General features: G+C 43.8%; 1 protein-coding gene across 1 annotated transcript; it reads left to right on the forward strand.

Annotated features, from left to right (window-relative positions):
* The first annotated feature begins 73,043 nt into the window (after window positions 1-73,043).
* On the forward strand, window positions 73,044-962,992 carry PRMT8 (protein arginine methyltransferase 8). Its single transcript, XM_069628294.1, has 10 exons — window positions 73,044-73,700; window positions 553,650-553,835; window positions 620,745-620,900; window positions 709,664-709,727; window positions 749,220-749,362; window positions 749,825-749,912; window positions 757,306-757,421; window positions 769,797-769,947; window positions 899,307-899,428; window positions 962,690-962,992. The coding sequence occupies exons 1-10, from the start codon at window positions 73,632-73,634 to the stop codon at window positions 962,771-962,773; spliced, it is 1,179 nt and encodes a 392-aa protein (XP_069484395.1). The 5' UTR covers window positions 73,044-73,631; the 3' UTR covers window positions 962,774-962,992.
* The last annotated feature ends 190,441 nt before the right edge of the window (window positions 962,993-1,153,433 follow it).

Below are 1,153,433 nucleotides of genomic sequence, written 5' to 3' on the forward strand. Positions count from 1 at the left end.
ACGGAATTATTGCCACTTCCATATTTGTAACAAGACTGACAGTTTGTTACATTACAGACTATTACATTAATCACAAAGTAGTTTTTGCACGTAATAAATTAAATTTTGCAATTTTTACTTGCCTTCCGTAATCATCCCTGATTTCTGTTACACCTTATTTATTTCATAAGTGGATGTATTACATCGAACACATGTGTAAAAAAAAAAAAAACATTGAAGGATCTCCTACCCAACTCTTAGTAATGTTTGTTTTGTTAGATGGCTCTGGGACAGAGTACATTATGTAATATTGTGCCTTTTTCATATGCAATTTTTTGCCTTTCCCTGAATATTATGTCATTCTTTTTTTAGAACGGGCAAATGCTTTTTATAAAAATGGTCTAAATCCTCTTTGCTTCCATCTCATATTATTAAAACGTAATCTAGGAATCTATACCACAGTTCATTCTCCTTGTTTTCAGTTGGTAAACTATATACATCCAATGAAAAGATTTGCCTTTGATATGGCACATGTAAAGCCCTTACCAACACATTATTCAGGTTTGTATCGTGTACCACTGAATAAGATGCTGTTATCGGGTATAAGCCCAACAAAGACTTTGATCATTGTCAATTCTTGAAAGTGACTTGCTGATATTTTAAGATAACAATGTTCTATTGCTTTAATTGTTTAGGTATGACGTGGTGATGTGCATAATGATAACACTTCTAAGGTAACTAATATTTGACTTGGTTTACAATGTATGTCCTTCAAAACATTGATAATATGAATACTGCTTCGGACATAGAAAGATCATTTTTGTACCTGAGAGTATAAGAGTCCATCTATGAATTCCATTGGCCAATAATAAGGAATCAACGACTGTTAATCTTTTTTACTTTTCTAGAAACTAAAATAATATAAATCAGTAAATAATTTTTTAAGAAAGAAAGTGAAATAAGTATCTCAAGATATTGTGGAACTATCACAATAAAGAAAAGACAGGGTCTCATCAAGGCCTTGGCGGTATACCGGATGTAATTGTGCTGGGATACCGTGAAAGCAAATAACGTTACCGCACCTTGGTACAGAACTATTAGCGCCAGATCCTGAGTTCTGGTAAGTCTGTTACTCCCCATTTCTATAGAACCCATAGGACTCTATGCTGCAGTAACAGAGCTATCAGCGCTGGCGCAATTAGCACTGCGCAAACAACTCTGAAAAAGGGCAGAAGGGGGAGATTTTTACCTCCAACAAAAAGTTGGAAGAAAACCTCCCACTTTCCGCCCAAACTCAGGATTGGGCAGAGCGGTAATGCAGTGGTAATAGCATTACTGCCACATTTGTACTGCTCCACCCAACCCCTGATGAGGCCCAGAATCAAGATATACTTACCAAAAATACATTGGATACGACCACATCCCGTTAATATCACATTTTTTAATTTTATTTTCAAAAACCATGGGCTATCACCTGTAACTATCCCTACTCTTAGCGAACAGGAAGGCTGTATGCAAGGCCACTGTACACAGATAACAAAATAAATTTAGATACCTTGACTCGGTAGAAGTAAATCCTGTACCTATCCTCATTAATGCTAATGACAATATGGCTCCTCTCGGGCACACACCAGATTATGCAGCCTGTTGGATATATTTTCTGGAGGAGTTACACCTATTCTTAGGGTGTTTTATTTTCGAGGTAAATTGTGGTATATTTTATTGTGGTATTTTATTATAGTTGTGATGAATTGGTGGCTTTCCTATTTATAGTGGTAATGCTCCCCTCAGAACATGTTCTAACACCTGTCCTTTTTCCCAGGGTCCCCCCAAAGAATATCCAGCAGACTTATTACACTTGTAAATATATATGACAGTATCCTTTTTTTCTCAGCAACTTATCTATGAGGTTGAGCTATGCTCTACTACCAAATCACAAAACATCTTGCTCTATGAACAAGTCATTAGATACACATACATCACACACTTCTAAACTCACTTACTATGAAAACCAAAAGTTCACTTTAGATTTTACCACCTGTTGTAAAATGGGGCTAGTCCCTGTGAATTCTCAACCTCTGTGCCAGTGAACACAATGAAAATCGAACTCAATATGTTTTAGATTTATTATTGTTTTATATGCAATCATATTTAGAGTTATTCAGATAAAACCTTTTCACGCTGTATAAATCTTGTGTACAAAAGAAAACAGAAAATTATGTTTTACACTGAAAAGTTACACCCACCAACAAATCTATGCATGTTATTTTACCAATGTCCTTGCATATGGAGAAATTGGCAGGAGCACAGTTTGAGAGATAAAGGAAAAAATAATTTCTATTTCATGAACAATTCAAGAGAGCTTGTTTTTAACATGAACCATTACATGCGAAGTTCGTTAAATCTGGCTGGCTATCTGCCATTTATTCATTCAGAACTTCTCACTTAAAAACCTATATTGACCTAGAAATTGGCGAGATTCCTGTGCTGCTCGTTGTAGAAAACCCCTTTCTCTCTTGGCTCGTCACTGATAAAGAAGGTCACAATCTCCCAGCACAAGCTCAGCCCAGCTCAGCCCAGCACAGGATCCCTGCACGTCTCCCTGCATGTCAGCTTGCCCGGCTTGCAGGAAGTTTCTGAACATCTGACCCACACCCTCTCTCTCAGCTACTTTTAAAAGCTACTGCTGTCACTCAATAAGAATCCTTCCCCTTTGACTACATCATGTGACCCCATCCATTCAGCCCACTATTTTTCCCTTTGAAACGACAGCTCTGCTAAACCAATTGTAACATTACTCAAACACAATAGCTTTTTTAAAAGTGCATATTTCCGCCTCTGCTATGCTGAATAAAACTGCATAGACAATAACTGTTTGCACGTTTAACCCCACTGCAGAAAAGCATTTCAAAATAATTTCTATTTTATTCCATCTGAACCAATTTTGCACTTCATGTTAAGGATAGGGAATTCAGTTTGTTAAATAGGAGGTTAAATTAGAAGGTTAATGTACATTAGTTATTAAATTTGGTGCAAACTCAGTAAAATTGTATATTTCTCTGAAATGAACTAACTTTAACATGTGCTCACTGCAATGGTGTGTGCATTTCCATCTGCTGCACGCGCTGTCCATTTTTGATGTTTTTGTTGCCTTGTAGCTACATAAACCCCCTAACCCTACATATGCATGAACACCTTTACCCCACAGCCCCAAGATATTCCAACATACTCCCTCCTTTTTTGTACTGCTGGGATCCACTGGTCATCACTGCAGGAGAAAACAACAACAAACGCTTTAAAATGTATGTGTTGCTCCCAATCGAAATTTCCAGATTTGAAAATAAATACTATATACATTGAAATCCAGGGATCAGACATTATATACATTCCCCTCTTTATACAAAAAAATCAACATTCCCAAAATTCAATAAATACAATAGCAACATTGTAACGTAAAGAAATAATGTATATTTTTTGAATTCTTTGAATTTTTTTTTATCAGATCTCATCATTTTTATCAGTGGTCTGATCTCCAATATTTGTTTTAATGATATATATTCATCTTTTTTGTATTTAAGATGACTCTTTTCTTTTATATATATACATATATTTTAATGAGATTTTTATCCTTTTTTATCTGATCACCGTCTTTAAATATATATATATTTTTTTTAGATTTACTGGTGATTCAATTATATGTTAGAATCTCTTTTTTTTGAAAGAACACAATCAAATCATTAACATTTCCAGAGAATATTTACACATCGGTGACATTTAATTAAATGTAAAATCAAAAAAAAGAAAAAGATGAAAATAAAGAAAAATAAAAACCGTATGTGTTCTGTAACAAGATAGTTCCTGGTAACAAGAGTAGAATGGACCACGCCTCATGTATGTGCTGTCAATCAACCTCTGCACTACCAATGCACATAACTCTGTCGTTGGCAGGACTCCTCCAATCTGGGACTCATGGGACCTTCTCCAAAGGCATAATTTCCATGTTGTTTTGGGCTCCTTATCTTCACCCCTTTTCTTCTGTCCTGGGGGATTTCCATGGGCCTACGATCCAGTGGCATCCTCCAGGGGTCCAGCGCTCCATCGATCTGGCACTGTTGAGGAAATTAATTAACCATCTAGAGTAAAAATAAAAAACACAATACATTTTTCATTCCCTCTTCTGCTGGAACATCTGAAAATAAATTAAAATAAATTGGTATTATCTAGCGCAGCACAGCCATAGGTACTCGTCTGCCATGCTGGAACACCTGAAAATAAAAGTATCATTATACAAATCAGAAACACGCTTATCATATCATGCAATCTAAACAATATCAAACATACACATCTCCCCACATTATCATACCAGAACCCCTTAGTACTTTCCATGCATAATGTTTACATTGACTCCCTGGCTAGGACAACTTTCCATACTGCACTTATTATTTTTTTTAACTAACCTCAACCTGTTCAAGCCTCTTCACCTCATGTTTTCAGGTGGAAAGGTTTGATTTGGTTTACATGAACAAACTGTTCCACTGTCAACTCACCCTCCTTTAAAGCAATTTTATACACCACTTGTGATATCTTGTCTATTATTTTATATGGTCCTTGCCACCCTCCAAGAAAGTGTTTCTGTCTACCCTTTCCAAAATTAAATTTATAAACCTGATCTCCTACCTCATATTCTTTTGTAGATGTTGTAGTGATGTGCCCTTCTCCTGCATCCTTGTAGAATCCAGAGAAGGTGGGTTTGACTGACATGGAATGCTACCTGATGGAATGTATTGATATGAATACGGTTCTAGGAGTCAGTTGAGATGTAGCCTGCAGATTCAGAGGATGCCGGTGTTTGCCACTGTGACCTGGAAGTTACTATCGTGTATATATGACTCTAAGAACTGGATGTAATTTGCTGGGACTTCATAAAAGAGTCATTTGTAACTACAATGGAATCAGAGTCAAATGACCTGAACCCAGATTTCCACAGATATCTTCCTATTATAATACTTTTTTGCACTGTCAGCTGCCTTTTCCAAGTTATGCTATGCAAATGCATGCTGTAAGTGGATCCTCAACTCTTCCACATATTCGTGAATTATGGAGGCATTTACAAGTGTCTGCTCATGGGTCTTGCAAAGTAAAGGTTTTGGCAACACCACTGTTCTTCCTGTCAGTATTTCATGAGGGCAGAGATTTGTTGATTTAGCAGGAGTCGACCTGATGGCCATTAACAGCAATGGGAGCCGAAGGTCCCAGCTTCAGCCACAAATGTCTTTATTACATCCACAATTGACCTGTTACTCCGTACCACCCCACCTGAAGAGGAAGGTCAGTATGAGATGTGTGGTTTCCTTTTCACACCCAATATCTGCCATACTGTCTTCATTAATGCACTAGTAAAATAACTCCCCCTGTCGGACTCTATCCTTTGAGGTAAACCAAATCTTGAAAAAATATGATTCACACGCAATGTTGCTGCCGTTTGTGTGCTGCATTCCGGTGCTGGAATGCATTGCACCCATTTGTACAAACCACTGTTAACATATATCTATTTCCCCTTGCTGATCTCTTTACAGGGCCGACATAGTAGATTTGCAAATCAGATCATGGGAGGGTCAAAACTCTTTTCATTAATGGTGCTCTATGCGTAGGTGAGACAGGCTGGAATCGTGCACATACTAGACACCCTCTCGTGTATAGTTCAACATCTTGGGACATGTCTGGCCAATAAGCATAGTCTTTTAAAATGTCCAATGTTTTCTGCGAACCCCTGTGTCCTGCAGTTATCGCAACATGGGCATGATGTAACATCAGTCCCAGAAATTATAAGGGCACTACCCATTGTATTGGACCTGTCACAAATCTCTAATCATCAGTCCATCTTGTAATCTAATTCTCTTTTTGTTTTTTAGTAACACTCTCAACTCCTCTTTCGCTTTACAATCTTCTTCGGTCAGATGATTTTTTTCTGCATCTAACAGGTGATTATAGAATATGCCTAAAATCGGATGTTTCTCTTGCGCTTTGACCAGGTCCTTATCTGGGTTATCCATTGCACCACAGGCTGTTCAACTACTTTTGTAGTTTTGTAGTGGGTTATCGCATCAACCTGTATTTCACTTAGTAGGTGTTCAATAGGAAACAACTCTCCCACTACAGCTCCAATTTTGGCTAACTGCTCTGCCTTGTCATTACCCTCTTTGTCCTCACCTCTCGTCTTTAAATTGCCTCAGATTTTTCTCCAATTACTATCAAATCATTTTCTGACACCAGTTTGTCTATGGCTTGAATCATCTTGCCATGTTTAAGTGTTTTTTTGTTATATGTGAGCAAACCTTTTACCTGCCAGCAGGTAAATATTCTACAAAACTATTTTGTGCATAGTAAGAATCAGTTACTAGAACTATCTCTTTAAGATATTTTGTACCGTGGTAGTGACTGCTTTGAAAATAGAGGCCAATTCTGCCACCTGACTACTTCTAGGCCCAATCCTCATGCTTACTCTTGGAATATTGTCACATTTAAACCATATATTTCCTATTCTTGCCACAAGCTCATTTTCTGTGTTGTTTTCCACATGGTATGCACAACCATCTACATACACAGTTGGTAAATTCCTACCATCTGCATGATTACAAACAGATTTAATTCGCTATTTAAAGGTTGAAATTGTAGGACCTATGGCCTATGCAATAAATTATGATTTTTTTAATCTAACAAAAACACTATTCTCTGTGTGCACTGTTCTTTGAGGTAAATTAGCAACCCATGGAATAGGGCCAAGCTGATGTAAAAACTTGATCTTCGAACCAGTTGGTTAATGGTTCATTTGAGGGATTCCCCTTTGTGTGTTAGTTCTATTATTCATTTGTCCCCTGGATGCCTTATGAGTATTTATCCCTTATGTGCAATATCTCTTTTTCACTCCACATTTCACCCTGACACATGAGAATGACAGTGACACTAGGCACACAGCCATTCTGAAGATACACTTCCACTGCACTATCTGACCTAGCTACGGAATGCCACCCTTTTATACCATTGTTTTGTGCCATGATTTTCTTAGGCCTCAATGGTTTTTGGCTAGGGACCACAGTACTCCATTGATGACCATCAATGAGGGGTAATAACCTCTTCAGGCAATTTGTCCCTAAGAGGAAAGGTATTTCACTGATGGATGTAATCAATACTTCCTGTCTCATCCTATGCTTCCCTATCTTTATGTCAACCTCAGGAATTGATAAGTATTTCCTCACCATTGAATTTGTGCACAGGGCCTTCATTTTGTCTCACCTTTATATCATTTTCAGGGGAGCTCCCTTCATTGATACATTTTACCAATTCCTTGAACATTATCGTGGCTCCTGCACCCAATCATTGCAAATGCATTGCCTTTTTCTTCCACAGTGTTAGAAGCATAGTACCTGTCTTCACATTCCTCTAGCACACATGAAAAGTGTGAGTTCTTGCTGATTTCATGACTCACCTTTCTTAGCCCCTTTTCACTCCTTGATAAACACATTGGCCTGTGAAATGAGATGCTTTCCTCCATTTTGGCCATTAAATTTTGGATTTCTGTATCTATTTTTCTGTGCTCATAACCCATTTGGAGTGTGGCCACTGACTGCCCCTCTAACCTGGGATTATCATCGTTCACACTGCAGCTTTTTGACTGAACTGTAATTTTCTGGTTCAGGACAGCTACTTGTATTTTGCATGGTGCCTGTCCTTTCTGTCTCTTGGAATATGTGTGGTTCAAAATACTACTTGGGTGACTGAACTGCACCCTCCTTTTGAGCTACCTTTTCCTTTGTTTGTAGCTCCACAGTATTCTGACTATCAAGGGAGGATATTCTAACAACCAATCCTACCTCTTCATCTGGTGTCTTATTTCCACATTGGATGCTCTTTTTGAATCTGTCGCTCTGTTCTTTAGGTTATTCTTGTTCATTTTCCCCTTTTTGTTCTTCATCTGCACACCCTTCAATAGTCTTATTCAACTCTAAATTGAACCACACTCCCTTTTTGTGTGTGTGGGCAATCATTGTCTCTCTTTCATTCGTTTGTATTCTTATTTTTGGATCAGCAAGCAATTCAGAACCGATATACAAAGGAGATTCATGGGCTTCTGTATTGTTATCGGTGCAGGGGCTATTAAATAGCCACTTGTCGTCAGAACGCACACCTGGACAGAGTTTTCCTATTTGCTCAGACAACATTTTAAATTGGGGTTCTAGGCATTGACATCTGTCCATGTTCCTGGATTCCTCTGTTTGTGGCCTGGGTTGATATTGGTTAAATTCACCCTGATTGGAGATTGACTTCTATTTGTGTTACTTCTGAACTAATGGGAACGTGGCGTGACCATTCTTTGACCATGGATGACTGGAGGTGGTGATTGGTTATAATGGCACAGAACATAGTTCATATTTTGTCTTTCATTTGGTGGGAATTGTCCTCTATGTTGATTCCCATTTTCAATGAAGTTATCAAGATAATGTGGTCTCTCTTGGTGGCCATATATCATTGTATTAGGATCAAATCTACTCTGCACCCCCAGTATCTGGTACGGGCCATTGTACTTTTGATTTTTATTGTTATTCATGCCTAACATATCAGGGCGAAATCTTACCCTAAGGGTATCAGCCATGCATCTAGGACTAATCTAAGTCTCCCTGGTGCTCGGATCAATTGATGGGAACATAGGAGTTTGGGGTGGCATCCTCTGTGGTGGCGTGCCCCTCTGATTAGGTGTCATGTTGTTCCTTGCCTGAGTTTGGGCTGATTCAAGTGGCATTTTTGCAGATTTTATCTCCATTATTGCTGGTGCGGATTCTTTAGATTTTGATTTTGTCTCTCTATTCCTAGACCCTTCCTCTCTCTGACAATAGATTACCTCATACAGTTTGGTTTGCTGCTCTATTATCCATTTTAATGATTTTTCCCCTGTCAAATTTGCGAATTAACTGTGATATAATATCTTTTCAGAGACCATAAAAGTATGCAGTCCTAACTTCTACAGAATTAGGACTAAAAAACACATCAAATTGGGAAAACACTTTAATTCTTGGAGGAATTGGCGAGGGGACATATCTGGCATTGCAGTCATTGTATACTCTGCCTTGTTTGCCTCCTGTATCATCTGGTAAGGTGAGAGTTGATGTCTAACCTCTTTCTTAAAGTCCACCCATGGCAGGATTTCCTGTTCATTATGACCCCAAATGACACTAGCAGCTGAAGAGTCAAGTGTTAGGTGAAAGTACTGTCTATACTGTTCCCTAGGTATCTTGTGGACTTTAAATATATCATGGACTGTCTCTGTTGGGCAGGACTGATTGTATCCACTGGCAGGTGAATCAAACCCTCCCAGTGGGCTACAATCAGGCCTGGTCCCGGGGATAGCTATTGGTACACTGTTCCCTCGGGCAGAGCGCAAGGTAATCTCAACTCCATTTAATGTAGTCCTTTGTCGCTTTTCTTGAGATTTAAAACTAAATATTTGTTGTTCCAGATCCTTGCATTGTCTCTGAAGTCGTTCTGCCTCCTGACAAATGTTAGAATTCTCATACTGAAATTTTATTGATCACAGCTTGCAGTTCACTTATCTGCATTTGGCACTGGTCAAAATCCCTTTCTTTCTTGTCATTCTCTTCCAACAGTTTAATCATTTTCCCAAAATTCCTTATCTTTCTCCATGTTATTCATTCTAAGTGTTTGTAATTCTGAAATGGCATCATTTGTGTCTTGTCTTATTGCGTCTACAATCCCCTTTAATTGCCTCAATTCTTGTTCCCTCTCCTCAAATTGCTGTTCCTTCTGAGCCAACTGAGTATCCATATCCTTACATTTACACTGCTATTCTGTATTAGACTGCTCTAGCTTCGTTTTTAGGCACTGTATTTGATCACATGCATCATCCAAAATGCCCTGTAACTTATTAATTACTTCTCCTGCATTTTCAAAGACCAGTTTAGAATAAACCATAATTTAGCGCACAACCGTATTATACACTCCTTTACCCCCTTCCGGTATGGAGCTTTAAAAAGTCTCATAAGGCATACCTCTATGATGCTCTCTTCCTCAAAAATATCCTGCAATGGCTCATTTTCCACTTCCCACATATTCGGTCTTTACATATAATTGCATTTTCTGAAGACCAAACCCCATGGGCAAATAGTTTTGCCTCAAGGTAGTTCGCCAGATCAGAAAAATCAGCTTCAATTTGGGACATGCAGACACTGCGCACAGCGCTACACTATCACTTCACAGCACTAATTCCTTTTTTTTAAGTGCACAGAATGGCTAGGCCTAACGCAATGTCACACCCAGTAACTGCTTTCAAGTTCCCAAAGGCTAACATACCAAATATTTTGGATATATTTTCTGGAGGAGTTAAATCTAATCTTAGCGTGTTTTATTTGCTAAACTACAAATGTAACACTTTCCTTCCTGCTCAAACACAATGGCCATTTTAACAGTGCATTTTTCAGCCTCTGCTATGCTAAATGCAACTACACAGCCAATAACTATTTGCACGTTTAACCACATTGCAGAAAAGCATTTCAAAATGATGTATATTTTATTCCATCTGAACCAATTTTGCACTTAATGTAAATGATAGGGAATTCAGTTTGTTAAATAGGAGGTTAAGTTAGTAGGTTAATGTACATTACTGATTACATTTGGTGCAAACCCAGTCAAATGGAAAAATCTCTGATAGGAACTAACTTTAACATGGGCCCACTGCAATGATGTGTGCATTTCCATATGCTGCACGCACTGGCCATCTGTGATGTTTTTGTTGCCCTATCTCTACATAAACCCACTACCCCTGCATATGCATGAACCCCTTTACTTCACAGCCCTTTAATATTCCAACATATCCCCTTATCCATAGCTAATACACTGGGAGAAAGTACTATGTTCACCATTCCCAGTTCAGCCAGAGAACAGGCTAATTCCATATCCGTCACTCTTGCTATACCTGATAATAGTTCTGTTGCTAAAATAGCCACCTCCCCAGATTTTGAATCTGATATGGGGAACCCGCAAATAAAAATTGCTGAGCACTTACAAGTACGAAAAAAGTCCTGCTCACTGACGAAGGAGCATGGCAGTCAAGCTATCCGTGCCCCCCTTTTAAATACGAGATTGCTGAACTCTCACGCCATTGATGTCCGAAATTACATCCTCTAACATAATATTGACCTATTATGTCTTTCTGAGACATGCCTCCAAGACTCTGGTGGCCCAATCATTGATCTGGCAGTTCCAGAAAAGCACAGGCTCTTTATTCAAAAATGAACAACTGGTAAAGGAGGGGGTTTGGCGATTATTGCCAAGGAGCAACTACAACTTTTTGAAATGTCTGTAACCTGCTCAGGCTGTGAAATTATCCACCTCAAGTGCAAACCCAAATACTTTGGCTTTAAAAATATTCCCCTTATTTGTCGCCCTCCTGAAACCATGCCTAACTTTAATGAAGAGCTTATCCAGCTATTAGAACCACTAACTAAGCCAGACAGCACTACCCTAGTTCTTGGAGACTTTAACCGCTTCCGCAGACATATGTCAGACTGTGAAGCAATCCACCTTGAGCGAAGCTTAAATAACACTGAAATCACAGTACTAAGTAATGATCCCACGCATATTAAGGGCAAAATACTTAACTGTGTGATCAGTTGGAACCTGGATGTCAGGATTTCCCAAACCAAGCTGTGTATCTGGTCTGATCACTTCTTTATTGAATTCCAAATTCATCTTCTGCAACAGTTGAAAAAAAAAACAGATACATCCACCCAAGAAAGTCCTTACTAGAAACTTTTAAAAGATTACAACCACCAACTCTGTCAAGTGGACTAACTCACGGCTTGAGGACACAACGGATGAGGACTGTCCTGACTCCCTAGCAACATCGTACAAATTGCATATGACCAAAATTCTTGACAAATTGGCACTTTTAAAAGAAATTACTGTAAGAGGTAAAGTTGATTCACACCGTGTTGGAAGACCTAAAAAGGAGGAAAAGACAAGGTGAATGCAAATGGCTAAAAACAAACTCTGATTTTCACAAATATTCCAGCTGGGCCCATGCAAAGTCGCGTAGAATAGCTATTTATGATTCAAAGAAGAACTTTTTCAATGAACAAATAACTAACGCCAATAATAGCTCTAAACAGCTTGTTAAGATCCTAAGAATGATAAAGAAACCCTCAAGTGTCTCCCCATTTCTTCCAGCTTTGAGCCCCTCTGGGTCAGAGGGACAGGAGCTGGTGAAGGAACACCAATACATTTGTTTTAGGGCCATAACGATTCCCAAGTTGGTCGGTGCATCCTACCTCCTGTCCTGGGGATACCCTACCATCTTAGCTTAGCTTGAATAACAAAGCACTTTTTGCACCATTCCTTACCCATTTGGTTAACGTCTTCTTTCAGTATAATACTATCCTCAACACTATTAAAGAAGTTATTGTCACACCACCAATTAAAAAACCTGGTCGCAGTCTGGAAGATTGTGCTATCCTCAGATCAATTACCAACTAATTCTGCCTCTTGAAGATAGTAGATAAAATAGCCTCAAGACAGTTCCAGAGTTTCCTGGATCAAAATTCTATTTTGCACCACATGCAGTCAGGCTTCAGGGCTCACCACAGCACCAAGAGTATGCTACTTTTTACTTACAGGCCGATATGCTTGATTTGGTTAACAAAAGCAGGTGCGGGTGCTGCTAGATTCATCAGCAGATTTTGATTTACTAGATATGATATCCTCCTACTTACTCTGGATAGGGTTGGTGGATGTTCCTGCAGCGCTATTACCTGGATTCACTATTCTCTATCTCGTAGGGTTTCCGCAGTGCATTGGGGTGACTGCTGCTCCGATCCTGCCACTATCTGCTGTGGAGTCCCCCAGGGGGCCTGTCTATCTCGGATCCTGTTTAACCTGTATGTTAAACCTCTTTGTGATCTGCTATCTGAAATGGGAGTCCAATGTTCAAACTATTCAGATGACACACAGCTACTGCTTAACCTAGATACCGACTATGACTCAGACTCAACAAAACTGAATTCCATCTTTTAAAACAATGGATGAATATACAGCAGATGTTCCTTAATAACTCAAAAACCGAACTGTTACTCTTTGTCCATCTCACACTAGAGCTAAGCTGGATCACGGCTATGCAAGCTTTTGCATGGATAATTGCAAAATCCTGACACATAGCAAGGTCAAAACATTAGTACCCACTTGGACTCCTGTCTGAGCTCTGATACACAGGTCAGTAATTTGGTTAACACTAGACAATGTTATTTGAAACAACTCAGGCAAATTAAACCATGTATTTAGGCAAGAAACTGTGGAACTATAGCCAGTGCAACGATTCTATCCATAATCGACTATTGCAACGTTCTCCTAGGGGGCACCCCTAAGGGACTCCTCTTTAAACTTCAAAAAGCTCAGAATGATGCCATCCACACAATGAAAAATGTTACCCCAAGAGAGCACATTTCAGATCACAGAAAAAGCATTCACTGGCTTTTAGTGAATTCTGGAGTGCAATTCAAAATTCTTACTCTGGCACACAAGTGCATCCACGGTAGAGCTCCAGCATATCTGAAAGATAAGCTAACAAGTACCAACCACAAAGAGCACTGCGATCAAGCAACAGTCAACTGCTTGTTTGCCCTAAGCCAAATCTAGTCAAGGGTAATGGCAGATCCTTCCCCTTCCTAGCAGCTTCTGCTTGGAATCTGCTTCCTTTAGCTCTACAACCGGTAAAGAACCTACTGCCCTTTCGCAAACAACTAAAAACTATACTGTTTGAGTAGACTTCCCAGCCTATTCTTAGGTTGTCCTGTGCTTTATGTTCTCTCTGGTGTGTTTTTGTCACGCCCTGATGTCTATCAGGCTTTTGGCGTTTAACAAATACATAAATAAAAAGTCAAAATCACAAATGTTTATTTTATTTTCTCTCTCTGTTTCCCGTGTTTATCTGTTGCTCTCTTTCTTGGGACTTTATATTTTACATGTGAAAGAAAGGCTTATCATAGCACAGCAATTAAATGTAAGCTGGAAAGACCTAGCACGAGGGCCGTACAGAGTGTTATGGGTAAGAATGCCAAGTTAAATGCCTGAACACAGCATGCGTGTTTAATAAGGTTTATGGGCCCATAACTCCTGGTACGGCCTGAAGGCGGTGTCTATAAAGCTATTATGTCCTGCATGGAGACAAAAAAAGGCAATCTGCCAACAGTAGGTGTTTGGAGCTGGTTGGTACAAAGCAAGCATGTACCACCGTTCTAAGGGAAGGCCAAGGCTTAGAATCTGCTGGGCCATGTCTGCCAGATTTGGCCCAGCAGAATAATGCAGGTGGTTCGGGGACGATGTGGATGCGTGGTAAGCTCCTGCCAGGTGTTTACCATGAAGATGTTGGCAGCAAGGGTGGTGCCATCCACCCCCGACTACACTAAGGTAAGGAGTGTGGGGGCTGCTGGGGGCGAAGATAAGGTTGGAAACCTAGGACGTGCCTGTCAGGTATGGCCTGGGTGATGCTCAATGGTACAGGCGAGTGATAGGGCTCTCATCATGGAGCTTCCGTGATGGTAGGGAGCACTGTGCTTGGAGACCAGCCAGTGGCTTTGACTGAAGGAGTCATAAGGCTCCTTGTCAAGGGCGACGTCCCACCAGAGTTGCGTACCTGATCTAGCGTGTTGATCCGTTGCGACGAGGCTCCTCAGGACGCTGTTGCACTAATAAGGCATGAAATTGGTTCAGAAAATGCCAGGGATATGGAACCTGGTGTTGTCAGTCCAACTCTCCACACCACGTAGATGCTTCCCCTGTATTTTCGTGATATAGGGACAGTGACAGTGGAGGCACAGCATTGGTGACAGAGACAGGTAACTGGCACTCTTGAAGAGGACAAACAGAAGCAGGTGAAATTAGTCCAGGCAAAAAAGATATGGTGGGCAGGAAAACAAAGGAAGGAAAAAAGGAGCAGGTTGGTCCCAGGACACGAAGGGGAAAAGAGGGCAAAGTGAAAGGCTAGCAGCTAAAGAAAAGGCACGTAGCGGGCAAAGAGTGACTGGCGCAAAGAGGGAAGGGCTAGCGCAGGGCAGGCCAGAGTGGGATTAGGATCAGAGAGCAAGAAGCAGCAGCAACCTAGTTGACTGCTGCAGCACAACAAGACGTGCTTGACTGCAGTGACTATGGGTTTAAATATACGTGTGGCGTGAGAGCGAGGTGCTTGTGTGCGTGCTTGTTTGCCATCTTTTGCCAACCAGTGCCATTTTTGCCATACCGCACACAATCAAAACCCAGCAGCCGGGCCATAGTGCATGCGCGGTGACAAAACATGGTGGTGCCCACCGGGTGGCGCCCCCTGAGGCCGGGATACATCATGTTTCTGCGCCCGTTGGACAGACACCAGCAGGGATACAGGGACCAAGAAGAAAGACGCTGCTAGGTAAATGGGAGCAGCATGCGTGGGCTGACATGGGGACTGTGAGGAGCAGCAGTGTGAGGCTGGCATAAGCGCATGACTCTCCCCGCTCATTGGTCAATTTCTGGGGCGTACGAAATTTACGAGACATACTGGCTGATATGGCCCGAAATTGGCTAATGGGACATACTTTGATTTAGGGCCCTAAAGAAGAATGTTTCTCGTTAGAGTATACCAAACAAAGGAAATGTGAAACACATGTAGGCCATGAGCATTTGACAGAAATGTATTGTTCATTAGTGTTGCAACCAGAGGATATTTCATATCCGAATGGAAGAAAAACTAATTTAGGCATAAAATAGTCAGTTGAAACGAATACAATTTTCAAACCTGATTTATTGATGAAAACATTCAAGTAATTAAATAATATACTTGTAAAGCATGGCCATCACCAACAAGGGCATCCTGACGATAATCTAAGAAGCAGATGCCCTTGGGCCAGGTGCGCAATACAAATAAAATAAATACAAAATACAAATAAATACAAATATAGAAAAAAAACAGAACCAAAAAAGCAGCGAAAAACCACCGGAGTGAGAGAAACACTTTGAATAGAAGAGTTTTCACGGCACGTGAGAAAGACATGTGATGTTCCGTGGACCGGGTAGATAATGGTAAAGTGTTCCAAAGACGTGCCCCACTCACCAAAAGAGAACAACCACCAAGTCTAGTCCGTTCAAAACTAGGAACCACAATCAATCGAGCATCAGAGGAGCGTAATGGCCATGCAATGACGTAGTGGGCAAACTTATCCTGTAAGTATTCAGGACCCGTCAAATAAAAGACTCAATGAACCAAGAACAGAATTTTGAGCTCAATTCGCTTGGCAATAGGGAGCCAATGAAGTTTGTGTAGAACAGGTGAAATGTGTGCCGACGTGTGGTTGCTGTTGTAACTAGAGCAGCAGAGTTCTGCAAACCTGGAGACGCTGCAGCAGATAAGCCGGTTGGGAAGAGTAGAGAGAGTTACAGTAATATAGAGTTCCAGATATAAAGAGGGAAACCACCCGAGGGTGCAGATAAACTGGGAGACTATTTAGCAACTTAAGTTTAAAATAGCCTCTATGGCACATAGAACTAATTTGTACCTCAGCCGATAAAGAAGCAGTAAACCAGAAACCAAGGTTTTCCACAATATCAACAGTTGTAGGAAGAGGACCCAGTGAAAGAGGGCAAAAAGCTGATGCCCAGAGTGCAGCAGAAGCAGGAGGTCCAACCAATAGAACCTCTGTCTTTTCCCCATTCAATGCAGCCAATTATCACTCATCCAGACATTGACTGCAGTTAGACAGGATCGACAGCGCTCCGCTGTGTCCTCCTGAGCAATTTCGAGAAGCATTAGAATGTGCATATCGTCCGTATAACTAAAACATTGAAAACTGTATGAATGAATAAGAACAATCAACAGCTGAATATATACATTAAATATTGAGGGGGAAGGTGCTGAACCCTGAGACACCCCACAACCAATAGAAGAATCAGCAGACTGGTAAGGGCGCAAGGAAAGAGTTTGCCAATGCTCAGAAAGAAATTAGGAAAACCCACTGAGAACAGTCCTTGAAATCCCAGTAGAGGCCAACCAGGAAAGGAGTATGGACTGATCCACTGTATCAAAAGTGGCCGTGAGATCTAAAAGAATCAGTCCACTCACGCCACTCTGATCTGCAACTAAGGTTAGATCATCGAGAACTGCGGCTAAAACAGACTCAGTTCCTCTGCCTGTACAAAAACCAGATTGAAAGGAATTAAAGAAAAGAGATTTCGGAAGAAAAAAAGAAGAAAGAGGAGAAGCCAAAGATTCCATAAGTTTCGAAAAGGAATGGTAGAACTGACATATGATGAAAAGTTGCAGGAACGGCAGAATCTTGTCAAGGTTTTTTTCAGGAGATGGATCACCAAAGCGTGCTTAAGATTAGGAGGAATCTAACCCAATAGGCAGGAGTGGTTCACTGCCTTAGTAACTACAGGGGCAATATCAGGCATTATAGTCTTTAAAACCGACAGAGGCATGGCATCCACTGGAAATGCTGACTTCAATCCATTGGTGGCATTTAAAATATCAACCGGGGTAAATAACGGAAAAGTTTACCACAGATTGGTTGGCAAAGCCATACTCTGAAAGTAAAAGTAGTAGATGGCTGTAGACCAGACAAAGTAATGTGTGCGAATATTTTCAATTTTCTCCACAAAAAACAGGGCGAGAGAATTGCACATTACATGAGGGGGCACGGTAGATCTTGCCGAGTGTAGGTCTGCTAACAGAGTTTTTACATTCTTAAATAGCTCCTTAGGTTGGCTTCTAGCTGACTCAATCTGATTGGCATAGAAGAGGCGCTTTGCCTCTATGATGGCTTACTGGTAGGTAGAGGTGGCCCTTTGCAGGGAAAGTTTAGTGGCAGGACAATAGGTCAAACGCCAGTTACATTCAGCCTGTTTTTGAGCCTGACAAAGAATGATCAGCTGCAGAGTGAACCAAGACTCTAATGAACCTCTCCGAGACCTTGAGACTTTAAATGGAGGCAGAGTATCGGTTGTAGTCAAAAAGGCATCGGCAAGCCGCAAGAGGTTCACGGGCAAAGAAGTAGTACAAGTCCTGTTTATAAGTGCAGAGATGTCAGACAGCGAGGCTGAACGCCATCTTCGATGCTGAGGGCGAAGGCCAGAAATGGGGGCTGATGGTTAAGTCCAACTTAAGCAAAAACAGAATAATAGAAAGGTCTGTCCATAACATAGGAAAAGGACGAAGGGACACTGCTAAATCTATTGGTGTTAAAAGCCAATCAAACGTGTTTCCAGATACATGAGTGGGATCAGTATTTAACTGACAAATTAAAATCCTGCAAAGCAGAAAGAAGGCGACCCGCTTGTAGATCTGCAAAAGCATCTGCGTGAAAATTAAAATCCCCTAGGACAATTAGATCCGGGAACCGAAGTCTGAGATCTGTAGCAAAATCCATAAATGTTGGGATAAAAGAAGGAGGGCGATATATACGTACAAAATGTAAGGATCTAGATGCTGAAACAGAAAAACGGATCAGTAAGGCCTCTCCTTTTAAATTATGTTCTAATGCTGGGTTGTGCACTATAAAGCGGATCGATAAATCAAAGCAACAACTGCGCCTAGTCTATCCAAGGGTCTATCTAGCCTAAGTATAGAGTAATTGGCAGGTAGAGCCTAAAGTAGATGGGGCCCTGAGCTATCTTTTAGCCAAGTTTCTGTGATAAACACCAAGGATGGGCTGTGGTCAGATAGTAAGTCACGGCTCGACAAGGCATGTGCTGGCAGAGAACGAGCATTCAGTAGCAAACACTTTACCTGAGAGTCATTATTAAGAAGTATGCAATCAGCAGAATGTTGGAACCAATTAGGGGGAAAAAAGTATCAGCTGGAGCTAAACTGAGCATGAAGTCACGAGAAAGTGAGCCGGGGCCCGTAGATGGAACCGCCCATATAACGTCTCAGGTCCGGATGGGTCCAGATGGGCTCAACTATGGCGTGACTTCAGCACGGGAGGCTCCTGCCTGATGCGCCCATTCGCTGTGCTGCTAGTCAAAGTAGTTCCTTATGAATGCACATACTTAAGCAATATGACCCGAGCGGCGGGGGCATTACTGACTCAGGAAAAAAGGAACAGATGGTAAGTGGGGTTGGGAGGGCGGGAGGGGAGTGCACATTTGAGTGTGGGTTTGTGGGTTTGTGGATTCATGTATGTTCCCTATACAATTCCACACTGTTTCAATAATATGCACCAAATACTGCACAGTGGGGTTGTGAAGGAAAAAAAGTTACAAAATAAAAAAACGACCTGCGTCCCCGGAGAGGGACGATGGAAGCCTCCAGCCATGTGGAAGCGCGGAGTGGGGATGGCCCTGCTCCGAGTCGCCACACGGCTGGAGGCTGCCATCGTCCCCCGCCGGGGACGAAGGAGCAAGAATTAAAATAAAGCCTTACCCGAGTTCCCGGCGGGGGGGCAAAGGCAGCCTCTCAGCTGTGGGGAGGCTCAGAGCGGGGATGGCCCCGCTTCCAGCCTCCTCATTGGCAGAGGGGCTACCACGGCCCCCACCAGGGACAAGGTGGCTGGAATCCCGGCTGAGAATCGAACGATTCTCGGCTGGGTAACGACCCGGCGAGAGCCAATCAGAATGCGTGTTGCATTCTGCTTGACTCTCGCCAGGTACTAAAATTGCATAAACCAAACCCCTCCCACTCCAAAAAAAAAATACATTAAATTGTCCTGTTACCCGCCTCGCTCATACGAGCTAAAAGGAAATGAATATAATTTGAAAGAAAAAGAATCAAAAAGCAGCCGACATGGCCGAACCTGTGTAGGTTCCCTAGGGAGGCCATCAATCGGTTTAAGAGCAGAAGATGCCGAACCCTTCCCAATCCCATGAAGGAGAGCAATGAAAGACCTCACAGCGTGTCTTAGAGGGGGAAGCCAGGCACCTTGCAGCTGTGGACACAGCAATACAAGGAAACTAAAATAGGAAGTAAATTCAAATAATTTAAAAACAACACAATGAAAATCGAACCAGTAAATAACACATGCAAATATCTTTAAACTTATTTATTATTGTGTGTTTAGGACATATATATGTTCTGTTGACATGTACCGTATGTCAAATTGTATTTGGCTTTTGTGTAAGATCTCATTGTATCGGACATACTTTTGTATTCTCTTGCTTAGTATGGAGTGAACTCGTTTTCCTATGCCACTGCTCTTGCAGACATCCCCATGGGTTGTTTGATCTAGTTGGTCATTGTTTTCTACACAGGGTTGCTCGGTCTGGCCAATATTGGGTAAATACCCTAAGGTGAGTGACAAATTAAACAGCTTCAGTTATTATTTATTTGCTTGTACCGCACCGTAGCCCGCAGGCATCAGGGCGCAAGACATGAACCCACAAAAACTCAGAACATACAGGCCACGAGACAACGAGTAACATATATGTTTCAAAATGATGGTAGGACCGGGTTTAACTCATATGTCATTTATCGAAACAAATGTGTTTTGACTTTCTTTTGGAAGGTGCTGTAGGAGGTTTCAAGCCTGATTTGTAATGGAAGGTTATTCCATAAGGTGGCAACTATGGTGTGAAAGGCTTTGCCTAGACCATGTGTTTTCCTATACTTGGTGGCTTCTAACGAGCCATGGGCTTGGGATCCGAGGGCGCGACCTGGTAAGGGCTTTCATGTGCCCTTTTCTCTCAGACTTGTAAATGAACATGGAATGATGCTCTAAGTATGGAATGATGCCCTAAGTAGGTAAATATTCTGGGCTACATGTGTGCTACTTATCTTTATATTATTTTTATATTCTGGACTCATTTAACAAAATTCAACATGTCTCCTTAGAGTTTTGATAATGCTAACAAATGACAATCATGAAACCTTTGAAAATGATTTCTTTTGTGTTGCTAAATAGTTGTAAGGGTGAAGAAGAAGGCAACTCACCACCTTGGGTCATTGTGTTTGGTATAGACTGTTATAGTATTCAAATCCTGGTTATCTCTACTCTACGAGGGGTTGCACAGCCTCAAACTAAAGTCTAACGGATCAGTCAGAATAACTGTCAACTGAATATCACCATCCTAAGTCCAAAAAACCTACTCCTGTCCTTTACACTACAACTCAAAGTCTTAAACAAAAGTGAAGCTCTGCCACCAGGAGAATGACACCGTTCTCCTTGTGTCTTAAAATGAAAGTCTCATCTGATACCAGGGGGAATGACTTCCTTCCCCTAGTCTTGGTTATTACATGATTTCACAACCAGGCCAGTAGGAATGGCTCCCTACCTCTGACTTTTCTTACAGTGTCCAATCTGGTTCCAGGGGGAATGACTCCCTTCTCCTGGATACTGCTTTCACCAAACTTCAATTTCCCAGTTACTGCCTGGGAGAATCACTACCTTCCTGTGATGTTTCATTATGTCCAGCCTGTCTCTTCCTTATCAAGGGAATGCCTCCCTTGTCCTGGTATCTGTGATACTCTCACAATGTCCACAAGATTTGCACCAGGTGGAATGACTTAATTCTGCTAGTTCCCTGTATGGTGAATATCCGTCTCGTCTTGACAATGCAGTATTCTATCTGGCTCCTCTTCCTAGACTTTTACAGTGTCCCATATACTTCTCATGGGTTCAGTGATCCTCCTCTGGTCATTGAAATTAGGAGCTTATCCCAACGGTTTGTTTCACTTTGCTTAGGGTCCCAGACCTCTCTTGGTTCTCGTCATTAACTTTGACAACTTGGTTTACTCTCCTGCCAAGTGACGTTGTGGGGGTGATTACCCCAGACACACATCAGTTCTTTTTCAGCTCTTTCCTTATCAGGGAGATGACGACCGACACAACTCTTGACTTCTTTACCGCCAATGACTTTTGACTTGACACTGGTACGAGGTAAATCACTCCTGATGCAACTCTGCATTTCAAACCTCCTATCAGGTCTACCGTAGACCCCTCATCATCACCAGGGAGGTCCTACATCACTGGTTCTTCCTGGGGTGTCAGATGCAGTCGGTTCCTCCAGGCACTGTGCCTTTTGGCTTCCTATCCGAGCTAACCCTGCGGGACTTGTGGTTTTACACGTTCAGTGTCTTTCCAGGTTTGCTGTGCTTGGCTCTCAGAGCTCCCTTTGCCTGTAACCTCCTTCTGAACCCTTCTCGCATCTGCACCTTCACCAATGAAGACCTTGCATGGAGAGAACTCTGCTTGTTCCCTTTTCCGGTAAACCTGCTACAGCAGCTCCATCTCACTCTCCCAGGTTTGCATTTCCCAGGTTCGCCCATGTTCACGTTGGCTTCTCCTTCCATCTAAGGTTAGACGGTCTCTCCTTTTCATTGTACCCAAATTGAACAATCCCCCATGGAAGGCTAGAAGCCTGCTGTTGGTTCCATTGAGCCTTCTTCACGCCTTTACATATCCTCCTCATGTCAGTACTTGATACAAGTGCCCTCTCTCTTTAGCATCTTTTTGGTCTCAGTATAGGCAATAAGTAAAGATTGACAATAGCATAAGTAGCACTAGGCAGGGCGGTTGTGGGGAGGTGGTAGAGGTATTGTGGGGGTTATGTTAGGGGTGTTGATATTTACAAGCCTGCACCCTAGGTGGTCATCCTTTTCCCCAAGGAGTTCCTCTCCATGAGGTTCTCCCACATTAAACCACCCCTAGGGGACTATCGGATAGCGACCAAACCTCCCTAGCTTCATGGGAAAGGTATCCACCATGGGGAGCAATGATGACGCCCAGTGACCCATCACACGGTCTACTTGTGTTTCCTGCAAAATTAGCTTTTTGAAGGCTGGGAATTAACAAAGAACCCATGAAAAGGAGTTTAAAGAAGTTCTCTTGTGGATGAAATCAAACAAGTAAAACAATTGTTTAAAACATGATGTATAAGATTGAAAATGGAAATAAAAGTTCCACAATAACCTGTTTTTGACAGTATTGTTTGTATACATAAAGACGTGTGTAAGAAAAGGAAAAATCTGATTTTTTAAAAATGGCTGTGCAGGGTGATGCATGCAGTGGATGCTGTGTTATGTGTGTGGGGCACATTCACCAGCCCAACAGAATTCCTTGAATCACAAAACAGCATGTTAGCAGTTAAAAAAATAATGGCTGCGCTGTGTCTGCTGAGCACATATGAGGCGAGATGAAACATTGACACCCCGAGAATGGCTGCATTTTGTGTTCTTATGTGTACCCAAAGCGAAGGATTCCAAGGCAGAATGGCTCAGCGCTGCTATGCTAACAGCTCAAAACTTCAAACTGAAAAAGAAAATGTTCTGTGTTTAAAATGACCTTGCACTGGTGCCATTTCCATCTTTAAACATCACACAGTTTAGTTCCAGTAAAACACAGCCATGCCCATCTATATTCAGGATGCACACCATCAAATGAGGGCCATTCCTCCCTGAACGGCATTGTTGTGTTAAGTAAAATCTGAGAAGAGCAGAGAAATTTATTTCCGTCCGCACAGCCAGCGTTCACTTTTGCAACAAATTAACATGCACACAAAGCTCTTCAAAAGAAGCTCTCTCTCTCTCTTTGCTTTGTGTCAGTTTCAAAGAACACAATTTTTGAACATATCCCCGTGTGTAGAAATTGACTAAAGCTATGAAAGCTTTCAGACAGTAAAATGTGAGGAAAACCTCATTTTGTTAAATGAACATAAAATAAAATGAACCCGTGCTACTTTACTTTGCAGAGAAATGAAATGAGATTATTGAAGCTAAATGGGAAAGAATACTTTCAAATACCCAGAAACACAACTGTTCATTTGGCTAAGAAAAGCTGCAAAAATATAGGTATATTTAACTCTGTGTATTTCATTTTTCTTCACAAAAAGAACTTCAACAGCCTAACTGAGGCAGGCATTCCTGTTAGACCTGTTTGGCTTAAAGGCCAAATGTTGCACCTCCTTGTGATTTTATGCTGCCAGGGCAGGGACCCTGTTCCTTGGGCTGACAGGTGTGATCATTACAGGGTGTCTCAGACTGCATGGTAGAGATGCTCCCAAGAACAAAGGGGGATTCCAACCCCAGCATTCAAACTGAAGGACTTCAAAGGAGAAGCCATGGCAACCTTTGACATTTGGCTTGGGGTTGGAAAGACTGGCCACTTTTGGGAACAAAGCCAGCCCATTTAATTTATAAGACTTTTTATGTTAAGACATTTATTTCAGTAATCTAAATAAGCAGTAATGTGAAATTATGATGGATTTTAATGTCATTTTTGTATCAGCAAGATAAGACTATTTGGGTCTTCCTAGCATGTGGGGGGCATGAACGGCATTAAAGAGGAATTTCTGAGGAAAGCATACATGACACAGATGTAAAATGTAATGGAAATATGCCCGACATTGATAGGCTTATTTATGAATAGCCATTTGTAGAATTTTAGAGGACATGTTTTCCATAGAAATGGCAAAAGATTGCCAGAAGGACAAAACAGCCTCGCGCAAACTTGGGGTTTGGAATGGGATATTCCTTGTAAAATATGGGGTCTGCCTATCTGATTTTCAAGAGGATAACAATTGTAAATTTAAGGGTTTTATTTCTTAACTGATTTTGGCAAAGGTAACTGTGGTGTAACAAAGCACATCATAAAACACACACCCTAAAACTGATGTCAATTCCCTGGATCCAATCTGCTTGCAGGAAGGCAGCGACATCCACAGCTTGACCTATCCTATCTTAGAGGTATGTCTAGGTTATTTCCACCCACATAGTAACAATCCTATGATGTCATCCTGCTTATGAAAGGAAGAGGCATAGAGAGAGTCATGACATTCAAAAATAAGAAATTCAAAATTCAGCGCATTCAACATCCAGAGATCCAGACCAGGGACGTCATTTAGGGGTCGCCATGTGGCTCTTTACTTCTGGAGAAGAAAAATAAGAACAGGACAAGTCTAACACTTTCAGCACTGACCCTAAAGAAGAAAGAATAGGAATACCAAATAATGTGTCTTTCTGGAATTCTATGCAATAATTGCTAGACTCATTAAAGGTTTATTTCAGGCACACTTCAGGGGGTGAGTCACTGATTTAGTCTTTTCTTAAATGCCTCAACTCAGCCTTTCATCCTTATGAGGTTGATAAATGAGTACGAACACAGGTTTGGTGATATTGTATGTATATTTGTTCTATATAAAGCACTTAAGCCGCAATATCACTTTGGGGTGGTTTCAAATTACATCACTTCCTGTGATGTCATCAGGGGGCAAGGGTCATGTGATGTCACTTCCGCTACCCCTGGCATTTTGGTAAAATGATGTCTCTGATCCAGACATTCCACATTTACTCTGAAAGATTCCAGACTCCAGAGCCAGGCCAGAGGTAGCTGATCCAGATCCAAGCAGAACCTCCTATCCAGGCAGAACTATGAGGCAGAACCACTATCCAGAAGTAAACCCTACACAAATCCCAATAATTCAGGGGGAAAGGCTGATGACCCTTTTGGGAGAATCCAGTGACCAGACCTGTCCTTGCCCAGCTGATGCAACCTGCTGTCCACTGTGACCAGACCCCGGTTGCCCCGCTGTTCCCCTTAAAGGAGAGTCCAGCTGCTGTGTAGTGACCAGATCCTTGTACTGCTGTCCAGTGACCCGGTTAGCTGTCCAAACTACCCAATTCAAGTGCGTTTTTAAGTATTACCCTCCCCAGTAACCAAAAAGCTGCATATATCACTGTTACCTTGCATTCTGTCTAACCCTATAACAATCCTATAAATACCCTAGTAACTTCTTAAATTGTCAGAATCCTCTGTGTATCCTGTCCTTAAAAGAATCTTTGCTAGCCTCCATGTGTAAGCACAATTCTTTCCAAATTATTTCAGTCCGTTGTGTAAGTCCTTAGTACTATTTTGAGTAAATGAATTAATTTCCCATAGAGATTAACATGGCGTGAATAGGTTAACCTTGCAAATTAACCTCCTTGCGTGCCGTGTCTTTCTTTAAATATCTAACCACTAAAATATAGTTGCAGTGGAACAAATCATTTTTCTAACAAAACCGAGTTTGCCCGTGAATGTGTTTCCCCTTTAAAATCCGATTTTCCTTTCCTATAAAGAATCCCATACTGTCAGTCACCCTTTCACTTTAGTATCATACCTGTTATGTGCCTTTGTACCTCTTCAGCAAAACCGGTTTTCGATTTTGACTGTTTAGCTCAGTTTCTAAGTTATTTTCTTGTTTTAAACCTGTGAAAACTAAGAAATTGCAACGTTGCACACGTATGATTTTTGCTGCAATGTTTTTCCTTCCTAAAATCGATTTTCTCACCTGTATGCATGTTGTTTAGACCCTTGCCTTGTAGTTTGTATGTTTTCTTGCCTTGTTAGTACAGCCACACAAATTCCTGCCTCGTCCATTCAACCGCACATGTAAAATAACTATTCAGTGAATTCCGAGTGCTATTTTGCTCATTTTCCAGGATTTACAACCTGATTATGGCCTCCCATTCAGGGTTGATAGGTCGGATTTCCAATCTTATGTTTGCCTGTTATACTTGACTCCTTGCTACTCCTCTCCACCCACACACAACTTGGTTAACAGGAGGTTTGGGGAGTGTTGCAGGGGGAATGCATAACAATTGTGCCATTTAAAAGTATTACCAAAAAGTAGTCTTGCTTTCATTCATTTTTGCATTGATGTATCTCATGTTAGAAAGTTAAATTAAGTGTCTTCTATCATTTTGCTGTCTAATTATCACCACACTATATTTAATCTGTTTGATTTTCATTTGAATTTAATAAATATTTCATTATTATACACCGTCCTGGTTCATGGTCCATTGTGACACAGAGTTTATGTCAAGGGGTGTGTGAGATGAGTTGGCTGCCTTCTCAAAGCAGAATCTGAGATTAATAAACTTGAAAGCCTTTTTATTGTGCGCCACATCCCTGGGCAGTGGAAAGAGTCCTGGTCTGGAGTGTGCCTTGTCTTTAAATCCATTACACAGTATGGGCTCGTTGCCGGGATTGAGATACGTGTTTCCACCTGTGACAGCTTAACAAAGCAGGCTAAGCCAGAAAAGGTAGTGATACTTTTTGGGGTTAGAAAGCTGTGTTACACTGTAAAAGTGCCATCACAAAACATAGACCCTAAGTATCAGGCCTGTGTGTAAAAATAAAGTCAAATTAACCCTGAACTAGATAAAAAGCAACAGGGTACAGATTTGTCATTATATAAATAATGTAATAAAGGAAGAACACTCTTCATAATGACCACAGTGGTCAACATGGGTAGGCAGCACCTTCTGCACAAATTATTTGTCAGAGGGGAATGGGCAGAGCAAGATCAGGAGGCCTGGCTATTAGATATGATGAAACAGGTCACTACCATGAACATGGATGTGTGGCAGGACGGTGCCCTGTTATATCAAGCCTTGAGCGAGTTGTATATGACTCCGAGGATTAAAGAGGAGCAGATTAAAATGGTATGACTCACAGCCTACATATATCTCCACATGGAGGTTATGGAGGAAAAATATCAAGTAAATAGAACCCTTGTGCAAAGCCAGTCTGAGCACTTAAATCAAATCCAGACTTAATTAAAACTGGTAGAAGAGAAATTGCAAAAGAGCCAAGATTCTGAGGTCAAAAATTGAAAACTACATCAAACAGTTAAAAGAGGACTTGGCTATACAACAACATAATTCAGAACAAGAGGCCCAATTAGATGCATTAAAAGTGGAGTGTCAGGAAAAGCTTGACTCTCTGGAAGAGGGTCAACGGAAATTGAATCAACAAATAAAATATAACAATCTGCAAAGAGCAGATAGTTACTTTGCAAAATCAGATCAAAAAGTTGGAAGAGTAGAATAATAAATTAATCATTAAAGAACTCCACTGATTTGACCAAGAACGTCAGGCATTAAGTGCTATCAAACAACAGCGGGATGGCCTGGCTGAACAGAGGGGCTCCCTGTATCAAGAAAAAGATGCCCTACGTCAGGAAGTGTACAACTTAAAAACAGACCCTTAGAAAAGAGAGTTAGACTTCCAGAAACTGGACAAACTAAAAGTAGAATATGAAATATTATTGGGGCACACAAGATGAGTGGAAGATGCTCTAGAAGAGAACACCAAAGCTAAAAATGTGCAAAATCAGGAGATGAATCTCCTGCAACAAAAATGGTCTCATTGTTCCCAGGCCATACAGGCAGCACAAAAAGACGATGAGGCCCTCTGTGATGAGAACAGTGCACTCCACAAGCAGGTGGCAGCTCAAGAGCAGGTAATAGAGGTAAGTCAAGCCCTGATAGCAGAGCAAAAGCCTCAGGCCTTAGCCTACCGCCAGGAAATAGGGGCTGAGAGGGACAAAACTGGGGCTGTTAGAAAAAGAGTATGCTCGGCTGAATCCAAACATGAGGGACCTGGAACAAGTAGACAGGGACAGGGCCATACCTGATCTCAGTGTGATGCCTCTTGCACCAAGGGCCTCAAAACCATTTACCACCTTGTATGTACCAGGTACAGCTAACTTCATGCCCACCGGTTCACAAGAACCGGGAATCATGAGGCAGCTAGACTCTATTAGGCCCAGCATGATTGAACAGGCAGGCCACTGACCATCAGAAATTGATGGACGGGTGTCCCTGTACAAATAGAAAAATATTATGGCCAATAAATCTGATCAGGAAGACTCCTATGAGGAGAAACTCGGGGAGCTAGACCTACAGAAGCATCATCTACAAAGGGACCAGATGGTTCGCTTTGCAGAACAAAAAGAGCACAAATTGAGGCCTCAAAAGTGCCTTCTGAAGACTTCCACCCAATCAGGGTAGTGGGGGGTATCCTCCACCAATCCTGGAAGGAGGGAGTAGTCAGAAGACCACTCTCCTGTATGAAGGAGGGAGTCCAAGGGGAGTGACCCAGAGAGACCAAGGCACAACAGGTGAGAAGAAACTAGGACCCACCATTCTGAGAGCTACTTACAAGCTCAAAGAATCAGGGAGCAACTAGAAGATTAAGAGGGGACCTCAATTAGTAGCAGCTCTGAGTCTGAGGGAGAATGGACTCAGGTGAAGCAGCAAAAGAAGGGAAATAAACAAAAGAGAGCTCTGGTGAAAGACCCCATTAAGGAGATTAAGGCTATTAGAAATGTATGACCTTATATCACAAAAATGCCACATATTCTGTCTGGGAGCATGTGAAGCTATATGAACAGATGATGAACTCTTTTAACATCAAAAAATAGCTAGAATTGCATAGATTATGCCAAATGGACATTCTCTCCACAGTACTGCAGCTTCTTTGCTGGGCTGGAGACCAGAACCATTCAAGGTGATCCACCTTTAAGGCGGCCATCTTGAAGCACTTTTCCACACACAGAAACCCCAGAAGGCCTGCAAGGCGGACTACAATCTGCAATGTGGAGAGGATCAGGCTCCAAGAAAATGTGTGCAGGAGCTAAAATGCGCCTTTGCGTAAAATACCAGGTGGGTACGCACAAATAGTAGCAAATTCATGACCACCTATTTTCATGCGCTCCCAAAATATATAATGACACAGCTGGTAAGAGATTTTCACGACAATAGGACCCTGAATTGGGTAATAGAGCAGGCTACCAAGATCTATGAGGTCCTAAAACCTGCATAAAGCAAAAACCAACCAACACCCCACTGCTGCTGAGGAGGCAGAGGTGAAGGTTGACACCATTTTAGATCTAGAAATGGGGGGGCCTAAAAACACACCTTCCCAACACCACGCAAATCAGAGGCAAAGAAGGTCTTCTGATCAATCAGCAGCAGGTGGTAGTCAGGTAGGAAACCCCACTAATGTGACCTCTAACACTGCTAATTATATTTGTCCCAAGTACAAGGGCAACAGACCTATCTTGGGGTATGCATGGACTCTCCCAGCCCAAGGGAGGGAATACAATCAGGTGAGTACTGTCCCAGGAAACTTCCCTCCTAACTTCCTTCAAGAAGGTGGTAATCCTTCAAATCCTGGGTCAAGTTACTACCCCCGGTACCTTTCAAACCCAACCTGCAGGACAACCTTCCTTTCTCTCACCGCTTTCAGGAGTCCAGACCACCCAATCCGGGAGAGGGGAGGCCAAGGGTGGAGGGTTACCAAGGGAATCCCCAGTGCCCGGGTACTATGTAAGAAGGGATAGTTACCCTTCCTGAGAACAACCTAGGTTTGATCAAATACCCCCGTACCAGCCAGAGAGGGTGTCCCAACTGGAGTGCCAGGTCCAGAACCTCACTTAGAATCTGAGTCGCATGTTGAGGGCTCAGCAGAACCCTCAGATGAACATGGCAGCTCAGAACCCCGCAAACCAAGGGTGAGGCACCCCAGAAGAATGACGGGGAGAGAACCCCTGACAACCCAACGGTTCCAGAAAAGGAGGCACAGGAGGAAGGAGACTACAAAGCCCTAGAGGAAGCTTCCTTCCTCACCTGTGAAAAGCCCCAGACACCCCAGAACTAAAATCTCTTGTCCCTGAACCTCTGCAACCCAGGGAACAGAGGGTGGGTAGGAGAAACAAAGAAATCAAAAAGACCCATTTTGTGGAGGAAGTCTATTTCCTTCAGTTTGAAGGGGAAGAATCCTTGGAGGATTCTGTGAAAAGAATCTTCTCCTTCAAGGATGGTGGACATCCTCCCAAAGAAAAATGGGTCCCAAGAAACCAGAACTTAGACTGGGTAGGTGTGGGGACTGATTGAGAATCACCCATCCCTGAACGCCAGAATTGTCATCCGGAGAACAAAACAATGATTGAGGGATTCTCCCCACAAACTGTTTCTAGTGACTTCCACCAGGTAAAAGGGGGCAGCACAGAGCTAAGGGAAAAAGGGAATTCCAAAAACCCACATATTTCAGGATGCCAAATTATTGTTACAGATTCCCAGACTCCGGCACAGAAAACTGTCCAAAACCCCACTGTGTCGGAGTCCAAAATAAAGAAATTGAACACCCAGCTTGCCCAAAATGCCCATTACCTTTGCCCATTTGGAGAAGAAAGAAGGTAGATTGTACGCCCCCATCGGAGTGCAAGGGCAATGTGCATTTTTAGCACTAGTGGTCACTGGATCCCATTGCTATTCTTTTATCAGCAGCTAAATTCAGGAAGGGGGGAGAGATGCCAGATCCCTCTCAACCCTCTTCATGAACAACTCCAGAACTTTGAGGGGAATGAAATTCCTGTCGAGGGGACTGCGGATCTGGAAATTAAAATTGGGTGACATAAGGTGAAGCACCGGGTCATAGTCGTGACTCCAGAGGGGACCCCGTGTCTATTAGGGAATGACATCCTGCGCAGGTTGTCTCCCCTGATAGACTGTGTAAATAAGGTCCTCTGGACTCAGACTAACTGGCCAATACAATTAAAATAAAGTGTCAACCATGTTAGTTTAAATGGCACATGCCACATGGTTGAACAGAAATCGGATCAAATTGAGTTTCATGTCCAAAATAATCATATACCTGACATTACAGAAATTGCTGTAGGACAACAAACTGGTGATGGGAACTCCTCTCCATTCTTGAAAATCAACCATCCTTCCAGTTTCAAGTGGCATTCCACACTGGAAGGAAATACCTTGACATTTTATACCAATTCCCAATCTGAAAATCCAAATCCTGTAGTCAAAAATGAAGAAAAAGCAGCTCAGCGCTCAGCTGACATTCAGAAAATCAGAGAACATCTGTTCCTCCCTATTCAGTTAAATTGGGGGAGGGAGCCTGTTCTCGCCAGAGTGTGCCTGAATAATTGAAAGAGCTTCATCAGCGAAACTGTGTTCAGGAAACTCCCAGAAGATCCAACCATTTCCACATTTAAATTGATTGATACGTGGGAAGTGGGCATGGAAACTCCCAATTCCAAACATCTCCTGCCTAGCAGGTGTATGCTCAAAAATTCCATAGGTGACAAAAGCATAGAGCATAATTGTTGGGTCGTGCGAGATGTCCCTTCTGTATTCTATTTAGGCAGAGACATTCTTTTTTATTTTTTTATTTATTTGTTTTAATCAAATAAATGATTTTTACAAAACGTTATCTGCAGTAATAGGTTGCCTTTCAAGTTTGTTTAATTTTCACGGATTTAGCTGTCGTTTTTAGCTGACCTGCAGCCCTTTGATTTTTTGTTGGTCAGGTAGATTGTTTTGAGGTGGTTTCAAGTTGACTCAACACATATTGGAGAATTTTTGTTGTTGCCATTAGCCACGTCGGCCTATCACCGCTGATCATCCTTGACTACCAGCAGAGTTCCGGCTCCAGCGATGGATCACATGCAAAGTATTGCATATAGTGGGTCCTTAATTTATCTGTTCCCCTGCAGCTGAGGAGAAGATGCCGTATTGTTTCCTTTTCATTTGGGTTATGACAAAGTCGACAATTGCTAGTATCTGAAAGTCCTCTAATAGCTTTAATTTCATTTGTTGGGAACAGGTTGAGCCTTGCTCTTAGGAGGCAATTTCTAGCTTGTCTGCTCGGGAATTGTTTTATGTAGCCCTGAAGTTCGTTCAGTTTTTTTGTATTAGGCAGTAGGTGATGAGTTAGTTTGTTTTCTGAAGCTTTGTCCAGGGTCTGTATCCAGTCTAGCTCTTTAAGTTTCCTCTGGATCTTTGACTGATTTAAGAGCAGCTCCTCTTCGTCACTCTCAATTGATTTGAGTAGTACGAGCATATCATTCCTCCAAGTTTGTAGCGTCCTATTTGTGCCCGTTTCCAGCTCGGATTTTATTAGTTTTTACAGAATAGGGCTCGTGGGTAGTAGACATTTTCTGTAGAGTCTTAAGGAGTTGCATTTCATTGTCCCTTGTAAGGACAGTAAGCTCAGTTCTCTACGGATTGAGGCAACAGGCATGGAAGAGGGTAGCCCAAGCACGGTTCTCCAGTAGTAACCTTCCAACTTTGGCCAGATGACAGACGGTAGCTGCAACATGGCTTCTGCTTCATAGGTTATAGAGGGTACTGCTTTTGATTTATAGAAGTTTAAGGCTGGGATCGTTGAGAACCGTCTGAACTTTTTGTCAATAGCTTTGACTTTGATGTCTAGCGTCCTGATTTTTGTATAGAGTGCTTCCTGCATGGCTAGGTCTTTTTTGGAACTGTCCAGTGTTATGCCCAGATATTTGAAGCTCTGGACCTTTTCAATCGGCGACGATCGATAGTACCATTTGGTTCTGTCTGGTTTCTTTGCTGATCTTTCAAAAATTACAATTTTTCCCTTGTTTACTTCTAGGTTGTTTGCTGTAGCGTAAGAGAGAAGGTTATCTAGCTGACGTTGTAAACAAACTGGCGTCTGATCGATTAAAATTAGATCGTCAGCATAGAGGAATCTACTTATTCTTTGAGCCCCAAACTTTGGAGGGAACGATCTAACTGAGGCTTCTGAAAGCTGATAGTCTCCAATGTATGCCAGAAAGATTGAAGGGGCCAATGGGCACCCTTGCTTGACTCCTCTATTTGTCGCAATGGATGACAAAGGAGTGCCTTTACAGTTTAGTCGGACTCTAACAATAGTGTTCGTGTGAAGGGCTTTGATGGGTTCCAAGATTTCTTTTGGGCAGGACCAAGCTTCGAGTTTGTTTCATAGGAGTGACCTGTCAACTCTGTCGAAAGCTTGGGTGAAGTCTATGAACGCCAAGTATAGCCCAGGACCCCCTTCCATCGTTCTACTTTTGAGCACACTTAGCGTCAAGATGTTGGCAGTGGTTCCCATACCTTTCTTGAACCCTGATTGAAAGTGGTCGTTGCATGGGGTCTCACTAGCCCAAGATTGAAATCTTCTCAGTAGTAATGAGCCATAGACCTTTTCAATTGGATCAAGCAAGGCAATTGGTCGATAATTTAGAGGGTTGTTGGGATCTGCTTTTTTGTAAATGGGGATAATGGTGGCAGACGTCCACGAAGTTGGTATCGATTTAGACTCTGCGCATCTTGCGAAGACTTTACTGATGAATGTTGTCCACTCGGCAGGGAAGGCTTTCAAATCGATGTTGGTAATGCCCTCCGGGCCAGGAGCTCTAGAACTTTTCAGGGTGGTTATTAGCTCATAGATTTCTTCTTTGTCGTCTAGTTTATCCCAAGTGCTGGTGCTTTCCAAGGGATTAGATGTTTGGCTGACAGATGGAAGTTTGAAAGTTTCTTCAATGTATTTTCTCCAAGAACTTTCACCGATTGTATTTTGGATGCTGCTAGTCTTCTTCGTTGATGTAGAGTTTAATGGCAGCCAAAATTCTCTCGGGTTTTTTTGTGCAGATGGATTTGAGAATTGCTTCTGAGTGCTGTTGGTATAAGTTCAATCGATGGGTTTGTAGCCATGCACGGTATGTAGTTTTAGTGTCACGCCTGGCCTTTTCCACTTTATCACTGTTTAACTTTAGTGCGTTTCTCAAAGCTTTCCGGTAGGTCCGTCGTTTTTCAACTACCATCGTGTCATAAGTGTGGCTTTTGGACTCAGGCTGTGAGTGCATCTTTAAGCAAGGCTTTTTGTACGCTGTTAACAGTGGACCATAGTCGGTCTTGTTGGGCTGGTTCTCGGATTTAAGATTTTTGTAGTTAATCGTCAAATCGTTGATATCGAAGTCTATTTCCTTGCATGTTCAGTTCTAACTGAAAATCCAGTTTCTCCACGGAGTCGGTCAAGCTCTTCTAAGTAATGGCTAAGAGATTGTGGTCACTAGTCTTAGTTTGGATTACCTCGAAAGATGTAATCAGGTCCAAGAAAGTTCTCGAGGTGAATATATGGTCGATTGTAGATTCAGTTGTACCATATGACCATGTCGGAGGAAGTTCCGTATTGGGAAAAACCGTGTCAAGATTTTGTAGCTTTCTGGAGTTCATTAGTTTGTGCCACAGTAACCCTCTGTGGTCAGCTGGCGTAAGGCTTCTTTTGGGTTTTTGCAGGGGAGCTGTTGAGTTTAGATCTCTGCATGTGTCATGATCTCTGCTTCCAAAAGGTCAGGGTTTTCCCAACTCCCTTGGAAGCAGATCCATAACCCAGGTTCCGAGTGCCAACCAGTCCCAATTGGGACCTTTTGGACCCAGTCCTGGCGCCAGTGGCACCAGGCTCATAAATATGCCCAGTCCCAGCGCTGGAAGCGCCGGGCTCATAATGCTTGGGTGGACTTACCTTCAGCAGACCATGCTGCTTACTTGCCTGCCAGTTGAGCCTCTGATCCTCTTCTGTTTGGAACTACTTTTCCTGTTGGGTGGGGCTGGAGCCACTCCCTAGATTCAGAACACTGGAACTCTTCTGGAAGGCAGGAACTCTTTTCTTACCAGGAACTCTTTTCTTACTTAGGCGTGGCTGTGGAAGGAGACACCTAAGCACTACAGGAGGCTATTTAAACCACACCCGGTGGATGAATCTTGCTTTGCGTTATTCTGCAACCTCTGCAGCAGAACGCTCATCGTGTCTTCTGCATCCGGTCCTGGGCCTAAGGAAAAAGGCTTACCATCCTGAATCCAGTCTTCAGCAATACCTATAAAGACAAGAAAGAACAGGTTAGCATTCCGGCATCTGAAAGGCAAAGGCTTACCATCCTGAATCCAGTCTTCAGCAACACCTATAAAGACAAGAAAGAACAGGTTAGCATTCCGGCATCTGAAAGGCAAAGGCTTACCTACTCTTCGTGCGCTCCGGAGATCTTCACACTGCATTCCGGCATCTGAAAGACAAAGGTTTACCAACTCTTCGCACGCTCCGGAGGCCTTCGGCGCTGCATCCCGCATCTGAAAGACAAAACAAGGTGCGTTTAAAGACATTGGGGAACTTTAATACTCACGTGCCATTACTCCTTTCCACATCTAATCCAGTGGGTATTCCGGCACCCTGCAGCCGCTCCGAACTCGTACCTGCAAAATAAAAAGACAGTTAGAGCGCATAGTGAAGCAGGCAACAAGCGCTTACTTACGTGCTTCCAGGCGCTTCTATTCATCAAACGGGCTCCATCTTCAACTCACTTCAGCCCGTCATCCGCCATCGCCGGAACCCTGCAAAACAAGAGACATCATTACTAAAGACTTTAAAGACATTTGAATGACTCGAAACTTACCGTTCGTGCAGTAAACGACAGACAGCAGTCCTCTGAAGTCAAGAGGCCTGCGCTACCTATCCAGTGAAGAAACTGGTTACAGCACCCTGCCCCGAGGCAGATGGAGAGCTCGGCATTCACTTACCTAAGGTGAGAGCGTTAACCTTTGGGGGTCTACAGGAGAGGAGAAGAGGAAAGAGATAGGGACACCCCAATAACCCCAGTTCATTAACCCCATATTTTCTATCTGCAGACATCTTACTCTACACGTCAGGCATACAGTGCACAGAGGTCCAGCCCAAAGAGCCAACCGGGTGCTACACATCACCTTTGAAGATACGGTAGTCGCCCAGTCAAGACCGGCGCCTCTGCGAGAATCAGGTGAGCGTTACAGAACACAAAGCCTACCGCAAAACTCTCGCGCAGGCGCTATGGAAACCTCGGATACTGACCCCCTAGCCCGGTTACTTGGGGAACTAAGGGCAGAAGTACATGCAGCTCATCAGGAAACGAATGCTCTAAGAAGGGAACTAATTATTTCCAAGGAGAGAACAGACAATTTTGCTAGACAAGTGCTACAGTCACAAGCCGGACAGACCCCGTTACCCGCATCAGGGGGAAATCTTCCTTCAACATCCTCTATGAATCCAGTGCAGATCAACCTACCTGGGAATGTACCTCTGGCTCCGCCCGAACGATTTTCTGGTGACCCAAAGAGGTTTGCAGTATTTATCAATCAGTGCCGGTTGCACTTCTTATGCCGGCCAGCAGCCTTTCCAACTGATCAAGCAAAAGTAGCTTTTGTACTTTCGTACCTTAGTGGCAATGCGGCAGACTGGTCGATCCCTCTAGTTAATCAAGATGATCCGGTTCTCCATGATTTTCAAGCCTTTCAGCTTAGTATGGAAAAACTGTTCGCAAGACATTCACAGGGGCAGGCCTTGGACAATGAGCTTCTTTCGTTGCGACAGGGTAATCAAGACCTTTTGGCTTATATTGAATCTTTCAATAGACTAATAGTGGAAACTCAATGGCCTGAGGACAAAAGGATTACGCTGTTTTATAGAGGTCTACGTGGAGAGCTCAAAGACGTTTTAGCCCAAGTAGTGAATCCCCCACAAGACTGTTCAGATTATATAGACTTGGTCGTTCAAATAGATCACAGGCTGCAGAACAGGAAGGCCGATCGTTCCAAGTTTGATGCTCGAGTATTTTCCAAACCGCCAACTCCTTCCAAAGGAGTAGACTCCGGGCAACCCATGCAAATAGGGGGTCTGAAAGGTCCTCTAACACAAAGGGAGCGGGAAAGGAGGAAACAGTTGCAATTATGCCTATATTGCGGAAACTCAGGGCACTTTCTTCGAGACTGTCCGGTGAAACCTGCCAAGAAGGCAGTAGGAGCTGCAGTTACCAAAGTTACAAACTCTGAGCAGGGAAACGACCTCGCCCGACAAGAATAGAGGTCCTCTTGCCGAGCGTGAAAACCAGTTCCGTGACCTCGCATTTCGTGATACCTATGGTCCTCATTAGCCCTGATAATCCGGATCGATTACATGCAATTGAAGCTTACGTCGACAGCGGTGCCATCGGCAATTATGTGGATCATGAAATGGTTTTGAGGATGAATCTAACTCTTTGTCCCAAGGCTGTAAACGACGTCATTACTACGGTGGATGGTACGGAGATAGCCTCCGGGCCAGTAACGCATACCACTCAAGAGGTGACGCTAGTAAGTCAAGATGGACACCATGAGAAGATCGTGTTCGATGTGATCAAGGCCCCTCAGTTTCAGATTATTCTAGGAATACCTTGGTTAGAGAAACACAATCCTCTGATCGATTGGCGAGCAAGAACGGTCCAGTTTCCAGAATGTGTCTCTACTTGTCACCCTCCACCTGGTGTTGCACTGGCCGCAATTTCTTCAGAGACTCCCCAGTTACCTCCCGAATACCTAGAATACCAAGATGTTTTCCGGAAGGATCAGGCTAACTCTCTACCTCCTCATAGGTCTTATGACTGCCAGATAGACCTGATACCTGGATCTACTCCTCCTTGTAGTAGAATTTATGCCCTCACCGAGCCTGAGAACCTTCACCTTCGACAATACCTGGATCAATACCTGGCAAATGGGTTTATTCGTCCTTCCAAGTCCCCTGCTTCTTCAGCTTTGTTCTTCGTTCCAAAAAAGGAAGGAGACCTTAGAACTTGTATCGATTATCGCTCCCTGAACCAGATCACCGTTAAGAATAGATATCCGTTACCTTTGATCCCTGAACTCCTGGACCAAGTCAGAAAAGCATGCATATATACAAAGCTGGATCTTAGAGGAGCTTACCACTTGGTACGAGTAAAAGAGGGCGATGAATGGAAGACGGCCTTCCGCACCAAGTATGGGCTATTTGAATATCAGGTCATGCCCTTCGGACTTTGCAATGCCCCGGCCGCCTTTCAATATTTTATGAACGATGTCCTCAGAGAGCTCATAGATGTATGTGTTGTTGTTTACATTGACAACATCCTCGTTTATTCTTCATCGGAATCTGAACATCGGAAACACGTGAAAATGGTCCTCGAAAGATTGCGTCAACACAAACTTTTCGCTAAGTTGGAAAAATGTGTTTTCAACGTGACTGAAGTTGAATTCTTGGGATTCATATTATCACCTGGCGGAGTGCGTATGGATTCAAAGAAGGTCGATGCAGTTCTCAAATGGCCATCACCATCCTCCGTAAAAGGTGTGCAAAGCATGTTAGGCTTCGCTAACTTTTACCGCAGGTTTATCCCCGAATTCTCTCGAATAGTCCAGCCCATCACTGCCTTGTTAAAGAAAAACAAACGTTTTGAATGGTCTACCGAGGCGGAACAAGCTTTCCAGGATTTGAAGACTAAATTTATCTCTGTACCAATCTTAAAACACCCTCGCCCCGAACTCCCCTACATCGTGGAAACTGATGCTTCAAGCCTTGCCATGGGGGCAGTTCTATCACAAAAGGACCCGGTAACCAATCAGTTGCATCCCGTGGCATTTTGGTCCCGCAAATTCTCGCCTCCTGAAATCAATTACACGATTACTGACAAGGAACTTCTGGCTATCAAGTCTGCCTTTAAGGCATGGCGGCATTATCTGCTGGGGGCCCGACACACCGTTACTGTGATTACGGATCACCGAAACCTGCAATATTTGAAGACCGCAAAAGCCCAATCCTCTAGACAACTCCGTTGGGCAATATTCTTTGCCGAGTTTGACTTCATAATTACCTATCGACCTGGTACAAAGAACGGTAAAGCCGATGCCCTTTCTCGGATGGGAGTGGAAGAACACTTGGTCAACCCTAAACCTGTACCAATCATTCCCGAACAAAGAATTCTGGGTGTAATCGCCACAGAATCCATAGAGGAAGTTAAGGATAAAGCCAGGCAACTTGTAACTCCAGCAGACATACAGAATTGGCATCTGCAGGGAAAGGACTTTGCAGTAAAGGACAACTTATTGTATTTCCAAGAACGATTATACCTACCCAGCACAGATTTACAGAAAAAAGTAATCTCTTGTTATCACGACTCTTTAATGGAAGGTCATCCCGGTATAGCCAAGACCTCAGAAAAGATCAAGCGCTACTTGTGGTGGCCGTCTTGGAAAAAAGATATCAGAGACTTTATAATGTCCTGTGGAGTATGCGCCCAAAACAAGAGTCAAAAGGAAAGACCAGCAGGCCTCTTACGCCCTATTGACATCCCACCTGGCCCTTGGCATACGCTTTCTTTGGACTTCATCACCGATCTACCTCCATGCTCCGGATACAATACGATTCTAGTAATCGTGGACTTATTCTCCAAGATGGCGCATTTCATTCCGCTCAAAGGCTTGCCAACAGCAGCAACTCTGGCCCGAGAATTTCTCGAAAACATCGTCCGACTGCACGGTTTTCCTTCGGTTCTAATTTCGGATCGAGGTAGTCAATTTATTTCTCATTTTTGGCGAAGTTGCTGTCGGTCGGCTCAAATTGATGTGAGACTATCGACCAGTCACCACCCTCAGACCGACGGACAAACCGAGAGGACCAATCAAACTCTGGAACAGTATTTACGCTGCATGCTGCAACAAACTGAAAAAACTTGGAAAGATATCCTTTGGATAGCCGAGTATGCCTACAATAACTCTGTCCATTTGAGAACTGGGAAAACCCCGTTTTTTCTTTTGTACGGCAGTCACCCTCGAACCTCGGAGTTGGATCCCCTCCAAGATCTTGAAACACCAGCAGTAGACTACCTGCATTCTACAATCACCCAAGCCTTTAAGGAAGCTGTTTCTCACCTTCAAAGGGCTAAAGAACAATACAAGAAAGGAGCAGATCAACATCGGAAGGAAGCCCCTCACTATCAAGTAGGGGATCAAGTCTGGTTATCCACCAAATATCTATCTCTAAAAGGGCCACGCACATTCAACCCAAGATACCTTGGTCCCTATTCCATCACTACCATAGTAAACCCAGTAGCGGTCAAGTTGGACTTGGCCCCGCACATGAAGATACATCCGGTCTTCCACGTCTCTCTATTAAAACCCGTGCAACCTCAAACCCGACTAACCAAATCTCCAAAACCTATCCTAGTGGATGGAGAACTCGAGTTTGAAGTCAAAAGCATTCTGGACTCCAAGATCTCCAAATCTAAACTATTCTACCTAATTGACTGGAAAGGCTACGGCCCCCAAGAGACATCCTGGGAACCTGCTGAATATGTCCACGCTCCTCGCCTAATCAAAAGATTTCACCGAACATTTCCTGACAAGCCAAAACCCCCGGAGAAGCCCGGTTTGGGAGGGGCCTTGAGGGGGGGTACTGTCATGATCTCTGCTTCCAAAAGGTCAGGGTTTTCCCAACTCCCTTGGAAGCAGATCCATAACCCAGGTTCCGAGTGCCAACCAGTCCCAATTGGGACCTTTTGGACCCAGTCCTGGCGCCAGTGGCACCAGGCTCATAAATATGCCCAGTCCCAGCGCTGGAAGCGCCGGGCTCATAATGCTTGGGTGGACTTACCTTCAGCAGACCATGCTGCTTACTTGCCTGCCAGTTGAGCCTCTGATCCTCTTCTGTTTGGAACTACTTTTCCTGTTGGGTGGGGCTGGAGCCACTCCCTAGATTCAGAACACTGGAACTCTTCTGGAAGGCAGGAACTCTTTTCTTACCAGGAACTCTTTTCTTACTTAGGCGTGGCTGTGGAAGGAGACACCTAAGCACTACAGGAGGCTATTTAAACCACACCCGGTGGATGAATCTTGCTTTGCGTTATTCTGCAACCTCTGCAGCAGAACGCTCATCGTGTCTTCTGCATCCGGTCCTGGGCCTAAGGAAAAAGGCTTACCATCCTGAATCCAGTCTTCAGCAACACCTATAAAGACAAGAAAGAACAGGTTAGCATTCCGGCATCTGAAAGGCAAAGGCTTACCATCCTGAATCCAGTCTTCAGCAACACCTATAAAGACAAGAAAGAACAGGTTAGCATTCCGGCATCTGAAAGGCAAAGGCTTACCTACTCTTCGTGCGCTCCGGAGGTCTTCACACTGCATTCCGGCATCTGAAAGACAAAGGTTTACCAACTCTTCGCACGCTCCGGAGGCCTTCGGCGCTGCATCCCGCATCTGAAAGACAAAACAAGGTGCGTTTAAAGACATTGGGGAACTTTAATACTCACGTGCCATTACTCCTTTCCACATCTAATCCAGTGGGTATTCCGGCACCCTGCAGCCGCTCCGAACTCGTACCTGCAAAATAAAAAGACAGTTAGAGCGCATAGTGAAGCAGGCAACAAGCGCTTACTTACGTGCTTCCAGGCGCTTCTATTCATCACACGGGCTCCATCTTCAACTCACTTCAGCCCGTCATCCGCCATCGCCGGAACCCTGCAAAACAAGAGACATCATTACTAAAGACTTTAAAGACATTTGAATGACTCGAAACTTACCGTTCGTGCAGTAAACGACGGACAGCAGTCCTCTGAAGTCAAGAGGCCTGCGCTACCTATCCAGTGAAGAAACTGGTTACAGCACCCTGCCCCGAGGCAGATGGAGAGCTCGGCATTCACTTACCTAAGGTGAGAGCGTTAACCTTTGGGGGTCTACAGGAGAGGAGAAGAGGAAAGAGATAGGGACACCCCAATAACCCCAGTTCATTAACCCCATATTTTCTATCTGCAGACATCTTACTCTACACGTCAGGCATACAGTGCACAGAGGTCCAGCCCAAAGAGCCAACCGGGTGCTACACATCACCTTTGAAGATACGGTAGTCGCCCAGTCAAGACCGGCGCCTCTGCGAGAATCAGGTGAGCGTTACAGCATGTTAATAGATTTGATACTTGATGGACCGCCAGAATTTCATCAATGGCTGCTTCAAGTTCCTTCAAAAAGGTACCGGGTTCGATTTTTGCCGGATTCCAATAAGTATTTAAAATGGCCATAGGCGTAAATTGAGTTTCCAAATCACTATCCTGTTTATGCGTCCATGTTAGGAGAACTGTTAGCAAAGACTGATTGGCCGTCATTACTTCATCAGCTTTAATCCATGGCCTATGCGGATTGCCGTTAGTAGTCCCGAAGATGGGCGCCCCCTTATGCTCTTTTTCGCCGGAGCCAGGATTATTTCATAGCCGTCTAGTGAAGGTTGTTTCACAAGCCATGTTTCTTGTAGACATAAGTTGTCAAAGTCACCCAGGTTGACATCTCCTCTAACAGTTAAATGCTGGAAGCCCCTGGTGTTCCAGGAACCAAGTCTTATGTTATGCAATGTAGGTGTTCGAAGATCCCTGTTGCCGTGGAGTCGGGGCTTGAATTGCTATTTGTTTTTTTGTTGCTGTAAGGGCTTTAGGCAGCCAGGCCCAGAGACCCGAGACAGACAGAGGTTTTGTTCTGGACTTTTCGTCAGAAGGAGCAAGTTGAACTTCTTGTCTGATGGTTTTTTCTAGGACAAGAGGGGTTGTGGGTATTTCCTTCGCCCGTTGTGTAGTGGCCTTGTTTGCTCTTACATCTGGCTTTTCTAATTCTCTCGTGTGGCTCTTTTGGGTCTTTCTCGTTTCCCTGTTTACTTGATGAGACCGTGAGGGCTCTGAGGGTGATACGACTCATGTTTCAGATTGGGAATTTTGTCTATTTTCTTTCTGTTCCGTGAGATCATATCCCAATCTAAGCAATTCGTCTGCCTCTTTGCTTAGTAACTCTTTGGCCGTTTTAGATGAAATATACAGATAGGTTATTGCTCTGCCATTTTTATGGCTTGGGTCCACAATCTTCAGGTCTTCAGTTGTTATTGCCCTCAGATTGGGAACATAGTGGAGCAGGGTTAGCACAGATCTTCTATTTAGAATCACATCATCATGATTTCCTTTAATTTGTTCTAATTTTAGGCGCCACCTCCATTCCGGCATTGATTTTATTACTCTGTGATATTTTTCTGTTTGCGATCAATATCGATGCTCTGGGGCAGGCCTCTTGTGAGAACGTAAATTGGTTGATGAACGCCTTGTCTCCTTCTCGTGGTTAGGGGTTTCTCTGAGCGTTTTTGAGCTGTGTCTAGCTGATAAAGCTCTCTCCACTGAATATATCCGAGAAGGAGATTGTGAAGGCCTTTTCGTGGGCGGTTGTTGCGGTTTGCCAAAAGCTTTTTCCGTTTTCACTCCTTCTTTGTCGGCCATATCTCTTCTTATTATGCTTCTGCAACGCTCTTCTAACGTCAGAAATGGGGAGGTTTGGGCCAAGGTGTCTTCAGGTGTACTCTGTGATGGACTATCTGGAAAGGCACCAAATGTCACTTTGCGTTCCGGTGAAGGTCGCGTCCTTCTTGAGGGAGCTAGGATGACTATATCCTCTAGGTGCTGACTGATGTTCATAAGGCTTTCGTTTTCCATAAAATCGTCTAACGATTTGGATGATTGTGAGACTTTGTTTTGCTCTCAACGTGTTGTTAAATGTTTAGCTGGGTTACTAATAGGTAAACATATGGTTGACAATTGGACTTCTGTTGTTTTCTTTTTAAGACTGGTTGACACAGTTTGAGGTTCCTTGGTTACGGAAGGTTTCTTTCCTATTGTTGATGGTCTTTCTGGTTGGAGGGCCTTTTTTGTCAAAATCTGAAAGGGGTGATCCGAGTTCTCAGGGTGTAAGTCCGCGGTCTCGTCGATAATTAGAAGCACTTCCGTACTTCTGCAGTTTTCTGCCCCAGTTATGGTCTTTTTAGTTGGTGGTAGGAACGTTGACTTTAAATGGATTTTCTGCACGCTTGGAGTAGTTAGGTCGATATGTGATGTTATATTCTTGGCCTTATCGTTCATGGGTTTGGCCACAGGTCGCCCGTCGTCCAGGGGGCCTGGTGTACCATCTAGGGTCTGTGTTGGCAACTTGTGATGGGATTCGTCATTGGACTGTTTTTAATGGTCCGCCTGTGCCATTACGTAGCTTTCAAGATAAATCAGTTTTGTATGTATCATTGCCTGGAGTGTCGTGTGGTCCTTTAAAGTATCGTTCATAGATTCATAAAGTTTTGTGAAGGGAGCTAATGCTATTGTCATAGCTGACATAATGGCGAAGATATCTGTTTTTTTTTAAGGAGTCTCGTTTACCGGTGGTAAACCTTGAGTAGTTGACTTCCTGGGTGTAAGAAAAAGTGGCTGGGCAACACTTGATAGTTTTTGCTGATGAGTGTTTGCAGAGTTGTCCAAAGAGAGTCCTCTGTGCGGTGGACGCTGGCAGGAGAAGGACAGACCCTCTTCCATTCTGTCCCGTCTGATGTTACCAGAACCACTGGAGATTGGGTCCGATATAAGCGTGAAATCCAATGTAGGAGAACGCACATAGATCTCCTCGAGGAGGCATTTAAGGTGGATTAAATGTCGCTTGTCGGTCCAGCCTTCTGTGTTTGGACAGCGGGGGATAGTCCTTGATAGCTTCCAGGATTTCCATATCTGTTATTTCAGCACTGTGGGCAAAGCGACCAACATTGATGCCCTTAAAGAAGCTCATTAGCGAAGGATGAGAAGATATTTGTTTGTTCTCTTTTCCCTTCTTCGTAGGCAGGGGCACGTCCCCTCTGCCGGTAGTATCACTTGGAGTCTGGTTAGCAGATGGACGGCCCCTCTTTAACAGTTCTTTTTTTCCACGACGGATGTTTGTCCTGTTCTGTGGGGCAGAAAGGATGGGTCTATGTCTTTTCCTTGGATTTATGTTATGCGGCAGAGCCGTTGCAACTGCCTCTAGTTCTGCCGAACTTGACAGTATTGCATCCGCGTCCGCTCCTTGGTTCTCTTCTCTTAGCTGGTTCACCGTAGCCGTGCTCTCGGAAGGTAATTGGAGTTCCTCGGGGGCGGCTTCGTCTGGCTATCACCAGCGCCGCAGTGAACTAGGGCCTGGACTGCGATGAGAGAGCCGGGGACGGCCTCCCCCAGCCATTCCCCCGTTTCCTCGTCTCCAATCACCTGTCTCTGCCGAACACCGCCCTCGCCGACATCGCCGGGCATGCTGCCTACGGTGTTCTCAGGGCCCGTGAGCAAACCGGAATCTCCGAAAGGCGAACCCGGAGCCCCACCACTAGGAAGCACCGACCCGATCCCCCTTCCGGGAGTACCAGGTAAGCGGTCTGTAAAGGGAGACTTCTCGGGGTTCGCCAAGATTGTTGGCGGAGTTCCAGTGCCGTCAGTGCTCTCGAGGCCCTTCATAGGATCTTTCTGAGCTTGGGCAGTCTGTTGAGGAATTATAGGTTGAGTGTGTTGATCTTCTGTTAACACATCCTTCGGCGACTTGCATAAGTCGAGCTTTGTGGGACTTCCTTTTTTCCCTCTCGGGCTTTTCGCTATTGGGCGCCTTTGATTACTTGGGGGGTCTGAAGGCGTCTCGCCATCAGATTCCAAGTGGGGGCCCGTACTGCGCAACCTGCGCCTTTCCTCATTCGGGGGGAGTTAACGGTGAAGGCAGCCCTCGCAGCCTCGACTGCCATGACTGCAGGAGTGCCACTCGCCGCCATTCCGCGTCCGCTCCGCGTAGAACAGAGGGTCTTGTAGGTAGATTGTACACGCTCCTCCTCCAACAGTAAATGGCAGTGAGGACAGACTCTGCAACTGGAGTAACTTGCAGGACTGCCCCTCGCCGCCAGACATTCTCAATCGGTTTGCAATTAATTTGGACCTTATAAATGACAAGGCCTTGTCCCAACTGGGGGAAATCCCATGGGCTTTGATGATTCTGAAAAGACATTTTGGTCAGCTCAATTGCTGCCGAATGCGGATGAAGTTCAAATTGGAGAGGAGGTCACCATCCCAGGATATGACCCGACAATTCCTACTTGACTTAAAAATTAAAAGATGTCAGAAACTACAAAATCCAGAAGCATATGTTCACCTCAATGCCCATCTCCAACAGCAGGGAGTAAACCCAACACCATTAGACAATGTAGAACACAACACCATTCCAATAGTGGTGGATAACAGTGACCGTATCACTCTGGGCCCATGCACTATTTTTGGAATGGCGGTTGATGACCAGTATTTTTCCATGGACTTAGGAAATGAACTGATAGGACCAATCCCCAATGACTGCTATGACAATGACAAAGAGGATGACATACCACCAGAAAGCGTCTTCACCTGGCAAGGGAAGAATTTCCTAGTGTATTTGTCCTGCCCTTACGGGGGGAAGAGGTGACCTGTGACATCAGAAAGGATGAGGTGATCTTCCAGGTCCACAATGACTGCCTCTCCTATCTGAAACCCTCTATCCAGGTCAAACCTTAACCAGACCTCTCCACACAGCTGGAAGGGGCCGCTGAGATTGCGAAACCCGAAGTCTTTCAAGGCTTCAGGCAGATGGTTGAAGAGTGGGTCAACCTCGCTGATGCCTGTGAGACTGAGGAACAAAAGCAAAAGTTGAAACAGGTGTTCTTAGATTTTCAAGATATCTTTGCTGTGGACTTGTACGACTGTGGTCACACCGGGATACATACTGTTAAGGATTCTAATCGGGCATCACACACCAGACTAGGACTCTCTCCACTAGCCTAGGATGCAGCGCACAATTAAAACACTTTTACTTAATTTCCTAGAATTCGGATTGAGCTGGCACCTAACCCGTCTCACACCCCCTTTTACAAATACCCATGGTCACAATGGACCATGAACCAGGCCAGTGGGAGGTAATTCAATATGTATTTAATTTAAATTCAAAGAAAATCACAAACATTTAATATTGGGCAGCTATCACCAATGGGGTGATAATTACAAGGTACAATAAATTTAACCTTCTACTATAACATATCCAAAGCACAAATGAATGGGATCAATTTTACTGTTCGGTAGATTTCCCTGTGCAATGCTCCCTCAAACCCCTATTAATCGAATTATGAGTGGATAGAAAGGAGCAGCAAGGAGTGAAGTATATTAGACAGCAAACGGAATTAAAATCTGACCTTCCCCCACGAAACCTTTACAATTGCATAAAATATCACTCGGAATTATTAAATATTTACTTAAATGTGCAGTTAAATAATGAGTAAGGTAAATATGAGTTATAACAGTATCAGGGATATAAGAACACTAGCAACTACAAGGCATGGTACCAACAATGGGCATACAGTTCAAAATTCAACTTTAAAGTGACAAACAAGTGCAGCCAAATCACACGCATATACATTGCATTTGCTAATTTACACAGGTCTAAATGTCAAAACGGTTTGAAAAACCGGGTGAAATAGACAGAATCGGAATGCAGTTTTTATGCTGAATGACAGATGCACATCACAGAGATAATATGCAAGTGAAAGAGTGTTTCTAAATTAATGGCAGGATGAGATTTTCAATGGGAAAGGAAATTCAGTTTAAACATAAAAGCAGTTGACAGAATGATCGGTTTGGAATGGAGAAGGGCAAGTCTTACAGAAACTATATTTTAGTAGCTAGAAATCAGAGATGCATCCCGTGACACGGGTTACTTTATTAATTTATTTGAATTCATTTATTTGTTAAGCACAGCCAAGCCTTGGGGCATCTGGGTGCTGAACTTACATGTTACAGAGACATGAATATACAAGGAAATCTTACAGGTTACACAGGCATTGATATACAAGCAATAAAAACTATTGAGATATATGATAAAAAAATACAGGTTACACAGGCATTGATATACAAGCAATAAAAACTATTGAGGTATATGGTACAAAAAAACAGGCAGATATTATACAATTTGAAGCATATATACAACAGGTGATAACACTAAAGTAGCAGGGTGTTAGTTGTGCAAATTGTCTTATGAAACGGATGGGATATGGTCCTGCTCAAAGAACCAAGCTTTAACCCAGCTATTGAATAGCGAAAAGGACGGTTCCTCTCTTATGGAGATGGGAAGAGCATTCCATTTCTTTGCGGCAAGGACTGGGAAGCTGACTCCGCCAGCACGTTGTTGGTTAAATCGTGGGATGTCAACGCAGTGCGATTGCGCTATTATAGTAGGTCACGTCGAAGTATGACGTGATAAGGTGTCACAAAGGTATCTGGGTGTCTGGTTGTGGAGGCACTTGTGGGTAAGTGAGAGTGACATAAGGTCTATTCTTTGCTTGATGTTAAGCCAATTTATGCTCTTTCTGGTTGCAGTAATGTGCTGTTTCCCAGGAGTGTTATTTTGCATAACTTGCCATTTATTAATATTTTGTTGGGATGTACCCAAGTAGAGTGCATTGCAGTAGTCAAGCTTAGATAAGACTATGGCTCTTGCTACTGAGATGCAGTTAGTTGTAGTCAGATAATGACGGCATGCTGTAATAAGCTTGAATGTATGGGCTGTGGACGATGCTAGGGCATTAGTTTGTCTCGTAAGCGAGAGTGCTGAGTCAAAGTAAATTACTAAGGTTTTCACATCATTGGGTAATTTAATAATGTTGCCGTCGATGTTAAAGAATTTGAAATGGGTCCCTAGTTTATTCAGTTTATTTGGAGAGCCAAGGAGGAAAGTTCGGTTTTGTCGTCATTTAGACATAAACCATGCTTTGCCATCCAGATTTGTATGGTGCTGTAGATATCATTAAGGGTTTTACTGTCTGCAACGTAGTCACCAGTGATAAGGATGAGTATCTGGGTGTCATCCACATAGTGTATGTGACACTCAGATAATCAAGTATATCAAATAGAGGTTTGGTGAATAGAGAGTTGGGGATGCACAGGATCCTTGTGGAACTCCGCAAGTAACTGTCGATGGTGAGGCCGATGCAGAGGGTGCAAAGATCCTCATAGATCTGTTGCTAAGGAAGGATTTAATCCAGTTGTTGGCTTGGTGCGGCAGATGACATGTGTCTGCATAGAATTTCATGGTTCACTAAATCAAATGCTGCTGATAAGTCAAGTAGTAAAAGTAAGGAAGTTTTACCCTTATCTTTTAGGATCTGAATTTGTGTCTTTAAGTCGATGAGTGCTGTTTCAGTCCCATGTCTAGGTCTAAATCCTGACTGTCTTACTCCTAGCAGATTGTTTGTCCTAGGATAATAACTTGGGAGTTACTTTTGGCGGACAATAGGTGTGATACATTGTTTTCAAAGGTAGAGGTTGTGCCAGGGGGTAGGTAAATCAAGTGCATAGTGATGGTGGATGTAGCAGAGGTGGATTGTTTGATGGATAGTAGTTCAGAGGTTTGGGATGTTTTGCTTATTGACCATTCTTAGCTGTAGCACTGTTTTGTGGATGTTTTGTGGATGAACGCAATCCCTCCTCCCTTGGAGGTGTTAGCATCTCTATCTGAGCTTAAGATAGTGTAATTGTCAGGTATAGCCAATGCTAACGATGGGCCTGATGTTGGATTAAGACAAGTTTCCGTAATGGCAATAAAGTCAAAGTCGTGGAGAGTTAAGATGTCATCTATGTCCCAAGCAAGGACAGGATGCACAGAGGATTCTGACAGTTGTAAGGATTTCTGCTAAGGCAGTTATGGGATTTCTGTGGGGTGGAACCTAATACAAGCTACAGAGCAAAGCATGCAGTTTGTGGAGGTTGGGGAAGGGAAATACTCACAACTATCACTTGAATGGGGTATTTGGACAGCGCACAACGTTTCTGGACAGCAAGGCAATATCTGGTCACTGGTCACAGCGGCAAGCTCTCCCAGAAGAAAACAGCTGGGCAATGGTCTGGTCACTGCATAGCGGCACCTCAGCTGGATAGAGCGGATTGCAGGGCAAGCAGGCAGGACCGGGTAATTCCACTGAGGATTAAGTCACCTTTCCCCTTTCTCCCTGAATCTCTTGGGATATTTTTGTGGGGTTTTTATGGATCAATGATCCTGCCTGGATAGGGTCAGCGATGCTCTGGCCTGGCAGTGGAATCTGGAATCTTGCAGAACCAATATGGAATGTCTGGATATGTAGAAGCTGTAAAATTCAGAAGAGAGAGTGTCCTTTGTCTCTCTGAGTCTCCCCCTTTTATAAGGCAGGTGACATCATAGGATTTACCTTGGGGGCAGGCCTTTGGCTTGGCATGTCTCTAACAACTGGGTTGGTCAGGGTTTACTGTTACCTGCTTCCTGTCAACTGGTTGGGCTTCAAGGATATCACATCAGTTTTATGGTGTGAACTTAAATTGCCCATGCCTTCCCACAGTCATTTTTGCCAAAATTCAGTTATGACATAAATTGCACATTTTTACAGTTGTGGCATTTTTGAAAATCACATAGGCAAATGACACATTTCATACAGAGCATGGCATTCCGACTCCCAAGTATGTACTTTGTCATTTCGCCCTCCTAATAATCTTTCGCACTTTGCAGTGGGAAATATTTCACCTAAAATTCTACAATTTTATATATGTGTACCTATTATCACATAGCATGCTTGCATTACAATACATTTTAAAGTGGCACCATGATTTACATTTTTCTGCCGTCTGCGTCTCCTACATGCTAGGGAAATCCACAATATCTTGTTTTAATGCCACAAAAATTATATTTAAACTGTTAAACTTTTGCATTCCTGCATTTCCCGGTTGCAGAAATAAAAGTCTTAAAGTTCATTAATTCAGAACAGTCTTTTGCCCCAAATGGGCAGCATTGTCTTGTCCAAATAAGGGAATTTTTTCCACCCACACCCAACTGTCAGGCACTAGCCCTGTGTGCCATGGATTTGTCTTTGAAGCTCCCCAGTTTAAGTTGAGGGGAGGTGCTGCTTAAAACGTCACACCTATGTGTCCCAGAAATCCATTGTACCCATCTAGAGCACTGCCACAGAGTCTGATGAGGGTGTGAAATGCTTCACCCCTGCCTATTCATAGGTCCCAGATGCTGGTACACTTGAGGGAAGGTAGATCCTGTAGTCAGCCCTAAAAACCTGTCCTGCTGGTTTCACAGCAACATTATTTATTTTCAAATGTTTTTCTTTCCTGAACCAGAATGAAAGACTGTTGGCATTAAACATCGTATATATGTTTTAACACAAACCCCCATCACATTTCTATGCAAGGACAGGTCCTTCATTCAACATTTCACTTTTAAACAGATCTTTTCTAGTTTGTAAAAAGCATCAATTTACATGTGGTTCATTTTTCCTTTGCTGTCCCTTTCAAATGTGTTTCTTTTTTCCTGGTATCTTTATTCTGAGCATTTCCATGGCCATAGTCAATTTCAACTACACAGGAATCTGTTCAAAGCAAGGGTCAAATGAAACTGATATAGGCAAAGAGAGAGAATGCTGCTTATGAAGGGTTTATCTGTGTCATTTTGTTGCAAAAAGGAAAGCGTTTTGCATACGGCTTGAAGTGAAGTTTCTTTGTTATTTCACAGATCTTGTCTGACACAGCCTGTCTTTCAATAAGACATGGCAGTTTTTGCTGGAGCACAGCCTGAATATGGAGGGACCTAGCTGGGTCTAACTGGGCCAGAACTGTGTACTGTTGAATAGATGAAAAAGAGCATCAGGGCACAGTAATTTTAAAAGGCAGAATATTTTCTTTCTCAGTACAAATGTTTTGAGCTGGCAGCATAGCATTGCTGCCTTTTAATTCTTTTCTTTGGTGCAATTGAAGAAAATACTGGCAACACTTCACAGGGTGTTCTGTGTTTCATCTTGCCCCATGTATGGCTGGTAAGATGGCGCAGCCATCATTTTGGAGACTGCAAAGTGCAGTTTTAATGCAAGGCAATAGTGCTCAACCGAGCCAGCACAGCCATTCTGCTGGTGACTGCTGAGATGTAGTTTGGTGAGGTAGGGGAGTTCTGCTGGGCTGGTCAATGTACCCCACATATCACCCCCTTCTTCACTGAGACTGCTTGTTGAGGGAAAGTAGGGCAAAGTGGGGTTAATCAGGCAGAGTTATTTTTTTCCATCAGGGAGCGGTACGTCACGATCCTCCCTTGGTCTTTCGTTGGAGTGTGGAGAGACACCCCCTTTTCAGGTCCCTTTGTCTTTCATTGGAATGTGGAGCGACACCCCCTTTCTGAGTCCCTGTGGAAGTCCTCCTTTGTCTACGAAGGACGGAATAGGTACTAACTAGTGGACAGATAATGCCAGATTACAACACTTTCCCACTGACTGTCTTCCCGGAAGGTTGACATCAGTGGGACAAACATACATTACATTAATTAAAGTACTTAAACACATCAATAAATAATTCCATAACAAGGCAAAGATAACTATACACAATTACGCCATATTTTGTGATCCCTTATTGCAATGGTAGTGAAGAAAATTACTCTCTATTAGATAGATATAACTATGTACCTACCTATTCCCTTCTGCTTTGTCTTTCTCCGGCTTCTTATTCTCCAGTTCTCTCCTCTGTTTGACTTTCCTTTGGCTCCTCAATCAGCTGCAAAGTATGCCTGGGATGACAACTCTTTAACTGATTAATGTGGTACTATTTCTCTTCTATCAGCTCTCTTGTGGGGATGCAGAATCTGTAGGCGACAGGTGAAATTGTATGTACAATTTCAAAATGGCCATGCCAGGAGGGGAGAATTTTCCACCCCTTGGTCTGGTTCCTTTGGAAATTGTACAAGTAGTCCCTGTCTCCTACTTGGCATTCCTTTCTGGTTGTTATTAAGTCATATTGAGTCTTCATCCCCTCTTCTGATTTTTTCAGATTCTGCTAAGCATACGCAAAAGCATGCTGAAGATGTTTTCTTAGATTTTCAACATATTAATGAGTTGTGGGGGCGTTTATCAGTGTCTGCTCTTGTGTTCTCTAGAGCAGATGCTGATGTAGCACCATCCTTCGCCCAGTCATTAGCTCAAATGGAGACATCTTGGTCACAGAAGATGGTATAGATCTGATGGTCATCATACAAGCAGTAATCGGCTGTCCCAACTTGGCCCGGGATCTGCCACAATTCTTTTTAGGATGTTCACAATTGTTTTATTGTACCTCTTAACTCCCCCACTAGAGTATAGTTAGTAGGCAATATGAAGATTCCTTTTTACCCCAAGTATCACCCACATCTTTGTCATCACTTTGCTGGTGAAGTGACTTCCTCGGTCTGACTCAATCCTTTGGGGTAGGCCAAAATGTGAGAAGATGTGGTTGATCATCAGGATAGCTGCTGTTTCTGTCTTGCAATTTGGGGCCGGGAGACATTCCACCCATTTGGTAAACATGCATGTTACTGTTAACGTGTACTTGTTCCCCCCAGTGGGGCGAATCACCAGCACGATGAAATCTACTTCTAAATCTGACCAAGGCAGTGTCATCCCCCTCTTCTGGAGGGGAGCTCAGTGTGTGAGTGAACTTGGCTGAAATTGTGCACACACGTGCACCCCTTCAAATATTGATTTAGGTCCTGCCCCATGTGTGGCAGGTATGCAACCTCTCGCAAGATTTCTAGAGTAGTCTGAAACCCCCAATGACCGGCTGTGGCCATGTCATGGGCAAGACTTAGCATCAGGCTCCGGAATGAGGTAGTTACCACGCACTGGTCGAATCCAGAGCTGGATCTCCTTACCAACAAACTGTCTTGGATTCAGAACATTTTGGGACACTTCATCAACACCCTGAGGTCCTCTTTCCCAATGTAATCAATATCCGTCAGTGGAAAGTTCTCAGGGTCCTCAATGTGTTGATAAAATGTCCCAATAATAGGATTCCCTTTTTGTGCCATGATTAAATCAGCATCTGGGCAGTTGAGATTTCATTGCGAGAATTTGTCTGGGACCTAGTGACAGCAGTGACCTGGATTTCACCAAACAGGTTGTTTCCAGTTTTGTCTGGCACCTCTATCCTGGAATGACCCGTAATCTTTTTCCAATAGATGGTCAACCCATTAGAGGTGACCGGTTCATCAATATTTTGTTTTAGCTTGCCATGTTTAAGTCATTTGTTATTGGCACACAGCATGTCTCTGGTTTTCCAATTAACCAGGTGCTCCACGAACATGTTCCGGACATAATCTGAATCAGTGATTATGACGAGTTGGTGGAGTCATGTTGGACGGTAGTGAGGATAGCCTGATGAACTGCAATCAACTCTGCCACCTGAATACTGCAGGGATCGATTTTGTGCCCAGAGCAGAGCTCCGGGCATCATTCACCCAGGAATACCCAACGCCGGCACATGTTCCTTTTTCCCGTTGTTATCAACATGGTAGGAGCACCCATCCTCATAAACTTGGCCATTCCCTCATACTTGTCTTCTTCATAGACTTTGTGTGGGGAATTCAGGTACGCCTCCCTGTTGTCCTGGGTTTTGAGACTTTCGCCCTCAAGACAGATTTCTCTGGCACAATCATGCAAGCCAGCCAGGCCTTGCGCGAGGGGACTCTTCTTGTTTTGGCCATATCTGACCTCCACAGGAAAGCCTTGCATTGACAGAATCCAGGAAGTAATTCTGGAATTACTCACATTTCCGGCCCAGATCCTGTTGCTTTGGAGGTATTGCAAAGGCTGGAGGGAGTCTCCACTATGATGTGTTCCCCCTAGATGAACGGGCGGTCATTTTTCAATGCCTACACCGTCGCCAGGAGTGCCTTCTCACAATCGTTGAATTTTTCCTCCACAGAGGATAAAGTCTTGCTGGGATAGGAGATGACTTTATTGACCTTGTCATGCTTTTGATATAATACTGCTGTCAAGCATGTATTTGAGAACCCTGTCTCCAAGAAGAACTCTGAAGATGTTGAATTTGTTTCCGGAGTTTATGTATCCGAAGGGAGCCCAGTTCTATCTGTATTGCTGCCCCCCGAAGGTAAAGGCCAGCTTGTATTGGTCCTCCCTACTGACGGGCATGGTCCAGTATCCATTTGTCAGGTCAATAGCGGTGTATACCTTTGACCCCTGGATCTGGGCCAGCCCTTGGTCAATCTAGGGGAGAGGCCATCAGGACATCTGGACCCATTTGTTCAACTCCATAAGGTCTGCACAAAGTCTCCATTGGCCATTTGGTTTTAAAATCCCCAGTACCGGATTATTAAAGATACTTTGGACTGGACGAATTATCCCACGAGACTCCAGATCTCTGATTATTTCCGTCATGAACTCCATAGATGCGAAAGGCAAGCGATATTGCTTCACAAACACAGGAGTCATTCCAGGGTCCGTGGGAATTGAGGTAGTATGTATCTCGGTGCTACCATAGTTGTACGAGTCCACAGCAAAGATATCTTGGAAATCTAAGAACACCTGTTTCAACTTTTGCTTTTGCTCCTCAGTCTCACTGGCATTAGCAAGCTTGACCAGCTCTTCAACCATTTGCCTGAAGCCTGGAAAGACTTTGGGTTTTGCTATCTCAGCGGCCTCCTCCAGCTGGGTGGAGAGGTCTCTGGTTAAAGTGTTGACCTGGACAGAGGGTTTCAGGTAGGAGAGGCAGTCATTGTGGACATGTAATGTCACCTCATCCTGCCTGATGTCACAGGTACACCAGGAAATTCCCCCCTTGCCGGTCGAAGATCCTGTGTGGTGGTATGTAATTTTCACTGCACTGGCCTTGGTGGCCTCGGTGTTCTGGGGTTAGTGTGGCGCTGTTCACCCATGCTTGTGAATTTCCAACTTGGCCGAGAGCGGTGAGTGCAGTGCAAACAAATTTGGAATCCTTGTTGCCCTTCTGGGCTTTGTATACAGTAGTGTTATTGGGATACTGTTATTTGTTTTTCTGCCCATCCGTGTCTCCTGTTCTTTCCCGGCCTCCCTCCTCCTGCTTCTGTCCCTACTTCCTGCCCGCCTCCCAACCCGCCCACTCTCCTGTTTGGCTTTGTACCCCTTCCCGGAAGTTCTTCAAGGATGGCAACCTTCTCCACACACCCTTAACCCTCGCTCAGCTGTCAAACACTCCTCCGACATCTGCCACCTTCTGGAAGAACTTGACCTTGATGTCCTCAGCCTCACAGAAACATGGCTCACGGCCAGCTCTGTCACAAGCTTTTACTCACTCCAGCCCAATGGCTACAAGATCCTCTCTGCACCCAGGTCCAACTGCTCCAGAGGGGGTGTAGCCCTGATCTTCCCCGAGTGGATTCCTGCCTCTGTCATTCCTACGCAGGCCTACTCTTCTTTTGAATGCCTCATCTGCAGACTGTCTCTCTCCCCTAGCCATTCCCTTACTGTGGCTACTATCTATCAGCCACCTGGTCAGATTTCCCCCTTCCTCTCTGAGTGGGCGGACCTCTACTCCTCGACCACTCAACTCCTCCTTTTGGGAAAATTCAACAACCACCTGGATGCCTCCTGTCCTCCCTCTTTACTCTTTTGTACCCTCTGCGACTCCTTCTCACTCACTATTCTCCCCTCTGGCCCGACTCACTCTGCAGGGCACACTCTGGATGTTTTGATCTCCTCAGACCTTCCCCTTGCTGTCCCTCTCACCACTCCTCTCTCCTGGAGTGATCACTTTCTTCTTTGCTCCCAGCTCACCCTCTCTACCCCTCAGGCCAAGTCACTTCCATCACTGCCATCCGACCCATGAAGCGTGCATCAGTTGAGGCTTTTCTCGCCACTTTCAAAACCCCCCCTTCCCCTTTGGCTGACTCTCACCCTGACACAGCCCTCTCCACGCTCCACTCTGTTATATCTGATACTCTTGATATCCTTGCCCCTGTCATGAGGATCTGCCTTAAGCCCAAAGCCAAGTGCAACTCCTGGTATGACTCAGACCTCGTCACCCTAAAAGGCAAGTGCAGGGTGGCCGAGAGGAAATGGCGTGCTTCTTGTACATCCTCATATCCAAACCCGTGTACTGGCAGCATCTAACAACTCGCCTGAACTCTTTATAATCTGCAAGGGACTGGCCAATCCTGCCGCAGTCTCTACCTCTCCTGTCCCTTCCCAGGCCATCTGCATGGCACTGGCCTCTCACTTCATCTCTAAAACTCAGGAAATCCTGTCCTCAATCTCCTCCTCTCCCACCCCTCCCTATACTTCCTGCTCTTCCTCTGGCCCTTCTGCAGCCACCTCTCATCCATCCTTCTCTGCCTTTCCCCTGTTCTCCAAAGACACGATTTCTAGACAAGTCCGATCTATGAAAGTCTTGTCAAAACAGGTTCACCCCTGTTCCTCCAAAACCATCAAGGACCATACTGACACCCTGGCTCCTGCCCTGGCTGACTTCTGAAACTACTCCTTTACCACGGGAGTCTTCCCATTCCCCCTGAAGCACTCCCTTTTGCACCCTCTTATTAAGAAACCCTCTGCCGATCCCTCCTACACGGCTAACTATCGCCAAATCTCCATCACTCCCTTCCTTGGCAAGCTCCTGGAGAAACTGGCCATCTTCCAGCTTAGTCTCCACACTGAATCTGTTGGTTGTCTTCACGACCATCAGTCTAGCTTCAGAGCTGCTAGAAGCATGGAAACTGCTCTTCTGAACATCCATGGAGACCTGCTCTCCAACCTCGACGCTAACATCCCCTGTGTCCTCATCTTGCTTGATCTCTCTTCTGGCTTTGACACTGTCAACCATGCCATCCTGCTTAATTGTCTCCGTGATAACCTAGGTATCACCAGTCAGGCCCTGGCGTGGCTAACTTCCTTCTTCTCTGACAAACCCTCCCAGGTCCAACTTGGGTCCTTCCTCTCTGCCATATTTTTCTCTACCTGTGGTATACCCCATGGGTCTAACCTCTCTCCCTGGCTGTTCAACCAATACCTGGCACTCCTTGCCCACTGCATTGCCGCTCTCTGCCCCAACTTTCAGAACTATGAGGATGACACTCAGCTCATCTTCAGGCTACCTTCAGCCACCTCTTCTCCATCCCTCATCTCTGACTGTCTGTCTGCTATCCAGGAGTGGTGTGCCACCAATGACCTCTGCCTTAATGCCAGTAAGACTGAGATTCTCCTCATCGGCACACCCACTCCCTCCTTTTCTGTAGCTCTCTAGCCGGACTCTCTTTGCCATCTTCCTGCTCCCACCTGCAAGGCTAAAAACCTCGGGGTCATCTTTGACTCCACACTCTCTTTCTCTCCTCACATCTCTGACGTCTCTAAGAAGTCACACTACCAGCTGCACCTCCTCAGAGGTATTCTTCCCTCCCTCTCCTTCCCCCAGAAGCTCACTGTCTCCAGAGCTCTGGCTCTCTCTAGGCTGGACTATTGCAACAGCCTCTTTCTAAATCTTCCTTCTTCTACTCTACGCCCTCTGCAACTCATCCAGAACAGGACTGCAAGACGTGTCCTTGGCCTCAAGCCCAGGGATTGTATCTCTCCAGGACTGAAATCTTTTTACTGGTTCCTGGTGGCTGCAAGGATTAAGTTCAAAACCCTCTGCATCGTCCACAAGGACTTCTGGGGCCTGGGGCCTCAATACCTTCAACTCTCTCTTCCTAAATATTTTCCCACTCGAGCTCTCCGCTCATCTACCTCTAACTCCCTCAGGGTCAGTAGCTTCTCCAAGCAACGAGTTGGTGGTAGATCTCTCTCTTCGGCTGGGGCCTCCCTCTGGAACAGCCTCCCTGCCTCCCTGAAACTTGAGGAGATTTAGCTTTGCTTCCAGAAGCACCTTAAAACCCTCCTCTTTGCTTCTGCTTTCTCTTCCCCTCTGCCCTGATAAAGTCCTGCTAATACTGATGCTGCAGCCATCTGATCTCGGGCCCAAGCCCTGCCAGTTGCACGCCTGAACTGTCTCCCTGGCAACCCCTGCACCTGGGAACTTTTTTTTTGTATCCCTACATCCCCCCACCAGCACTTATGTTTGCACTCACCCTGCACTTACCACAAGCTGCCCGTTCCTTTATGTATGTTGTTATTTATTATCCCATGTACTGCACTTTCCCCTCCCCCCGCACTTTCCTTTTCCCCCCTTCCCTTGCACTTGCGCGATCTGAATGACACCTGGCCTAGTAAGATCGCTGTCTGTCTTCCCTCTAACTACACTTGTGTATAGGCGCGTTATAAATGCCATATCATATCATACCATATCATATCACTGTCATTGTCAATGCAGTCATTGGGGATTGGTCCTATCAGTTAATTTCCTAGATCCATGGAAAAATGTTGTTCATCAACCGCCATTTCAATAATGGTGCCTGTACCCAGAGTGATACTCCTAGGGTCGCTGTTATCCATCAATATTTGAATGGTGTTGTGTTCTACATTGACTAATGGTGTTGGGTTTAACCCCAACCCCAGCTGTTGGAGATGGGCATTGAGCTGTAAATAGGTGTCAGGATTTTGCAGTTTCAGTCCTCTTTTAATTTTTAGGTCAAGTGGGAATTGTCGGGTCCATCCTGGGATGGTGATCTCCTCTCCAATTTGAACTTTAACCGCATACAGCAGCAATTGGGTTGACAGAAATGCTTTTTCAGAATCATCAAAGACCATGGGATTGCCCCCTAGATGGGACCAGGCCTTGTGATTTATAAGGTCCAAATTAATTGCAAACCGATTGAGAATGTCACTTCCTAAATAGAATGCAGCAGGGACATCTCGCACGACCCAACAATTATGCTCTATGCTTTTGCCACCTATAGAAATTTTGAGCATACACCTACTAGGCAGGAGATGTTTGGAATTGGGAGTTTCCAGTCCCATTTCCCACTTATCAATCAATTTAAATGTGGGAATGGTTGGATCTTTTGGGAGCTTTATAAACATGGATTCGCTGATGAAGCTCTTTACGTTGTTCAGGCACACTCTGGCGAGAACAGACTCCTTCCCCTCATTTAACTGAATAGGGACGAAAAGCTGTTTGCCTAATTTTCTGAATTTTAGCTAAACTTTGAGCTGGTTTTTCATCGTTTTTGACTATGGAATTGGGATTTTCAGATTGTGAATTGGTATAACATTTCAAAGTATTACCTTCCAGTGTAGAATGCCTCTTAAAACTGGATGGAAGGTTGATTTTCAGGAATGGAGAGGAGTTCCCCTCACCAGTTTGTTGTCCTACAGCAATTACTGTAACGTCAGGTATTTGATTATTTTGGAAATGAAACTTAATATGATCAGGTTTTTGTTCAACCACGTGGCATGTGCCATTTAAACTAACAAGGTTGACACTCTGTTTTAATTTTATTGGCTGGTTAGTATGAGTCTAGAGGACCATGTTCACACAGTATATTAAGGGAGACAACATGTAAAGGATGTAATTCCCTAATAGACAGTGGGCTCCCTCTGGAGTCACGACTATGACCGGGTTTTTCACCTTATGTCACCCAATTTTTATTTCCAGATCCGCAGTCCTCTTGACAGGAATTTCATTCCAGTCGAAGTTCTGGTGTTGTCCAGGAAGAGGGGTGAGAGGAATCTGGTGTCTCTCCCCACTTCCTGAATTTAGCGGCTCAAAGGCCCTTTTTGACAGAAGAGTGGCTTGGGATTCAGTGTCCACCAGTGCTGAAAATGTGCACTGCCCTTGCACTCGGACGAGTTTTGGACAATTTTCTGTGCCTGAGTCTGGGAATCTGTAATCAAAATTTGGCATCCTGAAATAGATTGGATTTTGGAATTCCCTTTTTCCCTTAGCTCTGTGCTACCCCCTCTTACCGGGTGGAAGTCATTAGAACCAATTTGTGGGGAGGAATCCTTCTTTACTATTTTTTTCTCAGGATGACCATTCTGGGGTTCAGGGATAGGCAACTCGGAATCAGTCCCCTCACCCACCCAGTCTTCATTCAGATCTCTTGGAGCCCATTTTTCTTTGGGAAGAATTCCCCCTGTCCCTGAAGGAGATTTTCTTCCAAGAATCCTCTAAGGATTCTTCCCCTTCAAACTGGAGGACAGTAACTTCCTACACAAAATGGGCCTTTTTAATTTCTTTATTTCTCCTACTCACCCTCTGTTCCCTGGGTTGCAGATTTTCAGTGGCAGGAGATTTTAGTTCCGGTTCTGGGGTGTCCCGGGGCTTTTCATGGGTGAGGAAGGAAGTTTCCTTTACGGCTTTACACCCCCTTCCTCCTGTGCCTCCTCCTCCGGAACCGCTGAGTTGTCTGGGTTCTCTCCCCATCATTGTTCTGGGGTGCCAGACCCTTGGTTTGAGGGGTTCTGAGCTGCCATGTTCATCTGAGGGTTCTGCTGAGCCCTCTACATGTGGCTTAGATCCTTTGTGAGGTTCTGGACCTGGCCCTCAAGTTGTGGACACCCATTCCCAGTGGTACGGGGGTCTCTGTTCATACCTAGGTGATTCACAAGAAGGGTAACTATCCCTTCTCCCGGAATACCCTGGGTATTGGGGATTTTGGTAACCCTCCACCCTTGGCCTCCCCTCTCTCAGATTGGGTGGTCTGGACTCCTGAAGTGGGCAAAGAAAGGAGAGTTGTCCTGCAGGTTGGGGTTTGGTAGATACCGGGGAAAGAAACAGTTCCATGTCATTTAATCACGGGATGAAACAACGATGGGTTTTTCTCCATTGATACTCATTGTTTTTTTAATTATTATTTTAGGGGGATGCCCCCAACCCCCATCCCCTTTAATTATTTAACTATCCCCGAACACCCACACCCCATCTATATATTTTTTTTAACCCCCTACAAAATTCGATGAGTTTTCACGTTGAAATGACACCGGTGGAAATCCCAGTGTCCTTTTATCCCACAATGAAAGGACGGTGTACCAAAGGAATGTAACCCAAGATTTGGGGCATTTCTGCCCTCCTGATGAAAGTTAGGAGGGAAGTTTGCTGGAGCCATACTTACCTGTTTGGACCCCCCCTTGGGGTGGGAGAGTCCATACATACCCCAAGATAGGTTGGTTGCCCTTATATCTGAGGCTTAAGTAATCAGGAGAGTTAGGGGCTCCATTGGTTGGATTTCCTCCCTGACTGCCACCTGTTGCGGATTGATCATATGGCCTTCTTTGCATCTGATTTGGCTGATTTTGGGACGGTTGGTTTTTAGGCCCCAAATTTCTAGGTCTAAAATGGGGGCAACCTTCACCTCTGCCACCTTAGCAGCAGCGGGGGTGTTGGCTGTTTTTTTTTTTTAGTCTGATTTGTATTCTCTGCAGGTTTGTGGACCTCATAGATCCAGGTAGCCTGCTCTATTACCCAGTACAGGGTGCTTTTATCATGAAAATCCCTCACCAACTTGGTCATTATGTATTTTGGGAGCCCATAAAAATAGGTAGTTATAAACTCTCTACTATCCGTGTGCACACTCCTGGTAGTTTGTGCAAAGGCGTGTTTTAGCTCCTGCACAAATTCCCTTGAGGCCTGATCTTCTCTGCATTGCAAATTGCAGGCCGCTTTTCCAGCCTCGTGGGGTTTTCTGTGGGCAGAAAATTGGTTCAAGATGGCCGCCTTCTAGGTGGACCATCTTGAATGGTTTTGGTCTTCTAGTGCAGCAAAGAAACTATGCAGTTCTGGCTATCTTTAATGTGAAAGTGTCCATCAGTTGTTCATAGGGTTCCAGATGCTCCCAGACAGAATATATTGCATTTTTGTGGTACAGTGTTATGAAATTCCTAAGGGCCTTGATCTGCCTAATGGGGTCTTTCACCAGAACTCTACTCTCTTCATTTGCCATTCTTTGCCGCATCACCTGAGTCCACCCACCCTCAGACTCAGACCCGCTACTGTTTGAGGTCCCCTCATGATCTTCTAGGCGCCCCCTGATTCTGTGAGCTTGTGAGTGGCTCGCAGAATGGTGGAGCCTAGTTTCTTCTCCCCTGTGGTGTACAGGAGAGTAGTCTTCTGACTCCTACCTGCTTCCAGGGTTGGTGGAGGATTCCTCCCCCCCACTGCCCTGATTGGGTGGAAGTGTTCAGAATGCTCTTTTGGGGCCTCATCTCATGCTGATTTTTCTGCAAATTAAACCAAATAGTCCCTTTGGAGATAGTGCTTCTGCAGAACTAATTCCACGACTTTCTCCTCATAGGAGGCTTCCTGGCACCAACAGTATTTTTCAGCCACTAGCTGTATATTTAGATACAGCATTACAACCTCTGGTACAGAAGATACCTACTTATCTAAAAGACACAACACACTTTCTACAAACTATCAGAGCACTGTTGATCGATTCATCATATCTACTGCTATTCACTATGGAAGTCAGCAGTTTGTATACATCCATACCCCATGATGAAGACACAAAACCTTTACAATGGAACTAATAAACATCATTCTTTACAATAACTATTTCCAGTTCAACGGTAAATTTTACTTACAAACATCAGGGACCTCGATGGGTTCAGCAGCAGCTCCCTCGTATGCTAACATTTTTATGTACTATTTTGAGAATACCTTTGTCCAGCAGCATCAACACTGCAAGAACAAGATCAAAAGTTGGCTAAGGTACATAGATGATATTTTTGGTATTTGGAAAGGAACTGAAGAAGAACTACTACAATTTTGGGAATACATCAACCTATGCAATGAAAGAATTAAATTTACCATCGAGATTGGGAAACCGAAAATCAATTTCCTGGATATGACAATTGAACTGACAGAAACTGGGTTTAACAAAATCATCTTCAGAAAACCTACTGATGTAAATAGTTATCTTCACTACAACAGCTTTCACCCAAGGCACCTTAAAGAAAATTTACCGTACAGTCAACTACTGAGACTGAAAAGAATTACATCTGACGCTAGGAAATTACAAGATAAATATGAAAATATATAAAAACAAGATTTCTGAACAGAGGTTTTCCCGAAGCAATTCTTGATAAAGCTATACTCAGAACTGAAGCACAGAGTCGAGATCTTCTAGGAGCTAAAGTCAAGAAGGACAAATCAAACCTAGTGCACGCACTCAAATATTCCAGCCAAAGTTTCCAAATTAAACAGAACATAAATAAAAATTGGGACTTAATCAAATCTGACCGGAACCTGAATCGTCTTTTTCCTCAGCCACCGATGCTGGCATACAAAGAGGAAACAACTTACGTGACAAACTCATAAAAACTGAAAACCGAAAAAAAGCCACAAAGACGTTTCAGTAGACAACAATTTGGCACATTCCCATGCTTAAATTGCCAACATTGTTCAAACGTAATCAAAGGGGAACATATTCGGCATCCAAATAATGTTAAAGAAATAGCCTTGAAAAACTATGCAACTTGTGACACCAGAAATGTGATATACACAATTCACTGCCCATGTGGAAAATATTATGTGGGAAAAACCACAAGAAGAGCTAAAGATAGGTGGACTGAACACAAATCTCAAATCAGGACTTGTAACATAAAATCACCAGTGTTCCGACATTTTAGGGATAATCATCAAAATATCTCACAAATGAGGGTAGCCATTTTAGAGGTGGTACACCCACTTTCAAGGGGAGGCAACCTACCTAAAATATTGTCCCAGGGGGAATTGTTTTGGATTCATAGGCTGTATGCCATGACACTGTTGGGTCTCAATGAAGACTACTATCTAGGCTCATTCCTTTAAAAATTTCAAGGGCACATTTTCTAAAAAAACACTTATAAAAATATTGTGGGAATTGGTTAGACCTTGTTGCTTCTGGAGCAGTATATCCTTAGACAGTTTGGTGAAAATGCTTTGTTTTAAATCTGTACTGGTGCTTTTTAAAAAAAAAAAACCTTTTGCACTATTCTGTATTAGATTGTGATCCCAATAGGGGACAGGAGTAATGACGTTTTTACATTTGTGTTTAGTCTTATTACTTATTTTGTTTAAATATCAAGAGATGGTCAACATGAGCCCATTAGGTTCAAACTGAATTTCAACCAACCATCTGTACCAGGAAAAGCCAACATGTTAACAATACATTCACCATTGGATAGGTGGTTAATACACACAGATGAAATGCGTTAGATCTGATTTTTTGTTTTAGAATTTTTTTTAGTTTCCTTTGATCAGTTTTCATAACTTTAAATACTTGCCTGACAACATATATATATATATATATATATATATATGCTTACTCATTTATGAACATCTTCTCCATCGCTGTTTGACTGCTTTTAAATCGTGGCTCACCTGTAAGCATTAACAGGAGACACTAATATACCCTTCAATGTTCTTACTTGGTAAATATGGAACTCACCTCGTCCCAAAGAGATTTTTTTTCTCATTACTTTATAGTATATGAGAATGTCCAACTTTAATATTGCAGTATAAAAGATTGACACTATCTACCCATGTGCAATAGGACATCAAATATTTACATCTCATACCTTTTTATTATCTACGTTCTGCAGTGTTATGGAGCACAAATCCAGGTATTCTGGAATTCCCTCCAAAAATAGGTTCATTTATTGATCAGGAAATTCAGATAAGGCTTGATATTCCAGACATTTTCGTGATGTAACGGATGACTCAATCCGCGCATGCGCAGAATGACGTCATTTGTTTACATCTCATAGGCTTAAGACCAATAATTATCACACCCCCTAATAAAAGGTATATTTCTAAAGCTATTCACATTTGGTTTACACTAAAGATCAGGACAAGAAAGATTGTGACTTCTTTTATTGCTAGACTACCTCCGTAGGGGTATATTTATGACGTCACTCGTGGCATATATAAACAGGTTTCACTACCTATGATGGAGTCAGATGCTCCAGATAGTTCTCCACTCTGCCGGACCCTGTATTCCTACTTATGGACAGCTAGAACACACAGCAGTAAGTAGCTAAGCATGGATCTTTTTCCTCCAAGGCCTTAGAATTTGTGTATATCAGCCATAAAGTATGTTACTTTTCTTCATTAGATTTCAACCCGCCAATGTTGGGCTTAATTCTAACCTCACTTTCAGCCCACTGATCTTCCTGCATGCAACCTTAAGACCGTTCCTGGGTGAACCGCACCAGGCACCATTTTGCAAAGCCAATTCAAGTAAGTTGTTGCGGATTTTTGTATAACAAGTAATTTTGAGCATTACAATTAGATAGTGACTACACATTAGTCCCGTTCTTCTTGCATCTTTATCTTTTTAAATGTTCCCTTTCTACATAGATCAAGTAGGGATCCCTTATGGAAGACACAGTCTCTATCATACAGGAGAGAGATGTGGACATAGAATCCATTTAGATTCCAATCTGCCAATTCATGTACTTATGAATTGATTACTGAATAGTCGGTAAGACCATTCACAATCACCTTTTTTACACTGAATGGCCATGAACTAGCAAATACGCTGTAATAACCAGAATTCATTCACTTGACATTTGCAGCACAATTTTTTTTAAGACAACCTAAATTTTGAACGACAAGAAGTCCATCGGATGTAGTTACCCGCTGATTTGTAAGAGGCGTTTTACTGATCACAAGATTAGAATTTCTACGACCACTTAGTTGAATCCCACAAGTTGCATTCTTCACAGTCGTAAATTCTCAAACCAGCAACAGATTTATGAACTAAATATAGGTAGTCTCTAGCTGAAAGATTATTATTTTATATATTTTTTAAAAATTTGAATCATAGTATGACTTTGGATCATTTAGACAAATTATGTTTTGTCATTTTCAGGTTGAAAGATTTGAACCGGTGTTTAAGATTAGATGCTTATATTCTTACATTGGCTTCTTTGTAAAGAACTTTACTTAATGAATAGGAGATTAAGAGAATCATGATGAATTGCAAATATAGATACCAATGCAATTATATATTTACTTATTTTGTTTTATGTGTATCTCCTTTATAGAATTTCTTTTGCCCCTGATGAAGAGTACTAACTCTAAACGTGTTGGACTTTTTCCAACACCATTAATAAACGAAGGACTTGTGATAATAAGCTAATTGTCATTTTTTAAAATTGTTTTCCATAAATACAAATTACACATTTTATTGTTATTGAAAATATGTCTACCAACTACTGAAACTATGAAAAGGTTATCAGTCTGTCTTTACAGACCTTAAATATTGTGCAGGGGATGCAAGTTCTTCTCACTTCCTGGTCCGAGACACCAGCCATAATATTTTTGTATTTATACAGGGATGCCCAACCAATCAATGTCTGAGGAGCACTGACTTGTCTGTTGAAACATGTTAGGCCTACTTAAGTCTGGCTGCCCCATAACACCCAGTTCTTGTGAACCCGCGGACATGAAGTCAGCAGTGCCTTGGGCATACAAATTGGTAAGTGGGTAGAGGTCCTTAGTACAGAGGGCATCACACTGATCAGGGATAACCCTGTTCCTCTCTACTTGTTTGGGGTCCCTCAAATGTGGATTTAGCCTGCCATACTCTTTCTCCCAACACCCTAGTTTCTCCTTCTCAGAACCAACCCTTTTGATAGTAGGCAACAGTCTGAGCTTTTTGGTCCACTATCAGGGCTTGACTGGCCTCTATGATCCACTCTTAAGCTGCCACCTGCTTGTGGAGTCCATTGTTCTCCTCACAGAGGGCCTCATAATCTCTTTGCGCTACCTGTATGGTCTGGGAACACTGAGACAATTTCTGTTGCAGGAGGTGAACCTTCCTTTTCTGCACATTTAGAGTCTCTATGACATGCTCCAACTCGAGTTCCATTTGTCTCCTATGTCCCATTCATTTTTCACATTCTTCTTTTATGCCAGTCAGTCCCTGAAGGTCTGACTCCCTTCGCACTAGATTGGTTTTTAAATTGCAAATTTCCTGATATAGGGCCTCTTTCTCCTGATACAGAGTGCCCCTTTGTTCAGCCAAGTCATCCCTTTGTTGTGTTATGGCACCTAATTTCTGGCACTCTTCAACACATTCTGATTGAAAGTGTAGTTCTTTCATAATTACTGTATTACTTTGCTCTTCCAATTTTTTTATCTGGGTATGTAAAGTGACCATTTGCTCTGCGCTGGCGTTATTGTATTTCACTTGTTTTAATTTCAGTTGAGTCTCTTCAAAAGAATCAACCTTTTCTTGACACTCCACTCTTAATGCATTTAATTGGCCTCTTGGCCTGAATTATTTTGCTGTTGTAGAGCCAAGTCCTCTTTTAGCTGTTTAATATAATTTTCCAATCCTACCTCAGAATCTTGGCTCTTTTGCAATTTTTCTTCCACTAATTTTAATTCAGTCTGGATTTGGTTTAAGAGCCCGGATTGGTTTTGCGCAAGGGTTCTGTTTCACTGATGCATTTCTCTGGATCCAATCCGCTTGCAGGAAGGGGGCGACATCCACAGCCTAACCTATCCTATCTTAGAAGGATGTCCAGGTAATTTCCGCCCACATAAGGAAAATCCTCTGATGTCATTCTGCTTATAAAAGGAGGAGGCATAGAGAGAGTCAGGACATTCACAAATCCAAAATTCCAAAATCAGGGCATTCAACATCCAGAGATCCAGCATTCCACATTCACCCTGCAAGATTCCAGACTCCAGAGCCAGGCCAGAGGTAGCTGATCCAGATCCAGACAGAACCTCCTATCCAGGCCTAACTACCAGGCAAATCCACTATCCAGAACTAAACCCTACAAAAATACCAATAATTCAGGGAGTAAGGGGGAAAGGCTGCTGACCCGTTTGTGAGAATCCAGTGACCAGACCTGTCCTTTCCCAGCTGATGCACCCTACTGTCCACTGTGACAAGACCCTGGTTGCCCCGCTGTTCCCTTAAAGGAGAGCCCAGCCGCTGCACAGTGACCAGATCCTTGTCCCGCTGTCCAGAGACCCAGTTAGCTGTCCAAACAACCCAATTCAAGTGCATTTGTAAGTATTACCCTCCCCAGCAACCAAAAAGCTGTATATATTTCTCTGTTACATTGCATTCTGTCCAACCCTATAACAGTCATATAAATACCCTAGTAACTTCTTAAATTGTCAGAATCCTCTGTGTATCCTGTTCTTAGAAGAATCTGTGTTAGTCTCCATGTGTAAGCGCAATTCTTTCCAAATTATTTCAGTCCCTTATGTAAGTCTTTAGTACTATTTTGAATAAATTAATTAATATCCCATAGAGATGGACACAGCGTGAATAGGTTAACCTTGCAAATTAACCTCCTTGCGCAGCATGTCTTTCTATAAATATCTAGCCACTAAAATATAGTTGCAGTAGACCAAATCATTTTGCCCGTTAAAGTGTTTCCTTTCCTATAAAGTATCCTATACTGTCACTTATCAAGAGTCACCCTTTCACTTTAGTATCATACATATTATGTGCCTTTGTACCTCTCCAGCAACATCGATTTTCGATATTGACTGTTTAGCTCAGTTTCTAAGTTATTTGCTTGTTTTAAACCCGTGAATACTAAGAAATTGCAACTTTGCCATGTGTTATTTTTGCTGCATTGTTTTTCCTTCCTAAAGTCGATTTTCTCACCTGTATGCATGCTGTTTAGTACCTTGCCTTGTAGCTTGTAGGTTTTGTTGCCTCTTTAGTACAGCCACACAAATTCCTGTCTTATTCGTTACACCGCACATGTAAAATAACTATTCAGTGAATTCTGAGTGTTATTTTGCTCATTTTCAAGGGTTTTCAATCCGATTTTGGCCTCCCATTCAGAGATTTTTGCCTATTATACCTGACTTCTTGCTACTCCTCTCCACCCACACAAAACTTAGTTAACAGGGGTTTTGTGGGAGTGTTGCGGTGGGAATGCATAACAAGTGTGCCATTTAAAAGTATTACCAAAAAGTAATCTTGCTTTCATTCATATTTACATTGATGTGTCTGATTTCAGAAAATTAAATTAAATGTATCCTATCATTTTGATGCGTAATTACCACCACACTGGTGATTGCTGCCCTATATTGAGTCTGTTTGATTTTGATTTGAATTTAAAAAATAAAAAAATATTTCATTGTTACACCGGCCTGATTCATGGTCCATTGCGACACGGGGTGTACGTCAAGGTGGGTTGTGAGACGGGTTGGCTGTCTTCTCAAAGCAGAATCTGAAACTAATAAACTTGAAAGTGTTTTTATTGTGAGCCACATCCTTGGCCAGTGGAAAGAGTACTGGTCTGGAGTGTGCCGTGTCTTTAAATCCGTGACATGTGAGAAGAATTGCCCACAGGTAGTTATGGCTGTGAACCTTTAAAGTGGGGTCACTGGATCAAATGCAAGGATATTTATCTTGCTGAGTCTAGTCATTTTGAATGTTACTTCTGCAATTCCCGATATTCGAATGGATTAATTCATAAGGTCCTATGTCAAGAGTGCATGTTCCAGTAAACGTTTTGAATTCAGTACTTAAGTCACATGCTGTGGCAAGCAGGAGTGACTTGAGATAACAGGTAAGCACAGTTCCTGGATAAAACATTACAAAAGTTGTTTCTAATGAAAGAATCATGCCAAACAGTTGGATGTATAAACATCATTCCAAAAACAATCAATTGGTGGCCTCATGATTGGAAATTTGTGAATATACCTCAATCATTAAGCGACTTGGCAGACATCAGATTTTCAGCCATCCAACCTGTACCAGCCACATTGAGAAAAAGAGATAGAACTTGCATACTGAGAGAGTGTGATGCGTGTTGGATCTACCTCTTTGCTGCCACTATGGAGGGTTTCAACCTCGATCATGAACAACTGATCTTTTGAGTAATAATATGGCACTTTCCCTACCACCCAGGCCTCTGGTGCCTATTCCATGTCAGGAAGGGTGGCACTAGAAGCGGGTTGGCTAACGTGACAGGACCCCAAGAAAATGTGTTGACCCAAGTTGTCCATGTATGATTCTTGCCTTGTGTATCCACCCCTTTATCGCTAGGCCATGAGACTGTGAAGGGAGCAAAAAAGGAATGCTGAGGGGCTTGTACGCAACATAACATTGTAAATAATCAATTATCAATAAAAAGTTGCATTGCACCTCTGGGTCCTGAGTGATTTTCTAGACAACTCCATCTTTGCTCCCATTGTTTAGCAGATGTCACTCACAATCCCTCTCTGGATTACAATCCCATCGTTGATAGTTATCAATCTACAATGCAACGTATAGTTTGGAACACTTTTGGTGTTACATTTCATGTCGTGTGTGACCTGTAACCTGTCTGACAGCTACGCCAAACATGTCTCCTTGTATGAGGCGCATGTGTTGTTAAACATGTTTGGTAATTCATTTTATTTCTAAGAGGCACTGAGAACATGTGTCGCTTTTGTATCTGTGTATCTTGGAGAGTGCAAGAGAATTGTTGGCCTCGCCTCCCTCAGCTTCCATTTCTGTTTGTGTCAACCTCTCTGATGTGTGGCCATGAGCCTGCACTGTACATGGTTAGCGCTTGCCTGAGGTGTTCGTTTACCACATAGACGAAGTTGTAGCTGGTCTTTAGGTCATGCAGGCTCATGTTTGACAGTCTGCATAACTGTTGAACCCATATGCAGCAGTCATACATATGTTGTTTTGTGGGATGGCGTCATGCCTCACGGCCCTTGCCCCCTCCCCCTTAAAAGGTTTACCACAACAATTTGGTCAAGTGTTGGCAATAAAAGGCTGTAGGATTTTATTGATACAAATATGGTTATAGGTACATAAACAATACACGTAATCATAATAAATCATCCTTTTGGGCACTGGGTCCAGAGATGACCCCTTCTGGCCCATGCCACCTTTTTTGTCCCACGACTTGTTGGGGCCACCGTACGGTGTCCTCAGTTTCTTTCCGATGTTCTTCTCCCCTTTGTCTGTGGTGGGAGGGTTTTTGAGGCAAAGAAAAAGAATGGGAAGACACTGAGTTAACAGTGAACTTCCCAGGTACTGTTTGGGTCCCTGTGCAGGGTCGACAAAACAGTTTGTGTTTTAGGAGCTTCTCCTGCTCATTATATAGGCCCCAAGAGGGCCTTATTCTTTGTACTGTGTTGGGGGCTGTGCGCCAACCCCCCAAGGCCAGCCTGCAGCTGACTAACCTGCCTAGGCATCCAGGGTCTCCCGGGTGCACTGCCCCCTTATATCCTCCTCGAAGGGTGAGGTATTTATTACCTCACCCTTCCTGCCTTTCATGTGCCAGACCCTGCTGACTGACTCCCCTATCTGAGAGACAGAGAGGGGCACTGACCTTGGAGGAAGGCTGTGCCCCTCTCTCGCGCCTGCTGCCATGTAACAACAGTTACTGTGGCATTACCCATTACTTTTCGTCTCCAGTTGCCCTTTGTCCTGGGTGTTGTATTCTCGTTTGTTTAGTCTGGCGGCCAGCTCGTCTTGGTTGGTGATGAGATGCACGTGCGATCAGAAAACCAGCAGTCGGGTCTGTGATGCTATATGCAGCTATATGTTGCTGGAGATAGTGTTTTGCACGGGCTATTCTTGTTCCCAGTGCTACATTGATTTTGCGACTCTTTCTCTCAGTTCCTCTTTCTTTTCTCTCCTTCTATCTCTTACACAATCACGCATTCACCCACTCCTCCCTATCGATGCCTCTTCGCCTTGATGTCTTTTTCTCATCCTTCATTCTGTCCCTTTAACCCTCATTCACTCCATCCTTCCATCCATATGTGCTCTTTATGAGCCTTTCTCTCGTTCTCTATGTCTTTCTCTTCCTTTCGTTCTTTCTTACACAGTCTACCCCTCTGTCAATCTTCCTTTCTGCCTGTCGCTATCCATCCCCCCCTCTGTTTTCCTTTATCTCGCTCTCTTACACACACCTAGGTATGTCTCTTGCTCTCCTCTCGCTCAGTGTCTCTAATTCTCCCTCACTCTCTATGTAACTCCTCATTCTCACTGCATGGCTCAATCTCTATCTCTCTTCATCTCCCCCCCTGCTCTCTTTTCTCTGCCCCCCATATCCCCCTCTCCATGCACGATTGCCTACCCGCCCCCTTCCCCCCCCCCCCCCCACCCCTTGAAGCCGCTGATCACATTAAAGGCAGCCTGGAAGAGTGAACGCGTTGACACAGAGAATCAATCTCGCCCTGTCACAGAGGAGCGAGGAACCGGCATTTCAGAAAGTAGAAAAGTTGCCTGCCTCCCTTCCTAGAGCAAAGGGAGAAGAAGTCTGGCAGTGTTGGGGAAACTGCACGCGCGGAGCCGGGAACCTGCTCGCCTTCCAGGACTCGGCGGCAAGAAGGATGGGGCGGGGGGTCTGCAATAAGCGCACTCTATTCTTAGAAGCCAAGTTTCCCCGGGAGAAATAAGACGGGAGAAGCGGGTAGTGCTTTTATTGCGGAGCTCTCTGCTCTTAGTGTCCAGGGATCAGTGTCTACCCCCCCAACTGGCAAAGCACGAAGCCGCGAGTGCATACACCAGCCCGATGTTAACGTCTTTCTCGTTTACTTCCTTGAACGGTACATTCTTCTGGGAGAGCTGCAGTTGGCCTACTTAGTTGGGACATCTTTGCTACCCGACCCCCAGAGCAGTGCATAGTGTCCTTCAAGAGGGGAAGGGACGCCGGCATCGCTGGCTAAGAAGAGCTAGCACTGCGAGGCGAACGCTCTGGGTTTTGTTTTCTGAATTTTGAAGCGATCCCCGTCTGGCTCTTATGGGAATGAAGCACTCCTCCCGCTGCCTGCTCCTGAGGAGGAAAATGGCGGAGTCCGAGAGCACCGAGGTAGGACCGGGATATATCTTACACGTTCAGGGGGGGGGGGGAGGGTCGTAGAGGGTTTACACGAAAAAACCGCTCAGGCTCTGTGCCCAAGGGTGAACCTGTCGCCCCGTCCGTCTAACTATACGTGTGGCAGTCTCCCTGCCTGCCTACCCGTCTATCTATGAAATCCATCTGTTTGTTTGTTCACTCTCCCTGCCTGCCCTGCACCCGCCCGTGCACCCGCCCGTCCATCTATCTTATCGAATGTCTGTTTATGGACTTGCCACCGTGGCTAACAGTTCTCTAGGTTTACAGCGAGCTCGTCCGCCGGGTTATTCGAGGTGCTCCTTACAAGGTGGTTTAGTCGGTGTATGGCCAGTGAGTGGTGCGTAGATCAAACCCTTCCGTATGTTGTCGACCTTCGTCCCAAAGGCATTTAACTCGCATTCCACAGGTGACAATCACGCGGCTCATACCCCCATGCGCCATATTGTCCTAAAGAATTCCAAACTGTTGAGGGGTGTCCCCTCCCCCCGCGGGGCTGACATAGGCGCTCCGAGGCATTGCAGCTCTTGGCTGGATGCAGCGGTCCCTCTGAAAGCACTGCAGCCTCTGTCCACGCGCCGGGCTGCAGTGCAACCGCACATGTTTTCCCGAGCAGTGACTGTGCGGCGCGTGAGCCGCCGGGGGGAGCTGTCCAGGGTCCTGAACTCAAATCTCAGTTTATAAATACATCTCCACTGTTCCGGAGGGGTTCACTCAGGATCAGAACACAGCCCAAGCGTTGAAGTGTGTCACAGTGAACTGCTCCCCCCCCTACAACAAACGCTGTAGTGTGTCACAGTGAACTGCTCCCCCCTACAACAAACACGAGCACATTTTCCCGTCACCGACAGTGTGCGATACTTCACCTAATAAACACCAGATCATATTAATATTTACAGCACTATCACAGCGCTGCATGGGTCTACAGAGGGGCACGCACCTCTTCGAAAAGCAGTGTACCCTTTGTTCTCAGAATTCATGTCATGTTCTAGTTTAGATTTTTTTATAAAGGCCGCCGCACCAGTTCCTCGTTTCAGTCTCTTTAATGTACTATACTGCTACCCAACTCATCACGCCCCCACCCCCTCCGGCCACAGTAGCGCACACTCTACCCAGCATGCGGCTGTGAAGTGGGCTGACACCAGCGTTCATTCACTCTTCCCGTAGTTCACGCCAACATGCCATGCGGGAAATAGCCCAACTGCACTCTGGCTGAAACGCAGCTTGGTGACTTTCCAATCCGTAACGTTGTTTCGGGAATATTCTGGCAATTCACATTTTGCAACAGGCATTTCTGAATGAAAATACTAAGCAGCGGCCGTTTCTTGAATACCGCGCGCCCTTTGCAAAGATGTGTCTTCCCACCGCAGCACTGCACGGTGGCTGTTGTCGGCGAGTGTAACAAATAACGCAGTTCTGTCAGAAAACGCTCCGCGTGTTCGGTGAGGGGCACACATCACGCAGTTCTGTCAGAAAACGCTCCGCGTGTTCGGTGAGGGGCACACATCACGCAGTTCACTCAGGGGCACACATCACGCAGTTCTGTCAGAAAACGCTCCGCGTGTTCGGTGAGGGGCACACATCACGCAGTTCTCTCAGGGGCACACATCACGCAGTTCTGTCAGAAAACGCTCCGCGTGTTCGGTGAGGGGCACACATCACGCAGTTCTGTCAGAAAACGCTCCGCGTGTTCTGTGAGTGCACAAATCACCAGTTCTGTCAGAAACCGCCACGCGTGTTCGGTGAGGGGCGCACATCACGCACTTCTGTCAGAAAACGCTGTTCTGTCTCCTCAGGACGCATGAAGGACCAGCTGGTTTCATGCGTGGATAAGCGATAACAAGCACTGCGCGCACTCCTCCCCGCACCCCCCCCCACCCCCACCCCCACTCCCACTCCGCGCCCCACACACTCCCACAACCGCATTTCCTTTCATAGGACGTATTCCGCTAGAGAGCATGTTTCTATAAATAGCAGCCGCGGCGCAGCTGCACCAGTGAAGCGCAGGCGTGTGGTGCGCGCGCTCCCGCTGCTCCATTAACCCGCCGTGGCGGCGCGTTAGCAGAGCCGGGGGATGGCGGGCTATGTAATGCTTGCACGTGTGCCAGAGCTGTCCGCAGAGCGCCGTGTGTCCGGCGGATCAGATTTTACTTAACTGATGGTTCCTTTTAAACCGCTAGTCTCTCTCTGTATTTGACCCTGGGGCAGCCGTCAACGCCACATTTCACCACCAGGACCAGATTACAGACATTTTGTACTAGTGCAAGTGCAATTTTGCAGGGAATAAACACTTGCCCTTCTACAAAAAACATATTTGTTAAATTCAGTGTTTACTACAGCAAAGTTTGTCTTCAAGGTATTATTTTACTGTATTAAGTTGGCCCTGGGGCAAAAATACTTTGAACGCTTACATTTTTCACACCATATCAATGTTTGTCTTACTCCTAATGCAGTGAAAAACTACACTTGCACATGTGCAACGTTTCTCTAATATGGCCCTAGATGGTGATGTCTTCCCGACCTACAGGTGCCCTGCTGAGGACCGTTCAGATACTAGTGCTTAATTTGTGGGCGGGTTTGACAGGGCTCTGCTATTTCTGAGCCCAGGCACTTATTTCTGATCCCAGCTTGATAATGTTGTGGTGTTTTGGCATCTTGATTATTTCAACTGTCAATCGGTTATAGTAATGTAACAATCAACAACAGCGTGCACTGGCCAGAGTCTCTGCATCCTGGGCTGGCTCAGTGCTACTCACGGCATTGATGGCCTAGGTTGGCGCTCTGTACTATTTATCCATTTTCATGTATACCAATGAGTTGGAACGTGACAATACTGGGCACCAATGCTGGCCAAGTCCGCGCCCTGCACTCTGAGCCTGCATGATGTTGCTGCACATTCTCTACTGTAATAACCACCAGCAGGATGGGTAAAAAACAACAGGATAGTCACCAGCCAGCAGCCCAAATACATGGGAAGGTCGTTGAAAAGGCCACTATAGAAGAGCAGTGCCTGTCATGAGTGCCAACCTAGGCAAGAAGTTCTTGTTTCACTGTTTGGCAGGGAAGTTCATCAGATAATTAATGGTTTTGCCTGCCTTCATCCATCAAGCAGGTGACTGTTTTCTTTTTATTTATCTTTTATTTATTTTCTTTTATTTATTTTTTGTATTTGTAGAGCGCACTACAGCCCAAAGGCATCGAGGCGCTATGTCAAGCGAATTTAAGTAGGCTTTGTTCAGGGTTACATTGAAGGCAGCCCAGCAGTAGGATGTCTTGGTTCATTGCAGATACATACTTCAGTGGTTACATCTTTGACATATGGAACATAACATGAGTGATGACGTCATCATGTGTGCAAACATTGCTGGATGCGGGCATATTTTGTAGGCGCCCCCCCCCCGAAGATCCGCGTGGAATAGATCTGTATATGCTTGAAACAAGCCCGTGAGAAGAAAGCTGCTTATAAAAATATGTTTGTTTTGTTGCACCTTTCTATCTGTATCTTGCAAGCTTACATGCATTGCACGCTAAGTCTGTATTTGACATCATCATTGCATTAGTTGTGTATTTGGATGAAAACCTTGTAACTCCCAAAAGACCCCTCCCCTAAAATCCGCATAGGCTGCCTCTATGTTATGTGTGAGATGTGTTTCATGTAAAAGGCGGAGTGCTCTCCATAATGAAATAATTAACTGTTTCCTTCCATACAGTTCCCTGCTATACTGAAATATTTTTGCTAATGTCACGGGTGGCACGCTGTTAAATCACTTTAAGGCAGAGCGGGGAAAAATAGACAGTGATGGAAGTACCACCAATATTCCAGCTCCGCAATACTACATGTATTACCCCGGAGTGGAGGTAATTCCTCCAACACTCAGCCGAAAAATCAACACAATTGCTGCAGTAATTCTGCTAAAAAAGCCCCATAGAGTCCTATGGACTCATAAAAAAATGGCGACTGCCGCTGCCACTTGTAATCTGGCGGTAATTCCACCAGACCAAGAAGTGGTAATGGTAATTCAGTTCTGCGGTATTCCGACGTATTTATTGCCAGAATACCGCCTAACTCGTAATGAGGCCCCTTGTATGTTTGGGTAGTTTCTAGGCAATATGGTGCCCAGGGCACAAAGCAACAATGCGTCCCCTAATGTTAATGCCTTTCTCCTATGCTGCATACTTGTCTCAACGTGCAACCATTCCCAAGACCGATGACCCCTCTTGCCTCATACACACACATTGCAACATGTGCATCTTCTTCCACAGTCATAGGCCCAAAGAACTGGGTGCGACAAAAGCAACTGAGCAGCCGGACTCCAACCTGGTTAAAAGCCTTGCCCCAGCCATATCCACCTCTATACACAGCAGCTTATTTTCAACAGCACCCATACAACTCAGCCTTCTGAATTCCCCAGGTGGGTGAAATCTGACTTAGTGGTGGAGAGGCAACTGAAATCTATGTACGGGTATGAGACTACCCGTGCTTATGAATTCACTCCTTGGCCGGTGACGCCAGCCAAAGGTGTGAGTTGAGAGGAATTCCTCATCCTTCTGACAGGAAAGGAAAATAGCCTACAAGTGAGGATGCCATGAGTGAGTCAAGGGACAATACTGGGAACACCACACAAATTAACAACATGTACAAAAAACAGTGCAGACCATAAAACGGTGTATGAGCAAGTTGTTTTGTGTTGTGCAGAATGATATATTGTAGCAGAAAATGTCCTGACATTTTTCAGATGTTAGCCGGTCAGTGTGGGATATGTTTTCAGGAATTATTGAGAACCAACCTGAATACCAATACCAATAATTGTCAGGTAGGACAGAGTTCTGACACTTACCTGTGACAAAACGACCAAGTAGGAGGCATACATCTTGTTCAGACAGGGAAATAACCTAGTGTGGAGTAGGAGGCACCCAAGATCCAGAGGGAGGTGAAACCATTCCCAGACTTCAATGGGAGTTACACTATAGTTCTGAAACCAAAATAGCTCCATTAAAAAGGGTAACCTTCAAAAAAGAGGCACTTGGCTTACTTAATAAATTTGTTGTCCAAACCAATGTCCCAAGCCTTCTTTTGTCAGTTCATCCAGTTTGGTATTTCCTTCCCATCCCCTCCCTACTCGCCCTTCACTCACCTGGGGTCCTCTCTATTTCACACCATCTGTCTTCCTAGCCTCAACTTTCTTTCCTGTTCTCACTCTTCTTTCTTGTTCTCTGTTCTCAGTCTTGGCTTTGGCACATACCCTTCTCCCTTATTAACCCCTTTTCTATTTACCTATCTCTCTTGGAGAAGAAGGGGAGAACAGAAGGGGTGAGGCAGTGAAGGATGAGTAGAGAGTCTCTCCTCATCCGCCACTGCCTATTCTCATTCGCTCTGGCGCTCCCAATCCTTGCATCCACCTTGTCTATTTCAAACACTGCTCTCTAACCCTCCTGTTGCTTATTTTTGTAGTTGTACTGTTTAAAGCGCAGACCTAGTTTGAGAGCAGCGGAGCACTGTACAGGGCGCCGGAAGCCAGTGTTTGGGCTGGCATTTTAAAAGTAGAACAGTGTTGTGAGTCACCGTCTGTGCATCAGTCTGTGTGTTCATTGGCATTAGTCCTTGGTCTGGTGTTGTTGAAGAGGCCACGTTTTGAGATATTTGTAAAATCAAAGGATTATGGGGGAATTCTGAGCTGCTAGCAGGTTCAGGTTCCAGAGGGTGGTTGCGTGACAAGAGAAGGATTGATTGCGGGCCCTATCTTTTCAGGCTCGTTGTGATTCAGACCAGTTGGCTGATTTGCTGCGTCAGGAGCATGTGCCACCAGATATGTGGAGCTTAGCCGCCAGGTGCGCTGGTGTGCTACTTGTGCTTGCATAGCCATTTACACCACCAAGCTCTCTCTTACACCCACCAGTTTCACACAACCTGTGACCAAATCTCTCAAGTATCTCTACCAGTTCTCTTCTTATTTTCTTTCATTTTCTCACCATGACCAAGGACTTTCTCATCTTTTTCATTATACCTCAGGCACCTCTGGTCTTGCCTCACCGCTAGCCTGCCCATTATGCCCTGCTCCATTCTATCCATCTTTCTCTTTGATCTATACAATATGTTCTGACCATCACTACTGTCCTCCTCTCATTTTTATCCCTCTCGCTAGGTTTCCACACCCCTTATTTCTCCCGGTCCGTCTCTCACCACGACTTCAATCAGTGCTATGATCTTCATCTCTCCCATCTCCCTCTGACTCCATTGTCAGATTCTCACCTACATTCCCCCATTTCTGTATCACACCTCCAAGTCTCTCGGTTTCTCATTCCCCTTCACCTTCTCTTCTCCTCTCAATCTACTGAAATAGTGTCTTAGTTTCCCTCCTCTAGCTGTAGGCATTCCTCTCAGCTACAATTCCTGATTCTTCCCCCACCTCCCACCCTCGTCATTGTATGCATGTCATCACTTTTCCCATCTCCCTCCCTTTATTTTGTTTCCTGTTTTATCTTCTACTATTCCCGTTTCATCCATCAACCAAGCAACCACTCCAGACCAATTTGTGTTGTCTTTTAGATCACCCCTGTGCTGTCCTTGCTACACAGGCCCTTCTCTTCATCTCTCCCTCCTGTTCTGTGTCTATTGCCACTTTTTGCATTCCTGTGTTCATCTTCTTGGCCCTTTTCTATGCGCTAACCTCATCCTTTATCTTTCTTCCCCTCTGTTAACACTAACCTCCACCAACACCTCAGCTTCCGCCTTAGTGCCTCATTCCCACCCTGCATTTCTCTTCAGTTTTATTTGGCTTTGGCTTTCATTGTCTGTCAGGTCCGGCTTTTTAAAACCTGCTTAGCCCTGGCCAGCCCACCCCTGTGGCGAGATAATGGCCCTCATTACGAGTCCGGAGGTAGCCGTGACGGTAAAACCAGCAGGCTGCCACCAGACCTGTAGGGATTTACCGGCTCGGACTTGCAGGAATTACCGGGGCATTATAGCCATGGAGATCTGGTAATTCCGGAGCCGGCATTCTGTAAATCCCCATTCTCGTGGAATCCCATAGGCCTCTATGGGAATGGGGAAGTGGAAACACCGGCACCATGTGGTAATGGTGCTAGTGTTCCCACGTCCGTCTGTGGCCGGTGGAGTTATGCCCGCCAGGTCAGACATGGCGGGTGTAACATCACACGGCCACAGAACTCGTAGTTAGCCGGTCCGGAATACGGTGCCAATACGATTGAACCGGCACTGTTAAATCCGGACTGGCTAACTCGTAATAAGGGCCAGCACTAACCTCATTTTTTATCTTTCTTCCCCTCTGTTAACACTAACCTCCACCAACACCTCAGCTTCCGCCTTAGTGCCTCACTCCCACCCTGCCTTTCTCTTCAGTTTTATTTGGCTTCGGTTTTCATTGTCTGTCAGTTCTGGCTTTTTAAAACCTGCTAAGCCCTGGCCAGTCCCCCCCCCCCCCCCGTGGAGAGATAATGGCTACATCTTGCCCAAAGGCACACAGTGAAAGTTAGGGCCTTTACGATGCCAGCAAGGTGCTAATTGCAGGAGGGAAGGGGAGGTAGGTATACACTGCAGGCCAGAGCTGGCTTCTGTCTTCCATATGCTCTCAGTGTGCTTCTGACGCAGTGTTAATCAGATGAAACATCAGTTCTTGTCTGTCGGCCCCTGATGTGTGGGATTCATTCACACCGGCCCTGCAGGGGCCTCTGCACTCTACAAGTACTGGACCATTTCCCACGCCCCGATTAATGGCTCTGGCATGGGTTACAGTAGTCCGGTCAAAAACAGCAGGATTTACTAGTTACACAGAGTCATGTAAACATTCAGCATATGTTTTTTTTAATGTGGTGAAATCAGGGCTATACCCCGATTAGACAGTTACATACAGCTGTCCCAGGTGCACAGCAGAGGGGCACTAGATATCACCCTTTTATGCCCCAAAAGCATCACATTTACCTAATTGAAAGGTGTGGGAGGCACTAAAATGCCACATTACTTGGGGTAGCATATAGACATGTACAGGTCCTGAGTGCAGTTCACATGGAGTTAATGTGTCTTGCTCAGTTTCCCACTTCCCAGTCTCGGGAGGATAGCTCAGGGGCAACGTGCTGGCCTTGGAAGCAAGACAACGCTGAGTAACACAGGGTCGATCCCCGGGTCCGAGCTTAGAAAACTCTGGATATTAAGTGCGTTAGAAATAACCAATCATATCATTCCCTATCAGTCTTTCACTCTCATGTAGTTTCTCTCTGCGTCTCTCTCCCCCAACTCTCTTCTTCCCCAGCCTCTCCCCCTCTAAGTCGCTCAGAAACATTTTTAGTCTCTCTCTCTCCCCACACTTGCACCCCCTCCTACAACCTCCTCTACCCTCACCCCTTGATAAGTAGTCAAAAACACTCCTACTCAGCCCTACACTACTACTAAGCCATCAATGATCCTAATTATAAAGGTGAAATAGGCACAGTCCAACAGATACATCTCTGTTGCCTCTTTAAAGAAGTAAGGGGCGAGGGCAGGCATTATTCCTCATGAGGTATGTGAGCTCGCACAAAAGCAGACCAAACAACAGTAGAACTGTGGTATCAAAATGAAAGGAATGTCCAGCTACACTAGCTACATTTATTTAAAAATATAAATATTTAATGAATCCAGAAAGACACACAATTGAAAAAAAACATTAATTAACCACCCATGTAAGGAAAAACATGGAGAATGTATGCTTTGGAAAACAGGGACATTCCAATTTTTTAGACAGGCAATAATTTCAGCAGCACTGTCAAAACCACTGAGCATATCTTTAGAAAGGTAAAGGGTGGGGCCTTACTAGTCACTAGTGCCCTATAAGGCCGGCTGGGGGACAGAACAACTTCAAATACCTTTAATACATATTCTTGGGGCTCAGCTGCGTCAGGCCAGGCTTGTGCTTGTACTTTTCTTGTCGATTAAAAAATCTATTGTTTCTTGCAAGATTCCATTCACTTAAGGAAATAGTTGCATTGTTTATTGTCGTACAACGAGTCCTTACAATTATCATGACAAGTGACTCAATAACTACTGTTTTCTTTTTAATCACTCTTGGCTGCATTCCTTTGTATCAAAAATGCGACCAAGAATTGGTAAATTACAACAGATCCTAACCTCTTTGCATCAAGTAGCGAAGATCACAGAAGAAAACACTAGGATCGTAGTGTATGCCATTGTAAGGCACTCTGTTAACAGTAATGATTTAACAGTGATTCAGATATTGGCTGCATTAGTTCTCCTTTTATGTTACATCTCCTCTGAACATGATTTTAGAATTGTAGAAACAACATTCTATTTTGCAGTGACATCTGCAGACGTTCACTTGCACTTCTAAATGCAGCTCTATATATTATTGGACTACAAAATCCAACAATAATTCTACTGGTCAAAATTATGTGGAGTAAATGCAACTATAGAAGCCTGTATTCTTTCAACCAAAAACAATGCACTCACATTCCATTGTATTCTTGCAATTTACATGCATTATAGTATATTTTTCAATTAATTTTCAATCGTTAAAGTTTCACAGGAATGGGAAACCAGAACTATGACGGTTGTATTATTGTGAAGTCCAACATAATTTGCCTGATAGATGTGGTGTGGTCTGACCTGACATTTTAAGAACAACTATTTTGTCAACAGCATTTTTTAGTCCTGCAAGGTTTTCTGGCAAATCATCAAACCTGTTCAAAATAGGGTGTGTATTATCAGTAACTACAGCAGCTGTGGCACCAGTTTAAACTTAAATAATATGTCTTCAATATCTGAATAATTCTGGTCATGTGTATGATAATTCAAGGTCTACATGCCAAGCTCTACAACATCACATGCCTTTACAATCATGCTCACTGCTGAGATCCATGGGAACTGCATGCCAATTTCCCACTGGGCTGACTCGCTCCTTCATCTTCCAGAGAACAAAAACCTGATTCATGTTATTTGCAGTACTGTGAAATGACTACGTTCTGCAGGAACACATGCTCTAATGGAAGAGGTTATCACAATAACTGTGTCAGGAAAATATTAATTGTATAGAGGTCATGGGAAAATATGTAAGTTGTTTGATATGGTTTTTATGTGGAATTTAGTTACTTCATCACTCTTGACCAGACGTGATTATCATTGGATGAATCTAATGATGGACCAATCCAGATAATCTTTAAAGCCTGGACTCAGTTGTATAACTTTTACATTCATGCTGATAACCATTGTATCCAAGGGGATCACATATTGTACCGTTATAAGTTCCAAAGAATATTAAGATACCTTAAATTAAAGCTGAGTTGTACTAATTGTATTAATATTCTCCTCGTGTATGCCAACAGGAGACATGCCCCAGTTTAATGAGGAACTTATTCAGCTTTTACAACCCTTAAATAATCAGGTAGTGTAACCCTACTCCTCTGTGATTTTAACAGTTGGTTTAGTGTTTCCGTGGACTTGAGGCAATTTATTTGGAGCTCAATCTGACTAGTACTGAATACACAGTTTGTAATACCAATACTACGTATGTCAAAGGCAAAATACTAGATTGGATATCCTCCTGAAATTTAGATGTTAAGATCTTGCATTTGGTCTGATCACTTTTTTTTAATAATATTTCAAATATTTTTGACACAGCAATATGAACATCTGGCTAATTCACTTAAGAAAATTCCAATTAAGAATTCAAAAATCAGCTATCTGACTTTACTAAGTGGATACGTCTAGTGATGGCGCATATGGCAGATGAGGACAGCTCTGAGTCTTCAGCAACAGCATTTCAACTATCCATTACTCAAATGTTGGGTCTGGTTGCACCGCTAGGAACTATCACAGTGAGAGAGAAGCACTCTCATAATGAATGGTTTTTTTGGAATTGAAAGATCAAAAAGAAAAAAAGACAAGCAGAGCCTGTTTGGTTGACAACCAATTCTGACTTTCATAAATCTGCTTAGAAGGATCTTGAGAGATCCTATAACTTGCCATTTCCGAGGCAAAGATTCTTTCTTCAAAGATCAAATAGTTAAAGCAGATAATAGTTCCAAACAGCTCTTTATGATCTTGAAGAAGCTGGAGAAACCTAGAGTTCAACCTTCAACCTTTGTGCCGATTAGAGATGATTGCCTTAGAGTGCAACACGTCTTTGCAGACAAGGTTCTGGCTGTAAGAGACAAGATTAGTACTTATAACTTAAGTGACACTGGCACCACCCTTGCATACATAGCTCCACCTACCCCTGTGTCTGATCAGCTCAGAGAGAAGGAGGAAGATCCAAAATGTTCTTTTCGGGCCATAATTGTGCCAGATCTGATGGAAGTTTTAAGTGTAATTCATCCCAGCACTTGCCCTGGAGTTACCCTGCCACCCAAAGTGATATTGGAAAATAGAGACCACTCTGGGCCATTTCTTACTCATTTTGTAAATGCTTTCTGTCAACACAATGTCATCCCGGATAGTATCAAGGAAGTCACTGCCACACCCCTCATTAAAAAAGCTGGCCTGAGCCGAAGCGACACTGCAAGCCTCAGATCAATTAACAACTCATCTTTCCTTTTGAAGATAGTTGATAAAATAGCCACCAGACAATTGCAGAGCTTCTTATAGAATTCTGCATTCAAGGCAATCCGACTTGAGAGCACTTCATAGCACAGAGAATCTTTACTTGATCTACAAACAGATATGCTGGATAAAGGTGGCTGTGACCTGTTGGAGCTGCTTTATTTATCAGCAGCTTTTGATTTGTTGGACCGTGAAATCCATTTAGCCTCTCTGGAAAGAGTTGTTAAATGTTTGCACAGAACCAATTTGTGAATCTGGTCTTTTCTAATGTGTAGGGTCTCTGCAGTGCACTGGGGGGATGCCTGTTCTGTCCATGCATCCATTATTAATGGAGTACCGCAGGTAGCATGTCTATCCCCGGCCCTGTTTATTCTTTATACAAACCCCTTTGTGATCTGTTTGCAGCAATGGGTATTCTTTTTACAAACTATTCTGGTGATACTCAGCTCCTGCTGAAACCTGAAGGGGATTATGACTTGAACTAAATGAAACTTAATTCCAGCTTCAAAATTGTAAAACAGTGGATGACCGAGCATTGGATGTGTCTCAATAACACTAAAACCGAGTTGCTGCTTTTTGATTCTGCCTACGTGAGGTCCAAGTTAGATTATCGATATGAAAACCTTGTTCTGGCTGGTTGTAACAATGCGACTCAAAAAAGGTTAAAACCTTTGGTACATTGCTGGACCTCTCTGTGAGCTCTGAAGTTTAGGTCAGTGGTGTAGAACATAACACGCATTAGTACCCATCGAGAGTCAAGCAGAATGCAACACGCATTCTGATTGGTTCTCGCCGGGTCGTTACCCGGCCAAGAATCCCTCGATTCTCAGCCGGGATTCCAGCCTCCTTGTCCATGGCGGGGGGGTTGTGGCAGCCTCTCAGACAATGAGAAAGCTCAAAGCGGGGCCATCCCCGCTCCGAGCCACCTCACGCCTGAGAGGCTGTCTTCACCCCCGGCCGGGGACTCAGATAAGGTTTTTTTTTGTTTTCCCTCCCCTTTCCTCCCTCCTCCCTGCCCTCCCCACCCCACTTACCTTCTGGCTCCTTTGTCCCCGGTGGGGGATGATGGCAGCCTCCAACCGTGTAGAGACTCGGAGCGGGGCTATACTCGCTCCGCGCCTCCACATGGCTGGAGGCTTCCATCGTCCCACGCCGGGAACGCAGGTATGTATTTTTTTCTTTTTTTTTTCGCTCCCTCCATTCCGCCCTCCCAAGCCCACTTACCATCTTCTCATTTTTTATGGGAGCGGATGCGCTGGAAACACTTCTGTCCCCAGCGCGTCCTCTCCCGTTGGCTGCCATGGAAAGGGAAAACGAACTCCGTTTTCCCTTTCCTGGCAGCCATTTTCTCGGTCGTTTCTTTTGGGTCTTTTTCTGTCCCAAAATGTTTTGGGGCAGAAAAAAATGCGTTTAGTGCCACAGTCACTCAAATCTTGCGGGTTGGGGTACTAATAGCAATATGACCCTCGCGGCGGGGGCATTACCGACTCAGGTAATGCTCTGGGGCCTTCGTTAAGGCCATCATTCTGCTCGGACCTATAACTATGGGCCCCAGGGCATTACCTGAGTCGGTAATGCCCCCGCCGATCGGGTCATATTGCTTAATTATTATTTGAAGTTACTCAGACAAATTAGACCTCTGATTTCTGACAAGAGTGGCAAAACACTGGCTAGAGCAACACTTCTATATAGAATCGATTATTGTAATGCCTTTCTTGGGGGGTTCATCTAAGTGTTGCATATATGAACTCCAAGTAGTCCAGAATGATGTTATTCCTATCATAAAAAACTTTCCCCGGGCCAAGCACATATCAGAGCTCCAAAATAATTATCCACTGGCTTCCTGTTAAAGCCAGAGTTCAATTCAAGACTCTTATCCTGGTACACACGTCTGTTTATAGCTCAGCACCCAAGTACTTGAAAGTAGATTCATCATTTATCAGCCTAAAAAAAGCACTTTGATCAAGCAATAGTCAACTGCTGGTTTGCCCAAGACCTAATCGAGTCAGGGTAATGGTAGGTCTTTTCCATTTCTGGCAGTTGCTGGTACCTTCTCCCTCTGACCCTACGCTTGGAGAGGAACATGCTCCCCTTCCGGAAAAATTAAAAACACTTCTGTTAGAATAGATAAGTTAGTGCTGGTCAATTATCTTTATAGGCTGTCTTGTGGTTTAAGGGCAGCCTTCTGTGTTTTTGCAGTGCATTGATGCCTGTCGGGCTTTCGGCGTGTAACAAATAAATAAATAAAGCATCCCAATAGGCAAATTAAAAACAATAATTTTTTCTATTTATTATGCAATTTATTCAGCACATTACTTGAAATATTGACCGTGCAAACATTGTGTTCAAGTTAATTGTGTCTGGATCTTGACATACGCTGGAAAGAACAGTTACTTAGTGGACTAACAGACATGCTCCCTAGCATTCATGAGCCGAAGTAAACACAGCTCATTTTAGGTTAAAAGTAGTGCATTCCAGTTTGGTGGTTTCAGCACAAAATATGGTAGTGGCACATTCCCAGGTTGTCTAAGAGTTGAATATGGCTCTTTACCTTTGTATTGAATCATGCACAGACATGTGAACAAACAGAGCAATACGGTTATGAGTGACTTCCAAATATATGGGAGTGAGATGTCCTAGCTCTACCTGAGTCTCTTGATGAATTTCCTGCATTGCCGCTGAGGAAAGAAACATGTTTGACAGATTCACCCTCATGCATAGCACAGATATGTTTTAATTCATGGAAGTAGCTGAACCGTGTTTTTAGATTGGTCTCTATTATGTTTAGCATTTTTCGCTTCTATTGGGAAAAAATAGATTTATTGTACGCTTTTAGGGTTCACACAGGTATCGTGGCAATAACCGCCAAGCCGGCAGGCCATTACCGCCTATTATAATGCCCTTGTGGCCTGAAGTTACAGGCCCGAGCATAGCGAGGGCCTTGACAGTGGCCCCGGGGGCATTACCATAAGGCGGTAATGGCCTGCTGGCGAGGCGGTTATTGCCATTCGTATTCCGGTGTCTGCAGGCTCGGGAGACTAGTTTTCCTGAGTCTGCAGCCCCGGAACACTAATGGCTGACAAAACTTTTGCAGGCAGCATTTCTTTTGCCGTTTGAAAAGGTTTAGTCGCAGTACGCATTGGTTCTAGGAAAACTAGAAAGCGCGTACTGCTTCATTAGTACGGAGCAACAAGGCACCATTTTGGGGCAAGTTGCTCCGAATGGGAGGAAACTGGCCACCTTGGAAAAGGGAGAAGGGACTATGTGTGGTCCCTTCTCCCTTTCCATGGTCGCCAGAAAAAAGAAGAAAAAAGAGTGTACCCGGCTCACAATGCACATTAGTGTGTCCATAGGATTACACTGTCATATGGTTCGGAAACAAGCCAATCCACGTTAAGTGTATCCCGTGGAACGTCGCCTCCGGGTACTAATTTTAATTAAAATGTTTATCGGGTAAACGATATATGCAAAAATGTTGAGGGTTAATAGAATATTAAGTAGTAGCATGAAGTAGGATAGAGATAGGTATTTGAGTTATTTGTACCCGGCAGTCTCTCCTTTAGAGTGTCCAGAAGAGTGTTACTCTGGGTCTCAGCATCACTTCATTTTTTTTTGGTTCAACCTTCTAAATGGCATTAATTCTGTATTGCTATAAACACAGTTGGGAGGGGGGATTCACCACTGGATGTTGAGACATCTAAATGGAATCAACCATCAGAAGGATAGCAGATCGATACATTTGTACGTGATATCCATGCTGATGTATCTTTGCTTGATATCCTCTTTTCCATGCTGATGAATCTTTAATTGATATCCTCTATTTATGCATCAATGCAATGTGCTGATGAGATAATGGCTAAGGCCAATCATCCAAAATGTTCCATTGCTATTATCCTGGATTTACATAAATACATTTTTTTCTGCTGGTTGTATGAAATATTTGCTCCCGTTATTAGGATATGGGAAGAAAGGACATCCACTGACACTAAACTCTTTCGTAGTATAGCACTAGAGAGAAACATCCACCAAGAAGTAACCATTTATCGTATAAAACATTTTATAGGATAAATGGATGAGAACAAAATACAAGGAAGGTCATCCATTCTAAACATAGCGCTGGCATGTCCTCCATCCACTACTAATCAAGAATGAAAGAAAACTTCCTTCTGGAAACTGTGAATTAATGCCAGTGGGTATTGATGTAAATTAATTTTTAATGTGTGTGAAATAAAAAAAAACCTTTCATGGAAGAGTTGCTGTATTAACTAGCTATACTTTTTTCTTTGGCTTCTGTTCCTAAAATCATGATTTGCATGGTACTATACATTGACATATGATATAATGTTTGCATTCAGTTTTTATTGATTCAGCCAAATGCAAACTTGCATTATGATGATGTTGTAATGTAGTTGAAAAGAACATACAAGTTAAAATAGCACCATTTGCTGAGGCTTGATGTCAAACAATGCTATGGTATCCAGATGCAGGGTTTAACTTTCATGTAGTAAGCACACAAAGCCACATATTTTATAGTATGCATTTACATAACATAACCAGTACTTAATAATTTATTTTCAGAGGTATTCACAGATGGTGCTTCACTTATAATTAAACAACAGCCAAAAACAACAGAAACTCTATTAAAGAGTTATTTGGGAATTAGTTATTAGTGTACAGCATCCCCAGATAACAAGATGTTCAGATTAAATCAACATTGTATATTCCAATGCAAAATTAAGTTCTCATGGCAACAGCTTTCCAAAAAACGCTGATATGCTCTTGATGCTAAACATGATGTGGATGCATATCCCATCCTGCTGTGGGGACGGACCGTACCACGGGGTCATACATTCCAATGGATAAAGAGCCAAAAAAAAAAGAACTCTGGTTCCAAAATGTAGTTTATTTCTTCTGATTCAAATGTTCAATTGCACTGTCCTGTGCTTGGGAACCTTTACCTCAATATCCAGAATGCACAGAGCTCCCTCTCGTCTGATCGCAATGGTCAACGGCACTGAAAATGCTTCCAGACCTTTCTACAGTTCCAGAGTGCAATACCCATTTGCTTTCCTTGTCCTAATCCTCAATGGCTACTACTACACATTTTCTGGAAACCTTACTGCAAGTTGAAGAGTGTGTGGCAGCTTCCAACTGCTCTCTGCAGTCACTTCCATACTTCTCTGGTCTGTGTTTTGACTGGCTTTCCAAGATCACACTTGGGATTCGGGTTTTGATTGGCAGGCTGTACTCTCCAATGTTCCCTTGCGTCCCATCTCTTATCTATTGAAGTCTCATTTTAGCTTCCTCATGGTAGTTGCTTCCCCTCATTGCCGTTGCTTACAGTGTCAGTAATCGGCATCCATCTTTGGTTCATTCAGAAGGTACCAGTGATATTGTCAGTTTGCACCCAAAATCACTTGTGCAAACCTCCACGTGACCCTGCAGAAGGGGCTCTTGCTGAGCATCTCTCTGACTTCCCAGAAATCTCTTCACATCTGCCTGATTTCACTTGTAAACATCTCTCTATTTCGGCAGGAATTGTTCTGTGCATGATTGATACCACTTCTCCGCATTTCTCCACTCACAGAGATGGTATGTATAATTTAAAAAGTTGATGAAAATAAAGCTATACAGTGTCAGTTGAGTCTTTTACAGATTCAGTGATTGAAAACATCTGTGTGCCTTTTGAACATTATTCAATCTCTCCGAAGACCACTGTGCTGGATGATAGAGGAGGTGTTGGTATGGCGCTTCTAGTGCAATTTAGCATTGAGTCTCACCCCCTGGACAATCGACTGACAACCATGACAATGATGGGGACACGCCGCAGGTTTCTGCATTAGGCTCTCCCCTGTTTAGGCCTCCTCTCTGAGAGTTTCTTGTAGTGTCGGAGCTGGGATGAGTTTCGCCCGGCGAATGCCGAGAAAATGCTAAAGACCCTTTGCCCGACTCCTTGTCCGCTAATCCCACCTTCTTTGAATCACCAATGATGGATGATCAAAACGAGACAGCAGACTCATCTTCACTTTCAAGTTCAATTGAATATTCTCATCACCCTGTGAAAGAGCCAATGCCCTCCTCCATAGCCGCACTAAACATTGTGCTAAATTCATTAGTACAAGTCTTGTAACTTATGTGAGGTGATCACATTTCCCAACTTGCAGATTTAAAAATCCACATGGATCTTGTGGATTCTCAAGCTTGAGGAGTTGATACAAACATTCTTCCTCCTCAATTTGTAGACAACAAAAACATTGCAGACCTTGTAATTTCACAAATTCAGTCTGGCGTGATGACTCTTTCTTCAGGGAAGACTCTGCCAGTTATTATTAATTCCAAGTTCCCCACCTTGACCTCCAACCTTGTTTAACAGATTGGCCTCACAACTAACTATTATAGCACCTCAAAACCTCCCTAAATTGAATATAGAACCTGCAGAAGACTCATTATATTTCTACTCTCACCCCTCTCAAGAGTTCCTCGATGAATTTGTAAGACTGGGTGCCATTACTTGTATTGACGAAGCGACTGGAACATCAAATAAGCTCTATTAAATCAGACTCTATCATATGTAGAGAAGAAGAGGGCCAGCCACCTGATAAAAGCCCTTCTGCATGTCCATGTAAAATTGAGGAAATAGGAAATGGCGCTCAAAAGGAACAGCCTTGCAGAAAAAAAGGAAGAACAAAAAAAGAAATCCTATCAGGGCTCTTCATTGAAATGTATTCGATCTATAAATTCAAAGGAAGAAGGACAGATGGATGCGCAAGCTCAGAGCAAGGCAAAAGTGTGGAAAGCAAAATGGTATTGCTATCATTTGAAAATGACAACACAGGCAACAACAAAGAACCAGGATAATTCTGACCTTGCAGTAGACCCAGAGGAGCAACCACTGCATGCTAATGAGCAGATTATGTCCCTGCAAATGCTGCCGGAGCAGCATTCTAATCTCACAAGTCTTCCAGATGGATTCAAGTAGAGAGCCAGTTTTTGGTACACCGAATTGAACTGCTAACAAACTGCTGGTGGATAGTTCCAAAGGTCCTCATTTTCTTAACCAGGTTCTGCAGTGAATAGAATTTAAGAGGGTTACTAGACCTGCAGGCTGATCTTTAGAGTCAGAATGGAATTGTAAGCATGATTGAAGTCCAGCCAGAAGTGATGATGACAGCTAAAACAATAGCTCGGAGGCAGACAAGAAATATTTTATTCTGGAAGCAATGTTTCCTGTAGAAGACCAGATCTGTTGGAACAGAAGAACTATTATGACAATTTTTCACGCCATTCCTAGGTTACGCTCAATTAATTCTAGTAATATTGTGTTGGTTAGAAGGGTTGATATGGTAGATATTACTGTTGCCTCTAGAATAGTCAGAGAAGTGATTTTATCTTCACTTGATGAATTAAGATTATGTGGATTTGATTTATATGCAATAAACGATAGAGCATAGCTACATTACGCAGTCCCCAAGAATTATCAGTGTCCGCTGATTATATCATGTGCAGTGGGATAAAACACAGCCAGAATGGACTCCTTTCCATCGTAGGTCCAATTGAACTTCCCCAAATGGAAGATTTGTCCTGGTTAACAGAGGCTCTTATAAAGACTGGGGAAAAAGAAGGGACAAAGAAACTGGGGTTTTAGCATTTGCAGATGTAAGACCAGAGGTTTTAAACACTTAATAGGGGTCCCCAGGATTTCTGCCAATTTAAGCATGAATGAATTAGTTTTTCTCCAAGAAACCTTCCTTTTAGAGGCAGTTGTATGAGATGGTTACCATATGTCATCCCAAAACACCATCAGCGGCGAAGTGGGTAGGCCCATAGGTGGATTGATAGTAGTAGTAAAGACTTCCTGTGCTCAGGCAGTCCGTATTTGTGATAAAGAGTCACAGGGAATTAATGGTGGTACAAATTACCATAAAAAATAGTAAGGCAAAAATATTAGTGATCAACATTTATTGGAATTATCTGGAAAAGTTCTGTGACACCTTGCTGGAAAGATTGGCAAAAATCCTCTTATACTGGTTTGAAAGGGGGAATTTTCGGGAAGTAATCTTAGCATTTGATTTTAATGTTGATTGTGTGGAGAATCTAGGGAAACTTAACTCGGCAGCACAAAGGGAAATGTTGGCACAAGGGACTTGCTCCCTAATAAAAACTGCACTGTTACACTGATGGGCATAGTTTTTCAAAGGGTGGACTTTGTTTGTAGCACACGGTTTTGATGATTTTCCATAAAATAAATGCACTACTTGGCACCATAATAATTTGACATTTAGGATTTAATTCCTTTGGCATAACCTAACCTATTTAAATATTGTTAATAGTGTCACGAGTGACCACCATCAAGTGATTTCAGGATTTAGTTATTTTTACCGAATTGGTTCTCCTTGTGGACCCCTGAAACCTCTCGGTTACTCAGGGAAAAAATAGAGTAACATGGTCTCCCAATATGATAAGTAAATTCAATCCATGTATTTGCAATGCTACCTGATCGCTGAACAATAGTTCAATTTTAAATATTTGTACACCGCAGGCCTGTCCGTATTTTATAAGAAACAATTTAATATATAATAAACCTATGATGAATACTGGGAATACAAGGTATTGGCACTTAAATAAGGAGATTCAGGTCTCTTAGCAATTATTAAGACATTCTAAGAGATTAGTAAAGAAGTGCTACTTCGACAAACAAAAGCAAATATGAAGCTGTAAGGAAAGCAACACTAAAAAAAAACAAAGTGAAGTCTATGCGCAGTCATTTGCATCAGATTGAGGGGGATATCATGTTGACCAGTATTTCCACAAAATCTGATGTTAAATACTGGGAGGTAGTGAAAAGTGCAGACAATTTCCAATCATTTTCTCAGACAAACCAAATTATAGAAGCTACCTATCTATATCATTTAAAAAAAGATATCCAGACCCTAATGATAACGTCTTGAGACTAACTGATTTTGACAGGCAGGTTGGTCCTTCGATTTTATTTTGGAAGATGTCAAATTATTGATACAAAAATGCAGTAAATCAAGAGCCCCTGGCCGATTGAGTCTGAAACTTGGATTTTAATGGTTGCCCAAAACTGTGGGCAAAGTTACTGTACAATTATTTAAAGTTATTAAGGCCCCTGAGACTTGGAGACTTTCACAGGTAATACTGATATTCCAAAAAACGAAATTGGACTGATTCAATGAATTACAGTCCTATTAACCTTTATGATGCATATTCAAAGATTTTCGCTTATCTAGTTTTGAATGAGCTTAAGAGTTGGGCAGTGAGGAACGATGTTTTGCATTATAATCAACTGGATTTTAGAGCACAAATTGGTACTACTCTAGCAGGAGTCGTGATGGACTCAATACAAAAACAGATTTGGGAAAAGCGCTGCAAATCAATTTTTGTTTTAATAATTCATCTGTCTCTGTCATTCGACAGAGTCAATCAAGGATTTTTGAGGGCTAATTTATAGTTTTTGGGTATTCCAGACAATTTATTAAACATTTTAATACACCTCCACTTTGAACCAGCCTTGATAGTTGATTTAAAATTAGACAGCAATTTTACCTGTGAAATTCCAACTGCCCGTGTTTTGCATCAGGGGGATATATTGGCCCCGTTCCTATTCAAAATATACAGGGCAGATTTGCGGACTGCTTTGGAAGAAGCGTCATTTATCACCCCTAAAATCTTCAGGCATAGGACATTGTGGGTGTCCTATGTTGATGCCATTATTATGATGGACTGTTTATTTATTGGGCTACAAAGAATGCTGCAGGCCTTTCAGGATTATTCTATTAAGAATGAGCTGACAACAAACACTGCCGAGACTAAAGGCTTGACTTTCTCTGCAGGCCATAAAAAGAAAATCCAGTCCTGGTGGATAAATAGCTGCAAAACTGAAGTCATGGCTGAGTTCAAATATTTTGGTTTCCGTATTTATGCTCATCATAGTAAAATGTCCCTCATTAATCATTTGAAAGGGAAGGCTAAATCATTAGCTTTGCATTGAGACACTTTTAATAACAGATGTGGGAGTTATTTGTTGTTGCCTGGACTTAAATTGTACGAGGTTGGAGTCGGTCCAGCATTTATATATGGCCTAGAGATCCATCACAGCCTTTTTTCTTAAGATTTTATGGTAGTGGAAGGCATCTTTTGGAAGGTGGTATTATCACTGCCTACTTCAACACCAATGGCAGCGATTTTCCCAGAATTAGAACTGGCTTCCTTAAACATGTGTATTCTCTGGAAACATATTTTATTTTGTAAGAAATTTGTAGACCCCCCTAGTAGCTCTTTATTTGAGAAATTTAAGGTAAAAGAACAGGAGGCTACACAATCCCATATTGGAAAGTGTAGGATGCAGCTTGAATCCAGCTGCATACAAAACCAAATTGTGGCAGTACGATTGGTGCGGGTTTGAAAAGTATAAAAGAATGGCAGACCTATTTAGTGTCCATAAAAGATGTTTGTGCCCCATATTTGAAAGACTTTCATCAAGAAAATGTGGCATTGCAATACTAAGGTTCAGACTAAACCTGTTACCCACAAAAGGAAACTGTGTTTTATGGAAAAGGGAGAATTGTGTAGAAGGGATGTGTCGGTTTTGTCAAGAGAAAGAGGAAGCATTAAAATGCATTACTCTTGTCCACTTTACACAAAAAATAGTGTGTTGAAAGCTATATTACAGAGTTAAGTATTTCCTCATGCAACAGTTTATGCTTCTTGGAGAATACATAAAGCATATCGTTTTTAATTAGGTTGAATTTTATCATAATATAATTCATTATATAAACTGTGAAATTGAAATACAGCACATTTTAACGACAATTTGACAAGGAGAATATTAACTTGATTGAGGGCCTTCTATTATTCATGACTTTTTGAATTATGGATTGTATTTACTTATATGATTGTTTTTTCATATTTTGTGTGAATTGAATTTCTCTTAGTGTTTGTGCAAGGTTTATCTTTGTACACTAAATGATAATAAAAAAGTGTATGTGAACTTTAATTAGAGCAACATTGACTTGGGAGGGGTTATCACGTCAAGGTAAGGTACCACCCCTAGTGTAGATTTATGAATGAGATATCTTGAAAGTTTAATTACATGCTGGCCCTTTTCAAATTGCTTTTTTAAGCAAAGTATTTTTAGTCTGTCCTTGATAGTGTTGGTATCAAAATTAGTCAACATCTCTGCACCCTAGGGAGAAACACTCTCTCTAAAGATTTCTAAATCCAATGCTGCCTCCTTATGTAAGGGTAACTGATTTATCGAATAAATGCAGAGCCAATAAAGTACCACTTTCAAGGCAATTATGTAGCTGATAGTCGTATTCCGGACTCCAGCAACAACATATTAGAGGGTGTACTCAGTGGCAAACAAAATGTTTGTTTCATAAATCTGTTTTTGATCCTTGGGAGGCTATCCATCCATTGCCAACCCCATGTTTTGCTTCTGTATGAGGCAGACGCAACTACCTGCACTTTAAAGACTTTTGGTGTGGTCATTGGGAGATTATTCCCTAATTCACAGCTCAATGTCCTTAGGGTTCCTGTCTGTCTTTTCACTAAACATTCACTTTTATTGCTCTATTTTAGAGACATTTCTTTAGAGGTGAACCCTCAAATACTAATAACAGTCGATCTGTCTCAGCAAATACCATTTGAAGTGTATGTTAAGCATCTTCTATGAGTGGTAATGGTGACATGCCATGACGACTGTCTTACTTTAGTTCATTTTAAGTTTCCTTTCCTCACAGAAGATAGAGTCTACATCTCGTTGATTCTCTAACCCAGCTGGGATTTTGGATGTAATTACTCAATTGTTGGTATAAAAAAGGATGCTTAATTTCCTTCCACCAATTTTTGGGGCACACTCTTTCAGATTTACCATTCTGACTGCAAAATCATTTAGCTAAATGATGAAACAGGGGTGCTAGAATGCACTCCTGACGGACCCCTATGGAAATAGCAAATTAATTGGTGGTCTTGCCACCCAGGCCATAACATCAACCACAGTATTTTCCTCAAATAGTCTCATGATAGGATTTAAAATGTTGCTTGGCACATTCAGATTTCTTAAAACTTCCCAAGCAGAATTACAGTCCACTCTGTCAATGGCTATTTTAATATCTCTGACGGGTGCTTTTCCCATAATTCAATATTTGGTCATTTAAATGGAAGAGCATGCCGTAACAAGTGTAGGGAGTAAAACATTGAGTGTACCATAGCTCCTACTTGCTGGTCGCATCCTAACTTCGACTGCCAATGGCAGCATAGATTCTTAACCTTTGTAGAGAAAATCATAGGTATGCAAAACAGGCAAGGAGGAGCAGCATATGAGTAGGAGCCCCCAAAGATGTTTCTCCCCAAACAATAAAGCTTGGTTTTAATTGGGTTCAATTGAAGATTATCAGTTTTCATCGATCAGCCAACTTCATCAGTGCATTGTACTTTGTTATGCTTTGTTCTACATAATTGATCAACATTAGTTATATCTGAATTTCAACCGCATACAAGTGACAGCAAACATTATATTTGCTAAAGATGGCCATAAGTGGTTGAATATATGGTTCAGTATGTCAAGCAGGCGTTGGTCTCTTTGAATCTCGAAAACCCTGTCAGAAATACCAACTGACATTAGTAGGGATTTCAAAGGATGAATGGAAAATGCTGCCTTTGTTCTAACTAGGGAAAACATTGAGAGTGCCTGCTGTTGTTGGAGGACGGGGATACCTTACCTTTATAGTAAACAGGAATTTGGATTTGAGGTATATCTCCTTAGAATCACCACAGTGTTTGCAAGAGCATTTTATATAGACTTTAGGCTGAGTACGTGAGAGCTGGCCAAATTTACCACGAGCTGGTGAGCTCTAATACAGCAATTTGCCAGTTATGTCGCAAGGGAGATGAATCTATTGTACACTTCTTGCTGCTCTCTGGAGGGTATGGAAAGGTGAGGGGCACATATTTGCTACCATTACCTAGAGCATCAGGCATTAGTTGCCTGGAAGAAGCTACAGCTTATTTTAAATATACTAATGATCCAAACATTGTTTATTTTGTAGAAAAATACATCTGCAAGGCATGGATGAGGACAGTCCCATCTTAGTGAGAGCTTTGGTTCAAATTTGACAGTTTTTCACACTTTTGGTTGGGTACCCAGTGTCAGACCTGTCCAAATTTTTCTTCATATATGCGCGTGACATCTGGGCATACTCCTGTGAAGTTTCATATTTCTAGCATCAATTGCTACAATATCACATTACACATTTTTCACAGTTCTCTATGAATGTTTTTCATGAAGATATTTTCTTGCGTTTAAGATACACAAATATGTCTGGTCCTGCCTCCATTGTTTTGCTGGGCTCAGAGCAGTCCAGGGCTCTCTTCCCGCTGGCAGTTGTCTCTGTTGACACCTGAATTTGCATTCCCTTTCAGTCCAGGAAGCCTATTTTCTCTCCCAGAGAAGCAGAGCAAAATCCCCTCCTCCTTTCATTAGCATCTAACTGAGAGTTCCTGGGCAGAGAGCAAAAGGGAAGGCACCTTTGTTTGGGGCAAACTGTGGAATGTGCTTTTGAATTCCAGTGACCGACATCAGTTCACTTTAAAACACTTTGTTTAAAATTGTCTTTTCTAAATAAACTTTACATTTTCAACAAATATACACACAGATCTCTTAATTCCAGTCTTTTTAAAACATAGAAAATGAATAGTAGCAACCTATATTGCTTTTGATGGCAAGTCTCTTCTTTTCAACAATTTGATCTTAATATACAAGTTTAAACTAACATTATAAGTAAATGACAGCTTTGATACAGGCAGGCGGCGGTACTGCGCCCATATCTGACAGGTTTTTCCAGGCAAGCACCTTTTTGAATGTGGATATTTTTGTGATGAAATCTGCTTCTCCTGACATTGTGCTTATGGGGATTCCTTAGATAAGGTGATGGTGAACCCCCAGCAAGGATGTTGGATCTTTTCTGATGTTTGGGGAACCATTATTTTGCAATTTCAACAGCCAAGGAAAAAACGGATTTTAGAGCACTTCAGGGTTTTCCTGGCAATGAAACCCTGCCTTTTCAGGTAGTTCCATTTCACTCTGTGGGCAGCCCAATGACAGGTTTTGGCAGTGTGGTCTCCTGTTTTACCATTGACATAGGCAAAATAGATTTGGCAGCCTATTTTTCGGGTTTCCCTGCGCACTTCTCAAAGATTTTTAGCATGCATAGGGCTTTTGGCGGCCATTCTATTGTTTCTGATGAAAGCAGCACACAGTGAGGTTGCAGGGCAGAGCCTAGTGGGTCAGAACATCCCACAGTGGCAATGGATGCTATATATATATTTTTATTTTTTTTATTTTTTATTGGTATTCTGGTTTATTACAAACCTCAAACACAAACTGAATACATACAAAATGCAACACAAAATACATACAACCGAACATACATTTGGCAATTATAATACTAGGCATTAAAATTCCATTATCAAAAAGATGGTCTATAACCTCTTTAAAAACTCTGCTTTGGTAATGGCCAATGACTCCCCAGAAAATACAGTGCTCCAAAGTTGATCTCCTCTAATATTCTACACTTTACTCATAAATGCACTATAACCCAGTTCATATTTTAATCTTAACTCAGGGCAGTTCATTAAAACGTGTTGTATTGTCTCAATGCTAACTTCACGCAATCTACATAATCTTGCATCATATGGAGTGCCCTGCCAGCAACTAGTTACTTCATGCATTTCTAGTTGATTGAGTCGCATCCGTATGATGACATTTCTAATCACCACAATTTAAAATTTAGTAAGATAGAAAAACGGAGATGGAAAATTTAAACTTTGCCTCACGTAGTCTTTAAACTATGGTTTGTTAGTCAACTTATCTATTCGCTGTCCTCTATCCCACAGACTGGCTTTTAATTTCAATTCTTTGATAGCCAGAGCCAAATTAAAATCATCTTCTATTTTCAAATCTATACTTTTAAAAAAGCCGCCTATTTCCTCCTCTATATGCCTAAACACTATTGTCTTATTTGTTAAATTCCTCGCCATACTAACAGAATGCTTTAACAAGTACTCTCTATTTAGGTCCATATTCAATATTTTGAAAGCAAAGATCCTCTTCCAATTCTCCAAGTCGTTGTTTGTGATGTCAGACTGAGTTCACAGGAGATAGCTTCTATAGGAACACATTTATTTTATTTATTTATTTCATTTTTTGCATTTATAGAGCGCACCAAACCGTGAGACATCAGGGAGCTAGTTACATAGGTGTCAAGTTACATGTACAGCACAGAGCTGGTAGGTCAGATCAGGTCTGTTACAAGTAAAAAAAAACATACACAGTGAGGCTGGGAGGTCAATCAATGAGTTACAGGCAAGAACATACACAGCACGATGCTGGAGGCAAAAGTCAGGTGTTACAGGTCAAAGTCATATGCAGTGCAAGTCTGGGAGGTCAATCAATGAGTTACAGGCAAGAACATACAGAGAACGACGCTGGAGGAAATAATCAGGTGTTACAGGTCAAAATCATGCACAGCGCAAGGTGACATGTAATTATAACGAATTCGAACTAATACCACAATAACCAATACCATAATAACCAATTACCAAATAACAAATTCATTTTTTGTTGTTTTTGGAGAGGTTGCCCCCTAAGCCCTCCTTTTGTTGTTCTTAGTAATTTTGCCCCACTCCCAAAACCACTATACCCTCCCAATCCCCCTTTTTTTTCCAAATGCATTTTTTTGGGAATTCGTTATTTTAGGTTTGTTATAATAGAATTTGTTTTTTGGGTATTTGTGATAATCACTGCATATCACAGCGTGAGGCTGGGAGGTTAACCAAAGAGTTTACAGGCAAGTACATACACACGCACAGTTTAACATAAAGGAAGATTAAAAAACAAATCTCAAAATCTAACCTTCAATACTATGAATCCACCTCACTTCCTTTTCCAGGCACACTTTCAGCCCGGGAACTATACTTGGTACAATGCACGTTTTATAAAGGTTGATTAGCCCTTTCATTGAGTAACCTCCTTTATAACAGATAAACACCTTTATCAGTCTAACTTTTTACATTATCATAAGTTATTTAAAATTACCAACAGCCTCCCTCTTCAACCTATGGCTAATAGGTAGTCCAAGGTAACTATAGTGCTGTACCACCTCTATCGGGGCTCCATTGCATTTCCAGACACATTTTTTTTCCGCCCTCCTGTCTTTCCATTTACCATCAATTTTCATTTCCCCCGTTAATAGTTAGACCATTAGCTTTTGAATATTTTTCCAGAGCATTGATACTTCTCTGTAAGCCTATGGCCATTCTATCTATCATCTGCATAGGTGATCCATGACACAGGATCCCCATTCAGTTTTGGGGAGAAGTTGTTGCATTTTTTCAGACTTTATTACATATCAGAAACCAATACGTTGCATAATGGGGGGCCACATCCAATATCTGCCAAGATCTTACCCCTCCTCATCCAACCAGATACCAACCGTAGTTTCTTGATGAAGCTGCTTAATCAATATCCTATTTGTTTAATTTGATGATGACATGCATTGTGTGGTGCATATATGGTCTATACAGAAATAACTCTATGATGTGATGATGATGATGATAGATATTGAATAAAAAAGGAGACAACAAAAGGCCCTAGTGCACTGCACAATCAACTTGTTTAGCATCTGAGATGTAAATTAATATATTAACACATTAGTTGCAGTTAGAGAGACACGGCCAACACCATTTCAGAGCATGTTTCAAAACACCAGCAACCTTGACAATCCCGACAGCAGAATGTCTGGGACCACTCTATCAAATGTAGCTGGCAAATCCATTATGATCAGCAGTGTTAGAATCCCATCATCAGCATTTTTTTAAACGTCATCTCACTCCACCAGAGGGCAGTCTCTGTACCTAGATGAGGAGGAAACCCTGACTGAAAATTGTTGAGTACTGATAGTTATTCCACATGTGCCTGAAGTTGCAAAGTAACTACCATTTCTAAATGTTTGGCACGCCGAGGAAGTCTGTAGATCCTTCAAATCTAAGGATTATTTTTTTTAACAATTTTCAAGGATGAAGGTACAGATCCTGGTCCAAAGGAAGTATTTAATAAAATGGTAAACAAAACTGCACCAGGGAAGTTGCTTGTGTTTGGGCAACACAGGCAGGCAATATAGCAAATGTATAATGCATAGCTTTCAAGTTCTAAATAAGTGTGATTCTAAGGTCTTAAGCAACCAGACGGAAGTCAAGTGATACCTCAAATGGTACCTTTACAATAAAACCAACTAGTTTATTCTGAGTTTAAAAGCAATATGTAATATTAAATCATAGTTAAAAGGCAATCCTTCACGAGAAAAAAAACACTGCATGAAGCATAGATGTATACGGTAAGCCTGAGCTACACAGCATCACCATTTTCATTCTGCGGTCCATGCCATTCCAAAGTATTTGTAGACATATGTGTCCAAAACAGCAACATTCATCATTTCAACTTACTTTAAATATAAATGGAGAGGTAGAGTTATACAACCTCATTGTGTTGATATGAGTCCCAATACCTGGAGGTAAATTGGAAAATTGATAGATGTGGAAACAAGCTCACATTCGTCATGCACACCGTGTCAAGTCCTGGTAGCAGGGATGAACCTTTAAACATCCTTGTGGTGCTTGTAGACCATCACCAGTATTGGTGAGGTTCCTGTGACAGGGGCCAAAGGTAAAAGGACACATTCACAAGAATACTAGACTTGTAAAAGGAAAATGGGCCTGATGTCAAGGTAGTTGCTTTGCAGAACATTATATTGGCACGGTGTGACTTTGGATACAATTTGCTTTCCTGGAATTGAATGCATGTAAAAATGTACCAAAGAAGGAAACACTACAAAAGGGCTGCGATAAAACAGTTTGGAATATTAGGAGGCACAGCAGGAGCAACTGGAGCTCAAGTAAATGCAACATGGCAGGTATAAAATAAAATATGTTTTTTCTGTGGTGATTCTTAACTAAGCCCACCAATTTCTAAGTGCTATAATGATAGCTGTTTCTTTTAAACACTGTAATCATACTTTATAGATCAACTTTTGAACGATGAAGGACTGAGTTTGCCCTGCCACAATTCAAATGTACAAAGTACAGGCTTATCAAACGTCAGAGTAAACTGCTTAACCTGTGAGCTATCACCCACCCAGCCAACAAAAAGGCTGCATTATGGAACCAAATGCAAGAGGGGGGCCACCCATGTATTTGTAACTGGCATCTTAAGGTTCATGGTAGGATACACTACTGTAATAGCCAAGGACAATGTAAAAATGTCTTGATTAACTTAATGCGTGCTTTGAAGCAGAAGTGTAAAAGAATATGATTATGAAGTTAATTTTGTCAGACCGTTGACTACAGGAATCCAATAGCCGGTCATAGAGGCTGTTCATTTATACAGTATTCTGTCAGAATTTACAGAAGCAGGTATAGACTAAAGTATATCTGTTTGTGGAGGATAACCTGAGGTCACCGGAAGCTTTAATTCAGTCCACAATTGTCAGCACCATGTAGTGCCGGTTGGAAACATCCTTGCTAAATTGAGCAAAAAATGTCTACTTTCGTCAATTGCTAGTGGTAATTTGTTTGGCCTTGCAATGCATTATTTGTTTGAATGTGATGCTTTTAATGTAATGATACAAGGTCAGATTGATACTTTACAGTGAAGAAATAGCAAGTAATGAATGTTAAACAGACAACAGAAAGTAGAACATAATTAACCAATCACTCTTCCCCAATAGAAATATGCTATATTTGTATGATGAAACATAAGCTAACTCCAGTACATGTGTAATCATATATATATATAGCCAAATCAAATGTGTATTTTGGGAAAACTGGTCTTCTATAGGAAAAGGAAAATGATAGACTGTAAAGTTATTTACAAATTTACAAAATGTATTATAAATCACAGCATACTTCTATCTATGGAGAAAGCAAAACATTGGGTGATTGTTGAGAAACCAAAATATTGGGTGATTGTTTTGTTATGTACACATGACTTAAATAGACATTTTCATTTTACATGTGACAGAATCTACCTATCATGACAACTTAAAATGAACCAAAATCTACCAACAACCATTAGTGTAGATCTTTGTAAACAAGAATCTCCAGATCCCATTGAGTTACCATTTAAATCAATGCATCAAAGATAATCAGAGAAGCTGTGTATACTTAAGGCAATGAGTTCTGGTACAAACTTTTAAACAAACATCAAATGCAAGCATTATGTAGAAAATTCATGCCAGAACATTGTGTTGTTTTGTTAGCTAATTTGAAAGACAACTATTGAATAGATAAATGGATATTCGGTTGAACAGTCAAGTGCAAAGAAGCAGATGTGTAGGTATAGCCATCGACCTTAACCTCATAGAATATTATGTTTCCCAAAAATAGAGTGTCTGTTTCATTACGCTGCTCATTAAAATATCCTTTGTTAAACAGAATGTCTTTCTCAGAACATATGGTTTCTGTTGATAAAGGGTTAAGCCACACACAAATGCAACAACGTTGAAATGTCCAGCACAGGATTTATGTTAAATTGTGCACTCAAAGTAACAGCTTGAAAAGCATTATTAGGTATGCTCTCTGAACCATTTGTCCAATTGGAAACATGAATACAGATCTGCATACCATAGAAAATCATGCATCACATGCATATACAAATGATAGATGAAAATAATTATGTATGCATAGTTTATATATTTTAATAAATCAATGTTCTCTGAAGTGGCAGAGACATACATGATATTCCTGGATACAGAATATTCCTACAAATCGGCATGTTGTGTTTTTTTTTACCAGTATCACATATCCATGTAGAGAATTATTTGAAAAATTAATATTCCAGTTTAATATTGGTTTTAAATAAAGGAGGATAGCTAGGTCATAGCTGACAATCCTCTTAAATTAAATGACCCAGTAGAATCAAGGTAGAGGTTCCTGGTGAGTGTGAGAAAGTGAAAGGACCCTATCACAGGATTTGTCCAATCCCCATTCTTGTAAAATGACAGTGCATGGATGTAGTTTGCTGAGCATTTAAGCTAAAAAAAAAACACAGGAAATAGAGAGGACTTTCGGGGGAAAAGGGAGCAGCAAGAGTGCTTCTCCAGCAAGAGAGAAGCATATTAGATTCCAAGTAGATGTAGCTGATAATGAGGTATCCTAAAGCGCCCTTACCACGACTGGACTAAATTTGGAAGCCTTTTATAAAGATTACCTGAAAGGGAATTTGGAGCAGGTGTATGGATTTAAGACACAACCCACTGCACGGAGCCTCCTGAGGCAGGCCAGTCAGTGTTCCCACTTATCATGGGCCTTTAAAAGACAACACAGATTGAGTACTATTTGGACATTTGTCCCAAGAACTAATTAAATCCAAGAGAGCATTTAAAAGTATTTTGGGAGCCTTGTTTACAACTTATATCACGGAATGAGGGGAAATAGTACAAGGTGTACGTCTTTTGTGATTTATAATTAATAATTGAAACCCTAGGTGGCATAATTGCAATCAGACTTGTTCCTGTAATTTGGGATCCCTGGAAGCTTTAGACATTTCACATTGAAATGTAGAGTAACATGCCCTTTAATTGGTGTCTGCTAGAGTAAAACATTTAATTGAAATATCCCTTAAAGAACATACTGAAGTGGGGTCTTGTGAGGGAGAACATGATTACATTGAAATAGTCGGTGAGTTAGGCCCCAATGCCCCAGCATTCCAAAAGCAACATAATTAATGCGAATCCAAAACCTTCACAATTATTTGGAATCAATCCAACATCAAACAAGATGAAATCAAATAGTGGGCAAGCCAAATCAAGAACCCATTGTTTGCCAAAAACAGTGTCCAACATTCTAGATTTAGATTAGTCCAAGAATTGGTTAACTATATTTTAAAGTACCCATATTTATCTGATAACAATAGTTGTTAATAGTTTCAGGGCAAACTAAGTAAATTGTTTTGTTTGAAACATAATTCTGAGAACTGCTGCACCTTTTGATGTGAATGTGGAGGAGGGTTTAAGGCAGCCAGACATGTATAGTATATCATATTTGATTTAACGTAGTGTATCATATTTGATTTAACGTTTGTGAAACCATCAATGTGAATGTGTATGTCTGAATAGTAAAATATATGAGCCCATTGCCACAGAGGGTCATTCATATTTGATTTTCTATGTATGGATGGGAAGATGCAAAGTAGACTGATGCTTAATATTAAACTAAAATGCTAGTGACACTAAAAGCAGGCAGGCTTAAGTGTACGAATTTTCATTGTAATCTAAAGTTATGTTCTGTGTATTAAAGACGATGTCCCCAATATTTGAAGTAAGGGGGCTAACTGCATTTCCTTGATTTATTATTTTATCTAAAATAAAATATTACAATTGAAGGAGCCTGTTCCTTGTTCGGGATTGATCGGCAGGATTGTTGCAGTAGGGTTATTAGGTCATGGATGTTTCTATGTAATGAAACACCAATTGAAACAGTAAAAATATGTACCCTAGATATGTCTCATTACAGGCACATGGAGATGGAAGATGGCATGAACATTTTAACATGAAGTTTTAGAGAATCAGCTGCTTTTCAAACTAAAACGCCTGATTAGATTGTGATTATGTTGGTTGGGTAATGTTTGCTATTTGCTAAAATCTATAATATTCATGATTCTCTTCCTTGTTTCCCATGACCGATCTACAATATGGATAAATGATTTATGTTAACCTGATTTTAATTCATGCTTGTATTATTTCCTATTTTTGTATTTACAGTTCCTCACAATACAATAGTGTTTGTTACAGCATGTTCCTTTCAAGGATCAGTATATGAATGTTATATACTAAACAGGAAAAAGTACCTTTCCATCACACTACAACTATGTCTGCACTTTTAAAAAAACTATCTAATTTCTATCGCTAAAGTCACACAATCCACAAAGATGTAATTTAGACCTGTACATCCATAATTAGCAATAACAGACTTTCCGCATTCATTAATTGTCATGGGCCCATTTTGATTGTGATGGAATAGTGCACACATCAGAAAAACACATGTAGGCAAGATCTCTGACTATTTCTTTTCAATCTGTGCCATATTACTAAGGATTTTTCTAACTGAGCGAGCTTCTCCTACTTCCCCACTGTGTGAAGGGAAACAGACAGTCTCTCCTACCAACTCTACTTTTGATGCAGGTGAAATCCATAAGCATTCATAGGAGCTGCAGCCGCCATACAAATATCTGGGCATTTCCATTACCACTCATTTGCTGTTCAGAGCATTAAAATGCACAGGGACCACCTGGATTCCAGTGCCTTTTTAACACTATCGTAAGAAAATAATCAAAGTCCTCCCAAAGCGGATAGTCGGTGCAGTCGCTTGATTCACTTTCACTCCTGGGGATTATACGGCTACCATAACATTATGTCTGACAATTGTAAGGGTGTGGAAGGAGGATATTGACACACATACCTTTATTAAACACATGAAGCTTGGAGAAATACCTTCATGAGCCTAAAAAAACTAAGAGGGGGTTCCCTGCCTCGAAATAATATTCTACAGAGTTTGTCAAGATAGTCAAAAATAAACAAGTCTGCCATTGTATCCAAAGTCCTATTTCCAGCCCTCACACTTAGAATGTAAACTAATGTGAAAAGGGGTGTTTCTTTTAGTCTCAAAGTTCTGTTCTGCTTGCAAAAACAAAGTTCCAAAATGGTGCAATGAAATAAACTCTAAAAAGGAAGGACAACCTTACTCCCAGGTTGTTGTGCCCTCCAAAATTTCAATGAGGGTCGTTTTCTCACCTCGTAGACTGACACACATACCTTTATTAAACACATGAAGCTTGGAGAAATACCTTCATGAGCCTAAAAAAACTAAGAGGGGGTTCCCTGCCTCGAAATAATATTCTACAGAGTTTGTCAAGATAGTCAAAAATAAACAAGTCTGCCATTGTATCCAAAGTCCTATTTCCAGCCCTCACACTTAGAATGTAAACTAATGTGAAAAGGGGTGTTTCTTTTAGTCTCAAAGTTCTGTTCTGCTTGCAAAAACAAAGTTCCAAAATGGTGCAATGAAATAAACTCTAAAAAGGAAGGACAACCTTACTCCCAGGTTGTTGTGCCCTCCAAAATTTCAATGAGGGTCGTTTTCTCACCTCGTGTCCCAAGACAACCTTACCCCCAGAATGTTTCGCCCTGAGAATGTTCAATGAGGGTCTTTCCTCTTTCAGTGTTCCAAGGCAACTTGCCCCCAGATTGTCGTGCCCTCTGAATGTTCAATGAGGGTCTTTAATGTTCAAGGACAACCTTACTCCCAGATTGTTGTGCCCTCTGACTATTCAATGAGGATCTTTTGTATTCAATGACAATCTTTTCTGTATTTTCCACTTGTGTGTTTTCCTTGTTAAACTGATACTGCTTTGCTGGTCACAGCCAAACTGGTATACTCTCCTGCCAGGTATGGTGCATATGAAGATTGCTTTTGCTCTTTCGTCATGTGAGTGCAAATCCCAGACCCGTCTTTTAGTGGTGATCTTCTTGTTTTGTTTCTACTATGACTACTACTCCTTTGTTTGTCACAGCCAGCCTGGAGTACTCTCCTGCCTGCTACTGTATACATGAAGATTGCTTTGGCTCTCTCTTCATATGGTATGGTCTTTTTGTTCAAGTACTACTACTTCTCCATTGGTCACAGCCAGCCTGGTGTGTTCTCCTGCCTGGTACTGTGCAATGAAGATTGCTTTGGCTCTCTCTTCATGTGGTATGGTCTTTTTGTTCAAGTACTACTGCTACTCCTTGAGTTGCAGCCAACCCTGTGTACTCTCCTGCCAGGTACTGTGGCTATAAGGCTTGGTGTGGAGGCCAGAATTTGGTAAATGGCTGCTGGTTCCAGGCCAACATTTGTGTTTCTGCCTTCTTCTAGCCTTCCCACCAACTGTCCTGGTCTCCCTGACTTCGCTGGAGAGCTTACGGTTATTCTCTTTTGCTTGCTGATGCTTCAGGCTTCTATGGTTTCTCTTCTCTGCTTTCATGGCTGGCATTGGCTCTGTGCTGACTCCCAGACTGTGAGTTGTGCATCTCAGCTTCTTCGCATGCTCCAGGCTTCCGGGCTGGATGTGGGCTTGGCCTTCTGCTGCTTGCTGTTGTTTGTCTATGACAGAGTCTCTAGGGATGCCTTCACCAGCGGTAAGAATCCCGTTCTTGGTGCCACCAGCGTTCCATCTCCTGCACAGTTATCAGCATTCAAATTTCCTGCTTCTTCCTTGGGGGGCCTCTCCCCCTTTGCAGTGCTTCTCTTTTTATTAGAAGAATGGCATTAGCCATTCTATGGCATCTAGTCCACCCATCATGGTTCTGCAGAACCCGCCATGCAGAGCCATGCCTCTTCCTCGTCCCAGTAGTGAGGTCTTCTCTCCTCACTAGGTTGCTGTTGCTCTTCCCTGTCCCAGTATTTCTTGGGGAAGTGTCCTTGTCTACTCTGCAGACATACATGAAAGTGTATGGGGTTATATCTTGTGAAGCGTAACAGGGTGAGGGAGTTTGGGGTGTAGGGAAGAAATACCACGCATCTCCCAAGGTGTCATCCTTCATCGCATAGGTGGTTTCCCTCACCATGAGATCCACCCATTGAGTACCACCCCAAAGGGACTATAGGGTAGCGTCCTCACCTACCTGGCCTCATGAGAAGGTGTTCCCCTTAGATGAGAAGGGAAGACATCCAAGTATTCATCACATGATGCTGCCTTATACATAAACATTCCCGAAGAACATATGTTAGTGACCAGTTTCAATTAATCCTCAAACTCATTAGAAATACATACTCCCCACCTTAAGTTAAAGCTTTTTTGTTGCCCCGTTTGTGTGTTTCCAATTTTCGTCATTTGATTTTAGATATGTGGGTATCTTTTGTGATTATGTGTATGTCTGAATAACTTTCTGATGCCATTCAGGGATTCCGAGTTTGCATCCCAGAGACCTGTGTTTTGTCACTTTGCTGCCAAATGTGCTACAGCAGGGGTCTGCAACCTTTTCCTCTCCAGATGTTTTGGACTACAAATCCCACCATTCCTGGCCAGCTTAGTCAATGGTTAGGGATCATGAGCATCGAAGTCCAAAACATCTGGAGAGCCACAGGTTGCAGACCCCTGTGCTACAGCATCCATGGTTACCATTATTTACAGATGAACTGTGTTCAACTCGCTTTCACTTCAAAGATTTCTACCCAATTAGGATTGCTTCTGAATGTTTAATTGTGTGAAAGGTCTCACGGATTGCTTCTGAATGTTTAATTGTGTGAAAGGTCTCACGGCTCATGCTCACAGGAAGCGCCCAACAAAGTAACACTCTCCTTTAGCCTTTTGAGGAGATGGATAACAGGGATGTTGGTGGTGTGAAATGTTAAATGTTCTGTCTGTACTACTTCCAGAAATCATCAATTATGTGCCTACCGAAAACCAATGAAAATAGGATATTTCATGAAACAGCATGTCAGAAATGTTTGAAGCATGTTTGTCTCTCCAGCAGACACCAGCATATACAGTATTGCAAGATTTAAATAGCACTAGGGCAAAACACATGCATTCAGTATTTTCTCTAGCGCAAAAATGCTTTGAAAGGGTTATTTTGCACTCTGGCAATGTTTGCCCTGGTGCTAATTGCACTTGCACGCAGGTAGGGTTTCTATAATATGGCCCTATATTTGGAATGCTATGACTGCTGGAGCAATCTAAACAATGCGCATATGATCATTTCTTGGTTTCCTCTTGCCAGATTTGTTAGAAACAAATAAATGCACCATGTCTAGCCCATAGGAGGGTGCTTGCATTTCCATGGATTAATGCAGTATCCTTGATTAACAATACTAAACATTAAAGAAAGGTGGCATAATTAAGACATATATTTCATATTTCCCTAATCATAAATGCTCAAAGAACAAGGCAAGTTTAAAAATTACACAATGGCTGATATCAAACTATAGACACATGATCATAAAAAAAAGTTTTATTTTACAGGTTTGAATATACACAAGTCATCAACTTGTTATCTTAGCATTTAAAAATGACTTAAATTGGATTCATTTCTGAATCTTATCTTTGAACCGTTAACTTAAATGCGGGAGTGGGTACAGCCTGGATTGATTCTTAGGGGAATTCAGGACGCATATACTCGCCCTTAGTATTTAAGTGGTTAAGTACACAATATGTAAAAATACTATTATTGAGTAGGTGCTCAGTAAATAACGGTAGTAAATTTACCTTGGTCTTTGCTTTAAGCGCTCGCTTTGCTGGGAACCAAAATCTTTGAAATGGTCAGCTATCAACTGCAAATGCTAACATTAATTCAAAAGCAAGAAACTAGGTTGCATTTGGCTCTATCTAAATTTGATTTGGATGGACAAATAAATGCATAATTGTCCTTTAGATAGCGAAAGTCAATCAAGAGCAAATGATTACTGAGTTGAACTATATTATAATGCGGCGATCGCCATACTATAGTTATATTGAGTATTGAGATAAATAGGAAATTGAAAAAAATGAATTACTAATAACGTTTGACTCCATGACGGATTTAGATGAAATTTTACAGACAAAATTGTACTGATGCCCCCTACCCCCCAGACAGGACATTTTGGGAAACATCCATTAAAAAATAAAGTTAAGAAAAGAAAAAAACACGGTTTTGGCCTATTCACCATTCATTTTACCAAAGACAAACAAAGGCCAATGGACCAGGTACAAAACAACTTGGGCATGAAGCGTTGACTCGATTTCCGGGGGGCCTGGGGTTATTGCGCCCAGTTGTTTTAAAAATATTTGATAGAGAAGATCTATCTCCCATGGTGCATTGCAGCAGAAAGGCTTTTCAGAAATGAACACGCCACCATTTGTTCTATCTGACACAAGAGATATTCGGGAATATTTGGGGTAATATTCGAGCAATATCTGAAAATGTTAAGTTGGAAATATGTCATTTGAAGGAGGAAAAAGGAGGACATTGCATCAGGCTAGAGGTGGGGAAGGGAAAGAGGACACCAAGTGCAATTGGGGAGTTGGAGGGTTGCGGGGGGCTAAGTTCAGAGCACGAGAACCTTCGAATATTCAACGTTATATTTTGATATTCAAGGCTATTTTCAATATTTTAGGTAATTGTTTCATTTTGCAGTTACTTCTGAAAGTATGCCTCATGTCGAATAACTGCTAATATTTTCTAAGTATTCTGGGTTATCTGTGGTTCATTGCTGATATGACCACAGTAATGGGAAAAAAGCTTTTAGAAAAAAGATAGTTAAAAAAATGTGATTAATACAAGAAAAGTGGAATTTTACAGTGTGGTGTTGGGAAACCTACTGGGTAACATGTCAAGGAGTGCAATACAACCCTGGCTAGTTGGCCGAAAGACATGTACAGTGGGTCCAAACTAAACACATTGGGGGAACATGTACAGTGCACACGGCCAAAGCTAGTGGCTTGCGAGTTTTTTAAAATATACAATGGACACGGCCAAAGGTTGTGCTTACTGGCCTTTGGCCGAAAGTCCTGGCTAGTGGGTCTGAAAGAAATATATTGGGGGAAAATTTAAAGTGGCCATGGCCGAAGGCCAAGTCAAGTGACCCAAGTGATTTAAAACTGCCAGGGCGGAAAGTTCTGGCTAGTGGGCCCAATAAATATGTATAGTGGCCATGGGCAAAGGCAGTTAATTTACAGAGATTTAATGCAACAAAGCACTTGTAATTAAGCATATGTGGAAAGTCATGACCAGCTTAACTCAGCGCGTTCCCATTGCAAAGCCCATGAGCACAGATATATTATATGGGAAGGGATTCAAAATGATATACAAAATGGCATTATGGGGGACATGGCAAAAAACAATAAAGATGTCTGACCATGAAAGTCCAAAGTGTGCTCCCAGAACCCCAATACAATTTACCTTTGCGACCTGCAGAGTGGGGCTGTGGGACAGTGACCAGAGCAGACCAGATCAGAGTGATGCAGGTAAGGTGGTGGTTTCAGCAGGATGCAGAGAGTGCCAATGGGGGTAATCAGGGCTTCTGAGGGTGAGACGTTGCAGTCAGAAATGAGCATCGAGCAGGCGGGCAGAACGTGGTGGGCCCCATGAGGAGGTTCTGACAACCAGAATAACATGTGGACTTGTCCTGGTGAATAAAGCCTGCATTCCTGGCACCCTGAATGACTGGTGGGCCTTCAGTGGGTGCTAATGATAAGAATGACTTATTATATTCAGTCCTTATACAACTGCCTTAACTTAAGATGACATCTATGTATTGATTTGTATATTATGTTAGTCTGATGGAGGAGCACAAGTGACCCTGCTTTGGAACGCCTTGGAGCCACATCTCTGACCCATGATCTTCTGTCTTTCAAAACATCCAGGAAAAGCGTATCTGCTCCAGGTGACCTTTGCTGCTGCAAGCACAACACCCATTGTAGCACTCTCTCAAATAGGAGACAAATCCTGCAATCTACTTACAGACCCTCCCGGGACCAATAGTGTTGAAAACTATTGCGCGAGACAAAGGACTTAGACTTGGTTTATGATAACACCCAGGCTGTGGGCCAGCCCATATCAATGGGCTTGCCGAAATGTATAAATAAATAAATAAATACAAATGAAGGGGAAGTAGAGATATAGTGAACTGTGATGCAATACACAATAATTAAATACATTTTAAAGCAAATATTCAATTAGCACCCTCAGCGGGAGCAGCAGCCTCTCGGGTTGCTTCAAGCCTGGGCTCAATCTACTGATGCAAGTCCGAGTTCAGCGCAACCGAGTGATCGCCACATTCGGTGGAGATGTTTTCCATCCTCCTCTTCCTCCCAACTCCAGCCCCTCAACACCCGCCCCCACCATCTCCTTACCCTAAATGGGCTCTTCTGCCCGGGTCTGCACCGTCCGTCATCCAAACTTCCTGGTTATTGCCATGGAAATTGAAGAGGGGCTCTGATGGTGGCCCCCATTCCAATTCAAAAGCCACCCTTGCTCTCCCCGTCCGCTGCTGGAGCCGAAGCACCGGAGGCATGTTTTAAAACATAATTGCTAATATCACCTCAAGGGTGTGCCTCGTAATGCTAAGAGCAATAATCCCGCATTCTGTGGGCTTCACCGGCAGGGTAACGACACAGGAGCCTGTCGTTAATTACCTTGCTTCGCTCAGGCCTCTAACTTCGGCCCTGGGTTGTTACCGGCTAGTGAAGCCTGCAGAACGTGGGATTATTGCTTAAATATTTCATTTATTTCCATTTTCGACATTGCGGTCACAGGGCCTGGTGATCACTTTCAGTGAAGGCCAAGCCTCAAGGCGCTTTAATATTTATGTTGCCTTTTATCCATGTTCAGAGATAGGATAAAGTAACAGGAATCACATGGTTTTTATGAATGCATTAACAACGCTACACCGGCCGTTAACAGCCTGAGGCCCAAGGTACAGCCCGGGTAAAGCGAGGGCTTTAACGCTGAGTGCCGGTGCCATTACTGACCGGTGAAGCCCTTGGAACGCGTTGTTAATGCTTTTAGCACCCTCAGGGATACCCTAAAGGTGCTAATAGCAATTTGTAAAAAACATTTTAAAAAACCAGCTGTGCTGTATCGGTAGCAGCAGCGGCCGTGGTGAGTCAGGGTTACTATGGAAATGGAAGAGGGGCTCTGAGCAGTGCCCCTCTTCCATTTCCAATACATCTAACGAAGCAGAGCTAGCCAAGGGTGTCCAGGGCAAAAGAGCCAGTTGGAGGTAAGGAGAGTGGAGAGTGGGGAGTGATAAGGGGCCAGAATTTGATGGTGGGAGGCAGGGGAGGTGAAACCAGAGCAGCACCGGAACGGAGGATGGGTGCGCGGAACCCTCAGGTTGCTCCGAACCGGGCTCATACCCGCAGATTCAGACTGGGTTTGGAGCGACCTATTTAGCTCTCGCCCCGGGTGCTAATTGCTAAAAACCCTTTCTTTCAGAAGTAACAAAGCACGGTTCCCTTAAGTCCACCATATGCCTTAACTCTGCTAACTCCCCATTATGCGATAAAGGTACATAATAACAACAATTGGAACTAATGCTTTTTACATGGTTTAATCACCTGTTTAGCTGGATTTGTAGACAAAAAATAAAGCGTATTGAGCAATTAATACTTGATTCCTTTTTATGGTGTCATACACGTTTAATTTATCCCCAGTTAAGCTAGGTTCTCCCTTTGCTTTTAATCATTTAAAAGTAATAGGCCACCGCCCAATCATCTCCCAGTGTTATTGTCTTTCCTTTTTGAATCTCTGTTGTGCATTGCACGGGCAGGCCACTCTGAGAGAACGTTTATTATGAATTCAGTCACGCTGTCCCATTTAAATGACGCTCTCATGCTGTCGCATTTAAATGATTCTCAATTAGTTGAGCCATGGGAAACGTGAGCAGAATATACAGCATGAACCTTTTTAGGACTTTGCGCAACAGAGCACAAATCTATTCCTCTCACACCAAATTAGTTACAGATAAACACATTACATGGCATGTCTTGGCATATTTGTTGGAAAAATGAAAGTGCATTTAAACGTTATGGAGGTGAGGGGATACAGACGGCTTTTGAACGAGCGCCTGATTAATCTGACTGTTTACAGGACTGACAAATGCATTTTTAATATTCCGGAGGGAAAATTCTCTTTGGCAAAAGATATGGCTGCCCAACAGCCTCTGTGACTGTTTAACCAAGGTCCTTACCAGCCAGTTAAAGTAGTGGATGCCTTTATCATATATTGCTGTAGTTGATGGACAGATATATCACCCTTGGAAGTGGGTTTCCCTTCCTGCCTAACATGCCCCTCATTTCGTGTTTGGCAGAAGTTCGGCGGTATTTCTGCCGAACTACCTCCAAAATCAATTACTGTTACCGCCACTGGGTCCCATGGGTTTACTACAGGATTACAAGTGGTGGCATAGGGATTTGGGCAGAACTACTGCCTGCAGTAGTTCCACTGCAGTAATTCCACTGAAAATTGGCAGTCGGGGTAAATCTTGCAGTTCGGCGCAGCGGGAATGCAGTGGCAACGGAATTACAACTGCATTCCTGCCGATTATTCCCTCAATGCCAACCTCTTAAAGAGGTGCCCGTGGTGACTCTAGGAGGAAGATTAGACTGCTGCAAGCACATTGGAAAATTATTTTGCGGACTTAGATGCCATCATGGGCAAATGTGCTTCTTCAGGGCAAAGGAATGCACATACTTCGGCCATTAAGCAGAGAAAATAAATAAATCAAGCACTTGATAATAGCATCAGAATCCCAAATTTCAATCTGAAAAGAACAGGAGGCTCAAGCTTCCCAGTATTGGCTGCCAATCTATGGAACTCTATTCCTGATCGACTTAGAGCCATTCCCTCCTTTCACATGTTCAAAACCAATGTTAAACTCTGGCTACAAACCAAGAACTGCTGACTCCCCTCCTCTGAACGACCAGTCTGCTAGACACCTCCCCCTTTCCTATGACATCCTCTTTTCCCCTTGGTGCTACCAATAATTGCAAATGTATCCTCATATCCTGTATCGATCCTGTAAGATATGCCTGTAACTGTAACATAATAAATGTAAGAGAAGAAATGTAACGTATCCATGCAACATTATCTTGTAACTGTAGCATTAGAAATGTAAGATATTTATGTAACTGTAACTTAAGATTCTCGCAAGCGCCCATTTGCCTAATGGCCCGGCGCACTCTATAAATAAATAAACAAAACAAACAAACAAACTTCATGATTCAACCACTTCAGGCCAAGCTATGTGTACAATTAAACTCGAAGGCACCAAAGAATCAGGCATGGCAAGGATCTTATTAATATTTCATTTGTACCTTCTTGGGTATCACAAGGCAGTCACTATCTGCTGACACAATACATTGTTTTTCAAGGCCTAGCTTACTTTCCCAGTTCATTTAGAGCAGGGTTGTCAAACTCCAGGTCTCGAGGGCCGGATCCATGTCAGATTTTCAGAATACCCTGCATTAATATTCATGAGATAAATTTGCATACAATGGGCCTCATTACGACCCAGGCGGTAAGTTACCGCCTGGGTCGTACCTTTACCACCATGGCGTAAACTACGTTTACGCCATGGTGGTTGGCGGACTTACCGCCCCATTCCGAGGTGAGTGGGGCGGTAAGTCCCCATTAACCCATTTACCCTTCCCCATTCCCATTTTTGCCCCATAGGGCATAATGGGAGTGGGGAAGGCGTTAATTACGCCACCGTAAATTACGGTGGCGTAATTCACAACAAGGTCCCTTAGCGCCATGGATTTTAACACCTGCTAAAAGCAGGTGTTAAAACCTCCATGGCGCTAAGGGACCTCGGAATCAGGCGGTAAGGGTCGGCGCTGTTTACGCCGCCGTAAACCCCTTACCGCCTGGGTCCTAATGAGGCCCAATGATTCTAAATGTATGCACATTTCTTCTCATGAATATTAATGAGCGATATCCTGAAAGTCCATAGGGATTCTGGCCCACGATGCCTGTTGCTGGACAACCCTGATTTAGAGGTTTGGGAGGAATTTTAAGAGATATACTTGTGAGTGTGCTGCAGCTCTGGACCAGACAGTAAGTGAAGGCTATCATTGACTTTCTAGTTTACTGTGTCTGTATCCAGGTGAGGAGTTTGATTTAGGACAGCCTGTGTGTGTTGCCAATGAAGTACTTTAGAATGATTTCATTTTTCCTTGACCAGTCACCTAATGCACAATAAGATACATAATTCTTTGGTGCATTAAGAAGTTCAAGAAATGGGTAACACCAAAGATCCATTTCCTTGGATGAATCTCACTGTCAGAAGGCTACCACACTCTGCTTGGAAGTTTACGTCTTGCTACAGGACACACAATGGGCCTCATTACAACTCAGGCGTTAAGGGTTAACGCCGTCGTTAACCCTTAACGCCTGATTCCGATTTTAACGGCTGCTTTTAGCAGCCGTTAAAATCCATGGTGCTAAACCGCCTTGGTGCTAATTACGCCACCGTAATTTACGGTGGCGTAATTAGCGCCTTCCCCACTCCCATTATGCCCTATGGGGCAAAAATGGGAATGGGGAAGGGTAAAATGGGAAATGGGGATTTACCGCCGCACTCACCTTGGAATGGGGCGGTAAATCCGCCATCCACCATGGTGTAAACGTAGTTTACACCATGGTGGTAAAGTTGGCGTACTTACCGCCTGGGTCGTAATGACCCCCAATGTATGTCTCAGAGCTTGGTCATATTTCAAGCAGTTCTGACAGTGCAGTCTTCTGAACGGATGCTGGCTTTTCATGGACTAGATCTGAGCTGTCAACGAGAGTCACACTAAAGTGACTCTATTCCTCAGCTGTTTTCCCTTTGTTTTAGTCTGCCACACATAGAAAAGAGGAGTGTGCATCCCCTGGAAGCAAATGCCTTGGTTGTGGTATGGACAAACCAACAAAGAGGGGTAAAAGCATGCTTGTCTTGTGTGACAAAGCCCTCTCCCATTGGACGGTGGACATTCACAACGCAGGCCAAAAGGGCGCCCCTCAAGGGCCCACAGGACACCCACACCTAGAAGGAGGAAGGACCAGACACCCTAATAATCGGGCTGGAACTTGAACCTCTCTCTAGGCAGACCCAAACCGCAAACAGGAAAACAATTCATCTCCCTTTAAGGGATCAGCTTTATTCATAATTATAATTGGTTATTTATAACACGCTTAATACCCAGAGGTTTCTAAGCGCGGATGCAGAGATTGGACCTATGTTGCTCCCCATCATCTTTCTTCCAAGGAGAGCATGTTGCCCCTGAGCTATCCTCCCGAGACTTTTGGATTCACCATAAACGGCCCAGACACATTTTCTGCCTCTGCGCCGTTTATGAAGACAACAGAGGGAATAATCCCCAAACGCACAGGGTTTTTAAGACTCATGTCATTGCAAAGAAAGAGATCCTGGGAAAGAGCATTCAATACAAAAAAAACTATGCACGCTCAGAGTGGGAGTAAAAACAGGCACCATTCTTTTGCTCCGGGAAATTTGCCTGGAGATACAAGATTATAATGCTCTCCAACCCACAACTGTATCAGACAGCTTCTCAACCATACTGTTCTGATTTCAAATGCAGCCACTGGGAGGACAAAGGGATCCAACTCAAGCAGGCAGTGGCATCAAGCTTGATAGGGAGAGAGAAGCAGACCAAATGCATGGTTAAAGCAAACGGGGGGGCTTTTTTCTTTGAACTGGTCTGATCAGGGACTCCTCAATGATAATTACTTCGTTTTGTTCTAGTTTTCTTCTTGTCATGCCTCAAAAGAGTATGACGGAGAAAAAGCCAAATACTGCTTCTTATAATAAGTCTAATATACTCAATGAGAACAAGTGCCAAGATTAATCACCATCACCACTATTTATTTATCTGATATTGTGTGCCCTCTTACATGTCCAGTGCAACTCTGGAAACCAAACTGCCATATGCCTTATTGTAAGATCGGGCCAACTCCCCTGCAGTTCATCTGTCCCTGGCCCCATTTCCCAATCACTGAGAAGCCTAACCTACACAGCACAGGTGCAACAAATGACCCTCACCACCATTCAAGACAAGTAGAGATCCAGCCAGCTGAGTCAGACAGGGTCATTCTTTAGGACAGCTGGCAGCAGAGCAACAGCAGACCATGGAATATCCTGGCACTGGAGACCCCGAGTGAGAGAATGGTATCTAGGGATTTTAACGAAAACAGTTCAGATAATGATTTTTTAACTAAACAAAAAAAAGAATAAAAAAAATATTTATTAAAATTTTCAATATTGGGGGTGGGGTTAAAACGGGTGGGGAGGGAGTTTGAGTGGGGTTATAAACACAGGGAAATGGGAGGGTTGGGGGGACAAATTAAAAGACATGAAACATTCAGTGATTTTCCAATTTGTTTCTGCAATTCATCAGCATAGACTTGGACACAGGAGGTAATGGTGATGAGTAAGGCCAGAGGAGCATGGAGAAGCCAATAGTGCAGCTTTACTTTAGAGAAAAATCCTGTGTTGATAGTGGATTGGAGTAATGGGAACGGTCGGGACCGGAGTTCCACTACTTTTATTTTTTTCTGTTCACCATCTACTTTTTACAACCATTTTCATCATTCTATATAGAAGATCCGACCATTCATGTCCCTGTGCAAGTGTAAAGTTGTAAAAGGAGCCTTAGTTACTAGTCACTTAGACTATTGGAATACCCCGGCCGCAACACTTGTCACATGTTGCACTATGCTTGCACCTACCCTCTCCCCTGCCGAGACCACAGTTTCACTACTTTTTTCTACCACTGGCCAGTTTCTAGCTGGAGGTAATTCCGGCCACCCCACTGGCAAACTTCCACTTTTTCAGTGCAGAAACATGCTAGTATACAGAAATGCCGGCATGTTATTTCTGCACCGGAAAGGTTGTAATGATGCCCAATGTGTAGGAGCTGAGACAGAGGTTTTATCACCATGGAGCGGACAGAGTGTAGCACCTTCTGTGGAGAAGCGGAAAGGAATACTGCTCAAGAGAGAGAGATTATATTGAACGAGAGAACAGGATTGTGCAGGAGAGAGATTATTTCAGTGCATATGTGAAACGATATGGTGTTGAGGGAGTGTGAACATGGCAGTACAGAGAGGAAGTAGAGGCGATGGTAAGCAAGAGGATGGAGTGAAATGACATCTGGCCAAAAGAGTTGTTTTGAAAATAAAGGAGAGAAGTGGATATTTGAAGTAGAGAGAGGAATTGAAGAAGGAGGAGGAGCAGTCTCAGCTCTGGGAATACGATGACAGTCCACCTATTAAAATGGTGATTAAACTCTTTAAATCTGTTTCCATAGCTCATCAATTTATGTATTGTTCACAATTAGTTTAAGCTTCCCTTAGCCTCGTTTTGTTAGCTAGCAGGATCATATATTTGTACTTTTACTAGTCCTTTAATACACTTTTATATGCCAATATAATGTTACTGTTTGTTCTCCTTTAATCTGTTCTGCGCAAATGGAATTTTCACCTGTCTTGTTCATAGAAAACCCTTTTACTCTATCAGTTACAAACGGTGTCTAGTCAAATGGTCGACAGACAAATGGTCGACAGTCAAAAGGTCGACACAATTTGGTCGACAGGTCAAATGATCACATTTTATTTTAGTTATATATATTTTTTTAGGTTTTCGTTTAGGGAAAAAAAGTGGTTTTAAGCAAAAAAAAGGGGTTGGGAGGGAACCCCCCAAAAAAAAAAATGTGAAAAAAAAACATTCAATCATTTGACCTGTCGGCCTTTTTGTGTCCCCCATTTGTCCTGTCGACCATTTAGATTCGATCATTTGTCCTACAACCGTTACAAACAACATGAGCAGCTTGCTAGCAAGAGCTCTCTAAATTATCACTTTCCCACATCCAAGAAAAAATGTTGCATTTACCCTGAGACAATAAATTCGTAACATTTAAATTCCACTATTCATTTATTTTATTGATTTATTTTATAACGCGCTTAATACCCGAGGTCGGTTTCTAAGCGCAGATCCGGGATTCAAATCTCTTTTGCTCTGCATGGTCTTGCTTCCAAGACCAGCATGTTGCCCCTGTGCTAGCCTCCTTTACACATTTGTGGTAATATCTGCTCACTCAGTTTCAGAAAAATTGCCAGCACAGATTAGGCTCTGATGCAGGTTGGAAGTTAACATATACCCCTCAAAAATCATGTGCCTTAATAAGACCCACATATCTGGGCCTACAAAGTCGGAAGACCTAGAATGGTAAGTCCATTCTGAAGAGTCTTATGACAATCCTTCATCAGTGTCGCCTCTTCCGCTCATATTATGTATACATATGAAAAGTGGGATGAATTAATTGGGCTCTAGCTCAATTCCACAGTCATTCCCTCAGTGCAGACTGAACAATCTTTGTAATGATAATGAAGAGAAGGCATATTTGTTACCAATTTCCTGTGATCATTCTCTAGCCTCCATTCCTCCTTCAATTCTGCCTTCAAATATGTGTCCAAATGCCTCCGTTGGAAGCCTGAGTTAATTTTTTCTGAACAAGTCCAACCCCTGAGGTGGATGGTAGCAATGGAGAGGGCCACATATCCCTGCCCCCTTTTGCATAAATGCTTACATGCAGACCCTGATCTTCTACCATGCTTCTTGACAAAGATACTTGCCAGTGTTTCTCACATTCTTGCAGATCTAAAGCAATGCCAAATTGTCAGCCTTCCCAGCACAAAAGAACTGAAAAAATACCAAGACAGCCATCACCCACATCAGAAATTGACCAGCACTACACAGCAACCTCCATGCCATGATATGCTAGTGCAGAGCCACCCAGAGAATGGGAAGGAGAGAAAGAACCAGAGGAGCATATGCAGCAGTCTCAGAGGTGGTGCGGTCCCACAAGTTCAAACTAGCGGGAGTCTGCACTTTCAACCCCATTTTCCAAACCACCAGGGACATTAAAAAAGAAATGACCAACACTGTCAGGGAGGTGGGTTTGTGTGAGGAATTGCCATCCACCAAGGGTGCAAATCCCTGCCTATTTGAATGTTGTGTTAACAAATAGAATGATGAGGCGAACTCTGTCAATAAAATGGGTTACCTACGAAACAGATTGACTTTTACGTCAACTCCATGCCAAAAGCATAGTACACTTGTGCCCTGCCACATCAATAGCCTGATCCATAGCGCCTGCTCTACTTGCGGTAAAGAGCAGTATTGAGGTCCCAGGATTGCCACTTGTCAGTTGCACAGACAGCCAAGGTCCTCTGTCACAGGAGCAGCATTTAAAATATGCCCCCCACACCCAAATCTATGATGATCAAAAGTAACACATGCTGGTGGAAGGCTCAACTCTAAATAAAAGCTACACCCGAGTATATCATGGCTGCCACTTTCCAATTAATATCACACATGTTTCAGCTTCTGTGAGTCAGCTCTTCTGTGTATTCTGGTTAGTAGGGTGTAGCCTGCCAAATGGCAGGACAGGAACCTGGAGGGTCAGGCCTCCTCTTTGATCACTTTGTGAGGGCAGGTAACACCTTCCACTCAAGATAGCTGCACAGCAGGCAGCTGTCTAGGGCCAGGACACCAAGGGAGTAGCCTCACACCATGGTGCTGCATTTCTAAAGGCCTTTGTTCTCAGTGAGAAGTGAAGAGGGTGGTATTATGATAGGCATGAGGGCTCTGGTCAAAGGAAGGAGTCATCCACCATCTTGGTTCTCATTGTCCCTGTCTCTTTCCTGCCCCCTCTACTTCCTCTGAAGAAAAACACTTTGGGGGGATATCAGAAGGGGAAAGTTCACTCCATTCAAGAGCAGGGATTGGATCACTAAGGCAGGCTAAATTTAGCCCAAACACCCGAGGACGTTTGCCTTTAAAATGCCACCCCTTAAGCAGATCCGATCAACACACTGATGATTTGCTTTGACGTAACCAAGAAGAGCTCACTGGATCGCCTTTGGGAAAGTTGTACTTTCCAAAGCCCTCCCTCTGAGGTTAAGAAGGAACCACCCAAGGCAGAAGCAAGGTCTGCTCCATATCCACTGCCAGGGCACATTGGGGGTGATCCTTTGCTGTTGACCAGGACCTACCACTCTGCACCACAATCTCCGGAGCTGGGAGGGCTGACTCTGAATGGATCCATCCTGTCCTGGAGTCCCCCTGAGTGGGCCTCACAGCAACCGAAGGGCTAGACCAGCCAAAGATACCTGTTCTATTGCACCAAACGGGTCACTCTGAGTTCACTGCAACTGGAAAAAGAGGGGAGTCGCCAGCGCTGGTAGCTGCACTCCTCCACTACTTGCTTGCACTTTCAACCAGCTCAACACTGCATCCTGTTCTATCTAAAGCTCCTTACCTGCTATGCCCGAAGCGATTGCTCTATGCCGGGACCCAACCTGAATCAGTGGAGAGTCACATGCTGACTCTAACTGGGGCTAACAATAATGGCTAGACCCAGCTATCTCTCAAACTGCTGACTCATCAATCACAAATCGACACACCCACGATCACCACTTCAACGACAGTCATCACAGATTCGAACCACTGGAGTGCAGTCATTGACCACTCCCGGTGGCTAAAGCCCTACTTGGCCTTGCTAACTGTGAAGCATTCCTCAGACCGCCCCATCCTGCATCCTCGAAGAGCCGCTTTTCGGCAGCACTGAGCTTCTGCCTTCGCCCATACCCAACACCTGCTTGCTGCTTGGGTCCAAACGAACCAATGTGCCCATACTGAGCTTGATCTGCTTACATCTACATTTGACAACGGGTCTGAAATTGTCAGCCCACCAAGAACTGAACCCAGTACTGTTGACTCTGAACTTCCCCCTTGGTGCACTGGGACCCTGGAGACTGGTTAGTTCATGATAGTTGCTGTTTTCACCGAGATATCCTTTTTGTAGTTAGAAGTTTGTCTACCACCCCTGGAACAATGCTCTTGCCTTGAAACACTTGTGTATAGGCGCGTTACAAATGCCATATCATATCACAGTGCTAATATCTCCAGTCTGTCACATAGTCGGTCCAATAGCACAGCGAGTAGAGTGCTCGCTTTGACATCTGTGCAGAGCCTGCTGACGCAGGTTTGAATCCCGGCAGGGCCAAACTCAGCCTTTTATCCTTCTGAGGTTGATACATGGGCACAACACACCGTGGGTAATAATAAACAGTGCTCATCTGATAAGGATTAAATAATAATTTAGCGCTACGAACCCTCAGGTATCTCCCTGAGGGTCCGTAGTGCTAAATTATTATTATTATCTTCTGTGTCCTTCCTGCAGGGTGGGTTTTTGTACAGTGTTTCTATTCATTTTACGTGCAGATGCTGTGCTTGATTGAAGTGTTATTTTTTTTATAGAACTGTGATTGGACATTTCCTTTATTTTAAACTGTGATACTGTGTTGTTTGGGTCACTACTGGTTCACCTACGCCCCTCCTAAGAGAATGGGCCCATGTTACCACAAAAGCTGAATGAGGTATATCTCTTAACTGTCTCTGTTTTACGTGTATGATTGCGTTGAGTTTTGGTTTGTAGAAGTGTGACGTCTGAGTGGGCCATTTTACCCCTAATCATCCTTGTACAGAATCTAATTAGTCACAGTTGCCAAAGCACAAATTTGAATTGAGCTCTGTATGCCGCCATTACGCATTGAACTCATTGGAACATTTGTGCTATACATTATTTCTATTAACGATATCTTTCAGGGGTGAAGTAAAAGGGGAATAATTGGGGTCAGACCGAAACACAATTTTAATTTGTGAAGGTTGGGGTTTTTGGTGTTGGGTTTGGCATTGTTGAAAATAGTCATTCTCATTTTATTAAGAAAAATGCAAATGTTCTTCTCAAACATTAACACCACTTCCCTTAATAATTATCCACAATAAAAAAGATGAACAAAACCAAAAGAGCCATTCCCATGACTCTTGGACAAACCATGGTGAGATGATCAAGGCTGGACATGTACTATGAACAGCTGCGATTGTCTGTCCGTGCATGTCCCTGGTACATGGATAGAGATCATGGGTGCGATGGCCATCACTCATGGGCAGACCATGGAGAAAAATACCTTGGACAAAGTTCAGGGATGAAATGGGGTGGACCATGTTTATGTTTATCAATAGGCACACGAAGAGCAGAGCAGTTATATAACTAAAGAACAAAGCAGCATGGAAGACAGAAGACATCTTAGAATGGTAAATCCACCTATAGCATTAGACACTTGATCCCAGCTGCCATTGATCCCACCAGTCAGCGAAGAACCAGCACTGCGCAATGCATATCTGACAAGCAGAGACACCACTAAAACTTTCGCAACAGTGCCTGTTAATGCCCTAATCATTTAAAACATGTTTATTTATTTATTTATTTATTTATTTATTTATTGTGTACCTTTAGTTGACATTTCGACTTTTTACACACCTCAGTCATGTTTACACATTTATGCAGAAAATCTCTGCACACGTTTCATGTGACCTTACATTCATATCCTTATAATACAGCTCTGGTAGAAAGAAATATAAATAAATGAACAGAGATCTTTACTGCCATTGATCATTGATTAACGTACACAGAGGCCTGACTCTTGTATTATGCTAGACATTAGACAGTGCCTGAGTATACTATTTCAATCTTTCTCAATCAAGTCTAGCTCTATTAAAATGTTTACTACATTCAGTTGTTAATAATGTCTGATGCCCAGCTATTAGCCGTTCCCAGAATGATTCTGTAAATAGCCCTTCCATGTGATCAACGAAGTGTGTTAAAACTCTACGCGTATTTCTCTTATTCCTAAACATATCATAATATGATTCAGCGATTGAACAATATTACCACCACATAGATTACATTCTGGGGTGTACTGAGCTTGTTCTCGAACAGCAAGCACTTCGTTAGACTGCACCAAATTTAATCAAACTCTTAAGAAGGCCGTCCTCAGTCAGAGGATCTCAAAACCATGTAAGGTAGGTGGGCAGAAAATGTTTTGGCTTATCAAATTGCAACAGCGATTTTGTAGGATCTCATCATCGGTATTGTCATGTTCCAATCTGTGCGTGCGAGTGCTCGTTTGAAGCCAATTGGGTTGTCAGCTAGATCCTGTAGGTCTCGATAACGTGCCTCAAGAAGAGACATCACATACTTTTTCAGTTGTTTCAAATAGACATTTCCATTTTTATTTTGTTCGATCTGGATGCTTGTGTATAGAGAATCTTCTGGTGGCATGATAATGTTCCTGTAGAGACAAAACATTTTCCAGTCGAGCACCATTTGCAGAGATGGGAAGCCTAGCTCATACCTTAGGCTACTCATTGGATAGCTGGTTGGCAGATGGAGGACATTTTTCCATAACTTCCCTTCTAATCATTCACAGTTAATTGACTGTGATGCAGGAATGGTTTAATATCCATAAATGAGTGCTGGCACTGCATTCGGTCTATAGTAGTTGAGCAGGGGAAATATTGAGAATTTACAGTAAGACAAGGTTTTTTTCATTGGTGCGCCAAATAAATAACGTTTAGATCTAAGTCTTACTGTCGTACAGATATTGATTTGCGTGGCCTGCACTTTAATACCCAAATAGATGAGTTCTTTCTTCATCAGAATTGGTTGATATTGTAGAAACGAAGTATAATCAACTTTTTGACCCGAGATTCTTGAAGGATAGTATTTGGGACTTTTCTGGGTTTACTATTAGGTTATCGCACCTTGAAACACTTGTGTATAGGCGCGTTTCTGAATGCCATACTATATCATATCATATCAGTGCGCTCCAAAGCACATAATAGGCATTGCAAGCCTCATGGAGTGAAGTCTAGAATGAGGGCATCATCTGCATATGCTATCCACTGTATTGATTGATTTCCAATTTTAGGACTTGCTAATGCATGTGGAGTGAAGACAGAAGATAGGTCGGCTAAATAAAGATTGAAAACATCCCTGCCGCACTCCAATCCTGGTTGGTATCTTGTCAGTTAGATGACCCTCAACATTTGGGCGTATTCGCACAGATGTGCCCTTGTAGAGAGTGCTTATAATTCCCAAGAGGGCTTTTGGAATACCCTATGCAACCAGTTTTTTTCCCACAATCCATCTCTATTGACTGTGTCAAAGGTGCAGGATAAGTCTAGCCATGCTCCATCAGTGGGCAAACTTTCTTTCTATAAGATTGTTGTGAAATTACTGACAGAACCAGACTGAATAGAGAAGTGGATTGCCCTTTGCAAAACCCTGTTTGAAATGTGCTCAGGATCTTATTCTTTCTGATCCACTCCTCAAGATTCCGAAGCACCACAGAGGCAAATGTCTTCCCATCTACATCTAGTAGTGCAATCGGCCAATAGTTAGATTTTATCTCTCGATCGCCCTTTTTTGTGTATGGGTATGACAATTGCACTCTTCTCGGATGCTGGGAGGGATTCTTTACGTATCGCTTCTCCGAATACTGACATCAGAATGTTGGTCCAAAGATTGATGTCAGACTTTAGGATTGCATTTGTCAGCCCGATACGGCCTGCACCTCTAGATGCTCTAGAGTCTGAAGAGTTCTAATGAAATCTTTAATAAGATCTGCATTGAAATTTAGATGCCAAACTGCTGAAGGTTGAACGTCTGGAGCTGTGCCGATCTCACTGTGGTATATCTCCTTAATGTAGGCTATCCACTGTGCTTCTGAAAAGCACATTACCTTGGATTTCATGTTGCTGAGCGTTCATTCCATTCACTATTTGCCAGAAATTACCTGTATTTTTGGAGTGCAGAGTATTTAGCATTGTTTTGCCATCTTTGTTTGTTCCTAGATGAGTATGGCCTCTTGACCAATTCCTATATGTGGTCATGAGAGATTTCTTAGCTTGCAATCTTTCTGCTGTTGAAAGCCTCAAAGTCTTAAGTGCTGTGATATCCTTCCTTAGAGCTTTCTTTTTGCTCCAAGTCTCTTCATCGAACTCATGCAAATGAATTCTTGCTTTAATCGAGTTTAGAGCTCTCGGACACTCGAATTCCCAAAGAGAGCTCAAAAACTCCTTAGGAGGGCATATTCTCTGTACTGTCTCTTCTGTCGCCTCTGACATGATTTTGTGCAACTTAGCGTTTAAGGATTTTCCGCTTTGTTTTCTATTTTATGACTTGGTTTCTACTGGAGTTCACCACCACACTCTCTGTATGTTTCATCAGTGTGCAGTTTTGGTCATGTTTTAACACTGGTGAAAGTCTTTTATGGTCTCATGCCTTCGCTGTGAATATTAAATTAAACAAAACGTTCAAAGAGATTTTCTGATAAAATGAGATAATCTATAATTGATTAACTATTTCCTCTCGCCAAGGTTACCTGTGGTGGAATGTCTCATTTTATATTTCCATTTACAATTCTGAGATTCCAGTCCTTTAGGAATTATACCCACATATCGCCATTGTCTTTTAGTTTCTTTCCTGTTGATTTGTCTTGCAAAGGGATGCATTGCGAGTTTGAGGCACTGAGTATCAAGATGTCATTCTTTCCATATTTGACATTGATCCTGTTCAAAAGGTCAGAGAGTGATTGAAATACATTTTTCAAACTCATAATACCAGCATTCCACTAGACATTCATAACTAACATGCGTTTTATATGCATGGTTGTTCTGAATAATATTTTGGCTGCTAGTAAGTAATGCTGTGCATTGAGTCAAAATCATTTCTAGCAACACACATACAAAGATCCTGACGGATATCATTAAGATACCTACTGGACGTCCTTTAGCTTTTGCTGTGGCTAGTTGTTCAATGGTCATGAATCCATCCAGTTTCATTTTCCCAAGTAACCGTGTTTCTTGAAAGATGATAATATTGTTTGTGAAAACTTTGTCTTTCCTGGATTTGCACAAGAAGGATGTCGATCCTCTTGTATTCCACCCTAATATGCGGAGGTCTGGAACTACTAGAGAGAATCCGGGTTTTCGATTAGCTTTTCATATACGAGACATATTCCTTGTACTAGAGACCACACCACTGTTTTTGGATTCATCAGATGATCTTCTTTAATCTGCAATTCCCTAATTTGTGTTAGGCACCTCCATGACACTTCTTTCTACCATGTTGACCCTGGTACACACATCAATGAATATCAAATTTGATGGCAGATGTCAATTCAATAGCCCCGTGAAAACAAAGCAAAATCCTATAGCTTCGCAATGTTTTATAATGTGAAGAAAACAATTGATGATAGGCAGACATTTTACTTTCTGATTGGTTGGTTAGGATACCTACCCGAAAAATGCCTTTCCCAAGAATTTTCATAAAACATTCCAAAAGGTGAGAGTTGTAGCCGTCCAATGTCTGTCAGTGGAAAATGAAGGGGAATATTAACAAGGGTCCTATGGATTTCCTGATTGTAATAATGTTAATAGTGTGTAGGTTTTCAGTAGGTATGGCGTCTATACAGGCACACAAAAAGTAAGGTTTGGTGGACTCTTCAGTTGATGCCTAGTGAAAGCAGTATTGTAAACAGAAATAGCAAGATACTATGTCATTAACATACTGGTGGGTAAAAAATATCTCTGCATCTGATTGGCTTTTTAGGAGCGGTCTCCAATACAGACACATGTAAACCTCTATACCGCTACATGGAACAGGATGCAACAAAAACTTTACCTAGCCAAGTCTCAAATGGATAGAGTGCAAATCATTTAAAAAACATTTAACATGACTGTCTTTGATCCTTAATATATATATCTGTGACCAGATTATTTTACTATAATTAATATATTGAGGTAGGATTTAATTATTTAAAAAGAAGATAACAATGGTGTGACTTGTGTAACTCTAGTGCATGCACTTAACATCCTGTTTCCTTTGTGTGCTATCGATCACATAACATATATGCCTAATGATGATGTGTAATTTTGTAAAGGTTTTTATATATATATGTTCATAACTAGTGCAGCGATAGCCTCCCTATTGTTAAGGTGAGTTGGACTACCACAGGAACCTATTGTTAATAATTTTTGATTCGAGTAACGGATATGATCAAAATTGTGAAAGTGATTACAGACCCCCTGGGATCCCCCAGTCTGCAAAGTTTCATGAAGACTTGTTCAGAAATAAGAAAGTTGTCCAGCGTCAAAAAAGTGTGGCCTACGTCCCATTCATTTTACTATAGACAAACAAGATACATTTTTGCCAAAGCGCAAAGCCCAAACCGCTGGACATATTTGTAGCAGGTCCAAAACAACTTGGGCCGAACGCATTGACTCACGATCCATGCCTGGTTTGGGGTTATTCCATCCAGTAGTTATTTAAATATTTGATTGAGAAGGGTGCTATTCTCAAAAATAGATGGCTATATCTTGGGCATTTACCAGAAACGGGGTGTTTTTTTAAATGAAACGAGAGATATCCGAACTATAACCAAGGATATAGGAAAAGGAAATGCAGGATAAGCTATTTGCAGGTAAAAAAACATGCAAATGCCATCAGGCTAGAGGAAGGGGGGTGGGTAGAGCCACCAAGTGAAATATGGCTGTTGGAGGGGGTCTAGGCACTGAGTTTCCAACACAAAGTTTTCTGTAGCCTTGGCTATAGCCTCAAATAGCTGACACTTAAAAGCAAACTGTGTTAGTGGAACAGTGTGTGCTGTGGGGAAGAGAGAGGGCAGGGGAGGTGAGGAGGACATCTGGGGGGTTTGGGGAGCGGCATAAATGAGGGAGGCATTTCTGACAGTTGGCAATATTTCCGATTAAAGGACCAACACAGCAAAAAGGAGATCTAGGAGGTCTTGTGTAATTTCTACGGTAAGGTTTTGTGTAGGGGACTTTCACAGAAGCCATCGCAAAGCTTGGGGACATCGATGTTAAACCAACATCTTGTTCATGTTCATTGGGATGAAGTGGATGAATCCTATGGGAAGGCTCATGTAAAACATAAGGTAAAATCACATAGAGCAAGATCAGCAAAGCAGTATTTGTCATCTGTGCCAGAGACTTTGAACATGATTACTAACTAACCTCAGTCCAACCTGCCTGCACCTGATCTTTCAAATTTTATTGTGATGTGAGAAATCTGTTACAGCTTGATCAAGGTGGGAGGTGGCACGCTAGACATTTTGAGCAAGGCTCTTTCGGAACAAATTGCCAATTGTCAATCCTAGGTATATTTTTAAGTGTCAATCATTGTAACCCTATTCTTTGTTATATGTATGAATCCTAGAGTTTTTCCCTTCCCAGGTCCTACCTCTGTTTTCCTTATTCCCCAAAACGGTCCTTTTCAGGGCCAACTTTTCAGTTAATAAACTAGACAATAAAAACACATACTGGCTATATGGATCAAAGACCTTTAATTGATCCGTTCAATCCAGTGTGTGTAAAAAAGTGGATACCCTTATGTATTTTGTTAATATAGTAAATATGTAAACAAAGTTTTTTAAGTACAGGTTTATTTGGGGGAATGCGGTTGAACAACTTCTTTTTATTTTATGTTCTACACATGTGTCATACTTAGATTTCATTCATGTAGTTTTATTGTCAATTATTTATGGAATAACAAAATCCTTGAAATTCAAGGAAAAAATGTAGGTGTGCGGACGTTAAGGTGAGCAATAGGTTATATCAAAACCTTTAAAATCCAAGGAAAAAACTTTTGTTGCAGGGACGTAATGGTGACAATTGAATGCAACAAAATCCCAGAAATTCAGCTAAAGCCATCTTAACTGTGCGCCCCCTGTTGCGCAGCCTATGACCACAATGATGGCATCACAGATCACATCACTGATGACATCACTAATTACATGTTGTATGAAAACACTGATGACATTATTCAATAATTCATAAACCAAAGATCATGTATTGGTCATTGGGCTCTGAGAGAATTGACCGGGTATCATCATTAAGATACTTGGGTTATAATTTGACAAATACCACTTCAATACAATTGTGGAAGGATACGTCCGCTCAGTTCTCAAATGAAATGTTTTTTTTTCCAAAGTGTGTAAATTCTCAATTTTACCAATTTTATGATTTTATCTTATGAAGATTGAGCAAATTTTGCTGTATGGCCTCGGTATATGTTTTTAATCAACTTGGGGAATGTTCTGAATGTAATTCAGGCAAAAATGTGGAAGTTTTGGGTCTATCACTTTCCATTTGAAATGAATTATTTAGTTTGCTTTTAAATTTCTTATTGTCTTGAGTAATAATTGTTCTTCTATTATCTGTATTTTGTGTAAGGTTTGTGATAAACCATTTCACAATAAAAACATATTTTTAAAAACGGACAAATCACAACAACAACGCCATCACTGGTGACACCACTAATTACATTGCATATCACATTAGATATAACATCATTTATAAGTTAGCTCATGAAAACTTTGATTACCTTAATAACAATTTAGGCTGTGGACTTGGCCATGACAAAGTCTGGGGTCACTGGTCAGCACAAAAGGACATAGCTAGTGGTTGGTTAGAGTGCTCAAATACCAATGTGCATGTTTAAAAGCCATGCCTAGTAGCCCATCAATGTTTTAAAATATACAGTGGGCAACATTGAAAGCTGTAATTAGTGGCCATGGCTAAAGGCCATAGTGAGTGGCCATTGATATGTAAGAATATACAATTGGCGCAGCCAAAGGCCGTGGCCACTGGCTAGTATTGCGTTGAAGACCATTGCTAGTGGATGGTTAGTGTTATATAATACAAAGGCCATCGCTTTTTGCATTTTATTATTTTAAAATATACAGTGGACATGACCAAAAGATGTATAAACTTTGCTATGCCATGGCTGGTGGCCCATTTATATTTTAGAATACCTAATGGGCACAACCAAAGATTGTGGCCACTGGCAAGTATTTTGCTAATGTCCATGGCTAGTACCTGATCATTGCACATAATATACAGTGGACCCGGTTGTAAGCTGTATCCACTGGCAAAGGCCAAAATCAATCGTTGGTAGCCTGTTAGTGTTTTAAAATATGCAGTGCACATGGGTAAAGGTTGTGATCCCTGTCCATAACTGAAGGCCATTACTAGTACCCATGCAGGTGTTAAAATATATTTGGCCATGCACACTGACCATGCTAAAGACCATGCTTAATGCCTGTCACTGCTGTAATGTAATTAATGATGCAATCAGTGGTGTGATCTGTGATGTCATCAGTGATGTGATCTGTGATGTCATCGTTGTGGTCAGAGTCTGCGCAAGAGAGGGAGCAACTATAAGTTTGCTTTAGCTGAAATTAAGGGGTTTTGTTGCATTAAGTTCTCATCTTAATGTCCCTGCAACTAAAGTTTGTTTTTACTGAATATATATATATATATATATATATATATATATATATATATATATATATATATATATATATATATATATATATATATATATATATATATATATACATGTATAAAGAAATATAAACAATTTACAAGAAAATAAGACCTACAAAGATATAAACAGATGTGCAATTTCTGGTTTGTTGCTTGTAGTTCTGTTCTATCCAGGAATGTCCAGTTCCCAACCTAAATGCACGCAACATAGTGACAGCATAAGGCAGTCACACATTGATCCAAATCTTTCCATTTTTTGTGCATGGGACGTTCCAAGTCTCCAGTTGGAAGCACTCATAGTCAGGATAAGCTGAAAGGGAATAGCCTGCTAGTCTACCTGTGTTGTTCATACTGTGGATCAAAGAACACTGGCTTGATTCAACTGCATTAGATGGCATCAGGATCTGACCTGCCCATTATAACTAGGTGTCATGATGACAACAGGTTGATGAGAGAGCAGCACCTTATGGGCTTCAGAGAAGTTGAAACACTATGCCAGCAACACATGCTGCAACTTCAAGCAGTGCCAAGTTCTTGGGCCACAAAACAAGACTTGGCACCCGTAAACCGCAACCATGGACCGAAACACTGATGAACCAGACCACCAGGGGACAGCCTTGCTAAGCGTGAGTTGTAACACTCCAGCATTCAGATCTGTGTTTGTCAGGGCTTTGTCTGAGGTCTGTTTTTCTCTGAGGCCCCTTTCTTCTCCTCTGTCTCGCTGGCAGGTTGTCCTTCTCTTTCATTTACAATTTGAATGTTCTGCTGTCTCACATGCTATTATATGTGTCTCTGGGAGCTTACCCATGTTTAACAACTGTGTCATCAAGATCTTGGATCGCTGTGTTTGAAGTATTTATTTTCCCTAGCACTACATCTCTAGGTTTTCTCTTTTTTACCTATGTATCTGTGGCAAATGTGATAGGATGCTGTGCCTAGCTCTCCCTTCCTTCCTTTTGAATTTGTGTCTCTGAGGTAATCCTCTCTCATCTCGTTGTCACTGCAATTTCATTTTAATTTGTCTAAATGCAGTGTGACTACCTCTCAGGGTGTTTCTTCTCTTTCTCCCTCTCTCCCACACATTGTCTTCCTCATGCAGCTAGTTTCTTCGAGGTCACTTTCTCTCTTTTATTAACACCTCAGTTTTCAGAGACCTGTGTAGGGTATTTAGGGCTAAACTCACTTTGGGATCACTTGCTGGGGCAACAACAGGATTTAGGATTACACCAGGGACACCGTTTCTTTACCTTATTCGTATTCCTTTGAATGATCAGTATGATTACACAGAATAAAAAAATGTGATTATAAAAAGGGGTTTACCAAACACAGCTCTTTACACCTTACAATAATAATGAGTCACACAGAGAATAGCCATGCCCAGCCTTCATTATTCATAAGATGCTTTATAGATTTACTGCATGAACAGAACAAAACACACACAGAGAAACACGACATGCCATCTTTGTACATTGAGCAATGTAGGCGAGCTAAAACCAAAGAAATGAACACTCATTAACCGACACATGCCAGTTTCATAAACTGTTAAAAATTATGCAATTTAGAACACTTTCTGCTTCTCACACACCAGGTGAAAATGTCCCTCCATCTGCCCAGTGACAATACTGCTGCTCACCCCCTGTTCTAAACTTGGCAGAACACACACATTTTATATCTGAACCTTGAGATAGACACTGCTCTTGGCAGCTTATTTCCTTTTGCAGACAGCTAATTTAGCACAGGAAAATGCAGAACATGAAATAGCTTCCCTGACGTATGTTTTACCCTTTTTGAATGATCAGTATAGTTTTGTTGGGCAGTCACACACACACGCCCCTCACTTACTACTGGATGCTCACCTAAACTGTCTGAATAGTTTTCAAAACCATTGAAGGACAGGCTCTGGGTGCCCTAGGCTGCTAGACTCATATTCCCCCTCCTTCTCAACTTCTGTGGGAAAGGCCTCTTTCAGCTCTGGTCTGCGCACGCACACGGAAAACCCCTTCTCCTCTGCGATCTTACTTCTCTCCCTTTTGGCAGGAAAAAACAGCAAACAGCCAACCAGCACCCCTTCTTCCTCTCTGTGTCTTGTTTTTAAAGCCTCTCTCCTACCTGCCCAATTGAAGTATATTCTTCTACATTTTTTGTAAAATCTGCCTTACCGTGATGTCATCCCATCCAACAGCCACACCCTCTGGTCAGTCAAACCTCCTGGAAGCTTCCAGAGTTAACACGTGTCTCTTTTCTTTCACCTTTTACACAGAATTCAACTCAGCGAGTGGGAGGTCTAATTAAAACAGTTTCCTTTTTGCACTAGAAGCTGAAAGCTTAAAGCAATGAACTATTTCAAACAGCACATTTCACACTCACATGCCCATTGCAAAAGCAGCTTTTATACTTTAATTTTGCAAGCAACATCGCACAGCCTGTGCTTGCAGCCTCATGTAGAAGCCAAGTTTGCAACAATGATTTGTACCAATGAGCTATGGACTGAGCTGTCTACATTGGTAGATTAGGGTGTTAGTGGTTAGTTATTGTTATTCCAACATTTCATTTCAACTTAATCCATGCCATGTCAGGGTATGGTGCACTGAGCTATGGTATCTCTTACTATGCAATGCTGAATCCAAACCCCTTTCTGTTTTGTTTGAATTAATCCACAGCAACGACTCACCACAGACTCACACCAGAGTCTCACGCACAATCATACCACTTTTGCAAGAGTCTGAGTTTTTAATACAAATCTGACCTAGTTGAAATATTGAGTCTATAACCCTTACATAACTCCTACATAACTCCCCCCCTTTTGTTTCTGTTGTGACCTGACCTAAGAGTGTATGCAGAAACAAGTGAAAATTAAACAAAAATCCTGGCTACCTCATTTTATCGTTTTGTGTGATTTTTTGCGTATTTGTGAAAAAGTAAGGATTTTCATTTGTTTAACTCAAAATCACCAGTTATTGTTCACAAAATGTATCCTTAACACGAATTTATGTGGTGTGCAATTACATATTTATCATTTTATTAGTGGTTTTCACTTTTTGAGGAATTTTTGGGAGATTGTTTTGTATATCTTTTGATAATCTCTTCGATATTTTTTTCTTTTCTTTTATTAAACCACAATTTTTTCTTTTTTAAGTTTTACAAAATCGATTATTAAAACACTGATCTGTCAAGTCCTTTCGATGAAAAGAAAAATCAAAACAATATTAAAAACATCTGATATTTCCATGTCATTTGCAACTGCTCCCTATTCAGCAGCTGGATGGCTGTAGTAGTTCAAATCTAGAAATTAATACATTGAAGTCAATGTATTTTGTTATAAATGACTTACTACCAAAACCAATGTCCAATATCTTGAAGAGTCACAATGCAACAAAGAGGGAAAACAGCCCTGGAGAAAGCTGTCAACCGGGATATATAAAGAAAAGTAGTTTGTCTGAAAAAGTCAACTGTGTTAGATTGGTGGTGGCACGTCAATCACGAGGCCTAAAGAGTGCTGTGTACCTGCCTTAGATTTCGTTGAAGCAGAACCAAGTCCACTACATGTGGGGTTTCCTTCAGGCTCGCCATTCGCTTATCATTTCCCCCCTTCTTTGGTACAGGGGGTTTTCGTTCTGGGGTCTCCGATGGGCTCCGGTTCATCCAGTGGCCAGCTCCAGATATCTAGATCAAAAGAGAAATAGACAGATTATGAATAAAGCACACCAAATGCATTCATTCTATTTCTTTTGGAATTTTACCTGAAACAAAAATGGATTAAGCAACATAGAATTACATAACAGTAACATATTCTTTCATAGCTAGCTGGGAATAAACACACGGATTTAGTATGGAAATCATACCATTATGACATTTTCTTGGATAATTGGCTGGAAATAAAAAAGGTTTAAGCATTTAAGCAATGTTATATGCAACCTATATCTTTTTAACTGGAATGAGCACATGTATAGCACTTATCATCCTGGAAGTCTGATCCTTCTTTTACCCTTTGTTTTTCTACACCTTGCATCTGCGTGTGTTTTTTTTACATGTGCATGTTGTCATGCACATACCCACCTGTTTTCTTCCCCCTATTTCCCGCTTGAGTCTTAATAGTTATATTAACACCTGTATAACTGTTACGGCAAATCCCCCCAGAGCAGATGCCATTTCACTTTGACCTCAGAATAACAATTACACTTTTCACTCCCTACTAGTTTCTTCCGTTTGTTCCAGCCTTTTCACCTCATGTTTTGTGTGAAATGGCTTGATTTGGTTAACATGAAGAAATTGATCCACAGCCAAATCTCCCTCTTTTATTACAATTAGGTATACCACTGGGGAGCCTTTTTCCACAATTTTGTATGTGCCCACCGGGATGCTAGAAATGTTGCATTTTTATGTTTACCTTTCACAAAATTGAATTCATACACCTGGTCATGTACCTCACAGATGTCTTCTTGTCATAATATGATTTTGCACTGTCAGGGGCTCTTTCCAGATTCCGCTGTGCAAACGCAAATGCATGTTGCAAGTGCTTTCTCAGCAATTCGATAGACCAGAGGTGAAACCTTATCCACAATTTTAATAGGCCTGTGCCAGAATGCGAGGAATTTGGCATTTTCATGCTTAACTTTCCCAAAGTCAAATTTATAGACTTGGTCGCTTACTTCATATTCTCTCACATATGTCTTCCTGTCATAGTATGACTTTGCACTATTAGCAGCCTTTTTCCAAATTCCGCTAAGCAAATGCAAATGCATGTTGCAAGTGCTCTCTCAGCTCCTCCACATATTCGTGATTTGTGGCTGCATTTACCAGCACCTGCTCATTGGTCCGGTAGAGCAAATGTTATGGCAAACCCATCTTCCTGCCTGTTAGAATCTCATGTGGACTTAGGTTTGTGGATCTGGACGGGATTGACCTAATAGCCATTAGCACCAGAGGGAATTGTAAATCCCAACTGGACCCTGCCTCAGCTCAAACCTCTTCAAAATATCAATGATTGATCTATTGCAACGCTCCGTACTTCCAGTAGAAGAAGGCACTGGTGACATGACTCCCACGGTCTGATTCTATCCTTTGGAGTAAACCAAACCTAGAGAAATTATGATTGACTAACAAAGTGGCTGCCGATTGCGCACTGGTATCAGGTGCTCGAATGCATTCCAGCTACTTGGACATTAAACAAGTGACTGTCAACAAATACCTGTTTCCCCGTGCTGACCTTTGCATGAGACCTAAAAAATTGATTTGCAAATCAGACCAAGCAAGTGTCAGACACCTTTTCATTAATGGCACCCTATTTGTGGGAAAAGTAGGTTGAAACTGTGCACATAACAAGCATACTCTTGTATATATCGCTCTACATCTAGGGACATATGTGGTCAATAGACATATTCTTTTAGTGTTTCCAATGTTCTGGGAACCTATTTGACCTAAAGTCATGGCATGATGGGCATTATGTAGCATCAGACCCGAAAATGACAATGGTACCACCCATTGAATTTGGCCTGACACAGATTCCACAATCATCAGTCCATTCTGCAACCAAATTCTCTTTTTGTTCTTTAGCAACACCCTCAGTTCTTCTTTCTTTTTACAGTCATCCTCAGTCAAAGGATTTTGCTCTGCATCAGGCAAATGATTATATAACAGGCCTAAAGTAGCGTCTTCTTTTTGTGCCTTGACCAAGTCCTGATCAGGGGTATCGAAACTCTACTGTGCAACCGGCTGATCAACTGTTCTCTGGGTTTTGTAGCATGTTATTGCTTCCACCTGAATTTAACCAAGTAGGTGCTCAATAGAAAACAACTCCTCCATCACAGCCCCAATCTTGGCAAACTGATCTGCCTTGTCATTCCCTTCCTTGCCTTCCCTTGTTGCTTTCAGATGGTCTTGTATCTTCCTCCAGTGAATGATCATGTCATTTGTTAAAACAAGTGTGTCTATGGCTTGTATAGTTTTGCCATGTTTGAGAGGTTTCTTGTTATAGCAGATCATTCCTCTCAATTTCCACTTGGGTAAATATTCCCAAAAACATTTTTGGAATAATCAGAATCAGTGACCAACATTATTTCTCTGAATTTATTTTTTACAGCTGTGGATATTGCTTTAAACATGGCAGCCAGTTCTGCAAATTGACTGCTTTTGGGGCCCAATCTCATGCTTATCCTTGGAATGCCATTACACCTGACCCACACATTTCCTATTCCTGCCACTAATTTCTTTTCAGAATCATCTCCCAGGTGGTATGCACATCTATCTATATACACAGCTGGAAGACCCCTACACATGTCCTCATTGAATGCCTTGTGTGGGGATTGTTCAAATTCAGTTCAATTTGTTTTTATCTATGTATTTTCAGCTGCACAGACAGTTGCACTATCATGTAAGTCTGCCAGTCCCTGGGCAACTGGGCTCATTTTATTCTGTCCATATCTCACTTCCACTGGGAATCCCTGCAACGCCAATGTTCATGATGTGATCCGATCATTTTACTTTCTAAACATTGTAAAGGCTAATGACTTGTTTCAACAAACACAAGTGAACAGGGTCACTCCTACCCCATATACAGTCAAGCACGCAACTGTATAATGTAAAGGGCACACCTTTGTAATGGTTTAAAGTATTTATAATCAAAGGGCAAGACCATGTGGTCTAATTGTGCACATACCATAGAACATATTCAATTGACAACAGATAAGCGACAAATGTATGACAATAAAGAACATCAAAGGAAGAGACAAATTGGTCTCAAGTTATAGTACAAACAGTTAAGTGAATACATTGCCTACTGTTATGTTACAACATGACAGTGGTACAGAAAGTCAGGTGAATGTATACAACACAAGGTTGAAGGGTGGAGGAAGTGCCAAGGGTAATCTATATTGTTGCACAAATAATGTCTCCATACCATACCCTTCTGGTAGTGTGGCAATATGCAAATCGGTAAACCCACAATCATAGGCATCTTGTCATGATGCCTACCCCAGGGCATCAGGACCAAGGCCCTCAACTCCGGAAGCAGGCATCCAGACATTTGTTTAAACTCAGCAGCCCCGGCTAGGGGCTGTCTGGGTTCAGTCCTGGTGCCTTAGATGCCAGGCTCATCATAGAAAACAGTCCTGGCGCCATAGGCGCCAGGCTCATAGACTTTACTTACCTGATGCAGACCATGCTGCAAAAGAGTCCAAGCCTACATGAGGCCTGGATGGGACTATTTTGTTACAGGGACTATTTTTTACTCGGGCGTGGCTCTAGGGAACCTCTTACCTGGAACTACTTTGGAGGCTATTTAAACTACACCCGAACAGCAGCAAATGCTTTGCGTTATTCTGCATCCAGCAGCGTGACGCTCACCGTGCCTGCAGCCAGCATCCAGTCTTCTGCCACGCCCGCGTGCCTGCAGCCAGCATCCAGTCTTCTGCCACGCCCGCCTCGAATCCGGAGCTCCTAGAATAAAGAAGAAGAAAAGGACAAGGTTAGAAAGCAAACTTATTTCAAATTCCTCACCTAATTCCGGAACCATTTTATCTCCGGACCTGGAAAGTACATCAGTCCTGCACACGTCGCTTCGCCAGCTCCAGCACGGCGCCATACTCACCAGTTCTCACAGCATCTTTCGATCCGGCACTGTCTCCATCATTTCTTCGCCGTAATCCGGTACCTAGGGGACACAAGAAAAAACAAGGTGAGCCAAGGGAATCAACAAATACAACCTCTTACCACCATAGACTTACCTGATTTACCATCGGTGGTATTATTACATAACTCTCCACATTTTCATATGCCGCATCTGTAAAGAGGGAGAAAAACAACACGTTAACGCATGCAATAGTTACCGGACAGCGTTGGGTAACACAGACTCTTACCTGAACACCAGCAGCAGCTACGAGACCTTCTTCTCACGAACTCAGTTGCAACTTAAGGAAGGAAGGGGACAAGAGTGAACATCGGGCACATTGAACTCTTTGAACTTGATACTTACCAATCCCGCCAGGGACTTCAGAGTCAATACTTACCGGAACTCTCCCAACGCCTTCAAACCAGTGAAGTAACTGGTATCTACGCGCCCCTGCAAGACACGCAGGATGGAGAGCTCATCTTTTACGAACATAAGGTGAGGTTACTAAGGGGATATCGGAGGAGATTAGTGGGGAAGAGCGAGAACAGTTGAGAGGCCATCACTAAAACCCACAGGTGGTTAATCCTTGTCTCCACTTGCAGGAAATACTTCTTCGGGTCCAGCAGACAAGACTAGGCGGGCCAGTCCAGACAGGCATCTCTGCACTACGCATCACAGCTGTCTGGGTCCGATCGACACCCCTGTGGGGTCCAAGTGAGCGTAACAGAACACGAAGCCTCTCTACAAATACCAACCCGGGTGTTATGGAAACCTCGGAAACCGACCAACTGGCCCAATTATTGGGGGAACTTAGGGCGGAAGTACATGCCGCTCGCCAAGAGACTAATGCCCTCAGGAGAGAACTGATTGTCTCAAAGGAGCGCACAGATGATCTGGATAGGCAACTACTGCAAAACCAAGCTGGGCAAACGCCCCTACCTGTATATGGGGGAAACCCAACCCCCGTTTCATCAAGCAATCCTGTGCAAGTGGTTTTACCAGGAAATATTCCGTTAGCTCCACCCGAACGCTTTGCTGGGGACCCCAAAAGGTTCGCCGTGTTTATGAACCAATGCCGCTTGCACTTTTTATGCAGACCGGCAGCCTTTCCAAATGACCAAGCCAAAGTAGCCTTTGTATTGTCATATCTTAGTGGCAGTGCAGCGGATTGGTCCATTCCATTAGTCAACCAGGATGATCCTCTTCTCTGGGATTTTCAGAATTTTCAAAGGAGCATGGAAAAACTATTCGCCAGACACTCACAGGGTCAAACCCTGGACAACAAACTTTTATCCTTATGACAAGGTAACCAGGATCTGCTAACCTATATTGCAACCTTCAATAGCTTGGTGGTGGAAACCGGGTGGCCGGAGGAAAAACGAATTACATTGTTTCATCGTGGACTTCGGGGAGAACTCAAAGATGTCTTGGCTCAAGTTGTGAACCCACCTCAGGATTGCACAGAATTTATAGACTTAGTGGTCCAGCTAGACCACTGACTTCAGAACCGAAAGACTGATCGAGCTAAGTTCGAGAACCAGGTATTGGTTAAACCCAACGTTGCCCCCAAAGGAACAGATGCATCTGAACCTATGCAGATCGGGGGAGTTAAAGGACCCTTAACTCAAAAGCAAACAGAAAGAAGACGACAGATGCAGTTGTGTCTGTACTGTGGAACCTCAGTACATTTTCTACAGTATTGCCCTACAAAACCACCCAAGAAGGTGGTAGGAGTTGCTGATAAAAGCCACATAGAGCCTGATTCGTGAAACGACCACGCCCCACAAGCGTAGAGGTCTGCTTGCCAAGCTTAAAGAAGGACACTCAGACCTCGCATCTGATCATCCCAATGGCCCTACTTGATCCCAGGCAGCCATCACGTATGCACGCAGTAAGGGCATACATAGATAGCGGGGCCGTAGGAAACTATATGGACCACGAATTGGTGTCAAGGATGAATCTACCTCTTTGCAAAAAGACCACTTCGGATGTCATCACCACAGTTGATGGGACTGAGATTGCCTCAGGGCCTGTAACTCATTCCACTACAGAGATGACACTGTTGAGTCAAGATGAGCATCGAGAGACTATTGTGTTTGATCTAATCAAAGCCCCACAGTTCCAGATAATACTGGGGATGCCATGGTTGGAAACACATAATCCTTGTATAGATTGGCGAAAGAAGAGAATAACCTTCCCGGATTGTGCACACACCTGTTACCCGGAGAAAACTTTGAACAAAGGCCTGGCTACAGTCGTTAACCCAATCGTGCAGTTACCTCAGGAATACCAAGAATTTCAGGATGTTTTTCAAAAAGAACAGGCCAATACATTACCTCCTCACAGATCATACGATTGTCAAATCAACCTCCTACCCGGTGCACAACCCCCATGCAGTAGAATCTACGCCCTCACGGAACCTGAAAATCGTCACCTACGGCAATCCTTGGACCAATACCTTGCTAATGGCTTTATTCATCCTTCCAAGTCTCCTGCATCCTCAGCTTTATTCTTCGTGCCAAAAGAGGAAGGTGACCTTAGAACGTGCATAGATTACCGCGCATTAAATCAGCTTACGGTAAAAAAACGATACCCATTGGCTCTGATCCCCGAATTACTAGACCAAGTAAAGGATGCTTGTATCTACACTAAATTAGATTTCCGAGGGGCATATCATCTGGTACGTGTCAAGAAAGGCAACGAATGGAAGACTGCCTTTCGCACCAAGTACGGATTATTGGAATATCAGGTGATGCCCTTTGGGTTGTGCAATGCACCAGCAGCCTTCCAGTATTTTATGAACGATGTCCTTCGTGAACTCATTGACGTCTGTGTCATCGTATACATAGATGATATTCTAGTGTACTCCTCCTCAGAATCAGACCATGTTAAGCATGTGCGTGCAGTCCTTGAGAAACTAAGCCAGCACAAGTTATATGCAAAATTGGAAAAATGTGTTTTTCATGCTACAGAAGTTGAATTTCTTGGATTTAATTTGACTCCAAAAGGAGTCCGAATGGACTCTCGAAAGGTGGACGCAATTCTCAAGTGGCCATCACCCAGTTCAGTCAAAGGGGTACAAAGCATGCTCGGATTTGCTAATTTCTACCGCAGATTCATTCCGGACCTCTCCCATGTTGTACCCCCCATCACAGCACTTTTGCGAAAAAACAAACGCTTCTTGTGGACCGAGGAGGCTGAAAAGGCCTTCGAAGAGCTGAAAGCGAAATTCACATCAGCACCTGTCTTAAAGCATCCACGCCCTGAGCTTCCATACATAGTAGAAACTGATGCATCCAGTTTAGCCATGGGAGCTGTTGTCACACCGCTCCCCGCACAGGCTACTACTCTTCCTATGAAGACACGCCCCTCCACGTCCACAGCCTCTTCCCAACCAGCACCCAAACACACACGTCCCGACAGGGGTACCTTATTGCCTCATCATGTTTCACGCTATAGGGCACGGCATGGCATGCTTGGCAAGGCTGGAGTGTATCGCCCTTCACGTTTGTGGCAAGCGAACTGGAGGCTCCTTCATCACAGGAACACACACCATTCACGGAGAACTGCGCGACACAGCGCAGCGCGGAGCACGTGACTCGTTGCCTAGCAATACTGCAACGCTTTGGTTACATGCGTCACGTGACAGTTGTCACGTGTTTCCTTTAGATGGATAAAAGGAGTCCGGTTACGGAAAGCGTTGCTTCACAGCTGTTCTCTTCCGGATCACGTGTCGCTCACGCTTCGTTTCAGGACTCTTTCCTTTGTCGGACCACGGCTTTGTTCTACGGACCGCTCAGTGCCTAACCCTTGCCTGCTTTGGAACCTTGGATATTTTGCTGCCGAACTACTTTGCCCAACGGATTGCTTCGTGTCTTGGCCCTTTACTTGCCTTGGAACTTGGATCCACTGTTGCCGACCTACGCTCTGCCCTACGGACTGCCTTGTGTTTAGCCCTTCTTCTACCTTGGATCTCCTGTTTTTGACCTCGGACTGCTCTGGTATACTCTACGGATCACGTGTTACATCGGGACTTCGGTCCTGCCTTAGGTGGTCACCTGCCCGGACCTGCTGCCACATCTGCCCGGACCTGCTGCCACTTTCAAACCACTGTCTGACGCCTACGTCAGTCTCCCGGGGACAACGCTCCAGCACTCACAGGTATTTCAGTGCTTTGGATGTTTACACTTAGATTACTGCACTCTGTACTATTACATAACCATACACCTTACCTTGCAGCGCTCCAGGGGTTCTTCCGGTTGTTCCCGCGTCCTGACTCTACGGACTACCACCTTTGGCCCTAAACATCACTCTGGCGGTATTACCGTGGTTGTCAGTCTGATACTTGGGGACAGAGGGATAGCCCATACTCTGCACGACCAACAACTGCGTAACAGCTGTCCTGTCCCAGAAGGATCCTGAAACCGGTCAACTTCACCCAGTATCGTTTTGGTCCAGAAAGTTCTCAGCACCTGAGTTAAACTATGCGGTTACCGATAAAGAGCTATTAGCCATCAAATCCGCCTTTAAGGCTTGGCGGCACTATCTTCTTGGTGCCAGGCATACTATTACCGTAATCATCGATCACCGGAACCTGCAGTATTTAAAAACAGCCAAAGCCCAATCATCATGACAACTTCGATGGGCATTGTTCTTTTCCGACTTCGATTTTGTGATCACTTATCGACCAGGCTGCAAAAATGGAAAAGCAGATGCCTTATCCCGAATAGGGATGGGAGAAGCATATGCAAACCCGGAACCGGTGCCAATAATTCCTGAGCAAAGAATTCTTGCCATAACTACTCTACAGACACTAGAAGATATTCATTAAAAAATCCAACAACTCTTTGATCCAGCAACCCTGCAGGACTGGGTAAAGAAAGGCCCGGACTACTCAGTCGTCAATGACCTACCTTACTATCAAGGACGACCATTTCTACCACACAAGGAAATACAAGAACTAGTCATCTCCAATTACCATGACACCCTGATGGAAGGGCACCCAGGTATCGCAAAAACTGAAGCGAAAATTAAGAGACAGTTCTGGTGGCCCACTTGAGATGTAAAGTCATTTGTGATGTCTTGTGGCATTTGCGCCCAAAACAAAAGCCAGAAGAAAAAACCTGCTGGCCTTTTACAACCTTTGGATATTCCACCTACACCATGGCACACCTTGTCTTTAGACTTTATTACAGATCTACCTCCATGTAATGGATTTAACACCATCCTAGTTATTGTGGATCTTTTTTCCAAGATGGCCCACTTTATTCCTTTAAACGGGTTACCTTCTGCTTTGATTCTGGCCAAGGAGTTCCTCGAAAAAATTGTTCGATTACACGGATTCCCTTCCGTATTGGTTTCTGACCGAGGTAGTCAATTTATCTCGCATTTTTGGAAGAAATGTTGTCAACTAGCACAAATTGACGTGAGGCTATCAACATTTCACCATCCCCAGACCGATGGTCAGACGGAAAGGACCAACCAGACCCTTGAACAGTACCTACGCTGCATGCTACACCAGACCGAAAGCAATTGGAAAGATATTTTATGGATTTCCGAGTACGCATACAAGAACTCAGTACATTCAGGAACTGGACAAAGCCCTTTTTTATACCATATATGCACATCACCCTCTAACCTCAGAGCTCGATTCGCCTCAGCACTTAGAAATGCCAGCAGTTAGTCATTTGCGCTCTACTATTACACTAGCCTTTAAGGAAGCCACAGAACATTTGAAACAAGCAAAAGAGAAATACAAGAAAAATGCTGATCAACATAGAAGTGAAACTCCACAATACCAGATTGGGGATCAAGTTTGGCTGGCTACAAAACATATACCTCTGAAAGGAACTCGGACTTTTAATCCTAGATATTTGGGACCTTACACCATTAAAGCCATTATCAACCCGGTGGCCGTCAAATTGGAATTACCCTCTAATATGCAAATTCATCCTGTCTTTCATGTTTCACTTCTAAAACCAGTTCAACCAGGGACAAGATTAACCAAACCACCTGACCCCATCTTGATAGATGGAGAACCTGAATTCGAGGTAAAAAATATCCTGGACTCCAAGATGATTAAATCAAAACTTTTTTATTTGATCGATTGGAAGGACCACGGACCACAAGAAAGATCATGGGAGCCTAGCGACCACGTTCATGCACCTCGGTTGGTGAAAAGATTCCATCAGAACTTCCCAGACAAACCGGCACCAGGGGGAAGAACAACTTTAGGAGGGGCCTTGGGGGGGAGTGCTGTCATGATGCCTACCCCCGGGCATCAGGACCAAGGCCCTCTGCTCCGGGAGCAGGCATCCAGACATTTGTTTAAACCTCAGCAGCCCCGGCTAGGGGCTGTCTGGGTTCATACAAGGTACCTTAGGCGCCAGGCTCATCATAGAAATCAGTCCTGGCGCCATAGGCGCCAGGCTCATAGACTTTACTTACCTGATGCAGACCATGCTGCAAAAGATTCCAAGCATACATGAGGCCTGGATGGGACTATTTTGTTACAGGGACTATTTTTTACTCGGGCGTGGCTCTAGGGAACTTCTTACCTGGAACTACTTTGGAGGCTATTAAAACCACACCCGAACAGCAGCACATGCTTCGCATTATTCTGCATCCAGCAGTGTGACGCTCACCGTGCCTACAGCCAGCATCCAGTCTTCTGCCACGCCCGCGTGCTTGCAGCCAGCATCCAGTCTTCTGCCACGCCCGCCTCGAGTCCGGAGCTCCTAGAATAAAGAAGAAGAAAAGGACAAGGTTAGAAAGCAAACTTATTTCAAATTCCTCACCTAATTCCGGAACCATTTTATCTCCGGACCTGGAAAGTACATCAGTCCTGCACGCGTCGCTTCGCCAGCTCCAGCACGGCGCCATACTCACCAGTTCTCACAGCATCTTTCAATCCGGCACTGTCTCCATCATTTCTTTGCCGTAATCCGGCACCTAGGGGACACAAGAAAAAACAAGGTGAGCCAAGGGAATCAACAAATACAACCTCTTACCACCATAGACTTACCTGATTTACCACCGGCGGTATTATTCCATAACTCTCCACATTTTCATATGCCGCATCTGTAAAGAGGGAGAAAAACAACACGTTAATGCATGCAATAGTGCAGAGAAGAGAATAACCTTCCCGGATTGTGCACACACCTGTTACCCGGAGAAAACTTTGAACAAAGGCCTGGCTACAGTCGTTAACCCAATCGTGCAGTTACCTCAGGAATACCAAGAATTTCAGGATGTTTTTCAAAAAGAACAGGCCAATACATTACCTCCTCACAGATCATACGATTGTCAAATCAACCTCCTACCCGGTGCACAACCCCCATGCAGTAGAATCTACGCCCTCACGGAACCTGAAAATCGTCACCTACGGCAATCCTTGGACCAATACCTTGCTAATGGCTTTATTCATCCTTCCAAGTCTCCTGCATCCTCAGCTTTATTCTTCGTGCCAAAAGAGGAAGGTGACCTTAGAACGTGCATAGATTACCGCGCATTAAATCAGCTTACGGTAAAAAAACGATACCCATTGGCTCTGATCCCCGAATTACTAGACCAAGTAAAGGATGCTTGTATCTACACTAAATTAGATCTCCGAGGGGCATATCATCTGGTACGTGTCAAGAAAGGCAACGAATGGAAGACTGCCTTTCGCACCAAGTACGGATTATTGGAATATCAGGTGATGCCCTTTGGGTTGTGCAATGCACCAGCAGCCTTCCAGTATTTTATGAACGATGTCCTTCGTGAACTCATTGACGTCTGTGTCATCGTATACATAGATGATATTCTAGTGTACTCCTCCTCAGAATCAGACCATGTTAAGCATGTGCGTGCAGTCCTTGAGAAACTAAGCCAGCACAAGTTATATGCAAAATTGGAAAAATGTGTTTTTCATGCTACGGAAGTTGAATTTCTTGGATTTAATTTGACTCCAAAAGGAGTCCGAATGGACTCTCGAAAGGTGGATGCAATTCTCAAGTGGCCATCACCCAGTTCAGTCAAAGGGGTACAAAGCATGCTCGGATTTGCTAATTTCTACCGCAGATTCATTCCGGACCTCTCCCATGTTGTACCCCCCATCACAGCACTTTTGCGAAAAAACAAACGCTTCTTGTGGACCGAGGAGGCTGAAAAGGCCTTCGAAGAGCTGAAAGCGAAATTCACATCAGCACCTGTCTTAAAGCATCCACGCCCTGAGCTTCCATACATGGTAGAAACTGATGCATCCAGTTTAGCCATGGGAGCTGTTGTCACACCGCTCCCCGCACAGGCTACTACTCTTCCTATGAAGACACGCCCCTCCACGTCCACAGCCTCTTCCCAACCAGCACCCAAACACACACGTCCCGACAGGGCTACCTTATTGCCTCATCATGTTTCACGCTATAGGGCACGGCATGGCATGCTTGGCAAGGCTGGTGTGTATCGCCCTTCACGTTTGTGGCAAGCGAACTGGAGGCTCCTTCATCACAGGAACACACACCATTCACGGAGAACTGCGCGACACAGCGCAGCGCGGAGCACGTGACTCGTTGCCTAGCAATACTGCAACGCTTTGGTTACATGCGTCACGTGACAGTTGTCACGTGTTTCCTTTCGATGGATAAAAGGAGTCCGGTTACGGAAAGCGTTGCTTCACAGCTGTTCTCTTCCGGATCACGTGTCGCTCACGCTTCGTTTCAGGACTCTTTCCTTTGTCGGACCACGGCTTTGTTCTACGGACCGCTCAGTGCCTAACCCTTGCCTGCTTTGGAACCTTGGATATTTTGCTGCCGAACTACTTTGCCCAACGGATTGCTTCGTGTCTTGGCCCTTTACTTGCCTTGGAACTTGGATCCACTGTTGCCGACCTACGCTCTGCCCTACGGACTGCCTTGTGTTTAGCCCTTCTTCTACCTTGGATCTCCTGTTTTTGACCTCAGACTGCTCTGGTATACTCTACGGATCACGTGTTACATCGGGACTTCGGTCCTGCCTTAGGTGGTCACCTGCCCGGACCTGCTGCCACATCTGCCCGGACCTGCTGCCACTTTCAAACCACTGTCTGACGCCTACGTCAGTCTCCCTGGGACAACGCTCCAGCACTCACAGGTATTTCAGTGCTTTGGATGTTTACACTTAGATTACTGCACTCTGTACTATTACATAACCATACACCTTACCTTGCAGCGCTCCAGGGGTTCTTCCGGTTGTTCCCGCGTCCTGACTCTACGGACTACCACCTTTGGCCCTAAACATCACTCTGGCGGTATTACCGTGGTTGTCAGTCTGATACTTGGGGACAGAGGGATAGCCCATACTCTGCACGACCAACAACTGCGTAACAGCTGTCCTGTCCCAGAAGGATCCTGAAACCGGTCAACTTCACCCAGTATCGTTTTGGTCCAGAAAGTTCTCAGCACCTGAGTTAAACTATGCGGTTACCGATAAAGAGCTATTAGCCATCAAATCCGCCTTTAAGGCTTGGCGGCACTATCTTCTTGGTGCCAGGCATACTATTACCGTAATCATCGATCACCGGAACCTGCAGTATTTAAAAACAGCCAAAGCCCAATCATCATGACAACTTCGATGGGCATTGTTCTTTTCCGACTTCGATTTTGTGATCACTTATCGACCAGGCTGCAAAAATGGAAAAGTTGATGCCTTATCCCGAATAGGGATGGGAGAAGCATATGCAAACCCGGAACCGGTGCCAATAATTCCTGAGCAAAGAATTCTTGGCATAACTACTCTACAGACACTAGAAGATATTCATTAAAAAATCCAACAACTCTTTGATCCAGCAACCCTGCAGGACTGGGTAAAGAAAGGCCCGGACTACTCAGTCGTCAATGACCTACCTTACTATCAAGGACGACCATTTCTACCACACAAGGAAATACAAGAACTAGTCATCTCCAATTACCATGACACCCTGATGGAAGGGCACCCAGGTATCGCAAAAACTGAAGCGAAAATTAAGAGACAGTTCTGGTGGCCCACTTGAGATGTAAAGTCATTTGTGATGTCTTGTGGCATTTGCGCCCAAAACAAAAGCCAGAAGAAAAAACCTGCTGGCCTTTTACAACCTTTGGTTATTCCACCTACACCATGGCACACCTTGTCTTTAGACTTTATTACAGATCTACCTCCATGTAATGGATTTAACACCATCCTAGTTATTGTGGATCTTTTTTCCAAGATGGCCCACTTTATTCCTTTAAACGGGTTACCTTCTGCTTTGATTCTGGCCAAGGAGTTCCTCGAAAAAATTGTTCGATTACACGGATTCCCTTCCGTATTGGTTTCTGACCGAGGTAGTCAATTTATCTCGCATTTTTGGAAGAAATGTTGTCAACTAGCACAAATTGACGTGAGGCTATCAACATTTCACCATCCCCAGACCGATGGTCAGACGGAAAGGACCAACCAGACCCTTGAACAGTACCTACGCTGCATGCTACACCAGACCGAAAGCAATTGGAAAGATATTTTATGGATTTCCGAGTACGCATACAAGAACTCAGTACATTCAGGAACTGGACAAAGCCCTTTTTTATACCATATATGGACATCACCCTCTAACCTCAGAGCTCGATTCGCCTCAGCACTTAGAAATGCCAGCAGTTAGTCATTTGCGCTCTACTATTACACTAGCCTTTAAGGAAGCCACAGAACATTTGAAACAAGCAAAAGAGAAATACAAGAAAAATGCTGATCAACATAGAAGTGAAACTCCACAATACCAGATTGGGGATCAAGTTTGGCTGGCTACAAAACATATACCTCTGAAAGGAACTCGGACTTTTAATCCTAGATATTTGGGACCTTACACCATTAAAGCCATTATCAACCCGGTGGCCGTCAAATTGGAATTACCCTCTAATATGCAAATTCATCCTGTCTTTCATGTTTCACTTCTAAAACCAGTTCAACCAGGGACAAGATTAACCAAACCACCTGACCCCATCTTGATAGATGGAGAACCTGAATTCGAGGTAAAAAATATCCTGGACTCCAAGATGATTAAATCAAAACTTTTTTATTTGATCGATTGGAAGGACCACGGACCACAAGAAAGATCATGGGAGCCTAGCGACCACGTTCATGCACCTCGGTTGGTGAAAAGATTCCATCAGAACTTCCCAGACAAACCGGCACCAGGGGGAAGAACAACTTTAGGAGGGGCCTTGGGGGGGAGTGCTGTCATGATGCCTACCCCCGGGCATCAGGACCAAGGCCCTCAGCTCCGGGAGCAGGCATCCAGACATTTGTTTAAACCTCAGCAGCCCCGGCTAGGGGCTGTCTGGGTTCATACATGGTACCTTAGGCGCCAGGCTCATCATAGAAATCAGTCCTGGCGCCATAGGCGCCAGGCTCATAGACTTTACTTACCTGATGCAGACCATGCTGCAAAAGATTCCAAGCATACATGAGGCCTGGATGGGACTATTTTGTTACAGGGACTATTTTTTACTCGGGCGTGGCTCTAGGGAACTTCTTACCTGGAACTACTTTGGAGGCTATTAAAACCACACCCGAACAGCAGCACATGCTTCGCATTATTCTGCATCCAGCAGTGTGACGCTCACCGTGCCTACAGCCAGCATCCAGTCTTCTGCCACGCCCGCGTGCTTGCAGCCAGCATCCAGTCTTCTGCCACGCCCGCCTCGAGTCCGGAGCTCCTAGAATAAAGAAGAAGAAAAGGACAAGGTTAGAAAGCAAACTTATTTCAAATTCCTCACCTAATTCCGGAACCATTTTATCTCCGGACCTGGAAAGTACATCAGTCCTGCACGCGTCGCTTCGCCAGCTCCAGCACGGCGCCATACTCACCAGTTCTCACAGCATCTTTCAATCCGGCACTGTCTCCATCATTTCTTTGCCGTAATCCGGCACCTAGGGGACACAAGAAAAAACAAGGTGAGCCAAGGGAATCAACAAATACAACCTCTTACCACCATAGACTTACCTGATTTACCACCGGCGGTATTATTCCATAACTCTCCACATTTTCATATGCCGCATCTGTAAAGAGGGAGAAAAATAACACGTTAATGCATGCAATAGTTACCAGACAGCGTTGGGTAACACAGACTCTTACCTGAACGCCAGCAGCAGCTACGAGACCTTCTTCTCACAAACTCAGTTGCAACTTAAGGAAGGAAGGGGACAAGAGTGAACATCGGGCACTTTGACTCTTTGAACTTGATACTTACCAATCCCGCCAGGGACTTCAGAGTCAATACTTACCGGAACTCTCCCAACACCTTCAAACCAGTGAAGTAACTGGTATCTACGTGCCCCTGCAAGACACGCAGGATGGAGAGCTCATCTTTTACGAACATAAGGTGAGGTTACTAAGGGGTTATCGGAGGAGATTAGTGGGGAAGAGCGAGAACAGTTGGGAGGCCATCACTAAAACCCACAGGTGGTTAATCCCTGTATCCACTTGCAGGAAAATACTTCTTCGGGTCCAGCAGACAAGACTAGGCGGGCCAGTCCAGACAGTCATCTCTGCACTACGCATCACAGCTGTCTGGGTCCGATCGACACCCCTGTGGGGTCCAGGTGAGCGTAACACATCTTTAGCAAATACCTCTTTGAACTCCATAGAAAATGTCCTTAATTGTTAGATTTCTTCTTCATTTCTGCAGGAATCTGAAGCTTGAATTTGCTCCTCAACCATTTTAGAGAATTCTGGGAAGTCCACCAAAGGATGTACCTCTGTACTTTCCTCTAGTTGTGTGGTGGAGTCTCTTTGGAGAGCCACCACCAATGTTCCCTCTAAGCTGTGTGCATGTGCGCTTGCCCAGCTTCCTTCTGGGTGCCACTCAGAAGACTTTTAGCAGTGCACACAGACAATTCTCACCTATTCAAAAAGATTTACTAAGGCACAAGCCACAGCAATTAACTGAAATGTTCTTTCTCTTAAAATAAGCAACTAGTCTTGATGCTTTGCTAATTTGCATTACACTACTATGCACCTAGAATCCCTAACAGCAAAATACAACACAAGAGGTTAAAAACTAATATGAAAAACTGGCTTTATGAACAGTGGAATCTAACCAAGAAATGCCTGCACACATTAACCAAAAATGTTCCCTCCCACCCATGACTCCTAAACCTGACTCTACCACAATTATACCTCATGACTTTAACTTCTGCCCCAGAGTACATAAGTTACTATCAGACAACTTTGACTCTTCCTCTCTTACTCTACGAAAGTTTAGCAGACGTGTACCTACATCCACTTGTTTTATGTTTGTTGTGACATGAATAACCTTCACGTGCCAACATTTCTGTTACTCATTGTGCCTTACCAAAAGCATCACCCAGACTATATAATTGAACTACCAGCTCAAATATCGGATATTGACTGTAAGTAAGCAGGCTACTTGGATGTGTAACCAAATCCCATACTTCCATTTCTTTGTACATATGTCATGCAAGTACTTCGAAGTTGTCCCCTTGTAAATGAATGCATTATAAAACTCAAATATTTAGGTTCCGGGGGGGCGCTGTTGCGCTCAGAGAAGATGGCCGCCTGATTCTCTGCTCCGTTCCGTGAGGCACCGTTTTCATTGAAATCCTCCTGTTTGCCCCTGCGACACGAACACCCGACCCATCAGTGGGACTGCTGGTGGGACCGGGCGCCTGCTGCCCGAGCGCCGCCCACGGAGCCGCTCCTGCTGCGGAGCTACAACCCATGGTGGGCTGGACGGGAGCGAGTGCTTCCCCGGCCCCGCGCTTGGCTCCTGGTGATCGCGCCTGTGTCCCACGGCTCGCGGCCTACTGTGGGGGAGGGGCGCTCTACTCGCTCTGTGCGACCGCCCTCCCCCGCCTGTTAGGAGAGCGGCTGGCCTACACTACGGCCTCTTCCTTCGCCTTCCAGACGGGACCTTCGCTGGACTCCAGAGTGCTCCGCTGCCCCATCCTGGGCGGCGTGCTGTTCATTATTGAGCCTCCACTGATCCGGCTCCGGGCGGTGAGTTATCCCGGGCCCCGGTCTCCACAGTATTCGCCCCACTGGCAGCTGACCCGGACCTACGCTTCCTCTATCCCTGAGGCCTTGGGCGTCGCTCGAGCCCCCTGATACGCGGTGAGTGCTGGAGTAGCCCACCGCCTGTGCTGGACCTCTGCCCTCGTGGCTGGTTGTGGAGGCTACTCGCGGTGTGCCAGCCCGGGGTCTACCCCCTCCGGGTCCTCCTCATGCCACGGTACCCACCAACTTTACTGTACCACTAACGTTTCCCCCGGACCTTTGGCCTGCGGTTGGGGGTCTCACTGGCCCTGTAAATTGACTCTGGGATAACCTGGGGAGTCTACCCTTGCCAAGCCACCCATCGGTTGGACCTCCTTCTGTGCCTGGGTGCGCTGTGGCTACCGACTTCCAGCGCTCCACATGCCATTGCTCCTGGGCTCCGGCCCCCCCCCATCTGCCCTTGACGTCCTCCTCCTCCCAGGCTGGGAGCCGACCGCCTTACTGCCTCATACAGGGATATACCCCTCCACTGGTCTCTCCCCCAGCCACCAGCTCCCCCTTAAGCCTTCTGGATGTGGTAGTCGGTTCATCTACCTCCTATACTGTCACGGAGACAGCCACAACTGTCTCCCACCGAACCTCCCGACTGGTGGGCCTATTGCCATGGTTGCTCCAGGGTCCCGGGTCCCTCCACTTGCCCTCAACGACCTGCACCGCGTGCCACCCGTCTTACTGCCTCATATAGTGGTGTTCTCCTGCACTACATCAACACCCAAGACCCCCGGCTACTTCTGCCTCTATCGCTGGTCATTGCTTCTTGGGCCCGGACCCCCTACAGAATTTCTTGTGAATTTTTTGGGACCGCTTGCTGTTCACTGGCTCCTACATAGACTGGCTGGGCCGGGGGGCCCCCCAGCGGAGACGCCATACTCCTTCCTTCCTGGTGCTCGGCTCGAGCCCCGCTCATACGCCTCCTGCTCGATCCTGGTGCCTCCCCTCGTGGCCCTACCCACTATCCTGTTTGGGCTTCTGGACTTAAGTTTATCCCCCCACCGGCAACATGTCGACACGAACCGGCAAGAAACAATCCTCTATCAATATTTTCACAAAACCCTCGGGAGGCCCCGGGACGGAGGCATCTTCACAGGAACCTTCCCCCTCACTGGCGCTGGAGCCATCCGACTCCCAGAAAATGATGGAGTTTATCCGGGAGGGGTCCACCACAATTCATAGTAAACTGGATGACATGAACGGCACGATATCCTATATTAAAGCACATATGGAGAGAACTGATGGTCGTGTTGCCGAGATTGAGACACGGGTGAGCACCGCCGAGGACGGCCTGGGTTCCCTCCGTGCGGAGATCTCCACGCTATCCGCCTGCGTTACTGAGGTGGAGAAGAAGAACGAGGACCTTGAATATCGCTCGAGGCGCAACAACCTCCGCATTGTCGGGGTGCCAGAGGATGGTATACATGAACCCATGGAGGATTACGTAGAGGGCATGCTACTCCAACTCCTTGACTCCCCAAAACTCTCCCCACAGTTTGCGATCGAGGGGGCCCACCGTTCACTCACGGCGAAACCCAAACCTGGAGCACCTCCACGCCCGATCATAGCCAGGGTCTTAATTTTTCGCGGCCGCGATGCCCTCCTCAGGGCGGCGAGGGCCAAGGGGGACCTTCTCTTAGGCGCAGCCAGGATCCACCTATATCCGGATTTCTCGGTGGCGGTTCAGCGTGAGCGCAAGACCTTCCTGGCGGTGAAGAGGAGACTACGCGACCTCCAGGTTAAATATGCCATGTTATATCCCGCTAAACTGCGTATCGAGCATGCAAACCGTGTTTACTTCTTCATGCTGCCTGAGGAGGCCTCCAGGTTCATAGATGAACACTTTCCCGGCTGAAATGTACTCGTAACAGTCACTGACATTGGCTCGCCACAGCTTAGACTAATTGTTGAATGGATGCCGCCTTATCCTGCCTTAGAACTTATCTGGACTTCCGTCACTCCGACACTACCTGATGTGGTTCCCATGTGGTGACTTGGTCGCACCTGTAACAAATAATGTTATTGTCTTTGCTGTTTCTCACTGTTGTTATTGCTCCCTGACTCACTGACCTATCACAATGTGGTCGGGCTGCTGGGCAATCGCTTGTGCGGCCCCATCCCCCCTTTGATGTGCTCCAGGTACCCGCTACATGCAATTTTTTTGCTCTCTTGATCCCCCAGGAGGTCCGTTGTAGCCCCCGGGTCCCAGTGTTCACTGTCTTTCCGGAATACACTACGTTCAATGCTATCTATTCACTACCATTGTATTGCTTGAGATAATGACGTTCCAGGCGATCACCTTTCACTGTGAGACCCTACTGGACGCCCATAGCCCACTAGCCAATTGGGCACCCATGTGACCCTCCCGGGCAGCTGTGGCTCACACTCATCAGTCTCCTGTTAGACTGTCTGATCTCGCTCTGGGCTCCCCCACTCGCTTCTGGGCTCTCCTTGGCTCACTCTCCCCCTCCCGGTGCTCATATGTCTTTAGGGCTCTCTCTCAGTTCCTGTAGCTGAGCCCATACGCTATCTCGGTCCAGTAGATCGGGTATATACTTTTTACAATCCTGTTATATTGGTTCATTACCTGTTGACCATGCCCGCCCCTTCCCCCATGGGTCCTCCCCTGGGTGGGAATAGGTATTATTGTTGGGCATTATGTTTATCCTAAAATTGCCTCATGGTTCAGAGCATCGCCGCCAGGCCGGTAGACAGGCCCCCCAGGCGTCGATGCCATTGTGTTGGTTTTGGTTGTTTGGCTGTGGGATGATCATCCCTCCGTTTGGGGGAGGGATGTGGGAGGGGGAAGGGGGAATGGGGTTATATGTTAAAAACAGCTTGGTATTCGCAGAAAGGGTAGAGTCCGAAGCATCATGGTCCCGTCGGCGATACAGATCTGACCGCACTGGGCACCGTCCATGGGGGGCACATTTCCATCCACCCGTATTCCTCTATGGCTATCCCTGGAGGGTTGAGTGAGGAAACCCTGACATTTATGAGCTGGAATGTACGGGGACTGGGTAATTACAAGAAAATGAGGCTACTACAACTTCAGGCCGAGCGACACGGGCCTAAAATCCTGTTCCTTCAGGAGACGCATGCATGCACAGAGTACTGTGAAAAATTTGCTAAAACATAGGGTCCCCAACGGTACTTTACCACCTACTCCACCCAGAGCCACGGGGTTATGACCCTTATTCACAGAAGCCTTAGATTCACCCCCATTGCTCTGATTATTGATCCCTTGGGCAGATACGTGCTACTCCATGGTACCCTACAGAATAGGGAAATTATCCTGCTAAATATATATGGTCCCAACATTGACAATCCCGAATTTTACTCTCACCTTATAACTCTCTTAGATGGCTTCCCTCTGATACCGATTCTCTGGGGAGGCGATTTCAACACGATATTCGACGTGGATCTTGACAGATCTGGCTCCAGACCCGGTCAACTCTCCAGAGCTGCATACACTACACTCTCCTCCCTTCCCTGCTTGGCCCTGTTTGACGCATGGAGGCTTCTCTACCCTGACTCCCGCTCTTATTCCCTATGCTGGGGCCCGAATCGGGATCGAACCAGACACTGGAAAATGAAGCCACATTCTCTCCTCGATCCGGTCTTTAGCTCGGAGATGGAGTCGGCGATCGAAGAGTTCTTCGAGATCAACACCAATTCCGTGTCTTCACAGGCCACTCTCTGGGAGTCCTTTAAGGTCTACATCAGAGGCATTGCCCTCTCCAAGGAAAATGGTATCCTCAAAACTATTCGTAGGGAAATCGCCGAGAGCGAGGCCACATTATCTTCGCTGGAGGCCCAGTATACTCTAGACCCAACCCCTGAAACCCTTACGTTAATTGGCACGGAATTGGACACCTTTCGTGTGCTCGCGAACCGCGAGCTGAGGTTTCTTGATAATCCCAGGTGGGCGAGGAGGTATGGTGAGGGTGAATGCCCTAGCCCTCTCCTAGCTAGACTTCTCCGCCGTGAGTTTGGTTCCCCACCCATTCCCGGAATTCAGAGACCTGATGGATCCCTGGCCACCTCCCCTGGAGATGTCAATGCGGAATTCCTTTCCTTCTATCAATCCCTATATGCACACTCAGACAACGCCACTGCTGCAGAAATCGATGCTTATCTTGATAAACTCCCCCTCTCGGTCCTTTCTCCCGATACCATCGGATCCCTCGAGAATCCATTCACCCCTGAGGAGTTCTCGGATGCTATAGACTCTCTATCTTCAGGCAAATCCCCAGGATCGGATGGTATACCTGTCGAGTTTTATAAACATTTCAAATCACTCCTACTCCCTCGTCTGGCTGCTCTCTGGGAGGAGTCGGTGGAGGTGGGCCAGTTCCCCCCTCCCTCCGCGAAGCCACCATAACAGTCCTACTAAAACCTAATAAACCCCCCACTCAATGCGGCTCTTACTGCCCGCTCTCATTGATCAATTGCGACGTCAAGATTTACGCAAAATTACTCGCTCTACGACTGGTCCCCTACATGCCACATATCATCCACCCTGACCAGGCGGGGTTCATCCCGGGCCGCTCCACCTCCTTGAATTTGAGACGCCTTTTCAATATTATAAGTAGAGTGAGCCCGGGTGTACACGCGGTGGCCGCGACACTAGACATGCAAAAAGCTTTTGATTCGGTCTCGTGGAGCTACCTTTGGCGGGTACTCGACAAATGCAAATTTGGCCCCACCTTTGTATCCTGGGTCAGGCTACTTTACTCCAACCCCGTTGCCAGAGTTCGTACTGAGGACTGTTGCTCCCCCCTCTTCCATATAGCTAGGGGCACTAGACAGGGCTGCCCCTTCTCGCCCTTAATCTTCGCTGTGGCAATGGAGCCGTTTGCGGACATGCTTCGCCAAAACCATGCACATAGGGGTCTACGCACTGCCGGTTCCTCAGATATAGTCTCTCTATATGCTGATGATGCTCTTCTCTATATTCGCTCCCCCGAAATTAATCTGGCCCCAATACTGGAAGATATTGCTCTCTTTGGACGTATCTCTGGTCTCACGGTGAACTGCTCTAAATCAACCCTCTTTCCGCTCACTCCCAGCACACTCCCCCCTCCCGATACCATGGGATTTGCATGGGCCCAATCTAGATTTACTTATCTGGGCGTAGTGGTGTCACGTCACACTGAACGGGTCTTGGAAGATAATTATCAGACATACCTCACAAACCTTATGATTAAAATACAGGGCTGGAACAAACTTCCGATTTCACTGGCGGGTAGGATAGGGGTACTGAAGATGGTGGTACTTCCCCAACTCCTGTACAGATTTGCTAATATTCCGCTGTGGCCAGGAGCTGACTTCTTTCAGGCATTGACACGCACCCTTAACTCCTTCCTCTGGCACTCTGGTGTGGTCCGCCTTAAGCTCAAGACCCTCTCCGCCCCAATGGAAGCTGGTGGCTTTGGGGCACCAGACTTCCTCAAGTACTGGCTGGCGGCACAACTCCAACAAACTGCGCACTGGTTCAATATATCGGACCCCCCTCCCCATGTCAGACTAGAAAGGCTATCAGTCAGTGATCGCGACATCCGATCTCTGGTGATCTCACCAATGCCATTGGTATCGGACTCACTGGATCCAGCGACATGCACATCCTTGGCCTTATCCAAATCTTGGCAAATATTGGGCACCGCCCATCCCTTTCACGGTAACTTCCCAATTTGGAATTTCCTTCCTGAGGTCCCACGAGTCCCTCCCTCTGTGGTTCGCACATGGGCCGAAGCGGGTTATGAATTGCTGCGTGACATATTCGAACAGGGTAATTTTATAGAATGGCCTGACCTCCTGGCGCCCCTTAGACGGAGACCCTCCGTTTGGCTTCAATATTCATCCCTCCGTAGAGTACTCAAGCACAAGTACACATGCTTCCCAGCACTGCCACCTGATGAACCTGCAATCACCGAACTGTCCTCACCTGTCCCTATGAGGGGCAAAATTTCCAGACTATACACTTTGCTTCAAACCAGATCACCCCCCACATTCTCCAAACTACGGCGCTCCTGGGAGACAGATCTCGGCCTCGAGATGTCCGATGAGCGTTGGACCCATATGTGTGCACGGATCCAGGGGGTTTCCTTCAACTCCCGGTTCAAATTAATTCATTTCAAGGTGCTCCACAGGTACCACTACACCCCGACCAGACTACATCGCATCTCGAGCGACTCCCCCCCTAGGTGCCCTAGATGCGGCTATGAGGATGCCGATTACATCCACATGATCTGGTCATGTCCCCGACTCACTCAATTCTGGACCTCAGTGTGTTGCACTACATCGTCCATCCTCGAATCCCCCATCCCCCCATCCCCAATGAAATGCCTATTTCACGATTTCCCCGAGCTCCACCGTGACTCCAGAAAACTGGCTGGCATCTGTATGCTACTAGCTGTGCGTACAATTCTACTTTGCTGGCTGCGGCCTATCACCCCTACTCACGCACAGTGGCTCAAGGCAGTTACGTGGGCCTCTGACACCGAAGAGTCCTGGGCGATACAACAACCCGCCTGTTCCAGACCTAGAGATATCTGGCTGAAGTTCCGCTCATTTATGTCCTCCACTGACACCGACTCAGATCCTGCATCCCCAGCTCCCTCTCCTAGCTCATCCTTAGTTGGTCCCTGAGTTGTCTTCCATCTGCCTTCGCTCCGACCTTCTATGGGTCCCCCGTGTGCATATGTCGATTCCCTTTCCTTTATGTACCCCGTTTATATGTACTGTATGAATTTGTGCCGATTGCACTGTTTTGATTCCATATGCTTTATTGTTACTCACCTGTATCTGTGTTGCCAAGCTGAATGAATAAATAAAAAATTTTTAAAAAAAATATTTAGGTTCCATGGTGTTAATATCACCGCAAAAATATTGCAATACAAACATTTCACCATATTTTTGCAGTGATAATGAGCCATATACCCTGTGGGGGACACCCCCGCAACCCTGCATTATTTTTAAATGTGCGGGGGACACCCCAGCAACCCCCACTCCCACAAATTATCCCCCCCAAAAATATCGCCTATGACGAGACAGATGACCATATGTATGGCAATATTTTTGGTAGGGATACCAATATTTATTTGCACTCTAAAGATTATGAAAAGACAAATGTGATGCTCAGCATCTCCTACTTTAGCATTACTAACACTACCCTATAAGTAGAGAGAACCATTGCAATATCATTTACTTAGTCTGCAGGGAATAATGGGTATGGACTATGCCTGAGATTATTTGTCCGTAGTATCAGGGCACCGGATATCCAGATAGCAGAATACTTTCACACAATCTGCTTCTTTTCCAAGTGTTCAGAGTTCCTTTGGGAATAGACATTCACACGTTATATGGTAACTCGCTTCTATACAAAAACAGTTTCACTGAGCACGTGTGCAATCCTACACAATGATATAAGGGTGGGATATATTGCAAACAAACTTATATGCACTGCAAAAGAATTGTGTACATGCAGAGTCATGACATTCTTAAAATGCACATCATATGCTGAGGCATTTAAATATGCCTTGCTTGCAAAGAATTGTGGGTCTGCAAATACCCGAGTGAGTGTTTACTGCTACAATCCCTCACTTTTTACAGTGCTCTATCAACTAATATTGGATGCAAGCACAGTGGCCGGGGATGGGTATGGGTGGAAGCATCACTCTTTGGGGGTGATGAACAAAGCAGCACATTTAAAAAACCAAGGCAGTCATTTCAGCAGTACACTGAAGGAAGTGTGTGTGTATGTTTGCGAAAGGATAGGAAATTCTAGTACCCATCTAGACAACAGCACCTTCTTGTTCTTTCTATGCTCAGCTGCTCAGGGCTTTTCAATATAACCATCTGTTCTGTGTGTATCATCTCTAACATACCTCTGCATCTTATTTAACTCATAACAAAGAATTACAGAATAGGGATCCATAGTTACAGAAGAAGGCACTCAATCAGTTGTATCTCTGATGAATTGATGCTGTTAACTTAAAAGGCATATCTGTGTGATTTTCTTCAATAGGGCTCCATAATAAACCTCAGTAAGGCTCTTGTTTAGTTTTATCTAGCCTCTGGTGTGGCAGGGTGGGCAAAACTATACACTTTATTATGTGCCCTGTCATTTCACTCCCTATGTGAGTGATACAAGCAGGGCTCTAATCAGATTTTGCTTCCTACTTGGAGTCAGGATTTGTTAGGGAGTAAAAAGTGATTTGCTTTGCCAATAGGGATACTTTCTGCTTATTAAAAGATGTTCTTTCCCCATAAAAATCCTTTTAAGATTGGGAATTATTATTAGAGTTCCTTCCTTCCTATCTATGCCACTGCTCTACTTGTCACTAATTCAAAAATATATCAGTGGAGCTTTGTGGGTTGAAGCAATAATAGGTTCATTGTTTCTCGTTTTTGTTAGGCACATTTTCCTTTTTTTAGGAAGTAAACATGCATGGTGAATATGTCTCTTAGCTCTAAGGCTGCTGTTATCACTACCCAAAGGAGAACATAATGTGGATAGTAAGCAGAGGCACAGGAATTTTGGAACATTGCATGTGCAGTTATTATGATGCAATTATCATCCTTACACAAATTATTAAAAGCATGTTCTCCTGCACTTGAATTTCTTCATTAAAGTGGCACTTGAACTCCTTTCGGCATGTTTTTGACACATTGCTTTTAATTGCCATTAATCTATCGGCAAATGTATTCTGTCTGAGTTTCTTGACACTCACAACAGTTATGTCAAGAGATATTTGAGGTCCATAAATGCCAGCAATGTCGTTTGCAGCAGTAACAGGCTGACAAGCCAGCCTATTCAAGAAGTGGAACCCACCTACTCCAACCCACCACCAAGAGCCAACCTACCTAACGGTCAATGATAAATAACACAACAGCCTTGATAAAGACACCTTGGGTCGAAGCACGTGTTGGCTGACCACGAGATTATCGCATCAAGAATACACTTCCCTTTTTTTTGGGGGGGGAAAAATCAGAATACAAAGAAAAATATCTTTAAGAATACATTTTGTTTGTGCGAGGTATCTGGGAACCCAACTAAGAGATATTTGTGTTTTGTGATCAAATGTAGTGATTTTTCAGTGACATAAAACATACAGGGCCTCATTACGACTTGGGGTGGCATCCCGGCGTAAATCCATCAAAATACTGCCCAAATAAATTGACGTTACCGTCGGATGGTTCGGAGGAATTTCCGCCGGATTGCAACTGGTGGTGTCCGTGTAATTTCCCATTTATATTGAGTCCATAATGAGTCCAATGGACTCAATGTGGCTTTTTTGGTGGAATTACTGCAGTGTAAATTGGCATAGTGGTAAAGTTGGCAGTAACTCCTTTGCAACTTTACCACTTACTGGAAAACTCGTAATGAGGCCGGCATTTTCTCTGTGCAGAAGTACGTTTGCAAGGTGCTGTGGCAGATACTGTAGTCTTGGACTAGTTGATGAGTTTTCTATATAATTACATATGACATATTTTATTTTCGACTATGTGTTTGGATAAAGTGTATGATTTTTAAAGAATTGCAGTGGCTGGGAAGAGGAAATTCCTTTGCAAACTTTCTTCTGCGACGGTGGCTCACAAAGTGGCTTATCTCATTACTCATTAGCACGTTGCGCACATAGGAAATAATGTGCGCACAACAGTCAACCGGTTCCACACATAGAGAAAAATAATTAGAGGGAACATTGGCTGCCACCCATAAGTATCTTGGCATATTGGCCTCCATTTCAACTTGCTGCATTTCACCTTGCTGATCTTCTCTTTCAGATTCACCCACTTGAAATAGGATGCAATTATCCTGGTGAAAGCATACCACATATGTCGGTTCGTAGAAGTGAACAGATTGTATCCTAAAAACCTTTGGTTTAGAATCCAATCAGTCAGGCAATTCACGTTGTGAAGTTACATAGCTTTCAGGGATGTTCCCAATCACTGTGTTATTTAAATCAGCAGTGTAGTGGGATTCCTGTATTGCCATCCCTAATGCTATATTTATTCCAAATGAATATTCTGGCATCCCTCGTTATTCACCAGTATTCAAATGGTGCCATACCAATTTCTAATAATGGTGTATATTCATATTTTAGCCCTTGCTGTCTCATGGATTCATTGAGGCACATACATGCATCAGGCCCTTCCATCTGTTGACCCTTTCTGTACTTTAATGCTATTGCAAATTGTCTGGTGAAAGCAGGAACAGTGACATCCTTCTTTACCTGAAGCTCAAAGGGATATGGCATCCTTTGGTCACAATGGTAAGCTTGTCTTTTGTTTTCAAATTCAGGTGCCTCTCCACCAAACCAAGACCAAACCTTACACATTCTGTGCATGAATACATTTTGCAAATATAATTTATTTTTGGTTCCACTTACAATCCAAACATTGTGATGAATGCTTTTGGAACCATTTGTGATTTTCAACATGTACCTTCCCACAATTCTTTGCCCCAATGCAGGGTAGTCCAGCCCAAAGATTTTTTTGATTTTTTATTTGAACACCTGGCATTTGCTCTCTCTGTCAAGTATTTGTTTAAACACAATTTCATTAATGAAACTCTTGTCTTGCTCTAGGGCCAGCCCTGCCTCAATCATTTCTGGACGCCCATTCACATGCACCGGGATCCAGGCCTGCCCTTCTTCCAAGTGTATCTCTGCAATTGTTGAAATATATTTTTCCTGATCTGACTCTGCAGCAACGTTTGGTTTGCAATGTTCCTCATTTAGATAAAAACATGAGGTGCTTTTATCAATCTGTGTCTGACAATTTTTCTTGGGGTCCAGAAAAATCTTTACCGATTGCTTTTCCTTTTGTCCTTGCATTACACTCTGGCACATGAGAATGACAGTGACACTAGGCACACAACCATTTTGAAGACACAATTGCACCACACTTTCTGATCTAGCAATGGTGTGATATTCTACACTGTTGCTCTGGCTCATTACCTTTTTAGGATTCAGTTTTTATTTGGGTGAAAGTTCACAATATTCCTCATTTATCCCATCAAAATAAGAGGTGGCAGTCTCCTAAGGTCATTTGTTCCTATGGGTGTAGCCACCACTTCCTGTCTCTTTCTTGGTCTCCCTATCTTGATAGCAACTTCAGTGACACCCACCACTGGTATTTCTTCCCTCTTTGAAATTATGCATGGGGACTTCACTGTGCCTCAATATCAGCATGTCCTGTGGTGTTTTTCCCTAATTTATGCTTTGCAATAATTTCAGGTACATCATGGTTGGCTGGGCACCTGGGTCAACCATTGCCAATGCATTGCACCTCTCTTTAATAGTAATAGGGGCATAATATCTGTCCTTGCATTCTTCTAGTACTGATTTCAGGTCTTACTGCCTCACTTGTCGCTAGGCAAAGGGGCATATGCAATGACACTTTCCCCCTCCCCCTTTTGCCCATCTCTCTTCTTTGTATTTGTATTTGTATTTTGTATTTGTAATGCGGCGACAGCTAACGGGCATCAGGGCACAGAGAGACAAAGCCAAAAATCGGGTAGACATTCAGATGTAGGTAAGAATACGATTACATCGCGGGATTACTTAAAAAAGTGCATCTTCAGGTATTTCCTGAAGATTTTCTGATTTCGTTCTGCTCGCATTGTCACTGGGAGGTTATTCCATTGCCGGGCTGCCTGGACTGGAAAGGATTTCCCGGCACGCTGGGCTCGGTTTGCCAATGGTACCAGTAACTTGCCTAGTGTTTGTGATCTCAGGACCCTGTTGGGGATATAGCGGGTGAACTTGGATCTGAGGTACGACGGTGCTGCTCCATAAAGGCATCTATGCACCAGTGTCATGGATTTAAAGACGATTCTCTCCTTGACCCTGAGCCAATGAGGAGCTCTTCTGCTCTTTGTCACATGGTCTCTTCTGTTAATCCCTTTTACGACCCGGACCGCGCTATTTTCCAATATCTGGCATTTCTTGATGCATTTTTTTGATGCTCCCAGTAATAATGAGTTACCATATTCAAGAAGCGCCAGTATAATGGCACTGGCTATCATAGCCGCGTTATTCTCGTTGAGGAGCGGGCGGATGGCTCTCAGAAGCCTTATATAGTAGGCATTATTTTTGTAAAGGTAGTTTGTCTGAGCCTCCGTCCCCAGGGTGGATTCCTTCACCATCCCAAGCATTTTTACATGGGAGACTACCTTAATGCCTGAGTCTTTAACCACAAACTCCTCATATTCTGTTCCAAGCTTGACCCTCGCTTGGCTGGAGCCGAAAATCATTAGCTCAGTTTTTTGGGTATTTAAGCACATCCAATTTTCTTCCATCCATTTGTCTTTGCTTATCATGTTGGACTCAGAACCCATTTGCAGTATGGCTACTGACTGCCCCGCTGTCTCAGGACCACCAGTGTTCACCCCCTTTCCTCTACTGCTTTTTCCTTATTGCCTAGGTTCTTTCCACTTACCTCCATTCTGGAACCTACTGAATCTATATTTTCACAAGTGGCATGTGGCAGTATGTCAGTTTCTGGTGTGTGACACTTACATTTTTGTACGATACTTGTCATTTCTGCCTCCTGAAAAATCTTCAAGGGACTGACCTGCACCTTTCTCTTGGGGCATTCTAATTTCTGTGGAAGTATGCACAGTATTTTGATTATCAGATAAGGATAAGTCACTTGCTTCTTTATTTTCATTTCCCATTGCTGAGAAATTCAGTGTACCATTAACCCTGCAATGATCCACTTTGTCACAAACCATCATTTGTTTGACGGTGTGTGTTTCGTCATTTTCATACTGCAAATTCTTTTTAAATTGCCTTCTAACTCGCTGGTCTTTTGGTTGTTAATGTTCATTTCATTTTTTCCTGTTCCTGATTTTCACACACCTGAATGGTCTGGTTCAAATTTGAGTTCAAATCTACACCCTTTTTGGGAGTGTTACTGTTACCTACTTCATTTTAACTTGTTTGTTTTCTTGGTTTTAAATAGCTAAGCAACTCTGTTTTCATTCAAAGGTAATTCATAGTCATTTGTGTTCTCATCATGGCAAGAATTACTAACTGGTCACTTGTTGTTACCCTGTGTAAGATCACTCGTGTGACATTCTGCACTTTTATATGGCTGTTGTTTTTGTACTGCACATAATTTCCCTATTTGCTCAGACAACATTTTAACCTGGGCCTCTAAGCATTGCAACCAGCCCATTTCCCTAAACTCATCCCTCTGTGGTCTAGGCTGGCAGTGATTGACTTCACCCTGATCAGGCCTGTTCTGGTACCTTTTAGGAGATTGATTTCTGTTTGTGTTTCCGCTGAATTCCTGTGACACAGCATGTGGGGAGTGTGGGTTGACCCTCCTTTGAGCATGGTCAACATGTGTTGGGGACTGACTATATTGATATGATATGATATGATATGGTATTTGTAACGCGCCTATACACAGGTGTTTCAATATAGTACACATTGGGCCTCATTACGAGGTTGGAGGTAGTCATAGCGCTATTAGCGGCATGACTACCTCCAATACCGCTACCGAGTCTGCCCTTGTTCAATGGGGATTTACCGGTCTATTCTGACCTTTGCGGGACTGGTAAGTCCCCACTGAAAAAGCCATTCCCTATTCCCATTTGAGCCCCCATAAGGCTCAATGGAAAGGGGGAAGGAGCTAATTAAGGTACCGCAAATTGCGGTACCGTTATTAGCTCTGAAGTCCCTTAACGGGACTAGTAAAACCAGGCGTTAAGGAAGGGACTCGTTAAGGGACCTCGGAATAGGGCACAAAGGGATTACCGGCACCGATGTCCTTAACAGTGCCCGGTATCCCTTTGTGCCTATCTCGTAATGAGGCCCATTCTCTCTTTCATGTGGTGGGAATTGTTCTCTCGGTTGATTTCCATTCTCATTGAACCTATCTTCATATCTTGGTCTCGCTTGATTTTAATATACCATGGCACCAGGGTCAAATCTACTATGGGCCCCTAATGCCTGAAATGGCCCATTATACATCTGATTCCGGGTGTTGTTTAGCCCTGGCATATCATAGAAAAATGCTGCCTTGGTAGACTTACCAAGATACAGAGGACTAATGTATGTATTTTTATCACTGGTATCTATGGATTGGAACACAGGGTTTTGGGGTGGTGTCCTTTGGGAGGTCCTGCCTCACTGATTATGTGGCGTGTCATTTTTATTTGAGTCTGAGCTGTATCTAATGGCATCTTTCCAGATTTCACCTCTACAATCACGGCTTTAGATTCTTTGGTCTTTTGCCTAAATTGCTTACCCTTAGTCTCTTCCTTCTCATGGGACATTATTTCATAGATCTTGGAGGTTTGTTGAATGATCTATTCTAAAGGTTTCTCTGTCAAATTTGCACACCAGCTGAGATACGATATCTCGCTGGAGCCCACAGAAGTAAGCAGTCTCAAATTCCATTGAGTGGGGGTCATAGGACACATCAAAACATGAGAATGCCCGTTGTAGGTTTTGTAGGAATTGGGGAGGAGATTCATTTTGCTGGTCTGACAAACTGTAAGCAGCATTTTGGCTTGTTGAATGGAATGATATGGTGAGAATTAACCATCTAATCTTGTTCTCAAAATGGCACCAAAATCAAGTATAAGATGGAAATAGCTGCCATATTGTGCCCTAAAATTACCAAGCATTTGAAACATTTCAGCTACAACCTAGAGGTGATCCTCAATACAACTATCCGAGCCTTTTTTTTTAACTTTTTAATTAAAGCCTTATAGGATTTCATTACCTTCAGTGTACTTTGTGGTGTACAGTTTAGTGCTTTGTGTAGTGCCTTGTCTAGTGCTTTCTTTAGGGATGGCAGGGATGGCAGACTCAGCCTCCAGCATTGGAGAACTGCCTGTTCGTGATGGCTGAATAACCGCTAGCCCATCACCCAAATTGTGACTGCATCCAGTCTCAGTGAAAGTACTTCCCTTTTGACTTAATTCCCTTCTTACCGGCGTGGAGGGCCTGGGTTTGACTGTAAAGGTCAGAATTCTTTCTTCTCAAACGCACAACTTCTCCCTGCATTTCCATCACCTGTGTTTTGTAATGAACATTTGTTTGAACCCTCTCATCATTTTCATCCATAAGTCTAAAAATGTCATCTTCTGCGCTTGCAATTCCTTGGAATGTTCACTGCCAGCCTTCCTGAGCATCTGAATTTCTGCAATTGCTATGTCTCTATCATCCTGAACAACATCTAAAATGGTTTGTAAGTGCATTCATTCCTCTTCACTCTCTGAAAACTGTCTCACTCTCTGACTGAACTGTGCACTGACATCATCAAATTGCCAAGTAGTTGTATATCGACCGCTCTATGTTTCAACTCAGCTTCTGCTTGTAACAATTTTACGCACTCTACGGCCATGGCAGACTGTAACCCTGCAATCACATCAGAATAATTTCCCCACAATTTAATGAATTTAGTGTAAAGTGAACCACAGTTTGGCACATAAAGGGATAAGACAATCAACCTCTTGTTTCCGGTCTTCAGCCTGGAAGAAAAGAAGGAGACATGTTTGCAAAATGCTCCTTTTCACAAAAACCTTGCTAAAAGCTTCCTTTTCAACTTCAGTATTAATTCTTTCCCTCCAATTTCATATTTTATATGATGACCACGTTGCTAAGGAGAATAATTTCGTTTCCAGATAACTGGACAGATTGGTAAATTCAACATCTATTTCTGTCATGTTTGATCCCAGTGCCAACAAAACAATATAGAGAAACTCAGTGTGCAGTCACAGGACAATCACCACCACGTCCCACACAATGCACTTCAAGCAGGAGAGGAACTAAGTAAGCAAAGTTGGAAGTTCAGCTAGTGCAATGCAATATGGCTCTGCTACACAAAAGCCACGCCCAGCAATTGCATTACAGCCTTCCCGGCATCTCCACCATAAACTTGAAGGGTATTTTGGGTTTCTAGCTTGCCACTAACACAGGGCTAAACTCACTTTGGAATAACTTGCCGGGACAAAAACAGGATTTAGGATTGCACCAGGGACACAGTTTCTCTACCTTATTCGTATTGGATTGGTGGTTCAGTAGGATTACACAGAATGAAAAATGATGTGATTATAACATGGAGTTTTACCAAACACAGCTCTTTACACATTAGTAATAATGAGGTCACACAACGAATAGCCATGCACAGCCTTCGTTATTCATAAGATGATTTATAGATTGCATGGCCAGAACAAAACACACACAGGGAAACACAACATGCCATCATCGTACATTGAGCATTGTAGGCGAGCTAAAAGAAAAGAAATGTACACTCATTTACCGAAACATGCCGGTTTAATAAACTGTCAAAAATGATGCAATTAGAACACTTCCTGCTTCTCACACACGAGGCAAAAATGACTCTGTCTACCCAGTGACAATACTGCTGTTCAACCACTGTTCTAAACTTGGTAGAACGCACATATTTTGTATCTGAACCCAGAGAGAGCCACTGCTCTTGGCAACTTATTTCCTTTTGCAGACAGCTACCTTAGCACAGGAAAGTGCAAAACATGAAATAGCTTCCCTGACGTCTGTTTTACCCTTTTTGGATGATTATTATACGTTTTTTTGGGCAGTTGCACACACACGCCCCTTACTTAGTATTGGATGCTCACCTACAAATGTCTGAATGGTTTGCAAAACCATTGAAGGACAGGCTGTGGGTGCCCTAGGCTGCTGGCTCAGATTCCCCCTCCTTCTCAACTTCTGTGGGAAAGGCCTCTTTCAGCTCTGGTCTGCGCATGCACACGGAAAGTGCCTTCTTCTCTGCGATCTTACTTCTCTCCCTTTTGGCAGGAAAAAACACCAAACAGCCAACCAGCACCCCTTCTTCCTCTCTGTGTCTTCTTTATAAAGCCTCGCACCTACCTGCCCAATCATGTATATTCTCCTACATTTTGTGCAAAATCTGCCTGCCCTTTACCGTGATGTCATCCCATCCAACAGCACCCATCCATCTGGTCAGTCAAACCTCCGAGAATCTTCCAGAGTTAACACGTGTCTCTTTCCTTTCACTTTTCCACAGAATTCAGCTCAGCGAGCAGATGGTCTAATTGACACATTTTCCTTCCTGCGATAGAAGCTGGAAGCCTAAAACAATAATCTATTTCAAACAGCAAATTCCACACTCGCATCTCCATTGCAAAAGCAGCTTTTGTATGTTTATTTTCCAAGTAATATCACACAGCCTCTGCTTGGACCCTCATGAAGACGCCCAGTTTGCATCAATGATTCAATGATTTGCACCAATAAGCTATAGACTGAGCTGGCTTTAATATCAGTAATGTTAGTGGTTAGTAATAGTTATTCCTACATTTCATCACAACACAGTCCATGCCATGCCATTGTATGGTGCATTGAGCTTTGGTATCTGCTACTATGAAATGCTGAATCCAAACCCCTTTCTGTTTTGCTTTGTATGAATTCACAGCACTCACTCACACCAGACTCACACACTATCATGCCTCTTTTGTAAGAGTCTGGGTTTTTAATACAATTCTGCCCTAGTTCTGAGTCTGTAGTCCATTCCATAACTTAAGTCCTACACCTCTCTACCTCTACCCCCCTCTTAATGCTAATTGAATGGTGAGCAATGCAAGGGGATGGCTGAGATGGGTGTGTGGGGTGGGGTGAGGGAGGTTATTTCCTGGGATGTGCTTTGCCAAATAAAACAAATTCAACACCAAAACTGCAGAGCTATACGGTGCAACAGCCCTAATATGGGCTAACAGTGAGATGTACATTTTCTACAAAAATGTAATACACTAACAAACATAATGAAACCTGAATAAATAGATGCTATTGGTGATGGGTCAGTTGTACTTAAAATTCACAGAGAAATTCACTTCTCCAAACCCGAATTGGTGAATGTGCACCATATTTCCAGCACGGGCAAGCATGTTTACGAAGAGTGTGTGACTCTTAAATATATGCATTGTTTTGGCAATGTGAAAAGGCCTGAAAGTAACAGTCTATGGCATATTTTTAGAGAAAATCTATGCGTGCCCTAAATGGTGATAAAAGAATATGTGATCTCAATGTTTGAGTACTGATCCAATTTTACGCCTAGTTTTGTCAAGTTACGGGGCAGATTCTCCATCCAATTTATTGAGATCTCTCAATGTAGTAATGAATGAGGGCTGTGTAAATGAATGTCCATTTCTGCCAAGAAGTCGGATAGATCAGCAGGCCGAACCGAGCCTTGAGGTGCACTCATCTTTCCACTGCTCCCAGTGCTGTGGGACATCGTCACATATTGCAGGTCTTGGTGGTTGCTAAAGGGCCCCTCAGAATAACAGCTCAAAATGTGACTTGCAAAATGCTGGTTTTAATTTGAACATTTTATCTCCTATGGACCCCCATTTGACCAGAGCTCACTTCCTCCAAATTAGGCTACATCCTCCTGTAATTCACCATGAGTGAAGGATATTTATTTATTCCTTTTTTTTTTTGTAAAGTGCCACACGCCCATGGGCCTCGGAGCGCACATAAAAGACAGGCAGGGACAGCGGATAAACACTTATGCTGTCTGGGAAGTCTCAATATCAGACTTCTCTGCCAGTCAAGCCAAGGACTGACTGAAGGGAAGCATTTACGTAGCACCAGTAGTAGCCATGCAGACTGCCATGTGGCATATATCACCCAGTTTATATAATAAAGAGCTCTCAATTATACCATTTTTCATGCATGAGAATGTCATCCAGTCATGATTTTCTTTCCATTCTGGGACTTGTAGTCTAGCAGTCCCATTATAAATTAATGACTACAGGTCCCAAAATTCAAAGAAAATATGGGTGTGGATAAGCTACTCATGCATGGAATGAGGAAACATTAGAGCGCTGCGTAGTATGCTGTATCAGATTGGGTTTCAGCAGAATACTGCCTGTCTAATGGGTTAGAGTAGACAATTAAGCTGTCCTAACTAACAATGATGACTTTTTCTGTTAAGAATTAAACTCTGCTAATTGTATAGTTGTTAGAATGGTTGAACGGCACTGAAGTCTCCACTTTCCTAGTGAAGGCAGTGATTGGCAAAATGTAATTGCACTGAAGTTTAACCTGACATAGCCTATGCATGTGCTGGATTGACTATACATGACCCCGGATGAGATACCATGGTCAGCAAATATCCCATTTGTCTGATCTGTTGAGATTCTAAAGTGGGTCAACCATTTTTAACAACTAGACTATTCATATGTTCTATATCGACAGTCTAATCCCAACAGACAATACAACGGAGCACTGACAATAGTTATCGCTTTATTTCACTAAACACACAATGTGCAGGCTTTAATATACCAAGGTTGTCAGATATGGAGAAAATCACCTGGGGAAAAGGCTGTGTTCTTTTATCGTTCACCTGGAACATTTCACACATCGGAAGCTGAAAACACAGCAAGGGGGATTCTTTCGCTGATTTAAAGCAGGACATCGTGGGTTGTCATTGTGAACATTAAACACTTATGATTCAGTGCCTGGCATTTCCAAGAGGGTCTCAGAAAGCATTGCAAACAGATCTAATGGACGTTTTCAGATAAATGTTATATTCATCCTTTGAAAGAACCAAATGATGAAAAGAATGTGTGATGTTGGAAAAGGTAGCCTGTTTCTTGATAATTGTGGTTTCTCCACATTGTTTGATATCAATCGAAAGTCTGTATCAGGTTATCCTTAATCTCTTCCCCAAAACAAATGATTAACTTTTAATGGTAAGAAAGTTATACAGTGAAAGTCACTTTCATGAAGTCAGCTGTGACCCTTGTGGAATATCTCACTTTTCTTGAGTGCTAATTAATTCCGCGTTACATCCCTGTCGTCAATTTGTAGGAGCTGTAATTATAGCATTGAATTTAAAATTTAAAATATATATTTGAGTTGGAAATACACAAGCCTATTTTAGCTGAGCCGCCTCTTATTGTCCTTGTGATTTATGTTATTTTTTCTTTCCATTTCTTTAATTGTCTTCCAAAAAAAACTCTTGCTCTCGATCAGTCAATAATTTATTTAATATGTTTAGTTATAGGCTCTGGCAGGGCTTGGTGCCCCATACAGATAGTGGTTGGCCTTTTCTTGCTTCAATTTCAACTGATGGCAAAGAATGCAGTAATCGCAGAACCAATCTCTTTTGCACAAATGTGAATGTATCCATGAATTGGAAACTGTCCGGACCCTGAGGAAGAGGTGAAGTTAAGAATGCCCTCCATGTGTACACCAGCGAGGATCTGTGCCGCCGACAGCAGTGTCGGGGCTGCTGGGAGGAAGATGGTTCTGAGCCACACAAGGTGCAAAGTGAGGAGTACAGGCTTCAAATTTGGTACTGAGACGGAATAATCCCAGCAGGAAAAACACTACATACGACTTGTGTGATTTCCAGGGTCTAGAGGAGCTGTTAACATTTTATAACAATGAATTTCAATGGTGTTTAGGCAAAATAAAATATTTGGGAATTTGGTTGACTCCAGTTGTGAGTGATATGGTGGAGGTGAACTTAGGGGAGGCCTGTCGGGAGTTGAAGTCATCTACGCAGAGGTGGTTGGCTTTGCGTTGATCGTTGTGGGGCAAAGTGAACGCCTTGAAGATGGTCGCGCCCCCGAAAATCAATTATGTTTTGAGTATGCTCCCTTTGAAGGTTAGTGCATGTTACTGGAGATTAATTGATGCAATTCTACAAACCTTCCTTTGGGACGGGAAACCTCCTATACTAAAATTGTGGAAGCTGCAGTTGCTTGTTGAGAGGGGGGGGCTCGGGGTCCCCAATTTTAGGGCGTGTCATCTAGCCTTCTCTTGCCAGTTTTTGCTTCCTTTTTTGAGTGATTCTCTGAGTGCTTGGGCAGTGGCAGAGGTGAGCTCATTGGGCCCTCTTGCCCCGCGAGCGGTGCTTACGACAGTTAACAAACGTGGTAGGAGATTTCCTTTGACTGAATTTCTGAGGGATGTGTGGAAAGGCTTTCATGATATGTGTGGTTCAATTGCTTTGAAATCACCTTCGGCCTCAATTTGGCTTAATAAAGCAATCACAGAGGCTGGAAAACCTATATTTTGTCCGGAATGGTTTGTTGGTGGAGTTCATTGGATTAGTGATGTCTACAGGGGTGGGAAGTGGGTTGATTTTGATGTGCTATGCGCAAATTTCACTATAGACAATCTTTCAATTGCAGACTACAGGAAATTGAAGCGATGCATTGGTGAGATTAATGGGAATGAGTTTGTGAGTTTGGAATTTTTTGCGGTGGGTTGTCAGTCTGTTGCGAAAAAAGTGTATCGCCGTATTGTTGCTAACTACAAAGGGAATATTGGTCTGCTGGATGAGTGGAGTAGACGACTGGGTTGTGAGATCACTGCTGATATGTGGCTTAAGTTGTGTGCAAATGTGAGGCTCTGCTCGATTAATTAGTGTGAGCGCTCTAGGCAAATTAAAATTCTCAACAGCGTTTATTGGTGCCCGTAGAGACTCAAGAGCAGGGGCATGTCAGATTCTGATGTGTGTTGGTGTTGTGATGTGGAACTGGGCACTCTCGAACATTTACTTTGGGATTGTGTCAGGGTCAGGGGTTTTTGGCAGGAGGTTTGTACTATGTGTCTGTGGGTCCTGAATTGCAGTATCGATTTGGATTTTAAGATGATGATTTTGGGCTTTGGTGGCTTGCTTGAGGATTTATCTATGTCTGAGAACACATTTTTGTTCAGGGGAGTGTCAATATCCAAGAAAATGATCTTGAGGGGGTGGAAATCCCAGATCCCGCCTAACTCAGATGATTGGGTTGATGAGATGGTTTCTTTGGCGGCTATTGAAAAATTGATTTACAGAAGGATGGGAAAAATGCAGTTACATGCTAAGGTCTGGGATGTATTTTTAAATATGTACTAGTTCTTTTTTTTTTCTTCTTCTTCTTTTCTCATGCCGTTAATATTGGTAAACTTTATACGCAATGTTGTATAATTGTTCTATTTTAAATGATTTATGTATTCTTGTTTGGTAAAATGTAAATAAAGAATTAATTTATTTTTAAATTTTATTTTAATTTTATTACTTGTATGTAATCAACTTGTGATTTTTTACAAGGACGAGTTAAACTAAGAGTTCCTTTGTAAAAAGTCAAAGTTTCTGTGTTCTACAACCTGTCCTCCTCTGTGTTCCCTATGCTTTCATTTTATCAAAGGCGATATTCAAAAGTTTTGCTGTTGTGATGGTCCATTTGGAGTTTTCCCCCGATAGCAATCTGTTACACCACACGTCTTCTTCTAGAACTGAAGAAAGCATCCCAAGAGGCGAAAGATAGGCCCTTCTTTCTTGGTCTAACATTTTGCAGTGCAGTAGTAGATGTTTCAGGTTTTCCGGTTCCTCAGGTGACCTACATAGTCTGCATTCTTTGGACACCTATTGGAGCCTGATAAAAAGGATTTCACATGTGGGCATTAAGTTCAAACATGCTCTCAGGAAAGTCTTGATTAGGTTTTTATCAGGAAATTTGGAACAGTATAGCAGAGGGACTTTTAGTTTGTTTACAGTTGGTGGCAGGTGTGCGGTCAGTTTGTTGTCAAGGGCTTTGTCGATCGTATTGATCCAGTCCATGAGCTCCATTTTACGCTTTATTCTCTCAGGGGTCCCGACCAGCTCTTCTTCGGTGTAGGCTATTTCTTCAAGTTTTGTTTTTTGCTTTACAGCCCTTTTTTTCTAAATGTTGATTTGGCCAGTTGAAAGTTCTGCAGCAATCGAGTTGTATATCAGAAGAGTGTCTGGAAGAAGGGTTTTTCTGTAGATTTGCATGGAATTCTGTTCGACAGATAAAAGTAGGGAGGGTAGTCTTAGGTCACGCCTGATGTTTGCGATTGCGGCTGAATTGGTTAGGCCTAGGACAGAATACCATAGTAGACTTTCTAGTTTAGCCCAGATTGAAGTCGGCATGGGCAGGGTCTCGCCCATTCCATAAGTTAAGGCCGGGATAACTTTGCCTCTGTAGAACTCAATAGCGGGAACCAGAGAGAATTTTCCATATTGCTTATCGATGGTTCTCATCTGGGCAACTAGGTTCCTGGCCTTGCCCCATAAAATAGTTTGCATTGTTGTTTCATGTGCTGAGTTGTCTATCGTTATGCCCAGGTATTTGTAATGCTCAACTACTTCAATCCTGGTATTTTCCAGAAACCAACCTCTGTTGCGTCTATTGTAGGAGTGGTTTTTTGATAGAATCATAACTTTCGTTTTGGATTTGTTGATTTCCAAATTGTTCAAACTTGTGTATTGTGCCAAATTAGATAGTTGACGCTGTAATCCAATTTCCATCTGATCTAGTAATATTAGGTCATCTGCGTACAATAGGCGAGACATGTTTGAGTTTCCTATTTTAGGTGGGAATGCTCGGACTGAAGCTTCTGTGTCCTTGAAATCACAGAGAAAGCTGAAAAAGAGGGCCGGGGCTAACGGACAGCCCCGTTTCACCCCACGCTCTGCTGGAATCTCCTCAGACAATGCTCCTTGGTTATTAAGTCGAACTCGCAATTTGGTAGCTGTGTGGAGTGCTATGATTGGATTCAGTATTTCATTTGGGCACTTCCATTTGTGTAGTTTGGACCAGAGCAGGCCCCTGTCCACTCTATCAAAGGCCTGTGAAAGATCTATGAAGGCCAAGAACACTGGTGGTGATCCTTGCTTGACTTTTGCCTTGATTAAGTTTAGCAACAAGATGTTTACCGATGTACTGCCATTTTTTAGAAAACCCATCTGAAATGGGTCGTTTGCCGGTGAAACCTTTGCCCAGGCTTGAAAATGTTTGAGCAATAGCGTTGCAAATATTTTTCCAATAATGTCTAACAGGGCTATTGGCCTGTAATTCTGCGGTTCTTCCCTGTTGCCGCATTTGAACAGCGGGACAATTATTGAATGAGTCCATGAGGTTGGTAAAGCTCTAAGTGATTCACAATGTTGGAATAAGGTGCTTATAAATCTGGCCCAGGCTTCCGGTGGTTGCTTGAGGTCGATGTTACTAAAACCATCTGGGCCGGGAGCTCTCGAAGATTTTAGGTGTTTGATGACGTTGATGATGTCTTCTTCGTCTGATAGATTAACCCATGGGCCACAAATCTCTTGTAGTGGCATTTCGGGTTGGCCAGGAATTGGAGCAAACATGGCTTTAAAATAGTTGGACCAATTTTCTTCCATGACAGAATTTGCAAATTCTATTTCCTATCTGTTAGTTACAAGTCTTGATGAGTGCCCAGAAGTCACTGGATTTCTTGGTGCTTAATGTCTTTAGCATCTTCTATGCATCATTTTGGTACAGTGCCCTCCTGCGGCTGTGTAGCCAGGATTTGTAGCTGGTCACTTCTACTATACAATCTGCCTTGGCCAAATCAGATTGTTCGGTTATTACTCTTCTTTTAGCTTTCCTTAGGATTTTTCTTATTTCCACTAATGCTCGGTCAAACTCATGTATATGCTTTCTGCTTGGGCCCTTGTTGTTCTTAGGGTCCATCCTGAACTGAAGTAAGAAAGGAAGGTAATCTGGTCGTTCGTGATCCTTTGGGTTGCTTGCTATAGGTTTTCCGTATTTGTCGGTGATTGTCTTGATGTTCATGGCAGTTAAGTGAAGTCTAGTTCGTTGGGTGTTGGCTTCCAACGATGGAAGAAAGAGCTTGCTTTCATGGTTTATTGATGACCAAGTTATTGCAAGTAGATTATGGTCACTTTCTTTGTCCGCTTGATTTTGAATGATTTGATCAGAGGTAGTAGGTTTTTGGAGGCAAAGATGTAGTCAAGTGTTGCCCGGGAATTTTCGCGTTCCCACGTTGGTATAATGTTTTCCCAAGGATTTAACCATGCCAAATTATGAAGGTTTCTTGAGTTCATGGCGGTCATCCAAGCTATACCTCTATCTTCTGCGGACGGGTTGGTTCTGTTTTTGGACTGGCTGACATTTTCCTGTTCACATTTGGCATTTAAGTCCCCACAAATGATTATGTGGTTTGTGTTTGAGTCAATTCTAATATTGTCAATTGCATCAGTGAGTTGATTACAAAAGGTTGTAATTGATGTTTGTTGAGGATTCGAATACAGATTTACTATCGCCAGTTGAACTGTGTTGTTTTTTTTATCTCGGTTCCTTAAATGACCATGATGTAAGAGCTGCCAGCATTCCGTAAGTCTCTATCAGCTTTTTCAAGATCTTGATGCCTGACCTGATTCTTACTGTGAGCAGGAGGCCCGATGACGGACGCCCAAATAAGAATCTTTTTTCCGCTGAGAGTTCAATCTCATACCCATCTAGTGAAGGCTTCTCGGTCAACCAGGTTTCCTGGAGGCATATGATGTAAAAACCCACTAGGATCTGGTTGTTTCTGTTTGTTAGATGTGAATGACCCCGGGTATTCCATGAGGCCATTGATAATGTAAGGGTCTCCGATGGATCAAGGGCTAGTGTGGTGTTAGCCCAATCTGGTTGCTATCCGCTGGACTTCCCTTTGACTGCAGTTTTTAGCCATTGCCATGGACCCATTGGGTATCTGTTTTCGTCACGTTCGTACGGTAGGTGTTTTCGTCATCCGTCTTTCTTGGCGGTATAATGTCAAATTGCTTGCGTTGATTATATTCAGTGTTGCCTGATCTGTGTAGAGTAGACCCTGTAGTAAAGAATTAAAAAAACAAACATTTTATAACAATAACTTACTGCTAGGCCTTCTAGCCTCGAACTGGTCCTACATGGGTGTGATCTACTGGTTCCAAGTTAATAATGTATCCCTGAGGCAAAGTACACCAACATTATAGCCATATCCTGGCTACACATCCACTCTATTAATGACTGCCTCTACAGTTGTAGTGGTTGGCCGCAAGGAGCCTGGTCCCTCCTAAGGTGTGATGAGGCACAGAGCAGCCAAAATCAGCTCAGATGATCCAAGGTATGGTTGCAGAGGTGAGCAGTGGTTAACAGTAGTGCCTGGGTCTGGAACCCCAGAGGAAGGATACATTATTGGGGTGTGAATCCTAATGAGCAACTGAAGAGTGTGTTTGGAGGAGTGCTGTGAAAATGCCTCCACACATCAGAGAAGCACTACAGCTAAACACTTCAAGAGCACTGCCAGGTCTATACTGACCCAGCACCTGTGACTCACATCTGGTTTCATAAGACAAGATAGACAGAAAAGTCCCTTTCATTGAGTAAATGTGGCCCAATGGTGACCACCAAGTCTACATGGCTGTAGCTCATTGCTTATCTGTCTAGCTGTGTGGTAAGGCGGAAGCCGATAAACTACCTTCTCCGATATTCTTTAGCACTAGAACCCTACGTTCTTTACAATAATCCACACAGCTGACACACTATGCCCTCCATTTTACATCTAGAGCGATCCTGGTATACAAAAATGACATCATGGCTGCACCTACGGCCACTCTGAAAATTGCTAAAAGTGACTGCTCCTCTCTCCTAAAGACCCCACCTACACCTATCATGGAAACAACATTGGCAGAGGTCAGAGCCTTGAAACCCATCTTGGAGGTGACCAATTCTAACCTCTTGGTGACTGATACAATCTAAGAAGCTGTGAGAAAAGATTTGGAAAACTTACACAAAGAGTGAGAATTGTAGAGGGCACTTCTTTGAAATTAACTTGAATGAAAAAGGAAGATGAGGCACGTAAGTCTAACTGTGAAGATCTAGAGCACAGGGAATAACAGAACAACATTGTGATCCAACGTTACCCGCAGAGAGAGTAGATTTAAAGGACCCATCACGTTTTTAGTTTCCTGTCTTCATCAACATCTGATGCTCCCACTAGGATTCCACCTAAACATTTGAACAACTCATCAAAGAGGCCAAGGGAGCACACAGACCTTGATCAACGCAAACCCCAGAGGCCCCATAATGCTTTTTCTAATGCATACATTTGTCATCATGGTCTGGTACTATGACTAGCAACAGGGTTAGGTATGATGGTTGGGAAACATAACCTTAATATAACAGGACATTAGAAGGCTACTCCAGGAAGGAGAACATTATTTCTGGTGGCCAGACGCGAGCTCAAGCAAAGTACTTTCAAGAAGATAACTAAAGCTGAGATTGCTTTTTTGATCTAAGTGAATTTATCAAATTGCAGAAACGTCAGTACATGTAGGAGGAATCCGACAGGTCAGGCAGAGAGGCACAGGTTGCAATATGGTCACTGGAATGTTGTGTTATGATATGTTATGTTATGATAGCATGGTTTTATAGAGCACTCAGAGACCACCAGAAGTAGCTTCTCAGCACTTGCAAACCCCAGGAACCATACCAATATATCTGTGTAATAAATAAAACATTATGAGAACAGGAATTTCTTGAGTGTCTCCTTAAAAATATTGTGATCATCTGTTTTAGGGCAAGCGGCAGAGAATTTCACAACATAAGATCTTTCACAAAGAAACTCTGACTGCTCATACTTTTCTATCTTTTTGCAAGAATGTCCAGGAAGGAGGAAGAATTTGACAATGACCTCAGATGGAGCTTAAGCGCATATTTCAGAAAATTCTCCTTGAAAATCTGTGGGCCTTTGCAACACTAGGTCCTGCATACCATGCACAGTGCCATGGACTGAATCCAATAGACTATGGAGAGCCAGCGGAAAGAGAAAATACAGGTACACACCGTCTCCTAGTCAGCAAACGGTCTGCTGCATTCTGAAGTGTTTTCAGCCTGTTCCCCAGGAACTTCAGTAAACCTAGGGAAATGCTATTGGTCTAATTACCACCACACAAAAGCATGAGGGTGGTGTAGGCAGCATTACCCACTTGGTAAATGCAACAATACTTCCAAATGGAATTGTATGGCACTCCAAAACGTAGAACAATTGAGGGTTCTTCATGACTCTGAAACATGTGGAGTTTTCCATGATGGCATGTTTGCAGCATGCAGTAACGGTATTTAAGGTTGGCAGTATTACTGGATGCAGCACGATGAGATCCATAATGAGGTCTGCAGCCGCTTTGTGGTGTGATCAGAAAGACATCTCCTTTAAATCAGCTTGTTTGGAAACAGAGCGGATACAATTAGTCGACATGGCAATTAATATGCATGCAATAGACAACTTTGCTCTATCCTACCATGTAACAATCATCTTGAACATTGCTAGGTCTTCATTCACAAACTATTTTTCCAGCCTCAAATACATTTGTGCTGCAAAATAACTGTGGCTGCTGCAAATTGTGCTAGATTAGCAAAATTGTGACAAAAGCCACTTATGAGCAGGTGCAATGGTCACATGTCTCTATGTTGTTTCATCGCCAGTTATTTTTCAATTCGTTTTTTGCTATCTTTTTTCTAAAAAAAGAATTGCCATTTTTTTATATTTAGGGGTCTCCCTCAAGCCCCTTCTCTCTCCAATCATTTACTGCCTATTCCCCAAACCCCATCCCTAATATCCCCATACTCACCCCCCAACATTCTTCTATGAGTTTTTTTCCATTGAAAAATGTTCAACAAAAAAATCATTGAAAAATATATTGACGGTGTATCATCGTCGTACCAGTAACATAATATAGACTGGGCATGCAGTGGGTTTGCCTCCAGACATACCCACTTTGCACATGCAAAATGGGTATATCTAGAGTGGTGTCAAGGGATGGTTATTGCAAATGAGGGTCACATAATTATACAGCCAGAGTAAAGGGGAACAAATATCTTCTTCTTCTGTCATTTTGTTGCTGTTTCAAATGGCCTCCACACTGAAAAATCTACAGTTTTGCCTGAAAATGTTGCATTTTCCCCAAGGTTTGACATATTTTTAACCAATGTTTTTTGTAACTTTTCACCGGTTTGCCATCCTGGGATTTACAACCGTTTTTTGTGAAACAGGTCAATTTGCCGGGTTGTAGTAGATGCAAAATGAGTGTGCCATACATGTGGTTCTTTGGGAATCATCATTTTTACAAAACATGCGGGTATATGCAAGCATAATTTGTGCCTACTGCTAATTTCACCTGCACATAGCATGCTTGATAAATCAGGCCCATATAGTGGCCTCTGAGAATACAAAACACATGTCCTACTTGTCACATAATCATTAGGTTCATGACACACTATTTACACTTGTGCTTTACTTTTATGAAGCACCATCAGTTTATTCAGTTATTTGCAGTTTAACAATCATGCAATAAAATGAGGTTATACTGCTGATTTTAGCTAATATTTTTACAGGAACGCATTCAATTTTTATTCTGTGCAGTGTGAGATGGAGATACACGCATGCATCGAAAAGGAACAGTTGTAATGGTTGGTGTAAACTGTGAGGCAGGTTCACAGACTTCACACTGTCTCTAGCGAACAGGATCCCTCCCGACATGGGGTAGGTGGCTTAGAAGGGTGAATTCCAGAACTGATCCTTGGCTAGCTTAGAGGTGGAGCGAGGGAGTTGGGAGGTCCCTTTCCGCTGAACCCCTCAATGTGCCTTGAAGGATAACATTGATACCACTATCCATCACCGAATACCATGCAAGCCCATTTCTGGTAAGAGGTATCTCTTATTTATTGTCAGACCACAAGTTCCACAATGCCAGGAAACTGTCACCGACAGTGCAATACGAAAGCCCATGCAACTCTACTAACAACCAGTTTCCGGTTTAGGGGAAAAGAATATCACTTACCATGACAAAGACTGAAGGATATGCTGAACAAACACCAAGCGGAAAGAACTGCAGGAGCTACTTGATGACCCGTGCATGAAGAAGGGTCGCAACTAAGAGGGCTTTATGAAATGTTATCCTGTGTTGAGCCAACCCCGGGGAGAAGTGCAGAATCAGATTGGCCCTAGTAGTCAGGCGAGGTTGGAAGGAAGGAAGAACGAAGGAATCAGGCAGTCATAGATGTAAAGGACCCGCAGATGCAACACAGAGTCAAAGGTGTTTGCTGAGGTCAGGGGGCGTGGAGGTGACGTAGAGACCAGAGGAAGACAGAAGGTGGAGCAGAGTGCTGAGGAGTCTGTGACAGTGTTGAATGCAAGTGCAGGTAAGGTAAGGTATTGAGTATGACAGAGAGTAGTCCCAAACTGAAAGAGTGAGGCTGTTAAAGTGAGAGTGCGTGTGGGAGTATGTTTTGCAGTATAATGTATGTGTTGTTAAGGTTTAGGGAGGATGGAGGTGGGACATAGGAGAGTGTGTGAGAGGGAGAAGGCAAAGAAGAGGAGGCGACAGTAGTTGGAGTAGAGGGAAGTGGAGGTAAGAGGGAGCAGTTCTAGGAGGAGGGTGGGGACATTTTGAAAGAGAGCGAGTAGCAAGAATAGGGGAGGCTGGAGACACAGGGGTATGTTTGGTGGAAGAAGGGAGAGAGACGCAGATATAGAAAGAGAGAGGGAGAAGGAGAGAGAGAAAAAGAGTGTGGGATGATTGGAGGGACGGAAGAAGAGAGAGCGGAATGTAGAGGAGGACAGAGCAGAGTACAAGGCAGAACAGGGAGCTGTGAAATTAGGCAGAGGAGTAAGAGACAAAGAGAAAATGAGAGAATATCTTATACAGGCAACATCTTGAATCATACTGATACAATCCTGGGAGAACTATGAATCGGGGAATCCTTAGGAAGTCCCAAAGGGAGTCAGATAGAGAAGGACAAGGCATTTACACCCTCACCCGAAGCTTAGGCTAGACTAGATAGTAGGGGCTGCCGATCTCTAGGCTTGATATCATATTGGGTGTTAATTAAGCCATGGTTAGGGTGTAGGAAGCTCATGGGAGGTTGAGGGTCCAGACAGAGAAATCCAACTGGTAGCCTGACAAGATCATAATGAAATGTTCACTGTCTGTCACTGTCTGTTGATAAAATACCTCAAGCTACCCTTTGGATTCTAATCTGTTTTGGAGCCATCTGTGACTAGTGGCTGGTTGATTGCAGGTGCGATTGCGGGAGGCCGTGCAGAGTGTTTAAATGAGAGCAATGTTTTGGACTTATGTAACACAAAGAACATATGTGTGTCCTTGACCATTTGCATGTACACCAACAATTCTTTCTTCAGGTTTGTTATATCCTTTAAGCATGAAACATTTTTATCAACACAACTACAAGTTATCAGTTAGTCATTTTTAATGGTATAGGAGGAGAAGCTGTGCGGACTGCCGAAGGTCGAGCCACTGGGCTGCTTGGAGAATGACCGCTCCCAAGAATTAGTATTGGGGAGCACTTTTAGAATCATGAGCACACATATGCATGAAAATCAGAAGGGAGATGCATAGTTGGCTGGAGCTAGTAAGGGTGTTTGAAAAAATCACATAGACGGTGAATACGGTTAGGAGCAAGAAATGCCCTGTGGAAGACCTCATGGGAAGGTCGAAAAATGTGTTGGCATACTACCATTAAAAATGACTAACTGATAACTTTTAGTTGTGTTGATAAAATGATTAACGCTTCAAGGACATAACAAACTTGAAGAAAGAATTGTCGGTGTACTCACACATGGTGAAGGACATACATATGTTCTTTGTATCTCTGTTCAGTGGCTGGGGGCTCTAGTCACATGCCAGTGACCAATGTGGCTATACCCCACCCAAGTTAAAAACCTTAACTTTAAATAGGTACCAGCTGGGTGGGGTAGAGGCTAAAACCTTATGTAACACAACACTGCAATGAGAATTACATTTAGGCCCTCTTTAGTGTGATGAATTCTATAGACTCCTCACTAAACCCCTGCCTAAAGTCTCCTCTCGGTAGCCAGGGAGGGGCAGATTATTTCCTATCCTGACCATGGGGGTGGTCTTCTTCAGAGAGATCATCTCGGAGGAGAAATGCCCAGGGCGATGAGAGGACTCCTTGGGGTGAGACAAAATATTTATCTTCATTTAAGGAAGACATCTGCTCCATACCAAAATCTGTAATGTCTTACAGTTGTAACAATCTTTTTTTCCCACAGACTAAACATATAAAAATGTGGGTAAAAACAATCATTAATCCCTAGGCATTGGATGAAATAAAACCCATTACAAAACCCTGAAGACTTATAGAGCCAAAAACTCCCCTAATTTCCAAAGTTACAGTGAAAGGAAATTTGCAAAAAATAATGAGGTAAGCTCAAAAGATAAGTTATTCCTCTTTACAATCAAATCCGGTGACTGATCCTTATGATATTTCTTTAAAGAATAGTATAGGGAACAGAAAAGGGGTTACAAATTAAAAACAAGCCAGAAAAACAAACTTTGCCATTAGGGACTTCAAGTCCCATAATTCTCTAAGTACTGGGACGAAGAAGAGGGATAAAGAGCAACAATGATGTAGGAGTGGTCAGAATGTTAATTCAAATGACCCACACTTGAGTGAGAATATAAAAGGCCCTCTCAGGTACAGGCCATTGATGAGCAGAACAAGCAGTGTGAGTCTTGGATGCAGCCAAAGCAAAATATGGAGGAGGGAGAAGACGAAGGGACCACTGAAAACAGTAGCTGGCCGTGGAAGGGTTTGTGACTTCAAAAGCCTGAAGCACACAGGTTGCACAGCGAGAAGCATGCAGGAAGGAAGTTTGTTTTTTGGGGACCTGTTTTGCAGAGGCTGCATGGCGGGAAGCGAAAGCGAGGGAACCTTTCCTTCAGAAGAGGCTGTCTATGGTGGCTGGCGTGCTCCAGAGAGTCTCTGGAGCAAGAGAAGCTCCTTATCTAAATGGCACGGGTGGTGGCAGAGTACAGGGTCAGACTGGGCCATAAAATTTTCTCGGGCACCAATGAAAAAGTTTCCTACAGTTGTAATTGGCAATTCATTCCTTTTGTGACTCTGTTTGAATAGTACCCAAGGTGGAGTTTTTTGATAAAATGTGATGCAAATTGTGCATTTGAAAGAATATTTATTCAGCAACACTGGTCAAGACCATTAGCTGCATAGTGAAGTAACTCATCAAACTGACCCAAAAAGTGTCCCACTTTGCCCCAAAAAACAGTTTGACACCAGCATTTTGCGTTTTTGGTTCGGCCATGAGCCTATTGCCCTATAGGACAGTCTGAGCCTGACGGAGCAGGATAAGCAGTTTGCTGTGTCGTGAGGTGACACAGAAGCAGAACACCTGCGAGCAGCAAGGGGATCAGACGCACGTCTTGCCCAGTGAGTTAACAAGCTTGTAGTGACTCTGGAGTGCTCCGAACCCCCTTGTGTTCTCAAGGCAGGCATTTGTCTAGTGACAAGGAGTGGAAGTGATTTCGCAAGTGACTTTGAATACTGAACTATCAAAAAACAACAAAAGCAATATTTGTTAAGTGTGTGAATTTGTTGAAAGCCCAGCAACCCGATGGGGCAAGATTATTAAATGCTACTATGTGGAACCATTGCCCGAGACAAGAGAAACCAAAACCCAGGGAATTCAAATCCAACAGGTTTTGCCAAAGGCAGAAGGGGACTAATGAAAGGTCCAATGGCTGTGAAGCTTGTTTCCCATATCGTGAGAAGTGAATAACAAAAGCTGGCACTGGGAAAACCGAAACAAAATATCGAGGCTGAGTATCCCAAAAGGAAATACACCGAACACGGGTTACAAAGGAACATACAAAGTACTTTATTCTCTACTGAATTCAATTACAAAAACAGTGCAAAGTCAGATAGCTATCGGCCCTCAGTACAACACAACGAACTCCAGCGTGGTTCAGTGTGTTCAGTGAGAGAAGCTGTACATTAGAATGCATTCGCTTTTCATACATTTTGTGGTCACCATGTCCAGCCCTACTTCGGGTTAATGTTCCACTTTATACATCACTATTTCTAGGGTTCGTTGCCGAATCCCAAATAACTGCATTTAACTGGTTTGTTTTTATTACATGTAACAATAAGCGTATGCATTAACTGTGTATTCCAAAGTTTCGCATTGCAGGTCTTCTTAAACATAAATACAATGTAGTAAAACAGATGTTCTTTGTTCAATATGTAAATACATTATCATAATATATACTCGTGGATTGGTTTCATTGCGCGAGTAATCCTTTTACATATAGGTCAAAGTAGGACGAGGTCTCAGTTCATGACCCCAACAAGTAGCCTGCAAGCAGATTACGCATTAGCGATGTACAGAGGTCAAGACGGCCATGTTGTATTTTGCAATGACATCGTCCACCATTTTATCTCACAGGGTGACTTTTCCACACAAATCCTAAAATGGCGTTTTGACCTACAAATGGCGACCTACATGGATTAAAGGTCAGGACCTTGCAACGCAGATTTTCTCACAAGCGACTTTCAAGCAGCGTGGCATAGGCCAATATTAAATATATTTTCCACAATAGGAGGCACGATATATTTTCTATTCCGAAAAACCCTCCTTTTGGCCTATGCCAAGTGCTAAAAACTCCTTTGGGTCTCCTTGCGAATAATTCCATGCATCAGTATCCATGTACCCTAAATCACTATCTGAAATATCTATTGCCATTAGGTCTTTTACTAATATATCTTTTAACGCATATTCTTTGGAAGTCTTATCTGAGGCATACACCTTATTTCCTATCGAATCTATTGCTTGTGCGCAACATCCCCCTAGCATCGAACACATACCAGGCAGACACTGAATACAGCAACAAAGAAACAACAGAATTCCTAAAATAGTTAATAAGACCGAAAGTACCTTCCAACCCCAAGATCGCAAGAAGTCCCAGAACCAAGCGCTGAGATCCCAATTTCCCTCGGGAACGTGCACTTCGGAACTAAGAACGTGCAGATTCTGTATTGCCTTGAAGATAGTTGGGGAGGAATCCGGAACGAAAACACAGCAAGCGGACCCCACTAATTTGCATACTCCACCATGCTCAGCTAAAATGACATCTAATGCCATGCGATTTTGGAGTGCTACTAATCTTATTGCTTTCTCTCTAATGTCATATTATAGAGTATATCCGTGTTCCGGTTGATGGTTCTCTCCAGTACTCTCGCTAGTCTCCTGATATCCTCTGAATTTGCTATCTGCCCCCAAAATGGCACAATTGATTTCGCTATATCTCCCAAAACCTGTGCTGGGGTGTCACCATTCTCGTCCCGTCGTGGACGAGCTTTTGAAATTTCTATAGTACTTGCTATGAACACTCCAGGTAACAGGATCCCTAAATAACAGGTTCCCTGCCAATGCCTGGGCAACCATGGAAACGCTACATTACCGAAAACAAAATAGACAGGTTCGCCTACATACAAAGGTCTGTCTTCCCCAGTCAAATTTGCAACGTTGGCAGAACCTTTAGAAACTCCCATTGACCGAGTGCCATTCCTCTGTATGCAGAAAGAAGCTGAATCGGGGCTATGGTTAACAGTGTAAGAAGGACGCATGGCATCCTTATTGCCTATCGGAGCCATTTTAAAGGAAATCAAAGATTGAAAGGGACGGGACAGTCTATCAGAAGGCCTAATAGAAGCAACATTCGGTTTACTCCTATTTGCAAAAAGAGAGCATCCCAGGGGAGTCAAAACACGTTTCTCAAAACTATTCAAATTGGTGCCATCAAAGTTCCCTGAGACGCTATCATTCCATTGGCCAAAGAACAGTGCTCTAAGAGAAGCATAGCAAGCAGTTATCAACGGTAAAGGATGAATATACCAACCTAGCCCCTTATCCCCGTGTTGCGGTAAATGTGAACAAACCCAGCAATTGGACCTATTAAAAATGGCATGTGTAGCGTTCATGATAAGTAACAGTGTATTATTGTGATACCTTTGTCTGTGCTGGGAATCTCTAGGGGATAAAGTATGCAAATGCACAAAAGGTGTGGAAACAGTGGGTACATTTTTAGTCAGTAGCAAAAACTCTAAAGGATGAGCTTCTTCTAAATACCAGAGGCCTACAACAGTGCCTATTATAAAACCAAATATTATTACAAAAATACAGCAATACATTTTTGGGGCCCAGGCAGTTTGTCCATCGTACCAGTGGGTCACCCCCTTATTTACAAGTCCAATATGAGCGGCGGCGGTATCAGGCATTGCAATCTTCAAACGGAAACCCCAATGTTCGTTGCTGGCGACCCCCCCGGTCGCGCGATTTCTGTGTCCTTCCAAAACCCTAGCCAACGGAATCCCATTTTCTCAAATATGGGCAAAAGCAAGCCGTCGATGACTCTTTTCCTTCCTTGAATGCACAGCCGAACCGTGCCGTATGTCTATCAGGTGCACAGCAGAACCGTGCCGTATGTCTATTTTCTCGGACGCAAGTGATATCTGGCTATTCCTGGTACTGATTGATCTGGAAACAATGTGTCGTCACTTCCCGTTGGAAGCAACGTATCAGGGACAGATGAAGAGGCTGAATTTGAAACAGCCGTTTCCGGGTGCAAAATTTGTGGAGAGTGTGGAAACAAAATGGCAGCTTCCCCAAGCCTCTCGGGCTTAGTGATATTCTCCGACACACTCTCAGTGCTGATTACTGCTTTGGGATCATCAGTTGCAGTATCAGCGAGGGGTTCTGCTTCTTCTGTAACGTGTGGCAGAGGGTGAGGAAGTTTCTTGATGTGTGACGCGTGGATCCAATTCTTTCGGCCAGCTACTCGCATCGCTGTTTGGGTGACCAACAGGACCTGGAATGGCCCATGCCCGCGAGGCAGGAGGTGCGCTCAAATGATTTAATGAGCACCCAGCTCCCCGGTCGTATGCCGTGGCCTGGGCCTTTGTACCGCACAGATAAGGCCTCTCGTATCTGGTGGTAAATCAAATACAGGTTTTTAGTCAATTGTCTACAATAATCTGAAAGTAGTACATTTTCAATATTTCTCAAATTTTGACATTTTGGCAAATTCCAGATATTGGCAGGTCTCCCCATTACCACCTCAAATGGAGAGAGCCCAGTCTTAGTTTGAGGGGTTGTACGCATAGCTAGTAACACGATCTGTAAGGCGTCTGGCCATTTTAGTTTGGTGCCGGCACACGTCTTAGCGAGCTTGTTCTTGATGAGGCTGTTGTGTCTTTCTACTAGTCCGGCGCTCTGAGGATGTCTGGCCGAATGGAACCGTTTGTCAATTTGTAACGCTGTACATATCTGTAGGATTACAGCGGCGACAAAGTTCCATTGTCCGACCAGATAACTCTTGGCAAACCGAACCGGGGAAAGTACTCCTTTAACATAGTTCTTGCAGTGGTCATAGCTGTAGTATCTTTAACAGGGAAAGCCTCAACCCACTTACTAAAGGCACAAATGACTACCAATACATATTTTAAATTGTTACATCGCTCCATTTCAATGAAATCAAAGTGAATTACTTCAAATGGGACAGAGGGTGGCACAAATGTCCCCTCGGGGTTGCTGTCCCCTTTCCCACATTACATTGCAAGCAAATCATACAATTCTGGACGTAGTGCTGAGCAATTTTTGAAATTTTGTTGTTTACCCAAACCTTTTCTAACACTTTCGTCATCTGTTGGGCACAAACATGCGTAGGACCGTGTGCCATTACAACCATCCTCATCACGTAAGCATCGGGAAGTAACCATTTTTCATCCACCGTGTCCACCCAACACCCATCATCATCAAGTTTTCCCAAGCCCTCAGCCCACCTCTTAGCTTCCTCTACTGTGGCCTCGGCTTGGATATCCCATACAGACCCCACGCCCTCATCCATCACATTAGCATTTTCAGTCTCCCTGGAAACATATATCTCCGTAAAGAGATCAGTGGCATTTTGTCTAGCTATTTGATCAGCGAAAGCATTCCCTTTTCCAATGTTATCTACAATCTTGCGATGTGCTGCACATTTTACAACTGCTAACTGAGTAGGGAGTGTAAGTGATGAGAGTAGTAGAACTATTAATATGCCATGTTGCATCTTGGTGCCATGGGAGGTTAGGAATCCTCTTTCCGACCACAGTCTCCCAAAGTTGTGAACCACCCAGAAGGCATACTGACTATCAGTATATATATTTACTACAAGCCCTTCGGAAAGTTCACAAGCTCGGGTTAATGCTATAATTTCTGCGGCCTGCGCAGAATTATGCGTAATTCTCTTAGTTTCCACAACCGTGCTCAAGGTAGTGATTGCATAAGCGGCTGTGGATGTACCATCCGGAAGTTTAAAGCAGGAGCCGTCACAAAACAGCTCTCCTTGCGGCTCATCCAAAGGGGTATCTTTCAAATCAATCCTGCCCTTTGTTTCTTGATTGGTCGTATACAAACAATCATGTGAGTCTTCATCGCCGCAAGTAATATCTTGCGGGAAAGGTAGGAGTTCAGCCGGATTAAGGACACAACACCTCTTAATTTGAATGTGAGGGGCAAACAAGATCAATTAATATCTCGTCAACCGTGCGGCAGTGAGGTGTTGCGCTTGAGTTCGGTTCAATAAAACATCTACAGAGTGAGGCACCATCAGGGTCAAATCATGGCCTAGGACCATTCCCTCACTCTGCTTTACAGACGCAGCAGCAGCAGCGACAGCGCGCAAACATCTTGTCAAAGAGCATGCTACAGGATCAAGGCCGGAGGAATAGTAACTGCATGGCCTGTTCTTCCCTCCATGCTCCTGCGTTAATACAGCCAAAGCATATCCATCACATTCATGCACAAACAATACGAAGGCCTTTTCATAGTTTGGTGTTAAGCAAGTCAAACGATTGCTGGTGTTCCGAGGTCCATGGCAACGGTGAAGAAATGCCCTTCTTCGTCAAGGCCAACATCGGTTTTATCACTAGTGAAAAATGTGGGATCCACAACCTACAGTAAGAAGCCATACCTATCAAGGCCCTAACTTCCTTCTGCGTATTTGGGACAGACATGCCAGAAATGTGTTTTATTCTTTCAGGTGTCAATCTTCTTCCCTCCTTTGACAGGAGATAGCCTAAAAAGGCGACCTCCTGACAACAATATTGAAATGTCTTAAGCGAAGCTTTGTGACCATGCTTAGCTAGATGAATAAGTAGTAACACAGTGCCCTCCTTACAGGCACTCTCAGAGTCAGCAGCCAGAAGCAAATCGTCAATGTACTGAAGCAAAGTACAGGTAGAGGGCAATTCAAGGGTATCAAGTTGTTCTTTCAAAGCCCTACTATAAATACTAGGACTCTCTGTGTACCCTTGAGGTGCACGAGTAAATGTAAACGAGCGTCCCCCTAAGGTGAACGCAAACAAATATCTACTATCCTTGTGTATATGAATACTAAAGAACGCATTCTTTAGGTCCACAACAGTAAAGTAAGTAGCTGTAGCTGGAATCATGGTTAGGATTGTCATCACATCAGGCACAATTGGAAATTGCAGTGCCACAACTTTATTAATGGCACGTAAATCAATTATAAAACGGAATGAAATTACATTATTGCCTTTCTTGTACACAGGTAAAATTGGACTATTACACAAACTTCCTGAAATTTCTTCAATCACACTGCGGTGCACAAAATCGGAAACAATACATTTCAAAGCTTGCTCGCCCTCAGCCAAAATCTTATACTGCGGAATGCGTGGCAGCTCAATTCCATGTTTCAAAACTATCTTAACAGGCTCAATCTGCAAAACACTGACATCATTGTCGTCAACAGCCCACAAGTTCTCCGGTACATCAATGAATTCTGGAGGCAAAGGTCTAGTCAGAAATTGCGAGGCAGAAGATTGCTGTGGTGAAATCGTCAAGCACACTCGAAAGAACAATAAATCACTGCATTCAATTCTTTTAACAAATTCAACCACAGCAAGTTTTCCCCGCAATCCGAGGTCAATAGAAAAGAACACTGGTCCGTAAAAGGGACCTAAAGAAATAGGTACCGGCATAGAGACCGGACAAACCACCGGTGTACCGGAAAACCCTACAGAGAAATTGGTTTGCCCTGACAGTGGAATGTTTGGAACCCACGAACGATCAATGGAGCACTTCTGTGCTCCACTATCTCTCAAAAACTGATGTGTCCTATTTCCCACCATCATTTCAATGTAGGGACCTTTCTGATTTGACGGGAATAGGTGTAGGTTCCAAACCCTGCTTCGGGCAATCCTAACGAAACAGAATATTATCAACGGGAAGCTCTTCAGATAAATATGCAGCGGAAGGATGATCAAATATGTTCCTAGTGTCCGCACTCGGAGTCTGATTGTCCTGTGAAAAAGGCTGTTGAGGGTCCTGTGTAAACTGACCTCTACCAGGGCCCCCTACGCCCGGGTGACCTCTGGATCGCCTACCCATATTACCAAATGTATTATTCGACCTCTGTTGAAGGACGGGGCATTGTGCTCGCCAATGACCCTCTCGACGACAATAAGCACATTGATTAATACTCACAGGACCCAAGGGCACATTCCCCTGTGGGACATACTGACCTCTACCCTGAGAGTTACCCCTCTGGGGCCTCTAACAATTTTCTGCAATAGCACCTTAGTTTTTAAATCACCTTTCCGTTTCTCAATCCTATCTTTTTCATTATTGACACGATTCTCATAATACTGAGCCATATGCAGTACTTCTGATTGTGATTTTGCCTGCCAAGCGCTCTTAGAGGACATAATCTGTGACTGGATGTCAGGCAGCAATCCACGTACAAATTTGTCCACAAATAATCTTTTCCCAGACTCTGTGCCTAAGTCTTGTCCACTGAAATCTGAAAATACCTGTTCGAACCGATTAAAGAACTCGGTAGCACCCTTAGACTTTCCTTGGACACAGGCCGTACGCTTGTCGAAAATAATTCTTTTTTTGGGAATTATGTTTTTTAATTTACCAATAATTCTATCAGGCAGAGTCAATATCACCTGTTGTGGTCTTTCGCGAGCTGGCCTTTCCCCATCGAGTCTAGTTAAATTCGCCCATGTATCTCCCAACCTGGGTACATTGTCAATGGTTGTAACTTGTTTACATAAATCTATGGGCAGGAGTACTGGAAACAATAAATCAATGTCACCTAAGGTGAACACTGAGGATTGCAAAACAGATTCCATCTCTTTATAGAACCCTGTTGGATTTTTCCTAATATCAGGAATAGACTGTCTAATGGTGTTCACTTCCTGTCGTGAAAACGGGACGTGAACAAACTGTGATACATAATGTGCGGGAATGTCCATAGCGGCTATACCTTGAGAAGCATTGGCCGCAACCTCAACCTTCGGGACAAATGTCAGAGGAACCTCTCTCATAGGCAACTGAGATGTAGGCAACTCCGAACGCTTACTAAGCAACAGAGCCAACTAGAGCGATGAAGCAGTTGAAGAAGTGTAGGGCGAAAAAGCTCTCTTATAAATATTCAATAACTCTGTGGGACAACTAATCTACCTCTTTACACATTCATCCTGCAGGTATTCTACCATTACCTGTATCACTTTCCTCTGCATTTCCAACGTATATTGACTATATGTGTCATATACCTCAACTGGAGTTATCGATATGTCTGAAATCCATCTAATCGCATCTTTCTTACAAATTTGCATTTCCTCCAATATCGGTTTACGACACGGAAGGTACCATTTCTGTACATACATACTTTCCTCTTCATCATCCTCATTCCGTATCCTTTCTAACTCCTTTCTATACTCAAATAATCTCTCAACATGTTCATTTACCTTCTCGACAGTGTCTCTGGAAAGTGCTAAAGTATTTAGATCCCTTAACTCTTGCGGAACATCCACATTATTTAATCTTCCCCTACATTATACATAACTGAATCCCCAAACCTTCAATAAAAACATTTTTCTCAGGAAAATTATCCGTAATAAAAAGTGTGTAAAAAACACTAGCTTGATCATCCTTCTCCATACAATGCTTAGCCCATGCAATTAACTCACGCTTCTTCTCCGGTGGTACAGTACTGCGAGTGACAACCTTCGAACCTGCACCATGATCGATTACAAGCTGCCCAAGACCACTTGGAAGAGGGGGAGCAGGCAAATTCGATGGAGGAGCTATAACTGGTGCGATAAAAAGAGGCGGAGGAGCAGGTGGAGGGACAAAAGCCAGAGGGGTAGGAACAACAGGTTGAGCAGGAAGAGCAGGAATAACAACAGGAAAAGGTACAGCAGCGGGAAGAGGAACATACAGAGGTGGTGCAGAGGCACCAGGCCTGCGTTCATTTAATATTTTCTCAAAAAACTCATCAGAATCATGAAGATCTTTGGAAGGATAGATTTTCTGAATAAGTGAGAAAGCCCATTCCATATTTTTAGCCGATTCAGATTGTTTATCCTGGTCATATAATAACGCTTTTTTGGCAATCGTTTTATGACGGCGCGCATGTTTTTCTCTACTCTTAAGCTGTTGTAACGCTTCTTTTTTCCAATTCTGCAAAACATCAAATGCTGCAGGTCTAGCCTTTTTCTTTAACAATACTGACTCCAAATATTCAATGCGAGGGATCTCAAAACTACCATTGATTGGCCACTGATATTCGGAGGCATGTCTGGTTTGTCTGTGCCAAATATCATTAAATACTATACTTCCAATGACATGCTTACAGTACATAGTACATGCCGGCGACCCCTCCTGTGGTGCGGGACGACTAAATTCCAAAGATTGTCTATCAGTGCGGAATAATGCCCTAAAGCAGGTAGACAATTTCCCAGGCATATCTCAAATTCTTGGTGTTACCTGGTCAATAATTGTGTCTGCAGATACAATGCGCCAAAATTCAAATTGCCAGGGTTAAATTAAGAGTCGGGTTGAGACTCACCTGGCCAAACCTAAGGAGGACCGATCGGTACTTCTAAGAATCTTACCTAACTAATCTTACCTCGTGTATGGTGATTTCGGCAAATCTGCCCGCCTCGATAAGTGGACCCTCGTCAAGATGCCGTCTCAGACCACAGGCTAGTCGTCCAGGGATCGGATCGGGCAGACTGTTGAGGTGTGGCGTCTCATCCAGGGGTCCCTTACTTTTTGTCACACCGTCCTATCCCGGTCCGATAGCGTGTGTCAACCTTCAACAATCCGGCATCAATCTTGAGGGTCCCTATTCAGGCGCCAACTGTGAAAACAGAAACAAAATATCGAGGCTGAGTACCCCAAAAGGAAATACACCAAACACGGGTTACAAAAGGAACATACAAAGTACTTTATTCTCTACTGAATTCAATTACAAAAACAGTGCAAAGTCAGATAGCTATCGGCCCTCAGTACAACACAACGAACTCCAGCGTGTTTGAGTGTGATCAGTGAGAGACGCTGTACATTAGAATGCATTCGCTTTTTATACATTTTGTGGGCACTATGTCCAGCCCTACTTTGGGTTAATGTTCCACTTTATACATCACCAATTCTAGGGTTTGTTGCCGAATCCCAAATAACCGCATCTAACTGGTTAGTTTTTATTACATGTAAAAATAAGCGTATGCATTAACTGTGTATTCTAAAGTTTCGCATTGCAGGTCTTCTTAAACATAAATACAATGTAGTAAAACAGATGTTCTTTGTTCAAAATGTAAATACATTATCATAATATATACTCGTGGATTGGTTTCATTGCGTCAGTAATCCTTTTACACATAGGTCAGCGTAGGACGAGGTCTCAGTTCATGACCTCAACAAGTAGCCTGCAGGCCGATTACACATTAGCGATGTACAGAGGTCAAGACGGCCATGTTGTATTTTGCAATGACATCGTCCACCATTTTAGCTCACAGGATGACTTTTCCACACAAATCGTAAAATGGCGGTTTGACCTAAAAATGGCGACCTACATTGATTAAAGGTCAGGACCTTGCAACGCAGATTTTCTCGCAAGCGACTTTCAAGCAGCTTGGCATAGGCCAATATTAAATATATTTTCCACAATAGGAGGCACGATATATTTTCTATTCCGACAGTACAAACCCACATTACCAAAGCCAAGGAGAAAGTAGAATAAAATCCTACCCTTGTCAGTATTGGGTCACTTGTGCAGTAGGGAAACAAGGATGAAAAGAAGGCTGCCCTTCTGGAAAGGGTTATTCAGAAGGAGAGGAGCCCGGGAGGATAGTTCGCAGCAACGTGCATGCCTTGGAAGCAAGACAACAAGAAGCAACACAGGTTCGACCCTCAGGTCCGCGCTTAGAAACCTCTGGGTGTTAAAGTGCGTTATAAATACGCAACTTAGACAAAAAAAAACGATTACACAACTAAAAAACAAACAACTCCTGTAACAGCGCCTAGATGCCTGCGGGCTGTGTGAGCACTTTAAAAATGTAAATTAAATAAATAAATAATTTACAGAGGAGTATTAAAGAGCACCAATGTGTATCTTGCTTTCCACGAAGGGTTGCTAAAAGTTTGATGTTGCAAAATAATGAAGATTGTGAAGATGGTGTCAACCCGTTGTAAGTTTATTCTCACTAGAGAAGCACTTGGTGATTGTGAATGACTATTTGGACAAGGAAGCATTCCTGAGTTGCAAACCTTTGAAGTAATAGGTATGGCATGGGATTAAACCAGGTAGAAGTTGATGAAGTGCTATGAAGTGGTACTGACAAAGACAATTTGTGTTGCTTATGTTGCTGAAGAATGAATTACAAAAAAATGCTGTTGTGGAATTATATTTCTTCAGAAATATTCAGTTGTAGCCAAACATCTTGACAAACAAAATTGTTGTTGTTTTATGAACTGAGAAAATATTCTTCATGTAAAGAAGATAATTCAAAATTTGACTCTTGATCAAGGAAGAGAAAGAACGTTCTATTGTCTTTATGAAATCACTGGAGTGTTGGAACTTTCTGTTGAAAGGTTGGAATTACAAAGAACTGTGTTGAACCTTTGATACAAGCCAGGATTTCCTTGTCTCTTTTGGAACTGTGGAACAGACTCCTGCTTGAATCTGGGGAAGGGGAATTCACCCATAGTATAAGGAGAGACTGTGTTCATGTTTGACATTCAATTATTATATATATTTTTGGTTGCCATTGAACTGCCATGCATTGCCTATTTTAATTACTGTATGTACAAGTGTGATAGACAGATGTCCTTTGTTAGAGTGTTTTCTTTAGTTTATTTCAGCTAGGTAAATCCTCGTTAGGGTAGGGATAGTGAGGCATTCATCCATCCTTTTCATTTAATAAAATGTCTTCTTTTAAAAAACCTTCACAAAGTTGTCCACCTCACATTTCTGACCCCTCACCTTAGACTGAGTGGGAGCCTGGATTGAATTCACATGTTAGTGTGTTTTGTGTTTTTGTGAGAGTCAGGGGGTGGTGTTCTCAGGGTAAGTTGATGGTGGGCATATTCCATAATTGTGGGGACTGTAGAGCATTGACCCCCTTTGCTGGTGTGCCTCATTTTTGTGATTGTAGCCAGATGTGGTTGGGTAAAAGTTTGGAGGGCAGGAAAGGGTCACTGGTTGCACTGGTCTGTGAGTGGGAGAGTTTTAAATATTGGATGGTCATTCACAAAGAGCCAGTGCAGGCTTGCAAATCTCTCAAGATTACAGATGTTGTATTTCATCCAAATTAGAGGGCATTTGCATAGTAAAAGCGTCAACTGGTAGCCTCGCTGGAGGAACATTGCACAGTGCATGCAACTTACACAAAGACAACCGTTATTCCAGTTTGGATGCATGTTTTAGGATTGAGCAAGATTGGAATGCATTATTTATCAAATGTGTGCCACACTCTTTACTTGAGATCTGAAAAGAAAAGGTTCAGTTTATTAATGTAAGCGTTGTACTAAGTCATCATTGAGTTGCATACTGGCTATAACTATATGTACTATATGTTCGCATAAAGGTTTTCGTTATTTAGGTCAATTACATATTTTTGGATCGTTGACTTAAATACATAATGGAAATTCTGGGGTGAGGAGATCATTGGAAGGGTTAATAGTGTCAAGTGGCTTAAAGCTCCTTATCTGAGCTCCCACAGCCCCCTCATCTATTGGTTCACAGAGCAAGAGTGTTTAGATGGATTTCTAGAAGCTGGCCTGATGGACATATTTTAGGAGGCCACCCTAGCTATAGTGAACAGGGGAACTCTGAGAGGTTAGCCAAACCCAATGAAGGTACACATGGAGAGTGGTCAAGGCTTAGTCTCAGGAGAAAGTGAGTGGGGTCAAGGGTCCACAATGAGCCCACAGAGTGAAGCACACAATAATATAATTTAGACAGGTAAGTACAAAAAGACTATATTTATTAATTGCGCAAAAACACACACTAAGAAATGAAATAAGCAAGCACTGATATCACACAATGCTAAATTATTCAACATCTAGAGTCAACTTTCGGTTTGTAGAAATGCATACAATAACTTAGACAACTAATAGAAGGTAATAAGTGATGCTGTAGAATGAAACCAGTTCACAAGAAGGATGCCTTAACTTTATAAATCCAATTCCTATGATGTATGCAGTCTTGTGCCCAAAAGTCACAAGTCTCTTCTTATGATATGGGACAGATGTAGGAAGAGTTCTTGTAGTGATGAAATGTTCCAGAAGATATTCAACAATGTTACAGTTCAATACATTATATTCCTATCTTTTAGATACAAGTATTTAAATCAGACGATCAAAAAGCAATGGAATGAAATAACCAACGTTTATTCTAAAGTTTATTCGAAGAAGAACAGGGGAGGTGAATGCGTTACAATTACTCACCCCTCTGATTCTGATTTTATCAGGTCACTAGGTGGGTGAACTAGGGGTCACTTGAGGTAGGATTTCCCACCGTTCGTTCCGGTGCAGGATGTCTATAGGGTGCCGGTCTGAGGATTTCTCTGGTTGACTGCTGGTGCAGGATGCAATCCCTGGCGAAGAAGGCAATCAGGATTCACTGATGCAGGACTCTTCTGGACACCTCACAGGATATAGGGCAGTGGCTTCCACTGACGGTCACCGCAAAGCGAAAATGGCAGGCATTTCTTCATTCACGGTTGAAGAAGACCTTCCAGAGCAGGATCCCTTGAAGATGGGAACTTGAAACCTGGCAGGAAGGTGAGTTTTAGCACAAGCTGATGAATACCAAAGTTCTGGTGACAAACGCAAAACTGCAACAATTTTACTGGGGTAGCCCACTGGAGAGCTGGCCACCTGGTGGTCCAGGGACACTTCCAAAGACTCAAGACAGCTAGATCATCAAGAATGCATCGATAATGGTTGGTCCCATAGATCCAAAGCGTGAAGCACCACTCAGGACCTTCCCATATCAGGTAGTCCAGGGGGGCTTTACTGGGCAAAATGCAGGAAAGGGATGCTGGGCCTCTTCTGGAGTTATCGTCGCCAGATCTTCAGTTGGCTGCTCTTCTATACAGGATACTTGGCTACAACGTTGATCTGCATAAATGGCTGGCTGCAGGAGTCCTCCTCTTACCCTAAATCCTGGCTGGAATCAAGTCCAAGCCCACCAATGGTAAGGATATGCACCATTAAAACAGCCAGCAGTGGTCAAATAAGGGTCCACTGTGGGTTTCATTCATGCCCCGCACCTATATTTTCAAGTGTTCCACACACACCAGGCCAGCAGTAGCCCATGAACTCAGCAGCTTTCCAGGGAGAATTTATTGTATTTTAATGTTATTTATTTAATAGTTTTTTATAAAATGCTTAATACCCGAGTTGGGTTTCTAAGCACTGATCCAGGATTGAAACCTATGTTGCTCTGCGCGTCTTGCTTCCAAGACCAGCACATAGCCCCTGTGCTATATAAAGGATTTCCTGACCTAAGAAGGCCAAACAACAATATGGCCAAAGAACAAGTAAAACATATTGTGGCACAGCTATTTTAGGGCACTAGCCATATTAAGTAGCCATACGTGGTAAACGCGAATGTGCACACTAAAAATAATGCAAACATGGTAAAAAGATATCTGCTGCCAGCAGCTTCTCTTAAGGCATATATAAAAGTACCCATAAACCTCCAGTGTAAAAGACTAGGGTGATACAAAGGTGTCCGTCCACCTGCCCTGCATTGTGAGATGCTGTGTGCACTGCAAAACGTTACCCAAAAGGTAAAAAGACATGGTTTCAAACTACTCATAGTCTGAAGGACTGATCAGTTTCCCCATAAAAATCTTAGAGAAAGACCACTCGACTTAAACTGCAGGCTCCAGTACTCTGTAAAAAGTCAGGTCAGGTTCAACAACAACAGAAAAAGTTTTGGGGGTCCTTAGAATACAGAGGGAAAGTTACCTAAAGATAAATATTTCCTAACAAAGGGTAAAAGCCTTAAGGGATTCTTGACTCAGAAGATCAGGTCAAAATGGAATGCCAATGCAGGTGCTAGAAAATGAACAAAGACAAATCACATTTGTTAACAGATTATAAAATGAAGATAGTAAGGTCCAACAAGAGCATTTATGAAAGTAGTATTAACCAGGAACCACAAATAGAGTTATTGTGAAAACTGAAGTATACCATTTAAAATAGTCCTACCTGTTTTCTAACGAAACACTAGAGGGTAATTCTATAATGGATTTCAATGGAAGTCCATCTATTTCAGTGGGAGGATAGAAAAAGACAACATTTCTAGAACCGTCCTTCTAGATCTTTTAAATGGGACTGTGGGGCCAGGCCGGTGCACAACTGTACTGACCTGGCCTGGCTTGAAGGTTACCATTGGCCATGTTGAAAAAATTGTCTTGGGATTTAGAAGAAATGATGGAGCAAAAATCACCTCAATGACAACTGGTCAGGTGCATTTGGTGAAGCAATGTTGATAACCGAGGATACGCTCACAGGGACAACCTTGTGATACCACTGTGTACAGTGCAGAGACCACTGTCGGTTAAGTAAAACATCCAAACCAGAAAATGTGTCCGGATAGGCTCAAGAATATGCACCTTCTAAGATGTTTATTTTTACAAATGTATAAAGCGCTAATGATCTGGAGGTATAAAACTACTATCGCAGGGGGAATTTGCAAAATAGAGTGAGAGCAAATCAGCTTTTTATCTGATTTTTAAATAGATTTTCCCCGGCAGAGGCGATTCGAGATTAGGATTAAAAAGGCGCCAAGTATTTGAGCATCTGAGTGTTGACAGTGTCATTTGCACTTAGATATAGTCAAAAGCTTTATGTGCAAGGCATTTTTGAACTAAGATCGCAACCATAAATGGAACTGGGGCCAGTACTGAAAGCCAAAGGAGCATGCAAAGCCTAGGAGTTATATGTGAAAAGGGTTGAGTATTAATCTGCTATATCTGATGCTCTTGATATCCTTGCCACTGTCATGAGAATCTGCCTGAAGCCCAAAGCCAAGTGCAACTCCTGGTACGACTCAGACCTTGTCACCCTAAAAAGCAAGTGCAGGGTGGCTAGGAGAAAATGGCGTCCTTCATGTACATCCTCTGACAAACTGGCCTGTTGCCTGCTCCAAAGGCAATACCGGCTCTCAGTCCTAACCAAGAGAGCTCATATCCAAGCCCGCATCTCTGTGGCATCTAACAACTTGGCTGTACTCTTTCAAATCTGAAAGGAACTGAACAATCCTTCCACAGTCTCTACCTCTCCTGTCCCTTCCCAGGCCCTCTGCACAGCACTGACTTCTCACTTCATCTCTAAAACCGAGGACATCCTGTCCTCACTCTCCTCCTATCCCCTCCTTCCCCCTACTCCCTGCTCTTCCTCTGGCCCTTCTGCAGCCACCTCTCCTACCTCCTTCTCTGTCTTTCCCCTGTTCTCTGCTGACGACGTTTCTAGACAAGTCCAATCTATGAAAGTCTCATCGAAACAGGTTCCTCCCTGTTCCTCCAAAACTATCAAGGACCACATCGACTCCCTGGCTCCTGCCCTGGCTGACTTCTGCAATCACTCCTTCACCACTGGAGTCTTCCCAGCCCCCTGAAGCACTCCCTTGTGCACCCTCTTCTTAAGAAACCCTCTGCCGACCCTCCTGCCCTGCTAACTGTCGCCCAATCTCCATCACTCCCTTCCTGGACAAGCTCCTGGAGAAAAAGGCCCTCTCACAGCTTAATCTCCACAATAAATCTGTTGGTTGTCTTCATGACCACCAGTCTGGCTTCAGAGCTGCCAGAAGCACAGAAACTGCTCTCCTGAACATCCGTGAAGACCTGCTCTCCAACCTTGACTCTAACACCCCTTGCGTCCTCATCTTGCTTGATCTCTCTTCTGCCTTTGACACTGTCAACCATGCCATCCTGCTCAACCGTCTCCGTGATAACTTGGGTATCACTGGTCAGGATCTGGCATGGCTGACTTCTTTCCTGTCCGTCCGACCGACCCTCCCAGGTCCAACTTGGGTCCTTCCTCTCCACTGTCTTTTTCTCTACCTGTGGTGTCCCCCAGGGGTCTAATCTCTCTCCCTGGCTGTTCAACCAATACCTGGCACTCCCTGCCCACCGCATCGCCGCTCTCTGACACAACTTTCAGTGCTATGGGGATGACAGCCAGCTCATCTTTAGGCTACCCTCGGCCTCCTCCTCTCCATCCCTCATCTCTGACTGTCGGTCTGCTATCCAGGAGGTGGTGCCGCCAATGACCTCTGCCTTAATGCCAGTAAGGCTGAGATTCTCCTTATTGGCTCACCTGCTCCCTCCTTGCCTGTAGCTCTCTGGTCGGCCTCTCTTGGCCCTCCCCCTGCTCCCACCTGCAAGGCGAATAACCTCAGGGTCATCTTCGACTCCACACTCTCCTTCTCTCCAACCATCTCTGACGTCTCTAAGAAGTCACACTACCAGCTGCACCTCCTCAGAGGTATTCTTCCTTTCCTCTCCTTCCCCTAGAGGCTCACTGTCTCCAGAGCTCTGGTTCTCCCTAGACTGGTCTATTGTAACAGCCTCTTTCTAAATCTGCCTGCTTCTACTCTCCGCCCTCTGCAACAGAACATGACTGCGAGACTTGTCCTTGGCCTCAAGCCCAGGGATCGTATCTCCCCAGGACTGAAATCTCTGCACTGGCTCCCAGTGGCAGCGAGGATTAAGTTCAAAACCCTCTGCATCATTCACAAGGCCTTCAGGGGCCTGGGTCTCAATATCTTCAACTCTCTCTTCCTAAATATCTTCCTTCTCAAGCTCTTTGCTCATCTGCCTCCAACTCCCTCAGGGTCAGTCGCTTCTCAAGCAATGAGTTGGTGTTAGATCTCTTTCTTCGCCTGGTGCCTCCCCCTGGAACAGCCTCCCTGCCTCCCTTAAACTTGGAGAGAACCATCTCCAGTTCCGGAAGAACCTCAAAACCTTTCTCTTTGCTTCAGCTTTTTATCCTCCTCTCCTCTGCTGACCTCCAGGCAGTAACCGGAACTGCACTGGCGTGATCTGAATGACACCTGGCCTAGCAGGATCGTTGTACGTCCTCCCTTTATTCCCCTCCCTTGACTCATCGCGCCTAAAAACACTTGTGTATAGGCACATTATAAATGCCACATCATATCATAGCCATAAATCTAGAATGTTCATGTTGAACTACCTTAAAAAGGAAGATACATTTCCGATTACAACTTATGAGCAAGGTGTTACAGCAATCCATTTCATATAGTGGGTTGCACAGCTAAAAATAACATTAACTTGCAATGCTTCCTTAACTGAGAATCTATGACATCGCCAAGGGTTTTTACCTATATCAGAATTGTTAATGAATAGTATTTGGCAAGAAGAAGACTGTCTGGGTGCCTCTCTTTTTAGCATTAAAAGCAAACGAGATGATGGAGAATTCAGTGTTAATGCTATATAAGCTCAGCAAATTGTGATCCATGCAAGTTTGAATAGTTTTTAAAATTGTCATAAGTCATACGTTTTCTGTAAGATGATTATTGGTTAGTGTGGAATTGAATTGGGTGTTATAGGTACAGCAATGACAACGTATTGCTTAAGTTGAAAGAAAGCAATGTAGTGGCTTTAAATATGTATGGACAAGTAAAGGGGACAATGAGGAACACTATGGGGTGCCACCTGACATGCTTCTACTGGTTACCAGATTGTGGGAGGCGAGGTGTGTGCTGTGATTTGTGATCCTAGGACTTTATCTGACCGTCGGGCCACTGAAGTCTCTCTCAAGGATACTCTTGTGGTTCTGGGTGTCAAAAGACACAGATAAATCAAGTATTACCAACAGTGTGCCCTAATGAGCAACAGTGCACCACAGAATAGTGTCCCAAACATCAATGAATGCTCACTAAGTCCCTAGACAAGGCCAGTAACATCACTGCTTCAAGCCATACATTAGCTTTAACAAAGACATGTGGTCGCTACTCGCTTAGCAACGGAACGAGAGTTTGCCTCAACATCTTGATGCACAATATGTTTTTCAATGAAGGTCTGAGCTAGGCTTTCTTTAATGAGCCTGAAAAGCTGCACTGAAAAAGGGAATTGTTGCAAAAAGATAAACGATTCCTTAATAATATGCGTGCGGCAAGGATATCCTGAATAAGGGATACATTTTTTCAATGATTAACTTCACGTCATCGGCTGAAATCCGAGTAAAGCAGAAAGAGGGATGGCGAAAATGATCCGTCCTGGTATTGCATGTTAGTAATTTTGGCAATATTATCCGTGATCTTAACAATTACCAATTCTCTAATAAAAAAAACGGCCTGGAATGACTGAAGCCAATCTACAGTGACAGGTTTAGAGGGGAGAAGACAAGATTTATTTTCAAATTGTCTAAGAAAGGAAAATATTTATTAGGTAAGCTTGTTCAACTGAGAGAGTATTCATTCGTTTTGCATAATTATGTTCTTTCCATAAAAGTTAGTGGAATTTTATGTTCAATTTTTTAGTCTTGAACCATCATTTTTTAATAAAATAACAAGTTGTAGGTGTAACGCTCACCTGACTCCCACGGAGGCGCTGGTCTAGTCTGGGTTGCTGTGACCTCTTTGAGCGTGATGCGCAGAACTCGGAACACCGACTGAACAGGACCCTCAAATCTTGCTTGTCTGGCCCGTAGGAATATCCTTCTGCAGATGAGAAAGGGGATTAACAGTCTGCAGAATAGTGTGCTTGCTCCCCCCTCCCCCCCTTCGTTCTTCTCTGACTTCCTCCGAAATCCCCGGTTGAAGCTCACCTTATGGTTTGAAAGGGTGAACTCTCCATCCTGCTTCTGGCGCAGGGGCGCGTGTTTGTCCAGTTACTTCACTGGTTTTCAGAATGGCACTGGCAAAATCCACTTGACTTTTCCGAGCGGAACGCCGTAAGTATGAAGATTACAAAAGTTCAAGTGTTGAGCCTCCTTTTCTGTTGCCTTCCTAACCTGTGATCTGTCCTTTATTTCAGGTGCAGAATGAAGGCGATGCGTTGAGGGATTGAATTGCCGATGGTAAACTCAGGTGAGTTAGCGATGGGGGCGATCCCTCTTAATGTCTTTATATTCCTCCAGTAATATCTTTTGTCCTTTCCCCATAGGGGCCGGGGTGCGGTACCTGCCAACGAAGCGGCGCCGATCCGAAATGAGGAATGGTCCACCAACAGAAGACCGGTAAGTGTTATGCCAGAAAATTAGGCTTTCCTCATTTGTTCCTTCTGCTCACCTTTTGTCTCTTCTTCTCTACCCTAGGCGCAGAGATGTGGCGACCGGTGCAGACAGTCGCGGTGGAGCCAGAAGAACTCCCGAGGACAGGTGAGTGAAGCACGGCGCTGCAGCGAGCAACGCAGTGCTTTTAAATGAAAGTCTTTTCTCAGGAACGCTGGCGTGAAGGTTCCGGATGCAGGTAAGAAGTTTTATAAAATTCTTGGTTTTCACCTTTCTCTTCTCTTCCTTCCTTACAGGTGTTCCAGGATCGAGGTGGGCGTGGCTGGAGACCAGATGCAGGAGCAGACACAGTGAGCGTTCAGCTGCTTGGATGCAGAACAACGCGAAGCGTGAGCTACTGTCTGGGCGTGGCTTAAATAGCCCCCAAAGTAGTTCCAGGTAAGTATCCTTCCCTGGCCGCGCCCGAGTGGCAAAATAGTCCCAATGAAAAAATAGTCCCTTTCAGATCTCAGGGAGGCCTGAATCTTGCAGCATGGTCTGCATCAGGTAAGTGCACCAAACACCTTCCTTTATGAGCCTGGCGCCTATGGCGCCAGGACTGATGTCCAACATGAGCCTGGCGCCAACGGCGCCAGGACAGAGACCAAAGAGCCCCTATAAGGGGCCTCTGGGCTTTTACCCGGGGGCATGATGCCTGCTCCCGGGGGTGCTGGGCCTGGCCTGGTGCTCCGGGGGTAGGCATCATGACAGTAGGAGCGGCCAAGATGGTGGGCTTGCTGTTCACACTCCCATGAGGCTCCTGACAGCGTGGCCCTTGGTGTCCGGTCAAATGGTCGAAAATAAAAGATCGAATGCCCATTTGATCGAAAGTCAAATGGTCGAGAAAAAAATGGTCGAATTTTTTTATTTAATTATTTATATATTTTTTTAGTTTTGTTTGGTAAAAAAAATAATAGAGAAAAAGGGGGGTTGTGGGGGGAAACCCCACTATAAAAAAATAAAATTAAAAAATAAAAATAAAATAATCGACCATTTTTTCGATCATTTGACTCTCGATCAAATGGCATTCGATCATTTGGTTTTCGACCAAATGACCTACAACCGTGGCCCTTCATAGCAGTGTGCCGCTAATCCATGCAGGCAGACTATTTTGAAAGAGGTCAGCGATGCATCACACTTCTAGCCATGAACATTGATCGGCTGCAATACATCATGAATGGTGACCAGGCGAGATGAGTCGCTGTCATCTTGCCACACAACTTGAAAGCAATACAGGGGTCTGGGGGCGGGATCAGAGCAAGGTGAGGTGAGTGATCGAATCTCTCTTTCCCATGCACGGATGAGAGCCTGAGGAGAACGTTAAATAACTGAAATCAGGATTTTGCGAATGGTCCCGGGTTGTGATATGAGAGCGGGTGCATCCTGGGCCAGCGGAAGCACAGTGGTGCATAGCTCCCTACTGGGAATGGAGCGTGAGGTAAGCCGCAATAAAACGAAGTGCCGATGCTCTTGGAAACTGTCCTCTGCAGCATAATGGGTGAGTTACAAGAGACAAGGCAATAAGTTAGTGCCTCCACCGAAGGACTAGGTGACATCACTCTTGCCTGGTGTTTTCAGAGTTCGGTATCTGTTGAGTTACTCTCTCTCCATGTTCGGCCTGCTAAAGGTGCTGCACATCATCACGGCAATCGGCTGACTGGTGGGTCTGGAAGGTATGGATTCGCAAAGCAAAAGTCAGAGGTCAGTGAGGTTTGTCCAGTGGGGGAGCCCCTTGATAACATAGAGGCAGCCATGCTGTGGAGGAAGTGCACAGTAGGGGGGGATAAGTGCCACAATTGGATTGTAGGTCTGAAGAGAGATGGGGACATATGAGTGTAAGGCAAAAGAGGCACATGCTACTACCAATAAAATAGTCCACCAAAACTCGAAGTAGTCAGCAAAAGGGCAGTATTGATCATTTTGTGCACGGAACAACCAGCCGGGACTCAGTGAAAATGGTGTTGACGCCTGAAACATGAGAGAAGCCCAAGTGAAAGGCACATCGGTATGCTTCACCAAACAAGGCTTAACAGCATGCATGCAAATGTCGCAAGATAATCTAACAAGGGAGATGGAGGAGCTGAAGGAAGATGTCGCTAAGAGTCTGAAGGGACTTTGGAAGGAATAGACACTCTGGCAGACAGAGTTGATGAAACGGAGCAGTCCTTATCCGAAGTGAAAACGCAGGTCTCCAAGACCTCCAAGGTGGTAGATGGGCTCTGAAAAAAAATAGTGCCGCTGGGGGCCAAATTTGAAGATCTTGAAAATAGGTCACAGAGAGATAACATCAGACTGAAATTCCTGTGAGAGGAGGCAAAACGAGAGGGGATAGAGGAAATGATTCAAGAACTGTTTGCCCTTTTATGCCCGGAGTAATCACCTGATGCATTTAAGTTTGAGAGAGCACACAGAGTGGGGCCCCCAACTCCTCTCCCCTTCTGATCTCCTGGCTGAAGCTGAAACTCCACTGGTTAACTGGCTACCCTCTGATCTCGGGCCCGGGTCCCCTCCACACAAGTTACACACCTGCACTAGCCCCCTCGGAACCCTTCAACTCGGGGACTGTTTCTGTATCCCTACAGCCCCCTACCAGCATGTGACAACTAATGTCTGCACTTACCCATGCACTTGCCACCAGCTGGCCACACTTTTATCTATTGTCTTTATTTTACTGTTTTCCTATGCATTGCACTGCCCTTCCCCCTTTCCCTATGCACTTTTTCCCTTCCCCCTCCCCTCCCCTGCACTTGCACAATCTCAATGTCACCTGGCCTAGTAAGATCGTTGTCTCTGTCTTCACTCTGTTCCCCCTCCCTTTCCTCGTCGTGCCTTGAAACACTTGTGTATAGGCGCGTTATTAATCCCATATCATATCATATCATAACACCAACCAGAGTCAAGCCAAGACAAGAGACATTCTTTTCAAGGCACATTCCTAACTTCTAAAGGAAACGTTTTTGCATGCCGCACAGGTAAAGGGGCAGATTTATTTCAGAGGCTTGAGAATCCAGCTCTTCTGAGATTTACCAAAAGTCACTCTGCAGAAAAGAAGGCTATTTCACCCACTAACGGAAAAGTTACTGAAAAACAAGGTGAAGTATAGGTGGATGTTCTCAAGCGCCTGCAGTTTAAGTGGACTAACCAGCACCACATAGTTAGAGCTCTAGAAGACGGATGGATCTACACTCCTTGGGATGGACATACCAGCGCAGCCACAAAATGCCAGACCCGACCCCAGCGCAGAAATGGGAGGTCTAACATGGAAAAAGAAATCCCCTAGATCCAGGAGAAATAAATAACCAACCTGACTGAAAGTAACACTGGTTGTGGGGTACCAGAGTGATCAGCGGCATACACTTTGGTGGGCCTTAATTGGTGTCAAAGAGTGAAGATAATTGAAGTTGAACATGAACACACTGTGATCCGATGCAGGGGTCTTTTGGAGCCGGCAGGGATACTACTTTCCCATTGGTAAGGGTTGATGAAAGGGGACCCACAAACCTGTTAATATGGTTATGAGTTATCGTTGGGGAAGTTGGGGTAGGTGAGGAGTGGGGAGTGGAGCAAGAGAAAAATCAGTAGGGGCAATGTCACCAAGCAAGTACGCCAGATCAGGTACTATACTTAGCTTATTGCAGGGTTGGGTTGCTGCAGGTTCTATCTTTGAACATTAGTGGATTTAATTCCCCAGTTAAGATGGTGCACTTCTTCCACCTTCTAACAGATCTTGGGGTACACATAGCCCTTGTACAGGAAACGCATTTGCTGCATGGAGACTGGAGACATATGTGAAGCAGAGGTTATGGTATTCAGTGCTTCTGCTCATCTCTGGCAAAAAAAGGAGGAGTGGCAGTCATATGTAAGTATGGACTGGGGCTGGAGATAGTAGCATCCATTTTGAACCCAGACGGTAGATACGTCTTTGTCAACAGTAAATTAGGGCAATGACCTTTGACCTTAGTTTCGATATATGCCCCTAATACAGACCAAGTTGAATTCATTGTATGCCTCACCCAAGAAATCGCCTGCTTTGCGACAGGGGACCTTGTTATAGGGGGAGATCTGAATATGCTGATGGATAAGCACCTAGATCACTCTGAGGATCTGAAGGTTCAGGCTTTGGCAAATCTGAAACAAAAACTTGATCCGTCATGGATGTGTGGTAAGATTGTCACGGGGAGGAGAGGGATTGCTCTTACTTTTTCCATGTACATAGGATCTATACAAAGATATAATATATCTTGGTGGCTAAGGTGCTACGAGGAAAGGGTATCAGGTAATAATATCGCCATATATATGGTCGCCGTAAATAATATCGCCGGGAAAATGTCGTGGCAATATTATTTAGGTGACCATATATATGGGGACAGGGGCAAAAAAATAAAATAAAAAAAAATAAAATAAAAAAAAATTGGGGTTGCGGGGGTGTCCATGCAATAATGTCGCCACAAAAAACGGCCATTTTTCGGCGATATTTTTGCATGGCGAGATTTTTGTGGCGTCATTATTACATGGAACCGAGGAAAGGTGGTAGAGACTGATATTGGGCACTTATCACAATATCTGACCATGCTCTGGTGTCACTGAAATTAGGTCTTAAACAATTAAGAACACCTGAACGATTACAATCAGAACCAAAATAGCTGTTGAGAGATCCTACTATCCGGCAGGAAATAGAGAGACAAATCACAGAATATTTTGAATATACTAAGCTGGAAGATACATCATATAACACCAATTGGGACACACTCAAGGTGGTGATAAGGGGCCCATTTGTGTCCATGGGCACACATTTAACTAAGATGAGGGAAGATGTAAAAGACTCAATGTTTGAGAAGATTTCAGAGGTAGAACAAAAGCAAAGGAAAGTGGGTCAATGCATATCCTGAGGAAATTAATAATTCTTCCGGGTCAACTAAATATGATAGATGCTAACAGGGCAGAGAATACATTTTATGAGCAGTCTAATAAGCCCAATAAATTGCTAGCTAGAGTGTTGAAAGCGAAAAGGTCTAAGAGATAGTTTAAAGTGCTAAAAAGGCCAGTGGAAGAATATACATATGAGGATGGCGCTGTAGACACTTTCTACAAGGAGCTGTACAATGCAGAGAATGTGGGGGAGCAAACCTCTCAAAAATATATAGGAAGATAATTACTGAGGTGAATTACAGAACATCAAAGGCAGGTGCTGTGGAGCATTAGCACAGTGAAGGAAGTTATCAGTGCAAAGCTTTGAAGCCCAATAAGGCCCCAGGACCTGACGGTCTGATGAATCACGTTTATAAAACATACTCGGGATCATTGCTTAAGCCACTGACTATCCTATAGAATTCAATTCTTTCATGACATCTGGGACAGTCTCAGAAACCTCAGAAACAACGAACCAAGCCATGATTAGCCTAATCCATAAACAAGGTAAAGACCTGGAGAGCGGTGGGTCCTACCGCCCCATTGCGCTCTTGGACACAGATGGAAAAATATTTTCTAAAATCCTCTCAATGGGTCTAGAGGGAGGGCTTCCAAACTTGATTCATTCAGATCAAACTGTTTTTATGGCAGGGTGTCAGACGTTTGATAATTTCAGAATGCTTGTTCACCTCATTGATAAAACCACCAGAAAGGATCATGCATTACTTCTCTCTTAAACCACCAAAAAAGCCTTTGATAGGGTCCATTTGGCTTTTCTTAAGAAGGTAATGGCGGGGATGGAGATGAGCCCCAACTGGATCAAGTGGATAGGGGCCTTATATGATAAACCCACTGCAAGAATTAGAGTAAACAGTGTCTTCTCTGCCCCGTTTGTACTAGATAGGGGAACTAGACAGGGGTGGCCTCGCAACCCCTCCTCTTTGAATTGGTAATGGAGCCATTTGCACAGAGGGTGAGGACACAGACAGATATGCAAGGAATACACTTTGGGGGGACGGAGTATAAAATTGCTCTATTTGCAAACAATGTCATTCTTTCACTGCTTGATCCCCTTAAGTCTCTACCGGCAGTACAAGATGGACTTGCAAGTTATGGGCGGGCATCAGGGTTCAAAGCGAACCTGTACCAGTCTGAAATTTTGAATTTAACTACGCTTTCCCTAGTGTGTAATCGGCTTAAGACATACCCTCCATTATGATGGGCAGAAGAGAGTATTACGTACTTGGGAGTGTGTCTAACTGCCATCCTAGACAAGCTGTATGATATCAACTACCCCAAATTACTAAAACAAATAAAAGCTGACCTGCACAGATGGAGTAAAAGTCAATTTCAGGGTTTGGGCTTACTAATGTTTTAAAGATGAATGTGATTCCTTGTCTATTATACTTTTTCCAGGTCCTCCCGGTAAGAATACTTAGGAAAACACTATTAGCACTACAGAGTGAAGCCACATGGTTTATTTGGAAGGGGGAGGAGAGGCAGATTAGCCAAAGCATTACTGAAAGCTGGAACAGGACGTGGGGGATTGCAAGCGTATTATGTTTCAGCACAGTTAGGGATAGTAAAGAAGTGGTGTGAATTAGAATCCACTAAGCAGTGGTGGGCCTTGGATACTGCAGTCGGAGGAATTCCATTGTGAAAAGTTATCTAGCAATCTTTTTTATTTAATACCCTAGATTTGTGATCTGGCCCATTTGCCAGAACCTTTGTGTTAAGAATTATCGTGACATTAATTTGTATTCTGGAGAGCAGGCATTGGAGGAGGGGGGGGAGTTGAGGGTAAAATGTATGTTTTGTTATGGACTAGAATGGAACTGCTGAAATCATACATAGTGTTGTTTCTTTCATGTTAGTATTGTTTTGTCAATCTCAAAATCAATACATTGCTTTGGGAAAAAAAATAAAATAAAAGAAGTTGCAATTCTAGGATATACCCAGCTTGATGAGGAGATATACACCTTTGTATCTAGTGCTGTCAAATAAGACTAGATCATCTGCATAGATATCTTACTTCATACGGGTTTGGCTCAATTTAAGAGGGGAAGTTTTAGACGACACCATGGCCCAATCAAGATCTGCCATCTATAAATTCAACAAAAACAGTGCTAACGCACACCCCTGCTGCAATCAATGTCTTATGTTTTGACAGCTCCATCTCCCTTGTTAGCCGTAAACATTTTTTTTTAAAGATGTCTTTCTTTATTTTTATTTTTTTAAAGGAAGCTCCTGAACCGTAGTCAGCACCATGTGGTTCTTTATTTCTGGAGTATCTGGCTTTCTTGCTCAGGCCTCTTTAAATAACAAACAGGGGGTTCCACAAACGTAACACTTTAAGCAGTGACCCCAAATAAGAAAGAATAGGAATAACCAACAGTCTTTCTGGGATTCTATACAATAATTGCTAGTCTCATTAAAGGTTTATTTCAGGCACACTTCAGGGGTGATAAACACCTCAAACTCACAATGCAGACAAAAACGATATGTATTTTGCTTTTTGCAAGTTTCAGTTATAGCATGTTTTTTTCTGCCGTTGTCTCTGTTACTATCATCACAAGACATTCCATCTCGGCGTCCTGGATCACTTGACAAAATCCTTGTGCCTAAAAGCTTGTGTACAGGGTAGAAATGTTTGACTATAGCACACAAAGTGACCCTTGATTTCATTGTGACACCATTAATGATTTGTTGTAATGTGTATATGCTGTGCAGGATGTTTGTTCGCATGTGTGATGTAACAAGTGCCCAGAGTACGGGATGGCATGTGAGTGCGCTGCTTTCCCTGCACTACTCTAAATTCTTAAATACACAGATATGAATCCTCCCAATGGTATGTTTTTTGCCAACTTCTGAAGCCTGAAAGGTAGATCCATGCAGGCTTAACATGTTGCAACTTTGCACCAGACCTGCAGATGAACTGGCCTGCAGTTAAATCTCAGTTACCAGTTTAATGGTACCACTACAGAGTGTAATTTGCTTCTGACTTTGAGAACATTCAGACATGTAATTGCTCATTTTACTATAGCTGGTAAAATAGCAATAGCTGGTAAGAAAGCTCAGTGGATTGAGTGCTTACAAGTGCAATGTGTGTGTGATCTGCAGGTTGCAGGTTTGAATCCTGGCAAGGCCACCTCAGCCTTTCATCCTTCTGAAGTCTATAAATGAGTACCAACACAGGTTGGGTGATATTGTATGTATATTTGATTTATTTAAAGCGCTTAAGCGTAAGTGCTATATAATAACACATATTTATCATTTGGCTTTGGACGTCTGCTTGCATTCAGAGTAATTTGGTAATATGAGCCTATGCACACTGATATTAATGATACATATAGTGATTCATTCTTGTATGAAATGTATATCAGATTACAGTGATACTGTAACCATATTTATCGTAGTGTACTGAGGAACAATGCTATGTGATGCCGCATCTAGTTTTGTCAAGGGTTGAAAGGTTATGTTCCATCGCTTCCTGTGATGTCACTTTGGGGTGGGGTCAAATGACCCCACTTCCTGTGATGTCATCAAAGGCCAAGGGTTGTGTGATGTCACTTCCGCTACCCCTGGCATTTTGGAATAATGACGTACCTGCAGGGATCAACCCCCAACTTTCTCAATGCTGCCCACAACCGGCCACGATCAACAACGTCGAAAAACATCAGAGTAAATCAAATGACCATTGCGTAGTTGTTTGTGTATTGTAGACATTACAGCCCTAAAGCCAGTTTGATAGCTAGATTTTATTTTATTATCATTAACTCAGAAAAGAGCACTTTTAAAAAGACCTTACTAGCTGTATCAAGCAGAGCAATTTGTCTGTAATTTTACTGGTCTTCTATAGGCTCCTTTCTATGATTGGGAACAAGTTTACTACACCAACAGGAGGGAGGAATGTAATCTATTTTTGCAATGAAATTAAAGAAATCATGCAGTAGCTGTGCCCAAAATTCTTTCAAAATGTTGCAGGGTCACAGTGCAACAATTGCCTAACAGCAACATAGTTGGTGGTAACGTCCATCAGCTATTGTCTTCTGCACAAAAAGCCCCAAGAGCAAGTCCCTCAGCTTCCGGGTTCTGTTCTAAAGGCAGCCTCATTTAACCAGAAGATCCAGATTGATTGGTCTGATCTGTGCCACCTTTCCTTGAGCACTGGCTATCAAAGCATTCCACCCGTTTCCTGCAGGGCTTGCATGCAGTTTGCCAAACCCCCAGGATAGGCCAATGCAGATCTTCCAACTGCAAGGCAGTAGCCATTGTTCCTCAGAACTTTCAAGTCTGTCACCAACTCCTTGGATATCACTATCTTTGAACACCCACTCCTCCTCACCTGCTTCTTCAGACGAGCTGTCTTGTAGGTGTCCCTTTTTTCTCCGGTCTCTCCGTTTTTTTCTGAAGAGGTATGGTCTTCCACGGAACAAAGCCACTCTCATGCCTTACTAAAGAAGGTAGCAAAGGACCTCGTCCCAAGAGAGCCATAGAGAGGAAAAAGCCAGATCGGCAGAAAAAACCTCTTGTGGAGTGTGGAATGCGGTCTCTTGTAGCTGGATAGATCTCAGGATGAAGCAGAGCTACGACTTCGATAGTTATCAGGGAAGTGAATTGTTCCGATATCCTGATAGGATCAGTAGAATCTTTCACAGGTTGGGAGCACTGAAGGGTAACTGGATATGGCTCATGGAACTCCAAGGCGGAAGAAAAACAGGAAGCCGTGGACGTCCGGAAGCCACAGATAAGCCCAAGAAACAAAAAAGAAGGAAAGTATGAAAAAAGAAAGTTGGAGCCGCCGAACTGGATGCTACAGGATGGAAAAAACAGAAGGAAAAGGCTGACCGAGGAAAGAACAGATCAGCAGCGCAAGGACCGCCAGAGAAAGCAGCAGCGAAAGAGTACATAAGAAACTTCGTACGAAAACAAGGCAGAAAAAAAAAGAATCGGAACGAGACCCGGGGAAGCAAGGGGAACCAGGAAGGAAGGCAGAAAGGGAGAGGGAAACAATCAGAGGCAAGAAAGGAAAGCAATAGCACTAGCACGTAAACCCGGAAGTGAAAGCAGTAGGGTTGCAACGTGCAGTGCCATCGAAGGGGCGTGGTTAAAAAGGAAAGAAAACAAACCCAGACAGAAAGACTAGAGCACAGAACCAGGAAACGAAAGAAAGTAATGGCATAATTCAATGGCAGTGAAGCCACCAAGTACTCCATAGTCTCCAGGATGGCAGGCGCCTGAAGCGCGTGACAAGAACAGCACCACAAGACAATGCTTCCGAAACCACGGAAACATACTCTCAACCCACTAAAAACACAGACCGCAAGAGAAACCCAAAGCTTGCCCGGGAGCATCAAAGTTGTCATTAGAGCCATTTCAAATTTTCAGCACCCATGACGGCATATTTCAGTGGCATTTAGTCCTCTGTTTGGTCTAATTTCACACTGTGTTTACTCATCAGCGGTGAATTCCCCGAACTCTAAAGAAAAAGTATGTTTTACTGCAGAGTAGCCATAATGAATTTGAAAAGGAATCGCTTGGTGTCACTGATACCTCATATAAGAGTTTCTAATAAACCAAAATGACAATGCTGTCTTTGTTACAGGCGTGTCTGCTCTGCTGCATGGGCTTCCTGGCACAGTTAGCCACTCCCAACAGTGTGCTGGCACCTGCATCTTCTACACATTGTACAGTGAGTAGCCACAATACCTCATTGCTGAAAGACAAAGGAGGCGTGCACGCTGAGTGAACACCGAGAAATTAGCAGCCCTGGCCTGGAGTTTTCCAGCCGACTGAAAAACATACAGCAGAGTAGTGGCTTTTTTGCATTTGCTCTAAAGTTTATCCTGCAATTAGAAAATTTGTAATCAAATATTGTAGTATAGGTTCTTCTGGTGCTTTGGTTTTGACCCATAGTCCACACGGATCTATTTTAGAACACCACACTTCTTTGATAGAAAGTGAAAGGTTGGCATTTCTTTTACCACATTTTCTACAGCAAAATGCAGTCACCTCGTACATACCCTCATCTATCCCTTACCCACTCCTTCTCTATAATTGGCCCCTACACACCATCTACCTTTTTTCAGTAAAACAAATGGTAAAAAGGGACGCAACCCATTTACTTTTGCCCAAAGTGGTTATGTTATCAAAGGTTATGATCAGCAAATTAAATAAAGAATACTGTGGGGACTGTGAACCTCTTGACTTTCCAACCAGCCATGTGCTGTTGTCAAAAGCACCAGCCACATTGTCAGGGTAAAATGTCTTTGTAGCTTCCGTATTATACACTGAGTAAAGGATTACAACAAAACACAACGCTGGTAGTCACCTGAATCACTGGATTCAAAAGGGGTTTAAAATCTACATAATATTATTTAGACCTCAGATTCTTTTCCCTGAGATATGTCGCACCACCCAACGCATAATTTACTTTTTATGCACATTGCTTAGTATATGTGTGATGCCTTTAGTACCAAATTGTGTGATGCCTTTAGTAACAAAATGGGTTTGTGATGTGGCCTTCCTTCACAACGAATGTTGCAATTTTCACAAGATGATCTTGCCAACATTTGTCATTAAGCTAAAATAAAAAAAAGGACTTAAATTATTTTTCACAAACATTGTTTTCTTTGATCATTGTTATGGTTCTGATTTTCAGTGCTTATGTGTTATAGTCAATTTCAGTGTGTTTTTCCAGTGTTTTCACAAAATGTAATCTGTGTCCATACATTTTTTTGCGGTAAATATTGCAGTGCAACAGTGTTTTCCTGTACTTTTTTGAAAAGCACATATTTTTTGGAGTAGAAATATCATGGGTTCTGCAATGTTCTCAATGGACAGGCTATTGCCTCAAGATTTCTTCATTGATATGATAGGTTATTTATAACACACTTAATACCCAGAGGTTTCTAAGCATGGACCCGGGGATCGAACCTGTGGTGCTCTGTGCTGTCTTGCTTCCAAGGCGAGCATGTTGCCCCTGAGCTATCCTCTCGAGGGAGAATTTATCAATTTTGTTGGACATTTTACTGCATTTGTATGCATTGGGGGACCCCCCCCACCCCCTGCAGTCCCCCAAACTCCCCTCTACCGGTTTTATTATCCTAAACCACCCCCACATACATTTGCAGTAAACTTTATTAAGAACAATTTGATGATTTCTCAATGGAAGGCAAATCCTGTATTGGAATCTACCTATCCCATTAACTGAACATTCTCTCAAAAGAGGCGGCCAACAGGCTTCTGCTGAGGAAGCTGGCAATAGATGTCAGTGAGAGGAATATATTATTCTTATGTATGTGTATCCGAACAATTGATCAATATCATCACCGGAAAGTACTCACTAAAGAGAAAGTTGGAGGGTGAAGGCCATATAAAAGGAATGTTGAATAGCTGCGAGAGATAGTAAGGTTAGTACATACAGTAGTGACAGTAAGGGCAGAAGGATTAGGAGAAATAGCATGGGTGGTGATGTCACTAGTGGTTATATGGATCATATAGACTGTACTGTAGGAATCGTAGTTAATGACAAAATCTTTGGCGAAAGTCTTCTCCAAAATGTTTTCTAAGATATAATGGCCTTTTCAGTGATTTTCAGTGATTTTTGGTAATACTTACCTTAACTTAACAGAAAATGTGTATGTACCGTAATATTATTATGTTCACAAATCATGTATTGTCCATACATTCATTGGACTTTTCCTGGACCGAGGACATTGTGGGCTGCTGAATGCTTTGTGTGAAATAGGTTTGTGTAGCAGTGCTTTGTTGTGCTTAACACAATAGTAACACAATAAGGCTTATATTCTAAGCTGATTATTTTACAGGTTTTGCATATGAAGTAAGTTCTGTGTTTCTCATATCTTTTGATTGCAGTTATAATTTCTATACTTATATATGCTATGCTCTTTTGCTCTCAGGGTGTCATTTAATTTCCATTGCCTGCAATTGTTTATGCAATTTGTTCTATTAACATATTTCTTTTATACTTTATACAACGAATATTGTTGCACTATAGCTATAAAATGTATGTAATTCTTCTAAGTGAATTAATGAAAACAATGTTTTGAATGTTTGTGACTTTTTCCTTAAAAAGAATTTTCAATAGACACATTTCTTGCTCCCCAACTTAATTTCCCTTGTGATTGTTGAAAGAAAATGTAGAAATAAGTTTGTCTACTGAATAAATACATACATACATGTTTGGGGGAAATGATAAAGGTGGTTTAATTGGAGGGGGATCAGGGCTTACTCCATACAAACTCTGGCAATAACCAACCACCCCAACAATATTGTGCCCCCGCCTCCTTAGTTTTCCTTTCTATATCGGATTTTATTTAGGTTACCTGTCCTATAATTTGCCAAAGGCTATGCTTGTTCTCCCAAATATGAAAGTATGCATGCACAGAGAATATGAACTGTGGGCTCCATCCCCTGCAGGGTTACTGGTGCAGGCCACAGGCCTGAGCCCACTTAAATAATAAGTCATGGATTGGATTAAACTATGGACTCTTGTAAGAGAGCAGATGTCATCATGGGGGTTGGGGACCTACTCCCCTTAGCGAATCAGGCAAGACCAGAAGCATTCCTCTGGAAGGGGTCCCCACCATCCGTCAGATTATCCTTAACCAGAAGGATGTCAGTATGTGTCGCTTCCACTGATGAGCATTGCAGATGGATTCATGTTCTGAATGAATGGGTTTATTTTTTGGTGAGAGGTGGGATGAACGCCTGGTCAGAGGTTTCATCAAACCTTCCTCGTTAAGGTGAATTGATATCTGTAAAGGTAACAGGTCTGGAGAGCAGGCCAGTTCGTTAGGTGGGTTTGGGTTATAGACCGGATGCTGTGCTACTTGACTTGCAAGCAAATTAATAAATCAACTCTGATTAATATCAACCTAAATTAATTGTGAGTCTGGTTTCTCTTACACCCAAATTTTTACATTGTCTGCTTTGTGAACATGCATTCAGATAGAACCTCCAATAACATGGTTACGCGGCATACTACTAAATATCACTGCTGTAAGTGATTTCAATCCGACACACACCCAAGTCATGCCCAGCATGTAGTGCACAATTGAAACCCTTATTTATTTGTATCTATAAGTTCAATATTCTGAATGATATACCACTCGTATCCTTCTCCTGGAACCCCCCCCACACTGAACTAGGAATAAGGCTAAGGATGTGGAGGGAGTTATAGAGATTTTAGTAAAGGTAGTTTTTGTAAAATTGGCACGAGAATGGAAAACAGAAATTTGGGTTTAGAAATGTCAGATAGGTTTTCTTATGCTATATTAAAGACTACAAAAAGGAGAATGCCACACAGGAAGGATATTCACGGTCGTCAATAACAATTCATGTGTGATACTCTAGTTTCCGTTTGGTTTGGGAATTACTTTTCTTAAACAATCAATAAGAAGTTAGGGTTTAGGTACACAGATGAGAAAAGAGTCAGCACAAGGATAGTTCTAGCAATACTATGGTTCTGAATTAAAAATGGGATGGGTTTGAGATACGGATCAGACAATGCAGATATATTCGGGTCACTTTTCTTCCTATTAATACTCACAGAATAAGTTATTAAATTGGACCGTCAGTTCTGGTCATGGATTGGGTCTGTCAAAGAAGAACAGCACATCAGGCCCGGTACTGGATCAGCTATGCCGTCACCGGATTAGCACAGGATCTGCCCTCCTTGTCTGTGGGTATTTCAATCAGCTGGATAGCGAGCTCCTCAGGCAAGCCTTGTGGTAGCAAGCCAGAGAATTTCAGGATACTAGTTCAAAGGCCTTCTCACACCACAGCGCTTCACTGGGTTGCAAGAATGAGTTTGAGGATTTCGTCCTTGCAGAAATCAATAGTTCTCTACTGCTTTGCAAGAGTCTTGGCATCTGGATCTGGAAGGATGTTAAAGCTGGATGTAGAATACTGGATCAGAGTGCTTTGCCGGAATCAGGAAAGGGAGTGGATCAGTGAGTTCCTTTGTATTGTCAGCTGTCTCTATTTATCCTTTCAAATGACATCACAAAACGGGTGTATGGGCCGGCTTAACTAAGCTTTCCCCTGTGAGCTGGGATTGGATCAAAACCTCATCTCTGCCTTGCAACTGAGTGATTGGATCAAGGCCGGATGATGTCACATGTTATGGTTTGCTTTACAGTTCTTAGAAACCTCCCTTTAGCTGCTGGTCTCAAAATCGGATTTCATCCTAAATACATATTTCTACATTGGTCACCTTTATACAAATCACACACAAAGATGCCATATTTTATGTAGTAGCTGTTCATCAAAATCCTGCAGCTTTCGGATCTTGTTTCACCTTTCTCCAGAATTTTTTCCTTTTCGCCATGAACACATTTTCCAGATTTTGTGCAAATTACCATAAATTTGCGTGTTCAGCATGGGGATGTGTGTGTACATTTTCACAATTCTAATATTAATACATTTCACATAAAACCACATATATTGCCATTCCTGTCCAGAACATGTTACACAGTTCTATCCCCTCTTGAAACGTGCAGCCAAATATTAGACTAACAGATATGTCCTTGGTATATTTTTCACCACTTTGAATCACAATTTATGAGTCTTTAAAAATTGTTCTTTGTTCATGCTCAACAGCAAATGGTCCTGCCCCTTTGTCTCTCCCTGCAGTCCAAGAACAGCCCCTCCTTTGCGAGTCCCTTCCAGGAGCAGTTTATGATCCCTTTCACACCTCCGTTTCCTGGGCTGAAGCTCTGCCATTGTTCCTTTTCTTTCTGTAGACAAAAGTCTGGGCTAACCCGCACTTAGGATTTCCCAGTAAATTTCTGCTGAGAGGATTTTCAGCTTCCCCTGGGAGAAACCTGCTTTTCCAGTTCTTGCAGCTCAGCCAGGCTAATTTATTTTCAATTAAAATCCAGCAAAACCAAACTTATTGCATCAAATCACATAAATATATTACGTTCTTAGCTTTCAATCTGTGGGATCAAAAACACAACTAAGATCTGTATTCCTTTTAGCAATCATCCTTTTTATGTTTGCTAAACTGGCAGACTTTTAGTTTACTACTTTGAAGTTTCATCAGGGGGTCCTCCGACAGCTGTCATCCACAGGTAGCCCAAGGTACTGCACACAGATTTTGACAGGGGCTTTCAGTTTACAGACAATCCAGTTTTTCTGAGGAAATGTTTTGCTCTTCAAATTTAGGACGTTGTATGTTTGCAATGCTTCATAAGATTACATGAATTTTAGCGCTGAGCAAGATTTTGGATGTTGAGAAGTGTTGTGTTATAGGCATTTTGGAGTTTTTAGCACCGAAGCAAATGTCATTTGTAGGCACATTTTTGAGTTTCAATTGCAAAGTGCTGCTTCTCCCTCTGCACTCTGTTTGCTGGTCACGGAGCCCACTAGCACATTTTTCTGCAGTGTGTGCTCTATTCCACCATGGGTGGCAGGTTGTACATCCATTCTTTTGTGTGTTACAGGACACGGTTTTTGTAGGTTTTTGGCGCACACAAGAGTTTTGCCGCCATTGTTGCTGCTTCTTTGTCAATAATAACAATCCTGTCTGTAATATCGATATCACTTTCCAATTCAGTCTCCTCCCCCTCTTCCTCACCTGAAAATGGAGCCTTAGTCAACAACTACTTTCTATTCTTGATGGAGGATTTCTTTTTTAGAAGGTATGGTCTGTCGCGGAACGATGCCACAATGGTTGTCGGATAGTTCCGAAAACCAGTGGCCCCGGATCTGCAGCAGCCAACGATGGAAAAAAACAGCTAGGCAAAAAAAAAACGATAGTGCCTTTGACGGGCATAGCGTAGTAATACTGATGGGAGATGATGAAGTACTCCAGAGTATCCAGGCAGATAAGTGATGGTGCTGGCAGGAAGCTAGTTAAGGAGTTCCAGAGTATCCAGGCAGGGCAAATGTATGGGAGGCAGTTAATGCTCCGTGATGAGGCCAGGGATGAAGGAGAGAGGAAGTAGAGAGCCAAGAGAGCACCCAAAAAGGATGCCTTGTGTCAAAAGAGGGAAAAGGAGGAAAAGTACGGAGCAGAGCAGCTCGATAAGCAAGGGAGAACCGGCAGGAGGAAATAGAAAAGTAATAACCTGAAGGGAAGGACAGGGGGCCAAGGCAGAATAGCGGGGCTCATCTGAGCCAAGAGAAATCTCCGGGAGCGCCACAACACAGCAGAAGCATGAGCGCAGTTGCAACACGCCCGCTGTCAGGGAGGAAACGCTGATATTCCGGTGGCGGCCATGATGGAAAAAGACTAGACCGCAGCCTAGCGTTGCGCTAACAGCGTGACGGGACAATCCTATGGCGACCATGTTTCCATCGGTCCCAATGCCGTAAATAGAAGGGACGCATGACAGTATGCCCCCCACCAGTGTGGGAGAAACCTGGCTTGCCAGGGTGAGCCCGGTAAAACTTTCTCACCAACCGCAGAGCCTGGACATTGGAACTGGGTTCCCAAGAATCTTCTGAAGATGGGTATCCCTTCCAGTATCTCAGAAATTCCAACCTCCCCTTAAGATAACGGGAGTCCTTAATCCCCGCCACCTCATACTCATCATCTTCCGGCTCCCATTTCCCCCTTAGGTCGATCTAGAGGTGTAGTGGGGACGTTTCCTAGGGCTGGACGCAACAGGGATGAATGGAATAGAGGATGGACCTTGCTCATGCTCTTGGGCAATCCGAGACAAAACGCTACTGGATTAATCTGGGAAACCACGTTGTAGGGTCCCACAAAACTAGGAGACAGTTTAGAAGCATGGATCCATCTAGGTAGATATTTAGTAGACAGCCAGACACGAGATCCTACTCCAATAGAAGATACATTCGTGCGCTTTAAGTCAGATAGACTTTTGTAACGAAGACGAGCCTCAGTCAGGGCCTTTTTGGCAGTTCTGTGTGCTTCCATAATTTGCTGCAGTCAGTCATCAATGGTAGAACATAGGGTGGTGGATGTTGTAATAGGTAAGATGCCTCTCAGGTGTTTACCAAAGGACTGAAGCCAGTAGCCGTTTGCTTAGAGTTATTATAAGAAAACTCAGCAGTGGACAATAGATTGTACCAGTTATCCTGAGTGCAGATGATATAGCACCGAAGGTATTGTTCCAAGGTACCATTGAGTCTCTCAATTTGTCCGTTGGTTTCAGGGTGAAAACCAAATGACAGTGCCCTTTCAATATCCAGTTTCTGGCATAGAGCGGTCCACAATTTCGAGGTGAATTGACTTCCACGGTCGTAAATTATCTTGGTAGGTAAACCGTGTAAGCAAAATATGTCTCGGACGAACACATCTGCCATCTGTGAGGCAGAAGGTAATCCCGGTAATGGAGAGAAATGTGCTAATTTGGCAAGCAAATCCACGGTAACCATGATGCACGTGTGGCCGCGGGAAACCAGCAGGTCTACAATAAAGTTGGTGGAAATTTGTTCCCACAGGCTTTCTGGTAAGGGGATCTGTTCTAGAAGACCGATAGGCTTTTGGAAGCGATGTTTGCTTCTGGAACATTGAGCACAGGTTTAGACATACTTCTTTGTGTCAGAAGACATTTCTGGCCAAAAAAAAAGACCTCCTGACAAGTTCTTCTGTGTTTTTACTGCCCCGATGTCCTGCGGTACAGTGATCGTGACACCAAGACATAACCTTGCGCTGTAAATCTGGTTGAGGCACATACAGTCTTTTGTTCACAAAGCACAATCCTTCCTTCATTTCCACCCGGATATTTGGTGAAGAGAAGACGGGGAGCGGAACAAGGGTGGTGGCAGTCTTGACTTGGGAGAGGAAGGAAGCAGTGGAGGCGATAAACACTCTGTCGGGAAAGAGTCTTTCCTTGTGATTTGACGGATGGCCTTCGGAAGCATATCGGCGAGAGAGTGCATCCGCTACCACATTTTGGCTGTCCGGAAAGTAGGTAATCTCAAAATCACACTTAGTGAAGAAGTGAGCCAACCTAGCCTGACGAGAATTGGCACATTCCATATTTTGTAATGCTTTGAGGTTTTTGTGATCTGTCCTGATAGTATAGGGACTTATTCCCCCCTGCAAGAGATGCCTCTATTCCTCACAAGCAAGTTTGATGGCCAGAAGCTCTTGCTCAATCACCGAATAGTTCTTCTGGCTGACTGTAACGGTTTTAGAGAGATAAGCAATGGGATGTTCCATGCCTTTGTTTTCTTGAAGAAGAACCGCTCCCACTGCATTAGCGGATGCGTCTGCTTCCAAGATAAATTTCTTGGATTGATCCGGCTGGACGAGAATAGGGGCTGAGCTGAATCTCTTCTTCAAGTCCTGAAAGGCAGCCTCCGCTTCGGGTAACCACGAAAATGGTTGGTTTTCCCTTTTTAGTAGAGTCGTTATGGGAACTCCCGTAGACGAAAAGTTCTTGATGAACTTACAGTAGAAATTAGTGAATCCTAAAAACCTCTGGACCTCCTTTACTGACAAAGGGGACGGCCATTCCAGGATAGCCGAGATCTTCCTCGGATCCATTCTTATCCTCTCTTGGAAGAGGATGAATCCCAGATAGTGGACTGAGGATGCTTGAAACTCACACTTACTGGATTTGACTTATAGATGATTGTCTTGAAGACGGTGAAGGACTTCATGGAGGAGAGTGGAGTGTTCTTGCAGGGTTTTTGAAAAAAACAGAATGTCGTCTAGGTAAATGATCACGGACCGAAACAGCAAATCGGAAAAAGTTTGGTCCATTTATCTCTGAAACACCGTGGGGCATTAACCAGTCCAAAGGGCATGACTCTATATTCATACAGGCCATAGGGAGTCCTAAAGGCAGTTTTCCATTCGTCTCCACCTCTGATGCGTAAGAGATGGTAAGCATTCCGGAGGTCCAACTTGGTGCGCACTGCTGCTCCTTTTATGGCCTGAAGGAGTGAGTGGAGACCTCATGGATCCAATCTGCATGGGCTCTTCCTTATTAATGGCTCCAGAAGAAGGTGAGGGAGTCGGCGAAGGGGCAGGAAATCGAAAGCTTCCTCTTCCCTTCTTCTTCTCTTGTCTCCGTTCATTGACCCGATGCTAAATCTGCAGCGTAACTGATAATAGTTCTGAGAATGAGGATGGTCGAGGAACTCTTGCCAGTTCGTCTTTTAGTTCCTCCTTGAGTCCTCGATGAAAAATTGGTGAATTGGGCTTGTTCGGGCCAACTCGATTCTGTTGCTAATCATTTGAATTTTGTAATTTATTTATTTATTTTATTTTATTTATTTGTATTGCGCCGGTAGCTCGCAAGCTTCGGGGCGCAGAGACAGGAACACGAGAGACAATAATAGAGTAATATAGGACAAGAGGTCCATCTGACCTTGGTGAATGTCCAGTAACTCCTCACAGCCATGTATTTGATTTCTGGCCTTTCAAAGGTCTGTTTGAGTTTTGTAAGGAAGGCCTCCCCAATCCTGAAAGACTGGATCATCCGTGGTTACTAAGGGATTGGCCCAGGCCAGAGCATTCCCAGTCATATTGGATATCACAAAGCCAACTTTACTAAGATTAGTCGAGAAAGCAGTGGGACGGAAGGCAAAGTGCACATTACAAGCCTCAATGAATTCTTTGAGTAGTTTGGGCGTACCGTCAAATTTCCCAGAATTTCCCAGAAGACAGGGGCATAAAAGGGAGGTCAGGACTATTTGGTTCCCTGTTGGCAACCAATTGACGAAGTACATTATTCTCCACTTTGAGATTCTGCACTTCTTGGTTTAGGTTCCTTACTTCAAGATTGAGCGACTGAACTGCCGCAACAAGTTCTTGGACCTGTTCGGCAGTAGCCATTTCCTGAAGAGTTGCGCGTTGCAAACTGTCAATAATATCAATCCTGTCTGTAATATCAGTATCACTTTCCAATTCAGTCTCCTCCCCCTCTTCCTCACTGGAAGATGGAGCCTTAGTCAACTTCTTCTTTCTATCCTTGATGGAGGATTTCTTTTTTAGAAGTTATGGTCTGCCGCGGAACGATCCACAATGGTTGACGGATAGTTCCGGAAACCAGTGGCCCCGGATCCGCAGCAGCCAACGGGGGAAAAAACCAGGTAGGCAAAAAAAAAAACGATAGTGCCTTTGACGGGCGTAGTGTAGTAATACTGATGCCAGCAGGGAGATGATGAAGTACCCCAGAGTATCCAGGTAGGACAAAGATAAGTGATGGTGCCGGCAGGAAGTTGGTTAAGGAGTATCCAGAGGTCCCAATGCCGTAAATAGAAGGGACGCATGACATTCTTGCACCATAACTAGCAGGGTGATGTCGCATAGCACACCGGAGTGGGTCAATACATCCCACAGAGCCCCACGTCCTGACTTGGTTTTGACCTCCCATCAAGGGGAAGTCAGGAGTTTGGGATGTTCTTTTCTGTCTATGTGGAGAAATTCAGTCGCTTCTCCCGTCAGTGCTTGAGGCGACCAGCTCTCCTTGCTGGTTCTGGTTGGGAGTATGGAACAGCACTCTGGGCACCTTGGGTCTTTCCTCCCGGTCCCGAGTGGTCCTCCTTGGTGATTCTTGGGGTGATTCTTAGTTCAAATGCTAGAAAATAGAACATAGCATGGTTATGGAAATGTTCCCACTACTGTATCCACGCATCTTTGGCGGATGTCAGCAGTGGGAAAGACACTTGCATTGATTACAATTGTCAATATTCCCCATCTATGTTCACTAATGGTCTTAACACTCTTCTCGCACATACACAGTGAACCTTTATTAATTATTTTATATCTCCAGATTTTTCCCCTCTGTGTTTCCGGTCGGCTCCTCTATTTGCCGCAAAGAATGGCTGGGATGGCAACTCTTCAGCTGGTTTATGTGGACCCACTTGTCTTCCCCTTCTGTCAAACTGCCCTTGGGGATGCGGATTCTGTAGGCGACTGGTGAGATTCTGTCCACAATTTCAAAAGGACCCAGCCAAGTTGGGAGGAATTTGTGCTCTTTGGCTTGGTTCCTTTGGAAATTGTACAAGTAGACCTGGTCCCTACTTGATATTCCTTTTAGTTGTTTTAAGATCATAGTGGGTCTTCATACAGTCTGCAGATCTTTCTAGATTCCGCTGAGCATAGGCAAATGCATTTTGAAGGTGTTTTCTCAGATTCTCCACATACTCATGAGTTGTGGCGGCATTTATCAAGGTCTGGCTGGGGTAGTATTATCCTTCATCCAGTCATCAGCTGAAATGGAGACATTTTAATTGCAGAAGAAGGGGTAGATCTGATGACCATCAGGACAAGGGGTAATCGAATGTCCCAACTTGGCCCAGAATCTGCCATAAACTTTTTTAATAGGCTCACAATAGTTTTATTGTAGCTCTCAACTCCACCAGTAGAGGACTGCCGGTAGGCAATGTGTAGTTTCCTTTTGACCCCAAGTATCTCCCACATCTTTGTCATCACTTCACTAGTGAAGTGACTACCTCGGTCTGACTCAATCTTTTGGGGTAGTCCAAAATGTGAGAAGATGTGATTGATCATCAGGGAAGCTGCTGTTTCTGCCTTGCAATTTGGGGCCAGGAGACATTCCACCCATTTTAGTGAACAAGCATGTTACGGTCCACATGTACTTGTTCCCCATAGAGGAGCGAATCACGGGCCCGAAAAAATCGACTTGCAAATCTGACCAAGGCAGTGTCATCTCCCTCTTTTGGAGGGGAGCACGGTGTGTGAGTGATGTTGGCTGTAATTGTGCACACACAAGACACCCCTTCAAGTATTGGTCGAAGTCCTGCCCATGTGTGGCCAGTATACAACCTCTTGCAAGATTTCTAATGTCGTATGAAACCCCCGATGACCAACTGTGGCCGCATTATGGGTGTGATTTAGCATCAGGCTTCGGAATGAGGTAGGGATCACCCACTGGTCATGGCCAGATATGGATCTCCTCACCAGAAAACCGTCTTGGATTCGGAACATTTTTGGACATTTCATCAACACTCTGAGGTCCTCTTTCCCAATGTAATCGGTATCTGTCAAGGGGAAGTTCTCAGGGTCCTCGATGTGTTGATAAAACCGTACCAATTATTGGATCCCCTTTTTGAGCCGTAATCAAATCAGCATCCGGGGTCTTCTTACTCCATTGTGCAGTTGAGAGTTAATTGTGAGCATTTTTCTGGGACCTAGTGATAGCAGTGACCTGGATTTCCCCCAACAGGGACTCGATCTCATGTAGATCCCCTTGGATGGCTTCAGTTTTGGCCAGCTGATCAGCTAGGTCATTTCCAGTTTTGTCTGTTCCCTCTACTTTAGAATGACCCTTAATCTTTTTCCAGTAGATGGTCATCCCATTTGAGGTGACCAGATCATCAATATTTTGTATTAATTTTCCATGTTTTATTGGTTTATTATTAGCACATAGAATGCCTCTGGTTTTCCAGGTAACCAGGTGCTCCACGAACCCGTTCCGTACATAATCTGAATCAGTGATTATGACCAGTTCATGGAGTTGGTGTTGGACAGCAGTGAGGATGGCTTGATGCACAGCCATCAGCTCTGCCACTTGACTACTTCGGGGACCGATTTTGTACCCAGCTGGGGGTTCTGGGGCATCATTCACCCATGCATTCCCTACGCCGGCCACAAGTTTCATTTCCCCATTGTTGTCAACATGGTAGGAGCACCCATCCACATAGACAGTGGGCATTCCCTCACACTCGTCTTCTTCATAGACTTTGTATGGGGAATTAAGGTATGCCTCCATGTTGTCCTTGATTTTAAGAATTTCGTCCTCTAGACAGTTTTCTCTGGCACAATCATGCAAGTCAGCCAGACCTTGCGCGAGGGGACTCTTCTTGTTTTGGCCATATCTGACCTCCACAGGAAAGCCTTGCATTGACAGAATCCAGGAAGTAATTCGGGAATTACTCACACAGCCGGCCCAGATTCTGTCACTCTGAAGATATTGCAGAGGCTGGTGTAGAGTCTCCACTATGATGTGTTCCCCCTGGATAAACGGGCGGTAATTCTTCAATGCCCACACCGTTCCCAGGAGTGCCTTCTCGCAATCGTTGAATTTTTCCTCCATGGAGGATAAAGTCTCACTCACATAGGAGATTACTTTATTGACCTTGTCATGCTTTTGATATAATACTGCAGTCAAGCATGTATTTGAGAACCGTGTCTCCAAGAAGAACTCCTTGTTTTTGACAGGGTAAGCTAGGCAAAGCGCTTGTGAGAGGCTTCTTTCGAGTTGTCTTACTGCCTCGGCTTGTTCTGGACTCCACTCTCAAATGACCCCTGCTTCAACAGATGGATCAGGGGTCTCGTGATCTCTGCGTAATCCTCAATGAACTTTCTGCTGTAATTAGTCAGTCCAAGGAGGCTCCTTAGTTCCTGCAGAGTTGTGGAGTCTTTTATTTTCTGGAGTGCTTCTACTTTCTTTTCCTGGGGAGAGAGACCGTCAGGAGTTATCTCATGCCCCAAGAAATTGACACGGGTCCAGCACCACTGTGCCTTTTGGAAAGAGAGTTTTGATCCGGCAGCCCTCAACTGTGTCAGAACATAAAAGATCTCCGCTATGTGTTCCGCCACAGTTGAGCTTTTGATTAGAACATCATCTGCATAGGCCAGGTTACCCCTTTCACCCAAGTCGGGCATGGCCTTATGCAGAAAGATGATAAATTCATTGCCGGAGTTGATGAATCCAAAGGGAGTCCAGGTCCAAGTATACTGCTGCCCCCCGAAGGTAAAGGCCAGCTTGTATTGGTCCTCCCTACTGACAGGTACAGTCCAGTACCCATTGGTCAGGTCAATGGCAGTGTATACCTTTGACCCCTGTATCTGGGCCAGCCTTTGGTCAATGTAGGGAAAAGGCCATCAAAAAGTATGGACCCGTTTGTTGAGCTCCCTTAGGTCAGCACAGAGTCTCCACTGGCCGTTTGGTTTCAAAATCCCCAGCACCGGATTATAGAAGGTGCTGTGGACTGGACTAATTATCCCACGGGACTCAAGGTTCTTAATTATTTCAGTAAGGGATTCCATTGGTACGAGAGGCAAGCAATATTGCTTCACAAACACTGGAATCATGCCAGGGTCTGTGGGAATTGTTGTGTGGATGTTGGTGCGACCACAGTCATATGAGTCCACTGCAAAGAGATCTTGAAAATCTAAGAAAACTTGTTTACATTTTTGATTTTGCTCCAGAGTCTCACAGGCATCAGCTAGGTTGACTCTCTCTTCAACCACCCGGAAAGACTTCTGGGTTGGCTATCTCAGCGGCCTCCTCCAGCTGGGTGGAGAAGTCCCTGGTCACAGTTCTGACTTGGACTGATGGCTTAAGATCAGGAAGGCAGTCCTGTTGACTTGAAAGATCATCTCATCCCTCCTGAAGTCACACGTCATGAGTTGGATGTATCTGAGCACACAATTTCATACTCAGTGATTTGAGGGGTCTCGGGCTCCCCCCTTTCTGATTTGGGGCTGCCCCCCCCTTTTTGGAGACAGTCCCCAGAATAGGTTTGGGCATGATCCTAGGTGTAAGGTTGGGGATCTGCAAAGAAAACAGGATAGCTGGATATGGGGGGAGTTTTGGGCTCCCCTGGTTCTGATTCTGGGCTGCCCCCTCTTTTTGGAGGCAGTCACCAGAATTGGTTTGAACAAGGTGACTTTCTTGCTGGTAATTCTGGGTTTCAATGTTGGACGGTTTTAACTTGGTCCCCACATCTACCCAGTCTTGATCAGGATTTCTTGGGACCCATTTTTCTTTGGGACGAGTTCCCCCATCCCTGAAGGAGAAGATCCTTTTCCCAGAATCTTCTGAGGACCCCTCTCCTTCAAATTGGAAGATTCGAACCTCCTCCACAAAATGGGTCTTTTTAGGTTCTTTATTCCTCCTACACGCCCTCTGTTCCTTAGTTTGCAGATTTTCAGGGGCAGGAGATTCTGGTTCCGGTTCCTGGGTTTTCAGGGGATTTTCACAAGTGGGGAAGGAAGCTTCCTCTAAGGCTTTACACCCCCCTTGCCCCTGTGCCTTCTCTCTGGGAACCGGTGGGTTGTCGGGGTTCTCTCCCCGTCATTGCTCTGGAGCACCACACCCTTGATTTGAGGCATTCTGAGTCGCCATGCTCATCTGAGGGTTTTGTTCAGCCCTCAGCATGCTACCCAGATCCTGTGTCAAGTTCTGGACCTGGCACTCCAGTTGGGACACCCGCTCTGGCTGGTACGGGGTCCTCCGGTCTACCCTTGGTTGATCACGGGAAGGGTAACTGTCCCTTCTCCCATAATACCCTTGGTTGGTATAGTTTTGGTACCCCTCCACCCTTGGCCTCCCCTTTCCCGGATTGGTCTGTCTGGGCTCAGGAAAGTGGGGAAAGAAAGAAGGGTTGTTTTGGGGGTTGGTGTTTGGCGGGTACCGGGGACTGAAACTCAACTCGGCATTTGGGGGATTCCTGCCCTCCTGGGGAAAGTGAGGAGGGAAGTTTCCTGGGTTGGCGGCTGCCTGGTTCGATCCCCCCCCTGGGCTGGGGGAGTCCACGCATAGCCCAGGATGGGTATGTTGCCCTTGTAACAGGGGCTGATGTAGACAGGGGAGTTAGAGGTCCCAATTTTGGGGTTGCCTCCCTGAATCCCTGTTTGGGATTGGCCTGACTGTCTTCTGGGTCTTTGATTGGTAGGATTTTGCACAGGAATGTTTTTAGGCTCTCCCATCTCCAGATCTAACATGGGGGCAACCTTCACCACTGCCACTTTAGCAGCAACAGGGGTGTTGGTTGGTTTTGGGCTTTGATTAGTACTTTTATTTTCTACTGGCTTTTGCACTTCGTAGATGTGCGTTGTTTGTTCAGTGACCCAGTCTAGTGATCTTTTCTCATGAAAGTCCCTCACCAGCTGGGTCATAATGTATTTAGGGTGGGCATGAAAGAAGGTATTGATAAATTCCCTAATGTCTGTTTGCACCCTCCTCGTGGTCTGCGCAAAGGCGCGTTTCAGCTCTTGGACAAATTCTTGTGGGGCCTGGTTTTCCCCACATTGCAGATTGTAGGCTACCTTTCTGGCCTCTTGAGGGTTTCTGTGTATTGAGAAATGCTTTAAAATGGACGCCCTATAGGTGGACACTCTTGAATGGTTCTGATCCTCCAGCCCCGCAAAGAAGCTGGTGTATTCAGGTAAAAATGTCCACTTGGCATAGTGAACACAGCTTTGGCTGTCCTTCAGGTGGAAAGTCTCCATCATTTGCTCAAACAATTCGAGGTGCTCCCAAACTGAATATTTGGCATTTTTATGGTAGGGCGTTATGACGCTCCTAATAGCCTTGATTTGCTTCACGGGATCTTTCAATAGGGATCTCTTAATTTTGCTGGCCTTTTTAGTTTTGGTCACCCTAGTCCACTCATCCTCTGACTCAGAGGCAATGCTACCTGAGGTGGCGGTCTGATCCTCTAGGCTCTCCCTAATTCTGCGGGCATGGGAATGGCTGGCAGAATGTGGGGGCCTAGTCTCTTGAAACCTGTGGTGCTCAGAAGAGTCTTCTGACTCTCCCTTGCTCCCAGGATTTGCTGAGTACCACCCCCCCCACACTGTCCTAGCTGGGCAGAGGTTTTTAAAATGCTCTTTGGGGGCCTATTTTCATGGAATTCCTCACCAAATTTGACTGACTGATCTCTTGGTAGATGATATTTTTGAGGATCCAGTTCTCTGATTCTCCCCTCACTGGAGTCTCCCTGATCAGAGAGGCTAGCCCTAATATTTGGGAACCTATACATAGATGCCCGCCCATCCATTTCTGGGAGGCGCTTATCTGTCAGTCCCATATCTCCCATTGAATTGAAGTCTACCATCCCTGTTGCCCTTGGTTCATATGAGCCAGTGCACATGAGGGTGGCAGAGTCCATGGAACTGAAAGGATTGAAGTCCCTGATGCCAGGGGTACTGAGGTTATGCTCAGGGGTTCCTCTTTCCTATCTTACCTCATCTCTTTCTGCCCCTACTCCCTGATGACATGCCAAACTCTGACCCTTTTGTTCCTCTATTAAGGCCTTAGAGGTCTCTATGATTTGTTCTTGCAGGGCTATCTGTTTGTGGAGCCTGTCATTTTTTTTCACAGAGAGCCTCATTGTATATCTGTGCTTCCTGCCTGCATTGGGAGTATTGGGCCAATTTTTGCTGCAGGAGACTCACCTCCTGAGTTTGGTCCTTACTGGTCTGATTGTTCTTTGCCAAAGCATTCTCCACCCGCCTGGTGTGCTCTAACAGCTTTTCATAATCAATTTTGATTTCCCCAAACCCCTGAAGGGCCAGCTTACCTTCCTCCAACTTTTTTTTTAAATGGCTGACTTCCTGGACTAATGCGTCCCTCTCCTGATTTAGAGTGGCCCTCTGCTCTGCCAGGTCGTCCCTCTGTTTTTTAAAGCCACCAGCTTTAGGGCGCTCCTCATCAAACTCTGCTTGGGATTCTAGGTCTTTAATAATTAATGTATTATTTTCCTCTTTCAAGGATTCTAGGTGGTTCTCTAAAGTGACTATCTGTTCTGCGCATGCTCTGTTAAAAGTTAGTTGCTGTGCCAGCTTTTGTTGACTCTGTTGTAGTGAGTCCAACATTTCCTGACACTCTTTTTGCAGTGTCTGTGTCCGGGCGTCTTGCTCTGCATTCTTTTGCAGTAAGAGAGCCAGATCTTCTTGGAGTTTGGTGGCATACTGCCTAGCCTCTGTTTCAGATTCTTTGCTATCTTGGAGCCTTTGCTCTGCAGAGTCCAGATTGCTCTGGATTTTTTGAAGTGCTTCCCCTTGTCTCTTTGTGAAATCTACATGGTCTGCATACTTTTCCTGTATGACCCTATGTGGAGGTACAGGTAGGCCGCTATTCTGGCAATTTTGCATAGCTCCTCTTTTATTTTAGGGGTCATATACAATTCGCTAAGTGCTTGATGTAATGGACCCTTGTCCTGCCAAGTATCAAGGTTGATTTCAGTGATTTGCTGTTTTATTCCCTGCAGCCATACCTGTTCCTCCTGTTCTGGCCATTCACCCCTGACAAACAATTTGTGCAGGAAGTGTTCCCTAGCAATATTAATTTCCACTGGGGTTGCCATTCCAGAAATATTAATATTAATTTCCTTCTGACTTTCTCAGGGTTCTTTTACTTTCTCAAACAGGCCCAATTCCTTTGAGTATTTCTTTTGAGGGGTGGCTGTACAGTGTAGCACAGTATGGTATCCCAACAATGTGTATGTACCCCATCGGTTTGCACGCTGTTTTAGACTGTCATGAGTGGTATGTCAATTTCAGGATCCCGGCACTGAGCCCCCAAGCTGTAAGTGATTTCAATCCGGCACACACCCAAGTCACGCCCAGCATGTAGTGCCAATTGAAACCCTTATTTATTTGTATCTATAAGTTCAATATTCTGAACGATATACCACTCGTATCACACCCTTCTCCTGGAACCCCCAGGGTCACAATGAACCAGGAATCAGGCTAGTTTGCAAAGGTAAATATTTATTTATGTATTTAAAATTTAATCACAATGAATTTTAATAGGTAACAACAATCACCAATGGGGTGACAGATCACTGAATAGTATCTTTAATGCACTAGGAATCAAATAATGAGCACAAAAACAAATGCAGCTCAGAAAGGAATACTTTGAGTTGGTTTGGTATAGATGGCACAATGGTTAGGGGTTCCCCCTGCAATACCCCTCAACCCACCAATAGTCAATTAAATAGATGTGAGGAGAGAGCAGGTATTCAGGAATAGCACAAAGTGAACAGAACACCACTCCCACCTTCCCCCTTCAAACACAAGAGAAAATGGAATTGATTTCAGCTGTCAGCATGGCTTTGATATTGTCTTTGGAATTGACTGAGCAAAAATACCAAATGTGGTGAAAAAAATACTTTGATTATTATAAATTCCTATGGGAGCTGCTTTGAACAGTTGCACACAATCACAAACAATGATTTAGTCAAAAGAAAACATTTGAAATCTCAAAGTCCAAGTCGGAAACAATTCAAAGCTAATTCACACGTGTAAAAACCTTTCAGAATTTCAATTTGCGGAAAACTTTTCCTTGTGTGATATTCGTTTTAGGTTCTATGGATAGCTAACAATGTTAGGCACAAGTAGGAGTTGGAATTTCGCTTCTATCATAAAAACGGAGGGAGTTATAGAGGTTTTAGTAAAAGTTGTTTTTGTAAAATAGGCGCAAGAATGGAAAACAGAAATTCGGGTTTAGAAATGACAGATAGGTTTTCTTATGCTATATTAAAGACTATAAAAAGGAGAATGCCACGCTAGTTTCCGTTTGGTTTGGGAATTACTTTTCTTAAACAATCAATAAGAAATTAGGGTTTAGGAACACAGATGAGAAAAGAGTCAGCACAAGGATAGTTCTAGCAATACTATGGTTCTGAATTAAAAATGGGATGGGTTTGAGGTAGGGATCAGACAATGCAGATATTTTCAGATCACTTTTCTTCCTATTAATACTCACAGAATAAGTTATTAAATTGGACCGTCAGTTCTGGTCATGGATTGGGTCTGTCAAGGAAGAACAGCACCTCAGGCCCGGTACTGGATCAGCTATGCCGGTCACCGGATTTTCACAGGATCTGCCCTCCTTGTCTGTGGGTATTTCAGGCAGCTGGATAGCAAGTTCTCAGGCAAGCCTTGTGGTAGCAAGCCAGAGCATTTCAGGATACTAGTTCAAAGGCCTTCTGACACCACAGCGCTTCACTGGGTTGCAAGAATAAGTTAGAGGATTTCGGCCTTGCAGAAATCAATAGTTCTCTACTGCTTTGCAAGAGTCTTGGCATCTGGATCTGGAAGGATGTTAAAGCTGGATGTAGAATACTGGATCAGAGTGCTTTGCCGGAATCAGGAAAGGGAGTGGATCAGTGAGTTCCTTTGTATTGTCAGCTGTCTCTATTTATCCTTTCAAATGACATCACAAAACGGGTGTATGGGCCGGCTTAACTAAGCTTGCCCCTGTGAGCTGAGATTGGATGAAAACCTCATCTCCGCCTTGCAATTGAGTGATTGGATCAAGGCCGGATGATGTCATATTTTATTTTATTTTTATTTATTTGATTTATTACATTTATATAGCACACAAACAGCCCAAGGGCATTGAGGCGCTGTTAATTGCAAGAGCTTAGTTACAGGGTTACAGAGATGGTAGCAATAGTAGGGCGCATTACAAGTCAGTGCAAAAATACAGATAAGTACCTAATGCCATCAGTACAGCCTATGCAATGCAGATGTTAGTATTCAAGGCTGATAGAGGGGGCCTTATGTGAAGAGAGTAGTTTTCATAGCTTTAAAGAAGTAGATAAGGGAGGCCTTATGGTTTGCTTTACAGTTCTTACAAACCTCCCTTTAGCTGCTGGTCTCAAAATCGAATTTCATCCTAAATACATATTTCTACATTGGTCACCTTTACACAAATCACACACAAAGATGCCATATTTCATGTATTAGCTGTTCCTCAAAATCCCACAGCTGTGGGATCTTGTTTCATTTTTCTACAGATTGTTGTCCTTTTCACCATGAACCCATTTTCCAATTTTTCTGTAAATTACCATAAATGTGCGAGTTCAACATGGGGTTGTGTTTGTAAATTTTCACAATTCTAATATCAATACATTTCACATAAAACCACATATATTAACATTCCTGTCCAGAACATGTTACACGGTTCTGCAGCCTTTTTTTTAAACATGCAGCCAAAAATGTGACTAACAGATATGTCCTTGGTATATTTTTCACCACTTTGAATCACAAGTTATGAGTCTTTAAAAATTGTTCTTTGTTCATGCTTAAAAGCAAATGGTCCTGCCCCTTTGTCTCTCCCTGCAGTCCAAGAACAGCCCCATCCTTTGGGAGTCCCTACCAGGAGCAGTTTATGACCGCTTTCACACCTCTGTTTCCTGGGCTGAAGCTCTGCCATTGTTCCTTCTCTTTCTGTAGACAAAAGTCTGGACTAACCCGCAATTAGAATCTCCCAATCAGTTTCTGCAGAGAGGAATTTCAGCTCCCCTGGGAGAAACCTGCTTTTCCAGTTCTTGCAGCTCAGCCAGGCTAATTTATTCTTAATTAAAATCCAGCAAAACCAAACGTATTGCATCAAATCACATAAATACATTACTTTCTTAGCTTTCAATCTGTGGGATCAAAAACACAGCTAAGATCTGTATTCCTTTTAGCAACCATCCTTTTTATGTTTTCTAAGCCAGCAGACTTTTAGTTTAATACTTTGAAGTTTCATCAGGGGGTCCTCCGACAGCTGTCATCCACAGGTAGCCCAAGGTACTGCACACAGATTTTGACAGGGGCTGTCAGTTTACAGACAATCCAGTTTTTCTGAAGAAATGTTTTGCTCTTCACATTTAGGACTTTGTATGTTCGCATTGCTTCATAAGATTACATGAATTTTTGCGCTGAGCAAGATTTTGGATGTTGAGAAGTGTTGTGTTATAGGCATTTTGGAGTTTTTAGCACCAAAGCAAATGTCATTTGTAGGCACATTTTTGAATTTCAATTGCAAAGTGCTGCTTCTCCCTCTGCACTCGGTTTGCTGGTCACGGAGCCCACTGGCACATTTTTCTGCAGTGTGTGCTCTATCCCACCACTCATGCACCATGGGTGGCAGGTTGTGCATCCATTCTTTTGTGAGTTGCAGGATGCGGTTTTTGTAGGTTTTTGGCACGCACAAGAGTTTTGCCATTGTTGCTGCTTCTTGCACCATAACTAGCCGGTTGATGCCACAGAGCACAGCGGAGTGGGTCAATACATCCCACACTACTCTGAACAATAGCTGCTCAAAATCTTAGGAGTAAGCCTAAGGTCTCCACCACTTACAATAAGGATTATAACTTACTTGTCAGGAATCTATGCCTGTTCAATAGGGCTGTGTTTTTGCTTTCTAATTGCATGTCAGAATTGTATTGTGTGTTGATATGAACATGTTTATGTTTTCTATTTTAATGTTTGCAAAGTTTCTTGTAAACTATATCAGACAAAATAAAAAATAAAAAGATATTGCTGTAGGTTATACTTCATGTCCGACTGTGGCCGAGGTGTAGTACTGAAGAAAAAATGCAACTCTTTAATGGGTGTGCCTGGTTGTATGTTCATTCAAGAAAATTTATCAATGAGTCAATGTTTACCTCATAAGCCCTGCAAGCGTCATCGTAACAGAAAATTCAGCACATTTTAATTGACTGAAGAACATTGACCATATCTTGTACTGACACTGTTTATGAGCATGCATAGTACACACAACCTTACATTCACAGATAGCATACTTAGCAAGCAATCTCCCTCTGTCCTGCTGTAATCTTGACATAATAATGTGAATGCTACTGCCATGTAAAAAGTAGGCATTATGGGCAAAAATGTTTACATTGTTGTTTGTTAAAAGTTACAGTCACAAGTCATTTTCAGTTTGTTGAAAAAGCATTGTTTGTTCTGAAACATCGGTTCATTTGATGGTGTCTCAATATGTGTATGATCAATTGCACCCAATATGTTTAAAAAATAAGCAATACAAAAAAAGTCTGAACCTTTATTCAATCCTCCATTCTGTATGGGCCAATACCATGTATCCAATGCTGTTAGAGATATTTCCTCTTGGTATTTTGGTTGTTGGTACTTTTCGTATTTCATGGTATAGTGGTGAGCCTAACTTCAAGAGCACCACCTAATAATTGTTCTTATACCGGAGTCACTAACGGTAAACCAAGACTGGACTTAGTACACTCTAAACATAACTTCCCGACCTTGCTTTATTTTATTTACAATACCACGTATGCCCTTTTGGCAATATCTCAGAATACATTTAGCATTTAAACTAAATATGAACATTCATTCAGACCCTCTTAGAAGAACACAATTTACAGGGACTATCTTTTCTTTGCATTTTACCACATGTGGTACGGTGAAATACCACCTGCGGTAAAATGCAATTACCACTTACTTCACCTCTGCATGGTAACAGAAGAAACCAGGGCACATTCATTAATAACAAAACTTGCTTGTTTCTTTTGCAAGCACTTTATAAGTAATTGAGATTCACGAAAAAAAAAAAACAGCACATCTAATACACTAAAGAGATATGTACCTTTGTTCACTTGCCCATGCTGGCTTCACAATCCATTAAAATAATACCATGTGTTTACAATTCCAGTAGCAATATTTAGCACACAATTTGCTCTCTCCCACCCCAGGCGATGATCCCTCCAGAAGTTCAGAGAATTATTGTAGCCATCCCTCCCACTTCTACCTTGGCAGAGAACACTACACAATGACCTTGAGACACTGAGAGTGGTATATTCTATTCTTTTCCATTATTATTTTTCAGCAACTAATTCTGCATAAGGGAATACACTTCACTTTATTATAATGGGTAGCTAACATAACAGACTTTTTGTTGCCTGATATGTAGAACCCATGCAAAATTGATATCTACACTTGTGATTTTAAAGCTACACACACCTCAATTAACCAGACACTCACCAAGAATGAAGCTTAATTATGTGTGCCACCGGACTGCTCACTTTCAACATCTATCAGGATAACACCCTCTATTCTCCTCTGAGATTGGAAACAGCCCAATAAGTATTTTCCTCAGCCTTCCTATCAGCACTTGTCACACGCCCTCATGGTCAGCCAGAGATTAAGAGTGCCCGAGACTGCCAGATGCTTCTGAAATGCCTGCACCAGCCCAAGAGCCAGAGAGAGAGAGCCAGCCCTCTTGCGTTGTGCTACTTAAACCCTCTTAACTAAGACTGCCCACAATGTAGATCTTGCTTACATAAAATATAAAAATACCTGCCACTTCCAGTAACATCTTTCGATCAGAATCACCTCCCTTTGTCAATCAACTAACTCTCTTGAAACGTCTGGGCATGTTACTAACCTGCCTACTTAGAGCGGCAGAACAGATGCAAAAGTTACATTTCCCTGCTCTGTCCTTTCCTGTTCTACAACATGAACAATGGAACCAGTTTTCAAATTGCCTGCAAAACCATTTCTTGCACGGAATTTGCTTGCTTTTGAAATCAACCCTGCACAGCAAATTTAATTGATCAATTTGCACTGAAGTTTGTACACAATATCATGTTTTGATTTGCTATGAATGTTAATAGGGAATATGTTATAAGTATAAGTCAGATGGATAAGGTAAATTAGTACATGTTAGTCTTATGGTCCACAACAATTGAGTCCATGACTGTGATATAGGGCCTCATTACACGTTGTGCGGTAAAAATCGGAATTTTATGGCATGGCGCTATTAGCATGTCCGCCCTCGCAAAAGACTGCTAATAGCGTCCCATTACGAGTTCGCGGACACGAGCATAGCGCCATGCCGTAAATGTCATTACCGCCATGCCGCAAAAGTCCATAAAATGCCCATTACCGGCCTCGACCACAGTGCTGATAGCACCTCCTCCCTCACGCAACATGGTAATAGCGGTCACCGCTATTAGCGGACACCGTTAAAAAGCGGAACCGGAAATAGCGTCATCGCACAGGAACGGGAAAGAGTATGGCGGCCATCTTTAAAAACACAATCCATTGCCATCCTCTGCATCCAGGACATCTTACCGGAGAACTCTGACCAAAAACCATCCAGGACTGCCTGAAGATGTCAAAGGCCCTGAAAAAATCCTCTGATCGACAGCGGAAAGAGAAATTCACACCAGAGGAGCTCATAATGCTGACTAGCACACTTGCAGCCAATGCGGAGGTCGTATTCGCCAATGATATGCGCCGGGAGGCGATCATCAAGAAAAAGGCCATCTGGGACGAAGTAGCCTGCAAAGTTAGTGCGGTGGGCACTACCACCCGCAGCATGAAGGACTGCCGCAAGAGGTGGGACGACCTCCGGCTACGTCAGCGGAATATCCTATCAGTCAACCGCAACCTTGCAATGGCCACAGGAGGAGGCGCAGAATCACCTCTGAAGATGAAGGAGTGGGAGGAGACATGTGCCTCCACCATCGGAGTCGAAGCCATAGAGGGGGTCGGAGACATGGAGCATGGTGTGGCCATCTCATCTGATGGAGGTGAGTGAATACGTCAAACAATGCACAGTGAAGGGTGAGAGGGTACCACAAACATGTGTCGATGACCAGGCCATTGGTCCTGCCACACACATACATGCATGCATCACCATATACACGTGCAATACTGACCCATCAATGTATGGCCAACCCGACATCCCCGTGATAAGAATCACTGATGAATAGGCCCCAATGCATAGAGCAGCATGACGTGAACATTCTGCATGAGGCATCTAGACCCATTAACAATGATGTACCCTATTTATGTCCTCCACAGGATCACCGACAGACACTGGAGAGACAAGCACCACAGCACGTACTCCCCCAGTAGCCAAAAAAGCCAGAATGCATGAGAGGGGTGACACCGCCACCACCTCCAGGGGAAGTGGGAGGACAGTCCATCTGCAGAGGGCCAAGGGCAGCAGGAGCACCATTGCATCACAGCCTGAGGGCACGGCTCCTGTTGTAGCCGAACCCACGCAAGTGTGCCCCATCACTGCTGAGATGAGCACGGAGGGCACGCACTCCACAGCCACCAGCTCCACTGGGGAGGCAGCAGCCACCGCACCGGCCAGTGACGAGGAGGACGCAATCAACGTCCTACAACTCATCCATGACCCCAGCCCAACATGGTCCATTGAGGGGAGTCCGAGGGCAACGTCCGGATCTGCTACCCAGGGAGCACATGACACCCTCACTGTAGAAGGTGCATGGAGCCCTCAGCTGTCCTCACCGGATGCCGGGTGCATGAACCAGGGCGCACCGTCCAGCCCAGCAGCACCTACCACCCTGGCAGACCGTGCAACCATCAGCCGGAGGCAGGAAGACATGGCTGCGCTGGTCGCCCAGCATGTGGCCGAGACAGGCCGTCTATGGGATGACCTCCAAAAATATGCTGGGCAAACAAAGGAGGCCATGGAGGCCTGCACTGACAGGATATGCCAGGAGATGGGCCAACTCCGCCAGGCCATTCTACGTATTGGGGACATCATGGAGCAGCATCACCAACCCCCAACACAGGAACGACCGGGAACCTCCTCCTCAGCGAGTTCCCAGCAGACCAGCCCCCTGCGCCGCTCCCTGCGCAACCTGAGGCGCCCCGCATCACAGCAACCCAATGTCGGTGGGGGCCCTGATGCTTAGCTCCACCAAGGACCAGGTGGCACATGTGGTGCAGGAAACATTATAGACACCATAAGACTCACCTGGGTGTTTTGGGGGGGCGGGGGGTAAGGGTGCATTTGGGTGTTTTGGGGGGGAGGGGGGTAAGGGTGCATTTGGGTGTTTTGGGGGGGAGGGGGGTAAGGGTGCATTTGGGTGTTTTGGGGTGTTGCATTTATTTTCACATTCTGTTCAATACACAGTTGGTCTGAAGTTGAAACCCAAGCGTGGTCTCCATCAATGCGTATGTGTCATTTATCTCGGACAGGGTCCTTTATGGTGCTCCAAACATGCACCAGGGCAACAATATCCATCTCCGTCCATGCTTTTTCACCTTTGTGCCTGATGGGATTTCAGAATCAGATGCTGACGCACATCGTTGTGCCCTCTTGCCATTGCCTCTTGCATGTCCTGCCGGGGCATTCCACCCGTACTCATCCACATCCCCATCATGCTCTTCTGGTGGTTGCATGTCAATTTCAGGTGGCATTGGCACATTCCATCATATGCACATTTTTTGGTGCTCTACACATGGCTTGGTTATCTTTGCCACTTTGATACGGCTGTACAGGAGTGCCTCACACAGGCTGCTTAGGCAGCGGAGCACTGTCATTGGAAGGCTGACTGCCAGCTCTATCACGACGCAGGTACGGGGATGTGCAATATTGTTGTCCTCTTCCTGCTGGTTCTGTGGGTTCCGTACAGGGGTTGGGAGCCACCTCCTCAGTGGATCGCTGGCATTGCCTATATGGTGTGAGGAATGGGTACCTGTTAGGGGTCACCTCTGGTGTGGGCTGTTGTTGTTGGTGCTGCACTGCTATCATGTAGTCAAGGCTGTCATGTCATGCTGCTGCTATTGGGACCATCTTGGTGTGGGAAGGGGTGTGGGTAGGGGTGTGGTGTGCTCTTTTGTGCTGCCTGTCTCCATTGCATGCACCTGTGCTGATTGTGTCCACCTGTAGTTGATGGGTACACTGCTCAGGTCTCTTAACGGGTGCTTTTCGATGCCGTTATTAGCGCCATGCCGGTAAGGGGTTTTTGGGTGTTTCACATGCCGCTAATACCATGTCCGCATGGCTTGTGATGGCCTGGTATTAGCGCCATGGCGCTAATTCCGGCCTGGGGGTCGCGCGCCCGCGGCCTTGCCGCTATTAGTGGCACCGTAATTAACGGGTGCGCAGATAGCGGCGGGTCCGGGTCGTGATTGGCTTAGGGAATTAACGGTACCGGTAAATCTTTACCGGTACCGGTATTCCATTACCGCACAACGTGTAATGAGGCCCATAGAGTAAAATCCATGTTTCGCAGTATCAAATTCTAATTCATTTTTAGCTGGCATGTGTTTTGCGCATCCACAATACTGACACATACTAAATTCAGCCTGAGTTTCACACATGAGTCTCACACTCTTGCTCATTACTGGGTTCAATCTTTTATCCTTGTTGAAATGTGGAGCCCTAGCTAAAATGTGGAGTCACCATTGAAATCCAGAGTCACCTCTCCCGCAATGCTCTGCTATTTCACAAGTTAGATTACAAGTTAGATTACATTTAAATTACCATATAGATACATTTTTGGTACTTGATCCTGAGACGTTTTGGAGGGCTTATTTGGCTGGGAGGTTCAGTTTCTCTTGTTTTGGCAGTTCTGCATTTTACAAATTGTTTGAATCTGATGAAATGTAATTGAAATATGAATTTTTTAATCCAGGAATTGTGTTTTTGTATGTGTGCTTTTATTGAGCAGTCTTTCTAACATTATGAATTGTTACGGTTAAAACGTGTTTTTAACCAATACACAAAAATAAAGTACACTTTCATGTGTTGCGGGAACACATCTTGAACTCGCACCAAGATCTTGCTGAAGGCTGGCTGCAATATTGTAGTACTACCTTAAAGGTTTTTAGGAAGGCATTCTAACCAGAACTCTTTCCCAAAAAGTGAGGATGTTAAGTGTTACATCTGTAACCGTCAGTGCTCGATAAGTAAGCATGTTAAAAAAAATGGCTCATCCTCTAAGCTTGCTTTGCCTTAACCTTTGACTCACCATGAACTGTGGAGCAGCTGCAGTTGAGGATCTATGAAGATTTCCCAAGGTTTTTTTGCCGAGTGTCATTTTCACCAATTTGTTTTCGATGTTATGGGGGGAAACCCACACAACCTCACTTACCCCTCTCCCTACTTCCTATCTATATACCTAGCCCAAACCTCCTCCTATGTTTTTGCAGTAAAAAATAGCGCCAAGAAATGCAGCAAAATAACTTTGCGTAAATGTAATTCGGCAAAGATGGATAATACTACAGTTACATTACCATTAACAACATTATATGAAGTATCAGTTGGCTTCAATGGAACTGTAGGAACTATCGCCACTTTTGGTATGGAATCAATTGCTTGGTTCAATGACTCCAATCAGCACTTGGCTTTGTTTAAAAAAAACACATCTGGTCCGCTGAATTAAATGCTGCATTTCTAGCTTCAGGGAGAAAACACGAGTCTTGATTGGCAAAGCGTTTTCTATCACCATTGTTAAAAACTTTTCTAAAAATCAGGCCCAGGGTGGATTAACTGAATTCCTAATCAAAAGAATCATAACACGTTGATCACTTCTGAATGTTTTTTTTTAATCGTAACATTGCTCCATAGTAGAATGAGACCGTAGAAACATGTGCATTGAAAACTGTGTCACCGGCAGCATCCTGAACCTTTGCAGTATGCTACAACATGCAAAAACACGTATGCAAGGTTGATTCCTTGAGGAAAACTCTGGAACACATAATTTGTCACCCATCATCTGTGAACTTTGGCCGCTAAGCAAAACGGTTTTCTGTACACTCATGGCAGCCTCAGACTCCACTCAACAAAGGATGGTTTCTCTCGTGAGAGAAGGGCAAAGTTTAATAGTGAATAAAACGCTGTATCCACATGCACAATCGTACATAACAATGTATGTCTGGCCACAATCGTGCATAGCGATGTATGTACCTGCACAATCACATTAGGACCAGTGCAAATACAGTGCAAGTGGATTGTGTTATTTGCTAATGCGATTGTGTTTGCGCAAATACAGTTAGCACATGTGCAAAACAGCATTTGCACACGCGCAAATGTGCCATTCTACTGCCCAGGTAGTTCATAAACCAACTCTTCCAAATGCACCAATTCAAACTTTCACCCTCTCTCCCCTCAGCTGCCACACCTGCTAGAGTTCAACTATCACTGCATAGAATCAAGACCGGGCGATGACGCAGAGAACATTTGATTGTATTGCTAACTCAGATGAAGCAGCACAGGCCACCTATTCCAAGCATGTTGACAAATGTTGCACTTGAGAACTCATGTAGGTATGCAGGTCAATGCATGTGCATAAGTGACTGAAACTTAAGATCTCATGCAGAAGGGATGTGGCCTAGCAGTCCTGGCTGGACTGCCCCTTTTGGGGTGGGGCCAAGCCTGATTTTCATATGGTCTTTCCCTTCTGTAATGGCTTGGCAGGCGAAGAACTGTGGTCTGGAGGGTTGCCCAGAGCATTGCCAGTGGTTAAGATTCATTCTAAACCTTCCAGCCATCACCTCTTTGTTTTCGTTTTGAAACTTAAGAACCAGCAGACATTATCACAGGCAGTAATTGCCATGATCACAATATACCTTCAATGTAGAGCAAATGTAGCCACTGAATTAACTTTTCACAACTGAATAATGTATTTATTTATTTATTTATTTATTTACTCACAGCCGAATGGCTTTGTATATACAAAACAATACAAATACAAATATGTCATTACACAGAAATCAATGTTCGTATCACTAAAATAGTCAGATAAAATAAAATCACCATCAACAATACCTCGTGTTAGATCAGTTGTCTACCATAGAAACATAAATAGCATATTAGAGTTAAGATCAACAGCATAAAAGTTTAAAAATGTCAACCCATTTCCAATAAAACTTCACCATACTGAAAATTGGCAGACTGAAAGACACATGGGTCATGACTGTAAATCAGTGTACTGTGTTTTCAATTAGTCCCCCTCTGTAGTAAGGGCAATGTGCATAGGGGTCATTCCATAAAAACTGCATCTTTATATGACTGGGCAAAAACAAAATAAAATGTCCCCTGGAAACATTTGCACAACAAATATTATTTTCGTTGTGCGAGCCTAATCCACATATTACCAACAACACAACACACACTTCTTCAAATGAGTGCGACGGCATAAAAGCAGCACCCGCATAGGCACAGAACATTTGCTGTTACAGCACTCTTTCCCCCTCTAAGATACAAGTTGGCCAGTGGTTCATTAGAATATAGGGAAAGAACACTTATCAGGTTGGTGACAAACCAGAGTGCTATCCAGAAAAAATGATATCACAAAAAAATACTGCTGAACTTCATTGTAGTGCAACACACCAGACGGCACTGCTTTTTTATTTAGGCAGCGTATAGTATACTGAAAGCATCCGTCACTCTCTCAGCAATTCTCCTGAGTGCCACCTTGCTGGCCCCTATAACATCGAATCCCAAATCTATTTTTCCGCCATGTTGAAGCAGGCTTCTGTATACCAGAAATCCTTGATTTTATTTCCGTCGATCTAAAAAATACTGTTGTATAAATGCCCCAAAACATCTTTGAGGTGAAGTAGCAAAGCAGAGACTGTATATTATTGCAGCAAATTAAAATATAATGTGTAGTATCTTCATCCGCTCTCCAATTACCAGTCTCATTAACCCACTACCATCTTACTCTACTAATGTCAAACATGGGAAGCAAGCATCATACTTCATTTAGCCTTCGGGAAGCATAGCATAATTACTGTTTGTAAACACTTTGACAGCTCTGTAGGCCATAAATATGACCAGAGATACCAAGAGACAAGGACAGACTGGAGGATGTGAGGTGTGTGTGAAATGAACAAATATGTTGCATTACAAAGTAGATCACAAAATCTCTCCGTTCTTTTAAGATTTCTTTAGGTAGCAGTGCCTGTTTTTACTGCATGTAAATTCTTTTTGTGCATAAATACATGATTTCTAACTTTTCAAAAAGAAACAGATTCATACAAAATTGAAAAAGTTGAATGTCCCATAAAAATAAAGTTGAATTTCACTTAACATTCAAAGCATGAATAAGACAAAGCATATGTTCTTGGAAGGAAGGAAGAAAGGAAGGAAGGAAGGAAGGAAGGAAGGAAGGAAGGAAGGAAGGAAGGAAGGAAGGAAGGAAGGAAGGAAGGAAGGAAGGAAGGAAGGAAGGAAGGAAGGAAGGAAGGAAGGAAGGAAGGAAGGAAGGAAGGAAGGAAGGAAGGAAGGAAGGAAGGAAGGAAGGGGGGAGGGAGGGAGGGAGGGAGGGAGGAAGGAAGGAAGGAAGGAAGGAAGGAAGGAAGGAAGGAAGGAAGGAAGGAAGGAAGGAAGGAAGGAAGGAAGGAAGGAAGGAAGGAAGGAAGGAAGGAAGGAAGGAAGGAAGGAAGGAAGGAAGGAAGGAAGGAAGGAAGGAAGGAGTATTTAAGTACAGTAATAAAAATAGCTATTTATGCAATGTTTTGTTCGTATGCTAGATAAAAACGTTTTTTTTTTAAAATCAATGATATCAGTGTTGATGATTTTGAATCAACAGAATTTTTTATCTGATCAAGTTATCAACTCATTTTCTGTTCGGGTGGTATTTAATTGGCGATCAGCTTGAAGCCAACACTGGGTATTATTAAAATCTCATGGATAGAAGACTCTCTAATTTGGGCATAGTTTTAGGAATCAGCAGATAATCTACCCTATGGGCACCCTATATGCTGAGTTGATGCAATTGCACATATGAAAGCGAACCCACTTTGTGCCATAGGAATGTAGGCATGCTTTACAAAATTCACAATTTCTTTCTCAGGTAGTGCTTGCTTCAACTATGTGTATATATTAATGGGTCTCTGGCTTTTGCTTTTAGAAGTGGAGTCAATCTTGTGGTCACCAAAATGAACTTCAAGCAGACCTTCCTGAACAATTCATCCAGCAACTGTGAAGGCATCATGAGTCAGATACAGACAACAGGTCCAAGTTGATGAATGCTTAACTTGCCTTATGCTAAGGAGGAATTTCCCTACCTAAAGAAAAACTTAAGATAGTCTATGTTAGGAAGTCCACAATAAAACATCAGTTTGTATCCAAAACCTATTGTTGCCCTCACAACTAACTGCATACAATGTTTAGGGATATCAGCATCAAAAAGGAACAGTGTTCACCGTAAAGTTCAGAGCCTCTTCTAGCTCTTTGGCTTGTGATCAACTCCCCTTCCCCAAGTTCAAAGTAGTTCATCAAATACATAGTTCCATTTCATAAATTCAAAGTAGTTCATCAAATACATTCAAAGTAGTTAATCAAATACAGGGTTCTCGTCCCCAAGTTCAAAGTAGTTAATCAAATAAAGGGATTAACTTTCCCAAGTTCAAATGAGTTTGGCAAATATGAGGGGTTCCCTTCCCCAAGTGCAAAGTAGTTAATCCAATACAGGGATTCCCATCCCCAAGTTCAAGTCTTTAAGCTTTCAAACACAAAAAAGAGCACAAGTGTTTTCTTGCCTAAAGAGTTGATATCTTCCTAAAACAACATTTAACTTCAATGTCGCAACTATGTTTTTGCACAACACAAGCTTCTTGATAGGTGTTTTTAGTGGGTTATCCATTCAGGGGTACCCATTCTAGGAGCAGTTGTCTGACCACATTGTCCACCTATTTCAGCTCCCGCAACTGGTACCCTTCCTTGATTGTTCTCCTTGGGTTCCAGTCCACTGCTTCTACACAGCAGTAAGATTTGCCAAAGTCAAATGTGTCACACTGCTCTGACAATGTATTGTGGCTTGTTCAAACACCTTGCGCTTGTTATACCTCTCTAGGTTTCTTTGGCTCTTGCAAAGGCTGGTTTCGTTGTAAAATACAGTTCTGCTTATGTCACATGTATACACTTTCCTGACACCATAGTGTGGCTGGTTTCACCATCTTGTGCTTGTTCTATCTTCTTAGGTTTCCTTGGCTCTTATCAGTGCTTGTTTCCTTACAATGTACAGTTCCTTGCGTGTGCTTGGCTATGGCTAGTATAAGTTCTCTCATGTATTGCATTAAACACTTTGCGCTCTCTTAGCATTGCTTGCACTTGTTTCACTTAGTGCAGTTCTTCATTTCCATGCAGTTCACAACTTTCCTTTCAGTAAAGATCACACTCTTTTGCACAGTCCTTTCAGGATGCCAGTGTGGATTCAACTTGTTCTCAAATCGCTCGATATTCACAATACCTTTACTTAGCTTTAATTGGCTTTCAAGTTATGCAGTATTCAAAAATGTGTTCCATCTGCTTTCATTGCTTTCATTGCATTCAGTATTCAAAATACGTTTAATTGCTTTCATTGCGTTCGTATTCAAAATACGTTTCGTCTGTTTCATTGCTTTCATTGCGCTCTGTTAAGCGACTTCAATTCAGTACTCCAACTAAGTCAGTGCCTAGTCTGGGATGCCCAGGGGAAGCCCTTATTTATATATTTTTATGACTAGTTCATAAATCTGGATGATAAACCCTTGTATAACGCCCCTCTCTTTGAATCCCCCTGATCTCACTGAACCAAGAAGTAGATTTGTTTTGGAAATTAAAAGATTTATTGAAAAATTAAACAATATATATATATATATAAACACTTTTATAATAAATTAATATTTGATCGCACACTTATGAATATGACAGTGATCAACAATGGATAATATTACACTAGCACACTTTTCTAATCACTTAGGAGTTGGTATAGAAAGGATAAGGTAGCTGAGAATGCTTTTATGGTTTCAAGGAAAAACAATGATTGAAAGAATGCAGCACAGAAATAAACAGATATGGTTTCAACAAGAGAGAATATAATCACTTTTCCCCTCATTGCAAATCACTCCCCCGCCCTATGCAGTATAAAGAGATGGAAGGGGAGCACACCATTTTCAGGAATACCATCAAATGCAATACCAATTCAGTTCCCCCCTAGCAAGGTTAGAGCACAGGAATGATTTTAAAACACAGGCAAAAATACTTTAAATGTGATTTGCAAAGAAGTGAAAATATGCTAAAAATGATTTTAATTCCCTATACGAGATTCAGGGTAGGTGACAGCTACTTTGAATGAGTTCAGGTCAACACTAGCAATGATTCATGAGGGATTATCAGGTTGAAAATGGATTTCAGCAGTTGCAAGCAAGAGACAGCGTTTTTTTTACAAGTGGTGAAATGAGCTAGTTGCAATTCGCGGCACTTTTTCCGAGTGTGTCGAGCGCGATTACGGAAAACCTATAAGGAGTAGAAAGTCGGTTCAGGGCTTGTTGGAAAGCTCAGGATCTTAGCTTTAAAATGAAAGTTAAATCTCATTCCAAAGATACGGACAATTTTGTGGAGGTAGATTTTCAGAAATGAAATAATGATTCAGAATGGCAAATGACACTATCGCAGCTTTAAAATCAGAGAATGGACACACGATTTCTATGATGCAGTTCTGGACAAGTTAAAATGGTTTGAATCAGATTATTTTAGACTAAGAGATTGGTTCTGGCACAGTTTTCAGGATACTCACTCCTAGTCTTGGAAGGAATGGGCCTCCGTCACAGATCTGGTCAACAGGTTTAGCTGCGGTTCTGTCACAACGGACGGTCTCTGGTACCGGTTCTGCTCACAGCTATCTGGGTCAGCTCTGCTCTGCTGGTCTGGATCTCTGGTTCTGGAAAAAGTTCTTGGCACTGCACAGCGGTCTGGTCTTCTGGAACTGGATCAAGTGGTTCTGGATACAGCACTGCTTTCTGGGTTCTGGCACAGGGTTCTAGCCAGAATCAAACAGCACAGCCCAGCTGTTGAAGAGTTTAATTAGGTTGCAAAAGATTTTGAGGCCTGCTGAAAAGGATTCAGCTTGTGGATCAGGCCTCTCTGCTTCAAGTTCTAGTTTGGTTCTGGATCTGGAGTCGTCTGTCAAAATGCTTTGCAAGAAATCAGTTTGAAGTGGAAAGTGAATGTCCCTTCCTGGGTCTCAATGACTCCTTTTATATCTTTAGAAAGTGGATGGGAAGGCTAACTTTCTATGCCCAACCCTCTGAGGATCCTGATAGGCTGGAAAATTCTCTGTGCTCTCACTGCAGAACAGAGTTGTGAGTCAGAGTGTTGCTACATTATACAATCTGTTGAAGAAACGCTCCTTCGCTTTTACTGGGAAAATTAATTTTACCCAAAACACATATTTCCCAGATACACAAGTTGTTGAAAATACATGTACACATGATGGATGAATTAAGACAGGTCTCTGATCAAACCCCATGTTCCTGCGAGCTTGGGTTCAGAAATGACAACAATTGGCGCTTTGTAGTAGCTTTTGCAACATTGGTTTTTCCTCAAAATTTACACAGAGGTACACCCCCTCCCTGAGCACATTACAATAAGTTTTCAATTCTCTAGTGTAAGCACAGTGTCTGCAATATTAATAAATAGCGGGGTTCGGCCTCAGAACATCGTACGGAGTCCTAACACTTCTTGAAATGTGCACAGAAAAATCACAGGAATCATGATATTATTGAAATTATTTTGACACTTTTGTACTATGAATTAACCATCTTTTAAAAATTATGCTCTGGCCCAGATGGGTGTGGTTTAGGTTCCAAAGCACATGGGGGCATTTCTGTCTGTCCCCGCCTCCAAGCTCAGCTTGCTCACAGAGGCACTGCTCCTCCCAGTTTCTTCCAAAAGGAAGCAATTTACGACCCCCCTAATTTGACATTTGCCTGAGCCAAGTACAGTTCATTGTTCTGTTTCCCTTGCATTCCCAGGTGCCCGTTCTCTGATTCAATCAGAGAGGTGTGATCTCCTTTTGGTGGGGGCAGTAGAATGCAGACCAGGCCTGGAAACAGTTGCTGGGCAAGTTTCAACTCCTGTCTGGGGTAGTTGCTGGGCAGAATTCAGTCCCTTTAAGCCAGGCTTCAGCCCAATGTCACTTTTGTTCCAGTTTTTCTTCATGCAAATCAAACTTACAATTTTGACATATGCAGCTAGAATGCTGATTCTAAGTTCAAAACTACGACATTTAATCAGTTGCAACCTATGTGACACTCAACAGTAGGTCACTCATTTATTTTAAACATTTCGATTTTAGTGGCTTTAAGTCCAATTTCACTTAAGCTGCTGACATCCACCGCTCAGCCAGTTGTGTTATGAACATTATTTTAGGCTCTTCATCTTTCCAGGTTTTGTATGCACACACGACTACATTCTGCCAAATGTCTGCTGGTGTTCAGCGAGATTTTTTAATATCTTGCAATATTTAAAATAGGCTTTTTGAGCTTGTATTCAGAGAAACAAAGGTGATTTTAAAGCGCATTTTGAGCTCACAGGCACTGCTGTTTTTCCTTTGGCACCATGTTTCACTCATGGCGCTTCTGGCCCATTACGTTCACACTGGTGGATGGCAGGTCAGGCGACAATTTTGGTGTGCGCAAAACTGTGCGGTTTTCCTGGATTCTGGTGCAAATGTGGGCTTTTCGGCCATCTTGGATTTTCAAAGCCCACAGCACCAAATGTTGTAGCATGATAGTTCAAACGTGGGTCAAGACACCTGACAAGCCCCCCCCCGCCCGACTGCACTTTGATTTTGAGTAGAGGGGGAGTCGGGTGCAAAGGATGTTTTGATCCATGCGCTGGGATGTCCGCATCATATTCTTCCGATTCCGCAGTTGACACAGTTCAGCATCTTTTCCTCCACCAGGGTGGATCGATCGCTTCTCCTCGCCAGTCCTGATGGGAGTTTTGGGCGGTACCCCGGGCCCCTCGGATCTTTGCTCCCGGTCCCCGGGTCATCCTCCTTGGTCAGTCTCCATGGTTTCATCTCTCTTCCTTCTCACCTAGGATGACAAAGCAAAAGCGGCAGAAACATATTCGTAGACATTTCCCCACCACTATTAATGGAGGGGCGAACATATACATTTTATACATCAGGAGACATTTGAATTCAAGAATCATAGGATTTTATAGGCTATTTGTGGAAGATTTTAGGGTTGGACTTGTATTACTCTGGATCGTCCCCCTCTGGGATTGCAGAGGACTCCTCCAGTTGCTGCAGAGTGTGCCTGGGATGGCAAAACTTTAGCTGATTAATATGGACCCACTTATCTACCCCCTCTGCCAAACTGCCTTTGTGGGTGCGGATCTTGTAGGCGACTGGGGAGATCTTGTCTACAATTTCAAAAGGTCCCTTCCATGTAGGCAAAAATTTCCGCTGTTTGGCCTGGTTCCTTTGGAAATTGTATAGATAGACTCGGTCTCCCACATTTTATTCTTTCCTAGTAGGCTTCAGGTCATAGTGAGTTTTCATACTCTCGGCTGATCTTTCTAGATTCCGCTGAGCATAGGCAAAAGCATGTTGGAGGTGTTTCCTTAAATTCTCAACGTATTCATGAGTTGTGGAGGCATTTATTAATGTCTGCTCTTGGGTCCTGTAGAGCAAATGCTGGGGAAGCACCATCTTGCATCCAGTCATCAGCTCAAACGGTGACATTTTAGTTGCAGATGAAGGGGTAGATCTGATGGCCATTAGGACCAGAGGTAATCGGATATCCCAACTTGGCCCAGTATCTGCCACAAACCTTATTAAGATGCTCACAATGGTTCTGTTGTATCTCTCCACCGCACCAGAAGAGGCTGGCCGGTAAGCAATATGTAGCTTCCTTTTAACCCCCAGTATCTCCCACATCTTAGTCATTACTTCGCTGGTGAAGTGGCTACCTCTGTCTGACTCAATCCTTTGGGGTAGACCAAAACGCGAAAAGATGTGGTTGATCATCAGGGGAGCTGCTGTTTCTGCCTTGCAGTTTGGGGCTGGGAGACATTCCACCCATTTAGTGAATAAGCATGTCACCGTCAACATGTACTTATTTCCCCTAGAGGAGCGAATCACGGGGCCTATGAAGTCGACTTGCAAATCTGACCATGGCAGTGTCATCTCCCTCTTTTGGAGAGGCGCACGGTGTGTGAGGGATGTTGGCTGAAATTGTACACACACAAGACACCCCTTCAAGTATTGGTCGAGGTCCTGCCCCATGTGTGGCCAGTATGCAACCTCTCTTAAGATCTCAAGTGTTGTATGAAACCCCCTATTACCGGCGGTGGCCGCATCATGGGCGTGACTTCACATCAGGCTTCGGAATGAGGTAGGGACCACCCACTGATCATGGCCAGCTTGGGATTTCCTTGCCAGCATACGGTCTTGGATTCGGAACATTTTTGGACATTTCATCAACACTCTAAGATCCTCTCTCCCAATGTAATCGGTATCCGTCAGGGGAAAGTTCTCAGGGTGCTCAATGTGTTGGTAAAACTTACCAATTATAGGATCCCCCTTCTGAGCCGTAATCAAATCAGCATCTGGGGTCTCCTTACTCCACTGTGCAGTTGAAAGATCATTGTGAGCATTTATCTGGGACCTAGTGATAGCAGTGACCTGGATTTCCCCTAACAGGGACTCAATCTCTATTAGATCCCCTTGGATGGCCCCGGTTTTGGCCAGCTGATCAGCTAAGTCATTTCCAGTTTGTCTGGTCCCTTACTTTGGAATGACCCTTGATCTTCTTCCAGTAGATGGTCATCCCATTCACGGTGACCAGATCATCAATGTTTTGAATTAACTTCCCATGTTTCAAGGGTTTGTTATTAGCACATAACATGCCTCTGGTTTTCCAATTAACCAGGTGCTCCACAAACCCGTTCCGTACATAATCCGAATCTGTGATTATGACCAGTTTGTGGAGTTGATGTTGGACAGCAGTGAGGATGGCTTGATACACAGCCATCAACTCTGCCACCTGACTACTTCAGGGACCAATTTTGTATCCAGCGGAGGGTTCTGGGAACTCATTCACCCATTCATTCCCTACGCCGGCCACAAGTTATTTTTCCCAGTTGTTGTCAACATGGTAAGAGCATCCATCCACATAGACAGTGGGCATTCCCTCACATTTGTCTTCTTCAAAGATTTTGTGTGGGGAATTAGGGTATACCTCCATGTTGTCCTTTATCTTTAGACTTTCATCCTCGAGACAGTTTTCTCTGGCACAATCATACAAGTCAGCTAGACCTTGCGCGAGGGTACTCTTCTTGTTTTGCCCATATCTGACCTCCACAGGAAAGCCTTGCATTGACAGAATCCAGGAAGTAATTCGGGAATTATTCACATTTCCGGCTCAGATTCTGTCATTTTGGAGATATTGCAGAGGCTGGTGTGGAGTCTGCACTATGATGTGTTCCCCCTGGATAAACAGGCGGTAATTCTTCAATGCCCAAACCTTTGCCAGGAGTGCCTTCTCACAATCATTGAATTTTTCCTCCACAGAGGATAATGTTTTGTTCGCATAGGAGATTACTTTATTGACCTTGTCATGCTTTTGATATAATACTGCAGTCAAGCATGTATTAGAGAACCCTGTCTCCATGAAAAACTCCTTGTTTCTGACAGGGTAAGCTAGGCAAGGCGCTTGTGAGAGGCTTCTTTTAAGCTGTCTTACTGCCTCGGATTGTTCTGGACCCCATTCCCACTTGACCCCCCCTTGAAGAGATGAATCAGGGGTCTGGTGACCTCTGCGTAGCCCTCAATGAACTTTCTGCTGTAATTAGTCAGTCCAAGGAGGCTCCTTAGTTCCCGCAGAGTTGTGGGGTCTTTCAGTTTCTGAAGTGCTTCCACTTTCTTTTCCTGGGGACAGAGACCCCAAGGAGTAATCTCATGCCCCAAGAAATTAATACGGGTTCTACACCACTGTGCTTTCTGAAAGGAAAGTTTTGCTCCGGCGGCCCTCAACTGTGTCAGAACATAACAGATCTCCGCTATGTGTTCCTCCACAGATGAACTTTTGATGAGGACATCAACTAAATAAGCCAGGTTACCCCTTGCACCCAGGTCGGGCATGGTCTTATGTAGGAAAATGTTGAATTCATTGCCGGAGTTGAGGTATCTGAAGGGAGTCCGGGTCCATGTGTACTGCTGGCCCCCAAAGGTAAAAGCCAGCTTGTATTGGTCCTCCCTACTGACAGGCACAGTCCAGTATCCATTGGTCAGGTCTATTGCGGTGAATACCTGTGACCCCTGGATCTGGGCCAGCCCTTGGTCAATGTAGGGAAGAGGCCAGCGGGAAGTATGGACCCATTTGTTGAGCTCCCTAAGGTCGGTGCAGAGTCTCCGCTGGCCGTTTGGCTTTAATATTCCCAGCACCGGATTATTGAAGGTGCTGTGGACTGGACGGATTATTCCCCGGGACTCAAGGTTCTTAATTATTTCAGTGATGACTCCATGGATGCGTGAGGCAAGCGATATTGCTTCACAAACACTGGAGTCATGCCAGGGTCCGTGGGAATTGTTGTTGTGTGGATGTCAGTGTGACCACAGTCATATGAGTCTACCGCAAAGAGATCTTGGAAATCCAAGAAAACTTGTTTCAACTTTTGCTTCTGTTCCAGAGTCACACAGGCATCAGCTAGGTTGACTCTCTCTTCAACCATCTGCCTGAAGCCTGGAAAGACTTCTGGTTTTGCTATCTCCGCGGCCTCCTCCAGATGGGTGGAGAAGTCCCTGGTCAAGGTGCTGATTTGGACTGGAGGCTTCAGGTGGGAAAGGCAACCCTCATGGACCTGGAAAATCACCTCATTCCTTCTGAAGTCACAAGTCACATCTTTCTTACCATAAGGGCAGGAAGTGTACACCTGGATGTTCCCCCCATGCCGGTTAAAGATCCTGTCTGGTGTTGGGTTGTCATCACTGTCACTGTCAAAACAGTCCTTGGGAATTGGTCCTAACAGTTCATTTCCTAAATCAATGGAGAAATGTCGGTCATCAACCGCCATTACAATAATGTTGCCTGCGGCTAGAGTAATACTCTTTAAGTCGCTGTTATCCACCTCTATTGGAATGGTGTCATGTTCTATGTTGACTAATGGTGTTGGGTTTACCCCCAACCCTTGCTGTTGGAGAGAAGCATTTAGATGAATATAAGCATCAGGGTTTTTCAATTTTTGTCCTCTTTTAACTTTCACTTCCAGGGAGAATTGTCGGGTCCTTTCTGGGATGGTGACTTCCTCTTTAATCTGAATTTCAACTGCATAAGATAGCAATTGAGCTGACCTAAATGCTTTTTCTGGATCATCAAAGCCCATGGGATTATCCGCTAATCGGGACCAAGCTTTGAAGTTTATTAGGTCCAAACTAATGGCAAAGCGATTGAGAATGTCACTGCCTAAGTAAAAGGCGGAAGTGATGTCTTGCACGACCCAACAATTATGGACTATGCTCTTGTTGCCAATGGAGACTTTTAGCATACACCTGCTTGGCAGGAGATGTTTGGAATTGGGTGTTTCCAGATCCATTTCCCATTTGTCTATCAGTTTGAATGTGGGAATGGCTGGATCTTTTGGGAGTTGGCGGAACATATCTTTGCTGATGAAGCTATTACCGTTGTTCACACACACTCGGGCGAGAAAAGAGTCCTTCCCTTCATTTAAATGAACGGGGATGAACAACGGCTCTCCAATTTGCTGAATATCAGCCAGGCTCTGAGCTGATTTCACATCTTTCTGGACTATTGGAGTGCGAATGTCGGATTGTGGATTAGTAAAGAATTTCAGAGTGTTTCTTTCCAGTGTGGAATACCACCTTAAACTGGAAGGAAGGTTGATTTTCAGAAATAGAGAGGACCCCCCGTCACCAGTCTGTTATCCTACTGCTATTACTGTCACGTCTGGAATTTGGTTGTTCCGGAAGTGAAATTCTACTTTGTCAGATTTTTGTTCAACCATGTGGCAGGTGCCGTTTAAACTAACATGGTTGACGCTCTGTTTTAATTTTATTGGTCAGCTAGTCTGGGTCCAGAGGACCTTGTTTATGCAATCTATTAGGGGTGACAACCTTCTCAGGAGGTCATTCGCTAGTAAACAAGGGGTGCCCTCTGGAGTCACTACTATGACCGGGTGTTTCACCTTGTGTCGCCCAATTTTGATGTCCAAATCTGAAGTCCCCTCGACGGGAATTTCTTTCCTGTCAAAGTTCTGAAGTTGTCCAGGAAGAGAGGTGAGAGGAATTCGGTAATTCTCCCCCCTTCCTGCATTTAGTTCATCACTGGCCCTTTTGGACAGGTGGGTAGCTTGGGATCCAGTGTCCACCAGTGCCAAAATTGTACCCTGCCCCTGTACTTGTACCGGGGCATAGTATCTTCCCTCCTTCTCCTCAAGGGGGCACAGATAATGCACATTTTTGGACAACTGGTGGGCTAATTTTCTGGTTTTGGACATTGAGAGAGAAGAGATTTGGGCAGAGTTTGGCAGGGAGTTTTGGGAATCTGAAAGAAAAAGTTGGCAATTGGATATTGATGCGGTTTTGGGTTCCCCTGGTTTCGGTTCTGGGCCGCCCCTCCTTTTCGGAGGTAGTCACCAGGATGGGTTTGAACCAGGGGTTTTCGGTATTGTTGGTTCTGAGATAGAATGATGGGCGGTGACAGCTCAATCCCCACATCTACCCAGTCTATGGATGCAGTTTTGGGTTCCCCTGGTTCCGGTTCTGTGCCGCCCTCCCCCCTTTTTGGAGGCAGTCACCAGGATGGGTTTGAACCAGGGGTTTTCGGTATTGTGGGTTCTGGGATAGAATGATGGGCGGCAACAGCTCAATCCCCACATCTACCCAGTCTGGGTTGGAATCCCTTGGGACCCATTTTTCCTTGGGAGGAGTTCCTCCATCTCTGAAGGAGAAGATCCTTTTCCCAGGATCCTCTGGGGATCCCTCTCCTTCAAATTGGAAGACCTGTACCTCCTCCACAAAATGGGTCTGTTTGGGTCCTTTGTTTCTCCTACCTCCTCTCTGCTCCTTGGGTGGCAGACTTTCAGGGGTAGGAGATTTTGTTTCCAGTTCCTGGGTTTCCAGCGGCTGTTTACAAGTGGGGAAGGAAGCTTCCTCCCAGGCTTTACACCCCCCTCCCCTTGTGCCTCCTCCCTGGGAACCGGTGGGTTATCGGGGTGCTGCCCCTATCATTGTTCTGGAGCACCAGGCCCAGAGTGTGGGGCATTCTGTGCCGGCATGCTCGTCTGAGGGTTCTGTTGAGCCCTCAGCATGTGACCCATATCCCGTGCCATATTTTGGACCTGGCCCTCTAACTGGGAAACCCGCTCAGGCTGATACGGGGTTCTATTTTCTCCCCTGAGCTGATCCCGGGAAGGGTAGCTATCCCTTCTCTGGTAGTACCCCGGGTTGGGAAGATTTGGGTACCCCTCCACCCTTGGCCTCCCCTCTCCCAGATTAGGTTGTCTGGGCTCAGGGAATTGGGGAAATAAGGATGGATGATTTTGGGGCTGGAAATTGGGTGGATACCTGGGAAAAAAGTTCTGCCCAGGGTTTGGTGAATTTCTGCCCTCCTGTGGGAAGTTAGGAGGGAAGTTCCCTGGGTTGGGTGCCTGGTTGGATCCCCCCCCTTGGGCTGGAGGAGTCCACACATACCCCAGGATGGGTCGGTTTCCCTTGTAGCGGGGACTTACATAGTCAGGAGAGCGAGGGACCCCATTTGTGGGACTTCCTGTCTGTGACTGGCCCGAGGGCCATCTGGGCTGAGAATTATTTGGTGCAGGCAGGTTTTTAGGCCCCCCGATCCCCAAATCTAAAATGGGGGCAACCTTTACCTCTGCCACCTTGGCAGCAGCAGGGGTGCTGGTCGGTTTGGGACTTTTCTGGGCGTTGTTTTTATTTTCTATGGGCTTCTGCACCTCATAGATCCGGTTGGCCTGTTCAATGACCCAGTCTAGTGACCTTTTCTCATGAAAATCTCTCACTAGCTGGGTCATTATGTATTTGGGTAAGGCAGGGAAAAACGTATTTACAAACTCTTTACTGTCCGTGCGCACCCTTCTGGTAGTCTGCGCAAAGGCACGCTTCAATTCCTGCACACATTCTTGTGGGGCCTGATCCTCCCCACATTGCAAATTGTAGGCTGCCTTGCGAGCCTCTTGGGGATTTCTGTGAACAGAAAAATGTTTCAAGATGGCCGCCCTATATGTGGACCATCTTGAGATGTTTTGGTCCTCCAGCCCCGGAAAGAAACTGGAGTATTCTGGGGAGAATGTCCATTTGACATACTGAATGCAGCTACTGCTGTCCTTCAAATGGAAAGTCTCCATCATTTGCTCATAAAGCTCCAAGTGTTCCCAAACAGAATACTTGGCGTTCTTGTGATAAGGGGTGATGACACTCCTTATTGCCTTAATCTGTTTTAAGGGGTCCTTAAGCAAGGCCCTTTTTGCCTTATTGGCCTTTTTGGTTCGGGTAACCCTGGTCCATTCATCCTCTGACTCAGAAGCACTGCTCCCAGAGGTGCCCGTCTGATCTTCCAGGTTTTCCCGGATTCTGCGAGCCTGGGAATGGCTGGCAGAATGTGGGGACCTGGTCTCCTGTGTCCTGTGACACTGAGAGGAGTCTTCAGATTCCTCCTTGCTGCCAGGATTTGATGAGTACCCCCCCACTGACCTAACTGGGCAGAGGTTTTCAGAATGCCCTTAGAGGGCCTATTCTCCCGGGGTTCCCCACTAAATTGCACTGTACATAGGTGCCCATACCCGAATGCCCGCCCATCCATTCCTGGGTGGTACTGGCCTATGAGCCCCATACTTTTGGTTGGATAGTAATCTGCCATCCCTGTGGCCCTGTGCTCATGTGCACCAGGGGACATGGGGGTGGCAGAGTCCAGGGACTGGGAGAGATGAAGGCCTCTGGTACTAGGGCTCCTGAGGTTATGCTCAGGTGTTTCCCTTTCCCAGCGAACCTCATCTCTATCAGCCCCTGCTCCTTGTGCCATGCAAGAGCCTGTGCTTTCAGTTCCTCAGTTAAGGCCTTACTAGACTCTATCAGTCTCTCCTGCATGGCTACCTGTTGCTGGAGCCTATCATTGTGCTGACAGAGAGCCTCATTCTCTCTCTGTGCCTCCTGGTTGGTCCTGGAATACTGGGCCAGTCTTTGCTGCAGGAGGGTTACCTCCTGAGTCCCATCCCTACTGGCCTGTTCCTTTCTTGCCAGAGCATCTTCCACCCTCCTGGTGTGCTCTAACAAGTTCTGATGCTCTTTTTGGAGGTCACCCAGTCCCTGGAGGGCCAGGTGATTTTCTTCAATTTTTTCTTTTAATTGGCAGACTTCCTGGCCTAAGGTGTCCCTTTCCTGACTAAGAGCCTGCATCTGTGCCGCCAGGTCGTCCCTCTGCCTTTTAAGGGCCCCAGCTTTCTGGCGCTCTTCTTCAAATTCTGTCTGGGTATCCAGGTCTTTCAGAATCAGTTTGTTGCTCTCTGCCTTCTCCCTATCTAGGTGGCTTTGCAGGGTGACTACCTGCTCTGCGCATGCCCTATTGAAGTCCAGTTGTTGCTCCAGCTTTTTTCTGGCTCTTCAGTAGGGCGTCCAAACCTTCTTGGTACTCCTTCTGCAAGGCCAGAAATCTGGTATCCCGGTCAGACTTTTCCTGTTGCAGGATACCCTTATCCTCTTTTATTTTAATGATATACTGCCTACTATCATTTTCTGACTCCTGGCTCCTCTGCAGCCTCTGCTTGGAAGAGACCAGGTCAGATTGGGCCTTCTCTAATGCCATCAGTTGCCTATTTGCCAGATCTTGGCCTTCAGCACATTTGTCCTGTATGGCTCCCATATATAAATATAAATATGCCGCTTCCCTGCCAATCTTGTTGTGCTCATCCTTAGCCTTAGGGGCCATATATAGTTCACTCAGGGCCACATGTAAGGGTCCCTGATCTCTCCATGTATCTGTCCCAGTTACAGTGACCTGTTGCGCGATTGCCTGCAACCACACATTCTGGTCCTGTTCCGTCCATTCGCCTCTCACAAATAGCTTATGTAAGAGGTGCTCTCTGGCTATTTTGATATCTACCAAGGTTGTCATTCTGCAAATTGATTTCCTTCCTGATTTACAGAAGTTAGTATTTTATTTTGCAAAACAGACCATTTCCTTAGAGCGTTCCTTTGAGGAGTGTTTTTACAGTGTAATACAGCGTGGTGATCCAACAGGATTTATGCATCCTATCAGTTAGCACACTGTATCAAGCTGCACAAGTGGTAGTTCTAATCCAGATGTCCCGGCTCGAGCCCCCACTCTGTTAAGCGACTTCAATTCAGTACTCCAACTAATTCAGTGCCTAGTCTGGGATGCCCAGGGGAAGCCCTTATGTATATATTTTTATGACTAGTTCATAAATCTGGATGATAAACCCTTGTATAACGCCCCTCTCTTTGAATCCCCCTGACCTCACTGAGCCAAGATGTAGGTTTGTTTTGCAAATGAAAAGACTTATTGAAAAATTAAACAATATATATATATATATATATATATATATATATATATATATATATATAAACACTTTTATAATAAATTAATATTTGATCGCACACTTATGAATATGACAGTGATCAACAATGGCTAATATTACACTAGCACACTTTTGTAATCACTTAGGAGTTGGTATAGAAAGGATAATGTAGCTGAGAATGCTTTTATGGTTTCAAGGAAAAACAATGATGGAAAGAATGCAGCACATAAATAAACTGATATGGTTTCAACAAGTGAGAATATAATCACTTTTCCCCTTGTGGCAAATCACTCCCCCCCTATGCAGTATAAAGAGATGGAAGGGGAGCACACAATTTCCAGGAAGACCAACAAACGCAATACCAATTCAGTTCCCCCCTAGCAAGCTTAGAGCACAGGGATGATTTTAAAACACAGGCAAACATACTTTAAATGTGATTTGCAAAGAAGTGAAAATATGCTAAAAATGATTTTAATTCCCTATAGGAGATTCAGGGTAGGTGACAGCTACTTTGAATGAGTTCAGGTCAGCACTAGCAATGATTCATGAGGGATTAGCAGGTTGAAAATGGATTTCAGCAGTTGCAAGCAAGAGACAGCGTTTTTTTTACAAGTGGTGAAATGAGCTAATTGCAATTCGCGGCACTTTTTCCGAGTGCGTCGAGCGCGATTACGGAAAAACTATGAGGAGTAGAAAGTCGGTTCAGGGCTTGTTGGAAAGCTCAGGATCTTCGATTGAAAGTTAAATCTCGTTCCTAGCACATACGGTTCCAAAGATACAGACAATTTTGTGGAGGTAGATTTTCAGAAATGAAATAATGATTCAGAATGGCAAATGACACTTTCGCAGCTTTAAAATCAGAGAATGGACACACGATTTCTATGATGCAGTTCTGGTCAGGTTAAAATGGTTTGCATCAGATTATTTTAGACTAAGAGATTGGTTCTGGCACAGTTTTCAGGATACTCACTCCTAGTCTTGGAAGGAATGGGCCTCTGTCACAGATCTGGTCAACAGGTTTAGCTGCGGTTCTCTCGCCACGGACGGTCTCTGGTACCGGTTCTGCTCACAGCGATCTGGGTCAGCTCTGCTCTGCTGGTCTGGATCTCTGGTTCTGGCAAAAGTTCTTGGCACTGCACAGCAGTCTGGTCTTCTGGAACTGGATCAAGTGGTTCTGGATACAGCACTGCTTTCTGGGTTCTGGCACAGGGTTCTAGCCAGAATCAAACAGCACAGCCCGGCTGTTGAAGAGTTTAATTAGGTTGCAAAAGATTTTGAGGCCTGCTGAAAAAGATTCAGCTTGTGGATCAGGCCTCTCTGCTTCAAGTTCTAGCTTGGTTCTGGATCTGGAGTCGTCCGTCAAAATGCTTCGCAAAAAATGAGTTTGAAGTGGAAAGTGAATGTCCCTTCCTGGGTCTCAATGACTCCTTTTATGTCTTTAGAAAGTGGGTGGGAAGGCTAACTTCCTATGCCCAACACTCTGAGGATCCTGATAGGCTGGAAAATTCTCTGTGATCTCACTGGAGATCAGAGTTGTGAGTCAGAGTGTTGCTACATTTTACAATCTATTGAAGAAACGCCCTTTCCTTTTACTTGGAAAATCAGTTTTACCCAAAACACATATTTCCCAGATACAAAAGTTGTTGAAAATACATGTACGCATGATGGATGAATTAAGACAGGTCTCTGATCAAGCCCCATGTTCCTGCGAGCTTGGGTTCAGAAATGACAACATTTTGCACTTTTTAGTAGCTTTTGCAACATTGGTTTTTCCTCTAAATTTACACAGAGGTACACCCCCTCCCTGAGCAAATTACATTAAGTTTTCAATTTTCTAGTGTAAGCACAGTGTCTGCAATATTAATAAATAGCGGGGTTCGGCCTCAGAACATTGTACAGAGTCCTAACACCTCTTGAAATGTGCACAGAAAAATCACAGGAATCATGATATTATTGATATAATTTTGATACTTTCGTACTATGAATTAACCATCTTTTTAAAATTATGCTCTGGCCCAGATGGGTGTGGTTTAGGTTCCAAAGCACATGGGGGAATTTCTGTCTGTCCCCGCCTCCAAGCTCAGCTTGATCACAGAGGCACTGCTCCTCCCAGTTTCTTCCAAGAGGAAGCCATTTACGACCCCCCTAATTTAACATTTGCCTGAGCCAAGGACAGTTCATTGTCCTGTTTCCCTTGCAGTCCCAGGTGCCCGTCCTCTGATTCAATCAGAGAGGTGTGATCTCCTTTTGGTGGGGGCAGCAGAATGCAGGCCAGGCCTGGGAACAGTTGCTGGGCAAGTTTCAACTCTTGTCGGGGGTGGTTGCCGGGCAGAATTCAGTCCCTTTAAGCCAGGCTTCACCCCAATGTCACTTTTGTTCCAGTTTTTCTTCATGAAAATCAAACTTACAATTTTGACACATGCAGCTAGAACGCTGATTCTAAGTTCAAAACTACGACATTTAATCAGTTGCAACGTATGTGACACTCAACAGTAGGTCAATCATTTATTTTAAACATTTCGATTTTAGTGGCTTTAAGTCCAATTTCACTTAAGCTGCTGACATCCACCGCTCAGCCAGTTGTGTTATGAACATTATTTTAGGCTCTTCATCTTTCCAGGTTTTGTATGCACACAGGACTACATTCTGCCAAATGTCTGCTGGTGTTCAGTGAGATTTTTTAATATCTTGTAATGTTTAAAATAGGCATTTTGAGCTTGTATTCAGAGAAACAAAGGTGATTTTAAAGCGCTTTTTGAGCTCACAGGCACTGCTGTTTTTAATTTGGCACCACGTTTCACTCATGGCGCTTCTGGCCCATCACGCTCACACTGGTGGGTGGCAGGTCAGGCGACCATTTTGGTGTGTGCAAAAGTGTGCGGTGTTCCTGGATTCTGGCGCAAATGTGGGCTTTTCGGACATCTTGGATTTTCTAAGCCCACAGCACCAAATGTTGTAGCATGATAGTTCAAACGTGGGTCAAGACACCTGACAGCTCGGTATTCAAAATACGTTCTTTTGACTTTATTTCTGTCACCACCTGCCAGCCCAGTGTTCCCCCTTTTTGTGTTTTGCCCACCAGTCGGTTTTACAGCTCCTTGCCAGCCCTTGCGCCGCCATGGGTTCCTGGTTCTCCGTGCGTTTGCTTGCATCGTCTACCAGTGGTCTTCTTGTAGCTTGTGCACACCAAACAAAGATTCCTTGGTGAAGCAAAATACATACGACCGATACCTTCGGTCCTGCCGAACTCCCTCTCACAGCTTGCTACTGGCGTCTAGCTTTGTCTGTCAATCCTTCCTGCTGTATGCACTCTGCACTGCTTCACTGGCTTGTAGCGCTCTTCCTGCCAAGCTGCCATACCAGAGAGGACTCCTTGCACACAGATTGCTGTGCTCATGCAGCTCGCTCTGCTTGCCACATGATGTCTGCACTTACCCTTGCACTTGCCACCTGCTGGCCTTACTTTTACTTATTTTTATTTATTTTATTATCCCATGTACTGCACTGTCCCCTCACCTCCCCGCACTTTCTCTCTTCCCCCTTTCAATGCACTTTCGCGATCTGAATGACACCTGGCCTAGTAGGATCGTTTTCTGTCTTCCCTCTGTTTCCCCCTCCCTTGACCTCGTTGCGCCTTGAACACTTGTGTATAGGCGCGTTATAAATGCCATATCATATCATTATCCACAGCTGACCTCATTTGTTTTGCACCTCCAGCTTTTAAAGCTTCCACCTTCAGTTTTGTTACAAAAAGGACTAGCCCGCTCACCAGAAAAACAGCAGTCCTGCCTTGATCTTGTTGCCCTCCTCCTCGTCCCAGTACTTGGTTGGGGCTGACAATTGTTCATTTTCATAAAATGAGGATGTGTTAGTCCAGTTGTTCTCTTTACCCGGGTGATCCTCCCTCACATATCAACCCCCAGGGTCGGGATCCAAGAGTGATGAACCTTCCCTGGCCACCTGAGCAGAGGATACCGAGGGGAAATAAGTGAGGATGCCCTCAGGTTCCTCACACACCCTAAATCAATGCAGAAACACATTGAGAATGCTCATTGTACTTATTTTTCATGATGTTATGCTTTATGTGTTTTAACAAGATACCTACTGCTATTACACGTCTGCCAACAATTTGCAGCCGGTATAGCTGCAGAAATGTTATTTTCAACCTCTATGAGTACTATGAAGTAGGGAGCAAAGACAATTAGATTGAGTCCTCTCCTACTCGTGTATAGACTTGCACAACATCACTATTCTATTCACCACTTTGGCAAACCACACATTGAGAGAAGTCATTTAATTCACCTTGATTCAAACCCACTTACATGCTGACTAAATAGTGTGTGCTGCTACTAAAATAGGTCTGGCCATCAACAGGCATCATAAACTTCTTTTTTTTTTTAAAAAAAAGGGGTTGAACTCTCCTGCTGTACTTAATCGGAAACAAAAGGCTGCTTTTAATTTCCCGCTAAATCTAGGGGGTGGGGGGATTGACCGTGGCATCACACGGGGAAGTGGAAGCATGACTGAGTTGAAAAAAGTGTTCAGAAAGGGGTTGGGTTGGTGGGAGACCCAATGTTGGGAGGGAGCGAGGGTCTACCCACCACCGATACCGAATGATGAATAAACACTAAGAGAGTACATGCAGGGAGCAGGGGGAGGATATGCATATAAAAGGGGTGCACAATCACCTTAGTGCATGCATTACAAGCTATATGTAGATGCGGGTGTGAATGCCATCTTGGCAAGCGGCAGCCATCTTAGAAGTTAGGACCAAGTGCGTGAACAGCATTGTGTGTGTTAGGGTTAGGCCTCTTGCATGAGCATGAGCACCACCCCCACCCTGGCCAGGTCTGAGAGATCCACATCCTCCTCCAGTGTTCAGAAAGTTGCAGGCGCTCACCCTGGGAAGAATGCACCCTGCAATATCATGAGAAGGGAGCAGAGCGCCTCTTGACAGTACCATCCCACGGAGCAGATAACAAGGCCCTCCTGCCCCCAATGATCCCTACATGAGAAATAAAGCTGTGTCATGCTTTCATCCCATGAGCCCCACATGCCACAGCACCATCCAAACCCAGGCCACTGACCATATAACTTTTACACCCCTCGATTGATCACTAAGATCAGAAGGTAAGGCTATCACGCCTTCAGAAAGGGGTCACGTGATTTGTGCAGTGAGGTGCAGGGTGGCATCAGATTTATAGCCTAAAACTAAGGTGGAGGACCTTGGGAGCTGCTGATGTATCTGGGAGTGAGTGAAGTGTGTGTGAATTAGTGTGACCTCAGCACTCCCACAAGTCCCATCCTGTTTCAGCCAGGTGCATTGTTACAATCATAAGAATAACATTGTGTGTCAGAATAGTTAATTAATTGTTACGTCAGCTCACCATGGATGACAAGCCCAGCAGCTCCCATGTGAACGAATATGAACAAATGAAGATCGTCCAATGGCCTGGCATCCGATATGGAGCAGGCCCTACATCTATAGGCCTCCTCCAATCCATAATTGTAGAATTGTACTATATATGATTACATCATTAGTGACGCTTTTGTGCTTATAATGTACCGCACATGCCCATGGACCTCAGATCATTCCAGGGCAGCAAAGTTCCTTGTTGGTGCTTTTTCCTTTGTATGGAAATACGCACTTATTATCCTTGTCTTGGGCCTTTTTCCCTAGCAGACTGTGTTTTTTCTGGTGTGAACGTTCAGTCGCGTACCTTCACCTGTCAGAGCAGCATATCTTGTTGTGTTTCACACAAGCTTTTAGCGTTGCAAAGTTCACTATTGCAATACACCTGCAATGTACTCCAGCAATTTGTGTCCATTCATCATGCATATGTTCCCTTAAATATACCAGCATTCCAGGAAATACTGCTTAGATACAGCGAGACCTGCTCCCCGCTATAATGACGTTGGGCAGCGAAAGCACAGCGGCATGTGAAAGCAGAACAGTTCTTTCATTGGAGGTAAAGGGCACTCCAGACCAACAGGCTATAAGGGCAGAGTAACAGCTCCTATGGACCCCATGTAGAACCCATTCACCAGACTCCAAGTTCCATCTTTTTTGTTCCATTCATTCAGCAAAATCCTTCCTGGCAGGCACAAGATACTGAACTAATCCCACATCATGTGTAACCTACCACCATGTTTGGAGGACGTTGAATGTTGAAAGCAAGATGAATCCCCTTCTGATTGCTGGATCATTGTAATATGATAATACTCACTATCCATTGCTTACACAGGTCCAGGTCCGTATTTTGAATTCCAAAAGGCTATTAGCTTCAACTCACCACCTTAGCAGCGGTGGTTTTATTAGCCTGTAACTAAAGCATCAACAGGTGCCAACTCCCAAACAAAGCAGGAGGACCTGTCTGTTCAGAATCTAGGTCATCTGACTCTAAGCGCACTTGTTTTGATGCCTTAGAACTTTGAGACTGCCTGACTGGATTATATCATAGTCCCACTGAAGACCTGTCCTGCTTTAACTGCCACAATCTGCAGTCCTGGCATGCTGTTGAGTTGCCTGCTTTTCTGGTACACACAGTCCTAGCAATGGGTTCGATCTTCCTCGATCCAGGATCCGTCAAAAATAGTTTCACCGGATCCAGCTCCCCAATCCGGGGGAAATCCATGTGCACTCTGCATTTATTTTAGAATGTTCTTTTTTGCCTGAGGGCAATTTTTGCCCTTGTGCTTATACAATGCAAGACTGCACTTGTCATGGTGCAATTATTTTCTAATATGACCCAGTGTTTTAAAAAAAGGGCAAGGGAGTTCGGCAGGAGAGTTGGCAGTCTGCGGCAGTTTGCCCTCTGAATCTACCGAAAGGAGGAGCCAGACCTTAAAACCTGCCTGCCGCCATGGAGCGGCTGCGGAGTTCGGCAGGAGAGTTGGCAGTCTACGGCAGTCTGCCCTCTGAATCTACCTCGCTTGCTGTTGAGGTCTGTTTTTTTGTGTTTTTCACTGAAAGGAGGAGCCAGACCTTAAAACCTGCCTGCCGCCACAGAGCAGCCGCAGAGTTCAGCAGGAGAGTTGGCAGTCTACGGCAGTCTGCCCTCTGAATCTACCTTGCTTACTGTTGAGGTCTGTTTTTTGTGTTTTTCACCGAAAGGAGGAGCCAGACCTTAAAACCTGCCTGTCGCCGCAGAGCGACTGCAGAGTTTGGCAGGAGAGTTGGCAGTCTACGGCAGTCCACGGTGGGAGATGGCATCAGGACGGAACCACGAAGAAGAAGGAAGACGTCTCCGCAGTCTGCGGCATCGTGTGGAAGAAAACGGATTGGAACATCGTAGTCCATTGAAACAAACGCTCTCCAGTGGGAGTTCCATGAAAAGAGGTAAGACCTCTATAGATGATCTTTCCTCGCCGTCGAAAACGGCCTGACTAGCGGCTCCCTGGGCCCCCCCCTTTGCCCCAAGATTCGCTCCAACGAACTGTAATTGACACGCATGTTGTGAACCCTAATCCTGACTGCCGAGCGTGTCCGCTGCCCATGGCCCCTCTATCATCCACGGCCAAGCAGAAGTCTGGCCGTTGAGAGACCAAGGGGGGGGAGGAGAGGCGGATCGAGAGCCCGGGTGTGGGAGAGGCCCCAGTGGTCTTGGACTCTCAATGGAAGAACACAGAGTTGGGACAGAGTTTTGAGCTTGCGCCTCAGCAGTACCAATGTACGAACTTGGGGGAGTTTGGAGGCAACTCTGACAAATTAAAACAGACCCCCCAATAAATGAAGAGCGGGACCAAATTCAAAAGGGCCCACTGATGGGAAAGTTCTAGTGACACCTGTACTGGAATCAGAACCAGAAATCCTTAGGGGTAACAACCTGACAATTGAAATTGACATTCACCAAAGGCCAGACTCTGAAAATCTTCAAAGCCTGCCTTTGCGGGTCAACACGAACAACTCCCAAAATGAAGAAACACCAGGGCTATTACAAATCCAAATGGATGCACTAAATGTGACAGACAGTATTTTGGGCCCTGACGATGATTTGGAGCAAATGAAAGAAGGGGAAAATCCCTTAAACTTGACGGGCCTTGATGAGCAATATGGTAACAAAAAAGAGTAAAAAAATAAAGCCATTACTCAGAAGGAATTGAAATCAAAGAAAAAGAAGCCCGCAAAACTTCTCAAAAAGAACGGCTTGACGCACCCTTTGACATTTTCAAAGAAAAAAAGGGCTCTTCAGAAACTAAATGACAAGGATGAAAAAGCAAAACGAAAATACATAAAGATAAATCAAGTGACTAAAACTGGTACACCAAGCCAATCTATTTTCTCACAATTCTTCTCTAAAAAGCGTCACGAAAAGAACACTACTCTGGGCGAGCTGTCGGATGCAGAAATTCTGCGGACATAGCTTCAGGGTTACAGCTCCCAGAGCTTCAGGAGTTTTCGTTGGCTGGCCTGTCATCAGAAGTAAATAAACAACGTGCCAGGCAGGATCCAGGCCCTCAGTATGAACACAGGGATCTTCAAGTAATGGGTGCGTCTTTATCTTGCTTGGAAGGTGGCAATACGATGACGCAACCTGAGGGTGAGAGGCCTCTCACACCGATACCCCCAGTGGTGGGAGCCTGTGACTCCCAAATAGACAATACGAACGCAGCTCAGGAGAAGGGTAGAGTCCCTAAATTGATACCTCACACCAAATATGGGGTCGTAGATGGGGGAAGTAACTCAGTCAAAGAACAGCTAAGAGGCAGACCCGAGTACACACAAGGTGCGGTTCTCAAAGCAACTGAGGAAACTGAAAACTCTGACATACCCGTGTCAAAAGAATGTCCAGTTACTGAGAAACACTTAAAGACCCCAAGTCATTATCCCGGCGCAAAACCAACAGCAGCAATTACAACAAGAATTTATCATCAGCTATCGAACTAAATGATGCAAGTTTAAAGGTCTCAGATAATACGGAAACCGGAACAGATCCCATTTCATTCACTTGTAAGAAGGCGAACGTCAACAAGATTTGTAGAAAATTTGCAAAAGGATACACCAGTAAAAAAACAGACCTGATGGCAATTATGCCTACTATAACTATCGCGCTAGCACCCCTGGCCATGATGTACACTAAGATTACCTTCCTGGAGGGTTTTATTAGCGCTGCAGCTAAACTGGCAGAGTCACAGGGATCCAGCCCTCTGCAAAAAAAGAAAACTGATCACAAAGTACACTCAAAGGATCTAAGCACAGAAACAACAAAACTGGAAGTATCAAACTACAGCTCTCAAACATCTCCGCTGAAAGGAGGGCAAAAGGATGTACTAAGGACACTCAATAGACCTCAGGTAAAAGAGGATGCTCCAAGAAAGAAAGGACAAAAGGAGACGGTAATAATCACCTCTAACTTAGGTCAAAAACAACTTTGTCAAGTTGAGATCCAGGACAAAGAAAAAAGCAAAGGGTCAGAGCTGGGTAAGACCTCCAATCAACAGGTGACAGCAAAGAAATCCTCAAATGGTTGTGTCATCATGGAATTACACACGGCAATTGAGAAAAGGTTCTTATTTATAATAGCGCCCCTGCAACGCCAAACCTCTCTAAACTGTAAGGAAGATATGTACCTAGTGTTTCTCCAACCACTGGGTAGGAAAACTAAAGAGAGAAGGCGGGTAATATTGGAAGAAGCAGAACCTCAGTCAGAGGTAAATATAGGTTTTGAAGAAGAGACGGACAAGGAAGCAGCACTTTCTGTGCTAGCTCAAAGGGTGTCTTTAAAGCATACCTCTCAAGAACGGGTACTTAGAACTGAAGCTTCCAGTCTGGTTTTGTAAAAAATATAGGAAAGTTGGCTAATATCTTTCTGATTAACATCTTAGAATCTAGGATCAAGGAAGGAAGACCGGGCCTATATATGGCTTTTATTGACCTGGTCCAAGCTTTGGACCAGGTCAATTGGGAGCTCTTATGGGACAAGTTGGAAGCCAAAGAGTGTCCTAGAATTATATTGGAACAAATTCAAGCCTTACATACGGAGACGTCCATGTCAGTATGCCTAAATCAGCAGGGCATGCTGTCGAAGCCCATACAAACATCAAGAGGGGTCAAGCAGGGATGCCCTCTGGCTCCCACCTTGTTTAACGCTTACCTATGGGATTTCAAGAACTCAGAGATCCTAGTGAGATCATATCCACCTAAAATGGGAGTACAGATGATTTTCCCGCCTGCTCTATGCAGACGATCTAATCCTATTAGACCAAACACCCCTAGGTCTACAAAGACAGTTGGACAATTTGAGCCTATATATCGGAAAGAACAATCAGGAAATTAACACGACTAAAACAAAGATAATGTCTCTCCAAAAAACCACTAGACCAAATATTAACTTCACTTGGCACTTGGAGGGTGTGAAACTCCAGACTGTCTCTGAATTCTCATATCTTGGAGTCATCATGAGTAATGACCCAACTGAATCAAAGATGCAACAACATCTATGGGACAAAGTCAAGAAGCTGTCATCTCAAGCCACGGCCATTGAGAGAAAATTATGTCGGTACCCATTGAAAGCAATCTTCCAATACTATCGGACAAAGGTGATTCCATCATTAAGATACGGGGCTGAGGCTTACCTAAATTTACCAGAGGGCCTGTGGCTGAAACTGGAAAGTTATTTTTGGAGAGAGTTACTAGACTTAACATCCTCTACCCCAATGGCACTAATAAGAAGAGAACTATGTATTGGATCTTTACAAGCCATTGTCAAGAGGAACAGAAAAGTGATTGTACCAGACCATTCAACCATCTTCAATATCATACATATAGAAACCCTTGAATCAAATTCTAAAGCATTAAAGGTTTGGCGAGAGAGATTTATTCTAATTTTGGAGGAAATAGGATCCTCAGAAGATGAACTAATGAATAATCCAACAAAACTGGCCACAAAATTGGAAACCTTAGAATGGATAAAGACATAAGCTCTAGCTGGGTCATATAAGCTGGCAGCGCACATGACATCAGTAAGTAGAAAAGTAAATGATACAAGGCAATATTTGAGGATCTACCCGAATAAACAATATCAACAAACTTTCATGAGAGCACGTCTCAATATTTTGACAATGAACGAAATAAGGGCAATTATAGGAACATCAAGTACAAATTGATGTAGATTCTGCGAGAGGTCTGACCTTAAGGAAATTTTAAGACATCTCCTCTTGAACTGCATGGGCCTCACGAAGGAAAGAACTATCCATATGATTCATCTATTTAAGGACATCCATTTTATGAAGAAGAGAACTGGTGGAATCTCTTAATGGAGGGCGAAAGAACAAGCAAAACCATTGCAGGGACCCCATTTCTGCAACATATCAATCTTTCTAAATCATAAACTGAAGATGGAGTAGTTATAACAATGAACTGCTTGGATGTAGGCAGAGGTATCTGTTCAAGGTGCTTCCGCTTGTCTTCCTGTTTTTCCACCTTACTCGTCAATGCCTATTTCCTGATCCTTGTTTTCAGTATACTTACTCGATCTTTTTTTTTTTGTAGAGTATGGGGAGAGACTTTTTGCCGTGCTACTTGATTCACTCAAATGTATTAGAACATGATGAGATGGATTTGGAATTCATACTGAAATTGTAAAAAAAGTGTAAACATTTTAAATCAATAAAAAAAGGGCAAGCTTTACCCTAGTGCTAATACTGTGCAGCTTTGCACTTGTACCAGTGTAACGTTTCTGTAACATGGCCCCTGTTAGGTTATAGAGTAGAATACCACACCATATACACACTCACGCATCATACAGACACATTACTTCCCATCCTGGAGAGCACATATCTGCACTATCAAGAAGATTTCCTAGAGCTAGATTTGCAGGCGGTATATATCCTTGTGCCATATCTGCACTATTGAGAAGATATTATGGAGCTAGATTTACAGGAGGTATATATCCTCGTGCCATATCTGCACTACTGAGAAGATATGATGGAGCTAGATTTACAGGAGGTATATATCCTCGTGCCATATCTGCACTATTGAGAAGATATGATGGAGCTAGATTTACAGGAGGTATATATCCTCGTGCCATATCTGCACTATTGAGAAGATATGATGGAGCTAGATTTCCAGGATGTATATATCCTCGTGCCATATCTGCACTATCGAGAAGTTATGATGGAACTGGCATTCACAGGAGTTATATAGCCTCCTGCGGATAGTTCAATCAAGGACGAGTACAAACAGAAGCAGCCATCTGCAACAAATAGATTGAACCCTAATTATTTCACTGCACAAGAAAGGCTGACAATATTTCACATTAGAAAGCGCATAATAATGCACAGGCTGTGCATTTTCCAGCCATCTTACTGCATTGAAATCAGGCAGGTTACACGTGACGCTTACCTTATCACTACTCTCACACTAAAGTGAAGGTGTTACCATCACCGTACCACTTTTGTACATTGTGCTGTTATTGTTTCAATTTTTCTTTCATAAAATAAAAAAAGGACACACTTGAAATGATGACTGTTTGTGTTATAGCTGCTTTCTTTGGGCTTCCAAGCCCTATTACTCTATAACAGGCCTCTTTCAACAACGCCTCCCGGAGGAATACCCAGCCCTCTCTCCCCCCACCAACAGTACAGCGTTTTCTGTCTAAAATGCAAGCCCATGTCTGGCGCAGTTCTGTTGAAAAGCGCTGCGCTGCGCTTGAGCTATAATCAATACAAATAATAAATAAAATAAAAAAAACCTCTGGATCAAGTTTCCTTCTCCTTTGCGTGTGCGTCTTGTCATTGCCACCAGGGATGCAGCAGGCACATTGCATTTTGCGTGTGTGGGCTGTTGCATGACTCACAGGATCCTAAGAAAGGATGATGGAAAGGCAGAGACAGTGGCAGAGGAAAAGACTCGTATTTGTTGGAGTGGCACGCACTTGCCAATGTGCACTGGCATGAGGGCTTGCATGTGTCGGGAGAATAGCTCAGCGGCATCGTGCACGCCTGGAAAGCAAGACGACACGGAGCACCACAAGTTCGATCCCCGGGTCCGCGCTTAGAAACCTCTCGGTATTAAGCGTGTTATAAATAACCAATTATAACATGTGAGCCTTCTTTCACTAACAGAGCACCAGTTAAATACCCTCTCAATTGTGTGCCCCACGAATCGCTGCCAGCATATAGTCCCTGGTATTCTCGATATCACTTGAATGCACAGCTTCTGCTATTTTCTATGCATCTATGGAGTCCTGGTGTTCAAAGCAATACAGTAGAGCGAGTGTGGTGTGTTTTACCTGCTTTTCATCGCATTGACCATGGCCACCATGGAACATTATGCAATGCACAGAGGGCATGCACTCTGCAAACATCCCTCTATACTGTAGGACCTGATGAAACCTGTTCAGACTCCTGCCGCAATTCACCAACTGGACTAGCCACGATGCCAGACATGGCATTGTGTCACTCTGGCCTGTGTCAGAAACCAGGCATCGGTCAAATGTGTCATTGTATTACCTCACTTCCAGTGAACACCTTAGCTGTTGTGCTCCTGATTGTCCCCATTGTGAAATCTCGCCAACAGCTCGATAGCGATTCTGCAAATCTAAGCGTGAAGGTTTTCAGTTTGTGGTAGTGAAGTGCTTATGTAGCTATTTCTTACCCTGGTTTGGTGCTGTTTTTATACCTGTTCCTGATACCGCCAATCTGTCGATTGAGTGCTGGTATTCTGCTATGCTATACTACCTCAAATTGTCAGCTGCTGGCCACAGAAAATGTATTACTGATTTGTATTTACGATTTCCATGCTTTTCAATTTCTCCTATGAGTTTTAGATGGCCAATACACTGGTTCATTTCACCTTTTTTTTTTTATTCCAGGCGTTGCTTAATTGAGTCTAATTTACAACAGGTGCCTTTCTGTAAGCCCTTGGAGATGGCTTAATCAATTTGGGGATGGGGCTGACATGCATGTTTTGCTTTGCAGGTGTTGTTCATTTGATCAGGATTACATGTGGGACTGTCAATGTTGGCGATTCCTGTTCTTATCTGCCTAGGGAAGTAATCACAGTTCTCTGGGTTTCCCTGAAACCTGTATTATCTGGGATTGTATCTTTATGATATGATATGATATGGAATTTGTAATGCACCCATACACAAGTGTTTCAAGGCGCAACGAGGCAAGGGAGGGGGAACAGAGGGAAGACAGACAATGATCTTACTAGGCCAGGTGTCATTCAGATTGCGCAAGTGCAAGGGAAGGGGGAAAAGGAAAGTGCAGGGTGTAGGGGCAGGGGAAAGTGCAGTTCATGGGATAGTAAATAACAAAATAAATAAAAGAGCGGCCAGCTGGTGGAAAGTGCAAGGGCGAGTGCAGGCATAAGTGCTGGTGGGGGGACTGTTAGGGATACAGAAAACAGTCCCCAGGTGCAGGGGTTGCCAGGGAGGCAGTGCTTGCGTGCAACTGGCAGGGCTTGGACCCGAGATAAGAAGGGTGGCCAGGTAACCAGTGCAGTCTCAGTTTCGGCCAGGACTTCAGCAGGGAAGAGGGGGGGGGAGGAAGCAGAAGCAAAGAGGAAGGTTGTAAGGGGCTTCCGTAGGAAGTGTGCATGTTCCATGCATGGGGGGGTCCCCTGGTGCGGTGTATCATTAACAGTTATATGCTGGTGTGTTTGTTGGCACAGTATATACATTTGTCACGGAGGCTGTGTGTCATTCAGTTTCTAAACCACGAGAAGCAGGATCTGTTTCTTGGTGTTGCTTGCTTGCTTCAGGGAGATTGGAGTCATAGGGTCTGATTCACAGACGCAGTTTATAATGGCGCAATCCCATAGGAAAATGCTCCGTGAATCAGGTCCAGAGTGTTCTCTAATGTGGGTGCGAGTAGCCGGCATTTTTGTATTCATCTCATTAGGGAGGCGGTAGGCATCTCCTGTGCACGGCGTGTGCCAGGTGCTCATCACCTGATAGTGTGAGTGTTGGCCACCTCTCTCTCTCTCTCGAGACTCGAGAGAATGGATCCAGGCATGAGCAAAAGTAGAGATATAAGTAATGTCAGCAGCAAACGTGTGCGTCGTTTTTTCCCTTCACATATGACATCAATATGCATCTTTGGTATGCTTGTTAAATGTGCAATGTGAGATGATCTACCTAGAGCAATGTGTGTTGCATCTTCTTGTTGAGATCGGCTTTAATAAAACTCTGTGTGATGTGAGGGGACATAACAGCATGTGATTGGGGCAATACCAAGTACACTGTAAAGTTATTCTGATAATCTTTCATTGCACTTAAGTGTCCACAATTTTAGTCATAGGGCGATGGGACGATTTGCACAGAATCATCATTTTTCTTGGAGCAAGTGGCGAAGCTAGAATTGGAACACAGACCTCCAGGCTTAAAGATCAGCAATGTTTTGACTATGTAATGTCGCCGATATATGCTATCCAGTTACACTATTATTGGGATAAACGTTATAGAAATATTTATTCTATCGCCATCCAGACCTTTCACCGAATATTCTGGGACTGTAGTTAGATTAGTAAATCTGCCCATGCTGCGAATATGATATGATAAGGCATTTATAGCGTGCCTATACACAAGTGTTTCAATGCGCGACGAGGCAAGGGAGGGGAAACAGAGTGAAGACAGAGAAAACAATCCTACTAGGCCGGGTGACATTAAGATCGCGCAAGGGCGGGGGGCGTGGCTTGGCGCCGAGGCAAGATGGCCGCCTAGAGGATCGGCTCCGCCTCACATTAAAATAAAATAGCATTAAGGAACATAATATTTTATTAATACTTACCTTATCTTCATGCCGAGCGTCTTGAACGTCCCGCTCGCACTCGGTGGAACTTCTCCGCGGCTCCGGCGTCAGAGGGGACTTCACACGCTGCAGTTCCAGTCAGGGGCTTCCGCATCGGAGGGACGTTGGAACGCGAACCGCCCCTCGTGAGGAGAGGGGCGGCGTCCTTCATCAGCTGACACCGCTGGCTGGGCCTAAACCTCGAGCACTTTTTCACGGGAACGCCACCTACTGGAGAAAAAAAAAACAACATCTTTAAAGTAAGAAACTGCTTTTAAGCGCACACGCTAACATTTCATATAAAAGCGTTCTGGTGGGAAAGGCTTAGGGAAAAAAAAAAAAAAAAAAAAAAACGTTTAAAACAAACAAGAAAGACTGAAAAGTTTGAAGTATAACAGAGGCAACACAGGTCTCCAACCTTATTAAGGAAGATAAAAGTTATTAAAGGGGCGAACAGGCTCACAATACTAAGCACGTCAGTCAATCTCCCTTCTACAAAAACCCATTTCTCCGTTAAACCTTATATTACTACCATGCCTTCTAGTTGCAATTTACCGATATTGGTCTGTCAAGCAGGATTATAATCTCACAGCCGGTTTATACCTACAGCTCCACTAGTCCAAACCCTATCTATGGACAACAGCTATAAACAACAAATCTATTGCAACCTTCAGTAGTATATTCCTTATTATTCAGGGCTTTTCCACGTTTTGGTCTCTCCAGGTCAGAGGTAAGCTTTGGGAATAATATGGATGTAATAATTATATACTACTCGTCAGCATAAATATCTTCCACAAAAAAAAAAAAAAAAAATTACACGCCATAACTACTCGCACATATTATCATCTTCTCAGTTATGGCAACCAGCAAGGCAAATCTAAAAAATGGCACCTCTACCAAAGACGCCACCGCCTCCTCAACTACTCTAAAAAGACCCAAAAATGACTCCCCACCTCCAATTGGATTCTCAGACTCCGCGATTGAAACCATTCTAGCTGAAATAAGGGCACTCAAACCCTTTATGGAAACCCCTAACACAAAGTTACAACAACTTGATGAAAGGTGGATGGGAGTTATCAACAGAGTAGATGAGGCAGAGAAAAGAATTGGCGCGCTTGAAGATTTATCACCCAAGGTTGCACAAATGGAGAAATCCATCAAAGAACTTCAAAAGCATAACGAAGATTTGGAAAATCGGAGTAGGCGTAACAACCTACGCATCTCGGGCCTGCCTGAAGGAGCTGAGGGCACAGACCCCATTGCCTTCCTACAAAAATTCCTACCGGCCATACTACATTTGCCTTTGGAAACCACTTTTAATATACAACGTGCCCATAGGATTGGCCAACCCTCAGCATCTCCCTCAGCTCGTCAGCCACCAAGAACGCTCATTTTTTACCTGTTAGAATACTCTCAACTGCAACTTATCATCTCCACAGCTAAAGAACGTAAATCTCTAATCTGGCATGGTAGTAAGTTATTTATCTCACAGGATGTGGCTAGAAGTACAGCCCAAAGAAGAAAGGTCTTTCTGGCGTTCCGGCCTGCCCTTAAACAACTTAATGTCCGATACGGCCTGTTCCACCCTTGCTCCTTTAAAGTTACATACGAAGGACGCTCTGCGGTCTATGATGATCCCGCTGACCTAAGGCTCTTCATACAATCCATCAAAAATGAAAACATGGACATCTCTTCTCCAGCGACGGCCTCTAATTCATCTACTACTTGAAACTGGTTCCCCATCACTTGACTTTTACACTCATAAGTATCTAATTACCTAATGCTTTGAACTTACATTGATATTAACTATGTGGGGTGGGCGCTCTTTTGGGTCCATCTTCCACAGGAAGTCGCTTTTTCCTAGTTAGCGACTTGGTAGGCGTTTCCTATCCCCCATATATATATCCCCTTAACTCCTTATCCCATGTCCTGTTTGATCCCCAAATTCATTCATTCGTCATGGTATACTATCGGTCAAGATGTGATCAAACCCCTATCTCCCTTCCCTGACCCTCAATGTTCCTTCCTTCAGCACAAATATTGGTGTATACATTATTTCAATCGAATGACAATGGTATATGTGTATTTTTGTACGATAGCTATAAGATGTATGAATATCAAATTTCCGCCAGCCAGATGATATTTAAATGCATAACATGGAATATTAAGGGTTGCAAGAATCCAATGAAAAGATGTAAAGTACTATCTCACTTAAATAAATTTAAACCAACAATAGCTTGTCTACAAGAGACACACTTATCCCTCAAAGAATCAATGAAACTCAAATCTCTTTGGGTGAAGGAGGTTGTTGCTAGCCCAGCTTTATCCAAGAAAAATGGTGTCGCGATACTTATTAGCAAAAAACAACCCTACAAAATCCTTGCCCAAGATGCAGATACAAATGGTAGATGGGTTTGGGTGAAACTGCTAATTGACACGACACAATTATCAATTCTCAACATTTACGGACCTACACTACCAGATCCCTCCTTTTGGAATAATATCAAACAAATGATTTTGAAAAATGATTTCGTCAACCTGATAATGTGTGGCGATGTCAATCAGGTTCTTGACCCCTTTTTAGATCGAAAATCCAGTTGCATATTCAAACCCAACAAAACTCACAAATCCTTTATAAATTGTCTAGGAGAGACAGGACTAATTGATTCATGGAGGATATCTCATCCTTCACATTTGGATTATACCTACCATTCTCCCCCACACAACACATTGTCACGTATTGATTATATTTTTGCTACTAAAACTCTTTCGGGATCCATTATAGACTCAAAGATTGCCAATATCATTATCTCTGACCACGCTCCTGTCATTACTTCCTTCTCCCTTACAGATATGAAAAAGGGTTCTCCTAGATGGAAACTTAACAATTTTCTTTTAAATGATCCTAAATCTATTCAATCCATCAACGCTTTCATTCAACAATACTTTAACGAAAACCAAGATCAAGATACCTCCACTGTCAATAATTGGGATGCTTTCAAAGCGGCCCTTCGTGGCCACATAATGGCCCTATCAGGCAAGAATAAAAAAATCAGGAAAAAACATCTCGACGATCTTTACTCTAAACTCACTATTGCAGAACAACATTATTATACTGACACTAACTCAGCCAATCTACGACAAGTCATTAAGATACGCTTTGAAATCAATAAAGAAATTACCGAGTTGGCGGCAGGAACCATTCTTAAGTATAAAACTAAGATCTATCATACTTCTAATAAAGCAGGTCAAATGTTAGCCTCTTATCTAAAAACCAAAAAAGAAAAAGTTCAAGTCTCTCACATTCAAGATAAGCTGGGCAAGATGCATCATAGGCCTGATGAAATATTGGAATGCTTTAGAAGATTTTATACGGAACTATATACTCCAGAATGCGCTATTCCCAGAGAAAACATTGATTCCTTTTTGAACAACATCAGTAGAACCACCTACCCTGACATTGATCTATCTCATCTAGAAAAAGACATCACGTCTATCGAGATTACCAAAGCCATCCATGGCCTCGGAAAAGGAAAAGCACCAGGCCCTGATGGACTATCCACAGAATTCTATAACACATTCTCTCAATCCTTAACACCTAAGCTCAAAAACCTTTTTTCATATTTTATCTCGCAAAAATGTTCGTCGGGATCATTTTCTGAAGCTTTACTTATCATTTTTCCAAAACCTAACAAGGACCCTACTCTTCCTAGTAACTATCGACCCATTTCCCTTATCAATATTGAAAGCAAAATTTTTGCCAAAATACTTGCCAATAGAATCGAATCCTCACTCCCAAGTCTAGTTAAACCAGACCAAACAGGATATGTAAAGGGACGTAATATATCCTCTAATGCAAGACTCCTATTAAACGCCATCAACCTTGCTGCCAATGACAAAAAAGACACACAAGGCTATGCGGCCATTGCATTAGATGCGGAAAAAGCTTTCGATCGTGTCGACTGGAATTTTATGTTTCAAACTCTACGGTGGCATGGTTGTGGTGAAAAATTTATTTCACTGGTCAAACTGCTTTACTCTGCCCCCAATTCGGCTATTTACTTAAATGGTCAAACTTCCTCCTCCTTTCACTTACTAAGAGGAACGCGTCAAGGTTGCCCCTTCTCACCATTACTATATATCCTCTCTCTTGAACCACTTCTAGAATCAATAAGATCTACCACAAACATCCCAGGAATTCAAGTCGGTGCTTCAATAAATAAAATAGCTGCATATGCAGATGATATTCTTATATTAATTAAAAACCCCAAACTTCACATTCCCAACCTCTTGAGTATTTTATCACAATTCGGACAAGTATCAGGATATAAATTAAATACACAGAAATCAGAAATTATGCCCTTAAATCCATACTGCCTTAAACATGATATCGTCACTTTTGGCCTCAAATGGTGCAATAGCTCAGTCAAATACTTAGGTCTTCGTTTTGCCCCAACTATCCCAAATACGATCAAACTCAACACTGAAACACTACTGGGCACCCTCAAGGATCTAACATCCAAATGGTCTCCACTATACCTCTCCTGGTGGGGGCGCTTAGATACTATCAAGATGATGCTTACTCCCATAATACTATACTATCTGCAACTTCTCTCCGTCCCATTATCCCTTTCCTTTTTCAAATCCATTTACTCTATACTACTTAATTTTCTATGGGGAAAAGGAAAAAGTAAGAGAATTGCCCTGACAAAACTGAAAGCCCCCTATGATATGGGGGGAGTTAGATTCCCTGACTTTAAATCATATCATCATGCATTTCTTATAAAACAATCTCGTCAATGGTTCATTGATCCTATATCCGCTGATATCCCAACCTGGTGTACATTAGAAAACAAGTAGTTTTACCACACGAAATCACGGACTACATATACATTTTCAAACATTCAACTAAAAAGATTTCAGACCCTATTAAAGCTTCAATATCTGCTCTACAAACCTTTCTTTTTCCTCACACTATAACTCCTAGTAAGCATCTTTCCCCACTATTATGGCATAATAAGAACATAGTAATTAATAACAAGATCCTTAACCGCAAAACATGGATTCAAAAGGGTATCAGATTCGTCCAACAGATTATAGATGACACGTATGTCCTTTCCTTTCAGCAATTCTCCACCACTTTTAACATTACTAAGAAAGACTTTCAATTTTATAACAACTTAATTAATTCCTGCCTTGATGCACTTGCCCAATTTTCCAATGAAATTCTTACTCCTGATGCCCTTAGACTAATGCACCTTACCACAGGTGGTGAAGTTCGAGCCTCAAAAATTTACAATATGCTCACCTCAAATTTTAAGATTTGCCCTATACGTCTGAAATGGGAACTTGATTTGGGCTTCATGTTTGAAGATGAAATATGGCATCGTCTGTTTGCTAAAATTAAACAAATATCGGTATCAGCAAATATATCACAACACTATTATTTCTTCATGCACAGAGCATTTATTACTCCAACCAAATTGGCTAAGTCTAATCCGAATTATAATGCTAAATGTTGGTCATGTGGCATATCTCCCGCCACGTATATGCATATGTTTTTTGAATGTTCATTTACTGTTAAATTTTGGCAGGAAATCTGGAAGCTTCTTAAATGTATCTTCTGTGTTGATGTGCCCTTTTCCTTTGTTAACATATTTTTAGGAAGTATAGCCATTACAACTTATTTCCCATCTGACTCTGCAAGACTTTATGACTTATTCATCTGTATAGCTTTAAAATGTATTACGGCTAACTGGAAAGACTCTAGCTCACTTTCCACCAAAATCTGGTGGAACACCATTTGTAACACTCATAAACTAGAGATGTGCATGGCCAATAATCACAACACAATTCCTAAATATAATGCTAAATGGTATTTTTTCACCAGGTATCTTAACTGTTTTAATGCAACTGCTCATGGTACATAAATTTACATTCTTATATTAGCATCATTATTCATATTGCCATACTTATTCAAAAATGCTAGAACTTGATAATGTTTGAAATGATTAGATTATTTTGATGAAATAATCCAATATACCCATTCCCCCCCCTATCCTCTTCCCTCCTTATCCTTATATGTCTCTAGTCTGTCTCCCTGTACGTCTCCCCCCAAATCTCTATTTTCACTATATATAAATCACTCGTTGCAGACCTGTGATATAATTAATTCTAAACTACATGTTATATTAATGCGGTTTATATCTATTATAGTTCATATTACATTCGCAAGTGAATTTAACAAATGATTTAGCCTTATAGAAATACTATTACAAAGGATCAAAATCAATTACTATGTCATTTCTCTGTTGTTCTTGTTTTATTCAAAGTCTGTAACCTGTTGATATCTGTATCAAAATCAATATTTTAACAATAAAAATCATTAAAATAAAAAAAAAAGATCGCGCAAGGGCAGTGGAAGGGGGAGAGGAAAAGTGCAGGGGGAAAGGGGAGGAGGCAGTGCACTACAAAGGATAGCAGTAAAATAAATAAGACAATGGGCCTCATTATAACTCGGGCGGTCTGGAAATAACGGTGGCGGTAAACCCGCCACCACCGTTGTTTCCGGACCGCCTGATCCCGACTCCTGCAGGCGGGAGGTGATGTTCCCGCCAGGTCTGACCTGGCGGGTTTAACACCTCCCGCATGCAGGCGGACGAGGAAACACGGGCAGCATTACGAGATGCTGCCGGTGTTTCCATGATCCCCATTCCCATCGAGTCCCATAGGACTCAATGGGAATGGGGATTAACACCATTCCGCCTCCGTGATTCCCAGAAAACCGGGGTTGTAATGCCCCGGTAATTCCGGGAATCACGGAGGCGGAATGGTAATACGAGTCTGGCGGTAACCAGGCGGTTTTACCGCCACGGTTACCGCCGGACTCGTAATGAGGCCCAATAAATAAAAGTGCAGCTGGTGGTAAGTGCAAGGGTAAGTGTCAAGTGCTAGTAGGGGCTGTAGGGATACAGAAATATGTGGACAATGCTTTTTGGCATCAGGAAATAAATGTAGTTAATTATTTTGCCCAACATTTTTGTGTAAAAGGGCTGTGCTGTGTCATATTAATACTATCTGCAAACTCATAGGCAAGGACATTGAAGAGGGGCGAATCTTTGCAGCCGTGCCTGCCTGATACACACACACAATTTCCAGAGCCTTCTCCCCAACCCCACACACTTTTGTTCGGCGTGTGGATCCAGCATGGCAGTGTGCAATGTTCATACGGTGTTACTTCTTTTCACAGTAACAGGACCAGTTCAGTGTTATTGCATGAGTTGCTTGTCCATGCTTCTGTGGGATGCGTTGGAAGTGCCGTGCAAGGCTCACAATTGTGTGAAGGTAAGAAGTAATATGTGCCCCTCCACGAGCACCCCACTTCGAGTTATTCCTTGGAGATCCCTGATTCTTTGTGGGGAGAGTGAGGATTTTGAGGGGGGTGCCTCACACCTATTAATGCATTTGAAAGTGCTGTAATTGCCACCTGTTTTCTCAGCTGTTGTAATCCTGTCCTAAGGATAGCATAGTCACCATCATCGCTAACCTTTTTGTCTTTTGTTTCCTGTTCATTTGTTTCTGGTGGAGTTGATGTTTCTTTGTATTGCACTTGTATGTCATTGCTGTAACCTCGAGGTTCTTTGTGAAATTGTGGCAATTAGAATGGAAGCAGTAAAAATACTGCCTGCTGCCTTCAATGTTTTTTTCGTCTTTTTAAAGGGGGGGGGGGGTTCCCCCATGTACCTCCCTTCTGATTCCTTTCTCACACCGTATCCCTACCTTTAAGCCCCCTGCATGCGGGGGGAGGGGTGGGAGGGGGGGGGAATTCTGCGGCTAGCCTTTCGCTTGTCAACGCTCCCAGGCCAGCAGTGTCACCTAGAACGGTCTCTGGTCACTAACACGTCAGCCAGCATAACAACACACTTCTTGTGGTACATGGGAAATGCGATTCATGACACAAAAGAGATGGTGGATGTTTACTGACAAAAAGAAGTCAATAATAGCATGCCTAAAAGTTGGATGACCCACACTTGATTACTTACTTGGCCCATATTTACTATCATGTGGGGACAGCTGCTAAACAATTCCTCCATCACTCATTAGTTTACAATGTGACACAATTGTGCTCCTGTTGTCAGGGCAGAATTTAACACCTTAAAGGCAAGTTATGTTGTTGGGTAATATATTGATCTTTCTCTATTAGAAAGCACTGTGCTATCCCTACTTTCAGGCTGAGGACTTGTTTCCCCCCCCCCAAAAATATTTCCCAAACAATCATTGACTCCTATTGAGATTGCCAGTACTGGAAACAGTCTAGGCAGCTTCCTCTTTCTTTTTGAAGCTTGCTTTTTAATTCAGCATCCTTTGTATAGTATGACTGCACGGTCGGAGTGCCCGCTCTCTCTCGCTCTCTCTCTTGGGCATGTAGGATCGTCCTATTCTTACTGCATGCTTGTGCTCCTCGTCATTTCCTGAACTGGCATACAATGGACATACAGGCCGATTCATGGAAATACAGTCAAAAGTATTGCACGCGACTGGTGCAGAGTGTTCCCGTGCGAATGTCTGCGCCAGCCGCATGCGATAAAATCCATTTCAGCGCACATCGTATTCATGGAATAATCCTCCAAAACAAGCCGTGGCGCAGAGTATTGCAGCGACCCTGCAGCAGTGCCAGTTACGCCCCCAAGAACGCCCTCGCGCAAGGAAAAGCCATCAAGATCGCAAAACCATCGCAAAGGGCTGCGCCAACCCTGTACCAGTGCGAGAAGTAACACACGCGACCTGGGGGAGCGTGTGCGTGTAATTCAGGGGTGCGCGAGAAGTTCCACACGCGATTGGCCTGGGCGCGTGTATTCCAGGGGCTCGCGGGTGGTTTCACATGCGATTGGCCTGGGCGCGTGTATTCCAGGGGCTCGCGGGTGGTTTCACACGCGATTGGCCTGGGCGCGTGTATTCCAGGGGCTCGCGGGTGGTTTCACACGCGATTGGGCTGCGTGCGTGTATTTCAGGGGTGCGCGGGTGGTTCCACACGCGATTGGCCTGGGCGCGTGTATTCCAGGGGCTCGCGGGTGGTTTCACACGTGATTGGCCTGGGCGCGTGTATTCCAGGGGCTCGTGGGTGGTTTCACACGCGATTGGGCTGCGTGCGTGTATTTCAGGGGTGCGCGGGAAGTTCCACACGCGATTGGCCTGGGCGCGTGTATTCCAGGGGCTCGCGGGTGGTTTCACACGCGATTGGGCTGCATGCGTGTATTTCAGGGGTGCGCGGGAAGTTCCACACGCGATTGGCCTGGGCGCGTGTATTCCAGGGGCTCGCGCGTGGTTTCACACGCGATTGGGCTGCGTGCGTGTATTTCAGGGGTGCGCAGGAAGATACACACGCGATTGGGCTGCGTGCTTGTATTTCAGGGGTGCGCGGGAAGTTCCACACGCGATTGGGCTGCGTGCGTGTAAATCAGGGGTGCGCGGGAAGTTCCACACGCGATTGGCCTGGGCGCGTGTATTCCAGGGGCTCGCGGGTGGTTTCACACGCGAATGGCCTGGGCGCGTGTTTTCCAGGGGCTCACGGGTGGTTTCACACGCGATTGGGCTGCGTGCGTGTATTTCAGGGGTGCGCGGGAAGTTCCACACGCGATTGGCCTGGGCGCGTGTATTCCAGGGGCTCGCGGGTGGTTTCACACGCGATTGGGCTGCGTGCGTGTATTTCAGGGGTGCGCGGGTGGTTCCACACGCGATTGGCCTGGGCGCGTGTATTCCAGGGGCTCGCGGGTGGTTTCACACGCGATTGGGCTGCGTGCGTGTATTTCAGGGGTGCGCGGGTGGTTCTACACGCGATCTGGCCTGGGGGAGCGTGTGCGTGTATACCAGGGGTGCGCAGAAAGTTCTACACGCAATTTCAGCAGGGTACGTGTATTGCAGGGGTGCCGGGGAGTCCTACATGTGATTTGCCAGTGTGGGTCCTCCCAGGTGTTCCCTGTACACCCTCCACGGCCCCTGCAGGCAGCCCACACCACAGGGGACTACCCTGCATCCCTGGTCATGTCCCGCAGGCAGCCCACCCAACATGGGCATGCCCCCCAGCAAAGGCACATGTCTCCTTGCACAAATAATCACCAACTCATGTTACCCACCACCCCCACCCCCCAGCAGTGCAGGGGCACCCACCACCAGGCCCCCACCCATGTCTCCCAGCACCCCCACCCCCCCAGTCACCAGGGGCAGCCTCCACCAGGCCCCCACTCATGTCTCCCAGCACCCCCACCCCCCCAGTCACCAGGGGCAGCCTCCACCAGGCCCCCACCCATGTCTCCCAGCACCCCCACCCCCCAGTCACCAGGGGCAGCCTCCACCAGGCCCCCACCCATGTCTCCCACCACCCCCACCCCCCAGCACTGTGGGGCACCTGCCAGCAGGCCCCCACCCATGTCCAACTCATGTTCCCCACCACCCCCACCCCCCAGCACTGTGGGGCACCTGCCAGCAGGCCCCCACCCATGTCCAACTCATGTTCCCCACCACCCCCACCCCCCAGCACTGTGGGGCACCTGCCAGCAGGCCCCCAGCCATGTCCAACTCATGTTCCCCACCACCCCCACCCCCAGCACTGTGGGGCACCTGCCAGCAGGCCCCCACCCATGTCCAATCCATGCCCCCCTGCACCTGGGTCCCAACAATCCCCAATCATGTCCGTAATGCCCATCCTCCCCTGCCAAAAGGCCCAACCAACTATCACACCCACCCACATATCAAAGGCAATTACATGTTACACCCCCAATTTAAATAATGCAAATGAACACATGTCTGTCACACACAATGGCTGCAAGTGAATGACAAAACACCCAACATGACATGCCTGAAAGCAATGAGATGATACGACACATTGAAGAATTAAAAAAAATATGTATTGAACAGCAAGTAGAATGGAAATGAAATAAGAAAAAACACAAAGCAAATCAAACGAAACAAGATGAATGTCCAAGAAAATAATCTGAAAAATTAAAAAGAAGCCAATGAAGAACCATGAAGATCATCCCGGGTCCATGAGCCCAACCAAATTAAACCTAACTATGACTACTAACTAAAAACTGAACTATATACAAAAAAGTGGTGCATTGTCCAATCGCAACCAAAAAAAATCAAAAAAACAAAGGAAATCTAACCCTAACTATACAACTATATACAAAGGCAGCGGGCTATTCGGACGGCTCACTGGTTGTTGTCATGGGCCAGGGCATCATCGAACTCCTGGTCAATGGCTTGGAGGCGGGCATGTTCCCTGGCCCCGAGGTCCCGCAGGGATAACGCAGTGTCAAGCTCAAACTCCCTGCGAAGACCCTCGAGGCACTCAGCCCGCCTCAGCGCCCTCTGCATGGAGTCCTCCGCCCTGACCATCGTGAGTCGTTCCTCCTCTGCCCGCTGCCGCTTCGCACCTATCCGCTGGCACAACCGCTCCCACACGGAAGCCACTCCCATTCCAGGGTTCTCCTGCCCTCCGGCCGATGCCTGCACCCCTGATGTTGATGGCCCCGAGCCATGATGCCTCCCACGTTGAGCCTGCTGCTGCCTCCGATGCAACTGCCTGTGCCAGCACGACGGCATCCAGGCTGATGGAAACCACCGACGCCGTTGTGCACGTGCCCTGCCCGATGATGCCGTCACATCCTCCATCTGCTGGGGTCCAGTTGCTGTGGTGTCCACCCGTGCTGGACCTCTGACTCCCGACTGTGGCAGGGATGGGATCCCCACCGAGCTGGCTGCATTGGTCAGGGCAGGTCCACAGGGGGCCCTGGTGGCATCTGGGCCAGAAGACGGCAAGGAGAACGACTGGCGTATAGTCTCCACAGAGGAGGAGAGGGCCGCCAGATTGGCCGACACATGCAGGAAACCCCCGAACATGGCCGATCCCAATTGGGCCACATCGGCACGGTGCTCTTCGTGATGACGTGCGTGCTCCTCCTGGGAAGCACGCACGGCATCACGAATCACAGCCGTGCGCATCGCGACCCCAATCAGGACCTTCTCCTCACGGCCAGGGGTCCCCTCGTCCGCAGGTGGAGGGGAGTCAGATGACATGGACATCCCCTCTACCTGCGGACGGGCCTGGGACGGGGCATCCCTGCTGGTGCAAGGTGGTGCACCCACAGGTTCAGGGACAGCGACATGCACAGTCCCCTCCACGGTGACCTGTGCTGCCTCCTGCCCCTGCCCCTGGACTGCACCACTTGCACCAGCAGGGATGCCCCCACCAGGCCCCATGTGCGCCTCAGTGGTGGCCTCCTCCTCCTCTGTGGAAACCACCAACCTGGATGGCTCCTCACCGTCTACCGCTGTGGCAGGCCCCTGTGGGGGCTCACCCACCCCTTCCGCTGCAGCCGTGGGGGCATCCCCGCTGCCTTGCTCCACAGCGCCGTCTCCGCCCTCTCCTTCACTAGCTGCTGTGCAGAGGGAGACATAGAACACAAGCATCAGCGTACTGTACAATGGTCCCCTAGACAGGAAGCAATAGCAGATGAGTGCCACTGTCAAAGTACACTTCCATCATGTCACACCACAACACATGTGTCAGTCCAGGCAAAACACACACAGTGACAGTCATGGTGCGTGCCATGGACATTTAAATACATGTCCAATGGACTCTCGAATCATACAATGTAATGGGACTCACATGCATCATGGGTCATGCCTATCACATGCACACACTTCACCTCAGTCACATCCATCTGGCCCCGTACACCCCAATCACAGTGCATACAAGGATGACTAGGCTGCATCAGTGAATCTGTACATTGTCACAGACATGTGTCATGCATCCATGGCACTCACAAGTCACAGACACGCAGGTCAGGCACACAGACATGGATACCACATATGTATCTGGCATCAGCACCCATCCCTCGCCCCCACCCATGTCCAGGAACAGAGACTGCCATGCTCTCATGTGTGCAATCTGCACAGGGCTCCCCATGTCGCATGTACATGGCCTATGTCACACATGCAGGCAAGTATCAGACAACCAGCACACTGCAACATGCCCTGTCTCACACAGCAATGCTTGGCCACTTAGCGCTCAACTCCAGACGGGTCTCCCTCTCAAGGACCTGGGCGTGGAGCGCTGGGTGTACGCGTTCCAGGACCCTCAACTGGATGGAACTCATGCGGCCCTGGCTCCCCTCCACGAGGCGCCGGGCCTTCATGAGGGTCCTGGACCTCAAGTCCTCCCAGCGCTTCTTGACCTTCTGGATGGTGCGGGTTGCCACCCCCTCCGCGTTGATGGCAACCACACAGTCGGCCCAGATCCTCTCCCGTCCTTCCCTGTTGGTGCGGGACGATCCGAAGAGGGCATCATACTGCCCCAGGACTTGCTCCACCAGGACACCAACTTCGGTGGCAGTGAAGCTGGTGCCCCTCTGCCCCTCTGGCCGGGGGTTGCCACTGGTGTCAGATGTAGATGTGCCCGACATGGCAACCCCAGGGGCAGGAGTGGGTGGGCAACTGGGTCCTGGGGCTGGGCTGCGAAGCAATGTTATTCGAGTCGGGAGTCTTCTGTACCAGCAGGGGTGGACACAGCAACTGGACCCCTGCAGATGGCTGATGTGCAGGCACCAAATGGCAGGGCACGGTGGCAGCAGGCAGGCAGGCAGGCAGCAGCAGATGGCACATGGGAGGCTGCTCGGGGCACTGGGGGGCAGTGATTCGGCCTTCTGGGCAGGAGCGTGGTCTTCCGTGTGTTTTCGCGTGGCCAGCTTGATACGGAGTGATTTGGCACGTGAAATTCCTGCACGTCAGCGTGAAATTCGAGGAAAGGGCCCTAGCGCGTAAGCGCGTCAGCATGCATACGCGATTTCATTGGACCAAAGGCCCTTACAGCGTAAGCGCGTCTGTGCAGTTTCGTGCACGGGCGTTGCCCTGGCAGGGCTTCTCTGTACGTGCTTTTCGTGTGGTGCGTGTGTTTTCCATCCGTTGGGGTTCACTCGCTATTACTTCGCAGCGGGTGTTGGCTACGCGTTCTTCTACATGCAAGGCAGACGGTGAGTGGTACCCCGCTCCCCCCCAGGCCCGATCGCGTGTAGAAACACCCGCAGGCCCCTGAAATACACGCACCCCGCTCCCCAAGGCCCCATCGCGTGTGAAACCACCCGCAGGCCCCTGAAATACACGCACCCCGCTCCCCCAGGCCCCATCGCGTGTGAAACCACCTGCAGGCCCCTGAAATACACGCACCCCGCTCCCCCAGGCCCCATCGCGTGTGAAACCACCCGCAGGCCCCTGAAATACACGCACCCCGCTCCCCCAGGCCCCATCGGGTGTGAAACCACCCGCAGGCCCCTGAAATACACGCACCCCGCTCCCCCAGGCCCCACCGCGTGTGATACTTCTTGCGCACCCCTGATATGCACGCACCCAGCCAAAATGCGTGTGAAACTTCTCGCGCACCCCTGATATACACGCACCCAGCCAAAACGCGTGTGAAACTTCTCGCGCACCCCTGATAAACACGCACCCAGCCAAAACGTGTGTGAAACTTCTCGCGCACCCCTGATATACACGCACCCAGCCAAAACGTGTGTGAAACTTCTCGCGCACCCCTGATATACACGCACCCAGCCAAAACGCGTGTGAAACTTCTTGCGCACCCCTGATATACACGCACCCAGCCAAAACGCGTGTGAAACTTCTCGCGCACCCCTGATATACACGCACCCAGCCAAAACGCGTGTGAAACTTCTTGCGCACCCCTGATATACACGCACCCAGCCAAAACGCGTGTGAAACTTCTCGCGCACCCCTGAAATGCACGCACACACTCCCCCAGGCACAATCGCTGAGCTGTGTATACGGTAAGCGCACATTTTGGCGCACATGTATTGGGACGCACCGCCTGCTTTCTGTGGCGTACGGGTATGGGCCTGTGCGCGTCTTTGGCCGTGCGCTGTTTTACCCGATTCGATTCCATGAATGCCTGTTGTAGGCGAGCGTCTGGGCGTTCCGCGCACTTGCCTCCTGGACCTCCCCTGTGACGCCCACATTTTCACGAGTTGTTCCCCATTCTGCGTGTGACGCCCCGTGTTACGCCTACTTTTGTTCTGTGCGCCGCGCTATGTGCGAATTCACTGTGGCTTTATCGCATGGCGTTCGTTGACCTGTGCGCCAGCGTGCGCCAACATGCGCCGCGCACTTTCTCAGCGCACATCCCACATTTCGCGCGTGCCCGTGCTTCCATGAATGGATGTGCGCTGTTTTCTGTGCGATTTTCTGCAATTTTTTCGGTGCCACTGCGAATCGCACGTTTTCGCACGCGTGCGCCGGTTTTTCCGCGCACATTATTTCCATGAATCGGCCTGTCAGTATTAACTGACTGCACCCCTTTTCTCCTTCCATTACGCCGCTCCAGGGGTCTGCAACCTTTGGCTCTCCAGATGCTCAGGACTACAGTTCCCATCAGCCCTAGACAGCATAGTCAATGGGGAGGGAGTAATAGCCCAAAACACCTGGAGCGCTGCAAGTTGCAGACCGTTTTTCTACTCTACGGTATCCCTCAAGGATCAGCACTTGGACCACTCCTTTCCTCCCATTCAATATTGCCCAACGTGGCGTCTTCTGTCCTTATCTATGTGGACAATTCTCAGATGTGTCTTTCTATTACCTGCTTTATGCAACTTCAATATCAACCTTTTTAATTCACGTTGCACTGTTTAATGTGTGATGCACTCTGACCTCCTAGAGCACAATCCCACTAATACTGAAGTGCTTTATTTCACACTCTTCACCTCACCCGTCGAGCAGCTCCCGTTGCTGAACACTCTGAATGCCCATTATCTGCCCATTCCCTTGATGAATCTCATTTACACCCCTGATGCTTTCGTTACTCTAATACCTGTGTGTACGCATAAATGAAAAAGTACACATAGGCCAGGGCAACCCCCAATGGCACCCACTTGTTTTATACACAAAACCTGCCATTGCATTCAGTACATGGGCCTGTGAAATTGTGAACCCTCCCTTAGTAATACAGGTCTGTGCAACAATCTGGCCTAGGCCTACCAACTTTCTACAAAAGTGGATTGTCCTCATTTCTGTGTGTTCCTCTCCGAATGTGTGGCTGCAAACAGTGTGTCTGGGTCTGTACAGAAAAACGTGGTGTCAGGCAGCTGCAACATTGCACAGAATCACAAAGTGTCAACAAAATGCCCCCGTTCCAGAAATGTACTTGAGCAATGCATATTTACAGAAGGGCGTTGTTTGCCCACTGCAAATATTTGTTCAAACTGTACTACACCGCTATAAAGTTTGTGAAGTACAGACCACAAATTCATGTGTTTGTGTCCAGTGCTGCAGCGTGTAGATTCCAGTATTATACGTTTCTCTGTAATAATACCGGATAAAAAATAACCAGGTCCTAACATGAAGCTGTAAGTAAGAACATGTTCAACAAAATCACATAATTTAAAAAATAACAATGAATCGTTTGAAAATGAATAAAGTAGACAAAACTAAAAGAAGCATAATGCTTGTTTTTATCAAATGAAATATTGGTATCCAGTAATTATATTGAAAACATTACAGAGTGGTACATAACAGCGGACAATCACACAGAAAAATATTGAAAAGATAAAATAAATATATAAAGGGAAGTGGGGTAAGAGGTTAAAATGGTTTGGGATGGGGTGGCGTTATAAGGGTAGACAATCAGGGGGGTTGGGAGAGATCACCCCAAACAAACATTTTTTTAAAACAATGTCAGTGTTTTCCGGTGTTTTGCCCGTAATGAAATGTACCACTCTGTAATTGCGGTCGGTAAAATCACATATAACAGAAATATTCTGCTCTAATAACGATTGTTTAAAAAAAAAAAAGAGATTTTTGTAGGCATTGTTATTTAAGGGGAACACCCATAACAATACCTCGTTACACTACTCTGTAGGCCTTCTTTTATGTTTTCTTTTTTTAATGGACAAAAAAAAACATCAACACAATCCAAAGCGTTCTAACCTTCTCTTGCACCGCGCAGCTTCCCGACAGAATCGTTTATCATACTGTCCAGCTTTCATTTAAATGTAAATGTAAATACTGTTATTTTTGGTTTATTTTGCAAAACAATGTATTATTTATAAGTCTTCATATTCAATAGTCTTCATTTTGTGAGGTTATAGTTAATGACTCTTCATTAAGAAGATTTCTTCATTGTAACATTGACAGTTTGACACTTCATAGCATGTTTTACTGGCAATTACTTGCTCTTATAAATTACAATATGTGCAATTATGTTAATATTACTGATGTGAATCTGGAATTTAACAACTAGTGTAAATGCTTAATTATCTCAATAACATAATACAAAAAGAGAATAATAGCATCATTTACAGTACTGATCCTTAGCATTTGTGATATCCACCAACACGTTATGCATCCTCTACTGCACACACTACCCAGCTTCCTGGGGAGCAGTATCCAACACATTTCTTTTTTTCCCATCAATGCCCAGAGGGGTCTGAACTGATGAAAATCTACAAACTCCATTCAATCATGAGGATGCCTTCCTACAAATCCCATAACTTCATACTTCCTCTTGGAGCGATGAACTGGGGATGTATTTGGAATAGTTGAATTATTAATTGGGCCTCATTACAATTATGGCAGTCCAGAATTAAGGGTGCTGGTAGACACGTACCGGCAACCTTTCCGGACCGCCATACTACAAGGATGCCCGTAGGGGCCATGGATCCCCCGGCAGGCCTGACCTGCTGGGTTTTCAGGCCCTTACCGACATGGTTGTCACTGAAGCACCGGCACTGTTAGCAACTGTGCCAGTGCTTCAGTGTCCCCATTCCCATGGAGTCCTAACGGACACCATGGGAACAGGGATTTACAGTTACCGCCGCCGGCCATAATATCCCGGTAGCACCGGGAAGTCAGGCGGTGGGAACTGTGTTACAGGGTTGCCGGGAACCCACCACCTACGTTTTATCGGTAACCGTGTAATGAGCCCCATTGTCAGTGCTTGGCCATTTGCCCTTGGACTACCATGACCTGCACAAATACGTACAGCAGTTTTTAAGTGCAATCTCTATATTACTGTATAGTGCAATGGCATGACATTATGTAGGCATATTTGGATTTAAACGATTAATTTGAAAGACATAAGGGCACATATAAAAACACAAAAAATCAGATTGTATGCATACAGTAGTGATTTTATACACGGAAATAAAACATTGGCGATGATGACTGGACCCACGGCTCCAGTCCGAGCCTCTTGTCCACCAATGCTCTTTCAATGATTTGTGCTTGAACGCTTCTTTTGCAATTATATAGAGACTGTTCCTTTCCCCATCATCCGGAAATTCAAACACACTTTACTGGCTTTTACTTAACTGCCCCGCCCCCCCCCCCAATGATGTGCAAATGCCGAGGGAAATTGTGTTGAAGGGGAAAGATGAGCAGGGACTGGCCACGCATTTAGGGAGAGTGTTTCTAGCTGAGCCCATTCCAAGACTTCACTGAATGATAAAGTAAAGTTTTCATCTGTTGGAGAAACCTGTGCAGGTGTCTCGTCTGTCTACTGCATAACAATGGTTTTGGATGATCGCTTCTCCATATAACAGTGGGTATAATCGCACTGGTTGACATGAGGACGCTAAATAGATCATATGTATTTAAATCTATGACTTCTGACTCATGAAACCGCCCTAACAATACAAATACTGTACCAGCATTGGTCACTAAGGAGGGATTGAAACGCGGGCATGTTTGAAGGATTAACATTCCCACAGATAGGCTGGGAGGATAGCTCAGGGCAACGCCTTTGGCTTGGACGCAAGACAACGCATAGCAACACAGGCTTGAATCCCGGTCCGGCGCTTAGAGACTGATCGCTGGTATTTAGCACCTTATAAAAGATTACTTAATTAATTTAATTAATTTAACAGATGATGGCATTTTCAGGACTCAACTGGTTTGCTTATACCCACTGCGTCATGCCCAATCATGCATACCAGAATGTAAGTATGTACTGGCCAGAATGTACGGACTGGTGATGATATTACATTATATGGGGTTAACCAGCTCATTGACCAGACTTCAAAAAAACAATGTTAATATGTATTAGTACCCAGCGAGAGGCAAGCAGAATGCAACACGCACTCTGATTGGCTCTCGCCGGGTCCTTACCCGGCCGAAAATCTTACGATTGTCGGCCAGGATTCCAGCCACCTTGTCCTCGGCAGGGGGCATGGCAGCCCCTCAGCCAATGAGAAGGCTCGAAGCAGGGCCATCCCCGCTCCGAGCCTCCCCGTGGCTGACAGGCTGCCTTTGCCCCCTGCCGGTAAGGCTTTTTTTTTCATTTTAAATTCCATTTCCTCCCTCCTCCCTCCACCCCCACTTACCTTCTTGCTCCTGCGTCCCCAGCGGGGCACGATGGCAGCCTCCAGCCATGTAAAGACTCGGAGTGGGGCCATCCCCGCTCCTCACCTCCACACGACTGGAGGCTTCCATCGTTCCTCGCCAGGGACGCAGGTACGTTTTTCAAAAAACCTTTTTCCCCCCATTCCCCCTCCGAACCCCACTTACCTTCTTTTTGGTCCTTTTTCAGGAGCGGACGCGCTGGGAACACTTCTGTTCCCAGCACGTCCGCTCCCGATGGCTGCCATGGAAAGGGAAAACGGACTCCGTTTTCCCTTTCCTGGCAGCCATTTTCTCGTCGTTTCTTTTTTTTTCTGTCCCGAAATGCTTCGCTCAGGCCTATAACTATGGGCCCCGGGGCATTACCTGAGTCAGTAATACCCCCGCCGCTTGTGTCATATTGCTTAATTATCAATAAAAAGCAGGCAGACTGAAATATATCCCTCTCTGTATTAATCGTTAATCTTAATATGGAGGTTTTGAAATCCTTTTTCCCAGGATCAAACTCTACATCACTAGTCAATTAACTAGTTCATCTCTCAAAAAGTCTTCATTTAATTGGAGCTTTTGGGAAATGGATTTAATAAAAACACGCAAAAAACAGGGGGGTCATGTGTGTCCCTATGTCGGACATTAGTCCCGGTTCTGAGAACTTACCCAGATTCTTCAACTCACTATCTTTCACAGAGTAGAAATATCCAACACATATCAGTCTTTGTCCAGTCCAGGGGCAGTCCAGCACCGATATGCTAGGCAATTCTCCTCTGAACAAGAGTACCAACAGCAACCCCAGACACGTGTTTCCGTCTGGTTGGACCTCATCAGTAGGGTGGAGCTGTGCCTCTCTAAGAATAGTGAGCAAGGGGTCCACGTCTGCATTCCCCTAGTAACTTAGGGTGAGACCCAAAGTTACTTAAATTATGCAAGAAAACAAGGAGGGTCCTGGGAGTCCCTCTGCAGGACATTAGTCCTGGTTACAAGAGCCTTACCCAGATTCTTTAGCTCATTATCTTTCACAGAGGAGAAATATCCAAAACATATCAGTCAGTATTCTTAGAGAGGCACAGCTCCACACTACTGATGAGGTCCCACAGACCGAAAAACATGTCTGGGGTTGCTGTCTTTCAACTTGTTCCTACCCTTTTATTTTAAAACTGAACCATTCTGGAACGGTTTCTAGGAACAGGAAAACTGAATTAAAAAAAGTAGAGGAGCACAGCTCCCAACCGCTCCCGCTCACTTCGACCAATGGGTCAGAATGTCACTCAAACTCACCCCATTGTAAGAAGGTCGCTGCGTCCTTTCAAATCTGAGTCCTTATCTATTGTACGTTCTTTTGTGATCAAAAGAGCATTGTTCCTTCCAGTGTATAAATAAAGAAATAAAGAAATAAATACAATGGTTCCCTTTTTTGCCATATCTAGTACTGAGCGGTTTCAGTGGCAGCTCGAAAAGTAGCACTTCAAGCTTGCAAGCCTTAATGGATCACGCAAGCCGCACTAAGCCTTTTATTTCCCGTAAGTATCTTGCTCGTTTTCATTGAGCAGTTCTTTTCAGTTCACTTCAGTTTATGTGCCTGGTTATACAATAAAACGTATTTTTCACGACTGCAAGCCTCAAATCAAAAAGCTCCCAATTACTGGGTATCACTGCACAGAGAACCGTGATTTTTTTTATTACAGAGCTCATCGCAACTCATATTTTAGTAAGACCGCAAACTCAACAAATCAAACGAGTGTCCACGCAAGACTACCCTATAAAGCGGAGGAGAGAAGCAGGAGTATTTACTGTTGCATTAGAAACAAGGAGCCCAGCTTGACAAAAAGGGGCACACACTCTGGTCTGCTCCATACAAGTGTCTAGTAAAATAAAATCAACAGTTTGAAACAGTCCTAGTATGTAGCATTTATGCTGAAATGGATTTGCTTTTAACCAGAGGCGTTGCTAGGGGGGCTTAAGGGGCTATAGCCCTGGGTCTTTTGGTTGTAGCTCCGGATAGAAGCTCAGGGACTACAACCAAAAGGCTATAGCTAGCCCCGAATCCCGCCAGTCCCGACATTAGCTTAGCCCCGGATCTTTTCCAGACCTAGCAACACCTCTACTTTTAAAAGTGCGTGCCGCCTTTTCAGTTGCTTGCTAGTGCGACAAGTTGCATTATTGTAGATCAGATGAGTATGTTTGGGTTTAGGTTACATTGTTATGCTGATGAACAGACATATTGGTTATACCATTGCAGATGCTGTTAAGTAATGCATATCTTTATAACAATGATGTATGAACATTGTATTCGGCATACAGGTCACAGTCTAGAGGTTGGTTCAGATATTTAGCAAAAAAAGAGGCCATCTTGTCCATTTTTGCTACATTAATTTGCAAAAGATGTTGTGTACATTTCTATGGTGAGTTATTAGGACAGTCGCGTCTTAAATCGATCTTGATACAGAAAACCTTGTTTGATGTATTGTGCAGGTGATGTGCGCCTGTATAGGTGGGTCAGAAAAGGTGCCTCTTAAATCTGGCTGTGACCGGCACGAGCAATGATGCACATTCTGATGGGGCAAACCATGGCACAGATGGCTTCTATGGTGCACCTCCCCTTGCTATGTTTGCAAGCAATTCTGGGCACCATTTATTGGTTTACTGGTCCCGATCATAGTGGCCGTACTGGATGGTGGTGGGTAATTTTACTCTGAAGTTGGCTGGGTACCAAACCTTCCAGGTATTGGTATACACTGCACATGATCTTGAATGTGATTCTAGCTTGCAAGAGAGAACCAGAGGGTGCTTCCAATGTTGCCAAAAATTGATTGATATATATATTGGAGCCATCGTAAGTCTTCCTGTGACTTTGTGCACTCTTTGTACATGGTACGCAAGCAGGTTTGCATGGAGGACATTTCCATAATCATTGTAGGAGATAACCAGTGAGACTATCCTTGGGGCGGTCCGGGGGGGGGGGGGGTCCATAGAGGAGTGGATAAGGGGAAGGGATTTGTTGAGGAGTTTCCTTTGGAAGATTGAAGCTGTGTGCCCAGTTAAGGGCCTGAACAATGTTCTGCATCCCATCTGACCTTAGGCTTAATGGGGACTGTTAACCTAAAGAATGTTGCATTGGCTAAAGTGTGCCCCTATTTTACATCAGTTGTGTGTGTTCTAGCATTAGGACATCCACATTATACCTATTTTTGTCACAGCTGTTTTGCCACATGCAGTTCATTTTAGTCTACAGAGACTGGGTAGCATGTAGATAAATGTGTGTGTCATGTCACAGATTTCCTTAAGAATACCAATACTCCAGAAGATGGTTCAACAGTGTTTATTTTCCAAATGTCAATCAAAGGAGGCTGAAGCTTGGTGGTATGACGAGACAATAAGTTACAAGGGTAATCCAGACGTGGAACCCTTGCTCACTTTTCTTAGAGAGGCACAGCTCCACCTCACTGACGAGGCCCAACCAGGCTGAAACACGTGTCTGGGGTTGCTGTTGATACTCTTGTTCAGAAGAGAATTGCCAGGCAGTTCGGTGCTGGACATCCCTTGGGCAGGTCAAAGACTGATATGTAGTGAACATTTCTCTTCTGTGAAAGGATGGTGAGCTAAAGACTCTGGTTGAGACCCTAACACGGGATATAGGCCGGTAGTAGAGAAACCCCCAGGACCCCCCTTGTTTAAGCATGGGAAGTCAATAGGACACTCTAAAAGCCATCCCATGTCCGACACCCACAGCCCAGACTTCCCGTATGCTGGCAACTAGAGAACCCCTACTGTCTGGAATACTGACTGTGGTGATGGCCACAGTTGGTATACTCATCCTCTTCTGTCTCACTCCCTCTGGGCATTTCCTGGGTGCCACCTATACCCCCGAGTGGGTGTCTGGTTTCCACAATGGGAAGTGGTGGATTTTCAACTGCTCAGTTTCACTTAATCTCCCACTTTCACACTCTTGCATTCCACTCCCTCCTCCTCCCGCTGTGACCGCTCCTCTGCCCATACTAGAGGTGGTGGCGTGGCATTCATCCACAAAAACTCCCTTGACCTAAGAGTGGTATCCGACTCCAAACTCGAATCAGCTGAACTGCTGACAATCAAATTACTACTAACACCTAACCAAACGGCCACCCTTCACCTTATCTACAGGCCCCCAGGGCCGGCACCCACCTTTGTCAGTGAAATTTCCACTCTTCTTCTTGACAAAACAAAAAACAACTCCCAAACAATAATCCTAGGTGACTTCAATCTTGGTCGCGGCGACCCTAAGGATCCTGTAGCAACTGATCTGGAGTATGCTCTTACTGACCTTGGCCTCACCTTGTACATACAAGAACCGACCCATATCAAAGGCAGGACCATCGATTGGTTAGCCGGTTCCAACTGCAACATCCAGGTCCTCAATAACTCCCCATGCTTATGGTCTGACCATCACATCATAACATTTAACATTGAAGCTACCCCGCGAGCCCCAACACCCATAGCCCCAGCCCTCCCCACCCGCAATAAAAAAAAATATAACAAGAGAACAACTCCTCCCACTGTTACTCCCCTCTCTTAATGCGGCGACCAACGCCTGCTCTGATCCCACCTCCCTAGCAGACATCTACAACCAAACGATGCTCACAGCTATTGACACTATAGCACCAATTAAACCTAGAAAGGCTAAACCACGAGCACATCTCAACTCATGGTTCACTCCACAGCTAAGAATCCTCCGCAAAGCCAAACGCTGCGTGGAAAACCGGTGGAAAAGCCACCCATCTGATGAGCATAAAGACGGCTTCCTCCTCGCCTCCCTCACTTATAAAGACGCCATCATCATTGCTAAAAAAGAATCGCTTAATAATCGTATCATGCAAGCCGACTCTAATTCCAAGGAACTCTTTAGAGTCATAAAAGAGCTCGAAACCCCAGTCTCCCCGCCAGACACTTGCACGGAAGACAGCAAATGGTGTGCTAACATTCAAGCAGCCCTCCTAAACAAAATCTCTATGGTCCAATCTAAAATAAAAGAAAAGCAGGACTGCCTGAGGCGTGACAACCGCTCATTCTCCCATACTAGGCCCACCCTCTCCAACTCTGCCAACATCAAACCTTTCCCTTTCGCACCGCTCACTGTCACCGAAGTAGAAAACATCATCCTCAGGATGAAACCATCCAACTGCCAAGGTGACCCGTGCCCAGCTCCCATCATTAAGGACTCCGCCCATGACCTAGCCCCATTCATTACAGCCTTCATTAACTCATCCTTTGAAACAGGTATTGTCCCGGACAACCTTAAAGACCCTGGGTGATCCCGCTACTAAAAAAACCTTCCCTTGACCCAAGCATACCTACGAACTTCCGACCTATTACTACAGTACCATTTCTGCTGAAGATACTGGACCGTGCAGCTTACCTGCAGATCCAAAACTACCTTGAATCAAACAATCTGTTAGGTCTACGACAATCCGGATTTCGGCCCAGACATGGGACCAAAACGGCTCTACTAGACCTAAAAACCCAGATCGAAGTGCTGAAGGACAAGGGCAAATTAGCAATGCTATTACTCCTCGACCTTTCCGCCGCATTTGATTTGGTTAACCACCAGATCCTTTGCAGGCACCTCCACTCTGCTGCCAACTTCTCTCCCTCCGCAGCGGCCTGGATCAAATCCTTCCTGAGCAACAGATCTATGAGGGTCTTTGCACCTTCCGCTGCCGCAGTTCCCTCCCCTATTCATTGCGGTGTTCCTCAGGGTTCTTGCGTGTCACCTACCCTTTACAATATCTTTACGAAACCACTCTTTGATGTGCTTGATTATCTGGGTGTCTCCTACACCAACTATGCGGACGACACCCAGATACTCATTCCCATCTATGGTGATGATCTTGCTGACACCAAGGCCCTCAATGACGTCTACTTGGTCATCCAAGCCTGGATGGCCCAGCACCAGCTATGTCTGAACGAGGATAAGACAGAGCTACTTATCCTGGGTACATCACAACGCCTGAGCAAACTTGAGCCATCCTATCAGTCATTCATCATAGACGGCAACTCCATACAAGTCTCGAAAGACACTAAAACACTAGGCTTTTACCTGGATTCCACCTTATCCTTTTCAAGACAAACTAATGCAGTCAGGTCCACCTCCGCCTACACGTGCAAACTCATTTCAGCCTGCAGACCATTCCTCACCACCCACAATAGCGTCACACTAGCGAGAACACTTATCATGGCAAAAATAGATTACTGCAGTGCTCTATATTTATGCACCAGCCAAGAAAACCTGTCCAAACTCCAAACCACCCAGAACAATGCAATTCGAGCGGCCCTGAACATCCCTCGTAACCACCACATCTCAGAAGCCAGATCTAGCCTTAAGTGGTTACCCGTGAAGCAGAGAATTTCTCTAAAAACGCTTGCCCTCATGCACAAATGCCTAGCCAACAAGGCTCCGATCTATCTCTGCAGTCGGCTTTCGCGCCACTCCACTGCCCGACCACTAAGAATTGCTCAGACTCACTGCCTTACTATCCCTAGGTTTAAGCTCCAAAATGCGGGAGTCACTAGCTTCCCTGTCCTAGCCTCCAAACTTTGGAACACCCTCCCCCCTGCCATCAGAGCTGAAGACTCCTTCAACACCTTCAAGAATAAAACCAAATCTTGGCTCTTTGACCAGCAATAGTTGTGTTAGACATCTGTCCTACTTACCCAGCCCGCCTGTTCCCCTGCAGGATTTCCGGTGTGCTACCTTCCCAACTACCTCAGGGATACTTCCTCTACGGAGCCTAGGGACACTGTACCATGTGTAATATTTGTAATTATTAAGATTGTTATTATGCTGCATTGGTATACTTTTATTGTAATTTATCTCCCTGTATGTTCTTTTCTTGCAACCCTGTACAAATTGCGCCCTGATGCCCCCGGGCCTGATGGTCTGCGCGTTATAAATAAACAAATACAAATACAAATACAAATCCCACTCTCTACTATCTCCTACACTCTCTCTGTCTCACTACCATTCAACCTCTTTCTGTCTCTCTCTTTCCCTCCAGTCACCCCTCTTTACTTTCACATCCTCTGCTCTGCACTATACACTCCACTACTCTCTCCTATTCTTTCCACTACTCTCTAATATCCTCTACTCTCCTCCCCTCTTCTGCCTCTTATGTTCACCCTCTCATCCACACTTTTCACTCTTACAAACATTTCCTTCTACTCTTTCACTAACAGGCACTTACACTTCTCAGTCACCATAGGTACATTCTTATAATCGGTTAAGGTAAGATATTGGATGTGACTGAAAGCGGTACCTCACACTCTTTCGGTCTCCTCCATGCTCCGCTCCACCATCCTTTCTCCACCTGATCTCTTGCTTTGCCTCCTCTCAATCTTTTTTAAATTTTTTTATAGTGCCTTTCTGGTAGTTTAGACTCCTGCCCGCTACCATTGTTTGGTGTGCTCACCTGTTCCAAGGGCCACTCTCTATCGGGCCTTTTTCTAGGGGCCATGTTACACAGGTGTTAGGTTATACAATGTTGCTCAAAGTGGGCTCGCCAGTGTTTCATGTTGGTGGCTCAGCATATTAATTGTTGAATTTGGAGGTTTTATTTGGCTGTGGTGAAGTGTCTTTGTTCCCAGAATGGTTTAAGGAAGGCAATGGGTGATTGATAGTAGTAGTAGTATTAATGTTTCACCATGCACATAAAGGAGGGCAGAGACTGGGGCACTCCCAACTCCCCTCAACCCCCTCTGTTGTAGGACTAGTTCTGGCCAATTTCCTGGTAGGCCTTCTGCTCCAGGTTCAGAGGACCCCCTTGACAAGGTCAGGTCTTTGACCCAGTTACAGTCATGAGTGAAGGAACATAAGGTTTGAACTGTCAATGGTAAAACAGGAGTAGGTCCACAAATGGAATTATATATAGTATAGGGATCCTATGGAACCTTGTGGGCATTGAGAGCAATAGAGATTTAACATCTCACACCTTTTGAAGTGAAAGAGGATACAGTAGAAAACTATGGCCATTTTACATTCTTTTTGACATCACACTCATAGGGACTAATAATTGTAATGCACCTGTGGTACATCACCACAGTGAGTAATATTGCTCTACACTTTGTGAGTGACCGGGACAACATGAGTGACCGGGACAACAGTCAGTATGATATGATATGATATGGCATTTATAACGCGCCTATACACAAGTGTTTCAAGGCGCGACAAGGCAAGGGAGGGGGAACAGGGGGAAAACCGACAACGATCCTACTAGGCCAGGTGTCATTCACAACGCCAAGTGCATGGGAAGGGGAAGGAGGAGAAGAGCGGGGAGGGAGGGGGATGAGGACAGTGCAGTACATGGGATCAGAACAATAATAAATAACAATAAACAGAAGTACGGCCAGCAGTTGGCAAGTGAAAGGGTAAGTGCAGACGTCTGGTGGTAAGTGCAGGAAGTGGGACTGTAGGGATGCAGAAAACAGTCACCAAGTGCGAGGGTTGCCAGGAAGGTGGTGCAGGAGTGCGACTGGAGGGGAGTGGACCTGGGCCCGAGATCAGAGGGTGGCCAGGTAACCAGTGCAGTTTCTGTATCAACCAGGAAATCAGCAAGGGAGAGGAGGCAAAAAGGCGGACGCGAAGTGAAAGGTTTTAAGGTGTTTACAGAACCGAAGATGGTTCTCCTCAAGTTTTAGGGAGGCACGGAGGCTGTTCCAGAGGGAGGCCCCAGCCGAAGAGAGAGATCTACCAACAACTTGTTGCTTGGAGAAGCGACTGACCCTGAGGGAATTGGAGGTAGATGAGTGAAGAGCTCGAGAAGGAAGGTATTTAGGAAGAGAGTACTAGTACTAGTACTATATTGAAAGCCCTTAAAGAAACATCTTTTCAGTCAGTTTCTGGAGTAATTACTGACTATTTTTCATCATTTCAAAAGGAAAGGAAACATGAAAAATTATGCACGGGTCCATCGGGTGTTGATGAGAACACGCTTACAGGGTCGAGTAGGATGGTTGTTCAGGATTATGAAATGTTGAAAATTGGTCCGGTGAACACCCTGAGTGAACAAGAGGCAATAGATTTACAAGCAGAACAGGAAGATTTCTTTTTGAACTCTCCACCGATATTCTGAGATGTTGCAGACTCTTTTGGAGTCTACACCAACCACGCCCCAACAAGAGACTTTCAGTTTTCCTAAAAAAATACTGCTATAATTAAAGCGGCTGGCTGAAAACCGACCTGACTCTATTTTATATCCACTAAAGATGTTGAGGGACAAGAAGACAGTGTTGTCCAGGAAAGAGGTCTCAAAGGTTCTGCAAATTCAAGCTCTGAAAGAATTTGTGGAAAAGGACAAGAACAATGGTCTGAAAAAGAAAACGAAACATCAAAAAATCCCCACATTTAAAATTGGCATCAAACGCTCCTTTTTAGATCCTTTTCAGATTCTCCATTGATAAATTGGAAGGAGATGGAGGTCTAGAGGGGGTTAACAAAACAAGGTGACATTGACATTGGTACAGGAAAAGGTTTTGACCTTGTGCAGATTAAGGGCTTACAGATAACGCCAACTGGGGTCTGACTTAGGAAAGTTCTGTGTAGAAGCACCAAAGAAGTGGCAGTGCAGACAGTGGGGTATTCTGAGCAGTATACGCAATGCCATCCTTCTGACCCTATACCTAGAGAGGGGGAAAGGTCATACAATTGGGAAAGGTGGCATGAATGGGAAAACAATGATGACCTGCTTAGAATGAAGGCACCTACTCTCACATTTGAATTTGGGGATCAAGGAGCTGAGCCCAACAATCTAGTGCTATGTTGAGAGGGGGCGCGCAGCTCAGACTGTACGAAAAACCAGATTGACAATTCGGCTGGGTCGTTAAAGAGGAGGTTCTCCCAGGAAGTCAAACGACCTCGACAAACGGCCTCCAAGAACCCTGAAAAATCAGATCGATGGTGATGGTTGCCAAATACGGGTGGATAATCTTTGCGGAAAATAGTCATGTGATACTAAATAGGACTTTTCTCTATGATGTCAGAGATTCCAGTTCTGCAGGCAATTTCCTCTAAGGACCTGAATGGAGTGGATTTTATTAATAGACAAAGGACAGATGTAACAATAGTTGATATTCACTCCAAAATAGATTTTGATCTGATTATGAATGAGGTTAATCAGTTTAGGCAATTTGGCTATGAATTCTCAACGGTGGTGCAAGTGCAAGTGCATCAATTGTCTTAGGAATTGAAGGGAGCTGATTGTCCTGTATTGGCTTCAGTGGGGGGAAAACTAGCAACTTTGAAAATAAAAGGAGGGGGGTGGATACTCAAAAAAGGGATCTGAGGGTGACCGTGGTGTCAATAGATGTGACTGTGCACGAGAACTGGTTATTGGGTCACCGATTTTAGATGATTTCTATACGGTCACTCAGACTGTGACCAGGGGGCTTTTTGGAAGACCCTCTCAGGGTCTATTGATTGCTGTTAAATCATCTCCTGACATTACATCTATCGTAGTGATACCCTCAAAGAAAGGCTTTTTAGCACTCCAGGTCTGCCTTCCGTTTAAGGGAATTAATCATAAATTATTGCTAGTAAATGTGTATTGGAATATGAAGGTATGTCCCATTCAGGTAATATTGGACAATATGGTGATATGTATTATGTCTTGGTTGTAAAAGGTGGATGCAGGGTCGATCCTTGTAGGAGGTGGCCGTAATTCGACCTGTGAGGAATTTCTCCAGCATCGAGAGAGAGAGAGAGAGAGAGAGAGATGGAAACTGGGCTCAAGCTATTAAAAATGTAAGAATGGCCTAAAATGGTTCAAATGTATGAACAAATGAGCCCTTTATTATCTTAATGGAGCTACCTTAGGGGATGTTCCGAGTCATTATGCATGGTCTAGGGGTGGTAAGCATTCTATTATAGACTATAGGTTTACTACCGATACCCTTTTTTCTAGTGCATGCAATTCCAGGTTAGGCCATGTGATTGGAGTGATCATCATATGTTGTATAATTACTTTGATATTTTGATTGATCACAGGAGATCGGCACATAATCTAGTAAAGACCAAAAGAGTAGAGTCCTTGTTTGTGTTTCCTTTGATATGACACACTTATTTGACAAGGTTAATAGGAATCGTCTGTGGCTTCCTTGGGGACTGCTTAGCCCAATAATTGCAGTATACACCAATTCAAAGATTTGGGTCAGATTAAACAATCAGGGTGGTCTATCAAATGAGATCACTATTAGCTCAGGTGTTAGACAGGGAGGGATGCTCCCTGTCTATTTTATTTATATGTTTCTGACATAGGGGACTCCCTGGAAAATGCAGCATTGACATCTCCAAAATTGAATAAGCAAAGTTAACATGGCTATCTTATGCCAATGATTTTTTATTGTTGAATTTAACTCCTTTGGGACTCCAGAGATTAATTACGTCTTTTACTGTATACGCCTTTCAGGATTTCCTACAGATTAATACTAAAAAACAATGTAATGCACTGCACTTTAAAAAGGCTTAACACAAATGTTATCTTCAGATGGCGGGGAGATAAACTAAACTTGTTATCATATTTTATCTACCTGGAGTTCCTGATTTTTTAGAAAGAACATAAAGGGGCTGTCTAATCAGTTGGTCAAAGTCGATGGAATATATGGCAGCTTCTCAATCTTGCCGGCCCTAACATTTTATAAGGTTAAGATTCTACTGAAGTTAACATATGGTGTGGAAATGTGTGATTTTAGTTACTTAGATATGCTTACAGATATGGAATCTTTGCTTTGAGGAGAGTTTTGAAACTGCCTAATTCTTTACACCCATGCTAGTAATATGGTGTGACCTGGGTCTTAGATCATTGCAATGCAGCGGGATTTGGCATTTTGGAAACATTTTTGGTCAAATTCTTACTGCTTACCTAGGAACCATATATGAAGATTTAGAAATCACTGTGGAAGTCTTTTCCTCCTCATATGCTACTATATTGTTTACCCAATTTTGCATTATATTGGGTCAATGCAGGAAGAGTTAAGTAAATTGGCATCCCATACTAAGAAACTTTGCAATGTTGGGGCTGGTCTATTACTGTGGGAAAAAAGCATACCTATGTTGTGTTGCTTCATTTACTCAGGCACCATTAAAAAACAGGTGTGGTTGCCCTGTTTCTGGCTAATTACCCTGGGAGCGAAGTCTGAGGAATTTTCATGAGATTTAGGTAGAATTGCATTTTGACAAAGGACATTCTCTATAAGCAGAGGAAAATAACACGGAAAGAGATTATGTGTAGATTTTGTAATTTTAAGAGTGAACCAGTGCTACATTTAATTCTTGTGTTCTGCCTAAGTTTTTTTTGTGCCAGATATTTTAGTTGTTATTTACCACTTCCTCTTTTATTGATTGGGAGAGTGTTTGTGAATGATGTCTATGGGGCACGGTAACATCCGACGTGGCAGCAGTTGTTGGTTTTTTGGGTACTTTGTAGAGTAAAATGTTTTTTTGTATTTAGTTGTTCCATTGTACAGCGCCTTGGTGTAAAGCGCTCTATAAATCAATCAATCAATCAATCAATCAATAATTGTTTGGTTGCTCTGATAATTAGTATGTATCGATACCTTTGAATAGGATATAATGGATTAATAGTTGGTTTAAAGAAAAAAGGATGTTATGTGTTTTATGTACTGATTAAATGTGAATCAATTGTAGGCAGTATTTTGTTGAATGGTGGGAATTAATTATATTGTAATTAAATGGACAGTTATTGTTATGTTTTGTAAGTAAATTGTTTTTTTACTTGTTAAAGGTTCATTTTGAACCAACAGCAATAAAATAAAAAAACATTTACTGATGTTGCTTTCTGTATTTACATGCAAGCTGTATCCACATTCAGATGGGAGCAAAAAAATCGTTTTTATATGTAACACAGTACATCTGTCTCACTGAATTCAGCTTTTTGGGTGCAGTGGTGTGTTGCAGTAAGAAGTCAGATAAAGGGGTGGCATGTTTAAACACAGTTGTGTTTTTTAAAATAAAGAAAATAATCTACCTCTTCACATCTCTAAAGGGTTACAAATATCAACACGGGTGCTCATCATCAGGATGTTTGCACAAATGAAAAGTGTACATGTTATGTCCAAAAACCTACTTTAACCCTACCCCTAACCTACAAAAGGGTTCAGCATCCAAATGAAAATAGTACCAGGTGAATGACTCCCTTCTCCCGGTGAACTGGTTAGTGTTATTCTCTTTTCCAACAATAATTTGCACTAGTTTCTGATTCAACAAAGTGAGTATAGTCAGGAGAATAACTCCCTTCTCAGGACCTAACTTGCACAGCCTTAAATTCTGTCCTGGCATAGTCTTTTGCAATGGGCCTCAAACGTCTCTTCATTTTTTTCCACGGGTTCCTGAAAGCTTGCTTACAATCCCAGCAATTCTGCCCTGTCTGATGACATTATGAAGGTTACTTCCAGAGAGCTCTTGTTGTCTAGTATCCACTTTACTCTTACTTGGATTAGCACTGTGATGAGGGAGATTCCTCCCAATGCACTATTGTCTCTTAGATCTTTGGATATCACTACTGGGATGAGGGAAATTACTCCAGAGGCTCTTCTGACTCTTGGTTTCATGGTGTCACTACTGTGAAGAGGGAGATTACTTCCGAAGTTCTCTTGACTTTAAAGCAGCCCAAACCCCTGCTGGGTCTCCCGATACTCCTGTTACCTATTGCGTGTCGAGACTGCACTACTGGTTCTTCCTAGAGTGATGGGCTGACCCATGTTGCTTCAGTGCTTCCTGTTGCCTCTCCAGTCCCCACTAAGGCCTTGCAGCTTCACAGGGACTTGGGCCACACAACTCCAGCATAGTTGCAGGACTACATGGTCCACCTCTCCAAGATAATGCCACCCCAGGCTTCTTTAACACTCTTCCACTGGTCAGGACCTTTGCTTCAACAGCAGCGCTCGGCTGACCATTCCTGGATGTCCCCACCACTGGGGATCAGCGTTCTTGCAGCTTTGTGTTCCTTGGTTCAAACTTCCTGGTCTGGGATGGCTTCACGCTGGCTGCTCTCTCTCTATTTACCCGTCCTTTCACGCTCTTTATTTGCTGTGGCTGGATCCTCCCCAGCGCAAAGTCAAATTCCTCCTTTACTGTTGTTGAGATAATCTTCATGCCTCCTGGGGACCAACTCTTCTCAGTACTATGGTAAGTCAAACTGTTATTACTGTGGGGGGTCAGCAAAGTTGCACATTTCTCAACAGTAGCCAGATTTATTAAAAGAAAATGGGTGTGGAAAAAGGACTATCTTGCTCTAACCAAAACGAAATTTCCCTACCTATAAACTAAAACTAAAGAAAGTTGACCTTGTATCCAACATCGATCTGACCCTCATACTAACATACAAAATCAAAAGGTACAAAATAATTCCTGTTGTCACTTCAACCAAGTTGTTAAAAAACATAGATACACACAATTTCAGCAGAACAATCCTTGCCTCCAGGGTTTAGCTTCCCTTCCCCTGAACTGTTTCAGGAAAAGGCATTTGAAATAATATGTTTCACTAAAGTTCATATTAAAAGTGATGGCATGTCTCTTTTCCAGGTATTCTCCTTAAGATGACACGTCCAATGTTCTTGCTACAATACAGGTTGAAATAGATTGGAAGACAGTCTTTTATAGTCTTTAGGATGGCAAAGAAAAATGTTCAATTTTAACAAAGGCTTGATGTAATAAAGTTCCTTCAAAACTGGTTGGAATTTAGTAGGAAATAGACTTTTATAATTTTCCAGGATGACAAAGCAAAATGTTTACTTTTAACAGAAGACTTGATATAAGAACTTTTCTTTTCAATAGAACATTGGATTTCATGGTATACTCCCCCGCCAGGAACTCGTTTACTGGCATTTTCGACTGCAATTAGTAATAGGAAAAAAACTATTTTCCAGTTGTAGAGTTATTTTCTTTTTGCTGTATTTGGGTTGGTGGTGTTCTTTTGGTATAGTGCTGAGTCTAACTTTAGAGTACCACCTGATAATTGTTCTTATACCGGGATCACTAGCAGCAAGTAAATACTGGATTTAGTACACTTACAATGTTGACTCTATGATCTGCAGTGTTTTATTTACAATACCACTTTTATGCTCTTTTGGCTTGCATCTCTGAACACATTTACCATGTAAATGACATATGAACATTCAAACGCATACATAGCCCTTCTAAAACCTAGTGTACAATAACCAGTTTTGTTTTTGTCTTATCACATGTGGTAAAGTGAAATTACCACAGGCGGTACTACAAACTCACTATTGGTTATTCCGAGTGTCCAGTGTCACCATCATAGATTAAACACGCAATGAAAATTCTGAGATGATTCAACTTTCGAATTGTTATTCTTTATCAGAAGTTAGAAATATGCAAGATAAAGACTTAATATACAATGCAAAATGTTATCCCTTGCAACAAGGAACCAGGAATCGACAATAAACATTTCTAAGTGCAATTCACTTGCAGTTATTTTTTACTGTGATAAAATGCCCTTGCTATGCTCGATTTCAAAGTGTTCCTTTTTTAAATAAATGAGCCTTCAGGAAAGTGTATTTTGGTAACTAGCCAGCGCTCTGTGGAAATTGACCTTGAGCGGCTAACAGCTCTTGGCAGAGGCAAAACTTCTATTACTTTTGAATTTCGTCACATGAATCAGAGAAAAAATGTAAACACAGTTAGGCACATTTAAAACATTACTGTACACTGCAACACCCTAATAAATCCTCAAATTAACTGGACTCGTCAAGAATAACTTCTTTAAATGTGTCCAGCCCCCTCTTCACCTGAAACAAGCCTGAAACAGCCTGAGTTTTCTGTCAGCCTTTCTGCCTCCACACTTGGCCCCAGGGTCAGCAAAACCCTTCAGAGATGGCTGCCAGCCAGGAACCCATAACTCCAGCAGCCAGAGATAGTGAGAGACAGATAGTCGAAAGTCCAGTCCAGAAGCCCTTTTAAGCCTTTTTCTTTGACCTCATGTGTCATTCCAAACCAACTCCCTTTTTGTCAATCAGCCAATCCAAGAATGTTCTGTCTGCATTCATACCGATGGCTTAGAACAGGAAGTAATAGCTACATCTGACTTTCGATTTGTCACGTCCCCATTCAGACACAGCGCAACTTTCAGCCTGAACATTTTATTTATTTAATTTCTAAACTACAATGCATTCCCATCAATCTGCTCCAAGTTTATAACCGGCATGAACTGATTTGCACTCACTGTTAGCATGGGAATATGTTACATGTTAGATGGATAAGGTAAATCAATATGTTGGTTTTTATTTCACTCCAACTCAGCCCACAACCGTGGTATCGTGGTGCAAAGTGATAACACCCTGCTCCTTTATTTTTCTAGCATGTGTTCTGTGCCTTCCCAATATTGGCATCTATTAGATTCAGTCTGAGCCTCACACATGAATCAAACATGAGTCTCACACCCATGGCCCTAGTTACAATTCAGAGCTTTGCTAAAATGTGAGAGTGGCTGTTGAAATGTGATGCTACCCTTGTTGAAATTCAGAACACAGTCCCCTACACAACACAACACTGAATTTTCCTGTATACTCCCATCGCAGAATACCCTCCTTTTGGCTCACAGAGATACCCTCATGTACTCTCCTGCGAGGTATCTTTCCCCAAAGAAGGTTCACGTGAAAAACTCTGGATATCCTGGTTTATTCTCCTTCCAGGAATATCCCCCTTTGGACTCACACAGATCCCCTGGTGTACTCTCTTGCCAGGTATCCCTTTCAACAAGGTTTCACTACCTGATGCTCTTATCATGTCTTTCTGCAACATACATCTTTCTCTCAAATGTTTTCACAATTGCACCTCCATAGTGGCACAACCATGTTGACCTGTACCAATTTCCACCATACTGACATCACCTATATGAGGGTTTGTTCAAGCTCCTACTGTCAACCTCTTTTACAATGTCTCTTGGCAATGCTTGGTCCAGATTTCCCCCAACTGACACCTCATGTCAGGAGAATTTTACAACTTCTGCCTCTTTATTTATCTTACAATGTTGTTTGGTTTATGGCAGTCCTGTTTTCAGGTTTCCCCCAACTGACATTTCTGTTCAGGAAGATTGCCCCATGTTTGCCCTCTTGTTCTTTCTTTTGACTTGTGGCAATGTTGGTTGCAGGTTTTCCCCAACTGACATCTGTTATCAGGAGAATTGTACCATGTTTGCCCTGTTGTTCGCTCTGGAAATCTATTTGGTCGGTATTCAAAACTTGCATCTAATTGTCCATGTCCATGTTACAATACCAAAGGGCCAACTCACTGGGATCTCTGACTGGTAGTTTGCTGTAACGACAGAGCCCTGCCTTGGTTGTGACATCCACAGCTTGCCAAGCCCCCTTTCAGGGCCTCTGTCGGCTTCATGGTCCCTCGCCAGTATGGTTTCTGCCTGTGGATTTGACAGCATTGTGGACAATCTGTCTGTGGTTGTCGGTTCCTTTTCTGCATGAACCTGGATTCCTCTTGGCTCTGTTGTGTCTTCCAGCAGTGGCAGTCCGGGAGCACCGCTCCCCTTCAGCTGGCCTTGCTCCCGCATGACTGCTTCTCTCTGCGGCTCTGCTTCCTGCTCTGGTCACACTGCAGCCGATCCAACTTCTCCTTCACCTTCTTGCAACTGCGGGTGATTTTCAGATTTAAATGTCCCGCGAAATGGACTGAATGCATAACAACTAGACCACATGTTACTATTTGTATTGCTGTTGATCCTCAGTGACTCTTTACTCCTCTTCCTCGTGACAGTAATAAAAGCTTTCTGGGAATTGGAGTTCAAAGCATTTTCATAGTGATTCAAGTTCTTTGGTTGAACACTTTTGGCTCCATAAGAATCATCATGGACACCAGATGTCAAATGAGTTTTGGAAAGGTTATGCAGATCAGATGAATACATAATGTTCCGTTAAGATGTTTAACAGAAATAGGTTTCAAGTCCTTACAATAAGAACATTCTCCATAATGACAGCAGGCTATTAGAAACTTTGGGATTAGGGTTTCTTATTCACAGTCAAGGGAAATATACAGCATCTCCCCTGTCAGTGCCATCACCTCCCCCTGATGGCCATCTCCTCCCATGTGATCCACCCTCAGAATACCACCTCCAGGGTCAGGATCAAGTAGCGGTTTTCTTCCCCTAGCCACAGGGGAGGAGACTTTAGGCTGGGGGTCAGTGATAGCTATGCAGGATTCATGACATTACTCTGCAGGTTTTTTTGGCTCTTCTTCATCTGGGTCATAATAATTTGTGGACCAAAGGCAGACGAGACATTACCATAAAGACAGTGGTGTTATTGTTTCTGAAAGGGACTTGTTCCCAAGGGAAAAGGGTTAGGGAGTTCCTTCATGGAACGGGAGTCCTTATCCCCATGAGGGCAGTCTCTCCCTGTGAGGTCTGCTTTCCACCACCCCTAGGGGGACTATTGGGTAGTAGCCTCACCTCCCTAGTCTCACTTGGGAGAAATGACGAGATCCCACAAATCGTCACAGTGCCCGGCTCCTTCAAACTCATTTGTACTTAGAGCTTTTGTTTATGACAGATGCATGTAGCAGGAATGGTAGGACATATCAGACATGTATTTATGGTTGTGTGGTAGAGCATGGAAACAATAGCAGAATGCAGCATATATTTTCCTTTTGTTGAGGGGGGCATGATGAATGTGGGGAGGACAGCAGGATCACCAAGTGATTTCTTTATTAGTGGTGAAGATGAGCTATGAGATGAGGTGGAAGGTGGTGGCAGGGCAAACCAGGTGTCATTAATGTTATTTGTGGTTTTCCTAGGTTTCTCCTCTTCCCTATCACTGCTGGTTGTTATAAGACTGAAAGTATATAGAGACGGCAGGTGAGGAGAGGCAGGAGCCCCCTCGCACTGGCCGTCACTACCGAGCACTAGCAACGACCTGCAGCTTATCTCCGTATCACGGTATGCATGCTGCTAACCTCGAAACCCATTTCGAATATATTTTGCTATTGTGCATTACAATTTGCCTCCAGCTCTTGTAAGAGCATTTCATCCATACTGGAAGCATTGCACAGCAGCCTGATCCCTGCAACTACCACTGCAAAGCCATTTTGGGCCATCCGCCATTAACCGCAACATGCTCTATGGTGGCGCAAGCCTTGCAATAGCCTTCTCTTCCGCAATGCCCTCATTGGACAATGCAGCTGCTGATTGGCTGCAGCAGCCTATTTTCATCCACACCCACGACCGTGAGGCGGAAGCCATGCCGTCCACTTAAGGGCCGCGTATAAGGGCCTGACTGCGCCTGACCGCGACGGTTCGCTTCCGGTCGAGCAGTCCCCCTGTTCATCTGCTGACCACTGTAAGTACTCTACTACAACGCTATCCTGCACCTCATACATGAGCTCCGACTGACTCTGGTCCACACGCCCTGTATCTGTGCTTATAGTTGATAACCATAAGTAAGAAGCACTACAAACTTGTGTAATCCACAACAACTATGTCTACTCCACGCGATCACCAGTCATCACTACACTTTAACTCACCATAGGTGCATATATTTGCTCGGCTGCAAACTCTGCCACACTGTGTTTTCAAATAACACATTGTATTTCGCCATCTGGCCTTACTATGTTTTGGTAGCAAATTGCATTTAGACTAACTCGCCACACTGTGCCTTGGTAACAAACTGCATTTAGCATTCCCCGCCATAATGTGTTTTGATCTATACATTGCATTTAGCCTAGCCGGCTTTACTATGTTTTGGTAACAAACTGCATTTAGCATTCCCCGCCATACTGTGTTTTGATCTATACATTGCAATTAGCCTAGCCTGCCTTACTATGTTTTGGTAGCAAACTGCATTTAGCATTCCCCGCCATACTGTGTTTTGATCTATACATTGCAATTAGCCTAGCCTGCCTTACTATGTTTTGGTAGCAAGCTGCATTTAGCATCCCCCGCCATACCGTGTTTTGATCTATGCATTGCATTTAGTCTAGCTTGCCTTTCTATGTTTTGGTGGTAAACTGCATTTAGACTAACTTGCCACATTATGTCTTAGTAGCAAATGCATCAAACTGCATCTATGAGCTCACTACCCTCGTAAGAAATGCTTAGCCCAGCCAACTAGCATGTCCCCCCCAGCCACTAGCCAGACTGTCATCTCTTGCTCCTTATAAGCTATTTCATGCCTTACAATATGCTACCTCACTCACCCATCTCTACATACTCACTTAACACACCAACCCCTAGCTTACCTTCATATATGAATGATACACAACCCCTTTTAATAAAAAATCCATGCCCAACTCTAGCCAGGAGCTCAAGACTCAGAGCTAGATTAGCTAAAATATATGAACCTCCAATCCGTTCAATGCCCACTACATCTAGAGTAAAGACCTTGCCAACTCGACCCAAACCTGACCAAACCAATCTAACCTAAACTCCAACCCATTCCTTAATTCTGACTCCAGACTCCCAAACAGCCAACCTAAGCATAACAAACCTAAAAAGCTACAAGTCCAACTCCCGCACATAACTGACATAAACCCACAGATCAAAGGAGCACTAATTTACGCCAGATCTTTAGTAGCTCATGCTACAGAAATTGCAGACCTGATCCTCAGAGAAGACCTTGACTTCCTTGCCATCAGAGAGACCTGGCTACACCCAGCAGCAGGCCCTATGCTCATTCTAGCAGTCCCGGATCGATATTCCATATTAAGACAAGACAGACCAAATGCCAGAGGAGGGGGAATTGCCATCATTCATAAATGTAGTCTCTCCATTAGATTAGCTACCCCGATTAATGTCCTCTCATGTGAATTGCTCTCTGTTAAAGTTCCACTCACTACTGCTCAAACCCTCAACATCCATCTGATCTACTGCCCCCCTGGCCCTACTGGAACATTTGATGAGGATATTAATACCAGTCTGTCCAGTAACCTTAAAAACTCAACTCAAGTACTTATTCTTGGGTACCTTAATATGGGCTTTAATGACCCAACTGACCAGCTTGCCAGCACCACTTCCAATACCCTGTTGGAAATAGGATTCACTCAAAGAAGCAATGCACCTACACATGACAAAGGTAGAATACTCGACTGGGTGGCTGATTACAACTGTCAAGCCAACATCCTTGCTATCTCACCTCTAGCATGGACGGACCACCACCTTTTGTCCTTTATGCTCTCTACCACCAGACCGTCACTCCCACTAGCTATCAGAGCCCCACCTACGCTAACTAGAAATAAAAAGAGCATTCCCGTGGAGAGACTTATCCCAAACTTACTACCCACACTTAATACGCTCCCTGACAACTCGGATCCTGAAACCTTAGTTGAAGAATACAACAAAATTATGTCTTCCTCACTGGACCTTATTGCCCCCTTTAAACTCAGACCAAGTAAGCTAAAAACACACCTGAATAAATGGTTTACTCCATCCCTACAAAAACTTAAGACAGCAAAAAAGAAACTGCGAGCTATTTGGCAAAAAGAACCATCAGCAGCCAATAAACTCAAACTTACCAAACTCTCAGGCCGCTATAAAAAAGAAATATGCCTAGCAAAACAAACTTCTTTCGACTTGCGCATATCCCAAGCTAAATCTAGCACAAAAGAATGATTCTCTATCCTCAAAGAACTAGAGATTCCTATAGCACCGATAGATACCTGCACCAAAGATAAAACATGGTGCTCAGAGATCCAAAATGCATTAGCCAACTAGATTTCTACTCTACAAAACAAAATCTCCTGCAAAAGAGCCTCACTAAACAACCCCCCCACCCAAACCTTCTGACAACACAACAGAAACTGAATCTACTTCAACTTTACCAAAGTCTCCATACTCGAAGTAGAAAGAATCATCTTGTCACTGAAACCCTCCAACTGTCAGGGTGACCTTTGCCCCACCCAGCTCATCAAGGACGCGGCCCGAGACCTTTCCCCCTTCATCACAAAGCTAATTAATGCATCCTTCTCCTCCGGCACCATCCCCACTAACCTCAAACAATCCTGGGTACTCCCACTTTTAAAAAAAAGCCCCCCTTGACGCATCCACGCCAACAAATTATAGACCGATTACGACTGTACCCTTTCTTCTAAAAATCTTGGACAAGGTTGCCTATGTACAAATACAGAAGCACTTGGAAGCACACCACCTTTTAGAAGCTAGACAATCAGGCTTCCGCCCCCAACATGGGACAGAGACGGCCCTCATTGACCTTAAGACGCAAGTTGATGAACTTAAAGATAATGGTAAAGCCGCCCTACTTCTCCTCCTAGACCTCTCGGCTGCTTTTGACCTCGTTGACATACCATTTTATGCACCCACCTTGGCACAGCCGCTCACTTTTCCAACGATGCCATCACGTGGATTAGATCCTTCCTCAATGGCAGGACCATGAGGGTCTTCTCGCCTCTAGCAGCGGCAGACCCCATACCTATCTCCTGCGGCGTCCCACAGGGCTCCTGTGTCTCGGCCACACTGTACAATATCTTTACCAAGCCCCTCTTTGATGATCTGGATCATCTTGTTATCACCTACACTAATTATGTAGATGATACTCAGATCCTCCTCCTGCTTTCTGGGGATTATGAAAAGGATTTGGCCTTGGTGAATAGAGTGTACAACATCATCCAGGCATGGATGGCCACTCACGGACTATGCCTGAATGATGACAAGACTGAACTCATCATCCTGGGTACCCCCTCTAGTTTAAAGAAACTAGGCCATGTCTATTCTACATTTACAATCGATGGTAACAGTATCAAGGTGGGTCAAGAGGTCAAAACATTGGGTGTTTACCTGGATTCAAACTTCTCTTTCAAGAGACAGGTAAATTCCTTAGCATCCTCTACTGCCTACACGTGTAAATTGATTTGTGCAGCCAAGCCATTTCTATCGGATACTAGCTGCACAACCCTTGCTAGAGCCCTCACTCTGTCTCGTTTGGACTATTGCAATGCCCTCTACCTAGGGTCCACCAAAGCTACTACCAGTAAAATACAAACCCTACAGAATAACGCCCTCAGAATGGCACTTGGCATCTCTAGACGAGACCACATTTCTGCTTACAGCCAAAAGAATAATTGGCTCTCTTTCAATGACAAAATCCTGTTAAAAACCCTATCACTTACCCATAAATCCCTTAACAACACTGCCCCCACCTACTTGATCAATAGATTCCATAGAAAAACCTCCCTGAGACCCACAAGAATAGCTTACAAAGACTGCCTCTCAATTCCCAACTTCAATCTCTCCACTATAGGGGGCAATATTTCCCGGTGAAAGCCGCTAAATTGTGGAACTCCCTTCTTCCCACTCTGAGAATGGACCTCCCTTACCACAACTTCCGGACCAATGTTATCCTATGGCTGAAAACCTAGGTGTATACTATCACCTTTATGTATGTATATATTTGCCTACGTGTATGTATGTATATATTTTTCATTTTTGATTCTGTATATATATATATTTTGTTGTTGTAACTAAGCTTTGCATATCCATGTAACTGCTGAGCCCTGTTACCTGAGGGTATGATCGCGCATTATAAATAATAAACCAAACCAAGTACTACGCTACAACTCTGCATCAACTTCCATATGCTTTTTTACAAATGTGTCCATAGGTTATCTGTTTTTATTTACTTTTTCCTTTGATGGGGCCATATATCTAGAGCTTGCGAAGGGGCAATCATTGATGGTTCAATTACAGCGGTTCACTATATATCCTTCCTTTCCCTAACAGTATAGACATGCCTTGCATGATTGGTATTTTCAGAGGCAGTGAAAGTCAGGAACACATCTGGCAATTGTTCCCAAGGTGTGTGGACTCTTGACTTAATCCACAACCTGCAATGTATGCCTTGTAAACGATCCATCTGACGCGGCCCAGGGCAGGGCCGGGGCGCACCGAGGGAGCGGAGCGAGGCGGATCGCCGCGCAGTACAGAGGAGGCTGGCGGCACGGACTGCCCGGGTGGGAGTGAACCCCAGCACAGCAGCACCCACAGAGACGAGCAGAGAGTAGGCAGCCTGACGAGGTGGAATCGGCACCTCCAGACAGCAGCAGACCTCGCGGAGGGAGCGGGGGAGCAGTAGGAGACGCATCGAATGCAACCCGATGCCCAGAGCCGAGGAGCACCAGCCCGGTGGACTGGAAGGTGAGCCCCCCCAACCGCTAGATCTCCCCACCTGCGAAGCGGCGGGCGGACCCTGAGAGCGCTAGGGGGAATCCCGCAACCCCCCCACAAGGCCAGAACAGGCGGGAACCACAGGACGACCTGACAAGATAGCCACAACAAGGGAGGCCCATTCCCCCCCCCTCCTATGCACGACGGAACTGGACTGGGGACAGAGAAGCACAAAAGGGAGAGTCAATCCCACCCCCAAAATCACCAACGGCCCAAATCGAAGCACGCAGCAGGACCTTCCTAGGGTCACCGCTCAAGCTAACACCGCGCAGCCATTGAACAGAGAGGGATAGACACGGACGAGAATCGTGGCGGTGATCATCTGTGGGTACTATGTCTAGAGCGAAAGTGAAGGGAGGGGGAACCCAACAGAACCAGCAATCCGCTATGCAGGACTCCAGCCTTGTACAGATGTGGGCAGTGGAGACCCCAGTATCGACGAGAAGTAGGCCCCTGGAGTCCATGCCGTCATTACCCGCGTCGGAAGCGGGCCACATCGCCCCCAGCGACCTACCCCCAACAAAAGAAGATATGCACTCCTGGTTTAAAGAACTACAAGACAAGCTCATGTCGACAGTCCAGGACCAATTCGCCGCAATTAAACACGACATGCAGCAGGCAATCCATGATGTTAAACACAACATTGCGAACCTGGAAGAAAGGACAGATACCCTGGAAAAAATAGTGCAAAACGCAGAAGAGGTGGCTCTACAAAACAGCGAAATACAAGAGCACCTTGTCCGCTTGACCCATAATCTGGAAATACAGTGCGAGGACCTAGAAAATAGGTCCCGCAGATCGAACATACGCATTAAAAATATGCCAGAATCGGTGATGGACAGGGATCTAAGGAAAGCGGTGCAGGAGGTCTTCAGAGATATCATAGAAGCACAAGACTCGAGGCAGTGGGGATAGACCGCATCCATAGAGTGGGCACAAAGTGCACTGGGGCACCAGGGGAGAGACCCAGAGACGTGTTGGCAGCTCTATCCTCCTACCCGCAAAAAGAACTCATACTACAGAGAGCGAGGCAGCTAGAACAAATCAGGATGAACGGGGTGGAAATTCAGCTGTTTCAAGACCTATCTGCCACAACACTCCAGAAAAGAAGAGAAATGGCCCCACTTACTCGGGAACTGGTCAAGAGAGAGATAAAATATAAATGGACATTCCCTTTCGGTCTACTATTCGACTGGGAGGGTCAGCAAAGGAGGGTGACCACCATGGAAGAGGGGCTGAGCATCATGGATATCCAGACAGATGAGCCATCGACCAAAAACGAATAAAAGAAGGGGGAGCGGCAGAGCAGACCAGGGGGATGGGAATGGGTCCGCCAGAAAAGGAAACGGCAAGGAAGGGGAATGGAAGTGTCAAATAAAACAATCGAACAGACGTGAATCCATAGCTCAAGATACTCGGTGCCCAGAGGCTGAACATTCTATGCGGAACAGTACCCAATGATGGAATTTGGACTGAACAGTCTCAGTAGGCCCGGTGTGGAACCGGAACGACTTACATCAAGGCCAAGGGATGACGTGGGGTTTAGGACTCCCCGCAATGTTAGCCTCGAGTCTACAGAGGGCAGGGAGCGATAGGCGGAACGCCAGAGCTACCTTAGGTACCCGGGCCCTCCTCAGGAGCACAAATTGGAATAAAGTTAATGGTTGGGGACAATCTTACAGTTTGGGGGGGAGGGGTGGGTGGGGACCGTTCCGGAAGAGAGTGAGAAATGTTCAACTCGGGCAAAAGGAGCACCCAGAATGGGCATCTGAAATGGGAAAGATAAGATTGGTAACCTTAAATGTAAGGGGTCTGAACTCCCCCGTGAAACGGAAAAAAGTGGAGAACATGTTAAGGAAGGAAAAGGCTGAAGTGCTACTGCTCCAGGAGACACACATCAAAGCACAGGATAGGAGGAAAATTCGCCTCAGAGGCTATGAAATATTGGCACAATCCAACGCAGCGGAGAAGAGAGCGGGGGTGATGATTGTAGTTAAGGAGGGTCTGGAAGCAAGCCTGATCGACAAAATTTCCGACAAAGAAGGAAGGTTCGCCTTTGCCAATATCAAACTCCACAATGCCACAATGACACTAGCCTCCGTATAAGCCCCAAACACGGGCCAAGATGGCTTCCTGAGAGACACGATGGGGAGGCTGGAGGAGTATGCGAAAGGCGAAATAGTCATAGGAGGGGACTTTAATATGGCCTGGCACCATCAGATTGACAGGAGCACGGGTGGGCCCCACCACCAAGGCGCCCCGTCGGAACGACTTAAACGGCGGATGGAGGGTATGGCATTGTGCGATGCATGGAGAGAACACAAAGGTCAAACCAGGGGATACACATATTACTCACACGTCCACAATACGATGTCAAGAATTGACTACTTCTGGGTGTCAGTGGGGAACTTGGGTAAAATACAAAACATGGAGCTGGGACCCATCTCTCTGTCAGACCACGCACCCCTCTGGATAGATCTGTCGACCCCAAAGAAAGAGAAAGGAATTTGGAGGTGGCAACTTCCACAGGAGATACTGTCAGACCCACTGATGGGAGAATCCATTAGGGACAAGATCACAGAATTCTTCTAACATAACGATACAGGGGAGACTCCCCTGAGTACGGTGTGGGAGGCATTCAAGGCAGTAATCAGAGGCCACTTAATAGCCCTCAAAGCAGCGAGGGATAAACAATCACAGCAGTGGGAAACTGAACTGGAAAAGAAGCTGTCCAAAATCCGGGAAGAACTACTGGCAAACCCCACCAGGAACTTAAAAAGGTCACTTAAACACACAGAGGGGCAACTTGAACTCCTCCGTAGCAAGAAAGCCCAGAGATCCCTCTTATACCTCAAACAGAGATACTATATAAAAGCTAATAAGGCAGACCGATATCTAGCCCGATTACTCTCGTCAATGCGAAAAACAATGACCATCCGGAACATTAAAAATGCACAAGGAGATTTGCTGACGTGCACCAAAGATATAAGGGACACGTTCAGGGAGTTCTACCAGAGCCTTTATGCTACTGAACACCCAGATGAGGCAGACCAAAACAGATTTCTGACATCGATCCCCTTTCAAAAAATACCAGAAAAGGCCAGAACGGAACTTGAGGCCCAGATAACGGAAAGTGAAGTGAAGAAGGCAATAAAAGATCTCCCACTCAACAAAGCGCCAGGCCCGGATGGCTTTACAGCCCCATTTTACAAAAAAAATGAAGACCTCCTCACCCCCTTCCTCACTAGACTGCTAAACACCTTTAGAGATAGTGGGAATATTACCCCATCCATGAATGAAGCTAAAATACTGGTGTTCCACAAACAAGGGAAAGACCCCACCCTCCCAGGCTCATACAGACTGATTGCCCTGATCAATCTAGACTCAAAAATATACACAAAGATCTTGGCTGCCAGGCTTTCCCCATTGCTTACCTCCTTAATTAAACCGGACCAATCGGGATTCATACCAGGGAGGCAGACACACGACAACACAAGAAGGCTAGTTCATCTAACAGAGAAAATTAGCTTATCCCTCACCCCTGCAGTTCTACTATCTTTAGATGCAGAAAAAGCCTTTGACCGGGTAGAGTGGTCAATGCTTTTCAAAACCATGGCACATATAGGATTCGGGAACCGATATATTAATATGATCAAGGCCAACTACTCCTCCCCATCGGCTAGAATAGCGGTAAATGGGGTGGTCACGGAGAGGGTGGAAATCTCTAGGGGAACGGAACAAGGCTGCCCTCTATCGCCGCTCCTCTATGCGCTGTTCCTAGAACCACTACTAATTAAAATTAGAGAATCGGACCAAATCAGGGGAATCGAGATGGCGGGTAAACAACATAAGGTAATTGCCTACGCAGATGACATGTTACTGGCACTCGAACACCCCTCCCAGTCCATCCCCGCGGCTTTCCACCTACTTGAATCATTCGGGGACATATCGGGCCTAAAAATAAACAAAAAAAAGTCAGAAATTTTACTCCTAACCGGGAACAGAGAAACACTGAATAGAGAAGCAGGGCAATTTGGCCTAAAAGTCGCAGAGGAAGGCATAAAATATCTGGGTATAACTCTCACACAGAAGGTAGAGGCACTATATAAAAGAAACTACCCCCAACTCCTGGCAAGAATACAAAAAGAGCTAGAGTGGTGGTGTCCCCTAAATATCTCTTGGTGGGGAAGAATCCAATCGATAAAAATGAACATCCTCCCTAAACTGCTATATCACTTCCAATCCCTCCCGATCGTGATCCCTGATTCCTTTTTCAGGGCACTGGCAAAGTCAGTCTCGTCATTCATTTGGAATAGGAAACCCCCCAGAGTAGCCAGATCAGTTCTCACGTCTCACACCAAAGAAGGGGGCCTGGCGCTCCCTCATTTTAAGAACTACTACCAAGCGGCACAACTTTGGATCCTAAAAGAACGGCTGGGAGACAATCAGCGAACGATCTGGGTGTTACCCAGGACAGAGCGGTCGCAAGAACACCTTTGGAGGACTTGTTGTGGAAATCAAAGCAGCATAGGCACCCGAACCTGCGCATCAGCGAGATCATGAAGGCCACATTGAATGCCTGGGATGAGCAGACACGGAAAGGGCACATTACCACTGCTCCGGCCCCGTTCACTCCAATCTGCAGGAATCCACAATTCCCACCAGGGACAGAGCACGGCGCATACAAGAACTGGGAGGAAGCTGGTTGTAGAAAAATTGGGGAAATGTTCGTGGACAGGGAGCTGAGATCTTTTGCCGACTGCAAAACACTATGGAACCTCACAAATGCGGATAGGTATAAATATGAACAGCTCAGACAATGGCTGTCCTCACCCGAGATAACACACGCAGCGACGAGGGAACATACCGCCTTTGAAAAGTTTCTCCTTACCAACTCAGGAGACTAAAAACTAGTCTCCACTCTCTACAAGTTCATAAATACGCAAGAGGAAGACATAAAGTGGGCATATATGAAAAAATGGGAAAAAACACTGGGAGAGGACATCACACCACAACAGTGGCAGTCACTATGGGACGATATCCCCAAATTAACCCGAGCTGCCCAAACCAGAGAAATGTGGATTAAAATTATTGCACAATGGCACTACACCCCAGAGAGGCTATATAGCATGTTCCCACACACATCAAACCGTTGCTGGAGAGGCTGCACAAACGTAGGCACGTGGAGACACATTTGGTGGGACTGCCCAAAGGTCAAAGGCTTCTGGACGGAAGTAATATCCAAACTAAAAAAGATATATCCAGAAGCGGAACGATTTCCAGAAAAACTCTGGCTATGCGGACTTAAAGGGCATCAGGCCAAAACACTCACTAAGGCACAATGGAGGAGTCTCATGGGCCTAGTCATAGTGGCCTGGGCCACGATCGCACAGGGATGGAAGAAGAAAGATCCACCATTGCTATACACTTGGTTATATAAGGTCTTGTCCCAAATGACCATGGAAAAGATAACACACAATCTCCAAGGAACACAAGGCGCCTTCACAAAAGAATGTGAAGGGGTACTAGAATATCTCCAATCAGACTATATGGCACAGTGGTGCCCGCACTACATAAAAATGACGGACTTTTTCACTTCTTAATCGATTCCGAGGACATTTGAACATGGACTTCTCTTCCGAACGGGGTGGGTCGAGGGGTGGGATGGGAAGGTTGGGGATTGTTTACTTTTGTACTATCTATGAAAACAATAAAAATATGTTTAAAAAAAAAAAATCCAAACTAGAAATTTAAATCAAATTACTCCATTAGATCTGAGTAAATGGATAACCCAAGGGATAGAAAGTACCTCAGATGAGGATGATTCCGAAATGCTAATAAAAACGTATATCCTATATAAATGAAAAACTGGAGAAGGTGGCTCTGATTAGAACCTCGGTGGTTAGAGGAAAGACCCAGTGACTGTTATACCACAGAATGAAAGGAATTAAAGAATGGCAAAAGACAAACTGAACGCCTTTGGCATAGAACAAACAAGGATGAACATAAATCAACTTGGAAAAAACATAATACAATTTATAAATGTGAAATTTTAGATGCAGAGAAAATGTTCTTTGAGCAGCAAATATTAAATGCCAAAAATGGAATCAAGCAACTATTTGGTATTTTAAAGAAAATCGAGAACCCACATCAATAAAAATGCTATTTCGTTCATTCAACAGAGAATTGTATTAGAATTCAAAAGGCGTTTGCCGATTAAGTGTCAAATACCCATGATAAAATCAGACTGCCAACTGCAGATGATTCCTCAGATGGTTACACGTTCTAAAGATAAATCTAGGAGGAGGAAAAACCAGCTTTCTTCTTTAGAAATATACACCTAATGGAACTGATGGAATTCATAAATGGCATGCACCCAGCATCTTGTCTGGGAGATTGCCTTCCCTCCTAGCTTATTCTAGACCATAAGAATATTTTTGGCCCATTCCTTGTACGATTCATCAATGCTTCTTTTCAGCATACTAAAGTACCCAAAAGCATTAAAAAATTAACTGAAAATCCTCTTGTTAAAAAAAAAGACGAGTCCAGAAGGCTTTGCCAATAAATACATTAATTAATAAATAAAACCTACGCCCAATAAAACACCCCATTCATATTAAAAGTAGTAGACAAAGTTGCTACCAGAAAATTGCAAACATTTTTGGAACATAATAAAGCTCTTCACTTTAAACAATCTGGTTTTAGGACACAACATAGCATGGAGAGTGCTCTATTAGAAATACAAACAAACATTTTACATTTAATAGATTCTGGTAAATGTGGCATGCTGGTCTTATTAGACCTATCAGCGGTTTTTGATTTATCAGACCACGAGATCCTATTTGCCACTTTAGAGAGAGTTGGAAATTACTCATCCAGAGCAATAGAGTGGATTCACTCCTTCCTAAAGTATAGAGTATCTTCCATCCACTGGGGTGATATGACTTCGGACTATATGCCCATTACATGTGGAGTCCCACAGGGAGCTTGCCTACCGCCAACTTTACTTAACCTTTAAAGTAAACCACTGTGTGACCTGCTGGAAGATACAAATGTCACATTTATGAACTACGCTGATGGGACTCAGCTTCTGGTAGAATTGACAGGAAACTATGAACAGGACAGCTTTGAATTAAATGCTGTTTTTATGACAATACAGCAATGGATGCAGAAACACTGGATGTGCCTACGGTGCTAAAATAGATCTGGTGATTTGTTTGGCTCCACCCACTTAAGAAATAAACAAGCCTCGAGGTATGATCATTTTCAGATAGACAAAAGTATTATAAAAACACAACCAAAACTAAAATCACTGGGTACTCACATGGATTACTTTGTCAGCTCGGAGGGTCAAGTAAATGGAATAATACAAAACTCCCAGTATCACCTAAAGCTTCTAAGGAAAATCAGACTAGTGATTTCTGACAAACACTGGGCAACCCTAGCTAGAGCCATCATCCAGACTAGGATAGATTATTGTAATGCTCTGCTGGTGGCGCTTCAAAAAAGGCCTGCAGGATCTGCAAACTGTACAAAACGATGCGGTGCGCATCATTAAGAAAGTGCCCCAAGGAGAACACATTTCTGAACATTGAAAATCACTCCATTGGCTGCAAACTAGAGCTAGAATACTGTTCAAGATTCTAGTCTTTGTACACAAAGCAATTTATGGCACTGCTCCAGACTATCTAAAAGAGAGAATTACTCTCTATCAGCCAAATAGAAAGCTAAGATCCAGTAAGACTATGTTATTAACATGCCCCCATCCCAAGAAAATCAAAGGAAATGGAAAATCATTTGCCTACTGGGCCTCTTTGGCGTGGAACACTCTTCTGCCAAATTTACATCTTGAAAACAACCATTTATCCTTTTGGAAGAGTTTGAAAACCCACCTATTTGAATAAATAAACAGGATAACCTTTTTCTTGCCCATGATTTCTCTAATGTATCAGGTCTCTTTGTTCTGTTTCTTGTGTGTATACATGATTGACGCCGTAATGCTTGTCAAGTTGCCAACGAGCAAAAAAACAATATATTAAAAAAATGTGATCTCAGCCTTACTGCACAGTCCTCCATGGCTCCTCTACTGCACCAACACATAGGGTCCCTGTCCACAGCCTAGCATGACACTACAGAGTGTCTGTAGGTCATCAAAACAAGACTGTAACAATCGCTGACTGTAACCACACTGAATGTCCAAGAGCCAGTGTACAGGATCAGCCAACTGCACTGAACCACAAGCTACTGTTGTTTTTTTTTGTGAGCCCCAAAGACACAGGACTACCTGATGGTACTCCTATATCGGGATCATAAACGGCAAGCCAAGAACCGGACCTGGTGTGCAACATGGTACAATTTCTCAGTTTAGTGATATTTCGCTGGTGGTATTTTATTGGAGGTATAGGCTCAGAATAGACTTACCAGGTCACCTGGAAACTGCAATATGGGGAATCAGCTGCTTATTATTTGACCCTGTTTAAAATATTTAGGGTACCTTACTTTTTATCATCTGCGATAGCAAAATAAACCTCCTTAGATTTGTACCTGCCTATATGCCATCACGAGCAACTAGAACACACAAAAAATAGATCAATGCTGATCTGTGTCTTCCACATACTTATATGCAATTGAGATTCGTGAGTGACACAAAACAGCATATGACATTTTCTGAAATACAGAAATGAAATCACTCATTGCTATTTCATATTTTCCCTTTGCAGTGATAGCGGACTTCACACTTCAGGCCAAAACAGAGCTGTGGGCACACTTCACAGTAACTGCCTCTGCCGCGATAAAGCCCTTTCTCCCACAATATATTCCAATTACACTTCTAGTGTTGCAGTTGAACACACTGTTATCTAATGGCCTTGAAAAGTGTTGTTCACCTTAGTAAAGCTTTGAGCTTTCAGTTTATGTATGTGAAATGTGCTTCCTGGCAGCAGCAGAGAACACAAACAATAGCTACCTATCTTTGTAATTGTAACAGTTACACAAACCTCACTTGTACTTTATTCTCACCTAGAGAATGCTTGAAATATTCACACCAGTAGACTCAGCGAGGAATAGGTTCAGTGTGCCTTCGGTCTCAGCATGGCTGTCTCATGCACAGCGCAACCTCCTTCCTCTGCAGCTGGACAAACCAAGCAAAATACCTGCCAGATCCCCATTGAGCAAAGGCAGCAGGTCCTCGAGAGACAACCACCCAGTCTGTCTGCACTTCCCTTTTTAAGGACTCGCTCTGTGATCTGCAACTTGATGTATGTTTTCCTACAGAAAGTATAAGAATTTCCTGCCCCTGACTGTGATGTCAAATGCCAAACAGACACCACCTCCCAAACGGCCAAGCCTCTAGAAGGTTCCAGAGATTAGGTGTTTTGCCTCTCACCTTTCCACCAAGATTCAGGGTAGAAAATGGATGCTAAAAAGTTACATATCTCTATGCTGGCCTCCTGCAGCAGAACATGAACAATGGAGGTACTTTGAGCAACGTGACTTTTCACATTACTCAGTTCACATATTCATTTCGGAAGCTGCTTCATTTCTTGCATTTTTCAAGCAAGGCCACACAGCATGTGCTTGCAGTCTCATGCAATGGGACAATTTGTACCAATAATCTGCACTAATGTTTTGCACCAAAGAGCTATGGACTGAGCTGCCTTCAATATTAGTAAGGAATTTGTAGGTTAGGGTATTGGTGGTCAGTAATTGTTAGTCTTATGCTTTGTTGCAACTCAGTCCATCCTATACCACAGTGTGGCACTATGCTATGGTATGGCTACCATGCAAAGCTAGGTTCACATGTTTCTCTTTCTCTTATATGAATTCCCAGGACTGACTCGCACAAGATGCACATCAGAGTCTCGCACATTGAGTCTCACACCTCTTGCTGTCAGAGTCTGAGTTTATTATAAAATTCTGCTCCAGGAGAAATTCTGAGCCCCATTTTCCTTACAGTACCCACTCAAACATTTATGGGATTGCACAATATAGGGACATACCTCTGGCTGGCTAGTCCTATTGTTCAATGTGATAAGAGTTATCCCAGCTCTTGTTCACTTCACTCCACAATTAAGAACTCAGCCTAGGGTGCTCTACCACAACTAACAATAGGATAGCAAAGAGCAGGTGGAGAACCCTGTTAATTTATTGCAGGAAGAAAACCCAGCATCTACCCTATGCATCTTTAGCACCCATAGATTGGAAAACGAAGTTGAAAGCACAAAAGGGTTTGACTGGGGGATGCAGACTCCATAATCAAATACCTCAGGGCTGAGAATATTGCACAGACAACTCACACACTTTGCACTTCTGACGTTTGGGAAATTAATGTTACCTGTGAGGGTCCTTAGTTCAGAAGTAAACCTGATTGAGCTCCTCTAACATCTAATGATCCTGTCAGGTTTGAAAAATGTGTGTTGTGGTCATGGTTGCCATGGCTCTGGCAGCAATCCATTTAGATGGGCTATGCATGTCATCCGCGATACACAACACCAGTCATTTTAGCTGCGGCCTCATTGGCCCTGGGTCTGGTTTTCTGACACTATGGCCATTCGTATTGTGAACCTTAAAATGAATTAGGACTTTTCCAACTGCCTTGGAATCCCATTGCTTATACTAGCATAACATGTCCCCTTCTCCTTTCCTCCTTCCCTAGAAGATAGTCCATATGCAATGGAGAAACGCCTCCCTCTTGTCTTAGTGCATCGTTACTTATGCAATTTTCCCAGCAGAATGGTCTGGGGCACACTGCACCTCAGACAAAGGTTTGGCACTTTGAAACTATTCCAGTGCTGATGCGGTGCAGTTCATACGCAGAGTAACCTACCTAAGAAATATCTGCTGAGTGTTTTTGCCAGACTGCACAGCAGCCACCATTAACCACATCTTGCCTCTCCACTCAGTTGATCATACCCATCCTTTCTTTTTGCACATCTACCAGAGAACTTACAGGCCATGCAGAATTGCAGCAGCAGAGCATGCTACAAAGCCTAACAGCATAACATAGCATAACCTTTGCAACTTGGCATAACCCCTAGACGAGGGAGTCATGACTTACATGCATTGATCTTTATGCAGCACAGAGAATAGCTAAATGCTGTGCATCGCATTCAGGCCACCCTCAGGTCATTTCCTCGTCTTACTTTCTGTGCAGGCTCCCCGCTCTGCCAGAAGGAGGATATTTGCCCATAAATACGAATCACATTCATGCTTCCAGGCTTGCCCCATACCTTTCTAACACACCACCAAAAGAAATATGCTATTATATGCAGTTCCTGCCTGGGCGTTTCAGTTTCACATGCAAGAAAGCAGTGAAATCTCGCTACCCCAGTCCGTCCTTTGGCTTAAGGTGGGAAGGTCACGGGCATTGGCTGGATTACCCAGTGGTTTAAAAGAAAGACTAATGCTCTCAGGGACATTATAGTCCTTCAGTATACGGACCAGCTTCCATAAATGTTATAATGAATTATGCTTAGCTCGCAGCCCATGAGATAAATACTGTTGGGCCTCAGGTTGATTATTTCTCCTCTTTCTCTCCCTTTCTGCTTTCGGCATGATTTCCCCATGAGAAGGCCCATGTTTAACTCTTGGCGCTGACACATCTGTCATCTGGCTTGTCAATAGCAATTTTCTCCCCAGACACAGTGTTTCTTACAAACTATTCTGGTCAAAGTTGCCCGAATGCAACACCTCGAGTCTACCATGCAATGAAACACCAACGCCAGGATAGGTCAGGGGCAACGTGCTCGCCTTGGAAGCAAGACGACACAGAGCAACACAGGTTCGATCCACGGGTCCGTGCTTAGAAACCTCTGGGTATTAAGCGTGTTATAAATAACCAATCATAAAACTAGAACAAGTACCCTATGCAACATGGTCTAGACATGCCATCACAGTGAAGCCTTTGTCTTAAACGGAGCTGTACATTCCTAACATGTTCTCACATGCTTACCGACAACTAACCTCGGTTAAGATGCACACACTCCTACCACCACAATCATGATACCACCTCCTCACACCCTGTATCTTTGCCCTCCTGTATTCTTTTGTCTGTTGGCTAACCCTGCTTTCTTATCTTCATCGCACTCCCATCCTCCTCTTTACTCTCCACAGACACTTTCTGGCAATACCCTGACAAGGTCAAAATGCGCTACCTCTCCCACAAGTATCTCAAAGTGTTAACTACCCTCTTTACTAGGAACTTGACTCATGATCTATGATGCCATGTAACTACCCTCTTTACTAGGAACTTGACTCATGATCTATGATGCCATGTAACTACCCTCTTTACTAGGAACTTGACTCATGATCTATGATGCCATGTAACTACCCTCTTTACTAGGAACTTGACTCATGATCTATGATGCCATGTAACTACCCTCTTTACTAGGAACTTGACTCATGATCTATGATGCCATGTAACTACCCTCTTTACTAGGAACTTGACTCATGGTCTATGATGCCATGTAACACCATACTGTTTCCATCCAATCCTAATGATGTACTTTAGCACTGTGATACCACCGGGACTGGCCACTACAACTAATAAATAAATAAATAAATAAATAAATAAATAAAACAAGGTTCATGCGCCATAAAACCACTACAAAAGTGACGTGTGCAGTATAAATTTGCGAAAGTGCAATATTTCAGATCGTATTTCTGTTTTAGAATGAATGGGAATAAGATTGAATGTGTATTTGGAATTGGCTTGAAGAAGTACCTTCCTTGTTATGATGCACGGTTGAAATATTAAAAGCATCAACTTATTTTGAAAAAAAAGAAAAATGTATGCTATAGCTTTTTGCATTCAACCTCTTATCTGTTGTGCTCGGGCAATCAAATAAGCTGCATACCTTTCGCCGTGTGCTACCCAGCTATCATGCTAGACGAGTCTTTCAATTAACCCGTTGCTTGTTTTAATGATCCCACTGAGCGTGGAGCGTTTAGCACTTGGGTAAACCTGCTACTTGATACACAGCGTTGCGCTCTGACATTTGTGTTTCCCTTGTGTGACTTCATCAGGGCCGCAGGTGCTCACGCACCGAAGCCTGAAATAGCTGCAGCCGATCGATCGCATGTCAAGGGCAACATGAAGCTCAGTGCAGGGACCCTGCGGCTGTCTCTACAATCTGAACATGGTGAGAACATCCATGGGGACAGGTGTCACAGAGAAGCAGAGGCAGGTCTGGTTTCATTAACATCCCTGCTCTCCTGGCAAGGCTGGTGGGCAGAAGAAATTAGAAGTTCGTTTTTTGATTTCTAAAAAGATTAAATAAAAAGATGAGGGTTCTACTAGTAGGGCGAAAAAGGAGCAATTTTCAGTGGTTGAGAACCAAGCTACTCCTCACTGATGAGGCCCAACATGCTGAAACATGGTTAGGGATGCATGTGGTCTTATGCAGAAGGGATGTCAACAAGCAGTTCAGGCTGGACTGCCCCTTTTGGGGCGGGGCCAAGCCTGATTTGCATAAGGTGTGTCCCCTTTTGTATTGGCTTGGCAGGTGAAGAATGGTGGTCTGGGGGGTTGCCCAGAGCTGTACCAGAGTTTAAGATTAATTCTAAGACTTCCATCCATCACCACTTTTGTTTTGCTACACACAACTCACCAACATCTTGGCTCAGTAAAATGTGTTTCCCTCCTAACCTGAAACCCCCTTTTCCCTGCTGAGTTTTAGTAGCATAATGAGATACAGGCACAGGGGTGAGATGGGTTCCTCGTGGTGTAGGAACATAGGAAACAATCCTTTTGTTGCCAGGCGATCGCATCTTGAAGTTGCACACCGCTCGGTGTATGCGGTTTGGATGCCTGCCTCTGACACAGAGCTCTGCATAATGTATCCCAAACAGTCGTCTGCGGGGAGCGTGCCTGCTGTCACTGCGTCAGTGTACTCTGCCAAACATGCCGCCTGCCAAGGGATCCAGCAGTGCTCAATGCTTCTTGAATTTAGTGACGGCCTTTGTGTGTTTGTCCTCTGCAGAATTCATGTTCAAGGATTTTCGATTGGATGGAGAGGGTATTTAATTGTAGCGTGGGCTAATTTATCATCCGCTTTGTAGACCACCTTTGTGTGCGGCGCAGCAAGTACCCTTCAAAGATTTTGGCATCCCATGTCCTATGGTAGAATACATACATTTCTTGGAGGATTCAGTGAAACATAGAAAAATATTTATTTTCGACATTGCGATGCCCTCTAAGTTCAGGTCAGGAGTCTAAGGACGTGATTTACAAAGGCCTTTTTTAATGAGAAAATCCCATGAAAAAAGGCTTTGTAAATCAGACCCCTGTGGGTTTTGGCCTTTTTGTAGGAAATGGATCGACATTTTCTGGGAACTATACTCAAAGCCCTAGGTAACCACACCATGTACTAGCTGTTGTCATCTCATATCCAGGCAGAGCCATAAGTTGCCTGCTGGCACCATGATTAGCCCAAAGAATTCAAATCGTGTGCTAGTGGAATTGTAAGCATTACCTTATTTTACACAACAAATCTCCTTTGCTAATGATTTTAAATGTTGCAAGATGTATAACTGAGAAATCAAGTTAAACAATGCAAACATAGATGCCTGTGCAAACTTGGATTGTTCATAAACGGGCTGCTCAGCCCACTCTAAAGATGGACTCTGCCACCATTTATTTATTTATTTAATGTATTTATTGTATTGGTTGGCAGCGCTCAGACCCGGAGGTATCATGGCGCTAAAGGTACATAGTTAGGACTCAATGAAAAACAGAATGCTGATCACAGTACATCATAGAAATTGAGTCATACAGAATAATGTGGTTGCATTACATTTTAGGATGTGAATCATACAGAATAAGGTAGTTGTGTTACATCATTGAAGCCTGTGGGGGCCTGGATAAAAAGCAGAAGCCACCTAGAGATCTTTATTGTGGTCAAATAGCACAGTTTAATGAAAGCTGACCCTCTTTTGGACATCCATAGATCTGCCTGCGACAGTCTCCATATATGAACTCGCCCTAATATGATCCGAATGTTATCAGCAAAGAGTTACCAAAGGGTCAATGGCAGGTACTAACCATTTTCTGTTGTGGGCCATGCAGCATGAGTCTGGAGAGGGCACAGGCATGGTCAGAGCACCTGTGGGTTTTTACCCTCCTGCAAATGCTATCCTACCCTCAGGGGTCAGGTCCAGGGTACACGTGGGTGGACGGAATCCCCCACCAATTCTTTCAGAGGGCACCTTGATATGCTAATTTCTGGTGACACTACATTCAATTGGTATGTTAATGAGTCCCATCACCTTTTTATTTAAGGACTTGGTCCCTTCCTATCCTCTCCACATGCCATGCTAAAGTGGGCCATGGGGCTGACACCAAAACATGATGCAGTGTGCTTGACCTGTTGATTAACCCGTAATACTACCTACAGGTGGGAATAGATCTTAATACTTATTTGAACTGTGTTACCTAAATTCTATATCCAAAACCATGTGGCCCAGGTTGCCTGTTTTGGCCACTCACAAAGCTTTTTTTATTTTTTTTTATGAATAGATTTAATTAAAGTTTTCAAACAGTAGCTAAACCAAACATTGTACATGTTGACGGGTATTGATGCACAGTTTTCAGAAAATAAGAAATTAATCCCCCACACTACACATCTTCTAGTATGAATAAACACAACACTGAAACCGTGGGGGGACAGAGGGTGGACTAATATCATACATCCAACAATGACAGAAGGAAGGGAACAAAGTGCTATATCATTGTGGTTTTCGGAGGGGTGAGCAAAGCAAAAGTCTACTGAGTCTCTACTCCATGCGTCCATTACACTTTACACATTTATTCTTCTCCAACCATTCTTCTGAACTTCCACAATTTTCAAATGTTCTCATGACCTTTCTTCTCCTAAGCCTTATTTGTTCATGTAATTGCAGGCAATTCATTTTCGTTTTCCGATTTATTTGGTGAAGTGTTTCTTTCCAAATCCTCAAAAATAGTTTCTTTCCATAGATCTCAGACCTCACCAATAACTCATTTTGACCCAAAGTCAAAGCTCTATCTGTCCCTTCCCAAAGTAAAGTCAAGATGCCTCCTGAGAATTGTGTGTATCCATTTGTGACCACATCCCAGAACGATGCAATAGTCTGGAAGCCCCAAACATATGAGTGTGTTTTCCCATCACCTTTTTACATGTCCAACCTGTGATATCCATGCTTATGAGCATGTTTAAACATTTTGTCTTGGGTCCAGAACTTATTACATAAAGTTTGCTGTTGACCATATACTAGACCCTGATGAATAGAAGACCCACAATTTATTTTGATAATAGCCTCTTCTTCTAGTCCCATCCCATGTTTATATCATTAGTTTCCACTCTTCCATATCCCGAAGCATGTTGTGTAGTTAACCAATTCTCACTCTGTTCTTTTGAAGTACATCTGGAAGTCTTTGACCTCCTGGGAATAAGTCCACAACTCTCTGTGGACTTTGATAATGTCTCATAAATCCTAGTGTACCTCTTTTTGTCTTTACATTCTAACTTACATTTGAATTTTAGAAACCCCAAATCCCTTACACTTCCATTATACCATATGTGCTCACCCTTGCATATTCCTGCATTAATACATGAATTTCCCCAAGTTCTTTTCCAATTTGTCTTTAATTTGACATTGATTTAGATAGTGCTTGCAGACCGTGATTTACCATGTTCCCTAGTTTCCTCAGTGTCCTCAGCCAGGTTTTTACTGCACCCCTAATGCTACTAAGAGCCTTCTTACCCAGTATCTGTTCTGCTCTCATCAGAGTTTCCTTAACACGACAGATCCCCCAGGCAGCCTTCTTCAATGTCATTCCAGATCACCTTCTGATAAGGTGACTATGAAAGATGATGGTTCATAATACGTGTTCCATTACATTTCTCTAGGTCTGGAAAATCAAAACTTCCTTCGTTATGACTCCTCTTTGGGATATCCCATGGGAAACAAGTCTTACGAGTACTCTTCATAAGAATGTTCATATTTCTTTATATAATGTGCCAATGTTTTCTTTGAAGACACTGTAGAGACATCTGAAAATGTATACAAAATTATAGGTAAGACATTCATTTTTATTATATTTATTTTACTGCATACACTAAAATGGAAGCTCGACCATCTATTAAAGTTGGTCTTTATTGTTTCTATCATCATTTCCAGATTGTAAGTTAAGACAGTTTTAACCACTCTATGGGCCTCATCATGAGTCTGGCGGTAACCCTTAAATGTGGCTGTAGCGCTATTACCGTCACATTTAAGGGTCCGCCAGATCATGGCTCTGGCTGATTTCCCCCCAGTGCTAAGCTGGGGGGAAATCCGAGGCAAATTTTCCGATTTTTGGCGTGATTACCGACAGCGGGATATCCACCAGCGGTAATAGCGCAAATTTTCCCGATTGGGCCCAATGGGGAATGAGGAATTCCCGAATGGGCCTAATGGGGAATGGGCAATAACCCTTCCGCCAAACCTGTGACCCGGCACTAATAGCACCGGGGGTTTGGCAGTAGGGCTATTAGCGCCGGCGTTACCTCCCAACTCGTGATGAGGCCCCATGTATCTCTATTCCCAGTTATTTAAATACATTTTTGCATGAAAAAAAAATTGAACTCTAAAGGTGACTCTTAAAGTCTTACCTAATGGCATGGCTTCAGTATTCTCTATATTTAATTGGTAACCAGATCCATTCCCGTGTCTTCCTGGTTCATGTGATGTGGAGTATGTTTATCCACGGCACTGCACCATACTGCACCCTTTGCAAGGGGGAAAGAAAAACTGCCAAAAATGGAGGAACTAATATAGTTCATAAATCACCAAAAGAGCTGCAAGCCCTGCCACATACACAGGCAAAGTGGTGTAAAAGCAGGATTCACTGCTGTCATCTGTCACCTGAAACAAGGCCACAAAAGGGCCTAATCTGAAAATGCCCTTAAAAACTCTGTCATTTTCCCAGAGAATTATGGAAAGGAGAGGGTGCTGAAATCATGGTTTCTCCAGGCAGTCAGAGGAATACATGCATCACTGCCTGACAGCTGCCTAAGGAAATTGGCTGTCAAACCCAGTGTAAATGTATTTTCTTTTTCCTGAAAAATTGCAAAATCCACTATTTCAAGCATGTTTGTGAAGGGCAAATTTTAAAAAAATCTTTAAATCCTTTATAAATGGTGCTTATATTTTATATGGGAAATGAAAAGACTTTAATGTCACAGAGTCCAGTCTGAGGCCAATCCACAATTTAATTCTGGTCTGACAGCCTGGCCTGGGACATCTGACATCTCCGCTTGACACTCCCTTGAGAACAGGAAGGCTAATGGCTGTTAATGGTGCCTGCATAATGCCAGCAAGCACACAATGGGGCCGCATGAGGCATTTGTCTGCGGGCTGACCAAAGAGCAAAGGACAGGCTGAGCATTGGCCTCCACAAGGAGGAGCAGAATGTGAAGTAGGTTTCTCAGTGAACTTCAAAGGACTGGACAGCTGCTGCCTGAAAAGTGGAGATTACGGAGGAGGACTTTGGTGTGAAATTCTTATTTTTGATTAAAGTTTAAAACTCTTTAACTGAGCAACCTACAGAGGGATACATCTGAAACTTGCTAGACATTAAACTAATTTCGACCTTGTGAATTTAAGACATTGAGGAAACTCGTACCATTTAATTAACCAAAGTTATGAAAAATGTCTGATTGGGGCAAAACTATTAACATTGCAAAATTACAATTGTATGTACACGATCCACTGATAAGCGCTGAGAGATGTATCAAATTAGAAATTATTTATTCAAAGTGTTATGGGTAAAATTGATAAAAATCCATAGAATGACCAATACAGCTCTCACAAAGATGGGAAGTTAATTTAAATGTAGACAATCGAATATCAAGTACATGTGTCCAATTTTATGAGGGTAGATAATGGTAGAAATGTACATTTGTGCAAAAGTATGTTTTGGGTAAAAATCCAGGTGGGAGTTCCTAAATCCTGTCATAGGATGACAACTCTGTTCAAGCTGCCAACCAAAACAAAGCACTTGTCTGTAGCCACTCAGAACCCTGGGGGTGTATTCTGAAGTTCTGCCCATGCCATAAAATATGTAATGGATAAATATAGGAGTTTGACTACACATACAGAGACTGCTCCCACACACCGCTTCCAAAAGACTGCTTCCAGAACCCATGCAGATGTCCACTCAGCACCTCATTGTAGAAATGCTCATCTTGTAGCTGACTCCAGAATTCTTTGAAAGATCCAGATTTCTTTGCAGAATCCAGACTCTAGCATTGCAAAACTCTTGCTAGCTTGACCCAATTGCAAACCTCCAGAACTTAAAAGAATAATTCTGATTCAGCTTGGCTTGCTACCATTAAGGCTTGCCCGCTGAAACTTGAATCCTATCTACCGTGTCCAGTAACCAGAAGGGGCCCTTCCAAATCCAGTCTGAGGTGCAGTCCAGATTGAGCAGAACCGCCTTGCTGATTCAATCTCGCTAGAGGTGCCATGCTGCCGGTAGACCAGATCCAATTAATTGACCAGAGCTGATGGTTCAATTTAATAACTTCTTCTGTAAGTATTAATAGGAAGAACAGTGACCCATAGTATATCTGCATTGTATTCCCCTATCCCAACCCATCCCATCTATAATTCTGAGCCATAGTATTGTTAGAATCCTTCTTGCGCTGATTGTCTTATTTGTGTTCCAAACCTATAACTCCCTAGTGATTCTGAATAACTAAAGTAAATCCCAGGAAGAAGTAGAGTATCCACAACGGGACAGGTTACGCTGATCACATGATCCATATGTGGCATTCTCTTTTTCATAGTCATAATATAGTGTACTGTAAGATCCATATGTGGCATTCTCTTTTTCATAGTCATAATATAGTGTAATCAAACCCGTGTGTCAATTTCAAAAGCACCTTTCTGTTTTCATTTTCGCGCAAAAACGCCTCTCACTAAAACCTCTATAACATCTTCAGTTTTTAAGATACTCTCACTGCTACCTAATATCCTTAGCTACATCCACAACTTAAAACCACATCGCGGAACAGTGTATTTGACCCGTTTTTCTTCAATATCGCATAGTAAAGGTTTGCCGCGAATTTACATGTGCCACTTCCCCATTTTAAAGTGTTTTATCCATCCCATCCTGATCTGAAGTGTGTATTGGTGTTTATATTACAGCTCATGTATGTTAGGACCTGATTAGTGTTGCTTTCTTTAGAACCTGTATCCAATTAAGTTTTTTTGCACCCTCTTGCAGTATTTCACAAAGCCATTTTTTCATCTGTCATTTTCAAAGTGTCATTTGCCAAAATAAGGTTTTCACTCTTGCAGGGAGGATTGCCTATAAACTTTAGAGCTTATCTTTTACTCCTGAATACCTGCTGATTACTCACATTGGTGTAGGATTGATCCTTTGTGTTTAAACAAAATGTTGCAGGGGGAAATAGTAACCTGAACACTATCTGTGCACAAAACGGTTCTCTTTCCTGTGTTTTCTATTTTATCTCCTTATAAGTGAATTCAATTGCTTTGCTTACTTTTGAATTGTATTGTCACTCTTTGGGTGATTGCTGCCCCATATATATATATATATCTATAGTAAACCTATGTATGATTTGAATATTAAAATAAATAAATAAATATTTACCTTTACAAACTAGCCTGATTCCTGGTTCAGTGTGACCTGGGGGGTATTTTGAGAAGGATGTCATATGAGTGGTATATCTTTCGGAATATTGAACTTATAGACAAAAATAAACAAGGGTTTCAATGCGCACTACATCGCTAGGCGAGACCTGGATGTGTGCCTGATTGAAGTCCCTTACAGCTTGGGGGCTCGTGCTGCGATTCTGAATTGAAATACCACCTGTGACAGTCTAACACAGCATACTAGCCTGCAGGGTACAGACACCTTGGTGGGTTGGCATACTGTGCTACACTGTACAAGCACCCCTCAAAAGAAGTGGAAATTAATATTGCTAGGGAACACCCCCTGCACAAACTGTTTGTCAGGGGTGAGTGGCCAGAACAGGATGAAAAGGTATGGCTGCAGGAAATAAAATAAAAAGTCATTGAAATAGACCTGAATTAATGGCAGGACAAGGGTCCATTGCATCAAGCGCTTATCGAACTGTACATGGCCCCAAAAATAAAAGACGAGCAGTCTAAAAATTGCCAAAATAGCGGCCTACCAGTACCTCCACATAGGAATCATACAGGAAAAGCATGCAGACAACACAGATCTGGCAAAGTGGCAAAGGGAAACACTGCAGAAAATCCAAACTAATCTCGACTCTGCAGAGCAAAAGCTCCAGAAGAGAAATGAAGCAGAAACAGAGGATAGGCAGTATATCACCAAACTAAAAAGAAGATCTGGCTCTCTTACAGCAAGAGAATGCATAACAAATACAGACACTGCAAAAATAATGTCAGGAAAGGCTTGACTCTTTACAACAGAGTCAACAAAAGCTGGCACAACAATTAACTTTTAATAGAGTTTGTGCAGAACAGGTGGTCATCATACAGGACGAGAGAGACAAATTAAAAGAGGAAAACAATAAATTATTAAAGACATCCACTTGCAAGAGGAATTTGATGAGGAGCGCCAGAAATCTAGTGCATTTCAAAAACAGAGAGATGACCTGGCTGCAGAGAGTGGCACTCTAAATCAGGAGAGGGACAACCTAGACCGGGAAGTCAGCCAATTAAAAACTAAGTTAGAGGAAAGAAAGCTGGCCCATCAGGAGTTTAGTGAAATTAAAACTGAATATGAGAAGCTACTAGAGCACACCAGGCGGGTGGAGGATGCTCTGGCAAAGAACACTCAGACCAAAAAGGACCAAACTCAGGAGGTGAGTCTCCTGCAGCAAAAATTGACCCAGTATTCCCAATCTGGGCAGGAAGCACTGAGAGACAATGAGGCTGTCTGTGAACAGAATGACAGGCTCCACAAACAGATAGCCATGCAAGAGCAAATCATTGAGACCAGTAAGGCCTTAATAGTGGAGCAAAAGGGTCAGATTTTGGCATGTCACCAAGGAATAGGGGCTGAAAGAGATAGATGAGGTAGGAAGGGACAGAGAAACCCCTGAGCATAACCTCAGAGTCCCTGTCATCAGGGACGTTAACCCCTTCAGTACCATGGACTCTGCCACCTTCATGTCCACTGGCTCATATGAACCAAGGGACACGGGGATGGTAGACTTCAGTAGAATGGGAAATATGGGACTGACAGATCAGCGCCTCCCAGAAATGGATGGGCGGGCATCGCTGTACAGATTCCCAAATGTTAGGGCTAGGCTCTCTGATCAGGAAGACTCCAGTGAGGGGAGAATCAGAGAATTGGGTCCTCAAAAATACTGCCTACCAAAGGATCAGTCTGTAAAATGTGGTGGGGAATTCCATGAAACTAGGCCCACAAAGAGTATCTTAAAAAACACTTCCCAGCTAGGGCAGTGGGGGGGTACTAAGCCAATCCTGGGAGCATGGGAGAGTCAGAAGACTCTTCGGAGCACCACAGGTCTCAAGAAACCCAGCCCCCACATTCTGCAAGCCATTCCCAAGCTCGCTGTTCAGGGAGAGCCTAGAGGATCAGATAGCCACTTCCTGTAGCAGTGCCTCTGAGTCAGAGGATGAGTGGACAAGGGTGATTAAGACTAAAAAGGCCAACAAAATTAAGAGGTCCCTACTGAAAGATCCCTGAAACAAATCAAGGCCATTAGGAGTGTCATAACTCCCTATCATAAAAATGGCAAGTATTCAGTTTGGGAGAACCTCGAGTTATATGAGCAAATGATCAATACGTTCCATTTGTAAGATAGCCAGAGTTGCATTCAATATGTCAAGTGGACATTTTCCCCTGAATACTCCAGCGTCTTTGTGGGGCTGGAGGATCAGAACCATTCAAGATGGTCCACCTATAAAACTAGGCGGCCATCTTAAAACATTTTTCCATACATAGGAACCCTCAAGAGGCCCGCAAGGTGGCCTACAATCTGCAATGTGGGGACCCCACAAGAATGTGTACAAGAGTTAAAACGTGCCTTTGTGCAGACCACCAGGAGGGTGCGCACAGACAGTAGGGAGTTCATTAAACCTTCTTCCATTCACTCCCTAAATACATCATGACCCAGCTGGTGAGGGACTTTCATGAAAAGACCCACTAGACTGGGTCATTGAACAGGCAACTGGCATTTATGAAGTGCAGAAACCGGTAGAGAATAAAAATACCAATAAAAACCCCAAACCAAGCAAGGTTGCCCCCATTTTAGATTTGGAGATGGGGGGGCCAAAAAATATTCCAGTGTAAAATCCTCCTAACCAAAGACCCAGAAGGCCCTCGGGTCAATCCCAAACAGGCAGTCCGGGAGGTAACCCCACCAATGGGGCCCCTAACTCCCCTGATTATATAAGCCCCCATTACAAGGGCAACAGACCCATCCTGGGCTATGTGTGGACTCCCCCAGGCCAAGGGGGTATCCAACCAGGTAGCTGCCAACCCAGGAAACTTCCCTCCTAACTTTCCCCAGGATGGCAGTAAACCCCCCAAATGTCGGGTTGAGCTTCTTTTCTCAGGACCTGCCAAACATCAACACCCAAAACAACCCGTCTTTCTTTCCCCACTATCCTGAGCCCAGACAGCCCAATCCGGGAGAGGGGAGGCCAAGGGTGGAGGGGTACCAGAACTATCCCAACCAAGGGTATTATGGCAGAAGGAACATTTACCCTTCCCGTGATGAACCTAGGGTGGACCAGAGACTCAGCCAGAGCGGATGTCCCAATTGGAGCGCCAGGTCCAGAACTTGTTACAGGATATGGGTCGCACATTGAGGGCTCAGAAGAACCCTCTGATGAGCATGGTGGCCCAGAACCTCTCAAACCAAGGGTCTGGTACTCCAGAGCAATGGTGGGGAGAGCACCCCGACAATCCATCGGTTCCATGGGAGGAGGCACAGGGGGGTGTAAAGCCTTGGAGGAACTTTCCTTCCCCACTTGTGAAAAGCTCCTGAAAACCCAGGAACCAGAACCAAAATCTCCTGCCCCCTGAAAGTCTGCAACCTAAGGAACAGAGGGAGGGTAGGAGAAATAAAGGGCCTAAAAAGGCCCATTTTGTGGCGGAGGTTAGAATCTTCCAATTTGAAGGAGAGAGGTCCTCAGAGGATTCTGGGAAAGGGATCTTCTCCATCAGGGATGGGGGAACCCCTCCCAAAGAAAAATGGGTCCCGAGAGATCCTAATCAAGACTGGGTAAATGTGGGGACTGAGTTAAAACTATCCATCATTGAACCCCAGAATGACTGCTTGGAAAATCACCTTGCCCAAACCAATTCTGGTGACTGCCTCCAAAAAGGGGGGGGGCAGCCCAGAATCAGAACCAGGGGAGCCCAAAACTTCCCAAATATCCAACTGTCACCCTTTTCTTACAGATTCCCAAGCTCCCAAACAGAATCCTGCCCAAACTACCCCTCTGTCAGAATCAAGAGTAAAGAAATTAACCCACCAATTGGCCCAAAATGCACATTATCTTTGCCCCCTTGAGTAAAAGGAGGGAAGATTGTATGCCCCGGTCCAAATACAGGGGCAATGTACACTGGTGGACACTGGATCCCAAGCCACCTTTCTGTCAAAAAGGGCCTTTGATCAGCTGAATTCAAGAAGGGGGAGGGATACCATATCCCTCTAACCCCTCTTCCTGGACAACTTAAGAACTTCGATGGGAATGAAATTCCTGTCGAGGGGACTGCAGATTTGGAAATTAAAATTGGGCGACACAAGGTGAAACACCCGGTCATAGTTGTGACTCCAGAGGGCACACCATGTTTACTAGGGAATGACATTCTGCGTAGATTGTCTCCCCTAATAGACTGTGTAAACAAGGTCCTCTGGACCCAGACTAACTGACCAATAAAATTTGAATATAGCATCAACCATGTTAGTTTAAATGGCACATGCCACATGGTTGAACAAAAACCTGACCAAATTGAATTCCATTTTCAAAACAACCAAACCCCTGACATGACAGTAATTGCAGTAGGACAACAAACTGGGGATGGGAAGTCCTCTCCTTTTCTGAAAATCAACATTTCTTCCAGTCTAAAGTGGCATTCCACACTGGAAGGAAATACCCTGAAATTCTATACCAATTCAGAAATCAGAAAATCCGACTTCTATAGTCCAAAATGATGGGAAACCAGCTCAAAACTTGGCTGACATTTAGAATATTGGAGAACAGTTGTTCATCCCTATTCAGTTAAATGGGGGGAAGGACTCTGTTCTCGCCCGAGCGTGCGTAAACAATGGTAAGAGCTTCATCAGCGAAGCCATGTTTCACAAACTCCTAAAAGATCCCGCCATTCCCACCTTTAAATTGATAGACAAATGGAAATGGACCTGGAAACTCCCAATTCCAAACATCTCCTGCCTAGGAGGTGTATGCTCAAAATGTCCATAGGCAACACGAACATAGTCCATAATTGTTGGGTCGTGCGAGATGTCCCTGCTGCATTTTATTTAGGCAGTGACATTCTCAATCGCTTTGCCATTCGTTTGGACCTAATAAACTTCAAAGCCTGGCCCCGATTAGTGGGTAATCCCAAGGACTTTGATGATCCAGAGAAAGCATTTTGGTCAGCTCAACTGCTGCCATATGCAGTTGAAGTTCAGATTGGAGAGGAAGTCACCATCCCAGAATGGACCCGACAATTCTCACTTAAAATAAAAATTAAAAGAGGACAGAAACTGAAAAATCCTGAAGCATATGTACACCTCAATGCCCATTTTCAACGGCAAGGTTTGGGGTTAAACTCAGCATAACTAGTTAATACAGAACACGAAACCATTCCAATAGTGGTGGATTACAGCAACCTTGGGAATATCACTCTGGGCGCAGCCACCATTATTGGAATGGCGGTTGATGACCGACATTTTTCCATAGATTTAGGTAATGAACTGGTAGGACCAATCCCCAATGACTGTTTTACTGTTTTGACAGCGATAGCGACAATGACACAACACCAGACAGGATCTTCACCCGGCGTGAGGGAAATTCCTGGTGTACTCTTCTTGCTCTTATGGTAAGGAAGAGGTGACCTGTGACTTCAGGAGGGATGAGGTGATCTTTCAAGTCCACACGGACTGCCTTCCCCAACTGAAGCCATCAGTCCAAGTCAGTACTTTAACCAGGGACTTCTCCACCCAGCTGGAGGAGGCCACTGAGATAGCCAAACCAGAAGTCTTTCCAGGCTTCAGGCAAATGGTTGAGGAGAGAGTCAACCTAGCTGATGCCTGTGAGACTCTGGAGCAAAAGCAAACATTGAAACAAGTTTTCTTAGATTTTCAGGATCTCTTTGCGTTAGACTCATATGACTGTGGTCGCACCGAAATCCATACAACAATTCCCCCGGACCCTGGCATGACCCCAGTGTTTGTGAAGCAATATCGCTTGCCTCTTGCATCAATGGAGTCCCTTACCGAAATAATTAAGAACCTTGAGTCCCGTGGGATAATTTGTACAGTCCACAGCACCTTCAATAATCCGGTGCTGGGCATTTTGAAACCAAACGGCCAGTGGAGACTCTGTGCTGACCTAATGGAGCTGAACAAACGGGTCCACACTTCTCGATGGCCTCTTCCCTACATTGACCAAGGGCTGGCCCAGATCCAGGGGTCAAAGGTATACACTGCCATTGACCTGACCAATGGTTACTGGACTGTACCTGTCAGTAGAAGGACCAATACAAGCTGGCCTTTACCTTCGGGGGCAGCAGTAAACTTGGACCCGGACTCCCTTTGGATACATCAACTCCGACAATGAATTTATATCTTTTTGCATAAGGCCATGCCCAAATTAGGTGAAAGGGGTTACCTGGCCTATGTAGATGACGTTCTAATCAAAAGCTCAACCGTGGAGGAACAAATAGCGGAGATCTGTTATGTTCTGACACAGTTGAGGGCTGCCGGAGCAAAACTATCTTTCCAAAAGGCACAGTGGTGCAGGATGCGTGTCAACTTCTTGGGGCATGAGAAAACTCCTGAAGGTCTTGTGTCCCCCGGATAAGAAAGTAGAAGCACTCCAGAAATTAAAAGACACCACAACTCTGCGGGAGCTAAGGAGCCTCCTTTGACTGACTAATTACAGCAGAAAGTTCATTGAGGATGAGACAGAGATCACAAAACCCCTGATCCATCTGTTGAAGGGGGGGGTCAAGTGGGAGTGGGGTCCAGAACAAGCTGAGGCAGTAGGACAACTCAAAAGAGCCTCTTACAAGCACTTTGCCTAGCTTACCCTGTCAAAAACAAGGAGTTATTCTTGGAGACAGGGTTCTCAAATACATGCTTGACTGCAGTATTATACCAAAAGCATGACAAGGTCAATAAAGTAATCTCCTATGCAAGTAAGACTTTATCCTCTGTGGAGGAAAAATTCAACGATTGTGAGACGGCACTCCTGGTAACGGTGTGGGCATTGAAGAATTACTGCCCGTTCATCCAGGGGGAACACATCATAGTGGAGACTCCACACCAGACTCTGCAATATCTTCAAAGTGACAGAATCCGGGCTGGAAATGTGAGTAATTCCTGAATTACTTCCTGGATTCTGTCAATGCAAGGCTTTCCTGTGACGGTCAGATATGGCCAAAACAAGAAGAGTCCCCTCACACAATGTCTGGCTGACTTGCATGATTATGCCAGAGAAAACTGTCTCGAGGACGAAAGTCTTAAAATCAAGGACAACATGGAGGCATACCTTAATTCCCCACACAAGGTCTATGAAGAAGACAAGTGTGAGGGAATGCCCACTGTCTATGTGGAGGGGTGTTCCTACCATGTTGACAACAGAGAAGGCGTAGAGAATGTATGGGTGAATGATGCCCCAGAACCCTCCACTGGGTACAAAATGGGTCCACGTAGTAGTCAAGTGGCAGAGCTGATGGCTGTGCACCAAGACATCCTCACTGCTGTCCAACACCAACTCCATGAACTGGTCATAATCACGGATTCAGATTATGTATGGAACAGGTTTGTGGAGCACCTGGTTAATTGGAAAACCATAGGCATGCTATGTGCTAACAATAAACCACTAAAACATGGAAACTAATACAGAATATTGATTATCTGGTCACCTCGAATGGGATGACCATCTACTGGAAAAAGATCAAGGGTCATTCTAAAGTAGAGTGACCAGACAAAACTGGAAAATTTCAGCTGGCCAAAACTGGAGCCATCCAAGCGGATCTACTTGAGATCGAGTCCCTGTTGGGGGAAATCCAGGTCACTGCTATCAGTAGGTCCCAGATAAATACTCACAATGAACTCTCAACTGCACAGTGGAGTAAGGAGACCCGAGATGCTGATTTGATTACGGCTCAAAAAGGGGATCCAATAATTGGTAAGTTTTATCAACACATTGAGGACCCTGAGAACTTTCCCCTGACGGATACCAATTGCATTGGGAAAGAGGACCTAAGAGTGTTGATGAACTATCCAAAAATGTTCTGAATCCAAGACAGTTTTTTGGTGAGGAGATCCATATCTGGCCATGTCCAGTGGGTGGTCCCTACCTCATTCCGAAGCCTGATGCTAAGTCACACCCAGGATGTAGCCATAGCCAGTCATCGAGGGTTTCATACGACGTTAGAAATCTTGCGAGAGGTTGCTTACTGGCCACACATGGGGCAGGACCTCGACCAATACTTGAAGGGTGTCTTGTGTGTGCACAATTTTAGCCAACATCACTCAGCTCCCCTCCAAAAGAGGGGGAAGACACTTCCTTGGTCAGATTTGCAAGTCCATTTTATCGGGCCCGTGATTCACTCCTTTAGGGGGAACAAGTACATGTTAGCCGTAACATGCTTGTTTACTAAATGGGTGGAATGTCTCCTGCCCGAATTGCAAGGCAGAAACAGCAGCTACCCTGATGATCAATCATATCTTCTCGCATTTTGGACTACCCCAAAGGATTGAGTCAGACCGAGGTAGTCACTTCACTAGCAAAGTGATGACAAAGATGTGGGAGATACTTGGGGTAAAAAGGAAACTACACATTGCCTACCGGCCTCCTATAGTGGTGGAGTTGAGAGGTACAATAAAACTATTGCAAGCATATTAAAAAAGTTTGTGGCAGATTCTGGGCGAAGTTGAGATAAGTTATTACCCCTTGTCCTGATGGCCATCAGATCTATCCCTTCTTCTGCAACAACAATGTCTCAATTTGAGCTGATGACTGGATGAAGGATGGTGCTATCACAGCATCTGCTCTACAGAACCCAAGAGCAGACTATGATAAATGCCTCCACAACTCATGAGTATGTTGAGAATCTGAGAAAACACCTTCAACATGCTTTTGCGTATGCTCAGCGGTATCTAGAGAGATCTGCAGACAGTATGAAGACCTACTATGACCTTAAGACAACTAAAAAGGAATATCAAGTAGGGGAGCGGGTCTACTTGTACAATTTGCAAAGGAACCAAGCCAAAGAGTGCAAATTCCTCCCAAGTTGGTGGGGTCCTTCTGAAATTGTGCACAGAATTTCACCAGTCACCTACAGAATCCGCATCCCCAAGGGAAATTTGACTGAAGGGGAAGACAAGTGGATCCCCATAAACCAGCTAAAGAGTTGCCATCCCAGGCATACTTTGCAGCAAATAGAGGAGCCGACCGGAAACCCAGAAGTGGACAACCCGGAGACATCAAAAGAATTATTAAATGTTCATTGAGTATGTACCAGGAAAGAGTGTTAAGACCAGTATTAAACATAGGCGCGGAATATTGTAAATTGTATTCAAGCATGCATCTGCCCCACTGCACCCTCGGGGAGTAGTAGTGGGGAAATTTCCATAACCATTCTATGTTCTGTTTTCTAGCATTGGAACTAAGAATCATCTAATCACCAATGAGGACTCCTCGGGGACCGGAAAAAGAACCAAGAGCCCGGGGTGTTGCTCCACAATCCCAACCAGAACCAGCAAGGAGAGTGTGTCACATCTATCGCTAATGGGAGAAGCAACCAGATTTTTTCACATGGACCGAAAGAAAAATAATATCATTTGCCCAACTCCCCCACGACTGGATGTCACGATGGAGTTGGGTGGGGGGTATGTGGAGTATTTCTATCCATGCCACTGCGCCACAATGCACCCCCAAGGAGGAAAGAAAAACTGCCAAAAATGGAGGCAATAACCCCTGTGCGCACTAAATCTCAAAATTGCACAGAGTTCACAAATCACCAAAAGAGCTGCAAGCCCTGCCACATACACAGGCAAAGTGGTGTAAAGGCAGGAATCACTGCTGTCATCTGTCATCTGTCACATGAACCAAGGCCACAAAAGGGCCTAATCTGTAAATGCCCTTAAAAACTCTGTCATTTTCCCAGAGAATTATGGAAAGGAGATTGTGCTGAAATCATGGTTTCTCCAGGCAGTCAGAGGAATCCAGGCATCACTGCCTGATGGCTGCCTAAGGAAATTGACTGTCAAACCCAGTGTAAATGTATTTTATTTTTCCTGAAAAATTGCAAAATCCACTATTTCAAGCATGTTTGTGAAGGGCTAATTATTTTAAAATGTTTAAATCCTTCATAAACCGTGCTTATATTTTATATGGGAAATGAAGATTGTAAGTTAAGACAGTTTTAACCACTCTGTAGCTCTATTGCCAGTTATTTAAATATATCTTTGCATGAAAAAAAATGGAACTCTCAATGTGACTCTTAAAGTATTACTTAATGGCATGGCTTCAGTATTCTCTATATTTAATTGGTAACCAGTTCCATTCCCGTGTCTTTCTAATTCATGTGATGTGGGGTATGTTTATCCACGCCACTGCACCATACTGCACCCCTTTGCAAGGGGGAAAGAAAAACTGCCAAAAATGGAGGCAATAACCCCTGTGCGCACTAAATCTGCAAAATTGTGCAGAGTTCATAAATCACCAAAAGAGCTGCAAGCTCTGCCACATACACAGGCAAAGAGGTATAAAAGCAGGAATCACTGCTGTCATCTGTCATCTGAAACAAGGCCACAAAAGGGCCTAATCCGAAAATGCCCTTAAAAACTTTGTCATTTTCCCAGAGAATTATGGAAAGGAGAGTCTGCTGAAATCATGTTTTCTCCAGGCAGTAAGAGGAATACAGGCATCACTGCCTGACAGCTGCCTAAGGAAATTGGCTGTCAAACCCAGTGTAAATGTATTTTCTTTTTCCTGAAAAATTGCAAAATCCACTATTTCAAGCATGTTTGTGAAGGGCTAATTCTTTTAAAATGTTTAAATCTTTTATAAACGGTGTTTATATTTTATATGGGAAATGAAAAGACTTTAATGTCAAAGAGCCCAGTCTGGGGCCAATCCACAATTTAATTCTGGTCTGACAGCCTGGCCTGGGAAATCTGACATCTGCGCTTGACACTCCCTTACGAACAGGAAGGCTAGTGGCTGTTAATGGTTCCCGCATAATGCCAGCAAGCAACACAATCGGGCCGCATTAGATATTCGTCTGCAGGCTGACCAATGAGCAAAGGACAGGCTGAGGCATTGGCCTCTGCAAGGAGGGGGGGGGTGTGAAGGAGGTTTCTCAGTGAACTTCAAAGGACTGGACAGCTGCTGCCTGAAAAGGGGAGGTTACCTAGGAGGACTTTGGTGTGAAATTCTTATTTTTTTTAAAGTTTAAAACTCTTTAACTGAGCAATTTACAGAGGGATACATCTGAAACTTGCTAGACATTAAACTAATTTCAGCCTTGTGATTTGAACACATTGAGGAAACTTGTACCATTTAAGGGACCAAAGTTATGAAAAATGTCTGATTTTGGAAAAACTATTAACATTGCATACTTAAAATTGTATGTACATGATCCACTGATAAGTGCCCAGAGATGTATCAAATTAGAAATTATTAATCCAAAGTATTATGGGTAAAATTGATAAAAATTCATAGAATGACCAATACAGCTCTCACAAAGATGGGAAGTGAATGTAAATGTAGACAATTGAATATCAAGTATATGTGTACAATTTTTTGAGGGTACATAATGGTAGAAATGTAGATTTGTGCAAAAGTATGTTTTGGGTAAAAATACAGGTGGGAGTTCCTAAATCCTGTCATAAGATGACAGCTCTGTTCAGGCTGCCAACCAAAACAAAGCACATGCCTGTAACCACTCACAACCCTGGGGTGTGTTTTGAAGTTCTGCCTATTCCATAAATTGTTTAATGGATAAATATAGGAGTTTGACTACACATACAGAGACTGCTCCCACACTGCTTCCAGAAGACTACTTCCAGAACCCATCCAGATGTCCGCTCAGCACCTCATTGTAGAAATCCTTATCTTGAGGCTGACTCCAGAATTCTTTGAAAGATCAAGATTTCTTTGCAGAATCCAGACTCTAGCATTGCAAAACTTTTGCTAGCTTGACCCAATTGCAAGCCTCCAGAACTTAAAAGAATAATTCTGATTCAGCTTGGCTTGCTACCATTAAGGCTTGCCCGCTGAAACTTGCATCCTATCAAACGTGTCCAGTAACCAGAAGGGGTCCTTCCAAATCCAGTCTGAGGTGTAGTCCAGATTGACCAGAACCGCCTTGCTGATCCAATCTTGATAGAGGTGCCATGCTGCCGGTAGACCAGATCCAATTCATTGACCAGAGCTGACGGTTCAATTTAATAACTTCTTCTGTAAGTATTAATAGGAAGAATAGTGACTCATAGTATATCTGGATTGTATTATCCCTATCTCAACCCATCCCATCTTTAATTCAGAACCATAGTATTGTTAGAATCCTTCTTGTGCTGATTGTCTCATCTGTGTTCCAAACCCATAACTCCCTAGTGATTCTGAATAACTAAAGTAAATCCCAGGAAGAAGTAGAGCATCTACAACGGGGCAGGTTACACTGATCACATGACTGTAAGATCCATATGTGGCATTCTCTTTTTCATAGTCATAATATAGTGTAATCAAACCCATGTGCCAATTTCAAAAGCAAATTTCTGTTTTTATTTTCATGCCTATTTTGCAAAAACGCCTCTCACTAAAACCTCTATAACTCCTTCAGTTTTTAAGATACTCTCACTGTTACCTAACATCCTTAGTTACGTCCACAACTAAAAACCATATTGCGGAAGACTGTATTTGACCCTTTTTCTTCAATATTGCATAGTAAAAGTTTGCCGCGTATTTGCAAAAATTCACAAGTTCACACGTGTCATTTCCCCATTTTAAAGTGTTTTTCCATCCCATCCTGATCTCAAGTGTGTATTGTTGTTTATATTATAGCTCATGTATGTTAGGACCTGATTAGTGATGCTTTCTTTAGAACTTGTCTCCATTTAAGCATTTTTGCACCCTTTTGCAGTGTTTCACAAAGCCATTTTTTCACCTGTCATTTTCAAAGTGTCATTTGCCAAAATAAGGTTTTCACTCTTGTTTGGGAGGGAGGATTGCCTATAAACTTTGGACCGTGTCTTTTATCTGCTGATTACTCACATTGGTGTAGGATTGCTCCTTCGTATTTAAACAAAATTTTGCAGGGGGAAATAGTAACCTAAACGCTATCTGTGCACAAAACAAAACTGTTCTCTTTCCTGTGTTTTCTATTTTGCCTCCTTATAAGTTAATAAATTGCTTTGCTTATTTTTGAATTGTGTTGTCACCCTTTGGGTGATTGTTGCCCCATATATATATCTATAGAAAACCTATGTATGATTTGAATATTAAAATGAATAAATAAATATTTACCTTTACAAATTAGCCTGATTCCTGGTTCAGTGTGACCTGGGGAGTATTTTGAGAAGGGTGTAATATGAGTGGTATATCATTTAGAATATTGAGCTTATAGACAAAAATAAATAAGGGTTTCATTACTACATTGCTAGGCGAGACCTGGGTGTGTGCCTGATTGAAGTCCCTTACAGTGACACATTTGGGATGGATCTATCTGGATCTCTCAGGAGCAGTATAACATCATCCACATATGCTTGAAGCTTTCAGGCACCTACATTAAACAGTAGTTCTTGAATTACATATGTTTGTCAATTGTATTCAGCAATGGTTTAAAGGACCAGTCATTTATCAGAATTGACCTAGAGCACCCCTTCCTGGTTCCCCTTTAGAGCATCCCTTCCTTTTTCCCCCATATAGCATCCCTTCATGGTTACCATATAGAGCATCCCTTCCTGGATCCCCTATCCAGCTATGAATCATTTGACATCACACCATTGGCAGCTCCACGCGCCATGACTTTTATAAGTGACTAGGTTCACAAAACCTTGAAATATCTCTGGGAAGCCAAACTTTACGAGACATTTCCCCATGAAATCTCAATGCACTTTTTTGAAAAACGCTCTCGTCATCAAGGCAAATGACCATGTTTATATCGTTAGAGGACTGATGCAATTCCATGAGATTAAGTAGTGCCCTGATGTTTGAAGGCCCATCTTTCCCTCTGATGAATTTCACTTGGCTACAATGAATAAACTTGGACATTATATCAGACACTCTATTGGCCATGATTTTAGACATGATCTTCCAATCACAGCTTAGCAGAGAAATTGGTTGGTAATTCTGACATTTGGGTTTGTCTGTGTCCACCTTGGGGATTACTGTACGCTTTGTTCCTTTACTTTCCCATCTGAGCCAAAGTGGACAACTTGATGAATGTCGCCAGAAATACCCTTTTGACCTTTCACCACACTTACGTGTTCATGATGCTTTTTTCAAGCTGCAAGATTTCAACAATTTGCACAGCTACTAACATCATGGTGATTGGCACTAGCTGGGATGGTATCGTGTGTATGTTGCATAGTCATTGAAATCAATATATCAAAAATGGATTTTCTTAATTAGAAACTCAATAACAAAATGCTAATGTTAGAAAAAATGTATTTTCTTAATGAGAAACTCAATAACAAAATACCAATGTTAGATCGAAAAAACAAAACTGTCTAATCGGTGTAATGCTGTGATGGACAATCCCACGAATCCTTTAGGTAAAATTGGTTTACTTGGTGGGTGGGTCTGCACAGTGACATCACATCTCTACCCGGGCACAGACTCCTGAATTTGTGAAGCAGGAAATATTGGCAGTCTACCAAGATTCCACCCTCTGCTTCATCGCTAAATGTGTTACCTTGATTAATGACTGATTGCCATTCAAGTTATAAAATAAAATGGTAGGAATATCAGTGAATAATATTTCAGTAATGTGCAGAATCTAGTTTGGTAAGCTTACAAGGTTAAATACCCACTGTACGGTATTTCATATTCTTTGGTATTAAAGCAAATGAAGCAAGAAGGAGCAGTTGAAGTATAGGTCTAGCTTGGAAGCTGTGGGGCAGGGACCGTGATGCTTTCTGGAAATATGTTGACCAGGAGGATGGCTTACAACCTTTCGGTTGTATGGATGAGCAATTGAAAGTCAAGCCCTTATAAGATCAGTTGGGAAGATGAAACCATAAGAGCACATGGGTCCACTATATCATACACATATTAATACCAGCCTGAGGCAGCATGCCATCTGCAAGGGTGCGCAATCCTCCGTTCTTTTGGTTATTTTTGCTATGGAAAATGATTGTGGTTTTCTCTGCCAGAATGTGTGCTCTCCTAAGCAGACTTCCCTTTCCAATACTCCATGTGGAAAATAATGGTGACCATGTGTATTCTTCTGGGCCTTAACTACTGACACCACAGCAGCTGCAACTTGATTTTTTTGCATAGCAACTACAGAGTAATATGCCCCTGCCTAAAACAGCTTTCTGTAACCAAATTAATTTTAACAGCCATGGGCTGCCCTTTAAAGTGCTGGCACCCATGTTCAAAATACCTTTAAGCATTCAAACATCAAAACACTACAGAACGTAGATAGCCTCATCCTCCAACTTGCAATGCGAACAGCAATCAACATTTCTTTTTCAACATAAACTATTTTACAACCGATTTTCCTTGGTGGGGCAGTTTTTTGTTTATAAACCCCTGGAAGCCAAATAACCAAAAACAGCAGCAATATCTTATGCAGTCTGCCTCATTCCTGCCCCATCGTCATTCACTCTACTTAGTAGTGACCACACCCAGGGGTGGACTGGCCTATAGGGAACTCTGGAGATTTCCCGGTGGGCCTCTGCACCCTGGGCCTCTTTTCTGTGGTATTTTCAAATTTTCTCATAGGAAAAGCATTGGGCTTGCGGAAAATGTGTCATATGGGGCCACTTTGAACTTTATTTCCAGGGCCTCTTTGGTCCCCAGTAATTATTTCCAGGGCCTTTTTTAGTTCCCAGTCCAGTCCTGACCACACCTGCCTTCGGATTTTTAAATCCTGAATGCATCCGCTCTACATATCTGTCTTTGCTTCATATTAAGGAGCCAGGATTAATATAACCATTTAATCTGCCGAGCCCTGTTTTAGTCTCCAGATCATGCTTTCCTCTGAGTTGTTGGATGTATCATACCATTTATTACTCAATAGGTACACATGGCAGGGGTGGGCACGCCCTTCCGCACTTTTCATCACCTCCTCACCTGTCTTCCTCATCAAAGTCCTTACTTACGAGGGGCACCAGCTCCTGACACAGACTCTACGTACTACCCTTTCCATCCTAGAACTAGAAGAAAGACTAGCAGGCTTTCAGCATTAGAGCAACATTAGCCAAGATGTGTTTGCTGGTCAGCTCATGAGGGTAATGTCTTCATGCTTACATGCGTGCTGCTTGGTTCATCCTCATGTAAGTAAGGCTGGTGATGAGGTGGCCAGATAAGGAAGTAATGTCGCAAATGTTGACCTTTCTCTGCATTCCACTGGGAACAGACTGAGCAGGGCGGTGTTGGAGAGACCAACCAGTTCACATACTTGCACTCCCTTTCACCTAAGGGAAAACGTTTGAAAAACGACTGCGGTTCTATCAATTTGTACCCCCACCACTTGGGGTTGAAGGCAACCGTTGGAGGAGTCTGTATGATGTATGTGACCTATTAATTTGGTGATATTTGCCTTCTGCAGTATTTCTATGAATACCACATGCAGTAAATACCCTTTGGAAGTTAGCACAAGCAGGCAGGAAGTGCAAATACAGCCTGTTGTATTGTTCTCAGGCTCTGACGTTGCGCTATCACTATTAACCCAAAAACACTAAATATTTCACAACTTTCCCCCCTTACAATACACAACTATGTGGTTTACCACAACTATGTGGTTTAGTAGCATGCACACTACCGTTTCCAATGCCTTTTTAATGGTAGTATGATTTCCTGGTAGGTTTTCCTATGCGGTGTCGTTTCCTGCAAGGAACATTTTCATTTCATCTGAGATTTCTTCTCAAGCCCCCCAGTCTCACGCATCGGAGGCCTGTAAATGTTCGCTTCAGAACAGAAACCTGTTATATGTCCATTATGTCCTGAGCTGCCAGCAAATCAAGCCCACACTGGCAAAACAATGTCACAATTACCGACACCAGTATTACCGGTGCCGGTTATTGCGACAATCCCCTCCATGGAGTCCTATAGGACTCCATGGAATGGGGATTTACCAGTGTTTCTGCCACCTGGAATATATCAGGCGATGGAAACGGTGGGATCAATTTGCCTGTATCCCCCGTAACTATCGGCGGCATACCGGCAAACTCATAATGACCCTCTATGAATGTAGGCGGTCTAAGGCATGCCTGACAGCAACAACCATACACTGATTTTAGAGGTGAAAAGTCTTGGTGACTCTCTCTGCCCCGCCCTTCCTAACATTGCAGAGAAGCTGCTAATATGTAACTCCCAATGCTCCAGGCCTACCAATTTATCAGAGTGTCTTTTCTGACATGTGTCTCTGCATTCCCCCAACTCCTCCAGCCTTCTAGAGGTAATTACGACATGTGGTAATGTCCTTCTTGACATGTGATATTCAACTTCCGGGTACCTATTTGCAGACTGTAATGTGTGTTTGTTTTTTATAGCAAGAAAAAATATAAATTGACTTAATCATCCATGTTATTTCGGTCACTGATAACTTAGATCAAGGCATAGCTTTCACACGCTGCAGATGGGAAGGTCACGTAGAAAGAAAACCACTGTAAAGACAGCTTACAAAGCATGCCATTCACAATGAAAGCATGGGAGGAGAAAAGAAAATAGCTGTCATATGGTGCAGGATACATTGCACCACTGCTAGATAATGTGAAAAGCTCAATACATGTCAGAAAGTGACATGCAAGTGCTTCTAACGAAGCAGCAGCCCCAGAGTGTGGAGAAGGTGGGCTCAGAGCCACAGCACTGCATGTACCTGTCGGCCATTTTCTCCTGTTCACATTGCATTTCATTAGTTGTTACTCTGACACCTAGCAGGCAAAAACTGAAAACAAAAATCAAAGGTTGCTTAGGGACTGTTAAAAGCCTACTTGATCTGGATGCCATTCATGTTGATTTCACTTGATAATGGACTTTTTTCATTAAAAGACCATATCGTAAAACCAAGTAGATTATTCTGCAGCTGCACATAAATTAAGTAAATCGAAAAAGGCTTTAAAAAAAAAAAATCCCCAATTAAAAAAAAAAAAAAATGGTTCTCCGTAGGAAACAGCAGTAACTATGTGGACCTTGCAGTAACATATGGGCATGGTCGGGTAACAAAAGTAAACTCTTCTACTTAATGCGCCAAAGGTGTACCAGCTGAAAATGCATTCAACAAAAACAAGTGAGCCATGACCAGTAGTGGCAGATGGGCGCTATACAAGGCCACTTACATTCAATTACATTTGCAACCATTCCCCTCCCTTGTAATGGGGTTTCTCTATCACACCCCAGAGTGGCAGCGTAGCGTCCATTGTATTATCATTGCAAGGTGGGGCAAGTGTTTATGAGCCCCAAAAGTCAGCCGTCTGAGTTACCACCTAGAGTAAGAACTGCTTAAAACAAGTATTTTTACGGCTGTTGCCTCAGTATTTGTTTTAGCTGTTAGTTTGTGCTAAAGAGCCACTATTGCACTGGAGTGTATCTATAAGGGAGACAGGATCTGTGCAGGGACGCACAACTTGTGGGAGTTGTTTGGATATTAACATATCCACTGACTGCCCATGGCTGTGCTAATTCCTCTGGCCATTTCCACAACCGACCCCTGCCCGCCCAAATCATATCCTCCTGGGATCTGTTTGAGCTAACTTTATCTAGCAGTAACATCAAAATGTATGCTATAGAAGGCTACCAGAGTAATGACAAAAATGAGAGATAAGGGTTTAATTGCAGGAGTACATTCTTTACTCATGCAATAAACATGTCTGAACCAACTGTGCCTTTAACCACTTGATTTATAAGTAGTATGCATTTTGCTTGCACTGTAGTCATGTAAAAAAAACAATGCATTTAGTTATTTATATGCAGTAGTACCAATTCGCTTTTCATCACAAAAGAACATATAATAGATAATAAATCAAATTTGACGGGAAGCAGTGATCTTCTTACAAAGGGGTGAGTCTGAGAGACATTCTGACCAAGTTGTGGAGGGGAGTAAATGAACAGTCACTGAGAACAACCCATAAATTGACATACGTAGAATAAAGACAACCAACATTGGACATTTTTAAGAGCAAGTAGGCAGTACGGCCAGCTGTGCTCAGGATGTGACCATGATGGAGTGCTAGAATGGAGGCAAAGGAAGTTAGCGACAGAGGCAGGTTAGAGGCGATGACATTCTTTTAGCTAGCAGGCAGATGAGAGGAAGGTTACGAGGTAGGTCAGAGGCGAGGAGGTAGGCTTTTATTTTTGTTTTGAACAAATCCGTGTGGACTGTTTCTCAGATGTCCGGGGGAATAGGATTCCATGCAAGTGGAGCCAGAAGAGAGAAGTGCAGAAGTGAAAGGAAGCACAGGGAGGGAGAGCAGCCACTACAGTAGTCGAGGAGGCAGAGCAGTGATTATGAGAAGGCTTATCGAGTTGGACAGAAGAGGATAGATGCAGTGGTGCCTTACCGTGGATAGAATTGTGAACCAGGAGAAAACATTTAAATCTGTCCCTCTTTTGCATTATCAGCCATCCAGCCTGGTGACAGTACAAGGAAGTAGGTGTGAAGTGAGGTAGTTCAAAGAGATTCCTGGTAGCAAAGTTAATGATCTTGTCGAGAGAACAGAAATCATAGTTGGGGAGACCAGAGAGGATGCTGGCACAGTAGTCCAGTTTAGAGAAGACAAGAGTGGTTAAGAGCTGTTTTGAAAGGAAGGAGGTGCCTGATTTTGCAAATATTTAGGAGGTTGAGGCGAGCTGCTGTTCCAATTTTGGAGATACAAATAGAGAAGATGTGAGAAGTGTCATAGATGACACTGAGGTATTTCTAGCTGAAGAAGAGTAGGGAAGAGTGTCAGGTGGGAACTGGATAGGCAGAGGAAGAGATGAGAGAGCGCTTTTGGCAGAGAACAAGAGTATCTCTGTTTTGGTAGAGTTTAACATCAGAGAGTGCAAAGCCATCCAATATTTAATAGCAGAGAGACAGGCTGAAATGTTGATTGAGAGATCAGAGGAGAGTTCAGGAGAAGAGAAGATGATTTGGGTGTCGTCCACGAAGAGTTGGTACGCGAATCTAAAGGAGGAGATTACTGCCTAAAGAGCAGAAGTGTAGAATGTACAGAGGAGCAGACACAAGACAGAGCCTTTTAGGACACCAAAAGTAAGAGGAGTGAGTTGAGAGATGTTGCTGCACCAGGAGACAGAATTGGTGAGCTGGAACATAGGATTCAATCCAGGACAGGGCTCGATTACAAATCCTTAGAAGAAAGAGATTATTAAGGAGATCAAGTGATCAACAGTGCCAAGGTCAAGGAGAATTAGGATAGATGATAGGTGTGAGTGTTTAGCAGAGGTAATAAGGTTGGACGCATCCAAGCCTTGGCAAAGCCAACAGTGTTATCTTGTTTATTTGCCAGGCAGTGCTATCATATGCCTAGGTACTCCATCATTGTCCAGCTGCCATTTTATGGCCAAGTGGTACCTTTATGGTAGTGCCTGGCAAATGCCTATCATATATCTACACAAATGCCAAAACTGTTGGCTTCACCAATGCTTGTTAATAGCAGTGCTGTAATTATAAAATGGACCACAGTTCCTGCAGAGCTAAGGGCCCTGATCCATTTTATTTTAGGAGCGCCCCATGCAAATGTGTGTTCCACTGAGTGAGGCTTCCAATCAGCTTGGTTGATCCTAGCAGAAGTATCGGGACAGTGTTAACCAACGTTACCAACTACCCAGGAATGTGAGACTGAAGGACAGAAACTGTGGTTAAATCTTGGTGGGGTGTCGACATTTCAATGAGATCAGCAAAATGTGAAAGCAAATATTTACCAAATAAATTGTCAAAAATCCAAGCCACGCCCATAGCATGAAGTCTGTACAAGAAATAATCAAACCTAACCAAGTACAGACAACAATAATAATGCAAATACAGGAATCCAGCCAATACAAAATGATACATTTTGCTATAAAAAGGTCTTATATTTCCCATCTCCCCAAAATAGCAAGCCGCAGGGGGACTTCGGGGCAAGCACCTTGAAGGTGGCCTCCTGTCACCAGTGCCTCTTCTATGTCTATCAGTCAGCACTTGGTGACCTCCGCTTCTGCTCGGCTTCTCACAAGTCAGAATAAGGGGTATGCAGGATCGCTCTTTGCAGTTCACCTGCAACAACGACTCGTCATCTTTGCTGGACAATATTTTCCTCCATTGTTCAACTCAGCATGTATAAAAAAGGAAAGCCATCGCGTGCAATTATGCGATGCTTATTACATCTTTTCCTTCACAAATAAGTTACAAATGTGGTGTTACATAGGAGCCACACACTAATGGGGATGGATATAGCCTTTAAAATAAATCTCAGTAATACATCTAATTAAATAACAGAGCACAGCAAAACATACTGTAACTAATTGAAAAATTATCCTACATCATGCAATTGTCCAAATCTTGTGTCCTTTGTCTTTGTTTCCATGACGGAAGTGGAGGAGGGGGCGAGTAACAGTTATTTGAAGGAACGAAATGCGCAGAAAGTCAGGAAAAGGTGTCTGGTGTTCACTTGGCGGCAAACGTTTATGATAAATGCTTTCCCCTTCCTTCCAAATCATAAGTCCTTTACGAATCCGGCATGTGATTTTATGAACAACACAGCACCTTGGGGTGCGCACACACAGCTTCTGAGCAATTGTATCCTTCCCCATTCTTCAAAGGTCAAGCCGTCCCTAGGCTGATATTACTTTTATAATATTTGCTCACTTTTAAGGTCAAGGTTTGTAGGCAATATGCCTAAAAGTGTTGGTTTGACGAATGCACTGGCCCTGGTGCATTGGTATCTTTCCCCCATGCGGGAGGCCATGATGGAGCAGGACAGAGTGATTACGTGCTTTCAGCTTTGGATTTCGGGGCGTTCTAATAACCGCACTGAAGTCATTCTGCCATCTGTGCTGTGAGACGCTGAGGTTTAGACGATTCGACATCTTCTAACCTCAGCGCACCTGCAGGGGAATAATACTGCCTGTTTACCCAGCAGAAGGGAAGCGAGGTAAGCACATTTCTCTATGGTATAGGCAAGAAAGCAATAGCGAAGCTGGCTTTCCTTTAAAGGGGTATTGTTTGACTTTCCTTTCAACTCAATAGTGGAAAGACACAAAGTGGGTGCGGAAGCACACGCATGGTTTGCACCTAAGCAGTCAGGTGTTATGCAACACTGGACATAATCATAGATGCTGCTCAGACATCAGCTGTGGGCTGTCATGTGTTCATGAAAGCAAAGGGGTGTTATTGTGATGGACCGAAATGTCATTACATCAATTACTTGTTCATGGTAGCACCACAATTACATGTTAGTCGTTGTGGGGCACAGGCACCATGCTAGTATCTGAAGACCAGGGTGAGCGTGCTGGTCAAGTGTAGCGGTTACACAGTGCATAGCGGGGCTAACCCCTACCGTGGCCCCCTACCCAGTAATACATCATATACATTGTGCCCACATAATGAAATGAGACCGAGACCTTTTTTCTGATTTGGGAAAACATACAGTTTATTGGAAAACACATGGTCACTTTCTTAGAGTCATCCTAACGGGCAGTCCTAGCCCTGCTCAGGCCACAAGTCAGCCTTGCTCAAAAACAACATCCTTTCGCAGGTGGCTCTGCCAATCCCGTGTTACTTAGTCCCATTCAAAACCGGTGAGCCCTTCCCACTTCCGATTTCCGCTCTTGCGAGAACGGCCCGCCCTCGTATCTGACTGCCAGTTCAGTCGCTCCCATTTTAGTCAATGGGGCGAACAAGGCCACTGCATCAGTTGTTGATGAGTCACAACCGTCCCTAGTGGCATGAGTGCCCATCTCCCCGATCCTGGCTGATAGCGCCAGTGGTTATAGCTCACTGAAAGACCTCAGCATGCCTCCTTCTCTAGGACCACCCTTGTATCTCTGCCTACAACAGAAAAACAGAATTAGAAATATTGCCACAATCACCTAGGAACAAAATTGACGGTTATTAACCATTTCTAATAGTAGTAAAATGTGCACAAAACTTGAAGAAACAAACTTGGATCTGTCCTCAACCCTTGATAAACTTCATCCTTCTACCTCTCCATGCAACTACAGTTTGGGTGGGAGGGTGGCTGCTGGCGCCTGGGCTCGAAAAGAGACCTGGCCCTCTCAGCCCCGGCTATTTAAGTGCCTGCATAGGCCAGGCTGTTTCCGGCTATACCCTAGGGGGCATGCACTTCTGCCCCCTCAGCAAGAGGAGGTGATTCCAACATAAAGGGGAGGGCAGGTTGCGGCCTGCTATGCCAGCTGCCCCTCTAGCGCCCCCTGCGTGGGTTGGTGCATCTGCTTACTAGATACCTGTCAAATTCTTCTTGAATAGTTTGAGGGACACTTGCACCTGCTGGAATTGTGGTCATGCTTACGGCACCCGGATGCACATGTTGTGGGTGTGTGGGGAGGTAAGAACCCCGTGGGATGCAGTTGTTAGATATGTCAGTGAGGTTCTGGGAGTGGAGGTTGCCAGAAGGTGTAATACTCAGGGACAGGGGATATAGAGGTTTGGAAAGATTGCCTTGGTATGAAATGATCTGGTTTAGTAGGGTGACATTGCTAGCTAAAGAACTGATAATAAGGAGAGAAAAGAGTCTGGCTTGCCCAACCCTTTGTGAGTGATTTGCAAGCATGGACAATATATTTCCGATAGAAAGGACTATATTCCAGCAAAATGGACAGGAGAGGACATTTAAAAGGATGTGGTTTAAATACAAGGGGCCCTATTTGTACACAGATTGTGTACACTAAATACAATAGCCCTTCTTACGAGTTTGGTGGGAACTCATGGTACATCTGTGAAATTTCCCAAAAAATAGTTTACCATGACTGCTACTCGATTTGATGGAATTACACCGCATAACAAGTTGTGGTCAGGTGCGACTCCATAAAAATTATTTTTCAGATTTTCTGTGAGGTTAATTCCCTGTGGTAAATCTGCCAATCATTGCCCTTAATGTGGAGCATTTACCCTCAGATCTTTGCTGGAGGCAATTCCTCCACCATATGGTCAAAACTTGAATTTTGGCAGTGGGGTGAAAGTGACAGTAATTCCATTTTTGCCCAAAAAAGTGGTGATGATGGAATGGCCACCATTACTGCACCACTGAAATTGTTATGAGGCCTAATGCGTGGGCGTGTGGACAAGTGATACAAGCTATCTGGAAATTCAATGTATGAGGCTATCCAGTGGGCAGTGAATTTACATTTCGGACTTGTATTGCTCTTTTATTTTGTAATTATTTATTTAATGTATTGTGATCTAGTCAATTAATTCGACTTTTCACATATATGCACAATTAGTAAGAAAGATATATTTTTAAAACATATCTTAAACATAACATATTTACATAATAATTTCTCAGGTCACAAACAAATGCATGTACATCTTTTCTGTAACGTATAGTATGTAGTGAAGGTATTTGTTAATCATTTACTAATTAAAATACCTAGTGGAAAAAAGAATGTTAAAGAATGGCAAAACATGCTACTGGGACAGACTTAAGATAGCACATGCCTTCTTCCTTGGAAAGTGCTGACAAAACCTGTTTGTATAGACTAATAGCTGCTTAGAAAAATACAAGAACTACTTGGAAAACAGATTCCTAGAAATCATCTTTCATTACAAGAACAATTTAAATCATGTTCACATGTTGTATGTTGTTCACATTGTTCTTGTTATTGAAGATAATGCCATGTGTTAACACTTCAAGGAACACACTGTTCAAATTGTTCTTGTGTTTTGTTAATTTCATCTCAATCTGTACAGTTAGATTGTGTTATCACTGTACAATGAGGACTTTATGCGGCCCGTTGGCATGATCATCAAACACTATTAGGCTCTTATAGAAATGTAAATGTTAATACATGGCATAATCATGGCACCCCAATGAAAACCGAGAAACATGTTCACTTCATACACATGAAGAACACATTTATTTTATTTATTTGTATTCATGACATTTATTAATCGCCCAAACCCAGAGGTCTCACAGCATAGGTTACAGCAAGCTTAAATATGGTATCAGGTAATATTATCCCCATATATATGGTCCCTGTATATGATATCGCCGGGAAAAGGTCGTGGCAATATTATATGGGTGGCCATATATATAGGGACAGGGGCAGCAAAAAAAAAAGAAAAAAAAAAGGGTTTGGGGGTTGCGGGGGTGTCCCCCGCATGTTCCATGCAATAATGTCCCCACAAAAAATGGCAATTTTTCGGCTACATTTTTGCATTGCAATATTATTGAGGGGACATTATTACATGGAACCTTAAATATCTGGTTACAAGGGAGAACAAATATGATATCCTTCGGAGATAGATATCCTGTTTGAAAGTGAACTTTTCCCCGGAAGTCAAACATCAAGGATAACTCGGAATTTGCTCTCAAGTACCTCCCGATTGCTAATGTCAATGGTATCTGGAGAATACGATTGATTTACTCCTGGAATGACCATGTGCACATTCATACCTAAGTGTAGTCTTCATGGTGCTGCAACACACTTACATCCTGCATTTATTGGCACCATCAGAAGATACACTACTTGCTTTACCATAAAGCGCCACATTACCACAACCCCCAACTGTGGTGGAAAGTTGGAGAATTTACCTCTAGCTACAAGCTAGAGGTAAATCTACAGACTTTCTGTCCATTTTCGGCGGAATTACCGCTGCAGTAATTCTGCTGAAAATGCCCCCTTGAGTCCTATGGGCTCAGAGAAACAGGGACTTATACCACCACCGCCACTTGTAATCCGGTGGTATGATATGATATGGCATTTATAACGCGCCCATACAAAAGTGTTTCAGGGCGCGACGAGGCAAGGGAGGGGGAACAAAGGGAAGACAGACAGTGATTCTACTAGGCCAGGTGACATTCAGATCACGCAAGTGCATGGTAATACCGCAAGTCCAAGTGGCAGTAACAGTAATTCCGTTTGGTGGTATTCTGGTGGATTTACCGGCCAACTCGTAATGACTCCCATATTATTTACCATGAAGCATACTTTTAGGGCAGGCCAGATAGTAACTTTAGGAAACATCAGACCAGTAAATGAGTTTTAAATAAAATAAAATTGTTAAATCTTTAAATTCTTTTTAATTAAAAAAGGCTGTTATGTTTCTGAATAATGCATGCTTTTACTACCACACTGACCTTCTAAAGGTATCTTCAAAAGTAAAGTTTGGCTTAAGCCAGATCAGCACATTACATAATGGAATAATAAAGGTATTAATCTCCTAATTCAATGCACTTAGTTTCTGACCTATTTAAAATATGCACACTATGTCGAAACGTTCCAACACAAAACTCTTTCAATGTGTGAGCCAAGTGGAATCTTTAAAAACAGTGTGATTTATTTCACAGCCATCAAAGGCAATACGCATTTCAACAGAAGGCGAGTACTTATATTGTCACCAAACCGTTATACTTACAATTTTAAAATGTTGGTTCTTACATTTTTTATTTCTATTGTTACTCTGCAGACATGTCAGTACACACCCTAAAGACATGTAGGCAATATTGTCACATCCTGAGGAAAGTATAAGGTGGTACCAACCCCTGGCCCAAGTTACCAGGGGTCAAGAGATGTTACCACCTGGTAATAAAACTAATGTCCTGACGAGAAGGGCAATATTACTATTAGAATGTTTCACACAATGCAGGAAGAATGTTCGGGTTAAAACCAGGCAAGACAAAGGAGAAACATTTCCATGTTGGGACAGAAACATATGCAAGCCATTAGACCCCTCTGCCACTTCATTGTCTGCAGTGGAAATACCAAAATTCGAAAGTTCTAATTATATTTTATAGGCCATGTCCTAGGGGCGTATCAGGCTTATGGCGCTAAAGACAGAGTTAAAGGAAATAGTGCAGCAAGGGCATTTATTATAGCAATAATACCCACCTGTGGGCTTCATGGACCAGTAACAGCCCAGGGCCCAAAATATAGGCACCAGCGAAGTGAGGGCCCCAATACAGGGCCCAGAACCATTAATGACCCATGAAGCCCGCAGGGGGTTACTATTGCTATTAGCACCCAAGGTGTTTAAACCGGGGTATTGATAGAAATGTATTTGTTTGAGAACATGCTTCTTAAACAAATACTCACCCAAGATGGCTGCCATGGAAATGGTAGGCGGGTCTCCTTGCAGAACCCTGCTCCCATTTCCATTACATCCTGGGATGCAGGAGCGGTGGCAGTGGGGGTGCACCTGAAACAGAAATCAGGTGAGTGGGATCCCAGGTAAGGGAGGTCTGGTGGAGCGGCGAATGAGTGGCATGAGTGAAGGCTGGGTGGGGAAGATGGGTAGGTGGGGGAAAGATGGTTGGGTGATTGCAAGAAGGTCTCATCTTGCTCAGAAATTGGATTCAGGCCATGATCCAAGCAACCTGATTGTCTGAAGCTCCTGCCCTGATGCTAATAAGGTTTGCAGGCCCATAATACTGGTATAGCCTGGGGGTGGGGGCTATAAAGCTATTATAGCACATGTCACTCTGGATATTGTAAAGTACATATAGGTATATAGAGGTGTGGTGCACGATTTACTGCTAGCAAGATGTTGGCAGCCTGGAACTCTTGAGAGCTATAGTAATGCTTGCTTTAAATACACACAGTTTACAATCTTACATCATGCCTATTTGACCCTGAGTAAACTACACTTGATTAGTCCCAAAATGAATGACACCTGTGTGTTGGGGAGTGGGGGGTTACATGTGTCTGGGAATTGTGTACCCCTTTTGGGATGAGAAGATCATATATCTTGAATATTATTTGAAGCTTGGGTTCACAGAAGAAACTGAAATGCGGTGGTTGTGCCTATTACCAAAGACAAAGCGGAGTTAGTATAATTGCAAGTTTATATCACTGGCTTTAATGTTGGCTGAGTCATTCCTTGCCATGCAGTGAACAGCCCTTAATGCTACACCAATTGCAGTGTGAATCAAGGACACCATCAAGTGGTCAACTGCAAAAGGGCGTCCAATCAAGTTGGTGCCCTCAGCGGAGGAGGTGGGACTGAGTGCTCATGTTGGCATGCATTCCTGGGCTCCATCAATTACTCCACTGTCCCAAGACCCACTTGGATCAGATGTTGCACTGCAACGTGCATAATTAATGCTTATTCAAAACGATGCTTGTGAAGGAAGTGGAACATTCCACGAAGATTCTAACACAGCCTACACCATGTGTTTGGGAATGAAACGCTGTGCTTTGTTTAGCTACGCCAGTACACCTGCTGGTAAAGGGGAACTGAATAAGACTTGTTTACTTCTACAAAAGGGTTGGTTGTTAACTGGTCAAAAAACACAGACTAACTAAACTTGGGGCGAATGGGTTTGGGGATGAAAGGGTTTCTTGGTTTTCGCACATTAGCACACTTTGATTCACAGAGCGTTTTCCTATGGCATTGCGCCATTATAAAACACTTCCATGAATCAGGCCCTTAATTGGCACTCAGTGGAAGGTTTACCTTTTGCCAATATCATCAAATAAAGTAATTATACATTGCAAACATGTATGAGGAAGTTTAGTCCATTTCCCTTTCTCGGTGTTCACTTTGAAAAAGTGGCTGCGGCTACGCTCAGCGATACTGGTACCTTTAGAAAGTATATATCTGAACACACTATGGGCTATCTAAACCAATCTGTGAGCTATATTGGTTCCTGTAGCCCAGTGATTTTTCAATGGCACTGAAAAAACAAATGTTACAATAAAGAATCTTGCCAATCACATCCTTTTCCCGGCCGAGAAACTATTGATCAATTACAGGTTTTTCTCACTGGGCATGATCACGAGTTGGGCGGTATCCCCTAAATGCAGCGGTAACAGTGTTACCGCCGCATTTACGGGTCCGCCCAATGTAGGGTCTGGGTGTAAGCACGGCAGAAAAAAAAAGACATTTTTCTGTGCAATTACCGCCAGCGTTATTACCACGCGATAATGGCTTCAAACACGCCCTTGACCCAATGGGGAATGGGGACTACCAGTTAATGCCCAACCCATGATCCAGCTGCATTACCGCCGTACGGGTGGGCGCTAATGCTAATAAAGTTGGGTGGTATCCCACTGGGATACCGCCCAACTCGTGATCAGGCCCATTTTCTGGCCAAATACACTGATTCTTTATTGTACCATCCCTCTTGCCAGAGATGGACTTGGTAGTAGAGGGGCAATATGGATGTACAGGGTGCCAATAGTAATTGTCTATCCTGCACCTAATGGGTAATATGGAAGAGGCTAGGATCTGCTGATAAGGGGGAGTAATACTGAATATTTAATGGAATCAAAGGATATGGCAGGAAAAAAAAACATTTTCAGAACAGCAGGATAGAAGCAGCTCCTGGACGTATTAAGAATACCAGACAAAGTATATCCATGGCATGTAACAATAATGGCAGCCATCAGGATTAAGGGGGAGAAATCTTGGGTATCAGAGGGCAATAGATAATCTAGCATCAAAAAATGTGATGTGCGGAATGTATTAAATTAATCTTAACCTCTGGCATAGCTTGGGAAATCGTATTTTAGCCGGGTTGCGCCATGGCAGAAGGGGACTATACATATGCAAATCAGTATTGGCACTGCCATCAATGCGAACAGGCCACATGGAACTGATAGGCCACGTCCCCTCTGCAAACCCAGACATGCCTTAGGGTAGCAGGTAAAGCATCCTGATGCATCTGCAATTAAGCGTGTCTCCGATATGTAGAAGATATTTCTTATAAATGCATATTTTTTATTATTTATATTCAGTGACTTCTCATTATCGGTTTTATATTCTTCAGTAAACTTACACCTACTTTCCTTGGTTTAAATAAACATAAACATTGCTTACGTTTCTCAAAGGGGTCTGCGAATGTAGAGTTGTTCAAAGCATAGAAAAAAAAATAATGCTCGTTTTTTGGCTTTGAAGTTGTGGTGGCAGGGTCAGGATGGATTGTTGTGTGTTCTTCATACAAAATATAGCACTTTTATCACAGTGTTTAGGAATGAAAGTTGGCCTTAAAGGTTTGAATTTTATGCCTCCAAAGATTTTGTTGAAGAAGCCTATGATATAATATGATAGGATATGATCGTTTATTTATATAGTGCCTATACACAATGTGTTTCAAAGCACTTCAAGACAAGGGAGGGAACAAGGGAAAATACAATGACATTCTTACAGGTCATGAACAGTAAGGATGATAAATGAACTATCGTACTCGGCCTGACGATATTTCAGACAGTGCAAGAGCTAAGACACAGCTAAGGAAGGGAGGCGGAGAGTGGAATGGAAATGGATACACACATGCGACTAACGTACTAGGCCTGACGACATTTCTGAAAGAGCCGGAGAAAACAAAAGGTGAGGGAGAGGGGTGCAGCAAGGGAAAGGAGGAACAAAACAAGTGACTATCATACTAGGCTTGACAACATTTCAGATAGTGCTGGGGGGAATAAGTAAGGGGAGGGGTTAGGAGACAGACGAGGTTGCTATCATACTAGGTGCAGGGACAATTCTGATAGAGTAAGTGCATAAAAGAAAGTAAGGGGAGGATATAGGAAAAGGGAGAAAGGGAGAGGACGATAAAACAGAGAATTATATGTTGATTTCATTATATCAGAAGGCTGTCCTTTTTTTTCAAAGTTTTAGCAGTCTTCACATTACAATATTTTGCTTCACAAAGCCAAGTCTAGTACAAGATTCATAATTTGGTCATGCTCAAAAAGATGACCAAGCAAGTGCAATTTCCTTATAGAGAGAAATGAAGTGCACAAAAGGTTAGTCTGTTATAATTTTGCACAACTTAGGGGAATGGAAGCATTTACAAGTTAAAGTGAGTATTTTGTATTAGTTCCTCAGTAAGCAAGTGCAAAGTGTGGATTTGTTATAGTACACATTACTAGTGATTACTTACTAGTCATTAATTACCTACCCATATCAGACTGGCCCACTACGTTCTGCACTTCAGGAATAACTAGAACACCCTCCTCGTCTTGTTGATTGCTACACTCAGCACAATATACTCCACTTCCGGAGACCATTCCCTGAATCCCATATCCAGTCCAGAAACATGACAGCCTGCACCCTACCTGTAAACCACTGGATGTGGACCGTTGTACCATGCTCTCACACTACCACATATGAAGTACATACATTCATATAAAGGTAGTAAAAGATACATGAGCCCATTTTATCTAGTGTTGCGGATCAGAAGGAGGACACTCACTCCTTAAGGACATTTCAAGGATATTTTTATTAAAGAAATAAAAGTAATACCTAGCTTTCCCTATCTCTATGGGGTGTTCCCTACATATTAAACTAACTAAGGTGCTCAACAGTCATTTGTGAATGTCCTGAAAGAAAGTGTACACCGTACAAACTAAACCCAAAAGACCCCACCACTATTCTAACAATTAAAGATAAGAGAATGACCCCCTTCTTCTGGAGCTTGCTTCTTTAATGTGATATTTTTAAATAGTCTCTTGTGACTTCTTTAATCAGTTCTTATAATTTTTTGAGCCTTTATGATACTTTTGTCCCTTCTCAGAGGTTGGTTTTCTGAACCTCTATAACTATCGTGATCATATAGGGTTGTTTTCCCCCTTTCCCAGGGTACTGATCCCCAGTCTCTGTTATTCTCTCTTTTTAAATTCTGTTATCTTTAGCTCATAGTATTCTTTCTCTTTATATTCTCCTGTGTTTGGCACAGATTCCACTTTGTCCTAGTCCTCAGGCGTTGCTTTCTCACTCTTAAGGATTATCACAATTCTTATTGTATTTGTGTTTCTCTTATTATACACTTTGCTTTTCTCTAGAGGTGTTTGTCTCATAAATTATTGTTTCCTTCAATGATGATTTAGTTCAGATTTCTCTTGTCACCATCATTCCATTTTCTCACTCTCTCGTATACATGACTGGGGTGACTAAGAGTAGTCCCATAATATATATGACTGGAACGAACATGAATAGTGCCACAATTATCCCTGTTGGGCCTCTCGGCTTTGGAAGTCAGCATATTGTTGTTCTTGTCCCTTTCAATGTTCGACTGTGAAATAATAAGGTTGTAAATACAGGAACCACCTCAGTATTCTGGCATTGGTGCCTTTTAACATGGATGAGTTTTCAAAAGAGAATGGTCCATAAATGACCTAAACTTTCTGCCAGTCAGGTAGTATCCTAAGTGTGTAACAGCCTATTTAATGGCCCAGGCCTCCAGTTCAACAGTAGCATAGGATGTCTCTCTGGGAAACAGTCCTCTACTAGTATACAATACTTTACTGGATGTTCAACACCATCATACTCTTGTGATAGTCCCAACTTAGATACATCTGTTTGCAATATAAATTATTTATTGAAATCAGGAATTTTCAGGACAGGTTCATTACAGAGGAGATGTTTCAGTCCTTCAAAACTAGCTTGATCTTCTTTGCCTGAATAGAGGTTCGGGGGTTCCTCATTTTTCAGTTTTCCCATTCGATTAGCGGCTATACTATAGTAATTAGGTATAGACCTCCTATAACAGCCAGTTAACCCTAGGAAGGTGCTTATATCTCTCTGGGTCTACAGTGTGTACGTTTGTTGCACAGCCTTTACTTTCTCAGTCTGTGGTCTAATCAGACCATTCACTATGAAAAACCAAAGGATCATTCCAGAGATGGGGCACAGTGACATTTTCATGGATTGGCTGTCAGACCACATTTTCTTAGTGCCTTGGATATTTTATAGAGATGGCAGATGTGTCCAGGCCAGGTATTTCTATAAACCACAATGTCTTCTAGGTATGCCCCACAAAATGCTGAATAGGGCTTTAACATTTTGTCCATGAGTCATTGAAATGTGGCGGGAGCCCCATGAAGATCAAAAGATAATACCTTAAATAGGAAGAGACCTTGTGGTGTTGAAATGGCATTTTGTAAATGGTCTGGTGAATTCAATGGGACCTACCAGTAGACCTATGGTTGATACATACCTAGCTCAGCCCAACTTTTCAATCAGATCATCATTCCTCTACAGTTATCAAAACACGGAAATGAAATTCAGTTTCCTGAAATCAATGCAGAAGCACAATGATTGATCTGGTTTAGCTGCCAAAATGATGGAGGAACAGGGGCTTTCAGAGTGATCAATGATATCTGCCTTGATTATTTTCTCTATTCCCTTTTAAATTGATGGTTTTACCTGCTGGGGCTCTGATAAAATGAAAGAATTAAAAATCCTGCCTTGTGGTTTGACTAAAACATTGACAAACGGGGCATGGACGTCTCTAATGTCTGCTTGCTGGGACTGGGATAAATCAGGTGAGATTATGGTATTATCTTTATAAGGGTCCCTTAAGGAAAGTGGCTATAGCAACAGTGGTACTCTCACTATGGTCTATTCTCCATTCCTTCAACCCGCTGATATGATAGACTGATAGACTGGTGTCTTCGGTCTTCTATCAGGTTGAGATATAATATAGTTCAGGGACCGTTCTTCTCTATAATTTTATAAGGTCCATACCACCTGGAAACCATTTTGTTTTCTGAGGTGGGTCATGACAACTCAATAGTTTGGCAAAGGGAGTCCGTTTAATGGCAAGTACAAAAAACAAGGATTTTATGGATATCAGCAATCACTCGATCTTCCTTCTCGCTTCAACGCCACTTAATTTAATAAAAAACACATAGTTTATACTAAAAACTCATCATCACTCACGTATAATATCTCAAAACTTAGCATGCAACTTGATTGGTTCTAGGAAGGCAACTTTAATATAGGTGCTATATCTGTATATGGTAACGAAGTGAGGGGATTGGATAAACTGTGCCAGGTGGGGCGTCTAAGCCCTTCCTCCAAAATGGATACTGTAGACGTCACTAAAAGTACATCGTCTCATTGGTTCTACTAACTATAGGACCCTATATTATTTGGTCCACTATGACTGGGTTGGCATCAACCCCACTCACGTGCTTCCACTAGCTTAGCAGTGTGCAGAATGGCCGGCCAGGTGCAGGGAGTTCGTCTGCACCCCCAGCCTCCCTCCAATTATTGCAATAATCAATCATCACTTCAGTGGTCATGTGTCAATTATTTCTTTGTATTTTGGCCTCGTGACTGCTTCTTGGTCTGGAAAAGTTAAGGCATCTGGGCATGGCACAAGTCCATGCGTAGGTGTGAAAGTTTCATCCCTTCTGCTTTCTTGGTCACGTGATTTCGACACCGTGAAATTGTCTTATTCTCCATACAATTTGCGTATTTGATTTAATTCGGCCAGCCATCTGCGGCTTATCTTGACCTTTCAAAATAGTATACTCTGCTCTTCTCTTCATTAATTGTATCTACTGTGGGTCTGTTTCAGCCGATACGACCTTGGCTCCTTGGCATGACTTGCCTTCGTCTGAGTTTTTCTGTCTTTAATTCTCAATTTGCTTGCTACGAGGCTCTTTTCTTGAGACCTTTAATAACCTTTGTTTGATTCTGCGCTTGTGCATAGTGGAAGTATACTTGTATAAGGTGCTCCTTCTGAGGTAGGTACGTATAGGTGGCGCTTGCCGCACTCAATCTTACTACTAAGCTTTAAGCAAGCCTCACGATTTTCTTAGCTTCTTGCGGTTACTGTGCATATGTACACATGTAAACTGGTTGAATATCCTCATCACGCTCATGGCATACATTTCTAACATTTGACATCACTTATTTCACTTTAGATTCGGAATGTCACTTAACCATGGTGTTTCGTCTCTTTTCATAATTCACAGGTCGTCATATCTTCTATATGTGAGTCAGTGCAGGTTCTTTTGACATCATAATTCGTCTTCTTTTAGCATCTTTTTGGCTTCTTCATGTATTGCATTTTGACAATCGTCATTCTGTCTCATTTGTCAGTATGGTTTTCTCAATGGGTACCTTACTGTCCAGGTTTTCTTAGGTGTCGGTACTTCAATAGGTGCTGTCAGTCTGATAGGTACTGACCAGAGCCCCACTGCGGCTCTCTGCTGGTTTATTTGTACATCATACTTCACATATTTCGGCTGAACGTTCCTGGTACTTCAAAATGGGTGTTAGGGGTACGAATCGTGCATGGGACCTCCTCTGCAAGGGCAACGTGCTGTCCGCGGACATCGGACATGCCCGCTGACTGGATGGTGAAAAGCGTGAAGTGCGTCAGATTTTAGAAAACGCCCGCCATCTCGGATTTGCGGACATCACGGTAAAAACATATTAAAAAACACAACATTGCACTTGTCAAATTTATCAAATAATCTCTGGAGAGGTGAGGGGTGATGAGGATGGGATGTGATATGGCTGCAAGAAGCAAAAGAATGGGTGCTTTTTTGCCACAAATGTCTGCGAACAGTTCGGATGTTCGCGAACAGTCATGTGAAGTTTGCGTACACCTCTGCATTACAGGGTTGGTAAAAGCAGTTCTTGGATGGCTTATAACGTTACTGGCACTTAATTAAACTGCCTGAAATTTTGTACTTATATTCTTGACCTGATTCGGAATGAGTCTGCAAAGTGTGTTGGGATTCTGTCAATTAGAGGGGGGGTGTCCCAAAATAATATAAAGGCTTATAAATGAGGTGCCATTTGACTGTGAACAGTGGTTTCTAAAGGAACATTTCTTTTGTTGTTTTTGGATGCATTTTTTTTTTTGGGCAGGAGAGCTATGAACGAAAGGTGGGGAGGGAAATGAGAGAAGAGGCACCAAACAATAATATGGAGGGGCAGGTGGACAGGGGAAGATGTTGCATGTGTGTTATTTCTAAGGTAGGGGGCAGTGTTCCTCATGCTCTTTGATTACAGCAGTGGTGGTGGGGAGGAGGGATGGCAATAGCCAATGCCATTTTAAGATAAATAGCAGTGTTGCTAAAAGTATGTACTGTGTACTAGATTGTTAATGGATAATGAGTAGGAATAGGTGTTGGAGCTGTGCTAGGGAAATTTTGAAGTTGAAAGTTCCTAGATCAGTAGAAAATGCAGTTCCGAACTGTCCGTGAAGCACAGATCTTATTCTATAGTTGGGACGGCATCTCGGACATGTCATCATGCCGCCCGCCAGCTTATGGTCATGTGGCACTGTCTACAAGATCCGCAATGAAGTCAGATGTTCGTAGACGTCTATGGATGCAAAACTAGTTAAAATAGTTGCAAAAAGTGTATAGAAGTGTTAAAAATGATTCTAGAAGGTGGGAAATGGCAGAGTTTTAAGGTGACACTTTGTAAATTGGACACAAATATTTTTATATTGGGTAATTTTGATATCAGTAAGCTGTAGGAAAATAGCAGGCACTGGTAAAAGCCCATCAAATTAACTGAAAACACTTTGTTGAAGGGACATTATGGTTACACTACACTAATAAAAACTCATGAAATTCAATGAAAAAACTTTGTTAAAAGGGACGTTATAGTTAAGTTGCACTAATAAAAACCTATGAAATACAATGAAAAAACTTTGTTAAGGGAACGTTATGGTTAAATTGCACTAATAAAAACCTATGAAATTCACTGAAAAAACTTTGTTAAAAGGATGTTATGGTTACAAGTAAAATCGAAAAACCCCTGAAATTCGCCAGTTATGCTAAGCTAAGCAACCATAACTCTCACCACACCCGTGCACTGCTAAGACTAATACCCAGGACATCAAAGATGACATCACAAATATCATGTATCCAAGTTTTTTATGGCTCTTAAGTGTTAGCGTATTCTTAACTTCAGTTTGCAGGTGGTACTTCCAACTTGCCACTTTTGACAAGGGCAGGAAAAGACATAGACACATACACAACAAAAGCAGTATCACAAGTGATCAGATGTTTGATCTCACATTCAACAGCAGTAATGGGATGAGTAAAGATTTTTTTTTTACAACGGCATGGCCACAAACTTTACATTTAAGGCATTTGTTAAAACCTAAAGGAAACCCAGAAAGCCAATTGGTTACCATGGAATTCTTATTCGAAGGAGGTAGGAAGCTGGACACCAATTTGTCTTTCAAAGACAGCTCTCTTTTGTAAGTCAACACTGGGCAGGAGGACAGTAAAGGAGATTTATCCTTATCCATTGTAAGGACACGCCAATGTTTTTTGATGATTTTTCTGACACTAGAAGCTGAGATGTCAAAGGTAATAACAAGGCATGAATCATAATTGGGAATTGATTTAACAAGTCTAGTCCCATGTAAAAGCACATCCCTTGGAAGAGCATGTGCCTTTTCATCGACAGTATCAATCACATTTTTGGCATAGCCTTGTGTGCGAAAATCTGAGTCAGCCTGTGCACAGCAACAATCATATTGCATAACTTCCGTGCAATTACAACGGTAACAAATGAACTTTCTGTATGGAATGATTTTCTTGCAACTGGGTGGATGACTACTACTAGCATGTAAAGGAAGCCCAGTGTTATAAGATTTGTTGTGCAAGGAAGTGTGAATGCCTGATGTATCTAGAGTAACAATGACATCAAGATAAACAATTTCATTATAACTGTGGCATTCAGTAAACCTCAGATTCACCAAATTACCATTGATATGCCTGACAAATGCTAGCCAATCATTCTCAGTGCCCTTCTAAATAATAAAAACAGCACCAATTTACCGCCATCAAGAAACAATCTGTGTTGAAAAATTAACAGAAATCAAATCAGACAAAAAGTTTGCTTCCCACCACTGCATGGTGAGATTGGCGTAAAATGGAGCAAAGGTACTTCCCATAGCAGTACCTCTTACCTGATGAAAAAAGACTCCTTCAAACAGAAATACATTATTAATCAGACAAAAAAATAGCATTTCCAAAATCATAGTACCGTATCCCAATAAATTCAGTGATCGAGTGTCCAGCAAATACCTGCAGGCATTTATCCCATTTTTTTTTTCGATATTATGACTGTCCACCTATCCTAACATCATGATCAATCGAGGTATATAATGAAATCACACCAAGTGTTGCCAAAATAAGTCCTTCTTCCCATAGTGTGTCATTAATGTGTTGTAAAAAGTCCTTGGTATCCTGTAAATAAGACAGCAAAACTGAAACAAACAAAATCAAAGTTGCATCTATAAATTGTGCCAAGTGTTCCAACAAAGAACCACATAAAGTGACAGTAGGTCTGCGGGGTGGGTGTGTCAGAGATTTGTGAATTTTTGGCAAAGAAATACATGGTGGAAATATAACAAGGGGGACAAGACATTTGCACAGATCGTCATCAAATAAACCCCTCTTCAGGCATTTGGTGCGCAGAGATGTAAGTTCCAGCTGTATTTCAGGAAAGGGATTAGTCAACATTGAAAGATAACATGTGCGATCCCAAAGTTGTCTATTGGCTTCAGCAACATAATTGCCATGGTCTTGTAACACAATGGTGGTCCTTATCCGCTGGCGTGATAACAATACTGTATACGTTTTGTGATCTGAGATCTCTTGGCATTGTGACACGGTCAAATTCTGTTTAGAGTTAGTATTTGATATTTTATGCAATTTTCTTAAGTCATTCACACACAAGTCATGAAAGGCCTCAATACAACCACCAACTAAAATCGGTGGGTTGAATCTGGATTTATTTTTAAGTTTTGTACGTACCTCCCAATTAGGATCAATATCAAAGTCAGCAAAATCAAAGTTAAGTGGATCAAACGAGTAATTATCCAAGGATGCCAGGTCACCAAAGATGAAATGTTTGAAATACAGAGATCAGTGTGGCCTGTACGGGATCTAGATGTTTTAGTAGCGACTGGAATGATCGCAAAAAAAAAAATGTCAACTTGATTTTGCAAAAAGAATTTGTCAAAGACAAGACATGACTGAACATAGTCAAAGGTCGTGGTAGAGCAGAAGTTCAAACCTAAAGATAGGAGAGCCATTTGAGGAGTTGTAAGAGTATGTGAGGAAAGATTTAATTTATAATCTGACAAGGCTTCATAATTCTGGTTTTCAGTGCTTGACCCAAGAGCACGTTTGTCTGCTCTATTTTTGAGCCATTTCCCACGTTGGCCTCAGCGGGTTTTCTTGTTGCCGGCACTTTATATCCTCTCCCTCTACCACTGCCTTTCCGTGACCAATGCCTCATTATTTATTCGTGCCATCCTGACACAGTAGTCGCATCTCCTCTAAAAAATTGAGCTTTACTGCAGGATCTTCATTTTCCGAATTTGAGATGCACGATTCACGAGATGAGACAACTCCTCCTTCCACAGATTGTATAGACAGTGGTTGCTGTTTATAGGTCTTACGTAGATAATCAAATCGTTCGGGAAATGTAAAAACCCTGCGTGATTCATAATCTACTTTATTTCTAATGAATGTTCTTTGTTTACGTTGTTTAATATCATCTTCACAATTGATTAATGCCTCATACATTTTTGTGCAGAATTTGTTACACTCTTCTGTTACTGGAATATTTTTTAATTCAGTTTCTATTTTTTCCACCTGCTGGAGCGCAGTCATCCGATCTTGTTTTGCATATTTCACCAAGATAGTCAGAAAACAGGCTGATCATTCTTTACTAGCTCCACCCCTTTCCTCGAGCATCTCTGGATATTGATCCTCAAATGAGGGTGTAGTCATAATGCGCAAACCTCTAGGCACATGCCCTATGTCTAAATAATTTTGCAAAGAATACTCCTCCCACTATTTAGAGATTTCTTTTTTGCGCAGCTTTTCAATCTCTTTCAATACAGACAATTGTTTGCTGATATTTGCATCACTTTTCTTGGCACTGCTAATATTAGCAGCTGATGAAGAAACTTGTTGCTCACTAAACAGGTCCTTCGCCTGCAATAGACGGACTGCCTCCCTGGTGTCCTGCATTTTGTAATTGTTGCTTTAAAATTAATAACAAGAAGAAGGGGGAACTTCTGGCTGGCTAACTCGACTTGCCGTCCTTCAAAAAGCATAAAGCATGCCTTTGTGAAACATTGAAAAACAATAACCTTTTTAAACATTACATCTTGTGTTTAGGTACATCTTCAAATTCCACAGACCATTTTTTGCCTCCTGATGACTTGCATTCTGGTATTTGTAGTCTTGCATTCACGGGGGGTGGAGGGTCATTTTTAGCTTGGAATATTTCTATAAGGATTTATATATTTGTTTGAGTACTTTACTATGGTTTGTGTACTTTTCAAGTCATCTTTATAAAACAGAGTATTATTGAAAGACAAAAGTGGGGGTGAAAGTGGAAAGGAAGAGAGGCAAGTGAGTCATGAATATTTTCCCAGGATATGGCGGAAGAGGTTACAGTCTTGGAGACTGGAGGGGTTATTTTCTATGATTCTGTCCCTTTGCTGATTTTCAGGGTACAAGTCGAGGATACATGTGTGTGGACAGTGCCCGTCAACCTTTTTATGAGGGCGGACACAACCCATGATGGGTGTTGTTTGCGGCCAGCATTAAAAAAGTATGCTTGCTCAAGTGTCCGGCTAAAAGATTTCACCCCAGGCTGCCATGTTCGCAATGCAGATGCTTACCCACAAGACCATATAAAAGTGTAATTAAAGCACGCGTCTCCTGTTTGGAGTTTGTATTCCTTGGAATGTTTTATAATAATTTCTTAGGTTTAAAAGGTGTGCTCCTTATATACTTTGTCAGCATATTTGTTGCAAAATCTCCTTTCTGGATTATTTTTCCAGGTTGATTACTTATAGGTAATCTTCTTTACTCCTATCCATACTCTTCCTCATCCCAGTACTTGTGTATGAGGGACGTTGCCTCATACGCAAGTACTTGGAGGAGGTCAAGGGATGTGGAGGTAATGCCTGGCTTAGTTACCTGTAATCTTCATTACTCCTAGACCCACTCTTCCTTGTCCCGGTACTTACTTATGAGGCAAAGTGCCTCACATGTAAGCACTGGGATGACTAAGAGGGACGCGGAGGTAATTCAGGGATGAGGAGCTAATTTTGGAGGTTGGGGTAGGGTGTTGGACAGAGTGGATATGTGTGGGAGGATGGGGGCTGTGCACTAAATCGCAATAGTTATCCATGTCCAGGCTAAGCAGGCATGACATGTGATATTAGTTAACTTGACAAGCATTTTGGTACAGCCAGTCTAACATTTCTCACTTTGTCTTGATTTTTTTTTTAAAGGGGCATCTCTGATAAAGCAGTCCTGCTAAATGTAATTACCTGACAAGACATGCATTTTGGTGCTGTTAGTCTTGGTATGTCTTAATGTGGTATGGCGTGTTTTACTCTAATACTATTATTATGTTTCAAGACCGGTCTACTTTGTGCAGCCAGTTGGACATGTTTTCATTGTGGCATGGCATGTTTAATAGCAAAGCATTTCATTAATTAAAACAATATTCCTGTGCACTATTTGTGACTTGCATGTATTGGATTTTTGGATTGGTGTTATCCTACAAAACAATTGCATACACTCTGGCTTTTTAGCAGTTTTTCTCAGAAAGTGTGCTGTATAATGATTAAAACACATACTCATCTTTCTACTTGTGCAGTGTGCAGCATCCCCCTGCAGCAGCATGATCGTGTGCATTGGGCAAGCGTGTCGGATAGGCCGGCCCACAGTGTGGCGCGACCCGTCATTTGTTGCCAAGGTGGGGGCCCTTAGCAAGGCTCACAGGGCGGGGGCACATTTTGTGCAATGTCACTGCTCCTCGTTGCTGTTTGAGTTATGCTGAGGTGTTTTTGCCTCTTCCACTGAGGGTTGTGGACATGAAGGGCATGACACGATTGGAGCCAATTCTAATGTAAACCTCTAATCAGGAGGTGTTTCTATAAGGAATGGCAGCCCCTGATGAAGGTTCGCCTCGAGAGCTGCAGCAGTTCATGCAGTCTTTGGGTGAAGAGCACACATTGGGCCTCATTATGACTTTGGAGGTAGCCATGGCGCTATTAGCGGCATGGTTGCCTCCAAAATCGTGTCCCGGTCCGATATGGTGGAGTGGGGACTTACCGGGACATCCCGCCCTAGGCAGACCCGGTAAGTCCCCATTCCAAATGCCATTTCCCATTCCCATTTGAGCCCCCATAGGGCTCAAATGGGAATGGGGAAGTAGCTAAGAACGGTACCGCAATTTGCGGTACCGTTATTAGTGGCCTGGCCCCTTAGCAGGACCCGTAAAGGACGTGTGGTTAGAGCACACGTTCTTGAGGCTCCCGCTAAGGGACCTCGGAATTGGGCGGTAAGGGATTACCAGCACCGGTCTCCTTACCGTGCCCGGTATCACTTATCGTCCAACTTGTAATGACCCCCATTCTGTATGTTTTCAGCGGTCATTGTTTTCGAGGTGTAGTGTGCAGAGAACATCAATGAGGCGTGTATATGTCTTTCACACAATTGCTCCAATTGGTTATGTTGTCAGTTTGTTGTGCTGAGCCTTGCCTTACCAAGGTGCTGTGTTTTATCAGGACAAACTGGCACTCCCTCTAATGGGTCAATTTTCCAGTGCCAGGGGGCATTTAGGTCTGGCAGTACAGCTCATATTTCTCAGCCAGTTGATAGGGGTACAGACAATCGCCGTATATTACAATAGCAATAGGAGCACTTTGCAATTGTTCGCTTGTATATAAAGTGGAAATGTCTATTGCATTTAGTAGCTGGGCATTTTAAACTTCACGCGTTTGCTGTTTGCTAATGTTTGTGTTAAAGCTTTAAATAGCATTGCTAGATATTCAAAATGTAATGCTCATTAACTTGCAAAGCAAGAGGGAAATTGCACTAAGACTTGAGACCTCTTTGCCGACTTTAAAGAAAGCTTTGAAAACCTTCTGTTTTACGTGAGCATTTATTGGTTTGTATGCTGGACACTGTCGCCCATTGTGGTTGTTTTCTTATGGTTATGTTTTTATTCCTGCATCCACATTTTATCTCTGTTTTATATCCATTGTGTTTTATTCCGTTTTTCATATGCCTTTATGTTGTGTATATTGCTTTTGTCATAATTGAGAGCCCATTTGCCTATGGGTCTACGGCACTATAAACATATACATACATTTAAACATTGCACCGAAAGAGATAGGAACAGCGACTTGGGGATTAACATGAACAATTTCAAGTAAAAGCCAGGACAATTCTAGCACATTATGCTTGGCCAAATGGTTACTTACACATGCCAGCTGAGTGGGATGGGTTGCAGTTAGGAGAACTAGTTGTGGGGATAATCGGGTGAGGAAGAAACCCATTTATTCAGATAGCATAATCCATTAGCAAAAAATAAATAAAAAAACCAGCATAAAACATAATAAAAACTGCAATGCATGGCGATCATAAAATGAATAACATCAGCAGACCAGAGCTCATAAGGCGAAAAATACAACAGGACCATATTATAGAATGTAATCCTAATTAGGCTTTAGCCACTGTTTCCTTAAATTAATACAAAGCCTCGTGCTTTTCTCTTTATCTATTTAGTGAAATGTTATACAACTGATGTGTAAATAAATGTATATTCTTTTACTCAGAAACCTTGAGTCATTGGTTGTTTGAATCATAGTAATTGCTGTCCTTTGTGTAACTATTGATACTGCTCACTTGTTCTTGAGATAAGTCTGGCTGCTCAGCCATCGCCACCACTTTTACTGTGTAGTACAGGCTTGTACCAAAGGTGAATTTGTACTGTCACTTGTACTCTTAATTGTGTGTGGTGTTCCCAAAGGGTACTGCATATAATTCTGCCTAAGACAGCCAACTATCAATGCATTGTAGGATTTCTTTACCACTGTCCCCTGTCCCCTCCGCCATCTCCCAATATTTAGTTGTACAGCTTTTACAGCAAAGATATGTAAAGAAAAAGTGAAGCAGTCATCCAGACATGCCACATCTGCCAACCATGCGTCCTGTAGACAGATCACGCCACACAGGCTAAGCCACTGTACCCAATCAGGATCCTGCAGTTTATTTTATATGCCAGAAATATCCCAGATGGCTATTTTTATAGAATGTCCTGCATGATCCGCCTGTGTGACATGAGAGCTGTTTTCCAAAATCATTTGATTAAATACACTTTGGGGGTATGCAGGACACAAATTGGTATACGCTCTTTTTTGCTCACCTGGACATGGATCGAGGAGTGCACCAAATCATCCTGGTTGTACTGTGTATTACCTCATTAGTATGCCCATATGTGGTAGATATAAAACCTTCACTGGCACCAGAGCTAGGCAGGAGTGAAAGTAGAGGGGGGCCAGCTCTAAGTTCTAACCAAGGTTAATGCAAGTGTCAGATGTACAACTTCGAGTCTGGATTGATTTCTATACCTCTGCAAGCAAACAAATCTTGACAATTAAGCAAACATTGTCTAATGTATGTGTTTGCAAAGTAAAAGCGAAGACTACACCCTGTCAATACCTACAGTCTGAGAGTAAACAAGTGGTCAAAATCCTAAAAGAAAAATCATCAACCCCCAGAATTTCAGACATGGCTTTTATCCAAGGTCTCTTGTGGTTGAGGATGAAAGAATGGCTATGATAGAGCAGAGTTATTTTGATGGTTGTAGTGTAAAGAATGTAAAGTGTTAGAATTCGGTATAATTTCTGCAGTTTTTTTCCTTTTAGCATCAAAGTAAAGGACTGTAGGTAAACAGACTCAATTATTTTGGGCAGGGAGTGAGTAATTCAGTTCTCCATATAAGGAAATTATTGTTTTGTTCACAATGCTGTGATGGCCTCCAGATGCCATGTCACTATTTAATTTTACAATATTTCAGGTTGGTGTGCTATGTGATTTGTCACCATTTCAAGTAAATTTAATAAAACAGTCTAGTAGTTAGCCCGACACCCAGTGTCTTAAGTGGAAAATTCATAGAGGAGTGGTGGGGGGCAAATGTTTCAGGAACTATGTAGTAACTTAAGTAGGGGCCTAACAGACGTGGTCAATTTTCCAAACTTAGCATGAAAGGCAGCACAATGGGCCTCATTCCGAGTATGGTGGCAGCCATGGAGCAATTAGCTCCATGGCTGCCTCCCATCCCGGTACCACCTCTGGGTTGGTTCAATGGGGACTTACCGGTCCATTCCGACCTTGGAGGGACCGGTAAGTCCCCATTGAAAAAACCATTCCCCATTCCCATGTCAGCCCCCAAAGGGCTCAATGGGAATGGGGAAGTAGCTAATAACGGTACCGCAATTTGCGGTACCGTTATTAGCTCCGAAGTCCCTTAATGGGTCCCGTCCACAACACCTGGTCAGACCAGGTGTTAAAGGAGGGACCCGCTAAGGGACCTCGGAACAGGGCGCAAAGGGTTTTACCGGCACCAGTGTCCTTAACAGTGCAGGTAATCCCTTTGCGCCCAACTCGGAATGAGGCCCAATGAGTGTTAAACTTAATATAGTTAAGAAGCAATAGCATCCGCAGCTGCATATCATGCCAAACTTATCAACGCAGTCAGACCCTTTCTCTCCAAAGAGAACTGCACCAACATAGACAGAGCCATCACCGGCTCTAGGCTAGACTACTGCAACGTACTCTTTCTAGGAACCTCCAACAAAAACTTAGAGAGACTACAAGTAATACAGAACAATGCTCTCTGGGCAGCCCAAGGCATTGCTAAAAGAGGACACATCTCTGAAGCCAGAAAACTAGCCCACTGGCTCCCTATAAAGGAAAGGATCGTATTCAAAGCCCTAACACTGACCCACAAGTGCATTCACTTCACTGCTCCAGCATACCTCTCTCAAAGGATCCACCCCGTCTCCACTACCAGGCCAACCACATCACTGTACACCAACATGCTCTCTGTGCCACTAGTAAAAAGAGTAAAAGCGGGCGGATCCAGCTTCCCCTATCTCGCGCCCACTCACTGGAATGCCCTACCTCCCACTATCCGTGGTGAGGACTCCCTCACCACCTTCCGCAAAACTCTGAAACCTACCCTCTTCACATAAGGCCTGACACATCACCACAACCTGACACATCACCACAAATACTTATCATATATGTTGTAATATACGACCAAATGCAATATCTGTAACAACAGTATGATGTCTTGTAGTATTCATAATGTGTCAACAATCGCTATCATGCCTGTACCATGTAACTAAGTTATTGCAAGTAACAGCGCCTCAATGCCCCTGGGCTGCTTGCACGCTATATAAATAAATAAATAAAATAAAATAAGCAGTAAAATATAATGGACTAAATTGAACATATTCATATGTAAAATGAAATCAAACAGGTGAATGCAGGTTCCCTTCCCTGATTTCATCACTTCAAAGTAACTATATTACGTATTATCTATATTACAAATCCTCTAATCCTCTATAACTTCCAATACAAATTGTTGTATTCTGAAACTCCATGGAAATGGGCACTTACATTTTACCGGCCTGACTTCCCGGGCCGCCGGACTTCCTGGTGGCACTGGGAAGTCAGGCGCCGGTAACATTTTACGAGTCCGGCGGCACCCGCCAGTAACATCTTTTGTTTGAATATTAGTGCTGTAAATAAGGTTTGAGAGCCCTGACAGAGCCCGGGTTTGAGGCACATTTATTGACAGTGGCAGGAATGCACTCTGGATACCCCATGCCCACTTAAATCCATACTGACACATTTGACAAACTGTTGTATCACTCACCTGCCCTGTATACAGACTTAGAGGGATTTGTATTTGTTTTTGAACCAGGTTCTGTAAATATAAATTTGGTGCTATTATTTATTTTATTGTTATTTATTTATCTCTAACACGCCCAATGGCCTTAATGCATAGAGATGCACATAAACCCAAAAGGGCATAATCAGTGATGACACGATAAATATACAATGAGGATTAAACTAGAACATATGCATCCAAAGCCACATACAGAAACCTTATGAGAAAATATGTGTTTTCAGCAAGCATTTGAACTGATCCAGTGATTTAGTGCTCTTAAATCCGGAGGTAATTTGTTCCAAAGAGTCAGTGCTGAGTAATCAAAGGCTGTGTGGCCAATTTGCTGCAAACTAACATGGGGGATAAGCAACAAACAGGAGTTATTCAACCTCACAATTCTGTGTTCTGGTAACCAGCACACTATGTTCTTTAAATACATCGGGCTGGCACCATACAGGCTCTTAAGAGTCATAACCAGAGTCCTAAAGGGGATACAAGATCTAAGGGGTAGCCAATTGAGCTGTCTGTGTGCATCCGTGACATGGTCCTTGCTACCCAGACCCTGTACAACCTGAAGAGCTCCACTCTGTATGGTCTACAGTCTTGTCAGATTGTCTTGACTAACTCCCTGCAGCAGGCTACAACCGTGATGCAATTTCGAGTGATTAATTGCCTTAGCAATCATGGCACTGCTCTGTTTATATTGAAAAGGACACATCTGTCAGAGCAATCTGAGATAGTATGAACAACTGTAGACAATTCTACTGACATAAGTCTTCAGAGTCCAGTGTGCATCTAGGTATACCCCCGAATATTTCGCTTTATCAGATACCCCAATGCAAGTACCAGCAGTATCAATTTTGTTGTGGTCAGATCCAAGTTTTTTCAGATGGGAAGACGACCCCACTAAAAGCAGCTCTGTTTTAGTTTTTGTGTCATTCAAAGGCAGAGAGCTGTGCACCATCCAGGCTTGGATGAGTGTGTATGTTTGGTTGATCAAAACTACTTCTGCAGCATAGTCCCCTGAAATAAGAAAGACGACTTGCGTGTCATCAGCGTAGTTTGTGTACATAATGCCTTTCATATCCAGGAGGCTGAACAGGAGTTTACAGAAATGATTGTATAAAGTGGGTGTTAGAATGGGTTTCTAAACTCTAGCCTGGTGGACAGAGGTTTAGGAGGCCACCCTTATTAATGTGAACAGGGAACAACTTCTGGGCATTTAGCCAAACCAATCAAGATAGCATGGAGAGAGGCCAACCCTAAATCTCAGGAGAGGTGAGTGGGGTCAGGGGGCCACAATGACTCCACACACTGAAACATTAAGGATTGCAGTTAGACTGTTAGTTATAAAATTTTATTATAGGTCCGGAAAACACATGAAAAATGACTGATAGCAAGAGATAATATCACACAATAGTAAAATACTATTCGACATATGAACAGAGACTGATGTTGGTACAGAACAATCCAATACACCCCCCAATATCTGAAAGGAAAGGCAAATTGCTAGACAGAGCACCAACTGTCCACTGGAGTTACAATTCTAACTTTGTAAGTCCAACCCTAAATTGAATGGGACCTTGTGCCCAATGTTTACAAAGTTCTGCATTGTTTGTAAGTCAGTAAAAAGTTAGAAGAGGGATCCTGGGGATGTGGAGATGGGCCCAAAAGTTAGATCAGGTTGTATTATAGTGAATTAAACTGTTTCCAGCTTTCGAAGTGCTTGCGCGAAGAAGCAATGGTAGAGCCAAACTAATTTAGAAGTTTCAAAAGTTAAGAAAACTTTTAAAAGGGGAGATAGGGTTTCAGGTAAGTACAACTGTGACTCACCTCCCATACTCTGGTTTCTCTTGGGACTTGGCAGATATTCAGAGGGTCATTAGAAGTCGCATTTCCTGCCATTTCTTCTGGACATCGGTGCCGAGGAGTTGCAGGTTCCAGTGAATCCCTGGTCAGCAACATATATTGGTGCAACGTGTTCCAGTTGAAGAATGCAACTCAATTGGGTGAGGGCTTCTTCTCAGCACACGGCTAGATGCAGGAATGCAGATTCTGGCAACAGTCATTATTGCAGGGTGACAGCAGAGGGTGCAGTTGTCGCGGTCAAAGTCAGCCTTGCATCTCGGGTACGTTGGATGTTGGAATGCTGACATCTGGCAGAGACGCCCTCTGTAGGGCAAGCTGGCAGTTCCCAATGTTCAGAACCAAAATGCAGAACCATGAAGCTCCTATTGCGGTAGCACAAATTGGAGTTGGTCAGCACACTGGATGGCCCAGGGTCTCTTCCAAAGACTTCACTTGGCTCGGACACCAGGAGACATTGAGTCCAGTTGCTCCCACCGGTCCAGAGGGTCAAAGCACCGATACAGGTGTTCTGCGATTAGCAGCTCGACAGGGCTTCACCGGGACTGCAACAAGAGTTGGTCGCCATCCTCATCATGGGTCGTCCATGGGTCTTCAGAGCTGCACAGGATACTTGGTGTCAGCGTTGCCGCGTTTGTTGATAGTTAGGGCTGAATCACCCTCCTCCTCACCTGAATCCGGGTCCTCCTGCTGTAGCTTCTGTAGTCTTCCTTCCCATATGCTTTTTTTTTTATTTGCTGATGTGGCTTGTCACGGAATGAAGCCACCCTGGTAGTTGAAGACAACAACCCAACGGCCCATTTCCGGAAAAGCCGGAAAAGGGGAAAAAGCCCTTAGGCACAAAAAAACCCTTCTTGTATGTGTGTCGGTCTCAGATGATGATGCAACAGGGGAGACCGGGTCTAAGAAAACCGCCGAGGGCGGAGCGGGTGCGAGGGAAGAACACAAAAAAAAGGGAACTAAGCAAGGAGGAGCTACAACAAATGAAGTAGAGCGAAAGCGGAGGGGGGTGGCCGGAGCGCCAGGTTGAAAAATAACCAGGCGAAAACAAAGTAGACTAGTAACAAAAGAGCGGAAGGAGGGGGGAGGGGGGAGCAAAGTAGGGGAGAGGACAGAAAAAAGGAAATCCGTTGAAGCAGAGAAAAGGGGAGGAGAGTCCAAGACAGAGTACCGTGTGTACTGAAGCGGAAGAAACTAAGCAATGCCTCCCAAAGAGGAAAGACGGGACGCCGAGCCAAGGGTTGCAACGCACTGTCCGCCGGAAGGGGAAGAGAGATAAACCTGCCGGCGGACAGTGTCAGAACAACTAGACCGCTCGACGTGGTTCTGAGAATTAAACAGCACTGTCATGGCTGTTCAAACGCCAGCGGTTCCAGAGACGTCTACAGACTCGAAACATGACAGTATGGCCCCTCCCGAGATGGCACCCTCCCGGTTTACCCGGATGTGCTCTATGGAACATTCGTACGAGACGTGGGGCATGTACATAGGAACAGGGTTCCCAAGAATCCTCAGACGCGGGGTACCCCTTCCAAATCACCAGATATTCTAGTCTACCTCTTCTGTATCTAGAATCGCGGATAGAAGACACCTCATATTCCACAGGTAAAGGGTCAGGTGTTCTGTGGCTAATGATGGGTCGTCGGGGTCTTATTGATGGTTCTACTGGACGTAGAAGGGAAGAGTGGAATACAGGGTGTATACGAGACAGGTATTTGGGTAGTCTTAGACGAAAGGCCACCGGGTTAACTTCGGCTGTTATCTCAAATGGGCCAATAAATCTAGGAGAAAGTTTGGAGGGGTGAACCCATCGCGGAAGATATCTGGTGGAAATCCAGACCTTAGAGCCGACCCCCCCATCTAGGGCACGGTTGTCGATGTCTATCGGCCTGCAATTTGCACTTAAGTTGGGTCTCTTGAAGGCTCTTCCGAGCAGTCTGGTGTACATTCCTGATGTTGGCCAAGGTGGATTCAATAGTAAGGACGTTGCTTGGGGGTAATACTGCGGGTATTATAACATGAGGGTGCAGACCGTAAGTACAGAAAAAAGGGCTAAGGTTAGTAGAAGAATGAACCGTATTATTGTAGGCGAATTCTGCCGTGGAAAGGAGGGCAAGCCAGTTGTCTTGAAGGTGATTAGTGTAACAGCGTAAATATTGTTCAAGTGATGCGTTGAGTCTCTCTGTCTGACCGTTTGTTTGGGGGTGAAAACCTGAGGACAATGCCCTCTCAATCCCTAAACGGCTACATAAAGCCTTCCAAAACTTAGAAGTGTATTGAAATCAGTGATCTGTGATGATCTTCTTAGGTAAGCCGTGTAACCGGAAAATGTCCCTGATAAAGATTTCCGCCATGGTCGATGATGATGGAGGACCTAAAAGTGGAGTGAAGTGCACCATTTTGGTAAAGGAATCTACTGTAACCACTATGCAGGTATGTCCATTGGAAGGCGGAAGGTCTACAATAAAGTCTGATGATATATGAGACCAGGGCCTGGTTGGTATCTCGGGTTGTTTCAAGAGACCTAAAGGTCTTTGGGAGCAGTTATTGCTCATCGAACACACGGGACAGGTACGACAATACTTCTTTACATCAGTGGACATACTGGGCCAATAGAAATGTCTGCAAACGAGTTAGATCGTGGCTTTAACACCACGATGTCCTGCAGTAGGATGACCATGACACCATTCCATGACCTTTTGTTAGAGAGGCAAAGAAGGGATGTATAGTCTCTGGTTGACAAAAACAAGTCCGTCCTTAACCGAGGTTCGGAGGTTCCCATCCAGATTGGGCAGAGTGCTAGATGACGTAGTAGTGGCTTCCTTGACTTCATCAAAAAAGGCAGTAACAGAACCAATGATGCGTTCCTTTGGAAACATGGGTTCGATGGGTGATATTACCGAAGAGTCATGAAGGCGTCTTCGGGAAAGGGCGTCCGCCAAGATGTTTTGACTGCCAGGATTATACGTGATAACAAAGTCATACTGGCTGAAGAAATAGGCGCACCTGGCTTGGCGGGAGTTGATAAAATCCATTTTACGTAAAACCTGTAGGTTCTTATGGTCGGTGCGAATGGTAAACGGTGTAGCCCCGCCCTGCAATAGGTGTCTTCATTCTTCACAGGCGGTCTTGATGGCCAACAATTCCCTTTAAATCACGGAGTAGTTCCGTTGACTACTGTTGAGCGTTTTGGACATCTATGCTATAGGGTGTTCTTTTCCGTCTACCTCTTGAAGGAGGACGGCCCCAATGGCTCCTATAGAAGCATCAGTTTCAATAATGAAGGGTTTATTCTGGTTAGGTTGTTTGAGTATGGGCGCCGAACAAAACAGGATTTTAAGATGTCGGAACGCTGATTCTGCTTGTTCGGTCCACCTAAAAGGTTTCACCTCCTTCTTTAGGAGGGCAGTTATGCAATGTACCTCATTGGAAAAATTTGGAATACATTTTCTATAGAAGTTGGCCAGTCCAAGGAACATCTGGACTTCTTTGAGGTTTGTGGGGGACGGCCATGCTGTTATTGCCTTTTCGGAATCCATCGTGACACCTTGTTCGGAGAGAACAAAACCCAAATATGGAACGGTAGTGACCGCAAACAGGCATTTTTCAGGCTTTACCGGGAGTTTGTTGTCCTTGAGTCACTGAAACACAGTCTGCATATGCTTGGTATGTTCTTGTGGGTTGTGAGAGAACACCAGAATGTCATCCAGATAGACAATTGTGTAGACGTAAAGGCTGTCCGAAAAAATACGGGCCATAAATCGCTGAAATATGGCTGGAGCATTGACCAAACCAAAAGGCATTACCTTGTACTCAAAGAGACCATAGGGCGTGCGGAATGCCGTTTTCCATTCGTCTCCACTACGGATCCATAGGAGATGGTAGGCACTACGAAGGTCCAGTTTGGTGAAGATGGAACATCCTTCAACCGCCTCTAGGATATCTGGTATTAACGGCATGGGGTAACAGTCCCTTATTGTGACCTTATTGAGGCCCCTGTAGTCGATACAAGGTCTTAGCTCCTTCAAATCTCTTTTGGCAACAAAGAATAAAGGTGCCCCTGCTGGAGATTTGGAGGGTTGTATCAGTCGGTTTTCCAAATGGGCATCCAGGTACTTCCGTAGGGTCTCTTTCTCAGTCAGGGATAAAGAGAACATACGCCCAAAGGGCACTAGGGCATCTGAAAGTAGATCAATAGCACAGTCTTCGGGACGGTGTGGTGGCAGGTCCAAGACTTCCTTGAGTAGAAAGACTTCTTGATATTGGTTGAGTTCAGGAGGGATGCAACAGACCTTGCTGACAGTGGTAGATTCTGTAGGAACTATTTTCATGGACCTTGGTGTAAGATCAGGAAGGCAGTTCAGGTGGCAGTACCTGGAATGGAAGGACAAGGTGTTCTTGGCCCAATCAATGGTAGGGTTATGTCGTCTTAGCCATGAGATTCCGAGTATGATGGGAAAATGGGCCGCCTGAATAATGTCAAAAGTGAGGTCTTCGGTGTGGTTTAGCAAACGGACCTGAAGAGGCTCAGTGGAATGGGTGATCGGCCCCGAGCTGAGAGGGGATCCATCAACCCCTTCCACTTTTTGTTCTTCATCTCTATGGAGACGGCGAAATCCCATCTTCTCTGCCCATACTGTATCTATGAAATTGCTGGCTGCGCCTCAGTCAATGAGTGCCAATGTGTCTAGGGTTTGATCTGATGCTATAATTTGAATGGACATGACCATGAGTCGACAATCATCCTCGTTCTGCGGGGGAACCACAGATAAGGAAATGTAGGGACCCTTAAAGGACCCTCGGATACCTGTCCCTAACTGGTCTAAGGGCGATCATTTCCCGACCGTCTGGGCGGGACGTGGGGGCAATTTCTCAAAAGGTGACTATCAGAACCACAGTACATACACAAACGGGAATCTCGCCGGTGTTTCCTTTCCTCTGGGGTTACAGGGGCCCTAGCTGTGCCAATCTGCATTGGTTCCTCTCTTGGTACTCTCGTAGCCGGTGGTGAGGGTGAGGAGGAGGGGAGCGCGGGCATAGGTGGTCTAGCTCTCTTTCTTTCTGCTCTGCGTTCGCCTAAACGATACTCAATTTGTAGGACAGCAGTCAACAGATCAGGGAATGTGGTGGGTCTAGGGATTCTAGCCAGCTCGTCCTTGATTTCTTCCTTAAGTCCTCTCCGGAAGATCACGTCAGCCTCAGTAGCAAGATGTTTAAATGTAGAGATATAGGACAGTAAATCTGTAGATCCTTGCCGTACATCCAGTAACTCCTCGCAAACCGTGAAGGAAATCTCGGCGCGTTCAAAGGTATCTTTCAGTCTTTGTAGAAATTCATCAAAGTTCTGTAGAACGGGGTCATTACTGTTCACAAGGGGAGTTGCCCAAGCCAGGGCATTTCCCGTCATGGTGGAGACCATGAACCCTATGCGAGTGTTTACAGAAGCATACGTGTTTGGTCAAAACTTGAAATATAGCTGACAGGCATCGATAAATTCCTACAGCTTTTTAGGCGTGGCATCATATTTCCCTGAAGAGAGTGTCATGGGAGGTAAATCCGTAGAGTGAACCTCTCGTGCTGTCACCATTTGCTTAAGAATAGTATTCTCAGCCTTCAAATTCTGTACCTCTAGATTGAGACTTTGAACTGCGGCCACCAATTCCTGAATCTGTTCAGGAGTTGCCATGGTAGGGTTTTGGCGTTGCAAACTGTCAGCGTTGCCGCCTTTGTTGATAGCTAGGGCTGAATCACCCTCCTCCTCACCTGAATCCGGGTCCTCCTTCTTTAGATTCTGTAGTCTTCCTTCCCATATGCTTTTTTTTTTATTTGCAGATGTGGCTTGTCGCGGAATGAAGCCACCGTGGGAGTTGAAGAAAGCAACCCTGGGGCCCCTTTCCGGAACGAGCGGAACAGGGGAAAAAGCCCTTAGGCACAAAAAAAACCTTCTTGTATGTGTGTCGGTCTCGGATGATGATGCAACAGGGGAGACTGGATCTAAGAAAACCGCTGTGTGAAAAAGTAGCCAAGGGAGGAGCGGGAGGCGAGGGAAGAACAAAAAAAAATGGAACTAAGCAAGGAGGAGCTATAACAAAAGGAAGGTAAGTAGAGCTAAGCGGAGGGGGGTGGCCGGAGCACCAGGGGAAAAATAACCAGGCGAAAACAAAGTAGACAAGTAACGAAAGAGCAGAAGGAGGGGGGAGCAAAGAAGGGGAGCGGATAGAAAAAAGGAAAGCCGCCGAAGCAGAGAAAAGGGGAGGAGAGTCCACGGCAGAGTACCGTGTGTACTGAAGCAGAAGAAACTAAGCGATGCCTCCCAAAGAGGAAAGACCGGACGCCGAGCCAAGGGTTGCAATGCACTGTCCGCCGGAAGGGGAGGAGAGATAAACCCGCTGGCGGACAGTGTCGGAACAACTAGACCGCTCGACGTGGTTCTAAGAATTAAACAGCACTGTCATGGCTGTTCAAACGCCAGCGGTTCCAGAGACGTCTACCGACTCGGAACATGACACTTGGCTCCTCTTCTGATCTGCTGGAATGGCTGCAGGACATTGTGAGGGGTCAGTAATGTGAGGCGGGCAACTGCTTGCAGATTTCTCAAAATATGCCATTTTAGTAAAGAAATTATATAAAGAAAATACCTTACTTGCCCTACTCTACAGATGAATTCCCAACCTATTCGAAAGACTAAGAAAACATTGTCTAGCATGGGAAAACTGGCCCTCACACTAAACAACAAATATACAAATAAAATGATTTAAAGACGAAGTGCTTTAATCAACCAGAGTTATATATGCTTAAGTTCCCTGCCTGGAAATATCAGAATATGTTCCTGAGATTCCAACTAAATCTCTGGCCGACAAGAAGTGTACTGGGAATTGGATCTAATGCGACATATGCTGAAAAAACATGTAGATTTTGTGCTGATGTGTCGCATTTGGAGACATTGAAACATATTGTAATGAACTGTCCAGCTCTTCTGTCGTGCAGGAATTTATATCTACACCAGTTGTTTAAGGAATATAGAGGTTTAACCCATGACAAATTATAGGACTTCATCTTTAAAAGTGAACGCGTATCAGTAATTGATCAAGTCTCAATATTAAGGTCAAGTACATATACTTGCTCTGTGCCTTCTTGTTCTTTTTATCTAACTGATTTTAACTGTATGTACATTTTGTCAAGAGCAAATGTTAACCAGACTAACGTCTTTTTTAAATATTTTAATGTATTGGCATTAGGTTGGATAATTGTAATTCACCTTTTTATCCTTGTAATTGAAAAATGTGATCATTAAAAATAGCATTGAATTTTTTTTAACAAATGTAAAACGTGTGTCATATTGAAAAGTTTGATTTTAAACCAAATCAATAATACAAATAAAATTTTCAAAAATGATTTAACCACACAATATAATAAACAATAAGAACACAATGTCTGAACGGCCTTCTTCTATCCTGGTAAAATCCCTTCCCCAGGATTCAAAGTAAATTCCAAAACATTCAGTAACAGAAAAGGAAAGGTTTTGGACCAGCTCTTGAAAGTTCAAAGTCAAAACAAAAGTTAATCAAACAAAAATCCAGCGGTTTCAACTCTTTTATTCCTGGATGAAAATATCCCCTTCCAAATTCCAGAAAAGATATAGCAATAATGGTAATCGCGGTTATGATGGTAAACTCTCTCTTCTTCAAGATAATTTGCCACAGTTCAAAAGAAGGTGTAGTATTTCCCAATGTCAATAATACACAGTTCTTTTAGGACTTCATCAGTAACAACTTTACATTTGGTATATTTGTCAGGATACTTTCTCTGTGCTGCTCTTTCTACTAGCAACAACCACATTCCTACTGTTGGTAGTTTGAGAACAGTGCCCTTTGTCCCACAGTACATTACTGCTTCAAACCACTTCAATGTGACATCTGCTGACAATTAATATACCACCACAGTTCAAGCACTACAACTACTGCTGTGTACTTTTGTATAGTTAGTTAGGCTTGGACAGGACACTTCAACCTCTTCAGGTAGGCAAGGCACTCTTCCTTTTAATGACTTTCTACAGAGCCGTTGCCGGACATAACGGGACACAGATGTTAAACGGCACCTAAGTTTCGCTGTTAACAAAGGCCCAGCAATTACTAATGTAAAGCGTTACACTGTTAGTACCTGCATTCAAATGCTTAATTTTTGAGGCAATTGAAATTGCGATGTGGGCTTAGTACTTGCATGCCAGCGTAGTGATTCAAAGGGTAGAGAGGGGACAGGAGACCAATCATTCTCACAAAAGTCCATAAATTGGTGCTTTCAGACTTAAAGGAGAGAGTTTACTGCTTTTAACATTGAATCTGCACTCACACAAATAAATGTGCCCCTCGCCCACCATCCCTGAAGTTAGCGCCTCTCCCAACTTTGAAGAGTTAGCCTGCTCAACTCCCCATCCCCAGGAAATGTAGGTTTTGTTGCACCCCTGAACACAAGCACACACACAATTCACCATACACACACAGGCACACCCAGCCACCCATACAAAGTGTGTACCCTTTCACAATACAGGCACACCCAGGCAGCCACCCATTTACGTTGCATTCTTTCAGCATACAGGCACACCCAGGCAGTCACCCATACATTTAGGTGTGCACCCTTTCACCAAATAGGCACACCAAGGCAAGCCACCCATGCATTTTAGTGTCCACACTTTCACCATACAGGCACACCCAGGCAGCCACCCATACATGTACATGTGCATCCTTTTACCATACAGGCACACACACCCAGGCCATCACCCATACATTTAAGTGTGCACCCTTTCACCATACAGGCACTCCCAGGCAGCCACACATATATTTAAGTGTCCACACTTTAACCATACAGGATCCACTTTTAAATGCGCAGAAACGCCCTCTGATTTGTGAAAGGGTATAAGAAGTGTCCATTCAGGTGTCCTTTGTGGATTGGACTGCTCTTTTTTTTTTTTGCTCAAGTGATGAGTGATGAGATGTGCTTGCTCATTTCATTTCTTGAGTCCAAAAAATAAAAAATAGAAACTGGCCCCTTGAGTATTTATTTTTTGTTGTTGCAGAAACAGTTATTTTTGTGGGTGTTTTTGCAAAAACTGACATTTTTGCGCTATTTTGCAAAAACAGACGTTTTTCGCAGCCTTTTGCGGGATCGCAAAATCGCTATAAACTGGAGGGTCTGTATTATATACATATATGCACACAATTACATACATGCACACACATTTAAAGAAAATAAATGTTCTTACCTTTAATCCATTGGTCCAGAGAATGAGGCCTTAGGCTCCCTGTAGCAGCCAGGAATGCTTGTTCCCTTCATTTGCAGAGATTCTTGAGTCCTCCAGGTCACGGGGTGGAGGGGAGCCCTATAAGTTCAAAAAGAAATGGTTTATTTTTGAAGTCACTCTAAAGGACTGAACCGTGACTTCAAAAAGAAACTATTTATTTTTTAAGTCATAGGCCTCCCTCCACTCTATGACATGGAGGCCTACAGCATGGAGGCTTCCATGTCATGGAGTGGGGGCAGCCTTCATCACTCTACTTTCAAAAATAAATTATTTCTGTTAGAGAAATTATTTCTTTATGAAGGCAGAGTGACTTAAAAAAGAAAATATTTCATGTTTTTTTAAACTTATTTTTGACACTTTTGTTTTTCGGGGTAGGGGGGGCTCCCAGGACATGTATTGGTGGGGGCCCCACACTGCGGGGACCCCTGCTATGCCAGTGGTTTCAGTGAGGGATCCGTAGGATTCTTCCCAACACCTCTTCTTATCCCAAAGTCAGGTGAGTGATCAGGCTCAGTTTCCAATGGCAAGATCTGCCCTACACATGCACATCAGCAGTGGTACAATCAGGGACCACTGTGGGTCTCATTCAAGCATGCACACCAGCCATTCAGGCACCAATATGTGGATTGGGACTGGACAGTCCGCATACATTTCTTGGCTTTTCCCGTGCAGTGCATGACCATAAAAGGATTTTCCTAACCTGGTAGATCAGAAAGGAGGCTGAAAGGCAAGATGGCCAAGGAAAAAACTAAATATCTTCTGGGACGGACATGTTTGGACACTAGTCCCTGTTAGTAGCAAACGTGGTAAATGTGGTGAGGCTATGAAAAAGTACAGTAAAAAGTAGGAAAAAGTAGCTGCTGCCACCAGTTTGTCCATTAGCACATCTTAGGTAACCAAAATAAATCTCTTTGAGTGTAGTCTAGGGTCATACGAAAGAAACCCCACTGTACTGCATTGTAAGATGCATTGTAAGATGCATTGTGCAATACTTAAAAGTTACCAGAAAAAGTAACAGTCAAAAGACTAAGGGAAACATAGTTTCCCTGTACTAACAGCCTGAAGGACTAGTCAGTTTCCCCATACCATGTGAGCAAAAGACCAGATAAGTGATGCTGAAAAATCTTGGGGGTCCCTAGAATATGAAGAGAAAGTTGCTTAAAGAGAAATATTTCCTAACACTGGGCGAGAGGCAAGAGCCCTGTGGCACCCCACATTTTATTTCCACCGGGTCAGCGGTACCCTCATTACTGAAAAGCCAGCCAACCTGACAGGAAAGAATGAGTACAGGCTGCCACCTCAGGAGAGAAGTGTGCCCCTTTTTGGAGCCAGATCAAAGGTGGCAGAGATGTCCAGAAGAAGCGTAAGAGCAACTCCCCCTTTGTCTATGGATTTCAGGTCTTGCATTGCTGTTTCAGTACCATGTGCATATCTGAAAATGGACTGCCTTGTACCCAGCAGACCAGCTTTCTTAAGATGTTTGGTACCTACAAGTAGGCTACTCTATCCAAGATCTTAAGCAGGAACGGCACATTTGTAATACACCTATATATTGTGTGTACTGTCGGATTAAGAGTTGGCTTCTTCAGCAAGGGTGCTACTTAAGCATGCCTCTTTGGTCGAGCACGGAACACTCCCAGAGCGAAAGGAAGAATTAACACATTTGGTCAGCAGTGGGATGAGAGCAAGGCCACAGACTTGAGAGTTGCCGCTGGACAGCAGCCGGCTTTACAGGCCATAGGTTTAAGGGCGGCAAACATCCCAGGAACTTCCTCCTGAGTCACTGGGGGGAAATTCAAGAACTCACTAAGGACATTACACAACAAAAGAATAGCTGGGGCACATGACAGAGCAGACTTCTTTACCTTGATGTCAAATTGCCACTTAAGGATTTTACCCATAAGGGCATCTTGGATGCTATTATGCCAGTCAGAGCCATTATCTATTGCTATCAAAGGCTTAGTATCTGGATTCTTGAGCCATCTCAGAATTTTAAATAACTCAGCAGAATCATCATGAGCTTCCCGAATCTTAGACTCAAAGAGGTTCTTTTTTTGCTAAAATGATAGCTTCTTTATATAAGTTGGCCGATGACAGGTACGATTCCTTATTGCTCGTGGTAGGTAGGTGATCTTTGGCAGAGCGCAAGCACTTTTCTACCTGTGTTTCTTAAGTGTGTTAAGACATTCAGTAAAGCACTGGTTCTTAGGCGCAGAGATGGTAACCACGCAAGACCTTTCAGGTGCAATGGGGTTAACTGCAGACTGAAGTAAAAGGTGATAATGACCAGCAAGCTGCTGAAGTGTGGACACATGACCTCCGGAGGTGAATCACAGCTGAGTGGCATCATGGAGGTTTGAGTAAGATTGAGGAAGCTATGCACAGTGACACATTTCTCGGCTGATGGTGTTCTTGTCTTGATATTCTTCATAAACAGCGAAAAACAGACACATGAATAATCAGACCAAGGGCAGGGAGTATTGAGTGGTTTAGAAATGTGAACATTATGTGTATTCCTATCCATAATTCCTATCCTAACAGTATTCCTATCCAGTATAGTGTATTACCATCCCTATGGGTAGAACGAAGCCGGGGGGCGGGGGGGGGGGGCAAAACCCACAAAGGATTGGACCAGCACTGTGCCAAGTGTATCAGAAGGATCACTGAGCCAATCATTGAAGCCATCAACCAGTAGGGCATTGCAGGTGAGTTTTAGTAATGTAAGAAGAGTTGCTGTGATCTGTGATGCAAAGGACAGCATTGCGTTCGGTGGACGTTATAGTATTGAAAGATTGTAGGTGGTGCAAGCATCAGATGACATTTTTAGGTGTAGTAATGAACACCCATCTGGACTTTCTATTGCAGTCTCATTAAATAGTCTGAGAATATGTCTGCAACTCCCACCCTCTTCCCTCAGGTTTATCTTTTGTGATCATGTAAAAAACCTAGTGCAGTTGCTAAGGCTAAGAGTGGGCCTGCAGCAACATGCAACCAAGTCTTTGTCACCAATAAAATGTCAATGCTATTCTCTAAACTCATCAAATACTTGTATTTCTGCATGGCCATAAAAGGTGTAACACAACAACAATCACAATAAATATATAAATACATACATACATGCTTAATATGGCAGAATAATAAAATATTACATAAAGAAATCGTCTCATTTGGGTCTCAGTGCCATAAGAAAGTAGTTGAGTTTGCGGGGACCAGTTCCAATCCTACAGCGTTAAAAATAGTCCAATCATTCTTGTGCCAGCACTTATACCATCTTGGTGGCTTTGAGGAACTTATTTCTGACAACCAGGCACAGGGTATATAAGTCGAGAATACGGAGGTCGGCTGTGCTCCTGGACGGTAACAATGCATCACGTAAATGTCTGACATTATGTTTCATCAGAACAGGCTTCAGTAAATTGTTTCTAAGACCCGAGCAATATGGGCACAATCCCAAGAAGTGCACATCAGGCCTCATTCCGAGTGTGGTGGTCCAGAATCAAGGTGCCGGTAATTCGGGTTACCGGCACACTTTCCGGACTGACGCACTATGAGAGGCAACCACGGAAACAACGTTGCCGGCCACTGCATGCACTGGGACACCGTTACCGTGCAGCACAAGCAACAGAAACAGGGGAAACCATGGAATGCATAGCCAGAAACACCAGCACCACAGAAACAAGGTGGCATCCTGACCACGGATCACCCAGAGACACCGGCATGGTGGAGCAGTCGGTAACCAGGCCCAGGAGTCCTAGGACAGGCCACAGGTGCACACAATTAACCTTGCTGCACACAATGAGCCCAGGCACTGCAGAAAAGGAGCACACCCTACAACACAACCATGCTGCCACTTGTAGCTGCAGCCATGGACATGGAGGTGCTTCATGCAGGAGTACTGCTCTTTGTTCAGGAGGTGGAAGACTGGCTACAGGCTGACAGGAAGCGGATGAGGAGGAAGAGATTGATGATGCTGAGGAACAACGGGCAGCAAGCCATGCCATGGAGGCATACACCTATACCCCACACAAGGGCCACACCGTGGGCGCTGATAGACAGGCAAATACACACACTCTACCGCCTGAACAGGGAGACCATCCTCTCAATAGTCGACCTCATCCAGGATGACAACCACATCGTCGTTGGGATCCATACTGCCATAGCCCCACTGTTGAAGGTGGTGTCAGTGCTGCATTTCCTTGCAACTGGTACATTTCAAAACAATGTCTGTGAGCTGCATTGACTCTAACAGCCAGCATTTTCGAAAGTGCTGGTGCATGCCCTGGATACCCTCCTCTGTCATGTTTCCCAGAACATTGCCATGCCAACGACGCAAGCACAGGTGAATGCCACCAAGATCCATTTCCCTGCCCTTGCTGGCTTATCCAATGTGCTTGTGGCTTTTGACAGTACGCCCATCGAGCTAGTGGCAGGGCACACTACAGAGGTGGTGTACCATAACAGGAAGATGTACCACTCCCTGAATGTGCAGGTTGTATGTGATCCCGATTTGACCATCACACATTGCTGCACACATTTTCCTGGATCAACAAATGACTCAATGATCCTGTGCAATGACCGACACAAACCACATTGCATGTGTACTGGTTGAGGGTTGAATGTTTACTGTCAGTTGTGCATGTGTCACATGTACCATGCAAATGCAGTGGCACAACCACATGTATGAGTGGGTGCCCATGACTGGCACGTGACACATGAGTGTATGGTGGGACACACCTGCACAAACTGTGCACAGATGTGCAGGCACATGTAATGCACTACAGGTACCACAATGCATCACTCCCATGGCACAAAGCACAGCGAGACGGAAGTCAACACCGTCCTGCAATCGCCAACACCACCTTGATATACCGATCCCACACATGTCCTGACCAGCATAAACTGTCACAAGCATCTTCAAGGTGGCACACTGCCAGCAAGTGCACTGTGTATTAAACATGACATGTCAACATTAAACGTGTGGCCCAACAACCCCTACCGACCCCCCAAATACCCCCAAACCCCACCCTACCATACAAACTCCCACCAACTACTACCCCCATCTAAACCCCCAACTACCCTCTCACCAACCAACCCCCTACCCCTGACCCTCTCCAGATGAGCCTCAAGAGCACACCACAACTATAACACCCCGTATAGGCTGTTGCAGTGTCACATATCCAGTCATTATCCAGCTCACTTCCGTGGCTTCTTCGTTCCTGGCTTGCCCCTCTCAGGTGAGCCCAACAGGCACAGGGATCTCTGACTTCGGGCTGCTTTGTTGAGAGCTTGCAGGTGTGGTGGTGGTGGTAGAGGGTATGTGTGATCGCCCAATGTTCCTATGTTCTGGTGCCACCTGCAGGGAAACTGTGAGTGACTCAGCCATGGACTAAATGTTGTCAATCCCTTCCCGCACCTTTCTTGCTAGCAGGACCATTGCACAAGTTGAATATGCCAGGGCATGTGCACAGCGCTGCCCGGTGGCCTGCCTGCACTCCAGGATCAATCTGGCCTCCTCCTGCATCAAACCTGACTCCTCAAGGTGCTGTTGCATGAGTCCTTCCATTTGTGGTTGCCGTTCCTCCATGAGCCGTAGGCATGCGTACATGTCCCTGATGCTGTGGATGGGCGGGCGTGGTGGGCTGTGCATGTCGAATGGGCTGAATGAGGGACGTTTGTAGGGGGGTGCTCTGACGTGCCCTCCTTTGTGCCCCCGGCATTCTGTCCAGCATCATCATCAATTGACACAGCCATGTTCATGGGAGGCTGGTGTGTGCGGGGCAATGGGTGTCCCATTGGCGCATCCATTGGGGCTGCACGAGTTGTGACCAGGGCTGCAGGCTGTGCCTCTGTCGAGGCTGCAGGAGTTGTGTCAGGGGCAAGTGGCCTGCTCACCAGGCATGTGCCCTGCACGTGCGAAGCTGGTATTACCTTGGTACCGGTACAGCAAGGTGTGGCTGCCCTCAAGTGGCTCATGCCAACTTCATCGCTGTGAGATGACGTGTCTGGAAGGGTGAAAAGGGCATGACGGTATTCACGTCTGTGCCATCCTATCTCCTTGCTACATGCATTTCAGACAGTGTGTGGCATGGTGTCAAAGGGTCATGCAGGTAAGGCTGGTCAGGGTGTACCGGAATGTGAGGGGGTGTGTACCAGGGGCTGGGGGCTTAGATGGGCTGGGAACATGTTGATGGGGGCCAGATGGGCAGGTCCAAGTGATGCAAGTGTGGTTGGGGGGTACATTGCCAAAGATGGGGATGGTCCACATCCCAGCCATTCCAGGGAAGGGTGCCCGTGGGAAGGTGCTGTGAGGGATGCTGTTGTTGGCTTGTTGTGGATGTGCTGCCACAGATGTCATACATGGTGGACGTGGCACCAGAAAACCTTCCGTGTGGGGCAGGGGGACATGCAATTAGTATTACCATCACAGGCAGCCTGTACATGGATCCGTGGGCTTTTCGGGAGCAGTCCCAAGGCCAAGGGCCTGGGTTATTGCAGTTAACAGTGCCCTGGATGTGCATTAGGTGGTGAGGGTATGTGATGAAAGAGTGAGGGTGGGCTGCCACTGTTGTTGGGGCATGAGAAGTGTAGACGTGGTAGGGTTGGCTGACCCTGGGGTGGTGGCGCTGTGAGCCTGACCTATTGCCAGGGTCTGTCATGTGCAGGTGCGAGGTGTGGGATGGTTCAGTGGTGACGGCAGGGTGTGTGGGGAAGGGGCTCCTGGAGCCTGTCCATGGAGTGGCTTTGTATAGGTGTCACAGTGAGGTGGCTCTTAGTTTGGCTGGGATCGGCGCAGGCCTGGGCCACAGGGCACATTGCAAGATTGCCAATCTATCAATCATGTAGGAGAGGGGATGCAGAGGTGGTGCTGGATGGGTGTTGATAGGTGGACACTGTGTCATTGGCAATTCACTGTTAGTGGGGTACCATGGTGATGGTAGGGTATGGCAGGTGGGAAGGTATGTGTTGGGGTGCCCGGTCAATTGAGTTGTGCCCAGTGTACCTACACAGGTGGGGAGTGCACTTGGGCCTGTTGATCTGGCAGCTAGGCAGTCAGACTTGCCAGGGCATGGATTTGTCACGACGGGTTCGTGCGTGCATGCATGTGAGTGTTTGACGGGTGACGGCGGGGGCTTGTGTATGTGTTTGTATCCCTGTTGTCGATGGCAGAGCAGATAGCGTTGTCCTGTGGGCATATATGTGTCTGGATATTTGTGGTGTCTGCTTCGGTGTCCTTGGCCAACATCCATGGGACATCATTCACTGTATGGATTCAGTGTTGTCTTGTGCTATGCAGTGGGCCTGGTGTACGTGTCTACTGCAGTGCATTTGCATGTCAGCTGCGTTTGTTCTGGCATGGCACGTTCTACTCACTGCCCTCACCATGTGTCCCTGCTCTGGCCTCTGCTCAGGCCTCTGCTGCTCCAACTCCCTTGATTCCATCTAGGTGCAGCACGCTGCTGCATTTGTTCTCCCATGGCATCAATCGGATGGGTGACGAGTTTCCACCACCAGTGTCAATGTATTGCCTGTGGTGGGCCGACAGCAGGTATCTGACCCTCAGGCAGAGGTCATCCCACCGCTTGTAGCAGTCACGTACTGTGCAGGGTGTTGTTCCCACAGCTGACACCTGCTCTGCAACTTCCTCCCAGATAGCATTCTTCTGTTATTGGGTGCTGCACCAGTGATCCGTAGCACCCAACTCTCCTGCATGGTCTACTATGAAGTCTGTGAGGATGGTAAACTCCTGCTTGGTGAAGCATGGCCGTCTCTCTGGAATTCAAGATGCCATGGCTGCTGGTGAACTGCCAGTGTCTGCAGGTTTGGATGGCTCGTGGAAGTGGCTGATTTTCAGTGGATTGTGTTTTCAAAAATGGCCACCGGTGTGTTTCCTGTTCCGGCAGTGATGTTGTTTCCAGTTACCTCTGTTTCCAGCATGTGCATGGCAAATATGGTGCCAATGGGATTGTTTCAAGCGGTGAGACCGATTTTAGGCATGTTTACTGGTGATTCTGTGGTGGCGGTGGCACCATTTCTGGCATGCTGAATTGCACGCGACCGTCAGGTCATGATTTTCCAGTGGTTCCATGGTTGCGGCTGCAAGAAACGGTCCACTGCCACCACAGAATCACCGGAAATTTAACGCTGTACGCAGAGGTTGGAGTCAATTACTCCCAGCTAAAGAGTAGCGTGTTTAGTGCCAGCATTTCCAAACTTTGCTTTCCATACATCAATCTATGATAGGGGTATTTATATTGTCCAGGTAGTCTTCCTTGCCTAAGATTGGCTTGCATCATGAGTATTCCCTTGCTTGGACTGTTGATGTGAGGTATCTATCAATATTACATTGGGATTTGAGCCAATATCCTTGCTTAACATGGGCTTTCATCTGCAAGTGTTTTAATTCCGGATTATACCATAATTACAGCATGCCCAGTGAGCTCAATTCTACTCTCACATGCATACACCACTGAATCCTACTACCACCTGGTTGTGGCAATACATTATGCATGGCGTCTCTGTATTTAGACAGTTCTGGAGTCGCCCAGAGTCGAATCCAATATAATGAGGGTCTACTGGCCAATGCGTCTGCCACCAATGTCTGTGGTAATTCAATGTGCAAGGACATGTTTGGTGTGCTCTTTGGTGCCCAAAGTATTATTTTTAGAAAAGCACTTTCAGTGGTTTGCAATTGCGCACAATTAACATTGGCCTAGATATTGGCTCCAAAAAGTGCAGCTGCCCTTGCATGGGAATGATAAAGTTTAAGGGAGGGCGACAGGCCACCACCACAGAACGAGTCAGCTAGGTTTAACAGGGCAAGCTTGTTCTATCCAGTGTACTCACTGCCTTCTCTACCTGAGATGACCATGTACTTTTGGCTGCAAATCTAATACCCAGATAAGCAAAATTATCTACCTGCTCAATAACTAGCCCCACTATCATCTCCCCAACTTTGGGTGCTTCTTACTGTTAGCTGGTCCGAATATCATGGCTTTGGTCTTTGAGATGTTGATTGTAAGACCACTATCAAGGCACCCATTGTGGAAGGTATCAATTTGCCTTTTTAACCAACCACAATTTTGAATGCCATCGTCGGCGAAGAGCAAGAGGGGTATAAGGTCGGAACTCATTCTTGGTGCATCTGTTTCTACCTGGCATAGGCCAAAGATCCACTTGTTGATGTATATAGAACATAATGTGGGTGCAAGTGCACAGCCTTTGCGCGTGCCAAGCTTCATGTCAATGGGGCGAATTGCGTTGCCTGCCAAATTCTACCTTACCTTCCCAGTGCTATCTGTATAGAGGCTCATGATGGAACGCAAAAGGCCTGCTGGTATGCAATTATCTTCTAGGTCTCTCCAAAGTCTGTGGTGTGGAACGCCATCAAATGTAGCCCTGGGGTCAATAAAGATGGTATAAAGATTCAGTTTCCTCAGGGCAACATATTTTTGGTGAATCAAAAAGAACCTAAAGGCCTGGTTCACTGTGCTCAGGCCGGATTGGACGCTCACTTGGAGTTGACTAATTACAGATGACTCCCTTGCCCATGCTGCCAAGTGTGACAAAAGTGTACATGCAAATATTTTCCCAGAATGCTTGGAGGAATGATGTTGACCTATAATTTGCATTGTTATCTCTCCCCGTTTCTTATACACAGGGTTTACAGTAGTTTCTGTCCATGATTTGGGTGCTTTTCCAGATTCAATCACCGCATCGTAGCTATCAGATAATGTGGGGGCCAAGATGTCAACTTCCTTCTTAAAGAAATTGACAGGTATTAGATCAGGTCCTGGTGCTTTGCCTGCCTTCTAGTTTAAAATGGCCTCTTTTACTTCACGAAGGGTAAAGCATACTTCAACTACGGGGGGGGGGCAGAAGGATCATCAGAAATGGCTGATGGCGGGGTACCTGGATCAGCACCATCATAGGACACTCCCATGGATAGTATGAGATGTCTCTGTGGTTACTCCTGCTACTTTTTTCCAGAATATAGTGCTGTCTCTACTGTTTACAGTGACTTAAAGCTTATGCCACTCATTCTTCATGAAATCAACCTTTTTCTTGTTCACCAGCTTCTCATAGAATGAACGCATTTCTCTCAGTCTAATATTATCTGCGGCAGTCGGATTTGTCGCTTCCCTAATACGTTCAGCTTTGGCCTGGTGACCTTCACTATCATACCGTTGTGTGTGTTTAGCAGTACTATTTTGGACCAATTTGCTGGGTTTGGTGACAAAGGGTACTATTTCAGTCATCATGTAATCATGTGTACTTATCTACTCACTGCTGCTTAACGTACTGCTGAGCACCTGCTTCAGCTGTGGCAGCAGTGCGTGGTAAATTGGCACCTCCATCCCCTTAATTAAGACATCCTGCCATTTAATTATTTTTCACGCGTTGCCAGCGATTACCACCAGGTTAGTATTACAATCACCAATAGCCATCTGTGCGATCTTAAGCCTGGCTACCAATGGTCGATGGTGACTCTATGTGTGACCGATTACAAGCATATCATCCATAAGGTACTAATCCTTGGCATAGATAAGAATGTAATCAATGTAGGATTGGCGTGACCCAGCTAAAAAGGTCAGTTGAGCTGGTTGGTCACCGTGCATCTGCCCATTAGCTGCTCTGAGTTCTAGGTTCTCTAGGACAAGCGCCATCCTTGTGGCAGACCTGTGAGTTATGCTGGGGGAACTCGCAGCCAAATCTGCAATATCTCAGGTCATGTCCTCCTCCTCCTCAAACAGCCCCTTGCTGTCATACACGGGTTCGAACTGTGCGTAAAAATCCCCTGCCAGTATGAACACGGCCTCGCCCGCACACTCTTTGGTAAAGAGTCTATTCTGTTATACACCATGTGGAGTGAATTGACACGGTCAGTACTATTCACTGTTCTAGATGTTAAAGAGAATCATAGGTTTAGGTGACTGTACACATACACTTCGCAGAAGTCTGGGGTTTTTAAGTAGGTTACTGTGCTTTTGCTGTAATAGCAATAGAGGTGGTTGAGCCACCAGATCAGAGGCCTTTGGTGCCTTTGTGTGCCAGGGCTGTGTATGTCGTAATGCCCTGTTGGTGGCTAGGAGCACATCCCCATGTTTCCTGCAGACAAATAAACTACTGCGCTCTGACGAAACCTCACTGTCCTGTAGGTTCTTTTCAAGACCCGTAATATTCCATGAGAGCAGACTAGGACACTCAATGTCTGACCATAAAGGAGTGACCCCACCTGCGGCATCAGTCAATTATCCTCATCCAGACGCGTACTAGACGTTAGAACTGGCAAAACGCCAGGCACTAGTGAAGCCGATGGATGTAACTGGCTTTTCACCGCACTGTCTACAGGGGCCCTCACTCCCTGCAGGGAAATATTTTTAAGTCTCGTCTGGATATCTATGCGGCAAAACCCATCAGTGCTAACTGGTTCAATCCGAGATGGCCTGGCTCTGAGTTCTATATTGGGGGATAAAGAGGGAAAAGATCTTAACTCCATGGTTAACAGTCCGCAAGGCTAAGGAGGAGTGAACTAACTCTATTCTCATATAATCTCTGCTCAACATGGTCCCAGTCCGCACCCTATTGCATGCTACCAGGTCTTCCCTGATCACTAATTTACACACTCTAACAAAGCGAATCCAGTTTGTGCACTTGTTAATAAGGCCATGCGCGGTCTCATCTTGGCCATGACCCAACTTGGGGACTTTGTGTAGGTATATGGTACCATCTTCTGGGGGGCACAGGTCATGTGACTATCCGAGGTGGCTAGGTGCTAAAGACATCCTGCTCCACGCTTGGCCCTGACAGATCGATTTGGGGCTTTTGTGTGCCCCAGAGCACGTTACCGTAGGTATTCTCGATGGATCCATTTTCATCAGCTGGTGTAACTGTGAATTGCCAATATGGTTAAAACTGGGCCTCTGCCTGCTACCCCTGCCAAGTGGGCTCTCGTTTGCCATTTGCCGGCCACCCTCAATGACCCCCCTTAGGTTCCCTGTGGCTGTCAAAGCCCCTGGGTCACGTGCTGCACCAGCACTTACAGTAAGGACCTGGCGCTTGGAGAGAATGACAAATGTAGCTTTTAGATCTAAACACTGTTTTGCCAGCTTCAGTAGTTTATTCTGCTCAGCAAATACACCCAATTATTTATTTACTACGCATTTCAGCTCTTTACTAAGTAATGGTGGCTGAGAAATTGTCCAGAAATTGCTTTGGTCATTTAAATCCAGGGAAGTATTTTTTTCAGAAATGGGCTCAACACTGCTCGCCTCCGCTGTTCCAGGAACTAACCCGGTGACAGAGAAATAGAGAAGACAGAGGAGAGTATTTTATACATTTTGTCTATGGTCAAAAAGCTAACGTGGCCTGGAGGCTCTGGGTTTCCAGATTATGATGTGCTCCTTTTAGAAGCAAAACTATCATCCAGCTCAGATCAAATTTTCTCCATTTTTTTCAAAGAAGAATTCTGATAGTTTGCCACCATAGCTTGTAAAGGAGCGATAATAAAAGAGAGATCTTGGGGATTGCATGAATCCTTAAGAACTGAAAAGCACTTCTTAGAGGAATTGGATTTCCTAGAAAAACATGTGTTTCCTTAAAGGTGGAGCTTCTAAGTAGCCTACACTGCCTTCTATACGGAAATCTCAAGGCAGGATCATGCGACTGCAGCCAATCCCAAGATTCTCTTTTTATTCCAGTGTCTTCTGTGTTCCCTGCCCTATACTTCTTACCCCTGTTCTTCCCCATGCATAGTGCCACGGACTCTATATGTGTGGAATCCTAGGGACACGTTCTGTTCTAAACCGTGGAACTGAGGCGGATTCCAGGGTGGACAGCTGATGTTGACTGAAGAGCTGCTGCAGGTGTTGTCCTTATAGATACACCTGCATGGCCAGATGGCGAGAACCTACCTTCCACAGGGAACCGCTGAGACGGTCTGTTTCTTCAATGGGAGCTTTGACTGCTATAGAAAAACAATGTTAGACAGACAGGTCTCAGTAAGGCACAGCATGCCAAGGGAATTTCCCATGATTAAATCGTGGACATTGATCTGGCATTCAAAAGCATACAGTTTTATGATTTTAAATTGGAGTCGATGCTGGCTGCAGCGGGTCAATCATTCTTAAAAAAGCATGCATTTTCCAAGGTAAAAATACAAAGAGCAAACGGGGATATAGATTCTCCCCTTTAAGTTAGTTTAACTTTCATCCTTTTCGACAGATGATAATCAGATGTAAAGAAGTACAGTATGTTGTAGGTATGACCTTTGTGATCCACAATGAAGTAGGCGGAGTCCAGGGCCTTCGGCCTAGACTAGCTTTCACATTCTCGCCTTTGGCATCCCTTTGCCTCTCTCTCCGGTTCGCCCAGCCGGAATACATTGGCTCTTCGGGGACCGTGTCTGTTGCAATAGTGCAGTTAGATTGGAGCAAGAACTAATGACATAGCTTCCCTCTGTGTGCTCTGCAGCATTAAGGAGCATTGAAAGGCAAGACTGCCCCTCACCTGCGAAGACTGTGACAGTCCCACCCTGAGCTAAATTCCATTAATAATCGAAAATTTAGAGCCAGCTGTGATAACAGAAACTGATGAGGGTATAATGGCAGTCTATCTAAAACCGGATATAGTACGTCTTCCAGGGGCATGTCTGTTACAGCAGTGCCGATTAACAAGGGGGGTCCTGGGAGTCCCTCTGCCAGACATTAGTCCTGGTTGCGAGAGACTTACCCAGAGTCTTTAGTTCACTATCTTTCACAGAGAAGAAATATCCCAAACATATCAGTATTTGTCCTGCCCTGGGGCAGTCCAGCACCGAAATGCTAGGCAATTGTCCTCTGAACAAGAGTACCAACAGCATCCCCAGACACGTGTTTCAGTCTGGTTGGACCTCATCAGTAGGGAGGAGCTGTGCCTCTCTAAGAATAGTGAGCAAGGGGTCCACGTCTGGATTCCCCTAGTAACTTAGGGTGAGACCCAAAGCTACTTAAATATGCAGATTAACAAGGGGGGTTCTGGGAGTCCCTCTGCCAGACATTAGTCCTGGTTGAGAGAGACTTACCCAGAGTCTTTAGCTCACTATCTTTCACAGAGAAGAAATATCCCAAACATATCAGTCTTTGTCCTACCCTGGGGCAGTATGCTAGGCAATTGTCCTCTGAACAAGAGTACCAACAGCATTCCCAGACACATGTTTCGGTCTGGTTGGACCTCATCAGTAGGGAGGAGCTGTGCCTCTCTAAGAATAGTGAGCAAGGGGTCCACATCTGGATTCCCCTAGTAACTTATGGTGAGACCCAAAGCTACTTAAATATGCAGATTAACAAGGGGGGTCCTGGCAGTCCCTCTGCCAGACATTAGTCCTGGTTGCGAGAGACTTACCCAGAGTCTTTAGCTCACTATCTTTCACAGAGAAGAAATATCCCAAACATATCAGTCTTTGTCCTGCTCTGGGGCAGTTCAGCACTGAAATGCTAGGCAATTGTCCTCTGAACAAGAGTACCAACAGCATCCCCAGACACGTGTTTCGGTCTGGTTGGACCTCATCAGTAGGGAGGAGCTGTGCCTCTCTAAGAATAGTGAGCAAGGGGTCCACGTCTGGATTCCCCTAGTAACTTAGGGTGAGACCCAAAGTTACTTAAATATGAAGATTAACAAGGGGGGTCCTGGGAGTCCCTCTGCCAGATATTAGTCCTGGTTGCGAGAGACTAATCCAGAGTCTTTAGCTCACTATCTTTCACAGAGAAGAAATATCCCAAACATATCAGTCTTTGTCCTGCCCTGGGGCAGTCCAGCACCGAAATGCTAGGCAATTGTCCTCTGAACGAGAGTACCAACAGCATCCCCAGACACGTGTTTCGGTCTGGTTGGACCTCATCAGTAGGGAGGAGCTGTGCCTCTCTAAGACTAGTGCGCAAGGGGTCCACGTCTGGATTCCCCTAGGCAAATTGGGGGCACAAATACATAGACTTTTACAAAAACTGGCAAATCAAAACTTGCTGTTGCAATTAAAATGGAAAGTTACTGTTGTAAGCATAGTGACAAAGCAAAATCATCATTATTATAGGGGTATTATTTGCCGACAAACCTATTTTCGGGAAGCAATTGAGCTGAAAACATGCTATTACAATGCAATCAACTAATTAAAACTTGCAGTTGCAAGTATACAGGCGTAAATATCCGATAATTGCAAGAAACAAAGGAGACAAGTACTGATTGGAGGGAATCAGAGATCCTGATAGGGGACTCACTCAAACACTAGCTCATGGTAGACACGTGTTAAATACCGCCTACAAGCCGCCACAGCATTGCGTTACACACTAAACTGGTTTACTTGGCAAAGCTTGGGGGTTATAAGAAGGGGGTGGATTAAACAGAGAGGAACTGGTGGGAGGGGCGGAGATGGGAATGTCGTCAGAGATTGGCAGAGTCAGACTGTCACCGCTATGATTGGTCGCTTCAATGTTCTAGCAATCCCTTCTCAGGACTGAGGGAGTTATCAGCTGAGGATGTTTAAGGGATTGCCAAGCAGCTAAAGCTCACAGGCTTCGAAGGATTGCTTGAGCTATTAGGCATAAACCACATCTATTGCATTGGAGTACAGCTAAGGAGAAATGGCACATGAGGAGGGACACAAAGCTTGCAGGTTTTGTGTAGCTACTTACCCATGGCCATTTCACCAACTTCCTGCCCCTCCCCGCCTAAAACACATCCTCCTGGGTTCTCTTTGAGTTTCCTTTAACAAGCCTTACCATCGTACTTTGTTTTGCAAAAACACTGGAAGACTCTCCGGGCACAGTCTTCTGAGAGTTAATGAATTGTAGTTGTAAACACGCTATTGATGTAAAAAAATGTCTTAACTAGGTCTGCCTTCAGCCACTCGATTTATAAACACTAAAGCCAGGGGACATGCTCAGGGGTGAGACATTTGTCTTGGAAGCAAGACAATGCATAGCAACACAGGTTTGAATCCCGGGCTCGCGCTTATAAACCTCTCTGCGTTATAAAGAACTATTATAATTATAATGAGTGTGCTTCAGTGAAGTCCTGTTAAAAACAAGCATTGGCAAAGCCAACTGTTTTGGCTTGTGCATAGGTGTTAGCCATTTGCCAGGCATTGCTATTATTTGCCCAGGACTTCGCAGTACTTTGCAACTGCTACCATCAATGACCAGTTTATACTACTATAGCAGCGCCTGGAAAATGTGTTTACGATGCCTACACAAAAGCCCAAACTGTTGGCATGGCCAAGGCTTGTTTTGGATTGGTGCCATGCAGCATTTGTTCATGCCAAAAGCCTGTGAGCACATTTTAAAGTCAAGTAAAGATTCTCCTAACGGTATATTTCGAACAATGGACAATGATTAATTAAAGACTCCACTCAACATCAGGTGAGGGAATTCTGATTAAAAGATTAAAGTGTTAAGGCCTTTCCTTATAACAATATTGAGCTTATCAACAGAATCAGAAGCTGGCAACGGTACCCTTGTCGTTCCCCACTGACCCTCTGTGTTCTTTCCGAGCTGCTTTTGCAATACATGGAACATGGTATGTCCTTATGTCAGCTCTGCAGGGATTCTGTCACCTTTTTTCAGAGAATGGTTGCGCAAGGCTTCGGCAGAAGGCCTCATTTGCGTCTGGGAACATTTCTTTCCAGATTCTAGCGCACAGGCAGGTCAATGGGTGGAGGAAGGAGAGCTCAGGGGCAACACGTACACCGTGGCGCAACACAGGTTCGAATCCCGGGCTTAGAAACCACTCGCTGGCATTAAACGTGTTATAAAAAGGACAATTACAATTATAATGTTCCCTTGTGACAAACAATTCACCCTTTGGCAACTTTTCAAGAGTAGAGCCATTAAGGAGGTATGAAGTTTACTAGATGACTTCTCTTTCGATCCAGTATAGACCAATTATTAACTGTGCTGTTAACAAGGTGTGGTGTTTCTTAATGTATGCATGGGCGTAATTTTAGGAGGGGGCAAGAGTGTTTGTCCCCCGTAAAATCTAATACAACAGGGGAGTCCCTTAAACAAAAATGTACCTAATCATGACCAATTCATTGTGGGTGATCAGATTGGATAATGTATAGAGCACACCTTACAATCGCTTTAGAAATGTATTCTATAACAAGCTGACCACAGCACGAAGTCTAATACCCCAGTAGGATACATTAACTGTGCTAGGGTCATAGCTTTATATATAGTTATTGAACATATTCTGTAACATGCTGATCAGATAAGGAAGGCTAATACTCCAGTATCATAAATTAACTGTGCTAGGGTCATAGATGTATGTATAGTTATTGAACATATTCTATATCAAGCTGACCAGATCAGGAAGGCCGATACCCCAGTATCATACATTAACTGTGCTAAGGTCATAGATTTATATATAGTTATTGAACATATTCTATAACAAGCTGACCAGATCAGGAAGGCCGATACCCCAGTATCATACAATAACTGTGCTAAGGTCATAGCTTTATATATAGTTATTGAACGTATTCTATAACAAGCTGACCAGATCAGGAAGGCCGATACCCCAGTATCATACATTAATTGTGCTAAGGTCATAGCTTTATATATAGTTATTGAACGTATTCTATAACAAGCTGACCACATCAGGAAGGCCAATACCCCAGTATCATACATTAACTGTGCTAGGGTCATAGCTTTATATATAGTTATTGAACGTATTCTATAGCAAGCTGACCAGATCAGGAAGGCTAATACCCCAGTATCATACATTAACTGTGCTAGGGTCATAGCTTTATATATATAGTCATTGCTCCCGAGATGGAGGTTGTACCCATCATTCGGACAAAGTCAGAAATGGCTTCTGATGATGGTTTCATCCTCACAGTAGGATATTTGATTAGCGCTGCCCAGAAAAGATTAGCCGAAAAATCATGCACCAGATAAGTTATATGTTACCAATATTATTTGAATGCAATGCTGCACCAGGACCAACTTTGACCGTTCCCTAGACCTTACCTATGCCCTTGAAAAAAATGCCTTGAAAGAATAGGTTTTTTGCACAAGAGTGGTTTTTGCCCGAGTGTTAAATGCACTTGCAGCAGGGCAAAAATCATGTATTACCACCACAACACTATGATTGCCCACACCTTATGGAACGCCCTCCCCCTCCACATCCAAGATACACCCTCCTACCTAATCTCCAGAAAAAGACTCAAGACGTGGCGGTTCAAAAAATAGGACTAGTCTGTTTTACGGTGACTTTGAATAACCTTTTTTTGTCTTCTTTGCCTGTTTCCACTCATTAAGTTGTACCAGCGCTGTGATACTTACAGGGTTGGGTGCTCTCAATTAATGCAGTAAATAAATAAACAAAAGTAGCCAGACGTTCTGCCGGCGGTTGTTCAGTCTTGGCCTACAGAACTGCATTGTCTGCGTATTTTATTTGATATGGGACGAATTGTCTGTTGAGATTTCATTGCAAGATACATATCGGCAGTTATGGGTAAATTTTAACATATTTATGGTTGATGGTGCAATATAAAATGTATACATTTAAATGATGTATTGCACATTTTTCCAAAATAAAAAAACACTTATTGATAAATACACGACTGCTACATTTGATGGGCAATGTATTCAGCCTAAATCAGACAGGATTAGAATTACGAATACGTGGTTGTTGCTAGGAGCACATTTTGGGTAAGATGTTGTCTGCATATTATGTAATTGCCAGTATGTCTGCATTTCAGACACACAAGGTGCACATGTTTGAATATAAAACACAGAGAAAAGAACAGTTTTGGCTTGTTGAAAAGATAGTACTTAAGTTAATATTTCCCCCCTGCAATTCTCCACTCACAAATAAGCAATTCTTCACAGATGTAAGTAAGCAGCAGGAATATAGAACATTGTACAAGATTTGAATACAATCTTCCCTCCCCAAACAAGAGAGAAAAACGTTTTGGAAATTTCACACTTTTAAAACGACATTTGAAAATGGCTGAGCAAAACAATAAAAAGTGTGCAAACATCCTTAAATTTATATAAATCTCTATGGGAGCAACATGAGAAAGAGACTAACAAACATAAGCTATAATATGAGCAACAGTACACACTTTGGATCAGAATGGAAGTTTGGAAATACTTTGAATTGGAAATCACATGTGTAAAACTTTAGCAGAAATGCAAATTCCCACCTAATTTCCCCCTATGTGATTTTTAAGAAGAATGGGTAGGGATGTAGCTAAGGGTTTTAGGTTTCAGTCAGAGTTGAAATGAAGTCTCTAGCTATAAAATTGAGGAAGTCATGCAAGTTTGAATGGAAGGCGTTTTGAGAAAAATAGAACAGAGAAAAGCAGAAAATCGGTTTTAAAATGACAGGTTGATTTTACTTAAACTCGATTAATGGCTAAGAAAAAGAGAATGCCACCCGTGAATCTCCACAGTTACGCAAGGCTGCTTGTAACCCTTCATGTGGTGGATACTCCATTCTTTATGGGAATTACTTTAGTTACTCAAAATCACTAATGGCTTATGTTCAAGAAAAACAAAATGAGTTAAGGTTGGTGGGTCACCTTTACATCCAACTCCCAGGTCAGTTAGACCTGGTGTTGTCTTTCTATTGAATTCTGTCAATTTTGATCATAAAGGTTTGGCCTAACAATTCCTAATTCGGTTCATATATGTGCAATCACCCCTAGACCATGGGTACACAAATTAGGTTTGCAGCATTAATAGCTAATGCGCAATTAATCGTTTTGCATAACTTCAGTTCCTTACGCAGTAAGAAATCCTAGCAAGTCTTCACATGTCTATCAAAAATGCAGATTTCAATGTATGTACTTTTCATTTCTTTACTTAATTTTGCCGCCAAGTAAAATGTCATGAAGTTCTGTGGCAAAATAAGCAAATTAAATCCAAAACCACAAGTCTGTTTTTTTTTTCTGTTCCTTCACAAGTGAGCAAATGGCCAGTCCTTTGAATTTCAATGATGAGCCTCCTCCTGGAGTTTGGAGCATCCTGCCCCTCCCCTGGAAGGATAAGTGTTTAAGCCTGCCATTGTCTTCTCCTGGGGCAAAAACCAATGTCTAATGACGTCTTTTGTTATGAGTATGCGAGGCCTCCCAACAGCAATTAGGCCTTCCTGCCAGCAGTGAAGTGTCAACCTGAAGTGTCAACCTTTCCCAGGCTGAGGACTGTCAAGCAGAATAGTTTATTTTAATAGTTAATTAACTCAAGGCTGGTTTTAATTTTAAGTTTCACTTACATCTTTCATTTAAACATATAAAATGAACACAGTTTATAGGTAGATTTTTACATTAGCAATCCTTTGAGATTTCTTAAAGAATTTAACCTTTAAACAAAAACATGCTTTCAAAACAGGCGATTTTTCAATTCCTTCATGAAAAGCACATTTAAACTGAGACCTTTAAATCAGATTTTCCTCTGCAGTTCATACACATTTTTATTCAGCATTAGGTCTTCTTTTGAGTGCTGGGATTGTTAGCAGTCTGGATACATGTAGCATGCCTATGTTTAGAGTTTCACTCTCTGCAATGCTGGTTTTGTTACATGTTGCAATTTTAGCCGCGTTTTTCTAGTGAAATATGAAAACAAGGGTTCTTGGGGCTGCTTTTTCAAAGATACATTTTATATAACTGTCAGTCAATGAGGCACGGTTCCTCTTAGCCACACTGGATTATCCTGGGCTTTGCAATACCCTTCTACTCTCAATGATTCAATCGAAAATGAATGGATCTCGTGCCAAAATAGCACTTTTTAAGGTTTCAAAACAAACATTTTAAAGGCAATTTCGGTTTTCAGCACAATTCTGCTGGTTTGCTCCATGTTGAATGTGGCAGAGCCCACTGGCATGCTCCTGCGTATGAATTCTGTTTTTCACCCCCCCTTGACTGTGTGTGGCAGGGGGTGCAAGCAATTCTGGTTGTCATCCAACGCAGTTTTCAGGATTTTGGCATGCATAGGAGTCAGTGCATCCATTTTGAGCTGTTCCTTTCCCCATTTGGAAAGTGAGGCAGTGGGGCACATTGGAATGGGTCAACATATCCCACAGATATAAGGAGTTGGCATAGTCCAGTCTCGACATCACAATAGACATAACTGTGGCAAGTCTGTTCGGGTAGGAGAGGTGGGGAAAAATGCATCTGAGAAGTTTGAGGTAGTAGTGACAGCATGTTTACACATTGTTGATCTGATGGAAGAAATTCAGGCCTGAGTCCATAGTGCAGCCTAGGTTTTTCACTATATCGGAGGGCATAGGATGGGCATGGGAGCGACTGTGGCGGAAGGGCAGTGCACACCATGATTTCAGTTTTAGCAGGGTTCAAAAGAAGGTGGTTTATTGTCATCCATCGATCAATATTGCAGAGACAGGCTTCAAGGTCATGAAGAGGATTGGCACCTGACTTGGGAATTCTTATGATATTTTGGATATCATCACAGTATTTGTAACAGAAGATGTTGTGAATGCGGCTGATCCCAGGTAGAGTGGTCATATAGAGGTTGAACAGGAGAGCATACAGGCGTGCGCTTTGGGGTATGCCAGTGTTCACCGCGCGAGCAGTTGAGACATAAGAGGAGAGCAGGATTATTTGTTTCCTGTTGCTAAGGAAGGAGGCAATCCATTTGAGAGCAGTGCCACGGAATCCTAGGGAGTGATGGTGGTCAAGGAGGATTGAGTGGTTAACGGTGTCAAAGGTTGCAGAGAGATCGAGGAGAATCAATGCTGAACAGCCTTCAGAGTCTGCAGTGACCTTCAGATCATCCCAAATCGATATCAGAGTGGTCTCAGTTCTGTGATACAGTCTGAAGCCTGATTATGCAGGGTCGAGGAGGCAGTTGGATTCTACAAAGGAGTTGAGCTGGGAGTATGCAGACCGTTCAATGAGTTTTGCAAGAAATCTGGTGTTGGAGATCGGTCTGTAATTCTTGGTGTCATGCGGGTAAAGGGATGCCTTTTTTAGAAGTGGCTTGACATACGCTATTTTGAAGGCATCAGGGAAGATGCCAGAGGTGAGAGATTCATTTAGAATGGCTCTTACATGTTCTCCTGCTCAGATAAACGAGAATATTTATTTTAGGACCGAGGCTGGGCAGAGGTCGGGGGTCGACCAGGAGGGTTTGTTGGCTGATAGTAGGTCAAGGAACTTCATCTCTGGAGATGGGTTTGAAGGAGTCGAAGATGGGAAATTGGCCGCCGGGCAATGGGATCAGGAGAGGTCAGTGATGGGGGGGGGTGCAGTTTGGTGCTAAGGGATGTTGTCCTCTCAAGAGCGGTGTTGTAGTAGTGTTGGGAGAGGGAGTCACAAAGTGATTGTGTGGGGGTGGATTGAGTAGAGGTGCAAGAGTGTTTGACAAATTCTGATATGATCATGTGGAGTTCTTTGCTGCATTTGCCACAGTTGAGAATTTGTTTATTGTAATAGGCTTTTTTGGCCTTTCGGATTTCAGCTTTGTAGTTACGGTTGTGGAGGGCCAACGTGGATTTGCTGAGATCAGATTTAGATGCTCGCCATTTGCGTTCAAGAGTTATTTTTTTTTGGCATTCATCAGAAGGGATGTGAACCATTTGGGGGAATGGTCCATTTTGTGTGGAAGCATGGTGTGAGGGGGTGAGAGGAATTATTGAGTCATTAAGTCAGAAGTCGAAGGAGTCGATGGTTAAGGCTCTATAGGGGGGAGCGTTGCAGGGGGCGAAGAAGCAGGGCTTCAGCTAGGTCAAGAAGGATCTTGATTTTGTTCCAGCATTTGAGATCCTGGATGTGGGTGTGGGGGAGCTGTAGGAGGAGGTGCAGGGGTGTGGATAGAGAAGGGGATGGCAGGGTGGTTGGTCCAGATGAGTGGTTTGGGACAGGATAAATAAACAAGGTCATCAGAGCTGAAGATTGCATCAAGGGTGTGTCCACCTGAGTGGGTTGGACCAGTCATATGATCGGGCAGGTTGAGCACATCAAGACTGTCAACCAGCGGATGAGATATGGGGTTGTTGGGGATATCGAACCAGATATTGAAGTCTCCTAGGAGTGTAAGAGATGGGTGATTTACTTTAACGGTAGCTATTGCATCACCACTAAGGTTGTTGGTGAAATGTGTGCAGTATCCTTGGGGTCTGCAGGTGAGGAGGAAGCTGTGGGCTAATGCCTGTGGTAGAGATAGTTTTACTATAAGGGATTCACAGGAGGCAATGCATGTCTGGCATTCGACAAGTGAGATAGAAAAATGACGATTGAAGAGGACTGCCACTCCGCCACCTCTGGAGGGCCTATTGTGGGTGATGAGCAAGTATCCAGGGTGCAAGGCTCCGTGTGCTGCAGGGGAAAAGTCATTCAGATAACCTGGTTTCTTTGATAAAAATGAGGTCCAGCTTTTCAGAGGATAGGAGGTCAAAGATGCTATGTCTGTTTCTTGCTACCGAGCGGGCATTAAAGAGGATGCAGGTGACTTTGAGAGGGGATGTGGATTTTGTGGTGCTCATTGAAGTGGGAGCTTGAGGGACGTGGCTGTCCAGTGGGGTGTTGGGTGTGGTTGGACTATTCAGGGGTGTTGCAACAGTTTAAGGAGGGGTACAGAAGGGGCTGGGTGCATGTGGTGCTTGAGAGTCTGCTGAGAGGGTTACGTTGATGGGGCAGGAAGAGTATGTGGGCGGAGGTAGGAATGTGAGAGACGAGGGGTGGGTCAAGGAGGCTTGGGTGGGCGGTGAATGGATCAGATGGTGTGAGGGGGTTTACGTGGGCAGAATTTGGAATGAGTCTGGGGTGAAGGGGGTTTAGGTGAACAGGGTGAGAAGTCAAGAGAAAGGGGGTGAAAGTTGGGAGAAGGGGAGGGGAGTTCAGGAGGGTAGGGGAGGTAGAGGCTGGGAGGTGGGGCTGAGGCAGGAATGGAGAGTAGTAGATGGTCGAGGGGGAGGACCAGTCACATTTTCTGCATTTCGTCGCTTTTGGTGCCATAGAGGTGTGAGAGAGGGTGGGTGGATTAGAGGGGGAGGGAGATGAGGCTATCGTTCGAGCAAGCATATGATGCTGTACATTCAGAGATGGGAAGGGATATGAAAGGAGTGGTTTGATGGCAGGGGTCAGGTAGGGCTTATGGGGGCTGAAGGGGGTGGGATGGAAGGTTGGTCAAGGGGGTGGTGTGTTCCCCAGTGAGTTAAGGTGTATGGAGTGGGTAGCATGGGAGGTCGATAGAGAGGGAGGGGAGTTTGTCAGAGGGCACAGGGATGGAGTGGGAATGGAGGTGGGTGATCGCACTGTTTGGAGCGCCAGAGGGCTCTCATGGCTTGGGAGTTCGATAGAGGGCGAGGTGTATGGGCGGGGGGGTATTAGGGTGTTCTCAATAGATGTCAAAGGGCACAGGGGTGGAGGTGGGTTTGCATTGTTTGGAGCGCCAGAGGGCTCCCCTTGCTTGGGAGTTCGATAGAGGGTGTGGTTTTTGGGCGGAGGCATTAGGGTGTTCTCAATAGATGTCAGAGGGAGGGTAGAAGTCGATGTGTTAGGGTGGGAAGGGGAAAGGGGGTTAAGCACTTCAGGGGGCACTTGGTTGGCACGCCATAGTGCTCCTCCGACCTTAGAGTTGGACGAGGGATGATGGTAGGAGAGTGGGAGGGTGGCATTTGGGTGTTTTGATGTACGGGGGAGTGGATGCGGTTTGCGATCAGGAGGGGGATAGAGTGGGAAATCATGAAGTTGGGTGCTAGAGCACAGGCCACGCGCCGCAAGGGGGATGTGATGGTGGTGGGTATGGTGTGGGGAGGCTAGGGATTGGGACGGGTCAAAGAGGGGGAATGTCAAGAGTTGGGATCTCTATCTTGGGGGTGCAGTACCTAGAGGCTGATGAACTAGTAACAGTAGATGTATAGGCCCAAGATGTACAATCTGTGTCTAGTTCTCGTCACTGGGTTGCGGGAGAGAGCCTAAGAGGGTAGCTGTAGGGATTTCTAAGTGAGTGGCAGAGGAAACTACATCACAGAAATGTTACAGTGTGCACTTTCTAGGAGTGGATCAATCACGGTGGGCACTTCTAGGTCCAGATTAAGCTAACAGGAGCAATTCTAGGTGAGCAGCGCAGGAAAATAGATTACAATATTATTTAAGGGGGCACCCTCTAGATGTGAATCAAGCTACCAGGAACAATTTCTAAGTCACAGAGGGTACTTTCTAGATTAGAATCAATGCAGCAAGAGCAATTTCTAAGTTTGTGGAACAAATAAATCACAGTAATATCTCAGAGAGCACTTCTAGATGTGAATGAGGCTAACGGGAACCATTTCACAGTAATATCACCCCCTTAAAATAGAACACAGCAAGAGCAATTTCTAAGTGTGTGGAACAAATAACTCACAGTAATATCTCAGAGGGCACTTCTAGATGTGAATGAGGCTAGCAGGAACAATTCATAAGTGTGTGGTGGACAGGCAGAATAAAACACAGAAATATCACAGTGTGCACTTTCTAGAGGTGCATCGATCACAGTGTGCACTTCTAGGTGCAGATTAAGCTAACAGGTGCGATTTTAGGTGAGGAGCGCAGGCAAATAGATTACAGTATTATTTAAAGGGGCACCTTCTAGAAGTGAATGAAGGTACCAGGGGCAATTTCTAAGTTACAGTGGGTGCTTTCTAGGTAAGAATCAATGCAGCAAGAGCAAAACAAATAAATCACAGTAATATCTCAGAGGGCACTTCTAGATGTGAATGAGGCTAACGGAAACCATTTCACAGTAATATCGCCCCCTTAAAATAGAACACAGGAGTAAGATGTGAATCAGTCAACAGGATCAATTTCTAAGTGTGTGGGACTTGCAGAATAAAACACAGTAATAACTCAGGTAGAGTAAAACACAGTAATATCTCAGGGGGCATTTTCTAGATGCGAATCAGGCTAAGAGGATACATTTCTAAGTGTTTGGGACAGGCAGAGTAAGGCACAGTAATAACTCAGGGGGTACTTTGTAGATGTGAATCAGGCAACAGGATCAGATTCTAAGTGTGTAGGACCGGCAGAACAAAACACACTAATAACTCAGGGGGCACTTTCTAGATGCATATCAATCATGCAAGAGCAAATGTTTAAGGGTGCAGTACAAATACATCACAGTAATATCTCGGGGAGCACTTCTGCATGTGAATTAGGCTAACAGGAACAATTTCTCATTGTACGGGACAAACACAGTGGACACAGTAATATCTCAGGCGGACTTTCTAGCGGCCGGTTAAGCTAACAGGAACAATTCTAAGAGAGATGCACAGGCAAGTAAATCAGAGTATTTTCTCAGTGGGCACTATTAGATGTGAATCAGTGTAATTTTCAGGGGGTGAGTAAACCAAACAAGGACAAAATCTAAGTGTGTGACATAGGCAGATTTTCGTACTATCACAATGGGTGCTTTCTTGATGAGAGTTGATGTAGCAGGAACACATTCTAGGTAATTAGCATAGGCAGGCAAATCACTTACAGTACTTCACAGTGTGTATTTTCCAGAAGTGAAACAGAGTTTTAAGAACAGTTTCTAATTGAGCGGCACAGAAAAATAACTTACAGCACTACCATAGAAGGCAATTTCTAGATATTAATCAGTGCAGCGTGAGCAGATTTGATACAAGTCAGTCTGAACAGTTCCCTAAAGTTTGACGTAAGCTAACATTTACAGTGCTTGGATAGTTTGCAAAGTGGTCGGGGTTCTGGGTAGAGTGAATGCTCTGCTCGCACCCAACCACGCTTACCTTTTCAGTAGATGCTGGTTGATGGCTGGCCACTGGCTCCCCCTGCTGACACCTGCAGACATGATCTGGAGCTGCCTTTGTGGGAGCCACCCTTTGCCTTGGGGCCCTTAGCCACAGGGGCTGCCCTGGGAGGGTCGGTTAAGATGATCAATTGGGACAATCAGGGATCAGGACCGGGCTGGGAGGCGGGAGGAGGGGTGGGATGCAGGATTGGGAGAGTGAGGATGCCTGAAAGGGGCTGGAGGCCCACGCAGGTAGCAAAAATAATTAAACAAGGCCCAGGAGGGATCTTAAAAATAATGCACTCACCTCAGACAACCATTTCAAAAAGCAGTTAGCAAGGTGCACAGACAGCCTGTAGGTCACAGGGGGAATGTTGCAAGCAACCAATCAGGCGTCGGGGGAGGGCTGCCAGGCAGGAGGAGGGATGGGATGTGGAAGCAGGATCGGGAGAGTGAGGATGCTTGAAAGGGGCTGGAGACCCACGCAGGTAGCGAAAATAATTAAACAAGGCCAAGGAGGGTTCTGAAGAACGATGCATTCACCTCAGACACCGGTTCAAAAAGCAGTGAGCACGGTGCACAGACAGCCTGTAGGTCACAGGGGGAATGTTGCAAGCAACCAATCAGGAGTCGGGGGTGGGCTGGAAGGGAGAGAGGATTGATAGGATGCAGAAGCAGGATCAGGAGACTGAGGACGCCTGAAAGGGGCTGGAAGCCCATGCAGGTAGTGAAAATAATTAAACAAGGGCCAGGAGGGTTCTTTAAAATGATGCACTCACCTCAGTCACCGGTTCAAAAAGCCAGAAGAAAATAAAACCTACTAATGGTGGTAATTACCAATGGAATTAAGATCAGCAATGAGCTGATCCTGAACATGGTAAAAACAACAGTAGCTGTCATTATCTGTAGAGTAACTTAGGTGGGGTTCACACAACCTTTGATAAATTGGTGAATACCTCAGTGGATACGTCTGTCCCGAAGACTGATATGTGTAACAGTATGTAATTTACCACCAGTTGTACATTTTAAGCCTCAGTGGTATTTCTTTGCCTCAAGCATCATAAAATTATGTGTTAAGTTGGTGGTGTATTTAGCAGATGTATACCTATTTTTTTAATTACCCTTTACTGATTTCACGTTCTGGACAATTTGTCGTGCCTATATCTCTTGTTCCTATGTTAATGCTTCTATGCAGTCTTTGCGCATGTGCAGTTTGGAGCATTTATTTCTGACCCCCTAAACATGGATTTGTATAATTCCCCCTCTCTCTGTCCTCCCCTACTTTGTACTTGCAATGGGGAACCCCATGCACCCCCACCCACGTGCCACGTTTCCACGACACAACCCTACACTCATTGTGTATCTAACCATCTGTCTGACCATCCCACTCCCGCATTTTTGGATGCAGGCAGAGTACCACTAGTTCCTTTTTTCCACTTCCACCCCTGGGCAGTAGATGTCTTTGTTCCGCTGCTACCTCACCACTGCCAGCCTTCTCTCACCATCCATGTCCCTCCCAGGTGCCCTGCGGACCTCCCTCAGGTGAATTCCATGACTAGCTTGCCCTCCTCTTCCTCTTCCCAGTTCTGGGGTCCTGGCAAAGGAAGGCAGACATCAGACATCGATCTCAACCCAGATATATGTGATTATTTAGTTAGCAAAAAAAATTGAATATGGAAATTACGAATTCTCCATTTTTATAAAGGAAAAAAATCACGCATGTTGCCACCGCCCAGCATCCCCCATCCATCCGTCCCCTAAACCTTAATACTCCCATACTCACCTCCAGTGCTGAATTTACCTGTGCTCCTTGACTCCTACACCCACCCTGTGACGTGAGTTCCGCCTCCCCATTGAGAGGAAACACTTATGCCACAGGGTCCTTTTCTTTTTTTTCTATTTAAAATAAATCTTTATTTGGCCCGCTTTCATTTATGGAAGCGGGCGACACCCCAGCAACCCCTGATCCCCCTGCTCGACATTTTGGGGTCGATTCATGGAGTAAACGTGCGCCGAAAATCCCAGCAAGCGGGCGCAAGGTGGCGCAAGCGTGAGAAACCCAGCGCACGCGTGCGATTCTAGGAAGAAGCTGCGCGTGTTTCCCGCTGTCCGTGCGCCAAATCCTGCCATGGCGCACGCGGGCACACACGGCGTGTGCTACGCGCACAGCAAAAGCGCACATAGCGCGGCGCACACAACCAAAGTGGGCGGAACAGTGGGCGTAACACGCGGAATGGGGAATAATGCGTGAAAAAGAAGGTGTAACTGGGGAAGTACTGCAGGGAACTACACGGAACGCCCACACGCACGCGAACAACCCGTATTCATGGATTCGAATACGGGAAACACGCGCACAGCAAAAGACGCACACAGGCATCAACGCGTCCGCCACACGAAGGCAGGCGGAAGCGTCCCCGCGCACAGTATAAAAGTGCACGCAAACAACAAACACATATATACAGCTACGATGAATGCCCCATTTGTCACAGCACTGATCGTGGGACACCGCAGGAGGAGGAGAATAGCCAGGGCATGCATTTTCGCACCACAGACAAGCCTTTTTGGGATGCCTGACGACCAGGTCTATGGCAGGTATAGGTTTCCACCCCATATCATCCTAGACCTGGTCAGGGAGTGGGAAGATGACCTTACATCCCCCACCCTTTGCTCCCAAGCATTCAGCCCCTTGGAGAAGGTGCTCAATGTCCTGCATTTTTTGGCCACTGGGTCATTTCAGCGGACTACTGCCATAGTGGGGGGGTCTCACAGGCCACGCAGTCACGCTGCCTAGGCCAGGTACTGGAAATCATGACAGCGCGCCCCTCAGTCAGCAGGCACATATACATGCCCAGAACACCCGCAGAAAGGCAGGCCATTGTCCTGGATTTTTTCAGGGTGGCACACTTCCCCAAAGTGCTCGGTGCCATAGATTGCACCCATGTGGCCCTACGTCCACCTAGGGCCACTGAGCACATCTACCGAAACCGCAAGCACTGGCATTCCATCAATGTACAGGTGGTATGCGATGCAAAGGGAATCATCACCTCTGTCTATGCAAACTACCCTGGCTCCACCCATGACAGTTTCATGTACAGAATGTCCGCCCTGAGCCGGGCCCTGGAAGCTGGGCAGCATGGCGACACATGGCACCTAGGTGAGTACAAATGCCCTTGCACATGCATGCATGTCACACACACACACACAAATACACAAACCCCAATAATCACAACCATTTACACCTCCCCAGGGGACAGTGCCTACCCTCTGAGCAACCACATGATGACGCCAATCCTGAACACCATCACACCACCCCATGTAAGATACAACGCCGCCCATATTGCAACAAGGGCCATACTGGAGCGCACATTCAGAGTGCTCAAGTCACGTTTCCGCTCCCTTGACCGCTCTGGCGGGCAGCTACTCTATGCACCCCCAGTAGTGTGCAGGATCATTGTGGCAGCATGTGTCCTGCACAATGTTGCAACACGGCAGGGCGTACCGGTGGACATGGTGGTGCCCCCACATCCCCAACCACTGGCACAGGCGCTGGCCATGGGAGGGGACAGGGCACGTGGCGAGGAAAACCGGACCCAGCTTCTGGCCACATTTTTCACCTAAACTCCCACCCCTGCGGAGTGCACACAGGCCTGGCACATACCAGGTGACAATTGATGATGACAAAGAGACAGTCAACTGTCACAACCCTACCACCCTGAGATAGTTGCCATGGAAGTGCCACATTGTCTGCATCCCTAGCTACTTAAACACAAGCTATCGTGTGTGACCAAAAGGCACACATATGACATGACATGATATGGCATTTGTAACGTGCCTATACACAAGTATTTCAAGGTGCGATGAGGCAGGGAGGGGGGAACAAGGGAAGACAGACAACGATACTACTAGGCCAGGTGTCATTTAGATTGTGCAAGTGCAGGGGTAGGGGGAAGGGAAAAGTGCAAGGGGAAGGGGAGGGGGGAGTGCAGTACAGGGTAAGTAGACTAAAAAACAAATAAATAGGCCAGCTGGTGGCAACTGCAAAGGTAAGTGCAGACAAGTGCTGGGAAGGGGGGGCTGTAGGGATAGAGAGACATTCCCGCAGTGCAGGGGTTGCCAGGGAGGCAGTGCAAGTGGAGAGTGGCTGGGCCAGGGACCGAGGTCGGAGAGAGTGGCCCAGTTGCAGATCCAGTGCAGTTCCAGTGAAGAATTTTGCAAGGGAGAGGCAGAGAGAAAGCAGAAGCAAAGAGGAAGGTCTTGAGGTGCTTCCGGAACCGGAGATGGTTCTCCTCAAGTTCCAGTGAGGCAAGAAGGCTGTTCCAGAGGGAGGCCCCTGCCGCGGAGAGAGATCTACCCCCAGCTAGTTGCTTTGAGAAGCGGATGACCCTGTCATGCAAGGTGTGAATCGCACACACCTGCAAAACAGGCCATGGCCATCACTGTTATGTCACTTAAACCCTCCCAAACTACAACATGACATGGCAAGCAATACCCATACACCAACACAGTACCAATAAGGTACACATTGCCATGTCAAAAATGTACAGTGGCATCAGACAATGATGCCTGACATGGAATCAGATGAAATGTCTGACCAACAACCTCCCACCAATAAGTCATTTCCAAATGCATTACAAAAGTTGTAGACGTAACATAACAATGAATGCCTGTCTACATGCACATTGTGCATTGCAAAATCCACACTGCAGCTTCTGTGTGCTGTGTCAACTCCTGCAACACACTGCTCAGCGCACAGCACAGAGAACAGCCATTGTGTGTGATGCACACCCTGAGCATCACATCTAAGCGACAGACCACATCAAAAAGCAAATTAGGCATGTACAGGATCCATAATTGGTCACAGAACATGTGCTGCAGGGACACAGTGGGCACCAGAAGGCAAACAGAGTGTACACGTGGATATGCAAGGGTGGTTGTACATGTAGTGCATCATAGAGCAAGTGTGTGGGTCAGTAAGGACATGCACTCAACATATGCATGTGCAATCAAGTGACCATCAGTGTCCTCTACACATCACCTGTGAACATTCACCATGTGTACACCCCAGCATATCAAACCACAACTATCCCCTCACACCTGAAAGGTAAACACAACACATGAACAGGCATTGATCAGCAGAACACAACATGTACATAGGATACCACCATTACAATGTCAGGGTTCCCGTCACACTGCAGGGCAAGGCAACTATCAACAACAAACCCTTCCCCCTCCCTCACAAATGACCATGACCCACTGAACAACTGCACCTGGGTCATGGGGCCTTCAACCCTCTATTTCACCTGGCCACAGGATCACCCTTCCCCTTAGTCACCATCTCCCACCTTGTGTGTAAAAAGGTGCCTGCACCCTCAGAGTCCACCCTCATTTGCAAAATCACAAAATCCAAGCCAGAAAAACGAACCAGAACACCCTCCAGTAGATGACTTGATGTAGCAGTACCTCACAAAGGCCAAGTACTACCACAATGATGTAACAACCAAGGTAGCACAGTAAAACAATGTCACAACAGGATGTGAATCATGTGTGGTACATAACATAGAATGATGCACCATGAACGGATGTGTACTGTCACAGGTCCCGTTTACAGGCGCGGGAGTGTCATGAAACAACCACCCCCACCGTGTCCCGGGTGCCTGCAAGGTCAAACTCACACAGGCCTCTGAGACCCGGGTGGGGAAGGAGGGTCAGGGATATGCAGTCGGGACAGGTGTTGGCACACTGGATAACTGGAATGAGTGGCAGGAGAGGGGAGGAGGAATGACACATGAAAGTAAGGAATGCACGAAAATGTACTACCTGCATGAACACATACACAATCCAAACAAACTTGGACATCATTGTCATGGCCTTCTGTAGTCCAGGCTTATGGGTGGCACGAACCAACCACCCCTTCTAGGGTTTTGGCACCTGTAAGTTTGGGGCTTACACAGGCATCCGCAACCCCAGCGGGGAAAGAGAGTTGCTTGGATAGGTACGGGAAGCAGGAACGCCGGGTAGAGGGTACAGGGTTTAAAATTGGATAGGACTCTGGGTGATTAGGGGAAAACAAACATACCAAATTGAATTACACATTCATCCATCCATTAGTGCACCCCCCAGCAAGCCTATGCAGAGCAGTTTGAAAGAAAAACAACAAGACACTTAGCTCTATTTTTGAGTGCTGGCCTCCTGCCTGCGCACTCTCAGGTCCAGTTACAGGAGCACTGCAATGCTGCAAAGAGAGCCACAGTTAATAATCTGTACGTGCCCATTACACGAAAACACACCACCAAACATGCCCCATAGTAACAAACTACTCTACAAACAGACAATCTGGTGTAGATGCTTCGTACCCATATATAACATTACCCCTGTGATGGGTCATACACAGTCAATGCAGCAAGTCAGCCGCTGGTGGGTGCGTGGCAAATGGAACACCAATGTGTCACAATTCACACAACATGCAATGTTCCCTGGGTAAGCAGACAGACCCATATAGCAAGGCATGACTTCAGAACAAGTCGTGTTCCACCATGACCGAAACAAAGTTGGCAGTGCATGTATCAAAATGTACATGGAAATGAAATGCACTGCACCCGAGTATGTCCCTTGCTGTATGTCCTTGTGAGCTGCCCCTTTCCATGTCTTGGAAGGCTACATGGTTGATACAAGTGCCTCAATGGACCTTGGTGTTCCGGAGGGTATGTGCCACTGCCCCTGCAGGTATCCCAGACAACCTTACAATCAACAGCCATCAGTCCACCAACACATCTGAGCTGCATTGTGTGCTTCAACACCAATATTCGTCCAAGCTCACCCTCAGTGCTGTGATTAGCCTGCATGTGCAACTCACCTGGTGCAAGCTTTGCTGTGTTGTGGCCCCCCTGTGCTGCTCACCTTGCCTAGAGTTCCTTGGAACACGTCAGCAGTTCTAGGATGTAGGTCTGCAATCCCTGTGCCTCTGCTTGTGCACACATGTGCATGTGGGCACCAACAAACGTGTCCAGAATTCAGACGTCCAATGGGCCATGTCTGCTGGCAAAGGTGCTCTGGAGGCTCATCCCCCTGCAGAAAGGGCATGAAACACATGATTAATGCTTTAAAGTCATCTGTGTGTGTCTCTTCAGGCATCTCATTACTGGACCATGTCAGAGACTTACATCAGAAATCACACCATCAGTCCGTCTTTCACATCCAAAGTGTGGAACACACTATCTACGGCATGAATTGCAACAAGCACGTGTACAGTAAAGATAAGAAACATACTACACAATGCATAGCAATGAATGTACACATTAATCATGAAACACCCCATCTAGCAAAAGCTGAACAGTGGACAATAACACCACAATCATCCCCACTAGGGGTGTCAACACAAGTCACACAGCACCAGACATGCCACAGATATGACAGTCCAAAGCCCTTGTGTAATAGGTTGTCACACCGAACCATCCTTGCGAGCCCATGGATAAGGGAGGCAGGAGTGGCATATGTGAGTCAAGGACCCCAAGCAGCAAACACATACACAAGACAAGCCTGAAGGGCCCAGCTGGAACAGACAATGGATGCCTTCAAAAGCCACAAAGCACCGCACCGTCATATGAAAGCACAATAGACAAGCAATTTTAAACTATATTAACTAATTACACTAACTATGAAAAACCTACATTACCTAAGTAAACTAACTATCAAACAGAAACTTAACTAACTAAACTAAAAGAAAAATCAAAAATGGCCACATACGACCCGGGGGGAGGGGAGGCACCCAGGAGGCGGGAGGTACAGGTTGCTGCTCAACATCCACATGCGATGATGCTGAGCCAAAAAAAAAACCTCCCTGGGCTCAACGCCTGCACAGCCCGACCTATGTGGGAGATAGATGGTCGTCCGAGTCTGGCTCATCCTGGAAAGGAGGACGTGGCACAGTAGCCTGGCCACGCCTAGCCGCAGCTTGCTCCTTGTCAGCAGCAAGTCTGCGGATGGGTGAGCCTGGTTCTGTGTGGCGATGTGACGTAGGTCTGCATGTAGAACCTCACGTAATACACATGCTTCCTCTTGCAAGGTAGCACGTGTAACACGGAGTTCCTCCTGCAAGGCCTGGCTGGACAACCGCTGCACCTCCCGGCAAGCCTGTAGCTCAGCCGAGATGGTACGCTCAAGCTGTGCAAACCTCTCCTCTGCCCGCTGCCTCTGGGACATCATAAGGACACACAGAGTGGATTTGAGGGACTCATACTCCTCCCTCAGGGCATCCATGTGCGTCTCTGCGTGAGCAGCAATTGCTTGACGCAGAGACGACATTTCAGCCTGGCGTGCCCTGTCTGAGGCCGCCATGCCCAGCCTGAGCGAGCGGGCCGTGGTCCGTGCCGCCTGCTGCTGGAGAAGCACCTGCCTAGCAGGGGGGAGCACAGATGGGGCACACGCTCCATGCTCTCAGCGATGTTCTCCATTGCTGCCCCCTGCCGTTCTGAATTGGCAGTCATGTCTTGCTCCCACTCAGTATACTGCGGTTGCGCGTGGCGACTGCGTTGCCGGGCTTGACCCCTGCGGAACCCAAGGGCCGGGGGTCCTCGCTGTGTTGGCACCGCCCGCGGCTGCACGACTACATGACGCCGTCGACGTGATGTCCCAGGCACATCAGTGACTGGTGTGGAGGGTGACCCTGCGTCCCGATCCACCACGGGCGGAGGAACCAAGACTGTCTGATCCCTCAGTGCAGGTGTCGCAGACAGAGGAGTGTCCACATCAGAATCACTCACCCCTGACACATGGACTTGATGCTCATCCAACTCAACATGGACGTCAGAGTCATCATCAAGGCTGGACTCATAGGCAGCCAGAGACAAGATGGACTGTAGCACTTGGGGGTTTTCGTGGCCTACCACCCCACGACCCCTACTTGTGCTGGGTTGATGTAGTAGTAACAACCCTGTGTCTGGCATGACAACACCATCCTCAGCCTCCATTGCGTCATCACCTGAAAAATAGAGAGAAAAAAGGTCACTACACATGTCAGAAGCACACAACACACACACACACCGACAACAAACGCATCAGGCAGACATGTGACACACAACATATAACCTGGCATGCATGCTGGGTCAACTTTGAATTGCTTCTGTGATCAGACCTGTTGAAAGGTGGCAGTTTCCATGGAAGTGGGTCTATGCAGTGCAGAAAATGTGTACGCCACTCACTACCTACATGTACAAGGACTCCATGGTGTGTGCCAGGAAATGTGAAGGCAGTGCAAGGTCAAATTCAGGCATCACGTGCATTGTGCATTCAATGTGTACCATATCTAGAAGCCAAGCACCCTGTCATGATCTCTGCTTCCAAAAGATCAGGACTTGCCCGACTCCCTTGGAAGCAGACCCATAACCCCGGTTCCGAGTGCCAGCCAGTCAAATTGGGACCTTTTGGACCCTGTCCTGGCGCCAGTGGCACCAGGCTCATAAAGATGCCCAGTCCCAGCGCTGGAAGCGCCGGGCTCATAATGCTTGGGTGGACTTACCTGCAGCAAACCATGCTGCTTACTTACCTGCCAGTTGAACCCCTGATCCTCTTCTGTTTGGGACTACTTTTCCTGTTGGGTGGGGCAGGAGCCACTCCCTAGGTTCAGAACACTGGAACTCTTCTGGAAAGCAGGAACTCTTTTCTTACCTAGGCGTGGCTGTGGAAGGAGACATCTAAACACTACATGAGGCTATTTAAACCACACCCAATGGATGAATCTTGATTTGCGTTATTCTGCATTCTCTGCAGCAGAACGCTCATCGTGTCTTCTGCTTCTGATCCTGGGCCTGAGGGAACAAAGGCTTACCATCCTGGAATCCAGTCTTCAGCAGCACCTGTAAAGACAAAGAAAGAACAGGTTAGCACTACGGTCTTCAGTGGCAGCGCATCTCTTACCTGGTCCACCGGCTGTCACCAACGCCTCGCGCTGCATTCCGGCATCTAAAAGACAAAGGCTTACCTACTCTTCGCATGCTCCGGAGGTCTTCGCACTGCATTCCAGCATCTGAAAGACAAAAGTTTACCAGCTCTTCGCACGCTCCGGAGGCCTTCGGCGCTGCATCCCGCATCTGAAAGACAAAAGAAGGTGCGTTTAAAGACATTGGGCAACTTTATTACTCACGTGCCATTACTCCTTCCCGCGCCGAATCCAGTGGGTATTCCAGCACCCTTCAGCTTCTCTAAAGCTCTGAACTTGTACCTGCAAGATAAAAGGGACAGTTAGTGCGCATCGTGAAGCAGGCTACAAGCGCTTACTTACGTGCTTCCAGGCGCTTCTATTCCTCACGCGGGTTCGATCCTCAACTCTCATCAGCCCGCCATCCGCCATCGCCGGAACCCTGCAAAAGACTTTTAAGACATTTGAAGTGCCCAGAACTTACCGTTCGTGCAGTTAACGACGGACAGCAGTCCTCTGAGGTCAAGAGGCCTGCACCCTTATCCAGTGAAGAAACTGGTTACGGCACCGTGCCCCGAGGCAGATGGAGAGCTCGGCGTTCACTTACCTAAGGTGAGGGCGTTAACCTTTGGGGTTCTACAGGAGAAGAGAAAGGGAAGAGGAGAGAGGCACCCAATAACCCCAGTTCATTAATCCCATATTTTCTATCTGCAGACATCTTACTCTTCGAGTCAGACATACAGTGCACAGAGGTCCAGCCCAAAGAGCCAACCGTGTGTTACACATCACCTTTGAAGATACGGCATTCACCCAGTCAAGACCGGCGCCTCTGCGGGAATCAGGTGAGCGTTACAGAACGCAAAGCCTACCGCAAAACTCCCACCCAGGCGCTATGGAAACCTCGGATACCCACCAGCTAGCCCAGTTACTTGGGGAACTAAGAGCAGAAGTACATGCAGCCCGTCAGGAAACGAATGCTCTAAGAAGGGAACTGATTATTTCCAAGGAGCGAACAGACGATCTCGCTAGACAATTGCTACAGTCACAAGCTGGACAAACTCTGTTACCCGCATCAGGGGCAAATCTTCCTTCAACATCCTCTACGAACCCAGTGCAGATCAACCTACCTGGGAATGTACCTCTGGCTCCGCCCGAACGATTTTCTGGTGACCCAAAGAGGTTTGCAGTATTTATTAATCAGTGCCGGTTGCACTTCTTATGCCGGCCAGCAGCCTTTCCAACTGATCAAGCTAAGGTAGCTTTCGTGCTTTCGTACCTTAGTGGCAATGCGGCAGACTGGTCGATCCCTCTAGTTAATCAAGATGATCCGGTTCTCCAGGATTTTCAAGTTTTTCAGCTCAGTATGGAAAAACTGTTTGCAAGACATTCACAGGGGCAGGCCTTGGACAATGAGCTCCTTTCATTGCGACAGGGTAATCAAGACCTTTTGGCTTATATTGCGTCTTTCAACAGACTGATATTGGAAACTCGATGGCTTGAGGACAAAAGGATTACGCTGTTTTATAGAGGTCTACGTGGAGAGCTCAAAGATGTGTTAGCCCAAGTAGTGAATCCCCCGCAAGACTGTTCGGACTATATTGACTTAGTCGTTCAAATTGACCACAGACTGCAGAACAGGAAGGCCGATCGTTCCAAGTTTGATGCTCGAGTATTTTCCAAACCACCAACTCCTACCAAAGGAGTAGACTCCAGGAACCCATGCAAATAGGGGGCCTGAAAGGACCACTAACACAAAAGGAGCGGGAAAGGAGAAAACAGCTGCAATTATGCCTCTATTGCGGAAACTCAGGGCACTTTCTTCGAGACTGTCCGGTGAAACCAGCCAAGAAGGCAGTAGGAGCTGCAGTTACCAGGGTCACAAACTCTGAGCAGGGAAACGACCTCGCCCGACAAGAATAGAGGTCCTCTTGCTGAGCGTTAAAACCAGTTCCGTGACCTCGCATTTCGTGATACCTATGGTGCTCATTAGCCCTGAACATCCGGATCGATTACATGCGATTGAAGCTTACGTCGACAGAGGTGCCATCGGCAATTATGTGGATCATGAAATGGTTTTGAGGATGAATCTGACTCTTTGTCCAAAGGCTGTAAAGGACGTCATTACTACGGTGGATGGTATGGAGATAGCCTCCGGACCAGTAACGCATACCACCCAAGAAGTGACGCTAGTAAGTCAAGATGGACACCATGAGAAGATCGTGTTCGATGTGATCAAGGCCCCTCAGTTCCAGATTATTCTAGGAATTCCTTGGTTAGAGAAGCACAATCCTCAGATCGATTGGCGAGCAAGAACGGTTCAGTTTCCAGAATGTGTCTCTACTTGTCACCCTCGACCTGGTGTTGCACTGGCAGCAATTTCCTCGGAGGCTCCCCAGTTACCTCCTGAATACCTAGAATTCCAAGATGTTTTCCGGAAGGATCAGGCTAACTCTCTACCTCCTCATAGGTCTTATGACTGCCAGATAGACCTGATACCTGGATCTACTCCTCCTTGTAGTAGAATTTATGCCCTCACCAAGCCTGAGAATCTTCACCTCCGACAATACCTGGATCAATACCTAGCGAATGGGTTTATTCGTCCTTCCAAGTCCCCTGCTTCCTCAGCTTTGTTCTTCGTTCCAAAAAAAGAAGGGGACCTTAGAACTTGTATAGATTATCGTGCCCTGAACCAGATCACTGTTAAGAATAGATATCCGTTACCTTTGATCCCTGAACTCCTGGATAAAGTCAGAAAAGCATGCATATATACAAAGCTGGATCTTAGAGGAGCCTACCACTTGGTACGAGTAAAAGAGGGCGATGAATGGAAGACAGCCTTCCGCACCAAGTATGGGCTATTTGAATATCAGGTCATGCCCTTCGGACTTTGCATTGCCCCGGCCGCCTTTCAATATTTTATGAACGATGTCCTCAGAGAGCTCATAGATGTGTGTGTTGTTGTTTACATTGACGACATCCTCGTTTATTCTTCATTGGAAACTGAACATCGGAAACACGTGAAAATGGTCCTCGAGAGATTGCGTCAACACAAACTTTTCACTAAGCTGGAAAAATGTGTTTTCAACGTGACTGAAGTTGAATTCTTGGGATTCATATTATCACCTAGCAGAGTGCGTATGGATTCAAAGAAGGTCGATGCAATTCTCAAATGGCCATCGCCATCCTCCGTAAAAGGTGTTCAAAGCATGTTAGGCTTCACTAACTTTTACTGCAGGTTTATCCCCGAATTCTCTCGAATAGTCCAGCCCATCACCGCCTTGTTAAAGAAAAACAAACGTTTTGAATGGTCTACCGAGGCGGAACAAGCTTTCCAGAATTTGAAGACTAGATTTATCTATGCACCGATCTTAAAACATCCTCGCCCAGAACTCCCCTACATCGTTGAAACTGATGCTTCGAGCCTTGCCATGGGGGCAGTTCTATCACAAAAGGACCTAGTAACCACTCAGTTGCATCCCGTGGCATTTTGGTCCCGCAAATTCTCGCCTCCTGAAATCAATTACACTATTACTGATAAGGAACTTCTAGCTATCAAGTCCACCTTTAAGGCTTGGCGGCATTATCTTCTGGGGGCCCGACACACCGTTACTGTGATTACAGATCACCGAAACCTGCAATATTTGAAAACCGCAAAAGCTCAATCCTCTAGGCAACTCCGTTGGGCACTATTCTTTGCCGAGTTTGACTTCATAATTACCTATCGACCTGGTACAAAAAACGGTAAAGCTGATGCCCTTTCTCGAATGGGAGTGGAAGGACATTTGATCAATCCTAAACCTGTACCTATCATTCCCGAACAAAGAATTCTAGGTGTAATCGCCACACAATCCATAGAGGAAGTTAAGGATAAAGCCAGGCTACTGGTAACTCCAGCAGACATACAGAATTGGCATCTGCAGGGAAAGGACTTTACGGTGAAGGACAACCTATTATATTTCCAAGAACGGTTATACCTGCCCAGCACAGATTTACAGAAAAAGGTAATCTCTTGTTATCACGATTCTTTAATGGAAGGACATCCCGGTATGACCAAGACCTCGGAAAAGATCAAGCGCTACTTCTGGTGGCCGTCTTGGAAAAAAGATATCAGAGACTTTATAATGTCCTGTGGAGTATGCGCCCAAAACAAGAGTCAAAAGGAAAAACCAGCCAGCCTCTTACGCCCTATTGACATCCCACCTCGCCCTTGGCATACGCTTTCTATGGACTTCATCACCGATCTACCTCCATGCTCCGGATACAATACGATCCTAGTAATCGTGGACCTATTCTCCAAGATGGCGCATTTCATTCCACTCAAAGGCTTACCAACAGCAGCAACTCTGGCCCGAGAATTTCTCGAAAACATCGTCCGACTGCACGGTTTTCCTTCAGTTCTAATTTCGGATCGAGGTAGTCAATTTATTTCTCATTTTTGGCGAAGTTGCTGTCGGTCGGCTCAAATTGATGTGAGACTTTCGACCAGCCACCACCCTCAAACCGACGGACAAACCGAGAGGACCAATCAAACTCTGGAACAGTATTTGCGCTGCATGCTACAACAAACTGAAAAAATTTGGAAAGATATCCTTTGGATAGCCGAATATGCCTACAATAACTCTGTCCACTCGGGAACTGGGAAGACCCCGTTTTTTCTTCTATACGGAAGTCACCCTCGAACCTCGGAGTTGGATCCACTCCAAGATCTTGGAACACCAGCAGTAGACCACCTGCATTCTACAATCGCCCAAGCCTTTAAGGAAGCTGTTTCTCACCTTCAAAGGGCTAAAGAACAATACAAGAAAGGAGCAGACCAACATCGGAAGGAAGCCCCCCACTATCAAGTAGGAGATCAAGTCTGGTTATCCACCAAATATCTACCTCTAAAAGGACCACGCACATTCAACCCAAGATACCTTGGTCCCTATTCCATCACTACCATAGTAAATCCAGTAGCGGTCAAGTTGGACTTGCCCCCTCACATGAAGATACATCCGGTCTTCCACGTCTCTCTATTAAAACCCGTGCAACCACAAACCCGACTAACTACATCTCCAAAACCTATTCTAGTTGATGGAGAACTCGAGTTTGAAGTCAAAAGCATCCTGGATTCCAAGAACTCCAAATCTAAACTATTTTACCTGATTGACTGGAAAGGCTACGGTCCCCAAGAAAGATCCTGGGAACCTGCAGAATATGTCCACGGGCCTCGTCTAATCAAAAGATTTCATCGAACATTTCCTAACAAGCCCAAACCCCCGGAGAAGCCCGGTTTGGGAGGGGCCTTGAGGGGGGTTGCTGTCATGATCTCTGCTTCCAAAAGATCAGGACTTGCCCGACTCCCTTGGAAGCAGACCCATAACCCCGGTTCCGAGTGCCAGCCAGTCCCAATTGGGACCTTTTGGACCCTGTCCTGGCGCCAGTGGCACCAGGCTCATAAAGATGCCCAGTCCCAGCGCTGGAAGCGCCGGGCTCATAATGCTTGGGTGGACTACCTGCAGCAAACCATGCTGCTTACTTACCTGCCAGTTGAACCCCTGATCCTCTTCTGTTTGGGACTACTTTTCCTGTTGGGTGGGGCAGGAGCCACTCCCTAGGTTCAGAACACTGGACTCTTCTGGAAAGCAGGAACTCTTTTCTTACCTAGGCGTGGCTGTGGAAGGAGACATCTAAGCACTACAGGAGGAAATTTAAACCACACCCAATGGATGAATCTTGCTTTGCGTTATTCTGCATTCTCTGCAGCAGAACGCTCATCGTGTCTTCTGCTTCTGATCCTGGGCCTGAGGGAACAAAGGCTTACCATCCTGGAATCCAGTCTTCAGCAGCACCTGTAAAGACAAAGAAAGAACAGGTTAGCACTACGGTCTTCAGTGGCAGCGCATCTCTTACCTGGTCCATCGGCTGTCACCAACGCCTCGCGCTGCATTCCGGCATCTGAAAGACAAAGGCTTACCTACTCTTCGCATGCTCCGGAGATCTTCGCACTGCATTCCGGCATCTGAAAGACAAAATCTTACCAGCTCTTTGCACGCTCCGGAGGCCTTCGGCGCTGCATCCCGCATCTGAAAGACAAAAGAAGGTGCGTTTAAAGACATTGGGCAACTTTATTACTCACGTGCCATTACTCCTTCCCACGCCAAATCCAGTGGGTATTCCAGCACCCTTCAGCTTCTCTAAAGCTCTGAACTTGTACCTGCAAGATAAAAGGGACAGTTAGTGCGCATCGTGAAGCAGGCTACAAGCGCTTACTTACGTGCTTCCAGGCGCTTCTATTCCTCACGCGGGTTCGATCCTCAACTCTCATCAGCCCGCCATCCGCCATCGCCGGAACCCTGCAAAAGACTTTTAAGACATTTGAAGTGCCCAGAACTTACCGTTCGTGCAGTTAACGACGGACAGCAGTCCTCTGAGGTCAAGAGGCCTGCACCCTTATCCAGTGAAGAAACTGGTTACGGCACCGTGCCCCGAGGCAGATGGAGAGCTCGGCGTTCACTTACCTAAGGTGAGGGCGTTAACCTTTGGGGTTCTACAGGAGAAGAGAAAGGGAAGAGGAGAGAGGCACCCAATAACCCCAGTTCATTAATCCCATATTTTCTATCTGCAGACATCTTACTCTTCGAGTCAGACATACAGTGCACAGAGGTCCAGCCCAAAGAGCCAACCGTGTGTTACACATCACCTTTGAAGATACGGCATTCACCCAGTCAAGACCGGCGCCTCTGCGGGAATCAGGTGAGCGTTACACACCCCTCCACCCCAGTACAAAAGCAGGGATGCCTAGCATGGTATCAAAAGGCTGACCATACACCTTTGTATTGACAGGCAGTGTTGACTGGCATCAACAGCTTAATGTGATTCAAGTGACAACACTGCAAATGATGATGGGACAGTAAGCAGGACACATGATGAAAACTCTGGAGGCCGCCCACGTGTGAAGAAGACACAACAAAAGTTGGACAGAGTCATTGGCCATTGAACAGGCTGAGGCCTGTGGCCACACAGATTGTCAGACCCTAAACATGTGTGCAACGCAGTACTGAGCCACAGTTGACATGGGAAGGCTGATTAGATGTCATGCAATGTATGTCACCCAGGACTTGTATTACAGTGATCATCCAGTCAAGGACACATAGGGGCATGCGTGCAATGCACATGGAGCATGAATGGGCACTCATGTCCCTGCGGGACATCTGACCTATGCACAGTACAAATGAGATACCCTGCATCAAGTACTAAGGCTGTACCACACTGAATATGTCTGGCAGATTGTACGCTGGAAGTTAGCATCTACACAGGACGCATGAACAGGAAAGTACACATTGGCAAGATTGAAGCAGACCAGTGCAAAGGTGGAACTGGGGTGCACAGTGGCGGAGGAGGGGCAAGGGAGCATGCCTACATGGAGTCCCCGTATGCAGGCAGAGGAGACATGCACGTCAGTCATGCAATGACATTGTGCCTGGGCTGAGAGGAAGGTCACCCCACGCCACATGCAGAAGGGCCAGTGAGCTGGAACATGGACCGGAGGGGCATACTTGTAACCAGCATGTCAGTAGGGTGCAATAGTGGTGATGCGGGAAGATAGCTCAGTGGCAACGTGCGCGCCTTGGAAGGAAGACGACACGAAGCAACACAGGTTCGACCCTCGGGTCCGCGCTTAGAAACCTCTAGGTGTTTAAGCGTGTTATAAATACACAACTAAGACAAAAAAACAATTACGCATCCAAAAAACAAACAATTCCTGTAACAGCGCCTCGATGCCTGTGGGCTGTGTGAGCACTTTAAAAATGTAAAATAAATTAAAAAAATAAATAAAAATGCGGACAGTCCCCGTCTGCTCCACATGTCCACCATCCAGCAGAGCAGACATGCATCACGGAAGCATTGCATTACTTACACATCAGAACCATGTACACGTCACATGTAGTGGCAATCATTCACAGCACATCCCACAAGTGAAACACACACACATCCTCAACAAACACGCATCAACACTCACTGGAATGGGCATCAAAGTCCAGCATCTCTCCCACTCCTTCGACCAATTCAGGTGGTATGAACTTCGCAACAAGTGCCTCATGCAGAGTGAGCTCTTCCTCCTCTGGTGCAGGCCCACCTCCAGTCACCAGAGTCAAGTTGTAATTAGAGGCACGCTTAGCCTTAGTGCTACGTTTGATGTCATTCCAACGCTTTTTGCACTCTTGCGCCGTGCGCACCTCATGGCCGAATGAACTGACATGTTCTGCAACATGCTTCCAGTGGGTGTCACGTTGGGCAGCCGTAGTCTGACTATTGGCACCCACTAGCATGTCATGGCTGTGGCCCCACACGTATCCCACGAGGAAGTCCAGTTCCTGCTTGCAGAAAGGCTTCTTCCTCGATGTGCAGGAGGTCGTGGCTGTGTGTTGGGTCCCAGCCTGTGCTGCAGGTGCAACCTTCCTCCTCTTGCACTGTGGCGCAGACCCTGGATGGCTAATGCCACCCTGACCAGTATGGCCAGTGGGTTTGGTGGATTGAGCCAAGGGAGTGGCAGGTAGAGGACGGGTGCATCTGCCCCTGCACTTGTCAACACCTGGCTGTTCGGGGCAGCTGATGACATAACTGCCCCAGGGACACGTGTCTTGGTCTGAGCAGCCCGGCCTGCCCCTATGGTTTCCCTCCTGGCCTGTTGGAAATCTACCAAGGGCTCCTCAAGTGCCAATGCAGCCTGCGCTGGCAGACCCTGAGCCTGGGTGGTGGTGTCCACAGCTGCACCTGCAGCTACCACTACCCTTGGGCCCATGGCAGTCGATGGAACGGACTGCCGGGTCACACGGCGCCAGTGCCAGATGCAGAAGCTGCATCCCCCGGAACCACAGGGGGTGGTGGCATGACTGCACCGACACATGGCACAACATTGTGCTCAAGTGGCGCACCCCTGCCTCTTCCCATTCTGTGGCTGCCCTGGACACCCTGGACACCCGTGGTCACCACGGCCACGTCCCCGACCACGCCCGCCACGAGGAGTACGCCCAGCTGAGGCGCCCCTCACCTTTGGTGTCCTCCCAACCATGGCACAGATGTAGTAGTGCCAGCACAGATGGAGTAGTGCCAATGGGAGGTGTACACCACAATTGACCTGGGCAATTGGGGTGAAGGGGGTGGGAAGCAAGATGTTAACAGCCCCCCTGCACCTGCAAGGCTGTATGTGACCCCGGTGATGTAGTGACGGGTCACACAACGCTCAGGCACCCCAAAACTGGAGTAAAACCGTGCACGCAACCCTGCAGCCTACGTGCGTGGATTCAACCTCCCGCAGTATGCGGTGGCACCCAGTAACACTAATAATGCGTATGCGTGGGACACGCAGGCTACTGTGACATCGAAAATGGGTGCGATACACAGGGGCACCCGCAGTGGGAAAAATAGCGTGTGTGACTCACCGTCTGACTAGCGCGATGCAGAAAAACACGCGTAGCCAATACCCCCGCCAAAAGAAGAGATACGTCCTTGATAGCTGTGAAGTTGTGATGGCGCGTGAAAGAACAGGAAGCAGCAACACACGTCGGTCTCCACGAAAGGCACATACAGCGAACTGCTGGCCCTGCTCACCTTTAACCCGTGCTGAGGGAAACGCCCGCACGCGTCACGTCACTTACGCGCATGGGCCCTTTCCTCGGAATACACGCGGCGAGCAGTTTTTCACGCGCGCTGAAATGCCCATGCACGCCTGCGCGCGTCACGTCACTGAGGCGCTTGCGCTTGAAGGGCCTTCTGTCCAATGAAATTGCGTATGTGTGCAGACGCGCTTACACGCTAAAGGCCTTTCCTCGAATTACACGCTGACGTGCAGAATTTTCACATGCCAAATCACTCCGTATCAAGCTGGCCACGCGTAAGCACACGGAAGACCACGCTCCTGCCCATAAGGCCGAATTACTGCCGCCCAGAGCCCTGAGCACGCTCCCACCTGCCATCTGCTGCTGCCTGACTGCCTGCTGCCCACGTGCCCTGCCATTTGCTGCCTGCACATAAGCTAAGGGTGCTGTTGCTGTGACCACCCCTGCTGGAACCGAAGACTCCCGACTGGGATTCCATCGCTCCACAGCCCAGCCCCAGGACCCAGTTGCCCACCCACTCCTGCCTCTGGGGTTGTCATGTCGGGCACTGCAACATCTGGCACCACTGACAACCCCCGGCCAGAGAGGCAGAGGGGCACCAGCTTCACTGCCACCGATGTTGGTGTCCTGGTGGAGCAAGTCCTGGGGCAGTATGATGCCCTCTTCGGAAGTTCCCACGCCGACAAGGAAGGACGGACTCGGATCTGGACGGACATTGTGACTGCCATCAACGCAGAGGGGGTGGCAGTCCGCGACTTCCAACATGTCAAGAAGTGCTGGGAGGACTTCAGGTCCAGGACCCTCAACGAGGCCCGGCGCCTCTTGAAGGAAGCGGATGCTCAGGGGCGCCGGGGCCACTTGTCGGAAGATCAGATGAGCGTCCTGGAACGCATATCCCCAGCGCTCCACGTCCAGGTCCTTGAGAGGCAGACCCGTCTGGAGTCGAGCGGTAAGTGTACATGCATCATGATTGTAAGCTGCGCATGTGGTGATGTGCTAGTAGTGTTCAGGTTGCACATCTGTTTGTATGGGGCCGAGTATGGGTGGGGTGTACAGGGCCGTGAGGCTAACACATGCGAGGGCTGTCATGTGTGAGACATGGATGGTGCTTTTGTGTGTAGGCTTGCATGCCAAATGCAGTTGTGTGGGCACACATGTTTGGATGAATGTTTATGTAAGTATGCATGTTCGTAATGACACGCATGTATGTTGTTTTCAGCTGCATGTATCAGCACTGTGTACATGTGCATGTGTGTGTATTTGACAAGGGTGCAACAGTGATGCAACATGGATGCATGTTACAGCGGGATGTGGAAGCCTGATTGGCAGATGTGACATGGATGCCCATCTGAACACTGCGACAGTTGGCAGAGGTGTACACATGCATGCAAGTGTGGTGGTGTGCGTGCATGTGTAGTGCACTCCCTGTGTTGCATGTGATGTCTGGCTCACCTTTGCCTGCTCATGCTGTTGTATGCGTATGGATGGTGCTGGCAGTTGCGATATGGCTGTGGTATGGCTCATGTGTGCAAGTTGAAATGACATGTGTGTTGGGGATTGTGATGGCATGTCTGAGGTTTGCCAATGCCACTCATGTACAACTGTCATGTGTGTATGTGTCCATTGTACAGTGCCCTGATGCCTGTGTTTTATTTCTCCCTGTCTGCAGCGTCAACTGATGAAGAGGGCGGAGAAGGTGCTGTGGAGCACCACGGCGGGGATCGCACCGCCAGCCAGAGACGCAAGGCGCGGCTCCCCTCCCAGGTTGTGATCTCGTCGGGGAGTGAGGAGTCCGGTGCCGCATCCCAGGCCGCAGCTGCCGGGGGGAGGTCCAAGAGGCGGAGGTTGGAGTGGACTCCTCGGCAGCAGAAGGGGCAGCTGGGACCCCACAGGGCCCAATGGGGGAAGATGGCACGGAGTCATCCAGGTTGGTGGGGGGTTTGGTGGAGCAGGAGGCCGTGCAAGCAACAGAGACGGGGTCTGGAGATGGGGATTCCACTGGTGCTAGTGGTGCAGTGCAGGACCAGGGACAGGAGGCAGCACAGGCCGCCGCGGAGGTGCCTGTGTGCAATCCTGTCCCTGATCCTGTCACTGCATCATCTTGTACCAGCAGGGATGCCTATGTCCAGACCCGTTTTCAGGCAGGGGGTGAGCTCACGACAACTGGCCTTCCTCTTCCTGCGGACGTGGCTATCCGGGTCCGGGTTGAGCCTGTCCTGACTGGTGTGGCGTTGCGTCAACGGGCCATGTGAGGTGACGTGCAGTCTTTTCATGAGGAGACTGCACGTCAACTCGAATGGCTCGTTGACCGCGTCAGCCTACTGGGACAGGTCACCCAGGCCGGATTCCTCCGTTTAATGGGGCTTGCTACGACCCCCTCCTCAACTGAACCCCCTATGCGCCAGTCGTCCTCCGTGCCATCTTCCCACCCATTAGTCACCTGGGTGCCCTGTGGAGCTGCCTCTGATGGTGCGGCCAGGCTGGTGGAGGAGGCATCCCTGCCACAGTCGGGAGTTGGACGTCCAGCAGGGGTGGCCACATCAACGACTGCACCCCAGCCAGCGGAGGATGTGCAGGCAGCAGGAGGCAGTGCACGGGCAGAGTCACAGCAGCAGCAGCAACGTGGTGGGAGCCATGATGGCTCGGGGCCTTCGACATCGGAGTTGCAGGCATCGGCCGGAGGGCAGGAGGACCAAGGACGGGAAGTGTCTTCCGTGTGGCAGCGGTTGGGCCACGCCATAGATGCGGAGCGGCAGCGGGCGGAAGAGGCACGGCTCACGATGGTCAGGGTGGAGAACTCCATACGGAGGGCCCTGAGACGGGCCGAGTGCCTCAAGGCAATCCGCAGGGGGTTGGAGGTGGACACGTCGTCGGCCCTGCGGACCCTTGGGGCCATGGAGGAGGACCGCCTCCGGGACATTGAGCAGGAGTTCGATGATGCCCTGGCCCGGGACATCCAAAAGTGAGCCGTCGGACTAGCCCGCCGCCCTTGTAAATAGTTCTGTAGTTAGTGTTAGGTTTCCTTTTGTTTTGCATTTTTTTTGGACCTTTTGGACAATGGGCCACATTTTTGTATATAGTTTTTTTTTATTAGGTAGTGTTATTAGATAGGTTTTATTTCTTCTGTTGGGATCATGGACCCTGGATTGTTTATCTGTATATAGTTGACTGTTGGATTTTCATTTTTTTTAATGATTTACCCATGGAGCAATGGTTTTCGATTTTAATTTTCCATTGGATTTACTTTTGTGGACTGTGACTTTGGACACCTTTCCTTTGGATTATGATTTGTGGTTTTGCATTATTTCACGGACATGCTGGTTTTTATTTTTTTTTTCCCATTTTTGTTTGTTTATTTTTGATTCAATTTATGTTGCTTTTAATACATATTTTTTGTTCAAACTTCAATGTGTAGTATCATCTCATTGGTTTCATGCATATCATGATATGGGTTTTGAGATTCATTGACACCCATTGGGTGTATGTGAGGGACATGTGTTCATTTCCAAACTTGCAATTGGGGTTCTATCATGTTATTGCCATTTCTAAGTGGGTGGATGCAATACTCGGGTGGGTGTTTGGCATTTGGAGGCTGACCATAAGGGCCAGGGATCTAGATGGTGATGACATGTTGGCTGGGGGACATGTGTGGGGGCCTGGTGGAGGGTGCCCCACAGTGCTGGGGGGTGGGTGTGCAGGGGGACATGAGTGGGGGCCCGGTGGAGGGTGCCCTGCACTGCTGTGGGGTGGGGGTGCGGGGGACATGAGTGGGGGCCTGCTGGCAGGTGCCCCACAGTGCTGGGGGGTGGGCGTGCTGGGGGACATGAGTTGGACATGAGTGGGGGCCTGCTGGCAAGTGCCCCACAGTGCTGGGGGGTGGGGGTGCAGGGGGACATGAGTTGGACATGAGTGGGGGCCTGCTGGCAGGTGCCCCACAGTGCTGTGGGGTGGGGGTGCAGGGGGACATGAAGTGGACATGAGTGGGGGCCTGCTGGCAGGTGCCCCACAGTGCTGGGGGGTGGGGGTGCAGGGGGACATGAGTGGGGGCTTGGTGGAGGGTGCCCCTGGATGCTGGGGGGTGGGGGTGCAGGGGGACATGAGTGGGGGCCTGGTGGAGGGTGCCCCACAGTACTGGGGGGTGGGGTTGCAGGGGGACATGAGTGGGGGCTTGGTGGAGGGTGCCCCTGGATGCTGGGGGGTGGGGGTGCAGGGGGACATGAGTGGGGGCTTGGTGGAGGGTGCCCCTGGATGCTGGGGGGTGGGGGTGCAGGGGGACATGAGTGGGGGCCTGTTGGAGGGTTCCCCACAGTGCTGGGGGGTGGGGGTGGAGGGGGACATGAGTGGGGGCCTGGTGGAGGGTGCCCTGCACTGCTGGGGGGTGGGGGTGCTGGGAGACATGAGTGGGGGCCTGGTGGAGGGTGTCCCACAGTGCTGGGGGTGGGGGTGCAGGGGGACATGAGTGGGGGCCTGGTGGAGGGTGCCCCTGGATGCTGGGGGGTGGGGGTGCAGGGGGACATGAGTGGGGACATGAGGGGGGGCCTGGTGCAGGGTGCCCTGCACTGCTAGGGGGTGGGGGTGCAGGGGGACATGAGTTGGGGGCCTGGTGGAGGGTGCCCTGCACTGCTGGGGGGTGGGGGTGCTGGGAGACATGAGTGGGGGCCTGGTTGAGGGTGCCCCACAGTGCTGGGGGGGTGGGGGTGCAGGGGGACATGAGTGGGGGCCTGGTGGAGGGTGCCCTACACTGCTGGGGGGTGGGGGTGCAGGGGGACATGAGCGGGGGCTTGGTGGAGGGTGCCAAGCACTGCTGCGGGGTGGGGGTGCAGGGGGACATGAGTGGGGGCTTGGTGGAGGGTGCCCTGCACTGCTGGGGGGTGGGGGTGCTGGGAGACATGAGTGGGGGCCTGGTGGAGGGAGCCCCACAGTGCTGGGGGGTGGGGGTGCAGGGGGATATGAGTGGGGACCTGGTGGAGGGTGCTCCTGGATGCTGGGGGGTGGGGGTGCAGGGGGACATAAATGGGGGCCTGGTGGAGGGTGCCCTGCACTGCTGGGGGGTGGGGGTGCAGGGGGATATGAGTGGGGGCCTGGTGGAGGGTGCCCCTGAATGCCGGGGGGTGGGGGTGCAGGGGGACATGAGTGGGGGCCTGGTGGAGGGTGCCCTGCACTGCTGGGGGGTGGGGGTGCTGGGAGACATGAGTGGGGGCCTGGTGGAGGGTGCCCCACAGTGCTGGGGGGTGGGGGTGCAGGGGGACATGAGTGGGGGCCTGGTGGAGGGTGCCCCTGGATGCTGGGGGGTGGGGGTGCAGGGGGACATGAGTGGGGGCCTGGTGGAGGGTGCCCTGCACTGCTGGGGGCTGGGGTGCTGGGAGACATAAATGGGGGCCTGGTGGAGGGTGCCCCACAGTGCTGGGGGTGGGGGTGCAGGGGGACATGAGTTGGGGGCCTGGTGGAGGGTGCCCTGCACTGCTGGGGGGTGGGGGTGCTGGGGGACATGAGTGGGGGTGCAGGGTAGTCCCCCGTGGTGTGGGCTGCCTGCAGGGGCCGTGGAGGTTGTAGAGCGAACACCTGGGAGGACCCACACAGCCAATTCACGTGTAGTACTCCACGGAACGCCTGAAATACATGTACCCTGCTGATATCTCGTGTGAAACTTCCCGTGCACCCCGAAATACACGTACATAGGACATTCGCGTGTGGAACTTCCCGCGCACCCCTGATATACACGTACCCTGATGGAATTGCGTGTGGAACTTTCCGCGCACCCCTGGAATACACGTACCCTGCTGAATTCACGTGTGTAACTTCCCGCGCACCCCGAAATACACGTACCCAGGACATTCGCGTGTGGAACTTCCAGCGCACCCCTGATATACACATACCCTGATGGAATTGCGTGTGGAACTTTCCGCGCACCCCTGAAATACACGTACCCTGCTGAATTCACGTGTGTAACTTCCTGCGCACCCCGAAATACACGTACCCAGGACATTCGCGTGTGGAACTTCCAGCGCACCCCTGATATACATGTACCTTGATGGAATCGCGTATGGAACTTTCCGCGCACCCCTGAAATACACGTACCCTGCTGAATTCACGTGTGTAACTTCCCGCGCACCCCAAAATACACGTATCCAGGACATTCGCGTGTGGAACTTCCAGCGCACCCCTGGAATACACGTACCCAGCTGAAATCGCGTGTGAAACTTCCCACGCACCCCTGATATACATGTTCCCTTATGGAATCGCATGTGGAACTTCCCGTGCACCGCTGAAATACATGTACCCTGATGGAATCGCGTGTGAAACTTCCCGCGCACCCCTGAAATACACGTACCCTGCTGAATTTGCATGTGAAACTTCCCGCGCACCCCAGTAATACACGTACCACGCTCGCACAGGGCCAATCGCGTGTGAAACTTCGCGCATACCCCAGTAATACACGTACCCAGCTGAAATCACGTGAGGAACTTCACGCGCACCCCAGTGATACACATACCCCGCTTGCCGTGCTGGTACAGGGTTAGCGCAGCCCTTTGCGCTGGATTGGGGATTTTGATGGCTTTTCCCTGCGCAAGGGGCGTTCTTGGGGGCGTAACTGGCGCTGCTGCAGGGTCGCTGCTCCACTGTGCGCCACGGCTGGTTTTGGTGGCTGGAATCCATGAATACGCTGTGCGCGGAAATGTATTTTAGCGCACACGGCTGGCGCAGGGATTCGCACGCGCACACTGTGCGCCAGCCGAGTGCGCCACTTGTGCGCTGAATTCTATGAATTACCCCCTTTTTCTTTTGGTTCTTTTTGGTCGTGCCGAACTCTGCATTTTCTTATCTCTGCAATTTATTTTCGTTATTTTCTGCAGAAACCCTCAACCCTTGCTTGATTTTCCAATGCCATAACACTTTCTTCAGAAGCCGCCAGTCATGAATATACTGGGAAGCTGCTTTAAATACATCTTCACTAACCCATGAAACAGCTTATTCGGGGAATTGGTTTTAGCAAATGTGAACCGGAAGTTCGGAAAACAACATCCTTTTCCCACGCCAGCAGTTATTATCACTGACAGTACCTTATATCACCAGACGTAATGTGTAATTGACATAACGCCGACGGTACCGCCCAGCACAGCACTCATCGAGCTGGAGCGGTAATTAACCCACAGCAGTATATTTTTCTGTAATATAACTGGCCGTGCCTGGGGCATGCGCAAACTGTGCAGCAACACACTCCTGGCTTCACTGACAGGCAGTGACTAAGGAACGGGTGATTGCTTCTCCGTTGTATGCACTGCGTGCCAGAGAGAAGACTGGCAGTGTGGCTCTGCCCTCACTTGCATGGCAATACATAAATGATGTGTCTCCTCGATTTTCCCAGGTTTTGAGGGATTTACCTAGCACTTGGAATAATGTAAGGGCGGGCACGTGCCATGCGCACTTAAGCCTTACAACCCATCATCTATAATTTCACAGAGATATTTTGGTGTATTTGGTGTATAGTGTATTTGCTCAAGTGCATCTCTGGAGATCCACTGGGAACACCCGCGGAATTCTAAAATGACACCGCAAAGCAAATAACGAGTTTCTGTCTCCTAATGTGTTTGTTTGTCGTATGTAATTTTGCAGAGATGTGTGTACTCAGGATGCCCCCGAGTACCCTACCCAGGCAGTGAGAAAGGAAACAGGAACCTTCCACCTGCCAGACTCTTATATTCCCGTGGCTTCCTCCGATGCCACACGGAAGTACCCGCCCCCCGCCCCTCCTCCCGCATAATTCCCCACCTCAGAGCTGAGCTTAGCAGCGCCACTTCACTTTGTGTAGCACCACCAGCGCATGTTCATTAATTCAGGCCAGCTGCATCCGCATTCGCATGACAGGAGACAGGCTGATGGTGCATAAGAAAATGGCACTCAGCATCCCATCAAGACACGTGCTGGATTTCAATCCGCACCCAGGCAAGCCAGAGTTTCAGCAGGGCGTTCTGGCCGAGGTCTGCAGCCTTTCTTAATGTCCAAGCCCCTCAGAATGTTCATTCTGGTACATAAAAAGGGCCATGCTTTAAGAACATTTTTATTTGCTTTGTTTTTTAAAAGAAAAAACAGCAATATTTGTTTCCAGCCAGAGCAACGTAAATTATTCCTGAATATTTGATCTGTGTTCTTTGAACACGTTTTTCTCCTGTTCAGGGAAATCATTTGCTTGCCAATCTGTGCACTTAAGATATCAATACTGAGTCTGTAGGGAAAGAGTTAATGAATAAGAACACCACTTTGCCCTTTGCTGAATGTGATGGTGTGTTGAAAACAAGTACCCTTTTGAATTGTTACTTCGCTCAAGATACCATATAGCACATAATATGCAAAGTCCACTCTATCCCAGGGCAATAGGGCCAGCAAACTCTTTCACATTATCAATTTAAGTGGCTGTTCTCCTTTCCACGACGCACTTAACAGCATTTAGGCAATGTGGATGGCATCCTCATAACTGGATCTACTGTTGACTAAGAAGGATTTTCCTTAAGTAAGGGCTGCTTTGAGAATACACGGTTGCTGCTTGCAGTAGGCGGCCAACAACCAATCACTCTGGCAAAGGGCTTGATCTCAGACCACAATGTGGGAAAGACGTTCTATTTATGTCACCAATCTCCTGAAGTTCTATTAAGCCAGGCCGCTGGCCAACACTGCCAGTGGTGGCCAGCCACCGGTGTTAAGGGCTTGAGCGAAGCAAGCGTCACTTAATAGCAACCGTGAAAAACGACTCACGTGTTAAGGTGCAAATAAATGTTTTCTTTAAAAAAGCAAAATAACGTTCCTCCAGTCTTACGAAGCTGCTCCCCGGAGAGTGTCCGTTTTCAGTGTTGATTATGATGACACGATCAAGTCTGAAAGTGGACTCTCTCTCATGAAGGCAGGTGTGTCTCATGAACAAAGGTGATTTCGTTTTTCTTTTTTTAACATTTGTTTCAGTGTGGCTGGTGTTGGCAGCAAGTGAGGTGCAGGGCCAGGGAGGGGCACCTAGCACTTTGGGGAGCTTGTAAGGATGGCTTAGACCAGTTAATACACCGGGTGTTCCAAGCTTCCTGATTGGTTGGCGCCACCGCCCGAGGTACTAATTAAAATATAGGTCACCTGTCTCCCGAACCGGGGATCTTCAATTGTGAAAGCCAAGGCATCCTGCAGGCATCACTGTATTGTGGCACCCCATCTTGTGCGGTGATCAGTTTCATAATACAAGCATCTATCTTGTACATACTGTAGCCACACATGGCCTCTTGGCCCACGTGAACTTTAATTTCCACGTCATGTGATATAATAGGAAGTCGAGTTCTGTGGGATAATTGTACATAACATCAGATCTGCCATTGGGCACAATGAGAGTCATTTGCACCAAACATATTTCCTTAAGGCTAAACGACCTTGCAGATGCAAAGTCATGTAATGCTTTTGAAGGAATGGACCCCTCTGCGTCAATAAAACATTGTTTTGCAGGGCAAGCGTGCAGCAAAAAGCCAAAAGGAATATCAAGTCCTGTGTATGATCCTGGTTGGTTTTGCCACAGAATCTTCACAACTTATCAACCTATCATCAACATTACAGCCCTTTAAATAGGCTTCGAAAATGGTGAAATGTTATTGATAAATGTAATATTGAACAGCCTGAAACCTCTTGGCTGCCACAAGTTTTAACAACCCCCCCCCCCCCCCCCCGATGTTTCTTCTTTTAATTTGTCCAGGCCTTTAGCAGACCTAGATGGTACAATCCGATTTAGGCTGCATTTTCCCAGGTCGATAATAAGGCCATTGTGAATTCCAGAATCAGAGGTAGGTTTGCTCTACCTTATGTGAGACCACGGACCGTAGTTCCTAAAATCTCATGATCTGGTCCATCCATGGCTTCTCAGTGAAACTCAGGGACCAACCAGCGGTTCCTGGTTTCCTTTGACATGGTTGAAGATGAAGGATGCTTAATGCGATCTATTCAAAGTTGCTCTTTGGAAATGGTTCCTTTAAATTAAAATCGACAGGTGGGAAGTGCATTGGAAAATTCTCACACGAGGGACTGAGAACGTTTTTGGATCTATCATTTGCAGATTGTGGGCCTTTAGGAGGACATTCAGAAGTGCATGTAGGGCTACCTGAGATTTTTGCACTTGTCAGCAAAATCGTTCAGCAGATTCACCCCTACAACCCTGCGGATCCCTATCCAGGGGTGACCCATCTAAGGTGATTGAGGTGGAGGTGTGCGTTTGGACATTTGTTTGGGCCAATGCTGGGAGAAGACAGTGTGTGCATGGAGTAAGGCGGATTAGGGATATAGCCAAGTTGGGAAAGCGAAGGCTGTAGGGTTGTATGCGGGTTTCACGGGGTAGCACGGTTGTCTGATGCTGGAAAAAGCACAGTAGTGAAGACAGAGGAAGGTTATTGATGACACGAGGTGCAATATGTGCGGCCATTGCTGTGGGCACATTTCTAGTCAGGTAAAGGTCTCTCTCCAAGGCTCTAAGCGATCACGTGAAGATTATGAAATCTCCTGTTTGGTTGTGGAGGGGCTGTAGAGTAAAACGTTACCCCTCAGTATTGGCAACTATAGTCAACGTACCAAGACCCACCTATCGCATTAGAGAGATCAGGCAATACCCTGGGTCGCTCACTCCCATAGTGAGGAGTGCTTCAGGCAGGACTTGCAGAGTGTAGTGATGTAGCCACCATTCTGTCTTGGGTCGTCAAAGGGCGTTGTTTTGCATAAATGCAAAACTATGAAAAATGGAAAAACATTAACCTATTTTTAAACTAAGAATATGAAACCCATAGAAATATAAAACCGTCCTTAATACCTATAAAAAATGTCAGAGGTGCACGTGTTCTTGAAATAAATCGTTTCTTGCAGTTGTACAACAACCCGAATGTTAAAATCAATAAAAGAATGTTTAAAAAGAACGTGCATTCTTAAAACAAAAGTTGCTGGCTGATGAAAAGATCTTTGTTACAAAACGTAACTTTTAAGAAACTAAGCACTTGCTAGTGAGCCTGGAAAGTCTTTGCAAGGATTTCCGAAGGCTTTTAATATTTAAGAAACTGTTTTTACACTTCATAGAAGTTATTGAAAATCTCTTTTAACATATTGTAATATGAAAAGGTTATCTGCCAATGTATATGGCAAGCTTGGCTGAGGTTTCACCAAATTCTCATGCGAAATAAAGATAAAACATTACAGCGTAACAATATAGAATGTTTTCTGTCACACTAAAGCTAGTTGTACATCAATTTTAATATTTAAGAAACTGTTGTTACACTTCATAGAAGTCATTGAAAATCTCTTAACATATTGTAATATGAAAATGTTATCTGCCAATGTATATGGCAAGCTTGGCTGAGGTTTCACCAAATTCTCATGCGAAATAAAGATAAAACATTACAGCGTAACAATATAGAATGTTTTCTGTCACACTAAAGCTAGTTGTACATCACAGCATACAATTATTTATTTATTTCTTTATTTCGGGGGTAAATATGAGATAGGATGGCAGTGCTAAATCTGGTAGTATTTGTGAAATACCACCAGGTTTACCATCTGCCAAATGGAGGGTTGTGTATAATACAGCCAAGTCGTAATTCATGCGGAAATCCCTGGTGGCATTGCCGGTGGGTTTCCCGCTGCAAGTCTGCCTGTTTTTACCTCTTCCGAAGAGATGGAGATAAAAACACCAAAGTGCCCCTTACATTTTTAACTGGACAGTTTGTTTGTTCACTACAGGCCATGGTAAGGATGTACATAGATGGCCATCCCCGATGCTCCCTCACATCAGCTTACCCATTTAATGCATTAAAGGGCCTCTGTTGGCACTTGCATGCATTAAATAAATGTACAGAAATGGTACCGAGCACTACTGTACATTCTCCATTTCCACCATCACATTGTACGTTGGAATGGAAAGAAAAACAAGTTAAAAATAATACCTTCAAGGTTTCCAACGGTGGAGGTGGTATTTCTGGAATATCTCTAGAATTATTCCAGAAATACCACCACCACCTGTGCATAAATCTGAGTATGGCAGATTTTGTGAAATACCACCAGTAGTGGGGATAACTATCAATTGTGGTATTTCACCAACAATAACAAAACCACCCAACTGGTAATGAGCCCCTCACTTGTAGATGTGATGCTTTTGTAAAGCTCCATACCCAACCATCCTTGTTTTCTGTTGACTGAGGACTCCTTGCAATCCCTGTAAGACATCTGACACTTGTTGAACTCTTATGAATAAAGATGATCGTGAGAGCATGGTCTTTGCATGAAATGTTGCAGTTTTTTGCTGATAAGTTGAGTCATGGCTTTCCTGTCCATAAGGAAGAAGTAAAACCTTGAGAAAGGCGCATGACATTTGAGTAGTGAGTAATTACTTTGCCTGTCAGGTTTTGGGGCCGCCATACATTCATAAGGTTTTCATATTTCATACAATTCTCGAGCTGATTTATTATGAAACAGACCTACTTTGAAATCGTGTGCTATTACTTTTCTGGTGTACAAGGTTGTGGCGGCTCCTACCTTTGCGCCATGCACACATTTTGCCTGTCCACACCCACAACAGCTGACTGCCCAAAAAACCACGCTGATGTCATGCCATTGACTGGCAGTCCGGCATATGACAATGCGACACAACTTGGCATGCCCGTTCCTTGAGGCAGCCTTGCGTGGTGGTGATCGATCTTCAGTCGATTGGTCGAGTGTATGAGCCATATGGAGATAACCGAAACAGTGAATATGGAGCACCTCAAACACACAAATGCAAGCACTTGACCACTTGCTCAGCACATTGGACATGCAATGTGAGGAGATCTACAGTGAGACTAAGAGGCACTTTGAATCCTTAATTGAGACGAACGATCAGCCACTCCATAAATTTCTTGAGTAGCTCAAGAACAACGAAGATGCAGTTATTGGCACTGAACTGCGTGTACAGATGTCACACGCGGCAAGAATGGTAGAGATGACACGAACTATAGGCCTTCAGGGATGAGGACAAGATGTAAGCCTGCATAATAAATCTGGCATTGCAATTCAGCGGGAGGAATTCGATGCTGCTGTCATTGGTGGAGTTGCAGTACCACGGGAACCACGAATGGCCCTTTTAATGATGCGCAACAACCAAAAAAAGCAAACAAAGGGAAGGCACACAAAACGGGTCAACAACTGCATTATTGACTCTAATGGAGTTCGGATGTATACTAACTCCAGGGGTACCTAGGACCTAACACAATTGTAAAATCAGCAGCTCAACAAAGGTCGTAGTAAGGGGAAGAAAAAGCATTAGATAGAAAAATCGAGATATACACGCTCTTTCCTATCTGTAATGTCTGTTAAGAAAAGAAGACACAGTGCACGGCAGGAACGACCATGGTGATGTGCAAGAGTTGGAAAACATGACTAATGTCTGGCAAAGGGACTCCCTTGTTAATTTGCATATGCAAGTATGCAAGCATATGCAAGTAACTTTGGGTCTCACCCTAAGTTACTAGGGGAATCCAGATGTGGACCCCTTGCTCACTATTCTTAGAGAGGCACAGCTCCTCCCTACTGATGAGGTCCAACCAGACCGAAACACGTGTCTGGGGATGCTGTTGGTACTCTTGTTCAGAGGAGAATTGCCTAGCATTTCGGTGCTGGACTGCCCCAGGGCAGGACAAAGACTGATATGTTTAGGATATTTCTTCTCTGTGAAAGATAGTGAGCTAAAGACTCTGGGTAAGTCTCTCGCAACCAGGACTAATGTCTGGCAGAGGGACTCCCAGGACCCCCCTTGTTAATTTGCATATGCAAGTAACTTTGGGTCTCACCCTAAGTTACTAGGGGAATCCAGACGTGGACCCCTTGTTCACTATTCATAGAGAGGCACAGCTTCCCCCCTACTGATGAGGTCCAACCAGACCGAAACACGTGTATGGGGATGCTGTTGGTACTCTTGTTCAGAGGAGAATTGCCTAGCATTTCGGTGCTTGACTGCCCCAGGGCAGGACAAAGACTGATATGTTTAGGATATTTCTTCTCTGTGAAAGATAGTGAGCTAAAGACTCTGGGTAAGTCTCTCGCAACCAGGACTAATGTCTGACAGAGGGACTCCCAGGACCCCCCCTTGTTAATTTGTTTTTGAAGGCATGGCAGAACTCTTCCAGCAAAGTGAAGATGACATTGGCTCACTACAGACCATCCCGATAGGAAGGTCCAAGTGTAACCACCTATGGGTGACCCCAGTAAGAAAGTATACAAACACTCCTTGAGCTGTACATGCAGGGCTTCCCATAGCACTAATAGCGCTAATTCCTATCATCTAGGAGTGCACACTAGTATTAGTATAATGTTATCTTCGATTTAGAACACGTATTAGGGTGTGGAGGAGAGAAACAACCCTGACACCAGGTTGTATAACTAACTAGAGCAACAAACAGGTGTCCACAGTCTTGTGGAACACTCCCGTCCCCTGCACACACATTTCTATTGGGATCCAATCAACAATTAAGACCTTCCAGGTAGTTAGTTGTGATTATAAATTTGTATCTTTGAAGAAATAATAACAATTTTACTCAATGACTCATGACTCGACAATCTTGAGTAGTTATATAGTTTTTAAAAAAGCATATATACAATGTATAGTACAAAATTATGTTTCAAACATTAATAAATTGAACAGGACAATAATCAAGATTCTTGAGTCAGCAATTCCTGACCAATGTGCTCTACGCATTTCAGGAAATCATTTCCCTTCGTCATGAGTAAATCTTCATATCTTTTCATGCCTCAAGTGCATTCAGATCTACAAAAACTAAAGAGAATGGATGTACCTATTTAGTAAGATAGTTCATGTTGGAACACTAATGCAAGACGTTATTGACATCAGTGGGTTTATGGAATATGTTTGTTATGAGGGAATCCTCCTTCAGCTCCAGTTCACCATCTAGAAAGTGTAGTTTGGGAGTGCCAACCTCCATAGTAAAATGAATGCAGTCATGTATTGTATTCAGGTAGTTTAGAAATTCTTCTAATTCTGTTCTGTTTCCCTTCCATATGACCAATACATTGTCTATATATATTTTCCAGATTCTTAATTTAGTGGACCATCGTTCATGCACCAATATTTGTTGTGATTCAAGGTAACACATAAACAAATGTGCATAGGTTGGTGCCATGGAGGACCCCATCAAGGTGCCTGAAGCCTGCAGGTCGAATTGTGACTTGTAACGAAAACAGTTATTACTAAGTATGATTTTATTAAGTTCAAGTGTAAAAATCTTACTCGCTTTGCATTATACCAATAATAAGATAACCAACCATGATAGACTCTTAAGCATTCTCTATGCCGCAGTTATGCAGGGTACTGCTAATCAAAAGGGCTGTGATTGGGAGACTTGATGAGCTACTACCCGCTGGTTATGCTCAATGGACTTTATCTTGATGACATTCCTGGCCATTATACACAGGTTACACCCAAATCTGCTTCCCGCCTGGACTGTGGATTTGTACATGGAAATGATTATAGCAAACACTCAGAGTTGGTGATCCAGCCAAGAGAGGACAATGATCATACCACTCAGATCCTGGAACTGAAAATGAGGGGCTTCAGCCTTCCACTTGATGGTAAGACAGTCTCTGTCACTATCTCACACAGGGGTAATAAGATTTCTGGGGAACCCCTAACCGCAAGCTGCAGGGTTACACTAGAAAAAATTGAGATGCTGTGCAGGAGGGTGTTAATGAGCAATGATAACCATATTGCCTTAAAAGGACAATACAAATCCTTTGTACAAGAAGTTGTCGACTATTTTGACAAAAAGACTGTTCCACATAAAGGGAAAGGGATACATTGCAAGAATGTCACCCAATACACATTTGATCCTGAGATTGCTTATACAAAATGTAAATTGAGGGAGGATTTGAGACCCATTGTAGGCTGTGATATATATACCATACAATCAGATCTGATTTAGAGAAGGCTCCTCCAGGTTAACTAATATTTTAGCTTTGATTACGACGATTGAGCAGGCCTGATGTACCTACAAAAAAAACTATATATGCTGAATATATTGACTTCAGTGCATCATTTGACACTGTCCTAAGGAACCAGTTGTCGTAGAAATTGGACAGCTGGGTATTCCTCTGCGACTCCTTAACAAGACCATCCTACTGCACCATGAAACAACAGTGACAGAATTGATCATGAGGGATATTTGACTGACTCTCTTTCCACAAATATTGGACTTAAGCAAGGCTGTGTACTTGCGCCGACTCTCTTCAATCTATTTGTGGTGGATCTTCCTTTAAGAACAAATGCAGCCTGTCCACCTAGAACAGGAAATGGAAATACACAGAGCGAAGGATAGGCATAGGATTTAATCTTTCTTGACACCACACAAGCAGGTCCATAGAAGCAATTAGTATTGTTAATGAAGGAGTAGACCTCTTAATGCACACCCCAATGTAAATGCAACCCGCTAGGGAATAAATCAAGGAGATAGTTTTGCAAGTATAACAAAGTTTTATATAATATAAATTCCAGCAAAGAACTCTGCTGCCTGAGAGCACTCTGCCAAAAATTACAAAGGCAGCACACTAAAAAGGCCAAACGCATCATCAATGACAAAATCATATATAATAGAAATTCACATAGCTGGTTGGTGCGGCCATATACTGAAGACTGCTCCACAGGAGATTCCAGGCGCTATTTGGCTGTTTCTTCCGAGTCAATCTTGGTGCACATGGGTCAGCTGGGCTTATCCTCGTGGTGAAGGTTAGAGAGAACATTAGAAACATTATATCTAATCTAAGCTAAACAACAGGAACTAGTTATTCACTCATCATGGCAGGCACCTGAACATCATATGAAAGTAGTGTCTTAAGAGAAGGAGGATAAAATACAGTTGTGTTGACCCCCACATTCAGGGCTTCATTAATACCGCAGTCCTGCACCCAAGGTCTTCTCCCAGGGGATTGATCTCAGATTTATCCTCTCTGGTATCTCATGTTACAGGAGACGTGTGTTGCTATTGGGGAGATAAACAGTTGTGCAAGTTTGTAGATCTGTGGTGGGCACCAAGGGGAGGTTAGGGCCTGGAGGTCGGGTCAGTGAAGGGTGACTGGCTCCAGCCTGGCTGGGTGAGGGTCAGAGGCCCAATGGCAGTTTAGTGGAGATGGATGGGTGCACCGCAGGGCCTGGTACTGTCTCACGCTCTGTGCTGGGCACATTCCTGAATGTGATGCTATACATTCGCAACAATGGAGGGAGAGAAGGGAAATGGCCTTCCGTGGGAACAGGGTGCGTGCGGAGCTGGCATGGTGTGCTGATGGCTTGGCACCACTGTGTGAACTCAGGATGCCAGCGCCGCAGTTCTCAGTATGTCTGGTCTGGGCTTAATACAAAATGGAGTCGCGGGGCATTGGCATGGCTATTGCTATTCATCTATTTCTATGCGCTATCGGGCCCGTTATATACACCCTGGAGGGGGGGATACTCCCCCCTTGTCTTCGTATGGAGTGTAACTAATTCAGACGTGCCTCGGGGGTGGCATAGAATCATCTCCATCCCAACATTAACCATATATTCAAAGGAACATCATTTGAAAATCATTGCTAGTAAAACCAAAGTCATAACCTTCAGTGCTCATTGTAAACAGAGTACATCCAAGTATGGGTGGAAGATAGATGAGCAGCCAGTGGAGGTGGTTACCCATTATTAATATCTGGGGTAGACATAGATCAAACTCTAAGCTGGAGCTGCCAATGAGAAAATGCTTGGCACAATGCCCAGTTGCACACTGCTACCATCTGGACGTTTGCAGCGCAAAATTCAAGGTACACTATGCAGGTGATCATAGATGCATACAAACTAAAATGTGACCTGCTGTAACATAAAGTATTGAGATTTGGGGACCTGGAAAAATTGAAGAACTTGCGAAAGTTGAACTTAAAAACGGTTTCTGGTGAAAATGTCGACTGCAAAAATGTCGAAAAAAAGAACGTAGACATTTTTTTTTTCCGATGTTTAAAAAAAAAAGAATACATTTAATGGGGGTTTCCCCCCACCAACCCCCCGTTTATTTTTACTACCTAAACCCCAAAAAACATACAAATAAAAAAAAAAACACATTCGAATTTTATTTCAACATTATTTTTTTTGACATTTTTGCATTCGACTTTTTTTTAATCGATATTATAACTCGATACCCTTAAAAACATATCAGTAGTGTATTTGAGGGTTGAATTCAGAACTGATTCCATGGAATTCCTCAACACTGTACGTAGATAGAATTTCTATAGAAAGTGTACACATGCAGCACCAAATACTCTGATGGATTACATTGCGAGGAGTCAATCCAACCCGAAATTAGACCTACAAAAGACTACAGTTGATGGCTTGTACAAAGAGGGGAGGGTATGGAGTAATCGTATAGGCCCTGAGCATGTTCAAATGCAGGACACTTTCATTAAATAGCAGGACACTTTCATTAAATATTTCTAAAAACCCACATTCACGTGATTGACAGGAACCAACATAGGACAAACTTTGCAATTAAAGTTAATTGCTTGGAATACCTGCCACATATACCATACATTGATGAAAAACCACAGTATAAGAGAGTATTTCTCAATACAAAAATACAGTGGTTACGGTCATGTGTGCCACATCAGGGTAAATTACTGGAACGTGGAAAATATTGACATATCAAAGCGGACCTGTTGATTTTGCATGGCCTAAACACTAGAGAGTATCACAAATCCGATTATTCATTGTAATACATTTGATTTCCTACGTAATAGATGTATTGGAGCCTATGGTAGAACCGGATACAATAATCTGGATTGGAATGTTGTATGGGAAGTGCACATCACGTTAATGATTGTAATGTACCATCGTATCTGACGTGTTTCTGGAATGAGATAGAGGGAAGCCTGAATGCACCACAAGCATAGTGAAGTCATACTATTTGACATCACGTGATCAATTCTGAACTACTGTCATTTTTCTTTGTTTTCTATCATTTTATCTTTAATTGGATGATTATCATGTATTAAAATGTTAAGCTACATCACTAGAAATGTATTGTATGGAAGTTGTCTAATCCATTTGAAAATGCATGAATTAATTTAGATGTGTAAAAAGTCAATTTTGGCTGTATTGTACTAATTTTTTTTAAAAGAAATTAAGTTCTCATGAGACCCTCTGTGTTTCATCAAATTGTCTTTGGTCCAGTTCCTCTTCTCCAGATGGGGATTTATGGTCATATTATAATCACCCCAGGTTACTCCCTAGACATGGCCGAGGTAGACATGAAAGCCAGACGGTAGCTTCCAGACCCCCTGCCGCTGCAAGACGCCCTTTTATTGACCTCATGAAGAGGGAGTTAAACATCTTCATGGAGGTCAATTTCCTGAGTGGCCCAGTACTCCCAGTTGTTTTGAGAACCTTAAAGCCAGAACTGAGGGGCCTATTTATTAAAGAAATATAAAAAAGGAATTGAGTTCCAAGAGGTGTCCTTTTAGGAAGCTGAACTTTCGACCAATTAAAAAGAGGATATGAAATAAGGCATGCCAAGAGAGCTGAAACAGAAGATTGAACAGAGGAAATATAACATGAATAAAGTAAGTATGAGAGCACTATTATCGGAAGGAACAGTGTGTGGAATTTGTTTCAATAAGAGACTCAATCAGGTCTGCAGTTTAGAACATTTCTTTATTTGGGTGCTGAGTGGCTGTGGCAAATACAACATTTCTTCTGAAGTCCCTGAGATTTATTTGTCTTGGTTCACTTCCTGCACGTCTTCTCTGATTCCTTTAGGTCTTCTCCTGCTCACAGTGGGTTTCTCTTTATTTTCCCCTTCCACGTTCAGTAGGTGCAGGCATAGTCTTCCTCTGTAACCTCTCCTGCTAAGCAGTCTCTACAAGGGGGAAGGGAATCCACTCAGTCTTTGCAGCTTGTTTCTGTATACTCCCCCGACCTCCCTGGTGATTGGTGGTGGATGAGTCGATGGTCATTTTTGTACAGTCCCTACCCCTTCTGACCACTTGACCTCTTTGTCATGGATCTGCAGCGGGAGGTTCAAAGCATACACTGTCTCTTGTTTTCCCCACCAACTTACATTCGGTTTTCAGTATGCCTGCTCCACTTTCTGGGACTACTGGTCCTGCCTCAATATCTCTCCAACGAAGAACAGGTCTCTGTCTGAAGTTCGAGTGTCAAGGCAGAATGGGAGCTGCTCCTGATGCCAAAGTAAATTGGCCATTTGGGGGCCTTCAATCCTCTCTCTTCCTGTTGCTTCATCGGGGCGCAGATACATCTGTACCACTCTCCGACTGTGTCCCGCAACATGACTGACACCTCTGGGATTGCTGTGCCTTAGTGCTGTTCTTCACAGGAAATACTACCAGTATCTTCACCCTCTAACTTGAGGTAAGGGGGCTAGTCATCCTCTGGGTTATGGCACCTGTCATCATTGCTGGCGTTGCTGGTCGGTGAGATGAACACAGCAAAATCCTAGTTACCAAGGTGAAAAAAAGCGAAACTAGGTAATACATTCATGTGGTAAAAAATCAGAGAAGAGAATGAGTTAATTTTAGCATGGTAATTGACCAACATTTGTTCACTTCTCTAATAGTACTCTCATTGTCTTTATGATGCTGACACAGTTAACAACTTTCTGGCCCGTCTATCAATCCCCAAAATAAGTGTGGCACAGCAAAGTTCTCATGAACAAGTGTATTTCTCTAGGGCACTCGTCTTCAAACTTGGGGTACAGGTGGTCCGCGTTGACACAGCCCCACAGCTGAAAACAGGGGGCCATCAAAAATTGTCTGTAGAAAAAAGCTGGTGTGGATGGGATGCCCTATCGAGCATATCCCATCCCAACATGGATCCCGCTGCATATTCTCTGTGTGACGGGGCCAGGCTTAGGGTCAGTGGTAGTGACTGACCTAGGAAAGAAACACAAATGAAAGCATGAGAAAGTGTGCTTCCATTTGTGTTTGTTTCCATCTGCTGCAGAGGAACGGTGGAGCAGACAAGGCGTCTGGACCGGAAGTGGCATCAGGTAAGGGAGGGGAGGGGCTTTCCCCTGTGCGGGAGTGGGGTAGAAGAGCCCTGGGACTGCTGAAAGAGGTTTGAGGGACATTCAGGAACTGTTGGGAGAGAGGTGGGGACAACTAGGGAGTGCTGGGGGTGGGGAGTGTCATAGGACTGCTGGAAGTGGGTGTGGGAACCCAGAGACTGTTGGGAGAGGGGTGCAGGGCACCCAGGGACTGCTAGGATTGGGGTGGGGGCACCATGAGACTGCTGGGAGTGGGGCGGGCACCCAGGGGATGCTAGCTATGGGTTGGACTTACCAAGCACTGCTTGTTGGGGGTGGGGGAGATCTGGAAGTGGGATGGGGCACCCAGTGACTGTTAGGAGTGGGGGGCACCCAGGGACTTCTGGGAGTGGGGTGGGGAGCCCAAGGTCTGTGCTAGGGACAGGGTGGGGGAGCCCTGGGGCTGTGTTGGTAGAGGGGTGGGGGAGCCTAGAGTCTGTGCTAGGAGTGGGGTGGGGGAGCCCAGGGACTGCTAGGAGAGGGGTGGAGGGCTCCATGGTACTGCTAGGAGTGGGATGGGGTAGCCCAGGGTCAGTGCTAGGAGTGGGTAGGGGCAACCGAGGGACTGCTAGGAGTGGGATTTGGGAGTCCAGGGTCTGTGCTAGGAGCAGGGGTGGGGAGCCCATGGACTGTGTTGGGGGTAGGGTGGGGAGCTCAGGGGTAGCTAGGAGTGGGTTGGCGTGCCAGGGCATGCCTGGGAAAGTGTGGAGGGAGCCCAGGGTGTGGAGTGGGGGCAGCGAGGGATAACTGGGAGAGAGGTGGGGGAACCCAGGGACTGTGCTCGGAGAAGGGTGTGGGAGCCCAGGCACTTAGCCGGGTGGAGGTAGCCCTGGCACTGTGCATTGACACGTGATCATTCATGGTGATTTTCACTTACTAGCCATTTTACACTTTGGGGTGGCGGGGCGCCTGCCCAGAATTTGCTCAGGGGGAAACCGATGAACAAGTTTGAAGACAACTGCTGCAGGGGATGTGTACAAATAAGTAGCAACTCTAACATAGTTGAAAGACCCATTACTGGAATGCCTGACGGCTGACTTCTATCACACAATAAGAACATAGATGTTGCCTCTTCTTCATGGGATCTACAACCAGCACAACCAAAATAACGCTTTTCCAGCCTCCATAAAGTGCTCAATGGTGATTCTACTTGGAAAGCCTGAAGGCCCTGCATTAACTACCCCCAACCTTTGTTACTTAACTTTGATGCAAAATGTTGATAAGCATCTGGGCAGAACACTTTGCTCAAATATTCCCAGAGATCATTCACAAAGACTAGACCGACTTCGTAAAATCATGCCAGGGAACCAATAATATCAGACAAGTTACTGATACAATCCAAAAAGCCTCAGTGTGCCAGGAAAAACATTTCCTGCTCAGCATACATGCTGACAAAGCCTTTGACAATGTGTAATGATAATGCCACTTAGACATCATATGAGTTGTGGGATTTGGTGAGGGGTTCCAAACCTCTGTACTCTAGCACCTTGAAGCGTCTTCTTGTGCTAGATGTAATTACCAATAAACATCTCAGACCAAATAACCAGACAGACTCAAAGAATATGTCAAAGTACTACTTTATTATCAATTTAATAATGCAGAATACATTGCAAACATCGGAACGTCATCCTAAGTGGCAAACTGTTAAACCTATTGACGGAAAGGATTGGTTAAGGGAACATACCTACTTTTAGAAAGTATGTGAGTTAGTACTTCATTGGCTGTCTCTGTAAGACACACCTCGAACTACCTCTAAATACTGATTATAGTGGACACAAATGTCAGTGGATTGGTTATGCAACATTGTGTAGCAGGTTGTCCCATAGACCCACTGACTGGTTGGCATTCCAGCCAACCTTGGACTTTCAGCTCGCTAGCAGCATGTACGGAAATCGAAACCCAGGTGCTTGAGTAACATCAGATTACTCCCCAGTTTCCCAATTAGTCCATCATCTCTCACCAGTTTGAACATAAGCTAAAAGTTTCCCGTCTGGAGTTGACCTTACCATTGCTCTCTGTTCTAGAACATTTGAGGAAGTATGAGCACATCATTTATCTTCAACCGCAGCTTAATGACTAGCCCTTGTTTTCGTCTTCTGCATCACATGTGAGGAGACCACAAATTTGTCCATTTCAACCTCCTATTTACTGCTATTTGATTCAAAAGAGCTGGGTGTTATTGCTCCTTTGGCCTCAAGAGACTTGCTACTCCATCTTGTATGAGACTTATTCACTGTTAATTGTCCAATACTTGGCTCTTGCAAACGTTTTCATCCTTGTTAATCTAAGAGAAATGTGTCTCACGCTCATGACGTTATCCATCTGCCTCCCATTGTGCTTTGCAGTTATTTCTTGAAATAGCATCCTTGATCCTAGGCCAACATAGACTCCTCTTTGTTTGTGCAGGAAGCTGTTTTCCAGCATCTCCTGACTCTTCAGCCCTGATCTGTTTCTGAGGAAGTTAGAATAGATATTCAACGATCTGGTGTCCATTTTCCAATCATGGCCATCCTAGCCATATTCTCTATTCCTGTATAGCAAGCTTCTATACGTCTCATCTCCCTTGCATTACTCCATATTTACACTTATTGATCAACATGTTACTTCATCTTTTTTTGCATACATGATTACTTAATCATTTTGTGCATGTTTCTCTTAGAGCTTCAGTTACATAATCATTCTTAAGTATTTTCATATTGTTTCAGCATGTCCTTGTACATCTGTTTCATGACATCACTCTGCCCTTGTCAGATATCACTCAGCGCTCCATGATTTCTAATGGTGCATGCAGACATCCATCCACTCTCGCAATGTGAGGTTACATTTGGTATGATTGTCTGAGTGCATAGCATCTCCCACACACTCGATGCGGTATAGGGACAAAACAATGGGTCTCACATGCAGCTCTTATCCTGCTGTATGATGACGGTGAGGGCATGGGAGTTAGGGTACCTGCTCCTCTACACCTCCCTTGAAGCTTTCTACAGTTTAACCTGGGTACAAATAAACACAAATAGATTCCTATCACTGTTTCTTACACGCAAACTCTCTTTGATGATAAACAGTCTTGTAACACTTTGGGAAAGTCCGCTGTTACTTCTTGAATGATTACTGGCAATGATCTCCCTCTTATTCAGAGACATGCGACCCCTTCGGTAATAGTTTAAATTCAACAATGGGAAAAGAAAAGTTTTCTTTATGAAGACGTGCCACTACTATGAACAACTTCACTCACTTCTACTTCAATGCTAGTGATAGTTTAGCTGATTACAGTTACCGGCAAGGAGGTTCTTGTGATTCGGTGTACAGAGCTTCATTCACCAGCTCCAAAGTCACAACGGTTGTGGGTTGCTTCCACCTTTTGACTTTCCTTCTTCTGCCACTACTGCTACAGGCATTCTTGGGACCCACAACCCTCTGCAGCATGGGTATCTCAGATCTGGCGTCTTCATTTCTCCAGCTTCCCTAGGCTTGCTTCCTCACTTGGGGCTTGGGTGGCTGCACAACTTCAGCTCTGCACTCACTGCAATTAGATGCACCTTGTAAGACTGCTAGTTTCTCCTAGTCTCCTCCAATGGAGCCACAGCCAAACAGGGTTTGTGAGCACATGACCAACTCAGAACCTGCAGGTGAAATCTGCTCTTCTCTGTTGGTATACCTTCTGTGGTGTAAGTTCCTGGTGAACTGCCAGCCTGGTGCCATGTTTCTTCTACTGCTGCTGACCCTCCAGCTCCTGCTACAGCGTCCTTTTACTGCTCCTTCCTGTTGCAGCCTTTTATGCCTCTCATGTAGGGCAATTGACTTCAGGTGCAGACCCTTAGTGTTAATTGCCTGACCGTGGCAAAGGCTTCCAAGCCTGCGTGCCTGTCCTTTACCTCTGTATGACTCTCCAGCCCTCTTCTTGATCACAGTATGTGAGGGATTCTCAGACATGTAATCCATTTTAAGGCAATTAGATTGTCCTACTTCTTTACTACTTTTAATAGTGTTTTTACTTCCCTTGATGTTTTCAGAAGAGGGATTGTAGTTAGAGACAGAAGGTGCACTAATTCCATTACTCTCTGTGATGTACCTTTGATATTGGGGAGGACATCTAGGGATAACAAAGGTTTGTTCTGGGGATTTGGCAGATTTAGATATTTTACTCGTAGGTTTTACTAACTTAATTTTAACCATAGGCTGAAACCCATTAGAATGGCAACAGGCTATAATCTATCGTTGAACAGTATTAAGAGTATCCCTTTCTGAGGAAAGGTACCATGTGTCATTCCATGGAGTCTCCTCTGTACCCTGGGCATTGTCTCCACCCAAGCGATTCTGCCGTAGTACACCACTCCCCAAATTAGAATCAGGAAGCGTCTGCCCTCTCCCGGCCTCCTGGGTGGAGACTTTAGGCAGGGCTTTGGTGAGGGATCCAGGAGATTCCCCATACCACCCAGAGAGTTATAGATGTTAACTATGGTCAGTCTGTTTCTACTTTCAGGGGACCTATAGCGAGACCCAGAACATTCATGTTAACTTCCCACGTAACAATTGCTGATGAAATAATGTGGCTCTTCACTGCCACAATCAGAACCCCATATGGGTGCCCATCATCCCACTTCCGTGCAAAAATTATCCATTGGTATCCATCTACATACATGGGTGTACTCAACTAACTTTCTTGGATTAGAAAAATGTCATGCTGTTGCAGTACTCCCAACGATCCAGCTGCACTAAGGAGATGCGAAAACCCATGAGTGTTCCAGGGGATAAGGCTGCATATTCAATTTCCAGCAGAGTATTTCATAGTTACAGCTTCTAGCAAGAGCTTTAGTACCCCTCTGATGCTGTCATGGGTTATATTACTACGATTCTTTATTCCATGTACGTTATCCAATGAATGTGCCCTCTCTGATGCTGCACCATCTTTTAAAGTTGCTGGACCTGGGTCCACATCTAATTCAAAACCCAATTGAGCAGTTTGTGGATTGTGAGCATGTATCATTGCTGAAGTTTCGATAGTTGCACAATGTATTTGTGATACGTTTGGGTTAGTACAATCCAAAGGCTCCACGAAATCAAAGTCTGTAGTCTCTAAAACTCTCAATGGAGGAATTTGGTGCAATAGATTCAATAAATCAGAAAGACTTAGCTGTGCTGTTTTATTCTGTTGAACTGTCCATTTAATGGTGAAGACAGGTGTAATTACTGAAGGCGGATGCTCTTTGGCGACCGCAGCATCAGGGGACTTTGCTCTCTTCATGGAATGTTCCTTTCCTGTCACTTTGGTTTCTTCTGTATCAGATGGGAGTATTCCAGGTTGCAAAGCTAGACCATAATCCAGCTCTGTGCTCGACAGAACTGATAGATTCCGAGAATTCAAATCTGCATTTGCTGCATTGTTTTCGACTAGCCAACTGGTCAGGACCCCTGTAGAATGAGGATGGGATCTTTGTCTCCGATTTGCCTTTTTCTGCTCTTTTTTAGCACGCTTTTTTGTTGGTTTCTCATTCCCAGTGCCAATGTCATTTCCACTTTTCACTTCTGCTTGTATTGCCTTATTTCGACATCCATGTTGCTTTTTTGTGTGTCTTTTTTGCTTCCCAATTCGGTAGCCGAAGATTCTAGAGAGGCTTTGTAGGCTATTATTGCATTGCCTTCTTGCTTACTTCTCTCTTCCACTAATTCAATTTCGCTCCAAGTTCAGGTTGGAGACACTATTGAGCTATTGCCAATGAGTCATTAGAAGCTTTACTGTCACTGCCTTTATTGTGCTTACTGGCTATGACTTCTTCTAAAATTCTCCCGCAAAGTTTCAGTAGCACCTTCATAGAAAATTGTGTAGAGGCCTTCATAGCCTGTAATTCATTGTTGGTTAGACCAGTTGTCTCAGTGGTATTTGAATGATAATTCTCGCTAAGGTCAACCAGTACGTTATAGAATGCTGATAATCTCTGCGTAGCGGTTTGAGGTTTAGTTTAGTTTAGTTTATTTATTTATATAGCGCAGCCTAACCCTGAGGTATCTGGGCGCATTCAGCTTAGAGCATAAAACAGGTTACACATACAATAAGAACAAATAGTTACAAGTGCAGAGTATATATAGAGAGTGAAGACCAGGTCACATAATGGTCAATGCAGGTATTACAGATAAATTAAGTGGATCAGGCAAACAATGCTGTATTGGCTACAGAGATGGTGAGGCAGAGTGTTATCCTTGCTCGGTGAAGAGCAAATCCTTCACCTTAGCTCTAAAAGACCAAAAGGAAGATACAGCTATAATGTTTGTAGAGAGCGAGTTCTAGCACTTTGCTGCTAGCACAGGGAAGCTCGCTCCACCAGCTGTTTTCAAGTTAAACTTGGGGATGTTTAGTTGGTGTGAGTACGGGGCTCTGGTAGGTCTGGTGGAGCACTGTCTTGAGAATTTGTAAGAGAGGTATTGGGGCGCTGACAGGGATAGGTATTTTTGGGTAATGACAAGGGTACGTAGTTTAATTCTATCACATATTGGAAGCCAATGATCTTCCTTTCTGATGGTGGAGATATGGGTGGTACGTGGAAGGTTGAGGGCACATCTAAGGGCATTGTTCTGGAGAACTTGGAGTCTGTTTAGGTTGTGATTAGTGGAGCCGAGGAATAATGTATTGTAATTATTGGAATAATGTAATGTAATCCAATTTTGACAGAATCCATGCCCACGCTAGAGGGAGGCAACTGTGAGTAGACAGAAAGGGTTTGCATGCATTCATGAGTTTATTGGAGTAGGCCGTGGTGGAGACAGTAGAGTTTATTTGCTTTTTGAGCGAGAGAGTGGAATCAAGGTAGACAACCAAGGTTTTGACTTCTTTGGCGACTTTAATGTTGTTGCCATCAATGGTAAATGACTGGTAACGTGGGTCACGCTCATTGAGACCGGCCTGGGATCCGATGATCAACAGTTCTGTCTTGTCGTCATTTAGACAAAGGCTGTGATTTCGAGGTAAAGTTCATTGAGTTTTACAGTATCTTTTTCATAGCAGCCAGAGAGGGTGATGAGGACCTGGGTGTCATCTGCGTAGTTCGTATATGTGACATCGAGGTCGTCAACATAGTCAAAGAGAAGCTTAGTAAAAATATTGTAAAGCGTGGGCGAGACACAAGACCCTTGGGGGACTCCACATTGGATAGGACTGGGTCGTCTGCAGCAGAAGGTGCGATGACCCTGGTAATTCTATTGGAAAGGAAAGATTGGATCCAATTAGAGGCATTCAGTGAGAATGCTGCATCCGAGGTGAGGTATTTGGTTAGGATTTGATGATCGGCCAGGTCAAAGGCTACCGACAAGTCCAACAGGAGCAGAATGGCCAGCTTGCCCTTGTCTTTGGCTTCATCCATTTATATTTTTAGTTCCAGGAGGGCTGTTTCGGACCCATGCCTGTGTCTAAAGCCAGATTGTCGCAGACCTAAGAGGTTGTTGTCTTCCAAATGTTGTTGTATTTAGAGATATGATACTCTACCTAGAATCTTCAGAAGAAAAGGGACAGTCGTAATAGGTCTATAGTTGGTCGTGATGTTGGGGTCAAGGTTGGGTTTTTTGAGTAATGGCATGACCCAGACTTCTTTAAGGTTATTAGGGACTGAAGAGTTCTTGAAGGATGAATTTATCAAGTTGGTAATAAAGGGTGCTAGATCTTTGGCACCATCCTTGATAATTGAGGCTGGGCATGAATCACCTTGACAATTCGAGGGTTTGAGGCTTGCAATTATATTTATTACTTCATCCATAGAAACTGGGGAGAAGTGGAACGGGGGACAGGTGGCTCTATTACTGCCTCAATGACTATATGGGGAATCTCAGATTGTTCTGTATGCATTTCCTCTGAGACCTGTTTGCTAATGCCACTACAGATGTTATTTTGTAAAGTCCAATAGCAAATTATTATCAATTCCACTAAAGAAGATATCGTAGTACTAAACATTGATGTCCAGCTAATTTCTGTAGTTCGCTACCTCCATACTGCTCACTCCATCCGGCATGAAAAACGAGGTCATTTTCACACAAGCTTTCTTTCTATCTTTATCAGCAGTTTTAGCTGGCAAGCTAGTGGTTGGTCTCACTCTGTTATCTGTGTCATTGGTCACCACCACTGTTTTCGCCCTTTCGCTGCCAGACTCCCTATTTTTACAATAGGGAGGTGTATTTCTTAAATTGTAGGCATTGTTTTTGAGCATGACTTTGCCCAGCATGATAGTTTAAAATAATGCACCCGTGCACCATCTATTATAATATATTTCCAATGCAAATGGGAACGATAAAGAGAATACTCACAGTTTGCAATAATAATAATTAATGCGAGCCCTAGTCTGGCTACCGTACAACCAGACTGCACATTAAAGGGGAATTCGAGTCCCAGTTGTTTCCTCACGGGGCTTACCCAGCCTACTCCCTTCAATGCTGCGTAATGTTTGTGTGACAGAAAGTTTATGGAGTCTGTAATTTATCCGGTTGAGGCGTCCCTAACGTACTTAAGCACTTCAGTATAATTGAAGTAAGGTTGGACGATTCCAATGCAGACTTTTTGGGGGGAAATTGGGGAGATCTGTAGAACCACTGTTTTCCCCGGTAAGAGCTTCTACCAGTGGGGACGTGTAGAGTGCAACTTGCACTCACCACATTTCCTGCTCACTAAGCACTCACCACAACGCTAACCTACCCCCACTCTCCCGCTTACACTCCTGTTTCGCCTTTTCTGCCTCAGTCACCCGATTAGACATAGCAGCCTAATTGCTGACTGCTAAGGAGGCTCGGGGTTAATTGCTGCTCACCACGTCTACAGCTGCAGAGCTTGTGGGGCAGCACAGTATCCTCCTCTTTGCTCACAGCTTCGCTGGTTCACCTTTCCCAGCTGCTTCACAGTTGACTCTGCATTTGTGGAGGACGCAAGCCACATGCCTCAGAATGTACCACACGTTCTGCTCACAGAGGCCGCCTCCGAATACCTGCATCTCCGAGACTGAATCTGAAGGCAAATTTATGATTTGCAATAACAGAAAAGCACACCTGAAAACCTCAATAATTCTCCGAAATGGTTTTCAAGCATAACACATTTTGGTCAGAGAAAATCTGTGACCTTAGTACACGAGCTCCCAGAAGACTGCAGGAGTGAAAAAAAAGAAAAAAGAAAAGGCGAAGCCAGGAACACTGCAAATCACACAAAGGAAGACCTCCACACCACCACCAGTACCTTCTCTGAAATCATCACAGGAGTTGGGCTTAACATCATTACAAATGCGTATAAACATAGAAAGAGGCCTAATGTAGATTAAAGCTTTGACGCAGTTTACTGACGGTTTATTAAAGTTTGCAAAGAAACAGCAATAGGACACTAAAGAGCTATTAAGTCACAAACGATAAATACTTCCAGGAGGAGATGGGGCGGAAGCCTTGCTGGGGGTACAGGCTCACCCAACTTAGGCACAAGTTCATTACAAGAGCCAAACAATCGGATTGGGATGGTAATCATGAGCCGGTGTCTTGACTGAAAAGTCTAAGTACCTTTTCGAGGTTGAATTTTAAATGTATGAAACCTCAGGGATGTCTACTGCAGTCCTGCTCCGCTTGTTCCAGAAGGATGTTGTTACACAGGAGTTTGAACCAGGTCCCTACATTAGCCTTGTGTGGAAGTTGGTATGGCATAGATCTTCCTAAATGTTTCTGTCTGCTCTGTAAGGCACTGAATGAGTTTCAGACTAACAGACACGTTGTGACGTCATGTTTATCATGAATCCACTTGTACAAGATCCATTTGGGGAAATGAGTACATTTTAAGGACTTCCTACGCACTGAGATTCTGACTATGCTGTCTGGATTGTTCTAAATCATCTTTACCAAATGCTTTAGTTACAATACGGCTAATAATTAGTGAAGAGTTGGAAATACTCTCGGGCTGCGGTTTCAGTTTCCATCAGCATTCACAGATGTGATAATACTGTTTGTATTTATTGATATGAATTCTTAGTAAGACACTGAGACAATATTGTGACATTATACTTGTGTTAGCTGACACAGGATGAGTTATGTGCGCGTGAGCCGTTTAATTGAAGCATCTGAAGTCCATATGAATTATTAATGTTGTCATAAATTTGTACAAATTATTGATGTATTGTACACTTTAATGTTATGATAGGATATGGCATTTATAACGCGCCTGTACACAAGGGTTATCATTGGTTTTTTTGATAGTGTGAAACGTTTATTTAAAGTGTAACACACTTAAATTAATAAAAAATGTTTTACAAAATTAAAAGAAAACTTGCACAACATTAACACATACATTTAGTCAATAACAGCTGCAAAAAACCTTGTTCCAGGTACAAATGTATGTGAATCTCAGAATCCCTGCACCATTGAGAAACCCTTGAGAGAATACAACTAATTATTATTTGAAACACAAACACACAAACACAACAGAAACATAACTAAAAGATTCACACATATCCCACTACACTTTCTGTCTTACAGGTATACTTGCAAGTAACCATGGACAAGTCGACCCTCATGAGCACACCCCAAAACACCCCCTTCCATGATGAACACAGACTGCAAACCAGATGCATCACACACCTTCCTGACAACAATCATTGAGACGACCAACATTGTATCCACTACTGCACAGTCAAACAACGGGACACATAAAGGGCTCACTCCCATTCACTGCTCACAAAAATAACTGTATCACAATACTGACAGATGTAAAGCACAAACTCAACAAATTATATATCTGCCACTAACACAACAGACATCAAAGCACACACGCGTACACATTTGCCAAAAAGTGTCACCTGGGCTCTATCTGTGGAGATTTTGTGATAATTTTTCAAGATCCCACATGGCCAAGATGTAAAAACAACCACGGAAGTAACTTGTTCCATATGCCTGATCCATTTAAAGTGACGCAATCCCCATGGCAATAGACCACAGGCGTTTTGCATGCTCAACCGTGTGTGCCAGAAATACTTCAACTGTTCCCCACATACGCCTGAAGATTCAACAGCACACATGACTAAACAAACCACTCAATTTCCCCCGTTCACACTATTGCCACCAATACAGTAGTCTGAGGAAATCCTGTAAAACCTAACAGCTCACCCATGAATTAAGGGTTCAGCAATATTGCTTTATTATACTTGATCTTAACTTTTTGAAAAGGTTACAATTTAGCATTGGCATTACTAATATTTGTAGATTTTAACATTGTAAAGGTTGTAACCCCCATTTTTTATAAAATTCCCCCCTACCCATAAAGAGCATGCTCTATCTGTGTACATGTCTTGCATGGTTGCGGTTTTGGAGTTTTTATTATTTTTTGTGTTGGAGTAAAGTGTATTTTTATGGAACCTTGACTGGACATGACATTTCTTTTGCATTTGTGTTGTTGCATACACTAGTGTTGCTTGGAGGCTTCCACTGCTGATTCACATCTCAGGGGTGCATAGCCTGACCTCGCCTCGCCAATATTACCGATATAACGGCAAGGAAAGTTTACTACTCTTGTTTAACGCGCAACGTTATGACTGGTATGCCTCTCATATGGGCTGCACTGCAAGTTTGGACAGAGTGCATAGAAGACTATGCTCCCCTGCTACTACTTCTGGCCAGAATAGAATGTTGACATGGAACCAATCTCTCCTTAAGAATGACAATGTCTCACTGATCTGCAGGAAGGATATGAGGACAAGCACAGAACTAATGGTGTAAGGTTTTAAAAGAAATATGACATCCAAAAGAGGTCCTTTTCAAGGGAGGATGCCCGCATTGTATTGACTTTTAGCATCGTGCCATCTCCTTTTACACTCAAGCTGCCATTCAAGGAATTTGGCCAGAGACAGTGGGATGAAAGCCATTGGTATCATTGTTGCTTGTCTGTGGGATGGAATACGTGGGGGAGGTGTTGATGTGCCAACCAGGAGAAAAACCTCACAAAACAGTCCTTCTCAGATTAATTAATTAATCTTTTATAACATGCTACCTTACCAGAGACGACTCTCCTAGTGCAGGACAAGGATTCAAACCTGTGTTGCTCTGAATGTCTTTCTTCTAAGACAGATGCGTTGCCCCCGAGCTATCCTCCCGGTCCTGTAACCCATCAAAAGATATCTCCCTTCTGGTGAAGGCAGAGGAATAGAGTTACTGAGACAAAATGCAATTAGCTAAGTTTCTATTTTCACTGTAAACTTGTAGCAGAGGTTTGCTTAGGAAAATGGACTGTCTCGAAATGTCGATAACATTAAGGATAAAAGAGGCAACATAGTTTTCTGGTCAAGCCAAAGATTTTATGCAGTCATGGTTGGGAAAGATCATCTTGAAAATGTAAATCTTGTCATTTTTGGATAAGATATTTAGATTTAGTTACAGGGTTGGCTCTGTCATCTGCCAGTGAGTGAAAGAATTGTTCAAGTGTTGTAAGATCACAACAGAACAGTTTTAAAAACGTCTATGTGGTACTCATTTCTCTTTTGAATTTACAGAGATTGAACTTGTGACCCTTAATAGAGACATTGTTTATTTTATTAACAATGGGCCGTTCTAATTAAGCAATAGGCCCCAGGCAGGGGGGCATTACCACTTCAGGTAATGCCCTGGGGCCCATAGTTACTTAACAAAGGCCCCAGGGCATTACCTGAAGTGGTAATGCCCCCCCCCTGTGAGGGGTATATTGCTATTAGTACCCCGGCCCATAAGACCGGGGTACTAAAAATATTTTTTTTTCTGTTCCGAAACTCTATGACGTTTCGAAACAGAAAATGTTTTTAAATGAAATTGCCACCTGGGAAGGGAAAACAAAGTCTGTTTTCCCTTTCCATGCCGTCCATTGAAAAAAAATAATAAATAAACAAAAAAAATGGCCACCATGGAAATGGCAGAAGGGACTACAGCTAGACCCTTCTCTCTTTCCATGGCGCCCATTAAAAAAAGTAAACAAAAAAATGGCCATCATGGAACGGAAGAAGGGACTTTGTGTAGTGCCTTCTTCCTTTCCATGATGGCCTGTCACAGATCGGGAGCAATGAATAGGAGAAGTGTTCCCAGTGTGTCCGCTCCCGAAATGGACTTCAACGAAGGTAAGTGGGGACGGGGTTGGGAGAGAATTCTGTGGATGCGGAGGAGAGAGGGGAAAGGGGAAGTGGGACACCACTTACCTCATTCCCCAGCGGGGGAAGAGGGTGGCCTCCAGCTGTGAGGCTGCTTGGAGTGGGAGGATTACCGCTGGTAATGCCCCTCGTTCCGAGACTCCTCATTGGCTGAGAGGCTGCCACCACACCCCGCGGGTTCTAATCAAGAATCACTCATCAACTTGGCCCATTAGTTAGCTTACTGTAGGGCTAGAAAGGTGAGATTCCTAAAGGCATCTACTTAAGAGTCAGAGAGCCAGGGTTTCTTAATAAACTCATTCCCTTCTGGTACAATTGCATGAATGTCCGAAATATGTGGTATAGAAGGTTTGGCATTCCAGATCAGTCAATAGAGCTTGGATAACAATGTTGAAATGATCTACTGTTCACATAACATTGAATGGTTGTGCTCAATGATGGGGTTGTGGAAGGTAATAGCATGGTCCCCTCTGCACGCATGGCTGATGCTTGGTTTAAAGCTATGAAATGTACCAGAATATTGAGAGAGGTTGCGAAATAATATATTGGTGCCAAATATACTGGAATTTATAAAGAGAATACCAGAGACTTACTGCAAAACATTGTCCTCTTGCTATCTTGCAGCCAATCCTGGTACTAACCGCAGCAGACTGACTTGACTTAGTTGCCTCTTCAGCACATCAGTGGTGCCCCAGCTGTATATATCGTTTGAAAGGTCACAGCATATCAGCTATTTTTAAGCAAGGCAGTGGCAATTTTGCAACAAAATCAGTTTTGATGTCTGAAGAGCAATTGATCCTCAGAATTAAAGAGATAAGCTAAAATCAGAATAAAACCAGGACGCAGGACAATTATATTAGAAAAGTCCCTCTAAAATAATTGTTTGAGGCAGGGCCTCATGGGAAGCTGTGTTATACATTGAGGTAAGACAGAGAATTGAAGTGAATGTTAGGGAGATTTTCATTAAGCCCTGCTTTCAGGGTCTTTAGGTATATCTTTCTTCATTGGGTACCATGAATTCCTTAAAGTTACACTGGGTGTAATTGTGGCAGATCAGTACACACTTAACTCTTAGGAGATGATCAGGGTGGTGTGACGAATCTGAGGATGCCATGCCTTCCCTGCTGGGGCGCGACCTTTCCCCTGGGGCCAGATTCATACCTCCACAGTACAATAGTCCCCCTGGACTGGACAGGGGGAGGATTGCATGGGAGAGTAAGACCCTTATGGGATTAGGGACGACCATCCCCTGAGAATGCTGTATACGTCCACTTTAGTGCAACCTCCATCTTTGCCAAAGCCAATATCTTGTGTTGTAAAGTCAGCCAACCTAATATGTACACAATTTGAACACAATTTGCGTTCAATATAGTTCCTATACAAGTACTGTGAAGAAGAAGATGACCAGAAGTAAGATCACTCCAGATAACTGTAGTGAACAGTCAAGTCTCTCACGGCACTTGATCAGTCAAAGGCAATACAAAATAGAAGAGAGAAACCAACATGGGGAGAGCCTTCCCCCTCTGAGAAAACCCGGGAGATGCCATCCCAAGTAGCAGGGAGACACACCACAAGACGCCGTGCACAGAGACAAGTAGGAGCACAAAGGTAGTCCAGGATGAAGGGCCTACGCTGGCCAGAGCCCAAGACACCCTGAAGGTATCTCAAAGTTCGGGGAGCTGCCGGAGACCAAAACCTCAGCCCAAGAAGGAAGCAGTAAACTGGCAGAGCCATAGCATTCCCGAAATAGCCCCTGTAAGCTGATGCTGCAGCCTCACAGCGGAGCACCGGCGCTAAGAAGACACAATCCACAAACACAGATCCACGGTCAGGCCGAGTTGCTAGAGGTCTTGGAGGAATTGGGGAACAGCTACAGAGCACAAGATAAGAGTGTCTGGGACCCTGAGAGTAACAGAGCAAGAAAGACATAGTTGTGCTTGGCAGTAGAGTAAACCAAGCAGGTAAGAGACCTTATTGCGAGTTTTGGTCCCGCACCCATATATGGGCCAGAGAATCAGAGGCTCTGGGATCCTGAGAGAAAAAGGGACATTCCAGTTGGAAATACATGCTTAGCAGGAGGGTAAACCAGGCTAATGTGAAACTGCATTGCGAGTCTGGGACCCAGACCCATATGAAAGTCAAAGAATAATAGGGTCTGGGACCTTGAGAGAAACAGAGACAGACAAGGAAGACACTAGTTCTTGGCAGGAGAGTAGACTGAGCTGGTATAATACATCACTGCGAGTCTGGGACCTGCACCCAATGAAAGTCAAAGAATAAGAGGGTCTGGGACCCTGAGAGAAACAGAGACAGACAAGGAAGACACTAGTTCTTGGCAGGAGAGTAGACCAAGCTGGTATAATACATAACTGCGAGCCTGGGAGCAGCACCCATTTGAAAGTCTAAGTTCAGTCAAAAAAGCACAAAAGGAAGAGACAATCTGGGATATTTTCTATCTGGGATGTTATCCTATTTCCTGGGATGTGTGGGGCAGGAGAGTGGACCAGAAATAAACCCTCCATGAACAAAGAAAAGGTGTTCACGGGAAAAATTGCAAACCTTTGCTGTGCATCTTTGAGAAAACTTGCACAGTCCAGGGAATGGAGAGAAGTCCCCCGGCTGAGTGAACACTGTGTTTACTTTTGTTGTTATTTTGCAAAGTACAGGAAACCAAATAAGGAGGAGAAAAGGTCCTAACTTGTGGAATGGAACAAGAAGGAATCCAGTGGATCGGCGCTAATCCCTGGTCATTCAAATACTACTTAAGGGAAAAAGAACATTTGCTTTATTTATTGACAACCAGAGACATTGAGAACTGTTATTATCTCTTTAGTTGTGAATATAGCATCCTTGCACATTTGATTTAAGTTATTAGGGTTAGGGTCAGAAGCGCGGTTTTTGGACATGACAGCGACTGGCTGACTGACCCTGACATTTACCTTAGATTTCTTTGAGGCAGGGAAACCTCTCTTAGCTTTAGGATCAGAGAGGTCATTTTTTCAACCCTTTTACTGGTTAATAAAAGTTTATAACCAAAATTATGTCACCTTTGTGGCAGTACCTTACGTCTGCACCCTTTACAGTGGTTAAATGGTACAGTACACACTTTACACAAATATCAAAAAAGATAATGTCCATAAACGATGTATTTAGAAGAATATAATCTTTATGTATAAAAAAAGGGAAACGATAAAACATTATATGCAGAAAGTACACTTCATAAAATAAACGCAATACTATGACAGGTAAGGAGAAAAACATTCATAAAGTCCTTAAAAGTGGAATAGTTCAATAGTCAGAGAGAGAAAGGCAAAGCAGCTGCGGCCAAAGGCATTCATGATGCTGGAGATCTCCATCCTCCTCAAGCCCAGGATTCAGCTTGCTAGTATGGGGTGGGCTTGAGAGGACTCCTAGGCAGGACAATTGTTAATGATGTACCCATGGAGACATACTAAAGAGGAGACAGCCATGGAAGAAGGACCAGAGGTTCAACTGTGCAGTTTTAGTACAAAGGGCAGGGCAGGCCCCTAGAGCTTCCTTGGTGGGGTGTGGAACCATGGTACTTGACCAATGTTCCAGGAGGAAGAGAGCCAGGCTCAGATGGTGCAGAGAGCCTTCCAGGTCCAGGTAGCAATGGGGCGCCACTTGTGCATCTGGCGATTCAGGCCTGGTGAGGAGCTTCAAATAGAGGATGCCTTCAAGCAGGAGCTGTGATCCAGTTGTACCCTCTGGGTAACACTTCCCCAGGCAGGATGAAGGCATCCTCTGGCCGAAGATGGCTACTTCCTCCCACACACTCAAAGAGGGACACGGGATATTCATGTGGCCCTCCACTCAGGTCTTCGATGGAAACAAAAACAGTCCCCATTTTGTGGATGGAGGAGGTGGGATGGAAATGCAGACTTACCAAGTGGAAGAATCCATCTCACACGAAGGAATAATCGACCACCAGCTCATCCAATTGACTAAGAAAGAGGGGACGCCCTACCTAAGACACTATGGTGTACATTGCGGCCCCCTGCCTTATGAGTCACGAGGACTCTCAAGACAGAGCACAAAACAAAAGCGGAACCTCTCTTTCAGTCAGGCTTTGATTAAGCCTGCCTGTGAGGAAACAACCAAGGTATCAAAGATGGGCAAAACGATTCCAAACATGGGAATCTACCATAACAGGGACCACTGGAAACTGAGGCTATGGTAAGCTTGAGTTCAGAGCAGGCAGAGTATGGCATGTGAGTAGTTACACGGCTCACATTCTGTCACTCTGGGGCCACACACAGTACTTTAAAAACCCTGTGCATTATTCACCAAGCATCCCGGGGAGCTGGCTCTGTACATATCATTAGGAAGCTCACTAAGCGCTACCCTCCCAGGGCACTAAGATCTTCTGGCTCCTGCGGAATCCCCATGGCCTACTTCAGGAAGAAATAGTCAGGGGTGCGTTATGTACTGCGGAAGACCTTTCCTTTACATTTAAATCAGTTAACAATCACCAACTATTCAGGAACAAACTAAAGACTTTCCTATTCAGACAATCTTTTGACTTGAATGTAACTTCTGATTCCATTTATGACTTCAGTCACTTAGGAATGTTGCTATTGCCTGAATGTCGCAGCTCCTTGTACATCTTACATGCTTCACGATCTGCACTTGGTTATTTACTGTCCTGCTCCCCCATCCCTCTGGTGTTTGTATCTGGCACTTACCTTTTAAAGTGTTTAATCACTGGGTAGTACATGCATTGCCCCGCCCTGCCTTTATAAATATGACGTAGGAATGTTCCAATGCTTTAAAAGATCTGACACTTTTTTCCCACAATCTCTCAGGACAATGAGCCAAAAAACATAAATTAGAGTCGCCCATTTAGAAATAATGATTTGTAATATTCTTACATCCAACTGAGAGGCCTTGTGAGGAGTTTTACATTATCCCCTGAAACTAGCAAAGAAGATCAGATTATGTTGGTTTCCATGGAAGTTGGAAACTATATCTGCTAATCAGCCATTCACATGTGTTTGTACTTGCTTCATAAGACAAAGGGCCTCATCACGATTTGGATGGTAAACCGGCGGGAAATGCCGGGATACTGCCAAACGCAATAAGCGTTATGGCAACTTGGTCCAGCACTATTGGCGCCAAATCACAAGGTGCGGTATCTGAGAAAATCCCCATACTACGCTATGGGGAATTGTTGGCACAATTAATGCAGCGCTAATTGCGCCACTGTAATTGTGCCAAAAATTGGTGGAAAGTTGGCGCATTCACCCTGAGCTCAGAGCTGGAGGTGAGTGCTCGGACTCGCCCCCAAACTCGGGATTGGGTGGAGCGGTAATGCGGCGATAACATTACCCCTACATTTTTACCGCTCCACCCAACCCCTGGTGAAGATGACTTTACTTAAAATAAACAACTGTGTTGAATTTTTGTCTAGTAATTAAGTCTCCTTGGTTTCCCTTTTTTACCGATTTTTAAACTTAAATACAGAAATGAAAGGGTTCCTATCATACTATTTCCAATTACTCCTATTAGTACGGTTACTATTTTTTACTATTTCCAATTTTAAAGATTTCGGAAGCACAAGATTCCATCAGCATTCCAAGATGAACACGACATGTTTCCGTGCAAGACTAAAAATGCAAACGCAAACATATTTAAAAGCTTTGTCATTTTTTGTAACTTATCATTTACAGTGACTACAAATATCTCACCGATGTATTATTCTGGACAATCGTAAACGCAGTGATTTAAATAAGAGTGCTTGTTTGGAATAACTCATGTCCATTTTATCACTAATTATGTATGCATTTGGATTACTTAGATATGCAGGGCATAATGCATTGCTTGTGTTTGCATTGTATGGTTAGCTTATATTTTGCAACAGTCTTTCAGGTTTGCTTCACTTGTATTGTGAATTGGGGAACAACTGCGATTTACATCATTCTGTATTTTTTTTTAAAAAAACGAATATCATAACAAAACAGCGTATTTCCGGTTGCAGTGGAGGTAAGATCGTTCTATGTCGACGCCATTTTACTTGGGTTGTCCATTTCATAAACAGGGCCCTAAAAAGAGAGTTGTGTGGATTACGCTTTGGGGTGGGTTGTTCAATTTGCCAGAACTGGTGGCGCGCACTTAAACCATTGCCACAACATGCAGCAATCCCTCTTTCTCTTTCCAGATTAGAATCTGCCTGGAAAGGGAAGGTGTGCCTACCATGCGAACATGCAGGTTGCAAGAGTGTTTCACCAGGAATGCCCTGGTGCATCAGAATAAGCTCCAAACACAACACTGAGATGGTCTGCTGCATCAGTGCAGCTTTGGCATGTCACAATAGTCACAACAACTCTCACTATTCTATTACTTGGTCATGTGTTCTTGCTTCATACTTCATGAGCATAGCGCGTGCAAGCATGTTATTGATATTATAAAATCACATCTCTTAGACAAAAAAAAGAGGCGCTTCCGTGTTGCCTTTAAATGAACACAGAAACTTGTGATGTCTAACAATTTGATTGCCAATTTCTCCTCTAAAGAGTTGTTGGTGTAAATGTGAAAAAACAAGAATTCTGCTCTTCCGGATATTATCTTAATTATGGAAATTGAACTGCTTGAAAGAGATTAATACAGTAGAAGTGTTAATTTGAGCCATATGGTGACTGCTCGGATTTGTTAATTTATGGCTGAACAAAACATGCAACATTGTTGCTGCTGAAACGAAGGAATTCGACAGAAAGTTCCCATTATGTGAAATGAGAGCCTGCTGTTTAAGATTCCTCACATTACACTAAAGATGGGTTCAAATTACCAAAAACATACAGTTCATCAAATGCGGATTATGCTCGGCCAATTTCAGATACTTTATTATAGGTTTTCCATTTAGTAAGTGCATATGTTTGGAATTTGTTAGGCCTAGCTGTCTCCCAAAAGGCCTGTAATTGCAAAGAACACAGCTTTTGTCATGTGGTTGCAATATGAATATTAACTCCATGTATACACAAAGAACAACATTGTTCAACTAAATTAGGCCCCACTGACAATAAGTGACATCACTGCCATCCCATTAACGAGTACAGATTGCAAATGACAGAACACATTAGGTTTATTCAATTTCTAGTGTTCATAAAAGAAAACCCATCAGGGAACAGATACATTCCTTGTCAACAACTCATTACCTAGAAGCTGCTGGAATATTTCAAAATCATAAGTGGATAAAGCACTTTTACTGCACATGTCTATATTGTTTTTCACAAAGCTATGTGCTGATATGTTAATATGCTTTTTATATTGCACCAAATCACCACCGCAGCAGTTTCAGAGCGCCTAGACCTGCCCGTGGAGAGGAGTGCTGCGCTCCCATCAGTGGTCTCCGAAATGTCATCTGCTGGAGGAGGGGATGATAAGAGGCTTGGGGAAGCAGGAAATAATCAGGGGCGCCATTTCACCAAAATGCCAAGGGTAGTGGAAGTGGCATCACACGCCCCTTGACCTCCGATGACATCACAGGAAGTGATGTCATTTGACCCGTCCCCTAATGACATCATGAAAAGTGAAGGCGCACAACCTTCAGATGCGTCAAACACCTGTGTTTCTACCCAGAACATTCAAAGACACACTATCACATTCCTACTCATTCACCCACCAGTGACTCGCTCATACACCTTCTCTTACATTCACTCTCACTGCATTCCTCACACAGGCACACATCCACCCAGAACATTCAAACACACACACTAGCACATTTCTTCTAATTCACCCACCACTCACTGACCCATAGCACATACATACATCTGACACACACTTCACACATGCAAAATCCACATCACATTTTATTTTAAAAAGCCTTCTTACCTGTTTTTCTAACTTTGGTCCATCACTCAAGGCCACCTTTGGCTCCTCCATGCTGCTCACAAATAGGAACCAGGAAGCTGGGAGAGCTTCCTGGTTCCTGCATATGAGCCTTGAGGAAGCCAAAGGTGAAGGGGTTGGAGCTGAACATGGCATGTGACATGTGCGATCAGTTCACCCTACTCAGCGCTTCCTTCTCATGCTGCAAGCCACAGCCCAGCCTCCAACCGGATGGGTAAGGACTGGGCACCACCACCCCCTCCCCAGACCTGATGTGGCGGGGCCCTAGTGGCATTTTGGGTAATGAGTTGGTGGATCTGGCGGCGGGTGAGGGTATGAGGAGGGGAGCGGTTGATATGAGGTTGCCTTTGAGTGTGGATGAGGAGAAGGCTGTGATGGTGAGACGGGTCATGGATGAGTGCAGGAGAGGTGGGTGAGTGGGGTGAAGGGCAGATGGATGTTTGGTGTTCGTGGAAAAGTGTCGGTGAAGGTGGATGCGGGGAGTCTGAAATGAAGGAGGGGGGAGGAGGTGATGCTGAATCGGTTGAGGATAGGGCATGTGGGGCTGAATGACTGTCTGTTTCGAGTGGGGAAGCGTGAGTCGAAGGACTGTGCGGTGTGTGAGGTGCCTGAGACTGTGGGACATTTTTTGCTTAGGTGTGAGAGACATGTTGAAGAGAGAGAATTGATGAGGGTTCGGTTGACTGTGCTAGGTGTGGCTGAGCTGAGTGGGAGGACTTTGCTGGGAGGTGACGGGGTGAGAGGCAGGAGGAGGAGCAGTGTGATGTTGGATTTTGTGAGGCAGACGGGGCGATGGGAGGAGTTGTGAGTTTATGTAAACTAAGTATTGATTGGTGGGTCTGGTACACATCATCGTTTAGGATGGGGAAGCGCCTGCGTGGGTCCGCCCACGCCTCCGATAATTGAAACAAAGAAAGAAAGAAAGCCTCTCCAGTGCCCAGGAGCTACCATTTAAAAAAAATTATGTTTTGTTTAGTTTCTTTTTTTTTACAACGGTAGCAAGAGAGACCACAGGGCTCACAGCTGTGACCCCTGGTAACCCCCAAAGGACATCCCTGGAAATAGTAGCTACAAACAAAGAAATAAAGTAATGCAGATATGGAAGATTGTGGTATGATAACATTGGTGCAAGTACATCCTGTTAGGTAGAATATAGTTCTGCAAAAGGGAGGAGGCTCATATATCCTAACGTGTGGTGATAACTGAAATGTGTTTCCAAGGCAGATTGGGCAGCTTGTAAGTTAGTGCTCAATTTAATGTTGGTGCATGAGGGGCTCTAGAGTGCAGGGCAATCCTGATAGTTTGGTAGGTTATTTACCTGGCCTTATCTGTATGTTGTAGCCCCAGATCAAAATCGAGAATGTTAATTAGCAAACAGCAAACTAGCAATTTAGCCATTTATAGCAAACAGAAAAGCCCGAAGGCCATGTCAGCGCCACATAAACACCAGTCATGAGTTGAAACAACTCGTTAATCCTCTTGAAGACTAGGTGGAGATGTCCGAACCTCAATGTAGCCTGTTATTTGTAATATAGTGCTGGACAATTGATGTATGTATACACAAATAAATAAATAATGGTAAACACATCTAGTGACTGTGATTACACTGCTGCAAGGGTATAGACTTAGTCCATGTTGTTTATTCAATGTGTCTGCCCTCAGACTTGACTATTCCCCTGGGTCGGTCCAAGACTGTTTTGCCTTCATCTATATATTGTACTCTAGATATGCATTCTGAAATAATTGTCTGGTGTGTAGTACCATTTCTGAGAAGAACTTTCTTTTGGTGCTTCTGGTCATCCATCTAGCAACTCTTATCCCATTGATCTATAAACATACCTTATTCAGAACATGCTCACCCCCCTCCACTGTGCATTAATTAATATATTTTTTAACCTACTCGATACCAGAGACCAGTTTTTAAGCGTGGGACCGTGATGCAGAACTGTGTTGTTTTGTGTTGTCTTGCTTCCAAGTTGAGCGCGTTGCCCTTGAGCTATCCTCCCGGCCCATTATGTATGTTTTAGTATGGTATTTAGAAATCTCCCTGAGGTCTCCTGTCTCTCAATTATCTTGTATCTTACACATATCTTTGCATCTCTCTTCACGGTATTCAAGTTGCAGATCTTTCACCTACTTTGCAGCACTGCAATCCAACTTATTGTATACCTTGTTTTTTTTTCAGAATGTATCTTGCATAACTAAACACAACAGTCTTGATGAGGCCTCTGAAATTACTTAAACAATGGTAATATAAGTTCCTTCTTTCATTGGCTAAAACTCTCTATTTTTATTTATTTAATTATTCAGTACACTATAAACTGCAAGGTTTTTTTTACACAACCCTAAAGAATCACTTCAATATTCCAAGACTGATTATAGTCTTTTCACCATTGCTGCTGACACTTTTGGAGGCAGGCTTAAAAATCACCAGTATTGCCGCAGTCTGGTCGGAGTACAGCTGAGTGTTTTGGTGAACAGGGGAGAACGTGCTGCCAGAGACTGATTACAGTCTTTTCACCATTGCTGCTGACACTTTTGGAGGCAGGCTTTAAAATCACCAATATTGGCGCGGCCTCGATGCAGTGCAACTGAGTGTTTTGGTAAGCAGGGGAGAGCCATGCCACCAGAGCCTGATTACAGTCTTTTCACCATTGCTGCTGACACTTTTGGAGGTGGCCTTTAAAATCACCAGTATTGGCGGAACCTCGGTGGAGTGCAGCGTTCAGATGAGTGGTTGGTTGGAGGGTTGAGGCTACTGCACACTGCTGGTAGTACTTTTTCCATCCAGGACAAGCTGTTCCGCATCTTCCATTATTAACACCTACTCCACAACAGGAATACTGGAATGACGCTACAAAGGAGACATAAATGATCAGGTCTGAGGAGTTACAGCTCGTGACCAGGTAAGAGGTTGTGGAGCCCCTCCAAACCCCTTGATAAACTGAAAACAGCTCTGAGACTTAAAACGGGCAGACTGGACATGAGAGAGACAAAGAAAGGTATTGATAACATTGTTCGTCCCATTACTGGTTTCTTCAGCCCTAAATCCCCATTAATAATCGCTGCCTCATAGCAGAGAGGAATTAACATGCAGAATATCACCCCCAGCAAAGTAACCATGAGTGACACTTTACACTCTTTACCCATTGACAATGATGATTCACTCCAATTTGGTGGGCTTCATATCAGACTCTGGGAACTGATAATGCAACAGATGAAGAGGAAAATGATCAGTTCCTGAGAGAACCTGGCACGAACGATAAAGATAAATTGGTTAATCTCCATTCAATTCTGCTTACTATGGCTTCCAAAATTGAAGCTTTATTTCAACTTTGTACAAGGCTGGCAGAAGATCAACGAGACTTAAAATCACTGTTAATCAGAATAGTGGATGCCAAAGGACCCATCAGTATCTATGTTGCTTTAACTGTGAACCCCAGTATATCCTATTAATCCCCATAACAAAGTCTCTACTATAATTGAAGAATTACTGATTCCCCAGACCTCAGCATTAAATACAGTGGCTGATAAAACAAAATCAAGGTCTCCAATCAGAATGTCAGGAACTGCCAATGAGCATGTGGTAGTATATGCTGCCAACGAACCAGACGCTATCAACATTCTTTATCAGGAAATCTCGATGATGCAAAAATCCACAGTGCAAAAATCCAATAACTGCACTAGGAAAAAACCCAACTCAGCCTTTATGGGTACACTTACATCAGAGTGGAGTACACCAATAATAACCTACTGAAGATGATTGTAAAGTTATAGCCGAATCATTTACCCCATTGATGATATCTAACACGATCATCACACAGGCTATTGGAAATGGGAAAATCAGCCAGGTTGACCTTAAAGGTCCGCTTGAAAGGTCAGTTACTAATCATGCTGTTTCTGGAAGAACTGCACAGCCTTTGCAAGAGACAGTTAATACCACCTTAAAACCATTGCAATTTAATTCTGATCCTAATGTTACCACTTCCTCTATGGAAACTGCCTCTCTAAAAAACTAAGAGCACTGCTGAATTGGGTTCTGTGGGCACGTCAGAGATCACCATTGAGAGGGATGACATTGCCTGGAACAAGTTGAGCTCGTTGCCAAACTTGAGGAACTTAACCCTACTAGTCCTTTCTTAAATAAAACTCAGATATTAACCTTATGGAATTGTATCCCCTGCCTTTCAACAATTAGGAATAATGATCTTTTGAGATTAGAATTACCCAAAAAAAAAAAAAAATGCAGTTCTTGGCTCAAATTTCATCGCATGATACTCTACCAACATGACTCAGAAGAGATGCTTAAAAAGGTCATGGGAAGAAATTCCAGGGAATTTTGGTCCCTCATAAAATCAGTGGACAGGAAACAAGATCACATGCTATCACATGAGCGAAGAAAGATGGAAGATCCACTTCACTGCCCTGTTTCAAACTCCTCACAAATCACTCCCGCCGCACAATTCCAGCTGCCCCACCCCATGGGAAGACCTTTCAAACATTGAAGACATAGAAGGAGCGATTCGTAAACTAAAGTCAAGCTGAGCTCCCCGACCAGACGGAATAACAAATATCGACTTGAAAAATAATACCCCCGAATGGGCCTCATTCATCAGTCTCATCTATAAAGCAACAACAAACACTAAGGCAATACCCCGATCTTGGACAACGGCGACGGTGGTTCCAATTTTCAAAATGGGAGACAGATCCAACCCCAGCAACTATCGCCAGACAGCATTGCTGGACACAATCGGGAACATCTACGGCTCACTCCTATTAAAAGGATTCCAAAGACGGGCAAAAAACTCTCCAAGCTGGGACCCATTCCAAGCGGGTTTCACAAAGAATATCGGAACATCAGCAAACATTGTGCTTCTGAACATCATAAAGAACAAAACTCGCACACAATTTTGCCCGACAACTACCCCCGACAGGAGAAACCTGCTCAGCCACTCTTCCCAGGCCTAGCTGCATCCTACTTCCCCACAAAAAGGAGTTGACACCTCTCTGATTAGATTAGGGGAGGGGCACCGCAGGAAGTTGAACAAAGCCTTGTCCTGGACTCAGGCAAATGTTATATTGTGGGGGCCGTAAAGTGGCTTCCTCTTGGGAGAAGTGGGAGGAGAAGTGCCTCTGGGAGCCACCCGAGCTGGAGGCGGGGGCAGACAGAAGCTTCCCCCATGTGCTTTGGAACCTAAACCACCCCCATCTGGGCCAGAGCATAATTTAAAAAAAAGATGGATAATTCATAGTACGGACTTGTCAGAATTATATAAGTAATATCATTATTCTTGTGATTTTTCTGTGCACGTTTTAAGAGGTGTTAGGACCCAGTGGTGTATGCTGGGGGGTTGCTAGCGGAAAATAGGGTCTTACTCCAAATGTCTGCATGTTAAAAATCTGACACTTCATCAATTAATGTCCATACTCCTTGCGCACATGTGTGCAATTTTTGGTAAATGTCCGATATTGGTAAACCAGTCAAAAAGCGCAAAATGTTGTCATTTTTGAATGCAAGCCCCCAGGAAGATCGGAGGTGGACAAGCATGGACCATAAGGAATATATAATGTGTACATGTAATTTCAACAAATTGTGTATCTGGGAAATATGTATTCGAATCAAATATAGATTTGTGGGGAAATTGACCAGGGGAGGATCCTCTGACCCATAAACTGACCTCATCATGATGACAATCCATTTCCTTCCCCCAATCATGGGAGAGGGGATAATTGGGCCAATGACAAGTAGAGAGGGGCAGGCTCAGTTATGCCACGCACACACCCATTTCCAAAACACATAAAAAGAGACTGCTGGGACAGGTAGAGAGATTCAATTCCATTTTCGGCGGGAAGCTCTGCCGGGAGACTCCAGACTTCACATCCATCAATCTTCAGAGACCAGAAATTTACTTCACAACTTAAAGCAAGGGCCTAAACCCACAAACTGAGAACTCTTCTCAGCAGGCCTCAGCATCCTTAAAATCATTTGCAAACTATTCCACAGCCGGGCGAGCTGTCTGAATTCTATTGCCAAGAACTTTTGCCAGTACCCAGAAAGCAGTGTTACAACCAGAATCCACTTGATCCGGACCGGAAAGCAGAGCAGTATCCAGAACCAGAGGCCGCTGTATCCAGAGAGGCTAGACCAGCAGAGCAGAGCTGACCCAGACCGCTGCAAGCAGAACCAGAGATCCGGATCGCTGTGAGCAGAACCGGTGCCTGATTGACCCGCCGAGCAGACAGAACCGGCGCCGGACGTGTTGACCAGATCCGTGACAAGGCCTATTTCAAATTTATAATTGTGAGTACCTAGAAGAACTGTGCAGAACCAATCTCTTAGTTAAAATAATCTAATCCAAACTATTTTAACCTAATTAGAACAGCCTCCCAGAAAACGTGTCATCTGTCATTTTTAAAGCTGCACAACTGTCACCTGTCAATTCTGCAGCTGCAAGCTGTCACCTGTCATTTTGTGTTTTACTTTCAATCCGAAAATCTTCCTTTATTAAATCGTCCGTATCTCTGGAACCGTTTGGGCTAGGAACGAAATTTAACTTTCATTTTAAAGCTGTGATTCTAGGCTTTCCAACCTAGAACCGACTTCCTACTGCCTATACTTTTTCCGCAATCGCGATTTACGCACTCGCGAAATTTACCGCGGTTTGCGATTTTGGCTCAATTTCTCCACTTGTCAAAATAGCAGCTCCATTCTTTCCTTTGTTAAAAACCTGTTTGCAACCTGGTAATAACTCATAGAGCATTGCTAAAGTGAGCCTGAACTAATGCCAACAAGCATCTCTCACTCACCCTGAATCTCTAGAGGGAATTAAAATCAGTTAGCACATTTTCCCATCCATTGCCATCACATTTAAAAGCATTTTGGGCCTGTGTTTCAAACTTCTACCTGTTTCCTCTAAGCTTGCTGGGGGGGAACTGAATTTCGTATTGTATTTGATTGCATTCCTGAGAACGGTGTGCTCCTCTTTCCATCTCCTTCCATTTCTTACATTGCATGGGGGGGGGGTGAATTGCCAGAGAAAAAGTGATTACATTGTTGTTGGTTGAAATCATATCAAGTTTATTTGCTGTACTGCATTTTATTCCACCTTGCATTTCCTTGAAACCATAAAGCATTTTCAGCTACCTCATCCTCTATACTACTCCTAAGTAATCAAGTGTACCACTGTAACATTACCCATTGTGGATCCACATCATATGTCTAAGTGTACTATCAGATATTAATTTGTTATAAAAGTGTGACACATATATATTGTTTAATTTTTCAAATAAACCTTTTAATTTGCAAAACAAACCTACTTCTTGGCTCAGTGGGGTCAGGGGGATTCTAAGAGAGGGGTGTTATATAAGGGTTGTCATCCAGAGTACATGAACTGGACCTAAAAATATATCAATAAGGGTTTCCCTCAGCATCCCAGACTAGGCATTGACTTGGCTGTAGTGTTCAAGTGAAGCCGCTTAACAAAGGTCACTTTTGGAGAGAGGTGATGCGCCTTGCAAAATCAACAGCCATCTGGGTAATTAGAAGAGAATTAGGACTGTTATCCAATACAATCAGCGCAATACAAACTGATTGAGCAAGAAATACAAAAGGGAAAATGCAAACCGCTATCAGCCTGAGCAGTAGAAAAAGAAAACATATTGGAACAAATCGGTTGCACCAAAGAAGATTTATTCCAAAATCCAATGAAAGTTAAGAAGAAGATGGATGAACGCAATTGGATAGACACGCAAGAGGAATCAGAATCCAACCAACTTCTCGCCCACCTTCCGCGGCAAAGTAAGAAACTAAATGACATCAACTCAGACATCAGTAGATTTCCAGACAAAAGTTTAAGGCAAACATTTATAAGGGCAACGCTAAATCTCCTTCGAACTAATGAAATAAGAGCACTAAGAGGACAATCTAACTCAAAAGCCTGTAGATTGTGCAAGGAGCCCACACAAATCGAAACAGTGCGTCACCTTCTAATAAAATGCCTGAAAACGTATGCCCTGAGAAAAGCCTATCCAACTCCTCTCCTGAAGCCCTTTGAACTGCGAGAAGAAGAAACCTGGTAGAACCGATTCATAAGCGGGAACAAAACCAGCTGGACAATTGCCGCAGTCAAGATTCTCGAAGCAGCCCTGGCAGAATGTCTCAAAGCAGAAACCCACCCAGCAAGGCCAGCAGATAAACTTCCAACAAAAACACTTGACGGATAAAATGACTTCAACTATCTAGAGACTAAACTCCGAAACCCAGAAGTGGAGACTCTCTTTTCATCACTTTTGTAAAATCAATGAAATTTGATAAACACAAAAAGAAATTACCCAAATGGGGTAGCACTGCTAATTGGGCACTGATGGAATTCTACTCCCCATCAATTACTGCATTATTATGTTCCTGCTCGGATCTGTAATTAAAGCTTGGCTATAACAAAATGCAAACACCCAACCATTAGGCAAAATACAATGGTACATAATATAGTGCCCAGAAGGGCATGAGCTATAAACATCAATGAATGCAGTATCCCAATAATCATGCTAATATGAGATGGCCCACCTCTTATATCAACTGAACTTGTAGCAGCATAACCTCAATCAAATTGTTATGTTGGAACTCAAGAGGATATAACTCATTACTTAATCATTTGGAAGGGCAAGCCCTTATTGAATCTAGTCATTTTTTGTATTACAAGAAACTTGGGCGGTGAATGATTTCATTATTGATATACTGTCATATGTTGCCATGCAACTAGTGGACTTCGAGGCAGACCCGGGGGGATTGGCCATAGGAGCACAATGCTTTCGGTCTAGTGTCTCCTACTGCCTTGAAGTGAACTCGACATATGTGCTATCTGTTACGCTACATTCCCCTGCATTGCAAAAAGACATATTGATTATAAATGTATATTCCCCACCTGGTGGGGATAAAGTTAATGAAATCCTACTTGCCTTGGACAACACAATCAATGCTTGGTATTCTGACCACACACAAGGGAATATACTAATTGCAGGTGATTTTAAAGCCCCCAACTTGGAGAAATTTGATGTTATGTAGAATTGATGTTCTGAGTCTATGAAACATTCGTCATTGGTATTAATGGTGAAAGATTATGGGATGAAATGGGCTCAACTATTTAATATATGAGACATCTCATGCCTCAACCACAAGGGAGGAAATCCCAACTCAAACACTAAGACATGGACAAACGGTACAAGTAAATCCACATTGGACTATGTATATGTTGACCAGGATCTATGGAGTAGATGTGACCCTATAGGGATTTCATTTAATACTTTAAGTGAACATGCAGTATTGACATGGACATTAGTAACATCTCAACTATATGGGATAGCACCTTACAACGAGCCGATTCATGTCAACTTTGCAGGTAACTGTATTACATGTAGTAAAAAAAAATTGGGGAAGTTGAATTTGTTTATACAGGATAATAGTACATGGCTTTATGCCTGGTTACAGGATGAAACCTAAGCAACATGATCATGATATTGAAGAGCCACCTCAAATGAAATGTACTGCAACGAAGGGGGAAAAATATACATGATGGTTGCTTTGACAAAGAGGTTTAGGATACTAAAAAGTCCTACCGACGACAAGGCAGATCCATTGATAATAATAATAATAATAATAATAATAATAATAATAATAATAATAATAATAATAATAATAAAGATTGATAAAGATGTTTTACTTGCTAGAGAAGTGAAGCAGCAGCGCAAAAACCCTGGAAATCACAATATACAAAAATGGTTTAAAGATGCATAAACCATCCACCAATAATGCTAATTGGATATACATATTTAAATGACTGAATAAGCGGGATGTAAGAAGATTCTGGACCATGATTAGAATGAATAGTCACTCTCAAAATAAAATGGAGACCACTTCAATTAGTATGTATGATTGGACCTACGCATTGAGCGAACTATATTATTCGCACAGGGTCAGTGTAAACAAAACCCATAGTTATTTGCCAACTCATAGTTTTCTAGAAGGATTTGACGCTGACAATATTATGGTAGTGATAACCTCAATTAATAGCTCTCGAGCTCCTGGTCTAGATATGATACCTAATAAAATATTTAAGGACAAGCCTTATTTTTGGGCCTCAATAAACGAAAAATTATTTGAGACAGTACTAAAAGAAGGCATTGTTCCACTCAGTTGGCAGAAATTCATCATGGTCCCGGTCTTTAAAGGCGGTGATCACACCAAAAACCTCCAATTATAGATTGTTGGCAATTGATGCTAGGCAAAAGATGTTTGCTGTTTTACTTATTAAGACATTAAATAAATGGATCAAGGAAAATGCTATATTGCCTCCCTTCCAAACTGGTTTCTGCAGTGGCATGGGCACACTTACTAACATTAGTTTGCTAAATGACTTTGTGGCTGCCTCAATGCAAAAGAAGCATGACCACCTCTAGGAATGCTTCAATGACTTTAGCAAAGCCATTGACATGTTTATGGGACAAACTTAAGAAGTGGGAGATTGATACTACTCTATTACATTTTATCACCTCTCTGTATACTAACACAACAGTTAGGATCAAAATCAATGGAGGAGGCGCCCTTACACCAGATATCCACACCAATACTGGTATTAAGCAGGGATGTGTTCTGGCCCCTCCATTATGTAATCTATATGTATCGGATATGGAACATCATATAATAGCAGTCCATAATTTCCCTCCGATGATTGTCACTATTGCGATACCATGCATCAGTTATGCTGACAATGCCATCATCATGGATCACACCCCAATAGGGCTTCAAGGATTTGTTAATGTGTTAGCTGAATGCACCCAAATTGTTTTCATCCCCAGAAAAACTGTTTGAAAACTAAAGTAATCATCTTTGGACGTAAAGAAAAAACTGCCATACCCTCTTGATACATTAATGGCACCAAATTGAAGGTAACCGACACCTACAATTATTTGGGTATACCCATTAATATCGCGCCTTGCAAAAACTTCTATTGTACTAATGTACGATTAAAGGACTTAAAAAAATGGCTACTCCTAAGGGGGTATTATGCAAAAGAGAGGAGGTAACACTATTGAGGGACTCATAAAACTCTATGCCAGCAACATAGCTCTGAGCATCCTTTATGGTTTGGCCACTGTTTCAGAAAGAAAGCTAGAGGGCATAGACAATTTAGAAGCTAAAATCAGGGAAACTAAACGGGGGGGTCCCATTGACCGTTCCAGTGGTGGCACTCCAAATGGAGCTTGGTATTCCATTGATTAGATCCATGCGGTTGATACAAAAAATGTACCTTGTACTTTACTATTATATTGACTCCACTTACTTTCCACCCTTTTTATCTCTTCTGCTCTGATGAGGGTATGGATTGAATATGTTGATCTCATGGGTTGAATATATATTTGATGAATTTGATGATTGTAATTGTTTTTATCCTCTTTGTATAAACATGTTTTTGTCTTTTAACTGTACTTGAATTCTATTTTTAACCTTTTGTATATAATAATTATGATACCATGAACTAATGATATGTATGTGTACAGGTTTGTATGAACCATAAACACACATAAATAAAAAAAACAATTTAAATCCATGCAAAGCAATTAATCAAATCATTATTACTCAATAATTCAGTGGATACATTTAAAACCATGCCTAAAACCTCCTTAAAATACACCAATAAGCATTAGTAAGAATGCTATGCGGTCTTTCTAATCTTACTAAAAAGGTTCTGTTTAGAAGGTCATGTCATCCATAACAAGTTCAAACAAACACCAGAATTTCGTCCAATAATAAATCAAGTTTTTTACCTCCACAGAAGGAATTCTATAAATCCTCACAGTAACATAGTACTCACTAAGCAATTTACCATATCAATGGATATGTTGTCTATGAATCATACTCAGGCTGTCACTTGCAGATAGTCAGTGTTTTTCTATTTCAATTTCCTATCCTCCACAGAATCTACATGTACGCTGGAGTCTGTGGGCCTCATTACACGGAAGGCGGTGATTCAGGGTGCTATTAGCACCCTGGACCATGCCGGTAAATTACCGGCACCGCCTTGGCGGTAAGGGGATTTACCGCCCCATCCCAAGGTCGGTGGGGCGGTAAATCCCCCTTCCGCCATTGCCCTTCCCCATTCCCATTTCTGCCCCATAGGTCTCTATGGGAATGGGGAAGGCGCTAATTACGGCACCGCAATTTTGCGGTGCCGTAATTAGCTCCGAGATCCCTTAGCGGGTTGGTTTTTAACGCCTGCAAAAAGCAGGCGTTAGAGCACCAACCCGCTAAGGGACCTCGTAGTACGGCGGTAAGGGTTAACGGTCACCGTTGCCATTAACGGTGACCGTTAACCCTTACCGCCGTCCGTGTAATGAGGCCCTATGTAGGCCTTGTCATGTGCCTGTCTCTAAGTAGCTCACACAATTACATTTTGTTTTCATATATTTTTGAGCTATCCGATTGTGTGAATATTCCTTTAGGTACAAACAAAGTATTTCGGCTTCCTGGTGGTGTGTAATGTATTCAAGACTAAATCGCAAGGCTGGCTAGATTTGTAATTAGTTGTTCCTGTTGTAGTTCATATAACAATTACTTTACAATCGATTTGAACCTTATGAAGATTGTGCTGAGGAAATTAGGGGTTAAACTGTCACACCATTTAGAGGACTTGTTTACCAGCTTGTGTAAACAAGTTTTGTTGAGCTCACACAACTTATTAAGGGTGGCTTGATAGATAATGCTCAGCATCGTATCAGGTGCGGAATTGCACAGCTTCCAGTACAAGCTCAATTTTCTCAATCTAATGTGCCACATCTGTTATGTAACTTAAGTTCTTGATACAGATATTCTCCCGGTAAATGTTTGGGTAGGTTAAAAAGGGTTTTGAGACAAGTGGACTCACATTCCAACACCTTCTGAAATATCATGGGTATCACTGATCAGGCCCTGGCCTGGCTGAACTCCTTTCTCACTTATTGACCCTCTCAGGTCCAGTCTGGATCCTTCCTCTATTCTATCTCTCTCTCTACCTGTGCTGTTCTCCAGGGGTCTAACCTTTCTCTCTGGCTGTTCAACCAATACCTGGCACCTCTTGCCCAGCACATCGCTGCTCTCTGCTCCAACTTTCAGTTTTATGCGGATGACACCCAGCTCTCTTTCAGGCTCCTCTCAGCCACCTCTACTTCTACTCTCATTCCAGACTGTCTGTCCACAACTCAGGAGTGCTGTGCACCAATGATCACTGCCTTAATGGCAGTAATATGGAGATCCTCCTCATCGGAACACCACTTCCCTCCTTTCCTCTCTTTCTCTGGCCACCCACTCCAGGCCCTCTCCTGCTCCCACCTGTGGGCCTAGGAACCTTGGGGCCATCGTTGACTCCACCCTCTTCGTCTCTCCTCACATCTCTGACATCTCTAAAAAGTCAAACTATCATCTGCACCTCCTCAGAGGTTTTCTTTCTTTCCTCACTTTCCCCCAGAAGCTCACTGTCTCCAGAGCTCTAGTCCTCTCTAGGCTGGACTATTGCAACAGTCTCTTTCTCAAGCTTCCTATCTCTACTCTCCATCCTCCACACCTTACCCAGAACAGGACTGTGGGACTTGTCTTTGACCCCAAGCCCATGGATTGTATCTCGCCAGCTCTGAAATATCTTCTTTGGTTCCCAATGGCAGCAAGGATCAAGTTCAAGACCCTCTACATCGCCCACAAGGCATTCTGGGGCTTGGGACCGCACTACCTCCAACTCTCTCTTCCTAAACATCTCCCTTCTCGAGCTCTCCGCTTATCCACCTCCAACTCCCTGAGAGTCAGTCGCTTTTCCAAGCAGAGAGTTGGGGGAAGATCTCTATCTTCAGCTGGGGCCTCTCTCTGGAACAGCCTCCCTGCCTCTTTCTTCTACTTGAGCAGAACCACCTCCGGTTCAGACAACAACTCAAGACCTTCCTCTTCGCTTCTACTTTCTCTCTTCCTCTCCCTTGCTGATGACCTATCTGCTTCACACACTAGCCTAGGTAACAAGAATTCTTCTGTGCATAGTGCTCCTGGTAGATCTGACATAAAGATGTTAAACAATATGGGAGTGACAATGCACCCCTGCTTTAGGTCAACCGTTGTATTCATTGGAGTAGTAATCTCACCTGTGCCCGATAATCTAACTCTCACACTAGTCCCACAGTATAACGTTCTGTATACACTTCAATAAGGGTTCCCAATATTCCTCTGTCACACTGATTGTATACTTTGGACCAATCAATAAGCTAAGTCTAGGTTCCAGTTCTTTTGTGACAAACCTCTAGTGCCTCGCTCCCCCATCCCCTACCTTAATGCAACTGGAAAGACGATAATGTATTGTTCAGCTAAATGACCTAGAACATACATTTTTTCTGAAAGAGAGATGATCTAACCATGACACCTACCTCACATGAACATAATGTTAGAATACATTGCTCACTTGCAATTACACTTGTGAATGTATAACTGCTGAACACTTGCAGTTCAGAAGGCCATATTCTGCTTAGCTGCAACATTACTTTGGAAAGAGTGATGTTTTTACTACAGTCTCTCTCTTTTTCATCAGTGCCCAGATTTTTTGCAGGTATTGCAACATTTTAAAGTGTTTTTTAGTTCATGTAAAAAAAGGGGAACACCTCCCATAGAGTTCTTTCTTCACTTTTTCTACACCCTACCCCTTTATTCTATCTGTTAATTTTTGATGTTTGTGAAATCTGGACACCAACATAAACGCCACCCTTTGCACAGATCTGTAAAGTTAGTTTGAAATTTGAATGACATTACAAATCAAAACAAGACAATTCTAAAACTGCTACAGACTAGCGGGATCCCATATATTCTGTGTGAGACTTTAACTGGCAAGTGCCAATAATTATGATCCTTGACAAAATAAACAGTTCACCCTATTTGCATTATTTTGGGGAGTGAAATTCTCTTCAGTTACTAGGTGGAATGATTCCAACCACAGATAGATCTGCAGAATTTGGGTCGTATTACAGATTTATTTGTCAAGGGCGTCCAGCTATTCAGAGCCCTCTAACGCAAATTTATCGAGTTTGTTTGAGTTTGTTCAGCCAATCAGAGCACTAGATTCTCCTAAAGGAAGTGTGGTAAGCCAGAATCAGGAGACTGACAAGGAGGCATGTGTTATTCTCTCTTCAAAGAAATACGGCCTCGTGTTTCCCTAAACCAGTGATGCTAATAATCCCTACTCTATACAAAAGAAAGTTAAACGAGGTGCTCATCAGGATGTCAAGATGGCTAAACAGAAATACAGTCATCTGTCCTGAATCTTATTATAACCTAGTTATTCAAAAACCCATTATTCAAAAAAGAAAACATAAAAAACCAAAGACATATTTTTGGCCATTACTAGAATAAAGCGGTGGTGGCTGACTTTTGACCACCATCATTGTGTTTCTTCACCAAAGGACCTTGCCTATGTTCATAGTCCCAAGCATGTAGTTCACGTTCTGCTGGAGTGTCGTCCTGGGGCTCCAGCAAAGTCTCTCTGTTTCTCTCTCAAATGGTGTTTCTCACAGTCTTTCTCCTTTCGGAGAGTATTTATTTCCTCTATTTTGTTCCCCACACATGCAATCTAGGGTCCTTTCAGTCTCTTTCTCCACACTTCCGGGATCCTCTACTTTTCACTTCCCATTCTAGGGATTCTTGGTTCTCTCCCCACACCAGGGCTTGTCTCAATCTCTGTTGCCGGTTCTTTCCCCATATCAAGACCTGTCTCTTTCTCTCAACCTACTCTGTCGTTACTTTATACTTTCCCCACTCTAGGGTTCCCCTCTTTCACTATCCCCACTCTGGGGCTTGTTTCAATCTTTCTCCCACTGTATTTTTTCTCAGATCTCTCACCACTTTTGAACTTCTCTCACTCTCTCACCATTATCGGGTTTATCAGTGTTCTCCCCACTCTGGGGCTTGTCTTACTCTTTCTCCCCACTCTGGGACTTCTAGGGACTTCTAGGGTCTCTCCTCAATTCAGGGTTTCTCACACTCTCTCCCCCCTCTGGGGTTTCTTGGCATTCTCCCCGCTCTGGGACTTTTTGGGTCTTATCTGCTCTGGGGCTTGTCTCCCTCCTCACTCTGGGGTGTCATGACATTCGCTTCACTCTGGGGCTTGTCTCGCTCTCGCTTGCCATACCACACACCTCACATGCTGCTGACGTCACTGCGTACATTTTTGTCATGGGCAGTGCTCCTCTGGAGACTTTTGCAGGCTGTTCAATGCTCCACTCTCCATGGAGCTGCTTACACGTCTAGCTTGATGGAGTCTGAAATTGGCTGGCAAATCCCCGTCTTTCCTGGTCTCTCCTTGTTTCTCTGCAAGGCTTTTCCTCTCTGCTCTTGCTCGTGTTGTGGTGCAGGCCAGCTCCGGCCACCCGTCTTTGAGGCCCTCCTGCACTCACCAGACCAGGTGCACAGTGGTCTAAGATGCCTCGTTTTACGTTCGCTCTCTCCTGCCGGCCATGGCCCCTGTGTGTGCTATGGCATACTTGAACTTTGCAGGCACGGCGGATCCTCTGATTTGATTGGTGTTTTTGCAGACGTGCCTGCAGTAGGCTATTCATTTCACTTTTTGGGGTTTTCTGTGAGGGGTCAGAAATGAGTGGCGGACACAAACTGGTAATATTATCAACATTCGCCATTTTATTAACAAAAAGGGGTTTGGATGAAGACCTAACTTTCCCTATCCTAAAGCACGTCTCTTCCTATGAAACTAAGACTAAAACAGGCTGACCTTCTGTCCAAACTAAATCTGACCCTTACACTAACATACACAACAATCAAAAGGTGCAAGGTAAATGTTTCAAATTTCAATTCAATAAAAATTTGCAAAAATGTAAACATATAATTTCAACCAAAACAATCATTGTGTCAAGTGGTTGGTTCCCTTCTCCTGAATTATTGCAGGAAAATGGTTAAAAAAATGTATCTTTCAAGACCAATCTCTTACAGACAATGCAAATGTCTCTTTCACCTAATACTTTCCTCAGGATGGCAAAACAAATGTATCTTCCACACCCTGGTTGGAATAAAACAAAGAGGAAGTATCTCCTAGTCTTTCAGGATGGCAAAACAGATTGTCTTTTCCACAATACTGGTTGGCATATGGCAAAGGACAGTCTTTCCTACTTCTCAGGATGGTTAAATAAATGTCTTTTCTCCAATAGTGATCAAATCATGGCAAAAGTCAAGTCTTTTCAAATTCTCTGGTTGACAAAATGTTAAATTGAAACAACAACTTAATATGTCAAAGTTTCTCTTCAACACACCAGTTCAAAGTAGGTTTCCTAGTACACTCTCCTGCCAGGAAACGTCTCAACTGAAAAGTCTTGATATCCTGGTGTACTCTTTTGCCAGGTATCTCTAAACATTTTCAATGCCTGATGCACTTATCAGGCCTCTGTGCTACATTCACATTCCTCTTAGGTATCACAAAATTGTACTTCACTAGTGCAACTTTGTTGACTTCAGTTATTACTTGTGCCAATGTTCCCCATACTGACATCCCATATATGAGGATGTGTTCAAGTTCTGTCTGTCAACCTTTCTTTCAACACCTCTTGGCTACTGGCAATGCTTGTTGCAGGTTTCCCCCAACTGACATCTCATATCAGGAGAATTGTACGATATTTGCCTTCTATTTTCAGTTATATTTGGTTGGTATTCAAAAATGCTTCCCAAATACCCTTTAACATGTTTGCACCTCCCGGGGCCCCCTACTCGTTTAGGTTGACTCACCAGTGGTTCACAGTGTGGCTGCTGCAAAGAGTTTTCACTGGGCAAGCTCTCCCTTCTTGGCAGAGTCTCGTCTGGTTCCTGCTTCGGCTCCTGAGTCCTTCGCCAACAGAACCAGTGCAACTCTGTTGGACCGCGTCTCCCCTGGCCGTGCTGTGCACCATCCAGCTTAACTTCACCAGAGTTTATCCCCTCTGGTGCCGAACACCCCCAGCCTGCTATGGGCCAACGTTCCCTGCTCTCCCCACAGCTCTTGTCTGCATCTGGACTTGCTTCCACTCTGCAGCCTGTCTCCTCTCTCCTTCTCGTTCTGTCAGCTACAGGTGATTTTCAAGTTTAAATAGCCCATGCAGCTGACTCCGATCTTGACTACTAGAATGCATGTTACACTTGATGTCATATTTCCTCCACATGTACTCCTTACTCCTCTTCCTCGTCTCAGTAACTGAGGCTTTCTGGGAAAGAAGAACATTTCAACTGATTCTAAGTTACATTGTTGCACAGTTGCATTTAAAGTACAATCACCATAAATAACAGAAGTTGGATGTGTTCTATGTTTACCATGTACAGACTGAATAGGTTTTTGTTTGAACAAAGTTGTTTTCAGAGTTTTATAATTAGATGGTTCTGAATAATGACAACATGCTATTAAAAACTCTGCTATTAAGGGATCCTCCTCGTAAGGAAGAGGAATAATATTGCTTCTCTCCTGTTGGAGTTAGCACTCTCCCCTGACAGCCATCTCCTCCCATGTGATCCACCCTCAGAATACCAACCCCAGGGTCAGGATTAGGTAGCGGCTGCCTTCCCCTGGCCACAAGGGAGGAGACTTTAGGCTTGGGATCAGTGATGACTCTGCAGGATTCATCACATTTCCCACACGGACTGAGTACAATAGGGGCCAAAAGCAGTGCTAGCAATTAAAGGGTTACCATACACCTTAGTTCCTATTTACCCATTAAAGGTGTTAGAGTTTGGGGGGATGGGTGATGTCTAAAGTCCCTGTCTGGGGTTCTCCGTCACCTAAGGGGGAGTCACCTCCAGATGAATCCCGCTTACCCAGTCCCCTAGGAATGTTAATTGTAGCAGGCTCACCTCCCTACTCCCAAAGAGGGTGGCTCCCCCTCGGGGAGAGGTGACAAACTACTTGGATTTGTTACACTAGACTGTGAGAGAAGGACACCGGGCAAGCTCACACTTGGCAAGTGTTTGGAGCAGTTTTGGAGCTGCTGAGCAGTGCTCGGGGGAATTGCAAGAGCTTATAGCTGTTTGATGTTGGCCTTTTGTCTAGTTTCTTGGTGTTTAGTGTGCTTCTTGAGGAAATGTTTGCTTCTATGTTTGCCTAGTGTGTTGTTAGCTTGGCCATCTTAAAAAAAAAGAAAACAGTGCCCTTTCCTCATGGGCCTTTTGTGTTAACTTATCAAAAAGGTTAATGGATTAACTGGGTGACCCCTCACACTTGTGCACTCAATGGATGCAATCAGTCATTCCAATAATAATTCTATTGATTGTTGGTTTTAACTAGAGGTGCGTTCATTAGATGAATACTTATGTGAAGGTTACATCATTTATCTTATGTGGTGCATTCATGTGCAATCTTATTCATCCATTGCATACAGATGTAGTGATGAACAGCCAACGATAACCTCTTGATGGACGTGCCTCTTGTTTCGCCAAAATGTGGCTTCCTCTAGGCTAGCTACACAATGGGCTACAAGCCGAGTTTGGCAGAGCCACTGCGCCCAACAGGTCAGACCCTGCCGGGCACAGCAGTCATGGTAGGCAAAGCCATCACGGAAGCACCGGCACCGTTAACAACGGTGTCGGTGCTTTCGTGTCCCGGACTTGTAATAGCCTGGTGGCACCGGGAAGTCAGGTGCCAGTAATTTTCTTTTTTTTTTTTAACTTTTATTTTTGATGGCAGAGGTTACATAAGGCACATATACTAAGGCAACAAATGTGCATAACAGACATATTATGGAGCAACACATTGATCACAGTACATTAATCACAGCGATATCAACAGAGCTTCACATGAGAGGAGAGCAAATAGGAGTTCATGATGCAGGAGTAGTCCCTGATGGAGTAGGGGACGAGCCAGACCCGGGTGTACCCTCACTTTGATAGTTAAGATACGTATTGAATTCAACCCAGATGTTCTTGGGGCGGGCGTGGGCGGGGAGCATGGTGAGGTATTCCTCCTCACAGTTTCGTGACCAAGTGAGCAAGCGCAGCCATTTCTGATAGACCGGGGGGGGAGCTTTTCCATACAATTTCTGTTCAGAAATTTAGCCAAACGTCTAGTGTCATCCATTCTCCAAGCTCCGAACAGAACAGCTAAAGGGTCAGGATCAACCACAGTTTCAGTAATAACAGTGAGTGTTTCTAAAATGATTTTCCGGAATTCAAACAGTCTAACACAGGTCCAAAACATATGCAAGTGATCAGCTTCTTCCGCCCTGCATCGGGGGCAGGGGTGCACCGTGGTGTGGGTGAACCTCAAAGTCCTATATGGAGTATAATAAAGCCTGTTTAGAAGTTTGTATTGCATGGCGCGATGACGGAAATTGAGGGAGACTTTTTTGGTGTGTAGGCACATTTCCCACCAGACCTTGTCGGATATCTCTAGGCCCAGTACAACTGCCCATTCATCACGTGCCCTGAGAGCAGGAATCGGGGTAGTGTCCTGTAGGATCTTATATAGTGAGGATACTACTTCACGGGCGCCGCCAGAGTTGGCAATATATGCGATCGCCAGGTTATCTGGGGGCTCATCTGGAAATGAGGGCCATTTAGTGTGAAACGCGCCCCGAAGTCTATAATATTGGAGGGTCTCTAAGGCGGATCTGGTATGACCCTGTTTCCACGTTTGGAGGTCAATGAACCTGCCTTTGGGGTAGACGTCAGAGAGCGCCCGGTATCCCAACGCCCCCCAGTGTTGGGCCAAAGCGGTGTCATGTGTGGGTTCCAGGCCGGGGAAGGCCCACACGGGGAGCCATTTATAGTATGGGGAGGACTCAGGTGTCGGATATAGCAAACGCGTCCAGGCATGAAGGGTCGTGTTGATTGGATCAATAGGAGAGTCATGTGTGTAATGCTGTTGCAGTATGAGGGACATTATGTTGATGCCAGCGGCTGCCAGTCGCTCCAATTTGACGTGCGGACGCGCTGGAGAACCAGTGTACCAATGAGCGGCGTGTTGGGCTTGAGCAGCAGTCCAGTAAAGTGTCAGATCTGGAGCCGTGAGTCCCCCTTGTCTGTATGGGAGCGCCATGTCAGTCCACTTCTTGCGCACCGCGCCGGAGTGCCAGAGGAACTGTGCACATAGTGTGTGTAGTTTAGCAAAGTATTCCCTCGCAGGCCATACAGGTACGTTGCAGAAAGTGTAAAGGAGCTTAGGAAGTAGAAGCATTTTAATGAGGGAAAGCCGACCAGCAATGGATAATGGAAGAGTGCGCCACCGTGAGATTTTAGTCTCGACTGCATGTGCTACCGCCGAATAGTTATCGGCAAGCAGGGTGGATTTGGTTAGGGATACTTGTACACCCAGATATCTGACACCATCCGGGGACCAGCGCAGGGGGTATTCGGTGGTGGGTTGTTGGGTAGATTTAGTGAGCGGGAAGATCTCGGACTTTGAATAATTAATTGTGAATCCGGAGTGGGTGCCGATGCAGTTAATATCTCTCAATATAGGGTCAAGATGGGTTGTAGGATCTCTGATGTATAGTAGAACATCGTCCGCATCTACGGATATAATTTCGGGGTTATCTTTCAGTCTTATCCCCCTGCGGGCGTGACGTGCACGGACATAGTCTGCCATCGGCTCTATTGCCAGAGCAAATAGAATCGGAGAGAAGGGGCATCCCTGTAGGGTGCCCCTGAAGAGTGTGAAAAGGTCAGATGCCAATGTATTAGCTCTTACATGTGCCACAGGGGAAGTGTATAGTAATTTGATTAACCCAATCATGTTTGGGCCGACGCCCATTGTCTCCAGCACTAGCCACATATACCTCCAAGAGACCATATCGAAGGCCTTCTGAGCATCCAAAGTGACCGCTACCGCTTGCGTATCTTGGTCTATGCGGGACATAACATTAAACAATCTTCTGATGTTGTGGGAGGTGGACCTCCCAGGTACGAAGCCTGCCTGGTCTTCATGGACTACATATGTCATGATTGGCAGAAAGCAGTTCGATATAATTTTAGCAAAGATTTTTGTGTCGAGGTTCATAAGGGAGAGGTCTATAAAACCCACATTCATCGTCGGGCTTACCAGGCTTGAGCAGCACCATGATGACAGCTTCACGCATGGAAGGGGGAAGGATAGAGACATGAAGTGATTCATCCAAGACCTCACGCAACCTGGGGGTTAATATGGCGATGTGCTCTTGATAGAATTCGGTGGTGAGCTTGCCCTTGGGCAAGTCTGAGATGGCGGTTACTATCTCGTCTAGTGTGATTGGGGAACCCAACTGGTCCCGGGTGGGGTGCCAGTAATTTTTTAAGGGTCTGGCGGCTACAGCTATTAGCACCAGCAGGGTTACCGGCGGACCAGTAATGAGACCCAATATCTGGCTACTTACCAAGATAATTCATAACATTTGGTTGTGATATCTTATGTTTGGTTACAGTTTCATTATAACATACAGAAATTAATTAAATGTAATGTTTAGAAATTTATATTAGAGTACAATGCGTAAGCGTTAGTCTTGATGTGACATGGTTCACCATGTAAATGAACATTCAGGTACTAGAGTTTTATGTTGTGCCACTCCTACCCCGTGTGGGATAGAAAGGAGAATAATTCCTATTCTATCTTACGGGCAAAGTTCATAGACCCGCTCGGGGAGTCCTCTGAGTGGCTATTAGCAATGTCCACCTATTTCTTCAACAGGTGGGTATTCATATGCACCATGGAATTAGGTAGGTCTTTGTTTCATGTTCTCTTGATCAGCGCTGTGAGTTCAGCGTGTAACATCTCTGAAAAGGCGGCAGCGTTCCGCTGTGAAATAGGCGCACATGGGTTGTGCTTTCACTCTTGGAGCTGGTTTGGTGTTTAACCCTTTTGGGTTCTTGTTGTGTGCTCACAGATGGTTCTGATTCAGCATGAGCAATTCCTATTTGAGGTTCCCGCTGCACCATGCAATGCTTGGAGGGGAGGTGGAAGGAGGTTGGAATGGAGGCATTTCTCCTCACAGGAGGAGAAGGATTCCCCTATTCTGGGTAAGAATAGGGGGACCTCATTCTGTTTGTACGTGCAATATTGCAGGTCCTGGCCATGCAGCATTTCTGATCCTCCAAGGGTGGAGAGTGCCTGAGACATTTGGGGGAATGAGTGGAGAAAGCGGCAGGGCCATTGTGGGAGACCCTGACTAGTAGCACAGAGGCTGGGGTGGAAGAGCCTCTTTGGGGTGCATCCGCTGTTTTAGGGGAAGCAAAGCCTCATGTGCATGCTTGCCTAGCAGCTGGGCCTGTGGTGCAACATGAGAGTAGGTCCCTCAAGGTAGAGCAGAGGGCTGCCATAGCAAGCACACACATGGTGGGGCAACAAGTAGCTCCTTTCTGGGTGGTGAGCATTAAGGAGGTAGTGATCCCCACCCGGCAATTTGAGGGTACTGATGAGGGCAAGGGGAAGGGGTAGGTCCATCAGGAGAAACATTTATGGGCGTACCATACTGTGGATGTACTACAGTAGGCAGTGGCCCTACCAGAGGATATGGTAGATGGGTGGCAGAGGAGGCTTTTCCTGTGCTTGCCGTGGCAGATAGGTGAAGCTAGGAACTGTAGGAGTCCCCTAGAGTGGAATCATCAACCCCTACTCTCATGGTCCTAGATGTTGAACTATTTTTCACTATCACCAGAGAAGATAGTCATCGGGGATGAGCCTGACGTTTTTCACATGTTCGGGTGCTGTGCTGTGGAGTGAATGGCTGCAACATAGGCACGACGACCATGAGGAAGCACGTTAGCTAGTGGCACAAGAATGTCAACCCAACAAGTTAGCAGATTGCCCCCATGAAGGCTGCTAGAGGCCTGACTTCCCGCATCACTCCCTCCAGTCATTTTTAAGAGGAGAGACCGGGTCCAAGTACTTCTTACAGCCATAGTGCAGCAACGCAGTGACAACAGCACACCGTGGCAAAACCACTAGAGCAGTCCAGCCTGCCAAATCGGTGCCATCGGCACCAGCAATTATAGCCAGCATCAGGGCCATTGCTGGTGCCGCCCCAGCAAGCTGTTAGGGTGGTGTGTCACCTAAAGTACACATCTTTGTGTAGGACCTCCCCATTACCTTCTGTATGCATACACCTACCAAGCTTATAGCAGATAGTTTGTTAGTAGAGGAAGATGGAGCACATAGTAGTGGTGGGCAGTCTCGGGGGGCACATACAACTCCACCACCCTTCCCTTCTTAAGGGCATTGTGCAGGGAAGGGAACAAGGCACTTATTGGGGTCTGGCTTTCCAGGCAAAAACTTCACCCATTAGAGTGACAGCGTCCTGTGGGAGGGCTAAATAGTTTTAGGAGTTTCCGTGGGTGATGGTGCCATGTGAAAAAACCTGATAAGTGTACGGGTTGACTGCTTCCTGTGGGAGAACCTGGACATCTTAGTTATTGACTGTGCCATGTGAAAGAACCCGAGAACCTATGAAAAGTGGTGAAATCATCATGAGACATGGCACAGATTAAAAATACAGTACTTTGAAAATGAGCAATTGTATGTATAACACAGCAAGTGGTCAGGACCACATATTCTCTATTACAGCCATAGGTATAACAAACACATGAAGCATAAAACACCCCCCACTCCACATTTTAGTGTCTGACATGCACTGAGTAACACATCATCGAGCTCTGGGTTGGCTAAGGATAGAAATCATTGCATAGTGTTCCGCAAGGAATTGATTGTTCATTTTTTTTTTAAACATCAACCTTTGAAAATGTGGCACCTCAAGGTTTCTCTGCCATTAGAGACAACAGGTCTAGCCACACTAGAAACTCTCTCAGACTGCATGAAGTGGAGGGCATCTTAGCTATTCAACAGCATCTTGCACATCTAGCCCACTTGCTGTACCAATACTGTAATGGTGAAGTATTCAGTAGATAAGCATCACATCACTGAGCAGGGTGTTGCTCGGATATCCCTCCCTGTAGGCTGTGCCTGCGCTGCTCACAAATCTTTCACAGGTGTCAGTGATGTGTTAGCCATGGATGCCATCCATCTTGAGTTCGACATTCTTGGTGTGTGTGGCAACATTTGGGCTGGTTGGTGTTCTTCCTGCAGTTGGCATTTCAAGAACAGCAGTAAAGCATCCTTAGATATTTTCACAGTATCTCCTCCTGGTGATGCTTGCTGTGAGTCCACCTCCCTAGAGATGTGTGTATGAAACAGGGCCCCTTTTACTCTGAAAAGTGGGCCCCTAAAGGCAGCCAGAGGGTGGGTACTCAATGTTATTTTTTAAAGCCAACTACCAGTGGATTACTGCACATTCTTCAAAGCAGGTCTCTTACCTAATGTCCTGGATCAAATGTCTTTGCTGCCTTATGAATTAGCAATACAATGCACGTCCCCTGCTTTGTGCACATGATTTTAATCAACTGTGAGCCTATGAAAGAAATGGGTGCTGTTGTCCAGAAGATCTGCGCCCAATACAGCCAGACTCCCCATGCCAAAAAGGCACTGCGCCAACTCCTCCTCCTTCCTCTTGATTTGGTGTTTCTCAATCTTCTAATAGATGTTCACAGGTGTTTGGGATTTCTTCCATTTTCCCAGATGGTTGCACCAAGTCCATTCCCTTTCATGATTAAACCAAATTAGTCAATTGTGCATGATGGCAAACTAAAATGACTTCTGTGAATGGTACATATCATTAGAAAGCCATCTATTGATGCCCTGACAATGGGCAACTTGAGAGCTCTGGCTTTTCCTTTTGTCACATCATGTTTTTAGTTTTTCAAATATGAAAGTATAAAGATTTTGGAAGGCAAAGAGGTTGTTTTGTTGCCTTCCTTTATAACAAACTAGAGTTCTTTTTTGAGAGAGTCGGCATGGGCGTAATTTTAGGGGGGGGGCAGGGGTGTTTGTCCCACCCAACTTTCATGGTACAACATCTTGTCCCCATTCATTTGGCTGGGGCACCTTTTCTTCAGATGTCCTGTCCCCCCCAACTTTTTCAGCAAAGTTACTCCACTGAGAGTCGGGGAGCGATTTGCAGATAGCATGTTGAAAACAACTGGTTTGCACCCAAAGGAATGGAGCGATTCCCTAAAATAGCTGTTGTCTGGAGGAATTCCTTTGGATGTGTTGCTTCTTTTCTTTACTTCCCTCCTTTTATCGTTTTCTTAAAATGTCACTGAATGCAGGTACTAAAGGGCACTATTGGCGTAAGGGAGCGAGTGTCGCGTACTCTACGCGTAGGCATGTTTCCATTTCTACACCGGAGAGATAATAGCAACGCATCTGATGCAAGTGGAACAAGAGTCTTCTAGCAAAATGTTTATTACCTTTCAGGCATTACCAATAACTGTAACATGACGATGATCACGCCGCAGCCGAGCCTGGGTACGTGTGCTCCTGTATTGTGTCATATGTTTAACTGGTTTATATCCAGAACAGACAGCTGGCGTGAGCTTCTTCCATCACACACTTTCTCAAAGCTGGAAAGAGACAGACAGACAGACAGCTAGATAGACAGAGAGACAGAGAGACAGAGAGACAGACAGACAGACAGACAGACAGACAGACAGACAGACAGATAGATAGATAGATAGATAGATAGATAGATAGATAGATAGATAGATAGATAGATAGATAGATAGATAGATAGATAGATAGATAGATAGGAACATGAAATAGGACCTTCCCTCAAAAGATGAGTACTAGGGAAGTGGCTTAAACTCCACATTGCATTTCCTTGAAAGCTCTTTTTCATGTGTGGCTACTTCTTCTAATGCTTTGAGATGACGTTTCTGCCCTTTCTTCTTATTATTATTTAATTGTTATAACGGGCCACATGTCCGTAGGCCTCAGGTTGCACAAATATGATTCCTTGCTATCTGTGGTTTGAGGGATTGTGTGAACCTATCAGAATTATTTTCCTGGATGCCACTCAACACTTCTTCACCCACCACGTGAACCCCTCATTTGTGTTCCACCGCATTCTTCCTGACTAACTAGCCCACTGCTAAAACATCCTACCACCTTACACCAAAGACGCACACAGCTTCCACAGAGGGATACCGCAGGGCTTCCTGTCATCACATGAACATTGATCAAGCTTTCAACTAGGCTCTCCACTCTAGCCCTATGGCAGTCCTCCACACAAGCTGCTACTTAGAGCCCAGGTGCTGTAGTCTAGCAGATCGTGGGCGTTTCCCTTCAGATACCATACCACCAAATGTCTGGCCAAACCCATAGAAGCAGAACGGCACTCAGGTCTCTGCTAATTCTAACCTCCACCCATCAACACTACTGGTTCGACACCTGCCTCTCCCGCTATCCCACTAACAAACCCGTCTTCCCATATTCTTACAGAGCCAAGTCCAGAGAGGCCAGCAAACATGGTAGCAGGGCTCAGTACAAAAACCCTTTGCATTACTCATAGGCAAACATTGGCTGCCACAGGCCTAGACTTTAGCATTCCAACACTAACCGAGCTACGACAACGCTCTCCTCTGTAGCCTTATCATGATCTCCCACATCAGCAGCCACATAAGTAATAAGAGCACTTGCAAAGAACAAATTAGCGCGGCCTAAAATGGTGTACTAGCAAAAGCTTTAGGGGATTAACCCAGAGTGGTGCTAATCCATAGACAATGTAAACAGCAATGTGAGTGGCGCAGTATAAATGATCCTGCCCTTAATGGGAGGCCTGCGAACCACAAGTGTCCCTGGAAATTATTCATCAAAGTGGCCCAATATTATGCTATGCAAGCAGAACTAGCAAGTAAGTCCAGCTCCACCAAGTAGGTTTGGGAGGGGGTTCCTGCAAGAGAATGAAAAAAAGGTGTCCAATTAGTGAATTTTACAGCAGGTCTATCCTATGTAAAGATTGAAAATTAGTTACAAAAAACAAAAAGCAGAAATAGAAGGTGTGTCAAAGAAAGGGTGGTAGCTTTGTAACAATTTTTTTTTTAGTTAACATGTTTTTGGTTTATATCTTAAACCTTACATTTATGAGCACGTCGAGATCGACTCATCGTAGAAAATGTACATATATACAAAACTTAGAAGCATTTTTGTCTTCAAGGTGTCAGACTGAATCCATCAGCAGAGATAGCAATCCAAAAATGGACGATGGCAGTTACCATTCTTCTGTTATTACCCGTTAGTATTTGGGACCATCGTTCGGACGCTTCGAGTTCATTCGGGGCACTGGAATACTTTCGACTGAAGGTCAGGCGTTGATGACTTAGGGCTTGACATTCCTTTATAATAAGGTCTATGGTTTCAATTGTCTTGTCGTTTTTACAAAATCTGCCCGATCGGCTGATTTCCTTGTATTGACTCCTTTTCACTATGATCTCTTGCGTGGGTAGAAGGTTCAGTCTCAGTCTTAGAAATACATCTTGGATTTGACAATCCGGGAACAGGTTGAGATAGTGCGGTAGGTGGTTCAAAGCTCTTTCTTCACTGTCGCACTCGAGATTTAGCTTGTATCATTTTTTGCAGACTTGGGTCTCTGTCCAATCGAGCCTTGCAAGGTGTTTTTTTGCATTCTGAGGTCTATTTATTAGCATCTTTATAAAGATATCTTTGTCACTACATATCTTCTTGGCGGCTTCCTTCCATTTTATCATAAATGGTTTACTTCAAATGAATGTGGGGTAGGAGAAGAGATAGAAGGAAGGGGATGGTGTCGTCAGGAGAGAAAGTAAGAGGATCAGGAAACCAGGGTACCCACTCAACAGAGACCAGTAATGAAGTGGCCGACCGGGAAGTCCCTGTAGGTCAGTCCACTGCTGCAGCCCTCGGAGTGCTTTGCTGCTGCACTATTTGCCCTGCATGTGTAACAATGTTGCATACACTTGCACTGCTGAACCAATTCCAATTCCGATTAGAGGCATTGCTAGGGTGGCTGGGAGGGCTATAGCCCCTGGTCTTTTGGTTGTAGCCCCGGATAGAAGCTCAAGGGCTACAACCAAAAGGCTAGCTAGCCCCCAGTCCCAACATTAGCATAGCCCCGGATCTTTTCCGAACCTAGCAACACCCCTGAACCAGATTGCATCTAAAGGGAAGGGATCTTCCCTGATTCAAAAAGAGTCACTCAGAGTTGCTCTTCCCTTGCTCCAGCAGTCCCAAAAACTGCACCGGCCTCAGGTGGGGAGAAGCAACATAGACCAACGACCTTCCTGACCCCCGAAAGATTCATGAGACTGCCTATGCAATTTTGCATTCCTTACGGCGTCCTGGAGGGACCTGTAATGTGTTTCCATCTCCTTTGCTGGAGAAGGAACCTGATCTTGTTGACACCAGATCGCCCCAGGCCCCCACCTGGCAGACCGACGCGTGCCAGTACATAACGATCCGGTGCATGCCTGAGACTTGTGTATATGAGAGGGGCTGGTTATGCAGTTCGTGTTGCGGCCCAACTTTCCTTCCCAGAACCCAGAGATGTATCTTCTGAATGTGGCTACTTGTGCATGTTATTGGCTCATTACACAGTTGCATTGTGTGCATAATTGATTGTTCACTGCATGCTTGTAAATCAGCCATCATATTTGCGTATTTAATGGCAACATAGTAAATTTTAATGCCAAGTCACTGCACTTCATTTTTCTACATGCAATTATTGCAATTAATGAAATCATATTGATTGCAATGTAAATCAACGATAAAATGTGCCATTTCCTTAAGCCTTCAAAAGTCCCGGTTTGAGCTCTCAGCAGCAGGATTTTCCATACAATGAACGGTACTCAACTGCCTTTGGTTATGTTGCAACTGGTAGACATTTTCTATCACTGCATGTTACAGTGCAACTGTTTCAGGGAGTCATTTTCTATCGATGCATGTTACTGTGCAACTGTTTCAGAGAGTCATTTTCTATCGCTGCTAGTTACTGTGCAACTGTTTTTTTCTATCACTGCATGTTACAGTGAAACTGTTTCAGGGAGTCATTTTCTATCGATGCATGTTACTGTGCAACTGTTTCAGAGAGTCATTTTCTATCACTGCATGTTACTGTGCAACTGTTTCAGGGAGTTGTTTTCTACCACTGCATGTTACAGTGCAACTGTTTCAGGGACTCATTTTGTATCGTTGGATGTTACTGTGGTTACTGTGCAACTGTTTTACAGGCCGAGTACTTCTTGTCATGCTCACAATTTCTAAAGACTCGAAATCAATCCATATTGATTAAAGTGCCACCAATAACACTACTTTGGCACAAGGGCAAGGGAGGTTTGTCTAAGGAACAGTGATCAATATCCACATTCCATTTAGGAATTGCGTCACACAAATGTTTGCATAAATGCATGCGATCAGGGTGTTTCCTAGAAAAGAACACCCCTGAGTTAAGAGTTGATGTGAATCCTCTGTTTGTATCTGTGCATATCGTTTAGGAGCACACACACACAGAATCACACACAACAAAGAATGCATATTGCACAGTGTGCTCTTATTAGGAGCTGCATTAAAGGCACATATGGGTGTCATGCACTATGTTGCAGGCAGCCAGCTGTATGTTTTCCTGTGTGCTGTTACCTGCTGAACGGCAGAGTGCACAGTCAACTGTGTTGTGTGACTGGTCCATCAGCAGCTCCTTTGGGGCTTGCCAAAAGACGTCCCTTGAACTTCATTAGGAGGTGAGATGAGGCGGCTAAAGGTCTGACTGGTGGTCTGCATCCGATCTCGTGAGGCTCCACAATGGCCGGTGCTGGACGTGCACCTGGAAATGTTTGCAAAGACATCACATGGCCGCCTGGTACTCGGGGTGGATGTTCCAGCTCCCCTTCCTCCAGGATGGGCAGGAGTACTGGTGTTTCCTGGGGAGCCTCCTGGCACCTTCTACAATCCCCCCCAAAGGTGTGCACAGAAAGTAGAGGTTGTCCTGGGCGGTGTACATTTTCAGCATCACTGAGTTGGCATCGCATGATCAGAACATGCTCCTGGCTGTGTGGGGAATCCTACTTTGCATTGCCTGCAACGCTATTTGTTTCAGCTTATTCTACATTTCTAATTCACTAATGGAGGCACATATAACACCAAAGAGGGGCCCCTACACTGGAAAGATGGGCTACATGATATGATATGATAGGTTATTTATAATGCGCTTAATACCCAGAGGTCTCTTAGCGCGGACCCGGGGGTCGAACCTGTGTTGCTCCGTGTCGTCTTGCTTCCAAGGCGAGCATGTTGCCCCTGAGCTATCCTCTCGAGACCATGTCTTTGTATGCTGTTATTTGCATCCTCTAAAGTGTGGGCAACCAGGGCACGAATGCCACCCATTTTTCATGGCTCATACTGAGGAGAGGGTACAATTTAAAACTTGTCTACAGTAAAAAGCGGGGAGAAGATCAGTCCCAAAACTATAAAAATCACAATTTCCTAAGAACTTGCGCTGAAAATTGATCTTTGTGACAAGTTTCCAGCTGACAGGAATCCCTTTGAAAACATATTATACATCATGAAAAGAAAAACACTTTACAATCTGATTGAACTCACGGAAAACTGATCAAAGAAAAGGAAAATTAGATATTTCTTGCAGCTACAGTGTTTTTTAACGTTTCTCAATGATGAATTTGTTGAACTTTGAAGCAGAGAAATGATGCCACAGTAGTTGAGTCTCTCGATGTGAAGTACCTGGACAATTCCTTTGCTTGGAAACACACCCAGAGGCACAACACATTGTTGGCCGTTAGCCACCGATGAACACATGGGTTGTATCCTTGTACTTTTTTGATCATTTAATACATATTTCAAAGATATATGTTCAGTGAAAGTGCTTGAGAGATTTGCAGTTGTTTTGAAAATGCAATGACTCTTTTATTGTTCTGATTTCTTTTGGGCCGAACAGCTGGGGTCGAAATCCTCGGGTGAACTTGCAGCTTTGCTCAAAGAATAGCGCAGAGAACCTTGGAAACAGTAAAGTGTTGCTTTTATGTATACAATAATGATTTTCCTGAGAAGGAAGAGAAACCCTGAGCACCTCCACCAACAACCAATGTCCTTTCATGAACATTTGAATGGCCCTGTCTTTCCATTGTTTAGCTGCAAGTAAGATTAACATCTTTCTCTATCCAACCTTGTTGGAGTTCTGGCTTTTTTTTTATACAACCAGTATATGTTCATAGTTATTATAGGGTGTCCGTGCATTGGGAACTGAACGTGTGCGCGGCCATCCTTTCCCTGAGACCAGGCTAAAATTCTCTGCGTGCGGGGAAAGGGAACATGATCTCTGGATTGCCCTTGGACCCAATGCAGTGACAATTGTCACAACCGTGCTATCCTCTCATCCACATTCTGAGGCTGTCTGAATCAGTTTAGAAGGGTCAATGTTGCATTTTAACATTGAGGGGAGCACCAAGCCCAGAGTGCATTATGTAGTTAGTGAGTGGAGCGGACAACGCCTTTATCAAAGACATATTTGCCAAATACAAAGATTTGTGTCATTTTCATGTTCCCAAAATGTGCTTTGATTTTATGCAATGCAGGCTTGAATCATCATTGGTGCTCTTTGCACCTTTACACTTTCTCATAGGGGTATTGCGAAAGGAAAGAGTACAATGGGAGTTGACAAGAATGTCCTTCTCAGACGAATACCGATTAGAAAATAATGTATACGGTTATTCTAGATGTTGAAGTTGTGCATTGTTTGCTCACTATGCAAAGTTTAACATTCTTATTAAAATGCACACTGGGTGTTAAAGAAGTTCATTTTTTTTGTTTTCGAATAGCTGCTTTTGCAAATAACAAACCCCTCCACCATCAAGATACATGTGTTTCTTTGCTTTAGTTACACAGCTGTCATCAAAGTCTGGGGTTGGTTTTAGGAAACGTTCATTTGACAAAGCAACTCCGGCTCGGATAAAAAGAGACTTAGTGAAATGTGAGACAGCAACAGAGAGACAGAAAGAGAAAGAGAGAGAGATAGAGTGCTAGATTGGCATAAGATACCCTCTCATCTACAACATTGTCCTATACGTCATAGATCCTGCAATCAACCTGGCCATCCCGACACGGGAGGTAGAAGGTTTTGGGGATGTCTCTGGGTTAAGAATTAACTGGACTCATTCAATCTTCTTTCCACTGAATGAACATATGAAACCACCTCTTGACGTGGGTTTGCATAGATGGGAATAGTCATTGGTGCAGTATCTTGGTGTCAGGGTCAGACGCAATCAAATCTCTCTTTTGCTTGATAACCACCACATGTATCGTGAGCCCTTCATGGTAAGATTACCCTCTCGTGCACTGTTCCTCTCTCGGGCCCCGGTCGTATTGCTTTCGCTAAAATTGTAATTTTGCCAAAATGACTCTACTATCTTTCAGAATATACCTGTCTGGCCGGCGGTTGGGTGCTTTGCCAAGATTAGATCACTTCTGGTAAAATTGACCTGGGCCCCTAAGGCTCCCCGGGTAAGCTGGGGAGCATTAGGGGACCTTGGGGCCCCTGACATGGAGTTATATTATCTGGCCTCACAGGTTCATTTCACCACATACTGGATGCTGCCTCTACTTGCTATCCGAAAGATCATCGGTTTACCCTCTTTCTTTTCAGGGTTGAATTGTATTGCTCCAGCTGTCGGACAAATGTTGATTTGAACCAGTGGCCTGCACTGTCCATGCCTGGTGTAGGTTGTTGCGCGCATGCATGTGGCATTTCTTTAAGCACTGGGATGTTTGGCTTGGAGGTTTGGGACTTTGAAACCTTCCTGTGACAAGACTATCGTGAAATAGTGGGAGAGAATTGGTATCCGATTCATGTATGACTTGTGCCCGGAGAGGACATTTGTCACGCAGGGAAAATTTGTTGGTAAAATGGGGGCCGTTTTTGGCTGTTTGTTTCAATATTGCCGGATCTGGGTGGCTTTTCGAGTGTGGTTCCCGGCTTTCCTGCTGGAAATGTTGACTACCCCTCCTGTAGTTCCTTCTTAATGCGGGTGGTAGTTGCAATATTGTCTCCTCTATATACAGCAGTGCTGAACAAGAGGCTCTGAGGACTGTTCTATTAGCTACGGGCTAATGGGAGGAGGATCTGGTCAGTGCATTTACTGAGAAGCAGTGGGATCACATATGCCAGCTAACACTCACGTGCTCTGGAAGTACTAGATTCAAGTTGATCCAATTTAAAACTGTGCATCAGGGCTCGACATCAGCTGTTTCATCCTACGAGAGATGGAAGGTATTTGCCCTGTCACATGAATGCTCCAAATTTTATACTCATGATCTGGGCCTGTCTGGAGCTTCTTTTGTTTAGGGATGGGGTTTTGACAATGTTCACGTCTATGTTGGGCCGCACTGTGCTGCGTGAACTGTTGTGTGGTATGCTCAGATGGGTTCTGGGCCTACCTAAGGGCCATAGGAAACATCTACCACTAAGCATGATTCTGGCAAGGAGATGTATTCTAATGACATGGACAAGTCCTACCCCACCTACCTATGAAGCCTGGATGGTGGCAATGACCTGGTGCTGTGATATCGAACATGATTATTGTGCTATGATTACAGTGTCTGCTAGACCCTAAGATGTTTGGGCCCCTTTCTGCTCCTATATCCTTGGCCAAGCTACTGACATGCAGTCTGATGTGAATAGAATTACGGCTGTGAACGCATTAGTGTAATGGATGTATTCCCCCTTCTGGGACATGTTATACCTTGAGAAAATCTCCACTGAATAGAATCTGTTTTTCAATTGTATATGTGAGGCATGGTACATTGGTCATAAGCCTGGTTGGACCCCTATTTCCTACTTGCTCTATGTGTAGATAATACTCATGGACCCCCCAGATTGATACATGCATTGTATGATGTGCTTGTTGTACTGACCTGAGCGTAAACTTAATAAATAACAATTGAAAGAATGTCTTCCTAGCTAAAGAGTCCTGAGGGAAACTAGTAGAGGTCATGGCTTATCCCCTGAGTGTAGGGAACAGCTGCCCCTTTGATTTTCCAGATGGAAGGGACGTTGTTAGAGCAATGTTGGCTGAAAAGGCCCTGCATGTTGACATGTTACTTGTAGAGATTGAGGCCACAGTAAACCCTTTCTCAAAGGATTTCCCTGGCTGCACCCTTAGTAAAAGTGGGGTGGCTCCATTTGAGGGACGAGTCTTGGTACATAGTTTAGGTGCTTACAATCCCACTAGCTAGGTTTAGGTATTTGACTTTAGAATGCCAAACAGCATGTTACTAACCTTTAACATCTCGGGTCAAAGTCCTGTTGACAGGTATGAGTTTCATGCTTACATGTGTCACTGTACGAATAAAAGTTCGCTTTGGAGCAGGGATGCGCTTTTCCTTACCCAGCACCCTGCCATGGGTGACACTTCTGCCCCATATTTACAGCCACTGTAACTGTTGTGTATGGTTTCCTTTGGAAGGTATGATCAACTATTTACTTTTCCAATCCTGTATCTTCTATCGAGACAGAGACAGAGCAAGGGGAAGAAAACAGATGAACATAAAATTAAAGACGGGTACCTATCAGCAATGTGGTATATGCCTCAGGGTATTCGGGTGATACCAGTGACAACTGGAGCTTCTATCACTGTGCCAATTTGATGGAACTCAGAAATGCATGGTGGACTATAGTTCTTGTGCTGATAGTTACCCATCAATAATGCAAAATGCTCCAACCCAAGTAGCTGGACGGCTTGATGAAAAATGCCTGCTAACTTTTATACCACAACCTCTCCAGTTGCAAAAAGAGTGGGTAATCTCCTGCTTAGCTACAAATGCCTCTAGAAGAGACCAGTAGAAACGTGCTTTAAATCCTTAAATGAAAGCCTGTATTGATTTACGGCCTCCTTACAAGTGTGGCGGTCTGGAAATAAGGGTGCTGGTCGCACCATATCGGCACCCTTTCCGGACCGCCACACTACAACTCTGTGGGTGGGGCCATTGTGCCCGCCAGGTCTGACCTGCCGGGCGCAACGGCACACGTCCTCAGAGTTTTCACTGAAACAACTGCACCGTCCTATGGGACGCCACGGGAATGGGGAACAACATTTTCCATCGCCTGACATCTCGGGCCGCCGGGACTGTATGTCCCGGTGGTACCAGGATATCAGGCACCACAAAAGTGTTACGAGTACGGTGCCAAACTGCTGGTCGCACCAGCGAGTTACTGCTGTACTCAAAATGAGGCCCTTAGACTGGAAAATAGTAAGAATTGGAAGTTGGAAATCATATATGTTGACATTATGACACGTACACTTTAAACTAAATATGTAAAGGTGGTAGCTAAAACTGAGCCAGACTTGGTGAATTGTTTCAATCATAGCTTTACTCAGTGCCTTAAGTGGCACTACAAATCAAGCCGGGGCTCATCGAGGGGGCGTGGCCTAACAGCGGGGGTCCTGCTGGCCCGTGAGGCCACGCCCCCTTGACAAGCCTTGGCTCAATGGGCTACTGGCACCCCTGCCAGGCAGCCTTTTGTAGAGATCAGCACCCTCTCCCCATGGGGGAGAGGGTGCTGATCTCTGCATTTGTTTTCTATAGGCTTGTCTGGCAGGGGACAGCGCCTCGCCTATTCAGCCTTAATGGTGGCGCTGCCCTTCGCCAGCTGGGGAGGGGCAGCGTCACCATTAAGGTTGAAAGGGTGAGGCCGCTGGAAGCAGAGGCCTTTTTCCTAAATACTGAAACTCCCGCGAATCTGCGGTAGCTTCAGTATTTAGAAAGCAAGGCCTCTGCTTCCAGCGGCCTCACGTTTTCTCTATAATGGTGGCGCCGGCCCACAGGCATCCCTTGATTAAAGGGATGCCTCGCAGGTGCGGCGCCACCATTATGGCTGAAAGGCATTTTTTTCTGAAGCCTGAAGCTCTCGCACATGAGCGAGAGCTTCAGGCTGTAGAAAAAAAGCCTTTTCGTGTAGTGGCTGGGGCTGCAAGGGGAGATTAGTGGGCCCCGGCAGGGCCCCGCCTCAAAACGAAATTTCGGAGCCTGCCGGGGCCCAGCCCCGGCAGGCCCCGGCCCACTTAAAGCCCTGGCTTTACTCCTAATTGTAATATGAACCAATTGAAAGCATACTTTAAAGTCAAGGTATGGTTTTATATAATTGCTGCTTTAGCCTTAGCTGTGTTTAAGTCTTGTTTGATTCTCCAAGCACAGGTCCTACCGCTCCACCCTATGGAATACGGGCAGGTATCATGTTATGCTGCACCCAGAACTATGGATGAATGGATCCAAAGTAAGGGCTCTTTGAAGTATCCTTTTAGAAGAGCATGTAGTCACTCATAGCAGCCCACATAATCATCATTCCTGGAACCTGAGTAAGCAAACACCTTTGTCTCATCAATGTTGGAGAGTTTGGGCCCTTTTGAACAATCCTCGGAAATTACTTTTCTCCAGAAATGTGTACGCAGGACGCAAGGTTTAGTGGCAGAAATGGCCTCATTAGTAGAGTGGATGTGTGGTGTGAATGCTAAGCCAATCAAAAGGGTGCTTCTCTTACAGTGATGAATTCTCTTGCTCTCTGTATCCACTCACTCCTAATTACCCTGCTAATTGTTGTTTGATATAATTGAAACCCTGTATTCTATTTGCCACATCACTATTCCGGAGGTCGTCCATCATATTTTGAGTTACGCCAGCTAGGGGATTTGGCAACATTAAAATTCACAAAAGAAAAGGTTTCATCATAAAATAATCCAGTTGATAAATCAGACCAAGGGCCGCATGGGCAGAAAATGTTGGGGAGCCTTGTAGGACCCTTAACAATCACCTTACAAAAACAATGTTCAATTGTTCCCAGCAGACCAAAATGTTAATTGCACCATAAATCACTGTTCCTGCTCTAAAACTCGTAACATGGCTTTAAAAAAAAATAAAAAAGCTGTCTACTATTAACTCAATTAAGATATAGTCAATTACCCTGCTCTCCAATCTTACCAGCTGACAAAAATGGAATCTTCATAAACAACTTTGTGATCGTTATAAACATTTATTACACGTGCACATTAGTCTGGTAGGTAGATCTGAAGGTGTTGTCGAGTTTGGCGAGGCGGGCTGGGGATCTTATGATCAGTAGTTCTGTCTTTTCATCACTCAAACAGAGGCTATCACTCAAACAAGGCTGTGCGTAGCCATCCAATTTTGAATGGTTTCCTACATGACATTTCCCTTGGCTGTGTCTTGGGAATGACTGGCTGTGTCTCGGGTGTCTCGGGTGGATAGCTCAGGGGCAAAGTGCTCTCCTCGGAAACAAGTCGACACGGAGCACCACAGGTTCAATCCCCGGGTTCGCGCTTTGAAACCTCTGGGTATTAAGCGCATTATAAATAACCTATCATATCATACCATATAAATGCCAGATTCAGGGTGTTGAAGATTTGTGTATCATTGGCAGAGTTTCTGTAGGACGTACTGATGCGCTTGCCTAAATGCTTTACATAGAACTTATATGCGTTCTATGTAAAGCACTTAGGCATAAGTGCCATGTAAATAACACATCATTATATCCTAGGGGCCAACAACGGGGTTGGGGGGCAAGTTAAGATGATCATCACTTCCCACATCCACTGAATATGGAGAGTTCTGTTGCATTACATCAGATCACATAACTGTCTCTTAACTAAAGACATTTCAATATACATATATGAAACATTGACATTAGGTGGTTAAAACGCCCGCATTTTAGAGTTTAGATCCTGTCTGTATAAAACATATAAAACAGCACATGATTAGTGCTAGTCTGTGAGTGATTTTATGGAAAATGGTGACATTTCGGAAATAAAGATTTTCACTTTGGCTTTGAAAAGGCAGCTTCCTTCAGTAGGTTCGACTGCTTTGGGATGCTGTACTGATCCTCTTGTGGACCAGCTGTGGTCCTTGATTCGCATTCTGCTAAAACGACTAACAGGGGCACAAAGAAGTTTTAAAAATGTTGCCATTGGAATGGACTTTATTGCACGGGTGCTGCCAAGGGGGGCCATGGCCACCCTTAGAAAAATGCTGGCCCCCCCCATCGGCCACCCTGCGAATTTGAAAAGCAAAAAAAAACTGTGCATAGAAAATAACATGGTCAGTAGTTCAGTGCGAAAAAAGTATATTTTTTTTGCTTTCGCTTTTTTGCCGCGGTTTGCCACGGTCCGCCACCCAGACCAGATGGACCAGATGGACGGACCCGGAAATAAAGCGATGGTAGTGGAGGAAGAGACAACACTGCTCTGGCACGCTTCACAGATTACTTTGTTGTCTGTTGGCTGGACACGGACTCTGGACACCGGGGTGGAACCGGACGAGCTATCGGGTGGGTGAATCCAGCAATTGTCGATGGACTTCTCTGGTGGACTGGGTTGTGGCGGAGGGAGACGAGAACTATAATGGTAGTGGGTCGTTTTGTCATATAACGGTACAGATTGATAGAGTACCGTGACACACAGGAAAGGGTCAGTATGGAGTTCCAATCATGGCTGGGAGACAGTAGTCACCCCTTTAGCTTTCACCACTGTTAAATGACTATAAGCCCCATTGCTCCAGCCTAATTCCAGGAAATTGGCGGTGATGATAATATTGCATTGTTTTTGCCTTATCTACGGTCCAGCATGATGGTGACATTTCCATGTCTCATAGACGGTTGCATCACCATATTTATTATTATAAAACTCTCCTGGTAACGTATCTGACCCCTTCTTAAAATAGGGAGCTTAAAGTATTGAGGCTTGTAAGGACATGTCCTCCAGAAAAAAATTAACGTTTCCTCTATGATCAATATCCCCAACAACTCCTCCTTTTTTGTGCTTTTAAAATCAGGCCCTATGACTTCACGAGGCATGGCACATTTTTTCATGCTGGCCTTCCTTCTATGCCCTGTCAAGTCGCGTTCTAGTTGACTAGTAGCCTGAGTGTCTCTTCGAATGTTTCTATACAGAGTTGGACATAGTCTATAGTACTTTGGTAGGTGCATCCTCTTTTCACCCCAGAGATGTTGCAGGCAAGGGATGCTGGCAGTCTTTGATTATGTCACCAGTTCCTCTACCTATTTCCTTTGTAATTAAATAACTTTTAGGTTCCAATCCTTGAAATAAGTACCGATTTCTATTGGGTATTGATTGTGCATGACATGATCCGTATTCAGCACTTTTGCCAAAATAACTATTTAAAGATTGTTTTTTGTAATGTATTGTGAGTGGACTCCCGCTGACGTGAATGGTACTAGTGAGTGAGGCCCATTTCCTACTTTGAATAATGTTAGTTTGTGCAGCTGGGTAATGATAGGATTGAGCAAAGCTGCGTTATCATCGAAATGCAACGTTCCAGCTGGATTCACTATCAAAACACCTACACTATTAAAATTACTATTTTAACTGCACGTTGCTCTGAAAATCAATAAGCGGCGATTACAGACATATTCCTTGAATGTGACACATTTTGTTAAATCAGCACAATCGACTGAAATGTATTAATTATCTATCGTTAGGCCCCTGGCCTGCAAAGAGCAGTCAGATGGCAGCTCGTGTGAATTCAGCTCTCGTTGATCCATGTCCCAGCAACAACCCCTTATCCTGCAAGGTGTCAGCAGCCCCGTTTCTTGGCCTGGGCACACACCAGATGGCAACTCAATGTCAATTCGGCACCTTGATTAGGAAAGTGGGGTTCATTGTGTGTCATCATGCAGACAGTAGCCCATGGCAAATCAATGCAGCGATGTGTGCAGCAATGATTTGTGGCCGGCACAAGTCGCCACCCTGTTGGTTAATGGCATCTATGTGGTGCTCCCTGAAGCAACAACACATGGACCTGTTTTTGTCTGATGTGCCCAATGTCCATAAAAGAGCAAACTGGACCGTTTTTGTGTATGTGACTCTGACGAGCATTTCATACTGTGCCCACACTTACACACATAAAGCAGTAAAAGAAGTTGCCTCAAATTGTTAATCAACTAGGCCAAACACCCTTTCTACACTGCCACTCAATGATTTTCACTAGGCCAGCACTAATAAGAGATGCTAATGCCAGCTCTCATAGATAAAGGATGGGCCTGCTCTTTTTTGCATAAATAACCCCTGAGGCCTGCGCAATAGGGAGGCGGTAGTGGTTGAGGAACTGTGGGCCCTATACCACGTATCAGAAGCCGGTTTTGGTTAAAACTCTCCATCAGCTTATTACTGGTCAGGCTAAAGTTTGCAAGAGGTACAATACTTTCTGTGTAGCCTTTCTGTGCATTGTTTTTTGGGTCTCTTGTGCGGTATCCTTCCCTGTCTGTAGATTTAATTCCCTGAAGATGTTTCTGTATTTGGGTTGGGCAAGCCTTTCCTCCTCTAAAATTCCCTTGTACCCCATTTGAGTGGCTGATGTTCCAGCCATTTTATACTCACATCCAAAAACGTAAGCTGTCCAAACGAGCATGTATGGTTCAAGGTTACAAACATTATTTTTTTATTTTTTATTTAATTGTATAACAATTTTTACAAAAAAACAGAAAAACTCCTGTTTACAACCTTGTATAAGACAGTTCCTTGCTTTGTCTTTAACTTTGGTCCTGAGTCCCATTAGAAAGGAGGAATAAAGCTTCAACAGGTTCACTGTGGGAGGCTATTGGTGACAGGCCTCCCCGAAGGTGAATCCTTCTGTTATAAGTTCAGCGATTTGAGAAACAAAGTCACTCCTATAACACATCGCTTGTTATTCCCGTTAGTCAACAGTGACTATAGATTTGCCAAGTCTAGGGTTAAATAGTTCTTCAGCGGGTCCATAAGAAAGCAATGTCTTTCCGTCACCAGCCCGAGAAAATTCAAGTATCAAGTGTTTTGTAGTTTCTATGTTGTTCTCTAATTTGCAGAAACGACATGTGTTTGTTTGGACTTGATTACGAATTGCCAGAATTTCGTTGGTTTTCAGTTGGTTTAATTTAAATCGTAGGAACATTCGACTGAGCCCCTTGTCTGGGAATTTATGGAGGTATCCTCGCACTGCATTGAGCTTCATCGGAGCACTAGGCAAGCTGGCTGTCAAAGAGTACTTGTTGGCCACTTCTTGCGTGTGTATCCAGTCTGCTTCAAACAGTTTCTTCGATACTCTATTAGGATTTTGGATCAATGTTTTCACAGACAGGTCCAGTTCTTTCAAGATCGATAAATTGACTAGTTCCCATTTTGAAAGCATCCAGTTGTCACCATCTGTAATTTCCTTTCGGATGAGATCAAGCACTCTTGCTTTTGGCCTGTTGATAACTTTACGGTATAGCATCAGGGTGGCTCTCATTTTTATTGCTAAGAGAGATGATAGACAAAGTTCTCTTCATGTTAATGCTATTAGAGTAGATGGCGCCAGGCCTAGAACATTTCGCCAGAAGTAACTTTCATATTTCTCCCATATTGAATTCGGAGCCAGAGGTATTGCGTCCATGACATATGTCAAGGCAGGGACCACCTTTGCCTTAAAGAATCTCAGGATAGGGGTGGACGAGAAGTGACCGTGCTTCCTGTCCACAGCCTTTGCTTGCGCTGTACGGTTCTTCAGTTTCGACCAAAGTGATTCTTGCATGGTCTTTTCGTCCTTATTATTACTGATTCTGATTCCGAGATAATTAAATGCTTGAACTGTTTCCAATTTCCTACCGTCACAGTGCCAAGAAGGTTTTTGTTTCCTCTTTGTGGGCCTGCCCAGGATGAGGACTTTGGTTTTATCATTATTTAGCCGTAGATTGTTATCTCACATGTATGATACAAGGTTGTCCAGTTGGCGTTGAAGGCTAATGGGCGTCAAATCCATCAAAATGATATCGTCGGCATACAACAGATGATCAATCTTCTCACCTCCCAGTGACGTTGGGAAATGCCTAACCGTTTTACGTGACTCCCCGTAGTCTGCAATGTAGGAGTTATACAAGGAGGGAGCCAAAGGGCAACCCTGTTTTACTCCTCGGGACGTCTCGATTTCCTCAGACAAGCGCCCGTCCGCGCTAAGGCATACTCGTATGGATGTCCCTTGGTGTAGAGCCTTTATGGGTTCTAAGATTGAATCCGGACAACCTTTTGCTTCCAGTTTCGCCCAGAGGCGCTGTCTGTTGACCTGGTCAAAAGCTTGGACCGGTCAATGAAGGCCACGTAGATGGGAAGGCCAGCTTGTAAAACTTTAGCCTTCAGGGAGCTCATGAGAAAGATGTTGATAGTTGTACCTGAGTTTCTGACGAAACCGTTCTGGAAGGGGTCTGCAAAATGAGTAGAACAAGTACAATATTGAAAAGCTTCCATTACAAGCGACGCAAAGATTTTCCCCATAACGTCTAAGAGGGCAGTCGGCCTGTACTGGTCAGTTGCACCTCTCTTAAATATTGGGACGATAGTTGCTTTTTTCCAGGTAGATGGGATTTCCTTAGTCAGATTGCAGTTTGAAAAAAGCTTGCTCATAATGCTGGCCCACAACTCAGGATGTTTTTTAAGTTCCAGATTACTGATACCATCGGGTCTGGGAGCCCTTGAATTGTTCAGTTTATTCAGTTTTTTATGGATTGACTCTTTGTCATCAGGGATGTTCCACGGAATGTTGTTTTTGCGTCTTACTCTGATGGCGGTTGGATGGTGTTCACAGCCGGAATTGGAGCAAAAATATCAGAGAAGTGGTCAATCGAGCGGGCCTCCCCCACGTTGTTCTGGATGCTATCGTTGGTATTGGTTTGTGTCCCCTTAATCAAGTTCCAGAATTCCTTTGGTTTATTTCCACAAATAGCGGACAGCATTTGTTCTGAGTCATTCTGGTGTAATTTGTGACGGTAATGCATAAGACAGCTTTTGTAATTTCGGACTGCCTTTAACTAATTTGCCAGATTTTCAGAGGAAGGTGATTTTTGATACAGTTTCTTAAGCCTTCTGTGCTCCTGTCTTTTTTCTACCAGATCTTTGTTGTATGCATGTAGATGTCCTTTCTGCGGTTTAGTTGTTTTTGCTGTAGACATCAAGAATCTGGTTAGTAGTGGTGTATAGTCCAGGTCGATCCTGTTCCTTTTTGCATTTGTCTTGATCTTATTTTGGGATCGAGTATATTGAACTTCGAGTTCAAACAATCCTTTTTTCGGAAATCTTAACTCGTTTGCCTCTCTCCGATGTCTCAAGTGGCAAAGAGCACGTGGGCGTTTGTGTCCTAGACGCCCAGCCTTCTTTGATAAGAAGGTCATGATCACTGCAGGCTGTGAGTATGATCTTGAAGGAGACGAATATGTGATCAATCGTCCCTTGTTGATCACCTCTTTGCCACGTCGGAATCAGGAGATTTGTTTTGGAACAGTGCCAATGGAGATTATGCATGTTCCTGTCAGTCATTAACTTGTCGAGGAGTTTCCCTCTATCCCTCGCTAGGGACTTTTGGTTTGGCAACTTCAAACGTTTGCCGATCCCTTCACATGTAGCATTGAAATCACCATTTATGATTATGCTATACTCCCAAGTTTTTCCCTGTGCTTCGTCCAGGAGATTTTGGAATTTGTTAGTGAAATCCTCGTTCGTTGTCGTCTCGGGATTCCAATAAACATTTATTAAGAGGACTGTACTCTCTTCTAATTCGCTAAGCGAGGGCTTCCTCGTGAGTATTGATACCTGGATCCAGTGCGGCGACGGAAGGATTTTGGAAACGTCGATGCCTGATCCGGCTCTAATCGCAGTTATAAGACCGGCTCAGGGACGTCCTGCTGCTCCTTTCTTAGCACTCAAATCTAAGAAATGTATTATTTCAAACCCATCTAATTGGGGTTTGGTAGTCAGCCAAGTCTCCTATAGGTAAAGAATATCGAAATTTCCCAAGTTGACATCAGTTTCTTTGGTGAGATGTACACAACCCCGCGTGTTCCAGCATCCTAGTTTTAATAGCTTCAATGGGGGTGTTTTTTTGTCGATGGCCTTTTTCCAGTTTGGTGAATGCTGGCTCTTCTCTTCCCGTAATCGTTGCTAGTACTTTCGACGAGTGTTGTTGTCCGTTTTAGGCCAAGACCAGAGCTCAGTTTGGTTAGCCCCTGGTGCTCCATGGCTGCTTAGTACTTGGGCGTTTCGTGAGGTCTATTGGGACCTTTTACTGTGATCTGATTTCTGTTCCGGATTACTTTCCTTGTGGAAATTTTTTCCGGGTGTTCCTCTTTCCGCTTGGTTAAAACTGTAGGGTCTTGATTTATCAGTTGGTTGGTCATTATGGGACGGGCGGGCGTGGGTCATCCTACTAATGTAATGGGTACGAGAACTCCTAATCATTAGCACTGATTCCTTTGAGTTACTTATTTCTCTGTCAGCTCTTTTCAGTAAATCTGCTTGTTTATTTGAGCGTGTAATTTCCAATAATTTGAATCCCAGTGCCAGCAAGTTTTTGGATTCTTTCAGTAAATGAAGTTCGATGGCTTTGGAATTAAGATGTATGTCAGAGTAGTCCGTTCTTCCTGACGTACTCGGTTCCACCATCCTCAGATCCTTATTTTGGATATGTCTCAAGCTTGGTATTTGAGTGAGAATTGTGATAATGTTAGTTCTGTTCATGGTCAGGCCAACCCGCTTTGGGTTGATGTTTTTCAGCCTTAAAACGCAGTCACTCACAATTTGCTTCAGTTCCGTTTTCCGGTCTATTTCCGATTCAAATCTTCTGACAGATTTGCTAATCTTCTTCTCTGAAGAGATCTGCTGAGGATGAGAGTCTATGTTCTTTTGGCATGTTTCCTTAATTTACTTTGGATTTTTTTGAGCGATTTTGTCCCCCTGTTTCCGGGAGTGGGCGGACACAGGTGAAGGTTTGTGTCTGGTCCAAAAATTTGCACTTACTCTACGCTCCGGATCATGTCTCTTTATCAGGAGCATTCGACCTTTTTTTGATATGGCAGCAAACTCTACTTTTTGAAGTTTTTGGATTTTCTCTGGGGTTTTTGACGGTGAGGCAGAAAAATCATAGATTTGCACTTTGTTCGGTGGTTCACTATAAGGGGTTCCTGTGGTCACTTCTTTTGCTTTTCTCTTCAATGTTTTCCTTGAGTTATTTTCAAAACCAGTCTCGTCGATTGTAAGAATGCTCCAGTCTGACTGCTCTTCTACGACAAGGACTGGAATTGCTTCTGTCACACAGTTGTTTTGTTTTTCCATGGCACGGTTCTGATGCGTGCTAGGTATCTCCTTGGATTTGGGTGGGGGGCCTTCCCTCCTAGCTACCGCCTTGGTCCGTCTCTTCTGGCCTTGTGTGTCAGATATCACTGTTGGCATGTTGTGATCCTTCTTAAGATTTCGATGGACTATCGACTTTTGCTGACTGAATATGCCATATGTAAAGACCTTGGGGTTTGTGTCGTGGCCTTTGTTTGGCCTCTTCGGGCCTTCTACGGTCTTTGTGTAAGAGAAAGGATTGGATGCTTGTTTTCCAGCATCTTCTGTGACCACACTCTTCTTCCTCCTCTAGTATAGCAATAATGGCATCTAAAGGTTCATCCACTTGCTCGCATGCTAAAGCACCATGGTCTCTGTCTTGTTGAAGTATCAAACTAGCTGCCTCATGTGTGGTAGCAGGCAAAGCTACCGAAGGGACGTTAGTGTATTGCGTCCTTCGGTTGGTATCGTCAGGTGCATATGATTCGGAAGGGTGATGTTAATGTCCGGGCTCGGCCGACCTTGTCCGACAAGCTCTCCTGTCTGCCCCTGTTCCCTGGTACCCAGAAATGTAGCCTTCCAGATTGTTCAATTTTGACTGCATCAAGGCCAGCATGGACACCTGATCACGTAGAGTATCATTGATACTCTCGTACAACTTGCTGAAGGGTGCCAGTGCTATCGTTACTGTGGACATGATGGTCGTTTGGTCCACTTTCTGTTGAGAATGGTGTTGCGATGGTATGTGTTGAGTTTTGCTTAGTCTGCGCATCGGTATTGGTGTAGGTCAGAGCAGGTGTTTTTGTCAATTCTTTATCATACCTCTTCTGAAGGCTATTTTGATCAGGCTCATTTAGCGTTAAAGGGTTTCTTATCGTTGCTGGTTGTACCACGGCCTCCTACAGCCCAGGTCCCTCTAGACTGCTCGTTCTTTCATTTCGTAGCTCCGAAGCAGGGCTGCATTGTTTAAGTAAATTCACAGGCGAACATTGGTTTAGCTGTTGGTTAGACCACCCAGCTTCTGTGCTTGCAGTTACGGCTCCCGGTTTTTCGACTGGTTTCGCTAAGTCGCTCGTCCTCCTGGTCCCAGCCTGTTGTTCAACATTTTCAGCTGTTGTTGTAGGTTTGTTGGAATAATGCCATCTAAGTGGCGGCGTAGCGTCTTCTGTGGTCTTGGATAAGGTAGTTTCCAAAAACCCTGGGACTGTGATGGGTTCCTCTGAGGAGCCTCTCAAAGCTGTTACATCTGTCTCTGTATAGGAGAGACTCTCTAAGATTTCACTATCCAACAGTTCCAGCTGTGGATTTAATTGCCTCTCCATTTTTTTCCAGAAGAAGTCATTCAAAACTGCCACTGTAAGGGACTTGATCGGTCCATTCTTCGGGCCCATTTTCTTATTTGGGGGGACATTGGGTCTTAAGGTCGGTCTTCTTCTTATCTTATTGTGGTTATATCGGTGAGTTTTCGTGGGCATCAGTGAATGATTTATGTTGTTCCTCAGTTTGACCTCCTCGTTTTTCCTTTTTTTTATTTGGTAGAGTTACCATTTGAGGCCTGACAAGTTCGGACTTTCCTGAGCCCACATACGAGGTACCTGGTTCTGTGGAAGGCTCAGTTCCAGCTTTGTATTTACAGGATGCAGAGTCATGTGCAGCTGGGTAGAGGTACAAAATGTTCAGTTTCGATGGGTCTCCAATGTTTCCAATGGAGATCTGCGGGTTTTGAAAATCAGCCTCTGTCGAGCTCTCTGAATCTTCCAACGTTGGCGTGCTGTACACTTGAGAAGCGCCTGAGGTTGCCATTGCGCCCCGCGTTGGATGGCTCATTTGATTTTGAGCGTTTTCGTCAGGGATTTTAGATTGGTGTATTACACCTTCGATGTTAATAGTCGTCAGAGGGCTCAGCACAGTTATAATTTCGGCTGGGTGGTTGATTTTAGTCTGCTTCTCGGTACTCAGTATGTGCGAAACTGCACTCATGGAACTGATCCGTTCGAGCGAAGTCTGGAGCCCCTCCTCCAGGAGGGGCGTGCGCACAGACCGAATGTTCGGACCAGCCACCTCGGGGAAAGTCGCGAGCAGAGTCTCTGACTGAAGGCGCTCGCTCTGAGTCCCGGACGTTGTTCCAGAGTCCGCGACTGTAACAGCATCAGGGAGGAGCTCACCACGGCTCTGCGAGTTTGTTGACAACCTTACATTTTTTGCTTGGCAATCCGAGGAGAGTTCAGACGGATCCGAAGAAATGGTTTGTTTCGGAACCTGCTTTGGCACCGAAGACTTTTAGCCCAGCCTCTTATTGATCGATGTTCCCGTTTGTGCTTCCTTCAGCGGCCGGAGGACCCGGTGGGTGAGTTCCACCTCGGCGCATACAGGCGGACAGGTATGGTGGGGGGAAGGGGACGGGAGGGTAGGGAAGGGACAGGGAAGGGAGGGCTAGGATGGGAAAAGGGAAGGAGCGGGTAAGGTAAGGAGTGAATTTCAGCATCCACTACAACCAAGAGGGAAGGGGGGAGGGGCGCCATACCTGTACCAGCTCCAAGGCTTGGAGGCAGTGGCGGTGGCTGCTGACTGTCTCTTGCCACTTTTATCGGTGAAGAGTCCATCTCGTCGGCGCAGAGCTGCAAATCACAGCAGACGGTCTGGTCCGGGATGGCCACGGCTACAGTCACACCACGGTCTGCCAAAGTCTGCAATTTGAAGGTTAAGGTGAGCTGGGAAAACAGAGTTCACAGTAGAAAGACTCAGGGTCTGGGTCTGCCAAAGTCTGCAATTCACTCAGCAGCTCACTCCACGGCCGCTCTGCGGCTGGAGTAATTATTTGAAGGTTCAGGTGAGCTTGGAAAACGGTGTTCACTGTAGAAAGACTCAGGGCCTGGGTCTGCCAAAGTCTGCAATTCACTCAGCAGCTCACTCCGCTCTGTTACAAACATTATAATGTTAGGGTGAGTATTGTGAACCATGAAGTGTGAGCACCAAGCCATGCATCAGTTATGCATTTAAAGATTCACACATACAATCTTTTTATCACAGACTTGTTTATCAAATGCAGAGATCTCTGATCACTGTTATAGTCCTGAAAGGCTCTGTGATTTAATGAAAAGTATACAGTAATCCTCATTGGTGCTATTTGTCCCCTTTCCCACTCTCAGAGTGTTATTTAGAAAGGATTGTAATAAGAGTGTACCAGACTGTTCATCTTGGAACGATAACCATCAATCAGAAAATAATTCAGATGGTTAGACTAGTATTGCCCCCTGCGAAATACAAGTGAGGTGGTACGAACAGAACACCTGCAACATAGGTCCAGGTCAGTGGGCCCTCAAACCCTGATAGGCTGTTCAGCACGGACAGTTTGAAACTGCATTCAGGCAAGGCCTTCTCTAAGAGCAGGTGACAGAAAAATATTTTACTTGTGCAGCAACAGCTGTGTTTTTACATTAGAATTCTTCTGTAAAGTACTTGAATTACAATGTAATGAAACCATATTCATTTATATAGCAATTATTGAGGTGGGGTTTTGTCGCAGGGCAGAAGTGTAGTTTGGGAGTGACATGTGCCAGTCAGGGGGGGTGGTGCATTCTGATATTTCGCCCTGGGCACCAGGTTGGCTAGAAACTGCCTTAGCTGTCAGGCAAGGTTCCCCTTGAATGTGCATGTGAAATGTGGCTCCCGTGTAAACAACTAGGGCATTTTCCATAATTTTTGCAGCTAGGCTGTATGAGTTATTTTTTTCAATATTAAGGACCCTTACTTGAGAGACCTGATGGGGTAGAAAGCATCAAACTTGTTACTCTTTTCTTACAGATTTGCAATTCTTAGTATTTGACGCATGGTGATGTACCGATGCTAGCGGTCAGTGGTCAAAGTGTACCAAAAGAAGAAGTGGAACTATATTCCATGCTGGCCTGCCCCCACTGACCTCAAACCCTATTGCCACCCCCCTCCACGCACAATACAAACCCCCAAACGTGCCTACTGTATAAGGGAATGTTCAGTGCGGTGCACTGAAGTGCAAGATTCAACTTCTTCCTACAATTTTATTTTAAAACAAAACCATTCCACAACAATTTCTTATTAAACTAAAAGTATAGTATCCGTAAAACATTATTATTTTTTTAAAGTACAGGAGCACTGCACCCCCCAGCTCCTGCCCACTTCGACCACTGCTATGGGTTTACTGGAGTATATTTTGGCTTCTACTGGGAACTGATTATTGTTTGACTACTATTTTCAATGATCGTGTGTTATCTTTGCATGAGAACAAATGCTCTGTGTTCTTGTGTTTAATGAGCACTAGATTCACAACCCTGCAAGCGTAAATGGTTGCTGCTTCAGTATGAAAAGTGTATTGTCGAACATTGGATTACTTTTAATGTCAGTCATTCACACAGGAGTAATATGTTGCTGGGCCTACCATCGCAACCCGTAGTAGTAAGTCCGATGGGTGCTTAAGAGTAGTGGGAGAGGAGAGGGTTTGAACTACAGCTGTATTAAAAAAGGTTTAGGCCTCTGTGTTTTTTTTTTACTTCAGTAGTCATGTTCTGAGTAAATGTTTTGTTCCTTACAATCAATGTGCTCCTTTAAATTAAAGCTGTTCATTTGTCTTTTCAAGCAAAGTCGAACAACCATTCTGTTTGAAGAACAAAAAAATGGCCTAACATGCATATACCCATCACATATCCTTACATGGCACAAACAGGATTGTGGAACTCAAAATATTAAGCGTACTGGTATTAGACAATGCGCAGCGCATCAAATAAATTAATTAGGTAACTGTTAAATAATAAATGGAACTATATCAATATGCAATTCCTTAACTCTCATATATACATAGTTTTCAACTGGACTATATACTACATCGGCATAATAGATTTCCTGAAATTCAGTTATGTGTTTGTTATGGTGTGCCACCCCAAGATTTCCTGTGGCCTCATCAGGCCACCCCTATAAAAATAATTCTGGGGGTGCCACTGCTTTACTCTACACTTGCCAGGAGCCTTTACCACATTGACTTACATTGACTCTTGGTGTACATGCAACTTAATCTTTACCCTGCGGTTTGCTGATTTCACACCTGACCAGGTAATGGTTCTAATTAATACGTGTTGCACAATTTCTTTTGCTTACATATTTTGCAACGTATTTTTTCTTGGCTCCATCCGCCAGCACCTTTTGCAGGGTTAGGCTCTGTCCAATCTAGGAAAGGGAAAGCCAATGACACTGTGCAAAGCAGACTCTCCTCTTTGAGCATAACTAGATGTGGGTGCCGTGGAAACGTTTGGAAAGCACCACAACGCTATATCTTGAGCAGGAAAGTGATTTCCTCACAAAACTACTGTGATATTGTCCCTACCCATGTCATGGACCCTCTTTCAGCACTGAATTATTATAGAAAATGATCATAAACAAATGCTCTATTCAATGTGTTTCATTAAGTATACATGGCAGAGTATGCAACCTGTGGCACACCAGATATGTTGCACGACTGCAACTCCCATGATCTTTTACCATTGCATAGTCTGGCTACTGCTGATGGGAATTGTAGTCCAAAATATATGTAAATTCACAGATGTTGCAGACCCAAAAGTGATAGAGGATTTTGCAAAACATATGGCAACAGGAATAGCAGCTAATGCTCCCCAAAACAATAGAAAAATAGGCTTTGCACGAGCACGACAGCGATTTCTTAAAATACGGATGAGAATGTGTATACATACTATTCCAAACCGTCCGGGAAAAGTGATAAACAATAGAAATGTGAAATGCGCATGTCCTTGAACGACTCGGTTAAAGGACAGGGGAACGATTAAACATCTACATCTGTGCAAGTCATGAAAATGAAATGCAAACAATGTCGAAAAGAAGACTTAGAGGTGACTGCTGCATACGAGTGAAACTGACAGAGTTTATTTTTAGAATCGCAGGGGACGTGCACTGCATCTGAACAAGTCACTGTCACGCCGCGTGCATTTTAATATAGCAGCTAGACGCTGCCCGCCGCGGGGCAGGGCGCATGAACTACACGTGCCAGATTCCAAACAAAAACAGGTCCCTCGCTTTTTCTCAGGCGGAAGGCAAACATCATTCAGTGTAATGCAGATCATTGGCGAAGTATCGTATGGCTCCATATAGGGCCCTTAAGTCTTCAATTTATATGTTCTTTTTCTTTTCTTGTTTCATTCTTACTACCTTCTCAGAGGCACTGCTTGTTTCTTTCACCATAACCTTCTTCATATCATCTCTAGTGAAGCAAGGAATTTCCCTAATTCAATTACTCTCTCTCTCTCTCTCTCTCTCTCTCTCTCTCTCTCTCTCTCTCTCTCTCTCTCTCTCCTCTCTCTTTCTGCGTGCACCTCCCCCTCCCACTCTCTATCTCTCTTTCGCACCCTATTGTACTCTCTCTCTCTCCATCTCTCTCTCTCTCTTTGTCCGCCTATAGCCCCCTCCCACTCTCTCTCTCTTCCACATCCTATTGTAGTAACTCTCTCTTGCTCTCTCCATCTCTCTCTTTCTCTCTCCATCCATCGCTCTCTTTTTCTGTCTAAACCTCCCCCTCCCACTCTCTCTTTCGCCCTCTCTTTCGCACCCTATTGTACTCTTTCTCGTCCTTTCTCTCGCTCTCTCTCCCCCCTCTCTCTTTCCGTCTGTACCTCCCTTGCCACTTTCTATCTCTCTTTCTTCCTCTCTCTTTTGCACCCTATTTTACTCTCGCTCGTTCTCTCTCTCCATCTCTCTCTTGTCCCCTCGCTCTGCCTCTCTCTTTCCGTCTACATCTCCCTTTCTTACGCGCTCTCTTTCTCTTTCTCCCTCTCTCTTTCGCACCTTATTTTTCTTTCACTGTCCCTCAACTTGCCCTTTCCATCTATCCTTCCCTCTCTATCTCCTTCTTTCTCTCTCTCTTTCTGTCTATACCTCGCTCTTTCACGCTCTCTCTTTCTCCCTCTCTCTTTTGCACTCTATTATTCTTGATCTATGCCTCCCCCTTGGCCTTTGCATCTATCCCTCCCTCTCTATCTCTCGATCTCCCTCTCTCTTTTGCTCTTATTCTGCTCACCGTTTACACATTTGGTTCACTGTCCCTCACTGCCATGCACCCTCCTGACTTCCAATAACTCCCCGCCTTGTCCTCCTACCCTATTCATGTCCATTATTCCCGTCCTACTCTCCAATCCTTCAAACCTTCCCCATTGTGTTTGAGCATATTTATGGCTAGGCATGGGCACGTAGATTTGCTTGTACCGGAAGTCATCTGAATTTCACGCGTATTCCAAGTTTGATGAACTTCCTGAACTTTAAATGAGGGATTGGGCACATAGATTTGCTTGAACCTGAAGTCATCTGAATTTCACGCGTATTCCAAGTTTGATGAACTTCCTGAACTTTAAATGAGGGATCGGAAACTGGAATAAGTTTAACTTAGTGTCAGGGTCAGCAGACGTGTAAACAGAGACTTTTCTGCGAACTGGTGAAAAGGAAGCAAAGTGCCAGTTTGCAGGGCTCATGGCTTCCAGTAGGTAATGTGTTTCAAACAGAAAGCAGAATTTACTCTGCTTTCAGCTGATGAAATATAACAAATACAATAAACAGCTAATCTATTGTGTGTTGCACTGTTTTTTTATTTATGCCCAGGTCAAGACTGCAATCATCTTAATAGGCTACACAAAAGGGATGTATAGCCACAGCCACATCATGCAAGCTTGACTTCTAATGGCACGCCCAATCCCTAGTAATCCACAGCCACATCATGCAAGCTTAACTTGTAATGACATGCCCATGCCCTAGTAAGCCGCTGCCACATCATGCAAGCTTGACTTTTAATGGCATGCCCAATCCCTAGTAAGCCATAGCCAAATCATGCAAGCTTGACTTTTAATGGCACGCCCATCCCTAGTAAGCCCCAGCCACATCATCCAAGCTTGACTTGTAATGACATGCCCATGCCCTAGTAAGCCACTGCCACATCATGCAATCTTGACTTTTATTGGCATGCCCAATCCCTAGTAAGCCACAGACACATCATGCATGCTTGACTTGTTATGACATGCCCGAGCCCTGGTAAGCCACAGCCACATCATGCATGCTTGACTTGTAATGACATGCCCAAGCCCTGGTAAGCCACAGCCACATCATGCAAGATGGACATGTATTGACTTGCCCTAGCAAGCCACAAGCACATCATGCAAACTTGACTTGTAAAGATTTACCAAAGCCATAGGAAGCCACAGCCACATCATGCAAGCTCGAATTGTAATGGCATGCCCAATCCCTATTTAGCCGCAGCCACATCATGCATGCTTGGCTTGTATTGCCATGGCCAAGTCCAAGGTATTACTTGTCCACCATGGAGTGTCGTTGATGTCAAAGGTCTAACTTCAGTGGTACTCATGGATGCAGAAATGTGTGCGGTGAACGCTCACAACCTTCCTTTGTTAGATAACTCTTATGGTTAAAACACTACTAATTTGGAATTTAAAGAAGGGTGCAAACCCGCTGGAAAAGGTGCCTCCGTGGAACAGCACACAACAAAAACTGGGGGTAAGGACCAAGGCCGTTAAGCAAGCGGAGCGGGCTGCACTCCCAAACGCCACTCGTGGTGTATAGATTCAATGTGGTTCAAAGCACAAAATAATTAACTTCTGTCAGTTTACTGCAAAAAATGATAGTTTAATACTTGATTTTCGTCATCAATTTAAGTAATTTAACATCTTAGAAAAAGCAGATGTGCAGGGCGAGCTCAAACATTTGGCCAATGCATTTCAGAACACTGTTCCTTCGTCAGGGCCAGCCCATTCACAAACTAATCAGATTCGAGTGCTAACAATTGAGCAAACAAATCTGTTGGATAACCCACAATATGTCAGCAACATTAATTAATTGAACATACAGTAATTATAAAGCAAATCCACAGGGATCATAACATAGCAAGAAAATAATGTCATCAATGTATACATCATCATCATCATGATTTAGGAGTTATTCAAGTATGCCGGGTATGGATTCATTATGCCCAAAGCGGCCATATGGCTGCACATGTTCAATGACAATAACCGCAATGAACAACACGATTTCAACACATACCAGGAGAAAGGTTACATGTAATAAAGAGTCCATACATGTCAGGAACCATAAGATTACCAACGGATACCAATAGTAAAAAAGTAAAAATAATGTAAAAAATACATACGTGAAATCCCATTTTATGTCCGTGATGATAAACCGTGGAATTACAGCAAAGAAGGAAGAAAAGAAAAAGGTAGAAAAATGACCACCAAAATGCCATATATCGTTTTATCTAATAGGCATCAAGTAATGACGTGACTATTTCAACACTGACCTTGTCAAAGATACAGCATGGACTTGAATTTCACACCAACACTTCCAAAGTAAACGTGCTTGACTGGCGTTTCTATGCGTGTGCCAGCGTTTTACTTTGCGTGTAGACTCTTGCCTGGAAGAGACATGCAACGCGATTAGCAGTGTGTCAAAGTTACCATTTAACTAAAGACGCACGGACGCCTACGAGCATAGTTGCTCATAAGAGAGCCATGCAGCGCGGCACCCGGCGTGTCATTATTTCATCTTATAACAAAGGCTCTGAAGTTGACATGTAGCGCGAGACGCGCCGTGTCAGAGTTCCATTCCATTAGAAGGGATCAGATGCCTACGAGCACCATAACGCTCAATCTTGCCTCTTACCTGACAGTAGAAAGAAGGCGAGCCATGCAAAGACGCCACTAGGACACGTTCGCTGTACCCATAGTGCTAAATGTTGTGTTCGTGTCACGTTGCCAAGCAACACATGGAGCCGCGAGTACTGAGAAACACCGGCGGCCATGTTGGAAAGGCTGCTGGTGTGTATCCCGAGTATTACATGTCTTGTAACGTGTACACTCTACTTGAGCTCGTAGTAATAATGGTTGAGTTCACATTGCGAAATAAAATAGGAGCGTAATTACATAACATTTCTACAAAGATGAAAATAATGACGAAATAATAATATAGAATCATAAAAAAATCAAACTGGGAAATGTGAAACCAAGCATAATGAGGGAGAGAAAAATTAAAGAATAAAAAATAAATGAAATCAACACCATTTCTATAGTTAAAAATACGCCTACCTTGTCTTGAAACCTATCGCCACAGTGTGCACTGGCACAGGCGAGAGTAGTTTAAGCTGTAAGCTCCCCTGTAAATATCCTTAGAGGTAAAAGAGGTAAAAAGAGAGTAAAGAGCAGATCAACGTTGCGAATGCCCCGGGTACTATATCTAAGATTATCATCAGGTGAAATAATCCTATGAAAGCAAGAAGGAAGAAAAGAAGGAACTTAAGACAAAATTCTCCGACAGTATGGAGATGGTAGCCTGGATGAATCCAAAGCGAGTATACAGTACCTTATTGGTCATAAAGGCCATGTTGTATATCTTTAGAAATAAGTACATTCTTGACCACACCCCTGTTGGCATATCCTAAGTGAGCCTAGTATTGGCTCAATGTCATGGTAAATTCTGACATATCATACATTATCAACTCCACAGTATATCATAATACAGTTACTCAAGCATCAAAGGAAACAACTGAGGCCAGTTCCTCGTTCATTCCATTCGGTGACAGCGAGTCGAGTTTGTTGATCCAAAAAGCCTCCTTCTGTGCTCGCCACTGTTTGATGTCTCGAGATTGTCCTTTGGGAAACATAACTTCTAGCACGAGAAATCTCAATTGGCTCACCGTTTGCCCATTGTCATTGAAGTGTCTGGCTACAGCTGAGATCCTGTTGTTATTCCTGATGTTTTATTTATGCTCGTTTATCCTGATCCTGATTTTGCGTGAGGTCTCTCCCACGTAATACTTTCCACAGGGACACTTTATTGCGTAAATAACATTCTCTGAAAGGCATGTAGCAGGTTGTCTTAGTGCAAACCTTTTGCCAGTTCTTGGATGTGTAACTGTGCTACATTTGATGATGCTGTTACAATTCCCACAGCTCATGCAAGGATGAGTCCCAGGGAATTTGTCTGGTCTCTTGGCGGGTATTTTCGCTTTGGTTTGTACTAATAAGTTCCGCAGGTTACTGCTCTTCTGATACGCAAATGTTGGTGGAGTAGGAAACAGGTCAGCAGTCCGTTCGTCGCTTGTGAGAACATTCCATCTGTTGTGTATTATGGCCTTAATTTGCTTACTTTGTATTGAATATTTGGTAACGAGAACTAATTCAGGACTGTCTTTCACAGGTTTCTTCACCAACAGTTGCTGCCGTTCTTGTGCATCGGTTTTGTTACGGGCAATAGATAAATCAGTCTCTGGATATCCTCTTGCTTGCAATTTCTCTTGTAGTTTCTGTAATTGCAAGAGGCAGTCCTCAGGGTCACTTACAATCCTTTTAACCCTTAACATCTGCCCATAGGGCAGATTCTGAAGAGTTTTGGGCGGGTGAAAGCTGAGCCGATGGAGCAGATTATTACGGTCTGTAGGCTTTGTGTACAGCGTAGTGGTAATTCTATTGGCTTGGATGACTGTTTGTACGTCAAGATAATGTACATTAGGATTACCTGTCTCAATAGTAAACTGGATACATTGGTCGATCCCATTAAGGAATATCAGAAACTCTTGAAGATCTTGTCTACTGCCTGACCAAATGCCAAATATGTCATCTATGAATCTGACCCATGTCTTCAACTGGTGTTGCCATCTTGGATTGGATAGCACATGCGTGGTTTCAAAATGGTGCATAAAGCTGTTAGCATATACTGGTGCCATAGTTGCTCCCATTGCTGTCCCCGATATTTGATTGTAAAACTTTCCATCATACCTAAAGCAGGAATTCTTGGAAATGAAGTCAAGCAAAATCATTAAGAATTCTTTGTTAGCTCCAATTTCTGTTGTACTAAGCAATAGAGATTCTACTGCTTGTTGTCCAAGATCATGCGGAATGCTCGTATAGAGGCTGACTACGTCAATCGTAAATAGGATGTCTTCCGGTGCCAAAGAGATGGTGTCTAGTATTTGGAGAAAGTGCGTTGTATCTTTCACATATGTGCTTGTGGCTTGAGCGATTGGCTGCAAAAAGAAGTCTATCTATGTTCCAAGCGGTTGTAGCAAGCTCTTTGTGACCGCTACTATGGGCCTTCCAGGTGGATTAATCAAGCTCTTGTGGATTTTAGGCAAGGTATACAGATGAGGCATTACTGGAAATGTGGTTGATAAGTACGCCATAGTTTGCATTATGATCCGTTCTTCATCTACAGCGTTGTCAAGAACTTCATCTAGTTTCTTCTTGATCTCTGGAGTAGGATCTTGCGGTAGCAATTTATAGGTGTTGGTGTCTGAGAGCTGTCATAGACATTCTGAATGATATTGTGATACATCTTGGATCACCATTGCTCCGCCCTTGTCGGCCGGACGGATAACTATAGTGTCATCGCTAAACAAGGCCCGCATCTGTGAAAGTTCTCCTCTGTTGAGGTTAGTTCTTTTTGATGCTTGGAACTGAACCTTCTTGAGGTCACTCAGTACCATTTTTTGAAAAATGTCTATCGCCGGTACTTGAATTGGTGGACAAAAAGTACTGTTCGGTTTGAACTCAACATACTCTGACTCCATTGTTGCAGCAGATGGTGCACTTTCAGAAAAAAATGCTTTCAACTTGAGCTTCCGAGTCAGTTTGAATAGTTCAATCTCCGTCTGAAATTTATTGGTACTATAAGTAGGTACAAACTTCAGCCCTTTCTCTAGGGTTTGTATCTCTCGAGAGGAAAGTGCTCGCTTAGATAGATTAACCACTAATTGCCATTCCCTTGAAACCTTGTTTGCATCCTTTGATTTCCTCTTTCTCCCCCTCCTTGTCCTCTTCCTCTTTCTAAAAAAACAGTGTTAGTAGTATGTTTGGGTTGCGCTGGCCTCGTTTCTTGGGCTGATGTACTGGCTGGTTGAGGATCTGTCGCTGCTCTGTCTTCCTGCTCAGGGATATCCGAATAGGAGCTGCTATTGCCACTTGTGGTCTTGTTCGGGCATGTGCTTTGCTGCTGATACTTGTCAGCCCACGTATAAACCTCGTTATTGAGGTAATCGAAGGTATCTCGACGAAATGTATGTATTTTCTGAGCCTCCAGATCTTCTTGATAGCTCTCAAGCTTCTTATTGATATCAGCTAGAATCTCGGCAAAGGATTCAGCATCAGTAATGTTAGTGATATCTTTAGAGAGATTTTCAATTTCCTTCTCAAGCTGTTCTACGTTGCTAGATAGTTCCTGTATGGTCAATAGGATCAAGTCTAGGGAGCATCTATTGAGAATTTGTTCCCATTTCTCAACAAACTTCTTGTTCTCTTTGCAAAGAGTGGGTCGTAATGGAATCCGAAGACCTCGAGGAATCCTTTGTGCTTTGTAATACCTGCTCAGGGTCACTGCATGTAATTTACGATTGATTAGCTTTCTGACATTGTACTCAAGCTGTTTAATCTTGCTGTGCGGGTCTGCCCCACCTGGGGTACGTATTGTTTCCTTGATGAGACCCAGAATCGCGTCTGCTTCTTCAGCTGTGAAACCCAGCGTTGTCACTCTATTGTCTGTGATATGCTCAATTTCTTCATATGATATCTTTTCAGTGGTGTGCCACGTTCATGGATGCAACCTCAGAAATGAGGGTGACTGATTGCAAATAAGACAGGATTGGATGATTGCTGTGATCATATTTCCTTATTGTTTGTTTAATTATTGTTTATTTCTATCATTAAGATGATCACAGGTTAATATAAAATGAAAGAATTGAACATTATGACTACATATGACAATTAAATATACAAAGACTTAATAATCAATGACTTTCGTTAAAAGTCCATTACACAACCTGTAAAGATGCATAAATATAGACTTATTTTCACTTCTTTATAACACAATTCATTTTTCAATTCTGGTTTGATATTCTGACTTATGCAAACATGTGCTTGAGCATTTCTTGCTCTGTTTACTTAAGGGCATACAATGAGAAATATGTGACAGATTCAACCTGCACCTTAAATAATTTACCGATGAGCCCTGATGATTGTTCAAAGTCTGAAACATGCTTAGGCTCATCTTAAAAGAATCAAGAAACAACACTTTACAATTTACAGATCCATTCTTAAAGAGGGATTCCCTTCCATGCTCGTTATATTTCCAAGAGGCAAAAGTTTAAGATGGAATTTCTAGAAAAAAGGCAAATACGAATATTCCAACCCTCATAAACATTTGTCATTTTTTGGATTTTATTTGTAAGCTGAATCTAAACATGCTTCGTGTTTACTGTGAACATCTGACCTGTACAATGTTAAAATGTAACTAATTTGTCTCAATATATGCTATCTACACACATACTGTTCTCTTGAAGGCACTGTCAAACAGACAAAGGTAAAAGAAGACAATTGTATATAAAACGATCCTTGATGAGTCGGAACACCTGTAGGCTCACCTTAAAATGATCAAGAAACACAATTAGAAAAATATTACAAAATCATCAGACCTTGTTATAAATACCATGGATCGCCTCAATATATTGATTTTTCTCAGATTCCGAAGAACGAACAGCTATGTCATTCCTGCCTAGATTCGAACCTTTGTCCTGCAGACTACAAACATATCTCTGCAGCAGAACTAATGAGGTATCTTTCCCTTACTGCAGTGCATTTTGTAAATGCCACTGACAGATGCACAAGACATTATGACAATTGCCAATGCAGCTTCACCCACATACACACACACCCCTTCCTTTACTCGTCCCCTTCTATAGCTTTCTGCAGTATCTGAAGTTATTTCTGCAATGTTGTTTTCTCAAGAATAAATGTCAACCAACCCAAACCTCCCAAGCCCCAAACATCCTGGAAATGTAAGCTCTTTAAAGCAGATTCAAACTATGACAAAAATCTGCTTGATCTCACAATCCCACATGGAGATTCCCCTATGTCTGCAAACCAGTTTTTACAAAGTTCACTCAGTTTTTGTTGTGATAATGGCTTAAGACATAACTAATACTCTCAAATGTTGAGGTGTATACAATTGTTCTGGAGGAAGGAAGGAAGGAAGGAAGGAAGGAAGGAAGGAAGGAAGGAAGGAAGGAAGGAAGGAAGGAAGGAAGGAAGGAAGGAAGGAAGGAAGGAAGGAAGGAAGGAAGGAAGGAAGGAAGGAAGGAAGGAAGGAAGGAAGGAAGGAAGGAAGGAAGGAAGGAAGGAAGGAAGGAAGGAAGAGACTGTTCTTCATCAGAGTTACTTGCTTTTAGTTGGAGTGTCATTACACATGTCAGAGTCAACATGCAATTCCTTGTTCATTTCTGAAAGTTTACTACTGTGCATTTCCATCTTACTCTGCATCCTTAATCCACCCTTAAGAAGAGGATAGTAGCTTGGCATGCAAGAACCTTAAACCACTAATCCCGGTGTCTTACGATCATTGAGTTTAAAACCCTTTTGTCTTCCTTTTCAGATTTGCAGCGCTCCTTCTCAGCCCATCCAGCCGGTGGTCATTCCTAAACCAGTTCAGTCCACCCTGCACCCATCCTTACAGCTGACCTGCCCGGGGCGAGGAAAGATCTCCAAGTTATTGAAGCCAGATGAGATGACATCACGAGATTATTACTTTGATTCATATGCACACTTTGGGATCCATGAGGTAATTTCTTTGATTATATGTTTGCTACATTTTAAAAGCTAAGGTAGTACCAGCATTGACTTACCCATCAGAGAGCTTAGGCAAGCTGGACAGTGTCCTATGGTTGAAGGTGGAGGGCAGCATTTGCAGATGCGTTCTCAGCCAGCCCAGAGGTGGGCGGTTCCTGTCAAAATCATCTGCTTCGAATTCTGCCTTTTGTCCTTGGAGGCAATGGTCACATGGAAAATAATATCCTTGTATAGAAAAATTCTGGTCACTGCAGGATTGCTCTAACCGGAGCCTCAGAATTGGAAGCAGTTCTGTGTCGATCAGTTGTACCTATTAAATAGAATAGACCAAATTTGAACTACCCATCCTAATGCACAAAAGAAAACAATATGGTCTAATGATTGGTTCAGGAGGAAAGAGGAATGGATGCAATATAAACCTTTTAAACAGTGCTCATGTATGGAAAACCACCTGCGGTGATTCAGAACTATCTAATTACATTCCTGTGTCCAAAAAGGTATCAGATATTTCTGAGATTTAGATTAAACATGCCCCCTGCAAAAGACATGTTGGGAATCAAGGCAACACTACTGAGATCAGAGAGGACTTGTAGATATTGTAAAAAATGAGACAGATTGAAACACTAAGACATCTCCCGATAGCGTGTCTCGCACTTGCATCCATACGAGAGATATGTGTTTGACATTTTACAAAGGGTTTTTATTGCTTGGCAACAGATGGATTTTGGATCAGGAATTTAGAAGGGAACAATGTTGCCCTAATCTTAGCTGTAACAAGATTGTTGCTGAGACTATTTACAGCTATATTTCAAATTCCTCTTTTAACTGTTTTATATTTTTATTAATATATGCAACTGTGACAAAATGTAATGAATGAAGTAATGAATACATTTATTTTAAATGTTCTTGCATTGTATGATTTACACAATTCTCTGCTATTTTGCACCTCCAAATTTACACAAGCGTTATTTGCACTACTGTATTTTGAACTACATTGTACAGTTACATTTTATAATTGTGAATTTTTTGTTTGCATTCCATAACACAGTAAGGATTAATATATAAATACACTATGAGGCCAGAAAAAGGCACATGTTTGATGAACAAGATGAAATTACAAGGGGTTCCAGGCTGATTGGCATGTATGCATTGTAGAGAGCTGTCATTATATATGCTTGATACCATTGATACCAGTTACAGGTAGCGTGCATGGAGGGTTGCTGGATAGAAGGTGTCACCCAATTAGAGCAAAGATGTAATGGTAATAATGGTGTAAAGTCCAAGAACAGTTTGAAAAAGGAAGGCTCCAGGACTGTACAGCAACTGATAGGAGAAAACTATTGTGGGAAGAAAGGCAGGTAGACACACGTTTGAATGATGAGGGGAGAGAAATCAGGGATGAGGCCATTGGTGGTAGCAATAGTTTTGCCAAGTAAGCCATCATTGATTGCAATGAGCATCAGCTATAGATACTGACAGTCAAAGTGGTTGGTGTGCCTGAGCCAAAAGTTTTTTTTGAAGATAGGTGTCATGTTCCATAGACCAGATGTAATGCGAATTGGAATGGTGTGCTGGATGGACTTGATGTGGGTTTGAGGTGGAGACTATCAGGATGGAGGGAAAAGTCATATCCTCCAAAGGGTAGATGGGCATTTTTCCAACTACGATTGTGGAATTATTTACCTCTTGATCTTAGAAGAATGACTTCACTAATGGTGTTCTGCAAAGCTCCCAAGACTTCTCTTTTTCAGTCACTTATATTCCTGCCTGCTTTTTTTTTATTCCTTCGGGCGACACATTTATTAATAGGATCTGTGGCTAAATGCAGTTAATTCTGCCTAGTTGTGCATTACAAATACAAAAATGCTAATACAAAAATAGGGAAAGTGAGAGAAACGTGAGGAAAGAGTGCAGGCTGTGCTGAAAACAACAGTGCATTCATAGGCCGGTGGTGACACACATTGAAAGGACACGATATGTAGTTGAGTGAGGCCTGAGATTAACCAGCAGACAAGCATTTTCAGAGGTACCATATAAGGCCAGGTCTTCCTTAGCCTGGTGCATAACATCAAAGCACTAACGTGACCCAGCACCTGGGCCCTGTGCAAGCCTCACTGCTTTACATCCATCTCGAAAATAAACAGCTCTTGATTACCTTAAGATTGTACAATAATGTAGGACAATGGGAACTCTTTTTAAAAGGTTTCTGTCATGCAAGCGGCCAAGTCCATTGATTTTTCTATTTAGGGATTCTGGAATGTTTACAACCGAGCAGCAGATTAAGCCAGGAGACCCTAAACTAAACGAACATTGCTACAGCTGATAAGGCTACTTCAAATAATTCCAAGGCAGAGATGGAGCAAATCCCAGAATCCAAGGACATTTATACCCTTCTACAGAAGGTGGCACAAGATGTGGGGGGCATGTAATCATTTCTATCGGATCTTACATTGAAGGTTTCACACCTGGAGGGCAGAGTCTACAAGACTAAGAATGATGTCAGGCAGTTTCAGGGCGTATAAGGATATGACATATGGGCTGGCATGGATTTGTGCTAAAAGCATAGAATTGGACCCGAAAAGCAGACATGTGAACTTGCGGTTGATGGACCTGGAGGAAAGAGGTGATTTGAATAAGAGCTTTGAAGAGTGCGTGGTACAAGTTATGTCGGAGGTATTTGGTCCAGACAAATTAAAGCCTACAGACTTGGATTTGACAGACAGAGTTGGGAAGTTTGTCCCACGCAAATCTGATCAGGTAGTAATGGTGCTTACTGAAGTGAGTGCCAAAGAAATAATTCTTAAGGTGGTGAGAGAAAAGAGACAAGTGAGGTACAGAGGCAAACCCCTTGCCATATTTCCGGATTTCCCGAAAGAAGTGGTCTTAATGAGGAAAGCTTTTGGGGCTATTCTAAAGATATTTATGCCTGAAGGGATCAGAAGTACCGAGGATCTCGAAGATGCTTTGGATTGGATTTGGGGAGTGCGTACAGGCTTTGGATTGGATTTGGGGAGTGTATACATCCTCTGTAATGTGACACCCCTGGCTAGGTGCCTTTATACCAAGTGGATATAATATAGTGGCTTTTCATTTTAACAGGATTCTGTTTGCGTATCCTTTTCATGGATGTCAAAGTGGCACCTTGCAGTTTTTTTAGTTTAATGGTTGGATGTTGTACATGCTTACATTCAAAACCCTCTGCATTGTCCACAAGGCTTTCTGGGGCCTGGGTCCAAAATACCTTCAGCTATCACTGCGCAAATACCTCCCCTCTCGAGCTCTTCACTCCTCTACCTCTAACTCCCAGAGGGTCAGTCGTTTTTCAAAGAAATGAGCTGGGGGTGGATCTCTGTCTTTGGCTGGTGCCTCCCTCTGGAACAGCCTCCCTGCCACTCTAAAACTTGAGGAGAACCATCTCCGGTTCCGGAAGCACCTCAAGACCTTCCTCTTTTCTTCTGCCTTCGCTCCCCCTCTCCCCTGCTGATCTGTTCTCTCTTGGCATTGTGCACCTGGCCACCCTCTGTCCTCCGGGCCCAGGTACCTGCTCACCCTGCCACCCTCCCGCACTGCCTCGGGCCACCCCTTGCACTGGGGTCTCTATCTGTACCCACACAGCCTCCACCCTATTTCTTCCTGCACTTATCCGACCTACCCTGTCTGCTTCCTTAAACCAAGCACTTGCAAATTGCTGGCTGCACTACCACTGTTTGTTGCCTTTATTATTTATTTATTTATTATTATTTCTCTGTTTCTCCTCTGCTTTGCACTTTCCACTTCCCCCCCTTCCATGCACTTTTCTCCTCCTCCTCTCCCATGCACTTACGCATTCTCAATGTCACTGGGCCTAGTACGATCGCAGTTTTGTTCTCCCCTGTTCTTCTCCCTTGCCTTGTCGCGCTCTGAAACACTTGTGTATGAGCATGATAGAAATAAAATATCAATATCAATATCAATGCTTATTTTTGAAATGTGGATCACCAGGTTCCTCCATTCGCTCCATGATCAAGGACGATCTACGCTGACTTCCTGATTTATTTCTCCAGTAGTCATGACACGTTTTGTCAAGTGATGCCTTGTGGTCCTTTCCTCAGTCTTCAGCAGTGCTTGGACGACCGCATATTCATGACGGCATTGATTGTGTCAAGTTTGTCATTGAGTCATCTCTCCGCTGTCGGTGGACTATCCTTTTCGGTTTGTCTATTACATATATTCTATACCCCTGGGTATGAGATGTTGTTAGACCTATCAATCTTAAAAGCATCTGAAGATATACACAGTAACATTTCACATTGGTTGCAAAGCCTATAACTCACACAAATTGGATATGCATCTTTTGCTTTACAGCACTTCTCACGATGATTATTCACTACACCACATTTTTTCAACAGAATGGAATTCATTGGATATACACAGTAACATTTCACATTGGTTGCAAAGCCTATAACTCACTCAAATTGGATATGCACCTTTTGCTTTACAGCACTTCTCACGATGATTATTAACTACACCACATTTTTTCAACAGAATGGAATTCATTGGTTTGGGGATGTGCTGCTGTTTGATCGGGGAGCATAGCTCAGTGGCAATGTGCTCGCCTTGTAAGCAAGACGACACAAAACAACACAGGTTCCATCCCCGGGTCCATGCTTAGAAACCTCTGGGTATTTAAGCGCGTTATAAATATGCAACTAAGAAAAAAAATAAAATAAACAATTACACAACTAAAAAACAAACAATTACATTCCTGTAACAGCGCCTCAATGCCCGCGGGCTGTGTGAGCACTTTAAAAACAAATACATTGGATGGCTTTTGAAGTATGAACAGTGGCTTCGGTGGATACACGAGTGTTTGTATTGTTGCCCATGCTGGTCGGTGTTGGCAAGTGTAATATAGGGATGTTAGGGGTGAGCTAGGCATAGTATCATATATTATGTACCATGGCTACTAAGGATGAGCTGATGGATTATGTTAACTGATTTATTTACATATATTAAATAGTTATGTTCTCTAGATAAGGGAACACTGCTACCAGGAAGTGTTTTTCTTAAAATAGGTTTCTTTTTTCATCAGGTTTTTGTATGTTTAAGGTTTTATCATTTTTGCTTTTGTTCTTTGTAATTTATTCTTCTCCTAGATTTATACCACATATTAGGGATCTTGCCGGAAGTTATATCATTATGGATGGGTCCTAATCTCCAAGATATAGATTGACCATTATCACTTTTGGAATGTGAATAGGGTTAATAATCCTATAAAAAGGAAAAAGATGTTGTCTCATTTGAAATATCTGCATGCAGATATTGCGGTTTTACAGGAAACCCACCTAACTATGTCAAAAGCCAGAAAGAATCTGCAAGGGATGGGTAGGCCAGGAAGTGCATTCATCTTAAACGTCAAATTCGAGAGGGGTGATGATTTTGATATCCAAAAATATGTCTAGTTTGGTAATCTCTTTGCATAAGGAAGAGAGGATGGTGTTGATAGTCATGAAATTCCAGAAATCTCTTCTGGTCTTGTAGTATTTATGCTTCCACGGTTGGGAGTGGTAACTTTTTCAGTGTGGTTGGTCAGCACTTGTGAAATATCAGAGTTCAAAAGTTAATACCAGGTGGGCACTTCTAGACCCTCTTATAAACAGCTTGTGAGAAGGACCCGATTCGCAGTGACCAATTTTGCTTTGTATTTTACCACATGTGATAAAGTGAATCACCACCTGCGGTAAAATGAGTTTACCACCTGTTTTGCATCAGTCTGTATGCCAATACAAGAAATCAGAACACATAATAAGTAGACTGAGACTAAATTGTTTCTCTCTTCTTGTGCGTTTATATAATATTACATTTTATAGAATGTACAGACATATGCAATGCACTGTGTTGTTATTCATGGTATCCCTTATGATTCAAAATGAACATAGATAAAAACACATACGTTTCAATAGAAAGATTCCCCCACAGTAAATAGCTTTTCTCATAACCAGCTACAAATCCCCTATTTGCAATAAATTCCAAGAGTTCTGCTAAAACTGACCTTGAAATGTGCTACTAAACCTGGCAGTTTATAAGCTTGTGTTACTATACTTCATGGACATTATCTAGGCCATAAAGTGACAGTCATGGGTTAAAACCGCAAAGAAAAAAGTGGCAGAATTTCAGAAACTAAAAGATCACTCTAATTTGAAAAGTTTAAAAAGCTTGCTAGGAATGACAAGTTGTAACAGGAAATGTATTGCAAATGATGCAGAGATTTCACAACCTTTGACCTGATTGCTGAAGCAGGGTGTAACCTGGAAATGGGAAAAGAAAAAAGCAAGGCTTTTATTCGGGGAAGGGTGATCTGACCCAGATTACAAGGATACCTGTTCATGAAATGAATGACTATTATATTGTAGAGTTTGATCAGCCATCTAATACCTGCATTCTTTTGTTACGTGTATAAGTGTGAAAAACATAAACCTTTTTATAGTGTTTCCTTTAATATTAGTTTAATAGGTAGGGAAATCCTCGTTAGGTTAGGGAAAGTGAGGCATTTTCTTCACCCTTATTAATTAAATAAAGATGGCTGCTTGTGAGAAAACTCTATGTACTTGACCACCCCGCATTTCTGACCCCTCACACCATGTATTCTCACTATTATGCAGATGCTACCATCATTGGCCAGTTAAGAACACATTTCTCTCCCATGCCTACACAACAGTCCAAACTGTTGGCATTGCCAATGCTTGTTTGTTGGTGCAAGCAGTTTCAGTTGGATTAGTGTTGTATCCCCGAAGAACGTGTTTTAGTCACACATTCATTACTATATCAGTGTTGAATTGCTGCTACTACACTATAAGCATTTAGTGTCACAAGTACTTTATTTTAAAGTGTTTTATCTTATTGTGTTTAATTGTGTTTTATTTACTATGAATACAATGGAAATATTTTGAATTACTAAATTGGTATTTGGAAGTGCTGTTGTGTATGTTTCTACCTTGTCTTTATGTATACTCTATCCAACCCACAAAAAAAGAGGTAGAAAAATCACTATCTTTTGTATAATAGCTTTTGGGTTTCCCCGCATTATATGACTATTCTTTGTGCCATCTTATTTATTGGCCATATTCCTTCCTTCCTTCTCAGGTTGGAAATTGTCAAATAAGGTTTATACACTTTTGTAGAAATCCAGCTCTCGGTCAGTGTTTTTGTATGCACTGGCTGAAGCATTGTTTTGGGACGGCCTCTTCCAAATCCACACTTCTGCCAGTGTATGTCACATTGCTTGTCAGAATGTAAGGTGGTAGCTCTTCGTGATTGGACAGCTCCCACCTGTTTAAATATTTCAGGTCCCTTTCATAGGTAGTCTGGGACAGCCCCTAGCCCGAAATCTGGATAAAAGGAGGTGACTGGAGCGATTCAAGATTGTCAACCACAAGTTTCAAGCATCTAATGCTGGAGGACCACCACAGGCCTGCCAGATAACTGCTGCAACCAGCATTAGCCAAACCAACCAGAGTGTGTCCAGCCTCGGTCTTCAAATTGGTGGGAAGGACCTGCACCTGGTGCCTTTCTCCTGTGGACTCGTGGGGCCAACCAGACTGTTGCCCTTCTCTACATCCATTGTTGTTTTAAGCTTGGAGTCATCACCAGATCTGCATTTGATCTGTATCTGAATGGAAGCTGGATTGCAGCTTTGAACAGGCCCCTCCCTGCCACATTGCTGAAAACGTTTCTGGCATCCTCAAAGTTCAGTTGGCACCACACTAAACTACTGCTGCTGCCTTACTGGGCTGTCCTGTAGGCCTGCTAAACTTGCCCCCGGTCATATCAATGACCGCCCCCATCTGATACTCCTAAAGGGTCCTCCCATGCTGCTAAGACTAAATCCAAGCCTTCTTCACCCTGTATTGGGGTCTCTGCATGAGACTGAACTCATTGTTTCTAGACGCTCAAATCTGTAGCCTGTGAGCCTTCAACGGCAAAGCCTATGCTGAGCCTCATTGCCTCATGAGTTTGGAGGTGGAGATACATTTGATCTTTTTACTTGTACGTATCACTGTTGACTTACATTTTGTTTAAAGCCCTTAAGTTAAAAGTAGATACTCTACTGGGCCAAAGGTCGTAGGGCCTGGATTAGGAGTGCTCTCTTCTGTCATTTAGAACCAAGGGGACTGGTAGTCTGCAAGCTCCATGGCTTGTGGACCCTTTTGGACTTTTTTTCCAGCGTCTTTCTGAAATAACCTCCTCAATAAGAACACATGCTTGAGATAGAAGTGCAATCTGATTTTGCCACATTCAAATCTAAGGTGCTGCATTTGTTGCTGAAGTAGTTTTAGCCCCCAAAAAGCTTGCAAAACTGTTCTTAACTTCTTCTTTCCCCCAATTTAACCATCAACACTATATACTCTAAGGGGTAGGCAATCCATTTTGGTGTTACCAAATTGTAACATATATATGCTTGATAGTGACTTTACTTACCAGTAGTTAACTGTGTAGACCTCTGTTCCTTAACCGCCTTTTTTCTTGTTAACTGTATGTCATCCCAAGCCTGCCTCCTCCTCAATCTAAGCCTAACTATTCAGCTACAGTACCATTGAGAGTTTGGTCAATAACTTAAGGGTTAACTTGTTGCACTTTTATGTTGGCTTCACAGAACACCTCACCATAGTAGGATATGAAAAGCCCAGATCAGTAGAGGTTACCCAAATGTGGCATTGGTTACCCGCCTGATTACCATGTTACATGCAAGAGTTAGTTCACTGGGTGTTTATAGCATGAGAAGCAAACTTGGCATGCTCCTAGTGGTATAATATTCTTCTAGTGAATATCTTTGATCACCCCTATGGCTCTAAGGTGATGAATACTTTGTTTAAACTTCAGTCCTTATTAGAAAAATTGCCCATTAGTGTAGAGGTACCCACGACCAATTTGAAATGCTCCAAGATGTGAGAGACCCTCTAGAAGGAGAAGAGAGGGTATTCCTCCACAGACCACATTAAACTCCACACCCCAATATAAATAGGCCCTTCAAACTGTGCACATGTCCCTTAAAGTGGGATTTAGGTCATGTAATGGCAGAGTAATTGGAGCTATTCTACCAATTCCAATTCCAATGGCCCAAAACTGAGTCACATTGTTATATTTTGTCATTTTATGGAACATATGTAAAGTTGATAAAAGTACTAAAGGGAAATTAAAGTGATCATAATATATTAAAATTGAGAATAAGGAGTGGAAAATGAGAGAAGGGAGCGTAGCCCTGAAGCGTGTGAGCCGTATAAGAGATGCCTAAAATGGACACATCTGACCCTAGAGGTTATAGCCCCCTAATTGTACCAGGATATTATATGTATCCTGGAGTTGGTTCTGAAAGCGGACGCTAATGATATCCATGAAGACTGGGATTCTGAAGAAAAAAATGCCTTGGCTATAGTAAAATATGTAACAAAATCCGGTAATTTATGTATCAAAATCCAGTTGAGAAAGAACTACAGGCATGATGGGGAATGGAAGCGTAAAAGGGGACTACTAGCCGTTCTAAAGACTTCATGATGCACCAACACTGAATATTATGCACTAAATAAAAAACAAAAAAGACCAAAATAGAGGATGGCTGGTGTGTTAGTGGGGGTCCATTTGTTTAATTATTTTGAAAAAGCATGAACGCAATTAACAGGAGGATTACGGAGGTGTGGAATTTTGCTTTGCGGGAAGGATTGGAAACCTCTCAAATGAACTTCAGCTATGAAAACCCTATTTCTATAATTTAGTGCCCTTTTTGTCATTACTTTTTCTTAGATTAGTGGATATGTATTTATGTTTTATTTATTTTTATTTTGTGTTTATCGTTTATATATACTTTACAATGCTGATTTATAAGACATATACATTTAAAAAGAACTGTTTCTCTTTAAGCAAGATGAACACAAAGAACTATAATACACTAAAACTTTCATGACATGCACAGGCAATCTAAACATTTATAAAATTACAAACTCAATTCAATTATATGCATTTTCACCTAACAATGTATGTATTCCTATTAAAACCTGTACAAGGGAAATGGTTAATGATATAGTATTAGCAGATGTTTATCAGGACCCCCTTTTCCCTCTTGGCAGAAGGCAATGATGAGCATTTGATACACGTGTAGTAAAATTGCTCAGCTATTTTCCATCCTCTCCATGGTTACTGAGGCAAGCACATGAGCTCACGTCCAACGGATCCAGCGGTCTCAACCAGTGTGGACAATGGACTGCTACATGACGTTGGAAGCGGTGATGGCAGGGTGGATTGACACCCCTTAGTTGATTCAGGTGGATTGGAATGAATTTCCCAGATGTAATCTCTAAACCCCGGACAGGCTGCGTCAATCCGGAAACTGTCAATTTCATTCATGAATAGAAATGACAGATAGCTTTCCTATCACCTGGGAAGGTAAGCAATGATTCTATTCTCCCTCACATCTCTAGAATAAATCGACCATGTGAGCTCAATGAAGTGGAGAAGGCTTCATACCAATAGGTGGAAAAGTCTATAAAGTACCAGTACATTTCTATAACAGAGCCCTGCCTAGTGGCTCCAAAGTTGGAATCATTTGATCTCAACCTCCTGTTTGGCAGCCAGGAGAGCTTTTCTGATAGGTATTCAGGCCTTGTTCCAAAGAGACATTTATGCACAAATGCCAGAGAACAAAAAACTACTCACGCCTCCGCTGAGGGCCAGTGTAGAGCTTTTTTGGCTTGGGTTATATGTTCTCTGTGACACAACACTTTTACCGCTCATACTGCACTGTTCCTAACACCTTGGAGTTTAGTTAATTCACCTTTCCCCATTCCCAACAGCAATGTAACACAGTAGTCAAGCTTGTAGGGAGAGTACTCCGGTGGAACTTGACTCTAAAGTATTCACTATTGGGGCAGATTTACCAGACAACCACAAAAGTGGCATCAATCGCTCAGATCTGTTCAATTTATTCTTTAAAATACTGTTAAAAACACTGAACTCAAGTGATTTTGATTTTGTAGAACCCCTAAATCAAGAATTCAGCAGAATTTCTCATAGCCATTGTTATTTACTGGAATCTGTATCTTTGATACACTCACACGAGGCATCAATGTATACCTTGGCTACATCTTGGATGAGGAAGTCTGTTATTCCAAGCCAACTGCATATTGCCCCCAATGAAAAAGGAAAACAGAGTGTGAAGCATCAAGAAGCAACAAAACCAACAGTGAAAATTCCCCCCAATTATGATGGCGTGCAGGGATGGGACTGGATTAAGAGTGTTTTACCAGTATCCGAGGCACCTGCACATTGAAAATGCAAGATTGCTCGTTGGAACACCAAGGGTTTTTCCCACCTCCTTTCCAAAGGCGGGTCCCTTAACACATTGTTGAGCTATGATATAGTTTTGTTACAAGAGACATGGTTGTTGTATTAAATTAAACTTGATGGTTTCCTCCTTTGTATTAAAAGAACTATAACAGTGGGTCGATACAAACAATATTCTCTATCCCCTATCAGACTGGATTTCATCCAGGGTCAGCTATGGTTCAAAATGTAAGAGTCCTACATGCATTGCCTCATGGGCCACGGCGTAGTTTAGGGCCTTCACTATATGTAACCTTTGTGGATTTTAGATCCGCATTTGACCAAGTGAAACAGGGTACCTTGTGGTCAAAACTAAATAAACTGGGATGCTCTGGGTGTTTGCTTCGAATAATTATTCAGCTACATAGTAATACTAAGGTGGGTGTATGTTTAGACAATGAGGGATTGTTGACAGCACTGGTGTTGATAAACAGAGGGGTAAAACAGGCTTGTGTTTTTGCTCATCTGTTATTCAAATTGTATTTAGTATGTTTTCCAATTTGTCTAAGAGAGAAGTCCAATTGCCCTCGAAAACTTTGCAATTGCTCACTTATTGCCATGTTGTACGCAGACGATTTGATAATATTCGATCGAACTTTCTAAGGGATGAAAAGAATAATAAATGAGTTGGCTGACTACAAGACCTGAGCAATGTTAGTAGCTCGAAAGAAATTTAACAAGACAGTAATGAGTACCACCCTGGGTACGTTAGACTATGTAGATATTTACCCTCACTTAGCTCTTGAAATTAGTACATCAGCGTATTACAGTCACATAAAAGATATAAAATCCAGAAAAGCTAGGCAACCTACTTTCCAAGTATGCACATTTGCTAAAGAATATACAGTTTACTCTCTGGAAGGAATGTATCTCTATTTAAGGAGTGCTTCTGCCCCACAATATTATACGATTTAGAAACACTTGCAATAAAAGATCTATAGTGGCTCCATAGACTAAAGGCCTTTTTCTCTGGCACAAAGTTTTGCGGTTGTCTCCGTCCTTTCCCATGGAGTTCTTACATCTTGAATTGGGTTTAATCTCTCTTAAGGGATTGGTACTTAAAAAAAGAGGTGAGCTTTATATTAACTCTAGAAAAAAAATTGTCCTTTATTGGCAAACCTGGGAGAAAATTATGAGACTGAACATGTCCTGAGGGAGAAACACTTTAAAGAACTGAATAAGGAATTATTTTACACCTTAAATTAGACTCCTAAATTTGAACTAGGGAAGACAGGGCCTGGCTCAAAACTACTCTTCGCATCTGTCTAAGTTAAAGTGCTACACAGATGTCTCCAATGTGGTACATCTTTACAAGAGGGCTGAGCCATACTTACTTTTGTGCCCTGACCCGGCAATTGGCAGGTTGATAATGTTCTTCGCACACATCATTTACAATTATTGGCAATTCCAGGATCTCGACTCAAGCTAGCCAAAGATGCCCATTTCTGCCGAATGAATAAATTGCCCCATAGGCTTGAAACGGCCAGTCGTGTCTTCACAGAATTGGGCCATTATATATGTGTTCCTTGGGCAAGCTAGTTCACAGCAGAGGAAGCGATTAAATCGCATGTTTTATGGAACTATTGTCTCAATACTGACTCAGTCTCCTCACAAATCGCTCTTTATCGACTTTGGACACTCATCGAGAAGTGCTTGAATCACACCTAATGATGGGTTTGAATGTCTCTGATTTATTTGTTGTTGTAATGCATTAAGTTGGCCCGATGGTGACCTGCAGAGGGGGGAGGGGGTTGGTTTTGGTTCTAGTTTGGTTTCTGGTCTTAGTTGGCTAGGAATTTGAATGTTTTTCTTTTAATGGTTTTATGTTCATTTTTATTATTGAATTGAAGTATATGTAAATCTGTTTCGTATAATTGTTTTTTTTTTTTATAATTTTTATTTTTGTTCAGAGGGTTACAACAGTACTAAACTGGTTGGCAGTTGGCGAAGCGCATCGATCATAATAACATAGATAGACATTAACAGTATAGTTTGCACATTTTCACATTGCATAGCAGTACTAGAGTGGCGACGTCGGATTATCTTCTCCATCAGATATCATATTACACAAATATAGCCTGAACAGTGCCCATGTATCTTTGGGCCGGGATCTCGATGACCGTGTTATAATAAATTGTTCCTCCAGTTCGTTAATCATTGACAAGTCTTTCAAGAAGTCCAGCCGCCTTGGAGGATGTATTGATTTCCAACATTTCAGTATATTACATTTTGCAACCACACATGCCAAGTTAAATAGTCGTCTAGTGGTGGTAGCGGTTTTACCAATATCCCCAAAGAGATATTTCAGTGGGGAAGGTGTGGCGGGTATCGCCGTGATATCTTCCAGGATCTCCGCCACCTCCAGAATGCAGTGACCGGTGGACAGGCCCAGTACATATGAAAAGAGTCTGCGTCAGGGGCAACGCATTTAGGGCATTTTCCTGTGTGACCTTGTACAAATTTAGCCAACTTAGCCGGGGTATAGTGTAGCTGGTTAAGGACCTTAAACTGAATGAGCCGAAGCCCTGAGTTCATGGATACATGTTTGGTCAGCTGGCAATATCTCAACCACGTGTCTTCACCTAGTTCCACCCCCAGGTCACGTTCCCAGTTCCCTTTAATATCATTGCTTGACTTGGAATGTGTTTGGACTAGACTGTAGAGCGCAGACAGACTTTTACTATGACCACCCGGTTCCGTCATGGCTGCAATACATTTATGTGTGGCAGTTTCCTCTGGGAACGAGGGCCATTTAGCGGCAAAGGCAGCCCTCATTCTATGAAACTGAAATCGCTTAAGGTAATCTCCACCTACCGGTCCAATAAAATCGTCAAGAGCACAGTATTTTCCATCCGGAAACATATCGCGCATTCGAAATTGCTTTTGTGGGTCCCAAGCACCTTGGAGGGCCCTATCAAACGTGGAGCTTAGGCCTGGGAAGTTCCATAGTGGTACTTCTGGATCATACGGGGTTGTAAGGGCGAGCCTACTATATATCATAGACCATGCGCGTACAGTGGCGTTGACAGGGTCGTATTTGCATGGCTCTTTTTGTTTAAGGTCGAACATGACTGCTCGTAGTTCTATAGGGGAAGCCGCAAATCTTTCCAAGGGGATGTGTGGAGCAGTGTCTTCCGGGTCTAACCAGTTTCTCGCAAAGTGTGCCTGAGATGTCAAGTAATAGAGTTCGAAGTCTGGGGCTGCAATCCCACCCTTTTCAAAAGGTTCTGTCATTTTGGACCATTTCAACCTAGGCGTCTTCCCTCCCCATACAAAAGTGGTGGTTAGAGTGTTGAGTTTATTAAAGAAGGCTCTGCCTGGCCAGATCGGTATATTGCAAAAGAAATATAGGAGTTTGGGTAACACCGTCATCTTAAGTAAGGATATTCGCCCATATACGGATAAGGGGAGCCTATTCCAGGATTGTAGTTTAGCTGTAAGGGATTGTAAAAGTTCACTGTAATTTTCAGTGTACAGTGTGCTCCAGTCTTTTGAGACCATGATCCCCAAATAGCGGATATGTATAGGTGACCATTTAAATCCTTGTGTATCCGACATTTCTCTAGTACTGGGCGTGAGCGGGAACAGTTCCGACTTGGATACGTTGATCTTGTATCCCGAGTATTCAGAGAACATCTCAACCTCCAACATGATTGGGCTTAGGTTTACTTCCGGGTTCCTAATGTATAATAGGGTATCGTCCGCATATAGGGAGATGATCTGCGGCTTCCCATCATGCGAAGGCCTCTACATGCATGGTTTTGTCGGACATATTCAGCCATGGGTTCTATGGTGAGCGCAAACAGGATTGGGGGAAAGGGGCAGCCCTGCCTCGTGCCTCTACCCAGATGAAATAGGGGCGACATGGTTTGATTAGTTAGTATTTTCGCTCCCGGGGAGGTGTACAGTAGCTTAACACAGTTAACAAAGTAGCTTTCCAACCCAAATCTCTCAAGGACCTGAAACAGATAGACCCAGGAGACAGAATCAAACACCTTCTCGGCGTCAAGGGAAGCCGCCACCGTGTCTGCCGCCGGATCTATGTGTGCCATAACTCCGAAGAGTCTGCGCAGATTGAGAGCAGTAGACCTCGTTGGTACAAAGCCCGCCTGGTCGGGATCCACCAGTATGGGCATATAGGGCAGCAGCCTGGTGGCCAGAATTTTGGCGAAAATCTTTGCATCTGTGTTAATAATCGAAAGGGGTCTATATGACCCCATGTCATGAGGGGGTCTACGAGGTTTAAGCAGAACAGTTATGACTGCCTCTCGCATGGTGTCTGGTAGTATACCACATTCCATTGCTTCTTCCCAAACTGTCAGTAAAAGAGGGGCGAGTACGTCGTGATATTCTTTGTAGATTTCGGCGCCGAGTCCGTCAGGACCAGGGGCCTTACCAGAAGTTAACGCCTTTATTGCCTCCGTAATTTCATTTAGTGTTATGGGGTTATCCAATAACATGCGCGTATCAGGGGTCAAGGTCGGGAGATCAATAACATGCAAATAACTTGCTATTTATTCTTTAGTTTTGGTGTCTCTATTAGAGTATAATGTTTTGTAGAATGCAGCAAACATGTAATTGATTTCTTGTTCACCATTTACTATGTCCCCACTAGGCGCCTGGATTGCTGTTATAGGGGGTTGACTATGCTCGATTTTGAGCGTCTGGGCCAGGAGTTTCCCTGCTTTATTACTTTCCCCGTATCTACGAGCTCGGATCGGGGCAGCCATATACTGTACTTCCCATGCAGCAAGTTTATTAAAGTCTGCCAATGTTATGTGGATATCTAGAAGGGCCTCCCTACTGTGTGTACAGGTGTATTCAAACTCCAGGAGCTCGAGTTTGGCTTCTGTGGCGTCCAGCTCTTGTCTAACTGTTTTAAGTAAACCTGTGGTTTTAGCCATAATTGCACCCCGAACCCAAACCTTAAATGTTTCCCATAACGTGGCGCGCCGTTATACCAACCCCTCGTTCAGTTGAACAAATTCCTCTATTTCAATACGCAATGATTCACAGACATTCGGGTCTCTAAGTAGGGCAGGGGGCATTCTCCAGCGTCTGGCCTTGGGGACAGCCTCATCAACCCTCAGAGTAAGTGACACAGGGGAGTGATCTGAGGGGGTGCGGGGATACATTTCACAATGCTGGGCCATATTCACAAGTGTAGAGCTCATTAACCAGTAATCAATTCGAGACTCTGAGTCATGCACTGATGAATAGAATGTGAAGCGCTGCTTTAGGGGGTGTAATTCTCGCCAGATGTCTACTATAGTCATTTGTTTCATTATTTGTCGTATGGCTAATGTGGCTTGCGTTAAGGGTCTGTATGTCGTTGTAGACCTGTCAAGAGATGTGTCAAGAATTGTATTGAAATCTCCCCCCCAGACCACCGCATTATCTCCAGCTTCAATCAATATATTATATATGGCATTATAGAATTCAGGGTCATCAATATTGGGGCCGTACGTGTTAACCAAGACCATATTTCGCCCTGCCAACTCTCCCCATACCAACACATATCTTCCCTGTTGATCGATCTTAACGTCATGAGTGCGGAAGTCCAGTTTCGAGTGTATTAGGGTGAGGACTCCTCTCGATTGGGAGGAGTATTCGGTGTAATATCTCAGAGGGCCCCACCTAGACAGGAAATTGGAGCAAACCTGCCCTAGTGCGTGCGTCTCCTGCAACAGTATAATCTGGGGACTATGTCTGGTAACATATGCTGCGATTTTTCTAGATTTAATTGGGTTGTTCAAGCCTCGTATGTTCCATGAAAGGAGTTTAACACTTACACCTTCGTCACTCAGTACCATAGTATAATGTCAATGTCAATGAGTGAAGTAGTTCGCCCGTGCCACAAACCATAACTGTCGTGCCTGTTGCAACCTGACTCTGCATTTTAAAACATTTGCCAACTGTGGCAACAATTTGTGCCCTACTCCAACCCCCACCTTCACCATCAACCCCAACCCGATGATGTATCCCTTCCCCAATAACCTGTCGAACGTTCCTGAGGGTAGCTGGTCGCAGTCGCCAGGCCTCCATCAGTAGAGGCTCACGATCCCAACTTTTCCAACACAATAACAACTGGGGCTGTTATACCCAAGAGGGTCAGCCACATAACTTGAACAGGATGTTTCCATAGTCTCGATTCAGTCTGCTGAGTCCGGGATGTCATCCCCCCGTCGCGGGGCCCTATTTCGGTCTCGTGGATAATCTTCCGGAGGCATGGGGATGGACGACTCAATATACGAAATGGCATCCGCCGGGTTCTCGAAGAAATGCGATCTGCCTCCATGTTGGATCCGCAATTTTGCCGGGAAGATGAGGGCATACGGGATACGGTGCAATCTCAAGAGCCTTTTGGCCTGTTCGTAGGATCTGCGCTGCATCTGGACGCTTGTCGAAAAATCTGGATATATGTGGACTTTATTGCCTTCGTACTGCAGAGAGCCCTTTTCCCTGGATAGTCTGAGCACCGTGTCTCTGTCTCTATAATTGAGGAGACGGACAATGATCGCGCGCTGTGGTGCCCCAGGCTTGGGCAGTGGCGCAAGTGTACGGTGAGCCCTCTCAACCAGAAAGTGGTCAGAGAAGGATTCCGTTCCAAGAAGGGTTTTCAACAGGGCCTCTACCTGTCTCTCCATCGGGCCCTTGCAGAAGGATTCTGGAACGCCGACAACACGGATATTGTTTCTCCTGGATCTAGATTCATGGTCCTCGCATTTTGCTTGAGTGTTGCATAGTTTACCTTTAAGCTGTGCTATGTCACGGCCATGCTGTGTTATCGCATCCTCGTTAGTACTGATTCTGCTTTCGGCCTCTGTAATGCGAGAGCTTTCCTTGTCCACTCTAGCCTTGAGGGAGCTGATGTTCGAAACAATATCGTCTAGCTTGACATTCACAGCCAGGAAGCCGTTCTTTACCATGGTCATAAGACGGTCTTCTCTGGCGTCCTGCCCCGTCTCAGCTAGTGTGTCATTTTCCATGGTTGTGGCTGCCGGCGTCCCCTGAGGTTGGGAGCTGGCAAAGGAGTCCATCGGGCCAGTTTTTTTCCCTCCTGCGCTTTTCTTATCGTATCGGCCCATGAGCCGTCTTTACAGAACAAGGCCCGATGATGTGGGTCAGGCCAGACTCACACGATGGTATAGTATCGTTCGTGCAGTTGGTTCTGTTATAGTATACGATGAGTGCCGGTATATCGACTCATAAAACCCAAAGAAGTCGTTGTTGCATGGGTTCTGATCTAGCATGCGGTAATGTTCCCTTGGATCCTGCCTGATAATGTAGGCTGAAGGTGAATCCCAGGTGAATCCCAGGCAGGGGTTATGCCCGTTATAGGGACTGCCAACCAAAGTATCTTGGTGGGTCCGGGGCTGAGCTGGGGCGCGGCAGCAGCGCCTCTGATCGCACCTGTTCTTATATATGGAGGACCACCACTACTCACGCCAGCCGCAAGCCTCTCCACGACCCACCAACGGATTGCTGGTAGTGTGTCGGGTCACCTTTAGCGCTCATCCATGACAACCAATGTCCAGCCACTTGTGGCGCAGTTAGGGAGGCAAGTTGCCGTGGATCACATACTTCTCCCGATGGTGCAGGTCTGCTAAAGGATCAGTAGAGATGTATAGGCCTCCTCCCGGCAACAAAACAAAACAAGGGGCAGCACCCACAAGTTAACAGCACGGAGGTTTTGCCGGTATAATATAGCGCAATGTACCCTCTACGGATGTATCGTGCTCTCCCAGAAGGATATTAATGCTGTATATACGCTCCGATGTAGCTGGGTCCGTGCACTTTCAAGCCCCTCACCTGCTTTTGTAGCGCCAGTCGGAACGGAGCTAGCTGGGGCCCTGCGCGGGAGACCGTGCGTCGACCCAGCAGCTGTTCGGGAGGTGGGCAGTAGTGGCAGCCAATCTTCGTCTTGCAGGGATCTCGGCACCAACACACACGGTCTGCCCGCAGGCCTGCGTACCAAGGAAGCGCCGCCGGGAACAGCCGCCAGGATCAGTGCCCCTCCCCCACACGGCCCTCCGGCGTCCGCAGAGCCTCGGTCTGGCGTGTGACTCTTCGGGTTCTCAGGGGCGGCTTGTAGGTAGCTGAGCGGGCCCTGCGAAACGAAGCTCCGAACTCAGCCGCGCCTCTGCGATTTCACACAGGATTTGCACACAACGTGCAGTAGGGATGCCGGCATCAGCAGACGTAGTCGTATCCTATCTTCACGGCCCCAAACAGGGTTAATTTATGTTAAGGATGTCCTCGGGATCGGAGCACTCCAATCAGGCGGCCATTTTAGTTGCGTGCAACAGCGCCCCCCCGTATAATTGTTAACTGTGGAGTTGTGAGAATTTCAATTCGAACTAAAGCAGAATAAAGATTATGATATGCTTGTATGACACTATTTTCGAATTAAAGCTAAAGAATTAATCATAAACCCCCAGTGAGGTATAGCTTGGGTCGCTAGGCACAGCAGACTCAGAAGCCACGTCTGGCTGTATGCGTCCTAATACAGTTCAAATGCAAAAGTGAAGGTTGATGGCTGGACATTTTTTAATTAATCATAACCTCTAGCATTGCTCTGAGCAACCCATATAATTGTTTTTCATTATGTCTTCGGTTGCTTTTGGTGTCGTGCAGAAAGGATCTGACCTAGCAGTTACGGGTGTGCTGCTATTCTTTGTGTGGGGCTTCAAGTCTGATTTGCGCATTGGTCTTTCCCCTTCCTTCATGGTATGGCAGGCTGGAAAAACAATGGCATCGAGGATTTCCCTGAGGAATGTCAGAGGTTACAATGTATTCCAAACCTTCCAGCCATCACCTTTCTGTTTTGCTAACACCAATTTATTACTATTTCGTCCTCAACTGTGAAGTATCCACAGCCAGGGACTTCCACTGATAGCTGTATTTCCCCCAATATATAGAAATTGTCTTGGGAGGATAGCTCAGGGGCAACGTGTTCGCCTTGGAAGCAAGACAACGCAGAGCAACACTGGTTCGATCCATGGGTCTGTGCTAAGAAACCTCTGGGTACTAAGCGTGTTATAAATAGCCAGTTACAATTACAAATTGTTGAAGAAGTCACACTCCTTTCTGTTTGAATACATATAAATACACAATTCAGAAACAGCCATGGATAACCGTGAGGCTTCGATCTACTTCTTAAAGACGTTTCTATATACAAACCAAACAGTAGCCACATGATCGGTCAAGTTATTTTCCTAAGCGAGCTTTAAATACATCACACTACTAAAGCCATGTGCATCAATCACGCATGTAACCCACTTAACACTTTTTGAGTGCAGGCTTTTTGGCCCCCACTGCCCTGAAGAGCTACCAATGATTACATTTTCCTTGCACCGCACAGCACAGGTATGGAAGTGGACCTATTTAGGTTATTGTTTTCAGAGAGTGAGTCAGTTCATTCTCTGGGGCCTTAAAATGCAATTTTATTTCTATTTCAAGCATACTGCTAATAAGAAGCTGACAAGGAAGAGAGTGATAGGCTCGCTGCAAATCATATTATCAGTGTATGGGATAAAGCACCCCCTTAGTTTACGGTGTAAGGATTCTGCAATATGCCAAAGAGTTATGTGACCAAATAGAGGAATGAGGCCAAAGGCCGAGGTCCTTTATCAGCTCACAGAGACCTGTGATTACTTGCAATATCCTCTTTACATAAGGTAAGGGGTATTTTATTCCTTATGATACATTTTCGAATACAATCATCCCCTTTAATTCCTGGCCACCTACGTAAAAACTAATGTCAGAGATCTTCCAGTTGTTTATATATGTAATCAATGCTGAATATGTGTAGATTTAATACAAAAAAACATTTAGGCAGCATCTAATGTATTGGAGAAAAGTAATTTAATAGTAAATTGCATTACAAATGCTGTGCGCTTTGGTATGTGTAGTAACATGCAGATAGATTCTTGCTTGTCTGTGGCTAACCCCGGCAATGTGCAAAATAAACATTCTCCTTATAGCTCATTTGCTGTAAAATGTCACAGAAATCTATTTTACAGGAACAGATTTTGAAAAGCTTGCCATGGCTTTCATTAAGTGCTGCAGTGACAGCTGGAATTCTGCACTGTGCTGGCTCAAGCATCAGTCATGGGGAGGTCAAAAGACAGCTGTAATAACTGATTACTCGGAAGTGATGTCATGTTCTTATTACAGGTCATTAGTGATGTCACAACTAGCCTGCAATAAGAACATAATTTATAGTCTTTAATACGGGTTTTGCAGACTGACAAGTAATACAGAACAACTTTAATGGAAATCATGCAGAGGTAAAAGCTCACTGCGTTAATGCAACCATTGAAGTCATTTGTGAAACACTCTGAGGTCATTGATTAAAAGTAAAGGTTGGCTAATGCTGAGACCACTAGAAGACTGTTTAATGTTGCATGTGCCGGAGCTAAGAAATGCATATTAAAGTTTTGGAAGTCTAAACATGCACCCACAATGGACGACTGGCACAGAGAGCTAACATACGCAAATGAGTGTGAAGAACAATTTGTGCTATCTGTGCCTCTGACATGTCGCCCAAAGGACATCTGGGCCCTGTTGAGGGGTTATGTATGCAATATGGTATCTGATGTTTACAGCTCTTGAACCCTCATGCTATGATATTGAAAATCTTCCAGATGTTGTTAATTGATGAAAATGTTGTGCACTGTGTGTTTACAATGCTGTGATATGTGACTAATAACATTACCATTCAATAAACAAAGTTAAAAAACAAAATGTAAAGGTTGGCTAATAATTATTACCAAGCTATGAATCAGGATGGCTGCAAAAGAACATTTGTGTTAGCTCAATAAAGGCATAATTCGTCAAACAGGATTTACTGCTTTTTCTGTATGCCCTCTTCATCTGGCTAGCTGTGCCCATAACCTATTTTCTGTACATATGTACGATTTTCACACTGTTTTCTAGATTTAAAACATATTTTAATGATATGTGGACTTACACTCAAGCACCAAAATCACAGGACTTTTATTTCATGCTATGGTGCTTTTGTCAGTTCAAGAGGGGCTTCATTGGATGTAGGCACATTGGGGGTCATGCCGAGTTTGCTGGTCTGGAATTAATATGCCAGTAATTATATTTACTGCCACGTTTCCGAACTAGCAAACTACAGGTTTGCCGATGGGGCACCTGATTTTACCCCTCGCTCAGAGTTGGAGGAAAGTCAGGCACCCCACCAGCAAAAAACAGCCGGTATTTCTGGCAATACTGTTACCGGTGCTGGTAATACCGGCAATCCCCCTCATGGAGTCCTATGGTACTCGATGAGATGGGGATTAACCTACCCTTACTGGCACTTGGAATCAGCCGGTAATGCTGGAAGACCGAGTGACGGTAAGGTAAGTCCATTTGGTTGTACCCAACGGATTTACTGGTGGGTTACCACCAAACTCATTATGACCCCATTTGTGCCATTTTTGTAGGAAGGGTAGTGGCAGGATGTACAGTGTATGATGAGTTTTTACAGTCTCGAGAAACCCCTCTCAAAGTTACCCTGCTGCTACAGGCCTAGCCTGTGCCTTTTGCAGCAGTGTTCTAATTTGCAAAGGAGTTTCATTTAGGATAACGGTGTATGTACCTAGTTCTTTACCGTACCCCAGAGTTAGAATGGTGTGTTTGTGACACATTTCATTTTCTGTATGGGAATGCACGATCTATGCTGTGTCCATGCCACAGTGTCTGATGGGCATACTACAGGCCAGGATCAGAGGGCTCTTCAAGTACAGTAACAGTGCTGACTAACCTCAGCAGGCACTGCAGGTAAGGTAATCTTTGCTCAGGGCAGGGCCAAATGCACCTCCCAGGAGCAGTGCCCATTGGATGTGGTCACCCATCATGCCCAGTGGGTACTGCAAGTGGGATTTCTTTGCATGGGGCTTGGCTATAGACCATGATCTAGGCACAGAGGCCCAGGGGCATTCCACAGGCTATGTCCACTGGGCATAGCAAATGTGACACTTTGTAAAGGGAGTGTCAGAAAACTAGGCACCAAACGCAGTGGCAGGAGGGCATGGGCACAAAATGTGCCAAGAATGCACTAATTGCGTAATAGTATCGTGTCTTATCATTGCATATTATATTATCTTAACAAAGTACTGTAGTGTCAGTTAACATAGATGTGTTCATTTTGATTTATTATTCAACTTTTTTATTTATCGTGTGTTATGGCTAAATTCTAACCTCTCACACGGTTCAGTTCACATACATAATTAGCATGAATAAAATAAAACAAAAGTATGGAATGAATAGTACACTGCATTATCAATTACTATCAACACATTAACGATTAATGATAAATACGCTAATGATTGTTTTTGTTTGTTTATTTTTGAATGATGTATTCAACCACGCAGAAACCCTTACCGCGCGGGATTCCATACCTAGTGGACACAGTGCCTGTGACAGCATCCTCTGAGGATGACTTGCACGAAATTTAGCAGACAAAGGGGTTCAGTACACTTTGGGAAGGATTTGTAAAGTTTCCCCCACTGGACAGATTTAAACTTGTTTGATCTCAGTTCCCCAGGTAAACTTCTCCTGTATATGTGGCCAAGGATTTTCCACAGCAGCTGCTGTGCTTTGGAACTCTCTTCCTCTGTCACTTTGTGTTATGGACAATCATCTGTCTTTTAGGAGATCTCTAAAGTCTTATCTGTTTTTGAGTTGCCTGTCCCTTATTTTTCTGTGACTTTCACTGTCTGCTGCCAAAGCAAAGATGCCTCTGGGCGGATGTTGTGTTATATCAGTGTTTATAACATAAGATAACAAGCTAAACTTGGAAAGGTGAAGGTGGCAACTGGGCCAACTTGAAAACTCCACTTAATTTGCTGAAAATCCATCCAGCATTTAAACAAATGGTCCCCACCTAAGTATAGATATATTGAAAATGTTGTTAAATAGCAGTTCACAACAATCATTGAAATCAGAATGAAGGCATGTGATTTGTGGACGCTGGTTAAACACTATGGCCCTCATTACGACCCTGGCGGAAAGGGGTTTACGCCAGCGTAAACATTGCCGACCCTTTCCGCCTGAGTACGAGGTCCCTTAGCGCCATGGTGAGTTTAACGCCTGCTTTTTGCAGGCGTTAAAATCCATGGCGCTAAGGGACCTTGATGTTAATTACGCCACCGTAATTTACGGTGGCGTAATTAACGCCTTCCCCACTCCCATTATGCCCTATGGGGCAAGAATGGGAATGGGGAAGGGCAAAATGGGGATTGGGGACTTACCGCCCCGCCAAGGTCGGAATGGGGCGGTAAGTCCGCCAACCACCATGGCGGAATTGCACCCTTAGCGCCATGGACCATGGTGCTAATTGCACCATGGTCCTCCGCCAAGGTCGTAATGAGGGCCTATGACTCTGGCAATTATCTTGGGTTTGCGAAAAAGTGCACTGCAAAAAACTTGTGGATGGGGTGTAAAATAATTAACTTAGATGAACTCAATCTCTCCTTAGTATCCGTACGTCTTAATCATAATGTAATGTAAAACACAAAAGTGTAACACTGTTCATTGTACTCAGTTCTTTTGGTAATAGATTGTATTGCCATACTGTTAAGGATAGATTCAGTGCACCTAATGGTAACACTATTTGGGTAAATTAATTCTCCCAAACACATTTCTGTTATAATTGATAAATGGATTTTTGAAAATTCGTCAACTTAATAAAACTAACAGAAAGAAAAGCTCACTCAAACTCTTGTTGTAGTTTCCTCCTATTTACAGAAGGACTCATGCATTCTTTGTCCCTAGGAGCCCATGAACAATCTATTAGCGTCCTGAAGAAGGCATGGTCTAGAATAAATGGCTTTTTAGCCGAATATTAAGTGCTTGAGTACACACCCAAAATATAGTTTTTTTTTTTTACTTTTTTTTTTACTTTTTGTTATATAATTCGTTGAACTCTTGTAATGGAACCTCTTACAAAGTTCATGCTTACTATATGTGTTTTGGAAAGGGTCAATGCTTGTAGAGCATGACAATTTGGAATATTCCCCATGCGTCATTAATGGTTTAGTTGATAAGAATATTTCTTTCCCCCATCTTGTATTTTTATGTTGATTGCACTATGTATACGTAGGCATTTTTGTGTGTACACCTGTTCTACAATCAAGCAAAAAACATGAACTTTATTGAAAATAATGTGGACTACAAACGTTACTTTGATTTTGCAATGTGTTTTGTGATATCTACTAAATGAAATATTTCAATAAAAAAGGTCATCCGATAAAATGTTCTCTGACAAACATATTGTCACGTAGAATTTAGACACTAAATAGTTGTCTTGCATTCATGAAGAGCCTTGCCTTTTCTCATATGTATTGCTTAACTCAAGACCTTCCTCTACCTCAGTAATTCCTCTGGACAATCTTCCTCTCTCTCTTCACGCTGAGCCTTCCTATCCTCTGTTTAGGAAAAATCTCAAGACTCACCAGATTAACTAACATTTTGTTGTACACCTACCTGTACAGGCATGTTCCACCAATGGCCTCTTTGTGTACTTCCTAACCCTTATTGTGGTTCACGTAACAGTGCCCAGATGCCCAAGGGCTTTGTGCAATTCTACAAATGTAAAAATAAATGGACAAGGCCAAGATGACCGAAAATAAATTACTAAATGGGAGATTTGGTCGATTTTCTGCCATACGAAAAGTTTGCACCAACGAAAAATCCCCCCATTAATTGGCATTATACTCAACGGGGCCTGCAGGGTGTGCAGGTAGTGGGGTAGCAGGGATTTCCCTTGCAGCTGTTTGTATAAAGTAAAAAAATAAAATAAAAGGACCCTGCAGCGCCTGTTCCCGATCACCTCCATGAATGGGAACAGGTGTCGCAGGGACACAGCGAGTCCGCAGCACACAGCGAAGTGTGCGGCGGAAAGGTCAGGAAGGGCGGGTGGGTGTTAGTGAGTAATGTATTAATTTGGGTTGTTTTCCAGCTGATTCCCACTAACACACCCCCCTTCTCCCCTTTCAGAGCCGCCAGAGTGCCAGGGGACCACTCTGGTGGTGATAGTGCGCGGTACAAATATCTTTTAACATTAACATTGTTTTACCATAACGGCCAAACCATATTTTTGCCCAAAACCACTATGGTCTTTTTGCCTCGGTTTGTTCCGTTACGGTAAAAGAATCCAAAATAATATAAATACATTCTGTGTGTGAGAGCACAAGCCATCAGTTGTCGTTGATTGGAAAAACTTCAACACACATCACAACACACCAATACACCTAAGAGAGAGAGCTTCTGCAACAGAAGCTACTGACACAACTGATGCAACGCATATAGGAAGGAGCCTTGCTGAGCAAGAAAGACAAGGGCACAGAATGCAAGACTTGGGATGTTTTGCAATTTAAAAGGTCATTTAGTGAGAGAATTCCCCATAGAACCTTGCAAGAAGGAAAGAGCCAAACAACCGAATCCCCACAGCGCATGAGGAGCATTTCCTTCCAAGAATAGGCGGTAAAACAAACAAAAAATATGTCTGCCATGTTTACCTTTCCAAGCTTGCTTTTTGGTCATCCCAAATAAATTACTAGTTTCACGGATTAAGTGTGACAAAGCATTTTGTTAAGTCAAGCCACAAATGTTAAAGTCATAACCACAAGACTTTTCTGAAATGCGACAGGAAGCTATGCTGTAAGTGGCATCACAAGGAAATATAATACGTAAAGGCAAGGCAACATGTGAACAAGAATATGGAGATTGGATCCCATGCACATTAATTTGTGGTTGAGTCTTTCCAGGTGTGAAGAGGACATTGAAATCTAATACTGAAGGCATTGCCCTGGGGTTGTCATCTCAGCCAGTGTAAAAAATTGTGTAAAACATAATGCATGGGTTGGTTGCGTTGTGAGTGAGCCAGTGTTGCGCTTGAGGATTCCCTGTTCTTTGGTTATCTGTGTTTTTTATGTGTTTTGCTATTTAGTTAAAGTATGTGTTTGGGTGCTGCGTGAGAACATTATGGGATTCCTTGTCATTGGGTATATAGTGCTGGGGTAGTTCCGGTGGTGCCTGAATGATGATGTTGTGTGATCTAGTGGGGACTTTGTGCATGCAGGAATGTGGTTTGTGAAAGTCTGCTGGGGCATATCTCCGAGTATTCCTTTCCACTGGGTACTCAGTGTCAGGATGTTTCGGGTATTATCAGTGTGATGTTATAGGACCATATATTGGTGACGGTGTGCATGCCGCAATATGATGAATTTGGCAGTTGAGTTGGAGGTAAGTGTAGGATGAAGCGCGTTCATGCTATTTTTCCAATGGACCTTCAGGACCGGGCAAGTGCAGACATTCCACTTACTAGCCTCAATGTCCCTCTTGAATAGACCCTCTAACATTGACATGCTTCAAAATGCAGAGGGAAAACGATTCATTTCCAAGTTCAATTTCATGTACAAGTCGCAATATATATGTGCGTGTGTGCATCTATGTGTGTGTGTGTTTGTGTGTTCGTGGATAGTTGTGACGTTGCTATAAACAACAAAATTGCCTTATGCTCCTCATTGAGCACGTGTGTGCATATGGTGGCTTGGGTGTGTCATTGAGGTTGTTGCAGATCATCACTGTTTTATCACCTAGCAATGGCACAAGCTTCGGTGTGGGTGTGGCTAATTAAGTAGTGCAATTATGTGAGGGGATGAGTACAAAAGAGCCTGCAAGTGTGATTAGTAATACATTCCTTGCTCGCATTTGTGAAAAGTAATAGATTTTGTTCCAGAATGTGTGGAGTTGTATTGGTATGGAATGGAATGGAAAAGGCATGGATAGAGCGCATATACGAAGATCCAAGCAAAAAGATGCATGTGGGCGCAGTAGGCATCGAATGATGTACAGTCAGCAGTAGTGAACCTGATTACTGAAAAATGTGGGGTTGCATGAGAAACATCTGTTCCCATAGCAAACTGATTTAGAGGATGGGACCACGAGTAGGTGCCCCTCTGAGGACCTCAGCAGTCGACCTGGGTTATGGGGAACAGTTTTAGCTGAAAGGTAGGCTGGCACCAAACCATTAATGCATTTTAAAACAAGACACAAGGGTTTAAACAAAATACGCTGCTGTGCAGGGAGCCAATGCATACTCCTGCGAAGGGGGGAAATGGATGCCCACCTTGGCAGTGAGAAGATAAGTCTCACTGCAGAGTTTTGAGCAACCTCCGAAATTCTGAATCTGGTATTTGGCAATGCCCAGGAGAAGGGAGTTACAGTAGTCGAGCCTTGAATTAACAAGGTCACTGATCACTGAGCACCAATATTTGTCCAGAATAAGAGACATGAGGGATTTCAACAGTTTGAGTTGATAGTAAACTGTTTTAATAATCTGATTAATCTGGCCATTGCCATTAATGTTAGCTTGCCAGATAGAGTCAAGATTCTTGACTTTTTGCGAATAGTCTGTCTGGACATTAAAAAGGGGAGGCCATGGGATTGTCATAAGATTGGCTAATTAGTTTTTGGACCAAATACGATAATCTCTGTTTTAGACGGGTTTAACTGCAGCATATTATCCAGCATCCAGGTTTTGATTGCCTCAGCACATTGTCTTTCAAAAGTGGACAGATCTACACATTAAAAAGCAGGGGCGACAAGGAGGATCCCTGAGGCACTCCACACACCACTGGCAGAAGGTTAGAAAGAAATGGGCCCAACCTAAGGTGAAAACCTTCCCTGAGACCCCTCAGATACATGAGCAACTGTGAAGTGTCTGGAAAGGAGGGTCTTAAAATTGACTGTGTCAAATGCTGCCCACAGGTCCAACATAACAAGCATGCTAATGTTGCCCTCATCGGCAGCCCTCAAGATATCGTCCCACACTGTGATCAGAGCTGATTCTGCCCCATTCTGTCTGAACCCTGACTGGTATGTATCCAGAATGGCATGCTCTGCCACGGAGCTCTGGAGCTGTGTTGTCAATATCTTCTCCAGAATTTCTGCAGGCCAAAGTAGGCCAGCAATTAGACGATAATTAGGTATGATATGATATGGCATTTATAACGCGCCTATACACAAGTGTTTCAAGGAGCGATGAGGAAAGGGAGGGGAAACAGAGGGAAGAGAGAGACAATGCTACTAGACCAGGTGACATTGAGATCGTGCAAGTGCAGGGGAGGGGGCAAGGGGAAAAGTAAAAGGGGAAAAGGGAGGGGGCAGTGCAGTACATAGGATAAAAGTAAAATAAAGAGAATAAATAAAAGTGCAGCTAGCTGGTGGCAAGTGCAAGGGTAAGTGCAGCCATCAAGTGTCAAGTGCTAGAAGGGGCTGTACAGATACAGGAACAGCCCCCGAGTGCAAGGGTTGTCAGGGGGGCAGTGCAGGTGTGCAACTGGTGGGGGGGGACCTGGGCCTGATATCACAGGGTAGCCAGGTAACTAGTGCAGTTTCAGATTCAGCCTGGAGATCAGCAGGGGAGATGAGGGGAGAATGCAGAAGCAAAGAGGAAGGTCTCGAGGTGCTTCTGGAACCGAAGATGGTTCTCCTCAAGTTTCAGAGAGACAGGGAGGCTGTTCAAGAGAGAGGCCCCAGCAGAAGAGAGAGATCTACCACCAACTCACTGCTTGGAGGAGCGACTAACCCTGAGGGAGTTCGAGGCGGATGAGCGAAGGGCTCGAGAAGGAAGATATTAAGGAAGAGAGAGTTGAAGGTTTTGAGGTCCCAGGCCCCAGAAGGCCTTGTGGACAATGCATAGGGTTTTGAACTTAATCCTTGCAGACATGGGAGCCAGAGCAGAGATTTCAGTCCTGGAGAGATACTATCCCTGGGCTTGAGGCCAAGGACAAGTCTTGCAGTGCTGTTTTTAGGTTGCAAAGGGCGGAGAGTAGAGGCAGGCAGATTTAGAAAGAGGCTGTTGCAGTAGACCAGCCTAGAGAGAACCAGAGCTCTGGAGGCAATGAGCTTCTTGAGGAAGGAAAGGAAAGAAAGAATACCTCTGAGGAGGTGCAGCTGGTAGTGTGACTTCCAAGAGACGTCAGAGACGTGGGGAGAGAAGGAAAGTGTGGAGTTGAAGATGACCCAGAGGTTTTTAGCCTCACAGTTTGGAGCAGGAAGAGGGCCAAGAGAGGCCGGCCCGAGAGTGACAGGAAAGGAGGGAGCAGGTGTGCTGATGAGGAGAATCTCTGTCTTACTGGCATCAAGGCAGAGAACATTGGTGTCACACCACTCCTGGATGGCGGGCAGACAGACAGAGATTAGAGAAGGAGAAGAGGTGGCTGAAGGGAGCTTGAAAATGAGTTGAGTGTCATCTGCATAACACTGAAAGTTGGGGTAGAGAGTGGCAATGCGGTGGGTGAGAAGTGCCTGGTAATGGTTGAACAGCCAGGGAGAGAGGTTAGACCCCTGGGGAACACCACAGGTAGAGATAGAGATAGATGAGAGGAAGGACCCAAGTTGGACCTGGGAGGGTCGATCGGAGAGGAAGGAGGTCAGCCAAGCCAGGGCCTGATCGGTGATACCTAGGTTATCACGGAGATGGTTGAGCAGGATGGCATGGTTGACTGTTTCAAAGGAAGAAAAGAGATCAAGTAAGATGAGGACACAGTGGGTGTTGGAATCGAGGTTGGAGAGCAGGTCTTCACGGATGTTCTGGGGAGAGGTTTCTGTACTTCTGGCAGCTCTGAAGCCAGACTGATGGTCATGGAGGCAACCAACAGATTTAGAATAAGATTAAGCTGGGAGATGGCCAGCTTTTCCGGGAGTTTGCGCAGGAAAGGAATGATGGAGATTGGATGATAGTTAGCCGGCCAGGAAGGGTCGGCTGTGGGTTTCTTCAGAAGAGGGTGCACAAGGGACTGCTTCAGAGGGGGAGGGGGAAGTCTCTAATAGCAAAGGAGTGGTTGCAGAAATCAGCCAGAGCAGGAGCCAGGGTGTCAATGTGGTTCTTGATGGTTTTGGAGGAACAGGGATGAACATGGTTTGATGAGACTTTCATAGATCAGACTTGCCTAGAAACCTTGTCTGAGGAGAACAGGGGAAAAGCAGAGAGGGAGGGAGGAGAGGTGGTTGAAGAGGGGCCAGAGGAAGAGCAGGGAGTAGAGGGAGGTGGAGAAGAGGAAGAGAGAGAGAGGACAGGATGTCCTGAGTTTTAGAGATGAAATGAGAAGCCAGGGTCATGCAGAGGGCCTGGGAGGGAACAGCCGAGGTAGAGACTGCAGCAGGATTGGCCAGCTACTTGCAGATATTAAAGAGTGTGGCTGACTTTTTAGATACCGTGGAGACACAGGCTTGGATGTGGGCTCTCTTCTTGGGGCGGACAGAGAGCCGGTATTGCCTTTGGAGCAAGAGGCAGGCCAGTTTGTCAGAGGCTGTACCAGAAACACGCCATTTCCTCTCAGCCACCCTGCACTTGTGCTTAAGGGTGATGAGGTCTGAATCGTACCAAGAGTTGCACTTGGCTTTGGGCTTCAAGAGGATACTCATGACAGGAGCAAGAACATCAAGAGTATCAGATATAGCAGAGTTGAGCATGGAAAGGGCTGTGTCAGGGTGTGAGTCAGCCAAGGGGGGAGAGGGGGGGAGAAGTGGCAGCGAAAGCCTCAACTGACACACACTTCATGGGTTGCATAACCGAGAAGGTAGGTGGCAGTGCTGGGGTTGGTTTGGCCGAAGGGGTAGAGAGGGCGAGATGAGAGGAAAGGAGACAGTGGTCATCCAGGAGAGAGGAGAGGTGAGAGGGATTGAATGGGGAAGGTCTGAAGAGATCAGAACATCCAGAGTGTGCCCTGCAGAGTGAGTCGGACCAGAGAGGAGAATAGAGTGAGAGTGAGTCATAAAGGTCCTGAAAGAGTCCAGACGAAGGACAGGAAGCATCCAGGTGGATGTGAAGTCTCCAAGAAGGAGGAGTTGAGTGGTTGAGACTAGGAGGGAGGAGGAGCGGTCCGCCCACTCAGAGAGGAAGGAGGAGATCTGACCAGGTGGCGGATAGATGGTAGCCACAGTACGGGAATGACCAGGTGAGAGAGAGTGCCTACAGACGCGGCATTGGAAAGAGGAGTAGGCCTGTGTAGGAGTGACAGAGGCAGGAATCCACTCAGGGAAGATCAGGGCTACACCCCCGCCATAACGGTGGATCTGGGCATGGAGAGGATCTTGTAGCCATCAGGGAGGAGAGTATCAAAGCTCGTGACAAGAGCTGGCCGTGAACCAAGTCTCAGTGAGACCGAGGACATCAAGGTCAAGTTCCTCCAGGAGACGGCAGATGTCCGAGGAATTTTTGACAGCTGAGCAAGAGTTTAGAGTGGCAATATGGAGAAGGTTGCCGTCCTTTAAAGACTTCCAGGGAGGGTTACAAATCAGTGGTATGCCCTGCAGAGGTGAATAAGCAACCAGAGGGGGGGGCAGAACAAGAAGGAGGAGTGGGCAACGTAGCCAAAGAGGAGACAGCAGGGGAAGGCGAGGAAGCTGTGGAGGGGGGAGAGGTGACAGCAGGAGAAGAAAGGGAATTCATGAGGCACCCAGGAGAGAGAGAGAGCCTGTGATCCAAAGATGGGATTTTTAAGAGTGGGGTAAGGTACAAGTTTTTTTTAATAGCTTTTTTAGCTCAGATGGGACTGGATGATCTTAATTAAGGCTATGTGCCGTTTAGCCAGATATGCCAGAATGGGATCATAAATAAGGTTTGCAGGTTTCAGTTTTTCGATATTCGCACGAATTTGATTGATTTTATCCAAAAAAAAGACATTGAATTAATTGGCCATTTCAGGCAATGGGGGACGGCTCTGGGTAGTACAAGAGGGTGAGACAACATTCCTGAGAGTGGAGAATAGGGTTTACAGAGTGATTTGTTTCTGTATATAAACAGACTTTGTAGAAAGAATGTCTTGCTTATAGGTTTTGAAAGCAGTTAGTCGATCTTTAGCATCTCTAGCTTTAAGCCATAGGGTTTCTCCTTTTCGAATGAATCAGTATACCAGGGGTTATGTTTATTCCTCCTTCCTTCTTTGGAGTCTTGCATAGGGGCAATTTCTTCACAGGTTTTTTGTAAGCCATCCATAATCGTACAATAGAGTTCTGCACAGTTGAGATCAGGCTGTACATGGTTGACATTAATCAATAGCTGTTCACTAGTAATGGGATCCACTTCTTTTGGCGCAATGATTGTGGTTTAGTGACCAAGCTACTGCCAACAGATGGGGCAGAGAGTGCCAAGGACAAGTTTACTAAAACATGATCTGACCATGACACTGCAACATTTTCAGAGTGGGAGAGAGAAGTATCCCTCTGTATAATACTGAATCCATAGAATGCCCTCCAGAATGGGTTGCATCTATGGCTAGTACCTCCAAGTCATATGACTGTAATATATTGTTACGGTGTATACAGTCGAGATTGTCAAAGTTGTTACGTCAAATGTTAAGGTCGCCAAGAAGAACATGTTTTCTGTGACATAATGCCTCTGTTCCCAGAGAAGTATCCAAGTTGCTTAAAAAGCTGCTTGAAGACCCAGGTGGTCTATAACAAAGTATTATGTGACATGAGTCATTGGGGGAGAGAAGACATGTACAAGCAAGCATATTTGAATCTGAATCCCACTTCGAAGTGTGAGAGTTCAGTATATCTAAATAACTCCACCCCCCTTATGCGCCTCTCGAATCACCCTTTTAATTTAAAGTCATCTGGGACTAGTAGGTGAAAGTATGATAACGAATTGTCTGCAAACCACATTTCTGTCACAAAAGAATGTCCAGTTGAAAGGTTTGAATCAGTTCTTTAAGTGCAACCGCATTTTCTTCTGCAGAACTAGCATGTATAAGTGATGCAGAAAGAGAGTACTTGCTTCTAACAGTTTTGTTGCCCAGTTTTTGGGATACATATACCTAGAGCGTGGATCTTGTCCAATGTGCGAAGTGTAATGGACCCATGTGTAGTGGTCCTTACTCTTAACATACCCTCAGCAGAGTATTGATACAATATTCTTCTGTAAGAACAGCCAAGGATTTGCACAGAAAGCCTTTTAATTTTGGGGTTTTACCGTGTGAAGTGTGAAAATAAACATAGTGCTCCCGAATGCGACACATACCGGCACAGATCAGCTTGACCCTCACGTGCCAGCCCTCACGCACCTGACATGCAAATAAGTAGTCAGGAGGATCATGAGGCTGATGGGAAATGTAGTGATTCCCAAAATGAAAATCCTAACTGACACGATCAACATGACAGATAAAATAAAACAGGAAGACAAATACTAGCAGATTGAGGTTTTAAATAGGCTAACATCAAAGTTAAAATAGAGCAAAAATAGGAAGAGTAGCAGCAATTAAAACAGTCAAACAATCAAAGGAGAAACGTGCGAGCAATGAAGGGGGGTGTAAATACCAGCACAGACCAGCTGAAATGCAAATAAGCAGTCAGAAGGGCTACGAGGTTGATGCTAAATCTAGTGATCCCCAAAATTCAAAGTATAGTTCTGGTATGTGTCTGTGATTTCTCTTTTCTGTATCTGTGGGGTGGTAGATACTTTATTTCATTTGTCCCTAGCCACATCAGTACTGTGGTTTTAAATGCATATGTTCTCATGGGTTGCACAAGGGGGAGTGTCCAGAGGTAAGGTGGAGTAGCTTCCAACACTTGCTGCCTTCACGCCACTTTGTCTAAGTGTTTTTAACTGAACTTCCTGGGATTTGTTAAATTGAACTTTTTTAATTTAAGTCTCCTTTACCCAGGTTTTTTCAATGTCATTCAAGTGTTATGTTATGCTTAATCCCAAACCACAAGCAATATTAAGGTGTTTTTCCTTTCATTTCATCACAGATGTCATATTCAATATTAACAGTATATTTCTAAGATATGGCTACTTTACGACTATGTGAAACCAGGAACAGCATTGTTCCTTGTCTACTGGGATCATATGCATTTTGTATAAGGCACTGATGCATCCCTAACCAGGCCTTAACATCAGCTTTAGATTTCTCTGTAATGCTCCTTTCAATGCACTATAAGTGCAGGCATTGAAGAGGTCCTGATTAGTGCTATCAAGTGACACTCTCTTTTCAACAAGCTGAGATCTTCACTGAATGCCTTAAATAACTCTTGAGATCCTCAGATAATGCCTTCAACAAAATATTTGTAAAGACTTCATCATTGTACCTCGCATAACATCCATAGCTGTTTCTCACTCAATAAAGTAAAGATTGTGTGCATGAACAGACTTGTGCACACGTTATTCACATGCAGGCTACATACTGTGGTTTACATTGTGCACATGCGCACTGTGGCAACAGAACAATAGCCTAACACAGCTGAACAAGAGAGCGTACTCAAACAACAAGGGCGAAGGACTCTCCAGAAGATCCAGAACGAAATGACAACCTTGCTGGTGTGTCTACATACAAAGGGGGAAATACGGACCAGTATATTAATTCCTAGCTTATGGGATGCTCCTATTAGGAACAATCAGGCCATGCTGGATGAGGCAAACCAAGCCATACTGAAATGTAGATCACAGCAAGAGCTTGTCTCTATGTTGCGAAGGCATCATGAAGCAAGACACAGACAACAGATATAAAGTTCAAAACAAATAGTCTTATTATAACACATGTCAGGATGGTTGAAGGCCTAACATGCCCTATGCTAAGGTGGGATTTCCCCACCTGAACAAAACTAAGGAAAGTCTGCGACAGAAAGATCAACTTTAAAGTCGGTTTGTGTCCAAAACCTATCCTTGCCCTCACAACTCAAGTTAAACAATGTGTAGGGATGTCCGAAATATAAGAAATGGGGTTCAACACAAAGTTCTGAGCTTCTTCCAGCTCTTAGCTTCCTTTTCAGCTCCCGTTCCCCAAGTTCAAGAACGTTCCTCAAACGTCACTAGATTAACTTTCTCAAGTTCAGTACAACGCAGTTCCACACACTCATTGGGCTTCCCTTCCCCAAGCTTAAGGCAATACAGTTAAAAAGTAAAGGGTCTTGAGGCTCCGTCCTCAAGACAGCAATGCAGTTCATCAAGTCTCAGGGTTTCCTTCCCCAGAATTCAATGTAGCAAATTATACTGTTCTCAGTTTCTCAATATTCAACACAACTCCAGGTCAACTTGACCCTCCTTTTGGATTGCATTATCAGTTGATTCGCAGTGGTAACTCTTGATTTGTTTCACCATGTCTTTGGTTTTCACTGTATTTATTCACTTTGCAGTGGTTTTATTCTATTCCCCACATTTCTGCCATGCTCTTTCATCCTTGCGTTTGTATTTCATCTGTTGCTTTGAAATGGGTGTTTTACCATTTAACTTTCATTAACTCGTATCTTTGCTCTCAAATTTTCACCCGTAACCTGTAACTTTGGGTTTGTTCTCCCTCTGTGCATACTTCGGCTCACTAGGGAAAATGAAATCATTGACCAGATTTTAGTATCAACAGAATTCCCTGGTTATAAATGTATCTATGAGTCAACTACCACTACGATAGAAGAAACCTATTAGACTGGTCTGCGTGCACACAGGGGATTGCACATGATGATGTTGTCTTTGGTGAAGTATAATACCTGGGAAAGGTTCTTCCAATAAACCCCAGACCCCCCATAATTTTTAATATCTAAGTGTAATACTGGGGTCAGAGGACTTAAAATTCCCCCACCATTTAATGTAATATCATTGCTGCACACAAAGATCCATGGCACCACACAGATATTTTAGAGTGAAAACACCCACAAGTTGCTTCTCACCCGTGGACTCACTGGCAGACTTCAAGGCGCGCACTGCACACTACCCCTTTGTCAGACCAAGTGGTACCCAATGGCATAGCTCAAAATTTGGCAGCCCTCCTCTGAGCCACGCTGTGGGCCCCCCCCAAGTGCCTTAACAAAGTATATGGCCCGCCACACCCGGGACCGGCCCGGACCACAGCGTGTGTAATGTCCATGATGATTATGCTGTAGCAGTGGCATGCACTACTGCAAGTGAAAGAGGTAAACATGTTTTCTAATCAAACATTGAATGTTTCATGTAGCGTAGAAAGAAGGGGGGTTTGCCTGGTCCACAAATTTACCAGCTACTCATTCAGCCACCAGTCCCTCACCCCTTCTCTTACATTCACTCATTGCATTCTCTACACAGGCACACACCCACCCGGAACATTCAAAAACACACCCTCACATTCATACTCATTCACCCACCAGTCACTCACACCTTTTCTTACATCCACTCATTGCATCTACACAGGCACACACCCACCCCTAACATTCAGAAACACACCATCACATTCAAACTTATTCACCCACCAGCAACTCACTCACACCTTCTCTTACCTCCACCCATTACTCAACCTTCTTTCGTCTCTTGCTTCGTAAAAAAAATAAGTCTTTCATTTCTCTCTGTTGATGCAACCTGTATTCATTTCTATCATTTTCATTGTACTGTTTTGGAATTCTTTTATTGGTCATCGCCTTTGGCAAAGGCACTTTATAAATGTAATAAAATACAAAATACAAATACAATACAGGCACACACCCACCCAGAACATTAAAAAACACCATCACAGTCATACTCATTCAGCCACCAGTTACTCACTCACACCTTCTCGTACATCGACTCATAGCATTCTCTACACAGGCACACACCCATCCAAACACCCACCCACCCACCCAGAACATTCCAAAACCCACCATCACATTCATACTCATTACATTCTCTACAAAGGCACACATACACCCAAAACATTCAAAATACACCATTGCATTCATACTCATTCACCCACCAGTCACTAACTCACACCTTCTCGTACATCGACTCCTAGCATTCTCTACACAGGCACACAACCATACACCCACCCACCCAGAACATTCCAAAACCCACCATCATATTCATACTCATTCACAGACCAGTCACTCACGCATTCTCTTACATCCACTCATTACATTCTCTACACAGGCACACATACACCCAAAACATTCATAATACACCAATGCATTCATACTCATTCACCCACAAGTCACTCACTCACACCTTCTCGTACATCGACTCCTAGCATTCTCTACACAGGCACACAACCATACACCCACCCACCCAGAACATTCCAAAACCCACCATCATATTCATACTCATTCACAGACCAGTCACTCACGCATTCTCTTACATCCACTCATTACATTCTCTACACAGGCACACATACACCCAAAACATTCATAATACACCAATGCATTCATACTCATTCACCCACAAGTCACTCACTCACACCTTCTCGTACATCGACTCCTAGCATTCTCTACACAGGCACACACCCATACACCCACCCACCCAGAACATTCCAAAACCCACCATCATATTCATACTCATTCACAGACCAGTCACTCACGCATTCTCTTACATCCACTCATTACATTCTCTACACAGGCACACATACACCCAAAACATTCAAAATACACCATTGCATTCATACTCATTCACCCACCAGTCACTCACTCAAACCTTATCTTACATCCACTCATTGCATTCTCTACACAGGTATCTTGATTGCTTGGACTGGTACCTGTGTTGCTCTCCCACTACCTCCTGCTGACGACTTTGTGCCATCCTTCCTGGACATCCAAATTGACTTCCTCATAGCCATTTTTCCACCACTGCAGCGGGTTTTGTAACCCTACACCGCCTCCCGTGTTTGGTGACTGGTGCAGTCACGGGTTTCCATGTGACTGCTATTTTAGGAGTCTCCTTGGACATCTGTAGCCTCGGTGACCGTCTTTGAAAGGCTTGGATTTTCATTATTTATTTCTGTTTGTGGCAAATCATGTAACAACTAGTCACTTATTTGTTTTACTTTTCTCCTTTCCATTCTTCATTCTACTTCTATGTCTCGTCCTATCCCATCTAGTACAACCTATCGCTTTTCTCTGGTGCTTCCCTCTGCCCGACTCCGTAATACTTCTAACTTGTCTTGCCCTCCCATTTCTGCTGACACTTTTCCGCAATTCCACTTTGTTCTCTTAAATGTTTGCCCTAGCTCTAATAAATCACACTCCATTTTTTACCTCTTTCTTCGCTCTAATTTTCATTTCCTTTGTTTAACTGACATTTGGATCATCCCTGATAATTCTGTAATCCCTGCTTTTCTTCACACTCCCTCTACTTCTTTTTCTCACACCACCTAGCAACTTAGGTGCACTGGAACTCTCTTTAATTCCTCCTGGACTCTTCTATCTCCTCCCTAATTGTCCTACCTTTGGATATCATGTTTCCTCCTTTTCTAATCCTTATCCCATTTCTCTTCTTGTTGTGTGTTGTATATCATCCCCCTGCCCCATCCACAGATTTTCCTTAACATATTGATCTTCTTCTTTTCCATCTTCTTCTGTCTTCCTCCCATTTCTTTCTCAAATTCTTCACTCCCCCTGCTGCTCTCTCTTGCTGACTCTTATCACTTGCATGTTCTTTCTTCTCTTCTGCTCATCAGTTTAGCTCCTGCCCTTACTTAATCTTCTCTTCTTTTCCCCCCTCTTTCTCTTGTCTCCTCTTCCCCTTTTTATGCTTCAGATCACTTACTTATTTCTTTCTCCCATTCCTCTTCCCTTCCTTCTGTTCCTCCTTAAACTATCTTTCTTCTTTTGACTCCCCATCCTTTCTCTCATCATTGTGCTCTTTCCTTCCTCCAGTTTTGCTCTTCTCATGCTTCTCTCCTTACTTAGCTGAGAGCACCCTACACTCTTCTGTACAATCTGTTTTGGAGTCTACTTTTTCCTTTACATCCTTTCCCCCCTACTTGTAAAATTTCACAGCCTTGTCTCATTCCTAGTCTTATTTCCCTTTGCAGGAGCTTGCGTTAAGCCGAGCAACTTTGGAAAACTCTCACTCCCCTTCCCATCTTGCTACACTCTCAATGATTCACTCTTCCTTTGCTTCTGCCTATCAGAACTAGAATGAAAGAGAGAGTATCGACACTCTCCTACGAACTACAGAAGCCGAATGGATTTAACCCTCCGACTGTGGTTGGCACGAATGCCTGATATCTGAATCACAGGCAACCATGTGGCAGCCAGTTAAGGGAAGAGGGATTAGGGAGAGGTTGTGGATAGGGAGGGGGAATTCAGGAAAACCAGAAAGAGGTTGAGGGAAACAGGATTGGATGGGTGTGGGAGTATAGGGAAAGAACATGCATGCATAAGTGTAGACCACAACCTGAACTAACCTGACCTACCCTGAACCCTGTCTGTACTCCTAACCTCCTCCAATAGGGTGCCATGTCAGCCTTCATGCTTTACACATATTCCCTGAGCCCCTGCTTGACACATGACACATAGTATGAGACGTTGAAATGTACTGCGACTACAGAAAAACACTTAGCAAGCAGTATTAAACAAATAAGTGAGTTCTCCCATATGAATGTACATGACTCAAGGCCTAAATAGGCAAAGCAAACGTGACATATACATAAACCATGATACATGAGGCCCATGGCTGCTGAGGCCGTTGATAATGTTCTTTGGAAAGGGTCGGGTTTAATTAGCACACAAAACCCTCACTCAGGCGGAAGTCCCACTTACTTCAGCGAGATCCTTGGCCCCCCTTGCTTTTCTAATATGTTTTTAGATGTTGGCCCAAAAGAAATTAGATATTGCCATCCCCCATATTTCATTTCCAGGCTAAGAGGCCATGCCTTCAAACAAAACAAGCAAATGATATAATGCGTGCATTTCACTTATCTTTAGGTCCAGGAGTCCCACAGGACCGCCCAGACACAAATAATTTAAATGAGGAGGAAGAAACCTCCCAGTCACCACTGCAAGGCCCGGGTTGCTGCTCACTGATCGCTCACTGATCCATGCTTTGCCACCTCCTCCGCTCCTCCATTCACTTGAGAGAAACACACTGCGTCCACCCGTGCCGACTCTCAATAATCTGCACCAGGCATGGACAGGCGACGCTTGATGAAACCGTTGCAATTACACGCACCTGAGCAGGCACGCGAAAAACCTGCAGTGCTGCTGGGAATTGTAGTCTTCACCCTTCCAGGCTATCATTAAGACCTTCAACGCCCAAAGCACCCTCGACTGCCCCAATCACCTTTCCTGACAGTACCTCCTCTCCCAGGACTTTGTTTCTCAGGATTTTGCACATGGAATTGTCTCACCAATTTAGGACTGCCGGTTCCCATGAACAGTCTTCCATTCCATAACTGGAGCATTGAATTTAGTTCCATCAACCACATTACTTTCTCCTGGAGTCCACAATCCATTTCACCTCGTATTCAACTTGCCCCTCCTTCATATAAGCTGCTGGTCGCTGCATGATCACCCTGGAAGCTGCAGGTGTAAGCAGAGACACATGGAAAACTTGGTGTATCTTTAAATGTTTTGACAAGCGTAATTTCATAGCCACAGGTGATACACAGTGTATAATCTCATAGAGGCTGTGGGATGTATCAACCCACTCATCCAAGCCATGCAACATCACTTTGCATTGCTGGCAGCAGAAACATCCGAATGGCCGCCGGAAAGCATGCTGCTTGCCAGAAATCACCAGAAAATGTGCAGTGAAAACCTGAAAAATAGGCTGCCATCCACTTTTGCCTACCTTAGTGAGCACAGGAGATCACTGCCTATAACCACCATTGGGCTACCCACAAAGCAGCCTGAAACCACTCGGAAATAGCAATGCTGATTGGAAAAGAAACAGAGCTAGTTTCAAAAATCCGATTTCTGGGGTGTCAAATTGCTAAAATCATGGCTCACAAACCACCCTAAAAGATCCAACCTCTTTGTTGGGTGTTCCAGATCATTTACTGCAAGAATCCACATAAATACAATGTCAGCAAGAATCATATGCTATCGAGCAAAATCCCTTTTAAAGATACTGATGGAAAGACAGCTGTCAAAAATGGGTGTAATACCGTTGCTCACCTCTACCAGAAAGCCGGCGTTTTAAAACCATTTATTTGTGTAAAATTGAACAACTGAACCCAAACTATGCCAAAGAAGAGAATTCCATCAAAATGCCATATAGAGTGCCACACAGTGATTTCATTGTTGAAAAAGACTTGATTTAAAGATATGTTGCTTATTATAAGTTTATAAATGTTTTTTTTTTTACCAGGAACTATGTTGAAATTGACCAGAAGGTAATCTGATTTAGTTAAAACTTCAAGAGGCCTTCTTTTCATGAGAACCCTTCACACCTTTGGCCTTCCCACCAACAGGAGAGGATATTGCATTGACATGTAAATCAGGAGAGGAGGAGATTTTTTTCTGCAGACCGGAGGAAGGAACAATGGGGGCTTTGGGATGAATAGGAATATGCTGATTTGGGTGTAACTGGTCAACAACTGCTCTGGGAGAGACAGGACATGTGACCTCTGTGTCAAGCCAGCTCTGGGGGCAGAGACAAACCATTGTGGATTCAGATAGCCCAGCAAATATATGTTTTATATAATTGCGTATAACAAAGTGTACCAAGCTGACTAAAATGTAAAACTTTGAGATGGTTAAAATGAAAAAATTCACTCACAATTTAAGACTAAGCTGAACGGCGTGTGATGTTCTGAGACCAAACCCCGGAATTCATTAATATCGCAGCTGCAGTGTTTTGGCTATGAGCATAAGAAAGGACAGAGATGTGCTCAGATGGAGTGTGTATGTTTGTGTAAAATTTGGTGCAGAGCCAATATTGGGAAACCCACCAAAAGCGCAAATAAGTGGCCATTTCTGAACCCAAGTTCGTAGGAACATGTGACTTGAACAGAGACATGCCTTAATTAATCTGTGATGTGTATATGTATTAAGAACAACTTGTCTATCTGGGAAATAAGTTTTTTGAGAGAAATTGATTTTCTATGTAAAAGCAGAGGGGAGGGATTTCAGCTAAGCCATAAACACAGCATCACTCTGACTCATTCTGACACACTGATCCTTTCTCCAGTCAGGGGACAGGGAATCCTCTAACATATCAAATCCTTAGAGGGTTGGGCATGTAGAATCAGCCTTCCCACCCACTTTGAAAACACATAAATAAGGACTCCTAGGACAGATGAGACACACACTCTTTCCACTCTTCAACTGATTTCTTGCGAAGCACTCTGCAGGAAGACTCCAGACTCCAGACTGATCCAGACTACATATAGAACCAAATTCTAGAACCCAAACTCTAGAACCTTGAAGCAGAGCGGCCTAAACCAAAAGCTGAATCCTTTTCAGCAGGCTTCAGAATCTTTTGCAACCTGATTCTCACCTTCAACAGCCGGGCTGTGCTGTTTGCTTCTAGGTAAGAACCCTGTGCTAGAACCCAGATCCAGACCCAGAAAGCAGCGCTGTATCCAGAACATGTCAGACCCAGACAAGAGGCCGTGCTGTGTGAAGATCCCAGTGCCTGAGACCGTCCGGTGGCGAGAGTCCAAACCCTTGACCAGATCTGTGACGAGGCCCATTCCATTCCAAAGCCTAGCAGTGAGTATCTAGTCTAGAACTGTCCATAACCAATCTCTTAGTTTGAAGTAATCCTCTTCCAACCATTTTACCCTGTTCAGAACTGCATTATAGAATCTTGTGTCCATCCTGTTGATTTCAAATCTGTAAAGCGCAGTCTGTCAATTTGGAATATCTTGAATTTATTTCTGCAAAATCTACCTTCACAAAAACTTCACAAAAACCTCTAACTTTTGAACCGCACGTCCTAGAAGCGAAATTTAACTGTCATTTCAAAGCTAAGATCCCAAGCTTTCCAACAAACCCAATTTATGCACGCGTAATTAATGTTGCGAATTGCAATTTGGCTCAATTTCATTTTCTGTCAAAATAGCTGTTTCTTGTTCTCAATTGCTGAAATTCGTTTTCAATCTGATAATCATTCATGAATCATTGCTAGTGTTGACCTGAACCAATCCAAAGTAACTATCACTTATTCTGAATATCCTTTAGTGAATTAAAATCATTTTAGCATATATTCCCTTTCATGACTATCACATTCAAAAGTATTGTTGCCTGTTTTAAAATCAGTCCTGTGTCTCTCTAAGCTTGCTGGGGGAACTGGAATTGAACTGCATTCTTGATTGTATTCCTGAAACCTGTGTGCCCTCATTTCTTTCTCTTCATATTGCATAGGGGGGGAGTGAGTAGTCACAGGGGAAAAAGTGACCATATTATCTTTGGATTGAAATCATATCAAGCCTATTTCTGTGTTGCATTCTTTCCCATTATTGCATTTCCTTGAATCACATAAAGTATTCTCTGCTACAGTATCCTTCATATTCATACTCCTAAGTGATTAAAGAGATTGTTAATTTTGTAATATTATCCATTGTTGATTACCGTCCATATTCATAAGTGTGCTATTCAAATATTATTTTGTTCATAAAAGTGTGATATATATATTGTTTAATTCTTCAAATAAATCTTTTCATTTGCAAAACAAACCTACTTCTTGGCTCAGTGAGGTCAGGGGGATTCAAAGAGAGGGGCGTTATATAAGGGTTCATCATCCAGATTTAAAGAACCGTGACATAAAAACATATAAATAAGGGCTTCCATTGGGCAGACTAGGCATTGACTTAGTTGGAGTGCTGAATTGAAGTCATTACAAGGCCAATAAACCTAGGTGCAAACTTGACATGGCCCATGCCCAATGATGCATGTACAGTATTGTTATATGTCAATTCTGCCAACCACAAGGCTCTCACCCATGATTCCCTACCGTCCCCCAAATAACATTGAAGATATTGTTGCAATGTCTGATTGACTCTCAGTCCATCAGTCTGGGGATGATAACTCGTAGACAGAGCACAATTGATTCCTAACATACTGCAAAAGGCACGCCGAAATCTAAAAGTGAATTGTGGCACTCTGTCTGATACAATACTTCTAGGTAGGCCATGTAATCTTACAATATGCTGTAAAAATAACTCTGCCAACTGACCCGACCCAGGAATTCCTGTATGAGGAACAAAGAGAGCATGCTTGGAAAGGTAATCAACTACAACCAAAATGGTGTCATACCGGTTATCATGGGGGAGATCCGCAATGAAATCCATAGAGATATGTGTCCGGGATCTCTCTGGTGTGGTTAAACGCTGTAACAAGCCCATTTTTCTTGAATGATCCGACTTGTTTTGCACACAAGTCTCACACTTCTGGATATATGAAAATACATCCTTCCTCAGATCAGGCTACCAAAAATACTTCTCCGACATGCTCTGAGTCTTCATCTTACCAGAATGACCCGCCAATGGGGACTTGTGGCACCAATACAATGCCTTTTCTTGTAATGCTTTGGTGGGCAAGAACAAACGTCATGCATGATAGGGGAGTCCCTCCCATACTGTCCTTAAAGGATGATTCATTCCCCACTCCTGTAGTTCATTTTGCCTTATACCTTTGCGCACCTGTTCTAGTAGATCCTCCTTAACTTCCCAACAAGAACTATTATTCCTCTCTCCGGAGGAATAATAGTTTTTACTTCTGTAACCACATTCTCCAGATTCTGTTGGCTAGTCAAAGCATCTGCCTTCCCATTTCTCTTTCCAGGACGAAAGGTTACCACAAAGTCAAAATCATTAAAGTACTGAGAGCATCTTAACTGCCTAGGACTGAGTGTCTGTGCCATTCTGAAATCTGAAATACTGTTTGTGTTTATGGTCTGCCACCACAGTCACCTGATGCATGGCTCCCAACAAATAGTGCCTCCACTCCACAAACGCAGCCCGAATGGCCAACAGCTCTTTATCTGTGATGTAATAGCTTTGGTCACAACTCATGAGTTGCGTGAATAGAATGCCCCTGGATGCCAGATACCATCCTTATCCTTCTCGGATGCCACAGCACCTAAGGGAACGTTGGAGGCATCTGTCTCTACCTGAAAAGGTTTTTCGAGAACCAGAGGCCTTACCACTGGTGCATTAGTAAATGCTCATTTCACCTCCTGAAATGCTTTTTCAGCTTCCTCATTTCAACTGAATCGAGCTGCCTTCCTAAGTAATTGAGTTATCGGAGTCACAATTTGAGAAGAATTAGCAATAAATCTCTGATAGATATTGGAAAACCCCAGAAAGGATTGTATATCCTTCACACTGAAGTGAAGGCCAATCTTTAACTGCCTGAACCATCTTCCTATCCATCAAAATGCCCTGTGTTGTTAAAATAAAACCCCAAAACTCCACCCGATTCATGTGAAATGCACATTTCTCCAGCTTGGCAAACAGTTGATATTGTTGTAATCGATGAAACACTGCCTTCACATGCTCTATGTGTTGCTTCTTAAATAGGCCGAACTTGGTTCTAAAGATCGTCTTCCACTGATCACCTGCCTTCACCCTTATTAAATGGTAGGCTCCCCTCAATTCAAGTTTTGTGTAAACTACTGCTGATTTGACCTGATTAAGGAGCACACGCTTATCGGTCGAGACCTTGTACTTCTCTCTTGTTGTATGGGTACGTAAGACCTCCTACCCCTGAAGAACGTGTTGTTGCCTGTGCCATGGTGGATACCCAAAATGATCACTAGCTGGAAAGGTGTGCCCTCCGCTTGGGTATTTGTCAGTGATCCCTCTACAAGTTCTGCTTTTTCCCTGGTTCTCTGACTCCTTATGAGGTTCTGGGCTGTAGCCTCCAGTAGGCATGCAAACAAAATGTATCTACTTCCTCTGACCCCTTGCCAAACTCTGGACTATAGTCTCCAGCAGGATTGCTCACAATGTTCCTCTCCTTCATGCTCTCATTACTGTGCCAGGGTCTGGGAAACAGTCAACTGCTGGCCTGTTTAATCTCTTCTGGTCTGGAGAGAGATGAAACCCAGCATTCCACAAACATCTCTTGTTCCGCTTGTTTTCTCACTTCTTTCTTCACCTCGCTAACTCTCACACCTTTGGGCTCCCTCTGACACTTTATATTGCCATGGTGCCTTGGATTTCCCCAGCAATCCTAAGGATTGGTTGGGGTGTTACCTAATGCCCCTGTATTAGTCAGGGCTTGCCGTATATACTCCCCTCCCATTCCATGTGTTTTTTCTTCTCTGCTTGTAATACAAAGGTGATATGATTTTTCTTGATGGCTGTGAACACTCATACCTACATGAGGCTTGGAGACACTGACTGAGGGAATTGAAACTCACCAGTGCCATTTTGGGAGCAGGTAGGGCAGTTATGTCCCTAGCTCGGCTCAGTGTTCTTGCTCCGCATTTGCATGGTGATTGGGGGTGCTTGTTGTGACATCTGATTGATGTTATTCACTGCTTCAACTCCACACGGGGTCTGGTGAGAAAACATGGTCTGATGAAAGTGCATTTGTGAGACACCCATCTGCATAGGCAGAGGAATTCTCTCTCAAATCACTGACTCATTCCCCAGCAAACACAATCTGTCTTTTGACTTTCTGCGGCAACAGCCTGCATACCAATGCCCCCTTTTCCTGCAATGTCACTGGGATGTGGGCAGGGGCTTTAGTGTTCACTGCGGATAAGTTGCATTTAAGCTGGAGAGTCCAATTGACAAAGCACAAAGCTTCCCCTGGCCTCCAGTGATTCCAAGCCTCTAAATCACAGAGGCTATTGTCCTACAATAAATCACGTGCTCAAGTGTGATGTTATGCTCTTTCAGAAAATAAAAAAATCCTTCTGAATATCTGTTCTTTGGCAAAACAATACCAAGTGTCACCGTCTCCTCTACCCTAATTCCACATTTACTGGATTCCTACTTTACTTTGCATGTCACTCAACCCGACTATAGCTCCTGTGTAAATGCCACCCTTTTCCAAAATAGAACCTTTTCCTACAATAGCCTTCCCCACTCAGATCCTGGCCCTCAAACAGTATATTTATAAGGGTGCCAGTCCAAAGTTGCTTGAATATCGTTATCTGAACCTCAGATAAAGTTGGATGTGTCCCAACCTACTTAAATCCTGCAGATTCTAGTTTGTCTTGAATCAGTTTGTCCATAACAAGCTCTCACTTCAGGTTACCAGAAGAGTAGATTCCTGGAAGGCATTACAATTCTATACTCTCTCGGACGATTAAGACAAACAGCAGTTTTCCATCCTCTCTGTCACCCGGATAGTGGAATTAAGTAAGCCCGGATTCCTAGCGCGAGAAACACATTTCCCACAGGGTATGATGCAGCTCAGCTACTTCCCACAAACGAGAGGGGCAAGATAACAATTTTCTTGAGTGCATGTCATCATGATGTGGGAAAGATACCAACCATAATGTGGTGCAGCTCTCTCCCACCTTAGTGAAGGGCCCACAACCAGCAGCACAATACCTTGGCCGCACCCCTACAGGAGAGTATAGAGATGCATGTGGTCCATGTGAATTTGTGATGGCCTTCAAGTGGATCCTATACCATCTTACCATCAGGCCTGGTTGGACCACTCAACACCACCTCCCCTCCAGCACCAGCTGCAAGTCAAATCAAGGAAAGAAATGGACTACATCTTGAGTTCTGACTCAGATAAACTACTTTGATGATTAGGCGGGAAGCACATGATATATCGCCCCAAAAGCAGAACTCTATTTAGAAAGTGTTAGCGGTTCGCATTACATATGTGCTATTACTTATGACAGTCTTATCCCCTGCCCAGTCCCAAACACTGGGGCTTTGCCAGCCTACCCAATACACCCTCACGAGTTCACAAAGCAGACTCCTGAGGTGGTCATCTGGGGGCAACACCCCCATTTCAACCCACTCTGCATGTATGGCCTATGGCAGGCCACCGCTCGTACATCCCAACCTCCAGTGTGCAGGTAACTTTCTTACTGCCTTGCCCCCAGGCCCTCCGATAACATTAGGTTACCTCCTACCACATGAACCATGGGCTGCTACTCACCCCACCGTTGCTCCAATCCTACATCCAAGCACCATAGTTCTTTCCAGCCAAATTTCCAATCTCCACATACTAATGCCTCCATTTACCACCAATGTAGGGGGCAGAAATGCCCTGGATAAGCCACTAAAATATGGTGCAATCTATTTTCATCTCCCATTTTATTTGTTTTGTTTATATGTATAACGTGTGACCTGTTTTTCAGAGGTTACATCGTTTGGACTGTTTTTAACATTGCTCATGTAGGTCTGTGAGCAAACTCTAGGCTCATAAATATAAAAATATTTAAATTGGAATACGGATTGCATTTGTGGGCACTGCTACATGAATTTCAGACTTGCCCAAATATCTTTGGTGTTCGCATCTGTACTGTTCAAGCCCACTTTACCACTCTGTGCAATCCTGCCTGCCCCTTAGTCTTATCCAGGCATGCACAGCATTGAAGCACAATCCACTTCTTTTTAGTAGCATCAGTGATCGAAGTGAGCAGGAACGGTCGGGAGCGGTGTTCCACTACTTTTATTTTTTTCTGTTCACAATTCCTCTACTTAATATAATATAATATGATCATTTATTTATATAGCACTTATACACAATGTTTTTCAAAGCGCTTCAAGGCAAGGAAGGGAACAAGGGAAAAAACAATGACATTCTTACAGGCCATGAACAGTAAGGATGTGAAATTAACTATCGTACTCGGCCTGATGACATTCAGATAGTGCAAAAGCTAAGACATAGATGAGGAAGAGAGCGGGAGAGTGGGAAAGAAATGGAAACAGACAGGCGACTACCGTACTAGGCATGACGACATTTCTGGCAGAGCCAGAGAAAAACAAAAGGTGAAGGAGAGGGTGCAGAAAGGGAGGGGAGGAACAAAACAAGCGACTATCGCACTAGACCTGAAAATGTTTAAGATAGTGCTGGAGGGAGGGGAGCGACAGACGAGGTTGCTATCATATTAGGTCCAGGGACAATTCTGATAGAGTAAGTGCATAGAAGAAAGTAAGGGGAGGAGGGGAGGAGATAGGAAAAGGGAGAGGAGGAGAGAACAGAGAGGAAGCAGTAAAAAAGAGTGGAGAAGCAAAAAGGGAGAGCGAATACAACTGCAGAAGTCAGTAGTAACACATAATGTTGCAAGCCAGGATACAAGGTGAAGATGGAAACAGCATGATTCAGGGTCACCATGAGTACAAGATGCAAAGGAAGTCCAGCATGAGAGTTGAGAAAGGGTAACACACTGTGAATCAATGAAGTCCATAAGTGTAAAATCCAGCATTGGCCACAAGACGGTGATGGTGAAACCAGAATGTAGCAGGACAGACTCCTGTGTGCGGGAAGGAGGGGGGCACAAGGGAACAACACGGGGGGACCGGGGAGGGTGGGGATGACCTATGGGGACAGAGGGTGTAAACACATGTTGGTGCATGCTTACCTGTTGTTTTAGCAGGGATTTGGGTCCTGGATCCTCCTGGTCCGAACAGGCCCAAACAGGAATTTCCCTTTTCTTTGGCTGTCCTTCGCTTTGGACGCCCGGGAGAGAGACGCCCTTGATCTAAGAGTTAAGAGCAGGAAGGAAGAGGCAGTGCTAAGAAGGTGGGTGGTGCTTAGGCCAGGTGACCTAGATCCACTTACACCTGCTCCCCAGCTGCAAAGGAAAAGAGGCTGGAGAGCTCCTTAAGTAGGGAAAAGAGCGGCAAGGAGAAAGGCGCCATGTGGGCGGGGCTTGCTAAGTGGTCAAAAAGAGCGGCAACCAGGAAGGCAGCAGGTGGGCGGGGCTTAGGCCAGGTGACCTACATCCACTTACACCTGCTCCCCAGCTCGTTACGAACATATTCACCATTCTATATAGAGGATGTTTCCATTCATGTCCCTGTGGAAGTGTAAAGGTGTAATAGGAGCCTTAATTACTAGTCACTTGAACTATTGCAATGGCCCAGCCGCAACACCTTGTTACATTTTGCACTATGTTTTCGCCTACCCTCTCCCTTGCCGAGACCACAGTAAAGCTACTTTTTTGGGAACACTTCTGTAGCACATGCAATGACTTTGCTGTAGTACTGATTAATGCGCTTTGTATATTTCTATAACACGGTGTGCACATGCCCTGAATTAGGCTTGGTATCATTAGGAAAGCAGCCGGGCCTTTTGAAAGTGGATGAAAAAAACATTCTCCTCGCCTCACTGGTTATTAGGCTTTTTGGCGTGATCCTCCAAGCACATTAATGTGACACGTACAGCTGAGCAGCGGCTGGTGAGCCATTGTCTCATTGAACTGTGCTTAATGGAGCCTTATCATCGAACTGTCTGTCATTTGGCACGGCTTTTTAATTTTATTTCAATGAATGTCTGTGTAGAGTGTAAAGCCCTGTAAGATCAGTGTATCAGTAGAAGAGTGTTTAGTAACTAGCCAAAGCATATGCATATATTGATGTGAATGGTCACACTTACTCCTATGCAATTTAAACTACAGATGTGAAAGTTACTATAACAAACATACAGTGAGAAAGCCAACAGGTCTGACTTTTTTAATAAACATAATTTGTTTGTTAATTCGATCAGTGTATGCGTGTATGTTTAATGGATGGATAAGTGAATTTATGTCTGTGTGTGCATGTGGATATTTTAACTGGACATATGGCATGTTTGAATGGGTTAGCACACCTGTAGTTGGGTGTATGATAACTGATGTTGTGCTTGTGTGTTTGGTTGTGTGAGATGCTGGATGAAGGGGCGTGCGTGGGTGTGTCAATTAGTGTGGGTTTAGGTTGGTAGGTGGTTTTCTGTGTGAAGTTAAATGGATGGGTTAGGATGGGTATTCGTGGATGGAGTTCATGTGATTTGTTGATGTTTGGAGAGATGAGCGAAAGTGTATACAATCTGATGTAGAAGAACGAGAGTGCACGTGCCATCTGTTAGGGGGTGGATTGGTCAATGGCAGATTACCGTGTGTTTTTAGTTGTGTGGATGTGTTAGCAGATGGATGGAATGTGGACGAGTTATAGGAGGGATACATGTATGGATTAATGACCTTGTGTGCAGAGATTCTGTGGATGAGTGATACCTAGGTGGGTGGCTGATACCTAAGTGTATGTATGCATGCATGTGTGGATATGCTAATAGTTGAAAGGATGCACGCCTGTGCGTGTGTGTGTCTGACTGTCTGTCTGCTGATCTGTTAGAGTTTGACCAGAGGTATATTTGCATATGGTCGTTCCCACTTCTGTAATGGCTTGGCTGGTTGAAGAACAGTGATCTGGAGGGTTACCCAGAGCAATGCCAATGGTTAAGATTAATTTGACATCTTCCAAACATCACGTTTTATGTTTTGCTTAAGTCACCCTAACTGATACGAGAATGCCCAAACGTAGGTCCTGAGCATGTTGGGCCTGCAAGCCAAAGATACAAAGATACACCCAACATGTCTGGGGTTGCTTGTAGTCTCATGCAGTCGGGATGTGACCAAGCAGCTCAGGCGGCACTGCCCTTTTTGGGGTGGGACCATGCATGATTTGCATATGGTCTTTCCCGTTTCTGTAACTGCGTGGCAGGCTGAAGATAGTGTGGAGGGTGACCCAGAGCAAGGCCAGGGGTTGAGGTTAATAAAAGAAATACATGTCAAGCCATCACCACCTTCACTCTACTACAATAGAATGCACATGAAATGTGTGCAAGGGATCTAATATCAATTCTCAAGCCAAACCAAAACTCTGGTCCCCAGTCTAATACCTGTATTATGATTTGAAGCATGCACTGGAATTGACGGTGCCACACAAGTACAGGGTGGAACTTTCCTGCATTCAAAATCTGGCAGCACACTTGAAAGTGCAGTCCGAAGTTTGTTTGTTTGTTTATTTTATTTATATAGTGCTCCAGACCAGAGGTAAAAGGGCGCTTTTAGACAGGTTACAAAAAACAATATATATATATATATAATTTGCAGTTATACATTTGTGCAGTATGTACAGTATATACAGTTTGCCTTGTTATAGTTAGAGTAACGGCAGTGTCGTCAGGCATAGGAGATAGAAAGTGGTATATTTAGTTTTTCTCCAGTAACCAACCAATGACTTGTTTCCTGAATGGTTGAAATGATTCAATTGATTTAATGTTCAATGGTAAGGTATTCCAGAGTTGAGAGGCCAGGACCGTGAAGCTGGAGCCTCCGGCTTTTTTTAAGGTGAATCTGGGCACTATAAGGCATAGAGAATTGGATGATCTAGTAACTCTAGTGGATGATTTCAGGGTGAATTTGTTGGTGAGGTAGGGTGGGACTAGATGATTTAAGGCTTTGTAGGTGAGGCATATGGTTTTTAGGTCCATTTTATGTTGTATAGAGAGCCATTTACAGGATATTCTAGAGGAGGAGATATGCTCTCGCCTGGGGATATTTAGTGCAGCTCGTAGCGCGTTATTTTGGAGTACCTGTAGTTTGTTCATTACAGATTGGTTGGCGCCTAGGTAAAGGCTATTGCAATAGTCCAGTTTGGACTGTATGAGACAGCTATTGGTGGATAAGAAGGGCCTACAGGCCCTGGTCAATTTTCCAGTGTAGGCAGTGGCTGAGGCAGTCATATTAACTTGTTTGGAGCGGTTAGTATTGTCGTCGGGATAAAAGACAAGAGTTTTCACATTTTTAACAATGGGAATTTTGTTACCGTCGATGATGATGTTGTTGTAGTTAGGGCTAAATTTCTCCAGGTTGTTAGGTGAACCGACAAGGGTAAGCTCAGTCTTCCCATCATTCAGGTAGAGGCCATGTGTGGTCATCCATGCCTGAATGATTGAGAAGATTTTGTTAATCCTGATGATGTCAGCACTGTAGTTACCTGAGATGGTGAGGAGTATCTGGGTGTCATCTGCGTAGTTGGTGCAGGTGACACTCAGATGGTCCAATTTGTCAAAAAGAGGCTTTGTAAAAATGTTGTCCAAAGTGGGGTAAACACAAGAGCCTTGTGGGACACCGCAGGTAATGGGGATAGGGTCTGCTGCTGCCGTTGGTGAAAAAGCCCTATTGGTTCTGTTAGCCAAGAAGGATTGTATCCACATGACAGCAGAGGAAGAAAAATGCGCTGCAGATGAGAGGTGGTTGCAGAGTAGTTTATGGTCGACCAGGTCGAAGGCTGCAGAGAGGTCTAGGAGGAGTAGGATGGCGGCATTACCTTTATCCTTAATATCATCAATCTGACTTTTGAGGTCAACAAGGGCAGTTTCTCTTCCGTGTTGAGGTCGAAAGCCAGATTGACGTATTCCTAACAGTTGATTGGTCTCTAGGTAGTCCTGAATTTGCAGGTAGGCAACTCTGTCAAGGATTTTTAACAGAAAAGGAACCGTAGTGATAGGTCTTTAATTGGTAGGAATGGCCGGGTCTAGTGATTGTTTTTTTTACAAGTGGGAGAACCCATGATTGTTTCAGGTTACTGGGTACTGAGTTAGTGGAGAAGGATAGATTTATTAGTTTAGAAATGAAGGGGGATAGATCTCTAGCTGCAGCTTTAATGATCTGGGAGGGGCAACTGTCCCCTTTGCAGTTAGAGGGTTTTAGGGAGCTTATGATTTTTTGGACTTCTGGTATGGTTACCTTTTTGAATGTGAAGCCATTGTCAGAGTTTATAGGAGGTGGAGTGCTTGGGCTAGTGGGATTACTACTAGAGAGTTTTTGTGGAGTTTAAAGAGATTTACATTCTAGCACTCGATCACCTGTATTGATTTGCATACCGGGTGAATCTTGACCGTATTCAAAGTCTGGAAGTGAACACAAAAGCACTGTGTGAAAGGGAGGGGAAAGATGTCTGCGGTCCGGCAGTCCACCACCTATATTGTGTTTTGGAGCCTGTGCAGACACTACATCTGCCTCCTCAGTACCGCGTGTAGCTTGCCTGCATTCAAAAACTGGGAGCACGTGTGCAAAGGTGCAGCATGAGGTGGAGTGGAAAGTAGTCTGCTGGGAGGCAAGACCATATAAAACGCTTAAAATGTAATCCCACAGATGGTGGGGGCTGGGGCATTGTAATCCACGCAGTAAATTGGAAGTAAGAACGGAGACCCTTAAATTTGAATTGAACCATTAGACTTAGAACTGAATTCTCCAGGAGTGCAATGGGAAGATTACCGAGAGACTATGTAATTCTAGCAAGATACTTACAGCGGTAACTCACACCAGGTGCTCCATTTCCTGCTTTCCACAGTTGGCTCAGTCCCCCAATAAAGCAATCTGTCTTCTGAATCTTCTATATTGAAAGTATTTTTGATTTGGAACACGAAGGCAGAAGAATCTCAGTTGGTAATGTAAGGATGAACCATATAGCAAATAACTCACCTTCTATAATGTAGGAGTCTTCTGACAGAGCAACTCCCCCTGAGAAGGAAAGTAACTCCTTTTCAGCTGACAGGGGCGGCTCACCCTCAACCTGCTTGACTCTTGCCCTGCCTTCTTTGGGGGCTCTCCATATGGTGCTTCAGCCATTAATTAAATTGTATGATGTGCTTTTAACTGAGGATCCTAAAAAAATTAAATTAGCCAAGTTGAAGATCTGCCTTTTCTCTGTTTGGAAATTAAACTACTCTGTATAAGTCAAGGCAAGAATGCTCATCAGCAAGATACTCATAGTTATATTTAATTTACTAGATAAGCTACGCAACCAACAGTACATGTTGCCTGTGACCCAAGAACCCGAATCACTGATGTATCAGCACATTTTAAACTTATGGAAAGGATGAACACAAAAAGTAAATGGGGAAAATTGAAATCCAGGTATTATAAAACCAATCCAAGCAGCTTGGTCATCTGAACAAAAGATACTCTTGGATCACATACTAGAGAGAATGTTATCTTATTACCACAGACGAGTCGACATTTTTCCTGGGAATGGCAGCTCAAAGTCAAAGGAGCATCACATCAAAATGCCCCGTTAACTAAAGAGAAGAAAAACAGGTTACCAACATCCAAATCAAATGATACCAAAACATATATGACTAATAAAGTAAATTCAAAGGAAAATCATAAGACTAATACAGCGAATACCAAATATGTAGCTATCCTGCTAAATCCCATTCAGGAAGTGGACTTGTATATGGTTGAAGATCTCAAACGTGTGTTTATTGGAGAGCCAGCGGCAGAAACGTCAGTGCACCAATGTAGGCCTTCCACCTTCATCAAGGTCTCCTGAAGTCATGCATCACACATTATCCTTGTATATTGAAGCTTTAGTCAAGGGAGCGCACGGCCCATTGAACCGACAATATGTCTGGGCTATTCTGCATCAGATATGATACGATATGTTATGGCATTTATAACGTACCTATACACAAGTGCTTCAAGGCGCGACGAGACTGGTAATCTCATCAGACATAGTTCTGTTGGAATGTGTGGAGGACTCAGATTTAGCTTTAGCGTTGCCATTACTACCCTCATCATGACACATGTTGATGATCGATGTAAAATTGGGAGAAAATGTTTTTCTAGGCACAACGTGAAAGAACAGAGAATTCATGAAAGAGAAAACAAGTGCATTGTGAGCTGCAGAATATTTTGAGTTGGGGCAATCTATCAGTAAGCTGTTTTGCTCAAGGAACTGGTTGCAGCTGTAACTTGGTACAATATCACAAGGCGAAGACAAAATTGTTAATTTAGAGCGGGGGGTTGGGGGAGGGTGGTCGTGGCTCCCAAATGTGTTGCAGCCTTTTTGTAAGAGTAGTCTTTGATAGTTTAGCCTCATTAAATATAATATATCTGGGATTTAACAGTGTTTACAGTCTGACTCTATTGCAGCATGAAAAGTACACATTTCACCATGTTCATGGAACGACAGCCTAGGTGTTGCCTAATTAGTTATGTTATCAGTATCACCCCATTACTGTGCATACAAAAATACTGAATCCGCAAATACTGAAGTTTTTACTGCTCCTTTATCAGCAATTATATGTGAGGGTGGGTTAGGGTAATACATTAAGTGAGGGGAGCATGGCGGGTTTGGGTGGTCTCCCTCACATGTAATTGTGCAAAAGGAGAAAAACAGAACATTTTCGGATTCAGTATGTCTGAAGTGCAGTAATCATATCTATCCATTTTCTCTACAGCACAATTCTCTGGGGGTTTCTACATGCTATCTTAACATGAGAAGAGTTTAAATCCATCCTCACCCACTTGCTGTTTTAATGCTGCAGTTCTTTGCTAGGACTGTGTGTCACAGTTTATGAGGGGGCTGTAAGGTACAGAAAATGCACAGAAAAAACCTTTTTTATCCTGCCTTGTGATTCTTTGTATGAACACAAGGATCTCCTCACATTAGCACCATAGTCTATAAAGTCCCTCAATTTCCACTGTGTGCTGTGAGGAACCAGGAATGAGACGTGCAATCAGAGGACTCATGGTATACCTCAACCAAAACTAAGGGATTGCCCTGTGTCAAGATGTCCAAAGTAAAAATGTCTCGTGTACAAAATCCTATCGTAGCCCTCTCATTCTAAAAGTAACTCTGAGGTGTTAAGGGTATTGTCTTTGGCTTGCAAAGTACACACATGTGCAAGTCAACAAAAAGGTATAAATCCAACACATGTTCCAAACGGATAATGTTCACAGTTCCAGGGAATTACTCCTTTCCCTAGGTTTCTCTACACCAAAACAAAAGTTCAAAAGAATAATCAGGTTCTCTGAAACCCAAGAGGATAACCCCCTTCACTCCAGCGAAAATTACTCCCTTCCCCAGGTCTTTTCCACATTCAATGCAATTCAAAATCCTAAGGTCATGAATCTTCCTTGGGATTCCCTGATTCACAAAACATGTGGCTTACTCTCCTTCCAGGTTCTCTCATGCAGTTCCTTGACACAATTTCGGTGTGGGTAGCAGACTCGCAAAACCTCTGGTATATTCTCCTGCCAGGTTCTCTCATATGTTCATCCACTTTCAAGATCTGAGGATTTATGCTTTTTTTCCCCGCTGTTCCTCTTATCACTGGTGTATTTGTATCTCCCCAAATACTGGGACTATGAAACTCAGTACATTATGTAAGCCATAGGGAACTTGCCTTTCATTGCAGTTAGGGACCAGGAATGCCTTCTCTATCTCCCTCCCAGTGCCCGACTTTACACTGTGGGCTCACCGGCTTTAGGACCGCTCCCTTGGCTTCTCCGACCCCGCTCAGGACCCTCTCAGCTTCCACTCTCTCTCCCCTCTTTAGGTGGAGCATCTCTGTGGCGGGTGGCGAGCTGCACATCGCTTCGGCTTCCCTTGATGGTGTGAAGCTGGCATTCCTGACAGTGGGACTGTGTCTCTGGTCCAGACGACGCCTCCCTCTTTATTTGTGCCGCTTCTCTGCCTCACTCGTCGTCTTCTGGATTCCTAACCCGAGCAGTGAAATCTTCACTTGCCCACTTGACAGTTTGACTTCCCCGGCAGTGGTTAGCCAGTCTGACCTCTCCGTTGCTCTCTGCTGGTCCATCTTTGACCTCCCGCTTCAAAGAATGGCTGCTACTTAATGAAGAGGAAGTAGGAGCATCCAAGGAATGTATAATAATTATTTTAGAATTCATCTCACAGAATGCATACTTTGAATATGACGGCCAATATTTTTTACAAACTAGCGGCACTGCAATGGGGGAGGGGCATGATGGCCCCAGCATATGCAAATGTATTTATTTTAAAAAGAGGATCACATCATTAAATATCCTGTCTGGAACAAGTACATCAGCCATTGGGGCCAGCATATACACAACATTTTAATGGTGTGGAATGACACAATGGAGACATTGGAAGCATTTTTGAGGTACCTTAACCTGTTAGATAGACAGATACAGTTTACACATGAAATTGGTAACCCTGGTATCCATTTTCTGGATGTACAAATCACTCAGAATGCCCCCGGGTTTGACACCTCATTATATCACAAACCTACAGATCACAATAACCTTCTTCACAGAATGAGCGTTCATCGCTCATCTACGATCCTCAGAAGTCTACCACATAATCAGCCTTTACAAGTTAAGGGTATAGTAAATTTGGACACTGATTACAATCAAGAACAAGAAGAAAGAGGATATAAAGAAGAATAGCTCAGAGCAGCTAAAGACAAAGTTGCCACTCAGGAGCGCATGACTTTGTGTGCTGTACTTGCTCACAAAAACTAGTTGTTTTCCATTGGTTTTGGTTTTGGGTGTCAACAAACACCTAGAATTAAAAGGATCATACTGAAAACGTTGGGGAATTTTGCAGTGTGACAACAAAATACAGGATTTATTTAAGGACAAGCCATTTTTGCTTTTCAAAGGAGTAACAATCTTCGAGATCTGTCAGTCAGAACTCATCCCAAGGAAAACAATATCCGACTAATAAAAAGAAAGGAACATTCCTGTGTATGTCCTGCAATAACTGCAACAACATCATTAAAGGAGAAGCAGTCACGCACCCTAGGACAGGTGAAATAATTCAACATGCAATACTGAATGTGTGATATAATCCACCAAGTGTCCCTGTGGTCTATTGTATATAGGTTAAACCAGTCGTAAAGCAAGAATTAGATGGAACAAACACAAGTCTAACATTAGCACCAAAAACCAACAATCTCCAGTTGCCAGACATTTTCAGCAAGAGAGACATCAACTTTCACAAATCAAATTTCAGATTTTAGAAGTCATCAACTTAAAAAATTGCAACATGACTAGCAGTAAGAGGCTCGAACAAATGGAAGCTTACTGGATTGACAAACTTGACACGGTCTCTCCTCAAGGTCTGAATGAGGAATTTTTGTTTCTTATAAATGAATCCTTTTTTCTTCCTTCGATAAGAAAGGACAATGTTTGACACACACGCATATCAGTTCAAAATGTGTTTTATACTTGCAGATACATTACCAGTGTTAGAACAGGATGGTAACATTAATGATTCATACATATTTATATGCTTCTTTTTAAACAGAACAGTAGATTTACAAAGGCACTTGTGTTAATAGATGTTTGTTCTCCCCTTATTTTGACATATTATCTGACTGACTTTTTTGACATATCATTTGTATGTTTTTGAAGATTTGCTTTGATCGCTCCACATTTTACAGTCACATATGGCACCACTTGGAGGGTATAATATTCTCACAGCAGGTTTATCGAAATTAAACTATCCATCCTGGTAATATCAGGTTAACCTAAAGTAAAATGCTATGAAGTGCAGCAAGACGTGGAGGGAACGTTCTCACCTCCAACAATGTTCAATACCAGCACTGTAGCGGAAGCCCGCATACATGCTTGCATAACAAAACCGTATGCATGACAACGTCAGAGAACAGCAAATAGACAGAAGTGGTAATGGACGCTTTCATTTTTTTTTTTTGGAGGAGGGATTTTGTGGGACTGAAATTATTGTTAGATGCACCTATTTGTAAAAATTAAACTTCAGTTATGACTCACAGCTGAAAAAGGATAAGGTTTACATGCATACTCTAGCCTTGTAGGAAAGACACCAGGAATTCACCTTTCTGAAAGCAGGAAGAATCAATGATGCATACAGAGAACCTCAATTGCCTTCAATTTCTTCCTTTTTCTGATAAGCAACAAGGTTTTATAGTGTATTTTTGTTTATTATGGTTCCGATATATGTGGATAATCGGTTGACATCTTTTTGTAATTGATTGATGATATGATATGATAGGTTATTTAAAACGCGTTATATTCCCAGAGGTTTCTAAGTGCGGACCCGGGGATCGAACCTGTGTTGCTCTGTGCCATCTTGCTTCCAAGGCAAGCATGTTGCCCCTGAGCTATCCTCCCAAGACCGAAATGCTAAATTAATGTATCATATTGTATTTGTAGAGTTCGCCATGTGCTAAATACATCGTCAACATTTGCCTCTGCTCAACTAATTAACACATGAAGAATAAATAAGAAGACTTTTACATATGAAATGTTTCTTGAATATCAATGTTCTATATATAATAGGAATTGAACCTGACATGATTCCAATTATCTATAGTAGTGTTCCACCACGGGCGTCAACAGGTCTGGTGGTATCTTCACCAGTCATTTATTGCTAAACATTTCTCAGAGCCAATCAGCTTCCTCCAAACATTAGACTTTTCTCATCTCAGTCTTTGTCATTTGTTTTCTGCAGAAAATTGGAGGATACTGTCGGCAGGCTCTACAGGTTGCTGAAGGGGATGTTCACAGTATGCCATTAAGGCATGAGGAATGAAGGGGATATCCCTAAAAGGGGATACCATGTCTCATCTGATGATGCCTGTCCTCCCCCTGAGGGTCTTCTCCCCTCATTTGATACTCCCTCAAATAGCCACCCCCGGGGTCAGGGCCAGGTAGCAGCTGCCATCCCCAGTGATGAGATCATCAGATTCATCACTGTGCTCAGTTGAAGCTTTATAATCCAGCCTAGCCAAGAGGGATCATTATGTTCACTATTTAATTTTTTTCTAAGGTGTAAACCCCAAGAACACTGCCCAGCCTTTAACAAATTAGAAATTTATCTCCACCTTACCCACTACACCCAAGTTCAAACCAGCCTCTCACACACAGCTTTAAACAAGATGCTCTCCCCAGACTTTGGACATGACATACTGTGAAGGCATCAAGAAGTATGACACAGACAACAGACTTCAAGTTCAAAAAACCCATTTATTTAGCTCATATGACAGGATGGTTGAACGCCTAACTTTCCCTCTGCTAAGGTGGGAATTCCCTGGCTAAATAAAACTAAGGAAAGTCTGAGTGAAAGAGTTCACTTAGGAATCTGTCTGTGTCCAAAACCTATGCTTGTCTTCACATCTATATCTGAACAATGTGTAGGGATGTCAGTAACGAAATGAAAACAGAGTTCAATACAAATGTCTGAGCTTCTTCCAGCTAGCAGCTTCCTTTCAGCTCCCTTCCCCAAGTGTAAGCAGTTCCACAAAAAGCCTGAAAGTTGCCTTCCTTGGATTCAAGAGGTTATAGTTTTGGCCAATACTCTGGGTTCCCTTCCCCAATCTCCAAGCCACAAAACACAACTGAACCTTCAGACGCTGTCCTTACTTCAGCAAATGTCTCAGATCTCAAGGGTTCCCTTCCCCATGGTATAATATGCTTAAACAACACAATTCAAAAGAAAATATCCTTCTTATCTTTATTTTAATTTTCACAGTTTCGTCGTTTCAATTTTCTAATATTTATTCTATTAGCTTGTAGCTTTCACGCAAGTTGGAAATTATATTTCTTTCTGTTGTTTAAGTTTAAAGTTCCATTATAGATCAGACTTCAGGTTTTATTTGCTTATTCTTCAAAGTTATTTTCAATTTGGAACAGAACATGTAGTAGTTTGCTTGTTTGTTAAAATTATATTCACTTTGGAAGTCAGCATATACTGTTTTGTTTGAATTTAGTGTCCTGTTCTCTATTTAGCTTCAAAAAGGTCCTGATTTTGTTTGTTCGCAAAGTTTTAATTCAGGTCGGTATTGAATAATTGGGGATTTTACTCGATTTTCACATTTTCTGTTGTTCAAGAATTATTTAGCTGTTAAGTGTTTATCCATTTTGCTTTGAACGCCCAATGTTTGTTAATTCCATTTTAAATGTTTAATGTTTTTTCGTTCCACTGTGTTTAATGTTTTTTTGTTTCACTTTAAATGGATTGCCCTTTGAAAACGTTTAGTTCATGCCACATGTGACCACTCCGATACAAAGTATTCCTAGCAATTCAGTAATTGAAAATGTGAAAGACCAGATACTTTTAAAAATGTGCTTGTTTGAGACACGCAACCAGAAAGTGTCCTTTATTAACACAGTTCACAAACTAGACTACCGTTTTTCCCATCCAACAGAATCTCACTGGTCTCTTTGACAGTTCTAGCTGCAGCTTGAAGCACACAGTCTCTGACTTCCAAGGCCAGACTCCCACCTTCTGCCCCTCAAGCACTCCTGGGTTGGTCTCTCAGCACAGGGGAATGAGCAATGCAAGCTTAAGGGAAAGGGAGAGCCTTCACACACTGCTTCCCTCACTTCATCCCCTTCGCTCCAGACAGTTCTAACTACTAGATCACGCTTCCAATGACCACCTTTCTCCATGGTCCCCAGAGTGTCACTCTAGGAAGGTTCTATATGCTGCTTACCCCGGCCTCCATGCTGCTTTCCCTGTCGACTCTGTTATCTATGTCCTCTCTGCTGCTCTGTTCAGCTCCTTTCATACACCTGCACCCCCTTAACAGTCTGCAGGTGTGAGTATTCAATTAGTGCAGCCTGACCACTATTAATGGGACATGCTGCTAGCAGGCATCTTCTTCATCCCAGTACCAGAGTAGAAACACGAATGGTCTTTATTTCTCTTAGTTGCCTCTTCTTCGTCCCAGTACTGTCAAGTCTAAATTGTGGAGAATTGAGGGACACTGGCTCCTAACAGCCCATGAAGGTTGGGGAAGGGTTGGGTTGGCTGGCAATAGGAAAATGAAGATACCATGTCTCGCCCAGGGTTACCCCACTCCAATTCCACAAGGACTCGCCACCCAGCTGTTCCTCCCTTGCTTCTCCGGCCCCAGGGTCAGTATGCAAAAGTAATGGCCTTTCCCTGGCCAGCTGCATAGAGGATCAAAGGGGAGTAGGAATGAGAATGCTCACAGGTTTCTCAGAGTACATGCAACTCTAACTGAGACTGACATAAACAGCTCCTGGTCAAAACACGGCCACACTATGAGCATGAGGCAAACCCTTGATGACTGCCATACTTTGAACATAAAAAGCTTACATGCCTGTAGACCTCAGGGTTCTTCCAATCAGCAAACTCAACACAACGCATTACTATCTCGGCTTTTCCTCTCCTCCAAAATAACCAGAGCTGAGATCTAATTTAGGGATGTTGAAATCAGTTGACTAAAAGCTTGGTGCATCAGTCACAGATGCATCCTATAACAAAATGTCATGGAACGTATGTTAAGAGCCCTGAATAATAAATCTTCAGACGAAACCTGGTCTTTGATAAGATCTTTGAACCAGAAGCAAACATCATTACAGAGAAAGTGTGCCTCTGAGGCAGTATGGTCAGCATATTTGAAGCCTTATACGTTTCTCCAGGAGGGTTGCTTATACACATGGTAAAAACAGAATCTGCGTGGTCGTTGCCTTATCACCTGGACGACCTTGTAACACTAATTAAGGCTCTGAGGAATTTGAGGGCCCCTGGTCCGAATGGCCTATCTAACATCATCTTAAAAGAAAATCCAGACCAATGGGCCTGGATCTTGAACTTGGTGCTTAAAAACACACTCACATCAGAATCCATACCTCCATCTTGGGAAACAGTGCATATTATTCCAATCGTTAAAAGTAGCGGCTATTCGGATCCAGGGAACTATTGGCCCATAGCCTAGTTAGTCGTGTTGGGGAAACTGTATGCCACTCTGCTACTTAAAAGGCTGTCTAACTGGACCCACGAAAAAGGCTGAATGACCAGTTTCAAGCAGGCTTTGTAAAAGGTCTAAGTACTGCCCCACGTGCCTTATTGTTAAATCTACTAAAACGTAAAGCCATAGAGACTGACACCAAAATCTATGTGGCATTTGTAGATTTCACCAAGGCCTTTGACAGTTTGAACCGAGAACATCTTTGGCTCAAACTGACTGCTAAGCAATGTCCGCCGGATCTACTAGAAAAGATAAAAGGCCTATATACAGACACCTCTATACGTATTCACCTATCCATGAAAGGCGAGCTCACAGAGGAAATCTCTATGCACAGAGGGGTGAAACAGGGTTGTGCATTGGCACCTGCTCTTTATAACTATTACATCGCCGATCGATTTTGGGGATCTAATGAATGCCTGCAGAAGTTTTCCTTCAAAAATAGGGCCAATGAGAATAACTCACCCCTTATATTCGGATGATTTGGTCCTGATGGATCACACGCCAGAGAGACTCCAACGGCAATTAAATCAACTCCATTAATACGCCAGGGTAAACGACTTGGAGATAAACAGCAAAAAAACAAAGATCATGGTATTAGGACAAGAGCGGCTGCCAAGATCCAAAAAAACACCTCGCTGGTTCTTGAACAACAAAGAAATCGAACAGACTAACCATTTCAAATACCTGGGATTTGTATTACTACCTGCATAAAAGACTCGGAGTCGTTTGTGCACAATTCTAAGAAGGCAGATATGCTGGCCTCACAGACATCTATATTGAAGAGAAAATATTGTAAATTCTCTCTGAAACTCCTTATTGACTTCTACACTGCGAAAGATGTCCCAGTTCTAAGCTATGGTGCCGAGGGTTTCGCAGAGCTAACAGCCATACTTTGGCTCCGTATGGAGGGTGCCATCTGGAAGAAAGTGCTGGGGCTGCCTCATTCAATCCCTATTCAGGTGGTGAGGAAATAACTTGGTCTGCGTTCACTTAAATCGCAGCTGACTGGAAATTGCTTACTTTGTTTCGCAAATGCAGCTTTCAAAATCCCCCGTACATGATTGATGGGATCAGTAAGGCGCTTGCATATAAGTCCATTAAATATCTGACCAATTGCGGAAATGATGCCTCCACTGCCTTGCAGACATAACCTGTTCAATCGAGGATCTGACGACTAACCTGAGTAGGGTGAAAACAAAACTATTTGAAGCAGACTGGAGCCAAACTTTGGACAATGTTGGAAAGCTAAAACCTCAATCACAGCTAGCAACGGAAGCAAGGAAAACACGGTATGAACCAGCCATACTTGCAGAAATGCCCAAATCCCAAAATGAGGTCAGCTTTCATGAAGTTGCGATTTAACCTTCGTCGGACCAATGAAATCATTACGGCTCGAACTAAGATCAACAGAGGAACGGCAGACTGTAGATCCTGTAACAAAACAGAAACTGAGGAAAATCTCTACCATCTATTTATGTCCATTTTTCACTATGAAATAAAAGAAATTCATGACGCTATCGGTAGATGACTGGTGGCAACGGATAATTGGTGGAACACAAACGCCTCTACTCATAGTTGCGGTTCAATATTATTGGAAGGTGCTGGAGCCGAACTTGGAGAAGTTCCAATGGCCCAATCGATTCTGAAGAGACAGTTATCTGTTTATCACTAAGTGAACGAGATAACGCAACCATTATCTATCAAAGAAGGACCAGGTGAAAGATCCTAAGACAACCCTGGTCTACCCGACCCATTGAACTGTTGGCTAAATGAAAGACGATGGTCGAGGATTTGATTAAAACCTGATGAATGATGTAAGGCGTTTTATTTTATTTTTGGATTTTGCATTTTTTTAAAATTTTAACATATAAATGCAAATACATAAATAAATAAATAAATAAATAAATAGAGCCACTAAATTTCTTCAACATCAGACAGTGCCCCTGGAGATCATGCAAATGGGAGCGGTGTGCAGTACAAAACCTAATAACATAACATAACATTTGTGATGCATAACATGTAATTCTGCATATATATATATATGATTAAATATGATCAAATTGGCTTTAAAATTGTATTAGTCTTTGTGAGTTAGTCTTAACACACATACGTTTACCAAGTAGTACTATATCTAAAATCTGGGTTCAACAATTGAAAACCAGTCTTAAACAGACTTGATGGTTAGGCTATGGTATTTTCAATATGATATAGCTTCTATTGCTATACAAGTTTATTTACTAAGATTAAATCTATGGACGTACAACTTTTAATGCCGTCCTTATGTTTAGAACCAATACACTTGTGAGAGAAATATGACATTGATAAAGACAAAAACGTATTATCAGGAATGTTATTTTCAACTCTTTTTTCCGAATTATTAATATTGCTGCTCTGTTATTCTTCAAAAGTAAAAATATAATTTTGTTTTATTCAGGAAATGTTGAAGGATGAAGTTCGGACATTAACGTACAGAAACGCCATGTACCACAATAAGCACGTTTTTAAAGATAAGATTGTTTTGGATGTTGGAAGCGGCACTGGGATACTCTCAATGTTTGCTGCCAAGGCAGGTGCCAAGAAGGTGTATGGGGTAAGAACATTTCTCAAGTGGCTTGTTTTGAAAAATGAATGCACTTTTGTGTGCTCTTTAGATGTTACAACGTTTGTAAACATGTAATTGCTTTACTAAAAACTATGAACCCAGTTCGCAAACATCACCATCTGACTGTTACAAGGCAGACAATAATAATGTGAATCACTTAAAAGCACACACATTGACAATGCCAACAGTTTGGGCTTTTGTGTAGGCATGGGAAAGGCACTTGCGAGGCACTTCCGTAGTCGTATAAACAACACATTGTTGGCAGCAGGTGCAAAATGGTGCGAGTACCTGAGCATCTAATAGCAGTGCCTGGCTAAAGCTTCAAACGTATGAACAACCCAAAACTGTTGGGTTTGCCAATGCTTGTTTTAAACAGGACTTCAGTGGCTTTGCCAATACTTCAGCGAAAGACGTGCAGAGTTCTTATAGATCGAGTGACTGAAGGCAAGTCTGGTAAGACATTTTTATTACACCAGTAGCATGTTTACAATTCCAATTAACTCATTCAATCGCAGCAGACTGCTTTGAAAAAAACGTTGGCAGGCCCTTTGAGTGAAAAGTTAATGATAAGGCTTCATTAAAGCAAGCTCAAAGAGTTCCCATGAGGAGGTGTTTTGGGCGGGGAGAGGCAGGAATGGGTGGGAATGGCCACGGGGATTAGAATGGCCATGGGTGTGCAATGAGTGGGCATATAACCAACCAAACAACACCTACAGACTGTGTTCCTCCTCATATGTCATTGTTCCCTATGTGTATTCCAATGCAATAATTTCGGCTTTAAGGTGTCACAAGTGACATCTAATAGCCCAACCTTCTTCACACCCTCACCTGTCTCCATGGTTCTATGTAATAGATTCACTGGGAAAATGTTGCCGGTACATTCCCTAGCATATTCCAGGACTGGTGTTATTTACTATTTTAAACTCTAGTACTATAATATTTGGGGAAAGTCCTTATTTTATTCAGGTTGTACATTTGGGTAAATATTGCCGCTGTTGACAGTTTCATTGGTGATGTTATCACTGGATATTGTGATATGATATGATATATTTTATTTATATCGCACTCATACACAAGTGTTTCAGAGTGTGTCCAGTTTCTTGTTCCCAGGTCCTTCTAATAGCTGCAATGATAGACAGAGGTTGTGACCTTTCACAGTACTATGTTCCCACATTCCAGCATCCCAGTTGTGAAAGGGCTTTAGGTGCATTAGCTGGGAAGAGGTTTGGCTTTGTGGCTTAGCACCTTGGAAAGGTTTAGAGCCCACATATGGTTCTTGTTATTGGCTTGTTCATGCCTTTGGAAGGTCCTCTCGCTGCATGCCACACTCAGGAGTATCTCTTCAGGCTGCTGTTGTAGGGATTGGCTAGTAGTCCTCACACCTTAAGATGACTTTTATTTCTCCCCTTGGGCAGTGTTGTGACTAGGTCAGGGCCATGGCTCTGTTCCTGACCCTGTCAGAGGAAACAAGGGGAGATAGGTAGACATTACCTTAAACCCCCTTATGTTCCATGCCTGTTATTCATGGTGCCACACTCTGGAGCAAAATACATCCCAGCACTTTATTTTGGCCATTATTCTTTTGTTTTCTTTTCAGAACCAAAGCTCCCATAATACACCCAGGAGCAGTGTAGAGAACCCGAACCGGAACCAAACGGACAGAAGACCTGAAGAACAGCCATTAATACAGACTGTGAAATGGCACCTCAACCCAACAGCATCCAGCACCTCAGAAAAGCAAAGAACTTACCACAACAATAGAAAACAGAACTTCTAGACGCACATCACACCAACGAAACAGCATGGAAACCATCAGAGGCTGTTTCCAACACTGTGCTGGAAAACTGGCAGGTGCTTAGAGGGGTTTTCAAAGCCTCCCACCGGTGTAATCTTTCTAATGGGAAAAAGACAGGCACCAGTTGGGGTATAGAGTCAGTTGAGCACTGAAGCCAATGGAAGGGGGGTGTGAGTGGGAGACAGAACCAGCAGGACCACAGTATAAAAGAAGACAGAAGGAAAGGCAGAGTGTGGGATGTTCAGGTGAGATCAGGGGAGGAGGAGGCAGACCAATTGACCAGCAGGTGAAAGAACGCTGGATTGGAGCGTGGAAGCAGATCACTCAGGCAGTGTTCAGGGCGAGGTATTTGTGTGGCACATACCACTTTCTGTATCTTGAAACGTGATCTCATGCATGTTTCTGAACGTGGAAATGGAGGACTTGTGTTCTTCTTGTTTTTAAAGGTTTTTTTATAAACCAATAAAATAAAAAAAATAAAAAAATAAAAAAAAACATACCACTTTCTAATAGTGAAGCAAAAGGCGTGAGTTTTTGCTAAGGTAAGGGTAGTACTGTGGGGAGAGTAGGAGATGCAAGTTGGGTAGGAGGGAAAATGAGAGGGAGTGGGTGTGGGGAGAGAATAATGATAGAGAGTGGTGTAGGAGTGGGGTGCAAGAAGAAGGGTACAGAGAGGTTAGGGTAGGGTGAGAATAGTGAGAGTGATCAGGGCACCATATCCCTGTGTACAGGGTGAGGCGAGGGGCATAGTGAGAGAGAGTAGTACTAGTGCAGACAGAGAGCAATAGTAATGCAAAGAGAGAAGTGGTAGTAGTGCTGAGAGAGTGGTAGTAGTGCTGAGAGAGTAGCAGAAGTGCAGAGAGAGTACCAGTAGTACAGAGAAACAATAGCAGTATGGAGTGAGTAGTTGTGCAGAGAGTGCATTAGTGCAGAGGATGGAGTAGTAGTGTGGAGGAGGGAGTAATAGCATAATGGAGGGAGTAAAAAAACAAAGAGTGGACGTTTGTGATAATAAGCGTAAGATACATCAGAGGGACAGAGTAGAGAGACGGAGCGAGAGCAGAGTAAGACTGGAGTTCGACAGAGGAGAGTGGAGAATAGTCTTCTCAAATGAGAGAGGAGCATCTGAGCATGAGAGGAAGAAGACCGGTTGGGGCTTGAGTGTCGCTAATGCAAAACCCTACAATTTCTTTAGAACTAACATCATTGATAATGTAGGTTCAGCCGTGGAAGTCTCTGAGGGAGCTTAGCCAGATGAGACATTTGCATTTAGTTTCTCATCATAGAGAAGGTAGATTTTAGTATACTGAGGGAGAATATATCAGTATAGTCTAAACGAGAGGATTAGGAAAGCCTGGGTTCAGGAGGAAGTGCTTTCTAGATGAGAAAGAGAGGGATGGCCCTTAGCGAAGTCCGGTGCATTTTCCTGAATCATCTGCCTGTCATTATACTGAAGGCTATCCTTTGATGAAAAGAGCAGTTGATACACCGTATGCTGACATGTCTTTTCTTTTCATCAAATCCTTGAATATTCATGTACACTCTGGAATTTATTAAGGCCATCTGTGGCACTGACTCTTGCTCTTGGCTGTATGTTCTTAGCTCTGTTCTTAGCAGTATGGGAGTGGAGGCCTTATGCAATGGATGGGTGTGAGACAGCAGAGTTTCCCTCCCAACTTAATTTCTCACCCTTTCCCCCTAAAGATTTAGATGGATTCCTGCACCCAAACCACAGGAACTATGCACACTGGCACCACTGGTTCTATAGGACCGCTGCTCCTCACCCCCTCAAAAGGACAATAGCTGCAGAACACCCAACCTCTGCAAAAATAAAAGCACTGTGCTCTGGGGTTAGGGATAGACTGCATTCCCTGATGCTAGGTGGTCTATGCTCACCAGGTATAAGTGTGAATTCCTTTAAAGAGACCCTGTTCCCAGTTGGTCACATGTGACTATCCTCTTCCCCATGGAGGGGAATTAGTGAGGGTGACCAGCCAATAGCTTATGTACCTCCTTCAGGACCATCTTCCCCTGCTTACGAAGGTACCCTGTACCTTTGGTCACCCCACTAGATGTCATTAAAACCAGTCAGGGGATTTTGTCACAAAAGTAACGCCACATGGAACCCACTCCACCTGCCATCAGTTGAAGTTTCATGAAGAAAAACAATAAAGAGGTATCATTTGGTATGTTGCTCGAATCATACAGCACAACTGACTTCTATATGGGAGATACAATACCTAAAAAAGCGTTCAATAGTACAATCCGACAAATGGCAAAAGTAGTGTGATCCTGTTGCATAATGACTCCGGGATGTTCAAAAGATAAATACCACTTGTCCATATGCTTCCATTTTATACTTCAAAATAATCAGCTGTCAGTCAACATAAAATGTGTCAAAATCACTGACAATCATCACACAAAGTTTGTCAGAGACTATGCTCAGTGTCCTACAAGGGAGTGTTTGCTCTTGAAGGGCCATTCTGATTATCTGCCAGCAACACACTTTCTAGAATTTAAAAACATCTGAAGGTATATGCCATGGGACTGCACCATCATATCTAAAATGAGGGAGCCCAAGGCATTTTGGAATTTAAAACTCTAATTCCTGGGACATGTCAAAAGGGTTGCCTTATCATTTTATCTTCCCCTTTAGTCGTTACTTCAACTCTTTCCCAGAAACAAGTATTGTCACATTGACTGTCAATAAATAATCTATTGCCATAAGCTCCAACCTGTCAATTAACAAAAACATCCCAGGAAGCATAATGCCAAAGAGAATGGCAATTTACCCTGTTGGAAAGAATAGTGTCCTGCAGGTGATACAGTTGATCCATGAGACCCACCACAGATAGTGATGTCCCTGACAGTACCGGAGAAAGGAAGAGATTAACCCTCTTTATTTTTCTTCTGATAAACTAATATGCTGGTCTTGCCCCAGGTCACAGAGACCTCTGTCTGTTTTGAATTCCATTGAAAATTAGAATCAGCTGGGTTTTCTTAATGTGTTTGTACGTTTCCCCCTGGAGGACAACCATGCCTACTATCATGTCTCTGGGCAGAGAACTCAAAAACACAGTCCAACCTCTTTCAAAATTGAAGTAGAGTGGAGAGGGTTTTAATATATCTGCCATCGATGGACAAACCTTGGTGCACATTAATAGTGGGGTCTTTTTACCAGTGGAAAAAATAAAAGTGATAGAAATAGTGCATCCAAATAAAAAAGCTGGGAAAAGAGATTGTCTTTGTGTATACTAAAACAACATTCCCCAATCACTGATAAGTGTGACCAATCCTTTTTCTGTGCAGCAGATTTGCAAAGGGAGTAGGAGATTTCAAATGGAGGTGCAACAGGGAGTTCAATATTATGTGATTGGATGCATTGCTCATTAAATTTATACAATCTCAGAAGGGCTTTACGTTGAAATATCATGTAGTTAATGTTAAACATAACAAGCCTTGTGGTGTCCTTACAAGTTTGGCGGTGCGATAAAAAAGCGATGGTCATTCCGTTGCCACCACTATTATTGGTGGTAACATAATTACCACAATTTTTACTTCACCGCCAAACTATAAGATTAGCCTCGACGTGGAGGATTTACCTCCAGCATGAAGCTGGAGGCAGATCCTCCACTGTAATGTCAGAAATGGCCAGATTTACTACAGCAGATTTACCACTTGCATTAAATATGCCCAAATCCCCATGGAGTCCTATGGAATCCAGAAATGGGGAGAAACACTGCCATACCACCACTCAGAATCCAGTGGTACATCAACAGGGCTGAGTGGCTTTAACAGTAACCAAATTTTGAGGTAATTTGAGCAGTTTATTGCCGAAGTACCACCAAACTTAGAATGAGGCTCTTAGTGTTTTACTGAAAAATGAAATTAGTTTCTGCAGTGGAGCGTCCATATGTTTGAAATCATGTGAAAGGAAAATATATTAAACTGTGAAAATTGTACTTTAATATTGTAGAAGGAAATGATGGACAGAATGTTAATTGCAAATCATACGAGAGATTTAGTATATTTATGAACATAAATATGTATTATTCAAGTCTTACTATAAAAAAAGACAAGGTAAACAGCACATTTCTGCTACAGAAAATCTTATGCAGCCATTATGTTCTGTGAAGCTAAGCCTTGTCCTCCCTTTGTTTCCCCCTCCTTGTCTTGTCACTCCTAGAAACACTTGTGTACAGGCGCGTTACAAATGCCACATTATATCATATCAAGCTGTGAACTTTTAGTTAACGTAAACTGTATGTTGATGTATAGGTCACATTACTTAAGATAGGAATGCACAGACCCCATTACAGTCACTTTAATCAATGCACAAATGATTTAATAGCACGTCTGTGTTTAATTGAAGAACAAAGACCTAGTTCCAAATTACCAAGAAAAAAAAAGAGGAAGTTTTATATGGATTGAGACCAATTGAAAGGCCTTATATTTTTAAGATGATAGGACGGTCAATGTGATAAGGGTCTGGTGGATTAGTACAATGTATTCTTCATAGCAGAGGCCTTTAGCAGGCCCTGACCTCTGTTGGGTATTTTGTGGATATTTGGGGCTTTGCGGTATTTTCTTACCGCCAAAATACCTTTAGCAATAATCACTCTCTGTATTCATATTGGATCACACATAACAATAATACATTGCATTATTTCAGAATTCAGACCTATTTAGATAATGTGCGCGATAATTTGCGTGGTTGGTTTATTTGTGGCCCCAATATCCAGCATCCCTTGTTTTTTTATCTAGATTGTTCTTGATCACTAGAGAGACCTCAGGCCTACATTTTAGGGATACCACATTTTCAGTGTTAGTGTTGTGTGCCACCATGGGCTATTGTGGTATTTTTGTGGTAATTTCCACTACCTTATATACGGTATGGAACTATGTCCAGAGAGTCTCTCTTCCCGTTGGCTCATGTACCTCCAACAAGCTATGCTACAAACAGTCACTCACAACTGTCCATACTGAATATAATCATGCACACATCTGTTTTAAAATGACAATTGCACTGTTTAAAAATCTACCCACGTTTAAACCTTTTCCCATGCAAAATGAAAGAGAGAAATAATACACACTAGCTATCTGTTTTCAGATATTTCTGTATTATAGAAATTTCCTTTAAACACAGTTTAACCCTTTTTTACAGAAATAAATTAAATGGTACAACATTATTTGTGATAAATTGAACAGAGAACTGCGAGAATATATTCAATTGGTAACATTACATATGCTGATAAGGGACTGGGACTCCCTCGAATACACTGACTGAACAGTTTCGCACACTTTCGCACAGCTCCCACACTTCTGTAATTACCTTATCTGTTCAGCATGAGTTTTCTCCGGCTATTCTCTTTCTGAATTTGGCTCCCTTGAAGATTAACCCCAGTGAAAACAAGCATCTGTCGTTCTCAAACCGGGGTTATTGCCTGGAATTCTCAGCTTTTGCAGCACGAATGCTTCAGCCAGGAAACAGGTCCTTCTCCCAGCTCTGCAGCAAGATCTCGATTGTCCTCCCCCTCTCCTCAAGCTTACCCAGCAAAACTCTAATCACAGCCTCTACCATGATACTTTCTATGACGCTGCTCCAATCAGAATCAATCATGTCATCTCCTCCCTCACTACACAATGGCTCATTTCTACAGTAAAAATGTGTAACCAACTGATTTCCTGTTCCTTCGAGCTCTTTGCTTTCTGTAGTTATGTGGACAGAGCAGCAGAGAAAAAATAAATGAATGTGCGTTTAAAAGTTCACTTTCAGAGTAGCCCTAATTCTGCAGTGGAGACACATTTTTATTAGTGGGTTATGTTAAATGCAGTTTTATTAGTCAGGTTAGTTATTAATAAGGTTAGTTATTAATTTTCAAATGTGTCTCTTGCACCATAGGCATTTCAGGTGAAAAATAGTGTGCATTTTTGAATGTGCACGTGTGCTTTTAACTGTAAAAATAGATTTGCATCTTATATGTAAAAATCGTTTTTGACTGAGTTGCCTGTCTTTACTTATATGTCCATGTTACTATGGCAACACATATAGCAATGCACCACACCCATGTGGTGGTGCTGCATCAAAAAAAAATTGCTACCTGTGCAGTAGTGCTGTACTCTGTGCTGTAACACGCCAAATATCCTTACATACCCTCCTTTTGTTTTTAGAACTTGGCTACGATCCAAGCCAATTCCTAAAAACAACTTGTTCTTTTTTTTCTTTTAAAATGCATGTGTATTGGGATATCTTTCTCTTCCTGACGCAGCTACTAAAATCAGTAACATTTTCATTTTTACTGATAGCACAATCAACCATCCACCCATGATTAGCACCAGGACAGCCAAACCCACTATTGAGCGTTCCCCCCAGGTTCCCCAATTAAATCTTTCCACTTCTATTATCCCCAGATTACTAATTGTAATATTGTTTTTTCTCAAATTCATTTTTATAACATGTCTTTCTTTGTGATTCAATAAATATTCCACATCCGGATCTATTGGAAAAGTATCCCTTTGAAAAAAATCGATATTTTCCACTTGGCTTTCCCAAACATCATTTGTTACATGAAACAATGTTAACCCCCCAATTGACACAATTGTATCCTTTGAAACCTGTAAATAAAAAACATTATATTTCACCTGTTTAACCACGTATGTTCCATGGTTTCAATGTACTACCGTCATGTTCTTTAAACAGGTGCTGACCAACCATTTACCTCTGACCATCTTAGCCTGTGCCATTTCTTCACTCCCCATATTGCTGATAATCACTTCACATCCTTCTGATATACTTGGGTCAGATTTCAAACCACAAATAGCATCTGTGGCATCAGGAACAAACGGTTTACCTGGACACATATAATTTTGTTCTTTAAATTTGACACATGTTTCCAGGTTTGGTATTAAATAAACTTCAGGTTCCCATGACTGAAATGCCACCACTTCTGGAGTCTTAATCTTAATAAATTTGTCCTCTTGCCAAAATCCCACATTGTGTACCCACTTCGTTTGATAAATAAGTTCAGGGGCTACATATGGGATGCATAGCAAAAATCCGATCTCTAGTCTTTCCAAGTCCACATATAACGGCATTGCATTACCCATTTCGAATGCAATTTTTACCTGTATTATATCAATTTCCCTCCTGGTCAATCTTTCTATCATTTGACGAATAATATCCTGCGAAACAAAATACAAGGGGATATGTCCTTGAATCAGTTGTGAAACTGCAGTTTGAACTTCTCTCATATAATTCGTTAATAGTCTATCAACAGGACTCATTATGTTCAATATTTCATTTAAAGTTCTGTCATGCTTAAGTATTATTTTAGTCGCCCGTTGCATTACATCCGCTTGTTCATTTAGAATGATTGCAGTTTCATTTATGAATCTTACTTGTTCATCCAGTCCCCCTCTAATTCCATCTAATGTCTTTTGTATTATTTCTAGGTCAATACTCAGTTGTTGCGCTTTAGTACTCAGTGTTCCTACCGAAATAGAATTGGCTGTTGATATTGTGGTACCTATTATGGCTCCAACTATAGACATTACCAATGATATCGCGAGCATCACCGCACCTCTCTTTACTCTCCTCTTCTTAATGTCTGCTGAATTCACGAATGTTTTTTCCAATTGCATTAATATATCTCTTATTGACTGCTTAGTGTCCTCTTTTCTTATTTCCAGCCACTCTTTAGTCTGTTCAATCTTAATTCCGGTATTGTTCAAATGTTTTTCAATCAAAATCTCAGGATTCAATGGTATGTATATATTTTGGAAAATCATCCTTCTATCACTCATGATGAATCCTGGTGCCTCTTCCACCGCGATACCAGATGCTGGTCCAGGTTCAATGACAACCTGTGCTTCTGAATTCTTGAAGATCCCTCCAAATATCATCATCATTAACCATATCATCGGTATCATCTTCAATGCTGATCGCTTTGCAGCCTTGGTCTTCACCCCTCTTTGGGGCTTTCCCGGAATCCGTCCACGTGGGCTCCAGGACTCCATCGTCTCCCGTGGGCTCTGATCCTGGAACCTCCGACCAAATAATGTTAATTTTCTAAATCAAATAGAAAATAAACAAATTAAGTACATAGCACAATACTAACTTCACCCTTTTGCCAAAAATAAAACATGCTTGGTAAAAATATTTCTTTTTTTTTTTTCTGAAATTAAACACAAGTTAAAAAGAAAACAAGCACATATAAAACAGCATTCAATATTTAATACATTTTCTCTCTGCACACCAACCATGAGCTTCCGTTATATATATTTATTTATTTATTTATTTTATATTATATATTTTTACATATATTACAGTGTTTATGTGCCATTATAACAATCAACTTTTTAACTTCTTTGTCACTGCCTCCTGATTGTACCCATTTATTTTCTCTTTTTGTGTTCAAGGGACTTTATCTGTTTCTACATGCTCAAGCTGCCTGATCTCATGTCTGGGATGGCATGGTTTGATTTGATTTACATGGACGAACTGCTCTATTGCCGTTTCACCTTCATTTTTCAAAATGTTATAAACTACAGGAGAGACCTTATCTATAATTCGAAATGGCCCCTGCCAGGCTGCTAGAAATTTAGAATTTTTCTGTTAACTTTTTCCAAAATGAAACTTTTACACCTGATCCCCTACACTGTATTCCTTTACTGATGTCTTTTTGTCATAATAAGACTTTGCACTGTCAACAGCTCTTTCCAGATTTCTCTGCACAAAAGCAAAAGCATGTTGCAAATGCCTCCTCAGTTCATCAATATATTCATGAACTGTGGATGCACTCACAAGTGTCTGCTCAGGTGTTCTGTATAGTAGGTGTTGTGGTAACACCATTTTCCTACCTGTCAAGACCTCATGGGGGCTAACACCTGTTGCTTTGGCAGGAGTTGATCTGATTGCCATCAAAACCAACGGTAAACGTAAATCCCAGCTGGAACCTGCTTCTGCCACAAATTTCTTTAAAATATCCACAACACACCTATTGCTTCTTTCAACTGTACCTGAAGACGCTGCCCGATATGCGATATGTAGTTTCCTTTTCACACCTAGTATTTGCCATACCTTACTCATTAGAGTACTTGTGAAATGACTTCCTCTGTCTGACTCAATTCTTTGTGGCAACCCAAACCTTGAGAACACATGGTTCACCAGCAATGTGGCTGCTGTTTGCGCACTACAATCTGGTGCAGGAATGCATTCAATCCACTTCGACATCAAACATACCACACTTAAAATATAACGGTTTCCCCTGCTCGACCTTTCTAAAGGACCTACATAGTCTATTTGCAAATCGACCATGGGAGAGTTAGGCCTCTTTTTATCAATGGTGCTCTATGCATTGGTGAAGCAGGTTTAAATTGGGCGCATACTAGACATCCTCTAGTATATAATTCCACATCTTGGGACATATGTGGCCAGTAAGCATAATCTTTTAGTATTTCTAATGTTTTTTGTGAACCTCTATGGCCTGCAGTTATGGCATCATGTGCATGGTGTAGCATTAGCCCTCTGAATGAAAGGGGTACTACCCACTGTATTTGTCCTGTTATGGACTCTCTAATCATGAGTCCATCCTGTAATCTAATTCGTGTTTTGTTCTTTAATAGCACCCTCAACTCTTCTTTTCCCATACAATCATTTTCTGTTAAAGAATTTTGTTCAGGATCTATCAAATGATTATAATAGATTCCCAAAATTCGATCATTCTTTTGTGCCTCAATCAAATCTTGGTCTGGCGTGTCATGACTCCACTGCACCACCGGTTGATCTACCTCCTTTGGTGCTTTAGAACGTGTCACTGCATCAATTTGTATTTCACCCATTAAATAATCAATAGGTAGCAATTCTCCCATCACAGCCCCAATCTTAGCCAGGTGGTCTGCCTTATCATTTCCCTCCTTATCCTCTCCTGGTGTTTTTAAATGCCCACAAATTTTTCTGCAGTATATTGTTAAATTATTCTCTAACACCAATTTGTCTATGGCTTGTATCATTTTTCCATGTTTAAGTGGCTTTTTGTTGTATGTAACCATGCCTCTTGCTTTCCAACCAGGCAAATAATCCACAAAGCTATTCCGTGCATAGTCAGAATCAGTCACCAGGACAATTTCACTGAACTTTTTATCAACTGCAGTAGCAATTGCTTTATAAATGGCTGCCAATTCCGCCACCTGACTGCTCCTATCTCCAATCCTCATCCCTATACTGGGGACGCCTTCACATTTCAACCAGACATTTCCTATTCCTGCCACTAATTGTTTATTACTGTCATTTTCAATGTGAAAAGCACAACCATCCACATATACAGTTGGCAAATCCTTGCATGTTTTTTCATCAAAAGCTTTGTGTGGTGATTGTTCAAATTCCTGCAAACTAGTTTCCACTTCCATTTCATTTGGTATTTGTTCAGCTGCGCAGTCATGTAAGTCAGCTAACCCTTGAGCAATTGGGTTCTTTTTATTTTGTCCATATCTCACTTCTACGGGAAAACCTTGTAATGCCAGCGTCCATGAAGTGATTCTGGACTGCGCTAGATTACCTGATCTAATTCTTTTACTCTCTAAAAATTGCAAAGGTTGATGATTTGTTTCAATAATCACCTTTTCTCCCTGAACAATGGGGCGGAAATGTTGTAGCGCCCACACAGTGGTTAATAGGGCCTTTTCACATTCATTAAATTTCATTTCAACTTGGGAAAATGCCTTACTTGCATAGGCAATGGTTTTGTGATTCAAATCGTGTTTTTGTGATAACACTGCTGACATACAATGTTCAGAAAAACCTATTTCTATAAAGAAATCCCTGTCCTTTATGGGGTATGCTAAACATGGTGCCTTTACAAGACATTCCTTTAATTTAGCCACTGCATCAGACTGCTCTTTTTCCCATTTCCAGGGAGTATTCAGTTTAAGCAGTTTAGTCAATGGTTGAGTGATTTCTGCATAATTTTCAATGAACTTTCTGTTATAGCCTGTCATCCCTAATAAACTTTTTACTCCTTTCACATGTTTAGGATCTTTTAACCTTTGTATGGCCTCTATTTTCTTCTTTTGTGGATTTAGCCCATGTTCAGTCACTTCATGCCCTAGAAAGTTCACTTTTTTCTTGCACCATTGTGCTTTTTGCAAAGATACTTTGGCGCCTGCTTTCTGCAATTGGCCAAGTACATGTCTTATTTCGTCAAAATGGCTTTTCAGGCTTTCATTTTTTATCAGGACATCGTCCACATAAACTATTGTTCCTCTTTCCGCTGCATCCGGCATGGCCTTTCTCAAAAATATGCCAAATTCACTCCCACTATTGATGTACCCGAACGGAGCTCTAAGCCAGGCATATTGAGTCCTGTCAAATGTAAAGGAAAATAAATGTTGTATCTCCTCTGCCAATGGCACGCACCAATATCCAGAGGTGAGATCTAATGTGGTAAATACATTTGAACCATGTACCTGAGCTAGGCCCTGATCAATGAATGGCAGTGGCCATCTAGATACGGGTACTCTTTTATTTAACTCTCTCAAGTCTGCACATAGCCGCCATTGACCATTTGGCTTTAACACACCTAAAATAGGTGTATTGGTTGTGCTATGAATGGGCCTGATGATTCCCCGCGATTCCAAATTTTTAATAATCTCTGCCAATGATTCTAAACATGCCAGCGGTAGTCTATACTGACGTACAAACACTGGATTTCTGCTACACCCTTCTGGTAGTGTGGCCACATGTAAATCAGTTAAACCACAATCATAAGCATCTTTTGCAAATACATCCTTAAACTCCATAAATATCTCCCTCAGATTGTCCCTATCCTCATTGCTTTCACACGCATCCGCTAAGGAGATCTGCTCTTCTACCATTTTGGAAAATTCTGGAAAATCTTCTGGTAAGGGAATCTCGGCGCTTTCCTCTAACTGTGTGGCTGTGTCTTTTTGTAAAGCTGCCACTTTTAAATATTTTGGCATATCAGCTTCCACTTCAATGGGCTGATTTTCTGTTTCATTTTCATTTAAATTAAATATTATGCAATCCTCTTGATGGCAGCACACTGTCTCATTTGAATCATAAGGATAAACAGAATGAATTTTAAATATTCCTTTGGACTGATAGTCCAGGTGTTCTGGCAACTCACCCTTGGCATCTACATACTTTTCAGGGATATTTCCAATCACCATGTTATTTAAATCTGCCGTATAAATGTGATTTTTGTATGGCCATTCCTAATGGGGAGTTTTCCTCTAAATGAATATCCTGACAACCTTTATTATTTACCATAATTTTTACAGATCCTTCACCAATGTCTACCAATGGAATGTATTCATAATACAGGCCTTGCTGTTTTATGGATTCATTCAGGCATACAAATGCATCAGAGCCTTTCATCTGCTGTCCATTTTTGCATTTCAGTGTTATTGCAAACTGTTTTGTAAATGCAGGAATAATAGTATCTTTCCTCATTTGTAATTCGATTGCATAAGAAACCAGTTGTGCACAATGATAAGCCCTTCTTTTGTCTTCAAATTCAGGTGCCGGACCACCTAGGCGTGACCATATTTTTTGATTAAGGAAATCTAACACCATTCACATTCTGTGCATGATGTCATTGCCCATGTAAAATTCATTTTGTGCTCCACTCACTATCCATACATTATGGTAAATTGTTTTCTGCCCAATGCTAATTTTAAGCATGCATCTGCCTGCAATTCGGTTTTCAAAGTCTGGACTGTCCAACCCAGAAACATATTGGTTTTTAATCCTAAATTTCGGGATTTCTTCCCTCTCCATTATTTTTTGCAACAATTTCTCATTAATGAAACTCCTTTCATGTCCAAGCGCTAAAGTGGCTTTTATTGTTTTAAAATAGTCATTTATACCAACATGAACGCATGGTTGCTCATCTTCCATGTGTATTTCTGCCAGAGTGGTAATGTGTTTTTCTGAATCTGTTTTAGGAGCAATATTCTGTTTGCATGTTTTCTCTTTTAAATAAAAACGTAATGTGTGCTCATCTATGGCAGTCTGCCAATTTTTCCTCGGGTCCAAGTATATTTGTACAGGTAGTTTTTCATTGTCGCTCTGCATTTTGTCTTGACACATTAATATAACAGTGACACTAGGTATGCAGCTATTCTGGAGATATACCTCCACAGCATCATTTGTTTTGGCAACGGTGTGACATTCATTTATATTGCTGTTTTGTGATTTTAGTTTCTTAGGCCTCAATGGTTTTTTGGTTAAGGACCACAGCACTCCATTCACCCCATCTCTGAGAGGAGACAATCTTTTCAGGCAATCTGTCCCCATCAGAAATGGAATTTCACAAATAGATGTGATCAATACCTCTTGTTTCATTCTGTGCTTTCCTATTTTTATGTCAACCTCAGTTACACCTATGATGGGCACCTCCTCCCCATTAAAGTTATGCACTGGGCCTTGATTTTCCTTCACTGTGATCTGACTCTGTGGGGGTCTCCCTTCATTGATACTCTTTACCAGCTCCTTGGACATAATTGTGGCCTGTGCGCCAGTGTCAATCATAGCAAAGGTGTGGCATTTTTCTTCTACAGTGATGGGTGCATAATATCTGTCCTCAACTTCCTCTAATACACATAAGAAGTGTGAATTCTTACTGATTTCAGGGCTCACCTTTCTCAGGTCTTTTTCACTTTTGGCTAAACACATTGGTAAATGGAAAGACATTTTTCCCTCATTTTTACCCATTTCTGCGCGAGAGACTTTATTCATTTCTCCATGATCAGAGATTTTTTGGAGTGTGGCCACTGTTCGCCCATCCATCTGGGTAACATCAGAGACCACATTTCAACCTTCCAACTGAACATGTGTAACAACATCATTCAGCAATTTGTCATTTTTTAATTCTGTGCATTTGTGATCATTTAGTGTGATACCAGCCCTTTCAGCCTCTTCAAAAATATGTGGCTCAAATAATTCTTCAGGTGATTGACTTGTACCCTCCTTTTGAGTATTTCCTTTTTCTGTCTGTGTTTGGTCATTGTTTTGCTTGCCCAGGGAAGGAGCTATAGCATCCCCACTTACTCCCTGTTCACTGGTATTCCCCATGCATGAGTCATTTTTCTTAAATCTGTCCCTTTGTTCTTTTGGAATTCCTAATGTTTCTTTTTCATTTGTACAAATCTTTACTGTTTTATTTAGCTCTAGGTTAAACCGTACCTCTTTTTTAGAAGTATTTGCACTTTCTGTCACAAGTTCATTTACTGGCACTTTCATTTTTAATCCATTAGGCATCTCAGAGTCGTTATGCAAAATTATATCAGAGCAATCTGTCATTTTGGCACTGCAGTTATCATGAGTACTTAGTCACTTTTCGGAAGCCCCCCGGTCATTGCTATGGCCATCAGCCCCCTCTTTGGAAGGTTTTTTTTGCGCTGTATAGAGCTTTCCTATTTGCTCAGCTAACATTTTCACTTGGGCCTCAAGGCACTGGAACCTTTCCATCTCTCTAGGATCCTCTTTCTGTGGCCTAGGTCGATATTGGTTGTTTTCCCCCTGATTGGATCTATTCTGATACCTCTCAGGTGATTGATGTCGGTTGGGATGGTTTCTGAACTCTTGATTCATTCGTGGTGGGGAGCGGGTTGCACCCATCCTTTGATTATAGTCCCCTGGTGGGGAATCATTGTACTGACGTGGATTGTAGTTCACGTTTTGCCTCATGTCCTGTCTCTCAGATTGTGGATACTGGCCCCTATGTTGATTTCCATTATCAGTAAATCGATCCACATATCGGGGTCTATCCTGATTACCATATATCATGGTGTTGGGATCAAATCTGCTCTGTGTCCCCAATGACTGGTAGGGACCATCATTTCTTTGATCTTGATTTTGTCTCTGGTTATTGTTCATACCTGCCATATCAGGCCGATATCCTACCCGGGGTCTGTCCCCTAAATACCTAGGGCTGAAGTAGCTCTCTCTATTACTAGGATCATGTGATTGGAACATTGGAACATTGGTACAGGAAATGGCGATCTTTGTTGATTACCCCTTTGTTCAGGTGTCACATTATTTTTACCTTGGCTTTGAGCAGACTCAAGGGACATTTTGGCTGACCTGATTTCCATTACTGTGGCTGAGGGTTCTTTAGATTTAGGTCTAGTATCTTTCATTTTATCACTTTCTCTACCCTGACAATAGAGTACCTCATATAGTTTTGTGCTTTGATGTACAATCCATTCAAGGGACTTGTCACGGTCAAATTCACGGACCAATTGGGATATGATGTCTTTCTGTAGCCCATAGAAGTATGCAGTTTTAAAACTCATTGGAATTTGAGTCAAAAGATACATCAAAGCGAGAAAATGCTCTTTTTAAGTCTTGTAAAAATTGGCGAGGGGATGTATTAGGTCCAGCAGTAATTGTGTAAGCGACTTTCTTTGCCTCCTGCAATGACTGAAAAGGAGGAAAATGACGCCTAATTTCTTTTTCAAACTCCAACCAGGTCATATTCTGCTGTTCATTTAATCCCCTTATGATGCTGGCCGTCGGGGCATCTAAAGTTAAATGAAACTATTGTCTGTACTGTTCCTTAGGTATCTGGAGTGCTTTAAAAATGTCATGCACCGCTTCTAAGTGATCCTCAATGGAGCATTCACCTCCCTTTTTAAATGGTTTCATCAGGGCTTTAATGGATTTCATTATTTTTATGGGGCTACTTGTTGCAATGCATGGAATTGCACTATTTTGTGATTCAATCCTGTTTCCAGGTTTATGAGATTGGTGGCTGCCCCCAATGGGAGTATCAAATCCCCCAAGGGCGCTGCAACCAAGTTCAGTCACCGGCCCAGTCACTGGAGCACTAGCTCTTTGGGCAGAGCTAGAATTCACCTCCACTCCATTGAATGTGGTACCCTGCCGCCTCCCCTGGGACCTGGGAATGCACATTTGCTGTTCTAAGTCCTTACACTTTTTAAGGAGTCTGTTTGCTTCATTTTGCAAATAGTTGTTTTCATCACTCATCTTATTAATCACCTCCTGCATGTCGCACATTTGCATTTGGCATTCATTGAACTCTTTATTTCTCTTGTCTCTTTCTTGAAACATTCTTTTTCACAATGTTCTTTTTGTAAAATCTGCATTTCTGAAACAACCTCATCTTTATCCTGTCTAATGTGGTCCACTAAGGCTTTTAAGTGTACCAATTCTTGCTCACTATCCTCAAATTGTTTCTTGCTTTTGGATAACTGAGCATCAAAGTCTCTGCATTTTAATTGCATGTCTTTTTGGCATACATCCAATTCTGCTCTTAACATTTCCTGATTTTTACTTGCCCCATCTAATTCAGTCTTTAACCTGTTAATTAGCTGGGTATCATTCTCCTGCATTCACAGGGACTTATTCAAAATAAACCATATTTTGCCGCATAGCCGTATTAAACAGTCTTTCTCTGCACTTTTATCGGCTGCATTCAATAATCTTGTAAGGCAGACCTGAATTATGCTGCCTTCTGCAAAAATATTGTCTAGTTTTTCTTTCTGCACCTCACCCTGAATGCGGTCACGCCATTCTAAGGTGCTGTTCGACGACCACGTCCCATGTGCAAACAACTTTGCCTCTAAATATTGCACTAGGTCTGAAAATGTGGTTTCCCTTTGTGACATTCTGAAATTAATTTTTAGTGGCACAGTGCTATTATAAAATGGGTTCCCTTTAATGTGCAAATGGCAGTGTGAGACACGCTTGTCACGCCCAGTAGGTACTCTATGATCACTTTCCCGGCCTGCAACGCACCATAAATATGTTGGGTATTTTTTGGATATTTGGGGCTTTGCGGTATTTTCTTACCGCCAAAATACCTTTAGCAATAATCACTCTCTGTATTCATATTGGATCACACATAACAATAATACATTGCATTATTTCAGAATTCAGACCTATTTAGATAATGTGCGCGATAATTTGCGTGGTTGGTTTATTTGTGGCCCCAATATCCAACATCCCTTGTTTTTTATCTAGATTGTTCTTGATCACTAGAGAGACCTCAGGCCTACATTTTAGGGATACCACATTTTCAGTGTTAGTGTTGTGTGCCACCATGGGCTATTGTGGTATTTTTGTGGTAATTTTCACTACCTTATATACGGTATGGAACTATGTCCAGAGAGTCTCTCTTCCCATTGGCTCATGTACCTCCAACAAGCTATGCTACAAACAGTCACTCACAACTGTCCATACTGAATATAATCATGCACACATCTGTTTTAAAATGACAATTGCACTGTTTAAAAATCTACCCACGTTTAAACCTTTTCCCATGCAAAATGAAAGAGAGAAATAATACACACTAGCTATCTGTTTTCAGATATTTTTGTATTATAGAAATTTCCTTTAAACACAGTTTAACCCTTTTTTACAGAAATAAATGAAATGGTACAACATTATTTGTGATAAATTGAACAGAGAACTGCGAGAATATATTCAATTGGTAACATTACATATGCTGATAAGGGACTGGGACTCCCTCGAATACACTGACTGAACAGTTTCGCACACTTTCGCACAGCTCCCACACTTCTGTAATTACCTTATCTGTTCAGCATGAGTTTTCTCCGGCTATTCTCTTTCTGAATTTGGCTCCCTTGAAGATTAACCCCAGTGAAAACAAGCGTCTGTCGTTCTCAAACCGGGGTTATTGCCTGGAATTCTCAGCTTTTGCAGCAGGAATGCTTCAGCCAGGAAACAGGTCCTTCTCCCAGCTCTGCAAGATCTCGATTGTCCTCCCCCTCTCCTCAAGCTTCCCCAGCAAAACTCTAATCACAGCCTCTAGCATGATACTTGCTATGACGCTGCTCCAATCAGAATCAATCATGTCATCTCCTCCCTCACTACACAATGGCTCATTTCTACAGTAAAAATTTGTAACCAACTGATTTCCTGTTACTTTGAGCTCTTTGCTTCCTGTAGTTATGTGGACAGAGAAGCAGAGAAAAAAAAAAGAATGTGCGTTTAAAAGTTCACTTTCAGAGTAGGCCTAATTCTGCAGTAGAGACACATTTTTATTAGTGGGTTATGTTAAATGCAGTTTTATTAGTCAGGTTAGTTATTAATAAGGTTAGTTATTAATTTTCAAATGTGTCTCTTGCACCATAGGCATTTCAGGTGAAAAATAGTGTGCATTTTTGAATGTGCACGTGTGCTTTTAACTGTAAAAATAGATTTGCATCTTATATGTAAAAATCGTTTTTGACTGAATAGCCTGTCTTTACTTATATGTCCATGTTACTCTGGCAACACATATAGCAATGCACCACACCCATGTGGTGGTGCTGCATCAAAAAAAAATTGCTACCTGTGCAGTAGTGCTGTACTCTGTGCTGTAACACGCCAAATATCCTTACATACCCTCTTTTTGTTTTTAGAACTTGGCTACGATCCAAGCCAATTCCTAAAAACAACTTGTTCTTTTTTTCTTTTAAAATGCATGTGTATTGGGATATCTTTCTCTTCCTGACGTAGCTACTAAAATCAGTAACATTTTCATTTTTACTGATAGCACAATCAACCATCCACCCATGATTAGCACCAGGACAGCCAAACCCACTATTGAGCGTTCCCCCCAGGTTCCCCAATTAAATCTTTCCACTTCTATTATCCCCAGATTACTAATTGTAATATTGTTTTTTCTCAAATTCATTTTTATAACATGTCTTTCTTTGTGATTCAATAAATATTCCACATCCGGATCTTTTGGAAAAGTATCCCTTTGAAAAAAATCGATATTTTCCACTTGGCTTTCCCAAACATCATTTGTTACATGAAACAATGTTAAACCCCCAATTGACACAATTGTATCCTTTGGAACCTGTAAAAAAAAACCATTATATTTCACCTGTTTAACCACGTATGTTCCATGGTTTAAATGTACTACCGTCATGTTCTTTAAACAGGTGCTGACCAACCATTTACCTCTGACCATCTTAGCCTGTGCCATTTCTTCACTCCCCATATTGCTAATAATCACTTCACATCCTTCTGATATACTTCGGTCAGATTTCAAACCACAAATAGCATCTGTGGCATCAGGAACAAATGGTTTACCTGGACACATATAATATTGTTCTTTAAATTTGACACATGTTTCCAGGTTTGGTATTAAATAAACTTCAGGTTCCCATGACTGAAATGCCACCACTTCTGGAGTCTTAATCTTAATAAATTTGTCCTCTTGCCAAAATCCCACGTTGTGTACCCACTTCGTTTGATAAATAAGTTCAGGGGCTACATATGGCATGCATAGCAAAAATCCGATCTCTAGTCTTTCCAAGTCCACATATAACGGCATTGCATTACCCATTTCGAATGCAATTTTTACCTGTATTATATCAATTTCCCTCCTGGTCAATCTTTCTATCATTTGACGAATAATATCCTGCGAAACAAAATACAAGGGGATATGTCCTTGAATCAATTGTGAAACTGCAGTTTGAACTTCTCTCATATAATTCGTTAATAGTCTATCAACAGGACTCATTATGTTCAATATTTCATTTAAAGTTCTGTCATGCTTAAGTATTATTTTAGTCGCCTGTTGCATTACATCCGCTTGTTCATTTAGAATGATTGCAGTTTCATTTATGAATCTTACTTGTTCATCCAGTCCCCCTCTAATTCCATCTAATGTCTTTTGTATTATTTCTAGGTCAATACTCAGTTGTTGCGCTTTAGTACTCAGTGTTCCTACCGAAATAGAATTGGCTGTTGATATTGTGGTACCTATTATGGCTCCAACTATAGACATTACCAATGATATCGCGAGCATCACCGCACCTCTCTTTCCTCTCCTCTTCTTAATGTCTGCTGAATTCACAAATGTTTTTTCCAATTGCAGTAATATATCTCTTATTGACTGCTTAGTGTCCTCTTTTCTTATTTCCAGCCACTCTTTAGTCTGTTCAATCTTAATTCCGGTATTGTTCAAATGTTTTTCAATCAAAATCTCAGGATTCAATGGTATGTATATATTTTGGAAAATCATCCTTCTATCACTCATGATGAATCCTGGTGCCTCTTCCACCGCGATACCAGATGCTGGTCCAGGTTCAATGTCAACCTGTGCTTCTGAATTCTTGAAGATCCCTCCAAATATCATCATCATTAACCATATCATCGGTATCATCTTCATTGCTGATCGCTTTCCAGCCTTGGGGCTTTCCCGGAATCCGTCCACGTGGGCTCCAGGACTCCATCGTCTCCCGTGGGCTCTGATCCTGGAACCTCCGACCAAATAATGTTAATTTTCTAAATCAAATAGAAAATAAACAAATTAAGTACATAGCACAATACTAACTTCACCCTTTTGCCAAAAATAAAACATGCTTGGTAAAAATATTTCTTTTTTTTTTTCTGAAATTAAACACAAGTTAAAAAGAAAACAAGCACATATAAAACAGCATTCAATATTTAATACATTTTCTCTCTGCACACCAACCATGAGCTTCCATTATATATATTTATTTATTTATTTATTTATTTTATATTATATATTTTTACAAATATTACAGTGTTTATGTGCCATTATAACAATCAACTTTTTAACTTCTTTGTCACTGCCTCCTGATTGTACCCATTTATTTTCTCTTTTTGTGTTCAAGGGAATTTATCTGTTTCTACATGCTCAAGCTGCCTGATCTCATGTCTGGGATGGCATGGTTTGATTTGATTTACATGGACGAACTGCTCTATTGCCGTTTCACCTTCATTTTTCAAAATTTTATAAACTACAGGAGAGACCTTATCTATAATTCGAAATGGCCCCTGCCAGGCTGCTAGAAATTTAGAATTTTTCTGTATACTTTTTCCAAAATGAAACTTGTACACCTGATCCCCTACACTGTATTCCTTTACTGATGTCTTTTTGTCATAATAAGACTTTGCACTGTCAACAGCTCTTTCCAGATTTCTCTGCACAAAAGCAAATGCATGTTGCAAATGCCTCCTCAGTTCATAAATATATTCATGAACTGTGGATGCACTCACAAGTGTCTGCTCATGTGTTCTGTATGGTAGGTGTTGTGGTAACACCATTTTCCTACCTGTGAAGACCTCATGGGGGCTAACACCTGTTGCTTTGGCAGGAGTTGATCTGATTGCCATCAAAACCAACGGTAAACGTAAATCCCAGCTGGAACCTGCTTCTGCCACAAATTTCTTTAAAATATCCACAACAGACCTATTGCTTCTTTCAACTGTACCTGAAGACGCTGCCCGATATGCGATATGTAGTTTCCTTTTCACACCTAGTATTTGCCATACCTTACTCATTAGAGTACTTGTGAAATGACTTCCTCTGTCTGACTCAATTCTTTGTGGCAACCCAAACCTTGAGAACACATGGTTCACCAGCAATGTGGCTGCTGTTTGCGCACTACAATCTGGTGCAGGATTGCATTCAATCCACTTCGACATCAAACATACCACACTTAAAATATAACGGTTTCCCCTGCTCGACCTTTTTAAAGGACCTACATAGTCTATTTGCAAATCTGACCATGGGAGAGTTAGGCCTCTTTTCATCAATGGTGCTCTATGCATTGGTGAAGCAGGTTTAAATTGGGCGCATACTAGACATCCTCTAGTATATAATTCCACATCTTGGGACATATGTGGCCAGTAAGCATAATCTTTTAGTATTTCTAATGTTTTTTGTGAACCTCTATGGCCTGCAGTTATGGCATCATGTGCATGGTGTAGCATTAGTCCTCTGAATGAAAGGGGTACTACCCACTGTATTTGTCCTGTTATGGGTTCTCTAATCATGAGTCCATCCTGTAATCTAATTCGTGTTTTGTTCTTTAATAGCACCCTCAACTCTTCTTTTCCCATACAATCATTTTCTGTTAAAGAATTTTGTTCAGGATCTATCAAATGATTATAATAGATTCCCAAAATTCGATCATTCTTTTGTGCCTCAATCAAATCTTGGTCTGGCGTGCCATGACTCCACTGCACCACCGGTTGATCTACCTCCTTTGGTGCTTTAGAACGTGTCACTGCATCAAATTGTATTTCACCCATTAAATAATCAATAGGTAGCAATTCTCCCATCATAGCCCCGATCTTAGCCAGGTGGTCTGCCTTATCATTTCCCTCCTTATCCTCTCCTGGTGTTTTTAAATGCCCACGTATTTTTCTCCAGTATATTGTTAAATTATTCTCTGACACTAATTTGTCTATGGCTTGTATCATTTTTCCATGTTTAAGTGGCTTTTTGTTGTATGTAACCATGCCTCTTGCTTTCCAACCAGGCAAATAATCCACAAAGCTATTCTGTGCATAGTCAGAATCAGTCACCAGGACAATTTCACTGAACTTTTTATCAACTGCAGTAGCAATTGCTTTATAAATGGCTGCCAATTCCGCCACCTGACAGCTCCTATCTCCAATCCTCATCCCTATACTGGGGACGCCTTCACATTTCAACCAGACATTTCCTATTCCTGCCACTAATTGTTTATTACTGTCTTTTTCAATGTCAAAAGCACAACAATCCACATATACAGTTGGCCAATCCTTGCATGTTTTTTCATCAAAAGCTTTGTGTGGTGATTGTTCAAATTCCTGCAAACTAGTTTCCACTTCCATTTCATTTGGTGTTTGTTCAGCTGCGCAGTCATGTAAGTCAGCTAACCCTTGAGCAATTGGGTTCTTTTTATTTTGTCCATATCTCACTTCTACGGGAAAACCTTGTAATGCCAGCGTCCATGAAGTGATTCTGGACTGCGCTAGATTACCTGATCTAATTCTTTTACTCTCTAAAAATTGCAAAGGTTGATGATTTGTTTCAATAATCACCTTTTCTCCCTGAACAATGGGGCGGAAATGTTGTAGCGCCCACACAGTGGTTAATAGGGCCTTTTCACATTCATTAAATTTCATTTCAACTTGGGAAAATGCCTTACTTGCATAGGCAATGGTTTTGTGATTCAAATCGTGTTTTTGTGATAACACTGCTGACATACAATGTTCAGAAAAACCTATTTCTATAAAGAAATCCCTGTCCTTTATGGGGTATGCTAAACATGGTGCCTTTACAAGACATTCCTTTAATTTAGCCACTGCATCAGACTGCTCTTTTTCCCATTTCCAGGGAGTATTCAGTTTAAGCAGTTTAGTCAATGGTTGAGTGATTTCTGCATAATTTTCAATGAACTTTCTGTTATAGCCTGTCATCCCTAATAAACTTTTTACTCCTTTCACATTTTTAGGATCTTTTAACCTTTGTATGGCCTCTATTTTCTTCTTTTGTGGATTTAGCCCATGTTCAGTCACTTCATGCCCTAGAAAGTTCACTTTTTTCTTGCACCATTGTGCTTTTTGCAAAGATACTTTGGCGCCTGCTTTCTGCAATTGGCCAAGTACATGTCTTATTTCATCAAAATGGCTTTTCAGGCTTTCATTTTTTATTAGGACATCGTCCACATAAACTATTGTTCCTCTTTCCGTTGCATCCGGCATGGCCTTTCTCAAAAATATGCCAAATTCACTCCCACTATTGATGTACCCGAACGGAGCTCTAAGCCAGGCATATTGAGTCCTGTCAAATGTAAAGGAAAATAAATGTTGTATCTCCTCTGCCAATGGCACGCACCAATATCCAGAGGTGAGATCTAATGTGGTAAATACATTTGAACCATGTACCTGAGCTAGGCCCTGATCAATGAATGGCAATGGCCATCTAGATACTGGTACTCTTTTATTTAACTCTCTCAAGTCTGCACATAGCCGCCATTGACCATTTGGCTTTAACACACCTAAAATAGGTGTATTGGATGTGCTATGAATGGGCCTGATGATTCCCCGCGATTCCTAATTTTTAATAATCTCTGCCAATGATTCTAAACATGCCAGCGGTAGTCTATACTGGCGTACAAACACTGGATTTCTGCTACACCCTTCTGGTAGTGTGGCCCCATGTAAATCAGTTAAACCACAATCATAAGCATCTTTTGCAAATACATCCTTAAACTCCCTAAATATCTCCCTCTGATTGTCCCTACCCTCATTGCTTTCACACGCATCCGCTAAGGAGATCTGCTCTTCTACCATTTTGGAAAATTCTGGAAAAACTTCTGGTAAGGGAATCTCGGCGCTTTCCTCTAACTGTGTGGCTGTGTCTTTTTGTAAAGCTGCCACTTTTAAATATTTTGGCATATCAGCTTCCACTTCAATGGGCTGATTTTCTGTTTCATTTTCATTTAAATTAAATATTATGCAATCCTCTTGATGGCAGCACACTGTCTCATTTGAATCATAAGGATACACAGAATGAATTTTAAATATTCCTTTGGACTGAGAGTCCAGGTGTTCTGGCAACTCACCCTTGGCATCTACATACTTTTCAGGGATATTTCCAATCACCATGTTATTTTAATCTGCCGTATAATGTGATTTTTGTATGGCCATTCCTAATGGGGAGTTTTCCTCTAAATGAATATCCTGAGAACCTTTATTATTTACCATCATTTTTACAGATCCTTCACCAATGTCTACCAATGGAATGTATTCATAATACAGGCCTTGCTGTTTTATGGATTCATTCAGGCATACAAATGCATCAGAGCCTTTCATCTGCTGTCCATTTTTGCATTTCAGTGTTATTGCAAACTGTTTTGTAAATGCAGGAATAATATTATCTTTCCTCATTTGTAATTCGATTGCATAAGGAACCAGTTGTGCACAATTTTAAGCCCTTCTTTTGTCTTCAAATTCAGGTGCCGGACCACCTAGGCGTGACCATATTTTTTGATTAAGGAAATCTAACACCATACACATTCTGTGCATGATGTCATTGCCCATGTAAAATTCATTTTGTGCTCCACTCACTATCCATACATTATGGTAAATTGTTTTCTGCCCAATGCTAATTTTAAGCATGCATCTGCCTGAAATTCGGTTTTCAAAGTCTGGACTGTCCAACCCAGAAACATATTGGTTTTTAATCCTAAATTTCGGGATTTCTTCCCTCTCCATTATTTTTTGCAACAATTTCTCATTAATGAAACTCCTTTCATGTCCAAACGCTAAAGTGGCTTTTATTGTTTTAAAATAGTCATTTATACCAACATGAACCCATGGTTGCTCATCTTCCATGTGTATTTCTGCCAGAGTGGTAATGTGTTTTTCTGAATCTGTTTTAGGAGCAATATTCTGTTTGCATGTTTTCTCTTTTAAATAAAAACGTAATGTGTGCTCATCTATGGCAGTCTGCCAATTTTTCCTTGGGTCCAAGTATATTTGTACAGGTAGTTTTTCATTGTCGCTCTGCATTTTGTCTTGACACATTAATATAACAGTGACACTAGGTATGCAGCTATTCTGGAGATATACCTCCACAGCATCATTTGTTTTGGCAACGGTGTGACATTCATTTATATTGCTGTTTTGTGATTTTAGTTTCTTAGGCCTCAATGGTTTTTTGGTTAAGGACCACAGCACTCCATTCACCCCATCTATGAGAGGAGACAATCTTTTCAGGCAATCTGTCCCCATCAGAAATGGAATTTCACAAATAGATGTGATCAATACCTCTTGTTTCATTCTGTGCTTTCCTATTTTTATGTCAACCTCAGTTACACCTATGATGGGCACCTCCTCCCCATTAAAGTTATGCACTGGGCCTTGATTTTCCTTCACTGTGATCTGACTCTGTGGGGGTCTCCCTTCATTGATACTCTTTACCAGCTCCTTGGACATAATTGTGGCCTGTGCGCCAGTGTCAATCATAGCAAAGGTGTGGCATTTTTCTTCTACAGTGATGGGTGCATAATATCTGTCCTCAACTTCCTCTAATACACATAAGAAGTGTGAATTCTTACTGATTTCAGGGCTCACCTTTCTCAGGTCTTTTTCACTTTTGGCTAAACACATTGGTAAATGGAAAGACATTTTTCCCTCATTTTTACCCATTTCTGCGCGAGAGACTTTATTCATTTCTCCATGATCAGAGATTTTTTGGAGTGTGGCCACTGTTCGCCCATCCATCTGGGTAACATCAGAGACCACATTTCAACCTTCCAACTGAACATGTGTAACAACATCATTCAGCAATTTGTCATTTTTTAATTCTGTGCATTTGTGATCATTTAGTGTGATACCAGCCCTTTCAGCCTCTTCAAAAATATGTGGCTCAAATAATTCTTCAGGTGATTGACTTGTACCCTCCTTTTGAGTATTTCCTTTTTCTGTCTGTGTTTGGTCATTGTTTTGCTTGCCCAGGGAAGGAGCTATAGCATCCCCACTTACTCCCTGTTCACTGGTATTCCCCATGCATGAGTCATTTTTCTTAAATCTGTCCCTTTGTTCTTTTGGAATTCCTAATGTTTCTTTTTCATTTGTACAAATCTTTACTGTTTTATTTAGCTCTAGGTTAAACCGTACCTCTTTTTTAGAAGTATTTGCACTTTCTGTCACAAGTTCATTTACTGGCACTTTCATTTTTAATCCATTAGGCATCTCAGAGTCGTTATGCAAAATTATATCAGAGCAATCTGTCATTTTGGCACTGCAGTTATCATGAGTACTTAGTCACTTTTCGGAAGCCCCCCGGTCATTGCTATGGCCATCAGCCCCCTCTTTGGAAGGTTTTTTTTGCGCTGTATAGAGCTTTCCTATTTGCTCAGCTAACATTTTCACTTGGGCCTCAAGGCACTGGAACCTTTCCATCTCTCTAGGATCCTCTTTCTGTGGCCTAGGTCGATATTGGTTGTTTTCCCCCTGATTGGATCTATTCTGATACCTCTCAGGTGATTGATGTCGGTTGGGATGGTTTCTGAACTCTTCATTCATTCGTGGAGGGGAGCGGGTTGCACCCATCCTTTGATTATAGTCCCCTGGTGGGGAATCATTGTACTGACGTGGATTGTAGTTCACGTTTTGCCTCATGTCCTGTCTCTCAGATTGTGGGTACTGGCCCCTATGTTGATTTCCATTATCAGTAAATCGATCCACATATCGGGGTCTATCCTGATTACCATATATCATGGTGTTGGGATCAAATCTGCTCTGTGTCCCCAATGACTGGTAGGGTCCATCATTTCTTTGATCTTGATTTTGTCTCTGGTTATTGTTCATACCTGCCATATCAGGCCGATATCCTACCCGGGGTCTGTCCCCTAAATACCTAGGGCTGATGTAGCTCTCTCTATTACTAGGATCATGTGATTGGAACATTGGTACAGGAAATGGCGATCTTTGTTGATTACCCCTTTGTTCAGGTGTCACATTATTTTTACCTTGGCTTTGAGCAGACTCAAGGGACATTTTGGCTGACCTGATTTCCATTACTGTGGCTGAGGGTTCTTTAGATTTAGGTCTAGTATCTTTCATTTTATCACTTTCTCTACCCTGACAATAGAGTACCTCATATAGTTTTGTGCTTTGATGTACAATCCATTCAAGGGACTTGTCACGGTCAAATTCACGGACCAATTGGGATATGATGTCTTTCTGTAGCCCATAGAAGTATGCAGTTTTAAACTCATTGGAATTTGAGTCAAAAGATACATCAAAGCGAGAAAATGCTCTTTTTAAGTCTTGTAAAAATTGGCGAGGGGATGTATTAGGTCCAGCAGTAATTGTGTAAGCGACTTTCTTTGCCTCCTGCAATGACTGAAAAGGAGAAAAATGACGCCTAATTTCTTTTCAAACTCCAACCAGGTCATATTCTGCTGTTCATTTAATCCCCTCATGATGCTGGCCGTCGGGGCATCTAAAGTTAAATGAAACTATTGTCTGTACTGTTCCTTAGGTATCTGGAGTGCTTTAAAAATGTCATGCACCGCTTCTAAGTGATCCTCAATGCAGCATTCACCTCCCTTTTTAAATGGTTTCATCAGGGCTTTAATGGATTTCATTATTTTTATGGGGCTACTTGTTGCAATGCATGGAATTGCACTATTTTGTGATTCAATCCTGTTTTCAGGTGTATGAGATTGGTGGCTGCCCCCAATGGGAGTATCAAATCCCCCAAGGGCGCTGCAACCAAGTTCAGTCACTGGCCCAGTCACTGGAGCACTAGCTCTTTGGGCAGAGCTAGAATTCACCTCCACTCCATTGAATGTGGTACCCTGCCGCCTCTCCTGGAACCTGGGAATGCACATTTGCTGTTCTAAGTCCTTACACTTTTTAAGGAGTCTGTTTGCTTCATTTTGAAAATAGTTGTTTTCATCACTCATCTTATTAATCACCTCCTGCATGTCGCACATTTGCATTTGGCATTCATTGAACACTTTATTTCTCTTGTCTCTTTCTTGAAACATTTTAATAATTTCTTGTTCTGCACACTGGAGATCACATTCTTTTTCACAATGTTCTTTTTGTAAAATCTGCATTTCTGAAACAACCTCATCTTTATCCTGTCTAATGTGGTCCACTAAGGCTTTTAAGTGTACCAATTCTTGCTCAGTATCCTCAAATTGTTTCTTGCTTTTGGATAACTGAGCATCAAAGTCTCTGCATTTTAATTGCATGTCTTTTTGGCATACATCCAATTCTGCTCTTAACATTTCCTGATTTTTACTTGCCCCATCTAATTCAGTCTTTAACCTGTTAATTAGCTGGGTATCATTCTCCTGCATTCGCAGGGACTTATTCAAAATAAACCATATTTTGCCGCATAGCCGTATTAAACAGTCTTTCTCTGCACTTTTATCGGCTGCATTCAATAATCTTGTAAGGCAGACCTGAATTATGCTGCCTTCTGCAAAAATATTGTCTAGTTTTTCTTTCTGCACCTCACCCTGAATGCGGTCACGCCATTCTAAGGTGCTGTTCGACGACCACGTCCCATGTGCAAACAACTTTGCCTCTAAATATTGCACTAGGTCTGAAAATGTGGTTTCCCTTTGTGACATTCTGAAATTCGTTTTTAGTGGCACACTGCTATTATAAAATGGGTTCCCTTTAATGTGCAAATGGCAGTGTGAGACACACTTGCCACGCCCAGTAGGTACTCTATGATCACTTTCCCGGCCTGCAACGCACCATAAATATGTTTGGTATTTTGTGTATATTTGGGGCTTTGCAGTATTTTCTTACCGCCAAAATACCTTTAGCAATAATCACTCTCTGTATTCATATTGGATCACACATAACAATAATAAATTGCATTATTTCAGAATTCAGACCTATTTAGATAATGTGCGCGATAATTTGCGTGGTTGGTTTATTTGTGGCCCCAATATCCAACATCCCTTGTTTTTTATCTAGATTGTTCTTGATCACTAGAGAGACCTCAGGCCTACATTTTAGGGATACCACATTTTCAGTGTTAGTGTTGTGTGCCACCATGGGCTATTGTGGTATTTTTGTGGTAATTTCCACTACCTTATATACGGTATGGAACTATGTACAGAGAGTCTCTCTTCCCTTTGGCTCATGTACCTCCAACAAGCTATGCTACAAACAGTCACTCACAACTGTCCATACTGAATATAATCATGCACACATCTGTTTTAAAATGACAATTGCACTGTTTAAAAATCTACCCACGTTTAAACCTTTTCCCATGCAAAATGAAAGAGAGAAATAATACACACTAGCTATCTGTTTTCAGATATTTTTGTATTATAGAAATTTCCTTTAAACACAGTTTAACCCTTTTTTACAGAAATAAATGAAATGGTACAACATTATTTGTGATAAATTGAACAGAGAACTGCGAGAATATATTCAATTGGTAACATTACATATGCTGATAAGGGACTGGGACTCCCTCGAATACACTGACTGAACAGTTTCGCACACTTTCGCACAGCTCCCACACTTCTGTAATTACCTTATCTGTTCAGCATGAGTTTTCTCCGGCTATTCTCTTTCTGAATTTGGCTCCCTTGAAGATTAACCCCAGTGAAAACAAGCGTCTGTCGTTCTCAAACCGGGGTTATTGCCTGGAATTCTCAGCTTTTGCAGCAAGAATGCTTCAGCCAGGAAACAGGTCCTTCTCCCAGCTCTGCAAGATCTCGATTGTCCTCCCCCTCTCCTCAAGCTTCCCCAGCAAAACTCTAATCACAGCCTCTAGCATAATACTTGCTATGACGCTGCTCCAATCAGAATCAATCATGTCATCTCCTCCCTCACTACACAATGGCTCATTTCTACAGTAAAAATTTGTAACCAACTGATGTCCTGTTCCTTCGAGCTCTTTGCTTTCTGTAGTTATGTGGACAGAGCAGCAGAGAAAAAAAAATGAATGTGCGTTTAAAAGTTCACTTTCAGAGTAGGCCTAATTCTGCAGTGGAGACACATTTTTATTAGTGGGTTATGTTAAATGCAGTTTTATTAGTCAGATTAGTTATTAATAAGGTTAGTTATTAATTTTCAAATGTGTCTCTTGCACCATAGGCATTTCAGGTGAAAAATAGTGTGCATTTTTGAATGTGCACGTGTGCTTTTAACTGTAAAAATAGATTTGCATCTTATATGTAAAAATCGTTTTTGACTGAATAGCCTGTCTTTACTTATATGTCCATGTTACTCTGGCAACACATATAGCAATGCACCACACCCATGTGGTGGTGCTGCATCAAAAAAAAATCGCTACCTGTGCAGTAGTGCTGTACTCTGTGCTGTAACACGCCAAATATCCTTACACCTCCCACCATCATAAGGCATTGTGCATAATATGTGTGTTCCATTAAAGGCAGCCAATTTAAATGGAGTTGTGTTCGTTAAAGCAGATTACTCTGTTGATACCAGTATCCAGGCAACACATCTTATCCAAGCTGAATGTACAATACAATGTGCACAACAACAATCTAGTTGACAGAGAAAAGTTGCAAATACATTTTCAGCTATAATTTTAGACTCATATGTCTGATATGAAAAATAAAAATAGGTCTTAATTCAGCAGATCCAGAAGGATTGCAGGCATATAACATGGACATATTAACATGTATGAATTATTAATACATTCACACATTTTAATGCAGTCACAAAAAATAAAGGATGTTTTCAGCTTCAGAATATATTCTTGTGAATCAAAATATATAATTCTTATCAATATCACATCTCCATACCGTGCCCTGCAAGGGGAAATAAACATTCCAGTTCAGTTTTGATTTCATATTCCTAAGTGGGTTAACTCATGGCTAACACATCTCCTTAAGACGCAGATAATTCAATGGGACAAATGAAGCAAAGTCCTTAATGGAATCCAGATACAGGGTTGGATTATGCCATTTATAGTCCTATCCATTAGAGTAATGCAGGTGTAATTGTGATTGGTTATTTTTAACGCGATTAATACCCAGAGGTTTCCAAGCATGGTCCCGGAGATCCAACCTGTGTTGCTTTGTGTCATCTTGCTTCCAAGACAAGCCCATTGCCCCTGAGCTATCCTCGAGAGATGCTAAGGTAAATGCTAATGTGTTGGCTATTAAGCAACACAGATGCATCCCAGTGATTGACATGGCACTAATGGGAGTGAGTAAGTGAAAGGAACTGATCACAGGCTCTATACAGTCCAAAAATGCTTCATCATATGATGCTACATAGGTGGATTTTGCTGGGAATTTAAACTCAAGCACGAAGGAAGAAGGGAATGTTTTGGGAAAGCAGAACAGGAAGAGATCCTGACCAACAGGAGAAAAACTGATTGTGATTTCAAGTGGATATAGCTGATGGAAAATCTCCTAAAAAGTCATTTTCTTAGACAGATGGAATGCAGAGTCATTTTCCAACTTAGAACCATATTACCTCAGAAGGATTTGGTTTGCATGTGTAGAGACTGAAAGTAAGAGCCTAACTGATGGTGATGATGGAAACCGGGGAGTGGGCTGACCTGCCCTGCCCTGGGCATCTCAAAGACAAACCAGATATTAGTACAATAATCCCAGGGCATATAGACAAATGTCCCAAAAATTGTTTAATTCCATATAGCAATTAAATGTTTTAGGGAACCGTGTTTTTAAGCTATGTCACTGAAATGGGACTGTGCCACATTTTATTGAACGATATTTAAAATAGGTTGTCTTAGATTCTATAATTGTGCAGGACGTGTTTGTCACTTAAAGTCACATATTATGAATTATTCCCTGGGTTTTTACTGAAGCCACTTACATTTAGGTGAGTGGGGGTGGTGTAAAGCACATTTCATAAATTTGCAGGGATTTCTAAACCTTATGACCTGTGAAAACCATAGTTTACATTTTTTTAAATCCTGAATAAAAGTAAGAGGGGTTTCCCCTACTCAAAGAAACTAGTGAAAATGTCAGAATGTCAAAAATTAAGAAGTCTGTCTCTGTCGTGTCTCAAAAGCCTACTTCAGTCCCTAACACTAATAACTTAAATCAACTGTGCAAGCTTGATCTCTCCCCAAAGTAGAGTGTTTATGGTGGTTCAAACAAACAGAAACGTTCCCAGCCTCGGGCAAAAAGGTGATGAAATAAACAATGTTCATAAATGTAAAACTTCATGCTAGGGTTGCCTTCCTTTCCCCAGATTTCTCCCTTTTTCACTTTCCTTGCTTTTAGGGTTTGTGAGTCCTTTTGTCCCCTTAGGTAAATGCGACAGGACAATTTACAGGTATATGTTTCTTGGATTCACAGTTCTTTATCGTACCAACTTGATACAGCTTGTTATCAAGTGCAGGATTTCTTTTATGGTTCCAGGGTCCTTGACCCTCTCAACATCTCACATGTGTAAGAGCCCCAGACTCGCAATATAGCTTCGTTCACTTTACTGCCAAACTAATTTACTCACGTGGCTCACGTGGGTGCGGGTCCCAGACTCCCAATATAACTTAGTTCACTTTCCTGCAAAACTAATATCCTCTTTTGCCTTATGTGTTTTGGTTATTCTTGTGGTATTGTATGTGTTTGGTTCACTCTCCTGTCAAAAACCAGATTCCACTATCTTGTTATTCTTAGTTTCTCGTATGGGTGCAGATCCCAGACTCACAATTATCATGTCTGTGCGGTTTACACTCCTGCCAAGCATATGATTCCACTCTCTTGGTGATTCCCAGGTTTCCAGAACCTCTTATGTTGGTTTCCATATAGGTGCGGGTGCCAGACTCACAATGTCCCTTCCTGGTCCCAGACCTTCCTTTCCTAATGTCTATATTTACCCTTTGCTTCTCCAGAACCCCATCCCTTCTTTGTAACCCATTTACCTGTTTCCTTCTTCTTGGTAGGTACCAGCATTTCTCCCGCAGCGGTGTTGTTCCTCAAGGCTCTGGTTGTGTTTGGGTGAATGGGCGGGTCTGCAGCCATTCTGCAGGTATTTATCTCTGCTCAGCTGCTCATCATTCCTCACAGACAGTTTGCCAGAGCCTTGGATGCCCAGAGGCATGTCTTGGCAGCAACACGAGTAGTCTTTCCACCATGGACCACGCACAATCTCTACTTCTCCTCGGTTTGTGGCTCCCATTATGACCTCCCTCTGCCCCCCTGGTGCACGGCCCACAAAGTGCCTTCTCGGAGGATTGTTTTCCCTCCGTTTCCCAGCTGAGCTCTTTTTGAAATTGCGTGCAGATTTGGTGTATTCATTTGGGCAAATGACATTGCGTGAGAGGCTAGACCGCTCATTCTGTTTCTCCTGAGTGATCCTCAGACTCTCCATCATCTTCTGCTTCAGAGTGCTCACTTTTAATTCCGATGCAGGATACTTAGTATTCTCTTGTTTGTTAGGGTTGTCAAGTATATTACAGTGACGGATCTGGCAATAGAGCACATTTGCTGTAGTTAGAGGGGGTGGAGGATTTGGTATTTGAGAGGGGGTTGGATGTAATACGACAAGGGCATACCCTGTCCCTGAGAATAGTTGTCCCCAATCCCATAGAGGGTATCTTTCCCAAGGTGATCCTCCCTCAGTGCACCATCCCCAGGGGGGCTATTGTACTGTGGATACACCACCCTGGCGCCATGGGAAAGGTCTTCTCCTAGGGAAGAAGGGACGACATCCTCAGATTTGTTACAATAGATAACAAAAAACAGGTAGATGGGGTTCCCCACCATTGCCAACAAATCCCACCCAAAAAGTTGCAGTTTTTTTTTTTTAAATTAATTTTTTTAGTACAATATACAACTTTTCAAATTATGTTCTCTTTATACAAATAAAATAGGATACATAATACAGAAGAAAAACATGAAACAACCTAACATGAAAAGAAACCAGAAAACACACATTGACATCAAAATACAGTACAATACAAGGCTTTTCATTATGCCCAACTTAAGGATAGCAATGCAACACAATATATTATTTTCATAAAAATGATAAAATATCAGGCGTTCCCAGAATGAGATGGCCATTTCTTAATTATTCTGGAGTGCATTTGCTGGTAACACAATGTCAAGAAACTGAATCATCGCTATTTGTATTGTGACTCGCGGATTTGAAAATAAAAGGTGCCATAATTGTTCTCTATCCACATACCGTTGTACAATCAATTTTTTTTTCAAAGCATCTATGTCTTGCATCATTCAATGCAGTGCAGTCAATTATATGGTGTTGCAAGGTTTCTTTCTGATTGTTGTTTAAACAGTAAGAACAGAAGTTTAGCTTAGGGGTGATTAGCTTCCTTCTACACAGTATATTCCTGGTGTTCCACTGGTTCAATCTAAACCTCAAAAGTTTACTCCGAAAATGCTGAGAGGGGCATTTTGCATGATAAGTCGCCAAGGTACCATATTTTTGGGTGCCAAATAAATTAATGTTAAAATCTTTAAGATTAGAGCATTTCACTAGAGTCTCGGACCAATCATGCTGAAAATGTTACCTTCGCCCTATCTGGATTATTTATTAGGAGGTCTATTGCTACCGCAGCATCAGCTGCTGCATTCAGAACATGAATCCGCCACCTCATTGCAAAGGTTTTCTGGGAAGTCATTAAGTCCTGTGCTAGTACTGCCAGGATGGTTGTTTTCCTAAGACCCTCCAACATTTTGCAAAGGAAAGCACATTGCTTCCATGTCACCTGTGAGTAGATCGATAATACACCCAGCTCATATCGTAATATCGCTGTTGGGGTACTGCAAGGCAGATGTAAAAGCGATTTCCAATATTTGGACTCAATGCAATCCCAAAACAAATGAATTTGCGGGAGTGAGGCTTCTGCTCCATATAAGATGATTGTTATGGCTTTCATTTTGTAAAAACTTAAGGTGTGCCTTAGTGTAAACTTTCCAAACTTTGCTTGTATTATTTTTGATTGAGAAATTAAAGATCGTAATTTGTTTTTAATTTCACAGGTAAATTGTATGTCTGTTTTCTTATACTGGATGGTTACACCAAGGTACTTATATTGGTCCACACTTAAGAGTTCACATTGCTGTAAGTGCCATTTGTGTCTGTTTTTCCTCACACAATTACTATTACAAACCATGATTTGCGTCTTTTGTGTGTTGATGACTAAATTGTTGTCTAATGCATCAGAGCCTACCTGTTCGAGCATGTTTTGAAGACCCTTGGGAGTTTTGGAGAACAAAATTAAATCATCCGCATAGAGTAAGTACGGTATTCTTAGCCCCCAAATAGCGGCGGATCACCCACACAGTTCTTGTTCTACTTCCCAATATCTAAGATGAAGAAGTTGAACAAGAAAGAGGCTAGGGCACAGCCTTGCTTTAGTCCTCTTTGGGTTGCTATTGTTGGGGACAATTTTCCATTAATATCCGTTCTTACCTGCATAGTTGTGTCAGAGTGGAGGAGTATTATTAAAGCTAGTAAGGAGTCAGGGCAATGATGTTTCTGCAATTTTGCAAACAACAACTTCCTGTCTACCGAATCAAATGCAGCTTTGAAATCAATGAAGGCCAAGTATAACGATTGGCCGCACGCTGCTTGATGCCCTTGCATCATATTAAGGGCAAGAATGTTTGGAATCGTACCCAATCCTTTTACAAAGCCCGATTGCAAGGTGTCTTTCAGATATTTTGCATCAGCCCATATATTAAGTTCACTCAAAATTAGCCTTGCGAACATTTTTCCAGGGGCATCCAGCGATGAGATTGGCCAGTAACTTACAGGCAATTTGCGGTCACCTTTATTATAAATTGGGACCGTAATTGATTGAGTCCATGTTTTCGCCAATTTCTGTTTCTGATTGACCGCCGAGAATATGTTGACAAGTATGGATGCCCAAATATCTGGATGAGACTTCATGACATGATTTGAAATGCCATCCGGGCATACAGCCCGCAAATTACTTGCTGATTTAATTAACCCCAAAATTGCACTTTCATCAAACTCTAGATGAAACTTGATTATAGATGTTGATGGTTCATAGACCTTAGAAACAGGTGGTAAAGAGTACAAACATTCAAAGTAATAGACCCACTGATGGGTTTCAACTATGGTGATTTGTAAATCTAATTGATGGGCACAAAGGGCTTGGTTTAATATGGTCCACATGTTGGCAATATGTTTTTCTGCCTCCAACATATAAACACCATCACTCTGATAAAGCATGGCCCTATGCCCCTGCATCCAATTCTTATGTACTGTTCACATTTTTCGAGAGAGAATCGCTCTGAGGGAGGAGGAAGCCTTTCGAGTTTTCTTAACTCAGCACAACACAACTTTTTTCTTAGATGAACTGATTTATCAAAAGTGTGAAGATGATTCACATGATTACCCGCCGCCGTATTCCGATGGCTAAAACATTGAATTGTGTCACTGTAAATCAGGCCCATCTCAAAACCTTTGTTGTCATCTTTTGTAGTTGATTGTGATATTAACTAGTTGAAATGGATCAAGGCATCCGCTGTCCATCAGAGCTGATTTCCGCTCGAGTTTACTACCAAACAGCCCTGCACATGCGAGTGCTTGACAGGTTGAGTCTCACCATTGACAAGCCATTCAGCACAAAGTATGTTGTGATCACTCACTTCATTAGTACAAATATGAAATGTTTGAATTATTGCCCATAACTCTGCATTTACATAGATATAATCAATTGTCGAAGAGGCCTTGCCTTTGTGCCAAGTTGGAGCAGGTGGAATGTCAGATGAAAAAGCACCATTCAACACAGAGAGATTTCTATGTTTTACCAGACAATTCCAGCGCATAAGTCTCTCGCTGGGTCGCTTTCCTTTTTTCATAAAACAGTTTAAGTTCAAATCACCACCCAAGATTACATACGTGATGCTCTGGTCTTGTGATATCATGTCTAGTAAACAATTCAGATCTCTAAAGAAGTACTCATCAGTGATCCCAACCGTATTCAAATACACATTGAGGATTACATAACTGGCCTTTAGATGTCTCACTTTAATTAACAACATGAACTTATTAGGTGCTGCCCAAAAACTAGAAGACAACCCGTTTTTGATATTAACGGCTATCAAAAGGCCAGAAGTGGGTCTTCCCAAAATGGCTTTTGATGCAGGATTTAAATGAACCTCATGGCCATCCCAAAAACGGGGGGAGGGTCAACCAAGTCTCTTGTAAAAGGACGATTCCATATTGGTTCAGTTTATATTGGTAATTATTCAAAAGATGTTTAAAGCCTCTTGTGTTCCAACTCAGGAGGGCTACTGTATACTGGGAGGCAAAGGAGACTAGTTAATTCGACTTTGTACTGCACTCACAGACACAAGTTTTGACCGATGATGGTGACCTCTGACCTCCTGAGGTCTATTTTTTGGGATTTCAGCTTGCGCCTTCGCACCAGGTGGTGTACCAGTTCCACTATCTTCAGTGCATAGCATGAAGCCTAGATCGTATAAAGTCCCTTTGATTGCCATATCACATTTTGAATCACCCTCGATTGCATCCACAATCTTACAGCATTGAGATTTCTTTTATCAATAAACTCAACTAATGTTAGGTCAGAAGACACTATGGGCCTCATTCCGAGTATGGCGTTAATGGATAGCGGCCACCGGTAACGAGACCGGTGGCGGTGATCCCTTACCGCCATACTCCGAGTTCCCTTTGCGCCCTCGCCCTTAACGCCTGCTTTGAGCAGGTGTTAAAGTCGAGGGCGCAAAGGGGCCTTCAAGCCAATAACGGTGACCGTAATGAACGGTCACCGTTATTTGCATCTTCCCCATTCCCATTGAGCCCTATGGGGGATCATTTGGGAATGGGGAAGAGCCTTGGTGAATGGGGAATTACCGCCCCGCCAACCTTGGAATGGGGCAGTAATTCCGCCATCCACCAAGGCGCTGCCGGTCCGGGTACGGCGTCAACCAAGGCGTTAATAGCGCCATTGGTTAGCGCCGTACTCGGAATGAGGCCCTATGTCCTCTAACAATTGGATGTCTCAGAAAATCGCCATTACAACTCTGCGATTCAAATCGAATTGGGTGCTCGGGCTGGGTTTACACTTTAAAATTAGAGAACATAAAGCCTGCCTTTTCCTTGCATACGAGCATACCCCTTTCGAGTCATCGTTTAAAAAAAAATTGTCCACCTTAGAGACCATTTCTTTACGAGATTCCACAGGTTTTAAATTGGGCAAAGCATTTTCAATGAGTGTTAGAATAGCATCAGAAAGCTGAGTAGAGATCAAAGGGGTATTGAGAGGCTTAGAAACACCACTCAAATTTGATTTAGACTACGCAAAATGCGAAGGATTCGAGAAAGAACCAGAGGAAGAGATGGGGCAGACGACTGATCCCTTGTGTTCAGGCAAACGTACACCCAGGGACTTGTTGGCTGAGATTTGATCCAGCATTAGGGGGGACGGTTTTGCAAAAGTGTCTAAGTGAGGAGGAATATGACCAGCCATATATGCATCAACAGCCCTCCGTATTTCCACTCTGTGTCTCGCCACTTCACTCATCGAAATCCCTTTCGTATTCATATCAATACCAGTGCCTTTTTTCTTCTTTTTATTACAAGTCTCTACACCAATTAGTGAAAGAGATTCCGCAGACGTTGGATGTGAGATCTCTCTCACTAAATCATCAAGAGGTTAATATGATGAAGCCTGCGCTGGATTGAGTTCAGTAAGGTTACTTTTCAATTTAGCTTGATTCAATAACCTATATTTCCTCTTAATGGTTTTGGATACTGCAATTTTGTTTTTTCTAGGCATGGAGATCGCTTTGAAACATCTTTTGCGACTGCATTCCCTACACTCTTGGTCGCAGATTGATTTTTAGGAAGTTTAGATGCATTATTAGAGCCATCAGTCGAGCCGCCACAAGGATTTCCAGAAGACAGCGATCTATCAAAAGCCTTGGGTGCAACTTTTGACTGGGTAAAGTTTGGGTATAGCTCTTTAGGATGATTGGGCAACATGTCCAACAAGGGCTCCTGGGAGGAAGGAGCAGGGTGCAAAGACGCACACAAAGGTGGAAAATCAATCGAGTTCTCATAAATGATCGCTTTGAAACAAGGAAGGGCACCCACCGATGCCATGATGGGACCTGCGTGAGAGGAACATGGAGGAAACTGGGTAGTGCATTTCTCATTTGTTTGGCAGGCAATAGAGGAAACAAATATTTTAGGGGGGATAGGGTGCACACATGACATAAGCGATGGCTTATTTCTATTAACCCCTTCCATTTGCAAGGACAGAATTATTTTAGTTTCCTCTTGCGCCAATAACCCACGATCAATAACATTGTATAAATTACCCAATGCATGAAGAGCAGAATTCATCGCTGATAATGTAAGATCAGCTTGAAAGTCAGTATTGCGTAAATGCAAAGATGTATTAGTGCTTTGTGAATGAGTGCTAGCAATATTAGGCTAGGAATGCATTGACATACTATCAGACTTGACAGAGATACGTGAGACCTCAGAGAACATCATGGGCAAACGTGAAAGGTTGTCTGACAAACACTTGTCAGAAAATACAGAATCATCAGGATCAAGATCGAGGATGGCAACATCATCAGAGGGTTGAGCAGCGCCAGACATAGAAGCCAAAGCTCTAGGTGCTATTTCTAAACCAGCAAGATCGCTGATGGATTGAACAACCCTAGGGGCAATAACTGACACTTTGGTAGCCAATTCCAAGGAGTCTAAAATGGCTGTGTCTGTTAGGGACATATAATTTAATTGTGATTGTATAGACCGCAACAGATCCACACAATCTGCCGTAGATGACACCAGCAACAGACATGTAGTAGGATCAAGAACGGGAAAAGGGATCATTTGTTTACTGCTCCCACTCCATGAAGCACTAAGTGCGATATTCACACCTAGTGTGTTTCTCGCTCTGTGGGCTGACAATGAGCCTTTGCAAAACAGGCGAATGTCAGCATTAACAAGACCAGGACCATTATCTCCCCTCCAACAGGTGTGGCATATTCATGAATTGAAGACCGAGGGAGTCGAGCAGGACTCAAATTGAGGAAAGCGGCGCAAGTTTTAGAGGCATGCCAGTTTTAAGTGTAAGGGGCACCATTTTTAAGGAGCTACTGTCTGATTGACAATAAACGTGAAACCTCACCAGCAAGATGCTAAAAATAAAGTCACTTCGAGGGTCTTAAGCCCTCTCTTATTACTACACCTCAATGATTGTGATCACCCTCATACACGAAGAAAGACCCAGCAAGAAGCCCCAGTCTGCCACATGCCGCGCACTGTGAGCAGTCAACAGTACTTTGCAGTACTTCACGGTGCGTGCAAGTGCGCTGCCTTGTGGGTATTACTAGAGCTGATGGGAGATGAAATGGGAGTGACAGTATCCAGAAGGCAGGACCACCAGTCAGATAGGAACCTTGGGAAACATAAATATAAAAAAAGGACTTAGGAACTCTATTTCAAATACAATGAGAGAGACTCAGGCATTTAGTCCAGTTCAGTTCAAAAAGAGAAGTTCACATTTGTTGTTTAAAGGGCTAGGAGCGCTTTGGTGTCACAATGAAAACACTCCTCCCCAGGTACAGCCGACAACGCTGCTCCACGCAGTTTCAGCAATATCCAGTGTTCAAAAATGCACAAAATCCGGAGAGACAGGACACGAAAAGAGCCACGCCGCAGTCAGTACTTTGCAGTACTTCACGGTACGCGCGCGAGTGCGCAGCCTTGTGGGTATTAGTAGAGCTGGTGGGAGGTGAAATGGGAGTGACAGTGTCCAGAGGGTGGGACCACCAGTCAGATAGGAACCTTTGTTGTTTAAAGGGCTAGGAGCGCTTTGGTGTCACAATGAAAACACTCCTCCCAGGTACAGCCGACAACGCTGCTCCACGCAGTTTCAGCAATGTCCAGTGTTCAAAAATGCACAAAGTCCGGAGAGACAGCACAAGCGAAGAGCCACGCCGCAGTCAACAGTACTTTGCAGTACTTCACGGTGCGCAGGTTTTAATATATTTTTTTAATTACCATTCTTTTATCGATTTAATTGCGAAATCCTTAACTGAATATATCACTTGAATATGTTTGCATGATAATACACATTTTTTTTAATGCATTATTTTTCAAAAGTGAACTAAGCACAGAACATGATAAATATTTACATGTCAAGTATAAACCATTCAGAGAGTTACATTAATAACACTTCATGGATAGAAAACATCACAAATAATGGGCAAGCACAACATGCAACCAATAAAAGGCCTGAGTCCATTGTCAAGTCATCGGAGCTTTATGAAGTCCAATACATATGGGCACTGATCAGGGCAGCTGCAACAGCATTCCAGGAAATACTTTGGGCCTGAAAATAATAAGATACATGAGGACGATTGGTAGACCTCTAATCGGAACACATCCCGGAACACATTCCAGCTCCTCAGTCCCTGCATGCTGCTTGTGATGACCAATATATTTGCAAAATAGCATGGGTGTGGTCTTCTACCATTTTATGGGCTATACAGGAAACCTTAAACTGAAAATGTGCCCCTAATAGTTTCCATTGACCTTGTCTGGTAATAGGGGAACGTAGTAACCCGTCAATGCCCCAGCGACCAGAGTGGCTGCAGCATGTAGGACAGCCTTCAAATGAAGAAATGTTATTTGCTGAAGACAAACCAGGACTTAGTTTTCCATATCATTGAGGGAGATTAAGAAAACTTGAACCAAAAGCCAGACTTAAACACTATATTATTTTGTAAGATAACAGAGAGGGCAACATTGAATACAACTGCCATAGTTTTAGCAGCAGAAGCAAAACCATACAGGTACTTGGGCTTCTGAAAGCCAAGACAGAACCAAACCCCAGAGGTTGTTATGAGAAAATCGGAGGAAATCAGTTATAGCGGAGTGCAGCTTCCGAAAATGGGCAATGGCACATTCATCAATTCACTGCCGGCATTGCCTCAGTCAAAAGATGTTATGATTGTTATCTACATTCTGATGCATACAGTCTCTCAACTCTCCCAGCAGTCCCATATATAAATTGAATAGCATGGGTGACAAGATCCAACACTAAGGAACCCCATGAGGGTTTTGGTGTGGAGTCGAGCCTGCTCATCCAGTCCCAACTACTTGAAACGCCCCAGTCAGAAGGAGAGAATCCACTCATGGAGAGAATCCACTTGAGGGCCCCACTTCTGATTCCCATCGTATGGTGGAGAGTGCTGAGATGAATCCGATGATGTCATCACTCCTTTGTCGGAGGTGGCCTGTCCTCATATGACATGGGGACAGCGGCCACTACCTGACCCTGATCCTGGGGGCAGCTATTACAGGGAGGAGCAAATGGGGAAAACAACCCTAAGGGGGCAGTGAGGCATTATCTGACGAGACATGGAATCCCCCTTTCCCTTTTAGGGACATCCCTTCCATTTCACAGGCTTTGATGGCATACTGTAATTCCCCTCAGCAATCCACAAAGCTACTTGACAATATCCTTCAATATTCTAAAACCAACCTACTGACAAACACTGACACAAGGAAGAGGGCAACCAGAACAAAGATTGCTCAACTGAAGCAAAAACGAGCAGTGTAGTAGTTGGGAATAATCTGAATAGCCTACACCGGGTAGACCAAGCTGTCAGGAGGGCAGACGCACACGGATTAAAGAAAGAATCATGGAGTAAAAGGAGGAAGAGAGCGAAGCTGGAGAGCTGAACAAAGACCAGCAAGGTGGTATCTATGTTTGTGGTGCACTCCCACAGGCACCGCAGATGACAACACAAGATGCGAAGCAGAGAGGAAGCTTTGTGCTGGCGAGGGAAGTTGAAGTGACACCCCGAATTCCTTTCGCTGCATAGCCGAGCTTTCTGAGCCGAAGAGAAAGACACAAATCAGGACCCGAACTGTACAAGAGACCTGGCAGGGGCATATGTCAGGTGTTGTGTGAGTCTGGAAACAACACACAAGTTGTGTCATTCTAAAGAGGGAATCCAAAGAAGATCAATACCCTTAGGATTTCAAACTGCATTGCACGCAGAGAAAACCCGGGGAAGGGAGTAATTTCCCCGGGAGTGAATTGCAACACCAAGAAAAGGGATTTATCATATTGGACCACAGAAATGAGGTTATTCTTTTTAAACATTTTACTTTTGTGAAGAGTACCTGGTGAAGGGAACCATACCCAGAACTGTGAACACTATCCATTGGTTTCTGTTTAATTTGTTGAAATTGAACATTTGTGCACGCTTTCAAGCCAAATACATTATCCTAAGCAGCTTATATTTATTTTTAGTGTGAGAGGGCGAGAATAGAATTTCAGACATGTTTGCTTTGGACATCTTGACAACGGACAGACCCTTAGTTTTTGGTTGAGGTAGGACAATAGCTCCTAGATTAGGGGCAGTGAGGCCTTTCCCAAACTACATTATTATTTCAATAAATGTTTGTATCCACAAACAGAGGTCTTCTGTGTCCGTGTGTCATTGCTGGTTCCTTACAGTGTTTAGGAGTAACTTGGGTTTGATCAAGTCAATTGACACTAAGAGAGCCAGAAGTCCAAAGCAGGCATGCTGCCCTGAATTCCAGAACATGGTAGACACCTTCCTGGACCTGCAGTGCATCTCTCTCAGTGTCAGAGAGTGGGCAAAAGCCATATCAACAAGGGGTGAGGGGATTATTTGTGAATACAAATTGATTTTGTTGTAATTAGACCTCTCACTTTTAAAACAAACCCAAAAAAGGATGCTATACTTTATTTAAAATTGAACAGAACAACATCATTGTAAATATACACATGGAACTGTTTATATAGCCTTGGAGAATATGGTTGAAATGGCATCAGAAACACTAAGCTGACTCAATGATGTAATGAGATTCTAAGCCATGAAATTCCTTGAACAAGACCAACAGTCCATTTAATTTCTGCAGTTTGTTTCAAAGAGTGGTTCCAGACATTTGTGAACTTATTTACAAGATGTTCATTTTGTTTAAATTCATGGATCTGTCTCTATACCTCATCCAAAGACAGTATTTGAAACACTGCCTTCGGGCTACCATAAGTGTAATAATCAATACTGTCATGTGCTTACAGAAATAAATAAAAAAAATCTTTGCAGTGCTAATAGTGTAAATGCCACCTGCCATAGACACAGAAATGATTTGCTAATGAAAAAGCATGCAGTTTCCATAGGAAATCATTGGGTTCATTCCAGCATGTAAATGTCATGCTGATGTGAAACCAAGTTGTTTTTGAAGGCAGAGGGCAAACCGGAGGCGGACACTTAATGTCCCTTCTGCCCCCACCCTCTGCCTTCAAAAACAATGAAAACCCACCAGAGCATAAAATGAGATGTTAAGACAAGTGCAACTGTGGTATGCCTGTTCCCTACCCTTATCTCGTCAATATACATTCTGGGGAAGAGCCCTGTGCTCTTCTATTTGTGAGCCTTTAGTAAGTCTCAATATGCCATGTTGGATCTTTGTTTCCAGCCCATGCATGAGGTGCAGTGTGTAGAGATGGGGTGTATCTCTTTGAGATAGTAGGGATTCAATGTAAGGAGTATAGCACATGTGAACAGAGGATAGCACATGGGCAACACCCTGGTCTTGGAAGCAAGACAACGCAGTGCAAGAGAGCTTTGAATTCCAGATCTGCACTTAGAAACCAGGTATGGTATTAGGTGCTGTATAAAAAAACTATTCAATAAATAAATATCATGCAGAATGTCTTGATTTGGATGAGTTCTACTAGACTAAGCCAGCTGCAGTTGTAATTGTGATGGAATTACTTAAACCCGCAAGAGTACAAGGCTGAGTAGTGGCCAAACTGCCTACCCAGTCCTCACACTTCTACAAACCAACCGTGACCCCAATCATAAAATTGAAACAGCCACTTATAAAAGATATACCTCCTTCACCTTTTGTGGTAACGTGCGCAGAGGGAAGGTTATACTCTTAAGAGGTTTGTGAATGTGATGACCGTAGCAACCCAAACAGCCATAGTACAGCTGTCCAAAATAAAGGAATGTCCAATCAAGGTTAAATATAACAGGGTCAGCGGTAGCGACCCTTTAGTTATTGTTAAAGTGTTCTTCCAATAGGAAGAGCAGTCTTTTGGTGGCTTATATCTTTGGTGCCATTTGATGAATCCTCCTCAAACATTGCAAAAAAACTATACAGGCAACTCTGCCCCCCTCTTGATGAAACCATGCAAAACTTTGAAAAACAATTCAAACTATAGGGGGTTACCCTAACCTTTTGAAATCCGGATAGACATAAAGGGAAAAAATGTTGGTCATGGCTACAGCCCAAATCCGCTAGACAGATTTGCACTAAACTTGTGCAAGTATCAGTGGCCTGGTCCCAAAAGTGTGCTTTCTCAAAGTTGGAGTTAATCCTTGCAGTAGATTTCCTTTTAAACGCCCTAAATGTATGTAAAAATGTGTGCTATTTACGTCTGCTCCTTTGACTCACTTCCTGGTTTGGTGGCCGCAGACACCTCTGAGGCACTCACAAAGGTGCGCAACATTCACAGACATTGTGCAGGCCCACTGATTGGTCATTTTAAAGCCTGAGGGGCGGCACACATTTTGAAGCATACTCCCTCGAACATTGTAGTAAAAACCTATTAAAAAACACAACATTACCCTTGTCAAATAAATGAAACTTTCTGTGGGGAGGTGAGGGTTGATGAGGATGGGATGGGATAGGTCCAGAAAAAGCCTCAAATCTGGTCCTTTTCTTGACAAATGTTCAAGGACATCCATTCATATATATTACAGGGTTTGTGAAGAGCAGTTATTAGACGGCTTATGACTTTGGTGCGTTCAACGAAACCGCACAAACTTTTGCAATAAGAATATAGACACAACTTTGAATGTTGGTGCAAAGTTTGGCACAGTTTTGTTCGAAATAGGGCAAAATGAGAGGGAGGTCCCAATATTGTTGGACGGCTTATAATTTTGGTGCCGTTTGACGAATCCACACAACAGTTTGCAAAAAAGATTATAGACCCAACTTAGAATGATTGTACAATGTTTTAAGGGGTATTGCCAAGAGGGGGCAAAACTGTAGGATGTGCCCAACATTTTTGAAATCGGGATAGGCTTGAATGAGAAAGACATTTCTGTTTGCAGCTACAGCCTGAAGTGCTGGATGAATTTGTATCAAACATGTGCCAGAAGCATTGGCAAGGGCACAAAAGCATGCTTTTGCAAATCTGTCCTGTGATTTTATTTTTTGAAAAGTGTCAAAATGTAGGTACAAAAAATGTGATATAACTTTGGTGCCTGAGGCATAGGCTGTGGCCAATGGCCAGTGGTATGCCCCAGACAATTTAGCCACTGGCCATGGCTATGGGGTTAAAGTGGGCATGCACATTGGGGACCGGCTATGGGGTTAAAGTGGGCATGGTCACCAGGTACCGGCAATGCCGTAATATTTTCGAAATCGGGATAGGCTTGAATTGCAAAAAGAAAATCTGCTCACAGCTATAGCCCGAAGTGCTGGACAGGTTTGCAGCAAACCTGCACGAGCAGCTTCAGCAAGTACCTGAAAGCATGCTTTAGCAAATCTGTACAGTGTTTTATTTTTTTCAAAGTGTTCAAATGTAGGTACAGAAAATAGTGATACACCTTTATTTATTTATTTATTTATTGATCATTTTCTAAGGAGCTTTATACAACAGAATTGTGTTTCAAAGCACCACAAAGCTAAATGGGAAGGGGACAGGGGAGATAATATCAGTGGCAAGAAACAAAAAGCAATGATAATATAAATACAGTCATGGTCCTACTAGACACTGTGGTATTCAGCCGTGCAAGTGCATTGATCAGAAGTGCAGGGGAGGCAGTGGAATAGGGGAGCAGAGGAGTTGACAAGTGCTGGAGGAGGGCCGACTGGTGGGAGGAGTGCTAAGGGGAGCCAGGAGGAGCACCTCAGGCTAAGTGCTAGAACAGGCAGCTCATAAGGGTGATGTGTAGAGCCACTAGACAGGGGCCAGTAGGGCAATGCAGTGGTGGGGGGATACTGATAAAGACTGGGAGCAAGGACCTCAGAGCCCGTGGGGTTCATGAGGATCAGGCCACAAGGGGCCATGAGGAGCAGTGGGGCGATTAGCAAGGAAGGGAAATAGGTAGAACACAGCAGAGTTTTTGTGCTTGGGCAGTGGGCCTGGCCCTCAGGATACATGTCTACTCTGATGTGGCCTGTGGCATGGGCAAATCCCATGTGCCATGGATTGTGGACACTGACTATAGCTGCAAGCGATGAGCACTGGCCATTGGTCACAAAATGGGGTTACAGTGTACACTGGATAAGGATGCAGACTATGCACAGTGGATAACAAGGCTGGTTCTGTGTGGTCAGGGTCTTGATTGAGCCTCATGCCCTTTGCAATTCAGCCATGACTTGCAGCCCCAGAATTTGCTGCTGAAAATGCAACACATCAGTAAGCGCTGCAAAAAATATGTTTGTTAAAGGAGGTTCATAGTCCTTTCATATATGTTAAAAGAGGAATTATTGATAATGTATGCACAGTTCTGTAACAGCATGGAAAATTATAAAAACCATTGAAATTCAGTGAAAATAACGTGCTGAAGGGACGTTGTGGTTAAGTTAACATTTCTCAACTTCTGCCAAAAACAATTTTATCACATCATTGTCAATTCTTTATCTACTTTTCAAGGTCCTGCCAAGTTTAGTTAGTGCCTTATACCATGGAGAAATGAATAACCTCTATGATATGATGCAAAATAATGCAGCTATCTCTCAAATTGGTCTACATAAGTTACAGTAAGCTCTACTTATTAACAACATAGATAAATGAATCTAAATTTCATCATTATCTTGTCTGCTTTTCCTGCCTGCCAGTTCCAGATTTAACCTCCCAGACTCATTTATCTCACTGTGATGTGTTTCCAAAAACTATTTCAGCCTCTGCTGCTTATCTGCATGAGTCAGGGTTTTCCACACATGGTTCAAAAGTAGAGACGATTTTGTGTTTGAGGTATCCATTTTGAAATATTTTTGTCTGTCGTATCAATTCTTCAACGAGCCATTAGTTATTAATGTAAGCATTTCTCACTTGTGTATACCTTTTTCATGATATATCCTTATACACTCATAATATGTGTGTGATATTTAAAACACCCTTCACTTCCTGGGTCATTTCAACCCAAATATGGGCAGTGCCATGTGCACGTTTTACTTTAAATAAAAGCACTATAATCCTGATTTCTGCAATAATAGTACCATTTGATCTGCTTATCATATTATCTATACTCATTTGAGGGGGGTTGGTTGGCACTCCTATACACACACTTACCTGGTCGATATTCAACCACTGTTTAATATATGATCACTACACCCAGTGTCCACCCTCCCCCATATACAGAGTACAAATGCATCCCTATCTCAGTCACCCCATCAATGTAGTACTTTACCTCAACATGGGAGGTATCATAAAATAAATTTCTAAAGAATCAACAGTGTCTTGAACCAGATTGCATTCTCCTAATCTAAGATATGTATTTATTTATTTTCTGTCAAAAGATCAATGCATATGTTTCTCCCTCTTTTAATCTTTTTGTGTACATATCCCCACACAATAACTTTGTTTGCTCCTGTCTGGTTCCCACCCCTGTTACCCAATTAAATATAAAAATAACATGCACAACAAGTGATTTCAGCCACCACGAGAATCAGGAGAGATCATTCCTTGAGGGAACCCACAGCCCATTTTCTACTATTCCTTCCAAATGCAATATTGTACTGTTCATATACACGTTTTCCTTCTTCCCACCCCACAACACTTCATTGGTCCCTGCCCTTTGCCCATGCATATTTATTTTTGTCTTCATCTTATTCATCTTCCATAAGCACATCTTCCACCTAATCCATCTTATTTTCCTTATTCCAAGTCCAAGGACTTGCTTGATTAAGTCCACCTTTATTGTATTTGTCCTTTGCACTGCTTTGCAGCAAGTTCACAGGCCCCCAATTTATAGGCTAGTCTTTTTACATTCACTGTTTTTTAGTTTTGACCACAAAGGACTCGAACTCTCAATCTTCTTCATTCACGTAGAATAGTCGGGGGAGGGGAATTCGATTGTTTATGGGGAACACAAATATGTGGGAGTCTCATGGGAAAAAATCTTCAATTTTAGTTACAACTGAGCATCTGGCTAGGTCCCTCAAAACCCATTTTACGATGGGGTGTTCTCCCTGCTCACAGGATTGGTTGCGGTCAACTACCTAGAGTGCAAGTACCTCCCGTCCATTTGTAATATGAAAAAAGAATGAGTTTTTTGAAGAATAAGTATATTTTCATCATCTCTACTGCCTCCTCAAACCTAAACCTTATAATATCTATGTCTTTACTTTAAGAATTCCTACATCCTAAAAACTACTGAATGTTCTCTTTTTCTATCATAATAGAATGGCTGCTTCTCCTTCCCTTCCCTGTATATTTTAGTATCACCTATGCTTCATATATACTGGCTGATGCCTGAATTTGGTTATGACATGAGACCATAAAGCACATATGGTTTTTCTTTTTCCTGTTCTCACTCCGTATTCCCATGGGCTTTCATTCCAAAAATGTTAAAGTGTACTTGTATTCTAAATAATAAAGGGAACGTTTTCTCTGTGTTTGTGTCATTTTTCACACCAATAGAGTTTATGCAGTCTCCTTCTTTATGATAAAAATAATAAAAGACAAAGCAAACAAGATAACAAATTCAAAGCATTTGCTTTTCAAAAAAAAGGATGTGGTCTTCAGCCGATACTTTTCTTTCTTCTTGGTGTCCATAGCTGAAGAAGAAGACGCTGGTATGGCTTCTTGTTCCATGTAGGAACCAAATGGAGGCAAAGTCATGATAAATTGGCTAAGCTATCAGTTACTTCCTTAAAGTAGGCCTTTGTTTGTTTCTTTCAACATGATGCTGCTGAGGTCATCTCTTGGCATTCTTAGTCCAATAAAATGCAGGCTTGCTTTTTCTCAAAAAATAAAATTGTTGGAGCACTTTTAGTTGGATTGTCAGAAGTGTAGTAACAGGCCTGTTTTTTAGGCTCTTCTGCAATGCTGGAAATGCTCTCTGTACTTTTGAAGTCCTCTCCTGATGGCATGGGACCGCTGTTTCTCTTCTTTCTTTGCTGTACTTATTCTGTTGAGACATAATTAACATGTTTTGTTGCCCTCCCCACACTAATCTCACCTACCCATGTTATTTGGAAACCAGCACTGATCCTATTAAGTGCATGCAAGTGTGGTATACAGGCATTCATTATTTGTCCGCTCCTTAAAGTTTCATACATTTGCCAAATATTCATATTTGACATTTGCTTATCACCAGGATGACAAAAACGTTACTCCACCGTTCATTCAAAAGTCCTCTTCTTTCTTTTCATTCGATATGACCATACTTGCATATATATGCTATTCTGTGCCCACACCTGTTTACACCTTTCTTGGGAAAAAAGTCTATTGATTTAAAAGCACTGCATCCCTTACTACCTTTTTTCTGTTCTCACCCGGGTCTTCTTACTCCTAATAATGATCAATAAGGTTGTTTACACACTTGCTTAGTCAACTGGTACTTACCTTTCCATTCTCTACTTGTCCACTTGTACTTACTTTTGCCATAATGTTTCTTCCCATTATCACTATACTCCACTAAGGCCATATAGACATTCCTCCCATGCAACATAAATTACAATATTTTTAATCTGTAATACATAAATCAACATCTTCATATAAACATAAACAATGTTCTTGTTACTTACTCCCATATGTTCTTTTGTACACTTCTGATAGAAGTTTTATCATACTGTTAGATCAATCTTGGCCATCCATACCTTCTTGGTCTTTCATTTATCACATTTTATTTTTTATCAAATATACTACACATATCAATTTAAACAAGCACCACCCATTGTGCTCACTGTTTGAAAATCTGAATATTTTATCCACACCTTTCTCCATCACCCGTGTCTCACAATGCTATTTTTTGTTTCTTTATTTGCACCTTCTATGTTTTTTGCTGCTTTCATATCCATTCATTCATTCATCATCTTTTATATCCTTATTTATTTATTTCACCCCTGGATTGATGTCAATCTTTTGGTTTTCAACTTCTTACTTCAGCACTTTTAGTTTTAACTGTTTATTATTATCTTACATTAATTAGTCTAATCATAACACAAACGCTCATATTTTACATATTATAATCCCTTACATAGGTGTACTTTTATTTTGTTCCCCCTATTCCTTTCAATAGACCCACGTCATACACTTGGCACCTTCTCCAAGTCTTCCTGAAATTATGCTGGGCGCTACCGCATTATTGCCATACGCTCTGAGATTTTCCTCTTGTCTATTTTTATACAGTATGTGATGTTCATAAAAAACACCACTTCATCATGTGTTTGGTCTTCTCTAAACATGTTGCCATCAGTGATGGCAATCTATTCCCTTCTTCAAGAGCTGTTACTGTTCTCCATGGTCTACCATCATCGTCCATTCCTTCGAGCATCACCATTTTCCTTCGTACTATGGCTGCTTTAAATTCTAAAGAGATTGTCTCTCCCCCCTCTTTGTCCATATGTATCTGTGGTCTGAAGAAAAGCTCATCAGGTATCTCACAGTTTTTCCCACTTAAGCCATGTAGTCATGTCAAAAAAATGTTCGCTCCATATAAGAAAACCTCTGGCTCTACTGGAATGCCCCGCAGAGGTACTTGCCCTGTGAATGCCAGTATACATTCACCCACATTTAAATAGTGTATTCCTGAAGCGGAACACACTATCCCTTAGTCAGTGAATGATATCGTCATTTTAAGTTTTGTCATCAAATCTCTTCCCAAAATATTTACTGGTGTTTGTCGCGATTATAACAAAGAAACAGACATGTTCCACTCTCCTACAGAGACTGGTAATTCATCAGTAAAATGAACTCGACTTGTAGCTGAAAAGAACCCTTCAGCATTTATTGCAATTCCTGACATTGTATACTTTCCCTCTCGTATACATGAACGTGTAGCCCCAGTGTCTACTAGAAAAGAAAAGGATTTGCCTCCTATTGTCACAAATAATACTGAACACATCAAGTCACCCTATGAGCTGTCCTATTGTGGGTATATGCATATTCCCATTCCTGTGAAAGGATTTCCTCCTACCATAGTGGCACCTCCTATCCTGGTTGTCAACTCCTGTCCTGTGTTCGCGTATTGCTGAGTCTGCATGGGGGCTTGTTGCGATTGCCCTTGTAGTGGCTTAATTTGCACTCACTCTGGCTGTTGTACCTGTTGCAATCTTGGTAATGCATCTGACACAATGTCTGATTTTGGGAAAACCCTTATCTTGTCTCTTCCTTAGCCAGTAAATTCAGAGTAGCCCTATCTCTCTTCCATTTATAGTCTCCAAAAATCTAGCTACCCTTATATCTTGTATGTGTACATGCGTGCATTTGTGAATGCATGTTTCACTCCCCCTCGCCTTATAAGCATATCATGACAGGGACTCGTACATAATAGTAATCTATGTTGTGCTCAATAAATGTGCCTTGCCTTCCTTGTTTTTCCTTGTCAGCTCCCAGCCTGCTCATATTTATTCACAAATATGTTTCATTTAAACAAGCCCTGCAAAAAATCTAAATAATGAACTCCTTATTCTTAAAAATCATACTAATCAGGGTGTGCGCTCTATAAAAAATACTCCTTTGACCTAAAGGCGCACTCTTTTACATATTCAGACTTTAAAAAATGCATAGGGCCTGATCATGGAACGTTTTCCTATGGGATTGCGCCATTATAAAACACTTCCATGAATCAGGCCCTTAGTGTGATTTCTTGTGTATTTTCATAACTAATCCCTAAGATAGTGCATGTTATTTCCTTATTTATTTACTGAAACTCTTCTCAATACAACTGTTAAATATATCATGCCTTTTTCTCTATATTGTGTGTAACCTTAACCTTGGTGTGTGTGAGAGTACTTCATCTCTTTAGTTACTGCTTCCCCATTCTAAATACAAATGTTTGCATCAATACATGCACTTTTAACATTGTTGCCAAAAAAGGTGTTTTATCTTATTAATTCTTGCTTTTGCCCATGAATATTCACTGTGCTTAGTTCAATAACATTCATTATTGCATTCATCAACTTTTTAATATCATTTGCACTCATAATTACATTTTTAATCTCAGTGACATGTTTTCACAAGTTGTGTGATTTTAGGCACATTCATTTTTTTTTCTTCAATGCGGGTCCTGTGCTGTGCAGTGGGGAAGATGCTGCCCCCCTCTTGAAGCTTATCTAATTTGATGTGGCTTTGGTGCATCTGCTTCAGTCTGCATGTATAACATCCCCATGACTGCATTGTATTATGGATCATATCCCATGCAGTAAGGGATTTCAATCCAGCACTCAAAAAGTCAATGCCTAATATGGGATGCCCAATGGAAACCCTTATTTATATATTTTTATGTCAAAAGTTATTTTAATTCTGGATGATGTACTCTTATATAACGCCCCTTTCTTTGAATTCCCCCGGTCTCACTGAACCAAGAAATAGGTTTTTTTGCAAATTAAAAGATTTATTTGAAGAATTGAACAACATTATGAATATGAATAATATCTGAATATCACACTTATGAATATGAACAATGATCAGCGATGGGAATTTAACCAAAGACAATATGATCACTCTTTCCCCTGTTACTCCTCACTCCCCCACCCAACGTGCAATATGAAGATATGGAATGAGGGCACACAGGTATCAGGAATAACAATCAACAACGCAGTTCAATCCCAATTCCCCCAGCAAGCTTAGAGAGAACAGGTATGATTTTAAACAAGTCAATTGCTTTTAAATGTGGTTTGAATTGAATGGGAAAAATGCTAAAAATGATTTTAATTTGCTAAAGGAGATTCCGAACTAGTGAGAGTGGCTTGGGATAGGTTCAGGTCAACACTAGCAATGATTGTAGAATGATTAGCAGATGGAAAACGAAATTCAGAAGTTGAAAGCAAAAAATAGCTATTTTTACATGTGGTGAAATCGAACCCAAATTGCAAATTCGCGGGAAACGCAATTTCAGAAAAATTATAAAGAATTTGAATGTCAACGGGACAAACACCAGATCAGGGTGCCTTCCACTCTGATTGTTGTGCGCCAGGACACTTGACTTTCTTCAGAAAATATCAGCGCACAGATGATTATCGCTACAATTATCAAAGACTATATAATGAGAAGGATTCAGGATAGACACAAGATTCTATAATGCAGTTCTGGATAGGTTGAAATGGATTGAATAAGAGGACTTTAAACTAAGAGATGACTATGGACAGTTCTATACTAAATACTCCCTCCTATGGCTTTGCAATGGAATGGGCCCGTCAAAGATCTGGTCAAGGGTTTGGACTTCACTCGCCACCGGACAGGCTTCAGGGCACCTGGACTCTGCTCTCAGCAAGGCACTCTGGTCTGCGCGGCCTCTTGGACTGGATATGACGGGTTGGTTCTGGGTACAGCTCTGCTCTATGGGTCTGGATCTTGGTTCTAGCACAAGGTTCTTAGCTAGAACAGCAAAACAGCTCAGCCAGGCTGTTGGATTTTGTGGTGCCCCTTGGAAGTTTAGGGGTTAGAATAAGGTTTCAAAAGATTCTGAAGGCCTGCTGAAAAGGGTTCAGCTTTTTGGATTGGGCCTTTCTGCTTCAAAGTTCTGGAGTCTGGATTCTGGGTCTGGTTCTAGAGTCTGGAGTCGGGATCTTCCTGCAGGGTGCTCTGCCAAGGAATCAGTCAATGAGTGGAAAGTGTGTGTGTTTCCTGGGTCCTCAACAGTCCCCATTTATCCATTTTCCAAAGTGGGTGGGGAGGCTGATTGTCTATGCCCAATCCTGTAAGGATCTGATAGGTCAGAGAATTCCCTGTCCCCTGATTTGAGAAAGGAACAGTGTGTCATCATGTGTCAGAGTGATGCTGCCATTTAGAACTTAGGGAAGAACCTCCCCTTTGCTTTTACTTAGAAAATCTATTTTTCCCATAAAACATTCCAAGATGCACAACTTGTTAATATTACATATACACATCACAGATTAATTAAGGCACATCTCTGTTCAAGTCCCATGTTCCTACGGGTTCCGGTTCACAAATTACAGTTTTTTCGTGCTTTTTGATGGTTACACATTTTCGGATCTGTACAATTTTTTACATATACATGCACATACCATCTGGTCATACTTCTGTAATTTTTCATGTTCCTAACACAACCACAGTAGCTACCATTGTAAAAACTTTCGTGGTTCAGTCTCAGAACATTGCACAGATTCCAGATTAGTCTTAAACTGTGAGCGAATTTTTCATTTTAATAATCTCTATGTTTCATATTTTTGTCAGTTCGGTACAATATTTTAGAAGTATTTTCTTTAAACATATATTTAATCCAATGTCAAATCCACATTTCCAGTCTGGCCCGCCTCCAAAGCTTGGCTGAGACAGAGAGTTCCATGGCCTCCTTCCTGCCAGGGCAGTTTCTATTGACGCCCCAAATTAGCATCTCCATTCAGCTCAAGGGAGCCCTTTGTCTGCACTCAGAGCAACAGGCCAGGGTCCCCCTCCCAGTTCCTTTTCACACCAGCCTGCCAGTTTCTTAGCAGAGCACAGGAGAACAGATTCCTTTGTTTACGGAGGAGGTGTGGAATGTGTTTGAAGCCCAGTGTGGGAAACTTTAACTTTTAAACCCAATGGGCCTCATTCTGACTCAGGCGTTAAGGGGTTTATGGCGCCGTAAACGGCGCCGACCCTTAACGCCTGATTACAAGGTTCCCTTTGCGGGATGGCTGTTTAACGCCTGCTTTTTGCAGGCGTTAAAAGCCATGCCACAAAGGGACCTTGGCGATAATTACGGCACCGTAATTTACGGTGCCGTAATTATCGCCTTTCCCCATTCCCATTATGCCCTATGGGGCAAAAATGGGAATGGGGAAGGGGCCATTGGTGAATGGGGAATTACCACCCCACTCACCTTGGAATGGGGCGGTAATTCCGCCATCCACCATGGCGGAATTGCAACCTTAGCACCATGGTCCTCCGCCAAGGTTGTAATGAGGGCCAATGTCTGAAATTGACTTGTCTTAAAATATAACTTACATTTTTATCAAATCCATTAACCAATTTCTTACGTCAAACATTTGTAGAATACAGTTTTGAATAGTATCCACCTCTTAGGCTTCTGATAGCAAGTCTTTCTTTGGCATAGTTTGAGTTCAATGTACAACTTTACACATGATAAGTTTTAAATCGCCGGCTTCTGACAGAGGTGAGTAATGGTACTACACCCATTTTTGACAGATTTCTTCCAGCTCAACCATCCTCAAAAGTGGACTTTGTTCAGATAATATATACTTCTGTGGACATTGTATTTATGTGGATTCTCGAAGTAGAATGATGTTCACCACCCAACAAGGAGGTTGGATCTTTTCGTGTCGTTTGTGAGCCATGATTTTTGCAATTTTGACAGCCAGGGAAAAACGGATTTTTAAAACAGCTCTGTGTTTCTTTTGCAATGCTTTTGCTCTGAGGGCAGCCAAATGATGGGTTTTGGCAGTGGTCTCCGGTGTTGCCACTGACATCGGTGTTGCACTTTCTGGTGATTTTTAGCGAGCAGAATGCTTTCCGGCGGCCATTCTGATGTTTCTGCTGCAAGCAATGCACAGTAATGTTGCAGGGACTGCACTAGTGGGTTGAAACATCCCACAATGCCTCCTCTCTCTGTCCTTAATTACCAATATTCTCAATGTTCTGGTTCATCTATGTGATTGTCCCATGCATACCTTAGGATCTATGCTCTTTCAAAATGTCCCATTTATCACTAAAATCTAGTGTGTGCTTAACAGAGAAAGTATCCAACATTTACTCAAAAATAACTAACAACCCCTTGAAAATGCAAAGTGACTTGTGTGACTTTTAAACAGTGACTAACTGGGACCACTCTAGTTCACATATGTGCAATGACTGGGGACAATTTCTAATATAAAGCAGTGAACTCACATATGGTTTCTTTGCCAAAATAAACATGTTTTTCAAGATATATACCTCTGCTTAACTAAACAACCAGGAACATGCACAAAATAGCATAGAAAATGCTGTTCTCAAAACCTATTCAATTGCCCATTTCTTCAGCTGGTGTTTGTCATTTGGACCCATAGCTGAGCTTCCCTTCTTAAAAACACAAGCATTACATGTGTGCATCACACAAATCCTTAAAAAATAAAAATCAATTCAATGAATTCTGGTTCAAGGCTACATTTCCATAAGGGTGTGAGTCAGCCCTGGTTCACTTACAGCCTTGTACAAAATAAATGGATATTTAAAAAAATACACAAATAAACCACTACTTGTTCCGAGAAAACGTACACATACATCAGCTTTGGCTCTACTCATTGTCACTCATATCGATCATATCTTCATGACTTTTTATTTATTTTTCTGTTTCAATGTTAAAACAAATACATACATTTTTCTAAGCTTCCCATGATTTCGCTTGTGTTTTTTAAAAGATATTGGGCCTCATTACACGGATGGCAGTAAGGTATTACCGGCACCGGTAAGGGCACCATGCCGGTAATCCCCTACCGCCCTACTACAAGAAGAGACCCGCTGAGGGACTTCTGAGCAAATAACGGTACCGCAAATTGCGATACCGTTATTAGCTCTTTCCTCATTCCCATTGAGCCCTATGAGGGCTCAAATGGGAATGGGGAATGGTATTTGGCATGGGGACTTACCGGGTCCCCAAGGGTCGGAATGACCCGGTAAATCCCCATACCGCCAACCCGGACGCAGAAGGCGGCAAGTGTACACCTACCGTGTAATGAGGCCCATTGTCAACAGCGTATTGCTGTTTCTCTGTGAAAAACTGATTCAGAGACGCTTCAACTCGCAGGGCTATCTCATGTTTCAAAATACGCAGAGCCTTTGCTTTCTGAAACTATTAATCACCTCCTGGCTCTGTGTCAGTTCTTATCATAGTTTTGAAATCGAGCCTTAATTTACTTCAAGAATGCAGCTGTTTTGAAACATGAATCTCACTCCCCATGATGCGTAGCGTACTTTTGCTTTTTCTCAAAATGAACAGATTTCTTTCTTGTTTACATTTTAGAGCATGCCATGTATAAAACTGTCTTCATTTGTTCAAACAGAAAAATAAATCACTGTTGATTTTTGTCCCATCTCCCAGCTTTAAAGATTTTTTTCAAACAGGCACTTTTTTTCCCCTCAGAAACCAGGCTACAAAATGTCCCACATGTCTTATCGGTTCATTCTTCGTTTGTGTGTTCCACTTGTCGGTTTTCTATAGTTCAAAACATTTTAGTCTATTAAGAGCCTTATCTTTGTAAGCATATAATTTTTATTTGACTTTAACCCTTTACTCGATTATTTCACTTGCTTGTTAAAAAGTGTAGAGGAAAGTCATAATCAACTGCATGCTTTTACCAGATCCTTTAAAGAAAGCCTCCAAACATTTCAAAACAACAAATATGAGCGTGCCCCATCAATTGCTTGCTCAAGCCTCTAATTTCAATAGCCTATCTATTCTTTTGATTGGCGCCAATCACTTTGCTATTCTCAATCACTCTTGCTCCTCAACTTTTCTCAATTACGTCACAACTTTTGTCACTTCTTCAACAGCTTAACTCAACACATAACATAGACAGACTAGTTGACTTTACACAGTTATTAAAAAATACTCTGTGATCACCTTTTTTCTCCTCGGCCCTAATCAATATCCTGTCACAGGATTTAGCTTGTCCCCTTCTGTAAACCTGTTTACACGCAGCCTAGGGACTCTGACTGGAGTGTGAGACAACCTCTTGTGGACCCCGTTGGGCTTGGTTTCTGGGCTCTTCTCTCTCTCTTCACACAATATTTCTTGTTACTTTTAAAATTACCACAATCCCCTTAATATGTACATAAACATGTTTTATTTTCTGCTGCCTCTGTCTCACATAATACATACCATAATTCACAGATGCCAAGTGTGCCATTCTGATGGTTTTGGGGAGACTCCCCTGACAGAAATGAGAGCAGCCTGCAGTTATGTCACTCACCTTGTCATATCTTTCAGGCATCTCTCCCTGCCAATCAGCACACCAACATGAAGCCTGGGTCCTTGTCCTTGAATCTCATGAAAGACTTTAGGGCCCCATGTCTGAGCATCAAGTCAACAGGGGGTCCTCTTTGCATCCCATCAAGCTTCTGGCATGTATGAAGACTTTTTGAGAGAAAACGACAGGAGGAAATTGGATGCCAGGGAGGATCTCAGCAGTCTTTGATTATCTGTAGATCCAAGACACGTTCTGGACATACTTAAAAGACATTATGCCTCTCCCATGCTTTTATAGTCTGGTGTACACCAAGCCCACATTAGTCATGGTTAACATTAACAATTTCTGGTTGATGCGCAGAACTGATTAGTTTATTTTAAGCATAGCTGGAAAAATTAACATTTCTCAACTTCGGCTAAAAACAATTTTATCACATCACGTCAATTCTTTATCAATTTGTAGACATACTGCCAAGTTTAGTTAGTGCCTTATACCGTGGAGAAATGAATAACCTTTATGATATGATGCCAAATAATGCAGCTGGTCTCTCAAATTCAAATTAGTCTACACAAGGTACTGTATTCTCTCCTTATTAAAAACATAGATAAACGTGTCCAAGTTCCAAGTTTAACCTCCCAGACTCATGTATATCACTGCGAGAGGTTTCCAAAGACTATTTCAAATTTACCAGCCTCTGTTGCTTATCAGCATGAGTCAGGGTTTCCCACACCTGGCTTAAAACTAGACACCATTTTGTGCTTGAGACGTCCATTTTGAAATATATTTTGTCTGTCGTATCAATTCTTCAGGGAGCCATAATTTATTATTTTAAGCATTTCTCACTTTGTATCCCTTCTTCATGATATATCCTTATGCACGCATAATATGTGTGTGATATTTAAAGCACCCTTCTCTTCCAGGGTCATTTTAAACCAAATATGCACAGTGCCATGTGCACCTTTTACCTTAAATAAAATCACTATAATCCTGATTTCTGCAACAATAGTACCATTTGATCTGCTTCTCATTTTATCTATACTCAGAAGTTGAGGGGGAGGGGTTGGCACCCCTATACAGCAGTCAGATCTCTTGCCTGCATACACCTTATATAAGTATCCACAAATACCTGCAAGAATTCGGGAGTTCGGGCGAGCAAAATCATGTCATCAGTGTAACTCAATGCAGACAACCATCTGCCTGAACATAGAGGCACGTCAGTGTCTGTGGCAACCAAGGTCGACATAAAGGCTGAACAGAAGGAGTGCAATTACGCACCCCTGTATGATGCTCTTCTTTGTTTCAACCGGCCTGCTTAAATTGCTGTACCTCCTATAATGAATCTGCACCTGAGAGTTAGGGTAGAGACACTTAATAATCTTAACCAAAGGCTTTGGTATATCGAGTGTGGCAAGGGTCCTCCAAAGTAGTCCCCTGTCTGTGAGGTCAAAGGCTGAGCTCAAGTCCAGAAAGGCCACATAGACAGGGTACCGCAAAATTGAAACTTATTTGGACAGAATAAGGTACAAGTTAAGACACTGATTCACATTTCCCAAGCATTTCTTGTATGGCAGTTATGTATCCTTTAATAGGTGGTGGTCCTCAACCCACTCCTCACGTCTCTGAGCAAAGTCACAGCAAAAGGTTATGATGTACTGTCCAGCAATGTAACTGGGGGATAGGAGGAGGGGCTGGCCTTGTCCCCCCTTTTTGTAAATTGGGACAATTATGCCCTTTGTCTAACTATTGGGGATCTGTTGGGTGACTATCATTGCATTAAAATCTTGTGTTACAAACGAAGCCCACAAATCAAAAGTGGCACAAAATAAATAATTTGGTTAGCCATCACTGTTGGGGGCTTTGAGTGGCTTTTGTCTTCCCATGACGGCTATCACATCTCCCACAGCTAAAAGGGGCAGTAGCTCTGTGAACCCTGCAGTAGCTTTCTCATTCTGCTGCCTCCGAACCTCACCAACATTGTGTATGGTTCTGAAATGTCTGACCCAATCTTGTTCCTGGATGTGTATCTCCGAAACTTTACCATGGCCAAGAACAAATCCATCCATGTTTCTCGACACAATTTTCCAAAAAGCTTTTGTGTTTTTGTGTCACGAGAGAGTGATGTTCAGCACAAAGCATCCCACTGTGCACGTGCGATTTCCACCCTTCCATTTCTCAATTTCCGTCTATACTCATGCCTCCTTAACCTTATGGTTACAATTTGAAGAGGGCGTTTTGATAGCTGCAAAGAGTAACCTCTTTTTTGCTTTACAAATAGGTGTGAGACAGGTGTCTGCTTGTCCAGACCTGTCAATCATAGGAGATTTAATGGGACAAAAAATCAGCTTACAATTTTCCACAAAGATAGTGAAGGACTTAATGATCTCCAAAGGGGGAGACTTAAGGTCTCAGCAGGGCCAAATGGCTCCCATTGTAGAGTCACTTCTCTTGCAAAGAATTCCATTTGCCTATCACCTTTCCAACAAAGAACCTTCCCTCTGGGACCCTTCGTAAGTGGTGTGTGATCACTTTCCCCATCACTTCATGGGGGTCAACGTGTTATCTACAATCTACAATATCTGCAATTGTTAAAGCAGTAGCAGTGTTTTGAATGTGCCCTCCCGTTGACTGCCCTGAAGCCTGTCTCCATCAGTAGTTCCCATAATTTCAGTGCATTGCTAGACATAACAGGATCTGCTAAATTTGTGCTAGGGATAGATAAAGCCACATCCTCCTCCCCGGATCCCAAGCGATTGTTAAAATTCCATCCTACCATTGTAGGGGACTTGCAGCCTTTATTAGAATTGTAAATTAAAATGTTTTTTTCAGATTTTAATAGCTTTATTTCCCTGTCATCCCTTTTATTATTATACAAATGTATTAGCTCAAATGGTTTTGCGCCCATAATATTAACTAACAGGGAAAGCATATTTTAATTCAAGCGACTGTCTTGTTGTACACATCCCAACCCAAGATGGAAGAGCCAACAACCTAGAGGCTCGACCTTTCCCACCAAGCCTAACTGCCGGTGTAAAAAAGAGCCAAAACACTTGTAAATGAATTGAGGCAGATGTCCAGGTTGCCTGAAACATATTGAATTGGTACTCATTAATACACTCTCCCCAAGATTGATCTTGTAATTTGCTAGCTAAACCTGCAACATTCCAGACAAATATCTTCGCTCTCAGGCCATTTTCCATGCACCTTCCTGATTGCACACCATGCCTCAGACAATTCATGATTTTGCCAACTCCTGGTGTGTCAGAAACCCCTGGCTTGTCACCAGGTAGCTATCATCCAGGAGGCCAGTACACAGCCATCGCTATTGCATCCAGTTCCTGGGGGTCGACCAGTGAGGGAAGATCACCTGGATGGGGGGTCCTTGGGGAGTGGGAGTGGGACACCGATGGGTGAGATGCGGTATCCCCCTTCTTTCAACACCTTTTCCCCATCCTACAACGTAGGATATTCCCAAAAACTGCTGCCCCCCTTTTCCGACATGAAAGACAATGGACTAACACTAGAGCCGTTACCTGACATGTACCAATACAAGGGTCAGGCAAAGTCAGGCAATTGACCACACACCTGATGGCCCTTTCCCTTTTCCACAGAGATAAAAAGTGGAGCACGGGGGCACAGGATGAGCAAAGCAGACCGCACAATGTAAGAGCTAACTCAGCACGGCAGTTCGAGAGGAGGAGAAAGACGGTGCATACCGAGAGGGTGACACGGAGAGAAGCGACCTTGCCCTTTACAACCAAGGCATGTGAAACCTCTGCAGGAGACATAAGACAGCGAACAGTGGCCAGCATGTGTTGCAGCAGGTGTCAACCCTACGGGAGACCCATCCTCCGCCAAGCCAGGGAGAGACGCTTGTCTCAGTGGTACCAACCTTGACTCCAAGGAGAAGAAAGCCAAGTGGCTCATCACAGCTAGTGAGCCGAGGAGAGAATCAATAATAAACCGAAATTTGTTGAAAAGTAGCCAACGGCTAAATTTAGCTTTTAAAGGATAAAGAAACTATTGATGAAAGAGGGGGCAAACCAGCAACAGAGGCATCCAGCACCACATGGGTGCTTACACAGGAAACTCTGGGCAATTACCCGATGGTAGAGACTACCATAACCATAAGGCCTTGGGAAGAGGCGAAGAGGGGTCAAAGTGGTCATACAGGGGTCTTGTAAAATCCTCTGTACTGTTGAAAGTCTTTGACCGACAGATGATTGTGAAAGCTAAGGGAAATGAATCCCACATGGTGAAATTAATACAATGAACTGTCTGTAAAAGTTGGCAACAGTGAACCCGGCAAAGGGAAGCCGACAACCAGGGGCAAAGCCAGAAGAACTGTTTAAAAAAACAGTAAGATTTGTGAATGCAAGAAGTATTGGAAGACCTGGGGAAGTGAATTGTCCCCCTTGTCAGTTAGGTCTGAGCCTGGCTGAGGGAGAACCAAGGGTGAAAACTCATCACCTGAAGTTCATTGAGAAAAGGAACTGTTTAGTTGTTTTGTGGAATACAACTGATTAGTGGTCTGCTCCCGGAAGTGGGGGACCTAGGGGTGGAGCCGTCACTCAAAGTATATATGGAACAGAACATTGTGTTTGTTTATTGAAGGCATCAAGCCCTCGAAGGCATGAGACTTTTATTGAAAAGAGACTTAACAATCGGAGAACTAATATGGAACTGTCGACTCGTGCTGGGAAGGCTCGAGTGTGTGCTGGGCTCAGAAGATCCACCTTGTCCCGTGCTCAGAACGTGGGAAGGGAGGCCCCTGGCAACCACCCCTGGCAACCACATCCAGACTTATTTTTTGTGAACACTTCTTTAATTACTTGAGAACATTATCTCACACTTCTTTCTGTATTTAGAGATTTAGAGTAAGGATTGGCAATAGCTTTTTCTTAGTATAGGCCCTTTTATTTTGACACAACACCACAAGGACTGCCATATTTTCCTTTGATGGTCGAAGCTTGCTCCCATCTTAGATTTAGCTCATCCATTTTTTACACCCTGCATTTACAGTTTAATAAACACCCTTGAACTGTGATCACTTGTGTTTGTCTCTACTGTCGCTCCATGAGTTCCTTACAGGTGATACTCCAACCTTAACACATGGCACAATTATCTCCTCCTTTCCAACTAGGTGAGTTGAAGGTTGACAAGCTACTGCTAAGGGAACCTCGGGTCAATCAATATTTTCCAAGCCCTGCAGGCACTGAAACCTGCTTGTGATTTGAATGCCAAAGGTGCCTTTCTGATGACCATCAGAAAATAACAGAGTGTGACTATTCACAATGTGTCATCACTTTTCCCCACGGGGAAGCCCTCTCCCATGAGGCTATGGAGGTGCAGCCCGTACCCAATAGTCCCGCTAGGGGTGGTTCAATGCAGGAAGACTTCATGGGGAGGAACTCCCCCTCTGGGGACAAGGACAATGTCATAGGGTACAGGCTATTGAATGTTGTCACTCCCCGACATTCCCTAACCCTCCCAAATGTTCAGGACCATTACATTGCAGGCAAGCCTATGTATTATTTTAACATTGGAAATAAAGCCCAAAGTACAAGGATGAGAAAACACACAGGAGACATAAAGATCATTTGCTGTGTTGGTACTGATACAAGGGGGCCCCACAGAGGCATGAGGATTCAATCATTAACAGAGTCAAAGGACTGTTGCAATCCACCTGGGAGGAACTGGATACAAAGTATAAAATGCAACAAATGACAGTCAGATGGGGCAAGCCCAGCCACAAAGTTAAGCACAGCCATGAGAGGAAGCAGGTGCAGCCAATCTCCAACAGAGGAGATTCCAATCCTGCTGGTGGACCAGCATGAGAGGGACACAGAAGATGCCGGTGAGCAGCTGTGGGAGTTCTCCAATGGGTCTGTCAGTGCACACCCGAGCTCACGACCAAGAAAAGGAAGTAAGGTGGGCTGTGCAGGGAGACGCCATGCTGCAGATCCTGACATGGGGAGAAGCCTGAAGAGCCGACGGAGCCTATCCCAGTCTGAGGAAGCCCCAGTGATGTATCTAAAGCCCAGAGAGGGTAAGGGGAGGAATGGGAGACCCGGAGGGGATGTGGGAACAGGTGGGAGAGATGCTCAAACAGCTTTAACTCGTCTCAGTGAGACTGAATCAGCGATTGGGTCTATCCAGTGTCAGTCGTCCCTCCAATACCATCTTACCTATGTCAGTGACAGACAGAAACCCATTGACCACCAGGGAAGGGTTGAGGGCCCTACCAGTAACACAAGAAGTGTTTGGGACACTAACAAGAGTACCAGAAGGTTTGGGGACCCTAACAAGAGTCAGAGAAAGGGTCTAGGACCCAAAAGCAGATACGGAAAGCATCAAAGGAAATCTTCCTCGTCTCAGTGGGAAAGAGAAAACCACTGACCACCATACAAGGGTCTGGGGCTCAAAAGCAGACACTGAAAGCATCAAAGGAAATCTTCCTCATTGCAGTGGGAAAGAGAAAACCACTGACCACCAGAGAAGGTTCTGGGACCCCAACAAGATTTGGGACTTTACTAAAAACAAAGCAGAGTGGCAAAGTGTGCATAAAGATGAAAGCAGTGAGAAAGATCTGTACCAAGCAATAACAGAAGAAGGGAGTCCTTCTCCTGGTAGCCAACTAGGAGTTCTATTAAAGATCCCAGGAGAAGGCAGTCATTCCCCAAGGTCTTGTGGTGAACTGTGTTCAAGCCATATCAAGAGTAGAGAGGGATTCTATTGGTCCTGTACTGAGAGTTTAGCTGGATACACCAGTTGAAGAGAGTAAGTCCCCCTGGTTTTGCTTTAAATTGTACAAATCTACACCAGGAGAAGGGAGCCATTCTTCTGCATGTGACATTATATAAAGACTAGGTGAAACCCACAAGCCAGGGGAAGGTAATTCATACCCCCTGGAATTTGTGTTGTGAGAGAACATTCTTTCAGACATTATCTAAGAAGCAGGAGAAGGGGGTCCATTATACTTGAAGAAGGATCTTTGTGTTAGTTTATCTTTTAGTTGTATTGTGGGGGATAGAAGTAGGCTGTGACATAGGATGGTGGAGATTAATTTGACTGACATTCTGATGGACCCTTTAGTATTTGTTTTGAAGCAGAGAAACCCCTCTTAGAAGTTAGGGATAGAGAGTACTTTTTTTCTTATATAAAGAAAAGTATATAACCAAAACCATACCACCTTTGTTTCAGCTTCCTACTTCAACACCCTTACAAGGGGCAGCGAGCTACCCAACTGAAACCCATCATTCACCAGATCCTCTCTATCCACAGCAGCTTGTAAAAAATACCAAGAGGTAGAAACTGGATATTGGAATTGGCACTCCGTCTATGCAAACCTTTCCACAAAATCACAAGAACTTTATTCAAATGGTTTTGCAATCAATGGGAAAACATTTCTCTCCCTTGCCCACCCAGGAAGAACAACCTGCAATTTGAAGATCCCTCCCCTTCAGCAAGGGAAACCCACACACATTCTCTACACAATACAAAACTTTGTTCATGAGGGAAATGGTGTCCTCCTGGGAGGTGAGACTTGGCACGTGTGCCATAACTATGACTAAGGGAGCCGCCTGAGGAGGCACATTCAGCATCCCCAAGTGCCCATAACAATCAAAATTCATCATGCGTTTTGGGCCCTCTTTGCAACGCAAAAGGGGCCTGCACTCTCCTTCTGTCCGGTGATCCATTCTCCCCATTGCCGAGATTGAACTTGTGAGATCTACAGTCTCCACCGATTAACCACTGTTCTCAGTGACTGAATCGCATCTAGGCTGGGGTACCTTTGAGTACGTCTGTTATTACTTCCTTTCTCCTTGTGGCACCCCCTTTTCCCCAGTCTTGAATTATCTGCATTGGTGCATCCCTGTGAAGCCACAGTCTGCCTGCTCAGCTTCTTAGTTCCATCAATTGCACCAGTTCGAGCGGCTTTCCCTAATACTGTGACTTGCTTTGCGCAATAAACTAGTTTGTATAGTTTCTTTATACATCGGAGGTACCGCCCACTCTGGTAGTTTTCGCTGTCTTCAGAAGCAGATCTAGTTCAGGCTCTCATTTGCCTAAAGCTTTATGAATGTTTAGCATGTGATTGTCCATAATGGTTAATCGTTTCCCATAAATATATTTGGGGTTATGCTCTAACCTTATGTAGCTGAACCGGATCGAGTTCACAGTTGCCAGCTATATTAGTGGAAATGTTCTTATTGCCAAACAACCTGTCAGAGCCAAATTAGGTATAGTGTTCTCCTTCCCAGGTACTTTCGAAATAGCTGGCTCCCTCTAACGCATTTCAGTCTCTATCCTTTGGAGGATTCCTTCCAAATCATTACAGATGAATTCAATTGTGTTGATATCAATAATGCATTGTTCAGCCCTCATAACCTGTGCATCCAGAGGCAACACTGTCTTCTTTTTAAAACTTTCCAACGTGAAAGCCCCCGCCCCCGTCCCCTGTTGATTAGTGCTGCCGAACCTTTTGCGACCCCTGCCACTCTCTTCTTAGGATCCAAAAATCCCTTTGCATTTCTGGATACTTTGGGCTTCTTTTTTGCGATAGACCCTGCTTCCGCCCCCAATGGGTCACAAGCCTTGCGTTTAGCAATGGGAGATTCCGCAGTTAAATTCTTGAGCCCTTGCACCTGATTTCTGCTAATTGGATGAAAAGTAGGTAACATTTCTAACAAATATGCCAAATCCTAAAATAACAGGTACTCAGTATACCATATAAAACTTCAGTCCCACAGATATAGTGTAAGTGCTAAGATTGTTTAAATGCTAGACACATGTATACATTCAACCAGATAATAGCCGCTTATGCTAACCAGTCAAATACTAAAATGTTCTGGTTTTGTGAATTTACAAAAGTACACTTATCTTAAGGTATAAAAAGTCCCCTCATTAAATACCTGCAGTAATCATTGAACCCACATAAAAGAGATAACAATTATAAATACATAGGTTCACAGTAAATATAAAGCACAAACAAATATACAAGTCACAGGTATATTGATCAAAGTCAGTTTAAATGCTAGGCCACTGGCATTCACAGCCTTGTTGATGTAAAATCTTGACGATCCTGAGAATAAAATAGAACAGTCTTGGTCAATTAAAAACTTAAAGTGCACAAACAAGATATCAAAGATGGAAGCGCCAGCACTAAATGGTCCAAAACATCTCGGGGTAGCTCAAAGCTCAGACAGCCCACAGTCATTGCCTCTTGGAATTGTAGCATCTAGAAGAAAGCACGCTCAAGTGGAGCAATCCAGAGCTAGCCAAGACCTGAAGTTCATGGAGCGGTTCAAAGCATCTTGCGATAGCTCAAAGGCCAAACAGACAATTTCGGATATCGCTCGGTCTGCAAGGGATGCATTTTTAGTACAGTCGTTTGCAGGGGACCACAAAGCCTCTGTAAGGGCTAGCGAGAAACTCTTGATTCCTATGGCTGGATTGGGCAGGGGTCCGGTTCCTTTACCATCACGGAATGGTCTAAAGTGTCATGCACGGGTCCGTTCTGACTCTCGTGGTTTGATGCAAAATGTCATAGGGCTATATTTGCCTTATGGCTTATTCCAGATCCAATAACAACACGGTGGGGGCTAGATATGCGGCTAAGAGAGATTATTAGAAACTTCTGAGCCTGAAGAGTACATTGTTTTATGAATCCTAGTGGTAAAAACTCAAAGCCGCTACAAGTGATAATGTCACAAGTGGTTTCTGGAACTTGGTGGCATGTGCGTTCCGGGAAGGTGCTTAAGCTTCAGTTTGCAGGCAGCGAGTGGGCTGTGCATTTTAAGACTATTTTATTTGACGAGGCTGAAACACTTCTTTTACTAGATAAGGTTGATATTGATTTTACGTTCTCACTGGATGATGTAGAAAAAGCAATTATGGGTATCAAACCAGGTAAGGCATCGTCCCGGACAATATCAGACCTGAAATGTAAAGGTGCTTCCCCGATTGGTGGCTACCAGTCTTGTTAAAACTCTTCAATGCTGTCACTGCTTCACTGATGATTCCTCACTCTTCGTCTCTGAGTATAATCAAACCAATCTTTAAAAAGGGCTCAAGGTTGGATCCTCACAGATTCTCCCTATTTCGTTTTAGATTGTAGTTAAAAAATGTATATTAATTGTCTCCTGACCATCTTGAGTCATGGGTGGAGCAAAATAAGATACTTCCAATTTATCAGGCTGGATTCAGGAATGGGTTCTCAGCAACGGACCATGTTTTTATACTTTGGATAATTTTAGATAAAATGTATGGTTAAGAAAGAACAGTGTGCAGGCTTTTTGGATCTAGCCAAGGCCTTTGATTCCATTGAGCAACCTTTATTATGGACTAAACTCAAGAGATTGGGTGTCCCATCTTCACTACTTCATATGATTGTTTGTTTGCACTCAGATATTAGGGCCTTTCTTAGAGGCCAACACGGTGCTGGGCCCTCAAGTGAGTTCCCCACGAATAAACGAGTGTGTCAGGGCTGTCCGCTAGCCCCCCTTTTGTATATTATCTTTCTATCAGATTTCATACCACCCTTGCATTTGATGGGCTCTCTTCCACCAAGCCTGAATAGAGTGTTATACCCTTCTTTACTGTATGCAGATGATGCAGTATTACTAGATCTGACCCCTAAGGGACTGGCCTACAGGCTTGCCTATGCATCAAATTATTTTGAGGACAGCAGTCTAAAATTAATTCTAAAGAAAACCAAGATCGTTGTGTTTGGTTCTAAAAAAAGAAAATACATTCAATTGGTGTATATGCAACGTCAATCTTAGTGTGGAGGACTCATATTGTTACTTGGGTGTTATGTTCGACAGCAACTGCCAGTGGTCTGCACATCTAGCAATGTTGGAAATACGCCTAAGGTCTAGTTTGGGTGCGCTCAGGTGATTTTATAAAACATTTGGCAGATTTCACTTTGATAAATTAGCCCTCAAGGCTCAGATCTATTTTGCCATATTATATGGCAGTGAATTGTGGGGAAGTGTTAGCTGTACCTCCTTGGACCGTATACTCTATCTGCTTAAAAAATTGTTATGTTTGCTGCACACCACTCCAGCAACTCCTCTTGCACTGGAGACTGGGGTATCTAACATTGCCTTACAGGCCGAACGTAGGTCTTTTGCATTTTTGTGCAAACTATATTCTTCTCCATTGTTGAATCCTAATCTTTTGAATGTAAGAGAAGAACTTGAAAAGGCTGAGATCTATGCGAAATATCCCCTGCATAAGGACTGTACCAACCTGTGCAAGAGGTGGAGAATTGGCTTTGATAAACTAAGGAGTTGTTTAATTACTAAACAACAACTATCCATGAAAGATAGAAAGAGCAACGTTGTTTTTGCAATAAATACTATGGATAAGGTAAGTTTGTTGGGGCATTTGAGGGGGGTCTGCCAGACCTATTATGAACATTTTTCTCTGAGTGTTATCCAAACACCGACACAAAGACACATTATTGCGATGATCCTTCTGAATGTTTTACCTTTGAGGGCGCGGATGAAATGGCTGTTTAATTCCAAGCTTTGCTTGTGTGGTCACGGGACTGAGGAGGAATTAACTCACGTTTTATTTATTTGTCCAAAATTCTTCCATCTGAGACGCCTATGGTTGAAAATCCACTTCAAGGTTAATAACTCCAGGCATGTCTCAGATGCTATGAATTTTGTTTTGTCATTTGTAGATGTGTGTTTAATTAAAGACTTATGTAAGAATACTGTTGAAGTTTTTAATCGTTTGGTGAGGACATGTTAAGCTTTTTTTATATGTAATCATTCTGTGTCGTATTTTATTTATTGTTAATAGTGAAAAGCAAAATAAAGTGTTTAACGCTCTAAAAAGACTACAGTTGCTGCCTCGTGGAATCGTGGCATCGGAAAAAGAAACCGCTCTGAAATGTAAAAATCCTGATCTAGTTAAGACATGAAGTGCATGGATGGAAAGCATATAGCAAATGCCTGAGGAGACAGTGAGCTCCACAAGCGCCAGGTTCAAGGGCCGAAGTGAAATGATGTAACAGCATGAGTAAAGAGGCAACTCAAAGGCAACTAGGCCCACAGTTACTGCCTCATATCATAGACTTGGCATAATGCTAGTAAATGTAAACACTTTGTGTGCCAATCCATCAATTCCACATCATTTCCATACCATGATTCCCTTGGAACCACCAATAGACAATCACAGACTGCCCAACATAATGAAATGCTGGAGCAGTGAAGCTGGGCCAAAATTGAACTGCAATGACATGTATGAGACACAACCTGACAGTTAGTGCTCCTCCATCGGCATCAGACATTAAGTGGCGAGCATCGTTGAGTTAATGTTGTCAATAAATATGGTTTTGGATGTGGTTTGTCTGTCCATTCCCAACTCAACTGCACTGGCGCCAATGCGCTGCAGCACTACAGGACACGACCGCTATCCACTGTCCGCAAGGTTGAGGCTCAAAACCCGACAATCCGATGAATCTGAGGAAAGAACCTTACACTGCTACAGCGTCAAGCCACTCTGCTACCACAAGAAGCCACTTCCAACACTTATACTTATAGAAACAGAAACGTTCTACTGCTGTTTTGTTCTGAATACAGCAATCAAGTAATACATACACATAGGAAATTGCTGCATGATGGACCATAGAAGTAGAGTATTCTTAATCTAGTATATTTGGTCATTACAATCATAAGTATTAGCCTATCAGAAGCTTGACTAATGTTAAAATTGGAATCAACAGCTAACAATACAGGTATTCCAGCACACATGTTTAGTTAGTATATGCAGAGGATCAATGCATACAAATTTGAGGCACTTACAGGGAAACACTAGCAAGGAGGAAACAAATACTGTGGTATTTTATGTATGTGCACCATGACCTCAGGCCAAACCCTAAGGAAAGTACCTTAAGAACAAGGCACAAGTTTAAGGTCTACATACAGCACTTTTAGAGTATGTGTATCAAGTTTTCAATGCAGTATGACCAGCTCCAGTCCTCGGTCTAAAATTCTTACTGTAACTGAACAAAAACAACTGCCCTGCATATGTGATGTCATCAATGATGTCACATTTAATGTTCTGTGCGTTAGTATAAGCAGTGCAGGGTGGTAGTGTGAGTTATGTTTGCATTGCTTACCATAAATGGTGAACTCCTTTTGTTTTTTGATTTTACCTTGCAACCATAATGCCCTTTTAACAATGTTTTTTCAAATAAGTTCATGGGTTTCTATTAGTGCATCTTAACCATAAAGTCTGTTTAACATCATTTTTTCAGTGAGAATATATATGTATATACATTTACATATATATATATATTTTATACTGACTGCGGTAGCGGCCATGTTGTTATGATTAAGTTGCTCAACTCATAGGAAGAGCACTTTTTGGACGGCTTATAACTTTGCTTCCCCTGGAGGAATCCTTACCAAACTTTGCATGGCCCGCTCTGAATTTTTGGGAAAGTTTGGTGAGGTTTCGTCAAGGGAGGGCAAAGTTATAGGGGGGTCCCAATTTTTTTTTTTCATTGACATTATGGAAACACATGTTGCTCATGCCTAGATCCAAAACCGCTGGATGGATTTTCACCAATTTTTCACCAAGCGCAGTGGCCTGGTCCCAAAAGCATGCTTTTGTAAATCTGGTGTAAATCCGTCCAGCAGTTTTTTTTTTAAATGACCAAAAGGTAGGTCCAAATAAATTAGTGCTATCTGGCTCTGCTTTGGGGACCCATTTCCCTGTTTGGTCCGCGGACATGCATCCGATTGGCCCAGAGGGTACCCACTGATTGGATGGTGAAAAGTGTTAAGTGTGTTAGATTTTTGGAAACACCCGCCATGTTGGATTCGCGGACACCGCGGTAGAAAAATATTAAAAAACACTACATTGCACTTGTCAAACTTATCAAACAATCTCTGGGGAGGTGAGGGGTGATGAGGATGGGATGGGATATGGCCGTAAGAAGACAAAAAATTGGTGTTTTTCACCCCCAAAGTACGCAAACGCTCCGGATGTTCGGGGGCAGTCCTTCTGCATTACAGGGTTGGTAAAAAGCAGTTCTTGGATGGCTTACAACGTTGGCGCCACTCAATGAAAATTTTGGAATTTATCTAGACTTGATTCTGAATGGTTATGGAAAGTTTGGAGCGGTTTTGTCAAGAGAGGGAACAAATTCAGAGGGGGGTCACAAAATAATGTAAAGGCTTATAAATATGGTGCCGTTTGACAAATCTGCGAAAACGTTTGCTAAACAATTTTAAATATGGATATGAATGTTTTTGTAAAGTTTGGTGGGATTTTCTCAAGATGTGTCTAAATTAGAGGGGGGGTCTCAACATTTTTAGATGGCTTATAACTTTGTTGCCGTTTAACAAATGTGGAGAAAACTTTTCAGAAAGATTATAGACCCAACCTTCAATGTTTTTTGTAAAGCCTGAATGGATGTCAAGTGGAGGCTAAGTTATATGACTATTGTATGTACATACATTTTGGAAAAAATAAATCATGGGCAGATTTCAGGCAAACTCGTGTAAGGAGCATTGGCAAGGACCTTAAAGCATGGTTTTGCAAATATGCCTGTGTTTTATTTGTTTACAAGTGTCATAATGTAGGCACAAAAAATGGTGATATACCTTTAGTGACTGAGGTATAGCCTGTGGCTATGGACAGTGGCCAGATTGTCCGGGACATGGCTTAAGGACATGACCCAGACAATCTTGCTACTGGCCATGACTGTGAGGGACAATAAATGGTGTTAAAGTGGCCATGTCCACCTGCAACCGGCTATGCGGTGAAGTTATTCTAAAGTAGGATAGGTTTGAACGGTGAAAAAATGTGCTTGTGGTAATATGGTCATAGGGTTTTATTTTTAGCACCACGGGTTCACGCTTTGGGAACCAGAGGTGGTAATGGCCTTTATGATATGATATGGCATTTATAAGGTGCCTATACACAAGTGTTTCAATGTGCGACAGGGGCTGCAATGAAGGATAATAGTCCGGAGCCCTTGATATTTAGTTATTTATTTATTTATTTATTTATTTATTTATTTATTTATTTATTCATTTATTTATAACACGCCTAAGCCTGCAGGCATCAGGGTGCACACAGACACACTTTGCTTGGGCCAATAACTTGGGCTGCTGGGCCGTTATCCCCCGTTCCAGTCCCTGGAACGACACATTATTCCCATTAGCATAACACAAAATGCTAATGGAAATGTTGGAAAAACGTATTGAGTCTATGTACTTTACTGAGAAATGTAATGTAGATGGAGTCTATAAGATTTTTTTTTGTTCTATTTTTTAACTGTGAACGGTGGTTCCTAAAGTAACCTTTCTTTAAGTTGTTTTTAAAAAAAGAAAATGTTTCCAGGAGAGGTTAGAACGTAAGGTTAGGAGGGAAATGAGGGAAGAGGCACCAAGCACTAATATGGAGGAGCAAGTGGACAGGGGAAGTGTGTTACTTTTAAGGTAGTGGGCAGTGTTTCTCATGCTCCTTGATTACAGCTTCAAACACACGTTGAAATTGCTTCCCCCTATAGACTGGTGTCTTGCAGTATATACAGAGGACTGTTGTCTTCCAAAGATATGGATCAACTTCCTCTTTTATTGCTGGCAAGGTAGCGGGTGGGATTTTGTGTCCCACAGAAGTAGGCTGTGTGGTTACAGTATTGGTTGAGGAAGATGATGTGGAGGAAGACAGCCTACTGCTTGCTAACAAAGGAACAATCTTGGTGAGAGCATTGCACTAGTTGGATTTGGTGTGGCGGCGCATGGAAGTGGTCCCGTAGGAGTAATGTCCAGGTAGTCTGAGACTGAGTACAAAGTTGCACTCAGTGCATTTCACTTTTGTAGCTTCATCCTTTGGTACATTCTCAACAGTGGTAAATAAGTGCCACACCCATGATTCTCTCTGGGTGCTAGAGGTAGGCACTTCCTCTACCTCATGTTCATGGTCCTCTTCATTGTCTTTGGAAATACAGCACTTTTTTTGTTGTGTGGGTCCTCCAGCTGGTGGTGGAGGTGGCTCTTGGGGAGGAGGGATGGTAATAGCTGATGCCATTTGTAAGATAAATAGCAGTTTTGCTACTATTTTTCCAAGTATGTGCTTTGTACTAGATTGTTAATGGATAATGAGTAAGTAGGAGCTGTGCAAGGGTACATTTTGAGCTTGAAAGTTCCTACATCGGACTGCGCATGCGCGAGCCGCGCATGAAGAACTAATCGCGTCGGCTCCCGGTGGCCGCGATTAAATATCCTTCATTTATTCCGCTCCGGGAATTCGCCCGACCTCCTGAAGCAGCACAACACTGGCGGACCCATCCAGGCACTGCCTGCTTCAACCCCGAGCAGAATCGGACCGGGGGGCGTGAGAAACGTCCCTGAGTCCGCCGACGAGAGACTCGCCGCCATTGCTGGGCGGTTAACTGCGGCTCCTTCGCCCCTCCCCCCATGAGCTGCGGCGGCCACTGAGGCCCTCGGGGAGCGGACGAGCCGGGGGGGGCCGAGGACGCCGGCCCGAGGCATCGCTCCGGTTCCTCCTGACTGCCGCCCGGGGCTCCTCCACCCTGCTGAGCCCCCTGCTTGAGACGGCCGTCCGAGTGCCCGAACCGCGGGCACGGCCGACGCTCGGCGCTGAAGCCGCGACGATCCTGGACACCAGCACTGCACGGACAGCAAGGGATCTCTACGCTGTGCCACCAGACCCGGCGGCGTAAACAGAGGCGAGCAGAACGCCTTTCTGCCCCCACCCGCCTCTCCCTCAATTTGCGGGACTGTCACGCCTGGGGTTGAGCCGCGACACGGGAACCGGTAACGCGGTGTTGCGCTCCTCCATCAGCATTAACGAGGTAAGGGCAACCGGCGGGATACCGACCCGCATTAAGGAGACGCCTCACCCCCCACCCAAAAGTGAATTCGGAGGTCCACCTGTGGGGGGCACGGAGCTGAGGGGACTGGGGACGCTCCCCTCCCCCATCACCATTAGCACCCAGAACGGGTGACAACGTCCGCAGCACCCTCCACAAACGATCGTGGGTCCAGGGAACTGGCAATAAGTTAACAACTGTGGGCAGTGACCCGGGGAGGGTCGGAGGCCTCCCGTTGTAAAGGCCACGACTTCACAAGCACAAGGAGCGGGGCAGATACCCCACTGGGGCAGCCCGGTGTGAGACCGCGCATTGGGGCAAACCCCCGAAATTCACCGGACCAACCCCGACCAGGGACCCTTGGAACCGCCAACGACAAAGGGATCTGCCCCTCAATCGACACAATTAACGGCCTCCAGGGGCAGCACAAAGTGGCGCGCACGGCGGAGAGCCGCGGCTATCGCCTTCCACACGTCACTCATGAACTGAACATAATACGGGCTCCGGGGGGGCGTATATGCGGATGCCATCTCTGTGGGCCCGCGACCCTCCAATAGACACAACGGACCAACCATAGCAGGGGTCTGCTTCCAGCGGCCAAGCAATCCCGCCGGCACACCTGAACAGGGACACAATAGGGAAGGATCGTCGCCCGACAAACCCACCCCAACTCAGACTTTACAACGACCCCCTGGGGGGCACCAATACGTCCCATCCGGACTTGCCGCCTCACACGAATACCCGACTCCGCCATGGGAAAAGATAAGGCTAGGAGGCAGACCCTACAAAGCAAAATGGACCTCTATACCGTGGAAGCCCCCCCCCGCCTGGAAATGCAATCCCCAGCGGAAGCGGATGGTGGGGAAGCAGCTCAGGACCCCCAACTCTCCCTGAGAGACTTAATGAAGGCAATTGGGGACTCGAGAACATCGCTGGAACTCAAAATTGGCGGAGTCTGCACGGAAGTATCTCTCCTACGTCAGGATCTGCGCAATTTATCGTCCAGAGTAGGAGAAGCGGAGCAAAGAGTGTCGGACACAGAAGATAATGTCCGTCAGTTGGAACAACAACTCGCCATAATTGCCCAGAAGGTTAACCAACTAGAATACCGAGCTGAAGACAGTGAGGGCAGGGCACGGCGCAATAACCTCAGGATTCTTGGGATCCCGGAGAAAGAGGAGGGCCCCAGTGTCGAACTTTTCCTAGAAGACTGGCTGACCCATATCTTTGCCCCCAAGAAACTGTCAAAATTCTTTTCTATCGAAAGAGCACATAGGGTACCCACTGGGCGACCTACCCCAGGAGCCCCCCCCGAACTATAATTGCACGCCTCCTGAACTACCGAGACCGAGACGCCATCCTCCAGATGGCACGGGCCTCCGGCCCAATCACATACAACGGCTATAAAGTAGGGTTCTACCCGGACTACACTAAGGAGGTTCAGCGGGCCCGCCAGTCGTTTGACTCGGTTAAGAAAAAGCTTCACTCTCTATCCATCAAGTTCGCCCTCTTTTTCCCGGCGTTGCTCAAGGTTCACCACGAGGGAACGACACACCTATTCCACAGCCCCAAAGAAGCATGGGACTGGCTCGAAACACAGATCCTTAATGGGCCGACGACTCGGCGCTCGCCCTCTGGGCCGCCCGCTCGCAAACCCGGGCCCGGGCAGGACTCGCCGCCTCCTACTCCGATGGGCCCCGAAACAGAAACACCAAGACCCCCCCTCAGGAATACCACTGAGAACGGATGAGGCCTGGGCATCACAGTACTGAGGTCACCAAGGGACACCATGGAAATTACACCACCGCGGCCACCACCACCTTGACACCGCAGTTCCAAACACAGTCAGGGCGTCTCCACTGGAGCCAACACCCTAGGTCGGGTCATTCCGACGAAGTTTACGTTCAACAAGTTATAAGTTCGATGTTAGGGCGACAGGTGCTCCCAGTTGGAAGGGAAGTGCAGGGTGGGGGGAGTTTTGGGGATTTGAAGAAGCAAATTCACGGGAAAAGAAAGCTGGAAAACGATGAAAGCAGGCAAGTCAGACAAACACTACAGTGGGCCAGGTTCAGAGACGCAGGCACCTGCCAGTCTTCAGACACTCCGATGCGAGGCGGCCGCTGGGGGTCCCCCCCACCCCGAGAAGGAAACAACTTATGCCCCCGGGGGGAAAATGCAACGGCCACTAATCCTCTCAGACACCCCAACAAATAGTCTCACGCTGACAGGATGAACTCCAACAAAGTGAAGATACTGTCCTGGAACGTCAATGGCCTCGGCTCCAGCATAAAGCGAAGACTGGTACTTCAGTACCTAAACCGACACTCGCCAGACATTGCCCTCTTAAATGAAACACATCTGACAGGCACCAACACCATCTTTTTCAAAAGATCCAACTACTCGAAGGTCTACCATGCCGGATTCACGAAAGGGGCGAGGGGCACAATGATACTCGTCCACAAGAGAGTTCCTCTCCATGTTAGGAAGATCAGGACGGACCCCCGGGGCCGCTATGTGCTGTTGCTGGCGGACATCTGGGGAGAGAGATGGGGCCTGGCAGCGCTCTATGCCCCCCCCACACTGACGAAGGAACTGCTCGCTGAATTACAGAACTTACTCCTGGAGGAGGAGGCGGATGTGTGGGTGCTCGGAGGGGACTTTAACGAGGTAATGGACATCACAATCGACAGAACCTATAGGAGAGCTGGAACACGTCCCACCTCTACGCCACTCACCACGTTTGCAGAAACCTCAGGAATGGTGGACACCTGGCGCACACTCCATGGCGACGAGGCAGGGTTCTCCTTCTATTCTGGGGTCCACAAATCATTCTCCAGGATCGACTACGCCTTCATCCCTCGCAATATAACCCACAGACTCCTCGATGCTGTATTCCTCGCAAGAGGGATCTCGGACCACTCCCCGCTTCTCTTGACCCTCAAGAACTCTTCCTGCCGCTCAGACCGTAGCTGGCGCCTAAATACGTACCATCTCCGTCTTCCCGAGATTGCAGAAGAGCTAGAGAAGACGACAGCGGAATATTTCGAACACAATGTGGGCTCGGTGGACTGCCCGATCACGATCTGGGAGGCATACAAAACTGTCCTACGAGGGGAGGCTATCTCCAAGGTCTCCGCCTACCAACAACGCCAAGTCCAGAAGGTCAGGGATGCAGAGACACGCGTCCTGGAGTGTGAGCGACAAACCCTCATACAGAACACCCAAGAAGCAAAGGAGGCGATGCTCACGGCGCAGGCCGCCCTCAGTAACCTGTCCCTAGACAATGCACGAAATGCTCACCAGTTAGTCCGAAGCCAAATATATGAAAAGGGCGACAAAGCTAACAAGACACTGGCCTGGTTGGAGAGACGCGTGCAGAGCAGGGGACACGTTAGGGCAATCAGATCTCCGGATGGGACACTACTGACGGAAGATTCAGATATCGTCGAGGCATTCGCCACCTACTACAAAAATCTTTACACCCCGCCCACGGGGAACCCACCAGTCGAACCCTCCCGATACCTCGACCACATCGAAATCCCGACACTCCTGCAGCACCAATCAGACCTCCTGAATGCGGATATTACTGACACTGAGGTGCAGGAGGCACTGGCACAACTCCAGCCCGGGAAAACTCCGGGCCCCAATGGGTTCCCAACAGAAACGTGGAAGTGCCTTGGTAGCATGCTTCCCACCCACATGCACCGCATGTTTCTACGCAGCAGGGAACTAGGAGCACTCCCCCCAGACCTCAGGAAGGCATGCATAGTGGTCATACACAAGCCGGGGAAACCCCCGGAGGAATGTGCCTCCTATCGCCCGATATCCCTGATTAATGGCGAAGCGAAGGTCCTCACCAAAACACTCGCCAACAGACTACTGCAAGTGATTGAGACCCTAATCCACCCGGACCAATGCGGTTTTATGCCCAATAAGTCGACTCGAATGAACTTGCGCAGGGTCCAATTGGCGCTATCCAGGGCAAAGGAGATACCAGCTCCACTCGCCCTCCTGGCGGTGGACTTCGAAAAGGCGTTTGACTCAGTGGGGTGGGATGCCTTGTGGGAGATCATGGCCAGGATGAACTTGGGGCAGACGTTTATATCGTGGGTAAAACTGTTATATGCATCCCCGGAGGCCACGGTGAGGGTGAACGGCATGTCCTCCAAACCTTTCCCCCTGGGTCGAGGCACGAGGCAGGGGTGCCCGCTGTCGCCACTCCTCTTCCTCCTGGCCATCGAGCCACTAGCGATTGAGCTTAGAGCTAACGCCAACTGGAATGGTTTCGTCTGGCCGGGAGGGGGGGAAGACCGCCTTTCGCTCTATGCGGACGACCTGCTCATATACCTTAGTAACCCAGGTGTCTCGTGCCCGGTGGTCTCCCGCATACTCGGGGAATATCAGTCCTTTGCAGGCCTAAAGGTTAATGAGGCCAAAACCATCTTCTTCCCGATTCAGGGGGGTGAGCCTGCGATCCCGGAGACCTGCCCATATCGCGTCTCTATCAGGGAATTCAAATACCTGGGTATACGGCTTGACCCGACGCTCGATGGGTTCCCCCGACTTAATATACAACCAGTAATAGAGCGGTTCATTAGAGACATCCCCCACTGGCAATCTCTCCCCCTGTCCCTAATGGGCCGGGCCGCACTATTCAAAATGATGACCCTTCCCAGACTGTTGTATGTCCTCCAGAACACCCCGTTCCCCATCCCCCGGGAAACCTTCGCACTCATCGACAAGAATCTGCGCACATTGCTTTGGGGAGGGAAACAATCCAGGATTGCCCTTGACACGCTCCAAAGATCGGTGTGGGAGGGAGGCATCGGGTTACCTTGCATACGCACCTATTACTTGGCCACACAAATAGGAGTAGTGAATGACTGGATACATGCAGACCCCACACAGCCACACAACCGTATAGAGCTGGAGACCATGTCCCCACTAACACCGCTCCAAATCCTCTACGCCACCCGCGACCAACTCCCGGCGCTGCCCAAAATGTCCCATCATATCCGGAGGGCTTGGCGGGCCGCTCACAAGCTAATTGGCTGGGAAGGCCAGCCAACACTGTCGCAACCCATATGGCACAATGCGCTCCTCCCAGAACTGGTAAAAATGGGCCCCTTCGGTCACTGGCTGACCAAAGGAATACACACATTAGCACAAATTATACAAGAGGGCCGCCTCTTGAGCTTTGAGACCATGCGCGAACGATTCAACCTGGCCCCCATGGATCGGTTTCGGCATGCGCAATTGTCCCATGCAATCCGCGCCCAATTCCCCGACACGACGGTCCTACCCCCTTGCTCCCCCATCGAGACCAATATTCTCCCGCAGTACATCTCTTCTAGGGTCACTTCCAGCCTCTATCAGGCCCTTAGCTCATTCGGGACTCCACAACTCGACGGACTAAAGGCAAAGTGGGAAAGGGACCTGGGCCCCCTGGAACCTGAAGACTGGGTAGAAGCATTAATGTCCCCCAGAGAAATTGGGATAGAATCCAAGCTTAGGCTCATACAGTTGAGGATCTTACATCGATCATATCACTCGCGCACTGCAATGGCCAGATGGGGTGGAATAGAAGACGAGACATGTGTCCGATGCAAAACTGAACCCGCCACCTTCTACCATATGATATGGGACTGTCAGGTGATACAGGCCTTCTGGGTGGAATGCGTTGGTACAATCTCAGCCGCTCTGGGGACACCAATTCCCAGGGACCCCAAGATGGTACTATTGGGCATTGGAGGGGAAGTAGACCTGTCCAAACATGAAAAAATGTTCTTGGCAACGGCGCTGGGGGCGAGCAAAAGGCTTATAGCGGCCAATTGGGGGTCGGACGAACCATTGAGCCTGAATCGATGGAGTAACGAGCTGGACCGAGGTGCTACCTTAGAGCGCCGAATTTATAATGCAAGGGGCTGCCCCCGTAAATTCGAGAAAATATGGGGCAAATGGCTAGATGCTCAATAAGCTCTGTGGGTGGGGGTGCACCGGTAGTGATGCTTGCCTTGTTTGCCTGCCTGGTCCTATTGTTGTCTTGTTGTCTTCTGGTCCTCGGCCCTACGGGCCCCGTTGATATGGACGACTGCCTTCAACTTGTATACTGCTGAGATTGCCTTCCACATGTATACTGCTGATTCATGTCTTATTCTTATATGTCTCTTATGTTTTGTTGTTTAAATTTAATAAACAGAGTTATTAAAAAAAAAAGAAAGTTCCTACATCAGTAGAAAATGCAGTTCTGAACTGTACTCGAAGAAAGGACCCGAACGTGAAGTACAAACACGTTCATTGACACGTCATCATTCTACGCTCAAGCACATGGCCACATGGCACTGTCCGGAATGTCAACAGTGGCGTCAGATGTTTGCAGACATCGACGGAAGCAAAAACTGTGGAAAAAGTATAGAAGTGTTAAAAATTATGCTAGAAGGTGGAAAATGACAGAGTTTTAAGGTGAAACGTTGTAAATTGGACAAAAACCTTGCCATATTGGGGTAAGTATGATATTTATAATTTGTAGGAAAATAGCATGCACTGGTAAAAACCATTGGAATTCTCTGAAAAAACGTTGTTAAAGAGACGTTATGGTTAAATTGCACCAATAAAAACCTATACAATACACTGAAAAAACTTTGTTAAAGGGACTTTATGGTTAAGTTGCACTAATAAAAACCTATGAAATTCAATGAAAACATCTTGTTAAAGGGACGTTATGGTTACAGGTAAAACTGAAAAACCTCTAGATATACAGCACCTTTTGAATCTCAATATTCTTACGGCCAGTGAACAAAACCACCTGGCCTAGATATTTCAGTGAACAAAAACAAGTGGGCCACATATGTGATGTCATCAATGACATGTGTGATGTCATCTTTGATGTCAGGGGTGTTATTTTTAACAGTGCACAGTGGTGGCACGAGTTATGGCTGCTTAGCTTACCATAACTGGCGAATTTCTGAGATTTTTCGGTTTTACTTGTAACCATAACGTCCATTTAACAACGGTTTTTCATTGAATTTCATAGGGCTATTTAACCATAATGTTCCTTTAACAACGTTTTTTCATTTAATATATATATAGATATATATATTTATATATATCTATATATATATATTAATTAAACACACAGTTATGCAATAAAAACGATACTAGAAAACACAAACAAATACTACAGCTGTAAAGGAAGACAGGGAAAAGCAGTATGTAAGGATGAAAGCGCCCTGGATACTTAGCAGTGGGGGCAAGAAGGCAATGAATCACTTCAGCGTTGATTAAAAGAATGTATCCTATGGGGAAAAGGTGCAAGAAACGACTTAACCAGTCTCTATGGTCCCAAGAATGGTCCAGGGGCTGGGCCATTCCAACATTACCTTTCTTAGTTCTTGGCAGTTCAACTGTGTCAAACTGGGCTACTTATCGTTCTTTGCTACTGAAGTCGAACCAGGTTTGGATGCACCAAGCCACAGTGATCAAAACTGGGGGCAGGCATTGAGGTGGGTTTGAACTGGAGCTTGTTTCTGTTCAATGTACTATTCATAGGGTTTGGCTTGAAGAGGGTGGTTCAGCGTTTAAGCTTGAGTCAGCGATTAAGATGCTGGTAATGCAAGGAGCTGTTCAAAGTGAGGAAGTTGGAAGAATTATACAGCAGCAGGCTTCTTTTTCGAGTCGAGGCAACTGACACACTGAGCTGATGAACTGCAGCGGCAAACTGATTTAAAAAGCAATAATAGCGGTTCAAAGAGGTTTGAAAAAGTGCCAAAGTCAACACTGCAAGCCCCGTTGTTTTGAAGGTGTCCAAACAAGGTTGATGATTGGTAAACTAACCGCCACCATACACCAGAACTCAGGTATAACTTGTGTTTGAAGATTAAACTGCCACCAGGATGATAGTTTTTCATAATTATGTGGTTTTGGAAAATGGGGGGGACATTTTAAATGCAGCCTCTGCACTACAGTGACTTAGCTGTCACAGAAGCTGTCAGACAGCTCTGTGACCTCTCAACCTGCTCTGTGTCACTGTCGAGGAGGCACTGTATTTCAGGATACTGATGCAGCAGGGCACAGGTGTACACTATGCATTTGGATGGATTATCAGCATAATTGTATTAATAAATATTTAAAAGCTAGGGTGTTCTACCCTTGCAAGATGACAATCCTTCACAGTGATGCAGTTGTATTTCTTCTGACCAAACATATGATGTGCTGCAGCTTGAAACCAGATTTGAATGGTGCTACGTTAGGGTCTGGTAGACCCAAAGGGAATATTTTTTTTATAGGGTGGAAGACCAACAGGGACTGTTCAAAGAAGTTCAGGTTTGCTGGTGGTGTTTCATTTTTCATTAATTTGATGAGGATCAGCTGAAACCAGTAAATTCTGATATTTTCTGTCAACATGGAGCATAAACAAAGAATTGACATCAGTGCAGAAGCCTGAGTATTTCTGGTAGCAGGTGTTGGTACAGGTGAAAACCTCTATCGCCTGTTATCAAGCCAACACTGACTCTGAGCATGCGAGGAGGAACCAATAAAGAAGACATCTACTTTTTTGGTTGATTTTACTTTGAGATGGAATATGTATATCCTTAGCTGAATGGAGATAAGGCAGAATTGTAGTAGCTGACAATCCCATTACTTGAAACGCAAGCTATGAGCTATTGCAAGTCAGGGATTTCAGCAAGCTGTTGGACTTTCTCTCTCTCCCGTACCTCCCTTTCTTCACTCGGATCCTTTGAGAGAAATTAAGACATACCTTTCCCCTGCATTCTCGTTTGTCACTGCTCCTGGGAACAAGCATGTTTACTGATCATGGATGCCATGAAAGTAGAATAGAAAGGTGCCTCTTTCTTTTGAACTCCTATTCCATTCTTTTACAAAGGTAGCGGGCGCCCCTCTCTCGCAAGAACAGACATGATAACCTGTTCAGTGGTTATTAACCACTTGAGAGTTCGCAGCCACTGCTTTTACTCACTGTGCCTTTCACAGATGGGAAATATCCATTTGCATATCAGTCTTTGTCCTGCCCAGGGGCAGTCCAGCACCGAAATACAATGGCAACTCCAATCTGAACGAGAGTACCACCAGCAACCCCATACACGTGTTTCACCCTTGTTGGGGATCATCAGTGAGGTGAAGCTGATGCCTCTCTAAGCACAGTGAGAGGGAGACCACGTTCCATTCTTCTTGGTGTCTATGTTGCGAAGATGTGGCCCTCCACTAGCTCCCCGTGGCTGCAAGGATCACGTTCAAGAACCACTACATTGTTCACAAGGCTTTCTGGGGCTTGGGACCCACCTATCTTTGCTGATGCCTTCCTAAATATTGTCCCTCCTGAGCCCTCCGCTCACCTACCTCTAACCTTCTGCAAGTGAGCCGGTTCTCTAAGCAAAGATTTGAAGTAGGGGCCTCCTTCTGGAATAGCCTCCCTGCCATCTTCCGTCTTGAGCCTGACCTCCTTAAATTCCAGAAACTCCTTAAGACCTTCCTCTTCTCCTCTTCCTTCTCTCTCCCCTTCACCCTGCTAATCCTCTCTCCGCTCTATCCCTCTCTCCCTCCCTCTCCGCACAGCATGCCTACTGGCCGTTGGGACTACCTCAGAGTCTCACATGTCCCCAGGAACCCTCGCCAGTCCTCCAGCACTTGCCTCAGGGCCTACACTGCCTCAATACTACTGCACCCAGTACATTACCCTTTGAGAATGGCATCTCTCAGCACTACCCCAATTCTGACCAACTGGGGCACTTGGTCTCCACCCCCCCTTGCACTTCTCCTCCTCCCCCTCCCCCCTACCGTCTTGTGCACTTTCACGATATGAACATACCATGCCTCGAAGATTGTCTATCCTATCCACTCTGTCTCCCCTCCTGCATGGTGGCACCTCTATGCTCTTGAAAAAACTGCAAAATCGTTGTCAGACCGAGTTGTTGTTATCTTCACAATTAACTGCATTATATGCACTTAATCTGCCTGGGCAGACTGGTTATGATTCAGAAACTCATTGGCTCCGAATGACTGTTGTTCCCCCCCACCCTGTCCCCTATCTCCTTGAGTGCCTTGAAACACTTGCCTGTGTATAGGTGCTTTACAAATAAACATTACCGTACCATACCCACGAATCCACACTGCAAGTTACAGTTTTCCACAAATAAAAAGGGAAGTGATGGCCATGCAGCTGCTCATGTGATTGCTAATAGCAATAATATCATCAGCTACAGGCTGTACCAGATGGTAATGGTGCTGCAGTCCTTGTTAAAGGCTACTCTTGTACCCAAGCCAGTGAACTCAGCTACCAGGCCATTGCCACACTCCACAGCATAACACCTCAGCTATTATTAATTCCTTCATCAACTGTTAAGGACTCACCCCAGGAAATTCCTATCAGAAATCATTTCTCAATTCATCAGTCATTTTTGACATAATCCGTGAGTTCTGTATAACATGGGTCACAGTGGTTTTCAGTATCAATATACCTCTTTCTGGCATACCTCCAAAATATGAACCTATGTCTAAGGTACGGGGCCTGCTACACTGATGACTAGGTAGATTGCGTTATCAGTCTTAGAGTATTCTACAGCTTTTCACACCATAAAGTATTGCTGCTCTTTGATTTAAACTGGTCTTATGACTGTATGAACGCTATTTGTGTAAATGTAATGTTGCATAAAATATATTCTATTGCTGGTGACTTGCTATGAAGGACTTAGATGAAACTTTTTTTAAATATTTTTTTTTTTTTTTAGATTGAATGTTCAAGCATTTCAGAGTACTCGGAAAAAATCATCAAGGCAAACCACCTGGACAACAGTAAGGCACATTTAAATGTAGTTGAAGGAGAAAACCCACAAGGGAGCCTTGTGCAATGCTCATTATGAAGCCTAGCGATGCAACCTGCAAGCATTTGACATTGTATAGCTTGTCTCAGATTAATATTGATGACACAGGGCACTAACAGAAAATGAAAAAAAGAATGCAACACAAATATGATATATATATATATATATATATATATATATATATATATATATATATATATATATATATTTATTTGACACTTGACAAGTACATCTATTTTGGTAGTGTGAGAAAACGTTTATCTTGGTGACCTGATCTCATTCCCAAACTCTAGGCATGTCAACTATTTCAAACATTGTCAACTAGCCTCGGGAGTTGTCTCCTGTCCTCTTGGAAGCAAGACACAGAGCAACACAGGTTCGATCCCCGGTCCGCGCTTAGAAACCTCGGGCTATTAAGTGCGTTATAAATAACCTTTCATATCATATCATGGGCATAATAACAATTCAACTGCTTGAAATGTAGGATTTGTCCACAATTGTATAGACAAATGCCGAGTGCAGAATACATCAAAAAATGCAAAATGTCCATAGCGAATTGTGCCTCTGTAGCATTAGCACTTGGTGGGGCAAACGCCAATGCCAGGATCCCAAATGCCTATGTGAGTCTCATCATATACATACATGTATTTATATTAAACACACCAGAAGAAAGTTAGACAAATCACAGAACCACCATCAAGAAGGTTCCCTGATCTGTACTGTCGCTTTGTGATCCAACTGTACACAAAATGGGGCTGTATTTTACTGCCTCATTTCAGCCTTTCCACCTATTTCACCGCTCCAGAGCCTTTTACAAATCTTTTGCAGGAGAAGTGGGAAACGGAAGGGCAAATTAATTTCCTCCTCCTCTTTTCGGCTCCGCCTAAAAATTAAAACATTTACGCCTGCGTGACATTTTTATGCAGGCGCAAAATAAATGGTTTCTCATATAGTCCTCCTGCATTCAAAGGTTTCTAAAATCAGAGTCCATAGACTTCTAAATGCTGTAAATGAAGACCCAGCCCCCGGAATGCCCCTCAGCCCACGCTCTCCCGGCCACAGCCTCCCGAGAATAGATTATTGCCCACCACAATCTGGCAGTGGGGAGATCAAGTGCCACCAAACAAACTTGTGATTTGAAAGCCAAGACAAGTGAGAGCTGCGTGGTCCTAAACTCAAGGCTAACTATTTCTTTATCTGCAGACCACGGTTCTACCTTTATGGACACGCACTGCCCAAAAGGGGCAGAGACTGGGGCTCACTGCATATGTGAAGGAGAGGGCTTGGCTAAGTACCATACCCAGGGAAGGCCTTTATGCGCCTCAGTATACCTTCATGGAGTCCCCAAATTGCCAGCTGATAACCCAGAGCCACGGGATGTCCTCCTTAATAAGTGCTCACACTGGCTGCAGACCACCGGAGGCTGCACGTTTGTCTCCAGGGAATCTATGGCGGGTTGCCGCAGAATTCCAAGCAAGGGCATAAACCATTATGACTCCATTAAGCTGGATTTTTGGGACCGTAGGGTGGCTAATGGGGTCCTGGGGAGTAGTGTGTGGGTGGGTCGGCCTGCCAGGAGAGGGATTTCAATCAGCCCGCACCCCCTGCCAGAATCAGATGACCCATTTGGAAATGCCACAATCACACTCCCCTAACTAGTGCGAACCTTACACCCCTGGGACAATGTCAACTGGGGCTAAAAGTGGCAGCCCCATGGAGTTTATGGTATCCTAAAAAGGAATGGTTTATCTAAATGCTGTTTTTGTTCATTACGATCATGCTTACTCTCTATTTATTGTGTTAGAATGTACTTTGATGGCCTGAAGGCCGAATAACGTTATGATGTTGATGGTAAATGCTCTCTAAAAAGCTTCATTTGCAGGCAGTATTTGCATCTTTTACAAAAGGAAGAGTTAACTGAAAGACGAAAGTCAATTTTGCCTGTTTTGCTATTTTGTGAATGAGGAAAATTGCATGCAGGGGACCGAATAGCATAAAAATGCCAGCGATGGTGGTCCTGTGCATGCAATTACCACATTTTTTAGAAAGAGCCCTTTGGTAGGCTGAGCAATGATGCACTGGACGCAAAGAGGTTTGTTTAAACTTTTGTGAATTATTTCACAGTTGGGGATTGGATACACACCTGCTGGGCATAGGAACACAACTGCAACTAATTAGTGTTTCTCTATGGAAAACAGTGAACAGGCTGAGACAACACATAGTGGGATCCTTCTTGTCAAGGACATCCAGTGCTCATCTCTTCAAGCAACGTAACAATGCCCTATTGTTACCATTCCCTTTCTCTCCGGGAGACACAATGTTCCACAATAGAGGAGCAGGTCTCGCTGGGCATTTGCTTCAGCACACTTGAATGGGTACTGCCCCGACCCCCATCAGGGACCTTGCCTAGCAGTCAGTATTCCTAAAACCACCCGCCATGGGCTCAGTCCTTCTGCCAGCCACCTTGGCGATGCTGATTAAAGGCTTTCAGGCTGCGGGACTTTTCATTCCCTCATGATGTGCGCGCACCTTCTTGAACATCCGCGTCAGCATCTCCATCCAGGGATTACATGTCAGGACATCTCTTACCTACTTCTCTCAAAAATCTACAGTCTTGCTCCAGACATTTCTCCTTTGCTCATGGGGTGACCTCTTGCATCTCCCACTGTGGCACGGAGGCATGTGTAAGCACATTTGCCTCCTCCAGGATCTTTTCTCCTCCTGAGGTCTCCAAACCCCTTTTTATCCTCCTTCAGGGGAGGACAGTTTTCTGTCTTCACTTCTCATTAATTATTCAAAATAGCTTTCTCTGGATTGATTATTACCTAAGCCATTCTTAATCAAAACTATTAGGGATTAGTGTTGTATTTGTGGGATTGGTTAATTATTTCATCACCTTTATTTAACTCATTTGGAGGGGTCTAAGATTTGAAGGTGTGTATGGCATTCAATGCCATCGTGGAAATCCTTTCTGCTTGCCGCGGGATGCTGCACATTTCAGTCTCCCCGCCAGTGGTATGCAGCTGGTGTTGGACTGGGAATCGCAAAGCGCTGTATTCATAGGATGTTTTTTCCAGGTAACGCTTCTCTATAATTGGTCCAAACTCTGCAGACATCATGAGTTTGTTTACCAGTTGAAACTCAAATGCAATGTATTGTTTGTTTAACGCCGGTGTGGTGGGTACCATCTGTACTGGTAAGTGGGCCATGTGGCTCTGAAAGCCTTTATTGGATGACGGAATGCGGGGATAATACCGGGGGGAATGGGGTCCTGCTTCATCGACCCTCGGGGAGGCACATCAGGTAGTGGCCCAACCAACCCATGACTCGGAGTCCGCCCGCTGAAAACTCACCACAACCCGCATGAGTCCAGACATCAAGAGCTAAATTCTCGGCCACACGTGACCATCTCAGGTTCATTTGTGGACCATTAAGTCATCTTTAATAAACTGTTTTGTGGCTTAAAACTGAAATTGAATCAAATGCATTCAAAACAAATGCAATCCAAGCTTCCGGACACTTTTTGTAGACTGATGGTTTCTCGTGTATCACTCCTAATCATGGCAATTTAAAACAAACGTTGTTCCAATGAGTTCAAATCCTAATGCATCGAATTTGACGCGTCGCAGAATAGATAACTAACCACTGATCTCTAGTTTAATCTATATTTAATTGTAAGGATTTAATTTCACAGGAATAGACCTAACAAAATGAACAGATGATTGTGATATCTTGACTCACGGAGACAAATCGTATGACTTATATCATAAAAGAAGGAAGCTGATTCCACTCAGCTCACAGCGTCACTCCTCCTGGAATATCAATCACCACTCGAACCCATAGACAAAGGATCTCTGTCAATGTCCTTTATTCTTCATTTGGTGGACAGGGCAAACAGAGTATATACAGACATTACTTGCTGCTGACTCCCTCCACCTCAGCCTCATCTGCCCTCAAAATGTCCCACCAAAAAGCCTCCCAGAGACTTGTCAGTGCCTCTATCTGAAATCAAACCCCACTATTTTCTCATTGTTTTGATGTACGACAATCCTGATATGGTTGTTGACACAAACTTAACACATTGGCCTCCAGAGGTCATATGCCTAACACATGACTGCTTGTGCCTCCTCTCGTTTGCCCTTCTAGAGGAACAAGTCTGATATGTGGATGTGTGTGCCACCATTGCTCTTCCAAAGGGACTGGCCTGACATACAGAGGTTTAACTGGACTGCACCTAGCATAACTGACACTCTCCCATCCCCTCCTACCTTCCTGACAGCAAACTAACAGGGTCTGCTTTGTTTTATTTTCTTTACCTACTCTTCAGCTCCACTGTGCCCTGCCCACTTAACACAGCGCACCATTTAAACAGTGAAGACTGCAATGTGTGGAGGAGTTCAACATCTAATGCATACCTCTCACTACACCTCTCTCCTGGTCTGAACATGCTCTCCTGTCCTCTCACCTGGATCTCTTGGGTTCCCCGGCTAATCCACTGTCTGCACTGCCAGTCTCCTTCTCCGTCCTTTGACCGATGAAGCGAGTGTCAGTTGCTGCTTTTGCTGCCACTTTCATTCCTCCTCCCACTCCTGCCACAGACTCTGACACTGAAGCTGCCCTTGCTAATCTTCACCTCTCTATCACCAACACCCTGGACATCCTTGCCCCTGTCATAAGGATCCGCGTGAAGCCTGTCTCCAAGTGCAACACTTGGTATGACTCTGACCTAGCCTCTCTGAAACGCAAGTGCAGAGTTGCTGAGCAGAAGTGGCGGGCATCAGGAACATCCTCTGACAGACTGGTCTGCTTCCGCTCCAAAGGCAATACAGACTCTCCATACACTCAAAGAGGAGGGCCCATTTCTAATTCCACATCTCTGGGGCCACTAACAACATGGGTAAACTGTTTAAAATCTGCAAAGAACTCACCAATCCTACTGCAGTCTCCACTTCTCTCCAGCCATCCCTGGCCCTTCTCCCTCTGAAGCTCCCCGGCCTCCCTTGTCCCCCATTTCCCCTTCCCTCCTACTTTCCTCTTTCTCGTCCATCGCACCGGATGAGATCTCTAGACAAGTCCTCCCTATGAAAGTCTCCTTCAAACAGGTGCCTCCCTGCTCCTCCAGAACTATCATAGACAGCATTGCCTCCCTTACACCAGCCTTGGCAGATTTCTGTAATCACTCCTTTGCCACTGGCCCGTTCCTACTGCCCCTCAAGCACTCCCGTGTGCATCCTCTCCTCAAAAAGCCCTCTGCCGACTCCTCCTGCCTGGCTAACTACTATCCTATTTCCATTACCCACTTCCTGGGAAAACTCCTGGAGAAACTGGTCATCTTCCAACTAATCCATCACTCTGAATCTGTTGGTTGTCTCAACAACCACCAGTCTAGCTTCAGAGCAGACAGAGGCACAGAAAATGCTCTAATGAACACCCATGAAGACTTGCTCTCAAATCTCAATTCCAACTAACCATCCGTTCTTATTCTTCTGGATCTCTCCTCTGCCTTTGACATGGTCAATCATGTGACCCTGGCAACTCGGCTCTGTTACACCCTTGGTATCATGGGCCTGGCACTGGACTGGTTGACATAATTATTCTCCAGGATCAACTGGGCCCTTTTCTCTCCCCTACCACACTCTCAACCTGCAGCATCCCTCAAGGCTCTACCCCCTCGCAGTGGCTCTTCAATATCTGCCTTGCCCCTCTGGCCAACCTGATCTCCTCCTTCTCTCCTCAATCCCAGTGTTATGTAGTCGACACAGAGCTCTCCTTCAAGCTTCCTTCTATTGCCTTCCCTTCCTCCTCTCTCATCCCTGACTGTCTTACTGCCATTCAAGCATGGTGTGTTGCCAATGATCTCTGCCTTAATGCCAGTAAGACTGAGGTCTTTCTCATTGGGTCCCCAGCCCCCTCCTCCCCTCCTACCCTCCGGCTGCAAACTATGAGTCCTCACTCTCTTGTGAGGTAAAAAACATTGGGGCCAGGGACCCCGATCCATCCAACTTTATCTCCCTAAATACCTCCCTGCTAGAGCCCTTCGGTCTTCTAGCTCCAACTCTCTCCAGATCAGATGGTTCTCGAATCAGAGCGTGGGGGTAGATCTCTCTCCTCCACAGGAAACTCCCTCTGAAATGGTCTCCCTGCCCCTCTCAGGCTTGAGCTAAATCTCCTGAAGTTTCAGAAGATCCTCAAGACACTCCTTTTCTCTACTTCCTTCCCTCTCCCCTCCCCTGCTAACTCCCCCATCTACCACAGTGACTGGCTGCCTGGTTCCCTCTGAGTTCTACAGGGCTCCAGGCCCCCCCACCCATTCCACCCTCCACCTTGCACTTAGCATGTGGACCCTCACCCTCTGCACCTCATGCAAACCCTAGTACTTGTCCTACTGGCCTTCACTTAGTTCCTGTCTAGCACCTATGGCCCTCTTCCCCACCCCTAAACCCCTGTCTTGCACTTGAACTCTCTCCTCTGCCCTGCACTTTGTAGTAAAGTAGGTTCCGCACTCAAGTAAGTTACTTTACACGTCTTTATTGTTCCCAAGATAAGTTAACATGTAGGAAAACAGACACCGGCTTATCCCACCCGGCAGGTATTCACCAACTGACAACTCTCCGAACACACGCACGTCACTAGATCACATCAATACATTCTAACACACACATGCATTCCATCCATCTGCAAGCACTGAATACAACACTTCTCCCTCCTCACAATAATCAAGATTCCAAGGAAGACAAAAGCAAAAGACCCAGAATGCACAACACGTGGCCACCATGCCATGTATCCCGTAAACATCCTTGCTAATTGCATGCCACACAAACCGACAGCTGCAAACAGATATACTCACTATTTGAGAAGAGGAAGCCTTGTGCCACGACATGTGTGACCATTAGATCGTAAACTCATACATTACTCATACTAGGTAATCACCTTCCAGTTATAACAAATCCGATACCAAGCTAATACACCAACATAGACCCTATATCTATGAACACCCATTCAACACCAACCGTTGTTCCTACTACTACAACCAAAGACTAACTCACAAAGACACCAACCCTAATACTACTCCGCTCCAAGCTGCCCCTTGGAGCACAGGCCTGCCACACCTGACATTCTAAAGCCAAGCTTACTCTCCCAACCATCAGTGCACCAAACACCTTCTGACCCAGGCTGCCACCCCAGGTCCTCCATCCTGCCACACCAGAGCACTACCCGCAGGTATGGACCCTTCCGGTCATCCAAAACCCAAAAACAACAACAAAGCACAACACGCAAGTCCCATCACTACCAGCAATACATCCACTAAGCAATTCACAGGTAAGTACCATCAGCATCACACAATACCCTCACGTAGAAGAATAAAACTACCAAAACACTGGCAATTGTCGACCAACGACACAAACTTACCACTCCACCCTGCCGTCACCCAGCAAGGTCAGTATAACAAAAACATGCCCTGCAGCGAATCTTATAACAGAAATGTTCACTCCTGGCAACTCCGTGACTGGCCGCCAGAACAGGGGTCGTCTCCAACTATTGCCACGGCAGAATGCACAGGGGCCAGAACTCACCAGGCGACCGCCGCAGATGACGTTCCGTGGTAGTGGTCAACCAGCTCAATGCACTCTCCAACCACACCAGCTTACCGGCTCCGGACCCAGGGGCACCAGTCACCCCTGCTACGAAATACCGGAATACCCTGGAGAACTCAGACCATCCAGCTCCGGACCCGTTGGTGTATTAGCTTGGTATCGGATTTGTTATAATTGGAAGGTGATTACCTAGTATGAGTAATGTATGAGTTTACGATCTAATGGTCACACATGTCGTGGCACAAGGCTTCCTCTTCTCAAATAGTGAGTATATCTGTTTGCAGCTGTCGGTTTGTGTGGCATGCAATTAGCAAGGATATTTACGGGATACATGGCATGGTGGCCACGTGTTGTGCATTCTGGGTCTTTTGCTTTTGTCGTCCTTGGAATCTTGATTATTGTGAGGAGGGAGAAGTGTTGTATTCAGTGCTTGCAGATGGATGGAATGCATGCGCGTGTTAGAATGTATTGATGTGATCTAGTGACGTGCGTGTGTTCGGAGAGTTGTCAGTTGGTGAATACCTGCCGGGTGGGATAAGCCGGTGTCTGTTCTCCTACATGTTAACTTATCTTGGGAACAATAAAGACGTGTAAATTAACTTACTTGAGTGCGGAACCTACTTTACTACACACTTCTCTTCCGCAGAGACCGGCACCCCCCCTCCCTTTACCTCTTGTTACTGCACTTACACAATTCGAATGACACAAGGCCTAGTTAGACTGTTATTGTTATCTTCTCCCTTGTTCCCCCCACCCCTTTTTTTGTCTTGTGGTGCCTTGAAACACCATTTGTTGTATATGTCCCATACAAATATTAAATAAATAAAACATCCAATAAATGAAACAAATGAAAATACCTCTCTGAGTAAAACAACAAATCAGGTACACAGACCTGCACAGATAAAGAAACACGGATTTCCAGGAGGCAGCTGTTTAAACTGTAATGCAGTAATGTTTTTCAAAGGCTTCATTCCATCCCTGTCTGGGGAAGTGGTGAAATGCCATCCAAGCTTGCAAATAAGCAAATAAATTACTTTCTTAGCCTAATTAAGGTATCGACTTGTTGTTATCTTTTAGATCAACACTCTATAGTTACACACACGCACATACACAAACTCAGTGCTGCAAATGAGACAGTTTAAAGCATCCACATTTTACAGTAAAGAATAATTTGCTAGAAGGGGACATTCAGTTGCATACAAAATATTTCCTTTTATTATTCTGAATCTCAAAAACATTCAACCTGTTAATGCACATGTCACACGCTACAGGAAAATTAACCAGCCATCAGGCGACCGTGTTTTTAGATTTTGCAGAGAAACTCTTAGCAAGAGTGCATTGTAAATTGAAGCCTCTTTTGTAGAAAATGCTGCAATTCTCCCTCAGCAAATCTCAAAGTGAAAATCTTGACAGAATGCCTGGCAATATTATTTTAACGTGTCTACCACTGTGTTAGATTGATTATAATACATTCTTACAAACAAACGGTTACTTTAGACATGTCTGGCTCATTCCATTTGGGAATCGAGTATATGGACTATATTGATATTATTTCCAAGCTGTTCTGCTTCCTTTAATATGCCCTTCCTGTAACCCCTAGTGTTGAAGAAATATTTCATATAATTGCTAATTTCTAAATAGTCAAGTTCTCTAGAGCAGTTTCAGGACACAACATTTGTACATATGGGTTATTCTTAATGTTACTGGTTACGTGTGATTTTTTATACAAATACAATCATTTTACAAGCCATAGGTGTTCTCTACTTTTTACCATGTATAATCTGGTTGCATATTATAATGCTGACATCCAGTAACTAAATGTAGTTTTTATCATAAATGAGCACCAGAAGACAATAGAGACTTATTAGGTCAATTCATATTGATGAATAATATGGATTGTAAATCTTCACTATTGTACATTCTCACTATGGCCTTTCCAAATAAAGAAAAGGTTGTCTTTACATACTATACAATTATGTTCTCATTTCATTGAATATCATTATTATATCTGATGGAGCCGCATTCACAAATTCTCCTTTGGTCCTCCGAGGGACACTAGGGACCAGGAATGCCACATTTAATATGAAGAGATACTTGCAGGCTGTCTGTGAGGGGTTTGGCAGAGTCCCTCCACTCCTCCTGTCGATCTGGTGTGGCTGTTAAAATGGTAAATAGGATCCTTGGACTCGAGTTCACTCCATTGTCCTTGCTGGCCATTCAACACATTTACTTCCTAACAGGGTGACCTTACTATATACTTTGGCAATTACCAGGACACAGAGTAAGCGATGGTAAGAGCTGTCCATATAGGTTTGCAAGGGGATGATGGTGCAGACCTGGTTTCCAGCTGCCAGATAGAACTCTTATCCTGTGTTATTACTTCCCAGATGCACATAGAATCATTTTACCCAGACTCACCACCCCTCGGTAGAGATATGACACTCTTTAGTGGGTTTTAGAGGAATAACTTGTCAACAATTAATGACAAGCAGCCCTAACAACTTTTGGCAAGGTCAGGCAATTAGTCATAAGGGCCCGTATCTGAAGCCAATTAACCCACCTGATGGGAATAAAAGGCTGCAGCAGGAAGGAACATTGGAAAGAAGCTAGAGCAGGAGCTGGGATGTTGGCAGGAGTAGTAGCAGAAGAAGCAGAGCATGGGGCTGGCAGTTCACTAGGAGGTGTGACCACAGAAGGTTTGCCGGAGCAGAGGAAGAGCAGATTTCACCTGCAGGCTCTGAGTTGGTCCTGTGCTCACAAACCCTGTTTGGCTGTAGAAGCATTGGAAAAGACTGGAAGAATCAGGCAGTCTTTCCAGGTGAGCCTAATTGCTGTGAATGCAGAGCTGAAGTTATTCATCCACCCAAGGCCCATGTGCAACAGCAAGCCGAGGGAAGCTGGAGAGAGGAAGACTCTCCAATAATGAGGCCGGATCGGAGAGACCGGTGCAGCAGAGGGGTGTGAGTCCCAAGAGTGCCCGTAGCACTAGCAGCAGAAGACATTGAGTTGGGAAGTAGAAGCAGCCCACAACTGCTGTGATTGTGGAGTCAGTGGAGGAAGCTCTGTACTCTAGATCATCAGGAATACCTTGCCGGTAACTAGCCAGCTTAATTTATGCCTGCGTACACATAGAAGTGAGTGAAAGTTGTTCGTAGAAGTGGGAAGCAATTTTAACAGGGGAATTGTAGCACAAGCTTATATCATTGAAGCTAAAGTAACTGTGTGTAAAGAAAGCCTCTCTTTTCCCAATTGTTAGCTGTAAACTGTTGCCGAAAGGTCACGTGCCTCCTATTAAGAGGAGATCAGTGTTGGTAAGCCTTATGAAGCAGAAGCTGACTTTCCCACAATGTTACAAGTACATTTAACATCTAAAGAGTTTGCACACCTGAAACTGTGTTTCCCAATACCTTTTGAAATATAACGCTGACCGTAAAGAGGGAACTCACATCTTTGAAATGGCAGTTCATTATCAAAATGAAATTGTGTGCACCTAATTTCGTTTCTATAAAGAAACACATTTCTTGTAACATACTGAGCACTAATGCAGCAGTAGCAGAAGTTGCTGAAGACGCTTTGGAGTAAAACGCTATATAAATACAATAAATACAAATACAAACTGAAGAACAAGTATTGCCCAAGCCAGTAGACCAAACCTTGTTAAAGTGAAACCAGCCCAAGTAAAAACTGAACACCATTGTTTTGAAGTTGCTGGAACCCCAGAGTCCTCTGATACAAGGGTGACAAAGTTATCCAAGGCAGATAGAGTGGCAATACAGCTTGGGGGTAGCTACTGGAGAAAGGAAGGTGTATATGAATCAGGGGAAGGGAGCTGGGTACTTGTAAAAAAAAACACATTCAAATCTGTAGAGCTGAGACTGCTCAAGTTAAGAAGCTGAGACAGTTCAAGTTAAGAAGAAGCAGTCTGGGAGCCAAAGTCAGATTTGTGGTAGCTGCAAGTCAGAAAGGAAAGGCAAAGGGGCTGCCTTTCTTGCCATAAGAGAAGAGTGGCTTGCTAACTTTCAGAGGTCGAAGAGTCTTGTGGAGGTTGCGTAAAATACTAAGTCGCAGTAGCAGCAGTAGAACTGTGGTTGATGATACTTTTGTAAGAGCATGTTATTTGAATGTAGTAGAAACAGGAGTAATCTGTGGGGCAAGGGAGCCTGCCCCCACAGTATCAGTGGTAGAAGGGAGTTGCTAGAGAGAGTGCAAACCCTACGAAGAAACATACTGACAAACGTTTTTCAAAGACGCTGCAGAAGTTACAAAAAGAAGAGTTGTTGCCAAGCAGAAGCAGTACTTTTGTCTTATATTTTACCCATTCTTCCTGGAAGGAGGTCATCGATTAATACCATTGGTGCTGTTGTTTTCTTTGTGCAATTTGGAAAGGGAATATTTTCATCAAGCCAAGAAGGAACTGTTACCAGTGGATTTTTGTTTTTGAGAACATTTGGTTCTTTGGACCTTTCAAGACTTGATTTGAGACTTTCTTTTCCTTGGAAAAAAAGCGACTTTGGAACACATCCTGGGGAGCAAGATCTGCCCAAGACAAAAAGAAGTCATCCAAGATGCTGGGTATTTGGTAACCTTTTATTTATGTAGTTTCTACACTATTTTGAATGTTTCTGTTGTTCAGTATGAGGGTTAGTTGTGTTTATGCTAGGAGGCTTCCCCTTATACCCTGACTAGGTAGGGAATCCCCTGGTAGAGTAGCTTAAGTTAGGATTTATTTTATACTTTTGTTTAAAATAAAATGTCAAACCTTGAGAAAACGAAACATAGTTGTGTGTCTCACATTACCGATCCCTCACAGAACCCTTTCTGAGGGTTGGACCCTCTTGTGGCCTGCAAGCACTGTCTCTCTCCTGTAGTTGGCTCATTGCTGACCTACAGTTGTGCTTACCTTAGCTAGTGTGCCTGCAGAAAGTTCCAAAGCCAGAAGGGTACACTCTGCAGTACTGCATAGCTGCAATAATGCCATTACTCTTCTCAAAATGGTGGACAGGCTCTTTAAGTCCCCAGGAACCACCCAACCTGAGAAACTCAAACTTAGTCACCCACAATGAAAAAAGAATCAATAACACATACGGAAAGTCACAAGACTTCCAGTAACACCTGGTGATAAACAAGGAACCAGGGATAATTAATCATGATCGACCCAACTATGTAACAATCAATCACCACAGTAAACGAATAAACATGGCAATCAACAGCACATTGAAAGAAAAACAGGGCCCTGCAGTGAATGTCACTGACAGAGCAACCAACCAGAATATCAAAAGAGGACATATTGAGAGAAAGCCTAAAATCCTGCTCTCAGACAATGAAAAAGGCCAGACCAGGAAAGCAGAGTGTGGAAGTGCATGAGAAAGTGCAGTTGTTGCACAGCATTTGTTTCTACACGGCTTGTTTGAGTGCAACACAATGAGCAGCTGACCCATTCAAAAGAATACTGACTGTGCAGAGCATGAACGTGCAGGAGACATTTCAGTTGTTGCACAGCATTTGTTTCTACACGGCTTGTTTGAGTGCAACACAATGAGCAGCTGACCCATTCAAAAGAATACTGACTATGCAGAGCATGAACGTGCAGGAGACATTTCAGTTGTTGCACAGCATTTGTTTCTACACGGCTTGTTTGAGTGCAACACAATGAGCAGCTGACCCATTCAAAAGAATACTGAGTATGCAGAGCATGAACGTGCAGGAGACATTTCAGTTGTTGCACAGCATTTGTTTCTACACGGCTTGTTTGAGTGCAACACAATGAGCAGCTGACCCATTCAAAAGAATACTGACTGTGCAGAGCATGAACGTGCAGGAGACATTTCAGTTGTTGCACAGCATTTGTTTCTACACGGCTTGTTTGAGTGCAACACAATGAGCAGCTGACCCATTCAAAAGAATACTGACTGTGCAGAGCATGAACGTGCAGGAGACATTTCAGTTGTTGCACAGCATTTGTTTCTACACGGCTTGTTTGAGTGCAACACAATGAGCAGCTGACCCATTCAAAAGAATACTGACTGTGCAGAGCATGAACGTGCAGGAGACATTTCAGTTGGGGCGCAGTTCCACAACTGATGATCCTCCTTGGCTGGTGATATCCTGTGATACTGTAAGACCTCCCTTTCTGTTGAAAGCATTATCATGACGGATAAAACAATCCTCTGTTATAGCTTGTGAAGTGGTTAAGGGAACCCATCAGATCCTTCTACCTCTTCCTCTTTCCACCTTCTAAATCCACAGATTGATGCAAAGCAGGTGATTGGGGAAGTGTCGCCTGCCACTACAACAATTATGACACTGCCCAACTTAGAAGTAGGAAAATAGCAAACTGTTTCCCGGTTGCGGTCATTGATTCCCAGGCTCTGAGCCAGGTCAGGTATCATGGTGACAGCAAACAACAGAACAGAAGAGGCACAGCAGCCCTACAGTGACCCAAATTATCTCCTGGATGTCTGTAGGAGTCTAGAGAAAGAGCCCATTGCTCACACAGTCAGTCCTCTTTCGCAAACACTGGACATCTTTTCTTTTGTATAAACTCATCCTTTCATCCTTCTACTGACACGAGCAAGGAGAAACTGCATATAGAAAGTAGTGTTTATGTGTATATTTTTCTCATACCCTCTTTTAGACAACTCTGGTTACAGCTCCCAACTAAAGGTGGCCCTGGGTACAAATTCACTTGTCGCCCCCGACCAGGTGCGCCAATCTTTCATTCATTTATATGATAATATAAACTCTGAGATAAAATCACATTGCACTTTATTAAATACAATCGCACATCATCTAGATCAAATAACAATGACACAGGGAGGTAGCCCCTCACACCAAGACCACTCTTGTCAATGGGCAAAGGGTCAAAAGTCGCAGACTTCCTGAGTAAATTCTTATCTTTTAGATGATGCAGTTACTGGTGGAATGTCGAATGTTAGGGACAATGATATCAGGGAACTAGGCCACCAGAGAACAAATTCTATGCCCTTATTCACATCAGCAGAGAGGAACTTCTGGCTCCTACCATTCTATCTGGTGATGTGCCATGATTGCTAAAGCTACAGAATAAGAAGAATAAGACTATCAAAAATAATTGTTCCAAGTCATCATCTGGCTATCGGCAATCTAAGTGCAGCAGTTTAAGGAATTTTCTGAGGGTTTTGAAAATGGAATCTAATAACATAATGGCTACCTCAGGGGAAGATCCTATAGATCCCTTGAAATCTTGATTACCACTCAAAAATTCAAAAGAAGATCAAGAAATCCAAAATAAAAATATGGGATGCCAAGGCAACAGTATCAAATCCTGTTGAGGCTATGAGATATGTACACATAAGCATTCGGATAAGCGTGAGTTCAATAGCAAGCCTGCGTAGGGTCCATTTGTGTCCAGTGGCTCAGTATATAAGGACCTTTCCATAAAGTGCTACATCCACTCAAAGGGACACAGAATGGTAATTTCTGGCAATTTGAGCTCTGAGCCTGACAACAATTGGGAGTGGCTTGTTACATCATTACGGATTCAAACGACCTGGCACCCAGGCATTAATAATGTTGAATTTTTAATTCCAGTGGTTTTAATAGTTTCCTAAATGAGAGTGCAAATTATGTTTTTTACTGTGATATTATTATTTTTCTGAGAAACCTGGCTACATGAGGCCCCAATAATTGATGGATACACTATTATCTCTGAAAGTGCAAACAACGGAAGCTTGTGTAGATCTTCTGTAGGCCTACTAATTGTGGTAAAATCGAATTTGGGAGCTTCTTTGAAATTGATAAACTCCAAGGGAAATGTAGCAAGGAACATATTATTTCATTTATATTCTAATCCGAAGGTTAAGACTGATAAAGTAATACAAGAGGAGATAGATAGTTTTCTTATTGACTGGGTAACAAATGGCAATTTGCCTTATATTCTTTGTGCTGAGGATTTTAACTATAATTGCCCTGATTTGCAGACAGAGGAGAAGTCTAAGTCCTTGACTTTATTATTATCCCAGCTAAAATTCAGAGGGGTTGTGTGGGTGGAATTCATAGAGGGGTGGAACATCATTTGGGCTACTCAGAATGTACAAAGGGATTACCCCAGTAGTCCTACTTAGGCCAGGTTAGCTTTGTTTTCAACCATTGATTTAATCTTCTTGTCAGCCACAATGTTCAATCTTGCAAGGTCCTACAAGTTGAAATGTCTGCTAAAAGTGATCCTGCAAAATGGGTTTTTAAAGTTAATCACAGTTTTAAAGAGGTGAATCTGTGGAATGAACTGTGTACTAACTTTACAATTAAAGGCGTGGGAGATAGGCTTGTGTGGTCTTCTGGAATCATTTGTAAGATAAACAGTCTGCTGAAACGATCCTGGGGTACACGGAATGATGAAGTTAGTGTAGAAAAGTGTATCCCAGGAGCCTTCTATGGGATGCTAACTTATTAGATCCAAAAAGGGGTAGCTTTTCTGTGCTGGTCGGAGTATCTACTGGTGGCAGCCAAAAAGACTAATTTGACGAGTAATAAGGGATCAGAAAAAGGAGTTAGGTCCTCAAATTAGAAGAGAGAAGGCCAACGGTTCCCTTGAGTGGGAAGGTAGAGAGGAAAAAATCAGACGCTTTGTTTTCATAGAAACTGGCATAAAATAAATATAATACACAAGAACATCACCTCTAGCCAGAATACAATTAATTCCCTCTTCCAAAGGGATTGCAGAGGCATCTGGACTCTCTTAAACAACGACAGGGCACGTCAGCCATGTAAGCAAGCTAATTGCATATCGGAACAAACTTGGATCAACCGCTTCCAGCCTGAGAATAAAGTCCCCTCGCCCCATCTAATTGCCCATTCCAATTGGAATGAAACTTTGACCTGGAAGACCTGTAGTTAGCCACAGTTGGCTAAGTGCATTGGCCAAGTGTGCTACAGTTTGGCAGCAGCATTTCTCTGAACTATACCCGGAATTAGCTGGTGCTGGGGATATTGTGGATCTGAGTGATTGTGGATCGTTTGCTTTTCCTTGCTGCAGGTGTGCGAAGTGTGACAAGTCTGGAAGGATGAAAATAATTCCAAAACGCCACTTAGCGTGTCGGTTCACAAGTGGTAATTGTGTTGGCCAAGTGTGCTACAGTTTGACAGTTTGACAGTTTGGAAGATTAGCAGTTCAGCCAGGTAAGTGCTTTTCTTTTACCATTAGGCGTATGCTATGCCAGCAACACGCAGTAGATACTAGCTAAGAAGCACAGCTCACGCTGCACACAGCCTAGCTTTAGCTATGAATGGCAATTTCAAAATAAAAGGGAAAAGTAAACTGCAAAATATATTTGGGGATGTTACGGGAAGTTGCGTGCAACAAAAGGAGGCCTTAGAGTATATAAACTCTGTGCAAAATAAAATTACAACTTTCCTAAAACCATAGATCTTGGACCTTTCGTCACATAAAAGCATTAGAGCAATGGAAGGAAATATAGATCTGGTACCACTTTCAGTAGGTGATAACTCTCTTTTAGATCTGGTGGATAATAATTATTTGCTCAATTTATGCCTTAGTCTTCAAAGAGATTCCTTGGAGCCCCTAATTCAGATCTAACATGGAAATCAATAGATCCTTTAACTAATTTCATTGGTGTGATTGCTGCGTAGTCTCCTAATTTATCTAAATCACCTGATGTGTCTCAGATTGCTGAAGGAGCATATGATCTGCAGACTGTGAGTTATGATTCATTTAATACTACCGACTCCTCGGATAAGGAGTAATCAGATATGGAATCACTAATTATTCTTAAATCCTTATTCTTTCTGCGATAATCTGTACAAGGAGCAAAAAACTTTGAAAGCTGGGCTGATCAGGTTGGTGGATGTTGTTATTGCCGGAGGCAGACCTGAAGATCCTGAAGACTTCAGCATAACAGGAAAAATTATTTTGGACTCTGAGACAGGGAGATTATACAAGTGATTTCTGCAGCGCCTCTCTATAATGATGCACAAATAGGCAGTGATACTCCTGTTCGAGTAAACAATTCAACAGTAAATATTAGCCATTCTTTAGCAGACTCTGTTAATACAGGAAATCTGCTGATAGAATAGGCGAGACCAACGGTCAAGGAAGAGAAGACAAGGGAATAGGAAAAAGAAAACGTCTGTGCCTCCACCCACTCATAAAGAGCAGAGCAAAAACACGGATCGCCTACAATCTCTGACCAGCACATCTAATCATGACCTTGAATGTGTCGAAACATCACATACGTTTTTGCTTCTACCAAGTATGTAATTTTATCCAAAGCATAAACATGTGACTTCGAAATTTCAGGTTGGTACATTGGATAATAGGGTGCTACATACAGATTATGGCCCTAATTCACAGAACATTTTCCTATGGGATTGCGCCATTATAAAACACTTCCATGAATCAGGTCCAAAACATCGACACAGGAGACAACTCAGGAAAGTCGACGTCACGTCTATCACTTCAGGTGAAGATCTTGGACATAAAGGAGGCGGGGATGAGCTCTATGTTAGAAATGATAAATCTGGACAGAAATGTGTTGCCAGCCCTGGATCTAAATTCCAACAATAGTTACAAATTGAAAAGAATTAAGATTATGGAACCTTTTTAGCAGATACCACAAGTCATTTTTTAAACTGCCATAATGTGCTTAAATGATTATATTGTGTATCTCAGTTACATGCGATAACCACTGATATCACCTTGGTTGAAATTCCAGCAACTGACAATGAAGATAATTTGTCTTTGGTGCATTTCATCTCTCCAGATGTAGTCCATTTAATTATCATACATTCGGAAGCCTTTTACCGTATGACTTTCAATTATTGAAATGTCCATAGCAAGTCGCAAATTCTTTCAAATATATTTTAAACCACTTATTGGGGAAGCAATCTGATAAGCCCAAAATAGAGATGTATTTGATAATACAGAAAATTGCGCAGGTTTTGTCAATGCTAGTTGAAACGTCTACAAAATTGAAACCTGTAGGTCTTCCTGAGGGTGATTTAGACGATGTAGCCTGACAATCCAGTAGAGTGAAATAGCCTGTGCTTATAACAGTATGGAATATGCCATGTAATGCTGTAATTTAATGTAATTATATTTATAAAGCGCAAACTATGGCCTGAATGCATCTAGGCACCAAGGGAGACATGTAGGCAGTCCATGAGGGGATCAGATTAAAAAAAGGAAAAAAAATAAACAAACACAACTAGAATAGGTACGTTTTAAGAGCTTTGTGAAAACCAAGATAATTGGTAAATTCACAAAGCTGGCGAGGAAGAGAGTTGCATGGAGAAGAAGCAAGAACTGAAAAAAACGGTATCCAGCCCGAGCTCTGCTGAATATAGTAACACTCAATAAATGATATGAGACAGAATGGAGCAACTTAGCTGAACTATAGCGGGTCAGTTTAGATCGTAGATATTAAAAACCCGAATTATGAATTGCATGGTGCACAATGCAAATGATCTTAAATTTGATGTGGTTGTTTACCGGAAGCCAGTAGAGTTGTTGGAACAGGCTTTGAGAATGAGAAAGCCTGGTGGCACTCAAAGCCAAGTGAGCTGTAGCATTTTGTAACAGCTGCAGATGCTGAATCAAGAAAGATGGCTGTCAAAGCTGTATGTTGTTACAGTAATCCAGGGATCCCTTAATGGAAGCAGTCACCACTTTAGTTTGATGCACTGTTGGGAGGTAAGGCAAAGTTTTCTTCAGGATCTTCAATTTAAGAAATCCTGAATTACACACTGACAAGATTTGGGTTTCTATAGATCCTGATGGTAGGAGTTTAATACTGAGGCTCTTTAATAAATTGCTGGGTTTTGGACAAGGTCCCAGCAAATCTGGCCAAAACTTTTCAGTCCAAGTTGTATTGGAAGAAGCAGAGTCAAACACCAGAATATAATTTTTTTCACCATTTAACTTCAACCAGTTCCTAGCCATCCAGTTGCCAATCACAGCTAGACAATTCTGCAGTCTATATGGTGGATCAGATACTGGAGGGACCAGGCAGCTTGGTATCATCTGCATAAGTGTAAAAGCGTACCTCATGTTCATGAATGCGATCTGCCAATGGTTGTAGATATAAGTTAAAAAAGAGTGGAGACAATGAAAAGCCCTTGGGAACACTACAAGAGAGGGCCACAGGGACAGATTGAAATGGAGAAAGAGTCACTGTGAATCCGGCCCACAAGAAAAGAAGAAAACCAAATGAGTGAAGGACCTGATATACACATCTTTTCCAGGCAAAGGAGACGGATGCCGTGGTCAATCATGTCAAAGACCACAGAGAGGTCCAAGAGAATCTAAAATACTGACCTCTCCATGGTCCTGAAGCATGACAAGGTCGACAAGAACGTAGATCATAACTGACTGCGTGCCCATTATGGATCTTCTGCCTGATTAAAAGGGGTGTAGAAAAAAATGATAATATTCAAATAAGTAAGAGTTGTGGAGTAACTATTGCTTCCATATGTTTCAATAGAAATGGTAGAAGAGATATGGGTCAAAAGTTAATTGCAAAAGTTGCATCTAAATAACACTTCTTCAGAAGTGGGGTAACTAATGCATGTTTTGAAAAGGCCCCAATCACACCTTTAGCGAATAAATAGTGGAGGCCAACATTCAACAAGGGAATAACTTTTTGAGGCAGAGTCTGAATAAGCCAAACAGGAATAGTGTTAGCAGGGCAGACCAATAACATTTTTTTCAAACCAGCCAGAACTACCTCATCAGTAACCAGCTCAAACTGAAATGGCTCAGGGATGTGTTTTCCTTTTCAGACACGTGTAATGACCTCAAAACGACTTGCCCTATTACACGGACTGAAAGTTCTTGGATTCAGAAAGTCAATAAAGTAAATTTAGACCATTAGTTAGAAAATAATTGGCACTTTACATTCCCTTTATTCACACTTCATAAACATACATATAACTATAGAATAAATGCAACTAGTTATACATGAATACATGAACAACTCCTGGAGAAGTTGGCTATCTCTCAGCTGGCTTCCACACTGAATATATTGGATGCTTCCATGACATGACCATCAGTCTTGCTTTAGAGCATCCAGAGGCATGGGAAATGCTATTCTGAACACCCCTGAAGACCTGCTCTCAAATCTTGACACTAACACTCCCTCTGTCTGGAGCAACAAATGGCAAGTCCCATTTGTAATCGCCCTTTATTCTCCTTTCAACTTTTTGGCGACAACTAATTATGTATGACAACTTCATAATTTTACTAGCAACTGCCATACTAAACACATTTTCTGATTCGGCTAATCATGGAGAATTAGAAAAGCCGACCACCAAGTCCGTAGCCTGTAGCATGGCCATGTGGCACCTTTCTGCCATTTCCATAAAAAGCACAAGATTTATGAATTTGTAAGTTATTAAGCCTATCCCTAATTTCATTTCCCACCCGCTCACAAACTCTCACATTTGAAACATGTTCAGATCAGCCAGAAACACATCTAAGATAGCCATTCCAGTTCCATGAGTCGCAGGTGGATGAATATTATATCGCCAAATTCGCCTGGAAATTACATAAAAAATGGTACATATATTGAATCCATCTGCCTTATTATGGCTAGGAAAAAGGCCTAAATGATAATAGTCCTTTTAAATTTATTGTGAATCTTCATGTGAGACAAATGGCCCTCCTCATACCTTCCAGCCATTTGTTTTCACTGGGTTAGCTAATTATTTTCTAACCATTAGTTAGAACATAATTGCCTTTTTACAGGCCCTCTATTCAGACTTCATAAACATACATATAACTATAGAATAAATGCAACTGGTTATACATGAACAACTCCTGGAGAAGTTGGCTATCTCCCAGCTGACCCTCCACACTGAATCTATTGGTTGCTTCCATGACCATCAGTCTGGCTTTAAAGCATCCAGAAGCATGTAAACTGATTTTCTGAACACCCGTGAAGACCTGCTCTCAAATCTTGACACTAACACTCCCTCTGTCTGGAGCGAAATATGGCAAGTCCCATTTGTAATCACCCTTTGTTCTCCTTTCAACTTTTTGGCAAAAACTAGTTATGTATCGCAGCTTCATAATTGTACTAGCAACTGTCATATTAACCATATTTTCTGATTCAGCTAATCATGGAGAATTAGATAAGCTCGGCACCAAGTCTGTACCATGAAGCATGACCATGTGGCACCTTTCTGCCATTTCCATAAAAAGCACAACAGTTATGAATTTGTAGGTTATTAAGCATATCCGTAATTTCATTTCCCACCCGCTCACCAACTCTCACATTTGGAACATGTTCAGATCAGCCAGAAAAACATCTTAGATAGCCATTACGGTTCCATGAGTCGCAGGTGGATGAATTTTATATCCCCAAATTCACCTGGAAATTACATTAAAAAAGCTACATAGATTAAATGCATCTGCCTTATGATGGCTGAGAAAAATGCCTAAATGATAATAGTCCTTTAAAATGTATTGTGAATCTTCATGGGAGACATAAGGCCCTCCTCCTGCCTTCCAGCCATTTGTTTTCACTGGGTTAGCGTAGGTTAGCAAATTATTTTCTAACCATTAGTTAGAAAATAATTGGCTCTTTACAGAGCTGAAGTAACAACATTTTTTTGTCTGGTCATGAGCACAAATGAAGACCTCTTTGTTGCAGAAGATTGTGTAGACCTAATAGCCATCAGGACAAGCAGCAATCGGATGTCCCAACTGGTTCCAGAGTTGCTACAAACATCGTTAAGAAACTCACAATTGTTTTGTTGAATCTCTCCATCCCCCGCTTAAGGCCAGGCGGTAGGCAATGTGGAGTTTTCTTTTTACCCCTAGAATCTCCGACATCTTTGCCATCACCTCACTTGTAAAATGTCTTCCTCGGATGACTCAATCCTTTATGGGAGACCGGAATGAAAGAAGATATGGTTGATCATGACGTTCAGGTGTGATCTTGTGCCCTAAGATGTTCACTCAGGTCTTACACCACTGTGCCTTCTGAAAGGACTGTTTTGCTCCGGCCTTCTGCAACTGGGTTAGAACATAGTGGATTTCTGCTATATGTTCCTCCACAGTTGAGCTATTGATCAAAACATCATCCACACAAGCCAGGTTTCCCCTTTCAAGCAAATCGGACATGGCCTTATGTAGGAAGATGTTGAACTCATTGTCGGATTTTATGTATCCAAGGGTGATTTTGGTCCATGTGTACTGCTGCTTCCCCAAAGGTAAAGACAAGCTTATACTGATCTTCCCTACTCACGGTACTGTCCAGTAACCGTTGGTCAGATCAGTGGTGGTGGGCCAGTCCCTGATCGATGTAGGGAAAGGGAAATCTCCACATGTGGGCCTGTTTGTTCAGCTCCCTCAGGTCTGCACATAGTCTCCATTGGCTGTTTGGTTTGAGGATCCCCAGTACCAGGTTGTTAAAGGTACTGTGGAACAGACGAATCATCTCTCAGGATTCAAAAGTCTTAATCATCTCAGTGAGTGACTCCATGGAAGCGAGAGATAACCAGCATTGTTTCACAAATACTGGAGCCATCTTGGGGTCCGTAGGAATGGTGGTTGAATGAACAGATGTACGTCCACAGTCATATGAGTTTGCTGAAAACATATCTTGGAATTCCAGGAAGACTTGTTTTAGCTTTTGTCTTTGCTCCTCTGTCTCGCAGGCATCAGCAAGATTGATCATATCCTCGATCATCTGCTTGAAACCTGGAAAGACCTTGGATTTGGCAATTTCAGCAATATCCTTCAGTTTGGGTGGAGATATCTCTTTTGATGGTGTTGCCCTGGACAGGGGATTCGAGGTAGTGGTCCTTGACTCTAATACTACCTTCTCCCTGCTAATGTCACAGGTCACCTCTTCCACCCCATAGGGGCAGGAAGAGTACACCAGGAAATTCCCCTCCATGCCTAGTAGAATCTTTTCTGTTCTGGAGGAATACAGTCGCTGATGTCGAAAGAGTTGTTTGGGAATGGTCCTATGATTTAATTACCTAAATCAATAGAATAATTTTGGGCATCAACTGCCATTCCAGTAAAGGTGTCTAGACCTAAAGTGACACTTCGAGGGTCACTGTTATCCACCAATATTTGGATGTGTTATGTTCTAGGTCTACTAGAGGTGTCGGATTTAAATATAAACCTTGTTGTTGGAGATGGGAATTTAGATTTATATATGCGTCCTGATGTTTGAGGTTCTGTCCTCGCTGAATTTTGAGGGGAAGAGTAACTTGTCGCATCTGTCCTGGGATGGTAACATTTTCTCGCACTTGAACTTCAACCCTACAAGGCAGCAAATGAGCTGCTGGAATGCTTTTTCTATGTTGTCAGAGCCTATGGGATTACTGCCCAGTAGGGACCAGGCTTTAATATTAATGAGGTCCAAATTGATTGTGAATCGATTGAGAATGTCACTTGCCAGATAAAAGGCGGAAGTGACACCTCTCACAACCCAACAATTACGGTCTATGGTTTTGTTGTCAATGGACATTTTTAGCATACACCTGCTAGGCAGGAGATGTTTGGAATTTGGGGTTTCCAGACTTACTGTGGAGGCACACATACACAAAAGATTCAAGAAATTAAAATAACAAGGATAGGACCGCTATGTCTTTTGCGGATATTGAAGCATTAACAGACAACAAAGCAGAGACCTTGGGATTTTTGGCCAAAGAGGCAAACAAAATTTTAGGTCTGATCACCGATTCCTCCTTTAGCACAAGCTCAAATGCCGGGCAGGATCCAGCCAGAAAGGTTAAACAATTAGAGTACTTAATTAGAAAAGAAATCAACTGTAAATTGCACGCCATCACCCTGGGCATATATTACAAAAACCAAAGGATACCACGTGGGCTGCGAATGCAACTACGACCCACATTGTGCAAAGAGAGCAATGAATTTATAAGAAAAGGGTAAGCGATTCTGAACAAATGCTCACTTGATTTGATACTACTGACTATACAAGAATTGGCGAATAACTTAACTACACTGCATGTGGAAATCGAAGAGATTGAGAAAGAGCTGGTAAAAACTTTAAATCAGGAAGAAATCGAAACAATTCTGGAAGATATAAACAAAAAACTATCAGAATATAAATCGGAATTGGAAGCAAAGAAAGTGAGAACATTCCGTAGGGACACATATGATTATCTAAATGGAGAAGTGTATACGTGGATGGAAAGATGTGGACACAAGTAGGTAAACCCAAACCTAAACCCAGATCTGGTAACACCAGTGAGACATCCAGCTCTGGATCAGAAACCAACCCAGCACAACCAGAAGAAGAGAAAGAACAAGGAGCGGGAACCACAAGTCCTACACAGAGACCAACCACATCTACGGGTGCACTGTCTTCTTTTTGAGGGAAAGGCCAGAAAGAACAAAAAGAACAAGGAGGGGGAAGAGGAAAACCAAGAGAAGGGCCGGAAACCAGACAGAAGCAGAGAAGAGTTTAGTACTTAATTTGTCACCTAGAACACTAACTGAACAACAAATCAAAACTCTGCACAAAGGGCTCAGTTTTGTGCCCACATACAATAGCGCACTATTCGATACACGAGTAGAACTCTTTAAACTCGTGAGGAAGATGAAATTAAAAGTGTTCTTCAATGAATTGGAGATACCAGAAGGAAAAGAAAAGGAAGAGGAAGAATTGAAAGAATTCAGAGGGAAAAGTGGCTTCATTCCACCGATCAACGTACCCTCCATCAGTATTTTTCAAAAGCAGACTATTCGAGATCTTGAAAAATCCATTTCAATTCCAAAGGAGGGATGAATATGAAACCCCATGAAAGGGAGTTGATCAAAAAACTGTACAGTGATGAAGAGTTAACCATAAGAAGCGCAGATAAGGGAGAAGCATTGGTGCTTCTGGATAACAAAGATTATGATGCTGAGTGCATGAGGCAGTTGAATGATCGCAATACATACGCAAGACTCGAAAAAGATCCTACGATTGAGATTAAGCAAAACTTATAAGAACTTCTCACAAAGGCAGAGGAGTTAAGTTGGATCAACCACCACACCAAAAGGTTTTTGACAAACAATTATCCAAAGATTCCACATTTCTACACATTACTGAAGGTTCATAAAGGTCTAACTAATCCACCTGGCAGACCCATCGTCGCAGGCACTAACAGTATTTTACAACCCTTAGGAGTCTACATTGATCACTTTCTGCAACCGCTAATACAAAAAACCAGTACGTATGTCAAAGACACTACACACTTTTTGAAATACTTGAAGGAAGCAACATACACAGAATCTGACATACTGTTCACAATAGATGTTAAAAGTCTGTACACTTCAATCCCACATGACCAAGGAAGAGCAGCAGTTGAATTGTTACTATTACAAGAAGGAGATATCCCGGCTCAGAAAGAATTTGTAATGGCATTGTTGTAATTCATCAGTGAAAACTCGTATTTCAATACAAAGAAATTTTTTTCCTACAGATAGCGGGGACGTCCATGGGTGCCACTATGGCACCGTCCTATGCTAATGATTTTATGCATAAATTTGAGGTGGACCATGTGTTGAAAAATGAAGGATGGAGCAAAAAGATTGGTCTATGGATCCGATACATAGACGACATTTTTGGGATTTGGCATGACACCGACGAAGAACTGAAGACATTTTTGGAATATCTTAACAATATAGACCAACGCATACAGTTCACATCTGAGTTCTCCACGGAAACGATACACTTCCTTGATGTTAAGGTGATCAAGGAACGCACAGGTTACAGAACCAACATATACCAAAAACCCACGGACAGGAATAACATCTTGCATAAATTGAGTTTTCATCAGCCAAGTTTAATAAAAAATCTCCCCTACAGTCAAATGTTGAGTGTCAAAAGGATAGTTAGTGACCCAGAAGATTACAAAGAACCCATCGACAAGATGGGAACCAAATTCCTGAGCCGAGGATATGGTAGATCAGAGATTGTGGAAGCGGAAGGAAGACTTAAGGACAAAAGAAGGGAAGAATTACTGGAACCCAAACAGAAGGAGGATGAAGCACCCTCAATAGTATTTGTATCTAAATACTCAAAACAGAGCAAACGGATTAAAAATATAATCAAAAAGAACTGGAATATATTAGCCCTGGATGAAAGAGTGGAGCCTTTGTTTAAAGAACTTCCGACGTTCGCTTACAAAAGGAGTCAGAATTTGAAAGATAAGTTGGTCAAAACAAGGAACATAACGAAGGGAAAGAGCACAACTAGAACCATAACTTTCCCATGCCTGAGCTGTTCCAACTGTGGATACATTCTGAAAGGGAACATAGTAAGTCATCCACATACTGGTGAAAAGATAAAACTGAGACATTTTGGGACATGCAATTCTGTGAACATAATTACTCATCAAGTGCCCAGGTGGGTTATACTATGTGGGACAATCAACAAGAGCAGCTAAAACGAGATGGAATGAGCAACGCTCATGCATTCGAACCCGCAACAAAACTTCAGCAGTGGCACGTCACTGGGACTCTAAAAAGCAAAATCTATCCCAGATAAGTTTTCAAGTTTTAGAAGTAGTTCATAAAAGAGAACCACATATGAATCTACAACAAAGGTTGGATCAGAGAGAATCATTCTGGATAGACAGGCTTGGGACCCTGACACCGAAAGGAATAACTGAAGAGATCAACTTTACTTGCTTTCTTTGAAGCAATGTAAATAGACAATATGGAGTTAACAACTGCACATGTTTTTGTTAGCAATCTATACATAAATTGCATACAATATGGACTGTTATAGGATGTGATTATTTTGCCTTACAGGGATGATGGAGATTGTAAATACAGTGGTTGAAGTACAAATGAGTAATTTTGTAAAGTAGATTTACCTCAGATACATGCAGTTACTGTTAGGTTATAACTGGACCTCATACAGATGTTTGAAAGAATGGACACGGAGTCCCCACCCATGAAAGATCAAGTGGGTGGGTGTTCTCTGTGACCACTTATCAATGCAGAACATTATCCCTCCGTATACTAATCCTTTGATGCTCATTTGCCTTATTAGGCAGTGTGTGCACTATATTTACCTCAAACATCTTGCAATTACCTTAACATGTTCGGTTTATGTCCCAATATATACATGGGATGCCCTTATACTATGTTTATGCTTTAGAGTGATATATGAACGTCACGTGAGGAGTGACATGCACAGTGTTCATGCACAGTGATTTTGAAATAGACACATAGAAGGGTGCCATGGAGTTCCAGGGTCCCTCCGCCCTGCTCACATGTGTGGGCGAGACACGTGGGTTGGGTCTTGTGGGGGACAGGGGAGTGGCCATGATCTCTGTGGGGTTGCGCAGGCACTGGCTACGGGTAAGGGCGATAAGATTTGTATATGCTGACTTGGATCGTCGGCAACCACAAGTAATGTAAACAATCAATATGCCACTGATAGCCACAGCGGCATGAGTAATCACCATGGAGGCTCTTAGTCCCGCCCCCCCGCTCACAGGGGAGGGTGGGACCGGAGGCACGCCCGTCTCATCCAATCCAGGATGACGGGCAGCGCCGTAAGCTCCATGGTTACAGGGTAACTGAGCGTCGCACGCGCAGCTGCAACCCGGTTCACGAGCACTTCGTAACAGAGCAGTGTTTTAATGGATTAGATATACTCTTTAATGGAGTAGTAGGAAGCTCACTTCCGACAGGGACACTGAACTAATGAGTGTATATCCATGAGGCGTTCACGTCTGTACAAGAAAGCTAAGGTAATGAGATGCATATACGGCTTAGGGAGCACAATCAGTATATAGAAATGCAATTTCTTTCATGCAGCTGGGGTCACTAACGTTTTTTACTGTAACTTTTCTTTTGTATCTAATCACTTGATGAAATTGATCTACGTATGGGTATGTACATTTATAATTTATACTCGTATGTTTATGACATGAATTATGTTGAAATTTAGCCCTTAAGATGGCGCTAGTCACCGAAATGCATTGGCAAAAGCTGTGACTACATGTAGAGGATTTGTGAATATGCCTAATACATTGTGTGACTAAAACATAATTACAAAAGTAAAGATTTGAAAAAGAAATGTCTAAAATCTTATTTTTGAGTTGGTCAATATCAAGGACTATACGCATTCAAAATAATAAACCTATTTTTTGCCAAAATCTGAAGGAATGAGTTTAGCTTCCTTGAAGGAAGCAAATAGCGAGCACCGGATGCTACGGGGTGGTTTCCACTCTGTTTTTCTAGCCATCCCAGACTTACTTCCCATTTGTCAATCAATTTAAATGTGGGAATGTTTGGACCTTTTGCGAGTTTTGTGAATAATTCTTTGCTGATGAAGCTTCTTACATTATTCAGGCATACACTGGAGAGCAATTACGTGACTCGTACCATTCAGGCTTACATAATTGGTACTAATTTTTTATTTCTGAGTCCAGAAGACCTTGTTTACACAGTCAATCAGAGCTGAAAACCTCCTCAAGAGGTCGTTCCCCAGTAAACAAGGTGTGCCCTCTGGAGTCACACCGATCAGAGGATGTTTCAGCCGGTGATGTCCAATTTTTGTGTCCAGATCTGCAGTCCCTTCAATGGAAATGTCATTTCTGTCGAAATTTTAGAGTTGTACAGGAAGTGGTGTGAGTGCAATTTGGGTGGCCCTTCCCCCTGTCCTGAGTTTAGTTTGTCAAAGGCCCTTTTTGACAGGAGGGTGGCTTGGGATCCAGTATCAAACCGGGCTGATAATTCACACGGACCCTGCACCTAAACCGATGCACAAAATTGGCCTTCTTTCTCCTCCAAGGTGCACAGAATGTGTGAGTTATTTGACAGCCCGGTGGTCATTTTCTTAATATTAAACTCTAACACTGAATGATTTCGGGCAGTTTTCTGTGTTGGAGTTCAATATTTTCCTTTTCCACAGCTCCTTGGGTGTCCCCCGTTACCTGGTAACAGTTCCCAGAATCTTCATGGAGAAAGGACCGCCCATCTGTTTCACTTCTGTGTGGCTCACATGTTTGTGGTCTCTCGTTCTGGGTCTGTCTCAATACTTACTCTGTGCCAATCAGGGTCTTTTGTGACCCATTTTTCTTTGGGAGTGATCCCCCCATTTTTGAAAGAGAAGGTCTGTTTACCTAAACCTCCAGGGATTCTTCTCTTTCAAAGGGGATAGGTCAGAGTTCCTCCACAAGGTGGGTTCTTCTTTGGACTCTCCTACTTACCCTTTGCTCTTTGGGTTCTAACATTTAGGTAGAAGAGACTCTTTCAGGTTGAGAGGTTTTCAGGGGTTCTGTTTGGGTGAGAAAGGAAGCTTCCTCAAGGGCTTGGCATCTCCCCATCACATGGGCCCCCTCCTCCAGAACCTGTGGTTTGTTGGACGTTTCTCCCATCATTTCCCTCCTGGGGCATCTGAACTGAGTGTTGGCAAATTCTGGGAAGCAAGGTTCAGTTGAGAGTTGGACTGAGCCCTCATCATTCACCCCAGATTATTGTCCAGTTGCTGGATCTGTTGCTCCAGTTGCGAGACCTTGTCTGGTGGTATGGAGGTCTCAGGTCATACCTCTGCTGCTCCTGAAAGGGGTAACTGTCCCTTCTCCCAGAGTAGCTCGGGTACTGGAAGTCCTGCTCATAATTTTACATCCTGAATCTCCCTACTCCCGGGTTCAGGGATCTATTATCCTGAAACCGGAGAAAGAGATAGAGAGAGAGGAGGATTGTTTTGGAACTGGTTTGGGGGATATCTGGGGGAAAAGTGGGGAAGTGGAGTGATGCTCCTCTCCTGAGGGAGGTTTGGAGGGAAGTTTCCTGGGGCAGTACTTACCTGATTAGTTCCCCCTTCGGCCAGGGGAGTGTATAAATACCCCAGGATTGGTATAATATCCCTGTACCTAGAATTTATATAGGTGGCAGGGTCAGAGGGATCATTGTTCTGGGCCCCCACCTGAATACCATTCGATTGGGCCAGGTTGGGGTGTCTCTTCTGCTTTCCATTTTGCATGTTAGCAGAATGGTTACTTTTAGTCCCCGTGTCTCCAGATCCAATGGAGGGGTCGTTTTTACCTATGCCACCTTGGCGGCAGCAGAGGTGTTAGATAGTTTGGGGTTTTTGTCAGTACTTTCACACTCAGCACACTTCTGGATCTCATAACTCCTGGTGGCCTGTTCAATCACCCAATCCAGGGTCTTATGCTCATGAAAGTCATGCAACAACTGAGTCATTATGTATTTGGGGAGAGCATGGAAATATGTAGTTATGAACTCCCTACTATTGGTGTTCACCCGCTGGGAAGTCTGAGCAAATGTGCGCTTTAGCTCCTGCACAAACTCCCTAGTTGCCTGATCCTCCGCACACAGAAAGTTATATGCAGCCTTACGTTTCTCTTGTGGGTTCCTATGGGTGAACATTTTTTCAATATGGCCACCTTATAAGGGGACCATTTATGATGATCCTGGTCCTCCAGTCCTGAAAAGAAACTGGAGTACTCAGGTCAGAACATCCATTTAGCAAATGCTATACAATTCACATCATTCTTGATCTGGAATGATGCCATCATCTGCTCATAAATTTCCAGGTGCTCCTAAATCGAATACTTGGCATTCTTGTGGTATGGGGTCAGGAAGCTCTTTATGGCCTTGATTTGTCTTATTGGGTCTTTGACAAAACCCTTTCTTTGTTTCCCTGTATTTTTCTTCTTCTGCACCAGAGTACATTCAGCTTCTGACTCAGAACTGCTACCAGTACTACCTTTGTGGCCGTATAGTGCTCCCTATCGCTATGAGACTGGGAATATCTCCCAGGACCACGTGGTCTGGACTCCTCTCACCTGGACCAAAGTGAACTCTCAGGGTCACTCTCCCTGGCGTTCCTTTCAGGCCCAGGATAGAACTCAGTTTCCCTCGTCCCTCCTACCAGGGAGTATGGTGGAATTCCCCCTTCCCATGAATACACAGAGGTTTTTAGAATGCCCTTCCTAGACTGAAATCTGGCTTTTCTCCTTCAGTGAAGTGGGCAAGGTGGTCTCTTTGTAATCGCATCTTCAGCCAATCTAACTCCTTGACTTTCTCCTCATAGGAGTGTTCATGATCTGAAGTACATACCATATTATTACTTACTTCCCAGGACACACTTGTATGGCCACTTTCCCTTCTGTGTGGTAGAGATGAATACTCATCAATATCAAACAGGGACTGGCCTTCTTGATCTGTTGGACTAGGACTGGGTAAGTCTAACTGCCTCATGTTGCCCTGTACTGGATAGGTGGCATGCATGAGGTCAGTTCCCATTTGTGCACAATCGATTGTAAATGACTGGCATGAGGCCCTTGTTGGGAAGGGTGCCTCACCTTGATCAGTGGGCCTTGTCCTATCCTGATTGGTCAGGGTGCCTCAGGTCCTGTTTATAATTTTCGTTTTCCTTGGTGAGGCTCTCACACCTGTGTCTCGCTTTATTTTTTTGCTGTTGATAGTCAGATAGCTGGCTTTTTAATTCTGACACTAAGTCCTGATAAATCTCATGCATCCTGCTCCGAGTTACCAACCGATCCTTTGTTTGCTGCACCTCATGTTTACGTGATTCATTCTCCCTCTGTGAGCCTTTTATGCTGTGTGCATATTCAAGGTGCTTTTCCTTCAGGAAAATAATCTTTCTCTTGTTCATCCCTACATTTTGCTGCCTCTGATAGTTCAGCTTCTATTTGCCTCATTCGCTCTACTAACTAATTCCTTTCTTCTCTAAATCTGGTCAATTCCTGAGAACCGGACTATTCCTTTTCTGCCTCCATTTCCAACTGATTTATCCTCTGTAATAGGATGCTGTTATCCTGATTCACAGGGTCTTTTTCCTGAGACAGCTGCATCCTCTGTTGTTTCAGAGTACTTACCTGCTGATGTATCTGATCAAAGTAATTTTTGGAATCAGCCCCTTTGATAATTAATTGACTATTTTCAGTTTTCAATTGTTTTATTTCTGATTGACATGCGATTATGTCGTCCAAAACGACTCTATTATGAGCAGCCTGGTCATTTAGCTTGGGTTGCAGTGTGCTCAGATTTTCTACACACTCTTTACATGCATTTTTCAGTGCATAAAACTGTGTTTCGCACTCTACACTCTCTTTCTGCAGTGTTTTCAGCTCATCTTTGAGTTGTTGAACACAATCCTGGGCCTGTGACAGATCTCCAAACTGATTCATCCTACTAGTCTCACTATTTTGCCAACACTCTTCCACTAAAAGCAGATGAAAATATAACTCAGCAGTTAACTAAGCCATGTGTATCTGTTCCTCACAAGCAGTTGTGATCATATAAAATGTGTTAAGTGCTTTGTGCAATATTCCGGCTTCAAGCCAAATATCATTGCTTACTGAGGTAACCTCCAGCACAATGCTGGTTTGCCAGCTTCCTGCAACATCCTCAACACATTCTCCTTTAAGAATGAATGTAGCTAGGAGATGCTCCCATGCTTCACCAATTTGTACAGTAGTCATTTTCACAGTTGCCTTTTTGCACCTCTGCAAACCTTTCTATGTGCAGGGGCAAAATCGTGCTATTCCTGCTTGATTTCCTTACTCAAATTCTTACCCAATCTTAATTTTTCCTTTACACCTCCCTGGAACTCAGGGGTCAGGACCTTGCGGCACTCTTACAAAACATAGATGACTTTCCCTCCACCTTAATACAATTGCATCAAAATGAATAGACTTTTACAATGTACTTGTCATGGTTCAGGAATAGGAAACTAAAACCCGGCCCGAGCCCCCAATGTTTAACAGTTTATTAAGAAGCCACCCTTAACATGGGGAGTTCCTTCACTTCCCACTTAAGTGGTTATGCAACAAACTGTTTAACAGATTCTTTACAGCCCTATCTCAGACACATATCATGTCCCTTGTATCCCTCTCGCCTGAGCTAACAATGAGCCAAGAACCAGGCCGGGGTACGGGAAATATATTGATATTTATTTAAATTAAAAGTAACAGAAATTAGCATGAAAATGTCAAACACCACTTTATCAGTGGCACAACACAATTAACTTCTTCCAGCAAAAATAAATCACAAAAGTGAGTTGAAAAGAACACAAACACGGTTCTTCACTTTCTGCACATTTTACTTTATGAAATAATTACACTGATAAATAACAACAGCATTTATGATATGATATGATATGGCATTTGTAACGCACCTATACACAAGTGTTTAAAGGCGTGACAAGGCAGGGGGGACAAGGGGAGACAGACAACGATCCTACTAGGCCAGGTGTCATTCAGATCGCGCAAGTGCAAGGGTAGGGGGACTGGGAAAAGTGCAAGGGGAAGGCGAGAGGGGAAAGTGCAGTACATGGTTAGTAGAATACAAGATAAATAATAGGGCCAGGTGGTGGCAAGTGCAAGGAAAGTGCAGTACATGGTTAGTAGAATACAAGATAAATGATAGGGCCAGCTGGTGGAAAGTGCAAGGTAAGTGCCGGGAGAAGGGGCTGTAGGATACAGAGACAGTCCCGTAGTGCAGGTAGGCAGTGCAGGGAAGAGTTGCTGGGCCAAGGACTGAGATCGGTGAGTGGCCCAGTTGCAGATTCAGTGCAGGTTCAGTGATTTTAGCAGGGGAGAGAGGGAGAGAAAGCGGAGGCAAAGAGGAAGGTTTTGAGGTGCTTCCAGAATCGGAGATTGTTCTCCTCAAGTTTCAGGGCAGCAGGAAGGCTGTTCCAGAGGGAGGCCCCTGCTGCGGAGAGATATCTACCCTCATTTCTTGGAGAAGCGGCTGACCCTGAGGTAGTTGGAGGTGGATGAGCGAAGAGCTCGAGAAGGAAGATATTTAGGAATAGAGAGTTGAAGGTATTTTGGCCCAAGGCCCCAGAAGGCCTTGTGGACAATGCAGAGGGTTTTGAAATTAATCCTCGCAGCCACTGGGAGCCAGTATAGTGATTTCAGTGCTGGAGAGATACGGTCCCTGGGCTTGAGGACAAGGAGAAGTCTCGCAGTCCTGTCCTGGATGAGTTGCAAAAAGCGGAGAGTAGAGGCAGGAAGATTTAGATAGAGGCTGTTACAGTAGTCCAGCTTCGAGAGAACCAGGCCTCTGGAGAAAGTGAGCTTCTGGGGGAAGGAGAGGAAAGGAAGGATACCTCTCAGGAGGTGTAGCTGGTAGTGTGACTTCTTAGAGACGTCAGATATGTGAGGAGAGAAAGAGAGTGTGGAGTCGAAGATGACCCCGAGGTTTTTTGCCTTGCAGGTAGGAGCAGGAAGAGGGCTAAGGGAGGCTGGCCAGAGAGCTGCAGGGAAGGAGGGAGTGGGTGTGCCGATAAGTAGAATCTCAGTCTTGCTGGCATTAAGGCAGAGGTCGTTGGCGGCACACCATTCCTGGATAGCAGAAAGACAGTCAGAGATGAGGGAAGGGGAAGAGGAGGCCGAGGGTAGCCTGAAAATGAGCTGGTATCTTCCGATAGCACTGAAAGTTGGGACAGAGAGCAGTGATGCGGTGAGCAAGAAGTGCCAGGTACTGGTTGAACAGCCAGAGGGAGAGGTTAGATCCCTGGGGGACACCACAGGTAGAGAAAAAGATGTCAGAGAGGAAGGAACCCAGTTGGACCTGGGAGGGTCGATTAGAGAGGAAGGAGGTCAGCCACGCCAGAGCTTGACCAGTGATACCCAGGTTATCACGGAGACCGTTGAGCAGGATGGTGTGGTTGACAGTGTCAAAGGCAGAAGAGAGGTCGAGCAAAATAAGAACACGAGGGGTGTTAGAGTCAAGGTTTGAGAGCAGGTCCACACGGATGTTCAGGAGAGCAATTTCCGTGCTTCTCGCAGCTCTGAAGCCAGACTGATGGTCATGAAGACTACCAACAGATTCAGCATGGAGATTAAGCTGGGAGATGGCCAGTTTCTCCAGGAGCTTGCCCAGGAAGGGAGTAATAGAGATTGGGCGATAGTTAGCTGGGCAGGAGGGGTCGGAAGAGGGTTTCTTAAGAAGGGGGTGCACAAGGGAGTGCTTGAGGGGGGATGGGAAGACTCCAGAGGCGAAGGAGTGATTGCAGAAGTCAGCCAGTGCTGTAATGTAATGTGCGATTTTGATTGTCCTGCGAGCTTAAAAGCCTAGCAGTAGGATTTCAGGATTGGTAATGATGATTTCACCCACACTTTTGGTTTAAAATAAACACAGGATGATTTATCGGTTTGTTTTTCAGAACCCCCCCACTCCTTTGGTCTATGTTGGGAAGTCAGACAGAACCTTTTGAATGCTTTGGGGAATTTTGGATTTCAGACCCCCCTCCACCAAAAGGCCTCTGTTGGGGAAGCTGGATAAAAAGTTGGAATGATTTAAGTAGAAAAAACACTAGGGAAAGTGATTCAAAAATCCAAAGAGCCTCATTTGCACTCCTGCCGTAAGTAACAACTGTTTGTAACACAAATGAATGGTTGTGGGAACAGCTCTTTCACATCAACATAGCATTCTCGTAAGTGCAGGCGAACCAAGTCAACATTCAAACAGTCCCTGAAAGAAGAATACCCTTTCCCTGTCGGGGGTGCTCTACCTAGATGGCCGGTGGTGCGCCACCTATCTAATAAGGTCTAATAGGGATAGCGGGAGAAGATCTGTCCCTCATCGCCATTTTTCACATTCATTAGATCGTGCTTTCAACTGGGTTGAAAGCACGATCTAATGAATGTGAAAAATGGCTACATTGATGTGAAATAGCTGCTTCGACAACCGTTCTTTTGGACTGATTTAAGAACACAGACATCCCTCTTCCTTAAAGAACTTGGGTACAGCAGGACAAAAAGGATTACCCAATTAAATTATAGGCTATATTTTTCAGCACACACTGTGAAGTGAGCTTTGTTAATTTCAAATTTTAACAAAATTCACCCTGTAATGTTCTGCCAAATGGGGAATTAATTTAATTAATATTTTGGTTTAATAGGCTAAGGATCTACACCGTTTTGCGCCCCCCCACCCACTATAAAGGGAAAGGATTCAAGGCAACCCGACTCCCCCACCTTTTGGTTTACCAGGGTTCAGTTCTACTTACATAGCATGCCTGGGTTTAAGGTTCAGGAAAGCCAGCTGCATCTCAGGACACTCTGGAAGATAGGGCAGGGGTCTGGTATATCCACTCTCAAAGATGGCCTCCCGCTCTGCATCATAGGACCCAGTCAGCCTTGAGGTCATCATAGAAACATACAGTTCCACCCAGATGCACTCTCAGAAATCATCTCTGGTGTTTCCTTCCAGTTGTCAATGGTAAGTCTCATCAGCCCTCTCTGTCCCTCTCTCCTTCTCCTTTTTCTCTGTCCTAATGTAGTCCCCCTTATAAAGCAGCAATAACAACACCAATTTTACAATCTTGGGGCAGTCCCCTGCATTAATTCCTGCCACTAGGATTGGACAGTTACCCTTCTCTCTCCTCCCAAACCCAGCCTCCAAGTCAGGATTGGTTTAGGGGTCTGAAGCAACATATCATTTTCATTTGTAATCGCCCTTTGTTCTCCTTTCAACTTTTTGGCAAAAACGGGTTATGTATCATAACTTCATAATTTTACCAGCAACTGCCATACTAAACATATTTTCTGATTCAGCTAATCATGGAGAATTAGATAAGCCGACCACCAAATCTGCACCATATAGCACCTTTTTGCCTTTTCCATAAAAAACACAAGAGTTACAAATATGTAAGTTATTAAGCATATCCCTAATTTCATTTTCTACCCGCTCACCAACTCTCACATTTGAAGAAACACAACTTAGCTATCCATTACAGTTCCATGAGTCACAGGTGGATTAATTTTATATCCCCAACATCGCTGGGAAATTACATAAAAAATGGTACATGGATACAATCCATCAGCCTTATTATGGCTAAGAAAAAGGCCTAGATGATAATAGTCCTTTTAAATTGGGAATCTTCACGCGAGACAAATGGCCATCCTCCTGCCTGCTGCCCATTTATTTTTACTGGGTTAGCCTATGCCCAGAGTTTTTTTTATCAGTCTCCTTTGTGTTGGAAGCTTGCGCTTTGAAGTGGGTACCCCCATGTTCACACATATTAGTCATGCTCCAGCCAAGAGTAACTTTTTTATTGTAGTCAATGCTTTCAGAGCCAGCAGGTCTGGAGAACACTGAATTTTTACACCTTTTGCAGCACATTTTATCATGATTGGGCATTAGATGGGAGATGTGACATCCAGGCTGGGAGTGGGAGATGTCCTTGTGAAGTTTTGTCCACAGCCAGGAAAAGGGTTTGCCTGGGGTTCACATTTTCCCTGAAGACAAAGTCGCTCTTTCAATGTCACTAGAGTTTTGTAGGTGAAACATAATATACATTGCTTTTTGTCAACCCTCACATCATGGTCTTTTTTCCTGTCATTTTTCTGAGAGCAGTGATACTTTTTTTTTTCTTTTTGAAACTGCTTTTATTTGCACACATCTGTGCAGGCTGTTTTTGTTTTCAATGTTTAAAAATCCTGTTTTCCATGTGACAGGGATTTTTGATTCCTCCTCCTTTTGTAAATTAAAATGCTGCTTATCCATTGGTAATGACAGGTAGGCCCATTTTCACATGGCTCTTTAATTTTACTTGAAAAACAACAACAAACGCCAGGCCGTTTTTTGTTTCAGTGTTTGAAATCCTGCCATTCATGTGAAAGGGACTTCTGTTTGGGGCCTTTAAATGCACCCTAGATAGTGTAGAATGACACTTTGATATTAGCAAAATACAATTTCTTTAAGACACAATGTGAAGCCAGTGTTAAAGTTGCCACAAAATGTAACAACAACAACCTGAAGTTATCCAGTAGCATTGTTTAGTGGTATGGGAAAACATGGAAATCCATTAAAAAAACAACACAAAAACAACTTCCCCTACCTAGAATGCGATTCATGTTATGAAATGTAACTAAACAGTTCATATATAAAGTACAAAACACAATTTGGACCAATTAATGATTTTATGAACAATATTAATATTATTTACAATATTAAACAGGATTAACTACCAATATAACTTCAATTAGTAACATTCAAACAGTACATCAAATGAGCATACATCTTGCATAAATCTCAATCATAACACTAAAGGTAACAAACACACTCTCAATCATACATAAAAGCCTATCAGATCCACCAAATGTACAAGAAATACAACCATCAAAATGTGCAAAAAGCTTTAACAAGTGGCTTTTTGCATGGGGGCATTTCCCACAGAAAGCATTAGTTTCCTAATCAGCCCCACGCAAAGATGAAACGATGCAAGTAATATACCCATTTAATCCACCACTGTTCTGTACATCACTACCCCCCAAGGCTCAAACTCACAGGTGTCCTACACCTCCTTTCGCCTACTCCGTTCCAGGGTCGTCGGAAGGATGGCATCACATATGGGCTGCAATTTACACTTTTCCCATTATGGAACATGCACTGGGACAAGCTCCCACGCCCGCTGAGCCCTGAGGGAGATGGAAACTGTAGGTCACAAAGTAGTTGGTGTTCACCTTGCCTTTCACAGTGAGTGAAGTCTGGAACCCCACCCCCCCAACCCCGTTCCCCCCCAGAGCCCCCCCCACCAGGGAGGATAGGGGTGTCAGGTAAAGCCACCGCTCGATTGTGCATTGCACATCTCTAGCTAACACAGTTAGAAGCTGCACATCGCAATACAGGTACTCTTACGTAATACGCTGCATAGCGTTCACGCCTCCACTCTGCCAAAGCTTTGCCTCAAGTGATTTGCAAAAGGATGCCTTGCGTCTGATTTCCTCATGGGTTCAATTTTTCCTAACTGGAATTCTTTGTACTTTTTTAGCATAAAGCAGATTGTTTAAAAGAATCTGCCAAACTATTGTGTTCTATTTCTTATGAAGCATTGTAGGTGTTTGTACTGTAAAAAAGGCATGTCTATGGAATGTTTGTCTTTCAGTTATCACAATATTCAAAGGCAAAGTGGAGGAAGTCGAGCTGCCCGTGGATAACGTGGACATCATCATCAGCGAGTGGATGGGCTACTGCCTTTTTTACGAGTCAATGCTCAACACGGTCATCTTCGCACGAGACAAATGGCTGGTAGGTGGCTCGCGCGTCAGCACGGCGGTTGGCAGCACCACTGCGGGTTTGTGCATTCGCATGGCCCTGCTTCCCCTCTGCCTCGCAAAGAACGCATTCATAGAACACGAGCTCGTGTGAAACCCTCGACAGGCGCCCCCGGGAATGACAAATTGCACTAGGCGAAGAATGACCGCGAGTGCGTGGATCATAGTGTATATATTGCAAAGCTCTGCCCGTGAGTGGCAGCTGCGGTGATTCAGGCCGCCATCTTCACCTGACATGGCCGCTGCAGGCGCCTGGAACCACTGTGACACGGAAGCAGATGTGACAGACTCGAGGAGCGCAGTAGAAAGCATGCGGGGGGGCGGGGGGAGAGGTTGGGAGGGCTCGCGTGTCTGGTCTTATATATGCTGTTCAAAATATGATGTCTTTGTCAGGTGAATAGATTACGAGACCCATTTCCCCACCATTCGTCAACAGAAACCTGGAGGGCTAATGTTCCCAGACCGCGCGGCTTTGTATGTGGCAGCGATTGAAGACAGACAGTATAAGGACTTCAAAATCCACTGTAAGTATCTGTTCCCTCACAACTGTACCCGCTAGTACGTTTCTCGTGTTTTTTTATTTTGTTGCCATAAATGCTTCTAAACTGTAGCGCCTAATCACGTGCTGATACGAGATCTATTTCTGAAAAGTGTAATGTTAAGCAGGGGAGTTGCTAGGTCTGGAAAAGACCCGGGGCTAAGCTGATGTTGGGACTGGGGGCTAGCCAGTGTTTTGGCTGTAGCTCCTGAGATTCTATCCGGGGCTACAACCAAAAGATCAGGGACTATAGCCCCCTTAGCCCCCCCCCTAGCAACGCCCCTGATGTTAAGATAATCTATTTGAAGCTTTAAATAAATAAAAACGTGTAAGTTGTCTGACACACCTCCAGGCGGATAGCACCTCATGAAACCGATGGTTTCTGGCTTCACGATTGCCTACACTTCACATGTTTTAATCCCGCATGACGATTTGGCCTTTCATGCTTCCAAGGTCAATACATCCAGTACCATTACAATGCGGTAATAATACCGCCCTGTCGCTTAGCAGCTGGAAGGATCTGCTATAACGCACAAAATAAGAACATTCATTTTATTGTTATCAAATGCACGCCATGCTTATGTCAAATGCAAGGAAATTGGTTGTTTTAGGGGATTTCATCTAAGTTAGGTTGTTGAATGGCTAATGGAGTCATGGACAGTGCCAGTTTATAACGTCCAACTTTCAAAAATACTTGCGTTTCCTGCCACTACTCAAGTGACCAAATGGTCCTCAGCCTGCCTCTAGCACCCAGTTATTTCAACCCGCACTTCCTTTCAAGCCGAAAGGCCCATCATCCCCAATTCAAAACACTCAACCCATTTCCAGCACTCTTCCAGACTTGATGGCTCCCCAGTGCTGCCCTAGACGTACACAAAGGGCAACCCATCACTGTGTAAACATCAAGGACCACTTAACTCATACGTGACCCACCATGTCCCACCAAGATTCAGAACGTGATATCCATCTCACTTAAACACCAGAATACCCACACAAAGATATTTATTTCATGAAAAACCTTGATGTAAAAGTTCCTCAAAGGTAAATTGTGCCAAATAAATTGAGGAACAGTACCCTGGTAAATGTTAACCTCTGAGACAAGTGTCCCAGGAAATTTGTTAACACTTTAAAAGAAGAGCCTTAATAGGTTGCGTGTTCTATGCCCCCATTATTGTGGCCAGAGTGCACCAATATGCATGAAAAACACCAAATGTAAGTTTCAATCTTAATTTCTTTATTGAATTTTACTAGAAAGGGTGCCAGTTTTGCTAGAAAAAGGTGCCTTTTGTTACACTGTCATGTATCTAAGTGAATTATCTGGAATTGATATATTTAATAAGCTATACCAATGCCCTTTTTCCTCCTGCTTCCCTTCACTGTGGCCTTCCTCTTTGGGCTCTCCCTCTGCGCCTTCGACTGAAGCCAGAAACCTTGGATTCATCTTTGACTCCTCCCTCTCCTTCCCCCCTCACACTCAGGACATTGCCAAGAAGTCTAACTACCAGCTCTTCCTTCTCAAAGGAATTCTGCCTTTTCTCACTTTCCCTCAGAGGCTCATTGTTACTTAAGCCCTTGTTCTCTATAGACTGGACTAGGGTAACAGCAGCCTCCTGAACCTTCCTTCTTTCACTCTGCGACCCCTCCAGCTTACCCAGAATAGGGCAACAAGACTTATCCTTGGCCTCAAGCTCAGGGGCCGCATCTCTCCTTTACTAAAAAGTCTTCACTGGCTCCCGGTTGCTGCACGGATTAAATTCAAATCCCTCTGCATCATCCACAAGGCGTTCTGGACCCAAGGACCACACTATCTTCAAATGTATCTCTCTAAATACTCTCCCCCTAGAACACTGCACTCCTCTGGCACCAACTATTTGTGTGTAAAGCATTTTGCTAAACAGAGGATGGGGGGTCATTCACTTTCCTCTGCGGGCTACTTCCTCTGGAATATCCTCCCCCTCCCCCAGTGCCTTCAGCAGAATCTTCTCCGATTCCGGAGGCTCCTTGAGACTTTCCTCGGTCCCTCCTCCTTCCCTTCTTCTCTCCTCTGCTAATCTGACAGTGGATGAATCAGTATACTTGGACATTATGCATCGTCAGGGCCATGACCTCCCACACTCTCAGCTCCTGTCTTTCCATAGCACTTTGCATCTGCATACACTCCATTCTGGAGACTCGCACTTACACCTCCCTTTGCCCAGGCTTTTTAGCACTCAGCATTCTTTCACTTCGTCCATGGTCCACCCATGGGCTCGTACTCCCAGCACTTACCCCTTATTCCCTCTTCCTATCTGCAATGCACATTCTGAATTATTCACAAGCCATAGAAGGTTTGTCCCCCTAACTCTCCACCTTCTGCTCTTAAACATTATATTGTAATGCTTAATGTATTTCCTGCTCTCCTTCCCGCTGTGCCCTGTGGGTGCTTTGAAACAGTATTTTCTTATTGTATAAGCGCCTAACAAGCAAACAATAAACAAATACATACATGGGATAACTTAACCAGAGATTGCTCTATACAGTAAAGGAAGAAAACATAAATCACATATGTAAACAATAATAAGATAAGTGAACCAATGTTGTTATACATTGTTAACCATGCATGTAAATCCATAAGACAAAATTAACTAGTCAAAAAACATACATAAAATAAACAAATGCTATCTAGCCAGCCAAAAGATGCAATACATGTTAGAACAGCAATAGCACAACATAAACTATAGCAGAGAAAAAGAAAATGAAGAATTATTACTATTAATGCATAACACGTACAGGAACATAAAACATGATTACAAGTGTGTGAACAGGAGGCAATATCACAAATCACCCCTAAATTAAGGGTTTGTGAGGCTATTCTGGTAGAAACTGAGAAATGTATTAGAAACCAATGGACAACAACATGAAAATATCACAAATTTGACATCACATTTCTAAACAAAGAAAATGGTAAGATAAAGGTGAGGGGCAGGGCTTGAGGGGGCAAGAAAGACTGTACCTGATTGTTCAATCAATGAGTAAATTGCCCCCTGGTCATTTATAGATTTAAACATTACATATTATCAGGCCACATATAGTCTCTTATTCTGTTCTTAATGACTCAAAAGTGCAAATAAAGGGTGGTAGGTATTGGCTTTCAGAGTGTCCTTGAAGATAATCTTTTATTCAAATGAGTGTTTTCTAAAGGTACTAAATTAGTGATACAAAAATGTGATAGCACTTTTGGTAGTACATTGAAAAGCAGGTTGTTGCATTTGGACTGTTCGAACAGCTCACATAATTGTGAAGAGATCCTGTAAATTTGACTTCCATGACAGGAAACTAGTGATGTGTAGTCGTAGTTACCGATTGCTTGTTAGAAGTCCTGTCCCTCAGAAAAACATTTTCTAAAGACAATTTGTGTATCACTCATTGTTCCATGGCAAGATTTCAGTCTGATACACTTGTGTGAACTTCTAATTTGAATGCGTGTTGCTAAAAGTGTTCTGCGTGGTGAGCTGTTGTGACAAGGAACTGAGCGCTCTCATGCTTCCAAATTGCCTTCCCGTGGAACGGTTTGCAAGGTCTCAGTGAGAGTGGCAGTTGCCAAGGAAATATCTTGCCAATATGTGCGGAGGACCAGTGGTAATATAGTCCCATCCAAAATCTTTCATTGAGATGATCGTGACATTCATACTTTTTCTAAGATTCTGAAAGGTAGTAGAAGTGAAAGAGGGACTACGAAGAATATAGTGTTGTTTACAAACTAACAAGGCAAATTTCATTATCAATATAAATTAGTGGCCACATTTTTGTCTATAGGACTAGTAGTTGATAACAACGTCAGGATATATCAATGTCTGTGTTATGGCTCATAGACATTAAGATATCTCTGTGGTGACAACCACAACATGCATGTATATGTTGTTGGTCACTTAGATAAATTGGAATGTATCTTAAAAGGAAAAAGGGCACATCCTCGGAAATACACAAAGTAACAAAAACCTGGTGTGATATAACATTGCATAGGAATGTATTTAAGACTGCAAAATGTCCTTGCCTGGCATGTGTTAAGACCTTATTTTGTCACTCTCACATTGAAGATAGCCTTGGCTTTTCTTTGGCACATGGATATGTTTCTGTTGCTTTCTCTAACGATTGGGTTGGCTTTTTTCCAGTCCCAGAAATGTGACGTTCTCAGTGTTGTGCTTTTGATGTTCCTCTTGCCAATGTTGGGATAGGTGATGTCTGGGGATCTCTGTTTTTTGATTGAACTGAGATGTTCTCTTGTCCTGTTGGGTACATTTCTTTTCATACTGTCTTTGTAGATTCTCTTAAATTTACAGAAAATTGCATACATCAAATAGGTATTCTTACAGTAAATACAGTCTGTAATCCCAATTTCCTTTGCATATTGTTACTTAAAAATAGCAATTTTGTTCAAAGGTTAAAGGCACATTGAATATGTGCAGCATTTGGAAAACCCTATGTGATTGTCAATAAGCTATGTTTGCTGCACTGCTCTTAGTACTGGTGCTATGTTACTTGGGCACTGGTGGTTTCTCAATGTTGTGGCCTTTCTGTAATTATGTGTAGGTTTTTCTTCAATATAAGAATTATTGCTTTCATTAAGAGACAAAATGTGTCAGTCAACCTTTAGAATTGTATTGATCTTGGAACTTTGGCCAGAATAGCATGTTATAAATGTTTCTTTCTCATGTCTCATTATCTCATTACTTTTGTTGTTTGGGGTCAGACATCAGTTACTGGGCATATCAATTGTTTTCTGTTTAGCATTGGCAATGCAGATTCAACTATACACTCTCCCTAGAAAACATTCCGTTATCATTTTGTCTTATGCTTGATAGAGATGTGCTGCACCGCAGTTTCACCTAGCCTGGATGAATTCCACTGCAGGTATGTGATAGGTTCCACTTGCTCTGTGGCTGCTGATAATAGTCAATATTGTGTTTTTCAAAAAAGTGATGCTCTGGAGTTTTCTGTACTAAAACGAAACTATAATTATTTGTTTATAACGCGTTTAACACCAGGGAATTGTTGATGAGTGCAGGAGCAGGATCAGGATTCGAACCTGTGTTGCGCTGCGTTATCTTTCTTCCAAGACAAACGCATTGCCCCTGACCTATCCCCTCTCACCAACTATGATGGACTCATTTCATGATTTCTGGGCTTGCTGTGCTTGTAAGCACAATATTCAAGTTAATTGAAGTGAGTCTTCTAGTGCACTGGTCTAGGTTAGTAAGTGAAACGTTTCAATTTGCCATATGATGTAAAAGCAATTTACACCTCCATTAAATATGCATTCGCAAATAAGACTTTGGACTTTTGCTATCAAAAGAGATCAATTTCTTTTCTCACACATTCTCAAATGGTCACTGAATTATTACAGTTCACATTGAAACACAACATCTTTATTTTCAATGGGGAATTCTATCAACAAACTAAAGGCGTCTCAGTGTAGGGCACACTATGCCCCAACATTGGCCAATTTATTTATGAGGGATTAGGAGATGACTTACACTCTCTGACATTAGACAAACTAGAGGAGAATGTAATGTGTTGGTCTTTGTTGAAGATTGGATTTTCTTTCTATTTTGAAATTGGATTAGAATCTATTGGTTCCAAGAACGCAGTTGTTCTGAGCTTTGAGTGGCCACTGATGAATTTTCGGCATTCATTGCACTAATAACAGAAACATGGATGTTGGGCTGAATTGCACTGAGTTAAATGTGCTTTTATGATTTCAGCCTAAGGAATAGGCAGGATTGTATCAATTTGGAAATGCATTGATGAAACTAGGCTTGGAAATTCGATGTATTCACAAAACAATTTGCTAATGGATATTTGGTAATGCGATTATTTTGATGAGAATTACAGTGGCTTTGTGTTCTCTGGGCTGTGATATTACGGTTGAGTGTGAGTGCTTTTTTAATGTTTCATGGGTGTGCATGATTGATTTACAGGTTTTTCTCTAGTAATTTAACAGTGTTTAATTTTATGTCATTTCTTGATAATGTGGAGAATAGATTTCATGATTTGTGAATGTTTTTAAAGGATTTGTATCTTTATTAATCACACTTTCTATTTCTTTTAAATATGGGTAGTTCACACCTCTTTGCATCCCAAATTCTGCAACTGACCAAAGTGAGACAGATCAATAGTTTGATTAGCTGTAGGTTGAGTCCGGTGTAGGTCTGTATCGTTTGCACACTAATCAATTATGCACAGCCTGGGTTTCTCCTTTGATAAGCATTTCCTGATTTGCTCCAGTGCTAATCTTTGTGAATTGGACATGCAAAATTTCAAGTCCAAGTTCAAGGGTGGAATCACAGGTTTAACAGGCTGTGTTGCTGCCTCTCTTGGCAAGTTAGTAGATTGCATATGTGCTTCTTCGTCGTTGGATTCTGATTGGTAATCTATATTATGAAAGTGTGTTTCCAGGAATAAGCACATCATCGAACTAAATGTGAATGAATAGATAGTCTTTCACTATTAACCAGAGATTTTTCCATGAACAGAGCACTCAAATGCTGCACCCACACATGTAACTGCCATCCAGGACTTTCTTTTTAACGACGCACTCTGGTTTTCTTCTTCTAGTGGCTAGTATATTCAGTACACAAACCTCAGGGAGTGTTTCTTATGGAGAACCCAGTTGTTACAAAGCCATTAATCAATGTATCTGTGTATTCCTGGCTGTGCTTTTTCACAAACCACTTGTCCCTCACTCACCCTAAATAAACTATATAAACGCTATTCTGTTGTTAAAATATACACACCTAAACTGCAGAATTGTGATGCATTTTCACTGCCTTCAAACACAAATAAATGTCCCTTGTTAATGCATTAAGTGCTCTAATTTGAATACTGAAATGACAATATTATTGTACATACAAGATACATTAATGTCATGTATTGATTTGTTGTCTTACTTGTGCATTTGATTACTGTGCAGATTGTGTAGTGTGAAATATCTCTGCAGTGTATTTTTAATAGTAATGTTTAGGGTTGTTATCAAAAAAAAAATGCAACTTTCAGAAAAAGCTTTCCATGCACCATTTTGTTAACTGAGACGATTCCAATACCAGGGGTCCCCAACCTTTGGCTTGACAGATGTTTTGGACTACACATCCAGTACTCCCTCACCATTGACAGTGCTGCTTAGTGCTGATGGGAGTTGTAGTTTGAAACATCTGGCAAGCCAATGGTTACAGAACCCCGCGATAGACCAAATAGCGTGTGGGCCCCTGACTATTTGTAGTGCCCCTCAGGCACATCCATAATTAATTTATCTGCATAATATTTTGGAAACAAAGTCCTGTTATGAATTCTGCATTATGAACTTGCAGATAACCCAACATCTAACCCTGCATTTGCATTGACAGGGTGGGAGAATGTATACGGCTTTGACATGACCTGTATTAGGGATGTTGCCATGAAGGAGCCCCTGGTGGACATTGTAGATCCAAAGCAAGTGGTGACCAATTCCTGTTTAATAAAGGTCTGGTAATTCCGAACGTACATGATATGAACATTTCTCATTTCTTTTTCTTTTTTCTTTTTTTTGCCTCACACTTACATCAGATTGGGAATGGATTTTTCATAACTAGGGGGTTTGGCATGTGTTAACCACATAGATGTTGTTGGATTGTCTCTTAATGTGCCCCAAAAAACTTTTCTGAAAGTGTTCTCTTTTCAGTAAAAATAGACATCTGGTTTATTAAATATATATTTAAATTATATTGGTTATTGTTCGAAAATGACACTAGGCTTGCCATTGGAGACTGCTAGCCTGATTCCCGTTTAATAGTTTATGCCAAGTCCCTGTTTTCAACAACCATGAATATTATGGTGGGGTTACAAACCGCAATAAAAACCCTTATAACATGTAACGTGAGGTAAAACAGAACAAGCAACACATGTCGCAGTGCCACCTTGTGGCCAGCCCTGGGAGTTCGCCTTCTGTTTAGAGCCATAAAACAAAGCACTCTGGGCAGCAGCTTTTAAAATAAATGTTTGTTTTTTAGTATTCAGCAGCTTAATGTCACTGTCTTCTAGTGCTGTGATTTATGACTACTTAGCTGTAGCAGCCCCAGACCAACAACTCTGCATTATTTCTGGAGTGGACTTCTATTGTGGCTTTTGTTGGTAGAGCATGATAGTCAACCACCACCAGCCAGCTTGTATTATGTAAACTTACTTAGTTTTGAATGAGCAATGTCCCTGCATGTTGTTTTTGATTAAGGGTAGCAAAAGCTGATGGACAGAAATGCTTGAGCTAATACTTCTCCCTTCCTGGGTCCAGCCGAGTCATTCTGACTATGCTGCTTTCTTTGACGGTGGGATCAAGACTGGGTTGCATGTGGTTAATTCCCTTCTGATAGACAATGGAATGTAAACAGAAAAACTGCAACCGGGTATGAACCACTAGATCAAGAACTCCCATACGTCACTTTTTAGTTGTCTAAGTTAAGTACCCCCAAGTGGAAGAGGTATGTCCAAACCGTGGTCCCTTGCTGTTGTGCTTTGGGATTCAATGAAACCTTTACTGATGAGATCCAACAATTTAAACATATTTTGGGGTTGTTTGTGTTCCTCAACATGGCAGCCTGGCTTAGCAGACCATACTGGACTGCTGCTTAGGGTTCAGTTGGGTTTGAGACTGATTTGCATATAACTAGGAACCTTTTTTGTAATTACAAAGTTGAGTTAAAATGAATGAAATGGAATACCCCACACAATACTTACCAATGGTCAAAAGTACTGCCGTTTTTCTGCCTTATGAAAACCAAAGGCTCTTTCTGAAATAAAATAAAATTATACAAGTACATGTCTAACACTTTGTGTGTGAGTTCACATTTTCATTCCTTATTTGCAAAACATGTGTGGTCAAAATATATATTCCTTCGATTGAATGTTTCTTGATACAAATCTGTCAGGGCAATCAGCATTCCTGCAGTCTGCAGAGACACACAGGAGAGACCTAAAACATTTCCACTCAATTAGAGGGCCATGTCAAAGCACTAGAACTCGTGAACACCTTGCATTTCCTAAATATCATTAATAGAACTGAAAGAAAGATGGTACTTTAAAGTTCTGTACAAGTCGACGTGGATTAATTACATAATTCAACATATTACACATTATAATTGTAACTAGTGCTGTATGCCAACATCTCAAACACTTTAGTATGAAAAAAGTATTGTGAAAAAGGAAATAAAAATAAATACAAAACCTGGCTATCCACATTGAAAACCAATGTTTGAGACCACTTTGGTGCCTAACTTCTTATTTGTGTTACACATACTCTGAAGTCACTCTTCATTTAATTTCTACGAGACACATCATTTCTCACCTGCATGTTAACTATGCAGTTTCCACTCACGTTACACAGTAGTGGTCTGAAATAAACAGCAGTTTAGTTGAGCACTTTTTAGACAAATTCCCAAAAAGGCAACAAAATCCAGAAAGGGTCCGAATTACGAAAGGGTTTTTGAATGGGAAAAACCCATTGAAAAAGGCTTTGTAAATCAGACTACACATCTTCTACAGATTAAATATGCCTTCCAGTTTTGACGCCTTTGAAGTATTCTGGAAGACACTGATGCTGTTTGTATTTTCCCCTAAAGCCTCTCAGAGTCCTTCCACTAGTAGAGAGGACCCACTTGCGGTGCGTTGATTGGCAATTTTTTTAAATTTACCTAATGCGTTTTCTTCCATTTTGTTTGAAAATTATAAACCTAAAGCAGGGGAATTCTACAGGCCAGCTTCTGTAACCATCAACCTTTTATTTTGTCACAGAAGTAATTCATTTCTGAGAATGCAATTATTAGAGTACGTTGACTTCTAAATAAATCTTCTGAATTTCCTCTGCCAAAAGACGTGTACAAGTCATGGTCCACATGCCGAATTTCTGTTAAACAGTCTAAACACTCCACAACACAATCAGTCTCTCCCCCAGGCAGGGCTTTAAGTGGGCCGGGGCCTGCCGGGGCTGGGCCCCGGCAGGCTCCGAAATTTTGTTTTGAGGCGGGGCCCTGCCGGGGCCCACTAATTTCCCCTGGCAGCCCCGGCCACTACACAAAAAGGCATTTTTTTCTACAGCCTGAAGCTCTCGCTCGTGTGCGAGAGCTTCAGGCTTCAGAAAAAAATGCCTTTCAGCCATAATGGTGGCGCCTCACCTGTGAGGCATCCCTGGGCCGGCACCACCATTATGGAGAAAACGTGAGGCCGCTGGAAGCAGAGGCCTTGCTTTCTAAATACTGAAGCTCCCGCGGATTCGCGGGAGTTTCAGTCTTTAGGAAAAAGGCCTCTGCTTCCAGTGGCCTCACCCTTTCAGCCTTGATGGTGACGCTGCCCCTCCCCAGCTGGCGAGGTGCAGCAACACCATTAAGGCTGAATAGGCGAGGCGCTGTCCCCTGCCAGGCAAGCCTATACAAAATAAATGCCGAGATCAGCACCCTCTCCCCCATAGGGGAGAGGGTGCTAATCTCTACAACAGGCTGCCTGGCAGGGGTGCCAGTAGCCCATTGAGCCGGGACTCGTCAAGGGGGCGTGGCCTAACGGGCCATCAAGGCCCCGCTGTTAGGCCACACCCCCTTCGATGAGCCCCGGCTCGATTTGTAGTGCCACTTTATGCACTGCCCCCAGGGCCTTTCCTCAAGATTCCCTGAACTTTAGTGAGTACATTAATCTGTGTATCAGCCATGAGTAGCGATGACCTTTGTTTATTGGTGTTTTCTACGAATAGCCATATCACTTAACAGCTCTAACTGAGTCCCTCGCCAACACTGTAAATTAATGAAGGACTGTTATTTTGGTGATCACTTACACAAAACGAGGATTCTAAACCAGGTGTATAGGTCATTGTTTCAATTTTCCATTTACATCAAAGGCACTTTTGAAATGAGCCTAGAATAAAACTCAAATTGCCCAAATGTAATAAGTAACAAAGTCGTTAATCCACCTTGCAAGAAGCGGTGGCTTTGTTGACCTTGGTGGGACAGCGCATTTACCATCTGAGGTCTTGCAGAAGAATAAACGTCTCCTACAAGGGCTGAAAATAATGTGGAGCCACGGATTCTTAGCTTTGAGCTACATTTCTATGTTTTATAGTGTGAGTTTTATCATGGGCCAGAGGGCTTTCTTTGCACATGCGCCTCAGTTTAAGCATATCTAATTTGTTGATTCTTTGGCACGTTTGGGGCAGAGGCAGGATTTGCAAGGTTTTTTTTCAGGCATAATTATCAGTTTCACCTGAAAAAACGTGTAATTCTTGTAACCATAAATCAAACATAATTTAAACAAAACTCTCGATAGGTAGTTTCCAAGCATAGCTGCATAAATGGGCATTCCCATGGAAGTGGCGGGTAGAGGGCAGGCATATGTAAGGGAACACCCACAGCGCTACATTTTTCGGAATATTCAAAAACATGCGGGAATGGTCTTGGTGCACGTCTGTGTTTTGAACTTACAAGGTGTGACTTTACAAGTAGTGTTTTCAGTGGCTAAAATGGCATATGTGTGTTATTTTGCGGGTATATTTTAAAGTGTGAACAATTTAAATCCACAGTTAAATCCCAATTTTTTAATCCATCTCATTCCTGATATATGCACTTCATGCTCGCTACAGAAATGTAGGTTTTAAGTTTTCGTTCTAAGCTCATTATTCCTTGGGAAATCATGCTCAGTGCACACCTCAATATATGCAGGGCATTATTTTCACCCATATGACTTGTTCTTTTTTTGTGAACACCATGGCCCCTTGTCATTTAAGCCTACAAATAAATTACACAGTTGACGCTGTACACTTATGAATCAGTGTCACTGTCTCATGTATACAGGGCACATTAACTGAATTAGTAATGCACGGTGTGGCTTTTTGCGAGGAAAAGGTAGCATGGACTGAAGGGGTTAAGAGGGAGAGGCAATGCAGGAGAAAGAGGAAGGGCCTCAGACGGGCAGAGGCCGGCAGTTAACAATAAAGATAGTCTGATGTATGACTTGCCTTGTCGTCCTTGCGTTCATGGAAGATTTGAGGGATATAACAACTGGCGAAAAGGGTACATGGAGATAGTTTGTCCTCATTTATACCAGCGGGAAGACGTCGTCCTTGTGTGTACGTGGGTGTGACACACAGTCCTTGCCCGCCACCCGGCGTCCTTTGGGCAGCAGCCCGTCCTTGCTGCGCGAGCGCACCAGCGTACTTCTCTGCGTCCAGTACAGTCAGGTAAAGGAAATCCAACGACCCCAACACTGAGATTCTACCACGAGAACAGACCTAGCAGAGACAGTGGAAGCAGGCCCAATTTCAAGTTCACGCCAAGCAATGCCCCACGTACTATGGCAGACAAGCTCACATGCTCACTGGCCAATGGCAAGAAAGGCCTAACAAATAGCTGACCTGACCACCCACATTGCAGCAGCCATGGTGGAGCAGGCCGGAGGACAGGGCTTACCACTACAAACCGCTGGCACTGTTGCATTTCTGAGAAAGCCTGCCCCAATCAGCTTCCAACCACAGTCGGATAGAGGACCCAGATGGATGGTGTGGGTCGAAGATTTTGCTGGTTTCATCAAGGCGGCAGGGAATGAGAAGTCACTGGTTCTTAAGGATATCTTTACGAACTTGGCAGGGACAGAGATACATTTCATCATTAAGACCATCCCAGCTGAAGGCAGAGACAAATACTCGGCCCTCCTGGCAGCCCTAGACAACAAACTGGTGATGCAACCAAATAGGGACTAGAAACACTATATGTTCCATCAATGCCATCAAGCATCTCATGAGACGGTGGATGGGTTCATCAGAAGGCTTTGCCAAAAATTAGTTCACTGCCAATTTTCAGCTTTTTCGGACGATGAGGCAATTAGACTCCACATCATCGAATGGTGTGTGTCATCAGCGCTCCGCAAACAGATCCTGAAGAAGCTTTTGACAATCAATGAGGTGATAGAGGTGGCGAAAGTACACGAAAGGGGTGTGAAACAGGTCTCCACAATAGAGAACCTGAAGAAGAAAACAGAGAGGGATGACACAGTAGAAGCCCTTACCAGCAGCAAGGACGGGGAAAGAAGCATAACGTACCACCAGACACCACCAAGGGGGCCGCAGAGGAAAGGATACTCGCAGCTGAGACCGGGGCCAAGCCCCCAGAGACTATGCTACTGCTGTGGAGAGCTTTTTCTTCATGCAGGGCCAATGACCCAATGGTTCTCCAGGTGTGGGAAAGAAGGACATTTCCAGGCGGTCTGCCGAGAAGGGAGGCCATTCCCGCCGACACGATCAGAGTACTATGCAGATGCCTACAGCTAATCAGATGACCCATACACGAAATGGGACAAACTTTCATATGGACAAGACACGGAATACCACAACGAATTTGTGAACATCATACATGGGGCACAAGACGGCAGTAAGGCACCCAGGGTACTGGTGATGATGGACAAAGTTATACACACGTTCCTCATTGACACTGGGGCAATCGTCAACATTATGGGGAAACAGGAATTCCTGCTTGCAGGGAACACCCAAGAGTTGATGCCATCGAAGGCAAGGATTTTTCAATGGGGGGCCAATGTACCGCTCCTGTCGATAGGACAATTCTGTAAAACATTCTCCTTCAAATCGAAGAAGATCAACACCACCATCTACGTTCTCCAGAGCCAAGTCCAAGGAAAGTGCCTACTGTCTTATCGCACAGTGAAAGCACTCAGCCCGATTGACATCAAATTCAATGACAATGACGTAGTAGTATTCTGTGAAAGCCAGCACGGATACAAGTCCATATGCCTTGTAAACCTTCCATAAACACCTCAAAACCTGACTTTCCATACCAGAATAGCTTGCTTAGCCCTACCCAACTCCCAGTCAGTCTACACATCCTTCCTTGACTTCACAGACTGATACACGCAATGTCCTTTTCAAATGTAACCTATGAACTGTACGTGAATCCGATTGCTCAGATAGCATGTCAACAACCTTATCTGACACCCTATGCTGACACATCTAATGTCCTTGCTGTTTGTAATTCATGAACTGTATGCAAATCCAGCTGCTCCCTATAACATGTTATATGTATGTAACCAATAACCTTGGTTCCTACAACTTGTAACCATAAAGTACCTTCTAAAAATATCAGTGCCCAGATGCCTCATGGTTAGGCGCACTTTACAAATGCCAAAATAAAAAAATAAAAAAATAAATATGCCACCTAGAAGGGCACAGTTCACTAAGAAGTTGATCAGATACACATTCCCCGAACTGTTTCAAGGACTGGGAAAACTGAAAGGCACAGTGATTAGCCTACACATAAACCATCAAGTCAAAGGGTTCACACAACACCTGAGAATAGTGTGATTCCAGCTGCAGGAAGCTGTGTCATGGGAAATGCAACAGCTTCTAGACAATAATATCATTGAATGTGTGACCAAGGATCTCAACTCTGTTAGTGTTGCCCAAGAATGCCAACAGACTTCGACTCTGTGTCAACATGGGAATGGAAAATACTGCCAATGAGAGAGCGAGAGAGAGAGATAGAGAGAGATAGAGCGAGAGAGAGAGAGGGAGACACCCAGGACCCAAAATAGAGGACATGATCGTCAGCCGAAACTGTGCAACTACATTTTCTAAACTAGACCTCAATCAAGGGTACTACCAGCTGGAGCTGCACCCTCACTCCAGAGGGATAACAACATTTGCATCCCACGATGGCATCTTCAGGTACAAGAGGCTGAATTTTGGAAACTCCTCTGCCACAGAGATATTCCAGGAGACCATCAGGCGCCTACTCCTCCAGGTCAAAATGGCTTTTAATTATTCGGATGATATCCTGGTGTTTGGCACCACGCTAGAGGAACACGATTGCGCACTCCTGGAGGTGTGTGACATCTTGAAGAAAGCCAAGCTCACCCTGAATTATGACAAATGCAACATCAGCAGGGACAAGCTGAGGTTCTACTACGGCCACATCCTCTCGGGGGAATAAATGCAGCTAGACCCAGAAAAAGTGCACATAATCAATGAACTACAGGAACCCACCCATGTGGGAGCAGTAAGAGCCTTCCTAGGGATGGCTGGGTACTGTGCCCAATACCTACATAAATATGCCATCAGCGCCGAGCCACTACGACGGCTCCCACGAAAGGATGAACTTTCCGATGGTCAAGAGAATGCCAGGAGGCATTTGACACGATCAAAAGGGAACTAGCGAGTGTGACACACTTAGCATACTTCAACCCAAGATGGCCCACGTAACTCGTGGTCAATGCCAGCCCAGTCAGCCTGGGAGCAATCCTGACACAGCGTGAAAAGCCAAATGCCCCTGCAAGCTGTGTCGTGGCCTATGCAAGTAGATCCCCGTCCCAGACGGAAAGTGCATATTCTCAGGTGGAGAAAGAGAGCCTGACAGCGGTATGGGCATGTGAATATTTCCACCACTTCATAATCAGGAAGAAGTTCACCCTTGTGACAGACCCCCAGGCCCTTCTGTCTCTCTTCTGTAATCCAAGCACAAAGATGCCTCCCTGGATAGAAAGATGGGGAATCTGCCTCCAGGAGTATGACTGGACTATCGTGCACCGGCCTGGGCGGGACAGCAATCCAACCGACTACATCTTAAAGCACCCAACTACAGCAGATCTATCACCAAGGGAGGGCGACGCAGAATATCCATGCCATGTAGCAGAACACACCCTACCACCCGCTCTCACCACTGAGGACCTGGCCAGGGCAACACAGGCCGACCCATCAACCAGATGGGCCATGGAACTCACTGCAACAAACAAATGGAAATACTACAACAGACTATCACGCCAGTGCGAAGGAGTGAACAAGCAGGAACTGGAACGCATGGCAAAGGTCAGCACAGAACTAGCAGTGTGTGAACAGGGGATACTGCTGAGAGGCTGCCGAATAGTTATCCTGTCGTCCCTTCTGAGAGGGCTGGTGCAGTTGGCACATGAAGGGCACACAGGGGTAGAAGCAAGCAAAAACCTACTGTGACAGTTGGCGTTGTTCCCACTCATGGAAGCGATGATGGAGGACACAGTGAGGAGCTGCCTCCCATTTCAGTGGGCAACCAGAAGCGACATGCCACTTCCTCTGCAACCCACATGTATCCCAGAGAAAGTGTGGCAAGGTGTCGCAATGGACTTCTACGGGCCACTCGAGACAGCAGACTACCTCCTGGTGATAATGGACACTTTTTCCAGATTCCCCATCGTCAAGCACACACAATCCATGGCCTTTCTCCTAGATCGCCGGGGTCATAGATAAGGTATTCAGTGAGTGGGGCATCCCCATTGCAGTTAATACGGGCAATGGACTGCCGTTCAGTGGCCAAGACTTCCATAGGTTTGCGCGACATTTAGGCTTCAACCACCAGAAAATAACACTGCTGTGGCCACAGGCCAACGAGATGGCAGAGCAGCTTATGCCATCTACCAAGAGAACAATCCAAAAGGCAACCATTGAAGGAGTGTCAATCCAGCAGGCCCAGTGCCGCATGCTCTGCCATTAGAGAAATGCACCACACTCAATGACCGAGGTACCACCCGGGGAGCTGATGAGAGCGTATCAAACCAAGACACGCTTACCCCAAGGTGCTCCCATGAGCCGGAAGAACGAGGGAGGAGTGCTAGACAACAAGATGAGAGAAAGGGATGCAACGGCAAAGGAGGCCACAAAGGAAAGAGCAGATCGGACCAGGAGAGCAAGGAGAAGAGGAGCTGGTAAAATAGTGAATACAGTGAAAGACAGATACCCGACATGACAGCACCCCCCTCAGCGTGACTGAAATAAAAGGTACTATGGTGACAGCCACCGACACCCAAAAGGCTGTCACAAGGAATACGTCGTTTTCCAAATGCTTCAAGCAGGGCGGAGATAACGAACAAGAGATGAAGGCACCCGATGAAGAAGGAGAGGAGAATGAGGAACATAGCTCGACACCAGCTGGAAGAGGAGATGGAGATGAGACAGAAGGACGACCCAAGAGAACCATCACGAGGCCCCACAGGTCGATTGAGGAAGTGTAACAGAGACATAGGAGATATGTGAGGGGGAGGTATTGCGAGGAAATGGCAACATGGACTGAAGTGGTTAAGCGAGAGAGGCAATGCAGGGGGGAAGAGGCCAGCAGTTAAGAATGAAGATAGTTTGATGTATGACATGTCCTGTCGTCCTTGTGTGCATGGAAGAGTTGGGGGATATCACAGGGCTAATTGTTTGTGTTCTTGTAATTTCCTCTGCTCACCCTCCTTTATGAAGTGGGTAAAAAGATAGCATTGAGTAAATCTTGATGGGCAGTCAATGAGCACCTGGCAATCATAAGTAACACATTTTGAGTTACAGTTTTCAGCAGTGCACATGATCTTGTGAGGGACTTTTTAGACAGCTTGGCAAAGTTTGCAAGACATACGTATTATCTGATTTGTTTTGCAGTGACTTGTCAGCCTTCCGAGTAGTATTAGGGATGTGACGACAGTGCCTTCTAGTAATATAAAGTGACACAATCATGATGGTAATTGAAATTCAGATAAAGCATAAGGGAATAACAAGTAACAATAGCTATACCAATGCTTTTTTCTTCTAATCTGTTACTTCCAATCTTCGTTATTTCTTGTATGCTGTATTGCTTGTGTTGATGGTACTAGCACCTCTACACAATGACAATTACAAGTAATGCCCACCCTCTCATTTCAGCTCTCAATATTCTGAATTTGACATACACGTTTCATAAAAGCTTCACAATACTTATCAGCACACCCTCGCTGCAAGAGCCGATATGGAACGAAATGTGACCCTCGACATGCCCGTACATTACACTGTGAGACCAAATGAAACAAGCAAGATCAACTCCTTTAATTAGTTTGGGGGGTCCACCCAACGAAGAATATTTGGAAGTAATGGGTTCAAATGGTGAATTGTAAACCACACGTATCTCTTTATACCGATTTAATAAAGTTAGAGAGGAGAAATCTGACATATAAAATGTGTTAGGAGTGAGGAATAACATACTGGAAGCTTTAAAAGAAATCCTTTACCTCAAATGGATTTGAAGGCGAGGCAACACGGAAGGCAGGGGTTGGAGTGGATGGGAGAGTGGGCAAGAGGACCAGAAAACCAAGGTACCCACACAAAAGAGGCCCATTGTGCGGTGACACTACAGAGTTTCCTGTAGGCCAGTCCACCACTGCCTACCTGTCTGCAAGATGTCAGAGGAGAATTGCACTTGGTTGATGGACAAGCTGCAAAATATGTGCCGTCCAAAGTCAGTGACTAGAATTCTCTTATGTGGAGCTCTGCCATAGATCCTACCAAGGTCAATAAAACGGTGCTATATTGTGTGTAACAGATAAGCATAGAACATATCTGAACATATGACAACTAAACTAGTGTTTCTGTTATTATCCACGTTTTGCAAGGTGGCGGTGTGATAGCAATCTGAGATTTTAACTCAGCTTTTGAGGCAATTTCTCATCACACTGATAAAAGAGAAAAACAGATTTGCTAATACATCTTATTACAGATTAACACATGTCCAGCTCAACTCATCTCCATACCCACAAATAAGCTAATACAAATACATTCTTCTGCTATGTTCCTTATGTGCCCTGGTGCAGCCTATACTTTTATTACTAAAAATGTGCTTACATCAATCTTTTTGTTTTTCCATTGAAGTTTAATTAACTCTCACTTCCCGTCTAGCCTGCCACACCTTCTAGTTGTGCAAACTATACTCTTTTGTTTCCATATACAACCAGAATGTGTTTGTACTCATTTCTTATACTTCCATATCTACATCATTTAATGTTGTCATGGTGGCATTATTCCAGCGGATGTTTCCTCACAGCAATTTGTTCAAGGCACATTTGTTTTTACCACATTTCACCATAGGAAATGCAGTGAGATACCCCTCACGTCTCCCCCACTTTTCTAAATACCCAAACCCAAACCCCATTTACATTTGTAGTGAAATGTGGTATAAAAAGAACAAATAGGCCCCAAACAAAGTGGTCGGCGAGGAAATGGGCTAGTTCCATCCCAGCATATCATATATATATATAGATATTTTCTTTTTTTGTGTGTCTTTGCATTTTTAGCTTATCCCTATCTTCTTGCCTATACTCCCATCAATAGACCAATACAGTGCAATTATTTTCTTATTTATTTATTTTCTTTTCTGACATAATTTAAGCAGCATATTCCCTATAGGATAGCAGATATATGGGTAGCGAGAAGAAAAAAAAGATTTTAAAAAATGTTGCTTTTAGAGTGTATACTTAAAATACCAACAATGGATTGTCCCTCTAGGACTACCCATATGTGACAAAGACCATACACAAAGAATTGTCATGATATGGATCATTTGATCTGTGTTGAACTCATATTAAAGCCATATATCTGCTGGCATTAACATCTTGAAAGGTATCTTCAAAGAAAGTTTTAGCATTCGCCACTTCTGGCTTGCGAATATTTCTTTATGGGCAGACATCTTTTTTTTATTAGAGACAAAAAGAGAGGAAACATTTTCAGTTAAACCGTTCATGAAAAAGTAGTATCCATAATCACATTAATGACGGTTATCCAAAATACACTAATTATGTGCATATTTAATGCACGTCCGTTGATCTTTTGTGTTAACATTGGCATCAAATTCCCTAAGGATAAAAAAAATATCCAGTCATCAACGTGTATGGTTAGTGAGCCCCACATTTCACAAATGTAAGTTATTCATGTATTTCTTTAGTGCAGCAAATTGTCTATAAGAAAGATAAATCAGTCTTTAATGTCATCTTTGCATGTGCAGAAGAAAACGTAAGAGCGCCTTATAACCCCCATTAATTGTATTCCTATGATTTCTTTTTCAAGCAGGAAGTGGATCTCAGTACTGTCAAGATCGAGGAGTTATCATTCACGACAGCATTCTGTCTGCAAGTTCAGCGGAATGATTACGTTCATGCCTTAATCACATTTTTTAATATTGAATTTACGAAGTGCCATAAGAAAATAGGATTTTCTACAGGTAAGATGACGAATATACTACATCACTAAGAATGAAAGGAATGTATGGCTGAAATGTGTGTGCCCTTTTTCAAAAGGTATTGCTTTTTTCTCTAGCCTTTGAATATCAAGGCTAGATCCTATCTGTGTCGTAGCTCTTGCACTATCTGAAATGTTGCCAGACCGAGTATGATAGTTAATTTCACATTCTTGTTGTTCATGGCTTGTAAGAATGTCATTGTATTTTCCCCTGTACTCTCCCTTGTCCTGAAGCGCTTTGAAACACATTGTGTATAGGCGCTATATAAATAAACATATCATATCATATATATCAAGGAACAATGGAATGATAATGCCAAAAGTTTTCAAGGCATTTCATTGGTCAGCATGTTTGCAGTGGTGCAGAACAATCACTCTATTAATGCACCCACTGATTAAGCACATTAGATGTGAAGGTTTGACTGTGTGAGCCTCCAACTATCTCATTTGAGAATTCACACCAGCAATATACTTTCTTTGTTGCTCAATGACCATTATTGTTTTTCTTTTGTTTGTCATTTCTGTTAATAAAGAGGGGAAAATCTGTTTCTGCGGTGAACTAAAATGTATTGTTTATAGATTGTGCTCATATATAAAGTGGCGGGCACCTGAACTGAAACACGAGAGGAAACCTAATGGAATGTACCTTTACCTGGGGTCTGTAACCTACATCTCTCCAGATGTTTTCAACTATGACTACCAGGATCCCTCAACATTGCCTATGCTGGCTGGGGCTGTTGGGAGTTGTAGTCTAAATATATTTAGGCAAGAATTTGCAGACCCATGACCTATACAACATAAGTAATTTCAATAGATTGTGGTAGCATATAGATTGGATTAAACATGAGCATTATCCATTATATTATAAGTGGGCTTTTATTATAGGGTGATGGTTGTCATTCAACAGTTAAGGTGAAATTGAATCTTCACGTGGGCCGGGAAACATCTCAGGCAGTGTCCAAATGTCTCCCACAAACCCTGCTGTAGGCCCTCTAAAACATATTTCCTGTGCAAACCTTCAATCAAAAGATAAGTGATAATGTGGCGTTAAAACACCCCATTCCAAGGGCCTTTCCAAGGGCTTGAACGGGGTAACGGCCTGGCAGCCCAAGTTCACGGCCCGAGGGAAGCGAGGACGGTTAACAAGGGCTCTGGACCACTACCTTCCGTTCTAGCCCTTGGAACGGGGTGTTAAGGCCATTAACACTCAGAATAGGCAGGGGAGGCAGCCTACAGGTTCCATGGAACGCAAGCTGAGATTATAGGTTTCAGGCCACGATCCACTGATCCTGATTGGTTTTGCCCCCTGCCCGAGTCCTAATGGGTGATAATATGGCTCTTTGCCTGTATATGTCGCTATCAACCATTTTTAGAATCTAATCATACATTTCAGACATTTGTATATCATCTGAAAATATAATATATAAAATATACTGTTAGAGTTTTTATGCTAATTATATCGAAGACTTGTCATTACAATGATTTAACAGAATGAATTAAGATATAAGAATCATGGATCTCCCCCAAAAGAACTGAAGGATTGGAAACTGCTTTGACCTATTTTGATCTGATTTTTTAATTTGAATGTTTTTATTTGAGGCAATTTGTATTACTGCTGCTTGTTAACCTAATGTTTAGTACACCTCTTAACATGGATTTGTTCTCCTTCATGGCAGATATGAAAATGTGACCACGTCTGTGAGGCCATTTCCACCGTTACATAGTCCACATGTTGATTTGTGGTTCTTTAGCTTCTTGCAATTCTTAGACCACTAATACCAAATATTGTTCCGAGCACATTAGGGTTCATTACACTTAAAGCACTAGGTGAAATCTTTGATCCACTAACTTCTCGAAATGCTATGGGTTAGACCATTTGGATAATTAGCATGATTATTCAAAAAGAAAATTCCCAGCTGAAAAACAAAACTGGAAAGTTTGATGCAAATCTGTAAAATGGCTCAAAGCTTTTGAAGTGTTAAATAGGGGTCTGTGTTTTACTTTTTCATTGATTTTCCCACAGGGGAAAATGCACAATTCAGGCTCAAAGCCACTGCCTATATTGGTGTATGTTTTTTGCCAAATTCTTTTTGGGAGTGGCAGAAAGCATGACAAAAATGTCCTAGCTGAAATGTGTCCAGTAGTTTCAAGTCTGTTTGTGCATTGCAGTAGATGAGAGTATCCAAAAATGAAATACTGCTATCTCGTAATCACGATACTTGAGCAAATACTTTCAAGTGCTTAATATTAGGATGTGCATAAAATAGAAGTAGAAAGGAGTTAGTGGATGTTTGACTCCAGGTAGAATGTGGAGAGAGTAAAAGAGTAGCATTTGCAAATTGTTTGAGTTTTTGTATGGTTTTGAATTTTAAAGTGTTTGGAAACATATTTATATTTGATCTTGTCAGAGTATTGAGAAATATTACCTGATTTACAAGATTAATATCTAGGGTAGTCAACCAAATATGTTTTTTAGTATTGAAAACACATTTATTCACATATACATTAACCTTACCGTAATTAGAGTTCCACACGCATTTGAAGTTAATTTAGGACAAACAAATCAGCTTGCACTGCAATTAATTAAAATGTGCTGATCTAGTTCTAAAGGCCCTGAAACATGTGTAAGGTGTTTCTTAATGGGGAACAGTAATTTGTAATTATAAAAATGGGTTCAGTTATTGCTTTCACTAAAGTTACATAATTGGGCTGTGTAATATGGGAGCGAGCCAAGTGGCATGAGTTATGAGGATGATTTAAATTGATCAGTTGAGACATTTAGAAAAGACACTATGAAAGGTTTAGACTATTTGTGAGAAATGTATCAGTATAATGTGTATGATAATGAAAGTCCTTAAAATGGAATACAAACGGGAGCTTTGCCATCCCAGTGTCTCAACCTCTTCCTCATCCTAGTTCCTGATACGTTTACAAATAAAAATTGTATTTATTAAGTGAGCTTAGTTCAACATGGAACATTTTCACCCTAAGATCCGACAATACTGTCATTACACACAATAAAATCACCAATACAAACTACATACAAATCATCATTACAATCACGTTAACACTACTAGTCATGTAAGGCATAATTCATCAATACAATGATAAAATTAAACAAAAAAATTCAATAAAATTAATTTTGGGAATACCCCATTTCAAAAACTCAATGCCACAAGTTGCCAAAAATTAGATCAAGAAACTAAATTGTACTGCCCAATTAGACCAGGTGATAATCTTACATGATTACATATTAAATGATTAAAGTGATTTGATCTCTGTGAAGTCAATTCATTGCATTCCAGGAGCAAATGATGCACGGTCTCCGTTATTTCTGCTTCCTTACAGTATCTACAAGTTCTCTTAGATCGCTCTGTTCCCTCTCTACCACCAATATCTCATTTGTGGCAAACAAGTTAAGGTGCAGACAAACATACTGTCTATGCCATTGTTGACTCAGAAACCTTTTTAAATAAAATGCCAACACACCAACGGATCGAACATCTGACAAAATAGTATAGTATAGGTTAGATTTAGAAACAGCTTCAATGGTTTCAATATAGTCCATTTCATTAGTTCTCTGTTTTGCTTTTGACAGTGTTAAATGTAGTTGCTCAAGAGAAAGCCTGCATATGATGTGGTTTTTCCAAATTACCCCAGAATATAATGTAGACAAACCCAACTCATACCCGAGTACCCGTGTAGACACTCCCTGTGGTAAACCAAGCACCCTTCTCCAAAAAAGACCTTCATAATTTATAATTTATCCAGTTATCCTTCAATTAATAAAATAATGTTTCTGCTCCATATGTAATGGGTGGGATAAGCTTTTTCGTGTAAAATTAATTGAGTTAATTGAGTTGAAGTAAAGAAAACAAGCCATACTTCTTGTGCACATGGATCGCTTGTGTCGATAATGCTTTCAAATTTTTGGTCAGATATCAGATGTAGATCCAAAAAGATGGAAACCAAGGTAGATAAAGTACTTTGAGCCAATGACCATTGGAATTTAGTGCATGGATTAATTCTTCCAGATTTACATACAGGTATTTTTGTTTTTGATAGATTTATTTGTAAGCTGTTCTCCTTGGTGTATCTTTCTAATGGATTTAATTGGTGTTGTAATTCTTTTGGAGTTTAGGTCATTACCATCATATCATCCGCGTGTAATAAATAATGTACCCATGCCTCACCCACAACCATGGAATCTCCATTTGCCCTAAAAAGAGTAGCGACTATATCTGAGATAAATACATTAAAATGTAACAGAGCTAACAAGCACCCCTGCTTTAATCCCTGCTTACTCTCAGTGGGCACTGAAAGCCTGCACTGCCTGTTTAATCTTACTGAGATAGTAGTGTTGGTGTAGAGCATGGGTCCACAACTGATTTTGACAGAGAGCCGAAAGTACCTTACATGAGGGCTATAGTGGGCAGAAAAGTAAATGTGGGCGGGGCGGTAGGCGGGGCGTGGCAGGAGGCTTTTTCAACCCTCAATTTGTATTCAACACCTGGAAAAAGAATGTTTTTGAGGGGTAACGATTTTTATTTGCATTTAAAACTTACATTTTGTACTGAACATTTTCCATTGTTATAATGTATTTCTATTTAGTTATTGTATATCGTCTGTTTAATTAAATTATATATATTTTATTGACCCTTGATTGGACATTCCGTTATTTTGGACTGCTATAGTTTGCTGTTTGGGTTGCCCAAGAGGAGTATGGCCTTCGCTGAGTCAGGTTTCCTCAAAAAGCAAAGGATGTACATCTCCTAACTGTGCCTATTTTAGCTTTATTATTGGGTTCACTCTTGGAGTGCAACACTATGCCCCATGGCACCCACCCCCAACCAAACACTATGCCCCTTGGCTCCCACCCCCAACCAAACACTATTCCCCATGGCCCCCTCACCACCCCCAACCAAACACTACACCCCATGGCTCCCTCAACCCTCAACGCAACACTATGCCCATGGCCCCATCACCCCCAACCAAACACTATGCCCCATGGCTCCCACCCCCAACCAAACACTATGCCCCATGGCCCCCTCACCCCAACCAAACACTATGCCCCATGGCCCCCTCAACCCCCAACCAAACACTATGCCCCATGGCTCCCACCCCCAACCAAACACTATGCCCCATGGCCCCCTCACCCCCAACCAAACACTATGCACCATGACCCCCTCACCCCCAACCAAACACTATGTCCCATGGCTCCCTCAACCCCCAACCAAACACTATGCCCCATGGCTCCCTCAACCCCCAATCAAACACTATGCAACATGGCCCCCTCACCCCAACCAAACACTATGCCCCATGGCTCCCACCCCCAACCAAACACTATGCCCCATGGCCCTCTCACCCCCAACCAAACACTATGCCCCATGGCCCCCTCACCCCCAACCAAACACTATGCCCCATGGCTCCCACCCCCAACCAAACACTATGCCCCATGGCCCCCTCACCCCCAACCAAGCACTATGCCCCATGGCGCCCTCACCCCCAACCAAACACTATGCCCCATGGCCCCCTCACCCCCAACCAAACACTATGCCCCATGGCCCCCTCACCACCAACCAAACACTATGCCCCATGGCCCCCTCACCCCCAACCAAACACTATGCCCCATGGCTCCCTCAACCCCCAACCAAACACTATGCCCGATGGCCCCATCACCCCCAACCAAACACTATGCGCCATGGCTCCCTCAACCCCCAACCAAACACTATGCCCCATGGCCCCATCACCCCCAACCAAACACTATGCCCCATGGCTCCCACCCCCAACCAAACACTATGCCCCATGGCCCCTCACCCCCAACCACACACTATGCCCCATGGCCCCCTCACCCCCAACCAAACACTATGCCCCATGGCTCCCTCAATCCCCAACCAAACACTATGCCCCATGGCTCCCACCCCCAACCAAATACTATGCCCCATGGCCCCCTCACCCCAACCAAACACTATGCCCCATGGCCCCCTCACCCCCAACCAAACACTATGCCCCATGGCCCCATCACCCTCAACCAAACACTGTGCCCCATGGCTCCCACCCCCAACCAAACACTATGCCGCATGGCCCCTTCACCCCCAACCAAACACTATGCCCCATGGCTCCCTCAACCCCCAACCAAACACTATGCCCCATGGCCCCCTCACCCCCAACCAAACACCATGCCCAATGGCTCCCACCCCCAACCAAACACTATGCCCCATGGCCCCCTCACCCCTCAAGCAAACACTATGCCCCATGGCCCCTTGCCCCCAACCAAACACTATGCCCCAAGGCCCCCTCACCCCCAACCAAACACTATGCCCCATGGCTCCCTCAACCCCCAACCAAACAAAAGGCCCCATGGCCCCCTCACCCCAACCATACACACCCGAATCCCCCACCCCCTAAATCAGCACACTCTCAAACATGCACCCATACAGACCCGAACCCCCACCCCCAACTCAGCACACAAACTCTCAAGCATGCACCCATACAGACCCGAACCCCCCACCCCCCAACTCAGCACACAAACTCTCAAGCATGCACCCATACAGACCCGAACCCCCTATCCCCCAACTCAGCATACAAACTAGCAACCATGCACACATACAGACTCTGCATCTCCACATACACCGCACTTACACTCCAAAACAAACATTCATGCACACCCGACACCCCTGCATCTCAACATACACAACACAAACATTCAAAAACAAACATTCATGCACATCCGACACCCCCCACCCCCGCATCTCAACATACACAACACAAACATTCAAAAACAAACATTCATGCACACCTGACACCCCCCCACCCCTGCATCTCAACATACACAACACAAATGTTCAAAAACAAGCATTCATGCACATCCGACACCCCCCACCCCCGCATCTCAACATACACAACACAAACATTCAAAAACAAACATTCATGCACATCCAACATCCCTCCCACCCCCGCATCTCAACATACACAACACAAACATTCAAAAACATTCATGTACATCCGACACCCCCTCATCCCCGCATTTCAACATACACAAAACAAACATTCAAAAACAAACATTCATGCACACCCGACACCCTCTTACCCTGCATCTCAACATACACAACACAAACATTCAAAAATAAGCATTCATGCACATCCGACACCCCCCACACCCGCATCTCAAAATACACAACACAAACATTCAAAAACAAACATTCATGCACATCCGACACCCCTCCCACCCCCACATCTCAACATACACAACACAAACATTCAAAAACAAGCATTCATGCACATCTGACACCCCCCACACCCGCATCTCAACATACACAACACAAACATTCAAAAACAAACATTCATGCACATCCGACATCCCCCCAGTCCCGCATCTCAACATACACAACACAAACATTCAAAAACAAACATTCATGCACATCCGACACCACCTTCACTCCTGCATCTCAACCTACACAAAACAAATATTCAAAAACAAACATTCATGCACATCCAACACCCCCCACCCCCGCATCTGAACATACACAAAACAAACATTAAAAAAAAAACATTCATGCACATCCGACACCTCCCCACCCCCGCATCTCAACATACACAACACAAACATTCAAAAACAAACATTCATGCACACCCAAAACCCCCCACCCCCGCATCTCAACATACACAACATAAACATACAAAAACAAACATTCTTGCTCACCCGACACTCCCCCCATCTCAACATACACAACACAAACATACAGCAAAACAGACCCACCACACAAACACAAACAGACCACTTACCAGAGACATGCTGGAAGGCAGGTAAACTGGAACGCTGGCGAGGTAACTGGAATCGTACTATGGCTGGCATGGTCCAAGGCTGAAATGCCTTCCGGCATCAAGCCTTATGGACCATGCCAGCCGTAGTGCTGGCACTCCATTGTTGCAGCACACACGCACTACGTGGCTCGTAGGAGCAACGTGGTGCGTGTGCACTGAACCAATGAGGGCCAGTGTTTTGTCTGGCCCGGAAGACAACAAAGACTTTCCTAATGGGGGGCGGCCGATGCTGCTTGCAGGCCGCTCTCCATTAGGAAAGTCTTTGTGCCTCCCGGGCTGGATAAAAAGCCATGGCGGGCCGCAACTGGCCCACAGGCTGTATGTTGTGCACCCATGGTGTAGAGAGTAATTATCACAGTCTAGTAAATGACCCAGGCAATTCCAAGCCCGCAATTTATTCCATAGCCTACCTCGGTCGATACCATCAAAGGCCATAGACAAGTCTATAGATGCGACTTACAGCGTTATTAGACTCCTCCACGTCATCTTGTTTAAACCAACCCTAGATAAAAACCGTTCGCAGTGGTTCCAATTCCTTTACAGAAGTTGGTCTGGAACACATCCAGTCTTCCTATTTCTCTTGCCCAAAGTTGTAAATCCCTGAGGAGGTGATTTTTCATGGTATGTTCAACAAGGCTATGTGTCTATAATTACTCAGATCTACGCAAAGGACCTTTTTTAAGAATAGATATGATAATAGAGTTTAACCTAGATTTTGCAAGACTTTTAGTATCAATTACGCGATCAAAAACTGCCATCAAGGCCTTTGCCCAAAAACCTATGTCGCCCTTGAGAACCACTGTGGCCATGCCATCTGGCCCTGAAGCTCTTTACTTCTTGCTTTGAGATATAGAAGACATTTTGTCAAAATCTGTTTAATTCCCATGCAACAGTCACCTGTTTCATATCTAATGTAAAAGTAACTTTTTCAGAATCATACATTTTTGAAAAATGTAATATCCAGTTATGTTCACTAACAAGAGTTACTTGAGCTGTTGCCTGGGTAGTCGTATTATTAACCCTGGACCAAAACTCATGTGTGTTATCTTTTGTAAGTGCACACAATATTTTTCGTGCATCAGTTAGTATTTGTTTAGATTTCTCATTATGTAGCCAATTTTTAAACAAGCATTTCAGTTGTTGTCTCTGCATTATCTCATTTACAGATAAAGCATTCATTTCTTTACGTACCTCTCTTTGTTTTTGCTGAATCACAGGATTATATGAATACTTGTATAAGACCCATGGTTTCTTTGTTCCTACTAATTGTGTTAAAAGCCTCTGCTAATACATTCTGATACAGATGTTACATAATACCATCAGAAAAAAATATATCCCGGATATTTAGCTACTAATAAAGTGTTATATTTATACACATTTTTATGATTCCAAGTTACACTATTTTTACCTTGGGTCACCTCCAGATCATACCCATATCTATTACTTTCATGATCACAAGCTTGTACTGACCGGACAACCCTCAAAGGACAGTGATAACTCATTGTGTTCGACTCGATATGCAGGGATTTAATATCTACAAATATTTCATCAGACACAAAGGAATAATCCAAGATAAACCTTTGCATACCTCTCTTCCATGTATACCTTGGAGTGATGTCTCCTAACACATTGCCATTCAACATAGATAAAACCTACACTTCCATAAGCCCTAGCCAAATTCTCCCTCTCTCTACCGCTACTTTTCCATTTGCTGTGGCTGATGTTTCAATGGGCAAGTGTACACATCTTGCGTTTAAGTCACCACACAGCCTAGTCAAATTCGAGTTAGGCAAACATTGCCAGGAGGACAACATCTCTTCTACAGAATCTACAAACTCTTCCCAGGTAATTTTTGCAGGATTCCAGTACAAATTCTTTATGAGGGTGAAGTCCAAGAAGGCATAAATCTCAGAGTCCCATGTTAGTTCTATTGCCTGAACAAACGGGCTTGGGTGGCTATATATAGCAGCCTTTTCATTCTAATTATCATTAACTCCTACCAGGGAACCTGACGATGGACGGCCAGCTCCCCTTTTGTTACAGGCAACCGAAACAACGTGAACCTGTCCACCACCGGGGCACAGATAGCCATGTTTCTTGTAGACACAAAATGTCCACTGAACACACGTCTACCCCCCCTATGTGAACAGATGGGCTGACCCTCTTGTGTACCATAATAATAGCATAATATCTTTCGTTGACCCATCAGAATAGAATAATGGGGGACTAAATATTTGATTTAATACACTAGGAATTGGCTCACCTCGAATTCACGGTAGCAGCCAGCCAGTTCCAATATTCTATGTTTGATGTATTTTTTATTTAAAACTGCTCTGTTAATAATTTGTCTTTTTTGGTCCTCTGCTCTGAAACATTTTATTTGCATTAAAAAAGCACATCCCAACTCCAAGTCTTTGTTATTTTGTAGCGTGGTCTGTTTCAGACTATCAGTTTCCTTTTGCTTAGGGTTATATAATAAGACGTAAAATCCCCAAGCTCTTATTTTATCAGCAACCATTAATACCTGATTAATAACAACACCTGAATCAAAGTGCAGTATAACTTTGCCAAAACAATATTTATTCCATGATTCAGTATTTTTAATGTCCCTAGATTAAAGTTGTACAAGGGTTGGGACTCTCCTTAGAAGTGAAAGGACCTTAGTTCTATTCAGAATTACTGAGTCGTGGTCCAATGAGAGATTTTATAGGAGTAATTCATTTACTCTTGGGGGGCGGGTTTACTCTTACATTTTTCTCTGTTCCCATGTTAGAGGATCATTTACAGGCCCATTGCCTTCTTCCATAGTGGTAAAAGGTGATACAAACAAATTTGCGTCACTCTCTGGCCCCAACCCAACTCTATTATATATGATTTGCTCTACCCCCACATAAGATGTTCTACCTTGGGCTGACAATTTTCTGGCAGAAATCCCACCACACCCCAGCTACACTCAGTTCTTGTAATACTATTGGTAAGGTTCCTCATCACGGTCTCATGTTGAACTTCATTCTCTTCCCAAACCTCTTGAATTTCTTGAACCTCATTTTCGACCAGTCAGTCACCTTTTTGCACTATGAAGATCTCTTCAACCTTTATTTTCTCAGCCTCCAATGTACTTATCCCAGGGTCTTTTCTAGCTATGGTTTCAGGCTCCTTATCCATTCTCATTGACTCCTCAATTGGAGGTAATGAAAGCCCATGGAAGCCTTTTCTAGAGCCATTGTTTACATTTCTCATGGCATTTTTCCTGTTTTTAGATTTCATAGTAACTAAACTAGAATCTCCTCCCCTCCTTTTTCTTCCAGACTGGTAAAATACTGCGTAATCCGATGAGGGAGGATTAACATCCTCCTCTACCGATTGTACTCTTTCAACCACATGTTTATCAGTAACATGCACTTTACTTTTAGCTAATAGTTCTTCCGCAATCTGGGGTATACTTAAATTCGGTGGAGACTGAAGTAAATACGGATCTTCAATTTGAGGTTCCAGCTCTTCCAGTGCAAGAAATGGATGTCTACTATCTAAAGTTCCTATATGTACATCAGCTAAAACAGCCACTTCATTTACAACAGTACCCAAATCCCCATGAACAACATTTCATTGTTCCTTTGTGACTTTTTCAGGCATAGTGTTTTCCCATTGCATAATTTTGTCCTCTACCAAAACCTGTCCTATATTTCCTAGGTTGATTTTACCCATAATGTAGCCCTCCATAGTTCAGAACTTAGTATTCAAACTTGTCAGAAGACCACATTACTCTTTACATGTCATTGTCACACATTCATGCATAGTGGTTAAAAATGATAATGATAAAAGGGACGACTTCTGCAAGTGGCTCGTTACATCTCTCTCAGCTATATGAACAGTACTATCAGGAACATTTGTGATCGTAGCAATATTATTAAAGCTTGGTTTTAGTCGCTTATTCCTGAATACACAACCCTCCTAAACTCGTCAGATTGAATCTCTGTTTGAAATGAAATACATTTCTGGAGAAAATTCCTCTCCTCTGTTACACAATCTTTATGGCTGTTTGCTAACGTGAATGGCAATACAATTTCACCTCCAGAGAAAACAGATGCAATTTGCAAAGCTGGAGGAGACGGGAAAGGGAAGTAAATATGTCTCACAAACATCGGTTTAGGTATTCAGGGGACCTGAAGATCATCTGATGTCATGTGGTAACCAGAAAGTCGAGGTGAGGAGCCCGAATTATCCAGCTCCAATGTTTAGGGACAAAAGATATGAACTTTCTTCTTCAAGTCCGTTTGAGTCTTTTGTCCCAATATATCAGCTTGATCACAAAAAACAGAGATCTCCATATCCCTAATCTCCTTTAAGAGGCCTTTACTAGTGAATAACAGTACATATGAAAGGAGTCATTTTTGTACACAACCCCCCTATCATTTTCATCTAACTCTGGAGAGAGCACCTGGTTCCTATGTTTTAAAATAGGGGTTTGTTGTTGTTCCATAACAATAACAGGTGCAGCAAAGGTCAAATGTAGGCAATTCAAACAATTTAAAATAGCAGGTTTAGGGGGAGAGAAAATATGTTGGTTCTCAATAACAAAGTTATAATAGCCACAGATTAGTTCATTTTAAAATTTGTAGGCGGCACAGTAGATTGCAAAGGCCCCCGCCGCACTGCTTGTGGCCAACCCTGTGTCATTTAAATGTTTGATGGTTGGGATTGATGTAAATATATTGTCGTTGGTACAGGCACCACTCCAAATGCTCTTACCTGCCTCTATTACCCCCACATCCATGACTTCAAGTGACAATCCATCTCTCATGTTACCACCCAAAATCAAGGTTGGGTTGGTTTAAGAACATTAGCTCAGGTCGAATCCAGCTCACCTGCTGACAGTAAAATATGTTTTTTTTTCCAAATGTCCAAGCGAATTGATTACAGGAGGAGTGACAGATCTATCCCTTAATCCCTAAACCCAGAGCCATAACACAGAACAAGCCACGTGCTCTGTGCTAAAGTGCACTTTTTTGATTTTTTGTTCATACTTTAGCCTTTATCCTTTGTGCACTCCTCCAAAATTAACCTGGAGGGACAGCTTCGATAGTTCTATAGCAAGGGTAAGCATATGAATTCACAAGTAAGACAAGTAAAAACACAGAGAGGACACAGAAGCGCAGCTCCTCAACTTTTTAAGGTCATTACATGTAACAACTACTCGCTGGCTGGCAGGATGATATCAAGTCAGTGTGAACAGAGCTAGAGTCACAGGCTTCAATATTAGTTGAAAAAGACGAAAATGATGAGACAGACATAGGCTAAACTCCTCTGACTCGGGCTACATGAAGGAAAGGGGCTTCCCATCTTCTCACTTTCTGCTTCTCCACACAAATCTTCCCAGCTCGGGCTCAACGGTTTAAATGTCCTGGTCCCAGACCTGTGAACCCACAGGAACACAGAACACTCTATAAGCACTCCGCTACTGATGTGTCTCTTAAACTCCCTCCTTCAATGAAGATAGCAGAAAGACTTCAAAGTGCAGTAGAACCAGCAATGAGACTGTCAATGAAACACATGGAACACTCAGTCAGCACTCCGCCAATGCTCTCCTACTGATGTGTCTCTTAATGTCCTAATACTCATCCCAGTCTTTCATACTTTCCCCTGCCCCAGTCTCTAATGCCTTTAACTGTACAGTACCTCATCATTCTGCTAGTCACTCTCATTTTCCTTATCTCAATCCTCCTTCCTAACTCTCTTCCAAGTACCCCTTTCTTGTCAAATACAATCAAGTCCCTTTCCCTAATCCCAGTTCTTCTACTACTTCCTCATGCCAGTCCCTCATGCTCTTATTTGCTCCATCCCCATGGCCTCTTCCTTGTCCCATTCACTCCTTCTCTTCCCCATAATAGTCCTTCATCCTCTTCCTCATCCCAGTTCTTCTTCTTCTTCGTTGTCCCAGCCTTTTTTATTTTACCCGTCCCTCAGGCACTGCCTCTCCCCAATCCTTTTATGCATCCTCTTCTGTGTCCAAAATTCCCCATGCTCTTTCTCATCCCATTCTTTCATCCTCTTCCTTGACCCATTCCATCATCCTCTTCCCTCTTCTCCTTCCTCTTCCTTATTTCAGTCCTTCTTCCTTGTGCCTGTCCTTGTTCTTCCTGAATGCTCTCCCTCATCCCAGTCCCTGATGTTCTTCTGTGTCTCAGTCCCTAACCATCTTACTCTCCTCAGTCTCTTGTTCTTTTTCTCTTCCCAGTGCAGTCCCTCTTTCTAAGCATGGACCCTTTTTCTCTTCCTCATCAGGAGGAAAGTGGAGCAAAGTCCCCCACTCACCATGGGCAGTGGCCCACGGATCACCATGAGGAAAAACCATGTAGCATAGCTTAAGAACATACAGTATGAAGGCATCATGAAGGAGACACAGACAATTGCATAACGTTTGGGCTACAAACCTTTATTAAATCAAATGAATGGTTGGAGAAAGGCATAACTTGCCCTATGCTAATGAGGGATTTCCCTACCTAAATAAAGCTAAGGATAGTCTGTGTCAGGATGTCCAAAGACAATGTTTGTCTTTGTCTAAAACCTATACTTGCCCTCACATCTAATTGTACACAATGTGTAGGGATGTCAGCATCAAAATAGGTAATGTTCAAATAAAAGTTCAGAGCTTCTTCCAGCTCTTGGTTTGTTAAGGTTTTCACTTCCTCAAGTACAAAATAGTTCACAATGCCAAGGGGTTGTCTTGCCCAGTCTTCCACGTTTTTCACCTTTCCAAAACAACACAATTCCTTGGGACGCTTGTTCACACTGCCAAGGGGTTCCCTTCCCCAGGCTTTCAAGTCTTCCACCTTTCTAAAACAACACAATTTCTTGGCACACTTCCCAGCTCTTCTGGGTTGGTTATTTTCCATGAATGTGATAAAGTTCATCTCCTTAGTTTCAGATGACATAAGATTTCCTTTCGATTCAAACACAAGCTTTTTTGTGAATGATTTCAGTGTATTTTCTACAGATGGGTGCACTCGATCTAGATGCAGTTGTCAGACCACACGGTCTACCCATTACACGTCACGCAACCGGAACACCTTACTTCTTCTACATATGCACATTGCCACTGCTTCAGCTTTACAGTGGGGTTTGGTTCATTCTCATTTTGCATCCTTGTGATGCTCTGTCATTACTTGTATTGCCACTTTTCACTTGTTGCACTTTCTCATACTCTCCTGGCTCTTTCCAATGCTTGTTCTTTCAGGTTACACAGTTCCTTATACTCTTGTGGCTTTTGCCAATGCTGTAACATTCAGGTTACACAGGTCCTTGTATCAGGAAGTTCCACAAACTTGCTTTCAATCAAATCAGTATTCAAAAAATGTTTTCTTTCATTTTCATTCCGTTCAGTTTAAAACAAATACTCGCTTTTTTTCAAATCAGCATTCATGAAATGCTTTGAGTACTCGCCTGCCGACCTGGTGTCCCTTTTCCTAGGTTGACCCACTGGTCCGCACTTACGTTGTTCCAACGAGGCTTCCAGCCACTCACTCTCGTGCGGCGCCTCGCTTCGGCTCCCCTCTGGCTCTCCATAGCTTCGCTCACTCCTGTGATGCGTCTCTCACAGCTTGAGCTTCACTTTCCAGCTTTGCCTGATCATGACGGTTCTATTTGCACGGTAAACTACTGGCCTCCAGCTTACTTGAGCCTCGTTTCCCGCTGCAAGCACTCTGCATCTTCCAAGGGATCTCGAGCAGTCCGTCTACCACACCGCCTTCTCAGAGAGGTCTGCTTTCATCCAGCAGTCCATAGACATGTTGCCACAGTTGCCTTCATGTTCATTGTACTTTCTGCTTTTAAACCTCCGGCCAGGTTGATTGGTCCAAAAAGGACTAGACCGCTCATTGTTGTTTCGGGAGGCCTCCATTGCTCTAGCTATCCTCCTTCTTGTCCCAGTACACAACTGTTGTTTGTATGTGCATGTGTCAGTGAAAAGAGGATGTATATCTCTGGTTGGTCGCTTCCTCGTCCCAGTACCAAACTAATGTCTATTGGGGAATGGTTTAGGGGGAAAATAGGGAAAGGATTGACAATAGCTCATAAAGGCCTGGGAACATTAGCCTCATGGTGTAAGTGGAACAGGGATACCATGTTTCACCTAAGGGTGCCGCTTACCCACTCCCCAACTCTCCGTCTCATCCTCCCTCGCATATTCATCCCTGGGGCCAGGATCCGATAGTTACAGCCTTTTCCTGGCCACCCCTGTGGTGGATATATTCGGGAAAGAAGTGAGGATGCCCTCAGATTACCACAACAGATAACACTGCATATAAAATCACTTATGAATGAAGAAGAAGAAGAATGTGTAGCAATGTGGATGGTAGGAGATATAGCACAAAAAACCTTCGAAAGTCAGTGGAAAAACCTTTAGTTAAATTGACATTTAGATGGCAGTTTAATGCAGCAAAAAACCTGAAATAAAGGCAAGTGTTGGAAGTCTTAACTCCGAACTCCCCAGTTGTACAGTGTGTGACAACAGCGAGGATCAACAATGAAATCACTTTTGACATTATCAATGACATCACTGAAAACTAGAGCACACTACTGATATCACAGATCATTTGAATTTATTGAGAATTCCATGCTGGAGACTTATTCAAGTTGTCAATATTCTTTTTATGATGTTATGTTATTTTATTTACTACTAGCAGAAATACCAATTCTCCAAACAGGTTCTGTAGGCAGACATGATAACACTGATGGTCAGTATTCTGATTTGCTTATCACTTGATGGGATTTGCACCCTTAAATAAACTGCACTGAGAATGTGCACGTGTGGCTGGCTGACGTTCCCCAGAGCAGACTTTGGGGGAGGTGAGAGTTGGTGTGCTGCTGCATTCTGAGACCTTCTGTGCTCTCGGTGCATTGCAGTGCAAATATCTTGGAAACCATGCAGCCCAGGGGCCTGGATCTCAAGTTTTGTTCCTCGTATCGGTACTGGTCCATCTACGACCACATTGATGTTTTGCTGATTTCAGGCAACCGTCTCATATGTGAAAGAGCTTAAATCCAGGGAAAGGTGTGCAGTGTCTAACTGGCATGCAGCTAGTAATGTCTGGATGGTTCTAATAGGTAACTATGCAAAATCTGGTGCATATTGGTGAAACGATGTGGGATTGTATAGAGAACACCACTTCGCGAAGCCACAAACTCCCAAAAAATGTTTGGCTTTTGCTGAAATCCAGAGAACAGTGTGGGGTGTCCAAATGTTATGTAGCTAGGAATGTGTAGAAGGTCCTAATAGGCAACTATGCAAAATCTGATGCAGATTGGTGAAACAGTGTGGAATTGTATAAGGAACAATGTTTCACCACGAATCCGGCATCAAACCAACACATTCACTTATATATATATATATATATATATATATATATATATATATATATATATATATATGTTACCACATGGAGGATAGAAAAACCTGCACTCCATGCATGAAGTCAGTAGATCCCAACAAAAATAAAAAAAAAAACTCGAATCCAACTAGATGAAAAAGATCGAGTTTAATGGAAAGTACAAAAATATATATATGAGGCAAGCACACACAGCAGACAATACAGGACGCCTAGGCAGTGTCCTTAACGACGGGTTTCGCGCTTCCCTGAGCGCTTGATCATATATGTGTTTGTAAACTGCTAAAATACCATTTGATAGTCCATTGCTGCCCCTAACTAAGCATTGGTAGTCTGAAACATAGCATGCATTGCTTTCAGAAAGACATAGGTCGTCATTCCAAGTCTGATGGTAACTCGCTGCTACCACCAGCGGGTTGCCTCTGGACTGAAACACTGTTTCCGCAGCCTGATATACCAGTGCCGCCAGGATATAACATGTCCCGCCGGCCCAGGATATCAGACGGCGGAACATGGGAATGGGGACTCAGAAGCACTGGCACTGTTGCTCATGGTACCGGTTTTTCTGTGAAACCCATGCTTTCTGGGGCCGTTGCACCAAGCAGGTCAGACCTATCGGAAGCACAGGCAGAGGAAAGCAGAGTTGTAGTCTTCTGGTCAAGAAAGTGTGCCGGTATGTACCAGGACAATTGTTTTCAATATGTTGCATCAGGAATCCTGCGTATCCCTCGCCAAAACCCTGCTTGGGTCTCCTCCCAGGTGGCTGGGAGGGCAGACTCTTCCTGATCCCAAACCTGGGGTAGTGCACTGTGGGAGGATCACCACGGTAGAAACAGGTCCCATGGTGCTGATGAGATTCCGTGGGATGAGACACAGTATTTTCCCTCTGAAAGGGATACTCTTACCATCATGCCAGAAGAGGTTATGGCTTATTGTCATTTTAACATCTCTCATCCTCTTAGTAAACCTGAGAGGGTAGATTCTAAGATAGTAACCCCATGACATATTACACCAAAAGAACAAATCTTCTTTAGCCCTAAAAACAAATATCCTCTGCACTACCAAAGGTATAATACAAGAAATGGAGGAAATGTTGCCTTTTCTACATCATCTTTTTCTAATAAGGTTGAAATCTATAATCCCTCTTTTAAAAATACTAAGGGAATTAAGTCTACCCATAAAACTATAAAAGAAGTGGGAAAACCTAATTTCACTAAAGTGAACTATATGCCCCAAAATCCCATGGAAACAGAGATAAAGAAGATGGCTGAAGAGGCATTTAGAAGTGAAGGACAGGCAAGTAAGCCTAAGAGCCTTTGCAAGGGTCAGGCAATTAGCAGTATGGGCCAGCACGTGATATCATTTGCCCCACCTAAGAGGAATAAAAGGCTGCAGCAGGAGAGGGAAGTAGAATGGTACAGGGGCTGGAAGTCTTGCAGTAGCAGCAGAAGGAGAGGATCATGAGGCTGACAACTCATGAAGAAGTGAGGTCACTTAATGGATGACGGGACGAGAAGAGAGCAGATTTCACCTGCAGGTTCTAAGTTGGTCCAGTGTTCACAAGTCCTGTCTTGCCGTTGCTGCACTGAGACAGAAGTGCTGAGACTGAAGGTCTTCCCAGGTGTGCCTAGTGGCATTAATGATCATTCTGCAACCTGAGGCCAGTGTGTTCAAGCATGCCGAGAAACAGAGTAGTGAAGGAGACTCCTTGTGGTTGAGGCCGGACCAGAGACACCCATGTTGCAGCGAGGTGTGGGTCCCAAGAACCCCTAACGTAGTAGCACAAGGAGAAAAAGTCAGGAAGTGGAAGCAGCCCATGACAGCAGTGTTCCTGGAGCTGGTGAGTGAAGCTCTGTGTTCAGGTTCACTTGTAAATCCTTATTAACTTGTCTAAGAGAGGAAGCAAGTAAAAGTTGTTAATCGTTGTGAAAGTTCTGATAACAATGGAAATGTATCACGGTCACTTCTAATGGAAGTCGAAGTGCTTGCATATAACAAAAAGCTTTTCATTTACCATTGTCAAACTGTTTAACTTTAACAGCCTGGTTGCATATCTGCTATTGGGAAGAGGAACACATATCCAAATCACTTGGATACTTAAAGCTGACTTTCACACATTTTTACAAGGAATATACATCAAAGAATGGTCATGTGTACCTAAATTTGTTTTTCTTTTGGAATTTGGACCTTGTAACATCGAGAACAAGTAATTTGTCAATGTAGAAGTTGCTGAACTGAAGAAAAGAACAAGCAAAACCCAAGCCAGTAGGCAAATCCTTTCTATAGTGAAACCAACACTTTTGAAATCTATTCACGCACATTCTGAGGTTGCTAAAGTTGTTAAAGGTCTAGTGTCCTCGTATACAAGTGTGACATTGTTATGCAAAGCTGGAAGTGTAGAAATACAGCTTCAGGGTAGCTACTGGAAACAGGAAGGTGTGACTGAAGCTGGGCAAGGGAGCTGGGTGATTAAGTCAGCAATCTGTAAGGCTGAGACCGGTGAAGCTGGAAGAAAAGCAGTCTGGAAGCAGAGGCAGGTTGTATTGGTGGCAATAATAAGACAGAGAGAAGCAGGAAAGTGCCTGCCCTTTTCTCATAGCATAGGAAAGAAAAGTGTCTTGCCACCTTGTGGAGGTCGAAGAGTCTTGTCTTTAAAAGTGTCTAATAACTATAAAGTACCAAGTTGAAGCAGAGTTACCAGAACTGCAACTGTGTGTAATGCTGTCAGTGAATGTTATATTAAGGTAGTTAAAGTGGCAGCATACTGTGGAACCAAGGAGTCTGTTCCCACAGTAACAGTAGTAGAAGGGGGTTGTTAAGAGAAAAGCAACACCCTCAGAAGAAGAAGCATCCTGACACTACAGAGGTTTTAAATACTTGGACAGATGTTGAAGAATAAGTTGTTCATTTTATTTTTGAACTGTGGCAACATCATCTTGGAAAGAGGATATCCAGGATTACCATTGGTGCTGTTTTCTTAGCTGGAACTGAAGGGGGAATAGTTCAACAGAAAGCAAAAGAACTGCTACCAGTGGATTTTTGTTCGGTGAACTTTTGTTTCATTTGGAACTTGTAAAGAATTTACTTTTTTTTCTGACCATTGGGAGAAATTGACTTTGAACAATCCTGGGCAAGGGAGCTAACCAGGACAGATGACTGTCATCCAGAACATTGTTTGTTTGATAATCACTCATTTATGTTGTTTATGATTAATTTAAATGTTTTGTTGTTCAGTGTGAGGGCCAGTTTTGTTTATGCTAGAAGAAATCCCTTTAGACCTTAGAATAGGTAGGGAACTCCCCGATAAAGTATGTTTAGGTAGGATTTTTTTGCACTTTTTATCGTCAATACAATGTTTAGCACTGAGAAAAACACAAGCAGTTGTCCCCCACACATTACTGACCCATTACAGTTGGCTCTACCTTTCTTCATGTTATGATAGTGTGACAATTAAAGATGATAGCAAGGACACCGAACATTGTTTACCGTGTACTCATCTATCATGCTGGGTTCGATAGGTGAGCAGAATGGGGTTAAGGCCTGGATCCTCTGAGAGCTTCGAAATACAAGCACGAGGTAAAGAGTAACATTAAGTTATTGGTATAATGATGTTCAATGGGGATGTAGTGGCAGAGAGTATATTTGATAAAGAATATCTTTAACATAATGCACCTTCATCAACCACCACTTTATTGCTGGAAAAATGGGGGACTGTACACACAGTACAACACTTTACAGTGCAATATACACACTTTCCAATATAAAGCAACAATGGATTATGCATTTGACAAAGGTGTGATTGTCCTTCTACTGAGAACACATTTGTATTTGTATTTATTTAATAACCTGGGTGTAATTTCGAACAGAAATGACTTACAGGGTGGACAATAACAAACAGCAGGGGCAGTCCTTTGGTAAGGTGACTTAACATGAGTGCATTGTTGGATTGAATACTGTATACCAAATATTGAGTATGAATATATACCAGGGACAAGGACCAGAGGACACATCCATTATTTGTTAACATTGAACGCCTGAGGCCAGTATTTACATATTTAAAACTTACATAGAGTAGTCCTGTAGGGACATCTACATACCATGGTCTTGGCTTGATTGCCATATACCATTGTGTCAGGTCAAACCTGCTCTGGATCCCCAATGCCTGGTACGGCCCATTATACATCTGACTCTGGGTGCTATGCCCTAGCATATCATAGCAAAATCCCACTTTTGGCAAATTAGCAAGATATCTAGAACTAATGTATGAGTTTCTGTCACTGGGATCTGTGGATTGAAACACAGTGGCATGTGATGGTGCTGCCTTCCCTTGCATGGCCACGCCCTGCTGGTATGTGGTGTATCATTCTTTATTTAAACAGTCTCCAAAGGCATTTTCAAAACACTGCAGGGGAAGATTCCTTCATTTTTGTGGTTTTGACTACTTATGTGTACCCTCATGTGAGATTACCTCAAAGATTTTGATAGCATTCTCGAGAATTCATTTCAGACTCCAGTCGCTAGTGAATTCACAAGCTAGCTGGGAGACACTTTTTTTTTGCAGGCCATAGAAAAAAGTGCCTTTGAATTCTACTGAGTCTGTCAAAACATGAAAAAGCTCTTTTTCGGTTTTGCAAGAAATGGCACAGAGATTCGTCTAACCATGCTGTCATGGTATATGCTGCTTTTTTTCCGTCTTTGATGGAGCGATATGGAGAGAATTGTTTCCCAACCTCTCCCTCAAATTCATCCCATGATCAATGTTCTTGTTCATTCAAACTTCGATTGAAGCTACCAGAATTTGGTTTCATCGTGAGATGAAAATATCTGCCATATTGTGCCTTAGGGATGCCAAAAGTCGTAAATAAATCGACAGCATCGCTCAATGGAAACATCTGAACCTTTCTTTAAAGGCTTAATCAGACTCCTAATATTCTTCATAATTTTGAATGGACTAAACTGTGCCACATATTGACCCCCTTTTTTTGCTAGTAAGCAGGCCCATTCTTGAGCATTGTAGAGTAGCCATCTCTTGCTGAATGAACATCAGCTGGCAAATTTCTTAGACTGTGGCTGCATCCAACCTCAATGAGAGTAATGCCCTGCTGTTCACAGGGATTCAAGAACAGCTCTGTGCTTCTGACACCCAAATGTTGGTGTTTTATCTCTCTAAGCTGGGCATATAATTCCTGCATTTCCTAATCAGAACTCTCTTTTCACAGTTCAACTATTAACTCATTCATATCTGTGACTTTCATTTTATAATAGTGGTTTGCTTCCAACTTTCTATCATCTTCAGACATCAACCTGAATACCTCATCTTTGAAAGATTGTATGTCTTTAGAGTATTGAGAACTAAGTTTGTGTGGTGCCTGCACCGTTGATAAGGCAAGATCTCTATACTTTCGAATACCTTACACAATAGTGTTTAGATGATCAATTTCACCCTCACATTCCACCAACTGCCTCTCATTCTGTGTGAACTGCACATTTAAATTGTCATATCTCTTCTGTAATTGTACACTGAGTTCACCCTGTTCTGGATTCTGTTAGAAATTCTAACACTTGCTCGTCTATAGCTGCCAAGTCACACCGTAATCCTGCAACGATTTAATTAACCTTCATTCTCAGTTCAATTAACCTATGTAAAGAAAAGCATGTTTTTCGCACCAAGGCGTGTTATGCAATCAGTGTCTTCCAGTTGTTGGAATTAAACATTCTCAATAAACATGTCTGTAAAGCAGTCCCTCCTGTAAGCAATTTCTCAGGACATTCTTCACTTATCTCTGACATTATTCGGTCTTGCCAACTTAAAATATTTTCAGATGTGCAGGTTGCTAAATCAACCAACTTAGTTTCTGTCTATGCACAAAAATAGCAGCTATTTCCATTTCTGTCATATCTGCAATGTATCACTGCCACTGAAGCAGTACTACCAGAAGAAAAAATGCAAAGTTCATTGAGCAAAACACAGTATGACCACACTACTAAGGGGCCAAGCCCAGCAACTGCACCTAGTCAAATTCTCCACCAAATAAACTGCATCTAGCCAAATTCTCCACCAAATATTTGGGGAAATATACTGAGAGCGCTATGCCTCCCTGATTTTCGTTTGCTAAAATATGGGGAGTTAGTTCACAATTATATTTTTTTTATATGGCACACTTGGCTAGGGAAGTACCAGGCTTGGTATAATTCCAGGCACACTAAGTTTTTACATTGGTAATACTGATCACCAAATAAACAGACAGGATTTCATAATCATGTACCTTTATATGCTCACTTGAAAACTTCAGCACACAATGAAACATTTACATGTACCCGGTATGAGAAAACATTAGGGCAATATCAGCCTGGATATGCCTTTTGTAATAATAGAAATACACACGGTTTCTACAGCTATGCCTTTAAGCACTTTCTAAACGTGTAGCAAACCATGAAAATATGCAGAGAAAGCAGTTTCCTTCACATTAAATATGTGCAAAAGAAACACAAAGAACGCTTTGCCTTGGGAGAGAATAATCTTGTTTGTAAGGCAACATAATCTCAGACCACCCCTCTAGTATCTTGTTCATGTAAAGAACCTGCCCACCAACTACATTTGTCTCCCGGTCTCAGCTAAGGTCACAAATACCCACACATTATTAGAGAAAGGAAAACACAGTATGCAATTTCCAATGTTACCACTGGGAAAGAAGCAACTCTACCCTTTGCATTTTATATACCCCCACCCATGGCAGAGAATGATTTTCCCTTTCCTTAGAGGATTTGGCAGAATACATGCATATTTGTACAAGTGACCTTGGGAGAGTGACTGATAAACTTTAGCAGTGCTGCAAACTCCCCCTACCAACAAGTTATTATTTGCACATGAGCAACAGAGGAATAATTGGGGCTTGCCCTTTCGTGATATAAGCAGATCAAACTCGGGGTTACCTTAATTAATTGCTTCTATCTTTTTTTTCTTGTTGTAAACCATACTCACAGGCTTTGTGGAGCTGATTTTGCCTGATGGTTTTTGTTTTATGGGGCACACTCTATCTCTCACTCTCAGCTGCATGCATGCCGTCTCACTCCTCTCTGCACAGCCCAGCTCAGCTATGAGCTCCCAGCCAGCACCTGATCCAAACTCTTTGTTTTTTTGTTTTTTCTCTCTCTCTCTCCCCTTCTCACTCTCGCTCCTTTAATGGCCAACCCATTTCTTTCCTCCTCCTCTGGCTTATACGTCTTTCTCTCCTCACCTCCCCCTTTATATTTTCCTACAGATCCTTTAATGCTTTTCCCCTTATTCCTGCATAAATCATGATGTCATGAATAACGTTTTTAGACAAATACCGCCCATCTTTAGCCCACACCCTAGCCATTTTCCTAACCTTCCTGATTCTTCGAAATGACCTTTGTACAGCACTTTTCCTCCAACCCGGATGAATGAACAACATAGCATCCTGACATCCCCTGTGGTTTTCCTGTTCGAACAAAGAGCTGTTTTTAAAAAAATACATTCTACTGTATCATTGCACTCTGAACCTTAGGTCCACATACTCTGCTGTTCAGCCTTCAATGTTTGCATTTATTTTCAAAGCCCACATTGTGGTGCAAATGCCCCTGCTCCTCCAGCTTGCACTTTGGCCTAAGCAAACCCATTCGAATCACTAATAATCACTGGCATTAGTCTTGTTAAGTTTAGTCATTAGTTGGGTTAGCATTTATTCGTGTTAACTTTTAGCATCATACCCTACACTGTGCTAAGCTAAATCCCAAAACACCCCTTGTTTAGTGGCTCACATCAGCATTAAGTCACACACCTAGCATGTGCTGTAACATTAGCACCATTTCTACTGTGGTATACACAACTTCCTATAGTCGTCTGTTGTGTCGTTGAAATTAGTGCACGGTTGAAATGTGTGAACTCATTATCCCTGCAGTCCTCTGTGCCGAGTGCAGGAGAGATGTATAGAGTGTGAGGGTTTCTGAAATAACTTGTTGTCTGTGATGTGCATACTCAGAAGGGTCAACAATCAAGTGTTAGCTATCTGTGGCATACCAAAGTAGAAGCATCTCTTTGCATAGCAATCTGGGCCTGTCCACAAGAAGAATTCAGCTCTGAAAAATGCCTGTTGGTTCACTTTTCAACAAGATGAACAAGAGCAACTCTAGACAAGTGTTTCTGCCTTGCTGGGCATCATCACTGAGGCAGGGCTGAGGTTCAGCATCTCTTTAATGACAGAGGGTAAGCATGTGCCCGCCTGGATTACCCCTTGCTATTTAGGGTGGAAGAAAAGGCAATTCTATATTTTGATTATGTATCAAAATTCACATCTACCTTGATCTGATATCTTTCTCAATATAAACATCTTCCACTAGATGATATTATATCTGTTGATCTGACCTTAATCAGTTAAGAAGAGGGTGTTAAAAACCTCTCCATAGTACATTTCTCAAGAGTGTCGGAGCCTCTATACTGAGAACGGACCTGTTCTATGCAATTTCTTCCACTCAGGAGGGTCTACAACCACGTTTTAGCTCACTGCACCCTTCACAGAGGAGATATATGCATTTGCATATCAGTCTGGTCTCTCCATAGTAAAGTCATAATGCTTCATGCTGCCCCACACTAATTAGGCTTCAGTACATCCGACACCCACAACAATAGGCAAGCCCCCATTCCAAATTGAAACTCTAACACAACGCTCACATTCACATCTGGCGAGGCAACAACACTCCCTCCAGAATGAAGCACCAATGCCCCACCTTCTAATGCACTGGTATTTTCCCCCTAAGAATTATTCAAGAGCAACTCATAACTGCACAGCCATATTCCGGAACGCAGGCAGAGGCATGATTGCCCCTATAAGCTACAAATGTTGCCTGTATGCCATAGGGTAAATACATAGTGGTGTTACACCCAACACTCATGTCTGGGGGTAGGTTGGTGATGGCTATTCTTTTGGCAGCTAAAATAGTAGTTTTAGGCGCATACTGTAAGGGAGAGCCTACCTCAGAGAACCAATGGTGCAATGAATTTCATGAAAACCTGGGGACCCCTGATACTGTTACTCTGTCAAGAAAATAGAGACTTAACCTGCCCTGAAAGACTGCAAGCTCTACAGATATATAATGTGCAGAGTTGAACTACACTAGTTAAAGTTAATATCTTATCACAATGTTATCAATAATGCTCCTTGCATGTGGGTCTGTAAACAAGTGCCACTGGAAATAGGGCATACTGCAATGTTACGGTAAGGGTATTTGTTGGGAGGTGAGAGAGCTGGGTGGGACTTAAGAAACTGAAAAACGACCTGGAAATTGGGCCATTTTGAAATATTGGTGAGTAAATGGATAGGTATAAAATAGTACCTTTGAGAATTTGAGAAAAAAGAACTCCTTGCACTGTACCTGCTTCCCGTCTTCAAAAAATCAAGGTGGTCAATGTCCAAAAGAACTTGGTGGGTTGACACTTTGAAGGTACATGTGGTCCTTTTCTTGCACCAAGGTGTGTCTTCTCACCCAATGTATTGCCATGAATACATTAGAACTGTGTTGGGCAAGCACCATCAGTCAATACACCTGCGACTGAGGAGTGGGTGAGGTGTGTTTAAGATGAGGAACTTGGGCAGATTTTCTGCCTTCAATTACTGAGTGGATGTGCATGGTGACTTTTGCATTTATTAATTCGGGCCTGCCTAATTCAATTGGTATGTTGACTTGGTCATGTGTACAATCTCTGTGAAGTTGTCTTAGTGCCTACATGACTGGTATTCACTGTGTTGCTGGGTACTGCATGTGCATATGCTTGTGTCTGTGCGGAAATGTATGTTTTTTGTCTGCCTACTACATGAATTGGAGTTGTGGAAGACCCATGTGGGGTTCCCGGGAGAAATGATGTTTTCGATACTCCGGACCTGTGGGCAGGCTCCTGGTCAATTTGATAGGCAAGTTTTTTTCTGGTGGAACTGAACAGATGACTTATGTGCAATACTCCGTCCAAGTCCATGTTTAGAAGAGGTATCTACTCAAATTTAGATCATATTCTGGATGATTGTTTCCTTTTTAAACTGGTTCTAGATTTTAGGGTGGTTGATAGGTTGGAGAGTGACCATTGCCCACTGATTGTATATGTTGAGCTACTTAAAGTCCAGCCTGTGATCAATGGAACAGGGGATAGAGTAGTCAATTTATTGGTCAACTGAGTAGCAGGCAAGTGGGAAAGTGTCTAGCCTCGAATGACATCTCAGCTATTCGAGATTCAATACTATCTAACAAGGTTAAGGGAGCGCAGTTGGTTGCAAAATGTTCCTGTTTGGCTGAGAGGATCAGTTGTAAACTAAGTGGAGGACACAGGGGGAATTTATGCAGATCTCCTTTTTCTCATGCACATGCTACCTGGTTTGACGCTGTCATGCGCCGGGCCTCGCAGAGTGATTGGAGTCGCTGGCGGCTAAGGCGCCATTAGCGTTCTGACACGCTGCGATCCCGACGCGTGGTAGCGGTCTAGTGGTTGGAAGGCGTGGCCACCGGGAGGTTTAACTTCCTGCTTCCCCGATGGCTTTTGCGTTGCAACCGCTGTTCGTTCCAGCTCGGCAGGTGAATTTGCTGCTGTTCCTTTTTCTCTGTGGTACACCCACTCCTCTTCCTGTTCCTCTCAGCTTCCTTCTCCCCCTGTGCCTTCTCTCTGCCGTTCTGTCTTCTCTTCCATTGGTCCGGCTCCTCCTTCTTTACCCTTTCCCCTCTATCCTTCCAGCCTTCCTGCCTCCTCCGTGCATCCTGCTTAGCATCTCCTCCAACGTCCAGTCTTGGGCTGTTCTGTGAGGGTGCCCGATCTCCTTGGGTCCTCTCCTTCGCCCAGTGCCTGTTTACTTCCCACTGTCCGGTCTTCAGCCAACCTTCAGCATACACTCTCTGGATTTATCTCTCCGGAGCCGACATCCTCGTTGGATTGCACTAGGGTTTTTTTTTAGCCTCTGGCTTTTTTCCCCTATAAGGTCTGTTCTGGGAGCGGGTCCAGTGGGCTGTGCTCCCTACACGGTCCGCTGTGGCTTCCTCTCAGGGCAGACCATACCTCTACAAAAAAAAAGGAGGAGACCTGTGGAAGAAAGCGAAGAAGAAGACGTTGGTAATTCAACAGGATCCAGGTGAGGAGGAGGAGGGGTTGGACTTGGATTTGGAGGAGGAAGGGGAGACAGTTGATAGATTACAACGCCCAAACCCTACCATGGCTATGGCTGAGCGAATTCAGTAGCTGGTAGCCGCCGTCCAAGATTTGACCCTTGAAGTCCAGAATTTAAAGACTGAGAATTCTGTCCTCTGTCAGTTGGTAACTGCCAGAGAACCTCCACCAGCAGACTTGCCTCCCATGGCCCTATCTTCCGGCAAATACAACGGATCTCCCAAAGGACTAAAAGAATTTATTGAGGCATGCACCATCTACTTTGCCTTTCGACCCCATGCCTATGCTTCTGAACAGGCCCGGGTAGGTTATATGGTGTCCAATATGACCGGGAATGCACTCGCCTGGCCCACCCCTTTGGTCACAGCCAACAATCCCATCCTCCGAGACTATGAAGGGTTTCTCTGGCAACTTAAACAAGCATTTGAACATCCTGAGATCTCCTATAGTGCCTGTGAAGAACTGCTAGATATTCATCAAGGCTCAATGGACTTACTCACATATATATCCACCTTCAAGAGGTTGGCTTCCGAAGCCGGCTGGGCGGAACAAACTCAGTACGTCATTTTTCAGAGGGGACTAAGAGAAGAGATAAAGGACGAGTTGGCACGAGTAACACGACCTGCAACATTTTCAGATCTCTTGTCAACAGTGTTACAGATCGACTATCGGTTAGGAGAAAGGAAGTCTGAGAGAAGAAAGAATTGAACTTCTCCAATCTTTTCTCAGCCACCCTATGCCCCTCTTACCGTCCAAACCCACAAGTCAAAGAGGAACCAATGCAAATAAGAGCTGCCTGAGGTCCCTTGACTCAAGAAGAAAGATGCCATAGAAGAGATGCTGGATTTTGTATGTACTGTGGTTTGGACCGACACTTACTCCGGAATTGTCCGGAGGTTTCTCCAAGGAGGTCGGGAAACGGGCGGCCTCGGACCTAATAGGGACGGGTACCGAGGTCGCACCAACAGTCCCTAGGTAAACCTCATTGTGACACCTCCCACCGACACTGAAGATTCCTGGTTGATGGTGGTTAATCTCCAGATCCAAGCGCAAGGTAGAACAATTGAAGCCCCAGCTTTGATTGACTGTGGAGCCGCCAGCAACTTTAGTGACACCTTCTGGGCCGATCAGGTCCAATTGCGTCGCCTCAAGCGCCAGGAGGATCAGAAGGTTGAAGGGGTGAATGGAACTCCCCTTACTTCTGGACTGATAACTCATACCACGGAATTACTACTAATTACCGTGGGGAAACACACAGAGAAGCTAGCCTTTGACATCATCCGAGCGGCTCACTTTCCGATAATCCTGGGAGTATCATGGCTAAGGAGACACAACCCAACCACTGACTGGCGTAAGAACTCTCTGGCTTTTCTTTCTCTATATTGTCAACAGAATTGTTTCTCCCAAGAGCTTAGAAACACTGCCCAGATTCATCCCATCAGAACTCTGAAGGTACCATGAGGTGTTTGTTAATAAGACAGTCCTTGAATTACCGCCCAACTGCCCGGAGGACTGCACCATTGATTTAATACCCAACGCCCTGGTTCCCTTTTTTGGGCGGATGTTTGCTATATCCTTGGTGGAGAAGGCGGCGCTGAGAGCCTACTTGGACGCCCATTTGCCGAACGGCCTCATTCAGCCTTCCAAATCTCCCGCCGGTGCCTCATTGTTCTTCATACCAAAACGGGATTCCACTGACCTCAGGCCATGCATAGACTACCCCGGGGCCTGAATAAGGAAACTATAAGGGATCGCTATCCCATGCCCCTCATTTCAGACATTTTGGAGGCAGTTCAAGGGGCCTCGATATTTTCTAAACTGGACCTTAGAAGTGCTTACCATCTGCTTCGCATCAGAAGTGGGGATGAGTGGAAGACAGCGTTCCGCACTCCTTACGGTCTGTATAAATATAAGGTCATGCCCTTCGGTTTAGTCAACACTCCTGCCATCTTCCAACGATTTATGGATCGGATGTTTTCTGATGTCCTCTTTCTCAACACCCTAGTATACTTGGACAACATCCTAATATTTTCCAATAACCCTCAAGACCATGACAAACACCTGCAGATCGTATTGCAGAGACTCCAGGAAAATCGACTACTAGTTAAGCAGAGAAATGCACTTTTTTTGCCTCCAGTGTTCTATACTTGGGGTATATTCTCTCCCAGGAAGGAGTTTAGATGGATCCCTCCAAAGTATGAGCCATTTTGGATTGGCCCTCTCCCTCATCAATTAAAGAAGTTCAGAGGTTCCTCAGTTTGGCCAACTTTTACCGGAAATGTATAACCAAGTTCTTGGAAGTCGTACTGCCTATCACTGGCTTATTGAAGAAGGAAAGACAGCCCTTTCGATGGAATGCAGATGCTGAGCAGGCTTTCCAGAAGTTAAAAGACCTCTTCTGTTCTGCTCCCATCCTTTGTCAACCTGACCGATCCAGAGACTTCATCATCGAGTCCGATGCGTCAGCTGGTGCAGTAGGAGCCGTTCTCCTCCAAGAAAAGGATGGCATGGAACATCCCGTAGCCTATTTGTCTAAGACCTTGACAGCTAGTCAACGGAATTATTCAGTCATAGAAAAAGAATTACTAGCTATCAAGACAGCCTGCGAGGAGTGGAGGCATTTGCAACAGGGAACTGTGCATCCCTTCGTCATCCGCACCAACCACAAGAACCTCACGGCCCTACAGAATATGGAATGCGTTAACTCTAGACAAGTCAGATGGGTACATTTCTTCAGCCATTACGATTTTATCATAACGTACATACCAGGCACTCAGAGCATCCTGGCCGATGCCCTGTCTCATAGAGATTCCTTGGACTGTCCAACAGAACACCCACCAAATCCTATGTTTTCCCGAATTAAGATAATTTACCAGGTATCCTCTTTTCTACAAGACCTTAAGGCTGTCACCACTTCTTCCCTCACGGCCTGGTTTCGGGCCATCCTCAGGTGGTACGAAAGGAAGGATTCCTGTTAGTTAACCACAAGATATTCGTGCCCACTCTTGCCCTTCAGCAGAAAGTGTTGCATTGGTGCCATGACAATAGGATAGCGGGACACAGAGGAGTAAAGAACACTCTCACACTGATATCTCGCTCATTCTATTGGCCACATCTGACCAGGGATGTGGAAAGGTACTGTAAGGCATGCCCCGTATGTGCCAGAAACAAGTATGGGACTCAAAAACCCTACGGTCTGCTACAACAGGTTCCCATTCCTCATAGGCCCTGGTCACAAATATCTACGGATTTCCTAGTTGATCTTCCTGAATCTCAGGGTTGTACTTGTATAATGGTAACAGTAGACTCTGACTCTAAACTGGCACACTTCTCCCCTTTGCCCGGGTGCCTTCGGCCTCTAAGATGGCTGATATTTTCATCCGGGATATTTTCCGCCTGCATGGATTGCCCAGGACTGTCATTTCCCACAGAGGTAGTCAGTACACCTCTCGCTTCTGGACGATGCTTTGTAACCGTTTGGGTATTGAAAGGGTGCTCTCGTCAGGTTTTCACCCGGACACCAACGGGCAAACGGAATGCCTCAATGCCACCTTAGAGCAGTATCTTCGCTGCTACATTAATCAACATCAGGTCAATTGGGTGTCCCTTTTACTCACCGCTAAGTTTGCCTATAATAACTCCTAACACACGGCCTTGGGTATAAGTCCCTTCTATTGCACATATGGTCTACATCCTCCGGCGTTGCCCGTAGATGCTCCGCGGTATACAAATATCCCTACAATAGAAGCAACGCTTGAAAACATTGCTACCGCACATCGGACAGCCACCAAAGCCCGTATGGAGGCCCGTAGAAGGTATAAATCCTACTCTGACTGTTTCCGCAAAGTCTGTCCAGAATGGGAGGTGGGTTCACGAGTACGGCTTTTTACTAGGTATTTCCCCTTTTGGGTACGTCCATCCAAACTCTCTCCCCGATACTTAGGTCCATTTGAGATACTAAGCAAGATCAACCCGGTCACTTACCGTCTTAAGTTACCTAGTAGCCTATCTCGCATCCACCCTGTTTTTCATTCCTCCCTTCTCAAAGAGGCCGACCCAAATTCCACTTCTAGGTTTAGCTAGAGAGGTCCCCGTCCTGCAGTTATTCCACCTGAAGAATATGAAGTTTCCCGAATCTGTGACCCCCGGTATCACAGAGGGCGTCTGGAATACCTCATACATTGGAAAGGGTTATCCGATATCCGAGGACTCATGGGAGCCTAAATCCTATGTTCACGCCCCACGGTTGGTCAGATTGTTTCATAGGACTCACCCGGGTAAACCCAGGGGTGTGGCCGGTGGGAGGGGGCATACTGTCATGCACCGGGACTCGCAGAGTGTTTGGAGTCGCTGGCATCTAAGGCGCCATTAGCGTTCCAACACGCTGTGATCCCGACGCATGCTAGCGGTCTAGTGGTTTGAACGCACGGCCGCCGGGAGGTTTAACTTCCTGCTTCGCCGACGGCTTGTGCGTTGCAACCGCTGTTCGTTCCCACTCGGCATGTGAATTTGCTGCTGTTCCTTTTTCTCTGTGGTACACCCGCTCCTCTTCCTGTTCCTTTCGGCTTCCTTCTCGCCCCTATTCGTGTGCCTTCTCTCTCCCGTTCTGTATTCCCTTCCATTGGTCAGGCTCCTCCTTCTTTTCTCTTTCCCCTCTCTCCTTCGAGCCTTCCAGTCTCCTCCGTGCATCCTGCTTAGCATCTCCTCTGGCGTCCAGTCTTGGGCTGTCCTGTGAGGGAGCCCGATCTCCTGGGGTCCTCTCCTTCGCCCAGTGCCTCTTTACTTCCCACCGTCCGGTCTTCAGCCAACCTTCAACATCCACTCTCTGGATTTATCTCTCCGGAGCCCACATCCTCGTTGGATTGCACTAGGTTTTTTTTTAGCCTCTGGCTTTTTTCCCCTATAAGGTCTGTTCCGGGAGCTGGTCCAGTGAGCTGTGCTCCCTACAAGGTCCGCTGTGGCTTCCTCTCTGGGCAGACCATACCTCTACAAAAAAAAAGGAGGAGACCTGTGGAAGAAAGCGAAGAAGAAGACGTTGGTAATTCAACAGGATCCAGGTGAGGAGGAGGGGGGTTCGGACTTAGATTTGGAGGAGGAAGGGGAGACGGTTGATAGATTACAACGCCCAAACCCTACCATGGCTATGGCTGAGCAAATTCAGGAGCTGGTAGCCGCCGTCCAAGATTTGACCCTTGAAGTCCAGAATTTAAAGACTGAGAATTCTGTCCTCTATCAGTTGGTAACTGCCAGAGAACCTCCACCAGCAGACTTGCCTCCCATGGCTCTATCTTCCGGCAAATACAACGGATCTCCCAAAGGACTAAAAGAATTTATTGAGGCATGCACCATCTACTTTGCCTTTCGACCCGATGCCTATGCTTCTGAACAGGCCCGGGTAGGTTATATGGTGTCCAATATGACCGTGAATGCACTCGCCTGGGCCACCCCTTTGGTCACAGCCAACGATCCCATCCTCCGAGACTATGAAGGGTTTCTCTGGCAACTTAAACAAGCATTTGAACAACCTGAGATCTCCTATAGTGCCTGTGAAGAACTGCTAGATATTCATCAAGGCTCAATGGATTTACTCACATATATATCCACCTCGAAGAGGGTGGCATCCGAAGCCGGCTGGGCGGAACAAACTCTGTACGTCATTTTTCAGAGGGGACTAAGAGAAGAGATAAAGGATGAGTTGGCACGAGTAACACGACCTGCAACATTTTCAGATCTCTTGTCAACAGTGTTACAGATCGACTATCGGTTAGGAGAAAGGAAGTCTGAGAGAAGAAAGAATTGAACTTCTCCAACCTTTTGTCAGCCACCCTATGCCCCTCTTCCAGTCCAAACCCACAAGTCAAAGAGGAACGAATGCAAATAAGAGCCGTCTGAGGTCCCTTGACTCAAGAAGAAAGATGCCATAGAAGAGATGCTGGATTTTGTATGTACTGTGGTTTGGACCGACACTTACTCCGGAATTGTCCGGAGGTTTCTCCAAGGAGGTCGGGAAACGGGCGGCCTCGGACCTAATAGGGACGGGGTACCGAGGTCGCACCAACAGTCCCTACGTAAACCTCACTGTGACACCTCCCACCGACACTGAAGATTCCTGGTTGATGGTGGTTAATCTCCAGATCCAAGCGCAAGGTAGAACAATTGAAGCCCCAGCTTTGATTGACTGTGGAGCCGCCAGCAACTTTATTGACACCTTCTGGGCCGATCAGGTCCAATTGCGTCGCCTCAAGCGCCAGGAGGATCAGAAGGTTGAAGGAGTGAATGGAACTCCCCTTACTTCTGGACTGATAACTCATACCACGGAATTCCTACTAATTACCGTGGGGAAACACACGGAGAAGCTAGCCTTTGAAATCATCCGAGCGGCTCACTTTCCGATAATCCTGGGAGTATCATGGCTAAGGAGACACAACCCAACCATTGACTGGCGTAAGAACTGGCTTTTCTTTCTCTATATTGTCAACAGAATTGTTTCTCCCAAGAGCTTAGAAACACTGCCCATATTCATCCCACCGGCGAGAACGAACCTAAAGGCATATGTTGCATCCCATCAGAACTCCGAAGGTACCATGAGGTGTTTGTTAATAAGACAGTCCTTGAATTACCACCCCATTGCCCAGGGGACAGCACCATTGATTTAATACCCAACGCCCTGGTTCCCTTTTTTGGGCGGATGTTTGCTATATCCTTGGTGGAGAAGGCGGCGCTGAGAGCCTACTTGGACGCCCATTTGCAGAACGGCCTCATTCAGCCTTCCAAATCTCCCGCCGGTGCCTCATTGTTCTTCATACCAAAACGGGATTCCACTGACCTCAGGCCATGCATAGACTACCCCGGGGCCTGAATAAGGAAACTATTAGGGATCGCTATCCCATGCCCCTCATTTCAGACATTTTGGAGGCAGTTCAAGGGGCCGAGATATTTTCTAAACTGGACCTTAGAAGTGCTTACCATCTGCTTAGCATCAGAAGTGGGGATGAGTGGAAGACAGCGTTCCGCACTCCTTACGGTCTGTATGAATATAAGGTCATGCCCTTCGGTTTAGTCAACATTCCTGCCATCTTCCAACGATTTATGGATCGGATGTTTTCTGATGTCCTCTTTCTCAACACCATAGTATACTTGGACAACATCCTAATATTTTCCAATAACCCTCAAGATCATGACAAACACCTGCAGATCGTATTGCAGAGACTCCAGGAAAATCAACTACTAGTTAAGCAGAGAAATGCATTTTTTTTGCCTCCAGTGTTCTATACTTGGGGTATATTCTCTCCCAGGAAGGAGTTTAGATGGATCCCTCCAAAGTATGAGCCATTTTGGATTGGCCCTCTCCCTCATCAATTAAAGAAGTTCAGAGGTTCCTCAGTTTGGCCAACATTTACCGGAAATGTATAAACAAGTTCTTGGAAGTCGTACTGCCTATCACTGGCTTATTGAAGAAGGAAAGACAGCCCTTTCGATGGAATGCAGATGCTGAGCAGGCTTTCCAGAAGTTAAAAGACCTCTTCTGTTCTGCTCCCATCCTTTGTCAACCTGACCGATCCAGAGACTTCATCATCGAGTCCGATGCGTCAACTGGTGCAGTAGGAGCCGTTCTCCTCCAAGAAAAGGATGGCATGGAACATCCTGTAGCCTATTTGTCTAAGACCTTGACAGCTAGTCAACAGAATTATTCAGTCATAGAAAAAGAATTACTAGCTATCAAGACAGCCTGCAAGGAGTGGAGGCATTTGCAACAGGGAACTGTGCATCCCTTCGTCATCCGCACCGACCACAAGAACCTCACGGCCCTACAGAATATGGAATGCGTTAACTCTAGACAAGTCAGATGGGTACATTTCTTCAGCCATTACGATTTTATCATAATGTACATACCAGGCACTCAGAACATCCTGGCCGATGCCCTGTCTCATAGAGATTCCTTGGACTGTCCAACAGAACACCCACCAAATCCTATGTTTTCCCGAATTAAGATAATTTACCAGGTATCCTCTTTTCTACAAGACCTTAAGGCTGTCACCGCTTCTTCCCCCACGGCCTGGTTTCGGGCCATCCTCAAGTGGTACGAAAGGAAGGATTCCTGTTAGTTAACCACAAGATATTCGTGCCCACTCTTGTCCTTCAGCAGAAAGTGTTGCATTGGTGCCATGACAATAGGACAGCGGGACACAGAGGAGTAAAGAACACTCTCACACTGATATCTCGCTCATTCTATTGGCCACATCTGACCAGGGATGTGGAAAGGTACTGTAAGGCATGCCCCGTATGTGCCAGAAACAAGTATGGGACTCAAAAACCCTACGGTCTGCTACAACAGGTTCCCATTCCTTATAGGCCCTGGTCACAAATATCTACGGATTTCCTAGTTGATCTTCCTGAATCTCAGGGTTGTACTTGTATAATGGTAACAGTAGACTCTGACTCTAAACTGGCACACTTCTCCCCTTTGCCCGGGTGCCTTCGGCCTCTAAGATGGCTGATATTTTCATCCGGGATATTTTCCGCCTGCATGGATTGCCCAGAACTGTCATTTCCCACAGAGGTAGTCAGTACACCTCTCGCTTCTGGACGGTGCTTTGTAACCGTTTGGGTATTGAAAGGGTGCTCTCGTCAGGTTTTTACCCGGAGACCAACGGGCAAACGGAATGCCTCAATGCCACCTTAGAGCAGTATCTTCGCTGCTACATTAATCAACATCAGGTCAATTGGGTGTCCCTTTTACCCACCGCTAAGTTTGCCTATAATAACTCCTAACACACGGCCTTGGGTATAAGTCCCTTCTATTGCACATATGGTCTACATCCTCCGGCATTGCCCGTAGATGCTCCGCGGTATACAAATATCCCTACAATAGAAGCAACGCTTGAAAACATTGCTACCGCACATCGGACAGCCACCAAAGCCCTTATGGAGGCCCGTAGCAGGTATAAATCCTACTCTGACTGTTTCCGCAAAGTCTGCCCAGAATGGGAGGTGGGTTCACGAGTATGGCTTTCTACTAGGTATTTACCCTTTTGGGTACGTCCATCCAAACTCTCTCCCCGATACTTGGGTCCATTTGAGATACTAAGCAAGTTCAACCCGGTCACTTACCGTCTTAAGTTACCTAGTAGCCTATCTCGCATCCACCCTGTTTTTCATTCCTCCCTTCTCAAAGAGGCCGACCCAAATTCCACTTCTAGGTTTAGCCACAGAGGTCCCCGTCCTGCAGTTATTCCACCTGAAGAATATGAAGTTTCCCGAAACTGTGACCCCCGGTATCACAGAGGGCGTCTGGAATACCTCATACATTGGAAAGGGTTATCCGATATCCGAGGACTCATGGGAGCCTAAATCCTATGTTCACGCCCCACGGTTGGTCAGATTGTTTCATAGGATTCACCCGGGTAAACCCAGGGGTGTGGCCGGGGGGAGGGGGCATACTGTCATGCACCGGGCCTCGCAGAGTGTTTGGAGTCGCTGGCATCTAAGGCGCCATTTGCGTTCCAACACGCTGTGATCCCGACGCATGCTAGCGGTCTAGTGGTTTGAACGCACGGCCGCCGGGAGGTTTAACTTCCTGCTTCGCCGACGGCTTGTGCGTTGCAACCGCTGTTCGTTCCCACTCACCATGTGAATTTGCTGCTGTTCCTTTTTCTCTGTGGTACATCCGCTCCTCTTCCTGTTCCTTTTGGCTTCCTTCTCGCCCCTGTTCCTGTGCCTTCTCTCTCCCGTTCTGTATTCCCTTCCATTGGTCTGGCTCCTCCTTCTTTTCTCTTTCCCCTCTCTCCTTCGAGCCTTCCAGCCTCCTCCGTGCATCCTGCTTAGCATCTCCTCCGGCGTCCAGTCTTGGGCTGTCCTGTGAGGGAGCCCGATCTCCTTGGGTCCTCTCGTTCGCCTAGTGCCTCTTTACTTCCCACCGTCCGGTCTTCAGCCAACCTTCAACATCCACTCTCTGGATTTATCTCTCCGGAGCCCACATCCTCGTTGGATTGCACTAGGTTTTTTTTTAGCCTCTGGCTTTTTTCCCCTATAAGGTCTGTTCCGGGAGCGGGTCCAGTGAGCTGTGCTCCCAACAAGGTCCGCTGTGGCTTCCTCTCTGGGCAGACCATACCTCTACAAAAAAAAAGGAGGAGACCTGTGGAAGAAAGCGAAGAAGAAGATGTTGGTAATTCAACAGGATCCAGGTGAGGAGGAGGAGGGGTTGGACTTGGATTTGGAGGAGAAAGGGGAGACGGATGATAGACGCTGATTGCAGAAAACAGAAGGGCATCCTGAAGAATGCAATCTGGAACAGGAATATTTTTTTGCAGGCCAAATCCACCAGTTGAAAAGTGTTTATAAAAAATGTATTAAAAACGAAAAGCAAAATTATGTAGAGACTAAGGTGGCATCCTTTGGAAACAGTGGTCTATTGACCATACATTATTTTGGAAACTGGTGGCAAAAGGAAGCGACATGAGTCAGAGAGCCAATGAAAGGGGTAGTTCCTGGGATCCCTGGATGTGGCATTTTCAAGGGATTTTCTTCGACAAGTCTCGAAGTCTCAAAGTTCTTGCATGCTGAAATCTCAGGGGCAATTGGTCAAATGAAACTCGGAAAAGCCACAGTACCAGATGAGTTGAACTCATTTTGGGGGGTTTCCCAGATTGGTGGGTACCAGTTTTGAGCAGGTTATTTGATACAATGTCAGTGGGTGCTGAGGTGCGGGTTCTTCCGAGATGCAGCATAATTGTCCCGATTTAACGTGTATGGCTGACAACCCTAATTGTTATAGACCTATTTCCCCACTGGACATTTCCCTAAAAATCGTATCAAAATGTATTTTATCCCGGCTGGAGGTTTGGGTTGCAGAGAACAATGTTTTGCAATATTTCCAGTCAGGTTTCAGACCGTTTTCTTTTACCATTGATCAATGCTTTGTCCTGAGTTCAATTATTAGTAAATACTGCAAGGTCAGGGGTACCCTGTATGCAGCCTTTCTGGACCTTGAGAAAGCTTTTCACTCAAACAACAGGGCTGCTCCCTGGTATAAGTTGGACAGAATGGGGGTCCCAATGAGGTTGTTGGAACTGATTCTGGTCTGTTATAGGGATAACAAGTCAGCAGTCCAGTGCACAAGTCAAGGGGGAAGCACCCCCTTTTTCTAAACCCCAATAAGGATATAAAACAAGGTTGCCCACTAGCCCCATTGCTGTTCACAATGTTTATTTTTGATTTTGACGCAGGCAAAGTCGATGGTAGAATCCTCTCTCCAAACTGGGGATGAAGGAGTGTAGCACATTATTGTAAGCGGATGACACTGATACTATATCTCATCCAAACCTCCCTCAAACTAGGTTTAATATATGCCAATACATTCTTTGAGAATAACACACTGAAATTAAATAAAAGAAATGTAAAGTAATGATTTTTGGCGAGCGATCCAACTCTTTTAGTTGGAACTTAAATGGGTAACAACTGAAAGAACTAGATACAAATTTGTATTTAGGACTATTTGTATTTGTTTTATTTATATAGCGCAGACCAGGCCCAAGGGCAACCAGGCGCATATCTTAGAAGAATGTTACAGGCATAACATATAGTTACAGTGGTCACAATAGATTGTGAACAAAATGTACAGTTGACATAACAGTTCAGAGCAGCAAACAGAGCAGTAGTGATGGAGCAAAGCATAACAAGGGACCCAGTGGGCCACCCAGGATCAGTAGAACGGTTGTTAGTGAGATGTGGCTAGCCAACGCTTGGCTTTGTGTTTGAATAGGTTGAATTAAGGTAAGGTTCTGATAGAGAGAGGTACGGTGTTCCAGAGCTTGTTCTCTAGAATTGGTAGTTAGTGTAGCCACTTAAAATATCAAACAAAACGAGCCGCCCTGAGGTTAAGGGGCCTATTGTGATTTTACCATCTGTATGGGGCCAGAAAATGGATAAGTCTTTGGAGGTGTATAAGCTGAAGGTTGCATCCCTAATGTTGTATGGAGGCCAAGTCTGGGGCCACCAAGACTATCAATGCTGGAGGTTGTTCGGAACCGTTTTCTGAGACAGCTGCTAGGGCTGCCGCCTGGTTGTCCAAGTGGTGTTCTGAGGGTAGAGTTGGGACTTCAGGGCTTTCAACTTTTAGTACAATCCAGTCTCCCATCATACTGGGCAAGGCTCAAATTAGGCGTTGTTGCTAATGCTAGCATGGTTGCTGGATTTTTAGAGTTGGAGTCCTGGGTGAGTGTGCTGAAACGTGAACCAGGCACAGCCTCTGGCATGAGTACCGGTCAGGATCGTGGGAATTCCTTGAGCCAGGCAAGCAAGCTAAGGCAAGTATTCACTCCTGGTCCAAAGGAAAGGCCCTCGATGCAAAGGTGGCAAATTCTCAATCCTCACCATTGTTGGCGTGGTATTCTCATCTGAACATGTTTAAGTTGGGTCCAGGCTCCATTACTACGAAGGTCTGCTGATTTTGGCACGTTTAAATCTTTTTCTTCGGTCCAAAAGGATGAGCTGGATTAAGGGTTCTGGCAAATGTGGCTGTACGATAGGGTTAGATGAGGCTATGGTTAATTTTCCTCTCATCTGTCCACATTATGATGATTTGAGGAAGGAATGGTCAAAACCATATTTTAGGTGTAAGCAGATTAGGGTTGATAAGGAAGCAATGTTTGCTGTCCTAAATTCGGAGGATGCTTCTTTTAGGTATGATTTGGCTAAAATTTTAAAAAGATCTTGAGTGCCAATTTTTTCACAACACGGGTTACTGGACCTATGTTTTCACCCACCTTAAAGTTTATCAAACTGTCTGTTTAAAACATCTATATCTGGAGCTGCAAGATATTAAATTGGTTTGTATGATGTTGTATTGATCTTGTTGATCTGTTAATGTGTTTGTTTCTTGTATTGTTAATGGGGAAATCTGAAATAAAACTTTGATTGATTGAACTGGAGTTAGACTTGGTGACACACTTTTTAAAAAGTAAATGTTTTTTTTTATTGAGCATTTGTTAGGCCCTTCTGCAACTGAATTGTGTTTCAAGGCGCCACAAGGCTAAATGGCAATGGAACAGAGGAAAAAATAGCAATGGCAAAGAAGTAAAATACAGACATGGTCCTACTAGACATGGAAGTGCAATGAGGAGAGGTACAGGAGATAGGGAGGGAAGGGGGGCAGAGGAATGGGCAAGTGCTGGTGGAGGGCCCAGGAGGGAAGTGCTAAGGGGATCCAAAGAGGAGAACCTCAGATTAAGTGCGAGTGCAGGAGACTCCCAAGGTGGGATGCAGAGATGCCAAGCAGGGGCCCGCAACGTCAGTGCAGTGGGGGGGAGGGTGTTGGTATCGACTGGGACGAAGGGTCTGGAACCTTGTTAGACTCATGAGGATCAGGCCACCAGTCACAGCAGCAGTGGGGTGATAGGGAAAGAGGTAGAGAACAGCAGAGTTGTGAGCAGTTTCCTCAACTTGAGGAGGTCCGGCTCAAGTCTGAGAGAGGCAGGAAGGCTGTTCCAAAGGGAGGCGCCAGCCAAGGAGAGAGACCTGTTCCCCACTCTCTGCTTTGAGAAATGTTTGACAATCAGAGAGTTAGAGGAGCGTAAGGCTCTAGAAGGGGAGTATTTAGGGAGGGAAAGTTGGAGATAATGCTATTACCACCTGCTAATGAATCAAGGTATGGTTGTGCTAGTCATCGACTACAATATGGGAGTTGTAATCCAAAACCTCTGTCGAACCAAAGGTTGCAGACCCCTGATCTAGGGTCTTGCAGTCTATAATGCTGAATTTCCTTTTCACCATGTTGACCGCACATATGGGCCTCATTACTAGTTTGGCATTACATTTCATTCTTGACGATAATTCCATTGCTACCAGTACCTCTGCCCTAAAGAAGATTTCTGGCAATTGTACCGCACTGCTGAATACTGAGTTGGCATTAAAGGGGATGATTTACCTCCAGCCAAGTGCTAAAAGCAAATCTTCCTCACACTAACAACTGGCGGAATTACCACTGGCAGAATTACCGCCTACAGTAATTCCACCAAATGCCACATTGAGACCTATGGACTCAGTGATTGGAGACTTATCCACTGTCTGCACATGTTTTATTGTTTGCACTAAATTTATTATTGAGTGTGTAAGTCTCTGTGTTTTTTTTCATGTATTTTGTAGGTACCACAGCCATCCTTGTTTTCTTCATATTTGTGGGATAAAGCTTTTTTGTATTTCTTCAGTTTATGTTATTTATCCTTGTTCTAAGGATTTTAGTAGACCACGCACACTTTCTGAGCGTGTACTCGGGGATCGAACCTGTGGTGCTCCATGTCGTCTTGCTTCCAAGGCAAGCACGTTGCCCCTGAGCTATGCTCCCGAGACTATTCCTGAACCCTATGTCCCAGATGGACATGACAGTGCTAGTTTTCATGGATAGCGATGAGTCAGAAGGTGACAATGTTGAGTGCCCCAGTCATCTTGCATGACAATGGTGCAGCTTTGCTACTGCAATGTGGGTTGATAATAAGAGGGCAGTCACTGGCCAGCAGCACCAACACAGGGGCAATGCCAGGGAAAAGGCCATGGCCTAAGCGGAGTGTGTAGCATGAGCATTACACTATACACTGATTTTGCAGCAGTGTTTGACAGGCAAGTTCATCAGTTCCGGAATTATTTTTCCTGCATTTGTCAATTAATTTACCATAGGAGGAAAGTATGTTTACTTTGTTTTATGTAGATGGATGGTCAACATGTCGCCTATTGAATCAGAGCACAATGTTAACAATAATGATGTGTTTAAAGAATCACTCAAAAATTTGCCCTGAACCAGTATGTTATGTTATTTCATACCCATTGGTACCTATAGATTGCACATCTGCCACGAGTAGTGCATTAATCAACCGCAACAGCCGCTAGCCGTTACAGGTTATACCATAGGTATGCTGACACTTTGGGGCACTGTCGTGCTTGGTGGCTCCTGTGGGCCGGGAGTTGCCCGCCCCGTTGTGTCCCAGATGTGCTGGAAAATATTTGGGCCCTGACACATTTTTCTTTACAGATTAAGCACTGGTCAGTCCATATGGTTAGACCTCTCCCACACCAAAATCCACCAGTGCACCTTATAAGCACACTTCCATAAACACCTCCGTACATAAACCCATTTTCCTTTTATCGTTGCGTGATGGTAGTGATGGTAATGTTAGACGTAGAGTAGGTCGGCAGTGAGGCAATGAAGTGCAGCTTATTTCACACGTTTGGCGCTTGGGCGCAACATACTTTCCATCTTCAGATGGCTAGACACAGGAAACGTGGTCATTTCCGCAATGAATTAAGCTGTGCAACGCCTCCGTTGCAGGAGTATGCACCTTGCGTCCCTTTGCATATTTTAAACTAGACTCCCATGACCCGACACCATTGGTCATGCTGGATAGGGCTGATGGGAACTGCAGTCCAAAATATCTGGAGAGCCAAAGGTTGAGCCCTCTGCTCCATGGTTTGCTTTCTCATAGCACCTAGACGTGGGGCCTTAAAGCTGCGGCTCTCCACCAAATGTTTTGGACCAAGAGTCCCACGATTCAGCACCATTGAGTATGCCGGCTGGAGCCAATGGGATCTGTCGCCCAAATCATCTGGAGAGTATAAGGTTGTAGACCTCTGCTCCATGGTTGGCTTTCTCATAGCTCCTAGACCAGGTGTCTTCAAACTGTGGCTCTCCACCAGATGTTTTGGACTATGAGTCCCATGATTCATCACCATTGAGTATGCCGGCTGGAGCCAGTGGGAGCTGTAGACCAAAATATCTGGAGAGCCAAAGGTTGAGCCCTCTGCTCCATGGTTGGCTTTTTCATAGCTCCTAGACCAGGTGTCTTCAAGCTGTGGCTCTCCACCAGATGTTTTGGACTATGAGTCCCATGATTCATCACCATTGAGTATGCCGGCTGGAGCCAGTGGGAGCTGTAGACCAAAATATCTGGAGAGTCATAGGTTGCAGACCGCTGTCCTAGACCATATGTAATTAGCACATAGGAAATTAACGGTGCTGTGTGGCATTTCACATCTGCTGACTCCTGCCGCCAACCCTCCCCCGTTGTATGCATGCTATGCTTGTCTACCCGTCTTGTTTGTCTAACCTCCTCTATCCTCTTCCCCCCTCCCCGTATACTACGCACTTAGTCTATCAAAACTATCACCTGACGCAGTATGATAACTGCTGTCTGTTTCGCCCCACCCTCTCTTTGTTCCTCCACTTCTCCATCCAGCATTATCTGAAATGTCATCAGGACTTGTATGATTGTTGCTTGTTTTGTTCCTCTCCTCCTCCTTCCTTCGCACCTTCACCTTTTGTCTTCCTTCCGGCAATACCAGAAATGTCGTCGGGCCTAGTACGGTAGACGCCTGTCTGTCCCCATCTCCCTCCAACCCCCCTTCACTCCTCCCATTTATTGTAAATAGCCCTTGCACTATCTGAAATGTTGCCAGGCCTAGTACATTAGTTAATTTCACATTCTGAATATATCAAGGACGTTTAAGAATGTCACTGTATTTTCCCCTGTTCCCTCACTTACCTTGAAGCGCTTTGAAACACATTGTGTATAGGCGCTATATAAATAAACTATCATATCATATAATATCTGACACAACACAGATGCCTCGGATTTTCCTAACCCCAATGTTTTTTGATGACTAACACAACCTTTCCTTCATTCTTAAACTGGTGGTAATTCCACCCGAATGATTGGCGGCACCAGTAAGCATTGGAACCACTGCCAAACTCGGAATGAAACCGTTGGAATTTCTACATATTTAATCCCATTGGGTCCCATATAGGAAATTATTATGGCAGTCATAGTGCCATGAGCCTACAGGAATGACACCAATCAATCTAATAACCCAGGCTGGGCAATGTCATCATTGAAAGTGCAGAATATTGCAGAAATATAATTCCTATCTTCTGAAAACCCATTACTTTCGTGTTCCTCTCATCTATTCCTACCCATTTTCAGACCATTTCATAGTTAGTTGAGCGATGTGGCCGGTAAATTCCAAATGTGTCTTGACAGCCTAATAGCAGTGTGGCTGCTCCACTGGAGCTTTTTTTAAAAAAAAATCGCATTGTGAAATCACTTCTTGACAGGTGCAATATACACTTGTCACACACGTGTCAAAAGTATTTGCAATTTGGAAAGAGTCAGCATGATGGTTTTCCTTGCATGCATCAGAGTATGTTTTCCAAAAGTAATCACTGACCTTCATTCTGGAGGGCTGATGAAAATACCCACTGCCTTTTGTGAATTACATTTTATCAACACTAGACTCATGCTGCTCATACATTCATTGGAGCACTAGGGCTAGAGGCTTGAGATCATCTGATCTTAATGCACCATACATCACAATGTGGGCAACACTCATTGGAAAGACACGTAGACACAGACAAGACAGAAGCGGTCAGTAGAACATCTGAGGCAGACATGTGCTTTTTGACAGTACATGTCTTCAAGTTCAAGTGTTTCTTACAGATATTTATTTTATTTTTTCATTTGACAGATATGCTACTTTTCAGAACAAACACGAATGTAATGATAGACAGAAGAGAGGAAACTGCCTTTACAATATGACAACAGATATGCACGACCCATTGCACTTCGTAAGCTTGTAGTGTGCAGCAGCACCTTTAGTCCGACTTCTGTCAGCTAGCTTTGGCTGGCTGCGTGAGCACGATTGCACGTCTCAAGAAATCTGAGATGGCGACGTAGACTGTACTTAAATTTGACGATCGATTGAGGCTCAATGCAAGCTCCAACTTTCAACTATTGAACTTTTTGACAGTACAGGAGATTTGTGTTAGGATCCACTCAAACTCGTCATCACACAGGGGGCTAACCAATACATCAATTTCTTTAGGTGCACCCCAAAACAAGGCATTTGTTTAGATATTCTTCACAGCAAAGACTACAGCTAATTTTATTTTACCATGTTCCTACAAAAATACAAGAATAGAAGAAATAGTGATGTCAATACTGGTATTGTGTGAAGTCCCGTAGAGAGTCGCCGTCGAAAATCACCCATATTGTGTTGGTTTCTGAATAGATTTGTGGATGTTTGGTTAACTTTAGATAAAAGTCTTGTGCCACAGATGTGTTCTGGTGGAGAGAGACACATTGCGAAGCACCACTGTGAAGCAGTGCGGTTGAAGGTCCAAGAACCACCGCATTACCCCTAGGGTTGGATTCTTTTCTTTGGCTAATCCAAACTAGAGTGGTCTGTCACCAGGTGAAACCTGCGGCCTACGAGATCATACTTTAGTCTTGTCACTTACTGCATCAAGTTGGTAACACACACCAATGTGATCAGGAATGATTTTATGTGTCCTGAAGAAAGCTTTTGTATGAAACGTAGCTAGATTACCAAGTCGAAACTCGAGTAGACACCGTTTTTACAAGCTCCATTGGACAACAAAAGCTGGATAGCCTATATGAACTGTGGGGTGAACTACTGTATCAGAATAAGACAATTGATGCATGCCAGCACTTAATTAACAGGGTACATTCAATGTCAAGATAGCATGTTGCACTTTAGGTCAATCGTTAAGACCTACTGGGCTTCATTACGACTCCGGTAGTAGCCGTGCTGGTAAAACCAGGTGGCGCCAGAGTGGTTTTACTTCTGGCACCCGGGACTAGGCAATTAACGGGTCATTACGGCCCTGCCACACTCTGCATTGGCCCCATAGGGCCCAATAGGAATGGGGAGGCCGGATGCACCGGCACCATTCAGAATGGTGCCGGTGCATCCGGCATGGTCTGCTCGCTGGTGCCGGTCCACCCACCAGGTCAGACCTGGCGGGCAAAAAGGCACAGCGAGTACCATTGTTACCGTACCGGCAAACCTGTAATGAGGCCCATTGTCTTTATAAAATGTCTTTTTTTGTTTTTTGCACTGTATGAATGAACAATGTATGGGAATGAGTTTGGTTTTAATTGTATGGGTGGAATTTTTGGTTACAGGTGGTTGTGTGTGTTCAATTTGAAATAACTGTAGGACTACAGATTTAGCTATGTATTTTAAAAGAATACACTGTGATTTTCATTCTATGTATAAATATAATAAAGAATATTGTGATAACAATTGAAGGCGTGTTCTATTGTAAAGAGGTTGCTAACGTGAGAATAATTGTCAAATGTTATGAGAGTTTGTATACACCTTTTGGCCTATACGTTTTGTGAAACAGATGATATGTTCTGCTTGCTCGTCTTTGCTTTGAAGGGTGATAGTGTTTTCACAGACTTTGCAAGGGACTGTTTTTCCATTCATTATGGTTTCGATAAGGGACGGGAGCCATTTTGGACTGCAACCCATCATTGGGACACTACACACTTTTAAGTTGAGTCTTTTGCCTTTGCTTTTTATAGAACCCATGGTTCAATCGCATTTGCCATGTTGCCACTTCTGAGTCAATTATGATTGGATGGGGAGAAATGAATTGGAGAATATTTATATGCTGCAAAAGAGATTGTGGTGCCATTAGAAAAGGTGTTCTAGATAGGGTTCATGGAGCCAGATGTATGACTTGTGGTTCTCCACCCATGGACCGGCCGGACATCACTTCTCAGACTCATGCAAAGCATCCTGAAGGAAGGCAGGGCAGTTTTCAGGTCTGTAGAGTGATGTACTAGCAACTCTGGAAAGGAAGATCAGCTGGTAAAATCTCCCAGTGACATGCACAGGAAGAATACATATGATACCATTAAAGCCCCAGATAAAATTACAGAAACATAAAAGACAACATACACAAATGATCACAGGACAAATATAGGCCAATTGATTCTTCCTATCACATATATAACAGGTTGAAAAGGTCTAGTGGACTTCAATCTAAGAATAGTGTTTGAATGAGTTCATGATCTTTTTTTTTTTTTTTTTTTTTTTTTTTTTTTTTTTTTTTTTTTTTTTTCCAAACTTTATTTATATTTTACAATAACCGGTAGGCATGGCTCCAACAGGGAGCTGCTGAATGCAATATCCCACAACAATTCCCCCACCCCACCGCCCCCCATCCCCCGTATCCACAGTATCTTTGAGAGTTTCTACTCATTGCCTTAGTCGCATGGACGTTTTCTCTCCTTGTCTTCCCGCTCCTCCCTCTTACGGACCTGAGTTCTGGGTGTTTGGATTATCAGGGTCCGAAGTAACAGATTTGTTCATCAGGTAGGTGATATATGGTCCCCAGATATCAGGAGGGCGTGCGTGTAAAGGTAGTGTACGAATAAATTCAGTGTCCATATCTTGGCAATAAGTTATATCCTTTTCCCAGTCAGCTACCCTAGGGAGTGGGCCCCTGCCCCACGACATGGCTATTCTCCTTCGTGCTAGCACCATGAGGAGTGCCGCCAGCTTGCGTGACGATGGCTGCAGATGTCTTGTGAGGCCAAGAAGCGGGCCCAGCGGCAGGGGGGTCATCTGCTCTCCTATAATCTCGGATGTTGTTTGTATAACGGTGGACCAGAATTGCTGGATACCGGGGCAGACCCATGCCAGATGAAGAAAGTCGGCGTTGGGACAAACGCATCTCTCACACTGGGCCGACGCCTCTGGGTGGTGCCTGTGTTTTTTGGCGGGTGTGTAATATGTTTGGTGTACAAAATTGAAATGGATCAGTTTGTAGCGAGAATTTAGCGCCACTTTTTGAGTTTGTCGCAGAATGTAGGCCCAGTCTTCCTCACTGATTGGTTCCTGCAAAACCGATTCCCACCTGTGTTGCACTTTAGGTAGGAGCTTCCTCGTGTCACTCACCAGGGTTTTGTACAGAGTTGACACCAGTCTGCCCTCTCCCTGTGCTAATATTGTGTTATGTAGCAGCTCCCACGTGGGGGGTTGTTTAGGGAATGAGGGGAATAGCTCCTGCAGGGCGTGACGGAGTCTGAAATAGAGAAAGACGTCCAAGGATGTGTTCCCTCCCTTGTCCTTGGCCATTTGGGTGGTCAGAAAGGTGCCCTCTGGGAAGAGGTCTCCTAGCGTTTTTACTCCTATTTTGTCTACCCATAGCAGGAATACCTTTTCGTTCGTGAGAGGGATACCGGGGATAAATTTTATAGGTAGTATGGGGGAGAATCGTACAGCCACTCCACACGCACTGGCGATCTTCTTCCATATCGCATATGTAGACAGGACCGTGTTCAGTGTCTTATGCGGCACAGGGATGTGGCTGATTATGACTGCGGATAGTAAATCGGGGGAGGCCAGGGCTCTTTCCACTTGCACATGTGGTCTTACATAGTGGATTGAGTACCAGTGGCTCAGGAATTGAGCCTGAGCCGCCCAGTAATATTTCTCTATATCTGGGAGCGCCAGACCTCCCTTCGCTATAGGTAAAGTGAGTGTGTCGTAAGCCACCCGAGCCGGTTTCCCCGCCCGTATTAACTCTAGGATCGTGCTCTTGATCTTTGACAGAAAGGACTTGGGGAGAAGTAGCGGGATATTTGTGAAGAGATATAAGAGTTTGGGGAGAATAACCATTTTCGTCAGTGAGGTCCTGCCCCACAGCGTCAATGGGAGTGATTTCCATCTCTGAATACGTTCAAGTAATAGCTGCAGTGCGGTTCCGTAATTATCTCTAAATATCTCGTGATGGTTACGTGACATCTTGATCCCCAAGTAGCGCACTTTCGAGGTTTCCCATTGGAACCCATGGTCGTCGGCGAACTCTGAGGTGCACGGAGTCAGGGGGAATACTATCGATTTGGAGTGGTTGGTTTTGAGCCCTGACATTAACCCGAATTTTATCACCTCTCGCATTACGGGGTTGAGGTTGACTTGGGGGTCGCTAATGAACAGCATGACATCGTCCGCGTATAGGGAGACGATTAGCCTGTGAGGACCCAGTTTTAACCCTCGCTCTAACTGCTCGGCCCGTAGCCTCGAGGCTAGGGGTTCCATCACCAGGGCGAAGATAAGGGCCGAAAGAGGGCAACCCTGTCTCGTCCCGCGTTCCAATGTGATCCCCGATGATTTAGTGTTCCCGAGTGTGATGTACGAGCGTGGATTATTGTAAAGCAGAGCTACTAGCTTCAGGAAGAAGTTGCCCAGACCCATCTGCTTCAGTGTCGCGAACATGAAAGGCCACTCTACAGAGTCAAACGCCTTCTCGGCGTCCAGCAGTACTGCTATCGCCTGCTGTGTCGAGTCTAGGGCCTCGATGACGCCAAACAGCCTCCTTATGCCGAACGTTGTGCTACGCCCCGGGATGAACCCGGCCTGGTCACCCAGCACTAGTGCTGGCATCAGAGGGAGCAGTCTGGCCGCCAGGATTTTGGCCAGGATTTTGTTGTCCAGGTTGATCAGAGAGATCGGTCTATACGAGGCGCAGCTCTCTGTAGGTTTTCCGGGTTTATGCAGCATCATCACGTTGGCTTCACGCGTCGTGGGGGGAAGTGCTCCTCGACCCACCGCCTCTTCGTAGACCTGCAAGAGGAGGGGGGCCACTATGTCCATGTGCGCCTTGTAGAACTCGCCGTTGAGCCCATCGGGGCCGGGTGCTTTGATATTAGGTAGGGATTTGATTGCCATCCGGATTTCTTCCAGTGAGATGGGCGCGTTCAGGGGTTCGCGCAAGTCTTGGCTTACCCAATACAGTTCTGTGTCATTCAGGTATTCTTGTATCGCTTCGGGGTCTGATGTTCCTTTTGAGCTGTACAGGTCTTGATAGAATTCCCGGAAGGTGTTGGAGATCCCCTCCTCCGTGTAGACTATCTGTCCTTGCGCATCTGTGACACATTCAATATGAGGTGGGACTCTGTCTATCGATAGTAGTCGGGCCAGCAGTGCACCTGGTTTTTGCCCCTCACCGTACTGCCTGATCTGCTGTCTACGACCCATGAACTTCAGTTCGCGGTCCGCTGTCTCCTTAAATTTCAAGAGTTCTTGCTTAAGCTTGGCTTGCGTGCATGGATCGGGGGTGTTGAGGAGATTCTGTTCCAATTCCTTTAAACGGTCCTCTATGTTGGACAGTTCCCTTCGGATCATTTTTAGTGTCCCGTTTTCTTTGGTCAGGCAGATTCCTCTGACAAAGCACTTGAATGTTTCCCAAATGGTGCCTGCGGAGTCAACCGAGTTTTGGTTGGTGTCTATGAAGGAGAGTATTTCTTGCCGCAGTTCTGCTGCAAACACTGCGTCTGTGAGTGAACCGGGTTTAAACCTCCAGTTGAGGCCTGGCACTGCTGTGCCCGCTAGGGTGGCCTCCAATACCACCATCGAATGGTCGGAATAGGACCTTGGTAGGATCTGGCACGCGTCCCACCTGAAAGGGCTGTGGGAGGACGCCAGGATATAATCGATTCTAGAACTGGTGTTGTGCACAGCTGATCGGAAGGTATAGTCTCTCCTGTCTCGGTTGTGTCTTCTCCACATGTCGGAAAGATTGAAGGCCTGACAAATCTCTCGAACCTGAGTACTTGCTTTGGACGGGTTTCCTGAAGTGTTGTGGGACCTGTCGAGCCTGGGGTCGAGCGCGGTGTTGAGGTCGCCCCCCCACACCACAGTCGACGCGTCGGTCGTGGCTAGATGGGACATTATCCAGTTAAAGTTATCGTGTCCATCTGTGTTTGGAGCGTAAGAGTTGACCACCACCACTTCCTTTCCAGCGATTATTCCTTTCACCAGTAGGGCCCTTCCTTCGGTGTCCTTCTTTGACTCGATGAGGCTGAAATTGGTCCTCTTATCGATCAGGATCGCCACGCCTCTGGCGAACGATGAGTAGGACGAGAAGTACCGGTGGCATCCCCATGATCTGGCCCAGCGCTGTTCCGACGAGGGTAGTAGATGAGTCTCCTGGAGTATCGCTATGTTGATTTTGTGTCTCCGCAGATATTGAAGGATTCTCCTCATTTTCGTAGGCTGGTTGCCGCCGCGTATATTCCAGGTGGCGATTCTCAACGTTGTCGCTGCCATCTGAACGGATCAGTGTAATCCTGTCGGGCCGGGGCCCGCGGAGTTAGCTGGAGTCGCTTTCGGAGAAGGAGCCAGGAAGACTTGGCGATTTGTAGGTACATAGTTCCTCGCGTGGCTGTCGTGGATCGGGGGTATGTGGGTTGAGGCGGTATTACTGAATTAACTTCCCTCCCATGCACGGGCAACCCCCAACAGGCCCGTGGTAAACAGTCCCATAGTAACGAAACAACTTGCATTGCTGTGCTCGGGGCGCAAGTGGCCCTCCAAGAGAGGGCTAGCTCCCTTCCCCGGATACAATAGTGGTCTGCGGTGGTCTCTCCTTGTCAGCCATGCAGACACTAGCCCTCCCATTAGGTACCTTGTAGGCAAAATTTATGGTGGATTTCTTCTCGGTCTCTCTCCCCTTTGAGGCCTTCCGTTGGAGGAGGCGGGTCTGCAGCCCGAGCGGTCCAGATAATCGCTCGTCTCTTCCGGAGAGTTGAAAAACTGGGTCGTCCCCTCATGTTGGATTCGGAGTTTGGCAGGGTAGAGCATGGCGTATTGTATCTGGTTCTCTTGAAGCCTGCGCTTTACTGCCGTGTACGATCTTCTTTGCGCTTGGACCGCCTGGGAGAAATCCGGGAAAAATTGGATTTTATCACCGTCGTACTGAAGATCGCCTTTCTCCCTGGCCGCCCGTAGGATGGCGTCCCGGTCTTTGTAGTTGAGCACTCTCGCTATGATTGGGCGAGGATTAGCCCCCGGGATCGGTCTGGTGTTGGGAATTCGGTGGGCTCTCTCCACAACAAACAGTTTGGACAGGATGTCTGTGCCGAAAAGGTCTACGCATAACTTCTCAATGTAGTCCTCCATCTTTATGTTGAGTTGTTGTTCCCTAGCTCCAACGATCCTGATGTTGTTGCGTCGGGAGCGGCCCTCCAAGTCTTCATTCTTTGCGTTTACCGCTTTCATTTGCCCTTCTAGGGAGGCCACTCTGGAAGTCAGGGCCGCTGCTCCGTCGTCGAGGTCCGACACCCTCTGCTCGACTGTGTCAAGTCTATCGGCGTGTTTGTCTAACCGGTGCTGGAGCAGATCAACCTTAGAGGAGAGGGTGTCGAGTTTGCTCCCAAGACCGCCAATTCCGGCTTTCAGTTCTAGGAGAATTTCCCTGATGTCGAACCCGTGGGCCTCCTCCTCGTCTTGGATGGGAGATAGCGCTCTGCCATTTGAGGTGGTTGGTTTGGTCACGGAGCTGCCCTCAAAGTTTAGCTTCTTTTGAGCTCTGTCCATTTTCTTTGAGGCCGCCATTGGCGCTTGTGTAGCGGGGGTCCTACAGGGCACCGGAGGTAGGTCCGGGGTCCCGGTTGATCCGCGCCTCCGTTGCGCTATCTCGGATGGGGTTTCTCTCCTGATGTTTCCCTTTGTGATAGGGTATAGTGGAAGCGGGAGTGACGCCGGGTCCAAGCGCTATCTACTGCTGGTTCTCGGCTGGCCCGTACGTTGGGGGTTCACGCGGACCCCGGCTTGCGGTTTCCCGCGCCCCGCGCCTTCACACAGGCTGAAATTCACCCCGGGGAGTATGGACGGGGGCGCACGGGGGCGCGCGTACCTGATCTTCGGGGTTCGTTCAGGACGGCTCCTCCGAGATTCTGCCGGATGTCCCACCGCTTTCGGCCGTTCAGGCCGTCCCCCTCCGGGCCCGCTCTGTCTCCGACTGCCTCGCGTCTAGCCCGCGCCGGCGCTCCACTCGGACCGGGGAGGGGGAGGGTTTCTCGTCGCTGAGGAATCTGGACCCAGCATCCGAATTACGACGAAAGAAGTACTTCGTTTTGTTCAGAATCGCTTTGGCTACAAACTGGGGGTGGCTGCATACACAATGCCCAGCGCAGATGCCTCGATTCGTCAGGATTTCTGAGGGAGCTCCGTGGAGCTCACAGGGAGGCCGCCATCTTGGACGGCTCTCTAGCGCCCTCTCCAATGAGTTCATGATCTTGAAGTGTGTTTCACAGGACTGCGGTAAACATGCTGACAATGGGCCCGCATTGGCTGTAGGCTATCGGCATATGAACAGCTCTGCAAAAATGTCCATTTCGATGAATGGAGACCAATATTTGTAAATGAGGGATTATTGAAAAGCATGTTCAGAATCAGGAGTGTAGAAGGGTTTGCTACTGTTTGCATCCTTAATTCATTTTAGGAACCTAGTGACTCATTTTCAGGCTGTATACCATCTTTCTTTTAGGCTCAGTCAGATTGCCTTACACAATAATATACACAAAAAACATGGGATTGACAAAGTACATTCTCACTTTGTGTAATGTAAAATATTTATAATTTTCAATTAATCAAAACTCACACCAGTGTCGAACAAACATCTACGATGTACATACTTAAAAAGGTGCAATATAAACAATAATCAGACAAACTCTTTTTCTGAACAATGCAACAAATTGTAAGACATTAATCACTTTCCAGTAACACGCCAGATTGTGCAAACGAATATTGTCACTTTTCAAAACAAAGCAAAATAAAACAATATTTAATGACACAGCATTGTTTGCTCATTATTTTAAATATCTCATGATATAGTATGATCATTACGTTTAACCAGAAATTCATTTTCCATATGACCACACTAGGAGTTGTACAAACAGAGTAATTCAATAATTTAGCCAACAAAGAGCCATAGAGGACTGTAGGATTTCAAGCTAGACTTTATCATAGATCAAGTTATCACTGCATGTCCAAATGTATTCCTAGCCTTGCAAAAATAGAACATAAAATCAAACTCTTGCTGATTAGGTAATAATCTTGGAGATCTTCATAACTGCATTGGGGTTTAAGTTTTCTGAAATGTTTGGTTAATAATCACCTGGAATTTTTGAGAAAATTACCTTGTCAGTAGAATGTAAATTCCAAAGATTGTGTGAAGGATGTCATCCTGTTTATTCATGCTTTCAGTGAGATGGGGTGCTCAGTCAGCAACTCATTTACAGCTGCTAATGTACTCAAATCCTCAGCTGGATATATACCTCAATATTCCGCTCAGTGTGCTTGATCAATATTATTACTTCCAATAGATCCTGCCATAGCGTGTGCCATCAGTGATGTCCTGGAGCTGGGTCAGATAAACCTCTGCTCAAACACCAAAATAACTGAGGATTAACCCAGAACTTACTGCCTTGTTCTAAGCAAATGGCCTTTAAACATAGGTCCTGATTACGAGATTGGAGGCAGCCATGGTGCTATTAGCACCATGGCTGCCTCAAATACCGGTACCGACTCCGATCTGGTTCAATGGGGATTTACCGGTGTAGTCCGACCTTTGCAGGACCGGTAAGTCCCCATTGAAAAAGGCAATCCCCATTCCCATTTAAGCCCCCAGATGGCTCAATGGGAATGGGGAGGCAGCTAATAACGGTACCGCAATTTGCGGTACCGTTATTTGCTCCCTGGTCCCTTTGCGGCTCCCGCTAAGGGACCTCGGAATAGGGTGCAAAGGGATTACCGGCACCAATGTCCTTAACGGTGCCCGGTATCCCTGTGCGCCCACCTCGGAATGAGGCCCATAGTCTGGGTAGGCCTGGTATCACTTAATAGGGTTACTCAAACTCCACTGACCTGGATCTGTGGTGGCTATGCCTGGGGTTTTGCTAGAAGTTGAGCCCAATTTCCAAGGTATGCATCTAGATCTGAAAGGAAGACACAAGTGTACTCTGACCCCCTGTACCCACTGAACTTTAAACCACGTTAAAATCTAGCCTACCCATGGCAATTACTCCAGACTCCCGCTAGTCAAGCACAAACACCTTCACATCAGATAGGAGCATTCCAAGCATCCCTTTGGTCTTGGAAAAAGGCGCTGCTTTTCTTGAATGGAATTCCAATTACTCTTGATTTCAATTGGTTGTCGGTTTCCATAACCTTCTACTTGTCGTTGGTTTTGATGACCATTGTGAAGTTTGCATTTGAATTGCCGCATTGATCAGTTTCCATGGGGCCTTTCCTAATTCCTGCTGAAACCCTGTCAAGTATTATTCCCTTCCCTCCTGCTGATGAACGTGTTACCTGCCCCTGCTTCTGGGTTTTGGTGTTACTCAAAAAAACAATTATTCACAACAGGGTCAGATGAAAGTAAATGAGAAGGGGTGTGATATAGCAGTTCGGGCTAACTGCCCCTTTTTCGGGTGGGTCCAAGCCTTATTTGCATATGGTCTTTCCTCTTCTATAATGGCTTGGCAGACTGAAAAATGATGGTCTGCAAGGCTGCCCAAAGCTGCGCCCGTGGTTAGGATTTATTCAAAACCTTCCAGACATCACCTTTTGGTTTGACTAAATTGAATAATGCGGCACAGGTGTCACGACAGCTGTCTTTAACCAAGGCCTTTAGACTCCCAATTGTGGTACTAATCCAGGTCACCAGTTACTGATGGAATTTCTTATAAGTGCCATGAAATCTGCAGACATACTGTCCACAGTTTTACTGCATTTTCTGTGTAAATGTGCACATGTCTCATCACAGCTAACTCTGACCTAAGTGTCCTATTCCTTATATAGTCATATGTTTCTTTTAATTAAAAAGCTCACTATATTTCAGCTTTACAGTTTATAATCCAAGTAGCTGACTACAATCACATATGGTGAAAGGACAGAATGACAGCCAGCATAGTAATCTTAGTAATGTTTGGGTTCACCAGAATCACTTGAGCCATGGTTCTCCTATTTGTCTCGTTCTGCCACAAATCACTCACCATATTGGTGAGGACTGAATCAATTTTTCATAAACAGTGGTACAACCTAACATTACAAGCCTGCTTATTACCTCCAGCAACTTCAAGATCTTCCCTTTCTCACACTTACCTCATGACACCTGGGCCTTGTGATAGTCTGTGCCTCCATAGTATATTCTACAGAGCAAGGCAAAGTACGATTCTCTGAGCAGATTGGACGTCGCAGACCACACAGCAACACCAAAGGCAATGCATCCATCAGGAAGCAGCTGGGATTACAGAGGCGCACCAAAGCCCCTACCTTCTACCTACCTGATGAAATTATCTAAATTCTCTCTGCCAGATACACGAAGAAAAAGCTATTTCTGAAAATAAATATGAAAGGCTATCTCTCTTTCTAAAGAATCGTCAATAAGTATAAAAGAAAATAACCCAATATCTGGGACTAATATTCAATAGAGGAAAAAAAAAATTCTCCTGATGAGCCATTTTTAATTTATGAACGGTGAAACACGTGTAGAGAGTATTTATTTTGGAAATTCTACAAATGAAAATTAAAAACACTTATTGATTCAATATTATCCTTGGTTCTGCAAGTTCTTCAACACTTATTATCTGGCATGTGTTACTGTATAAAAAAGGTTAAGTTGGCGCAGTCTAAGATCATCCCCTCTCCAACTACTTTGACTCTGTGAGCAGTCACACAACGGGGATGAACAGCCTTGCCTGACAACTACCCCGTAAACATCTAAGTGTGGATGCGCCATGAGCCAGCATTTTCTCACTGCAATTTCTTAGATGAATGCTCCTACTGAGCCTCAAGGTACGTAGCCAAGCACCACTTTGGTGGACACCAGCCACAGGCATGTACATCCACTCAAACGCATGCCTCCATACACCAGACTAACACATGAAGCACAACATATCTGCCATCAGAATGCAACTATGACCTACTACAAAAATGTGGTTTAGCTGAACGCATAATGAGTCTCTTGCACTTGTGCACTCTCCTGTTCACCTCCCAGCACCCATCCATATGCCTGACCATCATGGGTAGCTTACTGGAGCACGCCAGACCACCAACTCACTATATCGGCTTAATGCACACACGCATACTATTCTCTCTGACAATTTCCCATTGATTGCACTGCGGTCCCCCGAGGGCGTTCACCCCCACAAGCGCATTGAGGCCATACTACTGGGATGAAGGTGCTATATTCAATACAAACTACTACTCCTACTACTATTACAACTGATTGTGTAGGTTTCAAAAACAGATCCACTAACAAAGAACACTTGTGTTTTCAAGTTTACCAAAATATAACCGATGCTGTAGTTGTAGCTTTCAGCATTTTGTGACTCGTGCTTCCCAATGTTACTGGCAGTTGTTTTGTGCAGTTTAGGTCTAATTGATTGAAAAAAATTGACCTGTTCACAGTAGACCACATTTTTTTGGTTTGCTTAAAATAATTAAATACGGTGGAGACTTCCCTGACCGCCCCCACTTCCCCTCACCTTAACCTATTGCCGTACCCCACATCTAAATTTAATTGACTGAAATTCGAACAAGGAAAGTTGGTCAATTCTGAAAAGTTCATTTGTGCCACAATCGAGTATGCTAATTCTGTTTTATGCAACAAACTGATGTACTGCCGGGGTTGTGCTGGGACAAGAATCCTGTCGGAGTCAACTGTAAGCGTTACCCACCTTAACGAGTAGCAGTTTGTGGTGTTTCACGGCAAACCTCTTGAGAAGCACATTTTTGGGGGAAAATATTTCGAAACTGGTGCATTTCAAATCACATTGGTATCATAGCATTGGCTTTAACTACCAGCTGCACACTGCACTAAATCATTTAGCCCGGGAGTCTGGCACACACAGGCATGTAGGTCGGAGATGTATTAGTGTAACTGTGCCTCTATGTGAATGCCACCAGTAAAAACGCTGCCTGCGGAATACGCTTTCAACCTCCTATACAAGGTGAAAGGTGCAGGGTTTAGATAGTGAAGGAAGAAGTAGAAAGGTCCCCGCTTTATTTAAAAAAAAATAAAAAATGAAAGGGAATGCAGCCGATTGCGTTTTTTACCGGCGGGTTCCCCACACCAGTTTTATCACACAGAACCGGCCGGCCATTGTGTACTGCTAACGTTCCATTGTTGGATCTTGTGAGTTGGCGGCTGCAGTGGAATAACGTTGCCATGCAGCTAATGCAGTTCAGTGAGAGGAATGAACACTAATGTGGCCACCGCCTCCCACTCTATTAGATTATAAGTGGTGAAGATTGATTGTTCCCATTGAGCACTTTTGCTGAGATCATCTGTTCCACAGTGCTGGGCCAGGGCTCCTGGGATGGATACTGGCACGCTTACACTTCATACGCACGATGATACGCACGATGATACGCTTCATCCTGGCACCTTGGAGATTTAGTAGGGATATTAAGCAATGCCCCACACCTTTATACAAACTATACCACCCTTCAAAGTTATATATATGAATGACGAAAAAGGGAAATACTGATACATAAATCAAACGGCGCATCTGATGACCTATGCCTTTTTAAAAATTAATTATTTTTTCATGCGTGGTCTTCTCTCTATGTTACATTATGCACACAGTAGGCCAGATTCTTGCAAAAAAATAAATAAATGGACAAATCTGAGATGTGCCACAAATGCGCCAGAAATAAAAGTGTCTAATCCACTTAAGATCTCATCTCAGAGATGCGCCACTATTGAAAAGGGTTCCATGTGTTAATATCCCCACAAAAATATCGCCAGACAAAAATATCACCCTATTTCTTGCGGTGATATTAAGGCATGGAACCTGCGGGGGGACAACCCTGCAACCCCTGCATTATTTTTAAAGGAGCGGGGGACACCCCCGCAACCCCGGCAACCAAAAATCCCAAAAATGATCCCCCCCAAAAATATCACCTATGGCCGTTCCAGACAACCATATATAGGGCGATATTTTTGGGGGGGATAATATGTAGTGATACCTTGAAAAGAAGTGCAAAATGTGAGCAAAAGATGTGAAAAGTGGGTAGAAAGCAGGTAAATACACCAAATTAAACATGGCAAGGGGAAGCAATGACAGCAAGTCAGCAAAGATGCACCAACATCTTAATTCACAAAACCAGACCACAAAATTTGCTTTTAAAAATGCCGTGCAATATTTGCTCCATTTAAAAGTTGAACAAGTGGACAAGAAAAAAATGCAAGGGACCCATCTAACCAAAAAAGCACACAGGTCACATCAATCTCAACCAATAACAAAGTATAAAGGCCCCAGCGCTGAGATACAGGTTCACTTCCCCAGAATGCCCAGTGCAGTAGGTATCATGCTGCTGGTTCGTCTGATGAGCATGAGGCGAATGAGAAGGGAAAGGATCGATAGGAGGAGGAACACTCTCTTCCTACTGGCTGATGGCAAAGTCACCCAAAGGTAATGCTTCCCAGCCCACATCATACTGGAGAAGGTGAGTCAGTGGGAGGGCGTCCTGACCAAACCACAATACCAGGCCATACCATACCTCCACTAGTCAAGGTACTGGCAGCCTTGCATAGATCCGCCACAGGCACCAGAGGACCAGTGGCATCCCCTCGGGAATCTCACAGTCAAGGGCAATAAACCAGGCATGTATGATGAACATATGTGCAGGCTACCAGGCCAGCCCATAAGTGGCGAATACTTCACCACAGAATGTATATACATCAGGAGGCCATGATGGGCATGCACACGAAGCCCCACTCTAACGCACACATGCAACAGGTCAGAAGGGAGGAAGCCCCTGAGGCCAGCATACTCATTGTCAAGCTACCATTTGCAATGAACACAGAAGGTGAAATGATGACCCAGGTCACATCACAATGAAAATACAATGTATTATTCTTCATAGCAGGCATCATGAAAATCATCAATGTAGCATGATGCAACTGAAATGGCACATCATGAATGAAAAATAAAAACAAACGGAAAACAAGTGTAATTTGGAGTCATCATTTGTAATGCAAATGGCACAAGCTACATCAGATGGTCGAAGACTCCATGTGTTGCCTCTTTGCACCTGCTGGCTGCTCTGTTGGTGTCATGGGGTGTGTGGCATGCAAGGTCTGGAAGGGGGCAATGGATGATAAGTTAGATTCTGTACTGTGATCTGAGCCCATGCCCTTAGTGGCAACATACCCATCTCGCGCTGATGCAACAGTGCTTGTAGCAGCTATGGACTCAGCATGCTGCCTCATCTGCAGTCTCAGTTTCCTTTGGGCAGTGCACTGCATGACATTCATTGCCACTCCCAATGCCTCACTTACTGCCCTCACCTTATCTCTGGTAGCCGTTGCTTCCTGTGTGATTAAATTGCGACAGACAGCAACTTCTTGTCAATCCAAGAAGGCCTACTCCTACTGTGCGGCGTCCGTTGGGTGCACACTGTCAGCCGATGTGACGCACCTCTTCTTCCCAGGTGGTGCACGGGCTATTGCTGGAACTCTTGCTTCTTGCTCTTCTGACTGCACACTGTGGTGTGCTTGTTCTTGGGTTGGTTTCTCATTGACCCGCCTGTGTGCCGGGGTCACAGTCCTCTGTTTATACTTGTGGTGCATGTTGGGCCGTGTTTGACTTATCTTGCTGCTAGACTTCTACCAGTGTGGTAGGAAGCTCCTCTTCATCTCCCTCTGTTTCCCCCCTCAAGTGGTGGCATTCCAGGATCTGCACACACATCCACCTCTGGTTCTTCATTTACATGTTCCCTCCATGAAACGAAGAACATGAGTGTGTGTGTCAAACTTTTTGGACAAGACATCTAGTCACAGGTTTAGTTGCCGGTTGGAATCTGTACAGGTATTCATAGGCCCTACCCCTCTCAGCTAGGTCATTTACTTTTTTCCCTGAGTATGTTAATACACCTGTGCAGGTTGTGTGCAACATTTTTGTGCATATTGCTCTATGTCTGTGCTGCTGGTGGAGTGGCAGGCATGCATTGCCCATGTTGGGGCTGTTGTGATAATTCATGTTTCACATGTCAATGTTGGGCTCACAAGTGCCTTGCTCATCTCCACTGTAGCCCTTGTTTCCCATGGTCTTTGCATGCGTTACCTGCTCCATCACCCGCTCACTCGCTTGTTTACTTGTCCCCAGTTGGCATATGCAGTATGCCAATCCACTGACATGCGCTACTACCCTGGTGCTGACCTTGAGGTTCTTGTGACATGATAGTAGTGAATTGACTATGTGCAGGCACTGTGGTACTGGGATGTATGTTTGCTTGTGTGGATGTTCTGGCATCATAAGGGAACAGTGAGTATAGTTTGACATGATATTGCTTTACTTTCATCTTCTTCAGCTGTGTCAAGTCCACCAATACCACCTGCTGCCACTAGGTTGATCATGCCCGCCACTTTCTCTTCTGCTTGAGTCAGGGTGTTGTGTGGTGGTGGGCCGCCTCCTGTACCCCTGGCATCCTCATGCTGGTCCGCCATCTTCTCCTTCGTTTGCTGCTCCAGGTCTCCCTGTCTTTTCTTCACCTCTTTTTTGGTCCTAAACGCCACGCTCAAGACACTGATGTTACTTGTGAGTACTGCCCAGAGAGCACTTTTCATGGCAATGCTTGCCCACCCTTGCAGATTGTAAAGGGTATCCCTATGATCTTCCATATAGGCTATCATGACATCTAACTCTTCTTCTGTGAAGTGTGGTGCATGGCGTCCTTTCTCCATTTCCTGGGCACCTTTGGATGGTATTTTGTGTCTGTGGATGTTGCTGGCTGGAGTTGGAAGTCCAGTTGGTTGTCTTGCTGGTCATCCTGAGCTTCTCCCTGCTTTGCGCCAGTTTCTGGGGTGGGATGCACTCATTGTACGTGCAAATCACGTGATGCACATGTTTTTTTTTTTAAAGTGTCACTTATTTTCTATACATTTTAGCATATCTTATGCGCTTCGTTCTCGTTCAGGCGCATACCTGTAAAGGCAATGGGCCTCATTACGACCCAGGCGGTAAGTTACCGCCTGGGTCGTACCTTTACCACCATGGCGTAAACTACGTTTACGCCATGGTGGTTGGCAGACTTACCGCCCCATTCCGAGGTGAGTGGGGCGGTAAATCCCCATTAACCCATTTACCCTTCCCCATTCCCATTTTTGCCCCATAGGGCATAATGGGAGTGGGGAAGGCGTTAATTACGCCACCGTAAATTACGGTGGCGTAATTAACAACAAGGTCCCTTAGCGCCATGGATTTTAACACCTGCTAAAAGCAGGTGTTAAAACCTCCATGGCGCTAAGGGACCTCGGAATCAGGCGGTAAGGGTCGGCGCTGTTTACGCCGCCGTAAACCCCTTACCGCCTGGGTCCTAATGAGGCCCAATGTGTTTGCGCCATTATTTGCACTCCTTTTGCGCATCATTTTGCGATCAGGTGCACCAAGCTCATCTTTTGGTCCACATCTGAATATGTGCGGCGCAATGAGATGTGCCATGGCGCATCTAATTGAGATGCCCCTTGTTTGTGAACATGGCCCAGTGTATATAATTCAACGTTTCCTGAATGCAATGATAATTCACAATATTGACCGGTTCTGTATTTTACTTTGATGTATGCATTGTTCCAAAAGCAAAGCATTGCAGTTAGCACATCTATTTAGGATCATCTTCATGTAAACACAGTTTAGAACATTGCCCATAGAATACAGTCCTGTGTTTTTCACATTATTGTATTGATGTACATTCCATTCTATTTGAATAGTCCCCAAACACATCATATTTTACATCTATGCTGGTGAAAGAGTAGGTGCACAACACAAATATCAAAGCAGAGTGCTTGCCTCCAGATTTCCAAAGAAATGATAAGTGTTTGGATGACTATTGGAAGCCTATTGCCTGTTAGAAGTGGGAAACACCTGGAACGACCAGTTATTGGACATACACTAATGCCTCACTATTTAATAAAACAGGTAAATGTAAGGCTTATTAAAAACTGAAGAGTGATGGGTGGAAAGGCACCCGTTTTCAGACTGCTACACCATTACAAAAAGGAATAAAAACACCCAAGGGAGTGATAAAGAACACAACACAGAACATATCCAAAAGAAAACCATGTATTTATTTATTTATATCGAGCCAGAGCCCACAGGCATCAGGGCGCAACAAACAAAACATACAAACATAAACAAACAAAGCAAATTACAGGGACATCCCCTTACTAGTGAACAAAGGCTGATGTCAATTTCAGGCCGGATGGAGTTTTATAAAGATTAACACAAAGGGCCAGGTAGGATAGTAAATTACTTCTGCCACACCCCACCAAAATACAGTCCTTGTTCTTTTGAGTGCACCATTCGTCCATTTCCATTTGAATCCTCCTAATAACCTTAAGGTCAGACATTCGTACAACATCCGGGCCAGTCTTGAGGCGCAGCCATGCCAGCACCTTATTCCTTAAGGCATCTCTTCGTTCATACCTGATGGGGGTTCAACATTCGAAATAATAAAAGACTTGGTAGAGTCTCTCCCAGGGGTTATTCACCCAAGAACAGGTCATTGGGCTGTGTTCGTGCTGGTAGAGAGATTCCCAGACCCCCCTTTGTTTTGCAGAAATTAACTTTGGGTCTCACCCTAAGTTACCAGTGTGATCCAGATGTGGACCCCTTGCTCACTGTTCTTAGAGAGGCACAGCTTCACCTCACTGATGATGCCCAACAAGGCTGAAACACGTTTATGGGGTTGCTGTTGGTACTCTTGTTCATAGTAGAACTGCCTAGCATTTCGGTGGTGGACTGCCCCTGGGCAGGACGAAGACTGATATGCGGGGAAACTTCTTCTCTGTGAAAGGGACAGTGAGCTAAAGACTTGGTAGAGTCTCTCCCAGGGGTTATTCACCCAAGAACAGGCCATTGGGCTGTGTTCGTGCTGGTAAAGATTCACAGACCCCCCTTTGTTTTGCAGAAATATAAAAATAGCCTTTCAAGAGGCAGGTCTTACATTCCTGACACCTGAAATGCACACATGCATTCATGTGAATGCAACAAAGCCTATCAAAGTGTCATGCACATGCTTCCCACTGAAATGTGCAGTGCCATAGGCTGCACGCCACATTCACTCCCAACCCAGAAAGCCTACAGTATGCATGTGTCTTTTGTGAATCAGGGGACTTACATGCAGTTCCTGGTCCTCAAGGGTGGGACCGGAAAGTGAATGATGTCATCCTCTGAAAGGAGGCGTTTGTTAATAACCCCCATTAATGATCAGACAAGGAAACTTCCAAAATAATACAAATGTTTCAGTAGTGATCCGTTTAGGTCTAAATGATGCAATCATTCTAACCAGTATAAAACATGTTAATACTCTAATAGGGATTTATATGCCTTTGAGTAAATGTTTAAGGGCACACAAAGTAGAAAAACGTGTCAGTGGGCTAATGAACATTGAAAGTCTTCAGGTCGAGGCATTGGGACAGAGCCTGGTTTGGATGATAGTATCGGGCTGATGACTAAGTTTCGATCAGCAGAGCAAAATTATCCTCAGATTTAGCTGTTGTTCTGCAGGACTCCGGTCTCACCTCATGTCATGCGCTTTTGAACCTCTACGACTAACCGCCAACTCTGACAGCCAACCAATGAAACTATGAAATCACCTTAATACTAACCTGTGCTCACATATTTATGACAGGCGACAAAAAATACTGTCTAGAAAGCACTGACCTTCTGGAGAGTAAACAGCTGTTGAATGCCCTTTGTTCATTTGGTTTCATTCAATTTATACAAGCCCGCAAGCCACCGACTGAGCCATTGCCAGGAGGACACTGTTACGTGTACACCTTCCCTCTCAGTTAGATTCCTACAAACCTTTATAACAATTATGTACATGCTTATCTCCCCCGATCACTTCAGTAGGCACATCCTAATCCAATGCTAGAGAAGTATTAAGATGCTTAACGTGCTGAATGGTTTCTCAGCCTTTCAAATCTTACCATACATAAAAAAAACATGAGCTCATATCAAGAATAAGCAACCATGATATTCCAACAATCTTTCCTGAACAGAGATGAGGTAAAATGGCTTTTCACAAAACCACCCAATGAATTACCAGGAAGCATTGTACATGAAATAAATGTCTCCAACACTAAGCAAGTGTATATAAAAATTAGAATTGTCTCTTTATAAAGATGTTTTAAAGGTATTGGAAGAACCTAAATTCACAAATGTCCTTGATGTTGTAACCAAGATCACAACAAAACTTTGCTATGATGTTGTAAAGCCCAAGGGAAACAATATCAAAGCTGAAATTAAGCAAACATGTCCAATCGTGATGAAGACAATATAGTTAACTGCTTGGTCAGATATTTCTATCTGAAAGTTTAAACCCTGGAATCGCCAGTACATTTGAAATTCCCCTCCCAAAAGCAAAACTTCAGTATCTCATGTGGATGTGTGACCCACGATTAGAGTAGTCAAAACTATAACACTGCTGGTGGACAGCTCAGTCGGAAACCTTATACACAGATTATTGAGTTCTGAGATGTGCCTTATAATTTCAAACATGTCATGGTGTTACCATGTCCGAAGAAAAAAGGGGCTGATCCCTCAGTCACAGCAAACATCTGTCCCTTTTCAAAGTTTCCCTTTTTTAGAAGCTCCTGGAATCCAGGGAGTTGCACCATCTACTAAACCATGTACAATCTTCAGAGATGCTCAACTATAAACATGCCAGCTTCTGCCCTGGACTTTGTACTGTGGCAATAAGACCCGAGGCGGCGGGCCAATACCGCCCTAGGTAATGTCCCCAGGGCCGTAGTTACAGGCCCGAGCACAGCGAGGGCCTTAACGAAGCCCCGGGCATTACCGTGGGCTGTATTGAGCCACCGCCCAGGGTCTTATAGCCATTAGTACACCGGCCCGTTAGACCATGGTACTAATGGCATTTTTTTCTGTCAAATAAAATGGCCGCCAGGAAAGGGAAAACCGTTTTACCTTTCCATGGCGGCCATTGGGAGTGGACGTGCTGGGAATAGAACTGTTCTCAGAGGATTCGCTCCCGAGAAAAATAAAAAAGAAGGTAAGTGGGGTTGGGGGCAGGGGATAGCTTCAGGGGAGGGGTATTGAGGGGAAAAAAACATACCTGAGTGCCCGGCGATAGACGAAGACAGCCTCCAGCCTTGACGAGGCTCGGAGCGGGGATTGCCCAGTTTCGAGCCTCCTCATTGGCTAAGGGGCTGCAACGCCCCCCGCCGGGAACAAACGCCGGCCAGCTTGTAAATCCGCGGGAATACTGTGTAGTATGGCCCGGAAAAGAGCCAATCCATGTGTAGTATTTCTGTGGACAGATTGTGCTGGGTACTAATGAATGATAAAGTACAATACCAGTGGCTACTATGGACGAAGGGAGCAGGAGGACGGTATATGGCAGTCCTGGTACTCTTAGACCTTTCAGCCTCTTTTGACCCCACAGAGCATGTGAGCCTTCGGGGCCCATCACCAGTGCTGCCTTTGCATGGCTCGAGGCTTTGTCTCTTTGACAGAACCCAACCAGTAGCAATTACGTGTTTTTCATCCTCCACTTAACCTGTTATGTGTCAATACCCAAGGTGCTTCAATCTCCCAATCAATATTCAACATATAACTCAGGCCACTAGTCAAACTGCTCAACTCATTTGGAATGTACTTTTACACATATGCAAATGATATATGGATTCTTGAATATCTAGGTGCAGATCCCACCATCATTAACACCACCCTTTCTCTGTGTATGACTGCAGTCAGTGGTTGGAGGAATATGAATAGGGTGACATTTTGTACAGCTAAAATGAAGGTTTTGCCTTATTATATAATTGCAATATGTGCAATTCCCTTTCTGACCCACTACTCTGGGGCCGTATCCCCGAATATCAAACCAAGTGTTTGAAATCAATGTAAAAATGTCACTGCTTAAGCTGAATCAACGAAGGGCTGGGCGGCACTGGGGAAATCGTCGAGCTACCCACTCTAGGATGCAACCCATGGAGGGGGCACATGGCAAAGCCACCAGAGTGCTCCCTTAATTTCATAGTAGATGTGCCTGGTATCAGATGGCCAAGGTAGATAGAGTACAACAACCCTGTTGGAGGGAGGTGAAAGAATGGGTTTCAACAATCATTAATGTGTGAACATCAAAAGATGTCGCCGGATATGTATCATAGTCCCAGGGTTTCATGCCCACCACTGCCTGTACAGAGGCGCATGGGTCATAATGCTGTCTGTGGATCCTTTTGCGAAATAAAGCTCAACCTGCGATGAAAGGAGAAGAGCCAGTACGAGACATCTGACAGGAGTCTAATATGTTAAGGCAGAACACCCAGGGACTGCAGAAACAAGGTGCTTGCTCTCTGCTTGGCACTGTGTAACAGAACCATAGCAAACCTACTGGCAGAGACCTGTGGAGCCTTGCCTGCCAGTCCTACAATGTGCTATGACTCCACTCGCGCCTTGAAACATTTGTGTATAGGCGCGTTATAAATGCCTTATCATATCATATCACTTCCTAAATCCAAAATAGCAGACAGAGAGCGTGTTTGTCATCTCAGACCAGGGAGATTAGAGCATGGGTCGATTTAATTTATTTATTAAGCCACACCACCTGGGAGTTCAAATATAGACACATGGTGTGGAGGTGGAAGTGGACTGTAAGAACCAGCCATGAGTAGTGATACAGTAAGGGAAATTGACCCCTATATCAGAACCTGTACTGAATCAATCTTCCAGTTCACATGCCTCACTTGGAGGGTCTTTCCAAGTATTGGGCAGCCTTTCTTGAAGGAGAGCATTGAGCAGAAGGTGCAGAGAAAAGAGAGAGGAGTCCGTGCAGACAACAACGGGATTACTTTAAAGACTTCAGACAGAGCAAAACGTAACAGGAAGTACCCTCAATAAGCTCTCCTGTTATGTGCATATGACTTAAGCCCTCAGACAATTTCCTTGACCGCAGTTTCAATTTGCCCTACTTTTAAGGCACAATGCATCAAAATGTTTATCCAGTTATTCTCTTTCTTTAGCTGATCTTAATCTTTTATAACCACCAAAACATGCTATGTCAGTTAGTGCAAACACTATTTTCTTTGTCCATACAACTTCACTTTGGAATTTTATATTAGTTTATCAAAGGAATTGCTTAAAATTTAAAAACTCCTTAAAAGCTTTATGTGTCGAAACTAAATCTTGTAAATCAAGCATATAGAAGCCCCAAGCGTGCAATGTACATTCAGTGCTAAGAAGCCCTTTGGGATGTTAGTTTTGCACTCTGTGGCTAAATAACATTAATTTATCACGAGGAAGGAGGCAAACCGATTTTGGCAGGTAATTAATAGGACACCTAAAAAGAAAAACAAGCCAGCTCATCTGAGTATTATAAGTAAGGATACCTGGGAACAATTTATAGAAAAAAATGTATCAGGGTACTTCTTGTCCTAAATTTGATCTAGACCCCGTTAATTATAACATCGACAGCAACCTAGAGATTTATGATAGTGAAATATTAGATGTGATAAATTGTATGAAATGGTGTCAAGCCATGGGCCTGATGGATTACCACACACAGCAAACAGGAAAAATATTATTTTGTGGGCACATTTTCTCACTCCTTTTTTATTAAATAAAATAATGAAAACCGGTGAAAGTCCTCATTCATGGCATCCCATTTTTAAAAAGGGTTGAGTAGATCCTTGGGCCTATCATCTGATTTCCCTATTAGGAGGTGTCAGTAAAGTTTTGACCTCTAATATTAAAATGTTTGAATCAGTGGGTGAATGTTAGCAACATCTTTTTTGAAAACCAAGTTGGTTTTAGACAGGCATGTTTTACATTACAAACTCTCACTGCTGCATTAGACTCAGTTTGTTGAGATTGCCCGTGGAAAAACTAGCGTACACAGGTATAAATAAAACATTGCTATGATGTGTGACTAATTTGCACAGCAAGGATCAGACTTGATGAATGCAGAAACTTTCTGTTTTTAAAGAAAGCTAAATAAGTCCCCCTCCCAACATAGGAGGCAAACATCTTGCTTGGACATCATATGCTGATAATTACATATTCTATGATCATAGAGAAAAGGGGCTCACACCTCTATTAAAGGTATAGCAAACATTGCAGAGAAAAATCAAATTTCCATCAATTCAGACATGAGAAAGTAGAGGATATTGAAAAGATCTAGAAATAAACGACCATTTAATTGGACTTCGTCATTAGAAGGGGTGAGCAAATAAAATATCTGTGATGAGAAATGAATGATAAAGATTCTACTAATAATCGCTTGGTGCTATAATAAATCAATAGAACAATTAGCTTAGTGGTTGTTTTCAGGAGATTACATTGTTAATATGTATCAGGCTCGACTTTCCCCACAAACCCCACAAACCTCAATTGACTACAGAAGACTGGAGGAATCAAGAATCCGACCTTTAGTCTACTGCAGTTCCCCTAAGGTGGGGGGGGGTTGTTTGCCCCTGCACCAACCCCAGAGTGCTGCAAAAAAAGAATTCAAAATAAGGACATGGAATAGGCATGGTAATACAGCTATCAACCAAATACCCCACAATACCTGAACAACTGCAGACGGAATGAGCCACGTTGCTAAGAAATCCAACATCCAGGGCATGGATGGTGGTTGAACAAGCAGTCCGAAGCAGTCCAGAACAACAGGAAAACCCATGTCGTACAAATATCCTAGAAACACGGGAATGACATAGAAGAAAGCACTGGAAACACTGTAAAGTTAATAATACACTTAGGTAAGAAATCCCAGGGAACCCAGGGAGCCCAGAGAGTTCTGATGGCCGAAAGGTCCCACAAAGCAGAGGAGCACAATGACAAGGTGACCAGACGGAGAAATACTGAGGAATGCCACAGTTGATTTCTTCCGGGCTAGATAAACTGAAGCCAACACAATTCGTGGTTGCAGCGTACACAACGTGCTTCAGTCATGATAACATAATTGATGTGCAGGTCTTGTTCGGAAAGGTAGTCTCTACAACGGCCACAATAGTGCATACCTGACCCCTCCTGAGAGACTAGGACAGTCCAGAAAAATGTGCTTGCTTTACGCCATAACAGGTGATACTATAGGAGTGGAAAAACACTGCAATCCTGACAATATGGAGGATTTTCATTACTCCTGACCTTTGTAATCCTCAAACCATTCTCCCATATGGGAAAGGCTACCCAGATGAGCACTGAATTAATTATACGTAATCGGACCAAGACTCAAAATAATTACAGTTGAATATTTTTTTAGATTATGCTATAATCCTTTAAGTTTTGAAATTGTGATATCGATTATTATCATGCCCGCTGCTGAAAAAAATAGAGTCCTTAGACTACCAAAATGTATAGCTGAAAAATATGTTTTTATCTCAGATAACTTTTGACTAGATGTATGAACGGACAACAGTTATTAACCATTGCATTAGTCACTTCATGGAACGAGATTGATGTGAAATTAGGCGTGTTACGACGTTTTATAGATGTGATATGAAATCATATTTTAAGATGTAATTAGAATATATGCATTGAAACTCTAAATTGTTTATAAATGTTGTGTTCGTACAGGTTTAAAGGTTTTATAACGAACCATTTATACATCTAATAATAAAAAAGAAACGAACACACCTCTCCCAGTGTACATTACACAATTATGATAACGTGACTGTGATTGCATGTAATTTGCAACATTGCATCAAAAACATAAAAAGCATAAATGCAGTAGCAAGGCTGGGAACTGCCGATGCCGGTGGAGGCTCCATAGTACTTTCTTGGGAGGCCAACATGACTTATGTTTCTGTGGTGAAACATAAGAAGATTTTAGACTTGGTTTACTCCTAGTGTGCAATTTTTCATTTGAAAAGGATTTAATGTTAGACTCTGGAATATATGAACATATTCCATGATTAGTATGTTCCTCATTTCTGTGCTATAAATTCACAGGGTCAAATAAATTGAATAGTGGCTGGTGGCATTTTCAGACCTTTTTCAAGTAGGAGGATAATGATTAGGTATCCCCAGCTCATTATTTTTCATTATTTTATATGTGGCTTGACTTTAAATTGAACAGTGGTCTGTAGAAACAGGGTGACTGCACATCACAGTGTTGAGAGTACTAGCACAGGTTTATTTATTTTGGTTTCTGGCAGATGATATCTCATGATTGCTTCATAGCCTGAGAGCCAAATGGGGTCCACTGGGGGAAAAGAAAGGCAGCCAGTTAAAATCCTGTAGGAAAGGAAGGGTCTTGAGGGATCAACACAAGAGGTTGTATTTGCTTTGTGGTGAAGATGGGACAGTGGCTATTTCCATAGGGTAGAAATATGAACTATAAAACAGCGGCCTCCTAGATTTTGTTTTAAGTATCTCACTACTTTTAGTACTGAAGGGTTCTTGCTGACAGATAGACCTTGATGTGTTTCTTGAGGTAATCAGGTCCTTGCTTGTAGATAGCTCTGTGGGTCAGGCATACAAAATGAAATGTGATTCTAGAGGCAGCGGGAATGCAGCGAAGTAGGCCGAGCCAACAACGTCCTTGTAGATGGTACACCTCCTCCTCCTCCCAGCTTCTAACCTCCTACTTCAATCGTTTGCCTTCTCAAAATACCTGCAGCTCATCACTTTCTTCCAAACACTGCCCTCCAGCTCCAACTCAAACACCCCACTTCTGACACTGTCCAGGGCTGACTTTATACCCAGATTCCCCTCCCCTAGTAGCGAGTCTATGGAAACTTGCTACACCTGAGTGTAATGCGGACCGGTTTGGTTTTGGATGTAAAGCGTCAGGCAGTAGGCTCTCAGGAAATGCCTTTCTCCCCTCAAAAACCTTTGTTGCGAGAGAGATTACATTTTCCTGCATCATTCATTGTAATAGGCAAATAGTGCAGATGTTGTAAGTGTTAGAAAGTATCTGCACAAGTGGCTTGGATCCCACTAGCAGCAGTCTCACCGACCTTATCAAAGACCATAAGCCAAAGCCAAGCATTTTTAATTTTGGCCTTTTCGTCATAACAGGATATCCTTTACAAAAAGTAATTGGGCCTCACTATGACTCTGGTGGTAGCCGTGCTGGTAAATAACGGCACGGCTGCCGCCGGAGTCATGAATTTTACAGCACCCGGGAATGGACAATTACTAGGGCATTACAGCCCCGGCGGACCGGAAATTGCCCATTCTCAGGTGCCGGAAAATATGATGCCCTATTTCCATTTGAGTCCCATTGGACTCAATGGGAATGGGGAGGACGGATGCACCGGCACCATTCGCGAATGGTACCGGTGCATTCATCAAAGTCTGTGAGCGGGTGCCGTTCCGCCAGCCAGGTCAGACCTGATGGGTTGAAAGACACCCGCTCGCAGAACTCGTAGTTTGCCATTCTGGAAACAACGGTATGGGCAAGCTTATCGGTACCGTTGTTTCCAGACCGGCAAACTCAGAATAAGGCTCAATATTGTACTATGCAAGTCATGTGAAGCGCCTGAACCTGGATTTTCACATTGCAAGGTTTGCCCTTACTGTATTCCTTCAGCCTCAGGCTTCCCACTTTGTATGTGTGCTCTCCTGCTCATGCATAACTTGATTGAATAAAGCAGGTAAGATTCCAGACAATATCCCACAACAGGAGTGGCAACAGTAGCAAGGCAAGCATAGAGTGTTGCCCTGGCAGAGTGCACAACTCACTTAAATATAGCATGCGAGGCAATTGCAAAGTGTGAAACACAGTTTCCAAAGCAAGTGTGGGTGCACATATGATGCACTTTATACAGATATATGGACTTCACTCTACAGATCCACAAGTGCTTCCAAACTTCACACCTGGTTGCCTAATTAGTAAATGACTATGGAGGGTAAAGACACTTTGCAATTTGAGGAAATGAGAGGCACCACCGTCCAGCAGGGAGCCTACGAAAAGAGAGTGGCCACACACACAACACATGCCCTATTTAGCAGACTTATCTTTCAAATGTTTGTCCACTTATTCCAAGATCTCTGGTCTGAGCACAGATCAATGAATGTTAATGTATATCTACAACAAATTAAAGAACCTCTGCTATAATTTCAAAAATGCTATTGAAGTTCCCTCGTCAACAATAAAAATCAGAGGTATGCAAGTGCAGAATCCTTCACATTTTCCAGTAAGATCCATGCAAATTAAGCGGTTTCATTATTGATGACAGGTGCATTTTCATTCTCAGAGATTACTGGGGATATTTTCATTGATGACGAATACTCCCCTACCTATGCCTCAGAAAGAATCATGTTATGGAAGGTGGCATATGGTACTTTTTTACCACCAGTGATTTTTTGGCCAGTGCATCAAATTCATAAACAGACAAATAGCAGCAGGCCAATACGTGACCAGCAGCTGAATCTCACCTACAATGAAGTCTGCAGTATGTTGGACTTGTTTTCACAATCTCCTTCCTATGCATAATATTGTTTGTGTGTTGGGGAGTATTATGGCAATAAGCAGATGATTAGAGTAAAAATCCCACAGGATATTAGTGTTCTCTGTGATTACCTGGCAATCATCTAGTCATGGATGTCTAGTGTCTACTGTTGGGTATTTTGTGGATATTTGGGGCTTTGCGGTATTTTCTTACCGCCAAAATACCTTTAGCAATAATCACTCTCTGTATTCATATTGGGTCACACATGACAATAGTGGTTGGTTTATTTGTGGCCCCAACATCCCTTGTTTTTTATCTAGATTGTTCTTGATCACTAGAGAGACCTCAGGCCTACATTTTAGGGATACCACATTTTCAGTGTTAGTCTTGTGTGCCACCATGGGCTATTGTGGTATTTTTGTGGTAATTTCCACTACCTTATATACGGTAGGGAACTATGTCCAGAGAGTCTCTCTTCCCGTTGACTCATGTACCTCCAACAGGCTAGGCTACAAACAGTCACTCACAACTGTCCATACTGAATAGAATCATGCACACATCTGTTTTAAAATGACAATTGCACTGTTTAAAAATCTACCCACGTTTAAACCTTTTCCCATGCAAAATGAAAGAGAGAAATAATACACACTAGCTATCTGTTTTCAAATATTTTTGTATTATAGAAATTTCTTTTAAACACAGTTTAACTTTTTTTACAGAAATAAATGAAATGGTACAACATTATTTGTGATAAAATGAACAGAGAGCTGCGAGAATATATTCAATTAGTAACATTAAATATGCTGATAAGAGACTGAGACTCCCTCGAATACACTGACTGAACAGTTTCGCACACTTTCGCACAGCTCCCACTCGCTTCTGTAATTACCTTATCTGTTCAGCATGAGTTTTCTCCGGCTATTCTCTTTCTGAATTTGGCTCCCTTGAAGATTAACCCCAGTGAGAACAAGCGTCTGCCGTTCTCAAACCGGGGTTATTGCCTGGAACTCTCAGCTTTTGCAGCAGGAATGCCCCAGCCAGGAAACAGATCCTTCTCCCAGCTCTGCAAGATCTCGATTGTTCTCCCCCTCCCCTCAAGCTTCTCCAGCAAAGTTCTAATCACAGCCTCTAGCATGATACTTGCTATGACGCTGCTCCAATCAGAATCAATCATGTCATCTCCTCCCTCACTACACAATGGCTCACTTCTACAGTGGCAATTGTAACAAACAGATTTCCTGTCCCTTCGAGCTCTTTGCTTCCTGTAGTTATGTGGACAGAGCAGCAGAGAAAAAAAAATGAATGTGCGTTTAAAAGTTCACTTTCAGAGTAGGCCTAATTCTGCAGTGGAGACACATTTTTATTAGTGGGTTATGTTAAATGAAGTTTTATTAGTCAGGTTAGTTATTAATAAGGTTAGTTATTAATTTTCAAATGTATCTCTTGCAACATAGGCATTTCAGGTGAAAAATAGTGTGCATTTTGAATGTGCACATGTGTGCTTTTAACTGTAAAAATAGATTTGCATCTTATATGTAAAAATCGTTTTTGACTGAATAGCCTGTCTTTACTTATATGTCCATGTTACTCTGGCAACACATATAGCAATGCACCATACCCATGTGGTGGTGCTGCATCAAAAAAAAAAATGCTACCTGTGCAGTAGTGCTGTACTCTGTGCTGTAACACGCCAAATATCCTTACACTACCTCAATCTTAACCCATCCAAGACTGAATTCGTCCTCACAGGTTCCTCCTCTAAACAACAACTTGTTTAATAGTGGCTCAATGGTACGTGCGTAGAAGGATTTGATCTGTCGGTAACTCCTTAGACTTCACTATTGACAGCAGACTTTCCTTCCAGAAACATATAGCCAAGAAGGTCCAAACACCTGGCTGCAAATCTCTACCCTTAGCAAAATCAAACCCTTTATCCCTCTGCAGGACCGCTTGACTGTAGTGCAGGCACTTATGGTCTTAAATCTATGGGGGAAATGCCCTGCCAGCTGCTCAATTGGTTCCCCAAAAATCAGTCCAGCACGTCTTATTACGGGTATGTAGAGATTCAACCGAATCGCCCACATCCTATGTGATGTGATAAGTTTAATTATATAGCGCCTATACAAAAGTGTTTCAAAGCGCTTTGGGGCAAGGGAGGGAACAAGAGAAAATACAATGACATTCTCACAGGCCATGATCAGTAATGATGTGAAATTAACTATTGTACTCAGCATGACGACATTTCAGAGAGTGCAAGAGCTAAGACATAGATAAGGAAGGGAGGGGAGAGTGGGAAGAAAATGGAAACAGACAGGCGACTACCGTACTAGGCCTGACGACATTTCTGGTAGAGCCGGAGAAAAGCAAAAGGTGAGGGAGAGGGGTGCAGAAAGGGAGGGGAGGAACAAAACAAGCTACTATCGTACTAGGCCTGACAACGTTTCAGATAATGCTGGAGGGAGGGGGGAAACAGTAAGGGGAAGGGAGAGTGACAGACGAGGTTGCTATCATACTAGGTCCAGGAACAATTCTGATAGAGTAAGTGCGTAGGAGAAAGTAAGGGGAGGAGGGGAGGAGATAGGAAAAGGGAGACGGGAGGAGAGAACACAGTGTAAGCAGTCAAAAAGAGTGGAGAAGCAAGAGGGGAGAGTGAATACAACTGCAGAAGTCAGTAGTAACACATAATGTTGCAAGCCAGGATACAAGATGAAGATGGGAACAGCATGATTCAGGGTCACCATGAGTACAAGATGCATCTATAAACCACTCATGAGTAACACACCAGCCTTCCTGGCGGCTAAGCTCCACCTATCTGGGGGTACACGCTCCTTGTGCAAATAAATTGACCAACCAGCTCGAATCACAACTCGTCTGCAAAGATAGGACCCACAAACAATCCTTCTCTTGTCATGCACCCATCCCCTGGAACGCAATCCCGGTATCAGCTAGGAATGCTCCCACAAGTCTCCAGTTTTGCGAATCTCTCCAAATGTGGCTCTTTCAACAACACCTAACCAAGGTCTAATCCCAGTTGATGCACAAACCACAACTCACAATACTGCACTACTGTTAAAAGATGGTAGCCAAAATGCTGGCGACACACACCCTGTGCAGCGCTCTGCTGCTCGCAAGCTAGGCCTGGCGCTTGAAACAATAAAATAAATAATAACGACTTATAATTGAATTTACTAGGAACTTTTACAATAGAAAGATGGAATATTCACTCGTGCAATGGAAACATTTAAAATATTCATATTTCTGGCACTGAGAGGCAGATGTCTACTGTCCCAAATTCGTGTTATGCTGCTTGCCAGGATTCCTCGGCCCCAGGTAATTAAGAAAATCAGATTTAATGATTTGTGTGTTGGGCCTGTTGAATCTTCAAAATAATTAATAATTACGGAAAGAAATAAAAAGCGTCTGTCCCTTTTGATTAAATTGGAGCGGCGAAGCAAGTAGGTCAATATTGAAACTATTGCCTGATTCGTAGAAACAAGTGAGAGCCATGTTATAAAAGTGATCTCCTTTCCTTTACGCGCATTAAGCGTCCCGTGGAGGCCACTACCAGAGATATTCACACTGTGTAGAACATTCTGACTAATTAGGCCATACATTTAGGCCATCTGCTGTGCGGATAGAATGTAAAACAAACTCCACTAAGAAATATCCCAAGGGCTACCGAAATTAAGCAATAATTCAATACAGCATGCAATCATCAAGTTCGTCCTCAAACACAAACATTATTTGAGAAACCCAATACAAGCCTTTTACTTGTTCGGTGTAAGAATGAAAGTCTGCATAGAGCTAGAGGATACAATATGCACATACATGTACTCTTTTTACTGTGCATGTACAACAAAGACATGCATATAATCATCCAGACAAATCCATAGCACCGATTGATTATTCCACAGCAGTTATCTGAACTCCATATTTAAAAGCACAAAACCTTTAAACATGTCCAAATGCTCGAAACATATTTATTACCAATAACTTTTTTTAAAAAGTAAATATTCTGAATGCTTAATTTTGTGTGTTTGGTCAGTTGAATATACTTCCATAGACTTCCCTGTGTAGGTTATAGGTGTCATTTTATCAACACCTTGTGCAGCAAACCCTGTTGACAATGGTTAGTAGTGAATGGTAACTGTAAGGGCCTTAGTTGCAACTGTTTGTCTCTACTGAGCCAGGAGGATAGCTTGGGGGGGACACGTTTGTCTAGGAAGCAAGAAAACATAGAGTGACATGGGTTTGAGTCCTGGTCCCGCGCGCTTAGAGGCAGATCTCCAGCATGAAGGGCGATATACGAGCAACATTTTAATATTGGGCATCTAATGCAACCATTCCCAGATGTCCAAGTCTTAACAAAAGAATTATTCATTTTATTCCACCCTTCTTTTTTAAGTGCTTTCCATTTTCCCTTATTGTGACAAAAGCGTTAGTGATTGTTACCACCTATAATGGTTTGAACTGCATGTTTATTTTATTAGATCATTGTTACAGTATTAGTGAACATAACACTATATAAAAGTCCTAATTATCAAGTCCATCTTGCAAATTGTAGCTTATGATGACATTATGGGCATTTGAGGGTAAATGTGTTGTGTGTTGACAGTAACCATAAATGCAGGGCTATGCTTTACATGTGGTGACTATGCCAGGTTTATAATGGTATTATTGTGGCATGTCAGACTCTATTTGCCCTATGGTGACAACACCAGCAAGACTGCATCTAATAGATGGTGACCAACCAGGCGTATAAAGTCATTTTTGAGATGTTTGAGGCCGCCCTTAGGATAAGCCGGCAGCACCAGCACACGTGAGCTTAAGATATGGCCCCCTGCCAGGCATATGGTGTCCCTATTGACGGCAATTGAGGCTGCACTTATCATATGAAACCAAAACCTATTGCCACAAGAAATTACTGTGGAAGATCCCTTGCCCGCATGGCTGATGTGGATATTATTTTTCTCCTGGGGGGAGTAACCAGAGAGATAACCTTCAAGAATACCAGCAGCCCACCCAACCCCATGGAGCAGCTACACCCCCGATTAAATGAGGTTACCCATTGCCAGGGCTTCAAACCCACTGCTTGGATGGGGGATCCAATAGGCCTGGTTGTCTTGTCTGATCTCTATTGGGGGTAGGGGGAGATCCTTTTCACCATGGTTAATCCCCCTGACACGATCTTTGGGGAAAGCGCCCCAACAGTGGCACCCCCAGACATTTTTCATAGGGGTGACCACACTTGAAGTCTTGGGATGGCACACCAAAACAAACATACTTAAATGAATGGGCTGGTTGGGGGGCCCGTGCTTTTATAAGGGTGGCCGTGGCCCCCCTAGGCCACCCCTTGGAGGCGCCCCTGCGCCCCAAGCACCAATTAAGTTGATCTTGCGCCTAACACGAATATGCCCACCACTGCAGGGACTCCAGTTTGCATGGACGTTGTTGCCAGTCCTGATATATTGGGTTTTAAAATCAAGATGTTGTCCCTTAGCATGGCCACAACCTCTCAGCCCTGTGATCTACTGGTTCCTCCTCTGGATCTTACTGTGTTTGCTGGCATGTCATCAAGGCCTGTGCTTGGGACCAGTTGCCTGGCTCCTGACCCAGGGTTGGTCCCGGGACCCTCTGTAGCCCAGCTCCCATCTACTCTTGCACCCCTTGCCTCGGACCTAATGGAAATGGATTCTGAAGGGATCAATGAGGGAAGGTCTTCCCCCAGCTCCACATGTAGCACTTTCTTGGCAGTGCATTCGGGTGTCAGTTCTTTCCTCCATCTAACTCCCCTTTGGCTTCCCAAGCCTTCGACCCAAGGGAATCTACCCCCCCCTTAAACCACCACCCACAGAGGCCCATACTGTCAGGGCCTGCTCTTGTGAACATGTTCTTTCCAAACTGACACTTTAAAAAAAAAAAATCCTCCTAGATGTAATTGAGGCCCAGGGGAGGGGTTGGGAGGGAGGCAGAGGGTCCATTAGGGGATCACATGGGCACTGCTACTGTCGCTGTGGGCCCTCATTCCTTGTGTCCTTATCCAATCATTTCTCTTGGCGCCCCAAATATCCCAGCACTGATGAGACCGATCCAGGCTGAACAGCCGCTAAAATCTATTGCTCATGCAGAGTCTCCTTGGGCCCATTCGCTGGGGTTTAAGCCCCCCTTCTTTGGTGGCCCATGACCCTAGCACTGGGAGTATTAATCGCCCCAGTGAGAGGGCACCTACAGTTCATAAGCATCACCGTAGGAAGTATTCACCCAAGCCTTGGGGGCCAAGAAGGTCCACTGCGTTTCTTCATGGGGTACCCAAATTGCCCCTAGAAAGGCGTGTACCGAAGGATGCCCTTTTGAATAAATGTCATGGTGGAGTGTCTTAGATTGACCAGTGATAAACCCGTAGATTCTGTTAGACTGGTCTTTAGGGACGAACGAATGGCCACAGAGGTTTTAAGAAGATTCGAGTGGCATGGACGGTCACCCAGAAGCGGGATTGTAGTTAGCCTGTTCCTTGATTCTGGAGCTGTGGGTTCCCTCGAAAATCCTACTACCATCAAGGTTTTATCTGGTGCGAATCTCAACCCCCTTGGCCCTTGGCAATCTGGGAGCTGAAGTGGCACCAGGCTTGTGGAACTATGAAAAGAGATCTGTCCCCTGCTCCGTGCTCCACGCTGCCCAGTCAGGGTTTTATTTGACTCTTTAGTTGAATTATTCCGAATATTTGTTGTTAGAGGGCGATTAATAATTTATTTTTCTTTTGTACTTGTTCTGTTCTCACTTAAGATAATGTACTGGTAATTCAGAAATTATTTTGTTAGGATATGCTTTGATGATGGAAAGACTGCTGTAATAAGAAAATGATATCACTTGTTCCTGATGACCGCTATTTATCGCACTTCGCACTAAATCACCAAATGGTGACTTGGATTCAAGTACGCCTAGGCCTCTAATCAATGCCTTGACAGAGATATGACCAACTGCACAGTGGAGCTGAGAGGCGGTATGGAAAGTTATCTTTCTTTTTGGACATACATTAAAGAAGGTTTCTATCCTGGAACAGAACATTTCATTAGAACAAGTCAGACACTAGTTTTGTTTTTAGAGCTAGGCTTAATGAATTCATATATTCATTAGCACACTCAACAGTCAGAGACGTCTTTATGGGAGGGCAAGAGGGGCACTTGCCCCTGGCCCCTACCTTGGAGGGGGCCCCCAGAAGGCTGGCTTTTTAAATAAAAGTCAGTTCCCATTAGTCACCACATTTAAATATCACACCTCAGGATTTTTATGGTGTGCTGCTGAGAGGCTCTAAACCTATTGCCAATCTGCTGTTAAAAAGTACATTCTGCTCTGATCTTTTCATCCTCTAATGCTATGTTTGCTGTGGTATATACAAAGTTTGTTTGGTACAACACCTGTAGCATTCTCACTTTTCTGTGGGGATTATATTGATCATGTGCAATAGCCATATTTGAAATGGATATTGGTAAATATGAGTGCCCCCTTGGTTCAGAGGATAGCTCAGTGTGTTAAGCACTCACTGCAGAGATCTGTCATCATATGCAAGATTACAATACCAAATTCCAACAAGGCGGACTCAGCATTTCCAATGTATGAAGTTGTTATTCCTGCATATATATGTACTTTGTTTTTTAGCACTCCAGGTTTTCTCATCACCAATGTACCTACAGCAGATAGCGGGTGCTATAGAAACTAACGTAGCGTCAGTATGGTGAAAGTCTAGAAATTAGTTTGTTCAGATGGGGAGTTGTAAAACCTACGCAGGCACCTCCAATGATGACAATAAAGTGTTGTTCCAGAGAGGTGTTTATCTATCCAAATTCCAGACTGTGGAACCAAAGCGTTCATGCTTGGATCCTGGCTTTGCCAGCAGATGATACAGTGATCTGAAACAAATCTTATATCACTGACATTACTGTGCTGTCTTCTATGGAAAGGTTTTCCTTCTCACATACTGGTGGCATTGTTTGCCAAATACCTGATCATTCCTATTATGTAGGCCATTTGAGTGGAAGGAGTTCTAGAGAGAAGAGAGCAGACTTGATATGGCAGGCCTCTGGAAAGCATATTTTAAGGTCTGCTTATGTGATAACAAAACGGTTTGCTTTTTTGTACAATTCCAAGGTTGTTCTGCATATTTTTTAAATACCATTGCACAAGGTTTTTCTGCAAGTTTTTGAATACCATTGCACAATATTGTGTGTGATGTGTATTTAAACCTTTAAAATACAAAAGTGAACCTATATGAAATCTTTTATCATCACATCAGTTAGTATGCTGGTACTTATATACTTCCCTTGATGATGAAGACATTGAAGCTAGAATCATTCCCATTTTGTATAATATGCTTCTATAACATTTTTCTTTTAAAAATGTTTATTTTGGGTTATGTGATTTGTATATTTGCCAAGGCAGTTCTGGAAAATGGGATTATTTTAGTTTGGGGTAAGAACTAGAAAAGAAAGTCGTAAAGTGCAGTAATTGCAGAGTGGGTGCGAATCCCAGCTTCACCTCCTAACCAATGTGTGATTCTGGGTCTCTAATTTAATCTTGTATTTCCCCACCTGTCAGAATTGCAAGTCCCTAAACCTTTCAAAATTGTCAGCCCTTCAAAGTGATTTCGTTAAAAAAGACTCGCTCATAGTTTCACTCGTTAGATATAGGGCCTCATTACGAGGTTGGAGGTAGTCATGGCGCTATTAGCCTCCAATACCGGTACCGAGACTGCCCTCGTTCAATGGGGACTTACCGGTCTATTCCGTCTTTTGCAGGACCGGTAAGTCCCCATTGAAAAAGCCATTCCCCATTCCGATTTCAGCCCCCATAGGGCTCAATGGGAAGGCGCAAATTGTGGTACCGTTATTAGCTCTGAAGTCCCTTAAAGGGCCCCGTCCATAACGCCTGGTAAAACCAGGCGTTAAGGAAGGGACCCGCTAAGGGACCCCGTAATAGGGCGCAAAGGCATTACCGGCACCAATGTCCTTAACGGTGCCAGGTATCCCTTTGCGCCCACCTCGTAATGAGGCCCATAGTGTTGCTTCCTCTATAATAGTGAGCATTGACATATTGCACACCACAATCACTTCTTTGTTTGCTCTTCAATGGCAATACTGCTTGAAAACCATGTCCCTCTTCTTATCTCAGTCTTTCTGAATACGGACACATTCCTCGTAGCTTCTAATCTTCATCCACTATGCATGCTATGTGTAGCTTTCTCCTTGCTTCCGATTGGTCCTCGGTTTCCACGCTTGAGCACTTTTTGCATTCTGAGAGGCAGCTAATCTGAGTGCAGTTTTTTTCCTACGATCTGTATCCTGCATATATACTATGGCCGGTATACCTTCTTTGTGGCTGCTCTTGATGAAAAGTGCCCTGTCTATGCTAGCGCCCAAGTACCCTCGTCGTAGGCTGCTAATGTTGCCCTTTAAATGCTACTTGTTTATTATTTTGATTACAAGAATGAAGAGGGTAAGGAGACTGAAAAGGAGTATCCATGCCTATTTTGATCACTGCAAGGCAGCAGATCAAGCTCTGGGTTGTGATTGTGACGTGGGGGTGGGTGCACTAGATATTCTATATCCCTTAATTCCTTTGGTCTGGTGGAGGGGGCCCCCAAAGGTGTCCATGCCCCGGGCCCCAAAAGTGCTTAAGATGGCCCTGTCAACAGAGTGTCAAATTGTTTTACGAAGGTGTGATATAATATTTCACAAACATGAGAACCTGCATTCTTGAGAATGATATTCACCTTTGACACTGTCTATATTGTTGTTTCTTACAATATCCGCCTTGTCATGAGCAGTTGCAAGAATGAATATGTCAAAAACTAAGATGGTGACAGATATGAGCCCTAAAATACACCACAAGTAACTTGAGTGACTACCACTATTTTCTCTCCGTACATATTCTTGATTCTTTATGTCTGAGAAGGAACTTGAACTGGTGTCTGGTGCCTTCCACTGGCCTGGATTAAAGCTCGGATGAACATATTCAGACACACCAAAAATCACCTTGATTTGGGCTGTAACAATACCACATAACGAAACCAAAACATTGTAGTTGCACATATTTATGCAGGTATATCCATACATGTTGCCAGAATACTATGATAAATCAATTGATTAAGTGTACATCTTTTATTCACCAAGACTTTTCAAAAACTCCCACAATAGTTGTAGATTTCTGTTATGCGACCATTTGACACAACTAGAGAGCGCTTTTCTCTCAGGGCTGTTAGGCCTTGTTCATGATGGCAACACTGTGCGTGATAGTGTGCTTGTTCTATTTCTTGCTCATAATTTAACCATGGTCCTGCCTTCAGGCCTGTTAGGCCTTGTTCATGATGGCAACACCGTGTGTGATAGTGTGCTTGTTCTATTTCTTGCTCATAATTTAACCATGGTCCTGCCTTCAGGCCTGTTAGGCCTTGTTCATGATGGCAACACTGTGTGTGATAGTGTGCTTGTTCTATTTCTTGCTCATAATTTAACCATGGTCCTGCCTTCAGGCCTGTTAGGCCTTGTTCATGATGGCAACACTGTGCGTGATAGTGTGCTTGTTCTATTTCTTGCTCATAATTTAACCATGGTCCTGCCTTCAGGCCTGTTAGGCCTTGTTCATGATGGCAACACTGTGTGTGATAGTGTGCTTGTTCTATTTCTTGCTCATAATTTAACCATGGTCCTGCCTTCAGGCCTGTTAGGCCTTGTTCATGATGGCAACACTGTGCGTGATAGTGTGCTTGTTCTATTTCTTGCTCATAATTTAACCATGGTCCTGCCTTCATATCCAAATGAAGTGCAAAGTTCCAGTTTAACGAGTAACATTTGAAAAGTATAGTCTTGTTTAGTGTTAAATGTTTTAAATCTAGGTCCGGCGGCTAGTGAATACGGCTGATAATCAAAGGCAGTACATGCTGGACCTGTGAGCACTTCCTTTTCTCATAGGTACCCCTACTTCATAGTCATTACTATCACAAATATCCATATGAAAACACCTGCACTCTCCTGTTGTTCTGCAGTTGTCAGAGGAGTGTTATGGAGGTGTGTGTGTTTGAAAAAGTTGGAGGCTGGATTGTTGCTGTTGTTATTTTAGCTCTTTGAGCAACACTTCATTAGGGTGATTTGAGATTAATTAACATAAGCAGTGGATAAAATGCAAGCTTGTCACAAGGGCTGTGTTTAAAAAACGTTGGTGTCAGCTAAACCAATGAGGAGGTTTGGGCAGTAATTAAAATGCAGACGGGTCAATTCAAAGCCAACGCACTGAGACACTATCTGTGATGAAATGTTTGCAATAACGTTAATTGGGGGTCATTTTAAAGGACCCAGCTTATAAAAGAGCATGGGTAAAAAGCACGCATAATACGTTTACGCTTGTGTTTAAGAATTAAGTTGTTTTTATGGTTGAGAGGGGCGACAAATTATTAAAAATTCTGATTCTGCCAGCCCTATACACTCTGCCAGACAGAACCAAAGGCATTTCTGCCAGCATCTGACGTCCAATATGCATGTAGATGACAGAAAGCATTTAAGACGAATTGCACTAGAAGGTGCAAACAAACCCCATAGAAATCCAGGTGCGCCCCAGATCAGGGGCGTTGCTAAGTCTGGAAAAGACCCGGGGCTACTCTGATGTCGGAACTGTTGGGACTGGGGGCTAGCTAGTCTTTTGGCTGTAGCTCCTGAGATTTTATCTGGGGCTACAACCAAAAGATCAGGGGCTATAGCCCCTTTAGCCCCCCCCCCCCCAGTAGCAACGCCCATGCCCCTGATTACTGTGTATTGTTCAAACTTTGTACTACAAACAATGAAATTAGCAAGGAGAGGCCTGCACACATGTGAGAGCACAGATTTGCAGCTCCCTGTGTGCAAATGGGATAGCATTCCCCAATGTGTCGGTCTACACACCCAATAGGAAGGTACGCTGTTGTAATCAATTAAGATAGACACTCCTGGAATAACAGCTAATTCCATGCTGCAAGTTACGTCTTCTTCATTATTACAAGATCCAAGTTGACAGGAGACACAGCATTCCACCAGTGCCCACCACCCAGGCTCAGCAACTAACACCGTTGGAACACTCACACACTCAAGCTGACCTCACCTGCCCATGACATCACTGCACTTGCAGCTGGCTTAATCCTCACACTCCTCCCTTCCTGAAGTAGGTGAAGGAAAAGGGTACAAACTCGCTTACACCTCCAACCAGCTGGAACACTACACTGCTGCCTTAACCAGCCCAGCACTACGAGGTAAAGGACACGGAGGACGGGAACCGCACTGCATGCACTCACACACAACAGAAACACACCACTCAGTACCGTTCCACAGCTGACCGCACTCATAACAATCCCAGCCTAGCAACTAGATAACCACACCCGGAAGTGACGGAGACACACAGACCAAAACAATGAACTAGAGGCAAGTCTCTGCAACCAAAAATAGCAAAGGGAGATACCCTTAAATGCAGCAGAAAACAACCTCGCCCTTTCACAAATCCGGGCAAGAAGCCCTTACAGAATACTAGCAAGTTGCTACCTACAGATGCAATACGACAGAAATAGAGAAAGGACAGGAAAATAAAAGAACCAAGCTAAAAGAATCACAAAACAAAGAACGCAAGATATCAAAACTCCAATCACATTAATATTAAAACAATAAGAATAGATCAATTCTACTACTAAGATAACATTCCACCCATATGTAACTGAAAGTGCTGAAACACCTGCTCCTAATCGCAACACATACTTTAGGGAAAGCTCTAGCTGATACACTCCCTTGAATCCTCTCTACTAAACTTCAATCCCTGACTCTTATTGCTCTCGCTCTGTGTGCCCGGGAACTGATGCAGCATTGTAAAGTTAATAACTCATGCCAGCACCGACCAGAACTGCATGTTCAAATCCACTTTAAATGCCAATGTTGGTAGCTGCGAGTGCTGTGTGCTAGAACATTGCCCCCTTTAGGATACGAAACTCAAATTGTAACTTCCTAACTACAAAAAACTCCAGGTGGACACCAAACAGGGCCATATGTTAATGGATAACCCTATACTCCAAATGCTACTCAACTAAACTCAAAGTCAGCCCCAAACGGGGCCGCATGTTACTATGTTCCTTTAGTAGTCATGTGAACATAAAGCAATGCCCCCTTTTAAAATGTTCACCGCTTAAGAACTAGAACGGCCCTTCATGGCCAAATAAATACTCCATGTGTGCACCAAGCAGGGCTACATGTTAATGGACGCACTCTTTTAAAAACTAGAACTGTCCTTCCTAACTACATAAATACTCCATTCGTGCATCAACCAGGGCCACATGCAAATGGAAAACCCTATAAGCACTTGAACTGCTACTCAACTAAACTCCTTGTCAGCACCAAAAGCAGGAATCCACTTAATGTGCTCATAAACACTTAATACAACCATTAACAATCTCACTAATCCCACTGGAACAGACTCAATCTTGTGTGGCAACCAGCCATTGCTGCAACAGATCACAAATGATCAACACAATGCTGGGCACCCACTAAGATACGTGTGCAAAGAACAATATTTATATATATAAAATTCCAAATGTGTTTGTGGCTTGGTGAAGGGTTGTTCTTTATACAATGCCACACCGTTTCACCAATCTGCACCACATTTTGCATAGTTGCCTGTTAAGACCCTCCATACATTACTGGCTACATGACATTTGGACACCCCACTCCTTTCCCCAGATTTCAGCAAAAGTCAAAATGTGTGTGTGGCTTGGTGAAGGGTTGTTCTTTATACAATGCCACGCCGTTTCACCAATCTGCACCACATTTTGCATAGTTGCCTGTTAAGACCCTCCATACATTACTGGCTACATGACATTTGGACACCCCACTCCTTTCCCCAGATTTCAGCAAAAGTCAAAATGTGTGTGTGGCTTGGTGAAGGGTTGTTCTTTATACAATGCCACGCCGTTTCACCAATCTGCACCACATTTTGCATAGTTGCCTGTTAAGACCCTCCATACATTACTGGCTACATGACATTTGGACACCCCACTCCTTTCCCCAGATTTCAGCAAAAGTCAAAATGTGTGTGTGGCTTGGTGAAGGGTTGTTCTTTATACAATGCCACGCCGTTTCACCAATCTGCACCACATTTTGCAAAGTTACCTATTAGGACCCTCTGGACATTACTACCTACATGACATTTGGACACCGCACAATGTTTCCCAGATTTCAGCACAAGTCAACATTTGTTTGTGGGTTTGTGGCTTGGCGAAGCGTTGTTCCTTATGCAATTACACAGTTTCACAGTGGAGTAACTTTGCTGAAAAGGTTGGGGGGACACGACATCCGAAGAAAAGATGCCCCAGCCAAATGAATGTGGACAAAATGGTATGCCATGAAAGTTGGGGGGGACAAACACCCCCGTGGCCCCCTAAAATTACGCCCATGCTGTTTCACCAATCTGCCCAAATTGTGCATAGTTACCTTTTAGGACCCTCTGGACATTACTGGCTAAATCACATTTCGACACCACATCCCTTCCCTCGCATTTCAGCACCTTCACACATGCAATGGTTTCCTGAAATCGGCAAAACATCAATGTGGTTGTAGAAGGACTGATCCTGACACAAGGGACAAAACTCAAGGTCCCATAAACCACATTTCAAAGCCCTAGGGTGCACAGTGTCTGAGATATTTGCACTGCAATATACCGCAACGAACTGCACCACGCGACAGGTGGGGAGAGAGAACAGAAGGTCCCAGTATGCAGCAGCACACCAACGCTCGCCTTCCCCCGATGTCTGCTCTGGGGTATGTCAATCAGCCACACACGCCCATTCTCAGTGCAGATCACTTCAGGGTGCAAAGCACATCAAGTGATGTGCAAATCAGAACAGCGACCTACAGGATCAGTGTTATCATGGTTGTCTACAGAGGGCATTCGGAGAATGGGTACTTCTGCTAGTTCTCTATATAAACTAATGCAACCCCTTAACTGTGAGGAGTGGTTGAGCAAGAGTAATGCTCTTTATCTCAACACAACTATTACCCCCCCCCCAATACAAGGAGAGATAAACCCCTTACTAACCTTTGAGAAATTATCAAGAAATAACACACTGAAAATCTATTGCAATAATCAACGAACAATACTACTCATATGAACACAGTACTGCCCCACGAGACATGGCTTATCTTCATAATGACACAAGTCATAGTAGGATTGCTTGTCTTGTCCCCCCTCACTTGTCTTGTGGCACCTAGAAACACTTGTGTGCAGGTCACCTTATAAATGCCATATAATATATCATAGCATAGGTTTGCTTAGTTTGTTCATTCGCTCGACCACGGAAAAACATCTGGATTTAATTCTTCCAGGGCCCTCTGGAGAGGTAGACTCTCCTGCGCACGGATGGCCAGTTCCATTTGGCTGCTGTGCAGTTCCAATTGACATCGTAGTGCTTGCATAAAAAACACCTTGTTGTATTCCCTCCAAACAGTGTCCGTACATGTTGGTGAGCAGATTTCCCTTTACTCATTTTGATGGAAGATGCCTCTGTAAACTGTAGCAGAGATTGTCTCTTCCCCCCAGACCAGCATTGAGATGACCCTTGTGAGCTCACTTTCCCCTTTATTCATTAGCGACATGTAGAGGAGCAGCTGTATACCTCTGCAGGAGACCCCGCCCCTTTCTCTCATATGTTGGAGGCATGAGACTGTGTCGTGTTTGACACCTGCCATTGTGCGAATACTGGAGCATTTGTTCGAAAGAAGATACCCATTGAGCCAACCCTACCCAAGTGATGACAACCTAAGGGAGGAACTCTCTGAAGGAATATGAGAAAGAGCAAAGAAAAGAAGTTAGTGATGTCATCAAAAAGTATGTATGACATCCTGAGATACTGACTGAAGAGAATATTGCAGCCTCTACGCAGAGGGAAGAGGGCAGGAGCCCCCCAGCCCAGAAGCTGCCCGAGCACATGGTGTGCACTAAGGCAAGCTACATCACCTGCCTCGCCGCAGAACAGCCTGCCTGACCCTGTCCCGATAGTGTGCCTGACTCCCGCATGCCGGGCGCTTTGCGGCACTATAATGAGGCTGAACCTCGTTCCCAGCAGATTAAATTTGAAAACATCCGCCGATAGGCGGAGTAGCCGGTGGCCATCCACGAAGGCCACACAAAGGCCCTGTTTTGCAGCCAGGACCCCCCATTGCAGCCTCCACGCAGAGGGAAGAGGGCAGGAGCCCCCCCAGCCGAGAAGCTGCCCCGAGCACATGGTGTGCACTAAGGCAAGCTACATCACCTGCCTCGCCGCAGAACAGCCTGCTTGACCCTGTCCCGATAGTGTGTCTGACTGCCGCATACCGGGCTCTGTGCGGCAATATAACCTCGTTCCCAGCAGATAAAATTTGAAAACATCCGCCGTTAGGTGGATTATCCGGTGGCCATCCACGAAGGCCACACAAAGGGCCTGCTTTGCGCCCAGGACCCCATTGCAGCCTCCACGCAGAGGGAAGAGGGCAGGAGCGCCCCCCAGCCCAGAGGCTGCCCTGAGCACATGGTGTGCACCAAAGCAAGCTACATCGCCTGCCTCGCCGCAGAACAGCCTGCCTGACCTTGTCCCGATAGTGTGCCTGACTCCCGCATGCCGGGCGCTGTGCGGCACTATAACGAGGCTGAACCTCATTCCCATCAGATTAAATTTTAAAACATCCGCCGGTAGGCGGAGTCGCCGGTGGCCATCCACTAAGGCCACACAAAAGCCCTGTTTTGCACCTGTTCGGCGCATGGAAGGTATGGCGTGGCCCATTCCCTTGTTCCTGCTTTTCTAAAGATACCGCAGCCTCGGAAGGAGCAGGAGCTCCTATTCCACTTTAGGAGCAGCGCCCTCTTCCAGGGTGGGCGTCCACCACCACGGTAAGCCCTTGGGCTTTATTCCGCATCATTAGCAGGAAAGCAAAAATTCGGCAAAAACTGAGATTTATCATCCACATTACCCTTAATGATAAAAAAGCTATTCTGTAACCCTCTTGCCCTTTCTCGAGCTGCGTAGACTTGACTTTGCCTACTATCCCACAGCATATACAGTCCCTAAAGCACGAGATTCGCCATTCTAAAATGGCCACTCTGCTTCAGCAAGGTGCCCCTCACTTGTGCTGAAACCCAGCCAACTGCCATACATACCATGCCCACCAACCAGTCACACGCTTCACCTGGTGCACCCTATGGCACCATGTATTCACTGTTAAATGCACTAATACTACTAGTTATCCTAAATGTATGAAATTCTATGGTCCTTAAATGCCAAACTGCAATTCTTCTGCCTATGCCTCTGCCCTTGCTGTTGCCTTTGCTGCATGCACTGTGCCTATGCTGAATTCTGCCCACTATGCCTTTGTGAAATTTAGTCATTGCAGCCCACTGTACCTATGCTATTGGAACCTTAGTAATTGCAGCCCACTGTGCCTATGCTTTTTGAAACTTAGTCATTGTAGCCCACTGTGCCTATGATGAATTCTGCCCACTGTGCCTTTGTGAAACTTAGTCACTGTAGCCCACTGTGCTTATGTTGAATTCTGCCCACTGTGCCTTTGTGAAACTTAGTCACTGTAGCCCACTGTGCCTATGCTGAATTCTGGCCACTGTGCCTTTGTGAAACTTAGTCACTGTAGCCCACTGTGCCTGTGCTGAATTCTGCCCACTGTGCCTTTGTGAAACTTAGTCATTGTAGCCCATTGTGCCTTTGCTATTTTAAATGTTAGTCATTGCAGCCTACTGTGCCTATGCTATTTGAAGCTTAGTCATTGTAGCCCACTGTGCCTATGCTATTTGAAGCTTAGTCATTGTAGCCCACTGTGCCTATGTTGAATTCTGCACACTGTGCCTTTGTGAAACTTAGTCACTGTAGCCCATTGTGCCTATGCTGAATTCTGCCCACTGTGCCTTTGTGAAACTTAGTCACTGTAGCCCACTGTGCCTATGCTGAATTCTGCCCACAGTGCCTTTCCGAAGGTTAGTCATCATAGCCCGCTGTGCCTGCCTATGCTGAATTCTGCCCATTGTGCCCATTTGAAGTAGCCTTTTCAGCTTACTGTGCCGATTGGAACTAAGCTTCCATATCATGAGTAGCACACCCTTCAGCTTGCTATTGTATTTACTTCTCCTAATCATCACCCACCAGAGAGCGTACAGTAGCTTCCCCACAGCGCTCACCAGAGCCCTACACAAATCCTCTACAACCTCCCCAGCTACCGGTACCACTATGGAATACCCAGATCTGAGTCCTTCAATTGGGTATACAAGTAACCCATGTAGTCTACTCCTTAGGAATTCCAGGCTCCGAGCTAGACACACGAGACTTCATGAGCCCCTGACTAGAACCCTACCTCCCACCAACATAAGATCTAACATCCAGAAGGCAAATATCTTCCACCTCAACAGCCTGAGGCCTCTCTCCACCCTTACCAAAACAGAACCGCCCCTACCTACTGCACCCCCCTCAAAGGAGGATTAATAAATGCCAGATCCTTGACTGCACAAGGCACGGACATCTGCGATTTGATATTGCTCGATAACTTGGACTTTCTCGCTATCACAGAGTCATGGCTGCACGACGCAGCAGGACCCCTACTCACCCTAGCAATCCCGGAGGTTTATACCATATTCAGACAAGACAGAACCAATATGCGTGGCAGCGGCATTGCCATCATCGCTAAAACCAGCTTAGCCATAAGAATTACGGCCACCATAGCATCCGATTCATGTGAAACGCTCACCATCAAACTTCCTCTAGCTAACTCCCAAACACTGACTATCCACCTCATCTATAGACCACTGGACCTATAGGGTTTTTGAGGAGGATATCCACAACCTACTTTCTAACAACCTTAAAACTTCATCCCAACTACTTGTCCTAGGGGACTTTGACTTGGGTTTCAATGACCCTCTAGACATAAATGCCACCACCATTGCCAATTCTCTTTCTAATCTGAGTATAACGCAAAAAATTCAGGAACCCACTCACAATAAAGGGCGAATCATCGATTGGCTAGCAGACTACAACTGCACCCCAAATATCAAATCCATTGTCCCTCAACCCTGGACAGACCACTTCTTCTTATCATTTGAATTATCTACCTCCAGACCACTTCCGCCAGCATCTATCATGGCCCCACCATGCCTAACAAGAAATAAAAAGAGCATTACCAGAGATAAAGTGATCCCGGCGATTCTACCCATCCTTAGCCGACTAGAGTATCATTTAGACCCAGAAACATTAGTCAACGAGTATAACAAAATTATGTTAACCACCCTTGACAACATCGCCCCTCTGAAACTTAAACCGAGTAAACCTAAATCCCACCTAAACAAAAGGTTTACCCCTGAACTAAAGGATCTGCGACTACTTAAGAGGAGTTGCGAAACAGCATGGAGGCTTATCCCCTCAGAAGATCACAAAATGAAACTAACAGAAATCTACTCCCAATATAAAAAAGAAATCCACTTGGCCAAGCAGAACTCATTCAAAAAGCATATATCCAATGCTAATTCAAGTATGAGGGAACTGTTCACTATCCTCAAGGAACTAGAGTTACCCATCCCCATTCCGGATATATGCTCCAAAGACAAAACTTGGTGCTCTGATATTCAACAAGCACTTTCAAATAAAATCTCCTTACTACAAAAGAAAATAGCCAAAAAAAAGCCTCCCTCATTCAACCACCCAAGACTTACAACCCAATCATAGACCGTGCTCTAAAGGAACAGGACCCAGTTGCATGATTTATGTTCTCTAAAACATCTATCCTTGAGGTGGAGAAAGTCATCCTCTCTCTCAAGCCTTCATACTGTCAGGGCGACACCTGCCCTGCCCAGCTCATAAAAGATGCTGCTAGGGATCTTTCCCCATTTATTTCAAAACTTGTCAACTCCTCATTCTCGTCCGGCATTGTGCCCACCAATTTAAAACAATCTTGGGTACTACCCTTGCTCAAAAAGTAAACGCTAGACCTACTTATACCCACGAACTACCATCCCATCACGAGAGTTCCTTTTCTGCTTAAAATCCTGGATAAGATTGCTTATAATCAAATCCAAAGTTTTCTGGAACAACGTAAGCTCTTAGGTCAATCAGGATTTCGACCCCAACACGGCACAGAGACGGCCCTCATTGATTTGAAGGCACAAATAGATGAACTAAGAGATAAAGGAAAAATGGCTCTCCTCTTGCTGTTGGACCTCTCAGCGGCATTTGACCTTGTGGACCATGGGGTACTTTGCAACCACTTAGTCTCTGCCGCACATTTTTCCAGAGAGGCCATAACTTGGATTGAATCCTTTCTCACCAACAGGACCATGAGGGTGTTCTCCCCATCTGCAGCAGCGGACCCAATTCCCATCCTGTATGGAGTTCCTCAGGGTTCTTGTGTCTCCCCCACTTTATATAACCTATTTACTCAGCCCCTTTTTGATGATCTGGACCTTCTTGGTATCACCTACACTAACTATGCAGATGATACCCAGATTCTCCTCCCACTTTCTGGGGATTATAATAAGGATTTGGCCTTGGTAAATAGGGTGTATATCATCATCCAGGCATGGATGACAACCCATGGTTTGTTTGTTTGTTTATTTATTTATTTATTTATTTATTTAATATGGCGCGCAAAACCCAGAGGTAACAGGGCGCAACAGAGAACAGGAAGAAAAGATTACATAAAAGCTTAGTTACAGGGTAAGGAGCAGTTGAGTAGGAAGGAGAGAATTACATTACGTGGAATCTGTTGAGGGCATATATACAAATATACATACAGTATTTACATTTCAGAAGGTCAGTTTATGTACATATATACAGTTAGGATGGCTAGCGTCTGTTAATGTGCAGGGCATTGTTCGGTCATGGGGATCATTGGAACGTAAACAGGTGAGAGAGTTTCGCCTATAGCTGTATTAGGAAAGGTCAGTTCTGATGTTGCGTGGGAGGGCATTCCAGTATTAGGCTGCCATGACAGGGAAGCTACTGCCGAAAGTTTTCTTTTGTCTGAATTTGGGTACCTGTAGGCAGTAAGAGTAGGTCATCCTGGAGGGTTGGGTGGAGGTTCATTTTACTATTCTGGTTGCCAGGTATGGGGGGGCTGCGTTGTTTAAGCATTTGAAGGTGAGTGATGCTGTTTTAAGTGAGATGCGGTTGTAGATTTTGAGCCATTTGTGTTCTCTTCTCTTGTTGGATATGTGTTCCTTGTATGGTAAATTAAGGGCTGTTCTGAGTGCGTTGTTTTGCAGGGTTTGGAGTTTGTTGATTATATATTTGTTGGCTCCTAGGTACATGGCATTACAGTAGTCGAGTCTTGACAGTATTAGGGCATTGGCGATGGTGATGCAGCTAGCTTGGGAGAGGAATGCTCTACTTGCCCTCATAAGCTTGCACGTGTAAGCAGTAGAGGATGCCAGTGAGTTAACTTGTTTTTTTAGTGACAGGGCTGAGTCAAGGTGAAAGCCTAGAGTTTTCACTGTTTTGGCAACTGTGATAGTGTTGCCATCAATGTTAAATGCCTTGTAGTCGGAAGTGAGTTTTTTTAGGTTGGCGTTGGAGCCAAGGAGCAGGATTTCGGTTTTGTCATCATTCAGGCATAGGCTGTGTGTGGCCATCCATGCCTGAATGATGAGGTATATTTTGTTTACCAAGGCTGTATCTGAGTCGAAGTTGCCCGAAAGGGGTATGAGGATCTGGGTGTCATTTGCATAATTAGTGTATGAGACACCCAGTCTATCCAACTTGTCAAATAGGGGCTTGGTAAAGATGTTGTAGAGGGTAGGGGAGACGCAGGAGCCCTGGGGAACACCGCAAGTTATTTTGATAGGGTCTGCTGAGGCTAATGAGGAGAAGACTCTCATGGTTCGATTGTCCAAGAAAGATTGGATCCAGGCTATGGCCTCTTTTGAGAAGTGGGCAGCCGAGGCCAGTGTTCGCACAGGACTGTGTGAACTACCAGGTCGAAAGCCGCCGACAGATTGAGGAGGAGGTGGCAGTGTTTCCTTTGTCGTTAATCTCATTGATCTGGGTTTTAAGGTCGATTAAGGCAGTCTCTGTGCCGTGCTGTGGTCTGAAACCAGTTTGGCGGGCACCTAGGAGTTTGTGAGTTTCTAGATATTGCTGGATTTGTAAGTATGCTACTCTATCTATTATCTTTAGCAGGAATGGCACCGTGGTGATGAGCCTGTAGTTAGTGGGGAGCAGGGTTTAGGGTTTGCTTCTTGAGGAGCGGCAGAACCCAGGATTCTTTGAGATTGCTTGGTATGGTGTTGGAGGAGAAGGATGCGTTTATCAGTTTGGTTATGAAGGGAGCTAAGTCCCTAGCAGCATCCTTTAGTATCTGGGGTGGGCAGTTGTCGCCTTTGCAGTTGGAAGGTTTGAGTGAACCGATAACCCTTTCTGTTTCTGGGATGGAGATTTTAGCAAATCTGAAGAGATTCGGGCCTGGTGAGTTAGCTATTTCGGCAAATTACTAGGAGGTTAATCGTTGGTGGTTAGAGAGTCTTTTTTCTGCACGATTTTAGTTTGGAGAGTTTTTATTTTGTTATTTAGAGCATTTTGGACGCTGCTGCATCATTGTTTGTCTTTAGTTATGTTATCTGGTGGGGGTATGGGGGATTCAAGTTCCCTTAGGATAGCAAATAGTTCCCTGGTATTGGAGCTGGAGTTTTTAATTCTTTCATTGAAAAGGTTCTTTTTGGTGAGTAGGATTTCTTTTTTGTAGTTATTTGCGAAAATTTTAAGTTGTAGTTTGTTCTCTTCTGTGAGGGTATTGCGCCATTGAGTTTCTAGTTTCCTTTTTTGCATTCCTAGTTCTTTCAGATGGGGGTGAACCAGGCATTAAGGTGAGCTTGTTGTTTGCTCTTTTGCAATTTTAGGGGGGCAATGGTGTCTAGTCCTTTCTTCATGGCATTGTTGTAACTTTCTACTAGGCACTCTGGATATAAGTTGTCGGGGAGAGCCTTAAGGGTTGGCAGCAATAGTGGTAGGAGGTTGTCAGGAGTTATATATATTTTTTGTTCTATTGGGCAGTGGTGGTGCCATGTTTTTTTTTCCACCGACTTCTTTGTGGAGTGATAAAGTGAAGTCAATGAGGTGGTGGTCTGTCCAGTGCTGAGGAGTAGTTTTGGTGATGGTGGTATCGCAGTTCAGTGTGGCGATCCAGTCCAAAGTCCTACCTTTGTTATGGGTAGGGGTGAGCACTTTTTGGATTAGGCCATGTTCAGCAAGCATGTTGGCTATAGCTTGTGCTGGTTTGTCATCAGGGTCATTCAGACCAAGATTCAGGTCGCCAAGTAATAGTATTTGCGAGGTTTCTTTTGTATTGTTGGCTAAGAGGCTGGATAAGTCTGCCTGGAATGAACCAATGGGGCCAGGTGGCCTATGAATCAGGTAAATGGTTAAGGTGCAACAGTTGGAGATAGGCAATTTGGCTGTGAGGAGTTTGCAGGATTTGAGAGGTGATTGAGTCGATAGTCTTAGCTCAAGATCAGTCTTTGCTATGATGGCCAGTCCGTCTCCTCTGTTATTGGGTCTGTCCATTCTGATTAATTGGTAATTTTCAGGGATGGCTATTGAGAGTGCTGGGCCTGTTGCTTCGTGCAGCCAAGATTCGGTGATTGCTAGTAGGTCGAGGTTGTTGGTGGATAAGGTGTCTGCTATTTCCATGGTGTGGGCCATAAGGGACCTAGCGTTGATCAAGGCTTCGGATAGAGTGGTTGTGTTGGGTGTGTCCTGGATTGTTATAGGGATGAGTTTGGGTTGGGTGGAGCTATTCCAGTGTGTGGTTAAGTTGGGGCATACTTTAGGGTGTCGTGAGGTAGATCTTAAGATCTTGTTCTGATAACTGGCCTTATAGAGACGGGGTAATCTGGCTCGAAGCCTGATGTTTCGTTCTGAGGTCGGACAGGGTGCATTTTCTGCTGGGTACATGGTTAAAGCAGCAGTAGAAATGGTGAGGTGTAATAAGGGTATGAGGAGGTATGGTCGAGTGGCCGTCTGATTCTTGCTAAGGCGCATTCTACAGTTTGGGATGGGCTGAAGGTGGAGGATAGATACCTAGAGAGGCCGCTGGAGGCTGGCAGTGGGTGTGTGTGCTAGATGCGAAATTCAGGCGATAAGGCAAATTAGGACAAGTCCCGTAACAGAGTGGCAGGTGAGCATATGCTAGATGCGGCATTCATGTAACAGGGCAGATTAGGGCTAGTCCCGCATCAGAGTAGCATTCAAGTAACAGGGCAAATTAGGGCTAGTCCCGCATCAGAGTAGCATTCAAGTAATAGGGCAAAACAGGGCTAGTCCCGCATCAGAGTAGCATTCAAGTAGCAGGTCAAAACAGGGCTAGTCCCGCATCAGGTAACAGGTAAGCATGTGTTAGATGCAACATTCAAGTAACAGGGCAAATTAGGGCTAGTCCCACATCAGAGTAGCATTCAAGTAACAGGGCAAATTAGGGCTAGTCCCGCATCAGAGTAGCATTCAGGTAACAGGGCAAAACAGGGCTAGTCCCGCATCAGAGTAGCATTCAAGTAGCAGGGCAAAACAGGGCTAGTCCCGCATCAAGGTAGCAGGTAAGCATGTGTTAGATGCGACATTCAAGTAACAGGGCAATTTAGGGCTAGTCCCACATCATGGTCTATGCCTGAATGATGATAAAACAGAGCTCATCATCCTAGGGACTCATTCTAACCTCAAAAATATAAGCCAGGACTACACCTCATTTGAGATTGATGGTAATATCATTAAGGTGTCTAAAGAGGTGAAGACACTTGTCTTCTATCTGGACGCCACCCTATCTTTTGACAAACAGGTGAAATCTCTGGCATCTGCCACTGCTTAAACATGTAAGCTCATTAGAGCAGGCAAACACTTTCTCTCAGACAACAACTGCCTTATTTTAGTGAGAGCCTTAATCCTATCTAGGCTCGACTATTGTAATACCCTCTTGTTGGGTATTTTGTGTAGATTTAGGGCCTAGCGGTATTTTCTTTCCGCCAAAAACCAAAATAGTTTAGCAATAATCACCCCTTGCATTTAGATTGGGTTTGGTATTATAATGGTATAGTGGCTATGCATTATTTCAGTACACAGATACATTTGGTTGGTATACATTTCGTTGTGGTATAGTGATGAGCAAGATTTTCGGTTCTACTTGTGGTCCCCAATATACAAAACCCCCTTTTTCTTGCTTGGTCTGTTCGTGTGATCACTAGAGAGACCTTGGGCCTACATTTTATGGATACCACAATTTTCACATATAGCATTCACCAACCCCTGTGGTATTATCATTAATTTATTTACATTAGTGAGATTATGTTTCCATGGAGTATTCACAATAACATGTGGTATTATCACTAATTTATTTACATTAATGAGATAATGTTTCCATGGAGTATTCACAATAACATGTGGTATTATCTCTAATTTATTTACATTAGTGAGACTATGTTTCCATGGAGTATTCACAATAACATGTGGTATTATCACTAATTTATTTACATTAGTGAGACTATGTTTCCATAGGCCTCTCTCTGCTGATTCATATACGCTCAGCAGACTATTCCATTATATTCCACTCATAAGCCACACACACATACATACCCTGAGTGGAATCACGCACACAGCTATTTATAATTGCTCATAACATTACTTCATCTGCATAGGAAGTTTGGCACATATATCACATAATAACCTTCCCTTTTATTATGTGATATGGGCTAAATGCACCAGAGAAAAACAGAAGCAGGAAAAAAAAAATTTACACAGGCTGTGATTTATAGCAGTTTCATTTCAAAATAATACATTGCCAGCTTTGCGAGGCAGTCTTTTCTAGAATAAACAGAAGAGAGACAAGTGCAAAAATACAAGGCATTTCACTTTGCAACAATAAAAAGAACAGTCATTTAGATGGCAATATTATAAAGTGTCATTTGAACACAGGAGAATTCCCTATCGCTACACTGCCTGTCTAATAGTAGATCATCCGTCCGGCAGTCACAGCAATCTCACTCCATTTGTATATTTACCAGCTATATGTAGCTTTTCAGCACGCAAAGTCTCCTGGCTTGTCCTCTTTGGGCAGTGACCTAGGGCTCTCTTTTTGTTTCTTCAAAGCACCCAGCGAGAACATGCAGTTCAATCTGCAATCTGCTTTTCTCAAGCCCGTGCCAAGTGACTAGGAAACCCCAGTCTCTGAATGTCAGTGGATGAGCTCCTCACAGCCGCAGTACAAAGGCGACCTCACTGCAACCCCGCAAAATGTCTTCTCACTCTCCTTCTCCCCGAGCTGCTTCAAGAAACATCTGTTACATCCCCTAAGAGTACGTGTCACCAATCAAAATAAACAATAGTCTACCCTCCTTCCTCAACAATGGCTCACTTTTACAGTAGCAACTGTATCAAACTGATTTCCTGCTATTTGAATTTTTGCTTCCCGCAAAGACCGTGGACAGAGCAAAGAGAGAGAAAGAAAAAAAAATAATCTGAACACACGTTTAAAATGAATCTCAGCCTGCCTCATTTTTCATATGGAAAACACATGATAATGTTAAGGAGTTAAAATCATGTTAGTATTTGTTAATCCAGTTAATTAATTAAGTATCTAATGTTTCTCCTGTAATTGAGGCATTTCAGGTGAGAGAAAAAAAATTGTGTGCTTTTAAACCAAGTATTGAGAAAAATGGTGTGCTTTAACATAAATATCTTGTCTTCATATACCTGTCCATATGTTACCCTTGCAACACATGGCTTGCTGTACCACATTACAGCAATACTGTGAAACATGCTAAATTATACTACACTCTACATTGGAGCCAATAAATCCATCACCCATCGAATTAAAATGTTACAAAACAACGCCCTGCGAGCTGCCCTTGGTGTTTCCAAAAGATTGCACATTTCAAAGATCAGGCACTGAAACAAATGGCTGTCCACCCAAAATAAAATCCATTTAAAAGTGGCATCCCTTGTTCACAAAGCCCTGATCAATGCCGCACCGAGCTATCTCACAAACAAATTCATAAAAAGAAAGTCTGCACGGCCAGCTAGAACCTCCAATGCCAATAGCCTCATCATACCAAGATTTAGACGAACTAAGGCAGGGGGAGGCAGCTTCAAGGTTCGAGCTGCCCAATTATGGAACTCACTGCCTCACCCATTACGTGAGGAGCAGCCATTTCCAAAATGTAGATCTAACTATATCAATCTGTTGAAGTCTGCCAATGGTTAGCCCACTAGCGCTTACTCATCCTCACAAGACCCCTAGTATAGACACGTTACTGACCTGCCTATTGTTCGCTCTTGTGGACATATTCACTTTGCCCATCTGGCCAATGAGCTAATGTCTACTTAGTGCCTTTTCATATACTATGTCCTCTTTGTATTTTGAACTTACTATGCTTGTATGTAAACTGCAAACGCCCCTCTACCTGTAATATATTGTATTTTGTATGTAACCCATGACCCTACCCTGTAACTTAAGCCTTGCATTTTCTGTACTGATGCGCCCGGCTCCCTTCGGGTCTGGTGCGCATTATAAGTGAATAAAACAGACAAACAAACAAACAATATATAGATCCTAAAGAAACTAATGACGAAGTAAAGTGAACTTTTAAATACAAAGAAGAAGATTATTTATGCATGTGTTGTAGAAAATCAACCGTTCAATAATTGTATAGATACTGAAACGCAAGGTAGACTAAGTCATCATAGAGGTGAACAGAATGCAGGCAAAGTCGCCATTGTATCACAGCTGGACATCAGTATCATGAATTTAGTAAGCCAGGACCCATGAAGTGGGAAAGGAAAAATGTGTCGCAGCAAGAATAAGCAAAATCATGAAGCTGCATGGCAAGGCTGTCTGGCCTGGAGTCAAGACTGAAACTGCCAAAACTGGAAAGGAACGAACATGCAGAGGATAAATCAATACTTGTGAAGTTGCAAAGAAAGAACACCAAGAGAGCCAAGATAATCGATTTAGAGCACTTAAAAACCTGCAAAATGGACCAAAATGTGGTCTCTTGTCAGGTGAGCCAAAGAGGAAAATAGAGTTCAAACTTGTAGTCCTAGACACGATAGTGAGTGCCCTCACTCCCGTGCATTCCCAAAGACGTAAAGATTAACGAAATGCTGCTCTGCATCAAATCTGACGCCTTACCAATTATTCTGCAAGATGTATTTATTTTTTATTTTTTATACTCACCATCCAAATGATTTCTTGCCTCTCTGTATCTTAGATAGGCTGTCTCGCCCTTTTGTTTTTCTCTGCCCCACGCTCACGGCTAGCAATCTACTTTCATACCGATAGGTAGGCCTCACCTTGTCCTTGTCAGACCAACGCCTCTGAGCCCACCCTCGAATCCTCCCCAGTCATGGACTTCAGCAAACTCTCACTCCCAGCACAGCCATCAGCCATGTCCGACTCTAACCACCAACTCCTCTAACTCCTTTGTTTCCCATCTCTTTCAATTCCCTTCATTCATCCAGGCCCCTCTTGCAATTTTCTTTAAATGTCCCCCACATTCTTCATGTGATGTCACCTCTCCCCATATCACGTGCCAGCTCGTGTACATTTTCCAACTCCTACCTCAAACCATGGCAACCTTTGAACACGATTCCATTTGGCACAATCTCATGCTGGTTGCAAAATAATGTTACTCTCACATCCCTTTCCTTCCCTCCTGTTCTAACTTGCACGAACAATGATTGCTTTCTTCCAAGGCCTTTCTCAATTCTGTTACATGCTCGACCCACTATGTATCATTTTCTTCACAAGGCACTGTTGTTCACATTTGATTTTACTTGGGTTTTCGAAACCCAACTATATTTATACACCTGCGGTTGTACTAGCATTTGCATGGCCTAATTAAATCAACCTCACTCTACTCACCTCCCAATTCTAAATTTTAACATAAAATGTTAATGCACCTATTACACACATTCTTTATCTCAAACTATCTAATAGGTCCCAGTGGACTGCTGATTACGGTCACCCTTGGCATTGATGGTTGAGCTGTGCGGCACTCTAGTGCATTGAGCGCATTCTACAGTTGGAGCACACTGTGCCATGTCCCAGCCTACATAATCATTATTGTAGTGGAAATTGATGTGAAAGGAGCTTCATTAAGCAAAGCTCAACCACAGGTGTTATGCAGCTCCAAGCCAGAGGAATAGACACTGTTGCAGAATGGTGCTCAAGCTAACCACGTCTTGCTAATACAACCAGGCAAATTGACCTAGCGCGACTCAGGGCCCTTGGAACTTTGCAGAGTGACAAGGATAGTTCTCGCCCTGCTCTCACACCAGAAATGGCTTGCAGCAGACTCTGACACTTCCTCACACCAGAAAAGAAGGGGGTGGGGGCAGTCAGGTTACAACACACTCGGCCTCGGGTCAGCTCCGTTGGGGGGTGATGGGAGGCGGTCAGTGGCACAGTAAGATGCTCACCCCACAGCAGTTGGAGAGATTGGACGGCTACTTAGCCCCAGGAAAGGTTCACAAAGTCACCTCATCACCAATTGGTGTAATCAATGAAGGTAGAAACTCCTGGAAAGACAAAGCCAGTCCCGTAGTCTGAGGGAAGGTCCAAGTTCCACATTGACAGTGGAAGATTCAACAATTCAGCAGTGCACACTGCCCAGGCTCACCAACTGACACTGGTGGATCACTCACACACTCCCTTCCACCCATTCTAAAGTGGACCTCACATGCCCATGACATCACTGCATTCGCAGCTGGCTTGATTAACACACACGCGCAAGAGTTGCAAAGTACAGATGTTTACTTTGCAATTCAACCAACAGGGCCAGAATGTGTCCTCTGAGTGGCTTTCAAAGATGTACTTCAGTACAAAAATAAGAGGAGATTTTGCTGGTGATACACACCTGTGAGTCTTCACCAGACAAAAAGAAGTTTTGAACAGTATGCTCATAATGGCTATCAAATGAATCAGGAAGAGTAGATAAAGTGGATCGAAAGAACTTCCTAGATAAATAACTAATTAAAACTTCATCCGGAAAACATGTGTTTGGAAACGATGAATTAATTCAGTTTGAATTACGGGGCACTCTTATCATTTAAGCACAGCACCCCAGGAATTCTACAAAACTGACAGGTAATAGCAATATAGGCTGAGCAATATTTGTCATTATTCTCCAGGGTGAGGGTGTATGGCCACCCTCACCCTGAGCTCAACTCCAGAAGATCTCCAACTATCTGTGCAGCTCTTTATTAAAGGTTGAACTCAATTGTTAGGTGTTGAAACATGAATTCCTTCTCTTCCTGTGTTCTTTTTTGTAATGTTGTGCTTCTCATCCTCTACACATCATCTAGTGTCTTCTTTCTCGTTTCTTATCATTTCAAAAAGTGCATCATTAATTGCAAGGTTTCATTGCTGTACCTTCAGAGTAGTGTAAAATAAAGACCTCAAGATGCCACCACGACTCTCTCGATGCTTGTGTGTTATGTTAGGCTAATATGCTTTAACACTGTGCCAATTCACTACCTTAGTGGTAACTCTACACTTACAGACTGCTTGCTATTCCTGCAAAACTGAAATTCCTGTGAATAATATCTACGGTACCGCACCTGAATCCTACTGTTCCTTTTATTACATTCATCAAGTTCTCTTCCCTACATCACTCAATCCTCTACATAAGGAAATATCACTGTGAAAGAGAAACCTTTTTGCGTAAGACGCAGGACTGTGATGAAGTCTTGAACTGTGTGATGTTATCAACATGTATGTTGTCGAGTCATTTCAACTGGCAACCTGCCCCTGTGTGTTACAGCCATGCTTAAGCATGGTTATGAGATGAGGTATGTCATTATGGTCAATGGAAGGTAACATCTTCACTTGCATGCAAACTAAGTAAAAAGCCTGTACATCTTCCTGGATGCCAATCTGGAAAGTTAGGAAATGTATTGGCAGTGGCCCGGCTTTTAGGGCTTTTTTATTGCCAAAGCACACCCAGGAAGGGCTTAGGGTCACTGCTTATGCGAGTGTGAAATACGCACCACAAATGTAACATATTTGCATTTTGTATTTCTGTTCATTTATTGAGAATAGCCAGTGTTGGAAACAGAAACTCTCTACACATGGTCGGAGATTGGAGTTGGATCAGTCCCATTGCTGGATATTTTGAGAATGTAGAGGGAGTAGCGATTGATGGAAGATGAACCGGTTTGAGAACGTAGAATGGTGATGTGCTAAATGGAACATAAATCTAGTTATGGAAGGGCACATTAGGGAACATAGAAAGGGCACACCACATAGTGATACACGCCATAATGTGTTTTATATCACAGTTGGCCATGGAATTAGAGCTCATGGGGGAAGGGATGATGAGACGGAAGGTCTCAGCAGAAGCTTCAAGAACTAAAACGCACTTCTTAAGAGTGATATTGAAGGCCTGAATATTAGTGTTACTCTTGACATCAGAAGGAATGTCGCTCAAGTTCTGAAGAGCAAGAAGGGTGGACAAGAGAAAGCGGGAGACAGCACTGGTTGGGTTGGAACGGAGAGGATGAGCAGAGCTCGGCATCCAGAGTGTGAAGAGGTGAATAATAGGAGAGAGTTGCCAGATTGCTAACATGGGACTCCAGGATAAGGAATATGAAGGGACCCTGGGTCTGAATGGAAAGTAATTCTGCACATCCTTATGGGTGTGAACCTCTGTAAAGTATTCCATTGGTTCTCAAAGCTAGGTCCACGCTCAAATACCATAATAATAATAATAATAATAATAATGAAGACAGTGGGCTAAGGTGGGAAAGTAGCAGGAAAGGTTTTACATTGGGTCAGTGCTAAAGTCCATCCCTTTGTTTAGTGGGGCAAAGGAATAATGGAAAAGGCCCAAGAGGAGGCTGGAACCGTGGCCAAACCTACAGAAGACAAGAGTAGAGATCAAGGGTTAAGCAGAGTGAAAAGGAAGGTGAGGAAAGATTCAGCTGACATTCAGGAGGTTAAGCCTAGCAGCTGTGGCAATGGAGGTAATGGAAAGGTGGCATTTACAATCCCTGTAAAAGATTACCCTTTGGTTGTGAGCTTAGAAGAAAGGCTTGAGGCGATCAGAAGAAAAGCATATAAAAAGATAGGCAGGGTGTTTGGTGCAAGGGCCTGAGAGGAAGTTTACCTCAGGTTTGGAAGAGTTGAGTGAACCATAGCAGAGTACCATCTAATTATGGATTAAATGAGGCAGTTCAGGTGGTGAGATGTTAGGTTTTGAATGAACACAAGGAATGGTAAGAGCATTTGAGTCCCGTCAACAAATAAGGGATGGGAAAATTCACAGGAGAAAGTGCGTTTACCAGGGGAGGACGTGTAAAATGTGAAGAAGATGAGACCAAGGTCAGACCACTGAGGGTGTACTATTGATCTACTTGATGGATACAAAGTGAACAGAGAAACATTTGGTGATAAAATCCCTTCTCTATCCCAGGGGGTTCATCTGCTGGCCCTACATCTTGGCAACTTCGGGGTACATTCCAAACTCCTTGTCCTCAATACTGCTCATTGTTTCTGTGTTCTGCATCTACAGCTCACCACTATAAACTCCCCTCTTTTGTTCCATTACTGCTCCCATTCGCTCGCAGGACTCAAAATTCCACTTCCTAAAGCCAAATTCCTCCCTCTGGTTTCTCCTTCCTTTTGATGTTCCTGTGATGCTGGATGAGCCCCCAAATGATGATAGCCAGGGAAAATAGACTCTCACTGTTACGGGCGATACTCCATCAGATGTACCCAGCCTTTTTTCTCAATAATATATGGATAAGAAATCAGCCACCTCATGTATATACATATTATTGCCAAAATACAAATGACAGGTTTGAAACGTGCGCATTGTATTCACCATGCAGCACCAAATGGAATATGTCATGTGCATGATAATAATGAGTTGTATCCATGGTTCATGAACTGAAAAATACACCAACACCAGTTGAACTAGTTCGATAAAATGAGACAACAATGGTTGTGGGCTTATCAAGACATATCTCAGCAAAAGCATAACTTAATGAGGAATCTATTGGAAGCCAAAAGGCAGTGTATCACTACCACACATTCAGAGGTAATGAAATGGAACCAAATTCAAGTTTTGAAAACTACAATGATCAGCACGCACCACCACCTACTGTCCTTAGCAATTACTGAAACATGTATTTGTATTATGGTCATTTGATATTCATCAAACATGTTCATCGACAATTCATTGAAACCTTGTGAGCTCTTTAAAACCTATAAGGATTAGAAAAGCAGTAATCTGGGCACCCATCAAAAGTGCAGTTTGCGCTTGTCTCACAAGCATGTTAGACAATCCATGTCCAAATAGCAGTTAGGCCTGCAGAATAGGTGTATGTCTTGAATTTGCAATTAAATTATCAAAAAGCTTAAGATTTATTTTATGAGTTACTTTTATGCAGCTGTGACGAATTGTGGGATTCTGTCACTTCTCCCCAAGGGGGAGACTTTCTCTGTGAGGCTAGAGAGGTGAGCCCACTACGCAACACCCTCCCAGTAGAGGCAAGTGGGACCTCGCTGGGAGAGACTCCCACTTTGTGGACAGGGACTCCCATTGTAGTGATGGACTCTCCAAGTCAAAGCTCCCTCCACCCTCTTCAATAACATACCATGAAGGAAGATATGAAGAACAAATTAAAATGTGTTATTTTCAACAAAGTGCACCATTAACGTGTATGAGAGATAGCTTAAAATGAAACCCAAGATGAAGGAGGTCAATCAAACAATATTGAATTTGAATCCAAAAGGAAAGAAGGACTTGTACGCCATACCCGGGAAACCCCATGTGTGCATCATAAAACAGGAAGGTGGGGCCCTGGGAACAGAGAGAGACTGTGAGTTTCAAATCAGCTGCCGCTGCCCAGCTGAGAGACCCCTGGATGTGCAGCACCCGATGCGAGGAGGAGAATCCTTGGGAAAAGTAAGATGATCTGAATGCTGAATTAAAGAGAGAGTGTACTGAGTGGAAAAGGAAACCGAAGCAAGTCTTCAACGCACAGCATTGGGAAGAGGAAGAAAAAGAGAATACTGAAGTGAAGAGAGGGCATACCGAGAGTGGTCCTGTCCTGGAAAGGAGGCAAAGTGGTGGTATGACAGCAGAGGACCACGGCTGAAGAGCTATACCAGAATGAAGTTAATGAAAGAGGAATGAAGCAGTGTTGCAGATGTTGCTAAAAACAGGAGAAGCCATTTGGACACGAAGAGATGTAGGCCCCAGTCCACATAGGACCCTGGTGACATTAACCCTACAAAACACAACTAACAGGGTAAATGGGAGACCCGAGAGGAAATATCAAGGGAAAGTGAGAGTCATTACTGGAACACTCTAACTCGCCCCAGTCTAGAGGAATTTATAAAAGAAAGTGAGAAGGAATATTGGGACTTTACCGCTTGTGTTGATCAGGATGAAAAATCAATAATCAGAGACTGGAAGAACTTTTGTGAAAGTAAAGAGAAAAGTGTTGAAACATTCCATAACGGAAAAGAGATAAGAAAGGGAGAAGAACAATGAAAGAGGAAGAAGAGAAAGCAAGTGAAGGAGCATATTAAGACCTGTAAGAATCCAGTATCTTAATTGTATAAATTGATGAGATTGGCGGCAAAAAGATATTTACAAATTCTATCTTGAACTGAACTTGGGGAGAACCCATATAAAAGGAGAAGGGAGTCATTCTCCTCTACCTTAGTTGTTATAATAGTGGTAGGTTCAGAATGAGGTAGCTTTGGACAGTGGACCAAATCTGGGTTGGGAACACCCATAGTTTAGGAGTTTGCAACTTTCTGTTATATAAACTACAGTAAAATGGAAAATCAGAGTACATGTCCTCCTTCTGACCCACCACACAGTGCATACGATGAAGGGTTATACACCAAATATGTTAAGCAGATGCACAATTTTGTAGCTCTTAAAACAATTGGAACTGTAACACTGATGAGTAACCGCTTAGCAAATTCAGTAAATAAGCAACATGGCTGCTGAAGAACATTGATTAAATTAAGTGTTTTAAACACTGAAATTATGCAATGCAAAAACAAATGAGCATGGCATTCCAATCATTACAGACATATTTGATGAACGATCAACAGACCCCCAAATGCAAATGTGCGTATGGGCGCATACACATCTAGTACAGCATTCAAAGAAGATTTTAATGACTTTGCCAGATATGTCTGGGATGACCTCCTACTAAGGTAACGTTCTATAACAAAATAGGCTAGATATTCCTGAGGGAAGTCTAAGAAAAACATTGTCAGGATACACTAACTCAAAGTGTGTCCAAAGCGTAAATATGGGATTACTAATCTTTCCAGAAAACCTTAACCTAAGCGACAGCCATTCTTTTATACTGTCTAGTATATCCTTTGTGTTAAACATACAGTTTCAGGGATTTAGTGGCCAACTACTTCTTCTGTAGTGTCCTAGTCTCTTGTTGACAAGTTCCTATACGTGTGTATTTCTCTCCACTTGCTTGGATTGCATGTCAGGACTAGATATTCTCACCACATAATTATGTGTTCCTCCCACAGACCACTGACAAGGCCTTAAAACATTCTTCCATCAGAAAGTGTTACTTCACGCCTTTGCTTATGGTTTTTGCCTGGCTATGATATCGTCACTCACTAGCCATGGGCTAATCTTATGCAACAGTTCAACAGCTTACTCTTAATGGTTTCCAGCCATGAACCAGCCCCCTCTGTAGCAACAGGCAAAAGGGTCTTGACAAAGCATTGGTCAGGGTTACCATCCTCTTTCCCTGCCGTCTGTTCTCCAGTCTATTCCGCTTCTTCTCACAAATTAGGTCCGAGAGACTGACAGCTGAGCCCTGTGCTCTTATATATTACATTTGGTTCATTATCTGAATCCTGCTGAAGAAAAGCCCCATCGATCACCACCAAGGATACATTCTCTCTGACAGCGGCCACTTATAAAACTGCTATTACGAATGCCAAAAAAGATATCTTTAGTACAAGAATTGACAACGCCAAATCTGGCATGAAAGAGCTTTTCTCCATCCTACGAGAACTGGAATCACCCATGCCCCCCACTGATAACTGCATCAAGGAATAAACCTGGTACAAGAACATCCAGCAAGTGCTCTCTAATAATTTGGCCTCCTACAAACCAAAATTGAATTTAAAAAAGCCAGTCTCAGGTCTAAAGACCACCTCAGTGACTCACACAGCTCTCCTCTCCCCAACTGTCCAGTTTTCCACTTCTCACCCATTACAGAGGATGAAGTAATAAACATAATTGCTAGCCTAAAACCATCTAAGTGCCTAGGCGACCTATGCCCTGCCACAGTCATTAAGGATGGAGCTAGAGACCTCACCCCCCTTATCACCTCATTGACTAATGCCTCGTTCAAAAACACGGTAGTTTCAAACAACGTTAAAGAGGCTTGGGTCCTATCCCTGCTCAGAAATCCTAACCTAGACCCAAACACACCCACTAACTGTAGGCCCGTCACAACGGTCCCCTTCCTCTTAAAAATACTATATAGAGTAGCATACCTCCAAATACAACAACATTTGGAAGACAACAACCTTCTAGGACTGAGACAAACCGGCTTTAGACCCAGGCACGGGACAGAAACAGCCCTCCTGGATCTAAAAATCCAAATGGATGAAGCCAAAGACAAGGGCAACCTGGCCATTCTGCTCTTGTTGGATCTGTCTGCAGCCTTTGACCTAGTCGACCACCAAATTCTCACCAAACACCTGTCCTCGGCTGCTGCATTCTCCCAGGATGCCACCAATTGGATTCGGTCCTTCCTATCGGACAGATCAACCAGGGTCTTCCCCCCATCTGGCGGCACTGCTGCTGACCCTGTCCCAATCCAATGTGGAGTTCCCCAAGGCTCATGTATCTCCCCCACAATTTACAATGCCTCCACTAAGCTCCTCTTTCACTGCCTTGACGATCTGACCATTGCATATACCAACTATGCTGCCGACACCCAGATCCTCATTGCCCTCACAGGGAGATACAAAGAGGATGTTGCAAAGCTAAATGAGATCTACCTTGAAATCCAAGAATGGATGGCCACCCATAGCCTCTGCTTAAATGAGGACAAAACGGAACTGCTTATTGTCGGCTCACAGGCCCGTCTCAACAAATTGGACCCCAGATATCAATCCTTCACCATTGATGGCAACATTATAAAAGTGTCGAAAGAAGTAAAAACATGGGGGGTGTATCTTGACTCCACACTTTCCCTCAAAAAACAAATCAATGCCACTATCTCATCCACAACCTATACCAATAAACGTATAAATGCCTGTAAACCGTTTCTATCTACCAACAGCTACTTCACACTGGCTAGAGACCTCATATTGTCCAAGTTCAACTATTGCAACACTCTCTTCCTTGGCTCCACGAACCACAACCTAAACAGATTACAGATACTCCAAAATAATGCTCTGCGATGTGCTATCAATATTCCCCGCAAGGCCAATATCTCCACCTTCAGAAGGGAATCTCACTGGCTCCCCATCCGCGAGAGAATTAAACTACGGGCGCTGGTCATTACACACAAATGCCTATACCTGACAGCCCCACCCTACCTTTCAGACAAATTCACGAGACAGATCTCCACCAGACCAACTAGATCCCCTAACTTACACCAACTCAACATACCAAAGTTCAACCTGAAAACAGCTGGGGGAGCAAGCTTCCCTGTACTAGCAGCTAAACACTGGAATGCACTACCCATGACAATCAGAGCTGACACTTAATTCTGGTCATTTAGAGACAAAGTCAAGGAATTGCTCATAACCCAACAATAGTCAGTTCACTGCATTTAGCTACGCCCAAATGGCCCACCATCTTATTTAAGCCTTTGTCAGTCTTTATGTTAGCTGTATCATATGTATGTGATGTTGGCGGTGAACCAAACTGTAACCCGGTCCCGCAACAACCGACCATGCCACACTTTGGACCACTCTGTAACTACGTCCAGTGAACCATTCACTGTACTGTGCATTATATACATCTGCCTAATGCCTAATCCTCTAATGTATGTGCAACATTCTTTAGCCATTGTTACAAATCCTAAGTACTAGCACCCAGTTACCCTAGGGTTCAGCTGCGCTCTACAAATAAACTAACTAAACTAAACTTAACTGTAATAGGTTATTCTCCAACCTTTCTTATCTCTCTATCTGTGATTGGTTATCATATTTTCTTATGCATTCCCTTTGCAGGTGTTATCTTTGATTTACTGAGTGCTCCCAAAGATGACAAATTATTGTCCTCCTGTTTGCAATTATTACTTTTTATGGGCTAAGCGGTAGTGTTGGGGGTTTAAAAACTCAGTCCACCATTTTGAAGTCAGGCAAAAGTGGAATTTCTTTGATGCCAATATGATGTGCAATTCTTCATCTCCCTGGTGTCTCTGGGTGGTTAAGAATAAGTTCCCTACTAAGATGAGTGTCTTTCTTCTCACCTCACAGGTGAGCGCTAGAAGGCATGGTGTGCAATTACCTGTGAGCCCAGCTTCCAAGACAGTGACCATGTACTCCAAAACATCACCAAGGAAATACTGATGAGTCCATGGGATATTTATTTATTTACATGCTTTTAGAGCCAAACAGTACAGAGGTCCAATAAGTGGATGGGACAAAGGTTGAAGGATCAAGGGACTAATCACTACTGAGACTAGATGGGAAAACCTAATAACTTCCCTCACATTATGTATGAGTTTGGGCTGCAGCACAGCATCTCCCCCAGTGTCATCACACATGACGCCCTGGGGCATGTGGAGGGAGAATCCCCTTAATACAACCTCCCTGTATCTCCTTACATAACAAATAGGCAACACTCATCGCCAGATTCCATCTATGGCCACACGGAGGGTAGTTAATTGGGCATTTTCCTTGATTATGCGTTAGGGAACAATCTGCTGATAAATGTTTCCAAATTTATGGTGCTCATTTATTCTAATGAAAGAGCTTCCAAAACATTCCAATGGTCAGTAGGGGACCAATGCTTGGATATTGTCAAACATTTAAAATGTCTGGGATTTTACCTTCATCAATCCCTGACAATTCTGTTTATAAAGAAAATGTTAAGAATGAAAGCAGCACCTTTGATTTCTCAAATGAAACAGGTTCTAGACACCTATTGCAAATGTTCAATTGTTCCTTTAAGACCTTTTTACTGCATTAAGTTGGTTCCTTCTCTGATGTTTGGATTGAAAATGAATCTTCATTCCATGGAACAGTTTCTGAATGCATTGGAGAGTACAAAGTGGGAAAAGGTTTCAGGTTTTCCAAAGTGTGTTCTTAATGCATTAATCAGGCATAAACTGGGGTTGATTTCATTGGGTTGTTTGGAAGAATGGAAAAAATAGCACTATTGGCGAAAATAATGAACCCGGTCTCACCAACAATCTTTCTGGAAATTAAGAAAAATGTCATCAATATTGAGAAGGCATCCTCTCTAAAGTGTGTTGTTAATGTCATGATGGTATTCTTAAATAATGTGGATAGTGATTGGACATAATTGATTAGGAACCCATGGAAAACAAAGTCTAAACTGTACAACTGGAATTGGTGTGCCACGGTAGATGCCTTGTATCACTATCCTCAATACAAGGGCAAGACTAAACAACTTAGTGACATTTCCTTCTCAAAAGAGAAGGTGATTGTAGCTGAAATTCAAGGTAACCTCTTGTTAATGAATTAGGTACTAGGGGATAGGCCATGTACACTGAAATCTGAGAGTATATGCTGTGGCTGCAAACTTCCTTCTGCAATTGAGATGCTAAAAATCAGATGTTTTACTGTCCCTTTTTTCACAACAAAAAAAAAGATGGAAACATTTTAAAGAGACAATTGACATGGACTATATTATGGGAGAGGAATGGTATGGAATAGATTTCGATCGGCTAATAATATATCACTGATTTTGAAGTTGTGTAGTTTTTTTATGTATTTATGCATTTTTAGATGAATGAAGTTGTGTTTTAATGTAGACATTTTCTTAAATGTAAATTTTTCTTATTAATTACTGAAATAATCAGGTACTTTTATGTAAGTTATATTATGATTATTGGTTGTATCTACTGTATGGTGAAAGGTTTCTCTAAACCAATACACAATCAAAATAAAAAAAAAATTTGACTTTGTCACACATAGTTGGCTTCCTTCTTAAAGGGTACTCCAGAGCACCACCCCAATATCTTGTGTGCAACACACCTAAACAGTAAAACCATAAAAGTAACATACCAGTAAAACCATAAAAGTAACATGGCAGTAACAAGTGGGAATATGAAAAAAATCTCTCATCGGAACACTGTGGGAGAGAAAACAATGTGCATCAAAGAAAGCAGTGGACATCGTAATAGTATGCCAGAATACACGGACATCTGATACTGTGCAATGTACTAAGTAAAGAACAATGTAGCAAAACAGGTATAATTTGCCCATCACAATACTGTGACGATATGTTGCACAAGGCATGACATGCAGTAATGTACAAGGAAGAATTTGACCCTTTTGTAAAGCCTTCCAATCTTTCAAAATATTGTAATAATAGCTGGATGCCAACTGGGTTTTTGGGAACCATTGGATCTTCGGATAGCCTACGGCAACTACATGGGATAATGAGGCAGCAGTCCTGCACCACGGTCCTCCATCTTTATAAAGGGAATCTGAAGCTCAATACACATTTCCACAGTGTTCTATGTTTCATTCATATGTGTTGAAAATAGTGTGTTTTTTCGCAAGATCTCATTTTCTTTGCCCGAGTGTAAGATATAGTGTGCTTGTTTGCATCATCTTACCTCAAGGTAAATAAAAGTATACCTGGCTGTTCAGTATTATTCATGTCCACTGAAATGCATGGGTTTGGCCCAGGGAATCTGTCCATTGACCTCAAAACACCCAGAAGAACATCTTAGCATTTTGAGACATGCCATGTCCCTGCGGCCGGAGCGATGCTTCCAGATTCATTTAAAAAATAGTTCTTGTTGTTTCTGGGCATGCATATTGCTGGCAGAATGTGCTTTGGCAGAGGTGCACATGGAAATAGGCTTCTCCATTCCAAGAAAACCTTTCTTGTTTTTTTGTAATGACCTGGTGGACTGAGATGTGCTGCCCTGTTTGTACAATTTTGGCCTGGACTGAGTCTGCAAACCCCACCGCTCGAGATATGAGTTAGTGACAGGTCAGACAGGCTATGTCATCAGATCAGAACCTCAGCACCTGCCACTTTCTAGCTTTAGTAATTAACTCTGACAACAATGGATTTGCTAAAACTTTCAAGCTTAATTATCTTGGGAGCACATCAAGCGCAATTCCACCCTTCAGCAGAGATTGGCACCTGGTAAATACACGATACAGTTCAAATGAAAGTGAAGCACAACAAAGTAATACTTGATGTATACATTGAAAAATAACAAGAAGGTATAAGATAAAGCACCTAGAAAGCAAACATGATCTAATCAACATACAATTGAATATAATATGCTGGGTGCATTGAGAAGTGTATGTGGCTAGGCATGATGACATTACTAAAAAATACTAAATGGCGAGTTATTACTTTCTTTGAGTAAAACACTGACCTGTATCCAATTCTGTGGCGAGACTGTCACAAACAATATGTTACGATTCTACAAAGAGATTATTCTGTGTGAACAGAGCTATGTGTGCACTTCAGATCAGTAGCAATACCATTGCAAATCTGCAATTCTTCCAATAAAGAATCCAGGTGCTTCAGCCAGCAACTTGGTGGAGGATTCCCTGCCCGAGGCAGCCATATATGTATTTATTTTTGGACATATGCAAAGTGCCCGGCATATTGCCCAATGTACGGCAGTACTTACTTTGTGCCTCCTATGACGAATATCTGTAGGTAGAGCATCAATTGAGCTTATGCTGGAATGGTGCATGTGTCGCATGTGTGTGTTGATGGGGTTGCAGAGAAATATGGGGCATGTAGGTGGAGGAATTTGTAGGCAAGGATGAACATTAATGAATTGTATTTCCCTCTGATAGGGCAAGGCGTGCATTGGTTCATCAAAAAATATGTGCTCAGAGAGTGGCATTCCAAAGCAGATCTGCTCCTAAATATTGCAGAATCCGGGGTCTTGAAATGGAGTGTTGCTTTGGCAATTGGTTCTTTTCACCTGAATGCTATGTGAGTCTACATAACTTCTGAGCTTTAATCAAGTCTATGCAAAAATGACGAGAATACTCGTCCTTAGCACCTTAAGGGTTAAAGGTGAAAAGGGGCGTGACTGATCATTATAAGGTCAGGTGGAAAGAGGATGAGCTTTATATTTTGGAGACTTCCTAGAGCGAGAAGATGGTTGAATTCACACCTTGTTCAAAGGTATTCAATGTAACCTCCAAACTATTTGAGTGGGTTGTGAGAACGTTGTGGCTAATGATAACAGAATGTGTCAGGTTGTGTAACTGTTGAGGGCTTCTAGCACACAATTGACAGCAATATCGTTTTCAAGCAAATCAGGCATAACACATTCTCTTTTATCCAGGACTGAAGATGTATGAGAGTGCAAGGAAGGTGTTGTTGCAGTGTAGGTCTGGTTTTTGGTAGGCCTATGTTAACCTGGGCCGCACCTACATACCTGTATTACCAGACAGTACACATATGTATGTTGAAGCGAGCCATGGGGACAATGGAATCTTGTGAAATGCACACGAAGAGAGTGTTGAGAGGCAGATAATGGGCTCCAGCAAACAAAACATATAAGTTCCTTAACTGTGATTGTAACCAGCAAAGAAGGGGGGTATGGGCCATGGTCTAGAGGTGATAGAGAATTATTTGGTGGTTAACAGTTTGCGCTGCGTGCCACAGAGAAGCAAAGAAGGATGAGAAATATACATCCATCTAAACACATGATTTTTTGAACATATCCTCTGCGGTGGAAACCATGGTTGCATCATTGCTATGCTTTGAGTCAAACCTGGATTGCAAGGTGTTGGGGATTAGATAAACATTACATAAAGATTGAGTGTGTTAGCCAGAGGTTCAGCGACTTTTGCTTGAAAAGGAGATGTAGAGACCAGGAATTTCAAGTCAAGCAGGTTCCAGTAGGTCTGGGACAATCCCTTCAGAGAAACTGATATTGGTATGAAGGGTCACCACTGTTATTGTTGAAAGTCTGTTGACTTTGAAGGAGTGTGTGAGCATGCGTGGAAGGGATGAGGCTGACATGTATGATTTGCGATAAGTGGTGTGGTTCTCGATTGGCAATCCGTTTGATGAAAAAGACACACAGAAAGCGGAGTTAGTGTCAGGGGGTACTGAAGGAGTGGAAGTAGGTCATTGAGCCGAGGAGTCTGCTTTTTCCACACTTGGGGCTACACAACACAAAGCTTTATGGACCATCACGACAATGGTGGGGAATAGATGTTTTTCCCTAAGATTTCAAAATTGGATAATACTTTAAATACTCATTGGGGCAGACTTTTATAGTAGTACAGCATTGCGTGTTTTCTTATCAAGATTAATGACTTGATGGTTGTGGCTCAGGACACTTTCTAAAGCCATTTCAATCCCAGATTTCTCTATACTTCCTCAATTTTCTTTGGTTCAGCAAAGTTCTTGGTTGAGAAGGACTACGTGTTGGGAGAACAAGGAAAACTTGATTGATGCTGTACGGAACCATTTTTAAAAGGCGGCATTGAATATAAGGTCCAACATTTGGTGCCGGCAAGGGAATCTAGAAGTTGAGAGGAGTGGTTGATGGAATCCTTCTGCCCAAGTCTATTTTGCCAGTGTTTTTGTTTTTTTAACTGGCCTCTATACCTATAGTGGAAACCAATTAGGGCCCCATTACAAGCTAAGTAATGAGCTTGTAATGCTTTGTGCTGGAGTTAAACCCTCCACCCCAACGCCAATCTCTTAGTTCAGCGGTGCAGGAATGCGACGGAAACAGAATTAAAGCCACATTCGCACCAAATTTTCCCACACCGCCGACCTTGTAATAAGGCCCTTAGAGCCTTAGGATTAGAAACTACTGGCTCTCTGTGTTTCTGTGAAATGGGAATACCCGCTTCAAGTTACGGCTTCTCCCAAGTACTGTGAGGGACCCTCAATCCAAAGGTGGCATATAATGTGTGTCTGAAACCTGATTTATTTAAAAGTGCATCTCCAGCCCTGACACACACTGTCACGGATGAGGAAACCAATTGTTCCCCTGAGCTGCATTGCTCTTTATGACATTTGCTTTCAGGAGCAACACATGAAAGACCCATGAGTCTGTGCTTGGCCACACAGTAGACCATGAATCTTAGAGTTAAAACCTGTACACTAACATCTCATAAGGGCAATAAGCTACACATTCCATTCTCAAAATATCATGGGATTTGGATTGAATTGGGTGTCAAATGAATCCTTTTTTCTTATTTATTTAAAAATTGTAGAAACCGGTTCCCCTGGCGCTCGGAAGCAGCAAAGTACGTACTATACATACAACCAACAAAAACAAATGATTCAAAATTGCATAGTAACAGAATACATTGAAGATGAAAATGACAACAATGCAATGTAATAGAGAAGCAGGGACATTTAAGAATATGCAAGTTAAAATATATAAGTCTTAATGGCCTTCCTAAACTTAAAAAGAGTTGGAAGGAGCTAAATAGAGGGGCAAAGAGAAATCTAAGCAAGGGGGGACTGCAGAGGAAGATTAAACTGCAAAACGCAAGCACTCCTTGTATGCTATGATCTACTGTAAATGGAAAACATCTCAGCAGGTTAGCGTGGCTTGGTCCAGAATCACTGCCCTATAAGTGATGTAGCAGGTCATAAAAAGTGCACAAGAGAGAGACCGAGAAGCCAGGGAAGCTAGATAAGCAGAAGACATTTGCAAATGCGGACAGCAGAATACAACAGTGTCAACATAGGGCCCCAGGTGGAAGTAGAAGGGCCCAAGAAAACAGCTTTCCCGGCGTGTAGTCAGGAAAGAACTAAGGCCTGGACAGCGGTCCTGATGTCTCCGTGGGGAGTAATAGTTTTACTCTTATGAAGAAAAGACAACTGAATGAAACACGATTGTGAAAGGTTTGTTATTTAATGTTCAGATTAGAATCAGGAATAAAAAACATGTAACTAAGGACATCAGGTTGGGTGGCACTGAGAGTGGTGAGTGGAGAAAGCCCCCACACCCTTTGAGCAGGTGAAGAGAAGGGAGAAGATACCAAGAATACTCAATCTTAGAAGGGATTAGCTGAATAAATATTAATGACATTCAATCCACCGACATAGCCCCTACAGTGGACAATGTCAAACACAGAGGACACCCTAACATAGACCTGGGTGTCATGCGACTACTTGTGTACTTGGCTGCCCATTCCTGGCACCAGATCTCCCAGAGGGTACCTATAGGTGTTAAACCTTTACAGTACAGTGGGTACTTTAGCATAGCTTGAAAAGAAGAAAGAGTCTGAATATCTTTTTCGATTAATGTGTGTGTGTATCTGCGAATATGAATATGTAACTTGAGATTTTATTGTCAATAGATAATTCGATTGTATTGTATGTGTATTGCTGTTTTTCAATATTTAATAAGTATTTTATTGATTGAATACTTATGATTGTAAAAGGTATGTTATGAACTGTGTACACTGAAATAAATAGGCGATAAACAACATCAGTGATAAGCTCAATCCTTGAAGGACAGCTCAACACATAGACAGGGGGGTCTGCACTGGCAGAGCAAACCTGCATACACTGCATCCAAACGCGCAGAAAGGAGGCAAACCACGGCACAATAGAGCCTCACATGCCTATGCGGGATGCAAAATGTTGCTCAACACCTCATGGATGCCAGTATCAAACATATATAAGAGAACACAAAGGCAGGGCCTTGTGGAATCTAGCATGCACCTGGCATTATCAAATACGTGAAGGATAGCCACCTCTGTTTACATCAGGGATGGAAGCCAGATTGCTTATGGTAAAGCAGTGAAAGGACAACAGTAGGCATAATCGAGGGAGGCGAGCACAAACTTTCTTCAGTAAATCAAGTACCTGACCACTTTTAAGAGAATCAGGAAAAACCGAATGGCTAAAAGAAGCATTCGCTATCGCGACCCAAAAGGATGACATAACCAAGGGAATAGTTGTAATTAGGTAAGCCGGAAAAAGACCATCAGAATAAGCAGTGCCCTTCAGGGATTAACTATTACTAACAAAGTTAGGTTACGACACAAGGAAACAGGTGTCCCTGTTGCGAGACGCTAGGCAGAGAATAGGCTTGAATGTAATAATGTTTAATCCAATGCATAGTTGAACTGGGTCAATTCTATCAATTAAATATGAACTAAAGCCATTGGTCTGAGTCATCGAAAAGGTTGGTGTTTAGGATGGGTAAGAAATGACACAGTATTAAGTTATACAGCTCGAATGGTCAGTTTACTGCATTGCTGATTTGAATCTGTGGATAAGCAGAGGTAGCCTTGGTTATGTGCAATTCATAAGTAGTATGAAGCAGGATAAGAACACATTCGAATTTTCTTTTACAAAGTTTAAAGTTGTTTGCTCAAATTCAGCTAAACTTGTTTTTTTAAAGTATACAAGTACGTCCATTGAACTGAGCTGGCAGATGTTTAACACCTCTAAACTAGGCTGCAGGGCCTGGCCTAGGACTGTCTGCCTCTGTGCAAGCCTACCAGATGGTCTCCCCTTTAAAGATTGGAGGGGTAATATTTTCACTGGGAGAGTCTCTTCCCACAGACAGTAGGTCTACTGCACTTTAGGTTATGGTTGGAAATGTAAGAAGGACCTCCAAGCAAAGGATGCAGTCACAGTGCAGTAAAAGGAGAATGTATATGAAGTGAGGGTTAGATGGGATTGGTCACTGTCCCTAGTCTTGGAATTTCCACAAGAGGGTTCAAGAAATCCCTTTAGGTGGCAATTATTTTATAGCATTCCTCTATGCGGGACTGTGATGAAAAATATTCAACGATCATCTGACCTGAAGGAAGGTTTTCCTGCCTTGGAAGCAGCATTGCCTGGAACAAGAGGATTCTGAAAATGCCACCCTCTTTTGCCCCCAAACTAGTTATAAAAGAAGTAGAAGCCAAACTACCCAATTTATTCCTAGTGAAAGTGTGATAAGACCTGTCTGTGGGACCTGCCTGCCTTCCTGTGGAAACTGTTTTCCAAAACGTATCTTTGGTGGTTGTAGGCGTTTCAAGGGACAAGTTGATCCAGAACCAGACAGAATGTTCTGGGAATCCCCAGGGCCTGAGGCAGTGCTTGGAAGTGAACTGAAGGAGCTATATAGACCTGTTTTGGTTGACCACGAAACGTCATCAGGATCCACAGAAGCCCATGAGCCTGTGTGAGAAGGAGGCAATCACACTGGGCAGACTTGATTGCTTAAATGCATCAACATTTGTGAACTCGCAGGATTGGTTGAGAATGAGGGCCGTTAACATATACCGGACGTTTAGGGCCCTATCAAGGCTACAGTCGACCCAAAGTACCTCCATCTTCTCTGTGTTGGGATATGATTTCTTTAACTTCCTTCCGGGTGAACAGGGGAATCCCAAGGGCAATATCCTACACTGTAGGATTCTAAACTAGCTACTGCCCTGCTTTCTCCCGTTCCTTTTTCCAGTTTAGGACCTGGCCATGTTTTTATGTTTTCTTTCCATGGGCACCTCTGAAGGGCAATCTCTCCAACTCATAAAACATGTTTACCATTAAAAAAAATTAAGACAGAAGGTAACTTTTCCTACCAGATCCTTTTACCTGACCGTGGGTGGTTGTGGGTTGACACTTTTTGGCCTAGACCCTGGTCTGCAGAACCAGGCAGACTCTTTCTTCTCATTTTTTAAGTTCACTAATGAATACCATTGCACTCCATGAGTTTCCCATTTGCATTAATTGGAAAAAATGTTAAACCATGTTCTTGGATTTCCGTGGTGGGTCGCTACAAATATTTGGTTGCAATCAAATCATTAAACTGGCCTGTTTTTTTCATGCAAAACACAGCTTAGGTGTGGTAAGAAATGCAAGTTGTTTGAAGAGGAACAACGCTTTCCTTAAAGGCCCACACAGTCAAAGGCATGGATACCCACACGACAACCACCAGTCAGTGTCTGCCTTGACCTCCACTCTCGCCCGGTCTGCTCAGTGCTGTGTGCGGTATATGCATACACTTCAAGGGCAATATGACAGAAGCTTAGTGCAAGTGCAATTGTGCATGGTGTTAGCACTGGGGCAAAATCAATCTATCCCAGTACAAAAACAATATGCCAGATTACAGAAATTTAGCACTGCTGCAAGTGCAATTTTTCGCAGTCTTAGCACTACGGTAATAATTGCACTAGTTCAAATAAAAAAAGACTCTCAATGCATTTTTGCACTAGGGCACATTTTCCCTAGTGCTGTTTCTGTAATCTGGTTCCAGATGCGTGTGTCATGCGCGCAGCACTACTATGCACCGTCTCTAGAAGCACACCGCCGGTAACTGTGCACCAGGAGCAGTGTCATCCACCCTGTTCCCGTCGCTCCATACATTACATCACATCATGTGCAACCTAATGTCCTAGGCACTTAACAATAAGCAAAGCTGCTAGCAACCAGCACATTACCCAGAACGGTACTCAAAGTCCCAGAGCATGGTCAACAAATGCACACACCTCTGCAAGAGGGAAGCATGCTTAATACGGCTGTACCCTCTCGCAGGGGCTACTGGGAAAGGCTTCCCTCTGAAAGTGAGGTTAACCTGCTGAGTGTCTGAATTTTTGGAAAATAATGTTCTTAAACCATTTGCTCCTGAATCGCTAATGAAGATGTAATCGAAAAAAATGTAAAGTCTGTTTGAAATGCATGACATATAAAAAATGTAATATTACCTATTCTGGTCATTAAGAACACGAGGTACATTTTCACGCCTTCAAATCTTTCCTACTTCATTTAGAAACAAAAAAAGCACTTACATTTTGTTTTTGAATGTTCTGTGCAGATCCAAATATCTTTGATTTTATAGAGTTGTGTGCTGGTATTTAATGCTGCTATCATCCAAACCTTTCGACTGCTAAAATACCTGGGTGTCAGTCACATAGTGTATGCTTAGTTTTAATTCTCAGTGTATTCACGTCTGGGTACACTACCCAGATAATCTACTGTCCCAATGGACAACTCATAAGGCTTCATAATGAGTATCTTGGTAACTGTGAAAACAAGTGGTATTTTAAAATCCTCCTTTTTAAAAAACAAAATATGGATACTGATTCCATATTTATTACATGTGGTAAACAGAAAATAGAGCATGTGGTCAGTTACCCATAACGCTTATATGGGGGCGTTGCTGGGGGGGGCTAAGAGGGCTATAGCCCCTGATCTTTTGGTTGTAGCCCTGGATAGAATCTCAGGAGCTACAGCCAAAAGACTAGCTAGCCCCCAGTCCCAACAGTTCCGACATCAGAGTAGCCCCCGGTTTTTTCCAGACCTAGCAACTCCCCTGTGTGGCCTGATCATGACTGCCCTCATTTCTGAATGCCATAAAGTCTACCACTAGCTTGCAAGAGTTAGCCTCAAGATTTCCTCTATGACCCACACAGACCTATGCTGAGTGGGGCAGTACTAGAGTTCCATGGCAGCGAGGTGGTGGGATTATTCTATCTGGGGGGTTTGGCGGAGCAAGAAGCCTCTCAGAGGAAACCAGCAGTGATATTAGATGAGATGCTTGCCAGCACGGCCATTATTCCGGCAGGATCATCATAGGTTTTCCTAATGACCATGAAAGGTACTCTGGGGAATATCCAGCATGTCAAGAAAGGGGAGGCAAACTAAGGAAAAATTACAGATGGGTTCCAGAGCGGATCGGAAGCGCATATGGTACGGCCAATGTGTGATCAATGAACAAGCAACAACTAAAGAGTCATCTTCTTGGGCTCAATGAAATTCATGCGGCTGGCTTCGACAATATATGCCAGCATTGCCATGGTGAAACATATTTTCATCATAGTTGTGCACACCACCGATCAGGACACCTTTCAGTGCATCGTAAGACAGAATGAGATGGAATTTATAATGGTGACTCTAAAAATAACACGATGCACCATGATATCCCACTCAATACATGTAAAATGGACCCGCTGATTTCGCACCTAAAAAGTTCAGCTTTGGTTCAGAGACAGTTTTCACTTCTCCGGCCTGCATGTGAGGGATCCATGGGTACGAGGATCAGAGGCCTGTGTTTGCACAACGCGGGGCTCGGCCCTGGGCGGACATTGTGATTGTGGTGCAGAGTTAGGCACACATGCTCATTCTGCTGCCAGCATGGGCACAGTAGATTAATACATAGTGGAAGTTGGGGAGCAGCAGTGGTCTTCCCCATGAAAAGGACAAGGATCGATCTTGACAAAGTGAGAAAGAGGGCACACGGGGTCTCCATTATAGAAATAATCATTAGTGTTAGTCATTTTGGGGTGCGCTAGTTTTTGAAACTATTTTCAGGTTAGCGCTTATGAGTTAACTATTTGAACCTGAACGCATCAATATGCAAGTGTTACCACCCTTTTATTCTCACTGCACAAGTAAGTAGTTCATGAGGCTTGTTGAGAATATTTTACAGCGCTGATCTCCTTTCATGCTGTTTGTGGCCAAACCAAACCATGAAGCCTACCTCAGAAATAGGTTTCTGCATTTCCTCTGTGAGTCACATTTTTATGATGCTGGTGACCAAAAATCCATGAAACACAAAGGTTTTTTTTGTATTTGATGACCTCTAAAAAAGTCAAATTTACATTCCTACCGTGTATTCATAATACATATTAGCACTCAATCACGGTCTATGGAGAAGAATTCATGTTGTACCTATTACATATGTATATTTAGTACACCATATACCTTTAACAACACTTGCTGGGGGCCGTCACTCTACAGAGAGATATGGGACCCCCAGTCTAGAGGAAAAAATATAAATAACGGTAACTAATTCCGCTTCGTACAAAGAGAAAATACATTTATTAAAAATCAGACTTAGTGTTTTAACAACAATAATTCATAAGAACAAATTTAGAAAAATTGTAGGAAAAAATGGGGCATTTGACATTAGATAATGCCCGGTACTAGATTTTTTTAGGGCTTTCTATGCAGCACGTTGTATATTGTTTAATTTTAATTAAACAACGTAATGCTAGCACCTTTACCAACAGCCGCTGCAAAGTAACCAGAGCAGCCGACCCGGATAGTGCTCATACACGCGAGGATCGAAGGAAAGCAATAAAATAGCCGCTTGGCGAGGCGATCCAACGGCGCCTACTAAATACCCCCCTTTTTCATCGTGCACACGAGAAGCAACGAGCAATATAAGAACTGGAGTAAGAACACACATCTGGAAAAAGCCTTTCCATTGGGGAGCCAACATCCCTTCTTTTGAAACTATATGTCCTGAAGAAGATGACCTAAACAAGTGTGGTTATGAAACCGGTCGACCTTATTAAAGTATGAGCTGGACTCATGCTTTCTTATGATCTATGTCACAAAACAACTCGACATAATCAATGAGAATTTAATGTGACCTGAAGTATAGGTCTGTTTTATTGTGTTTATATGCAAGGACCTTATTGGTTAGGATCCTTAGGTGTGTTAGATCAGCAAGAGGTGTCAGATCTTTATAGGTGCTAGCATTACGTTGTTTAATTAAAATTAAACAATATACAACGTGCTGCATAGAAAGCCCTAAAAAAATCTAGTACCGGGCATTATCTAATGTAAAATGCCCCATTTTTTCCTACAATTTTTCTAAATTTGTTCTTATGAATTATTGTTGTTAAAACACTAAGTCTGATTTTTAATAAATGTATTTTCTCTTTGTACGAAGCGGAATTAGTTACCGTTATTTATATTTTTTCCTCTAGACTGGGGGTCCCATATCTCTCTGTAGAGTGACGGCCCCCAGCAAGTGTTGTTAAAGGTATATGGTGTACTAAATATACATATGTAATAGGTACAACATGAATTCTTCTCCATAGACCGTGATTGAGTGCTAATATGACCAAAAATCCATGCCATTGTTGCCACTGTATAATACATTTTCATGATGCTACTGCCCAAAAAAAACGAAGGCCTGTTTCAAGAATGTACGTACGTGCTTGCCCTATTCTTGGTGCCTGTGCCCAGGGCAAATCATGTGGTCTGACTCAGTGTATGCCCAGTGCTGCTCTCCGCATTCATGCTACTGGCTCCCAAATCAACTCCTGCTCCCGGTCTCAAAAATATAAGCCCATGCTAAGCCTGCCTTCGAAGCTGCTGTGCCCTAATGACATCATGCATTCGACTTCGACAATATGTCCTTGCGCTGCCCCCTCATGCTTCTAATGCCCAAGCCAACAAAATGTTTCAAAAATATCTTTGCTGCCCTTATTTCTACCTTATGCCTCCCTGTGCCCACAAACTTGCACAACTGTGCCACAACAACAGCCTCACACAAACCTTTAACAAGCAAAACATGTGCCTGTTTTCTTACCACTCCCATGACACATTGTACATCCAGAGATCCTGTCTCTGAGGATGCCCTAGAAGGTGATGGGGGGATCACCTTTGGAGCCCCAGCATCAGGTCTTCTGCCCATGCTCAGGCTCCACCCCAGAAGCCACCGGGGCAGAGGCACCTGCAGGCTATCGGAGGCCCAGTCACAGTCAGTACTACCATTTGCATCACTGGATTGTAAATAAGAGATGCTACTATTAGCCCACTTAATGGTTGTAATATTATCACTGCATAAGGAATTCACTGCTGAATTCTACCACACACACACATATATGTCCCACAAAGCTCTCTTGAGGTCGATGGATATGTGTTAATGGCCCCCGTTAATTCGGATGCGCAATAATGATCTGCATGCAAAGTAACATCTCAATATGAACTTTGTAAATCTTTCCAAAGCCGGTGGAAAAACCACTCACACTTTTCTTGCCTAACACCGCTACTTCATTCGTGCTGTTGTTGCTCAAAATTATGTGAAAAACAAGCTCTACAATAATTTTTCCGTAAATTCTTGTGATTTTAGGGCATGTCATTTTGCATTCCTGTACCCATTATAAATGCTGGACTCGAAGTACCAGAATGCAACATGATATGAGCCTTATAGCCAGAAATGGGTCAATATTTTGCACTGGACACCTTGAGTTTTCTGTGAACTGCCCCACAACCCTTACTAAGTTCAAGACTTCAGCACAGCACACCCCACAAGAGCCTTCCTGAGAAACCTGTCAGATTGAAGTAACTGTTAGACCAAGGCCTACCGTGTACATTTGCTGATCAAACAATCAGTAGTTCTGTGGGCGGAGACCCTGAGAAGGCCACCAGCACGCTGTTCACAGTAACTCTTGAAACCACGAATTTAACTGCAGTCCATCAGAAGGGCATTGCTGATAGCAAAGACACTGCCACAAAACATCAAGCCCGCAGGGGGCCGGCCGCAGCAGGACACGTTCTACCACCTACAGGGCCATCCTGAGGTCGGGTGTAGAGTTCCACTACTTTTTGCAACAATTGTCACCATTACGGAAATGTTGTTTGTGCAGTTAAAGCACACTTCTCCACTTTAACAGCCAGTAGCAGTTACAGCTAAACTGAAATATGTTTCAACTCAACTGGCCGTCAAGCAGCATGACTGCAACCCTTGTCAAATGTGTTGCACGCTGCACCCTGCCCGGGTGTCGCAGTCCCACTGCTTACTTTGGTACACTTCTACCACTGCTATGGCACAGCCAAACTGTGCCCACAATGCCCTCTTTCCTTTCACTGTGAAGTCTGTCTGTGTAATGCACCCCCCCCTTGGCATGTGGTCGGAACGTGCTGTAGAAACCCGAGGTTGGCACTCCACCATCACAGCTCCTTCGGCTGAGCAGCCGGAGCTGTAGACATACTAGAAACGTGTTCATGTTCCCTTGCTCCATTACTGTTTGTATTCCCTTTGACATAATGCTCTTCGGCCATAACAAACTGGGAATGATGGCTGACTATCTTTATAGATGGCCCTCACCACAAATGTGCAGTGACTACCTACCATTCAGATTTAACCTTTGGCACACGCGTGATGTATTAGTAAAAAGAAAACTGATAACCAGTGAACAAAACTATTGTAGATGGTGCAAATTAATAGATCAGAAAGAAACATTGCGGCACTGTCTAATTGAATGTCCGGATCTAACAGATTTGAGAAAAGAAGTATTTTTCAAGAGTCTCTATGTTTTTACCCCCCCATGAATCAAATACAAGCGTGGTACTGGCTTTTTACCAACAAGACACTCACAGTCCGTATCGCAATTGTACAGTATCTTAATGCACTGTTTAAATCTGTCTAACAAATCATGTTCCTTTCATTTATTATAACTGTATTTTAATGTTATATATTTGATTGTCTTTTTATATTCTTAATGTTACGAATTTTGACTTGTTGATATATTTCATTTACTTTGCCATCAAGAATATGTATATGTAAAGAAAAGTGTGATATATATGGAACAAGTTGTTAAATATTCAAGTAATCATGATCTGACTTTTATATGTTTTGAAAGGTTTAATATTTTGAACCAACCAAAATAAAAAAAAATAAAAACAAAAAAAAATGTATTCCATTATGTTTGCAGTACATTCGTTTACTGCCTTTACTGTCACTTTTCTTTCTACAATGTTCAACTATACAAATGATTGCTGTCTATGTTTAAAAACCCCAGTCTCTCTTGTGCACCCATGTATACTCCCAAGGCGTAGGTGTTGATGTATCAGGGTATTTTTCATTCTATAAAGTTTAAAAGAACTTTATTGAAACATCTTTTCCAACTAATCATGAAAGGGCCTTATAAATGCAACCAATAACATATCAAATGATCTTATAAACACTGTTGTGCCTTGCATTTCTATCACGGTCATAAAACATGTTGTTTCTGCATTTCCTCCTTATTCCCTTCCAGCTCCTGATGCCCCTTACACGCATTGGAAGCAAACCGTGTTCTACCTGGAGGACTACCTGACTGTGCGGAGAGGAGAAGAACTTTATGGGACCATGTCCATGAAACCCAACTCAAGCAATATTGTAAGCTCGTGCATTGGTTATCCCTTATTAGCATCCCAGTGGTGACGTTGGCAGACCTATGGCCCGACCAGGGAGCTCAGAGTGCGGGTCTTACCTCCTGGTATTGGCCTGCATATCCATTCCCTGATGACGCCACGTTTCCTCCTTTGCAATTCACAGCCCCCATCACACTCCGCCTGTCCGCTCCCTCAAACTGGTCCCCTAGCCAACTCTCCTACCTCTTCACGGTCCCCAGCCCTTTCCCTCTCCAACTGCTGGGCTTCAGCAACCAGGCTGACAGACGCCCATTCCAATGAAATCCATAGCAATGTAAAGGGGGCTAGGAGCAATTCCTTTCTCTTGCTTTCCTCAGTGGCTATATTTAAAAATATGTTTGTGAAATGGTAAAAACTTAAAACATGTGTAACTTTTTGCACCCTAGAAAACATGCCTCGGGTACTAACAGCTGTAAGCTTTCATATAGGTGGCTTTGACGGAAGACATTTGCACCAGGGCCCTTGTTAAGGCCAAGCATACTTGAGGCCCAGGGCCAGTACCTGGCTCCTAGGAGATTATTGCATATCTCACAGAGCTACCATGCCATTGCTACCAGGTTTAAGGGTTGCAATTGCTCTTTTAGTCAAAATAAACCTACACGAAGGTATTAAAATGTAGACCATACTTAATGTATTCATCCTACCGAGAAAAATATGCCAGAAAAACAACAGTAGAATAATATGAGCCTCATTATTGGTTCAGATTGCCAAATACCACCTGTTTTATCTCCCTCTCCATTAAGAATTCAAATGGGTTCTTATATTGGACTTCATATCGTATTCCAGCCTCTAAGTGCGGGACTGAGAATCGAACCTGTGCTGCTCAGTGTAGTTTTGTTTCCAACTGAGGATTGCCCCTGAGCTAGCCTTATAGATGCTAGATGAATGCTTCTATTGGTTTAAATATCCCCGAATTACCGGGTGGTTGTCCATACTGAACATCTGCTAAATGTGTAACATGCGCAGGTGAAAAAGTAGCCCACGCCGACGACCATCCTCTGACCATCTTTGCAATGCATAAATGGCTCAGAATAGAGCCTTTTCTGCATTCAAAAATGTGTACAGAACTTGTATGGTGGTCCACGACTGTATGTTAGCCATTTCACCCTCAAATTGAGGGTGGAAATGGATAGGAAAAAACATATAGAAATAGTTATTTGTGGAATCCTACCAGAAGCATTCCGGCAATACCACTATGGTTATCACTGGAGCAGGGGAAAAGCTGTATTACCACTATGGTTATCACTGGAGCAGGGGAAAAGCTGTAATACCACTATGGTTATCACTGGAGCAGGGGAAAAGCTGTATTACCACTATGGTTATCACTGGAGCAGGGGAAAAGCTGTAATACCACTATGGTTATCACTGGAGCAGGGGAAAAGCTGTAATACCACTATGGTTATCACTGGAGCAGGGGAAAAGCTGTAATACCACTATGGTTATCACTGGAGCAGGGGAAAAGCTGTATTTGGGCAGGCTTTCAGAAATACCACTGACAGTAGTAGTTTTTACCACTGGCGGTATCGCTGCATAAAACACTGCTCTGACTGTAATTAGGCCCCAAGTCTCATCGAGAACTCCAATGGGACATGTATCCAAATTAGATTCTGAACCCCTTGTTATTTAAGAAATACCATTGGCCGTACATTACCACTCTACCCACGCAACCACTTTCATATTCAGTAATCCGGATGGTATTTGAATTATGGAATAAATGCCGCCGACCATAACATAAAGACATTTCTGCGGCAGACATGGTGACCCTGTAGAACGAACTGCAATGACATCATTAATTTATTGCACTCAGATGGCACCGTCTTTTTTTTTATCATTTAATATTCTGGCAAATAATACAGTTCAAAAAAACTTTCAAATTAGTGTAAAAAAAAAACATATTTGTATTTCTTAAGAAAATAATTCATAGATTACAAAATGAATACACCCATCAATGCAAGATGTATGTAACAAAAAGCATGGCATGCATCCGTTTGCTGCCCTGCGTTATTACCGTCTTCACACTGCTGATTAAGTTGTACTTCTTTTAGAGCAGCCTATAGTTGATCTTATGTTTGCTTGTAATTTCAACCATCCTTGGGTGTTAGCTTGCTCTATAGCAGAGAACGTCTGTGGTCGTGCATCCAGTGCCAATGTCAATGCATGGATCAACAGCATCAACCTTTGCACTGCGGATTCTGCAATCAGGCAGTGCTTTCCCTTCTGCAGTAAGTGTTCAGCGCCTCGATGCCCTTGGGCTGCCAGTGCGCTTTATAAATGCAAATAAATAAATAAAGTGTTAGTGTTTTTTTACTCTCACCAGCACTTATTGCCAATCAGAGTAGGCAATTTTCAAAGAGCCCTTTCTATAAGCTGGTAAGATAGCCCAGCAGTTTGGGCGCTCATTGATGTGATCTGTGTTTGTTCTGCAGAAGCAGGTTCAAAACCCGGCAAGGTCGACTCAGCCATTAACCCTTCCGACGTAGATAAAAAAGACTACCAATTTCGATTGGGTAATAATAAAGTATGTAAATGTGTTCTATGTAAACCACTTTGGATAAAAGCGCTATATAAATAAGTTATTATTATTACTATACGTTATTATTATATCCCATCAGTTCTTGACCTCTCTGTAAGGAACGGCAACAAGGTATTTAAAAACCCACAGTTTGATGGATGCTTTTTTGGGATGTCCAGCACACCGCCAGTCAGATCGATAGTACAACATTCCAATATGGAATGCATGAACTTTCATATAATCCCTTGTGTTGTACACTGGCCAGAGACATTTCAAATATAAATCTCCTTGCACCCACCTTCTGAGTTTTCCGACCGCTGATCACCCTGCTCACCTTCAGCTAACAATGCTGCTCACCTCCCACACTGCTTACTCCACTTCCCTTTATTTTAAAAAGCAAATTGTCAATGTATTTTGGTGGTTTACTGTCTCCTCCTTTTTCACGCCTCTAAAGACACTCCTGCTGGCACTTTCAGAGAAAAGTAGCTTTTTCCAGATCTCCCTTTAGTCTTTTCAATGCTGCCATCTTGGTTTGTGTTGTTTGAGAAACATGTATGCACACCACACACTTACCTTTTCCAAGGAAAGCAAAGGGGGGCCCCAGAGGGGACGCAAAGCGTTTCCCCCTGGGGTTATTTTGACGCTGCACAGGCCAGCGAGGTGGCTGTGTGCAGAGCGTCCTTGGGGGTATTTAAGGGTCAGGGAAGGTTCGGGAATCAGGCGACGGTTGGGGACTTTGGTTTGAGACGCCCGCCCACCCCTTTTTGTTGTTCAGTACAGGTATCAGGCTTTAGGCTTCCAGGGGGGGAGGTGTCCAACCCTTAATTTTTGTGGTTTTTTGTATTAATTATCTTTTAAATTGTTTTGGGGGGCTTTTGGGTACCATTTTCAGGTTGTATTGTTTCTGTAGTTTTAGGTGACAGTTTGGGGCATTAGCTTTGTGTGATGTATATTATCCGTTGCTGATGTGGCAGGTCAGACTGGCTGCAGGTCATAGGACAGAGGAGTTTGGTGTAGAGGGGAGTTTGATGGGGTCTGGGAAATTGTTGTGGTTGGCAGGGGCATGGCCCCTTTAGATGTGGGGGGGAGGGAAGCACAATGGGGGAATGGCACTGGAAAGGATGGGGGTGGTGCTGTTTGCACAAACAGGCTACCCTGGGGAGCAGGTATTGAACCTGAAGGGGCATGGCCACAGGGGAAAAACGGGACGCCTTGAGAAGTGGTAAGGAGACTGTTGGGACCAAGGGATGTTTAGGGAGGAAGTTGATTTATTTATTTATTTAATTATTTAATTGTTGGGAAAATGAAAGTTTTAATTGTTAATTGGTTGTTAAAATAGTTTGTTAGTTTGTAAGGCCAGGGAGCCAGGTAAGCGGTTACTTGTAAGCTTTGACCTGTCACATTAAAGCAACCTTTTCCACTCTAACAAGTCTGGGTTTTTGTGCAGTAAGTCAAAATGAACCAATAACACCCGGAATGTTTTGCCTGGTCAAAATCACAGCTTCGATTAACTGTACCAGCAGGTACCAACACTGAAAGCCCTTACTTTGCTCATGCGCTTAACGATTTCCCAGAAATTCCAAGTGTGACTAACAGTACCCTCCTGACATTGCCTTGTGTCAGCTAGCTACATTTGCTTAAGACCTGCAACAGCTGCTAGTTTTTATCTGAAGAGACCTTACAATTGCAGCCTTAATCTTGCTATTACGAGCCCCGCAGTGTTTTAAATCGTTTGCCAGTAATTCTGTTACCACCACTTTTTTGGCAGTAAAGAAATGACTGCACATTTTACCACACTGCCGAGTTTCGAGATTGGAGGTGAAATTGACGATTGATCACAAGAATTCAGCTGGATGTAAATCTTACAATTTACCTAAAACAAAATGTAAGGTTTTACCAGAGAGCAATTACCACTTGTATCACACAAAAATATCACTTTGGAGTCTTAGTTACAGACTCAAATAAATGGGGCTCAACAGCACCTTACTGCCAGATGTAACACAGCAGTAAATGCACCCGACCAAGTTGTGATAACCGTAAATGAGTTTGGGGTTAATTCTATTGAAAAATCATGGAACTGTCAAACTCGAAATTAAGCCTGATGTCCTAATTTTTCCCCAAAGAGATCATGCTAAGAAGGCCATATGATCCCTCATAACAGTATTTATAATATTTAGAGGAGAAATAGCACAACACATATGGGTGGTGTGCGAGTGGCACGTTAAACCTATATTAGTATGTTTTATGTATTTATTGATATTTTGGATTTTGAATATTCCTAGTGCAGAGTCAGGGTACGCCTGATAAATAATGTGTTTGTACAAATCACATGAGTTTCGAGGAATATAGGATAAACTCCATGCAACTTTATAACATCAGCTTATTTTGAGTTATGGACACATTTCTTTAAATCGCAAGTATTCGGTGTAGGTCGAGCATATTTTATGTGAAGGAACGTTGAGTCAACACTATTCACCTGATATGGTTGAGTTACATTATCTTAGATGAACCTAGACACAACCACAAAGAAATTAATTACACACGTATTCGTATTTGATTTTTGAGATTTACATAGCGTCTTAATCCAAAGCGCTGTAATTAACAACAATACAAAACAGTGCAATGATATGAAGTTGACCAACATTAGCCTGTGATCAACCCTGCTAGAGTCGATGAGATTTCAGCGATTTACGAAACATAGGGTAGGCAGAAGTAGAGAAAGAGGCAGAGCGTTCCAGTGCGAGGGAGCAAGATGAGAAAATGTACGAAAACGTGACTGTGCACAGGGACGAGTGGTACTACAATACGAAATTGAGAGCTAGAGCGAAGAGAACGACTAGGGATATAGAAAGAAACCATTGAGGAGAGATAGTCAGGAGCAAGACCATAAAGTGATTTAAAGACAAGACATAAAAAGTTACATTTGAATTGAGCTTGAAAGGAGAGCCAGCCAAGAGTAAGGAGAGCCAGCCAAGAGTAAGTTGAGCCACCCAAGAGTAAGGAGAGCCAGCCAAGAGTAAGGAGAGCCAGCCAAGAGTAAGGAGAGCCAGCCAAGAGTAAGGAAAGCCAACCAAGAGTAAGGAGAGCCAGCTAAGAGTAAGGAGAGCCACCCAAGAGTAAGGAGAGCCAGCCAAGAGTAAGGAGAACCAGCCAAGAGTAAGGTGAGCCAGCCAAGAGTAAGGAGGGCCAGCCAAGAGTAAGGAGAGCCAGCCAAGAGTAAGGAGAGCCATCCAAGAGTAAGGAGAACAGTAGAAATAGAATTGCGTGAGGTCAGACAGAAAAGTACACAAATAGAAGCGTTGAAAACAGATTTCAAAGGGGCAAGTCAGGTAAATGGAAGACCAAAGCGTGTAGTAGAACAATAGAATAAGCGTGAACAAATTAAGGAAGATATCAGTACCTTGGTAGCATCAAAGGTCAAGAAGGAGCAGACTTTTTTAATGTTAACTAGATGATAGCGACAGGCGCGTTCGGAGACAGAGATATGGGGCCTGATTCATGGAAGTGTTTTATAATGGCGCAATCCCATAGGAAAACATTCCATGAATCAGGGCCTTGGTGTTTAAAGATGGGGCAGAATCAAAGTAAAGTCCCAGATTCCAAGCAGTAGATGAGATAGAAAGCTGGGAGGGAGGAAAGGATATAAAACGAGGAGGTCAAGGTGTGGGGGTGACGAGGAAGCGGGAGCCAGCATTATTAGCAAGCGGGAGCCGTAGCCTTCCCCTAATACCTCACCTAAAACTGTGCAGAACTGTAACTTGATATTAATCACACGCTACTGTGCAAACACTCAGCCCTATTACAAGGCAATTAGCCATTTCCTTGCAAAGGGATTTCATTGTGAAATCTGTCATATGCTGTGTCTATATTGCTGTTAGTATATCTACGTCAAGAAACCAACGGGGCTGCTGATCGCTGCAAATTTGCTATGCAAATGTCAACTCTGATGTATATTGATTATTTGTTTTCACCTCCTGTTGGCTGTCTTTCACATCTGTGTCGCTGAGGGCGACAGGTGCCCTCATCACTAAAACCCACTCCCGCCTTTACAGTTGCAGCTAATGGGACCCTCTTCAGGAATCCCACAAGGGAGCCTTCTGATTTATGGATTAAGTGGAATATTGAAGCAGACCGAGCTTCCTGGAAATGATGTGAGCATCCACAGAGGCGTTACTGGAAATCTTGCTTAACGGATGAGCAACAGAACCTTTCACGCTCCTTAGGGCCTGAATTACAAACGTGTTTTCAGTGGGACTTTCCTGTGTAAAAACATGTTTTCTAAATCAGGCTCTTAGATTCATCATTAAAAAGGGCAACCCAATATTTAAAATAATGTAAAAATGACCATAGGAATGGTACTACGGATGTGATAGCCCATACTATTTTCTGGTATGTAAATCTATTCTAAGTAGATAGAAAGCATCCAAATAAATCACAAAACCACTGAAAAGCTGAGGATATAGTTTCATCATGAATATGAACAGTAATGAGCAGATTGTTTACCAGTAACCTTCATTACTCCTAGTCGTTCCTTTCTTCATCTCAGTACTTGCTGTTGAGTAACCATCTCCAGGACAGGATCAAATTAATACTTAATCCCAGCCTTCACCATCCATCATCGGTAGCATTTTTAGTTCTACCTGCCCACAACCCCATTAGTTAATTACTGCCCAGTGGGATTACAATGAATGGGTTGGATCCCGTAATTCTTGATCTGATAATAGGGTTAACAAAGTTTTTAAAGTTTTCATGTAAAGGATGTAATCAGTAATTTGGGTAGGTCAGCCTACACGTGTTTCGATCCCAACAGGTCTTTCTCAAGGATAAATTCATTTTTGTTTGCCCATGGTTTATGGGTTTATGGCTTGCCGGTTTTACAATCCCATTAACAATGGCAGAGCTGGATCCCTTGGCTCTGTTGGGTAGTTGAAGATTGGCCTCAGGTATTTGTGGCTTAGTAATCCTATGGGTATTGGCCCCGCTGGGCTTGCTGTGCCTTTCGGCTCTTGTTCTCCTCGGCTGGTCTCTGGATAGTGACTTTTAAGGATTAATGTAGTCTTAAAATGACCCTTGAGGGGCGAAAGACATGCCTGCTAACCCACTTAAATCACTGATTAAATCATGTACATGAAAACTTGAAAACCTTTTGTGTAACCTATTATCAGCACAAGGGCTATGGTGTCCAATCCTTTCATGTTAATATAAGAAGTGTGGGCAACACTTTTCTCTCCTGTGAGCCTGCTGCTAATTTAATTTGTCAACACTAAAACAAACAGTATACCCAATGACCCATTGCTGCACAAGTTGATTCTGCTCTAGTGCCCATGTCGCCTAGTGAGTGGGATTACAGGCCCCTCCCTTATCGCAGGGGAAGGGGCATGAGTAATGTAAGTACTCTGGGGAGGAAGAGGACCAGGAGTAATAATGACTAATGTTAAGTAATTTGTTCATTACCTATGTGTCCCTCTTTCTTGTCCCAGTACTTACTTTAGAGGAATATTAAAGCTGTGCATAGGCAGTGTCTGTGCTAAAACACACATAACACAAAGGATGCTGTACCCCAGCCAGAACCTTCACACGGCTGAGAACAGAGCTTCAACCAGTGCCTGAACTCAGAGTAGTGGTAATACAGAAAATGCAGGGGAGTTCATGCAAGCCTTGCTTAGCCACCACCCTCCTCCACCCCCCAAAAGCTCCAGTAAAAAGTGAAGAGCACACCACCTACTCCTGGCCTGGCCTGGGCAACCACACATACATAATGTGCATGATGTTCATGCTGCCTCAGGAACACACTGTGTACTGCACTAGGGGAAAGATGTATACACATGTTTTAATCAACATTTAAATGTACATCTTTCACTTAGAGTACACACAATGAGGTTGTACCTTGTCCGTGGCGCCTAAATGCAACAGATGGCATTGTACAGCTCAGCATTTGGTGGGCAGCTCCTGAGGGGGCACTAGGATTTTAAGCGATCCAAGGTCAGTCGTGGCAAGTGAAATATGTTCGTAGAGGGGCATTAACATCTCACATTAATTAGTGCAAATTACAAAGCCTAGCGAGGTAGCCCTAAAATATGTATAATGGTTTGAGGGAGTTCACCCCTGAGAACCTTTTGAAAATAATGGGTTGACATTTTACCTCATGATTTTTTAGAAGAATTGTGTAAAAGGCCATACGCATGAATTTCTAGGCTAGCACATAAAAAGATCTAGTATATGTCATGTCAACAATGGTCCCAGATTACGGGCAGTAGATGAGATAGGCAGCTGGGAGGGAGGACATTATATAAAAGGAGGAGATAAAGGTGGGGGGATGGTATTAGAAATGAAGTAGAGTCCTTCAGTTTTATTAGAGTTAAGTGTGAGATAGTGAGCAGACATCCAGGACGTAATAGCCAGTAAACAAGATGATAGTTGATTGTGTATATCGGCTGAAAAAGAGGAAAGCAAATGGAAAAAGCTGAATATCATCAGCATAGAAATGATGTGATAGACCAAAGGAAGTAATAACTTTAGCTAAAGGAGAATTATAAATTGAAAAAGGCAAGGACGAAGAACCGATCGTTGCGGGACAACACGGGCAAGAGAAATGAGTCTTAGGTTGTACCTCCCCATGAAACAGAGAATGTCCGTTGAGACAGATAAGATCTAAACCAAGAAACTACAGAGCCAGAAAGACCAAACGATGAAAGAGAAGCTAGTAAGAGTGAGTGATCAACTGTGTCAAATGCAGCCGAAAGATCTAATAAAATAAGGAAAGAGGAATGCCTAGAGTGGCGTTCTATGAATAAGGAATTTAAGACTGACAGAAGATCTGTTTCAGTTGAATACATGGGATGGAAACCTGATTGAAATCGAGGAAGATTCAACCTATTAGAGACGAAAGTGGAGACTTGAGAATAGACAAGGCACTCAAGTAATTTAGAAAGGTAAAGAAGATAAGCTTCTGAGGGGGCACTAGTATTTTAAATGATCCAAGGTCAGTCGTGGCAAATTAAATATGTTCGTGGAGGAGCCCTAAAATATGTAGAAGCGTTAGATGGAGTTCTCCCCTGAGAACGTTTTGAAAATAATGGGTTGCAATCCTAAATTTTACATCATACATTTTTAGAAGAATTATGTAAAAACCATACGAAAGAATTTCTAGGCTAGGAGATGTTATGTCACCAACAGCACAAAGGAGCATTTTATAATATTTTTATGATGTCTATGTCCAGTACATGTGCCAGAATTGCTATTGTAAGTCACTTTCATGCAGTTGCATCAAGGATATATGTCAGCATTGCCACTTTAACTCAATTCATGCAGTTGTAGACAATTTGTTTGACTGTATGGTAACTGTAAATCACTTCCATGAAGCTGCAGCAAGATTCTATCTATGGCAATATTGTCCCTCTAAATTACTTCCAATAAATTGTGACTAAAATCTATCTTTGCCAGCATGGTCAACATAAATCACTTTTATGTTGACTATGCACTTTTATGGCAGTTGTCGGTGAAAGTGGTCTGTGGAATTTGTGGCATCTGCTGGGCTCTCTGTGAGAAGAAAAGAAAGGAAAGCACTGGCGTCTACATTCTTCTGGTGTGTGCTCCTCCTTTAAGTCATCAAGCCAGGGACCATAGTGTTGTGCAGCAAGGAGTTTCTCCTTTTACTACTAAATCCCACTTCCGGAGCGTATTGTTTGAGCAATACATGGATGACAGTTCTGAAGAGCCAGGCGTCCTTGTATATAAGCAGCAGCTCAAAGTGGCCTATTAAGCAGGGGTGTGACTATTTGACTGGCGGGTGGAGTGACAGAGCTCACCATTTTGGGCCAATTTTACCAATCTGCCTAATAATATTCGTGGGGCACCTTTAAGAACATTTATTTAAGTCCCCTGATAGAATCTGACAATAATGAAAACCAGAAAAATTGTTGTTGGGTAACCGCAGTAAGCGATATGAGGATGAGAGGGAAACGGGTGCAAAGCCCGCTTATGAATAAATCTGAGCTAAGATTGATCCCCAGCAGAAAGAAGGTTTCAGCGCTTTCAGTAACCACTGTTCCCTCCCCGGTTCAATCAAAGATAAAATTGTTCTTTAAGTCGGCAGTGACCTCAACTGTTGATTCCATGGAGCTCTCTAATATGGCCACTTATGTATAGGGTTTGGATGTTTCAGATACAGATTTTGCTACCTGCATTGATAATAACGGCTCTCTTCTGAAACTTTGCCAGCTGGTTAAAAGGAAGTCAATGGCACAGGTGGATTATGAGAAGGACAATACATTGTCATCTAATCTCACCGGATCACAGGATTTGGAAAACTTCATGATGTCTTCTGAGTCGGTTCTGGGTGAGAGCTACTCTGAGGAGAGCTGCAGGTGGGTAATGAGTCATTCCTCTAAGGGTTCCGGTGAAGAAGAGGTTATTGGAGGCACTGGAGGCAAAGATTGAAGCACTATTTATAGTGTGTTCAAATATGTCTGAGGAACAGCGGTCCTTAAAAGAGGGAGTGCTTGCTATTTCTACCTTTCTAAGAAGTACAAGGGGCTTGTATGGTCAGGAAGCTAAGCAGTTGCTACCTCCCAGTAATACCAGAGCCACGTCATTACCTAGACAGGTGGCTACCCACGATGACAGGGCTTACGTGTTGGAGGATTCAGACAGTGGGGCATTGGAAGCCATGTGTGCGGAACTGTCCCTCTTAAATGCCCCTAATTCTGCCCCTCGTAAATTGAGACTATTCAAGAAGAAAGTATTGAAGAAAGGAGGTGTCCCCTAGGGAAAACAGAAATGCAAGCTGACAAAGACTGCCCTGGCAGGCCAAGGGCTGGCCAAACAGGAAGGGGTGAGAAAGGTTGGCTCCTTGGTGTCTAAGACCCTTAAGGATGAGGAATCAAGGCAGGTCTGCTACAGAGGGCTGATTGATGATTGGGTAGTTAGTTCCCTTACTAAGTTTGATATGTCAGGAGAATTACCAATGGGATTTCCACCCCCTTCTCTAGACCTAGAAATCATTGACAAGTCACTGGCACCTCGAATTATGGTAGACAAGCATGCTGTTTTTAATATAGGGGCGGATGCTGGTATGACAAAGGCGGCCAAATCGGTTTTAACCTATTCAAGCAGTCAGGATGGTGCTTCCAGAAGGACTCTTCCAGTAACTGCCACTCCCGTGGTGGCTGCTAATCTGACCACCCTAAGCACTGCACCTCAACAAATCCCCCAAGGTGACTGTGGCTAAACAGGACTCTTGGTTAGATCGGGTAGACCAATTAAAGCCCAAGTCTGTGGACAAGGGGAGGGATAATCTTGATTCAATATGGTGTGCAGACCTGTTTTAAATTAAGATGGTAGAAATAAACCCTTCCACGCACAACCCTTTCCTCAATCGAATCTGGCTCCTTGAATTATTACATATGATTCAGGATTTGAGCTTAATGTCTTCTAAGGACTTGGCTAAATTGGAGCTTCCTAAACTAACAGAAGTGACAATTGGGTGGTGTCAACGTTTGTGTCACAACTAGTTGTTGAGTGTATAGGTACAAATGCCAGAGCCATAAATCAGTTGGGATTTGAAATATCGTTTTTTGTTCCGTCCTCCTTTGAGGTGCCATTTAACCAGGAGACGCAATGCCCGTTAGGGGTCGCAAGGGGAATGAGAAAACCCTGGAGTGGCCAAGACAGAGTGGGCAATGGTCTAGAGTCACACAGGTTTGGCAGTGACAATCTGCAGTTGAAGATACTGAAAAGATCCAATTGCTTTCCTGGAACTCGAGGGGCCATGGCTCCTTTTTGGACAATCTTCAAACCATGGAAACTTTGAAGAATGAGACAGGCTTCTGTCTGCAAGAGACCTGGTTATGTTCTGCCTTTGATCTGGATGGCTATTCATTAATTGTCCATTTGTCAGGGCCACCCATAATGTGTCGTGCAAAAGGGGGCCTATGTATTGGTGCCAGAGATATGACTAATTTAACCGAGTACAGCTCTGCTAAGGTTCATACTAATTTTTTAGCAGCCCATTTAAAGAACTTGGGATCCATAACTGAGACAGTTTTGCTGGCAATCCTCTCTGATACCCCGGGGGGAGCCCCGGCTGTTACACATTGTGGGAGGTGGTCTCTGTGGGCTCGCAACCGGTTGTGCGGTACTCTTCACTACGCGACTCCCGAGAATCCTTCTCAAGAGGACTTCCGTGCTGAAGGTAGCGGTCTAGTCTTTTCACGTCTCTCCGAGACGCTCTTGCCTGCTCACGTGATCCTTTATCAAACACGGAAGCCGACAACTCCTCGCGTCGCTTCTGTTTCAACAGACGCTCCGTGAGTTCGCTTCTAGGAATTTCAATATCTCTGCCTCTCCTAACTGACTTCTCCGACTAACTCTGTAACCTTTTGTCTCTCAAGCTCTCGTCTCTGGACTCCCCCTTCCATTCCGGTCTTCCCTCTCGGGATTTCTCGCCGAGCCCAGATATCCATCGGCGTCACAATTACGCCAACTCTGATTTCGTCTCTTCTGAGATACCCGATAGCCGTAAGTGCCCTTCTATCAGAATTCCTTTCCTTCTCTCCCGATTCTGATTCTGACCTTATTATTATTTCTTTTAGAGCTCTTGTCTCCCATTCACTTCTCCCTCGAGGCCCTAGATCAATCATCTTATCCTTCACTCCTGCCTCTGCTGGTGAGACACCTTTACTGTGTCGTTTAATTACCACTCCCATTCCCTTCTTTACAAACTTACTCTGACCATTTTCCTTTGTGCATCCAGACGAAGCCTTCCTGCCTGCCTTCCACTGCCACTAATAGAAGAAGACATTCATCAGCCATCCGGATCCACGACACTTCCAGATTCTACCAGGGTTTTCTTTCCTATCGAGGGTTTCCCTGGTGACCCTGTTCTTTCCCATGGTTACTCCTACTCCGGGTCGGAGAGGACCGGGCCATCCTAGGGGAGCTTTCACTGCTGCACTTGGTTGTTCTCTGGCGGTCTACTCGATCTGTCAAGGTGAGATTATTCACACTTTCTTAATTATTGCGGGAAGCAGTATCGAAATAACAGTCGAATTAACAGTAAGCGACACCCAAAAAATAATATTGACAGACGAAGACCATTATGGAACAACAAATGCAGCAATTAATGGCCGCTCGTAGGGGATTAACAGACGAGCTGAAAGACGAGATTTCTAAAGTTCCTCACCCAGCCAACCTGGCAGACATGATAACTCTAACCATGCAAATTGAATACCGTTTACAAGAACGTTCCTATGAACGTAAAAAGAGCAAGGGTACCCGACCCTTTAGTGAATATTATCCGACAGGAAATAAACCACATGTCCAAAATGAAGAGCCCATGCAGATCGGAGCTGTGAGGGGACCACTCTCTGCTTCTGAAAGAGAAAGAAGAAAGACTTGTGGACTGTGCATGTATTGTGGTTCCTCTCTACACGTCTTGAAGGATTGTCACTTGGTTCCTCCACGACATACCCCAAATCCTAAGTCAGGAAACTTCAAAGCCCTACCTCAAGGGGAAGAACGGTAGTGGCTCCAAATCCTATTTCCCCATATCGAATGGGAATGTCGCTTGACACAGCTACTTGCCAAACCATGGTGGTGGTATCTTTATCCATGATTCTTTCAGGATGAGTTTTAACGGGCATACCAGCCTTGATTGACTGTGGAGCCGCTGGCAATTTTCTGGACAATGATTGGGCCACGAAACGAGATACAACTTGTATCCAAATCCATCATTACTCCCATCCAAGGAGTGGATGGGAGCCCATTGAGCTCCGGCCCGATCAAGGAACAGACCGAACCGATTACTTGTATGGTTGCCAACCATAAAGCGACTTTGGTTTTTGACCTTATTAAAGCCGCTCACTTCCCTGTTATTTTAGGTCTCCGATGGTTACGACTCCATAACCCATATATTAATTGGTCAGCTGGTACTCTATTCCTAGGGTCTGAGTTCTGTGTAAATCATTGTTTGTCCCAGGAGTCTGTGGGTGTTCATATTCCTACTGAAGTGTCAAACCTTCCAACAGGACCCACCATAAACCAACTAGAGATCATCCCTCTGTTTCATCGAAAGTTTCAGTCAGTTTTTGAGAATCCCATATTTCCCACTTTACCTCCTCATAGGAGGGACGATTGTCATATTAACCTTCTTCCAGAACAACCCATTCCCTTTGGCATAATGTATGTTTTGTCCCAAAACAAAACCGATAAGTACCCCATGCCTTTAATATCTGACATCATAGAGGCATTCCGGGGGGCTTCTGTTTACACGAAACTCGATCTCAGAGGAGCTTATCACCTCATCAGAATAGCTCCTGGGGACGAATGGAAAACAGCCTTTCGCACCCCGTTCGGACACTTTGTATATCATGTGATGCCATTTGGTCTAGTGAATGCACCAGCAGTGTTTCAGTGATTCATGGATCACTTGTTCGCTGACATCTTGTTCCATTTTGTAATCATGTACTCGGACGATATTCTTGTTTATTCCTCCAACCCGAAAGACCATATCAATCATGTTAACATAATTCTCGGTCGACTCCAATCAAACCATCTCTACTGCAAAGCCTCAAAATGTTTATTCCATCAGGAGCAAGTTACATACCTAGGTTTTGTGTTATCTAGCCTGGGCATATCTATGGATCCAAAGAAGGTGTCCGCAGTCTTAGATTGGCCCACTCCCTCCTGTGTTAAAGACATTCAGCGATTTTTAGGCTTTGCGAATTTCTACAGGAAATTTATCCCCTGTTTTTCTGAAATCATTCTGCCCATTACACACTGACTAAAGAAGAATGTCACATAATTCTGGAACGAAGCAGCCCAAAGTGCCTTTCAAACTCTGAAAGAAATTTTCACTTCTGCCTCTATTTTGATCACCCCTGATCAGACTAAGCCATTTATCGTGGAGACTGACGCCTCTCAATACGCATTGGGAGCTGTGCTGTTACAACTCTCTGATCAGGGTGAAGAAAGACCAGTCGCGTATTTGTCTAGGACATTCAACGCAGCAGAACTGAATTATTCAGTCCTTGAGAAGGAACTTTCAGCAATTAAGCGAAGAGTGGAGACATCTGCTGTTGGGATCTTCTTTTCCTGTCAAGGTTCGCACCGATCACCAAAATCTCAGAGTACTCCAGAATGCCCAGACCACCAACAGTAGACAAGCTCGCTGGGCCTATTTCTTTCTCCCCTTTCGGATCGAATTCACCTTTCTTTGTGGAAAACATAACTTAATGGCCGACGCTCTTTCTCGAAAAGATTCTCCAACTTCTAATTTCTGTACTGAAAAGATGTTCCCGACAGCACGATTTATCGCAGTCCTAACTGATTTTCTTCAAGAAGTACTGGCAGCCACTAATCAGAACAAATTCCTATGTGAAGAAATTGCCGCTAACCATCAGCTCACGGAAGAGAGGGGCCATTATTTTCCAGGAGCTCAAGTTCTGATTCCCACTCCTTCCTTATAACAAGAAGTTCTACAAATGTGTCACGACTCCCGAGCAGCTGGCCATCGAGGATACGCCTCAACCTTGGAGCTCATTCAACGACATTTTTGGTGGCCAGAAGTAAAGGCAGACGTCCGTGATTATGTTGCAGCCTGCACTATTTGTTCTCATACTAAGTCTCCTCGGGCTTACTTTCAAGGATGCCTATTCCTGACCGACCTTGGCAGATAATTTCCACCGATTTTGTTTCAGACCTACCTTCTTCTGAGAATAAAACCACTATCATGGTCACCATTGATTACTTTACCAAACTGGTGCATTTCACCCCATTAGTGAAACTTCCTGGAGCAGCGGCTATGGCAAAGATCTTTCTTTCCGAAATCTTTTCTCAACATGGACTCCCATATACCATTGTATCGGATCGAGGCCCCCAATATACCTCTTTTTTCTGGCAAAAGGTATGTCACATTCTGGGAATCAAGAGAGCCTTAAGTTCCGGATACCACCCCCAGACTAACGGGCAGACGGAACGATTAAACCAAACTTTGGAAGGATATTTGAGATGTTTCATCTCAGCAGCCCAGGACAATTGGGTCAAATTGCTCCCATTTGCGGAGTTCGCCTACAATAACGCCAAGCATTCTGCACTGCACACCAGTCCTTTTCATTGTTCCTATGGTTATCACCCTTCATTTGTACCTACCGTTTCTATTCCTGCTTCCTGTTGCCCTGGGGTTGACAGTCTTATCTCGGATATACAAGAGGGTCAGAAACTAGCCAGACTATCACTTCAAGAGGCTCAAGATCGGGCTAAGAGGAAAGCAGACAAGCATCGTCGGGCAGCCCCTAATATCCTCCCGGGAGATTCTGTTTGGCTGGCATCCCGATTCCTTCCCCGGCATCTTGTCCCTTCTAAATTGTCTCCTAGGTATTTTGGACCCTTTAAAGTCTTATCCTGGGTTGGGTCTGCTGCAGCCAGACTCGCCCTACCGACTTCCTGGTCTCGGATTCATCCAGTGTTTCACTTTCTCAAATCAAGTTGGTCGTTCCGGACCGTTTTCGGAGATCGGGGACACCTCCTCCGCCTCCGGTCTTCACTGCTACTGGATCTGAATATGAAGTGGCCAATATTTGTGACTCTCGTTACAGGATGGGTAAACTGCAGTTTTTGGTAGATTGGAAAGGCTATTCACCTGCTGAACGATCCTGGGAACCAGCTTCTGGAGTTCAAGCTCCTAAATTGATTCGACGGTTCTTTCTTTTTCACCCAGGTAAACCGGGTTCTCCCCCCAGGAGGAAGGTGTATACTGTTACACATTGTGGGAGGTGGTCTCTGTGGGCTCGAAACCGGTTGTGTGGTACTCTTCACTACGCGTCTCCCGAGAATCCTTCTCAAGAGGACTTCTGTGCTGAAGATAGCGGTCTAGTCTTTTCAGGTCTCTCCGAGACGCTCTTGTCTGCTCACGTGATCCTTTATCAAACACGGAAGCCGACAACTCCTCGCGTCGCTTCTGTTTCAACAGACGCTCCGTGAGTTCGCTTCTAAGAATTTCAATATCTCTGCCTCTCCTAACTGACTTCTCTGACTAACTCTGTAACCTTTTGTCTCTCAAGCTCTCGTCTCCGGACTCCCCCTTCCATTCCGGTCTTCCCTTCTCTCGGGATTTCTCGTCGAGCTCAGATATCCATCGGCGTCACAATTACGCCAACTCTGATTTCGTCTCTTCTGAGATACCGATAGCCGTAAGTGCCCTTCTATCAGAATTCCTTTCCTTCTCTCCCGATTCTGATTCTGACCTTATTATTATTTCTTTTAGAGCTCTTGTCTCCCATTCACTTCTCCCTCGAGGCCCTAGATCAATCATCCTATCCTTCACTCCTGCCTCTGCTGGTGAGACACCTTTACTGTGTCATTTAATTACCACTCCCATTCCCTTCTTTACGAACTTACTCTGACCATTTTCCTTTGTGCATCCAGACGAAGCCTTCCTGCCTGCCTTCCACTGCCACTAATAGAAGACATTCATCAGCCATCCGGATCCACGACACTTCCAGATTCTACCAGGGTTTTCTTCCCTATCGAGGGTTTCCCTGGCGACCCTGTTCTTTCTCCTGGGTACTCCTACTCCGAGTCGAAGAGGACAGGGCCGTCCTAGGGGAGCTTTCACTGCTGCACTTGGTTGTTCTCTGGCGGTCTACTCGATCTGTCAAGGTGAGATTATTCACACTTTCTTAATTATTGCGGGAAGCGGTATCGAAATAACAGTCCAATTAACAGTAAGCGATGCCCAAAAAATAATATTGACAGACGAAGACCATTATGGAACAACAAATGCAGCAATTAATGGCCGCTATGCAGGCCATGTCTTTAGAGGTACAGTCACTTAAGCAGGAAAATGTACAATTACGACAACAAGTTGCTAGAGCATTTTCTGACACTCCCCCGTCCACATTACACCCGATAATGTACGATGGCGACCCTTACAAGCTCAAAGAATTTCTTCATAGCTGTATGGTCCAGTTTACACTTAAACCTCGTTTTTTCCCAACGGACAAAGATAAGGTGTGGTTTGTGATTTCTCATTTATCTGGACCCGCATTGGCATGTGCCACGCCTTTGGTTACCTCAAACAATGTAATCCTTGATTCTTATTCTGCTTTCACTAATAGTCTAAAATCCATGTTTGGTAGGAAAGAAATCACAGTATCCTCTCAGGAAAGACTCCTTGACCTAAAACAGAGCGGAAAGGACCTATTAGGGTATATCACCCAATTTAAGCAGTTATCTTCCAAATTAGGATGGCCGGATGAGGGTCTTCTTACTCTTTTTCGTAGGGGATTAACAGACGAGCTGAAAGACGAGATTTCTAAAGTTCCTCGCCCAGCCAACCTGGCAGACATGATAACTCTAACCATGCAAATTGAATACCGTTTACAAGAACGATCCTATGAACGTAAAAAGAGCAAGGGTACCTGACCCTTTATTGAATATTATCCGACAGGAAATAAACCACACGTCCAAAATGAAGAGCCCATGCAGATCGGAGCTGTGAGGGGACCACTCTCTGCTTCTGAAAGAGAAAGAAGAAAGACTTGTGGACTGTGCATGTATTGTGTTTCCTCTCTACACGTCTTGAAGGATTGTCACTTGGTTCCTCCACGACGTACCCCAAATCCTAAGTCGGGAAACTTCAAAGCCCTACCTCAAGGGGAAGAACGGTAGTGGCTCCAAATCCTATTTCCCCACAGCGAAAATAATTGATATAGCTGTAGAGACATTTAGAGCCTGGTTGATGCATTTCTGTGAGGAATTATTATTCTAAGCAGGTATTTTAATGTTGATTGTGCTAGTAAATTTTATGTGGGAGACGGGTTGGGGAAAAAGAAGGGTTTTGAGGGCTAGGAGTGGGTAGGGGTATTGTCCGAGTTTGATCTCATCCCACTAAGTTTGAAAGGGGGGGGCAGATAAAATGACTTCATCCAACGGCTCACTCAGCAGTCGAATTCAGTTTATATTCATGAATTATCGTCTTACACAGTATAACCGAGAGCTGGAGTTAGGATTTCCGAGGGTGAGTGACCATGGAATGCTCATCCTGAGCTGTGAAATGGTTCAGTGTAGGTTTAGAGACAGATTGGTTTGTAATCCAGTGGTGAAGGGAAACATACTACACTGGTCTGCTGGAACTATTGCTAAGTTTAACATTTTCCTAACAAACAGTGGACTTATTGATTCTGAAATCCTTCCATATGGTAGTATAGACTTGGCAAATGCATCTGTTCTTTTCAATCCCTCTGAGCGTCGGCTCTTTCTTAAATGGAATGGACCCACAAATACGATAGTGCGATTGCTCAGAAGAAAAGAGAGCTGAGTGCTATGTATCATCGGATAAGGAGAAATGATCTCCTCCCGGTGTATCATAAGGGGAAACTGCTTGCAGGACTTAGGGTTAGGTATAAGAACTGGGTACGGGAGCATAGGTTTTCCATGAATGATATTGGGTGGAACTATCTAAATATGTTTATATCCATAAAGGATTCCAGGAAATTCTTGCACTGGCTCCATATTCAAGAGACATTTGTTGGCTTAGGAAATTGTGAGTGTAGCAGAGGATCAATGGGTGGCTTCTATTGGTAGTGCCTTTGATGGCGGACATTGTGGGGGTGGAGCGAGTGAACTCAAATCTATGGCTAACTCACTGGTAAGTGTGCACATAAAAGAGGTGGTTTTAGAGACCTGTATAATTAAAGGATAGTTCCGGGACTTTTTTTTTATTGTTCCTATGGTTCGGCCATGTGTTTTTAAGCATAAATCGGTAGATCGTAGAAAACTTTCCTATGGACCTTACCCGACTTTTCGTCCATTAACGCACTCGAAAACATCCGCCATTTTATGATAATCCTATCATTTCCCCCCATCGCCCTGGCTCACCTGCTTTTGCGGCACTAAATCAAATCCCCCGCCCCTGAGCCTGACATCAGCAGACGCGTACCGCCCATTTCCCAACGCCAAAGCACGTTTCGTGTTAACAATCGCTGCGCCTCAGCTAATGAAGTGTCGCCATGGAAATGGCAGGACGCCTCTTTCCTCTATAAGTATAAACACACCGTTTCACAACACACAGCAGCAGATTTTCGACACCATTCCTCTCTCTGTGTTACTTTGAGTATTCTGTGACTCGTTTCTGTGCTCTGGTCAGCTACCTTCGCCGTTTCTAGGCCTTGTGAACACCTGTACCATCTCTGTAAATTATTTTACTTTCTTTACCACACAATGGCTACAATAATGCCGTATATGTACGAGCCCGAGTACACGAGGAAGAACTACTGGAAAGGCAAGCACGCGAAAACGATGGGGATTCGGACGGCAGTTGGGAGGACCAGTCAACGGATGAAGAGCCTGGACCATGTCGCATGGACGGCGTCTCCACCTGGTGCACGTGCAATCGGTGCGAGCTAATGCCAACTGAAGAGGAGAACTGCTGCTGCCGTGAAAATTCCGGGTGCTTGGCCTACATTTCGGAAGGCGAGCCAAGTCCGCAATGCATCACCGAGCTGCCAGAGTTCAGGGAAGCCTGCCTCTCACGGACCGTGTTGAGGATGATGATGGTGCTTATGCACGAACTTCGCGGCACTGTTCGTCCGCGTAATCCGAGTAACGAGTAAGTATACTCTGGTTGTGATGTCAGTGATGCCACTACTATGTCATGGTCGTCTCCCACATATAAAATTACATCTACATATCATTCGAATGCATGTAAATTGGTTCCATATTGTGCATTTTCTAGATAGAATTTTTTTCAAAGCAGAATGACATTTTTTACCTGAATCGACAGTGATAAGAAAGTTTTGTCATTTTAATACAGTTTGCATCTTTCATTTTCACAGGTGGTACAGGCTGGTGGCCTATCATTGCTTCACTTGGTGGCTTCACGGGAGGCTCGGACACCGCGTTCGGAGAGTAATACCTGCCTGTGCGGTACTTGCCATTAGACAACATTTCCCCAGCGACAGTGGACAATACCGCGGATTTTCCCTGGGTGTGCTGCAACCGGAACTTTACAATGTGTAATGTTTATTATTTATGTTCAATTGAAATTAAGATCTAAAATAAAACCCAACATATATTTTAACAATGGTTGTTTTGATTTTTTAAATGAATCTAGTGTGTCTCCATTGAATAGTCTTCCTGTGCCTTGTCTTGTCACACCACATGTCTCCGGCCAGCATCCTCCCTCACGCAGGCCGCCCAATAAATCATCCTTTTGGGCACCGGGTACAGAGATGACCCCCTCTGGCCCGTGCCGCCCCGTGTCTCCTGCCAAGCATCCCCCCTCACGCTGGACACCCCCCTGCAATCCACATAAGTGTCTCTCCATTCACGAGTCTTCCTGTGTCTTGTCTGCACGACCACCGCCCCAATCCACCCGCCGCCCTATCAAAGGCAGTTCGCACCGGGGTACTTGCGCTGGCAAGTGGAGCTGTCAGGGAGCGATAAAGGCCAAGAGGTGCCAAAGACCATGTACACTTCAAAGTGGTCTATAGAGCATGGGTTGTTGTTCCCATGTCTACCTCCAGACCCTGTGTCTCCTGCCAAGCATCCCCCCTCACGCTGGACGCCCCCCTGCAATCCACATAAGTGTGTCTCCATTCACAAGTCTTCCTGTGTCTTGTCTGCACGACCACCGCCCCAATCCACCCCCTGCCCTATCAAAGGCAGTTCGCACCGGGGTACTTGCGCTGGCAAGTGGAGCTGTCAGGGAGCGATAAAGGCCAAGAGGTGCCAAAGACCATGTACACTTCAAAGTGGTCTATAGAGCATGGGTTGTTGTTCCCATGTCTACCTCCAGACCCCGTGTCTCCTGCCAAGCATCCCCCCTCACGCTGGACGCCCCCCTGCAAACCGCATAATGCCACGACATATACACGTCATTCATTCACAAACACACCCCAGTTTCGAATCCTTTATAACCCACTTCATATTTCTAATGAGCACTTCTTTGCGCTTTGCTAGTCAACCCGTGAAGGTGCTGGTTATCTGCTCTTCGTCTCTGTGAACTTCCGTGACCACTTCGAGGAAACTCCTCAGTTTGCAACCTGTGAACTGCTCCCTGTTCTACGACAAGAAACTACTCTGATCCCTGCATCTAACTGTTTGTTCGTCAAGGTAAGGCCATGTACCATAATCTTTTTGCGTCCAATTTATTTTCGTTCAAGACAGTACATGCAAGGAACTAGTCACATGTTCTGAGTTTACATTGGTATTCATAGAGAATTGTTGATCTTTACTTTTCAGAACTTTCCACAATGCCTGCCTGTTCCATTGGCGGTTGCCCTTCGAAGACCCATAATAAATCTGAAGGTACTATAATGCATGTTTTCCCTAAGACAATAGATCAGATAAGAGAATGGGTCCGATATTGCGGATATCCACCGTCTGAGCTTGAAAGTAGAGTCCTAGAAGTCTTTGCGGACAAGAGGGGTGATCGATACCGCATCTGCAGCAGGCACTTTACCTCTGACATGTACTCCACATCATTGCTAATAAAGAAGAACACACCGCGAGCGAGGCGAAAATTGCTCTCAACCGCTATTCCCACTCTATTCGTCCACATCCCTCCACTGGTGAGTCAAGTTTACGTATTTATCTCTCGGCCTTGCGGTAGTGTGTCCTCCTGGTAGTTCGGATGCAGTCGGAGATCAATTCACAGAATCCACACCCGCAAAAACTATGACCGCGAGAAAGTTGAAGAAATTGTCCTATTCACCCATTGCCGGAGAAGGAACAGATGTTGCAATGGAAGAGAATGGAGTGGACTACAATGAAACACCTTCAATATCACTGAACATAGCGGAAGACGATATCAGAGATTCTACCTTTCATGTGAGTGACATGTCCTCAACGTTACAGGCCGAACCAGCTGGGATGCAGAGTGACAGTATAAGGAAAGAGGCCAAATTCATTGTATTCGATAGTTGTTTGATTGATATTATTATTCGGTTGAAATGTGGGCATTCGGTAGGTGGGGAAGTATGTGGGGAGCCGTTGATTAATGTGACTCGTGCAATTCGAGGCACTAGCCTTAAAATACATGCCACCTTTACAAAATATCATCCTTTCTCATGGTCTGCACAACCCATGCTGGGACAACTGCCAGCAGGCAATCTACTTTGTGCAGCGGCTGCACTTTTTAGTGGTTCAAGTTTTAAAAAATTAGAGTCTTTCTTTCAGTTTGTGGGAATCCATTTCATTGCGAAAACTCAGTTCTACAAATACCAAACCGATTATCTATTTCCAGCCATTAGCGAAGCTTGGAGAATGGAAAAAATGTCTATTGATAGTACATTCGCGGGCAAACGGTTCAGGCTAGCCGGTGATGGACAGTGCGACAGCCCAGGATTTTCAGCCAAGTACTGCACCTACCACTTTCAGGACATGGAAAGTAAGAAAATTGTGAGTTCGGTGGTCGTGCAGGTGTCACAAAGTACATCCTCAGTGGCCATGGAGAAAGTTGGCTTTGTAGCATCATTGCAAGAACTACAATCGCGGGGAATGGTGATCGACCTGATAGCCACGGACAGACACGTTTCAATTGCCAAGACAATGAGAGAAGAGTACAAAAATATACATCACCAATTTGACGTTTGGCATCTTGCAAAAACAATCAATAAAAAATTGTCGGCTGCAGGTAAAAAAAAAGATATGCAAGGTATTTCACAGTGGTCCAAGTCAATCAGCAACCATCTTTGGTGGAGCTCAAAAACATGTGGAGGGTCGTTGGAAATTCTACTGGAAAAATGGCGGTCAGTAATGCTACACTGTACAAACGTTCACCGCTGGAACACAAACCAACATTTCCACAATTGTGAACATGGCCATTTGTCCACAGAGGAGGCACGGAAGAAGAAGTGGTTGATTCCTTCATCACCCACTCACAAAGCCATTGAAAAGATTGTATTTGATAAAACTATAACAAAAGCTTTGAGGGGACTCACGGAATTCTGCCACACAGGAGATTTGGAGGTGTTCCACAATATGTGCCTAAAGTACAGGCCAAAACGATTGCATTTTGGCATGGAGGGCATGATAAATCGGACTCTTCTAGCGGTCTTGGCACATAACCATAATGTTGGCCGTCAACAAAGTAGGACGACCGGAACTTTAGGGACGCTTCGCTACAATAAGGCCTTCACTAAAAGAAGTAAACAATGGGTGATCAAACCAGTGTTTGAGGATATGCAATATGAGTTTATTGAGAGACTTATTGTTGACGTCCTAGATAGGCACATAAATGGAGTTGTGAACGAACATGTGCAGGGGACAACTGCATTGCCACCCAACATTGCCTCTGTTCCATGTCCACCTAAAGAAGAGCTCATTGAGAAATACACATCACGGTTTAAATGATTGTAATTTGATTGTCTGTTCTCTCGAGTCTCCTCATGTCGCAGGCCCATTGAATATGTGTATCTATGTAATGTGTAAATAAAAGTGATTTCTCAGTGTACATGCAATGTGTCTATCCAACCTTGTTCATTTGCGCATTAAATTAAACCAAACAGTAATATAAATCATTTTTCCAAAAATATAGAATGTCTCCGTATTTATGGTTCTGTGGGGCTGCAAAGCACGCAGACAAAATGCAAAGATGGAGTGTAAATTTCAAGTCCTGTGAGATGGCCTTACACTGAATGTAGCTAACTAGGAATGTGTGCTCGTTCAAAGTGAAGGTCAGCTGCTTTGATTTTTTCTCGGGTGCCAGAATGGCCCACGACTCAGTATAAGGTTCTATTGTTATTTGACCTTGACAGGCCGGGACCACGTAAGAAACGATAATGAATATAATTTCAGAAACGAAAGCCATTTCATGTTCGTTCATTAGAAGAAATAACGTCGGCATAGAAGGAGTGGTATTTCGGGGCTGCCCTACGCACAGACACAATGGAAAATGCAAATATAATGTAAGTAACTCTTTAGATGAGTTTATACCGCAATTTAATTACTATACAGTAGCTTTAAAGACGGGTTAAGTTGTACTTGTTCGTTCTATGTGGCATATTGTTTTGTACCGCGCACTATCTTGGGGAGAACCATCTCCTTTTACGGAAGCACCTCAAAACCTTCCTCTTTGCTTCTGCTTTCTCTCTCCCTCTCCCCTGCTACAACTGGTCCACTGTCTGCGACCTCGGTCCTGGGCCCTTCCACTCTCCACCTGCACTCCCTGTCAACCCCTGCACTGGGGGACTGTCTCAGTATCCTACAGCCCCCCCTTGACGTATAAAACCCAGTTGCACTGTCCTAGCTATGAAATAATTTCCCGACCTAATATATAAAATGAATAATTTTAATAAAGATCTGATGGTGAGACTAATTTCATTTTTTATGTTTTTCAAACAGGTACATCATCCATTATTGTCTGTGTCACGAGTACCAGACACCGGCGGATGGCTTCTATAATCGCCAATTGCTTCTCCGCGTGAACAACGTTAGCACCCTGACCATTTTGTGGGACAATCGCCAAGTACAAGTATGCCCTTACGCGGTACTAACGGCTAGATGCAACATACAGACCGTTGTGGTGGCCTAGTGCCTCGTTGTTGGAACAGCCATGCGATTATCAGTGCGACCGAAGAGCTTATTTTATCGTAAACCAACACCCTGTGTACTGCACACGAACATCGCTTGCCTCAAGACGAACTATTTTGGATCGAGAGCAAATAAAAATTCATTGATCTAAGACCCTGTGTACAGCAAAGGAACATCGTGTGCCTCGAAACAAACTTTTTGGAACGTGAGCAAATAAAAATGCAAATCGCTGAATATTCTCAAAACATTTGATGTCCAATAAATGTACTTTGCCAAATGTACAATCTTGCCGTTTGCTTTTAAACCACAGTTTCATATTCCGAATTGTGGCGCTGTATTGTGAGATGATCTAAGACCCTGTGTACAGCAAAGGAACATCGTGTGCCTCGAAACAAACTTTTTGGAACGTGAGCAAATAAAAATGCAAATCGCTGAATATTCTCAAAACATTTGATGTCAAATAAATGTACTTTACCAAATTTACAATCTTGCGGTTTAATTTAAAAGTACAGTTTCATATTCCCAATTGTGGCGCGCTGTGTTGTGTGAGCTCATCTGTGTTGATTTCCTGGTTCTGTGTGGAGTCGCGTAGAAGACGCCTGGGCGCGTTTGCCTACGCAGCACAGTCACGTCACGGATAGAGGCGGGGAATATGAATGTTTTGATCAAGTCTGTTTCAGGGGCGGGGGATTTGATTTAGTGCCGCAAAAGCAGGTGAGCCAGGGCGATGGGGGGAAATGATAGGATTATCCTAAAATGGCGGATGTTTTCGAGTGCGTTAATGGACGAAAAGTCGGGTAAGGTCCATAGGAAAGTTTTCTACGATCTACCGATTTATGCTTAAAAACACATGGCCGAACCATAGGAACAATAAAAAAAAAGTCCCGGAACTATCCTTTAAATCTAAGCCTCAAGTGCGGTTGGCCCGGGTGTCTAACTTGGTGATGAAGGCCGATCCGCAAATGTGGGCTTGTATTGTACAACAATTACTTCAGTGGATCTGTGAAACAGGAAGTATTCCAAGATCATGGAAAGTATCGATCTTAATTCCTGTTATTAAGAAAGGTCTCTGGGACCAGCCATCCAACTATAGACTGCTAGCAATGCTCGACTGTAGTTCGAAGCTTTTTGCTAATTTACTACTGGAGCTGTTGTCAGCTTGGGTGGAAAAAAAGAGCCTGCTAAATTATAAACAAACAGGGTTCAGGAAGGGATGTTCTACTTCACATTCTATCTGGACCCTTCTGACCCTTATTTCTGACACCTAGGGCCTCATTACGACTTTGGAGGCAGCCATGCCCTTCATAATGTCCGGGTTCCCTGAATCGGGAATTACTGGGCCATTCTGAGTTTGGAGGGCCCGGTAATTCCTCCCTCCGGAAACCCGGGCCCGGACCGTCCCCATTCCCATTTGAGCCCACATAGGGCTCAATGGGAATGGACGCGGGAGCTAACAACGGGCCGATTACGACCGGCCCATTGTTAGCTCCCTTGTCCCCTCGCGGGACCTGGTAAGGACGTCTGGTAAAACCAGACGTCCACATCGGGTCCCGCGAGGGAACCTCATAATATTGCGGAATGGGTTTAACAGGTACGCCACCATTAGCTGCACCCGTTGACCCATTCCGCAATACTTATAATGAGGCCCCTAGTCTTATTCTAGGATGTCTTTGTATCTATGTTTTGTAGATTACACAGCCGCGTTTGATAGCGTGGTAGAGCAAAACTTTGGGCTATGCTCGAATCCTGGCACATTGACCCCTCACTTCTTTATTTCATTAGGGCACCATATAGCGAGACCAAGGTCAGAGTTAGAATGTCTCAGGAGGGAGAATTGACCTTGGCTATTTCCACCAAGTGAGGATAGAAAAAAGGGTGCTCTTTACCCCCCACTCCACTTTTCAATCTTTATATTTCTCAACTATCACAGAGCTTGAGTCAGCACCAGAACTTACCTACATTATATGGTGGAAAACCTCTACCTTGTTTATCCTTTGCTGATGACGTGGACCAAAATCTGATCGGTCTTCAATGCTCCCTCCATGCTCTCCATGAGTTTTTGTGTGTTCTGGGCCTTAGCCCAAATACTTCCTAGACTAAGGTGATGGTCTGTAATAGGGGGGCTTTTACCAAGGGCCCTTGGTGGATGGGGGGTCAAGCTGGAGTGAATTCCCGAATACAAATATTTGGGTATTCTCATCAGGTCAAATCTGTCTTTCGCCCATTTGGCAGATGATACATCTTGCAAAGTTTGGTACAAGTGGCTTGCTCTTAGGAAAAGGATAGATGCCCAGGGAGGTAGATGCATCGAAAGCAAAAATTATAGCATATAATACTGCAATTGTTCCAGTGAGGATGTATGCTTTCGAAGTCACCCCTGGGAAGCGCCAGTCTTTTTACATAAGCTTTAGGGGAAGATACTGCAGTTGCTGGCAGTTGCTGTTAAACTTACCACCTTATGTGCCGGTGGAGGCAATTAGGTTGGAACTTGGCCTGCCATCACTAATTTCCTTATGGGCTTTGGCAGCTTGTACATTTTGGTTGAAGATACAGTATGACCTGGTGGGAAAAACTCACTAGTGGGTCTCACGGGACAGAACTCCCTGAGATTCCTTAGCAGTATTCGGTTTCGGAACTTGGATGATAGAGTGAGGACCTACTTCTGGGATATAGGGGTGTCCCCAGAACTTGGCTCAATTATAATCTTGCAAAGATACCAGAAAAATCCCAGACCGTTGATGCAGATTAGGCATTGACACATTTAGCAACACTCCGGAAATTCACCCAATACTCTCACCAGGCTTTTGTACTCAGAGTCCCCAAGTCATACCTATTAAAACGTTGTGCTCTAGCCCTCATCAGATTTACTTTCGCATTGCAAATGCAGACCCTCCTGGTCATGGACATTTCTGGGGCTTAGGTGGGAATTTACCATAAAGATAGAACCTGCAGACTATGCAATACACAGGTAGAAACCCCCAACATGTCCTGACCCAATGTGAATCACTTGAATGTGCTTATGAGAAAGCATACAGAAAATTTAGGCTGCCTACTTCCACCTAATTATGGAGTAGTATTTTGGGGGTGGAGTCGCTGGTTATAACAGCATCGGCATATTATGTTTGGAAAATAGTGGCTGGTAAATTACTTACACCATCGGGGAAGGTCTAATGGAATTTGTGATCTCTTGTCCCCCAAAGTTAAGATTTTGTATTAATGTTTTAAGCGGTATTATGGGCCTCTTTAAGAAAGGCCTTTTATATGTATGGTCACAAATGTTTAATTTCTTTTGTAAATAGATGTTTTTATTGTTTGATATTGTAAAAGGCTACAATGTAACCAAATGCACTTTAATTATCATACATAAATAAATCACTTCCTTGCCTCTGCTGCCAAAATCTCTGCCAGTATGGAAACTGCAAATTCGTTTCATGTAGCTGTGCCCACAATGTATCTCTGCCAGTATTGTCATTATAAATCAATTCATTTTAAATCACTTTCATGAAGATGAGACCACACTATATCACAGTATGGTCACTGATACCCAATGTAGCACTTTGATTATTTTGAACACACAAAATAAGTGGCATTGTTAAATAGTTAAATAGTTTCCATGATGGAGTTCGTCCGCAGCCTGTGGCCCTCTGCCACCATACACATGCATGCAGCCCCTGACCGCCAACATATGCTGCATGCATGACTTACATGCACACACAAAACACACATTCAAACACGCATGCATACACATTTTTTTTTGACTAACCTTCAAGTTCAAACGTTGCTACATTGATGGGCTTCTCGCAGTCTGGATGGGGTAATGGGAGTCATGACACACCTTTTCACCAAATCAGGCCAGGGGTCTGGGCAGGATCTTGGTTGCCTAGCAACCACTGTGAACGGCGGTATGTGACACTGGTGCCTTTGAGCAGATGGAGCTTGCAGCTCATGGCTGCACAATATTTTTTAGAATGCAAAATCTTAATGTCACAGATGGAACAAGAATCACTCCACCTCTAAGAGGCAGATGAAGGGTTTTTATTGAATCTCATTACAAACATCCTCCATAACCCAGATGTCCTTAACTCCAAGTTAATGCCACAGATTCTTACCCCCTAATGTTTACAAATGGACCTCCTAACTGTCCCTAATCTATCCATTTGTCAGTGTTCAATAGGGATTGGGGAATTGTGCCTCACCAACACTCTGTTGGACTCTTAGACCCACTCCCACCTCTCTCTCTCTCCTGTTACCTCACTACTATGCTTCTCCAATCTCCACTGACACCTTGCTCACTTCCCTATTACCTCCTTTCACTATTGACCCCTCCACCCACTACCACTCCCTCCTGCACTCTAGTACTGCCTCCTGCACTCCACTACTCCCTCTACCCACTGCTACCCCACCCTCCTCTCTACTACTTTGTGATCCATTAACTCTATAATTAATCAGACACCCTCCTTCCACTCTTTACCATTCACTTCACAGTCACTCCTTACATTAACTATACTCACCAAACGAGCCACACAAGCATGTACATTCACACTACAGTACCACCTCCACTCAATATCCTCTATGGTCTCACAAATTGCCCCCTACACCACTCCTTTCTCCTTCCTGCTGGCCTGTTAGCCATCCACGTCCATGTGCTCTGACCACACCAGAGTAACCCACACTTCCTACTTTACTTTGGTCCCTTTATATAGCAAATGGCTCTTCGTGGATTAGCTTGCTTGCCCTAGCTAATCTGGCCCTGTCTTCCCCTCCCATGATGTTTTATATGCAGCAAATATTTCTGAAAGGGGGCTAAGCCCTGCACATAGTCCGCATGAAGCAACAACAATGGCAGCTGTGAGGGGTCATTAATGAGAGGTAGACACAAGTTGGAATATTTTCATTATCAGGCATCTTTATTAAAATGGAAGTCTTGTATAAAGGCCTCTCTATCCCTATCCTAAAGAGAGTTTTCCTACATAGGAAAATGAAACTAATGATCAGTCTGTGTCAAGTCATCTAACTTATTAAGCTGTCCTTGTGTCCAAAAATAATCCAACTCTCACACTAGAAATAATCAATAAAGAGTGCAAGGAAATATCTCTGACTTAAATTTGGCAAAAAGTGTCCATAATCAAAACAAAATAGACAAATCCAACACACACAGTAATTTTCAAGGAGAAATACTTGGATCCAGAGTGTGGTTCCCTTTCCCTGGATATTTAGGTATCTCATTCAAACAACAGTTTCTTGAGGATGGCAACAAGTGTCTCTTTCAAACAACAGTTGGTTTGGCTCTTTATATTCAGTTCAGGAAGATCTTGTTCAAATGGTATATTATTTAATGGACTTTCTGGCATACTCCCCTGCCAGGAATCCCCTAATAGGTTCTTCAGATCCCCTGGTATAATGTTTTGTACTTCCACCTGCATTAAGTGGATTACCTGGTACACTCTCCCACCAGGAATCCCTTTCTGTGTTCTTGCAGATAACCTGATATACTTCCCAGCCAGGTATCTTTCCCCCAAATGTTCACTGCCTGATGTGTTCCTTTCACCAGGACTACTTCTCAGTTTTAATGTCCTTTGGCCCAGTTGTATTGCTTCACTGTGTTTCTACGTTTGGTTGTGTCAGGTATTACTTGTTCCAACTTTCCCCACATTCATATCTCATAAAGGGGACTGGTACAAGTTCTGTTGCTGTATCTATTTCTTAAGCATTTATTTGCTTAGGGTTATACTTGCTCCACCTTTCCCCTTACTGTCATCTCATATATGAGGACTTGTTTGAGTTCTGCCTTTGTGCTTTATCTGTTCGGTTTTGAAATATTTTTATTTGGTTTATTGGCTGACATGCCTGTCGAAAGGCCCCGGGGTCCCCAATGACTCTGGGCAGACTCACCAGTAGCTCGCTGCGTTTCCAATCTGTGGCTCCTCAAGGCAATGAAGCTTTCTCTCTGGGACTGCCTCCTTCTTCCATCTCTCGCAGTAGCTCCACGCTCACCCGTCAACTTCTCTTCACGACCAGAGCTGAAGACTGCTGCTTCTTAACACAACCACATCTCTGGTGGCTCTGCTGCTGCTGCTGGTTCTCTGACAGTCCTCCACCAGTGTCTGCAGCGTCTCCCCTGGTCTTGTGCTAAACCAGTATGTCACAGTTTCTAGCTGCCGTCTGAAATTGCCTCCTTTCTCGTTCACCAGCATGCAAGTTCGCCTGTGCTCAGGGGTGGATCGGCCTATAGGGAACTCTGGAGATTTCCTGTGGGCCTCTGCACCCTGGGCCTCTTTTGTATGGTATTTCCATTTCTCATAGAAAACAGGTTGGGCTTGATCGAAATGTGTCATATGGGGACACTTTGAAAATTATTTCCAGGGCTTCTTTTGACCCCCAGTAAATATTTCCAGGGCCTCTTTTAGTTCCCAGTCCACCCATGCTTACTGTTTCCTTCTCTGGCTCTGGTCTTTTCCCCGAGTGTGGATACCATATTTAAATGTCCCACGCACTCTTGGCTCTTCAAAACAACTAGTCCAAACATTCCGTTTTCCGTTTCTCTCAGTCTGTGTTAACTCCTTCCTCTTCCCCATCTCAGTACTTGAGGCTTTATGGGAGTTGGAATCCACATAATTTATACTATTTCTAAAGTAGTTTTGTTCAGTACTTTTACTTAGGAAAACATTAGAAATAAGAGATGTTTGGTGTGTCAAGTGTGTGGTTTGAAAGGTATATTGACTGTAATGATTTCTACAAATGGGTTTCTGTGTTTTACAATGAGAGGTATTTACATGGTGACAACAAGCCATCAAGCATTTAGGAATTATAAGGTCTTCTTCTCTAGAAAGGTAAGAATACTGTGTTTCTCCTGGTGGGGGTCACCACCTTTCCACAACAGCCATCTCTTCCCATCTGATCCTTCCTCATATTACCATCCCCAGGGTCAGGATCAGGTAGCAGCTGCCATCTCCTGGCCACATTGGAGGATAACTTTATCTGGGAATCAGTGAGGACTCCAGACAGGCAGTGTTCCAATTCGTGTTGCCCATCATGGGGTTCAAGGTACAGTCTATAGGGGATTGAGTGTTTTGTTTCCCCTTCGTTCCCTGGCAGGACTTTCCGTTCTTGCAAAACACCAAGAAACACTTGCACACCAATTTTAAATCAGAATTCGATAAAACATAGATAGTATCCATTCTTAAAGTAAGTTAATTATATTTAAGGTGCAGGGGAGAAGGACTCAGCCTTGGTATCTAGGCTGGGATACAATAGAGAACAAGAAGAAATCCAAATTATGGAGAACTGTGTCCCCTGCACACTTTCTTTGAAAAAATAAGAGTGTATAACCAAGGGCCCATCTTGTGTTTAATTTGCAAAGAAAACAGGGTTAAGTTTCAGCTGGAATATCACACTTAAACCATGTGAATCGAAGGGCATTTAGTAAAAAAGTACAAGGAGAGAGAGAGAGAGGAACTCACCCTTCTTCAAAGGTCTTGAAAGGGAATCTTGGTGCCAGTGGAGACAACCAAGTCTCATGTAATGAAAGCCAGTATCTGTCTCCTAATGGAGTATAAAGGGAGTGCGTAATGTCAAATAAAGGAAAGAAAATAGGAGTGTGCAAATATCGATTAGTGAAGAATAAAGGGTAAATAACCATCCATAATACCTTATTTGTACAGAGGTCTGTAGCAGAGAAGCAGTCAGGAAGCACAGCTTTCCGACTGCCTTCGCTGTGGCTCTGTTTATATATGGTGAGTGGGTCCTATGACGTCACCCGCGCAGGCGCGAGTGGCGTCAGAGGTGATGACGTCACCCACACATGCGCGAGCGGCGTCAGAGGTGATGATGTCACTCGCGCATGCGCGAGCGACGTCAGAATTTCTCATATGTTGTAAAAGAGTTTGTAAGCAGGTAGTAAGAGGAATCTAAACAACGTACACACACGCGCAAGTGGCGTCAGAGTGAGTGACGCCACCCGCGCCCGCGCTGTCCATCTAGTAGGATATGTAAAGTATGCGTGTGTGACGTCATCCGCAAATGTGTGTATTGACCTTAAAGTGGAGAAAAATGGTAAAAAGCGTATGTAGATGCTACTAATTTATTACTAGTAAGGGCTGGATCATAAGAGCTAGGAGTATATATAGATAAAAGTACATGGATAGTGGAGGGTGTAATTCGTCCCGTGTGGGGAAGGTGGAAAGCCTGTATAGACTGGTTATTCGAGGAAAAGAAAAAAGCTTTTAGGTCCATATTAAAATCTTAATGAAATGAAGTCACATAGAAGTAGAATTACATAAAAATGTTTTACATAAAAAACAGGGGGAAGAAGTCATTTTCCAATGTTGTTTAACCCCAAGGCTCATGGGTGTACAATCTTATGTGGATCTCAATCGGCATTTAAAACATTTCAAAGTTTATTTGCTCTACTTGAAACATTTATATCATAATCACAAGCACATAGTGGTGAGATTCAAGGAAGCAAAAGGTTAACTTTATACGTGTAATATGAATGTATGCCTACAAGAATGGACCTAAGTAGTATTCTTCATTTAGTCCAAGGGGAGTCATAGCATCAAGTTTATTGATCCAAAACAGTTCCCTTTGTGCCAATAATTTAGGTAAATTACCCCCTCTGCTGAATGGACGTATGACTTCCAGTATTGCTAGTCTCATTTGGGAGACGTTATGTCTCATGTCTCGTAAATGTCTGAAGACAGGTGAACTTAAGTTTTTAGTCCTTATGCATGATTTATGTTCCGTCCACCTGTCTTTGGCCCTTCTGTTGGTTTTCCCAACATTGTATTTTCCACAGGGACAGCGTATCGCATAAATGACATTCTTTGTGTCACATGTCGCAAAATTCTTCAGAAAAATATTCTTGCCTGTTTGTGGGTGACGTATGTGATCACCTTTAATCAGATTGTTACAGTGCTGGCAGAGTGGACAGGCAAAAGTGCCAACTTTTGGTTTGCTTAGCGTCCTCTGTGTTGTTGGTTTAACTCTTTCTGCTCGTATCTTGCACAGACTCCCTGGGACTCGCTGCAACCAATGCACCACTCCACAATCTCTTGTGCAAGCCTGCAGCTCCTTGCTGTAGCTCGTTCTCTCTCTACTGGTTGTCGTTGACAGCAGTGCTGGTGTTCTCAGGCGTTGTGGCTTCTCTTGTACCTCTGTTTGTTTGCTGGCTCATTGATGGGATGAAACACTGCTCGTGGGGTGCTCGTTGAGAATTCTTACGATGATCTTTTTGATTAGTTGCAGGATCAGATGACTTTCCTCTGAAAACGAAAGATAAATATTGGCAAGCATTTTTTAGTGGAGTCATGGTTTGAGTTAATAGCAGTTTTCCTCAGGGTTAGGATTGTTTCTGGACTTCTGCCTAAGTTCTTACTCCTTCTAGACAAGGCCAGGGTACTGGCCTTGTCACACACCTCCACCCTTTCTCCTAAATCGACCTTCCCCCTCTTCCTGTCGACTAACGGATTTGTGCCCCAAACCAGAGGAATTATTCTGTGATATTCTTCCTTCTTGGAGACAGAGTTCTAAGAGGGAAATGTCAGCCCTAGTCGAAACATCCTCTGGAAGTCCATGCATGATGACATAAGTCATTACTATTTGGTGTTCAGGAACGTGAGCTTGATAGTCCCTTAAGGGTTCAGGTCTGCATCGTAATGTACACATATGATGATATCATCAAATTGGCATAGAGTTCTTCTGTTCTTGTGTTGTTACAAGATCAGCTCGAATGGCTGTTGTTTTGCTCTGTGAGTGCACAAGGGCTTTGGCCTGGATCCACAATGGGAGGTGGAATTTTGGAACTGTTTCTCCTCTTCGTGAAGTAGATCCGCCAGATATTCAGGGTCTGGATCTTCCATTGTCCACCCAAAATAGTGTTCTGACACCGTACGGAGAAGCCCCATATCCACTGATTCTTTCTTAGTCTTCTCAGGAGAGACTCTGGTGAAGTGTCCAGGGTGCCATTTTGATGCTTTATTAGGACCCATCATTTCTTTTCTAGGATCCATTGCCATCTGAAATTGGCCTTTTTTGGCCTTCTGAGTGCATTTTGGCAGGTAATTGGAGCATTGTTTTACTTCATCTTTCCTTCTTTTTAATGTTGGCCATACTTATTTTCATTTTTTTCATGATCATGACTAACAACATGGACATTACTGAGACCATCAATATAGAATTGTGTTTTCTTTTCCTTTTTACACAGTTCATGAATGGCCTGCCATTTATCTAAGACCACACTAGTATGCTTACTAGTGGTTCAGGTACAGCTTTGTATTTTTTGAAAAATGGACACATTAGAGGTACACCCTTGGTATTAACATTCTTATTTCTTATGTGTCCCCGTCCACGTGCACAGGACTCTCGTCCTGGTCATGGGCATGTGATTGATGAGTCTTTCCAGAGTGAAAGGTGATGCAGGTATGTTTGATGAAAAGTGTCTATATGCTGTCAAAATACCATCCAGTCTTCACGCAACTGAATTTGAGATGGATCTTTTCATGAATGGATTTGTGTTTTCTGTTTTGTGGTTTCTCTTCTGCTTTTGTAGATACACCCTGGATGATGGCCTCAGTCCGAAATGCATTGGCTACACATATCTGTTTTCCTCACTTTTTTTTGTTTTATTGCATTAAAGCACTGAATCGTCATTGCTGCTCTGCCTGGAATTCTGCTTGTTTCTGCATTGCCCCTACCTGCTGGGCACAGTTAGTCCTCTCCCCAAACAAATGGTAAAAACTTTGAATCCATTCAGCACCATCTTGGCCATTTAACATGCATGCATGATTGTCCTCAGGCATGGTTGGGGAACCTCTCTGACTACTTTAGAGAATTGTTCACGCCCTCAGAGGGCTGGACCAACCAGTAACAGTGCCATACAGTGAAGGCCTCCAGGCCAGTGATCATCGCATCAATAAAAACCAATTTTCCTCCAATGCATCTGTAGACCATAAACGTATGCTCGTGGATGCCAGCATCAAGCAAAGGTCTTCACTAAGCACTCCACAGTTTGTATAAACTTGGAAAACATACTCTGTACTGGGCAGTTGCGCCAGCCCATCTGCAATTTTGCATGGCCTCTGCTCTAGGGCATAAAGTGCCCTATTGGAAATATATATCATTTTAATGTATATCTGCACTCAGGCAATGTTTGCCCTGATGCAAATGGCACACAAGATAGCACCGGAGCAGCGAAACTTGTTTGTAACCACTGTTCCCCCTACTGAGGCAACAAACATGACCAATCCTGAGCAAAAACGTTACAGTCGCTAGCACGCGAGCAGGTTGTGGAAGGACCCTGACAAGCCTTCCAAGGTAAGAAGTGATCATCTCCAGGGCATCTCCTTACCTTATGAATGTCACGACCCCCCCCCCCTGTGTATTTTGCTATTGGAACCTCCGCCGCCCTGGCTTACTCTCTGCAATGGGTGATGGTTGGCCACCTCGGTGTGCCTTCACCCTTGTCCCCATTCTGCTGGAAGTGACCGCTAGAACCACTCTGCTTCATAAAATCAACCAAGTAAACAGCTTTATCAGCTCCTGCAATTTAGAAACACAATATGCAAGCAGACTGTGCTCTTCACCAAACAACATTTACTGATTGTGGTTGCTAATCGCTGCAGCAGACTCTCTAGCATCTTGATCATTAGGGATTGAAGGGTTGCCAGCGTGCTTCATTAAATAGAGACATGTCATTATGGATCAACTATGAGTAATTGTCAGCCTTTGGCATCCTATGCCCAGACATTCACACAATCTACTAGCTGGTACAACATGTGACCTGGTAGTAACATCATTAGTTATGCGTCATCATGGCATCCTCTGGGGCTCGCATCTTATGGCAGGTATTGCTGCAAGGCATTGACTTTAAAGGCTTTGTGACTCACAGCATTTATCTGTACTATCAAAACTGCAAGTTATTTACCCTTTGTAATAAAATCCCCATGCTGTCTCGCCATTGCGTAGCACGCAGCTCCTTAGCATGAACAAAAGGAATGCTAGTACCAATAGCTTAACAATGTGTGCCTTCTCGAAGGAGTGGTTTCCAAGAATATGCCTTTTCGGTCAATTATGAAGTGTGACTTCTATGAATTGAATACTTTAGAAGGCGATCACCTGCTGTTTGGTTGAAAAGTGTACAGCAAGCAAACAAATGCACGCATGCGCACTCTCGTACACATTTCTTTCCATTTTGCACCTCCTTTCTACTTTAGTAACCATTGTACCCATGTTGGCATGGAAGCACAGAATTGGGAAACAGTGGCCAACGCTATTGTGAAATTCTGACTCTGAGATCTTTTCCATTCAATGGTGTTTCTATAGTATGTGGCCCAGCTAATCCCCAGAAATAAAATCTATCGAGTAGGAGGTTTTTCCTAATAATTGGCATAGTTTATGCTGAGAGTGTTCCCCTGGCATACGTGATGCCAGTACAGAACCCAGTGCTCTCCAGCTAGGTTCATGATTTGAACAAACAAAATATAAATTATTATAAAATAATAACAATAATTGTTCCCAAAATTTCAAAGAATGCATGAAAAAGAGGTCGTTTTACACAAAATATTTGAACACCCTAATAATGCTGTCATTTCCTTCCAAAACCAACAAAAAACAGCTCCTTTGGAAATGTGATTACCATGTTCCATTCAACTGAACATTGACTTACAAAGCTTTAGTGGGTACTGGGTAACGTGTGATGATTGCTTGTGTTCAAGTGAGTTTTAAATTAGAGAGTAGGACTTTGTTACTTTACTTTAACATCTCAATGTACTGCTGCCCTACTGCTTTGCCTTCTCGGGGGATTCCTAATTATTAGTTGTTATTGTTATTAATATTAATACTACTGTGTGTTCTTATATAGTGCTTCGTGCGGAATTCCTCCCACTTCTGAGCGCTGTAATAACAGGTGGTGTTCTTACCAAATTTACATTCTATAGTAAATCTATGGGAGTTTAGTGCAAGAGAGCAGGATTGCATTGGCTCTTTGCGACCTATTTTGAAGCACGTCAGCCATTGTAGTTTTATAAAAAAAATTAAATTGCCTCAAATAACTGTTTTTACCACATTAAAAACGGCACATGTGTGGGCTTATTGCTACAGTAAATATTTCATGTGCCTTCTGCATATTCAAAACTGGAGGGTTTCTCACGTTAGAATGATCAGACAGCCAAGTATTGCAGGGGAAAGACTGTCAGCTGGTAGTTTAAAGAATAAAATACCCCAATTGTAGATAAACGTTTATTGTAAGTCGTATGTTCACGGATTCCTGGGTGCCCAGCAATATACATATAACAACGTTGGGGTTCCAATAGCACCAATAGGCTTTCTAAGTCCCTTGTGCAGGCACATAACTCGGAAGTGATGTCTATTTATTTCATTTGTTGACAGCGACCAGACTCGGAGGCATCACATTGCCGGTACATAGTTCTGAGAAAACAGGCATAAACCAGGTAACAAGGTACATAGGAAAGGAGGAGCCTTAGACGTATTTGTTGAACAGTAGGGTTCTCAATCGTTTTCTAAAGGTACGGTATGAGGGTTCATCTTGGATGTCGGGTTGGTAGGGTGTTCCAAAGAATTGCTGCTGTGACCAGAAAACTGGCTCCTCCAGCTCTATTTCTTGTGAAACGCGATGTAGCTAAAACCAGTGCAGCAGAGGAGCGTAGGCAATGTGTTTTTGATTTCTTGGAAACGCGCTGCCTGAGCAAGGTAGGTGCTGCAATGTTAATGCACTGGTGGCTAATCAATGCAGGGTTTGATAGGAAGCCAGTGGGCAGCTCATCTTGCTTGCAAGATGTGATCAGTTCTCTTCATGCCCAGGCCGCCCGAAGGGCATTGTTCTTGAATAGTTGAAGTTTCGATATGTTTTTGGAGGAGGATCCCAAAAGGATTGTGTTGAAATAATCCAATTCGAATAGATTGTGTCCTCCCACGTATTCCTCATCTTTAGATATGTGGTCTCCCCAGCTTTGCTGCTTCGGAAAAAAAAATTTCACCAGAGGGTGCTGTGTTTGAGGCCGTAGAGTCGTAGTCCCTCGTGGGCTGCCGTCGAACGTCGGCGTCATCCGCTGTATAAAGGGCTTGAGCAGTGCCTGTTACCTTAGTTCCGTTTTTCCAAGCATCTGCTTCGTGTCACGAACAGCGCATCAGGTTTTTTCCCCGACGATGTCCTCGTCATCTACTCCCACCACACCCAAGACAGGTTTCAAAAAATGTCAGAAGTGTGGTAGGAAAATGTCAATAACTGACCCCCATCGGAATTGCCTCTGGTGTCTCAGCACGGACCATCGGGTTGACGAGTGCGGTTCCTGTCAGGCCATGTCCAATACGGCTCTTAGGGAACATAGAGGTAAGCTGGCGGTGGGGGAGGAAACTTACAAGTCTTCTAAAAGACAAAATAATTCAGATGAATCTAGTCGAAAATCTCGACATGGGTCAAAGAGGTCGAGATCGAAGAGACACTCGAGGAAATCCTCCTCGTCTTCGACTATGAAGTCAAAAAAGCGACGTCACAGGTCTTCTTCCACCTCTTCCTCATCTGAGAGGAAAGTGACTTATCCATCCAAGCATGATTCCCCAGAAAAATGGGAGGCCTTTAGGGCTTCGATGCTTAAAATATTCGAGAAGGTGGCCCAAACCCCCTCGAAGATGCCACGTGGAGATCATGCCTCTACCCACTCTAGAAGTGACAGAGGGAGATCAAAGACTAAAAACACGAGAGCCAAAAAAGAGTCCAGAGTGTCATCAAGGAAAATTTCCCCAAGGCCTCGTACTAAGACAAAACCTCTGGTGCATAAATCGTTGGTAGTGGAATCGACATCAGCGTTGAAGTCGAAGTGAAAACTCGACTCGACACAGTCGACGACTACTGCATCGAAACTGCCAACGAAAATGGCATTGACACCTTCGACTGTATCAAAGCCTTCTTCGACAGTATCGAAGCCTCCTTCGAAAACGACAAAGTGTCTTCTTTATCGATGCCTTCAATGCTTTTATGGAGGCATTCTTTAATCCCGATAACCGAGTCGACGTCATTGCCCATGCCTAAGTCGATACCACCCTCTTTACCTGAAAAATCTTTCCATCCTCAACCTAGAGAGGAATTTTTCAGATGCATGTCATCCATTTTTGAAGAACACTCCTCTGAAGAGGATATCACTTCAGCTGGAGTTAGGTTTGGAACAAGAGAGGTCTCTGAAGAACTAGTGGACCCGAATTCCAAGATAACAGATCTTTATGACTGTCTACAAAATGCCAGTGGCCTAGTATTAGGCAGAATTATATGCAGTACCCTTTGGGAACAACACACACAATTAAGTCTACAAGTGACAGTACAAATTCACCTTTGGTATAAGCCTTTAGTACACAGTAAAGTGGTGGCGATGGCTGAGCAGCCAGACTTATCTCAAGAGCAATTGAGCAGTATCAAATAGTTACGCAAAGGACAGCAATTACTATGATTCAAACAAACACTGACTCAAGGTTTCTGAGTGAAAGAATATACATTTATTTACACATCAGTTATAAAACATTTCACAAAAGTAAAGCAGTTGAAAAAATCACGTTACCAATACACCCACCACACCACTCCCAATAGATTCTGGACAAGTTTAAACTCAAAATTAAATATGAGCAAAATGGCAATCCAGAAATTTAACAAGGGAGGGGAAAAACAAAGTTAGACTAAAATTGAGCAGCACCAACAGGTAAGTAAGCAGGGCAATCTAGAAAGAGGAACTACAGTGATAGAATCAAATCAAAAAGGCTTAGGGCCAAAGTCAATAGGACAAAAGTATTTGGGTCAATATCACACAGTTCAGGGTAGTTTGCGGTTAAGTCGTTGCCAAGAGTTCCGGACGAAGTTGGTCGGCAGTTAGTTAGTTTAAAGAGAAGAGAAGGACAAGCCCTTGGATTGGCGAAAGGTTTCACACACCTTCACCTCGGCTGAACGAAACGAACAACCGATTTGCACAGTACCTTTAAATGGAGAAGCAGCTGTAGCTGAGGCGGACATTGCTGGTAGTTCCTGCAGGCTCACGCTTCCTGAAGCAACTGTCGGACTGACACGAAGTAGGAAGACTGGAGGGTCCTGCACTACCCAGGGAAGAAACCAGCAGTAGAGCAAAGCAACAAATAAAAAGGTGCGCTCCTTAAAACCCAAGCAGTGTCCGACCTTCCTGACTATCCGGCCCACTGTAGCTCTGCACAGTGAATTCGACCAGAGGAGGGAGTCCTGGCTTGTAGTTTGGGCGAACTGGTTGGTCCCACCAGCTCAGGGGAAGAAGATTCCTGGAGGATCCTCTCTGTCGTTGGAGTCTGAAGATTCAGACCTGCAGCAGGGCTTCACCGGGCAGTTCAGTCATTGTAGGGGTCCTCTTCCGTCAGCTCTTCGTCGGCTCTTTCGGTCCAGTGGCGACTCTGCCTTTCCAATCCCAAAGACTTGCTTTTTATGCAGTTTTGCCCCATTCACACAGCCTGGCTGGCAATCACGCAGCAGGGTGGCTGTCCTGGCGGGGACAGTCACCCAACCAAACAGGAGTACGACTTGGGTTACCAAGGGAACCCATGGTAGGGGTCCTAAAACCCCTCACTCACATCCTGCCTACCCAGACTTTCAGGCACCTTAAGGAGGGCTTCTGGTTTGGCGCGCAGAGAAAAACATGAGAAAGACATTTTCAAAAAGGAATCGCGTCTAACCCAGCCGGAACCATATAAAAACATATATGGTCTAGCCGGTTTAAGTTTGAAGCTGCCAAGACAGCCTAAAACAATACCAGGGTTATTTAAGATAACCGCGATATGAAAAATAGGGTAGTTACCACTGCCACCAGCCAGGTCTTGATGAAAAGGGAGCAAAACAGTGCTCCAAGAGAAACAGACAAAAAGGGATAAGTATTAACCCTTTCCAATACTCCATGTAAAATGGGGTGTACTGGGTCTGTGGTTTAAAGAGACTAAATAAAGTTAATGGCAATTTAACCTGTTCTGGGAGACAGTAGTCAGTCCCAGAAAATGGAGTCTGAATTGAGAAGCCTAAAAGACAACCCTGTGTCACTGCACCGAAGGTGCTGTGTAACACACAGTAAAAAGATGATGCATATGGAGTAGTTGAGTAAGAGTAGGAAAAAAGACTCACACTTATACCAGGTGAAAAAAATAAATACTATTAATCCAGCAAAGCTGCTGAGGGACTCAGTACGTAAGGGAAATTAGCCATTCTGGATAATTCTCCCTAAAACCTAGACACTTCAACTGAAGTGAAATTTGAGATCATGCTCTACAGATCATGCTGATCCTAGTAATAGAAATCTCATGGGAAGCGTCATTGATTTTATGGGTTGGAAGGCAGCTTCCCCAAATTTCAACCAGGATGACATTACGGACATCCTGAGTGAAGGTCCTCTAAAAGATCCTGTTCTTCCATTCATAAAGCACTTCAGAAGAGGGTGATGGTAAATTGCAATACTCCTGATTCTATTTCAGCAGTAAACAAGACATTTTACCAAAATACAGGCCATCTTTATCAGATCCAGAATATCGATCTACACATCCCTCCCCTGAATGTCTAGTGGTTCAAGCTGCAACCTCCACTAGGCAATCAGCTTACCTCTCAATACCACCAGACATGGATGATAAAAAAAGTTGATGCTTGGGCCCACAAAGTTTTTTCTTCGGGCAGCCTGGCCCTTAAATTGACTAATGTAACTTGTACTTTAACAAGATTTACATATACCCTGTGGGACTGCATGAAATCAGTGGCTGAACAAATCCCTTAATATGCCCTTTGACGGCTTGAGGTTGTTTGGCAGCAAAGCGAACGAGAGCTTGGAGAAGCTGCAGACCTCAATAGCGTCAAAATCCCTTAGCGCTGCTATAAGACACCTTCAACAACACTCTTACACAGGCTCATCTTCCTGGAAGAGTCACCCCTTTTGTTTCTTCTCCTCTTTTGGAAAAGGGAGGGGGTAGGCCAGTCAAAGAGGCCAACAGTAATTAGTCCAGTGTCACAATCAGTACCTATAACACTAGGTCCATTCACTGAGTCATGGCCATTTCTCTTGACTACAAATTGTGGCGAAAATTTGTTGGGACTAAATTTACTGAAGAAATTGAATGTGGTTATTTATTGTTCTCCTCATGGAGTGTATTTGATGATATCACCATAAAAGACTCCCGTATCACAATTTTTATCCAAACCGTTACCATATGAATTGAGTAAAGCACCAGCTTGTATATGGGTGGTGAACGACAATGATGTTGGTTGCCTAAAGGTAGAGCCAGTGAACATTGTTTTGAAAGAAGGAATTACATTACCACGTATTCCGCAATACAAGATTTCGGCTGAAGGGGAGAAAGCTTTGAAATGCATTGTGTCAGACTTGATTTACAGTAACGTGATTGAATGCATTTCTGGTAGCACTTGCAATAGCACGATTCTTCCGGTTTACAAGAAGCAATAGCACGATTCTTGCGGTTTACAAGAAAGGAGGCAATGACATACCGTATAGTTTCATAATTGATTTGTGCGGAGTGAAGGAAGTTGTTGATCCTCAATTCCCATTAGTTCCGGATGTGACTACAATTTTGACTATGATTCCAGCATCCGCTTCATATTTTACTGTTGTAGATTTGAAGAATGCATTTCTCAGTATTCAAGTACATCCAGATAGCAGATATTTGTTTGCTTTTACTCTAGGAGGTTGCTCATTTACATTCACGCAGATTCCACAAGGGTACACTGAAAGCCCGAGTATTTACAGTACAGCATTGAAAGAACAACTAGACATGTTGCAACTTCCAGTAGGTTGCGTTCTGCTACAATATATAGACGATTTACTGTTAGCGGCAGACACAGAAGAACTATGTAAGGAAAGTACAGTTGCATTATTGACACATTTAGCAACTCAGGGACACAAAGCTTCATTGAAAAAGTTTGGAAAGGAGGGGTTAAGATTGACAGTGGAAAGGATTGAAAGCATCTCTATTATGATTGTTCCAAATACGCAGAAAGAGGTCAGGGCTTTAATTGACATGGCTTCGAATTGTATGCAGTGGATAGCTAATTTCTCGATGATTGTGAAACCCATAGTGGCTTTGACAAGAAAAGATGTTACCTTACTTTTGCCACGGAACATGGAATGTCAAGAAGCATTTGATCTGCTCAATGTTGCGTTATGTTCAGCTCCAGTTTTAGGCACACCAAATTATGACAAAAGTTTTAAGTAATCTGTGCATGAAAACGATGGTTGTGCTTTGGCTGTTTTGACTCAGGAACAAGGAGGGAGAAATGGACCATGCGGCTACTTCTCTTCCACTTTGGACACTGTTGCATGTGCTTTGCCACGCTGTTTGTGAGCTGTTGCTGCAGCTGCCGCGTCAGTGAAACAAACCGAGGGTATGGTTTTAGGTCACGCTTTAACCGTAATGGTGCCCCACTCAGTGGACGTTCTGTTAAATAGAACGCAGACGCAACACTTTACATCAGCCAGGTTAACAAGGTACAAAATTGTCCTTTTTGCACCGCACATCCAAATTAGGAGGTTTTGCGCTTCAAATCCGGCCGAATTAATGCCTCTTCCCAATGAAAGCAGGCATGAGAAGGAATCCTCCATGATTGTTTAATGGTTACTGAGCAAGAAACAAAAGGAAGAATTGATCTTACTGATACCCCACAGAAAGAGCCAGATGGAGAACTGTTTTGTGGCGGTTCTTGTTTTATATTACCTAATCGCACATCAACTGCCGCATATGCCATCACTACACTGAAAAATGTAGTAGAAAGCAAAAGAATCCCATACAACTCAGCACAAGCCGCAACGATAATAGCATTAACCAGAGCATGTGAAATTTGTGCAAACCTGAAAGTAAACATATATATTGACAGTCAGTATGCATTTGGGGTGGTACACAATTCTGGTCGACTTTGGGCTGAGAGGGGTTTCCTGACATCACATGTTACAAAAATTCAACATGCCACTTTGATAGATTGTTGTCAGCACTTGCACTTCCCAAACAATTAGCAATAGTGAAATGTGAAGCACATAAAAAAATAACATGTGATGTTAGAAAGGGCAACGCATTTGCAGACCGAATTGTGAAACAAACTGCCACTGATTTACACACCAAAATGTATGTTGAAAAGATGAGAGAAGTACCCTGTATGGTAAAAAAAGGGATTGCCACAGTTAAGGAAATACAAACAGAAGCTACTGTAGATGAAATAAAATCATGGTCTGAGGGTCCAGCAGAATTAGACTATGAAGGTTGTTGGGTGGACAAAGGAAATAAACAATTGATGTTGCCAAATGCCTATGCAATGGCAATGGTCACTATGGCCCACAGTACAACCCACATATGTGCCAAGAAAATGATTCAATATCTAGACTCTGTATGGCAGAACCACATATTAGAAAAACTGCTGAAAGATTGGTTCAAAATTGCATGACTTGTTTACAACATAACATTGGAAAGGGAACAGCGACACCAGTTGGAAGTTTTGGCCCCCCCTCAATGCCATTTGAAGTAGTTCATTTTGATTTCATAGAAATGGAGAGGTGCAAAAACTATAAATATGTCATCGTGGTGGTCTGCGCATTTAGCAAATAGGTAGAGGCCTATCCCCTAAAAGATTGCACAGCTATGTCCACAGCTTAAATCATGCTAAAAGAGTATTTTTCCCAGTTCGGCTTGCCCCATGTCATATGGTCAGACAACGGCCTACACTTTATTGCAGCCGTGATACTACAAATTTGTGCAGGCCTCCAAATTGATAAGCGATTCCATTCGGCCAGACACCGGATGAGTGTCGGTCCGGTGGAATGCCAAAACGGTATCCTGAAAAATAAGATCAGCAAACTTTGCGAAGGAAGTGATTTGAATTGGCCCGACGCACTGCCACTAGCTTTGTTGTGCATGCGGACCTCTGTACAACCCAGAACTGGACTCTCCCCCTATGAAATTATTATGGGGAGACCAGCAAATGTGTGGAACGCTCCACAACCGAAGCGCTTGAAGGACATAGAATATCCGTTGCTTATGAATTACTGTAAAATGTTAACTCAAATCCTATGTTTAATTCAACAACAGTTGCAGGAGGCTCTGCCGGTCAGATATACAGACCCAGGACATTGTCTGCAGCCTGGTGACTGGGTACTCACCAGAAATTTTGAGAGAAAATCTTCGCTTGCGCCGCGGTGGAAGGGGCCCTATCAGGTGCTCCTAGCTACGCAGACTGCAGTCCGAGTGGATGGCCCCAAGTCCTGAATCCACGCAACACACACAAAAAGAATTCCATTTCCTTTGAAAGAGCAGCTTGATCCTGACGTCAAAAGAAATACAGCTGCACTTGATCACAAATATATCATCGCCAGTTCTTTGCCAGAAGTGCTTCCTAAGCCCGAGAAAGGGCCTGGGGAGATTGCAACGAAGATCGAGAGGCCAAAGGACCTTGCCCGGCAGATGCCACATCATCACTTATTGCATCGCAAGCAGGCACTGCTCCTGCATCTGGAAATGAGAGTGCATTGTTCATCGATCATACCGTACCTGGAGCCATAAGGTACAATCTACGTTCACGAAATCAGAAGTGATCAGCGGTTTTGTTTCGCCTTTGTTCCCAACATGGATGAAGCAGGAACGGAGGCCTAGGGAAAAGGAGCTATATGAGCTGTATCAAGTTGCATCAAATTGGAAGCTCTGACACGCGGTTTTACCCGTGCTATCATTGAAAAGTGAAGGACCTTTGCAACCTTGCGTGTACAAGTGGGGGCATATGGTACCGACACAATTGATGCTTGCTCCTGCCTTTTGTGGAGCTCTGTACAGATTTTCATCAGCTTGCTGCCATGTATTAAGCGAGGTAGCCTAAGTTGTCCTGAACGCTTTGCCGCTACTTGAACGCTTTGCTGTTAAACGTGTGTGTTGCTGTAGAGAACTTTTTCCGCGACGAACATTGCTGAGATAAACATTGCAGACAATGGCTACACTTATTCCTGCTCCTCCTGCACCAATGCCTTTGACATTATAGACAAAGAGACTAAACATGTCCCTAGAAAAATTTGCTTCGTAAGAAATATGCGAATAATCATGATACTGTTTTGCATTTTAATTATATTGATCCCAATATTTTGGTATCTGGAAACTATGCATCCTCTAACCTTTCTCTTACCTACTATCAATGCTTCAACCACAAGCAGCCCAGTACATGTGCTCTCCTACACTCTCCCCTCATAAGAAGTGAAACACAGGAAAGGATATGATAAGAACACATTGCTTTTGATTATGAATATGACTCATGCTATATTGAATAGGTCTAACTGTTGGGTCTGCTCCCATTTACCCCAGCATGGTGGAAAAGGAATGAGTTGGTATGTATAGCCTTTACCGCTTAGTACTGCATGTTATGCATCATTAAGTGCATTATTCTACGGAAAGTGGAATAAGAGTGATACCGGTCAGTTGGATGAAACAAACATAGATGTGTTTGAAGAAGTGGTGATGAGACCAGTGGGTTGTTCCATATTTAGAAGGGCCACTATAATAAAACCGATGGCAACGAGACCAGTAGACAGGCTCTTTGAGCCTTACAAATCCTCTCTAATCACTTTTAACATGGCACCTTTAGCGGATAAGGATGTTGCACCTCCCTCCTATACTATTAATTACAGTCCACGTACTGTCCCGATTTGCTTATGGAAAAAGGGTTCCTATTCATTGGGAACGTTTACGGGATGCATGAATACTGCAGTACTTGAAAAAGAAGAGGAACCAATACATCTAGGGGATCCTGTTTATTTTGTATGCGGGGAACAGGCCTATCCATGGTTACCTAGAAACTGGGGAGGGACTTGTTTTAGGAATACATTTTCCTGGTGTATTTCTTTCCAAACCTTTAGACATATCCAAACTGTCCAGGTCTAGGCCACGGCGCGATGATACCGCAGGACTGGTCGCAGGCGATATAGCCAAGTCATTTATACCACTTTGGGGGCAAGCAATACATTCATGGAATATAATGAGACTGTCCATGGTGTTAGAAAAAAACGATAAATGGAACTACAGATATACTCTGTAGTATGACACTAGAAGAGAAAGCAGTAAGATTAATGACACTTCAGAATAGGATGGCTCTTGATATAATTTTGGCTGATCGTGGGGGGTATGCAAAATCGTGGGGTCACCATGCAGTATATTTGAAAGTGACTCCTCCCCCACGATTTTTGAAGCAATCAAGAAATTGCACGTCCTGAGTTCTGATCTTCGTATCCCGACTGGTGGTTGGAATCTAGATATAAGCACATGGCTTTGGGAATTACTGCGATGATGGGGATGAAAACTAATTGCAATTCTAATCGCGGTTTTTGGAAGCCTCATGTTCTGCTGCTGTTGCATACAATGCCTACCAATCCTTTGCTCCGAAATTACAAATGAATGTTTACACGCAATAAAACCGAAACCTCCCCATATATTAAATGAAGGTGCAAATAACGAAAATGAAACAATTAAGGAATTCATGGCAATTGATATTGAAGATGACGATAATAGTAGTATGCATAGTTCAGAATTAGATGCATGGTCAGATGAAGATGAGATGTATGGATGATGCTCTTGGCTTATGGCCAAAAAAGAAATTTGTTAGTCCAAAAACGACCCTAAATCATGTATAGTATGTATATTATGTTATCCAGAAACCAATCGCACCATGTGACAAACATTGCAAACACAGAATCGTCAGTGTAACCAAAGGGCGTCCATTTTGTGTAATATCTGCCATTTGCTTTTTTCTTTTTCTGTAAAATGCTTTGCAAAATGTATTCTACGTTGAAGTTCATACACGGTACAAGGCCACGATTTTCATGTTGGAAGATTAATGTACACAGGAATGTCAGACACTACAGGAATACATTGTTTTCCTCCCTCATGAAGTCCTTGGAGGCGAACAGAAACTGCTTCTAATCAGCGGCCCAAGTGCTGGCCTGCACTGCAGGCTCTGTAAGCAATAGGCAGTTAAAGCATGAATTATATCCTTTTACGGTACTCCTCCGCGGAGATTGGTATTTTCTGTATTAGAACTACTAGAACTGTCTGACACTTGGTTCATGAATAGAAACAGATAGTGTACTGAGGAATGTTTCTCTCCTACGAACATGATATTCTTGCTGAACTAAGAGCTTTATGTTCTCACTAAGAAAGAAGCTGTCTCTGCTACTGTTGTTAGAATAAGTATATTGAGACTGAATAGAGTCTTGTCAGAACGTGTCATAATTGTCATGATTGTCAATCACTGAACCCTAGCCTAAAAGATACATTATGGGTGGTTTGAATTGCCTTTAAAGTTTTTGCACGTTATGTATAAATACAGTTGCTTGATCGTTGCTCACTCTCTTGCGTCTCACGAGGTCTGGGTACACACGTTGTGAGACGTTAGACCCCAGTCGGCTGACTGAGCTTATAATGAAATAAACCAGATTTCTTGACAAATCGAACCTCGTGTCTGTCGTGTCACTAGTGTATGGTTAGTGTGCCTTAGTTTCCATATGCAGGGTCTTTATGGCCTAGCATCTCAAGCATAGAAAGTACCTGAGGTTTGCAATTGGTGGTTCTCATTATACGTTTCGGGTTCTACCATTTGGGCTGACCTCCGCCCCGAGGGTTTTCACCAAACTGATGGCGGTGGTGGCAGCAGCGAGTATCAGAAGAAGGGGGATTCACGTCTCCCCTTAACTGGACGATTGGCTAATCAGGGGGAGCTCATCCAAACGAGCCCAGGAACATCTGGTCTTGACCTTCCACTTCTTACACAGTCTGGACTTCTCCCTCAATTACAAGAAGTCACAAATGATTCCAAGCCAAAAACTCCAATTCATCGGAACAATCTGGGACACTTCCTCAGGGAAAGTCTTGCCTCCCGAGGAGAGAACTCACCACATTCTGCAGATGGTAATTAAGTTTCAAAATGTCCAACATCTACCGGCTTTCGACTTTCTACGGTTGTTAGGCCTCATGGCATCCTGCATTTTTCTGGTGCCAGAGGCCAGATTGAGGATGAGATCCCTTCAATGGGCCCCCAGGACTCAATGGTTCCAGTTTTCAGGGGAGATGTCAGATCTTCTACAATTCCCGGCCACAATGGCTCAATATCTCCTATGGTGGGCTTGCAAGGAGAATATCCTCAAGGGGGAACCTTTTTGGCAACCATGCTCAGAGATAACGGTAGTGACGGATGCCTCACTCACAGGGTGGGGAGCCCACATCAACGATCTAACAATCAACGGTCGTTGGTTTCCATCAGAGTCCAAACTACACATCAACCTTTTGGAGCTGAGGGCAATAAGACTAGAACTGAAGGCCTTTCTGCCCTCTGTACGGGGAAAGAATGTCCTGATAATGACGGACAGCACAGCGGCCATGTACTACCTCAACAAAAGAGGAGGCGTAGGATCACTTCCACTGTGCAGAGAGATAATGCAGCTCTGGTTCTGGGCAATGCAAGAAGGAATCTCTCTATCGGCAGTTCACCTAGCCGGAGAGCTGAAAACGGCGGCAGAGGCTCTGATCAGGCAGAGCACAGTATCCCACGAATGGGAACTAGCACAGGAAATCCCTCAAGAGATCTTCGCCCTTTGGGGAACCCATCAAGTGGATCTGTTCACGACCGGCGCCAACCGGAAGTGCGACTGTACTGCTCAAGGGAATTTCCCCCAAGAGGAGCTCTAGGGGACACGTTCGTAGTGGACTGGGTATTTCCACTCCTTTACATGTTTCCTCCAGTCCCCGCGATTCCTCATGTAATCATGAGGTTGAGAAAGTTTAGGAAAACCATGATCCTAATTGCCCTGAATTGGACATGTCCATCTGTCCTCCAATACGTATTGGAGGGCAGAAAGAGAGGATATTCCATTCCACAAAAAGAGGATCTTCTCTCGCAAGAGGAAAGTCGGGTTCTCCATCCAGAGGTCAAGACACTCAGCCCTCATGCATGGTTTCTGAGAGGCTAAGATATAAGGATTGGGACCTACTGGATGACGTAATGGAGGTTTTGCTTTCGGCCAGAAGGCCAGCAATAAAATCGCTGTATTGGTGTCATTGGAACAAGATCAGTAACTGGTGCAGGGATAAGAATGTGGATCCATTTCTCTGTAATACTCCAACAGTACTTTCTTTTCTCTTACACTTAGCCATTTTGGGGCTCCAACTTGGTACTATAAAAGGTTACTTGGCAGTGCTATCTATCTTTAAGCACTCGTCGGAAGATCGGAAGAGGTGTTCTATTTTAAAATGCTTTTAGTCATTCAATTCTTGAAAGGGCTGACAAATGTATAACCTCCGACACCTTTTCAGGTGCCCATCTGGGATTTAATACTAGTCTAAAAATGTATCATGTGTGCTCCTTTCGAACCTTTACATTCTTGTCCATTAAGACTGCTCACTGTTAGTGGCTATAACATCAGCCCGCAGGGTATGTGAGTTGCAGGCACTGTCTTGTAAGCCTCCTCACACCATTTTCCATAGGGACAAGGTTATTCTAAAAGTCAAACCATCTTTCTTGCCTAAAATAGTGTCTGATTTTCATCTGTCACAAAAACATGTCTTACCTTCCTTTTATCCTCCACCTCACACTAGTAAGGAAGAGGAAAGGTTGCATAGACTGGACCCAAAAAGGGCTCTCAGTTTCTATATTTCCAGATTGGCAAATCTCCAACAATGTGACCAACTATTCGTTGGGTATACTGGGCACGCAAATTGGGCCTTGCAGTATCTAAACAAACTCTATCCAGATGGATAATTCTAGCAATTTCTGGATGCTACAAACAAGCTGGGAAAGAGCCTCAAGATTGAGTAAGGGCTCATTCTACCAGATGCATGGCAACTTCCACGGCTCTTCAGAGGGGCATCCCAATGCAGCATATTTGTGCTGCGGCCACCTGGTCGTCAATGCACACCTTTATAAACCATTACTGCTTGGACTCTACTTCATATCAAGGAGGACTATTCACGAAGGCTGTCCTTCATTCAGTCCATAATTAAAATTTCTAGTACTCCCACCTCCCAAATTACCACTGCTATGGGAGTCTATCCTAAGATGAGGAATACGTGGGAGGACACAATCCATTCGAAGAACAAGTTACTTATCAACTGTAACATTATTTCGATTGGATGTTCCTCCTACGTATTCCTCATCAACCCTCCCAACCTACCCCTCTGTACAGTTTACGCCAGTTCCACTCTAACTTCCTTAAGAGCCTGAGGACTTAAAACCTAATCAACTGATGCGACCATGAACACGTAAAAACAGAACTGAGGTAACGGATGCTGCTTGAGCCCTTTATACAGCAGATGACGTCGACAGCGGATGACATTGACGCTCGACGGCGGCCCTCGAAGGACTTCGACTCTGCGGTCTTGAACACAGTGCCCCCTGGTGAAAAAACAAATCCGAAGCAGCAGAGCTGGGATACAAATGTCATAAAATGAGGAATACGGGGGAGGAACATCCAATCGAAAGAACGTTACAGTTGGTAAGTAACTTGTTCTTCTGGGTGCTGAACCTTCTTGTATCATATTCCACTAATCTTAACGTATTTTTAAACAGTTCCAAACACACTTTTTCTTGAGACTTTAGAATTGGCCCCTCTGATATGGTGGGATTTGTCTCCCTTGATTTCACATTCACTGCAGGATTCACTTCCTTTCTTTCACGTAAAAGATTGTAGATCAAAGTCTTTCGATTGTAGGGGATTTTGCTTGACCTCACGTGTGAACCCTTTTACCTAACTTGGCATCTTCCTATGGCCTTCTGGTATCTGTAGTTTTGTTTATGTGAGGATATCGGCCAGAGTCTCCTGAGTTTATCAACAATGTAGTGCCGGTCTCCCTCTTAGCTGGTCTCCCCTTAACACATTTTACAGTTCTTTTAAAGTTTGTTGCACATGGTTCAAACTTGCCATTCTGCAATTAGCATTCAACACAGCCCAGTTCTTATCGGCTCTCCCCTCCACTCACCAGCTGTGATGAACCGCTTAGCTTTTTGGCTTCTCTGGAGTCAAGGCCGGTACCACGGGCATGGGAGCTTCCGTCGGTCTTGTGCTTATTGTCTGCAGTCTTAGTCTCTTTTCCACGAAGGTTCTGCAAGTGTGGGATGAAAAGGGCAAGATCACTTCTCTCCTTTCCACCCTCTCGCTTACTGCGCCTTTCTCCTTCTCTTGAACTGCTGTGCTGGATTAGCCATCCCGTCGTGCTGTCTGCTGTACTCGTCTTGCTCGTACTGTGCTCTCTGACTCCACCTTTTATCCCTGTGAGGAAGGGAAAGGGCCACCAGTTGTGTTTGATTCAGATCAATTGCCTGACTTTGCCTGACCCTTGTATTGGGAAATGTCAGGTAAATGGCTCTAGTGTTAGTCGGTTGTCCTTTGTGTTGTGTGAAAGTGTTTGTGTTGGAAAAGGAGGGGGCAGTGGTTTGGAATGTGCTACATGAGAGGATGGGGAAAAGGTGTTAAAGGAAGGGGGATACCGCGTCTCGCCGATCGACCCCCCCACCCATCCAGGTGATCCTCCCTCACTGGTCCACCCCAGGAACTGGATCCAATAGCGATGGCCGTGTCCTAACCACCTGTATGACAGATGCCCAGGGACTAGCTAGGGAGACACCTTCAGGTTACTCACAGTATGTAACCAACACCTTTATGCCTTTGGGTTTAGTGCACTTAACAAATGCAAAATAAATAAAATACTTTTTCTTGCACCCTTTGTTGTTTTGTTTTAGTGTGAGGGTCAGGAAATGACATTTTGGGCACAAGGACGGCTTTTCAGTTACTGACTTCCTGACATAGACTGATCCTTAGTTTTGGTTTTTAGTTAGGGAAATTCCTCTTAGAATAGGGCCAGTTAGGCAGTTTCCCAACCCATTTTTGTTTGAATAAATGTCTGCTTAAGAATATGAATACCTTGTGTCTTACTCTCATTTCTGACCTTTCACACCATCCTACCATCTTCTGATCTCCTTCTCGAGCTTCCTCCTGATATCCTATTCCCACCTTCTCCCAATGCCTTCCGCTACTACCGGCTGGTGTCTTCCTCCGACCACTGTTGGATATTCCATTCTGCCACCTCATGATGTATTCCTCCTACCACTGTTGGATTTTCCATTCTGCCACCTCATGATGTCTTCCTCCTACCACTGTTGGATTTTCCATCCTGCCGCCTCATGATGTCTTCCTCCTACCACATCCTTACATTTCCCTGACCACCTCCTGATTTCTTCCTCTTACCACTTCTGATGTTTCTTCTTCCCCTCTTGCCTTCAGCCCCCTCGGCTCCTGCCTGTTTCTCTCCAAACTCCTTACAGAGTTTGCTTCCAACAAGAGCCTCATTCTCGTGGTGCTCGCCCCCCCCCCCACTTCCATGGATGTCCTTTTTATCTGAAAGCAAATCCTTCCCTTGGACCAGAGTAGGTGTTAGTGCCTGCTGTTGGGGTATGTTTTCAGACCCAAAGCCACAGGGTTACCTGATGTTATTCTTCTATTGGGATCATGAGCAGCAAGCTAGAAACTGGACGTAGTGCGCACTGGGACCCAATTTTTCAGTTTGGTGGTATTTCATGGGTGGTGTTTCATTGGTGATATGGTGTAGAAATGCTGCATAAACTTACCAGATCACCTGAACACTTTAATATGGGGAATCAGCTCTTTATGATTTGCTCCAATTCACAGTGTTTGGGTGAATCTTGCTTATTACCATTGGCTGTATTAAAAAGGACTCCTTAGCTTTGCACCTGTCTATATGCCACCACAAGTAACAAGAACACATAATAAATAGACCAAAGCTGATCTAATTCTTTTCCGGTACTCTATAAGCAATTAGAGTTTATGAGTAATAAAAAAACAACATGTGCAATTTAATGAGTTTAACATGACCCAAGTAATTCAAGAATGAAAACGCACATTTCGAACTCTTGTTTCCCTTTAGCAATGATGACATATTCTATTATTCAGGCTAAAAAATAACTACAAGCACATTCTATAGTAATGCTTTCCCTGTGATAAAAGCTTTTCCCACAATGAACTTCAATCAACTTTTAGCGATAGTTGGCGCAAACTCAGCTATCTTTGGCCTTGAAACCTAGCATTTGTCTTGGCAGTTTAAAGCCTTCAGTTATGTTTCCAATCTCCTTCTTGGAAAGTAAGGAAACACACATGAAAATAGCTATTTACGTTTGTAATTGTAAAAATGTGCCGCCTGCAACTGCCCACGATATACAATTACACTATGTGCAATCATACAACACTAATTTCTTACCTAAGGAATGCTTCAAATATTCACACCAGCAAAGTCAGCGAAGCATCTGTTCAGTGTGCTCTTGGTCCGAGCTCGGCTGTCTCCCCCTCAGCACACCCTCCTCAGCAGCAAGCTTCTCTTCTCTCACCCTGGCTCACACACGGAAGGCAGAAAGCCCAGCAAACAATCACAGTCAGCACAGACAGCCAGATCCTCTGAGAGACCTTTTTTTTCTCTCTCAGCTCCTCTATTTTTAAGGGCTTTCTCCTCCACCTGCCCCTTATTGTAAATTCCTCTATGAAACGTGTAAGAATTGCCTGCCCCTGACTCTGATGTCACATGTCAATCAGACACCACCTTCTCTGACCAAGCCTCTAGAATCATCCAGAGAACACATGTCTAGCCTGTCACCTTTGGACAGAGATTCAAAGCAGCAAACGGATGCCAATAAGTTACATTGGCGTCCTGCGCTGGAAGTTTTAAACAATAAGCTTGCTTTGAGCAACATGAACTCTCACATTCCATGCCCTTCAAATTGTCACGTCTTCACCGAAAACAGCTTTAATTCTGCACGTTTATTTCTTGCCTTTTCCAAGTGCATTGCACAGCCATTGCTTGACATCTCATGAATTGGGGAAATTTGACCCAATGATCTGCACCAATGATTTGCACCAATGATATATGGACTGAGCTGTTAAATACTAGCAAGGGTTTAGTAGGTTAGGGGTTGTTAATTGTTAGTCTTATGCTTCATTGCAACTTAGTTCATGCTATACCATGGTGTTGTGTACTATGCTACGGTATGGCTACCATGAAGAGCTAGGTTCACATTTTTCTTTTTGTTTTGTAAACGGAGCTGACTCCCACCAGATTCACACCAGAGTCTCACAGCTCTTGAAATGCAGAGCCTCTATTTCCCTAAACTGCCCGTGTGTATTAATATAGTCCTTCTGTGTGGTTTGTTGGATGAAATTATTTGTTTTCATGTGTAATCCAGGCAGCAGCAGAACCACAGTTGTAAGAAGCCAGTCCACCCTATTGGATTTCTTGTATGTTTGAGTCTGCACATGCACCCAGGGTTTAGAAAAACACAGTGAAGACATATCTGCAGATGAACCCATGTTAGTAAGCCTTTTTAGTAATTTAGAGGTGTTATGATACGTTTTTGGTGAGGTGAGGGCCTCTGGGTTGTTGAGATTGGGGTTGGGAAGTGGGTGCCCTACCCCCTGTGCAATTGCAGTTCCTTAGCAAGGCCCTTAGAAGGTCAGGAGTATTTATGCCTAGCACCTCCTCAGTGTCCCGATATTTCTTCCACGCTGCCAATTGGATCTCATAATTTGCCTGAATGTACTGTCTCAGAAGCACTGAACAAGGAACTGCTGCTACGTATGACTTTTTTTGAAGAAGTTTAAAATGGGTATTATGAACACGTTGTCGATTTTGGACAACTTCGTATGATCGCTCAAGAAGGACATTGTGTCACTTAGTGCCCTGAATAGACACTGTCCGAATTGCTTCCTAATTGGGAAGGTGGAAGGCCCAGGAGCCATAAGTGCACAAAATGGGCAGGTTATCAATCCTGGAAGGGAGGGGGGGAAGTCTGTGGAGAGTGTCAAGACTCAAGATTGAGTTGTTCCAGTGGTCATGCATGCTCCCTCCTACTCATATTCCCGACAATGCTTGCTCCCCCCATTGCCAGACCATCCTCATTTGTCATCCCAGCGTTTGAAACTCCCGGTTACTTCCCTTGTGAAGAAGAAGTTATTAAAGGCAGTTGCATTGGGAACATGGGAAAAGGTGGGCTGTGAGGGTGGGACTGCGTATTTCCTGGGGCTCTATAATTACTGATGTAACTTCACGGGTTAAGTATATGTCACTACTGTCATGGAATGTGTCCAGAGCCAAAACAAGGCTGGCCTGTTTGGAGATGCAGTCCACACTTAGAGAAGGGGACGCTGTCCTGTTACAAGAGACCCGGTAGACCTGGTCCCAAGATGAGATCAATGTGGACGGTTTTGTTTCATACTTGGTGCAGGCTGAGAAAAATAGCTGGGGGTGGAACTATGGTGCTATATGTATTTTGGTTAAATCACAACTGGAGAGTGAGCAGGTGGTATTGAAGGCCCCAGTCTCTTTCATATAAATTGTCAAGATTCATAGACCCGGTCTGGATGATCTATTAGTTGTTAATTTCCATAATGCCATGAACAAACAGTATGGAAATAATTGTTTGGGTGTTCTAGGCTCAGCTCTGGAGGAGTTCATCCCCCGGTTGACTTTGGACAGTGTGTGCTTGGTGCTGGGGAGCGATTTCAATGCAAAACTGGTGGGTGAGCCTTGTAATCTGTTATATGATGATACGCAAGATGTGCTGGCGGGGATTCCTTGACTGATCATGATCGATTCCAGGCTCTGTGCTTAGGGGCTGCGCCTATGGCACTATCTATATGACTGGGTGCTGCATGCAGCAAATGGCCAATTTAGTACAGACATCCCAGATAAGGTAACTTTCTCATCCTAAATCGGAAGCTCTACGATTGATTATTTTAATGTCCCAGTTAGGTTTGGGATCACCTAGTGGGATTTGGCGTGGTAAATAACCTTTATAGTGACCATTTCCCCATTAAGCTGGATATTCACTTGGCACCAAGGGCTGTTTTGCCTGGCCAGCAGTATCCCCTGGAGGTGACCCTGAATGCCTCCCAACATAGACACACATGGAGACATGATATGAAGGAGGGTTTACTGAGAAAGGCATCCCAATTTACGTGGTCGCTGTTTAGCAGCGTTACGAGAGCTGCAGAATGACATACTGCACTTGCAGGGATGTATATCTATCGCATTCAGACTGTCTCTGTGCTTTTGCGAAGTTAACATAATCCAAGGGCCCACATACTTATTTCCAAGTGGGCTTTGCAAAACAAACCACATCAGCCTGGAAGAAGACCTGCTGGTCGAAACATGTGTCGACTACATTCACTTCTGTTCATTGATTATAAATGGACATCATAGTTGCGCAGTGTGGTTGTGTTTCTTTGTGTAACGTTTCACTTTCTGGACACCTCAGGCAAGGGTCCTCTTATACACAACCACCAACAGCAGTTACATACCTGGATACCACTGGATTCATATTCTTGCACAAAGTGGTTTTTGCCTTGACAAGCGCACAGGGTCCCAGTCTTCCTCCCCCTTAGTCTTGTTTTTTGGCATTCCAATAAAGCCCGCATGAACTGGAGTACTTGCTGTTGGGGACCTTGGATTTTGTAACTATTTCTAAAGAGTATGGATCACTATTGACCAAACTCTCCTTTGTGTTTTCCAGTGCCCCTTGTAAGCAAAAGGGGTGAGGGGGGGCTGGTTTGATTCTGACTGTACCAAAGCCAAGTCAAATCTTCTTTTCACTCCGAGCTGCCCAGGGGCTTCTAAAAATGCTATCATCAGTGCCAGGTCCCATTATAAGAACGTCCTGGCAATCCGGAAAAGGGCTATCGAGGAGGAAGCTTGGGATGCCTGGGTTGGTGCCTCTAGGGTTAATGATAAACATTTCTAGGAGACTGCCCAGCGAGGTCCTTTATATAAGTTTAACCTGGACATCCCGGTTAGTAATGTGCCTGACAAAGCTTGGTTGGAGCATTTCTCCACCTTATATAGTGTCTGTCACTGTCAGGGGGCCGAACTCTGTGGGTCTACCACTGTGGGCAGTCCATGGTGTTTGGTTACTGAGGGCGATGAGACAAGAATTGTTTTCTCGATGGATGAGATCAAGAAAGATATAGGTTGCCAATGCTGTAATCGAGCTCCGGGTCCAGATAATGTCCCAGGCAGACTTGTTCATCATGCCACAGATTTTTGGGCCCCGTATTGGACCAGGGTTTTAATGCTATCTGTGCAAGGGGGGAGAGGGAGCAAAACCTCCCTCATGGTCTAGCGCTATCATCCAGCTGATCTACAGAAAGGGGCTCTGGGCATCTCCCAACTCATACAGACCCATCTCTCTATTGGACTCTCTTTTTAACATCCTGGGTCATGCCATCTTGGTCCACCTTGAGGAATGGGTTATGAGTAGTGGGGTCCTTTCCCCGGTTCAGTTGGGATTTCGGCCAGGGCTGGGCACGGCAAAGCAGGTCCTCAACCTCTATCAGGTAATTGCACAAACACTCTATTTGAGGGAGGAGACCATTTATTTGGCATGCATGGATCTGAGCACTGCTTTTGACAAGGTGATTTATGTCAAGCTGTGGGATGTTCCCAGGTCCATGAATTGTCCTCTGGCTTTGGTGAGTCTTTTGGCTAGAGTGCATGACTCCACGCAGGCGAGCGTCAGTAGTGGTGTCAATGGGTACTGTACAGGGTTTTTTGCAGTAGAACTTGGAGTGCGCCAGGACTGTGTCCTGGCACCTCTCCTTTTCTGCTTGTACATGAATGGCCTAAACAAACATCTGCCGGTCATTGTATACGTGGATGATTCTGTGTTGATGGCATGTACTGAGAGCTTTGCAGTCCCTTATTTCTGACTATGCTGGTTTTATGGGTGGGTTAGATTTAGAGGTTAATGCAGCAAAGTTGGCAGTGATGGCTTGCTGGAAGGGAAGGCGCATGGTCAAATTTAGGGCCATACATTGTAAGAACAGTGTGATCCCTAGGGTCGACTATTTCGACTACTTGCGGGGCAGATTTTCCACCAGCTTGTGTGCTACCGCCCACATAACAAAACACGCTGTGCAGTTTAAGCAGGCTTTGGGTGGGGTTACCAGGGCTATGACTATGTTCAGAGCCAGACCGATTGACTTATTGCTCAAAGTGCATAAAGGCAAGGGGGCCTGGGCTGCCAGATTTGGAATGGAGCTGTGGGGTTACTCTTCTCGGTAGGATAGCTCAGGGGCAACATGCTCGCCTTTGAAGCAAGACAACACCGAGCAACACAGGTTCGATCCCCGGTCCGCGCTTAGAAACCTCTGGGTATTAAGCGTGTTATAAATAACCCATCATATCTCAATGTCACTGCTGTCCAAACACTGGAGAATCATTTCTTCCAGACACTGCTGGGTTTGCCGACATCGGGCCCCAATGTTGGTGTATAACTGGAACTGGACTGTAGGCCAATTGTGGATGTGGTGTCTTTGCAGCCTGTCTTGCATTTGCTTATGCTCTGGGGCAATGAGAGAGCTGTTCTCACTCATGAATTATATCTCTGATTACCAGTGATCCGGGTGGTAAGTTTCCATGGCTGTCCCATGTTATCAAGCAATTGAGGTCAACATTACACACTTTTGTTTCCGCCCCGAAATGTGCTCTCGTGGTGAGATAAAACTGTGGACAGCCCGCTTTTATGAGCATGTGAGTGGCTAATAGAGAAAGTATGGAGCTGCTGAAACCTAAGAAGGGTGGGTTAACGACCATTTCGTCCCCTGGCATCCAGAAATACTTGCTGTGGGCAGAATTTCCTGCAATCTGTGTACTTATAACCAGGGCAGGGTTTGATTGTGTTCCAATATGAGCAGCGGTGGCGGCCTGGTCTGGGGGGAGGTGGGGGGGGGGCCGGATGTTAATCGGTCTTGCCCTCTCTGTGATGCGCCATATGAGGACCTTGCACATTTGGTATTTTTCTGTCCCACATATGCGAAAGTAAGAGGCTCGGTTTTACGCCCCTTATTGCACTAACTGGGTTTTGTGCAATATCGGCCTTCTCTAATATATTTATTATGGGCAGTCTCACCCCGTGTGGGTTGGCCCTTGCTCACATATTTAAAATCAGCACTTTATTTCAGCACTTTATTTGAGAAATCGTATGCTTCGAAGTGTGACATGAAATGAGACTCTGTATGACTATTAACTGGTGGGGATGTGAATTTTCAGGGTTTTTTCTGAGATTTGATATTATTTTATTGTTTGATATTTATAATGTATTTTGTATTGTTTTATGGAATGTTCTGCGCATTTCTGAAATAAACTTAATGATGATGATGATTTTTGCCTAGCATGTGACTATCCCCTTCCCAGTGACATTGGCTAAGTGAGATCTTTCCCATAACGACCATGGTTCATCATCAACAATCTCAGGGTGGTCCTCTCCCCCGCGCCCCTCCTCCGCAACCCCCCCACCCCCCCACAAGCCATTTGCTCATGCCACTAGGAGTATCATATCCAAAATAAGACAGGGAACTTCGTCAAAGCTACAACAAAATCGCTGCTGGTTAATTAGCAGAATTAGCAGTACTGCAGCAGCGACACAAGTCAACTTTGTCAGATATAGAATCTAGAAGACTACCTGATCTACAGAGGCTAAGCGGTTCAGTCTCAGAAGAAATGGAGGAGGCATTTGACAGGATAGAGAGACATTACGCAGCAAGCCATGGTCACAATAACATTTGACAAACCCGGGGAGCTCAGTGGGGAGAGGGCACGTGAGAAAAGAGATACCACTTCAATTAGGGCATTTGTGTGAAAACAAAGTTGAAAATAGCATTGGGTGCCTATCAAACTGCACCACGTTTCTCAATGCATGTTTGGGATTCGATCTTAAAAGACAGTTTTTTAAATCTTAAATATCCAGACCTGAATAAAACCATCGATGTAAACCCGGGTTATTTTCAGTTAACACTGCGGGGTTCATTTTGTGTATTCCGATTATGGGATATTTCTTAGTAACATTATTTTTAAACAAAGTAAATGGCATGCGATGCGTTGGGGAGCTTCATAGCATATTGACTGGCCTGGGCTTATTGTGGGATCTTCTGTGTGGACATTATAGCACAGAGTCAAACTAAGATACGATTGCTTGTCTGAAAGCCTAGGAGAAGATCGAATGCTACTGGAGCCAGGCTTGTCCACTGTGAATGATGCATGGCAGGAAGCGCGCGCTTGCCCTCCAGTGCACTGTATTTACAGACTCTGCTTTGTCTCCCTTTATTGCAGCGTGATCTGGATTTTACCGTAGAATTAGATTTCAAGGGCCAGCTGTGCGACGCGTCAATATCTCACGATTACAAGATGCGCTAGCTTGAGGGGCCTGCCCACAGCCACACCTGATGCACTTGAAGCCAGTGAGACAGCTGCAGGGCTGCACAGCAAACGCAGATGTCTGGCAATTACACGAGGCTGATCTTCTGCCGCGCTGGATGGAGACAAGAAGCCAGGGCATTGTATTGCAGTGAATGCATCTTGCATAGAATGTGCATTGCCAGAAGTGTGTGTGTGTAATAAAGAGCAATCGCAATTGTCATGTGTGGTCTGTTTCACTGCTCTAGAACAACATACAGAAAACATGCCACATTTCTTGCGAATTGTGCATGTGTTGTTGCCTTTGTGTATGAGGGGCCGGCCAAATAGATCAAAGGTCAGTTATGTCAAATTGTGATGTATGTTGTTTGATAGTGTTTATTGAAGAAAAAAAACAGTGGTGATTTCCATTCTCATAATTCATGTGGATTTTGTCAGGGCCATTAATTAATTTCCATAATTCACGACATGTATGTAATTCCTGTGAATTGTGGATTTCAAACAATGTAGAGGCTAAATTATAACTTTAAATGCTCAAAACTCAGCATGTTAATAGCTTCCAATCCACATGCCAATGCATAACTGCACACCGTGATCTGCCATTGCAGAAGGCAGCAGTGAACTCATTTCCCCTATTACCTATCACAAGCAACAACCTACCTTCCTGGAAAGGGTTAAGTAAACCATTACGTCCACGCATGCTTATTGTCAGTGCACACTGCAGAGAACAGCTGTTCAAACCCAGTGCACATGCAGAGCAAACGTAATTCAAAACCTTCAGATGCCTTTAAAAAAACATGTCTTTAGTAAAATCCCACACTCTGATTTGCATAAATGGAATGACGATTACATGTATTATCTATCCCTCAAAAGGGATCTGTTTTCATTGTCCTGCTTTCAATCCTCCTTTGCCTCCTGTTTCAAAGGTACCCCTTGTTCTTGTTCATACTGAAGCAAGCAAAGTCATGCACTAAAAGAAAGGCCCCCCTTGCAGAGACATGGGGTGCCTCAGGTGGGTCGTACCTAGACCCCGTCCTCTATGTGCGCCTCTTAACTATTATTGAATCCATCAATGATGAACATTTCATGCTCACGTGTGAATCAAGAAAAGTGAGCTAGTTATATCGTAAACATAGTCTATCTTTTTAATAAAGAACATTCAATAATTATGTATCCATCAACCCTTCCAAAAAACCATTAATAGACCACAAACAATGAGTGCATAGATTCATACAAAGAAATGGAATAAGCAAATATGGCAAAGTGCACACATTGTAAAATCAGAGAGCTGACATTTCCCATCTCTTCTTCCCCAATCTCGACATTTTTCATTCAAGGGATCACTCACTGGGAAAATGTGAGGATCGGGGGTTATTGATTGCAGCCTAGTAGAGAGAAGCAGTGTTCTTGCCACTAAGCTTTCCCTGGCATATCCAGCTCAGAATGGCCTATGAAGCAGTCCAGGCGGGGGACCTCTCTGGTTTTATTGAGATTTCGCTGTCATCTTAACTGATACATTATTGTGAATACTGAATATTTGGAACATTAGAGGAAGAAAGGGTTTAATGTGTGACCTGCATTATCTAAGTACCTTTCAAAAACACAGCAGCATGTGTTGCACCTCACGCACTCTCTGTATGTATATTAGTATAAATTCCATGAACTGTGTGCAGTGTACGTTTCACAATTAATTAAGGTACTCCAAGTAGTGAACAGTCTTGCTGTTCTGTGACTCATTGCTTTTCCCTGAATTATGGGGAAGCGCAAGGCCAATGACGACTTTGTGCGGGGAATCTGGGGGGTGGTGGTTGGAAGAAGCATAAGACACTTTAAACTCTGTAAGGGGACAGCCTGGGTGTTAAGAGTGGTGGAGATGGATAGGAGTCAGGGAAAGGGAATACAGCAGGAAACGGGGTGCAGTCTGGGACATTCCAACACATTTTTAAGAAAACAGTGTGGGTAATAGAAGAGAAAACTATCATGGCTGAAAAGTCCATCAGTGGTAGCACAAGTATGGCGATCATTCTTTGAGACCAGGAAGATATTCTTTTTTTAAAAACAATTTTTTAATTTGTATTTAATCAATAAGATTTTTACAAGAGCGAAAAGAAAATGTTCAATCTTCTGCAATTTTTACAGGTCGAAGTAAAATCATTCTTGCACAACATGATTAACTTGAAGAAAGTCTATATAGGTTCTCAAAGACCTGGTTGGTTAATCTGAAAGTTGATATGGTGGAAGATATTCTAATTCAGGTGGAAAACCCTTTAGGACCCACTTTCCAAAGTGCTAATTTAGATATTGGGACAATAGAGTTTGGGGGGAGGGGCTTAGAGTAGGACAGAGAAAAGCTTGTAGTACTAGATCAGCAGAAACTGAATCGCCACTGTAGGTATACTTAAAGAAGAACTTTAATATGCAATTGGCTATGAAGGAGACCTACTCTGAATATATACTTTGGAAATGGCTAAATAACGAATATAAACAAATGTTATGAGAGTAGAAAGCAAAAGGATAACATGTTTGAGAAAATAAGTGGAGTAGTGTGCAGTAGAAACTGGAAACGCACAGATTATAAGCAGACGACTCCGTCAACAAAGTGGTAAGGAAAGGTTTGGCGTTACACTGCAGATGGAAGGATCTGTGAAATCAGCTGAAGAAAGAGACAATGCGCCTCATTACGAGACTGGCGGTAACCGCGACGGTAAAACCACCTGGTTACCGCCGGACTCGTATTACCATTCCGCCTCTGTGACTCCCGGAATTACCAGGGCATTACAGCCCCGGTGTCCCAGGAGTCACGGAGGCAGAATGGTGCTAATCCCCATTCCCATTGAGTCACATAGGACTCAATGGGAATGGGGAAGTGGAAAAACCGGCACCATCTCGTGATGGTGCTGGTGTTTCCACGTCCGCCTGCAGGCGGGAGATGTTCAACCCGCCAGGTCAGACCTGGCGAGAAGATCACCTTCCGCCTGCAGGGGTCGGGATCGGGCGGTCTGGAATTAACAGTGGCGGCGGGTTTACCGCCACTGTTAATTCCGGACCGCCCTACCCATAATGAGGCCCATTGTTGTGGTTGCCCACAATATACCATTGCCCAAACTAAACAGGCAACCATCCAATATAATTGATCTAATTTACTCCACGTCTAAACAAAGCAAGTCCAATTATGATGACCCCGAGATGGCAAAGGACTGGGAGGATCTATAAAACAAGCAAAGTATTATCAAGGTGGTAGACGGGGTGCTGGTTCAAATGTATGCTAGATTTGCCACCTTGGGTGGACCATTAAGTCCCATCTTGATCAATGTCCTGGCTCTGGGATCCTCCTGTGAAAAACTAGCATCTATCTCTTATGTAATAGGTGACCTGGTGGATTGAACTAGCTTAGGGAAGGGGCTTGTTGACAGCGAAGCATTCAGGTTGGATGGGAAGTGCTGGCTGCATTACAATCACAGTAAAGAGTCCATCTAAGGTTCAAGATCTACTTTAGAGGATCACACAGATTACATGCAATATTGGCTTCTCCCTGCTGTGCTTTTTTGTAGATTGCTGTGTCGGATAATAGGAGGAGGAGAGCCGGCAATGTATCCATACTACATACAAATACACATTGTTCCGAGTGCAGAGACAAACAAGCAATGTAGTGATGGATGGACATTGGCAAAATCTTGATGGATCCAGAATGCAACTTGTACTTCCCGATAGATTTGCCTGTCTTGGTTGTTTCCTCTCTGGCAGAGACAATGGGCCTCATTAGGAGTCTGGCGGTAACCGCGGCAGTAAAACCACCTGGTTACCGCCGGACTCGTATTACCATTCCGTCTCCGTGACTCCCGGAATTACCAGGGCATTACAGCCCGGTGTCCCAGGAGTCACAGAGGCGGAATGGTGTTAATCCCCATTCCCATTGAGTCCCATAGGACTCAATGGGAATGGGGAAGTGGAAACACCGGCACCATCTCGTGATGGTGCTGGTGTTTCCACGTCTGCCTGCAGGCGGGAGGTGTTCAACCCGCCAGGTCAGACCTGGCGAGAAGATCACCTTCCGCCTGCAGGGGTCGGGATCGGGCGGTCTGGAATTAACAGTGGCGGCGGGTTTACCGCCACTGTTAATTCCGGACCGCCCTACCCATAATGAGGCCCATTGTTGTGGTTGCCCACAATATACCATTGCCCAAACTAAACAGGCAACCATCCAATATAATTGATCTAATTTACTCCACGTCTAAACAAAGCAAGTCCAATTATGATGACCCCGAGATGGAAAAGGACTGGGAGGATCTATAAAACAAGCAAAGTATTATCAAGGTGGTAGACGGGGTGCTGGTTCAAATGTATGCTAGATTTGCCACCTCGGGTGGACCATTAAGTCCCATCTTGATCAATGTCCTGGCTCTGGGATCCTCCTGTGAAAAACTAGCATCTCTCTCTAGGGTAATAGGTGACCTGGTGGATTGAACTAGCTTAGGGAAGGGGCTTGTTGACAGCGAAGCATTCAGGTTGGATTGGAAGTGCTGGCTGCATTACAATCACAGTAAAGAGTCCATCTAAGGTTCAAGATCTACTATAGAGGATCACACAGATTACATGCAATATTGGCTTCTCCCTGCTGTGCTTTTTTGTAGATTGCTGTGTCGGATAATAGGAGGAGGAGAGCCGGCAATGTATCCACACTACATACAAATACACATTGTTCCGAGTGCAGAGACAAACTAGCAATGTAGTGATGGATGGACATTGGCAAAATCTTGATGGATCCAGAATGCAACTTGTACTTCCCGACAGATTTGCCTGTCTTGGTTGTTTCCTCTCTGGCAGGCCCTCAAAATTGGGGAACAAAACAGTTTTGTAAATGGCTTTGCAGGTAACAGCTGTAAGATATTTTTTTGTACAGCGAGGGAGGCAATCAGCTACAGATTTTGGTATGGAACAAAGTGTGTCTCAAAAATTAGGTATCAAATAATGTTTGTCGGGACCTCAAATAGAATGATCATATTGTGTTTTTTCAGTAAGCATGACTAGTTGAACCAATCCAAATGCAGCGTTCTTCAGTTTACTCTGTCCTGGCAATTTAAATTCAGTCAATTTAGCATGGGAAAATAGACATCAATTCTATTCTTGATAGCGAGGTCTAGAAAATGTAAAATTCTTCAATTAGCAAAATGTTTATAATAAAGTCGGCAAGGGTTGCCTGGCCTCCTTGAATTTATTGAAAATGATCGAGGTTAGTGATTAGCCTACAGGTGGATATGAATACCCAGTGGTTGTATGGGAATATTTTAATTTCAAGCTGGGTACGCCAGAGATCTTTTTTCAGATAAGGACGAGAAAGCAGAATTTCGTATACCAAGGTCACAAATGGTAGATCCTCCCATTTTGGATAAAGCTCTTTATGGTGGAAGATTCTTAGAGAAGCAGGCTATAGAGCGGTCAATGGTAAACATATTTCGAAGGGATTGTGTCCTCCAACATATTACTGATCTTTGATATAATCCATTCCAGCTTGCTGCCCTCGGATATTTTTTCCAGTAGAGGGCACTGCACGTCTACGTCCCTCGAGTTGGTGTCCCTCGACAGCCTCCGTATCGATGCCGATGTCATCCTGAATACAAATAGACTCGCGCAGCGTCCTTTGCTCAGTTCTGTTTTTCCGTGCTTCGTGAGCCTCGGAAACGTAACGCTCGGTTCCATTCTTCATAAAAAATCTTTTTATTTCTTCGAAAATCTAAATTTATAACGATGGCATCTTCATCCGAACCATCGACTCCACGGTCTGGTTTTAATAAATGTCGCGACTGTGGAAAGAAAATATCTTTAACGGATACTCACAGGATCTGTTTGTGGTGCCTGGGATCGGAGCATCACTGTTCGGAGTGTGAGGACTGTATGTCCATGACGGTGAAAGCCTTGAAGGAGCATAAGGGGAAGTTAGAAAGAGGTAAGGCTTTTAAAACTTCTACCCCTTCAAAAGTTTCTTCGGCTGAGTCGAGACATTCGTCTCCTCGTTGTCAAAAGAAACATTCCCGATCGAGATCTCGAAGCGGTTCCCATAATTCTTTGAGATAGAGACATTCTAAAATGAGGCGCCATAGATCTCCCTCTTCTTCTTCCTCTAGTTCCCCAGAAAAGGTCACCTGCCCCACGAAACACAGCTCTCCGGCAAAGTGGGAGGAATTCCATAAAAAAATGCTTAGCGTTTTCGAGAAAGCGGCCTCGACCCCCTCAGAGACGTCTAAAGGTGATACCCTGGGTGAAAGACCCGAAAAACCAAAATGCTGCGAGTCGTTGAACCCAGCGAGTAAAAATACTCGAGAGTGCCATGAACCCTCGAGTAAAGGCAATAAGACTGCGTCATCAACGCCTTTGTCGAAGGGACCTTCGACCCATAAATCTGCCTCATCGACACCGTCATCGACTCCGATGAAGGATAAGCCTAGAACTGCCACTACGTCACAGGCACCAGAGATGTCGAAAGCCCCGACCATGACGTCGAGAGTGCCATCGACAATCTCGACGACGCCGAGTAGGATTCCGATCCTCTCGAATTCATTGAGGCCTTTTCCAATGTTTGACACCTTTTTTTCAGGATTGTCGAAGCCTACAATGTCCACGTCGACAACCACAATGTTTTCTCAGGCAGTAACAACACATTTGGCTCCTTCTTCTCTAGAAATGGGTTTTACTCCATATCCTAGGTCTGATTACTTTAGAGGCTTGTCCTCCATATATGAGGAAGGGGAGGACTCTGACAATGAGAGTCCCTTTGGTCTACAAAGGACTACAGTACCCATTCCAGAGGAATTAATCTCTGAAGAAAATAGGTTGAAAGACCTACAGGAGTCTATACATGAGGCGAGTGGTATAGATACACCTCGAGAAGTAGAGTTTGCTAGACCAGAACCTGGAGAATGTACTGAGATACCTTATAGGGCTCTTATGGCTAGAATAATTGAATTTATGGGGTGGACTACACCTGCACCTTCTTTTCAGCAAGATGACCTTACTGATATATTAGATAAAGGACCCCAAGAGGATCCCGTTGTCCCTTTTCATGCTGCTCTGCAAAGAAAAATATCTGCAAATTGGGAGACTCCTGAAGTTATCCCTGCAGTAAATAAAACTCTCTGCTAAATACAGAGTATCAGCTTCAGATCCTGAATATCTAAGCAAACATCCAACTCCAGAGAGTTTAGTTGTGCAGGCAGCGACTTCATCAAACAGTAAGTCGGCATACCCCACTATTCCACAAGACACAGATGATAAAAGATTTGACGCCATGAAAAAAAAACTCTTCGGTATGTAGTATGGCGCTTAAATCGATCAACGCCACTTGCACGCTAGCAAGATTCAGCCACACACTTTGGGAGTATGCTACATCTGCGGCTGAGTGTTTCCCAGAAGGGGAAGAACGGGAAGCATTCTTAAACATCATCAGGGATGGAAAGGATGCAATGTGCGAGTCCCTTCAAACAGGCATTGACTCTGCTGACAGCATCAGCAGGGCCATGGCGGAGTGTACCACAATCCGCATATTTGCGTGGTCGCGGAAGTCTGGGTTTGCTCCAGATGTGCAAGCCAGACTTCTGAATATGTCCTTTGATGGCACTTCTCTATTTGGAAAGAAGGCTGATGACAGCCTGGAGAAATTGCAAACATCCAAAGCAGCAGCGAAATCCCTTGGGGCTGCAATCTGGCAAACCCCAAATCGCCCCACAGGTACATCCTGGAGGGGTAAGTCCTTTCGCTGTTACTCCGCATTCGGAAAAGGCAGAGGACAGCCAGCTCAAAGGGGCCAGAGACGATTCACCCGTGGTGGACGGGTCAAAGGTACAAAATCTGCACCAGCAGGTGCTACTTTACCCTCAGCATCTGCGTCAGCCGCTTCTAAACCCCTCAGAGGTCTCCCCTCACAAGACACCAGTAGGGGGCAGGTTAACTCAACATCTAGCAGAATGGCAGGCTATTACATCAGATACTTGGGCATTGGAGACAGTTGGCCAAGGTTACTGCCTGCCTTTCCTACAAACTCCTCAGAGTCATCCACCAGTGAACAACTCTTTGAAGTATCCAGACCCGCTCCTTATGCAGGAGATTTCAGACCTGCTAGAGAAAGGTGCCATAGAACCGGTACCTGTAGTGGAGAGGAACAAGGGTTTGTATTCCCCCAACTTTCTAGTACCAAAGAAGGAGGAGGATTGAAACCCATCTTGGACTTGCGAGAATTGAACAAATTCCTCAGGAAAGACAACTTCAAGATGGTAACTCTTTCTCAGATCCTTCAGGCCCTCCAGTTTCAGGATTGGTTGGTATCTCTAGACCTTCAGGATTCTTATTTCCATGTGCCAATCCATCTCAAACACAGGAAATACCTGAGGTTCGCAATTGGCAACTCTCATTATCAATTTTGAGTTCTGCCATTTGGGCTGATCTCCGCCCTGAGGGTCTTTACCAAGCTAATGGCGGCTGCAAGTATAAGGAGGGATGGGATTCACATCTACCCCTATCTAGACGACTAGTTGATCAGACCAGTTTCCTCGGAACAAGCTCAGATCCATCTAGATTATGTTTGCCACTTCCTCCACAAGCTGGGCTTCTCCATCAACTTAAAGAAGTCACAGATGATACCATCACAGAGACTCCAGTTCATTGGAGCAGTCCTGGACACATCCCTGGGAAAAGGCTCGCCACCAGAGGTGAGGCCTCAAGATATTCTACAGATGGTCACCAGGTTTCAAAATGCCCAACATCTACCAGCTTTCGACTTTTTGAGGTTGCTCTGCCTCATGGCAAATATTTCAAAAAAAGGTAGCAGGCGCTCCTCTCAAGAAGGAACATGATAACCAGTTCTGAAATGAGAGTTTGCAGCACACACTTTTTGCTCACTGTACCTTTCAAAGATGGGAAATATCCATTTGCATATCAGTCTTTGTCCCACATGGGCAGTCCAGCACCGAAATGCTATGGCATGCTATGGCAATTCCTCTCTGAACAAGAGTACCAACAGCAACCCCATACACGTTGTTTCAGCCTTGTTGGGCCTCATCAGTAAGGTGAAGCTGTGCCTCTCTGAGCACAGTGTGCATCTTCCTAGTGCCAGAGGCTCGCCTGAGAATGAGATCTCTCCAGTGGGCACTAAGGACCCAGTGGTCACAATTCTCAGGGAGAATGTCAGATCTCCTACTAATTCCAGACAGAGTAGCTCGAGACCTTCATTGGTGGGCCTGTCAGGATAACATCTTAAAAGGAGAACAGTTTTGGAAAACATTGCTGGAGATAACAGTAGTCACGGATGCATCACTCACAGGGTGGGGAGCCCATGTCAACGACTTGACCATCAGCGTTTGTTGGTCTCCATCGGAGTCCAGACTACACATCAACCTATTGGAGCTGAGAGCGATCAGACTAGCGCTGAAAGCTTTCCTGCCATCAGTACAGGGAAAAAATGTCCTGATAATGACAGACAACACAGTGGCCATGCACTACCTCAACAAAAGAGGAGGCGTAGGGTCACTGCCACTGTGCAGAGAGGCAATGCAGCTCTGGTTTTGGGCAATTCAAGAAGGAATCTCTCTATCAGCAGTTCACCTAGCCGGAGAGAAGAAATTGACGGCGGACGCTCTGAGCAGGCAGAACACAGTCTACCACGAGTGGGAACTAATTCAGGAAGTCCTTCAAGAGATCTTCACCCTTTGGGGAACCCCTCAAGTGGATCTGTTAGCCACCAGTATCAACAGGAAGTGCGATCGGGGGAATTTCCCCCGAGAGGAGCTCTAGGGACGCGTTCATAGGGGACTGGGAGTATCCACTTCTGTACGCATTTCCTCCAGTCCCAGTCATTCCTCAAATGATCAGGAGGTTGAGAAGATTCCAGAAACCAATGATCCTAATTGCCCCGGATTGGGCCAGGAGAACGTGGTACCCGGATCTTCTAGACATGTCCATCTGCCCTCCGATTCGTCTTCCGCAAAGAGAGGATCTTCTCTCACAGAAGGGAGGTCCAGTTCTCCATCCGGATATCAGATCCCTCAACCTACACGCCTGGTTTCTGAAAGGTTGAGATACAAGGATTGGCATCTCCCGGATGACGTCATGGAGGTGTTGCTTTCAGCCAGAAGGCCAGCAACAAAGGGCTTTATACTGCTGCCGTTGGAACAAATTTTGCAGCTGGTGTAGAGAAAAGAATATTGAACCCTTTTCATGTAATACACCAATCGGTGGGGAGTCATAATGTCGAAAAATAAATGTCGACAGACAAAAATGTTGACAAAATAATGTCGAAAAAAAATGTCGACTTTCGGTTTTTTAAATTATATATTTATTTTAGGGGTTCGGGAGTAAAAAAAAAGGGAAAAATAAAAAAAAAAAAAAAAAGGGGGGCTGGGGGGGAACCCCCCCATTTCGAAAAAAAAATGCATTTTTTTTTTTGACATTTTTTTTTCGACTTTTTGACTGTCGACATTTTTGTTGTCGACATTATGACTATAAACCACACCAATCGTGTTATCTTTCTTGCTTTATTTATCAAATTCAGGTCTTCAAGTTGGTACGATCAAGGGCTACCTCGCAGCGCTGTCAATCTTTAAGCGTACTGCTGAGGAGCCTTCATATTTCAAATTACCCTTAGTAATTCAATTTCTGAAAGGATTAACTAATGTTTATCCCCAACACATTTTCAAGTTCCATTGTGGGACCTAAACCTAGTCTTGAAATTTCTAATGGATACTCCATTTGAACCCCTTCATTCCTGTTCATTAAGGTTTCTCACTCTTAAAACAGTTTTTCTAGTGGCGTTAACTTCTGCCAGAAGAGTGAGCGAATTACAAGCTTTATCTTGCAAACCTCCTCCTACAATCTTTCATAAAGATAAGGTTGTGCTACAAGTAAAGCCCAATTTTCTCCCAAAGGTGGTTTCAGAATTCCACATTATTCAGAAAATAACTTTACCCTCGTTCTATCCTCCTCCCCAACCAGGGAAAGAGGAAGAGAGATTACACAGGCTGGATCCAAGGCGTGCCTTAAGCTTTTACATTAGCAGACTTGCAAGAATCAGACAAGCAGACCAATTGTTTGTGGGATATGCAGGGCACAAAGTAGGTTTGCCAAATACAAAACAAACCATTTCAAGATGGATTTTTTAACTATTATAGAATGCTATAAATTGGCAGGAAAGAGCCCCCTCAACATCTTAGGGCTCATTCAACCAGGGGTATCGCAGCCTCTTCAGCTCTCCAAAGAGGAGTTCCAATTAAGGACATATGTGCGGCTGCCACATGGTCGTCCGCACACACTTTTACCAAATCTTACAGCCTTGACTCCTCCTCTAGCCAGGATAAAAAATTTGGAAAAGCTGTGTTGCATTCTGTACATCTTTAAAGGGAAACCATTCATTTTACTCCAGCCTCCTCTATATACTACTGCTATGGGAGTCTATCAAAGATAAGGAATATGTCGGAGGACACAATCCCTTCGAAGAACAAGTTACTTACCAAACTGGTATCAGTCTTTCGATGGGATGTTCCTCCGATGTATTCCTTATCACCCCTCCCCATCCTTCCCCGCAGTAAAAAATGTTCCCTTGTAGTTGCAGCTTACGCTCCCTTCATGGTTATTAACCAATGCAAACGAAGTAAACCTAAACTTCTAAACGCAACTGAGCACCGGATGCTGAGCGAGTCTATTTGTACTCAGGATGACGTCGGCGCCGATACGGAGGCTGTCGAGGGACACCAACTCGAGGGACGTCGACGCGCAGCGCCCTCTACTGGAAAAAATGTCAGAGGCCAGCTACCTGGAATGGATTATATCAAAGATAAGGAATACACGATCGGCCACCAGGTGTCGCGCTTCGTATGTTCCACGATCAGTCTGAGAGATCACTTGGGCTAGATGCCGCTAAAGTAATTCAGACTTCCTTCCTGAGAGCACAGCTTGCAGGGAAAAGAACACCTGTCAGGCCAAGGGCTCAGGCAAAAAGGCGGAACGCACAGCGGAGCTAGAGGGAAGAAAACAAACAAAGCAAAGATTACATACCGTTTGTTGACAATTCCAGTCCCTCTACCCCCTCCGAGCCCCACAAGCTTACCTGTGTATTCCTTTTTTCCAGCGGAATACCTACTTGTGACAAGACACAAGACTGGGAGTGAGTGAAGGTCAGGGGAAGTGTTCTTGCTTGAAGGAAAGGGGGACCAAAGACTTCCCCCAATAATGGATCAGTGATGTCAACAGCAAAGCGTCCCCAATCCAATGAGTGAAAGCAAAATCCAATGTTCCGAAAGCAAATAAACGGGAAAAAACAGCAGAGCGTCCCACAATCCAAGGAGTGAAGCCAGGAGCCAAGTGTCTCAAGATCCAAGGGGGCGGAGCAACACAGCAAAGCGTCCCACAAAAAAACCAACAAGTGTGTAGTTAAACAGCGCCGTACTTGCTAGCGCGGAAAACGACACTCAGGGAGAGATTAGAAGTGGTGTTTCTTTCTTCGCTCGGGGAGTGGATGGCCAGGAGCGATTGGAATATACGGGATTGAAAGCAAGTCCGATGTGTATTCCGTGGTCGGGCAGGGGAGTTGATCAAAAACGGAAGTCTAAGACAGGAAAACGGATAACAAGGATAACAAGGTCCAAGGCAAAGGTGGAATTCAGCAACCAGGTTAGCAAGGAAAGAATAACTTATCCCAGGATCGTAGCTCGCATAACGCAATGGTTTAGGAGCACCGGCTTACTGGGGGCGTGGCCAAATATAGGAAGTGAATACAAAGGAGGCGTGAAACGCACGCAAAAGAAAGTGAAAACATTCCAAAGGTTCCTTGCAGGCACGGTCCTCTTGGGAGATGTAGTTAATTACCGGCGGTGGCGTCGGCGTTGCTGTAAACGCCAGGGCAAACGCCATGGGCTTCTCCCCTGAGCATAAGAATGTCCTAGGAAACCGGAGGGCGTGACAGTACCCCTCCTCAAGGATGGGCGTCCCCCGAGTCTCGAACCACGAGACCGGAGAAACGCCCGCAAAAGATGCGGAGAGTGAAGATTCGAGGCGGGTTCCCAGGTACGATCTTCGGGGCCGTAGCCTTTCCAATCCACTAGATAATACTGGGTGCCCCGGGCCACTCGGGTATCCAATATAGCCTGTACCTCATATTCCTCTTCCCCCTGGATTGTAATGGGAGCGGGACGATTGCCCAAGCGTGTACCGGCAACATAAGGCCGTAATAGGGAGACATGGAACACGGGGTGGATCTTCCAAGGTGAGGGTATGTCCAAGCGATAGGCTACTGCGTTAATACATCGCGTGATGCTATAGGGACCCACGTAACGAGGGTTCAGCTTACGCTTGCCCGGTATGCGAAGGTGCACAGTGGATAGCCAGACCTTATCCCCCAGGTGATACTCCGGGGCTGACCTACGATGCCTATCAGCATTTCGTTTTGTGCAATCCTGTGCTTGGTGTAGATGCTGAAGCACAGCGGCACGGATAGACCGTAATGACTGGGCTGTTGCCTGAGCTGCGGGTACTCGTGCCACCGAAGGAAGGATGGATGGTAGAACTCGAGGATGTAAACCGTACATGGCATAGAAGGGTGAACAACCAGCTGATGCATGGCAGGCATTGTTGTAAGCGAATTCCGCAGCCCCCAATACGGACAGCCAGTCCGATTGATATTGTAGACATAAACATCGAAGATACTGCTCCATAGTGGCATTAAGACGTTCTGTCTGCCCGTCCGTCTGAGGATGGTATGCTGAGGATAGGCGAACGTCAATGCCAAGAAAACGAGTGAGAGCCAACCAAAAACGCAAGGTGAATTGGGATCCACGGTCTGAGATAAGGACCAGAGGGAGGCCGAATAGGCGAACCACCTGTTCGAAAAACAACTTGGCCAATGCAGGAGCAGAAGGAACACCTTTGCAGGGGATAAACCGTGCCATCTTGGTGAAGGTATCTACTACCACCAGGATAGTGGTTAACCCCTGGACTGGTGGTAGCTCTACCACAAAATCAAGTGACACAGTGTGCCATGGGCATGATGGGATGGGCATTTTCTGGAGAAGCCCCACCGCTTTTCCAGGCACCGTTTTTGCATTGCGTACATACGGCACATTTGGATACATAATCTGCCACATCCCGTTTCATATTGGGCCACCAACACCACCGAAGGAGTAGGTCAGTTGTCTTAGTTTGTCCTGGATGGGCCGCTAGGCGAGTATCATGGGACCAGTTCAGGGCCTGTAACCGAGTCCGGGCATCAGGGATATATAGGCGTTCCTGTACATAAGGTAATCCCGATATCAATCGTGCTTTTAGCCTTTGAAGAACCTCCCCATGGTCTGCAGCCCAATGGCGGATCCGTTCTAATAATGAACCGGTTGCAGCACAGACACACATAACAGTGTTGTGCGGTAAAACAGGAAGGACTGCCTCCTCGGAGGGGATATCAACTCCGATGCGAGAAAGTGCATCGGCCTTGCCATGCAAGGGACCCGGTCGATAAGAAACCGTGAAATTGAATTGTACAAAAAACAAATGCCACCTGATTTGTCTAGAGTTGGTACATTTCACCGTGGATAGAGCTTGTAGGTTACGGTGGTCCGTATAAACCGTGACAGGGTGTCGACCCCCCAGTAGATGGTGTCTCCACTCCTTAAAAGCAGCTCGAATAGCCAGTAGCTCACGTTCCATTATAGTATAATGTTTTTCCGGGGGAGTCAATTTCCTGGAAAAAAAAGCTACAGGATGTAGCTGCCGAGTCGTGGGGCATTTTTGAGACAAGATAGCCCCAAGGGCAAGAGCAGAGGCATCAGCTTCGATGATGAAAGGCAATAGGGGGTCTGGATGTAGCAAGACCGGAGCCGTAGTAAATGCCTCTTTCAAGGTCTGAAAGGCGTCCTGGGCCTGAATGTCCCAACAAAAGGGAACAGAAGGACTGGTAAGGCGTGTCAATGGGGCTACTATGGCTGAAAAGGATGCAATAAAACGTCTATAGAAATTAGCAAATCCTAGGAAAGATTGCAAACTCTTAAGTGAAGTGGGAGCAGGCCACTCAAGGACTGCTCGTATCTTTGCATCGTGCATATGAACACCCTGAGAGGATATCACGAACCCTAGAAACTCCACAGAGGAAACGTGAAAGACACATTTTTCAGCTTTTGCATATAACCCATGTTCCCGAAGACGGAGCAACACCGTCCGGACATGGTCCTCATGTTGTGATAACGTTTCAGAGAATATTAATATATCATCCAGATATATCACAACAAAAACATCCAACAGATCTCTGGAGATGTCATTGACGAAGTGTTGGAACGTTGCGGGGGCGTTACATAGGCCAAACAGCATTACTAGATATTCAAAAAGGCCGTATTTGCACTTGAAGGCAGTCTTCCATTCGTCGCCCGCACGCACTCTCACCAGATTGTAGGCCCCCCTTAAATCTAGTTTCGTAAAGAGTCTGGCGGTAGAGAGGCGATCCAACAACTCTGAAATGAGGGGTAATGGATACTGGTTTTTTATTGTCACAGCGTTAAGTGCACGATAATCTACACAAGGCCGGAGATCCCCTTCCTTTTTAGGGACAAAAAAATCGGGGAAGCAGCTGGAGAACGGGAAGGTCTTATATGGCCCAGTCTCAGAGACTTCTCAATGTACTCCTTTAGTTGTTCTTCCTCGGGCCGTGCCAAGGAATATATCCGTCCGTGGGGGAGAATGGCATTGGGTACCAGATCAATCGGGCAATCGTATTCCCGATGCGGCGGCAGTTGTTCAGACAAACCTTTGTCAAACACCTCAATCAGGTCCTGATATGCAGAAGGTATTTACATCGTCGCCCTAGTAGTAGCGTTACAAGTGAGTATACTTGAAACCAGAGCCCTGCATGGAGAGGGGAGAGATGTCCCCTGAACTGGAAAGCATTCCTTCAAACACAAGGGAGAAGAAAAAAGCACTGTTTGTTCCACCCAATCAATGATAGGGTTATGTTTACGCAACCACGGGAGGCCCAAAATGACCCCAAATTGCGGTGCGGAAATGAGATCGAAGGACAAGTGTTCTGTATGCCCTTCCGTTGTGCTCATTCGCAAGGGTTGTGTTTGTTTTACGACATGACTCGAAACCAAACAGGAGCCATCTACTGCATAGACAAGTTCTGGTGACTCCTTAGGGTCTACCGGGATACCATAGGTTGCTGCCAGATGTTCATCCATATAATTGCCTGTTGCCCCGGAATCTATCATGACTGGACTAGAAAAAACTTGAGAGTTGGGCAACATAAAAGACATATCTAAGTATATGTGCGCGGCAGCTGTCTGAAGGAATGAGCCATTGGAAGGCTGACCCGTGACATCGGCTCGATTTAGGGACGGGCCGTGGCGTTTCCCGCCCGTTTAGCAGGGCGTTTAGGGCAGACACGAATGAAATGTCCCGCCTGTCCACAATACAGACACAGATTGTTTTGCATTCTTCTCTCCCTCTCTGCCTTTGAGAGGGGACCTTTTACTGCCCCAATTTGCATGGGTTCTACCTCTCCAGAGGCTGGAGAGGATCCCAATTCGGGTTTGCCAGGACGTAGATCAAGGTGGCGGCGTTCTCCGCGCCTTTGTTGCAGCCGAGCATCGACCTGTAACACTAAATCAAGCAATTCAGAAAATACTGAAGGGACAGAAGGGACAACAGATGACGCGTCCTTAAGTTCGTCTGATAATCCCTTATAAAAGACTGCCGCCTTTTTTGATTCAGGCCAAGAGGTTTCTGCGGCCAGCTGATTGAATCGGGCTAAATACGCCAAAAGGGGTTGTTTCCCCTGGGATATTGCCAAAAACTCTAAGTCCGAAGCCTGAGCCTTATATCTGGTGTCAAAGACCAGATTCATGGCGACTAGTAGGGCATCGAAATTGTACAAAACCGGGTCATCGGACTCCAGCAATGGATTCGCCCAGGCCGCAGCCATACCCCCTAGATGAGAGAGCACAAAAGCTGCTTTTGTTTCAGAATTAGGGAATGCCAAAGGACGGCATAGAAAATGTAAACGGCATTGATTGACAAATGTCCTATACATTTTGGGATCTCCCGTGAAGCGTTCCGGTGGTGCCAATGGAAAAGGACCCGGCAATACCACAGGGGCTAGGGTTGTCGGGGGAACCGGTGGTGGTACAGGAGCGGGAACATCCCCAAACTCCTCATCCACCAGCAAGGGTTGCACAAAGCTTTGCATGACATCCATGCATTGGTGCAAAGCGGCATGTGCTGCTGCCATGTCTGTGCGTAACGTGGTAAAGGCTTGCATCATAGCAGCCATAGGATCTGCATTAGGATCCATTTCGGACAGACAGGCACCAGTATTGGGCTCCTAAATCTGTCGCGCTTCGTATGTTCCACGATCAGTCTGAGAGATCACTTGGGCTAGATGCCGCTAAAGTAATTCAGACTTCGTTCCTGAGAGCACAGCTTGCAGGGAAAAGAACACCTGTCAGGCCAAGGGCTCAGGCAAAAAGGCAGAACGCACAGCGGAGCTAGAGGGAAGAAAACAAACAAAGCAAAGATTACATACCGTTTGTTGACAATTCCAGTCCCTCTACCCCCTCCGAGCCCCACAAGCTTACCTGTGTATTCCTTTTTTCCAGCGGAATACCTACTTGTGACAAGACACAAGACTGGGAGTGAGTGAAGGTCAGGGGAAGTGTTCTTGCTTGAAAGAAAGGGGGACCAAAGACTTCCCCCAATAATGGATCAGTGATGTCAACAGCAAAGCGTCCCCCAATCCAATGAGTGAAAGCAAAATCCAATGTTCGGAAAGCAAATAAACGGGAAAAAACAGCAGAGCGTCCCACAATCCAAGGAGTGAAGCCAGGAGCCAAGTGTCTCAAGATCCAAGGGGGCGGAGCAACACAGCAAAGCGTCCCACAAAAAAACCAACAAGTGTGTAGTTAAACAGCGCCGTACTTGCTAGTGCGGAAAACGACACTCAGGGAGAGATTAGAAGTGGTGTTTCTTTCTTCGCTCGGGGAGCGGATGGCCAGGAGCGATTGGAATATACGGGATTGAAAGCAAGTCCGATGTGTATTCCGTGGTCGGGCAGGGGAGTTGATCAAAAACGGAAGTCTAAGACAGGAAAACGGATAACAAGGATAACAAGGTCCAAGGCAAAGGTGGAATTCAGCAACCAGGTAAGCAAGGAAAGAATAACTTATCCCAGGAGCGTAGCTCGCATAACGCAATGGTTTAGGAGCACCGGCTTACTGGGGGCGTGGTCAAATATAGGAAGTGAATACAAAGGAGGCGTGAAACGCACGCAAAAGAAAGTGAAAACATTCCAAAGGTTCCTTGCAGGCACGGTCCTCTTGGGAGATGTAGTTAATTACCGGCGGTGGCGTCGGCGTTGCTGTAAACGCCAGGGCAAACGCCATGGGCTTCTCCCCTGAGCATAAGAATGTCCTAGGAAACCGGAGGGCGTGACACCAGGGGGCGCACAGATGGATCCTCCCTCTGTGTGAGCTCTGACACCGTAGGTCCATAAGGCGGATTGAGCCCCCTCCTTGGGACCCCCCCCATGAACAAAATAGTGGAGCAGTAGTCGGAAGATCACCCCCCCATGCCGGCAAAAAATCCGATCCAAAACGGAGCTCGGAAGGCTGAGAAAAGTGCCTTCCCACGCGTGTGACGTGTGACGTTTGACACCCCCGCGGCGCTCCGGTACCCTTGGCAGCAACGAGTGGCAGGCCTCGGACCTCTGGGACTGGTGGAGCCTCCTCTGCCTCTCCCCCTGAGACAGCAGCTTTCTACCCGTGAGGGGCCAGCGGAGACGCCGACACCACACCCGGCGCTGTGCTGCCTGTGCCCGCACTGAAGGAAGCGCCCACTGGCTCACGTGGCGAGCCCGCCTAAGGGAGAAAGGTACGCGGCCGTCTCCCCCCTCCCAACACTCCCTGTGAGCTGCGATCACCCCGTGCCCCCCTTCACCCCAGCGGTCGCGGGAAGCTGGAACTGCGCGCCGCCACTCCTCTCCTCTCGCCGAGGGACCGCGTATCACGCGAGAGGCCCTGCGGGCGCGGCGCCAGAGACCCGCCAGAGACCCGCGCCCGAAGAGGAGTACGCGGAATAAAGAAGAGATCCGCTCACGGACCCATCCACCCCTCAACACTCACCTGACTGCGCGGAAACAGCGCAATTGCCTAAATAAAGGAGAGGGGAGGGGAGAGGGGAGAGGAAAGAAGACAATAAAACACATAGGCCTCAATTATTGGGGCCCCACATACCCACGATTGAATAGATACCCCACCTATAAGACACTGGGCATCAAGGCCATCAGTGAGCATATGATCCTCGCCAATGCTCTCCCTTGATTCCTGCCACACCACGATGCACCCAGAAGCGCCGTCAAGGGCTGTCACCCTTATTGCACCGTTACCTCCACCAGCCTTCATCTGCTACTAACCCTGCAACAAGCACCCAAATCAGACGAAGACACTCTTTTGGGGGATACTCCCACCCAAGACTTTGCCGGAAACACCACGCCCTGCGCTTGCCTCGCAGAATACAAACAACGTGGATTGTCTCCCTCCAATGTGCTGTCCCCTGTGCCTTGGATTCTCAAGGACAACCTGCTAGGTGGGCATAAATACCCGCTCGCTCTAAATCAGAGGCACTGAGGATTGTTCCCCGGTCTACCAACCAGATAGCCTCCATTGGTGGTGCTACCCCAGGCTATCAACGACGACCCATGAACACTACCAACTAGTGGAAAGTGAACCACAAATAGTCCCCCTCCACTGTGGACCACCTAGAGAACCCCACAGCCGTCTCTCCGGCCTTGTCACGAGCCACGCAAACACCTGAACGCCTGGATCTATCCTGCTTCCACCAACCCACGCTCTGACAAAGAGGGTAAGGCCCCCGACTACGGGGCGTGTGCCTCCTCTAATCTGGGACCCACCCCATGAGCGCAAAAAGTAGGCTCGCCAAATACACTTACGCCCCATCCTCCCCGAATCCTGAACGGAAAGCAACAATGTCAACAGACACCGCGGAAGTGGGAGCCGCTGCCACCAAAGGGGACATTGCTGCATTGCTAAGTGAGATAAAGTCACTTGGAGCCAACCTGGGCGGTAAAATCGACAGGATCACCCAGAGAATGGACAATTTCGAGGAGAGGTTATAGGGTGTGGAGAACAATCAGGCCTCGATTGACACCCTTGAAGCCCAAATGGACACGAGGATTCGTAACATTGAACAAAGGGAAGCGGAGATCCGCCTCAAAATGGATGATTTGGAAAACAGAGAGAGAAGGAACAACCTCCGCTTTTTCGGAATTCCGGAATCCGAGGGGGAAACTGAGGACTCACTCAAAACCACAATACACAACATCATAAAGATCTTAATGGCAGACGAGGAGATAGATGAACCTAAAACGGAGCGGATACACAGGGCTGGTGGGCCCCCTGGTGGACCACGCTCGGTCCTAGCAAAGTTTCACCGATATCAGGACAGAAACCGGATCCTGATGAAGGCCAGATCCAGGGACTCGCTTACACTGGGAGGTGCGCAAATCACCATCTTCCAGGACCTATCCTCACTTACACTGGCACTGAGGCACCTCTGCAGCCCCCTGACGAAGTGGCTCAAGGAACAGGGCACAAGATACAGGTGGGGATATCCTTTCTCCCTCACATTTGAACACGGTAGCTCGAAGATTGTCCTTCGATCCGAGCAAGAGATCAAGGACTGCATTGCGGACATCCTCGGAACGGCCCCTAGAGGAGGTGAAAGGGACGGGCATGAACAAGCGGTAATGCAATGGGAACTTCAGGGTCCTAGAAGTAGAAGAAAAAGAGTGAAAGGATCAAGGAAATACATGCGACCAAACAATACGCCCGAAAATGGAAAATGAAAGAGAATCTCAAGAACCTTGCAAGCCAACTGACTGCAATCCACGCCTGCAAATGTTCGGAAACGATCATCCATCGTCACAGAGGGAGGAGTTCACTTGCTGGACGACGGCTCTCAGCCGCAAAACCCCCCCCTGAAGTGGGAGGGAAATGAGCTTCTGAAGAAAAAAGCCAGAGTGCACACGTATCGTTACACCTTTGTTTCCTTTTTAATGTTATTGTTGAATTAAAGTATGTTGGGGGTGGGGGGGGACTCAATGGTATGTTATGGTAGCATATTCGAATCGGACCGTGATGTAACGGTCTCCACTGGTGGTACAATACTGGACTGAACATTTCCACCAAGTCCGAATTGGACGCCGTCAAAGCGCCTAAAATGGCACATTTTCAGTTCTTGGGTTCACTTGAACATCATCAACTCAGGGAGAGGAGGGGAAGGGGGGGAAGGGAAAAGAGAAACTTGAGAACAGTAGCACCAACATCTGAACGAATTTGCTCTATTACCAAAAGCATGGGATGGAAGAATCAAACACCGGTCTGGCCACCTGAAGTGAGCGATCCTCTAAAAGTACCTAACGATGGCGACATCTGATGAACACATGGTGAGAGACTCACTCAGGGTCGGGGCTATTAATGTGAAAGGCTTGAACTCCCCGACTAAAAGATCCTTGGTCCTTAGGGAATGTCGTAGATCCAATATTGACATACTCCTCCTGCAGGAGACCAAGTATGCTAGGGCGAGGAGCGGAGCATCCTGGGGAAGCGAGGAGGCCTCGAGTTTTGGGGTTCGGGCCCACTCAGGAGAGGCGGTGTCGGAATTCTACTCAAGAAAGGAATCAACTTTGAAGTGGATAAAACATGGTCTGATGTTGGGGGCCGTGCCCTGCTCATAACGGGTAAAATAGCAAAATCTCAGGTGACTATTGCCACCGTATACGCACCCAACACTGGTCAGGTCGCATTCCTTGAGAAAACGATCCCTAAAATAATGCTAGAAGCCACAGGGCATATCATCCTGGGAGGAGACTTTAATCAATGGGCTGACCCGTACAAGGATTGGAAGCCAGGCAGACCTGAAGCGAGAAAACAAAACAAGAGGGAGCCCACCGAATTGGCTGCAATGATGGCTCTATACGACATGAAGGACGTGTGGCGACTCATACACCCCACTGAAAGCGGATATACCTTCTACTCAAACCCCCATCACACATTTACACGGATTGACTTTATATATCTCTCAAGTGCTCTCACAACCACGACACAGCAATCCGACATAGTCCCGGTAACCTGGTCCGACCACGACATGGTTCTGACCGATATCAATTGGGCGGACCTACCTGTCAACGGAGGAAAGTAACGAGTCTCTTTGGAAAGATCAGGTCTTCAAAACCACTATGGAGACCGAAATTGACGAATATTTTAAAATAAATAATAATGGGGAGGTCTCCAAACAAATGGTATGGGAGGCGGGGAAGGCCACATGGACAGGCATTCTGATCCGAGAGGGGTCCTCCAAGAAAAGGGAGCGGAAGATTATAGAACATAGGCTACGGACCGAAATATGTCAATTGGAGGGTGAGATAAGGGAAGACCCAGAGGTAGACCCAGACAGAATGAAAATAGCCCAACAGAAAAGGGAAGAACTTAGGCTGTTAGAGCGCGACCAAGTAGTACGCAAACTGCAGTTTTTAAAACAGAAATTTTACGAAAAAGGAGACAAGGCCGATGCTCTACTAGCTGCCAGGCTCAGAGAACAAAGGACAGAGCGCAGGGTGACCAAAATACTGGATGACTCTGTCCCCTTTTCCCAGACCCCCCACACTATCCCGGAATCCTTTGCCAATTTTTATGAGAAACTCTACACTTCCGAAATAACCTCTGGCCAGTTAGACATAACCGCTTACTTATCCCCGATCACTATGCCTACAATAACGCATGCTGACACCGAGCTTCTCGACTCCGCCATTAGTGAACAGGAGATCCATGATGCAATTAAAAGGTTAACGCTCGGCAAGTCCCCAGGGGAAGATGGTTACACTGCTGGGTTTTATAAAACTTTCAGCAACCAACTAACACCCTTCCTAACGGAACTATTTAATGAAATCATAGAAACAGGTGTGGCTCCAGCCTCCTTTAAAAGAGCACTTATAACAGTGATCCCCAAGGAAGGGAGAGACCCTAAGTGTTGTGGATCATACCGCCCCATTTCCCTCCTCAATCTCGACGCCAAAATCTATGCTAGGGTAATAGCTGCCAGACTGGAAACGCTAATGCCCCGCCTAATCCACCCAGACCAGGTCGGGTTTATACTGGGGAGACAGGGAGCTGATTCCATGCGCAAAACACTACACCTCATCCATACGGCCCATGACCTCCCTGGCGACCCTGTCCTACTATCGATTGATGCTGAGAAGGCCTTTGATAGAGTGGAGTGGGATTTTCTGGGAGCAGTCCTGCAGAAAGTGGGAATAGGCCCGAGAACTAGAAAGGGAATACGAGCATTATACACATCCCCCATGGCAGCGATATTCGTTAACAGGGAATACTCCAGATGGTTCGAACTGCAACGCGGGACTAGACAGGGATGCCCCCTCTCCGCAATTCTATTTGCACTCTCACTAGAACCCCTGGCACAAAAGATGAGAGCGGACCCTTTGATAGAGGGGATGCGGCTAGGGCCAACAGAGTACAAAGCCGCCCTCTATGCAGATGACATTCTCCTCCACATAACTAACCCCACAGAGTCCATCCCTCATGCCCTCAAATTAATGGACGAATATGGCCAATTCTCTGGGTTTAAAGTAAATAGGATCAAGTCCATTTTGTTCCCCCTTCAGGGAACCGCAGAAGTTAATGACGCCAAGTTCCTCCCGTTGGGCCTCAAGCTCGAACATGCCACACTACAATATCTGGGCATACAGATCACCAAAACCCTGGACGATCTTTTCGAAGCCAATTTTCCTCCGCTCCTCCAGCGATTCGCAGCCGACCTCAAAAAATGGGAGAAGCTCACGATCTCCTGGCTTGGACGAATCAATGCAGTTAAGATGGTATGCCTTCCCCGTTTCCTGTATCCATTCCAAATGCTACCGGTTGAGATACCCAGAGAGTTTTTTATTGAAGCCAAAAAGATCATGGTAAGATTCATATGGCAGGGGATGAAACCAAGAATCCCATACAACACACTAACGCTCCCCAAGGACAAGGGAGGAGTTGGGCTTCCTGACCTGAGAACCTACTACAAAGCCGCTCAGCTGCGCGTCCTGATCCCACACCTTAGAGACCATACTAACCTCCAATGGGTCCAAATGGACAATCATTATCTGTCTCCTGCCACGCTATCGGAATGGCTATGGACCCTGCACAAAAGGGTTCAACGAAAAATCAAGGGCCACCCTATCTTAAGCACTATATGGAGTATTTGGCGCATAGGCAAAGAAATGTGCAAAATCACCACCTGGCCATCCCCGCTCAGCCACTTATGGTCGCCTGGCATAAACAACCATATACCTGATGTGGGCAGATTCCAAGCATGGTACGAGGCAGGCTTGGAGAGAGTAGGACAGCTACAGAAAAAAGACGCGTTTATCACTTTACCAGATCTAACGGAAGCGTTGGGTATAGGCACCCTATCTACATTCCACTACATCCAACTGAAAGGGGTCTTAACGAAGGCAGAATGGAGAGACAAACTAAACAGAGATCTCACCCCATTTGAGAAACTCCTAGACTCTAAATCCGAGATGCAATGTACCAAGAATTAATAGCGGCAGGAAACGGGTCAACGGAACCCCTGCGGAAGAGATGGGAAAAAGACTTTGGGAAAGAAATGCACTCCAACCTATGGGAAACAATGTGTAAGGCAGCCTCCAAAACGTCCATATCAAGTCAATACAAGCTTCATGCCATCAAACTGCTACACAGATGGCAATACGACCCCCTTAGACTCTCCAAAATGTCCCAAACAATGAGTCCAACATGCTGGAGGGAATGCGGAGAAATAGCCAATTATTGGCACATGTGGTGGGGCTGCCAACACATCAAAGTATTCTGGAACGAGGCCCTGGGGTGGATCAAAGAAATAGAAGGTATCCAAAGAGACCCCGATCCCTACCTAATACTGTTTGGCCTCGAAAAAGATGAAGATGAATGGACCAGAGTGAAAGGCTTGACCCCCCACTTGCTGCTCGCAGCCAGGGCCCTCTTAGTGATTAAATGGAAATCCACAACGACGCCCGGTAAGAGGGAATGGATCGCCCTAGCCACAAACATCTATTTAATGGAGACAATAACCGCCTCCCTGCACGGCAAAGCCGCCCAATGCGAAGCTCTATGGATGGACTTTAAAAATAAATATCTCATAACAGACTCTGGGCTCCAATCGGAGGAACCTGTCGGACCCTGATGAAAAGGCAACACTCGACATAAAACAATGGAAGAGACTCTGCAATAAGTAGCACCTGACCGACCATGCAATGGAGCCCTGAATAAAACACTTTGGAAATCCCCATGCTTTCACAAACTTCAATGGACGTGTGCTCAATCAAGGAAGAGAGGGGGGAGGGGGGAGGGTAGGGTTCGTTAGACTAAGATGGATATACTTTGAGGTACCCAATGTAACATATGCTGCATAACTATGCTTGTTCTTCTTTTAACAACAAATATATCTTCCTTGTTCTGCAAACATATGCTTGCTATGGTGAAACATGTAATATGTATTCCATCTTGTTTGTTCCTTTGTTAAAACCAATAAAATCAAATTTTAAAAAAAAAAAGATAAGGAATACGTCGGAGGAACATCCCATCGAAAGAACGTTACCAGTTTGGTAAGTAACTTGTTCTTCTGACACACAGGGCAATTATACTTTTATGGGTAGCGAATCTGAATAGAAAGGGGATTGGTGGGGTAGGGGGAGCTTGCCCAGGAGGCAACAGAGATGGCGGCGTAGGCGAAGGGTGCACAAGAACAACGAGAATACTTAATAATTATGGGCAGTTATATCTAACATACCAGACTACAAATAGCAAGTTTATTGCTTCTGATATCAGCGGGTTCACTTTTGCGACATTCCCAGACTGATTCAAATAAGAGCACTCTTATATAACAAGCAGCTCTGTGTTTGTATCTGCACACCTCTGCTTCACCTCGAGTGTGCTCCCTCCATGTACGCTGCAGGCTGGCCGACCTAAGTGGATAAAGGAGGAGGCTTATTGACTTCCAAAATTGCTGGTGGTGACACAGCTGTAAAACTGAAGAGAGCCGAGATCGCACCCCTGCGGTAATTCTCCATTCACATTCTCTTTTTGGCACGCAAATCTCCATATGGCCACTCATCTATTACGGAGTCATAATGCCATAGAAAACAATTAATTTGGCCTCACAGACTCTAATAATAACATTTGGGTTGTCTATTCGCCTCTGGTGCCTCATCTCCTCATGTAGAGCTGCATTTACCTCACGTCACCTGGCCCTGCTGTCACGCTACTTCCTGGCTTAAGCTAAACACTGGTGGCCTGCTCACTACTGACACCTGGTGACCAAGAGCAATATTACACTTGGTTTTTCATTAACTGTTCCCTTCTTGCTAGCTGCTACTATGGCGAACAACACAAAAACTTTGCCTTCATCAGATAATCCCTCATTTAACTCCTTTATGGAAACGATTTTAGAGGAACTCAACAATATTCGCTCCTCCCTCTCTACACTTGACTCCCGTTCCTCCAATATACAGGAAGAAATTAAGGACTTCAAACATGATATAAAAATGTTTTCTGGCAGATTAGATGAAGCAGAAGAAAGAATCTCTTTTGTTGAAGATAGGATGGAAGGTTTGAAAAACATGTAACAAAGAATCTCACAGCTGGAATTCAATGTCACAGAATTAGAGGACAGAAATCACAGAGACAATTTCCGTTTTTACAGCATTCCTGAGAAAATAGAAGCAGAAGACCCTATGAACTTTTTCACCAATTGGATCCCCTTTGTATTAGGTATCACCTTTTCACCTCCTTTGGAACTACAACGTGCACATAAAATAAGACCTTGTTGCTCTTGTAATAAATCTTCACCCAGATCTTTCATCGGCTGCTTTTTAAGACATCAACAAGCATGCCAAACACTACTGGCTGCCAGGAAAAACTTCCATGCTCTTTTTCAGGAACACTGGATCTTCATCTCTTCAGATATTTCCCAAATCACTGGGGCCAAGAGGAAAACATTGCTAGACATGAAGCCTCTCATGAAAACCCTCGGCATTAGATGTGGTTTGCTTGAACCAGCGAAAATGATTACTATTCCTGATGGACAGACTAAAATAATTCACGGAACCCAGTGATGTCTTCAACTTGCTCCAATCTATCCAATCCACCCCGATGGCTACTACTTCCATGGATTCAGCTTCCTGCTCCACTAAATCAGATTCTCAACCCCAGCTACCTTCATTCAGAAGACCAACCATCATAGTACCCAGTTTACCTCGAAACGCAGCAGATCTGTATCATCAATCCTCATGATCCCTTCTTGCATCCTTCCTACCTGAGAGACAAATCAAGATCACCTATTTAAGCCACATAACTCACCCTCACTACCTTGCAAACCTGATTACATTAGCTTCTCATATTCTAATGCATAATGGTCATTTTACTTCGATATTGTAGTTTGGATTATTTAATTATTGCCTGATTTACCCATTTTATTATCACTTTGGATATTATTAATTTCTCCTGTCCTCTAGCTCTTCTTCACCTCCGCTTCTTTCGTCTCTGTGCATATGCACCCCTCTTGGTATTCCTTTCTATTGCTATCCCAACTAAACTCATTTCCTACCCTTACTACTATACTTGTTCATATCAGCGCTAATATTTCCTTTGGTTTCTCTTACTTGTCGTTCTCCCTCTTTTGTGTTCCCCTACATATCCCTTTGATGTCTTAGAATACGGGTGCTCTTACTCCTTTGGCTTATCATTTACTTTAATGTTACATACATTATTTATATATTCAGACCCATGCTTTTATATTGTACCTTTTTATATTTTACCCACTATCTCCTGATTACTAATGTCTATTAAGTTGTTTACCTGCAATATCAAAGGATGGAATCACCCCATCAAGAGCATTACTCAACTCATAAAAATGAAAGTGGATGTTGCCTGTCTACAAGAAACTGATTTGGACTCGGACAATGCAAACCTCAAAATCAAGCTTCTTGGATCAGTCACACTCTTTTTTCTAACGCTGTGGACAAAAAAGTTGGTGTCTCCATTTTGATTAATAAGCATCTATACTTAATCCTAACCAGCGAAGAAAAGGACCCTGAAGGATGTTGGATTATCATAGAAGCTTTTATCAACAACCTACCAGTTACTATAATCAATGCCTATGGCCCGCCACCCCTAACACCCTTTTCTGGTACAACTTTAATTTGAAACTTGTACAGAAAATCCCTGATAGACTAATTTTTTGTGGAGATGTCAACCACATTCTTGATTTTACCCTTGATTATATATCTAGCTAAAATGCTATTAACTCCAATTCCTGTACCAATGTCCTCAATTTACTAAATAATTCAAACCAAATTGATATCTGGCACTTTTGTCATCCAGATTTAAACGAATGTACTTTCTATTCTCCCCACCATCAATCCTTCTCCAGGCTAGATTATATCTTTGTTAACTCTTCATTAACCTCTGCTGTTATCAATTCTGAGATTACTTCCATAACCATTTCTGATCACGCCCTTGTTTCCACCACACTGGAATGGTTACCTATATTTAAATTTTCCACAAGATGGAGGTTTTATTCATTTCTCCTTTATGATAAATCCTTCATCGATAAACCTAATTATTTTCTTAAAGACTTCTTCACAACAAATGGGATGCCTTCAAAAGCCACCCTACATAGGTTTATCATTCAATTCTCAGCAGCAAAAAAACGACAGTCTGAATCCACTCATAACACATTGTTAGGATCAATTAAAGATCTTGAAACATCCTACTATGCTAATCCTGATCCTACAATTGCCAAAACCCTTTTGAAGAACCTCATTGAATTTAACAAACTATGCACTGATAAAGCAACTTACTCTATACTTCGATCTAAATTGAATTGTGGATCCAACAAAGCCGAGAACATTTTGGCATCCTATTTGAAAAAGAAAAAAGAAAAATTGTTGGTAACAGACTTACTAAACAATCAGATATTGATGGAGCTTTTCTAGACTTCTACTCCAACCTACACTCCTCTGATCCCTCTATCAAGACATCTGAAATCCATTCCTTTTTTCAACAAAATAAGAAAAACTTGTTATGACTTGACTGTCGTGTAGGCAGAATAAACCTCTGCCCCCAAGTGTTGCATAGAGAGAGTCCAAGTCACTCCCTGTGCAACCCTTGAGGCCACAGGTGGGCGATGTTACTTCCGGAACCACAAACTTCTGGAGACCCCAAGACACTGCAAAGAAAGCACCGGTTAAGTACCAAGCCAAAACAGTAATCACAGTAAGCAAGACAGTATAAATAAGCGTGGAATGGGCTTACCAAAAAAGGGTAGAGATGGCGCTGCTGACCCTTTAGGGTTTGAGGTTCCAGGACTCAAAGGGGCAACGCTCCCCAATGCGGAGAAATGAGCCCAGTTAGGAGTGTGGTAGTCAAGCCCACCTGATCAAAAGGATCTAGATCCAGGTAACTTGAAGAGAGTTGACATGAGGATGAGAAGAACAAGGTGCCAAGGGATAAACCCAAATACAATCCAAGAAACAGTCCGTGGTCAATGATCAATGTTCATCCAAGATGCCAATAACCAATGGGTTTTCCAAAAGAAGTCCTTGTTCATAAGCCGAGGTGGAGTTCCAGAATTCAAACAACGATAGTATTCAAAACGCCAGACAGAGTCGTAATGAACAGCTGTGAAGCATCGAGTGTCCGGACGACTCTGTTTAAATGCTGGCGCTACCGGAACTACTTCCTTGTCACGTGATGCACGACCGCATCACGTGAACGGGTTTTGGAGTCACGTGAGCGGGAAGCGCTAGTCACGCGACGCGGAAGTGTACCGCAGGATAGTCGATCTCTCAGGCACCAGGGGATATGCCAGTGGAACGGGCGCAATCGAGAGTGTGTACCGTTGCGGATGAACCGTGCTGGCACACGGGAAGTCGAGGGCTGCAGACGTGAGTCCTGGAACCTGACTGAGGAATGGGATGGGGTTGAGGGACAAGGGCGAGCCCGGGGAATTCCAGGGTTGCTAGTGGATGCGTGCGTGACAAAACTCTACTGACGCATGGATATTTCTCCACTTAACTCACCTGTGTCCTTAACTGAAATTAAACAAGCCATATTAGACCTCAAACCTAATAAAACTCCAGGCCCTGATGGCTTTTCCATTGATTTTATAAGACCTTTATTGATTCCATACCACCTAAACCTTTACAATTATACTCTTACTTTTCGGAAATGGGTCAAAGTCCTAGTTTCTTTGGCAAAGCAATTCTAGTACTATTTCCTAAATCTGATAAAGACCCCTCATTAATCAAAATTATAGACCTATCTCCCTTATCAACTCTGACTGTAAAATATTTGCCAAACTCCTTGGTAAATGTCTAGAAAAATATCTTCCTAAAATCATTCACGTCGATCAATCAGGTTTTATAAAACATTGATACGTTTCATCCAACACAGGATTACTCTTCAATATTTTATCCCATTGTTAGGCAGAATTATATGCAGTATCCTTTGGGAACACCATACACAATTAAGACTACAAGTGACAGTACAATTTCACCTTTGGTACAAGCCTGTACTACACAGTTAAAGTGGTAGCAATGGCTGAGCAGCCAGACTTATCTCAAGAGTAAGTGAGCAATATCAAATAGTTACACAAAGGACAGCAATTACTATGATTCAGGCAAACACTGACTCAAGGTTTTCAAGTAAAAGAACATACATTTATTTCACTCTTCAGTTGTATAACATTTCACTATTCTAAGCAGTTTAAAAATCACACTCTTAATACACCACACACCTCCCAATAAGTTCCAGACAAGTTAAGCTCACAAAATGAAGTGGGGGCAAAATGGCACTCCAGCAATTAAAAAGGGAGGGAAAGACAAAGTTAACTGAAATTGAATCACACCAACAGGTAAGTACTCAGGGCAATCGAATAAGAGACTACAATAATAAAATCAGATAGAAAAGGCTTAGGGCCAAAGTCAATAGGTCAAAAGTCTTTTGCTCAAGATAATACAGTTCAGGGTAGTTCGCGGTAAAGTTCATGGCACGGTTTCCAGACGATTTTGATTGGTAGAAAAGGTAGTTCAAAGATAAGAGAAGGACAAGCCCTCGGATTGGAGAAAGATTTCAAACACTTTCACCGCGGCTGAACGAAACGAACAACCGGATTTGCACAGTACCTTAAAACGGAGAGGGAACTGTAGCTGAGGCAGACGTTCCTGGTAGTTCCTGCAGGCTCACGGGTCCTTTCGCGACTGTCAGACTGATCAGAAGTAGGAAGACTGAAGGGTCCTGCACTACCCAGGGAAGAAACCAGCAGCAAAGCAAAGCCACGAATAAAAGGTGCACTCCTTAAAACCCAAGCAGGGTCCGACCTTCCAGGCTATCCGGCCCACTGTAGCTCTGTACAGCAAAATCGACCAGAGGAGGGGTCCTGGCTTGCAGTTTGGGCAAACTGGTTGGTCCCACCAGCTCAAGGGAAGATGTTTCCTGGAGGATCTTCTCTGTCGTCGGTTTCTGAGGATTCGGACCAGCAGCAAGGCTTCACCGAGTGGTTCAGTCGTTGTAGGGGTCCTCTTCTGTCAGTTCCTCATTGGTTCTTTCATTCCAGTGGTGACTCTGCTCTTCCAGTCCCAGAGACCTGCGTTTTATGCAGTTTTCCCCCATTCATACAGCCTGGCTTTCAATCACACAGCAGGGCGGCTGTCCTGGCAAGGACAGTCACCCAGCCAATCAAACAGGAGTGTGACTTGGGTTACCAAGGGAACCCATTGCAGGGGTCCTAAAACCCCTCCCTCACATCCTGCCTACCCAGACTCTCAGGTGCCTAAAGGAGGGCTTATGTGTGGAAGCCTGCGAAAAGGCGATAAACAAAGGGACCAAACCTGGTTTGGCACGCAGAGTAAAATGCGAGAAAGACATTTACAAAAAGAAATGGTGAATAAACCCAGCCGGAACCATAATAAAATATATATGGTCAAGCGGGTATATGTTTGAGGCTAATATGATAGCCTAAAACAATACCATGGTTATTTAAGATAACCGTGGTATAAAAAATAGGGTAGACACCACTGCCACCAGCCAAGTCTTGATGTAAAGGGAGCGAAACAATGCTCCAAAGGGCACAGACAAAAAGGGATAAGATTTAACACTTTCCAATACTCCATGTAAAATGGGGTGTACTGGGTCTGTGGGAAAAGTGACTAAATAAAGTTAATGGCAACTTTATCTTTTCTGGGGGACCCACTGAAGGTGCTTTTCTGGGGGACCCTCTGAAGGTGCTGTGTAACACACATGGAAGAAGATGATGCCCTGGAGTAGGTGAGGCTCCAGTGCCCAAGATCACACAGAAAGTAGAAATACACACAGCAAAACACATGTAAGAGTGGGAAAAAGGTTCACACTCTTACCAGGTGAAAAACAAATAAACCCTAGAAATCCAGCAAAGCTGCTGAGGCACTCAGTAGGTAAGGGGAATTAGGCATTTATGAGAATTCTCCCTAACACCCATCCAATAAATATAATTATCCTTTATCCCATCTAGCTCTTGATGCAGAAAAAGCCTTTGACCTGTTTCCTGGGCTTTTATGTTTCACTCTTTACAGTGGCATGGCTTTTCTCCCTACTTTATTAACCTTGTTGGAGTCTTATAATCCTCTCTCTTCACTCGAATTTTATAATAATTCACTCTCTCCCTCATTTAAAATTAAGCAAGGTACTCATCAAGGTTGCCCCCTTTTACCCTTATTATTTAACCTTGCACTAGAACCCCTCTTACAAAATATAAGAACAAATACTGACATAAAAGTTGAGCTCCCTTAATAACATAGAAGTAAACATTTCTGTGTACGCGGATTGTATCTTACTCTATCTTTCTAACCCTGCCTCTTCCATTCAACATCTAAAATCTACTATAAATGAATTCCCTACTGTTTCAGGACACAAATTAAATCTTGATAAATCAGAAATCATACCACTCACTAATGCCTGTACTCCAGTAAATACTCCACTTTTCAGTATGTCTTGGCAGCCTTCACATTTCAAATACCTTTTAATACATATCACCAAAGACATTCATTCTACTTTTACCATTAACACCAACCTCTCGATATAAAAATTCACGAAAATGGTCTTTGGATGGTTACCTCTTTTCTTATCTTGGTGGGGTAGTCTGGATTCCATTAAAATGATGATCAGCCCCATAATCTTCTGCTCTTTCTCTATGATTCCTGAAGCTATTCATGCAGAATTCTTTAAAAAAACTCGACTCACTATTCCTGAAATTCTTAAGGAACCAAAACACTCCAAGAATTGTCATCAACAATCTAAGACTCCCTAAATCCCAACTTTCAACTGTATCTTAAAGCCTTTATCCTAAAACAATTAGTTATCTTCAAACACTATGAAACCCACCTGCAAGATGCTCCCTTGTGGATTGATATAGAGGCTAATATTGCCACGCGTTCCCTCTCACACTTCTTAATTACATCCGCATAGCCTAATATCACCCTATTCCCCCCTAGACCCTATTTCAAATCCATATGGAATAAACTTCCTACCAACACTTTTTCCGAAACTGACTTAGAAGACATCTTCCTTTGGTTCAATAAACAATGTCCTGTCAAATTTAACCCCACCGATACATATAGATGGTACTCATTAGGCATTAAATGTGTCAAGCAGCTATTCCATAATCACACAGAAATCCCCTTTCCACAAATCTACACTCAATACAGTATCCCTGAATCAGACCTTCTCTTTCATACATTCCTCCTTAAATCACTAGCCAAATCCTTACACGCACTAACTCAAAACGATCCCCCGTCTACCAATTTGTTAATTTTGAATATTATAAGACAATGGGAACTTGATTGGAACTTTCAGCCTACCTCAGAAATGAGGCTCAAATTTGGAAATTGTACTACTCAATATCTGCAGCTGCCAATCTTACCCAAACTAATGTTTTATGTTACACTGTGCATTCCGTACATCCTTGAGAATTGCTAAAGTGGTGGATAACTCTTCTAGCAATTTCTGGCCTTGTCTTTGACACAATGCAGATTTTCTTCACTCAATTTATGACTGCAAATTTGTTTATGCTTTTTGGTCAAAGATTTTGTCTTGCCTACAAAAGATCTTTCACTTTCAAGAACCTTTATCACTCTTTAATCTTATGATTGGCTCTATTGTTAATCCTTTTCTGCAACAAATGGAATCACCAGCTCTATTTAATTTACTTGTTAGCATTGCTTATCACAATATTACATATAACTGTTAAAATACCTCTTAATTGTCTTTTAGCATCTGGTGGAACTCTATTAGCTCTATACGCCGGATTGAAAAATGTCATGCTCTCTATGTTGACTGCATACATTTAACAAAGAATTGGATATATTTACTTCATACCTTAATAATTCGGAATAAGTAAGTGTAAGTAAGATAAGTAAAGTAAGATACGTTTAATCTTATAACACCATTACCCACTCCCTCACCCACCCTACTATAATCTGTCTCCTCTGTTTACCCTGTTCATCTTATTATTGCTTCACTAAAATTGTTATATCATATTTATTCTATTTACTTTTTCCACCTCAATTATAAGGTCATTTTGCTCCACAAGAGCACTAATGTAAAAACTGTTTGTATCGTATGCTTATATTACCTGTTCACAAACGGTAGAACAGTGATTGGTGTAGGTTAGGTGTTAATGCGGCGCCCAATTACCTATGCTTTGCCTTCATATATTTTTAAGGCTTTCGCAGAGGTGGGGATATTATTTTTAAATCCCTGGCCTACAGATGGCAAAATGCACTATAAAGGAAAATGATGTGGTCGTCTGATAACTGTAAGGCCAAAAATGGGTTTTTCTGACCGTTTTAAAGCTTCCAATCTAGACATATTAGAGATCAGGGTGAAACACAGGGAGTATAAAGGGGAACTGTCAAAAAGGAGGGCAGAGATCGCACTTACAGAATGGGTAGAATTATGTAATTTTGCTAAATGGATGGACCCTTTGGTGCACCAGCTTGACACAAGCTGTTCAGAACTGTTTGGAGTTAATACTTCTGAGAAGGACTACATTAATCAGGTTTCTGCTTTATATACAATGGATAATAATAGCAAGAAAGCAATATGTAGTGTTGTGCTAAACCAGTTTGGGGTATGACTTTTACAACCCAATATGAATTAGGGAGCAGGAATACGTTGAAGAGAGGCAGCAACAGTTTAAATAGCCAGGAATGTATGAGGTTACAAGGGATAGCTTCCGTTTTCAACATGGTGTATGGATTGCATTCTTGGTACAAGCCTTCAATGTGATTATCTTGGCTAATATTATTTCTCAGACCTGGAACCGTGGTAGTATAGTCCAAATATATAAAAAGGGAAATACATCCTCCCTATAATCATACTCCCCAGTTGGTTTACTGGACAGCACTTCAGAGATATTTGCTGGAATATTATTTAAAAGGCTGGAGGAACGGTTGCAGGATAATGGTAGTGTCTTCAGGGCCAGCCTGGTTTGGTTCACCAGCCATTACATTTGTATTGTATCTTGGTTAACTATGTGAAGGTTTTGGGATCTCTTGTCTATATTACATTTATGGACTTGAGTTCAGCATTTGACCGCGTAGAGAGGAGTACTGTATGGGAAAGACTTCAAGAGATGGGCTACCTGGACCACTGTTATATATGATGGAAGCTCCACTTAGGGGATTTAATATCTTTGTAACATATGGTTGGAGGGGGAGCTTAGTGAACTGATCCAGGCAGAAAAGGAGGTCCAACAAGGTTGTGTGCTGGCCCACCTTCTGTTCAACTTAAATATATATTCCCCCTGAACTAATTTAGAAGCAATTGCGGCAGAGGAAATCAGATATTGCCAGATCTGAGATATGCAGACATGGTACCCTTAGCTAGAACACCCAAATCACTGCAATTATTGGTGGGTGAATATACTCATTATATGGCATCTAAAGGGCTAAAAGTTAACGAAAGAACGAAGGCAAGTGTTGTGTTATGTGTGCCTCTGTCTCAAAGACTATGTAATTAGCCAACTGTATTTGAAGGACCCTAGCTCACATTGCATGAATTGTTTGCTTAACTGTGATTTAGATTCAACCAGTAGCAAACTTGGAATGACCACATAAATTAACAGCTCATCCAAATAAGGCATCTTATGATATGATACGACGTGTATAACACGCCTATACACAAGTGTTTCACAAGGGTTATAGGCATCATTTTCAGATTTGCCAAAACTTTGCAATATCATTCAGTCATGCATATGTGATTACTATGCAGGGGCAAAGCTGTAGAGAGATTTTGAGCTTTTGGACCAAAAACTCCATGCAGGGGGGCAGAGAACCTCTTTCTTGGTTGATTTTTGGCTGTTCTTTCAACAGCTTCATTTTATATTACATATTTGGAAACTGGCTATCTATTTCAGTGACCTTTTGCTTTCTAAATGTATTTTATTTTGCCAATCATTGTGGCGCAATTATTTAAGTGAACTAGCTAGGTTGATAATTAGGAATTTCTTTCCATTTACAGACTGCATATATAACAGGTTGGTCCATAATTTGGGTCTACGCATGTGTTTTGACAATCCAGAGAATTTAGGCATATAACTAAACATGAACTGAAGTGAAGGCTACTCAACTATCTGGCTGGTAAAAGGGTGGAACAGAGAAAGTCTCAAGTCAGTATTTATCTCCCTCTTTCACCTACTGAGGGAGCAGCAAAATATCTTTCAATGGTTACGAACTATCGACATAAAACACTTTTAATAAAGGCAATATTTAATGTTCTCCCCTTGACAGATGTGACCAACAAGTGGCAAAATGGGAAGATAGAAGTTGTTGGTGCCTGTTCCATCTGTAGGGAGGAAGAAACCTTGCTCCATGTATTTCTGTTGTGTCCCTTATATATAGAATCAGGAAGACCTACCTGGTTAGCATATTACAGCAAAGTGCTGTACAGCATTTCAGGCTTGCTTTTATGCTGTTAACTACATCAGCTATGAATGTAGCTTATGCTTTGGTAGGGTAGCTGACAAGTGCGCAGAGTAGGAGGACTCAATTGCTGGCAAGTCACGGGTATTAGCTTTTATATTTATATGCATTTTACATACGTATATGTACTAGCTTATATATTTCAGATCTTGATTAGAAGCTTTAGATTATTTTTTGTTTTATATGTTTGATTATTGTTATGATAGACACTCCATCATCACTCAGGTATGTCTTAATTGGTTCCTCTGTTAAGTTGTGAAGTTAGTTCAGCAAGTCCTTAGGTTGTTGAGGAGGACCCATCGGTGCCCACCAACCAGGTCCCATCTCTCCAAATGACTAGCTATCGAACTCTGTGTTAGGCGTTGTACAGTTCATGACATACACATTCTATACGTGACATCACACTCACTCTGACATCATACACTCACCTTTCCATACAGAGATATATAAGACAGATGCAACACACCTCCCTTCTTTCCCATGCACCCTTTCGCAGTTGTAAGGAACTCATGGTGGCAACAGTAAAGACAGACACAAGTGATCAGAGGTCAAGGGTGTTTATTAAACTGTATATGCAGGTTGGAAAAACGCCTAATCTAAGCCGAAATCTAAGAAGGGAGCAAGTTACGAACATAAAATAATAATGAGGCAGCCCCGGTGCCGTCTGGTCAAATAAAAGGGCCTATACTAAGAGAAACCTATTGCCAATTCTTACGCTAAATACAAACATAGAGTGTGGGATAGGTTTCACAAGAAAGAAAATAGTGTTCACAAATAATAAGTCATCATGCGGTAGTCAAGTCTCCATTCCCCACGTTTTGAGCACGGGACAAGGTAGGACTCTGGATCACAGCACATGCTCGAGCTTTCCCAGCACAAGCTAACAGTTCCTCTCTCAGCTTATCAGGGCCATCAGTGGTTTAGTCTCTTTTTTGCAAAAAGTCTCTTGCCCCTGAGGACCTGATGTCTTCAAGAAAATAATAAATAAAAGTTCCTTTCTGCTTGCACATTGGGTGATGCCTTTCACCCTTGGATCCCCCTCTCTTGGGCTCAGATCGACAAGAGGTTTTTACCAGTATCAGGCCCTTTGGTATTCAAACTTCTCGCTTCTGAGGGTCTGATGAGCTCCAAAAATATCAAACAAAAGGTCAACAAAATTCCAAAGTTCTTCTCTGATTGTCTCTGTTTGCATTTGGGTGATAGCTCTTCACCCCTGAGTCCCGCGTCTTCGGGGCTCACACGCTTTTGGCTTGTTAGCCTCCCTTCGCCGAGCTCACTATGGCTTTTTACACAATCTTCTTTGTTACATCTATTTGATTCACGAATCTTAATGTCTTTTTGAACAGTTCACTGTGGACATTCCTCTGCCGGGTTCACTCTTGTCAACACACTATTCACTGGGACTTCAGACTTCGCCCCCTTTTATTGTCATCCCCCAGTCAGGTTCACTCTTGGCAACTTCACAATGCAGGATTCGCTTCCCTTAACTTCACAATCATCAAAGGCTTTCGATTATACAGAGGATTTTACTAAACCCCTGTACTACCACTTGGACCCCCTTCTTGCCTTTCTCCCAAGGCCTTCTGGTAATGGTAGTTCAACAACAGGATAATCGCCCAGAGTTTTCAGTGAGCACCCATAGATGCTTGACTCTTGTATGCTGGATTTCCCCTTGTGTATCAACAGTACTTTGTACTTTCTTTAATCAGCCACTTGCCACTTTTATTTTTTCGTTCAACACAGGTTGGTTTCTTATCAGCTCTCCCCTCAACTCACCAGCTGTGATCAACTGCTTGGCTTTTCTCGTCTCTTGAGTCAGGGCTGGTACCATGGGGCCAAGCGTCTCTCCCCGGCTTGGTTGTCAGCGGAGAAGGACCTTGTGTACCATTGACATCTGCTGCAACAAAAGCTGGCTATTTTTCATGGTTTTACGATTCCTTCTGTGGAGGTTTCACTGGATTTGGTCGCAAAGTGCAAGGTCACTTCTCTCCTTGGCACCTACTTGATTCGTGCCATCTTTCTCCTTCTCTTGCTGTGCTGAGTTAGCTCTCTCGTTGTGCGGTCTGCCTTGCTCGTATTGTGCTCTTGTGCTCCACCTTTTGTGCTTGTGTGATTCTCGCTCATTGCCTGGCTTTGCCTGGCGTTGGGACATGTCAGGTAAATGGCTTTGTTGTGTGTTTGTAGTCTTTTGTTGTGTGTGAAAGTGTTCGTGTGGGCGGGGAGGAAGAGTGTTAGAGTATCCTACTTGGTAGGATGGGGGAAAGGTCTTATAAGAAGGGGGATACCTCGTCTCACCCATCGGTGTCCCATTTTGCTCCCTGAGGAGCCCTATCCAGGTGATCCTACCTCACTGGTCCACCCCAGGAACTGTATCCAATAGCAATGGCTTTGTCCTGGCCACCTGGATGACAAAACCCCAGGGACTAGTAAGTGAGACAACTTCAGGTTTCTCACACAGTCATACAGCACTCACAACAACAAATGCTCACACTCAGTTCATCAAACACTTATGCAACCATGCAGATTTACCCTGTAATAGGGATTGTAGCCAGCTTTCCTCATTATGTAACTACAACACCATCCACTGGTTATGAGCCTTCCCACACATATTGAAAGGGGCCCCTAGGGGACCCTGACGTCTATGGAAACAAGGCGGGTCACCACACACGATAGTGACGCCAGACACGAGGTTGTATTCCCAAAGCTAGGGTTTTATTGCAAAGCAAAAGTCTCAGTTGGGCAACTCGGTCTCACGCCCCGCGACGTGTATCTCTAGACCGCGAGGGATGCAAGAGAGTGAATTACGTACATCAGTTACATATATACAAAATGCATATCAAACAATCAGCTATGACATGTTTAACACCCCTCTTTATTGGGTTTCTTTGAACTTGGTGTGATGATGGACATCTCCGACCACTATGACACCTTCAAACATCTATTCTAGTAACAATTTGCAATTTCTGAGTGCGTAGGCATCTTTCGGTTATTGAATAGAACACAGCGCTTCTGTTCTTGGAAGGGAACTACATACGGGGGGGAGTTGCATTCCGGACCTTGCTATCTATCAGGTGCTATTCGTGTCCTGGGAGCCGACATGCTCTTAGCGGGCTCAGCAAAGGGGGGCCGTTAGAAAAGCATAATTCAAGCCTTTAGCGGTATTATTCTAACATATTCTACCATATAACGAGACTGGCTGGCAGCTGTGAAATGATTAAATGCCCTGCAGCTCTGCTTCAAGGCTACATTAAGGAGGGAGCCGGGCATTCTTCCTGGCGCTGCCTACGTTTGTGTTTCAGCGAACTCTTGTTATCCTCTCGGCCCTGCGGCCTTGTCCTTTTCACATACAGACAGCAATGTTCCACAGTCGAGCAGTGTAAGCGGAAAATATACTGCGAAGCAATAGGAACAGAATGCAATGAGCAATAGTTAGAAAACAAAATGGCGATTCTTGTTACATCAAAATGGCCGTTCATTGGCAAACTCGAAAAACCTATATTCTGTCGTATCGTGCATGAGACGGTTGGTCCACGGCCACCAAAATACGTTTGCGGTCTCAAATTAGAGGTATCCGTATTTCTAGACTGACAAACCCTCCTTTGGCCGTATGCCAAACGTCTCATCTATTTATTGAAACCTCCTCTAGTGATGATGAATCTGAAGTACTTATGTCTGAGTCTCGCATGCTATCATGGACATCATTGTCTTCATCAATATCTATTGCCATCAACTCTTTCACTACTCTCATCTCATTTGGGTCTGGGCTAGTTCGATCATGAGGTTGTTTTTTCTTTGATATCATATGCATGCATCCTTCCGTACATCCCTCAGTTACCTCTGCACAAATTATGGGTAAACAATGTATACAACAACAGCACGTTAGGAATATTCCGAACACCACTACTAATATTGAGATCAACTTCCATCCCCAAGATCGTAGTATTCTCCAAAACCAAGATCCTATTCCCCAGCTCCCTTCTCCCGTGGGGAGTTCAGAGCTTAGAACGTGCATTTTCTTTATTGCTTTAAAGATCGTGGGGGAATAGTCATCGACATAAACGCAACATGCTGATCCCACTATTTTGCAAATTCCCCCACAATCAACCAGGATTACATCGAGAGCCATTCTATTTTGCAGTGTCATTAACCTGATTCCTCTTTCTTCCAACGTCATGTTAAATAATATATCTGTTGTTGTGTTTTTTGTATTCTTTAGGATTCTGGACAGTTGCCTTATATCATAGGAGTTCACTATCTGTCCTAAGAATGGAATGAATGATTTTGCTACATCAGTTGCTATTAAAACACCTTCGTCAGTCCTTTTGACTCTAGTTCTAGATAATCTGGCCATGGCTGCTGTTTCTAAGAGGAATACTCCCGGGAACAGTAGCCCTAGATAACATGTACCTCCCCAGTTTCTGGGCAACCAAGGGTATGCTTTCTCTCCACATATAAAATAAACTGTATCACCTACGTATGCTGGTTCTATTTCCCATTTTAGTACCACTGTATTCATACAACGAGTATATGTTGCGACTGAAAAATAGCCTTTCTTTTTTAGACAAAAAGGGACAGTTCTTGGGCTATAATTCACCATGTAAGATGGGGGAATTTCATCTTTGTTCCCTTCTGTTCTTACACGAAACGTCATTACAGATGTTTTTTCTGGCGGGGTCAAACTATCTCGTCTATTTTGTCGTGTTATCTTCCGTGTACTTTTCCTCATGGGCTCTGGGGCTATTAGTTGTGCTTTATGGAAAAAGGAACAACCCACAGGCTTCATTATTATCTCCTAAAACTCATTCATGTTGGTTCTGTCTAATTGACCCGTATTACTCTTATTCCACTTCCCATAGAACATTGCACCTAAAGATGCACTACATGCAGCACTTAATGGTAATGGCTGCACATACTACCCTATTCCTTTCCCGGCATGCTGTGGTAAATGGGCACATACCCAGCAGTTTGTTTTCTTTAGGATTGCATGTGTCATGTTCATTATCAGAAGTAAGGTGTTATTTCTAAAACCTCCCCTGTGTTTTTCTTCCATTGGGGGTAGGGTATAAGTGATCACCTGAACCGGGCTTTCAGTAGTGGATATATTAATTATTGGTAAAAATATTTCTAATGCGTGTATTGTTTCTACCCACCATAATATTAGGGCTGTCGATATTGGTGCTACCACGCTCATAAAGCACATTATTATCGCTAGTGTCAGCATACAATTTGTTTTACCATGCGTTTTTCTTAAACTTATAGTCTTTATAACTGACTCATTCTCAGCGGTTGTAGTGCAGGAGGAGGCTGGAACCGGTCGACGCATGTTTCTCGTCGTCCTTCTTCTTCCTTATCACAGTTCTTTGTGGATATCTCTCTTCGTCGCACTTGCTCTGATGTCTATAAATTCAATGGAATTCTCACAATTCAGTTTTGCCTGTCCTTTTTAGCCTGGATTCGATTATTCGTTTTTTTAGGCGAGATCACTTGTCCCTTCTTATACTGCTCAGAGGACCTTTGATCAGTTATCGCCTCAGTATCATGTGCGCCCAGCTTGTCCGCTCTAGTTCCGGACAAATGTACTGTTAATCAATTATCTCACTTGCCATAGTACCATGTGCACCCAGCTTGTCCGTTCTGGTTCAGGACACATGTACTTTTTATGATCGCACCGAGGAGCCGCGAGTCTTGAATTGTCCAACTTGCACAATTCTCACGCTTCTCTCCTCTACACCCCTGGTTCCTTCTCCGTCCATGAGCTGAACCAGAGGTTGACATAAACACCAAACAAACAAAAAAAGAATGCGGATCACTTTGCCTTCTGAGGCCGCAGGTTGTATCGCCTTGCTCCTGGTATCGTATGATCCGTGAACAGTGCCGGTGCACTTTCAGATTCAGGCTTGAAGTCAGCCTGTGGCGCTACTGCAGGTGCTGGTGTGTGCCGCGCCAATGATGCAAATCCGTTTTTTGGCGTGCTGGCAAGTTCTGGTGGGCGCCAAAGGGGTACACGATTTGGTTTTGCTGGTATCTGCAAGGCAGATTTCACGTCGGTCAGCAGTGATGTCGATTCTGCTGGGCAACGTTGGGGCACTCTTTGCCCTTCCCCCTTTTTGGCAATCGTCTCAGGCTTTGTTTCGAGTTTCACTTCACATTTTGGCAGATCAAGTGCCTGCTCACTGGCAACAGTTTCTTTCATTTCTGGGACCGCTGTCTCTTTCCGGTCAGCAGTGTCAGGCAAGGCTTTCAGTGCAGTTGGAATCTTTTTGGCATGGGTGGCATGGATCCACGACTTCCTTCCATCCACCCGTATTGCCGTCTGCGTCACCAAAATTACGTGATCGGGCCTGCGCCACCTGGGTGCTAATGATGACTTTCTTTCAAAGTTTTTTAGCAGTACCCAGTCTCCTGGCTCCAGCGCGTGCCCCGGACCGGTATACCGTACGGGTAATGCCTCCTGCACCTGCTGATGAATCAAACGCAATTTCAGCATTAAAAGGCCACAATAAGTACTAAGCACGGGATGTTCTATCTCACTAAGTAGTTTTGGCTGAGGTGCGCACCAAACATTTGCCGGCCTCCCCATCACAATCTCGTATGGGGAGAGCCCAGTTTTAGCCTGTACAGACGTATGCATGCATAATAGTGCTATTGGTAATGCATCCACCCAACTCAACTTGCTTCCCGCACAAATTTTGCTAATCTTTGATTTAAGAATCCCGTTGTGCCTCTCCACAAGACTGGCAGAACTCGGATGCCTTGAACTATGGAATCTCTTATCAATCTGGAGACATGCACATATCTGTAACACCACTGTACCCACAAAAGGTGGTCCATTATCGGCCCATAGGGCACCGGGCAAGCCAAATCTGGAAAAATACTCCTTCAACATTACTTTTGCCGTAGTCATTGCTGTGCAAACTTTTAAAGGATATGTCTCCACCCACTTACTGAATGCACAGATTACCACCAAGACGTATTTTAAGTTTTGGCACCTCTTCATTTCTATGAAATCAAAATGAACTACCTCAAACGGCATGGAGGGTGGCCAAAACTGCCTGTTGGTGTCACTGTTCCCTTTCCTACATTGTGTTGTAAACACGTGATGCAGTTCTGCACCAACCTCTGTGCATTCTTTTTTATGTTTACATTCTGCCATACTGTAGAAAGGTGCTGTATCATTATCTTAGCACAGATGTGCGTAGGGCTGTGGGCCATTGTGACCATTGCAGTCACATATGAATTTGGCAACATCCAGTTTCTAGTTCCCTTGTCCACCCAACAACCCTCCAAATCCAACTCAGCAGATCCCTCTGCCCATCCCTGTATTTCATCGGCCGTAGCCTCGGCCTGCATTTCTTTGACAGTCGCAACTCCATCTTCTATCATACAGGGTACTTCCTCTGTCTGAACCGTCATCATCTTGGTATTCAAATCAGTGGCAGTTTGTTTCGCAATCATGTCTGCAAACGCATTTCCGTCTCCTATTTTGCATGTTACTTTTTTATCTGCCTCGCATTTCACTATTGCTAGGCGCTTTGGAAACGTGAGTGCAGACAGCAATCGTACAATGAAAGGGCCATGTTGAATTGTGGCACCATGTGATGTCAGAAACCCTCTCTCAGCCCAGAGTCGACCAAAGTTATGAACCACTCCAAACGCGTACTGACTATCAGTATATATATTCACATTCAAATTTTCTGAAATCTTGCAGGCTCTGGTTACTGCTATTATTTCCATGGCTTGTGCTGAATTATAGGGGATTCTTTTACTTTCTACAACACTCTCTAGGGTAGTGATAGCGTATACAGCAGTTGTCGTGCCATCTGGTAATTTAAAACATGAGCCGTCACAAGATAACTCTCCATCCGGCTCTTTCTGTGGAATATCACTTAAATCAACTCTCCCCTTGGTTTCTTCCTCAGTGACCATTAAGCGACGTGTATCTCTAGACCGCGAGGGATGCAAGAGAGTGAATTACGTACATCAGTTACATATATACAAAATGCATATCAAACAATCAGCTATGACATGTTTAACACCCCTCTTTATTGGGTTTCTTTGAACTTGGTGTGATGATGGACATCTCCGACCACTATGACACCTTCAAACATCTATTCTAGTAACAATTTTCAATTTGTGAGTGCGTAGGCATCTTTCGGTTATTGAATAGAACACGGCGCTTCTGTTCTTGGAAGCGAACTACATACGGGGGGGAGTTGCATTCCGGACCTTGCTATCTATCAGGTGCTATTCGTGTCCTGGGAGCCGACATGCTCTTAGCGGGCTCAGCAAAGGGGGGCCATTAGAAAAGCATAATTCAAGCCTTTAGCGGTATTATTCTAACATATTCTACCACATAACAAGACTGGCTGGCAGATGTGAAATGATTAAATGCCCTGCAGCTCTGCTTCAAGGCTACATTAAGGAGGGAGCCGGGCATTCTCCCTGGCACTGCCTATGTTTGTGTTTCAGCGAACTCTTGTTATCCTCTCGGCCCTGCGGCCTTGTCCTTTTCACATACAGAAACAATGTTCCACAGTCGAGCAGTGTAAGCGGAAAATATACTGTGAAGCAATAGGAACAGAAAGCAATGAGCAATGGTTAGAAAACAAAATGGCGATTCTTGTTACATCAAAATGGCCGTTAATTGGCAAACTCGAAAACCTATATTCTGTCGTATCGTGCATGAGACGGTTGGTCCACGGCCACCAAAATGCGTTTGCGGTCTCAAATTAGAGTTATCCCTATTTCTAGACTGACAATATAATTTCACTTCACTACACCTCTGTGTAGTTGTCTGCACTCAACACACTCCACATCCCTAGCAAGACACAAAAGACTTGTTATGATATGATATGGCATTTATAACACGCCTGTACACAAGTGTTTCAAGGCGTAACGAGGCAAGGGAGGGGAAACAGACGGGATACAGCGATCCTACTAGGCCAGGTGTCATTGAGATCGCGCAAGTGCAGGGGTACCCCCCACTATCCTTGGTGAGCACTATGGCACTGCTCCGAACTTAATCCAATCACCAAAACATAGCATGTACACTTCTTATGCCCACATATATATCAGGCATGCCCTAAGCTTACCGGCCCCCTTGTTTCCAGACTGCCACACTGCAATTCTGACTGCAGGGGCCGTATCGCCCGGCAGTTCTGACCCTGTCGGGCGCGTCGGGCGCATCAGTCATGGTAGGCAGAGTCATCACGGAAGCACTGACACCATTAGTAATGGTACCAGTGCTTCCATCTCCCCACTCCCATGGAGTCCCATGGAGTCCTATGGGCCTCCACGGGAATGGAGAGTTACCAAATCTGCCGCCTGACTTCCTTCTCCGCTGGGACTTGTAATGTCCCTGTGGCACCGGCAAGTAAGGTGGCAGATTCAGTGTTTCGGGGTCAGCCGTAACCCAGCGGTAGCACCGGTGGGTTACTGCTGACCTCGTAATAAAGCCCAATATCTCCAGCGTGCCCTCAGCAATGCTACTAACTTCACGCAATCACCAAAACGTGGCATTTACACGTACTATGCCCACAAGATCTCCGTTGTGCCCTCAGCAATGCTCCTTACTTCAACAAAACAAAACTTCATGAACTTCGAACAGCTAGAAACAAACTGCTCCTTAATAACATTGTATACATAACTGTATCTGTCCTATCCATGCTCCTGGCATGCCTGTCCTCACTTCACGTCACACATTTTAAGAATTATTGACACCTATTGTGCACCCCGCAAGCACTAGCTTATACATACACACTACATATTTCAAACATGTTTGACCTTTTGCCAATCCTTAACGCTAAGTTACAAAATAGTGTGAGATTATGTTCACCAGAAAACAAAGAAGTGTTCTCAAAATGATGAGGCATGATGGTATGGCTGGGGTCTCCCTTCCCCATGCTTTTAGCACCGGACATAGCGGGACTACTGAGCACAGCACATTCCTACGCCTCGCCAACACGAGGTTACTGTTCGGTTCCAAAATATCAGGGCCTTCAGTGGCTAAGTCTCTTTCACACAATATTGAGCCTCATCACAAGTTGGGAGGCAATCCTTAAATCCGGCGGTAACGCAATCACTGCCGCATTTAAGGGTCCGCCGGATCACAAGTACATATACCGCCGGCGCTATTAAAGCCGGCGCACGTACTGCTGGCCGTAATAGCGCTGGCAGTAAGAGCGCCGGAACCCAATCGCGCAATCATAGAGCTATCACGAGTCCGGCGTCAGCGCTGTTAGCGCCAGAAAACCGGCAGATAATCCGCCGAAAATACCCCCAGCCAAATGCTGGAGGTAAAAGAGCACAGGAGACAGCAAAAAGTGCCCAGGTGAAACCAATGCCAATCAGAGGCCTACAAAGGACCCACCCATGCACGACACACACTTCCAAACACCATGCTGCCATTTGGAGCCGGGAGCCCTGACGTGGGCAACTACCTGCTGCGCATGGAGCCACAGAGGCCAGCCAACCAGTCCAGGGCACTGGGAGCAAAGGGGGTGTGGGGATGAGGAGAAAGAGCAGGAGAGTAACACCAGCAAGGCGGACAGCCATCCCCAGATTCAGGCCAACACCCTGGGCCCTGACTGATGGGCAGTCATTGATAGAGTATAGGCAGGACATGGCAACCATCACACAGTTGCCGGACACAATCCAGGCAGACATAGGCAGCCGTACCACTATCAGCACTGCAGTGCCCCTGCTCGTGTAGCTTGAGTCCATGCCACAACACCTTGGGACTGGCAGCTACCAACTCACTGGTGCCATGATGCATTCCATGGCCCAGTCCACCCTTAGTGCCGTGGTGGGACAGGTGCTGGACGCAGTGTTGCTCCCCACCCTGTCACACCTTAGTCATCCCACCCTGGCTACCCGACAGTCATTGCAACGGTGCACGAACGTAGGCACATCCACAACAACACAACACACGAGTTGCTTGATCCACGACAAAGTACATCCCTGAAACAATGAGTCCTGATCGGCCAATCACATGCCAGGATTAATGGACATAACAGTGCAAATTGGCAAACGCAATACCACCGAAAGGGAATGCCAATGACACATGGCCTAACAAAATGTTGCATGCACACGCAGATGCAAGTGTCCCCTCATCCAGCGACACGAGACAGACCTGATACAACTAGACACGGGTGTGGTGCTTACAGTAAGTAGTCCATCGATCCGATGCTGCCCCTAGCACACCACACATCACAATGGAATTGACCAAATGACAAGTAGTGAACACACATGAGTGCAATACACATGAAGACTCACACATACATCGTAACACAGCTGCATGTCGACCTCATATGATGCATGTCCTGCAAGACGCAGTGTGCATGGCAACAAAGCAATGTGATAGCAGGACCTTATCAACGCAAACGTGATTCTGCTTCCGACTTCACTGATCACTGAGCCCTGTGCACCCACTGAACCAAACTTGTCCTCTTACCTGGATTCCCACACCTGCAGGTGAATCATGAGGTCCCCAGCACACATGGATCATGACCCCTGTGCATCATCCACACACTCCAGCTGAGTGTGCATACAACATTGCGTAGGGACTTACACATATATGCGTTGAGAGGGCATTCGGACTGTTGATGGCACACTATTGGTGCCTATACTGTACGAGAGGGGCATTGACATATGCACCTTGAAACATCTGCAAACAAGTCCTAACATGCGCCATGCTGCACAACAGCTACTGTTGCAGGAATGTGCCACTGCCCCCCGATGCCGATGTGCAGCCATCAGGGGATGAAGACAGGATGATGATGTGCCCGAAGCTGGTGCATGTGTACACAGGGATGGGGTAGGGGAGGGGAGGCTGGCTAGACAGGGTTTGGATGACAATTGACTCAGAAAGGGTGATGGGTATATGTAATACATATCATATGAGCATTAAAGAGCCCATGTTCACAATCATGAATGTCTATGTTTCGTATGATTTCGAAGTGTGATTTATTAACTGTTACACAATCCCCCCTCCCCCCAGTGAACACCCAGCACACAATCCCTCCACCCCCCAGTGAACACCCAGCACACAATCCCCCCTCCCCCAGTGTACTCCCCAAAACAGTACAGGTAGGTGCATGTTCTCAGGACACCCAAAAACAGTGCCATGTCCATCTATGATGGTTGCGGGCGCTTTCCAAGTCTTGGCCCCTCTGGTGAACGGGATCGCAGGTGGCACAATGAACGGCACCTAGGTCAAGGCTCCAGGGACCTCTCTGTGGGTGTAGTGGAGGTCGATGGGATTGCCCCGGTGACCTGCAGCTCCTGGAGGAAAAGGTTGTTGGATTCTCTTGTCTGCTCTGCATGTGCAGATAGTCCGTCACACAACTCCCGTACCCTTTGCCCGAAACCTGTCAGGGCCACTTTGCTTCCCTCTACCACTTTCCGGGTGCGCGTGTTGTCTCTTGCAATGTACTTGGTGGCATGCCATATGGCTCCACTGATGGCCTTGATGTGCCGGCTGTGCACTTTGTCCATGGACTCTATTTTTGCCTGTTTGCGCTCAATTACGTCCAGACATGCCATCACGGCAGCTCTCGTGATCAAAGGTACCCTGGGTGCAGCGGGGATCAGGCTGACAGCTGTACGCTGCCTGGGAGGGGGGCTGGATGGGGACATGTTGGCAGCTTGGATGGGACTGCTGCGGTCCGAGTGCCTATCCTCTGGGGTGCCATATGACGGTGTGTCAATGTCAGGCTCATGTGTGCGGACACGACGCACACGCACACGTGGGGTGTGTGCTACCTGTGCTACTGGCTCTGGGCTCCCCTGAGGTGTGGCCATTCCTTCTGTGTCACTGCGTCTGGGTGAGCTCAACAGTTCTGGCTGAGGTGCAGCTGTAGCTGTCTGTCCCTCATCGGGCTCTGACCCACAGGTGGCTCCCTCTACATCCAGTGTCTGCATGATGGGTTGGGGTGAAGGAGGCGCTGATCCCCTGCGGCCATGTGGGTGCTGCAGCCATCTGGTTGGGCTGCGGTGTGGTGATGTGGGATGTGTCTGTCGTCGGATTGCTTCCGGGTGAGCCCTTTGTGGGGTGGTGGTGCTGGTCGAGGAGCTCTGCCTCGGGCGCCGTGATTTAGTGGCCTCCTTGCCGTCATCATCGTCCTGTGGTGATCGCTGTGTGCCTGTTCGGTACATAGGGTGTGGAATGAGTTCAGGGCAGCCTAGATGAGTATCATGCATATCATGTCTTCAAGTGGGATTGTAGACAGTAGCAATCATGCACTGCACTTGCATTATGTTCACTCCCCATTTTGTGATTGGTGGAATGTGTCACTGTGGAGAGACACTGCAAGGACATGTTTGTGTGTCATCATAACATGCCTGCTGGGGATGCACCGTGCAAATGTTGCTGGGGGGGGGTTTTGTGGCTGGTATGTAGCTGTACCATGGCCCTTGTATTGATGCAGTGCACGTACAGGGGAGTCTAGGGGATGCTATGGTACGGTGGTACAAGGGGTCAGTTATGGGTGTCTACAGTGTCTCATGCACATTGCATGCACATTCATTCACTCAGGGTCTGCATGTGTGGGCCTTACAGGTTCATGCATTTTAGGGGGGGGCTCACCTGCAGCCTGCTGGATACCGGTGCCAGCCTCCGCTCCTCCGACTCCCTCTATGGTGCCCATGTCAATGAGCGTTGTCATCTTCTCCTCCCAGGAAGTGAGCTCGGGTGGTGGTGGCCCTCCTCCAGTACCCATGCTTGCACTCCTGTGCTGGGATAGTATGCCACATACTCTGGCACGCAAGTCATTTAGGCGCTTGCGACAGTCCTCTCCATCCCGGGGCACGCGCTCCACTGCAGACACCCTCTGGCTGATTTCCCGCCAGATCTGCGCCCGACGCTGTCCGCTTGTCTTGCGCTGCTGTGCATCATGTAGTTCTTCATGGTGGGTCACTGCCTCCTCCACAAGCACGGGCAGCTCCTGGTCACTAAATTTGGGTTTCCTGACCCTGTCCAGGGCTGACTTGCCCCTAGTGCGCTCCTGTGACATTTATCACTCTTCACAGGGGTGGATGGCTTGCAGGGGCTGTGATATTCGATGGATTGTGATTTCGAAAATGGCCGCCGCTTTATTTCCCGTTCCGGTGGTGACGCGTTTCCCGCACGCGCTATTGGCAAGGCGGTAGCGCCTGGTGCGCTGGATTTATGGGTTCCTGGCCAATTTCTACATCGAGCGCTATTTGCGTTAACGCCATGTGCGCGTGCACGCATACTCGTGATCTGGTGGGCTTTCCGCCGGGGGCTTGATGTTAGCACAAATACCGCTCGATGGGAAATCCTCTGGATTACCGCCCAACTCTTGATGAGTCCCAATGTCTCTTGCCTCAGAGGACCCCGATGTGTCACAATCAACAAAAGTTCCTTCAATAAATCTTTACGGGGCGATTACTCCTTGCCTTAGGATACCCATCTGCTGGGCTCTGATCCTTCATGCAATGTGAGCCTTCCTCCGTCAGGTTCATTGTGGCCTTTCAATCAAGTTATCAATAGCTTGCACTATTCAAGAGTCTTGAAAAACAACCCTCTGCCAGGTTCACTCTTGCCGACAGAATGCTCACGGGTGTATTACTGTTCACCCCAATTCGCAGGCATCCCTCAGCGGTTTCACATTTGCCTAATATATATCATAGTTCACTTTGCTTTATCACAATGCGGAATTCACTCTCGTTAGCTTTCCCTTTGGCATCCCTCCATCGGGTTCACATAGCCATTCTAACACAGTTCATGATTTTCAAATATAGTTCATGATTTGCTCATCTCATAAGAAAGCAGGGTTCCCTTCCCCTAGCTTTCTCTAGGCATCCCTCAGTCGAGTTCACATTTGCCACATTTCCTAGGACAGTTCCTTTAGACCACTTAGGCCTTTTCCTAAGTTTGGATCTCAGCCCCCAGTCAGGCTCTCCTTCTTGTCAACGTGTCAGAGATTTTCGATTGTACAAGGGGTTTGACTCTACCCTTGTATGACCCCTCTCACTCCTCTTGCCGGCCTCTCCTAGGGCCTTCTGGTACTGGTAGTTTCAACAAATGGGACCGGTCAGAGTCCTTCGAATGAGCGCCTTTGTGGCCCCTGAGCACTCTGCCACTGGTCCTTCACTGGACTTTCCTTCAAGCTTTCACACACAAGCTCTTTGTTCATAAATTCATACAATGTTGCTGTTCGCAACCTTAGGCTCAACTCAGTCCAGTTTGCTATCAGCCTTCTCCGACTCACCAGCTGAGCTGAACCCGTTGACTTATCTTGCTTCTGGAGTTAAGGACATTACCACGGTAGCAAGCGTGCGTACCCGCCTGGGTTATCAATGCGGGAGGCCCCTGTACACCGTTGACATCTGCTACTCCACAAGCCAGCTGTAAATTCCAGTCTTATGTTACCTTTTGCAGAGCCTTCATGGGTCAGGGTTGAAAAGGGCAAGGGCTCCTTGTCCTTTCAGGTCTTGTTGCCTTTTTTTCTCCGTTTGAACTGCTGGTCTGGAATAGCTGCTTCCTTGTGGGGTTGGCCTTGCTCGTAGAGTGCTCTCATGCCCCTCCTTTTATTCCTGTGGGGAAGATAAAGGTCCGTCAAGTGTGTGTGCTTAATGCCAATTGCCTAACTCTGCTGACCCTTGTGCTGGGAGATGCCCGGTAAACGGCTATGGTGTTAGTCCATTGTCTTTTACTGTGTAGGAAAGTGATTGTGTTGGAAAAGGGGGGGTGAGCCTCCAACATCCCATGGGGCAGGATGGGGAACAGGTGTTAATGGGAAGGGGGTACCACGTCTCACTCTTTGGTGTCCCACTTCCACTCCTCGAAGACCCCTCATCCAGGTGATCCTCCCCCACTGGTCCACCTCTAGGAACTGAATCCAATTGCGATGGCCGTGTCCTGGCCACCTGGATGACAGATCTACAGGGACTAGCGGTGAGACACCTTCAGGTTTCTCACAACAAATACTACTAACCTGTGAGCCCCTAAATACGTCCTCCAAAATGTGATCTCCTTATCATCAACATGTGTGCTTACGCCGTTTTCATCTTACATCACCTCCAGCCCAGTCCCAAATGTATGTGGGTGCGGGCCTGTGGATCTGTGTTCACATAATAAGTTCTCTGTTACTTTGAAAAAAGGGTTGGGGGGATTGTTTGACCGTATGAAAAGTGACTGCGGCAAACTGACCAAAAAAAAAAGCCCACATGCGGTCACTTTTCATTTGGTCAAACACCACCACCACCCACACTCCCCACCCCCAAACCTCCATCCCTACTTAGCTGCATGCTTGCCGCCTGATCCCCTTCAACCCTGCAGTGTTGGATCTGTCCCTCTAAAGTCGGTCTGACCCGACACCGCAGGGTCCATTTCTTTCTTTTTTTTTTTGTCCCCTGCCTCCGAAATCACAGAAGCGGGGGACACCCCTGCAATCCCCCAGGCCAATACACAGTGAACATCGGGAGCGGGGGACTCCACCGCAACCCCCGCTCCCCATGTTCCGTATGTATTAGCCACGTTGACCGAACATATTCGGTCGAATGGTACTGGCCAAATTCAGTCAAATGTACCATTCAGCCAAATGTATTCAGTCAAATATACATATTCCGAAAAAAGAATGTCCAGCTGACTGCACTTGTCCCATAACTTCGTCCCAATGGTTTCATGGTAATGCAGTAGCGTGGACAGGGTATTATGTCCCTTCTTCTAATCTGCAAGTAGCGCTAGGGGACCCACATCACAGTCTGTCTTGAACACAGACTGATTAGAGACCCCCTTTACCTCAAAAACTGCTGACCTTGCTTCTGACAGGATATTGTACACACTCAACAGCCACAATTAATTTTCTCCTGGATGATGCTCCATCAACCATCCCATGGCCCCTCTGCTTTTCCCTACAGCGTAACATGAACTCCACACCTACGCTGCAACTCTCCTCCGAAACCTTAGATAATCTGATTGGGAAACTCCAACACATACAATTCCATATGGGCTAGACATATCTAGAATGCCTCTATGGATGTCAGTCCACTTACAGTACTCCAATTACCCTACCACTCACTCCGACATCATACACCTCAATACTCACCTACCCAGAGATACATAAGATAGGTACAATTATGTTTTACCTGTTTGTACAAGTGAGGAAATGATGATTTTTGGATTATGATAATGTTATGGCTTTGTGTACTTTGATGGATTTTATATCCAAATAAAGTCTGATGATGACATCAGAAGGAGAATGAAAAGTCAGGCTTAAGAAAGAGATTCACCTTGTACATAGCAAGAACTGGAAAGTTCTAGTGGGCCTGGGTCAGCCCAAGACAGGGCCAGACATGGAGAGGTGGAATACAATGGGGTTAGGGAATGTATTATGGTATAAGACCGTTGGGGAGTGAAAATTCAGGACAGAGCCCAGGCAAGACCACAACCCAGGGATCCTTCTCCAGCTCACCCTGCTGGCTACATCCACTGACCCACCTACTCATGAGACTGACCTCCATAGTGAATCGTGGGGTACAGGACCCAGAAAAGCCTGTATCTAGTTGAAGCCAAGAAGAAAGGTTTGGGTCAACTTGAAGCCTCCAGTTCCGGGAAAGAGTGAAGTTATTCCTCCTGACTGTTTATTGAAAGGCACCTGATCTTTCAGAATTCCGTGTGTTTGGTAAGATCCCATTTTCATTTGCGTTGACTAATTCTTGTGACTTGTGACAAATGTCCTAGTTAAAGTTAAAATAGTGAACTTCAACAAAAAAGTTTTGGTGTACTTCTTGGTTCAAGGATTAGCCCCCGGACAGATGCCATTTCAGTGAATAATGGATTTTCAACTAAGAGGAATCAACATGTAATATAAAACATACATAACTAGAAACATGTATCAGGTCCCATATTCTCTTCTATGAAGTCTGGGACTCTTTACTAACCCTCGCTATTCTCTGGATTTAATGTCATGTCACCAGAACAGCTCAATTGCATCATTGTCGGGTCTGACCGTTAATGCAAAATTTTACACATTTTCATCAACATATTTATGCCTGAATCAGTGCTGACATCGCATTTGGTTTAGTGACCTAGAACCTTTATTGGTTTTAGGTCTCATGACCATATACTGTAATGTGCAGGTCTAAAAGACAGAAAAGCATGCATCCAAAGCCTGCTGCAATGAATCTGAGATGATCATTCCAAAAACCCTGACCTGGTCCTATTCTCATGTGGCCAGGGAAAGGCAGCCACTACCTGATCCTGAGCCTGGGGGTGGTATTTATTAGGTGCCTATATAACAAATGGTATTTCAATGTGCCACAAGACAAAATGGGGTGGGGGAAATCAGGGGAGAAAGATAACAATAACGGTCCTACTAGGCCTTGTGACATTCGTATCATGCAAGTGCATTAGCAAGAATTGCGAAGGAGAGGATAGGGAGTGCCGTTCAGCACAAAATGCAATATGCTTGGGTGGGAAGGGAAGTGCAGGGTAAGAGAGCAAGTGAAAGAGAGGTTGAGGGGGGAAATAGGGCCACAGGGGCTTGGCGAATGCTAAGGGGATGACAGGAGGGAAAGTGCCAGGGATTGCATGGGGTGGTGAGGGTCCGCATGCTAGGTGTGAGGAGGGGAGTCTGCTGCCGTGTAGAAATCAGAGGGAACCAGGCAGCCAGACACTGCGGCAGACAGGGGTGTTAGCAGGGGAGGAGGGGGAAGAAAGAAGAGAAAATTAGGGTCTTGAGGAGCTTCCAGGACTTAAGGAGATCCCGCTCAAGCCTGAGAGGGGCAGGGAGACCATTGCAGAGGGAGGCTACTACAGAGGAGAGATGTCTACCCCCACTCTCAGGTTAGAGAAGCATCTGATATGAAGAGAGTTGGAGCTAGAAGACCGAAGGGCTCTATCATGGAGGTATTTAGGGAGAGAGAGTTGCATGTGGCGGAATCCCAGGCCCCAGAAAGCCTTGTGGATGATGCAGAGGGTCTTGAACTTGATCCTAGCAGCAACAGGGAGTCAGTGGAAAGATTTAAGGGCTGAAGAGATGCTGTCCTTGGGCTTGAGGCCAAGGATGAGATTTGTTGTCCTGTTCTGGATTAGATGAGGGGGTAAAAGGGAAGATAAAGGAAGAATGTGGAAGAGGCTGTTCCAGTAGTCCATCTGAGAGGGGAACAGAGCTCTGGAGACATTGAGTTTTGGGGGAAGGCGAGAATGGTGGATGCATCTGAGGAGGTGGAGCTGATAGGGAGCCTTGGCAAGGTACGTGATGTGAGGAGAGAAGAAGAGCGAGAGGAGTCAAAGATGATACCACAGTTTTTTGTCTCACAAGCGGGTGATAGGAGGGGACCCATAGAGGCAGCCAGAGGGTAGGAGGGAAGGCGGGAGCTGGGCTCCCCATGAGAAGGTTCTCAGCCTTGCTGGTATTAAATGAGAGATCATTTGTGGCACACCATTCCTAAGTAGCAGTCTGACAGTCAGGGATGAGAGAGGATGAAGATGAGGCAGTAGATTTAAGTTGGAAGGAGAGCTGTGTGTCATCTGCATAGCACTGGAAGTGAGGAGAGGAGGAGGAGTAGATCAGGTGGGCCAGAGAGGTAAGGAAGATGTTAAAGAGCCAGTGTGAGAGGATAGAGTCATGAGGGATGGCGCAGGTGGGGAGTGTGTTAGGGGAGAGAAAAGGGCTCAGTTCAACCTGGGAAGGTCAGTCAAGGTGAAATGAGGTCAACCAGTCCAGTGCCATTCCAGTGATGCCAAGGGTGTCACAGAACCGATTTGTCAGGGTGGCATGATCAACCATGTCAAAGTCAGAGAAAAGATCCAGAAGGATAAGAAAGGATGGAGAGTTGGAATCGGAATTTGAGAGCAAGTCTTGATGTGTGTTCAGTAGAGCAGTTTCCGTGCCTCTGCCAGCTCTGAAGCTAGTGGAGACAACCAACAGATTTAGTGTGTTGGATCCATTGGAAGATGACCAGATTCTCCAGGAGTTTGCCCAGGAAGGGGGTAATGGAGATAGGGTGGTAGTTAGCTGTGCAGGAAGGGTCGGCAGAGGGCTTTTTGAGCAGAGGATGCACAAGGGAGTGCTTGAGGGGTAGCGGGAAGGAGCCAGTGGCAAAGGAGTGATTACAGAAATCAGCCAAGGCTGGCACAATGGGAGGCAATGTTGTCCTTGATATTTCTGGAGGAGCAGGGAGCACCTGTTTGGAGGAGACTTTCATAGAGAGGACTTGTCTAGAGACCTCTTCTGATGCTATGGGTAAGAAAGAGGAGAGTAGGAGGGAAGGGAAGAGGGGGGGTAAGGGAGGACTGAGAACTGAGGATGGAGGGGAGTAGAGGAGAGTGAGGACAGGGTGTCTTGAGTTCTGGTTAAGAAGTGGGAGGCCAGTGAAGAACAGAGGGTCAGGGATGGCAGAGGAGAAGTGGAAACTGCAGTAGGAATGGCAAGTTCCTTGCAGTTTTTAAAGAGTTATTGGGAGGATCACATGGGAGGGGATTCAGATCAGGGGGAATGGCATACTCCTTTAGACAATTTCCCTAATGATCCTGCAGTCTTACTGGCCTATTGTGAAACTGATAATGTTGTTTTAAGAACAATCAAGAACATTATGGTCTTCAAGTCCCATAATGCCTCTTAGTACTGAGACGAGGAAGGGGGACCCAGAGCTAGTAAACTGTTGTGAGCAGTCTAGTTGTAATAAGGATTACCGGGGTGAGACCTTTAAACATTTAAAAGCCTTTCAGGTTCAGGTGAGGAAGAAGCAACAGAGAGAAACAGAAGTTAAAGTTGCTGTTGTGTCGGCAGCGGGATGCCGCATAGCAGATGTGGCAAAGGTTGTGACTCTTTGGTTATGCAGAGGACGTGCAGTCGGAAGCTGTATTGAAGCCAGCCATCCCACAAGAGAGAGAAGCTCTCTTCACACCGTGAACTGCTACACCGTAAACTGCTCTGGTATTAGATTTTCACTGAGAGTGCACAGAGATTCAAAAGCTTCATTAATGGTCAGCGCAAGTAGTGGCAGACCGACGGGAGCTATCAGACACAGAGGAAGTCCCAAAGAATGAAGCAACAATAAGGGCGAGTCAGAAGGAGAGGCCAGAACATACGGATGAGTTGGCCTGAAGCAGGTGACTCAGGGGTGCTCTGAAGGAGACCGCTAGGTAATAATGATTATTTTGAATACCGAACAATTAATTTAAGACAAACTGGGCACAACTCTCCTACAGATGGATTCCAAATAAAGGAATATTGTAACTTTCATTGCCAAAGCCAAAGAAATGTGATAATAATGCAAACTGGATGCAAATCTCCTACTCAGGGATGCCAAATAGGGGAACCCTGTAATCCACATTCCCAAAGCCAAAGAAGACTAGAGAGAGTGTTATAAACCACATTGCCAGCAGCCAAAAGTTTGTACAGATAGAAATCAAAAACCACAGGAGCAAAGCCCTCCTTGTAAAAGGGATCAAGGGGAGAGAACTGTAACCGGCATTGCCTCAGGCAAACAGACCAACAAGAGAACCATTATGCTGTTTTGAAACTCCCTCCCGGGGAGGAAGGATAGCTCAGGGGCAACACATGTACCTTGAAAGCAAGACAATGCAGCGCAACATAGGTTTGAAAACTGATCCTGTGCTTAGAAACCACTTGCTGGTATTAAGCATGTTATAAATGAACAATAAAATGTAAAAAATAAAAATCTCAATTTGGAAGAAGATTACTAACCAGAGAAGCAGTTGTTGGTTCAAATCTCCCCATTGATGATTCTAGTGTGGAGAGTTGGGAACAAACCTTACAGCAGAGTACAAATTGTATTGGTAGGAGTTTTATCCTGGCAGGCGAGTGAACCAGGAAAGGGTCAAATTGTAATTAGTCCTGGCAGGCGAGTATACCAGGAAGAAGATGATTTAAAGAACTGTGGTTGTGGTAAAAGGTCATGATGGAAAAGAAGTGTTAAATCCATCTTCTTGTTTAGATGAACTGTTACGTAACTGAAAGTGATTGCTGTAACCATCCTGACTAAAGTGTTTCTTTTGAATGAACCATCCTAACTAAAGTGGTACTTATAAAGAAGCATGATGTGCTAACAAGTGATTGTCCTTTGGAGAAAAACATATTTGCAGTTGATTTCTGAATTTATGTTTGGAGGAAAAGACTTTTGGTTTACCAAAAAGGAGGTTGTGGAAATGTTAACAATTGCTTTGAAGTCTGAGCAAACCTTTGGAAACAAGATAGTCACTTTGACAAGTGAAACGATTTATTGAATGGAAGAGGCTTTGTATCCTAAATTCAGTGGAACTTTGTTATTTACTAGACATTTCTTGAAACAGAACTTTGTTCTAGAGAATCCTGAATTGATCCAAGAGAAGGGATTACAACCCTGGTCACAAGGATTCATGTTGATATATTTTGAGTTTGAATTTGTATGTAATTTTGTGGAGTTTAAAACAGCTAAACAATTCCTGTATGATTTTTGTGTATATTAGTCTAGGGTCAGATACCTTTTGGACATTAGGTCATTTTTCTTCAGCCTTAGTTTGTTAGGCAGGGATCTTCTTGTTAGGCTAGGGAAAGACAGGCATTAGTCTCACCCCTTTTTATTTAATAAAATGGAAACTTGCGAGAAAACTATACCTGTATGTCGGTCTCGCAATGCTGACCCCTCGCACTGCCCACCACAGTGTGCAACTGTATAATGCACAACTCGAATTGGTGAAGAGCGGGCTTCAAATAAGGTACTTATGGGGGAGGCGGGGTCTTTGGAAGGGCGAGCAGGGGCTGGGGACGCAGGATTATTTTAATGTTGCAGGAATATGGGCAGGTTACAGGTGTTCAGGGGTTAGTCTCCCGATGGATAATGTCAGGGCATGGGGATGGAACAGGGCTTCTGGGGGTGAAATATCCTGGTTTAATCACAAAACTGTAAGCAAATAAGCTCAAACACCAGGGCACACCTATGTTTTGGAAAAAAACTCACACGATGGGTTTATGGTAACCTTTTAGAGATTAAGGTTTGTTTGAGGTGCGGGGGAGCAAAACTCAACCTTGGCAACTAGGTTGGATAAATGAGAGAACAAAAAGTGGTTGTTCCTAGAGATGTAGGAAATCCCGTCCCCTGCACACTATCTAATATCTGTGGAGCAGATCAGTAATTTAGTGTTATTTATATATAATTTCACATTAACAATTTGATGCATTAGATGCAGTCCATAGTTCAGTTGGTGGGGCAGTAGGAGTAAATATCCAGCTCACAAGATTCCATGTAAAAAACAATTCCCAAATGTATTTATACAGTGTATTTAGGCCCAACGCATTTCGAGTATAAACTCTTCTTCAGGGGCAGAATCATATTTCACAAAATTCTAGAAAAAGATAGAAAAAAGTGCATCTTAGTATAGCTGCATATGTATTATGCATTACAATTTCATTACGATCATTATTTATTCAATACAAAACAATAACTAATTAAATGTCAGATGTATTCAACAAGTATGGTAAAGCTAGTGAGATATAGGCCCTCATTAGAACCCAGGCGTTAAGGGGTTAACGGCGCCCTAGAAGGTGGTGGCGCCGTTAAACCCTTATCGCCTGATTACGAGGTCCCTTTGCGGGTGGCACTTTAACGCCTGCTTTTAGCAGGCGTTAAAAAACCAACCCGCAAAGGGACCTTGGTGCTAAGTACGGTGCCGCAATTTGCGGCACCGTACTTAGCGCCTTCCCCATTCCCATTGAGCCTGATGGGGCAAAAATGGGAGTGGGGAAGGGCCCTGGCGGCATGGGGAATTACTGCCCCGCCAACCTCGGAATGGGGTGGTAATTCCCCATTCCGCCATGGCGGAGTCGGTAAGTTACCGGCATGGTCCATGGTGCTATTAACACCATGGTCCAACGCCTGGATAGTCAGCTATTTCTAACTGCAGTAGGATTAGATAACCCTGTTAAGAGGATTTTAGACATAGCTTCTAACCAATCTAATCTGTAAAAAGTGAGGTGCTAGGAGGGCAGAAAGAGCAATTTGACAAAGTGGAGGAAAGATTGAACAACGTAACTTACCAACTATGGTGGTCACATAGTTGAAAGGAAGTATCAAATGGAACAATAAGTGGAAGCTCTGGAATGATCTTTCGTCTCAACGCTAAAGAAATGTAACATGTGTAAACCCTAAGTAGTGAGAGGAGTAACGTGAAGGAAAGAGAAGCGAAGCAAAGTCTCTACTTACAACAAGTTCAGTAAAAGTCTTGACGGACGAATCCATGCAGTATAAAGAGGGATCTTTCAAAAGATAACACTCAGTAGACGGTACTTCAAATGAGTAAAGTCATCTAAAAGGGGAGAGAAGGATAAGCGAAGCTTATTAAGATGAAAAGAACGTACTGTACGACTGACAGAATCAGTCATTACACTTACTTGCCCCTGAATAAGAGTTTATACTCGAAACGCGTTGGGCCTAAATACACTGTTTAAATACATTTGTGAATAGTTTTTTACATTAAATCTTGTGAGCTGGGTATTTACTCCTACTGACCCACCAACTGAACTATGGACTGCATCTAATGCATCAAATTGTTATTGTGAAATTATATATAAATAACACTAAATTACTGATCTCCTCCACAGATATTAGATTGTGTGCAGGGGACGGGAGTTCCTACATCTCTAGGAACAACCAGTTTTTGTTCTCTCATTTATCCAACCTAGTTGCCAAGGTTGAGTTTTGCTCCTCGCACCTCAAACAAACCTTAATCTCTAAAAGGTTACCATAAACCCATCTTGTGAGTTTTTTTCTAAAACATAGGTGTGCCCTGGTGTTTGAGCTTATTTGCTTATTGTTTGTTTCTCCTCCTACTGGGGAGGAGTTGGCATCTCTTTGTAAACACTGGCACCCTACTTGACTAAGATATGTCATTCTCTAAAATAAACACACTCACTGACAAATCAGCTACCACACTAGCCTTTTCTGATGAAGAAGCTGTAAGAATACTTGGACTCATAAAAGATACTAGTAAAGAACCATGAGTATAGATAACCCTCAAAATCTTATCCGAAAACTAGAAAGATTGATCCGTAGAGAAATTGCTCAAAAATAACATGCAACAACACTGGTACAATATTTCAAATCAAAGAGAATACCAAGAGGACTTCGGATATACCTACGACCAACACTCTGTAAAGAAAATCTGGAATTTGTGAAACGTTGGGAGCAAATACTGAACAAGTGCTCACTTGACCTCATCTTACTCACCATTGAGGAATTATCAAAGTCCCTAGCACAGATCAACCAAGAAATCGAAGAGGTGACCGTTCAGTTAGCTAAACTTAAAACAGCAACAGAACTACAAACCATACTTGAAGACACCAATAGTAAGTTGGACAATTATAAAAAAGACATTGAACAGCGAAAAATAAGAAAATTCAGGCGCGATACCATTGACTACGCCCGTGACATTGTAAATTCCTGGCAAGAATTCTACAGCAATAAACAAGCTAATTTCACTCCAAGACAACCCAAACCGCGACCTACGAATAACAATACGGATAGCAGCGAGGTGACCAGTGGAGAGACAGAGGCAATCCCATCAACCAGTGGTACCACACTACCCATACCTACTGAAGGTCAAAGAACCATCCCACCTACAGTGCACATACCAACACCAGTACCGGAAGGTTTTTTAGGAGGAGGAGAAAAGCCAGAAGAGGGAAAAAGAAAACCTCACCAGAAGAACAAGCATTGAAAGATCCCATAATAGGTAATATCTCTTAGAAACCACTCACGCAATCTCCATTGAATACTCTCAATTTAGGAATATCTTTCATACTCACTAACAATACGAGTTTGTTCGAAAAATGGAGTTGAAAATCTTCTTTGATAATCTAACGATTGAAACAAGGGAAAAAGACAAATGTCCATATCTTGAAATGAAAGACAGAAGTCACTTTCATCCTCAAATTAATCACCTTCTAGTTAACTTATTTAAAACCAAAACCACTAGAGCCTTGAAATGCCTCAAATATAGCACTTGCAGTAAACAAAACATCAAGAAACATCAGCTAAAAATCATCAAGGACCTAGCAGAGGACAACAGTATTACTATCAAAAATGTTGGTAAAGGTGGTGCCCTAGTCATCATGGACACCACAACATACAATGAAGGTTGCCTGAAACTACTATCTGATGAAGACACCTACCTTAAACTTGATCAGGACCCTATTAGTAACATCAAAGAGATTATCAAGAAGGCTATTACTAAAGCAGAAGATTTGGACTGGATTTCTGAAAACACAAGTACATTTCTGATTAACAAAAATCCAGTGACACTGGTCTTTTACGGCCTTCCAAAAATACATGAAAACAAAACAGACCCTCCATTTAGACCAATTGTTGCTGGCACAGAAAGCATTTTTCATCCCCTGGCAGTTTATCTTGACACCGCACTCCAACCTTTGACTCAAAAAACCGAAACCTATCTAAAGGATACCACGCACTTCTTCCAAAACATCAGGAATTTAAAAATGGATGAACCCAACCTGCTACTCTCTACAATGGATGTAAGCAGCCTATATACCTCAATTCCCCACAACCAAGGTATTGAAGCACTAGAATGGTTTTTATTAAAACATGGGGAAATAAATATTCACAAAGTATTGGCAATAGAACTTATTAACATCATCCTTTTTAATAACTACTTCAGATTCAACTCACAATTCTTTTTGCAAACCTCAGGTACCTCTATGGGGTCATCAGTCGCACCCTCCTACGCGAACATATTTATGAATTGTTTCGAGTGCACTCATGTTCTGAATGAACCAATGTGGAAAGATAAAATCAAAAGTTGGTATAGATATATCGACGATATTTTTGTAATTTGGAGAGGAACTGAACAAGAACTTCAAATATTTTGGGAATATATAAACAATTGTAATGAGAGAATTCAGTTTACAATGGACATTGGCAAACCAAGCATGACTTTCCTTGATATCACAATTGAAATAACCAGCACAGGACTTAAAACTCAAATCTATAGGAAACCAACTGATGTGAACAGCACCCTTCATTTTCAAAGTTTCCACCCAAAACATCTAAAAGAAAACCTACCATACAGTCAACTACTCAGGATCAAAAGAATTACATCAGAAGTAGACAGACTACAGGATGAGTACACCACTATGAAGTCCAGATTCAAAGATAGGAGTTTTCCAGAGGATCTGATCAACAAAGCCATACTAAGAACGGAAGCACAGAGCTGCGAAGACCTATTAGAGCCAAAGATAAAAAATGAAAGAACCACCTTAATTCATTCACTGAAGTACTCTAGTCAGAGTTTTCAGATCAAGCGGATTATACACAAAAACTGGATTTACTCAAAACAGACCCACAATTGAACCGCCTCTTCCCAGAACCCCTGATGCTGGCATACAAACGAGGAAAAAACTTTCGTGACAAACTGATCAAAGCAGAAAAACGGAATCCAAATAACCAACCACTCATGTCCAAACCCAAAAATGGTACTTACCCTTGTCTCAATTGCCAACATTGCTCTAAAGTTATCAAAGGAGATCATATATTCGACATGGCAATACCGGGAAGAAAATCCATCTTAAACAATTTTCAACTTGTGATTCTAAAAATGTAATTTATGCTCCTCGCTGTCTCTGTGGGAAATACTACGCAGGGAAGTCTACCAGAAAGGCCAAGGAACGATGGACTGAGCACAAGTCTAATATCCACACCAAAAACATCAAATCCCCAGTGTATAGACATTTTAGAGACCAACAACATACAGTGGCTCAAATGAGGATGTAATACTAGAAGTAGTACACCCACTTCCCAGAGGTGGAGATCTACAAAGATTGCTTTCACAGAGAGAACTTTTTTGGATACATTGCCTAGACTCACTCACTCCCCTTGGTATGAATGAGGACTACTATCTAGGACCCTACCTGTGATGAATATTCCATTTTATCATAAATTCCCATGATCACTCATGAGGATTACATTACCCTCTGCTATGGTGAAATTTTGGTGTTAAACTCACCTGCATATGTTTTATAAAATATACCTCATTTAGTGGATGATGTTGTTTAGGATTGCATTCCCTTTGCTATGACCAAATCCCTGTGTAATCTGCATAGACATTTGTTTTACATATTACACCTTAGATGGTGGAGGTTGTTATTGTTTTGACAAAAATTGTTAACATTAAGGTCACCTTGTGGAGATATGTTATATCTGATTTGGAAATGTTTAAAAATGTTACCACATACGGTGGAATATATTCGTGAACAAGGTGTCATTTGTTTTTTGCATGTTAGATAAGTGTTAATTATGCAAACAGACGTCTGTTACTCTAAAGCCAACGTACACCTAGAGAACTGGTAGTTTCTATGGACTAGTCTCCACCACATCTCCTCTCACGCAAACTTTCTTCACAACCATATTAGTATGGGTTACTTATTCTATCCTCTACTTTCCTCGTCATATTCCGCGCATGAGCGGTGATTTTGTATACATAAATTTAGACGACAGCCTTTCTGTGTCGTCAGAGTCATGAAGTATCTCTACTTTCACTCACATTTTTATGCTGATTTACACACATCTTCTCCCATTGTTAAAAATACGTCTTAACATTTTCCTTTCTCAGTCTATTCTCCATCCCGCGCATGCGCGGTTAGTTTGTTGTCATAGAATTCTGACACCGACTTTTCTTTGTCATCAGATCCATGACGTGGCCCAATCATTTAGTCTTGGTGTTACGCATGCGCGTAGAGACGGTTCCCTATGCGCATGTTTTGTGCATACGTCATTCAAGTATCAGGTATTTAAGAATGCGCTCATTGAGTGTACCGCATCCTCCTCCGATGGGACGCGGCGCACCATGATCGCTTGTACGGACTCTCTGAACAGTATCAAGTAAGTCTAATGACTGATTCTGTCGGTCTTACCAGTACATTCTTTTCATCTTAATAAGCTTCGCTAATCCTTCTCTCCCCTTTTAGATGACTTTACTCATTTGAAGTACCGTCTACTGAGTGTTATCTTTTGAAAGATCCCTCTTTATACTGCATGGATTCGTCCGTCAGGTCTTTTTCTGAACTTGTTGTAAGTAGAGACTTTGCTTCTCTTCTCTCTCCTTCGCGTTACTCCTCTCACTACTTAGGGTTTACACATGTTTCATTTCTTTAGCGTTGAGACGAAAGATCATTCCAGATCTTCCACTTTATGTTCCATTGTATACTTCCTTTCAACTATGTGACCACCATAGTTGGTAAGTTACGTTGTTCAATCTTTCTTCCACTTTGTCAAATTGCTCTTTCTGCCCTCCTACGACCTCCCTTTTTAAAGATTAGATTGGTTAGAAGCTATGTCTAAAATCCTCTTAACAGGATTATCTAATCCTACTGCAGTTAGAAATAGCTGACTATATCTCACTAGCTTTACCATACTTGTTGAATACATCTGACATTTAATTAGTTGTTGTTTTGTATTGAATGAATAATGATCGTAATGAAATTGTAATGCATACTACATATGCAGCTATACTAAGATGCACTTTTTTCTATCTTTTTCTAGAATTTTGTGAAATATGATTCTGCCCCTGAAGAAGAGTTTATACTCGAAACGCGTTGGGCCTAAATACACTGTATAAATACATTTGTGAATTGTTTTTTACATGAAATCTTGTGAGCTGGGTATTTACTCCTACTGCCCCACCAACTGAACTATGGACTGCATCTAATGCATCAAATTGTTAATGTGAAATTATATATAAATAACACTAAATTACTGATCTGCTCCACAGATATTAGATAGTGTGCAGGGGACGGGAGTTCCTACATCTCTAGGAACAACAATTTTTTTTAATCACAAAACTGCCCCTTTGAAGGCTGCACAGATTCTCCCAATAAAAGGCTGTCTTTCTCCAGTGCAGACTTGAGCGTGCGGTTTAGTGACATAGAACCTTTTTATTGAGGTTTACGTAGAGGCAGAAAACAAACATATATTAAAATTGTCTCCTTTGTTTATCAAGAAATGTATTCATATCTATGGATTTAATCTTAAGGGGTATACAACAAAGATTTTGAAAATAAAATTTGATAACCTTTTTATGGGAAAACATTTACTGTATTTCCATACATGAGCAGAAGTTCGGGTTGGGGAAAACAGAATGAAGTAATACCGCCCAACACAAACATCTGGATAAGAACATCGCAACATTGAACAAATACACAGTAGGCTCAGAGGGACAAAATTAAATAAGAGATATACTTCAAAGCCTAGAAAAACATAAGCAGCATTCTACACACACACACAAACATGCACACACATTACTACCCTCATACACCCACCCCACTATTAAAAAGGACATAAGGAAACTGTCCTCAACAAAATATATTGACAGTATGTGCACAAGACACTAAACATAGAACAAACAATATAACATGCAACACACACTGTATAACATATAGTCAAGCATTCACTTCACCACAACAGACACCACATCTAATAGGTCTTGGTTGAAAATACAGTCACATTGTCCAGTTACATGAACACTGTCTCCATGCAAAACATGGGGGTCCAATGCTGAGGATGTTGAAGTGGCAGATATGAAACATTCCTTGATCAGACAATGAGCCCACAGGCATTTAACATTCAACCAAGCTTTATCAATCTTGGGATGTCCAGCTATGCCTTTGACCCACGATTTACGGGTGGCCCTGTACGAAATACATAATTGCTTGATGGAAACATCATGATGAAGCCCTCCACCCCCTGGTTAGCCCTTATGGGACGCAGATGGTCAGTGTCCCTGGTAAAACCAAGGCAAATCCTACCAGCAATAAAGGATGAGCACATCAAAAGGGCCATCACATTAGGAGGTACAGGACCTGAAACAGGCCATTGCAGAAGCCCATTTATCCCCATGTGGTGCAAGTCAGTGGATGTTGCCGCTGAGAGGATCTGGCAATACTGCTCCCATGAAAGCCCTGGGATCAATAGATTGGGTAAAGGTCCCAGTAGACCAACTGAATTAGGCACCCAAACAAGTTAGAGTGATGTTTGAGAAGTTTGTGAAGTCTCCAACCCTACCAATCAACATCCTAATGAAACACAAATGAATGTCTCCCTTAAGACGTGTGTATGGTAATAAGTGTACCTTTGAGTTTGGGCCCTCATCTGTCAATTTTCAGATCCATATTGCACACAATATGCAATATGCATGAGAGAGAGAGAGAGAGGGAAACAGAGAGAGATCGTGGCAAAACGATCAAATGTAATAAGATCTGTCTGCTAAAGTCTGTGTTAGGTATGCCCCATATATTTGCTATAGCGACCATATATAAGGTACAAAAAAATAGGAAAAGATTATTCTGATTCTCATATCTACCAAAATTGACATTTGGCTGCAGTAACAAATGTATCATGAAATGTCCATTCCTTGCAAGGCATGCTTCCATTGATCATGCATGTTCAGACCACGGTAGCACACCATTTAAACATGTAATTTTGGTGAGATATGCTTGGAATAAGAATGCAATGTTTACTATATATGCATGCAATATGCAAGCAATGTGCATGCATATTATTGCAGAGCTCTGAACTGCAATCCGTTGCTCTAAGTGACGTAGTCATGTTTATCCATGCTGCTCACACCAACATTTAATGCATCATCCACATCTTAGATGGAGTTCCACAACAAATGTTGAGAGGAAGGCTTGATGTGGTCCTGGAAATATTCAAGGCAAGAGGTATAACGTTGAGGGGAGAAAAGTGCGTGTTGATGACTCGGGTTGTTGAATATCTAGGTCATGAGATTTCAGAGCAAGGACTCAAACCAAAAAGGGATTTGGTTGATTCCATTATGAAAACCCAGCCACCAAAGAATAAAGCAGAATTAAGTTAATTTCTAGGTACAATTATTTTTATCACCGGTTTGTTGAGAACTACGCTGATTGTGTAACCAATTTAAGAACATTGTTGAGGAAGGGTGTTGATTTTGACTGGAACAGGGAATGTATGAGAGAGTTCGAAGAAATAAAAAGGAAGATTGATATGGCGAAACCTTTAGCGATGTTTGACACGAGGAAGAGGACTATTCTTTCTGTTGACGCCAGCGATACAGACATAGGTGTTGTGATGTTACAATCCGATGTTGATGACACAGAGGTGACACAGAGGTGGTCGTCATTCACGCATCTCGCATGTTGAAAGGTGCAGAGTTTAACTATTCGGTTCTGGAAAAAGAAGCCTTAGCGTGTCATTGGGGTGTAGAGAAATTCAAAAACTTTGTGTGGGGTCAGGATTTTACATTGAGAACGGATCATAAGCCGCTTAAGTCGATATTTAAGAGTAAAGGCCTTGAAAAAGTCTCAAGGAGAGTTGCCTGTTGGGTGACAAGACTACAATGCCACAAATTTAATATAGAAGTGGTTGCTGGTAAAGCGAATGTGCGAGCAGATCATGCTTCCAGGGTAAAATTGGAAGATGGTAAAAATGAGAGTGGCAACAATGAATGTGGCGAGAGTGATATGGTTTTTGCTACAGTGGAAGATATTATACAAAAGCAAGAATGGATTCATGTTTTGGAATCTGATGATATGTGGAAACGCATCATAAACTTTGTAACAGAGGGATGGCCAGAGAAAAGATTGCTGTCTAGGGAGGAAAGATCACTATGGGAAGTGAGGATTGAATTGTCAGTGAAAGAGGGGTTGCTATATCGGTGGGACAAATTGGTTGTTCCCGGTTGTCTGAGGGAAAGGTTGATAAAATCTGCTCATCAAGGACATATAGGTATGTGTAAGACTAAAGAAGTTGGAAAGGCAGATTACTGGTGGCCGGGAATCGACCGCGAAATTGAGAGAGTGGTTGGTGCATGTGCTGATTGTGTAAAATCGTGAAAAAATGTATTGGCGGTGTCCCAGCCGATGGGAAAGACTCCTGAGGGAGTGTGGCAAGATTTAGCGATGGATGTGTTGGGTCCTGTTGATATGGGTGTGGATCGGGGAAGGTTTATTCTTGTTTTGGTTGACACTTTCTCGAGATGGACTGAGTTCAAGATCATGAGAGAAGTGACATGTAAGAATATCATAGAATTTCTGGAAAGTGTGTTCGAGAGGGAAGGCTTTCCCAAGAGTATTCTCACAGATAATGGTCCTCAGTTTACGGGGAAGCTGTTCAATGAGTATCTGGACAAGTGTGGGATTGGGCACAAAAGAACTCCTTTGTATTATCCCCAAGGAAATGGTATGGTCGAAAGGGTTAATCGATCTATCATGGAAGCTATCCGAGGAGCAAATGCTTGTGGTCTAGACAGGAGGGTGGCTGTGAGGGAAAGATTGTAAGCATTGCGGATGGCTCCAGGCCCTGAAACAGGGGTAAGCCCTTTTGAACGGATGAGAGGGCGAAGGGCGAATACTTTGGTATCGCCAGCTTGGCTGGGAAGAGCAAGAGAGACGGACATTGTTGTGGATGTTGTAAGAAGAAGAATGGATGCGCGCAAGGACAAATGGGTAAAAAGAATTAATGAAAAGCATCCAAGAAAAAGAACCATGGTTGAAGTTGGGGATTGGGTTTGAATAAGAAGAGCTGTTGTCTCAAAGAAGGGAGAGCCACTTCATACTGACCCTGTTAGAGTGGTGTGAGTTTTCAGAAATGCTGTGGGGTTGGAAGGTGGTCAAATCTGGAATATGTCTAGAGTTGCGAAGATAAAGAGATAGATTGACAGTATGTTTATGTGAATAGTTGTACATGTACTTTTGTTGTTTTGTTTTTTTTCTTTTCTTTTCTTATTACTTTGCTTTGGAATAAAGTAAACAATTCGGTTTTTTTATTTAAGGGAGGGGGGTGTGTTGTATAAATGACAAGTTATGCAGTAGGTCTGATGGCAAGATATGACTATGGAGTGAGATAGGCCCATTCTAGAATGAGCCTGTGAAGCGAATCATTCTGGAATAGAGTGTTCCTGATGTTGTTTCTCAAGCTGTGTCAGTTAAGCTTTGGTTATTGGATGTGTTGGGGGTCCCTGTCTATCGCTCTTCATGAGACTTAATAAAAACACATTGTAAACATAATTGGCGTGTTTACTTTTACCACACTTACCAATGACTGTGAAGCCAGTGATACAGAGTAGTGGAGTGGTCTGGCAAAAAGGAAATAGTTTGATGTCTTGTTATAAACCGACAAAGTCAACAAACTGTGAAATGCTCAATGGTCAAGATTCATCTCATCGAAAGGGGAAGTTAAAAGATGAATGCTTTAAGAGAAAGATTTTTTTGAACTTTTCTAATTGTGTTATGGAACTACCAAGACCAAGAGACACTGGGGCAAACATCAGTGAAAGGTCCGAACCTGACTGAGGGAGACCAGGAATGTGAAATAAGTTAGGGTAGGGGAACGCCTAACGAATGTGAATGAAGCTTGGTGAAGGGAACCCCTGCAAGTTCTTTGATTGTAAGGTCCAAGCCCGACTGAGGGGGACCTACGTGAACTGTTGATGCCTTGAGAGGTCCGAGCCCAACAGAGGCAGACCTACATGTACTTTTGTTGAACTGTGAAAGAACCTTTGGTGAACTGAAAATAAATGACTTTAACTTGGAGGTCCAAGCTGGCCTTGACCCATGTTTTGAACAGCCTTTTTTGATAACCTGAACCAGAGTGTTTCACCCTGTCTACGGGGGTCACCTTACTGTGTGCTATTAAATGTGTGGAGGATAGCTGACTCACCCACCTTGATCCTTTGTGTTATGACACTGACTTATTTTTGCATACACACTACGCTTTACACAATTATTTTATAAGAGATAGGGCAGGCATTAGGTTTTTAGTATTGACCATTTTGGTTTAACACAGACTGACTAGGACTTTGTTTTTTTATTATTTGATGGTAGAGACTGCTCCCATCGTAGCTATAGGGCAAAGTAGAGGTTTTCCAAAGCCGAAGAATTTAATAAAGGTTTTGAAACGTGTAGCTCTTGTGGCAGTGTCATACTTGTGATACCATGCCTCCCTTACAGCACCAAAAGCAAAACACTCTACAATACACATGTCACAGTTTCACAGCACATCAAAAACAAACTAAGACATTACAGTACTTCTTATCTAACAATAAGGATGTTTCTAGTTTCAAGTTTTATTAGATATACTTACAGCCAACTTTGGGCTTTGTATAACAGATGACATACAACAAATAAGCACTTTCCAAAGTAAAAAAGGATAAAAGGAAGGTCCAAAACATACACAATTATACAGATCACAACTTCTTAAAAAATGATTCAGTGCATCTTAATATTTCTACAATCTTCATATAAAATAGCACAATAAAATATATTAGATTAATATCATTCCCTCTCATAAAAATCATCCACAAGTGAGAGACGTCCATGATATCAATAGCATTATCATAAGATTTAAAATATCTGTTTCGCAAATACATCATACTTTCACATTCCTTGATCAGGTGGTGTAATGTTTCCATTACTTGGTTGCCACATAGTCGGCATTTTCTTGACTCAAACGATAGTCATAGTCTATCACCTTTAGTCTCCAAAGCCTCAGACACGTTAAATTTTAAAAGTAAATAGGTGCAAAAAGTTCTTATGCTTGGATAGGCTAAAGTGTACATTGGGGGCATAGTTCTAGTGAGTCGCTCCTCACAATATGCATCACTATGTGCGTGTGATGCTATCTTTATCACATTTTGCTCATAGGCAAAATCATTCAGTCTCCTATTCACTCACCTTTTCAGAGCACTTAATGTGTGAACAAATTCACGTCCCATGGTCCATTTCTTATGTAATATTCCCATGGTGCCAAGGGTCACATTGCCATCCAACCGCAAGAACGCTTCCAAATATGGTACAATTATTGTGTCTATTTGCAAGGTACACATCTTTTCATAGGACATCACACATTGCCTTATGTAGGCATACCAAATTCCTTTTATGTTAAAATCTAAGTACAGAAATTCAACACTCACACATTGGGGAAGTCGCAGTAGTTTCCTCAGTAATTTTGCTTCAAAGTCTACGAGATGTTTTTCATATTTGTGGGCCCAGATCTCTACTGCATACAATAATGAGGCCCTTACCTTTGCCATATATATTGTAATAACAGCTGATACAGCGTAGCCATTGTTTCTACCGATGTAGTTACTCAAAGCATGAGCGGAGATGAAACACCGCTTCTTCAAAGCCAACCAATGAGCTTCCCAATTTAACTTCTCATCCACAATGATGCCTAGGTATTTGTATGTGCTAACTTGTTCAATAACTTTCGACTGTAGCATCCACCTGTATCTCTTTGGTTTATGTTTTTTTGTTAAAAAGTCAAAAAATGGCAACTATAACACATTTATTTATTTATTAAGTAAAATACATGCATTTACAAAACTAAAATTATCAATGCCTCAATAAAAAAAACTTCTAGAGAACTAGATTGAGAAATCACTCTCCAGGCCCTGCCATGACACCTCTGTCACTAAATGGGCCCAGCACACCATGCAAGGTGCTTCATCTAACCACTCACTTAAGAAAAATATCATCACAAACATTCCAAAAAGGTACCAAAGAACAATCACTTAAAAACTGAAGCAAATTAAAATAAAAATCTAACTCTGCCGAAATCAGTATTGCTGTTTCGCTAAAAACATATTCTTTGGCAGCACCTATCCATTTACAATGTGAGCCATCACTGTCGTTTTGCAATTTCGAAGAACTCCACCAGTCCATTAATGTGTTAACGTACGCTGAAACATCCAATGACATTAAAAGCTTCTTTGTTTAAACTTCACAAACTAATACAGGACCAGCACACATGCTGAAGAATAAAGCCTGCAGAATAAAAGGAAGCATAGTGCCGTAAGTCAACATTCCACTTTTGGTTTAAGCCATGCCAATTGATACTATGTGGCTCTCTCCATCATCTTGGCATTTGAATGGTAATGGAAACCCAACAAGTGACTCAAATGTACTGGAGGCAGCATACACTGGAAGTGCCCCTTCAAATACCCTATAGTGTCCTTAAATAAAGTCCTGCTATGCAAGGACACTATACGACAATATTTGGCTATCCAAAGCATGAAGTACATATTCATAGGAAGAGTGCCCTACAAAACAATACAACTTCAAATACATACTAGGATGCATACAGTGCAATATACCTGTCAATTAAAGACAAGTAAATTGAAACTAATACCTTGCTGCACATACATACTGAATCAGTCAGTGTCCCAATTCAGGATGCTACCATTCCATAAAAGAAAAAATAGCAAAATAAATCATCTATATATAAAAAAAGCCTAGGTATGTTTCCATACTCAGCTGATGCAATTCGCCAGTGTTAGGTTGTCCTCTGCTGTCCAAATAGCATAATTGCACAGATTTCTTTTTCTTTTTTTAAAATATTTTGTTTACATTTTCAAGAATCAGTAATAAACACTTCAGTGTGCCCTTCCACTTCAACAACAGCTATCATTTTAACAAACATGATGAGCATGGTTCTACACAGTCATCTTCACCTTACACTATCGCAAACATTTCGAATAATTCTTCCCCCCCCCCCACTTTTTTTCATAAGGCACAGCGGTTTTAGTGTCAATGAACAGTTAATTACCGGCTCAACGGTGCAGTCTCTAAAGAGCAAAACGCTGTAGGACGAATGTCTCCTCATGAGCTAAAACTGAAAGTAGGTGCCGTAATTATGCTACTACGCAATCTTATGCCATCCCGGGGACTCTGCAATGGAACAAGGTTCCCAATTTTGCATCTACAAAGACACATCATAGAGGCCTGTGTAATCGGTGGAACTTAGATACTGTTCTTATACTGCACACATGTCTCATTACACCTGATACAAATATGCATTTCAAACACAAAAGCAGTAACCTATGTGTTTAGCCTTTCCAATGACGATTAATAAGTCACAGCGACCTACGCCCCCTTCCTGGAAACGATGGGTGGTACTTGACCCCATGAATTACCGACCAATATTGACCTTTAAGATCTGCTAGCATGGCGTAGGTTACGCTGGGAATGACTAGTTTCTTTATAAAGATTTAACGTGTCCCCATAAACGTAAATGCACCCCTAAACAATACAATTTCAAAGGTTACACAAACTTGAAAACGAGTTACAGAAAACTACACAAATAGACTCATCTATAACAAAGTGCTGGCGAATGGATTATCATCCCATGCAAACAACCTGATTGATGCACATTTCATGATACAATTACCCAAAAAGAATTATAAAGTGAACCCAAAGCAAATGAATATCACCTAAGCAAATGCATATCACCTTGCTTACAATTTAACACACAAGGTAGATTCTATATAAACATAACACAATCACAGAAAATATACTTTTAACTATTAAAAATAAGCAACCTAATATAAAAAAGTAACTCTTTGGAAATGACATTACACCCACACAACAGTACTCTCCTGTCCAAAATCCACTTTTCATCTTGGACCACTTCCAAATCATGTTCTGTTCCGACATTCAAAAAGTCTTACAAAGACAAACAAATAAATAAAACATAGTTACATCATTACAAGTTAAAAAACAGTGTTATAAACATTTTGACAAATAAGTACATCCGCTTAAATTAACTACCACATTAACTAACACATCAACCATATCGTATAAAGTCCACATACCCAATGACCATATGTGTTTTGGTAAAAGTATGAAAAGAAGGAGCATATAAATCAAACGTGCACTTGCAAATATGTATATTTTACTAACATAAATCCTGATAGGTCACATTATATTAATTTCAGGCATTTACTATTCTCTATGGGCGATGATCCTTATTTTCTTGTGTCATGTCGCTTTCCTTACAACCGCCACTTGTGTGTCTGCCCAGAAGTACGATAATACAAGCAATATTGCAGTTGTTTGTTTGGATGCACCAAACGATGAAAATCTTTCAATAAATCAGATTGTGTTTGATATCAATTTAGACTTTTAATAATCAGATTGTTCAAGTACATCTTCCAAAAAAGTGATTGTATTCATGATTTCTTGATTGTTAATAAAGCAACAGTATTCTCTACCACAATTGTTTTTGTGCTTAACCTTTGTTCAAATTAGATTTCAAAAGGATACTATTGGTTTCTCAATTTCGTCATTGAGACTCCTCGTTTGCATCTCACTCCTTTTTTTGTATACTTCTTAATTCTCTTTGATGTTCTGTTATGTTAAGATGATTTATAAAGCACACGTCACCCTAGGGTATCATGGCGCTGAGAGGAAGGAAAATAGCTGGAGGGCTCCATCTAAAACAAGTACATTTTCAGAGATCTTCTGAATACAAAATGGTTAGGTAGGTTTTTTAGCGAGAGTGGCAGGCTGTTGCACAGTAGGGCTGCAGCCACTGAAAAATCCTGACCTCCAATGCGGGTACGGCAGAAGGTCGGCACACAGAGCAGGCCAGCAGAAGCAGATCGCAATATTCGATTTGGGCAATAGCCAGTAAATTTAGTCTGCAAATATTCTGTTCTTACATCATTCAAGGCACAGTGAACCAAGCAAAGTGTCTTGAACTTAATACGTTGGGCCACTGGAAGCCAATGCAGAGAGAGTAAAACTGGTGTGATACGTGCCCCATAAGGGGATCCAGCTGCCACTCGTGCAGCCAGATTTTGGAGGGGCAGGAGCCGCTGGACAAGGCCCTTAGGCTGGCCCACGTATAATGAATTGCAGTAGTCATAGGACTAGCTCACAACTAGAGCTGCTACCACTGGGGGCCTGAGCTCCAAAGGTAAAAAGTGAAGTAGTTTATGCAATATTTTAAGATGATAGTGACTGGCTTTACAAACTACAGACACCTGTGCATCCATCGCCAGAGTAGAAGAAATAACCACTCCCAGATTCTTAACCGTGGTCGCTGGAACAGGGTGTGGACCCAAGGAAGGGAAGACGGCCAAAAGGAGGACACCAAAAGAGCAAGATCCGGGGGAGAACCCACCACCAGTCTCCAGTAAACTTCAGTCAATTGAGGTTCATCCAGTCACCCACGGCAGACAGGCACGGATGCAAGCACAACAACATTTCAGCCTGATCAAGATGAAGCCGGATCAGGATCTGAGTGTCGTCAGCATATGAATAGCACCTGATGCCGAAGGAGCGGATGAGACACACCAATGGCCAAATGTAGATGTTAAAAAGGATTGGCGACAAGGCGGATCCTTGGGGCACACTACATCCAAGAGAACAGGGACATGAAAGAATGGGGGGAAGTGAAATCCTTTGTAATCTATATGCCAGAAAAGAAGTGAACCAGGCCAGAACTTGGCCAGAGATTGTGACCTGGGCGAGACGAGCCAGCAGGGTAGGGTGGTCCATGGTATCGAAAGCATCGGACAGATCAAGTAAAATCAGGGCAGCCACCCCCCTGCATCAACCAGCCTCGCCATGGCATCCTGTACTGAGACTAGAACACTTTCTGTACCTTTGCTGGGCCTAAAGCCCGATTGGGCAGGGTCAAATACACCAGATGACTCCATAAAGGTCAACAGAAGAGGTGAGATCAAAGACTCCAAGAGTTTCATAAAGACTGGCAGAAGTGAGATAGGGTGAAAATTAAAATGGATTCTAGGATCAAGAGAAGGCTTTTTAAGGAGGGGAATAACTGTCGCCACCTTCAATTCCTGAGGAATATGGTCCATCTGGAAAGAAGCATTTAAAGCTGCCATGATCTCACCTAATAGATCTTGGGAAATTTCCTTCAGTGCTGCAAAAGGGACCGCTTTGGCTGCAGCAGCCGATTTAAGTCAACAAATAGCACCAGAGATCTCCAGCTGGGTGAACTTTGGAATGAGAGATCACCCGCAGGTACCACCTCCCTATTCATAGCCAGTGGGTCCTTAAAAGGAGCAGAAGTCAGTGCTGCCACAGATATACTCGCTCTAATAGACACAACTTTAGTCAGAAGGAACTGAGATAGCGAATCACAGAGCTCCTGAGAAGGACTCACAGGGGACTGAAGATTGGCTGTGGATGTCAAGGATTTGACCACAGAGAAAAGTTCTTTAGGTTTGCACAGGGCTAGCTCAACTTTCTGTGCCCAGTATGCCCTTTTTCAGGCCGTGATGGTAACAAAATAGGCCGCTGCACAGGCCTTAATTTGAGATCTAAGATAAGGGTCATAGGCATGCCGCCATTGCCGCTCAAACTGTCTAAGCTCAAGTCGGGCTAATTTAAACTGCTCAGACGGAAGCCTCCGCGACTGACTTAGCCTTAAAGGGGCCACTTCATCAGCTGTCTCGGGTAAGGAGCAGGTCAGCACAGAGAGGTCAACCACCAGAGCCACACTACATTTGGCTCTAAGGAAGCAAGAGCCTGGTGATCTGCCGTATGGCAAATGCGTTGCCAGACTTTAGGAGGGAGAGCTTGATGCCGTATTAAAAATAATAAAAATAGTGGTCGGACCACAGCATAGGTTCAGCTGGGAGCATGGTAAGTAAGGTTTCTTTAGCCAAAATCAAATTAAGAGTATTTCCCAAACTATGGATGGATTCAGATACAAATTGATGCAGGCCTAAATCAGACAAGCTATTAAAAAAAGACACCTCTACATGTGTTTCACCACAGTGTGTGGTGTATCTTCAGGAGGGTTTTAATATCTTTGACGTGGAATAAGTGTTCATCAATATAGATGAACACAAATTATGACACAATGGGTCTGCCTTTTGCGTTGATGAGAGTCTTATGTATCTTTGACGGTAATGATATGGCTGTGGTGATTGAGAGATGTACCATGAGGATGTTCTTTCTTCTAAGTCAGTGAGGCCTAAGGTACACTACTCCATAAGAAGATGACACATTTCTTCCGATGGGCCATGAAGTAGTTTCCTTCAATTATATGTGATATGATATGAAATGATATGACATGATATGATATGACATTTATAACACGCCTATACACAAGTGTAGCAGTTTCTGTCTTTTAGTTGTCAAATAACTTTAACCATACCTTTGATGTAAACTACATAATATTTAAACTGAGTTGTGTAAGTTAGTGCTGTATTGTGAGTTAAGGTTTAATTTGGAATTCACAGACATAGGCCCTCATTACAAATCAGGCGGTCCGGAAATAACGGTGGCGGTAAACCCGCCGCCACCGTTGTTTCCGGACCGCCTGATCCCAACTCCTGCAGGCGGGAGGTGATGTTCCCGCCAGGTTTGACCTGGCGAGTTTAACACTGCCTGCCTGCAGGCGGACGAGGAAACACCGGCAGCATTACGAGATGCTGCCGGTGTTTCCATGATCCCCATTCCCATTGAGTCCCACAGGACTCAATGGGAATGGGGATTAACACCATTCCGCCTCCGTGATTCCCGGAAAACTGGGGTTGTAATGCCCTGGTAATTCTGGGAATCACGGAGGCGGAATGGTAATACGAGTCCGGCGGTAACCAGGCGGTTTTACCGCCTCAGTTACCGCCGGACTCGTAATGAGGCCCATAATGTTTGTTCCTCAAAATTGGCATTCCCAACCTTTATAGACAGTTTGTCTGTTTATATGTTACTCTTTTCACTAAGTGGTAACCTCTAATAAAACACATCCTAGTATGCAGTCCTACACCACAATTCTGCGACTATCGACCAATAGCAGGTCTTTCTTGGCCTTGAAAAATTCTTGAAAGAGTGGTTTTTGGCCAATTACAGGAATTTGTGGAGCAAGAATCATTGTTGGATATGTTCTAGTTTGGCTTTAGACCTAGATTTGGAACTGATAGTGCCCTTTTAGCTGCACAGAATGATTTACTGGAGGCCGCAGACCAAGGCGAGCTCTCCCTTTTGATGATGATAGACCTCTCTGCGGCCTTCGATACAGTGAATCATTCTATTCTTCTAGATCGACTGCAAGTGGTAGGAAGTGTTTCCAAGCATGTTATTGGCTGATTTAGATCATTTCTGACAGATCGTCATCAGCAGGTGAGATCGGGCAAATGTTTGTCAGACTCTATCAAGTTGAACTATGGACTACTGCAGGGATCGTCATTCTCGCCTTTATTGTTTAATCTGTATATGTGCCCCTTGCTGGAGACCCTGAGACAACAGGGGATGAGTTTCCATTCCTATGCAGACGACACCCAAATCTTCATCAGGATTGTTAATTTTGATTAAGCATTTGGTAAGTTAGGACAGTGTCTGGAGGAAGTTGGTCATTTGATGTCCAACAATCAGCTCCAATTAAACTGAATATGTTCTTACCACTGACAAGAAGCTGCCGGTCCTGACCCTTTTAGGAACAAGTTTAAAATGTTTAGTTTAGTTTATTCATTTATATTGCACAACAGACCAGTGGTATCATGGTGCAGCAGTTACAGATAATGCGAAGCTTGGTTAATAGGTTGCAGAATCGGCAGTACGAATTAGTGCAGATGAGGATCACAAAAAGAGAAAAGAAAACACAGTGGAATATATATAAACAAGTAATTACAATTTAGACAAAATACAGAGGCATAGTTCATACAAATTAGATACGGGGGTACAGGCAAATATACAGGAGGGGTGCAGTGGTGCGAGAGTATAATCCGGACTAAGAGATACATATAGGCGGCCATTAGATGTTGTTCGACTTAAACAAGTTGATGTAACTTAGTCTGAACTTTGGATAGGATTGATCTTCTCTAATGTGGTGTGGTAAGGAATTCCACAGTTGGGCAGCCTTGACGTGGAAGACGTTTCCACCGACCTTAGATAGCTTGAATCTAGGGATGGTGATGCAGTTGGTATCAATTAGTCTCGTGGGTCTAGTGGAAGTTCTTCTTTGAAATCTGTTCATGAGATAACTAGGGGCAGCCTGGTTCCATACCTTGTGTGTCAGGGAGGCCGTTTTTAATTGAATTTTATTAAGGGTAGCGAGCCAGTTATTTTGGCGCCTTATCACGGAAATATGTGATCTTTTGGGCATGCCAACGGCTGCTCTTAGGGCATTGTTTTGAAGGATTTGAATCTTTTGGATGATAGATTTGTTGGCCCCAATGTATAATGCATTGCAATAGTCAAGCCTAGATAGGATCAGGGCTCTTGCCAAGGTGATGCAATTATCATCCGAGAGAAAGGCTTTGCCAGTTCTGATCAGCTTACATGTGTAGGCTGTGGCAGAGGCCATGGTGCTTACTTGTTTAGATTGGGAGAGGGTGGAATCGAGGTAGATACCAAGCGTTTTTACCTCCTTGGCCACCTTAATAAGGTTACCATCAATGATGAAAGATGAGTAATCCTGTCCTAGTTTCTTCAGGTTAGTGCGGGTAGCCAGACTGATAAGCTCCCTTTTGTCATCATTCAGGCATAGACCGTGAGTAGCCATCCATGCCTGGATGATGAGATACACCCTATTCACCAAGGCCAAATCCTTCTCGTAATCCCCAGAAAGTGGGTGGAGAATCTGGGTATCATCTGCATAATTAGTTTAGGTGATACCGAGAACGTCCAGATCATCAAAGCGGGGCTTGGTAAATATGTTGTATAAAGTGGGGGAGACACAGGACCCCTGGGGCACAGAGCAAGTGATGGGAATGTGGTCTGCTGCTGCTGAAGGAAAAAAACCCTCATGGTTCTGCCGCTTAAGAAGGACTCAATCCATGTTATAGATTCTTTGGAGAAGTGGTCAGCAGAATCCAGGTGTATGCATAAGACCTTGTGATCCACAAGTTCGAATGCAGCTGAGAGGTCAAGAATTAGGAGGAGGGATGTTTTCCCCTTGTCTCTCAGCTCGTCGATCTGTGCCTTCAGGTCGATAAAGGCAGTCTGAGTTCCGTGTTGGGGGCGGAAACCTGATTGACGTGCTCCTAGGAGTTTATGATGTTCCAGATATTCTAGAATTTGGATATATGCAATTTCCACAAGGATCTTTAGCAGAAAGGGGACAGTTGTGATAGGGCAGTAGTTGGTGGGTATGAGTGGATCTAAAGTTTGTTTCTTAAGTAGGGGGAGCACCCATGAGTGTTTGAGATTGGATGGGACGGTGCCAGATGCAAATGAGGCATTAATGAGTTTTGATATGAAAGGGGCAAGATCTCTTGCAGTGTCTTTTGTGAGCTGAGCAAGGCAGAGGTCTCCCTGGCATTTAGAGGTCTTTAGTGAATTACTTTCTCTGCCTCAAGGAGAGAGATTTTGGTGAAATTAAACGGGGGGTTGGGTTAGCCAGTGTTTCCTTCAAGGAGACACTCTGAGTAATGTGGTTAGGAGGATGGTTAAGGAATAGATTTTTTGGGATATTTTGTTTTGTAGGTGGTTACTTTATTGGAGAGGACCTGTTGTATATCAGAGCACCATGTTTTGTCCTTGGTACAAATATCAGGGGTGATGATAGGGGATTCAAGTTCCTTAAGGATGGAGAACAATTCTTTAGTGCTAGAGTTAGCGCTAGAGATACATTTGTTGTAGGAATTGCGTTTGGCTAGGAAGATTTCCTTTTTGCAATGGGATGAAATTTTGGTAAATTTAGTTCTGTTAGCTCTAGTTGGGAGTAGTCTTCAAGTAGTTTCACAACTCCTCTTTAGGTTTCTAAGGTCTTTGAGTTGAAGCGAGAACCATTTGTTCAGATGCGCTTTAGGTTTACTAGGTCTGAGTTTGCTGGGAGCAATGGTATCATGTGTAGTTGGCAGAATTTTGTTATACTCCTTGACAAGTGTGCCTGGGTCAAGGTTGTCTTCAAGTAAGTTGAGGGTAGGGAGGATCGCTGGGATCACTTTATCCCTTGTTATATTTTTTTTGTTTCTTGTTAGACAAGGTGTGGCAGTAGGAGTGGTTAGCGGGAGTGGTCTGGTAGTAAGAAGTGAAAAGGACACGAGAAAGTGGTCTGTCCAAGGATAAGAGGTGATGGAGGTGATATTGGCCATACAATTGTGTTCCAACACCCAGTCGAGGCTTCTCCCTTTAATGTGGGTGGATTCGGTGATTTTTTGGGATAGGCCTAATTCGGATAGAGTATTAGCAATGGCAGTGGCATGCTTGTCTAAGGGGTCATTGAAGCCCAAGTTGAGGTCCCCCAAGACTAATACTTGAGATGTGGTTTTAAGGTTATTGGACAGAAGAGTGTGAATGTCCTCCTCAAAAGTTCCAATAGGGGCAGGCGGCCTATAGCTAAGGTGAATGGTTAATGTCTGGGAATTAACTAGAGGGAGTTTTGCTTTGAGGATTTCACATAGAGAGGCTAGATTTAGAGAGGATGGCGATTCCTCTGCCTCGTGCTTTGTCTCTATCCTGTCTGATTATGGTAAAACCATCAGTGACAGCTAAGGAAATCAGGGGTCCTGCTGCTTCGTGCAGCCAGGACTCAGTAATGGCTAAGAAATCAAGATTGTTAGCCAGTGTTAGGTTGGCAATGTCTGTGGCATATGCCACCAAGGATCTTGCATTTATTAATGCTACTTTAAGTGGGAGAGCGGGTGTTGTAGTGGTAGAGGGTGAGGATGATGGGTCTAATTTGTTAGATTTGTTCAAGGTGTGTTGTTTGGAAGTGGCCTGATAGACATATTTGATAAGGTTAGGCGTACCATTTATGGTTTTATGGAAATATGGAGGTTGCTTTTGATGTTAGGTGAAGGTAGGGATCTAGCGAGTGGTTCGTAGGGTTTACTGAGACGTGATCGGAGTCTCACGTTTCTAGCCTCTAAGATGCAAGGAGTTCTGGGTCTGTGCAGGTCTCTTGGATGTACAGTGGGGTGAGAGCTGTTAAGTGTCATATAATCCATGGTCAGTGGGTCTTGTATTCTCAAGGAGATGAAGCCCCCTAGCAAGTTGAGCAAGAATAGTAAACTAGTAAGGGTGAGATTAATGGTAAGCGTGTGCATGTTGAGCCAGGACCTACCGGGCATTCGTATAAATGAGATGTAATCAAGTTCAGCGTACACTAGAGTTGAGGCACAAGAGAAACACTTACGTACGTATTGCTAGTCGCAGTGTGACAGTACAGGTAGCTCCTTATACTTTGTTAACAGGCAACAGGTATCACAGTAGTATTAGAGCAGTGATAACTTAAATTACTTGTACAATTGCCTAGGTACACAATCAGCATGTAAGGACATGTGCTAAGATAGGGACACAATCAGAATGTCAGGTAGGCTATTTTGATTATGGTGTGATTTAATACGTAAAGTTAATCGAATACATGAATGGCTATGCAGAAAGGAACATACTAGTACAATGCTGCATTAAGAAGCGTAGTAAATCAGGCAGTATATAGCAATTGGGAAGTGGTTAATTATATATTCTAGTCGTTATTTAGTTGGGGGCTGACGCTGGTTGTCACGGCTGCGGATGCCAGCGCAGCCATGAAGTTTAAACAGAGCAGCAGAGAAGGGATAATGAGCATGTAGGTGGCGAGATGGGCAATGTTCTGTTGTGTTTCTAAAGTTAAGAACTTGGGTTGTGTTGACAGGATGATTTGGGCAGTGAATGCCAGGTCGGAGCAAAGTTACAGGCAGTGCATTATGTTTTGAGACTTTTACGACAGGTACTGCGCTATATCCTTGAGGAGGTTCATGCTTCAGTGGTGGGTGCCCTGACTAATGCACATCTGGACTATTGCAACAGCCAGCTGACTGGTATTCCGTCTAAACAAACCCAGAGACTTCGAAAAGCCCAAAATGTGGCCATTCGGATGATTTGTAAACTGGGTAAAACTGCCCATGCCTCTCCTTCTCCCCGTGTCTTACACTGGCTAGCGGTAGAAGACCCTTCCATATTTAAGGTAGCTTGCCTTTATTTTAAATGCATGAATGGGCTTGCCCCAGCATACCTGAGCGAATTGATTCAGCTTTACCAGCCCACAAGACTTTTGCAATCTAGAGATTGTCATCTCCTGGCGATCCCCCACTCAGTCCATGCAACAAGAGGAGCTAGGAGATTTGTGGTCTTTGGCCCAAAACTTTGGAACTCACTCCAAACTAAAATTGGGACCATCAACTCTCTATATCAGTTTCGTAGGGCTCTGAAGACATTTTTGTTCAGGTAACTCTACTTTAGATTCCATCTTTTTTGCTGCATTCCTCTCGGGGCTGGTTCTGTTTTACATGAATGTTTTATTTAATCTGCGGCGCTATACGGTTTGGTCCGTCATGAGCGCAATACAAATGTAAAAATATAAATACAAATACAAAGCAAATCTCTGTTTATCATTGAAACTCAAATTGATTTTTAAAAAAGGACAACCAAATGCACTCCCCTTACTTTATGCATGGGAATGCACCACAAGATATTGGATATAGACTACATGGGCATGTGTACCCAATTAAAGTTGGCCTGCCTCTGAAAATGAGGCATACCACATACATTGTATCCCCATAACGTTAAATGCATGTTTTTCTAACATTTCTAATACTAAATAATACAAGGCCGCCTCTAAACCGCATTCTCAGTTCTAGGACAACATTGCAGCTTATCAGCTAATTTGTTAAAACTCTATTTAGTTAACATTTACATTAAACGAGTTTCCGTTGATAAATAGCAGATTAAAACTTGTATTTTCTCAAATATTAAAACCAACTGTTGATAGAAGAGAAAAGTTGCATAGAAAAATTACATTTGTTTACATATTGTATAACAATTTGCCCTCTGGGTGAATTTGACCTAGTATGTGCATGCAATTTAAATGTAGACTATAATGAGTTGGATTATAATTTTGCAAGTCATGGTTAAGGAAAAAGTGTTATCAATTCAAAACACGTGGACTATCGATTCACCCACACAACCTAGAAGAATGGTTTTCGGATTTTCTGATGTTAAGATAAGTACCCTTTCCCCTCACACCGTGCAATGTCCAGGGTGGTGAATGAATTAAATGTACATTATTGTCATTTTGTATGGGAGTGGAAGTAAGACAAAGTAGCACCCTCCAAATGCTTTTTAAGTATCATTTGGCTTTCACAGGTCACCTTTCCCACCACTCTCCTGGTGTTAGAGGATGGAATAAACTTTATGTTTTTGTACTAAGACAGACGGGGTTGAAAGTCTTGTTTACTATGACATATTGACATTTTCACTACACATATATTCCCTTATGCATGTCATTTTCTACTCTAATCTCGACATCAAATGTTACATAAGAACTAAACGTGTTTCGTTGTTTTACAGAGCATTACACAAACTTTAATTTGTTCACCTTAAGCATACGTAAATACCATTTTAACGTAGACTCCTTTTTATTCATAGGTCATCTCATTGAGAGGAGGAAATTATTCCTCATTCTGATGAAGGGGAGTTGGGGGAGGACAGGTTTTCAGCTGGTTCACATGGACCGAACATTCCTCTGTTTCCCCTTTTGGTATCTTGATTTTGAAGACAATAGGAGACAGATCATGTGTGTTCTTGAAGGCCCCTTGCCAGGTAGCAAGAATGTCCACTTTTTCGTTTGGTTACTTTGAAAAAACTGAGTAAACTTGATCAACTGCCTCATACTCCTTCTTGGAGGTCCACAGAGAGTGTTTTCTTCACCAGGTTCTTTTGTGCATAGGCAAAAGTATGTTGGAGATGCATGTGTAGTTTGTCTACATATTCATGTGTGGTAGAGGCATTGATCAATGTCTTGTTCTGTGTTCAGTACAACATATGTTTAGGTAAGACCATTTTTTTTCTACCAGTCAAAAGTTCATCTTAGTTTTAAATAAAGAGGTAGACTTCAAAGCCATCAGTGTGAATGTAATTGCAGTTCACCATTGAGCCCAGAAACCCACATTAACTTCTTTAAAATTCCCACCATATTTGTATTATATCGTTCCATGCTCCGCTGGATGCCGTGGGATGACATGATAAAATTAATGGATATAGGCGATATGTAACTTTCTTTTGACTATTAAAATTTCCTATATTTTAGTCATAAACTCACTATCCTGGTCTAATCCAATCCTTTGAGGAAGGTCGAAAAGAGAAGAGATGTGCAATTGGGGGCTGGAAGGCAATCAATCCACTTGACAAAAAGGCATGTAATGGTGTTGCTGCATACAGAATTAATCAATTAAAATCAATCTAAAGCTCTGACCATGGTATTTTCTAGAGGTGCGCCTTGAGGGGGAGAACTCGATTGGAACTGAATACACCCCAGACACCCCTTTAAATAAATATATGTTTAGGTCCTCGCCCATGTGTGGCCAGTAAGCAACCTCATGTAGTACCTTCCTCATCATTTGAAATCCCTGATAACCAGCTGTGGCTGCATTATGGGCGTGGATTTAACATTATGCTTCAAAATGAGGAAGGCACCATATACTGATCGGAACCAGGTTGGGATTTCCTAACCAAAAGCCGATCTTAAATCTTAAACATTTTCTGAAACTTCATTAAGACTTAAAGATTTTCCTTTCTCTGTGAGTCTTGTTCAGTTAAGGGAAGGTTTTCTGGATATTTGAGATATTGATGACATTATCAAATAATCAGGTCTTCCTTTTAATTAGGTAATTAGGTCTTGATCTGGAGCATCTCTAATCCTTTGAAGAGTGCAGAGCTTGATTTCAGCTTGAGACTGTGATTGAGTTACTGCTGTTATTTATATTTCCCCAAGGAGATGTTCCTTATGAATGTATTCACCGTGGATGGCTCCAGTGTTTGTTAATTTATTGGGCAAATTGTTTCCTATCTTATCTGCGCCTTCAACCTTTGAGTGCTCCTTAATTTTCTTCCAAAATAGGGTCAAATTCTTTTTTAATTACTAAATCAAATATCATTTTGATTAACTTACCATACTTTAGGGGCCTGATGTTTGCACAAAGCATACCTATGGCTTTTCAATTTACCGTGGGCTCACAAATTCATTTCAAAGATATTCCGAATCATTTACTAGTTCCTGGAGTGGATGATTTATGGCAGTAAGGACAGCTTCATATATGACCATCAATTCTTTCTTTTTAATGGGATAAGTCAAGGACAGAATCCAGGAAAGACATCTTCCATTGTTTCATAGCTGCTGTTTGAGAGTCACATAACTCCCACTTGACCTCTGCTTTTAAGAGATATGGAGAGATGGACAGAGGGATCTCCGCAGAATCCTCTATGAATTGCATTACTATAATTAGTCAATCTTAATAGACTTCATAATTCTTGTAGGTTTGTGCGGTACCTTCAGTTTCAGCAAAGCATCAACCTTCTCTTTCTGGTGATTCAGACTATTGTCTGTGATTTCATGGCCTAGAACGTTTACTTAAGTTCTGCATCACTGTGCTTTGTGAAGAGATAACTTTGCAAATCCCCTCTTCCTAACAGGTCAGACATCGCTTTATGTAGAAATATGTTGAACTCATTTCTGATATTAATATACCCAAATGGAGCTTGCTTCTATGCATTTTGTTGCCCCCAAATGTAAATGCAAGTTTATATTAGTGTTCAAGGAGTCCTGAGAGCATCCAATACCTATTAGTCATATCGAGGACAGTATTTACTTTAGAACCCTAGACCTGTGCTAACTGCTGATCGATATAAGGAAGAGGCTTAAGTGACATGTGTGCCCTTCCATTGCATTCTCTTAGGTCTGCATGAAGTGTCTACTATTTATTGGGTTTCAATATTCCTAGTAGTGGGTTAATAAAGGTACTATGAATTGATCAAATAATACCATGGGATTCCAAGTCTTGTATTACGTTCATGAATGATTCCATGGACACTAATGGTAAATTATATTGTCTTACAAATGCTGACAGCCTATCATTGTCCGTAGTTATTGTGTTATAATGAAAGAATGTGTGTCCAAATGGTAGGAATTGACAGAGAACATTTTCTGAAAGTCTAAAAGACCTGCCTTACCTTTTGTTTTTGCTCTTCAGTCTCACAGGCACTACCCATGGTGATTTATTCTTCAGCCATCTAACAGAAGCCTAGAAATATTTGCGGAGTGGCTATTTCTGATGTATTTTCTAATTGGGTGGCCAAGTCATCACTTAGGGCATCTTAATGTTGATGTAATTACTAGTGACTCTGAATACGATCTCATCTTCTACCATGCAACAAGTAACATCATCCACTCCATAAGGACACAGAGAGTACATCATAAAATTCCGCCCTCCTCAACCATAAAGATATTCTGTTCTGCTACCATCAATATGTTATAACAATCCTCAGGTACGAGACATGGGACAGGGTTCATTAAATCCATATACAAGTGTCTGGAATCAACTTATGTTCCAATTGTGGTATCCAATTAAGGTATCTTTGGATAAACTGGTGTTTTGGGGATCATTATTGTCGACTAATATTCGGAAGGTGTCATCTTTGAGATCTACTAACAGAGTTTGATGTAGAGATACACCCTGTTGTGAAGAATATTATCTAATTTAATAAAAGCTTCTTCATTATACAAGGTATGTCCTTTTTTGATCTTTATTGTCAAAGTTGACTGTCGAGTATTTCCTGGCAAAGTGGTATCTTCTTTGATTTGAACCTATATGGCAGCAATTGATCTGACCTAAATGTCTTTTCATGATCATTGAAGTCCATTGGGTTTCCCCAGATTCTGGGCTAGTCTTTGTTATTATTAAAATCCAAATGAAATGCGGATCAATGTAATATGTCATTACCAATATAAAATCAGAAATTACATCTTTAACGTCTGTGCTTTGAATCAATGGCATCAAGTCCAGATTCCCATTTATCTATCAGATTAGATGGAGTATCCTTCTGTCATTGCCTAAGCAATCTATTGCTGTTGAAGCTTCTTTCTCGAGTCAAGCAAGCTTTGGAGAGAACTGATTCCTTACCTTCATTGATTTGAATATGGGGGAATTTGAGATTTTCCTTCCTTTGTAGTAGCTAAACTGCTGATTTTATCTACTAAGTTATCCATCGGTTGACATTGATCCTCACTGGAGATTTGCCACAAATACTCATTATTTGAAATAGGATTTATCATATTATTTTTTCAAAGATATAATAGCGATGTTTGGAACTTGAGTGTTCTGAAAATGAATCTCCACTTGGTCAGGATGTTTTTTTTTCAATCAAATGACAGGTGCCACTCAAACTAGCATAATTGTCGCTTCCTTTTAATTTGATTGGCCTATGGTTTTGAGTCCACAGAACCTAGTTTATATAATCGATCAAGGGCGACAGCTTCTGAAGTAAATCCCTTTGCAGTTAAATAGGTGTTCTCTGTGGAGCCACGACTCAGCAAATGGGTGAGTCTATATCCCCTTATTTTAATTTCTAATTCAGTAACCACATCTACTGGGATTTCTTTTCAATCAAATGATGTAGTACCCGAAGGAGAGGTTTCAGGGTAATATAGTGATTTTCCTCTCTTCTTTGGTTCAGAGATTGAAGTATTTCTCGATATATCAAGATCGCTTGAGACCCTGTATCTATAAGAGAGAATATGTCAAACATTCCGTGAACTTGGAAAGGCCAAAAAAAAAAGTTCATCTTTCATCTAAACTTACAGAGAATGTGTGAAGTTAGTGCATAATTCTGATGGCAATTTGTTGATGTTTGGGATTTCTGGGTTTGGCCTTGGGCAGTCCGCTCAGGGGCATTCTCCTCAGGATCAAGTTCATGTTGGTTGGTAAAGGTCTCTATAGGGATGAAAATACAATTGGAGATCATCATTGGTAAAGGGACTGCCACAGTTTCCACGGGTTCCAGGTCACTGTTGTCGCTTGGATTGTGATATCTTGAAAATCTGATGAGGAAGGAACATCTGTTTTCTCTAATATCTCTAGCGGATTTGCTTTTTGGTACACATGCCGTGTGGTTTCTCTGCTAATCTCTTTCAGTTTGTGTATTTCTCTCAACTTGAATTCTCAGCTCGTTTGGAGGAGGCAACACATTTGAGAAACATGAAACACTGAGTTTGCTGCCCAGAGAGTGCTCGTATTTTTCAAATGTAATGGTCACATTTTTCTCCTCACTAAACTACACTTTATGATTTTCCTCTGATTTTATATTAAGGAATAGTGAGGGTTGGCCATTAGCCTTTGCAGAGTTTTCAACAAATTCAGGTGTATTATCGTTTGAGATAAAATAAGCTTCTTCTATGGCTTGGCATATTTTTTCTGCCACATCCCCCCTTTCGTCTTCTCTTTGCGCATTTTGAATTTGACCAAATTCCTCTGGTCATTATCCAGCCTGACCTGTTGACTCATTAATGCTTCTGTGAGCATTATAATCAGGAATTCCATGTTGTATCGTATGATTTGATCAATGTTCTAACCTGTCCCTCAAGTTGTGAGAATGTGTCTATACCCTCAAGACTGCTGGGTGGGGAGTCTTTGGTCATATCTCTTTTCCTGCCTAGAAGGGGAACTGTCTCTCTTAGGATAGTAGCTTTGATAACTCTGATAACTGTTTTTATTTCAATTGCTTGGTCTCCACTAGCCTTGGTATTGGGATATGTTATCCTGGAACTTAGAAGGAGGAGGAGAAGGGTCATATTCTTGGGAGTTCTTTCTAGGAGCTGGTGATTGGCTTCTCTTCCTGGAAAAAGTCTGATTTGGATTTCCCAGGGAACCTACTCCTGGGTTCCATCTTTCTCTGAGGGAGGAAGATATCTGTAACCCAGGTTAAGCCCTTGAACCTAAACGTCTAGGGCTAATGAAAGTCTCTGGTTTTGTGGAAACAGTATTTTGCATGCCATTTGGGGTACTAGCCAGCTGGCTTTGAACAAAGGGTCACCTCTGTCTGTTAGTATCATGAACAGCTGAGGATCAAGCCACTACTTGAACTCCTTTACCTGCTTGCATATTCCCTCCACTGTTTTAATGACTGTTAAGAGGTTTCCTATATGTATGGTACAGGGTAATGTTCTCTTTTCTCTCATTTCTCTTGGCTTTCTGGGTTAAGGGCTCCAAATACTTTCTGACAGACTGAATAGTATGATATCTTCATATTTTTGCTCAGAGTCAGTGACTCCCCATCTACCGATGGGTTCCGGGTTGCATTTTCAGTCTCTCAATGTCAGCCAAATGGGCTAAATAGTCTCTGTGTTGGATCGTAAGCTGTATATCTTGTTCCCTTAACTCATGTTCATATACGGATTCACTAATTCTATGTTTGGATGTTCTTTCAGTTCCTCTACTGTCCACTCCTGACACACTAAATGTGCCAGTCCCCTCTCCTCTAACCAGAATTTCTCTGTATTCCTCTGTATCACACAGAGAAATAAAGTCTTCCTGTGTGTCTGGGTGGGTTTGGGAAGAGGAAATGGCATTTCCGGTGCTGCCTGTGTCCTGACTATGGCTAGGAGTGCCAAAGCCAGCAGTGTGACTATGGAAAGGTGTGGGCTGTGCTTAAGTAGTCTCAGGAATGGGAATAGAAATCTCCCTTCTTACATTAAACCTATCTGTCTGTGAGTTTTAAATTGTGATTCTGTACTCAACTGAAGACCTAGAGGGTGTGGATTGATTTGATTTCCGGGAGTGCAGCCCCTCACCCTGAAATTAATCAAACAAAATATTTTCAACGAAGAATGCAGAATTGGATGGGATGCACTATTGTGCATAACCCATACCCACATGGACGCCACCGCACATGCTCAGTGTGACAGGGTCAGTGGGCATGGCTGACCCAGGAAATAAACACCCTGAAATCACATTATCTGCCCCATTCCAGTGCGTGCTTCCAGGTGTGTTTGTATCCAGTCAGATGAATGAAGCGGTACCAGCTATTACCCAAGGTAAGGAGAGGGCTTGCTCCTGTGTGGGAGAGGGGGAGAAATTGATTGTTTTTGGAGTGGGATTGGGGAGCCCTGGGACTGTGTGGGGAGCAGGCAGGGGGGACATGATCATACAAGGGCGTGGTCATAGCACAGGGGTTGTTTTTGGACTGGGTTGGGGGAGGCCTGGGACGGTATGGGGAGTGGGCAGGGGATGCTTAGGACTATGCAGGGAGTGGGGCAGGATGAGACCAGATCATGTGTGGTAGTGGATGTAGTACAGGTTTTAATTGGCATGGTGGGGCAGACCTTGGACTATGTGGGAAGGGGGTGGGGGATACCTAGCACTATGCAGAGAACAGAGAGCAGGGCAGCGGGAGACCTGATCATGTGCAGGAAGTACAGGGTTTTTATCTTTATCTTGGTGGGGCAGTCCTTGGACTGTGTGTGTAGAGAGGGGTGGGAGAGCCCTGTGACTGTGTGGGGAGAGGGGCTGGACTGTGTGGGTACAGGGGTGGGTGGAAGCCTAAGACTATTCAGGGAGTGGGGCAGGGGTAGACCCAATCATGTGGGGGCTGGGGGTAGTAGATTTTGTTTTGCATGGTGGGAGAGTCTTTGGAGTATGTAGGGCGAGGTCAAGGGCTGTGTGGGGAGTGGGGTAGGAGGATGCCTAGGACTATGCATGGAGTGGGCGGGGAAGACCTGATCATTTGGGGGTAGTACATTTTATTTAGTGTGGGAGCCCTTGGATTGTGTGTGGAGAGGGGTGCAGCACAATTTCCAACATTTAGTAATTCTGTGCTCCTGCACTGTCATTTGGGTCATCATTCGACAGAGCGCAGTCATTCAAGGTGCTTCGAAATTGGCACTTTGGAGAGAGTGCAGACTGCCCAAAATGTGCTCAGGTGGAGTGGGGGATTTAGGGTGTAAAATGTTTGATAGATACTAATCTAGCAATATGATCAATTTCGATTATCATCTGCTGTTTACTCTGTACAAGCTGTTCCCTAGATGTATTTATTTGATGTATTTATTGGACACTTGTACAGTGCCTATACACAACTGTTTCCAGGCACCATATGACAAATTGGGGGCGGGGAACATAGGAACAACAACAAAACAGTCATATTGGCCTGTTGGCAATCCTACCGTGCAAGTTCAAGAACAAGGGGGTAAGGGGAGGGGTGAGGGTAGAGGGAGAAGTGCAGGAGTGAAGTGGCCAAAGGAGGGGTGAGGTAAGGGCAGGTTCTGGCGGGACCAAGAAGGCAAATTCTGGGGGAGCCAAGAAGGTAAGTGTCAGGGGGAATAATTGAAGGTTAGGGCTAGTCTGGGGAAGGGAGCCAGAGGGCAGTGCTGGCAATGGATGCTGGGGGGACTGGTAGGAGGGCTTTGGTCTGGGCCCTGTATACCTATGAAGGGACCAAGCCCCAGTCACGGCAGCAGATGGAATGTTAGCAAGGCAGGGGGAGAGGGAAGGAAGAGCAGAAAAGGAAAGTCTTGCGAAGTTACCGGAACTTAAAAGATCCGGCTTAAGTTTGAGGCGGCAGGGAGGCCATTCCAGTGAACGGAACCAGCTGAGGAAAGGGATCTATCTCCCACTTTCTGTTTGGAAAAACACCTGCAGAGAATTGGAGCCATAGGGCCGAAGGACTCTGGCAGGGAGGTATTTAAGGAGGGAAAACTGGATAATGGGAGGTCCCAGGCCTCAGACAGCCTTGTGGATGATGCAAAGGGTCTTGAATTTGATCCTTGCGGTCACTGGGGCCAGCGGAAAGATTGTAAGGCTGAAGAGAGTGTTCCCTGGTCTTGAGGCCAAGGATAAATCTTACAGTCCTATTCTGGATTAGTTGAAGGGGGATAAGGGAAGAAAAGAGGCAGATTGTGGAAGAGGCGGTTGCAGTAGTCCAACCTAGAGAGAACCAGGGCCCTGGAGGCATTAAGCTCTGGGGGAAGGTGAGGAAAGGAAGAACTCCTGTGAGGGGGAGGAGGTGGGCGTTGGACTTCTTGGCGAGGTCAGTGATGTGTGGAGAGAAAGAAAGAGAGGAGTCAAGGGTGATCCCAAGGATTTTTGCTTCACAAGCGGGTGAAGGGAGGGGACCCGAGGATGCAGGCCAGAGAGTGGGGGGAAGATAAGGAGCAGGCATCCCAATAAGAAGGATCTCTGTCTTACTGGCATCAAGGCAGAGATCATTGGCAGAGCACAATGCCTGAATAGCAGTGAGGTAGTCAGGAGTGAGAGAGGATGAGGAGGAGGTAAAGGATGGTAGCATGAAGTAGAGTTGTGTAGCAATGGATATTAGGGGAGAAGGTGGAGATCAATTGTGCTAGAGGGGACAAGTAGATGGTGAAAAGCCATGGCAATAGGATAGAGCCCTATGGAACGCCACAGGTAGAGAGTGAGGTGGAGGAGAGAAAATGGCTAGACTGACTAGCCTGACTACTGTCAAATGCTCTACTTTTTTTAATGCTGTTTTTCTTCTGTAGCTCCTTCTGCAATTAATCTTTTCCTTTCTGATAAATATGTATTTTTTATACTGATTCTTGGTTTATGGACTGCAAGATAATGAATTATTTCTTCAGATGCTGAGTCACTGACATTTCAATGTCTTTTTCCTCTTGTTGTTTCCTTTTCTTTTGAATGATTCTTAAATCATTACATAGCTGATAGAATTCCGCATCTGAATGTAAATCCTTCACAGCAGGTTTTGCAGCTATCTTTTTTTTTGCTCTCTTTTATTTGAATTTTTATATTCACTATGTCATCTAATAATGCACTGGTATAAGCGGCTTGGTGAAACATTTTGGCCTTTAACTTATCATGTGTCTATAGGCACTAGTTACGTATGCTATTAGTGATTAACCATCTCCTTCTAAGCAATGTTTGACATCTCTACACACTTTCTGTTCATCTTGTATTTCCTGTAATAAACTGTTCTTTGTGTTGCAACACTTGCTTGTCACCCAGAGATTCATATGTTTGATATCTTGTCACCGCTGATCACTAGCTTGTTGCACAAGTATTACTTCTGCCGAAGTCTTTTGAGCATTTTCTGTAAATTGGCACAAATACTGTACATTCTCAGTCAACATGCCCTTCACCCTTTTATAAGAGACGCAAGGAGAGAGTTGCAATCATGTTTTCACCCCCTTAGCCGTGGAGGTTGTATACACATTGTGTAATGCTTCATCTAGTGGGCCTTTTGGGACACACATATATATTCTTACATTTTGCAAATTTCTGTAATTAAATTTTTCCATAACAATCTCATGCATCACAAACAAAAAAAATGTCCCCAACTGTATTACTGTAGCAATAGACAGTTCATTTCAAATGTATATCACATACAGTAAATTATTCAAAAATATATATTTATTACTATTTTTGCAATACACATTTTTATACATAATGTGAAAAATGAGGACCTTCATTGGGCCACTGTGATGATTTAATGAGCGCCCGCCTATCCCCACGGGAAGACACAACATTAGTGTCTAAGTACCAGCAGGCAAATGACCATTGAACTTGGCTATGCCCGCAAACCAACTAGGGTCAGTCAATATTGGCGCCAGGGGCAGCTCCGCCTATTTGATAAGATGTCCCCGGTTAGCATATCACTCGAGGCATTGGAAGTCCTGTCCGCACTATGTACACATGAGAACTTAGGTTTGAGTTTCATAAAGGTCTCGGATACAGAGTCTGAGATGCACACACATACATATTGAGTAAATACATTAATATATGATTTAATATTTTTTGTGCCCAATGTCATAACATGAGTGTATCTTTAAACTTCCTAACTAGCAGGCAAATGACTATTGGGCCTGGTTATGCTCATAAAGCACTTAGGGCCTATCAACAGTGGTGCCAGGGGCTGCTTTGCCTTTCTGAAATTATGCCCTTGGTTAGCAAACATATCCATCACTCAAGGCTTTGTAAGCACTACCACATTTTATAATATGACAACTCGGGTTCAAGCTCCACAGAGGTCTTGGATATACGAACTCTGAGATGCACACAGTGAAGGCATCACAAAGCAAGACGCAGACAACAGATTCAAAGTTCAAACAAAATACTTGTATTAACTTAAATGTCAAGATGGTGTATGGCCTAACTTGCCCTATGCTACGGTGCGATTTCCCTACCTAAAGAAACTAAGTATAGTCTAAATCAGTAAGTTCAACTTAAAAGTATGTCTCTGTCCAAAACCACAAACTAAAACTAACCAAGGTGTAAGGATGTCAGCAACAAAAGAAATAGTGTTGCAAATAAAGTTCTGCGCTTCTTCCAGCTCTATGCTTACTTTCCAGCTCCCCTTCCCCAAGTTCAAAGCAGTTCCAAAAGACCTTGGCGTTCACTTCTCTAAGAAGACAACACAGGTCTGAAAAAGGCCTCAGGGTTACTTTCCCTATGGAGACAACACAGTACCACGAAGGCCTCCGAGTTCCTTTCCCCAAAGCGACAGCTCTTCCAGCTTGCCAACTCACAATTAGTTCAAGTCTCTTAATTCTCAAAACCAGTTACAGGTTGACTTTACAATTCAGGCTCTTCAATAGTTTATACAGATTGCTATCTTTCGCATTCACTTCAGCAATCTAATTCACATGTGGAGATTCTTTATCTTTACTTTCCTTGGCTTTCCTCAATCTTCTTTCTCCTGGCTTCCTTTGTCTCCATGCACAGTTTTCGGAAGCTCTACGAGCAATGCTCGCATTCAGCAATCTTCATTGTGGGTTGCCGGTAGCTCTGCTCTTCACACGCAGATGCTACCAGTGGCCTGCAGCACTTTGTGCAAGTCACAGTGCCAGTAGGTCATGAATCCCCCAGAAGGAAAACATGGAAGGAATCCTATCCATCTCGTTATGGCGTGGCTCAGTTTAACTACAATGGCAGCTGCCATGGAGACTCTCACATCAGCATAAACAATGTGCACAGCGAAATCGTATTGGGTTACGGTGCGTTTCAGCGGTCAAGTGACACCACACGTTTCCTTTTCGTGCGGCGTACTACACCTGATAAAAGCTTCCGGATTACTACCAACACTGCTTCTGATTAACGTCTAGTACAGCGTTCCACTGCTTTCAGACACATCAGAGCTTCAATTCACGCCTTGTTTCACGACTTCCCTAGCCGGCTGATTCAATACTTTGACGGCCGCACGTTAACAACCTTTTTCTGCTTCAACGAACTTCCCGTTTGCCTCACGGACGACTGCTGCATTACGGTATCATTGTTGTTACATTTCTTTATTCCACTGTCGAAGTCCCTGGGTTACGCTACAGGGCTAGGACCTTATACCTCTGTTACAAGCATTTCAGTGTGCTCCCGCTCCGATGTCAAAAGCAATCATCCTCATACATCTGTTGCATGTATTTCAGTGCAATCCCACTCCTCCACTGAGATAACAAATGTTCAAGAGCAATTCCTACCTTCTTTTCAGCGTGATCCCGCTCTGCAGATATTGTTGCGCTTATTCAGTACGGTTACCTTAAGAGAATCCAAGACTGTGCATACTCTGCTGAACTACTCCACTGTTGCCTGTATCTCATGTCTGTGTTCACCACCTGGACATTTGTGACTACCCTAGGATTTGGGACATCCCTTTATCAGCATCCAGCCTGTACAACTACAAAACAGCAGTGTGCACTACATATGGACACCTTGCAGACACCTATAGAGTGCACCAACCCATTCCTAGAGCATCCCTTGTGCCGTTCGGGTTAAGTTCCTATACTAACCTTCCTTCCCTTACCCATTTGTTGTTCCAGGATTACACTCCTTATCCATACTACTACCCAGTCTGATCCATATAAAGTCCACACTGGTAAGGTTTTTATTTAATCTCAAACAAAGGAAGGGTATTAATCCATAACCAACATTCACATCTATACTCACAGACACAGTATGTACCTAGACATCACGATATATACCAAGAAATATATCGGGTGTATGTCCTAAAACTGTTTCACATAACATATTTTATTGTTAAATACTCAAAGCGACAAATCCTGACACAAAAATCTAAAACACATAAAAGGCATATGCACATGTTACAATACAACATACAAAACGCATAAAAAGTTTTTGTTAAAAAAACGGGAAACAATAATTAGAACCGAAAAAGGCACAGAGCCAAATTAATTGTTGTTGCTCAACACTGTACCCATCATAGCCCGTCTTATATAAGTTTCTGTCCTGAATGTTACGTAATAACTGGACATTCCTCAGGGGCAATCATGTATGTTGTGCTTTGACGTGGCGTTCTTTTTCCACTCAAGATTCTAATTCTTAATTTCAATAATGGTACTCCAAAATCTGTAGGTACAACAAACATACACAAACATATCAATATGTGGGCATCACAGGTTTAGACTACTTCACCTAGCCCTAACCCTCAATACCAAAAGGGTAAAATAAAAAGGAAAATATTTTTGTATCTCTACCTGTAACACGTATCCCAAGGGTATAATTCTCTTAGGCCATATAAGGATAGTACTTCTTAGTTCCATCCACAATGGTCATCACATCCAACAAGGTCCACACGGACAAACTGTACAGAAAATGCAGCCGATATATTTTTTGGTATATATGGTGATGTGCAGGTACATACTGTGTCTGTGGGTATAGATGTGAATGTTGGTTATTGATTAATACACTTCCTTTGTTTGAGATTGAATAATATTATATCCCCACTGAGTAGGAGGGGGCAATACCTTATGTGTGGGGTGCCACCCCTGTAGAAATTTCCACTCTAGTAAGGTACATCTAAGTCCCTCTGCATTTTTGACTAGTTAGCCACAGTACTAAAAGCCCTTTGCCGTCTGTCATCTATCTTAAAGGGTGGGTCAGGTTGAAGACTCAGCATCTCTTGCCAACGGGTTGGCCCACGATCATACAATATCACGTAGGCTGCTCTTTGATAATATATCTATCTGTTGTATATACTTGAAATAAGAATTCGGTCTAATCTTGTTCTTTCCTTTGCAGCCTGGCTTACAGTGGTGTGTGCTTCCGCTCCTCCATTTGATTTTCCCTTCTGTCTGGTGATTTTGGAATCAGCAGAGGGGAAAATCTAAAGGAAGAACTCCCTCATGAGAGGAGACCTGGGCTAGCTCAGGTTGCACGTCTACCTGGCCTTCAGGGATCCAGCTGCTTCGTCATTTGGAACACTGAGTGAGTACTGACGGTGCCCCACAGCTCCAGCTGTGGACACAATGCAGAGGAGACTCCAACAGATTCGACCCTCTCACAGTCTCTCCTCTGCAATAGCCAGTGTCCTTGTCTCCAGGCAGGACTCTCCTCAGCAGCCCTCTTCCGGACAGAAATTCTCATCTCTCAGGCCCGTTTCTCCCAGCCCAGCTACTCTATTGCTGGTTTTCCCTTCCTTGCTGACGGATCCACCTTTTATGCACAGTGAGAAACCTGACAGTGTCTTCCAAACTAGACACCGGGGATCTGTCATCCAGGTGGCCAGGACACGGCCATTGCTATTGAAACCAGTTCCTGGTGGTGGACCAGTGAGGGAGGAACACCTGGATAGGGTGGGTGGAACGGGAACACCTACTGGTGAGACACAGTATTTCCCTTCTGTTAACCCCTCTTTCCCATCTTATTACATAGGACACTCAAACACACTGCCCCACACCTTTTTCCAAAATGAACACTTTCACAGAACACAAAAGACAAAGGACTAACATCAGATCCGTTTACCTGACATGTGCCAATACAAAGGTTAGGCAAAGTCAGCCCATTGACCAGAATCACTAACACCTGGAGGCCCTTTCCGTTCCCCACAGGGATAAAAGGTGGATCATGAGAACACAGGATGAGCAAGGCAGACCGCACGACATGAGAGCTAACTCAGCAGGGAAGTTCAAGAGGTGGCAAAAGACGGTGCATACCGAGAGGGTGACAAAGAGAGAAGCAACCTTGCCCTTTCCGATTAAAACCCATAAAAGTTCTGCAGACGGAACCATAAAACCACAAAGGATAGCCAGCATGTGTTGCAGCAGGTGTCAGCTGTACATGAGACCCTCCTCCTCGGATTACCAAGCCGGGGAGAGACACTTGCTACCAACCTTGACTCCAAAGAGAAGGAAAGAGAAGCTGTTCATCACAAACAGTGAGTCAAGGGGAGAGTCGATAAGAAACCGAGCTGTGTTGAATGAAAAGTAGCAAACGACTGATTTGAACTGTAAAATAACTATTATTGAACAGGGGAAAACCCGCAATGGAGAAGTCCAGCACCACATAGGTGCTCAAGTTGGAAACACTGGGGGATTAATCAATGAAAGAAACTACCATAACCATAATGCCTTAGGAAAAGGCAAAAGGGGTTCAAAGTGGTCATACTGGGGTCTTGTCAAATCCTCCATACAATCGAAAGACTTTGACCGACAGATGATTGTGAAGCGAAGGGGGACAAATCCTGCATGGTAAAAGTTTTACATGAACAGTGTGTTGTAAAGGTTGGCAAGAGTGAACCCAGCGGAGGGATGCTAACAAGAAGGGACGAATTCTGAAGTTCCATGAACATTGTATTTACAAAAGTGAACCCGGCAGAGGGATGTCCACAGTGAAATGGTTGAAAGGACATTGTGATTAGTGAATGCAAGAAAAGCCATTGTGAACCCGAAGGAGGGAGGCTGACGAATAAAAACAGAGCTTTGTGGAAAAGCTGTTGCGAACCCAAACGAGGGAGGCTGACGATTGAAAAGGGGTCCGAACCCTAAGGAGGGAGATCCAGGGATGGATAGTCATCACCCATAGTTCGTTGAGAAAGGAACTGGTTAATTGATTTGTCACATACTACCGGAAGAGGAAGACCCATGGTCAAGCTTTCACCCAGAGCCATACCTGAGACAGAACTTTGTGTTTGTTGAAAATATCAGGCCCTAGAAGGCAGGAGACTGTTTAGTAAAAAGAGACTTAACCATCGAAGAACCTGATAGCTGGAACAGAACTGATGGCTCGTGCTGGGGAAAGCTCGAGTGTGGGCTGTGCTCAGGAGACCCACCTTGTCCCGTGCTTAAAATGTGGGGTAGGGAGAACCCTGGGCTGTGCTTAGGAACCCTCCTTGGCCGATGCTCAAAATGTGGGGAAGGGAGATCCCTGGCAATCACATCTTGACTTATTATTTGGGAACACTTCTTTCTTTAAAACGTGACGTAGGGAGAACCTTGGGCTGTGCTTAGGAACCCTCCTTGGCCCATGCTCAAAATGTGGGGAAGGGAGAGCCCTGGCAATCACATCTTGACTTACTATTTGGGAACACTTCTTTCTTTATTGAAACCCTATCCCACAAACTTTCTGTAATTAGTTGTAAGGATTTGGCAATAGTTTGTTTTTGGTTTAGGCCTTTTACTTTGACAAGACACCACAAGGAGTGCTTTATTTTTCATTGGATGGTCAAAGCTTGCTCCCATCTTAGATTTAGGTTTAGGCTAGGCGTTTTCCACCCTGCATTTACAGTTTAATAAACACCCTTGAACTGTTAACACTTATGTCTGTCTTCACTGTTGCCACCATGAGTTCCTTAAAGCAGCTGTGACCTGTTACCAGGCTGCAGGTGTGGGCCCTGGAGTCCAATTGCCTGACCACAATTACTGGTGTTCTCTGGACATGGCTATCCCTCACAATAGTTTCCAGGTTTCTTCTGATGTAACTGCATGTCAGTGTGTACTGTCGCCTCCTCCTTGTCGCAGTACTAGATTGGTATGACTTAGGGGAAATAAAAGTACATGATTGGCAACAACCTATGAAGGTAGGGAGAGGGTAAGGTTTTCTGTCACAAGGGAAAGGGGGATACCATGTCTCGCCTAACGACATCCTCTCCCCACTCCTCAAGGATATCCCACCCAGGTGATCCTCCCTCGCATCTCCACCACCAGCGTCAGGATCAAATAGTGATGGCCTTTCCCGGCCACCTGAGAAGAGAATCCCATGGGAGTAGGTGTGAAGATGCTTTCAGGTTTTTCACAACACCTATATATGTTTCTTAACTAAATAAATATACGATTGAAATGTATTTTTTTAATATGGTGACGTGATTGCATCTACAAACCAGTTAACCTCAGCAGAGCAATGCCGCTTTACAAAAGACAAATAGGTGAAGATTAGACACATCCGTCTTTCCACCTGAGTCTCTCTTCCATTTTACTCCATAATGGTTGAGGAGTTAGGCTTCAGTTGCAATGGAGTTACACTCCAAGATGGTGCTGTCATACACTCTGATTATACGGAAGGCAGAGGACCGACCAAGTGTAACACGAGATGCTCTCCAGATAACACTGGTCTCGTATCATTACATCCAAATGGCCGCCGAACACTGGGTCAGGCATTTCTACCTTTTAGCTGCCATTCCATGGCGCCAGAGACAATTGTGACCCACAGCTTAGCTTACGCAGAGTGGTAAGATCAGCACCCAATACACTAATTGAAATAACCCTCGTAGAGCTTTCTTTAGCACTACAGGTTAACTCACATGCTCAGTATGGACTAAAATGTACACCGCTAGTCTGCTAGTCTTAGATCTAAACACATCCAATTCTTCATTTTCAAAACAAATTAACTATTGAATAGACCAGGTGAAAGGTAATGGTTCCAAGGACAGAAAGGAGAAAGAAAATTCAGTTAAATACCCAGAATGAAATCCGAATGCTAGGGGAGTCCTGTATGAGTGTTTTACTCATCAAGTTCACGTTCTCTAACCTTTCATTGTTGAGAGTCTCGGAGCTTGCCATTTCCAATAACAAATATATTGGCTTTGTTGTTTGTTCTCTCTTTGATGCAAATGTAATCTGAATTTGACATTGAAGTCTGGCTTTGGAGTTTCCATTTAAAGAGGGAGGATTTGTTCCATGAAGTGTACTTGTATTCAGAGTGAGCCATTTCCCCTTGCCCTGAGGCATGGTAGTGTTTGTGCTATCCCAGATAAGTGTACTTGCATACGGAGTGAGTCATCTCCCACTGCCTTGAGACATAGTAATATTTATGCTATCCTGGATATTATATTTAAAAGTCATGGCTATGGTTAGCCTTGAGCAAAATAGCAAGGACGGCTGCCATTTATGTTTTGTAAAAACAGAATTGTGTTCTCCTGCTCAGCCTTGCTGCTGTCCTAGTGACCTTATTTGCACAGTTGTGCAACCAATTCTTGATGTGACGACACGAGAGCTCTCTCTTATCACTACAGGTCAGAGACCATTCCTTGAAAATAAACTAATGATGAAGATATATGAATTAAGTTAAAGTATTTTGTTTCCCTGATGAAGGCAGGGAATACAGTAAAATATCTATGCCTGAAAGCCGAAACGCGAGTAGGCCAAATACAAATTACATTTTTTAACAAAGAAGACTGAAAACTAATGAGCCTTAGCCATGCAGTTTGCAGCTGTGATATAGGCCAACAACAATATTTGTGTTTCTAATGTTGCCAGACTAGAACAAATACAGTCATTGTTTTGCACATTGTAACTTTCTTTGCACTACATTGCGTCATTTTCACACTAACGCTGATTTGCACATTTGTTTATTGTGATATGTTTTGTGTTTGTGGTGAGTCCACCAAATTGTATGTATGAGTAGGAATGTGTGAGCTATGACTGAGTATGAAACATGAGGTTCGTATTCAATTAATTTCTTGCACTATAGGTGTTTGTCACATTAGATATAAACTGTGTATTGCAAAAATCATACAAAATATATGTTTGAATAATTCACTGTGTGTGTGATATAAATTTCAAATGAACTATGTATTAATACATTAGTACGGTATGGGAGATTATTTTTTGTGTAATATCTGAATCTCCACGTACTCCGAGCCTAATAAATTATGAAAGTGGAGGTATTCAACTTCTTGTTTGTGTCAAATCAGGCCTGATGTCTTGTGACATCCTGGCTTGATAGTATATTTGCCTTAATCCCACTTTGGTGTTGTGATGAGCCTGAATTTGTGAGAAAATGGAGAAACACATTGAATAGGTGTTCTTTGGCTAAAATTCTATTAATGATCGAAGAGTTACCTAAACAACTCAATAGGTCAGAGTGTGATATCACTCTCTCGGAAAGTGAATTGGCAGGTCAACTTTCGCAAGAAGAACTGATTGATATATTATCATCTATTAATGACAAATTGATTAAATAGAAAGGAGGAGCTTGAAATTTAAAAAGTACTCAAATGTAGACATGACAGACTTGACTACAAAAATGACATTGTCTATGCATGGATGAATGTTGACAATAGAGTTAGTAATCGTCTTAGACAGCTATTAACTAACTCTCTGATAGAGGCAGTTCTGATCCTGAATTGCAAGAACCAGTTATACCTCCCAGTGAAGTAAGGGGATTGGCATCATCTGTTGGTGATTCTCAAACTGGGAGCAGTGGTCAAGAGACTTCAGGTATAGGAATATATGTTTTAGTATCAGGAGAAGGACCAGCAGAGGTACAAAGATTCAGACCTGCCTACAGGCCAAGAAGGACTGATTATTAATCTATCTGCCTATATGCTTACTAAGGCTGAGCTAACGGTGCTCATTCTAGGTTTGTGCTTTATCTCTAGGATTTTAGAACTGAATTTCAAGTGCAAATAGATTTTAAATGCTTTATGCGTAAAATGCAACAGATTTTCGTTTTTATGCCCAAACTGAATTCCATGAAGAATTTGAAAGGGATACTAGTCTTCTTGAATTACGACCACAAAGTAAATTTAATCCACAAGTACATAATGCAATGCTTACGTATTTTTAGAGAATCATTTTGGATGATTTGAAGAATATCCAATGGAACAGGTCTACACAAAGTAATCAGTATAAAAGAGAATAGCACTGTAATACAACATTTGGCTCCATTACGAGAATGGAGGTAAGGAAAATAGGAAGGTGGAATGGTATTACCGGCATCGTTAACGGGTCCGGGCCATTACGACCCAACAATACCGCCACCACCCTTACCGTCCCCCTTCATACCGGCTTTTGCAAGTACACGCGCCCCTTCACAGAGGAAATACCGGGATGACGATAATAGGAGGACATCACAAGTAACACGGGCATGAATTTACCGGCATCCCGAAGGTGGTAAATAGGGCCTGCATGACAGCGTTAATACAGGTATCGCGGACCACCCATAAATAGCAACCTGCAGTGAAGGCAACTGCCACAGGTACACACAATCACCACAGGTGGAGTCAATGGAGCCTGTCCAGCATAAAAGGAGTACACCCACAAACCACACCTCTTCCCACACCAAAATGATACCACTAGCTGTTGCAATCATGGGGGTGGAGAACATGCCTGCACTACTACAACTACAGCAACAACAGCAACCACAACAACAACTACAGCAGCAACAACAGGCAGCACAGAGGAGACGCAGGAGGAGAAGGAGCGTGAGACAGGCACAGCAATTACCACCAGTGCAGCCAGTAGTACCTCGTAGGCAGCCACCAATCCCTCGCACCAGACCCACTCCATTCAATCTAACCCCTGAGCAGATCCACACTCTGTACCGGTTGGACCGGGCCACCATCACCACCATTGTGGACATGATACATGATGATATCGTCAGCCTCATTGATATACGCACTGCTATCCCCCCGCTGCTAAAGGTGGTGTCTGTGCTCCAGTTCCTGGCCACAGGCACCTACCAGCACACAGTGGGACAGCTGCATGGTATATCACAACCACTCTTTTCATGCATGCTGACCCAAGAACTGGATGCCCTCCTGAAGCACGCTAGCACCCACATATCCCTACCACGGACTGCCCAGGAGATTGCCGACACCAAAGTAGGCTTCCATGCACTGGCAGGCATGCCCAATTGCGTCGGTGCCCTCAACTGCACCCATGTTGAATTGGTAGACCCTCATGCTATAGAGGCGGTGTACTGCAATCGCAAACAATACCACTCCATCAATGTGCAGATGGTATGTGACAACAGCAAGATCATCACACATTGTTGTGTCCGATATCTTGGATCGACACATGATGCCATGGTGCTGCCGAACTCCACGCTACCCCGTCACATGGAGCGACATGCTGGACGACGTGTCTGGCTGCTTGGTGAGTTGCCTGACTGGCCCATGGCAGTGCATTGGGGTCGTGATGTGGGTGGATGCATATTCCACCTGGGAGGGAATGGGGGGATGCTTACTCCACCTGGGTGGGAATTGAGGAGGGATGCATACTCCACTTGGGTGGGAATGGGGGGTGCATACTCCATCTGGGTGGGAATGGGCGGTGAGTGGACAATGCACTCAGAGCTAAACACTTCTGACCTGAACCTCCCAATCCGAACATGACACATCACTGCCACACATTGGACCAATGCCGTACATCAATGACAACATGTAAGACGCACAACCAGGCCACCATGGGTCTGTCAAGCGATGCATGACTGAACAGGATTACAACTGTGCCAATGTGGGTAGTGTGATTAGGCACAGTGTAGCATACACTGCAATCATGGGAGGCAAGACATTGTTCCGCATCCACAGTACATCCGCATCAGCATGCAAGTTAACACACTGCAACATCTGTAGAACGCCATCCAAACTAGCAGACCATATTGCAGTACACAATGCATCCAAATAATCTTTGTGCATACGTACAGGGACACGTGCATGTCAACAGCAAATAGCTGCGGCCATGGCTGTGAATCCTGAAGGTGGCAGCTCAGAATGACTCACACAGACCTCTCTGTACTCCCATGCAGGTGATGGAGGATATCCCTTGAAGCCGTGGCTACTTACCCCCATGCGGAACCTGCGGAACAGCCATGAAGAGGAGTACAATCGGATTCACACCCGTGTCCGTATTGTGATTGAGCAGACCTTTGGCCTGTTGAAGGCGCAATTCCACTGCTTAAGCAGGTCTGGTGGAGCACTCCTTTATAGGCCTGTGAAGGTGGCAAAGATCACCATGGCCTGTGTCATGCTGCACAACAGAAATGTACCGCTGCCACCTGACATTGACATGCATGCACCGGGTGAGGATGAAGATGGAGGAGAAGCAGCACCCCTGCCAGTACGTGATGCACAAGATGGCCGTGCTGTACACCAATAGCTGATTGACAAATACTTCTGACCCACCGGGATGTTGATGGATATGTGTCAGTACTACACTGAACACTGGGTCCATGTGGACATGAACACAGGGAATGTGGGGAGTTGGGCACTGTACACTGTCATGAATAAAATGAATACACATGAAATGAACAATGTCCAGGCATTGAATGATGTTTTACACAATGGGTGTATTAATGTAAACTATAGAAAAGTGCCTCACCCCTCCACCACTCACATGCCCTCCCCCCTCCCCCTTCCCTCAACACACCAAAACTCCCCATTCCCCCAATTAACTCCCCATACCCCCCATGAACTCCCATACCCCCCATGAACACCCCATACCCCCAATGAACACCCCCTTGTTCCCCTACACACCACCAACACCACCTCCCCCACTCCCATTGTTGTCCCACACTATTTTCGTGCTTTCTTAGTGTCCGGGGGCAGCATTTCTGACTGGCTCGCACTACGCCTTGTCTGTTGCACAGGGCTGGAGGGTGTAGAGGATGCGGGTGTGGTGGTTGTGGTGGATGCCGTAGTGATTGGCACAGCTGGTGCCGGTTGTTGATGCTGCATATGTTGCAGTATTGCAGTCAGGACCTGCGTGACGGCCCCCAGACTGTCGAGCAACATGGCCGCAGAGGCATTTATGGCAGCATTGTTCCCTGCAATGGCCTTCGCAATCTCCCGCCTTGTGTACTCTCCCTCAGCAACATTCCTCGTCCACATGCTCCTCTGCTCCAATGTCGATGTCGCTCAGTAGGGTTTGTGACTGCTGCCTCGCCCACGGAACTTGTTGCTGCAGAATGGGTGCCACTGGCCTCCCCTTCCGCTGGTGTTGCCAGCTCTGTGGTTCCGGTCTCATCTGTAGCTGTGGGGCTCTCATGTGCCGGCATGGCCTGTGCTGTCGCCCTGGCTTGTAGTGTGGACTGCGAGGCTGTCCCATAGGTGGTTTTGGCAGTTGCAGATGTTTTGGCCCAGGACGTGGATGCCCTTATGACTGGATCTTCACTGCCATCGTCTCCATTAGTGCCTGGGGGGAAGAAGAGATGTAGGGCATCAGTGATGGTGTTACATGCACGATGCATTATATGGTGCTGTGTAGATTTTCATCTATCATGCATTCATATCTTACAGGTGTGTCACACAGGGTAGTTTGAAGGCGGGCATTTTGGCATTTGCCATGATGTCTCAATTCAGGAATGCTGCATGGCAGGTGGCATGCCGTTGTATTGGGGTTTGTGTGATGTATGACATGGGAATGGTCCCTCTGTGTTGGCTATCTGTTGGTAATGGGATTGGCACTCAGCATGCATTCCAGTGTGGCAGGGTTTGGGCCTCCATCTGGACATGGATATGTTGATATGTGTGTGTTGGGACATGCATTGCCTTGCCTAGGCTCTATTCCAGATCACTTGTGCTACGTCATGGTTTGCCCTACTCGGGTCTGCAGGGTCACTCACCTCCATCTCCAGATGTTGCGGTACCCGTCTCCATCTCCCCGAAGCCCTCGATAGACTCCATCTGGATTAAAGTACTACATGTCTCTTCCGAGCGCATTAGTTTTGTCGGGGAGTGGGCACCCCCGCCTGTGGCCATGGCCTCCCTCTGATTGCTGGCCAGGATGTTGCGTAACCTGAGGCAGAGGTCATCCCACCTTTTCTTGCAGTCTTTGACTGTCCGTGAGGTGGTTCCGACTGCAGATACCTTGCGGGCTACCTCCTCCCATATCTCCTTCTTCCTCTGCTGTGCCTCCCTTTTGAGGTTGTGGGTGTTTATCTCCTCAGCATGGGCAGCAAGGGTGTCCGCCAACATGTTAGGTTCTCATCAGAGAAATGCTTCTTGCAAAGGCGGGGGTTGGATTTTCCGGTTGCCTTACACATGATGATTTGAAAGGCCCTGGTCTCTCCTGTGCAACACTGGTGGTTTGGGAGGATTGCAATGGATTGTGTTTTTAAAGATGGCCGCCAGCGCATTTCCCGTTCCGACGCGATGCCGTTACTTCCGAGTCCGGTATTACGAGCCCGGTATTAGCATGATGTTATTACCGGGATGGTATTAAGGGGTGCCTCCTAGGCACAGGCGGTATCAGCAGGTCCCGTGATGGCGCTATCGGGAGGTCTTTAGCGGCATGGCGATATGGCCATTACCGGCATGGATGCTCGCGCACTCGTAATCAGCCGCTATTATCGGCGTCAAACGAGCACAGACCCGCTAGTTCCTCCATGCCGGTAATGACCCCGTTTTTAGCGCACTTTTCGTAATGATCCCATAGTGTTTAGACTGGATGACGGGTGTCACTCTCTTGTAATTTTGAACGCTACAGACTATGATCTTGAATGTTAAAGTTTGCTTGTAGATAACACAAATTTATCTTAAATTACAGCAAGATCCTACACCCGAAATATAACATCTTTTTAACACTCGTATTTTACAAGCTGAAGAAAATTAGTGGATATTAGAACGTACTAAATCCAATCTGTTGGTTGAACATCCGAGAATACCATACTTCTATATTTTGCCAAAGGTACACAAAAGGTTAATTGTCTGACCAGGATGCCCCGTAATGGCTAGGAATAATAGTATTTTGCAACCATTAGGCAGCTATATAGACAAAATTCTTCCACCACTACTGCAGGGAGGTAAAACATACGTGAAGGACACAACACATTTTCTACATCTGCTGTCTCAAATTTCAGATATTTCTGATGACTGGATTATTTTTACTGTAGATGTTAATAGTCATTATACTTCTATTCACATGGGGATGGTATGGAAGCAGTTGAATTTCATCTGTTAAAGGCCAAAACTGTACTTGCTGAATGTCTTTTTGTGATGTCACATTTGAAGATTGCATTATATTATAATTTTATTTTCATATCAAGATCATTTTTTTCTACAGATTTCAGGAACGGCAATAGGTGCCAACATTGCCCCCCAACATACCAAACTGTTCATGGCTGAATTTGAACCTTGATTTGTCTATCCAACACATCTGTGCTTGGTATAGATATATTGATGATGATTTGAGAATTTGGTCAGGCAGCAAGGAATTGATAACTAAATGCATCATGCTCACTTGGAATATAGGTAACCTTTATGCAATGTTTTGCAAGGCCATTTTATAACTAAACTCCATGTGAAATCAACAGATAGGAATAATTTACTTTTGGCTTCTAGCTTTCATCCACCATCTTTGATCCAAAATGTACTATTTAGCCAGCTCCTGATAGTTCAACGTACTTTCTGCGAGGATGTTAACCTGGAGTTAGAGCAGGATGGAATGGTCAGGAAATTCCGCGAATGGGGTTATTCTGAGGAGATACTTGCAAATGCAGTTTCACATTTGCAACAATTACCTAGAGAAGGCATTTTGAAAAGTTCCAAAAAAAAGCACACAGGACTGGTATTTGGTCCACATTTGTCACATATATTTCTCAGGTTAAAAAAATAATTCTTAGGTGTTGGCACTTTTACAACAAGGTGTGATTACAAAGGAGTTATTTGGTGTGCAAAAATGTTTCGCTTATAAGCATTATAGGAATTATAAGGATCTTTTTCTTAACCGGAACAATCGTGATTGTGCTGATGACAGATATGTGACAAGGAGAGAAGGGGCGTTCTCTTGTTGAATTGTAATAACTGCTCCTCTGTTCCTCATAGGTCCAGTTGTATACCATCCGTATAATGGATCAAAATCACAATTACAGTATTTTGCAACCTCTGACACTCTGAATGTTGTGTATTGTATTCAATGCCCACGTGGCTCATGCTATATGTCCAACAGTTCACAAGGCTAAGCATATGGATGAATGAGCATTGTTCGAATGTGCAGATTGCCAATACAAAATCTGCCGTGGCTTGATATTTTCTGTTTAAGCATCACACAGAGTCACAATTGATATTTTCAAATCTTGGAGGTTGTTAAACCTGATCCATGTGGAGGGGATCTTTTGATAAAATTGACCTAGAGGGAAATGTCGTGATACACGACTACAACTACTACTGATCAACTGAGTAGTAAATCGTAGCTTAGCAGAACTGAATTGTAGAACTGATTGGGCCGGCAGTATTGGTGGAAGGGCGTTGATAACAGCCTTGACGTATCGGATGCTAACATTCAGTACCGTTTGTCATTTACTTTGTAGTATCAAACAATTCGGGCTCCTGGTATGGAACCTATTCTACCCAGGAGGGTTAAATCAGAAACAAAATACAGCAATGAATAGGTTCAAGGCTACTCATACACGAAGGGCTCCCACAATTGGTTTGAAAAAATGACTCTTCGAAATAGTTATCATAGAGAAAGATCTCTAAAGGACTTTTTATGTTGTAATTGCATGAGTCAAAAACACAACAACACAATTTACAGAGAGAGAATAGACATCATCAATGGTTTGTTGGACCATAACAGAACATAAACGTAAATGCTTTAAAACACCATTTACCACCAATGCTCGGGACAAAGTTGAAAATGGTGTGTGTGCAACAAACCCAACCTCTGTGGAGGTTTGTCAAAACAGACACAGTTCAATTGTGAAACAATTCAAAGCGGAATTCTAAAGACAACGTAAAACAACTAAGAGGCAACAGATAAGATTTTTCATGTGTGAACAGCAATCAACGTGCTGTGAATTCGGGGAGTAGTATGTCTACACCAGGTGTTTCGGCCGTTTAGAATTGTGCTAAATGAGCCTCATCTTTGGGACGGCCATCATCAGGACAAGGTTCTGTACACGGGACGTCTAAGCTGTGGGGAAGGGAGATCACAATCAGGTGGGTGTATGAGCCGCAGAACTAATTTAAATTGACTGAATCAAAAATGTGTAGTCACAAAATAGAAAACACACAGCTTACCTATGTAGCAATTGATAGGCACTGTATTAGAGATCCATACACCACACTGGGCTGGTCTATAGGTACTTCTGTTGTGTTAAACAGAAAAAAGGGGGGGTGGGAGTGAGTCTAAACCCCAACCGTTATGTACATAATAAATATAAATGTACACAAAGCATAAAACGTGTCTTACCTTTCACCGAATAACTACAGGTGAAAAGGTCCAATGGCCCTCATTACAACCTTGGCGGAGGACCATGGTGCTATTAGCACCATGGTCCATGCCGCTAAGGTTACGATTCCGCCATGGTGGATGGCGGAATTACCGCCCCATTACAAGGTGAGTGGGGCGGTAATTCCCCATTCACCAATGGCCCCTTCCCCATTCCCATTTTTGCCCCATAGGGCATAATGGGAATGGGGAAGGCGATAATTACGGCACCGTAAATTACGGTTGCCGTAATTATCGCCAAGGTCCCTTAGCGGGTTGGTTTTTAACGCCTGCAAAAAGCAGGCGTTAAAGTCACCATCCCGCTAAGGGACCTTGTAATCAGGCGGTAAGTGTTTTACGGCGCCGACGCTCTTTACGGCGCCGTTAAACACTTACCGCCTGGGTTGTAATGAGGGCCAATGTGTTGTAAAGCGGTCAGCCATCAAAGGTATGGCTGCAAGTAAACAGAAAGTCACATTTAAGTGTCTGAATGTAACGACTGCTCATGTGGAACTAAAAGTGCCCATGCTGGCGAATTTACCTTTGGTGGTGGGCCAGATAGGCTGTCAAAAGGCTGCGTGCAGAGAGCGGGGCATCTTCGAGTGACTGAAGGAGCACACTGCACAGCGTGGGAAAAAGCTGTTGCCAAGGCTGCATGAGTGTTTTATATGGCAGCCATGTTAGGATCAGGCTGAAATCGAGCAGACAGAGAAAAAATGTATAGCGCTAGAACTGGTGGAGCATAGTGATAATAAATCAATTTAGATGGCACATGGGATACACATCTGTCTTAAAAATTAATTTAGGAGCTAAAATTAGCCAACTGGTTGTCATGGTAACCGTCATGTGACTCGGGTTCACTTTCTGAAGAACAAACCACCTTAAATCTGTGTCTTTGTGATTTTTACTAGTAAAATGTTCTACGAGGCGCTTGTCTGGTATTTTGTTCCTGATGCAGGAACGATGCTCGGAAATGCGTATTTTAATTGCACGTACTGTTTTCCCCACGTATAGAAGATTGCATGGAAACTGTATGATGTATATAACACCCTTGGTGTTACAATTAGTGAAATCATTCATAGTCCATTGCACCTTATTGTGTTCAAATGATTTCTTTTGTAGGGTCAGAGGGCAGGCGACACACGGGCCGCACTTATGGTGTCCAGAGACAGGTGGTAGATCCCAGAGTGTGCGCTGTGGTTGGGAGGGTGGCTCTATGAAAGTATGGGCGAGAGCATCTTTTAAACTCCTGTTTTTCTTAAATGCGAAACATGGTACATGCTGCAATGTGCCGGGATGGGTTACCAAGTGCCAATTCTTTTTAATCATTTTCTGGATCAGTGGACTCAAGGGTCCAAAAGTGGTGACACACACAAGTCTACCCAGGTCTTTTTTTGGTTTTGTGCTCAAAGAGATCTCTCTGGGAGTGTATTTTGCTCTTTTTTTCGCTTGGTTGATGGCTTTTTTTGGATAGCCTCTTTCAATGAGTCGTTGGGTTAATCCTTCTGCATGTAGATGAAACTTTTCCAACTCTGAACAATTTCTACGAATACGTAGGAACTGTCCATAGGGTAAGTTATACTTGAGGCCCATTGGATGGCAGCTGGTAAAGTGCAATAAAGTATTGCGGTCTGTTGGCTTGCGAAAGAGCTCAGTTTTTAGTCGGTCTCCCGTTTTATAGATGTGAAGATCAAGGAAGTCTATGTGAAGGTGGTCCCACTGCATCGTGACGTTGATGTGGGTATTTCTCAAATTGATCCATGTATGAAAATCTTTTAGTTCAGCAGGTGTCCCTTGCCAGATGATAATTACATCGTCAATGTACCTTTTCCATAGTACGATGTGATCCTGGAAAGGATTTTCTGGTGTTAAGACATAGTTGGCTTCATACCGGGCCATATAGAGATTGTCAATATCGGGGGCAAAAGTAGCGCCCATACTCACGCCCTTCACCTGTTTGTAGATCTGGTATTTAAACATAAAGAAGTTTTCTGACATTGCAAGTCTAATGCACTCGAGAATGAAATTAGTGGGTGTAGATTCTTGGTCCGCTCTTGTGTTAAAAAAATCACGTATCGTTTCAAGGCCTTCTTGTTGGGGTATGGATGTGTAAAGGGCCTCTAACGTCCATTGTGACCAAAAGGGTATCGGAGGTGAGGACAATGTCATCAAGTAAATTGATTGTGCTAGTAGTGTCCTTAAGGTAGGACGGCATCTTCATTACAAATGGTTTCAGAAAAAAATCTGTGTATAAGGACAAGGGTTCCAAGAGGGATACACAGGCTGAAACAATCGGTCTTCCAGGTCGTTGTTTGGAATTCTTATGCATCTTGGGAAGAATGTAAAAAGCCGGGATACGCGGACTGGTTTTGTTGAGGAACCTCTTTTCGTCTTCGCATATCCAGCCTTGCGTGAGAGCATGTTGTGTGAGGCTCGTGATCTCATCTTGGAGGTCCTTTGTGGGATTGTGGGCCAAAGGTAAATAAGCGTCACGGTCGCTTAGTAACCGTAGGCATTCGGTATTGTAATCAGATGTGTCCCAGTTGACTATGCCGCCTCCCTTGTCTGCGGGCTAAATAGTTATTGATCTGTCAGTTTCCAGACTTTTCATGGCAGTCCGTTCTTCTCTATCTAGATTGTCCTGGTAAAAATGTTCTTTTTTTAAACCAGCCATTACGGTCTTGATGACAATTTTTTCAAAAGTAATTATCTCACCTGGGGTGGAGCCCGGTGGGGGATAGAATTTAGAGTGTTCTTTCAGACCCGTAATGTTCTCTGTGTTTCGGCGTGGGTCTACTGTAGCTTCCGTATTGGATGGTATATAAATTTCAAAGAAATGTTTTAAACGAATATTCCTACATTTTTTCTCTGGCTGCTCGATTTCAGCCTGATCCTAACATGGCTGCCATATAAAACACTCATGCAGCCTTGGCAACAGCTTTTTCTCCACGCTGTGCAGTGTGCTCCTTCAGTCACTCGAAGATGCCCCGCTCTCTGCACACAGCCTTTTGACAGCCTATCTGGCCCACCACCAAAGGTAAATTCGCCAGCATGGGCACTTTTAGTTCCACATGAGCAGTCGTTACTTTCAGACACTTAAATGTGACTTTCTGTTTACTTGCAGCCATACCTTTGATGGCTGACCGCTTTACAAAACATTGGACCTTTTCACCTGTAGTTATTCGGTGAAAGGTAAGACACGTTTTATGCTTTGTGTACATTTATATTTATTATGTACATAACGGTGGGGTTTAGACTCACTCCCCCCTTTTTTCTGTTTAACACAACAGGAGTACCTAGAGACCAGCCCAGTGTGGCGTATGGATCTCTAATACAGTGCCTATCAATTGCTACATAGGTAAGCTGTGTGTTTTCTATTTTGTGACTACAGATTTTTGATTCAGTCAATTTAAATTAGTTCTGCGGCTCATAAACCCACCTGATTGTGATCTCCCTTCCCCACAGCTTAGACGTCCCGTGTACAGAACCTTGTCTTGATGATGGCCATCCAAAAGATGAGGCTCATTTAGCCCAATTCTAAACGGCCGAAACACCTGGTGTAGACATACTACTCCCCGAATTCACAGCACATTGTTTGCTGTTCACACATGAAAAATCTTATCTGTTGCCTCTTAGTTGTTTTACATTGGCTTTAGAATTCCGCTTTGAATTGTTTCACAATTGAACTGTGTCTGTTTTGACAAACCTCCACAGCGGTTGGGTTTGTTGCACACACACCATTTTCAACTTTGTCCCGAGCATTGGTGGTAAATGGTGTTTTAAAGCATTTACGTTTATGTTCTGTTATGGTCCAACAAACCATTGATGATGTCTATTCTCTCTCTGTAAATTGTGTTGTTGTGTTTTTGACTCATGCAATTACAACATAAAAAGTCCTCTAGAGATCTTTCTCTATGATAACTATTTTGAAGAGTCATTTTTTCAAACCAATTGTGGGAGCCCTTCATGTATGAGTACCCTTGAACCTATTCATTGGTGTATTTTGTTTCTGATTTACTTTGTAGTTACACTTTATCCGCTTTACCGCAGCAATGTGTATATTTTCGACGTGATTACCGGTGAGGGAGTGCGTGAGTTGAGGGCTGCCAGATTTTATGACAACACTGCATTTGTTGCGGGATGGCGCCTCAAGACTGAAAGGTAATAGCAGTGGTTTTGTTAATGTTGGTATGCATACGTAGCAGATACGCCATTGCCACAGAGCTAACGTATGGTACAAAATGTGCATGTTGATGTACTACTTGCATTTAGAACAAGACTATGAGATATGAGAGGGTAAATTGTGACAGGCTTAGACTCGAAGGGTGTGTTACAAAGGGCAATGTTCTCGTATATTCGGTTAAAGACAAACATTATGCTGTGTGCATGACAGACTTTAAGGAGCTCGTAATTGTTGCAAGAATGCAAGATGGAAATACATGTGGCCAGTATTGTTTTGACTATCAGAATTGAGTTAATTGTGGTTTGATTATTGGTGTGACCATGACCGACAGTACCAGCAGGGTTGTTGGCCATCCTTGTTTATGTAGAAGAGCTATTAGCACATGGTTTGTTTCACTCACCCACTATGTTTCTGGTGCCTTTACAGATCTGTCTCTACTTAGAAGACAACCACACCTAACCGTTGAATGCTTATTAAATAATACCTCACGGTGAGCCAACCATGAGTGATTTGTTATACCCAAGGGATTTGGCTGTACAATGATATCAGTATTAATTATGGCTGCTAATCTGTGTTTTCTCTCCTAGAACCTGGACACAAGCGTCTGAATAGAGGTTTTTATTTCTGAAAATCCAAAGATAGAATGGACTAGCATTCGTAACCGTTGGTCCCCTGAAGAAGTTCTTGTGGATTGATTGAGTACTATTGAAGAACGAAACATGTTGGGTTCCAGGTAACATTCTATTTGTTAACAGTGTTCTCTACAAAGATGTTCAGTTGAGTTAGAACCTTTTTGTGTAAAAGGATTCACTCACGTGTCTCTATATATGAGAAGGTAGAATAACCCTTATCACAATAGGTACTCTATACGCTATCCAACGAGGTTTATGAATAGTGTACATTATTGGCTTGAGTGAGCCAATGACAGGCAGATTTGGTTGTATTAATGTTATGCAATTTCGTATTAAGAAAATAGCACTGCACTTGTCACTTTCAATAAGATGTGTGTATTGTTGATGACATTTTATGTGTTTTTATCTGAATTATGTGTTATTTGAATAAAAAATAATGTATTAGCATGATGACAGAGTCATGTTGGGCAGTTCTTTATTTGTTATATGAACTGTTAGAGTGGGGTCCAGGGGTTGAAGAGACAACACAGAGGCAATGGGCTTCTTTTGTCAGTGAATGTCCAGAGTATCCTTCTGGGATGAAGTCTATTGCCACTAATATTCCCTGTTTCTCTGTTTTTGGTCTGTTGGAAATGTTATTCTCTTGCCCCCAAGTGGATGAACAAGGATTTTGATTTTTCTGTGTTTCTTTAACAAGTTTGTACAAGTTGGCTTTGTAACATGATATTGGGATTACATATTATTTCTATTTTAGAATTATCTCTTGATTTAATAATATTGTATTCGTTTTTTATCGATTATGGAACTTATGTTGTGTTTTATTTTATGATTAGTTGATTTTCGATTACAGTCCGTGTTCTGATTACAGTCCGTGTTCTTTGTTTATGGAGTGATTCTTTAATGACTGTTTGATTATGATCTGTTTTCTTTGTTGATGGAATTAGTTTTTTTGAGTGGCTGTTGACTGTTTAGGTATTTAAGTCGTATTTAAGCCATGGCCTCTGTTTCGACATCCATTCTTTTGTTTGTGCCTGATGCGTACATTGTTGTTAGGGGAGGTATGGTGGAACTAGATTAGGGTGTACCATGTCCGTGCATTTTATTGTGTTATAATGTTGACATATGTATTTAGTCATTCAGTATGAAGGATTCACTTCAAGTTTTTTTAATTGATTCTAATACAGTTTGGTAGCTCAAATTGTTTAACAAACTATAGTAATGGCAATATCATCATTCTTTAGTTCTATAACTGGGACAATTCGTTGTGTAGGTTATTACTGTAGGAGTCACAGGATTATGGTAGAATTCATACAAGTGCTGCTTTTTGTTGTCTTGTTGGCTTGAAAATGCATAGTTGTTTGTGCATCTTGCAGATAAATGCTCTTGAAAAAGGAGAACGGTCCGAAAATGCGTCAAGCGATATTTTAGATGTCTTCACTTTAAGTGTGCTTCTGTAAAATCTGATGTTTAAAGCATTGTGTATTATTCTAAATGTTTTCTGAATTACTATTTTACATAATTATTAAACTGTATCTGTTGTGAAACACTACTGGTTCGGTTCATTAACCACATATAGGAGTACAGACCTCAGTAAGTCAATTGTCCACTGCATTTAGGATTGTATATTTGATCACAAGTATGATTAATGTACACCAATCACTAACTTTCAATCAAATGAACAATCCGTATTAATTGTTTTTCTCACTTCAGAAATCCAATATTTCTTAAAAATACAATTTTGCAATCTGTAAATCAATTCTGCTTCTCAGTTATATCTAGTGCTCCAAGAAGAACAGCATGTCTCAACTAATTGAATTATGCAACAGGTACTGTCTAATTCCACACACTAAGCGAACTTCACATACATCTGTGATATTGGGCACATTTTGTGTTACTCAATGCTTGGCTACGATGACATCAGCGCTGTGCTCTACTTCTTGCCCTATATATGATCCCACATGTATGCTGTCACTCTATTCTCTAAGTGGCAACAGCTAATTTAACATCCCCTACTATACAGTCCTACCTACCTCACAGTTTTGGCTCAAGCAAGTGTGCATCATTGAAACCTAAATGTACTTAGATAAAAGGAAAACCAAAGGCGGTCACCTTACTTTATGCAGGGGAAGTCACCACCAGATATCAGATAAATACTATATGTGCTTGTTTACACAATTAAAGTTGGCCTGCCAGTGACAATCTTGATGTGATGTACCATCTCCATAATGTCAAATGAATACATGTCTTACATTTCTATCTTAAATAATATAAAGCCATCTCTAACCAGCATTCTGAAGTCTATGACAATGTTGCCACTGATTGGCCAGACTATTAAAACTCTTCAGTTAACATTTACCTAAAACTAATTTCCATTGACAAATAGCCGGTTACATTTTTTATTTTGTTCAATATAAACAAAATGGATTGATATCATTTTCTATGGGAGTGGAAGTGACAACTGGACTCCTTCTCATGCCCAAATTCTTTTTAATTATCTATGGCTTTCTCAGATCACTTATTATCAAATAATTCTTCTTTACTCTATGGTGAGGGCTGCCTTTAACCCACAACACAATATGGACTATATCAGTGAAAACCTTTTTTGGATAAAATTGAGTTACATTTTTATTTACAAATAACTGTGTTTAGGTTCCACCAAAGTGCTATCGGTTTTACACTAGGCACACAACTCAAACATGTATCTTTGGTCTAGATGGAAAAGACAACTCACTTGGTTTTAAATGCAGTGGGAATGCCAGGTGCATTTCTAAAAATATTAATCTGGTTTAGTAGCATGAGCGCCCCTTTGGGGAAAACTCCTCCCCAATCCAGGTACTTGGCAGGGCAATGATTTTAGGGTTATTTTATTATTGCATCTGGGGAATCTTTATACTTGCTTTTAAATATGCTTTAAGATACTGCTGAGTCAGTATGGGTCCGCATGAGTTTTCAAAATAACTGTCAGCCACTTTAAGGCCCTTGCATAGAGAGAAGACTAGATTTCCAAGGTCTGTCAGCTCATTCCCTAAGAATTTCTGGGGAACAAGAGAAGTGATTGCTAGAAGTAAATGTTGCCTGCTACTGAAGACTGCTGGTACCCCATTAACACTGGTCAGTAATGTGACTACGACTTAACAAGCATCTCTGAAACATTGTCCATTAACTGGGAAAAGCAGCCAAGAATCATTTTCCTTAAAGTGGCCTGGTGAAAGGACTTACTGTGTGCTGCAAGTCCAAAAGTACTGGCTTTGGCAATGCCTGTGGCGGAATCTAGCCTTTCCTGGTTTGAGCCACATTGAGCCGACTTCAAACTACAGTTGAGCTGCTGACACTATCTGCTTCCCCCTCACCCATGCTTCGAGTATCGCTTCACTACATTAGGCCGCCTTAAAATCCAGATCAGCCATGTAGTAAAAGCCACTCCCTGAATTATACCATTATGACCGACATGCCTGCTTTTTCACTGTTGAACCACCATCACCTTTTTTTACCTTCGAGCCACCCATTGAGGCAATATAGCCAAAACAACTACAAGCACTGCCACTTCCAACGGGTCACCATTAAACTCTCGGAGCCGCTCATAAACAGTGCTACACGCACTGGTGCGCGAATGAAGTAGAGCTGCTCCCTGCATCAAACAATGATTCATTCCATTGAAAAAGCACTAGGAATACCAGTTTGGTGCTGTCAATCCATTACAAAGTCTCAGGTAGAGGTATGAAATGGATAGATGGGGAGCAAGTGTAAGTGGATCTAGGTCACCTGGCCTAAGCCCCACCCACCTGGTGCCTCCCTGCCGGCCGCTCTTTTTCACCACTTAGCAAGCCCCGCCCGACTGGTGCCTTCCTGCTTGCCGCTCTTTTTCACCACTTAGCCAGGCCCGCCCACCTGGTGCCTTCCTGCTTCCCGCTCTTTTTCACCACTTAGCAAGCCACAACCACCTGGTGCCTTCCTGCTTGCCGCTCTGTTTCCCTACTTAAGGAGCCCTCCTGCTTCTTTTCCTTTGCAGATGGGGAGCAGGTGCAAGTGGATCTAGGTCACCTGGCCTAAGCCCCGCCCACATGGTGCCTTCCTGCCTGCCGCTCTTTTTCACCACTTAGCAAGCCCCGCCCACATGGTGCCTTCCTGCCTGCTGCTCTTTTTCACCACTTAGCAAGCCGCCCACTGTTTTCATGTTGTTGGGGACATCCTCCAAGTTTTTTTGGTTGGATGGTGCGACAATTTTCAATAATTGCGCACTTATATGAAAAGTGTGAAGTTTGTGCAAATTTAAAATGCAAAGTGTATGGGGACATCCATAAAAGTTTGGATGGTGCGGCTATCTTTAGTAGATGCGCACTTATGGAGTAAAAATACAAGAGGTGTGAAGTCTATAAAGGTTAATGCAATTGCTGTTAAAGTGTTGTGACTTTAGAGAAGAATTTTGAGTAATAGGAAAAAGGCCTCAGGATTTATGCTTAATGAGAATTTCAAATGTAAATACAGTGCACCAAGGAAAGTAAACAATGTATAGGTTGTTAGGGTACCCAAATATTTTAAGCTGTTATAGTTTTTAGTTATTATAGCAATGTTAAACAATACGTTAATGCTACCAGGAGTATTTCATTTGTTTTTGGTGTCTTGGCATGGGTCTGATAGTGTCTGGTTTGCATGATTTTGGTGATCGGGTTATGTGCGTATGTTCTCCTTGACTGGTTGTAGTTTGATTGTTGGTTGTGGTAGTAACTGTTTTTCAGCGTGTTGGTGATTCTGTGGGATGTATGTGGGAGTCAAGTGGGAGCGATTTGTATTTGGTTGTGACGTGAGGGTGTAAAGAGTAAGAGGAGTGATCTCAGTAGCCCCTCTGCAATTGTTGACCTGTCATGGCAACACCTCTTTTTGTGTGTTAGTTGGTTGGACTTGGACCATGCTCCTTTGGGTGTCATGGTTGTGGTGACACCGGGTCCGTGGTGGGGCAAATGCGTGATCCCCCCCTGTTTTCTTTCCCACCTGCATGTCTGATTGGTTTCCTTGGCTGTGTATGGTTGGTGCCAGAGTGTGGCAGGCTCTGTGTTTGGATGTGGCAGGTCCAAATGGAAGGTGTTTGTTTTGGTTAGATGGTTTTGGTGATAGGGAGATGTTGTGGTGAGTCTGTGGTGAGTCTGGTATGAAAGAGTGATGTTGTGTGTGGTGAGTCTGGTGTGAAAGGGAGATGTTGTAATGTAGTCTTGTCTTGCCACTGGCCTGGGTACTTGCTGTAGAATGTTGGTGCATGAATGCAGCTCAGGAGAATGTTGGGTGGATCTGTGTGTGAATGTTCTGTGAGTGTCAGTTGGGGGCCTGAGCTGGGTTGAATGGATGGCCGGTGGGTCAGCTCCTTTGTTAGTGATGTTTATACCTTCCTATGTTCCTGTCCATGTCTACGTGTGCTGTAAATACATGAAGAGTAACTGGAGTATTGTACAGATTGTACATGTGAATAAAGCCTACCTGGAACCAAACCTAGACTACAGCTGGTCTGTACTTCAGTGATGCATCCTGAATGTCTAGCATAAGGCTTTACAACACCCACCTGGTGCCTTCCTTCACCATCACTGTCTTGTGGCCAATGCTGGATTTGACTTTTATGGACTTCATTCATTCACGGTGTGTCACTCTTTCTCAACTCTCATGCTGGACATCCTTTGCATCTTGTACTCATGGTGGCCCTGAATCATGCTGTTCCCATCTTCATCTTGTATCCTGGCTTGCAACATTATGTGTTACTACTGACTTCTGCAATTGTATTCGCTCTCCACTCTTGCTTCTCCACTCTTTTTGACTGCTTACTCTCTTTTCTCTCCTCCTTTCCCTTCGCCCTTTTCCTATCTCCTCCCCTTACTTTCTTCTATGCACTTACTCTATCAGAATTGTCCCTGGACCTAATATGATAGCAACCTCGTCTGTTTCCTCCACCCTCCCATTACTGTTTTTTTCCTCCCCACCACCCCTCCAGCACTATCTGAAATGTCGTCAGGCCTAGTATGATAGTCGCTTGTTTTGTTCCTCCCCTCCCTTTCTGCACCCCTCTCCCTCACCTTTTGTTTTTCTCCGGCTCTACCAGAAATGTCATCAGGCTTAGTACGATAGTCGCCTGTCTGTTTCCATTTCCTTCCCACTCTCCCCCTCCCTTCCTTTTTTATGTCTTAGCTCTTGCACTATCTGAAATGTCGTCAGGCCGAGTACGATAGTTAATTTCACATCCTTACTGTTCATAGCCTGTAAGAATGTGGTTGTATTTTCCCTTGTTCCCTCGTTGCCTTGAAGTGCTTTGAAACACATTGTGTATAGGCGCTATATAAATAAACGATCACGATCATATCATAGAGGCCCCTGATATGGTTTTCTAGGTTCTGCCTCCCTGATCTTTATACCTTGGCCCCTACAGGCAGTAAGGACACCCTTCCCTACCTTAAATGACAGTCTGAAAACAGTAAATTGGAATTCATGCCAGTCTTCTTGCTTTTCCCTCTTCCTGTTCGTTATACGCAGTCTCAACAGCATATGCGTTTGTATGCATCAGTGTATTTTGCTTTACAGAAATGTGATTTGTTTAGTGTTTTTGACCAATTGTCTGTGTTTAAGTAAAGTACCTGTAGTTTATAAGAACCCTCTACGCTCGTCGGCAGGAGCACGGAAAATACCAGACGACAACCTAGCCTGCTTCCCTGTCTCAGCACAACAGATTCTGACCCACATATCACCATTACACATGTGGAAGCCGAGATCTGCTTGTATGCAACCCCCTGCATTCTAAAATGGCCACCGCAATAGTGCTTTGATTTAATTTACTCAGGTTGCTAAGTAACCACCCTCCAGCAAACTTATAGGCCGCTGCACCAGACCAGAAGGCTTTAGCAGGGCTCTCCACAGCAAAGGCCCTACATGATCAAGTCCCACACCTGTCTGGACCTGCCCGGGTCACCACGGGCACAGGGCACACCACACCGCGACCAGCAACCCCCATTCAACGAGACCCACTATCTTGCAAAAAATCAATGGTCAAGCCGGCGACATAACCGAGGGGTCCTCCTGCCCTCATTTCTGGCCTCTTACACATGCCCACTTTCCTGCCCCCCACTTGTTGGCCGACCGCAGCCAACATCTCAGTGGAGCTGTAGCCCCCCGCATCGGAAGTGAGCAAGAAAGATTCTGCTGAAAACCTGGCAGCAACAACCTTAAAACACTATGGTACACTAAGAGCACATAAGTCCTATTACCTTCTTCACCTAAGTACCGAGACTGCTATATACCATCTCTGCAGAATTGTGTTAACACGTTCCTAATTATCCGTATTAGACGCTTCCTCCTGTATGTCTCTGCGAGTTACCACAGCTCCTGTCTTCATGTATAAACTACCAGACAGAGCTTAAAACTTATCCAACGCTGCCTATATCATACGCAACACGTGTAAGTAAGACCAAGTTGTATTTTCAGTATTGTTTATGGTAGGCACTAAAAGCAGTACCGATCGTAAAATGTTGCTAGTACTTATAATTGCTAGCTTTGCATCACTCATAATATGCCACGCTCTCCTTGCCTTCTGTTAGCATTGTTGTACTTAAAACTTCTTGCATGCACTGTTCGTTTTTAGCCAGCCTATAATACGCCATTGCCATGATCGTTACATGGAACTTTATCTGCCTTGCTCGGCCAGCGTAAGAAGCTGCCATTTGCTGCAGCTACGGTATTGCACAAATATCTTGACTTGCTTAGCCAGCTTCCTAGACCACACATGTGTCGCTGCCCCTAGTTTTGTTGCCACAGCATTGCATAGCTATTTGACCTGCTCGGCCAGCCTCCAGACATTATATATGTCTCAATAACCTGGATCGGCCATTCTACTAAACCGTGCATGTACTGTTGCTATTATTGCTGTTACTGGATTGCATAGTTACTTGACCTGCTCGCCTAGCCTCCTGACCTTATAGCTGTTGCTGTTATTGCCCTATAGAAGTAATGTGTATGAATTTGCTACCTAAGGTACTGACTACTACTGTCCCGCGTCCATAGTACCTACTCTTAGGGCCCTAGCACTGCCCAGTGCTATAGAGTCACATGTTGTGCCTCGCAAATCACCTTAGTACCCCACACTTAGGGTTTAATCGCTCACCTTGTGTGCCCAAGAAAGTTAGTCAGACACGCACCTAATAACGCTGTCTCCAGGTCTCTCCCGAATGGCCTATTTCTGCAGCATAATTCTCGCAATGGCATTTCTTCTACCCACAACCCATACTACTTCTCCCACCATTCCTCGACCCTCCAACGTGCTCAACATTCCGCCAGCCAGATGGAATACCCTGACACCCCCCTGCCCACTTTTGCTAGAGGAATGGATTATGCGTTTCCACGCACCACCCACACCTCTGGTCCCCTTCTCTCTCTTAATGAGGAATGCAAGACTAGGGTCTCGCCTCTGTTACAAGGTATAAAGAACCAGGACAGTCACACTGCATGTCACTACCAACCCCACCACGGCACAGACACCTATCACAGCACATGTGCACCCCCCTATTTAAAGATAGAAAAACCGATACCACCCTCGCCACGTGGCCTCTTCCACACCCACCCACCTCACTTGATATCAAAAGAGCCCTCATCAATGCTCTCGCCCTAGCAGCCCACTCACTCGATATTGCTGACTTCATCATAGCCAACCAATTAGGCTATATCAGAAACCTGGCTTAACCTAGCCTCAGGTCCCTCTCTAGCACTAGCCCTGCCGGACAACTATACTATCATTAGAGCTGATTGAACCTCTGGCAAAGGGGGCGATGTCGCATTCATAGCTTAATCCCACCTCCGCCTCAGAGTTTTCCAGCACCGCACTGCCTTCAGCTGAGCTACTCTCAGTCAAATTACCACTCACCCCCAAACACACCCTACTCCTACATCTCATCTATCCGCCACCCGGCCCTATCTCTTCCTTTGAGGAAGATATCTCAACCGTTCTCACATAAAATACCAGACCTGGCTCCCAGATCATCCTGCTAGGAGATTTGAACTTAGGCCTCCACGACCCTGAAGACTCGAATGCCAGCTCCCTTGAGAACACCCTCTCACAACTTGGCTTCAAACTGTACATCACTGAACCCACCCATTGCAAAGGTAGAACCTTGGATTGGTTGGCCAACTTCAATTGCTCCACCACTATCCTTAAAAACAATCCGTGTGCTTGGTTTGACCACCACTGCATCACCTTCTCCATACAGGAGAAAGTTTGCTCCAGTCCAGGACCTACGGTTGCCCCCCCTGCACCTTGTCCAGGAACAAGCGTAACTTAACTCTTGATCACTTATGGCCCCTCCTACAGTCAATTGCCAATCTACCACCCGATGTTGATAAGGACCCCGCTTATCTTGTTGAAAGATATAATACCACCATGGAGCAAGCAATTAACAAGACTGCTCCTTTAAAACTGCGTAAGGCCAAACTTACATCCCACCTAAACGAATGGGTTACCGCTGACCTAATACTTTTCCATAATGAAAAAAGATCAGCTGCAACTACTTGGAGAAAGATGCCCTCCCACTTCCAGTAAAGATAAATGTGTTACCGCTGCCACATCCTACAAAGCAGCCATTCACAGAAACCAAAACAGAAATCTACAATGAGAGAATTCAGAAAGCTAAGTATAGCACTAAGGAACTTTTCACTATTCATAGGCAACTAGAGTCACTGGTACCACCCACCGAAACGTGCCTGAAAGACGCTGCCTGGTGTGCAAACATGCAGAAAGCCCTGTCAGATACAATAGCACCATTACAGGCTAACATTGAATCAAACAAAAAACAACATACCCTCCAGCTGAAATAACACCCATACTACTGTACACCAACCTCCTCTATGTACACCTTTTCACTTCTTCCCAGTCTCTATCAAAAAAGCTGAAAACATAATCCTTGGAATAAAACCCTCCAACTGCCAGGGTGATTTATGCCTGGCATCGGTCATCAAGGAAGGAGCAAGAGAATTAGCACCATTCATAACAACCCTGATAGATTCCTCCTTCAAAAACGGTTCAGTTCCTGATAACCTCAAAGAAGCGTGGGTCATGCCACTTCTGAAGAAACCTAACCTAGACCCTAACATTCCTACAAACTATAGGCCTATCACTACGGTTCCCTTTCTCTTAAAAATTCTAGACCACCCTGCATATATCCAAATCCAAAAAACACCTCAAAGATAATAAGCTATAAGGCCTCCAACAGTCAGGTTTCAGACCAAGACACAGTACTGAGATGGCTCTTTTAGACCTAAAATACAGATGGATGAAGCAAAAGATAAAGACAAACTGGCCATCCTCCTTCTGCTGGAGCTATCAGCGGCCTTTGACCTGGTCTACAATAAAATCCTGACTAAACACCTAACGTCAGCAGCAGCCTTCTCACTGAATGCTGCCAGTTGGATCCAATCCTCCCTCTCTAACAGAACCACTAGGGTTTCTGCACCCTCAGCATCTGCACCACCAGTTCCCATCCACAGTGGTGTTCCTCAGGGTTCTTGCTTTCGGCCCATACTGTATAATATATTTACAAAGCTCCTCTTTGACCGTCTTGACAATCTGGGTGTCACCTACACTAATTATGCTGATGACACCCAGATCCTCATTAGTCTCACTGGTTTCTATATCAAAGACACAAAATTGATCAATGACATCTATCTAGGGATCCACGCCTTGATGGCCACTCATCGTTTATGTTTAAACCCTGATTGAACTTCTGATCAGTGGCTCCTAAACTCGCTTGAACAAACTAGACAAAAGCTACTCTGCCTTCACCATCGATGGGAACACCATAAACGTCTCTAGTGAAGTCAAAATGGTTGGGGTCTATGTAGACTACACTCTATCCATAAAAAAACAAGTTAACTCCACAGCCTCCTCTGTGGCCTACACTAACAAACTCATAAACACCTGCAAACCTTTCTTATCTACTAACAGCTGTATTACACTAGCCAGAGCTCTGATCTTTTCGAAGCTGGATTACTGTTACACCCTATTCCTGGGAACATCCTCACGCAACTTAAACAAACTCCAAGTTCTCCAGAACAATGATCAGCCCTAAACATCCCACGACACAGCAATATCTCAACCTTCAAAAGGGATGCATTCTGGTAACCCGTGCGCGACAGAATCTTGGCTCTTCGCCCAGACTACTACTTAGTCTCGCGAACACTCTTTTACACAACCTTCCATAGATACCTGTGTAGTCAAATTGTCATACTGTTCACTCTGTCATGCTCTTGTTCCTTTGACTATGGTAATTACTGTAACTCTTCTGTACATTTTGTATGTGCCTGAATATTGTACTATTGTAAACAATGTGTTGTTTTTCTTTGCTTGTATGATGATCTGTAACCCACCATGTACCCACGTTTTTTTTGGGCCAAGATACCTTTGGGTTAGGTCGCGCTATATAAGTACATAAACTAAACTAAACTAAACCCTGGGCGGACACTCATTTTACTTTGGTGCCACTGTGCTATTGTTGTTTGGGTGCTTGTGTACTGGCGTAGAATGCCTTCAGCTAATGCTACTTTAAGAGGCTAAGGAGGTATAAAATTCACCTTTGTGCCTGGTTCACCTGCACGACCAGATTCGTGATCTGCTTGGAATACTGCTGGGTATACTGTGTTATGTTAAAGGATATTCACACCATGCACTATCACCATCTGAGTGGTCCCCTGGAGCTGTGGTGGATCTGAAAGGCAAGAGGGGAAGGTTTGAGGGTGGGTTAGTAGGACTGAGCTGGAAAGAGCACAAGAGAACGGTCATGTGCTGTTGGCAGCTTCAGTTCAGTTTTCACTGCTCGCTGAGTGTAGGTGTGAATTTTCGGTCGGTAGTTGTCATGTGCTGTTGTGCGAGGGTATGTGCGGTTTGTTTTCTTGTTGCGGTGTAGTGAAAGGCGTGCAGTCTGTTGTGCTGTATGGTTGCTTTTAGTTTAGAGTATGCAAGGTTTATGCCGAGGGATGAGATTTTTTTTGGGGGGGGGGTTGTTAATGGAGATTACAAATCAAACCCCCTAAATTATGGACGCCTGCGACACATATCCCTGCCAGTGTTGTACTTTATGGTGTACTAGGGCTCCCACTCCTATTTTCTGTGCAGAGTTGTGGGTTGTTAACAGGGCTATTAGTGGTGATCTCTCCTCCATCCCCACCCCCATGTTCAGACTAATGGATGTCTACCTCCTGGCCATCCCCTGCACTGGGGTCTGTATCTGTACCCAAACAGTCCCCCACCCACTTCTCTTCTGCACTTATCAGATATACCCTATCTGCCTAACCTAGCACTTGCCACTTGCTGGTGGCACTACCACCTTTAATTATTTATTTTTATTTATTTTTTCTGTTCTCTCCTCTGTTCCGCACTTTACTCTTTCCCTTCCATGCATTTTACCCCTTTTCTCCTTCCATGCACTTGCGCTCAATGTCTCAATGTCACTGGGCCTAGTAAGATCATTGTTTTTGTTCTCCCTTGTTGCCCCTCCATTGTCTGGTCGTGCTCTGAAACGGTTTATAGTCATAATGTAGAAATAAAAATGTCGACTTACAAAAATGTAGAAAAAAAATGTAGAAAACAATAATGTCGAAAACCTATACATATAATGGAAAGAGTCAATTTTTAGAAAAAAAAATGTCGAAAAAAAATGTCTATTAGCACTATCAATAAATAAATAAACAAGAAGAGTATCATTTACTAGGGGGGGTCCCCCCCAACCCCCCTCACCCAACACCCCCGGCCACCTCCCCAAACCCCCACCACCCTCTCACCCCTCATACTCAACACATTTTAATTATATATATATTTATTTATTTTTTTCAAAAAAATTCTAAAAAATGTAGAAAAAATTCATCATTATTGGTTTTTGGACATTATTGTTTTCAAAAAAAAAATTCGACATTTTGACTTTCTACATTATTGCATTCTACATTATGACTGACCACCCTCTGAAACACTTGTGTATGAGCGCGATATAAATAAAATGTCATTGTGGGGGCATGTATGTTGTGTGTATTGGTCAGCCGTGTTGGCTTGGGGTATTTCACCATCACGGGTCAGATAATGGCATGCTGTTTGTTACGATTGCCTCTTTGTACTGCCCCCTATTAGAGGTGGGTTGCTATGAGCATGTTGTTTCTTTGTTTTGGCGGGATGGAGGCCTGCGTGCATTGGTCACGCGTTTACTCTGGATCGGTTGTATTCAGTATACGTCACAGCATGTTGTCGATTGTATTGTGTGCGTTTTCTTCACAGCGTATTCTTGTTGGTCGTTACGTATGTGCATGCGTTACATGGAAAATCGTATGCATGTACCCATATGTTCAGGAATACTTCTTCGAATTTGGTTGATACGTTTTCCACAATTTTTACAGCATGGAAAAATTCAATTCTTGCACCTCGAAACAGACAATGTTGAGACGCGCATCCGTAAATTGTGTTTTTTTAGTGGGCCTATTGAAAACCCAATGCAACGTTGGTTTTCTACACAATAGAATGCATAAATGTTAGAATTTGGCTAGGTCAGTTGCATGTCAAATTTGGGAAATCGCCGTGTACCTGGTCCGAAAATACCGAGGTTATGTTATTTTCGATTTACTCTACTAAGTGTCAAGAAATGTCAACCATGCGACTACGACTTAATATATATGTACACGTAAAAATGTCATCAAAATTACACCCGCACCCAGCTTCTAACACTGTTGTGTATGTGATCTGTGGGAGAAAATGATGCGGCTTTGAGGGGCCGTCCAAGGTTGTGACCTTGCACGCATTGGGAGATAGCTACTTCCCATGCCATATTCCGTAGATATTACTCAGTTCTGCCGAAATAGGATCCCCATGGCCGTTACGTGAAGTGTTGCAGTCAAGGTGAGATGCGTCGCCACTTTCTGACTATCGTTATCTTTGAAAATGAACAGTAGGAGTTCTGCAACTGCCAAGTGGCAATACGTTTTCATTTAGCGCAGTAGAATTATTAACAGTCAGACGCTGCCACCTACTGTTCATTTTTGGAACATCCCTTCATAAACACGCTAATAAGTAACACCATATGGGGATTACAGGCATAGCCGAACTGAACTCCTAGAAGAAACCGAAAATCACGCCCAACAGGAGACACTAGAACACGAGTTTGTAGCAACCGTGGCGCCTCCAGAAATTTTTCGTAGGGGTGGCCTGATGAGGCCACAGGAAATCTTGGGGTGGCACACAGGGTGCCAAACAGGGGCGGATCCAGCCTCAACATTTTGGCGGGGCTGGATGGCAGTTTTGAAAACTGTTAGTGAGCCCGGACATTAAACCTATTGGGCTACTGAACCACCCTCGTCCTAACATCCGCTTTGCAAGCCCAGTAGGCTGAGTAGATATCACGTCTTCCTTTGGCCCATTAGATCCATCTTTCACCCCAACTCACCAGAGGCGTAGCCGTTATTCTGTAACAAGTGGGGCCTGGAGCTAATGTAGTAGGGCCCACATTAAGAAGAGCCTGCAGAAGGAAGGGCACTTGTTCTGCCCCCAGCCAAATACATAGGAGTGACAGAGTATTGAGGGAGGGCGAACCAATCAAAGGGGGTTGTCCCCTTGAGAAAAGGTTTTAAATAATGTGTTAAAATATAGTGCATTTTACAGTACACTTTGTGATAAATTAGGTAAAAACCACCCAGTTTACAATCGATTTTGTAGGGTAAGACATGAAAAGTATGTTAGATTCCAAGCCACCAACAATGCACCGGAGCATTTTCAAACACATTTTCATAATGCCTTTGTCCGCTATATGCCAGTACTCTGCAAGTGTAAAAAAGCATTTTCATATTGATTGTGCTCACACATGTCCTTTCTGGTGCACCTATATATGCCAATATTTCCATATATGACAATAATCATGTTTGCTTTGTCCATAATGCCAGTAACGATACTATAACAAAGCATGTTTATGCTAGCTCTCCCAATACGCGCCAGAATCCCCATGTAAGAACATACTCCTGTTGGCTTTGCCTTAATGCCAGTGAAAAAAGAGCCATGCCACATTAAGAAAATATATCCTTGCTGGCTACAAAAATCCCCCACTCCACATATAATAACACTCATCATGTTGTATTTGCTCCCTAACGGCAATAAAAAATGTCATGCCACAGTAAAAAAACATATAGCCTTGCAGGCAGCACGAATGCCCCCACCCCAATGTTAGAATACGTATGTTGCCTTTGGCCTTAACACCAGTAATACACTGCAATGCCACAGAAAGAAAACATGCTCTTGCTGGCAAGCCAGTAAAATAGCTCACCGGGCTGAGCGCATGCTTTTGTAATCCGAGTGTGATTCGCAGGTTCAAATCCAGGCAAGGCCAACTCTGTCTTTCATACTTCAATGTGATCTCTGTGATCTCTACCCTCCTATATGGACCTCGTACTATTATGTTGCTTTTGCAACTTGTTACCTCTCTTACTCTGTACTGTACTGTTTTCCCTGCTCACCAAGTTGTACCACCGCCGTGATACGTATGGGTTTGCGCAATGTCAATAAATGCAATAAATAAATAAAGCTTGTTAAATGAGTGCAAACTTCGGCTGGGTGATACATTTGATGTAAATATGTTCTCTGAAAATCGCTTTGGTGAAAGCGCTATATAAATAGCATATCATCACACAAATCCCCCCATATAAGAACATTTATGTTGCACACATCATGTTATATTCCCCCATGTAACAATATGTATGTTGCCTTTGACCTTAAACACCAGTAAAATAATAAAGACCCAAGTCAAGATAAGGAAGCATGCGCTCCCAATGTAAGAACACTCATGTTGCCTTTGACCTTAATGCGAGTACAACATTCCATGCCACAGTAAGACCCTGCCAGGCCAGCCCCACTGTAGCATTCTCCCCCACCCATCCCCACTCCAACCCCACCATCACATACAAACACTCAAGTAGGCTTTCCATTGCCCAAAAATGGCAGTAAAACATGCCATGCACTTAGAGTGTGAGTCTCCCGACTAGGCCCTTCTGAAAAAGGTGCACCTGCAGCTTTTGTCATTTATGGCATTATTTATTTAGTGGCTATTACTTCAACTCACTGCTTAGGGAAATTGGGGGGCACTTCTTTCCTCTGAGCCTCATCTGAAATGACTTCTACTCTGGGTTTGTTCGTAAGTAAATGCCCTTTCATATATCACTGAAGCATATTCTCCCTACTTTCAGTCTGTAAAACTGCCCTGATGGGCTGCCTCATATGTTGTACCGAGGGAGGGCCATCTATTTACACAGGGTTGCTCCTTTTCGCTCTGTTGGCACACTGTTAGTAGCTTTTGTTCCAGGGAAATGGAGCTGGAAACATGCAACTACTATCAAAGGCAGATGGGCAAAGCAAATGATTGTGTTGGACTAAGGACACCAGAAAGTTCTACTACTTAATGTGATCCAATTTCACTACTCGGGTGGCATTGCAGCTTTATGGGCAGAAAGGAGGTGTGTATCAGTGCCCAAAATCTGCAGGACCACAATGTAAGCATGTGTCCCTTAACATTCATTAAGCATTACACATTTCAAGTTGTAGACTTTGTTGGACTTCATTTTAGCTCAGAAAGCATTGCTCATTAAGGATCTGGTCTTCAGCACATGTGTTGCAGCATTTCCAGTGTGTGTGTTTAATGGTGCTTGCTATAGCCTCATATATCTACACCTGGGGCGAGGAAGGTGCTATAGTGTCCACAGGGGATTCGCGTTACTCCAAATCCTACTCTTTCTTGTCACTCTCAATCCTCCTGCTACCCTGCCAAGTAATGCTGCCAGCCTGTGCACATGCTTAGGAGCTTTCTAGCCAAAGAGAGCATTCTGGGAGTGGGAGGAGTGCTATTTGGAGTCCGCATTTGAATTAAACTAAAGTATTATTTGAAAGCTATTTGCTTACATAAGGTGACTCGAGAGGTGAAAGTGCCGCAAGTTGTAAGGACTTTGTCAAGGAAGGGAAGGACTTGGTGTATTGAAGCATATTGGCAAGTAATATGGACACTGTCATCCTCTGAAGCATTAGAGAGGGGTGCTCGTTTCTATTTTAATGCAGCATTCTGAAGTGCACACAAGAATGAGGGGAATCACATCTGTTAGTGGGAAAGTTGATAGTTATTTAATTTAAATGTTTCTAGAAGTCCTATATAGAGGGACCAAATCTAGCTGTGCACAACAGGCCTAGGAGCTCATTTGTTCTGGGTGGTGACAGAACGGTCGGGATTGCGTAAGGAGGTGTAAGTATAAAGAAATTGCGTGTGTGAGGAGAGCAGAATTGTGTAGGGAGATCAGGGCAGTGCAGTGCTGGCCTCGGTCAAGGGTGGCGTGAAGGTGGGCAGCAATCATGTGTCTTGTGTGGAGAGTAGGGCAGTGAAATGCCTCCCACCTGTCGAATGGGCAGGTAGAAGGGCAAAGGTATTTGGGGGTAGAAAGTAAAGGTCACCGAACAGGGGCCTCTAGTCCAGGGGACGGCTGTGACAGGAGGGGCCCTGTTTTTGGATAGGCAGCAATGATGGCAGCACTGCTCTTTGCCGATTGGCAAATGACGACGTGGCAGGGTTCGCATACGACATGGTCTGGCCACGTAGGCCAGATACAATTTAAAGAGCTGCTCTTTCAATTGGCAGGCACCGCAGCAACACGTTTTTGACAAAGGGTGTACTCTTCACGATGGGTACAAGGAGAATGGCCTCACTGAAAGAGACACCGATTATCCTGCTAAGGTGGCCAGCATGCATCTCGCAGCCAGCAGGTACTCTCTTCTTCCAGGGGCGTCTCACCTCCACAATTGTTCTATTTAATAATAATGGGCTTGTTACATTTTAACGCCTACTCCCTCCCCCACAATCAGTTTTGTGGGGAGAAAATAAAGCGGTGTGGAGAGCGCCGGCTTGAGGTCAAGCGAGCAGGCCTGTGCATGGCAAATAGGCAGCTGCAGAAGGGGGGGGGACTTTAGCCCTCCCACGCCCATGCCTGGCACCACCCCTGGTGCCACATACCTCAACTCTGAAGTGCTTGCCTAGGACAACCACTCGATCCCTCAGCGCCGCAGCCCAGGCTTCCTTTTCAGTGCCTGGAAGTGAACAAAGCCTGCAAGTGCAAGCCAAAACAGAAATGCGTGCACTCAGGCTGTGTTTATTGTGCGATCAATGGGGGTAGGGCCACCATCATACGTGGCTTGATCCAGTCCATCGCGGGTGGTGAGCTGCGGCAACAAACAAAAAAATGTGTTCACACTGAACTGCACATGTGATTATTGTCCATGCACAGTTCAGAGGGGAAGAAAAAAAAGTGTATTTTTTTGCTTTTTCATGGGGTGGCCGATGGGGGGGCCAGCATTTTTATAAGGGTGGCCATGGCCCCCCCTGGCCACCCCTTGGAGGCGCAAATCACGCACTCTCTCCTTCTATATAATATATAGGGCACTTTAAGAAATGTTTCCAAAATAAGTTATAGGCCCCCATAAAGGTCTAAAAAGTAACCTTTGTAACATGATAGTGCACCAGGTCACCAAGCATGCAGTGTGCCAAAGTCAATCACATTTTATATTGAATTACGAAAGACATTTTCCAACACTTTCGGCGAATGTTGTGCCTCTGCTTTTTAATTCACTATTCGTATGTGAACCTTGATCATAGTGTGTTCTTTCAAAACCCTGAATATATCACCATGTTGGTGCCTTCTCCTGCTAGATGCTCTTGGAAGTCCCCCTGCAGGAGGAATATGTAGCATCAAACCTCATTTGGCCAAGGCTGCTGCTCGCATAGTCTACTTTGTTTGGTTTAAAGAATTTTAAAAGAAAACTAGCGATTTGCAAAGACGCCGTGCCGGGTCCAGGAGTCGAACCCAGGTCGTGCAGTCTCGAGGTATGGCACTTAGCCACCAGTTCACGATGACCCATTTATCGAAACCCTTTCATACAGAACAAGTATTGTTAAAGATTATTACATCTAAACGAGGCGTGCTTTTTATAATTAACCAGCAACGTGGGTCGCTGAAGGTAGTCCCTCCTCTATGTTTGTGGCAGTAGTAGGTTCCCTGAAAATACTTCATCTGGAGGATCAAGTGGATATCGAATGACCTCTTTTATGCACACAATCTAATAATACTAATGTATTCTTTTTCCGTTTAAATGGTGATTGAAGCTATATATATATATATATATATATAGGAATTGATTTTATGTTGTGTATATTTGAATGTGGAAAATAGATTTGAATGTATTTGATGTAGTGACGTTGAGTTTGTAATGAATTTGCGAAAGGTGAATGTATTTCTAACTATATGCACTGCAAAAAAACACTGGTTGACCCACTAAGGTAATACAATGCACCATTATCTTGTAATCTATGTAATGCTACAGTTGACGTTCAAATCTTGTAAGGAAGGCCAGGGATATGTTATAACTATAGCTGCGATGAACAGAGAAGATTATTATTTTAAGTCAAGACTAGAGTCCTGGAGCGATAGAGGGAAATCTGGTCAGCTGTGGTTGGCCCATAGCTCATGCTAAGGCGGGACATTGATGGAAAGAGCCAAGGGAAAACGTGAGTCAGCGGAAATAATTTGTTGTGCATAAAGCTGAAAAGTTCCTCAGAAGTTGTTAATGGGTTAGTTGGAGCTGTACATTTACCATTGGTGTTATGAAATGGTCTTAAGCAGCAACCACTGACAAATAGTTTGGGCTTGCCTTTAGATATTAGAAAGGCACTTACCAGGCACTGTTGCCAGATGCCAGGTAATCACACTACTGTCCAGCTTTCATTTTATGGCCAGTTATTACTATTATGACAGTGCGTAGCAAATGCTACACAAGAGCAAAAACTGTTGGATTTACCAATGTTTGTCGAACTTTGCCTCATTTTCAGTTTAGCCTTTGCTGTATGCATTTCCGGTAACCAGTAAATATACTGAAAGAAAATAAAAAAAATACACAAATAAAAAGAAGACAAAAATACTGAAAGGATCTGGAATAAGATGAGCAGAAAGAAATCCTTTATTTTAGTTAAAATGTAGAATCCCACCTAATACATCTGGACACATTTGTGACTATAACCCAACTCCCAATATTGCATCTTTCTACTACGCTCTCTGAATTCTACATTCCTACAATCTGTTCTGACACTAACATTATTACCTAGAACCTTCTATTAGAAGTAAGATGCTACACATCTCCCTTTTTTTACAACATTGAAAACAATGTTCATGAAAGACCAACATTGTTAAACAGGAACTTGTGAAGTAGTTCATAATAAAATACATATTACAAAATATGTGAAGGACTACAATAAGAGAACTATGTACAGACTATATTACAGCTATGTTTGTGCACATGACTTAAAGAATGATTTGTATGGTGCAGAAGAGGCCTATTCTACATAATCTCTAAGATACAAAGGTTTGCCACAGCCTTGTGCGGGACAAGTACCACACTCACAGTGACCCTTTGCTTCATGATCATTAACCTTTAACCCATCTTTCTCTTTGTGGCCACTAAAATACTCTTATCACCATGAATCTGAGTGAAGATCAACTCTGTTCCTATTGGGCAAAAACGTAGGCCTATACCTTTAGCTGTCAGAGCTGCAGTAAAGGAAAAACTAGAAACTATGGAAAGACAATGTGTTATGGAGAGAATTGAAGCATCTGAGTGGGTATCTCCCCTAGTTGTAGTGCACAAACCCAATGGGAAGATAAGGCTATGTATCGATCTTAGGTCAGTGAATCGATGTATCGTACCTGACAGGCAGCCCCTGCCCAACATTTCAGAAATGTTAGGCACAATCAAAGGGACAAAAGTAATGAGTATGTTAGACTTGATGTCAGCATACCACCAGATCGTTTACATCCATCCTCTAGTACAGGGGGTCACCAAACGGTTGTAAGCTCGCCTGAGCCTTTGAAGTAGCTAGTGCTTGAATTTCAGGAAAAGAAATGGGAACAAAAAATGATGCAATGATTTGCTTGAACCAATCACAGGGCTACGAATCTCTAAAGCATATAGAATGCGTCCTGCGATGGGCAGAGCAAGTTCCTTGCTGAAAGCTATACTCCTTTGGGCCACAGTGGTTTACCTTTGTACTCTGTGGGTTAGCCCAGGGTTTCTCTTTAAAAAGCACCATGGCACACAGTCTTTGCATCTTGGAGCTGCACTGAGGCTTGGATTAGAGGACTGAGGCTGACAGAGGCTGACAGAAGCTGCATACTAGGTGAGGTGAGGTCGGGTGGGCCGGGGGAGGTGGATTGTGAATATAATTTTTTTGTGTGCCAAGCTACTGCAGCCCCTCCCCCTTTCATATGCGCACAGCTTTTTGTGCTGTCGGAGGAGAGGTGGGCAGCTTGGCAGCAACTATGCAGCAAGGTGCCCAGGGTGAAACAGAGGCATTTAGCTATCATGCTTAATGTCTCCACTTTGCCTGGGCTCATTTGCAATCATATAAGTTACTTTTAGATGGCAGGAAAGGGTTCTGGCGAGCAAGCCCTCTCTGGACTTTCTCGCCAGAGCTCTGCCATTTCTAAGAGTAGCTTATACGACTGAAATGAGCCCAGGACGAAGCAGAGATATTAAGCATAATAGCTAAATGCCTCCGTTTCACGCTGGGCTCATTTTCAGTTCCAGGAGCTGCATTTGGGAACGGCAGGGCACTGGGAGCAAGACCTTCTCCTTTCCCAAGTGTGGCAGCTAAAACGGTGTCCGTGTGAAAGACATTCATACGGACACCGTTTCAGCTTGCCACACTTAGGAAATGAGCAGGGCTCGCTCACAGAGGCCCGCCATTCTTAATGTTGCTCCTGTAACTGAAAATTAGCCCACAACGAAGAGGAAATGAGCAGGGCTTGCTCACAGAGCTCCGCCATTCCTAATGTTGCTCCTGTAACTGAAAATTAGCCCAGGACCAAGTGGAGACATTAAGCATAATAGCTAAATGACTCCGTTTTGACATGGGCTAATTTGCAGTTACAGGAGCTACATTTGGACATGGCAGGGCCCTGGGAGCAAGCCCTGCTCCTTTCTCAAGTGTGGCAGGCTAAAGCAGTGTCCATTTGAAAGACAGTCATACGGACACTGTTTCAGCTTGCCACACTGAGGAAATGAGCAGGGCTCGCTCACAGAGCCACCCTATTCCTGCTCATCAGGGTCGGACTGGCCCATAAAATTAGGGTGACCAGATTTCAAAAGTAAAAAACCCGGACAGGGCAACTAACATAAAAGTAGGATCAACTGTTGAAAGTGGCTGTCAAGGCGCTAGACTTCAGTAGCGGTTGGAGGAGAAGGGGGTTTAAGTGTTACTGGTCAAATAAACACGTAATATAATTGATTTATCATAAACTAACACCATCTTAAGTTGTACAATGCAGCATTTTTTCTGTGCGAGATTGTGCATTCCTGCCTGCCAGCCAAAGACCTACTACCAAAAACTGGGACCACTGCAGTTTCCAATGGAAACATAATCTTGAGAAAGGGGGACATAGCACCAAATACCAGGACAGTCTTGGCAAAACCGGGACGTCTGGTCACCATAAATAAAATACTCACATACTCCTCTGTGGGATTTCAGGTCGTGTAGGGTGCAGGACACTATTCTGTGGAGCTTCAGGTTGTGTATAGTGCTGCACACTCTTCTGTGGAGCTTCAGGTCATGCAGGGTGCAGCACTCTCTTCTGTGGGATTTCAGGTCATGTAGGGTACAGCATACTCTTCTGTGGGGCTTCAGGTCATGCAGGGTGCAACATACCCTTCTGTGGGATTTCAGGTCGTGTATGGTGCAGCACTAACTTCTGTGGGATTTCAGGTCATGTAGGGTACAGCATACTCTTCTGTGGGGCTTCAGGTCATGCAGGGTGCAACATACCCTTCTGTGGGATTTCAGGTCGTGTAGGGTGCAGCATACTCTTCTCATTTTAAAGAGCACATTTTCTGAAACACTGGGCAAAACTTACTAGCCACATAGTGAAGTAACCCTCAAAACTGGCCCACTTTCACCCCAAAAACTTGCCCACACCAACATTTAGCGTTTTTGATTCAACCATGGGCCTATCGCCCATAGGTCAGTCTGAGCCTGCCGCTCCTGTAAGAGAAAATTAGCCCAGGACGAAGCAGAGACATGAAGTATGATAGCTAAAAGTCTCTGCTTCCCCCTGGGGTAATTTTCGTTGTTATAACCTCCTTTCATGTGCGTACATTTTTGGCAATTCCGGGCACCAATGAAAAAGTAGCCCACACTTGCAAATGGCAATTAATTCCTTTTCCGACACACTCAGTAGTACCCAAGGGGAAGGTTGTTGATAAAATGTGATACAAATTACGCATTTTAAGGAAGATTTATCCAGTAGCACTGATCAAAACTATTAGCTGCATGGTGAAGTAACTTATCAAACTGGCCCACACTACGATTTTGTGTTTGTGGTTCGGCCATTGCCGTATAGGCCTGTCTGAGCCTGGGCGGGAGTTTCATTTTGCCCCTGTGGATAGTCTGCATGTTTGTCAGCAAAAATGAAAACAAAACATGTGTGGGTGCTCTGCTTTTCATTTACATGGTGTAACAGGGTTTGTGTATCCCCCTCCCTCTCCCCTCTTGCTGGATTGAGATTTAGTGAAATGTTAGCATGCATCTTGAAAAATTAGCAAGTGCTGCTCATATAACAGTGAGAAGGCTGCTTCATCAATATGGCAACTGAAGCTTAAGTGCATGGTTGAAGGAGAGAGCAGACAAGGCTAAAGCCGTTTGGCAGGTGTAGAAGTAGTGAGGGGAAAGGCAGAGTTCCAAAAGCAGAATGCTGAGGAAAGACAGCTCAGCAGGTTAGGCGGATGTTGCTAAATTGTCCTGTTTAGACCTGCCTGTAAATACTTTAGCTTTTTTCACTATTTTTGCTGCTCGCTGTGCTCCAACATGGCTTGGTTGTGGCATGGGGATGCCCCCTCGCTTCCCGCAGTATGGGAATTTGTGCCCCTGTACCCAAAAAAAACGTGGCGCCCATGCAATGAGTAATTGGCAGGCTAGGGGGATAGGAGATGGCTTATTCTCACAGCATTCCTTAAGTAGGGCTTCATATGGGAAGGGGAAAGGACAACATGGTGTGTTCTCATGCGCCTGTTCATGGCCCCATGCTGTCATCTACCATTGCTTTATTGTTGCACAGGCCCTCATATAGGACCATATCACTTAATTTGACAGGCAGATAGTCTCACCTTCCATTCATACCAGAGATGTTTGCATAAAGGACTGACTGTAGCAGGGCCAACATTACCTTTCTACTATGATTATTTTTTTAATCAATTATTTTGACTTCAGGACTTTTAAAGGCAGTCAACAAAATAGGCTTTGACCTCCATCATCCTTGGCTAAATTCTGTGACTTGGCATAGGTGCATGCCACAAAGTTAATATAATAACAGATTGAAATCCTCCTCAGATTACATTGCACACGCAGTCCCAAAAGAAACATACAAACGACACTTGTTGAAATCATGGATCCAGAAGTAGGCAGACCATCCAACAAAGGGCAGAAGACGTATCGTTTTCATCAAGAGTGGGAGATCGATTTCTTTTTCGCAAGCGTAAAAGGGAAGTATGTGTGTTTGATCTGCAGTGCCAAGGTTGCAGTGGGAAAAAAGAATAATGTCGAGAGGCATTTTGGAACAATGCATACACATTATGAAAAAAATGTTCCTAAAGGAAGCCACCTGCGATCCCAAAAAGTCGCTGAACTAAAAGCTGCCCTGCAGATGCAACAATCATTTCTTACCCAACCAGCAAAAAAGGCAAATGCTGCAACAGAGGCATCCTTCAAAGTTGCAAATTATTTGGCAAAACACAAATGTACTTTACAGATTGTGCAGTTGTGAAAGCTGCAATGGCTCTCGTGGCTGAATCAGTTTTAAAAGATTTTAAAAACTGCCCTGATATTATGTCTGCCCTTTCAGATGTGCAGTTAGATGCAAACACAAGGGCAAGGAGGGTATCTGATCTACATCAGCCAATGTGAACAAGATCTGAGCATATGCACTTTTTCCATTCAGTGTGATGGATCAGTTGATGCAAGTGATACTGCCCAGCTGGCACGGTTTGCTCGAATGGTGTTTGAAGACTTCACTGACAAAGATGAATTCTTGACCTTGTTGCCTCTGAAATCCACAACCAGAGGTGTTGATATAAACAATGAGGTCAAGAATGATTTTGTCAAAACAAAAATTCCATTGAACAAGTTGGTGGCAATAACAACGGATGGTGTACCAGCAATGACCGGATGTCATTCTGGTTTTGTTGCGTGCTGTAAGGCAGGCCCTGATTTCCCTCCATGTTTGCACTACCACTGCATCATCCACCAGCAGGCAATTTGTGCCAAAGTGATGGGGTTTGATCATGTAATGGCCCCTGTTGTGAGAATTATTCAATTCGTGTGAAGGCCAAAGCCAAACAGCACAGAATGTTCAAAATATTCCTGGAAGAACTATCTAACGCACATGGTGATTTATTGCTACACCAAAATCATATGGCTTAGCAGGTGGAAAATACTACGTCACTTTCTTTCACTTTTGCCAGAAAATAAAGACTTCATGAGTTCAAGAAATTGAGACATCGGCCAATTAAGCAGCATTTCTTGGCTACGTGATTTGGCATTTCTGACAGATGTTACTGAGAATTTAAATACCCTGAACTGTGAACTGCAAGGCAAAAGTAAAACCACCGCTGACATGATAAGCGCAGTAGAGACATTTAAGTCCAAACTTAACCTTTTCAGTGAACAAGTGGTGAAAAGGAAAATGCATCATTTCCCTTCTGTAATCCAAATGCTGACAGAGAATACAGCTAGTCCTGAACTCCCGAACATTAACTAGTACAGCCGTCTCCTGAGCAGGCTTAAGGAAGAGTTCAGTGACCGGTTCAGGGATTTTGAAAGGATTGAACCGTGTGTGATGTTCATCGCAAAACCCCTTCATGGAAGTCACTGTTTGTAAACTTACAGAACAAATGAGTGAGCTGTTTAGCCTGAACAGTTTTGCTATGGAAATGGAGATTGTCAGCCTGCAAGGGGACATTCAGTTGAAAAGCAATTTCTGGAGCCTTGTTGATTACAAGGAGTACAGTAACCTTTGCAGAGCAGCATTAAAAGTGACTTTTGTGGTTCCAACTATCTCTGTGAATCTGCATTTTCAGATATGAACTTCCTTAAATTGAAATTTCGAACCCGCCTGACCGATGAGCATTTCAGTGACTCCATCCAAGTTGCTGTATCAAGTTACACACCAGACTACAGAGCACTGGTGGATGGCATGCCACGTCAACCTTCACATTGAACGTCCCAATCATTTTCCTACATTGTGAAAGTCTTTTTATGAGACAGCTTCTAATAAAAAAGAATGTAATAAAGAGGTTATTGAACTTATTAACATAATCGTGAAGACATATGTTATTCCCTTTATTTATAAAGCGAAAAATTAACAGCTAAAAATGAGTACAAGTTCCAATGTTTATGAACATCCCGCATCCCTGATATCGCGCGCAAGTAGCTCTCCGCTGTTGGCCCTCCACTGAAAGTAGCTCAAGCCAACGTAAAGGTTGGAGACCCCTGCTCTAGAAGTATCACAGCTTTTATTACCCCCTGAAGGTTTGTTTCAATGGAGGCACATGCCTTTTGGTTTAGTGTTTGTTGCAGCTTTTTTCAGCAAATTATGTACCAACTCTTTAACCACATCAAAGGGGTGTTGTGCTTTCAAGATGATGTTGTGGTCTATGTGGAAGGTTAAAAAGAGCATGACGTCAGATTAAGAAAAGTACTTGAAATTTTCATGAATGCAGGTTTGACCTTGAGTAAGGAGGAATGCAAGTTTAGCAAGTCGACAATCCAATATCTCGGCCATGAAACTCTGGAACACAGTATCAGACCAATGATGAATTTGGTTAACAACTTTGTACATTTTACCAGACCCACAGAAAAGAAAAGGGTAGTCTCTTTTCTTGGCACGGCTGAATATTATGCCAAATTTATTCCAGAGATAGCTGACACATCTAGTAACATGAGAGCCTTAGTTAAGAAAGGGGTGAAATTTCAATAGAGGTGAAATTAGCACTAGCAAAAGCTCCCACGTTGAGCAGTTTTGATCCAAGTAAGCTCCCACGTTGAGCAGTTTTGATCCAAGTAGAAGAAGTGTGCTGACAACCGATGCCAGCAATCATGGTTTAGGTGCTGTGCTCTCTCAGAAGGTAGAAGGAGGGGAGTGCACTGTTGATTTTGCTTCAAGGGTGTTGAGGAGTGCCGAAAAGAAATACTCCACCATTGAAAAAAATCGACAGGCGATTAAATGGGCAATTGAAAGTTTCGCTATTTTCTATGGGGTATAAAATGTATTGTCAGAACTGATCACAAATCTTTGAAGGAGATACTCACCATGAAAGGTTTAGATAAAGTATCATCCAGAATCCGCAAATGGGTGTCGAGTTTACAGGAATACAACTGGGAAATAGAATATCTCCCAGGTATAAGGAACAAAGCAGCAGAATGTCTTTCAATGTTGACGAATGTGGTAGATGATGAAGGTGATGAAGAGGACAAAGAAGAGCAAACTGAGTGTCAACCAAGAAGTAAGTGGCGAGAAGCCATGTTAACTGATGCAGTGAAGGCTAATGTCAAGGAGAGTCTTGAAGTTGGTTTAAAGGGCAATCAAATAAAAAAAGGGTGTCATTCTTGATGCTGTCATACATATGTTTGATGAGCTTCTAGTGAAGGATGGTTTCGTTTTGAGAGGGTGAATACGGATGTAGAGAAGCACTCTGGGACTCAATGTAACGCCCAGTTATGCCAACACATATATGGCTTATCTAGAGGAAACCCACATAATTAATGAAGAGAGATGGACGAACAAATTGAAATGTATGTTCCGCTTCATAGACGATATATTCGGAATATGGAATGGTTCGAATGGGGAATTATTGACTTTTTTTCATCATCTTAACTGCCTGGCACCTAGAATAAAATTAACCACAAAAACAAGCAGGGAAGCTATAGAATTTCTAGATGTGCAAATATACAAGAAAAGAGGCCGATTGGAAACCACAATATTTACCAAAGCAACAGACAGAAACAGTATTCTACACGCAAATAGCTTTCATCCACGCAGAACAGTAGAAAGCATACCTTTCAGCCAATTTCTTAGCTATAGACCGATAATCTCAGAAGAAGAAGAATATGTCAGAAAAACAGAAGAATTGAAAAGCAAGTTCGAGAAAAGAGGCTATCCATCATCTACCATCACAACAGGTGCTGAAAAAGCAGGGAGAATTAGCAGAGAAGAAGCGTTATTATCCAAAGAAAAGGAGGAACAGGAGAAACTAGTGCATGTGACCACTTTCTGTCAACAGAGCCTGAAAATCAAAAAAATATCAAAAAGAATTGGTCAACATTGACCCTGGATCCAACAATGAAAAGACTTTTCCCAGAACAACCACTCTTTGCATATTCCAAGAGCAAATCAAAGAGAGAACACCAAATCAAAGCAGAATTTTCAGCGGATAAACATACACTGGACACCTATAAGGGAACAATTCCGTGTCATAACTGTAATAATTGTAACAACTTGATCACAGGCAACACGATAACTCATCCACACAAAGGTCATAAAATAAACCTTTATCACTCTTCAACTTGTGATTCGTAAAACGTTATATATGGCATAAGATGCCCATGTGGTTTATATTACGTGGATATGACAATGAGGAAGGCCAAAATAAGATGGTCCGAACATAAATCAAACATCAGGACAGGAGCCATTAAATCACCGGTCAATCAACACTTCAAAAAAGAAAGACACAACATTTCACAGATAAGATTTATCATTCTGGAACAAATAAAAACACTGAGAAGAGGAGGTAATCTAAACAAAATACTTCTGCAAAGAGAAACGTACTGGATTGACAAACTGAATTCAATGCAGCCAAATGGCATGAATGCGGATTGGGATTTGAGTTGCTTTCTGTAACAATGTACAGAATATATAGACTGTGCACGATATCTGCACATTAAGAAGCTAAGGAGAATGTATAACGGAAAACAATGTAGCCATTCTCAAGTACACAATGGAGAGACATGGATAACCCACTAACAATCCAAACCACAACAAGATGGCGCCCAGGGAAGCACAACGGTTTCCCCATCTGCATATCCAATAGCAAGCAAGAAAGGACTAGGCGCACAAAGGCCTAGTAAACAAAAACACGAAGTCAGAATTACAACCGTAACGTGATTTGCAGACTGTGGAGTGAACCGGAGAGAGGAGACGTGTGAGCGGAATAGTGGAAAATAACGAGTGAAGCGAAAGAGGAAACGAGGCGGCACGCCGCGGTACCAAAGTGCAAACAACGCAGTCGCGCACACGGCGTGTTGAGGATTCGCTGTACGTAGCAGTCCAGTCAACAAAGGTGAGAAGTCTAGAAGCAGAACATTAGAAAACCATGTAAGCCATTGAATCAGGGCTTTGTGTCTGGGGCACAGCGCTATTATGTAGCGACTGTTCCCAGCACAAAACCCACATATGCATATTCACAAACTCAGATTAAAAGCGGATGAACTATTCGTCTTGCAGATTGGGCAGAATACGCATGGAGGATATAAAAATTTGATGCGGATACAACAGTGAAGCTAAACTGACGAGGATCAGATATTGGAAGACGGGAGTTATCCACAGTATTTCAGGTACAATGACCCACTTTATTGAATAGGGGAATCTTTCAAAGTAACAATATACGGAAAATAAGGATACATGAACTAAACAGAAATATATATCTATTTACAGATACAACATTTTGAAGAATAGAATTTTGTCGCACCTGATGAAGGGCTCAGATAGCCCGAAACGTGTTGTGCTTTAAAGAGAAAAAAGATCATCTATAAAATTTGAACTATAAATACCCAACCGGAAATCAATTATCGAAGAAATATACCAAGTGACCTTCGTTTAAAAACAACTTGATAAAAGACGTTTATGTGTTAAAAAACTGTATACAATCTGAAAATACAAGATTGCATTATTGAAATGGTTCTTGAAATGTTTATTTTGAAAAATTAATTAAATCAAACAGATATATTGATTTAGAGTATTGAGAAACTTTTTATTTACTTTTGGATTAAAAAACATGTATGTACCAGAAGAGATTCAGTAATTTGTTTTGCATGTTTTATGCTCAAAAGTGTGCACAGAGTACGATCATTTTAGCTAGAGTGATCACACAAACCGTTAGTTTTAAGAGGGGACAAGTTATTTCTGCCGGTAGGAGTTTGAGAATGAATTTTAGAGACCGCTCATGAAGGGCATCAAAGAATATCCAAAACAAAACCACTATTAAGACAGGATTATTGGTGGGCTGGAATGGATGTGCAAGTTGAAAGGGTTATCCGGGAGCGCACAGAATGTGAAAATGTTGCCAAAGGTTATGCCCCTACGGTAGAACCCATGACTTGGGAACACATAGGTTTAGATATTGTTGGACCGGTAAGGTCTCACGGATTACTCAAATATTGTTTTGTTTTAGTAGACATGCTTTCGCATTGGGTAGATATTGCCTGGGTTCAAAATGTGTGTACCTGGGACATCATTAAATTTCTTGATGAAGTTTTCAGAGGAGAAGGTTATCCCACCACTATTATAACAGATAATGGTGTTTAGCTTATTTCAGTGGAGATGGGTGTATTTTAAGAGATGGGTGTGTTTTAAAAAAGGAATGGCATAGAACAACAATCCAGTTCAATTCATCATCCTGAAACGAATGGTATTGTCGAGAGATTTAATAGGGTGATTAAGGAGAGTATCAGATCTTCCATCTCAGAAGAGCGTGATGCAGAAAGGCTGCTGAAGACACAGTTGTGACTTCTAGCTTTACCCCTCATGCCACTATGGGAGTGTCACCTTTTGAGGTTTTGTGGTGAAGGAATCACAATACCAGTGTTTGCCCAGACTGGTTAGGGAGAGCATGTGTGAAAAATATTGATTTGGAGGTGATCAAGAGTAACATTGGCAAGAAGCAGGAGTACAATAAATCCTGCTTTGGTGTAAACAATGCCACAAAGGAGTGTTTGATGAAATTCGATTTGGTGCGAATAAAACTTCTATACCAGGATGGAAGGAAGTGTACATTGGCCTTAAATAGAGTAGAGAGAAAGGTTACATGGTGCTAAAAAAGTTGCAGATGGAAGAGTCTGGAATGTTAACAGGGCGTGTAAGTGTTTAAAGAAACATCATGTTGTGCATGTCAGAAAAAGAGCCAGTGAAAGGATTTGGAATATGATGAGAAGAAAGAAAACCTTTATTTAAGTTAACATTTAGAATCCCACCGGATACAGCTGGACACATTGTAACTATAACCCAACTGACTGCCAATATTGCATCTTTCTCCAAAGGTGCTACATTCCTACACTCTGTTCTGACACAATAACATTCTTAGCTAGAACCTTCTATTGGAAATAAGAAGCTACAAATACATCATGAAAACATTTGCTGACAATAGGAAAGCTCAAACATGGAATCCATAGGTCTATGACCTTTTTGAGCTACCTGCAACTGCGATAAGCTTCAATGGTTTGAATGTTTTTTGTGCATTCATTGTATCTGACACTCCCCTTTCCTCTCCCTTCCTTTGAGTACCGCCCACTTCTCGATTGGCAAGCAATAAGGAATCATTCAATGCAAATATTGAGAAACCAACTAAATGTATGGAGAAACAGCTAAAGTGGCATTTCTGCCAAATCTGTTTGCAATATAAGCGAATTATTTCTGCACTCTTCTCCTCTGTATGTATGTATTCACCATGCTGTTAGTCTTGGTTTTAGATGATTGTGCATCATTTCAATTGTGAAGTTCATTGACACTGAGTGGCAGGATTTTGTTATTTGTATCTATTGCTATTAGCTGCCTATTTCAGGGCAGTGACATGAATCATTTTATGTTAATACATTGAAGTAATCATTAGCGGCAACCTTGACAAGCAACAGACACACTGGTAATAATCTGATAAATAACCCCATGGTCCTTGCAATCACACCTATTAATGGTACTATGTAACAGAAACCATGCCTCCATGTGAAAAATCGCTCCCCTCAGGAGCAACTTGAAGGCACATTTCTTTGGGCTATTTAGCATATTTTCAAATTTTGCTCTTAGGTGGTGCTGTAAGCATTGCCTAGAAGCCAAAGTCTTTGTCATAGGAAGGGAAGGTGGGCAAAAGATGGAATGTGGGGTGGGACACAGCCTGTGGGTGTTTGCTTATGTACCCATCCACTGACTGACCATGCCCATGCTAGCCCCTATGGCCAGCCCCATTCACTACTGGTCCCTCTATGCCCAAAGCACATCCTCCCTAGCACCACTTATGTGTTTTCTGTGCAGCGTTCTGAAAGGTACTGGCTTATTTGAAGTTCTAAACCAGTTACTGATGTAATAAAAATTCCTTAAATGATGTTGCCTTCAGCTACTTCATTTATAAGCAGTATGTGGGTCCTTGCCATGAATTGCTTCTATTTGTCAGTTGTTGTCTTAATAGGCCCATTTTATGACCGGGGGTACCTAAAGGCAGTGCCTGGAAAATGCCAACCTCATACCGACGCAAATGCCAAAACGGTTAGCTTAACCAGTGCTTGTTGCAAGTTTATTTGTGATCTCCAAGCTGCAACTGCTTATTACTTCAATGCGTTCAAATTAAATGACTCATGCCAGTGTTTTTCTAATGTACCAATTACTCACCAGTAATTCCTATTGCTCAAGGGTTATCAGATCTACATGACTGTGCAGCTGTTTGTGTACCTGAAGACACATAATTGAAACATCTAAGGATTTCCCAAATGTGTATGTAGATGGATGTGCATATCGCAGGGAAGATGATTCTGAAGAGGAGCTAGTGGCAGGAATAGGAAACTGGCGAGTTAGATGTGATGGCATCGCAAGGATAAGCATGAGGTTAGGTTCTAAAAACAGTCAAGTTGCAGAATTGGCCACCATTTACAAGGCAATCTCTGCAGCCGTAGAAAATAAACTTAAATAAATAGTTTTAGTCACTGATTCTGATTATGCACGAAATCATTTTGTGGAATATTTGCCCAGTTGGAAATTGAAAGGAATGCTCACAATAAATCAATAAATCAATAACTACAAATATAACAAGAAACCACTTAAACATGGCAAAATGATTCAAGTCACAGACAAACTTATTTCAGAAAATGACCTGATAATCCATTGAGGGAAGACAAGTGGTCATTTGAAAACACCACGGGATGACAAGGTATATCAATTAGCCAGAATTGGAACTGTAATGGGGGAGTTATTTCCTATTGAACACCTGCTGGGTGAATACCAGGTGAATGCGATAAAATGCTCCAAAACTCAGAAAACAGTCGATCAGCCTGTGGCATATGAAGCTTTGATACTCCTGATCAAGAATTGATTAAGGTACAAAAAAAGAGGATCTTTTTTTAGGCCCACTGTACAACCACTTGCTATATGCAGAACACAATCCTCTGACTGAAGAGGACTGCAAAGGGAAAGAGGAGCTGAGTGTGTTATTAAAAACAAAAAGAGAATTTGGTTACAAGATGGGCTGATCAGTATCCGTGTCAGGCCAAATCCAATGGGTAGCACCTTTGTCATTTCGTGGATGATGTTATAGCATTCCCACAATGCCATAACTGCAGGCCAGAGAGGTCCCCAGAAAACTTTGGCAATGTTAAAATATTATGCCTAATGGCCACACATGTCACAGCATTTAGAACTCTATTCCAGGGGATGCTTGGTGTGTGCGCAATTTTGGCATACTTCCCCAAATCTTAGGGTGCCAGTAATAAAAAGAGGTTTGACGATCTCATGGTCAGACCTGCAAGTTGATTTTGTAGGCCCCATGCAAAAATCAGCCAAGGGAAACAGGTATATGTTGAAGGTCACTTTTTTAATGTCCAAATTGGTGGAGTGCATTCCAGCGGCAGACTGCAGTGCGCAAACAGCAGCCACTTTGCTAGTCAAGCATATTTTTTCAAGATTTGGTTTACCTCAGAGAATAGAGTCAGACAGTGGAAGTCATTATACTAGTGCAGTAATGAACAATGATGTGGTAAATCTTGGGTGTAAAGAGGAGGTCGCTCATTCCATATTGGCCCTCTTCTTCAGGGGGAGTAGAACAATGTAGCAGGTCAATCATTGATATGTTATAGAAAAGTATAGCTGAAGCAGGATCTAGTTGGGATCTGCGACTCCCTCTGGTGTTCATGGCTATTAGGTCAACACCATTGAGATCAACAAACATCAGCCCACATAGACTTTTGGCAGGTAGGAAGATGGTTTGGTGACAGCATCTGCTTTAGAGAAGAAATGAACAGGTCCTTGTAAATGCATCCACAATCTACAATCCACAAATATGTAGAAGAACTGAGAAAGCACTTGCAACAAGCTTTTGTGTTTGCACAGCAGAATTTGGAAAAAGCTGCTGATAGTGCAACATTGTACTATGACAAGAATACATCTGTGCGAGAATATATTTTTTAAATTATTTTATTGCAGTTTGTTACAAACTTTTTAAAAAAACAAAAGCAATGAACTAAAATAAAATCAACCAAGATTTCTTGGATTGGTTTGAGCATTTCACAGTTTTTAACTTTACTTCATCTTAACACCATTTAATTATTTGTCTTCTTCTGCAGCAACTTGTTCCAAGTAGAAGGTAAGTGCAAATGTCAGTTTTGTGTTACTTCCTTCCGCCAATCAGTGCCCACCATTCCGCTCCTCATAGGGATGGCCTTTTTGTAATTTCAGGACCAAGATGTTTTGTTCTTAATGTTTTCAGCCGTACAAAAAATAAGGTCAAGTGCTTTAAGGTTTCGTTAGCATTAGTACAGAAACACATTTTTTTTGGGCACAAGCAAGAATGTTTGTTCTTAGGCTTTGTCTTTCTTTTGTTTCAAATAGATTTAAGTGAAACTTCATGAAGAGTAGCCTATGATGTTTATCAGGGAACTTTTCCAAATAGTTTGGTAACTTGTTATGTGCCTTGGATTCCAGCGTGGCAAGTTGCATGCACTTATTTTCGGCAAGTTGCATGCACTTATGTTGGGCTTCTTCTCCAAGGTTTCTACCCAGTCTTGCTGCCACAATTTCTTTTAAACTAGGTTTGGATTACCTTGAAGCAGGATGTTATCTGTATTCAGCTGTGTTATTATCTCTTTGCAGTGTTCCACCCATTTACACAGCACTGTTTCCTTCTTTCCGCTGTCCACTATCTTTAATATGTTGAATTGCGGAGAGTGTCTGTGCAGATCTGTTTCCAATAGAGATTCAGCATGTTTCAGGTTACTCTTGCATTCATGGCAAGTTCGTACCTCATACACGCTGTTGGTGTTCCCTTGGTGAGCTGTACATTTTTTCGCCAAAATACGTTTTCAAACGCAGTGCATGATAAGTGCAAGCACCCCAAAGCAGCTTCGGCTCCATGAATCAAGCCTGGTACGACCTTTGCTTTGTAAAATTCGACAACGGGTTTCAATGAGAATTTGCCAAATGTTCTATTTAGCAAGGAGCCCTGTGCAGCAAGCTGTTTGCATTTTGCCTTGGTCTTCTGTACTAAAGGATTATCATTGATGTTAGAGTTAAATGTCATGCCCAGATATTGCATTTGGTTAACACATTTTAGGGTTTTGTTTTTAAGCTTCCATTGATGTTGTTTTCTACTCGCCGCACTTTTTCCGTTCACTTTCTGGAGCACTAGGATTTCTCTTTCGGCTGGATTAATCTTTAATCCATTGGCACCCACATGTTTCTCTAGGACAAACAGTTTTCATTGGAGGCCGATTGGGGTTCTGTCCAGGAGGACTAAGTCATCTGCGTATAGCATTCAACCTAGATGCTTCCCGTTGATTGTTGGTGCAAATGCATTTACCTCTCCCCACCATCGAGATCAACAAACACCAGCCCACATGAAACTTTGACAGGCAGAAAGATGGTTTTGCACAGCATCTGCTTTACAGAAGAAATGAACAGGTCCTTGTAAATGCATACACAATCCACGAAATTGTGGAAGAACTGAGAAAGCACTTGCAACAAGCTTTTGCATTTCCACAGTGGAATTTGGAAAAAGCTGCTGATAGTGCAAAATTGTACAATGACAAGAAAACATCTGTGCGAGAATATGAAGTTGGAGATCAGGTTTATTAATTCAATTTGGGAAAAGGTAAACATACAAATGCCAAATTCCTTGCATCATGGCACAGCCCATTCAGAATTGTAGATAAGGTTTCACCTGTAGTCTACAGAATCGCCATAAAGGAGGGAGAGTTAACAGTGGAACAATGTGTCCATGTTAATCAAATTAAACCGTTCCACCCGACACATGAGATGGGAAGGTTGGAGCAAATTGAACAAACTACTGGGGAGTGAAAACTGTACTTGCATCCTGAAAATGAAGTGCTTGCATCTCAGGAGATTCACCATAGCAGGTAAGTAGGTGTGAATGACATTTTTAAGATAAGGGGGTAAAAAGGGGGAATACGTCAAGTAAGTAGGTGTGCATGCAAGTATGTATATGAGGAATGACAATAAGTAAAATCAAATCATTAGTAAAAGCATGTATGCTTGTAATATGATTTTTATTTTGGGGGGGGGATTTTTTGGTTAGATGTATCTTCCAAATAGGGGATGTGATTGAACTTATATGTTTGCATTATGTTTAAAAAAAACAAAGAGGTGATGGCTGGAAGGTTTAGAATGATTCTTAACCACTGGCATTGCTCTGGGCAACCCTCCAGACCACCGTTCTTCGCCTGCCAAGCCATTACAGAAGGGGAAAGACCATATGCAAATCAGGCATGGCCCCACCCCAAAAGGGGCAGTCCAGCCCGAACTGCTAGGTCACATCCCTTCTGCACGAGACCACAAGCATCCCCAAACATGTTTCGCCCTTGTTGGGGCTCATCAGTGAGGAGTAGCTTGGGTCTCTAGGCCCAGCAGGCACGGGACCCAAGTCTGGGCATACCCGTCCCACTCGGGGTGACAAAGCAAAAACAAAGGGGTGATGGCTGGAAGGTTTAGACTGAATCTTAACCACTGGCATTGCTCGGGGCAACCCTCCAGACCATCGTTCTTCGTCTGCCAAGCCATTACAGAAGGGGAAAGACCATATGCAAATCAGGCATGGCCCCACCCCATTTCTAAACCTTCCAGCCATCACATCTTTGTTTTTGCTTTGTCACCCTGAGTGGGACGGGTATGCCCAGACGTGGGTCCCGTGCCTGCTGGGCCTAGAGACCCAAGCTACTCTTCACTGATGAGCCCCAACAAGGGCGAAACATGTTTGGGGATGCTTGTGGTCTCGTGCAGAAGGGATGTGACCTAGCAGTTCGGGCTGGACTGCCCCTTTTGGGGTGGGGCCAAGCCTGATTAAGATTCAGTCTAAACCTTCCAGCCATCACCCCTTTGTTTTTGCTTTGCATTATGTTTAATCCATAACACATTGTTGGGGGGAGAGTGTCAGCGCTGTTTGGATGCTGTTTAAACACAGGCTTTGTTTGCAGGAAAAGAATACTAATAATTATGTCCTCTTTTGTCCCTTTGGCATCCATGGTTTCCGTGGAAATCCTAGCCTTTGAGAACAACGTATTAAGATAAACAGAAAAAAATGTTATCTAATTAAGGCTGAACGTGTGGCATTAATCAACCTAACCACCCGTATTTTATTATAAAGCCGGCATAGAAAGGTGGGGGGAATAGTACTTTCGGCAAGATCGCTATATAAACAAAAGGTTAATAAACATCCAGATGATACTAAATTTTATGAAAAACTAGAGAACAACCCCACTGTAATATTGACAGCTGAAATCGAAAGCCTTCCGCTTCATGCACTATCCGGGGGATGAATAAATGAAGATGAGAAATTGTTTCTAGTTACAGATCACCCTACCACACCAGCATTCTACTGCTTGCCCAAAGTAAACAAAAATGACAAATGCCTACCTGCTCAATACATTTTTTCAGCGATAAGTTCAATTTCAGAACATTTGTCGATCTACGCTGATCTTTTCCTTCGACCATTCATACGAAAAATGCAATCCTTCATCCAGGATAGCACCTCCATGATAAAAATACTGGACTGAATTGTAATCAATGACAGTGACACTCTTGTACCTCTGGATGTGGAAGCACTGTAGACCAGTATTCCACAGATGGCCAGTATTGAAGTCATGCATGACTACCTTGATAGAAGATCAGACTTGACAGTGCCATCCGCATTTATTTGGAGTGCATCCGCTTAGCGCTAACAGAGAACATCTTTATGTGTGAAGGTGTGTACAATCAACAATGTTATGGTACCAGTATGGGATCGACATTCGCTCCAGATTTAGCCAATCTATATATGGATCACCTTGAGCAGAAAACCGTTTTTAATACATACATCACAGGCTGGCATCGGTATATCGACGATGTGTTCATGATTTGGAAGGTTGGTCACAAACTCTTACAAGCATTTTCAGAATGGCTTAACACCAAGGAAAGGTTCATTAACTTTTCCATGTCCTTCAATCTACATAAAATCCCTTTTCTAGATCTTGAAATCTATGAGACCATTGATAATAAGGTGGGTGCAAACTTGTTCAGAAAATCGGCCGATAAAAATACTCTTCTGGCATATGGTAGTTTCCATCCCCAAAACCTAAGAGAAAATCTGCCTTTCAGACCATTTCTCAGCATTCGGCGCACTGCACCTCAATGCAGGATTTTGACACTAAAAGTAAGCAGCTATGTTTCAGACTGAAGGAACGTGGATATCCTCATGTAGTCATTCAAAGAGCTCAAAAAGGAACATGCCATTCTGATAGGCCTCATGAGACAAGTTACACAAAAGGTAGAAAAAAAATCACATGTCCTTCTCCCCTATAAGTTATCACTTGAGAAGAACGATTATCCAAAATTGGAGTATTTTACATACGGATGATTTTAACATTGACAAACCATGTTTTGCCTTTAAAAGAACAGATAACTTGAAAGAAAAATTGGTACATACGTACGAGGAACCACAGGTTAGAAAATTGATACTATCGACTTTATGGGCCCTACCCCCAGTGATGGGCCTCTTGAAATGCAGCAAATGTTCTGTATGCGCTTTGACCAAAGATATGAAGGTCGTGGACCTATACGGTCTTTCATAGAAATTAGACTTTCACCAATTGCCGCACAAAATGGGCAATTTATGGAATTAAATGCCTGTGCGGCCTCCTGTAAATAGGAAAAACAAAAAGAGAAATCTCGTAATGGATTTGCGAGCACCGCTCGTTTATAAAAAATGAAATTGTGGCCAAACCGATAGCCCATTCGAAAAAGGCAAAAAATAAACACACTGAGCTCCTTTGGTTCATCATTCAAACAGTGAAATGCCCCCCACGAGGTGGAGATAGTGATCTCCTATTGAGGAAACTTGAACAGAAATGCATGTTTGGATTAGACACGGTAAAAAATGGCCTGAGCGTCGCCATTGAATGGAATTTATTCATATACTGAGCATACATAAGTATGTGTGCAATTCCGATTAATTGAGGAATTGCATTCCACATTAATTTTGTTTTCACTTTTTGTCTCAATATTGGGGCTCTTCTCTAGAACGGTTCTCCCTGCCTTGCTTGTTTTGTTTATTCTAGATCATCTTCTGCTTTTATAATGATGTTGCACCATAGCCATCTATAATGAGGTGCCAAACCCTGCACATTTAATATTTGTGTGCATCCCCCACTCAGGGATATGAATGGGAGATGAGCGTGCCGTTGCAGCTTGTATACCACTTTAAGGCACGGCCATCAAAGCATGGGGAGTTGTTATCCCCGCCCAAGATGGCCAGGTGATGTTTTCTTAGGCACACGCATGCGCGCTCCTGGGCACCTGAAGCTTCATTTGACTACTGGGTTTGACAGGGCGTATTTGTTTTCACCTTGTTACTCTCGCTTGTCCCCAACTCATAAAGGACGACGATTAGTCCTCGTTGGATGACCACAGGCACGAGCATTACCTCCTGGGTCCTTCGGCAGATGCTACAACCCTGCTCTTAGAGCTCAGTACCAGGATAAATTAAAAAGTTGCTAAGGTAATAAGTAGATCAATGTTATCACCATTTCGACTGCCTAAAAAATATACGATGGATGTATTGAGGACTCATTTGCCTCTTTTTCATTCCTTTTTTAGCCACTCGGATTGCTTCATTGAAAGATGATTTGACTTGTCAATATGTTGACACCAGTAGTGAATTGCAATTCAATACACATCATGAATCGCTTTTTCACTTCATCACTAACATCACTATAAATGTGTCTATGCACCATTAGTGTCTGCATGAAGCACTGAAGCTTCCTCATGTATAATATTTTGCAATTTTTGCATTTTTTGTTGATTCTTTTGCATTTGTGTATTTTTCCGTGACTTGTAGTGTTTTTATATGTGTTTGAATAAAGTTTTGGAACTGTCACACTAGGTCGGATCCACAATTGTGTATAAGGGTGGGGTAGCTTGTGTGGTGATGCCTTGTCCATCCCCTTTATATTGTTTAATACAGAGTATTTTTCTAGGTCATGGAGTGGCACAACGGAGCAACTGCAATACAAAAATTGGTATTTTTCTTGACACTTAATCTGTTAATTTCTCCCTCAACCTAGTTATTAACAAATTGCTCCACCAGCGCCACTGGAGCTGGGTATTGTCGGAGGGGAGCCTTTGAGTCCACCGAATCCAGAGGAGACCATCTCAGAACCGGAGACCACCGCAGAAAACCCCTGGACCAAAAAAGGGGAGTGAAGATGGTGCCCTCTGAAGGAAACCACGCTCGCTGAGGATGGAAGCCTGCTTCACTTTGAAAAGTGTTTTGTGGCTAAGAGTCTAATTGAAAGCATCACCAAGTTAAAGAGAACCTCAAAACATCTTGCGTTTAATACTACGCATTATATTTTATATGTTCCACCTTTGCACAGATAAATTGGAACATTCATTTTGGGAATTAAACTTTTTTTAACATTTCATTTTTTTAACATTTCATTTATTTTTTTAGAGCATTGACGTTTATGGTGTATTTTCCATGATTGGACTGATGCAGTCATCTGCCACAGATGCAGTTATTTACTTCGTAATGATTTATTTATAAAACTTTGAAAAAAATATATAATCATTCAAAACAGAAGAATTCCCAAAAAAATTTAAAATAAATAAATATATAAATCCAATCGGAGATCAGGAATATATATAAAAACATGAGGTGATCCAAAGACAAAAAAGATCAAAAGATTATTTTAAAAAAATGTACATATATATATATATATATATATATACACATATATATATAAAAGAGGAACCGACTGTACCCCTCCATTTGTTAGAGGAAATGAGGCTGCTATGCCAAGACGGTCGCACAAACAAAAAAACATGAGGAAACAATTCCAACATAAGAGGACGATGGAGAGGCAGAAGAAAAAAAACAAGGAGAGGGCAGAGGGGCAACAAATGTAAGCAACAACCCTCCAGACAGATGACTGCGCTCTGACAAACAAGTGAGAACGTCATGCAGGCTATGAACAAACAACAAATTATCAATCTATCTGACTATGTCTTAACAAATGAAGAAACCAAAATATTACACTGGGCCTCAACTTCTGCCCTCTAGCAGGTTTCGATTATGTACAGACCAGAATAGACTTGAATAGCTTTGTGTGAAAACTATGTTTAAAGACATTCTTTGCCATTACCCCTCACAGGAAGAAATCCAGACCAATCCTGGATGGGCGTACAGAAATCACAATCGCAGATATGGATACACTGACAACTCCAGCCAGTTTGGAGAATGAAACTGTTTTGGATCCCCGTGTGGGTCCTTCTGACCTTGATAGATTAGGAATAAGTACAGACTGGCCTTCTATGAGTACAGTAAAGTCTAAATCTAAATGTTACCATCAAAGGGCCCAGAACTGCCATAAAGAAGCCTTCTCCAATGTAGTCATTGACGATCTAAAAAATTAAAGGAGAAAGACGATGTGCAAATCTAAAAGCAATTTGTCCACAAAAAGAAAAATGTCCTGTCAGATATAGGCAAATTGGACAAATATATAATCAAACCAGCTGATAAAGGCTGTAACATCATCATTATGAATAAAAATGACCATCAAAGAAGCATATAAACAATTAAATGATGTCAATTGCTATGAAAGACTAACCAATAATCCCAATAAAGAATTGGAAAGAGAAGTGTGGGCTTTTTTGACGAAATGGCATAAGACTGGCATTTTAGAAGACAAGATGGTTAAATTCTTATTTACGAAACATTCCGTAACTCCAACTATTTACTTCCTCCCAAGGTTCAAAAGAACCCCCCTAAACCGCCCGGGAGACCTATTGTGACACTCAGTGGCTCCTTCCTTGAAAACATGTCAAAACTTGTGGACAAAGTACTTTGCACCTTTGTGCCATCATTACCCTCATATATACGAGATACCACCAACATTTTATCAAAAATAGATGACCTTCCTTGGGAATCAAAATCTTCTACTAGGGTAAGCCCCCACACACAAGGTATTGACCCCTCCGACTCAGTGGGGATATAATATTCTAAAATCTCAAAAAAGGAAAGGGTATACATCAAATAACACAATTTTCACATATACCACCAGAATCGCCTGCGTGTTATATCACCCCAATATATTGAGACACGCTATTTAGTTGTTTTCAACACCTACTGTAACCTAGGTTAGATATCAGTTCCCGTACCGAAATGAACACTCAACAGCAGTTCGACTCCAAAACGCAGCAGCGTTTTGGAGTCGAACTGCTGTTGAGAGTTGTTGAACAGTAGGTGTTGAAAACAACTAAATAGCATGTCCCAATATATTGGGGTGACATAACACGCAGGCGATTGAGCGTTTGGTAAATCACTGGACTTTGGAAGTGGTGTTGCCAGCCCTGCATTGACAGACGAATAATGATACGTTGTTGTTGAGATGGACCAAATGGAATATGTGTGATATGATGACTTGTGTACATCCTACCAAGAATTACAATTGTAACATGGCTTAAGAGATGTATATCCTTTGGCTACTCGATACAGATATTGGAGTCCTGTGTTGAAATTTGAAGTAAAGAATTAGAATCAGAAGTGGAAAAGAATCATCCCGTGTTAAGCACAAGATACATGACTGCCCCTGAGGAATGTCCGGTTATTTAATCACATCTAGGACAGAAACTTATATAAGTCGGGCTATGATGGGATTCATGCTAATTAACAATAATTTTTCTTGTTATGTTTCCCACCTCTTCAAATAATTGTGTATGGGTTTTTTAGTGAAACATTTTTATGCATTTTCTATATTGTATTGTAACATTTGCATATGCTTTTATGTTTTTTAGAATTGAGTCATGATATTATTGGTCTGAATATATTAATGATTAAACTTGATATTAAAGATAGTTGTAGACATACACCCTAAATTTGTTTTCAGAGGGTGCTGTGTCAAGGTACCCACTCTAATTCTGGTGGTATATGTGAAAATTGTGTTATTTGATGTATACCCTTTCCTTTTTTGAGATTTGAGAATATTACTTCCTTGGGAATCTACATACATATTAGCTACCATGGAGGTGGTATCTCTATATACGTATATTCAACATAATGACGGAATACAGGCATGACAATCCTTTCTTAATACCCGCTCTCTTAACCATCTACAACATTTCAACATGATATTTGAAATGATAAATCTCTGCTTGCAGAATGATATATTTATTTTCAATAACAAAGTTTTTCGCCAAGTTCAGGGCACAGCTAATGGCATGACATTCGCGCCATTATGATCCAACCTTATGATGGGCCATTGGGAAAAATCTACGGTATGGTCAGTGGAAAATGAAAAAAACACTGAAAATATCATCTTGTGGCTATGCTACATAGATTGTTCATTATTTGAATGGCACTATCCAATCATGAAGTGAATTTGTAAAGTTATTAAATACCAATAACTATAATCTGAAGCTCACGGAACATCATAGCCTCCAATCCATTGTATTTTAGGATGTGCAAGTTAAAACTGTCAGAGATAAAATAGGGTGTGAACTGTACAGTAAAGCCAACATTTCCCTTCATGCTAAGAGTGCACATCCAAAAAATCTCCTATGGAGTATTCCATACGGAGAATTAATCTGAATAAGATGGAATTCCAGTGACATTGCTGACTTCGACCTAGCCAGCCAAGTAACGGTTCAAAATTTTCTTCAACAACAATACCCGAGGAAGGTAATAGAAAGATTATACTTATAGGTACGAGACATGGACGGACAAAAATGGTTGACAGCACAGCAAACCGATCCAAGAAGTGTGGAAGAGGACAATACCACTAGACTCATCTTAACATTTGGATGCCATTCCCAAAACATCAAACAAATCATAAATAAATACTGGAAGTATTAAAGGCCGACAAAGATCTAGGCAGGACACTAAATGATCGTCCCAATATTACTTTTTCGAAAGAGTATTTCTATGAAAGACACATTAGTGAACAGTTACATGGTCCCTGAAGAAATCAGTGTGAGTTCCAATTGGCTCTCCACAGGGGTAGATGGCTTTGTCAAGTGTGTTAGATGTAAAATCTGCAAATATGCGCAGAACTGTAAGAGTTATAATCATCCTATCTTGAGACATTCTATTCACATCAAGAGCAGAATTACATGTGAGTCGGAGTTAGTTGTTTAGGTCTTAACCTGCCCATGCCTCAAGTGGTATGTTGGTAGTACCAAATGTAAAATGAAGGTGCGTATTTTACAACACATGAGAGCTGTTATCAAAAAAGACTGTGCATGTCCCATGGCCAAACACTTTTTGGTATTTCATGAATGACACCACAAAAGTCTAACATTTTCTGGCATATACAAAGTAATCATGGGGCCCAGAGGCAGAGATGCTGAACGATTACTCCGACAGGAAGAAACTAGATTCATCATTGACTTTGAGAACAAGAATCCTGTCTGTCACAACATCGATGAAGAATGATATACTTTCTTGGGGGTACAAAGCACCATCATTGAGAAAAAATGTCTGTTGGAGAAGATAATCCTGTTACAATCATCAAATTGGATTTTGTGAACTACCGTGAAATAGAATTCTATGAATGTGGTCACATCCTCTGAAGGCTTGATTGTTTTTTAACTTGTGAATGACTGTCAAGATTATATACTTGCCCATTCATTCAATTGGATCTCACTTGTTTCCTTTTTTTCTTCTTACCTTTCCTTTCTTCTTTATCTACATTAGGTACCCAGTAATTTTAATGATCACACTGAGATTTAAGGCAAATTTGCACATACGATCTGTACTGGAGGCCTCGGGCCACATCGTTTGGGCTAATATCAGTAAGGCAAATATCTATATTGCACTATGCACTTCATTATTGATGACTTCCAAGCAGTCAATAACATGGAGTAGAATTGTTCACATATCTTCATAGGAATGCACTATGCACTTTATTAATGGTATTTAGCGCTTAATTATCATAGGAATGCACTATGCATTTTATATAGATCATTTTAAAATATGGAATAGAATTGCTTACATATTTTCCTAGGAATGCACTATGCACCTTATTAGTTGGATCTAGCACTTAATTATTAGAGGAATGCAGCATGTATTATAGGTTGGTGCTATATTGCATAAACAGTAGAGATAATATAGAGTAGAATCTCTCTCATAATCAGATTGGAATATACTCAGTACCTAGTTATTTGTATATAGTGGAACATTCTGACAACACATATTGCATACAGCGCCAAATTACCATAGGAATGCACCATGAACTTTATTATCAATTATATTAGTCTTGGACTGCTTTGATGTCAGAGATAATAATATAGTGTGAAACTGCCTCATATTGCGTTAGGTATTCTATCAATTGTGGATAGTAGAATAATCCAAAGTAATGCACTATGCATCCTATAATTGGAAACGATAGCCCTCGAGCCAACCTGTATCCAATGAACTGTATTTGTACCATTGTCGTTAATATGAATGGGGAATTTGACATACAACACTTGTTGTTTTGTTCAAATACATTTGTATTACTTGTACCAATTTCAAAACAAATTATATATAAGAAATTGAATAAGTAGTACGCAGGCAGAGCATATACGGTAATATTGGTAATGTAGAACGGCACCTACATTTCTACTTCCACAAAGGGATGATGCACTCAATTCTCCTATATGGGGTACAATACATTTATATGCATGCACTAAACACTTTATTGTTGCTGATTTATTGCAAGTCATAACAAGCCTTGTACAGCCCAAAGCAATACGGCTGCACACATCACAGGGTGTAACTTAGTCACCTTCTCAGTGTTCACTAATTCTTTGGTGTTTCTAAAGTTTGTTTGCACCTGGGTGTAGTAACTGATCAAGCCACAAGTCCATGGCGAAACGTATCAGGCTGCCAGCTGGCACGTACAATACTGGGAAACCGAGACTCTTCTTTTAAAACTGCTATCATTAAATGAAGGTTGTCTATTGTTCAACCTCAGCAGTTTTTGGCTGGTTTTATGTCCGCAGAGTGTTTTTTCCATGACTAATTGCAGATCCCCGAATTGGGAGTGCTGCTCGCCAAAATGACATCTTGTTATCTTGTTTACTGTTTAAATCTTGGATATATATATATGTACATACATTCAGAGATCATTTTTGGTCACCAATTGCATAAAGTTTAATGTAATTTATGAATTTAGCATATAACAGTCTGAAGTCAAAACATGAAATTTGGCCTATTTGTACCCAAGATCACACATAGGTTTTAGCCAGGATTATGTTGTTTCTGCAGTGACTCTATGGTAAGGTCCCAGCAGAAAAAAAGAGGGAGTATATAGGAAGATAGGGCTCTGAAATTTCAGACAAGGTTTTGAATGTTAACTAAGGCTCAGAATTTCAACATAGATGCAAACTAACCCCACTTGTCAACAAGTGTGTGAGACTCAAGAGTGTGAGCCACTAGACTGAATATGGTGTCAGTCAGTATTGCGAGTGCATTTCAAACATACATTATATGCAAGGTTAATGGGGTGTGAACACTACACCATGGTTCACTAGGAACTCAGTTGCAATGAAATATAAACTAACAATCTACTTACTCACAAATCCAAATCACTGATACATATCCCCACACTAATGTTAAAGTCATCTCAGTTCGTAGCCCTGTATTGCAAAATATTGATGACAAGCCGGCTTATTTTAAAAGAGACTAACACATGCAGAACAAAACATGCAGAATTAAATTTGCTTTGCAGTGAGGAATTCGAGCTGGGGAATGTAGAGCCTGTTTCACTCAAAGTGAGCTTATTGTCTAAAAGATTCAGGACTGGGAAATAGCACAGAGAAATCTAACAATCTGCATCCGTTGCCGGCTTCAATCTCTGTGCAGAGTTAACAAGATTAACATGGTTCACCATACATTTGAGTTGGCTGATTGACAAAGGAAGGTGGTTCTACCACATGACATCACTTTTGGAGGAGGTATTTTATTACATTTTATGTAGGACAGACATACATTATGGGAGTTGATAAACAGAGGTTTTAAATGGGTTGTCTGAGTAGGCTGAGCTCTCTTGGACCGGTGCATGGTCTCAGAAGGCTGGCAATCTCGAGCACTCACTGTCCCTGGGGAAAAATCTACCGCACATGCAGGCAGGCTGGAGAAAAGACTGTGTGGAGTCCTTTCAGGCAGATGGGAAGAGTGATTCTTACCAGCTGGGTTGAGAGGGAAATCCTGGCTTCGGTTGCAGTCCAGTGGCACACATAATCAAGCAGTGATTTTGGGTAAATTCCAGTCAAAATTGAGAAACATGTAGTTTGCTATTCGAGGGCTCTGAGTAAGTGCATTATACGCAATTGCAGCCAAGAAAGTTATGGTCACAATTTTAAATGTAGACAGATATTTTCTGGTGTTGCTCGTTCCATGTAAACTGTGCAAAGTGAATGCTATCTTTCAGGGTCGATAGATAACTGCATTTCTGTAATGCAACACAGAAAGGGTGCTTAATGCCCATTGTGGGAAGAGCTCATTTGTGGCGGGAGAGTATTGCAGATGAATTGTTTTTGCAAACATTTCATTTTGAGTCACAGAAAATATTATTTACAAACGCTGTGCATTGCATGTGTTGTTCATTTGTGCATAATCCAAATATTCTATAAAGAACAAAAGAGAAAGTTCAATTAATCTCAGAGTGCTTATTATGTGTCCTGGTATCTTGTGGTAACATAGGCAACTCTGAATAACAGGTGGTAGTTGAAATGTACTTTAGGCGGCACATTAGTATTACTGTTTGTGGTAAAGCACACAGTTTATTACTGTGAATTGGGTCCTTCTCAGGAGTTGTTTATGTGAATGTCAGTATTCAGATTATATGGTAAGTGTGATCTGAGATACCGCCAAAAGGGCATTACGTGGTATTGTAAATAAAATACTGCAAGAAAATGAAATGATGAGTTAGAGCGTTCCAGGTTCGGTTTTGAGTTATTGTTTTTATACCAGGACCATAAACATTATCAGGCAGTCTTGTGTTTTTAGGGCTCACCACTATACCTTGAAATTCCCCAAAAAGCCCACTAAAACAAAAGACAGCAAAATACCCATCCACTGACTGACCATGCCCATGCTAGCCCCTATGGCCAGCCCCATTCACTACTGGTCCCTCTCTGCCCAAAGCACATTCTCCCAAGTACCACTTTTGAGCTAGCTATGCGCTTTCTGTGCAGCGTTCTGAAAGGTAAAGGCTAACTTGAAGCTATAAACCAATTACTGGTGTAATAAAAATTCCTTAAAGAAGTTTGCCTTCAGTCACTTAATTTATAAGTAGTATGTGGGTCCTTTCCCTGAATTCCTTCTATTTGTCAGTTGTTGTCTTAATATGCCCAGACACTAAGACAATTTCTCAGCTGTTGCCATCATATGACCAGGTGGTACCTTATGGCAGTACCTGGAAAATGCAACCTCGTACCGACACAAGCACCAAAACTGTTAGCTTTACCAGTGCTTGTTCCAAGTTTGTTGGTGATCTCGAAGCTGCAACTGGTTATGACTTCAATGTGTTCAAATGAAATTAGTCATGTCAGTGTTTATTTAATGTGCCGATTACTTACCAGTAATTTCAGTACTCCGAGTCCTTCTCTTTCTCGTCCCACTCCTTATGATACAAGGCTTCCAACTCAGCCAGAAACTCAGAACAGGGTTACCCTGAGATACAGAGGGCGACCAACCACTCATTCTGTTCAGTATTCACATAGTCGAACTATCCAATTACCCCCAAGATGGACTAGGCTCCAGGATGAGGAAGAGATGGACTCTGACTAATGGCATTACCTGTAAGGAATCAGAACATTTACCTCCTCATCGCTTTTCCTCTTCCCCATCCTTAAAATACACGGACATAACTAGTAATACAAAGAGCGAATTGTAACACACAGAGGAATCCGCACAGATGCAATGCAACACAAAAAAAAGTAATGTCAACAATTGTAGTCATTAACGCAAGAGAAAACTGCCGACCCAAAAGACTGCCTCGGGAGACCAACATACAACTTATAATGCAAGATAATAGGTTCCTGGGAAGCCCAAGTGGTGGCTCTACAGAGATCACTAACAGAGAAAAACCATGGAACGCAGCCCAGATGAAGATATGGCATGGGTGATCCTACACTGTACAGATTTCAGGGGGAGGGCATAAGGCATATTAATGACCGTCCTCACCCACCAATTCAAGGTAGCTGTTGCCCAGCATGCCTGGATAACCCATGACAAACTGTGCATATTGTCCTGAGTCTGCCATCCTAGCCAAGTACAACCTAACAGTCCTGCCCACATCCAAGGGGTCGGCAGAGGAAGACCAGGGCCACCTGAAAGGCACCAAGGGTAGGGAGGACAAGGTCCTCATGCAGAGGAAAATCTGAATTTTAGCTGGGATATTCTTGTCTCACGCAAGGCAGGCCCGTCATATCGTGGGGAAGAGGGACGAGGAGGGCATGGATCTATGCTTACACCAGCAGTTTCAGTGAGTTGTTCATTATAATTTAAATTTAATTAGCTCCTTAGCAGTGTAATGAAATGGTACTACCACCAGGGGAGTTGCTAGGTCTGGAAAAGACCCGGGGCTACGCTGATGTCAGAACTGTTGGGACTGGGGGCTAGCTAGTCTTTTGGCTGTAGCTCCTGAGATTCTATCCGGGGCTACAACCAAAAGATCAGGGGCTATAGGCCCCTTAGCCCCCCCCTCCTAGCAACGCCCTTGACTACCACAGTGGGCCTCATTACGACCCAGGCGTTAAGGGTTAACGCCGTCGTTAACCCTTAAAGCCTATTCTGATTTTAACGGCTGCTCTTAGCAGCCGTTAAAATCCATGGCACTAACCTGCCATGATGCTAATTACGCCACCGTAATTTACGGTGGCGTAATTAGCGCCTTCCCCACTCCCATTATGCCCTATGGGGCAAAAATGGGAATGGGGAAGGGAAAATGGGAAATGGGGATTTACCGCCCCACTCACCTTGGAATGGGGCGGTAAATCCGCCATCCACCATGGTGTAAACGTAGTTTACACCATGGTGGTAAAGTTGGCGCAATTAGCGCCTGGGTCGTAATGACCCCCAATGTCCTTTGGAGTGTAGCTTGTTTATGAACAATATTCCTTGACATTTTGGTAAATTTGGAATGACCTCAATCACTATTCTAATCAAAATAATTAGGGATGTTTCGTACGCGTGAGGGACACCATTGGTCTGTGTATGTGAAATCTGTCACTTTCGCCCCACTGTGGACCACTATATGCTGTCTTATTTAATATTGTGAAGCATTGCATGTTCACATATTCGTACAATTTAGTTACGCAGTGTGCAAATTTAGAAGGCTTTTAAGCGTTGTGTGTACATTTGAAGAAAAACAGTCCACTGTGCACGTGTCTACAATCCTTTCATTCCTCAGCAGGAGTGGCAAACACTCGGGCAATTTCCTTTATCTTATGAAATCGGCAGAAAGCGCATGTATTCTAATAAGCTAAAATTTCAACCTAGCAAGATTTAAAAATGTATTATGTTCTCTGAACGTCCTTCGGAATTTGCACCTCCTGAGGTGTAGTGTGCTGCTGTGGCGACCTGTGCTGCTCGGGGAACATGTCCTCCTACCAAGGACTTGTGAAAAGCCCCTGTAGCACAGAGACCACCGATGTTGTGTACTGCGTACACGAGATACGCATGCACGAGCCTCTACGGAGCTCGCGCATGCGCGTTGTAATAATAAAGGCGGTGCCCGGCAGTTCGCACCGGAGACCGGAGCCATCACACGTCTCCGGCGGGAGTTCTCTGCATGCATGTGTGCGTGTGGTTGTATGCATGCGTGACGGCCATCGGCCGACCCCGCACACTACAAAATTGGCGACGAGGCGGGATCAGAGCTGCTCTTCCCGTTTTTCCGACGACGTCGGCGAAACGGAACATAACTCCGCAGTCGCGGACCCGCTCTAACAGCTGGCGGCCATTTTGAGTGCTTGGTCACGACGACATACGCAGTGGTTGCGGCCCGCTTTGGGTGCTCGTGCGCCATCTGCCCGTTGCAAGCAGTTGCATCAATTTTTGGACACTCCACAGCCCAGCTGGTGCAGGGCTGTGACACAAGAAGTGGCAGAAGAGCCAACAGGAAGACTCTGCCACAGTTGGGAGTTGGACCACCCATCAACCTGCAAAGACAATACTGTGAGTACCTATTGTGATGGGTGAAGAAACAGATGATGAGGGCACCGTTGCCCCAATACCACGCAGAGTGCGCACCACTCTGGCTCCCATGCCTGAATTTGACACCACGGGGCCTCCATCGAAACTTGGCCCAAAATGGCTCATATGGGTCAAAAGACTGGAAATGATGTTCAGAGCCTCGGGTGAGACAGAAGACGAGGCAAAGATCGCCATCATGATGTACTCCACAGGCACTGAAGTCCAGAAAATATATGACTCCCTCGACATTCCAGTGGCGACGTATGACGCTGTCAAACAAGCACTTCGGGATCACTTCCTACCCTTAGCAAATGTTGACTTCGACAGGTTTGTCATGGGGGCGGAAAAACAACGGAGCGAAGAGTCACTGGACCAGTTTTGTGCCCGTTTGAGACACCTAGCGAGCTCCTGCAGGTGGGTCAACGAAGAGGAAATGGTCCGCAACCAACTGCTGCAAGGATGCTTCTCAGGAAAACTTAGGAGGCAAGTCCTAAGGGAACCAGGGCTGACCCCCCGGCAGATCCTGGACATGGGAAGAGCGTATGAGCTGGCAGAGGCCAGAGGATCGAAAATGGACGCAGCCACGCATCCCAAGAATGAGGAGGAGGCACTTGCAGTTGGACGTTTCGCACCTGGGAAGGCCAGAGGGACACCGAAGAGGGGAGAAGGACCCACGACATCAGGTACCCCTCAGTCGTGCTCCTACTGCGGATATGACCTCCCACACAGAGGTGAATGTTCAGCCAAATCACGAACATGCGGCAGGTGCAGGATACCTGGGTATTATGCCAGGATGTGTAGGGCCGCCATGCCCGTGGCAGCAAGCAGAGGACCTGAGAGGGCCGGTAGAGGTGGCACTCGCACTGTGAGGGGCATATCGTCCCTTGAACAGGACGTGCACGACCTACACATTGCCGAAGAAGAGGAAGAAGAGGAGGAAGAAATTTTCTTCATTTCCAGCCTCGCAAATGGTCCTGGAATTCGACGAAGACCCATATGTACTGTAGACATTGGAGAGATTCCCACTCCAGTCCTCATCGACACGGGAGCCTCAGCCTGCGTACTGGTGGACAGACATTACAACGCACTGGCAGGCCCACCAACCCTGTCGCCCTCCAAGGCTCAGATATACGCTTTTGGTGAAGATACTCCCCTACCCATCCAATGGGTATTCGTAGCCCCAGTGACCCATGGCCAGAACAGCATCAAAGCGAGGTTTTTTGTAACCAGTGTAAGTCCGCACTCTCTTTTAAGCTGCGCAGCATCTGAAGCACTGGACCTGGTTCATTTCACTTTTGCTATATATCATACGGATCTGGACAGCCTGACGACATGTTTTGAAGGACTCTTCAGGGGCATAGGGAAACTGAAGGCTGAGCCAATAAGGCTTCACATTGAGTCTGTCAGACCGACGGCGCAGAAACATCGTCGCATACCGTTTCATCTGAGGGCTCAGGTGGTAAAGGAGCTGCAAGACTTAGTGGAACGAGATATCATTGAAAAGGTGGAAGGGCCCACCCCGTGGATCTCCCCAATTGTAGTGGCCCCAAAGCCCAAACAGCCTGGGGCTGTACGCATTTGCGTAGACATGAGACTTCCTAATATGGCCATAAAAAGAGAACGTCATCTCACTCCCACTCTGGATGACATTGTTGGAGAACTTCAGGGTGCGAAATTCTTTTCGAAACTAGACCTGAGCGCGGGTTACCACCATTTGGAGCTTCACCCGGAGTCTAGATATATTACGACCTTTACAACACACGAGGGAATGTATCGATATAAAAGACTCCGTTTTGGAATATCCTCGGCGGCAGAGATCTTCCAAAATGCTATCAGGGGGGCTCTGTCCGGACTAAAAGGAGTAATAAACATGTCAGACGATATCCTAGTCTTTGCCAAGTCCGAAGCAGAACATATCAAGCGGCTGGAAAACACCTTTCACAGACTCCACAGCCTCGGCCTGACGCTGCACCAAGAAAAATGCGAATTCCTGAAGGACAGCCTAGAGTTTTTTGGATTTGTCTTCCATGCGGGAGGCATATCCCCAGATCCTGAGAAGGTGAGAGACATTCGAGAGGCGTCACCTCCCACGTCCCCGGCAGAAGTCCGCAGTTTTTTAGGGATGGTAAACTACTGTGGGCGTTTTATTCGAGATTTAGCGTCCCTCTCTGAACCCCTGAGAGCACTCACTAGGAATGAAGTAGCATGGACGTGGGCTGGAAAGGAACAGAGAGCATTCACGGCCATCAAGGATGCTCTGTCTGAACAAGATACCATGGAATATTTCAATCCGGCCCGAGAGTCTGAAATCATAGTGGATGCCAGTCCAGTGGGACTCGGGGCGGTTCTCGTGCAGGCGGATCAACAGGGATCCATGCGATCAGTTGCATACGCCAGCAAGGCACTCACAGACACAGAGAGAAGATATTCTCAAATTGAACGCGAAGCCCTCGCAATACTATGGGGCTGCAAACATTTCAGATTATACATCCTAGGGAAGCCTGTTGTAGTGGTGACGGACCACAAGCCCCTAATTCCCATTCTGGCAGGCGCCTCTTCCAAACCACCACCTCGGATAGAGAGGTGGATGCTTTCCCTCAGGGAGTACGGGGTGAAGCTGGTATCCCGCCCGGGTACGCACAACCCTGCAGACTATTTGTTTCGTCACCCCGGCGCAGGACGCGCCAGAGACACTACGGAAGTTGCAAACTGTGTGGACATCATTCACATGGTCATTGAGTCTGCGCTTCCCATTGCTTTGACAAGACAAGAAATTGCCAACGAATCGAACTCGGATGAGGCATTTCTGAGAGTAAAGGGTGCGGTAGCCTCGGGAGCATGGCGGGAGCTACTTTTGAACAATGCCCGGAGAAATGCGAGAACGCAAAGAGACTTGCAATTGCTCTGGGGTGCATGACATGAACTGTCAGTATCTGCCGATGGTCTCCTTCTGAGAGGGCACCGAATTGTGATCCCTAGGTCACTCGTCCCAAAGGTCCTTCAGCTGGCACACAACGGACAGCAGGGGATGACCAGAATGAAGGCTCGTCTCAGACTCAAAGTCTGGTTCCCCGAATTGGAAAAGAGAGTGGAAGAGTTTGTGAGGGCATGCATCCCGTGCCAAGCCACGAGCCCGGCGGAGAAGGGACCCCCGATTCAGACCATGGCAAGGAGTGAGTTACCCTGGGGGACAGTACATGCTGATTTTGGCTCTACCGGAAGAGGACTACATTTCCTAGTAATAACTGACCAATGGTCCCGATATCCAGAGGTGGAACTGGTCGAATCCCAAGCCACCGACCACACCACCCTGGCCATGGACAAGATATTTGCTACCCACGGCTTTCCCATCGAGCTATGTTCTGACAACGGGTCACCTTTTCAAGGACAATCGTTTGCTCGATACTGCGAAGAGAAGGGATAAAACACTGAAAAGTCACCCCACTATGGCCAAGAGCCAATGGAGAAGTAGAGCGGTTCATGCGCACACTAAACAAGGTGTTTCGCATATCCGAAAATGGGGGTGAAGATCTTCGACGGAACTTATTCGACTTTCTCCGGGAGTATCGCACAACACCTCATCGATCAACTGGAATAGCCCCTCCGGAGGCACTTTTCAAGAGGATCCCAAGAGGACTCATACCTGAATCAGAGGGGAGACAACCAGGAGTGATCGACAATGACCAAGTACTACTAGAAAGGTCATGGAGAAACGAGAATGAAACAGCGCGGAGAAGACTGCCGGAAAAACAAATTGCAGTTGGAGATACCGTGTTGGTACGAAACAGAAGAGCAGAGGGAAGGCTGTCGACAACTTACGAGACCCAACCACTGGGTGTAACACACGTGAAAGGTACAATGGTCACCGCAGCCAATGCCAGAGGAACTGTCACCAGAAATGTGTCGTTTTTCAAGCGCATCAAGGCCGCTGGTGGCGAGACAACAGCAGAACAGGTCCCGGAACAAGGGGCAGAGACAGGGATGGAGGAAGCTACCCTAACGGCAGATCACGAGACATCGGAGGCTCCTGATGATGCTGCACCACGATACCCGAGCAGGGCCGGACGACGACTTCCCCAGAGGTTTTGAGACTTTATCATGGACCCTGCAACATAGGCGGGGAAAGGTGTCGGTGCAAATCCGAAGAAGGAACCAGGTTGTACTTCTGCAGTCAATTGTTAATTGTTGTTGTTTCTGCAGTTACTTGTTAATTGTTTGTTTCCGGGGAAAAGGAGGGATGTTGTGTACTGCGTACACGAGATACGTATGCGCGAGTCTTTACAGAGCTCGCGCATGCGCGTTGTAAGAATAAAGGTGGTGCCCGGCAGTTCGCGCCGGAGACCGGAGCCATCACACGTCTCCGGCGTGAGTTCTCTGCATGCATGGGTGCGTGTGGTTGTATGCATGCGTGACGGCCATCGGCCGACCCCGCACACTACAAAAACCACCAGGGTCAAAACAAGATGGCAGCAGCAGCCTAACACCCCCACTGCCCTAATCTGGCCAGCTGTACAGCGCACACCCGCCATTAACTACACGAATGCCAAAGGCATCGACCCCTCCCCATAAACACAAAACAGCCCCTATGCCATACACCCGCTTCCCAGCATGCAGTGGGTCCCCTGCTGGATGTGTCAATGCTGCCCTCCCTAGCAGATCCCACGGTGCAGCACAACAATTCTCCCTTAACAATGAGGATGCCATTTAAATTAAGTTTACTTCCCACCGGGCACTCATTGACAAACGCAAATGGCAGTTTGTAGCTATATTAGACTTGTTTCGAACGAAACAGGTAATGCTTCTTCAAAGGCATCATCATTTTTCGTTAAACGCACTACATGTTTCAAGACTACGTTGCATTTTTGAAGTGCTGCACTTGAAGAAAACAAAACGAATGAAATACGTATTGTTTACAATGAAAAGCAAAGAAATTCGAGCATAGTATCCAATTTCATTAGGACGTAAACGCGATACGGACTAACTTGCAACCAGGTGACACTTTAACTCTGACCTATTTAATCATTATTTCACGTAAAGCACGCTCTGTCACGTGTACAATAAACCTAAAAGAAATTCTCAGGTCATGTTACATTTAGTTGTTGCCTGACCCAGCAACACTGCAGACAGACTCACTGTCACTATTATGAGTCGCAGTGTGATAACAGGACATCGAAAGTTGACTGACATTATAACGTGCGCATCATTCTTAGAATGTATCATATTGCAATTTCCACACAAAAACCTTCCGATTTAATATTTCATTGAGCCAATCAAGGGTCTTGGCATTCCATTTGAATTTTGGGATTACTTAGCAGTAATCTCTTTGCCAACATGATCCATTCCAATCTGTAGGTGCTTATCCAGTCTGGGATTTTTCTTTGCATTCTGGGACTTGTAGTCTGAGTTTTATATTGGTAAAAACAGAACTACAAGTCCCAGAATGCAAGGGGGAAAAAGAGACTGTATAAGCACTTACAGATTGGAATGGATCATGTTTGCAACTATATATCCACAATGCTCTAGTTCCATTTCACCATCCCTTCTGGACCAGACATACAAATATGGCTGAGAGGGTCAGATCGTCAGTTCCAGGATTGACAAGGAAGAGTAGGACTAGGAGTAATGATGGTTACTGTAAATAATGCATACCTCTCAATGCACACAGGTTAGGTGGGTATCACCTGCCTAGAAAGTAATTAATACACCCGCCAACCCTCCAACCTGTCCATTCATTTCCATGGGCTCTCAGCCACCCAAAACCAAATTCTCCTTTTTTACCCGCCCTGGGGAATTAAAAGGTTGAGAGGTACGAATAATGCCAACCTTACTTTCACGTCACACTTCCTCATTCCAGTGCTTATTATGTGACAAATGCTCAAGCCAAGGATGGATGGTCTAAGAACGGCAGAAACATGCAGATGTCTCTAACACCCAACCACTTTATTGCAGGAAGGCACCCAGGGACGTCATTTAGGGGTCGCCAGGGGTTGCACTTGCAACCCCTGAGGTCTCTCTTGCTACCCCTGTGGTCTCCCTTGCTGTCCCCCCCCCAAAAAAACGTTATTTTTCTTCTTTGTTTTTTTTTTTTTACAATTTGAAGCTCCTGGGCTGTGGTCAATGCCATGTGCCTCCTTGTTTCTAGAGTGGCTGGAATTCTTGTTCAGGCTTCTTAAAAAAACAAGGGGTTCCACAAATGTAACACTTTGAACAGTGACCCTTAATAAGGAGGAACAGGAATAACACATCCTTTTTATTTCGGGAAATCTATACAATAATTGCTGGACTCCTTAAAGGTTTATTTCAGGCACACTTCAGGGGATGAGTCACTGATTTCGTCTGTTCTTAAACGTTCTTCAACACCTCAAATTCACAATGCAGAGAAAATACTCCAAAAAAGCATTTAAAGTAGAATAAGCATCCATTTCAGACTACGTTAGAATAAGCATCCATTTCGGACTATGTATTTTGGTTTTCTCAAGTTGCAGTTATAGCATGTTTTCTTCTGACAATACATATGGTGATTCATTCTTGTATGAAATGTTTATCATGTTACAACAATATTGCAACCATATTTTTCATAGTCTACTAAGGAACAATGCTATGTGATGCCACTTCCTGTTTTGTCAAGGGGTAAAAGGTTGTGTTCCATTGCTTCCTGTGATGTCACTTTGGGGTGGGGTCAAATGACATCACTTCCTGTGGTATCATTTGAGGTAAAGGGTCATGTGATGTCACTTCCACTACTCCTGGCATTTTGGTGAAATTACGTCCCTGAAGACACCTCATTTCTCATGCACAGCATTCAAACCCCCCATTATACATGGTAGAAGTGTGGCCTGGTAGGTTCAACCTATAATACTGTATACACGGAATTGGGTTTGCCCAAGTGGCCGCATGCATGGTAAATGTCATGAATAGCGCTCCATGACACTTTTCCAAAGAAGCCACCATTCCACTAGTTGAATGTTCCTGTACCCCATATGCTTCTTTAATGCACCCCTGATCGACCAGCTAATAGAGGTCCTCAATTACCTCCTGCCTTAATCCCACCAAAGATGACAAAGAGACTGTCTGAGCCCCTGAATACTAGTGGTCTACCCAAAGACAGGCCTAATAACATCAAGACAATGCCATTCCTGCTCCCTGAAACTTAGAAATGTATGAGGGTCACAATAGAGGGTAATGGAGTCAGGAAATACATGAAGTAGGGCTCCCAATTCCCCCCAACCTCCTGGCTGAGGTTATGGCCACCATGGCATCTCTGCGGCCTCTAAGAACATGGCTGAACTATTCAAAATATCCAAGGAGTTGGACAGTCCTATTGCAATATCTTCCTCTTCTACACTTACCCAGGCCCTCTGCACGGCCCTGGCCTCTCATTTCACCATTAAAATCAGGACATCTTGACCGCACTCTCCGTCTCTTATCCCTGCACTCTGCCTCTTCTCCCCTCCGGGCTCTATCTCTCTCAGGCCATCCTTGGCCGTGCCCTGCTCTCCTTCTCTCCTCCCTCTCTCCTGTCACACCTGATGACGTTTCTGGACAAGTCTGGTCTATTAAAGTCTCATCTGAAACAGGTGAACCCTGCCCCGCCAGAGCCTTTAAGGACAACATTGATTCTCTCGCCCCAGCCTTGGACAATTTCTGCAATCACTCGTTCGCCTCTCCTCTTCTCCGCCTCTCGTCCTCCTCTGCCTTCCCCTCTCCTCTCAAGCACTCCTTTGTGCACCCCCTTCTAAAAAATCTTTCTGCCGACCCTCCATTGTGGCAATCTATCGCCCGATCTCTATCACTCCTTTCCTGGGCAATCTCCTCGAGAAGTTGGCTATCTCCCAGCTAACCCTCCACACCAAAGCTGTTGGTTGTCTCCATGACCATCAGTCTGGGTTCAGAGCAGTCAGAGGCACAGAAACTGCTCTCCCGAACACCCGTGAAGATCTGCTCTCTAACCTTGAATCTAACATTCCATCTGACCTCATTCTCCTCGACCTTTGCTTTTGGCACAGTGAACCACAACATCCTGATCACTCATCTCCACAATACCCTGGGCATCATGGATCAAGCTCTGGCATGTTTATCCTCTTTCCTCTTGGACTGACCTTCCCAGGTTCAACTTGGGTCCTTCGTCTCCACCACCTCACTCTCCACATGTGGTGTTTCCGAGGGCTCTATCCTCTCGCCTGGCTTTTCAATGTCTACCTGGTCCCTTTGGCCCTCCTGATCTCTACATTTTCCTCTAACTTTTGGGACTATGCAGATGACATGCAGCTCTCTTTCAGGCTACCCTCGGCCTCCTCCTCCTCGCACCTCCCTGACTGTCTCAGGCATGGTGTGCCTCTATCTCTGCCTTAATGCCAGTAAGTGTCACGATTCGCTTCCTTCGCTCCCTTTCCCACCACTTGGGGGAATGATTTGGGGTTTATTCCCTACTGGACTTTCCTTCCGAACCTTATGCTACAGTTCTGTGATGAATTGGGAGCGCTAAATCCTTATTTTCCAATCTACTTCCCTTGCTGATCCATTCCAGGTTTGTGGCCGCCAGCATGCTGCTTTAATCAAATGACTATGCTTCCCAGAATGCCTGACCCACAACTTCCTCTCCACCCTTGCAGGACAAGGCTGGGTGGAGGATAGGCAACACCTGTGGCTGCAGGTGCAGCAAACAGCACACCTGAGGTGTGTGCTCGTTAAGCAGCTTTAAAAGCCTCAGTTTGCTTCAGTCCAGCGCTGGTCATTGATGCACTGTTCCTGTTTGTGACTGGGTCCTTGTTCCTGGTTCTAAGCTTTGTGCCTAGTTCCTAGTTTCTATTTCTTGTTCCTTGTCCCTGGATTCCGAATTTAATGTGCTTAATTGTGATTTCTGCTTCCTAGATTCCCTTTCTGTCTTCCTCTGTTTGCAGGCAGCATTTGTCAGTGGTTTCCTTTTTGGTGCAACCCAGTTTGCCTGTGTTTTATATTTCTTTGACTTTGCCCTTTGCTGCTGTAAACCTTGATGCTTTTGTCTTTCCTCTTTATAGATTTAGCTTCCTGCCTTTTTCCTTGGATGGGTGGGGGAGGTTTGCCTTTGTAATTTCGTTTTCTCTGCTCCTGTTCCTTTACTTTCTCTTGGAATCCATTCCAGCTGTTCCCTTGCACTTCTGCATTTATTTCCCATTGATTATTAGGTGTGGTGTGCCGTTGTAGCTAGCTCCTGTGTGAATGCTTATGTTTTCCTCACTATTCTGTAATCACTAGTCCTACCTGCCCCTTGTCTTGACTCTTATGTATTTAGTTATCCTCCCATTGCTGTTATAGCCTTTCTGGGTCCCTGTTTGATCAACAGGGTTCGTGGGCTTTGCTGACATTCAAGTGGTATTTCTCGTCCTCGTGAGTACCGTTTTTAAGTTAACTTATTCAATACCATCAAGAGTGTTAGCTCGCAGATCCTGTCATTGCTTGCCCTGTACGTGGGTTTAGCGCTGTCAGTATCTGTAACAGCAATTGTGGGTAAGGAGCTTGCCGACTTTCCTTGTATTCATAAGGGGCTTATAAGTGCTTACCCCACATCCCTTTTCATATATTTGTATTGTTGTCACACTCTATTTGCACTCCTGGGTTTTAGTATACATGTGTCTTGGTTCCTCTGTGCATGTTGTTTGACTCAAGGCTATTCACTGTGTGATCGTGTGCACCTTTCCCTTGGCATATTCACTGCCTTTTTACTCACCTGACAGTAAGACTCAGATCCTTCTCATTGGGACCCCTGCACCTGCCTTTCCCTTCTCACTCTGGCCGGCCTCCCCAGGTCCTCTGCCCTCAGCCTCTTCTGAGGCAAAAAAAACCTTGGGGTCATCTTCGACTCCACTCTCACCTTATCTCCACACATCTCACAGACCTTGCCAGAAAGGTCAATTTCCAGCTGTACCTCTTGGAGGTATTCTCCCTTTTCTCACCTACCCCCAGAATCTCACTGTCTCCAAAGCCCTAGTTATATCTAGACTGGACTACTGCAAAAGCTTCTTTCTCATTATGTCTAACTCTACGCTTTGCCCTTTACAACTCATTCAGAACAGGACCGCAAGACTTATCCGCCTCAAGCCCAGGGACCGCATCTCTCCGGCCATGAAATCCCAGCACTGGCTCCCGGTGGCTGCAAGGATCAAGTTCAAGACCGTCTGCATCATCTACAAGGCTTTCGGGGCTGGGGTCCTTGCTATCTCCAACTCCCTCTTCCTAAGTACCTTCCTCCTAGAGCTGCCCGCTCATCTACTTCTAATTCTCTGCAGGTGAGTTTCTTCTCCAAGCAGAGATTTGGGGGTAGATCTCTTTACTCTGCAGATGCCTCCCTCTGGAACGGCCTCTCTGCCTCTATCTGCCTTGAGCCAGACCTCCTTAATTTCCAGAAGCTCTTCAAGACCTTCCTTTGCTCCTCTTATGTCCCTCTTTCTCTGTCAAGAATCACTGATTCCGCCCCTTCTGGGCAACATGGTCTCTCAAACACTGTAGTTATTGCATCCAGTGTACTTCCAACATGGCCGACGCTGCTGGGAAACTCACGGTCTAGTCTCCTAGCTTTGCCTGCTGCTTCCTTGAAAACAGCCACCACGGCGCAGGGCATCTCAACCCTAGCCATTCCGTGCCTGATTGTACCGGCGAGTTAAAGCTCTGAATTCTGTCCTTATTCCCCTTTCCAATCCCTTCGGCTTCCCTGCAGTTAGCCGTTCTTTCCTTCTTGGTATTCCATCTGATCCGTTCCTCGCATTCTCCGCCCCGCTGTTCCGTGCAAGTTCCTTGATCATTCCTGGATTAGTCTGCTTACCTTCCAGGACTTACCTGAATCATCTGGGGTATCCCTATGGAACACTGAACGCTCTCAAGCCATCTCCTCCTTCCGCGGCCGGAGCCTGAACTGCATCGACCCACCTGCATACTGGCAACGGAAGAGACACGTCCCTTTCTGTACAAGGCTCGAACAATCAGGAAGAAGGAAAGTCTTTCGAACACCAGAAGGAAGACTTAAAAAAGTAAACAGGTGAGCCAAGAGTACGATTGTGACAGTTTGAGACGACAACAACCTAATATTGAAACCAACATGGTACATTAGTTTTCAGGTGATGTTAGTAACACATGGGTGACTTAGGCAATATACATTTCATTTCCAACTGTTTAAACAAGTCCCCATATTTAAACAAGTCCCCATATATATTTGTGTCGAATATATATGGGGACTTGTTTAAACTAATGTACTGAAGGAGTAATCACTAGGACAAAATAAGTGTTATACAAATTGTCTATGTATTAATTCTGTTTTATGTTGTCTTTATTTGCAAATGTGACCCGACAGTCTTTTTTCCTTATGTGGAATCATAAAATAAAATAAGTATATATATCGTTTAGTAACCACTTTTCCTCTCGTCTTTTTATATGTGTTGATAAAGACGGGGTCATAAGCACATATTAGTTGGTACAAAGTTCTGTCACCTACAGTGCTGACATCTAGAGGTAGCTCGGCGGGATCTTCTCCCTTTTCTGCTCTTGATATTGTGTCCTCCCCACGAGCCCCTACCAAAAAAGAGGACAACTGTGTATTTAGTTTGCTCACTTGAGAGTTTCACTCATTACCCAATGGTTCTGGGCATGCCCTGGCTTCAGAGACATAACCCGTACATCAACTGGGCTGCTGGATCCTTGTTCTTAGGATCGGAATTTTGCCTTTCACATTGTCTATCCCGGAAAAGTTTACAAACGCATTCACGGAAAACAAGATCCCGGAACAACAACTCATCACTGTTTCCAACATCACTCGGGTACCTGAAAATTACCAACAATTCTCAGATGTGTCTTCAACAGCCATTGTCTAGTCCCTACCTCCCCATCGACCTGAGGACTGTGCTATCGACACAGAAGAAGGTGCTGTCATTCCCTTTGGAAGGATGTTCATTTTTTCAGAACCTGAGAAAATAGCCTTACGAGAATACTTGGATACCAATCTAACCAACGGAACCATTCGTCCTTCCAAGGCTCCTGCTGGGGCCTCTCTATTGTTTGTGCCCAAAAGGGATACCAAGGAGCTCCGACCATGTCTGGACTACCGGGGTCTTAATCAGTGTACCCTCACGGACTATTATCCGTTACCACTCATTTCTGACATATTAGAAGCCGTATGTGGTGCTGTGATCTTCACCAAGCTAGACTTGCGGGTTGCCTACCATCTGATCCACATAAAGGAGGGCGATGAGTGAAAGACAGCCTTCAGAACACCTTTTGGACAATTTGAATATCTGGTCATGCCATTTGGTCTCGCTAATGCCCCAGTGGTATTCCAGCGCTCTATGGATAGAGTCTTCTCGGACATGTTATTTCTTTTTGTTATCGTCTACTTGGATTACATATTGATTTATTAAAATGACCCAGTCTTGCATTAGGAACATGTTACCTTGGTCTTGTAATGTTTACGGAAGAACAAGCTGCTGGCCAAACCTGAGAAGTGCATCTTTCATGTCTCTACAGTGCGTTATCTGGGATTTGTACTAAATCCTCAAGGAGTAGCAATGGATCCAGCCAAGGTTGAATCTATTATTTCCTGGCCTGCTCCTAACTCAGTTAAACAAGTCCAATTATTCCTGGGACTTGCTAATTTCTATAGAAAATCCAATCCTACATTTTGCTCCATTGTACAACCTATTGTTTCCTTGCTAAAGAAAGACACTCACTTTCACTGGTCTGCTGATCAGCAATCTGCCTTCCAAGAGCTAAAACTTAAGTTTACTCAAGGACCCATCCTGACTCAGCCTGATACAACCACACCCTTCCTGGTGGAAACATATGCCTCGCAGTATGCGATTGGGGCAGTATTAAAGTAGGAATCCAAGGATAATCAAGAACACCTCATTGCTTACTTGTCCCGGACGTTGAATCCCAGTGAAATACACTATTCGGACTGGAGAAAGAACTACTCATCATATCCTCTTGGGTGCTAAGTTCCCAGTACTGGTACGAACTGACCATTGGAACCTACAGGTCCTACAATCAATGAAATGTAGGAATAGTCGTGAAGCTCGTTGGGCCTTTTTCTTCGCCCAATACCAGTTCCACATTCAGCACATACCTGGGACATCCAATATAAATGCTGATGCATTATGCAGACGTCCTGATTATTTATTGGAAGAAGCTCGCACCTTTCCCAAGATGTTTCCAGACACGGTATTCATAGCCCAGGCCAACTCATTATTGGACAACATACGGGCTGAGACCCCGACCTCGGACCTCTGTAACGAATACTCCAAAACCAATCAATGGTCTCTGTTTGCCAAGGATGGTTATCTTTTTAAGGACAAGAGATTGGCTGTTCCTACACAGATCTTAAGAACCAAGATAACACATCTTTGTCATGACACATTCCATTCCGGGCATCGAGGTATTAAGGCTACTCTTCAGATCATCCAGAGAAACTTTTGGTGCCTAGGATGATCAATGATGTAAGATCATATATACAAGCATGTGCAGTCTGCAGTCAAACAAATCAGATCATAGGAAACCAGCCGGATTGCTCCATAAACCTACTCTGCCGGACCGACCCTGGGAGATGATAGCCACTGATTTTATCGTGGATCTCCCTCCTTCCAAGGGTTTTACCAATATTATGATTACCATCGATCTGTTTTCTCACATGGCCATTTTACTCCCCTGATTAAGTTACCTTCGGCTCAAGAAATGGCAGGAATATTCCTGAACCACATCTTCCGACTACTTGGTCTTCCATCCAAAATCATCTCAGATCGTGGACCCCAATATGTTTCCCGGTTCTGGAAGCACCTATGCCAGCTATTGGGTATTCAACGTGCATTATCTTCAGGATACCATCCTCAGACCAATGGCATTACCGAACAGGTGAACCAAACCCCTGAGCAGTATTTACAATGTTTTGCATATAAAGTCCAGGATGACTGGTCAGTGTTGTATCCAGAAGCCAAATTCACTTACAACAATTCCGACCACTCTGCAATCAAGACAAGTCCCTTCTTTTGCAATCAAGGATTCCATCCTTCTATTCTGCCTACACTCCTGCCTCATTCCACCCTGGTTCCTTCAGTTGATTCCTGGGTAACTCGATTAGTCACTATACATAAGGATGTAAAGAGACATCTAGAGGAGGCCAGGATGGACGTTAAGAAACATGCAGATGCCAAAAGGAGACCTGGCCCTACCTATGCCATCGGTGACAAAGTCTGGCTTTCTTCTCGATTGTTACCCAAACATCTAAGGCCAAACAAACTAGCCCCTCGCTTCTAAGGCCCATTCACAGTGAAGGAAATCATCAATCCTGTGGCCTTTCGACTGCAATTACCAGAATCCAGGAAGAGAATCCATCCTGTTATCCATACCTCCTTACTCAAGCCTTACCTCCAGTCAACCAAGACAGCTCCTCGACCTCCCCCTGTTCTCGTCAATGATCAGATTGAATTTGAGGTCTCCAGGATATGTGATTCAAGATATAGGAGAGGTCGTCTTTAATACTTGGTGGAATGGAAAGGTTATCCACCCAGGGAACGAACATGGAAACCGGTGTCCAACATGAACGCCCCCCGTCTGATGCGTAGGTTCCATCTAACTCACCCAGGCAAACCTGGGGGACCGAAGTTTAGAAGGGGGCATGCTGTCATGAATCACTGATTCCGCCCCTTCTGGACAACATGGTCTCTCAAACACCGTAGTATTGCATCCAGTGTTCTTCCAACATGGCCGACGCCGCTGGGAAACTCACGGTCTAGTCTCCCAGCTATGCCTGCTGCTTCCTTGAAAACAGACACGCGCCCGCTGCTCGGCGCATCTCAATGCTAGCCGTTTGGTGCCTGATTGTACCGGCAAGTTACAGCTCTGAATTTTGACCTTATCCACCTTTCCAATCCCTTTGGCATCCCTGCGGTTAGCCGTTCTTTCCTTCCTGGTATTCTGTCTGATCCGCTCCTCACATTCTATACCTCTCTGTTCCGTGCAAGTTCCTTGATCATTCCTGGATTAGTCTGCTTTCCTTCCTGGACTTATTGGATTCTTTCGGGGTATCTGCCTGGAACACTGAACGCTCTCAAGCCATCTCCTCCTTCTGCGGCCGGAGCCCGAACTGCATCGACCCACCTGCATACTGGCGACAGAAGAGACACGTCCATTTCTGTACAAGGCTCAACCAATCAGGAAGAAGCAGAGTCCTTTCGAACACCAGAAGGAAGACTTCAAAAAGCAAACAGGTGAGCCAAGAGTACGAGTGTGACATCCTTTCCTTTGCGAACCTTCCCTTCCTCCTGCACCATTCTACTAACTGGCTGTTTGGTGTTCCCCTGAGTCTCACAGGGCACCAGGCCTCCCCTGTCCAGTCCCCCTGCACTTGCCTGCTGGCCTTCCTGCACTGCTGCCTGGCCTACCGTGCACTACCGAGGTGTGATTCCCCTGGCAGTCCCACCCTTCCTTGCACTTAACTCAGGCCCTGCTGCTCTGGGTGCACTTCTCCCCGTACCCTCTCCCCTGCACTTCTTGTCTGTGCACTTGCATGATCTAAATGATAGTAGGCCTAGTACGATTATTTGTCTTGTCCTCCATTGTCCCCCCTACCTTGCCTGGTTGTGGTTTGAAACACTTGTGTATAGGTGTATTATAAATAACATATCAATAAATCAATCAATAAAAAACAGCACTTTTAAAAGTAAAAAGGTTTAACCCCCAGATTACCAGTGGGGACACACCCTACCCAGTCTTCAGCAACAACAGGAGGCCCCAAGGGGGAACACCACTTACAGTAGAAGGTCAATATTGCATACAGCTCTTAAGAAACCTGCCCACTAGGTCCCCTCCTTCTGAACCCAGAATCCATGGGTCTCGTACTGCCCTGATCACTATCCATTCAGAGTTTAAAGATGTCTCAGACAAACCCATGTCAAACCGGTCTTTTAGAAACTTCCAAACAATGGGCACTGGACAGTCTGTAGCTGTACAATCATGCCTGCTGCACCATTATGCAAAATGTCTCAAAAATCTGTCATGCATCTTCTGAGTTGTACACTTACTAGCATTCTGAAGAACAAGAGTTTTCTTAGAGGTCATGCCTTGACACTGCCACCCTTCCCTTTTAACTCCCAGGTTCCCCCAAATGGGCCTCTTTCTTGGTCAAGTCCCCTCGCCTGAGAGAACCATCGGCTCCACTGCTAGTTCCAGCAACAGAAGAACCAAAATCTTTTTGGCCAATTGGACATACAGTGATCATTTTAACTCCTGAATCCCTGATCTTCAGAGAAGGAAAGCCAAACAAAAGGCCCGGTGCCATATTGACGTCATTGCATCCACACTTAAAACCCCCTGGGCTAGATACATTGAAATATAGACACATCTTGTTTAGAAGGTGAGGGAAATATGTTCACTATCGTACAACCAAATTTACTGGAATCTACTCAGAGGTTTTCTGATCCAATTCTCAGAAAACATAAGGCAAAACCATCCTTAGGCTTTCTACTCTGCAAATATCCATCTCCTGTTATGGGGAGTCCTGGGACTCAACAGGTTTCCTCTGCCCATGACCCAGTTTCCTCTGCTTGCTGATTCAAGGCACCAGATCAGGTACTCCACTGGTGCTTGAAATATGCGATAGCCAAACTGTTGTCTTTCCTGATTAGAACTGACCTCCCACCTCCCCAAGATATGCTGTGCAAACCCCAGCAGAGCCCAGTGGATTACCCGCAACTGAACCAGACACTTCCTGAACTGATGTTGCCCATATGCCTGGAGATGGCCGAAGGTTGGCCCCCAAACTCTTTTATCTGTAATCTGTGGTAAGTATGATCTCCAAGAGCCAAGAAAGAGGGGACCCCTTCGGAAAGTGTTTCCTATGAAGCCACCATTGTATGACCCTCAACTCCTAATACATTTATATTCTGCCCTTGAAGTACTTGGCCCACAAAACCCAGAAACTAAGAATGTAGTCCAATAGAGGCCTAATAGGAAGTGCTTCCATTTCACCACAAATATTGTGGAGGCCATGTGACCATGCAGCCTCAGCAATTGAATGGCTGTTTGCCAAACCTTCTGGAATACAGATCTCAATAGGGCCTCTAGTCTAACTGCCTGGCCATCTGGCAACAATACACACCCCTTTTCAGTCCAAAACCTGGGTGCAATAAATTGAAGATCTTGAGAAGGTATAATGTAGAATGTGTTCCAATTGAACAGGAGTTCCAGAATTTGCAGTGTTTTACTGAAAATGATGTGTTGTTCCCCCGCCAAATGATCAGATGGAACCCTGATCGGCAAATCATCCAAGTAGGGGAATACAAACAGACCCAACTTGTGGGGATGAGCCACCACGAGACTCATGAACTTGATGAACGCCTAGAGGGCTGTTTTGAGCCTGAAGGGAAGAACTTGCAATTGGAAATGCCAGCTTGCCCCCAGGAACTTCAGAAATTGATGATGTGATGGGTGCCTTGGTACATGATATAAAAGCATCTTGAAGATCTATTCACGCCAGGAAGTCATGCTTCCTGATCATTGGGATTATCAGTTGCAGAATCTCCATTTTGAATCTCTCTGAGGCAATGAAGGTACTTATTCTTTATAGGTTTAGAACCAATCAATATTTGCCAAGACATTTCAGAACTAAGAATGTAATGGAATAAAAAAGTTTTGTCTGTGTTCCCTACAGGGTACCTAAGACACCACAATTTTCTGTAACAATTCTCAAAGACCTTTCCCAAGGCTAAATATTTTGACAATAACTTGGGAACAGGGGTGGCTACCAATCTGGAATAACCTGTGACTTCTGAAAACTCTATTTTACAGCTATTTTTCACAGTCCTGTTGAACCAGGTATCTCACTAAATCCTTTTCCATTCTTCTGAGAAACACAGCCGACAAGCCCAAACTGACCTAAAGTCATGACTCCTGGTCCATGCCTGCTGAAAAGGGCTTCCCGGAGAATTGCTGAACCCTCTTAATCATCCTGGATGAATGCAGTAAGCTGGTCTTCCCTTCTGTACAGCAGCCTGGATGCTTATTCTGTGACTGCTTTCTAGACCATATGTATGTACTCTGTCTTTCTTCATAGTTTGGGTGCATGCTTGACTGCTTTAAAGACATGATGTACATGGATTTCAAGAGAATATCCAAAGAGCAGGTCGCCTTCACACAGAATCCTGAGAGCAACAAGTCTTCTGATGCACCTGTGTACACCAATCTATATGATGCAGATGGTGTCTTCCAGTTGCCATGGCTCCTATAGAGAGCATTGATGCCTTAACCCTAACATATGGTAGATCTGACAAAAAGGTTGCCTTGCATGGATTGTAGTAAAGTTGTGCAATCCAAACTTTCTTCAATGGACTTGTCAAGCTGAGCAAAACCCCCATAGGACACATAAGTACAAGTGAGCTCCTGAGTATGCCTTCTTCATTGTAGAGACTGCCTTCTTAGCAACCCCATGCTTAGTGTCTTCCAGGGTCATAGAGGCGCATCCAACCAAACTCAGGATTATATCATCAATTTGAAAGGACTGTAGAGGATTTGTATGTTCTTCATTAATGGTATACATCTTTGCCAAAAATCCAGGTAGGATAATCTGATCAGCTTTGTTCCACTCCTTAAAGTATCTTTTCCTTAAATTCAGACAGCAATGTCTGCCTCTTCTTAACTCACTTTTGTAAACTGCTTTGCCGTTGGACATTTCCACGTTCCTCAGCAATCTCTTACTCCCTCTGAAACCCCATGATATCAACAATGAGGGTGATAGCATTGCCCGTGGCTTCTTTATTGGAGGATTACCCCTCTCTTCTCCCTCATGCAGGGAAGCCCGAGATGAAGAAGAGAAAGAGGAGGGTGACTTAAAGCTGCTGGATGAGGTAGACGTTTCATCCCTCCTCTTATGTCCTCTTTTTAATACTTTATTCAGGCTCACAACCAACTCCTGGTCCCGCTTGTGAGGCCCAACTCTGCTGCCCTTTCTCAATACCCTCTCTAGGGTTGAATATGTGGAGTTGGGGCACAGCTCAGCCTTCACATGCATCCTTTTCTTTTTGACCTTGCCCATGACTACATGAGGGGCAAGGCCAATAAACTGATCTATTTCAGAGAATGCAATTAAAATGTTTGGCGGATCGTGCTCCTGCACCCTGCATCCGTCTCACTAACATGGCTGTTTCCCAATGTGCGGCCTACATGAACAGGCAGAGGGAACAGATCTGGATTATTCCCTGCCACCCTTTTCAATGAAACCCCTTTGTTTACCTACAGCAAGAACTGAAAGCCACCAATTATGAACCCTTTCCTTCAATCAGGCTGCACCTGTAGCAATTCTCCCGCTACAAAACTGGCTTTGTCAGTTTCAGCAATTTTCAACCAGACTCCCAGCTCTGCAGAGATGCTCAACATCCTTGCTCTAAAGGCCCATTCCAATGCTAGGCGATCAACAGCGGCTCACGGTAGTCAGATATGTTGCCCCCTGGTGCCCAGAAGCAAAGAGATAGGAATCAGTGTAAGGCAGATCATCAGGGAAGTGACATAACAAGTGCCTTGTGGGTATAATGGGGCTTCATGCACCATGAGACAGAGGTGGAGCCAGAATGAGGAGGAAAAGCTTGGAATGGCTTCTCTCATGGAAACCGGAAGAAGCCTCAGAGTATGCACTGATACAAAGAAGATGGACGTGGAAGTAATGGCCATTAGAATTCTCATTTTAAAAGTTCTTACCATTTCAGGTGTTGAAAAATAACCTCCAAAACTTGAGCTTGCAGTTTAGGAACGGAATGTTTGTTTAGATTAAAGTGCATTGCAACACTCCGCTAAATGTTTTGATTTCCATAGGAAGGAAATATTTGCCCCATTTCTTTTTCTAGGAAATGTTGCATGAGCAGGAACAGCAGCATGATGATTCTAAATGATTTGAAAGATGAATGCAATCACAGCTACATTTGATGGTCATTACCGTGCATTATTACACCTTATGATCGCTGCTTGCTGCACTTTCAAACCCCTTTGCTGCTTACCCCTCAAAGGGTGGGGTATTCATGTGCTACGCCAGCTACACTTCTGCAGACTATGTCAGCTGCCCCTTTTACCCTTGGTTCTCTTCATGGATTCACCCTGGAATGTCTGCCCTTCGGCTTATTGCCCCTCTGAGCTGCTGTTCTAACTGGCTGCGACCGCATGGTCCTTTGCCCCCTTTAAAGTATGACCTATGTAACCAGTTCCCCTCCGATCATTGCCCCTTTGATCTAAATACTTGTTTGCTGTCCGCCACACAACAAAGTGATTCATTGCAGTTGAACCTAAAAAATCCTGAAAGAATAAATGAAATACATTGTGTGATCTCACTGTTTTCTTAACCTATGTGACTGCCACTCAACCCTTTGAATTGTGACCCACATGTTTGCTGCTTTACCTGACTGCCGCACCGCCTACTTTTATTGATGGTTCCCAAATGGATTGTTGCCCACCTGTTCATTGTTACCCCCATTTTTATCGGTGTCCCATAGAGTGTCACCCCATACATTTCTGCCTACCTGTTTTACTGTTCCTCCCATCTGTGGACTACTTAGTGAAGGTATCACCCATTCTTTGTCACTACTTTGACTGTTGATCTATAATGCTTCCCAATAATTGTTCACTCACTTATTGTTTGTCCATTGAGTCTTTACCCATCGTTTATGCCCATTGATTGTTGATCTAGATCCCCTTTACCGCATTGTTGATCTATTTGATGGTTCTCTATTGATTATTTCCCAATTGATTATGTAGAGGAGCAGCTGTGTGCACCATCAGGAGATCCTGCCCCCCTACCTCCCATGTATTGGAGACATGAGATTGTGCCGTGCCTAACACCAGCCATAATACCAGAGAAAGTCTTTGAAAGAAGATACCCATTGAGACAACCTTACCGAATGTACCCTCAACATGATTATAATCCAACAGGAGGAACAACCTCAAGGAATATGAAAAGGAGCTAACCAACAAATTGATGACGCCATAAAGAAGTGTGTATGACATCCCGAGATACCTGCTGAAGATGATGTATAGATCCTGAAGAAACTAATGACGAAGTGAAGGATCGAGTGAGCTTTCCAATGTAAAGAAAGACGATTACATGTGCACATAGCACAGCAGAAAAACAACCATTCAACAAATGTACAGACAATGAAATGCAAGGTAGTCGCCATAGAAGCAAGCTATGAGTAGTGAATAGAATGCAGGCGAAGCCGCCATTGTATAGAAACTGGACATTGGTATCATGAATTTAGTAGGCCAGAACCCATGGAGCTGGAATGGAAAAC

This window comes from Ambystoma mexicanum, chromosome 12 (assembly GCF_040938575.1).
Source record: "Ambystoma mexicanum isolate Mex_15411 chromosome 12, UKY_AmexF1_1, whole genome shotgun sequence".
In the NCBI taxonomy this organism is placed as follows: Eukaryota; Metazoa; Chordata; class Amphibia; order Caudata; family Ambystomatidae; genus Ambystoma; species Ambystoma mexicanum.

Bases quoted from the DNA above. Each gene is read 5' to 3' on its own strand.
- PRMT8 (XM_069628294.1), top strand. From the start codon at position 73,632: ATGGGAATGAAGCACTCCTCCCGCTGCCTGCTCCTGAGGAGGAAAATG. The intron at 749,363-749,824 runs GTAGGTGGCTCG...ATTCGTCAACAG, and splicing joins TCGCACGAGACAAATGGCTG to AAACCTGGAGGGCTAATGTT. The intron at 769,948-899,306 runs GTAAGATGACGA...ATTCCCTTCCAG, and splicing joins GAAAATAGGATTTTCTACAG to CTCCTGATGCCCCTTACACG.